We start from the raw sequence: 969,889 nt of genomic DNA on the forward strand, positions 1-969,889 counted from the left end.
TATATTTTTTGCACTACTAACAATGAGAATGTGAATCTGTATGTTACAATATGCATTTTACTAATTAATATTCACTCTTTGACTTTGCTTCTTGCTTAAATATTATAAAAAGATTGGATACAGCATCTTTGGTCAAAAGTGCCCAATAACAACATCAAAGGATGCCTGAATGACTAACAAGATATAAGTGGAAAAGCTAATCCAAGTATTTGAAATTAGTAATTAATCATTTTTTCATATAAAACTTTCTATTAGAAGTAAAAGTTGCTATTAAATGTTTATGAAAGCCAAACAGGAACTCTTGGGAAAACAGCAAATTTTGACATTTCAGCAAGTAGTGAAACATCTTATTTCAAATTTCACAAATTTCAAAAGCATGATACTTACATGTGTTGATACACTATCAACATGTATTTTGATTATCAAATCCACTTGTGTGGTGTAACTATATATAATTTATTTTATATTGATATTAGCCATCATAATAATCCCATAAGAGATGAAAATCCAGATGAATCAAGTATGGCAAAATAATTAACGAATACCACTGCTTTTTCCATTCAAATAGAATATATAATGGTATCTAGTCAATCTAATTCTAGATAAATTTTGCCACTACTGAAATAATCGGTTAGAATTGTTCCTCAAGACTCTAATTATTTCCTAGTAACCAAGCGTGGTGTCAGCTTAATCTTCCTGGCATGCAGAGAACAACTCTGAAGAACAATTCTGTGCTTTCACTACATTCTACAGCCATTACACAACAATTCCAATATTGCAATTTAAGTATTGCCTGTTTAAACTTTGTAGCTGAAGAATTTATTTTTGCACACATACATAATTGTTACCTTACCACTCCTGTGTCAAGTAGTCACAAATCAAGGGACAAGTATCTTGAAACATTTCATTAAATTTTGGAAAATAAGAGTTCCTGTCTAAACACTGTCATTCTCAGTTCAATGCCTTTAAACCACTGTTTTGATAAGTGAAAATTTATATTGTATGAAAACTATATAATGTTTTTAATTGACAGTACTGCATGTTAACATATTTTACAGGAACGGGATTATTTTCTTTGCACAGACAAAAATGATGGCAGACTCAGGGCAGTCTTATTTTATCGGACCAAGAATTCCGAACATGTGTGTCCCATAATGTATTAAAGGTCTGGAAAAGTTGTAAAATATGTTTATATATATATATATATATTTTATGTTATCATAGAATCATTGAATGGTTTGGGTTGGAAGGGACCTTAAAGACCACCAAATTCCAACCCCCCCGCCATGGACAGGCACACCGCGCACTAGACCAGATTGCTCAAAGCCCCACCCAGCCTGGCCTTAAACACTTGCAGGGATGGGGCATCCACAGCTTCACTGGGCAACCTGTTCCAGTGCCTCACCGCCCTCACAGTGAAGAATTTCTTCCTAATACCTAATCTAAATATACTCTTTTTTAGTTTTTAAAGCCATTAATCTTTTTCCTATCACTACGCTCCCTTATTAAGAGTTGCTCTCCAGATTTCTTATAGGCCCCCTTTAGGTACTGGAAAGCCTCTCTAACATCTTGTTGGAGCCTTCTCTTCTACAGGCTGAAAAACCCCAATTCCCTCAGCGTGTCTTCATAGCTGAATGCTCCAGCCCTTTGATCATCCTCATGGAACTCCTTTGAACCTGGTCCAACAGGCCTTTCATGTCCTTCTTATATTGGGGGCCCCAGAGCTGAATGCAGCACTCCAGGTGGGGTCTCACAAGAGCAGAGTAGAGGGGGAGAATCACCTGCCTCGACCTGCCAGACACGCTTCTTTGGATGCAGCACAGGATATGGTTGGCTTTCTGGGCTGCAAACACACATTGCTAACTCATGTCAAGCTTCTTATCAACCAACACCACCAGGTCCATCCCTTCAGGGCTGCTCTCAATCCAGCCTGTATTTGTGCTTGGGATTGCCCTGACGCAGATGCAGGACCTCGCACTTTGCCCTGTAGAATTTCATGATGTTTGCACAGGCCCACTTCTCAAGCCTGTCCAGGTCCCTCTGACTGGCATCTTTTCCTTCCAGTGCGTTGACCGTACCACACAGCTTAGTGTCATCAGCAAAGTTGCTGCGGGTGCACTCAATCCCACATCGATGTCGCTGACAAAGCTGTTAAACATCACTAGTTCCAGTACTGATCTCTGAGGACCACCACTCGTTACTGATCTCCACTTGGACATTGAGCCACTGACCACAACTCTTTGAGTGTGACCATCCAGCCAATTCCTTACCCACTGAGTAGTCCATCTCTCAAATCGATGTCTCTCCAATTTAGAGATATCCATAGGAATATTTTTCAAGTTATATTTTTTAAAGATCTGTAAAGAAATGACATATCTGTATTCTGTGACTGTTGGCTCTTCACCTCTGAACCAGGGATAACGATAAATGTGATGCATTTTTGGACCACCATAAGAGCAACTCCTAAAAGTTTTTTTAACTGAGTCCAAAGTCTGATAGAACGTATATCAAACATATTCTTAGATTCTAAATTGTCTGTGTCTCTAAAATGCCTTGAGTATGAAACAGCTCACCCTCAGTTTTAAGATACTATGTAAAATATTTACAATGTAAATGAAGACTAATTCCGGTTACTAATTCTAATACATAACCAATTTACTAGCTGATCTCAGTTTTTAGTTAATGCCTATTTGCATGATATAGTAACAACAGAAGTGCATCAAACTTGGACAGCTGAGCTGAAGAGGACATAAAAAGTATTAAATTCCTTTAACTACTCATCTACATTAATCAACTAAGTTTATTTTTTTGGCTCATCTACAGTTAAACTAAGTACAATTGACTTTGGTGTACTTCAGATCAAAGATTTCAGGCCTGAGGTCTCAGTAACACAACTACATCTATTAGCAATTCAAATATCTTCGAAACTGCTCTTTGGCATTAAGGCCAACAGGAACAGAGTAGACCCAGCTGCACTTTTAAAGACTCTTACCCTCCAAAACAGTGTGTCTGCACCCAAAGGGTATTTGAGAACACTCCCTGACCCAGGCTGACTTCTGAGCTGTCTGGGGGTCACTCAGGAAGATGCTGGATGGACTGGACCAAAACTATGCTAGGGACATGTTACAAATAGTATAGTCAGCTCAGATCCCAGTGCTCAGAAAGGTTCTCTGTCACTTTTTAATTTCCTTGTACAAATAGTCCACTTATGGCAACAACTTTTCTGAAAGCCTGGGAAAGAACAAAAAAGGTACATTATACATAACTGTGTATGAATAAATGAAGCAGACATCTCATTGTCAATGGAACACATTCCCAGCATGTCCTATGAATCTACATTTTCAATTATTAAGTTAATAAAATTGTCATTTACCTTCTATTTCATAAAATATATAAACTGTGTTCCTCGGTTCTTTCATTGTAAGATATATCGTCTATCTTCTTTAATCATCGTCTTTGGTCTTTGAAATTTCTTCAGGCTACTAACATTATTATTATTATTATTATTGTAACTAAAATCAATGAGAAATTAACACAGTATGCCTAAAGCAATTACTTCAATACAAAATAAATAAATAAACAAATAATAATAATAAAGTCAGGATGGCTTTAATGCAACTTGGTCTCTCTTTCAGAATACATCTTAAGACTGGGATCTCCCAGTGTTGTACTGGGAACTTGTGTTCAGCTAATAGTTTCTCCAAATCTTTTGCAAAGTTTCCATCCTTCAGGTATGTCTGTATTCTTTCTTCTTAAAGGTATGGTTTTACCCTCAGCCATATTGAAAAGCACATTGTTCATTTGCAGCCATTTTACTAACAATAAAATCTTGTTGTTTTTACTGCATACTATTTCTCTAATCCTTATGTCACCCACAGATGTTATCAATAGTGATACTTTCTTCTAATGAGTTGCAAAAATACTAAATAGTGTAAAGCAATGAACAAATCCCTCTAAGTCTTCAGTAGAAACATGCCAGATAAATTAATAGAAATATTAGAAAACCTGGGGTGTAACTGAGCTCTTCTGGATACTGCACAGATACCATAAAGAAGTGTTTATCTCTTTGCAGCAGAAACTACCCACTGAAGACAGAAAAGTTTTAAAATTATATGTAAAACCTCTCTATCTTCAATTTCTGCATCTTGAAGGAACAGCATTGATATCAGCTAGAAGGTACTCAGTGAAGAAATTGTGGGTTACAGTTAGTAAGGAGAAATTTCAAGCTTGTATTCAACCTGATTTCCATAAGCAGAAAGAAAAGGAAGACATTTTTCAGATTACTTTCAAACAGGAAAAACAGAAAATCTATACTGAAATCTGATCTTTATTCTAATAGCATATTGCGAAGAAAATTACCTGTTGGCATTATTTTTATGGCATATTATGAGGGGAAAATCTATTTAGATATTTTGTGTAAACTGTAATGTAAAACTGGGGAAAACACATTTTTTGAATGTGTAAATAAAGGCTACAATTTCCCTGTACCTGCCATGCCATCTGCTCTATAGAGGAAGGCTAACCAGGAGGCTGGTGTGACAGGAAGGCAGGCACAGGACAGGGATCTAACCACCAAGGGTGCCATCCAGTAACACCCAAACAAGAGGAGCAGAGCGGGTTTGGTGCCAGTGGCCAGGGTCAGCCAACAGCTCAGGGCTCACCAGGCAAGGCCATGCTAATGAGACAGGCCCCAGGTGAAGGCTGGACATCAAGACGTAGCTCTGGCGGAGCACAAGGCTGGGGACCTGAACTTCAGTATGGTCCCCAAGGGAAGGGGGAAGTGGGGAGGCACAGTTCTTTCTCATAGTACTCTGAAACAAGGCTGTACAGCTGCAGGCCAGCACTGATGCTGAGTGTAGGCGGCTAAGGCCTAGTAGAGGGGGGTGTTCAGGATCCTGGAAGGCAATATAGATGAGACAACCCTATTTTACCTTACCTTTACCTTTACCTTTACCTCAACCCTATAGATGAGACAACCCTAGTTCACTGGATGGGGGTTAGGGTGAAGGCATTTTTTGTTTGTTTGTTTGGTTGGTTTGGTTTGGTTTGTTTTCCCTCGCTTCTCTAGCTTGTTAGTAACAGGCAATAAATTTTACTGTGCCCCTACTCTGAGTGTGTTTTGCCCATCTCAATAATTGTTGAGTGATCTTCCCATCCTTATCTCAAACCTTGAGCCCTTTGCATTTTATTTTCTCCCCCTTTCCCTTTGAGGAGGGCAAGTGAGAGAGAGGTTGTGGTGGAGCTCAGCTGCCCACCTGAGTAAAACCACCACAACAGGAAAGTATCTTTCTAGGCATTTGCTAAAAGATCACTTCCATCAGTATACAGAAAACATACATTATCCACTCAGCAGATTGAATGCTAGCAGAAAACCAGGAGAAAACCTGGCGGGAAAAAAAAAAAAAAAAAGGTCAGTCACTCAGTGGAGGTCTTGCACTTTGCTCTGTTGTTTCTTTTAAAGAAGAGAGGCCTTCTAAACTGGGTGCTTTGCCATCCTGGTGCACATTACTGCACTGTTCATTTAGCATACACTTCGCAGCTTCCCTAAGGTGAAAATAGATACCTCAAGATCTCAGACACCTCAGGAAATGGATGTGTTGACAATGAGGAGATGGTGAAGGGTACAATACCTTCTTATACTTCCACAATCTGTGATTTGTGTGTTTTTGTCTCTGTTCTTGATGGTCATTGCCATGTACCATATTGAGCAACAAGCTCAGCAAAGAGCAAGCACACATGGCTTTCATCAGCATATATCTGCAATTTGTCAGTGTTAGCATTTCATGACTAATCTTTCCTCTCAAGTAATCTGATTAGATTACGTGTCAAAGCTTTTGTAAATCAGCTTGCTGTAACACAGTCCAGCCAAGGAAGTGTCCATTCCTACAAAGCATTCTTCTTCTCTTCCAAAGTTGCATGGCTTGGTCATTGTTATCAACTCAGTTTTGATGTCCCTTAGATAAAAAGTCAATAATTTGCTCAAGGAAGCAGCAAATGCCAGCACATAAAACTTGCCATTTTCCTCATTACTGCTGTCATGGAAGACAGTTTCAGCTTTAGACAAAACATGGAACAGTTTTGAGCACACAATTCTGCATAATTTTCCCTGATTTTTATTTCCTTGCTTACTGCCATATTCAAATTGCAGCTGCTACGTAACTGTTGTGATGAGTTCTGAGCAAACCAAGTGATCTTTGTAGCAGCCAGTTGGAATCGCAGCAGTGATTTAACATCACTCGAGTAGATAATAATAATGCTGTTAATACGGGCTTTCCTGACCCACCTTTTTCACGTTTGGTTGTTGGAACATGGTGCTGGTGACTGACAGATCACAGCTTGTATGTGAGATTATGAAGCAGATATCACTACTATCAGCACAATCTGTTCTATATCTGTTCAACACATACTGAAGACAGTAGGCCCTATTCCCATATGTCCACTGAAGTCTACCAGAATAAGAAACCTATCAGATTTGAAGACATTCAGCTCCTGTTATACAGACTTTTTCTTTTCTCTTCCAGGCCTAACATAGAGCAGAAATTATGCTAAAATTTAAGAAACACCTTGCAAAATAAAAGATCATATGCATTCAATGATGATTTATTTCTCTCCATATTTTTTAGAGTTTATAATTTTGTCTAGTAATTTATTTTATTCCTTATTGCAAATCTAGACACAGAAAGACTATGTTCTTTAAAAGTGAATACCCCTGCAACAATTACATGCTTCTTCAGCAAGTTAATTTTCAATCAGTACAGTAATGTTTATTGTATTCAAATCTCACTGTCTGCCAGCTGGCTTTAAACTATTCATTACTACTCAGGCATTCCAAGTAATGACAGTAACTTCCTCCAGTCACCTTTGCAACGTCTTATGTTTGTTTAAGATGATCTCCTTATGTATATAGAGCCTCACCCCTTTACTCCAATCTTCCAATCTTTTTTTTTCCTAAATAAGGCTTGTAATTCCTTTTTTTTTTTTTCTTTTAATTCTTAATGTGGTTCATTAAATCCTTAAATTACATAAAGGAGAAATTACTCTTTGCAGAATTACTTCATTTCATGATGAAAACAAATGTGTGATACATATAGATAAATTATGAAATCTCTTTATCAGATACAATAGAATTCTGGAGAAATAAAAAAGTTACCTCATTAATTGTTAGTGAATAATTGCTAAATGTATACCAGATTACCAAACAAGGAACTAATTGCTTTGCTGCATTAACTATTATATAAATGTATATGTCATTTTTATTCCCAGTGTGGGGCTAATCTCGTTTTCATTCAGATCAATAGTAATTTTTCAGTGGAGCTCAACAGGTGTTAGATAAGCTTTTCTGGGAAAAGTGTCTTCCCCCAAGCTGATTAAACACAAAGAGACTTTCCATATAAAAAGACTTCTGTATGATTATCCCCTGTTAAAGTAACAATGCCATTGATATTTGCAGATTATGCTACAGGTCACAGTTCTAAGGGTCTGCACCCAAAGCAGCACCATCCTGCTGAGACGCATTCTATGCTTTTTGCAAGGCTGTCTTTTTACACTCTCTTGGTCTGAAAATACACAAATGTTCTCCAAATATGGAAAATTTAGCAGCAGGAGTCATTGTCCTAGAAATGTCGGGAATATGTTGTAGGTTTTTTATGGCAAAGTACCACTTTGCTTTTCACTGAAAAAGACACTTCAGTATATTTCATTATTAATTTTAAAATTGTTTTAGATCAAGACCTCTTTTCTGAAGGACTGTTAGTTGAAGCTATAAATTGCAGGCTGGTTACATCTGTTAAAAAGATATAACATCACTTTCATCCCTTTCATCTTTCATAAAGCATATTTTTAAACATTAAAAAAGAGAAGTTATCTCTATGTACCAGTCATCTTTCACCATGATATCTAGCATGTGAGATCATACAGGCAGCATTTACTTGTGCTTTTTCCTAATCCTGTTAACATTTAGTTTAAAATTTACATCGCTTCTCCTCCACACCACAATATACAAAATACCTCACAAAAGGAAAGTCTTGCCATCTCCTGGGCCTGCTAAATAATCTGAAGTGTAGGTGGAAAAAAAAAAGGCAAGTAAAATTTAAATTGTTCTCAATCTCGAAAGTTTGCTGGTTGATCTGTTAAAGTATAATTAACATTATAAGTCAAACACTTTCTAAAATTATTCTTATCAACCTCACTTGGAATATTTGAAATAAATGTAGTAATATGACCCTCAGGGGTCTGTCCTTGGACCGGTACTGTTTAATATCTTTATCAGTGACATAGGCAGTGGGATCGAGTGCACCCTCAGCAAGTTTGCAGATGACACCAAGCTGAGTGGTGTAGTTGATACAACAGAAGGAAGGGATGCCATCCACAGAGACCTGGACAAGCTTGAGAAGTGGGTCCATGTGAACCTAACAAAGTTCAACAAATCCAAGTGTAAGGTGCTGCATGTGGGTAGGGGCAATCCCAGACATGAGCACAGACTGGAAGAGGATCTCATTGAGAGCCGCCCTGCAGAGAAGGACTTGGGGGTTCTGGTGGACAAAAAGCTTGGCATGAGCCAGCAGCATGTGCTTGCAGCCCAGAAGTCCAACTGCATCCTGGGCTGCATCAACAGAGCAGTGGCCAGCAGGTCAAGGGAGGTGATTGTGCCCCTCTGCTGTGCCCTTGTAAGGCCCCACTTGGAGGTCTGCATCTGGGTGTGGGGCCCCCAGCACAAGAAGGATGTGGGGCTGTTAGAGTAGGTCCAGAGGAGAGCCACAAAGATGATCAAAGGGCTGGAGCACCACTCCTATGAAGAAAGGCTGAGAGAGCTGGGGCTGTTCAGAAGAGAAGGCTCCGGTGTGACCTCATTGAAGCTTTTCAGTACTTAAAATGGGCTTATAAAAAAAGATTGAGAGCATCTCTTTGATTCTATGATTTCTAGCACATTTTGTGCTGCTAAACTGTTTGATAGCTATATTGCTTCATAAGTAGCAATACATTGCTGATCTGATACCTGCTTAGATTACCTGCTTCTGGGTTTTCAGATTTACTTAAACACTCTGAAATACATGAGTTCTTCCATCCACCTTGATAACATGCAAATATCAAACCACTGATCCTCTCTGAGATTATTAGCTGAGTATCACTAACTTGTTGGATTTGAATACAAAAGTCTTTTGTAAGGTTACTAACTTAAATTAGTGTGTAAGACAAACATCAAGAGACAAATTCTTTGTAACACTTGCACAACTATCATTTGTAGTTGGACTGAGCCAAAACACAACTACAGTCTCGGAAATGTTAGCCTCTGGAAGTCATTGTTACCCGATACCAGGTTGGTGATCTGCTATTGTTTCTTGCGATTTAAAAACTAAAATGCTTCAGTATTGGAGTTCCCTTTTTTTCTGAGCAGCTTCAATATTGGACTATATTGTGCTATATTTATATACTTTTGCACAATATTTAAATTGTACTTTTTTTTGGTCATTACTGTCTTTATGTTCAATCCTTCGAAAGATGTAAATGTCTTCAAATTTTCTTCTTTAAAATTTCTCCTTTAAACTTGGAAGGATTTGGGGGGCAGTCTTCCTGAACTCATCTGGGTCCCCAACATACCTCTGAGCTTACCCTACACTGAGTCACAGGACTGAGCAAAGTCATTCTTGGCATACTGTACCAGTTTGTATCTAAATTGAGGAAGGGGTACAGTTTTCTTTTAGTGACTGATAGAGCATTTTCAGCCTGATTCAGTAACACTGAAGCTTCTGTTTGATTTTCTTATTAGCAGCCTGATTCACTGGGGCAGGAGAGGTGTTAGTTCTGGAAATTGTGAAACCAAGGATTATAGTTTTGTTTATGGATTAAGTACACCTATGTTTTGGATGACATGAAAAAGGCCTTTGTGAAGTTAATGACTCATCCAGTGATTTCTGAATCAAAGAATACCCTAGATAAGCACCAAGCAATGACAGTTCCGAAGAATGAGACAGTATTCATTTTGTAATACTGCACAGTAAAGTGCAGTTTGGAGGTTTATGTAGTGAGATTTCTGTTGATACTGCATCTTCAGTGCAGAAATTCAGCTTCATAATATATGGCTTCTTCCTTGAAGAAGTATCCTTTATTTGGCATTCTAGTTTTGCGTTCCATTAACAGGCTGTTTCATCTGGAAGCCAGACAAAGCTACAGCGTTCTCTCTGGAACCTGAAGGTTTGATGTGATATATTTGATCTGACCTCCATTCCCAATGCAGCATTATTCCTCTAAGACAAAGCAATTCAAAGTTATATGCATGTCAGACAGACGTTTCTCTGTTACAATAAAGTGCATATCTCAAGCTTGCTGAGATACTGTTTTGGCATTGTGGGGAAAAACAAAACAAAACAACAACAACAAAACCACAGTAGGTATCTCAAAGAAAAAAGGGACATTGAAGAGAAGAGAAAACTGCCTACAAAATCAATGTGACATAAAGATAAACACTACTGAAGCTCTGAATGTTCAGTGTGTCTTAGACAATTCTAACATAAACAGAGAAACTGACACTTGAATTAACTGAGAAATTAGATACTTCTGACTTCAAAGGAGGAGAAGATTGAACAGATGAAATTAGCTACAAAGGATGTTCTTCACCCATCATAAGTAGATGATGAACTGAAGATTGAGGTCCCTGCCACAGATCACTGATGACCAGAACAACTCAGTTTCTTAGGAGTTTTCTGATTCTGTAAGTGCCCTAGTATTATACTTAATAGTTTAAAATGTTGCTTTTTTCTTCATGAATTATGACTGATTCTTGCACAGTTGACAGTTCTTGTCTAGTTCTACTGCAACCTCATTTTCTTAACTTTCCAGAAAACTTCAGCGCCTAGCAGGTATCCACCATGAGATTGAGTTACTGAACCTAGCTTTCTTTACTTTTCCCTGGAACAAGAAAAGAGTCTTGAAATGTGTGAAAGTAGCTCAGTGAGCTGCTAACATTATCAGAATAATTACAAGAAACATCAGCATAAGAATCAAATTTCTTCTACATGTGGCAGAAGTAAGAAAAACTTAAATTCTCTGAGACATTTTACTTGCTGCAGCTGTAATGATTCTTTGGTAGAAAAAGAGACATGATTTTTATATTTGATAACTACTCAGAAAACAGTAACACAACTTCCTTTTTTTTTAAAAAAAATGGCCTTTTAAAGTAGGTAAGAGTAGAAGCTGTGGGAAAAAAACAGATAAGAAGTTTTTCTTTATTCTGACTTGTGGGTTTATTGATTTTACTTTTATTTAAACATGTACTTTCTGTTGAAGCTAGAAAATCTTAACTTCCGTGCAGTCTTAGGAACTGATGCAGTGATTTAAAAAGTATTTTATTGTAACACAAAACAAAATAATTGTACCTTAATTCTTGGGAATGTTTGTTAGTTTTTGTTTGTTTTTAATTTTATTTTCTAGCATCATAGCAAGCATAGAAAATGTTTTTCGTCTGGCACCTGCTTTGTATGCATCACACCTATGCATCTTTGTGATGTGTGATCTTTCTCCTCTTTGTCACCCGGCCACAAATTTAACCTTAATATTAAATATTTGTGCCAAAAATCTGAGCTCTGTTTTCCATGCACTGGAGCTAGTTAGCAAAACACAGATTTCTTGAAAAGCAAAGTTTATCCTTCCCAAGCTGCATAGTGTCAATGCTGTTTGCCTTCCTGACATTAAAGAGTGGTTAAGGTTTCCCCTACTTTTGCTAAAAATCAGTGTGATCATAAGAATGTAAAGAGATTTGTTCTAAATTATTTCTGAAGTATTTTCAGGGCATATTATGTGTGCATATATGCCCTGGAATATATGCCATTTGAGAAGCTAGAGCTCCTATGCTGAACCCAGGTTCTATAGCTGGCAATGACATTTTACAGAAGGAATACAGAAAATGTTTGAGGAGATCAGTTTTAATGAGATGATAGAAGATATGCACAAATCACTGGGAAATAATTTGTCCAGGAAAGGGAATGAAGCAGAGGAGAGAAAAAAATCAAAACAGATACACAATAAACCAACTAATGCATTGCCTCTGAAAGCCTTCAGAAATTAGAATTTGAAATCTTGGATCATCTATGGGACGCAGGAGGCTGCCTGCAGGTTTTTCTCAACAGAAAACAGTTGGAGGGGATTTGATATCTCTTCTTATAAGAAGGGATTACTACTTGGGGTGGAGTTGGGCCACTAGAGGGGAAGAATGCAGTGCTTAAGAAGCCTGATCAGAAACAGATTTATCTGTTACACTAAGAATTATTTTCAGCTGTTTTTACAAAAAGTATCTAAGAAGCAAGCTGTTAGATTTGAGATGCATAAATTACCTAATGAAAACAATACATATAATAATAATTCAGGCTTTTTAAACCTTTGATTTCTCACAAAATAGATGAGAACATTTCTATCTTTGACACTGAGCGGTTTTACCAACAAGAATACAAACAGTTTTGCATTTTTGCTGTGTTGACCTTCTGTCAAGTCAAAACAACACTGGTGCATCATCAGGCCTAATGTGTCCAGTGAAATTAACATACTATACTTACTCACAGCAGGTCTGAATTTGGTACATTAACTTTAATTAGAAAATAAAATGGGAAGACAGTTGCTTCCTGATGTAAAATACACTGACCACAGTAATTAAGAACTGACATCTTATGCCCCATATACAAGTCACAGAGGATCACAAAGAGAAATCCTCCTAAAAATAAAACTAATAAAAGACAGTGCTGGAGAATATAAGAAAGATCTAAGAAACAATGAAAGAGAACTGTGCATCCTTCCCAACAGGAAGAAGACGGTTCCTGCAGATCTCCCATTACATCTCAAAACATAATTCTTCAAGAAGAAACATGCTTTGGAAATTCCACAGAGGATGTTTCTGGCAGAAAGAATATCTAAGATCAAAGTTTTGTCATCATAACTGAGCCTAAGGACACAGATAAAAATCTGCTGGTAGCACACACAATTAGAAACAAACCTGAAGGTACAGCAAGCCACTATATTTTGTTACAGGTGTTACTCTAGCCATTCATGCCTGGCAAAAGGAACTGGAATGCTCAGTAAGTATTTGTAGATGACAGTCAGTTTCCTGCATTGTTTCTGGTCATCCTGTAAGTCTTACTGTGTAGAAAACAGCTAAAACCTCTGGATCCATGTAGTATGAAACAGATTTCTGGAAAGTAAAAAAAAAAAATATTAAAAAAAAATCTAGATGGATTGCTCTTAGAATTAGCAATAAATGGACATTGACTTCAATGACAACAGAAAATTACATACAATTGGTGTTGCCAGCATAACTAGGTTCAATGTTATACCACCAGAAAAGGCAGTATTATTAAATTAATTATAGAGTCCCAAGGTGTGACTCCCACAACCCTGACCACTACTGCAACTTCCATACACTAGATAAGAACATGTTTTCTGTTGAAGACTGAAAAAGCAACATTTTTTCATCTAGTTGATGACTTATGCTTTGCCTTGACCCAAATTTGAATATTTTCATGATGTACAGTTGTATTTTTTTCTCTGTATGGCATGTGTTTAGAGTTAAGAGAAAAAAATAATAATTTTGAAGAGAAGACAATGGCAAGTTTATTAATTTATGTTATTAGCTGAGTCATTGTAAAACATTATAGAATCATAGAATCATTTAGGTTGGAAAAGACCTCTGAGATCATCAAATCCAAACATTATGACCCTAGGGAAAACGTTGCTATTTTCAAACTAAAATTTCCACAGCAAAATGTATCAAACACATAAAAATTCAGACTTTTCCACAGGAGAAAACTAGCTTAGAATCTTTTTTTTTCCTGTCTTCCAAAGAGATAATTCAAAATTGTTTCCCCTTGTTATACCAAAATTGGACTTTTAATACACTTTGTAAAGTGTATTATTGTGTTTCTTGTAGGGAAAAAAAATCATTTTTGAGACTTTAAATTTTGATCCTGAAGGGACTAAGTGGAAGGCAGCTACGTGGAGAGTAATCATTAAGCCTAAGACTTTCTGAGAAATTTAAAGAAGCTATGCAAGTATCTCCAAATGAAGTTAGAATTTGGAAGCTTTGGAGCTGACACCTTATAAAGAGCCTGAGTCCAAAAGGGAATCAGGAAACATGAAACTCCTTTCTTAAATTGTATTAATTTAAATACAGAAGCATCTCCGGAGAAGAGCAAATACTTCAAACTAATTTCATAGAGCTGTAGCAAAGAAGGCTACTTTCAGATAGATTAATTTAGGGATGTAGTATCACCAGAAACACTATTGGTAAATCAGTGATACTGGCAATTAGGCTCTCTTGGCTGTTTTCACAGTTCACTACCTTTAGAAAATCTATAATATGTGACTCTCCTCACCAGAATGACTTTCACTGTTGTGCATATTACTGATCAGAATAATACCAATGGTAGGATGAAATAGTGCCTAAGGGGATATAAACGAGAGATTGTGGAGAAACAAAAAAAGATGTTGCTATAGCTCTGTTACTAAACAAATGACATTAGCATACAGAGTAAGAGCTTATAATATCTTTTGTTTTTCAAGCTTATGCTACATGAAGGTTTCTTACTATGCTGATGTTATGCATCTACAGGATTTAAGCCTAATGCAGACTTGCAAGATCTTAAGAAAAAATTGTTTTAGCTTTATGCTCTCACTGTGGTAGGAAAAAAATTGTTTACTCAGTTAAGTAGATATATCTTACATACCCAACCAGATCCCAACATGGGTACAAGATGGTCTTCTTGTCTGTTTTATTTATATGTTTCTTTGTTTCAGTAGTGAGTCCGATTTCAATTATACATACTGTCTTAATACCACTGAAATTAATGTTTGCAATAACAGACAAAATTATAACAGTGTATTAAGAGAAAAATGTTGTTTCAGAGCAAAAGTCACTACTTCTTAACTATGTCTGGCTGACTGCTGGTTGCTGGATTGAGCTTTTACTGATACCTCCCTTGAATGGATCTCACCTCAGCATTGGATTTTAAAAGAGGGCAATCTATGACAACAGCAACAAAATAAGAAGATAGTTTACTTATTAATGACATAAATATTTACGGTCCAGAAAGGATTTTATCAGTTGCTGATTTGTTCCAAAGAGCTGGTATTTCCAAAATATCTGAAGACATGGTACGTTTCAAGCTGTTTCACAGAACCGATACAAGCAAAGAGAACAATACAGCTTGTATGTGCCATGTATCCTACTTTTTGTCGTTATAACTTTCCTGTTAAAAGTCCATACCTGTAGCAAATTAAAGTATCTTGGAAACATTTCCTTCAAAACAAAGAACCCTCTGTTCACTCAAAGATTCATGTAATGTGAAAGAAGGAATAAAAACTTTCATACATGCATCTTTTTCTTATCTGTAGTTAATACATTTTTACCAACTTCTGAAGTTCAATTGCTTTCATGACTGGTTTGGTACAAAAACCTAATCATTCCAGTTTTGTACTTCTAGCTGACCAAATCCTCTCTAGACAGCACGTATCAAGAGATTTTACTTGAAACATCTGCCTATTTCACAGAAACGTGAGTGCTATTTCAAAATATTTCAACAAATTTTGGACCATGATAGTTGGGCTAAAGTTAAAAATAGTAGGAAGAGGTGAAAAACTTATTCAAAAATTAGTACTTCATAAATAAACAAACATTTTATTAACCAGTCAAATAGTCAAATAATAGTAATAACAATGCTTGCTATTTTATCTCTTTTGAAACTCATACTGAATAACCAGTGGTAGAGTGGCTCCAGTTCCTGAGTCATTCATGTGTTTTAAAATGTCTTTGTCCAAATCATAGCTACAAGAACTACTGTAATAAATAATGTGTTTGGGTGAAATACATTGTGCCTGCTGCTACTGTTTTGTTTATATTTGCCTTTCTTGTAGTCTAAAAAGCCCAATAACATTTGAGTTCTTCCATGTGAAGAAATAAATTCAACACATTGGGCCTAGATAAGAAGTAGCACAGAATAAAGTAATGGTGATTATTGCCTGTCAGATGAAAATGCCACAAGCTGCCTGCAGCTAGAATAGTAAACGGTTGAACAGCCCAAGCCTCCATTAAATAAATAACCAGAAAAAAACTGCTATCACAGGTAAGAAAACTTTTGTTCTCACATGAAAGTGTACAGCAAAATAATAATCAGTAAATAGTTATGCAACATTGTTTTCCTGATATTTCCAAAACTGTTGGTAAAAATATATGTTGAAATACAAGAGTAGTGTAGAAGAAGAGGATATATATATATATATATATATATATATAATATTCAGATACATTCAGTAGTAAAAATGAAATTTTGGAAAAAAAATGAAAGGGGAAGGGAAATGCATCTTTTGTCCAATTATTGAACACTTGCTAGGAGAAAATATAATAACTGTGCAAACTATGGCTTATTTTTAACTTCAAGTCTGAAAGGGGGAGAAGATCCTACTGTGTGATAAAACTGTGCACTAAGAAAAAAAGTTAACAATCAATCTGCAATAATAGTTTTCATGGACAACAACTGAGAAACTGCCATCTGATTTGCAGAATGTGTTAAAAATCTCATGGTTCCCTTCAGACAGGATACAGAACTTAAAAAACAGGATTGAAAACTTTGAGCATTTCTGGAAATGGGCAGAAGGAGGAATGCCATACGGATGGATTGATGGAAAGATAGGTCTTTCATTTTGGTCCATGTGTATTATTCCATGTCAAGTATATACTTTCATTACGAATTGTACTTCAGTGTTCAGCCTTCCTGTCCAGCATGTAGGTCAGGAGTAGGTGGCATCCATTTTAGGGAAGAGTAAACAAATGAGTAACGACAGAGGTAAGCTATGAATTTGGTTTGATGAAGGACAGTGGTCATTTCAAGATAAGTAATTTGCATGAGATGTATCTTGAGTTGCTCTGAGCATCTTGATGTTCTGTAACTATAGAAAAAGCATATGGGATGTTGCTTTTTTCTTTTTGAATTACCTACCTGAATAATGACAAGCCAATTACTACAGATTTGGGTTCTTTTTGTGGAAACCATAGTGCTTTTCAAGGCAACTGTTAAATACTTTATGAGGGCAACATAAAATGTTTATCATAATTTTAAGAATAAAGAAAGAGCAAAATAAACTAGAACTGAAATACACAATGAAAGATTATACAATAACCTGGCATTATTCATTTAAAAGCCTACAATGACATTATTTAGACTATGTTTCTTCTTGTGTTATTAAAGAAAGTGGTTCAAACACTTCATAGAAAAATCAAATGTCATACCTCCTTCAAGATCACACCACCTCTTATAACGACTTTTTTCTGGCCATCTACATTTCACTGTTTATGCCTCTCTGGGGTGCAGCCTCAAGGTCAAAGTACTGCAAATTCATACTCAATTCACTGCCAGTTTTGCTCTTCCAAGCAGCTTCAGAGTAAGCTCCAGTTCTATTTACAATTTGTCTCTTGTGGGAAGGATGTTGGTTGTCATTTTTTTCAGCACTGTGATGTGGAATAGATATGTGCTGTCATGCTTCCTAGAGATTTGAGAAAAGCAAGCAACCGATTTCCAAACCAGACTTGGGCATTTATTACGTAGCAATAAGAAAAATGAAGAAAAAATTGTAAATTACAAGATGTCCCATATTTCGTATATCGTCCTTCAAAAATGTTGGAAATTCAGCACGCTTTTCATGAAGAACTGTTTTCCAGCAAATGAATCTGCATTAGCATTAAGGATTGCTTCCTTGTTTTATTTAGTATCTATTTGGGGCAGACACTTTTTTGCTTATCTGTTTGTTCATTCTTTGAATAACTTTTTCTCAGAGCATTTTTCATTTATTAGCTGCTTTAAACTTTGGATCCATAAGTAGCCCTAAACATAGACTGGTCAGACTTTCTCGTCTGCTTATATATACCCTACTTTTTGACAAAACAGATTCTACAGGTTCTATTAGCTTAAGATTTTGCTCTTAAATGACCTGTTCCTGTCTTATCCGGAGATGACACAATAAAGATTTCAACAAATGTTGTCCAAATATTCATTCAAACAGATAGAAAAATCATTATTCTCTGAGGATAACAGCTGTCTTTTGTCTTTGTCACATAATGAAATGACTCCAGAAAAAAACAGTATCAGGAAGAAAGCTCAAGAAAGCTCATTGGATGTACAGGAACAAATAGTGAGCTGTTTCTTTTCTACAGATTCATTTTCATAGTGCAGCTTTTTTTTTTTTTTTTTTTTTTTTTAACTCTTCTGGACAGAATTTACTACAAATCATAGCACATATACAAAGAAAATAAAGGATTAAAAAAACACTTTGAAGTCTTGGTGGGCAGCAAGCTTAACATGAACTAGCATCATGCCCTGGCAGCAAAAAAAGGCCTACAGCACCCTAAGCTGCATTAACAGGAGCATAGCCAGTAGAGTGCCATGTAAAAGAAAACATTATATTTGGAAAAAGAGGAACGTTGTCAAGAGAACAAAACAGTGAGTTTTAACAGCAGTGTTTTCTCTAAAAGCTTACCAAAACTAAATTGCTCTTGTCATGTAAAGTAATCTTTCCCATGTATCAAGTCCTGGAACCATATTTTGCTTCTTTTATATGGTGCAGCTTCTATGGTAGTTGATGACATTTTAGATCCACAGTTAAATGAGAAGTCACATTTACACAGCTATTCTTGTGCGTGTCCTTTAACCAACTAATCATGAACAAGAGCCTTTATTATAAAAAAATGCAGCCATTTCTCCTGATAGCATACAACGGGCAACATAAAATGTTCAGAGTATTACATCAAAATGATTTTTGAATTAACTGGAAGAGTTTGGATTTAACTAGAACAGAAATTTTGAATAGGCAGAAGGTATGAATTTGTTAGTTATTTTTCAAAAGACCTATCATTTACTTATTTTTCAACAATACTATTACATAAAAATACCATGAACTGATAACAGACAGAAAGCCTTTACCATAAGATTAAAGATTCAGTTAGCAATACTACCTTACTCTGTTTTCATCATTGGATTTTTCAGATAGACAAAATGACAGAGGCAAAAAGTCTCTACACAGGCCAATGGTGAGCTCAAGAGCCATGGTCTAATCTCTTAAACAAATATTAAGATGCTAACAATGAAGAGTTCTTATCTAAAAGCTATTTTAGATCTTATGTTAAATTCAACCTAAGAACTCCAAGGAATAAATGAGAACAACCCTTCAATCCCTAGAGGTAGTCATTTCTGGCCATTTGGCTCATCATGATGATAGCACAGCAAAGCTCCTGCTCCTTTAGTCAAGTATAAAACTCTCAATACTTTACAAACATACTTTTTTAGAAAGGAAAGGAAGTAGAGCTAGTAGTCTCTGCCCTTGAAATGAAAAATGAAATATGGCAAAAAATAATCTGGCCATTATGAAACATCATGACAGTGAAGATATCTGAAATATTGTTATGTATGAACGCATATGATTAAATATGTTTGGGCTACATACAGTGAAAAAACACTACTGTAATTTCCATTTCAGAAATGCAAGTATAAATTCTTTTTCTTCTTCATGTTGCCAGTGTAGAAATCCCATTTTCTCAACCTGCTTTTCTTTCTAGTCTTGCTTTGGAAGTCGGAATCTAACCATAGTGACAATCACCAATTTTTAAATTTTTTTTTAAAATATTTTTTTAAGAAAAGAATGCTAAGAAAATGCTTAGCTTGAAAAATATTAGAAAGTGTCTCATACTTCCTGGGAAATGGTTTTAAGGATTACATTCAAGACTGACTTGTGCCTCCCAGTATGTACGTACAGAATGATTTCATTCACAAATACCAGATTTGCAGGCAATGCAGACATGCACACAACTGCATCCGTGTATGCAGCTCAGATCAGCCTCCTGTTTTTGAAGAATTGTCATTGTAAGTTTTGCAACTGATTGTACCTATGCAGTACCTCATTCCAGAAGTAGTTTTCATAGACCAGTGTATATTGAACAGGTGCAACAATGATGTAACTGCTTCTGCTTAAATTTCTTTTTTAACAATAGAGACTATTTCATGGGAACAATGAAATATTTTGCTCACTTGAGTAACTGATACCATGAAGTAACCCCTTATTCTGAGAGTGTATGAAGGAGTATTATTCCTGGAATCAGCTGTCAGCAACTTATGGCCCAGGGGATTCAAAGGAGGCTCCAGAAAGACTACTCACAAGCTATTATTTTATAGTGGTATAAGAAGATAGCTTCCAATCCACACCATTGCAACTCCCAAAGCTTTTTGACCTCTCTCTCCCATATCAACTCTGATCAATACATTTCAGGAGGTATAGAGAGCTGGCTTTGTCTATCTTCTTTTGATGGGAGAAAGAATGATTGCATGACAGACTTAACATTCCTGCATGATGGGGCACGGAGTTGAGGTAAATCAATTGGGGTACAGTCAGGTGAGGAAGATTCTTATTCTCCTCTATCCCATTGTGCAGATGATCAAGACAAATCAGGAACAAACTCTGTTTTATTTCACTTTCTAGAAAGAGGTTTCTTAGAAAACTTGCCTTGAAATATCTATTTTTTTTTCTTCTGCTATATTCATTTCAACAGTTTTCCATTTTTGTTTTACTCTTGCACTTCCTTTATTTTTCAGACTCCTAAATAATAAACACTACACCATAACAAGAGGTAAACTATAAATGCTCATGCACACATGATCAGCTATTATCTTTCTAAGCTAAAAACAGGTTATACTACTAAATAAAAAAAGTTATAACAGTTTCAAGTAAGTAAAGTCATTGGGCATTAGAAAATATGATGGACAGGGATTGAACCTTGCAGCTGAATGAGCAGAATAAATGATAACAAGCTTTAGTGATAGCAAGACCAAACAACAGGCTTCACTAAGGAAAAAACCCTCTGAACATTGTATGTCTGTAATGCACAAAGCCACAAAACAGATTATTCAGGAGTATAACAAAGATGAAATTAGCATTAGTATCTCCAGAGCTTACAAAACAACATTATAAAAAAAAAAATCACAGATAAGGTATTTCTGCTTGCATATAAACAAGCAATGTTAAACCACCCCTTTCTTAATTTGGAAATTAAGATTTATTTGTAAAAGCTGTGTGGATTTAATAAAGATAGAATCCATATCCATGGAAGTGGAAAGACTACTATGCATATTACATTCAAAATGAGAAAGAATTTGGTTAATGAAATGGGAAGAACAAACATCAAAGCTTATGTTTGTTCTTGTAAGAAAAGTGCATCGATAACTACACAGTATAACACACGCATCTAAACCTTCTCAGTCATGAAATAGTCTTTGATGATTAACCCATCCTTCCTTGTGGGATGTGTTTTTTGTTTGTTTGTTTGTTTGTTTAAAATAGGTCCTGTTGATTCTATGCTGTGATAGCATTTCAAATATCAAACATAAAAAATATATTTGAATCAAAATTAAATGAAAACAGTTTTAACCAAGCCAGTCTTCTAATGTCTGTTTTGTGGCCCATGTTAAATCTTTTTCTTTGTAAACAAATTCAACATTGGCAAAACGTGAACACATTTGTCTCTTCATTGATGAAGCCAAAGGCTGCAGGGCAATTTATGTTTAGAGACGTTCAGTACTTTTGCTTCACTACGAAATGTGCCAATTGATTAAAACTTGACAGTTATACATAGATAAACTGATAAAGTACAGTTCTTGAGATATGGATGGTTAGCCCAGAGAAGAGCTGAGAATCAGGGGTAGTGTGCTGTGCAATAAATAAATAAATAAAATAAAAATAAAAAGTCGCTGCTTGAGTTCAGTCTGCTAACTAGAGAATTATGCTTTCCACAGCTGTTGGTCTAGTCCCTTTCAATGGAACAATCAGCTCAGGCCTTGTAAAGAGAAACACCTACCTTCACAAAATATAACATTTACCTTCAGGAAAAATTGATTACTATTTAGATTGAAATGTAACAGTCACTTTGTATTATTATTGACAAGCCCTTCAGTGAAAATAAGCCTCAAGATTATCTGCAGAAGATTGACTTTGGTTCTAATTTTTCAAAAACAATTAACAGGGATCAGATAAAAATTCCAATTTTTCTTTCTTTTAATTAAAATATGATTTTTTAGGTAGGAGGTGGCATTTAAAGTTTTGCTTTTTGTTTAGTGTCTTAACATTAATAGGTAATTAATATTTCAAAATAAATGAATGATTGGCAGTGGAAAATACTTTTTGCTTAGTCATTCTGCTTCCTATTTGCTAGACTATCTCAATGTGATACGATCAAATCTTCTCTTTAGACTTTTCAGATGATGTGAAATCATATTTGTAAATGCTTTCCATTTCAAACTTGTAAATCCAAATCAGAGAAGATACAGGGATAAACAACATGAGGAAGTATAATAACACTCTCAAGACACTAAATGACAGCGGGATAAAAGCTCTTGGAACATTAACTTTTCTCCAACCCAGCAGGATTTTTTTTAAGGGGCTTCTGAAAACATACATCTTGAGAACTTGTCTGATTGAATTTCTAGTCTTTTATCCCCCAAAAATCTTAACAAAGGGGATCATTTTCCAAAGCACAAAAGAGAACTGAGGACCAGACACCAAGCTATCATTTGGACCCTGCAGAAATCTTCCATTACGTTTCCAGAAAACGCGCTTAATCAGAGGTTTTAGCCTACCAGATAACATCTCTAGGCTAGAAACAGTCTAAAGAGCCTTTGTGCTAAATTTCAGGAATTTCATCCCTATTTGAAAACGTTGCTTGTAAGTTTCCTGTCATACACCTTCTCTACATCAAATCAAAGAGTCATAGTTATCGCTATTTGTAGGAGCTGCCCAGTTATTTGTTTAAAATAAAGATCTGAAAATGATTGCAGAAAGGTCCTAGTTGAAAGTTTGTCAAAAGAAGCCAGGAAAAAAAAAAAAGAAAAAAAAAAAGGAGAGAGAAAGTGAACAAGTTCCAAGCTAAGTGGAATCAGTGAGTCACAGCCAGAGTGAGTATTACAGTACTAAGCTGAAAAATAAGTATTTAATATTAACATGGACGTTGATGATGACTTCCATGCAATTTTATTGTTCTTCACTGTAAAGTGGAGGTTGGAACAACTCAAAGTAAGGAAAGATATATTCACAAAATAAGGTTTACAGTTACTGATTTCTTCTCATAGGTGAAAGAAATCATTAGATGTGAAAACATTATGGTGAAAAGTGACAGAGTTCAAATGTAATGGAAAAGGAAATGTAATCTCCCAAGAACCTTGCAAAAAAAAAAATCTGAAAATTTTCAATGCAGTTTAGATGCCTCACTACTGATTTTCATTCACAGTATTATAAAAGTATATCCAGAAATGTTCTTCACATCTTTAGGGTACATAACACCCCATAGCAATAGCCTCACTGCATTTTCTTATACTTAAGAAAATGACAGAACGAAATACCTGATTAATAGAGATGGTAAAGTTATTGGGCTTTCAAGAATTTATACCTACCAAAAAGTAACCAGCTGCATCGTTGTATAGCTCCCTAAGAACGATTTGGATTGTCAGAATGGATTCAACATAGCAGCTTAACCTGGCATGCCAAAAAAGAAGTATCACTTTGATGAACACCCAAAAGATGCCCAGGCCCAACCTGTCTCTCTTTTATTGGGACCAGCTACAACAAAGCAATACGTGTTTCAATGTAATATGTCATCAGGGCATGACAGCAGTCATTTATCCAAGCAAGCTATTTCCATTTAAATCAAAAAACATTGCTTACCTGAGCAAGTATTTCCCATTTACATAACAACTTGCAAAAATGGGATTGGCGTCATCCCAGTAAAGTATTACTTAAGAGTAAAATGGAAAACAGATAAATAATCTTTCAATGAGATAAGCAAAATTATAACAAAATTTGATATCTGACAGTATATTAAAAGTATCACATAGAATTCCTCCTGAAGAATAAACATTTGAAATATCCTCCAGGTGACAGAGCTTTCTTTCCATGCTGTATATATATTGTAATATCTGTTTTTTTGAATTGCAGTTTGCTTGTTTTTCCAATTTAATTATAGAGATAAGTTCAAAACTTAAACTTTTCTCTTATGTGCATCCAGTATTCCATCTAGGATTTTAAGTGGTTTTCTTGTCTTGAAAAATCTGTTTCGGAACATAGCTGGAACAAGCCTTTGCATACATTTTTAAGTTTATCTAAACATTTGGATGTTCACAAACTAGAGAGTCTCTTAAACTACATGAAAGACGTGTGTTTAAATATTCATTGTTTAGGTAAGGAGGAAGGTAATTGTGGATTTTGGCAAGAACGTAAATTTTTATTTCATAGACTTCACACAGTATCCTCCTAATTAAGAGTAAGCATTAAACAAAAGATACTAACATTGAAAATACAGAATTTTTGAAGTTTCAGGTATTCACATTATGACAGTAGCATGAAGGGGAAAAAATATTTTCTATCTTTATTTATCTTTCTATCTTATTTTCAGGAGGCTCATGAAACCTGAGGGTTGCTTCTGGCAATTCACCTGGATGCCCTCTCCCTTTTATCAGTTCCACTGTGTTTTACAAAGTATACAATGACCTGTGGTGGCAGAAGATCACCCACAGAGTCTAAATCTGAGTCCATCAGTGCACAGAATACATGTATGCAAGGCATAAATCTCAGAAGGGATATAAAGTAACTTCTTCAGAATTAAAAGTAGAAGGGCCAGATTGTGACATCGGCCTACAGTGGAGGTGGTATGGAATGATATTTGCTTGTGGAGCCTTCCAAACTTCTGCAGGAGTTCCCAGTGTTCTTTAGGTGGTATACTTATGCTATCACACCCTGGTATTTTAGCAAGTTCTTCCCTATATGTCAAACTGACTATAACATCAAAGGGGAACAAGAATAAAGAACAGCCTGAAGTGGTGTCATGTGCACAGGTGGCAATACATCCCTTTTGGCCTCCTTCATTCACCTGGGTATTCATGAGGGCCAGGAACAATCTGTTTCTTGGGTTCAGCTACATAGTTTTATAAAAAACTAATAATAAAATAAAAGAAAGAGAGAAACAACCTACTTAGAAATAAACCATTGCAAACTGCGTCACCATGAAGTCTTTACATCTGTTCAATACATAATAATGAAGTGCAGGCTCGTGGAATCCCCTTATTTTGCCAAGTCATTAGCTACTTTGGCAAAATTGATTTCAGGAAAAGACAATGACATTGGACTGAAAATGATGTTTACTCTCTAGTTTCCATTCCATAGTTTTATTGTTACAGAAGTTCTAAGCTTCAGATTTCTGATGCCAGAAAGTATGTATTGACAAGGTGGATGGAGGGGTGTATGCTATTCTTTGAGAAGAGTAGGGTCTTCCTTCCACTGCAAAATGAAAGCATTGAAAGGGGAATAAGACTAATATACAACACCACGGAATCTCACATTAACAAATACCTATTCAGGAGGGTTAAAAATAAGCTAATAAAATGTCTTAGACAACTGCTTTGCTGGTGCACTTGACTTACCTAATTGGTGTTCCCACCCATCAAGCCAGAGTTATTTGTTGTTTTGTGGTTGAAAAAATCATGTATTTTTTACTCAGAATCAAAAGCCACAAAAAAAAAAAAATCACATTCACGGCAAACTGCAAAACCAGAAAATCAGGAAGATAGTTGTAGCTGTTACTTTTACTCAGGAAACTAGTAGGGTGGGGTACTACAGAAGACAGCTGTAAAGGGCAGAGGAGCTCAGAAAAGTTAGCAGTTCTTTAAAGACAACATCTTCCAAGCAGAAAAACAGTCCATCCCAATACTCAGGAAACAAGCAGACATATGAGAAGACCTGCTGTGGCTAAGTGCAAAACTCAGGCAGAACACCAATGAAATAGAGACACTATATAGGAAGCAGAAACAGGGACAAACTACAAACAATGGTGTTAGGAAATAAAAAGCTCAGTTAGAGTTGAAAACTGCTAAGGGACATTAAGAACAACGAGATCTTTTACCGCTACATTCATAGTAAAATGGTAAACAAGGAAAATGTAGGACAACTTTTAGGCCTCCAGTGCACTAATAAACCTTAATAGCCCTGACCAGCTTCAATGGGGATCTTTATCCACCCTATTCCTTTGCCCATTGCTCCAGGAGCTGCATTTCAGGCAAGGACTAAAGGCATTGACCTGAGCTGAGCGGCATCATATGTATGCTTCTCTCCAGCCCTGTCTTCTGGCTGGACTTCTACATTGTAGGTAGGTTGTCTCCTGGATAACCCCCTCCACGTCCTGTCTCTTGTCCCATCTCTGGTGGCTAGGCCTTGTTCACCACCTGGCCTAACAAGACAAATTCAGGCTGACCTAGTAGCAGCCTGCTAGTGCCTAGGAGTGGTTACCAGGAAGGTCGAGCACCCTTTGGAGGTGCACAGTGGGAGTACAAAAGACAACAGGCATAAGCTTCTACAAGAGACTTCAGACTGGATTTAAGGAAAAAATGGCCCCATGAGGCCTGTTGGGCAATGGAGCAGGTTACCAAGAGACACTGAGCAGGCTCCATCCTTGGAGGTTTGAGACGCAGATGGGCAAAGCCCTGAACGACCTGGTCTGACCTTGTCACTGGCTCAACTCAACACCTGCCAAGGTCCATTCCAAGCTGAATTACCCTATGATTCTACAGTTCTACCCCTGAGAAAATCAGTATTCTCATTTGAAGCAAAGCTTTACGTGTTGTTACAAGACAAACCCTGTAGCTCAAGTTCATGTTTTAAAAATTATGCTCCTCCTAGAAATCCTTTTCACAGTGTACATACATAGATTCAAAAAGCTTACACTCCGCATTAAGGCAAAATTTAACAAGTTTCTGTAAAAGATGAAGGGAAGTTAACAATGATGCTGAACACAAGATTACACAAAGCACAGAAACAGAGAGAAAGCTGAAGATGGGCTGGAGAAATTTGCTATTTAAAAAAAAATGTTTCCAATAATAAAAATAGTAGACATTAAGAACAGCCCTTTAAGGTCATTTGTAAATCAATTATAACTGAATAAGAACATAATAGTTTTTGTATTACTTAAATAACCCATCAAATTAAGAGGAGAGGAGGGGAGAGGAAAAATACCCCCAAACTTACTGGAAGAATGCCTACTCCTCTTTCTAAATGCAAGAAATGTGGACTTTGTAACATGTTCTTCCGTAGTTTGAAGTGCTAACTCAAGCACTTCCCCAAAGAAGCAGAGCTATTCTCTTCCAAGAGTAATTCTCTACTTCTTTCTGTTGTGGTGTTCACCACCCCTACATTCCACACCTAAACTCCCCTTCTCTTTCTGGGTTGCTGCTGTAACCAAGTGTGCTCTCCCAACTGCTTGCCCTAGCCCAGAATCCCAGTTTACTGGCCATCATCCCACACAGTTACAGTGGCATACTTCCACGATGAGGTGTTTTTGCTTATCTGGGAACAAATCTCACACCTATTGTCTTCCAAAGAATTTGCACCAAACAATTCATATCTCCACATTAACTTATATGTATTTTGTGTTCTTTCCAATCAAAATATGGTGGATCTTGAAAACCCGTCAAACCTACTCTCAGATTATCTATATGATCAGCTAGAAATACTGACTGGATCTAAGAAAACTTCAAAACTGGTAAAGAAATACCTGCTAATACAGTCTTTAATGGACATTGTCACTTACAGTAACTTGAAAGAGGGTTTTAGTAAAGCAAAACTAAACAGGTATAAAAAATAATCTAGTTATATAAGAGGAATTATGCTAATAATAATACAAATATATATATATTTGGTGGGGGGTCAGGAATAGCACTCTCATTTTTTCCCCTAATATTTATATAAATGATATTGATATAGTTACAAAATTAAAATATGTAATCCATCTTAGGAAATTCACTCTGAAGGAATTTAGCTGTCAAAATGAGAAGCCACATGAGAAGAGAGCCACAGGAAAACCAATGCATTATTTAGGGCTATTATCTCTAGATAATAGTAGCGAACATGGATTAAGATTTAGAGTTTGATTTTTAACAAAAAGGATCTTAGATGCAACTGGTTGAACTATTCAAGGAATAGTTTCGTATCACAGAAATCAATTGGAAAAGCAACAGAGAAATTTCATAAGACGGTTTACATTGGGAGGGGGGGCTAAGAAGTTAAAGACAGAAGAATAAAGTACTATGACTCATAGGCCTCTTCCTCTGAAACCCATACGTTTCAGTTCCTTTTCTTCCACAGAGATGATAATGGTTCCATACTATGCAAGCATATGAGACTAATAATAGCATCCATCGTCAAAACCATGCTATTAAGGCAGATGATGACAGCAGGAGTAGGAAGAGAACAGCATTGTACATAAATCACACAAACCTCACAGACGAAAAAAATATAGAGGGATTTGGTGCCAAACCTGTGCACCGACTTCTCCTAGAGTCTCAGTAAGGAACAGATCAAAGTCAGGATCTTCGAAATGGTTCTGGTAGCAGCAGAAAGGGCAGAAGAGAAAGTTACAGGAAGAGAAACAAGGTGCTGCAGAAGTTCTGTCAACAGGGGAACAAGCTTCAAGGAGCAGCAAGAGACAAAAAAGCCACGGGAAGAAATTAAATTGTTCTATCTATAGCGTGATAGCCAGAGAATTTGACAAAGTGTTAGAAGAATGAATGTTTTCCCTAAAGCAGAAATGTCAGTATATCCTCACTAGACCTAGCTGTGTGCCAAGAGCTTTAACAGTTCCAAAAAGGTGTACAGCAGCATCAAGTCTATCATTTTAAATATAAGAAGTGATTTTGAATCATTGAGGCCTGATGTTATAACATGAAGGTCATACGATTCAAAAGAAATGATACAACATACACTGCTGTAGGTAAGAGAGATCTGAAAAGAAAACAATAGGAGAGAAAAGAGAAAGAAATAGCACTGCATTTTTATTAAATTTGAGAATGTATATGAATCACTAAAAAAAAGGAAGTTAAAATTGGCAAATTCTGGATGGCAAAAGTACTCTCTAAAGCAGCAAATAGAAGGAAGGTGTATTCATTGTGAAGGAAGTTCATAGCCTAAATGCTAACACCATATTGTGTCAAAAGTCAAGCATCTACATGTTAGCTCATCTTCCACAGATATTGAAAAGGGGAGCACTTTAGAAAATTGGACAACTAGGACTGAGCTGTGGCTAGCCAGCCCAGATGTAATCTAGTAAGCAGCATGGGAAAGGAAGAGAGAGAAAAAAAAAAAAAAAAAAAAAAAAGGAAAGCAGTTTCACTGAGAATGTATCAATACTACAGCTCAAATAGTAATTGACACCAAATCAGTAAAAAAGATGCAGGCAAATGATTTCAAGTTAATCATAAGCATGAATATATTTTAGAGAAAAACAGTGTACAAGTTACATTAGTTAACGGTAAAGACTGCAGATAATTAATCTACTCTAGATATTATTAAAAGACTAAATATTCATGGATACGAATGATTAATATTTAAAGATATGTTATGACCTGCTTAATTATCATTGATTAATCAAGTGATTAGTCAATGAATCTCTATAGAATGGAATGAAAACATCTTTCTACCTGAAAATAAGAAGTTAGTGCAAAAAAATATATGAATAATCAAACATTCCAGAAAAAACTGAATACAGGGAAACAACTATTTGGCAAGAAATATAATCCAGTCCCAATAGACAGACAACGATGAAGACTGACATCCTTCCGGACACCTGTAAAGTTGAAAGACCATGGTCAAGGCACTGCCAGAAAGACGGGCAGTGCTGAGAACACACAGACTTGCACCAAAGAGCAGATAAGTTCCAGAGAGCAGTGAAGCTCACACCAACCAAAGCTCAGTGTACATATTATCTAAAACTCAAGCTACATCACCCAAATAGCTGTCAACAGTATACTCAGTGATGCAGTAGTGTATGACTCATTTCTAGAAAAAAGCACAAAACAATCAATTTACATAATTATTTCTATCAAAAATACAGGGGAAAAAAAGGGTTTGGTGTATGCCATAATATTTGCTGGAGCAGCAAAACTGCTTCAGATATTCTAAATAGGCACAGGTGCACAATTCTACAGCTTTCCTTCAAAGGAATACAGATGAAGCTTGGAAAGAGCTCTGACACTGTAGTCCAAGGGTCAGCAAGGCCGGCAATACGTGCACAGGAGCTGCAGATTGCAGTAGAGAAATGCGTAATACAAATTCCATCGCTACAGGCATAAAACGCTTGGTAGTCTGTGAAACAGTCCCACCTGCAAAGCCCCATTTGTACTAAGTACCAAACGGGTATGGAGGCAGACTGAAATTGTAGTGACTCTGGGGAAGGGACGCAATCATGAGGGTGCTCTACCAAACATACTTGCAGATGTGATGAGGGCAGAGAGCACCTTCCAGATGGCTGCGGAACAAACAGCAGCCAGCTTGCATCTCACCACCTCCTTCTAACCAAAAGGACCACAGAAGAAGAGTTTCCTGTGCACAGTACAAACCAGAAGAGCACAAAGCTGAACAGGCCCAAATCAGTCATCTCAGTGATAGCTGCAGTGAAGGAAAATACAAGAAACTGAATAGGAATATCCAGATATCTTCATCAGATGATATTGTAGGAATACTACTGCCACTAAAGGGTGGGTGATAGCACATCCAGGTTACTATATTCATTGTGCAAGGTGACCAAATAATGCACCGGAAAGGAAGCTGGATTAGAGAAGCAGGCTGCCAACTTGCACCATGTCATTTGGCAATTGCTGCTTCTTGTAAATGCCCTTTGCATCTCATCTCCAGAAGAAGGGGAATTTTTTGACTTTTCCAGAAGAAAGCACACGAGGTAATAGAAGGACTGCACAGAATGGTTGTCATTATGACAAAAATCCAAAGTATAAATTCACATCAGCAATATAACAAAAAATTCATAGCATTGCCTAAAAACCATTGCATTTCCAATGTACAGAGGAATCTGCACTCACACACACACAAAAAAAATATCAAAAGGGAGTCACACACTTCAAAAACATTTTAGGAAAGATGTAGCAGATATGAGGCAAAATCAAAGAAAAAATAATCAATAGTTTTTCCATCATACCCAAAATTTGTCAAGTATTCTGGGAGAGAGTAAGAACACCTAGCAACATGAATTTGTACCAGAAGGCTTGAAACTTGCCACAGCATCATTATTCAATTCATGAAGCATACTTAGAACTTAAGCAGTTCATGTATCCTATGATTTAGTAAACCTCATTCTCTCTCCACCCATGTCCTCCCTAATTCATCTTTACTGCTGCCCTGTATATCTTGTATAAAATATAAGCACTGAATGCAGAATTAATAATTTCACCTATACACATTCATACCATTGACTTCAAAACATAAACAGATTAGTTTTGTTAGGATCCTCCTGTATGAAAAACTGTTACAATCTTGTTTTCCGAATTTCTAAAAGCTTAAAATATTGTAAAAGTCAGAAAATTAGTCGCCTCTGGAATTCTTACATTATATGATTTATATAGTCAATAGTCAATAATAACATAAGTTATATAATAAATTTTCAGTGTTTTTATCTCAAACATATTTCAAATTTAATCCCAACTCTTCCTAGATTAAAAAAAAAAAGATGAATGTCAGTCTTAAAGATTTTCTAGTTTGAAAGTCCCATTAAATTAAACATTATTTTCCAATGTATATCACAGTATTAGCAACTATAAAAATAAATAATTTTTAGTTGTTGTGCAATATATTTTTTTAATATTAGCAACTATATTAGCAACTTTTAATATTAGCAACTATAAAAATAAATAATTTTTAGTTGTTGTGCAATATATTTTTTTAATATTCAGCAAGGTCCCCTGGGAAACTGCTCTTGAAGACCTCGATGTCCACCAGTGCTGGTCATTCTTTAAACGATGCCTCCTAGAAGCACAAGATCAAGCAATTCCTAAATATCGCAAGTCAGGCAGGCGGGGCAGGAGGCCGGCGTGGCTGACCAGGAACATTCTAATGGAGATTAGGCGGAAACAGAGAGTGTTTCGCTACTGGAAGGAGGGCCAGGTGTCATGGAAAGAATACAGGGATGCTGTTCGTGTTTGTAGGCAGAAAATTCGTGTGGCCAAAGCACACCTAGAGTTGAAGCTGGCCATGTCTGTGGGAGAAAATAAAAAGGGCTTTTTCAGATATGTGAATGGAAAAAGGAGAACTAAAGAATACATAGGGCCGCTCCTTGATAGGGAAGGTCTCCTCACAGACAATGACATAGGCAAAGCAGAGACGCTTAACGCCTTCTTTGCCTCTGTCTTCAATGCCGATGATGGGCTTCGGGACCCAGGGTGCCCTGAGCTAGAGGACCGGGACAGTGGGGATGACAAACTCCCAACCGACCCTGAACGTGTGCGGGATTTGCTACTCCACCTGGATCCCTACAAGTCCATGGGTCCGGATGGGATTCATCCCCGGGTGCTGAAAGAGCTGGCGGACGTCATCGCGGAACCTCTCTCAATTATTTTTCAACGATCCTGGGAATTTGGAGAGGTCCCGGTAGACTGGAAGCTGGCAAATGTTGTGCCGATTTACAAGAAGGGTCAGAAAGAAGACCCTAGCAATTACAGGCCTGTCAGTCTCACGTCAGTGCCTGGTAAAATCATGGAGAAGATGGTTCTCGAACTTATTGAGGCTCACCTGGGGGACAAAGCAGTCATTGGTCCCAGCCAGCATGGGTTTGTGAAGGGCAGGTCCTGCCTAACTAACCTGATTTCCTTTTATGATAAGATCACCCGTATGATGGACCAAGGGAAACCAGCTGATGTGATTTTTTTGGACTTCAGCAAGGCTTTTGACACGGTTTCCCATAGGATCCTACTGGACAAAATGTCCACCATACAGCTAAATAAAAACATCATACGATGGGTGAGCAATTGGCTAATGGGCAGGGCCCAAAGGGTTATGGTAAATGGGGCTGCGTCAGGCTGGCGGGCGGTCACCAGTGGGGTCCCTCAAGGCTCCATTTTAGGGCCGGTACTTTTCAATATTTTTATAAACGATCTGGATGTAGGAATAGAAGGTATTTTGAGCAAGTTTGCTGATGACACCAAACTTGGAGGAGTTGTGGACTCGAATGAGGGTGGAAAGGCCTTGCAGAGGGATCTGGATAGGTTGGAGAGCTGGGCGATCACCAACCGCATGAAGTTCAATAAGAGCAAGTGCCGGGTCCTGCACCTGGGACGGGGAAACCCTGGCTGCACATACAGACTGGGCGATGAGACGCTGGAGAGCAGCCTAGAAGAGAGGGATCTGGGGGTCGTGGTAGACAGCAAGTTGAATATGAGCCAGCAGTGTGCCCTGGCAGCCAGGAGGGCCAACCGTGTCCTGGGGTGCATCAAGCACGGCATCGCTAGTAGGTCAAGGGAGGTGATTGTCCCGCTCTACTCTGCGCTGGTGCGGCCTCACCTCGAGTACTGTGTGCAGTTCTGGGCACCACAGTACAAAAAGGACATTAAACTGTTGGAGAGTGTCCAGAGGAGGGCTACAAAGATGGTGAAAGGCCTGGAGGGGAAGACGTACGAGGAACGGCTGAGGTCACTGGGCCTGTTCAGCCTGGAGAAGAGGAGGCTGAGGGGAGACCTCATCACAGTCTACAACTTCCTCGTAAGGGGGTGTCGAGAGGCAGGAGACCTTTTCTCCATTAACACCAGTGACAGGACCCGCGGGAACGGGGTTAAGCTGAGGCAGGGGAAATTTAGGCTCGACATCAGGAGAGGGTTCTTCACAGAGAGGGTGGTTGCACACTGGAACAGGCTCCCCAGGGAAGTGGTCACTGCACCGAGCCTGTCTGAATTTAAGAAGAGATTGGACTGTGCACTTAGTCACATGGTCTGAACTTTTGGGTAGACCTGTGCAGTATCAAGAGTTGGACTTGATGATCCTTAAGGGTCCCTTCCAACTCAGGATATTCTATGATTCTATGATATTTAAAATAATTTCCGAGGCTATAGGAACTAGCATATACTTTCACTTCTGAGCATATCCATCAATGATGGTAGGTTTAAAAATATATGCCTGTGAGTAAAGGCTGAAAAATCAGTGTTTGTTCAGTCCAGAAAGAGAAGATTTAGAGGAGGACTTGACTTCAAATAAGGAAATGCTACTATACCCAGGATTGTAATCAATCATCTTCCAGGAAACTGGGGAAGATAAACATGGAATCATTTTCATTTGCTGTAAACACGTACGTTTGACATCAGGAGGAATATTTTCTAACTATAAATGTTGAAATACCAGAAAAAAGTTCTTAATTTGGAAAAAAAAACATGGGGAAAGGTTCAATATACTTAATTTTTGTCACTGAATAGACTATATCTTAAAGTACTTTTGAGTCTTATATTCCTATGACAATTCCCAGAAGCAATTCAGGGATTCTTATATTTTTTTCCCACTTAATAATTAATATTTTCATAAGGCATTTCCTTTAATATATTTAGGCATTTGTATCTCCTAGTGTGGAATTACTTACTTTTTACCTATATAATAAAGAGAGGATAATACTTAGGTTAAAAATATGCATTTTGGGTCTTTTAAATTTTAAAGGACCCTCCGTTGTGATATTTCCTCTTTGAAGTTTCTTAATGAAGTTTGTAAATTGATCCATTTCTTATGACCTTTTGCCTTCTAACAAGTGTTTGTGACTTCTTAAAAGTGTTCTTCATAAATCATTAACTCACATCTCCAATTTTTGTTTCAACTTTTGACACTCTGCTAGTTGTCACTTGTCTGCTGTAACAGAGGGTAAAGCCAATTTCATCATCAGTTAAATCTTAATCTGCTGTGGCACCTTTGTTAAACTGTGTAATGCTCTGCGTTCAGATTACATCCATTCATCGAGTGCTTCTCTGTTGCAGTATTCCAGTCATTTGCTCAAAGTTTGAATTCATTTTACTGATACAAATCTGTACCTGGTCATGAAGTCTTGCTGTTCCTGGTCTTTGCTGTTGGCATGCCAGTACTTAACAGTGAATTATGAATTGAACAGTGATGGAAGAGGATCTTACCGAGACAAATTTCTCTTCTGTATTTTCTTTTCATATGTAAAACTAGCAGAGACAGAGCAATATCACTTGTATGAAAGTTTAGATAGGAGAAAGTACCCAGAAAATGAAACTGTGTTGGAGTACCATGAATAGGACCCTGCCTCTAGAGGAAATCAGAGAGCAAACAAACCCTTGTGCAGAGAAGGATGACACCAAAACAACCAATTCAGTGAGAACAGCTGTTATTCAAGGTGAACAACAGAATCAATGCACAGTCTAAATCCAAGAGAAACAAAATGTTAAAAGAAACAAAAGTGTTTGCAGAGGCATGGCTATTTTTCAAGACTGTGAAAGAAAAGAAATGGATTAATAGTAGGTTTACTACAAATCATACTTAATGTTTTATTCTTTCCTCTGTAGCCAGTTCTCTGGAATATGATGATCACGCAGCGAGAGAAGGATTAAGTTATCTGTATATTTTGTTGAAAGTCGAAGGTAATGTTCTATGAATGCATACGAACCTTACCAACAGACTGTAAGGCACGCCTAAAGCAAGTGGTATATATGCAACGTAAAAAGTAACACTTCATGTAATACCTAAAATTACAGTAACTTCAAACAATGTTACAGAATGGTAAATCCTTCAAGATTTAAGCCTAATGAAATGAAAGATACATATGCTTAAAACTACTACTCAAGTTCTATCAGCCATACTATTAACTTAGTTGGATATTTTTTATATTGAATAGATTCTGCTCATAAATGTCACCACAGGTGTATTTGTTCACCAGAATACGCATTAGTAATTTCAAACCTTTGAGCAAAGGTCCCCCATGGTGACACTTCTGCTGTGATCAGGATGTCAGCATGTCTTGGGATTTCAGCTACCCTGGCAGCTAAAATCCCACGTGGAAGTTAAGATCCATTCACTAGTTCTTAATAACCCTAAACTTAAGGAAGAATATCTGCCAGGAAAAAAAAAAAAAAAAAAAATATCAAAGAAACTAGCCTTCTGAGCTCCACAATAAGTTATTTCTTAAATTAGTAGCCACTTCTCAGCAGCATATCCTGAAGTCCTTATCCACAAGCATCTCTCATTTTGAATCCAAATTACCTGGGTATCCCACTGCAAATAGGAATTGTCATTCAATTAATAATATCTGTAAAGAAGCATAACACTGTAAAACAGTTACCACAATGCTTGGTTTGTCTGATTTATTCCTGCTGCTTCCTAGTCAGTTTAGAATGATGAATTCTTTCTTTTCATTATTATCTATTTGGAGCTGTGCTTCTCATTTTCTCTCTCAGGAATATTGAGTTGGCAAAAGGTGAGAATTCATATTTGGGACAATTGAATTATCAAAAAAAATCAAATACATTTTTCAGCTATAGACGAATATATTATTTCTTCTTGTTCCTACCTTCTCTCCTCCAGGCCTTCTCATACAGTGACGGCACCTTCATTGGGTGCTCACGATACAGTAATATAGTACAATATGTTACAGTATTTTTTAGTTAGCAACATTACTGTTACAGAAATATTTGAAATTAAAAAACAATAACTCGTAACTAAATTTAGTTTTCTACCTATTGTGAGTTTGTATTAAGGATTTTAACATACATAAAAAAATAGTGTGGAGGGTTGGATCTTCTGGTCTTTCTTTTATTAGTGATTTTACTGGACTTCAAATTCTCTCACACAGATGGTATTTTTGATTTCAGTAGCCCAGTAATCTGAAAACTGTCTAGTCTTGAAAATAACTTTATTGCCTGCGTGCAATTTTAGAAGACATACAGATCAAGTCACTTCAGAATCAGATTTCAAATTCTTCAGGTCAGGGCAACTAACGATTTCAGTCTTGATCTTTCGCTGAACATCATGTATTATACACAGTATACGTCTCTATGTATACAAAGCCCCAGTGGGGCTGTATTTTTTCTGAAACTCAGTGGACACTACTTCCAATTAAATTCAGTGTATTGAAATAAAGAGAACATTTAAAGAAGTGGACATGGCTTTCTGTGGTTTAGAAACTAAACAGGAAATTCTGCAAAGAAAATATGGATGGAAAACAGATGAAGGCAATGTTAGCAGCAAGAACAGTACTCATGATCCCCTTCTTCAGTTTTTGTCTTGGTGTTTCTACAGTGTGTTTGAACTCCCACATAATCCTTCCCTGACTTTATTTTTCTGCCAACTCTCCCTGACCATGACATTTTTTATCTCTTCAGTTCACTATCCAATTTTTGAAACAGAATATAATACTGGAAATCTAGTTTCAGTTTTAAAGGAAACAATGGAAAGTGATTACTGTCTTCCCAAGACATAACCTCAGTTATACCTTTAAAAGAAAGTGTAGTTGTGATTTCTCTGCATGACGACAACGTGGTTTTGGTTCCACTGATAAATATGTGTAGCAGAGGTAACTTTCTCTGACATTGCTTCTCAACAGAGCTGCCAGCTTTGTAGAAAAGGTTGTCAAGACCTGTAAATCTGGAGGAAAGGAGCACCTAGGCATCAAAAGTCTGCAGAGTAAATTTTACACTGTTGGCTTTGTAGTAAACAAGGAAAGGAAAGGGATAAAAAAATAAGGTAATATTCTACCAGGAGCCACATAAAGCCTCTCATTTTGTTGGAAAGGCTGTTCTAAAGACAGCTTTCTCTTTTACCTACCATCACATTTATTAGGAAAAAGGGAAATTACTGCCTCCTTCCTATTGTCTTTTGGGGTAGGCAGCAATGAACAGGGGAGGTTGAAGTTGCATGCTCAGGAAATACGTATAAATCAACTCCCATGTTTTGGAAGGTGTGTGCGCACATTTCCACTACAGTTTCTTGAAGAGGGAATCCTTCAGGCTTATCCTTGATTCTTCTGCAATGATTTTAGAAGTTTTGAATCCCCCTCTTAAACCCATCAGTGAGGCACTGAAAGTACACATTTGCAAAGGTTCCCCATACACGAATACCTTGATAAGTATGTGTAGCTATTTATGTTGTCTGGGTCAAAACATATAGTTAAATGTACAACAAATGTAGTTCATGAGTAAGATATCAAATGTTATGCCATCAGGAGAAGTTGTAAAACTGAAACCCCACACTTATTTTATAATTAAAGCAAGATATATCAATAATAAAGGAAAACTTTCAAAATCCCCAAGTTTCATGACTGCCAGAACTGAAAGTTAATGCAAGTCTACTCAAAATGCAATGAAAGGCCAAATTTTAATACAGGTTGAAAGGAAAGATTACTCATTCATCATCCTTTATCATATGGAAAGAGAACAAGACTAATAAGGGAATAAACATAGCTTCATAACTTATTTCAGATTGCTCTAGCTACCTCTTCTTCAGACACTAGCTTAGCTTCAAACAGCCTGAAGACTTCTTTAAAAAAGAATGTACTACTTGATGGAATTAGGTCTTCAAACTGTTTTGAGAATGTTTCACTTAAAAAAAGCTGCTTACATTTTCTTTCAATTTGAGCCCAGTAAAGGGACACCTACAAATGTAAGTCACCAAAAGAAAAGAGCATCTTCAAGCAAGCTTATTACCTGCAAAGGTCACAGGATTTTCACACAGACCTTGGCAGTCAACTGAAAAATCAAAGGCCCTAATCCTTCAAAATTTAAACATGTAGTCTCAATTTCATTGCTGTGAAATGCTGAAGTCATTAACACTTCTTATAGTGGAAAGTACATACACAAATATGTCTGTTGGCTAATTAAATAGATCGATGTATTAAACTGGTAGATAAAGAGGGAAGGAAATGAGTATCCTTGTACTCATATTTAGGTATACTAAGCGGTGACATATTCTAGCAAATTCCTGAGATAAGTAGTTTATGTATGAAGTGACAGATCCAACTTTTATAGGCTCCCTGATAAACTACCAGACCTGTATTAATAAAAAGCAATAGCAAATACTGAATATGTAAGAGGAGTGGTTGCATCTGTTTGTCCAATAAACTCTATTGTAAATATCATAGAGGAGATAGCCTTCCTGATTTTATAGAATGTCATTTCTTTATATAAGATGAATTGTACAAATTCCAGCCATTTCAAAGTAAAATGGAATTCTTATATATCTTATAATTTTTGGATAAGAAAGTAGTTCAGGAATGCTAGACAACCAATGATTAATGTTTGTGATGCCTATACATGTACCTCTCAAGGGTAAATTTTCTGCATGGTTCATTATGAATGGAAATTGCATGCCTAATTCCCAGTACGCCATGCAGAAAATGTGCTCCTTTATGTCTATCATGATAAAAAAAGTAGGAAAATATTTATTTTCCTTTTTTTGAAATTATATTCAAAGTATCTCTGATAAGAAGCTAATAAATATGCAAAATAGCTGAAGAGAAAAATAAGTAAAAGTGGAAAGAGATTCTAGCAACAAATTTATTCTTGACACAATAAGGTGATTTGCAATATCTTAATGTAAATGAAAGTATAGGAAGATAACCAAAAATAATGCTTTTAAAACACAGAGTATGTTTTCTTTGTTTCTCCTGTAGATTTATATAAAGCTTACATAATATATAATGCATTTAAAATTACTGTTAGAGAAACAAAGAAAAAAATCACAGATCATCTTTTTCTTACCTTCCTGAAACACAATGAGAAGACATTTATAGAGAAATCAAGTTACAGAACCCCAGTAGTTTATTAAACTTTGGTATGAAGGTGCTCCCTCTTTTAAAAATGTTGATTTGTGATCACACAGGTCCCTTTCAAAACACTGATAATTAATTTTAGTTTCTGAATAGTGTTGCTGAAATTTGAAGTAAAAACTTTCTTTCTGCCTTACATGCAAATTTTTGTCAAATAATTGCAAGTGTCATGAAATAAAGGAATGTCATTTAACTGATACAAACTGCAGTATCTCAGAAGACCTATCATGATGCTAAGAATTACATCAAATATACGAACTGAGAAAATACTTTTAAACTTATAAAGTATTGCATATATTAAATATGCACAAATATATAATAAAAGTCAGATAAGCAGTGGAAGGAAGAAAAAATCCTAGAAAAAAAATAGAATGTGGTAGAAAAATCACTCTTGGAAAGTGGGATATTTTAGGACTGACTGGGGACAAAAAACAATTATGATACACTTACAGAGGAATGGATGGGTAAACAATGATGTGACAAAGCCCTTGGTGATGCAAAATCAGTCAAAATAGTCAAAGGTAAAACTGATTCCTAACACTTAGAGAACACTCTTGTACAAAATAACTAGTAGTAAAATGGTAAATGGAATTCAGTATCAGTAAATGTAGAAGACCAGTCTCCTTACTCCCCCTTCCCCCGACACAAATACAAAAATACACAGAGACGAGCAATTTCCATTCAGAAAAGACATCACCTAGTCACTGCCTGTTTTTGTATTGGTGGTCAGTGTCAAGTAGTGAAGAAGCAAGCTTAGAAAAAATATTGAGAAAGAATACCAGGAAAAAACAAAAACACAACATGCAACTGTATGAATGTATGGCTACCAATACTATCTTGAATACTATTTACCTGGCCACTCCTTTTCAAAAAGCATATAGAACCAGAAATGACACAGCGTAAGTCATTATATGACCGTGGGCACAGTATGCTTTCTTATCAAAGCCAAACAAAACAGAAACAAGCTTTTTAGCATGGAGAAGAGGGAAGGGATGGTTGTACAAAGTAAGGAAGTCATGAAGGGCTGAAGAATGTAAGTAAAGTATTATTCACCCAATGAAATTATCAGGTGGTAGGCTCAAAACTAGAACAAGAAACGGATTAATACAAATTATAGAATAATACTTTTAATACACAGTCAAAACTGCGGCTGATCTTGCCACAGAATAGAGACAAGGCAGATGCAGGAAAGAAAAAAAAAAACACATTTGAGAGCATGGTTAACATGGTGGCTTTGATTTAACATCCATCTCAGGAATTTCCTACATTGCTAATACCTAGGAACTGAGGGAACATATCATGGAGAAAGGTCATTACATTGTCAACCATATTGAGTACCCACTGGGTGGGCATTCATCACTGGTCATTGTGGAGGCCAGGAGACTGAAATGGATGGAACATTGGAAGGACATAATTGTGTAACTCTCCTATTTTAGATAAAAACAGACTCTTCTTCCATTGCCTGTTTTTATTCAAGTCTGGATTTTTAATTTATTTTAACAATTTATGTCTTCCAACACTGTACAGTTGAGAAGTTGCCGAAACCAACAGATGTTGTCTACGTCTAGTCATAAATTAAGTGCATGCATAATTGTCAACAATTAAATGAAACTTCTGATAAATCCCATTGACAAAATCCCATTGACAAAATCCCATTGACAGTTCCTAGCTGTAAATACCTAAGACATTTCTGCACCGATTTTACTACTATTTGCTAAGTATGAATAGCATATTATGCTGTAAATAACACTATCTCCATATTAGTGACAATAAAATGTGCTACATATTGCAAAACTATGGCCTACCTGATTCCTAAACTATCTCAGGACCTTTTCTAGCATTATTACCCAGGGAGCAATTAATATATATCACAAATAGTGTTAGATGCTACTCGGGAACCTCAGTGCCATCTCAGAATCCTCCTATGCAGTCTTCAGAGCTCTCATTTCAACGGGCTAAAACTGTTAATGTGTTAGCAGTTAAATTATATGTTAGCAATTGAAAAGGAAATCAAATGAACAGGAAAATAACTTTCATCTATCATTTGGGCTTTGCTGGAAAAAATCAAAGTTGAAAGCAGTAAACACACTGATCTACTCTAAAACGTAGCAAGTTAGTAACCATATTCTGTAATCAGAAAAGTTCAGATATGATCTTGTATAACGCACGCAGTCTTCAAAAACGAACAAAATCCACCACCACCAAAAAAAACAACCCTAAATCTAGACTGGCTTTGTTTTGTTGCTCTCTGGATATCTGGACACTGGGATTATTTGCTTTTCCACTTCAAGTGATCTTCTGTCATGTAAAGAAAATGAGAAAGATTGGTCATAAATTGCATAATTGATCATAATTTGGAACTTGCACCACAAATCATCTTTACTTCTGTGGAAAAGAAAATAAATTCAAATTGCTCACATTGGGTAAATCCACTTTTCATCAGCTTTTTATGACTTTTCTTTCCACAGAATGAAAAATACTGTTTGAGACTACCCATATGAAAGTACTAAGTAGTATGAAATTAAACAGCAGCTGTACAACTTGTGTAAAATTTAATCTGCAAAAACTTGAAGCATCTAATCTTCCTGTTTCAATTTATATCCCCAAATCTAGGCAAGGTGATTGAATGATGAGGTGATCTTATTTTTGCATTTTGAAATGGTTTTAAACTTCCTTTCCATTTCTCTTGACTATTCCATATTTCTACCTGGGTAAGTAGGAAAAGAATTAAACCAGAATTTATTATTTTGGTCTATTTTTTCTCTCTACTGCCACTTGACAGGACTTTCACTGAAGTAGTTTTTTGAAGGAGTTAAGAGTATCACCTTACTGTTGCAGGAATTTATTTTTCTAAATGAGAAGTGCTGGTTGACTGAGAGACACTGTAAATATTTACACAACAGTGTTTATACAACCAGTCCAACCACTGATAGCATATAGCAACTAGCTGGAGCCTCCATTCAAACTAAGTCTACATATTGGGTTGCTTGCCATAAAGAGCTTAGCACACCGGCATGGAAAACAGTCTGCAGCCAGCACACACCTGTAGCATTTCCCCTATAAATATACAGCAAGATTCAATGCAAACAGATGAAAACTATAAACCTATTGTTTCTGTACACTGAATAGCAAATATTATCCTCCCATATTTTGTTAGTGGGGGGCTGAATAATAAAGTAGTTATTTCAGCAAGTTCCAGCTAAAGAATGCACTTGCATAGCTCCTAGCCCATTCTTCTGTCCCATGCGGACCAGAACATCCATTCACAAGGAATGGCAATGGGGCATAACTCCACCTCCCAGGAACAATCCACATAAAGGCCACAAGAATTATCTGCATTCACGTATATGCTGTATCTTTTGCTCATTTAGTATCCTTTAAAGCTATACTAGCCGGGAGTTCTACTGTACTGCTGAGGAAATGTAAAAAGGACAACAGGACAGTAGGCTACCACACAGACATGAGGAAGACATGAGTAAAGCATCATCAGGATTTCTCCATGTCTTCAAATTGTTAGGAAGAAAACATTTGTGATTCTAGTGTTGTTGTTAGTGTTAATTTTAATTGCAAGATTAATAAGCAGGAAATACAAAGATGTATATACAAAAATGCATTTTCCACCAATATGAAGCACACTTTTGATTTTGTTAGGCTTCAAGTAATCATATAGTTAATAATATTTAGCAGCTAAAGGCATCAATATTAGGAAAACAGTTTCAGCTGGAAAGAGGTGACTAGAGGAGTGCCAAAAGAGCATTACAGACAGTTTTGCTCAATTGATGCAAGAATAAGAGGTAAGTTGATAAAATGTGCTAATAATGAAACACAAAATGAAGAAGGGTCAATAAACAGGAGAAAAAAAAAAGACAATATAATTCAGGAAGTGCTGAAAAACTAGTAGTAATGGCTTATGCAATTCAATGTAGAGAAACGTAAGACAACAAGCTCGGGGGGGGAGGGGAATAAAAATAAAGGAAAAAAGGACAAGCTGTTGTATACCCTACAGTAATGTTCTGAAGACTGAATAAGTAAGAGTTCTCAGGAAGCAGTGTATAAAATTCTGAACCTTTCAGAATCCTATTCACTGTGAGTGGAAAAAAACATCCTGAATCATGGACTGCCTAAATGGATGCATCGCAAATAAGGCAGAAGAAATTCCTCTGCAGTATTTTTGGACTGGAATAGTGAAATCGTATTTGTATATTTTATATAGCCTTTGTCACTTCCACTGGAACTAAGAAGTAAAGAATCATAACTATTCTCCATTCAAATAGGTGAGAGAATTTAGGCATTACACAGGGAAAAAATACAAAGAAAATAATAATAATAATAATAATAATAAAATAACAAGACAAAAAACTAGTTATCTTGAGGAACTTAAATGTCATGGGGACATTGGGTGCCCATTAATTTTCTGGTCTTGCTTAATATTTGCCTATAGATATCAAGCCATTCACACTGCTATGCAAAAAAATATTCTTGACTACATAACCTTCATGCAGAGGTCTGGTGCTTTAACTGAAGTTTTCACGTACTATTCTACCATCTAATTTTTTTCTTCCTTGTAAGGAGATATCTAGGCAATTATAACTTGAAGTTTTATGAGTCATTTCCAATAGAGATTAGCTCTGTCACTGCTAGCAACTGTTCTTCCTGCTGTGTCCACTACTAATGCCAGACTAGAACTATTCCCACTAATTTCAGATTAGCAAAAACTTTTTTCACCAAAGCGTGAAACACAAGATCATTTCGTGCCTTATTTTTTGGTGAGCCTAAATCATCAATAAATAGAACCTGGTCTTTCTTTTCTGCTTGTTTATAGTTTAGGTTGCTTAAGTGTGTTCCTGAAAACTTTCTAGAATCTCAAATACCAGCTAGTATAGTAGAAAAATATATATATTTTTCTTTTAATATTCCTTCTTTCTGATAGGTACCATGATGCTTGCTCTGATTTTTAGGCAACACTTACTATTCAGGGAGCCTGTTTCATACTTGCAGGACTCCTTAGAAGTTGGAAACACTGCATTATCTGTTTTAGAGATGCATAACTTGTCATGGTTTATTTTTCTAATTCTTGGAAAAGAAAATCTATACCAAAATCAAGAGAAGCTTTTATCATTAAGTGCTGTAGAAATTAGTTTTCTAACATGGAATTTTTAGGCTATCAGAAGTTTGCCTATGTATCATTTGCAGTACTAAAATTTGAACATAACATTTTCTCTACATGCTGAGGCCCTCAAACAGAAAGCAGAGAACTTCTCAACAAATATAAAAGAGCAATATTACAGGGCAAAAAAAAAAAAAGTTAAAACTATCACCAGATGGGAGAAGTTAGTAAGTCCAAATGACAGCTCAATCATGGACAAGTTTATAACAAAAGAAGAGCTCAGCAATCTCAGAGAAATTTCTGATTGTTTAAGCATGAACTTCAATGAAGTCATGTGGAAGGTGGATGATGCACCTGTGCATCACTGACTATATATCACTAAGGCTTTTTCAAATGGGACAGATACTAAATGTCAGTTGTATTTTACAACTGACATATTCAGGACATGCTTTAACAACACTCTTCCATAACAAAAGGTCACATAGACATCACTTAGAAAGGGAAGTTCTTCTAAAAGCAATGTAGAGAAAAAATATAGTCTGTCAGTATTATAGTCAAAAGACTGAATTGACCAGTCCAGCATGGAAATAATGAATAATAAGAGATGCCTTATGCACCTACGAATGCATATGATAAATAATTTTTTAAAAGAAAGGTCAGTTATTTTTCTTTTTTACAAAAAAAAATACAATGCACTTACCTTCTTCTTGTGTATAAACTGGGAGCAACTCTAGTGAAATACAGGATAACTCAATTGACCATTACCTTATGGACTACTTAATTTTTCCTGTTCATGCTAAACATTCATTAATATCTGATACTGAATTTAAAAATTATCTCAAGTGTAATCTTATTCATTTAATGTAAGGAAAGGTTCTCAATCTTAACTGATGTTTGTAGGAATTACATAGTAGTTTCAGATCAATATATTTCACGAAGATGAATTCACTTCATACTACTGTATGAGTATTTTTATGGCACAATTCATGAGTCTGGAAATTTCAGAAGTATGAAGAAAGAGACAGCTTTATGAACAACTAAAGGGTAGAATTTCTTCAAGAAAATCTGTACTTCTTGCAGTTTAAAAAAAAAAAAGTATTACCTGACAATAAGAATTATTATAAAAATTGCAATCTGAGTATATTTTGTTGTATTGTTAATTTAATGACACTTGGATTTGATAGAACAACACTGGATTTGGAGAAAAAAGATTATATCATACCTATCCCTACATAAGCTTGACTACCTCTGAGTCTGTCTAGTTTTGTGAGTGAAGTTTTAGGTAGGTAAGGACTATATTGCAAATAAAACTCTAAGCTCTAACTGAAACTGTACCAGTTATCTTCTAATAATTTTGCTTCCTATAAATTTAACTTTCCTTGTTTGGATTTTCATAGAGGTTACAAAATGTAAGCGACAACAGCCTGAATAAACTACAGGCTTGGTATTCGATCCACTACAAGTGGGTGGGGACAGCCAAACTATATGAGAAAGAGGAATTAAGCTGGGAGTGAGAAGAGAATAGGTATCCTAATGAGCTCTTGCCATATTCCTGGGTCAGTGGAGTGCCAATACTCTGCTGTGAGGACTGCCACAATTTCTGCAGCAGTGAAAGAGACACACAAAAAACATAGGAGGGAGAATGAATTACCAGTGGAGCTACAGATCCAGTCTGACACTGTTTTCAGGAAATGAATAAGATTCCAAATTGAGAGAAGCCCAAATTCCCACTAACTGAAAGAGGGCTTTTCTCCATTCAAAGTTAATCTAAAGAAAAAGTGATTTATTTAAACCGCTCAGTGCCACAACATCAAAACTTTCATTCCACAATGTTCAACCAGGGTTGTACCATTCTCCTCAGAATGACTGTAAGGAGAAAGACATGGCAAGGAATGTCTGGTTTTCTAATAAACATTTAATACTTGTCTGTTAACCCCCTATTAAACTGTTATGTTTATTACATCTATTATTTATTTGCTATTAAGTTATATTTATTGTAATTGTGTTATTCCTAGTGTTCCTATATACTAGTTTTAATACTCCTTGCCAGCTGGCAAGAATTTTAATCTATTTTCAAGGATGCTGTGCTTCTGGTGAACTGATAATTTTCTGAGCAGAGTCCCAAAAAGAATTTCAACACAACTTGGTTGCAGCAACAACAGGAGTCTTTCCAGGTAAGGATGACCCATACAGCAGAGTAAGAAAAGGGGAAAAGCTTAAGGTATGCACACTGGGAGAAGTCCCAAAATGATTCTTTTCCTAGTGAGACTGAAATCACTTTGAAATGCTACTTGGAAAATCTGGGATTCAACAGTTCTTGACTTTCTTGAGGTGAAAATATGGATGAATTTAACTCATTGACAAAGTCTCATACTCTGAAAAAATCAAGATTTTAAAAACCATGTTTTTGGAAGTGATTTAATTTAGCAAAAGTAACTTTCTGAAGGAAAAATGCAGTTTACAACAAGAGAGAAAAAATTCATTCTAGCTCCACAAAAATTTTTGCTGATCTAACATGTCTGCCCACCCCATTCCATTTGCATTTCTAAGAAGCATAAAAAATCTATTTTGCTTTCAATCATGAAATTGATAGAATTCATTTGAAAAAAATCCTGGAAGGTAAGGATATGTATATGCTACTGAGTAATAAGGCAGAATAAGAACAATTCTGCACAAAACCGTTTGTTCTAAAAAAACGGCGTTGATATTATAAGCAGACATAGGGAAGGGAGGGATTCTCTGAACTACGAGTAATCTGGTTTTGTGTATAATACATGCAGTAGCTGATGAAATCTGTAAGTTATATTCTTGTATGTGTTCTCGTTTTGTTTCACAAAAGAAATCCAGTTTGCTGGATTCCAAGATCCAAGATCACTCAGTGATGCTATTCAAAGCACAGTAAGTATGGATGATCTGGAGACTTACTAATAGCATACGTGATCAAAATAAAATACCAATGTAAGCATACCTTAAAGTTCCCATACATCCAGAATTTAGAGGAATAAAAAGCAGAATGTTTTTTACATTGCAAATCCATGCAGACTTGTAACCTTAATATGTTCTGAATCCAAACTTTTAAAATATTTATAGTAAATTCATTGGTATAGCTACGTTTCCCATAAAGCACAGAGTGCTTTCAATGACATGTCTTTATGAAAGGGAACATGACAGCTTCCTCCTCACCTTCTCTCATAAGTATGAATATGCAGTTGATACCATTAGCTTGGTAATCAAATGTTACAAAGACTAAGAAGTTGGAAAACAATCATAATGATGTTTTGAGAGTCACCTATATTTTCTGTTTCTACAAAAACTGTGGAAAGGTTATCTTACTCTTGTATGACATGCCAAGAACCGTTAAAGACATAATATTAATACATTTGGATTTCAAACAACTTGTGAATGAGATGAGCTTTTTCATTTCTCATTTTTATCATCATCTTTGAACTAGTATGGACTAGTATGGACCTCAGGGAATGTAACCAGGTAACTCATCCTACAGAATTAGCTTTAAAATGGTAACATCATTGTGGTGAATGCCTTCAAGCACAGAAAACACATCTCCAACTTTCCTATACCTTACCACTGATCCAAATAGCCATCACAAGACTACAAATACACTACAAGATGAAAAGGAAGGCTGAGAAAGAACTATTTCCATGGTCATACTTGGAAGTGCAACTTATGGTCTATGACAACAAACAAAACACTTATATTGGCACAACTCAAAGTGTCAGATACTTGATTCCTGTACTATATGCAAAAATAAAAATCGTAAGTCTTCAGCCTCACTTAGCACTGTAAGGCAACAGTGATGCTAATAACTGGAATTTCCACTGAGCTGACTTTGCACATTAGTTTATGTAGTACAGATAGATGTCTTAGCTAAATGTAAATTAATTGCACAGTATTAGACAAACCTCTAACGCTCTCCGGAGCTGGCAATGTGTAGAGTTGGGCCTTTATCAGAATACTGTCAAAATGAAGATCTCTTATGTTTTTAACAAATTAGACTGTCTACTATCCTCTCAAAAGAGTGGTGGAGTCTAAGATCCACAGGTTAGGGAGATTAAAGAAATTCCTTAGAACCACTAAAATCGCAAAACCACACACAAACATTTCCATAAAATGTCTAGGTAAAAACAGACCAAAACAATGCCAACATGTACTAGGGAGCATAACTCTCATAAGGTCAAGTTGGAAACCTAGAAACTCCTCTGCCTTTCTAATTTTGGTACTGTTCCCAGTGTAAAAGAATAATGAATGGTGTACTGTTATTGAACCACGTAAAACTTCTGTACGTGACAACTTCCAAACTTTGACCAAACTTCCTTAAAAGACCAGTGACCAAAAGTAAGACTTTGCAAAAATAGTGAAGGCCAGAAAGATCATGTTTAAGCTTGGAAAGAAAACTTGTCAGGGCAGCTATTTGCAAACATATTTGCTTAGCAGTTGCTCCAGATCGTTCTAGTGCCTTCACTTGCAGTGACTTTAGGGTCATCTTGAAACAACTGAGATTTAGGTCTTGATCTACTGCTATGTTATATTGGGTGGCTATTTAGCACCCAGCTATTAAAGGAAATTAAAAACAATGGCTATACTCATGACCTCTTGTTAGCTATGGGGGAAAGGTTCGCTGTTCACATTGCCAAGTACTGTAACTCACACATTGAACAGCCTGAAATGTTCAGCAATAGTAAGCTGCACAATTACCTTGTCTTCCAAAGTAGCCATACCAGAATTTTGAGTAACAAAATCCCACAAAATCCTGTGCTTGTGTGAATACTTACCACTGGTAATACTCCATCCACTACCTCCTGCAAAAATATGCCCACAAGTTACAACACAATCACAGATCAGGCTCATTGCTAAGGAAAGATCACTCTTGAAGTTAAAAATCCACATTAGAAATCTACTTCAAGGTACAGGGACTGAAACCAAGTATCGAAGAACCACAGTACTTGAACAATCAAGAAGCTGTAAAATTTCTTCAGCAGTACTGGAGTACACTCAACTACATTTGAACAAGACATAAGTAAAGTACATAGTCTTTTATATAAATGAAAACACAGAAATTTCACTTACTCTGATTACGGCAAGCTTAAAACTGTCTCATGCACGCATACGGTTAACAGCTTCAGAGCATGACTGTGTACAGGAGGCATGAAAGGAATGAATCAGATCTTCCTTGATTCTGTTGAAAGTTGGTGCCCATTTACAATCCCCAATTACATTTGGAAATGCCATATGTAAAAGAATTATGAAGAGCAAAGAAACTATTTCATAGGTTTCATTTTCTTTAAATACCTAAAATCAATAATAAAACAGGAATATATATATATATACATTTAAGAAATATAGGCAGGTTGTATTTAAGAATGCTGTTATGATAATTAACTTATGTATGCTGAAACATTTCTATATATCAGTACATAGTTTGAAGCCTGAATATTGGAAAAGTGGCCATTCTCACCTTCCATATTCTGCAGGTAGCAGGTGCCTGAACAGAATGCATGAACAGAACATAACTAATGTCTCTTATTTTTTCCCTTCAACTTACGTTTTATATAATAAATAGGTATTATATACAGTTAAAATGAAATATTGTAATTATTTAATTAACCTGTTTTGCCCTCTGTAAAATGCAAAAGCTATAAGTACTGAAGCAAATCAAATTGGCTTTTGCTGTAGGCAAGAATCCATCCTCCAGTGGATAGTCTGCTGTTCAGGTATCGTTTGTTAATTTCAGTATTTATATATTAACAAGAAAAAACTGAGGGCATACACATAGTAGATTTGCATTTAGTGACTTTTACATAGCTTGGTACTATAAAAATAATTCTGATATTAAAAAAATAAGACATAATATAATCCAATTGATTCAGGAAGGGAAGAATAAAGAATCTGTTTTAAACAAAACATTTCAGACAACTGAAACCCAGAAAAATAATTTTTAAAATGACATTTTTTAAGTGTCCCTTACATAACACTATTTCTACGTACAACTCTAGCAGGGGTTGATTTTCACTTTAACTCATTTCACTTAAACTCATTCTCTATAGCTTAAAAATTTACTGAAAATAGTCTACAATATAGTCCTGATACCAACAGAAAATTCAGGCAAATAACTCAGATCCACAAAAAGTAAACATCTTTTTTTTTTTTATGTCACTATTTTTAAGTGCTATTGGAACCATCATCTAACATCTAAAGTATTAATTACAGCCAAATGCACTTGCAGCACACCACAGTTTTGATTATCTGAGAATTTAGATTTGCTTTAACAAGTACAAGCACCTTGAAAATCTGTTCATATTTTCTGGTACTTCTCCATCAGGAGTATTTTCCTTTATAACTTTTGTATCTCACCACAGTAGAAACTTGAATTATGGATGCCATCCCATTCAGACTCCTGCATTGTAACTTTGCTATGGGAAAACAACACAGCTCCTCTAATGGCCACAGATACTGTGACATACACATTTTTCTTAATTCTATTTTCTACTTAGAATGAGATGTCTGACTTGTCAGACATTGACTGTCCTATATCACAATGGCAAGTGATATAATGAAACATTTTACTGCATTCTCATGCAAAAGTAAAGTATTGAAAAATATGTTATGTTCACTTCTTCTCTTGACCATTATTAACAAATAACAAGGCTTGTTGTACTTCAGGCCTAGAACAAGACTTTCACCTCTGGTAAACTTCAAAATAAAAAATAGCAAATGTACAAATGTCTGTATTCCACCAATTTCTGATTCATTCATATTTCACTACGATCACAAATAGTGTTCTGCTCAAACACAATTAGAAATTTTACTTGCAAAATAATGTAAAAATTGCAGTATCAAACACCTCACTTATTCTGAAACAAGAAGTACAGATCAACAGAGATTGACCAATTGTATTTTGGATGATTAATTCCTTCAGTTTTGTTTCTTTCCAAACATACTTTCTCTATTTTTCTTCCAAAGATGGGTAAGGTCAGTTAAATATTTTGGACCAGTAATGATGTAGCAATGTAAGTCATTATTTATCTTAGTAATTGTAACATCTGTGAGTGTTTGATTTGTTGGCTTAGCAAGAGATCCACACTCTGCAGGGGAAAAAAAAAAAAAAAAAAAAAGCTGAAACTTTCACTGATTCTTTTCATTTGTGATGATTATACTTCTGAGATATAACAGATATAAAAACATTAGGCAAATATTTCAAAAGAGTAACTAAATCAAAAACTAAATCAAAGTTAATAAGCTAACACTAAAAGAGAAGCAAATAACTGAATCCTAATAAAAGAACAAATACATATACAAAGCTATATTAACATCATTAAAAAGGAAACAAAAAGACTCAAGAAATGCTAGAATTCAGAACTGCCTATGCAACCTTAATTTGTCCTCATTCTGCAGATACATTATAATGAAGTATTTAATTAAGATTAATGTCAAAGGTAACCACTAATTCCAAGTGGCCAATTTTCATTACACAGCTCTCCATGTTCATAGTCCAGTTCACATTGTCTTTAGGATGCCAGCAGTACTGCAGATTTCTGCAGATATGACTCCTTGGTACAAAGTTGGAAACTGAGAAAATGAGCATTAATATCAATTTACTACCACCGTGAAAACATTTGGCTTAAGTGACAACATCACAAACAAACTTTGTGGCACACAGAAATATAATCCAGCTCTCAAAGGCAGCATTTAATTACTCCAAGCCTATCTTCTCCTCTTCTTTCAGTCCTCTACCATATTGATTACACATTTTCCATTTTATTTTTTTCAGCTAATGAATTACAGGTTCTATCTGTCATTGTCCTCCTTCTCCCCAGAACCATGAATCATCCCTTGAGCAACTCCTTGGGCTGAATGAAAGCAAGACTGTGTTAGGGGTGGGAGCAAGTAGAAGAGGACAGAAGGAAGCAAAATTACATAGTTATTATTTACCATAGAAAAATAGAAAAGCTACATTAAGGTTGCATAACCAAATTAATTTATTTCAAAACTCTAAGATCCTCTTAAACAATGCATGCAAATGTTTTATTATGCTGTATGAAAGTGAATGAGGGAAAAGGTATGTTGTCACATTGATATCCATTTAGATCACTGGAATGCTTAGTCTTTAAATCCATTTTATACCATTACATCTGAGCTCACAGATTAGCGAATTGTATAGTAAGTTACAGTTTCCTAGAAGAGAGAGTGACTTCATGTATCATGTATACGCTATGATGAATCTTAGATGTTTACCAAAAGCAGATGCATTGTGAGAGTGAGATGCATTGACTTTTGGACCATGTAAACCAATATGGGTACAGGCATTTCTTCTTTTTGTGTTGAAGCCTGAAGCATTGCTGCTCTTCTAACCCTGTTTCTCATCCACCAGTAGCTATTTCTGTTGTTCCCCATTCCATTCCTCTAGCTTCTCAGGTCACGTTGCCTCAGACATACTACTTCGTTCCTAGTTTTCTTTGTGTTTTATGTCTTTTTTCCTGCTCTCATTTTTTATTGAGTCTTTCTTTTCTGGTTCTTCTTCATCACCAGTTTCCCTTTTTTACCTCTTTTCTAATATTGTCTTGTGTTCCTCCATCCTGTGTCTCCTTGGTCCAGTTACTCTGCTCAGCCACTCTCAGTTCCTTTCGGAAGCTCTGTCTTGTTTTAAGAGTTATGTTATGGCTTTTATTTCACAAATCACCTTCTGCTAGCCCCGGACTCCTTACCCGGATCCTCCCGTCCTTACAGGGTCCTCCCCTCCTGTGGCCCAAACAACAGGTTTCCCTTGCTTCACTTTTCCTTACTGGCTCTTTATCTTCCCCCAGATTTCAGGCTCACTGTTATCACAGTCTCATTTATCTGTTCAACATCCAAGCACATTTTCACCTTGACTTTCCACCATATTGGTGCTTCTTTATAGCTAGTGCCACCAAGATATTTGACTGGTGGTATTTTTCTTTTCTCTCATTTATTTTTTCCTTCCTTTATTTTGATTCTGCCTAATACTAACAGAACCCACTCTTTGGGTATTGCATTCTTTCAGGCCAGAGCTGTTACAGAGCAACAAGAACATAGCTGCTCCTTTAGAAAGAGTAAGCCAGGCCAACAGTGATTCCAGGCCCACAAGGGCCTCAACAGCTACAGCCCAGTCCCACAGGTACCTAAGCAATGCAAGCAGGACTGACCTAGAGAACACAGTAAGGTCCAACCATGAGCCCAGATCATAAGGCACAGCAATAAAGCAGGTCAGAGATGATGTTGTGCAGTTAATCTTCTGGTCCAGCTTAAGATCAGATCCAGTGATCAGCAGACAGGTCCATAAAGATAAGGCAAGTCTAAGATGAAATAAGGAAGTCAATCCAGGGGTTGAAATCTGGATTGTAGACCTCTGAAGAAACATAGCAGGACTAGAAACCTCACACTCCTTCTACAGTCCTCAGAGAAAAAGCAAAGCCCCTTGCGTGAGCTTAAATAGAGCTTCTGTGGCCATGGGTGTTGGTGAAACCCCAGGTGAGGCTAATCAGAAACACTAGTAATGCCCTCAGCATGCTGACTGAATGTCAGGAGGAATGCAATTTCCTCCAGGAGTATGCAATTTCACTTGTTTCCTGTGGAAGAGAAGCTTGGTGTGCATGCCATGATACACTCAAGTAGGTCTTCAATAAGGACAATTATGACGTTAGAGCTGCCCTATGGTTTAGACACAAGCTAAGCAGACACAGAGGACTTTCTACTTCTAATTGCGGTATCTAACATTATCCCATCTGAATGAAATTACAATCTCATTACTACAAAGAGCAATGGTAATCCCATCTAGGTGGTATGCTGTATCTCACTGCTAGATCATCTCATTTGTAGGAGTAAGTTCAGTGGAGACAATGTTTAGAAATTTTACAGGCTATGATATTTTAAGTTAGCTGTTGAATGTTATGACTTGGGCTGGTTTTCACAGAGACAACAAAAGGAATGCTCTTGGCAGAAAGGCCATATCAAGACTTACAACTTTTTTGTTTAGAGCATGGATGTGGAATCATAGAACCACAGAATGGCTTGGGTTGGAAAGGGCCTTAAAGATCATCTAATTCCAAGCCCCCTGCCATGGGCAGGAACACCTCCCCCTAGATCAGGTTGCTCAAACAATGTGTTAGAACAAATTTCTTAGGAATATTTAGTATGGGCAGACTGATGTATTTGTTCAATTCTTTGAATCTTATTCTGGATCAGCTGACATATTTGGACTTGTATATGAAAGCATATTCAGCTAAGGATGCACTGACTTGAAAGCCTTAGTCTGCAAAACTAAATGTTGAGTCTAAATGTTTAGAGCCTCCTTTTAAATTACCAGAACATGCAATAAAATCATTGTAAAACTGCTGTTATCAGTTATCGAAGTTGCTCTTGAGAAAGTAAAACGACTGACATTATGTTTGACAGGATGAATATCCTCCTTCTTAAGTTTTTGAATATTTTTGTGTCACCTCAGCTGGGTGCAAGAGAGTTTGCTCCCAGCACTTTACATGACTTCTGCATAAGAAATAAAACACAAAGCAATTACGAATGACAAATCATCAGAAATAACATAATAATTAATTGGATAAATATATATTTCAAAAATGCTGGGTAGAAGGTACCCTAAATGATGGGTAAATATGTTTGTCCAAGTATATCTAGAACAGTCTCTAGTTAATTCCATGCAGTAATATACTTTTATGGCAAACTAATGTAGAGATGTCATGTGCATTATATGTACTTAAATCATAAACAAGTAAAGGTATAGGAGGCATCCAAGTTATATGGTTCTATAATTTTGTGGCGTGCGGTAAATAACTTTAAAATTTCTTACAGTAATTGCTCCTTAGCTCAGGGTCAGAAGATGCAGCAAAGCGCACGTTTGCAAATTATTGAGCACTTAGGAGGAGGAGGAGCTAACTAGAATGCACAGAGAATCATGTTACCAGAACCATTTTTTTTCCGTATTTTCATTCCACAAATTATATGGATGTGAGGCCAATTTATTAGTAAGATATTCTGCTTCCACTCACCATTGGTAATTCTATTCTGCAATTATTTTGCAGAACTGAGTGTACATTAGGTACTTCTCAATAAGAATGATACCAGTTTGCACTGACCTTGGTTCACTGTGCGTTGGCATTGCATTGACAGTGTTGTTTTATCGACATTTTCTCCTCCAAAAGCCAGTGAAATATCTCACATTTATAATTGCTTTATAAATGGGACTTCATCCCACACATATTTTAAATGTAGTAATTGCAGCATGCAATTCCTTTTACTTGGTTCATCTTACTAACTAACAGAACAGAATTTCACTGAATTCATAATATTGCTCTGGGACTGGTACATACTGTATATTTACACACCAATATGTTTTATGGAAGTGAACACATTTCTTCTCAGGAGCATATTTTCAAACTTCAATTGCTCTTTACTGAAGCCAATTTTTTTCAAACAAAAAAATGCAATGCGTTTCATGTCTATATATTTTTATTCACGCCAATATATTTTCACAGTTGGATAGATTTAACTAAATTAGTAGTTACAGTATTTGTTCAAACCAATGCAGTTTTGCTGGCATCTGGTAAGTAAATGTTATCCTTTTTTTTATTTTATTTTATTTTTATTTTAGGAATCAACTTCAACCAAACCCACATCATTTAAAACAACAGCAACTCACACTATACACAATTTCTTACTCAAAACAAACAAAACCCCAACTCTTCTGTTTCAGCTGCTGAAGTACACTGAAGGGGTAACATAAAACGCAAAAACCCAGACTTCAGTCAAGACCCTCTGATTCCCACCTAAGCCCATAAGGGTGCACTGGGCAGGGGAGTGCACCTTCTGTGATGATACACGTCGCCTTCTGGGGAAGGACCATTCTGCCACTTTCAGGTAGGAGGGGGCAAATACAAGAATAAAGGACTTTCCACTGCAAGAGGTGGCTTTCACCCAACCAAGTGTTTCTTTAAGGCTAGGTGGCAGCTCCATGGGGGTTTTGTCACAATATTTTTGGACCAACCACGGAAAAACGTCTCACTTTCCAAATTACTACTTTAAATGTGATTGTGAGTGTTTAGCAGTGTTGCGAGTTGGGACAGAAACTCTCTGTCTTCTGCCACTACTAGCTTGTCTTTTCCATGCCTTATTTCCTGTGGGGCTTTACAGTGCTTGATGGAACTCTGCAATCATATTTGGCTACTTCTTCACTACCCTCTAGAGTATTCAAAATTTACTTAAAATATATATACTATAGAAGATGACACAGAGCAAGTATGTCAATAGATATGTTTCACAGCTTGTAATAATGGAAAATTCTCTCCCTTTAAATTCTCTCTCCATCTTCCACTCTTTACTGAATGCAACAGAATCACAAGGTTTTGTCAAATAAACAAGCCTTCCTCAGCTATTGTTTTCTCTCTGTAATCTGGTGGTCAGCTGATGCTACCAAGAAGCACTGATGTAATTAAAATCATGATTGTCCCTTCAGATTTTGCTTACTTTGTTTCTTTCAAGACAAACTCTAGAGGCAGACTGACCCACTAGAGCACAGGTGGCTCCTTCTAGAGGAGGTAGAGTGCAGCTTTTCAGACAGAAGCCTGAAGTCCTGGTGATCAGGAAAAAAGTGTGCAAGCAAAAGGGAGCACGCAGTGGAGCAAGAGGTGAAGCAGTTAGTGATCTGACCTTACTGTTGGGGCTCCACTCAGTTTCATCAACTGTTCACTGACACCTGTGAGAAATATTCCATATAAAAAGGGACAAGTGGGAAATAATTGAGAGGAAGCAAGTAAGATGATGGCTGCTCTGCTAGAGGAAGGGTTTGTCTGCTAGCTTTTGAGTGAACACAACCAAAAAATAAAATTAAAAAATTGTGGGGTAGGAGAATAAAAGATTCTGTGCTGAAAGTGCAGAGGAAGCTGGACAACTGTCTATTTAGCAATTCAGTGAGAGGAAGAACTTGCTGACTCTTTCTGAGCCATGCTTGGAGATTAAATTATTTTGCATTGTTTAGTATTGGAAGTATTCGTATGAATCACCTTCATGGATATCAGGATAAAGCTTTTTTTTTTTTTTTCTGGTTCTGATAAAATGTTTACCCTCTTACCTTCTGAAGCACAGGAGGTTCCATCTGAACATGAGGGGGCACTTTTTTCTGTGAGGGTGACAGAGCACTGAAACAGGTTGCCCAGAGAGGTTGTGGAGTCTCCTTCTGTGGACATATTCAAAACCTGCCCGGATGCCATCCTGCACAACATGCACTAGGTGATCCTACTCAGCAGGGGGTTAGACTAGATGATCTTCAGAGGTCCCTGTCAACCTCAGCCATTCTGTGATTGTGTGCATCTGGTTTTCAGTGCTGACCTCCTGTTGTTTTATTGGGTATTAGGGTATTACTTTTTACTCTATTCTACAGTGTATGTCCTTAATAGTCCCTGCTGCCCTTTTGGTCTGATGTAAGGAGGCCTCTGGCTACTGTGTGCATGAGCTCCAGCTTCACAGGTCAGTTACAAGGTTCTGTCCGACAGGCGTTAGGTTTACACAGGAGCTGCCAGAGAATGTCGTAATATAGGATGCTTCGAAGAAAAGGATGACATATTTTGCAGTTGTAACAATTTTAATCATAATGTTTCATTTGGTCAATTAAACCAGGGGCTTCTGCTTGGGATTTTTTCTGGTTCTGGAAATTGAAAAGCTCACTTTATCTTACCCCGTACAAGGAACTGATGCTGTCCTCCACTCCAGTGGTTTATTGGTGGGAATCAAACACTGGTTTTACTTTCCTAATGCTTAGTAAAGACTTCTCCTGCGTGACGAAGAGGAGTGATGCGACCCCCACTGTGAACCAGCTTCCAATCCCCCTTCCTTGTTGGTAGCTTATTTCAGAACTGTTTGAGCCAGAACAGAAACGTGAGAATCAGCATTTCTGGTCATGCTTCTGTCAGAGTTACTGGCTTCTGGGAGGAAAATGTCAGCTGGTGTTTCTAAACACACAGATCAGCTTTTCCAAATGTGCTCATGTGGCAAAGACTTGGAACCCTTGTGATGCACAGACAGGTGTTTAATCCCTGCATCTGCGGGGGGACCTCTCTTCACGGTTTCTAATCTGCAAGCCGGGAAGACACTTGTATCTTTCCTGTACTGCTTCCTGGAACAAGACTGCAATCAAATCTACGTTTTGTCAAAAGCACAGAGCTGTCAATTATCACCATTATTGCAAAGGCACTTCAGGTTGGATTACAGTCCTGTGTTAGTGAAGGGTTGAAATTACTTATTTTGTCTTTTTTTTTTTTTTTTTAAGTTTCCTCCCCCAAAACATCACACAAGTTTTGAGCCTTTGTTGACATTTTTAGTACTGCCTTAAAAATGAGTTGTTCGTTTCTGCAAGACATCTAAAATATTTTGAGAATCATTCCCTGTTCACTACTGCTTTACATGCTCTGAATCCTAACAACAGTGGTAAAATTGTAACTTTTGCCATTGTGCATTTGTTTCGGTGGTAATAAAAATCAAGTAAAGCAAGTACCTCTTCATCAGCTACAGACAGTTACTTCAATACTTCTCTGCCCTTGGGGACATTTCTGTGCAACACCTTTGACAGCGGTCAGGTAACCGACTAAGGGCACAGAGATGTATGCGATGTGGATTTGAGACAAAATCATATGACCTACACAACTTTTGTCTTTAAAATGTAATTCTGTAATTTGATTATGCACTGTATAGGCATCTTTTGGAGACAGAGGAACTCAATGTAAATCCTGACACAGTCTCCTGTTGCTAGGCATAGTCATTACTTGCTACCGAACCAAGTGGAAGATACGACTACAGAATACATGCCTTCCCAGGTCCTAGACTAGTGCAAGGTCTATAAGGTGAAGTTGACTACTGTTAGCACTTAATGATCTGAGACCACACACCTCCCAGAGACAGTAGTTTTTAAAGAGCTTCCTCTCCCATGGGTACTTAATACTATTTCATTGCTTGATTATGTCAGTAGAGCTCTTTGGTGACAAAGAATGGGAGATGAAAACTGAAATTTGGAGAGGTACAATGCAAAACATACTGCATTGTGATGGAGAGCAAGTCTCAACAGAAAAATGATGATCCAGAAGCGGATAAACACCTGATTATCCCAAGCACGTGGGTGCAGGGGAATCCTTCTTTCTTTGAGAAGAAGCAACACGATTTCCTGGAAAAACATTTACAGAGAAGTCCAGCAACTTCAGTAGAACACGGTTTTCTGATTTCACGAAGAGGTTTTGGCAAAAGGTAAGTGATACTGTGCTAAGAGGCAAATAAGTAGGTATGAAGGAAGTAGCCTGCCATCTTGGGTTTCCTACATTCAGTGCGTTGTCTGTCAAGTGATCGGTCCTCCTGCCTGAAGGCTGCAAACCCTTCCAAAGAAAGTCCTCAAATAAAAACTGTTTTCCAAGCCAGAGTGGCAGTAACGCAGCCAAGCGTCCAGAAAGTTTACTGCCATTGTCTGGGTACAAGACTTTTATTACTACTGTGGTGGCGGTACACAGGCAGCCGTTCTTTACAAAGGCTCGTGTCTGACTCCGAAGGCGCGGGAGACCCGGCCAGGGAGGCAGGAGGAGAAGCGGAGGGAGGTGACGGTGCTTCACGCCTCCCTCGGAGGAACAGGAGGCGACATGGCCGGGTCCTCCCCCGCTGCCCGGCTTCGGCGGGTGCTTCCACAGGCTTCCCCCCGCCACGAGGCGGAGGAGATGGGCGGCCCCGGCCCGGAGCCGCAGTGTGTGTGAAGCCCGAGCAGCCCGCAGCAGCCGCCCGCCTCCTGACGCTACCTCCTCGGCCCGGCGCCGCGCTCCTTCTCGCGCAGTGGTAACGGCCGCTAACGGTCGCGACAACCGCCCGAGTAACAGCCGCGCGGCGAGGCCACGCCCCCCGCCGGGGGCTCCCTGCCCCCTGGCCCTCAACCGCGTGCGCCGCCGGTTCAGGACCGGCTCTGGACAGCGCCCCGCCGCCCGCCCCCGCCCCCCGCCTCCCATTGGCTGGCAGCCGCCGCGGGGCCGGGGGGCTCCTCGCGATTGGCCCGAGCCGGCTGCCGCTCAGCGGGGCGGGAGGCGGGGCCCGGCGGGCGGGGGCTGTGCCGTGCCGTGACGCGCGTGCGGGGGCGTGGCCGAGGCGGCGACGAGGGGCGGGCTGGCGTCGCTGGGTGGGCCGGGGTGTGGCGCCGGGGGCGGGGAGAGGGGCGGGGCTTTCCGCCGAAAGGGGGCGGGGCGCGCGGAGGAGGCGGGGCGAGCGCAGGGGAGGCTGGCGAGCAGAGAGTGCCCTTGTGTCGCCAGCCGGCGAGCGGCTGGGAGCGAGCAGCCGCCCCGCGCCGCCAGCGGGACGGGACGGGACAGCACGGCACGGGACAGCACGGCGCGGGGCGGGACAGGCCGGGCCGCAGGGACAGCCGGACCGACCCGCCGGTAGGGGCGAGGGGAGCCAGCGGGGGCAGCCGGCACCGCTCGGTGGAGGGAAGCAGCCCGGCGGCGGCAGAGCCGGCGGGGAGAGCTGCTCCCCCCACTTCCCTCCCCAATCCACCCCCGCGACCCCGGCCCTCCTCCTCCTCCTCCTCCTCACCCCACTGGATACAGCGAGGGAGACACTGCGGCGGCGGAGGCGGCGGCGGCGGCTCCTGCGGGGGGAAGGAAGCGCCCGGAGAGCGGAGCGGCGGGAGGCTGCGGATCTGCGTGCCTGGCGCCCACCCAGCCCGAGGGGAGCCCCCAGGATGCGGCTCAAGCCCGGCGCGCTCCTGCGCTTCTACAGCCTCTGCGGGATCCTCATGCAAGGTAACCGCCTCCTCCGCGCCCCTCGGCGGGGACCCCGCGGGGCTCCCCTCAGCCCCCCCCGCCCCAGCGGTCACCCCTTTGCAGCGTCGTCTCCCGCCCGGCAGGGGAAGGGGCTCCGCGCCCCGCTCCGTGCCGCCGCCGCGGCTATACACGCGCGCCTATAGAGATCTATAGACCCTATAGAGGTCTGTGCGCGTGTGCGCGGCGTATGTGCGCAGAGATCATGGAGCGAGCCGAAAGCTCCTCGACGCCCCGCTCCGAGCCGCTGTCCTCCCGCAGCGAGTTTCCAGACTCGCCGTGTATCCCTCGTCCCTCCTCCTCCTGCACCTCCCCTCCCGCCGCACCGCCACCGCCGCTCCGCTTAATTAACACGAGCCTGCCGAGCGAAAGGGAACAACCGCTGCGGCCGCGGCGGAGGGGAACCCGCGAAGCACCATTATCATGCAAATGACTGGCGTGTGCGGCCGGGGGAGGCCCCCCCACGTCCCCACGCACCCCCTCACCCCCCCCCCCCCCCCCCCCGGAGCTCCCCCGGTGCTGCCGGGCAGAGTTTCCCCGCTCGGGGGGCGGTGCAGCCCCCCCTGCCCCCGCCGCCCTCCTGAGGGGCAGGGGCGGGGCGAGGGGCGGTGGGGGGGGCGGCAACGGTGCGGGGTTGGGGGGGGGGGCGTGAAACGGAGCGACCTTGCGGGGTTTTTTCCGTCCCCTGGGCTCCGCGTCGAGTTGGGCAAGGTGCTGGGCTGCGTCGTGTGCCGGGGAGAGGGGCGCGGGGGGCCGCGGCGCTCCCCGCTGTCACCTCGCCGTGAGGCGAGCGGCCCGGGGGGGCTCGGCAGCAGGCAGCGCCGGCTTCCCGGGGCAGGTGGTGCTGGTATTCTTCACCGGGGTTGCCGAGTTGCCCTGCACGTCACCGCACAAGGAGCCGCTGTGTCGGTGCCATCCGAGATTATTTATTGGGGCATGTGCGGCGGGCTGCACCTGGGGGTTGGCTCCTCTCGGCCTTTTACATTTCCCTGTGAATTGTCGATTCATTGCCCTGCGAAGGAAGGGGGGGGGGTCGGGGGGGGACGCGTCTGGACTGACTTTCTGTCACCAATAAAATCAGGGCTGCTGCTGGAGGAGGAGGATTTGATCTTTCCTAAGATGCAATCAACTGCATTCAGCGCATCACATTTTTTAAGAGTAAACCAGTGATTAAAAACGGTGATGCCTTTCACAGCAGTTTAGGGAGTGTGCCAGGGAAAATGTAACTCCGTGAACTGCATCAGGTAAAAAACGTGTTGCGAGAAAAGGGAGGTAATACGCATCTGACTCTGCGAAAATAACCAGATTGGGCCTGTCCTTGCAGATGGGGAAAGGCTATGTTTAATGTGTTCATCAGCTTGCCCTCTGCGTGTATAAAATGTCTCCTCCTTTTCAGTTTCTCACACAATTATTTTTCCTCAGCTCCTGATTAAAACTGCAATCAAAACCAGGGAGACTTGGGCAGTCTCTATACCTGACTTTAGCCGAGTGCTGTTTCGGGGAGCAGTTTTACTGGGCACTATTTAACAAATGTAAGAAACCTGTCACCTTCAGACTGGAGTGAGAGGAAATAATTTCTACTCCTCCTCTCCTTTGAAGATAAGGGAGAATGGAGGAGAAAATGAGTGAACGTTTTCTAGGAGAAACCTGCCCTGAATAGTGACTGTGTCTAACTGAATATCAAATTCCTTTGGTCCACCTTACAGTGCTGCTTCATAAATGGTGTTTACTCAGTTTCTGCCATTTATTTTGGCACAGCCAGCGGACACAATTACCATATTAGACACATTTCTAGTTGGCGCTTTCATACCTACATTTAGAAGCAGTTTTTCCTGTTGGCTTACTTTGCTTCCCCAAACTGTTGTGAAGGGGCTCACTGGATTTGTTAGATTCCTCCGTTTTCTACTCGTAGGCTGTGGGATGCACGGGTTTTCTGTCGGCTCTGTACATGAATAAGATCGTTGTTCCGAGGATTCGGTGCACTCCTGGGTTGTGACTAAGGATGGCTGCCGGTAGCGAAAGTGAAGCTAATCAAGTTTAAAGGCAATGTGACAAAGAGCCAAGCTAATGTGTGTCCTGTCTGGAAGTGTGTCTTTTTGGCATGGTCTGTTAAGAGCCAGGCTTAAGGAATCTGCCCCGAGAGTTGATGCAGCATCAGCTGAGGGAAGAGGACATAGAATAATGCTTCTCAGCTTGTGCGTGGAATAGCATTAACAGCAAGCAGTCCCTGCTGAACGGAGGCAAACAGAAGTAAAAGAACCCAGTGTCAGCTGCTTGCTGTGAAAGGGGTGCGATGGAGGTGGAAGGGGGAGTAATAACATGTTGAGCTGAGAAGTGGCTTGTCAGCTGAGTTTGGGTATGGTATTAGTCTGCTCTACCCTCTCCAGCATTTGCTGTGAAAATAGTAGGATCTCTGGCTGCTGTTGTTCTTAGCTTGTGGACTGTAATGATTCTGAAGTAGTTAAACTGTTTCCCAAGGGGTTAAACTGTTACATATGTTTACAGTCCTACCTGCTTTTTTGTTTCATTCAGTTTGTTTGTTTTTCGCTTCTCAGATTTTGCCTGCCTTACATAAAATTTAACAGTTGGAGGATAGCATGTATTTAGAAGAACTTTATTACATCATCTGAAATGCTTTTATGCAACCTGGAAAGTAAGCTGTTTATTGTAAAGAGTTACGGTGTGAGAAACTATAATATTTAAAAATAGTTTTGTTGAATTCCTGGTGTACAGATATGGGTTAAGATTATCCTGGAATTGTAGCTGCTATAGCCCCCTGCTGTGTGATAATGCAAATGGCATCTAATGCCTTAATGTGCTCCGTTTCTCGGAAGATGCTGGATAGTGCTGTGTGTGGTAGCAAATGATGCGCTTTCGGTTCTCTGCCAACACCAGGCGAATCTTTTCAGTATGGTTTCTTCAGGCACTTCAAATACTTGCAACCTGTCTGCTAATGAAAATAATGTAGGGACACTTTAATTTGTCTGAAACTGTGATCACTGATGTAACAAATCAGTGAAGACGTAATTGCTCATGGGTGAGACTTGTTTCATAAGCCTAGATCCATTACAAATAGGAGAAAAAAAAAGTATGCAAATGGCTATTTCTCAGATCGTTTGAGCTGATTTAAGACACTGTCGTGATACATCACTATTTCTTACACAGCTAGTCCCTTATTTGAATTTTCACTAGTATTTCTATTAGCAAAATCTTGGCAGTAATACTCGTGTTCTATGAGGATGTAGATGATTACAGAATAGAAGAAAGTGGCTTTGGAGGAGGTTGATACAATCTGTAGTTGGAGTATTTTACACGCAATTTAAAGCATAGAATGTATAATGACCGTATTTATATGGCTTGCATCAATCTAACCAAAGCCTGGTAGGCATATGAGCTGTCTAGGTCCCAGGTTAGCTCATATTTTATGACTTTTGTGATTTCTTCATATATTTTATTTATACTCATTGTATAGCCCCACTGAACAGTTTTAGAACCTGGAGTAACTTACCACGCAAACTTCTGTTGATGACCCTTACACAACATCTCTGAGGAACACATGACCAGAGGTCTCTCACACTTATGGGATTTATCAAGTTTCTATCAATTCAACAGTAAGCAGTAGCTCCAGAAAAATGCTGATAAGGAGAAACACCTCCATTGAAACAAATACCTTTTTTTGTCATGTCAGCTTTATAGTTAGTTCTCATTTTTTGACTTCAAAAATGTAAGACATTGAACATCCCTCTGCTCTTAAATGTGCTTATTGGTTTTAATTACATAATTATGCACTATAAATGTCTTCAAGTCATGTATTATACAGGCCTTAGTACTTGTATTTTAGCCTTACCTCACAAACCAGGTGTTGAATGTGATTGTGCTTACTCTTTCCACCAAAGAATTAGTGTTTTGATGTTGCTATACAGAGTCAAGATCTTTTTTTTTTTTTTTCCCACTTATGCATCACAAGTGATGGTTAAGAAACTGATAGCAACTCTGTATATGGCAAACACAGATGGCCATGAGGTAGTTGCCAAGAGAATAGCACCGTAGCCAGAATGTGCTTGACTGTTAGAACAATGATTCCTCCTTCAACTAATATTTTAACAGTAGAAAGAGAAGGTTCTCTAATTGTCCTCTTAATTTAATGCCTTCTCAGAGATGGAAGGAATGCTTCCATTTTTGTTTTTAAAATATGAGCCTGATGACAGGCTAATTCCATTAGAGGCTTTGAAAAGAATAGAGGGTCCTCTCCAGAGAAAATGCCACTAACATGCTTTATAAAATACATGTTCCAAAACAAATATGGAATGGTAAAACTATTAGACACAGTTTACTAGTTTAGTAAGTGTCTCCTCTGGGATTGCGTCAATATTAAGTATGAGCTTAATGAGCATATCCTTCTCTTCTTTCCACGGAATTCTTGAGGTCTGTTTGAAAGGAAGAAAGAAAAAGTGGCAAGGAGTAGCTTGTGAAATGGCGATTATTTTTTTTTTCCTTAGTAATCTGCCCTTGAACAACTTATCTTTTTTACAGAATGACAACGTTGGAAATATTTTGAAAATAAATAAGTATTATGAAAAATGCACGTGGGTGGCTTTGCAAGAGTTCTTTCTTTTGTTTCCTCTGAACCTGTTTCAGGATTTTTTCCTTTCATTTATATAAATGCAAATTAAAGAAAAGGTCCAAGTGTTTACAGTTTCTCTTACTTTAATGCACAATAAGCTCAGGACAGATGCACATCCGTCCTGAGGAGACTGTGGTAAAAGCATTTTAAGGTGGTAGGGAAAGAAGCAGAGAGCGCTTATTTTAATGACAAAACAGAGTGCTAACAGTGGACGTTGTGTACTGCATCTTCCAGAGCTCTGTTTTAGTACTAATGTTTTGTGTGTAGGGCTTTCTAACGTGGAGAATTTGGAACAGGCAAAAAAGATTTAGAAAAGAACGTAGGTAGTTATTTTTACTGTAGATGAACTGGAAGACTCCCTGTTTGTTCACTTAACTGTGTCTACCTACCTGTCTTCGTTTCTCTGACATCTTTAACTGTAAGATAAAATCATGCCATCATCCTTTGCCATTCTATTATATGTATCTTCTAAGACAAAAAGGTCTGACAAATTTGGGATTTTTGAGGGAAAGACCATTACTTCCTAGCTAGGAGTAGAATTGTATATATTGCTTTCTAGTCTAATCAAATGGCTCTTAGAGTGTGAATGCTTCTTCCTTTCACAGTTTAAGTAGCAGCACATCACTGTTAATACAATTTTACATTACTATGAATTCATAAATTAATTTATCGTTTTTCTGTTTCATAATGCTCACTTTAGCATTCTCTGTTCTTCTTAAATAGCTGTTAAGGGGGTGTTAACTATGTTAACTGTCCATAGGCAACTGCTCTTCAGTTTTAGAAAAATAATTCATGCGCATAGCGTGTGTTTCTCAGTTTAAATCCCTAAAGCCTCTTCAGAGCATCTTTGTATGCATATGTACACACATACATAAATTTAAATAAAGTTTTGTTCTAACGGATGTATATTACTGAACTCTTCACCAGCTTATTTTTTATCTATTCTGTGCATGGGGTTGGCCAGGTTTAGGTTATTTGTCAAGGCAGTGTGGATTGTCATACGCCATATAGTGGTTGTCTGCGTGGCTTTGATGTTCCCTCTATCGTCATCCTTCTGTAAACAATTTGTTGACTACCTGTCTTTGTTGGATGGGAAGGATGGTGCAAGAGAGACTGTTGTCTTGTGTTAGAGGTGAAAAGAGTCTGGTTACGTTTTAAACTTCTTACGTATCACAATATTAATCAAACAATGATTCTGATTGTCGTAGTAATTCCATTACCAAGCCTTAACTAAGGTAACCTGGGTATTCTATTACACACAAAAAGAATTTATGGCCACAAAGAAGAACACATTTATGCCTTGCTGGATGTCATCAATATATAATGCATTGCATTATTTCCACTTCTCCTGGCAGAAGCTAAATAGGCCAGCACAGCTATACCGATCCATCTGTCTAAGTCTTAAAAACTCGGGCTTTTCAAAGTTCAACACTGGAAACTCCGCAACTGTGACTGACAGACAGCTCTGAAGAGAATAAGACCAAATTACTTCACAGCAGCAGTTGTAGTAGGCATTTTGGTATCTTCCATTTGCTCGTATATTTATCCCAAACTGACCTACATCTGCTGGATTATCAGTGTAACTTGACCTGCTTTTATTGCTGCTGTGCTATATGGGAGGAAAGCTGTTCTGGTTAGTCCCTAACAAGGGGAAAAGCCATACTAGTTGAAGCAGAAACAATCAGTTTTTAGAATTATGTAGGGTTTAAGGTCATTGAGTTCGCTACTGAAATAACTTGTTACTTTCCAATGCAAAATTGTTATGTACTGAGTATTTTTTCAACAAAACAGAAAGCAAAAACAATGAGATGGTATTGACAAAATCAAGTTGGAGTTTAATATTAAAATTTTGTTTTAATTGGAAGACTATACAAAATACATTCCTATGTCAGGCTCATTTTGCTTTTTTTACATCCAAAGGCTTTTTTCTTTTTCTCTGCTAATATTCTTGTTATGTGAGAAGTTTAAATTTTGACATGCTAGCTGGAGCTTCATTGTGATATATTAATGGTTCTAAATTCAAGAACAGTGAAGAAGTCTCCATTGAATTGCATGGTTTATACAGGAAACGAAAACTTTGAAGTACAAAAATACTTATTCATACTCCAGGTCATCAATGGAAATATATATATATATATATATTTAAAAATTTTTAAATACAGAAAAATGTAAAACTGCAGACGTTTCCAAATTGTAAGATAAATCCTGTAGCTAGAGGTATTATTCACTAAACTTCATAATCTCAAGAGTTAACACTGAATACCTCAAATCCTTGGCAGGCATTAAATAGCATAATATACTGTCTTACTTCCTTTACATGAGGTCTTTTTTTTTTTTTTTTTAACATCTAAACTAATGATGATAAAAATAAGAGATTTTTTTTTCCTGTAACTTTGGGGGAGACCTTAAACTAACATCTATTTTTTTCTTGAGCATAAGTGACATTGTAAAGTATCTAGTCCAACAGATTAAGCATGATATTCTTGTTGCTTCTTAATTGTGTCATATATGAGCTTCTTCTATTGCACTTGAAGACTTCTGATAGTATTATTGATGCTTCTGGGCTTTTATAGCGTGGCGTTGTAATATTACGAAAAATAGGTGAAATATAGACTAATATGGAGGAAACTGTAAGTACGATCTTGATTAATGATCATTTTGGTTAATAAAAAGTAATATCCATACAGTTTGGAAAATCACTTCAAATTAAAACCAGTGGCAGTAACATGGTGGAATTCATGAACACAACTAATGGAGGTGTTTTTCAGAACCTAAGTATCACATCTGAAAACTACTAGGACTTCATTTTCGGCTATGAAAACAAATTCATTATCAGTGAATTTGCTTTAAAGGCTGTGCTTTTTTTTTTTTTTAAAGGCAACACCAGAGTCCTAAATCTAACATGCTACAATCTTAGAATGTATCTTGAGCTCTGCTTATGTAAAGGTAATCAAGATGATGTGTCTTCGAATACAAGTAGCATATCTGCTAGTGTAAGTTCAGCATGGGCCAGCACCTCAACTATTTGCCCATCTTCTTCAGAACATCTTCCTAATACTCCTAGGATCTCTTTGTCAAGTTTTTGGTGTATCTCTCCTCACAAAATGTTGTGTGTTGATAGCAAACTACTGGTTAATGCTTTTTGATATGTTGAAATGTGAAGTGTGTGTCATTCTTAGGGTGAAAATGCCTTGTTCAGTCCTCTAAAAATGGACCAGATCCTGCATCATTTCAGTAGTTTCCCCATAAAATAATTGAGTTTTTATTTTTCTAAATGTTTCCTGCTTCTTAAGTAATATCTGCTTTGCAAATTATAAGTCACTATTGTATTGCTAAATTCTAAATGGTGAATTTTGGAGGTGGGAGTGAAAGCACATTTAAAAAAAAAAGCAAAGGGCCTATGTTATTGATCACTTATGCTAGATAAAAACCTCAGTGGCTTATAGACTTATTTATAGGATGTTCTCATATGTTTAACATGCAAGAAAAACAATTTCAAAATAGCCTGGAATACAATTGTTTTAAGTGAATAGGCTATATATATATATTTTTTTTTCTAAGTAGTGCTAGTGCATGGTCATTGAAAATGTGTTTGCAGAATTTCCCAAACTATCTATGTATCGTGAGAAAAAAAATAATACCAGATTTGATATAGATTTGCTTTTGTATGCTAGAAGAGCAAGTGATACTTTTGTTCTACAAAACCACAGTTCTTTCTTAATCTTATGCAGAATGGAGTAAAAGGAAATCTGGGTGAAGGACACAGTTCAGCTCCTTGTGTAGGAGATATTCTTCATTTATTTTGGCACCTGTGTGGCAGGATTTGGAAGGGCAGGTCCATTTAATATTAATTAGATTATGCCTGTTGCAAACTCAAATACCCTGTAAATTCCAAGAGGAAAACAGAATCCACTAGACCGTATCATTCGAAGTAAGCAAGGTCAAATTTGCTGTTTAATGGATGGTTAATATTGTAGGCTTTTTTCTTTTAACTAGTCATTAAAAACTCTTGAACAACTTCTAGAACAATTTATTTTAGGAATTTCAAAATAGGTGGCTAGCTGGTCATAGATCAGTGGGCGCAGATAACCATAGAGAAATCTCCCTCCAGGCTTTGTCTGCCTGGTATACCTGTCAAGAAAACCAAACTGCTTCTTCCATTTGCCACTGTGAAACTTGAAGCGGCGAAACAACAGTAGCCTGAATCTGTATGTGTGAAAGTCTTTCCCTTCTAAGTTTTTGAGGATAAAGGCTTCAGTTTTGGATCCTGTATAATCTCTTTACATTAATGTGGCAAACGTGCAACAAGTAGGCTGTAACATGGCAACACCTAAGTGGCCTTCGTGGTGATAGATGGGGTGGACTGGGAAAGGGGGCAAGTTATTTTCTCTATGGATAAAACATCCCCTCAAGAGTTACCACAACAGCCTTTACTTTAAAAGACAGGACACACATGAAGATTAGGCTAGAACAAAACTCTGTTGCTTCAGTCCTACCGGATATGACATACATTTTCATCTTTCTCCTGTAGTGATTTCTCTACCTCTTCCTTTCCCTGGAAAATGAGATCCAGCATGTGAAGGTTTTAGGGAAAACACATTCACTGGAAGCTATGAGAGGACAGCCTTCTCCTCACCTTGGAACAGAAAATACATGGGAGGGATGTGGTAGGAGGCTTTTTTTTTTTTTTTTTCTTTAAATTAATTCCTTCCACTTCTCTACCTTCCTGAACTGTGCACTAACAGGAGAATGGGAACAAGCAGAAATCAGTCCCTGGTGCTGGGACCTGACTCCTGCCAGTGGCACCAATTACAGAAACTTGTTAGTGAGGTAATCATTAGACTGTGTTCTCTATAATCTTGTAAGAGCCTGATTTTTGCTTCAGTGTAATATGTAAGACTTCCTACAGGCAGAAGTAAGAAGCCTCAAATTTGAGAGGTGAAAATGCTTTAAAAGCCATCCTATGAGAAACAGGAATTTAGATGTACTTCATATTGATGCAAATGTGCCACCTGAGATCATTTTAACATATCTCCCTTTCATTTTCATTGATCTAAGTTAGATAAATCAATTACTTGCTTTGAACATTTTGTTCCAAAATGCAGCTGAAACTTTTTGTAGGTGCAATTAACTCCATTTTCTCTATAATGTTAGAAGACATGCCATCACAATGTAAAATGTGATAGAGTGTCAATGTCACTTGTGCTTTATGTCAACTTAGAATCTTAGAGAAGATATCTGTTGCAATGCATACTGGTATAAGAAATCAGACTTTACTGATAAATGTCGAGAAAAATTCTTCAGGAATATTATACTCTTCTGCTTTTGTGTCCTGTTGAAGTGAACAAGATCTTAGAAAATGCAACACGTTCAGAAAAACAGACCAACTATTCTGCTTGTATAGCTATGTACTCATCAAATGGCAATACAGGCAGCTATGCTAATAAACGTTGATAAAGATGACTGCACAGTGAGGAAAGGTAGCTCCTTAGGTGTTGCTGTTGTGCCATGGTAAACTTCTAGATTGTTGAGACACGCATCTCTAAATCTCTAGCAGGGAAATTCTTCACGTGAAAGCTTTCAGTCCAACTAACAACTAAAATATATGTCACATTACTGAAGTAGGCTTTATTTGCAGAGTAGAAATGTAAATGTGAAAAAAACTTTTACAAGCTATAATTGTTACTATTTTTTTAACATGTTACTTAGGCTCTTGTGATGTTGTCTGTATTGTGAATGTATTTTTGCATCTGGAATGCACATACACATACCCTAAAATATCAGGTACTGTATGGGGGAATCAATTCATGTACAATATTTTGGTTTAATTAGGGAAACGGTCCCATAAAGAACATTGGGGACGGATGAGCAGTCCATTTGGTGTTTATGGTGCTTCTGAACAATATTTGCATTATTACAAGTCTCTAGCAGTCTTGCATATACAAACATTTTTTTCAAAGAACACACTTGTAAAGTGTCTTCATCAGATGCTTTAATAGTTCCTGCCAAATTTGTTAGTATTTTTCCGTATGGAAATGTGACAGATTTCATTGCATGATACACACACGTGTGAATATAGATTACAAACATAAATCAATGGGTGATAATATTTGAAAACTTTTAAATAGAGAACTAGGTGGTGCTGTTCTTTCATCTTTGTAGCTTAGCTAAATTCTTAAGTATGGACTCAGAACATCAGGCTACTACTTTTCAAGAATGAATTTAAGCTGTCTTAAGTGTCCAAAGAAGTTAATATTTCTGATTTCATTAAGAATGCTACCTTGAGAGTTAATAAATACAACACTGTCTATTCTATGTAGAAGAACTTTTGCATCCAACAAATGATTTAGTTTAATTCAACAAGATGATGCACTTTGTTTTATTCTTCTTGTCAGTTTGAATGACTGCAGTGAATTCTAATAATTTTTTGGCTCATTACTTGGCTGTATATTCGGGCATAGTTGATTAGACCAGTTTAGCGTGATTAGATGCATGATTACTGAAATACGACTTTTTTTCTAGCACTGAACTTCGGCATCCCCTTTCTTTGTTGGTTTCTTAAATATCTTTTGGACTAATTTCCTAAAAGTGCAATGAGATTATCAATAGTAGCTAGAAGAAATTTGCTGTAACTGTAGCAGCAGTATATAAACCACAGTAAATTAAGCAAGAAAAACAATTTATTGGACTTTCTTCCATTTACAAAAAAAAAAAAAAAGTTTTAATATACTGTTTTATCTCAATGCCATTATTGCTGTAATAGAAAATAGTGAAGTTAAGACTATAATGAACTGCCTGTGGTCTAGATAGATTTGTTATATCAGAGTTCAGCATTGCAGCAGATCTCTAAATGTCTAATTAGAATCCAACTTCAGCATGTAGCGCTTCAGTGGAGAATGCCTTACATTGACTGCTGCTTAGACAGGAATGTTGCAAGAACAGATGGAAAAAAAGAAAGAAAGAGAAAGGAGGAGGAAAATGTGCTTCTGTACTGAAAGTGAGGAAAAAGTGCTCTAGCTAGGTCAAACTTCTGAAAGTGTTTGCTGTAAGTAGGTAATTACTTATTCAAGAAACTAAGCTGTAGCTGTTAATAGTCACAAATGGGGGAGTGTGAAAACACTTTTTCTAGCAGTTTGTCTCCCCTATTCTTTGTGAAGCTCTGCAATATAGAGAAGAATCTGTAGCAGAAAGTTTTTGTACTTTCTGTTTATTCATGAAAAACCATAAAATGTTTTCCTTGGCTTAGATGAGAGATTTTGTCAAATATATGAATATCCGTACAATCAAAAATGAGAATGTACCAGGGTTAAAAGCAATAATCCATTCTATGTTGATTTTTTTTTTTAAGATTTCATTGTCACAGCTATAGCTATTGTTGTTTGTGTTGGAAGAGTACCAAAATATTGTCAGACTTATTTTTGGAAATTGGAAAACAATCAAAACAACTTGTATTTGCAAAAATAAATAACTAAAAAAATTCTTGTTCATTCATGATAATCGTGTTCTCAGCACTCAAGGAGAAACTGCATTTGAGTACTATACTATATGTAGACTTGGTTTTAGTGTGTACCGTACCATTAAAAACTACTAATGAAAACTCACTGCTGCCAAGTTGTTGCTTAGCATTTCTTTCAGAATTGTGTATCAGAGACAGTGGTTCAGTATGCATGGGTTAAGAGACTATTTAAAAGGGGTACTTTAATAAATTGTGTTGCTAACTGTAACTGGGTATAAGTGTGCTGAAAACTTCTGAACACAAATTTTAAGTTGAAAATTATTGCACTAACTACCTTAAGAAGTTTCTGCTTTCTGCCACAGCCTGAAGTTCAGTTTGTGAATTGGGATCATGCACATAGGCATGAACATTTAGGTACTACATTGTTGTCAGTACTTTCCTCTTTCTCAGAAAAGTCTTGGATCCCTGAATCAAGTCCTCATATATGCACGTGTCTTCCTAAGGAAAGCATTTGGCTGGAAAGAGAATTTATTTCAAGTAGTTAATGTTTTTCAGTTCTTCCAATTCAAAACAAATAAAAGCATCAGTTACTTACTGTATTCTAGGTCTGTGCATAGAAGCAAACTTTGAATTCTTTCAATGCCAGCCCACTCCTTCCTAAACAGTTAATTATGAACATGTGAAGGAGTGAGGTGTTAGAGCTACTGGTGTTTTACTGAGAGATTTTTCTAAGCTACAGATGGTATTTAAGAATCTAATTTAAGTTAGTTGCACTCAAAAGGTCTTGTGATTTCTAAAACATTCCAAAATAATTTTTAGAAAATAGGTGTTAGTTGATCCTCAGAACTGAGGAAGAGAGAATTAGTATTATTTCAAAACAAAGCAAATAAGAAAAAAAGCTGAAATTTTTATTATCATCAGTCCTGTGTAGATTTGGGGAATCACGTGGTTCCACAGCATCAGTAAAGCTCAGAATAGCTTTCTGAGTACATTGAAATAACTTTTTTTTTTTTCTCTGAGTATTTTGGGTATTCTATTTTTAGTGAAGACTTTATATTTCCAATGTATTAAATCAGTTAAAGGGAAAAGCCCAGCTCAGGCCAAAACATGAGGAACACACTGTCTAAAGCTTTAATTCAGGGTTTTCTTGGTGAGACAGGTGGCTGAGTGAAATTTTGCATTTTTCTGCTTACGTGGATTTGAGTAAATACAATAGAAATTAACACTGAACATTAATGTTTAATTTTTACGAATTTAGTTTACCAGAACACTGAACTTTCAGCGTAGCTATGGAAAGGATACAAGTTGTGGGAAGGATATAGTAGTCTTCTTTCTTCTTAACAATGTCTCTGTTTTTGCTGTTGCTGCACAACCTTAAGTTCTTAGGTAATTTCTTTTTGTATTTGCAAAGAATTTCAGCCTTTTTTCATATTTCGTAGTTATTTTCAGTTGACATAGTTAAAACAACTGCTGACTCTCAAATATTGTTAAAACAAAGCTCTTTAATATTAGCATAGAGTATGACTTTGGTTTGATTCTTTGGTACTGCTTTAGACAACTCATACTTCAGAATTCAGATTTAAACGTAACAAATGTGTATGGGAAAGTTAAATATGCTGTTTAATTTGAGGGGAAAACACATCTTTTTTTCCAAATACGTAATTTAAAGGAAATATTTCATATTTGGGTTAAACTGAGTACTTTCCCTTTCCTTTCTGTAATAATGGGATCTCAGAACCTTTAGGTTTAGTTTTTTTTTTAACTATGGTTAAAAAATTGAAAATAAATGATTTAAGGATTACAGAATTGTAAGGGTTGGAAGGGACCTCAAGAGATCATTGGGTCCAACCCCCCTGCCAAAGCAGGCTCCCTAGAGCAGGTTGTCCAGGTAGGCGTCCAGATGGAACTTCAATATCTCCAGAGGAGACTCCACAACCTCCCTGGGCAGCCTGTTCCAGTGCTCCGTCACCCTCACCGTGAAGAAGTTCTTTCACATGTTGGTACGGAACTTCCTGTGCTCCATTTTGTGGCCATTGCCCCTTGTCCTGTCCCCACAAACCACTGAAAAGAGATTTACCCAATCCCACTGTCTCCCACACCTCAGGTATTTATAAACATTGATGAGATCCCCTCTGTCTTCTCAAGGCTGAACAGATGCAGGTCTCTCAGTCTTTCCTCATAGGGAAGATGCTCCAGGCCCCATATCATCTTTGTTGCCCTCTGCTGGACTCTTTCCAGGAGATCCTTGTCTTTTTTGCACCGGGGAGCCCAGAACTGGACACAGTACTCCAGGTGAGGCCTGACCAGGGCAGAGTAGAGGGGGAGGATCACCTCTCTTGACCTGCTGGCCACGCTTCTTTTAATGCACGCCAGGATCCCATTGGCCTTCTTGGCCACGAGGGCACACTGCAGGCTCATGGCCAACCTGTCATCCACCAGGACCCCCAGGTCCTTCTCCTCAGAGCTCCTTTCCAGCAGGTCGTCCCCCAGCCTGTACTGATACATGCGGTTGTTCCTTCCCAGGTGCAGGACTCTACACTAGCTCTTGTTAAACCTCATTTGGTTTCTTCCTGTCCAGCTCTCTAGCCTGTCCAGGTCTCGCTGAATGGCAGCACAGCCTTCTGGCATGTTGGCCACTCCTCCCAGCTTTGTATCATCAGCGTACTCGCTGAGGGTGGTCACTATTCCCTCGTCAAGGTCGTTGATGAAGATGTTGAACAAGACCGGACCCAGCACTGACCCCTGGGGAACACCGCTAGTCACAGGTCTCCAGTCGGACTCTGCGCCACCGATCACCACCCTCTGGGCTCGGCCAGTCAGCCAGTCCTCAGCCCAGCTTACTGTCCACTCATCTATGCCACAATTTCTCAGCTTCGCTGGCAGGATGTTGTGGGAGACAGTATCAAAAGCCTTGCTAAAGTCAAGGTAGATGACATCCACTGCTCTTCCCCCATCAACCCAGCTGGTGATGCCATCATAGAAGGCAACGAGGTTGGTCGAGCACAACTTCCCCTTGGTGAATCCATGCTGACTACTCCTCATAACCTTCTTCTCTTCCAATTGCTTGGTGATGGCATCCAGAACAAGCTGTTCCAACACCTTTCCAGGGACAGAAGTGAGACTAACTGGCCTGTAGTTTCCTGGATCTAAGAAGGCATGGCAATTATTGCATGTTATTTGATTAACTTAATTCAGTTGTTTATTTGACTGTATGTAAATATTCTCAGTATCCAAGAAACAAAATGTTGGTTTTCATGTGTGTGTTTGTCCCCTCCACCATGCAAGTATGAATGTGTATAAAACATTGCTGGTTGTGTTTCAAATAAAAAAATAAAATAGAGAAAGCATTTTAAATAAAGAAATTCTGAAGTCCGACTCTTCTGTTACGAACTAACTATCTGAACTTAATAAAGGGTGGTAATCTTTTTTATTTTTTTTATCTGTGGAGAACTGTCTTAATTGCAATTTTTCTCTTTATATTTATTGGGAATGTAGAAGCATTGATAGCAGTGCTTGGAACGCAGATTTTGTTGCTGTGATGGAATTCTGTGTTGTCTTTCTCTTTTTAGTCTGAGTTTTTACTATTGAAGTTTGGATTGTAGATATAGTCTGTATGCATGCTGTGTATATGTTTCTGAAAATGTGAAGACAGTCAAAGAATGTGAAAAGTCAGTCACAAGAGATCAATGTTGGCATTTATTCAATTTGTCAAGTGCTTAAACTGTCGGTCTTAAGTAACTCTTGTATAAAAAACTCATACATATAACAGCACTATTTTATCTATGCATACTTAAAAGCACCTTCATCCAAGAATAGAGTATTTATTTAGTAACTACTGCTATTTTGCAATTTGTACCTGGTGTATGTTGAGATGGTGCAAATACTGAAATGTGTTCAGTAAAGCAATGCAATACGTAAAGCTGTTAGCTGGCTTGGTCTGTTTTCATGTCCCTTTGCCTTGTTTACCAGCAGATCCAGCAACATTTTAAACTTTTTTTCCCTTTTAGGGTTTTGTATTTTTGCAAACTACCATTAGGCAAAGTACGAAGTAAAGAAGAGTTCTCGATTCTGCACTAACTCTTGTGTTGAGCCTGTCTTATTCTACATTAAGTGTATCTTCTGAATAGTTAGTCAGTTCATATTATATCCAGATTATGAGGCTGGGACATTCAAAGAAATTTTAAAATAAACTTTGAACAAGTGCAGGAGCTAGAAACATAATGTGGCTATGTCTCAGCTAAATAACACCTTCAATACACTTTTTTCCTAAGCTTCTTGTTGCAAGCACAGCCATTTAACTTTTTCTTAGCGTATGTCCCTTTCTTCTCAGGAAAATGTGTTAGTATCAGAAATCATGCTATGACTGTACTAAATCAGATTTAGATTTCCATCTTGATTTCTATTTATAGTACTTAGCATTGTTACATCACATTATGGTATGATAAGAAAACAAGTGTTGAGAGTTTCAAGTAGGCCAGCTTACAAGCGCAGATACTCATTGTGATTAGTGTTCCTGTACAGAAGGTTGAAGGAGAGTTTGGTTGTTTTTCTGTTATGTAGGAATAAATATATGGTGTGTGCATACATAGTCCACACATACCTAGTCCACATTTACTGAATATGCATATGTTGATAGAAACTGTTTTTCATCATTTGATTTGCACTGCAGTCAAAGTTAGCAAATTAAGTGTCCATGTGTGTCACCTTCTGATGAGAAGGAACAGGCAGAACTAAAGAGAACTTAATGTGCAGTGTGGTTTGGAAGTGAAAAGCAAAAACTCTTCTAGAAAGCATTTATTTTTTTTCCTCTCTGTAAATAAATGTTACTTTAAAAATATGTACTGTTCTTCTAAGTCTTGATTTCAAGACAATTAAGTTATCAGGTGGGTGGGTACTGTTGAAGCGATGCTGTTGCAGGTTACTTTTGGGTATCTGGTTAATGCTGGAAGTGAAGGGCCGTATTAAGTTCCAGTCTTTGTCCTACTGTCATGAAACAGGTGTTCTTCACTGGAGAGTCATAATTAATTTATGTGAAATGGGTGGATGTCCACTTGCCAGTCTTTTTAAAATTCAGCTTTGCAGGGAGCCATTTTAGTTCAATTTGTTATTTTCCTATTTTTTGCAGCTGTAGGAGTTGATGTAAATCTGAACAAGTAGAACCGGAAATGTCTAATCTATTTTTAAGTATTTTTAATAGTTTTGCAAGCGTTCTGAGATTGTTGACCCCAAACCGATAACCTGAAATAGTAACAAACATAACTGTTAACGTGACCTCCTCTTTTCACATAAACAAGCCTAAAGTTTACAATACCAGAAGGTCACTTGGGATGCCCCTAGTTTTGTATTGCATTTGAGAGAGGCAGGCTTGGCTTTAAGAATTATTTTCTTTCGTTCTTTGAGATTTTTGCTAAGCACTAGTTCTTTAACTAATTAGGCTACTTACTAGCGTATAGTAGCAGGGTTAGTAGGTAATATATCTAATAAAATTTGATTGTAGGAATAACTATTATATATTTGAAGTACATCATCTAAATATTCAGTGGCAGATGTATCACTTTTATTATTGACTTCTTTGACTTAAATGAGGACAGTTGCCAGACCAGGTCTTTTGAAAGCACCTTGCTGATATTGAATTAAAGCACTAATCTTGCTATCTACAGACCTGACTGTGCATTTATGCACAGAGTAAGGGAGAAGGATAAGATTTGCAATGTTTGAAGATAGCAATAGTCATGCGAGTCATGTGGAAGATTCTCCAGATTAAATCCAAACTCTGATCCTTTTCTTTCTTACAGATTGTCCTAGGGAGTCAACAGCTAGCAACAGACTATGATTAGTTGAGCTTGACATGAGTATCACTTTTTAACACTTCTCTGATCCTTGTGAGATAAGGGTGTTTTTCCTCTTTAAATGAAACTAAGAATGCCGTCATCAAATGTTGACTCACCATGATTTTTCCCTGAAAACTAACTGATAATGGGATTCAAAGCATTAGGGAAGCAGTAAAACTGCCAAAGAAATGACAGATGCTCTCTCTAAACACACCAGTCCAGGAATCTACTTTTTTTGCTGGTAGTTGACTGGAAAGATCTAGAAGTAGGCAAACAGAAGTAATACCAAAAAATTTAAACCAAGTGATACAGAATGTCAAAATTCCTGGAAGCAGAGAAAAACATCTATAGGTTAGTCATGCATTTTTTTTAATTGCCTGGCCTCCATCTGATCTTGTAAACACAGTTTCCAACAAATTCTAAGTCCTGAATTATATAATAATGTCATAGGAAATTTGGAACTTCAGTTTGAATAAACATCTTTCCCTGAACTATGGTGTGTGTGTGTGTTTTTTTTTTTTTGGTTTGTTTTTGTTTTTCAAGGAGTGGCATAGTCTTCATTGATTTGACTTCATTTTTTATGTCAAAAATGTTTGAATTTGTAGGTTGTTTTTAAGGTCCCTTTGAATTCTTTTCTTGTTCAGTAGAAAAAAAACTTGATACCAACTTGATGGCTTTTCAGTAAGAATGGTCATCAGTGAAGCTCTCTTTATGTGTAGATAGATCTTCATGAGAGCAATGCTGCTATTTGTTCCCTAAGACTTTCACTGAGATTTATCTGAGACAGATAAAATCTGTCCGTTTTTCAGAAGGTTAAACTTAGGATCAAGTTTCCTCAGATAATATCAGGTTATTTGCAATGTCTAAGTAATTGTTCTCAATTTTTTACTAATTTCTATGTGGAGGAAAAAAGAGCTTTAAGAATTTGGTAAAAGCATGAAAGGGTCATAAAACCAGTTTTGCTTAGACTTGCGATAGACTTTGCTCATAAACAAAAACTTGCCTTAGTGTACTGTCTCTCTCTAACCACCATTCACCACCATGAACAATGAAATTCTGTTAAGGCATTGCTCTGGATATGTACTTTCTTCCGAAGTGTTTTGCTAAAAGCATAAACAAATGAAGTCAGGAATTTTTATTAGGAATTTTTTTCTTGCCAACTCATGCCTCTCGTGATGGAACACAGCTCAAGACAACTGCATGCTGTATTTCTAGAAACTTGCATAGAACGTTAGTAGATGCAGCTTCTTTGCTTGAAAAAATAAGCAGCAACATCTGCTGGATCAGTTATCTGGAATCTACATGTGTGGAAGACCAGCTGAATAAGGAGTTGGCTTAAATTCATAATGTTATGATGGAAGTGTTTGGAAGAGCTTCTTAGGAGAGAAAAATCTTTGCTCATATTTTGTATTCTTACAAGCTTGAATGTTGGTGGTGGAGATTCATTTTCAGTTTTAGTTCTTTAGGGCCTCAGTATGTGTAGCAGTTGCTCAGGAAGACAAATGCTTTCATAATGAGAGCATTTCTCATTATTTCCTTTCTTTCACTTCCCTCCTCCCCCATTTGCCCTCACCCCACTTCTATTGCTGAGCACAACAACGTACGGTATGGGATAAATATATATATCTGCGCTTTGGGTCATTGGGGTCAGCTGGGTCCCCTCCCCATCTCTTGCTCACCCCCACCCTAGCGGCTTTTTGGGGTGGGGTGTTTGGACAGACAGCCTTGAATGGTGCTGTGGCAGCACTGCTCAGCAATAGCCAAAACATTGGTGTGGTGTTTGTGCTGTTCTGGTTACAAGTGCAGAGCATTGCGCTCTGTAGGTTGTTGGGGGAGAAGTTAACTCCACCCCCAGCCAGACCCAGTATATATGGTATGCACATCATACAATATACTAACATATCAGCGCTAATATCTATGTTAAGATGCCGCATATTACTGTCCCTTTTATGAACTAAGGATGCATTTATAAATAAGATTAGGAATTTCTGTTGCTAATCCTTTCTCATTTCTAATGTCCACTGCTGCTGGATTACTGCATTTCTCATTTACAGGCACTATTACATTTGCAGCTCACGCTAGTGATTTTAAAGGTTTTTCTTTTTTTCCCCCAACTTTGTTTCCAAATCTTAAGCTGTCAGTTTATAACAGGAAAGTCTTACAGTATGCCAAAGGCACGAATACTTGGAATTTCTAATTTCAGTCTGTCTTATTATTTCTGTGCTTTGTCATGAAGTTTATTCTATGTTAAATTGTCTTTTCCCTGTACTGATCATGCTTCCTAAATTAGCAATCAGCACTTTCTTAACTATGTGGAAGTGTTATGAGACTGTTAAATGAAGTTTGACCAAAGACCAATCTGGGGATCTCTGCAAATAAGCAGAAGCTAGTAAAATTTTATTTTTTCTAGAAAACACTCAATACTTGCTGTCTTGGGACAATATGTGAGGGTATTTGATTGCTATCTTTTATTTGTGGTAGGAAGGCTAAGTAATTTTTTTTAAACTTTATTCAATGTCATTTATCATATTTAAAGTATTCTACAACTTCTGAAGCAAAATATGAAATTGGCTTTAATTTTTAATAAAAAGACCATTTGCATTGCCTAAGTTATACATATGGAAATATTTCTTCAATCTTGAATCTTTATGCTTTTTTGCAAGATTTTACTTCTTGGTAGTTCTTTGCCTTCTTTCTAAGCATAAATTTGCTCTTGCCCTCTTTTATTTTTAACATTGCTTTTTTTTATAAGTATCCTTTTTTCATCAGGATTAGGTAAAAATCGGTCAGAGAACTTTCTTGACATAGCTATCTATACAGTAAAGTCAGAAGCTTCTCCGAAAGGGTTTTGGGTTTCTTTACCTTGATTGCTATTTTCTTTCAACTCAAACTTATGTGGAAGTCATCTTGCTGCAGATGCTTTAATTTCTTTTTGTCCTTTTTTGAAATTAAAATGCTTCATTTCACGCTTGATTTCATTATTATTATTATTTTTTAATCCTCTAGTTTAATCTGAAACGTGTAGTTCTTCAGTTCAAGGTTTTATTCTTCACTCTGTGTTAGCTGGTCAATTAAACAGTCTAAGAGAACATCTAGTTGATTCCTTGTGGCAAAAAGTCACAAATCTGTCTCGCTTGTTTATTCCTAGTATTGGCACCATAGTTCTTGAATGTATATCTGGAAGTTGAAAACTTATGAAATAAATTAAGTTTGTCTATAGACCAAACCAGTTGTCAGTAGAGATTGAACTTAAGAAGGAAGCTCTCCTAAAGGTCTTCCAAAATTCTTCCGTGGGTTAAAATCACAATGCAGATAAAATGGATGACATTTTACTTTTAGTACTCAACTACTTACTAGCATTTACTCCTGGCTTTGTCTAACATCTTCAAATATGGCCTTTTGTAGACTTGCAGGAGTTTTTATGACTTAGGAATGGCATGTAAAGTTACTTGACAGTGGTATAGAGAAATTACTGGTTAATGTTAATACTTCTACTAAACTAAAGCTGTTTTTCATCTGGGAACTGTTTTTCATATTGTCATTAAATTCGTTTAAAGAGATTTCATTATCAGTATGTATAGTTTTGAAATGGATTCTTGACCATTTATAGTTGTAAATGCTTCTCATGACTGAAACTGCATTAATATGTGTGCATATTTGCATATTATAATTTTTTAAAATGGCTTAGAATGTCTGTTCTATATTAAGTTATGATCTTTTTTTGGTAGTAAGAAGGAAAATCTGTCTCAGCTTCATTGTCTTTCTACTTGGGGCAGTTTCATGTAACATGACTGACACTGAAGTTTTTTTGTTTTATACTTTTCCCCTAAAACATTTACAACTGTGAAGTTTAATGATTTTAAGAAAAACTTTTAGAAATCAGGTAGTGGACTTAGATAACTTCAAGCACATTTCTTCTGTAGCATGTAAGATACATAAGTAGGGATGTGAGTATTGTGTGCTAATACCATCTGCATACTTAAGTAAATTTTGGTTAGAATATTTTACCATCATGTTATTGAACACTTAATCTGATACTTTTTTCTAACTCTATATAGGTGTTCATGAACATTCTTTAATTTCTCCTTTTAATTGAACTTCTAAAATAGTTCCTTTGCAGAACAGATGAGAGCAAATCCTCTGAGGGTTTTCATTAGAAACTACTGTGTTTAATTCAATTTAGATAACAAAATAGCTGTCTGATGAAATGTAGTCATTATATGTTATTCAGACATCCATTCTTTATCTACAAGTCAATTTAAAATGATGTTCATTTAGCAAGCATTAAGACAATGGCTAGAGAAGATTTCTTTCCAGCATGCTTACGGAAGGAAGAAGAATAGGATCAGTAGCTGATCTGTTTCCACAAGATCATTTTCAAAGATTCATTTTAATGTTGGAGCAGGCTAGACAGTAAGAAACAACAATAAATAAAAGCAAAATTACTTGTTGCCTTTACCAGAAGGGGTATCTGTTAATCACCCATATTTCAGAAGTTGCTTAACATATTTTGATGATTAGACTGAGACTGATGAATTAAAAGCTTTTGAATCATTGTTTATTTTAAGCGCCTGTTGGCAGAGATCACTGTCCTCCCACCATGTTTCTAAATATTTTTGCTTGGAAAAATGACCAAATTTTTCATCATTTCTGACTTTGCGAGGGTGCATTTTTCTGCAACTTAAAGCTGCTAGATATGCTCTGAGTGGTCTGAGAACAATAGATCAGTTGGATGGCAGTTTTAGTCAGCATCTTCAAAGGCTGTGTATCCAGTAGGCTTTTCAGGGGTTATAGACAAGACTGTGCGGTGTTGCTCAGTTTTTGCATTTGGCCACAGGCCTCGGCAGGGGTTTTCATTGTTGCCTTTTTGTTGTGCCTGAAAGCTCTGAGAAACACAAAGTGACTCTGGAGGCAGCTGGGTAGCTCACTTGAGAAGTACTTTTGGTTCTGCACTCGCCCATACAGATGGAGTGGCAGCAGAAGGTGGATCGACTGCCTTAGGGGAGCAGTGAAAGTAAGAAGAGGAGCCACAGGGAAGATGGAAGAATGAGAAAAACTATGGTGCTTGCGGGAGAGGAAAAGAGAAGACATGAGGAAGAGGATGTGGCAGCAACAATGGACATGAGCAAGCTGGAAAAGAATCTGCAGCAGCGTCTGGTAAGGAGATGAGGGTCTGTGAAATACAGACAAGCAGGAGGACGGAGCAGTGGCCGTGGGCTTTGTTAAAGAAGGTGGAAGGTGCCAATCAAACTGTGTTCTTAGAGCTACTTGTCCTATTTGGGCGATGTATCTTTATACTATTAGAATCAACAACATAAAAATGGTTCAAACAAGAACATATACACAGGAATCATACAATGATGTAGTGTTTGTTTTTTGTATTAGTGCAGCAACATAACCAGGTAACCCTAGCACTGCTGGAAGTTTAATCTGTGAGCTTGGAGTTCAGGACACAGCTGGAGTGCTATTGACCTGTGTACGTCTTGCCACTTGGGAACAAAATAATCTTACTGTCTCTGCGAAAACTATCATTTTTAAGACATCTGAAGTTGTCTCCTGTGCTATCTAGAACAATTTACATCTGCCAACATTTGCAGGCTCGATGATGTCATAGAATTTGTTCTACATACTCAGTAACTTTTTGAAATATTTTGTAGCAACAGCAAATGCTAAAATAGTTTAATGTGCATGTATAAACATGATTTTTTATTTAACCAAAGATTACATTATAACATGCTGCTCTTCCGTTATGTCAGAATGTGTTTCTTAGATGCAATGTACTACAAAAAATACAAAAAATAAAAGCAAACTACATGTACAACTGAATTTAGATTTTTCTGATATGTTCTGATATAGTACTAACACTCTGCTTTGATGAAGCAATGATTAAGTTTGGTAACTATTTCAATTATCTTAACTGGTCAAGACAGTGCATTAAATATGTATAAATTAAAAAAGAACCAGTCTTGTTTAGTCCTCCTGTCTTTTGCTAAAACCACAAAACAAGACTTTTAACACTTTGTGGTTTTATGGTTATTTTATGGTTTTGTGGTTATTTTGTTGTTTTGTTGCTTTTAATGTAATATAAAATAATAAAAATAATATAAAATAAATAATAAAATTATAAGTAATATAAAATCCACATACTTTTTTTTTTTCCTTGCCATTCTTCCCCTGATTGTCCACCATGGAAACAGGAAGGGAAACACACTCTGATTTTCTTACTCCTATCTCCCTGAATCTTGTGATGTCTTCGTGTTTATTCAATATTTACCCACCTGTTAAGTTTTCAAAAAGACTCCTGTCAGAGCAGTCTTTGAAGGTAATAAACTAAAAGGCATATTCCAGTAACAAACATAAGAAATTCTCAGCTCAACTTCAAACTCTGTAACCCAAGATACTCTGCCAAATTTTGTCAGTAAAATGAAAACACCACTGTTCACTCCAACGTCATTTTGATTTTCTCAAAATGCAGGTGCTCTGTTTGGCATACTGACATGTTGACTTTTTCTATTTTTCTATTATTGGACATGTATTCTGACTTGGTTGTGAGATAAGCAAGGTTCATTACACTGCCATCTATTTAAGTTTGTGTAGTGCTGTTGCTTATGGTATTTGATTCTATTGATAATATTTGGTCTTAATGAGTGTGTTTTGACTTTAACAAGGTTCAGGACTTCTTGAATTAAGCATATGCCTCCAACTCAATCAACATTTCACAGAAAAAAAAAAAAGGAATATAAATAGCATATTTACCCCTTTAAGCATTTTTAGACTTCCTGAAAATATTTCAGTTTCATCAACCCTGAAAGTGTTAAGGATTTGGGAAAGGGGGAGTTACTTTTTGTTTTCCTAATTGTTTCTGTGATGGCTATAACATGAGAATTGTGTTAATGTTAACTATGTACACTGAGCTACAATATGCATAAGCTTCGTCTGTATTCAGTGGGCAAGTAGGCTTTTCTAGATTTCAAATGCGTGAGAAAAAGGGTATTCATTTACTTGCTTTTACACCAGAAGCATGTATGCAATCAAGAAGCAGTGTCATAACTTCTCCTTACATGGGCCACATGTTCATTAAGTTTGGTTCTTGCATAATCTTTTGTCCACAGGGATAAATCTGTGTATTTCAAAAGTATTTTTCAAAAGTTTATTCTCCAAAACTTACCCAAAGATAAGTGTTTATTTTCTGAATATGGGAGAGGGAGAAATAACTGAAGGGAGAGAACACAGTCAAACTGAAACTGGAGAGTGATGTTTTCAGTGAGCTCAGAGAACTGAAAAGTAGTTAGATGCAACTAGCTTGTGTGGTGGTTTTACCTTGCTGGGCAGCTGAACGCTACCACATCCACTCTCTTGCTCCCCTTCCTCAAAATAAGAGCGGGAGAAGAAAGTATGATGGAAAGAAAAGGCTCATGGGTTGAATCACAGGATCATCTAGGTTGGAAGAGACCTCCAAGATCACCTAGTCCAACCTCTGACCTAACACTAACAAGAGTTCCACTAAACCATTCCACTAAGCACTACATCTAAACGTCTTTTAAAGACCTCCAGGGATGGTGACTCAACCACTTCCCTGGGCAGCCTATTCCAATGCCTTACAACCCTTTCGGTAAAGAAGTTCTTCCTAATATCCAGCCTAAACCTCCCCTGACGCAACTTTAGCCCATTCCCCCTTGTCCTGTCACCGGGCACTAGGGAGAATAGACTAACCCCCACCTCGCTACAGCCTCCTTTAAGGTACCTGTAGAGAGCGATAAGGTCAACCCTGAGCCTCGTCTCTCCAGGCTAAACAACCCCAGTTCCCTCAGCTGCTCCTGGTAAGACTTGTTCTCCAGACCCCTCACCAGCTTCGTTCATAGAATCATAGAATCATAGAATATTCCAAGTTGGAAGGGACCCATAAGGATCATCAAGTCCAACTCCTGGCACCACACAGGTCTACCCAAAAGTTTAGACCATGTGACTAAGTGCACAGTCCAATCTCTTCTTAAATTCAGACAGGCTTGGTGCAGTGACTACTTCACTGGGGAGCCTGTTCCAGTGTGCAACCACCCTCTCGGTGAAGAACCTCTTCCTGATGTCCAGCCTAAACTTCCCCTGCCTCAACTTAACACCGTTCCCACGGGTCCTGTCACTGGTGATAACGGAGAATAGGTCACCTGCCTCTCCACTCCCCTTCGCGAGGAAGTGGTAGACTGCGATGAGGTCCCCCCTCAGCCTCCTCTTCTCCAGGCTGAACAGGCCCAGTGACCTCAACCGATCCTCATATTTCTTCCCCTCTAGGCCCTTCACCATCTTCGTCGCCCTCCTCTGGACACCCTCCAACAGTTCCACGTCCTTTTTGTACTGTGGTGCCCAGAACTGCACACAGTACTCGAGGTGAGGCCGCACCAGCGCAGAGTAGAGTGGAACAATCACTTCCCTCAGCCGACTAGCAATGCCGTGCTTGATGCATCCCAGGATACGGTTGGCCCTCCTGGCTGCCAGGGCACACTGCTGGCTCATATTCAACTTGCTGTCAACCACAACCCCCAGATCCCTCTCTGTGGGGCTGCTCTCCAGCGTCTCGTTGCCCAGTCTGTACGTATAGCCAGGGTTGCTCCGTCCCAGGTGCAGGACCCAGCACTTGCTTTTGTTAAACCTCATGTGGTTGGTGATCACCCAGCTCTCCAATCTGTCCAGGACTCTCTGCAAAGCCTTTCCACCCTCATCCGAGTCCACAACTCCTCCAAGTTTGGTGTCATCGGCAAATTTGCTCAAAATACCTTCTAGTCCTACATCCAAATCGTTTCTAAAAACATTGAAGAGGACTGGCCCTAAAATGGAGCCTTGAGGGACCCCACTAGTGACCATCCGCCAGCCAGATGTGGCCCCATTTATCACAACCCTTTGAGCCCTGCCCGTCAGCCAATTGCTCACCCATCACATGATGTTTTTGTTTAGCTGTATGCTGGACATTTTGTCCAGTAGGATCCTGTGGGAAACCATGTCAAAAGCTTTGCTGAAGTCCAAAAAGATCACATCAGCTGGTTTCCCTTGATCGACTAGATAGGTGATCTTATCATAAAAGGAAATCAAATTTGTTAGGCAGGACCTACCCCTCATGAACCCATGTTGGCTGGGACCAGTGACTGCATTGTCCCCCAGGTGCGCTTCAGTAACTTCAAGGATCATCCTCTCCATAATTTTACCAGGCACTGACGTGAGACTGACAGGCCTGTAATTGCTAGGGTCTTCGTTGACCTTCTCTGGACACGCTCAATCACCTCGATGTCCTTGTTGTAGTGAGGGGCCCAAAACTGAACACAGTACTCGAGGTGTGGCCTCACCAGAGCCGAGTACAGGGGGACAATCACTTCACTAGTCTTGCTGGCCACACTGTTTCTTATATAAGCCAGGATGCTGTTGGCCTTCTTAGCCACTTGAGCACACTGCTGGTTGAGATAAAGATAATTTAATTAAAGGGAAAAGAAAGGGGAAAAAAGCAAAGGCTGCACGGAGGCAAAGGGGAAAAAAACAAAACCAATTACTCTCTGCTTCCCATCAATGAGTGATATTCAGCCACATCCTGGGAAGTAGGGCCTCAATATGCATCGCAGTTGTTTGGGAGGACAGACATCTTCATAATGAGAGCCCCTCCTCCTTCCCCTTTCCCACCTTTTATTGCTGAGTGTGACATCATATGGTAGAGAATACCCCTTTGGGTGGTTCAGGTCAGCTGCCCTGGCCATGTCACCTCTTGCCCACCCTCAACCGTCTGGCCCTCGGGGATTTGGAGGGAGTCTTGGTGCTGTGTCAGCACTGCTCCAGCAACAGACAAAACACTGGTGTAATATCAATGCTGTTCTAGCTGCAAGTGCAGAGCACGGCACTGTATGGGCTGCTGCAGGGAATGTGTACTCCATCCCAGCCAGACCCAGTACAGCCTGATAAAATGGCAACCACATAAGAGAGCTGTATAGCTGCCGAACTTGCATAGGAGAGGTTGACTTCTTCCCCTTCCTCTGGAAATCAGGATGATTATGAGAAATAAGAAAATACTATGTATTTCAGATTCTTGTCTTTTAAAACAATTTACAAGTTCAGGAAAAAGGAATGACTTATAAATATGCAGTGATGTTTCATACATTGGTTTTTAGTACTTATTTATTCTCAAAGGTATAATTCCAAACTTTTGCAAGGTTTAATTTTACTGGGATACTCTGTGTCTAAAGCTGATGTGTGAAAAATCGTCTCATAAAACCAAAACGTAAACCTGTTAGTTCACTCTCGGTACTGTATGTCTTCTGTATAGTTTGTATTACTGTAAGTTTTTACTGTATATGTAAGCCAATCTTGAACCTGTCAGCTACACCACTATGCATTCATCTGATCTGCTGCTTGTTCTGTGATAATAGATATCACTGCAAGTCATTCTAAGGATTAATACTGACATGGTTATGGACTGTCATAGTAGTCTATTCTAGTAGTTTTTGAGACTTATCTGTGGACGCTTGTGCTACTTATCTTGCTAGCAACTTAAAATTTGAGCTATTTTAACTGTTTATTGTCACTGGGAACAAAAATGGATTAGGTTACTTTCTTTTCAAATCTCAAATACAAATAAAAGACAATGTAAATGTAGTTGTAGCTAGGAGAAACAGTGATAGCTTGTGGTGTTTTATTTAGATTTCAGCAAAATAAAGCTGAAACTTTTTTTTTTTTTTTTGCTTTGGTAGACAATTACGTGTTGATCTTGGTAACCGAATTTCCTGTACTCTTTCCCCTGAGACTCCTTATCAGCTGTAAAATATTTCTTCTTTTAAAATAGACATTCTTAATGAAGTGGTAGTTGGCTTTTCCATAGCTTACCAGCACTTTTCCATTCATACTTAGTGAAAAGAATGTGTGTTACAAGAAAAAGGAGAGAGAGCTTACTGGATACTTTTGTGATGCAGCTCCTTCCTGTCTTATCCTGAATTATTTTAGCTGGTTTATATCTTCTTTTAGCTGCCTCAAACTTTTATGGCCCATCTGTTGGACATAAAGAAGCTAGCATATTTTGTTGGGTTATAAGAGCTGTCTATTACCTATTTCAGTGGCAGTTCAAAGCAGAGTCTGTTACTAGATAGGGAGGATGTTGCATGCAAGGAGCAGACTTGTACAGCATTGTAGATGCTTTTTGTAATACAGTGGATACTGGGGAGTAGGGAACTTTTGTGTCATGTCTGAGAAAAGGAAAGAAGTCTCAGTGGAATCTGTCATCCTTTCTTTCAGTTTCCTGGACTTCGAACTTGAAAAAAAAAAAAAAAAAAAGTTACCCTACTAAATTCTGTTGTCAAAAATCTCCAAATCAGCTGTTTGCATGTGTTAGTTATTTCCTAAAGGTCCTGTATAGAAATAAGTGAAAGTACTTTATCCAGTTTCAGGACATCAGGATTCAGCAGGTCCGTAATTTTTATGAAGTTGAGGTTTTAGCTGTGGCTTACTGATGTAATAAATTGCACAGATTACCTTTTTGAGATGTAGTTGCAGCTCACTGGAACTCTGAACCTGGGTGTGCATGTTCTCTTCATGCTGAGTCTTGCATAAAAGGTGTTCTGACACTGCAAGTGACAACGCTCCATCTGCTGCATCTTTTGTCATCTCCATGTGCTAGCATATTACTGTACTGTCATGTGAGGCCTGGAGAGGTTTTTTAATGAAATAGTCTGATTTTGATGTTGCTGTTGAATTTGATGAAGAGTATTTACTTGGTTCAAAAAGTCTCAAATTATTTTTATTCACAGTAAAATTACTACAACGGTAATTTTATGTAAGAAGATACTCCACGTTCATAAAAGTGAATATGATTATACAGGTAGAATATTTTGGTTACATATTAATTATTACAGCCAGAAGTGATGGGAACACATGGCTGTTATTGGTCTTTACTGAAAAAATAATGGAGTGGGGAGCATGCTTTAAGTTGAGAGAACAGGAATTCAATATTTAAGGTATGGTTATAAGCAATCTGTTGTAGTTCTTAGGATTCTAGGATATGACTTTGAGATGTTTATCATTTGTTTGCCCGTGTCTGTACCTGTATTTGGTATATTCTTTGTCTGCTTTCTCTATTTAGAAGTAGTAAAATTAATATTTTTTTTCGTAACCATATGCAAGTTATGTTTAGTGTGTAACATGGTGGGGCACAGCAAATTGTGGCTTTTAGGAGCTGCTAAGCTATTTACCTCAAATGCTCAGTCCATTCGGGAATCTCTAAGTAGACCACATCACTTTACATTACTTGCAGACTCATAGGTATCAGTTCATTGGTGTGGTAAAACACCTTAACGCTTGATTTTATTTATTTTTTTTTATGCAGCTACTGACTTGGGGCAACTGGAGGACCTAAAAAATCATTGGTCCTAGAAGTTTTTCTTCATTCTTTTGTCATGATTCCACCCACTGGAGTCATGTTAGTAGCTTCACTGCATACGTGCAGTTAGCTTACATCTTCAAGGACAGGGTTAAATCCAAAATTATGACATACCCTTAACTATGCATTTCTCTTTTTTCTCCTTCTAGATGTATGTGCATAGAAAGAGCTCAGCGAGTACTCGCCGAGAACAGTGGGATGTTTCTAGTGAACATGGACAGCACCTGCCTGTTGTGTTGTCTAGTCCTTCAGATGTCCATTTATAAAACTGGGTTTCAGCATTGATGCTTGTGTTTATCTGAAATTACATTTCACAAATGGTTCCCAAACAAAAATAAAAACCACTTTGCTTTTGAAAGCTTCCTTGGGGCACCCTTCTATTTTCCACATTAAAATCAGTGGCACGTTGGAGATCTTTGCAGGATCCTGTCCTGGTCCACTCTGCCTAGGGGCAGCTCCACGAGGAGCTGATGTCCCTGTGCCACGTTTTCCTCCAGCTGCCCAGGAGCCCTGAACTTCACCAAGCCCTCAAGTGGAGGTTGTGACAAAGAGGAGCTGGAGTGTGCAGGCCACTGCCATTGCCAGCTTCCACTGCTTGTCAGGCTTGTCTCTGGAGTTATTGTGCTAAAGGTTAACGTTTGGACAGTTCTATACAAGGAAATGATTTATTTGCCAAAGGAAATAATCAAAATCACAGTAACAATAATCAAAGTAACATCAAAATTGAAGCTTTAAGGTTGCTTAGTAATTTCTGTCAGTTCGCAATCTGTATTTAGATTAGGGGGATATAGGAGGGGTAACACTAATGTGAGTAGTTAACAAGAAAGAAGAACTTAAAATCAAGTTTAAATTTAAGCTCCTTTTTTACATAATTTGCTCATGGTGATGTAGCCTGGTACATTTAAAATAATGTTGTTACTTTTCGATACTTCTTTCTGGCCGAATGCCCCCCCCCCCCCCCCCCCCCGTGTGTTTTATAAATATATATATATTTATATTTATGAAATATATATGTTTTTTAAAAGTACCTCTGTTTCTTTTCCAAAAAAGACTAAAGTGGGTCTTCTGATGGTGTCTATTATATGGAACTGTTATGTATACATTGTGGAACATATACCATAGGTATCATATATACCTAGGTAAAAAGACAAACCATATTTATGTGAAAAGGCTTAGATCAGAATGTCATTTTGATTAAAGTATCATCATGGTTTGACTTGTATGAGTAAATTTTTCCAACCCTTTCAGGCCGTCACCTCAGTATCACCGAGAAAAACTTTAAACTATAACTTTCCAAAATAGGTCATATTGATGGTATAAGTGAAAATTCAGGCTGTGTTCTGTACTTGCTACTGTCAAATTAATATCTTTTTAATAGTGTATCGATTGACCTTTCAAGATTCTGATACCAAACTGGCTATATAGTATTTTGAACTGCTTTCTCTCATTTAGTTCTGTTTTCAGTATTCCATTTAATTACTTATCTCAGACTAATAAACATTTTTGTTCTTACATACTGAAAATATACTTTTACTTTAATTGGTATGTCAGATTTCTCATTAGTACTCAGTAGCCTAGCAACTTAGTTCCCTGGTAGTTTTTCTTACTTCATTATCATTGTTTCTGCAGTTTGACCATTTTTTTTTTCCTTGTCTGTTGCAATGCAAATCTCAACATGATTCTGTCTAATCTGCCATTTCTTTCCTCAATAAAATGGAGAATATCCAGTTATAGAAATAGAGCCTAGATTAGTCAAGTCTGAAAACAGATGTAATGTGGATCTTCTTGCTGTGTTAATGGATTTCTATTCCTTACCATTTTTTTCAGATGACGTAAATGTAGCTTTCTGCCCTGAAAGATTTCTTGACCCTGAAAAACTGTTTTATAATCTTTAGTGCATGCAGAGTTATGTTACGCAAAATTGGCATTCAGACTGTGGAGATCAGCCTGAAAAGTGTGTTTTCATCTCAGGAGGCATCTCTCCGTTCCTTGGGAGGAGAGCTGTTCAGTTGGGAAACTAAATGGACAGTGCTGTTATTTCTCTGTGTCTGATGGTATAGCAAAGAGGTCTGGATATTTAAATAGGCCTGCTGGACTTTTAAAGTATATATTGAATAGTTTTAATGGCTGGAAATGCTTACTGTTAAAGTGAAGTAGAAATCGTAATTTTCTTCTGTCCAGTTCCTTTATCAGAGTAGATCTTTGAAAGAAATTTGTTTACATTTTGGGGCTCTGAAGGTCTAGGTTGATGTTTGTTTTTCTTGAGATTAACATCAAGCTTGGAGAAAACAGAATTGCAGTGCTGCGTAGGTGGAATTACTTGAAAGTGTGCTGGGGATGGGGAATTTTTTTTTCCCTGTAAACTAATGTGGCTACATAAATTGTGAGATAAGCTTATAAAATAAGTACAGTATATGCATATTTAAATCTTTTGCTATTACAAACATTGGTGTAAATATAATTAGTCATGCACAATACCTGGTTACTCAAGTGCTGGCTAACCTGTGGATCAGCTTCAAGAGAGATTTATTTATTTAACTATGATTTTAAGCTGCAGGAAACCTGTTTGGAAATGACAAGGTTGACAAAGTTATCTCTGGGGATAGTAAGAATGCCTATGATAGCTGATAGTCTTTGATAAATTTTATAAAAAAAATGTTTTTGGGGAAAAGTATTTTATTAGAAAGAATTGCCTTAGATACATATTCTCTCTGTGTACCCGTTTTAGAGGCCATGAAGTCACAATACTTAAGTAATAAACTGGAATTCTTCAGAATCACCGTAGTCGATGGGAGATGTGCAAAGAATCCTAACCACACCTTCTGGCTACTATTGGGTGCTTGGAGTTCTTGGCAAAAGTACTAAAGCAGATTTAAATGTAATCTCACAAATCTGCCATGGAACGAATAAGCTATCCCTTCAGCCTGAGCTCTGCAATTCCCTGTTCTGTGAATTTAGGAATACGACTGTAGTTTCCCTTCTCTCCCTCCCCACCTTCCCCAGATTCTGAATTTCATATCTTTGTGTGTAGTATTTCCTTCATCTTTTCCGTTGATACATTGATTGCTTATGCAACAGTAAGCAACAGTAAATTGTTTGAGTTGTCCCAATGGAAGACTCCTTGCCAATCCCTTATTCTGAGAGTTTGATGCTTAATGAGATAGAGATGCTTTTTAAAAACTCCTTTGCAATCCTCCTTCAGCTAAAGGAGGATTTTAAAATTTCTGTCGACTAAGTATAGATGGGAAAACTCACTTCAAGAGAAGTAAGAGGAATTTGTTTTGTGAAACACTCAGGTACTCTGCTATATTTGCCATTTTCTGAAAAGTGCTTTATTCTTAATTTTGATTTTAGTTCCTTAAGATTTCTTTCTTTCTGTGCTTATTTGTGCATGGGGGATCTGTGGGTGGTTCAGTTTAACTCCCTATCAGCAATGCCAGTATTCAGAGTTGTGCTCCAGAATGGTGCTGACAGAGTCCGCACTGCAGATCAAACAGTTCTTTGAAAAGATTGTCTTGGTATTTTTTTGGCTTTGGATACTGCAACTGCTGAAAATGCTGAATCTCTCTCTCTCTCTCTCTTTTTTTTTTTTTCCCGAGAGGCATTGCTTTTTACTTTTTTTTTTTTTTTATGTGTTTCAAAGTTTAAGACATCGCTCCTTGTTTATTAATGTATCTATGTATGTTTTGCTCGTGGCATGATTTTCTGTGGTTTTAAACATAAGACAATTTGGTTCAAAAATAAATTTTAATACTACTTAACATATTGCTTAGTTAATGTTTTATAAAGGTTGAAAACTGAAACAGTTTACAGCTTTCTCAGCACAAAAACATTTCTGTATTCTGGAGGAGGGATGACAATACCAGTGAGCTCAAAGTGCAGATACTTCCTAGCAGCCATCTCTTGCTTATCTCCAGATAAAAGATTTTTCATCAATGAAAAAAAATAATAAAAATTGCCTCCTAGATCCAGTGACAACTCTCTGTTCCAAAATAAATCAGAAAGCTAGTTAAAATGTTCAAGACTTTGCCAAAGAGTATTAAGAAAATGTGTAGTTATTATGAGAGTTCTTTGAAGAAAAAAGTTGATCATCTTAGATAAAGAATTCAAGACATTGAAAGGAAAAAATAATATTAATCAGGATATTTAATAGTACTAAATTGTTCCTTTCTCTAATGAAATTTAATGGAATGCATCAACATATTTTCCTGGCACAAATGAAGAAAAATAGAGATCTCGTTTATTTTAATCAATTGTTATTAATTCTGCCCTGAAGCTCTTCATGTTTTCGGCATGGAACACAAACACGCAGAGCAGCAGACAGAGTGGAGGTCTGTCTCATTCATCTTTTTGCATAGAGCATGGCAGAGAGTCATTTACGATGCATGCAGGTTTTATGGATAACCTGCTGTCTGTGTTTCCACCCAGGCCAGAAGGGCTTCTGCATACTGGTCCAAAAAAGTGCCAAACTATTTCAATAGAGCATGTTGTCATAGAAAGAGTAAACCAAGTTTCCTGTCTTCTGCCTCAACGTGGGAGGAAAGGCAAAGATCTCAGGATTTTTCTTCTATGCAAAGAATTACTGATATCAGCCAGTGCAACTGTGTCTCATCAGATGCCCTGGGTGCTGGTTTCAGATGTGCATCTTTATTTCTAATGCACAGGAAATATTTTATCAAGGGTAAAATAACCAATTTAAAGTTTTTTTTGTGTGTGTATGTGTTTTGTTTTGTTTTCTAAATTTCCAATTTGGGGAAAAACAATTTCTCCCATTTTTCTTTTCAGGATTTTAAAAAAATTAACTGTAATTGAAGAATACTGGAAAATATCTCAATACTTTAAAAAAAAAAAAGGATCGTTAGATCAGAAACTGTTGTCTGTACTTGATTCAGTTGCCTGTTTCACATTAGTAATAGTAATCAGTGTTTTAATGAACAGTTGAACAGCAGTTGTGCAGCAGATGAGATGAAGGTGAAACACTGATGAGTTTCTAGATTTCTAAGGCAGTTTGCTCAGAGCTGTTTAGAAGGCTTCTAGTTCTTCAGCCAGGAGCTTGAAATCTTCATAGAGGGGAAAGGCTCTCAGATTTTTCCTTGGAGTTTGTGCTCCAGAGAGTGTTCAGGCTCCCTCCTCTAGAGAAAGGAGGCAGGGAAAGGCTGTTCTCTGCCTATTGACCCAGGTAGCTGTGCAATTCCTGCCATTATGGAAGTCTGTCCTGAAGCTGCAGAGGAGGGAAAATAACCTTTCCAGGTAGTGTACCTTAACGTTTTTGTTTTCATAAAAGGTCAACCAGTTCTGAGACATTCTGATAGTATTTAATGCTTTTCAGAATTCCATTAGGAAATAACTAACTTCATTTAGGAATCAATATTGAAAACATAACATTAAATAATTATATTACATTTACTTTTTCTGGAGGTAACTAACACATGCTGTAACTACAAAAAAAAACACATTTTGCAATGGATCACAATATTTCCTCTTCCTATGGAAAAGTAAACCCAGAATTTCTGTGCATTAGTATCCATCCAGTCTTTATTCCTAAACTCTGTTATTTTAAAAATGTTAATTGAAAAAAAAATCCAAAGCTTTTTGTCATTGTGTTTTAAGGTTTCTTAAGCATCTGTTTTTAGAAGCTAAAAGAACCAAGGAGCTTCCAAAGAGAAAAGTGTAGGGGGAAAGAAACCCAATTGAACACTCTCCTGTAGTTAGGTTCGACAGACTGTGGAAAAAAAAGAGGCTTCTAAGGATCTTTTCTGCTGGTTTTTTTTTTTTTTTTGCTTGTTTTTCCTCCTTCAATATTTTGAGTTTATTGGTAAATTTACATGAGGGAGAAAAGAACTGAAGTGCAGTAACAGAAAACCTAGTTTGGCAGAGGGAAATTATATTCTGCAAGTATAATGTTAGGGATTTGCATAAGGCAAATGAGGAATTTTAGTTTTTTTTACTGTATTTCCTGCACTACACTTGCATGTTGGCTTCGTTGACCAATAGTTTACTGTCATAATTAGTTGTTTTCTCTTTGTAAAGCATGAATGGAAAGTCACTGTTGTAAACCCTGTTTACTGCTCCTTCTCCTCTACATCAACTTTTTGGAAAAGTCAGACAGGGTTATGGTTTTCACGTCTCACTACATGATAATATAGGAGTTCTTGAGCATGTGAGTAAATAGCTTTCTTGGCAGAAGAAACCCAGCAGGAAACCATGGATATATTTTTGGTTCAGCCTGCAGTCTTTTTTTTTTTTTTTTTTTCCTGGGTAAGAAACTGAAGCCCAGATTACCAAAACACCATAGACATAGGTATCTAAAGGATGATCTTCAGTTACTTGTCTAGGAGTCTATCTGTGACAGAAAATCAGCATGTACTAATGTCCTGGTTCCAGTTAGGACAGAGTTAAGTAGCTCATAGTAGCTGGTAGGGTGCTATGTTTTGGATTAGGATGAGAAGAGCGCTGATAACATGCTGATGTTTTAATTGTTGCAGAGTAGTGTTTACACCAGGCCAAGGACTTTTCGGCTTCTCGCTCTGTCCTGCCAGCGAGCAGGCTGGGGGTGCAGCAGGAGCTGGGAGGGGACAGACCCAGGACAGCTGACCCAAACTGGCCAAAGGGGTATTCCATACCATCTGACGTCATGCTAAACAATATATAGGGGTGGCTGGCCGGGGTGGGGGGGCCGGCTGCTCGGGAATAGGCTGGGCATCGGTCAGCGGGTGGTGAGCAATTGCATTGTGCATCACTTGTTTTCTTACATATTATTATTGTTAATACTATTATCATTATCACTATTATTATTATTATTGTTATTATTATATTCCTTATATTCCTGTCTTAATAAACTGTCTTTATCTCAACTCACCGGCTTCACTTTCCCGTTTCTCTCCCCCATCCCAGAGAGGGAGGGGGGAGGGTGAGCGAACGGCTGTGTGGTGTTTAGCTGCCAGCCGGGTTAAACCACAACAGTCCTTTTGGCGCCCAACGTGGGGCCCAAAGGGTTGAGATATCGACAAATCTGACCAGAGTGTGTTAAACTAAAATTGGTATAAGTATTGGACCTGCTTAATAGTTGCTAGTCACGATGTTGATTGCCTTAATCTCCAGTCTGCTGTACCTGTATTCCAAATTGAGTTTTATGGTGCGTTACTTTCTGTATGTGCTCCCTGTTGCACTGTTTATCCTTTCCGGGCCCTGGTTTAAGATTGTTATGGTACTGTGCGGTGTAGCAATGGCTTATGAAATGATGAAATATCTGGTCACGACTTTAACCTGGTACTTGTACTCAGCACTGACGTCGACTCTATACTTTGGAACCCATATCTCGGAAACTATTATCAATTACACCTATTGCCTGTTTTCGTTAGGGAGCCAATCTGTGAAGGGGACAGGGGAAGACATGTTTCCCTACCTGTTCACTCTCCCTTTCTCCTTCACCACCACCCTCTTATCCCCCGAGCTAGTTACGGTGGCTCTCCGAGATGTTGAATATCCTTGGGATACTCAGACCAGCCTGCTCTTGTTGTTATGTCTCCTGAATGCGCTTCAGGTTTTGTGGAGGGTTAAACAACTACTCAGGAATCTCATCCAGAGATCTGTCTTGAGGCGGGATAGTTGCGAGTGGCAGGGAGTGTGGGAGGATATGGGCAGGTTTCTAGAGCAGTGGTCACCTCCAGTGTTTTGGACATTCACCCCTGAACAACTGCAAAATCCTAAAAAGCTGGCAGAATGCTTGAAAAAAAGGTGTCATGACTCTGGCAGTTCCAAAGTGACACAAATCACTGTAGCGTGCTGGGGTCTGGCTTGTGCCTATCGAGCTGCAATTGATGCTACTAGCAACCTAGCTCCAGCTCCTGCAGCCGTTCCAGCTCCAGCCCCTGCAGCCACTCCAGCTGCAGCTCCTGCAGCCGCTCCAGCTCCAGCTCCTGCAGCCGCTCCAGCTCCTGCAGCCGCTCCAGCTCCTGCAGCCGCTCCAGCTCCAGCTCCTGCAGCCGCTCCAGCTCCAGCTCCTGCAGCCGTTCCGGCTCCTGCAGCCACTCCAGCTCCAGCTCCTGCAGCCGCTCCAGCTCCTGCAGCTACTCCAGCTCCAGCTCCTGCAGCTGCTCCAGCTCCAGCTCCTGCAGCCGCTCCAGCTCCTGCAGCCGTTCCGGCTCCTGCAGCCGCTCCAGCTCCAGCTCCTGCAGCCGTTCCGGCTCCTGCAGCCGCTCCAGCTCCAGCTCCTGCAGCCGCTCCAGCTCCAGCCCCTGCAGCCGCTCCAGCTCCAGCTCCTGCAGCCACTCCAGCTCCTGCAGCCGCTCCAGCGCCAGCTCCCGCAGCCACTCCAGCTCCTGCAGCTGCTCCCACTCCTGTGGCTGGGTCAGAGAAACGAGCTGTAGCAGTGCAAGTTGACCCCGCAGAGGGTATTCCAACCCCTGTGGCAGACCCTGCGTCTGGGTCAGAGAAACGAGCTGTAGCAGTGCAAGTTGACCCCGCAGAGGGTATTCCAACCCCTGTGGCAGACCCTGTGTCTGGGTCAGAGAAACGAGCTGTAGCAGTGCAAGTTGCCCCTGTAGACAAGGTGAAAAAATGGTATAGAGGCTCAGGTCGTTTAAAACGCAGACAGTCTTCTGCTAAGTCTGGGCATAGTGAAGACGAGGCTGGGCCATCAAAGGTGCAGGAGACTGAAGATGAGGATGAGGATGGCGAAAAATCAACAGTAACTACCCGGACTCCATACCAGCCATCAAAGGTGCAGGAGACTGAAGATGAGGATGAGGATGTCGGAAAATCAACAGTAACTACCCGGACTCTACACCGGCCATCAAAGGTGCAGGAGACTGAAGATGAGGATGAGGATGTCGAAAAATCAACAGTAATTACCCGGACTCTATACCAGCGTGAGCTACGAGATGTGCGAAAAGATTTTGGTCGCTGTATAGGCGAGCAGCTTGTCACCTGGCTGCTCCGGTGCTGGGACACGGGAGCCAATTATGTGGAACTGGAGGACAAGGAAGCCAGGCGGCTGGGATCCCTTGCTAGGGACGCATGCATTGACAAAGCAATTGGAGATGGAGCACGATCTCGCAGCCTCTGGAGGCGTCTCCTGTCAGCTGTGAAGGAAAGGTATCCCTTCAAGGAAGAACTTGTATGTTTACCAAGCAAATGGACCACCATGGAGAAGGGAATTCAGTACCTGAGGGAATTGGCCGTACGGGAAGTAATTTATAAGGACCTAGACGACGCACAAACATCCGCAGATCCAGATGCAGTCCGGTGTACACTACCCATGTGGCGGAAGTTTGTACAGAGTGCACCATCATCATATGCCAGCTCATTGGCAATACTAGCCTGGAAAGCGGAGGAGAATCCCACAGTGAATGAAGTGACTAAAATACTCCGGCAGTACGAAGGAAATCTCTCCTCTTCCCTAAAGGCCTGTGTCTCAGCTGTGGAGAAACTCTCTGAAGAGGTCCACCAACTTAAAGAGAATTTATCTTCCCCTCCACCTGAACGAACCAGTGTCCACCAACTAAAAGAGAATGCTTTAGAGAAACTTTCTGAAAAGATCCACCAACTTGAAGAAAGATTATCTTCCCCTTCACCTGAACGAACCAGTGTCCACCAGCTAAAAGAGAATACTTTGGAGAAACTTTCTGAAAAGATCCACCAACTTGAAGAGAGATTATTTTCCTCCCCACCTGTACAAACCAGTGTCTCAGCTATTAGGGGTAAACGTTCATCTATGCAAGGAAGACAATATGGTGGGCACACACACCGCGCCACCCTGTGGTTTTACCTACGTGACCATGGAGAGGACATGAGAAAATGGGATGGAAAATCTACTGCGACCCTAGAGGCACGGGTACGTGAATTGCAAAGGAAAACAATTGGGAAAAAGGAGTTCTCTGAAAGGTTTGCTGCTCCAACTTCCAGCAGGCAGTCCTTTAAACACAGAAATGAAGATTCTGACCAGGACTAGAGGGGCCCTGCCTCCAGCCAGGGGGAGGAAAGGGACAATCGAGTTTATTGGACTGTGTGGATTCGATGGCCTGGCACGTCAGACGCACAGAAGTATAAGGCTTTGGTAGACACCGGTGCACAATGTACTCTAATGCCATCAAGCTATAAAGGGCCAGAGCCCATCTGTATTTATGGTGTGACGGGGGGATCCCAGCAGTTAACTGTATTGGAGGCTGAAGTGAGTCTAACCGGTAATGAGTGGCAAAAGCACCGTATTGTGACTGGCCCAGATGCTCCGTGCATCCTTGGCATAGACTATCTTAGAAGAGGATATTTCAAGGACCCAAAAGGGTTCCACTGGGCTTTTGGCATAGCTGCTTTGGAGACAGAGGACATTAAACAGTTGTCTACCTTGCCTGGTCTCTCAGAGGACCCTTCTGTTGTGGGGTTGCTGAGGGTTGAAGAACAGCAAGTGCCGATCGCTACCACAACTGTGCACCGGCGGCAATATCGCACCAACCGAGACTCCCTGAGTCCCATCCATAAGCTAATTCGTCAACTGGAGAGCCAAGGAGTGATCAGCAAGACTCATTCACCTTTTAATAGTCCCATATGGCCAGTGCGAAAGTCTAATGGTGAGTGGAGACTAACAGTGGACTATCGTGGCCTGAACGAAGTCACGCCACCACTGAGTGCTGCAGTGCCGGACATGCTAGAACTCCAGTATGAACTGGAATCAAAGGCAGCCAAGTGGTATGCCACAATTGATATCGCTAATGCATTTTTCTCCATCCCTCTAGCAGCACAGTGCAGGCCACAGTTTGCTTTCACTTGGAGGGGAGTCCAATATACTTGGAATCGGCTGCCCCAGGGGTGGAAACACAGCCCTACCATTTGCCATGGACTGATCCAGTCTGCGCTGGAGCAGGGGGAAGCTCCTGAACACCTGCAGTACATCGATGACATCATTGTGTGGGGTGACACTGCAGAAGAAGTTTTCGAGAAAGGGAAGAAAATAGTCCAAATCCTTCTGAAGGCCGGTTTTGCCATAAAACAGAATAAAGTTAAAGGACCTGCACGAGAGATCCAGTTTTTAGGAGTAAAATGGCAAGATGGACGTCGTCAAATCCCAATGGATGTGATCAACAAGATAACAGCTATGTCTCCACCAACTAGCAAAAAAGAAACACAAACTTTCCTAGGTGTCGTGGGGTTTTGGAGAATGCATATTCCAAATTACAGTCTGATTGTAAACCCGCTCTACCAAGTAACCCGTAAGAAGAATGCTTTTGAATGGGGCCCTGAGCAACGACAAGCCTTTGAACAAATTAAGCAGGAAATAGTTCATGCAGTAGCCCTCGGGCCAGTCCGAACGGGACCAGATGTAAAGAATGTGCTCTACACCGCAGCCGGAGAGAATGGTCCCACCTGGAGCCTCTGGCAGAAAGAACCTGGGGAAACTCGAGGTCGACCCCTGGGGTTTTGGAGTCGGGGATACAGAGGATCTGAAGCCCGCTATACTCCAACTGAAAAGGAGATATTGGCAGCATATGAAGGAGTTCGATCTGCTTCGGAAGTGGTCGGTACTGAAGCGCAGCTCCTCCTGGCACCCCGACTGCCGGTACTAGGCTGGATGTTCAAAGGAAGGGTCCCCTCTACACATCATGCAACTGATGCTACATGGAGCAAGTGGGTTGCACTGATTACTCAGCGGGCTCGAATAGGAAACCCCAGTCGCCCAGGAATCTTGGAGGTGATTATGGACTGGCCAGAAGGCAAATACTTTGGGATATCATCAGAGGAGGAGGTGGTTCGTGCTGAAGAAGCCCCCCTGTACAACAAGCTACCGGAAAATGAGAAGAAATATGCCTTGTTCACTGACGGGTCCTGTCGTATTGTGGGAAAGCATCGGAGATGGAAAGCTGCTGTATGGAGTCCTACACGACGAGTTGCAGAAGCTGCTGAGGGAGAAGGTGAATCGAGTCAGTTTGCAGAAGTAAAAGCCATTCAGCTGGCTTTAGATATTGCTGAACGAGAAAAGTGGCCAGTTCTCTATCTCTATACTGATTCATGGATGGTAGCAAATGCCCTGTGGGGGTGGTTACAGCAATGGAAGCAGAACAACTGGCAGCGCAGGGGCAAGCCCATCTGGGCTGCGGCATTGTGGCAAGATATTGCTGCCCGGGTAGAGAACCTGGTTGTAAAGGTACGCCATGTAGATGCCCATGTGCCCAAGAATCGGGCTACTGAAGAACATCAAAACAACCAGCAGGTGGATCAGGCTGCTAAGATTGAAGTGGCTCAGGTGGACCTGGACTGGCAACATAAAGGTGAATTATTTATAGCCCGATGGGCCCATGACACCTCAGGCCATCAAGGTAGAGATGCAACATACAGATGGGCTCGTGATCGAGGGGTGGACCTGACCATGGACACTATAGCACAGGTTATTCATGACTGTGAAACATGTGCTGCAATCAAGCAAGCCAAACGGTCAAAACCTCTTTGGTATGGAGGACGATGGCTGAAATATAGATATGGAGAGGCCTGGCAGATTGATTACATCACACTCCCTCAAACCCGCAACGGCAAGCGCCACGTACTTACAATGGTGGAAGCAACCACCGGATGGCTGGAAACATATCCTGTGCCCCATGCCACCGCCCGGAACACTATCCTGGGCCTTGAAAAGCAAGTCTTATGGCGACATGGCACCCCAGAGAGAATTGAGTCAGACAACGGGACTCATTTCCGAAACAACCTTATAGACACTTGGGCCAAAGAACATGGTATTGAGTGGGTGTATCACATCCCCTATCATGCACCAGCCTCTGGAAAAGTTGAACGATACAATGGACTGTTGAAGACTACACTGAAAGCAATGGGTGCTGGGACATTCAAAAATTGGGATACACATTTGGCAAAGGCCACCTGGTTAGTCAATACCAGGGGATCTGCCAACCGAGCTGGACCTGCCCAATCAAACCTGTTACGCACTGTAGAAGGGGATAAAGTTCCTGTAGTGCACGTAAGAAACATGCTGGGTAAAACAGTCTGGGCTACTCCTGCCTCAGGAAAAGGCAAACCCATTCGTGGAATTGCTTTTGCTCAGGGACCTGGATGCACTTGGTGGGTAATGCAAAAGAATGGGGAGGTCCGGTGTGTACCTCAAGGGGATTTGATACTGGGTGAGAATAGCCCATGAGTTGAATTGTAGTATGTTAATTATTATATAATAATGTATGTCATCACTACCATGATTGCTATATATCATAGATGAAAATGGTGATTAATTAGAATGTATTGGACAGAGTGTAACCTGAGCATGACATAAATGGTATGGAATAAGGGGTGGATATCTGTCCTGGTTCCAGTTAGGACAGAGTTAAGTAGCTCATAGTAGCTGGTAGGGTGCTATGTTTTGGATTAGGATGAGAAGAGCGCTGATAACATGCTGATGTTTTAATTGTTGCAGAGCAGTGTTTACACCAGGCCAAGGACTTTTCGGCTTCTTGCTCTGTCCTGCCAGCGAGCAGGCTGGGGGTGCAGCAGGAGCTGGGAGGGGACAGACCCAGGACAGCTGACCCAAACTGGCCAAAGGGGTATTCCATACCATCTGACGTCATGCTAAACAATATATAGGGGTGGCTGGCCGGGGTGGGGGGGCCGGCTGCTCGGGAATAGGCTGGGCATCGGTCAGCGGGTGGTGAGCAATTGCATTGTGCATCACTTGTTTTCTTACATATTATTATTGTTAATACTATTATCATTATCACTATTATTATTATTATTGTTATTATTATATTCCTTATATTCCTGTCTTAATAAACTGTCTTTATCTCAACTCACCGGCTTCACTTTCCCGTTTCTCTCCCCCATCCCAGAGAGGGAGGGGGGAGGGTGAGCGAACGGCTGTGTGGTGTTTAGCTGCCAGCCGGGTTAAACCACAACAACTAAGTAAACTTCTAAGAGTTTTTTCACGTACATGAGAAAAGACCACCACCTGAATATCCTGGCATCTCTTTCCTGCCTTGTCAGAGAACAGACTCTCACTTAAGTCTTCAGGGGCTGATTGATAGATGTCACCTGTCTCAGATAATTGCTTTAACCAGAGGCCTTGCAGAATACTGCTTCATGAATTCCCTCTCTAGCCCATCTGGTTATGGATGTTTTCCTACACAATATTACAGTCCTGATAGATAAGAGCGTGAAGTAAGTTAACTTTTTAAGCTGTGCTAGCAAGTGAAATATTTCATTGAGTGAGATGGAGTAGAGTGGGTTAAAACTCTTGGGGGGCTGAGTAGCAAGTCCGTATTCCCCCCCCCCCCCCTTTTTTTTTTGAGTTAGTAGTCAAAACACTGTAAACATGGGATGTTGTGCATTCTGCTTAAATTGTAATGGATCATCAATATCTTGATCCCTTTTGCTTTCACTGGTGCTCTTGTGGAAGACAAGAAGGGTCCTTATTTTCCATTTCTAGGGATGCAAATTTCAGACTTGATCTGACAGCGTTATCTTAAGATGCTTAAACTTATGAAACATGGAATAAAGAAGTGTGGAATGAAGTGAAGTACTCTGTTGTCCAACTTGTGTGTATGTATATATATATATTTTTCCCTGAGTTTGCCTCCTCTGCTCTTAAATTGCTCTTTCTGTGAATATTATATGCAAACTAGACCTTTACTGTTGACTTGCGTTCCACTCTGCTAATCAATCCAGGTGTAAATGCTGAGTATCGTTGTTCTGAAGTACCATAGTTTATCTGATTTGGTTGCTTACAGATGGCTTCTGCAAGAATTCATTTTTTTCTTGAAATTGAAAAGCTTTTCATAATGTCTTAATTTTTGGCCTATCTTCATAGTTTTCTCAAAATTATATAGCCTCCAGATTTGTTTGCTTTTGTTTGTTTCTGCAAAAGCTAACACCTGCCAAGTAAAGTGTTATGATTATTCTAGCAGTGATGAGTAAAGAATTGGCTCAGTTCGATGTAAGCCTTATGTAATATTAGTACAATGAAAGAAATAAGAGAAAATATTAATAATAATATTGGCAGATCTGAATCACATTTTAAAATTCAGTCCACAGGTAGGATGTGTTGTGAAAAACTAATTCTGCATACAGCCTGACCTAAGAGTATAATATTTTTCTCCTGACCACCAAAGTGAATGTTGCAGTCTGATGTTGCTGCATGATTAACTCATTTGAATATATTAGTGTTGATAAATTTCCTTGTAGAGGTATTTTAATAGGTATTAGCAGCCTAACAAATGCAAAACAGTTTTAAGTGAGATTTTGGTTCTATGAAACTTTTCCCGATTCCATGCCTGTATTTTGTACAGGTTATCCACTTTGGTTTGGACACATGTTGGGTCTTCTGGAGTAGTGATTTAAAAACAAACAAAAACCAAAAGCTCAAGCTTCCCTAGCCAAGGCATTTAGACAAAAAAAGCAGTGAGCTTCTGAACTAAACCCGAAGGGCTGATTCAGGGATATTTTTATTATTGTTCTATATGTTTTCAGTGAACAGTGTTTAATTGGCAATATTTTTTTCAATTCAGACAATTTAAATGAATCTTACGTGTCGTGTTAGGTATTCATATTGGTGACTTTCAGTAATTTACTCACATGGCTTTAGACTTCTATTTGTTTTATCATCTGTTTTACGTAATTCCATTTTATGTTGATATACTCAAAAACCTCAAACAGTAACTGTATCCCAGTTGGTTGATTAAAAATAAGTATGAATGAGTATTTTGTCACTTTCTCACATCCTTAATTCATGTAACATTCTAAAACCATTCACTTTTAAATATTGTTTTAATTAGTTTGAACTTGCAAAATGTGTGTTAAGTTTATGCAGCAATGTCTTTTATATTCGAAATGCTCTATAATTACATTTTTTCAGACATGAAAAATGAATTAGTGCTGCACTTTATGTGATGACAAATTTTCTTGTTTGTTCTAATTTTATTGAATAGCACACTGTAGCTTCTTGGCACAACCTAGAACAATTCTATTTAGCTATGTGAGTAGGAAATGTGCTTAATATTAGAAAAGGCCAGTATTCTATGTAAGCAATTAATTTACACGAAAACAAAGTAAAACAACTATAAGAAGGATGAAATGGGGAAATTGGCTATCAGACACCAGTACATCAGTTTGTACTTGAGTTTGTCTATTCAATTGGGATCAACGACAGTGTTTGAAATTAAGCTTCAGAGGGACTGCTGAGTAAGGGGTACTTTCCCTTCTGGGAATGCTAGTATATCCCTCACTCTAACTTTCTGTTGACAGAGGTGAGGTAGGAGATGGAAGACATCAGATACAGTGTTTTTTCTTCATTGCTGAGGAATCTGATTAGAGAGCTAGCCAAACTTTTTTTTTTTTTTTTGTCCTATGGGAAACTTGTTTTTATTTCTTCCATTCCAGATGAAAATGGAAAATGCCCAAGAGATAAATTCTCAATAGAGAATATATTTCAGGTCTGTCAAAAAACATTGCTTTGTTAAGTTGCCCTCCTGATACATTGTTCATAACTTCTATTAAAGATTGGTAGTCATGTAGATTACTACTTGATATAGTTGGCTTGCAAGCCAGAATTCTTACCGATGATTCCTTGGTTCGTGTAAGTTGTCAGATGGAGTCAACTGACCATAGTCTTGCTTAACTCCAGAGAATTAGGAAACACTTAACAACCAACACTACAACCATGCTGGGCTTCACTGAACAAACTCCATTTTATGTAGTTTTCCTAAGCTGATCTTGCTAATAAGTGAAAAGAAGGATTTTAGAAGAGAGAGAGAACACGTATTAATCGAATTCCTGACTTAGCTGTTCGAATTGCTGTTCTGGAGCTGCCTTTTAATGTTCAAGATAATATCTAGCTATTTGCTTTTGTTTCTGCCACATGTATGCTTTTTGCTAGTGAGCCGCTATGCTTTTTTGTAGCATATATTTAGTTCATAATGTTTTTATGTTGTATAAATGTACTAAATGCATTGTTCAAACAGTATAGATAACTTTCCATGCCATTGTGCTTTATTCATAATGCCAGCGGATTCTCTTGTAAGTCACTTAATTCAGTGTTTTTACTCTTCAACAGGAAGGCTTGCTCAGCTTTCAAATCAGATTGGAAAGCTTTTCACCATCTCACACAACAAAAGTCAATATATATTGCATTCACTACTCTTTCCTTATCTGCATAGACAGTCATTTTGTCACAGAAGGAAAATAGGTTGGTTGAGCATGATTTGCCTTTTGTAAATTCCTGTTGACTGCTCCTGATGTTTTTTTTTGTTTGTTTTGTTTTGAAATGAATTCCAAGGGTTTTCAGTCTAAAGCTTACTTCCTCCCCTTAAAAAAAAAAAAAAAGTATAGTTAATTATTTTTAGCTTTCTTTAAAAGCCTCTTGGAAATCTTTGTAAATTCTGTAGATGAAACATAATTAACCACGTGCTTGTTGTTCCTCACAGAACCACAATAAACTTCCAGTCTTTTTTTAAAAAAAGGCCATGTTATGCTGACCCTTTAATATAAATCATACTCATCCACACAGACTAGTAACAGTACCTTCTGTTATCCTGTTACAGTCTCTGCTGTTTTGCCCAATATAGAGATCAGCTCTATGGGCCTGCTGTTTTCGTAACAGTGGAACCATTTTGAATTGTTATTAACAACAACAACAAGTGTTACACACAAAAACTGTTATATCCTATCTATGAGGTGGAGGCAATTTTAAATGCAATTTTAACATGCGAGCTGTGAATATTGCACAGCAAGCATTATATTGTGTTGTAGGGACAGATCCAAAGCATCTTAAAAGTGTTGTTATTAAGTGAAAAATGGGATTGAAGCTGCCCAGCAGTTCAGTTATAAGTTGCTGGTGCTGATAAGAACATGTATATGTTCTTGGCTAAACATGATTCTTAAGTAGTAGTCTGCTGCCTACTTAAATAGCTTCAGGATGTTTCCATGGGCACAATGAGGTATAACACAGTGAAATATGTACTGTGATTGCCTAATCTTCGTGATCTATAGAGGAAAAAAAATTCTACCTTAAAGGAAAGTTCAGAACCTGGTGACTTCACACTGATCTTCAATAGCTTAGTATTGTCAGCAAACTCCGTTACCTTCCTATTCATCTCATCTTTCAGCTAAGTTAATATTGGACCATCTGGTTGATATCTAGAGCTCTTAATTGAACATCTCAGACTTCACTACCAATACTTCCAGAATTCTTTTGGTGACCACTCTGCAGGAAACTGTGGACATGCACTACTACCCCATGTTAGTCGTCCAGTGATTTGTTTCATGCTGGGTCTTATCCATTATGGCAGCTTTGTTTCTGTAAGCATCTTTGCAAAGAGCATTGCTGAAATCCTGTTGCATTTCAAAGTAGACTCCTATCTGTGTTTTTTTTGTTTGTTTGTTTTTGTTTTTGTTTTTTGACACCTTGGCAGGACTGCAGTAGCTCTGTGATATACCAGTTCCCTTTACAAAGGCCACATTGATTCGTACCCAGTATGTCAAAGTTGATCCTCAAGCCAGCTAACCAGTTCTTGATTACAATTTCTACTACGTAGTTCAATAAATACATCAAGTTCACAGAGCTGCAGCTTTTCATAGAATATTCAGAAAATCTTTTAGAACTTTTAGCTTCCATCTAGCTTTTTTGACAAATATCCTTATTTTTTATGCAGTACTCATTACAAAGAAGCAAAACAGGCAAGAAAAAAGTAAAAATGTTAATATTATGACAATGAAAGATGTATGTAAAACATTTGCCAGTGCTAAGTCTTGTAGTTCAGCTGCTTAAAACTTGTTCAAGTATTTAAATGTCACTTTATTCCAAAATGAAGTAAACCCCACAGGACAGAAAAGTACATATTTTTAACAATTTTTGTAAAAAATAACTTCTATCTTGTGGTAAGTGGAATTAAAGAAATAAATAGTGACATGGCCATGAGGACACTATTAGGCCTTAAATGCTCTGACAAGCCGCACCTAGGACCCCAACCCCACACCCTCTGGGCCCAGGAGCTCCATTTAAGTTCAGGCTGGGCAGCTGGTCCTGCCTTGAGTGTGTGCGTCTCCAGCCTTGCTCCTTGTTCATAAAATTTCAGTGGGATTTCCCAAACTGACTGTGGCCTGTTCCTTTGCCTGCTACTCACTGGGCTGTTGGTGGCCCCTTTTCCTGTCAGCACTCGTCTTTGTTTGACCTGTTCAGACGCTTCATTGCTGTGCCACGTTGGGGAGGTCCCAGGTGTACTGGAATCAGTCTTGGCTGCCAACTTGTTCCCCTGCTGGTGGAGTAGCCCTGCTCTTGCTGCTCTCTGACAATGAGGTTTGTCAATGTTACAGACTTAAGTGTTGAGATTTAAACTAATTGAACCAGTAGAGGAGGTGGAACTGTTTTTTTTTTTTGTTTGTTTGTTATCAAGGAAGATGCATGAAATAGCTTTTTTTTTTTTTTTTTTTTCTTTTTAAATAGTGATGTGGTACATACTGCAAATAAGCAGCAGTGGCATAGTATTCTATATCTTGTGATCTGATTAGCCTCTCCTCATTTTATCACCTATAAGCTGCAGACACTGAAGCTTAGCACACTTCTAATTCTCCCTGGGGATGCTTTGTATGCAGATCTGATACTAGCTTTAGCATTGTTACAAGTTTTCAGAGCTTTAGGTAAAAATGTATTCTATACTCATACTTTTAAGGAGCACTGTCAATGAATTTTAGTTTCAATCTTGTGTTTTTTCTTCCTTTCAATTTCTATTTATACAGCTTATGTTTGTTAGATACACAAAAAGGCTCTTAAGATAACTTGGCGAAGGAGGACAGTTATATCCTTGACATTGTTTTATTTTTTCTTCATTTTGATTTATCTTTATTTTTGCATGATAACTCTGTTCAAAATTGTAGTTACAAGAGAGATTCTAGGTATTAGTGACACATACCTACCCATGGAAAGGCAGATCTGGGAACATGCAATTCCGGGAGCCCTGCAACCTAACCAGTGAAAAACACAGCTTCAGCAGCATCCATTATTGTGAACAGGTGAGCAGAAGCACTGGTATGGCTTATACAATACCTCCAGTCGTACCTTGATCCATTCTGACAGTGCAGTTTAAAATATCAGTGCTCCAAAAGATTGATCTGTTTGATAAATAGAAAATAACTAGATCTACTAGGGAAGGATTGTTTTCTTATACACAAAGACATTAACAAGGGATTCAGTAACTTGCAACCCAGTGCTGTTATTTTTAATGGGTGTTTACATAACAGATACTATTTTTTCATAAGCAATGGCACATGAATTATTCTGTTTTGTGCATGCTACTGCGTTATATAATATCTCGTGGGCAGACATGAGATAGATGTGGTCTGTTCTTGAAGTCAACTGTAAGCAATGCATGCTTAAGCTAATGCAGCCAGAATTTTCAGCAAGAATTACAGCTCTGGGTTCAACATTGTCCATGTGTTTAGTAGGAAAAGCTCACACTATCAGAGCAGATAGTTTGCTCATACTTGCCTAGAAAAACCCGAATTAGTTTTAAAAATAGAGAATGTATAGTTAGTGAAAGAGAACATTTTTCTGTATTTTACAGTAATTTAAAAAAGTTTAGGTTCTGTATCGTGATTGGTGTATGCTCAGAAAATGCTAGAGCATGCAGATGCAGAGGTAAAAGTTGCTGCTTCTAAAAACAAACAAGCATACAAGTGTGCTGCTTTAACCAGCTTACATAGACAAACAGCACTGCTTGAACTAATTTGGAATTAAAGGCAATAAAAGCCATTGAAGAAAAAATGAAAAAACTGAGAAGACATTCCTTTTTACCTCTTCCCTGTATTTCTCGTGTTTATCTTGATATAGCCTAACTAGGCATACTTCATTTCAGAAAGAATTTCTGTACTGCTTACTAAAAGCTGCGTCTCTGTAAACAGCTTTTACGTCTGCTACCAGATGAATGTGAACATTGCTGGTGTGCCCCTTCAGTTATGCATGGAGAGGTTCACTGTAGAGTGAGGTGTCAAAGGCAGCAGCAGGAAAACATTTTCTCTCTAAGAAATGTTTGCTGTGGATAATGCAGAATGCCACTAGAACTGAATATCCAGGCTTGTTTGTAGGATTGCAAGTTAAAAATAACTTAATCTTTTCTTGTAAACTGAGCAAGCTCCTTATGCTTTTCTTAAAGGTAATAAATCAGTCTAGCTTAGTGTTACACTGTAGCAGTACCTTTTTTAAGGTAGAAGGCCTTTAGAAATCAAATTCTAGGTCTAGCTGGCTGCCGATCTTTCCAAAAAGAAAACATTTTTGAAGAATGTAACAAAACAGCTGTAAGAAATTACTTCTACACTTAAAAAACCAAACCAAACAACAAAAGGTTTCCTGCTGCAAGCTGTTTAGGTTTAAAGCAATGGTAGTCATTATTCCAGATAATAAGCAAAATCTTTATACAGTCAGCACTTAGTGAAGCTGTATCTCTTCGTTGTTGTTAATACAGCTACTGTGTGTCATAGATTGATTTAGGTTGGAGAAGACATCATCAAATCCAACCCCCAACCTAGCGCTGCCAAGTCTACCACTGAACCATGTCCCTAAGCATGACATCTACACATCCTTTGAATACCTCCAGGGATGGTGACTCACCCATTTCCTTGGGCAGCCTGTTCCAATGCCTCACAACCCTTTCACTGACGAAATTCTTCCTGATATCCAACCTAAACCTCCCCTGATGCAACTTGAGGCCTTTTCCTCTTGTCCTTTGTATATATTACTTCATATGATTTTTGTGTTTTTCCAAGTTTATGAAGTATTTCAGTGCATGTATAGTAAAACTGCACAGTTCAGAATATAAAGCTGGGGCATGCAGTAATATGGACTCCTTCATTTCTGTAGTAACATACATACTTCAAATGTACTACAGCTATAACTATACGATCATGACTTGTTGTTTGTGAGTCTCATTTAAATGTGTGTTTAATTTTGGTTTAAGGGTTTTTTATGGTTAAGAATCTGACAGCCTTTGCTTTGAAGAACAAAATCTGTTATGTGAACTTTTCTTATTAGCCTCTATTTCTTGGCTGTCATTAGAGTATGGCTTCTTCTTTGAAGATTGTGTCTATATCTATACTGAGTTTAACTGCATGGTTACCTGTACTGTTCTTCCCTTTGGTTTGAATATGTCTCTGGAGATCTTTAAACCTATCATTGCTGTTTCTTTAGATCTGTGAGACTACATAAACATGATGACTGAAATATTTGGGAACATCAAATGTTGGATGAGAAACTGACTATTTTGTATATATGATTTAAGTTTGTAATAAATTTCTAGTTTTCTCAAGTTTCTTGGAAGACCAAATGCTATCCAAATATCAAGAGTTGAAATATAAAACAAAATCTTACAAAATGTTATCTATTCAGCTGCTCTTACTTACTTTTACTATACTAAAAAACATAATCACTTTGTTTATTCAGTGCCTTTTTTTTTTTTTTTTTTTCCTTTTCCTGAATTACTTCTGGGTACTGCTCTGACAATGGGGACAGAAATTGTTTTCGTGGTGGTATGGGATTTAGGAATTTGTAGATTAGAATGAGTCATTTTGCTAGGTTAGTTTTTATTTATATCCCTTCACCAATCCAGAAGCCAGTAGTAAGAGGTAGGTAGCACAGCAGCATAAATAAGCAGCATGGGGATACAGGAAGAGATGGGGCTACTTCTTTCCACTCCTTCCAACTTTTAAGTGAGTGTGAAATTACAAGGTAATGCTGAGAGAGGGGTCCATCTGAAAGGGGTTTATCTGCTATCTCCATACTTTTGAAATACAATAATGGCTTACATTTTACCTTATAACTGAATTTCTTTTTGCTTGGAGGATTTGACAAAATACATTTTTTCTCTGGAAAGGACAACTGGCAGTTTTGAACTTCAGGCATCAGCAGAAGATGTTATTTCAACAGTTAATACCTACTTGCAGTTAAATTATTTTATATTTCATTTGCTCAGGCATAAGTAAAGACTTGGTCTTGTTCTCCTTTGATTACTGTTTTTTCTTTAATTTTCCTTTTCTTAAACAATGCAAACAAATTTGAATTGTAAATACTCTGGAAAATATCCAGCCGAAGCAGATGTTTCTACTGTAATCTGTTTAATTACAAAAAATGCTTTAATTGATTTTAAGGTTTGGGAAATCTGAAATTTAAGTTGGCCTGGTTATAGTTGTTTGCAAATATCTTGATAAAGAGGAGATAAGTAATTAATTTTTGTTCATGATCCATTTTGAAGAAATTTTTTCTTTGTTTCAGTGAGACTGACTTGGAGAGAATGTCATCTCCTTCAGTTAGTAGTTTATTTAATACTCCTACATAAGCAATTATTGTATTTACTTAAAATTTCGTATTTCAGAGTTATTGCAAAAGACTGAACTACAAGATGATGGAAGAATGATAACTTAATTTAGAAATGTTTTTTATAAATGCCATTTCTAAAATTCCAGGTTAAGATAAGGATAGGATAAATTCAGTTGGAAGGGATCTTGGGAGGTTTCTAATCTAACCTGTTCACAGCAGGATCAACTACAAGGCCAGATCAGGTTGCTCAGGTCTTGATCCAGCTGGGTCTTGAAAGCTTCCAAGGACTAAGATTGCACAGCCTCTCTGGGCAGTCGGTACCACTGCCTGCCTATCCTCACAGGGAGAAAGTTCCTTCTTACATCTGGTCTGGCCCTCTTGTTCCAGCGTACACCTGTTGTCTTCCGCACTACCACCACACACCACTGAAGAGCCTGGCTCAGTCTGTCTGATAACCATTCCATAGGCACAGGGATGCTGCTGGGTTCCCCATGAAGCTCTGTCTTCCCTGGTCCCTCAGCCTTCATTCATTGGTTGGATGTTGAAATTGCTGTGGTTGCTTAACATCCTGTAGTTGGGGGCCCTCCAATACAAGAATGCAGTTTTCTGTTATTAAATGATTGCTGACGGGAATAATCCCTTCCCTTGAGGCTTGATCCAGCTGCAGATGCTACTGGTCATCTCTGCTGCCACATCAGGCTGCCTTGGCTCAGCTTGCTTCTGGCCCACAGCCCCAGGGCCTTTCTAGCAGAGCTGCTCTCAAGCCTGTACTGATGCGGTTAGTCTGTTCCAGGGGCAGGATTTGGTAACTGACCATATTGAAATTCTTGAGGTTCCTGGTGGCCCATTCCTCCAGCCTCTATAGGTCTTTCTGAAAGGCATCCCTCTCGTCAAGTGCACCAATGGTACCATTCCGGTTTGGTGGCAACGTGAAACCAGATGAGAGTGCACTTGCTGCCCTCCTGCAGCTCAAGATGTTAAATGGGATGTGTCTGGTTTCCATCGAGTATGTATCATGAGTTTTATACGACATGAAGAGGAACTTAGAGATTAAGTAATTAGTAGTTTATAATGATTTAGTTCATGGCACCCAATGAGTTGTGAAAGCATTTCTCTTGCTAATACAGAGTGAATTTGTTGTGTGGTTCCTCTCTGAGGACTATTTTTAAGGTAAGGTAAAGTGAAGGTAGCAGTTCTACAAAAAATACCTATTACTGCATTTTAAAGCCTGTAAGTTCATGGTTTGAAGTAAAATAAAATGAAACATTTTTCTAAACATGGTTTATTTGTCTTTTGTTTTGGCTGGCTGATGGTACTTCACGCTGTAGTTCTAGGGCATTCATTTCTGGTTAAACAGGTCAGATTTAAGTATAGACAAATGTAAATGGAAATAAAAATACTATTCCAATCATCAGACTCAGCAAATAAAGGTATATATGAAACCTGAGATTTCTTTTGAATTTTATATTAACTTGCAGAGACCTAAATTATATTGGTAATTCTCTTCTTGGTAATTTGGTAGTTGTAATTACCTAGTTCCCTAAACATAAGGGCAATCTCTGGCAGTCTCTGCATGTAGCCACGATCCATCCTACCTGTGTGAGATGAAAGATCACTTTTCTTCCCACAGTTTGTGGGCAGAGCGTGAGGAGTGGATTTTGCTGGAGGAAAATTTGGCACATACACGATGGCAAGAAAGTTATGATTAGTTAGTGTTCCAATGTGCTTTATAGTGTCCACCAAGTCTGAATCAGGAAAATCAGATTTTTTTTTTTTTAAAAAGCCCATAATTTCATTTATAATAGTTGTTATTCCTACCACGGGATCTGGCATGCTGTGAGCTATTTTTTCTCCAGCTCCATGGAACTTGCCCACTTCAAGTTGCCTTAGCCATCCATGCCATTTGGGTAACTAGAATTGTAGCAGCATAGGGCTTCAAAGCAGAAGGGAGCATTAAATCACTTAGTTTGATCTCCTTAATGTCAAAATATGTTATGTGTTATCCACTAATCATATTTTGAATTGAGAGGCTTGAGTTTGGCTTTATTATTCCATTCCTTAAGAATTTGATGAAGGTAACATCCAAAACTAGGTTTATTTGTTTTATTTTTATTTTTTCCTTATAACATCATTGTGTTTTCTGTGTAACACTATCAGCTTGTTCAGATAAATCAAGTAAGAGCATTTGCTTTTGAGCATCAGTCTTGTTGTGCATCAATAAAGCCACCACAGCAGCAGGCACAGCCCTATCCTGAAGAATGAGCCACAGTACATGCAAGAATGCAATTACCTCATTTGAAATAGGGCTGTTAGCTCTCCAAGCCAATCGTTGGGTTCCTTGTGCACTTTTAGATTGCTGTCCTGACAGAAGCTTTTTCTTTGCCTACTACTATTCAGTCTACAAGTGATGATAATGTTGCCTGACTTAGGACTAAAAGCAGGATTGGGGTGCTGGAATCTGCAGTGTTCATACAAACTGAAAAATTGTTCAGTTACTTGAAAGCAGTGTTAAATGGGATAGCCCTGGAACATGTTAAATCGTTAAATAAATTTGTTCCTGGATATATACTGTGAGAGCATCCAGTGCACACTACTTACTTTATATATATTTAAAGAATAAAAAATCATTGTTGGTACTCCAGATGCGAGTATCTTCAGAAGCTTTAACATAAAGGAGGAATACCAGCAGGCTGTTTCCACAGCTGCTGTTTGGCAGATGAAGTGATATTAAGAAGGTGAATTAATGGGGATGTAGTGTTGGTCCTCTTCTCCATTCCTTTTCTGAAAAGTAGAACTCTAACCTAAACTACAAGAAGTCAAGAGGTACAGTTGTATTTCATACTGTTTCACCATTCCTTTTGCTATTATTAAAACTTTAATTTAGTTTTCAGGAACTCAGTGAAAAATGTTATAACTAGTTCTCATCACAGGGAACAGAATAAATTGTGTTTTTTTTATAATGTTCTACCTCATCCATTTTTCTGGCAGTGCTGGTTTCCCCACTCTGCTTCCTCATCTATATACATAAGCTTGCATTGGCTGCTATTGCTCCATGCAGGCTGTCTCAGTGAAAGTGATCTCTGAGAAGCTGGTAAGGCAAACGATGTCAAGAGCTTTACACTAACTTAGAATTGGCAAGGTTAGTTGGAGAACAAGCGTGTTTATTGAAATTTAGGATTTTACTTCATTCTTTCCTTGCCTTTTTAGTTGAACATTATGTGAGGACATGGGGGCAAAGCATATTTCAGTCCTCAGAGATCTGTTTTTACCTAAGTTGTACGTTGAGATTTGACAGTTGCTATTGGTCATAGTTAAGTAATTTCACTCTAGTGGGAGGTGTCCCTGCCCATGGCGGGAGAGTTGCAGTTGGATGATCTTTAAGGTCCCTTCCAACCCAAACCATTCTGTGATTTTTCTTGATGCAAGTGCAACAAAAACTTTCTCCCTCAGTTGCTTCCCAGTGGTGAGTTTTTCACCCTTCTTGTACTTAATCGTGCAACATGCAGCTTGACACATGGTTTTGGAGTGTTTTTTTCCCCCTCCACTTCTGCTAGTTCTTAAAGTGGCTTTTTATTTCTCAGTGATTTTTGTCTGCTAAAAACCCATCTTTCCAAGGAGTGACAGGAAATGAAAAGAGCAAAAGGCAACCATGGAATGAGAATTCTGCCTCAGCTAAATGCTTTTCCAGACCGAAGAGTGATACTCTGCTGTGTGTTCTTAAAAGCCTACTGCTTTGCTTCTGCTGCCAGCAAGTGCAGCACTTGGATCTGTCAGCCTGCTTTATCAGTGTTTGAGATCACTGCCAGTAGGAGAAGGGAAAAGGCTACATGGAGTTAAAACCTCAGTTATTCGAATATTTAGTTTAAACAAGAGCCAGTGCACATTAGAGCCATGCTCCAATCCCTTCGCCTACTTACATTCTTGAGTCATTTAGAGAATAGGAGTTGACAGGTGGCATGCTGGCTGCTGCATACAGGAGCCCTGCCTCTCGGGCGGGATGGAGGCAGGTTGCACTACTCGCCTATAAATAGGATGATGGTTTGCATTGCATGCCTTCTCCACCACACTTCAAATTTAGAGAAGGCGTTGCCACAAAATTTTATTCCTTACCATGGAACAAGCTACTGGTTGTTAACTACTACAGAAATTTGGACAGAAATCAAAAGAAAGAAGGGAAACAGCTATAGTTGCACATCCATTGTTATTTCATGCTTGTTGAGATAAGTTTTAAATAATAAAAAAAAAAGTCTAAACTGAGCTGGTGACATCAGATGTCTGAATCTTTAACTGGTGCAGGTGTTGAAGTGTTTGCAGTGGGGACTGCGGGGCTATCCTGTGCTGGACACAGACGGTCAGCTCACAACATCTAGGGAGTTGTAATCCATACATGTGCTGTTGAGAATATTCTGCATGATTGTTTAATTGACTTTCAGTTCCTTTTCCGCTAAAGCACTTCGGAGTCAGTGCGTTCAAGCATAGCTCATGAGGCCAGTAAAATTTTTTAGCTCTTGAATTCCATTACAATGATAGGTGAAGCTGAAACCTGTCTCATGTATGCAAATATAAATAGGATGCCTTTTTTTAAAGTTCTGAACAAACTCTTGAATAATGGGTATTTCCTATCAAAGGCATGCAAAAGGCAATTCAGTTCTAGGGTGCTATGGCAGCTGAAGTTTGGTAAATAGAAATGACTCTAATGTGGTTTCTTAACTAATTCAAATGAGGAAGATTAACATTTGCCAAATTAGATCTTTGTGGGGTAAATAATAAGCTGCTGGAAAGATTTGAAATAAATATTATCATAAAAAAATATGTTTGGAATTGTCCTAAAGTGTCTTCATTTACAGAGAACAGATGGCAGGGAGATTATTAATGGGATACAAAGCTTTTTTACCTCTTGGTCACGAGTTTGAACTGCAGTGAGGCTGGACATGATTGAAAGTTGTGACCATCTGTCTAGTGGCCTACATGACATGAGTTAGTGGTCTAAATCAGTCACTAAAGAGCATCACCTGCATCATCATGTAAATATCACAATTAATACCCATTTTTCTCTCATCAGGTTGTCTTTTGGAAAGGAATTTAATTTCCACTAGTAGTCCTTTCACTAAAGCTACTATAGATTATAAATATATATATATACATTTAATGTGATTTTTTTTTTCTCCAGGTATAACGTGGCTGGGAATATTAATTAAAAAATATCCTAGTTTTAAGGAACTACATTGATGTCCTGGTTTATGTTGAATCACTTTATTTCAATTGCTAAGAGTCTTAATCTGATTCTGATCCCAAAGTTAGGCTGTTGCAATACCTTTACTGTGCTGTCTCCACAGTAATTAAACCTTCCAAAGGCTTTAAGGCTAATTTTCTTAATTTTATCTTTCTGGCTCTCCAAAACTGAATTATGTTATCAAACTTTACCCCATTCACCTTGCAAAAAGCAAATGTCAGTGTTTTCTTCTGAAAGCTTGAATCATGGCAAACAAATAGGACGTTTACTTTTAAGCAGATGTCCATAAGCAAGCCTAATTTAGAAATCTGAAGCTTTTGATTCTTTAATTTTTAGATCATGAACTTGATTTGCAGAGATGGGAATTATATTCATAAAAGCAAAAAAGTAGTGGCTTGAGAAAGGAATGGGGGGAGGTACCTTTGCACACTTATTTCTTCTTTGTTCAGCTTATTGCATACATAATTGAGAAGAACTCTTAATACAGACCTGAAAAATTTGTTAAGATATTTGGCATATTTGTTTACAAACTGAGCATTTGGAAGGATATGAAGTGGTGATTGCTGCCTTTTACAGGATTATTAAAACAAAACAGCTTGTGCTGAGGAATCCCGTGCTTTCTTGTTTGGAATGCTAATAAAAATGTTATATGAATCAATGGGCCTTATTACTCTTCTACATCAGTTCTCATATGGTTTTGCTATTCTGTTAGTGACCACAGTTTCATAATAGTTTACTGTGTAGTGAGGGAAGATGTTGCAAGGGAAAAGGAGGATGATAATCAGATTCCAGTTTATCATAGCCAGATCCTTTTAATTCACTGAAAATATTTTCAAAGACTTACAGTAGATTTTATTCTGTTCTTTTACAGTTTCAGCTTACATAATTTGAACTTCTACTATCATTAATATTCTCTAAGTTTTACATAGCATATTTGTTGTGTCTAAATCATTTGGTGCCTGCATTGGCAGTGCATAGATAGTGTTCTTGTTAGTGTCATCTAAGGAAAAAGACTAAAATTGCTGTACCCTTCACCCTATATCCCTTGTTGACAGATTAATTTGTACTATGTCCTGTGATACACAGGCTTTTCTGGTACAACCCTAGATAATATTGTGCATTATTTTCCCACTCTGCATTATGAAGAATGGAGAGCAGGGGTGGGGATGAATTTCTTTGTACCATCTAAACTAAAATCACAGGACAAGACACATCCATCGTGGAAGCAATGCATAATGATGTTTCCCACTGAAAAGGTGAAATGCCGATATAAACCTTAACATTATTGCCTCTAAATGAATGGGAAAGAACATGTAATGAAAATGGTACTTCCTGCAGTCTGAGCCGTTTGCTCTGTTTGCTGTCTTGGTCGTGAGTGCCAATCAAATTAAAATCCACAAAAGAGTAATTTGCTTAAGATACAAAGAAATCCTGCTGTAATGCTATTAGTTGTATCAATCTGAACCCAGATAATATCCAAAATGATTGAAAGGCCAAATACCACTTATTAGGTTTAAGTAATGGCCTTTATATTAGTGCCACAGAAGGGAAATTTAGGATATTAGTTTCTTTGGATACTATGTGAAGGCCTGGTAACTTGAATGTCTTTTCTACCTGTCAGATTATTCATGGTCAGAGAGGTGGTAGCAGTTACAACTTTCCCAATGGTTAATGTACTTTAGAGTTTACTCTGAGATTAACCTAAAAGGGTAAATCACTGATAGGCATCTCTCTAAACTCTGCTAAAAGAGGAAAAAAAAAAAAAAAAGAAAAAAAAAAGACCTGTGAAGCTTGCCAGAAACAGTATACGCCACCCCCCATTATTACCAATCCATAATAAAATGATCCATGTTGTCTAACTAGGTCTGTACATCTGGTCTTAATGAAAGAGTACACATTTATAGATTAAGTTTAGATTCCTTTCAATTGATTTTTGTTTGCTTTTATTCCTTATTGATGAGGCTTTTGGTACTATTAGGTGAAAAGTATTGTTTACTCCTTGGAATATTGTTCTTACTGAAATGCCGGCACCAACCTCAGGCAACTGTAGGATCCTTTCTTTGAAGAAATGCAAATCTTGAAGGTCTAAATTTGTGGAAGGTGAACATAAGTGTGTGAGCGGTGGGTAGTTTTGCTTTTAGTTCTTTACTCCTTCTCATTGGTAAAAGAGAGTTGGAGATTTCCTATTGTTTGCCTATTGGCAAAACTATGCATCAGTGAGAATCAGCAGTTAGAACTTGCAGGAAGAAAATATGTTGCCTAGAAATGTTCTGTAGGCTTCTGATGTGATCTTCCCAGTGCTGGTTAGAATATTGTTTCAGCATGCTCCATAGCATCAGTAATACTTGCGCTGCTTTGCAGGTGCTAAAATTGTCAGTCTTTAAACATAGTGCATCTTTATCTACCATTGGAATTGAAATAACATGGCTTTATTTTTGCACATAGAATATTGGTCATTAATATGCAAACAGATACCCAATTATTATTTGTCCTGCTGTTTTCAATTCTGGCAGATTGTCAGTGCTGGGATTTGAAACAAGCTCCTTAGTGTGAAAGGTCTCTCTTGTTTGTGAGTAGTTCTGGAGAGCTGGCATGCACACTGATTTTCTAAGGCTTACTAAGTCATTAGGGAATGTTAAGTGTAAAATTACATTTTTTGTAATTTCAGGGTGTTTAAAAATGAATTTTGCCAGAGTAGTTGAAATACTAGAGCTAATATATTTCAAGATACTTGACATGTTGCTATTTTTGTTGTGTAGCTTGTACAACTATGCTGATACAGTTAATATAAGCTAGCACTTGTCTAACTTTCTCAGGTAGTGGAGAAGTACGCAGTTCTCACTGGCTGGACCTGTCCGGTCTAATGGCTGAGGTATCTCTCCTGATGGAAATGTTTTATGGATCTTTATGCTGAAGTATGGAGTGAATGTGTTTATACTAGCTTGCACTACTGAGCAGATGTACTAGTTGGAATTTCCCAATTTTTTCTAAATTTGAGATCAAACAGATCCTGTATGAGATTCTGCTGAGTTGCCTGTAGTCCTTTCTGTCTTAATGGGAACTTTGTTAATTCTGAACTCCGTGAAAGTAGGGAAGCTGCTATTTGAGAAGGAACCATGCTGTTCAGGAAATATTCCCAAATGTGTATAATGTTTTATATTAAATAGTGTACAGTATCAGCTGCTGTAAGAATGTATTTGGGTTACGGGCTTTCATGGTTCATGATGCTGTTTATAGTTCCCAGATAGCTCCTGAAGGATCTTTCTTTTTAAAGAAAAATTAAATAACATAATTCTCTTTTGATGACTTTAATGATTCTTATTACAGCAGTGAAACCATAGAACCACAGACTGGTTTGGGTTGGTGGGACCTTAAAGACCACCCAGTTCCAACCTCCCTGCCGTGGGCAGGAACACCTCCCAGCAGACCAGGTTGCCCTAAGCCCCATCCAATCTGGCCTTGAACACCTCCAGGGATGGGGCATCCAAATGTAACCCTCTGTTAAGACCCATGTGTTCTCTGTTAATGTGCAGTCTTGCTAACAGTACTTACACCATTCCTGAAGTATAAATATGGAGTATATCTATTTCACAAGTCCTAGAACTTTCTTCCCTTATCAGAGACAGATTCTAGCTGAGTTTTTCTTGGAATTACTGGTGGGTGGAACATTGAGATGTTATTAGAAAGTTAGTATTAGGACAGTTCCTAACAATTAACATTTTGATAATAACTCATTTAATTATTTGAATCCCAAATTAGACCTAGGAGTCTTGAGGATGGATGTGAAACAAAGCAATGATGATTGCAGCTTTCTAGTTTAGAGTGTATGACTGGCAATTTGATGTATTTCATAAATCTGTAAAATGTTGCCTTCTATCTAGACTTTGTCAAAGACTGGCACTGTGTCAGAAGGTGTGTCTGTTTCTGTGGGTTGGAGTTTGCAGTACGTAACTGCATTTCTAACCCCAGTCTTCAAGGTGAGGTTGGAGTGAGGGCCTTTCCATGATTGTCCTATTGAAAGCTCTGCAGTGAACAGCAGATATTTTTAACTACCACCTTTCTACATCTGGTCTCTCTCTCTATATGCATATATACACGCACACATACTGTTCTCCCCTGAATCCTAAATTAAGCTTTTAAAAAATACCCGTGTCCTGTTGAAATTGCAAGGAAGGTATTTATCTTCTACTTCTGTTGCACTCAATCTTATTACAGGCTAAAGGGAAGGCACCATGTGTATACAGGGTCAAGTGTTTATTGTTAGTCCAGTTAAGCATTTTTAACAGTTGAATTGTCCAGACTACCTAATTAATACAGGGAAAAAAAATCAAGAAAAATATTTTTCAAGTCTTTACTGTGTCTGTGTAACCAGTAGCTTACATGTATCAGAAAAGCAGTATGGAATTTGCTTTTTATATCGTAAATGAATGACCATCTTCAGCTTGCAGCTCTTTTAATGAGATTTATGTTGAAATTTGTATGCTGCGTTTGTGGGCTGGGGCAGAGCGGATTGAATGATTCCCAGATCTACTGCAAATTTATGAACATAACAAAAGATAGCTTGAGCTATTGCATATAGCAGCAGCTTGAGAACTGAAGCTCAGTGCTGAAGCCATCCATATTTGATGGAGGGGAAGGGAATGATAGAGATGAAAGAAATAGAGACAAAAACTGGATAGCTAGTGAGGTTCAGTCATTCTTCACTCATAAAAACTCATTCAGTCTAATTTCAATGTGTAATTTTCAAGCAGATGTTACTTTGTAGGAGCACATCTTTGTGTTGGATGCTCTTAAATCAATTTAAACTCAAGAGTTTCAGTTTAACTCACCGAGGAAATGCATCAGCAAATTTAACCACAGAGAAATTTATATTTTGAAACAGATTTGCAAACACTGTTCTGAAAGTGATTTTGTCCTGACAAACTCTTAAGCATCCCCAGACTTGTGATTTGAGGGAGAAATACTGTTCTGTAACTTTTATACACGTGAGTAAGTAATGAACATGTAAGTAATGAAGTGTCCTGCCTTCTCTTTAGATCTCCTAAACATACAATCTGAACCTGTACCAGAGGATGTATACACGTGATATTTTCTTGAACCAATTTTGGTACAACTGACTTAAAAGGTTATTTTTTATGTGCCCTAAGTTTGTTACAGCTGTACAAAATTAATTAAATTTCAAGTAATGAATCCCTTGATGGCTGCAGAAATTACTGATGCTGCTGTGTTACGTTTACCACACCAGATGAGGGGAGTTGGAGCTCCTGAGGGGGAGATGCTTCTGGGCTAGAGGAGCAAATGCAAGAGGGGGCTCCAGGCGCTGCTGCTCAGATGGGAGCTGCCCAAACTGCCGCAAACAGTGGAAGCAGGAATTTACCTTCAGGACACGGTGCTCAAGGATTTTATACAGACCTTTTACTTCTCATCTGGCTGACCCAATTGCTCCAATTGTTTTGTTTAATACATTGTAAAATTTTATAATTACTCTTCTAAAGGATGGACATGTCCTCTCTGTGTATTCCCTGACCTCTTGAGTTTAGCTGTGTACAGTTTTACACCGTTATTCAGAGACAGACAACTTACTGACATGCTAGCAACCATATTTGTTGTATAAACTCAGGATATGCATGCTTTCAGATGGTTTATCTAACAGTGGCTAATGCAAAATATACTTTGTAAGAATAAAAATAAGGCAAAAGAATAAATAAAGTCAAATGGAGTCTTGATCGGAAAAAAACAGTGCTTTGAACAGGTTTTCCCGGTTATCGCATCTGTCCCAGAACTTTAAACAATCCTTTGACTTGACAGCTAACAATATATGTGTTGGAAAACTTAATACATGATCAAAATGTGGTTTTAATACAGTCTCCTGAATATTCCACAGTCATATCAAAAATGAATTAAATAGCATAAATGTGGGGCTGGATCTTGTACCTCCAAATTTCAGTGAATAATATACCAGTGTTGTGGCAAGTGTCTCGAAGGCATACATTCATATGCCTATTGTCAGTCATTACCCAGGTAGATCTGAGTTTCTCTCTAGCTCATCAGGACAAAGAGAAACTTTTAAGCAGAATAATAGATCTTGGTAGTTGTTTAATGTGTTACAATAATATAAATGTTCTACCCTCACTATTTATTTCACTCCACTTTATTTTAGGCAACAGTATCTGGACAAATTCACTTTCCATACGTGTATTTTATAATATGACCATCCCTCACAAATGTTATTAGTCATGTATCCATATGTAGAATACAGCTGCATGTTTTTGATTAGTGGTTAAAAAGTAAAACCAAATATACTTAGACCAACATTAATACAAAAAATATAGCTTGTAAGAAGGGGGTGGGGGGTGAGCAAGGAGGAAAAATAGGATAGCTTAAAATCTCTGTAACTTATCAGAAACATTTTGAAACTAGAATCAAGTGTGAAAGAGGAGGGTAGACCAAGACAGGAGTGGTAGCATGACTGGGGTTAGGGAAGGGGAAGACAAGATGTAGTGAATCATGTTGGCTGTTTCACAGGAATAATGTTCAGATGCCCAAGCTGCTGCTGTAGTTGCTAGAAATAAGTAATTGCATGCAAAAAGATATATTATCAAAATTTTTATAGCAGCAATCCAGAGAGGAAATGTCAGAAGTTTAGAACTGTAGAGTTTTCAAAATATGACTTTGGGTTTCCTGTAAAAAGGATATTTGTTAAAGGTAGTATTATGCCAAATGAGAGATGACTTCTGTGAAGCAGTGGGACAAAGTACTTGTTGAGATCTAGAGTTGTGAACAAATATAGAATGAACACTGTCTATCAAGACAGAGCACTGCATCAAGTGGTATAACCACTCTTGAACCTTAACAGCAGCTGTCAGCCTTCATACTGAAATGATGAAGACTAGGAATATTGCAGCTGGAGGTGTAATTGGCTGTATTCCTTCAAGCTCAGGGAAGCTAATTTTTTTGGGGGATTGTTACACTGCAGCAGTATTTTGATAACAAATGGAAATACTCTGAATAATTGAAAAATACAGAGAAACTCATTATTTGTACAGGTAATATCCTCTGTGTAACCTGTACACTCGTGCTACAGTGAAAATTAGATCAGTTGTGCTGGTACTAGTATGTTGGAAAACTACAGTAAATACTGACGGAACTGCTCTAGGAAGCAGCCAAGAAGTAATTTACCTAATCTGGAATTTGAGCTATGCCACGAGAAATTGTAAGCATGTAGTTTTACAGAACAGTCTCAGATGATGGGATACAACATTTTGGAGAGCAGCTTCACAATAGCACGTGTAGCATTGCTTTATTGAACTAAAAATGATGAAAAAAGAATCAGTCCAATTACATAAAGTTGACTAAGTTCTAGGACAAGAGGGAATGGCCTCAAGTTGTGCCAGGGGAGGTTCAGGTTGGAAATGAGGAGAAATTTCTTCTCAGAAAGAGTAGTTAGGCATTGGAATGGGATGCCCAGGGAAGTCAGTGGTGGAGTCACCATCCCTGTGGGTGTTTAAGGGAAAGTTGGACTGGTGGTTAGGGGCATGATTTAGTGGGTGATAATGGTGGTTGGGGGACGGTTGGACCAGATGATCTGGGAGGTCTTTTCCAAAGACCTAAATGATTCTGTGATTCTATGACTTTCATAGTAAATACTTGTTTCTTAACTTATATACAAGACTTTAGACTATTTATACAGGTTACCGACTTCTTTAGCAGAGGATGTTCGTGAGAAGAGAATACTTTCAATTTGACTGTGTCCTGTCAGATCAGGATTGTTCCTAATACTTGGAGATGGAGGTTCTAGCCAGCATTAGATAATTCAGTGAATAAGGCTTCAAACACTTTGCTTCTGGGGTACCTCTCTTACTAGAAATCTAAATATGTTAATGTTTAATCTAAACATGTAAATCTAGTTAGCAAATGTTCTAAGTTACTTACCGTATAAGAAACCCTATGCAATGTTTACTGATGATAATTGTGCAGCAAAAATGATGGCATTTGTAAGGCTCAAAGCCAAGTTCAGTAATAAACTCATTTGTCTCAGTTGAAAAGAAGAGGGGGGAAAAAAGTCACTCTCTTCCACTTTAAAGAAGTTGTCTCTTAGGTAATATTCAGTATAATATTATTTAATATTCAAAAGATCATAATTGAGTTTGTGGGGGGGAACCCTTAATGATTCACCATATTGTTTTATAGTAGATAATGAATTAGGTCAATAAATTCTAAGCAGAAAGAAAGGGAAACTCTCTTCTTTACAGAGAGAGATTAGCCAATTACCTACTGTAGAAGTTAATGTAGTCTTATTTATATCTACAGAAAACAGCTGGAAAAAATTTCAAGATTGCGGAGTTTTTTCTATGAGAGATACTGATTTTGTACTAGGTGATGTTTCATCTGAAAATGAAACAAAGAAAATCCACTAAAAAGTGTAGCAATTGAGGCAAAATTTGAAAGGGTGAGAAGCATACAGTATGATTTTTTGAGTGAAATGAACTATTGCGGTCAATCTCTTTCTCAGTTTTCAGATTCTAGGGTATGATATGGAGTTATTTTGTTTCTTTGTTTTGCTCATACACTGCAAGATGTAGTGCTAGTATGCAGACAGCGAAGCATTAACTACTGAAAGTAGTTTTTATCTTTAAAGAATGTGCAGTTCTTATATATCCCCTTTTTCCTGAATCTTTGTGATGGCAATACCAACCAAAGTATTGTTAAATTGGAAGTATTCTGTAACAAGAATTCTCTGAATAACGGTGAGTGACCTCTCCACTTGTCTTCCAAGACTCCATGAGTTGCTTCCTGCCTTACACTGATCTAATAGAGGGAATCTTTATCAGAGGATATATGATTATTCTTTCTTCCTATATTCTTATATAACCTGACAACACAACTGAAACTGAAAAGCAGAGTTGCAGTTCATCCTACAGTCCTCCTTCAGCAATTCATGTTACTTCACAGCTGTGACAAACTCACAGTTTTATATCTAGCTAAAAAAAGAAGAATCCAATAGTCTTGCAAATGTCCATGTTTGCAGCTAACTTCAATCAATTGGAACACACAGATGTGCGCACCAAAAAAGTGAAAAGGCAACACAGTGGCTGTAGGAAGCTTTGATTTGTCTATTTTTTGAGCACATTCTCTACCTACCAATATGGGTCTTCCAGACAATTTTTCTTCGAGGTGACTTCAGCAGCTTAAAAAAGAATTTCCCAATGAGGAATCCCTGCTTGATAAGGAGGTACTTAAGATATCTTCTGACCGTAAGGTAAATATAATGACAAAGACACTTCTTTGTGTCTGAAGTAGATTGTGCAATGCAATGTTCATCTAAGCAGTAAGTTTGGTTTTGTTTTTCCTCCTAATTGTAAGCTAGGCTACCTTTATCTGAAAGTAAATTTCACTTTATGAAAATCTTTAGATGGGAAGGTAGAAGTTGTTCAATAAGGTCTTGGTTTAAAAGACCGTACTTTTTCACAGATATCTTACACCTTCTCTTTTTCCAGATAGCCTGTGCAACAGTTATGGAGTAGTCAGAATTACCTAAGTCTTTAGATGTCTTCTTAAATGTGTAAGGAAAATGTTTATACTTCTGCCCATTGTCCATTGTCTAAATAATGTGACTTAAGGTTCCTCTTGGCTGGTCGTCATGATTAACGTCCTTTGTTTTTTCTGTGATATCTTGGCACAGGCCATACAGATAGGTATAATCAAATGGAACAACATATAGTCATGAAATGAGGGCTTGTTGGACAAGGGGAAATGTCCACAAAATGGATCACAGGAAGTTCCGCGCCAACATGCAAAAGAACTTCTTCACAGTGAGGGTGATGGAGCACTGGAACAGGCTGCCCAGGGAGGTTGTGGAGTCCCATTCTCTGGAAATATTCAAGACCCATCTGGATGCCTACCTGGGCAACCTGCTCTAGGGAACCTGCTTTGGCAGGGGGGTTGGACTCTTGAGGTCCCATCCAACCCTACAATTCTGTGATTCTGTGATTTTCTTTCAATGAACAACACATCCTGGGGAAGTTCTTTATTCATTCCAAAAGAAAGCTTCAAAAGGAAAAAATAAACTGACAAAAACCCCATTTTCTTACTGTTCAAATCAAATTATATTTTGTATTTTGGATATTTCAGAAAAAACATTTTGACCTGAAAATTCTGTTTTCAGATTAGGACAAGTTATGCGCTTAGTCAGTGTTGTGGTTTAACCCGGCTGGCAGCTAAGCACCACACAGCCATTCGCTCACTCTCCCCCCTCCCTCTCTGGGATAGGGGAGAGAAACGGGAAAGTGAAGCCTGTGGGTTGAGATAAAGACAGTTTAAGACAGGAAAATAATAATAATGATAATAATATTACTAATAATAATGTGTACGGAACAAGCGATGCACAATGCAATTGCTTACCACCCGCTGACCGATGCCCAGCCTATCCCCGAGCAGCTGGCCCCCCCATCCTGCATAGCCACCCCTATATATTGTTTAGCATGACGTCAGATGGTATGGAATACCCCTTTGGCCAGTTTGGGTCAGCTGTCCTGGGTCTGTCTCCTCCCAGCTCCTGCTGCACCCCTACCCTGCCCGCTGGCAGGACAGAGCGAGAAGCTGAAAAGTCCTTGGCCTGGTGTAAACACTGTTCTGCAACAATTAAAACATCAGCATGTTATCAGCACTCTTCTCATCCTAATCCAAAACATAGCACCCTACCAGCTACTAGGAGGAAAAATAACTCTATCCTAACTGAAACCAGGACAGTCAGCCATGACTCTAATGGAGCTGTCATTTGATGTGTGAAATTCCAGTGTCTGATTTGTAAACACTGGCTAACTATGAAAGTTGAAAATTGTTCATTTCTTGAACTCTAGCAACTGTAGAGGAGTTTGGGTTGGGAGTGGAAATTCAGTCAACATGTGACTTGAGACAGGAGTTGATGCTGAAATACAGCTTAGACTTCAGATCAAAGAATCACAATCATGAGATCACGGAATGTTGGGGATTGGAGGGGACCTTGATAGATCATCTACTCCAATCCCCCTGACAGAGTAGGAACACCTAGATCAGGTCATACAGGAACATGTCCAGGTGGATTTTGAATGACTACAAAAGACTTCTGTAGGCCAGGTTCATAGGAACAGAGTCACTGCGCTGGGTCAGTCTAAAGGACCACATATCATTCCACTGTCTCCAGCAGTGAACAGAGTAGTGCAAGTGTTTATAACCATACCCCTAACATCTGTGTCCCTTAAATTCAGGAACTTCTGGAGCTGGATTTGCTTTCTTCTATGGAACCATAGAATTATTTAGGTTGGAAAACACAGAATCACAGAATTGTAGGGATTGGAAGGGACCTCAAGAGATCATTGGGTCCAACCCCCTGCAGGTTGCCCAGGTAGGCGTCCAGACAGGCCTTGAATATCTCCAGAGAAGGAGACTCCACAACCTCCCTGGGCAACCCATTCCAGCGCTCTATCACCCTTACTGTGAAGAAGTTCTGTTGGTGCGGAACTTCCTGTGATCCATTTTGTGGTCATTGGCCCTTGTCCTGTCAAAACACCCTTAAGATCATCAAGTCCAACCAATTATACATATATAATTATATGTATAATTAGTTACCTTCATTGCATTCTTAATTTGTCTAGTCTCCAACACAGATTTGAGCTTTCACTTACCCTTTGGCAAAGAATATGTCAGATATATCTATCACCTGTTGCAAGACAAACCGCTTCCTTTTGTTTCAGACCTACTGCTTGCTAGTCCAGTTTGGTAGTTAGTTCATAAGTTAGCATGTATCGTGATACTTAACTACAATCTCTGTGCCAGTGATGACTGTGTAGACTTGAAGTCTCATGGCTTTTAAGTGTCTAAATATGCTGGTTTTATTATCACTGTTGTTCTTGAGGTGATCAAAACCTAACACAGTATTCAAGATGCAGATGAACTGTGAATAACTATGAAGTAATTTATACTGTGGTCTAATGATCACCACTGTTTAGTTCTGTTGTTTTCCTAATCACCAACATTGACTGGTTTGAGGAGGAGAAAAAAAAAAAAAAAGCATTATCTAGCATTGCTCCTGAATGGTGATGCTCAATTTAGTCTCCAGAAATGTAAAAAAGAAGTCTGGATTTTTGACATGTGCATCACGTTACTTGTACTAAATTTCATATACCATTAACGTCTCACTAAGATCACCTGCAGTTCTTCATATTTGCTCATTGCACTTCCTGTTCAAAATAACTTAATATCATCAGTGAAAGTAAGTTAATTTGTTCAACTCTTCCCGTGGGGGGAAGGACATTTGTTTTTATTTAGGTTTAATGCTGTTTATAAATATGCTCATCTTTCAGTTGAACTGAAAAATAAACTGGAATTAGAATTGTTGAGATAGTGAATTACAAACTGTTTTCAGGATGGGTCTCGGGCGTTGGTATGAGATTAAATATTTCTGCTTTCACCCTTGAAAATTCCTTATCTCTTTCTGGTGCAGTCAGTCCTATTCAGAATCTGAGTTTCTCTCACTTATTTAAACTAAATGAGCTTCTGTTGCCTGCTTGTTAGCACTTCTTAACTTTCTCCTGTACTGTTCTTCAGGCACTTGAGCATCTCTCCATTAACATAAGAAAACTGTTCCACGGTACTAGTGTCAGCTGCAGATGAGTACTATATCTTTTGCCTGTGACTCCTGGAAAATCAGCCTTGACTTGTTTCAGGTCATTACATCTTCATTCAGCTTCTGTGAAATTACGCTGAGACCTCTGCCTGACATGTTGTTCCTTTCTCATTCCTCAGGCCTGATCTCTCCCATTTTTTTGTGTGAATTTAGCAGGCCTCATGGTAGGAAACTGGTCTGTATTTTAGCCACTGCCAGCACAGAAGTTTCTCATACAGAAAGGAGCATCTGCTTTTAAATGCAGTGCAAGTCTTCTGCAATCATGCTCATTTGTAAAGATACTGTAGGCTGGGGACTGAGGTTCTGGTTTTCTCTCTGCTGTGCCATTGGGTTTACAGATAAAGTTTGGAAAAAAAAAAAAAAAAAAGGAAAAATTTCTCATTGGTTTTCTGTTTTTGTTTGATTGCATAAGACATTATGAATTGTGAAAGGTAAACATGGGGGAAGACTGGTGTTTTGTTTTCCTGCATTCTCTTGTATGTGGGGCTGGCTTTTTACTTGATGTGAATGTTTAACCAGTATTGGGATTTAATTCAGCTGTATTTGAACTGTATGATCAACAACACTTCGACTGAAGCAGGGATCTATAACATACGCTTAATATTTAAAATCAAGTTAGGTGGTAGTAGTATAGCTTAGCACAGTGAGTTGGCTGGATATAGGTGAAGAATGAAGCTGTGATTGCCAGCTGGAGTGGGAAATAAGGAACACAATACAAAAGAAAGCAAGCTATTAGGAACTGAACTAAGAAGGATTAATTGGGAGTTACAAACTTTATTGGGAGAGGCAGGTGCAAAAGAGGTCTTGAAGACCGCTTGAAGAATTTGGAAAGAAATCCAAAATTCCTGAATATTAGACTTCATTTGATGTTGGCAAGCAGCCATGAAATCCACTAACAGAAAATGTGTGTTCCATTTCTCTCTGTTGCTGATTCACACAGCTGTTGTAGGTTATAATCTTGTACCAGTTAGGAATGCCAGAATCCATGCTACTTCTTCAATTTTATTTTGGCCCCCATTCTCCCTTTGAGTGTGTATTATAATTGTCTTTAATTACATGTTCACACACTTTCACCGCATTCTTATTCAATTTAATGCATAGGATGGATCGTATTTAGAGAATGAATGAGTTGTACAGTTAATGAAGCTGCTTTCTCTAGGGTTTCTGCTGTAACTTCCTACAGAATTGAAAGTCTTGTAGAGAATGAAACACGTAAATGAAAGAGAAGAAAAATGATGATTTCCAGTGTAAGCCATCTTAGAGAACAGACGATCGCTGTTCTTACGGCTTCTTCTAAAAGTGACTTCAATATCTAGTTACTTGCATGGTAGGTGTTTCAGAATAGGTTATCAGACACCAACAAAAAGGAAGGATGACTTAAGTTAGCTTGCTGGGAATATGAAGGAAATGTGAATGTCGAACTCACAGCTACAGACAGTACTGTGTCGTGCCAAGGATCACAATCTTAACTATGCAACACTGGAGAATCAATGTCCTTTTTATTAAAATGGAAGGCTTAAGGGCTTTCAAAATCGGAATTATATTGCTACTCTTCCCCCCCCCCCTCCCCCCCATTAATTTGCAGGAAATCCAGCTCTTCTCTATTTCCCAGGACAATACTGAACCCCACGTTGTTTTTGGCTGGTCTGTCTCAATCTTTGAGCACCTTTTCAGTATAAATCCCGTGGAACAAAATGGAAAAGAAATCTTCAATCATCATCTGATTAATGCCCTATTTACTGGGTAACTTACATAACAATAGAGGCTTTCTTGTGGATGTGAAATAAGCATCTCTACTAAAGAAGGGCCTTGAAAGCAACATGTGTGGTAGAATGACTAGTTTTGTTCCCATTAGCAGGCTGAGGTATGAACTGCTCAGCGTTCGCATGATACAACCAGTTCCAGTTCTGCATTGAAAGTAGATGCCTAAAACTCCTTTAGCATTTTGTAGTAGTTCAGTAGCTCTGCTGTGGCAAAATGTACCTCTTGGCTCTGCCTCTAAGTCAAAACACTAAATACTTGGAACCATGGTAGCATAACATGGATGCACTTGGGCCACCGCTTTCCAGCTATAGGGCAACCTGTCACAGAGTAGCGCACACGCTAAGTGGAGACAAAAGGCCCATCCTCATAATGGACATCTGATTCTGGCTGAATTGAATCTAGATGTGACTTGATTGATAGCCCAGTGTGAGAAGGAATGAAAAATAAGAGTGGACAGTAAGTCTCACATTTTGTGAAGTGGTATTGTGTTTAAACCACTCAGTGTGATTGATTTTTTTTTAACTTTTTAATTTTTTTAATCACTGTGTATAAAAGTGTCATGTCACAGACGTGGATGTCTTTGTTCCTCAGAGCTGACCTCCACAAAAGCATTTTATTGAGCAAACTGTTGTTTTTTTATCACCAAACATGGCTAGAAATGCAAGCACACTTGCTCCCAAACACAACAGCAAGCATGCTGAAAATTTACAATTAAAAAAAAAAGTTTATTATGGACAAAGAAAATAGTAATTTCCCTGGGGTCTGTGGAGGAGGCACAGTGGGAGGCGTGTCAGTTACAGAAAGTTACAGAAATCTCAATGGGCCACTGAAAAAACTGTCCTTCCTTATTAGCTGTGATGCTCTATTTTCCACATATTTTTTAAAAAATAATGGTAACAAATAACAACGTATGCCCTTACTTTTTTTTTTTTTTTTAATAAAAGTAAATTAGTATCTTTAGAGTGCGGAGATAGATACTACATTGGTGTAGAAGGCAGAAAAACAGAAGTCCTCAATTCAGGGAGGTTTAGGTTTTCTTCAAAAAAATTAGGTTTTCTTCGGTAAATAATGCATAATAACAGATATTTAAGGATGAGGAGAATTCAGAGTTAGTGTTGAATCTCTTTTGTGGTATGAACCTGAAAAATGTTCAAGCATAATTAATTTTTGATGTCATAGGTAATTAATGTGAGTGTAAGCTTTCCTGAGATTTTTTTTTTTTTAATTGGAGTTTAAGTCAAATATTGAGTATGGATGAAATGGCTTGATAAAATGCCATTATTGTAAAAGGAAGACTTGCAGAATGTACATCTGTTTTATCGTACTGTATTTTTTTCCTTTTTTGAAACAATTGAAGAGTGAAAGCAGCTAAAATTCTCCCCACCTGTTATTGGAGAAAGGAACTGGGGATTTTTTCCTTGCAAGTTTTCATTTAAATTATGTGTCTTATATAAAATTGTCAGCTCTTTTTTGAGAAAGAGCTAGAAGATTCTCTCAGAATTGTCAGTCTCGTTTTCTTGATCATTCTGCTTCTGCTTTCAGTTTCTTCTCCTTAGTACACTTTTATATTTCTAGTAACTCAGATTCTGAAAATCTGTTTTCTGGAAGGGTTTTATGACCAGATAGACAATAGTGGATAAATTTCAACAGGAATAAAAAGCCATGGGAATTTCAAACTGTTTACAATAACTTTAATTGCTAAATTTTTAAGGATTTTAGATTTTTTAGCATGATCTTTAGCTAAGTTGTTAACTAGTTCCAGTTCAGTTTTCTTCCCAAAAAAGAGCACCTATAACCCGGTATTTTGGAATATGAAAATCAAAGATAACTTCTCATCATTTTTTTCCAATTACTTTAATGATCTTTTGTCTTTTTCAAGTTGACTTATGAGTAACTTGAATTATTTCTAAGTGCTAACTAATACTATTGTGCACTGGTAAAGGAATTGTAATGAAGTTAGTGTTAACCTGATTTTCATGAAGTGAGTAAAGAGAGGGATTGTAGTCTTTTGCTAAATGGAATCGATTCTGGGGAAGAAGCTGTAGTTTTGCTTAGGATTTCCCTTTCTCCTTTTTATTTTTCTCCCCAGATAAATGTTTACATGTTTTGTCTGATGTATACACAGAAAATTTGTCTGCTGATAGACTGTCTTTACTGAAAATTTGGATTTCCTATCTTTTATTTTTATTTATTGTTTGTTGTTTTTTTTTTTTTTAGCACAATTAGTCCAGCTAAGCTCAGATGACTAGAATCTCTGGGCAAAATAATATCATAGATGTGCAGATCATGCATGGTAAGATGATTGTCTACACAGGGCATCAGCAGTCTTTGTGCCTGCACAAATGCTTCCAATCGGAATTTTCAAACGTCTGCATCCTCATTAAAGCCAAAATCTCTAATACAGTCTCTAGGGAGAAAGAAGGGGATGTGTGTCACTTTTCTCAGGCATGCATTTGTTTTTATACTTCTGCGGAGCTCTCCCAGAGAAGTAATGCTTTGTATTTTATAGCTTTTGAAGGACTCTTTATTTAAATGTATACCAGTTTTACACCCCTGAGTCCTTTATGGGGAGAGAGCAAGTTTATTATTCAGTCTTCATGCTATAGTTGAAATTATGCTCTACCTACCCCCCCCCCCCCCCCCCCCCCCCCATCCCCACCCTGAAGGGTCGAAATCTATTTAGTCATTTCTGTACAGAAATCATCTTGGTCCTTACTCTTGTTATTTTGAAAGTGCTTAGCTGCTGAAAGAACAAAACCATCATTGAAGGTACATCTTTAGTTGTTACAGCATCAGAGTATGAGTAGGGAAAAAAAAATAATTAAGGCTTATCAAGAAGCTTTTAGCTCCACCTGAACTCAACCATTATAAAAACTATTCTTTTTTTTTTTTTTGTGTGTGTGTGTGGACATTCCATTACAGATATTACTGTGTATTTTACGTTATCCACTGTGAACCAAATCCTAGTACAACAAGAATAGTTCATTAGGTTTTGACTTTATCACAATAACAGATTGCAGCTATCCATGGAATCCAATAAAAATAATTTTTGACCTGAAACTGAGTTACAACCTTTATGATGTACCAGCTATAAAAGACTGAGCTTGCCAGTCAGTTTGCCTTCCTTTGACAAGTGTTTCTGAGACCATTGTTGAAAGCCCTGTACAGGAGAAAACATCTAATAAGCTACCAAGTCCAGAATTATTGGTATTCCATTCTTTTTTTCCCCAAAGAAAAAGACTGCTATACTTAATTGTGTGATATACTTAATTGTGTGATATTGGTTTGATTTGTGTTCTCTTAAGGGCAATTAGAACACAAAAATCGAAACTGAAGTGCTTTGTGATTCTGAAAAAAATATTTTGACAATGCACTGCTTTTCCTTTTTGAATAGGAAGTAAACAGAAGGGAGGTCAAGGCAGCAAAGGTTTTGTTGCATCTTGCAGTTTAAAACATTGTGGTTACTAGGGTTTTTTTAAGTGGTAAGATTGAATTTAAGGGAAGGATTTCTAAAACACTTGATCTCTGCACCACAGTCATTGTCGTATTGCTTTCAATTTCATAGTTTGCGTTAGGACAAACAAAAAATCAAAACAAATCAATTCCAATTTCAAGGTTTGGAAGACTTCTGAGCTGTTAGAAACTTGCATAAATGTTGCAGCCTAGCTGAACAGAAATAATTTTAAATTGTTTACATGCAAATTTGAACTCAGTGAATTTCCTGTATTAATGTTTTCATGCATCATCTTAAGTCATGATATATTCCTGTCTAAAAGTATGTATTTGAGAGGAAAATAAATGTTCAGCAAAGCCTCATATTCATGAAGTGGGTGTAGAACTAGTTGAGGTATATCTTTTCTCAGCCACCTTTTCCTTACAAAACATCAATGTAAAGATGGCTTCTGGAAGACTTATGTAGAAGACAAAAGCTATACAACGTTAGGACTAAACCTTGAGGTGCAGGCTGGTAATTTTCAGTAATCACTTTGTTTTTAAAAATCAAACTAATGTTTCCTTCTATTAACATTCTTTGTTTTGTTAGATTTTGTCATGACCTTTATGTTCTAAAATAATTTTAATGTTCAAAATTATTTCAGTGAATCTGCAATTGAGCAAGTCAAATTTATCTCTTGTCCTGCAAACCAATTACAGTAAATTACAGTCATTCAGAACCTAAAGACTGTAATAAGTGACAGAATTATGAGCGAACTAATGGGTCATTTATTATCAGATAACTTTGCTTTCATTGAAAATGAGTACATACTCAGCTATTTTTGCTTTCTAGCTTAGGAGTGGCTGTTAAACCAAAAAACTTGAAAGATGGCCTGCTATATTACCTTACTACAATTCTACCTCATACCATGTTAACAAAGATCTATTAGATTGGAATAGCATTTTACTAGTAACAGAGCTGACCAAACTAGTTTTATCTCAATGGAATACTTGCTGGCACTTCATTGTTTTCTGTCAGGTGGGCATTGTCTGTATAATATTAATTTAGGGGAAAAAAATCATGCAGTATTGCTTTTACCAAAAAGAGTATTTATGTCAAAGATTTACTGTTTTATTTGTGTGTCTCCCTATCAGAAAGTAAAACTTGATGTGGTTTAATAATTTGTTTGTAGGGTGAATGTGTGGAGAGTAAAATGTGAACAATAAAGCAGGAATTATGGAGACATTAGAAATATGGCTATTCTAAAGTATTACAAATCTATCATTGTGTATGCAGATGAAGTACTTTGAAAATACATATTCAAAACAGATGTGAATGACTCTGCTTTTTAGACAGCAATGGTAGTAGTCACATGCAAATCTAGATATGAGTTATCTGGCATTGATACAGTTACTACAGAAAATTACAAAATGCAAACAGAATTTAGGTTCTTAGTATATAGTACCTTAGTGTAAGCCACCGACATACCTTTTACTCTCTCTCTTTCTGAGTTCACTTTTTACCACAATAGCAAGTGTTTAACAACTGCTTAGAGTATCTGAAGGATGAGATTCAAAAATACCCTTTTCAAAATAAAAGATTTCTTTATGGTCCTCACAATACCATAATTGGGGGAAGGAGCATAGTTAACTTCCCACAAATTATCTTCATTATCTTCTTCTTTTCATTTCAGAATTTTCTCTGTTTTTCAGAGCCATTCTTTCCTTTACTAGTAGTTTTTCTCCTATTTTTTTTCACATTTTTTTTCCTGTTAGCTTGTTTATAAGAATTATCTTTGTCTTGGCAATGTTTCTTAAGCTGGTGATGTTGAACAGCGTTTGACAATAATAACAATTGCAAACAGTCTTCCTAAATTACATTATTTTCCTTAAAATATTCATGTTCCCAAAATGCTCAAAAAAACCTCCAACCCCAGAAGTCTAAATATAGCCAAATATATTGACTGAAGTATCCAGGTACTTCTGTGATCATCTGTGGCAGTTTCTGTAAGAACAAAATATATTTAAGAACACTCCGTGCCTTTTTTTGTGTGTGTGTTATGGCTCCTTTAAGGCTTGTCTGAGTCTGAGGGTCACACGCTATTAAGCAGGTTTTTTTACTTGCTGTTTGTATGAACTTTTTGGAGGTTTCAAACGCAATGCCATGAAGTCAGACGCTGAGTAATACCGGATCCTCTAAGAGATCTATCTAGTTGCAGATATGTTCAACCTTGATGTCACTTTCTTTTCATCTGCATCATAATGTCTGGAACTATCACAGCTCTCGAGCTGCCCTTTCTTGACATAACTCAGTTAGACTCTGAATTGAGGTAAATGTCATTTTCAGGTGTATGGTGCTTCTCATAATTATCATTTTTGCTTAATGGCTTTAGTGTACCTTGCCTAATGTTGTCAAAACATTCCCCGTTCTTTCTAGAAAAATGGAGACAGACTTATGCTATCTGTTACGGCAATTCTTCAACTGCTACAATTTTCATTTTCCTCCCAGAATTTTTGCAAGATTGCATGGGTATTTTCTTCTTACAAACTTAAATATCACATTCTAGCTTAACATCTTGGGTGCCAGTTAAAACAAAATGGAAGGGCATGAATGAGTTCAGTGGAAGAGACACTTTGGTCTCAAGCAGTAGGGCATTTGTGTGACTGTAATAGGTGTAAATGTGACTATATGTTTTGAAGCACTCTTGATATGTGATGAGTGCTTTTTTTCTCCTCGCCTTATTTTTGTGTGACAAGCAAAACAGCCCACAATAGTGTTATATTGATACAAAGCCTGTAAATCAGTCTGCGTTTGTTAACACTTTGGTATTTATTAGTGCCATTAGTGATTGATGCTATTTTTGAGAAAACAAATCAGGAAAATTAGAAATAAGAGGTTAGCTGCTACTAATGCTAATAATTAAGTATCTTTCATTAAGACATCAAAAACAATTTTAGAGATCACTTTTTAGAATAAAATATTCCTTATGAAGAAAAAAAAAATGAAAAGGACTGATAGCTTCAAATATAGAAAACTAATTCTCTGAATAAATATGAAACATCGGAATCATCTATGGTTATATTCTTGCTGATGAATGGATTCTTGCAATGGCTTGCTGATTAAATTTTACACTCAAATTCTTTTGACCGTGACATTTAAATAACCCTTTTGGCAACTGTTTTTGTTACAACAGTTAAGCACTACTGTAGTCATCATCTAGTCATTTCAAGAGCAGAAACTTAACGCAAAATGCTCTTTTTTTCTCCTTTAACCACAATTAACAGCTTTCTTTAATGGTGCTCTTCAGTTGCTGTGTTTTCCTGTGTTCTGATTTTTTTTGTTGTTTGTGGAAAGATGATTGTTTTTAAAACAACATTTCTTGTAGGTCTCCGGGTACAGCTGTTTGGCCTTTGTTTTAATTTAAAACTTTGTGATTTAAATGGAATTTAAAATATCTCCACATATTTGATATTTTTTGCTCTTAACCCTATTGTTTTTTTTTTTCCATCCAACTGTAATCTCAAGAATATCAATGTTTCCAGCCATTATCATTCCTGTAGATGCAGTTTAAGGAATGTTATTCATTAGCTAGCTGATGGTAGAGACAGTAGATTTTTGTTTTCATTTTTGATTTCTGTACCCATCGTGTTCTTTTCTATGTACTGATTCTGCTGTTGATGATTCAATATTCCAGTATCTTTAATACAAAGAAGCTTTGCAAGACCCAGAGAAGATAGACCTCGACTTGTGTCATGATGGTCTCCCAGTCCTGTATCTGGCTTTTTAGAATAAAGACAAGACCTTTTTGAGTGTTACAGAGCACACTTTTGCATGAGTGCTTCTCTAGCATTAGCATGGATTGATCCTTCTAAAGGCAGTAATAAATGCAGTCGATTTAGGCAGCTGCTGAGCGAATACTTCTCTAGTTCTCCATAGTCCTAGAAGAATGTCAATGTAGTAGACAAACAGCAATGACTCAGCTCTCCAATGAAGGGAGTAAGACAGTGCAACAGCACATAATTCTTGGCTGCTGTGCAATAGGATTTTCATTTTAAGTAACTAGAGATGAATGAAAACATTCTGGAACTCTGGTTGTGTAGATGTGGATTAAAGCTGCCTTTGAATAAAACAGCATCCTCACTGTATGGAATCTGTCTGCATGTTCATTTGTCCAAGCTATGAGAGTATACAAGTAGTGATCTGAAGGGAAATCATTTATGTTTTGTTTTTGCAATACACAACATTAGGCTTTTGTGTTTCAGGTTAGACAGAGTGAGTTTTCTTCAGCTGTGGTCTTGACAGCCTCCTAAAGATTTTTTGTATGGAAATCCAATTGTTTTCCTATACCTGAATTTTATTACTTAAGATCTTTTCTTTAGAACCCTGACTGTAAAGCAACACATAAAATGAAGGACAAGTCTTCTACTAGAAAGGCTCAACCCTTGTGTTACTTGAGAAAATATGTATACAACCCTGTCTTTCTTAGTCTTTCTCATTTGAAGGTAAGTGGCGTATGAGTCTTATGCCCTTCCTTCCCAGCCAGAAGTTTACATCTATGCTAACAGTAAGCTTTCCATGTGCCCATACTGCATCATATCAAGTTCTCAACTGGTTTATTTATATAAACCAAAACTTAATGACAAGGCATAGTGCTTTGAAACTTGAAATTTTTTGCAATACTATGAAAATTGCTTTGACACTTAAGAGCTTGAAGAAAAAAGCAATCTATTAATATTGTGTCAGGAGTAGTGAAATGTAGAAGATCTCTGGCATTTCTGTTTGGGTTGGTTTTTTTTGTTTTGTTTTTAATACTCTGTTACACATCTGAATCACTGCGAACTTGAAAGCATGACTTGTATGAGATTTGTTTTTTCTTCATTCTGCTAACAACTATCATGTAATATTTCTTGTGTGCTTTTCTGCAGTTATACTTAAATTATTATCAAATTCCTGCAGTACTCTGTTGGAAAGTTTAATGTGTTTCTCTCTTAAAACTGAGTATTTCTAGAAATTACTTGAATTACAGAATTGCAGGGGTTGGAAGGGACCTTGAGATCATCAGGTCCAACCCCCCTGCCGAAGCAGGTTCCAACCCCCTGCAGGTTGCCCAGGTAGGCGTCCAGATGGGCCTTGAGTATCTCCAGAGAAGGAGACTCCACAACCTCCCTGGGCAGCCTGTTCCAGTGCTCTGTCGCCCTCACTGTGAAGAAGTTCTTTTGCATGTTGGTGCGCAACTTCCTGTGCTCCATTTTGTGGCCATTGCCCCTTGTCCTATCCCCACAAACCACTGAAAAGAGATTTACCCAATCCCACTGTCTCCCACACTTAAGATATTTGTAAACATAAATAAGATCCCCTCTCAGTCTTTTCTCAAGGCTGAACAGATGCAGGTCTCTCAGCCTTTCCTCATAGGGAAGATGCTCCAGGCCTCGTATCATGTTTGTTGCCCTCCGCTGGGCTCTTTCCAGGAGATCCCTGTCTTTTTTGTACTGATAAGTGGTCACTTTCTATTTAGAACTTAGAATGTGGACCATTAACATCCTCTTGAAACTGATCTGACATAAGCTTTTTTCAGCCATAGTATCATTATTTGAAAAACTTAATTGTTAGTTAATGGTTCCATGTCTAATGCTCAGGTAATTCAGTTTATTTTACAGTGAAGGGTGTTTTTTTTTTTTTCTGTTTTGATTTCCATTCTTGAACTGTTCATTTAATTCACTGAATAAAATACCTTAAAGCAGGGTTTCTAGTTATTGCTATTTATTGTTTGTTATATTTGGAAATTAATTTCAGTTTTCCTTAAGAATGGAAGTACATATGAACCTCGAATGCATAATGAGTTGTCTTGAGTATTGTTGGCAAATTGTTTAGGTTCAAACTCAAGAAACTAAAGCACCTTAAAAAATTGTCAAGTTCTCAAATGTTAAAGCAAGCCATAAGAGAGGTGAAGCTTTTTTCTTTTTCAGTCTTCACGTACTAGAAGACAAGTAATCTAATACTGAAGATAGACTTACAAAGATAGTCAAAATGGAGAAGAATTCTGTTGCTGCAGGAACAAAGAAAATTTAACAGAATATTATAGAGGTGGTGTCAAATGTGAAGAAATAATTATGTTTGTAATGGAAAGAAAAGGCTCCTGCCAATTTGTAATCTTCGATTTTGCATTTTAAGATTGACAGCTTTCCTTATTGAATGGAAAGGTTGATAAAGATCTTGAGTGGTTGAAAAATACTTGAAGAATATGAAAAAGTAAGAAATACTAATTCTCCACCAATCCTTTTATTAAAATTATTAAGAAATGTCTGGGTTGCTCTGAGAGAAAAATAGGGTTTAAAAAAAAGTGAACTGTGTAACAGGTCTTTTGAGGGCTTTTGAAGTAGAACCATGGATTTCTGTGGTTGCCAAAATTACGTATTTTGGAAGGGAGTAAAGAAATAGAATGGGAAATTCAGATATTGAAGGATAGGTTTTGAAGTAATATTACGATTTCTTTTCTTGAGTGAAATGTAAGAAATGATATCAGGGTAAATGAAGTACTACCAAGTATGAATTGGTTTCTACAAAGAAGAATGTGTCTCTGTTGTAGAAAAGTTGAAATGTTTTGAGTTTTTCTTTTCCAGTGAGCAAAGTGAGCCAATGCAGGTTAAGAAAAATATTGACTCATCTTTGAAGCTGAAATCAATAATTTTCAACGTTGTCCTTTTGTGTTAGATAAAGCTTACTGCACTGTAACTTTTTTTTACAGGTAAGCAATAGTAGCCATGTGGTAGTGACTATTCCAGAGAAAACAACCACATGGTGGTATTAAAAAGTAGAAGTCTCATATGTTGAGTGCCAGTATCCTTAAGCCTTCAAAATATGTTGGTGAAACAAAGCCGAAAAAAGTGGGAAGGAAGTCATTCCGTTGATTTATTGGGATGTTGAAAGGCTTTAGTTCTGATTCTAATGACTTGCCATTATATAGTAGACTTGGTATACATGAATTCCTTAGAAGTAGATACTTAAATACAAAACTGAATTTTTCTGTCTTACGACTATCATATACTAACTATGTAACAGGCCATCAAATACACCCTTTTGTTTTCATAAGGTTTTTGTAAGATTACTTAGCCTTAGCTTTTGAAACTTGCACGTTATCTACCAATACATATGAAGAGGCTTGCTTGTTTCTTAAAACAAACAAAAAAAAAAAACCCGAATGTTTTCTTGTTTATACTTGTTTACGCACTAATAAATGTTTCATCAAATATTATTACATTTGATAAGGGGGTAGAATTCTCAAATAAATGCGTAAAGGGAGGAATAGGGAGTGTTCCTTCTGAAGGGAATGGCTTCAGCATGATTTGACACATTGGTATAAGTAGAGACAGCCTAGACAGAGCAAATCTCAAATTGTACATCTAAGATGCCAGAGAAAATAGAAGAAGGTAAGCAATTACATGAATGTCATAATTGTGGTAGAGGAAAAGTCTTCATTTGAATTTTGGACTTTATTAACAGGGAATTAACACAGGAACTAAACAGTAATATAATTGTATTTATGAACTATACGTATGTTATATATACTAATATAAAACAAGATGACTGGTAGGTTGAGCCCTTTGTAAAACTTCAGACTCTAGTTTCAAGATCTAGTTTCAAACACAGAGCTTTAAGTAGGAGTGCCTATTCCTGTGGCATACACATTTTATCCAACAGAAAATAACTGTAAGAGGAAAAGGGATTGACTGAAGGTTATACTGTTTTGGGGAAAAAGGTAATGGAAGTAACTAGCTTCTGCTGTAGAACAAATGTAGAGCCAAGGTTTTTAAAAGTGGGTAAGTTTAAAATAATTAAATTCTTATTTAAAAGCCTTTTTTTTTTTTTTTTTTTTTTTTTACTGAGTATGGTTTCACATACATATATTGAGGAAAAATAAGGTCGTTCTACATTTTTCATTCTTGTAAAATCAGGTTCCTCTGAAAGATAAGTGCGTGGCTACTCTTGTGTGTGACATAATGGCTAAAATGCATTTTCCAAGTTAAATGCAGTTGGTTATGAGGCTATGTCAATGGGGCCCAAGCACTGTGCTGTCAAATAAGAGTAGAACAGTTTCAAATACAACCTTGCATGATGCCAGGGAAGTGAAGCTAAATAAAAATTGCTTCAGTTTTCTAGAAGCACAAGAAAATATTTATACATGTGGTACAAATGTTACACATACTTTGGTTTTGTGTTTCAGTTAATTTCCTTGCTAAGTTCATCGTGAATCCGTTACAAGTGGGGGAATGGTGGTGGTGTATAAAGAATCCTATATGTGTTTGATTGTTTTGCTACTTTATTATTATTTATTGTTATTATTAATCTGTAGTTTATATACCCTTCAATTCATCTGTGGACATAATTAGCTAGACATTAAGGTAACCATCTTCTCTATGTGGAAAGAAACTAAGGTATTCCAAGCTTGAAGTATGAGTGTGGCAGTTTTAATTAGAAGTCAATTAACACTGTTATTGTCTAACTAATAGCTTGAGAATGGCAATGTCATGAGCCATCAATTATGGATTACTGTTAAAAACAGAAGGGGCTGCACAGAACATGCTGAAATGCCTCAAAAAGCCTCAGGCTTGGTTATTTTCCTTTGTTACCTCATCCACAGTATATTTATCAGATCGTAATATGTCATTGTAACTGATTGAAAAAGACACACATAATGTTCTTAATGAATTGTTTTTTGCTCAAAACTGCTTACGGATTATTAATATAACTTATGGTCACTTTTTCTTCAAGCTGTCTTTTTTTTTTTCTGGAATCTAAAAATCCTTAATTGCAGGTTTTCTGGTAAAAAAAAACATGTAAAAATACTTTACAAATCACTGCTAGCAAATAACAGTAAAGATGTTTTCTGTGTTTTTAGTTTAAATTAGCACAGAAATCTCAGAGTGTTATAGGCAAAACAAATTTCAGGGCAGAAGTATAGGTCTGAAATGCATATGATGAAAATTGCCATTACGTACTATGCACATTAAGTCCCATTACAAACTACAACTTTATTTTGGTAATGTCTTCTGTTTGACTGTGTGCTGCTGTTTTGCATTTTAGAGGGGATGCTGTTCAGCAAATCACTTCTAATAGCATGTAACTATATTTTCTTAGACTTGCAGCCTTGTTTCATTTATCTCTGTATGATGAGTAAATGAATATTACGTTTAAGATATTTTGAGGATGAAAATAGTGTTTCAGCCAAAGATGTCTATTTTTAAAAATCCTATGTTATTCTGAAGTTATTGACAACAGTGTAGCCTATCGGTTGATATTTCACATTTTGAAATTAGTTTTACTTTTTGTATGAGACAATAAAAGTATGATTTGGGGCCTGTATAATCAAAGCAAAATAAGGAAGAGGCATGTTGTTGAGCAGTGATGCTGGTAAGGCTTGGTTTCCTAACATTTCTCTGTATACCTGTGCAGTATACCTGTATTGGAAGTTCTCTGTCATTGTGCTTTCCCTTGTAGGGAAATCATAATCATTGATTATGATGAATTCTTCCCTCTATAAAAAAAATGTTTTAGGTTTATTAAGTTTTAAGCTTATTAAAGAAGAGCATTAAACTGATTTAGTTTGGTCAGACCTGCTACCAGTCACAAGCACTGATTCACCCAAACAGTGTACAATACTTAATTCTGAGATTAATTGAGCTCTAGATTATGCCAAAATGCTGACCATTTTAGTAACATTATCTTCTGATTGCCATGATAAAAGCAGCTGCTGTTAGTCAACCACAAAATACTTTTAGAAAACCAAGTTATACATGAAAGTATATCTGAAATTCTAGTGGAGTTTATGGGTGAATAGGTGAAATAAGAGGGTCCATGAAAGAAGAACATTTTCTAACTTTGTTGGTGTGTGTGTGTGTGTGGGGGTAATATTCACCTTTCTCGACACATCTGAATCAGTTGTAGTACCTAAACCAGTTTTGTAAGTTATGCAGTCTGTATATACTTCTGGGTTGACTTTTACATCATACTGCTAGTATACCAGGATGTAAAAGATTTTTCTCTCTGTCCCATTTAAGTATTTTTCTGATGCTCCTGCAAATACTTGTCCTCATGATGAGAGCTTTAATCTGCCTGATTGCTATTAGCAGTAGTGCCCACATACACCTTGGTGATTTCATCTCCTGAGGTACACTACTTGACTGGATTTGACTGAATGCTGATAGCCTTGCTCCTCCTCCTTTGTAACCCCTTTCATGAGTGACCAATGCCTGTAAAACTGACCACATTTTTTGTAAATTCTGTTTTGAAAGTTGTTGATGTGAGGAATTCAAACCAAAGACTTGATTATTGTGTTGGACAGGTATATCAGTGAAAAGTTGATTATTTTGTTAATTTCTAGTTGACTTATAGCGATAATTTCATACAAAACAATGTTTTGAAGTGCATATTGAAAAGAGGTGTTGTCTTCTTCCTCAAGAACGGAACTAGGCATGGATGGAAAGGAGAATTAATGTTTTAATAATTTTCATACTTGAAACATAATTATATATAAGAATTTGTACAAAAGTAGGGATGACTATGCTCTTTTTGTACACTGAAGCTGTTTAATTCTAAGAACTGCAACATCATTCTGTGAACGTGGGAAATACAGTGTTTGCTATTCTTTCACCTAAATGTCTTCTTGAAAAAAAAACTTCCCCTAGCCAAGCAGCTTTTTACTTCTGTAGAGGGTAGCAAAAGATTCAAGGACTCGCAGCAAAGTACACAAGTGGTGAAAAAGAATCACTGCTGTAGTTGGCTACATTAAACAGTTTTAGTGAAAGATATTTCTATGAAAAAGCTGATGCCTCCCCCTGTGAACATTTGGTTACCTGGACGAATGCCCGTTCTTTGTGCTAAAGGCTGCAAAAACTGCAAATACATTTAATTATCCATTGACAGCATCTAATGAGTGTGTTAATATGATTAGTTAGAATTTGGAGTTTTCAGTGAGATATTAATGTTTTTTGGCAGGGTCTTTGGAACATGGTGACTTGCATGCTGTAGCTGCATTTCTTCTGTTTGGTTTCCTGTGTTTGATTTCCTTGAGAGGCCTCTGGCATACACAAATTCAGTACTATGTCATTTTTTCAGATTCCCTTTTCACATGTGTTTTTTTCCTAGTTAGAAATGTGCTGTGACCTCTGTTGGACTCCTGCATGTGCTGTTGCTGACACTGTTTGGATTTCTCCTAGACTGATCTTGAATCTCAAGGATTTTGCATAGGTAGCAATTCTCCCTGAAGTTTTAGGTGAAGTTTGTATTATTAGCCAACAAAGCATGTTCATCTGCAAAGTCGTGATGCTTTTGCAAAGTCAGCTGCCTTGTTTTTTTTTCTTCTTCTGACCTATCTCTTGATCATGCTTTAAAAGAGAAGGTTAGAACATATAAATGCTGGGTATTGCTGCCTTTGTCAAACTGCCATTCTGGGTTTATTTTTCAAACTAGGTAGTTGAGTTTTGCACCAACTTGCTTTTTTAAATTAATGTAGATGGATCAAGACTGTTGCCTGTAGACTACAAAACATTTACATTGAGCCTAAGTCCAGTGCAGAAGCTGTATGAGGCAGGTCAGTGTAACATTGGATTATATTTATTGCTACTGAAAGATGAGCGTTTGATTACCTTCAGCATGGTCATTTATGTGATTCCCAGGTCAGCATTGCCTTGTATGTCTGGATGGGCTTGCATGATAACCAGATGCAGAATGCACCTGCAAATATGCTCTTGAGACAGTTCTTAGGTACTTTTGGGAATGCTGCTTCTATATTTTATATGGTGCATGTGTTACAAGGTATTCCTAATGGAGGCTTTGAGCTCAGGTGTTTTATGTCCTTTATTTTAAATGCCCAGTGTATGTTGTGGTTTAGCTGCCCCAGACAGCAGCTCAGCACCACATGGCTGCTCGCTCACTCTCCCTGGTGGGATGGGGGAAGAATCGGAAAGGTAAAAGTGGGAGAAATCATGAGCTGAGATAAAAAACATTCACAAGGTGAAGCAAAAGCCATGTGCACACCAAGGCAGAGGAAGGAATTCCTTTGCTGCTTCCCTCCGGCAGGCAGGTGTCAGCCACTTCCTGAAAAGCAGGGCTCAGCATGTGGCATGGTTCCTGGGGAAGACAAACGCCATCGCTCCAAACATCCCTCCTTCCTCCTTCTTTACCCCATATTTATTGTTCATCACAACATCCCTTTGGGTAGCCCAGGCCAGCTGTCCTGGCTGTGTCCTCTCCCATCTCCTGGTGCAACCCCAGCCTCCTCGATGGCAGGGCAGCACCAGGAGCTGGAACGGCCTTGGTTCTGTGTGAGCACTGCTCTGCCCTAACTGGAACATGGGCGAGTTATCACTGCTGTTTTCATCAAAAACCCAAAACACACCATTGTGTGAGCCTCTGAAGAAAATTAACTCTGTCCCAGCCAAAACCATGACACTCTTCTGTAGCTTCTGTATTGTTCTGAACTTCAAGTTTTTACATGAAAGTGTTAAAATATCATAGGGAAAAACTGCTTGAAAATAATGCTGCTTTAGTCTGATACATGGTCTCTCTCCTTAAGTTATCGTTTTTAGCTACAAAACAACTCTTATCTTAACCTCTTACCTTACAGATATATGTATCTCTTAGAGTCTTATTTCTTATACCTGTTAGTCTCTCCCTCTCCCCCTTTTTTTTTATTTTATCACTTTACCTGGATGAGATCTGTAAATGAATAAACTTTCCTCCTGTGCTCCTACGCAGGAACACTTGCTTTCTGCCTTCTAGTAACAAAAGGCAAAGCAAGCCCCAACCACATAGGCCATGTACACACACAGGCTCTTGTGGTTCTTGCAGAAGATGTTTCAGCAGGCAGCTCTTCTGAAAGAAATGTCTTTAAAAGTGAAAGTGAGATTAAGTGCTTGGCAAGAGAAAAATCTGAAACACAGAGCTCAGTGCAGCTTATGATGAGATTTGCCCTAGAGCAGTGGGAGCAAGAAAACCAACAGAAAAAATAAATTTATATAAGCTTTTTGTCTTAGAGAAATATCTTAAAAGCTGGTGTGCCAAAAATGCCCAGTAAAACAATCTGCAGCCTTGCTATTTCCTTCATATGGTAAGGCTTGTTTTCTAAAGCTCTGTTAAATTGCAGTGTGTTTCCTCTGTAGTGTTAAATGAATCGCATGTATGCGGCTTCCTTGGTTATTGACCTCCCACAAATGTTTGCTGTATTCTACAGAGCAGTATCTTCTGTGAAAAAACAGAAGACATTATTTTAGGTGATGCTGTACAGACCTCAGGCTGTTGTTATTTAGTTATGGATGAATAATTCTTACTAGACAAAGAACTTAAGATATTTCTAAGAACTTTAGGAGCAATGATTATCTGTCAAACCTTTATTAATAAGCCTTTATTTTCATGGATTTTAATAATTAGTAATTACAGTTAAAAGCCATAATCATCTTACTTTTGTTAAGTGGCATTAATTTTGAATATATTAACTTTATGCCTTAGGTGAAACGACTTTTAATCTTAGTCTGAGCAAATTTAAACAATTTTGGGGTTCTATGACCATCTTTTTCATAAAGAGTTTTTGCCGTCCTGTGCCTCTCTATGCAGTAACTTAACTATCACTTCTCTACGCTGCATTATAGAGAAGAATAAACTAGGCAGTGTAGAAAAAAAGAAACTTTATAGTTAAGGAATTTGTACAATCAAGCTGACTGTGACAATTGATTTCCAGCTAAGTATGTGCTCTGGGTTTCAATACTACCAGAAACATTTCAGGTGTCCAAATTCTTAGTCAGATTTTCATTGTCCTTCATATATAAAGCTAGAATTCCTAGTAAGTTAAAAAAGGGTTCTGTTTGGAGCAAAGCTACAAAAATCTTTTTTTTTTTTTTTTTTTTTTTGTGGTGGTGGTAGGTTTTTTTTTTTTTTTTTTTGAGGGTGCACTTTGAATTTTGTTCTTCTTGTTTCTGTAATGAGCTCTAGTCCATGAGGAGGAAATTAGTGCTGATTTCCCAGCAGCTAGTCCTTCCAAGACATGTAAATGAAATGAACTTCAGGAGTGCATACTTCAACATGCCTGGCTACCTGATACTGTTCTTTAATGTATGCAGCACTCTCATGTGCCATTTGCTAGAAGAGATGTAGAGAAAACAGTAAATACGAGTAGTATTCACTGTTGAGCATATTCCAAGTTTGTTAAAACACATTAGTATTTATCTGAGAAGCATCATATTCTGTTATGCATTCTTTGAAAAGTAAACAAAAGGCTGATGCGATGCTCTGTTGCTCATGGAAGCATGCAGTTGTCAAAGAAATTCTTAAAAGTACCTTTGTGTTGGTCTGCTGTAAAATGTAGGGAGTGCCTCAAGGTTGGAGAGGGGAAAAAGGGCGGGTGTGAGAACAAAGCAGGGGTTGTGGAGGGGATTTTCATTCAGTTAAAATATATGCAGTGGTAAAGCAGAAGAATAGAATTTATGGTGATCTACTTATGTCTGACAGGGTAGCTGGCGGGGAGGGGCACCAAACTGCAGGAAAGAACAGCTGTAAGTGGAAATTAAGGCTAGTAAATGGAGATTCTTTGTCTCAAGCTTAGAAAATTTTGTGAAAATTGAACTTCATAATCCTGTGAGAATTTCTAATAAAAATGTATTGGAAGACGATGAGCAACTTCTGTTGGTAATAGTTGCCTGCAATCTCTACATGAATAAATTGATGTATGTTGCTTCATTTAGAGAGTGATTAGTATTGTAAAATGCTAACAAATATGAAAATACATATGTGTATTCCTAACTCAGTTCAGTGGCTGACACCCAATGCTCAGCATTAATACCAAATTGGTCATTTATACCATAAAATTTTCTATGTAAATGAGATTTGGAGGTTTTTACTCCATAAGTTGTTGTACCAGCACATCAAAAACAATAAACCAAACCTATTTTGTTTCCTATAGTTATTCCATAACTAAATATGTACAAGCCTATTGACTTTTCTCTTTTTTCTTCTCTTTTCTCTTTTTTTTTTTTTTTTTTTTTTTTTTTTTAAGTAGAAACTATGAGGATACTTTTTTTGTTTGTTTGTTTGTTTGTTTTTCTGCAGTTACTTTGAACCACTTCAGCTACTGCAAAGGGTACATAAATGTTGAGTGTGGAAATTAGTTTCAGGGAGTAGGAAGAGAACTCAACTGTTTGGGGTAGAAAATCTGAAATGAAGTTTGAAGAAAGCAAATTTTCTTTTTCAGAACCAGAAGATCCAGCACTTCATAATACTTCAATTAAAGTCTAAAAAAGCCTACATTTTAATAGCTTTTTTTGTTGTCTAAAATACATGAAACTATTACAGTTATATTTTCCACTATTGTGTATACAGTTAGCTCCAAATTGTCTCTTGTAGCCACTGTCACACAGACTAGAAGTGGCAATGAGCAGAGAAATAATGACACAACTGCTCTTCCTATCCTGATGAGAAGGGGGCCATGCAATTTTTAAGTCATTTGCTAGCAGTTACTGTCCTTCCTGCCCTCTACCCCCTCGATACTAAGAAGTGAACAAATACCCTTGACATTTGTTAGCTTTTAGGAATTTATTTTATTCTCTACCAGAGCTTTGTCCCTTTGAATAACTGAGTAATTTAGTGAACTGTTTGACAGGAGTATTATAGGTATTGACTAAAATTAGGAATTACTGGAAGATGTTGCTGTGTTAAAATTAACATACCCTGGCGTATTGCTTTTAGTTATATCAGTTTTATCAGTTTATGACAATTTCTTGCTTGAAAAGGAATTAGTCTTTTAGTATTCAGATCTTGAAAGCTTATAAAAGACCCCAGAAGCAGCGTAGCAAATGTGTGAATAAATATGTGAAGAGGTTTGAATATATGCAAACATGGTAATGCATTTTTAATTTGTTTAATTCAGTTCTGTTATTTCTTGTTCCTGGGAAGGGATTGTGAACATTAATTAGTTTATTTGCATGACAGTCATATTAGCAAAGTGTTCCTTTATTTTTGTAGGGTTAGATACTCAAGTAAAAACAGTTGACGGACACCTAACACTGCAGCAGATCGTCAGCAGAGCTGGTGCCAAGGCATGGTTTTGTGATTTTGCTATTGGACTGTGCTGCTGTAACTTGCCTATTGTGTGCATTTTTTGATAATGGCGATAGAAGCTGACTTAGGTATGGTAGGAGGATAGGCTGGATCTCATGCTTGAAAGATTTTCCTTTCTTAGAATATGAAGTTGAATAGAGAGGCTAATTCAAATGGGTGAGAAAACATAAACAGCATAGTTCCTTCTTTGGAACAAATTTTATGGAACATGTATACCAAATTGATGAAACAAGATTAATAAGCTCTGGGTATAGGTTTAGTTAAAAAAAAAAAAAAAAAAAAGTTGGCTGTCCTAGTCCATAGACTGATGGAAGGAAGGAGCATCTTTCTATTCCATCCTTCCATCCTTTCTTATTCCATCCCACAATCAGAGTTCTAGGAGTAAACCAGGTTGCATCTTCCATTGTTGAAGGTTTATCAAATTAATTTAAAATAAAAAATGAAATGTCTGTAAACATGGACAGATTGCAGTGTCATTTACCAGAGTAGCTATGCAGTGTTTCATTGAGCCAGTGTGAAGTGCTTGAAAGTGTGAAAAGCAAAGTTAAGAAGACTGCCTCAAGCTCTAGTCACAACACGTAGGTCCATTCTGATACAGAGCACACATTTTCAAAACCACCTCTTGTACCTTCCTGCTTTAGATAGGTTTGTAGTGACAGTGTTTGATGTCCAAAATCTACAAACTCTGGTTCTAGGTAAATTTCCTTAAATTTTCATCTTCATTCCTTTCTTTCTGGCTTGAAAGCGATGCTGTCAAATAAATGACAACTCCTCCCCCAATGCTGTATTAAGTAGCATAAGTACATGCACAAGAAATACTGTATTGCGGCTGTTTTTCTTATACATTTCTTTTGTTGCTGTGGTTATTTCAGTCCAGAACATTCAAGATTAGTCAAGCAGTACTGTGCTTTCATATCAGGTCCGTTTTAATTTTGAATGTGATGTTCATCTTTCAACATTCTCCTTTAATAATGACATGTTTAATTTTTCTTCAAGCGTGATGAGAGTCTCAAGTTGTTTATAAACAGTAGTCAGAGCATTCGTCCTTATTGTTTGTATTTTCCAGGTGGGGAATTTGAGACAAGGGGGAGAGAACCAATTTAGCCAAAGTGTCAAGCTAAGTCACTACCAGCAACAATCTCCTATTTTAGCCACTGCATGCCCCCTTTTTTTTAAGGCAATTAAAATGTTGTTTATTCTCAATTTAATTATCCTTAAAGGTGAGCTAAGGAAACTAGGGGGAAAAGAAAAAAAAGCCCTTTTGTATAGACAATGGAAGAAAAATGTGTATGTACCTGCTGTTTGGCAGTGGCCTTGAAGGAAAGGATGAAAAGAAATGATATACGCTGAGATAGGTAGATCAGATAGCAGGTAGTATTGTTAATCTCTTGTTTAGGTGGATAAAAAAATCTCGCTTGTGAAGGTGGAAAGAAGGTGGACCAGCTTTCCCTCCTGCATTTTTCTCCCCAGTCAGTAGTAGGCTTGCTTTTCAGATCTCAGACCTTGAAGGTGCAGTAACATGTAGGGTCACAGTGTTCAAGTACAACCCTGGAGAGGATCGGAGTGCCCAGAGAGGGGAGCCAAGTGGGACTGGAGACAGGGGGGAGCCTCTCCAGTGTGATACCAGCTCGCTGCCAGTGCTCCGAGTTCCTGGACCAGTGCGGGCACCGATGTGCACTCTCTGTAAGAAGCGAGAGATGCAGTTTGGAGATCACACACGCAATTAGTAGGAAAATCTCTTTAGCTTCAGTGAGCTCATATCTGAGTGTCAGATGTTAAACTAATAAACTTGTGTGTCCTCAGAAAGAAGAAAGGGACAGTGAAATAACATCTCTAAGTGGCTGCATGTAGGAGTAACACTGTGATCAGACGTACAAGGATGAGGGATGGACTTTGCTCCTGCTTGGGAATCAGAATTTTGCACAAGACGTCTGAGCCTGCGTGCTGGCAGCTGAAGATGTGTCCTCACTCCCTTCTGGCCTCCAGGGACCCTGGTGGCTGCAGGTAGCAATGTGCAATTCAGCAGGTCTTTGCATGAGATAAATGTATATCCCAAGATAGAAGAGAGTGAAACTCAGTAATAGTCTGCAAGCACAACACATTATCATTTCAAGAGTAGCCTGCACCAGTCTGTAAACTGTTTAGGCTTGGTAAAGCTTTCCTGGAATCCCTGAGTGGATCTGAGAAGTGCTAACCAGTTAAGTATCAAATTTTTTGTCCACTGCACAGGGAAAAAATGAAAATGGCTGGTATCAAGAACATGGCTGGTAGCAAGTTATGCAGTATCAGCAGAAACATTGCTGGTGGCCAAATAAGAGAATTTGACCTGGGGATGAAGGTGGGAAAAGAGAAAGAAACTTAAGGGGGGGGGGGGGGGGGGAAGGAGGGCTGCCATGGGATCATGGATTCTCATGGGGACAGTTGTCATGCCTGGCTTTGTTCTTGTTCCTGCACATGATGAAGTTTATAATTTCCAAGTACTGCTTTTTGTTGTTGTTCTTCATTCTGTTGTTCTAGGCTTGGTAAATGCTCTTTGTGTGGAAGTTAGCTCCTGCAGAGATCTTCTCCATGACTGGTTTGAGAAACCTCATGGTCCTTTCTGGACTTCTAATTATATAAATGCATGATGTCGGATGTAGTACATAAAGTGAATTAAGAGATGTACAATGTAAGTGTGATTGAAGATAAGTTCACTGTGCTGGTTCTATCTAAGAGAAGCCTTAATGTGAATGCTCTGGCTGGGTAGCCTGAAATTACATCTGTTGTGAGTTCAGTGTTGCTATCTTCAGCATGTACTGCAGTTCTAGGCTTACCAGTCGCAGAGGCATTCTCAAAATAATTGTCACAATGGTATAAAAATGTTCAAATCTTCATACGCTTTTTGGGAGACTCAACCTGTTCCCTAGCGTGCACTGTAACCTACTGGAAAATTCAGTCAACTTTGATCTTAGAGGTTATCTATAGTAGTCCCAGATCTTCTACAGACTGCTGTTAACAATCCTTATTATAAGCCAAGGTTGCATGCCTTGGGATACATCATTCACCGAGGCTGACTGACAGCTTGCACAAGGCTATTTCAGGTAGAGCTGGGAGAGAAGCCAAGTTTCAACTTCACCATGCAGTGTTTTGCAAAGTCTGTCTATACTGCACATTAACAGTGTGTGGTTGTCTATTGCCCTTCAGCAACTGCACTGCATATCAACATGTAGGACTGCTACTGTGTTTATGCTACCGAATTTATTTAGATGTACTTCTCGAACTCCCATTCACTCCTTCGCATACCTTGAATAGAGCTGCTATTGTATCTGGCTGTAACAAATGAATCAGAACTTGTTCCAGGAACCAAGAGAAGTTCCCAGCAAATACTGTCTAGACTTAGTTGTTGTTGTCCTTGTGTACATTTGTTGAGCACCCTTGATAAATCAGTCCTTTTTTGTGCTCTCTATACAGGGCAACTACTTGTTTCTCTCTGTTAATTATGCCTATAACTAAGATGATGTGTTTGGTAAGCATCATTGCCATAGCTTTTGTATCATACTCTGTGTTCTGGTATGTGCTTTTTTTCTTAGGTAAAGAAACAGTTGAAATTTCACTCTCCTAGGTCCTTTAAAAATAAATTTTTCATCTACAGACAAAGTCAGTAAGTCAATTCACATAATTTGTAAGTCTGAAAAATTGTTGTCTCAAGTAGCTAATTAAGGATGGGAAACCAATAAAGGAACATTTAGCTGTAGAAATCTTTTTTTTTTAAAAAAAAAATAAAAAAAGTTACCAGAGATCAAAACAAATAAAATACAGATGCTTCTGGGATGCTTACACTATCTATTCTACTAGAATGTAGTCCAAGATGGCATGCGGATAACAGCAATGAATGAGTGGGAGACAGATTTAGGAGGGCAGAAAGGAAGCATCACTGTTTCTTCAGACTTATTTTTAGCAGAAAGAGAAAACAATTCTCTTCGTAGGAAATTCTGCTGTTTAACTTTTACTCCAATCCAGGATAAAACCTGTTTACTATAGAAATGACACTAATAATTTCATTTCAGGTATATTGAAGGCTTTTTGCCCAATTGATACTGGATGGTTCCTCTCTGATTTTGAAACATTAGTGTCTTACTTCGGAATTTAACAGAAATCAAATGGAAAAATAATAATAATAATAAAAGAAACTAAAACTTAATCACGTGGAAAAATCACAACAACATTTTTGAAACTTAGAAAACATTTCCAAACTGTTCTGAAAACAAACAAACAAACAAACAAAAAAACAACACCACAGTTTTGATGAAAAAGTGTTTGTAATTTTTTTCCCCTTTTAAAGTCCTGTAGACTGTATCACACAGAGATGAAAATGAGGTAGTTGAAACAGTTATCAGACAAGGTTAGCTGGAAGGTAGTTGTAAGAGTGGTAGGCTGAGATGGTGTCCTGTTTCTGCTACTTTTCTGTGTTGCTGCTGAGCAGCATACTACTTCAAAAGGTGCAGGAGTTCTTGTACAGCTCACAGCCGTACGTCAGCTCTGCATTTTTAAGGAGCTAACAACATTTGCTGGGAATATTCTTATCGCAGCAAGAGATTCAGTGGACGATAATCAGACTACTGACATAGAAGTCCACTAAATTATAGTTTGTATTTATATTCATCTAAACACACTTGGGGAGAACTTGAGAGAGGAGGGGGTTATATATATATATATATATATATTATTTTTATATATATATATATATATATATATATTTTTTTTTTTTCTGAGTAGCTTCTAAGGGATTAATGTAAGGAGGAGACCTGCAAAGCCCACTGTGGAAGTTACATTACACAGAAACAATCATTCCTGTGTTTGTATGCATGCTTTTTCATTTAGTGTTGCTGTCAACAAAAGCAGTAAAATGGATTTTCCAATTTTTTATAATTCAAGAGGAATAAACAGAAATCATACAGTGCTGGTTATATGCTTAATGAAATACGTGTATATGCAAATAGGAGAAGCAATTTTTGTATACTCGGTGTGGAGGCTTACAAAATCCAGGCCAGACCAAAAAGCAGTGCTTGTTCTTTTTAAATAAAATTGTTTGTAGTAGAGGGTATCATTAGGCAGCAGTGAAAATAAATATTTTAGATTTTTTTTTTTACAAAAGATGAAACCTTAGTTTACAAGTAGAACTTTAGAATGGATTTTGTTTTCTTGGGCACATCTTTCTGCTGATATTGCTTGCCACTATTGCTAATGGGTTGTACGGAGGTGAAATAAACCATCAGATGACATTGAATGCAGTGTTCAGAGGTGCAGTGCCATGAAGTTTTATTACTGTTACTGTGCTTAAATTTCAGGTTTTAAGTTAACTGTAATTATAACTTTTAATTTAAGGATAAAATATCTGCACTTATATAGTCAGTAATACGCACAGTGATTTCAAATAGCTTGGACAAGAGAATTGAATACAAATGCATGAGAACAGAAGAGCCCACAAGCATTGCTTTCCTTGCAACTTGTTCTGGGTGTTCTCGTGTAAATAATACCTTCAGAGAATGTCAAATAAGGGCTGGTTTAGCATAGCTCTTAGCACTACCCAAAGAGGAAAAAATAGGTTAAGATAAAGGTGTTTTTTCTCTAATTTGAGAGTGAACGTTAGTTGTTCTGGATAATTTCCATACTCTTATGAAGTAGTTCATCTCAATAAGCATTAAAACACAGGAGAAACACAGAAGAGTCTAAATTTATCTCAGACTTTCAAATATGCCATAATATAATATTCATATATCCTTCAATTCTATCTGAGGTTTTGGCTTTTTTTTTTTTTTTTTTTTTAATTTGTAATTGTATATTAATGTATTTTTCTCAGATTCTGACTGGATTTCTAGAGTTTCCAGGATTTTTATTTTTTAAGAGAAAACAGCATTTAGGTAATCCTGTTTATTTATAGTCTTCTCTGAAATTCAGTCTCACGCCATTTTCTCCTCATTTCCATTCATTTAAAAACTGAATTAATACAGCCTCTTAAAAACAAGACAAAAAACACACCGCGCCAAGAATGCAGCAATGTCGTATTTATAGGGATTCCAAAGATATCTCATTCAGGTTTAAGGCCAAAAAAAAGTTTTCTGGCAATGAGAGGTATTTTTATATATTAAGAAAAATGTGATAGACAACATACAGTCTGCATGTTCTCATCCAAGAAACTGTCTTGGATTTTAGTTGAAATCATGCTTGTTTCAGGAACGAGATACACATTTGAATATATATGTATATATTTAATATGGATGTTGTGTTTTATTTTGTTTTCTCAACAACTAACTAGTTTTCTCAGTGTGAACCAGAATGTGTTGTTCAGTGAGTAGTTACTAAATCCTTCCCAGAACACTACTTTAAAAACATTACAAATGAATGCTACATTGAATGTATAGCTCTCTTTAATTCATGGGCAATCTCTTAGAACTTAACCGCTGTAAAATAATAAGAAATAGTTTTGATCAGTTGTTTGATTTGTGAGAAGAACAGAAAATGTTTGTTCTTGAATTTATTTAGATGATACCAGGTGAATTAGGAAGCTTTTCAATAATCAGCAAGCATTTTATCTTTTAAAGTCAGGTTCTGTGGTTTTAGCTTCACTCAAGAGTATAGCTCATTAATCTCTCTTTTTTAAGTACTTCATTCTTCTGTGTTCAAAAAATCAATTTCTGAAAGCATGTTTTTCTGAAACATTCAACTAATCCAGCTGGCCCATTTTTATTTTTTTTTCCCATTGTAGAAACCTTGGTATTGAGCAGTGGTTTAACCTTCCAGCATGGGAAATGCTAAGTGGATCAGCCACAGTAAACCTTATTTTCTCAAGAGAAGTAAAACCTTTAGGTAAATACCAGGAACAGTAATAATGCATTGGAAAGCCCACTAATACTCTGGATGTTCTGAGCCTTAGTATTCTGAATAGGCTGGCCTTCAAACAGTTTTCCTACTCTTCCTGGCCATTATGAAATTGAAGAACATTTATTTTGTTTTTATCATTCTGCCATTTTGCAGTGCGATCTTCACTCTTCTTAAGTAAAGTGAACCTGTAGTTGAAGTTCCTGTTCATTGTTAGTGCTGTTCTTCTTAAGAGATGAGTAAAGGTAGGAGAATGTCAATATTTACTATAAATTTTTAATCCTTTTGGATATGTTGCATCAAAAGGATAGTGTTTCTTTGGTGTATTTTTAAAGTAATTAATTTTATTTGTTAGGTTTTCAAGTATCTTTTTTTGATCCATAACCACATTTTGTTACCATGAGCACACCGAAGTGTTTCTTACTTCTTGTTCAATGTTTTATATGTTTTTCTTGGCTTTCATCTTCTTAGCTGCTTGTTTGCTGAGTACTAGAGAAGGGAAATTAAATTGTAGTTTGGGCTTGACATGGCCTTGATGATGACAATAATGAAGATGTTACGCTGAGAGTCAGAAGAGTGTGTTGTGATTTTGTTGAGATGTCCCATCCAGGCCAGATGTGGTTGTACTGTGAGAAGTCAAGCATCTGCATTGTTGCCAGTTTCTCCTACTTACACTATGATAGTCTGAAAATGTCAAATATATTGTAGCCAGATCCTCATCAGGTGGGGAAGGACATCATTTCTCATCCCAGGAAATGTGGTATTTGGAGACTCTTTAGAAGGCAGATTGAACTTTTACAGTATCTTTTTTTTGTTGCATTAGCAACTGGGTTTTGTGTTAACCACAAAAACCTTTAGATGTTTTCCCATGCTCTACTAGAATGCACTTCTCTGTTGGGAGGTTGAGGTTAACTTGATTTCTCACTTGAATTGAAAATCAATTCAGCTACCTCTTAGTCATAATACTATAAAGTACATTTGAGAAGCTGCTCTAGTGTTGAATTATATGTGAATTTGTGCTGGGAATTGAGTTCTAGCTTTCTGAAATGGAAGTTTTTGTAAGAATACTTTTTTTAAAGAATCTGTTTTAATAAGTAGTAGCTATAAATTAAGTTTTCTCACAATACAGAAAAGGCAGTGTTTTCTGACTTAGCTTGGATGCTTTTGTGAGGTTAGATTTTTGTTTTCTTGCATGAATCCAGCCTAATAATAATTTTATATATTATTCTGGGAATCTTTTAATTAAGTATTTCTGATTAGGTTGCAGCTTATAACAACCAATTTAGTAAGAAGGCAGAAATGCTAAATGAATGAATAACATTTTAGCTGCCCACAGTGCAGACAGTTTTAGTGTACTTTTGCTGTTGTTGTTTTGGTTATGCTGAGGTTGTGATGTTCAGGCTTTCCTAAGATGAAAATATCAGGGACTACTGTTTTTCCAGATGATGTTTTTGTAACTTTTAATAAGTCTTTAGATTTTTCTACTTCTCTTGATTTCTAGTCTCAACTACTGATGGCTTTGGAAATGAAATTTATTATTTATTCATCCATCTGTAGTTGTGTCCTGTCTAACCTCCCCACCCCCCTTATTTTTTACCATCTTGCCTCCTTGTGTAGTTTTGATAGAAAGGAAAATCTCCTATTTGTGCCACCACAAGCAGATGTTTACAGTTACCTGCTTTGATTGGCCTGCAGGCTAATCACATATGTACCTGTTCATCCATCAGCACATAGGTATTTTTGAATTAATTGTGTCAGTGTGGCAGACAGATGAAACAGCAGCTCAGATGTGATTACGGGTGAAAGAACAGAGGAGGAGGATGTGGAAGGTGGAGTGAAGGTATGTTAGGGTAGAAGTGTTTATATGAGAAGAAACGGTTGGATTTTTGGGTGGAAATACAGGATTAAAACTGCACTGCTCATGTTACTCTTTGTGCTTTACAGTTGGGTGATATATATTGCAGAATAGCTCTGGAGAAGTTACATAGCCTGTATGACAGTAGGCACGTTATATATAGGCTTTGGGACTAGTCAGACAGTGTTAGTTCTTACATGTGGCAAGAGAGGCACAGGAGTAGCATGGAGAGCTTAAAAGCACAGTCTTCTCTAATTGCTCTAACTCCAACACATTTATATTGATATAAGTGTAATATGACTCATAATTTTATTGAAATAATTTGAACTTAGTAGCAGTGCTCGGGGATATATTCACCTTAATTATGCTTACTCATGGTGATTGTCAGGTATCATATGGAGTAACATTTTATGAGTTTTGTTTTGAATGTGGGAGTGGGGAGCAAAAATCTCAGGTGTCAGTGAATTTTGCAAGCAAGTGCTTAGGTCTAACCTGCCTCTTTGATTTCTCCAAAATGTGGTCCAAAACTTGAATTTAAACTAAACTCATAGATCACGATGAGCTCTTGCTACTTCTACAAAAATTATGTAGAGGCCTGTTGTGTTTTTGTGCTGTTGAATGAATCTGCTTTGCTCTAATTAGGAAGCTGTGACATAAATTAGGAGTTTGTTTTTTATAACCATGGACATACCACAGACATTAAGTATCAATTAAATCACTTGAACGTACGTATGTATAAACTACTATAGCATCTTTTTCTGAAAATAATACTGGAATTGTAGAAATGAAAGGCAAAGTACTCATCTTGGATTTCACTGCCATAAAAACGCTGTGTGCATATATGAAGTTTTCACTGAGTCTCTTTTATAATCAGTTCAGTTCCATAGTCTGACTTTAATAGAAATAATTATTGCTAACTCAGATATATCTAACAAGATTTGCTTTAATCTAGTAAAGGCACACTGATTTCTTATGTCTTAAATTTCTCAGTTTAACTTGGATCAAGCCACTTTATCAGTTTCCAGTCTGTCAAAAGCTGGTTGTTGTCTCATACCACTAAAAGACAATAATACTTCATATGTGTATAGTATATGTGGAAAGTATTTTGTGGACTGCTGTGCAGATATTCCCTGTATTTTCCAAACTATTCTGACTTTACCCATCCATTCATACACAGAGTTGTGTTGCTTGAGAAGCAAAATAGAATCTGCAATCTGCATTTCAAGATTTAGTCCAAATAGCTCAGTGCCAATTTAAGCAAGTAGAGAATTAGCTATTCTTGCGTATTTTCCTGTCACTAATGACATTGTTGATGGCAAAATGTACATTGTTGATGACATTTGAATTGTGATGCCTCAAGTTAGGAACGAAAATCAAATCTTAGTGAAGGACTACATTAAATTATCTGTTATGAATTTAAAATTACAGTGAAACAGGAGTGCAATATCACTCTTCCGGTTGCAGACAACATATAAATGAAACTTTTTTGTATTGTGTATATGAATGGGAACAACACAAACGTATAATCTTTGCGTTTCAAATTATTTAAATGGAATTGCAACGTTCACTTGCACAAACTATCTACAGTCCACCTACAGGTAAATATTTGTAGAGAAACTTCTATATACATTAATCAAATACCATGATTGAAAATAATTATTTCTTCTTTATTTCCACATTTTTATATTAATAAAAACATAACTATCTTCTTTGTTTTTCTTTTTTTAATGTGAGAGAAAGCCTCGATGAAGTAGTTTTATATTTTTTTGTTTGTTTGTTAATGAAGGATGTTTTACTTGGTGTCTCATTCTTAGCTGAATAATCTTCAAGTCAACCATGAAGTTCGATGATCCCTAATGTTGTGTATTGAGTTGAAAGTGGAGGGTGGGATACAAAACATAATAAGAATAAAATACAAGCCAGTCAACCAATTGATGTTACTGTATGTGCCTGTCTAGTAATCAGGGATGGTATTGGCATAAAACCAGTGTAATTACTACTGTCTGCTTTATTAGATGTTGTGGATCAGTACTGTTGATTGTATCACACTACAATCTACTTCATTATCATTTTAGGGCATGTAATAATCTTAGAAAAATTACAAAACTTATAAAAATTTTCCATGTCTTCATTTATAAGCTGTTGTTACATATAATACCACGTCAAACACTATATTTCATAAAACTGTTTTCTATATAGGCAGGAAAGTAGGTCTCTAAGTGAGGAATAGCTGAAGCTCACATTTTGTATTTTATCAATTTTAGCCTTAAAAAGGAAATTAATAGAAATAGAAGAGGAATAGGCCACATGCAAGTGTCCAATTTTTGTGTTATGTTCCAGAAGTTGTAATAAGTAAACCAGCATACCATAACTTTGAGTCTTTCAAAGTTTCACTTCCTGTAACTAACAGGGATTAAAATTCTGAGTTATTACATCACGAGGGCATAATCGGAACAAGTAAGTCAGAAACATTTGATAACTTCATGATAGTGATGGCAAATCATTCACCTTAATTTTGACTTTCACATGGCTTTAAACTGTATCATGTCCACCACCAGCAATACAAGTCTGCTCTTTCCTTCATCAACATGCGTTTTTAGCAGTTATGTTGGTTTGAGCATTTTTCAATGCTATGTGCCACAAAAAGACAGTTAATTCAATTAATCTGCTTAATAATCATATCACCTGCATTATAAAAATGTGTACCTTAAGTTGTTACATACTATGTAGATCTATCATTTGAAAGCATGTTTTAAGGAATCAGAACAGGGCAAGGCTGCTTGTGATCTAAACCCCCGTTCTCTGAAGAATTCCTACCTTCTGTCTGATTTAAAAGGAGTGCTTAGGCGATAAGGCCAAGCATCAATCTTTACCACTGAAAACTCCAGGGAAAGTCCAAGACTAGATGCACTTTTTTTTGTTGGGTATGTCAGAGGAGGTAAATAAGAGTAAATTTGGGAAAAATTAGACCAAACAGGTAAGTTAGGTGTTAAAAATTCACCACAACCACATGAGGGTCACCTGTTTTGGAAGGAGGGTTGGGGGGAAGCTCCAAGTTAGCTAGTGATGTATGCTAAGCCCTTCTGAGTGGTCAAATGCTACACTGATGAAAAGGATATCCAGGAAGATCTCACAAAACTGAGTGGGTAGAAGTGTGGTAGGTGAGTTTTAGTGTATATAGATGTAATACATCACAGGAGAAAAAAATGGTTTTGCATGCTTGAATTCAGAGCTGGTGTTCAGAACACAGGAGGGGACTCTTTAAGTTTTTCTTGAAGGTTTTCTGTAGTCATCACGTCAGTGTACAGACTAGAAACCAAAGGTGCTGTTAGGTATCATTAAGAGCGCCACCAAGAAGAATACACAGGGAAATTTTTTGCTAGTTGTATTAAAAACTTCCTAGGGCCGCCTCTTGAGCACAATGTGCAGCACAATCTGGTTTCTGCATGTCAAGAAAGATTTGGTGAAATTAGAGAGGGTGGAGTAGGAAGCTGCTAATATCATCAAGAGTGTGGAGCAGCTGCCATTGGACAGAGATCAGAGGAGCCTCAGAGCTTCACTCTGAAGAGGAGGGAGTGAGGGCTATGCTTGAGATTTATAAATTTAAGTAGGTGGTCAGGCAAACGTGGAACTGATTCACAAATGTCTCGGTGTCAGTAATGGGGAGATCTGATGAAACAGATATTAAAGGAAAAAAAAAATAACAGGAAGCAAGCAAACAACTGAAAAACTACCTTGGTATTCATTCAGTTGTGAAGACCTTCTAAATTCCTCTCCTAACTATTTTGCATAGTAAGATTGGGTAACACCATATCTCTTGGGTTTCACAGTAAGCACCATGAAATTCACATGTTGGGAGATGAAGTTATATTTCCCCCCTCCCTCCCGTTCATCTCCTCCTTCATATATTATCAGGCTGCATGTGTGAGGGTCATTTTGAAAAACCTTGGAATTCTGTGAGCTGTAGTTACAAATGAAGTACCAGTGTAATAAACCAACCAGCAAGGAGGGAATGCCCTTGGTAACCCAAAATTGGAGTCTCCTTACAGTAAAATGACACTTTACTTTCTGTTTCATCTTAATTTTTAGTTTTTTATTTTTTAATTAGTTTTTACTGAAGCTGCACATTTTATGGATAATATGAGGACAGTAGCCCCTTTTTGTGTTCCCTTGACTGTTAGATTTTTGGAGGACTATGGAATTGGTAGTAATTTGGGATAGATTAGTGTTGACCTGTTGGTAGTCCATTCCCTCAAAGGGGAACAAAGAAGTTGCGGAAGAGGATAGAGATCTCCCTGGGATCAGTTATCAGTAGGCTTTTGATTGCTCTTCCCGTGTAGTACCTTATTTGAGCTAAATTGCATCCCTACTATCCTGTCTGTGTGTGGTGGTGGAGACAATGACTGATTTGAACCATTTGTAGATATGTGGTTTGAATTTATTAACAGCATCCTACTAAATATAAAAGGATTCCTGGCACAAATAGGCGGTGTTTGAGAAACTGTGTAGCTATTTTATTCATAGAATACAGTACCTCTTATTTGACCTAATTTCCTTTCAGTATCTTTTAAAAACCTTTTCACATGAAACATGAACAATAGGAATACAGCCAAATTCACACCAGACAGTCACAGTGGTTAAATATACTTACACTTGTCGCTACTTGCAGTATGTCAAATATAGTGGGAATATAACAATGCGCTGTTGTACATAGTGATTTTTTTGTGAGCTTCTTTAATAATAGCTTTTCAGTGGTCTAGTTTCCATAACTTAGTTTACTGTACCGTTCTTTTTTATAAGAATATATAAAGTAATACTTGATTTCTCCAGTATTTCAAGAAAATGAAATTGTGCTGTGAGTTTTTTTTCTTCTTTATTCACACCTGAATTTAAAAAGACATTCGAAATCTGGATGAAATAGTGATATATTAGTATTCTTTCTATTTGATTTAATGGCTTTTCCATACCCCATGTTTACAAGAGTAAGAGATGAAGAAAAAGCATTCTTTTTGGAAGATTAAAAGATCCTCATTACTGTGCCTTCTGTTTCAGAAGAAAGTTTGTAATGCCACATCTATGTATGTTCCAGAATAAAAGTGAACTTATGTATCTAATAAAATCCCTTATTTCCAGAGCAGTAGTCACAATACTGAAATTGTGCCGGGTGGTTAATTCAGATCACTTTCAAGCTTGATTTAAAAATGTGTCCAAGTCTGAACTTCAAACACATAGGAGGCCAATTCATCTTTTACTACTGCAAATTAAATGTCACTAGTTATGGCTCTGTTGTGATAGAAATTGTTCTAGCCATACCTAGTTAAAAACTTTATAGATGGATATTCTTCTGTGTTCAGATAACAGGAGTGATAGGGATTAATAATTTCAAATTTGGTCTCTGTTCTCTCAGAGCCATGAACCGGTGGGAAGTAGAACTGAAATCAGTATAATTGTGGCAAGTGTCGTAACATCATTCAGTCTTGAGCTTCTTTTGTTATGTGGGCTTATCTGTTTATTTTAACAGCAAGATGTGATTCTTGGGCTGTTCTGTGACAAGCCCTGTCAAAATTGCTTGTACATTGGCCCAACACTTTGCTCACTTAAAAGCAATTCATTTTGGGGACTAGATTTTTTTTTTAAATTAAATTAAAGCATTCTAGAAGGGTATCATTACAGCACTAATGTGAGCATTGACTTTCCATGTTTTTCACTTAATCCTTCTTGAATTGATTTTGAATGACTCTTCCTTCACACTTCATAATTAATGTTTTCTTTATGTATTTCAGATTTAATTTCCCTTGTTTTCAGTTTCCTTAATTTCCTAGGAATTGGTTTTGTAAAAGAGGCATTCAAAAGTGCTTCTAATTTTCTTTCTTGAGATTTACCAGAGGGACCCTTAAGTGTAAAGGCAACTCATAAATACAAAGCAATTTATTTAAGCCTGGATTTTTGGTGCAGGGTTTCAGGCCCAGTTTTATATGAAATGGAGCTACACAGAAAAGGAAGACTCCATATGTCTATTTTTCCATTACAGATCCCCCAGATTGTTAAATAAAAGGCCAAGGCACGTGTCTGACTGTGTTCCCACAGTGGTAGAATTTCAGCAGCATGGATGGCAGGGAAACTGCATTTGTCAAGGATCCCTTAGTAGCCTTCTTTCTTCAGTTGTGAGGTACAGGAAGAGAGCCGAAAAGGGCTTTTCTTTCTCTTACCATATCAAATCCAGGGGCCTCTCTTCTCAAAGTGTGTGTGAATTGTAATCTTCAAGGGAAGTGGTCAATTACAGGCAGAACTGCTCTGATCTTTAACTGGAGAGTCAGTTGCTCTCTGAATGCCACAGTTTTGAAGCCTAAGGGGAAAATTGTTTCATTCCAAGATAAAGTAAATACTGCTAGTGCTGAGACCTTGGGTATACAGTAGAGCTTGAGGCTGTATCATGGAAAAAATGGACATGACAGTGAGAATTTGCAGAAATGAAAACATTGTTTAGTATTTTTATCATTTTTGAGTCTCAAATGAAGTTAAAAATCCTGTGAAAGCTGCAAAATAATCAGAATAAGACAATCTTGAAATATTTTATTACTAATGCAGGAACAATGTTCACAAATTCAATAGACTTCTGTTTTTTTGAGCTGTGCAGCCCTTGAGCCTAATTTTAGAGCACCTAGTTGCTAATTCTCCAGCTGATCATACAGAGTACAAGTTCACGTAGGCAGAACTTGAAGTGCAAAGGTCCTACATAAGAGTCAAGGAAATTCAAGTGCAACCTATACCTTTGAGAACATGGCTCAATCTTCATGCTGTTTTTGCCCCAGGCCTTGCTACAGAAAGGACCAACAACAGTGTTAGCAAAGCATGATGCTTGTTTTTCCCTTGCAGGTGGACAGCTAGGAATGCATTTACCTTACAGTAACTTGTGATAGCTACCAAATAGGTCTCAGGAATGATTTTTAGACTGAGAGAAGCAGGCAATTGTACCCCCCATCTTTGCTGTCTAGGTCTTTGCTTATGGGGTTCCAGAGATTTAAGTTTAAAAAGTAATACTGATGTAAGAATAAGCTTAATTATTTACTACTACAGTAATATGTCTCTGAATTAGTTATTACCACTTGGAAAAATAGATCTTGGTCATCCTATGGTCTTATGCTATGGGTTGTCCTCTGAAAAAGTCAACTTTTTGTTTAATTATCATGCTGAATTTCAGAAGCAAAATGTAATCAACAGCAAGAGAGAATTGTTGTGTAGTTATAAGTTAATGAGCCATATTATCCTGAAGATTCATAAATTAAAACTACAGAAGTTACATAGCAAGATGATTATCCTTTTGGAAAGACTGCCATTTTGGGGTGAGATTAAACGTAATGCACTTTGACCTTGAAGAGAGGCAACAGTAGTATACAATTATTGAGAACATGGGAAAGAGGAATAGAAATGTCACTCATAAAACAGTAACTTGGCTAAAGAAAATGAAAATCTTGTGAGTCTTGGTTCAAAAGGAAATGCCTATTCAAAAATGAAACAATCAACTGTGAAACACCTGGTTGCAAGATGCTATGGTTGCCCAAATGTGAATATTACACAAACTAACAGACACATCTACCAAAGGACCATTAGTGCCAATTAGACACAAGTAACTCAGAAAGTACATAAACTGTACGTTGATTGAAATGTCAACAATACAGAGCTTTCTGTTATAACAGAGCTATATTTTTAATTTATTTGGTCTTTGGCCATCAGTGGAGACCTGATGGAGTATCCGGAGAATGATTTTCAGTTAGTTGTATGTTACTTGTACAAGAGAATGAGCTACTTAACGGTAACTGTTTCTCTGAATTCCCACTTTACCCATACTCAGCCACTTTGTGTAGGTTGGAAGCTATTCGAGAGCAAAATCTGTCTATTATTATATATTTGCCGTTTTTGTAGAATTGTTATGCTGAAATTTTCTGTGTAGGAAAGAAAAACAAAGATCATTTCCTTGTTAAGTTCCTGAATCAAAAGCTCAGTCTTCAGGCTTCTCCCAAGGCTATGCTAGCATAGCTGTTCATTTTGTATTGAAACTTTCTCCTTTCTTTCCTTGCTTGAAAAGAATGTTTTTTATAATTTCGTAACTGAACGAGTGGTTTCTCTTCTTTTTGGATAACTAAAAGACTTCTTGATGTATGCTTTTACTTAAGAAAAAAAAAGCAATTGCTAAAAAGTCTGAAAGAGTCAGGAAAAAATAACTTTGGAAAGGGTCGTTAGATGTTGGGAAGAGGAAAGTAGATAAAGAATGTCATGAAACTTTGATCTTTCTTTCCTTTATTCAAGAAATTAGTGTTTAGAGCATCCATGTGAACAAAAAGTAAATTAATTTCCATTACCTCGTAATAAATGAATTATTAGATCCCTTTCTTTCAATCATCTGCTTTTCAGACTAAAGGCAAAATAATAATGTGGAAAGATTTCTGAGATAAAGACAACTGTTCATAACTGCTTTCCCCCCCCCGCATCATGACACTTTTTGTGCTGAGTATATATTGGTCTTCCCTTGAATAAAAAGAAATTAAATGAAGCTACTACTGGATAGATTCTTTTAAATTTTGATTAACTGCATTATCAGTAAATGTTTTGCTACCTCTAATTGTATTAATTGTTTTCCTTATACTTTATGAAATCATTTGCATGAAAGCACTTTTTTTTTTTTTTTTTGCAATATTTTTCATGCTACATTCTTATTAGGAGTGGCATAAAGATAACAATGATAACCTGGTGTGCTTAAAAATAAAAATAAAAATTGCTCTGTTTGGCAACATGCCTCCTTTATTTTTAAAAGCTGACGTTCAGAATAAATAGTTGCCATGAAACAGTTCTCATTTTTTTTCTCTAATCTAGATTTGGTATAAAATCTATAAATTATCTAGGACAATGAGAAATACCAGAATATGTGAGATTGGAATTGTACTGTTAATGTTTACAAGTCTTTGGGTTTTAGATGGACAAGCTTTAGTGCACATTTTTCAGACAGTTGTGTTCAAATGTAATAAATATATCATCTTAGAATAAATGACATCCTCTCTGTTTTTGGAAAAAATGGACACAAAAATCTGAAATGATAGCAGGCTAGAACTCTATCAGGTTGAAAGATATCTACATTATAATTGGAAAGTCAAAAAAATGCAGATACTAAAGTTGAAGTTCATTATCTTTTCTCAAAAGTAAGATTTCTATCAATATACCATTTTTTTTTGTCAATTAAAAATTCACTTGTTTAGTTTTAAAACAACTTTGGTTGTAAATATAGGTAGCTTTATGAAAAAGTTATGTAAGTTTTAATACTTTAAAGGTAAAATTATTATTTGATAGAGATGAACATAAATGGCATTATTCAGTTAACCATTTGCACAGGACAGGCAGTTTTTGAACTCCGTTACTTAATGAGCCTGGAAAGCATGTTGACTTTTTCCCTATAATAGATAAATCTCCAGAGTAGACTTAGTTATACGTGCTGCAGTAAAAATAATAATAATAATAAATAAATAAATAAATATATATATATATCTTATTGGTTGGTTTCTATACCCATTTAGGTTATGGATATTCAGCTCGAGGTTTATAGCTGAGCACATAGTAAGCAGAGTGAGATTAATTGCTCCATGAGTCTAACTTTTTCATAATTATCCCTGCATCTTCCTGTTCATGAAATCAGCTCTTCAAAATATTTTCTCAACTGGAAGGTTAAGCTAGTTATCGAAGCACTGAGTTACCTGCCTCAAGAGCTAGAAAAAAATAATTGAGAGCACTTGAGCACAATCTTAGCATTGTTTTTCTGTGCTGGTGCATAGCTCAGAGCAGAAACAGTAGCTCTGTTCTCTAAATGGGGACTTTGAGTATTTACTGAATATAGGTATCTATAATCGCCCATTTTCTTTTTTAACATTTAAAAAGATTTTTTTTTAATATATATGATCTTTATATTGTTGTTTGTATTTTTAATCCCAACATGTTTATGAAGCCTGAAATATGAAAATGAGAATGTTAGTAACATTTGCCCTATTAAATAATGAGAGAGCTTAATAAAACAAGAACATTTGAAGGCTCTTCAGCTAGCATAATATCAAAAAGAAGCAGGTGGGTTGGTTTTTTTGAGCATCTATGATGATAGTTTGGGTTACCATAGTAATAGGAATAAAGTAGAAGTAAAATAGACTTCTTGCCTTCTTGAAGCTATAAAAGATCCAAACTTTATTTTGTCTCTGAATAGAAAATCAAACACCAGACATTTTTCACTACAAATGCTTAAAAGGAGCTTGCTTTGTCACAGAAGGAATCTTACTCAATTTACTAGAAGTCGTGGAAGTAAAACGCATCTTATGAAGAAGTTCTTTTTAGAATGGTGGAAGAACTAAATTAAAATATTTGAATATTCAGTTGATTTTCCAGTTTTTTGAAGTAGTAAATACTCTTCCCAGTTTCAGTGGGCATAAGATTTCATCCTCATTCCTTGTGATAATGCCTATATTCTAAAAGGACAAACCAATCTGTTTTATTGTATTTTTTTAATATCCAAAATAATACAAAACATATCATTTGTATACTTACTACCAAAAGCAGATGGGATGTGGTAGACTACAGCAGTGATGTTGGTTTTTCCTGTGAAGTTGAAAATTGGTGAGTAAGGGGTGAAAAATAAGATTTAACAGCATGAAGGAGTATTTTATGTGCATGCATTTTTGGTGTGCATGCAAGTTTCCGCATATCACTGATAAGACTAAGTATTTTTCAGTGTTTATGCATTCCTGAAGATAGGTTCCTATTTTTTTGAGCTGATAATTAGAATGCATCATGCATTCCTATGTAAAAATACAAAAATTAATTCAGTTGAATTTTATAAGCTCGTAGTTGGAATACATGCCTTCAAATTTGTTATATAAATTTTTAATGTCATGCAATTCGCCAAAGGTAATCCATAAATCTTTTTTTTCCAGCTGATATAAACAAAAATTATTCTTTCAAATTTAAATATTTAGCTTAGCAAAAGTTGCATCATTGATAGCAGAGAATTAAAACATTAGAGGTTAAAATCTGTCAAGTCTGGTTAATCATCAGACTCATTTATTGAACCATGAACACAGTTTTATTTTCCTTGACAGAATCGCTCATTAAAATGAACATTGCACATAAATAGCCATGCCACTCACATGGAATACAGTAAAATGTTTGTTCAATATGTCTGTTTTGTTCATAGTTGTAGCATTCAGCCAGATACTAAAATACTATGTCATGGTATCATTCCAACAGAAGCAGTACTTCAAATATGTTCTATCCAGTGAACATTGCCAATTGGTCACAAAAAAAAAAAAAAAAAAGAAGCTGGAAAGGGAGGTAGCTTTCATTATAAATGCATATATGCATAGTCTTTATATTTTTTCATGAAAATAAAGTACAAAATGTGAGAGAGTAAATTAATATTAAATTTTCATTTAGTAGAGTTTGAAATTATAATTGCCTTGTTTTTGTTTCCAAGATCAGTGGGCATATACAAATGCCAGTAGAACAGAGTATATTTCTTTTGGCAGTAAACAAGCTAATAATTAAAGATCATATCCCCAGATTTGGCAAGGGTAATTAACATGATTCAGATAATGCTAACTTCTTCAAAAACAAACAAACAAGGAAAACCCAACCATCCAGCAGGTACCCTATTCTGCATTGTTCTGTATCTCCTTCATTGCAGATGATGATTTCGTGGACTTAAATAACTAATTTGGTAAAACTACTCATCTAATACATTGTGACAGTTTCATTTAAAGAAAAGACTTTAAGGGAGATCCTGGATAGGGAAATAGTTTTTTGTCTTCTGTCAGTCTTTGGTTTCACTGGTCATGAAACAAAGCATTCCAGGACTGTTTTGGAAACTGTTCTTTGTAACTCATCTCCCTCAATGTTTATTTTGTAGTGGAGATTTCTGAGCTACCAAGTTTAGCTTTTATTACCTAGCCAACTGATCTCTCTTCTCAAGGGTATTTATACTCTCATATGAGAATTGGCATCACTGGGCATGGTGCTTCAGGTCAGCTTTGGGTACCCTCCCAAAATATGTCTCGCTTCATTGCTGGACAAGGTGAAAAGGGGAAGCAGCTTTCAGTTAGGGCGTGGACACAATGCAAAAGTGTCCATTGTAATTCAGTGCTGCTAGACTGCTGTCTTACAGTTTTGTAGATCTGTGCACTTCCTGTAAGATTTGTTGGAGTTGTGTGTTTATTTCTTGAATATTAGGTACATGTAACAAAGAATATAAGTGTTCTTAGGAAACTAGAAAGAGATTTTAAGGCCGTGAACATAAATAAGAGTTGTGATGTCCTATAGTGAGGGTAAGAGTTTAAAAAAAAAAAAAAAAATCCCACAAAAAATAAATAAGGGAGGTTTTTTTTTTTTTTTTTTTTTTTAAGATACAAGATCTTTTGGATCTCTTTGAAATCAGTACTGGTGGAACAAGAGAATCCAAATGCAGAATTTGAAACATTTTTGGCCACTCAAGTACAACTACAAATACAAAATGTGGTACTTGTTGAAACATTTATCACTAAAAATAATTGAGTATATCTGCTACAATGTGCCCTACTTCAGAGACAATAAACAAATTCTATAATTCTATTACGAACAGAATCAGAAGAAATGTGCACAGGAGGAATTAACTTCTTTATGTGCCATATGATTCCATAACAGTAAAGCTGTGGTTGACCTTAAGTACCCAATGGCATAATTCTGTCCAGCCTACAAATGGATTTTGCTTCTCTAAAATGAACACTTTGAGTTCAAACATCAAATGAATCATGAGTCTAGTGCTTCCAAATCTATCATCACTAATTAAGAGCAAAAAGCCCTCCTCAGCCACCGTCCTCCTCCCCCCCCACAAAAAAAAAAAAAAAGGAAAAAAATAAAGCAAGGAAATTTTATCATAAAACATGCTTCGTAGATCAAGCAATAAATTTTAGTGCATTGGAAGAACCTTGACTATTCAATCATCATAATTTACAAATGATGCTAACATAAATCATGTTGGAATTGGTACTATTTTAATGATGGTTGCTGGTACAAATGTTTAGTTCACTAGAAGTTTTCAGCTTCAAATCTGTGCCTTGACACAGATTTACATTTTTCCTCATTTGTCTATCAAGCAGAAGTGTAGATATTTTTTAATAAATGAGAAAAAGGCAAGAAAATCCTACTGAATCTTCTTAGGGATTGGATTTATTTCACAGGAGTTCAATGTTCTGTTTTGAAATGTTAACAAATACATCTGTTATGAAAATTTAAGCTACTTTTCTCAGAATTCTTCTTTTAGGTGAAGAAAAGTTTTAAAAGTACATGAATTCAGACTTGCATAAACTGCAGTTAGGACGTTTTTGCATGTTGGGAGAAATATAGTTTGCATTTGTTTATGAAGCAAATTCTGTGTCACTTAATGAGTTCTTTACATGGTGATTGATTAAAAAAAATCTCTTTAGCCTTTTTAGGAAAGATCTAGGCAGACTGTCATTTTTATTTCTGTAAAGAAATATAAGCTATTTTACTGGTCAACTAAAAAGCCACCTGTTCTTACTATAAAAAGTGGGATTTTTTTCAGTAGCACAACAGGGAACGAGTAGCAAGAAGAAAGTTGAAATGAGGTAATTTTAAGCATCTTTTTTTATGAAAACATACAGTTTAGTATTTTAAAATACTTCAGGACGTCTTTTACATAAGACCTTTACCTTTTTTTTACTTTTAAACAACTGATATGCAATTCAAGTATAAAAGACAGTTTTGTTTGTAATTACTATTTTTAAATTTAATACAAGATTATATATATGTTGTTTCTGTTTTAAGGTAGTATTTGTGTAATTTAATAGGAAAACAGCAGAAAAGTTTTTTGATTAAATCTCAAATTTTTTTTTCCTTAACTCTCCTAAGGAACTAGTTTATGACATATTATGACTTTAGGTGAAATATATATTCAGATCTTATTTAGAAACTTCAAAATTTTAAGTTGCATGCTAAAATTGCATATATACGTAATATAATGTGTATATTATATAAATTATATATTAAAAAAAATTAAAAAAAATAAACAACTTCTATGCCCTCAGTAACTCAGGCATGTTTTTGTGGCTTAGAGCTCCCTGTAAGGTTCTATAGTTCAGAGTGTGTCAGTAGAATATTCTTCCACTTCTCTTGAAAACGTGCAAACATAGTAGATTGTTATCCATCACAGAAGTCTGAATGATTGATTGAATAAATAAATCCCAGGACTCTAAAGGAGTATGAGTTTAGTTTTAGGCATAACAATCAGTTGAATTTTCTTTGTTAAATCTGTATGTTAATGTACTTAAACTTTTAAATTAAAAGCACATAAATGTGTTTACTGAAGCTTGTTTCATGTTGTAGTTATCAAACCAGAAATATATTTAATGACTGTGTACAAAATGGCATAAAGACTTTGTGATAATGATATTCATAGAGTTTAACTTTAAGAAAGGCATGTACTTCATATGAAAAGCATAGTGCATAGAAAACGTGAGCAACATTAGTGGAGGCCTGACTCAGGTCCTACACACCTTCCTACACACAGCAAAGATAAGATCATTGCAGTAGTCTCTTGAATGGTAGACAAGATTAGGGATATGTATCTGAAATATTTTGAAGAAAACAAAAGCTGTGCTCACCTCTTCAGATGAGGAAAATTACTTTCAGACGTGAAACTATTATGCGGTATTTCTACAGTTCCTACTTTTCAGTAAATACTAGAGATAAACATTATCAGTTAATATCATTTAGACATGTAACTAGCCCCTCTCCCTTCTTCAGGTACGACGAACTTGCAGCAATGTAAATACTATTTAAAGATGGGAAAATGTCTTGAGGAAAACAAAATCCGGAATACTGAATTCACTGAATGTATTGGGAAAGAAGTAACTTTCTGATTTTTTTTATTCTTACTTCATTTCCTTTCTATAATACTGTTCAACAGAAAATAATATTCATATGCCTTAATTTCTTCATCTATTTTCTGTTTAAAATATTAACTTCATTAGCAGAGATTTCATCAGTTATAGAAAGAAAACCAGATGTTTGATTGTTAAGTTTAGGAGTTATAGAGTATTTTAATAACTTAGAAAAATATTAAATGTTTTTTTCAAAACTAGGAATAAAAATTACTTTTAAAATCCGTGTTTTGTACCTTACTTAAAATGGCTTGATCACAGAAAGGCAATATATTCCTGTTGGTCCACTTCAGTTAATTTGTTGCTATGCTGTGGTTGAGATCCCTTCAGTATAAAGGTGCCTTTTCCCCTACAACATCTACTTCTAAGAAGCTACTCATCAAATAGTGGAAGGAGATGACAGCGGGAAAGGCAGTGATTAAATTATTGGTGCACTTCATGGTTGAGTCATTTGGCGTTATTGGAAATTTGGCACCAATGCTAGTTTCCCCTAAACTCTGGATGCCTGTTAGTTGATTCTCCCCCTCTCCCTCTCTCTGTAATTTTAATGAATTTAGCGCAGAGCAAGCAAGTATGGCTTTCACACTAATAGTACTTTATGCTATTCAACTAATATGATCCCACCCTGATTTAGAGACATCTTTCCTGTGTTTAAAAAGTCATTTTCTTTTATGATTTTAAAAATGTATTTCTCTTCGCATCTGTAAATCTAAATAGACTTTTTAGGATGGAAGCTTGACATTCTGACTTCATACACACATCTTTCCTGGGACTGTTCCTACTCTATTTTTTGAAACTGTAATTCTCAATTCCTGGCAGATAACTTTTTTTTTTTTTTTTCTCCTGGTCTGTATATTCTGAGGGAAAAGCAGTTAACTGTTATAAGCCCAAAATTCAAAATTAGCTTTTCGTCTGCATCAGTCAACAAAGGAAGGCTCACCAATATCATCTATCTGGACTTCTGTAAGGCCTTTGACACCGTCCCACATGACATCCTGATCTTCACGTTGGAGAGATGGATTTGAAGGATGGACTGTTCAGTGGATAAGGAATTGGCTGGATGGCCATAGCCAGAGAGTTGCAGTCAACAGATCTATGTCCAGGTGGAGGCTAGTGATGAATGGTGTTCTTCAGGGGTCTGTTTAAGGACCAATGCTATTTAGTATCTTTACCAATGACATAATGGGGTTGAGCGTACCCTCAGCAAGTTTGCAGATGACACCAAACTGAGTGGTGCAGTCAGTAAAACAGAGAAAGGATGCTGTCCAAAGGGACCTGGACAAGCTGAAGAAGTGGGCCCATGTGAACCAGACAAGGTTCAACAAGTCCAAGTGCGAGATGCTGCATGTGGGTAGGGGCAATCCCAGACATGAGCACAGACTGGGAGAAGAACTCATTGAGAGCAGCCCTGCAGAGAAGGACTTGGGGATTCTGGTGGATGAAAAGCTAGACATGGGCCAGCAGTGTGCGCTTGCAGCCCAGAAGGCCAACTGCATCAAAAGAGGCGTGACTATCAGGTCAAGGGACGTGACTGTCCCCCTCTACTCTGCGCTTGTGAGGCCCCACTTGGAGTGCTGTGTCCAGGTCTGGTGCCCCCAGCACAATAAGTGTGTGGGGGGTCCAAAAGAGGGGCTCTGGGATGAAGATGGTCAGAGGGCTGGAGCACCTCTCCTGTGAAGACAGGCTGAGGGAGCTTGGGTTGTTCAGCCTGGAGAAGAGAAGGCTCTGGGGAGATCTCATTGCAGCCTTCCAGTTCCTAGAAGGGGCCTACAGAAAAGCTGTGGAAGGACTCTGTCAGGGAGTGTAGTGATAGGACAAGGGGGGATGTTTTTTAAACTAAAAGATGGAAGATTTAGATTAGGTATTAGAAAGAAATTCTTTGCTCGGAGTGGTGAGGCACTTGCACAGGTTGCCCAGAGAAGCTGTGGATGCCCCATCCCCGGAGGTGTTCAAGGCCAGGCTGGATGGGGTTTTGAGCAGCCTGGTTGGGTGGGAGGTGTCCCTGCCCATGGCAAGGGGGTTGGAACTGGGTGGTCTTTAAGGTCCCTTCCAACTGAAGCCATTTTGTGGTTCTGGTTCTCATGTCCTGACTTAGTTGCTTACTCCAAAATTTTTTCTACTGTCTTGATAATGATGTTGATATGTGAATAGTTAGTCGCACCAAAGTACTGTGAATTAAACCAAAAAACACATGCAGGAGAATACATATGGAAGTAAACAGTACATAAAAGTGTGCTATTCCCTAGGACTTAATGATCACAGAATGCACGAATGTCTAGGTTTTCTCTGTGACAACTTGCTTCTTGTCAGACCACCACAAAGATGAAGTGATGGCTAGCTTTGCAGGTAGCTTGTTCTTTTTCTTTGGGTTCATAGTTCTTTCTGATTATTCCAGGCTTTGCTACATCCCTACTGTAATCTTTCTGGCATGTACTTACATATCCTTGTCCAAAGCCCTTACTTAGACTAAATATATGTTCAAAAAGGAAAAGCTCCTATTATCAATAAGCAGTATTTCCCTTGTTGCCTAGGTATTAATAAAATGGATTTACAAATAAAGGACTTACAGAACTTACAGAAGCTTGCTACTGATGGGGATTGAAGGAATGAGAGACTTTTTCCAATATATTTCTGATATTAACAAACTCACCCTAAAGACCGAGGTTCAAGTTTCTGTTCTTTTTTTCCCCATCTTTTAGGAAAGTCCTCTGGTGATAATACATTGGAGTTACTTTCTCTCTTTTCTATTAGGACTCTCTGTGTTACTTAAGCATTTAAATATCTGTTGGGCAAAGAGGTGGAGAGCATCTGTGTACTGACCGGTGGGACCACTTGGCTTGGATGAAAGACCTGAGTTCAAACCCCAATCCTAAGTGATGTTTCATTTATGTATGTAGGTGGAACATACCTAATGTAAGAAACTGAGATCCAAGTTAGGGTTTCATCTTGAATGAAGCAGGTGCAAGACTGACAATACTTACCAAGTATTTTAAACATGATGTAAAAATCCCATTCATAGGAAGGTTTCAGTTGCTATAGTAGAGCAGTCACAACTTGAACAGTTGTTAAAGTTTCTTTGTTTCTTCTGAAGAAATTTGATATTCTCAAGCTGATAATGTGTATAATAACTTGCATAATGCATAATACATCTTCAGCATTTTATTTCTTCATATTTTTTCAATATAAATTACTGCACAGTGACTAAAGTCGTTGGCTGTTATTCCTCCAGATTTAAATGAGTCAAATCATTCGTACACAAACAAGATCTAAGTTGTTAACACATGGAGTCCTGTTCATGTATAGGGTTGGACCAAGTTCCCATTAAAGCCATGAATTGACCCTGTAACTCAGAACGTGTTTCATTTATTTGTTCTCAGTTTACAAGCTATATTGTTTTAAGGAATAAATAAACATTTGGAAGAGTTGCTTTCTTCCTGCAAACAGCAGTTAAAAAAAGGGGAAGAAAAGCAGCCTCCAAAAATGCAGGGTGGGTAGGCAGGAGAAAAGATGGAAGAAGGCCAGGGGGAGAATCACAGCAAGGACCTGGAGTGTGTAGGGTTCTTGTTGCAGACACTTGCAAAATGTCGAGATGAACAGAGAGTGAAAAGATAGGCAGAAACTTTGCAGCATAGGCAGAAAAAGCTTCTCGGGGACAGGAACACCCTGGGTAGCATTTGTTACAACCCAGGAAGTCATGGCATCAAACAAAATTGATACTGGAAACAAGGACGTACCTAAAAGTAATTTCAAAGGGAACAGTTAAGTGGAAAATAATGTCAGTTTTGTCATATCTACACAGTTTTCATATTCTCTGTGTAAACAGGTAACTGTCCTAGTTTATATTCTAATAAAACTGGGCTTTTCTGAGTTTTGATCCTTTGGGGGTAGTTCAGTAAAGGTGAATGTCTAGGCACTTTCCCCTCAAGGGTCTGGTTTACAGAACCTACAATAGGACTACAAATAATAATAAAAAAAAGTCACCACCACCAACAAAAAATACACCAAAAAGCAACACTTGCATAGAATGTATCTGCATATCCCGAACTCTCGAAATATCTTAGACAAGATGTTAACTTGTGAAATTTAAATGTGTATGACTATTTTTCAAAGCATTGTACTTTGAGTAGTAACATGATAATAGAAGGGAAAGCTAATAAACATTTACTTAACTGGGAAATCTAATGGAGTAGTAGTTTATTAGACAGTGTGTCAGTTAGTGCCCACATAATTTAAAGATCTGCATGTTTTGCAGCACCTTCAGAATATGAGATCAGCTGTGCTCATTTTAGCTTGTAGGGTCGTGTACCTAGACTGTTGTGAGTTCAGATACTGACTGAATGGACTTCGAGACAGAGTAATATGTCCGGAGTAATTGTTTTAAATTCATCTTATATTTTGTTGACTGTGTTTTGCCACTTAGAGAGTCAGCTATCCTGCCAAGTACCCTTTCCACAGGGGTATTTTAGTAATCCCCTTAATCAGTTTGATGTGAAAATGCCCCCAGGATCTTATGCTTAGGCTTAGAAAATCTGCTTTTTTTTTTTTTTTTTTACATTATACAATGATTTTCTTCTGTTCCAGAACTAAGTCTGCAAAACTGACTTCAGCCCTTTTTCTGCTTCGGCCTGACAGCAATTGAAGGTTATGTCAAGTCACATTTTCTTTGTAATATATAAACTGTTGTAAGCTTTCTCTGCTCAGATTTAGTATAGAAGACTTTCCACCTTGGACACCTGGATCTTGCAGGATAGTTTTTGAACAGCCTTAGTTGTGGACTTCTCAAGAGGATGAGGCTTTGACTTATTTTCCTCATGCTATGGTGCATGTTCTCCTAAATAGAAGAAAAAGAAGCACATTTATTTAAGTCTCTAGTCTAAGTCTCTAAAATTTAACAGCCCCCTGGCACACCTCTAACCACAAAGAAAGGTATCAGTAGAATAAACAACCATGGGGACTTGAGAAAGGAGAATTGAGTCAGAAGTATCAGGTTCATGCTCTTCGTGGGCTTTCATCTACTGCTACCAAGTATGGTAACCTAGTCTGTGTGCAGAAAATCTCATGCAACTCTTGAAACTTTGTTGTTATTAATGAATTAATTTCTTCTGTTTTCTCTTACAGTGATGGGTTTTAATAGTTATTTGCAAAAATCTGGAAAAGATGCTATGTTTTAGGGAACAAGTCCAAGAAAATGGTTCCATTTGTGAAAGGAGAACTGCTGCAGCAGAAATAAGGCAAACCATGAATCAAGTGGGGTGCTATTTCTGAGAAGCAGACTAACCTAAGAAGGCATAGGAAAGAAAATAGAAGTTTGGTCCAAATAGTCATGGTGATTGTCATGGAAGGAAAAACAGGCTAGTACTTACTGGAACTGTGAAAAGAGATAGGGGCACAGATAATTTTGGTGATAGTGTCAAACAAGTTTGAATCTGTGAAATTTACAGAAGGAAATACTAAGTTTTGGCCATCATTTAAATTTGCAGGGAAAGGAAGGGAAAGAAAAAATATATATAAAAAAAAAAAAGGAAGGAAAGAAAAAACAGTTTAAAAAAGGATCCTTACTTGTTTTTTAATGATTTAGATGAGAGTTCCAGCTGTGACAGGCAGTGGGGAGGCAAGATCCTTCCTGAGCTTTCCAATTTGTTTCCTCTAATTTAGTTTATTTTTCTAGACATTCTTATTTCTTGTTTTATTTTGGATGGAGATCTTATTTCATCTTATGGTGTTTAGTTCTGCTGTTATTGACGTGTTTCATAGAACCATAGAACGGTTTGGGTTGGAAGGGACTTTAAAGACCACCCAGTTCCAACCCCCTGCCATGGGCAGGGACACCTCCCACTAGACCAGGTTGCCCAAGGCCCCATCCAGCCTGGCCTTGAACACCTCCAGGGATGGGGCATCCACAGCTGCTCTGGGCAGCCTGTGGAAGTGCCTCCCCACCCTCTGAGTGCAGAATTTCTTCCTTATATCTAATCTACATCTCCCCTCTTTTAGTTTAAAAACCATCCCCCCTTGTCCTATCACAATGCTCTGTGATAAAGAGGCCTTCTCCATGTTTGCTTGTGTCTGCCCCTTGTTCAATTTATGTATGTTGTGAAAAGTTTGTTCAAAAAATTCACAGGAGATGCAAGTTACTGCTAAGGACTGTCATATGCAACCTGTGGTGGTAATTAATGAAGTCTCAGTTTGATTTATATTTACATTTCACCCATTAGGATCTTCAATTAAACAACATTAAAAACATTATCCTGGCCAGTGATTTGGAGCCAAATTTAATAACAGGCTCGGGGGGAGAGATATCATTGTCTGGGGTATATCAGATATATCAGTAAGTTTGACACTGGAAAGGTGTAGCAATGCTTTGAATTGTAGAATAAGGAGTGGAGAGGATGAAGAATAGAAGACATGATCTGAAAAGCATGAAGACAAAATAGCTGTTTTTTCATCAGGTTGCTTGCCAAAATGTATAGACAGTCCAAAGTTAACAAAAAGCAAGAGTTTCTATTTTTTCTTTTTTTTTCTTCTATTTTTTCTATTCTTCTTTCCTCTTCTACCCCCTCCTTCACCCCACTCTTTTTATTAAGGCCTGGCTGGACCTATTGAGGTATATGTTTGCAAGGCTGTAAAGAGCTGAGGTGTGCATATGTGAAACCATTTGAAAATAGGGACTTAAAAATTGGAGTTCTGGATGGTTTCCCCATTAGTGAGAAAAATTCAAAACTCGGATCAATCAAAGCTACTTATCTATATAGGCCATATATACGATCTTTATTATGTAATTATTGTGGCCTTGCATTAAGATGTGGTGTCACTAGGTGTGACTTCTAAAATACTTGAAAAACAAAGACAACCAGAAACACAGGTAGCGTGCCTGGGCCTGCAGTGCTATGGAAGCAGTCAACAAGGGTAGGGGGCCTGCTGTGCACAGAAGGGCATCATATCAGCAGCGGTGAAAACCAGGGTTGGCAGCAGAATAACATGAGCAAACGGCGCCAGTGTGACGTCTGTGGAGATTTTGCTATGTTAACACTACATAGATACACATAAATAGTTACAGTTTGTGACAGTTTTAATGACAGGGCATCCAAGGAAAAAAAATCTGTATACTTTGAATTGAAAAATGTCAAGTTTGAGATGACAGAAGGAAAGAAGTTATTGGGAACAGAGATGGACAGCTTGTCTAAGTATGCATAATACTAAACACATGTGATTATATTATTTGACATTAAAAGTAAGCTGTGATTCACTTATTTTTAAATTGTTAGGCCTTCTCAGCTGCAAATTTCACCAGGTGCTTGGAGCAGTTGTAACAACAAGCATATCATGGGCTATTTAAAAATAACATTCCTAGGTGTCAGTCGATGTCATTCCACTGAAGGAAAGCTGTTTAGCCTGGTTAGCAGCAAATTTCTCTTTTCTTTTTCCCTGTATCATTTAAGATGCATTCTGGAACCATAATTTAGAATCAATGGTAATGACTTTAAAATGTGGCTGTTAATATACGGATGAATTAGGAAACCAATGTCTATGCTATAGGTATTTTTCACGTGGTTTACTTCTAAAGCTGAATGAAGGTATAGCCCTTTTAGACTTGTAAACCAGATTTTTAAGTATCTTGTTTTTCATAGCTCTCACTCATCTCATTATGGCTTAAAATACTCTGGAAATCAATAGGCAAACGTTGAATTCTATATTTGATTTTTTTAAACTTTTTTTTTCCTTTTTTTTTTTTTTTCCAGAGATGTGTCTACACTAAACACGTATAGGACACTTTCTCTGAAGCACTTTGTTTTTCCCTCGTAGCCTATATTCCAGTGGGATAAGTGGATCATCATTCAACAGCTAAGAAGTTAAGCTGCTCTGCAAATGCAGTGTCTGTGCTATCCTGGAGCCAGAAAAGGCTGGCACTGGAGGAGGTGTGGTGGTTGTAACTGAATCTGATCCTCTTTACGTGCAGTGTAGCACAGGTGCTGACCATGGAGCAGTCCATGAGGTGTGCAGACTTTGCTGGTTCCAACATGAGGCCAGCATACAGGGAGGAGGAGAAGGACATTATTAATATCTGGAAGATGATCATATCATCCAACTTTTTAGCTTTATCTTGTTTTGGAAGACAATAGTAAGTGAAAATTCCAAGTCCACAATTGCTGCAGGTTGATTTTTCACTTTTCATTAAAAAATACCCTCCTTCAAATTTAATATTCAAGTGATGTATTTCTCTTAGGCACTTAGCATTGAAATGATAGAGATCTTATTAAGCTTATATCGAAATATGTAAAGACTATCTTAATAATATCTCTAAACTTCAAAAAGTAGCTTTTAAGTAAACACGGGTCAATTCATTATCACAGTATGATGTAGTAACTCAGGATCTCATCTAAAGATTCCAGCCTCAGTATTGATTGGCAGTAAATATAAAGGTGTAATATACCATTTTTAAGTTATTTATTCGTGTGTTTTTTTGTAATAGCTAGACAAAGTTCAACTCAAATAAGCTCATTTAGTTGTCACGCACATCAGGGTTCCAGTTATCAGAGGGTTTACTAAAGGGATGTATTGTTTTAATTCCAGAAGTATCAAAAAATGAACACTGTAGCCAACACTCATAAATTATAGCATGTTTTATTTCCATGTCTTAATTCAAAATTTTGTAGTAAATGCTAAAATTAGATAGAAAATATGAGCTTCCCTTTAATCTTTGTGAATTTAAATTGTGCCAGCTTTCAAAAAGCAGATACATAAATGTGTGTGCACATTTTGGTGTGATTTTGATGTTACTTTGATTGCCACTAGTATGAGAAAGTTTCTTCGGTAATATAAAGATCTTAGAACACTAATGTAAACTTTCAAGTATCACATTTAGTACATTTTCAAGAGAGCCTCTGTAGTATTGTGTGTGTGTGTTCATCTGCCCGTGTCTGAATATACATGAGCTGTTTTATACCCTTAAATCATACAGTATGTTTCCAAATGTATTTGACAACGATGTGAAAGCTTTGATCCAATACTTTAATTTTATCATACATTTGATCTTTCGATAATTGCAATTACTTTCTAGTATACTCATACCCGTATTTTGTATAGATGAAAGAAACACATTGTATTTGAAAAAGAATAACAGCACAAAAAAGGCTTTGTATCTCTGAAGATGATTATGCAAAATATAAGCAGCTAATTATTCACAAAATCGTATTTCTAAATAATTCAGATTGCTTTCAAGTAATTGCTGGAGGGAAGTTTTCCTGTTTAGAAAGTGAGTTACTTGTAGCTCAAATAAAGAACTTTCAAATTATCGCATGAGTGGGTTGCTTGCAACTGGAAATAAATTATAGGGTTTCTATTTTATATCTGTGTTGATTTGTCCTACCATCTTTTAACAGCTAGTTGCATTGTCTAGAGAATGTGTTAACTAAATGGGATTAGATTTATGGGTCTGTCGTTTCTTAGTCACTAGCTTCTTGTTTCTCGAGAAGATCACCAAGAAGAAGCTAGTTTGTCCAGGCCTGGAGCAGTCTCTGGCTTTTGGAACCCAATCATGCATGCCTCAGTGCTGGTTAGCCAAGAGGAGGTGCGGGTTTGTGGGTTTCCTGTTCCTTGGAGCAGTGGTCCATCGTTCTTACTGATACTATATTTCATCTATTTTGAGTATCGTATGAAATATGACACTTAATTCTTCCACAGGATGACTGCAGTGGTGTTTACTAGGATTCTTGTGTGGGTGAAAGTTTAATACATCTATGTCAAGTACCTGTTACTTAGAGAAAAATAAACAATGTCTAATGTGTGACAGAAAATATTTCAGCATTTAGTGAAAAAATTGCATCCTTACTACTTATCATCATAAAAAAAAGTATTACAAGTGCATGAAATGAAAAGTTATGCTTGGGCCCAGGATGAGATGGTTACAGATGTTATGCAGTTTGGAAAAGCATAGGTGTGTGGAGAGTTCTGAGAAGAATATCACTGCTTGGCCTTTTGTGAAGGATGTATGTTATCTAGGATAACCACAGCGCTGTTTCCTTATCTTTAAACTATTGTTAAAGTTTTCATTAAGGTTAATTGCATTGGAAGTTCAAAGACTCTGTACAAAGACAATTAGAAAAGAAATAAACCTCCTAACACTTTTTTTTTTTTTTGCAGTTTTATAAAGAACTGACCTCAGTTAGTTTAATGATTTCTTAAATAGTTAATTGACTAGAAAGTTTTCAGAAAATAACCTTTGCTTTAAAAATGTCATGGGATTTTTCATATACAGGCCAGCTGAATTCTGTCTTCAGGTGTACAATTCAACCTCAGTTCTGGGTTTTCTACACTTGAAGCCCACATAAACACACTGAATATTTTCTCTTTAAACTTTCACATAAATTGTCTTGGCTGAGTAGGTAACTTTTCTGTCTTTTGCATTGAGCAGATGTTTACGAAAAGTACCCTGGGGCTATCATGACTACTTGAACTGCCACTTGGCTTTGTGCAGAGTTTAAGTTTGCAGGGTGCCACCTGTAAAAAGGTCTAGTTTGGACCTAAGATACTGCAGAGAGGGAGAGCTAGGTCCTGTAATATGTTGGTGTATTGTTTTGCTGCTTACAACTTTCTGCTACAGTTTTACTAAGAGCGGGACTCTTTGTCCTTTCTGGCCTGGGTATCAACTGGTATTGTTAGACATTGTATCCAGAAGATCCTTAGAAGCAACACAACCTAAAAATGCAAACCTTTAAGATGATGAGACTCTTTTTCATTAGCAAAAAAAAAAAATTAGAGTTCTGAAATGTTAGTCTTGTACATTGTGTGTATATTAACGTTGAGGTAAAGGTAGTCATGTAAAACTCAACTATCTGTGTCTTTAGAATTAAACATGAACATCTTCAGTGTTCTTTTGGAATGCTAAATAATTATTAATAGTGTTTTTAAAAATTATTTTCACCTTCTTTTAAGAAAATATACATATTTGGCTTAAGCTAATTCTTGTATACTTTTATTAAAAAAACAATTACATCTCTTTGGAAGTGGGATTTATACTTATGGCAGTAAGATAACTGTAGAAGCCCAAATGAAATGCACTCTAATAGGGAATGAGCTATTTACTTCCTAGGCATGTATTCTCAAGCAGAGTATGTGTGTATGTATCTTCTTTCATTCAAATTATAGATAAGCTAATTGTAGTATTTATTTAATAATTTACATGTAACACACACAGAGGAGTACTAGGTAGTCAAAAAACCACACAAGACAATTAAAAACAATTGTGGTTTATGCATATACAAATATGCATATATATTGATGAAGAAACCTTTTTTTCTGATATTCATCATTGGTTTCCATTCACACACACTACTCAATAATAAATGCTGAATTCAATAAATGTCTGGAAGAACATAGCATTGATTATATGTTTGATATTACTTAAAACATATTATGTTCACTGTTCTGTTGAACAGAAAATAAGCTTTAAAATATATATAAATATGCCAGTTCAAAAAAATTATCTAACTTTATTGGGCAAAATGTTGGATCTCCCACCAGGCTTTGTGGGAAACCTTGAAAGCTATTATGGCAGTTACAAAAGTTAATTAGTTTTGTAACAGTGCTCTGCTAAAATGTTGCTTCAGGCAGTGTATTTTGAACACTGTATCTTTATCCAGTATGGTTTCAGAAGATTTTGAGACTCCTCTTGTGGTAGCAGAACAGTATTGTATGAGCGCTACAGATGAGTAAACTGGTTGGATGTTACAGAACAAATATGCAATTTCTACCTAACTGTTGTTTTGTGGTCCACCTCCCTACATAAAATACTTCCTGCTCCTTTCATTTAACTTGGATTAAAAGATAAAATACTTTATTTCAGAGATGTTCAAAATGTAGAAGGTTATTACATATGTTAAAAATTAATGCTGTATTCTTTCTCCCCGTACAAAAGAGTACTTATGTGTTTTCTTTTGTTTCCTAGGTGAGTAACTGAAGGTTAACAGAATGCCTGGTTGTCAAGTATGCTTAATGCTTTTCTATAGTACATTGTGGGTAAGTAAGAAAAATATTCATTTTTGTTTGTTTTTTAAATGAGCACATAAGCAAAAGTGAATAATTGGTAACAACTTGTGCAGTGGTGTTTTAATCAGTGTTGTAATTGGTTCCTATATTAACAACATGTAAAAATCTGTAACATTTGAAAAGGTATTTGATACGGACATGCTTGGATAGTAGGCATTATTGAGTTTTCATAGGCTTTTCTGACTGTTTTGTCCTTCTGACATTTAAATTATATATTTAGGGTACAATTTCTAACTTTGAGGTCTTTGTAGATGTGTTATTTATGAAGGAAAAATGAGTACAAGAAAGTAAACTGTAATCCTGTGTTTTGAGAAATATTGTGCATGGCTACTATATTTATAAATTATATGTATTATATTTTGAATTTTGTTAATGGCCAACATTAAGTTTTGGGGTTGTGTTCGTTTTGTAGAAGTTGTTAGGAAAATTTTAGTTTCTGGTATAACAGTAATATTCTCCTTAGTCATTATTTACATCTTCCATATGGCTGTTATAACTGGAAATAGATTTTTCTGAAAGACTTTGAACAACATGGTTGAGATATATTGGACTTTATCAACCACTGTGTATATGATCAGAAAAAACAGTAAAAAAAATCAGTTATGACTTTGCATAAATTGTAGTTTATTTAAAAGATAATTAAAATAGTTTGTGAAATTAATGTTAAAAGCCTATGGTGTTAACTGAGTGATCCCTTTTTTCTGAAAATTACACTGGGGTGTGAACATGGATGCCTGGCTTGTCAAATGTCTGTTTTGATATGGTTTAATGGTTTCTTTGTAGAAGGAAGGAAATGTTTAAAATATGTGTTAGATGTTGTTCTCTTAGGTTCTTGTGGAAGCTCTACATGCTGTACCAGTAACTCTTTTCTGTGGTATACGGTTAAACTAAGAAGTTTGGTTTTATTCGGTGTTCACATATCCATACTACTTGTGCAGTAATGTTCATAGGACATGGACATAGCCTATTTCTAGGAAATGAGAATTTTGAGAGTGTATTTAAACCAGGAAAACATTATGGAAAAAAAAAGTTTGTATAAAGGTTGCTAAATAGTGCCATTTGGTGCACAGCATGTGCAAAGAAGAATACGTGAATACAGAGATATCTAGTACTCATGCATTCAGAGACTTGTGGTAGAAAATGTGTATTAAAACACAGTGAACAATGTTGATTCAGGATGCCTGGCAGCCATTTTACTATGGCATCCTTATTTTGCCTATAGGATTGTTTTTCAAAGTGTTATTCTGCAATTAGCCTATTATACTTCTGCTTGAAATGGTAACTAACAATCTCCAGAAAAGATGGGGGGAGGCTTAGGAAAGTGTTCTGTGTATTCAGGTGTCTCTGGTTTTATATTCTGATATAACAAACTAACTTCCCAGGAACTAATGAAAAACACTTGAAGTTCAGATGTCTTTTGAAAACAAGAAACTATTTTTCTCTCATTTTGAAAACCTGGTTTTCACAAAATTTGTTCTATCAAATTTGATACTATTTATTTAAATTGAAATACAAAGAATAAAGTGATAAGCCTCACTGACAGAAATAGAAATCTTGCTTTCCAATGAGTTAGGGTCAGTAATTCACCACATATGAAATTATTCAGCGTTGAATTATTTTCATTTAGTGATTTCTTAGATAATAGTTACAATGTATAGACTAGTCTTTGAACCAAACTTGATTCAAATGTCAATGTCGTTTGCAGACTTCAGAGGTATTTCATAATAATTTCCAACTATCTGTGTATGTAAATCTACCAAATGAGGTAACTGAATACTATCTTATTGTCTGTTCTCTTGTGTCAGTTCTATTGTTGGGAATTATTCACAGTTGCACGTACCTTTGTATAACTGTACAGTTGGTTCACAAGAGGAAATCTTGAGGTTGTGCATTTAAATATTAGGTTGGATTCTGTTTGGAAACTTAGATTTGAAAAAGGTAGAACTGGAAAATGAATATTAATATGTAATGTGAAGACAGTTCCTTCTTCTATCAGTATTTTCTGAAACAGGACCAATCTTTCCAAACTCTGGATTTTTTATGGCAACATTCATTATTAGTGAAACCTGTGACAATATTAGAACAGTCATAAAATATTGGTCACATACATCTCTTGAACCTAGAATAGATTGTGTTCTTACATGTTCTGTAGAAATAATCCGAGTCTCATTTAATGAAGCTTAAAAGCAAAGCAAAGGGAAGTGAAAATTTAATTTAGACCCTTTAATAGTCTTACAAACGAATCAGTTAGAAAATACCAATGCCATTTGCATTGCTATCCAATTAAGTAACTACTAGACGTCTAGAGGGGTACTGTATGTTTTCTAAATACAAAATGTTGTACATAAGAACGAGCTGTATTTTAAAATTATAGATGCCTTTAAAAATTTCTGCAGGAATGTCATCTTCTGACATCTTGATTAATTACACCTGCTTTTTTTACGTGCTGACATTATTCTTCAATATTTTTCTTTGTGTAGGTTTGTGTTTCTAACTACAATAGTAACCAAAACCACTTGCTTTTGTAAATGTCAGAGAAATTATGTTGCACTGTTTAAAAAAAAAAAAGTGAACTTCTATTTTTGTTGCCATGTTGATATTTCTTCTTGGTTAAAATAAAAATTGATATTCAGTTTTCATTAGTTTATAGTTACAACTGATCATAGCTTCACTTCTGTAAGAATAAATTAGAGCATAGCCGTCCTCCCATCCTGCTTTTCCTCCTCTCCCTCCTCCCCTAGCTCTGTGAGACTGTCTCGCGGTGTTAATTGAACCATAAACTGCCTAACTCTAAAAATAACTTTTGAAAACAGAAGCATCTTCCCAAATCTTTTCATAAACATGTTTAATATTCAGCTGACACAAAAGTAGACATTGCACTTCCTATCAACAACCTCAGGCACTGCGTTCATGCTGACTCCCCTGCAGCTGCGGAATCAAGGTACAGGCAAGCTACACGTTTTCTGAAGTACCACAACAATTCAAGCAGTCAGGACAATGTCTAATGAAAAAGGTGTGCTTATGCTATAGCTTTGTAAAGGATTTTCCCTTGCCTGTGAAAAACTTTTAATACTTCATTAGATGCCCCAGTTTGGTATGAAATTTGAATTTAGTAGGCTTTTGGGCACTGTGACTGTGCATTGGTTTATTCTGGGTGAAAGCAGAATAAAGTAAAGGAATGAATAGTCTAGTGTTTTGATACCTATTACTTATTTTGTCCTCTTGGACTTTTTTTTTCTTTTTTTTTAATTCAGATACACATGCATTCCTCAATTAAATCAAAGGCTTTATGTTAACATACCTTTTATTCCCAGGGTAAATAAATCCTTTATAATGTCTGTATTGTACTTTAAAGTGATGATCAGGTAGACATATAACACTGAAAATAAAACAGCTGGGTCGGAGCCAGGAGCTCCCACTGCAGGGGCACAGGGCACAACTTCAGCCACGGGTGAGCTGCCCGGCCTCGGGCAGGGTGCGAGGTGGCTTTGCCTACCTGGTGGGCAAGGCCCAGTACCCTCAGCTACCCTGCAGGATGATTCTGGCCAGTGGCATGGGTGAGCTGAAGTTTGCTGGCCCAGCAGGCCAGGTCGAGGCAAACAGTGTGCAGGGCTCGGGTTCAAAGAGGAGGGCATACAAGGTGCAGTTGAGATAGCTCGGCTTAAGGCGTTCGTATTTACTGCTGGCAGCTTTGCACAAGGAGTATGACACTAAATATTTTTCCATATCAAAGCTACCATGTAATGACAGCCTGCATTAAGCAGAGTAATTACTAAGAGAAACTTTGCAAAGATTTGTCGTGTCTACAGCATATTTCTATGCAGCGAATGGAAGCTGTTCCAGGGCACAGTGTACCTTGTCTATGATGTGCAATTTAATTGAACATCTTGTTATGTTTTTGTTTTATTACTTATAGCACAGAAAATAAGCTATGTGACTTACAATCTAAATAAAATATATTATCCTTCATTCAGCTTGCAAGATAGAGAGTTGTGCAGGAGTGAGATGATAATAAGGAGAAGAAAGACAGGGAGGGAACATAAGCTCACTGAGATGGTACTCACTGGCAGATAAAGCAGTGTGTTGAAATAAAGACTCCTGGTTTGATGTTGAAAGAATACATTTTTTATTTATTTATTTTTTAACATCATAAATTATGGATCTTCCAGAAGAGACAAGAAAACTTTCTACCTGCATCGGCTTAGGAAAGGCAGTTGAGCAATTGAGCTGCCACAGAATATTGTGAAATTGAAGTTGCTGGTCTTTCTTGGAGATAAACTCTAGTCCAGCTTGTACTATGCAGTAATTAGGACGAGATGTAAGCTACTCATTTATGAAGTTGCCAGTTGGGACAGTATCTCTGGCTACTTGGATACTCCTTCCCACAATGCTCATACATTTTTTTTCAGTGGAGACAAAACAAAACTGGATGATTTACAGAACTGTGCTAGTTAGGTGCTCATTTCAGTGATGGTGACTTTGGTTACAGTGAGCTATTGTTTCTCCCCAAGTTCCTGACACCAGGCTCTCTCTTTTCTTCTGTGTTTTAGAGGTTTCATCTTGAGAAGAGAAACACAAGTATCTCTTAGCTTTTTAATGTTTGAATGGTTCTTAAATATATTTTGAACTGTAAAAATATTTCAGACTTTTCCATATGATTTGCAATTATATACAGTAGATTCATTTATTGCAGACTTGCAAACATGAGCTAAAATTAGAAAACTATAAGCAATTTAATCTTGTTGGGTGAGTGTCATCCAGGTTCCTGATTTCTTATTCATAATCTCTGCTAGCAGTTATCTATCTGTCTAACAGGCAGTTAGATAGTGTCTTATCCTAAGTAACTAGTTAAAGCCTGTCTAGTAAGCATGTCTATAAAACTGTAATCAATGAGATAAGCTTTAATTCATCATCCAATCAATGATCTATTTGGGTTTTTATTTAAGCTACTGTTTAAGATTATGTAGATTACAGGAAAGGATGAAAATTAAAATTACTGTCCAATATTATGAAAAATGAGAACCCTACATTATTTATGTGTCACAAGCCTGGTTAAGGTTTAGACTTCTTTTCTGATACAGCTTTGTGTACCTTTTTTTTTTCTTCTTCTTTTGTTGTGCCAGGTGGTTTTACTCGTATTTTCTATCCACTAAACAAGCTGAATGAATGGGATCATTTCACTTACTGCTATTTTAGGAAAGTAATAACAAGTTTCAAACATGAATGTGGTCTCTATTATAGCCCATTAAACAGAACGAAAACCAATGCTTGTTTTGATATCATTGTGTATGGTTTATTAATGAAATGTTACCCTTTGATTGTGGATATATTCAGGCAAATTGTTTTGAACTCAGTCTGGCTGAATAAAAGCACTGACATAAGTTGGATACATCTACTGAACTGGATTCAGCATAGGGAACTTCTGAATTTTTATTCATTTATTTTTTATGGGAGATGCATGCAAGAAGCTAAAAAAATGACCCTGCGTAGATCTAGGTTGTTATTGTTTTGTATACCTATACTCTGCATACACACAAATCTTTCTGGTTGGGGTGTGTGTGCGCTCTTCTACTTGAGTATTACCCCTCCAAATCTATTCTTGTAAAGTAGATTATGATAGACTATTTCATTGCTTTTCATTAGACATTTACTGTTTCTTTTTTGTCTTCAAAATGAAATGACTGCACTTGATGCAGCAATATGCACTTAATATAATGCAATTATGCTTTTTTTTTCTCTGTGCTGTAGCTTCTTAATCCAGGGCCCAGACTGTCAAATATATTTGACTGAAGCTATTTTCTACTTTTCTTTTACTGTCTTTTTTTCTCTTGAAATTCTGACCTGTTCTTTTCTAGCTTTCTGGTTTGCTTCTTTCTACTTCATCACCTTCAGGCTTTGTAACAATTCTCTTTCTGATATTTATTCCTCGTTGTTCTCACTGCACATATTAATTTTCATTTCTCATTTTCTATATGTTTGCTTTATTTTCTTGACTGTTTTGTATCTTAATTGGACAATAGGGAAAAGTAATTGAACCTTTGATCCTATGTTAAGCAATTCTAATATTCTTTGAGGGCAGAAGGTACTTAAGAGAAGAATAAAGCTGTGAAATATTGCACTTATTTCATGGATTAAGTAGTACCAAAGTGTCAAAGGTGTTAGCATGTTAACACTAAGTAATTAAGAAGCTGAAAGTCATTTTAACTTGCTTGTTTCAATGGCAACAGCCGCTATGCTTATATTTATTATTATTTTAAGTATTTGAAAAAAAAAAAAAAAACAAAAACACGTTTAAGCTGCAACAACAACAAAAAGACACTTTTCAATTAAGGGTTTGATTTGAATAGTGTCTCCTATTACTTTTGGATTTAAAGGTGATCATTTTATGGTTTTGATCTTTAATATAAGAAGAGTCCCATTTGAAAGTCTGATGGAAAAAGTTACTCAAAATGAGCTAAAACTTCTATTACTAGTGCTTCTAGTGAATAATTTTGTTCCCTTTAAGGTAAAATAAGAGAAATTCCTAACAAATAGGGAAAGAGAATTAAAAATAGAAAACACACCTTGTATTTTTTCACCGATTTATTTGCAGTCATTGTGCTAGACTATCAAAACCTCAGCACATGGATTTTACTACCCACCAAAAGCCAAGGTGCACACTTCCTGATATCAAACAGCTGTAGGCTACAGACTAATGATTTCTCCAGCAGTAAATGTAGTTGTTTAAAATGGTTGCCACCTTATTAGTGATTGCTACGTTTGCAGCTGAATTAATGGATTGTTTAAATGCTGTTGGTCAAATCACAGTGAGGCTTCCATCAAATCTAAATAACTTTGTGCTGAAATGACCAAACAGAGTCAGTAATGAGCATCTGGTGCAGAAATTTTTCAATCATTCCAGCTAGCTGTGCCAGAATTCATCTTTGTATGCCCTTTGTCATTGATTTCAGCTGTTGCTTTATTTTGCTCATTGAGTCACAACAGTGTTGCAAAAGAAAGTCTTGTCTAGCTAAATTAAAATCCTTTCCTGAAACGTATTCAAGGAATGAAAGGGAAAAAAAGAGAAGAAAAGAAATAAATCAAGGAGAATCCAAAAAAGGTCAAAAATGCTGGTGTCAAATTCCAGATCATTTTCAGAAAATAGCAGAAATCAATAGAAGCTTTAAGTTCTTTGAAAACTTTTTTTTTTTTTAAATCTGTATTAGGACAAAACATTTGTTCCTGAAATCCCAAAAGCTGACAATGTCAAGAAGGATGGAATTTCTTCCTAATTTTAATCCTGTTTTTATTGATGCCAGTGTGGATTTTTTTTTTTCAATTTATATTTAGGTTAAAATGCTAAATTCATGGTGTGCAGAACAGCTTACTCTTTTATCCCTTCATTCACTATTTAGGCCACAGGTTTTTTACCCTCAGATTTCTGCTAGTATTCTGCTTTTGTTACCATCACAATTTTTTTCTTGTTGAGCTCTATGGCTTTAATAGACTAATTCTTTTTTTTTTCCTTTTTTTTTTTTTTTTTTTCCCCTGAACATTATGGCAAACTTTGAGTAATACCAAACTTAATAGTGTAGGCTAACAGTAACAGTGCTATATTTCTGGCTGTATAAAGTGATGGTCTCTAACAGCATTGACAACACAAGATCATGCTGTGCATTCATTTTGCTTGACATCTCAGAGAGAAATGTTACCTTTTTAGTGCCTTCATTTTTTTTTTTAAATTAAGATCTATTCTCTGAATAAAAATGTCAAAGGAGGCCAATGCTTTCCAAGACATAGCAAACTCTTTCAGAAGATTGTTCTCTTACGCTGGTGTAATCTGTTTTGCACTAGGTATTCTGTAGCTAGCATAATGCAAGCACCAAGTGTTTTCCATAAGGCAACACAGAATAGTTGGTAACGTTGACAGATTTCTCAGCTGTTTCTTTTAATTGGGATATTCTTATGATGAAATTGAAGTGTCAGTAAGACATTGAATATTAGTTGTATAATCTTAATGATTCATTCTTAAATTTCATATGAACATTTCCTATATGTTTCCATGCTCCTGTATTCTGGTCTGAATGTATCTCTGCTAGCTCGCACTGGAAGATCTCGAACAACTTTATGTACCTTCTTACTTAGATAATCCTACCAGATTTGGAGATGTCAGCAAAACTGATGCTCTTGATTCATATAACTGTCAAATTTTGCATGTCCTTCAACAATACAAAGACTTTCTGGTGTGACTTTTTTTTTTTTTTCAGTTTTGAACACATGTACATTGTATATGCATACATATCAGGAATTATATGAAGCACAGTTTTTGAAAGGTGCTTTTTATTTTCTTTTCCACACCTAATTTGGTATTCTAAATTTGCACTAGCAGCTACCATAGCAGCTTTTTTTTTTTCTTTTAATAAAGGAGAAGGAAAGTAGGATAGTTTTGCAAATGCCCTATTGAAAAGATTGAAGAATTAAGCTCTGACTTTCCTTTGTAACTTGAAAATTGTGAAATTCAGCAATTGTGCTTCCAGCCCATTGCATTAAAGAATTGCTGCCCACTGCATGAATGGGCTTCTCAGTTTCTTAAAAAGCCGAGAACACAATTCCCACCTGGCTTCCTGCTATAGGTCACTTCCACATGCTGCACCCAGGGAGGCTGTGTAGCAAACAGTGACTGCTGAATTTGCTTGCAGGTCTGTTCTTTCAACATGTACACAAATAGTCTGACACATTAATCTGGAATTAAAATTTTATATGAATATATGGTAGAGACCTCTTAGTGACTAAAGAATGAATTTAGTTTTAAAAATGAATTGGTGTTATTTTATTCTAACATATACTGCATTATTTGCAGTGTCCACAAAAGGACTTCAATGACAATGGCTGCAAATATTTCACTGTTTTTTTCCTAGTCATCTGAAATAAAGTTATTTTAAAGACAGGAGATCCCACTGACTTACAGATTCTAGTTGCCTGGGGAGTCCTTTAGTATCAAGGTCATTACACATGAATGGCCTGTGGTTCTGTCCACAGATGGAAAAGAAAGAGGGTATTGGGACAGCCTGTGGTCTGCTGACTTTGGTTCCTGAATAGGCTTTGTGAGAGTATTTGGGAGATTAAATTGTTGGCAAAATGCTTCATAAAACATCGAGCACAAAACAAAAGGATTCATCTGAAGATTGGTGGTGGTCAGGCCCCAAGACTGATGTTCTCCCTTCCAAGATGTGAAAACAAACCAATTAAATGACGTTTTTCTGGATTAAGTTGTTAAAGAATAGCAGAGCTTGGGTATGTAGGGAAATTAATTTTCAAGGGAGAAACTTCTCAAGAAGTGTTTAACTGTGCTGGCTACGGAATGGTATTTTTACGTTCCTAAGATATATGCTACATTATAAATAATTGTTCATAAAGACAAAGTTATATGAATATAAGTAAGATTTTCCAGTGAAACTTAATGAAGTGGCTGCGAGCAGTCTTTCTAAAGCATAGTAAATGCTTTTATTGAATAATGAAGATGATCTCTTTACAGGTATACAGGGCATTTTCAATTCTTTTCTTCTACTGGCTGTTTGTTTCAGACCCACATATTGGTGGTTCTTTTTAGCAGTCCACAGCTAAGAAACCTCTCGGGCATTTTCATCTGCATGAGAGACAAAAAGGGCAGCTTCCCATCACCATGTGTCTTTAGGAGATGGCTGACACTGGAGATACATCAGGCTTTGATGAACAGTAGGAATTTTGGCTGAGTGGCAGTACCTGAAGGAGCTGAGGGTGCCTCCAGAATGGGCTGACAGCTTTTGAGGCAGAGGGCAGTAGCCTGAGCTGTGGGGAGGGTGATGTGGAGACCAGCGCTGCTGGCTGTCCTGCTTAGCCAGCCCGTTTCTGTGTCTGTGCCCAGTGAAGAAGAGTTATTCAGAAAAGCCCCCGGAATTGTTACAATTTGTGAATCAGCTAACATTGGTTTCACTCTTGTAGCCGCTTGGGAAATCTAATTGCTAGCAGCCTCTTAGAGGTCAATATTATAGATTGCTTTTTACAGAAAGATCAAGGAAAAGATCAAGCTTTACTTCTTATTTGAAGATGGGAGGGAGGAAGGACAGGTAGGAAAGGGCAGGGAGCTCAATAAGAGGATGTGATCTGCACACGGGGGCACTGAAACAGCTTTTCATCATAACCTGCTATTGGATGATGGTGCTCAAGAATAAAGCTCAAAGATGAAAACAAAATTGTATAATTTAGCACATACTAGCCACCTTTAGAAGACCCATTAAACAATTTTCTATGGAGAAAAAAAATGATTAGTTGTAAGTCTTGGTGATTTTTTGTTATACAAGGAAAAGTTTTATTTATTTATTTATTTATTTTCTGGGTCCAGCCTGTAGTTAGAAGGTGTTATATTTTTTAATCTAAATCAATTAAGATACCATTAGTTTTTGAGGAAGTAACTCTACTTGGTGACAAAGGTAAAACGAACTTAGATATACTGAACACCTTGTTTAAAAGTGATGACATCCAAAATAAACTTAAATTTCATCTATTCATTTGTAAAATTATGAGAAATAACTTATTTTATGCCATAGACATGAGGATATCTTAGTTTTTTTTTTTTTTTCCTGAGTTTTTCAGGTTTGCTATTCTTGTGTGAGTGAATGCTTTAAGTTGCCAATATGTATGGAGTACTTCAGGTATCAGGCATTACTGGTTAATGGAATTAATTACTGGAACACAAATTTCCAAAACCCACAAGTTTAAAGTGAGCATGTAATATGGATTAAAATGAGTATGCCATATAGATAAAAAAGGCCATGGGATGGTGTTTGTGGAGATGCAATGTTTATGAGTGCTTTCACTTCCCGTTAGCTGAAGCTTTGTTAAAGATGAACTAAGTATCAAACAGAAGCTATGGGGGAAAGCAGTTGTTTTGCAGAAACTGTTGGTTGTTTAGCAGGTTAAGTTGTTCAACATATATAATCCAAGTTCCAAAATTAATCTTCCACTCATAAAAAACAGTTATGATACCTAAAGCCTAAGTTCTTGGAGTTCTTGAACATTCTCAGGTAAACTTTCAGTTGGATTTCTATGGAAAATGTTCTAAACTCAATTTTCTGTCTGAAAACCAGTACCTTACCTGCAGAATGGCTTGATAGAGCATAAAACAAGAGGAAGAGGTTTGTCCTACTTTTTTTTTAAACTTTTATGATGATACAGAAGTTGATGTAATTTTAGTCCACATTTAGGGGGATAATTTTAATATAAAGAGGTCTTTTATTGGCCCCTTAAGAATGCAGTGGACACTGCTAGAATAACACTGTAGTATCATAATTCTAAAAGTATGTTTTATTGCCACCTATTAATTTTGATCATCATGGGCCTAAATCTCCGCTGTTTTGGCAGCAGCTAGTTAGCATTGCCTTCTTCCTTTTTCCATAGCCCAGCCTGGAGTAATTACGTACAGAAGCCTCTTGTTTGCAAAAGTAAGGGTAGAGGAGGTAAGAGAGAGAGGATGGGAGGCTGTGGATGTGGTAGCCATGGTAGGCAATGAGCATGTGGTGATGCTGTGGTCTGTTTTCCAGAGTGCCAGGTCCCATGGAAGTTGTCCTGTGGTTGTGGGGCTGGTGACTCCTGGGGTGGGAAGGCGGAATGAAGAGGAAGTGGTGGTGGAGTTGTGGGTGTTAAGAAAAATTCTTAGCTCTGCTTTTCAGTATGGTGTTTGGTGAAGCCCTTGCCTTCATCCTTCCTTTTCTACTGCACAGCGATCCCTGAAGGGGATCCACATCCTGTGCTCTCCTGGAACTTGATGATTCCTTCTTCAGAAGATTTCTTAATACCAAGATATGTTATTCAATTATGTGAGTTATCACAAATACAGAAGGTTTTTAAAAAGTATAATTTTTAATTTTGCACAAAATTTGATGTTGGGAACTTAAGTCTGCAGGGGACTCTTACATGTTTGCTTATTATAAGGCAACAAGTTTAAAAGGGTTGACAGACAATGTGAAAGCTCATCAGTACTCTGCAGTGAACATTATGCCCCTATTAAAGACCAAAAGCTGGAAATATAATGGGCCAGTAAGGAGTAAACTAGGGTTTAAAAGACCACCATTGGTATCTTGGGTCCCTGCAGCAACAGGATCCTTGTTATAGAAATCAGAGATCATCTTAGGAAGGAGCAAACACCACTCTGCAGGGGAGGACCGGTTCTGCAGAAATGGCCTGGGTGAGGAAAGGGAGCTCCTTTTTTAATATTGTTGTCAGTGCTTTCATGGATGTTTGTAATACTTTGCTTTTACAATTAACGTTATGTTGTCTAACCGTCAAAAGCTTGATAAAACCCTGCTTAGTTGAATGAACATTTTCGTATTTGTCATTTTCTTCCAATTATCTTTGAGCAATGAATGCTCATTCCAGAACGTTTCTCAGTAAGAGAAATATTTTGCAGGTACAATGATAAGTCAAAAAAGATAAGATGTTATAAATTTTGTCACAGGTGCATTACACCCAGACTTAACTAGATTACCATTTATTGTGCTGTAATGATTTCCTTTTCTGCTTGTCCAAATAAGCTTTTGTATTCTATGCATATATATTTTGACTGACACTGGGTATTTATCCTAATATGCATTTTAATAAAATATAGAACAATTAAAAGAGGGTAAAAAAAAAAAAAAGATGACACAAGGGAAGACAATAAGTTTTCACTAGACTGTATCGTTTATCATTTTTCTTTTATATTAGAAAAAGATAGAAAAGCTGTATACAGTTCTAGAGTGAAGGCAGTGGAGTGTAGAACTGCATGCCCCTGTCAAATTGATAGAGTGAAGATGTTGAGGAAGATAATGGAAACTTTCTATTCAGTGAGGAGTGGAATAAAGAAGCCATTTCTAGTCATTCATCAGCATTGATTGCCTTAGTGCTTTAGGCTTAGATCAGAACTTGCATGTTATAAAGACTTGAACAAATATGGAGATCTACTCTGGAAATGTACTTAGATGAAGCTTATCTTTTGGTGTAGAGAGATCTCTGAATATTTAATATGAAGATTACATGATAACTTCAATGGTGATATACAAAGGAATAAACTGCGGGCAATAGTTATGATGAAAGTAAAATGTTTATTGGGTAGTGGGATATGTGGTCCCTTACAATACAAACAGTTCCACGTTTCTTGTTTGATTTTACAGCAAGGAAACAGAGGCAATAAAATAAACCTATATTTCAGTTACAATAGTTCATACAGTTTATTCCTAGGGAAACATCAGGATTCACTTGAATTTTCTTCTCACCTGGCTATATCAGTCAGTAAACACTTAGGTATTCCACAACTGCTAGTACCTTGCCTCTGCAATTATAGTTGCAACAATTAGTATATTAATCATTTACAAATTTTATTATGCAACCTTCTGAAGTTTTAACATACTGTAATTTTACAGTAATGTCATTATGCTGGGAATTTTAAATTTTATGTTCAGTTTTTGTGGTGCTTGGGTATTCATCATTTATAGTTTGGACTTGCACAGAAAATGAGACTTTGCAAGACTTTGTGCAAGAACACAGGAGCACAAGACTTTGTGTCTCAATAACTTAAACCAAGTGATACACAGGAAGGCAATCAGAACAGATGCCATTGTAACATGTTCAAGAATTTTTTTTTCTCACATAAAAACAAACAAAATCTGCAATAAAATAATACAAATGTTGAACATTTTTCAATCTGTTTCCAGTATTTTCAAAATATTAAGTTATTAATTGATAATAATTTTATTAGCCTAGAGTCAGGGGTGTTCATAGTAATAAAAGCACTGATGATTGCTGTAGCTGGGAATAAATTAGAATTTCTATGTTGAGTTACAGGTTTCAAAACTGATATCAGTTTTAGGCATCTTCTGATGTAGAAGAATGAACATGTGACGATATATAAATAAAGCTACCTCAGTTTTTTTGTTTTGCTTTTTTTTTTTTTTAATAATACAAAGAGATGGAAGACAGAAGCAAAATAAAAATACAAGATTGCATGTAGTATCGAGAGATTTTTTACACTAAAAATTGGATTTAAACTGCGAAAGTTGTAAACCATAAAAGAAAAATTCCACATATGAGGAATTTTTATTAGTGACGTTACTACAAGGATGATCTATCCATTTTTGGTAGATCAGGTTTCCTGATTTATTCTGGACTATTTATTTTAGTAGAAATACTTCAGCTGTTGTTTATTGTCTTTCTGTTCTTTCTTTCTCGGTGGCTTCCTTTGCAGAGGTAAAAGTGTTTGAAAAAATTTTGGAAGGTAACAATTATGGAAAAATTTGTATTACTGTGTTCGCTACTTGATCTGTCAATGTGCTGTTTGTATTTCACTCTGATATTGTAAGAAGTAAACTGTGACTGGTCCGCAGAGTTTCATGATGTTTTTTCTTTTCTTCTTTAGTCAGATACTTAATGGGAAACTACATTACTTGGGTCAGTTTGATTTTGACAACATGCTTCAAATTAATGTTGTATCTCTAAAGCTAGAATTGCTACTACCCATTTGCCTAATTTTAAGTACAATATTTTTTATTCTTTTACTCTTAATCTTGGCTTTAAATCAGAATGATTTGTGCTTTATCTTGTTTATTGGTCTTTTCTGTGTAACTATCAATATCTGTTCCTCAGCTTTGCAATGTTTGTTTTCACATGTTTGTGTTTTGACTTCTGGGATTCCTTCTCTTAATTTTCATTGAAATTTATGTTTTTATTTAAAAAAGAAATAGTATTTACAAAATAGCCAGTACATAAAAATGTCAGAAAGAAAGAAGTTTAAAATCTTTAATCTTTACAGAACTAGTTTTACTGTATTATCATAAAAAAAAATATGATTTTTCAGTATTCTTTTCATTGTCTCAGAACTGAAGATACTCTCTATAGATAAATAGAGAGTTAGATTTTTTAAAAAACAATCACTCTTTCTATATCTTTAGGGGCTCAAATAAAATAATAATATTACAGTGATAGTTAAGACGATACCAACCACGTAGGTGATATGTTTTTAGAAGCTAAGCTTAGTTTAGGTAGCAAACCTGACTTGTTATAATTCACATTGGTAAGTACGAACAACTTACTACTATGTTTCTTTCATGTGCATGGAATTTGTGGATGTTTTTACACATCTGCTTGAAGTTTTCAGAACTCTTAAATAATTGCACAGATATAACCATTATGTATAGAAATGTATACACTATATAGTTCAGTCAATTCGTATTTGTTGTATGGTAGCCTGTTTATGCTTACATGTTTGTGGATGTGTGGAATTAAAGGAATTAATAGCTTTAATAAAATTAGGCACTGTGTCTAACTCCTACCTGAGAAGAAATTACTGGAAGTTGTAAAACATGCACTGGGAAGCCAATTTCTTTTTAGAATTGTAATTGATGATGACTATGAGGCCAAAAAAAAAAAAAAGTTGAAGTATGTGATACAAATGTTAACTAGGTGGCAATATAATAATGATAACTAGTATATTAGCCATATTACTAGCCATATATTAGTATTCACGATCTTTTTTTTTTTTTTTTTTTTTTTTAATTCTCTTTACCTTCTTAGATTTTTGGTATTCACTTTTTTAGTAAGATGTCCTTTCTACAGCACAGGCTACTCTCCAGGAGATTCACAAGACTTTTCTTTATATAAGCCCCATTACCATCAAAGTGCATGTTGCATATTAAAACAACTAAAATCTTCTAAGGAATACTATCTTTCGTACTTCAGATGTTCTTATTAAATAGTTTCAATGAAATGTTTCACAAAGATTTGAATTTTTTTTTTTGCTAGCATGCTGAAGTCTGCTGGCTTGTCTGCTAGTTTGTCTGCTAGCTTGGTGAAGTACCAAGATATACTGAAGAATACAATAGAAAAGGACGAGATACTTGACCTAATGTGGATCAGCTTAAAATGCGACGGACGAAGAATCCATTTTAATGTGCAAGCAACAACTGAGGCAAAATGACATTTTCAGTATCCATTCAAGAAATACTGGCTAAAAAATAATAGCTGCTAACAGTCAAAGAGAAATATGTTATTTACTTCTCAGTTCTTAGTCCATATTTTCCTTTGTTAATTTTAAACACTAGATAAAACTGGAGAGTGTTAGAATTACAAGCTCATATTAAACAACTGAATACAAGTGAAATAAAAACAGTACATTAATCCATTATGTGATACTGTGCTACTAGGTTTGTTAAATAACAAGTTCTTATTTTCAAGGGCTATCGCAAAATTGCTACTCTGTAGCATTGTTCAGATAAGGTATCCAGGTAATGAAATGAATTTCATATTGTGAAGAAGTAAAATGACAAAGGTTATGTACTATCATAAAAATTCATGACTTTCGAACATTCAAATGTGAATAGCTTTTCATAACAAATACTAAATCTCCGAATCTCCTTTCCCAAAGGTTTGTCCCTTCTTGATTTCTTGTAAATTAGTTACCTGATAGTAAAAAAAAAAAAAAAGAGAGAGAGAAAGTTAGAATAAGTTTGTTCATTTTTTCTTGTAGCAATATAAGCTTTTTCATCCTTTGAATGAATTTTATTTGCAGTCATAACATGTTGCGATATAGAGTCTGAATATGTCTGTTATTAGTAATGACCAGAAGTATCACAATCTTAAAATAAACCTGAATTTTGAAATTAAATGAAATAACATTTGCATAGATAAAAGTTTTTTTTTGTTGTTTTTTGTTTTTTTAATACAGAAAAAGAAATAGAGATGTTATGCTTCGTTTTGCCTGAAGGAGGGGCAAAAGGATGTTTTGGTTGAGTTTTTTTGTTTGTTTGTTTGTTTGTTTGCTTGTTTTTTATCAGAGGTAGGCAAAGTGCAATTAGTGTTACAGACCCTATTGTTAAAATCTCTTGTTACAGGGTTAACAACTTGATACTAGCAGTATTTCTCACTGCTGAAATAGCTCCTCTTCCTCCTTAGTTTCAGGAAAGGTCCCTCTGGCAATCATTTCATCCTTCTTGATTTGTGAACTTTTTTTATCTGTAAGGCAGGAATTGGGTGGAAAACACATTAGTTGCCATAGCAGATGACCTCCACTAACTAGCATTTCATTTGTTGTGTTTTTTTTTTTTTCCTTTGTGATCATTTGGATTTTTATTTTCTGTTTAATGATGAAGATTCTTGCAGATTGTGATTTATTTATTTATTTATTTTCAGTTAAACATCAAAGGCTGTCTTAGTCTGAATGTTTTAGCCTTACTAACAGTACAAAATGTGCTGAGGAAGCGAAGGAGGTGGCATGGGAAACAACATCTTCAGCAGGCTGTAGAGGTCTGTCTCTGTCCTTATCTGTTGGACTCTTGGTTCAGTAGGTAAAGCAAAGCTCTTTATGCAGGCTTACACTTTGGAGAAAACTATCTGCCTGATACCTAGTTAATAAAGAACAGTTATCATATTTTTCTGATATATGAAAGTAAGAGGAAATTATTGAAGGTCAGTTCACAAGTGCTCCTCACCACCACATCTTAGTGTGTGTTGAACTTCACTTTGTGGGGGAATGTCTTGTTACCATTGTTGTTATACTTGTTATTTGGAGATAGAACTTTAGCAGTTCTTTTTTTCTCTTAGTTTACCTAAGAACTTATCAGTTAAAAAATTGCTGCTCTACCACTTATGTATTTCTGGACCGAGGGTCATCAGAGATGGCTGACATACAATCCTCTTAATATATCTAGAAAGAAGCTGATAGCTGGATGCAATTGTGGGGGACATCTAACTCAAGGCTTTCTCCCGTCTTTATTCCACTAGCATCCAAATTGATTTAAGCTTTGAGAACATGACAAAATCAATCTCTCCCTTCTCATTCCCTTCTTTTCTCCTGCCCATGAATGTGTGTACTCTTTTCATTGGCTTTGTAGGAACAAGTGAGTTGAGAATGTTGCTGTAGACAACTTGCTTAGTGTTTCTAATTGTTTAATATATTATGGACATGTATTTTATGGCTGCTATTTTGGGGGATTTGGGTAACTATAAATTTCTGAAGAGGAGAAGGACTAACTTCTTCCTGTAGGAGGAATAAATACTGCAGATTCATGATGACGGAGAACAGTGACTTTCATCTCTGTACTGTCAATCTGATTACATTTTCACTAGGTAATGAGTGACAGTTGTTACCAACTTCTGGCTGCACGGTGACCTGTGTGAAAGCAATTGTGATCTTGTTCCATTTCATGGTCTGCAGGTGTCTACACTGCAGAATAAGCCAAAGAAATTGACAGTAATTGGCACTGGTTTCGGCAGCCTCTAAAGAGGTCAAGGACAATCCAGCATTGCTGGACATTGCTGAGGCATTTTGGAGTAGTCTGAGAAAACTCTTGCTGTTTCCCAAGCTCCAAGTGTCCTGAGGATCAAGAGAGTTTTCTTTCCTGGAATGACAGTTTCATGGCCTGTCTTTCCTTTGCAAAAAATAAACAGTTAAAGGAACCCAGATTAGGCCATCAGGTAGTTACAAAAGTAATAATTCCTTGATCAAAGGACCCGATCAGATGAATATGTTCCATAGTTTTAAATAAAACCTGACATTTCCTTGTTATAGTGGTATTTTTGTTTTCGTCTTTAAGAATAAAGGGAAAAATAGTGTTTTTTTTGCATGCTTATGTGTGCATGTACACACATGTAGAAATGGGGTTTTATGGCAACCTATTAAGCACAGCATATTGTGCATAGTTGATGATTTGTTATGACGGAACCTTGCATGATTAATAACAATTTAATGCCAATAAATCCTTAATTGGGCCTTATGCTCTACTTGTGCAATCATTCCCTTTTGTGTTTACCCAACAGTCAGCTAACAGAACTTCTGGGATCCACTGTGAACCTGTGTATTTTGTGGGTATAAGGTGATTTTCCTTTTTTTTTTTTTTTTTTTCTTTCTGTTCCTCAATGGAGTGAATCATGCTTTGGGTTTTTAGTTCTAAAGGAAGATATATTGGTTCTATTTTGATTAGCAAATAGTTTCTTCTTTTTCCCTTACCTCCCATTATCTTACACAGTGATGGTTAAAGAAGTAAAGCAAAAGTTTACCAGTTGCAAATTGATATTTAAATATAGCTGCCTCAGAGTTTTTGTAGGGACACCTGAAGGAGACTCATCAAGTGTCTAAGGAATCACGCTGTTATCAAATCACCAGTTTCTCTTCTTTGGAGAGAGTCATTTGAAGGAGGAGTAAAGGAATTTCCTCCCCTCCTGTGTTAGCCAAAGAATAAGAGCGAATGACTGTATCCCAGGTATACACTGGGTTGTATGCACTAGCTAGCCCATAAGAAGCTAAAGGCTGGGATCATTTCTGCTGAGAACAGTTCTCCTCTCCTGTGCTTTTGGCTTAGGTTTGGTCCTGATGGTGCCATTCTTCCCTGTTCATACAAGCTGGTTAAGTACGAACCATGCAGATGTGTGTCCGTTCCTTGCTCCCAGAATTTTACATAACAAAATTAATATAAACGTTCTAACAGCATCAGTGGAATAGATACATTTATTCATTATTCACTTGTATTTTCCTTTTAATACTCAGTACTATAAATATTTAATTAGCTAGCTGTAAGTACTCTTCAAATCAAAATTTGTGCAAATTCTTACTTCTAGAATATACGTATAAAACAGAAAAATAACATTGTAAATGTTAGTTTAAAGGTAAACTTAATTGCAGCCTATTTTTAATTGATTTGTATTTGAAGAAATTTCAGTCACTAAAGGACTCTTACAGACATTATTATAAATACTACTGCAAAGATAATTTGGATTAATGCAAAATAGTAGGCAATATTTGTCCAATAGTTCATCTTGAATGAATCAGCATTGCCTATAAGAGTATTAAACAAGGACTTCTGTCTTTGCCTAAATGTTTTCCCTCTATTTTATTTTTGTTGTGAAAATTAAAACAGTATTAGTTGTACTGGTGTGTAAACTGTTCACTCTAACATTTAGAGTATGGTTTCCTTTTTCCTTTCTTCCCCCCCCCCCCCCCCCCCCCTTTCTGTATTAGGAATTCATTTTTGAGTCTTGACCATGTTTTCCCAATCTCCTTTCCATTTCAGTTGATTTACTACATATTTCATATTTCTATGTATTTCTCTTGGGTTGGAGCAAGTTCATAAATATTTTGGTGCTTGCGTGACAGATGCATTTTGATGCTTGTTGTATTCCCTGAATGAATTGTATATATTTCGCTATTTGAATATGATGCTCCTTTTTACTACATCATTTCTAAGTACACTGAGAAATTTTTGATCAGTATTAATTTTGCTCCCTTGCAGATGGAGCCAGTGAAGCTCATAGTATTTCAATATATATTGGTTGCTCAGTGATCAGTTATATAAACTTGCTTATCATTATTCAGCATAGCATGCTGTGTTTTTAAATACATGACTGCCATTAAGTGCTGTTATGTGTCATACAGTTTACCATAGTGGCTGGTTTAGAATAAGAGGGTGAGTCTTCTTCATTCTAATGCTCTGTGAGACTCTTGACAGGTGGCAGAAGTACAAAATACTACAGATGTTCATCTTCTCTAAGACAACAGTATATGATGAATCTGTAAATACGCATGATAAAATGTGAGTTTCAGAAGCTGGAAATAATTGTCCAATAACCACTGTACTAGTGGATATTCAGGAAACTGGATTAAATCTGTTAAATCTTTCTCCTGCCACTGAACTTGTTTGTGATCTTAGGTGAATTACTGAGGGCCACATTTTATAAAAGCATCAAACTCTCTTGGTTATTGTTTTTATTTTATTTTATTTTATTTTATTTTGTGTGTGTGTGTGTGTGTATCATTCCCCTTGTGCTAGGAAAATAAAATCATTCAAGACAGTGAACACAGGAGCTGTGAGGTGCTCTAGCAGTTGGGGACATACATATGTGTGAAAGCTCCTAAAATAGGCCAATAGGCTAATAATACACTGGTAATGTCTAGTGCAAGTTTTTGTGGAATCATTTCTACACAGAGTATTTACTTTGTTATAAATTATAGGGAAATTAACAGTTTGTCACGGTTTGGGAGGCTGGAAATCAAGTACTTTAAAATAAACTTTATAATGCCAAGGAACAAAAAATAAGCATCCAAACCTTGATCAATGCAGAAAGTGGGGAAGAAAGAAGAGAGAGAGTCTACAAGGTGACAACAAGTGCTTATGGCAAACAAAGGAAGAGGCTTTTGCAGTATTTGTAGCTAAGAAGCTAGCCTCAGATAGTATTAGGAATTGTGTATGTTTTGAGAGTTCAAGGAACCTTGTTGTTATTTTCCTGAATTACAAGTCTTTAAACAGAGTGTATTCTACTCTGTATATATGACAAAGTCAACCATTTAATTAAATGTTCTTTTGTGTTAAATTTTATAGTGAGGGAAAATGGATTTAGTCATGTAAATTTTTAATGTCAAGAGGTTTCTGTCTCAGCTGTGGCATTGGAGGACATTTTATTTTCCTTTATTCATCTTTGTATTCATGATTCTGGAGAGAAGTGATTATTGTGGAAAAAGTAGGAACTAAGGCCCACATTAAGAACTTTTTTAACTCAGATGTTTTTATTTCCCAACATCACATTTAATCAAGCAACTGGAATAATTTCTTAAATCTGTCTCCCATGTTATGGTAGAAATTAAGCAGTTGCAGGTGTGAATAAACCTATTTTGCTGTGTCAGTTGAAGTTCTGGAGGTTCCCACAGTTACCCACTGCTTCATGTTCTCTGGAGAGAATGAGGAGGAAGGTTATGGAAGAGCAGAAATAGAACTGCTGAACAGCCCAGTGCTATTTTAAAGTATCTCGGAGTTTTAGTTGTCATCTACTTTACTGATGCTATATTTTAGGAATTGGCTGCTACTTGTTTTTGTTTTACATGAATAATTTGATTACAGAGCTCTAAATGGCTTAGAGTTGGAGAGATGCAAGAGAATCTCTCTGTCCTTTACTGACTTCCTGCAATTATATTGGTCTTCAGGAGATGTATCGTGTCTGTACTGTTGGGCAGCATTCTTAGGAGAAAAGCCAGGCTTCTGGAATTCATTGACTTCTTGTCCAAGGTTTTTCTTTTAATTTGATAAACCTACATGATTGACTTTTACTTATATTGAAATCTCTTGTGAGAACTTTTATGACAACCACTCATCTTTTTTTATTACAGTTTGAAAGATTTCAAATTGATTTAAACCAAGAAAATAGATGTAAGCTACAGGGGTTTATTATGTTTCTTTATATAATTTTTGAAATCTGTTTGAAGAAAGAATGAAAAAATACATGAAACGTCTTAAAAATATTGTGAATCATTTGCTATTCATGCTGTTTATAAAGGTATATTTTGCATGTGCATAATGTAACTCGTGTCGGTGTGTACATACATGCACACACATATTTACTTTTTTCTATTGCTATATAGTTGGCAGACTATAGAAGGAAGTAATTTTTTAACCTCAAATTTAAGTATATGTCTTCAGAACAGGTGATCCCTATTCCTTATGTAATTTGTGCGTTTATACTCTTGACATCTTATGTGATCATCTTCAGTGATATGAGAAATGTTAAAGGTTCAGGAACTAACTATCTAAAAGCAGTGCCAGTTAAACGGGAAATATCCTGAGGATATGTACTTTGTTAGTGATTATTATTCTCAGTTGTTACTCTCTTTTTTAACTGTTAGCAGCACTCAACGGTCTGAAAAATGCATCTTCTTTCTTGTTAAATTGAAGATAATAGTTCATATTACACAAATCAATATTTAATTATTAGTCATATAGTGTTTTCTGGATTTCTGGATGATAAGACTTCAAAGCAGACTTAGGGTTGTGCATACATTTTTTCTTTTTTCCTTTTTTTTTTTTTTTTTTGGAAAGACAAAATGCTCTCTTGTTTCAAATGCTAGTCTAAATCCTAAACTTCAAACCGTGTGTCCAAATATCTTTGATTTAAAGCTTTCACATATGAAATTAGGCACTTTACTTTCCTGTAAGAATAAGGTGTCGCTGGGTGAGTAATTTAGCATTTACTCCTTGAAATAGGGTTAGAAATATGATGCTACAGTGTCTTAAATCTTGATCCTGATATTGATGAATTTTTATGCCTAATTTCAGTGTGTTTTGATGCAGAGATGAACGGTAACCATGCACTTAATAAGTATATTATTGTTCAGATATTTTGTGGGTTTTGAGCACTTCAGTGAAAACAAATGCAAATTGGAAATAGATTTTTAAAAAGCAGTGTGTCATTAAACCTTGAATGCTATTGTGAAGAAATCTGAGGTTGTATAGATGAATCATTTTTGCCTTCAATTCTAGCTTAATCACTAGTACAGTCATCAGTCATTTTTTGATTTATCTCCCTCTTTCGGTAAAGTTTATTATGACATGTTTACTGGGATGTCTCTAGTTTTGATTGGCTTCATGTGAGATGGTATGTTTTATTGCTCTGAATATTTTTTAGGTTAAATATTATTTTCATATGATAGCTTGTGGTGAAATATTTCTTCTTGCATTTCTGTTTTTAATGTCAGTGGCTGATGCTCTGATGCTTACAGTTGTCTGTTCGTAGAAGCATTACACTTTGGTTTGTTTCAAAATGCAGCACTCCTACTTCAGTGCCCCCTACTGTGAAGATGGGCATGGACAAGGAGATTTCTGAAGATCCCTTTCAACTTAAATTATTCTATGATTCTAAACTTTTCGGTGGTCAGATGGTTGCCAAAATTCTTAGAGAACTCAATCCTGTAGCCAATCCTATCGGTGAAAGCAGAGCAAATAGCTTACACTTGCAGGAAAGCTTCATCTAGTCCATATAAGAGCTCACTTTTACTTCTAGATTTTTTTTTTTCCAAATTATATGAAATAAGATATCTTAAATCATAAAAGAATAATACTTTAACAGTAGTAGCTGCAGCCTTCTTTAGGCGTATAGGATTTATAGTTACATTCTGTGATACATTTGTCAGGAGAGCCCAAATTCTGGGCAGGACTGTTCTTTCATTGCTGTGATTTTTTTTGTTGCTGGTTGTTTGCTGCTTCATAGTTGTGATTGCATTTGTGACTAAGAGAAAAAGCTTGAAACCATGAGATTATATATATATATATATATAATATATAAAATATATGTGTATATATAATATTATTATAGTAATGTTATGTGGAACTTTTTCCTCTCTGCTAATAATTTGTGAAACCTGCAACATATATTTTTTGTTTCAAACTTTCAGTTTATTTTTTTCTCATTATCTTTCCTTTTTATTTATACAAAATGATTAGAATTGCTGTTGTATTATGCTAGGCTACCTCTTAACTGGTGTATGAATTGAAATTTCTGATTTTCTTTGTGCACCATTTTAAAATGAAGTATGTTGGAAGATTTGGTGGTCACTGAAATTTTTTGACAAATAATGTGTCGTATAATGAAACTAGAGGTCGTTATGTGTGAGGTACAGTGCTATATAAATGTCTACTATTATTTTTATTGCTGAGTAATTTACAATTCCTTTGTCAGTCAGTGACCCATGTATGAATGTTTCTGTGTCCCAGTCAAAGTAGATCTTTTCTTTCACAGAAAAAAAAATCAAGTTCTCATTGCATTACAGTTTTCTCTGACAAAAAGCATTATCATGAGATAATTGATTGTGCTGGAGAATTACAAATGTTGCAGCACCACCAAGGTCATCTAACCCTCAGCAATGTCAGTTACCCAATGAGAAGAGTGCTTTGTTCAGAAATAGTGCTATTGCAAAATGGCTTAACAGGAACACAAAGAGGATGTTCAAAATTTGAAAAGACCATATTTTGAGAGATGCTACCTACAAGCAAAAAACATCCTTACAGTGGTAAAAAGCTAGTGATACATTATGGGTGATAAAAATGCTGATGATTAGAAGTTAAATATCCTATATACCAAGTTCACGCAGTTTACAGAATGATTTTTACTTTTTAAACAACTTGGTCTTAGTAAAGAGCTACAGTTGTATATCCAGGTGTTCTAGATGTAGAACACATTCAAACTTTCTGAATCTCAGATACTGAAATTCAGGGTCATTAATGTTCCCAGTAAAAATCTGATGACACTTAAGAAGTCAAAACAATTTTGTGTAATTGGCAGAACTTCTGTTGTCCCTTATTAGATAACATACTCTAAGTACATTGTGGCAGCAATTCAAGCTGAGAGAGATTAATTTTTTCAAGTTTATGGCACCAGAGAGCCTGATAATTGATTTTTAATTGTGTCATTGAGGTATGGAGATACAAAGTTTGGACAAACCTGTGTGAAAACGTGTATGTCACCTAAAACCAGAGGGGGGTGCTCCAGTGTGTGTGCTTCTCCATGGAAGGACTATTTGTCTGCATTCTATACACTTACATTCCCAGGTGAGACTACATTGATAAGAATATCCTTATATATAACTAATAGTGCTACTGCAATTAATGTGTGTTTAGTAGGTTTACTGTAGGGATTAATGTAAAAAGACAGTAGCATCAAAAAGTTACTGCAGTAAAGTTACACTGCTAGGTAGTACGTTCATTGTGCTCCTTGTGCAATAGCTGCTTCAGCAGCTTTGAAGATGACTATTTATATGTACTGTTTGTTAGTGTCTTTTACACACTTAATGCTCCTACATTGATCTTGCGTGTCTAGCAATTATTGATTTTCGTAGAAAGACTTTAAAGTTGAGTTCTTTTGTTTTAGTGCATCTGAAAGATCTGAAAATGGCTTCTTAAGAGTTTGTAGCCTGCAGAAAGATCTCTATTATTCACAATTGGCCCATTCTGTAGAGGACTTTAATTTAGTTATCATCATGGGGACTGGGGGCAGAGGCACAAAAGACATTCATGGAGCTTCCTTAACATGATGTAATAAATGTTAGCTTGATTGTGAGGCTTGCCTGAAAACTGTGGCTGACAGGTCTCCTTTGCAGTGGCTGAGTAGTTACAGATTTTTATTTTATTTTTAATTATAATAAGGTCAAGTCAAGATACCAAGACAATTCAGACTGAAGCTAAGGTGTAAACCGTACCTGTTCGGTCATTCACTCATTTAAATTATTCACTTTTCTTTATAAAAGATCTTTAAGGAGTTCTTTTTTAACCACTACTAGAACTATCCTTAAAGGAAACCCTTAGAAACATACAACTTGAATTTCTGTTATCAGAGGCTTGACAAAACGCTGTTTTTAAGTGTCAAATAGTGGTCTCAGAGTTAAGACCTTTCTATTGAGGGATAGTTTGTGATAGGAGTAGTGTTCATAATACACAACAATGGTGAATGCCCGATCACAACGTCAGAATTACAGCAGGTAGAACTTCCAGAATCTGAGATGATACATTTTTCCTTTTGTGTTGCTGTCCATTTCTTTCTTGTGTTATTTTTTTGAGACTTGTCTCCTGGAACCAAGTTCATTGCATCTGCCTTCATCTTTCCCAATTTTCAGCCTTGTTTCCTGTAGTTTCAAATGATTAATTTTATGACTACAGTGGTTTGATTAGTGAAACACTGCTATTATTTGCCCACATCCCAATATAGATTCTGAGTACTTTGTTCTAGAGCATGACTAGCTCATTGGATTTCTCACTAAAATACTAAACATTTCAAGTGTTGTTTTTATTTCTCACAACAAGAACTGCACAATACTTGGTATTATTTACAGATAACCATAATATACTGTGCTACCAGCTTCACTATGACATTTTCATAGTTCACTTTCAAGTCATTTGTACTTGGTCCTTACCACAAACAAGATTTCGTTTTATTTGACCATTCAGCACTCTGAAGGGTAGCTGGGAGGTTACCAACCCGAGTGGGGTGGGCAAACTGTGAACTGTCCTGATGCCACTTGAGGCAAGAGTTTGTGCTGCAGTAACCTGTTGGAATAGGGCTGAAAGTTTCACTAGGCCCCCTCAGAAAATTCCATTGTGGTGCTACTGTCCCTGCCTTTTTGTTCCTTTGGATTGGTAATATACAGAATTAAGTTATCCATTGGTTCAGTATATTGTAATATAGTCTTCAGATTATTCAGATTATTGAATGTTAATACTGCTCTTTTTCTCAGAGAAACCAAACTTGTCTTATCATTGATTTCTTTTTTTATTTATTTTTAGTTTTTTGATAAGTAGATAGAGTGCAAATACCAATTTAAAGGCTAATTTATGTTAGTTTGGGAATGTAAAAGGGTCACTGTCATGCACTAATACAGTCACAAGGGTTAAAAAACAAGTATCATGAGAATCACATGTCAGATGATAACTGTTGTGTTTGTAATTAATATGACTGGAGTTTTGGAATAATTTCACTAACAGGAGCTGTTTAGTGTTTGGGGGAAAACTTGACTTTTCAAATTTCTTGTCATCTTTAATTTATTTTTTAAATACTATTTTTCCTCATCATTTTTGTGCAGTTATGGATTTGTACTGATCAAATCGAATTGCCTCTTCTTATTTCTGAAATTTTAACCGTAATAGAAAACATGATTTTCAGGTACCTAATTATAGTAATTCCTCTTGATATTATTTGAAGTTTATTTTCATTCTCTTGTCAGATTCAGTTTTGTTTTTTTCATCTGTTCATCCTCCTCTAAATAACTATTAGTCTAGTTGCACCAAAATGGTTAATTTTATCCAACTGCTTGAATATAGTTCATCTATACTTTGACATAGTTTATTTGGGGTGTTTGTTGGTTTGGGGGTCACAGACTTGATGTCAAGGGTAGGGATGGTCTGTTGTGTTGCATCAGAACTAATGCAGGAATGACATTTTAACTTGCTGTTGCTGAGTGCCACTCTTTGCCATGTATCCTGATACATACAATAGGATGTGCTTCTACCAGCTTTGGATCTAATGAAGAGGACTTATGTTTTTCTTGACTATGTAGCTAGTCCTGCATCCTTTCACCTTTAAAATGGAGCTGTGTGTTGTTCTAGCAGTCAGGCCACACTTTTCATTTCATGCAGATGTTTCAGACCTGTTTTTCAATATTAGGTAACATAATGATTTTGAGCTTCTCTTTTCCTGGTTTATGGATAAACTTTTATCTACCTCATATCCTTATTATTTGCTTGCTTTCACTTTTCTTCCAAACCTTTATTTACTCTTGAAAGATGTTCCTTAGATGTTAGTTTGCATGTCATTTTTATTTACAGTAAGTATAGATTTATCATCTCTTCAAAAATCTAAGCTATATTGGTTTTCAGTATTTTCAATATTTTAACTTTTTGTCGCTTTAGTTAGATCTGATTTCCTGAATATCATGATTCCTTTGTAAGACATTGCTATTCTTTTCTTGTTATCCTGATGTGCCAACATCCCTAGAAGATAAATCTTCACTGATTGTTCTGTTTAGTTACCACATATGTTGGCTCATTTTAAGTCACAGAAGTGCTTGACACTAGTTACTGCAAACGCTGATGGAGCTAAGTAAGTTTTCTGAAAGATGACCTAATAAAACATCTGTCTTCATTTAGAATGCTCCACTGAAGTGGAATTTCATTCCATAATATTTTATGATTACATAGCACTTCTCATTTCAGAGTTTTGCACTTTTAATGTGGAGAGTTCTATGGGAATGCAACCATTCTCATTGCCCCTATGCTACAAGGCTTTAAAGTGAAAACAGCTTTCATAGAAACTAACAGAAAGCAATATTGCTTTTGCCCTCAGTATTGCTAAACTTTTGGCAAAGAATCAGCACTTCTGAGAAGAGCTGACAAACATTCTTTATCTTCTGCCAGAAGAGGAAGGGAAATGGTAGAAAGTTGTCCAACTTGATTGAAGCTGCTTATAAGGGATGTCCACATCAAGAAGACTGGGAAGTCTCACACCAGCTGGCAGGTGGATGAAGTCCGTGCCAAGCCACCAAATGACCACATGGACCCACCTTTATTGATGCCAAGTCAGTATGTGTTTTATGGAATCAAACATGCATTTCCTCTGCAGTTTGTAAGGGACAGCAGGCTTTTCCTGTCAAGCCTATTGGCAACCAGAGGCAATATTCTTAAAATTGAGATCTGAAATCTGAACCAGTCTCACACAGGGACTGTCCCACTAAATAATGAGTTTTCTTCAGATAATTAAGTATATAATACATTAATAATATGAAATTGTAATATTTTAATATTTAATCAAATATTGTGATCTTTTGTGTCATTTCTTCCTCTCTTAAATTCTCCTTCCCCATCTCTAGTATACCAGGTAATATCAATTACTTCCTAAAATTTATTTATGTCTTTCGCTCTGCAGGTGTTTTCAAAATACATATTGATGTGTCCCTTTCTCAACAGTTAACACTCCTCGCTCCTTAGTCCTGCGATTATTCCCCAAAAGTTTGATAACTCCCCAAAAACTCATTTTCCCCTGACACATCTGACTCATCTTTGCTTTTGTCTTTCATTTCATCCCTTTTATTTAAACTTAAGGGTTGCCTTATACCAGTCTCTTATCATGCTGGGTTTTGATAAATCAGTGTGAGTCCAGCTAATTGTTCATGTACCTACACATTAAGGTTCTGACATTATTGCTGAGTTAGACTTGCAGTTTCCCAGTGACAGAGGTCACAAAGGCTGTAAATCAAATTCATAGAAACATCTGTGGAGTTCTGCATTAGTGTACTCTGACACCTTGATCCACCAGGTCTTTCTAAAGCTCTTCTTTATGGAGAAAAATACACCTGAATCCACTTACCTAGCATATGTGCTTTCAAACACATTGTGACTTCAAATGAATGTCTTTTCAGTAACTGAAATCTTTTGATACCATACAGCAAGGCTTAAGCCTATATTGTGAATATACTTTTTCCCTGCTCTTTCACTGCAAGCTGGAGTAAATCACATTAGTTTACTCACAACTGTATTGGATCTAAAGAGAGGCCACTATCTTTCAGAGCTTTGCTGGAGAATCAGAAGCTTGTGTTGCAAACCTGTCACTTGGCCATTCACTGCTCATGTTTTACTGAGCTCCTTGTATAAGGAGGAGCTACCTAAGAACAGTATAGCTCATAGCCTTGAGATGATTCTTTTGTTCCCAAAGTGTTTTAGAGCAAGAAAAGCCTCTCAAAGTAAACTAGTTGTGCCTTGCTTTTCCTCTTACTGTTATGTTAACCTTCTCTTTTTCAGAGAAAAGCTGAGTAGGAGAAAAAATTTAAATGGTTGTAGAATGTGTCATAGGAAGAAGCATTAGAAACTTCTTTTAAAACTCAAAAAATACCCCTAAAATATTGTCATTCAGTAATAAAGTGCAGAGGATTGCATTTCTGACAAGCTGCTTTTTCCAGCAGAAGTATCTGCTGGATATATGTTTGTTATTTTTTTCTTTTCCATAAATATTAGTGATAATATAACCTCAAAAAGCATTATTATAGCCATATCCATGTTTGCCCTGGCTAGAAGACAGTAACCCATCCCAGAATGGAAACGCGTTTTTATAGAACTTTTTCTCAAAAATTAGTAAACTTTTAAATTTTTTATTGTCGTTTTGGCAAAATATTTAATTTCAGTGAACATGGGGAAATGTTTATAATATCCATTCAAGCAATATGTTCTGTATCACATACATTTAAAACATCTGTTTAAGCAAAGGTTAGTTTCACAAATGAAGTTCATGTTATATGCAATTGACAACTTTCATCCAAAGCAAACTCAGGCCTTAACCTACCCCTTTTGGTATCAGTACTCTAATGAGGAAGAGAAGAAGATAAGATAAAAGCAAACTCGAGATGCAGATTTAAAAAAAAAAAAAAAAAAAGGCATTTAGACCATTTTAGCTGATTGAGAGAACATGAGAACCTGTTTCCTGAGTTAAAATCTGCCGTCAGTGAAATAAATATGCTACCCTTGATCTACAGTTACATTCCCAGAACTGTCAGGTCACGTACAACAGATAGATACTGGCTTCACAGGGACTAGGGAAGCATTTCTCCAGCCTTGCAGGACAGAGATCAGCAAGGATCTTCCTTCAACTTAGAGGACAACAGATAATGAAAATGTAATAATTCAGAAATCCTTAAGGTTAGTAGGATCATTAAACATTTTCTTTTCTCCAGTGCAGATTTCACTCCAGACAAATTTGGTTTTAAAGGTCATGAGAAATTAATCTGTTTCTGTTGCCTCCCTTCCCGGTGTCAGCATATTTCTGCTTATTTAACAAAATAATCTAAACATGCTAATTGTTTTGCTTTATTTTTTCCTCTATTTTCTAAATATTGTTTCGGGGTATTTGTAGCTCGCACAAGAGGACAAATTTGTTCTTTCTGACTGATCTCTATTGGCAAATTAGGGATCAAGGTCGTTGTGACATTCCTGTGAGGACATTTAGATTCTGAAACAAATTAAGTTTCCTGATGAATTGTTTCTGGATGCTGCAGCATCCAACAAGTCATGTAAGACCTAGAAATTTTTAAATATGTAATAAAAATTACTATAGTTTTTCATGCGTAAAGTAGTCTAGTTGATGACCTCAGTTCTTCAGTCAGTCTGGATCCCTTTGTTCTAGGAAAGGCCTCCCGTATCAGTCTGAAAGCATCAGGAGTCACCATTTGGGAGATGCCAGATAATGCTTGTTTGTGGAATGCAAAATTTATTCTTCCAACCAGTCCTCACTACCTCTGAAGGGAAAGTAGTGTGCAAAGTATTTTGCAGGTGTTGGAGGTAACATCGTGGAGCAGTTCTACCAGGAATTAAGTTAACCCGTAATTTAAAATTTCTTCCATTATTTCAATCACAGCTCAAAATCAAAAAGAGGTGGACATTGAATTAGGCTTATTGAGCATTAAAAAATGAGTAGAGATGAATCGGCAAGTAATATCCAGATAAGAGTAAGGCTTCCCTCAGAAGTTATGAGGATAGCTGTGACTACTCACATTTATTTGAAATGTAGCTGGATTCTGAATAATTGAGATTATTTAGATGATTTTTAATTTTAATTCACATGGCTTACAAACAGCAACAGGTAGGAGTTTGATCATCTGTATTATAATTTTTGCTACGGACAACTTTAAAGAAAAAATACAACAAACGAAGAGGTTTTCCTATACAATATATATCAGAACATGTTGAAAACATTCTTATTTACAGAAGCTTTGCAGGACCCATGTGACAGACTAACTTACCTTTTTCTCTCTTCCTGTAAGTGACGTGTAGAGGAAAAATATTAATGAGGGTTTCAGAATTTTTTAGAAAGTAACTAAAATTTACTCGACTATGTGAAGCATTTAAAAGCTGGAAATAGATGTCTGTCTTTGAAGGAAGGCAAACTGTTTTTTCACATATTTTAATTACTGATTGTTATGATCAGTATTTTGTCATGTTATGAGATTCTTTGAATATTATTCATAACATAACAGCAAAGTGCTTATGGTGAACTTCATATGCCTGTATATAATTGAAACCTAATTTCCACTCTTTATACGTGTCAATTCAGAGTTTCACATATTTTATAACAGCTAAAATAGTGTTTTACAGCCTTTACTAGCTATAATTAATTTATCATAAATTTCATTTCACTAGTATGACATTGCTGTAATGTGGCATTTAACATTATCTAAAAGACCTGCTTTATTTGGGCTATAGAAATAGTATTTTCTGTATATGAACTTGTATTATTATTTTTTTCACAGTAGCTTAAGTGTTAAAGCCTGAAAGGATTTAGAAAGCTGCAGTGAATGTGTTAAGACTGTTAATGAAGCCTCTGAATCTAAGGACAAAATTAGCTCTCACACCCACGCTGCTCAAAGTACAGCAACCGTCTGATAGAATTGCATCATGACTTTTACCTGGGGACACTAGTATTATATTCACTTGAAATGATGAAATTGGGAAGACAGATGTCCCCAAAGGACACTTTAAGGAGCTTGTACCTACATAAGTTGCTTGACAAAAATCCCGGAAATTTGAATATGAGACCTAAGTAAAAATGCTTATTGAGTGTGAGCTACAGATATTTCATTCTATCATGTAATATATGTTTTTAAGAACATATGATAATATACTTTTGATGAAGAATAACCTGAGAGAGAAGGAATGAAAGGAAATTTTGAAAGCAGGGGCTTTGAACTACTTGGTTTTCTTAGTGGAAAGCACAGTGTTGCATATGAGTTTGATTCCCCGGAACGTAATGCTAGAGAACAACAACAACATTAAAGTTTGGCTACTTGTTTCCTCAATTTCGGAGAGTGGGAAAGATGCATGTGGCTGTAGTCATGGAGAACAAGAATCTCCAAGATCCAGAATATCCTGTTCTCACCTCTCAGCCAACACAGGCGCCTTCTTTCAGGTGTAGCACAGGGATCAGGCCCAGCAGATCTGTAAAGAACAAGACCAGGAGAACTGTGAATTCTCCTGGCATCGTGCTGCTGATGATTTTTATCTATTCGTTGCTGATTTTGTCTGTCCATTTAAACTACCTGTATTTTATGCGAGATCATGAGGACGGAATAGCACTTGGCACTGTCCAGCAATTTAGGCCTAGAGAAGAGTATCAGACAGTACTGTGGGAGGAAGAGTGAGTAGAAGGATCAGTGAAGGAAGAAAAGAGTCTTCCAAATAGCATCGACATAAAAATATTCTCAGTAGGGATACATAAGGGAAAAGCATATACAAATCACAGAATCACAGAATTGTAGGGGTTGGAAGGGACCTCGAAAGATCATCGGGTCCAACCCCCTGCCAAAGCAGGTTCCTTAGAGCAGGCTGCCCTGCAAAATGGATATGCATTTGCATTGCAAATGCAAATGGATAAGACTGATAGTTGGTGTAGAAGCATCAAGTAAATTTACTAATTAAAAGAATAATAAAAAAAAGAAGTAAATGTATTTGAAGTGTGCATTTTTGCAGTAATTTAAATATTTTATCTTCATCCACTTCACCAGCATTATCCAATAGGTTTTAAACATGAGGGTTTGATAATCATCTGGCACCTCTATCTTTGATTAACCTATGAGGAATACATTTATCTCTTGTGTATCCTTCTGTGCAGTTTCACAGATGGTGTGATATGTCTTTATAATATAATATTTTCTGAACTCAAATAAGCTAGTTACCCAGTTCATGACCAGGCTCTGGGTCCCTGATTTTCCAGGAATGTTAGCTCATTTCCAAACTTTATTTTGGAATTAATCAACTGGCTGGCACCAACACCAATGCAACTAAACTTTCTGCTGGTAATACCTGTGAGGAACCATTAAACTTTAAATGTTTACCATTGTATGGGCTGGGTGGAGAGGAAGTAGAGTCAGAAAAACTTGCTAAAACATAAAATCCTCATTTCCTGGCAGTGTGAGAACCCAAGTGCTGCGCAGTGAGGGCACTGCTAATCTGCAGTGTGGACTTGGCGACACAGGTTCAGCTACTCTATTCCTTAGGAATTCTGGCCAGGGAATCATCCTTTAGCAACTGTATTTAGCATAGTAGAGACAGCTTGTGGTGCTCTACCAGTTCCTATCCTGGAAATTTGAGCATCATTCCTTTTACTCTGATCAAATACAGCTGTTCCTCTTGCCACTGATAAGTGATTGATTCTAGCTTGAATGTGTTCAGCATTAGCTTCCATTTTTCTATAGCTTCCTTATATTTCTTCATCAAATGTATTCTGTCCCGTAAGGATTTTACAAAATAACTTTTCTTCTCCACTCTAGGGTGACTGTTATTAAAACTATTTAGACTTTATAAAATGGTGTTTTATACTGATTCTTGTAGCTATTCTTATATGCTATATATTCTTGAAGAAATAGAGAAATTCTGAGACTGTGGTATCATCACTGTTTTTTTGTACACAAAGATCAATATGTTATAAAAATGACAAAAAGGTGAAGTAATCATGTTACAGCTCTGGCTCAACACTCTCCTCCCTGTCATGCCATGTCCTGTTCTGCCCCCCTCCCCAGCCTGTGACTAAATATGAGAAGTTAGTTGCCTAAGATACTGAAATCCATTTTACATAGGACCCTTTAATAATGAAAACTGAGAGAAAACATAACTAGGCAATAAATAAGTTTAAATTCTGTAAACTAAATATTGATAAAAAGCAAGAAATGGAATAATTGGAAAATGTTTGCACATTTTCTTATTTACTTATATTTTTCTTATAAGAATTCTTATAAGAATTTATTATAAATAAGAAATATTTTCTTATTTACTATTTACTCAACATTGTAATATATTATAGCTTTTGGTATTCATCTTTAGGATTTCTGTGGTAAAGACTGAATGACATTGTAATGTTATTTACATTGGAAATAGATTGATTTGGTCTTGAGCACATTTTCAAAAAATAAACTACAGTAATTCTACAATTTAAAACATACACTTAAATCATACCAGTGGACACATAACAGATTCGTTTAAAGGTAAACATGGTTTTATTTTCTGCATAGGGCATATGGTTTTTATATTCTTTACCATTTGTTGGTCTCCAAATCAGTGCCTAGAGAGGCTGTCTGTACTGCAACATTGTCTACTTCTTTTGAAATACTACAAGCTATGAAGGAAATTTAAAACAGTGAGAAGAAAGCAGAGGAAAACAAATGTAGTATAAAATTTTTATACCGTATCTAAAGTATACGAAACAACAAATATGCGGGATATAGTTGTCTATGAGTTTGGCAGATAAAAGTTACTGTTTTAATAGATTCAAAAAAAAAACTTCAAAACTTGGGGGAAGGGAAGGAGTCGATGTAGTAATTTCGGCTTTTTGTGAAAGATTTGCCATTGCCTTGCTAAGTCTTACTTGTAAAATTAATTCAAATTGGCTAGGATAAGAGCATGGTAATGTGGATTAAAAACTGGCTGAAAGACTACAAACAAAGGGCGTCTTGAGGGTACCACTGGGATTGCTGCTAGAACCAGTCATTTTTAACGTCTTAATTAATGATCTGGGAGAGAACATTAACAACATGCTAGTAAAATTAGCATGTGATACTGAATTGTGTGGGGATAGAAATGTTTGAAAATTCAGAAAACTGTTACAAGGCCTACAAGGAAATTAGAAAGATGGGCAAAAGGACCACAGTGAGATTCAGCTTCAAGAAAACTCAGCCCAATTAGATCTTGTGAGAAGAACTTGGAAAATGGATAATACGCTTGAAGAAACTTGGAAGCAGTTCTGTAGAAAAAGTCGTGGTGTCAGAGTACTTGTCACCAGCAAAGGCACCGTGGGTAAGCCATGTCAGAGGGTTGCAGAGGCACTGGGAAATGAGTGGAACAGCCGGGGAGCTTGCAGTCTGCCTGGCTTTCAGGCCTGGTTAGAGCAGGCACCTGGGGAGCGCTGCCGTGGTGAACTGTCCCAAACACACAGCTGGGCTGATGAAGGGATTTCTTCCTTATTTCTTTGTCTCTGACATGATGTTCTAAACTCCATATCGCTCAGATGTCACAGCTATGAAATATGATCATTAAAGCTAATAGGGAATAGGGGCACGTTACTGAATTATCATTCCTAAAGTACCAACAGCAAATATCTGCCAGAATCTTAAATAAAAGATTCAAATCACTAATAAATAATGAAAAATACAGTGGTATTGAGTACCTCTGGGAATTGAACTAATTTAGTGCACATACAGCAGCAAATAAACATCTTCAGATCTCAAAAATTCAATATTTCTGTGAATGAAATCTAAACACTTTCTATATCAGAATAACAAATGCTGACTGAGTCGTGGTTATATGATATATTTACTGCTAAATTCTGAAGAGATTGTTTTTCTTAGAACTGTATTCTGATCACTTCACAAAAGCTAATGAACTGCTTTTTCAAAACTCAGTATGCTGTGTACAAAAATGCAAGTCTGTCGAATTGTTCTTAAACCAGTATTTCCCTCCACCTGAACTGTGTTAGTCTAAAGAAGCAACTTTCTTCCCATTTACTTCATCTGAAATTTGTATTCACACTTTGGAAAACTAGCCTAATGTTTTTGGGGTTCAAGTGTGATATAAGAGCATAAATGATTCTGACTGCATTCACAGTTTAACTAAAATTTTATTTTGTTTGAGACAATTTTTTTAATAAAATTTTATGGTTTTTTTCCCCATCTGGAATAGCCAGATGTTAATGCCAGCTGTTTGTTTGAAAAGTAGAACCAAAAACATTCACTAACTTTAGGATGCCTTCCTTTTTAAGAAGGTTGGGTTACAGTTAGAGTATAAGGCTAAATGCAAATCATGAAGTTTTCATCTAGGTGTATGGTTTTCTCCATCTTTCCTTAAAAAAAAAAAATTTTTTTTTTTTAAACAGGCAGTTCTAAAGACAGTTCTATCATATGACTAATATGATTGACTGAAATTGTGGTATTTTGTTCTTTTTGTACATATAGAGGGAGAGAGAAACGCACACAAAAAATACAATCTCTTTTGCTACTGACAGGGTGACAAAATTAATCTTCTGTCCTCTGGATGTATTTTGCTGTACTTGCTTACACGTAAGTGGTGACAAGATGATTTGCTTGATGAAAGTGGAACTTCTCACTGTTCTTTTAGGATTTTTAAAGGGTGTTTTCCAGACTGCCTATCTTCTTTCACAAAACTACACAAAAGCATCATTTAGTCTGAGGATACTGGATCTCAGAATCATTTAGGTTGGAAAAGACCTTTAAGATCATCAAGACCGACCATCAACCTGGCCTACTGAGTCCAATCTCTAAACCATGTTCCTAGTGTGACATCAACATGCTTCCTGAATATCTTCACGGATGGGGACTCCCTCACTTCCCTGGGCAGCCCGTTGCAATGCTTGACCACCCTCTCCTCCTAATTTGTAACCTTTTTTTTTATCAACTACTATAAATTGGCCCTTTATGTTAGGAATCTGTCACGTCATTATTTTAGACACTACTAATTTTTGCTGTCTGTTTGAAAGAATCTTTCTGTCCAGCTGAAATTTAAACAGAGTTCCTACAGCATGAGTCCGTGAATGAAAGCATCAGTTCTCTAGTAGTGCTTCCGTGTGGTTTGCCAGCTTTATCAGGTGAAGATTGCTGAGATTTGTTGTGCAAATGTGTAAAATGTGGAGAGTGGATCTTCTTTGGCCAGCTGTTTATTCTCCTATTGGCCAACACTACTACTTCTGGACGTAGCCAAGCAGCTCATGTTGTTAGAAAAGCATTACCATTGATTTTAAAGCTGTGAGTACAGTAAGCATTTTTGAAAAGGCAGTTATAGCCTGGGCAACATTTTCTGCATTAATTGTTTGTGAAACCAAAGGTGAATTATATTGGAAAACTGATCTGGCTGAACAGTAACCATTATTTTATCTTAAAGAAGTTTATGTAGCACTGTTATGTATGAAATGCAGCCTCGAAAGAAAGCATCTCCTAATGTGGCTCTGATGCTTAAATGAGGAGGCGCTGAAAGTCTATCACCTCTGATAGGATCTATACAAGAAGCATCCATCATGACATTTTGGGGTGTAGGGATGTAATCATAAGGACTTTTTTACACATTCAGCTCTGCAAAATAGCCAACAGAACTTACAGAAGAAAATACAGGGGAAAAAAAGCCTTTGTGATAACTCATTTATAAGCTGCTCCTCTTCGAAAAGTAATAGAAATTTCTCATATTCTACAAAAATTTGAAAATCAAATCAAAACCAGTGGCGAGTTTTTGCTGGTTGCCGTTGCAGTAATCTGTTTAGTATGCGAGTGAAACGTGGGTCTGAGTGCTTTCTATCAATAACAAACGTTCAGTTGTTTTATTTGCGTAGCGTTTGTATTAGCTTTAGTCAGCACATTGAAGTCTATATTTGAGTGCTTTTTTGAAGCATTTATTTAATAGATTTTTGCTTTCTGTTGATGATTAACATAACACTTCATAAACACATAAAACCAGTTGTTTTTTTTGTTTGTGATTAAATAAATGAAAATTACATTTTTTCCCCATTTACTTCCAAACTGTAGGACTACTTGGTCTATGGCAACACTTATTCTACTATAGTACTGACATAACCAAATAAAAAACTGGGCTTCTGGGCTTGAAATTAGATTTTGATCAGAAAATGAAGTTCTGTTTAAATATTCTTTATGTGTGCAATAGTATTATAGATTTACAGTATTTGAGGGGACAAATACAATATGCATCTTAATTTGCATAGAGTGAAGTACATCTTTGTCACACTTGTAAATATAAACAAATTGAGTCTATTAAATAGGGTTTGTAAACAATTAAAACTTATAAGGTCACTTTGCAAGTCTTTTTCAACTTTTTAATCTTTTAAAGGTTTTAAAGTATTAGCTATCTAATCCTTTCAGAAGCTCCCCGGGAGAAGGGGTGAGTGCATGCACACTGCTCAGCCCCGGGCAGCAAGGAGCAGGCACCCAGAAACACTTGCTGGACCATGGGTTCCAGCGTGGGCCTGAGAGAAGTCCTGCATGACTCCAGGTCAGGATGGGACCATTCCTTCTCCTCCTCCTGCTTTTTCATGCCCTGGTGTTCCTGGGAAAACCTGGATGGCAGTGGCAGTGCAGCCTGCTCCGGGGAGCACCGCAGACTTCTGCCTGCAGGTCTCCATGCAGCCTCAGGTACAAGACTTTCTCGTATGTTCACAACTTCCTGGCTTCTTTTCACAAACTTTCTGGCCCCCATTTTGCTCAGTCAGCCAGGAGTAGAAGCAGGGAATAGAGGTTGCATGTTCCAGCCAGTGAAAGGAAGCAATATTTTTCCCATTTCACTAGTTGCACATTTTATAAAAAGTGTGTAAGACAATAAAAGATGATTAGAGAGATCTGCTTGTTTGAAGCACTTGTTGCTCTTTATAAAAGGCTGTATATGGTGTACATTTATTGACACGTACTTACAGAAGTAAGATCTGTTATTAATGAAAAGGCACTTGGTGCAATTGAGCAACATAGATATGTGTTTCATTCAGTATTGTTGCTCCTTCTTGTTCCATCACCTAAGTACTGATCTTAGTTGATCAGCTCATTCTCTTCCATTTTCATTTCCAGTGGTAAAATCTTGCAAACGCTTTCTTCAATCTTAAACGCTTCCCCTTCACTGTGTGAGGCTAAGACAAATAAGATATACTGCTCGGATGCTCTTTGCAAAACTCCCAGCAGTGATGTAGTTCAGAGTTGCACAAAATATTGTTAAACCATCTAATTTTGCATCTAATTCAAAAAGAAGTATGCCAAAACATCAGTGGTTAATTGTCTGGAGAATTGGTGTTAAAAATGGGATGATATTGCAGCTAACTTGTCAGAGAAAAGGAAACATTGGAAGTACAAGGCGAGCATCTCTTGAAGGGAATACGGATTACCCAGCTTATTGCTAGAAGAGATGCCATCTGTTTTCTCTTTGCCCTGCAAAGAGGCGGGGACATTGTAGTTCTGGGTTGTGTTTTTGAGTTTTATAGGTGTGCAAATCTTATGTCTTGTTTCTTTTTAACATGAGATAAAATTAACCCTCAGGAAGGGAATGGAAAAGATATTAGAATAACTGGTTTAGCTGAAATTGGTACTGCTTGTATCGTCGCTGTAATGTAAAGACTTGTACTGCAGTTAACAGGTGCGAGAATAGTTTTGTTTTTAGGGAGTCTTTATGATTTACCTATTATGCACAAGGTATGTTGTTATTTTTTAAAAGTCTTTATAAGTTTAGTTTGGTTGTTTTATAGCTTTTACTAGTCATTTATTACCGTTGAAAGAACTGCATAGCAGAAACCCATTTCATATTGTGTGGTTTAATTGACTATAATTAGCAATTTACCACACATTGTTTGAAAGGGACTGAGTAATTTTATCTAAGAATATTGCTCATAGGATGAAATTGCTGCATGAATTGCATTCTCAGACAAAAAAAAAAATGTAATAAGTGTTAAAGATCTAAAACAGTTATGAAGTTATGTAATGTTGTTCTTACTATATTATAAGGAAGAAAACAGTGGAAAACAGTGCCATATGAAGGAGTGGAATATTTTAATGTAGCTAACACACGGTGGTGAATTTTGTTGTGCGGTAGTTGAGAACCTAATTATATATTAATTAGGCTATATTTTAGAAAGAAATCAAGTTTTAAATATTAAACTCACCTTATCTACAGACTGCACAGTCACTGATTTACGGGGGGATGACTGGAAATTTTCTGTGGTCTCCAGCCTGTAGCTTGTGTTTGTGGCTTGGCAGTGCAGGGTGCTGACCCATAGCACCTAGGGGAGCAAGCCATGGCCAGCCTTTCCTCCAGGTTAAAGAGAAGAGGGCTGTGCTGTATCAGGGGTCGCTGCTCCCAAATGTGAGCAAACTGCAGGAGAAAAGCCAAGGGGGAAAACGAGGTGTTAAATTCTCCTAGGCCTGCAAATAATGAAATGCAACAGGATTTAACTTTGTAGACAAACAGGGTGAGCTGAGCATGTTTTTGCTTCATCTGCACCCTTTTTGGACGATGACTGGGTTCTATAGTCCTGTGGGGCTAGCACACCCATAACTTTATAAGCAGCGTATGGTAAACAAGAATTAAGAGAAGATCATTTTTCTCCCAGGACTTTGTTTCATTGATTCCTTTTGTCTTATCATGCCACAGTTAAGAGGCAGTTCCATAAATTTGTGTCTGTTCCTCTCACATCTGTCTTGGATGAAGACAGAATATTACTGTAAATCCTAGGTGAGAAATTTTTCATAGTTCATTCCCACCTCCAGCAGCCTGCGAGAGGAGTATCATATTGCCCTCTCCACCATGTCACTCCTTGCTTCTGCATTTAATAACAAAAGGGTCACTAGTGATTTTTTTCCCAGTAGTGTTCAGCCGTGAAACAATTAACACTGACTTTTAAATTGTTACAATTTCTTTTATTAACACCTGTTTTGACAAATAGGATCAGTTCACAACTCTGAATAGCTATGACAGCCTGTCTGCAGCCCTCCACATGTAGCACTGTAAACCTAACCAAATCCTTTGAAGGTTATTGCCTTTGGCATATGGGCTAGAGAATTAGGGGCTGGAGAAGCTAAGATTCTGGAGTACCATTAGGAAGAGCAACCTAAACTAGAAAGGAAATTATGCAGGCATTTTTTTTGCAGCTGCATAATTGCTTTATACAGCAGGTCATGATTGTGCTGCAGTAATAAATTGTAATGTTGTCCATGCCTTTTAAAACGTTATCTTTGCTTTTGCATGCAAGGCAATAACAAATAAGATGTATTCTAATTTGCAGGTAATCCAGTTCATTTAATTCTCATTTGCATACATCACATTTCAGTTGAATTTATCATCACCAGCAAAATCACCATTTAGAAAACAGTCAGAATAATTTTGAGTAATCTTGGCAAGGGTGCAAGCTTTGCTTTTATTTGCATTTGATTTTGTTGCCACATCTAACTTTTTGTTTTGTTTTGTTTTTCTTCAAGAAATATTTTCATTTTCATTTGCAAATGTTTTATATTTTTACCAGCAGTTTATGGAATCAATTACAAATCACAATGAGCCCTGGTTTCTTAGAACACTTGAAAAAGCTTTTAGTATGTTCTGAAGCAGTTCACTAGCAACACTTTAAAAGCAAAACCTCTGTGGGTACCCCAGGGTACCTATGGCTGCATGCTTCTAGCTTTAGAAATTTCACTGTGATTTGAATAATTTTCACACACATTTGAGGAAATTCATATAGAACACTTGCATCATATATTACTTTCCTAAACATGAAATTTCTCCTTTTGTTTCAATGCACATTTCAGTATTTAACAAATGCTTTTTCAGCTCTAATAACTGAACATTTGATTCAAAGCTTTTGTGCTAGTCTCAGAGCTAATAACTTTCAGAAAGATTTAAATTTAAATGTGAAAAGGATTTTTCTAATGCACTAATACTGAGCTTTCTCTGAAGAACTCAGTATTGGAAAACTAAAATATGCTGAGTTATTACCTGTAATTTAAACAAAAAAATCTACCTGTAGTGTTGTCTTGTGTAACATGATCATCAAAACAAACATCTGCACATTTCCCTCAGCAAACTGTATGAGGAGAACTAACAGGGATGTCAGTCCAAGCGTACAGAAACAGTTTCGGCTGCGAGGGGCAGAAACTGGCTGTCTTTACAGGTACAAGTCAGCACTATTTTCTGTCCCATCAGGAATTTCAACTACATAGCTAAAATGCTTTCTGTTGTTGGGGTTAGAATGACCTTCTCCTTTCCCCATGTCAGAGTGGTTAGAAGCAAGCCTTTATCACAGTTAAGCAAAGGCTACGTATATTTATTTGATTAAAAAACAAAACAAAACAAACAAACAAAAAGAATTGCAAATCTTTCCAAATAGATGAATGATTGCTTTGGGGTAAATGCAAGTTTGCTTGCTTAATCACTCAGGGCTGTGTGGTAACAAATAATTATCGTATCTGCAGTTTGATAACACATATGCTTGTCATTACTTGCATGTACATGTGTCAGTGTCTTATCTTTCTCCTGTACCTGTGCTATGTATTATCTCATACTTAAATGAGACAATACTCAAGTAACTTTCTGGACCTGACAGAGGTTCTGACCTTTCTTCTCATATCCTTAGTATCTAGGGTTTAAATGTTGGCTTTTACAAAACTGAAAATCAAATATCAAATAAATTTATAAGACTTTGTGCCCATTTATAAAATGCTAAATGGATTTGGCAACTCTGCTCCAAACTGACTGCATATTTTCCAGTGACTGATGTATCTATTTGCTTTCCCTTTTGAAGGAGAAAAGGAGACTTGCTTTCCCACTTTTCTAACGCTTATAGGTATTTGCTTAGATCCTGGCAGGTTTTGCTTGTTTGTTTGTTTTTCCCCCCAGCAAAGATTTAATAAAAGTAATGTCTCCTTGAGGTTGTCTGCTGTGCTTTCTTCAGCTTCTGCCAAGGGTTGCTGGACCTTTGCATATATACACACACACACACCACCAACGATGCACTTATTTGCAAAATTCACCAATAATTTGTTTGCTTGGTCACAGTTATTTTGTGATAAGTCTCATCCTTCATCCTTCAAATGTTATCTTCTGTTGGTGGCAGTCAAATCAAATTGCTGCTATGCAGGTAAAATGGCATGTTCATCTGATGCTTATATTTTCTTCATCTTTAATGTGAGGAATCCAGACCCATGAAAGAAAACAACCCCCTTGCCTATCGTCCTGTTGGCCCTGAAACCTTCTATTTCTGCTTCTAACAAATACACTAGTTTGGATGTTGAATACGAGGGACAATCTTCCCTTGCATGAAAAAATGACCTGTTTTTTTTTTTTCTCCAATTTGTATGGTGATTCTGTCACTGAGTAATTGAGACTGTGAATTATTCATATACTAACTAGTAACATGAAGTATAAGTTTTCCAAGAATATATATGTTTTTTTTTTCTAGGTGCATTGTATTAATTTGTGGTGGAGGTGATGAATTCTGTTTGCCTCACTGAGGAAGCAAGCCAGAAAGTTAATTCTGTTTCCAATTAGCATGTGAAAACAACAGAATATTAAAACATAGGAAGGAGAAATATATTTAAAAACTTGATTCAAGACCACAGAAAATACTTGAGAGAGCACAACCATGGGTTCACACAACCAGAGGAAGCATCAACCCCAGCAGACTTCGAGCATGCAACAGGGAAAGTGAAGCAGTGTCACCCACGAATTGTGCCTTAAGAAGCAGGAGCATCTTGCCCCTGGCGATTGATGCTGGCTGCGGTGCCACATGCTGGGGTGTACACAGCCCAGTCCAGCCACGGGGGGCGAGGGGAGCTGGGGCAGCCCTTGGCAACCTGGACTCCCCTGGGAATTACAGGCAGGAACCGGAGTCTGAGAACAAGGTGGCTCGTCCAGAAGCGGTGCCGCAGGTGCTGATCTGGAGACCGCTCTTGCAGATAAACGTTTTTTTCAGAAAATGGACTTGACCCATCGCGGTTGGTCAGAAAGCCTTTCCTTTCCCTCCAGAGTAAGAACTTTTAATGGGTTTACAGTCTTCTGTTTCACAATCCCGCTTTGTTGATACTAGGATTTTTGTCTTCTCATATAGTTTTAAGGACAAAGTGAAAGGGATACTTAATAATGTGCAAGACCAAAATGCACTTTCTGAACTTGTAGAATTGATACAGTGACAAATACGAACACTGGAAATTGAGGGAATCGCAGTCAGAACTGGTGAAAGGCTGTCAAGGAATCAACGAGCATGCAAACTGCTTTAGGGATGGAAATGGGTCTGGATATAAGGATTTGTTCCTCAGACTTAAGAACAGGACACAGGGTTCTGCTCCTGCTGTCAGGGAACTAGAGAGAAATCTGTTTTGAAAAGCCTGGAAGGCTGACCCTAAGAACCGAGTGATAATTTTTCTCCAATCCAATTCGCCTTCAGATTTATCACTTGAAAGGTACTGGAAATGAAGTTGCTTAAGTTGTGATATGACCTCTTTGACAATGATTAAATAAGAAAAATTCGCAGAGTAAAAACCTCTAGCTGAAAATGATAGCTTTAAGTGAGATTTTACATTTACATCTCAGGAAATGATGTTTGTTCCTGAGTGGACAGCAGACTGTGTCAGCAGAGATGTTTATTAAGCAGAAACTTGGAATCATTCTAAAATGGAGAAAATTATTTATCATCAATAAAATCAAATATGATCAAAGATGATTACAGGAATTGTCATTTAAATCATCTTCCCGTTACTGATATGTGAACTTGAAACTTCACAGTTTTTGCATTTTTCTGTCTTTTTAGCCAAATAAAAACTAAACAGAAGAAATTTAGCAAAGGAAGCTCTTTCAATACTGCATTTAATACTATTCTGCATCTCTCCTCTGCAGCAGCTGAAGTAAAATAAACGATGTGTTTCTGGTCACACACAGTTTATCAACCATAACAAACTTGAAGTACAAATGGAAGGAAGCTGGCACCAGAACACCATCAGCTGGCATGGTGCTTGTCTTGAGCTCCATGACATCAATTCTAGTCCAGAAACATCATCAGTTCACAGGTCCTTAAAATAACACATTTACTTTTTTTTTTTTTTGTAAGGTTATGTCTTTGACTAGATCACACTGTATCTGTTTCTTAGTTTCGACGCAGCAAAACAAGTAAAATCCCCAGCCAGAATTTCTTTTGGCGTTTACCTGTGAAACATTTAAAGTGTATCCTGACCTAGCACATCATGAGCACTGCTGGGAGCTGGTGCATCTTGATTGTTAGACTCTTTCTAGAGGATATCAAAGGTCAGGTAGACTGTCACAACAAATTTTCAGCAAAATAGTTTTATTAAAAATATACTAATTTATTTAACTGTACAGTCTACTTGTTTGGTTTGTCACTGGCTGTATGAGGTATATCAGCTATTTAAAAAAAATGCCAGAAATAGATTGTGATTGACTTGACCTTGTTTTCTTCAGGTGGTTAAAGTAGAAGTTCGTTACGGATATTGGCAGGCGGTGAGTGACTGTACACGCAGACTTGTCTAAATACAAGTGATCTGCCCATAATATTTAAGGCAAAGTAATTGACATTTCACTCTGCACATTCTTGTGATTGCTGGGCCCAAAGATCCATCAACACTAACACAGCTACATGGATACTTGAATCTTATGCCAAAAGAGCTTTTAATCGGCACCCAAATGATGTAAATAATGCAGACATGAACCACTCAAGAAAAGTAAGAAGCCTCACCTCTTTTTTTTTTTTTTTTCTGTTCAGTGATTGTTTTGCCTGCTTTTGTGCCATTATGTAACAATATCATACCCATACCTTTTTTTTTTTTTTTGACACTACTAATTGTAGTGCCATAAATGTGGCAAGGCAACTTTGTGCACAGATTGTGAAAGCAGTGTGACCTGAACTAATACATTTTCCATGAGCTGGGCTCAGTTTCTCATTTACCTGTAAGAAATCCGCTCAAAATGTGCTTTTTAGAGTGTGTGTTGTGCTAAATACAAACCTTTGATCAGACAGTACATGAAAAAGGAACATTGTTTTTCTGAATTAAGTGGAAATGAGGCCTAAGGCAGCCTGCTGTTAGGATCAGAAGTACTAAATAAAATTTAAAATCCTTAAACCTTGTAAACTCCAGGGACAGGAATAATTTCATAAGTCAAAAGAAATGTCATCTGTTGAATTAGAGTGATATGTCTTATATATGTGCATACAGTATATGCATTCTTACATCCTTAAATAAAAGGTTGAACTGTAAAAGTACTTATTTCGTAGAATACAGAGAAAAAATCTTTTCCTCTGCTGTTTCATCATTATAGACTTTCATCCTTTACTTATGGCAATAACATATTTTACCCCTATATTTTGCTGACCTTTAAAAAAAAATATCTGGAGTTCTACTTGTTTTAAGTAACATAAGATCCTAATAAAAGAAAGTTCATTCTATACTCAGCACTATTTATCTTTTACATTCTTTTTCTTTCTTGTGGCTCACTACTCCAGCAAACTGTCACAGTGGAACAGAGATTAGTCTTGAAGATGCAGTGATCAAAAAGTAAATGAACGATTTAACAATATTTGTTCACATTCTTGGGATAATTCTGATACTGTCAGTTTTCAACCTTTGTTGGTTGATGGGGAACCATTTATAGTCTGTTGTTTGAAAATCCTATTTTTGCATTCTTGACTTCTTTTATGGTGAGCTATTAACATTTTTCTTTCACTTCATGGTCCTTATATTTGAGTTTTCTCATCTTCCAATATATCGGTTATGTTTTATGCATCTAAATTTTGGTCATAAATACTAAGATTTTTACACTCCGTGATGTAAGTTATTCCTCAGCAGTAATAAAGATAGAGCAATAGCCTTGCAACTCCCACTGCTGTCCCATCTCCCCTTCTATCTATGACCACAGGCAATGGCAGCATTTGTGCCAGGCAGTGAACCATTTTAAAAGGGCTTGTATATCAGTAGTGGTGCATATACTGTGGTTTAGAAACTTGTGCTCTCTATCATTTTTCTACCATGCTGAGCTCTATGGGATTGTTGTTTTCAGGTCACTTTGCATTTTGTACAATCCTCATGAGCTTGTACCACAAAACAGCAAAGTCTAAATGAGTCCTTGCATTTTCTCAGGCTTCTTCAGATCAGTCCTCTTTTTTTTTTTTTTTTTCATCCGTTTTTTACAACATGGTTGACTGAACCCAGGCCTTCAGTGTCTGCATAGGCAGATTGCTTAGACAAAATGAGACGCCACTGAAATCCCCCAGCAGAGATGCTCCCCTGTTTGTATGGCTCTCAGATAGCTACGCAAAGTACTACAGGCTGCATCCTCATCTCTTCTCTGCCTTGTTTATTTAATGTATCCCTGCTGTATCTTGTTTCATTAGTTTTGACTTTCTCGTAACACATTTTTAGTGTGTTATTTTTTACTAGCATTATAGCTACATTCATTCATTAAGTTCTCCTTTATTAGAAATATTTCATTCTTAGTACCAACCTTTTAAGCAAGTAAATAGAAACTGTTGCTGGTATTCTATCTCAAAACAGGGGATAAGTGTCTACAACTTTTTATGACCTAATTTTATTCTGTGCACTGTTTAGATAACATACTGCATGTTTATATATATATATATATATTTATATTATTGAAAAAAAATGGTAAAGGTATGTAATGTTTTCCTGTGTTGCATTATCAACGGCATTTCACTGAAGCCATTTCTCATTTCAGACTGAAGCTTTTGATTGACTTAACTTTCAGCCTCCTGCAAAAATATTACCCATACTATTTTAACAAATATCAGTTTTAGTTTTAAAATGACAAAGATGTTGAAAGGTTTAATCTGCACAGAAGTATTCCCTTTTTAATGTAATAATCTCTCCTTTGTAGAATATAAAACTACATTACAGGGCTCCGTCACTTAAAGGAACAGAAAACAGCTTAGGTATTGATTCATTTTGCTATTTGGTTGTCAATAATGCCAGAAAATGAATACAAATTAGTTTACCATTTCTAGGTACAACCATGATTTACTATGTTCTTTGAAACTATCACCATGGAAATTTTACATTATTTTACTTCGTGTTATATTAATTTGTTTTATATTCATTAAACTCTGGTAGTTTTTCTATGTATGGCTGATTAAAAATGGGTGCCATTAAAAATGGCAACAATAATGGGATTGACTGACCTTTTTGCCCATGTCTGGACTTAGTTTACCTCTTCCTTTATTTTTTTTTTTTTCCCCCATGCTGGCTACTGCTCTCCTTTTGGAGTCCTCATAACTAGCAACAGAACAGCATGATGCAGAAGGATAGGAGACCAGAACCTCTGCGGATTTTTTATCAAAACCTGTAATGTTGGATTTATTCATGATTTTGAGCAAGCTCCTAAGACCCATTGCTTCCTTCATCATTCAAATATGAAAGATTTATATTACTCGGTAGCTGAGCAGCACTCAGCAAGAGAAATAAGGAAGGGTAATATTGATAGCACTTCCAACAGGTAATTTATGTAGATATTCATAGATACAATTTGTCAGCAATTGTTTAATTTTTCAAACTAGGATATGATTGAATAAGCAATTAATTTTTATTTCTGTTTTAATTACTTAGTGTTTACTCTTAATCAAAAAAGTTCTTGTCCCTATTTTCAATCGTTTCAATGTGTTTTATAGATAGGCTAAAAAATTCTCTCTACATGTACACTCATTGCTTGTATGCATTGTGACTAAGGTTTCACTTTTACAGTAAGGAGCAAATTTTGTTAGAAGCCATGAATAATCATATTCAGTGCATTATGCTCCCCCCCCACACACTTTTTTTGTTTGTTTTTTTTTCTCCCCTAACGTTGGGAAGCATTGGAGTGTTTTCTTGTAAACTTTTTCAAAAGTTACAGCATTTGAATCTCTCAATGTGATGTTATAGGGAACTGAGTAGGTCAACTCTGTTGTTATATAATATTCTGAGTTCTTTCACATGGTGCATAACCAAGCTTTCAGTCAATTTGGTTTTGTTATGCAAGCGATGCTTGAGAATATTACAGTGAATAGCAAAAACGCTTGCTGTCTCATTGCATCAGTGTTTATTTGTGAATTATTTCTGGAGAAAAAATAAAGAACACAGCTTGCAAAGTTTTCATGTCCACCTTTGTTTTAGGACTGTGGGATATGTAAAAATAAGATGCTTTTTTCTGGTTCTGTTCAGTACCTTTCTTCTAGGTTGTGCAGGCTCAGACAAACATGGATGCAACAGCTGCATTTGAACTGTGTTTTCAACAAGCTCTGTAAGCTTTTTGTTTGTGATCCAAGGACATTTAAACACATTTTGGCTATTTGCTTTTGTTTTTCAAAAGATTTTGACATGTTTTGATATCTGTGGAATCTGAAAGTTATTTTGTTTTTAAATCTTCTCCTGCATCGAACTTTTTACTGTTTATATGGTCTGGTGTAAGGGATGACTGATTTTTAACAACACAGCTTGTGGCCTGATCTGTGGACATAGCCATTTCTCCTCAGTCTTTGCTTTGAACTGTCCTTACTCTACTCATCAGGGGTCACCATCTGAAACCCTAACACTGTGATTTTCTTTGTGTGCAGTAGCATGATTACAACTAAGTCAGAAATAATAATGTTATGAGTCTACTAGAATGTTTTTGTGAGGTAAAACAGCAAAAAGTGTCAGAGGAACTTGCAAGAAAGATTTTGTGGAAGAATTTACTGAAGAAGAAAGAAAAGTTTTTGGTTTTCATTTCCTTTGTTTAAAAAAAAAAAAACAGTTTTGATTATCTGATGTGGAATGGAACCAAGTAATATTTTTTGTCCTCCCCTAGTATCTTTCAGGCAAGGGTTTTAAAGTGCACCACACATTTGTGGCAGAACCCATAACTGAAACTTAAATTTCCTGGTACATTTAGGATCTAATTAGTGGTCTTGTTTTCAAGTGAATGTATATGGGTTGATCAATACACGTTTTAATCTCTACGGAGCAAAACAGAACTGAGTATTTACATTTGCACTTGCAGGATAAGGGTATAAATTAACTTTTATTTTCTCAAATATCGTAGAACAGCAACTGAGAAGAGGGAAAGCAATATGAATATGATTAACCTATCATGTTAGTCACGTATGGTGTAGTGTTTGGATGGTGACAACACTTCATCAGTTTTTGTTTCACAAACAAAAGGGAAGTAAGACTTCAGGGAGGTAAGGATTTGGTAAATTTTAATTCCATCACACATGCTGAGGTTAAGCTTAGGTGGAAGAGCTTTATCCCTGAAATTTCCAGTCAAAGTTTAATCACTTGATTAACTCTCAGAAACTAGGGGATTGATCTGAAATCCTCAGCCTCAGTCAGAACTCTGCAGTGAATAAGATTCAGTAGAAAACATTTTTCTATGTCCAGAAAAGCCTTTCTTTGCATTCTTTAATGAGACAGGAAGGATGTAGTTAGCTTTCCATATCAAATCAAGCTTCCCTAAAATTTTAGCTTCATGACTGGTTCCATCAAAATTAGGGTCCACTTGCCGTTTGTGTTTACAGGATACCTACTTTTTCTCAGTGTAATAGAACTTCTTGTTTACCGTTTAACACTACCTATGTTGAGTCCGTTAACAAGAGGTAGCATCCACACTGCTGCTGGTCATTAGTTTCTTGTTGAGACAGTTATGCTTCTGTAAAGTTTCTAGTGCTGTCTTAAGATGTTTATACTGAATAAGTACTGGGGCATTTTTGGTGAAAAAGATGAACACAATAAATCAGCCACCTTCAGAAAAATGTGTCACAATGGCTTTCTTCCCATATTTTGTATTGTTATTTCTCTGCTGAACGGATTCTCGGGGGTCAAATGAGACTTCATTCAACTAGAGCTTTTTCAGACATGATAGCATGCCTCAGGATACTCATTCAGATTGAGATTTGCAGAGCAGACACTTGAAGTTCATTTAACACTTTGGCAAATTGTTGTTACTTCAACATTGTTCCCTACAGAAAAGCAGAAGTGTAGCTTGATTGAGCTGCCAGTGTTTTATGGTGTTTGTTGCCTTTCACTTAACCTTGTTTGCAATTTTTCAGAATATTTGTTATTGACTGCTGTACCCCAAATTAGAATTGATTCTTAAAAATACTTAGTTTACGATTGATTTTAAATGTGTTTATTTTCCCTTAGTTTCTCTCCTTTCTCTCCCTCTCAAAGCTTTTACTGTATCTTTTAAATTTGATGATCTATGACTTGAAAAGAAGAAAGAGCTAGTGAGATTTCTCTCCTTCATTTACTTATTATTAGTAAATAGGGAGTTGCACTGGCAGCTTTTTCATGTCAGCCTTTGCAATACAGTGTAACGTTTGTGATTATCAAAAATCCCTGGCTGGTAGGTACTTGGATCCCACTTAATTACAGTGAGATTTGTATTCCTAAATCACTTAGTATAGAATGCCATGTTCCCCAGGCATTAACCCAAAGCAGTCGGCATACCTGAAGAGCATCTACTGGGCAATAAATTGGACTTTTTCCAGCCAATTACCAAATGCTAATTAGAAGATGAAGTAGGTCAAATGAGAACAAATAACTTCTCTTGCTTGCCTTTGCTCAAATTCTTTCTGCGGGCTCTCAGGCAGGACTTAAGAGAGATCACTTTCCGCAGGCAGGTGTTTTATGTGCCCTGGCTCATTTTGTAATGGCTCCCTTACACTGTTTGCACCTGTCACTAGGGCTCCTCTAGTTTTTGAGTGATAGATTCACAAGCTCCCTTAACTATCACTTCCTTTTTATGTAATACTGATAGTTCAAAAGGTCAGGGTGTTCTGAAATGGCTCCCAAAAATCTAGTCAGAGTGGAACTGGTATGGGAAGCCAAATCAGAACCAGTATAAAAGTTTATATAAATGTGTGTGGTAGTAAATTAGACAGGGAATAGGCTTTTACAGTTTCTGGCTGATGGAAATTTTCAGTGAAGGCTCTGCAGTATCTCCAATGAGTGATGTTTCAAATGTAAGATTTAAAGAGTTTAGTATAAAAGTTGATAAAGAATTCATGATATTCAAAACGTTTTAATGTTTGACCTGTGGTCTGTTGGTACAAAAAGTTTGAGTTTCAGTCTCTTACATTTAAGAAGAGAAAGGGTACAAAAGTTGCTGCTTTTCTGTCAACAGCAGATTTTAAAGATGTATGTTGTCTGTACACTTCTAAGCTTTGTTCTAGTATTACCTCTTCTGTCTTTCTTTATAAACAGGATCCACATGTTCAGATTTCAAATTTTTTTTTTTTCCCCAGTAGCACTGAGGTGGTTGTTACCTGCTAATTGCTACTTACTCACCACCCATCCAGTAAATGGCACAATTTCTACAGCATTTTTCCCTTTTTATTTATGATAACTTTATACGCCATGGAGAGGCCAAAAACTCTCCCTCCCAGAAGGAACACATAGCTCTGTATTTTTTCTTTTCTCGTCTATTCTACAGTCTTTAAACACAAATCTAGAAGATCTAACTAATGGAACTTAAACTTGATATGATTTATAGAAATAGTCAAAAAGGATGGTTTTGAAAGGAAGAACACAACCAAGAACACATCACATAGATTTCAAAAATAGGTAATGTGGCCTTGATTTGTTTTGAAGAGGTAGAGTCACATCTGCTAACTGCCTGGATTTAGGAAGAAATTTCCCCTTGAGTCTTTCGTATTTCTTCTGAAACACCTTATACTATCAGTGTCACAGATGGAGCATCCTATTAGACTACTTATGCTGGAATTTTGGTATTTTATCTGTGAAGTACAACTCTAAAGAAATCATGGCAGGAGAAACAAAGCACATCTTGAAATACAATGAGCTCATCAGCAAGTAAGCCTTTAATGAGATTAGAAACATGCATAAATATCTTCCTGAGTAAGATTCATGGTATCAAAAGCAGTGTAAAAATACGTATTAATCAAATCCTTCCGTCACAGACAGTATGAGAATGTTTTCATTTAGTACTGGACATCTTATTCATTTGCTTAAGTTCACTGAAATCTTTATGCTTAATTAGAATGTTTTTTAAAAGGTAGTATTTTTGAGTGATTTCAAGTCCTTTTAAAAGTGAGTGGGAAAATTATTCTTTCTAGAAGTTCTGTCTGAACACAGAGCTTTTCTATCTCTAAACCCAAGGACTGAAGCTTTCTGTTTTTATGATGAAAGACAAATGAGTCATTATTGTAATTATACATTTAAAATATCCGTTGAAGTATCCAATAAGTAGCAGTAAACATCTCTGTATAAATTTCCTGTTATATTGATTGTATCTCATATGATAGTACACTACCTGATTGCTGTTGATCAGCAAAATGAAATGTGATTATATTTATTACTTTTCACTGTTCAGTTTCATCATAAACTATTGCAGTAAATGTGAAAGGCAGAAAAGTAATTGCTTCTGCATTTATATTATTCATTATTTTTAATATGAAACTTCTTTAAAATAGAAATGGAATAACATACCAGTTTATTATTGTACACTCAAAATGCAATAATCCTTTGATCATTGTAGACTTTAAAAGCAACCTTCACTTTTATAATTTTAACCTTTTACAGTTCTGCAGCTCTCTTATGTTACTGTATGGTTTGGTTTTCCTATGCCAGGAAACAGATGCTAAGGATGAGAGTGCAGGTGCTGTGTGTGTGCGTGCAATCACTGACCTTGGTGACACTACTTTAGCATTGAGGATATGAGAGGGAAGGTCAGTGTGCTAATTTCCTGCATGGACAGAGCATAAACTTACTCTGAGCTTTCTCAATTATTCTATTAGCAGCTTGGCTTGCAGAAGAGTCTCTGCTCCCTTGATGGGTCAATTTCTTATTTTGCTAAATCTATTTTATGTGCAACTCTATCTTTATATTCTGCAGAGATTCTCATACTACCCTCACCTTTGTCACCTGAATGTCAATAGTCAAACCATCAAAGTAGCCTGTTTTTTTGAACTAATTTGCATTGAACTAATGCAAACTTGAAGTATTAAAACATTTTGTTGCCTTTTTGTAATTGGATCATATTCAAATGTCCTTTCACTATCAAAAGGAAAATACATGACCAGGTGATGGTGAATTTAACTTCTGATTTCAGTGTTATGCTCTCATCCTTGTTTGATGTGTCAGAAATTCTTTTGTGTTACTGAATTATCATATTAATAACAATTCTCAGAACAGAAATCAAGGGCCAGGTCTGCACTGTTCTCTGAGCTGGCTCTGAAGCTTCCCCTTCACAGTGTGTTCTAAAACTGTTACTTACGTCTTTATCGCAAGCTCTTAGGGTTTCTGCAGGAAGCTCCTGTCAGAAGGCTATGCACCATTTGTTCTGCCACTGACTTGCTGTTGTCCTTAATGTCTTAGATATTGTTGCCAGATTCCAAAGGAACATCATGCCCAGCTGGGACAGGGCTATTGCTGGGATACATTTTCATCTAACGTCCCCAAGTGGGATGATGCTAATGATAGCCCATCTAGTGTATCTGCAAACGTTGAAGACATCTTGCTATTGTCTGAGATGAGCTTAGGGGACAGTGGAGAATGCTGTCCAACCCACACTGCATTGCTGTTCACTTCCAAACATGTTAGAGAAGGAAAAGGAATCTTGCCTCTTGCGAGAGGATGGGTATTGTTGAGGGCCCTCAGCCAGGGACAACCTTGGGCACTGCATTAATGTGTGGCTCCCTGCAGAGAAGAATAGTTCAGCTTCTTAACTAACAAGGTTATCTCTGCTTCACCTTGAGTCTTCAAAATCCCCATTGAATCCTTGAAAACTCTACTCCCAAAAAGGATGTCTCATAATTTTTCTTCTCCATCCAATTCCCCCCCTGCAGATAACAGAATCCTCCTTCCTGTTGTTTAATAGTGAGCGGAAGGTTGATTGTTTTGGCAATTTCATCCTAAATTTCTCATGGTTGCTTCATAAATTCTTTCACGTAAGTGAAAAAAACAAAAACAGCAACAAACCACATTCTTCTGCACTTTAACCAGATAATTACAATACATTTTCATTCTATTTAGACAACTAGCTGTCATTTCCTTGAGTTCCTCATCACCCTACTCTGCTGTTCAGAAAAGGCACTCTGCAACACAGAATCTGTATGGATATCAGTAATACTTGGCTGTAGTACTTGGTACTCCTTTCATGCTCATGCCAGAATGAAGATGTCATCGGCTCCCAGTTACAAACCATATCTCCCTCTCTTGAGATTTTACTTTCACTGCTTTTCAGTCTTGGATCTTGATGTTAGTGGATTTGGAACAAACAAGGACCATGGCAGTGCTGACCACCCAACATAAAATAAAGCAGGCAACTGTGGCACACACACGGGCATCGTGGTTTTCTCAGGACTCTCTGAAAGACATTGTGAAAGTGAGCTGCTTTGTAGTCTTGCCCTGATTTATTGGTTGTAGGGATCATGGGGACCCAGAGTGTTCTTCAAGGACAGACAGTTTAGATGATGAGAAACTTAGACCTTAGTGATGTTTCCGAAAGCATTGTTAAATGATGACCTTGTGTTTTCTGCTTATAGTGTCCAAAGTGCTCTCATTACCTGGATTACAGAGTCATAAAATCAGTAAGTAATAATTTGATATGTATATGTCTGTAAGTAAGAATTAATTTTACTGTATTGGGACTGGAAGTGGATACTTTCACTTATTTTGTGGAACACAATAGGATACTGCAACTGCAAGATAAATTTTAAGGTAGTATACTGCTGCCCAGCTATCATTATTGTGTCTAGGTACCTTTCATGTTAAATTTATAATAACAATGATCTCTGTAATGGATACTCTTGTAGCTCTTTTATTAAGGGGTAAATGTTCAGGTGCAGGATTTTTGATTCTTTATAATTCATTGCTTTACACTTTCAGGAAGAGGTTGCTTTAGGTTTTTAGATTCAAGGGAATATCAGCTTTCTTAATACCATTTTTATAATGAAAGAATTTGAGGAAGAAGACAGCTTCCCAATGTGAAACTGACATTTGTCAAGCTGAAGTCCTTCAAAAGCTTGAGGAAAGAGTAGTAGTACTTGATAGTAGTATGTAAGCTAAACTACCCATTTAATATGCAAAAGGAAATAGAAAGCATCACATGCTAGACTTTGTATTTATTGTGCATTGTATTATATTCACCAGAACTGAAGAAAAGCAGGTTTACTACAGAAATGATCTTTCATTGTTAGCGTATCACTTGCTCGATTGGATGGTGAAAATTAAATGGTACAGATAATGACAGATTAGCCGGACTTTCAATTTTTCTGCGTTACAGGAAGTTTATGCTCTCAAAACATCAGAAGGCCAGGAGAAATAAAAGAAAAAAATCCGAGTCTCAAGACTTCAGCATTAAATCCTACTTTTTTGTTTGTCTTAGACTCTTATTCCTTTTGACATTAGCATTTTGCCCTTCAGTGCAAGACTATGAATAACATAAATGAAAAGAGTGAATGAAATTATAATCCCTGGGGAAAATCTAGGCTTCTGTGCAATACAGTCAATTGTAGCTTTGTTGCACTACCTCTGGCTGCAAACATCAGTAAGACCTGCTTTTAAGTATGGTGTGTATATAAATGCCTTGTTAGTATGGTTCATACACAGCAAACCTTTTCTTTCAGACCCTAGCATTTTGAATCCAACAGGTAATGATTCAGTTCCATTTATCCAGGCTACCTTTGTCTGACACGAGGAAAGATTGGTTTTGTGTAAGTGCACTGGGCTGGTGGAACTGTTAGCTACTCTTCAATCCTGAGGTTGTTTGAACAAATTAAAATCAATGGTTATAATATGGATTGTAAATGAACAGATACAGTTAACAAAATATGTCAGTATCTCAGTTGCACATTCTTTCCTCTATGCTTGTGTTTTCTGTTTGTTTTTACTTAGCATAGCTATGACCTTTAGTTATGTGTACTAGTGAAGCATAATTCCTATATTTCACATTTTAAGTAATATGCCTGTACCTTTCTGACAAACTAAACAAACAAATAAACTGTCACTTAAGTTGAATTAGCACTTAGCCCAGTAGCAGCCAAAGGTAAGTGTAGTTTTATGTCAACTCTGTGAAATTCCTCTCTGCATGAGCACCAGTACACAATAGGCTGTAATGTGAATTTCTTACAAATCCGTCCCTGCAGGGATTTACATTGTCAGTAGTCTCCCACATATAATATGCCATAATTGAAAGGCAGTCTCAGCCATTTTTTTCTTCTAATTATACAACAATATTGTTTTATATGTCATGTAAAGTCTGTTCATGCTTTGTGTATATATATAGTGAGAGAGAAAATCAGAAAGTTCAAGGGTTTTTTGATCTTTTTCTTTTCTTGAAGGCCAAGGCATATTTTGTTACTTTTTAATCACAAGTTTTCATAACAGTAAGTTGTTGCCTGTAGTTTATCAGGATTCTAGCATAGTCAGAGACAGGTATAACATCAAAACCAAAGGCTGACTATTGAGAGGAAAAGAGCAGACCATCCATAAGATAAATTTTAGTGAATGATGAGTCAAAATCTTTTATCATTCATTTACTTGTGGCAGAAATGTATTTTTAGAAGCAACTGATCTAATAACTCTATTACTTTACTAGCCTGAATTACATATATTCACAGATTATTGGAGTTACTAGAAAACTGGGTAAACCAAATGTAAATTCAAGAAAAGACTGCGTCAGTTGGAAATCTTGGCACACTGAAGCTATTTGTGGTAGTCACAGGGGTAAAAGTATCGGATTGTTATGTCTAGGCACAGTTGTATGGCAACTTTATTAACATATACTAAAAATCAAATCATAGATAGGTCATGTAGCTCAGGTTTGTCATCAGTTATTTCCATAATCTGTTGCTTAAACCCACCAGAATTGCTGTTGTTGGCAGAGTAGAACACATGTGAAATGGGGATGACTGTTCTAGTAAGCTGAAACTCATCAGGACATGCAGGTTTATGGATATAGACGTGGCAGTGAGTTATTGTATTGGTTGTAATGTTCAGTTAGCAAATTACATATGCAAGTGTGATTTTTTCTGATGTGATTCTTCCAGTGCTCTCACTATTCAATCCAAAATTCAGAGTAAATTTTGGAGTCCACTCAGTATTTGGATCTTCTGACTTTCACATGCACAAGGAAAAGACAAAACACCAAAAAGGGACTGCAGTCTAATAAAAATAATAATAAAAATAAAAAAAAATTGGTCTCCCTTTCTTCCAGCTGAGGAGCAGTAAGAACCCAGGTCACTCTTACCTTAATTTTAGGAGATGGTTCTTAACCTTTTATGTTTAGAGTCCGTTAGCTGCAAATTGTAATGAACAAAGCGTTATTTTAGTTAGTGATAACTGTATTACTTGCTATTTTATCTTAACTGTCTTCCTGAAGTTACATGAAAGGTGAGGAGACTGTTCTGTGACAGTGTGAAGAATTATTGGTTGAGGTCCTGGTAGGACTTTAAGATGGGGCTATTGAAATTATCTTTGGTCCCAAACCATACAGATGAAGGGAGAGAGGGAAAAGTAAAGGAAAGATAAATTAGCTCAGGACTGCTAACAGTGTTCAGAAAACTGGTTGATGCTCTAAATGCAGAAAGCTGACCGCTACTGAGTAGGGATATGTTTAGTATTAGTAGATCAGAGAAACTCTAAGCAACTACAAAGGTAACAAGTTGCTAACTTTTTAACTGAGTTTCATTTCTACTTGTTTCACATGTGATCTTTCTTGTACTTAAAATTCACAAGTCATCTTGCTGAATAGATCTTTCGTTTTTTTTTTTTTTTAATAATTTTATAATTATAATTTTTAATAATTTTAATAATTTTAATAATTGTGACTTCTTGATATCATAAGAAAAGGTGGTTCAAGATAACATGGCCAGCTTCAAAGGAGGAAGTGAATCTGAACAAAGCATTCTATATACATACCTGTGAAGATGAAAAGCAGACCCAAGCACTGGGAAGCAATCCTTTACAAGCTGCAGTGGTCTGCAGGTGCTCAGGTTTGGGTAAAAGGTTTCTCATGTGGACACACATTATAACTGTCTTCAGGAACGTGGAGTAGGGAGACATTCCACAGCTCCAGGCAAATCCTGAGCTGTCCTATGTGGTTTTGCAATTTGTTTCCAGCTGGGTATATCCCAGTGTCCAGAGGAGGGCAACAAGGCTGGTAAAAGGGCTGAAAGGCCTGTCCTGTCAGGAGAGGCTGAGGACACCTAGTCTGGTCTGGAGAAAGGGAGGCCAAGAGGCGACCTCACTGCTCTCTGCAGCTTCCCGAGGAAGGGAGGCAGAGAGGGAGGTGCCGGTCTCTGCTCCCTGGGAACGGATGACAGGACACAGGGGAACGGCACAAAGCTGAGCCTGGGGAGGTTCAGAGTGGGCATTGGAAAAATTTCTTTACCACAAGGGTGGATGAACACTGGAGTGGGCTTCCTAGTGAGGTGCTTAATGCCATACGACTGTCAGTGTTCAAGGGGCATTTGGACACTGCCCTTAGTGATGTGCTTTTACCTGGTTAGCCCTGAAGTGGTTAGGCAGTAGGACTAGATGATCTCTGAAGGTCCCTTCCAACTGAGCTATTCTATGCTCAAACTTAGGAGAGTTGATGTAGACATAATTGTAATTTCAGTGCAAGTCTAATGTAGAGCAGCTGAAAGAAATGGTGTAAAAGAGACAGAAAAGACCTGAGATGTGAAGTTTTGAGCTTGTCATTTTAATACAACAATTTCAGAGAACAGGAAGCCAGATCCTGCATTTTCCCATGGCTGATAATAAAGAACAGAGATAACTGTAAAGAAAGGAAACTTCTGAATGAAACTGTCTGAATAGTTTTTTCCTTCCTTTATGGTCTGCTTGTCACCTGAGAGTTCAGTCAAGAGTTTTATCCATGAGGCAGATTGGTAGCTTTCTGCTGGATGAATCAATGTGACCTCCTGACACAGTTGGAGGGTAGAGGTTGTCATCATGTGACATACAGGCTGAAAGATAGCAGATGGAAATGAGGAAGGTGATACTAATTTTGTAGTTAACTTTGATAAAACAATCGCTATACCTAATTATACTTACTTTTGGTATCTGCTCTTCAACAACAACAACAACAAAACAAAAAGGTTAAGTAAGTGCAAAGAGGGCAGAAAAGAGTTGCAGGATGTTTCAAGAATGGAAATTAACCCAACTGTGCAGGCTAAAGAACTCAACATATAGTTTTATCATGTGTGGAGATGTAACATCCATTGTATATCAATTATGCTATATATTTTGCGCTGCTGTCCATACAGATTGCAGTTGTCTCCTGTGTCTGGGATTTTCTGAGGTTTTACTTTACTTCAAAAGGCCTCATGGCATCAGCGAGAGCATGTATATAAAATACCTAGGAGTGTTTCTTGACTTTTGGTGTGAGCTTTGTTCTCTGGATGGAAATTGCCTGTTGAAGACTAAACAGAAGTGGTTGTAATTGTGTCAGTAAGACAACTTTGGACTAAGAAACATGATTATGATTTCTGCTTTGTAGGCTATGCATCAGACAGCATTACAACTATGCAGCATAGATTTTATAAAAAATTAAGTACTTATGTTGACTGAAGAGATTTTGGTATATATAATGCAACAATCAGAAAAGGCTTTTTTTTTTTTTTTTTTTTTTCTTCCCCCTTCCAGGACAAATAATAATACAACTGTATTGCCTGTTTTCTGTTTCTTTGACAATTAGTAGATTGAATAATTGAGACTAGCAAAGTTATAACAGTTTGAATATATATTAAAAATGATTACCAGGAAAAAAAATGAAGCAGTCATATAATAAGAGTGCTGAAAGAAACTGTATACCTGTATATTTATAACAACACTTGAAATCTCCAAAATAATAATTTCAGAGGAATTGGAAGGCTAACAGAGGCCTGAAGGCTGCAGTGTTTACTGTGTCATTATTCATCTACTTGCCTTGTCTTCTGTAGAGCTGTTGTTTACTCACGTTAGCGAAATATTTCAGCTTCCGCACATAACAGATCATATTTTCTTCGACAATATTAGATAGATATTATTAATTTATTCTCTTTGCATATATGTATTAATTTTAATGTGACGCTTGAGAGAAAGGAAATACAACTTCTTTTTTATACCCCTAAAATTTCCATGTCGTTGGATATTTAGATGATTCATGTTCATACCTTTCAAAAGGTCTTCCATCAATATGGATATTTCATACATGCTATAATGCTCCATTTAAGTTGGTACGCTCCTCTTCCCAACAGGGAATTAGCTAGTCTTTAGATTGCTGCACTCCCCTGTCAAATATAACTACTGTTCATTATCAAAGCACCACCCCATGATGAAAATATGAGTGCTGAGCAGTGAAGCATGTGGTATATTAATTCCATATTGGGAAAAAATGTAAAATTGGACTCTGTGGCACATACTTACAAAGTAATATGTTGGTTCTAAAATGTCTTTAAAAAATAAATGAATTTCCAGGTATTAATTACAATGAGCATCACGACAAAAAAGTTTATAGCTTTTTAAAGATTCCTAAGATGTAAGAGATGAATTGGCATATCTTGCAGACTTGCCTCAAGATTTGTACTCTATTAAAGGAAAAAAAAAAACACACAACAACAAACATTTATTTTTCCTCTAGAAAAACGACACTGAGGTCATGGCAGGTTTTTAACAGTATCATACAATTGAGAAATAAGAGGATTGTGATACATTCTGTATGAAATCTATCTTTCCTCGCAGATCCACACCTGAAGCAAAAGTTCTAATTCACCTGAGCATATTTCACATAAATTCATTTCTCATAGGGGTTACTTCAAGCATAACATATGATGAGAATGTCATTCATAGGTTTCAAAAAGTGGAGTATTATACATTTTATTTGTAAAATGATACTAACACATGCTACAGGCAGAGATATTGTTTTAAAATTCTAAAAGGCCCAATCATCTGGAAGAAAAAAAAAAAAAAGATTTTTCTGGTCTTTACAGTTTTGCACTCCCTGACTGCTCTTTTAGGGTCAGGCTAATGTGGTGGCATGCCAGACAGCAGGCAAGAAAACAGCAGCTAATGGGAAAAACCCTGAAAATACCCATGCACAGGATGCACTGTACAGCCCAGCAGGAAGGCCCTCGTATGGACCCAGCTTATTAGCGCTGGCTCAGTTCCACATCGGCAGAACCCAGGCAGCTCCTCTTGGCTCAGCCCCATCTTCCTCAGCATTCCAGAAGGGGCTTATTAGCTCAGGTGTGTCACCTTGTAGGGCCAGGTTTTGCCTGGGATTAAATGGAGGCTAATGAGAGCGTAGAGCTCCCAGGAGTCCACCAAAGCTTTGCTACAGGCAGCTGCGCTGCTCACTTGGCGAAGAGCTGGATGTAGTTGTGCTAACACATCTTGCTGGACCAGAGATGCCTCTGCAAACTGCAAGGTCTAGTTTCTCAGCATCTGTGATGCACTTCATCTACAATCCCCATAAACTCTAGATATTTCAGAGCTGAATGTATATTTAAAGAAGTGCTATGCGCCTAAATGATCTCTGACTTCTGCATTTTTCCTCATTTGCAGCTTGCTTAGTTAGCTGAATGGGCAGTGGAGGATGAGCTGAGAGGAGCATGCACAGATTAGCAGGCTTGTTAACCACTGTGTTCATAATTTTTCCATGCCTTTCTCTATTTGTACATGCTGCTTGTTGCGTAGTTGAGTTTGAGGCATTTTGGAGGCTGTCTGGATTTTCTGTCTGAGCTAGGTTTTGTTGTGAGCTGTCAACTGGCCTATCTGCTCCAAACTGTTTGAAAACCAATGAAGTAAAAGTGTGTTACTGTGGAATTTGCTAAATATGTATTAGGTAAGAATTAAAGCACTCACATCTCTGTGATGCATTTTAGTAATTTCAGTAAATATATTTTAGAATTTTGCTTATGTTAGTTAAATTAATAATCTAGTTTGTAATTTTGGTAAATTGGTCACTGGACTACCAAGTTTTAAAATCAGACTAGAGGAGTGTGCCAGTGGAGAGAAAAACAGGTATAAGAATGTTACTTTCTTTAATAATGAAGAGTAGAGATGGGCAGACTGGATGTCTTTGTTTTTCCTAGCTTGTAGCATAGGAATAAACAACCTGAGAAAATGAAAAACACAGAACAACAACAAAAACACAAACACACACACACACACACACACAAAAATAAACAAAAACCCAAACTAGTTCTGAAAGCCACTCCAAAAATCAGGATATTTGGTTGGTACTAAATTTAATTAAATATCATCAGTTGGTATTTGTGTAATTCCTGTTTTCATGATTTGAACTCTTCCTGCCACAAGATAAAATAATAATAATTACTAAAAATAAAATGTCTTGGAGAAGAATAAGAATACTTGTAATTATCTTTTTTTTTTTTTTAATAATATTTCCTTTTTAAACCACTGTGAAAATCAGCTGCAATTTATTAGTTAATAAGTACAAACAAGTGCTTGTACTCTCCCTCCCCTGTACTTTTCCAGATATGTTTTTCCTCTTGCTGTAGGGAACATTAGCTTTAAGAGTAATTTTATCATCTTTTACTGTGCTTTTTGGGGTTCCATGAGATACCATAGAATGGCTTGGGTGGGATCTTAAAGATTATCTCATTCCAACCCCCCTGCCATGGGCAGGGGCACCTCCCACCAGACCAGGCTGCCCAAAGCCCCATCCACCCTGCCCAGGGATGGGGCATCCACAGCTTCTCTGGGCAGCCTGTGCCAGGGCCTCATCACCCTCACAGTAAAGAATTTCTTCCTAATATCTAATCTGAATCTACCCTCTTTCAGTTTAAAGCCATTACTCCTTGTCTTATCGCTACCCTCCCTGACAAGGAGTCCCTCCTCATCTTTCCTGTAGGCCCTGGTTAGGTACTGGAAGGCCGCTATAAGGTCTTCCCCGGAGCCTTCTCCAGGCTGACCAACCCCAACTCCCTCAGCCTGTCTTTGTAGGAGAGGAACTCCAGCCCTCTGATCATCCTCGTGGCCCTCCTCTGGACTCACTCCAGCAGTCCCAGAGCTGAACGCCAGCACTTCAGGTAGGGTCTCATGAGAGCAGAGCAGAGGGGGAGAATCACCTCCTTCACCCTGCTGGCCATGCTTCTTTGGATGCAGCCCAGGATACAGCTGGATTTCTGGGCTGCAAACACACATTGCCATCTTATGTCGAGTTTCTTATCAACCAACAACCCCAGGTCCTTTTCTTCAGGGCTGCTCTCAATCCATTCTCCACCCAGCCTGTATTTGTACTGTATTTGTGGTCCAGCCCAGGTGCAGGACCTTGCACTTGGCCCTGTTGAATTTCATGAAGTTTGCACGTGCCCACCTCTCAGGCTTGTCCAGGTCCCTCTGGATGGCATCCCTTCCCTTCAGCATGTCAACCACACCACACATTTTAAATTTTCAAAAGCATGTCAAACAATACTGCCTAAAAAGTAGAATCATAGATAAAAAGGGTACCGAGGATACTTAGAGTGGACCTAGGCCATTATTTTATCTTGCCAATGCTATGCAGATTTGATCGTGTACAAATTATTTGCTCTTTCCAGACATATCTACAAGATTCTCACTAGAGAAATAATCTATTTCAGAGAAAATGGCAAAAAGAAACACAAGATTGGGTACTTTTTTTTTTTGTGAATTAAATTTGTTTACCATTGACTCCAGTGCAATTCTCATTAGCAGACTTTCAAGCCATTTACCTATCTCTTTCCTGTGGATACTGAAATATCTAGCTGTCATTATCCATATCTTTGAAAAGAGCCCTTTAAAAAACAAGGAATGAAAAAGCAATTTTCTTTTAAAATACAGCTTAGTACTATTTTTTTTTCCAAAGATTTTTTTTTTAATATTTTCTCATATTATACATTTAATATAATGAGTGACTGCCCATAGCTGTTTCATTTTCTTTTTTCTTTTTCCATCTTTCATGAACTAGCCTACTTTTGCGAAAATAAATTTCTGCAAAACTAGTTGTGACAAAATGCCTTCTACCAGTCACTGATCTATAGTGGGATTCTACTACAATCCAAGGGATTCCTCTTTTAAGAATCTCATTAAAATCTGAACAAACAATATGAAATGAAAAATCTTTCCCCAAGGCACAAAGGCTGTAGACAATACTGCATTGCAAAGCTAGTGAGGTGGGATAATATTAGGCAGTTGGTAATGAAAATATCAGAAAGATTTAATAGCTAAAAATGTATAACAATTAAGGTCAAGAAAGCTACCCCTTTCCTGATGTTAAATATTAAATATAACACAGATGAGAGAACAGACACATTTTTTTGATCATAAGACATTGGACACAGTTTTTTTTTCCCCCCACAGACTTTTCATAAATAGAAATAAATAGACAGAAAATATTGTTGTAAAGAGAGCACATCCTCACAATATATTTATACCAAAAGTAAGTTTTTAATACCTTGTTGTTATAGAAAAGGTATTCAAAAGCATATATGTACATAAGCATGCTTAATATCTCACATGCCATAAACATTTTCAATAAATGTACTAGTACTAATTTTACCCACTGAGACTGGCATACTGTAGGGAAATTTTGTCAATCTTTAAGGTTTAAAATTATTTGTGTTTTAACTTGTGGAGATCTCGTAACAGACTGGTCTGTAATTTCAGTACTTTATAAAATTGTATCAGTAGCAACGGCTTCTTTCTTTATTTCTAAATTTGTATATTTTATCAGCTTTTCATGTTGTGCATCAACAGCTTGTTATTTGAGTTCCCTCCTGAGAAGGAGAGAAGTGCTTGAGAGCTCTTCCTGAAAGGGCGATGGGGTTAGAAGGGTGCTCCAAAAACAATAAAAAAAGTTCTCTAAATGAGACCCTCTTGAAAATCCTTGTATTCACTTAATATTGAAACTTTTAGTTGTGGAGTTCTTGACAATTCCTGTACCCTTCTAGATGGCCAAAGACTGGTATTGTTCAGGTCAAATAGACTTGTGAGTTGAGCATTTTTTATTCTGTTTGTATTTTGTATAGAAGGCTGATCATTTTTCTCTTTGATACAGACCCCATTACAAGTATTCATTGCCTCTATAACCTCCATTTAGAATCTGATCTTGTTTTTGTAGCTGCATATTTGCCATAAAGACCCCAAGGGAAAGTTATCTAATTTAATAGAAACTGTCCCTGAATTAAAGCTGAAGAAGTAATTAATGTTAACAAAGTCCATAGCTTCTAAATAAAAATATACAATAACTTGGTTTTGTTTGCCTTGGACAGTTAGAATTTTTATTCTGTAGTAGAATGCTGTTTGTCTTCATATCCCACTAATGTGTAATTTCTGGATTTACTGTAAGTTGTTAACAAAGGGATCATCAACGGAGTTAATTTATCAAAACAGGAAGGTTTAGCTACTTGAGAAGAGCACATTGTCAATTAAGACAAATAGTTATTGGCTGGTGGGAAGCTCATGAGCAATTAATTATAAGAGATGTTCCCTGTTGAACTTCCACACACTATTCATCAGTTTTCAAGTGATGTGGATTTGGCTGATGAGTTGGGTTGCATTATTTCTCCACTAAGGTTACTTGCACTTTTTTATTTTGGTTGATTTAAGGAGGGGAGGAGGTTAAAAAAAATAAAATAATGTTCATTTAGTTATAAGTGACTGATCTTAGAAAATAAAGCAGAATCAAAGGTCTTGCTTCACCCTGGTGCCCTGGTGGATGCTCTTCCCTGTTCGGTGAGGATTACCCCAGTCACTCAGGCAGAGGTAGCTAGCTTTCATTTCCCTTTTCACGGACTCTTGGAGCTTGACCAGTTCATGCAAAGTTACCGCAATTGACTGGTAAAGAATCTTGAAAGTGATTCAGATCACAGACACGCAGGCTGTTTTTCCACATAGGCAAGATTAGAAACTACTTGTATGTGGCAACACAGGTAGAAGCTGTTTTTTTTTTTTTTTTTTTTTTTTAAAGAAAAATCTGAGGAGATATGACCTCCAGAGCTCTGGTGATGGTGTGTGTATTTGTTTAGTGTTCATAATTGTAGATGTAAATGGAAGGAAAAACAACCTTAGGTGCATTTGTACTGTGAAATAAGTAGACTGAATATTAAAAATTAGAGCTTTTAAAAACTGAAGGTAAAAAAAAAATAAAATTATCAAATGAAAGAAAAGATACATCTGGGCCCTAAAGGGTTAAGAGGGAATTTAGTTTTTGTTTGTGATTGCTTGAATATGTTACTAAGTTGATAATAAACACAACCAGGCACTGTTTTCTGTGACTCTTCTAATATGCTAGTTGATACCACGTCTGAACACAAGCGAAATGTATATAGCCAGGGCATGGAGAACACTTAGGCCAAACTGGAGGCTTTTTTCCTGTATCAGTGTTCAGAGCTCTGGGGACACTTTGTTGGGGAGAAGCACAGGCAGGGCCGTCACATACATCTTCTGGCTTCAGAGGTCCCTTTTGCATAGATACATTTGTTTTTGCTTTAGTGAAGCAATGATTATCTATGTGACCTATACAGAGCTCGTGTTTCCCTGTCTTCCTCTCCCTGCTTGCACTGACAAGAGTGATGTGAATACTGAACGTGGGCATGATTCAGAGGATGCTCACCCAAATTACTGGGGCCTGTTAATCCATTACACACAATAATGGTAGAATTGCTACTGATTACTAACTAGTTTTTTTTTTTTTTTTTTTAAAGGTAAGGCTGTTAGTACCTGGGCTGTTATGATGCTAGGTCGAACTGTAGTGTCTTGTTAGAGGTAGATTTTGTTGGAAATGCCTTGTTAGGAACACGTGATTCAAGAGCAGGCAAAATTCCATTTATTCTATTAAATAGATGTCATTTTCATCATAGATGTGTTTCAGGAATGTTACTCTGAACTCTGTGAACTGTATAGTACTGGATTATTTGCTTGGGATACAAAATATCTAGAATTTTCTCAACAAGACAAATCCTGTAGGCCACATCACCATACTGCCTTTGATTTAAATGGGTGATTTTCAGAAAGAAAAAAGTGATCTTTCTCTGTAGGCACATTTTTGTGCCTAATAATGCAGTACAGTAGCAATATACCTCACTTCCAGTGAGGCAGAAATGTGCTGTTTGTTTAGGCAAATCTATAAGCATGTCTACCTTTCTGTCTAAACTGTACTGTTTGCTGAGGGAAGTTTGGCTGCAGAAATTAAATATGCAGTGGATCCAGCAGCGTGCCATGCTGATGCAAGTTGTGGTATCTAGTTTCCTCTAGTAATTTTTCTCAATTTTCTGTTCTGATACTGCCTAGATAAACTAATGTAATTTGATTGACCTGAAACTAAAATGTATCACAAATAGAATAAGAGAGGGAGTCCTGCATGCCCACAATTGAGATTCGTGATTTGTGAGATATAAGTTTTCTTCACAGTTCTGCAAGGCCTTTTCCTGTGGTTTGGGAGCCTGGCTTGCTCATGTTACGGAGAAGCTGTAATGGGAGCCTTGTTACAGAGTGATCTTCCACATCGATATGAGGTGTAAGGTGAACTCTGATGCTATCCAGTGATGCTGAGTCATGCTAGTCCTCTCCCTGTTCTGCTGAGTATTAAAAGATAACTGCATACAGTTCTCGAGGTTTCATAATAACAACAGTTCTCTACCAACTCTATATATCTGTATCTTATGAATGCTTGTGTGTATTAGGCTTTTTTTTTTTTTTTCCAATGTGCTGTATTATAAAGCAAATTTGGGTGTAACTTGAGTACATCATCAGCATAGCTTTTTTTTTTTTTAATTAAAAGCTTAGTCAGACAAATCTCATTAGGCATCTTCCATGTCATTAATTTATAAAGAAAACACTTATGTATGCATGTATTAAAATGTAATTTTGTTTAATGTATAACATGACTAAAATTATTAATGACTTTTGTGGTAGTCATTACTCTTTGAACCTCTGCCTCCTTTGAAATCTACAGCAGCTGAAATGACAGAAGACTGTGTAAAGATGCAGTATCTATCAGATGTTACCAAGGATGCTATACAACAATGACAAAAACATCTGTGAGAGAAAAAAAAAAGACAGCATCCCTGTTTCTGCTCTAGCAAAGCAGACAAATATCTGTGCTCTGCTTTGAATGTACTTATTTAGATGTGTATGAGAGCAGAGTGCGTTGCACATGGCTGAATAGGAATGCATTTCGTATTTAGGAACAACAGATGAAACTTGGGCTGCAATTTAGCAGAAAATACTCAGATTGAGAAGTATGCATATGAGGGCAAAAATGATCCTATTCTGTGATGTTATCTAAATAGTTCCCTCTGCAAAACATAAATTCATTTCGATTTGAAACCAGAAGATATTAAACCCACTTTCTTACAGGCTGCAGTTCATTAGTAACATGTAAAATATTTAATATCCTGTCCTTTTTATATAACTCCTTGCATTGTTCCAAGTTTTTTCACTGTTGTTTTGACTAGACTATGTTCTGCAAATCTTTGTCAAGATGTTCTTAAAGTAGTCACTGGCTTTCCTTCTCCAAGTGCCATCTTCTGCCATGTGTTAGGAGATAAAGCATTGTTCCAATTCCTCACTTGGAACAAAGAGCCTGCTGCAAAAGCAGGTTATGGGCATTTGTTAGGACATCATTTTTCAGGGGTTTAAAACAAATGCAACGTTTAAAAGGAATGAAGCTATTTTGGTGTTTTTTTTTTTTTTTTTTTTTCCTTCTCAGAGACAGGAGAAAGCTTTTTTCTTTGTCTCATACTTATATACATACATGCATGCATGTGCACACAGATAGCATAGGACTTAATATTTACAAGTTGTGTTCTGTTTCTGTCTTTTATTGTTGGTGGATTTTACTAACTCAGAAACATTAGGCATAACACTTTAAAGTTGGCCATGGTTTTGAAATTAATAGTGCATATTTTTTGGTCAGAAAGCAAACAGAGTTTATTGCTTTAATTACAGTGTAATGTTCATATTAAATATATTTATATTTTAAAATTCCAATTTTAAGTAGATTTTAATAGAAGCAGGAGCTGATGAGGCAAAGCAATGCAAAAAGGCTGTTCCAGATGGCGTATATCCAGAGGGAGACATTTGTGTATTGACAATGGTGGAAATATATGAAAAGAGAAATAAGTAACGAGTATGAGACTAGTGAAGAGAATCCGAGTGAGGATAGTTCAGGACTCAATCTGTTGTTGTAAGGAAAGGAAGAGCAGTACTGTCTACATGCTAAAATCTGATCCCAGGGAAAGATGCTGGAAGTGTAAGTGCTCCACTCAAGGAACAGAGGAAAGCAGGAATGAGTCAGCAGGGCAGTTACAGATGAAACTGCAAAGTGGGAGTATGAAAATTTTGCAAATACAGGAGGAAAGGGAGAAGGTGATGGATTCATAATGAAGGAAAGCCTTGTGGTGATGGTGGAAATAGAAAGGTCATTTTTATGGACTGGAAACAGAAGAGACTACATTGTGTTAGGTTGTAGCTGCTGTCAGGGGTAATTTGGTGATCTAATCTGGCATGATGCTGATTCTTCCTTGTGTTGGAGGAGAATTTTCTTCTGCAAGGAAAGCACTCTGTGAAGCGAAATGTTTACATTTGGCTAACTGCTTTTATAAATACTTGAATAAAATACAAAAATGTAGTATTTAATGTTAAAAATAGCCTACTAACCTGCTGACTTGGCAATCTTTCCCAATTGCCTTTTTATGTTGTTTAAAGTGGTGACACCAATTTTATGAATGCCTTATAACTAACTTAGGCAACGGTTAGAACTAAAAATTGTGTCAAGGAAAGTAGGCTCTTTAATTAACAGCAAATAGCAGCTGCTACCTTTGATTGTGGAAGGGGAATTTTCTTGCTAAATGACTAATTACAGTGCCATGTGCCTGCTCACCTTCGGTGCTGTGCAACTTTTGTTCAGAACCCTTACTTTCAAGTTTCTTTGAAATTTTGTTCTTTAATTTTTAGCCTAGTGGTATTTGAATATTTTGGTTTAGGTATTCATTTCTTCCTCGTGGGCTGTCTTCTGTATCCTATGGAGAGTCTGCAGTGTATCATGTCACAGCACTGAGGGAGACTTTTTTTAACCCACTAGCCAGCAGAGAGTACAGGGAGAATACACTCAAATTATGATTTGTGGAATGTAGTAACTCAGTAGAATGATTTTTTTGGTTTTTGGTTACAGCAGCCTTAAAAAATGGCTTTAGTTTTTAGATGTCATTGTGATTCAGCTGTATCCTGCTCGGACATATGCATGCATATCACATGTACACATGTAGATGTATGTACACGCGTAGATATGTGTGTGTGGTATGCATGCATATGTCCAAGCACTTTTTAAATTGAAAAAAAATATTTTAGTGGAAAGATTTCACCAGTCTCAAATAGCCACTATGTTCCTTTGTTTTCACTAATGTAGATCTGTCTCATTTCATCAAATGCCTTTTTTTTTTTTGGTGACTGTACACAGAGAGTTTCATAAATTGCAGATTAATTCAAAATGACCCTGCTTGCAAATAGAGATGTGCTACCTTGCACTTTATAACTTCTACCTGCCATCTACCCAGCATGACAGAGTCCTCGCTCTGACTGTGCTGACCCCAATATTGGCCCAAGTCTGGCTCAGCAGATTCTCCTTTGCAATTCACAGCAAAGGGTAACGTGGAGCTTCTGCAGCCACCTCTGGAAATAGCAGAGGTCATTGGTGTTCTGCAGTGGGTAGGAGATTTCACTGTCCACTGTCAGTTCCACTGTCAGTTCACTTTGGGATGCACTTGTGTAATATGTTAAAAATGGTTTTGAGAGCAATGCTTGTCCTCAGTAAAGATGAGATTGGTTTCAAGTTTGATCTTTGAAACTGATAAAATACGATAGCAATAATTTTCTGATTGCTTGAATTGGTACATTTTCAGGTATAAGTAAAGAGATTGTTCAGTAGTTGATTATGTAACATTGCAAATTTAAAGGAATAATTTTGCTGAATTAAAGCAAGCTGTTTATAATTTAGAGCTTAAAATTGTGAGAGTTCCTTTTTTACTCTGCCAGAACGAGTGACTGCTACACTCCTCATGAAGTTACAGCGAGTCTTCCTTTATAATGTAAATGGTTTTGAGTTGGTGGGGTCAGTGGCTATATCATTCCCATCTTATCAGCTTGCTGGAAGTGGTATCCATCCATCAGCTACAGAGACTCATTTTCCCTTATTAAAATCACACACAATGTAAAAAAGACACTGATATATACATAATTATATATTTCTTAAACTGCGTCTACCCTCTTTTTACAGCCAGAAATCAATTTGTATTATCGACATTTATTGTATATGTTACATGTATAAATTACATAATCTGACTTGTGAGCATGGTTTCTTCAACTCAGCTTTACAAACATGGAATGCAACAGAATTTAGTTACTAACATTTGTTGGACTCTACCAGCAGAGGCTGAGCCATTTGGAAAAAAAAAAAAAAAAAAAAAAAAGGAAGTATTATAAAAGGATAAAAGGTCCTGAACGTTAGCTCTTTAGGCCTATGACCATTATCAAATGAATTTAATTCAATTAAAAATAATAAGGATTCTATGTAATCTTGGTGCTAATTGAGTCGGGGGACAGGGAGGGAAAGAGGAATCACTTCTATAGCCTGCTCTGTCTGGGCAACATTGTTTTTTCCATCTGGTATTTTTCCTTTCTGAAGATAGATGTTGCCATGTGATCTGTACATGAAGGTCTGCCAGCGCAGTAGCCAGTTTTCCAGTATGTGAGTTTGCCAGCACCCTGGGTGCTTCAGAGTCAGGGCAAGAAAGGGAAGGGGAGCCTAAGAAATGAAAGCAGTATCAAAAGTCTTAGGGAGAAACAATAATAGAAAAATCTGTGTTTTGTGGGTGTTTGTTTAAACAGAACTGTTTTCTTTTCTGGAGATGTTCATTATCAAGGCTCGTTGTTATATGGCTTTTGGTTTACACCAATGTAAGCTGCAGGATTTAAATTATTATACTTTGTTGCATAACAAAGATGGAGCGACCCTCTGAAAAGAACCTGCTAAAAGAGGCTTGTAATTTCATTTTTCACATATTTTTCACCCTGCATTCCAGAGAAAATCTAATCTACCCAATCATTGCTTTAGGCTAATAGCCTGTAATACAGTATAGTGTCAAAAATGTCAAACTTAATGAAAAAAGAAGATAAGAAATCTTAAGAGTTCAGTGAAACCATTTATTTGAATAATGTTTTTTTTCCCCAAAATCTGTGCATTTTCTTTGGTGGGTTTTGTGGCATAGTTATTAACCAAATCTGAAATAAAAAAAGAGGACGCTAGTACCGCCATGCAACTTCCATATCCAGTGTACATGTTAAAGCTATAAATCCAGGAAATATATTGTTTAAAAATCAGTTACATATAACCTAAAAGAATAAGAGAGTTCTACCCTCTGTATATCAGATATATCTTAATGTAGCTTGTTGAGATTTGTACTTGAGCTTTTTAAAATGAAAAGCAGTGAACATTTTTGCAATTGGTAGGGCAAAGTGATCAAATTCTTCACTTCTAAAATAGTTTTAAATTCTTGTTGTAAAGTTAAAAGGAGAGAAAGAATAGATTCTACAGTATTCATGCTATTTAATTGCAACAAATAGTTTAATTACCTGACTCACTCATGTATGTCAACCCCCTAAAATCTCACAGGTAATTTGATAGTACATATGAGATGAAACACCTGCATGTCAATACTTTGGTCCATTTGCATAACTCCTTTAAACAGGGAGGCAATGGAAAATCTGCAACAATGATTTATCAAGTCTTTATTTGTTCACTGCTGTCCTTCCATCTCTTCCATTAATATTTGTTTTGTTTTTCTCCTTCATGCTACAGCAGTAATGCTGATGATGCAACCCCAGACAGTCATTTCTGTATAATAGCTTTGGGCATGGCATGCTTGATTTGCACTCCTGAGCAGCTATCACGGGCTTTGCTCCCCAGGTCTGTATGTGTGAGAACTCATGAAAATGAGGAGTTTTCTTAACTTTAGGGATGTACATGATGTACAGAGCTAAAAAGGAACAGAACAAATGAATAATGCGGCCATAGTGGAACTGAAGGCTTGAGTGAAAGACTTTAGCTGGAAACAGATTTATTTGATTTGTTTCTTTGGTGGTAGCTTTTATAAGGGGGGAGGAGAGAAATGGTTGGCTTTAAAAGAGTAAAATACCACGCTTTACAGTACTAAATGCAAAGTTTCCTGCCACTATGTTCCGATCAAAACCCGGGGTTTTTGCTGATGTTGAAGAAGGATTTCCATACTCCTTGGCAATAGAGTTGGGAAATCCCAGCCTGATCTACCCTAGAAAAGAGGCTTCTGTATCCTACAAAATACTGCATCCAATCAAGGAAATTCCTACAAATTTCCACCCAAGCTGTATCCCTTAATTGCCAGAAGTGGGATTATCTACCCCTTTGCCTGGACAAGAACATGAGTTTTCGTATTTTGGCTGTTCTCATTAAGTGACATATACTTGAAGGACCAACTTTACCTCTCTTTCCCCAAATCCCTTTTTTCCTAGTAAAAAAAAATGGATCTACTTCAGATATTTTCCAGCAAAAACTTGGGTGAAAACTGAAGAGCTGGAGGGAAGTGGAGGAAGTTAAAGAATTTCTGTACTCGCAGCAATCAACAGGATATGTATCCCACAAGGAAGCACAACCATCATTGAATGCATGAGAACAGCACTACATTTAGCTCAGGTTGTTGGGATCAGGCCCTTCACACTGTGACTGAGCACCAAGACGTGGACCTGGAGTCCTCTCTCTCTCTCCTTTTGGCCATGAAACAGAACTTTGATAGCTGAATAGCTTCAGCAAGTGTGAGACACAGGTAGACACACAAGCTCTGTACTATGGAGCTGTGCAGGGTTTTGGAGTTACCCTCCATGTGTGAGCACAAGTACGAGCGGTATGTCCATCTTAATGCTCTTAACCCGGCAGATTCCCTCCTGAAGCCCTTTATTTGGTTCAGGGTCACAAACACATTCCTCAGCTCTCCCTGGAGCCCAGGATAGAAGAATAAGGGGAAGAAATTCCCTCCTTAACTAATCCTACTCATCCCAGGGATGTTAAGCTGAAGTGAATCTCATTGCCCTCTGAAGTCCACATTTTGCTGCCTACTGTGTTGCAACCAGTCTTGAACATGGTTCAACATGGTTGTAACATCAACAATTTATCCCACCTTGCCCCATAGTGCCTACTCTGCTTGTCTAAATCCTGTATGTATTTTCTCTCCTGTTGCTGGTCATGGGGGCCACAATCCCAGTACCTCACAGCATTTTTTGGGGAAGAGAGTAGACCCTGAGAGTAGAGAGAAGTGAGCCAGTAGACACAAAAATTTAAGCTTCAAACCTAGGAACTTCAATGTTTGGGAGGAGGGAAAAACACGCATGTATAATGCTCTGCTTCCACTTTGAACATGCCCAAGCAGCCAAGACAATGCAGAACCAGACCAAAGCCACCATCCGTGGTGCAGATGGGAATTTAGCAGGTTCTAGGCCAACAAAATCCACAGCTTTCTATGAGCTGCCACTACCCCTTCCATAGCAAAAGGTCCTAAGCGTCCTTGTTTCCCCTGCATTTTCACATTAACCAGAGCTTTGTATTCATGCAACACCTCACCCCTCTCAAATCTACCCCAAAATTACTTACAGAGAGTCCTCGATAGTCCCAATAGCTGTGTCACAATGTCCCAGTGGAAAATCTCTGTGAAACTCAAGGCTGGGCAGCACTTAGAGTATCCTAGTGGAGCCCAGCTCCACTCCCCACACTTCAGTCCTGTTCACTGCCTCCCAGTGGCCTCTGGCAGCTGACTTTATCACCGAGCACTGGGCTATGTTGAGAGGATGAACCACTTGGTCTATTTTTAGGGAAGGGTGAAGCTGCTCGTCCACCCGGCTGAGTCAATCATGAGTTTTAGCAATCCTGCATGGAGGTGTGGAAAGTCTGGGGGCCTGGCTTATTTTCAGAACATGTTCATTCAAAATATACCCAGTGTAATCCAGTACAGGACAGGGGGGATGCTTCCAAGCAGTGGTGCTACAGGGAAGCGGCATTTCCCTGACTCACTGTCATGTCCTCAGGCTGTGATCTGCACCGCCTGGCCCACTCCGCTTCAGGTCGCAGCCAGAGCTTTAAGGGAAAAGCTGGGAAGGTGAAAGGTATGAGTTACATTTTCTGGTTCTTCATTTCTTCTTCTGCTCAAATATTTTAGGACTGAGAAGGAAAAAAATTATTTTAGGAAAGGGAAAGTATGGGCAAGTGTGTATACAAAGAAGGATGATCTATCCTCCCTCCTCTAGTCCATTCCTCCATGGATGGTGCAGCACTGCCAGGAGGTGCTCTGGGCACCTTTTGGGGAAGAAATGATGTTAACGAAGCCCTAAGTCCATGGAGGGCTCTCAACACCCTCAAGGCTTAGTTTGGCAATGGGTGGTGTTTTTAGCACACTAATGGTGTGCACAGTGGTGTGCCAGAGCTTGAGACCCTGGCCTGGACATGGTGATTTACAAGTGCAGACACAGCTGATGGCACAGGGTTTTGATGATCTGCCTTTACTGGGCTGAGTTAGTGATACAGCTGAGGAGCCTGGTAATGTTCGAACTGGGCCCAGCTGCTCTCTCTTCGATTTGCTTTTCTGACACCTTTAGGGAGCATATGCTTGAATAAATTTTGAGCACCACAATATAAGAAGGACATAAAACTAATAAAGGGTGTCCAAAGAAGGGCTATGAAGATGGTGAAGGGTCTGGAGGGCAAGATGTATGAGGAGTGGCTGAGGTCCCTGCTTTGCTCAGCCCAGAGCAGAGCAGGCCCAGGGGAGGCTTCATGGCAGCCTGCAGCTCCCTCATGAGGGGAGCGGAGGGGCAGGCGCTGAGCTCTGCTCTCTGGGGACAGCGACAGGACCCGAGGGAACGGCATGGAGCTGGGACAGGGGAGGGTCAGGCTGGGTGTTAGGAAAAGGTTCTGCACCCAGAGGTGGTCGGACACTGGGACAGGCTCCCTAGGGCAGTGGTCACAGCACTGAGCTGCAGGAGTTCAAGGAGCGTTTGGGCAACACTCTCAGACACAGGGTCTGGTTTTGTGGTGGTCCTGGGTGGAGCCAGGAGTTGGACACGATGATCCTTGTGGGTCCCTCCCAACTCAATATATTCAATGTTTCAATGTTTCTAAGAATCTGTGATTCTATAAAATGGGAAGACAAAGATGAGCATAAAGCAAGAAAAGAAACAGATTATTCCTTGGCTATCCTACTATATATATATATATATATAAAATCGTAACAAAAACAATAGTAAAGAACAACTTCTGTCTGGATTCATGACAGCTTGTTATTTTTTTCTTTAGGTCATAAATACAGAAGGAAAAATGCTTATATGCCATTATTTTAAATATTCTACTTTTGAAGATGCTCAGAAAGGTTAAGAATTACAGCATTGACTGTTCTGGTTTTGTTCTGTTTAGAATTTCCATGATTAGTATCCACATTTTTTTTTCCCTGCATATATATTCAGGAGATTTTAAAACTTTATCTTTAAATCCCCTAGAATGGTCTTAGCTAATAACATAAATGTCAAATACTTTTGAAAAAGTTCTGGAAAACTGCTGTCACAAAACTAATTTGAGGTGGAATGATTTAATCTTTTGTACTTCTAATCAAAAATTAAAAGGAAAAATCCAGAAATAGCAATTTAATTTGCTGTCGGAATCTGTACATTTGCTTGACCTAAGTGAAAATTAGTTTATCTGCAGAGAAAAGAGCTCTTGTAAATTTAGTGATTTGGCTTCTGGATCAGAGATTGAGAAATAAGGTTAGGTAACTAAGTTACCTACCTACCTTAGTTATCTACTTAAAGTTAGGTAACTAAGAGTATATTTAATTAAATATATTGTATGTTTTTATGTTACTCTACTCATGAATACTAACAAACATACAAAGTATGTTCTATCCCCCAAATACCAAAACCAACATTTCACATTCAACAACTGGACATGTTATTTTTTTAATTACTTGCCAATATATTAATGACAGCATTCTGAAAAGCAGAAATGATGAGGTTAGGCTTAACCATCTGCCCCAAAAGTCTGTTTTCTGGAAGTTCGCACATGCACACACCCCACAGGGTCACTGTCCTTATATGACAGACTACTTAGGCACATTGGAATGAACAGCATTTCTTTTTAGAGATTTATTTATGCTTAAAGTTAGATAAAAACATAATTCATGTCTTTATGAGTTACTACTTTATATCATATATATCATATATCATGTCATTTATGAGTCTTTATGTGCTACTAGATCTCCACAGTGGAGAGTTTCTTTTTGTTTGAAAGTAGTGCTGGCCATATTTTCTGTTTTCATATTTCATATTTTGATTTTCAGTTAAAAGGCAAACATTACAAGGCTGTTTTGGTTATTTGGTAGGGGGATGGATTCAACAATGTTGCTTCATCATTTGGAAGTACCTCACCACCTTAACCAACAGGCACTCACTTGTTAAATAAACAAGGTTAATTACAATTAAATTTAATAAAATTTAGTAAATTTAGTTTGAGATATTACTTAAACACCACTAACTTATGGTAAAACAAAATATTCTGTTATGCTGGTAACCAAATTTTCTACCCATTTGAAGCAATTAAGAAATTCCTAGGCTTTCCTGTGACCAGGGAAAGTTAGCATGACTCAGCATCCATAGAAGACTAGCTTTAAATCATGTGCATGCCTCTATACGTACACATTGGAATTCAGAAGCCTAATTGATTAACTGATTTTCTGCTAATCACTACATGAGCATTTCTACATGAAAGTTGTCTTTTAAGTGAAATCACTAAGCCAGAGGCTATTAATTTCAAAGGAAAATGACTTTCAGTTACTGTTACCACATTCTGCAGCCTATGTTTTAGCTACCCTTAATTCAAGGTTGCAGTATCAACCTCTTCTGATTTCTTTACTTCACCCTATATTTTTGTTTACTTGTTTGTTTATTTAAGCCTTTCTCCAATTCAATACTTTACAGCAGTGATGGAAAAGAAAAATAAAAGGGTGTGGGGTGGAAGCTTGATTCTTTTAGTTGAGCCAAAATCTTAAGATTTTCCTTAACAACAACAACAAAGTAAAAATATATATATACACACATATATAAAGCTCGAGTGAAAAAAAATAATTTTATCATAAATTAAAATTTCCATTTTATGTTTTTATATTTTAAACAGTTACCTTCTAAAATGTGAATATAAGAATGTTTCAAAAGGATTTTTTTTAAATGATCTACCAAATATTTCCCCCCATTTTTGTTGATATGATTTTAAAAGTGTAATATAAAACTAGTAGTAACCTTTTGTTCCTTAATGTTAAGCTCAGATTTGTTTGTAATTCTCATCAGCATTTTCTTCTTCTCAGGAGGCATACATAGATATGACTGAGTTCCTGCCTGTGCAGTTCTTGAAGAGTGTTCACGTTCTTCTATTTATTCACAAAGCCCTCTAGTTCTTTACTGAATTCGTTTCTGAATTTAGCAACGTACATGAAGTTAAACCATACATAAAACTGTTGTACTCTAGGAGAAAGATTGTGCAAAATATATAATTAATTCCTTAATTTTGTCATAGCTGTGAACTATAGTATCAGAGCAATTAGACTGTGACATCAGTGGTATATCCAACAAAAGGACTAAACTTTCAGGAAAGGAAGTTCAGCACGTACATTTGTAGATAGAGTGTCAGTGATTCAGTTGAAAAATTAAACTTAAGAAATATATATCATTATGGTAGGGTGGCATTTTAGTGCTATAAGTATTACATAGTTGGGAAGAACATCTGAAATTAGGTTGACAGGTATACAACTTTTCAAAACCTGAGCTAAGGAACTGATTTCTGTCCATAAAAAATAAGGGAATCGAGAAAACTGGTGTTTCTTAGATTAACCTGTGGCTGTGTAACATACTAAATAAATTTCCTTTTAAATATGGAATCAACACACTTTGAGAATTCAGTAGTTCTGAAATCCTTCTCTGAAAGACATAGAAGTTTTGTATTGATAATACAATTGAAAAATGTTCTTATGAGTCAATATCTTGCAGAGAAAGACAGGTTGTAGTTTTAGATTTGAATTTTTGGGATCTAGAGGAGGGAAGTTATTTGACTTTCCAAAGTACGAAATATGTATAGAAGTAGAATGTGGCTTTTTTTTTTTTTATATACTAGCTAAATATGTATAGAAGTAGAATGTGGCTTTTTTTTTTTTTTATATACTAGCTAGTATGAAATGGTCCAGCTTTATATATAGTCATGTCTACAAGATGCCAATTATAACTATTTAGAATTCACTTTAAGAATACCGAAATAATGCACAAAACTGCGTAATTTCAAACACAATGGATCCTAAATGCCATGGCATGTTCTTTTCACTATGCACAGCACATAAAATGACAAATTATAAAATTATAATGAATATGTTCTAAGGATTAAATATACTCTTTTCGCATATTAATATTATACTGTGGATCTTTTCTGGAGACTAGCAGTTACCTATTTGAATTTTTAATTTGGTTCAATGGTGAACATTGAGTGGGAGATTTTTGACCCAAGTACGAAACACTGAAACACCTTTGTATGTTCTGTGGTGGAAGCTAGTCAAGGTGTTCTCTCATGCCAGCATGTCCTATCTCTTGTGTTTTCCTCCTGCAGATGGGTAGGCCTTCAGGATGATGATGGCAGAAGATACTTCTGAAGATAGGGTAGTTGAGAGCTGTGTAGGAAATTGCCATCAGTTTTGCCACTGCTGAAATCAATAATTAAATCCAGTGTTTCTGAGGTTATTTTATCCTATTAATTCAGGGACATTAGTCAATTTAATAAAAAACATATTCTGGTACTTTTTATTTCTTAGAATAAAATGTTCTATAATTTGCAGGATTAAGGCCATAATTCCTTTCTTCTTCTCAGGTCTTATCTCATCTAAAAGAGAAAGTGTTATGAATTTACTGTATCTGTGAGGAGAAATGAAATTAACCAGTAATTTCTCTCTTTCATTACAACCATTTTACTTATATATACTTCAACTACCTTTAAACCTGAAATTTGATTTTTTGAATAAGTAAAAGTAATTTTTCAGAATTTATATTTTTTAAGTGCTTTTGGATTATATTCAATATCTTTTAAGCTATTTTGGATTTTTTTTTAGTGTTTCTTTTCCACAGTCTTTTCAAAAATATGTCATACTTCCAAATGAGAAATATTTTACCTTTTAAATGAGAATGGGCCATGAAATACCTGCAAATAAGACTTTTGTACCAGACATGTACACTGTTTTTTCACTGTTAGCAAATACCTAAAGTACTACATTTTTGCTGTCAAAAAAAAAAAAATACAACATCAGAATAGATTTAATTGGCAATTTTCAGTCAGTTTGGGACAAAATTAAAATCATGTTTACTTGTGCCAGCATAACTGCAGCCAGTGTCAATGGCTGTATCTATTAGAACTGTATGTTTTAGCATCTCTTCTGCAAAATTTTAGTCATAGGAAAAATTATATCCGTTACAAAGAACTGGAATTTGTTCTAGGCAAAACTGTCCATTTGTTTTTCCTTAGAGCAATTGAGACCCTGGATTTACATGTCTCTGATAGGTCAGACAATCTTATGCAATTAAAATAAGTACTTACAGCATAAAAATTAGTTAAAGAAATGAGGAATAATAGAAAAGACATTATAACATTAGAAATGTGGTTTATTTGAGGGAAGAAAAAATCTTAGGTGAAGTGAAGAAAGGGTTATTTTTTGCTGCATTCTCAGTGTTATTTAATGAGCTTCCCAAGTTTGTTGTGTTATTGCTTCTTAAGTGTTACTCTTTATATGATTTTATAAATATAAGGCCTATATAAAAGGTATATAAACAACACGAGACTTATGCTGGCAGGTAGAAATGGCAGATACTTGGAATGGAGTATAAACAAACTTTTAAAGTCCTTTTAACTTTTTTCTACCAGAATTACATATGTCTGCGATTCTCTAACACACCTGTGGACACCAATAGATGGAATTTGAGGGAATCGTTCAGTGGCTGAACTTTTTTTCTGTATAACACCACCATATTTTGTAAGAATTCTTGTTAATGATGCATACTGTTAATGATTATTTTGTTGAGGTAGAAAATACAAAAGCTGTTAGGATAATATGTACAAGGTAGGAACTTGTAGAGAAGCCAGACTAAACTCTGAGAAATTAAAGGTTGAAGAAGAAATATAGATTATAGCCGTGTTCCATCTCAACATTTTCTGTCTATGAGACCTTTGTGGAAGTACTGAAAAGAAAAATTCAAGATAATGATTTTAGTTTTATGGCTGCCTGCTAATCTCCTAAAGATGAATCACGAGCATCTGAGGCTCTTGCTAAAATTAAAGCATTGGTGCTATTTTGTTCAACAAAGAAGTAGCTTTGCAATTTTCTTCCAGCCTTAGATGGTTTAGAAATAGCATGTTCTAGCTCACGCTTCCCTTCTCTTAGGTCTGCTTATCAAAAAGAAGACAGAGTAATTTTTAAAGCCAAACTCCTAACGCATCTTGGATGAATTTTTTATTTGGTCTTCTCTACTATCTGTTTTCTTTTTTGTTTGTTTATTCTTTTCCTTTTTCATATCCTGTAGGTCAAGCTACATTAGCATGTCTGCTGTTGACTTACTAAAAAACATTCCTGAGAAAATCCCGAATGCTTGCTGAGTCAGATTAAAGATTGCTTCAGAAGTGCTATAGCAGCCTCGGGTCAGCTCCACCAGATGAGATATATAGGATAGATCTTCTGAGTTTACGGCATACTCTCATTAAACCTGCTGTGCTGACACAGTGTCACGGACAGAACCTAAATGTGGATGTGCGAGAGTCACCACAGCTGTTTTTTGTCTGAACATTTACAATTCAGCTAACCCCTGGGTTTCTAGCTTTTGCTCATGAAGTCTCAAGGCTGCTTTTAGAGAGTACTGCACAGAAGGTGTTAGATATTATACTCACTAGGCAAGTAGTGATTTGCTCACACTCTCATATGGAACGACTTCCAGTTGTACATCCTGCTGTTTTATCGAAGAAAATTCCCTATCCTCATATAATCAGAGTAACTAGTTACCTGTGTTAGACTTTCAAGTATCTGTCTTGCGGTTAAGATATTTTAAAAATTCAAAACCATCAGAAGAACAAAATACCAAGAAAAAAAATAGTATGTCTTCTATTGTGCTTAACACATCAGTGGTCATCATTATCTGGAAAGGCAGGTTTCCAGATTTTGTGAATGGTACTAAGGTCGATAGCATATGAACTGCAGTAAGAGAGAACTCTTTAACACAAGGATATACAATAACAGATCTAATTATGTCAGTGGTGTATTATATGTAAGAAATGTGTCTGAAGAAATATGTCTGAAATGTTTTTTCTGTCCATGTTACATGAGGACATTTAAACATTCAAGTTTTACAAAGGTTACTTTTGAAATGAAGTCTCTTAGTTTTATTCTGGAACAGCCATTTTGTAGAATTATCCAGAGAGTGTGATTACATCAAAGAAAAATAAATCTCTTGTTACTATCCTCATTAAATCAAACTCAGTACTTGAACTATTCTATTTTCAAACTGAGTACTTCTGTTTTTGTTGTTGAAGTTAATTGTTTGTTTGCTTGCTTCACTTGAAAACATGTCTTAGAAGTCTTGAATCAGCTTTTCATGGTATGAAATTTTTAAGCCTCAGGAAACAGGGATAAATAGTAACCCCAAGATCCTGATATAATTAGACCCAGTGTCTGGTGGACATTCAGACTAATGATTTAAATTTCTATTTGCTACAAAATAATTTCATTGCTTCTAGCAAATGGGATTTAACACTTGTATTTCAAAACAAAGTAAATTAGGTGTTGTAGTGGAAAGCTACATTTATTTTGCATTCCCAAATTCAACATGAAAAGTATTTTATGTTAGTGAAGCATTAAGATGATTATTGAAGCTACGTGTTCAAATTATTCTTATTCTTATTTTTATTTTTATTTATTTTTTTCTCAGTAGACTTGTATCAATGGAAAATCCCACAGATACACATCAAAATGAAACTTTGGAGGACATATCTCATTATCAAGCAAGAGGTTTTCTAGCCTTTGGATATTTTACAGTTGTTTGGATCTGCAGTATCAATTCTGCTTGATCCAATGTTGTACATATATAGGTGAATATATAGCAAAGAAGCATCTCTTTAAGTGAATTTACTTCTCTCCCCTGATTCTGATTTCACCTGAAAACAAAGAATTGCAGAGAAATTCTTTGAGATAAAATAATTATTTGAGAAAGCTGATGCCAGGTAAGGCCAAGGTATCTTCAGGCTAACAATATCGATTAGCTTTGTTAAAATTTGATAGCTAATAGTTTAACGTTTTTTTTTGCCTTAAGGATTTGAGATTTTTCGTAGAAATCCTTTGGTTTTAACATGATAGCCGCATTATTAATTAACAGAAATTGGAAAAAGTGACTTCAACTAACTGCTAGCTGCATAATTTATTAATTTATAGACAATGTAAATACTTCTGGGTGTATGCCAAGGAATTAATAATTACTGAAATAACATCACTGAACTTTCATATCAAGGAGATGCAGTAATACTTTATTACTACGTTTGAATTAAAGTGCAAATTTAACATCCTTATTCCATGCTATGCTTATGACAAGTCAGAGAGAAAGTGATGCTATTACAAACCTAGAAGCAGGAGAGTACAACTCTAAAACAAAACAAAACAAAAAAACAAGAACAACCACTGTACACACAGCCAACCTGCAAAGGTCACCTTTCATTTTCTAATTGTGGAATATGAGTAGTGGAAGGAAACCTAAAATGTTATCATCTTTGGTTGGATGCCTTATGATGAAAAAAATCCTTCTGTGAATGGCTGATGTTTATACCTTATTGAGCTCCAGAGAAGGAAATTAATATTTTACTAAACACATGCTTAGCTGATAATGATGCTAATAATATAGCTTTTGTTATTTAGCAGCGGGGAAATTACCATCATTTTTGTTATGTTTTGCATTCTCTGATATTTGAATCTGTAATACTTGAATATTCAAATGAATTCTGGTAGTTTATTTCTGGTCTCCAGATTTGAAAAACATACTTCTGAGGTACTTTGTCCACCTATTAATTACTTCTCCAAGGTTGATTTTTTGCAGATACAGGACAGACTGAAGGAAGACTTCACCTGGATTCTTTATTATTTGTGTGTGTTAAATTATAATTTTTCTCTCATTTGGTGGCATATAGCAACTGTTTGCATTCTGATTTTTTATGCTGTTAATGGTGTGCCTCCAGGCTTCGAAACACAGGTGCACCGGACGCCATGCTGCATGGTTGTGATTATATATTGTTCGCTGAAGCAATGTTTCCTCAGCATCAAGAATAACGGCACCTAATGCCTCCTGGAACATTCCCAGGAGTGTTATGTGTTGTTAGCAATCGGAATGAACCAGAGTATGATGATACACCGAAACTGTGCTTTTTGAATGTCATACATCTATGATCTTTCCAAATGTTATCTAACTGATAGCAGGGTTGGTATCAGGACTTAAGTTTCCATATCAAGTTTCTTGAAGTCACATTACAAGACATCTGAATGCAATCTTCTTCTTTGCAAAAGACTGAGAAATGCTCCCTTCTACTAGGTGACATTTCCTTAAGTGCCATTTCTTCTGTAGGGTGTGACTTTTAGCTTATTTTTCTATTACACCATTTATTTTATGGTGCTTTTTATGTATTGTAGTCTCTTGCTACAGACTTTGGAGTTTTATTTCAGCAATGTTTCCTAATGTATCTTAACTGCATTATTTGCTTAGTATTAATGAAGTCCTTGCATGGCGTGTAATTACAACAGTTAGATGCGAAGTATGTGGGTCTCCAAGAACAGCAAATGCAATTGCTTTTGTTACTTGGTTATCTTTTAATTTCCCTCAGGCTGACAATATGATAACTCATGCAGAGCATAAGTGTTTTAGAATTTTAAAGAAAAATTTAAAATATTAAATTATTAATAAACAGCAAGCTGTTGCCTAATACGGAATTACTAATAAACAACAAGCTGTTGCCTTTTTTTTTGAATTAATGGAAGAGAGTACTTTGAATTCTATTGGAGTGCTAAAGCTGTTGGTATCCTTACCAGACTGAAAAAAATAAAGAATCTTTAAAAGATACAAAACCACTTTTTTCTAAGCTAGTTTTCATTCTTGATTTAGAATCAATGAGTCCAGATTCAATAATGTAATGTGACTGAAAGAAAGTATTAAAATCTTTTTTATATTACTCAGACTGTTGTAGAGTTATAGAATTTCACTATGAAGTATGCGCGGGGAAGAAAAAACTCATCATTAAACATAAGGATTTAATGAATGCCTTTTAACATTGTCCTCCCACTGTGTACTTTTGACAACTTAGTAGTACATTTTAAGTTTTCTGAAGTTCTTTTATGCAGAGAACCAAAAACCAAAACCACCAACAAAAAACATACCCAGACATCAACAACAACAAGAAAACATATCACCACCCCCAAACAAACAAACAAAAAAGCAGTAACGATGTGAACCTCTAAGACTCGAAATTCAGCATCTCTGACTTCTGCTTCTGTCAGTCAAACTGCATGTCTCACCTCCTCCTCAAGCTCTAAGGGCTGATGCAAAAACTGATATAAAGCAAAGAGAGGAGAAGCATTGAGATGGCAACAATCCACTGCACTCAGCCATGTCAAGGAGCTGGGACGGTGCAGGGAATGAAGCTATTCTTCATGACTCACTCTAACCTAATTCCCTGAAATCATGAAGAGCTATAGAATTAAAAAGGTACCTAACTGTGAGTTAGAAGTCTTTCTGTGAGTTAACCCTCATCTAGAGGGGATAATGCACAACACTGTATGGTACTTCAATGTATAGCACTCTTATGTAACCTTCCTCTTAGGTAGATCTGTTTGACTCATGCCTTTTACTATTGTTTTTTTTTTGTTTTTTTTTTTTTTTGTTTTTTTTTTTTTTTTATGCTCAAAAGGATGATTTTATCTTCAGTTTAGATCTGGGAGTTTGATAGATTCTTCAGCAAAGTGCTATATCATCTTCCACTGATTTATGTTGTATTAGAATTACCCATTCTATTCTGATGAATATTTTGAGGTTGTCACTCAGGTGAGCATTGAAATAAGGATTCTAATCTCCCTAGGGGTGTTTAAGGAAAGGTTGGACCTAATGCTTAGGAACAAGGTTTAATGGGTGACATTGGTAGAAGGGTGATGGTTGGACCAGATATCTTGAAGGTCTTTTCCAACCTTTATGCTTCTATGATTATTTGCTCTCTACAGACTTTTTTTTTTTTTTTTTGAGTCTAAAATATTTAGTCTTGTAGTTAGAGACTATGATTTTAAAGAAAAAACAAACAAAAAAGGACTTAAAATTTCAAGTTAAATGCCAAATGTCAAGAAAATTACCACTTGGGAAAGAAGCAAAAATTTCTTACAGTCCTTGTACAAGCAAGCATATTGATTATAAAGAAATACACTTAAAAAAAAAATATATATATATAGTGATTCTCTTCTGCACTTGTTACTAGAAAGGTTTAATCGTAAAATAGGTAAGAAAATAATTAAATTTCTTTAAGACAGTTTTTGTATTATCAGTTTTAGAAATATATATTATTTTGGGGACCACCTTTAATTCTTTTTGCAATTGTATAGGACATGAAATTATAGTCTGAACTTTAACACATCTTCAGTAAGTTCCATGTTAGTTTTAGACAGGTAATCACAGAAGCAATTAGGGATGTTGTCCTGAGGCTCCTTTACTGCAGGTGCAACTGTCTGATTGCTGTTTTGTAAGTACTGTATATTTCTACTCACCCATATGCATCTGATAAATTATACGGTGTGCCTCAAATAAGTGAAAACCCCTTTCGAGTTCAAATAAAAACTTAATAATTTAGGTTGCTCTGTTACTCAGTCTCAAAACTACGTGTTGTTTGTTATTTGGTTTGTGACACTCAAAGCTAATGGTGAATTTGTCATACAATTGGTTAAATTCTCAGAGAAAAAAATGTTGAATAACAATGGTGATTAAAACATTGAAATTAGGATTCTTTGAAATATGCAAAAAGCTTTAAATGATTACAGAGGCAATGCCAGCTTTAGGATTTTTGTTTTTGAAGTCTTTGAAGTCTGACTTTGCAGAACAGATTGTGAATCCCTGGCCCATTACACACCTGCAGAGATTTTGCTGTTTTATTTCTCTTGGGTGAAACAGCAGAAGCCCAAACCATGTTAATCACTGTCAGAACCAGTTGTATAAAATGCCAAAATGCAATGAACCAGGAATTTTATAATAAATATGACAATACAGTTTAAATTGTTGTTTTGTTAGGTTTGCAATTTGTTGTAATTTATCGCTTATGATAGTACTGGAGGGGAAAAATATCTGAGACCTCCAAGTGATCCTTTCACTTGGAAGAAATAGTCTTGTGTTTGTTTGCTGTTTTAAAGATAAAGAAAGAAAAGAAAAGAAAAAAAAAGTGCAGCTATGAGATATGTAACACATGCATTTTAAATTAATAAAATTAAAATGCACTAATTTTTTTTGCTAATACCTGCTTAGTACATATATATTTACCTGATATGAATTATAATTATAGCATTAGTGACATCTGTTTTTATGGAAAATGGCATATATTCTATTATCCTTCTAATATTAGTCAGTTACAGCATTTCGGAATATTGGACTTCAATATTATAGATATCACTACTGAAAACTGAAAAGCGAAGCAGCTCTCAGCTACATTAACAAAATCTGCCGTGCTATTTAGTCTCCATATATTTTATTCTTTCAGTATTTGTACTTCTTCGTTTGAGTGAATTATTGTATTGAATCACTTTTGAATGTAGCAACTTAAAATCTAAGTAAAATCTTTTTTTTTTTTTTTTTTTTTTTTCTGGAAAAGAAACTTCTGAATTTCAGCTATTTTCAACAAGAGTGTGACAGTACTATTCCATAATATTACAGTGATGTTTTCTGCTCTATTGCTATATATGCACTTACAGTTCTTATCCTCTAGACTTCTGAATTCCTAAGTTACAGTATCACTTCTCCAAGGATAATGGGTTCCTCTGGAATAGGCGTAATTGAAAATGCAGATAAATTAGTACCCATTCAAACAGAATTTACAGAGATGGGTTCTGATCTTTAACCTGCACATGTTTACACAGATTATTAAATTAAAGCACAAGAGTAAGCTACTTTGCTCCACTGGAAATGTAACTGAAATCAAACTCTTAAGTAAATTTTTACCAGATTAAATTTCTAGTGTACTTCTTTCTCTGTCTTTGCTATTGTCTGTTGGCTATTGATTTCAAAAGTATCTTCCAGACAGCAGTTGAAGATTCTTCCTGTAAATTTTCACTGCTTCTGGCATAGTGTCGGTGGAAGTGCTGACCATGGAACAGTTGCCTCAATAACTCTGTTCCTTCCTGCTGTGACAGTTTCTTCAGTCGCCTAGCTTAATTAGGTTTGGTCTGAATCCCCCTGATGGCTCTTGATGTCATCATACTACCTGGATGGGGGAGCCACTGAACCATTGGCGATAGAACACTGGCGTGTGACACAGTTTGAAAAGTTTCTGCTCTCAAGTAGGTGCTCTCTCATTTATTTTGGGGATTACTTCAGTTTATCCAAATGGTAGGTCTGATGGTCTGATCAGGTTTTCAGAGAGAAAAATGTTTTCTAAAATTATTTTCAGTTGGAAAACAATTAAAATAGGGTAAATATGTTGTGACACGGTCTCCTTGGGAGGGGATCAGAAGAAGAAAATTACCCAAAACACGCTCCTGAAAGATAATATCAAGCTAAATGTTTTTCTTGATTTTTTTTTTAAGGCAGTCTTCCCAATCATAAGTACAGCAGGTGATATATATCTCGTGACTGTTGAAGGATAGTGCAAACTGCAAGGCTGATAAAAAGAGTTTTTATAATTATGAAAATTCACTGATATTTTTCACATTGGTATTTCTACACTCTGTGTTCTAACACAGCTTTGAAATGGGTATAAATGATTTCTTGCAACCTGAGATGACTAAGAAGGATATGGTCCCTTGGAAAGGTGGTGAAATAAGTGCTCATGTCTATCATAATGCCCAGTGGATCTGTAGTAGCAATACAGTAGGATCTATCACTCTTCAAAAACTCAGGCAAGTCATTCATTCATATGGAGCCATAGTATTATTTATGACACTTAGCAGATTTTTTTGCTGGAACTCACCTGAAACTACTTACACTTTATGACTGCATGAATAAGAGTATTTACTGTGAGCACTCCTGCTGTGTCGAAGCTCATGAAATTTAGATCAAAAATCAGTGTAGGTTGAGCTTCAAAGGCACAAGTTAGACCTCACTTACTGTGTTGGGTATATGTAACTTTTTCAAGTATTTCTCTCTGTCGTGGTAGTCAATTTGGTTTACTGTCCAATAACCTTAATTGAGAGATATTAATAAAAGATATTACCAAGAAATTTATGTATCACTCTGTTCCTACGAAATTTTAACCTTATGAAAAGCTAAAGTTCCTGAACTTTGTTTTCCCAAATTTATTTTCTTGAGTTTTGAATTTTGTTAATTTCTAAGCTTCCTCAATATACGTGAAGAGAGCAACAGGTTCTTCTAGAGGAATATTTGTAGCAAGTGCTTGATTTATCTAACTCAAACCCTAGAGGAACGAGTCCCTCATCACTAAGAGCCAGAAAAGTCCAGCATAAGTTAGCCATTGTTAATGGTCTGCTGCTTACTCTCAAATAGAGGCACATGACCACAACTTTCATCCAGTTGCCTCCCTTCAGTCTCACCCATTATGGTGGCTTGTAATAGTTTCTGTCCGTGAGAGATGAGTACTTTCTAAACCAATATTTTACAATCAAAAGTATTTGAATTTGCTCAAAACAAGCAAAATTTTGATTAGTTAGGAAGTCTTTGCACACATCGTGTTTCTCTCTCGTCCTTTTTCCTCCAACATTGAGACCTACTCTTCCTTTATTCATGGTCAGACTACTGAAGTAAATTGCTTCACTGTTGCTTCATGAAAATCTTATGTTCTAACAGAACAATAAGGTAGGTCAATCAGTTATTACAGAAGCATATGTTTTGGTATGGATGCTTTTTCTGATTTCTTCCTAAAGCCAGAGAAGACTTTCCTATAAGGTTTATCCCTGCTGAATGGATCTGAATTGAAACAAGTTCTCAAGATAGTGACTTTAGTCTGGTTCCCTGATTGCTTCCTGTTATTTACTTGTATCTCCCGTTTTGTCAAAGGTGTGGGTGTTTGTATTTTTTTTTTCTGTTATATCTGCTGTACCCCTGTGATAAGTTCTCTTATGTTTGTTTATCTTTTGATGAATGAGTTCTAAAAGTCTCTTGCTTGAAAGTCAAACAACAGTCATCTTTGAAAATGTCTTGTCTGAAATATAATTTTGGAATCCTGCTATTCCGCTGCAGTTTTGCTTTAAATGATCTCACAAAAGAACCCAATGGCTATGTGAACAGCTGGTTGGATTAAATGCCTTTTTCTGAACCCTTTTTAGCTTTAATATCTGTCATTTTGGAAAAAGAAAAAAAAAAGAACATACATGTATGCTATGTTTATGAAGTATAAATTTACTCTTGGAAGTACATGTGTAGAAAGTATACGTGTATTCCAGGAAGTTTAAGATCTTTAGACTTCATGAGAAGTAAAGAGAAAGGGGGAATAGTCATAAAATAATCTGGAGTATCTAATTTAGGCTCATCCTCAAGCATCTCCCTTTACTTTCCAGAGGGGTCTCTCGTGTGCTGGTTATAAAAGGGGTACTGGGATGTTTGTTTCTGTGGAAGAATCTTTAAATTGACACACCACTGGGCTGTGGAAATCCTTGCCATGGGATGTTGTAGGTGACAAAAAGTTTATGTTAGCTAAAAAAAAAAAAAAAAGCAACAGCTGGGTTGGAGATTAAGAAAATCATTCAGGGCAATTAGATGGAAAGGTACCCACTCTAGCACAGGAAATCCTTGAACAACAACACCTTTTTGCAGGATACCAGAAAATTCTGAGAAAAGCTTAATTCTTGGCTTGTCCCGATCTTGTGCTCCTCCTAAAGCATCTTCCATTTGCTAATGATAGCTTGAGCCAGTTGATTCTATGTTCTTCCACAAAAGAAATGTTAATAACTTTTGAAGATACTCCTTGTGTCTTTTAGACGCTGTAGGACAATATATACATATATTAAGGTCTTACTTTTTGGTGTTGATTTAATGAAGCTGATATAATGATGCTCTAGTGCTTTTTACGTAAGTATGAAAATCTTGAGGATAGCTCTAAAACAGCCTGCTGAATAAATGTTATTCACTCCTGCATTCCACTTCATTATACTGTAGCTAATATATTATTCCATAGGTACTTCTTAAAAATATGCTTTTTGTTTGTTTTTTTAGTTCATTAAAGCAGTTTACACAAGCACAAATATTGTACTTCTTTTTAAAGCTGCTAGTAGGACTTGCAGTCTGAAGGAAATTAAAACAAGTTTAGGTGAAATAAATATGAAGCTGATACACTGAATATGTTTTCAGCTTATTTTGTACATGAGCCTGGTCTCATAATAATAAACTATTGCTTCTCTTACTCCTCTGTAGACTTTCTGTTGCAAGTTAACAATTTTAATTTATGATTCACACATAAAATGTTGTGTACGTTTTCTAGTTCATATCCTTGAAATTCTGCATCTCACTAGCAATCTGTAATGTTGGTGCGACTGGGCATGCTTTATTTTCAATGATTAGCTTTAAATATGTGGCCAATTTGTACCACTATCAAGGTTGGCTTGTATTTTCTGCTTGCCAAAAACAAATTAGTAACAAATAATTCAAAAGTTTAAGTATTCTTTTAAAATATATTAAGCCTTTAAGTACAAAAAGATCACTTGTTTACAGTACAATATGTAAAAATAGAATTGATTTAATTTATTCTGAGTGAAGTAATGCATATTAAAGAATCATCCAACTGAAGATCAATTTGAATATATCACTAAATATATTTGCATTTTAAGAATTCTGACTTTTTTGTATGATATTAAAGTGATTATTAAAATACCATTTCTCATTTTAACCACGTCTTGAATACTGTTAATGTTCAAATTTCTCCCATGCAATTGAGTCTTGAGTTGTATATCTAAGAGTGTTGTTGAGCCGTGACAGAAGGGCTGTTTTGCCCTTCACAGGCCACTACCTTCTGATAATCTCATTTTATCTTGAGTGCTTGTGTACAAGAAAGATCGCATAAATGTAGTGTTGTCAAGGGTGATCCTTTGGTTGTTGTGAACAGTGTTTGGGCCCAGGCTGGTACTGCAGCAGAAGGGAGGGCACAGTTCCTGCGCAAGGAGCACTGCGATGCAAGGCCCTCAGGTTCCTACACTCCCCAAAGACTAAACATGTGGCCTGTCTAGTATGCTTCACAAACAGCATGGAAGCTGCCTGTGCTGCTTTTCCATGGTGGAGTATCTGGTTGTGTTAATCTTACCCTGGTTTTCTGATTTCTCGAGAGAATGCATGACATCACATGGAGGTGTAGCCCAGTATTTGGTGCAGAGAAAGCCCTGTGCTAGCTGTGGAGGGAAGGGAAGGCTGCAAGAGCTTGCCAAGGTATAGGCAGGGGCTCAGGGGAATCAAAGGGAAAAAATGCAGGTATAAAGCCTTTGGACCAGATGGGTGTAAACAATATATTTGGGTTACAGATGGCATAATACGAGAGCGAGCAGAGCTCAGGCATTCTCAGTTGTTTTTGTTCCTGCTAATCCCTCAACAAGCTTTTGCATTATAAAAATATTGTTGATGTAGATTATTGCAAGAGGTATACTTATATCAACATATATACTGAGATGCTGGTGTTAAGTCTACTTAATACTGTTTTTTGAAGGAGTAATGGGCAACGTATAGTAGGGAAAACATCATATGGTTCTTGAAAGCAAAAGTAGAAACCATCATTGTGGCTCTGTGATCAAAAATATGTCCATAATACTCTTTCCAATTAGGAAAAAACAAAACAAAGCAACTTTGGGAACAACAACAACAGAAAGTTAAATGCAGACTGAATACAAACTTCACCCATCACTTTTTAAGTAAAGCAAAAGCTGGACAACATAAATAGGTTATAAAGTAGATGAAAATAAGCATCTTGCAACCTTGAACTAAATCTAGAACAAACAAAATTCCTTATTCTGTAAATATTAAATGTTGAGTAGATAATATATTGAAGCTCTCAACTGGGGATTTTTTTTAATACATTTTCTCCTTTACGCCCCCTTGACACACTGTAATAATGAACAAGTTATTTAGTTAATGAAGAAAGCATCTTGTATTTAAAGATCTACATATTAATGTGACCTTCCATTGTTCATAGCTGTTAATATTTATTGCCTTTTCTTGTTGAGATTTTATTTGGTGTTCGGTGACAAACAAGAGTATGATTAGTGAAGCTGTAAAGTTCTCATGGTGGCTGCCTGTGTTCCCAAGATAGCAGCATTACTGTCTGCAGAAGCAGTTAATGCTGTTTATCATTAGTGACAGAGGCAGGGAAGGACCTTCTATGGCTTTTATCTTTCACCTTGCCAACAGAAGTTGATGAGCTTTGTGATTTAAATGCATAGGTACTATTGTAATATTTATATTCATTTCGCATAGACAAGTGCACAGGTAAACTAATCTGGTTGATTGAGGTTAATTAAAACCATATTACTGTAGGACTGGACTGGATATGAATTGATATACGTGGAAAAAAATAGCTATCAGCATTTTATTTACTTTCCTCTGTGATTAAGCTAACATTTTCAGAATGTGAACAACAAGAATATATTAGTATTATATAACTTTTTCCACTTGATTTTTTTTTTAACTGTTATTACAGTTATTTTTAAGGTTTATTTAGGAAGTTTTAGTTTAGGATCTTGAACTCTACATCTCTCACCTGCTATTTGAAAAAAAAAAAAAAAGAATTTTGAATACTTGTTGCAATGGACTGTACTTTGGAAAACATTCAAAATCTTACACAATTGTAAGCCTTATGCAGCTTCATATTCCGGGCTTCTTTTGCATCTACATTTTTATGTATCTTGCATCTCTCCCATTTCCATACAAAATGATTAGACATTTACCTTGCCCAATATTTAGTTGTTTAAATGAGCATATCTGGGAAACAGATGATAAACGCTATTGTCATGCCAAAGGCATGTTGACCAATTCTACTTATGGTAAAAGCTGAAATTTTGTGAGTCTTGCATTTTTTCTCAAACTCCATTTTCACATAAAGTGTCTGTCTGCATTTCACAGTCTTATTTTCAAAAGAAAAATTGTAAATAATTGTATATGTTTAATAGACTCCTTAAAAATTATATAGCTGTTTAAAAAAAAAAAAAAAAACTTGAAAGTGAAATCCAAAAGAAATAGTCAGTCATGACTACTGTACAAAAGAAGTCCAAACTACTAACTTTCCTATGGTCGTTATTTATACACTGGGAGAAATAAGAGATTTTATTTGATGCTTTCTCTATAGTAATGTCAAAAGAGGAAAAATGACATATCTGAATCTAACCACAGGAAGTGTTCCATGCTGAACACCTTATCAAAAGCTAAGAGTCAGTGCCACAAAAACTTCTGAACTGAATCTTAAGCAGAGGGAATAAGCCCATGACATCAGAATTAAAACATTGGAGTGGGTACTAAATACATGAACCTTTTCTGTCAGTACCCAGATATGGGATAAATTGCTCAGGTATGACATCCTCTTTGTACAAAGTAACTTTTTCTGATGATAGTTATCCTGTTGTTTAATCGAATTTGTTTTAAAGTGTTGATGTTTTACAAGTATTTGTAGTTTGGTGATTATAATAATATAATACAATGTTCTTTTTCCCAATTATTTTAAACTGGTTACAGATTATTATTTATGTGGTTAAATAATACCATAGTTATCTGTAAAATTTGGGTCTGTAATTAGCTGTAGCTACTTTGGCAGTCAAGGGGAAAAAGAATTGGACACGTGCATGAGTGTGGAAAAGTTTGTAATGTATTAAGTAGCGGCTTTATAGCAATGCAGATAAGTTGTAATGTTTCTTTCCTGTTTACATTATTACAGTAACTCCAATAGGAGTTGGAAAAGAAGAAAGGCTTTGTTTCTTAAAATGGAAAAGTTTAGGATTTATTTCTTAACTTTAATGTTGTACGCTTTTCAAGATGGATTTTTTCCATTGAATGATCTGTGATTTTTTTTAATCTGAATTTGGTTGAAGGTCAAACTTTAAAGGCAATGTAAAACTGCACTGTAAGAGAGGTATGGGATAAAATGTACACACAAATATGTTTGCTTATGTTATATTAGTACAGATGTTTTCTATATTCACTTGTTCTTATGAATGCAAGAATGCTGCTTCATTTTAAAAGGGTTAACATTTTAACAGCATGTTTTATGATGATTTTCATATAATAGAAATAGGGCTATTTTCTTTCATTACTTAGGTGTTTACTTACATCAGGTATTTACTTAAATACCAACTGCAGAAGCAATGTAAGCCTTTCTGCTTGACATCTGTAAAGCATAATTGTTACTTAGACAAAATAATTCTTATTTTAGCACAGAAAAGTATTCTCTACTTTCCTCCTTTTGGCATCAAACATCTCTGAATATACAAATTCTTTAAAGATTTACATTATTTGTAAAACTAAATCTAATGACAAGCAAGAATTTGCTTAGGATCATTTCCTCCGAGAATGCCACTTCCTACACTGTTTTGTAGTTAGTCAGAAGCTTCTACATGGATTCATTCAGAACATATAGTATACTTACAGTAGTGCTATGCAACCTATCACTACAAGTGCAATCAGAAAGAATACAAAGTTCATATTGGAAGCTTTGAATAAGCCTGGAAGGTTATCATCAGATGACCATTCTGGTAGGAGAGAACACCAAGTGCATCTGAGATGATAGACTAAGTCATAAAGAATGTCTTAAAGTACTTGCAGATGGGAACCTTTGCTTTAATCTGCCTTTTCTTATCTTGTCATTAGTATAAAATTTTGTTTATTTTACGTACAAGGTAACCAAATGTTACTAATAGAAACTTATCCTACTAGTTATTTACAATCAGTTTGGCTCAGATAGCTTTGCTATAGAAGGTTCCAGCTTGGTCTCCATTTTGATTCTTATCATTCCTGATTTTTTTCAGTATCTTTTTGAAAAGCTGTCTTCTGCATTTCTTTTCATTTCATTCCAGTGTTTTTTTATACTATCTAATAAACCATGTATAATTAGATAAATAAAATGCTACAGCCATCTACAGTTAAGTTCCTTACACTGAACCACCTTCTAGACAGGATGAATGGAAAGTCTTAGGAAGCAGAAATAATCCTTTGCTGAGTATTCCCACTTACAGACGTGTACTGGCAGTGATGTAATACTTACAGCAGTAGTACTACAACTTTCTAAGTGGTACAAGACTTTCTTTGATCATCCAGGCCACTACATTCAGTTTGCATAAAAAGGACAGTATAGATTTATGATATGTTGTTCTTTGTTGACATGAAGAGGAATAAGGATTCCTTAAGACTAAGAATTAAAAGACTGCTGTGTTTATTAATTGAGCTGTGATGACTGGGAAATGAATGGTTTGGATTGTGCAAGTGTAGAAAATGGTTGAAGTGACTGAGGCTAAACAAATGTGGTAAATTTGCTGTGTAAGTAATATATCTGTTTTGCTAATATATCTGTTTTTCAGTTTTCCCTCTTAAGCATTGCAAACAAGATGATACTATCATATTTTCCAGAATATAATGGCTATCGTATATATTTTCCAAAAATAAAATCATTTGAGTCTAAACAGATATTTCAGTCCACATGGAATTCAGTCACAAACTCCATACAAGTCCTAAGCTTTCTTTGCAAGACTACGCAACCTGAGGTGCTATGATAAGAGGAGAGCTGGTTTTCAAGAGAATACTGAGAAATATTCAAATACCCATCTGCAAGAAGAATTAGCATTGTCTTATTAAAGGTTGTCCCAAATCTTTTCCATTAAGCAGACGATAAAAGGCTTGAACCCATTTGTCACACTACATTTAGTCACTGGAGATTCAAGGTACTCTGCCATTCAGAGCACAGGCAAATCAAAGTGGGCATTATTCCCAAGGCTGTAAAATCTTCCCTATTTTAAGTTGAAAATACTTGATTCTGTCACTGCCAATGAACTGGATTAATAAGGGTAATTAATTAATAAAGCATTTCTATAATCTCTGTTGCATTTCACATCCACGACAGTCCTTCATTGTTTCTTTCAGTGCTGTAGCATAAGAAACCACATGAGTTGCTGTTGTTGAAGCACGGAAGGTGACTTCTAAACTTGGCTCACCCATATGACTGTAGCGTTTATGAAAAACTTTTTTTTGGCTTCCATTGAGAGCTCTTAAACCTTCTCTTTTCCATTTTTGTAATGGGAGTTTAGTCTCTATAATTTTATACACTGTCATGGTTTTGACTGGAACAGAGTTAATTTTCTTTGTAGAGGCTTGTATGATGCTGTGTTTTGGATTTATGATGAGAATAACACTGATAACCCACCGATGTTCCAGTTGGGGCAGAGCAGTGCTCACGCAGAGCCAAGGCCGTTCCAGCTCCTGGTGCTGCCCTGCCAGCGAGGAGGCTGGGGGTGCACCAGGAGCTGGGAGGGGACACAGCCAGGACAGCTGGCCCGGGCTGCCCAAAGGGATGCCCCAGACCATGTGGCATTGTGCTGAACAGTAAATTTGGGGTAAAAAGGGAGGAAGGGGGTGATATTCAGAGTGGGGCAGCTGCCGGTCAGGGCAGCTAAGCCACAACATCCTCCTATGGAACAAGTTAGCTCTTGTCCAAGGTAATCTTATAGACTTGGTCTAGTAGCTATGAGATTCCGAGGTAACAATTAGCCTAGTTAATTTCAAACAATGTTAAGAGGAAATCATTAAGGTCAGTGCTAATATATGCTAATACTATGTTAGCTATGCCTGAAACCGAAGCATAAAAATTAGATGAAATTATAATATTGGGTACCACCAATAACAGATTGTTTGTTATTGTATGGTTTGTGAAAGTAACAGTGAACAACAGACTAAAAAAAAGTGCAGACTAAAATTATTTCACAGTGTTTCACACTGTTGAAATATTATGATGTATTTGTAAAGAACATCTTAAGAAATATATAACCAAATCTTAATTCAACAAGGAGAAAGGAGGGAGAAGAACCATAAATTTTTTGAAAGTAATACATTTTTTAAACAATTCTAAATACAATTAGGATTGTAAGCAATTGTTTCAAAGAGAAATTTATAAGTGCTCTGTACCAAACCCACCTGTTTGAGCTGATATTAGGTGATATTTTACTTACATAATAGCTTGCTGTGTTATGCTTTCATTCTCCATAAAGAAACCAAGATGTAGGTGTTTTGGCTTCGTTTGAATATGATCTCACATCTTCATCTGATGAAGACTTTGGCAGTAGGATTCTAGGATGACTGTCATCTCTCCTTTCTTACTGATTTCTGTCTGTTTTGTGAGCATACCTGTCATTTCTTTTCCTTTTCAACTAGATTTTAGGCCATGCTTGAGACCTTACTGTCTTTCTTTTGAATAAAGATATATGGTGCTTTTAGTGCATTATTCTGCTGTGGGAGATGTTACAAACTGCAGCCTGCTCTTCCTTAGCTTTATTAAGGAAGCCTCTGTAGAAGGCTGCTACCATCTAGCCTAGAGCAACTTGTACTCGCTTTTCTTTGTTTAGCCAGGTCACTGACCCTCTGTGGAATAGAAAGGAACATCCCAGTAAGCTAGTATTGATATAAATAATTTCCAACATAAAAAGCAGAAAGGTGCTAGTAAATAGAGAGGCAAGGAGCAGTTTGTACAAATCACGTGTCAAACTGGAGTCTAAGAAGCTTATTTATTAATCAGTTTTAGCATGATATTTTTAACTCGTGTTTTCATGGGAGAAGCACATTAGAGAAGCACTTTTTCACTTTTTAACCAAATAGAGGAGGAAGAAAAAAAAAAGCATCAATATACTTAGAATATTTGAATGAACAGAAGAATTGTCAAATTGTTGCCCTTTATGGTAGGATGTATTCTCTTTGAGAGGAAATGTTCTTCAGTGGTGGAATGGTGTCTTACATTTTTCTGGTTATTCTCCCCAGGATACTCTTAGAACAGTGCTGAACTTTACTTTTCTGTTAAATATTTTAAACACTCTTCTTTGTACACAGGATGAGCAGAATGCCAATTAGAAGGAGTTCATCAGTGTGAGTATTCTTCTTTTTTTTTTTTTTTCCCCTCTGTATCTGTTTGAAGCTATCATTGCCCAAACTCAGCTCCTTTTTGCTATAAATACCTATGACCTATGGTTAAAAAAAATGATCATATAAAACTGGCAGTAAACAGTGTTCTGATTAAAAAATACAGCTGCTCCGTGGGCTTTATTCCTGCTGTCTGTTTGAATGGCACATATTGGTAACCAAAACGTTGCCAGTGCTGATTTTTGCGTCTGAAAAATATGCTTCAAAATAAAATGCTTTTTAATTTGTTAAAAGTTACAGTATGAAGAAAACTTTGTAGCAGCAAGATTAAACTAAGTAACTAAGGCAGTGCACATATTTTGTTGGGTTTTATCAGATGTTTGCCTTTTTCACATTAAAAGACAAAAACTTTCAAAACTGTATAAATGACTAGAGGCTAAGGGGCTGCAGAACTGGACATAAGGTGAAGATTTCTAAATTACTGAAGTACTTGTCTGCATTTAGTATAACTCTTCAGGCATTAGACAGTATTTTGAGGAATGGGTATAACAGATACATAACGAAAGCTAACTCTTCAGTTCATATTGTGAAAGTGAAATAAATTGTTAGTAACATACATTTATTCAGAAGCACCAAGACTTCATTTTGCTGTTTTATACAAGGAATGGACTCAGTGTAGGAGAATTACAGCTGAAAGAGACCTCAGGAGGCTTCTAGTTCAACCCTCTGCTCAGGCACGCTCAGCTATGGGGTCAGATTAGGTTGCTCAGGGTCTTCCCCAGTGAGAACTTGAAAATCTCCCGGGCATAACCTGGGGAATTTCACAACCTCTCTGGGCAACCTGCTTCGCTGCCTGACTGTCCTCATGAGGAAAAACCTTTTCCTTGCATCCAGTTGAATTTTTTTTTTTCTTTTTCCAGTTTATGCCTGTTAAAATAATAAGGCTTTTTAAATAAGATTACAGACTAGGTATGGTTCTGCTTAATGCAGAAGTGAGGAATGCAGGCTCATTTCTGGAGGTCACATTAAGTTTTTGTTTGTTTGTTTAACCAATTGCATGTTTCAGTGCAAACACAGTACTGGTTATGCTACTTCTGTAAGTTGGCAAGATTGTATAGAAAGCTTCAAATGTATTAACACAGATTTCCATCTGCTTAATGTAATGTCACCTTGGAATGGGTTCCACAAGTTACTCCATGACACAAAAAAGAACTGAAACCACTCAGAAATGTCTTTCAGTATATCATATTTTCAATTGTTACAGCTTAAGGATTTACTGGCTCTTTAGAGTTCCTGAACATTGGTCACTGCCATGGTACAAAACCTTGGTATGCGCTAGAAATAATGCTATATAGTAGAAACAACTATTAAAAATAAACAAACAAAAAAAAAATAGGCAGTTCAGAGATCTATTTGTCTGACTATTCCTAGTGGTAGTAAAGTGGTAAAGAGAATTAAAAGTTAGGAAGAGAGATCAAAAGAACAAAGCTGTCTAAAAATATCTTAGAAATCCATTAATGAGACTGTTGTTTAGTTACTAAATGGTAGGGGAACAGATTATCATGATCACATTAGACAGAAAAAATTTTCTTCCATTTGTTTATGCCAATTTTTTTTTTCCCATATTTTATTGCTTGTCAACGCTTCTTTGGGTTTGATTTAATATATGAAGCAGAAGAACATTCTTATGATTACAATTGAGATTTTTAGAAGAGAGGTTGAAACAAAGCAAGACTATTGTATTTTATTCTGTCCTAATAAAGGATCATTTATATTTATATTTGTTGGAACCAGCAACTATAATTCTCTGGATCGGTTCATTCATTTACAACATAAACACTCATAGCTTTCATGGTGGTCAATTACTTGTACCTGTTGTATTTCAGTTCAGCGTGCATTTTTTCTCAACTGGATTTAGATTATTTGATCTTGAATAATATGTATGTATCTATAATACCTATTATATTAAATATTACAAAAAAAAAAGGCTGCTAAACTTATTTATATTTTTTTTTCGTAGATGTGCAGGATCTTAAGTATACTTGCTCTGGTAAAACTTTTCAAAAGGTCTAGCCAGATGTTAAAGATACTTAGAAGAAGAGCAAAGAACCAAGGGAAAACATAGTGAGATTCTCATCTGTGTATATTCTCAGATTCCTGGGAATACTGTGTTTTAGGATTTTCCTGAGATAGATGTTGTTTTTGTCTGCTCCATGGTCTTGGGAAATTTTTTCCTCCGTGAGTTTTTTTTTCCTTGAGATTTTTTTTTTTAATAGAATTTATCTATATTTTTGTCATTCATAACTGCCCTATGGTAATGACTTGCACAGTTTGGCTATGAATTGTGTAGAAAAAGGACAAACTCTCTCTCTCTGTTATTTAATGATACCATGTAATGGTTTCTGGTTTTATATTGTGAAGAAAACTGAATTGCTTGTTATTTAGTGATAAAGATGATATACTCTCCTTGTCACCATATTTTGCATTAAAATGGTTTAAAAAAAAAACACCTACATTAAGCATGTTAAGCTATGAAATGAAAAGGCTGTTATCACATGAAAGTAAATGTAAAGGAAGTATGTTTGATTATTTTTGAAAAAATAATTTATCTAGTTTGTTATCATTATGCATTGTTTTTAGACTGAGGTGATCTCAGCAAAAAAACCGCGATTAAATCCCAAGCTGACAAATGTTATTTATATCAAAATCTTACTTAAATTTAAGAGTGGTGACATACCTCATTGTTTCTGGGAGAAGTGCTGCTTCAGCAGGACTAAGCAAATGAGAATTTCCACAATTTTGAAAATTAATAAATGTCCACTGTGATTGTGCTTTTCCTTCTACTTGCTCTAATTACTGAGTTAAATATATTTGGGACAGGGTAAGAGCTTCTATCTCGTCAGTTACAGAACTTCGGGTGACTGATGGTAATTTCTGAAGCAATAATAATGCAGTTGTCTTTGATTTATAACCTTTGTCTCCCCATCCGCAGTCCTGGTTTCAAATCTGTATTGACCAGCCATCTCTGACAATAAAGTCGCATAGTTTGCTTACCCCCGTCCAGCTGTGCCTGGAGTATAGTTCCTTATATACTATGTGAAAATGTTCAGCAGGTCTGGTTTTGGCACAGGAGTTCACTCTGAGGGAATGTATTAACTGAAAAATTGTATGAAAGACAGTACTGTGTATAAGGAAGAATAAACAGTTTTGAGAAATCATATCTAAAAAATCAACCCCCTCAAAAACAAGGAAACCCAAGGCAATCTATGTAGATGCTAACACCTTAGATACATGCCACCTTCTACATAAAGCCTCTGCAAAGATTGAAGCCAGGACTACAAGGGTAGTTAGATACCTTTTAGAGATAGATTGAGTACATCTCTCATAAAGTCTTAACAGGCTTTAGTGCTCTGCTAGGTCAGCTTGTTTCCTTTCTCAAAAGTCACAAACCTGACACTGTGAAGATAACTCACCTTCCTTCACAAGGATTTTTGTACTTGAAGCTTTTTTGATCCTTATGCTTTCAGTCTCACAAAACAGGTATCAGTTTGTTTTATAGACCAGAAAAAATGATATTGTCTTTCAAATCTGTACTTATCGCTTGTTTTCTGGGAAGAGATGATGTCTTCCTGAGCAGATTGCATTCATTTTAAGAATTATAGTCATGTGGTGATCATTCTATGAGCTTTAACAGCAAAATGTATTTGCACCAAAAAATCTCATCATAGTCATATAGTTATCTTACAGATAACTTCATAAAATAGTTGCATTTCAGTATTCATAATATTATGTAAAATTTCTATATCCATTATGTTACTATATAATACAGCTTACAACAAGTCCATTCTCAGTATCAGATGAGATGCCATTAACAGTTGTCATAGAACAATAGAGATAAATGTTTGTTTTTTATGGCTAGGAAGTTTCTAACATCATTTACAAATGCCCTTTGTAGAAGGAGACAGCAGTGATGTCAAACTATACTTAATATATGCTTACTGCTTACTGCTTAATGTAACTTACAGTTATATTTCTTGAGGTAGTATTTAGTTGCCTCAACATGTGTCTCTTGCAGTCTTAAATGTAACAGTGCCTGGGCTCTAGCTGCTTCTCTGGAAAAGTGCGAGCTGCCTACAGTCCTCTGTCATAGGAAATAGAGGCCCGTCACGGGCCTGTATGGGTAGCATACTGCCGGTAGCTAGTCATTCCATCCCATCCATATGACTTCATTTTATCAGTAGTTAATCTCAAGAATATTTCCTATAAATATTTTTTAATTTTCTCATGTTGATGGTTACACCAAAAAATCTTAGTTCAGTGTAGGAAAGTACATAAGTACATCAGTAAGTTATTCAGTTGTAACAACTATTTAATAGGGTTACTTGTGTTGTACATATTTTCATAGAGCAGGGAGAGGTTTTCATATTTATACAGTCAAAGTGTCTTGTAAATTACCTGTAAATACAGCAATTCAATTTTAGAAATGTGTATCAATTTTAAACATCTCATTTTTAAACATCTCTTTATAGAACAGTGCAATAATTTTGTTCTACATTAATTACCTGTGTATTCATCGACTATTTTCTGTGATAACAATTTACAAAGTACCAGCCATTAGGATTGAAAACAAGAAGGAAACGCTTCAGTAAGCTTTGCTTTTCTGAAGAAATGTGTAGACTTTGGTAGAATCAAAATTCTTAGCTGCAACTTTGGAAATCTTTTGTGATAGAGACCACTGTTGGCTAACTGTTTGGTGTTCTTGAAAGAATCTGTTGAGAACAGGAATTCAATAGGTAGAATCAATTGCAATAATCTAGTGGTGGGGCAAAGAAGAAAACTAGTAGTGTCAAGATTTGCTGTAGAAAAAAATGTCAAACAAAGTAATGGAAAGCTTTGTTTCATGACAGCTACTTAGCACAGAGCGTGAGATTTTTCAAAGCATGTTTCATTGTATAGGCCCTGATTGTTGAGTACACTTTTAGGCTCTCTAAAAATAATAACTGCTATTGCTAGCTGTACATCCGGAAGTGGATCATAAGAACGTTGAACCTGAAAAGCAGGTGGAGTGTATTTCATGATTTCTTGTTTCTGTGCCTTCGGTCTCCTTGAAAAGTAAAATAAATAAATAAATACAGGATTATTAGATGAGCTTCACACTGCTATCCATTCTCCATCTTCTTCTGAAGTTTGAGTTCATGTGAGCTACAGAAGTTCATAAAGACCCTGCAGTTTTATGAGTTCAGAAATTTGTAAAACCTCTGCAAAATGGTTTCTCTTTATCCCACACAGATCTTCCCAGCAGTAATGCAAAGTCTGTCTGGAATACTATGAATTAAAACAAATTCAATTAAGATGATCATGAGTATTCAGTTACACTTTATTTGAATTTTCTCTTCTTTAGATTCTTCATCACTTCATAACATAGGGAAGTTTAAATAATTTTAAATCACAGTTTGTTTAAGAGTATAGAGGTAGATCCCACAGAAGATTATGTTGAGGCATACAGTTCTTCCTCTCTGGAGTCCCATTGCTTTCACTGCAAAAATAGCACATCCTCCATTCAGGACATGAGGGAAAATGTCCTTTGTATCAAAAGAAAACATGAGTTAGGATGACTGCTGCCACAGTGTACTTTTAACCTGTAGCTGATGGAGATGAAGGCTTGTTCTGTTGAAAGAGGGAATTTTGAGCGTGAGACAGCTTTATTAGCTTTCTCACTGTCGCTTGGTGTGCAAAGCATGCCACCCTCCCCTGACACAACAGCTTCTGCTCCCTTTCGTGGGTGGGATGCATCATCTTCAGCTTTGTCCACTGCTGCACAGGGGTTCTTCCACTCTATGTGGTGGTCTCAAGTATGCTCTGGAAGCTCTTGCATGGCAAACTTTTAGTCCTGTAAGCTGCTCTCCTTTCCGTCACTGTAGTGCTGGAAGGTAGCTGGAAGCCTGAGCTGCTGCTGGGCTCTTTGCATGCTCTGCTTACGGCGTTTCTGCCATGCTGCTGGCATTGGCTCACTTGCACACACCATGCCAGGGCCCCTTGGAAGCAGTTCATTTCAGACTTGTTTTTCTTTTCTTCAAGGCTAGAAATGGAAGTCTGTGCAACAATTGCACTCTTTATAGATTTTATTTTCTGTGCTTTCGCAATGGTTCAGCCGAGAACGTTTTGATCTGGTTGTTCTTCATGCCGTGCTGAACCAGGAAGAAGTCAAAGAAAGGTAATGCTTCATTTTTGGAATTTGATTATTTCTGCAAAATATTTGTCATGCTTTTGTTCAGAACTTCCACTTAACTGAACCGTATTCTTCTGAAAGGACAATTTAAAGGAAATAGCTTTAATATTCTGCTTATAATTGGTACTTTCTTCTGGTCTTTCTTGGAAGTCCGCTCCTACCAGCTCTTTTGAAGAGCCCCTTACATGAAGCAGGTGGTGTTCTGAAATTGGAATCAGGGGAACATTCATATATGCTAGTTAGTTCTATGACATGAGTTCATTTCATTATATCAGAAAAACAAAACTTTGAAAAGAATACATTACAAGAGGCACGGTTATGAATTTACAAATTGATGAATTATTGATTATGCCTATCAACACAAAACAAATTAAAGATAAGGGAAAAGATTATTTGAAAAGCTGTGTTCATTCAAAATGCATTATAATGATATAAATAATTATAGAAAAGCTAAAATATTAAAAAAGGCAAGACAATCACACTGGTTCTGATTCATTTCTCTGGCAGTTGTTAATACAGCTGCTGTACATGAAAATGTATGGTTCTTGAAATGGTGTGTGGATATTTGACAGGAGAAGAAGGCTTAATGTTAAAACATAAAATGCAAGAACATGGGAATATAAAATTAATTAAAAGTAAGTAGATGGTTCTTTCTAAACAGGCATGCATTAAAATGCTTACGAAGTATGCAGTCCCCAAAGAATTTGTTTATGGAAAGAGGCAGGCTATGAACATTTGAAAAGTGTACTCTGAATGTGATGGAACTATTCAACATACTGTGATGGAACCCACTTGGGAGTAAAATAATTTCAGTAGGCAGATATGACATAAGTCCAAAGAAAAATCTTAACCTATTCTAGCCTATTATTTAAAATAACTTTCTAAAGTTCCATCGAGTATTTTAAAAATAGTTTTAGATCAGCTGCTTTGAGTGTATCTGACGTTACCATGTTTTAATTCTGTATATTAACTAGAAACGTGATATATAATTAATATATTTGGAAGAAACCCTTCTTTTGAATGTCTTTACATGATTTTAAATGTGTCCGTTTGCCTTAAATGGCTTTCTAAGCAATCTCAAGTAAATTGATTTGAAAGCTTGTGAAAAAATAAAAGGCTGTATTTATTTTATTCTGTATTTATTTGATTTAATTCTATTTAAGCAGAAGCTGCTAGAGCATATGACAGTTTTAAGGGTATGAATATTATAACTCTGTACTCATCTGTCTGGCATAGACACACATCAAGTTATTATGCATGAAATCCAGTTCTTAACTAATTAGCAGTCTCAACATGTCTCTGAAGTATAAATGAATTATTAAATGTTGGCCCAGGACTGATGAAAAATGGTTGTAGAGAAGGAATTACTTCTTTAGCTGTTGTAGATGAAGATGAGAAAAAAAGGATGATATTTCTATGTTTTTAAAAAACGGGGGAGGGAGAATGGATTGGTTTGAGTTGCTTGATTTCCATCAGAAATCTCCAAAAGAAGCATACTACATCCACTTCCTTGACACTCCTGTCAAAAGAAAGGTAGGGTTTTTACATGAAAATAGAAGTTGCAGGATTCTGAGCTAATCCTGTAGCAATCAAACTCATTTATAAATATACAATACGATTCTTTATAAAATGAACTGGTGGGTTTTTAAAGTATAGAAAGCCATAATTTGATGCCTGTTTCGTTTCTTCTTCATTTTTTATGAGAAAAAAAAAATAGAAAAAAAACATAGTTTTGGATTTTGTCTGTGTGTTTGTGATTGTATGCTGTGCAAGATATAGTCCTCTGTATTTTATGCTTATTTGGTCACAGAAGCATATTTTTCTCAACAGAATGCTGAACCTACCTGGTATAAAATACGTAACAGCTTTTATTAAATATCTGAAATGAAAAGACAGACTGTGGCAATGAAACAATGTCAGAACAAATTGTGACTTTACACTTCAAGCCTGGTAGCTCACCAAAGGTCCTCATAAGGACCCAATTCATCTTCAAATGCATGCTGTCTTGGAACTAATACCACACAGCACCTATGCCTATACTAGTAGCTCTGACCAAACCTGTAAATCTTTTTGTCACCATATATTGTGCGAAATAATCAATCTCAGTCCCTTGAGATACGATCTTGGTGAAAAAACTGTGATTCACCAACAATAAAGGGAGTAGTAAATCAGCTTTAAATGGGTGTTTTGGCTAGAGCAAAGAGGAGTTCAACACGTAAAATGGATTCATGCTGAAAAATGCTTTTCACAACATAAAGGTATGTTAGGAGGCATAATTTTAGCATTGCTAATGTTTCAGATAACGACTACTGGTAGAAGTGGCACTGCATGTTTAGTACAGTACCCTTTTTCCTTACCAGACTTACCTGCTACTTTGTATTGATTTAGTCATTTTATTTGTACCCTCTTTAGTCTACATCCTTGTCCTGCTTCACACTACTGTTTTAATGCATTGCTGGTTTTAAGAGGAAACACTGGCAAAAGCACAGTTGCGCTAAAGTGATTATTAAATCACTGTACTTAATACATAGCTGTCAAATGTTTTTTCAACTCCTTTCTTCTTCAGCTTGTTACGTATTTAGCTCATTTCATCTGAGAATAATCTAGAACACTACAGACACTTGAATGAAAGTAATTTAGGAAAGTTGCTGAGGAAGGAAATACAACTTTATTGTCATACTAATGTGAAAATAGTAGCTGACAATTAATAGCTGAGTGAAACATATTAAATAAACTGCTTCTTTTTAATTTGTTAGCACAAGAACATTTCTGACTTATATCAACTTCTTTAGATACTGATTTCTTTGAATCTTGTAAGTCCTCTTATTTTGACACTGTCTGGCCTTTATGCTATTACAGAAGTTATAATGCATTCAAATCTCTTTCCTCATTTCCTAATGCTAACATTACGTTGTTTACTGTATTTATTTTTTTGCTGCCTCCTAACTCCATCTCTCTACAAGCCTGTGGTCCACTCTTTTTTTTTTTTTTTTTTTTCCTGCTGTAATGTTTGGATTCATTTTCACCATTTCATTGTATGGATAACATCTATAGCCTTTAGAAAGCATTTATTATTAATGCTCTATTTTCACATAGGGAAATGAATGGAATGAAATGAAAGTACTCTTTTGCCCTCAAAATCAATATATAGCTTGTTCCTTTATTCTGTACTGTATGTCAGACTCTTAAAAAAACAAAACCAAGAAAAAAACTAACCACCCCTCTCAAAGGAGGAGTAAAAATAAACCAAAAACATGTACCCCCATGGCCATTTTTATATACATGTTCATGTAAACAGTATATAGAACTATGTTGTTCTTGACGTGTTAAATGTTGATCAGCTGAAGATTATAGGAAATGATCTTCCTTGAACTTGAGCCTTCCAGAGAATTTTTTCTATTTAATCTGAAGATAACAATTTTTCCTGCAAGGCGTGTTTATACAAATGATATTTTTTTCAGTTTAGGCTAAAATTTCCTCTTAATATGAGAAAACAGGGAAAAAATGCATTCTAAAATATATTTAATGGTAAATGATATTAAAGGTAGATGAGGCCTCTAAAGAATAATGTTGTAAATTTAAACCACTCTTACTTTTGATGAGTTCTGTTATAATCTATGTGAATCAATAATATTCATCATACAGTGCTTAACCAGCTAAGATGTTAGTTAAGAAAAATATTTTCTTAAATAGAAATCCAGCAGCTGTGCAAGACAATCTTGCTGCTTAATTTAGCTTTGTAAAATATAACTTTTTTTGTTTAGTTAATATTTTTGACTACTTTTGCCCGTTTTCCCTTCTAAGGAATCTAGAAAGTAGATTAAAAGTATTTTAGTTTGATCTCTTGCATTAATTAAGGTAAAAACTTTCAGTGCAATCTTTTTTCAAACATTCCGGCAAATTTTTACCTTCCTTTTATATAATTGGAATAATAATTATAGAGTATACTATCACTCCTTTGTATATACTTATTCAGAATGCCAAATGTTTATCTACATTTCAGGGAGGGTGATTTTTTGTTTGTTTGCTTGTTTACTGTTTGCTTTCTTATTCTATTAACGCAAGTTTGATTATCTGGATTCTATTATTTCCATCTGGTATAAGAATATCATTTTCTCTTAATTTGACAGAAAATAGTAAACGTTATAAGCTAGAAACCCCTGTCTGTTTTCTACTAGCAGTTTAAATATATTGCTGTCATACGGTTTTCCTACTCATAAATGAATAACTGAATACTCTGACATTCAGGAGCTTTAACTGATGTTGATATCCCACTAGCCTGTTTTGTCATCTTCTGACAAAACGTTTGGAAAGAAGATATGTGAGCACTCCACTGGATTTTCTTCCCTGATACAGCAGCATAATTGCCTGTATATTGGAGTATTTTGTCAGCAAATATATATCCAAATACTGAGAGCAGAAGCACCGTATTGAAACTGATGTAATTTGTTCAATAGTGTTGTGTTGTCCCCCTTTTACAAAATAGAATATCTAATTAGAGCTATTGAAATTCCTACTGTACAATCTGTGAAATCAGTAGAAACGCTACTGCAGATAAGCAAGTCTGTCTGTTGTTTTACATCATTCACATAAGCTACTTCTTAGAAGAAAGTAATGGACATTGGAAAAAAAAAAAAAGAAGTAATAGTCCCATTACTACCTGGAGTATTTTCACATTGCTCTTCAAAGGAATGGCACTGAATGCTTTGTCTTGGTGAGCTGAGGTGAAGTTTGGAGTGTGGAGGTGTGGAGGCAGTGACAGTGTCACTCCTGCTAAAGCAACAGGGAAAAAACATGTACCATTTTTGTTTGATGTGGTCCATTCCAAAATTAATTTGGCTTAGGACAATTGTAGTTACATGGGGTTTATTTTGACCCCTGAAAATAAAATCTCCTCTTTGAGCACTTCATTTAAAAAAAGACAGATGACAAGGAAATTATACCTTGCTCTCCTACAACAGGATAAACATTGTCATATTTTTGAGCATCAGGACAAAATGTATTTTTCCTGTGAGTGTTAAGATCTGAATAATTACCCTGTAGACATTATGAACACCACAAGGCAGAAAACAATTTTTTTTTTTTTAAATTCTCATAGTTTCTAATGACAAAGAAATATAGAAATACGGCCTTTATCTAAATAGTAGAGTTTATCATTCAGAGTTTAATGGGAAGAGATTAAACTTAGTGTACCATTAAGGAGTTATTTTGTTTTATTTTTAATTATACATTACAAAGTGAAATTCTGTAAAATCTAGGGTAGAATCTAACGTCTTGATACATTTTCAGTTCTGGAAGTTGAACACTTTCTCTTTGGGAGACTGAATTATACTCTTTTCTGGTTTATGCGTGATCAACTGTTGGTAATTGTGTTCCTGTTCAGAAGCTTTATTAATACAAAGAATGCATAAACAGGAAAGATCAAAGCTTGATTTCAAGTCTTAAACTGAACTTGTACTGAATTACATTGAGATGAAATTTGCATTATATTGGAAATTAGAAAAAATATACTTTGATTATGAGTTTAAAAACCAAAAAAAAGAAAAAAAAAAAGCCTGTGTTGAAAACAAAGACAAACATGCACATCAAACACCAAGGATGCTAATCTTTCAAGTGGATTTCAGGATTTGTGTTTCTATTTTATGATATTTCTTCTCAATTTTTAATTCATTTTAATCTTTTATACCATAATGAAGCACAGCCATGACCTGACTTGGGATGAGGAGAGGGCAAAGAAGGTAACCAATAAGCTGGTGCAACTGTAGGCTGTCAAAATTAGATTTATTTATTTTTTTAAATCTATCCATACATGTCATGTTTATTTTAGTTATAAATAAAATTGATAAAATTAGTTTAATTATATAATTTTAGAATTAAAATATTAAAACTAATTATAATAAAATATTGTAGTTGCATAATTCAAAAATTTATCCGTCATGTTTATTTTAGTTATAATTGTTTTATTGTTTAGCAATCTATTGTATTTCAAAAACTGATTTTAATGTTTCTAAACTTTTAATAGCTTTGTTTACACTCAAGAAAGGTTCATCAGACTCCTGATGTATTTGGCAGAATTTTAAAACAGCTGATTTTGAACCTTCTATACTATAGTAGACTGTGCAACATACATGAAGACGTGCCAAACTAAGAAAGCAAACCTGAAACTTAAGACTATGTTAAAAAAATAATAAAAAAAAAAATGTTGAAAGTGAAGATGATCGTAATGGGAACGCACAGTTTTGTTTATACTGATAGTTTTCAAAAATCACCTAAAACTAAGTTTCATACATCAAAGAGGTAGTCTCATGAATGTCACGTGCTCTTTGGGACTAGCCTGTTCTATGTAACAATATCAGGAGATGGTGTCTGCCAAAGGCCTTTGCTGTCTTCTCTTCAAAGAGAAGAAATTATTTTATAAAATAATTAAGAAGAGGGGCATCTACGTGTCAGTCTGACCTTATCTGACAGATTCTGCATGTATGTAGTACAGCCCAGCCAGGCTGGGGCAGTACATATACAAGTCGCATGCCTCAAAGTAGAACACTCAGTAGAAAAAAACACACCACCGTTTTTGAAAGAAATATTGATACAGCTCTATCAATGGTCAGTACAGCCACACTGAGGTCCATGGCTAGCTGCTACTAAAACCAGTGATCTTGCAGGGCTCAGCTTTGCCCTGATGGCAAACCACAGGACCCCCAGGGAAGCAACTGGAGTCAGTGGCTGCTGTTGCTTGAAAATGTAAGTTTGCAGGTAGGGGACTAATGCTTCTTGCTGCCCTTTTTATCCCTTCCACCCTCCCCTTGTAGGTGGCTTGCCTCATTTATTTGCATATTTTATCTACAAAGATTTGGCATCTCCAAAAGAAGCCACCTGTTCGTTATAAACCTGGACTGTGGAATGAAAAAGTCACATCGTCTGGTGCCTGATGGACATGCATGGAGCAGACTGCTGATGGTCTGGAGGCATCTTTAGTCATGGCTCAAAGACCTCCGTCCAGAGTCTGGCTCTCTGCTTATATTTTTTTAATATGATATCTTGGCACACGAAACTCTGTCAGACAGCTGACGTTAAAATGGAGCCTTTTTCTGTAAGCCCACAATTAGCGCATCTTTATTTCTAGAGATCATTAATATTCACATTATTACTTTTAATAAAATTTCTGTAACTATTTAGTCAATGTATTCAATTTGCCACTTCCAAACTCTCCAAGTGTGCAAACCAACAGAAGATGAACTTTCAAATTTGTCGTTTTTTTTCCCAGTACTTGTATATAATAATTAAATTGGTCTCAAAATATGAATGCATCTAAAGTGTATGAGGTTTTTAGGAGATTTTGTAATAAGGTCATATAGGTTAGTTTAAAAATGGAAGAGTTAGAATTTCATTAAATGGAAAGGAAAAATACCTTTTAAACAGGGAAATAGCAGATGGTTAGGGGTAAAAATCCCTGATTTTTGTCTGCATCTTTTTTTTTGTCACTGGAAGGACGAGGTCTCTTAAAGGCACGTGCAGGCTGCTTCCTTTTCTCCCAGTCCACATAGCTAAAATGATACATCCTCTGTGGAACAGCAATCTTCTAACCTGGGTTTACTTTCAGTAGGAAGATAAATACCCCCCAGAGGGATCTAATCACTTAACGTAATGATCTCTGCATTTGGGTCAGGAGTAAACAAGATCCTCATTTGGGTCATGATGCTCGTGATTGTATGTAAAAGGGAAGAAAAAAAAAGTAAGGAAATCCATCTTTTGCTATACTTATTGGCATATCTTTGCCTTTTTTCAGTGGATCCTGTCTCTACAAACACCACTGAGTTGTTGAGGCTGGTCTCAGTTTAGATCATTCAGCTGAAAGTAAAGTGTGCTTCCTTAAGAATTTGTGAATTACACTGATAAAGGGAAAACTACAGTAAAAGAAAGTAATCAAGATGAAGAACAATATCTGAAATAGTAAAAACCCAGTTAAACAACAACAAAAGAGTATGTGTTTTCATAAGTTATTCTATGATAATTTTATACAACAGGCACATTAAAAGTAGTCATGTCTTGTGTTATGGATATTTCCTATTCGAAATAAAGTAGTGAATAGGTACAGACTCGTGCCATAGCTATTGAACTTCTGTCTTCAGTGGGAATATAGGATATAGGTGTTAAGCCTCAGAGTCCTTGCAAATTTCCCTGAAAAAAAAAAAAAAAAAGATTATTTTATGTGATACAAGTTATTTCTTTCAAATACGGGCAACACTTTATGTGGTAACTTAGTCTGTCTAACAATTCACAGAAGGTTAAAATATGTTTCCATGTAATCTTATTTGAGAATTTGCAGGCCTTCTGAATCAGCTGTAAAGTTACTGAAGGCAGAGAAATGAATGAAGAAGGGTATCATCCCAAAGCAAAGAAAGTTTTCTGATTAGTTGGTTTGTCTCAGTGTAACCATTTCAGTACCAGAGCATGAATCAGCTTGCTATGAGAAAGAAGTTCTTTTGAACCAAAGCTTAAAGTGATGATACATTTCTATGTCTTATGAGGAAACCTAGTAGAACAGATTTTATTTTTATTTTTTTTCCCAAAGATAAAAATCTGTGAAGTTTTGATCTCTTAAGGGCTAATTTTCAGATGTTGCAAAATCTGTTTATTCTTTTGACTTTGGACATCAGTTCGGGATCTTGTTGTCTTTCTCATCTGTATTTCAACCAAGTCAAGTGAGAAATAAATCCTTAGTGAAGAATCATGCAATTCTCTTTCATTCCTCTACTGATTTGGATAAAATCTGGTATTTTGAAGAATGTATTAGATTTATAATGTTCTTTGGTTCTCTTTTTCTCTGTGCAAACAAAATCCTATCACCTCTGATTTTTTTTTTTTTTTTAATAAAGATTCTGTGCACGTATTACTAGATTAAATTTAATCTAAGGTGATTGTTTTCCAGCTAGTGTTGTTTCCAGTGTTGTCTCTTGTTAGACTACTGTTTGAAAACAGACAAATCCTCATCCAACGTCCAATTTAGGAAATAGGAAATAGTGCATAGAGATCTGGATCAAGCAGAAAGCCTCCTTTGACAACAAATTTTTCCTAATTGCAAGAGAAGAAAGATTTTCCACGCTGCAAAATGTATTGTCGGTTAAGAATATTGTTGGTGGTCAAAACTAAATAACAAGGTGATCTTTGTTGTTCAGGAGGTGAAATTATAGTCAATGTGTTTAAATGCAAAACAATCTGCTTTTTAAAGGGATTAGACAGTAATTTTATATCTCCCAGAAAAGAAGAAACACAAAACATATGATTACAGGACCTTGCTTTGCAGCGTTTATTTAAACTTCATTCAGTTACTTAAAGGTTGGTTTCTGATGCCACCTAAGATGTGTCAAGGTAGCCAAGAGATCTGCACAGGGCTGACGGAGGACACAGGACTTGAGGGAGGCAGGAGGCTGGCTGGGTTAACAGCTGGGCAGCAGGCAAGAGACCCTGAGCATCACAGACAGCACGGGGCACCTGCATTTGGTTTGTACACACAGTAACTCAACAGCTGTGTCCTGGCTCCCTCTTTTCATTGTTCTCATTCAGTATTATTATTTTCATTATCAACATATTAAAGATGGAAGGCATCGAATGAGGATTGAGCCTTTATTGAGTTCTCTACAATTTAATTCCCAGAATGGTAAGTAATGTTTTGGCTGTTTTACATGAGCATTGCTTTTAAAATTTCATTCTAGCATTCGCTTCAGTGTCTTGCCAAAGTTGATTTTAAAGGTTTTTAATGTCTTTGGATTTCTGAGAAAACAGGTCTATAGACTGAGCTTCTTTGATAAAGGAAAACACTCAGTAGAAAACAGTACGATCAGGAGAGAAAGGCATACCAAACACCATATCAACTCTGAACAAGCAGGTGATACTTAGGAGTATCTATCTGTCTTTGTTTTGAATCGGTTTTGAATCAGTGGTAGTATCCATAGTCTTAAAATTTTGTGATAGGGATGACTTTCGCAAAAGCAGGATCAGCCCAAGGATGAGTTCTTCTACTATCAGACAACTGTTTAGGAACAGCTCAGTGAAGATACAGCTCCTTAAAGTGTCATAATCCAGTTTACAAATGTGAGTTTTGCAGGCAATTTTAGTGTTGCTTAAATTACGGCATTCACTCATTAATTGACACAGTACGGAAATCAAAATTGGTTTTTGCTTTTTTCTACAAGGGAGAGGGATGGTGAGTAATACTTTCTTGTAGTGGAATACTTTAGATGTCTTACAAAGTGTTATAAACATACCTGGCAGTTAAGACACATGAAAAGTATATATTCACATGAGAAGTGACACATCATCTGAATTAGATGGAGTGGAGCAAGAGCAATAAAAAGAAAGTTGATGGCTCCCTGTCACAGCAATTTTTCAATATTTAAAAATAGGGCTATTGCAAAGGGAACTACATGAATTGTAGTTGCTTGATGACCTGTAATTGGGTTGGGAGAAATATATTGAAGGTAGTCATATTTTAAATATTGAATACTATCTGTCTCCTGTAAGAGAGGTTCTGTTTTTCAATCAACTATTCTTTTTTTCAAAGCTTTGTAATGTGTTCCCCTGGGTATACAATCTATACATCACTTACTACTCTAAATCTGTTTTTCAGTTACACAAAGGATAATTCCTACGAAAGTTTGGGCTTTTATTTTTATTTTTTTCCAGAACTTTTTCTTCTGAGTCCTTGTCCTCCTTCTTACACCTGTCATTTGTTTCTCATATAAAATTAAAATATTCTTCAACTTTCCCCTTTATATTATGTTAAAATATTGATGAAATAGTACTTGCTACAGGGCTGATATTTCTTTTTGTAATAATTTTAGGTTTCCATGTTAAATGAGAATTTACTGTGTCCTTCCCTAGTATTTTATTATTTTTAGAAGACAGAAGTAGGTCTTAAGTCTGGTTTGAAGCAACATTACTCAGTACATGTATTATGAATTTTCCTATTTGTTTAAAAATAAGGTAATTAATACTAAATGGTTTATTTTGCTTACTTGCGTAGTATGGAAGGAAGGTATGTATTTGTGCATCTAGATGCAAATATATGTCTGTATGTGAGAGAGAGTGTGTATGTGCATCATTTGGGCAATTATCTTTGTCCTGATATCCTCTGACAGTTTTGTTGATTCTTCATTCATCATGTCCAGTCAAATAATAAGTGAAGTTAATTAACCATCTAACTATAGAGAGTAATTACAACAATGAGCAGAAAAAAAGGAGAAAGCTATATTTTTTTTCTCATTTAGTTACTGCTTTGTAGCATTTACCATTCATCCAATAAGCATTTTTGTTTTCTATTTTAACTTCAAATGCAAAGAAGGAAAAGAAAGTGTTTTCAGATTGCCTTATGTGCAGCCATCAAAGGACCCCTCTGTTTCTTTCCTTACTACCTGAACAGGGAGATTCCAGGAAAATGTTTCACTCTAAGGTTTTTCCTACAAAAGTTTTCACTCTGCTTAGTGCCCAGGTACAAGAGCTTCAATTTTTGAAACTTTCTTTCAGGTATTTCATTTTGTTTCGTTTCGTTTCATTTCATTTCATTCTAGAATTCAAATTCATTCAAATATTCGATTCTCTCAAATATTCTAGAATATTTTCCAGATTACTTTAGAGTAAATGATAAGTAGTCAGTTCTGCTTATTAAAATGGAAAACATTTTAGTAGAAGGCGTAATAGATTATTCATGCAGAAGGAAAAATGGAGAGAATAAATTGTTGCCCACAACAACTTTAAAATGCATTGAGAAAGTTCATGGGGAAGAGTAGAAAAGTTGTAGGTTGTCTGAGCAGAAGTTCCAGGAAGCCACTGAGACAGACAAACAATTAAAGATGCAGTCCTATGGGAATGCCAGAGACAATCCATTTGTATTTCAAAAATTGATGTTATTTCCCTGGCTGGCATCTTTAGACAACTTAGCGTGAATAGCCCATGAATGAGAATGTGTTAGAGTGTATGTGTATGTAAGTTCAGAAAAATGTGCCTGCCTTTAAAAATTTTCTTTGGATTATGCATTCGATATAGAACACTTTGTATTTCTTTAAATTCCTTCAATTTTAATATCATAGCACTAATAAAAACAAATTGCCTTTCTTTATAGAGAAATATAAGAAAAACTTACACAAACCTTTCTGCCTAATGGGTCTCTTCTGATCTTACAAGTTCTTGGATTGATGAACAGGGCCATTTCCTAACCTTGTATCCTGTTTTCATAAACTGTTACTTTACTCTTGATTCTTATGTTATTTTTAAAATCATATCCTTATCAACATACATATCAATACTTCCTCTTTTACTTTGGCCTCAGAAGCAGCAGTGCTTCTGAGGGGATTTCTTCTGTCTTCAGTTTGAGTCAGCAGCTCAGGTCTCCATAGTATAGGGTTACAACTGTGGTCTGTAGATTGGTTTCGAGAGTATTGTAAAGCTGCATCCAGAGATGATTTCATAGGAATTATGCTTGCAGGAGGTCTTTCCAAGCTTTACTGTTGTTTACAAGATGTTCCTCTTCATAGCTGATAGAGTCAACAGAAGGAGAATTGTTACATGGACACGAGGGGCAGAGGCTTCTCTCCCATCTATTCTGCCTGTCTGCCAAAGGGTGGAAAGATGTGCCTTGTAAAGCCCTGATAGATTACATAGTTTGTTTTCTCTGGACCAAGGTTGTCGTTAGCCTGATTATAGCTCTCACTAGCATCTCACCTAGAGTTGATGTCTAACCTTCACCCCACCAGCCTTTCTGTCTTCCCCATCATCCCCCCGCTGCCTTTCAAACCCTGGGGCTGACACCAGAAAATCTTCCTGTCACTGAGGATGTTTATTTTGTTGAAAAGGAGCACCTCAGACTGTGAGGCTGGTAAAGCCCATCTGCTTCCTCAGCCTGTAGAAGGGCTGTGATAACAATAGGGAAGAAACGTTTTTCCATGACTCTTCCAGCTGTGACAGGGCAGGGCTCGGTGGTGGTTTGACAGGTCTTGGAGTAGGTGATCATTTCAATGCATGTCAGGCTTCTGTTCTCCAGAAACAGCGACTACTTGCTGGAGGAATCTAGAAGGATTCAGCTTGAGAAGAAATCAACCAGAATGACTTTTCAACCCAAGGAAAAACAGATAAAAACTATAAAGAGGGATGTAAAAATCAAGGAATGATAATGCCAATCAAACTTTTAAAGGCGATTCAAAATGTTATTTTAAGATGTTTATTTTAAGACTGTTACTTAAGGAATTTGGAGAATGGATTTATTAGGTAAATTGACAAATAAACATAATGTTGTGTATTAATCAGGAGGAAAGCATTATAAGCTTCTTGAAGACTGAGACAATATGTACAGTAAATTTTACCTGGATAATTAACACATATCCTCTTTAAGTATTAAGGAAAATTTAATATAAGTAAGTAAAGTTGTGTCTCCAACAAAGCAAATGAATCAGTCTTTGTAGCCTAACTTGAAGCTTCAGATTGCTACAACACTAAACAGAGATTTTACCTGTGGGAAGCTTTCAATGAATATGTTTTCTTTAAATTCGAATTGTACACAAGCTCTCAGTAAGCTATAATGAGAGTAGATTACATTATCAACTTTTTGGACAAAGTTATGACTTCTATCAGTTGTCTGCATAGCATTTTTTTGTTAAAGTAAGCAGAAGAAAATGGGGCAGTTTTGATGCCAGCATTCCAGTAGTGCTGCTGTCTGTTGTACTGTGTTTAGTAGTGAGCTGAAGAGGTTAACATGAAAAACAAATCACCATGCTTTTTTGTAGTCTTCATTAATGATGTACTTCACCAGAAAAAGAAAAAGACAACAAATGGGAATGAAACCAGCTTTGCAGGCTGAATTGGTATTCTGCTGTGCACAGTGTGTTTTACTCATTGGCAGCAAGATTACTTGTTTTTTCCAATTTTTGATGGTAAAGGGTCAGGCAACAGTATTAACTAAGCAAGCGATTAGAAAGAATTAAATTGAAAACTTTCCCCTGCCCAGCAGAAGTCAGTTTTGAAACCAATTTATATTGCTTAAGTGATATATCTTTTCATTCTTAAATGATACATCCCTCTACACTCCCCCCGATGATAATCCAAAAGTTCCACACAAGTGGAGGATATTATTTCATCCTCAGAGTGCTTGGTTTTTATTAAGGTAGGGAGGTATTTCTTAAAACACATTTTGTGATGTTCTAGGCATTTCCTGCATGGAATAAACCTTGTTCTAGCTTTTGTTATTTTTAATCAAGAGATTTAAATACACAAGGAATGCCGAGATATTTTTAAACTGAACTTCATAACAACTCACTGCTTTGAGGAATGTTTTGGGAAGTCAATATTGGCAGTGGATACAACAAATCAGAAACATTGGCATTACCGTTAGTATGCTGCTTCTTTTCTGTCCTTAGAAAATATACATGACAACACTTGATATGAGTGTTTTCCAAGTTTCCAGTGCCCTGGATCTTCCGTAACAATGATCTTTGTAGAAACACTTTAGGAAATTTCATCATTTGCTTTATTCAGCAAATGCCACTTTTTTGGTTGTCTAGTCTTGGTGTAAAATCAAGGGATTTACAGTAGCTTTGCCAAACTTTCTCATTCTTGCATATGAAAGACCAGATTATTAAACATTGAATTCATTTCATTTGAAATTCTTCATATTAAAGGCAGTATTTCTGTGCTAATTTAATCTTCAAAATTTCCAATATTCTGATTTCTCTATGTTGTTAAATTTATTATTATAGAAAATACTATTTTTCATTTATTTGCCATCTTTCCATTCTTTGGGTCATGGAAGGTGTTTTTTTCTTACATTATAATTTAAATTTAGTGTATACTGATGTGGACAAATAATCTTCATATCAAGTCTCCTAAATTTCAGTACTGAAATTTCTAATTTTAAAAGTAATTGAATACTGTCTGTGCCTGTATTAAATATTTTGTGTACACAAAAATCCTCGTGAACACACATTATGCAACAATAAAGCATAAAAGGTAAGAGGTCTAGAAAAAAGTGCATGTGTAAAGAGTAGATCCTAACAGTCTTACAATTTCCAGAACATACAACTATAAATACTTGTGCTGTCAAATTCATCTTTTCTGAAACCATGGGAACTAGAAATGCTCAGTATTCACCCTCGCGCATTTTGGGAGGTTTTTATTATGTGTAAATACACAGTAATATATTTTTATAATATATAGATATTTTTTGTTAAGTTATTTTAGAATAAAACATACTGTTAATATTTTGTTTAGAACAGTCCTCAGAATACCTGTTTCACTAGTGACTTTGCCAATCAATATTTCCATTTATGTGGCCTAAATTCAAATATTTAAATGGGATTTAAGGGAGGCATGTTCTCCCCATGTTCAAAAAAAACACAGCTCAAGTTATCCATTCATAACGGAATACTTGTTTTGACAAAGTTGCCTGTGGATTTACTACTATACTTGCTCATCTATTTATCAATATGTTGCTATTAAAAAATTCAAACCAACTTGCAGTACACAGCACAACTCTGCTGTTGTAATAATAGGTAGGAAAATTACTATTAAGTTTTGTCCGATATCGATACAGAAAAGTTTTATTCCCCCTTACCCCCAAATTTCTTTGGCTTTTCTTTCTATATAACTAATATATACTATGCAACATTTACATATTTTTTTCGTATTTTAAGCTAAATATATAATGATCATCATATGACCTTTTACTTCGTAGAAAAATTTATTTAACGTTTCCTGTTTTGATTACATTTTATCATACTGTAGTAACTGTAGATATTTAACTGTCCTCCTGCTTTTTAGTCTCATGGTTTAAAGTTAGACAAGGTTTTTGTATTCAGGGAAGTATAAAGAATTTATCTTAGTAAGTGGTAGCATTTTATGCAGCTTTGATTTGGTATGCATTTATGTGATTATAGAAACAAAGCAAATTTCTCTTCATAAATATTTTTCATGTCACCTCTGTGTATATATGTGATGTAATTAATTGACCAAACATATATCTGAACATTAATTTTTCTTCTTTTCTTTCATGTTGAGTCATGAAGACATGACTTTGTTTCACTGTCTACTCTCCCTACTTACTACTCTGCCTGCCTTAGCAATGTCATTTTATATACTTCAAGAATACTGATGAAAGTCTATTCCTTAAACTCTAAATTAAAGCAAAAGTACTTATGTAAACCATTACACATAATTATCTCACAAAATTATTTTAAAGCCAATTCATTATTATTAATGAAATATTTTGTTATGCTTAGACAGGAGGACTTGCAAAATTCAAAACAAATGACTTAAGATATTTATTAATAACTTTATTCTTTGCTATTTCTTTATGTATTTTTCTTAAGATAACATCTCCATAAGCAAATACTAAATTCTTATACAGTTACCATGGTAGGACAAAAAACATTTCAAATCTTATTCAGGCTTTATATCTCTTTTACCTTTTCTTTAAGAGATGAGATTATTTGTAAGATTATTTTATTTTTATTAATATATGGTAGGATTGTCTATTAAATTAATAAAAAAAATGTCTCATGAGTGGATGATAGGACATTCAACTGTAAATGAATCAGTTTTGGGGAGAGATAAGAGGAAATACACATTTGCTTTAGAGGCAATAGGTCTCTTCTGGATGAAAAAAGAAACATCTAGCTTCTACGGGAAGTCTGTGTATTTTATTTTCATTTACTTTTATTTACTTTTGCTTCTTATCATCAAGACAGAAGTGTGTTTTTTCTGTTTTTTGTTTGTTTGTTTGTTTTTAATCTGTATTTTATATATATATATATATATTTGAGTTTCTTATGCTGTTTTTTGGGGGGAGTTTCTATATCTATGTAGATAAATTAATTCCTCTTCCCACCTCTCCCCTGACATAAACACAAGCATTTGACTGTTCTTTGAGTAATCGTCTTGAAACTCAGCAACAAGTAATGACTTAATTTTTCCAGTTGTGTTTCACAAAATATAATCTATATTTGGTTCCATATAAATGCAACAATGGAAGTAGCCCTTGTGCATTTCATGGGTACTGTCCCACCTCATAGCATAGCTTTTTGCTACCAATGAAAGGGAGACTAGCTTTACATGGTATTAAAATTTGTGTTTGTGTTCAGTGTTACTAAAGTACTACTCATACACCTTATAGTCACAAATATATAGAGATAAACAGGTAGGGGAATTATAATTAGTTAACAGTAAATTCCCTTCAAATGGTGTTCACCTGTTAAAGTTAGAACTGAGTGGTAGAATAAATTCAGCAGAGTCCTTCCTGAGTATTACATCTGGCAATTTTAAACTATGTGATTTGTTATGACTCACAAATATAATTGATTTCCTTTTAGTATCACATATTAAGGAGTTCCCTATTATATTGCATTTATTAATAAGCCGTTTGACACGTTTCTAATAAGAAGTTTTATCCTTTTGCCAGATGTTACTCTCAATGTGCATACTTAAAGAAATTATCTCTAAATAGAAAAAGCAATATAAGGTTCCAAAGAGAATGCTGGACTCAAATTTGCTAGATTTCCTTCTCTGTCTCTAGAGACCCTTAATGACCGTTCTTAGATGCTTAAGCCATTTCTCTTTTTCCTGGGTTGCTCTATTTAAAAAAAAAAAAAAAAAAAAAAAAAGAGAGAGAGAGAGAGAAGAAAAAAAAATCACCTTGCACAGTCTATGCAGACATGCAATTTAAACTTGGGATTATGTTTTTCTTATCCAGCATTTTAGAACTTAATAGAATTATCTGCTGAGTGCTTTCCTGAGAAAATTAAATTCTGGGAAGGCTTCCAGCCCTCTTCACCTTTTACTTGTGGTGGCTACCACTATTGGGAAGAAGATAACATTACTAATTTTGTGCCAGTCTTGGCACGCTTCCACAAGTTCTAATGTAGTTGTGGGATTCTTGTGGACACACAAACCATTCTCCACTCTTTGTAGTCTCTCTCAGTCCTCCTTTCTTCCATTCTGTCTCTTCTCATTCTCTCCCCCCCCACACCTCTCATCTCATCTCTTTGTGTCCCTGCATTTCTCTCTATATCTCTCATTCTTCCTCTCACTCTGTTTTTATTTTACATTAGGCTGAGTATTTATAATCTGCTGCAGCTCTTAGCTCAAAGGATGAGTCCACGTGAAGAACAGAGTGAATTGGCTGTACAGCCTTTTACTTGCTTGGGAGGTATAGAAACCTCTGGATTGTCAGGGAAATTCAGTAATGTTTGAAAGGCCATTCTAGGTTTTGCCTTATATGCTTAAGAACACAGAAAAAAAAAAGTTTTTTTTTTCTTCATTAATTAATTAATTAAATTTACCCACTTTCAATAAACATATTTCGTCATTTTGGAAATAAATTAAATCCTGATTACCTTATTTAAAGAGGTGAAGATACTACAGATTTTACATCTTTTATTTGACTAACTATATGATGGTAGTTGGCATTTATGCAGCAAGGAGGTAGATAAAATAAGCAAAATGAAATATTTTTTCTGAATACTTTCACAGCATATTGATATACATTCACTACAAATAATACTTTCTTCTTGTGTTCAGGTATTCTTGTTTTCTGGAAGTTTTAATGCAAGTGAGGTTAGTTTCATTCGTAGTGCCTGGATTCTCAACCAATGTTTGTTAATAAAAATAGGAAAGTTGCAGTAGTGCATTCCAAGTTTGTTCTGGTTTTGTCATCAGTATTGTATCAGTGTTAATTTTATGTAATGAACCCATGGAATTTCCAGAACAAACCTGAATTTTGAATGCATAATAATTTTGATTTGAAAATACTTTAATTGGAACATACAGAGATGAGTACTGAAGTCATCATATAGTTTTTGGTCTGTCTCTTCTCCAGCATGATCTGCATGACTTTCATATTTTCTAAATAAGGTTGAGGTCTAAAGAGGGGTATGGAAGAACTTCTTAGCCAATAAAATGTCTTTTTTTGTTGTTCTCATGATTTAAAAGTTTCTTGTTGTTAGAGATAGAAGTTATTCCCCATCTTTGATGTAATTTGACTTAAGAGCTCACTGAGACAAAGCCACACATCATTTCAAACATATGTAGCTTTTTACAGAAGCCGTCTGCTTAATTAAAAAAAAAAAAAAAAGTGTTTATTTCAAAAGGAATCCTGGTGGGGTTTGAAAACAACTTCTCCATGGTATCTGCTGCAGACAAAACAATGTACAACATTATTTTGGATAATTTGGGAAATTTTATTTCAGTTTTATGATTAAAATATAATCACAGTTTGACATACTGTTGCTGATCTATTTCCTTCTCTTTATATACTTAGTTCAATGACATGGAAATAACCATACTGTATTACTTTCCTGTAGAAATTTTTGCTTCAGGAAGATGCTCAAATATAAAGAAGTAGTCTATGGCCAGAGGTTTCCTCCAAGAACAGACCTAGGGTATAAATGTGATAATGAACGTGAAACAACAACAACAAAAAGATAAGTTTCACCATAAAATTATAGTAAATATCCACTGTAGGAAAGTTATTTTATTTAGTATACTGAGAAAAAATGGAGGAGATGTACTGCTTCTGAATGAATGTGATTGCACTTTATCACCTGCTGTTTACAAAGATGGAGTTCAGTGGATAATTAACACGTAGCAGGAATGTGAAATGAGCTTTTGGAGCCATATTTGAGGGGCCAGAGGACTAGTAAAACTGACAAACGATTTCAGTCAATTTGATATTCTGAACGGAACTGAATTTCTGTATCTTTAAATTTTCTCAAGTATTCTTGAGCATGGGTTTCCTCTAGTTAATAAAAATAGTAACATTTATAGTACTAGTATCATAGGAAGAATAAGGTAAATTAAACTTTTTTTTTTTTTTTTTTTTTCTTTCCAGGACAGTTTTATAACTACTATCCCTCTCTTCTTCCAAGTAACTTTATTTTGATGTGACAGTGGCTGTATACTTTCACAGAGCAATATAAGCTCTGTCTCCTTAGAGTTGTCAGCTATTCATCTTACCTTACCAAAGAGCTTCTGTTCCACTCTTCAGACTTGTCATCGTGATGAGCACTGTTTTAATATTTAGCAATGTCTTCGCTTCATACATCACCAAAATTTTTGCCCTAAATGGAGCACAGGTCTATAATGCTATATGGAGGTGACAAAAAAATAAATAATGCAGACAAACAATGCATTTTTATGTGACTTTTTTGTTAGATGGAATACAGATCTGCCAAAACGAAATAAATTATTTTCTAAACTTAGAGTGTACAAAGAACTTCCACAGATAATCTCACAAATAAAGGTGATTCATGTATATTTTTGTTGCACCCATAGGAAAAAGCATTACACAAGCATCCTTCTCAAAGGGAAAAGAGCAGCACTGCTTAATGAGACTTTTGAACACAGACACAACATTAAAATAAAATAGAGAGACTGTTAGCATTCCCTATTTCACTTTAGAGACAGAGTAATGTTACACTTTAAGCCATCATCAAATGCACATTTTCTGCTTGGCAGCTGGAGATATCAGATTGTGTAGAGTTGGTGAAGTGCATTTGGGGATGATTTGTCTGAAGGTAGCAGTCAAATTCATCACAGCTATGGGGAGATTATGGGAAGCGGGGGCGAGCAGGCAGGCGGGGGAGATGGCGGGGCTGCTGAAGAGCACGCCGACAGTGGCTACAGGGCTAGGGCGATCAGACAGTCTGGGCTCAGAAAGTTCAAGCAGGAAGAAGCGAAGACCAGTGATGGTGAAATCCATACCCCATCAAAAGCTGCTGCAAAACGAGCAGATGCAAAGGTGGCTGTCATCACTGCAGGTTCTGAAGTGCTCCATGGACATGGGTTTCTTTAGATACTTATAGTAACGAGTGAAATGTTTGAGCATTCCGGAATCAAATTGCAGTGCTTGTTTGTGGAACTGAATTATGTCATATAATTGTGTTTTGGTTCAGTGTTTACATACATTTACCAAAAATAGTTAAGTGCGCAGAAAGGATCAGTTGTCTTGCCCAGCCGAGCAGATGACACCATTGTTCTCTATTGTTCAGACAACTCTCTTGAAGCCTAACTCATTTCCTCCTTCAGAGTCTACCGGGGTTTTCAATAACTCTCATCTTTGCCTTTTTTTTTCTTCTCATTTTTTTTTTTTCCCCTTTGGGGTATATAGAAGAACTTCTGAGGGAAATTCTGGGAGAAAGTTTCTAAATCAGTGTTCGCAGTCACACCCAGGCAGAGTTACTGAAATAATCTTCAGCCTCTGGTCTGATCCAGTGATTTTATCCACAGTGGCAAATCATAGAATCATAGAAGAGACACCTCTCTTTTTATGTTGTCATATGAGTAATTTTATTTATGGAATTACAAAAACATAGCTTTTAATCTGTACATTAAAACATAGCTTTGTCACAGATTAAAGCTTGTCGCTGAGTTTATGCCAAAGTAGCTTTTGTTGCTGTTTTCCATATAATATAGTCACACTGTTATGCAGTTACTTGCTGTACAACTGGTAGAAGATAAAGATAAAGCATAACTGTTTCTGCTTCTGCAAAACTTGAATATTTGCACCAAATGCAAATTGTTGATAGATTCAGCAAAAATAATTTAAAATGTAATTAATTCACTGTAATTAACTGGGGACTAGCCAATGATGAAAGCAAAAGATCAGATAGCTTACAATGTTTCAATTTTGGTTTTGTTGAGTTAATAACTTTAATGAACTAGGAATTTATGGATTAGTTTAGGACTTGAAATTCTTCCTTACTTTTGGTGCCTGAACAAGGGATTCATAAGGTTGTTTCCTTCCTGCAAAATTAGAAAGCAGAACCTCCTGTGGAACTTTTTCCCACCTCCTTCACAACTGTGAAACTTTTCAAGTCTTGTGTCTAAGAGTTTTGATGTAATTATATTCCTTTACTCACTGAACACGTACTCCCTTGGGAGCTAATGCTGTGCAGAGTTCTGACTGGAAATAATGGAGCTGGATTAATTGAACGGTCAAGTGAATCACCACATAGCTCCCGATAGTCTCTGTTGACTGGCACCAAAAGTAGGCAGTGGCAAACAAGGTCCTGATGATAAAGCATGAAATGAGGAAGTATTGAAATGTAATTATCCATTTGTGACCCTGAACTGGGTGCTCGTGTTTCTGAAGTAGAAGATCATTGCATATACATTATCATTTCTATTGTGGTGGTTTCTAGAAACTGCAGTCAAGAAATTGCAGAAGTGCTTTTCAACAATCAAAGCTATCATAGCAGCAAAAATTAGGTTTGCTTACTGTGAGGCAGAATAAGGACCTTTCCTTACCAGATGAGAAACTGGGATTAGTCTGAACTTCATCTAACAGGGGGTGGCATTGGATGAGGACGTGCCTTGCAGCTGACTGTCATCTCCTTCACTTAGTTACCTCTGTCCTTAAGTAGATGCTGCAGCAGCAGTGTTTTCTAACGTGCCTGCTATTCCTTGTAGCACTTTCTACGGCTATGGCAAGAATAAGTGGTATTGAATTGTTCCTTTGTTCTTCTTCTTGTCATACCCTCTATATCAAATGTCTGGGGTAATGCTTTCCTTCCTTCCTTTGCTACTAAAGAATCTGTCCTGTGAGAGATCTTGTTTTGATTATATGCTATCTTCTTAAAGCAAACAGCATGCAAACTAACCCCCCTCCTACTTTTGTTCAAAACCTGAAAGTTGTTAACAATGTGTTGCTCAGCAAGTCATCTCATCCATACATGTTACTGGAGGACATAATATTCTCTGGAGTCTCCTTCCCATCAGTTTGCATTTCTACAAAATTTCCTAAAATGAAAATGAGACCTCGGTAGCAGGAAAAACACGCTCAATGCGGCAATGTCTAGTAGCGTTTGTTTTAATTATGTGTTGTCATGGAAAAATGAATAGTCCTAATGAAATTCAGACATCCAAAATACAAAATCAGCCCCACATTGAATTTCAATTATGCCAATTCTATTTTCAATACCTCTGTCAGAAGCCTGTAATAGAGTTTTATGGAATTGCAGCCCAAGCAGGCTGCAGGGATCACAGTCATGGTTGTAACAAACAAACCCTTTGCTGAGTGCATGGAGAGAAGTCCTGTGCTAGCCAAGATGGACATTGAGATCTAGCCAAGATGGACATTGAGATCTAATGCCAAAAAGACAAACTACAGGCTATGCTAACCAGTATCAAGAGATCAGTTTCCCAACAAGATTTTCATCTTCCAAAATTCTGCCTATTTTGTCTAAATTAAAATTAATTCCTTAAGTATCCAAATCATCAGAAGACAAGAATACTTGGGAAGTGTGAGCTTCTCCTTTAGCTGCAGTAAAGGAGTGACCTTGAAGGAAAATTAATGTGCCTAATCTGTCCTCAGGCCTCCAGAAATATGTGAAGGAATAAAATGGCTGTCACAGTTATAAGTTTGTACCAACAGAATTAAATGCACACAGAAAGCCAGCAAGAAGGTATTGGTGCTTTGCTGTTACCCTCTGTGCTTCTGTTTTTGAAGAAATGAAGGTTTTAACTTTGTTCCAGTCCTCAGGATGGTTCAGATTTGACCCTTACTGATCATTCAGTTCCTTTACACGGATGGCATTGTGCAATACCTATTTGAAAGATTTTTTTTATTGAACTACTAATAGAAACACTTGTACTTACAAAATGTAAATACTAGTTTTTTACTTTGATGTAAATTTAAAGCTATTAATGTTACTTTCTCGTGTATCTCTGCATAATGGGATGAATACAGAATAAGTTAGGATGTGAATTTTAAGTGCAGTACCTATTTTACAATTGCAAAGTAGATTATCCCAAACTAGACAAGGTACTTCTGGGTCAGAGTAAGAGCTCTGATTCGTGAGCTTTGCCAATTCTTTCTGGGCAGCTGGAGAGGATCCTGCTTGTGTCTGTCCTTCCCTTCCCCTGCTGCAAGCTTCTGCCCCAGGAGTGGGGACAATGAAACAGTGGCATTTCCACTCTGGAGCCATTGCAGTGTTAACATAACCCAAAGGACATTTCAGTTTATTTTAATATGCCAGACAATGAGCTGTGGTACCTGAGAGATCTGATTCACAATCCCTGCAGGATTTAGCTGCAGCAGTTGAAGAAATTAAGTCCCTTGAACTGTTGGTTTATTTTAACTGCCAAATTTTTTTTTTTTTTTTTTTTTGGGGGGGGGAGGTAATACTAACCTCTGCTGCAGCTTAATCACGCAACGATCATGAATCAGAGCCCAGGAACTACCCACCTGGGAGTTAGCACAGGGGCTTGAATTTACATTCCAGTTTATTCTGCCCTAAATTCCCCTTTTACAAACATCTCCCAATGGTCGCTATATGATTGTGTTGACTTGCCCCAGCTCCACAGCACAGAGCGGCTGGCTGGGAGGTGATAGCTTCCTGCTAGAGGAAAAAACTTGTCTTTTGCCTTTGGAGGTCGCAGCCCTGCTGGAGGTGGGGACAGCTGATAGCATCTTCATGGGAGGACCAGGCAGTTTATGGGGAGGGGATGGTGTCTCCGTCTCATAGCTCTGAATGATCTGGGTTCTCATGGAGGGACTGTGGACTCATGTGAGATTTGTGAAAGATGACTGTATTATTAACTGACTGAAGAGCTGGTTTTTGATTGTAGGGCAGAAAGCGAGACTTGCTTCAGAGAAACACTTCAACAGAGAATGCTTAAAGAATGTGATCTCCTATCATACAACCATTTAAGCCTGCAAAGTGTACCCTTCTATTCTGTACATGCATGCTAAAGTGTCTTTGTTTCAAAAGATATTCATAATGGGAAAAAAAGCTTTTTTTTTTTTTTTTTTTTTTCCCCCTCACCAGAGGTTTAGAAACTGAGAGTTTTTTTTTTTATGATTTTTGTTTGTATTGTATGAAAATAATCTGAAGACTTACACAGGCAGTTTTCACATCATATGGTTCTAAGACTGAGTTTTTTTTCCATATCATACGAGCTTTTTTTGCACGTGAGTTGCTGGGTTCTTGACATGGCATTAAGGAAATGTCAAAGTAGACATCTATTCTTACTCTGTAAGTCCTTATTTAACAACTTCAAAGGTTTGACAACTACAAAGAAATGAAGCACAAACACCTAGATATTGATTTTGTCTTTTGCTTTGTATCTACTCCATTAAATTCTTTTGGCATTGACAACTGCTGAACTCTTCTTCAAAATTCTGTGAGCTTTTGCTCTTTAAGGACAGCTTTATTTCATTTTCCATACTTTTTTTTTTCTTTGAAAATCTCTGTCATTAAACCATTACTGCAGTCTTGAGAAGAACTGTTTAAAATTAAATCCATTGAAGTTTATCCTTCCTATGTCTGTATTAAAAGTTAATGCTACGGTAATATGTCATTGATGAATTTATGGGCACTTGCTGTCAATGGATTTCCAATATTAAATTTAGCTACCCAGTGCGAGGACTAATAATGAGTCACAAATGGCTGGTATCATATAAAATTGATGATATAAAGAATAAATCCAGAAAAAGATCTTTAGCCATATCCCAAAATTGCACATGATCATACTAGCTGAAAAAATGAATTAAAATGCTATAGTTTTAGTTAACTAAAAATCATTAGAGCAGTTCATATATTGCTAGCTGAGAATAGATTTAATTTTAATTTTTAATATAATTTTATTATAATTTTAATTATATTACTTAATATAAACAGTATCTGTAAGTACTTCCAGAAATATGACTTATTTCTCCATGGTAGACAAAATGACCATCTTCAACTGGAAGCCATAGAACATCTCTATATTGCTGTAGTAGTCAGTGCTGGAAGGATAACTACTTGGTGCAAAAGTCAGTGCCTTTTTCATGTAATTCATCTACAAAAAAAGCTAGGAGCAGCTTCACAGTAACACAGTGTTCTCATGTATATGCATTTGTGCATTCTCTGGGTGACTTCCATATGATAAATTGATAGACAACATTAGATCTGTTTAATCTGTGAAGTCTGGGAGAACTTTTCACCTTCCTTGACTCTACTGGCAGTGTGTGACCCAGTTCTCTTTTGCCTTAGTTTTCATGGGAAGGAAACCAAGTAAATGGGTAGGAAAAAAATGGTGCGCTCCACTCAGGTTATTAAGGTGGATAATATAATTCCTTGATCCTCCCTCGGCCAAGGGATCTCCATGGAAAATGAACCCTTAGCTAATCAATGATCAGCATAGCTGGCAAGTATTTCATTCATGGACTCTGGGGTAAGCCTGTAATTTTGGGTTGTATAGTTTGAGTACTTTGCTTCAACCGCTTTCTGCTCTTGGATAACCCTCCAAGGAATGTTTGCATGGCTAGATAAAAGGCAGGGAGCAATCCCTGCCCCTGGGACCAATGGTACAGACAGGGTTATGCTTATAATGTTTCAGATGAGTTCTTTCTAGGGGATACAGGCCATGCCCATGCTAGATATCACTTTGCTCTGTGTCTCCTTCACCCTTTATGGGGTTTCAGTAGTCCTAGAACATAATTGCTTTTTCGTGTTCAAGTTCAAGCTATATGAAATACCAGGGCCCCTTTGAACCAACCAACTTGGTATTTTGTAACAAACATAAAAGTGTGGGCTGCTCTATTGTGTGACTGGGGGATGTCTGAAGAAGCAACATATGCTGAGATAGATAGGGTTGAGAAACTGTTTGGGGTGATGTAAGCCAGCCAAGTGTAATGTCATCTATACTGTGTCTTGAGAGGGTAGACTGGGCAGAAAATTAACTCCAGAAGTGAACAGAGATAATACTTTGGGGAGAGCTGGTTTGTTCACTCCAAAAGAGAGTGGGCTCAAAGTAGCAAGTAGTATGGATGATCAGGGATCAGTTCTCCATGCCAGTTCTGGACATCTTTTATGTTCAATGTAGATATACGTTCAGGGGCATTTATAAGCAATGTCAATATGGAAGAATCCAAAGATTGCTGAGAACTATTGATAAAACAAGCTAAAATTGACTTGGAAGTGTGGAAGCTGTGGTTATCTTTTATTTCTTATTTTGGGGGAAACTAGAGATGCTTTGTCACTAAGCATGGATCTCATATAACACACATTGTTTTCATCAGTTGCGACCTTTATAAACAGGCAGCCACACAACTTTGTCACTCACTGAGCTATCCTCCCAGTGTCCACTTCTGGAGTGAAGATTGTGGTCCAGAATAAGGAGTAAAACCAGAGATTTCCCATTCTGAGAAGGAATGAGAGCCGTGAGATGAATGTTAAGATGAGCAAAAGTAATATATATTCTTGGGGGGGTGGGGGGTGGGGGGGAAGAAAAGAAAAAGATGATGGCATTTGCAGATATTTTAAGTGCAAACTTGCAAACTCAAGCACTGTCCAATTTTAGTTTCCCTAGTATAGTCCTGGAGATACTGTAAATCATCTTTCTACAGTTTGGTGAATGTAGACCCTCATGCCCTTTGCTTTAAATTTTCACATTTAATTTTGTATCAACTGAAACAGATTAGGAAGGTCTAAAGCTTTACTTCGGAAAGGAGGCTCAGGATGATAAGAAAAGAAATGAAACAAAACTTTGTTTGATCTGGTCAAAAGTTTTAATTGCAGTTTTAGGTTCAGTTGCAGATGAAACAATATTAAGCAGAGACCTTAAAGCTATAGCTTCAAACTGGCTTCAAAGTTTCTTTTAATTCAAGATTTAAATGTTCCTTATGAATTTTATCTGTCTGGCTTTCCCTTAGGCAGAATTGGAACAATGTATTATGGTGTAAAATGTGTTGCAAACAACTGAATGACTTGTAGGTTTGTTTTTGTAATACTAATATGTAAATAAACCAGGAAACAACTGAATTTCATCCAAGCACTAACTGTATTTCAAAAAATATCCAGCTGTAAACAATGTAAGTATTATCACTGCAATTTTAGAGTAAATTTCAGTGACAATGTATAAAAAGGCAATTTTTTTTGTTTGCTTTTTTTTTTTTTCTCCAGCCACACTCTTACCTGTGGTCCTGTCAAAGTGAAACAAAAGGAACAGAAAGAAGACTACATCTCTTTTATAAGTACGTGTATAATAAAAACACTGCAAAAGAAATAAAGATTTCTCAATCGTCCATTTTTAAGGAAATGACCATAATTTTCCAGTTCCTTGATGTTTTTTTTACAGTAATCCATAAAGGCTTATTACATTTCATGGTAGACCTTTCTGACAGTAAACTTGTATTGGATATTGAAGTGTTGAAAGAGCTTTGAAATGCTTTTAGTAATTTAAGACATAGACATTTCTGCATACATTTTATTGTATCATTTTGGGGGATACAATTTTAAATTTAACTGAAGTGATTACCATTTCTTTTGGATTTTTTTTTCTGTTGATTTCTTAAAGCAGATAAATTTTAATACCAACTAACAATAAAGTTACACATATTTGCAGCCATGTGTGGAGTTATATATAAAATATTTTAATGGTATCTTTAATCTCTTTTAGAGTAGAATCTGAGAAGTATGAATGTATCACTCAAGCAAGAAAGAGATTTAATGATGCAGAAGTTAGTGATATCTCAATGTTTTCCATATTAAAAATATTTAAAATAAATATTTTTTTTTCAGTTGAATCTTTTATAAGATAACAAAACAGTGTTTGGATATTGTCTTGAAATAGTACGCATTTACATTATTATGTCCACTTAATAATGGCCTTCAAGAAGGTACCATTATTCCACTTCTCAGAGAGGATTTTTAATCCAGTAAGTGGAAAATGTTTCAGCTGATAAGTTGAAACCCGTGCCTCAAATAACGTGAGAAACATCAATAGGTATAGAAGGACAAATCATCATGGAAGAAGTAGTAAAGCTTAAAATGACAAATATTTGATGGGCCTTTTTCAACCCAAATTACGTTTTGTATTTTCAGGTAGTTAATTTGTGACTAATCTGTAGGAATCTCATGGTTTTGCTTCCCAGAATGAGAGAGATTGTCAGACTGGTTGACAGACTAAGGTCTGGTTGTTTCAAGAAGCAGAGAGAAAGAACGTAACACTGGCTTTTTGAGGAGTTCAGGGTAGCTCCCAGTAGTCTGGCTAGAAGGATAGGTGTATGTTTCTTTGTTCAGCTGGGTTGAGTAAATCCGTAAGCTTTCTGCTTACACTTTCAGCTGCTGCTTGAGTCTGGGCACTGAGAAGATAAAGAATTTCTTCACAAGTAATGAGTGACATGCAATTGGCTCTTTAAGCAATTTTGTTCTGGCATTTACTTTCTAGGGGCCTGGGGGATAGATACTAATGCATTTCTCAGCTTCTAGAAAATATTTTGCTAATTCACACATGAGTTGATAGACTACCTCATCAACAGGAACTTTTGCTGCTGTTTCCCTAATGACTCATCTTAGACCTCAAATCCAGACTTGCAAGAGATCTTATTTCAATTCCTTTAACACATGTAGCTTTGCACTTGCTTTCCTGTCATGCCCTGTTCCCAATCAGAGCAATCAGTTTCTTCACCTTGATTGTATTCTAATTGTATATAAGTATTTTCTGCTTATATAGTCTAAAATAAAAACATTAAATGTTACTATGCTTTGTTTTGGTATTATAGAGATGACTCAAAATTGACTCAAATGTCTTTAAGAATCACGAAACAATTGGCTTCATCAAGCCATCAAAATATCAACCCCTAGTTAATGTTCCAAGGCCTCTTTCAGTTTTCCAGTAAAGACAGCAGCCCAGTATCATTACAGGAGAGTCAATAAATCCAGGCTAAAGGGGCATGCAATTTCAGAGTCAAGGGGCTTAGACAGTGAATGCCCTTCCAGGAGGTCCCACTTTACTAAATTGATAGAGCTCTAGCACAACTTTCTCTGCAGCACGATCACACAGCAGTGAAATAGTCTCTCAAGTACCCTTTTTCAAGTCATTTAAAGGTCAAAACTAACTCCGTTGATTCCATTTGAAAGCCCACAGGTGTGGTAAGTAGCTTAGGTTACAAAGTTAATGACTGAAAAAGTTGATTCTGCATGACAGAAGGAATACAGAGATTTCACAAACAAAATTTAGTTGGCTACCTCCATTGCTTGTCCTGCTATTTTTACCTTTAGCAATTATGTGGCAACAGTCCGTATCTGCTAAAAGATGTACAGAAATAAAGCAACCTTGTGCACTTAAGACTTTACTGTTCAAAGCTGGGGGGGATTAGGGAAAGAGAGAACCACTTTCTAGCCACAAGTAGGTGTTACAGGAAGTTGTGCGATGCAGAAAGTTTTCCTCTTCTCCCTCTGGGCTTCTTTGTTCCCTCTCATGGATGGATTACCCCAGGGCCATTCAGTGGGATTTTTATTTGAGTTTTGTTTTTAATAACAAAAGAGAACAAAAATGCCACTAATTCCTGTGGCTTAGAATCTGGGAAGAGAGGGGAAAACATGAAGGTGAAGAGGAAATCCATTTGTAAGACTGAAGTGGTTCCCTGCTCATGGCTCCACCAGTTGGGACGCCAGCAGACCTGGAAGCCCTGCGCCTGCCAGCTGTAGGACGTGGCTTGGAGCTTGGGAGCTGGTGGCTTCCAGAATCACTGGCAGCAGAGCTGGGGGGCTTTAGGAGACTGGGAAATGAAATTCCTCGGCCTCTGGATGGATACGATGCCAAAGGAACATAGAGGAAAACCATCAGGAATGGACCATCGTATTTCATTTTGACAGCTGAAGCACCTCAGCTCAGTTGTGACAGTCCTGTGTGGTCTGATGGGGAAACCATCTGGTGCAAAACTCATGGCCCATTCCAGGAGGTCCTGAGGACAGTTCCCCATGTGTCTTTCATCTCTCTTTGCTTACAGTAGTGCCATGGAGCTAGTCAAGAAAGTCAAGGCCTCATTAAAATGTTCTCAGCTACTGGTAGTCAGGATGGGTATAACAAAATTTCACAAATTAAGCAAGATGCTAGATCACTTTTTGATCTGGGATTATGATCGAAGCAAAAAAAAAAAAAATAAAAAAATAAAAGCAGCCTAAGACAAAGGGAAAAAGAGGCAGAAGTCACTTAGTGATTGGCTGAGAACAGAGGAGGGGAAAAGGACTGTCTGTGGCAAACAAAATAGGAAGGTGAGAGCAAGCATTCAGTGAGCAATAAAGGAAAGACTAGTGGAATCTGAGTCATGCCCTATGCTCTGCTCGTGTTATCCTAAAAAATATGCCTTTTCCCTTTAAAAGTGGTTAGATTTGTCTTTTCTAGAGCACCACTGCCACCAAATCGGGATCTTGCATGCCGAATACAGTTCATCCTTCCAGTAATTTTCCATTCCGTGTCTTTTTTTTTTTTTTTGCTATGAAACATAGACTTATTTTTCTTCTTTTTTTTTTTTTTTCCCAAGATGATATTTAAAACTGAATTTATTTGTACTTGAGCATGTGTGGATTTTTTTCCTTTTATTCCCTGTTGTTGTTGTTGGTTGGACTAGTATTGACATACAGCAATAATAGTCTCGTTTTTTCCTAGTTAGTATTTTTCTTTCTTTCTGTCTTGCAATGCAATTTTATTGAAGGTACTTGCTTAGAAATCTGACCATCACAGATGATCAATAACTAGAAGCGGTAACTGACCAAATTAACATGTAGAAAATCAAAAGACTATAAATATGTTGAAGTATTCTAATCATGGGAAATCTTTAAACATCATAAAATAACTCACAAAGCAACAGCCAAAACCATCGTAGTAAATTAAAATGTACCATTAACTAGAAAGTATACCCCAGAGCTGGCTTTATGGAAAATCAAGACTCTCACCAGAGTAATACTAGCCACTTATATTACACTTCACATATTTCAAGCATTCAGATGTGGCGACAGAGCTGTTTTCACCACATTGTTTCTGAGAGTGTAGATGCTGTTATCCTTACTTGAGAATCATGATAGCTGAGAGGGAGACTCTACATTTTTACAACTATCCCTTAACAGGTATGAATGGTTCAGCTCAAACATGCATATGAGTACCTGCAATTCTTCTTTTATTGTTATTTTTGTTTGTATTCTGTGGATCTTTCTTTGTTTCTGAAAGAGAAATTTGAGAACTATCAAGGTAGATTTTCATATTTTTGTATATTTCATTCAAATAGCCATACGCTATTTGAGATATTCTGATGATGGGAACATTAGAAATGCATTAAAGCAATGGGAATGACCTATGAAATAGAACACAGTGACCTAAAATTCTTAAATTTACACGTAAATTAAATTTTTGTTTTGAGTTTATACTGTAAGTAGAATGGTACAAAAAGTAAACAGGAATTTCAGTTGAAGGCAACACAATAACTATTAGTCAACACTGTGTACTAACAAAATTCTTCATATTCATATATTCATATAACATATTCTTCATATTGTGTATGTTTGTATTCATGGTATGTATGTGTGTACGCAATATTTTATTACTGTGTATATGAAATGAATTAAATACTACCACTTAGGAACTCAAAGGCATAGTTCTTAAAGTGATGCTATACGGAATAGGGATCAGTCAGCCTTTATAGAGCTTTGTGTCTCTAGTTCAGTCCACAATATTCTTTGTCTTCCCTTCCTGACCTAAGATGATGGGAAGGTTCTATCTTACTTAATTTTCTCTCCGTTCTCCCTCCCTCCCTTATTTTTAAGTGTTTGCATATTATATCTGTGTTTAGGAGAACACTACATGGTCAGTATAGTCATGACACATTTGTTAATGTATGGTACATTGTTGCCTTTTCTTAAAGGATATCTTTAAAACCTTTTATTTAGCAGTGCTGGCCTTTCTGCACTGTATTTTGTAATAATAATAATAATAGTAGTAATAATAGTAATAATTGAATTCTGTGGTAAGAATTTAGATTTGTGGAACCTGATCTCCCATTTTCAGTTTCAAGGACTGGAATAGTATCTAAAACCGCAGATAAGAAAGGATATGTGTTTTCAAGGGGATGAAGGTTTGCGTCATGCAGTGTAGAGCATAGTAAAGCGTGGGAATTAGGATCAACTATTTAACTACTGAACAAGTAAGTACAGCATGAGCAAACCTCATCAACATGCTACACATCAGAGAAAGCATAGATGGCTTCAGTTCTTGGCTTACGCTGAAGCTGCCAACAAAGGCGATAATTGTGATGGGCTCCTTGATGTGAAGAACTGTCCACCAAAACCAATCAACAAGCAGCTGCCACATAGGAAGGCATTTAGGTAACTAACACCTGTGGCCTCATTTAAAATTACAATTAGCTGTTTTGTTGAGGAGTGTTTACCAATTCCAAGAGATATCTTTTTTTTTTTTTTCCTACAATTGCTGACAGATAGATTTTTCATTTTTTTTTCTGAAATTTGATTTTATTTATCAGTGCATGCTACTCATTTACTAGGTCTGCTTTTGAAGAAGGATTAAGAAACTTTTTTTTTCTGAATGCTGCATGTGGGTTTTTCAGCAGCATCTGTGCCTAACGTGAATCGAGATGTATTTATATTGTTAGCTTTTTTGAAGCTGTTCTTTTCTCTGACCATAAAATGTTACCCCTTGTGACAGAATTGTTTCATCTCAGAGGGTTACTACTCTTAAAATGCAGGAAATAAATGTAATGAAACATAAGCAGGCTATATGCTTTGTATTTTTCTGACTGCAACGTCTATGAAAGGAAGAAAGGAGGAAAGAGGAAAGTAGTGTTTTCTGCCCTGCAAAGTGTACCATTTAAATAAGGGCTGAAAATGGAGGTACAGAACCTGAAATCTCCACAATAATGATACTCAATGGGAAGCAGGTGAGCAAGAGAAACTGTAATGAGGAAGTTTCACAATTATACTGATTGACTTAGCAATATGTTTGGTTTTGAGTTGTTGCTGGAGCTTTTCCATTTAACATTTAGAGTCATTCATCAAGGTCCAGAGATTTTTCTACCAAGTAAGCACCCCTCCAGGAGCAAAACTTTTCTCTTAGAAGTGGGAAAACTGGAGGACCTTTAGAACAGCTTCATCACCTGCCTGAATTGTTACCTGAAAGCTACAGCTAGCTTGAGATAGAATTTGACTTCATACTTTTCATCAGCTTCTTAAATTAACTCAGAGACACCTCAAACTTCCCACAGAATTTCTTGTGTGAGGAATGTGAAGCTCTGTTCCTGGGCGGAACTCAATGGGACATTTGGGTTCATAATGCAGCATGCAAGACGTGCAGCTTCTGCAGCGCACAATGCAAATCCCCCCACCTTCTCCCTTCTCTGGAGACACAGGCAGCAGAATTCCCCTCAGATAGGGAATTAGTTTCAATAGCTATAAAATAGAGGCTGTAAAAAATAATTATTTGAAATTTGTGCGGGCCTGTGGTGTGTGAGGGACTACCTCCTCCCAGGCTGCCTGTTCCTATCTAAGGCCATGAGGTTCCTCACATCTACACTGGGTTGCCATGAGAAGCAGTGAAGACGGCCTAAGTATCTTTTCATGTAAGGTGAATACATAAGCAGGCTCTGATTATCAAAGTTGTTAAGGCAGAAACTTGATGAAATTGCAGACATCTGTATTTTCTCAGGCTTTTGAAGGGCATTTCTGTCTTGGGCATTTCTGTTCTCTCCTTTCCTTTGAAAGTTTCTAACTTTTTGATTTTCAGAGCCACTTAAAAGTTACTGTCAGGGTAGTGTTGTTGTGAACAATACACAGACATATTATACTTTTAGTTCTATGCAGTATTTGTAGGAAATAAGTATATTGTGTATAACAAAATCCTGCATTAGATGCTTTCTTAAAGACAGTCAATTGAATTAAATGGTGGGAAGCTCTTCACTGTGTATCTTCCTGATTCCAAAAAGTTTCTTATTCTTCATTGGATCAAATGAAGAATTTTCAGAATCGTGTGTATGAATGCATTGGGGGGGTGGGGTGGGGGTGGGGTGTGTTCCTGGTTTTGTTTTGTTGTAGTCTGAAGGAAGAGAAAGAAATCAAAAGAAACCATATTTTGTGAGTTTGGCATTCTTACAGCAGAAGTGAGATGGCAGAGTATATTCATCCAGCTTTTTGTCTTAAAAACTACTTGATGACTAGCTTGTGGGTTACTCTTTTATAAATTTGAACTTTCTAATCATTTGGAGATAGTAAGCAAAACAATAAAGATGCTCTTTAGAGAACTGGAGCTATCAAATAAAATAGAATGATTTCTTTAGTAAAAGCCCTACTTACAAAAACGTGGTATTAAGTTTTAATAATCCCAAACTAGTAATGATGTATTTGCTCCAAAAGTTTTTTAAAAAAAGAAACTTTGGGGGCAAATACAAAAGAGTTCAGATGTCATTTTTCTCTCTGTGCTTTGTCTTTGGGGATAGACCGTAGAAAACAAACATGACAGTACATTAATTCATTGTTTCAGCAACAGATCAGATACATTCAAAATGCACATTTGTTTTCCTTCTTTGACTTTAGTCAGTGCGGTATGGGGAAAGACCAGTTTTCTGGTAGTAGATGAATGTTGCTAGTACATAATAAACCCAGATCTCCAAACACATCAATCATGTGTCATCTGCAATACACATTGTGTCTTACATTGCAATTGCTTCCCCAAAATATTCATGAAACATTCATGCTGGATATATGCACTATGTGCCATATAGATAGATGTGACTTGAAGCAACAATAACGATCAAGATTTCAGTAAATGGAGGCCGAAACAGGAGAAAAATGGCCTCCATTTCACCTTTCCATGTGGAATCAAGAAAGAAATTGATTACAAATAAAGTATGCAAGGTATGCTCCTGTACTTGCACATACATTGTGCGCACACACACACAAATACAGGCATACAGAGATAAACGTGTACACTGGCACTCTCTCTTCTATCTGGTCAGTCCAGCGTAGGAAGAGTTGTATGCATTGTAACTCTGTGTTTCTTTTCCAATGTAAGGGGATGACATGGCCCTCTAATCATGGAGGGATCTTGCTTGATAACAGGGAGTTCATCTCCTAAAGCTCACGTAGCAGTTGCATATAGGAGAATATCCACCCCTTATTCTTATTGCTTGAATTACAGCTTTTTTTTTTTTGCTTTTTTTTTTTTTCCTTCCCTGTTCAGCTACTCAGACCTGTTCATTTTCCTTGGAAGCTGAAAAGAGAAATGGGTCTGTGCTATGTGTGCTATGTTTTGTCATCACCCATAAATCCGCAGGAGGATGGAGTCATAAATTTCATTTCACAGGTAGATGGTGGAGTTTATTTTTATTTAAAGTATTTTTATATAGCTTCATGCCTAGATGTCTCATGCATTTGCATGACCTGAATTAATTTCCAGGCTTTAAGATCTAGTCAGGTTCCGTAGATCTTACCCAGAAGGGATGAAATGTGTGCAGTTGTTTTTAGTTGTAAATTTCTTGTTTTGTTTCAAGAAACAAAAACAGAAAAGAAATCCTAACCATGGAAGAAGGGCTATATGTCATGACATTTTATTATCTGTAGTGCTGTGGCTCTCATTGAGTGCTCAAATATTTTCTCTAGTCTTATCAAACGATCCAGCAACTAGAGCTCTGAGCTACTTCTGTAGTACTTGAAATGATTAAAATTCCATTTTAATCCTTTTTTTTTTTTTTCAGCTAAAATAGTGAAATGTGTCTGTAATAGTGACAGCTGATAGGCACAAAACACGACTATCTTAAAACAGACTGTGAAAGCATCACCTTGTTCCCAAAATCTCTGCTGACCTTCCAAATGAGAAATGAAACACCACGTAAATCAAACTTTTATTGGTGGCATCCCTCCTCTGCCACTATTTACAAGTTGGTTTCATACCACCATCATTAAGTTCATGTAAGGAATAATTTCACATGCTGGAAGTTTTTTTCAATGTTCACTCATGGAGAAGGTGAAATCTCCATGGAAGAGGAGTAGATCACATGCTAGTCAGTTGGATATGATGCTGTGCTGTGGGTGGCAGTGCTCTCATCAGAGAGAATCGAAAGAGGCTGCTGGGTTGTTCTGGTGGTGGACAGTAAAAACCATTAGTGAAGAAACTGCATTATAACCGTAAGAACAGAATATTTTTCCAAGAGGAATATGTTACACATGACCTTTTCAGATTTGTTTGTTTAACCCAGACACACAAGTTTTACCCCCACAGTGGACCATCGTAAGAGATATTTGATCGTTTGTACCAGTAAATTCATAGTAAGGTGATTCCTTCAATATGAAGAAAAATTTTCTAAATGGTAGTTGCTTGTCAGTCTATCACTAACTTAGAGGAGGCGTTATTTTTAAAATTACCTTGTCAATTTAAGTGTGACAGTAATCGAGGCAGGTACCAGCAGTTTTCTTCTGATTATGTTAAAATCTCATCTATTATTTAGTTCAAAGCTGACAGCATATATTAAGGCTTAATGAAGGCTTTCAGTAATTTCAAAGATGAGATTTATCTTTCCAGATTTTGGGATGTTTCTGTCATTTATAAGGGCTATGATTTGAACAAAGGTTAATCTTGGGAGGAGTTTCATCCAAATAATTTTAACTTTGAATATACGAACTTTGTAGAAAAAGAAAAAAAGCTGTTTGAAAATTAATTACGTGTAGTCTGGCTTTAAAGGCAACTGGAAGGGCGGTGTGCTTTTTTGTTATTTTTAAAGAATGTTAAAATACCATTACAGATGTAAAAAGTAACAGAAAGCCATGAGGAAATGTTGGAAGTTCAGACAGGTTTATGAAAATGAATCTTGTTCAAAGTGTTTTTGTAGAGCTCATTAAAATTGGCTGAATTTAAATGATCTTTGTCTCTCCTGGAGTAAGGAGAATTTTTGAAATTCATATTCCTGAAACATAGCGCAAAAATGGGACGATTTCCATTTTATTCGTTAAGGTAACACTGTTCTTGTTTGCTTGACTGTTTTGTTGTTTTCAGTATTTCTTTTTATTTATTTATTGTAAAAGTAGTGTTGTACAATTATTCAGTGTTTAGGTCTTTTTTTTTTTCTTTTCTTTTTTTTTCTGAACACTCAGAATTCTGTATTTTTCTAATTGGGTACTTTGTATGAGGACAGGCATATGCGTTTATCTTTAAAATTTAGCAAGAATTATGTTTTATGCTTCATTTTTGCTATCAGCCAGGGAAACAAGGAGCAATAAGTGGTTATGAATCTTTAAATATTTTTTTAGAAACAGTTTTGAAATCAGTGTCTCTGAATAAGTGGAGACTGCATTTCCGTTGTCCTGCCACACATATTCCTGACATCAGTTCTTCTTTTGCAGAACAACACACAGATGAACTTCAGCCTTAGAGACATTGATAAATCGTCAGCATTGACATTGCATACACAGGTTAAAAGTGTTGAGATTGCTGTATGGTGGCCAGTGTGCTCCCCTTTATTTCCTTCTATTTTTTTAAGCAAAGCTGAAATCCTTGTGAGGTTATGAATTTTGTCTCTCTTACAGCAAATGTACTATATTGTTAACTGTTTTTTTTTCTTATTTCTTAGATTTTAATGTAATATTGATTCAAACTTTATTTCATTTCTTTGAGTCTATAGGAAAGATGCACTTTTTTTTTTTTTTTTCTCTTGTCTAATTTTCTTTTCCTTTTTGCTATTAGTTTGTGAAAGAATTGACCGTAAGATACTTGGAATATTTTTGAGGTTTGAAGGTGAAATAGTAGCGGTTAAGAGGAGCTGAGGTTTGTGATGTGGATCAGAACATCCACCCTGGTAAAGTAAGGGTGTTTGCTACCCTGACAGTAGCAGGTATCAGGGATAGCAGATTATCTGGGTTAGACGTGCTTGGATTTCTCTACAGTGCATGAAGAAACAATGAAATTAATTCATATTGTAAATCAGTATCTAGAGCAGATAATGCAGTAATCTATTTTATATTATTTTCAGTACATAGTAAAACTCAGAAGTTCCGTATTTCATTTATTTTGTGAAATGAAATGAACAGTTCACAAGGGAGCTCTGTAATGGAACTTCTTTATGAAAGGGCTGGCATATTCCAGAGCAGTCTCTCTCCAAAAGGTAGGAACATCAGCCATTCCTACTCATTAATAGCATACATGCCACACTATTTTTCAGTGAAATGGCAGCTACTGATGTCTTCTGAGTTGTTAGTAGAAATGTAGAGGCGGTCATCTTCTGGTAGGGATGAGCTAGTCCCTGACTTGTCTACTGTGACTGGAGTAGGTATTATTTGTAGGAAAAACAAAATTCTGTCCATAATGATAAAAAAAATAGGTTTTACTTACAACATAATTTTCCTGTATGCAATAATTATTTCGAAGTCCAAATTATGCAGAGACTGTTAACAATGGAAAACTAGCAATTTGTTAGTAAAAGTAATCAGACAGAAGTGAGCAGGCACAGAAATACAATTCTTTTGAGACCCTATCTTTAATTATTTTTAATTTGTAAGCTAAGTGACAGGTTTAGTTAAAATCCTGAGAAAATTCAATCTTTAATTAGAGTATATCCTTTGAGCGGGGCAGGTGACATAATGTATCATTCAACTAAAACTAAAAGGATAATTCCCTTTTTCATATACAAATATCTGATGCCAACCAGGGGTTGTTTATATAATATGACATTTAAAAGAATGCGCATATGACAAAGCTACTTGAAGGCTGCGAGGTGAGCAGTGACAACGTAGGACAGAGTAGGATGAAGATGGCTAGTGCAACACTGATTTGTCCCCTTCAGGCAGGTGTCTGTATTTCCACAGAATCTTTTACTTCTTCAGAGTACTGAATGAGCTGCTATTAAATATTTCTTTCTAAATTCAGTGTTCACGTGACCTTGTGACTGCATGGAATATCTAGTGCACGCAGTCCAGTCCTCACACGGAGTACAGATGGAATTATTAATTTTCCTTGTGCTTTTTACAGGTGTTTCAGTCATTATATCTCAGGACTAGATCCACAAAAGAAATCTGTTTTGCTGTTGAGCATCCTAATGCCTAATTTGTCTCTGTCTGGCTCTGGGCTTTGATTGCACAATCCCAGGTTGAATTCCCTTTTCAGTGAACAGATGCCTCAAGATATTGCTGCTGCAGACTTCTGTATAGAGCAGGGAATCCTGTGTTTGGTTTAGATGACATGAATACTTGCAGCAGTTAAGGTGTGTCAGCAGAAGTCCAATTTACTCTGCCATCCTTACAATTTCTCTGTTGCCCAACTGAGCAGCCCACAACTGCACAGGCTGACTATGGGAGCAGGCCCCATGGCGCTCAGGTTAAGACGGCTGCTGGGCCCATCCCCTGCATAGCCCCAGGGCCCTCAGTCAGTGGGGGCCATCCTGCAGTGGTAAGAGAGGCAAGAGCCCTGATTGTGTGCCATGGTTGTAGGGAGTGGGCAGGACAAAGACTGGGTCAGGAGGGTGGCAGGAGGGCATCTCAGCAGGACCCACAGCCTGGCACAGGCAGGGCTGCGGCCCAGACACAGCGTCAAAGGTGGGGGCCACAGCTTAAAAGCAGCACCCAAGGGAAGGAGGGGCAGCCCTGGCTGAGGTTTCTTCTCACTTTCTTCACAGTGGCTTTCTCCAGGGTCACCAGCTGCGCTCCGAGCTGGCCCTGAGCCCAGATAGCCAAAGCTGCAGGAGGCAGGATGTGCTCGGGGTCCTGCCAGGCTGCTTTGTTCCCATTGAAAAGCTTCAAAGCCTCAGAAGGAGATAAGAGAGTGTGAGCACGTCTAAGCTCCCCTAGAAGGAGAGCTGAGCTTTCCTGCTGCAAAAATGAAAATTTTATTGTAAAATATATGTTGTCTGTTTATTCTTGTATGCCTTAATGAATCTATCTGATGAATCCAGTTTCATGATTAGTGTTATATATAGCACACTAACTGAGGTCAAACAAATTAAAAGCATTGGCTGAGCCTTCATTTTGATACACCTATGGCATAGTTTTGTAGAGGTTTATGTGCTCATAACAGCATTCCTGCTGTTTCTGTTGCTGTTGTGAATGTTCAGTGTCCTCAGGTTGTGTCTCGGGTGTCTCAAATTAAGTGCCCCAAAATAAGGAACATGCAATTAGTAGCCATAAGGAGGAACTTGATTTTACAGTCTTGGATTACAGTTTAAGGCTGCCATAGACTCTGCCAGTTTCAGCCTAAAGAATATTTTTCTGTAGGTATTGCCTCTTTCCTCCTGACAAGACAGCTATGAACTTTAGTATAAAAAGGGATGTGGATTGTATTGGAACAGGTGATACAAATGGAGGCTGCACAGCTCACATGGAAGCTGAACAAAGTTTGTGCAAATGAACTTAATGGTCGTGTCAATGGCAACCTGGCAACCTAATCATTAAAAAAAAAAAAAAAAAGAAAGCGTAACATAATGTTGTTAATCTCTATTTCAATTTTTTTTTTTTTTTTTTGCTTTTGGGGAACAATCATATAAGTAGACATATAGTCTTAGTCATATATACAAATATAGAGACATATATAGGAAACAAAGTTTCAAAGGTGCAAATAGTGACTGTGGTAGGCAGATTCTACTTATCACCAAGATTTGCGCACCTAATCTGCATTTTGCAGGCCAAAAACTTCACTGCTAAGACCTACAGCTCTGTTGAATACTGTAAAAGTCTGCAATGATGTAAAAAACAAGGATTTTCAGGGGGCTAATATGTTAATTACATTACAATAAGAAGGGAGAGTGAGAGAATTAGGAATGCCCTAGGTATGTATGACAAGTAAGAAATGGGAAAGACCAAAATGCATTAATATTAAACCTTCACTACATAACTCATCCTTATTGGATGCAGCTGTCGATAAAATATGCCCTTACTCTTGACAAGTAACTCCTGTGTTTTGCTTGTAGATTAGCTTGCAGCCCTGCTCTGTATTCTTTATCTTCATCACTGCACCAGTCCTTTAATTAGGCAGTGAAATCTTCTGCATAGTGATTAGGAAATCACAGTTAAGAGGGTGTTACAAAGAGAGGCTCTGGAAGCTACTCAAAATAGCTTTCAGCTTTGGAAATTCCTCCATCTACTGTGGGAAGGAAATGTGTATAGGAATCAGAAGGGCATGAAAACTAGCCTTTCCTCAGCTGATGTAGAAAATTCTTAATCTTTAGTCTAAGAATACTGTGCTTAATAAAAATTAGTCTGCAAATAAGTAGCTAGAAGTTATTTCTTGTTGTCACCTGGCAAACTGAATTTATACTGAGATTGCCTACAGAAATTAAAGATACGCTCAACAGCCTCATGTTGATGAAGATTTTTGATTTCAAGAGATATTATTTGACGTGTGATCCAAATGTATTCATAACTTCAGCTACTTACACTAAAGTAAAATCTAAATTTCTGGTGCTAGAAAAGCTAGCTCAGAACAGCTTAGAGGTAAGTAAAAAGCTCATTGGCTTCATGCTCCCAAATGGCTGGAGTGTGCTTGATAGTCATGTGAGGAGAAAAGGCTTTTTAACCTTACTGTGTGGAGACAGAAGGTGATGGAGATCATCTGAGGAAGGGGGAGATTCTCACTATATGTATATGTGGATTATATTATGTACATAGATTCTCACTATATGTATATGTGGAGAAAGGCAGGAAGCCACTGTTTTTCAAAGAGTCTCCCATCTTGTTTTGCATTGTGATGGTACATCTGGTCTGATGTTCCTTGCTGTAGGATCTGTCAGATACATATGCTTTGCAAAGCAAGCTTTTTATTATTATTATATTCTTAATAATTTCTTTAGAATTTTAGAATTTAGAATTATTAATTAATAAATATAATTTTTTTAGAATTTAGAATTATTCTTAATAATTCTAAAATAATTTTGATTATAATTGAAAATGCAGTTGTAACAAAACATACTGAACAAAGAATCCATTGTGCCTGTATGCTTTTTGTGACAGTAATGTGTTTCCCCTGTAATTCTATTCTATTTTTTTTTTTTTTTTAATGAATGAGACATCCAGAATCACTTGAGTGAAATGTTCAAAATTGTGAACACTTAACTGTAGGTTTAGTTCAGTGAATCTGAGCAGTATGCCCAAGAACCTTTATTCATAGCATACACAGGATCAGAACTCGTGATTAGAGGATATCTTCTTCCATCAGTGTGGCTGTATAAGTGTGATCTAGGGTCTATGCCTGTGGGTTGGTTTTTTTTTTTTTTTTTTTTTTTTTTACTTACAAGACACTTTTTTACCCATAGGAATTGCCTGCTGTTATTATTTGGAGAAAACAAATTGGAGATTTCTCCTTGGTGCTTAGATAGCAGCAGAGGTAGAAGGGGTCTGTATGTTTGGATGAATGAATACAGTGTTTTCCTTTGCATGCAAAGTTCATCTTGTGAGTTGGGTTGGGGAGACCTTGTGTGCTTTTTTATTATTTTTTTTTGTCTTTTTCTTTTTTTTTCCTTTCTTCTCTCTCCTGAGATAATGGTGTGAACTGCAGGGGGGTATAGTTTAAAAGTAATGGGAACTTAGGCAATTTGTGTTGTAGCTTCTTTCTTACTGAGTGATGGTTATTGCAGAGAACATATTACCTATTATCTGCATTACTTCTTTACTGGGGAAAAAAAAAAAAAACAAGTGTTTTGAAATTGAAAAATGTACTAGGATTTGTAAATATTGTGTGTGAAGAAATGATTCTTTATTCATATCTAATCTTTCAGTATTTTCAAGAATATAGTATATAGTATTAGGACAGATTTAGGCTGTGAAAAATCCTACTCTTTTAGAAATACCCTTTTTCATTTTAAGTAGCCACAGTCCTCACTTTTCATTCTCCTATTCCTTCTAGACAATGCACTTGCTCTGTGGGGCTCTAAATAAAGTACAAGGGAAGTCTTTGGAAGGGGCGATGAGAAGGGTCTCAGGCCAGCATGAGATTATTTTGATGACTGGTCTCACTTTTTACTTATTCGTATTCTGCATTGGCATATTTTAAATCAGAAAATAGTAGATTTCTAGCCTAAAAATGTGTGCCTAGGGTTAGAAAATTATTGGATCTAAAATTCTGAGATATTTGGATTTTGCCACATATAGATGCTTGGAGATCCCTATATATTAAACAGAGGAGTTGGACAATAGAGTCAAATTGAAGGAAGCAAGCAACATGCTGAGCATTCACCATTGGTGGAGAAGACTGAAATTCCCATGTGTGGAAGAGAATGTGAAAAGAAGTGAGGGGAAGAGGAAAAATAGAAAACGAAGAAGGTTCTGATGTTTAGCTTCCTTCCTGCCTTAAGTTTCAACTGGAAGACTTGCAGTTAATGGTCAAAGGCTGCTGTTTGGCTCGGCTACCTTGGCAATGTGCTCAAGTAGAAGGACTGGATCTTTCTTGCAAGGCAGGAGAAGTGTTGGTAACCCTTTCTGAGGGGTGCTAGGGCACAGTTTAATTTGCTTGGGGGCATCCACAGAGAGCTCCCAGACTCAGATCTGTTGGAGGAGCTGGCTTGGGTTTCATGCCATTGCTGCTGGAGGCAGCAGCTGAGCAGTCAATGGCATAAGCCCAGAATGGGCATAACAATGCAGAGGGTAAGAGAAAGCTGCCCTGGGAGGGGGAGACAAGGGAATTAGGGAGGAAAGCTAGCAAAGAGGTGAAAAAGTCATCATACTGAGATGCTGCTACAAAATCACTGGTAGTCTGCTATGTATACTGCTCAGTGACAGGCTGCAGCTCTGTTCGTCCTCAGCCTCCTCCTTCCCTTCAAATCCTGCCTCTCACTTCAGAGGATGGTCTGATGTTTCTGCATTAAGTATTTCAGAACATGAGTATTTGCAAGCAAGCTGTGGATTAAATGAGTAGCCTGACCTCAGGTTGCAAGTTGGATAGCCAAGCTAGGCTGGGGTTGGGCCTTTCTAGTCCCTGCTGCTGGGCATGGATGACTGCAGCAAGGATAACCAGTTTATGGGGAGAGAGATAGAAAGGAGAGCGAGGCAGAGCCTGCTTTTGTGACCTGCTGTGAATTAGGTTCTTCTGGGAGTGATGGGAATCCTGAATTCCACTCCTGATTCAGAGAATGTTTATGCACTTTGCATTAAGGTGTTTTTGAATAACAGCATTCAAAAGCAGGATCCAGACCCTAGGACCCTTTTTTCCTTCTCACTCAGCAACAGAGACTTTTATCTGAATAACTAAGTGGATTTTTGTTGTATAACCAGTAAGTCCTTAAGCTCTAGCTAAAATGAAGCAGGTTCACCTGTAATAGGCCTGTATAGGATCTAGCATTTTGATCTCTATTTTAATTTGATCATCAGCATGTCAATGTCATTTTAAAGTAACTATAAGAATTTTTTAATTCTTATGTACTACCTACTAGATAAAATGTCTCAGAAAAAAAGTAGTAACTTCAATTTTTTCCATTCGTGCCCGTTCCCTGCCCCTACCTCTCTCTCTCCTCTCTCTCTCTTTTTTTTTTTGTGATGCCAGTAAAGAAAATTGGGAAAAGCTTACTGTTCTTTTATTTCCTGGTGCTTTATGTAATTCTGATTATTCATCCCCACAATAATAGTGTTGCAGTAGGCAATTTGCACTTTATAGGAAGTACTCATTACATCATTTTCCAGAGAACATATTATTTTTTTGTTCAAAAACACTACTCGCAAAATACATAACAATACGTAGATCCCAAGAATTGCAAAGTAAGCATTTAGACTGGTATTTAGGCTTTTGAATAATAGCTATTACAAGTTAACAAACTGCATCCTCCAGTAAAATTTGATTTCTGGTGTTAATGGCTTTTACCTAATGTACTGTGTGTTTTTCAGAGCTTCCAAAGATCCTTAACAATATAAATAAATAAATAAATAATCCAAGTTGTCAGGCCAGAGCTCATAGTAGTACTTTTGACTTCTGCTCTGAAGTTAATTAATAACTCATGCAAAGTCTACCTTTGATTTTTCAGCCTCTTAACCAGGAATGATAAACACCTGAAAAATCTGTGTATGTGCATAGAGGCATAAATAATGTTCTATACATTCATTTACAACTTGAAAACTTGAAAAAAATAAAAATTGAAATGTAATGGATTGGCTATGAATTGATTCCTCATGCTTACATCCTGAGATGGTAAGTAAGTTTCTTTCTGAAAAGAGGACAATCAGTGCCATACTTTTTCAAAGCTAGATTGCATTTATGTAATATGCTGTAGGCAGTTTTAGGCAAATGGGGCAGGTTACATCTGCATACACTCTATAACAATGCTCAGAATTATTTCCATTGGAATTATGCATTACTTGGATAACCTGGGAATATCTCTTTCTGTGCCTGCTTTACTTTAGAAGAACATTAGAAGACAAATGAGAGAATAATTTATGGCATTGTGTGTTTCTTTGTTGCATTAATTTCACTTTATATCCTAGATCGAAAAAAAAAAGTTGGTATACTTTTGTAGCACTTGGACATAAATTAGCATAAAGGAAACAGTGAGAAGTTCAATATTCCTGGAGACTCTTCCCTCTACTGCCTGTCATTGAATTAATGCAAGAGCAAATTTTCTAAGACACAACATTCACACTCACAAAATGGTAAAAATATTCTAGAGCTGTGTTTTTTCCACTCTTCCCTTCAACATTGTTCCACATGAAGCATCTCCCATATGCCATTTACTTCAGTAGAGATATGTGCTTAGGGAGAGGGTGAGAGAGGTTGACCTCGTCTTCCTTGCACTGCTTTTAAGACCTGCAATGCACCTCTATGACACAAGTCCAAAGCTGAACCATCCTACTGAAAGCATTTGCTGTGACTCATTCAACTTGGTAAAATTCAGTGCTTCATTTATTACAATAATTCTTTCATGGGAAAGATTTGACTATGTTATTTTCAACAGTGGCAGTATTCAGTTTTCAAATTTAAGCATCTTTTTAAACACACTGTATAAAACACCAGAATAATTAATATATCTTAAATAATTAGACCTTGGCAAAGTTGAAATTCTCCCAGTGACAGACAAATAACTTCATTTATGCTATTAAAATGTATTTAATTATAGCATTGTCAACTGTACTGCCAAGTTATAAAAGGGTGTGTGAAAACAGTCATTTGTCTGAAGTATCTATGGATTAATGCTCTTGGGCTGTGTGGCCTCTAGCATGTAAGGCTGGAAAATGGATTTGTAACTTGATGAGTTAAGACTTTTTGCCTAAAGGCACAACCATTAGGTGTGCATTTCTGCTTCTCTGGGGGAAAGAACACTACACCTGTCACATAATGATCTGTTCCTTTCTTTTCTAATGGCCGTAGTACACAGCTTTCAATTTATTTTTTTTTTCCCAAATGTTATTAATCGTCCAGCTTGTTTTTACTGGGCTTCAATCTCTTAGTTATTTCAGCAGTATCATTATGAATCTTTCATCCCTACATGTCCTGGCAAAGTAAAGCTGCCAGAAAAAAAATGTCATTTTTCTTCAGAAATAGAAGAAAGAACTAATTAAAAATAAACCATATATTTTATTTTTTAAATGTGATGTGCCAGCCACTGCTGTGTTTCATGGCTATATAGCTTTTCTAGATAAAAGATCCACATGGAGTAGTCACTCATTGGGCCAGAGCACGCGGAGTCTGTAACACTGCAGGATTCACTGAATGGTTTAGCAGCTTCTGGGGAACACTGAGGAGCACTTTCAATAGTGCCATTAACAGAATTTTATGTAAAAACCAAATTATCCTCCACACTTCAGATTTTAACCCTGATTGTTCCTGCACTTTAATGTAAGTATATTTTGAAAGCCTGAGGTTGGACTGCAGAGATTTTTCTGGATCAACTAAAAAACATGGGTGAGAAAGTTAAATGGTCATGGAGGTACAATTTTCTTGTACTTTTCATGATCATGAGAAAGCTGTGAAAATTAGGGTAAATAAAAAGGCGGGGAGGGAGAATGGATGATGCCACCATTGTGCTTAGTCCTATATCTTACAACATGGTAAAGTGAACTGACAGAATAGGCCACTAAAATAGCTTCCTCATGGATTTAACTTGTCCTAAATCTTGAGCTGAAGATGTTACATAAATGAGGAGACCAGATTGTTTTTTTTTGTTGTTGTTGTTGTTTTGTTTTGTTTGTATGTTCTTAGTGAAGTGTTTTTGACAATTAAGACTGAAACTAAGTACATCTGGAATCAAATATTCATACAAATGTAATGCCTTGGTCATTACTGTTACAGAAGTTATTTAACATTTGATACTCCTGGTACCTCTGGCAGTTCCATACCCAGGAAACAACAGCACTGTCAACTTCCATGGCAAAATAGTTGTGTGCCAGAGAGAGGATTTATCTGGTGCAGCTGTAAGTAGCAGGAAGTCACTTCTGGGGCTTTTTAGGTAGGAGAAAACTTCTCTGCCCATGGAGATATAAAAATACAAGCCAAAGTTCTTTCGTCCCACTTTCCCCTCATCTCTGTCAAAAAAAAAAAAAAAAAAAAAAAAGTACTGTTTTTCTATTAAACACTGTATAATGAATTAGGAGGCTTTTCTGTGAACTAACATGAACAGTGAAAAATGGGTTAAAAAATATTTAAAAATATATTTTGAAAACAGTTTTGTTACTTTGAGCATGCTTATGTGGATGTACAGAAATATCCGAGCAAAATGTGGTACTGGAAAGGCAAGGCTTTGATAGGCAACGTGGAATATCATCCTAATTATCCATCTGGGAAGCCTGTCTCTTTATTCTAAATATGGTTAATGAGACCATACTGTCTGTACGGTACCATTTGCAAATGCACAAAAGTACCAAATGCACAGTACAGTGCATTTTCTAAGACAAGATGCACTGTCTTCTTTTTTTAAACTGGGGAAGTTGCATGGGCAGGTATCCCACTGTGGAAGAATGCACCAGCTTTTACACAAGAAAAGTACACAGGAGTTGAAATGTATTTAGAAACACCAGGGAGAGCAGAGGGCAACACATGGAATATGGTGCTATGCATTTCCAAGTCATGGGCAACTTAGAAGTAGATTATCTTGAAAGCTTATTGAGGAAAGTTTAATGTGGTATACCTATTAGTGTCTAGTACAGGGTACTAAATCATATCAGAAACCATTTACGGTTTGCTGAGGAAAATAACCCTGAGTTATTAGGAGGTGGTCCTGTCTATGGGATGCTGGAGGTTTCATGCTGCCAGTTATTGTTTCTGAAGCCTGGCAATTTTTGTTATAACCTCAAGTATTGCCTCCAACTGTAGTTTCCCATCAACACAAGGTCTAGAAGAGGGAGAGAAGCCCAAACTGATCACGGAATTACAACAAGTATTTGCTACAGGTGGCCACCACATTTGTTATTGATATTGCTCTATAGACACAAATCCAAATCAAAGTAGTTAGTTGTACTTTGCAGAGATGGATTTGTTAAAGCAGTATTTAAAGAAACTAGCAGGTGCCTTGAGAAGAACAAATTTTTAATACTGGAGGGAAAAGAAGAGAGAATAAATTCACTTTGCTGCTGTTGCATCCCAGAAAAAAGTATACATCTTTAAAGGACTCTACCATGATGGTGTTGTATGTGAGTCCCCAGAGGTTGGTGATACAGTGTTTAAACCAAAAATAAATATCAATAACTGTAAACTGTAAAAACCATATTCCGTAATTTCAGAATCTGGAGAGGGGGAAGGGGAGAGGAGAGACAAGCTGTTTGAAAGTCTGGGCCAGTGGAAATGAAAAGTCGGTTGCTATACTGGGAAGAAAAAAAAAAAAAGTTGTTCATAAGGGCTATGTATCAAAAACTGGGAATAGTAGAAAACTAATAGAAGAAATTAGAACATTAACTAGCAGACAGTAAGGACAGTACAGAAAAAAAAAATAAACATGAGTAGTCTGTCGAGAGTGATGCAGAAAAGACACAAATACTGGATAATGGATTTGTTTTGGGGAAGGAAGAAAGGCAGACAGTGAACACAGTCACCTTATGTGATGCTGAAGCATTTTGTATTCCAGAAGGAACAGGATGCTAAGCGCTGCCTAAGTAAAACTGCACTGGGTATTTGCCTGAAACTGTCTTAGGATGAGGCAGCCATCAGTCACACAGCTGTGGAGCCAGGGTTTATTTCCCGCTTTCGTTATTGTGCCGGCGATGCCTTGCTCAAAGAATTGGGTTTAAGGAGATCTCTTGGTCTGTCTGGAAACAAACAAACAGAAACCTTCCTCTCCCTTCTGCGCAGTCACTGCAGCCTCCTCTGTGCTACTTCATGCAGCTTCTCAAATCACAGCCTGTGTCGGGAAGAGCTGCCTCTAATTGGCGATTAGCTTGCATCTATCAATCTTAGTGTTAGGAGGATTGACAGCCGAGACAGATGTCTGAGCTCATTCAATTAAGGCTACAGTTGCATCCTTTGCCAACCTTATGTCAGGTCAGTCCAGTCAAATGAAATTTGTAAAGCTTCAAGCAGGAGCTTTTTCTGTGCATTTTCAGAACCCATCTCTAAGAACATTTTCTACATTTTTCTGTTAATTTTTCTGAGTGTAGCTGGAATCTAATTTTATGTTTGTCTTCATATTTTTATGTGCTAATCTAGAGCATAAACTCATTATACTTTTATAGCATGAACTCTTTTAAATGTGCCAGACTAATGCTTCATGATTCAGTAGTCAATATCCATAGATGGCATTTCCAGAGGTATTATTATCTATGTGCAGGTAAACAATTCCTTTTATTTATTTTTAAATTCAAATCCTTTCTGTGAATCCCACAAAAGAGATTAGTTTTTCATTCAAATAAATGAGTCCCCAGCCAGATAAAATCTACTTGCAGTGTGACTATTAAGGTGGTGAATAAATGCCTTTTGTACATCAGAAGGATTTCATTAACAAGTCAGAAAGCGCATTTTGACTTGTTTCCAACTTGGTACGAGCCTTTTTCATTCTCGCTGATCAACACAAAGACAAGCAAGAGATTTTGCTTTGTAACGTTTCAGAAAGCCACAACAAAAAGGTGTGTGTTGGGGGTGGGGGCGGGGAGAGGGATGAAGCTTGTTTGGTTTTATCTCCTGAAAAATACAGAATTATTAAAAAAACACTGGAATACTTGTGCAAAGATTTCATTACAAGAACCCTCATGAGCAACCTATTGATGTCATTAGTGTTCTTTGTGAGCTGGAAGGAAGCTGTACCTCAAAATAAGCTGGAAAGGATTAAAGATGTTTAAAAAAAAAAAAAAAAAGAGAGAGATTAGAACATCAATGCTTCTTCTGTCTTTGTAGCATGCTGAAGTGCTACCACTGATGAAAGTAAAAGGTGCAGCATAACATTTCATAACTCTAAAAAGTGAGCTAACTGCTAAGTGCACTAAAACAGACATTTGCACAAAAGTCAGTCTGAGTAGACTTGGATCACCATTTTTATGTATTTATTTTTTCTTGTGTTCACTGTAGTGCTATCACGTTGTTGGATTTTCAGAAGCAATTAAAACGTATGTGGATTCAGTCTTGCTTCCTGTCTTCTCTATTGTCCCTTCTTGGTTGAAAGCATAGGAGAAAGTGGAAAGACTGTATAGGTAAATTATTTGAGTGGTTTTAGTCCCTTAGGGAGGTGAAAGAAATAAAAACAAAATGAGATAGATTTATTTATTTATTTAATATTAATAGATAGTTCAGTTGTATTTTATGCAGTGTCTCATCTGTAAACTAGTTACTGGGATGCCTGTGTTGGATAGCTGAAATACAGAGCTCAGTGTGAAATCCTCTGCACAGTATGTTTGCAGGTATTTCATTTGGCTGTGTCATATTTCCTTGAAAATCCTGTTTCATTTCTGTGTTGATGTTCTAGTTTGGCATTATGGGTATGCCTGCTTCTTCTTTTATATGATACAAGTACTCTATTTATGGAGGCTCATTTTTCTTCAGACTGAACTGGTGCTCTAATTGGTTCCATAGCTCATATCTAGCAACATCTTTCAAAACTGCAAGAGATGTTATGGTTATATCCCCAAATATTGCATGTTGGACTTTAAGCAAACTGAATTTTAAATGTATTTTAAAATATGATAGAGTATAATGTCTTAACCTGTTTAACTTTTTAAGTTGCATGGGTAATAACATCTGGAGGAGTTCCCAAAAATATATGAAATAATTATTATGAAATAATAATTAAAAAATACTATCTTTTTGGTATGAAGGAGTTTTTTTCTTATGAGAAGCACATCTTTTGTTCTCCACTTTCCAAATAACCTTGAAAATTTATAGGCTGAACAAGTGGGGCATACTTACTGAGTGTGTGCAGGGTCAGAAATTGAAAACTCGCTTTTTTATAGTATCCCAGGAGTTTATGTAGAAGTTTTATGTCATCCTTTATTCCAAGGCACACAAAGCCTTCTGGGTTTCTTTTAGCAGAATAACAGTACTGGATTTTTGTCACTTTTATCTTTATGTGTAACCAAAGCCTCATAATCAAAAGAGATTTCTGCATTAGCTTTATAAAAAACCATGGCCTGTTTTACCTGATTATTTTGTGCGTGCATATATATTTGTGTGTTGCTTCTTACCTGATCTCCAAGGCTTAACCTCTTACCACTGGCATTCTCCATTTCCATGGACATTGTTTATGACAGGCAATCAATGGTTAGGGCCAGTAAAAAGATAACAAAATCTCCTTGGCATTTGAATAGGTCCACTTGGGTAGTATAGTGGCTATATTAAGTTGGCCAAGCAAGAAAATAGCTTTGCCAAGTGGGCTGGTGATGAGCTGACGTATCATCTAGCATTTTGAAAAAACTGATGGACAGGTTATTTGACAGTGGCTTCAGACTCACCATCTGGGGAGGGAAGAATGGTGGATGCAGGAAACAGGCGATAAGAGGGACTCCTCTTTCAGAAGAGAAGCCTGGATCTCTGCAAAGAGGATAGGGAATACACTTATGAATTTGGCCACATGTGGCACTGCAATCGAGTAATGAGCGATGCCAAGAAATTACTTATGGGTCTGTTATGATTTCACTATATTTGTATATAGGGCTATGTTAATACAATTGAGAAATTCTGAAAAAAAATGCTCCTCTCCACGGGCTGCAGCTCCGGCCCGGGGCCTGCTCCTGCGGGGGCTCTCCATGGGCCGCAGCCTCCTCCAGGCCACATCCACCTGCTCCACCGGGGGCTCCTCCACGGGCTGCAGCGTGGAGATCTGCTCCGTGTGGGACCCATGGGCTGCAGGGGGACAGCCTGCTCCACCAGGGGCCTCTCCACAGGCCGCAGGGGAACTGCTGCTCCATGCCTGGAGCACCTCCTGCCCTCCTGCTGCACCAACCCTGGGGGCTGCAAGGCTGCTTCTCACTCCTCACTCTTCCAGCTGCTGTTGTACAGCAGTTTTTTGTTTTGTTTTGTTTTGTTTGTTTGTTTTTTCTATTTCTTAAATATGCTCTCACAGAAGCGCAAACAACATCTCTTATTGGCTTGGCTCTGGCCAGCAGCAGGCCCCTTATCTAACATGGGACAGCTTCTGGATTCCTCTCACAGAAGCTACACCTATGGCCCCTGCTACCAAAACCTTGCCACGTAAACCCAATACAGAAGCTTAGCAGTAAATGGATCCTGTCTGGGAGATAAGCATAACTGCACAGCGAGATTTGATCACAGAAAAGCTTTACTAGACCCAGTGTCAGGTAGTTCTGAACAGTGTTCAGAAATGCAAGATCTGGGGCTTGTTGATTCCCGACCCGAGCTGAGTCACTTATTACCCAGTTACACCCAGGGCAACCTAGCCTCAAAAGGTTTATTGGCACAACACAGCAGCATGTTAATGTGGCCAGACTGCTTCCAGAACAGAACAAATAATTTCCCTCAGCACTGTGTAGACTTGCTATTCTGGGACCTCTCTCTTGATCTTCCTTCTCTGCTCTAATTAGGTAGCTGCTAATTCTTCTACATCCTCCATTCTGAGGAGGACTGTGTCATGTTACTAATTTAATAATGCACGCTGCCTCCTTATAATGTTAAAAATGCTTTGGTCAGCACTTCAAAATTTAAGTAGCTGAAATTAGTCACTGTAACTAGAGACCTGGTAATTTTAAATGGCTTGGGGTTGGTTTGGGCTGGAAAGGAGAGTCTGAAGTGCTAATCAGGTTGCATTTTAACAAACTAGAGCTGTGGGTATTCCGTTTGCTGATGGGTACTTGACAAAATGGGGATTCAGGAATCCAGCTTCAGGAGTTGTAGTTTGTATTTCTCTGCCTTACTTTTTTGTCAATTATAAATGTGAGCTTGATGACGTAATTCACCAGAGTATTGATGCCAAATGCAGTGATACTTTTCAGTGACAGTGACAAGCGGCAAGGACAGTGAAGTGTCTAAATATATATATACCTTTTGAGCAGTATCTGCTCTTGTAGAACAAGAGGGCACTTTTATTATGTGAACTTGTGTTAGAGTTGACACTATGTGCAGCTGGAGTTCAAGAGAGTTCCAGTCATAGCTGACTGACTGGTTAATGGCCACAAGGTAAAGATAACATTCATTTCCCTTAAAGAAATCATCAGCTTAGACCTCAAGTATATTTTTAGTTCAACTGGGGGGAGAATACATGTATATGAATTAAGGCCTAATTTATTTTCTAAGCTACTTAATGTTTTCTTCCTTTTTCTTAAGGCTGCCTTTGACTGCATGTAATATTTTAACACTAATGCAATCTTTCAATGGAAAACCACATCAATGGAAGAGTGGAGTTCTAGATGATGGTGCCAATGTTTCTTTGTCTCCTATTATTGATATCGTTTGGGCATTGCTTGTTTGGTAGCATTCACAACAGAAAAGTGAAGCAAGAGGAGAGGTAGCATATTTCCACCAATAGTGAAAATAATAAGCTTGGTCTGTTATCTTCTGTGTTTCTGTGACTTAGCTGGGAAACAGCAAAAGAAAGAAGTTTTGGTTGGCTCATTTTACGTGTTTTTTTTTTTGTTTGTTTGTTTGTTTGTTTGTTTTCCTGTTTGAAATGCCAGATTCACAAGTCTTATCAAGTAGAACTGCACAAATGGTAAAATGTTAATGGTGGAGTGCTGAAAGAGGCTTATGTATCTAAACATTACTGATACCTTTTAAACTAGAGAATGCCAGACCTGTAAGAACACAAAAATTTAAACCAAAGTATCATGACTGCAATGTATTTAGAAGGACATTTTTTTAAAGGGGAAATGTAATTTACCTTAAAAAACCTGGAAGCTCTTGCTGAGTGGAAGTTCTCATTTACTTTTGATCTGCAAATTACTCACAGACAGGGATAGAACAAAAACTGGAGAATCTGCTCTGGAAGTCATTGCAAATGGGTTCTTAAACCACAATTAGTTGTTTTCTTTGTTCATTCATTTTGAAAATGAATTGCAACCTATTTTCTGCAAGCCTGTGTTACAAATAATGCAGAATAGAAATGGTAATCACTGAACCTCTGTGGCCATTTGTGTTTTAATCCTGAAGAAGGCACAATCTATGCTAGTTTTTTGTTTTTGTTTTTTTTTTTTTTTTTTTTTTTTGGGTAGTGGAGGAGATGTGGCCTCTTCAGGTTCTTTCGGCTGTTCTTCAAGTCATTGCACACACATTTATTCACTTCCATATATGCATGCCCTGTGGAAAATGGTTGCTGCCTCAGGCACATATACTCCTGCATAATGGCTTGCCTTGAGTGAGAATGAGTATTTACATGACAAGATTGTGAATTGAATAACATGTTATTTTTTTAGCTGCATTAATTCCCTGTATTCAGTGTGCAGACACACAAGTGTTCATTACTGATACAAAGTAAGTGGTGTTATGGGGGCAAGAAGAAACAGAAGCAGCGACTCCTTTTGAAGAGTTAAGTGAGAAAACATTACTCTAGCATTTTAGCAATCACAGTAAAAATAGTCATTAGTATAGTAATTAGTCAATAGTTAGCACAACTTTTTTTTTTTTTTTTCTCTCCTCTTAAAAGGACTGAAACAGTTCTTGTTGTGGGGTCTGGCAATCCGGTACTGGTGGAGTTATTCACAGGTCCCTATTGTCTGCTGGCCAGGCCACCTCTATGTCTTTGCAAGGCATCTGGCTGCTGCCTAATTACCCAACACCTCTAGTTATCCTCCTGCAATGCCTCCATAAACCCTGCTTCTTACCATAAGTTCCTGTTGTACCATAATATGTCCGGACTGTCTCAAAACCACAAATTACCTTTGCTTCTGCTCTTTCTTCTCATCTGCCTCCTGAATCTCTCAGCCTTTCCTGAAACCCAGCGCCTCATTGTGCAGGTTCACAGTGTTCATTGCTGCAGCCTCTTCCTGCAGCTAACAAGCTGGCATCCATTTACTCCTTAGACACCTTCAGCTTCCATTTGCCACATCCAGCACAGCTTGAAGCAGTTTGTTTTGCTATAAATTGGAGTTTATGGTAACATACAATGTATTTGGAAATGTCACAATATTGAAATAACAAACTTCCATGCCCATAAATAAAAAAAAAAAAATAAAAAATCCATAAGCAGTGGTAACAAGATGACTCTGTTTCTGCAGTCTTAATGACTTATATAGGTCCTTGTCTGTAACTGCAATCTCTTTAGGAAAACAGAAACCTCTCCTAACTTCAGTGGATTTTAGACCAAGCCATATGTTTTCAGACAGGCTGCCAGACCACCCACCACCATCCATCTCCATCTTCTATTTATTTTTATTGTGACAACTTCAAATTACATTTTTCCTATTTTATTCTCAGAACTTTTTTCTGCTTTTACAACAATATCTTCAGATAAAGTATTTGCAAAGAAACAGATGGTGATCTTCTTTTCTGTGCTGTGAAAGGACAGCACTTCTCAGTTTAGTAAGCAAAGTGAGACCCTTGTGGAATTCAGTGCAATCAGAAGGATAAATCAAGCATTAGAACACGGAGTCAGTCCATTGCCATTAATCAGCACACCAACAACTATATGTTGTTCCTGAAAAATGTTTGAATTACATCCTGATTGTTAATATAAAAAAAGAGTTGGTGATGACACACCTTTCCCACTGGCCATTCTCAGTAAAATGAAAAATCTTTAAGGGTAATATTTGTTTTTCAAGAACCACAATTACTCTTCCATTTTTATAAAGAAAACCACTATTTTCTCTGTTGGGACAATAGACCAAAATAATGAATGCCATTGGATAAAACAACGTCTGGAGTACAGTATCTTTACAGATGAGAAATGGGAAATTTCTGGCAAAGTGGGTCATTTTGTTATCTCAAATTGCAATTAGGAGAATAAAGATCCTTCAGATCTTGAAATGTAGTTCAATAAGAATACTACTTCTGAAAGACTGTTCTATAAGAAGAAAGTCTAGAGAATAGAAATACTCGATCTTTTTTTCTAATTGAATCACTTAGCATGTTCATTCATACTAAATAAACTATTGCAGAGTTTTTTTTTTTTTCTAACTATCAATACACATCTTAAAGTGATATACTTCATAATAAGTAGGGGATGCTCTTTTTTTCTTGCTTTCATTTGAAGCTTGCACCTTTTAATGGTGCAAGCCATTAAAGATGGAAAGGCCTAATGCTTTTCTTGCCTTCCTACTTACTGATATATGAAAGCTTAAGATGTCTATTTTATTTCTTTTATCTTTTTTCAGATTACGTGTTTTAGAAGACACACCAAGGGCAGCTTAATAAGTAAAATGGAGTTCTTAGGTGTCTGAAGCTTTAAAAAGAAAAATTAAGAGAAGGATTTTTTTTTAAGGAAGCATTTAAAGCTAGTTCAAAGTTAAGCACCAGCCTTTACGATGGTGGATGTTAAGTTCAATAGCTTCAGAGCATAAAAATACTAATTGTTTTGCACACATATATGTGATGAGAAAACATTTAACAAATATATCCTGCCATCAACAGCGTATTCATCAGCAATACTTGTTAGTCTTGAAAAAGCTATTCCTTCTTCCTTCAAAACGGGATATGTGAGCTGTGCAAATGTGAGGTTTATGCAACAAAGAGTTGTGCTTGCTAACCCAGAAAATACGTTCTTGTTGACACCCAGTAAAATTTTGTACTTAGTTCATTAAATGTGTTGAAAAGGAAATTTTGCAATATCAGGGCTGTGGTATACTGTAACAGTTCTGAGTACTGTAACAATCTGATGGTACTGTAACAATTACTATATATGATATTAAAATCTAAGATATTCCCAATGGCTTGTTTCCCTCCTGTTTGCAGATCTTTTATTTTTACAGATATGTGGCCTATTAATTGTTTCTCAGGTTTAGTAGAAGGAAACAGATACATTTTAGTATAAGCTTCAGATTTTTGTGCGTATGTGCCAATACCTTATTACTGAATTTGGCTCTTCTGCTGACAAAAACATATGGTGGTAGTTTATTTTATTTATTTATTTTTCTTGGTCAGAAGTATTTACACAGAACCTAGCCTTTTGTGCATTTCTAGTCTGGTAGTAAAATTATTGTGCTGTGCTTTGCTGGCCCTCTATATTTGCATGTAATAATTTCTCTGATTTCTCTGAATTTGCATAGTAATTTCTCTGATTCCCAACACACACATATACTTCCCCCCAGCTCCCCCACCCCCACATTACGGATCCTCTACATATTTCTATAAGCCGTTTCCAGTATTAGCTAAGTGATTATGCTACATTTAAGGCAAGTGTCTGCTCATGACTTAAGTGAATAAAAGAGCAGATAGGAAGATATAAAATCCCTGGGAGATGTACTTCGTGTTCGTCTGTATCCCATGAATTAATTGGTCATCCAAATTGGCCACAAGTCATCTTTGCTAGGTCACAGCTAAAGTGAAGTTGATCTCAAAGATCAACAATATAGATCAATAATTTAAACTACAGTGCTAGGTACCAAAGAGAGAACTGTAGTCACAATTGGCACCTGAAGTCACCGCCTTGCCACTGCCTGTATTTTAGTGTCTGTTACTTTAATTTGTTTTAACAAATAGTTGTGAAAGCATGTGTCAAATAATATTTAATTTTAATATAAAATCTGGCAATAACAAAGTCACAACATAATCACCCCTTTATAATATATGACATAACTGGTGGCCTCAGGAGAAATAGAGCAATTTCATTTGCTCACTATATTCTTCTGACACAAAGATGCAAAGGAGTATTGCTTAAGAAACTTCTGAATGGTAAAAAAGCGCTGAGAGAATGAACTCAGTACTCCTTGGGTTCTGAGGCAGTTCTAGACGTACTGTGATATTTATTCTAACACATTATTTCGTGTCCATCTTTTACCATGTTTCAGACAAAATGTGATCAGACTCATCAGTTAAGCCTAATACAAGCAACTTGATTTACTGAAGTCAGTGGAAATACTCAAATGGTTACATTTGGATATGTGTTTGTGTACCTTTATTAGTACTTTAGAAAAGATGTTTTGTATGAACATTGCCAATGGAATCGTGGAAAAGATAGGCAATTTAGTTCATAAGACATTTGAGAACATATCTGCCTGTTTTATAAAACTTTATGTATATAGCTAGGTGCATATGCCCAGAAAATTGCTTAGTAAATGCGTTCTGTTTAGAAATAGAGAGAAGATGCACTATTTTAATGTATCAATGCTTGTTATGAAGTATATTGATATGTTAATATTTCATAAAACAACATTTCTCATTGGAATAGTATTTCAAATTATTTTTGCAGTCTTTGCTTCTACCCACTGAGTTATAGTTTTGAATATAAAAATAAATTATCTTGTACTTATTTTGCTGAATATATAAATACAATTTATAATCTTCTGCCAATTAGCTTTTCTCCTTAGTAGTATTTCTGAAGCATTCATTGCTGTTGTAAAATTCTATTAAGATAAGAAAATACAGACTGTTAGACTTCCCTGCTTAGTTTTTCTTGAGACTGTCACATAGTGTTTTTCCCAGTAAGCTGGAAAGAGAGAGAATGTAATTTGTACTTTCCAAAGCTTTTGATTTGAACTGATTGGTATATTCTTTCAAAGAGCTGAGTAAGTTTTATTACCGTACAAACATGACCTTCAGAAAAAGGTTAAAGATATCTTTAACAAACTACTTTCCCAACCACTCAAAGAGAAACAGTTAGGAAATGACTGGGCTCAGCTACTCAAGTAAGTAGCCCTCATTAATTGTCTATTACTGACACAGTCGTTATTATTAGACAATTGACAATTGCTGATATTAAATCTGGAACAAGCATACACAATCAACTAATGAAATTGAAATGCCAGAATTAAGATGCTGCAAGTTGTCTTTCATAGCTAATGAGGAGATTTCTGTAGTCACGCCAGTAGTTGCAAGTATTTAATGGGATCCTTTATGGGGTTTATAGTGAGTAAGATCATGTGGTTTAATTACCTCTGGCATCTTAATATGATCTTCATTCTTTTCACCTTTCACATGAGGAGACTCATTACTTTTCTCTGAGGATTCAGTATGATAGACAAAATGTCAGAAATAATTAAAACTAATGATAGCCACACAGAAAAAAATGTTGAGTAGGAATTCAGTCTACCTGGTACTGAGAATTCCCCTTGGAAATCTGAAATGAAATGTTTCCTACCTGCATTCAGAGTCCTTCTCATCAGTCTCGTAGTTTCATCAGTTTGATAGTGGTGTGCTTCTTTGACACCCTGATTTATTGGTTTGTGGGAAAGAGGTCAAACATTTTATGGCCTCACATTGTTTAGGCTGTCTTTATAACTCCCTGGATAGAATGATTGTTTTGAGATAAGAGTGGCTCCAGTTTAAAATCCAGTGTCCTGAAATTTGTTGTCATGGTCCCCAGGTCCCTTTGGCAATAAGAGCTATGCTTGGCTCTGCTGTATCGTTGATAAGGCTTTTACACCAAAAATTAATATTATTTGAAAACATAAATTGGGATTCTTTGCAATTCTGACTCATTGTATGTACTCCAGCAGTTTTGCCTTCATTACAGTCTTGGCAAATTTTCATAACAGCCATATGAGTAATACAGCTTTTCCTAAGACTAAATAGTTATAGCAGAGCAGACACTAGATTTTCTACTCAGGGTATGAATAAATTAGGATAAGATATTGTCTTCAAGTGGAATATGAACACTTGGCTCTTGTGTGAACCTTTTGAAATCTATCCCTGAAATTACAGATTCTGTCTCTTAGCAATGCTTGTAGCACAGGCTAGTTGTGACTGCTGAGGGCAGCTAGGTTATTAAACAAACCAAAAAAAAAAACAAAAAAACAAAACCACCAACTCTGAACTGGACATGAGAGGCTCTGCCATTTTTACATGGACATGGTGGGTTAAGGCCATTTATACTTAGTCAGGGCTGCTTTCCTTTACAGCTCTGAACTTCTTCCTTGCCTGGTGAGTGGCCCTGGGGAGGGAAGAATGCCAGTGCATTTGGTCCTGAGGTGGAGAAGATGCAAAATCAGAGGGTCTACTTTATGGCCCAGGTTTTTAAAACACCTGCTTGTCTGACGTTTCTGTTCACTTCGAGCCTGGAATCATGGACTGGGTACCTCTCTTGCGGAGACTGTGGTAAGGGAATATGGGCAGCAGAGGGTGAAAACTCCATGTGAGAGCTACACAGTCATGGTGCTGTTACTAACTAATGTATACAACATATATGTCGGACAAAAGTAGCTCTCTTTCTCACACTTGCCATTTGGGCAAAGGAGAGGGATGGTTAAGGTGATTGTGGGGAGCACCTGATCACACTGGCTGATGGTGCAGATCTATCTCAGCTGGGTTCTTCTCAAAGATTTCCTGAACAAGAGGTCTATGACTTCTTCTCATCCTTTTCACTCTGTGTTAGGGAAAGAAAACTGACCAAGGCAAACTATCTGGACAAAAGTATTAAGTTTTGCTGATACTCTGAAGTAAAGATTTTGTCCCTCAAGCCGTAAATGCTGGATGATATAGTTGTATTTTATATTGACTTGGAACTGATAGCAGTGATAAGACCTTCACTCTTCAATGTGTAATTATTTCAGGATCTTTAGAGATCCTGTTTCTGCAGCATTTTTTTTTTGTCATGGTTAAGAGTATGATTTATGTAAAAAGACTAGGGATGAGGACTAAGCATGATGATGCCTAAAGATTAGTTTTAAAATAATATTTACTTTAGCCTCTAAATCTCTCTTTCCTTTTCTTCTCAGTAACTAAACTTCAGAAACTCTAAATACAAGCAAAATTGTTACAAGTGCTCTTAAGTTCAAGCATTTCAGAGTCTTTGAGTGTATGACTCTATTTCTCTATTTTTTTTAAATTCATTTTTACTCTTCCATATAACAGAAATATAAATAATATTTAGAAGCTAAGGTGTTTTGTAGATTGAAATATTACTGACTTGGTTTCTTGCATACCCAGAATTCTTAGCTGTAAGATATGCCATTTTCATCTAGGTCCTACAAAAGACCTATTAATAGAAGTCAAGTAAGTATTAAGAATGGTCCTTCCTCCATCTACAGCTCTCAGGGCTCCTTCCCTTTTCCACATCATTACAAAGAGTGCTCATTTATCTTCTAATGCTGAATTCCCATCTCTCATAGCACAATGAAACCTTGCTTCAGGGTAAATCTTGTGGTATTCTGCTTTTTTTTTTTTTTTCATAAATGAAATGCTGTTAAATAAAACAATTACACACAGACTGCACAGCATTGCTAGCAATCTACTGCATGTATCTATGGGTAGGTGTACTTGTTGTTACTTTTAATTTTGCTTATCAGATCTAACTTATCTCCCTGCCTTTTTGACAGTTGGGACTGAAGTGGAAATTGATTCAAGTTTTTTTAAGATAACTTTGTCATTAGGTGTGCATTGCTATATTGAAAAGCCCCAGATAAAAGGTTGTGATGGACAAGGTGCGAGGGTTAAAACTATGCCCTATTTCTGTTTGTATGTAAGGCAATAGATCTGCAAGATTGAGTTCATTTTCTCCTTGCTATTGTTAATGCTGTTCTGGAAGATGAAAACAGAACCTTCTTCATTCCCAATATTTTTTCCTTCAGTGCATTTCCATTTGTAGGAGTGTTCACCAGTGTTAAAACTGCATGTCCTATTTTTATTTTTTATTTTTGTTACCAAAAAGTGGGAATTTTTGGAAAGAGAGTATTTATGTCCACAGAATAATACCTAAGAGAAAATGCAGGAATAATACATGAAATTTTGTACCCAATATACTGGTGAAGTGCCAAGCTTGCACAGGAAAAATAAAATAAAAAAAAAATAAAAAAAAAAGGTTCAACTTTGCCTGGAGAATATACAAAAAAAAAGTTAAGCATTACTGACAGCCTAAATAGCACCTCCCACCTTCACACACACACAATTTTGAGTCTGTTGGTTTATTCTTCTTCTGTTTGGAAACCTAAAGTCTAGATTGCCTTGTCTTCAAGTAACTATTGTTATTGCAGTGCTGAAGAATGGATTGCGGGATGTAGTTGAGTTCAGGCCTTGAAAACAAAATTGCTCAATTTGACTCTCCAGAAGAGCTTCATTTGTCGTAGTGAATTACTTTGGTCATTGGCTACTATTAAGAAAGGAAAAGGGAAGGAACAAGGGGTTGCACACTCTGAGCAGGTCAGATTAAACCCACCAGAAAGGTTCATGGTGTCATAAACATTGCAAAGAGCAAAGAAAGACTTTGATAGCTGATAACTTAATTATCTGCCACTATCAGTTTGGAAGGGCTTTTAAACATGTCCAAAGTGTCTACCAAAATTTTCAGCAGGAGTGACAGCAGATTTTTAAGTAAGGATAAAAATGCAGCAGTCTTCCTGGAATAAAACTCTGACAGACTATGATGAATTACCTTATTACGGTTGTTCGCATGACAAATGTACTTGATCAGTGTTTCTTCTTGGGAATAGCTGAGCTTATCCAGAGGCAAAATTTGAAAGGAAATGAAAGCTAACTAGTAATCCTAAGTGGAATACAGAAGAATTTCTAGAAATAGAGGCTGAGAAACCTAATCAATTATTGTTTATGTCAATACTAAAACAATTTTCATCTCCCTCATAGTATGACTTCTTCCTTTATCTGTTTAATATTATTGATAGAAATTTCACATACACATACTTTTGTAATTGAGATGGTTAAAATGAAGAGAACAACTTAAGGCAAAATGTTTTGTAAATAGCAAGATTTAGCATTTTTCATGCAGGACCAGTCACAGAACAAGCATAGAGTATCTACTTGAACACAGAGATTGACAGAGAAATTGCAATGGACCACATCTGCTCATGGTCAAATAACAACTGACTTTTTAACCCAGGTTTCCAAATGAATTGCTCAGCCTAGACAGTCCTAGTTACCAAGACAATTTGGGTCATTGTAGTGGGTGTAGGAGGCAAGTGAGGAAAAAAAAGAAGAAAAAGGAAGAAAGAAAAAGTAGAACACAAAGGTCAGAGAACGAGAAGGAGAAAGAGGAGAAGGAGGAGATGGTCCAGGTGTGGGATCCTGTGGAGATATCACAGCAGAGCAGGTATTTTTCCTGCAGCCCATATAGAGAACATATGCACACTGCAGCCCCTGGAGGACCCTGTGCTGGAGCAGGTGTATATGCCCTGAAGGAACTGTGGCCTGTGGAGAGCCTACACTGGAGCAAGCTTATACTGAAGGACTGCAGCCCATGGGAAGGACCCACGCTGAAGCAGGAAAAAGTGTGAGGGGCAGCACAGAGGAGTTATTAGGGAGCATCCCCAGCCTGTCTCTGCTGCTCAGTGGGGAGGCGGAAAAGTCATGAATGAAAGAGTGAAAGTGTTTGAATTTTTTGGCTTTCTTACCATCCAATTCTATTTTAATTGGCAATAACATAAATTAATTTTCCCCACTCTGTTTTGTTCCTCAGAGCAATTGGTAAGTGATCTTCCTGTCTTTATCTCAACACACAAGCTTTCTAATTTTCTCCCTTGTCGCACTGAGAATGGAGAGTGAGAGTGTCAGGGTGGGTGTCTGGCAGCCAGCTAAGATCAACCCACCACAGCTTCTTCTGTTTTTTGTCTTGATATAGCAACTCAGTTCAGTTCTGTATCTAGCACACACATACTTCTTCTTAATCTCTTTCCAATTATTTGCAATTACAATAAACATAAGACGTGGTATATAATGTAGAATAATAATCAGTCACCAGTTATCAAAGTAACTTAAGTTTTCTAATGTACTAAAAATTGGATCATTAGTTACTATTATAATTTGCACACTATTTAAAACAAACTCAGGAAGTAGGACGTAATATATGGTTATTTAGCCAGTGTATCAGTGCTACTCTGACCTGTAATTCTCTGACGTACCTACCTTAAAATTTAAGCATGAAAATAATGGAAATTCTGCTTCAGAGTTTAAAGTTAATGAATAAGCATTTGATTGCTGAGATCCATAAAGGCATAGATTAGGTTGTTAACCCAAAATGCAATTGAGATTTTGGGTCTGACCCCTCTGGCTTTGAGAGACAAAGTTTGTACAAGCTTTTCTGTCAGGACGCAAAATCTGTGTAACAGATCAAAAGTGGCATTTGCACAGAGAAAAATCCCAACAGTTTTGGACAAATTAAACATTTTGATTTGACCCAGCACTATTTTTTAAACTTTTATATATTTTTAATAAACTCTTTTTTTTTTTTTTTTTTTTTTTTTTTTAGTTTAGTCCTTAAGCAAAACATACATGGTTCTGACTTCTGCTAATACTTCTTACAAGTCTGTGGCATAGGAAGTTGACTAGTACACTAATGATATATTGTTCTAAGTAATGGGAATTAAGCTGAAATCAGGTGGTTGGTACAACCTTTTTTTTTTTTAATGTACTATAACTATTCTTTTGATTTAGTCATTGGCATTGGTTTTCCACTCAGTAGTGTGAATTAAGGACATTTTTCTCTGTTTCTAGTTGTATATAATTATTATTTTGTTTCAAGGCATGATTTGAAAATCAACCACGCATGCAAAAAAGCTTGTGCTGTTGCTTATCTTGGCTTTAGAGGACAGATAAGTACATCTGCATCTGAGCTTTCAAAAACTGTCAGAAAATCATTTTCTAAAAGAATTACTTTTACTAGTGCTTAAATTTAGAGTGTGGAATATAAGATTTTGTCATTGCATGTGTTTTGTAATACTACATTCATGAAGTGCTCAGCATACTTTAATCATCTTGATCACATTAAAATAAATAGTCAACTAATGCGTAGTCAGCTACTTTGAGTAACATTGCCGATATAACACAATTTTCCTCATTGTTTTCTTTAATGATTCTGGTGTTTCTATGATTCAGAGAATAGGAGTGAGACTATATTTGGGTCAAAATAAATATTTTACTGTCCCCATAAGCATCTGCCCAGACCTCATACAAATATGATGCCTCCAAAAATATAACATCTGGATGGATAAGTCGGAAATTATTTAGCTCAAGCTGTTTAATTATAGGTGTTCAAAGTGCAGTGTGCATAGTCACATCAATTTAGCAGGCAGCTAAACCTGCTAGTTTGTGCTAGAGGCAGCAATTCAGCTAACATATTTCAGCTATATTTTTAACAAAGTTATAAGCTATATTTTTTTTTTTATTAAGTTATGTTGATTACTGGAAGAATCTCTCTGCAACTGTAGCGAGACTCTGTGGGGACCTAACTAGAACATGTTTACTAAAGCAAATGCATGAAGGAGAAAAAAAACACTTTGCTTGTTTTGTCGTCACTGCGGGGAGATGCAAGCCAGATACATAGAGTAGATTCGCTCAGCTGATACTAATCGAGCTGCAGAAGTAGGGCTGTGAGCCTCTTGCCCTGTGTATATCTATGACATACCATATGCAGACATTGTATTCTATCTGTATTTAAAATATATAGATATATATTTATGGGACTTCAGACTGATCAATGCTCTTGTATATAAACTTGACTGATCACTTTGATCACTTCCTATAAATTTACCCAACACATTTCATGTCACTGCAGTTAACAGTGATAAGTGGGCTCTCACGTGCTTCTGTTAGAGCAGGCATCACCTTCATTAATAATTCACACGTTCATAATAATTTTAAAAAGTCTGTCTGAAAATAAAAGGGTTCTGTAGTCTTTCTACTAATCTTTGAGTGGTGTTCTTATTCACTCAGTGTACATTTCAAGCAAATTTTAAAGTGGAAAATCTGGTTGAAAGGTTGAGAAGGCAAACAGAGGCTGTTTGAAGTAATTGTGGGTGAAGCTGCTGGACCTGACTGAAGCAGCATTTTGTCCTGTTTTGGGACTGATTTCATATCTTAATTGGGTTATATGCTATTTGAATTGATGAATTCTATTAGATATTATAATAAGACAAAATGATTGTCTGTATCCTGCCAGTGTGTTATGCCATTTTCGCTTGAAGGCTTTTCTAATTTATACAATCATTCCTTAGTTTAGTACTTGAAAATTTTACTGCTTCTTTATGAGTCTTCATTTCATTTCTTTCTTTATAAAATAACAAAATTTAAAATAACCAGAGAATAGCAAATGTGTATGTTGAAAAGTTAACTAAAATGGTAGAGAGTTTGAGTGGGATTTTTTTACTGTGTCTTGTTGTGCAGAAGTATCTATTTTGTCTGTATTTCAGATATTTAGCTTGTTATTGTGCATAGCATAGATTCGGTCATATGGTACTTCTGTCGAAATTTTGACAGAGCAGTTAAACAGAAGAGTGGGTAAAACTGCAAATTAATTGAATGGATAGACTCGGGTCTAATGCTTCCTTAGCTGTCATTTGCTTGTTTTGTTCTGCTTAATTTAGCTGCTTTTCAGCTCATAAACTTCAAAGTCAACCCAAAGTCGAGCTCAGGGAGGCTTCATGTGATGAAAGGAGGCCTGACTAGCCTGAGAACTGTGAGTATGGCTGATATCTATGCAGTCTGCATAACTGGGGTGAAGATGTAAATATTTACTTTTTGTCTTCTGAATTTGAACTCAGAGGATTAATCTATATTAAGAAATTAAGAAGGAGGTTGCTAACATTGAATATATAAAATGACCAGTTTTAAGATCCTAAATAAGGCATCTGTCTGAAGGGGCAGTAATTTTCAGTAGCTTGTAATTTATAGTAGTTTGACTCATCAATAGTAATCACAGCCTAAAAGTGCCATTTTGTTTAATTGCTGTGGAGTATTTTCTAACGGATTTTTCCAACTGGATTTTAAGAAGAATGTTTCTGTTTATTCACGATCACTAACTTATACTGTGCTATGCATTGCTTTTGATTGCTAATTGATTGACATTTATTGAACTCAACTTATTCCTGGATAGCAGATCTTAACTCAAACTCTTAACCTAGTGTTAATTTCTACTGTAGAATAAGGAAAACTAAGGAAAGGGTGTTTCTTTTTTATTTCCTTTTCTCCTGAATGGGCCTATGTCCATCCAAAAGACATGGGCAAGTTCTGTATTGCAAACATTTTTCAAAAGAGGGTAAAGGGATAGTCTTGTGAAATGATTCACCATTCTTTGTCCTATATTTTTTTTCAGCCTCTCTTATCCATAGTACAGTTTACTGCTGCCTTTAAAAAAAAATAAAATAATAATAATAAAAAAGAAAACCTCTCTCTGTAAACATTGTGAACTCTCAGAACTGACTAAAAAACAAACAAACAAAAACAAAAACAAAACACTGAAAGCCTCACTGAGGTCACCTCAAACATTGGTATGTTTTTACTATATGATGCACCTCCAATGTATCGCAGCTGGTATCTGTTTAAATCATGTGAAAATGAACTCTAAACCTTTTTTTTTTTTTTTTTGGAAATCTGCAGTGATGCTCTTTTCTCTTGCTGTTTCCTTTCTTCTTCTGACTACATCATGCAGAATTCATTCTCTAGTTTTTATTGCTCCCTTTGACTATATCAAACCAGAGCATGTCAATGCCTCTTTGCTATCCCACATGCAAGCACTTTCCTTACTTAATTCCTACATCTATATTGCTTGTACTCACCAACATCTGATGCTCAGTTTCTGTGTTGAAATTACAGGGTATAATACTCTATCCTATGCATTATATTTTTTCTTTCTGTAAAATGTTTCCTAGCTAATAAAAACTGCAGGTGTTTTAGTATTTCAGATCTAAGTAATACATCCCCATATATTGTCTCAGAATTTGTTTCTCTTTTGCAAGCATCATTTTTAAATTTCTGTCATGTAATATGAAAGACCCGGTACTGATGGTTGTGGTGTAGTCATCAATAAAAACAGAATAATACGCATAAATCTTAAGGCAAATACATTTTTAATTCTGCATTGATAGGAAAAGTAGAAAAGGAAGGGTGGAACGATGCATCAGAGAGTATTTCTCTGAAGCCGCTACGTTATGCATCTCAGACAAATTATATTACTACTGTTTGAACAAGGAAGATATATTGAATTGTGATGACACTTGTAATAGCAGGACAGTCTTTCTTTCTCAGAACTTGCTTTGCTTGGTCCCGGTGGAAGTCCAACACCGAGGTTCCCTTTGATACCCCTGATAAAGACGGGGGTGACTTTAGCATGGGCAGCTACTGCTCGGTAATATAATAGTCTGATAGACAGTGTTGATGCGCCAGTGGTGGGGCTATTGCCACAGAGGTTTTGATGCTGTTGGAAGGGCGCTGGTGCATTGGAAAGCTTGATGGAGTATGGATGTTTCTGCAATTATATTTCAGAAGGACTGTATGGGATGCACATGGCAATTTTCTTTGTCTCTTGATGATTAACTGACAATAAAGTCAAGTATTCAGAAAAGAATTACCATGCCAGGATTTTTACAAATTCAGGAAAGTTTGTTTGGGTTGAACAAATTAAAAATTTTGATCCTAGTGAGCACTAGTGGACTTGTCAGATAATAAATGTAAGGACTTATGGTGATGCGGGGTAGCTGAGTGTGATGACAAAAGATTGTATTTGTATAGTCTAGCAATGACCATCTTGCAGTCATTGTCATTTTGCTGAATTTATTTTAGTTAGGAAATAATATTTTTTTTTATACATATATATATATTGATATATTTTCAAATTGTAGCACTTTGTTTTCCTTCCCTCTTCAAGGTATTTAGCAACCTTTAAATAAAATACGCTGATATTTTGAAATCTAAATATTTTGTTGTTCATAAAACCTAAATAGCATCTCATTCAACTCATTTTTTTTAAAAATGATCATGATTTAATTATCACAGCTGGTATTCTTGCTAGAATAGCCTAGAATTCTTCCAGTGTAGTGAAGCCCTTATTGGAAGTTATGTGGATGAAAGCAAATAGCTTTCCTCTAGAATAAAATTACAGAAACAACACTACAAATCAGTTACCAGTGGAAAAGTTTTCTTTTCCTTTTTCTTACCCACCCCAAAGACTATTGCTCATCCCTGATATCTTGGTCATGAGTATTGAGGAAAAATAAACAGGAACACCTTTGAAAATAAATAAATAAATAAAAAATCCTAGCCTAGTTCCTACGTAGCTTGGGAGATAATACTTAGTCCTCTTGTGGTTACTAAAAATCATGAACTTGACAGAAGGAGCAGGAAAAGAAGCAGTTTTACAGACCTTCTGGTCCACAGGTTTCAACAACTGGAGAGAAGTGAGCTTTCCTGTCCCACAGCAGTTCACTGAGAGAATCATTTAGATCACCTAATGGATAAACACAATTAGGTTAAAGTAAATGCTGGGTTCCAGTGACGATTCCTTTGCCAACAACACTGCTTTGCTTTTGCTGCTGAGAGTTCTCATGCTCTCTGTTGTGCCATTTCAAGCATTGCTGTTACCAGATACTAACCCAGGTCTAAATGATCCAGTTTGGGATGAAAGCGGAAAATAGCTTTAAGTGATTGAAGCTTTGAGTGGAGAATGCCACCAAGCAGTTTTGGGTCGCCATGTGGCTGTGTAAACAGAGCATGGAGAAACTGTGCTCTTTGTGTGGAGAAAGAAGTGTGTGCATAACTACTGGCATTGAAAGAACTCTTGAGGTAGGTTTGCCCCTGGAGGAACTGTGGTGTGAAAGCATGGCCCTGGCCACCATCGTTCCCTGCCCACCGTCTCTTTGTATTTTGGTGACCATGCTGGGACTGAAGAAGCAGAGTGAGGCCTAGAGGCCTGGGTGCCTTCTGTCATGCTTCACATGTGACCTAAATCCAGTATTACCTCTGTAACCAAGCCCTTCATTTTGAAACCTAAGGCCAGTGTTTAAATCCAAAAATGATGAGCAGTGGAACCCATCCTTCCGCTCTCTTTGTTGAACGGTTGGTTTCCTAAAATAAATCTCTGACCACCTCACAACGTGTCGGGAACAAGTTTTGACCCGTGAAATCGCTGCTGTTGTTGACAGAGGAGCCGTTAGTGGCACAGAAGCCCTTGCCCTGCATGGGGTGGGGCAGGCAGAGGCCGCGATTGCCCTGGCACGGCCTGACAGCAGGGCGGCGGCCATTGGGCCTCAGCGTTGGGCTTGTAGCAGGGCTGCACTGTGAGGCTTGCACATGGCAGCCATCACCCCAGGCCAATGGTGTGGCCATTAGCGGTCAGTAGGGTGAGACGCAGCAGGATGGCGATGGGGACCTGGGGCCTGGAACGTAAGCAGGTGGGGGGGGCTTGCTGTGTTGCTGGCAAAACCTCGTGGTATGTTTGTCGTTGTTGGCTATCTATTGGAAGAGAAATCAGAAGACAAAATGGCATGGAAGCGTTTGTGTGGAATCATGAGACAAAAAAAAATTGTAGAGTTTGGACTATAAAACTTGCCTTTGAGTTTTTACTTTCATAGAAAATGTATATGCATGCCCATTTGTACGAATGGTGTTATATGCACACTGTACAAAGTTTAAAAGTTAACAACTTGATTCATACCAAGAGATAAACAAACATGGATCTTGGATTTTTGTTTCAAGGCTTAGCTTTTGAGCTAGGCTGACTGCAAGGTTCAGTTTATAGTCATCCAAGGACAGGAAATGACAGGACTGTGGTAGACAATGCTGTCATGAAGATGCTCTCAGGTTGTGTTAATATTAAGGAACATTTTATGACTGAATAGTCTACCTAACTTGTTGATTGCATGTTTTTTTCATTTTTATTTTGCAAAATATATAATATGAATTATGCTACAAATTAATCTAAAAAATTCTTTTTATGTTCTAGGTAAGAAAATGCCAGGTTTCTCACTATAATCAGACTACATCAAGGTAACAGATTTCAGGTATCTGAAGCCTATAGTGGGACTATAATTGTGTGTGCATGTATGTGGACTTCAGGTTCTCTTGCATATGAAAAATGTCTGAATCAGTAACAGATTTGATTTCCAAAGGAAAAATAACTATCTCTACTCATAGCAAATGTTGAAAATCTAATAGATAGAATTATGTTCTGTGCTACAGTTGTTTTAGTTATATTTTACTTTCATCTGTTAAAACTGTTCATGTTGTTACAATACTGGATGTGTTCTGTGTGTTTGTACATTTGGAAAGTTAAAATAAGGTAACAGCATGGTCACTTTGTAAAGTGATTTTAAAAACAAGAAAAAAAAAAAAAGATAGTTTGATGGGATAGTGAAAAAGTAGGGAGTTGGACTAAATCAGAGAAGATTCTGAAGTACCACAATGTTCCGGAAAGAGACAAAGCCATTTCTGCTTTTAGTAGTATATGCAGGCCAGCATTTTGTTAAAAGCTGAAGATGGCGCCGCTTGCAATAAATCTTTCTGAAATCCATTTTTTAAATTTCAGTGATACTTATTAGTACGTCCTGGCTTGAAGAACCAAGTTTGTTTTTCTGTTTGTTGGTTTTTTGCCAGGAGAGAAATTATTCCTTTGATTGGTGCTGGTTCAGAAAAGAAGAACTCATTCTTCTCTAAAGTTTAGTTTACTACAATATGAATTTGCTAATGGTTATAGTGATTACAAAATAAAATTGCCAAAATTACTGTTAATCTATTAGAATTTTTATTTATTTATTTATTTATTTATTTATTTTTTAGCAAACATGAATACTAGTTTTAGGAGAAAATTTGGATTTGGATATCTTATACTTAATGTAAAATATCTGTGGGACCAAGCAAAAGTGCTTTTTACATCAGTCTTACTCACTCCAAACATTTTTAATACTTCAGTAAAGTGCTCTAAAAAAGGTCTCATGCTGCGAGTTACATAACATTTTGAAACAGGAACAGAAAAACAAAGAACATTGCTGTATAAACTAACACGTATAACTTTTTTTTTTTTTAAACAAAAAAAGTACACAATTCATTCTTGGTTTCTTAGTTAATAAATTTTTCTGCTATGGTTTTAGTATTTAGATGAAACAATGTTTTCTGTGCTAAAACAGTTCCTCATATAGCTTTTATTTTTTTCTTTCAGTTTAAATTGATAATGAATATGGACAAAATTTTAAAAACAAGTTATTTTCCTTTTAGTCAATATTTATGGCTATGACTCCTGTAAAAGTATTGTATTTTGAATAGACAGTTTGGACTTTGTTTATGAACCTGATTATTGAATTAAGGTGCAATGAGTTCTGTGTAATTATGCAGACAGCAGTGGTTTCAGCCAAGACTCAGTGTTAGAATGTCTATCACAGCTTTCTAAGATTTTACTGGAAAGTTTAATTAAAATTGATACCTGTTTTTCATAGGTTTGCAGTCTTTGGTATAGTAGTTTTCCAGTAAGAGTACTGTATAACATCCTGAAAACAGAGTATTTCTGGAAAGTCTTTTTTTCGCTGACTGTATCCAATCTTAAAAATGTGACTTTAAAAAGAATGGCAGTGCTGGTGTGTTCTTGATAGTGTTGAATTCATATTTCAGCAATTGAGATTCCATATTTGTTGCTAGTATCTAAGCTGTTGGATACTGGGAAACATAATATCCTACAGCTACACGAAGGCAAGTAACAGCATAAATCCTTTACCGCTAGACAGAATGCTGTAATGAATCTAAATGACTTTCTAAAGGTATGTTTTGGTGAGCTGTCCAGTGATTTCAAGATTACATAGCTAAAGTAGAAACCACCCAGAGTTCTTTCATGAATAAAATTGGGATGGGTTTCTCTTTCCTTGTCCAGCTGCATTTTGATTTCCTTGTCAGTGACATTAGATCAGCATAAGATTGATAGTTATTTGATATAGCAACATCTGTTGTTCTGTGATGTACTTCCAGCAGATGCTCTTACTTTAAATGTAATATGCTATTTGTTATAATCTTGGATCATGTTACCTGTAGCAGACGAATGGTAGTAGAGTTGCAGTGCAGGTTTCAAAAGTATGAATTGTATATCTCTGGTCAAATTGATATCTGTAAATTGTGCAGAACACAGAACAGTATTAACTTTTGTAACAATGGCATTTTGACCATTTTCTGAATTATTCCAGGAATTGGCATACAGACATCTTCTGACTGTAGGGCAATTTGTAGTGGTTGTGGGTTTTTTTTTTTTTTTTTTTGGTTTGTTTGTCTTTTTTTTTTTTTCCCTTGGTTCCAGCTCTTCCTGCTGTCAGTAGCCATCCTTTTCAATCCTTTTCATCCTGGTCAATTAATGAAACTGAATGGACAGTACAGTTCTTGTCAGAGCTATAAGATTAGTGCCTAAGTTTGTCACTCTTTTTTTACCTGTCACACCACATGAAGACTTGTAATGAGAAAAATGTCTAGTGATAAAACTGTAACTTAATTGACTTTGTATGTGTAGCATACTGGCAAAGGGTCAAGATGAAGATAATTATAAGACAATTGTTTTTTCATGCTTTATATAAGTGCATGATGGTAATTGAGATGAATAGAGTAGTAATAAAATAATATAAAGTATTTGTGTAGTCAAATTAGAGTTTTAGGTGAAAATGATGTTTTCTCTAACAGGAATATTAAAACCAGAATATTCTACAATACAATGCTCTAAAGTCTGTTTACACACCAGGCATTCCATTTTGCTTGGTATTAATAAGTCCACCTATATGTACCATTTCCTTCTTTCACGTAATGACATCCTATTAGCTTGTGTGCAAATCCTGGTTTCTATTACAAACCTACAACAATCAAGAGAATCTTCCATAATGTCAGCATCTGGTGAATGCAGTTAAAATTCCTCAAACACAAACAACAACAACAAAGAATGGATGGCTGTAGGTGTTTGCTTGCACAGTGCTGGCTGTTTAACCAGTATGCGATCTGAAGTTACTTTGGTGTTATTTTTTTTTGAGTAACTGAAAGAACATTAAATGAACCAAAATGAACCAAATTAATGAACCAAATGGGCTTTTATTAGTTTAGCGTTAATAACTCATCATGTTTATGTTGTATACAAAGAGAGCACAGGAAGTTATATAAGGCAATGTAGCAATGTAGCAGTTCTTTTTCTTGTTTCTACCTTCACCCTGAGGCCTCAAGTCATTATGGTTTCAATACCTGTTGTGAGAATTTTCTTTCTGGGGCTTCTGTAGAGAAGTGGAAAATTCCATAATTTTGTTAACTGTGAGAGCTCAGTCCAGACTTCAGGTAAGAGTTTCTGTGATGATTCTGCTTCTTTGTCAAGTATCTATGCATTTTAAGTAATGAAGTCCAGGTTCTCAGGCCTAGGTCTACCATAATGGTCTACCATACCTATATTTAGAGAGAAGTTATGAAATTCAAGTGTCGTATTTCTTTGGGTCTCCTAGGATTAATAGAGGTTGCTGACATTGTGAGAAAATAGAGCTAATCAAGAATATATTAATGCAGTATAGTGCTATATAAAGTTACATAAGTTACCAAAACTACTATGCATAATTTGTGATAAGGGCCATCCATTAGCCATAATTTCCACAGCAATTTTCATTCGGTTTTATGTTGTGACAATGGGGTATGCTCTAAATTACTATACGAATTGCAGAGATTTTTGGTGTTTCATATCATTTTCATGTACACCAACGACATCATAAGCAGCTTTTTTTTTATGTGAGGTTACATAAGAGCAAATTGGATTTTTGTCTCAGTACTTATTGTGAATGGAAGTATGGTCTTTTTGTGATAAAAATGGGTAGGGATAATGGATAATCCCTCCTTTTACCTGAGCATCCCGATTCTAGGAGAAAGTAATTGAACAGAAGACTCGACTTTACCAGGAAAATAAAATGCCTTCACACTATGAGATTTCTTGCCAGCGCAGGGATTAAATGAAATTTAGGACTGTAAGTAGATTTATCAGGTTAAAAGCATACTGATTTTATTTTCCTTGTGAACTGTCTAATTACATGAACCAGGAGGGAGTTGTGCAGAAACACTAATATAAAGTCAAGTTGTTAAAGCATACATTTGCATTAAATATGCATGTGGAATCGAATGAAATATTATGTGGAAAACTTATTTTTGGCAAGCTTTTTTTGTTGTGCTTTATTTTTCAGAATTTAATGTTGTTGTATTGTAGTCTTTGTTCATATATCTTAAAAAGATCTCCAAACTCGACTTGCCTGCAACAGATGAAAAATTAAAATGGGGAGAACAAAGTTCCAAACTTTCTAAGATACCGATACAGTGAAAAAAAAAGATTATATCCTTCAAAAATATATTTAGTAATCATGTGGATTTCATAAATAATTACTCCTTCCCTTATGTTGTGTAGAAATCTTCTGCAGTTCTGACGTAATTAAAATTATTAGAACATGAAAATGAAAAAATATTTTTCACAGAATTCTCATGTTGTACAGTTACTTATACAGTAGGTTTATGTGCTGTGACAGGTGGCAATTTGAAATGATTTACCTATTCCCTTCGATTACTGGCAAAGTAACTCAAAATCCTCCTTCCGAATTCCTCCAAATACAATGTGGTATTGCACTGACCTTGATATGGGACACATCACTATCTCATAGAAGGACAGACCATGAAATCTTAATGCATGTATACATGAATCAATAGCAGGCTGAAGCAAAGTTCTTTTACACAGTAATCAAACTATTCAATAGAAAAACCAGCAAAATTACTTTGCTGTTGTGATAATAATTAAAGAAAATATATTACTTCGCAAATCATACAATTTTGGTAGAAATAAACCTAGAAAGCTAAATCAAAACTGTTTTCATATCAATCAAATTACAATTATTTTTAGGTAGATTATTTAATAAGAAACCTTTAAAATTAAACTGATATTAATGAATTAAAAAATAAATGCAAATATATTTCTTTTCAGATCATTGGGTTTCAAACCAAAAAACAAGTTCTGGTGGAACACACTTTTCATCAGCTGAGTCATTCAACTTTTCATCAGTGCTCTTTTTGTTCCCCTTGATTTAGCTATTCAAAAATTCCATTGCTGTCACCCAGTCATAAGAAATACTTTTTTTTTTTTTAATATGTACTTGATCTGAGAAAATTCAGTGTAGAACATAACAGTGATGTAGCATGTTATAGCACACTTACTACATTAAACAGCAGGCTGGCCTTTGTTCACTGTTAATACACTTCTGGTAATGAAGACTTGGATTTCAGATGAAACTGTGCAAGCCAAATAGAGCCAAATAGGTAGTCTGGGTACATGTTATGGTGGTTGCTAGCCCACATTAAAATCTGCCAGTACGTTTTGCTACTGGTTAAAGCTAATTTGAGAAGGTGTAATCACATTAACACTACATATTGAGTTAGCTGTGTAGATGTTCCCTTAAAGTCAACCATGTCGACGCCCTCAATCTAAGTCAATAAAATAATTCACTTATTTCCATGGGTATTAAGGCCATTCTAAATATCATGATCCCTGAATTCCCCATACCTTAGCAATGAGAAATTATTCCTGTGGAATGCTTTATTTTCTTCTACAAAGGACTTCTGAAGTTGTGGAAGAAAAAAGTTCAGATTTGTCTGTCCACATACAGATATATTAAAAACTGGAAGGGCTTCTGTAGACAATGACATTTATTGTCCTTCTGACCTCTCTGACCTCTTACTTAGTCATTGCCTAATGCTTAGCATTAGGTAGAAGTACAGATGTTAGAACTTTGTTAGGAATCCCGTAATAAGTGTTTGCTATGAGTCTGTAGATTAAAAGAAGATTCTAGTTTAGAGAATATTTTGTAATTTTCATTTTTGTAGTTATTCTATAATCAGTTAATGCTAATCTGTCATCATCTTAGGCTTCTTCACATTGCCGCCAAATGTTTTGATTGCTTTTGTATGCAACTTGCAGCACAGGAGGACTTAATGAATGGGTTTGTTTTTTTTTTTAACTGAGCTTATGTCTCTTCAGAATGAATGAGGCTTAAATTTTTGCCTAAATATAAATAAATACATGGTTAAGACCAGCTCCTTCAAAATATTTTATTTTTTTTTGTAAGTCCTTAATTGCTTACTCTTGGAAGCAGAAAGTGTTGATCATAGCCATTTAGAGAATACAAAGTTTTGTGAGGTTCCTATCATTATTTCACTGTTAGATCAATAAATGTAATTCGTGGTTGAACAGAGCAAATGTAAATATTTTAGCAGTATTTTCTAAGGACATTTTTCCTGACAATTATTGCTATTCCTGTGGAAGATGAGTTGGAGAGTAGAATGAGCAGCAAACAAATAAGTGAATTAAACTCTGTAGGAGTCCTAGCCCATAACTTATTTTATACATCAGTATGTAAGTACACATATCCAGAGCTTTTCTTGTAGAATATTTTGCCATTTCTGTTAACTAATTTTACTTACTGACCAAATATATCATGCTGCAGAAAAACCCACTAGTAGTCTTTGTACTATTAGAAGAAAATGTGATGAGTTAGTTCATTGCTATATCACCATGCGTAATAGTAAAAGGAAATTTTTATCACATTTTTTCTTCTCTTGTCTCCTTCTCTAAGAGTCAGAAGAATTCTCGCTACTGAAAATTCTTTTTCAAAGTACTGTTCATTTCTCTTCCAAAATAATTCTTCAAAGCAGAGTTCAGTCCCCACACAAAATGAAATACTAGCTGGATACTAACTATTCCTTAGAAGAAAAAAAGGGAAAATGTGCCTTGATAATTAGCAGCAAAAGTTCCATATTATAGTGCAAAAAAAGGCAAAATAGTTTCATCCTCTATTCCCCTTTCTTCATTATGTATTCTTTATTAGTATTGGCAAGACTGGATGATAATGGCACTGTGCAGCAGGCAGCACTGACAAAGGAGTGAATGAAAGTTCTTCAATGATTTTCAGTTAATCAGTCTAATTACCTTTCACTCCATCACAGTGGCAACATCAAGCTTGTGAGGGAAAACTCTTCAAGGTTTCTCCTGTTGTGTTTTGTAATCTTCATGTGGGCTGTGCTGCTACAATTCATTTCACCATATACTGAGATGTACAATCTCATTAGAGTAAGTCCTTGAGTCATGGAATTTTTGAGCCTGTGTTTAGGCTCAACACATTTGATGCTCACGGAATGGACTGAGATATGTAGTAAAGAGCTTGCCTGAACTGGGGTCTGGCAGCTAGGATACGGGGTTGAAACCTTTGCCTTATGAGCTTCGGTGAGTCAATGCAAGATATCATCCTGTCTCCTTCTCTCCTTATTCTCCCATAGGTTGTCTGTGGCAGATAAAGCAGTCTGGTTTTGAGCTGCCGCACTTTAAATTCAGCCACCAATAATTTAAGTTTACATTTTTACAGCAGACTTCTGGAATCACTAGAAATGATGAGGGAGAATTTTTAGAGAAACAGTACTATCTATTCCAAGTTGGTCTGTGTTTTAGTTTTTATGGCCACATAGTAAAACCTCACATAACAGTCATTGCCTAATATGTATATATATAACTTTTATCTTTTTATATAACTCTACAGCATTAATATTTTCTGTTTTAGACACAGCTTATATGATTTTATTTCTTCCTTTTTTCTTATGTGGTCCTCACTGTTCTCACAGGAATCCATAAGATGTTTGCCTCTTTCATCTTTTAATCCATTTCCTATGTCATTTTTTTTCCTGTAATTCAATTTAGGGAAGTAAAATTTTAATAATGATGCAAACTGTCAGAGGCTGAAAACTGTTCACAGTAAACACAATTGCATTTATGATCTGTCTTCTCCTGAGTGATCTATTAGATCTGTATTAGTCCCCATGTGTAAAGCCTTTGTTTTGCCCCGTCTTTGTATTCTCTTACTTCTAAGCATGTTTGCACAGGCACGCATGGAATCCAAATAACAATAATCTATGTAAAGAAAGCACACCAAAATACCTCAGGTGTTCTATTTAGATAGAACATGCATCTAAATGGATTTAGGTGTAATATGCTTTTTGGCAAAGTGCCATGACTTTCAGACTTAACTGTAAGAAGAATCAGCAATGAAAAATAACCAAACTTAGAGAAGGTGAATAAATACAAATTGTCTTTTTGTGCATGCAGAATTCGGAAGGACGTTGTAGTATAATATCTGATTTTATTTGAAATGCAGAATGCCGAAAAACAGCATGTTGTATTAAGCATTAGCATTACTAATGAAGTCTATATATGTGACATCTTCTGTCCTCTGCGTTTGATGCAGTAGTGGTCAGGGAAGTCTGCTTTGGAATCTCTCACTCGCCCATCACACCATAGCTTGCACATCCATCCTCAACAGTCACATTATTTCCCATTAGAAATTAAGGTTGTTGCCAGATCCACCATCACCTTAGGAAAACAGCTCTCCAGCAGCTCTTGTCCATGTGTCTGACTGCTTTGTGAACTAGTTTCTCTGACACCCAGTGTCCCAAGACTGTTCCACTCCCTGTGGCATATACTATTCAACTTTTCCTCAGAGACCCCAAATTTCCCATTTCTTTTCTTTTTTTGCAACTGTTTTAGAAAAGGGAGTGAGCCTCTGGGAACAGTGGGAGACCTGAGTATGCAAGTCTATCCAAAGAAAAAGGCTCTGTTTTAAGAGTTATAGTTTATCCAGGATGCAGATATACACATGACAATATGATAATTTGCTCTGTCATACACACTTACATTAGTCCACCTAGCTGTTGTCCCTTAGGGTGCCGCATAAAATGTTAATAAGCCTTTTCATTTAAAAGCTTCAGAGAGAAAAAAAATCCTAGTCTAATTAGTGTATTGAATTAAGTGACAATTTTGGTACTTTTGCAAGTACTCTTAATTCAATATAAAATCATGAGCTGTATTCATTGTACAATTGCTACACTTCTATATTTTTACAAAAATTCCTGTCAGGTTTTTTTTTTTGAATGTTGTTTCTGCCTAAAGTGCATACTATAAACAGTGCAGAAGGCCAATATCCCATTTAGCGTTAATTGTCACAGCTTAAGTGAAGCCACAGAATGAGTGGTAGCACCGGGTATGGCCAAACAGTTCTAACAAAGCAACTTGTTTTCAAATGATACCTGTAAAGAATGGATGCAGAACTTGTTCTGCTGTATGCTCAGTTCTATATTGCTGTTGTATAAACCTCATGTAAAATTATGTTGAACATTATGAACTTCAGGTTCACTACACAAAAATACAGCTCCTTATCTTCTGAAAATGAAGTATACTAGGGATTTTTCTGTTGCTCCTTTGTTTGATTTTTTTCAATTAATAGTGAGATAGTTACGTGCTAGAGACCCATAAAGCTGCAGTGATTTGCTGGGAAACTATCTGTGCATCTTGTGCTGTTTCTCAGTTGAGATCATTATCTCAATAAATTATCACCTATAAATTGTGAATTATTAAAACAGTGGGCAACTGCAAGGTAAGTATAAATTGAAATGAAAACAGCAGAGATTCTGAGAAATATACAGGGCTTAGATCACTCTTGTTTGCAGGTATGAAATTCAGAATAAATTAGTTTATAGATCCTAGTTTACTGGGACTTGTCATTGAGTACCTGCTAGCAAAGAGCCTGTGGCCAAGCATTTTGTCCAAGGATAAAGCTTGATTAAAAAGAGAAAAAATGAAAGTTCACTAAATTCCCTTAATTCGTTGTTTTTCTTTAAAATAATAGAAAAGATGATGTGTCCTCAATATAATTATAGAAATATCTTGCATTCATAGAAACATTGTTTTTGCTTCAGTCAGACGTTTCACTGGAGTCATTTGTTCGTTATTTGAAGGAGGATTAGACTTAGTGAAGACTTCAGACGACTAATATTTGTTGTTGTTGTTTTGTTTGTTTGTTTGAGTAAATAGCTTGGTTTGACTTTAACAGAGGTCAGCTGTCTTCGCATTCTGGATTCCTGGCCTTTTGTTGCTGATGTTCCTTTACGTCTGTGACTTACAGAACACCCTACCACTTCCGGAAATACTGAAGAAATTGATTACTCAGAAGCAGAGTATTTAATGCATTGCATGTCCTAGCTTTGGCGGTAGAACTTTAGGGTTACAAAGAAAAGAAGTTTCATACTTTGCTCCTTTTACTGACAATTTTTTTCGTCAGTTATGAGGTATGTACATACATGTCTGCGTGCATGTGCAGAACTGCATGGACGCTTGCTCATCTGTATGCCGTTGGTCAGACTGTGTTTCTCCTTTTACTAATACTGACCTGAACATGAAAAACTGGCATTGTACAAGAAGCTGGAGACTCAGTCCTGCTCGGAAACGTGCGTGTAAATTCAAGAACTTTTGTGGCACTTCTGAATGCTTTCTCTTTATATAACATCCAGCTCTCACCCATTAAGCCATTTATTTCTGTGTTAAGGCTGGCACCAGGTGCTAATGAAAAAAGCAAACTGAAAGTGAGTAATCAAAGGAACATGGGTGCATATAACTTAAGCAGCAACTTTGTTCTTTGGAAAAATGATGTGACTTTGTAATAGCAAAATTTAGCATCTCTGGTGAGTAAAGCAAAGTGACTCCTCTAGTGAAAAGTCCTCTAATGGAAATGAATGTTATTTGTTCTTGCAGGTTCTTTGTTTTTCATTGTCACTCTACACTACTTACTGAAGTATCCAGAACCGGTGGTACTTACAAGCACCCTCTGTCTGCAGAGAGTGCATGCCTGTTACCTTGGGAAAGGAGGGAAGAGAAAAACGTGAGCGTGCTTAATAATGGTGTTTACTTCATTTTCTCAGGGAGGGTTTTCCACTGAAGAAAGTGTTGGAGGTTGAACTGTTCAGACCTTGACAGGCTGTATATCCCCTCAGCTCTCATTTAATTAATGGAGAAGAACTCTAACAATATTTTGGTTTGAGAATCCTCACAAGGAAGAGGTGGCAGAGGCAGAGCCTATTACCTACCTTGCCCTGTCTGCAGCCTTTTACCTCATCTGCCTATCAAGCTCAGATCCAGTGCCTCATCATTCCCTTTGCTGCATTCTGCAGACCCACAGGGTCTGCTTCAGTCCTGATATGAGTCAATCAGTCATGGGATGGATTATTGACTATACTGCAGCATGTTAAAATGTTTCCCAGGGTTCCTTGGTAAGATGAGAGAAGGGAGGCAGGGGAAGTCTAAGGTAACATACATTAGTGCAGAATTTCACTCAGAGGGGTATTTTAATTTAAATACCTCTACTGAGTGTTTAATAGAGTTGTAGCTTCTTTCCCTGCTGTGCTGACAAGTAAACTATTTTTCTCACCCTGTCCTTACTCTACACTCACTTCTTTTCACCAAATGTCTTTTTTGTTAGGATTAATAGTGATCCACTTGAGTTGCTGCATATCTCTTATAGGAATTAAAACCATAATAAGAAATACTTTTTCTTTCATAAGGGAGTGAGTGTAATAGTGATGCTTAAAAATGAAAGAAGAATTTGAAGTCTTCAGGGACAACTCTGTGAGAGCAAGCACTATGAAAAGTTGTGATTACTTGTAGGAGTAGGATGAAGGTAGGCAAAGACAAAGAATAAACAGTCCTTCTAACTCCATGAAGCTGGAACCAGTCATCCCTCACTGAAAAGAAACCCAAAAAGAAATTGAGCTTTGCTGTAGAAGAGAAGGCCAAAATAACAGGCACTACATAAAATGCAGCTTGAAGGCAATAGTGAGATTGTATGTAAACCTAGAGGCAGATGTTGACAGAGGCTGTAATTTCTACAAATGAAGTGTGAAGTATAAATGAAGTATACTCTCATATTAACAGGTACTGTTTTCAAGGTTTATTTTAACTGTTGAATAATCTCATGCATGTGTGTTTGTGCATGCATATGTCTATGCTTATACATACACCCATAAAGTACCCTGAAAAAGTGGTGTTGTATTGGAGATTGATTTTGGTCCCATTCATGCAGCTATTCCTGAGAGAGGATCTGTCACTCTTTGCACTCATGGTGGCATTGAGAAACAAGCCTGGAATCCAGATGTCTTTCCAACAATGTGTAGCCATTTTCTGGACAGTCACAAGTGGTGGGATGGCGTAGGGGATTGTGTCTAAGTGGTTTGCGTCTCCACTGGACTGTGAGTGTGTGCAGTGGTAGATTACGACCATGTAGATTATAGACTTGATTGGTTAATTTTAGAGTCTGCTGCATTATTTAGAGTCTGCTGCTTTGTGAACCAAAATACAGATAAATCTTAAATCCTCTGTGCAAAGCCAAACCTGTGCAGTTAACACTAGCTCAGGTGTAACTGGCTAAAATTTGCTGTATTTGTGCAGATTTTTATCATATGTTTCCACTATTCCTGTCCTCCAGCTTTATTTTGCATCTTTTATAAGTTCTATCTCTTTTATAAGTTCTAGCTCTTTTCAGTTCATAAATAAAAGACTGTCCTTTCTTTTGTAGGCAGGAAGACCAGGTACAACTTAACAGTGACTGAATCTAGTTATACAACAAATTAATTTTAGGCAAATAGATTTACAATTGTTGACTAACCAAATCAGCTTATTTTGTTTCACTGATCATTGCATACACTAACAACAGTGTTACATAGAAATAGCCTCTAGCCTTGAAACTCCTTTAATTTGTTTAATCTCTTTATTTTTTAAGTGGTACTTTCCTTCTGTATTTTTCATACATAAGCATGAATAAGCATAAGCAGTATATTATGATTTATTTTTATCAATCTTGGTAGATTTGTTAATTTTCTCTCTCTTTGTTTCTGTATGGAACAGAAACAAAGGCAACATTATGGTTGCCTTACATTTTTAGTAAGGTGTCTCACTCTGCAAAGAGGCCAAAAGATCCTGTACCATCCTGCAGGTTTCACTGATCTCCATGGCATTCCATGTGTGCATAAGGATCTGCCTAACTCCTTTTTCAGAACCAGACCTGGAGCTTATCCTTGGAATATAATTTAGGCATCATAAGTCGATTTCCCACTTCTAGAAGGACAGATCAGAGGTTGCCTTTGCAGCTGATGAGAAGCAGCTCCGTGGATCCCCTATAAAATCTTGCAGTGTGGTGTCTTATATGCGTTTATCCGTACTGGGGAAGCATATTTCTCACTTCCTGAGTCCAAACTGCTATATAAATTAGCCAGGGTTTCAGTGCTTTAAAAGCTGTGTATACATGTGTGTTATAAAATATAAGAAATGCAGTTCATGATGTCCTTTGTTATTTGGAGTTAATTTTGTGTTTACAGACTATTGTATTTTATATGCAAATGACTCATTATACTTTAGAAAGGGAATATGTTAATTTGATTAATTTCTTACCTTATTTAAATCTGACGAAATGTCACCTGCCATTCAATCTACACGCCAGTTATAACAAAACAACAAACATTACAAAGAGGTGAAGCATTAAATTTCTCTTAATCACAAGGCAGATATGACAGGTCTCAGTTTATGCACAGACATTGCTGAGTGTGCCGAAAATAAGGAAATAATTTTTTTCGCCCTTCACAAAACTCGTTAGAATAAAATCTTTGGCTTCAAATATGTAGCTGAAAGCGTTTATTCCTGTGTTACAGAAAGCAAATGCTTCTGTAAATTTTGCTCAGACTGAGAACTAGATTTGCCTTTCTTGCAGATGGGGAAAAAAATAACGATACAAAGGAAGTACAAAATATCTTGAAAGCTTCTTTTTGTTTTGGTTTGGTGTGATTTCCAGTAGGCTTTTAGTAATTTTATTTCTAAAACCTAATGTCTGATGAGAATAAATAAATTCCTTCATGCCTCGATTACACAGAAAAGTAAAGCGCTGGGTCCTTCCCCATTCCCTCTGGCCTGTCAGTCCCATTACTACAAGAACGCTTCTCCCAGCTGTCATTAGCCATCCCTCATGCTTTGCCACAGAGCGTCTGCTTGAAATTTGTTGCATTTAGCTTCTTTTCCATGAAAGAAGGAAGTTTTTAAGTGCTAGTCTAGTATTTAGGGCCTAAAGATCTGTTCTCAGTTTGCCATAATCATTTGAGATTGGGTGGATAAACTATGCTGTGCCAAAGCTGTACTTATATTACTTATGACAAAGATGACTACAAACTCCCTAGAAATATTGTGAAACATAACAATTTTTAATGGTTTTAAATGTGTTTACTTTCTTCTAATGCAAGTGATGTACAATTGCAGTATAATAGTAGTAGTATTATGATTGGCTCTTCACTGCTTTGGGAGCTTGCAAATAGATTTCTTATAGTATTAATCCTCACTACTGTGCCCTGTTGACGACAATTCCATCTCCAAATGTTTCCTGAGACGAGCAAAGCATGCCATGAATTAGCATTTAAGCTTCATATATACATAGGTAGATATATATTGTGCATCTGTAACAAATGTTTTGTTCTTTATTCCTTTAGTATTCCTTTAGAGATTTCTGACTACATATAAATCTTAGGTGCTGAGACACTTTTTTTTTCTTCTCTCTCTCTCTCTTTTTTTTTTTTTCTTTAAGAAAATGATTCTAGGTAAGAGTGCTTTGGATTATTATTTTTTTTTTTTTCTGGAACAATTTAATTACTGATACTATGGAAACTGCACATAGACAGATTACTGTGACCTTGAGTAAAAACATGTAATATTTTCTTAGCTAAATATGCGTTCAAAAATACAAAAAAAGAAAGACTATCCAATATGAGTAATGTCTACCTAGATTAATAGCTTTGTTATTAATGGCTTTAGACTATATTATATCATTTAATTGATGTTTATAAATAGCTTCCTTCCCTGTGGTTATGAAATATAACATTTACCAAACTTCTTCTTTGATGGAATTTACATATGGCACATCAGGATGATTAAAAGCCAGCCGTCTTTTCACAGCATGGCAAGAAATAGGATTTGATTTATCATCATTGCTTGCCTACCACTTGCTGTGACTGTACTTTTGAAATTTTAATATTCTCATTTCTCAAAAGGAGCTTGTTATATAAAATATTTTGTAAGTATCTTTTATGCTTTGTTTTTTGGCTTTCTTTGTAAAAAAGAGTAGTTTTAATGTGATAAGCAAATAAAGGAGAAAGGTGGGAATGAAAAGTTGCCTTAGCCAAACAGGTTTTCATCGAAAGAAGCAAATTTCTATTTCAAATTCTGAAGAAATTTAAATACAGCACAATTTGAATAGTGTGTATTGAGTCCCTTTCATATGAACAGTTCAGCAATTGATGAATTACTGGCTGGAAATGTGTCATTTCTAGATTTCGGTTCTTAACCTTTCATAAATGAATGCATGCACAGCATGGTTTTCCAGGACACGTAGCCGAACAGCAGCCTGTTGCGTACTTACGGACAGATCCTGTTTCCTGCCCTCCTTCCTCATTCAACCCTCTCGCAGCAGCCTCCCCTGTAGCAAGCCGGGGTGCAAGGGTCAGGCCTCAGGCCTTTCAGGCTGTGATGTGGTTGTTTTTGCAGAACGCAGATACAACAGCATGCGTCTGCTGCAACAAAATACATTTTGAAAGAGTAGGAATTGTGTATTCCTTTTGCACCTGCTCTGACATTAACACTTTCCCTTGTAACGCTGGCCTTCCCGACACGAGGGATTTGATCAAGGTGTTCTTCAGAATTCTGTGCCATGCTGGGAAAGTCTAGTATAAACCTGTTGTCTCTCACCTTCTCGTTCTTTTTAAGCAATTAATCACCTGCTGGTTTGCTGAGGTTACACTAGAGTTTTCACTTTGATTTTTCTCCATTTTTTAGCTTAGTTCTTGTCTTCTGTTGTTCACTTCAACAAGGGAGCTACAACTAATTTGACTGTCCTCCCCTTCCCCTCTGTGAGACGGCCTGTGCCTACTAAACACCTATTGCTTAGTAAAATGAAAATAAAGACAAATCAAATGTATTCAGTGCTGTGGGTTTAGAGAACTGAATACAAAACCAAATAGAAGTACCAAATTCAAATAGTCTATTGTCTAAAACTGTGCACAACAGAGTGAATTAACTACTGCCTATACCAAAGGTTTGAAACAGGAGGTGCGCAGTGGGTGGTTCAGATCAAATACAGCCAAACCCCCAGATAGAGTGGGATTTGTGTGTCCCTGTGTTTCTGTGTGTGTGTGTTTTAAAGCACCACTTTCCTTGCCAATATATTTACTTTCTACAAAACTTGCAAGGCATTTAAAGTGTGGAGAAGGAAGAAATTACCATGGCCAAGTAAGGTCTATATAATTCTGATGGCTTGAACTGGTGAACAAGAAGAAATGATGTCCTCCGTACAAAACAATCCCACTTTTTACATGATTAGAAAAGAATGGGAAGAGATCCTATCCCTCTCTCCTCTCTCTGTTAAATACATATATTTAACAGTATATTTCATACGTTTGTCATTTTTTTTTGGCAGTTTTTAGAAGTGAGTATGTGAAAATGATTAATTACCAGTTCTAAAAATAACAGATAAAATCATTCCAGAAGAAGAGCCCTGCTGGGCCTGTGAAGCTGGTTAAGATAGTTTTTTTTTTCTTGGGATGCTTTCAGGTCCTGCCCTATGAAATGTTGTACATCCTTAAATCCTGTTGGATCTGAATAGGAAAAAGGAGTAAATGTTCTGCAAGGCAGGATAAGTGACTTCCTGTCTCAACAAGAATAGATATATAAAAAACTAGTGTGAAATGTATTTTTATTGCTCTGTGCTTTGTTATAAATTCTATTTGTTGTGATAAACAATATATACAAATAGATTGTAACCACATTACCAAGACTGAAATTTGTTTTGCTAGCTAAAAAATAATAATAAAAAAAGAGGATTAGGTAGGACTTCTTGGGATTTAGTTTATAGACTGGAAACTGTGGCAAATCTCCATTTAAATAATTCTGGAAGGAAACATGACACTCCTAAGTTTCAAATTTAGAAGTTTCTTGCTTGCTAGCTGGTCTATGATTGTGAATTTGTGTTGCCACCCCAAAAAAACTGTCAAGCAACAGGCTGCTTTGACAAAGCTTAATTGAATACAAAAGGCCTCTGATTTCTAACATTGCAATTTTAGACACCCTGGATCCTTTTTTATTTTTTTTTAACCATAGTTTCAATTACACAACACAGAAGTCAGTAATTAACCAAGAAAATATGAGGTGAACTACTCAAACAATTAAGCTAGTAACTAGAATGCAATTTATTATAGAATCATAGAATCATAGAATATCCTGAGTTGGAAGGGACCCTTAAGGATCATCAAGTCCAACTCTTGACACAGCACAGGTCTACCCAAAAGTTTAGACCATGTGACTAAGTGCACAGTCCAATCTCTTCTTAAATTCAGGCAGGCTCGGTGCAGTGACCACTTCCCTGGGGAGCCTGTTCCAGTGTGCAACCACCCTCTCTGTGAAGAGCCCCCTCCTGATGTCAAGCCTAAATTTCCCCTGCCTCAGCTTAACCCCGTTCCCGCGGGTCCTGTTACTGGTGTTAATGGAGAAAAGGTCTCCTGCCTCTCGACACCCCCTTACGAGGAAGTTGTAGACTGTGATGAGGTCCCCCCTCAGCCTCCTCTTCTCCAGGCTGAACAGGCCCAGTGACCTCAGCCGTTCCTCATACGTCTTCCCCTCCAGGCCTTTCACCATCTTCGTAGCCCTCCTCTGTACACTCTCCAACAGTTTCATGTCCTTTTTATACTGTGGTGCCCAGAACTGCACACAGTACTCGAGGTGAGGCCGCACCAGCGCAGAGTAGAGCGGGACAATCACCTCCCTTGACCTACTAGCGATGCCGTGCTTGATGCACCCCAGGACACGGTTGGCCCTCCTGGCCGCCAGGGCACACTGCTGGCTCATATTCAACTTGCTGTCTACCACGACCCCCAGATCCCTCTCTTCTAGGCTGCTCTCCAGCGTCTCATCGCCCAGTCTGTACGTGCAGCCAGGGTTGAGGTGAACACCATATGAGGTGAACTACTCAAACAATTAAGCTAGTAACTAGAATGCAATTTATTACTTGTCTTTAACACACATTTGCAAGTCGCAGTCAAGATTTCATTGAGACTTAAGGCTGATATTCCATAGCCATGAAACAGTATTGTTAAAAAAGAAAAAAAAAAAAGAAAAAAGAAAAGAAACAAAAAACATTTCTTGTCTCCAATGTAGTTTCATAAGATGATTGTTAGGATGCTGAGCTGAGGAACATACAATTTCTGTGCAGGTACTTTAAAAAGTGTTACATAATGCTAATATTTAGGCTGGGATAAATATCTTCTTATTACAATCTTTTTTGTTTCTGTTGTTCTTGTTTGTGTTGAAACACAAAAAAAGAGCTTATCTTTGTCTTGCAGAACAGAGTGTAATTTGTATTTACCATTACTGAAGAATGCTGTAATTACATTTGTGAAGATTAAGACACTGTTGAAAAATGAGGGGTCTTTTCATTGCAGATGCCAGCTAGGGCACTGACTACACTGCCATGCTCACGGTACTCTGATGCTGATCTCAGACATGCCCTGCTGTAACAGAGGATTTCAGTGCCTGCTCGCCTCATCTTCCACTAAGCAGAAAACGGTGCTGCGGTGTGTCAGATAATTTTGCACATAGAAAACAGTAAAATATGTATGTGGCCTCATGATGGCAGGAATAGTAACAAACAGATGGCTTCAGTTTATCCCTACAGTGAGTACCCAATGAGCAGAAGTGAGTTATGCTGTGCATTGTTTTCATAAATCTGTTTCACTGCATTTATTCAAGATGTGACTAGATTCAGAACAACAGTAACAAAATCTGTATAAACAAAGCTAAAACAAATTTGAAAATACTTTTGTGTCTAATTTTAAATTTGTTAAATGACTGTTAGATACGAGCAGTGTTTCTCAGAACATCTGTGTAATGCTATTAAAATAAAAATATTGCCTGGCTTAGTCATAGATGGTATGGATTCATGGTTGCTGACATCTATCCTAACACCTAAATGTATTCTTTGTGTGTAATGAAATGTTTATGTCATTGCTTTCCATTGGGCTCGAAGCATTCATCGTTCTCACCTTACGGATATTTGGTTCAGTCTGAGGCGTTTAGCCGATACGAAGCTGGTTTAACCTATGGCTCTACTTTAGGGCAAATGCATACCGAGGAGGCCAGCACTCTAAGAAAATACACAGCAGAAAGCTTTATAGAGATTAATTAATCATTTAGTGGGTGGTGGGGGGGTAGAACTCCTATAGTACTCATTTGTTTAATATACTTATACAGACAACTGGAATTGTTAAAAAGATAGAGGAGAAAGAGGCTTACTTGCTTTTGGAAGCATGTGAGATATTGTTCCAGTTGCTAGCAGTTGTTGCTTGTAGGTCAAGGTTATCTCCGCCAGTTCATTGTCTATGAGTTTTACACTGCAGTTTTTGCAATTTATCAATGTATGAAAGAAACACCATGATGTGTAAAGCAGGGAGTTTATTGTCAAAATGAATTCTTCACGGCCTAATCAAAGAATTATTATTATTTGAGCTCTAATTATTATATGCAAAAGAAGCAGAACAACAATATTAAAAAAAAAAAGTCTCACTAATAATACAGGTAAAATTGTTCCACACACTGCCTAGTATCTGTCCCTTTGCTTCGATGTTATACTTTCCCTTCCAGTGTCTCTGTGGGGCCTCAGCAGTTTCACTCAGGTAAAGCAGGAGTGGAGGGGAGGGTGGGTGTCAATGGGTCATTGGCATCCCCAGTCCTGTGTCACTGGTTGCTTTCCCCCTCACTCTAGAGTTCCCTTCAGGCTGCTTCAGTAAATTGTTGTAAAATGCTCTACACCTTGCTCTTTCTTCCTTGGTTTGCTGTCATCATTGGTATGCTAGGATGCCACATTACGTCCTAGATGGTATGTTTTACAGATGTTGGATGTTTGTTCTTTGTGCCCTTTGTTGTGATCCAGCTCCCAAGGTTGCTTCCTTTAGTGACTGGTAGTTGACTGTTGAAGATTTTCTACAGCTCTGTGTCTCTGTACCTTGAATGCCTCTGCTACTATCCTATGCCTGCACTCTTCTATGCTGCATTTTTATTCCAGGTTCCTAGACTGCTATATGCCCAATAACAATTCGCTACTGCTATCCATTTGTTGAAAAATATATCAAAATTCCAAGAGCAGTCAGGCTTATACCACACCACTGTACAAAACTAGGGCAAACCAGGCCAGGTAACAGTTACATGATAATTAAACAGTTGATGCTACAGTTTATTAAGCTAAAAGTAAAGCTCCAGGCAAGCCTAGAACAAGCCTAGGCAAAAGCTGACAAGCCCCTGTCTTAAGGCCTTGCAGCACTGGTACGAAGCTTGCAGGCTATGCCAGCAGTGGCAACAACTGTATTGAGTTACAGAGCTGTACAGCAGCTTAGTGACTTGAAGCGAGTGTTGCCATTTGGTATTACTCTTTACATTTAATCGTGAAATCACATCATTAGATTTTCCCCTTTCCTTTGCCTTTTTTTTTTTTTTCCTTACAGTTTGAATTCCAGCATGTGCTAGGATTGGATCTTACTCTGAACATGCTAGAATAGGAATACTAGGATGTCTACTGTATTTTAGCTGTTTAGGGACATAGTTTTGCTTTCATTAAACCTCAGATTAATAGATGGCACATTAAATCACAGCAGTGACACCTTGGAAAAGGAGTCACTCTATGACTTTGTGGTGGTTTTAGTTGTCTCAAGATGACTCTCAGTTGGCCTACAGGCCTCCCTCCCTCCAGAAACCAAAAAATTCCCCCTGTGGAAACTCTCCTGACATGCTTGGCAAAATACCCAGACAGAATCCTAAAAACAGCTTTTACTATCAACAGAGTTTAAGTTGTCCAATGATACCATAGGCCTTTTCAGGTTGTGTACTTCATTAAAACTCAAAGCAGGGTGGAAGAAGGGGGAGGAAATAAAAAGGCAAGGCAGTAAGCCCTCACAACTGTAATTGTGTGCCTCTTGACGTTAGTTGAAAGTATCTGTAAGCAATTCAAACACTCCTGTGTGAAGTATTCCTATACAGCACAGAGTGGGGAATTAAAACAGCTTGGCCAAGAGCAAGGTGATTTAAAGCACCTGGAAGGGCTGGGCGCTCAGGTTAAATGCCTTCTGTATGATCCTTATAAGAGAGGTTCATTAGCCTCCTTTCATGGCTGCTTTGTGAACCTTGGACCAAGGGCTGAGCCAGTTGTCATTTGGAGGGATTTCTTACCTTTAGTCTGTGTGTTCTGACAGTTTAATGCCTGGTAAGTGAAATTATAGATTTAGATGGATTATATGTTTATAGGTAAGAGAGCTGTAGAATGGGAAAAATATTTGGAAAGTATCTTTTCTGTGGAGTAAGCTGGAAAGGAGAAATGACTGAAGGGGGGATCTAAAATGGAGGAACTGAAAAAAGAGGAATATGAAAAAATTACAAAGAAAAAATAAGTCTTAGAATTTAATTTACCATACAGATACGTGGGTACTGATGGTAATTTCTTAGTTTAAGCAGAACAAAATTGAGTACTTCTTCAGTTTATTTAAAATTCAGCTGTTATGACTTGTTATAAAGTATTTTGGCTAGACAAAATTTGGATGCATTGGAAAAAAATAAAAGGCAAATAATGGAAATGAGGTCTGTCAAGGGTTTATGAACAGGAAAAAAAAACAAAAAACACTCTGTCCTGAGCAATCAGGATACCTTAGACTACCTGATAACTACTGGAAGCAGTGCTGTTGCAACATTTGAACCCTTTGTATCTGCTTGCTGCTTGTTTGTACCAGAGACTGAGAGCTTCCGTTCACAGAACGGAAAAAGTGAGATAGCTATTCTGAGGGGCCCAGATATCTGCCCACAAAAAGAAGAGGAAATTGTAGACCCTCCCCTCTTTATTTCTTAACCAGTCTTTATACTATCACTGAAGCTTTGTTGCTTCTTAGCCCTTATTCCCTTTCTTTAGAAGCCGTGTTCATCATATAGCATTGTGTCTTGTCTCAATTTCATAAAACGTGGTTATAGAGCTCCCTTCCTTTCTTGCCTGCCTGTGTCAAACATTATCTGATGCCTAACTGTATAAATGAGAGCTCTGTTATTGCAGATCACCTATTTAAAATGATCCTTGATCAATTTTAAAAGAAACAGGGTGGGGTCCTTGGTTTCAGAGGAAAATGTCTCTACAGAGCTTTTGTGAGGTAGGCTAACATTCCCCAGCAATCTGCAGGGAATCCTTTTTTAAGGCTCATGTTTTAACAGGGCTGAAATGTGTAGTAGCTGAGGTTCAATCTTTGGCACCTGTTGTAAGATTAATGAAGTGGCTTACTATTTCATTTTAGAATTGATTGCCAAGGGTAAGTCTTGGATAGGAACATTTTTTAAGTGGGTCAGGACACATCAATATAAAGCAATTTATACTATTACATTTCTATGCACTACCATTAAAAGCAGAAGAATTTTGTAGCATGCTTTTTTCTATTTTGTAGTCTGCCATGGGCTTCCTTTTGGCAATTAGCTGAATCTGTCTACTGCAATCAATAAGCTTGTTAAAGAATAATTATACACATCTGTGTTTTCAGTGTACTTTGAGTTCCTTGTGTGTTTGTTGTAGCTGTGCAATATTGATATTTGTACTATATTAAACAACTGTAAAAATTAATAAAAACTAGTTCATGCTTTCAATAGACAGTGTTATAAATGTACTGGGCAAGGATTTCACTGTCATCAGGAGAGCAGAAAAAATCCTTCAGTACAGAGATAAGTAACTGAAAGCATCATTACTGTATGTTTCAGTGCTGGCAATCATGATTTACAGTTGTTATTAGAGGAATAAATTATATGCTGTAGGAATTAACTTGTCAATTACATGTGCAGCATATTACTTATGCTTATTAGGTATACCAAAAATAAAGCCAGAAGGAGCAATAGATACCAAGTCAAGAATTTTGTTGAAATTTTAAGTTAGCATGTATTTAGAGATGTACACAGAGATCTTGTGTGTTCACCTTGGGCACAAAGCTATTTTAATTAACCTCCCTCTATAGATGACGCGTGTGAGCTGCCAAATGATCAGCTGTAAATGAAAATACTAATCCATCAAATAAAAGGCCCTAATTTTCTAGACAATAAACTTTTTTCCTCCCTTGCTAGTTGTCATTCACAGCATGCATGGACAGGCATGGCTGCCAGTGCTGACAAAATCAAGGGGCTGTGGGGTTTTGCAAAGTGATCCTTAAATGTTTGAACTTTATGCGAAGCTTGGAGCAAGCTAAGGGTTATAAATGATGAATAGTTTTAACTGTTGACAAGTTAACATCAACCTTACAAACTTGCTTATGGTTTTATATTTGTTAAATTATGCAGTGTTAATTAAAATGGGTACTTTAAGGTATCTGTATGTGTATATATAGGAAGGCACCTTTTTTAAAAATTGGGAGTGTGTATTAATTGAAAATACTTGATTACTGATTTTACAAGCTTTAGTGTGGAGTTGAGGCTAAGCAGAAGTGACTGAAAGGTCACATTAACCCAAGTCATTGCAGACCCCTAGGGGTTTGCAGGGTCTGTTCTCTTATGCTGAAATGGGGCAGGTCATTGAAAGCAATTTCTTGGGTGTAGCTGGAAATCTGTGTTTTTGTGCTCCCTTTTTGCAAAGACAGAGCTCCTCAAGGTGTACCCCTATCTGGGGAAGGGCCAGTTAGCCAAGTCCCCAGCTAGGTGGAATGCTGGAGCTGCTAAATTTGTCTTTGATCTTCATTGTTAAGTGTAATTTTCAATGATGGGTTTAATACGATATTTGTTCACATCTTTTTCTTGTAACTCGCAATTATTTTTAAATGAGATTTTTTTTTTTAATGTGGTGACAAAGATGGCTCTGCATAGTCTTGCATGTAATAACTGTGATATCCCTTATGTGGGGGGCATATGCATTATCATGGAAGGGCTGGCAGAATCAAGGTATCTGCCACCCACTAGCTAACGCTGCCCTCCAGAACTCTTCAGGGAGATCCAATGCTAAGTCTAAGAGGGTCTGGTCTTAGTAATCAACATAAGTTTCCATATGGGTTTCTCCACAGTCTGACAAAATAATAAAATCTGAAGGAAGACCTGATGCTTGAGAAGGCATGTGCAGACTGAAGCAAGGGCTCACTTTCTTGTTCTGGTTTCCAGTAGCTTTCTCTTTTCGTCTTTGCTTAGTATCTAAGTTTCTAATGAAGTTCTTTTGCCTCATTTCTGCAGCTTCTACCTCCAGTGTCTTGTGGCCTGATGGCCTGGTCACAAATCTAGTCAGAACTCCAGTATTGCTAACAGCATTTTTCATAGTGTTCTCTTTTGACCGTGTCATACCCCTCTCTGCCTCCTGTTCCTAGGTTTTCTTTTTGTCATGGTACAGTTCCACACATGAATACTTCATCAAAACCTTTGCAAGTCCATTCCTTTTCTCTCTACTCGCTACCTATTTTTGTGGCAATCTTAAGGAAAATGTAAGTTGATATCTGCTACTTACTTATCTGTGAGGGATTTCTGGTATCTTCTAATCAAAAAAGACTTTGTATTATCTTTGCAAGCATATATAGTTGCTATTCGTCCCTCCTTATACTTGCTCACTTACATGTCTTTCCTGCATTCCCTTTGCTTTATGACTGCTTGCTGTACATAGTTGTTGCAGCAGGTTATAATCTATTTGGGGTATAAAAGTGTTTTTACATCTCTTAGCACAATAAGGATATAGATCTGATTAGAGCTGTGTCTGCTTGCAGAATGTAATCTGGTAGATAATCCTTCTAGGCCTTTCTTCTCAGCAACATATTGAATAACTGAGTACGTCAATAACTTTTGTTTCCCTCAATGTATATTCTAGTTTTTCAGCTTCTGTCATTTTTAACTGTATAAAGTGGAGAGGGGGGAAAAAATGGCTACAGAAATGGTAGATGTTGTGGAATTGTACTTCAAGATTTTGATGTTCACAGTAGACAGAGTACTTGAATAGACCAGACTTTACTTGACTTGGGCAAAGGTAGAGGGGGCAGGGGGGAATAAAAAATAAAAACACTTTAAAACATTTAACTTGTTTCTTCTGCTAAAGAATTGACAGGTGCATTAAAACAAAACTTAGCATTTTTTTTAATTAAGCAGTAGTTAAAATAATGTGCTAATAAAAATCAGCTTGTTTTAGAAACTGTTCAAAAGCATTTAATAAAATCACAAGGTGTAGTCTCATTGAACATCTACTGATACCTTGACCAATTGTTCACATCAGCAAATAAAAGTATTTACTGAACTATCTCAAGATATTCACTACGCCCCGCTGCCCAACAGCTTACTCATGTGGCTACAGATACCAGCTGAAAATTAGTTGCAATGAGTTTCATCAATTTAAAGAAACTGGTATTGTGTCCGACAGTGTAGGAATGTAAACAGCTGTTACTTCAGCTATAGGCCATTCAGCTGCTGAACAACTATCTCATGAAGAATTTTTTCTTTCAGTATTACAAGAGCTGGAAAAAAATATGCCACTACTGAGTGCTTAAATGGTCTTGGTGGTTCTTTCAGGTTTGCTTCATGTGCATGTATTGTGGGTTGTTTTTGTTGGTCTGTTCTTTAGCTGAGGCTGTTAATTCTGGCACTGAATTTACCCACTGTGGCCTTCACTAGGTTTCCTCGCAAGCCTGGAAGCGAATGGGATTTTGCTGCCTGTCAAACTGCCCAGCATTATTTGTAACCAAAGCAATCATTTAAGGATTCAAAGTGGTGATGACTAGATTGGGAGGAAGAGTCTAAGCCATAATGTTATGTATTACATCTCCTTGTCATTATTATGTCATTCCTATGTCATGATCTTCTATGAATCAGGAGAGTTTGGGATCAGAACAACACAGAATGTGTGGTGTTTCCACTTCCTTTCTGCATGTTTCTTGAAAGACTTTGAAGGAGGTGTGGCACCTTCTGCTGTCAGAAAGTTGTGTAATAAAATCAGTATAGATACATTTCTTTTCTAGAGGTGCAACATACAGTGCCTTTGTCTATTCCCTTGTTTTGTTTTGGTTGTTTTTTTCTTTGTTTTGATTTGTTTAATTTATTACTTTTCCACCTGGAATGTCAGTGAAAGAAGCAGACTGATTTCTATTTATTTATTTATTTTTTTAATGACTTGTTCTGAGCTAAGGCTTCCTCTGTGATGAGTGGGTAGATCTATGCAGTTCTATGGAATATACTAGCTATTGAATATAAATATGTACCTTGCATTGTAGATAAGACCAGAATGCAATTTACATTGTACATAAATCATACTGATATGTTTTCATGTTTTATTAAAACCCTAGGTAAATGGCCTTAAAGAGTTCTTGTTTTAAAACTATCAAACTGTGCAACTATTAAAACAAGGAAGTTCTTTTAGTCAATACTAAACTGGCTTTCATTGAAACAGGGAAAAAATCAATTACAACAATCATATTATCTTTCAAGTATGTCCGATAGTCAGCTAATGGATATAATTTCTGTATGCAATTACTATTTGAATATACTGGAATACACCTAAAACCAGCAAATACTGTAGCAGTTAAAGTTTTCACTTTGCATGAGAATTCTCAGTTCATGAATGCATAATCAGCCTAATCTGGAATTAGAGATCTACAGAAGAATGTATAGATTTTCTTTTTCCTAAAATAAAAAAACAAAAATCTGTAGCTTCCATTTTCTTTGCTTGATTAAAATATCCTGACCTGCTGCAGATGGCCTGAGGTAATTGATTTTGAAAACTTTTTTTTTTAAACTTGCATGCTTCTCATTTTTCCATAAACTTTCCCTGAAATACCCCAATCAGTGTATGTGCTTATCAAAATATGTCAACTAATAAATGACGTAAATGTTTTGCAATTATTTCTTCTTGTCCTGCCTTGTAGCTCTTTTTGTAGATGAATAGTGTGTAAGGTAAAATTAGGCACCCTCTCAAAGTACTGGGAGCTTATACTGATTAATCCTACCTGCTTTCTTGTTGTTTTGGAGGGTGTCCAGGTGTGCTTGACCCTATTTGAAACTTTCTGGAAACTAAAACAATTGTATTATGAAGAGGTCAAAGACACAATATAAAGTGTCTGCTGCCCAAACGTTCTTGGAACCCAAATCTCTTGTAAGAAAAAGAACAGCTCATAGAAGGGTGAAGTGACAGTAAAGGGGGAAAGAAAATTAAATGCAATTTGGGGGTGGGAGGTGTACTGAAAATAATAAGGAAGAATCTAGGAGATGAGACAAACTCAGGTTATATGCAGGCGTACAATGATGGAACTTCCCTTTTCAACTTCTTGTTTGTCTGTGCATACTTACAAACATATGTTTGCTCATGTAAGTATAAACAGATCATAACAGATGTCCTTTTCCTGAAATGGTGAAGTCCAAAATTGGTGAGAACATTAGTTTCTATTATTATTCTATATACTGTCACTTAAGCACAAGTCAAAATGGCAAATACACATAAGTGAAATGCATTAACTTCTTCATCCTTCTGCTGGAAAATATCACTGCTGTCACCTCACTGCTGAGAGCCCTGCAGCTCATACTGCAGCTTTGATACCTGTTTATGCACACAGGCTTGCCCAGACATTTCCAAATCAAGATAGGCAATGACATTTCCAGCCTTTGAAAATTGCTTCTGTGTGTCAATGTATATAGATTTTTGACCTAGTTTCTAAGATTGTACTTAGTCCAACAAAATAAGTTTTTTATTCATGAATATACTTTGTCACTGCTCAAGAAATACTCATGGACTGTTTGGATGATACCGTTAGCTTTCTTATCCTTATGTAATTTTATAATACCCTGCTGACTGCAATTGTTTGAGTTGTTGAGGGAGTGGACAAAATTGCAGTAAATAGATCTGGGTTTTGGATTTCGATTTTTTTTTTTTCCACTTTATGTCCATGTAGCACTTTTCCAGGGTCCTAGGCTGTTAAGAAACAAGAGTGTGATGCAGCAAATTAGAAGAGAAGAAAATTTTGAATCCATCCTACAATTCTTCTTTACACTTTACAGCACAGTATTACTAACGCTGTATACTAACATTAAAAAAGAAAAGGGAGTGCGGGGGGAGAAGGAGAGATGAATCAGTCTCATTCAGGTAAAGGAAAACATAAGTATTTCTGAGTTTAGAGATGACAGACTTGTGTGGAGTAGATAGAAAGGAGGAGAACAAATCACTTCTAGGTGGTTTTCTTAACAGCTTGGTACCCAATGTCCTTATTCCTGTGTTCATGCAACTGCTGCCTAAACGCTGTAGAAAGACAAAAGTGGAAGTATTGCTTCACTAAGAGTCTTTGTACAAAATGTCATCAAACCGGTGAAGTTCATTTAGTAAGAACTTTAAGCAGGTAGGGTATATAGTCTCAGATAAAGTTGCTTCTGTGTTGTTGGCTACCTTTTGGAGGAACGTGGTTAGTAGGAGCGCTTCCAGAGAAAGCAAAACAATATGGAAAAGAGATGATTGGAGAAAATAGAATTGTTCTTCTGTTTCAGTAGGCTTAAGTATACTTATACTTATTATACTTAAGTATACTTATTCTGCATAGTATCTTTATTTTTAGTACCTGCACTAAAATATGTAATTAAACTGGAAGATGTTTACAATGTCTCGAGTAGTGTACAGATGGCACATCTACCCCTATCCGTATGTCTTGTCCTTTCAAGGACATCCCTCTAGGTCTGTTGCCTCCATAGGAACCAAGTCATTTTTGGAAAGAGGTGGTCTTTAAAATTTAATCAAAATAAATCAGATCTCATGCGTAGAAAATCTTTGCCACAAACTAATTTTCTTCATTTTTCATTCAAATCATTTTTCTTCATTTTCTAGCCAGACCTGTTTGTAAAGGCCAATGAAATGCTTGCTAACCATGTGTGTTGTGTAAGAGTTGGATGGAGTTAGCATCTGTCTTGGCTGTGAAGAGTTTAGGCCCTAAGCTTTCAAATAATTCCAAATAGATGGACAGCTATTTCCCTACAGTAGAAAATGAGCTTCAGGGGAAGTAAAGTCTACTTACTTAGAGCTCATTACTGTATCAAGGTTTTTGTGCATGTGTGACTTCACAAAGATGGGTTTGCTTTCTTTCTCTTCTATTATTCGGTTATGGTATGGTAATAAATACTGACAGCTTGAGTCTTTGCTATCCCAAGGCTGCTCTCAGCTTCCTTGGGATAACACAGGTCTTGTACAATTGACTTTTCTTCAGCTAAGTGAGGAAACATTGGTGCCTGTTCCTTGTATTGCATCCTTTAACAGACAGATATTTGGTAGCTAAAGTTCTGTAACCATGGAAGAAAAGGTCTGAGCTGTATTTTGGCCTGCCACAATTCAAAGTGACAGATAAGACCAGAAAATAATGAGAACCCAGTTTTGTGGATTTTTTTTTCTAGAAGGGGTTAAATCTTACAATATTGTGAGTTCATGTCTTTACCAGTGCAGAGCCACAGTAGCTAAAAGGGCAAGAGTATCACAGAAGACTTGATGGGTCAGTGAGAAGTTATTTTCCTTGACCAGAGGGAAAAGGTCAAACAAGACAATACTTGCCAAGGAAGGATCAGCAAACCAGTGATGTTGGAGGGGCAAGGGAAGGAGGATTCAAAGTTTGGCATCATCTGCTACTTATACCTGCCACATGCATCACCTGCATGCTGGGTCCAGTAAAAGACTTCGAACATCACGCATGGAAGAAAGCTCTAAGGGCTGAATTATCCAGGTCAGCAACATGAGGAAGTGGGGCCAAATAAATGTGAAATCATATTTTTTTAAAAAAAGTATTTTTTAATTTGTGCCACAAAGTCTACTGTTGTTTTATTTATTACATTGTCTTTCTGTTTCTGACAATCTCATTCGGGAAGGAAACAAAGTGCTGTCAAACTGAATACATCTGTAATAATCGATGTGCTCTCAGTAAATGATTTAGTACTTAACTTCCGTTTTCTGGAATGGTGTTCTCTGACCTTGTTAGAGGTGCAATTGCTGCTGATGTAGGAACAGGCCCTGCATACACTACAGTCTTTTGCCCTTCTGAATAATTTAAGTTTTGATTAAGCAGAGTTTGCTAAATCAACTTAGATTGTTACATGAATGACAATGAAGTACTATTTGAAGAAAATTAGCCTCTTTATGCTAAAAAAAATTTTGGTACCAGGAGAAGAAATGAATCCTCCAACTCCACCTGAATGTTTGTGCATAACCATAGCACTGCAAAACTACTGGAAAATTGCTGTGCTGGAGAACACACTTCTCCCACTATGATGTTATGCATGCTATATGAATATAAGTATTCAGATACAGAAGCACAAAACCCCTCACCCAAACCAACCAAGCAGCACCAGCAAATCTATTCAGCTTTCATTGTAGAGGAGATATTCTACTGTCAACTCCTGAAGAGAATGAACCCCAAATTTATGGGAAACAGAGACAAGTTGTAGTCTGCTCAGGAACTCTTAAGGTTAGTGTCCATTGTGGCTGCCGTAAGTGGAAGACTTCCTGTTTACTTGGTCTCTTCTCTCTAGACAAACAAGAATTAGTACTAGAAATAAATTGTCCATGCCACAAAGTTTAGAAAACCTAGGGATGAACTGTAGTTAAACTTCCATGTCTCTGTTTATTTCTTTGCTTAATGCAGCTCTGAACTAATCCACAACCTTGGCATAGATGTCTACTGTTGGTAATGTACTTGGTTTTGCAATTTAAGAAATTAAGCTTGTATTATTGTGTGGTTGTGTTTTTTGTTGTTTTTAACCTGCAATTCCAAGTTATAGCATGTGGCTTAGCGTTTATTTCTGTAGTCACAATTTGCACCAAAAATATATATATTTTTAAATAATTTGTATACATTTAGTATGTGTACAATATATGTAGCACTTGGATGATTTTGTATTAAAGTGATAACTTTTTTTAACTGTATTGAAAATTTGTTTTGGAGAAAAAAAATCCACAGATGTTACTGGTATGAACACTATGTAGAAAGACTTCAAAGAAGGGCTGGAGCTTCAGGCACAGTGTTTGCAGAAGATGTCAGTATGATATGCTTTTGTATATTTTTAATAACTGGGTGTTCAAAAGGGCTTATTGCAGTTAATTCTTCTACACATGGATGTCAAAATGTTATTGTGACGCTAGCGTTAAGTGGCATAAGAGTTTTCTGTATGTTGCAGTAAAGGCTAATGGTGCCTCTCCTGTCTCATTCCCCAGGCAGACTTAGTGCACAGCAATTCTGCGATCTGCACCTGACACACACTAGTACAAAGCAGGGGTCAGGTCTTGCTGCTGCTTCCCTTAACTGATGCTGTTGGAGTAACAATTAGTTTATCCCAACAAAATTCCTTCTTGAAAATGACAAACCAGCACTGATCTTAGGCTCTCTCTGGCACTGTTTTGATTAAGACAGGAGAGAGCAGTGCTCCTGGGAGGGAGTGTGGAAGGAAATATGAAATGTGATTCATCTCCAGCTTTCCTGTTTCAGCTGACAAAATGAAGAGGTGATGTAGGTGCAGGAGGTCCCTTGTGCATTTCCCAGCAGGATCCTAGTCATTGGCCTAAAGAATTAATAGAAACAGTATGGTTGAGGTTGGCAGGGACCTATGGTGGTCATCTGTTCCAAGCTCCCTGTGCAAGTGGAGCCACCTAGAGCTGGTTGCACAGGATCATGTCCAGACAGCTTTTGAATGTCTTGAAGAATTTGAGAATGTCTCTCAGCAGCCTGTGCTAGTGCTCAGCTACCCGCACGGTAAGGAGGTGCTTCTGATGTTCAGCTGGCACCTCCTGTGTTCCAGCTTTTGCCCAGTGCCTCTTGTCCTGGCACTGGGCACCACTCAAAGGAGCCTAGTGACATCCTCATTGCCCCGTCCCTTTAGGTGTTTATCCACACTGACAAGATCCCTCTGAGCCTCCTCTTCTCCAGGCTGAGCAGTCCCAACTCTCCCAGCCTCTCCTCACAGGAGAGTTGCTCCAGTCCCTTCACCATCTTTGTGGCCCTTTGCTGGGCTCTCTCCAGTCCGCCCCTGTGTCTCCTGTACTGGGGGGCCCAGAACTGGACCCAGTGTCCCAGGTATGCCCTCACCAGTGCTGAGCGGAGAGGAAGCTTCACCTCCCTCCACCTGCTGGCAGCACTCCTAATACAGCCAGGATGCCATCAGAGCCTCCTTTGCAGCAAAGGCGTGCTGCTGGCTCCTGTTCACCTCGGTGTCTGCCAATCCCCCGGGGCCTTTTCTGCAGAGCTGCTTTCCAGCTGGATAGTCCCCAGCATGTGCTGGTACACGGGGTGGTTCCTTCCAAAGTGCAGGACTTTGCCCTTCTTGTCAAACCTCATGAGGTTTCTCTCAGCTCACTTCTCCAGCCTGCTGAGATTCCTCTGGAGGGCAGCACAACCCTCTGGCATTATTGGCCACTCCTCCCAGTTTTGTCATGTGTGAACAGAGGGGTAGGTACCCTCTGCCCCATCATCCAGATCATTAGTGAAGGCCTTTAAGATGTCTGGGCCCACTATCGGTACTAGGAGTACTCTGCTAGCTACTGGCCTGCAACGAGACCTTGTGCCACTGATCCCCACCCTCTGGGCCTGGCTGTTCTGCCACTCTGTCAACCTCTTTGTCTGCTCATCCATCAACAGCTTTTCTACGATGATCTTACAGGAGGCAGTGTCTAAGGCTTTACTGAAGTCTAGATAGATTTCTTTTTATTCTTTGGCAAAATGGAAAGACTTGTGTCAGAGTACTCTTACTTACAATGTTTTCCTGGAAGGTGAAAGTTTCTGTGCAAAACTCAGGTTCAAAGTCTGGGAGAGAATAGATTTCGTTTTGTGTTATGACTCAGGTGCTGTCTTTGTTACTGGTCCATAGGATTTCTTAAGTAGAATCCCCCTTCAACATTCCTGTCTGACTTCTCTTTTTTATTTATCCCCCCACCCACCCACACACATCCGCAGTTGGTTTACTATTACTGTTCTCTGTAAACAGAGAGTATGGGGGTAGTCTTGTCAATTTGGGATCACCTCTAAAATCTGGGTACGCTAAATGTAAAAGTTTGATATTTCTAGGGCTTCTGAAATTGGCGTAAGTAGTGATGGTTTAAGATCTGAGTGGTGATCCCTGAGCATACTGTAGTGTTCCAAGAATGTTTTAAGCTGTGACACTTAATGTATCTGTCATTGTTGCTAAATACAAATGATTATTTCTGTCCTTGACAGCAGAACGTAAACTATCAAATTAAACACTTCTAGAGAGAGCTTTCTGTTGTCCAGACTTTATCTGTAGTTTACTTCAGTTTAGAAATGTAAATAATAGGGACATAGTAGCTTTATTTTTTTTATATTTTTATTTTATTTTTTTAAGGTACTGAAAATATGAAGAGTAAAGGTTTTATGTACAAAACAAGTGGGTTACTTCTTTTTTTTCCTTTTTGGAGGGGGGGAGATCCTGGGTGGTGTTCCCTCTTCCCCCTGTGTTTTTTAGGGGGACAGGGTTTTTTTATTTTTGTGTAATTCCAGGTGTTTCAAAAGCAAGAAAAAGTGCCCATTGAGAGCCTGAAAACATGTCCTTCAGAAGAATACTGGCTGACTTGTTGAAGTCCCGTGATTCTTACAGTCTCTTTCTACGAGAAAGGATAAATGTATTCAGAAGGGTTTACTGAAGATACTTCTTTTAACAGTTGTACAGCATACAGCTCTTCAGGTTAGATACTTCAAGAGTCTGGAAACAAGTATTAACTCTTTTACTTCTGAAAATACAGAGACTAGCTAAAAGCTGAGTTAGAAATGTGTTCAATGTATTCAAATACCTCTAAGCTGGGGGGTGGGTGAAAGTTACTTGAAAATGAAGGAGCAACTGTGCACCTGCCTTGCTCTCTCTGACACCATAGGCTGGCACACACAATGCCTTGAAATACATTTCTTTGAAGCAAGCTCCTTTGTCTTCACAAGCTGCTACCTATCTTATCAGTAGTATTTGGCTGTCAGCTATACCACTGCATGCTAGTGAAGATGTAAATATGTTTTAGTAAAGTACACATGCACCTTGGGGGCAGTCTGAGGTAAATAACACAATTCTGTAGATACCCATGGCAGTTTGTCTACCAGGATGTCTCCCAGACAGTCTAATGGAAATAGGAAACACATCGGAAAACAAAAATTTTGTAGTAATATGTTCTTTACTGCAGACTGTATATAAAGTATTTGTTGTCATCTTGTGGAGTTGTTTCCATTTTGATTAGTCTATGGATAGCGTTTTCATTATTCAGAGGGATCTCTGGAGTTGCACCTGGTCTAGAGATTTGTCTACTCAATCAGACTTTAGCAGGCAATCTGGATGAAGAGCTTTTTTTTTTTTTTTTTTTGCCAAACAATTGTGAATTATTAAGAATTAGTGGGTATATAATATTCCCTACAGGACAAAGGAATACTGTTGCTGCTAGAACTTTCTGTAAATCTTTTTGAAAGTTTGCCCTACTCCCAATTAAGGTGGCCGAATGATGTACATACACACCATAGGGCTACTAGCTTGCTGCATCCTTTCAGCTGATGTTACAGGCGTTCCTAAGGGGTGTAGTTTGTAAGCTGAAGTAGGGAGTGGAGAATCCTTCTAAGGATGAAGAATTAGATGTTTGTATCAGAAAGGCAAATCTAAGAAACGTGAGGTGGAATAGAGTGGTATTGGGATTGTTATGATCTAGATTACCAGTAGTGCTGAACATGTGTAAATATGACTGCTGTGACTTTTTAAATTATTCTTTATGTATGGGAATCCTGCAGACTCTTTACAAGAAATACCTAGGCCTTCACAGCATCGGGATTTTCTTCTTTCCGTGGTAAAGATGATAAGGCAGATATTGAATGTGTCTTCACTTAGTGCTTCCCAGAGACATTAGATGAGCTCCATGAGAGAAAGGCAGTGCTTGTAATTTCTGCCTGCATTTTCAAGGTGTTGCCTGAAACCTACAGAATTTTTGACGTTTTTCTACTGGCTGAGGTGGTTTCTTTCTTTGCTTGACACCATAGCAACAAAGTTCAGATGAGCTGAAAGGATCCATCTTGTTATGTTTAGTACAAAAAAGCAAACACACGTACGTTTTTAATGAAGACATGGTGTCAGCTCTGCCATATCTCTTGTATTTGTCCCTATAATTGCAAATTTGTTTTGATTTCAGACTGTTACAAAACACACCTTTTATCTGAGGTTTATACTGGCTGATATAGGACAGATGGTAACAGCCTCTGAAGAACATTCTTGTAAGAACTTTTTTTTATAAAACTATATTTCATTCCTGGTTTATCTGCATGCAAAACAAACCACAAAATTATATCAACAGGACATTTTAAAAAATGCTACAAATTAAAAGTATCCCCAGTTCTCAATGAAGAAAGGATTTCTTTTCTAAAGAAAACATGAATGGAAATGTAACAATTACAGACTGCAAAGCAAGAGAAAGATTCAGTTTTATTTTCTCATGCTTTTAAATGCAATCTATACTGTTTGTTGTTGTAGATATATATCAACCTTGTCGATTCTTCACTCCCTTTCTTTTATTAGTCATCTTAAGAAATTCATGTTCAAACACTTGCGTTGCTGCCCAGGACTTGACTCTCGTATTAACTTATACTTCCAACACAAGGTTTAATCAGTATGTGCTTCAAAAAATTATCAATTTGAGCATAAAAATCTTAGTGTAATGATGATCATGATTTTGGTTCATGCCTATCTCAAATACAAAATGCCAGATGTGGAGTCCAGACAAGAAGTTGGAACATTTCTCTTTTTTTTCATATGAATTAGCTCAGGAGTAGGAAGATTGTCACTGGGCAAGGTTATTTGTAATGGATCTTCCTGGTGGAAAGGGGGAGAATTTTTCTTATGTCGTAACTAGGCTACTGGGACTACTGAGACTTACCATCCTTTATTTATCACACAGTATCACAGATTTCTAGGTTGGAAGAGACCTCAAGATCACTGAGTCCAACCTCCGACCTAACACTAAGTACTCCACTAAACCATATCGCTAAGCTCTACATCTAAACGTCTTTTAAAGACCTCCAGGGATGGTGACTCCACCACCTCCCTGGGCAGTCCATTCCAATGCTTAATAACCCTTTTGGTAAAGAAGTACTTCCTAACATCCAACCTAAAACTCCCCTGTCGCAACTTTCGCCCATTCCCCCTCGTCCTGTCACCAGGCACGTAGGAGAACAGACCAACCCCCACCTCTCTACAGCCTCCATTAAGGTAACTGTAGAGAGCGATGAGGTCGCCCCTGAGCCTCCTCTTCTCCAGGGTGAACAAGCCCAGCTCCCTCAGCCGCTCCTCGTAAGACTTGTTCTCCAGACCCCTCACCAGCTTGGTCGCCCTTCTCTGGACTCGCTCGAGCACGTCCATGTCCTTCCTGTAGCGAGGGGCCCAAAACTGAACACAGTACTCAAGGTGCGGCCTCACCAGAGCCAAGTAGAGGGGCACAATCACTTCCCTAGACCTGCTGGCCACACTGCTTCTTATACAGGCCAGGATGCTGTTGGCCTTCTTGGCCACCTGGGCACACTGCTGGCTCATATTCAGCCGATTATCAACCAATACTCCCAGGTCCTTCTCTGCCAGGCAGCTTTCCAGCCACTCATCTCCCAGCCTGTAGCTCTGCTTGGGGTTGTTGCGCCCCAGGTGCAGGACCCGGCACTTGGCCTTGTTGAACTTCATACAGTTGACCTCAGCCCATCGCTCCAGCCTATCCAGATCCTCCTGCAGAGCCTTCCTGCCCTCGAGCAGATTGACACACGCACTTAGCTTGGTGTCATCTGCAAACTTACTGAGGGTGCACTGGACGCCCTCATCCAGATCATCGATAAAGATATTAAAGAGGACCGGCCCCAGTACCGAGCCCTGGGGGACACCACTAGTGACCAGCCTCCAACCAGATTTGACTCCATTCACCACAACTCTCTGGGCCCGGCTATCCAGCCAGTTTCTAACCCAGCGAAGCGTACGCCAGTCCAAGCCCCGAGCAGCCAGTTTCTTGAGGAGAATGTGTTGGGGAACGGTGTCAAAAGCCTTACTGAGGTCAAGGTAAACCACATCCACAGCCTTTCCCTCATCCACCAAGCGCGTCACTTTGTCATAGAAGGAGATCAGGTTCGTCAGGCAGGACCTGCCTTTCATAAACCCATGCTGACTGGGCCTGATCGCCTGGTTGCCCTGCAAGTGCTGCGTGATGACCCTCAAGATAATCTGCTCCATGATCTTCCCTGGCACTGAGGTCAAGCTGACAGGCCTATAGTTCCCCGGGTCTGCCCTGCGGCCCTTCTTATAGATGGGCGTCACATTGGCTAGCTGCCAGTCGACTGGGGCCTCCCCCGATAGCCAGGACTGCCGATAAATGATGGAAAGCGGCTTGGCCAGCTCCTCCGCCAGTTCTTTCAATACCCTCGGGTGCATCCCATCCGGCCCCATCGACTTGCGCACATCCAAGCTCCGTAGCAGGTCGCCAACCATTTCCTCATGGATAGCGAAGGCCACATCCTGCTCCCCATCCCCTTCCACCAGCTTAGGGCACTGGGTATCCAGAAAACAACCGGTATTGCCACTAAAGACTGAGGCAAAGGCGGCATTAAGCACCTCAGCCTTTTCCTCATCCTTAGTAACTAAGTTTCCCCTCGCATCCAGTAAAGGATGGAGATTCTCCTTAGTCCTCCGTTTCGCGTTGATATATTTGTAAAAGGATTTTTTGTTGTCTTTAACGGCAGTAGCCAGATTGAGATCCAGATGAGCTTTGGCCTTTCTAATTTTCTCCCTGCACAGCCTCGCTACATCCTTGTAGTCCTCCTCAGTGGCCCGCCCTTTTTTCCAAAGATTATAAACCCTCTTTTTTCTGCTAAGTACAAGCCGCAACTCTCTGTTGAGCCAGGCCGGTCTTCTTCCACGCCGGCTCGTCTTTGGGCACGTGGGGACGGACCGCTCCTGTGCCATCACGATTTCCTTCTTGAGGAGCGCCCAGCCTTCCTGGACTCCTCTGCCCTTCAGAACCGCCTCCCAAGGGACTCGGCCAACCAGCATCCTGAGCAGCTCAAAGTCAGCCCTCCGGAAGTCCAATACAGCAGTTTTACTGGTCCCCTTCCTGGCCTCGCCAAGAATAGAGAACTCTACCATTTTGTGGTCACTCTGCCCAAGACAGCTTCCGACCACCACATCTCCCACCAGTCCTTCTCTGTTTGTGAAGAGAAGGTCTAGCGGGGCACCACCCCTGGTAGGTTCACTGACCAGCTGCGTCAGGAAGCTATCTCCCACGCTCTCCAGAAACCTCCTAGACTGCTTTCTCTGTGCCGTGTTGTGTTTCCAGGATATGTCCGGGAAGCTGAAGTCCCCCATGAGGACAAGCGCCGATGATTTTGCAACTTCTGTCAGTTGCCTATAAAACTCCTCATCCGTCTCCTCATCCTGGTTCGGCGGTCTATAACAGACCCCGACCATGATGCTAGCCTTGCCGGCCTTCCCACGGATCCTAACCCACAGGGATTCAACCTTATCATTCCCAGCCTGGAGTTCCACAACATCAAAAGATTCTCTAATGTAGAGAGCCACGCCACCCCCCACTCTGTGCTGCCTGTCCCTCCTGAAGAGCCGATAGCCAGGCATTGCAGCACTCCAGTCGTGGGAGCGGTCCCACCACATCTCTGTGATGGCAACCAAGTCGTAGCCTGCCTGCTGCACAATGGCTTCCAGCTCCTCCTGTTTGTTACCCATGCTGCGTGCATTAGTGTAGATGCACTTCAGCTGGGCCATCGCCTTCTTCCCTGGCCTAGCCATTGGTTCCCCCAGCACAGCTCCAACAAGCCTTGTTTGAGCCCTGTCCCCCTTCTTACCTAGTTTAAAGCGCTCTCTATGAGCCCTGCCAGCTCCTGGGCTAGGATCTGTTTTCCCCTTGGAGATAGGGACCCGTCTGGGGCCATCAGGCTGGGTGCCGAGTAAAGCTCCCCATGGTGAAAAAACCCAAAATTTCTATGCTGGCACCAGCCTCTGAGCCACCTATTAACCACGCGAGCTTTCCGTGTCCTCTCCGTGCCTCTCCCTTCCCCCGCAGGGATAGACGAAAACACCACCTGCACTCCCGCTCCCTCCACCAATCGTCCCAGCCCCCTATAGTCCTGTTTGATAGCCTTGAGGCTTCTCTTTTCAACATCGTCACTGCCAGCCTGGACTATCAAAAGCGGGTAATAGTCAGAGGGGCGAACCAGGTTTGGAAGCTTCCTGGTAATGTCTCTGACCCTGGCCCCAGGGAGGCAGCAGACTTCCCTATGTGTGGGGTCAGGCCGACAAATAGGGCCCTCCGTTCCCCTGAGGAGGGAGTCGCCCACAACAATCACCCTTCTTTCTTTCTTGGTGGAGGCAGTCCTGAGGCGTGGAGTTAACTTCCTCACCTCAGGCATCCTCCTGGGTAGGCTTCCTACCTCATCCTCACCCACGGGTCTCTCAAGCTCCAGGGCCTCAAACCTATTGTTCAAGGGCACCTGGGAAGGCGGCACCAGAAGGGGAGGGCATCTCCTGCGAGGTCGAGCAGGGACCTGTCTCCATTCCTCCTCAACTCGCAGGTCCCCTCCCTCTGCCCGATGGCGACAGGGCAGGGGGTCCACCCCCCTTTGGGGCGTCTCACCCTGGTCCCTCTCCCTCCGGTCCTGCAGGGAGTCGCTCCACCAGTCTATCTCCCGCTCGCACTCCCTGATATCCCTCAACCTCTGCACCTCCTCCTTGAGTTCCACCACCATGCGGACCAGGTCGTCCACCTGCTCGCACCTCACGCAAGCAGTCTCCCTGCCTCCCGCCGATGGCAGCAAGAGGCTCAGACACTCCCCGCATCCGGAGACCTGAACTGCCGCATGTTTGGGCGGGCAGTCGGTCTGGGTGTGTACTGACTTCCTAGAGAAGGCACCGTGCCTGGTGGAGACCATTGCAGCCCAGTTGACGGGAGAGTGCCGTTGGAGGAGTTGTCCCTACGGGCGGGTGTGAGCGCTCCGCCCTTCCTGCCCGCCCTGCCCGCGCTCACTGCCTCGCTAACTGCCGCGTCACTCCCTGTTTGCCGGCCCCGCGCTCCTGGTCGCTCGCGCTCCCTAAGGGCTGCCTTTGAACGGCCGGGGGGAGGAGCTGTCCAACTCAAACAAACTTTAACTCAAACAAAAAACATAGACAAAAGCATATTAAATATATATATATAAATAACTGCATAAACTTTTGATAATTCAAATGGAATATACTCATTGATTTTCATTCAGGCCAAAGGTATTTTGTTTCTTTTTAACAGGTTTTACTTTGAAGTAAACTTGTTACTGTTTACTGTTTACTTGTTACTGTTTACACTTGTTTTGGGTTGACATAGTGCATTTTTTTTCCAATGAAGAAAAAAAAAGCATCCTGTTGCTTAAAAGTAAAATTATTTAAATTAATTCAGCAATTAAATTCTTGCTATTCAAGTGTTTGTGTTTTTTTGTTTTGTTTTACTTTAATAAATTATTTGCCTGTTTTCCTTCTTCTAGTTGTGATGTTCTAGATTCTGTTTTTTTAAGCGTACAAATGTGTTATATTTACTCTGATCAGTATTGTTTTGTTAAGATAATAAGCATAGCATAGTTTTGTTTTTATTATGTTATGAGTAAGTCAATGTCCTTGCAGTTCCAGCTCTCCTGCTAGAGAAGGAGGTAGGTCACTGTAAGAGCTTTCTCAATGCTAGTAAATTTCTGGGAAATTGCAGCTCACTCTGTTGCAATCAGGTATGCTATCAAAAAAAAATACATATAATAAACACTTGTTTGTACATAAACAGTTAAAAACAGTCAGCTGAGATTGAAGGGACTGTCAGAATTTGATACTCCACAATTTCTTAAGCCTTCGTCTAGAGGGATTTAAATAATTTGTTTTGTATTCATGTTTTGATGCAAATTAGTTGTACAGCCTTTTCACAGCTTGTCCTATGTCCTAGTTAGCAATTAAATTGAGTTGAATGTATTATGCAAAAGGTGCCTGAATAAAAATTAAAGAAGTCTCCTGAATGTAATCCAAGACAAATTAGTTTTATTAGAAAGTTTCTTTTGAACAATGTCCTGGTTTAGTTTGGTGTCTTTCTTTGGTGATCACAAAGCCTATGTCTCTATTTTTCCAGTACTGCATACTTTAGCAATTCTTAGGTACGTGGTATGGGTTTTAAGTGCAGAGATGGAAATCAGAAAACTTCTCTAATACAGAGTAGGAAAGACAAAACTGAAAACATAAGTATGTTACTGCTGTGAAATAAAAAGCCATCTCCACTCTAGCATGTAGTGTGGTATGAGAGGAAGGAAGCTGTAACTTGAAACAGCTGCTGCTGAGGATCCAGCATGCATTCTGTGCCTTTTTGAAGTTTGATTTAGCTCTAGTCTTGTGCACTGGAGCACCTCTCAGAGGTGGGAGAGCAGTAGGTGTGTTACTGGAGTATGACTTGTTGAGCATCATCTTAAAGGAATCTCTTTGTGCCCTTCAAGGCTTCTGTAAGATGTGAACAAATGCATTACGAGTGAAAACGATCAGATTTGCTGTAAGAAAGTATTGGTTACTCAAATGAAAACTGTTGTGCAGCACCCATCCAGAGACAGGTATTTGTGGAATTTTACTCTAGTGAAATTCTGGATTCTACTAACTAGCAGCTTGTAACCTGTGAGTGTTTGAGTGTGAATCTATGTATCGAGTATATGCTGGGAAAAAAAGCTTGAAGGAACTTGCTAGCTAGGATATGTCTCAGCTGATAAATATATAGATAAATATACCACTTCTGTAAGAACTGCACTCTTTTTCATGGTTGTTGTGAGTAGTTAGCAGAGGGTGATCAGAGTGAAGCTTGTAAGCCTGGCTTTGCCCAAGTCAGCTATGAACTCTTGTCGACTTGAGAGACTCCTTTTGAGTTTTGAAAGATGTTGCCTTTTTTCCCATCTGCTGCTATTTCAACTGCTAGAAAACTGTCTTGGTGGTTGGTTGGACCTATTTGAAACATTCTGGGGGCTTTACTTTTGCAGCCGTGGTGGAATTAAGGAAACACCTGTCAGCTAAAAAATAAGATTTAACCTTTCCCTCGCATTTCTAAACTTTTTACTATATTGAATTTATGTACTCATTTTTTCCACTCATTTTGTTTTGAGTTTTGGCTTTCCCTTTACTCTTTCCACTCCCTCTTAACTTAAAAGAATCAACATGTTTTAGTATTTTGCTATGGGGAATACATGCTTTTTTTTTGATTTTCCCTTTTTCAGTGTAAGTAGCAAATCTCAAAGGCAGGATAACTGGGTAAAGGCAAAGCACTACCTCTGCCTTCTTTGTTGGTCTGCATAGTGCAGGAATAGAGGTTGGGAAGGAATGGGTTTTGGCTGCTTTGCTGTTTCCAATGTTCTGCATCTGCTGTAGGCTACAGCAAGACGTGCAGGCCATAGGAAGCAGAGAACATCTGATAACAGATTTCCCTATCCCAGAAGCAGAAGCTGGGCTAGGGCAAGATCGCTCCAAGTAATATACTGACCTAGGGATCAACTTGCATAGGGAGTGTTCCTCAGTATTTCTTTAATACTTTCTTCTGGCCTCAGTGTGATGGGAAATTATCTCATTGGAATCTAGGACTGTCAGCCTCCCTGTTTCTTGGGGGGTTAGTGCCCAGGGAGCATGCTGGCTAATACAGTTTAATGAAAAGTGGTGCTTTGAGAAGCAGATTCACATCCACTTCTGCTGTGTGCTGAGTTGGGACAGACAGACACATCCCTCTAAGTTTTCTGCAAGATAGCTGGGAACAATAACACCTTCAGGCATGGAAGGTGAAATTGCTCACAACCTGTAACAATTCTTCTTTTTAATTTTAAAAATGGGAAAGAGGTAAGCCAATAGAAGATTAGAATATTTTTTGGTTAAGTTGATTATGCATTGAAAGGTAATGCTTTTTGGTTTATTTTCTTTTACACATCTGTGAATCCATAACATTAATAGCAGGTGGTAAAGTGCTATCAATACCCCTCAACTCCAGTTTGGAATATTGTTTATTTAACATGATATAACAACAGTCTCATGTGTTAAGCATTTTCTTTTTTACAAATCATTAATAAAAGAAAAATTGGTAACCAGAAACTGAAGTAAAGGTAGTACTGCCTTTTGTTTGGTATTAATGTCTTTTAGTTAGCCAGTGGAACAGCTGCATTGCAAATGGAAGTATGATTGAAGCAAATGTTGGTATGGTGAAGTAGAAACTGGTGGCATTGATTTACACTTCTTTCTTCAGTTCTTTGTTTAGAAGGGTGGTATGCCATGTCTATGGAGCTAACTTTAAGAGCGATCCCCAGTATAGCTTTAGAAACTTCAAAACCCTTGGAGAAGGAGTGCTTTGAATTGACAGGAATGTGTTGTTTTCTATTGTGACTGATACAGTGCTTTTCACAGTCCAAAATAAAGCTTCAAGAGATCTCTGTAATCAGATTCTTTTTGAATGGTCTGTGTTTAAAAATTATTTTTCTTTTTCTGGTATTTAGCTTAAAACAAGGACGAAACATCCATGACATTGCAATTAAATAAAGAGATGGAGAATGAATGAAGACAAAATGAGATGATCAATGTATATAAGCTGTTAATCATGCAAGTGTCTTCGTACAAACCAATGTGGAGGATTCCTAGTTTTGATGGCCCGGGTTCATAAAGGAGGCTTTCAGTACAGAACAGCCCCAGAACTAGGGAGTGTTGGATTAAGCTGAATTTCCCATGTAGCTTGCTCTATCTGGATGCCATATACCAAGACGTTGAAAACAACTGTAACACAGATTCAAAAACAAAATTTAATTCCATGAGGGTTGTTTGTAGATAAGTTTGTGGTGGTTTTGAAGTCCTTAAATGCATCAGTGGAAACACACTAGAAATGCTCACAAAGAAAGTAATTATTTTATATGTAGGATACTGATGCTGGTTTGCATTTTAATGTATGGGGATTTATACATAAGGACAAAAAATAAGTTTAGTGATCAGCTCACTCACTGCAAGAGTCCTGATGAGGAAAAATAGTATTTTACTGTTGAATTAGAAAGTGTATTGTGATATACAAGGATTTTACAGGCTTCCTTATTTCTGGCATCTCTAACTTTTGAATATCTTGTTTAGCAACTGTATTAATCTATATCATTTTTGTGAATGTAATTTAATATTTCTGTACTGCACTATCAAGCCCATAGGCATGATCGCAATCAAAGACCTGTTGTACCAACATGCATATAAACATGGTCTCTTTGCTGTTAACTGTTTCTCAACTGGAACTCCTCATACAGTGTCAAAAATTAAAGCTTCAAGGGAAATCTGCAATGTTTCAGCTGTTTCTAGATTAACAAAACTGCATTAGACTTTTTAGATAGTAATCTTTGCATTCTGTAGAAGAGATTTGGGATACAGAAACTTCATTGAAGATAAAGGTGTAAGGAGTGTTAAAAATGCAAGTCCCCATAAGAACAAAATTACTTCTTTTGGCAGGGTGTTGTAGGAAAAATTACACCAAAGGTCCTGTTTTAAAATTTTCTTTTCTGTAAGATAGTTGCTGATAATAAGCTGCAGTAGTTAAGAAGAAAATAGCTTATTTATTTATTTATTCTCTGCCTGGTAAAGTGCAAAGTTAATATAAAGGTATAAAGAATATAGCACTGTGACTGGAAAAAAAAATCTGAGCATTATCCATATGACAAAGATAGAATTCTTAATTTATTGGAAGCAGTGTTTAGACCAAACACCAGGCTAGTTTTCAGTACTGATTTTTAGATAATTTAAGTGGTCAAAGAGGAAAAACACAAATAATACCAGGCTTCAAAGATGTAACTTATGAAGAAAGATTAAGAGGCTTATTTCAAGTGAAAAAGAAAAATATATTTTACGGTGATTTTTAGCAAAAGTTCTGAATTAAGGGAGCTGATGGCTAATGTTAAATGAACTCTTTATTGTTGCAGGGAGAAAAAAGGGGAAAAAATGAAAACAGATTAGGGAAGGCTTAGAAAAAGACATCAAGTGAACTATTTTCACATGTGGAGTAATAAATATATAGAAAAAATCACTGGAAAGGTTATTGAAATATGAAGCATTGATGGATTCTAAAGGCATCTAGTTGAGCTTCTGAGGATAGGAAGATATGGATATTAAGTAATCAAATAGAAGTGAGGAAAGCATTGATAAAATAGTGTCGAGCTGTTTCCTTTTCTGGAAGTTTAAGTTCTCATTATATGGAAGGGAAATGTGTTCTTTGAAAATACATATATTTCAAAAACTTCCTTAAGAGGTGAAAGCAAGATCTGAACCTTGTCCATCATATGGCTACTCAGACACACTGTAAGCTGACCAATTCACTATGCCTTAATGACTGTAACTCTTTCTGGTTATGCACATAGAAAAATCAGATTGTAGTGCTTAACACTTGTAGCTTTTATCTGTTTCAGGGAGAGCTTTTTTCATCTTCTGCTTTGTTAGAATTACCATTGGTATTGAATGTGGCCAAGTTCAGTGTGTTGGCACTGGAAAAGCCGTGATGTGGGGTGCCCCACAAAACATGCCCAGAACCTCTCAGCACAAGTATAGTCAGTATTGTCCATGTGTTACAAGACAAATACCAATAGAAGATGAGTCCTTCCAATTCCAGGTTTTCTATATGGAAAAGATGTTAAATATTTCATTTTTTTTGTTGTTAGTGGCAAAAGAATCCTAAAGTTTGATATGTGTGGCCAGTTTGAATCACATGCTGATTTGTCAGGTGTAGCTTTTCTGTCTCATATCACTGTCATAACCAAGGAAACATTTAAAAAAAAATGTTATGGTGTGTTAGATGCTCGATGGTATTTGCACAGACATATGCTCTTTAACAACCTCACTTTTTACTGTAACTTCAGATGGCTTGTTCCTGATTGAGCAGGACTGGTGGTGAGTAAGCTGCCTTATATTCTGCCCTAAATAGCTCTTCGTCATCTGGCAGATCCAGTGCATGCTACCCAGCTGGCAGGCAAAGCAAAGGGAATGAGACAAGTTGAGGGGAAGAGCACCCTACTGAGTTGGTTTAGTCTGGACCTTGCTACTGTCCCAGATCACTTGCTGTCTTTCCACCAAACAGCAGGACTGAGTGAGTCTTCTGCAAACAGTGCACTGGGGCTGGCTGGCCTGCCAGGGCTGGGCTCCCTACCAAATGGACAGAGCTGGTTTTGGCAGAAGACCTTTGAACATTTCTGTGAAAGGGAGGGAAAGGGCGCAGTAGCTAACTTGTTGAAATTTGCTTTTCTACTGTTTGTGGAGCTATTATCCCTAGCGTTACAGATGAAGATGAGCAGTAGAAATTGTCTGACCTGAGATAAAATAAAAACATTGGCTACCTGGTAATTTGGAGTTAGAGAGCACAATGCATAGAAAAGCAGGCTTCATTAGTTTTGCTATTTATGGAACTATTTGTTACAGACACTGAGTTTAAGTTGTGTTTAGATTTAAAAATCCTAATGGATGAGAAAATGCTGTCTTGGACTCAACTATGTCATTTCTCATTATTACTCTCCTCATTACCCTTTTTCCCATACCAGAAAGACATAGTGTATCAAAAAGAAAAGTTCAAAAGCCCATTAGCTTTGGACTTCTTACATGTTCCTACCTCCTGCTTAGTGGGAAGTAGTTTGCCTAGTTATGTTAAAGCTTTTCCAGAGCAAGTTTCCATGCCTGGATCCATTCCATGAGACTTAAGTAGCCTGGGGCTATCATAACCTACATAGGTAGCATGCAAGATAATTGCATTATGTAGATAATTACATTATGTAGATATGTAGATAATTTCTAACTATTAACCTCCCATTCAGAGTTGTAAAATGCTGAAAATAAGTTGAGCAGCCAGATATAGCTGGCAGACATTTTTACTTGGTGTTTTTTTTTGTAGTTGTTTCGCTTTTTTTTTTTTTTTTCTGAATTTGAGATGAAATACAAGAGAAGATGTGAGTTTTGGTAACGAGTTACCAATTGCATTTCCCCCCACCAGTACTGAGGGAAATCCTTTAAATGTATCCATATTTCTTGCAGGCTGTAGCATCCTTTTTTTGTGGAGGCATCTGGATCAGGATGGGTTTTATAGTGTGGTTAAATCATTAAATTTCTCCATTCTAGCTGCTGAACAATTTGTTTACAGTGACTTGAGGACAGCTGCAATTTGCAGGCTGTGTGATAAGGCTGTGTGATACTGCAGAAGATAGGGAGGAAATGTTTCTTTTATTGTGCCTTTTTGTAGACCTCCAATGAAACTCCTGTTTAAAAAAATAAATAAAACAAAAAAAAACAAGGCCAAATGTGTCCATCTTATCCATGTTTTGATTTTTTTATCGCTTGAGTGTAACTTGGTGTTAGACCAAAACAATTGGAGGTGGTCAAGTACTACCTAATGGGGTACTGTCAGAATTAAGCTTACACAACGATGGAGAAAGGAGCTCACTCACATGCTATTCCGTATTCCTTCCTGTTGATCATGAACGTGCCATCTAAGATAGCTGTCTAGACTTTCTGTCCTTTTATATTTAATGGAAAAAATTGGCATTTTTGGGGTTCAAGTCATCCCAGCATTGAGTAGGTGCCTAAAATAAGTCAGCTGGTTGAAACCGAAGTACAGAGGTCTTTTTCCTCAGTGGGCTATAAAGGGGGTCCTTAGCTACTTGATTGAGACATCTAAAATTACATGAGCTAGTTTGGTTCTGTCTTTTACCTTTGCTTTACAACCCCCACTAGATTTCTTTATCTCTATAAAACCAAACAGTGGGAGGATTGTGCTGCTTTCAGTTCTAGTTCATAGATGAGTGATTCCTGGCCTCCAGCTCATCAGCTGTGTCTTGTCTTTAAGATGTGGAGGTGGCTCCTGGCAGTGAGAGGTGTCTGATGCCTTCTTGCCCTAGGTGTGAGGGCACAGCGTCACTGCCTTAGTATTGTTGTCCTCAATTCAATGAAGTTGGAGACCCAATGCCTCTTTGCGTTGTCTTACTTTCTCAGTTCAAAGAACTGCTTTAGATGCCTTGTGCATATGAAAATGCTTGTCAGTCAAAGGGCACGTTAAAATTCCTCTCGTTCTGTTTTAACACAGCTGTGTTTAGAGAGTTCTAAAGGAAATGAAAATGGAAAGTTGATACTAGAAAAGCATCACCTGAACCCAGACCCCAGCTAAAACAACACAATTGCCCCACCACTCCTGCCAAGTTAAACTGCCAGTAGGGCCTAATTTCAAACCCTGTCTTTTCACCTGCCTTGTTTAAGCTCAAACTTAAAAACTAAAAGCTATTAAAGGCTGTTGTTTAGTCTTTTATTAAAACATAGGCATACACCTGCTGTAGATAGAAGAGTAAATTTGTTTAACTGAGTTCCGTTAGGGATTTGAATAAAATGTGGTTATCTATCTATCTATCTATCGAAGTTGCTGTGTTCCTAGCTCTTTGAACCTTACCTGTCTTGATAACTGCTATAAAATATAGTATAAATTACCATACAAAATATACTGTAATAAAATTTAGAGAAAAACTTAAACTAGTTCTGTTGAATGACATGCAAGTGCTGTGTGAATAGAGTCTGGTCAAACTTCTATCAATTATTACAAGATACGTGAATACATCACATAAAACCCCAAAACATATTGGGGGGGAGGGGAATCCCTTAAAATACAGGGTGGGCCAAGTTGTGTTTGAGATTAGGGAACATACAGAAGTAATGATATTTATATATGAAATATACTAGTATTTGCCAACGTTTTGGGGGTGGGATGTTTTAGTACCAGATGCAAATCTTTTTGTTTGTTTGTTTAGCTTTTTTTCCGTAACAACCGTGATTTAACAGTTTTGATGTGATTCTTCAGTTTTTTTGCTTACTAGACCAACAGGATAACTTAGATCTCTATTCATAGTATGTTTTTTTTGTTGTTGTTGTTTTGTTTTTTAAGTTGGAATGTACTGTTTATGACAAGTGACTTAAATGGACTGGTATGTTTGTGGGGACTAGGGCATGTCTGAGTTCAGACTGAACAAACTCATTGAATTTCTGAACCTAATCCATGTCTTCCAGGCGGTTGTGTAGTAAGGGTCTATACCTCTATGAGGAATTCCCAGGTTACGGTTATATCATTTAGACTTTTGAAAGGTCTTTGAGGTGTTTTGCTAACTATTCAGGTCTGCTGGAAATCACAACTTAGACCAGCATCTTTTAGTCATGATGCCTAATTAATTTTAGGCCAGACTTTACCATTCTTACACATACTGCGGAGGTAATCTATCATCATGCTAAAGCAAGGCAAATTCAATCCATCATTGCTGGATTCTGATACAGGGCTGTAAGGGAGATGCTAGTCATCTTCCTGGTAGTAATCAAACAGCTGTGATACACGCCACTTTCAGCTTGTATCATCCTGTAATAGATGGTTTTCTTCTACATGGGAGCCAGCTATAAAATCTTCTGACAGATGGACTGTCTTGCAGAGGTTTCATTTTGTGGAGTTTAAAGCTGTGAACTGGTTATTGACAAATACTACACCATCAGTTCCAGTTGAAGACACAGACTAATAAGTGGAACATTGGCACTAATCCTTATTTAATCAGCCTTAAAATGGTAATTTCAAATTGATGAGGGCATAGGGAATAGATTTTATACATCTAAAGTGCTACTAAAAATACCAGGGATATGTGTATACAACCCAAGGATGAAATTAAAGTGCATTCTGCATGTATGTTGAGTGAAGCGTGCTACAGAAAGCTGAGGCCAGAGTCATGATGGGGCCAAAGAATTCCTTATTGTAAAAACAATGCAATCCCTCTCTGAGTTCCAGCACAGAGTGTTCATAGGAGCACTGTTGCTTGGTCGTTCGACCACTGTTGTTGGTCATTCTTTTGCATTTAGTTATGTTACTCAAGTCATTTCAAAAAGCTGTTAATGTGTTGTAAAGCATTAAGAAACTTTAATAAAAAACAAACAAAACAAACAACAACAATCTGGCTAAAGCATCAGAACTCAAGGAACTGAACTCAATTACCTATCTAATCTAGCCCCAGTATTGGCAGTAATTTCCCAGTCTATATTACTGTATAATTAGAGAACCTGAAGCTGATAGTTAACCCTTTGATTGTACAATATATATTACTGATTTCTATCATGCATTTATTTTTCAGGCTATTTAAAAACTTTACAGATTCTTAAACGTGGCCAAGTGTTCATTATGAAAGTGGAAATGCTTTCTAACTGCTTGTAATGTTTAACCACAAAGAAACATGGTGCAGCAGGGGAACATTGTTTGGTCAGATGGAGTAATGCAAATATTTTATAAGCCTTACTGGATACGTTTGTCTGCAAGCATCAATCTGAACCTGTTTTGAAGTTTAGTTAGCTGAGCTGTGAATTGTGTAACAAGCATGCAAGTATTTCCATTGGTTTTTGAGGTTTTCTAACTTGAATCGTTTGAGATTTGAGATTTATATAAATATAGAGAATTAATCATCCTATGCTGAAAATTAGCTTAACTGAAAGTTAAACTCAGAAGTGTAAACGGGCACAGAATAAAAGGGTGCCCATGAGACATTTAAAGTATGGTAGTTCCTTCATCTTGTAGTCTTTGTTATTCGGCTTTGGTCTTATATGTAGGCTATAATTTTATTTATTTATTTTTAAATGTTAATATAGGTAGAGGCTTTAGTCTAACTTTCAATTGGAAAACATTAAAACTACTGATTTAACATAACCATTTAACTTGTTACTCTGTGGCAGGATACCATCTGAATTTAGAGAAAAACTCAGGAATCATCTAATAATCTAACTAGGAGGTCAGCAACTTATCTCCTTAAGTAGCAATCACATACATATAACTTGAAGTTAAAATACTGTTACTTAGCGGTTCTTAATGGATAGATCTTCACACACTATAGCCATGCTATGTTATGTAGATTTGATGAAATATTTAAATGAAATATTCATCTACCTGTAACAGGAAATGTTCAGTCCAGGCTGACTTGCACTGGTAAGAGCTAGGGTAAATTCATCCAGTGCTGAATTCTGTGCTGTTTAAAGGAGATTGCTATTGGCACTTGAGTTACGTGCAGTAGTCTAGGATAGGGCACTACCTTACCTTGTTGTTGTGCTGCAGCATAGACTCATTCTGAAGCAAGAATGAAGAATGCAGTATCTACAAATGATTTCAGGAACTTTATGCAGAAATAGCTATATCGATACCAGGAAGATTTCACTTGTTCTGCAAGTAAAGAAGTATCGGACTGAATCTGGAGTAACTTGTGGCCTTTACATTCAGCAGCCCTTTAAGCCAAACAATGTTGAAACAACAGCAAAAATGTGAACGTGTTGATGAACTTAACCTTCTATTTTCCTCTTTCAGTTCTTGTGCCAAACCATCAAGTAGAGTTAGATCGTGTTTGTAAGGCTTCTGATGGTTGATACAGTAAGCCTGTTAGGGATTACTTTGCATTCTTAAAATATTTTTGAAGTGAATTCAAATTCATCATTTAAATAGTCAGCAGGTTTACTTGCATCAACATTTTTAGCTGTTCATGAAGATTCTCATTGTCTCGTGCAGCGGTTCTGGGGTTAGCTTTCAGACACTTTAAAAAAAAAAGAAAGAGCATCTAAACTAGGAAACATTGAAAGCCTGAAGCAATTGAAATGGTACCTGCACTATTGAAGATAAATAAAATAGATACAGACAACTGGGTTATGCCCTTTGATAAGCAGCAGCGTTTTCAAGGCATTTCATAAGCTTATGATGTGCCTTTCTCCCCCTTCCCTCTGAAAACCCCTCAGAAATAACAAGCAATTGTGGATGCATGCAAACACACTAGTCAGGTTTACTTTTTTAAAACGCTGGAGACACATTGAAGGCAACCTTGTCCTTTGACAGTATCCTGTTGTAAGTAAAAATAGTTACATGCTGGCAACAATCAATTATAGCACCCTGTTATTGTAGTGAGTGTGTTTTTAGAAAGTCATTCAGAAGTACAGCCCAGATATACCTGTTTAGGACCATACAGAGCTATGTCACTCTCTCTACTTTACCTTCTGCCGCTTATGTCCCCTCATTAGATCACAAAATCGTCTAGGTTGGAAGAGACCTCCAAGATCACCTAGTCCAACCTCTGACCTAACACTAACAAGTCCTTCACTAAACCATATCACTAAGCTCTACATCTAAACGTCTCTTAAAGACCTCCAGGGATGGTGACTCAACCACTTCCCTGGGCAGCCCATTCCAATGCCTAACAACCCTTTTGATAAAGAAGTTTTTCCTAATATCCAACCTAAACCTCCCCTGATGTAATCCTAAACACTGTTATGGACTTTTAGATTATTCTTTTGTAGAAAACAGTAAATGACTTTGTAATTGCTCTCTAATCTTTAAATAGAAGGTGATCTCATGTCATATTCAAATACTAAGATTAGATCAAATAGTCTATCAAAGCAGAGGAAAAGGGAAAAAGAGGTGAGAATGTAATAGGTAGATCATGTAGTTTATGGAATCTTATTCCTTTTCAATGGTGGCTTTGGTAAAGTACAAGAAAAGCAGAATGATATATAGAGAATTTCAAGTGTAGTTGATGGTGGTAAGCTTGCAGGCCTGTGTGTCCAGGCCAGTAAGGACAAATGACACCTACAGAATTCTGCTCATGTTTTTGCTGGAACCAGCTTCATTTTAGTCGGACAAAACTGTCAGAACAACCCAGGAGAACTTCTTTGATCAAAATGGGATGCCTGACACTAGCAAGCTTTTCCCTTTATGTCCTTCCCATTGCTCCTGATCAAACCACCAAAGCCTGCTTTACTTCTTTGACTTTATTACCACAGGGTCCTTTGTCTGTTTTAATAAATTTTAAGTCCCGTGCAAACTAAAACTGTTCAGTCACTGAACTAGCTTAGATGACTTTGGTCACCATCTGTCAAGAGGTGCTTAAAAAAAGAAATTTCTCTCAAATAACTGAAATGACAAATAAGCTCTTAAATTGCATTTGAGAATGTTTTGGTTCCTACTACACACAAGGAAAGGAAAGTAAGTGAAGGATCATTTGCAAGAGCAGATTCAGCATTAGAAATTACAGGAGAAATTTGGACGAAATATGCATTATGTGATATACAATAAGCCTCCATGACTAACAAATCGAAACTGTGAAAGACTATTTCTGATGATACAATTAGGTAGAAAGTACTCAGTACTTCTAGTACATGGATCGGAGCTCAGGAGTGCTGGAAATCATCCCCTCTCCTCCTGAAAAATATAACATACTTTAGCACTGAGAAACTATTTTGTCCAGGTCTCGTCAAAATAGGTGCTCTCAACACCTAGTCAAAACTACTAGCCAGAACTCTAATGGTGACTGTAAGGTGGCTGATGGAGGCTAAGCCTGGATGCTACATTATGCAGTACCAATGATTTTCACTTGCTGGACTCAACTTTCATTAATATTTTTCATCACTTGTCACTGCATTTTTGATAAGACGGGTTTTATAAAATAATTAAAATAGTGTAATAACCAAAATTGAACAATTCTAGATCTTAATTTTTCTTACAGGCAGAGGACCAGAACGTTACTGAATTTGTTAGATTTTGGGAAGTACATTGTTTGAATTTGATATGGTGGTGACTAATGCACTGATATGAGCACTGTACTGGTAGATATCTGTCTCCTATCCAAAAAGCACTAAGACACATAATGTTGAATACAAGGCAAATAGCCACCACACCTTGAGGGTGTTATGGTGACGACTGTTTTATTCATACCAGTCTACAGTTCAAGGTATTTTTTGTATACTAATATATATGTATAATATATATATTATATATTATATATATATTATATATATATTATATATATACGTATATATATATATATTATTATATATATGTATAATATATATATGTGTAATTTGAGGCTCTTGTGCTGTGCCACAAACCATTCCAGACTGTGAGATCAACTGATCGCTTTTTTGCAGCCAGGCACCTAAAAGCTACTATGTCTCTCAAACAAAAAGACAGGAAAGCTTCTTCCAGAGGCTTTGTGTTACTCAGACACGTCGTTTATAAACATTAAGCCTTATTTAGTGGGTCTACAAGTTCAAGCTTTTGAGAAAGCTTCCAAATTGCTACCCTGCCTAACTCATGAAAAGGCTTCTTGTAATCTGGAATAGATAAGACAGCTGCAAGAAGCGTAGCACAGTGCCTGCTGGCAAGGAAAAGGTTTTTATTCCAGATAATGTACTATACAGAAACTGCCAGAGAGGTCTGGCTCACCCTCAATCAGGAAGTATCTCGATCAAGATAAGATCATCATAGGCACTCTCTCCGTTGCTCTTGCAGTCTTCAAGGGGAAGGCTGCTAGCTGTCTGGTGTTGCCATTGCACGTGTTTGCATGGAGTAACTCTCAAGAGCTGCAAATGTTTCAGATTAGTTATTGGGAAGCACTACTATGAGCATTATTTGCCATTCTTTTCCTGTCATCACTGTGAAAGTGTGTATCTTTGCAATGTGTTAAGAGGATGTGCAAAGACAGAAAAGAGGCTGGACAGGTGGTTTATTAGGAGAAAGAACCAACTTCCGCTGTTGTGTTTTTAACCATCAACGTAAGTTCAGTAAAATTAGTCAGTTCCTTTTCTTTACTGGGAAACCTTTATTAACTGAGTTTGGTTTTGCTTTTGCTAGTTTGTAGCTGTTAGGCTCAACTGTTTTTTGCTTTTGTTGTGGGAGAGGGTTCTCAAAAAAAAAAAAACAACATGCAAAGCTAGACAGTAGTTTTAGCAATACATATGAGTCTTGTTTGGTTATGCTGAAAGTAGTTTAAATGTAGATGAAAATATCAGTGGAAAGCTTGAGTGGTAAATAAATTCAGATTTCCTTAGTATGCACACTTTCAGCTCTTGTCTGAAGTAAAGCTGGGATAACAGATGAAATGTAAGAGCAGAGATGGCTTTTGAGAACCAGCACTCACTTCAGGTGTCGTTGTAACTAATATTCTGAAGAGTTCACTTATCAGCCAAAGACATTTGTGTCTTTCATGTGTGTTAGCTCTAAAGGTATAAAGAGAAACCTCAGTAATTAGAGGAGGTGCTCTGGAAAATGGATTTATGTTGTATATATAATTTTTGTTTCATTGAAATCTGCTTTTTTTTTTTTTTTAATGCAGATCCATGTAAGCATGCATTCCTGTTGTAAAAGCTGAAGATAGCAGGCTGTTGATGAGAAAACGATAGGGTAATTTATTTTGCTGATGCTTAAAAGTGTGTCATCTCTTTCAGGAACACCAGCATAGTATCAATATAATTAGATGAGTCACATAAGCCTGACTGTCAGCGTTGCATTGTTAAACAAATATTTTAAATATTATCTCAGATTTTTAAATCAAGTTGCTAAGAGTATATTGCAAACTATCTAGATATGATTTCAAGCAAGCAGTATAGTTTCTGCACAGTCTCTACTGCTGCTTCTAGTGCTCTTTGACAGGTCTCGACCATCATCTCAAGCCCTCTGACATTTGGGCTGTTTATACCATTGCAACAGTACCATGATTATGGAGGAAGTACCAACAGTATCAGCATAATTAGAGCTGCATAGAAAGTAACAAAACAGTTTAGGGAGGGGGAGAAGAACTTCAGATGAGAATTGAAATGACAAAGACGTTTCTTAAGTATTTTTGTTTCACTTAGCATGGTATACTTTCAGTGAAACAAAGGAGAAAGTGAAAAACAGCTTGCAGGATATGTTATTTGCTGAGCTGGTATTTAAGTGTTGGATACCTTTCAGTCCCTTTCCACTGGTCTCACAGCAAATCTCTAAATACTAAATGTTCTTTTGGAGATCTGTCTATCTATTTATAGTATATAGATCTATCTCTGTGTATATATATAAATTGGTGGTGTCATTTTATTCTCTGAATGATAGAAGGTAAGGGAAAAAAGCCATACAAAATACTGATGGATTTTTTGTGACACGCAGCCACTGACCTTCCCTTTTTCCAAGAGCCACTGTGTTCAGTTCTTCCTATGCTTTTGAATTAGAGAAGCTTTCTGAGCTGCAGGGCAAGGGGTAGGGATGAACTGCCAGATACTGGACAGATCACCAGGGAGAAGATGGGAGAACTGCAATGGAGGAGGAGGAAGATGCAATTTTGCATAATGTACCATGTATCTAGGAAAATAAGTGGTATTTCTACTCCATACTGACGAATACTTAGTTCAGACTTCAGGAGATGAGTATCCAGATTGTAAGGTAATTTAGCAACATACGTGAGAAACTTCATGCATCAAGCATCTTGTTAGCAGCCACCTATCAGTAGTTTGCTCAATTACTTCTAACTAGCTCTTAACGTTACTAGTAATGGATGTGAAAAATGTACTTCATGGAAAGTATGTTTGAAAGAGGAATAGCCACTTACAAAATGCCTTTTCCAAGTAACTTTATGCCTTCTCCTTTCTTTAAATACATGTAAAAATGCATCGTCATTACTGCTCCTCAGCATTCATACTGAACACTTTAATTGTTTTGAAAATTGGAAGAGACAACACTTCCATTCATTTCCTTCATTAATACTTTTTGCTCTTTGGATGTATGAGCAATGGAGACTAACTGTATGCACATAGTGTGTATATGTGAATATGTAAATGTGTTTTTGAAACTTCAAATTATAATCTGCTTGGAGGGCAAAACCAAAAATCTAGAATAGCAACAAATCTAGAAAAGTAAACAAAAGCAACAGAAATTGGGGGGGGGTGGGGGAACAGCAACAACAAGCCAACCAACACAAATTCTTTCCAATATTATCTCTACTGAGAAATGAATCTAACTGTATTAAGCTGTCAGGGCCTATAGATTCTTCTGTTTTTCCTTGACAGGCAAGTGCTAGGGGGTAGGGAGGACACTTTGCTCATCCATATGAGAACGAAGTCTTTCATGAAATAAGAAATGAGAAGGATGATCCTAGTAATGGAACAGCGAACAGGAAAGAAAACATTATGAAGTGTAATTAACCATAAGACACAGTAAAACAAAAAACTTGTTCTGAATTCTGCAGCCAAGAATGTATTTGAACCCTTTTTCCTTTTCCTCCCATGGATCCCTTTTCCATCTCATCTCTACATTGTGCTTCTTACCTTGATTCTTTAAGCTTCAACATAAAAACTGTCAAAAGGCAGTAGGCTGTAGCAGTGGGAGATTAAAAGAAATACGGGAGAATGAAGCTCTATGACAGCAAGAATTTGTCACATCTAGGAGTGGGGGGAAAATGAGGCTTCCCCCACCTGTATTGTTGATTGTAGATGGTGCAGTGCCTTACTGGTGGACCTGAACAGTTTTATTCAAGTGTTATTATCTAAAACACAAAACACTGGCTATTTGTTGCTTTCAGTAATTGTATATTAGAGATTGTTTGTGGTTTTTTTTTAAGTGAAGCATGAATTTCTTCTTACCCTAATTAATTTTGTCTCAGTTGCTTTAAAGCAAGGAGTTCAGAGTAACAGGATAATGAAACAAGTCTGAGTGCAGACTTGCCGAGTCTTAACCTTCAAAAACTTTAAATTTGGTTTCAGAAGCCTTCAAATGGGTTCCATAATGTGGAATGCGTTAATATAAAGATAAGCATAGTGTAACATTTTATATGTGCAGATCATCACTGCAGACCTTAGAGATCCTGCAACAATACAACAGAAGCAAATGAGATATTGTGCTGTTTTCAAAGAATGTTCATGTGTACTTTAACATCTTGTTTCTAGATAACGAATAATTACTCAAGCAGAGTTGCACTACAAGAGTCAAAAATTGTTTCACTTCTAGTTCAGAGTTTAGGTGATTGTTTCAATAGATGAATTTATACTCGGTGATGCATGATGAAGACGCTCAGCAGAATAGCCTCGCTTTGACTCTTCTATGCCTTGAATCACCTTCCCAAGACAACCCCACTTTGACATTACTTATTTATTGAGTTTGCTGACAGTGTTTATGAAGGGAATGGAATGAGAAGGGTAGTAAAGAGCTGATATCTGCACGGGGCTGGAGTTAGCATTCTGTGCAAACTGTGCTAAGCAATAGCCAGCCACTAGCCAAGTTTTTTGTTCAAAATAAAACAAAAATGTAGCAAGACTTTTCTTTTTGTTGACAGATTTCTGTTAATGGAGGAATCTCTGTCTGTGGAATTGTTTTGCAGTTGAAACAAAGATTTTTTTAGTAAGAACATGTTAGAAGACCCTGATGATTGTCCAGACTTTTAGAAAATCTGAAAAGCTTAAAACCACCATTAAAAGAACACTTGATACTGAAAAGCAATCTGGTGAAAGAAACAAGATCTTGTATACAAGTGTTAAGCTTGCTTTGGAAGTACCTGTGCAGCAAATAGCCCGCAATATATTTGTTCTTCAACAAGTTCAGTGAAATTATGCTGTCAAGCACAATAGCACATACTGTGGGTATAAAACAGGTAAAATAACCAATATTAGTATGCTAGTTTACATCAAAGCAAAAATGTAGCATCTGTAAATAAAACTCTTGATTTTGATGTATCAGAGCCTTTTCATCCTCCAAAAAGTATTCTTTCTCTCACTAATCCTTTTACTTCTACAGCATTTTAAAATAAAAGAATAACTGGCTGGACAGAAGTTTATTTCTTTTTAACTATTACGTAACAGTAACATGGATACATGAAAAAATATTTAAAAATGTTTATGTAATTAGAAATATGAAATAGTATGAATATGCTAGAGGAATAATACTGAATTTCCCCTATTCCTATACATTTTGATCTGCAGTTGGCTACAATTCACTTACACCTGTTATATCCTAGAGACTTTCACTGCCTGCACTATAAAAAAAAAAAAAAAAAAAAAAAAAATTTGGGGAAAAAATGGTGGTTTAAAATATCTTTTAAAAAATTTGATATGCTTTGAATGGCTGTTTGTTTTTAAAGCAATCTTGGTAATGCTGTCTTCATGATTGCTGACTTATCTCGGTTTTTGAAAAATGAATGTTGGCATCTAAGGATTTGTTTCTGACCTTTGACATAAGCAAACAAAAGAATAAGGAAATATCTCACTTCTGCACACCTTACTCTTTCTTGTAGTAAAACAAAGGCTGCTTCTGACATACCCAAACCAAAGGCAACACTGGATGTCAGAAAGCACATGGAGCAAGCAGAGCCATAGTTCAAGCTGCTTATGATGTGCGTTAGTCTGCAGCGATTCTGAGGAGGCTGAGGCTGTGTGTTCCGCCTGCCTTCTGACCATCTTGGGAAATTTCTAAACCAATAGCTTCAAAAACAGTTGTCAAAAGGTTAGAGGTCTTCAAGATACTCAGTGCCCAAAATTTCACGGGAGCAGCACTGGCAAGAGAATCGTAGTAGCTGTCTATCATGGCGAGCAAGATGATTTGTATTCTGTTTGGAAGCAGCTAACTCGCTGATCAGCACAAATATGCCAGCTAGAAAATCAGCTCCCATTTAATAGTGGTGTGTGTTGCACCTCTTTTCCTGTGGGTGTTTCAGGGAAGGATTATGGGAATTTTTATGCTGGAGGGAAGAGATTTACTGAGCAAGGAAGACAAATACGTAGGAAAACAAACTTCATTATTTTTACTGTCCAAAGAAAACTTGTCTAAGTCCTTAGTGAGTTGGAACACTGTCAAAGTTGTTTGGATGTTTCCTTAATAGAATAGTAGGGCCATAATTTAAGTTGGAAGTGACCTTCAGAGGTCACTATGTCTAATTAAATCAGGTGGCTCAGGCTTGTGTACAGTCATGGCTTGGACAACTCCAGGGACAGAAATCCTACAACCTCCCTGGGGCCTGTATTTAACCAACTTCATGGTTTAAAACCAAAACAACAACAACAACAAACAACTCCTCCTCCTTTGTTTTTGTAATATATAGTTGGAATTCCCCACACTTCAGCATGTCCATTGCATCTTGCCATATCATCTATCACCACGTGCCCCTGAGAGGGGCCTAGCTCTGTCTTCACTGTGTTCTCCGATCAACGCTTTTCCAGGCTGAACTAGCCCAGACCTTTCAGCCTTTCCTTGTCTGCCATCTTCTCTGCCCCCCTGACTGACTTGGTGCCCTGCCACTGGATTCTCTCCAGTGTGTCAATATGCTTTTCTCACCAGGAAGCTCAAAATGGTGCCCTAGGTGTCACCTCACAAGGGCTGAACAGAGGGCAAGGAGGTTCAGCTCTGTGGTTGTGCAGGCTGCCCTGTTAATGCTGCAGCCCAGGCTTCAGCTGGCCTCCTGCGCTGCAAGGGCATGCTGCTGGCTCACGTTCGACTTGGCCAGTCAGGCCCCAGATCATCTTCAACATGGTGCTATTTGTTAGGGAACAATTTAACTGCAGCAAAAATCAAAAATTCTCAAGATGAAGAAATAACTCAAGCTGTTTTTGCACAGGAAATGCAGGAAAAATAACAAATGCTAGTCAGGTTCTTTTTGTGTTTACCCCCCCCCCCCCCAGTTTGTGATGAAGAGCTTGGACAGATTTTGTATTTCCTCTTAGTTTTTAATTTTGCACATTTGAGTTGTTTTAATTAGATTTCTGATAATGGTAGAACATACTTGGTATTCCAGATGCATCATCTTCAGGCGTGTAAGAGAAACAGCTATTTTTTTTAGTTCCTCCACCCCTAACCCAACATGGATTTTAAGAACATTATTTTATATTTTGTTTTAAGTCAGAGAAGCAGTAAATTAATTTTAAGTTCATGGTGGACACTGGTTTGTTGTCCAACCTTAAAAATGCGTACTTTGTTTAAGAAAATGAGAAGATACTTCCAATGAAATCATGTACTGTGTCTGATTATTCTTTCTCATTATTTTTTACCTATTCATTAAAATCACCAGCTGGGTAGCTTCTTTAATTTACTTCTGAATCTCTTTGGAAACCTCTTCTAACAATAATACTTTACCTCATGAATATATAAAAACAGATGCTGACCAGAGAGCAGTGTATGGCTGATGGAATGTCAGCCTTCTGTGCAACACCTGCCTCATCTTTTTCATATGCTGTAAACAACCAGGTGAGAAATAAGGACACTATGGAGCAATTGAAATACAAAAGAAATCCCAATGTAGTTGTGACATGGATCCTCACATCAGTTTAGAAAAAGAACATAAAGCTACAAAATACATAAGTAAAACCAACAAAAGAAAAGTTTTCCAGCTGTGTTTTCCACAGTAAGAACAAAATTATTACTGCACCTTTTAGTACTAATGTAAACAGGCAGAAGCCTAAGTTGAGTTTACTTTCCTTACAACAAAGGTTATTGGTATTTAGATGCAAGTCTGTTGATATTACTTATTCCCCCCCCCCCCCCCCCCCGCCCCAAATGAAATATTGTTCTGAATCACAAAAATACAGGGTTGGAAGGGACTCAAGTGTTTACTTATCTAAGCCCTCTGCACAGATGTAAAGCTGTTTGTTGATATTTCACAAATATGTGGAGAGATTGCACAGTGGATTGAGATAATCTTTTCAATTGCTTTAACTTTTATAGATGGATTTCACTTTTTCTTCTGCCTTCCTGGTAGTCAATGGAAATCTTACCCTGAAAACTGAGTTCATCTTCTTGTATCCTTGAACAGACGATAGGGAGTAGAAGTGACTTGTTCTCACAGCCCTTCCAATATTGGGAACCTAATATTGGTCTAGAAAACAAGCATACAAGCATTTGATGAGACTAAAAAAATAAACACACAAAAAAAACCCTTCAACCTTTCCCTTTAAATCATGCAATGTTTTTGGCCTACATGAACTTCTGAAAGCTTTTTCCTCTGTGGGTTTATGGTTATTTTTAGATTGTGTTCTTCAGGGAAAACCACATACTTCACACAAGAAAAATAAATGCCTGCTCTATGTTGGTCAAAAGCTGTCAAAATTAAAAGGCTTTGTATATACATTTCTGCACGCACTAGTAGACAGTCAGCAAGCCCTGAATAAAGAATATTCAAAGCTGATTTAATCCTTTTTCCGCTACTTTGAGAATCCAGATCACTATAGTAATTCTGCCTAGTCTCGAGTGGTGCAAATGTCAGCCTATTGAATTTGAAATTTCTTGTTTGAACAAATGCTAGTTTCAGTATGTTCAATTCCAGGCTTTAACTATCTGATTAAAAAGCACACTGCATGTGTTAGCATGGACGTGTATACACAAGTATCTTGCCAATTTTTCTAACCCCCAAGCTATAAAGTAAGTTTCACCAACTTTAATCATTTTCATTGTTTTGTTCTATTGGCCTTGGTGGTACTGGTCTCAAAATGCACTTTCATTCTTCAGTGGAATGGAAGTCCTATTTTTGCACTCTTTTTGTGACAAGAATACATGCTCTCCTATAGCTGGTTGTAGGAAACCTTACAAATGTTGTCATGAAGAGAGCAATTTATTCAAAAAGATCACAGTTTCTGTTATTCCAGGCTGTGAATTATGGCAGTATTTAAGGAAGTCTAATTCATTTTTTCCATTGCACCACTGCCTTCAGACAACTTGTCTTAGAACATCTGTTTTACAGTGTCCTACACCATGTCTGAGCGTATGCTTTCTACCCTAGCCATACTTTTAACTTTTGAATTCTCATAGCTTTTGAACACTTCTAACTTTCCTATAAGGACTGATATGCCTATGTGACAACTCTTTATTTTTGAAGGGGCCTTTTTCATTCCCTGTAGAATGGAAACACTCCTATTCCAATTGTAATTTATCAGAAAGGAAAACATTTTCATATTGCAGGCAGACAAAACAGTTTGACTGAATCACAGCAGCATGAATCAGTATTGAAATTTAAAGAATCCTCTCAGGGCTCTTGTCTCTTCAGCTTTTCTCTGTCTATGAGATACTATGTCCTAATATACTTCTGTTTGGTTCTACCTGTGGGTGACAATGTTTTATAAAATTACTTACAGTAAAATTCTTGGTTCTGGGTTCAAACTAGAATTGTCATTCAGGTTTCCTGTATATTAGGACTAACACAAACTCAAAAGGAGCTGCTCCCTTTTTATGCTCTCAGGTTCTGAGCAGTAAAGAAGCGTATGTACCATTATAGTTAGACAGGCTTAAGTTTGCACTCAATTTGTGATCTCAAAGTGGAAAAGGCAGTTTTTTCTTAACACTTTCTTATCTTTGTACCACTTTGTGAAGTCTTCCCTGTTAATAAATTTAACACGTCATTTTTTCAGCACAGGCTAAAAACTTACTAGCAAAGTTCTGCTCGTTGTGCGTTAGAGAAAGGTCTATAGTAACTAATACAACTACACAATTACTATGCATTTTTGTTCATATTTAAAAAGGGAAAAACCCTGAAATCATTCTCTATGAGATTCTGTAGTTATTTTAAGTTGTGGTCTGCAGCAAGCGCTGTCTCAGGAGAAAGGTAGATGCTCAGGAGAGATTTCTTCTCTGCCGCACACTAGAAAAGGCCTTGGACTTGGGTTGCCACCTTTTCTCTGTGTTTCTTGTGACCACATTCATGCTCTTCATGGTACTAGTGGCTAAAGTTTGTTTGGCTGATGTGTGTAACCCTGAAGAAAGGGATACAAACAGTGAGTGCTGCTTTCCAAGAGATGCCAAAACAGTATTTTACCTTTTGAATTTGTATGTGTTTAAAAGGGCAAATTATTCTCTTATGCTTTAAAAAAAAAAAAAAAAAAGGCATTTTATGATGAATGTTGTCCCAGCTTTTATCATTGCAGCATAGGAAGTGCATGAGTAGTATAACAGCCATATGATATTTCATGGCTGGAATACATCAGTCTTATATTCTACACTGTTTGTAGGTGACTAGCTGAATTCCAGAAACAGTCTAACATAACAGGTTTAACTTGAATCAGTTAGATTCTTGTTTTTTGGAAAGTTTGTTTCTCCTATTTTATATTTCCATCAACTTTAGAGCATAGGAATTGCCATGAAAGAGTTGATGATTTCCAGTAGCTTCTCTCATAAGAATTAGCTATTTTACACTTAAAAGTTTTAGTGTTACTTTTATTTAATTTTCCTACAAAAATATTCTGCGTCGATGCATATGGCTTTCAGAACTTTCACTGTTTTTACTAATATTTTTGTGATATTCCTAAGTAATTACTAGTAAAAGTTTCCAAATATTTTGGTAGGGTTTGATGAGCTCTAAGTATTGTTCTCTGTGGCATTAATTGCTGCAAGGGTAAGAAATACACAATGACAAAAATAGTATTAAAAATATACATATATCCTTTTCCTTTCACCACAGGGTAGTTAGAACCTGCCTGATTTTCTACATGCTGCTTCATGTGTTAGCAAGGTATCGATACTTCTTTAATACATACATGCAGTGCTAAATCAGTCTAAGTATTTTAGCTCCAAATCTCATAGGTTTTTGGCCTACAAAAGTACAAATATTGTCTGTCATTCTCCAATTTTCCTTAAAATGTTCCCTGAGTTCCCAAAAACTTCCTTTATTCTGGCACCTGCTTTTCTTGTGTTACAGTGCATGTTTTTTATAAATCTTAGGTAACCCTTCAAACACCCACCTGTTCACTGAGGATCTTTTTGGCTAAGTGACTGAGAAGCTCTGATAAGACCACTTCAAAATCTATGTTGATTGTCAAACTATGCTCTTATTGTTCTTACAAGGATTTGCTGTTTAGGGGGGCACTATAACTTATAACTGTGTGGATTGTATTCTTATAAAATCAAAATGCATACACTGCTGTTTAAATTTTGCTATGTACTTTTAAATAATACGCAATATTTAGAAGTAGCATTACTGAATAATGAGTAGACTGACATTCTCAGCATTGCATTTTCTTGCTTTGGTCAACTTAAATGAAAACTTCACAGAGTTTTTGCATTTTTCTTAATTTAATCTATTCATCAGTTTTATTGAAAGTAATATAAAGTGACACTTAATTCTATCATATTTGGCTAATATATAACTCAGCTGTCATGCACCCAGAGAGATTCTTTGGGGGTGTTCGTCTGTCATGTGCAATTTATAATACAGTTTTGTTGCATGAGAGCGTAAAATTTAAAGCAGAATGTATTTGTTTTTCTTTCTTTGTGAAGGGAGGGGAAGCAACTGATAGCAGTCTTTTTAAGACTCGATTTCCATATATTTGCTTTGATAATATTGACCTTGGACTCCTATAATAAAAATAAAGATTCAAAATCACAACAAAGGAAGATGCTTGCAAAAATATTCTCTCAGAAACTGTATGCCTGCAACATGCCTGCTGTTAGGAAGAAGGGATCAGAAACAGTAGAAGGGATCAGACGATATCAAAGTGACAACTCACCCAATGAAAATAATTATAAACAGTATTTAATGAGCGTAATTCACTGCAAGTTCTAACTGTCTGCTTTGGCAAATCTCTTGCTAGGTCTTCCCAGATGTCCCTTCCAATAGTGGGTACTCAAAATATTGAATTAAACAGTATAATTTACAATGAAATGAAATGAATCTGTGTGGAATAAATCAGATATGTCACCCATGAAGGGTAATTATCTTTTATTTTCTCAGAAAAGAAATCCAGAATGGAGCAATAGTTTGCAATACTTGTGAAATAACAGATGCTACTTCTATACATGATAGAATAAACATTTCAATATTTTTAAAACATATTAAAATGATGGTAGATAAGGAAAACAGACAAGTACTTTAAAATGTACTTATGTTGCCATGATGAGCTACCCAGTGTTCTTTTTATTTTTTATTTATTTATTTTTAATATCTAGATAAATTTTAAGCACAAGTAAACCAGGCTGTCGTAATATATTTTATTTCCTCAGTACCTCATTTCTGTGTTATGATTTTTAAGAATTTATCTAACATCAAGAACAGCAAATCTTGAACAGCATATCTTTTACTTTGATTTTCTGGTTCAGCAACTGCTCATTATGACATTTCATAACATTAGGACTTGTTGTTGAAGTGCAAAAATGCAGAGGTTTAAATGTCTTGCAGTTTTTGTGTGCAACTCCAGTAATCTTTTTGTTGCTAAACAATTGAGTTAAATGTGTATTATCGAACCTTTATTTGTTAACGACTTTAAGCAATCTGTGGTGGTCTCATTCCTATAAGAAACTTTTCTCCAGTCATCCAAAAAATCTTTTAGATTTAGGACTCTGAAATTTGTAGATACATGGAAGAGAAATATAACTTTGATTAACATTGCTTGCAGTTTTCCCTCCTTTTTGTCTTTCAGTAAATGCTGTGCAGCCAGCTTTAATTGTCTTTCTTCTGGTGCATTTTTTTGTAGCTATTTCATAGCACTTTTGTTATGGCTTGGCTATTTGGAGATGAGCATAATTTTGAAATGTTTTTTTCTCATAAAGCCTCAAAGCTCTAACAGCTCTTTCTGTTAATTTATCCAAAATATACGAACACCACTGCCATATGTGAAACCATGTTGAGGCAGAGGAGCCATGGTAATGTGTCTTCTGCTGAGACACGTATAGTTTTCTGAGTTTCTTTTGGAGAAGAAAAGCAACTTAGATTTTATGCTGCCATATTATTGTTCATAATGCCCTATCAAGCCACCAGGGTAGTTATAGATTGCATAATTTGTACTAGCTAGAAAAAGACAAATGTAAAGGTTAAGAAAGAAAATAAAAGAAAAAATGATGAACTAAGCAACTACGTTTTCCTTATAAGCAAGATTAGTTCTACTGAGATCACATCATGTACTGGGTTCCTGGAATGACAGGCAGTGTTGGTTTCTTAATCTAGAAAGGGGAAGAAAAAAAGGGGGGAACCAACCGGTGGTAGTGGTAGCATCTCATTTTTAGAGAAGGGGAAATAAAATATAAGATGACTGTTTCAATGTTTGCATTGAAAGTCCATAGAAAAACTTCCATGTTGTTGCGGTTAGACTTTTAAACTTAGTACTTGCATCATTATCTAATGAAAATATTCCTCTTTTTAAATGATTGAACATACCTGTTTGCTTTGAGTTGCTGATCCCAAATGAAAAGGGCCAAAATGTTTTTGTTTTTAGATGCCACTGTGCTTCTGAGTTGTGTCCTTGTTACCGGTAAATATCATGAAGGCACTTAACTTCCTTTCCTCTTGAAAATATAGAATACTGTGGGATTTCCTGTATAGATTTGCCAATGTGACAGAATTTTTTTCCTGATGTTCAATACTAAGGCAAGTTTCCAGTTTACATCTCTGTTCACTTATTTTTGTGTTGTGTCCATTTATAACGTGTTTATAAGCCCTTTCTATGAACACCTCAGTCCTCCTGAGAAGTTCAACTTGGAATCAGCAAGACTCATTTTCAGTCTCCTGCTGGTATACACTTTGCCTTATTTGATCAAATTATGTAGAATCTTAATGAAAGAAAAAATGCCTAACAGGGAATGCCAACTGCAAAAATACTTAGAATTAAATAATCTGTCTCTGCGGAGCATGTACGTATCGATTATTCCTAAATTATATACAGTTGCTGTTTAGACATTATCTTTGTGTATCAGTCAATGTAGAAATAATATATATCGACTTGTTAATCTTTGTTTTCTGGAAAAAAAAAAATATGCAGAAGTCTCTGCTGTTCTGCCAAGTTACTTGTTCTCTTAGTTTATTCTGGGGATGCCTGAAAAATCTCTTTTTAGTTATGCCAGTAGTTCCTTCTTGCTGTAAATGATATTGCCAGAAATGCTGTGTTCAATAGTTTGCAAGCATTCGTATGACCTTATGATACTTAGTCTTCCAACTCTGTGCACTCTTTCACAGTGCAAGGCAAGATGTTACTCCCTAGTTCAGAGGTCCTTTGATCCTGTCAGGGCTTGCTTGCTCTTGATTGAGAGCTGGTTCACATCAATTCTGGTGCAACAGAAAACAGCTGTGTTTTGTTCCTACAATCTGTATCTTCTTCAACTGTTTCTTATCTGTGGGTTTGATAGACTTAGGAGAGAGGAAGTGGTGGGGGAGGAGTTAGATGTATTCAAAATGATGGTGATCTATTTAGTGAGGAGTTTAATAAAAGCTGCAATATATTTTTTTAATTGTTCTGCTATTGAGAGATATAGAAAAATCTAGGCTATTGTAAAGAAGCAAAAGATAATAGTTCAGTTAATTGTTAGATCTCTTCTTCAACTCATTTCATATGTCTAGAAACAGAACACAAGTATCCCTTAAAGGAACCCAAACCTCAGCTTTGCTTCAAAGCAGTAATAATTGTGCAAGTAAATTAGTGAGAAACATAATGTGTCTCTGTCTGTGAAAGAGAATGGTTGAAGGTACCAAGATAATCCAGAGTAGATCCTAGATAATCCAGTAATGCAGCCCATATTTAAGATGATACTTATATATGTCTGTGTTTGGGAAACAATGTTTCTTATAGTTCTTTGTTCAGTTCAAGTCCAATTTCTTGCTCAAGTAAGTCTTTTTATTTATTTATTTATTTATTTTTTCTTGGAGCTATTGGTAACTGTAAGCTAGATTCTCAAAAAGCTTTCTATAACTCGAGCCATGTATATGGAAACTTAAGAGGAAGGAAGAGGATATGGTAAGACTAAACAAGGCATAGGTAGTGGACTTCTTAATTCTGAAAGAAGTCCCTTCTTAGTAGGTATTCGTATTATCTTAAAGATGGTAAAAAAAACTTCAAAGAGATAAAGCTGGGAGCACTTTGAGATTTTTTTTTTTTTTATTCAAATGGACAGAACAGTTTCAAACAAAAGATTTCAGGACTTATTTTCCTAAAACTATTCAGATTTCTGAATCTCTGTCTTAGGAGAGTGGCCGAGCTATCATGTTTTGGAGTATGCTGAGTTTGGGTGACCTATCTTTTCTCAACACTGTTACATTCTTGTAACTATAAAATCAAACAGAAATTGTCATAACTTTTAGTTCATTGTCAGCTAACTGCAGAGTAAAGAATGTTTTTTTTGTTCTCTTGATGTACATCTTCAAAGATTATTTATATGTTTTGCATACATGGGAACAGTTAAAGCACGTTTCAACTTAGAGTATCCCATTACCTGTTAATTAGGACAGTTACATTACCATATCAAGATTATACACATCTTCTTGGTGAAATGGAAAATGATGACTTTTTTAAGTTAAAATATTTATGATTTTTTTTAATAGTGTCATGTTTTGATACTAGGTATCTTATTAGATACTTGAATGATTAATGTGAATGTGAGCAAGCAATTCGTACAGCCCGCAAGAATTACCTGACTTACTATGTTAACAGGTGTGGTGAAAACTGAATTTATAAAGGAGGTAAAGATCTGTTTAAGGAGAAGATCCATGGCTTTCTCTCTATATCACAGCATTGTGTTCTGCAACACTACAGAATAGGTAAACAAGAACAGGATGAAATCTTGTTGGAAAATAACTGCTTCACTTGAAGTAAAAGGATTTAAACTTTGCTTCCTAATTTCCTGCTACAGTGAATCACTGATTTCTTGTTAGAATTTTGTCATGTATGTTAAAACAAACAAACAAACAAACAAAAAACTAGCGAAAGCAAGAGTGTTAATTTACATCTATCTAAATCTTACTCTAATCTGATAGCCATTAAGCTTCTAATGGTTATGGTATTGAATAAAATAATTATTTGTCTTTCTAATAAGTTCCCAAAAGGAAATATTCCAGGGAATATATATATATATATTGGCTTCTTGTAAATTCTTTATATCCCTTGACCATTAGTCATATTATCAATATATAGTTTCATCTAGAAGTCCACTTATTTTTGGCTAAGGATGTGAACACTAAATTGGTTCTCAACCATCTGTGGATTTGATGAAGGTTCTTTGGGAAGCAGGATCTTCAATTTGCAAAATGAGGTTCATTCTCCACCCAAATAAGTTACTTTCCATCAAGGAATGGCTCAGTGGAGAGTAACATGAAAAACTGCAGGATGCATTGAAGAACTTGAAGAATTTTTGAAGCGCAGGTGAACTTTTAGAACTGCCAGAAATAGACATCCAGCATTAGCATAAAAAATAAATGTAAAACATCCTCATTTCTAACATTTAAATCAGAGAAATGGGCAAGAAGATTTAACAGCTATTCCACTATGATTCTTATGGCTGCAGATGCATAAAAATTAAATCTCTGGAGATTTTTCATTCACCACACAGTTTAATTGCTAATGAATGGAATATTCATTTGAAGTTAAAGGAATGATAGTAGACTTCATAACTTTTAGCGTTCTTATGAAATCTGATGTGTGATAAAGGGTCTGGAGTTCATATCTTTCCTTAGTGTAATTTCTTTGTTCTTTGCAAAGTAAGCTTGTCAACATCCTGGTTCCTCAGTTCATTTAAGTTATGAATTTTTTATTAAACTATAGATATGAATCATTCCAGTGATTTGCTACATGAATTGTCACAGATGATTATTGGGAGAAATGGCTGGAACAAAAACTGTTGAACTGGTTTTCTCAACAAGTAAACGGAATTTGCTAGGAAAGGTACTTTTTCCCAAGAAAAGCAACCTACTTATTTTCTGTTGTTTTTTGGCATTCTCAGGAAAAAAAAAAAAAAAAGAGAAAAGAGAAAAAAAAAAAAAAAGCTTAAACCCTGTCTCTTAGTGGTTTACCACCAGCTTTTCTTTTTCCTTTCTTTGTGTGTGTGTTTGTGTGCAAGTCTTTAGTTTTCATAACATCTTCATTTTTCTAAAGAAGGAATAAAGTTGCAGAGATCAAATAGATGGACTGATTTGATTTGTTTAAAAGACTTGCAGTGAGTGTTTGGCACTTAAGCACTTGCTATCCAAACTGAATTGCAAAGTTGTTTTCATCTTTGGAAAAAGAGTGCTAGTGTTATAACTTCCTACAAAGACATTTTTTTTTTTTAGTTTTGGTTTATTATGTTTGAAAAATAGCTGGTTAAATAGATATCATCTCAACTGTATTTTTCAGAGGCTTTGAAAACTTTGTAAGTGTACCTTTCTGTAGACAATATATTTCATACTGAAATTTTAGTGTAACTTAAACATGAAATGGCAAATGTTATTGCTAGTTGCTTGATACTTAGTAGTTTAGGTTGAATGCAGGTTGATTTATCAATAGAATAATAACAAATGGTTTTTTCCAAGATCTTTGCTAGCAAATATAAGCACTGTTCTTTCATGTGGTTTCCATTAAAACAGATAAGTTATTTTCTAACTGTGCTTTACAGTTTCTGAAATGACTGCCAAAATCACAAATAATGAAGTTTAGATTTTGCTTCTGGTAACAGCAGAACTAAACGTTTGTGTAGAATTATGGTATTTATGTATTTATTTATTTATTTGTTTTTCCAATGTCCTTTTATCTTGTGTTTTCAAGGATGTTTTGGAAAGCATCTGGTACTTGTGTTCTGACACAAGACGTACTAGACAACGGGCTACTAAAATTAAACACTTTTAATGGGTAATGCCTAGAACATTATATCACAGGGAAAATGTTCTCCATTTTCCTTGTATTTGAAACTGGATTCAAAGGTGGTTGCACTGTACGACACAGGGGTAGTTGGTGTTTTGCTATATAGTGTACTACAAGAGACATCAAATGTCCAAAAGTATACACTTCTACTTTTTAGATTTCATTGTTACCGTTATTAGCTTCTGGTCCCAAATTCAATTTCAGGGTAATTAAGAATATAGCTTATGTGTAATTATTTTATGGGGGAATTGAAGAACAAGCAGAGTAGTAGCGTGCTTGCTGTGATTTCATAGCAATCAGTAAAGAAAATGGAGAATTCCTTACCTTTTAAAATTTATTATTAAAATATATAAATACTACATTGTACAAGCCAGAGTTGAATGTTTGCATTTTAATTTGTTCAAAAATTAATGTACTGATGATTAATTTGTAAAACATCTGATGGTAATATCAGTTATGAGTAATCAGTCATTCTTGTAATGTGCAACTCTAAATCAATGATAGTACTCAAAATTTGAAGTCTGTCAAACTAAAGGATCAGTGACACTGTTAATCAGCGCTTCTTGTATTCCTTCTCCTCCGTCAAAACACTGACTTCTAGTATTCTGGTGTTAGATTAGAGAGAAGCAGAAATAGATGGAAGCCTTTTCTGGGGAAAAGTGTTAACAGTAATTCAATGACATCAACAACTCTGAGAAAATTATTGTAGACACAGATTATGGACAATAGAGTCAATTTTTATGTCCTCTTTTTTGTAATACCAGATATTTTTGACTGATAGATACAGCTGGATAGATAATTTATTTCATGGAGGATATAGAATAATCATTCAAATTCGTAACAAAGCCTCACTATTAGGATTTCTTCATTAAATGAATTATTTAAAATTTCTTTTGAATGACAGTAAAAATTTTGTTTTAAAATTATCTTTAAAAAGTCTCCCATATAAATGTAAGACATTTAAAATGTTAAGTGAGAGGTAATTGCAAAAGAAAACAATCCAAGTACTTTTTAGGAGAAACTTCAAGCAAAATGTTTTTGACAGGCTCTGAGTTTTTTCTTTGAAATGTGTTTTCTGTAAAATGGACCTGTTTCATGGTGTTTGTTTGTGTTTTTTCTTTTTTTTTTTGTAATTATTTGAACTTACACTATACCTTTTTTTTTAAAAAAAAAAAAAGTTCTTCAGTTGGAGGGTTTCTATTTTTTTTTTCCTCTGTGTCTTCATTAGGATAGGTAGCTTTCACAGGAGTAATTTAGTGGATTAGTTATAAATAAATTACTTGAAAAGTGAATTAGGTATAAACTATTAGCATGCCCCCTTCCTTGTTAATTTGAATCGAAGGAGTGTCATTTCACACCATTTTGTCCTTTTCCACGCAGCTGTGGTTTTGCTTCAGTAGGTCTCTCTAGTGGTGCAGATCCTGAAGTGTGAAACCAGAGAGGAAGAAGGCAAGCCTTACAATTTCACTTGGCTAGCCTTGTCTGTACCATTCTCTGCACTGCTTCCCAAATGTTGTGAGCAGTCCTCAAGGATTGCTGCCCACTGTTTATTCCACTGCTGCTTCATCCCTGCTCGTGCTCTCCCTAGGCTTTGGGGTAGTGCTGGAATTAAAGGGAGCCTGGGTAACACAAGGAACTGAATATACTGTGTGACTGGGGGAGATGGGGATCTGGAATGATAACTTGCGGATGACTTGATTAATATTAGTCTGGTGGCTGAAGTGCTTAACTTAAACATCAAATGTAGACCTAAAGACATTAAAGCAAGGAAGCAAGGACTATGTTATGGATAAGAACTTCTTCACAGGGAAGATGTGCTGAGGACAAGTGACATTACAGTGTATGGTTTCCAGGAGGGAAGGCTGGACACTGCTTGGATGGGGGAGATGTCATGACTGCCTTTCTTACCTTTCACATTGGAGAAGACAGAGAAGCAGCAGTGGTTCAGTCTGGGTAGGCTTGGTTAGGTGAAGGACGGGACTCCACACTGAGAGATACTGAAGCTGTGGATGGTGTAGAGGACAGTCAAGAAGCAGGATCACCCTGTCCTGATCTTTTCTATACTGTCTTCTGTAGGGAAGGCACAGCTGGGAGTGTGTGAAGGGAGATACCTGACTTAGGCCTTGCCTACCACTCAAAGTATGCTCAGGTTTTACTGTGGCCAGAAATTGCTGTTGTGATATCTATAAAAACACATTTTTCAGGGCATTAACTTCACATCTTTCCCGTAGCACAACTAATGTTTGAAGACTTTGCGGCAGCCAGGCAGTGAGGAACAGCAGAGAATTAGTGGTTTTGGAAAGGTGTTTATGCTCGGCTCAAAAGAGGAAAAATCTAACTGGGTACACCATGCAAAGAACTCTTCACTAAAAACAAACAGAGCAGAACTCCGTTCTTCATTTTTTTCCACTACAGTGTTGCTTTAGAACAAAATGAAATACCATACTCTTAATTTCATGATTTCAGCTAACTTGTTCACTCTGCATACAGTAAACTATATATGTGTATGTATATATGTGTATGTATATATGTGTATATATATTTTTTTCTACATGGGATATAGTGCAACATCTCCAAGTTTATTCTAAAAATGTTAAATTTTGAAATTGTGTTGGTCTGTTCCTCTTTCATAGATACCTTTTTTTCTATGTGAACTATACTTTCAAATTGAATTGTGTTTGCTTAATATAGCAGGCACACCCCTTTAATGCTAGCGATACTATGGCTCCGGTCAGTGGTTTGCTTCCAGGGCCACGTACTGTTCTGCAGAGTTTTTATTATACAGAGCAGCGCCACAGAAATAAGTAAATAAATAAAATGAAAGGCTTATTGTTAAAATTGTTAAAATATGGAAAAAATATTATGAGGATGTAGTGAACAATATCCAGTTCCTTTACACTAAAATCCTGATTTGCAAATGTGAGTGAAAGATTGTCTTTACATTTCCAGAGATGATTAGCTGCCAGCTCTAATCAAATTGAGAAGTAATTAGCAAATCAAAACTTGATTAGCTCTTTGCTTGATTTACTAAAATTATAGTTTATGCAGTTTAAATGATGGGGGAGGGGAAATGTCTCTTCTCTACATATAGCCTAGCGTTCTGCATTAGGGAGGAAGGGAAGAGAATTGTTGCTTACAGTACTTATCTACTTTAATATCCCAGTGCTATTACTTCATTGAATGTGATGCTGGGTAAGCGAAGACTTCATCCCTTTTACCGTTGAAGTAAATGTGTTGCACATCTACTTAGATGCAAGCCTTGTTTAGGATATGAGTGACCCAGACAGCCTGACTTCATTACCAGAACTCTTCTTCATTCATGAAGTGCTTCAGTCATATTACAGAATTATTAAAATGTGAAGGTTATGCATGTGATTCTGCAATAAAGGAAGTTATTTAATTGATTCATGTGCTGTAACTGTACGGGCAAGGTTGAAAGGGGAGAGTGATCTTGACAGTGCTGGAGTTCTATTTCCATCTCTGCCATCTACTGACTGTGAGACATTTGCCTTTGCTTAGTTTCTCTAATACTATTTTTCCTGTCTGTGGAACAAATACCATTTATTCTGTTCTTCCACTGCCTTGAACTTTGAGTTCCTGAGGGAAGAAAAAAAAAAAAAAAAAGGTAGCTTGGGTCTAAAAGGGTCTAATAGATGTCCCTCTAGCTTACATATACCAAATGCAAAATAAATAGTCTATCTATATGAGGCCAAAAATAAATATGTATGTTTTTCTAGTACGCAGTTTGCTACAGTCTTCCTTGTCTGTCTTCTCCATGAGATGAGATGGCTGTAATGCTCTCTGCATTTACATTGTGACCAAGACACGTTTTAATGCATCTTTTATACTTGAGTCTTATTTGTTGCAGAAGTAACTGCAGTGGAGAGCTTCCCTGAATTAATTTAATGGCAGAATTAGCAGGCCATCTGTAATCCCATTGAAATACCTTAAAGGCTTCACTTTTTGCAGGTAGCCTTATTAAAAAAACAAGAGGTTTGATACAAACTCAGAACAGAGTGTAAGATTTATTTATTTTTTTTGAATGGCTGTGCCTGTATCTTAAAAACACAGTTTAATTAAACAGAAGACTAGAGAGATAAACCTAGTAATGTTACAGTATAAAGTACTGCTCAAATACTGATATTTAGGAAGTTTATTTTTTTTTTTCTCTTAAATGAAACACTAAAGAAAACTGAATCAACACTGTGGTTATGTATCTGAAAGCCAAATGGGTCCCTCACATAGCCTATATTTCAGAGTATATTCCAGCGAACTTCAGAGAAATCTAGATGCTGTTTTCAATGGATTTTTTTTCTTCTAGTTTTTAGAGCGCTTTATTTTCAGACATGGGTTGTTTATATAGCAATTTAATATATCGAGTATTTCTGCCTCAGGCTGCAAGGTTGTGGTATGGCAGCTGATCTATTTCTCTTTCGGATAAAGTATTTAATCCATAAAATTTTCCTTTCTCTAGGGGACATAAGTAGTCTTAAACATTACTCTTGGACTTTCAAACTTGTATAGACTACTAAATGAACTGTTGTATATATTTTATCAAAAGCACTTTTTTTCTTTTCTTCCTTTTTTTTTTTTCTCCTCTTTTTAAGCTCCCAGGAACTGCACTGTGCTTATCTTCCCTGACTCCTTTCCTCCTGAAGATTCAATGTACTGTTATATACTTGTCTCCTTTTCTTATGTCTACTGATTAAAAAGTCATCCTTTCATGGGACAGTGGTGTGGTCCCAACGTCTATTTGCAAAAACTGTCATGTCATCACAGGGTGCCCCCTTTAGAGCAACCATGCCACACAATGAATCACAAATTGTTTGTAAGAAGCTCTGTTTTCATTTGACTGAAATGCATTATTGAGGGAGATAGAGCTCAACAGGAACAATGGTAGGAATCCTTGACAAGCAAAGATGATGACCGATAGCTCTATGAATGGGATTATATGATATGGTATTCTGAGATACAGGAGGACTTTATTTGATCTAGCTGATGTCCCATCCAGTACTTAATCCAGGTACCGGATAGCTGGAACTTTAAGCAGATAAAATTCATATACTAAGAAGGAGAGAAATTAGACTTTATAATTTTTAGCTGGGACTCTTATGTGTAAAAGCAGGATAAAATTATCTATCTTTTCTATGTAAAGGCAGTAGATCCATTGTAACTTTTGGTGTCAAGGCTAATTTTAGTTGCAGACAGAAGGGAAATTTTCACCAAAGGGATGTGAAGTTTGTTTTTTAGGTGGGAAGTGCTGTAGTGGGACAGGCAACATTTCATGAAAATATGCATTTGTCAAAAAATATTATTTTAATGGTGAGGATAGGTAATACATAGCTGAATCATTTTATTTTTTAAAAGTATGATTTATTTTTAAAGTTTTTTTTTCCTTTTAGTTATGATTTCTATATCTTCATTTGCTTATATTTCCAACTGCTTGCAGTTTTTACCCTGAATTTATTGTGTTTCTATGCCTGCATTCCATCTTTTTGATAGAAATAGCTTTTGAAAACCTTTTTGTAATTACTTTCAGGAAAGTTTCTGGATGAATCCCAAGTTGTTTTGCAGGGCTGTGATAGAGATCTAAAATATATTAAGAGATCTAAAAAATATTTTTCTCTCATAGGTATCCTGGCTGTGTGTATCATCAAAAAGTTACAGACTAAATAGGTGATTTTGTGGGGTTACTCTGATAAAGGTTGCATGTTTTTGATAGTCATGGCTGCATTTACTATTTAATTTATTTTTTATATATATATTTTTATTACTAGATTTTACTGGTTCTGGCTGGAACAGAATGAACTTTCTTCAGTGCAGCCCCTACGGTAATGTGCTTTGCATTTGCGACCTGTAAGGTGTTGGTGCCCCTCCAGCATTTTGGCTGTTGCTGAGCAGTGCTGGTGCTGGCTGGCTCCTCAACCTCCCCATCCCCACTGCTGGTTGGCTGGGGGTGGGCAGGAGGTGGGGAAGGGGCACAGTCAGGACAGCTGATGTAAACATAAACCCATACCATACATTGCTCTGCTTGGCAATAGACGCTAGGGGAAAGGAGGAGGGAGGGGGGACGGGATGTTTGTGGTTATGGTGTTTGCCTTCCCAAGCAACCGCTACATGTGCTAAGGCCCTGTGTGCACGGAAGTGGAGGGATATATGCCTGCTGGTGGGAAGGAGTAAATTTTGCTTTCCCTGTTAAGATGTCCTTCTATCAATCTATGAGGCTTCTCGCCCTCCGTTTCCTGCCCATCCCATGGGAGAGAAGCAGGGGGTGTTTGGCTGCTGGGTCAACCTCCCTCAAAATGGTAGAGGTGAAAGAAGCTATTTTAATTTATTGGCTTAAAGGAGGTAGTCTTTCATAGGCCTTGAGGATAAGGATATGAGCAAGGAGATGCATTTATTTATTTATTTATGGTAATGTGTGGTACTAATGAGACTGTAGGTCCTGCCTAGACTTGAACTTGGAAATTGTTTAGTGCTTTAAGATTTTTTTCCTCAGTGTTGGGCTGCAGTTTTCATGTCCCATCCCTAAGGTACATCTGCCAAGCCTCTGAAACTGGGCAGAGTGTATGTGGATGGCTGATTCCGTGTTCTTCACCTGAGCCTCCAACTTTTCCCGTTCTAGAATGTTTGCAGTGTGTGCTTCAGAGTGCAAACTGAGCCCCCCTTCAGCAGGTGAACCATTGCCAGCACCAAACGTAGCTGTGGCTACACAGTCTTATTTGCAAAAACATCTGAACTGTTCTTGCTGACCCCCATTCAGGCAGCTGCTGCTATAGCAGTGCCAAGGCAAATCCCTTGTATGTTTTCCCTGGCTGTTCCATTGCCTCTGTGAGAATTCGTAGTGAAATAGGATTACTCTTAGGTAAACAACCCAAGGTTTAGGGAATACCTAACTCTTATAAATATTGCATTAAAATACTGATTATTAATGACATCCCAATTTTCCACTATTTACATCAGTTGAGTAGGTAGATAAACTTCAAAAGGTTTTAACCTTAGAAATAGTGTGTCTCAACAGATGTGATACTGCTTCATCCTACACGTTGTCATAATTAAGAAGCATTCAGAAGTTATTTTTTCTTTCAGCAATTTCAGGCATGATCTTGTGATTCAAATTTTAGTAAAGATTGTAACCTGTACTTCACTAGTACAATTAAGGTAATTGACAAAGGCAAAGCTAGTTTGCAAAGTTAATTAGAATTTTCCATCTCCTCACTTTCAATTAAGCTTGTTGGTCTGACACATTTCTTCCTGTTTAATGTCTTGCCATTACTTTTACACAGTATGCAGGTTGTAGTAGTGTGGTAGTCTGTCAGATAAACAGTGGCTATTGAAATAATCATGGAGCTGATGAACTATTTTGTGGGGAACTTTTGGTCATCCTCTTGTGTTTGAGCATCTGAGTAATTACTACATACTTCATTTATCTAGCAGTTTTGAGGTGCACTATAAAAGTACGTTAGTGGTGGTGGTGTTTGTTTTTTTCCTTTTTTCTGCTGAACAAGAACACTACTGTAATGCAGAAACAGATATAACGCATTAAAAGAACTGTAATTACAGCAAATGAAATATTATTAAGAGACTACAAATCCTTTAAAGTGTTTGTAAATTAGGACAGAAATTATAGTGATGCTGAATGTTAAATCTGACACTGTCAGAAAATTATGTATGGCTTTGGTAACATGGCAGTACTAAAAGTTGGATTGCTGCCCTGGGGATCTTGTAGTTCTGTCAAACCCTGTTCCTGGCAACTGTTATGACTCCTTAAGCCAAACAATTTACCCCTTTCAAAATGTGTATTGGGTCACAATACTTGTGATACATTTATTCTTTTGATGGTTCTCTAATTGGAAGGAAAACAATAACAGCTAAGCTAAGATTAGATGCAACATCACAGACGGTGTTTATAATATATTACATAAATAAGTGTTTTAAAAACAAAATGCTTAACTTGCTTAACAAGCATCTGTCCAGTCCCTGCAATCATGAGATGCCCAAATCACTTGGTTCAGTTAAGTACCACACAGGTGACAAGTAAAAAATTACTAGTTCTCGTGAATATGATGACATTGGTACGTTGTCATGAAAATCCAGTATCTGCCAACTTTGAAGACTGAATCAGTAACAAATATGGCTATATCTTCCATTGCATTCATACCCCATATATATCACACCTCACGAGCCTGGATTTAGCTTCCCTACACACCGTGCTGATTTCATTTGCACGATCTCTCTATACCATGATGTTCACCCTTCCATATCAGAGCTTGGCATACATCTCATCAGAGAGGATCATTAGGAAGTAATGCTTTGCCTATGGTTATCCTGGCAGCACCACAGGCCAAGCGAACTGGCTAATAGCCTACTGTTGCAAAGTATCATCCTCTCAAGTCTTCTTTATATCACAAAACACTGTTCACTGTGATGCTTGTCATCCCACAGAACATGAGGTGGCTTCGTGCTGATAGTTTGGGTTCTCACAAGTGATGTGAACTGGACCTGGGTGAAGTAACTCCTGGTGTGTGTCATTGTAGGGCTTAAGATCTTTATGGAAAGGTCACTTTTCTGTTTCCTGGGTTGTTACTGTTTTATGGACCTGATACATAGCTGAATTGTTGCATATACACAGGGTTGCTGCAAGGTGAGAGGTTTCTGAGAGAAAATTATTTGGGCATTGCAATAGGAGTGCTTTAAATGCCCCCCCAAAAAAATTCATAGAGCAGCCAAGCTGCTGTTATTTCACTGACAAAACTAGCCCAGCAGCTACACAATGCCTTATGCGTTTGTCTGAAATATCTGTTTGATGCAAAGATCTTCTCAGCATTTAAGAGAAATGGTGCAGTGTTTAAGTGCCCATCTTCGCAGGCACAGGGAGGGCTGCTAGCCAACATCTGAGCAATCACAGAATTCCTGTGCATCTGGATGCTGTGACAAGATCAGCCATTGAAGATACACTTGAGGAAAGCATCCGCTGTTCTAAGTCAAGGCTGGACATCTGTTCTGCTACAGCTGCTACATTTGGTGATGTTGATGGAAGTAAACTGCTGACCATGACTGTCTCACAAAAACATGCAGAAATTCCATGTGAAGCATCTGTGAAACACTGACTGACAATGGGAATATTTCTGATTTTTCTTACTGGTCTCTTACACATCTGGCTTTTGGATGTTGCACTTGTAAACGTTTCCAGTCCACCTTCCCACCAGTTTACAGATTAATATCCTGCACATGGTCCAGGCCCAAGTCAACAAACATATGAATCTTAAGTGACTTTTATCCATCTGATTTTTTGATTTTGATGTAGTATGCCCATTTCAGTGTTTGTATCCTAAACTTTTTTTTAAGCTCAGTCTTACATAGTGTAAAATTCTCTGGCTCAGATGATGTCTCCAGTTTCTTTGAGACTAATCCTGTATAACTCTGGTGGTCTACGACCATTTAAGGACAAAGGTTTTGGTCTTTATAGAAGTTTGCAACTAAACATACTTTTAAAAAAATGTGTGAGTAGACTGGGCAGCTTGATTTTGTATTTTGGATATTGTTTAGTAACATCTAGGGGTATTGTTTGTTTCTTTACTCACTAAAGAGTAAGAAAGTCTGCAGATAACTGTAGGACAAATGCTTTAACATCCATATTTTCCTACAGCTTTAACATCCATATTTTATATCTATATTTCCTAGAAAAATGAGATGAAAACAGAAAGCTTGATATTTCCCCTGTTCATTATATGCAGAGTTTTTTTCTGAGTGACAATGTTACAATTTATGATGATCTATTAGGCAATTGTCTTGCTTAATGATATGTTTCAAATGTATCTTGATGTGTCAGAAATGTTTAGCTTTTGTCTTATGTTTATTCAGCTTTCTGAAGGACTATCATCTTCCCATCATGAGAATGTGCCATTCAGATTCAAAGAACTAAGGACAGTGATTTTTAGAAAACAGCACAGAACTGTATGGTCTGGGATTTTGGGGGTTGTTTTCTTTGTTTGTTTCCAACAAACATATTTGGCCTTTCAAGTCAGAAAGCTAACAGAGCTGGGTCTCACAATTTAAGATACAAATAGGAAGAGTTTTGGAAACTTTGAAATCTTTGCAGGCTATCAAACCCATCTTAGGGTAGCTCAGAAGTGAGTTGATAGGTGCCATGGAGCACAGGATGCATTTCTTAAACTGAAAGCTTTGTGGAATAAATTCCTGATCTGTTTGATTGTGGGTTAGGTGAAGGTGAGAGGGCATGTCTCTTGTTGCATTATGTGAACGCATGTGTATTCTCTTCTGCAGACTTATCAGACAGAAGACTGTCTTTTTTAAAATCTGAATTAATCGTGTTGTATATCTCTGATATCCAGATGGCTGTTTTTGTTTGGTTTTGATTTTTGTTTAGTTAGTTAGTCTGGATTAGATGGTTAGTTTGAATTTCATGAAGATTAAAAAATGAAGACAATCCATATTTCTCAAAAGATGCCCATGAACATGTGAATGCAGGGGCTCAGTTGTCAGTCTGGATGCTCAAACTATAATGTACTGGTAAAAATTGGCTTTTTCTTATAAAAAGATCTGTATTACATTATAGTAAATTAGCGAATACATATTTGGGATGCTTCTGAATCCTGGAAGATGGACCACTCAAAAGATACACGAGTTCAAAGAAAATTATCTTTCTGTTGTTAAGATAAATATATGCATTCGTTTACTTATCTTCAAAGTGCTTATCAGAGTGTGATCCATTCAGTACTTTTCCTCAGAGTTCACCTGGCAGGCGCTGCTGCTTTTTCATGAGTTGAGGGAAGGAACACCAACTTCTACACATTCCTCTTGTGGTTTAGTTTATTAGGGAAATGATGCATTTAACACCCCTACAAACAAATCAGTTGTGTCATGGGGTATTAACTTTCTCTTGCCTGAATTAATGAAATCTGTTTGAGGATAATTTTTTTCTCAACCTCAAGTGCTTTAAATAGAAGGTTATTTTCTGGCAGAAGCAAATGCAGTTCACAGACGCAATAAACTGCAAGGTCTAGTGACTGAACCACAAAATGTTAAAGCTAAAATGATGTTGCATGTTAATTCAAAATTCTCCTCTGTGGAATAATTCCATAGCAATCAGACAGCCATGTCAATATTTTGTTTCTCTGTATGGTAGTTATAGATGAGCTTAACTTCCAAAGAGAAGTCTTCTCGTGGGGGGACATAAGGCAGAAGGGGATAAATCTGTCACTTTTTAGGAAGAACAAATGCAGATACTCAAAAAAACAATGCTTGAATTTGGTTTGAATGTAACCTTCTGTACCAGCCATTGTCCAGGATACTTGTGTCATGTAGAGAGTTAGCTACTTGCAGTTCTCATTGATATTCTTCAGTGACACTTATGCTTGTAGGTCAAGTAAAAGGTCATTTGGTCAAAGCTGCAGAGAAGAAGCTAGCCAGCCTCGGGTTAGTACTGCCTCTGGAGGTTTATATGTCAGCTACTTGGATTTCATTGCATGCCTTTATTAAATACTAGAGACTATAGCAACCATGTAGTTATTCAGGAATTAACTAATAACTGTGTAAATTCTTATTAATAGAAATGATCAATTGAAATCGAGTAAATTATACTACATTTCTAATGTATGTAATTGAGAAGATGTCTGAATTTTGAACTCTTTGAATTCTGTGCATCTTTCTGAAGAGCTAAAATGGAGATGCTTGTTTATATATCAGTCTGAATCTTGTTTACCAATTTTCCTTGGAAAAAATCCTAATGTCCAAACTGAATGTAGAGGATAAAATATCAGGAAAGCCACACTTCAGATACTGCTTTGTTGCTGCCATATTATACTCTTAATGCTAATGGGAAATGGATCAAGCAGTCAGCTGCCAACAGAAATCTCCAAAGGATAGCTCATATTTTCTTCCTCAGCTGCTACCAATGTGGTATTTCTGAGTTTGCCTTTTCACAAAAAAGTTCAACAAGGATGTTGGAAGAAGAGCTGCTGTTAACAAGAACTAATTTCGGTTCTATTTTATGTGAACTAAAATCAAGCTTCTATCTTCTAACTTTAAAACCGCCTGCTTTAGAAACAGAAAACATGCCAGCAAAAAGGGATGGCTTTTAAGCACTTAAGAGATTTAAGAATAGCCTCATCAATTTAAAACCTTTCACAGTACTATGAAATTTTATCTGACGTTTTCATGAGCATCATTATTTATAAGTACTTCTTTACAAATTAGGGGAAAAAATTGGAAATGTGTCGAAGTGCTGTGGTTATGAGTGAGTTCAAACTTTCTTTCTTCAGTAGTATAGATCTCTAAATATTGAGCAAGTGGAGCAACAAAAGGAACAGCAAAATAATCAAAATAGAGTAAACGTAAAGGTTATATGTGTTTTAATATACCATTGTAAAACTTAGGCTTTGGTGCCTTCCGTCTACAGAATGAAAGCGTTAGCACCAATGGAGAGATTTCCCCCAAGTATTCCTGTAATGATATGTGCTGTCTATGGGAGATGCAGACTTTTACTGGAAATAGGAACTGTAGCTGTGATGATAGAATAGAGGTGAAAGAGGGTCTCTTTGACTCTGTTTATTTTCCAGAAGGAAAAACAAAAACAAAACAAAACAAAAAGGATTTGTATTTCTACATGTTAGTTTTGTGATCATTATTTTCTTTTCCTCATTCTGGGTTCAACACGGGAAAGATGTGTATATATTTCCTGGTGAACTAAGCCTCATTTATGTTTCTGCTAGATTATTTCACATCTTTACCAACTTTATTCTTGCTCTTTTTAAGGCAGTGATTGCAATCCTTTTTGTTGCTTCTTGGTGTGATCTCTGAAATTTATGACAGTGAAAAATTTATAGCAATGTTATCAAAAATCGTAGTCTGTTCTTAAAGATTAATAAATGTTTGCAATGCTACTAGAGCTTAGGAAGACTCATTTATGATTGAGGAAAAGATTTATGTTCAGAAATGCTACTTTCTCAGTACGCCCATCTTGCAGTCTAAATGGAAGTCTAGAACTGTGTCAGACTAATTTAAAGTTTGTTTTTAGGTTTAAAGGCTTCTATGTCATTCAGCTTTGTTAGTTAAAAGACAGCAGAGCAAAAAGAAAGCCCCTCGTCCAGACAAGGCTCATTAGAATTTTTTAGTACTTCCTTAGGCTTTTATTGCTCAATATGAACACATTTTAGTCTGCACAAAGGAGAGTTTTAAAGTAGTATTTTCAGTCTTTATTTGAAATCTCTTGTTCTCCTTCAGTTCACATATGCTATATGGTGAATGTAGAAATCAGACCGTAATACTTTGATCATTTTGCTGTCTGGTTTGATTAATACTTTCATACTCTAGAGTGTACCAGCATGGGGTAGGTAGATCCCTGTAGGTTATAAAGGACAAAGTAAAAGGAAAGAAAAGGTTCTTAGGCCCAGGTAAGATCAGTCGACTTCCTCCATCTTCAGGGTTTTAAAATACCATTTTGGATGGGCAGTATTTGGTTGAATAAGTTCACATGGCTTCTCAAGGATAACTGACCAGGATGTACAGCAGCTGCTCACAATGTCCTTAAAAAGGAGAATATTTCCTTCAATATTTGTCCTTTTATATAACTAAAAAACTACTATCAAACATGAAAGGACAAAAAGCCTAGAGTCACTTCACCTGTATTTTTCCTACGCCATTTTAAGAAGCAAAATTGGTAAGTGAAAAGAATGCTGGCTTTTAGTTTTTCTTGGCATTAAAAAGTGGCGGGGGGAAGTAATTCTACATTATCTGGTAGTTACAGTTACCGTGGTGAAAAGAAGCAGGAAGTAAAATAGAGAAGTATGTCATTCTAGGTCACATGCTTTTTCTTTTTTCTTTTTTTTTTTTTTTTAATAGACATAGAGACAGCTCTTTGCCATTAGTATATTCATCACATGCCAAGAGAGCATACACATTTGTTTTTAACTATTCCCTCTTTAATTAACATTTACTGTTAAGAGACACAGAAAGTTTTCTTCTTTATTTTCAATATTTTTTTCTTTTTCCCCTCCCACATATTATTTCACTGATATCTCACAAGAATTCCTATCTCTTAATAACTCTGTAGGTAATACACCTTCAAGGGAACTCCCCAAGTCTACCCTTCAGCTTTCCAAAAGTTCCCCCTCACTTTAAATTGTGAAAGAAGGCCTTAAGCATCTGCTTATTCTATTCTCATGATCACATTTAAGTGGAAAATGATCTGATACATCTTCACCTTTGAAAAACTTTGCCGTTTCAGATACACAGAACTTGAACAATCAGTTAGGTTATTGTCCCTTTTAAGTAATAATACTATTTAAGTATAGACACACATTGTATGTGTTACAAACTTCTGTATTGCTGTAACATCTCAGATTGTACTTGTTAGAGTAGAAATAAGATCTATCATACAATAAGGAGTGGATATAGATTCAACAGAAGCTGGACTTCCCTGTGTGTTCAATAACTTGGATTCATTTCTGTTTTCTTTTATTATTTTAATAGCAACGCTTGTTTTCTGTAACTGAAGTGTTCAGGCAGTCTTGCTATCATGTTCATTAAAAAATGTATTTATTTATTATTTATTGTGACTCTTACCACTGTTAATACCAAGAACTTAGTGTTATATTTCGACCTCTTATTAGTATTCTTTTCATATTAAATAAAAAAAGTCTTTCTTCAATAATTGATAAGATAAAGAAATGTAATGTTCTGCAACTATCTCATTTTTCCTCATTTGGCTCCTTTGTAAAGATGCTACACAGCCATCTTTCTGAGCAGAAAGCACATTCCTTGCCTAAGGCCAAAACAATTATCTGACATCATAAAGAAGTTAAACCAGCGCATGCAAGGGGGAAAAAAGACTTGATGTGCTAGTTATAAATTCTAGCAGCAAATCCGTTAAAAAGTGAAAAGAATAACTAAAAGGTATATTTTGAAAGTAAAAACACCAGGCTGCAGAGTTAGGACAAGGTGAAAGGGTGAGCATGCTGGAAGATGTTTGCCATTTTAAATGACTGTGACTTGAAGAGTAGTTTGTCTAGTCAAAGACAGACATGTTTTCATATGTATCTGTATATAGATAACCATATAAAAGGTGGCATTGTTGACTGAAAGCCATGGCTTAGTGTTTTTGTTGTTGTTTTTTGTTTGTTTTTATGAAGGAGTGCTTTGACAATGTTTTTTTTTTTTTAATTATTTGTCATTTAGTAACTGCTTTAAGCTTCTATGTTGTTGAGTTTTTTTGGTTTTTGTTTTTTTTTTTCATTTATTTTAGTTATCACCTTTTGAAATAGTGTCACTATAGTCTTTCTCACTGTTACTTAGTACAGGTTTGTGTCTTAATAAGCAATATCTGATGAAGCAGCAAAGCTACCAATAGCACACAATGTTGCTGTTATCCATATGATTGCAAAACTGGGGGCCTTAAGAGATGGTTGTATTCTAGCTTGTTACTTGCCTTGCTTTAAGCCAAGTTTAAGCAAACTAATCAACTTTTTGAATTTTTATTATTAGTGTTTCTGTGAAGGATATTTCTTAGGGGACCATTACTTTCTCAATCACATAGCTGATCCTGTGGATAAGCTACTTGTTCATGGATGCTGAATATCTAAATAATGGAGAGACCACCAAGTAAAAACCTTACAAAGAGATTTTTTTTGGGGGGGGGGAGGGTAAAAATTTCTCATATGAGCACAAATACTAAACATTCAGTACATTTTCAGCTAGACACAGCTTTTAAATGAAATTGCTTAAGAATATTTTTTTCTACAGAATAATGTTGCCTTTAAAAATTTTTTACTCTCTATATCTCCCCACCACCACCACCCCCTTCCTCCCTACGCCAGGCTCTTCCTGGCACAGATGCATTAAAGAATTTCATAAAGCTTTTCTTTTTAAAAATGTGGTTCTGCATTATAAGTCATGCTCTAGATGTTCCCACACTAGCTGCATCTTATATTGAGACAAAAAAAAAAAATAAAAATACAGTAAGGTTTTTAGTTGGAATTCATTTTCATTATTGTACTTAATTAATTAATTCCAGAAGTGATAGGCTGAACTACTTGATCAATAAACACAGAGGTAAAAGAAGGTCCATGTCCTTTAAGAATATAAAAGCTAACTTTAAAGCAAGAAAACAGAATCAAACAGAGAAACATAGAGCAGTAAGATGGTGTTATGCTGTAAGTTAGTGTGAGCAGTAGTTTTAGTGTTGCAACAGCCTTTTTGTGATTCTGACACTAGGAAATATGTGAGTTTTGAGGGGTTGTTTCAAGAAAAATAATACATCAGGTTTGCCAGCTGTAGAATTTCCCACTCCATTAAATGGGCTTTTGAGGCTTCGAGCATGTGTTGAGGAGTGGAAGTTGGTATCTTACCATTTGGATAAAGAATGGGATAGGATGAGAGGACTGTGAAAATAAATTAAAAACAAACAAACAACAACAACAACAAAAACTATGTTTATGCAATAAAGAAAATGATGGAAATGGCTTTAGAAAGGCACTGACGGAGTACAGATGATCTTCCTTGGGGCTATGCATAGTTGTACTGCATTTCAGAAGGAAGGAGATGGAAGCATTTTTAAGTTGCGCAAGAGAGCTTCTTCCCTGAGATGGTCCAGAGGATGCATGCTGAAACAGCCATTACTAACAGGGCTCTGCAGTGTGCTTGTCTGCTCTGATAAAGCTTTTCTTTGGTAGCCACATTCAGAATGGATTTGGGCAGTGCAAAACTGTACTTGCCTGGGCAAAAGTGAGGGATGCTCCTAGACAGGAGCTAGGGTATTTTTATTTATTTATTTTTTTTTTCTCTGTGAAAAGCTGTACTTTCAAAATGCTATGCAGAAGGTATCTTCATGACAACAAAGTTAAGGACATAGCAGAGGGATCAGTATAGTGTTTTAAATCAAATTTAGAAGGCTGAGCTGCAGATGGTTGTTACTATAAGATTCATGAATAAGATTAAAGGTGGAGATGAGGGGAAAAAGGGGAAGATGCAGAATGAAGAGCTTTATTTAAACAGTAGTACATATGAGGTACATGCTAGGCAGCTGTAAGAAAATGCTATAGGAAGAGCCTAATGACATTCTGATTTGGACCCAGTCAAACAGACGTAGAATAACGAGGTGAATTGGTGAGGTATGAGAGCTTAGAGATCTTCTATGAATATACATGGAGTTTGTGGATGGGATTATACAGTTCTGAGACCTACATCAAGATGATGGTCTTGATGGATCTTACTGAGAGCTGGGGAGAAATGAGGAGCGTCTGCTGAAGGACACTGAAAATAAAATGAGAACACAAAGAAATGAAACCAGGTGGGGGAGATGTGGTAAGCTTGCTAGAAAAAAAAAAAAAAAAAGAATTTAGAATAGATAAACTTTAAAAGTCAGAGGGGCACAGGTTGAATTAAAACAAAATGAGAAAGGGCAATAGTTGGTTAGTAAGTGCAAGAATGTTTTGAATGTTCTTTAAGAAGTTTCAAAGGACAGAAGGAAGTTTGAGAGGAGATAGCTGAAGAGGAGAATGAGAGGGAGTCGTTACCTAAGAGTTTTTACTGTAAAGGCTATGGGTCTATCCCTTTTCCAGAGATAGATAGTAGAGCTCTTTGGCCTTCTGCGTTCATCAAAGTAGGTACAATGTAAATGTGTAAAGCCCCATCAAGAAAGTAATTAAATCTTCTGTGGAATAAGGAGGAATTTTCATGTGTTTGAAGTAAAACAATGTTAAAAGTGTGTAGCAGAATTTAGCCCTGAAGCTCCTTTTTTTTTCCCCAGAGAGCAAAATGATTATTCTGAATTTAACACTCATGTTTCCATTACTCTTTTCATAGCTACATATTTTATGCACAGCACTTCTAACTTGTGTAAAGAATTTTGCTTATATTATAAAAAGATGTCTCTAACTGGGCTATGATTAATATGAAATTTGCTTCTTTTCCTGTTAGTGCTTTATATAACCATTTTAAAATTCAATTTTGTAAGCCTTTGCCTGTTTATTTACTTGTCCTTGTAATCTCTATAACGTAAAACAAATTTTGTTTAAAAACAGAGTATTCACTGAGGGTCCAACTATGTTCTCTAGCAAATGAATTTACCACCCAAGATATATGTGTTGCATGCTGGATGCGTAAAACATGTCACATTAAAATGACAGATTGTATGGAAAAATACTGAATTTTCACGTCTAAGACTTCTCTTATAATTTAAAATGCTTCAGCATTCTGACCCAGAATACCTCAGATATTAAAAAGTGAGAATTTAAGAAGACAAAGCTGAAATAATAAATGTAAAATGTACATTGTTCTTATGTCAGCAAAAAGTACTTCGAAGTATGAAAGCGATTGAATTTTTAATATGCATTTAATTCAGTAATCTGTGTTGCTGTGTCCAAAACACTTGCCAGAAGAGGCAACAGGTGTGCTTTTACTCTGTTCTCCCTCACCCCCAATATAACTGGCATTATGTTCCTCTTAAATTCTTGCTTTTTATGCCTTTTTATGTTAGGTAACTCCACCTTGGTTTGTTTACCAGGGATTTTGTCAGTGAACAATTTTGCATCACAGTTGCTGGGGCAGATTTGCTGATATTATAGTAATTGTTTGGTTTAACACACTGATGGTAAAGGGTTGAGGATTTTCCATTATTTCTATAAAATTGTCAAATCTGTTTCTCAGACAGTATCTTCGTTTTTCAAATGTTGTGTTTTGTTTTCCAACTCCTGCAGCAACTTAGGGTCATCATTATCATATTGTCAGGCCACCAAGATTCCTCATTTTATAGTTGTTTTCTAATTTTTTTTCTCCATTTGCAAATTAAGTTTAATTTATGAGCATGAAAATTAGTACATAACCTGTTACTGTCTTGGGGCAGCTCATAATTTTATGGTGATGTCCAGTTGCTTCTTACTGGAGCTGAAAATAGTAGGATTTTCTGTTCATGGATGAAAATCTTAGTTTTTCTTAGTAAGCACAGTGTGATTAAGATATAAAAGCACCTTTTCCAGCTTTTTTCCTTAATACAGGGAGAACAATCTTATATATGAACCGTTGCTGAATGTCAGTGCTTCTGAACATACCAGCAAGGAATATGGCAAGGCCATTCCATTGGCAGGGGAGGGAGGCCTGAACCAGTGCTGTAACTGCAGAGGTTTGCCGTTAATTGCACCGGGAGGGGAGGCTGAATAGTAGCCTGCTTCCTTTGCACATAGCTGAATTTTCCTCTGGCATTGGCTGAAATCGACCCAAGAAAGATTTTTTTTTTCCATCTTAGAGGAAGAAGCAGAGAGAAGAGCTATGACGCATGCCTCCAAGGGTTCTTTAAAATTTATTTTGCTCTAAAAGCATTACAGCTAAATGTTCCTACAGTGAAAATTCATAGTGGCTACAAAAACTTCAGATGATTAAACTGTTTACTCTGAAAGTCCTTGTTTAGTTCTGAGTATGAATTTCCAAGTGTAATGAAAATATTCCTTCTGAGATGCATTTGTTGGATTTGACAACAAGAAGGCCAGTGAAGAATGCAAAACAGACTTTGTTTATTGGGCAAGTAGCAGGTGATGATAGTGTGTGTGTCCCTCAGCTCAAGTCTGGCCAGGGCAGGATATACTGGCTATCATAGAGCAAACGTGTATATATATCGCAGAATCACAGAATCATCTAGGTTGGAAGAGACCTCCAAGATCACTGAGTCCAACCTCTGACCTAGCACTAACAAGCCCTCCACTAAACCATATCACTAAGCTCTACATCTAAATGTCTTTTAAAGACCTCCAGGGATGGTCACTCAACCATTTCCCTGGGCAGCCTATTCCAATGCCTAACAACCCTTTCGGTAAAGAAGTTCCTCCTAATATCCAACCTAAACCTCCCCTGGAATAACTTTATATACACACACATACTACTTATTATGAGCATAAAATGACAAGGAGATAGTTTTCAAGAGAAAACAGGAAATTAATACCCCATCTAGGTTTATAAAGTTTATTTACATACACTTTTTTTTTCCTTTTTTTTTTTTTTTTTGTATGTGGATCATAGAATCATAGAATGGTTTGGGTTGGAAGGGACCTTAAAGATCATCTAACTCCAAACCCCTGCCATGGGCAGGGATGCCACCCACTACATCATGTTGGCCAAGGCCCCATCCACCCTGGCCTTGAACACCTCCAGGAACAGGGCATCCACAGCTTCTGTTGGGAACCTGTTCCAGTGCCTCACTTCCCTTACTTACAGTGAAGACTTTCCTCCTAATATCCATTCTGAATCTATCCTCTTTTAGTTTAAGACCATTCCCCCTTTTCCTATCATTATCTACATGAGTAAAGAGTCCTTCTCTATCTTTTTTATAAGTCCCCTTTATGTACTGAAAGGCCACAATGAGGTCTCCCCAGAGCCTTCTGTTCTCCAGGCTGAACAGCCCCAGCTCTCTCAACCTATCTTTGGAGGAGAGGTGTTCCAGCCCTCTGATCATCTTTGTAGCCCTCCTTTGGACTCGCTCGAACAGGTCCACATCTTTCTTGTTCTGGGGGCTCCAGACCTGGACGCAGTACTCCAGGTGGGGCCTAGATGAGAGACAACAGCGTATATTTTCAGCAGTTAGCTTCTAGTCAATCATAATTAATATTTATTTTTCCTAAGGATATTCTCAGTGTATTTTTTTTTTATCGAAAAGTTTGTTTTAGAAACCGGAGCAGGAATGGCAGGCTTACTGAGAAAAAATCCGATGCCTGTTAATTTTGGTGTCAGAGAGAAAAGCAAACTTTTCTGTAGGTACTCTAACAAGTCTACCTGATGTTTTTGGATCTAGAGTTCTCACAGCTGTTAGCAGAAGTCTGGTATAGCATGAACTAATGCACTATGAAAAGGAAGATCCATCAAATTGGGTCATTGGTGGAGAGGGATTTTATCTCTTCAAATGTAATTGAGTTTCCTGGTGTCTTAACATAGATGACAGTGACAGTGCAAATTAGGGTCTGAATTTCCTTGACTATGATTCTGAGAATATCAGTGGCTAGCTATGCTTTCTTAACAAAAACTTGTAACATTTACCCTGTAGAAATACTAAAAAAAATTACTTGTTGACTGCCAACTGATTTAGATGATGATGGTATTCTCAGAAATGTGTTGCAGTGGGGGGGCTGTGGAGTATTTTGAACTGTTATGTCAGTAGTCAGTTTACTGAGGAAAAATTCAGACAGTTCATAGCATGCTGTAATGTTACAATCATAGCTAAATCCTGTAGTTATCCTGAGCAAATAGTTGCCAAATACTTTATAGTATTATTGAATTCCCCTTTTGAATCTAGGGTCTCCTTCAGGGGAAAAAAAATATGTCAATTACTCTGCATAAAGAGGACTATCAAAGATCCTGTGCCAGAAGCCATTTAATATTACCCTTTGATTACCCTGAACCTGTAGTATACTTTATACACAGTGAAATTGTATGCAGGCTGTTGCAACTGCTGGTTTATTGCTGCTGTTGGTGTACCAGGAATACAGGTGGAGAAAAGTCAGTTTTCTTTTTCTGATGTGGTACTAGAAGAAGAATCAATAGAAACAAAATTTTTTGGTGACCAGGAAAATGAAAAAGTATCAGCTGCTGAAAGGAGATGTTATGTAGTTCTTTGGTAGGTCTCACAGAGTTTTGTTTTAATGAAAAATGTAAAGAGATATGTACCGAAGTGGTGCACAGTGGTAGAAGTACTGGTGTAGGCACAAATAGGTAGCCTCAAAGGAAACGTAGATGGGAATAGCAGAACCTGTTAGGCAGAAGATACTGGGAATAGTGGCATAAGGAGCTGTAACAAGAAGCAAAATTGTTGAACATCTTGAATATAAAAATATGCAGTGTAACTATGAGATTAAGATTAGAATTTATTAAGATTAGAACTGATTCTATACAGCTGAATGGAGGGGTACCCTCCTTTAGGGAGAGAGACGTTTCTGTAGAAATTGTTGCAAGGAGAGCATAGATATTCCCACTGAAAAGAGCCATTCTTTCTGATTCTCCTGTGTCACTGAGTGGCAAACTGAACAATATAGTTCATATTCTGAGCCAAACAGTCATCATGGAGCAAACTGTTGTTGCCTCTTTTCATTGATCAGAGGGCTTTCCACTCAGCACAGTGCACTGGTGTTGAAAGATGGCTAAGTGATCTTTCACTTTACCTTCAATCTCTGACTTCAGGGAAGTCATATTAGAACTTCAGATGTGAAGGAAAATATTATGTATTTGTCATCACCATCTCAGATTTCTTATTAGTATAGGATTTCTACAATAATGACCAACTTGTGAACAAGTAAATTACTGCTAATGTAAATTTCTGTTACGTTGTCATTTCCTTCTCTTTGCAGTGTATGAGCCAAGTAAACAAGTTATTGAATTCTTTCTTCCAAAGTTTATGTCCCCTTATATTTCACCTCACTTCCACTAATGATTAAAATCTGTTCCCCTCTCCACTAATTTTACAGTAGTAAATCTTCCAGAAAATACACACCGTGGCTTCCCCTTTTAGAGTTTTTGGGATGCAACTATGAGAGCTTGCTTATTTTCTCATCTGTAAAAGAGAGATCCTCCTACCATAGGCTGTTCCCTTGGTAAGTTTTGCCCAATTAACTCTCTTTCAAGGCTGTTAATTTACTTGCTGTCACTGAATTTTCACTGGTGTCTTCTAGTTGTTAAGGCTCTGATATTTTATCCATTTTATTTATTCATAGTTCATTTCACTTTTTTCATGAAAACAGTTTACAATTTGAATATCGATAGTGTCTTCGGCCCATTGTACTTGGTCTGGTTGGGATGGAGGTGATTTTCTTCACAGCAGCCTGTGCAGTGCTCTATTTTAGACTGGTGATCGCTGCAGTGTCGGTAACGTACCAGTGCTCTGGCTGATGTTGAGCAGTGCTTGCCCAGTGCTTCTCTGCTTCTCACTCTGCCCTCCCCTGGGGAGCAGGCTGGGGGTGGCCAAGAGGCTGGGAGGGGACGCAGCCTGGACAACTGAGCTGCACTGACCAGGGAGATGGCTCCATATTTTATACCGCCATCCCCAGTGACAAAACAGGGAAGGTTTTGCAAGGCAGGCATTGCTCAGAGAGTGTGTGGTCATTGGTCTGCTGGTGGGAGGGAGTGAGTGATTGCCTCTGCATCATTTGTCTGTCTTTTGTTGTTGTTTGTTTTGTGTTTTTTGTTTTGTTTTGTCTCCACCCCCCTTCACCTATTAAATGTTCTTTATCTAACACTTTTTTTATTTCTTTTGCCTTTCACTTTCTTTCCTTTACCCTGCTTGGAGGAGAGTAAGTGAATGACTGGATGGGGACTCAGGTGCTGGTTGGGATCACTCCACAACACCCATTCTTTAGACACGGGTGCAAAAGCTGTTCATAATATCAGAATCCAGAAAGTCTTCTCATTTTTCTTTACTTTTGTAATGGCTGATCCTGCAATCATATTTAAGAACAAAGCATATCTTTGGTTATTCAGTGGTATCCTTTGTCTTGTTAGGGTAGCTAATACATTTGCCTTGTATTATGGTCATTTGTTTGAATAAATGTCATCATTATATTGATTAATATCCTGCCTTTTATAAGACCCATAAAATTTCCTGTCTAAATTCCTTGTGTCCCATTTTCAGTGGTGCAGAGCAACTATTCATCATATTTCATACACTGAAAATCATTTTGGATCAAGGAACTAAAGGAATGAAATAAATGATTAAAGAATTGTTTTATTTCGCTTTTAGGAGATACTGAAATAGGGTCAAAACTTTGTGGAAGAATCCAGGCAGCTGCTTAAATCTAAGCAACAGAGGTTTCCCCTATATTGTATGGGGTAATCAGTCAGGTACCCACAGGCTCCCTTGTTGGTGGAAGAGCCCCATGTACCTGAGTACCCACTTCAGCAGACCTGAACTCTTAGCCCATTTCTCCCAACACACACCTCTGGAATTTGTGACTAACCATGCTATCCTCTTTACTGAGGACTGGTGCTACCGTTATCTAGAAGGAGGGGAAAAAATGAACTCCAAACTTGTCTTTGAAATGTTCATAACAAAGAGGCTAAACTATTTACATCTTTTATATAAATGTGAATTGTCAGATCATCTGTATGACATGATACGTTCTGTATGACATGATAAGTTATGACAGTTCCAGCAAAGAAAATTTTCCTTGATAGATTCATTATTTTGCGTGGAGTATAAGCCTTTAACGTTTTCTGTCTCTTCTCAAGGACTTCCTCTGCTAAGGACTGAGCCCTAAGTCCTTTGAGTCTTGTGCTCTTCTATGTAGTGTCCAAACACATAAATGTATATCTACATTTGGTATCTAATGTGTTTTACCTTGGGTGACTCCCCAGTGGCCTCAAGCTGTCTGTGATTCCTTGTTCTGAGTCAGGATTTTGGTTTGCTTTTGGGACAGTGGGACAAGTGGGTCCCATGCCTTGCAGATGACAGGAGCAAATGGTTCTGCTTTGAGGAGGAGCTGCTGACTGTTTCTCTTACAGCAGCTGTTGATAACTCAGTCACAGGCTGCTTTCAGCAGCTTCTCCTTTCTGAGCTCATGGTTGTTGAGCTCCTTCTGCCAGCGCTTTCTCAACACAGACTGGAAATTGTTTTGCGAAGATGTCAGTCAGATTTTGCATGGCAGCTGTTGCTCTCCGTTCATACCTGTCTGTCTCATGGCTCAACTCCCAGGATGAGGTGTCGTCAGTGCTGTTTAAGGTACCATTTCTGAAGCTCCTAGCTGAAGCTGAGCAGGCTCCTGCCCATCAAAAAGGAGAGGGACATGCGCTTACTTGGCCTCTGGAATGCCTCTGTGCCGTTGTCTTTGAAAGCAGTAGCCCACAGCTAGATGGAGACCTAGAAGCAACCTCTGATTAACTGATTCCATTGTGCTTAGTCGATGTTCCTGTTCCTATTTTAAGGTTAATGGTTCTTGTACTGTAGTGTTTTTTCTTTACTCGCATTGCTTCTTCATACTGTGTATCTTTTATAACATATTTCCATTTTTCTCTTGGAATTGGAATTCTGTGCTCTTTGAGAAAAGGATAAATGATGAAGTGATGGCGTTTGGTACGTATTGTGGTGATAGCTACTCCATTAATTCCCTCTTTTTTTATGTAAAGTTTTTAGTACTGTTTCCAGCCCAAAGGATGGTTTTGTAAATATTGCTGACTATAGTTATTCTGAGGATGATAATTTCCACCTTATTTATTAAAATAGAAATACACTTTTGTGCCCTTAAGAGTGGTGAAGATGTATGTTAGATCATAGAGTTTCAAGGAAGTAAGAATTGCTTCTCATTTTCATACTGCAAAGGTTTGGAATTTGTAGTTTCATGATGTGTTTCTTTCTCTGGATAGCTCACGTTAGCACCTTTGTGAGTGGCTCTGAATTTATGCCATTGACTTGCACTTTTCAGTTGTTTTTTAGATGGTTTTCAAAAAGAATGTAGATGAGTATGTACTATGGTCCTCTGCTTTGTTTTTATATTCTCTTGTTGTTGTTAACTGATATTTTTGTTTGTTTTATTTTAGTTTACAAGTTAGTTAACAAAATAGTTAACAGATTCAGCATGTTCTCTTTTGTGGCTTGCACGGATTATCTTTTAAAACTGAGATAGCCAAGTGCAGATATTAAATAATTCTTCATAATATCATAAATGATTACTAATGCATAGGGGAATAACTTAGAGCTGTTCATACATGAAATCGTGTTTTTATAAAGGTATACTGTTTAAGGAACAACTTGCATTAATAGCAAGTACACACAAAGGTGTATTAATCATGGTCCATGTTGCTGTAATATGTTTTGTTCCTGCAAGTGTCAGAATCTCTGCATTATGAATGCTGATTAACCTGGAAGGAGACTAAGAGAAGAACATAAAGCTGAATGTCACTGAAGCACTTTTAGTTGAGCTTTCGATTTAACCTTGCCAACTAAGTGCTACAGGTGAAGTGAGAGATGCTTCCATCTGTAAAATTATAGCACTGTTTATTGAATATATGGGAGTTTTAGTCACTGGAGGATCATGTGGATGTATTTGTGTTATCTGCTCTTCCTTATAAAGATGTCTCCATCCTGAACGTATGACAAAGCAGTCATTGAAGGGCATGCTCTTTAACCAAATGCAGAGAATTTAAGTTGATTTTTTTTTTCTTATACTTCTTAGGCTTTATTTCCTATACATATACATATATATTTTTTTTTTCTTGAGGGATGATTAAAATAGCAGTATCTGCAAGTTATGTTTCTAAAGGTATAGCAACTTCTTGCAAAGATCATACAGTGAGAGTTACCTGTAATGCAATGTCTGTCTCTCTATGCTACATGTAATATTTATAGGTAGAAAGCATTCTCCAACCTACTACTACTAGAAGTGGTATAGCTGGATGCTGCTTTTAGTGAATCTGATTTTTGTCAGGTAAAGGAATAACCTTTTGTCTCCCGTTCTTACTGCTTTATTCCCTGTGCATATCTGATGGATGTGGGTAGACAAGCTGACAACAGATTTGTAATCTGCAGGCCAGCAGAAAAATTAAATGATACAAGTAGGGGTCTAAAGAGGAGTGAGCATACAATAATAAATTGTAAGTTACAAAGCTTACAAAGCAGCTGAAGGAAAATAATAAACTTCTGTGGTTTTTTTTTGTTTGTTTTTGTTTTTATATATATTTTGGGGGGTTTATAATAAGCTAAATATTTAAATTTAAAATCAATATAGAATGCTGTGTAGTTGCAGAATGAGTTGTTTTGTTTTGTTTCTTTTTTTTTTTAAATTATGTGATATTTGACAAAAGTGTTAATGTTTATTCATGCATTTATTGATTTTTAGGGCTCAGGGCTAGCTGAGCAGTAAAGTAAGGCCAGCAAAATGGAGGATGCTGATATTTAACAATTCTTACTACCTGGGACATGGAACTTCTGCCTTGGCCAAGGGTGCTCCCATGTAGACCTTTGCAAGGAGATGCAGCTTGTTCTCCCTGACCTATGGGAGGCGGTGCCAGCACCACTGTGCACAAGTTTCAGTGCTATCTGTAAGCAGCGTTGCTCCCGTGTCAACAATACTGATTTGACTCCATAATACATCAGTATGTTCCATGGTTTCTAGTCATTGTATGGATATTCCTTAAAGTTTCCAAGTGATGTGAATGTATTTAGTTTGGCAAAACAACTGTGAAGGTTTATCTCAGAAAAATCCCATTAGTCTTAGCTGAAATGGAACAATAACCTACCTGTCTCCCCTTGCTTTTAAACATTTCTGAACCCAGGTTTTGCTCTACGTTAAAACTAAAAATCACATTAGAAAAGCAACTTTCGTAGGATGCAAAGCATTCCCACTTTGCCAAAAAACTATATTTTTGAGCAACTGAAAGGTTTTATTTGTGATGCTGTTGTATGCCTTTTTTTTAAAAAAAAAAAAATTCTGTTATGTGGAGGTCTTGAAATAAGTTGCACATTAAATAAAATTTTGAAATCTAAATGCAATTGATTGAAAGAAAACATTTCTGCATTTCTTAAGCAAGAATATTTTTAAACTAACAGAAAAAGAGACTATTCTTCCTGACTATCTTTTCCTGCTGATGGTCACGCCTCAGAGATGCTGACGCAGTTGTTTCCCAGCAGAGGGCTGTACCTGCTTCTCCATTTTCCTCTCCCAAAGAGGTGATGTGCTAGCTATGTAACACACTGGTCAGGTGAAAAACATTTTAGAAAATATCAAAGCCACCATCACTTATACCTGTATCCATTATCTTTGCACAATTCCTCCCAAGTTTTGTGAATATCATGACCCATGTTCTGTAGATTAATACAATACAGTATGTCCTAACTACCACAATAACACAGGGAAGGTCATACGTGAATGGATGATCGGTATCTTTATGCTTTAATATTTCCCTCACTTCCTCTGATGAGAGTTGAAGAGATTAATTGTCAGGAAGTTGAGCAAAAATGGTAGAGAGTGTTATTTTGTATTATTCTGACCCGTTTTCCATTTTTCGTAATCATAGGCAGGAGGGATACCTACTTCAGCATGAAAGGAGATTCCAGGTGTTGTTTGCTCTAACCCAACTCAAGGATTTTGTGGGTATTAGTTTAATTTTCTCTTTTATTTTAATACTGTTGAATACTACTGAGTCTTTTTTCATCCTATTTTACCAGAATAGCCACAGCCTAATTTTATCCTGCTTATGTTTTAATTTGTTTCTTTCTTCTTCGCTTTGTGTTTTAGCTTTCCTCTGCTGTTACACTTCTTTTTCTCAGAAATACCTTTCCCTTTATACCAAGCATGAATCTTGCTCCTTTCTAGCAAAGTCATACAACACATCCTAAGGGTGTAGGCAGTTTCCTTGCTGCCTTTATTCTCTTGTCCAGCAGCTCAGTGCTTCTCAAGACAAGATGCGTGTGTTCCCCTGTTTGCGTAGTGCTCCACAGTGTAAGCCCTTGGAGTCCTCTAACAGTGAGACTCCTGGCATATTTTTTTTTTCTACTCAGGTGAATGATGACCCAAATTTAGATGTACGTTCTAGCCCTTCACTTCTGCTCTAAAAATGATTAAAAAGTTGCAGCCTGTTTTAACTAACCACTTGCATGCATATGTATTTTGTGTAGTTAAATTTTTGGGACTACTACTGATACCAAGCAAAATTTTTTTTTTTAATTTTCTCATTCTTCTTTTCAATAAACTGTTATCAAGTGATATTCAGGATCTACAAAAAAAGTAAAAATCTTTAATTCAACACCAAAAGCGTGTGCCAGAAAATATCCACACCCATAAGCACCACTTCTAAGAGATTACATAATAAATGAACAGAGGGAGGGGTAGGCTCTTCCAAAGGACAAGTCAGAGACAAAGCTGAAGCAAAAGACACGGGGATCCCTCTGCTTTTCCAGTGGTTACTTACGACACTATTTTTTGAAGTCAGACACCTCAGTGAGCTGACTAAGGTTGAGTTTTATAAGTGCATGGTGCTCCCCTCCCCATTTTTTCCTTACTGCTGTTCTAACAGGGCAGAAACCCACCACGTTTCTCCACACCAGCAAGATTTGCGCTACATGGGGGTGCATAAGAGGCACAAGAAGTATGAAGCAGAACTGTGAAGATGAGTAAAATTGCTCTCTGCCTGTCAGCCAGGCTCTTTATAATGCACACTGCAGTGCTCCCTTGCCAAAACAGAGCTGTAAGCCTGACCTGCTGTCTCTACGCCCAACAGTGCAGTTCCCCGGTCTGTGAAGAAAAGTCTAAGCAGATTCATCTTGCATTGATTTCTAGGGGCAGGGGACTTTTCTGTCAAGTTCCAATATGTTTGAGGTACTTAATCAATACCAGTGTTAAAGTGGCACCCATAACCATTTGCAGTGATGTTTTTCTTTGATTTTCTGACTTATTCATATAGTCACGCGCATGTCTTAAGAGATTAAAAATGGGAAGGGGAAGAATACATGTGTAGATCTTTCTGATGAATAGGATTTTTAGTAGAAATTTAATAACCTCAAATATAAAATATTGATCCTGTTGTACTTGCTCTCATAAATTCCTTGAAAACTGTAACTTTTTTTTTCCCCCCATTGCAATTACATGGAAAGAAAAACACAGTCTCAGCATCTGTAATCTAACATGTGACATGAAGCAATATACAGTTTGTAGCCCAGAAGGTCAGGGACTGGAGTGTAATGTATTAGAGAGAACATGAATTAACACTATGGAGAAAGGGTATATTTTTAGACAGAAGTGAACCAGTGGGGAGAAAATTCATGAGACTTTGGGTACCATACACCTTGTAAGTGGCATAGAAATCAAGTATGTTATCTTTGGAAGTCAGGAACATTGCTGAATTAAGGCACGTGTATTCACAGAAGCACAAAAATGATTGAGTGGTCTGTATTATATGTATTGCAGAAGCACTGGGCTATGAGTAGAATAAAATTCTGGAAAATTGCAAATAAATAGCAAATTGAGGGTGGTGTGACACTGGAAGAGGTTGCCAGAGAAGCTGCAGATGCCCCTTCCCTGGAAGTGTTCAAATTTGGGTTGGGTGGGGCTTTGGGTAACCTGATCTGGTGGAAGGTGTCCCTTCCAACCCAAACCGTTCTACTATGCTTCCATGAACGTTAAGCAAGTTTGTGTTATGGACTTTCACTGCTCTTCTTGATTTGAAATGAGAAGTCTGGTCTTAGTGCATGCTTGAGATAGCGTGTATGGATTAAGCAAGCATTTGAAACAGTGGGCAGTACAGTGGTAAGTGTGATATATATATATATATATTTGCCTTTAAAGCAGGAGGGGCTAGGTAAAATTTGCTTTGTTTGGTGACATATTAGGTACTTGCTACCTCACAGATTGTTACTGTTTCAGGCCTCTATATGCTATAGAACTTTCCTGGCTAATCATGACTGTTAGCTATACACATATTTCTTGCGTTGCAAGAATACATTCTATTACAAGAACATACCCTTGAATTGCAAGCATACAAACTGGCTTATTAAGACTGCTTTATACTTTGATATTTTGAAGAAAAATATGGTCGTGAGGATACCGCAAGACTCTTCTAGTTTCTTAGGTTTTGAAGATTGCCAAACCCTTGGTTTTGGTATGTATTAGTGTTTGCTTGAGCCTGGAAATCACCCTTAACATAAACCAGTTTACAATACCATGTAAAACTTATGTGCCATTTTAAAATTCCAACTATACAGAATGTATGTGCAACTGTTGTGGAGCTAATACCATTCTTGCCTCTCTCTGATCTATCATCAGAACCCCGAAGAGTCTCCTACTGTATATCATCTGTCTAATAAGCTGTTTGTAATGTATGACTAAAGCTTTTGTTCTTATAAGAACTATTCATTTATAATCAGGAAAATAAAGTTGATTCTTTTTGTACCCAGCCCCACTTGAGGTTCTATGCCAATTCATTTCAAGTTAAAATTTAAGATATTATTGAGGGAATTAATTCAGGGGTAGTTGTAACTTTTTTTTCCTTTGAATTATTCAAGAATCGGGGCAATCAGTAAGTATTAGAAAAAATGTAATGTTATGTGAAATAAAACATGTATTTTTTTTCTGTATTCAAGTCCTTTTAATCTTTTCCTGCACCCAACATATTTCTAATAAAATACTCAAGACGGAGATGAAGTTTAGGAGTGCGGACTTGAAGATGAGATTGCCAAGTAAAACATTACTGATTCTTGATGGAGCTAATGATGGAATTACTTGGGCTAGAAGAGAGTTTTGAAGGTCATGTGGTCAACCCCCTGAATAAAACAATTACGGTTCTGAAGTTAGATCAGGTTACTGTGGCCTTGATTGAACAAGTTTTGAGCATCTCCAAAAGCAGAAATTCCTCAACCTCTCTGGCAGCCTGTTGTAGTGTCTTACTACCCTCCGAGAAAAACAGACCTCCCAGCTGTCTGCTGCAAGGTCAGACTGTCACAGTGACATCTCTGAGGAGATGATTGCCTGGGCTGAGTGACCCTTAAAGGATTCCATCATAGCACATTTGTGAAGGTTGTTATAAAGCTGGTGAGCGGCTTCCTAGCCCTGCGTGTTATGATGCCAGGCTTGATGCCGGCACGTCTGCCATCACGCAGTGCAGAAGAGAAATAATGCTCAGATTTTAATGAGGGTTATAAAGCTCAGGTGAAGACGGATGGATGCCAGTGTTTTCTGATGTGCCACAGAGCAGCCTGGATAAGCTACCCACTGTATTGACTGCATGCTTGTAATTTATTTTACAGCCTCTGAGACTTTGGAACAGCAAGAGTGGAAACTCTGAGCTACCCCCACTTTGCTAATCCACTATTATTTCCTAGCCTTTATTTTACTGTAAACTTACTTTTTCCATGTATACCAACTGATTTAGTAAAAGATTTTTACTTCTGCCTACCAGTTGTCTTGGATTAGAAGAGGAACCTAATTAGTGTTATAGTATGGTTTAGGTTGGGAGGGACGTGTGGAGGTCATCTGGTCTAAACCATTGCTCAAAACATGTTTGATAACATTAGGTTACTCTCAGGAGCCTTCTGAAAACCTTGTTGGAGGGATACTGTTTGTACAGAAATACTTTGACTGAGCTTATGAATTGCAGAGTCAGGCAAATGAAGGAAATAACGCTCTGGATCTGATATCTTGTGGAAGCTGTGCCACCTATATCGTGCCCTTGTTAGTAATGCTGAAGATCTCTCTTAAACCCAAATGGATGATGGGATGATTGTTAATTTGTTTTAACTAAGGCTAGCATTAATAACAAGGCTGTTATCAACAAGAGTTCTTCTTGGTTTGGTTTGTCACGTTTATTTTTTGTTGTTGTTGTGGTGGTTTCTGCATTGCAGTTAATGACTTTTATTTCAGGGAATAAAAAATACAGGGAATTCTTTCAGAAAAGCTCTCTACTTAACAGCTTAGGTTTCTACTTTTGTCTTGTTTATGTGGCTGAATAGAAAATTGTCATAGGAAGAAGCTGTTTATTTTTACTGTGTGAATTCTGAATATAGACATAATTTCAATTCACTGAGTACAGAAAGCATGGCCAAAGTAACTCACAAAGGCATATTATCCTATGCAGCTGCAGATGGCAACTCCTGAAAGCCTGAGGGCATGTGAGAATATTACATCTAACTTGAACTGTGTTTTCTGAGATCCTTGTTATAAGGGCCCTGTCTTCCACCAGGTCATTGTCAGCATAGCTGTCGTCACCCATTTATAAGAGCAGGGTAGGGTGTGGGTTGAGGCAGTGTATGGCATGCTCTGAAAACAAGCAGTGGCAAGGGCCAGCGTGGCTCAGCATCTTCTGATGGCCCTTGGCAGAAAAGAAGGCAGGAACAGGATGCCTGTGCTCGGCGCCCTCACTACCTAATTCCAGTAACAGCTTGGTGGAAATGGAGACCCCCCCATGTGCTTTTCAGCTTTGATTTCTTAGTGATGTATGCCTGCCTAATGGCATGCTGGAGGAACGGGTAGCTCAGCTAGCGTGACTTCAGGTGTAGATCCACTACCTTGTGGCTACAGTTCTTTGCAGGCTGGCCTCTGAGTTACTGTATTGCAAAGTATGAGAAGTTTTCATCAGGAAATATGACATGATCCTTTACTATACCTAATTTATTGGCTTCTTTTACTTACCATGTCCTTTAGTTGTAGCGTTTGCCATTTGTAAGAAGGTATATTTATAGGCCCAATGGTTTCAGTGACATTATACTGCTTCTGCCGAAAAGGTATTAGTAAGTTTTGCTATTTTATGTTTTAGTGTACATATATAACAATATATGCTAAAAAGTGATCAGGATGTAAATCTATTTAACATCTTTTTTCTTTCATAAATTGCTGAAGTTCTCCTTCAATTGTTTATAACTAAGTACATACTGATAAACTTAACTTTTGCAGGCTTTTCTTTATTGTAGACTTACTAGGAAATACTGTGAAATGTGCTGTCTTAGAACCACAGGTTTTCTGCTACATTTCTGGGTAATGGAATTACAGTCAAATTTGGTGAAGCTTTTGTTGTAGTGTTCACCCACATATGTACTCTTCCTTCTACTTTTCATTCCTTTTGCTTTATTTATTTATTTATTTTGCTGGGTCCATGGCTTTTATTTATATTTTCTGAAGTTTTAGCTTGTTGAAGTGTTTGAGCAGAGAGAAAGGCATTTCTTTGTATTGGTCAATTTGTCATCTTCATTTCTACTCAACTCATGGCTTGCCATTATTACATGGAAAATGATGATGATGGGCATGGTCTTTTGAAGTTAGAGTATGTGAAGGTCATTTGGTAGTTTCTGGTAGACTTAGTTCTGCATTTACTTTTCTGATGGCATTGTTGCACTTCACGTGGAAACACAGGGCAGGCACTGTCAGGTGGTATCAAACCGTGTATTTCTGTAGTCTAATACGCTGCCCTTGGCAGTGGCAAAAAAATTAAGAGGAGGGTCAGACATCCGAATTCACTTACAAGTTTATATTTGTGGTAAGAAGAAAATGTTATTAATAATAGTCCATGCTGTACGTGGGGCATGAGGGATTCTACTTATACCCTGAAGCATGAGATTTAATTACTCCTATATCATTGTCTTTGCTTACAGAACTGCCAGTATTGTTTATCATCAGAAAATTATCCAACCCTTTTAAAAAGCAGCTTTAATATTTGTCTCAATGAACTTTCACAGCAGTTACTCTGTAAATTAATTAAACGCTACCTTGAAAAAATAGCTCCTTTTGCAGTTGAAAGTTTAGTAGCATTTCATAGAGCCAGATTGTTCACTCTTTGGGAATAAAGTTCAAAATAAATTTAATAATTTTCAATATGCCCTTCACTATTTTACTGTACTTTTTCCCAAGTAATTCATTAATTTCCTGATGATATTTAGGGGTGTGCTTTATCAAGCCTATAAATCTTAGCATTCTTATGGACTACCTAAGGTAGCTCTATAAATGATAATATATTTATGATACATGTAAAGTATTTTCATCTAAAGCTAAAACATTAAAGTTAAACTTGAGTCATATTCAGCCATTTCACTGAATTAATTAACTTTATCTTAAATATCTCCTGTTTGCAAATGCTGAAAGATTCAAGTAGTGCTATTTTTTTCTCTTATGTTAGTATTCATTTCTATTTATGAGACACGATGTAGAGTGTATCTGATAGTTACACGGTGTCTATGATAAGAACTGTAATGCTTGTTATATAATATTTTCAGATTAAAATGAAGGGAAGTGTGGCTTTTTTTTTCTTTTTTTCTTTTTTTTTTTTTTTTTTTTTTCATTAGAGTGAAGTATAAAACAGTTATAGAGAGTGAAGGAATGTGGGAGGCAAGCGGATCCAGAGAGAGAACTGAATCCAAAACCCATTGTGAAAGAATGGGTTTCAGACACATCAGTTCCTTCACCTGACTCTTCACTTAAACAAATCCTGGCACAAGAGTGAGTGGCTGGGGGTGGACAGAGGGCAGTTACATTCGATCTAGATTTAGGGTCACTTAATTCAAAATGTGATTATGACCTGAATAAATCTATATGTCTATCTAAAATTTTATAGTTTGAGTATAAAAAAGACTTAGTGTTGAAAAATGTCAAGATGATTATCTTCTGGTATTTAATTATCATCATTACTATTATACTACATCCTTAATGTCTTCTCCAGTGCTCTGAATTTCATGTTTTTAAATAACCTGGGATTATTTTTAATATATATATATATATTACTATTTTTTCCATGGACTTTTGATGCCTGTGCTCTCAGCCTGGTTTTAAGTTTGAAGAGCAACTTCATCTCTTGGTTTTACATGTAATGATATACATATAAAAGACCCTATATTCCACAGTGGAAGATGGTTTACTTCTTCTAAAAATATAGAATAACAAAGTTTCATACTTGAATTAACTACATAGCTTTTAGAAACATCATTCCCTGATAAAGCTCCATGTTGCTTCTCAGTACATCTCTGAATTTTAGGGTGAAAGTGTGAAAAGTCATGTGGCAGTTTAGGGAGTAAAATTGTTTAGAGGCACCTTCCTGGAAGATGAGGAATTCCATTTGAGTTGTTCTCAACATACTGACATGACCAATCTATCAGCCATGCATAACAATTGTGAGCCAGGCCATCTTATTGCTGCTTGCACTGCTTTTTGATAGACAGTATATATATTTCTTTCCTTGTTAGATAAGTTTCATGAAGTAGCTGTTTGCTGTGACAGTATTGGTTGTATATTGATACCTGGGTCTTGTTACGTAAGTTGTCACTTTGGCTGGGTAGCAAGTCTTCAAATAAATTTTTTCTTTGCTGTGAATACCATCTCTGATAAAGTTTTTGAATGATGTATTTTATCAATAATTTACATTGTCTGATAATCATCCATCTTAGCTGATAAGTATATAATAATAAAATGTACATGTGACTACTGATAATTGCTACATTACAGGATGCTGAAAAATGCAGTTTCTTGTAGCCAAAGTTGATAACAGGTTATGCAGATCATTCTAAAGCTGTTTTTTGTTTTCCATTCATTTTTCCTAAATCACTATTATTTTTTCAGTAACATAGTATGATATAATTGTTGCTGGATTCACAGCCTACTTAAGTCAATAGAAATATCCCTGTCATATTCAGTGGGTATTTAGATTTTTTTTCCTCAGCCAGCCTGAGTTGTTTCTTGCATATGCACCTTTAACTTAAAATATTTTTTTTAAGTGCAAATGAAATAATTGCACAAGACAAAACATTTTCCTTCCCTTCCTCCCCCCTTTCCCTTTGACTGTCAGGTTACAGTTCTGATTGAAAGCCCTGGAAAGTCAATGGAAGGACTTTGTTGTTGTTGATGATGTTTTTTACTTTGAAAGCAAAACAAAAGGGGCGAAAAAACTTCTGCCATTAAAGGAAACAAAATATAATCACAGAAGAAACATCCATGTTGAACAAAAAGTTAACTTTCAATGAATAAATGTATGTATTCATATGTGTCATTGGAGAGGGATTCATTAATTGCCTCCAACATTTTCTGCTGGACTGTCTTTGAGACCTATATGTATGTTACATACTTCAACTTATGTAGAGGAATGCTTGGTAGTGCAAATAGCTTCTGAAATATTTTCCATATGATGAAATATGGAAGGTTCTGCAGTATTGCCTCTGCATGAACACTACTTCCATTCCCAGTTCCTGTCTTAAAAATGCAGAATGCAAAAATGTCAAGAATCAGATCTGCTGCTAACACTTTCAGAAAACATGTATGTTTGCTCTAAGTTGTTGCAGAGCCCAAACATTTATGTTTGCTTTCTTTCTGGTCAACAGCTTCATACAGCGCTGATACCCCCATTTTACCTTGAGTGGCAGGTTTTTGCCAGCATTCTTTTTCTTTTCATTCATTGAAGAGAATCTAATCTGAAATGATACTTTTAAACAATATGCAGCATATAGAGGTTGGTGCTTGTTACTTCTTGGTAAGCAAAGTGCTGACAAAGTTGTTCTGTTTTTCTTCTTCCAAGTATTGTTAGAAATAGCAACTTACCAAAATAATGGCTAACCAAAGAAAATACCATTCTAGTCCGTCTGTCTGCATGCATGCTTCCCTTGTGAGTGAAAGAAAGAGAAGAAAGTTAGGGAAGGTATGAAGTTGTTATCTTGAACTAATGTTTGTGTGCAAACTGTACAGTACAGTTTCAGAAACTGCAGTGAACCATCTTTTCGCTGCCGTTCCTTTCATTATATATCATTTCTTTTTTCTTCTTACATGAAATCAGTATTAAAAAGTCATCATATGTGAGAGAACATTTTGCTGTTAATCTTCTGGCTGACGTTTTAACCAAGTATTTACCTAGTTCCTAAAGAGAGGTTTGCAGTTGCCTTGTACTGTGCTGACTGCAGAACCAAGAGAAAGTTTTCTTTGACAGAGCAGGTGCAGCATAGAGCAGCCGTCATAATAGGATGAGGGGAGAACCAAGCCTTTTGTGTGCCCTGAGCATCACTTTGCCTGTAGAAGTGTTAATAGCCAGTGGGAGATCTTGTTTTGGAAGCATTTGGAGAAAGCACCTTATTTCCTGATGGCTCCATTGGATGGCTAAAAGGACAAAAATGAGTGAAATTGGTGAATTGTTCACCTCATCTGATCTGGACCTAGCACAGGGCCATTGTGGAAGAGTAGGACTGAGGGGGACATATTATAGGGAAGCCTGAAAATAGTCTCTTTACACTTAGCTTGTTTTCTGAGAAATGCTTGGTTTTGATCTGTTAGCAACCAGTGTACGTACTTGCCTGAGAGCAATATATCAGACCCAACTTAGGGATTTTTAGAGTTTTTGTTAATCTTCTCTGTTAGGCAGAGCTGATGCACATGTTAAGTCTCATGTTTCACCTTGTATTATTTGCCAGTTTACAGAACATCAGTTACCAATTTACCCAAGATGATGGTTGAAAGCTGAACTGTGTGTACAGGAAAACGTTTCTAAAATTGTAGTTATACCTGGAAAGATTATTGGTTAGCTGGTTACCTTCAAGGATACAAAGTTGCTGAGATTTGCCCAGAGAACACAGCTTTATTCTCCTCCCTTCCTTAATGGAAGGGGAAAAAAAGCTCATTTTCTCAATGGAGCAATGGTTTTAAATTATTTGCTTCGTATATTTACTTTTTATATTTAAAATTAGACTATACATTGTACAAAGTTTAACTTTATAATTCTGTGAATAAAATATCCAGTCATTCCTACTAAATTTGCAGCCAGCTACTACTTTTGCTTTGCCAATACTATCTTCACTATCTTTACTCTAATCATATGATTATGGTCTTTCCATGTTTTCCCAGATGTAATGGAATTTAAGCATCCTATGCTGTGGGAATTATAAAACTGCTGAGAGAACTTTCAGGAGGAGACCTTACTGAATATGAATAGAAATACCAGAATGTAGCATGGTATAATTAAAACCTTTTATTTTTATTTTTAAACATTATAGCACTTTGTCATTCAAGTGATATTTTGGTGTTGTGTCAAGGCCGTGTTCTAGTTCTTATATTAAAGATAACAAAGGAAGGGGAAAAGTTACCTTTTGCCCTGTTAATAGGGTTACCAGATATCTCTACAACACATTAAAAAAAAAATAATGTAGACATTTATTTTTTGACACTCTTGCAGCACATCAATCCAGATAACTGTTTTCCTTTATTTAGATAATTTTATAATAACTAAATTATTGTTTTCCTTTATTTAAATAATTTTAACATATAGATTCTTTGCAACCGTTTAGGTGTAAATCTAATAGTATGATGGGAATTGCTTAATAATCTTCTGTCTCAAGCTTTTCTTCATTTCTGATTCATTGTGTCTATTATTAAACCCAGCTGTTGATGTTTTTGAACAAACTGATTTCTGAATTAACTCTGCATTGTGTTCTATAATAACACCACTTCTGAATTATCATGGGTTGCTCCCAATTTACTTTTAGATAATTAAAGGCTGTCTTTATTTCTATCCAAGTTGCCTGTTTTATTTCCCAGAACACAAGGATGTGATTTCATTCTTGCTGCTCTAGGGGTCTGAAGTTGGTAATCATTTTTCTGCATCTGCCCTCATCAGTGTCATCTTCCAATATATGATACTCCAGCGTTATTCGTTAGCTTTATTCATTAGCATTCACAGTGTTGGTGCTGCGTTGTGCTAGTCTGCCACAAGTCATTCCTTGTTGTTTTCCTGTGATGCCTGTACCTTCATGCTTTGGAATTGCCTTGATTTCTAGAGTACATTCATCTTCTTTCTTCTTCTTTTTTTTTTTTTAAATTATTATTAGTTTTTATTTACATAAATGTGTTTCCATGTCAAAATTGGTGATCCCTTAAAATCAGTCTCTCTCTAAATATTTGAATAGATTGAATATAAATGATAATAAATGCCATTGGGATTGTGGTAGTGTATCTTGTATATGGTGCAACCACTAATCACATAGTTAAATTTAAGGGTTTTAAAACAAAAACCTCAACTTATACAATGCACTTTGGATAACTAGTTCATAGGGTTTTGTTTTCTGCAAAGTAAACTATTTTTTATTAAAAAAAAAAAAAAGTATACTTCAAATTAAAAGATTCAAGTGAGACTTGGTTCAATATGGAATAACACGTAATAATTTCCTTCTTTCCATCTTTCATTAGCCTGTTTAACGGCTAAATGCAATCAGAAGACTGTCTTATTTAGAAAAGAAATGAAAAAAGTGAGAAAACTAGTGGCTTTACAGTAAAATCCCCTGGCAATTAAAAAGAATTATCATGCTCATCCCCACCAAGGTTCGTAACAGAAGGTCATTTTATGCTCTTAATAGCCTTTTTAAAATGAGTATTAACCTCAATTTATGAGATTTGTATTTATTTCCCTTGGCAAGAACAAGAATTTTTATCTGGTCCTAGTGCTTTTTCTCTTGCCAACGTGTCCTGAAATATAAGGTGAAATTACAGTGACTTCCATTCCATATGCAGTGACTGAGCTATTTATGCTGTGGTTTCTTCAGGTCCTCATGTCATGAGAGTCTACCTGTGGTCCTTTTCTATGTAGCAGTAAAGCTGAGCAATGGATGTGACCAAGAATGATCCTCACCTTACTAGTAAATGTGGTTGATAAAACAGGGTGAAAATTTGATGCATTAGGCAAGTATCAGTTTTCTTAAAACTGTTGAAGAACGTAAAAATCAAGACCTTCCTACAAAGTTGATGTTGCCTTCATACAGCAATAAGTTTTACTGACTTGGTTTTATGTAAATGTGTACATGTGAAGTCTTTGAACAGGTGGCAGTGCGTTAAGTTTCTGTGTACTTCATTACTTTATATACAGGACTTCCGATTCCTGAAGAGGCAGCACTGCTAAGATGCTGTGCAAAATTTTCAGACAAGTGCTGAGGTACAAAAACTGGTTCTTATTTATGTGTCAAATTACTGTTCTGAGAGTAGACCTTTTAGGTTGCATTCAGCCTTTAATTTGACTGAATTTAAATAGCGTAAAACGCCTTTTAGTTGGGACTTGGCTTGCATATTATATCTCTCATTTCAATGAAAAACATTCAGATGCAAATGCGGTTTGTTTGGAGTGAGTACAAATGCCACTATCATGACTGATGAAGGCTTTTGATCACACATCTACAAACTGAAACCTTAAAAAGGAAGGGGCTATTTGGACTGGCATCTGCAGTGCCATGAATTATTTAGTTCACATTATTCATAAACCTCTTTGAAGAGAAGGTTTATGAGGTTTTTAAGGAGGAGTAGTCGTAGTTCTGATGCCAGTTTCTATTTATGCTGTGACTGACTGCATGTGAGACTTCTTCTAAACTGGAAGAGGTGCACCGAATATGAAATGAGGTGCATGTATGAACTTCTCAGAAATTTACTTATTCTTGAAAGATTTCTTCAGTTTCCTAGAAAAAGAGTGGAGCAGCCTGTGTCTTTACTGTCTCTGCTGGGATGCTCCGAGAGGCGGGCAATTCCCCAGTATGTTGGTGTAATTTGGTGAGCTACCTGGCTAGCTGCTAGGGACCTGGGTGAAGATCACAGAGCACATGTTCACAGCTGGAGGTTTTCCTGCTGCTCATTCACTAAACTACAAATCTCTTTTGGCTGTGCTCCAACAGCAAAACCAAAATAGCAACACCAAACTCCTTTTACTTCCTTTGTCTCAGAATTCTTTGGTTTTGCTACAAACGTGACATTTCAAAATGTTTCCCTGATTTCCAGCAATGACTGAAGCTAGACACTATATATGTGCATTATTCATCTGAAAGGGCTCCTTTAGCTCATTGTATTTATGTAATAATTTTGTCTAGAATGTTGGCAGAGGTGCCAAGGAATAAGTTAGAAATATCCAGTAGTAACTTGTTTGTCCGCCTTCTCAGCTAGTTTAGAGTTTGTTTCCTTGTTTTTACAGAAAGGCTTCAGTTTGTGTTACTGAATTATACCTTGAGTCTTTTTTTTTTTTTTTCTTCCTTCAGGACGTTATAAAACTCATTTTATGAATCAAAATACTGTAAAGACTCAACATGCTTTTGTTTTATAGTTCAGTTAAATATGTATGGTTCACAGATCATGTCTTCTGTAACTGTTTTTTCATTATGGAAGTAATAAGAATATTTTACTACAGAAGTCATGATTAAGAGGGTTGGTCCAAGAATTGCATCATTTCCTGTAGACAATTACTTTTTTTTTCTAATTTCACAAAACAATTCTGTTCAGAAGTTTCTCAAAAGTATGCTATGAAAGCATTCTCATCTGTCATTTTTCACTTGACTATGCATATTACTCTAAATTGATTTCATTCATTGCTGTTCAAGTGTACCAACATGTATTATACTTTACATTTAGCAATGTATGTGTATAAACACACTTTTTTATTTTATATATCACATATGTATCGTATATCAAATTGTATTCCCAAGCTGGGAAAAAAACAAGGAAACCTTGAAGAAAATAGGGAGGCTTATAGCTTGTGTAGTCTTGCTATATATTGCTTTATATATCCTTTTATATAGCATAATACATGTTTTATATATATATAAATATATGTAATAAAGAAATGTGTATTGGGTATATGTTCATATAATTGGACATGGTTATCGATTAAAATAATATATGGAAACAATACATAATATCTAATATATAGATATGAAATATATTGTATAATATACATATATATTATATTTTTATATAAATAGGTATACATTTATATGCTTTTAAAATCTGGGAGAGTATTCACTAACGTGGAAAGAAATAAATATGAGAAGTAATAATGAAAAATAGGAAGTGCAAGAAATACATGATTTTTTGTCATGTATAAGAAAGGGTTGTTGTTTTTTCTGTTGTTGCTTTAAGATAAGTGATGTAACAACCTTGTTGCAGTGTTAGAAGCAAGAGCGCAATCAGATACTACTCATAATGATAGTAAGGAAGTCATTATTAATAACAAAATTCTCATCATGCGGTTATGCTAAGTATTCATTTACAGTTATTTTAGAATCTTAAATGGGTTATCTCTTTATATACTGTATTTCTTATCCCTTTAGAAATTCTTCTTCAATACTGAAATGCTGAAAAGGACTGGAGTTCAGAATTTTGAGATTTGTGTATTATGTTCTGCACACATTTGGTTCTCTAAGCTTTCTGATCCAGATCTTTAATTCTAGTCTTCTCCCTTTCTTCTCCCTAAACCTTCTCTTTATTTATTTTTATTTATTTATATTTCATCAATTTATCTCTGTTTTTCTCTTTTTTGACTCCCTGTTTTTTAGTTTTACTTGCTGACTTTGAAGAACTTTCCCTTTTGCCATCTGTCCATTTTAATTCATCTTTATATATAAACTTTCTACGTGACCTACACTTATTTTTGAAGATCCTGTGCATCAGCGTATGTAGCTTAGAATTCAAAATAATTTATATAGAAAAGAATGCATCTTGCTGCCTTGTTTGTAAGAGTAAATGGCTAGGTATATATTTGAAAATGCGTGTTTTCAAGTGTAGTTGGTACCACTTTGGCATGGCTTTTGTTTTATTACTTAAGGGTTTTAACAAAACACCATGGTTGAGTTGGTATTATATCTTCACCACTTTTATCATAAAAATACAAAATCCTGTATTCAAGTATAATTATATTTTATACTTTGATTACTATACAGGTGAGCTTGAAGATTTTTGAGATGTTTTGATAAATGAAAACTTTCTTTGAAAACTTGTTTCATTATTCTTTAGAAATCAATGTATACTTTTAATGTGTGTAACAATACGATCTTACTTGCAATAAATATCTGCAATACTTAATACAGTTACTTGAAATAAATATCTGTAATTGCAACAGAAACATCTTAAATTTCACCAAATAATTCTCTACACATAAGAATATCTATTTTCAGGATTATTATGTATGTTCCCTCAATTGTGAAGGTATCTTAAAGTTCCTAAAATTGTCATGTAACCCTCCCTAGTTCCAAAGGAGTTATGTTCCATAGTATTGAAACCTACTTTCTGGTCAGAGACAGAGGAATGGCTGTAATTTATTAGGTCAAGACAAAGGAGTAAAGCTTCCCAGTATACTTCCTGACCTGACAACTGCGATGATTGCAAGTGGATCATGACAAAAATTTGATGTAGAATTTTTAAAGGCTGAGTAAAATCATTGCTGAAAAGTCACAGCTAAAATTTCCATTCTTCAACCGAAGAAGAGCTTAGATGCAAAACATACTTACTGATACCCATTTATGAAAATCCTATCAGTGAGCTCTGCACTTTATTATAGTATTTTTCATGTGTCTTGTTATTCTTTCTTAAGTTTGTCTTCTAATACCTGTAAAAGCCTAAATTAATCATATTTGGGGAATAGAAAATCTTATTTTTCTATTCAAGGGTTTAATTCTGTATCCGCTAAGATATGTACTTGTTTCCACAAGCTTCAGCTGTGCTGCTGTCCTTTAATGCATACTCCAACCTTATTAAGAAAACATTTAAAACATTTCATACAGATGATCTATTATGGACGTGTGATGTAATATTTTTTATGCAGTGATCCCATGGGCTGTGATTCTTAAAAAAAAAAAAAAAAAAAAAGCTCAATATAAGGAAAGTAACTGTGTGCAATGAAAGCCATTTTCCACCTCCTGAGGGTTTGCAGTAGGTGAACTGGTAAATTAGTTGTACGTCCAGGTGGCATAAGGAGAGCCCTGGCAGTTTATCTGTCTGTGTAGCTTCTTGCCCACGGTTATAAGTTTCCTATTCCATGCTGGTTATGGAAAGGCTTATTTTCAAACACAACAACTCTCTAAGCTTTTTGGGTTATCTGAGCTGTAGGCTGTGACTGGAAAATAACGGATATAAGCAAGTAGGCTCAGAAAATATCTTCTTCTAATAATGTAGGATAGCATATACATTGAAAACAAACAAAAAACCTCTCAGAACCATGAAACACAAATGTCACAGAGTGCTCTTGGATTGAGCAAAATGGAGACAGCAGTTTGAGGTGTTTGGCATGCACCGATCTGCAGGTGGGAGAAGGAAGCAGCAGCTTGTGCACAGTCCTTTACACCAGCCCATTTGTTCCTAAGCAGTTTGCAAAGTGTATCCATGCAGGACCGGACTATGCCTTTCTGCTCTTTCTGGAGACCTGACATAAACACAGAAGCTGAGCATTTGGAAAATTGTGGTAGTTCACCTAAGGTGCTGAATGAATATTAAGGTTTTTCAAATACTTGGTTTAAGTTTTGAAATACCTGTAAAATTATCTGAGGACAGAACTAAGCACTTGTATGTCTGCCTCACAGAACCACGCTCACAACCTTCTGGAGTGGTTCATTCTACCACTTCAGGGTTGTTTTTGTAGTTACTTCTTAAAAGATTCTGTTACCTTGATGAAACGAAATCTAAAAATTGTATTTACTCTTGTTTAAAATCTATGTTATTTATTTGCAAGTGAAATTTGTGTAACGTTTTATAGTAACTTAACTCATGCTGAAATTGCTTCCTTGCAACTTGCAATGCTAGTAGAAGTTATATGTCCAGTTGTGTTATAATGTGCATAAAGTTAGCATTTGGGGACAGGCAAATCATGTTATCTAGATGCCTTTAAGAGGAGCCTTTAGGGCATGATTATCATCTTCAAGTTTCACTATACAGTAATGTGCTGTGTTATGTGTTTTTGACTGCTAATATGAGTCAGCTACAGCTGGAATCCTGAACTCTAGTGATGTCTAGATTATACAATGCATCTGCTAATCTCCATCATGCCAGTTTTAATGATTATCAAGAACAAAATTACTATATTTATAGTCTCCTTTTCAGAAAGAAAATGGAGCTGCGTGTTCTTCAATATTTTGTGATTAGTATCACATAATAAAAGTCATTGCATGCGATAATCTAGTCTCAGTTTTAAAATACTTAAAGCGTTTAGCATCATATTAGTAAGTTTGAAAGATGCTTACAGTCCTTCTAGCTTTTCCGTTTCAGTTTATGAATTGCTTCTCATTATCTAGGTTCAGTAATTACTATTTTACCAATCTATTTTCTATTGGGCTGGAAAGGAAATATTCTGAATAACAGAAAATACTTGTTCATTATCTGGCATTGAATTTTAGAGTGGTAGGGTGAGCGGAGAACCAAAATGCTGGAATATCTGCTCATTTTTCATGTTGGTTTTCAAAGTTTCACCACATAAAATATAATTTTATCAAGTTTCTAGGGTTGCCATGTTCTATACAGAAAAGTATGCCTTAAAAGCAACTTCTCAAAACATTGCTGTTTCTCACAGAGCACGGTGAATAATACACTCCTGGCAGCTGCTGTGTTTGATTTTCTGTTATTCATTTAATAACAGAAGAGTTGAGTGTTATTGCCAGAGATATGTGCTAGTGTCATGTTTGTAGGTTTGCTAGATGCAGTGATATGCAGTAGTGTTTTGTCATTAGGGTCTGCATGATAGCTTATGAAGTTTTTTTATGTCTGGCTATATGGTTATATGGCTATATAACCTATAGGTTAAAACTTAGTGTGAGCTCCCATATTCAAAAAGGATGAAATAAATATGTGAAACTGCAATGGCAAATAGGTGGGTGTAGAACAATACTGAGAGGAGTACTAAGGGGTCATTGTAGTCTTGAACACAGTGTGCTGCTGTGCTGTTGGAGCTCAGTGCTGCTTTGGAGTGCATAGCCAAAGAGATAGGTGGAAGGCCTCATAAATAGTTATTCTACCTTGCCCTAGTGCCACCTCAGCTTGATATCTTAACTGATTTTAGATCAGTGTAGGTAAATTGCTGGAAATATGGGGGGCAGACACGACAAAGAGAATTAAGAGGAAGCTGGAAAGCATATAATAAGAAAGTGGAAGAACTTGATTCTTCAGTCACAGAAGATAAATAAGTCTTCAAATATGCAAAACGTTATATTAAAGAAATGCATGTTCTGTTGTTATTTATACTTATGGAAGTTATGAGAAAGGTTAAGGAATTGGCTTGGTCTATGAAGGTTAATTTAAATGGCAGGAAAACAAGTTGCCACTGAGTAGGCTGTGCACTGTAGCAGATTACTTGGAGAGCTCTTGGAGTCTGTCACCAGGGATGTTAACAGCATGTTAGGAAGTATGTTAGGAGCAGTCCTAACATAATTCATGCTGCTTCAAATGCAGGGGTTGCAGTGGTTGACATTCATAACCCTTCCAAATTTGTGGGTTTGTCCCCTTTTCAACTCTATCTTCTAGAACATGTTTTATGTTCTAAGAACAAAAAACAATTACAAATCACTATATATATGCATAATCCCTAGTATATAACACATATACAATATGATCTTATTTGTATATAGGTTTATATCATTTATATACATAATATATTTTTATATGGTTTTATATATTATATTTATATAGGTTTTCTCTTAAACCACAAGAAAAACTTATTAAATTTTCAGAACCAGAATGGTTTTTATTTTTGTAAGATCCATTAATGAATTTAATACATTAAATGTATATCTTTCTGAGGGAAATTACCTGATGTTATCTTTGGAACTTGTGTTATTGACATGATGCAAAGACTGAATAAATATAGGTCACATGTTTAAATCGCATATAATTACATGTGCATGGCTACATAGATCTTTAATGGTTATACAGGTAGAGATGAATATAGGATTATATGTATTCTGATTATATCTGCTAGTACCGCTGATATTTTTGAAATCTCCGTGAGCAGAGTGTTTAGAACTTAAGTATAAAAAAGAACATTCACTATAAAATGCATGTGCAGTATCAATAAAGGCTATCAAATGTGAGATCACACAGCACATACCAGAATCTTTGCTTTGAACAGGTCTCTTACTCAGTTTGTGACAGCCTAATAATTTGCGTTACTCTCTTGAGAAAATGATCCCACTAAGCCTTCTGTCACACAGAGGAGCTTTTCCAGTTAGAGAAGCAGAGCTGACATTTAGGTGACCTAAATGACCACTGATTAATCCATCAGCTTGTCCAAAGGGAAAAAAAATTCCATTGTTGTCATTATCGTCATAAAGTTAAAAGGAGAATTCTAAACTAAGTAGTGTAAAAATTAGTCCTTTTCTTTTGAAAATTGGGAATGTGCTACTTTTTTTTTTTTTTGGTTAATTTTAGTATTTCATCATCGCAAAAGGTTTTAAGACTGGAGTAGAAGTACAGTAGAAGCTGAATAAATATGTCTGTCCCATAGCCTGCTGATGTCTTAATTTTTATTGAAGGTGAGAGAGCTTCCAGATTTGTTGGAACTGTAGGTTGCTGTATTCAGGACAAAATCAATGCAATGTGCTTTATGACTAGGACTTTCATCTTGTTTCTTTTCTTGCAAAGAGCTATTTAGTCATTATAACATTTAGATATTGTACTAGTTTTTCCTGTAGCTGATTTCTTAATACATATAATAGATATATAAAATAAGAACAGGGCACTGGCCTCAAACATTTTTCTTTTTCTTCTTATTTTTCTGAAATAAAAGGTTAGATAGACTGGACATCTGGGAGAAATATTTTTCCCTTTTTTATTTTTATTGAGCTATTGAAGTAATTGGAAGGACATCTTTTTTTTCTAAAGAAAAATTCCCAAATCAAATAATAAATCACATATAAGAGAAAAATAAAATAAATGCTATATCAAATCTGTCTAAAAATGTCCACAAAATTGAACAGCATAGAGACAGCTGACAGTGGAAAAAATATTGAACAACTTGTAACCACCATTTATCAAAGAATGTAATTTAACAATTGTTGGCATACAGAAGCAAAGAGTCAGAAAGATATATCACAGAAAAAATAAAACACAATGTTATTGATATTTGAGAGCAGGGTTATATTACAGTGTTTTAGAATTGAACCCAGCTTTTTACATACAGACAATGATTTTTAAAAACATTGTCTCAGCAGTACAGATATAGCAGAAATGCTTTTCTGTTTTAAAGATGCCCTAAAAATCTTAGTTATGTGACAATTAACTGTCATGATTCAGGACATGGTACAATTTTCATCCCCTTTCCTGATCTCTGAGAGAACTTGTCAGAGATCTCTGACCTTTAACTCTTGCTGTTCTCTGACTCTCTCACTCCTAGACCTTTCCCTAGTAACAAATAACCCTTTTGTTTTGCATATAGTCTGACCAGAAGAGACTTCCAAAAATAAAATATCCTTTAAACTTGATAGAACCAAAGTTTAATACAAGATTTATTTATTTATTGATTTATTTATTTATTTGATATTACCTAGAAATCTAGTAGGTCTGTCATGACTTTCAGCCTGACTTTTGAGAATTTGGTCTGTTTTTCTTCTTGGTCTGGTTGTCTTCTTCAGTCCTTAAAAACTTCCATAAATTCTAACGAAGGTTGTTGTTCACATTTTTTGTAGTATACTTCCCTATCCAGAATCAATTTCCTGAGAAAGATAAGGCAGAGTAGCTTAAAGAAAAATGTGCTTAGAAATGTGTTCAGGTTTTTAAAGAAATTCCTGAACTTGGGGAAATATTTCATGTAGTTGTCTTTCTTTTTTGTCTGTTTCCTGATTGGCTTGTTAGTTTAGCCAAGTAAAGTATATGCCAGACAAATAACATAAATTCCAGTTTTTAGGTCACCTTGTTACGTGTAAATAATTACTGGCCACTCCTAATCCATTTTAATTATATTACAGAGATTTCAAATTAAATCAGTATCCTGAAAATATACTACTTCAAGAAGAAGGATACTCACTACCCTGAAAAGCTTGTTTAGTCATCAAGCAGGGAAGTCGAGTTGGAAACAAAGAATATTTCATCCCCATTTTACAAGTGGTTGTTTGAAATGCAGAGAAATAACTGACTTGCTGAGGACAGTCAGAAAGCAAATGTAGATATTACAACAATAAGGTTATTTCTTGAAACCCATAGGTCTTTTACCGCTGATTTCAGTGACATGAAAAGCTGAGCTGTCCCAGTTCTGGTGCTCTAACTGAGACATCAGCCTCCCTCTGCTAATTTTCAGTGTTAGTGATGCTCATTAAAAGCATTTATCTCTGCTTGTCTCCTCCTATGACCTTTCTTGTATTAATAAGGTGAAAAGATGGATAAAAATTTCCAAACATATAGTTTGAATATAGCATCTCTTTGTACATAGTGACAAGGAAAATAAAAAGGGAAGAGAGAAAAAATATTTCACCTTTGGAAAAAGAAGTACCAACATCAACGATAACAAAGAACGGGAAATTTCCCTTACGCTAGATATCAAAAAAAAAACAAAAAAAGAGGCTAGTGATGGAAACAGCTCCAACTAGCTCCCTTCAGTATGCAGAACTATATTTTGAAAGACAATTTTTAGCTAATTTGCCTGTTGTGCAGTTTGAACTTTACGAATTGACTTGTAATTGGACCATGCTGTCAATGGAAAAACTTACAAGTATCGAACATGACATTTTTAAGAAGGTTACTGTCATCCAGTCCTCTGTTAGTGAATATGCAGAAAGTTATAATTGGTCTAACAAGCTTAGTAACCTGTCCTACTTCCAATTATAATGTACAACCTCATTTACGTCTTTTCTTTATTTACTGATACATGGTAGGCAATAATTCTCTATCTAGTGCTCCTGCTTCAAAATAAAGCTATCTAATCATAAAATTGTTGGATTCTTTTAATATGCATGTATATATGTACATATATCTATATAATTTGTGTGTGACCATTATGTATGTGTATATATGTATATTTTTTTCTAAATGATTAAAATATATATAAAATTTTCATTTCTGTATTTTATGTATCTTTGTATTTTGAATTATTAGATATAAGTATAAAGTTACCTGTTGCTTTTAAATTACCTGGAGGGGGTTTCCTCTAGGTTTAAATCATGATTCTGGCTTGAAGTTATAATGCCTTCATGTGGATATTATTGTCGGACTGCAAAAGAAGGGGAAGCATAAGAAAATTAGAAGATTGATGAACTCTATGCATTCATTATCAACTTATACTTGCATGAAGGAGAAACTGTTCACTTACTATAAAATTAGAATGGCACCATTAATTTTGTTTACTACTCAAGTGATTTTTAGTGCATGTAAGATTTTTTTCAGGTATGTCTTGTTAAATAGTGTTATGGAAAATTAACTGTAAGACTGTAACTCAGCAAACATGTCTACATTTGTTGTACCTCTCCAAAGCAGAGCTGTTCCATGGAGTACTGTTGATTTCAGACATGACAGGACTGCTTTTATTTTGTTTTCGTGGCCAGCATAACAATGATAATGCAGAATAGTGCTTCTGGAAGTAGAGAGTGGGGCCAGTGAAGAAAAATAGGAATCTAGAGAACTGCCATTTTTGGATGCATTCATAAGGTTAAAAGTTTTTGTTTTGGTTTGTTTTTTCAAAAATTTCTACATTGATGGTAACTTGGCCTTCACTGCCATGCTCTCCTTATTTGTCTTAGTAAGAACTGATTGGTGACACACCACTCTGGAGAAAAAAGGTGGAAGTGGAAGAAAGAAAAAAAAAAAAAGAATACATACGACCTACAGGTGTGAACAAGATGAGCAAAGAGAGCAGAAAGCGTGTATGATATTTCTCCTTTTTCTCTGTGTTCTGGTCACAAGTATATCTGCCTTTGAATTGTCCCATAGTCCCATTTTACAAGGACTGGAGAAGAGGAATTAGGATTTTTTTTTTTTCTGAGCTTCCTTTTTCATGAAAGTACTCTTGAATGAATTCATTTTCAGAGTGCACATGAGAATGTAAAAGACATAGATAGTATCTTTTTGTGTAATTTACAGCTAATGGTGAATCTATTTTCAGTTTGGGTTCTGATTGTGTATCAGCAATGTTAGTCGTGAGCCTCAAAAAACAGAAGAATATTCTTTTGATTTTGGAGACAAGAATGATGATACTAGAACATTTTAAGTTCCTGTCTTTGCTGTTATGACCATGTTGTGTCTTTGCTGTTAGTAGCCATGTTGCTTCAGGGGACACAAGAAAAGCTGTTTTGTCTGCTCTATTTTCTCCGAGTTGGAACATTGATCACTGCTAAAATATTGTCTGCTCCCTTAGATTTGCATATTCATTAATGAGTGGATGTTTGCTCAGGGTGCAAGAACAATCTGAAGATACACACTTCAATGAAGATAAAACAATGATATAGTGTATGAATAATTGGAGTAGCTGCAGTTTAACTGATTTTTTTTTTTTAATCAGCTTCACAGGAGATTTATGTTTCAAGAAATAGGAATAAAGGACTGATGTATGATGTGTAGGTGCTTCAGAATGAGCTTTTAGCAAGGTGAATTGTGCTGTACATTATAGAACTCATGAATCTGTGTACGTATGTTCTCACCTATTTGTGATTAATGGTACATGATTTTTCTCCACTCATTGCCATGCTTCTTGAGTGCGTCTTGTGATATATTTTCTAAATGTATCAGTACAGGTCTTCTGACAGAATCATAGATCTGAACTATCTCATAGAACTGTACTGTCTCAAATAGGTTAAATAATCCTAGAAACAGCGTTTGTTAGTTTTGAATCAATAGCGATAAAGTTTCTGTGTATTCTTACTTACTCAAACTTCTATCTAATCTATCTTTGTTCTCTTCTTCTTGTGCAATCTTTTCCTTGCTTCCAGTGGCTGCTACAAAGAACAAAGTTAGAGGTGAGTTTCTGCTTGCACTCTTCAATTTACATTGCATGGTTCTGCAGCCCACATATTATCTCACTTTTTCTTTTCTGTATCTCAAAACTGAGAAAGGTATTTTTAGATCTTATGGTATAATAGATAAGTCTTTTCAACTGTATAATTGTCCCTAAGTGCATACTGTTACCACTGTTTATCAGTTATCACTGTCTATTCATACTACATTTGGCTGGTCACGTAAATGTAGGGGATTTTTAGGTGAAAGGTAAAACCAAGTGCATTTTAGTTAGATTTCTGACTTGCGTTATAGTAAGATAGGGATATTGATGGTATTTTAATAGAAATATGGATATTACATACAAGTGCTCATAAATATGTAAATGGAATTTATAATTTTTATCTCTAGACATAGTCATAAATATCTGAACAGACAAAAGTGAAAATAAGTGTCTCCAAAGCAGCCCCCATCTTTTCACACTAGTATAAAATGATCATCACTGTTTCTGATGACATACCAATATATATAGAAGCATACTGTAAGCTTTATCAAGATTTATGACTTCAAGCTCCCAAGGTAATTGTCACAAATCAGTGTGACAAAGAAATAAACCATTCAGAATTAATCATGTAAGGTCAATTGTGGCAAAACCATTTCCTGAATTTCAACAAAGCAGTGATATAGTAAGTATTTTTATGTGCATATACATGTAAACATATACATACATGTTTATATATGCATACATATGTATGTATCCATGAACATATATTTTCAGAGAAAATCCGAAAAGATAAATTTACTGAAATTTATCTAACATTTCTGGTAGATAAAGATGAGCTTCTTGATAATCAACCATCAGATTTTAAGGGAAATACTTATGCTTGAATAACTGTAATTCAGAAGTTAAGAACTCCCACGTTTACAGTGTTCGTTAAGTCCAGATATATACATTGCCTAGCTTGAAGATATAGAACAATAATAATGAAAGAAAACATATATGTCTGGTGGTGTTTATGCATTAGAGTAATTAAATAGCAATTAAAATAGAGCTCTCTTTTTTAAATCCTTGCATGGCTCTCAGTAAAATCATGTGTGGTGTTTCCTTGTTGAATTTTTTCCTCAAACTTTGCATGCTTTGGATATCATGAGCAAAGGCAGAGGATAAAACAGAATTCATATATTTGTCTATGCATGGTATGAAGCTTTCTTTACTCTTTTCTAATACTCTCATATACTCTGCTGTGACACTGTAACAGTGATCAGGAGTTTCAAGACCTTCATAATCAATGAGAAAAATTAACAGAAAAACAAACAAAAAAAAACATCCTTAGAAGCAAACCTTCAGCACAAATAAGCATAATCTTATAAGTATTCAGTAATTACCTCATGTACCCATATAGTGCCATTCAAACAGAAACTGCCTTGGAGGCACAGGAATTAAAAAATGAGTCAGAAGTACTCATGGGCCCCACTCATCCATGGAGATTAACACACCCTTATTTCAGAATTGCACATGCATATTGAATAAGCAACTGAAACTATATATAGAAAATGGGTTTGACATTGTAATAAGAGTAATTCTTGTAACCAGTAGCTATGCATTATCTTCATAGTCCTCTTAACTCAGTTGCACGGTGCCTCCAGGAAGTTATCAGCTTTTTCTTTGGTCCTCAACAGCCCTGTAGCAAAGGTAACCAATATCCACAAAGAACTCAGTCCTGCAACAGTCATATCTTTTACCCCAAAACATAGGACACATCTCTCAGCCTCCTGCGGTGGAAGACATAAAGTAGCTGACCTCTTAGTGCTTTTTCATCTTGCTCAGGCTAAGCAGTAAAAAGGGATCTGTTCCTACCCCCTTTGAAGCGGAACACTTCACTGGCAGGCAGTTGTCTAATACAGCATTGGAAACGGCAACTCAGAACTGAGGGAATGTTTCACTGCAGTAGGAGTTTCTCTTTTGGAATTTATCTCCCTGAAATCCAGCACTTTTATGTCTATGATCTTGTTCATGGGTCTTCATCTTTCCTTTCCGAAGTCTGGAATTTATGCTGCCATTTTCACCACGATGAAGTTAGTGCTCGTCTCCACCCTGAAATCTGAGGGCTCTAGAGCACTTCAGGAGGTGATATTTTATGTGACCACTTGTCTTGAAATTTTGTTTGCACTTTATTAGTAAATAATTTACCCAGCAGGTAAACCTGCTGGTCTCCGTGTTGTTGTTGTTGTTCCTTTTAGGATTGTCTGTAAGCAGAACATCAGAGCCCTTGTTTTCAAACATTTCATTCAGTGTTCTCTTTAAGTGTTTTCTGAGACTTTTTGAAGACTGTTTTTTTTTTAAGTGCTGTAAGACAGCTGTTGAACTCTCTTAGTCACCTTTACTTTGTGGCACAGAATCAGTTTAGGTTGGAAGGTCATCTGGTCTGCAGGTCATCTGGTCCAAGTGACCATGTAAGTAAGGCCCACGTAGATCTGGTTGCTCAGAGCCTTCCAGTCAAATTGAAGTATCTCAAAGGTCAAATTTCTATGGCTTCAGGTTAGGAAATTTGGACTATCTTTATTTTATTGTGGTTTTCTTACTTCCTTCTTATGCTTTCTGTTACCTAGAAGATCCTTCATGAGTGTTTTTGTTGGGCTTCGGAAGGGTAGATACTTGGATTTTGCATGGAAGGAAGACTTGATTTGGACTGCCATTGGACAGATGGTGCCACAGGACATCCCTATTCAGGACAGGATGCACTGAACTTTTCTTCTGACATGTTGAAAAAGTCTCATTCAGAAGGGTTTGAAAGAGCAAGGGGTAATTAGGCAGGAAGAGGATCATGCATAGCACTGAATTTGATGAAGCAGGGTACAAAATCTTCTGAAGAATCTCAGACTTATCTGACTAAGGTTGTTCAGTGCATGAATACTTTAAGGACTGTTCCTTAGTGCACCTGATCAGATTTGTTTAACATGAACTCTGTAAATGAGCCTTTCCTCTATCAAAGCAACAGTATAAAGACTTCTTGACCTCTTAAGAAGCTGCATTTTTGACATTTTGGTGACAGAGTTGTTGCAGGTATCTCCTGGCAGTAGTTAGCACTGGTTTGCAGGCTGGCTGGTCCTATCAGAGCTGCTAATGATGTGTCAATTTTCAGTCCAGGTGAAAGAGAGAGGCCAAATGTCTTCATTCAAATGTAATTAGTTGAGGAATGGGATTCTGTGCTCCACATTTTCACTTCTCTGATACACTCAGCATCAGCTGATATTATGATGTTATCTCTATAGCTGCCCCACTAACCTTATGCAGCTAGACATTTGATTTTATAATCCTTCCAAATTTAAATACGAATTTGTGATGGTTCTTTTGATATTGGGAGTGGCATGGATGAGTGAAGCCAACTACTGTTGCAGGAGGATAAGCAAGTCATCCAGAAAGATCTCTGTTGTCTGTCTCTTGAGAAACGAGACTTTGTTTCCTGTTTCTCAGAGTTCCGAGACCCTCAGTTTAGAAATAGCGAATTTCTAAGAAGAGTTTCAAGTCCCAGGAAGAGACCGTTTGCAGAGAGGAATGTGTAACTGCCTTCACATTGCAAGATTCATACTGTCCAATCTATAAAACCACAGTGAATTAGCAGCTATTTCTGCCATTCTCTTTTCCCCCATGGTAGCTGTGTATGTAGTTACATTTTTAGTTTTCTCCTGGAGAAGTCACATTCATATCATAGTCCCACTACTTCTCATAATGAAGTACTACTGTACTACCTACTCTCTATATACATATATATGCCTATATATACATAACGCTATATTCTCTCTTCAAAATTGTTGTAAAAGCTGTATTTGTGTGTGTTCTAGTGTATGTCCTATTGATACCTCCAAAGTTTTCTTCTGACTTAATACTACCCTTTTAAGTACCGTAAATGCCTTTCACCGTATTTTACTTTACTTTTACAGTCTGGTATTGACGCTACTATTTTCCATAGCCTGTTGCATATCCAAGGGATTTTTTAGATGCATCTTTTTCTTGATTTGTATTGCATCTGTGTCCTAAAGAAATTGTCCTTAGTTTTGAGTTCCATAGAAGAGCACATTTTCTTTGTCAGCTCCTCTACAAATGCAGAGGTATGTTGTTTCTGCTTTGCTTTTAAAATGGAGACGGGTCAGAAACAAAATTAAATTTAGCTTCAACAGTGCTGCTTAAAGACTACATCTCAATTTCTAAGATAAATCATCATAGCAGTTGATACTCTGTCTAAATGTATCTTATCCAACAGGCAAAGACTCTAGACTTTATTCTCTTGATTTATTTTGTTTGTTCTCATTATGTCAATGAAATTGGCATCAGCTTATTTGAAGTTTCAGTCAGGAGGGATTGTGGCAAGAATGTTGGGCAAATACACTCTCGTAGCACCTAAATGGATTTACATGATCTTTTACTTAGGAATCAATTTATTTCTCAAGGTCTTCATCAATGGTCAAATTCTGCCCAACCATCTCTTTGATTTTCTTACAGCGTATGATAAGATTTATTGCATTGCTCTATATGAATATTTGCTTTGTTGGTAAATAGTAGTTTTAATTCATCTTGTTGTTTTGACTTAAAATGAGACAAACCAGGATAAATTGTGTTGACTGTAATTCCATGTATGGAATGCGTACGGTTTAGATCCTTATTTAAGTACATATAATTAGTCAAACATATTTCTCATTAGAGGTAAAATTATCCTGAAATCAAGCAAGTAACACAGCAGCCGTCCATGTTAAGAACAGGATGAAATAAATGTACATAAAGGAGACCCAAATACTACTATTCGCCTTATTTGCATTATCTTAACAAAATTCTAAGCTATTCAGTTATTAACATCAGTCAGGCGGTAGCTCTGTTGTTGCAGATTTTTTTATTGAGGGTTGGATAACTTTGGGTATCATCTGCATGACACATTACACCATTATGTCAAAAAATACAAACTGGTAGAAGTGTATGGATGTTGAAAGCGTGAATCCAATATAGAGCCTAGGGAAACTCCATAACTCATGGTAGTTTGAAAGAACATTTATTTATGGTTACAAGCTTACACTGTTGAGACATGTAGAAATGAAAACTTGTCAGATTCCACCTCTAATACAAGGTCATTACAAAAAACTTGCTAAGGCTGTCGTAGTAGCATAGCATGATCTGAAGCGGACCGAAAATTTACAGATTTTCTAGGGCTATTGAAATAAGAGCTTTCCCTTTCTAAAATCTTCTCCTGGTGTTTTTATTCAAAAGATAGTTTCACCTTCTAAAGGTAGAGTTTTCATATGTCACTTTAAAATAGTGAAATCTCCTTTGATATTTATAAATGACTATACGTATGGGGGGAGAACAATGAGACTAATGAAGCCTTAATAACCATTCCTTTACTGACTCTTCTGTATTCCCTCCCCGGTAGTTTAGTCACTGCTTCCAGTATATAACCTCTGAAGTCCAGTGCTTTTCTCTACTGATTAAATCATGTCCAGTGGCTAAACCTGTAAGTTTCAAAGGTCTGGATTTCATATCGAGGTCTGCCACAGTATTCCTTTGTGAGATTTCTCACAGCACTTAAGGCCAGAATTTTCTCATATTTAGCAGTTCTAGTGGGGAGGGCAGTAGTGATGAAGAACAAAATTTGATGCTTGTCTGTGATGAGAGTGCATAAAATATATATATTTGAAAGTGTCCTTACGAGTGCAGAAGAAGGGCTTTGTAGGCCTGCATGAAACATATTGCTCCTCCTTTCTCACTTTGCTATCAATATTTACACAGAGGTATCTGAGAGAGATAATTAAGGTAGGCGGTTGGTTTTGTTTCCTTAATGTTACTCCATTTCCCCAGTTCTTGTTCTGTTTCGGTGAAAAGGATATGAAATTTTCAATCTTACGGTTAGACTCTGAATATATATATATATATATATGTATTTTTTTAATTCTCTTAAATGAAAAATTTCACATTAGATCAAGGTAATAGGTTATTTCACAGTTTCAATATACCATCAGATAATATAAAACATCAGAATCACATTAGAATCTCAAAAATCATAAATATCTATTTCAGTGCATTGTATATGCTATTTGTCAAAAGAGATTTGGAAGAGAGAGCAAGTATTTGAGTTCTGAGGGTTTTTAGAAGATTCACAAAATACAGTTTGTTTTTTTTTTTGTTTTGTTTTTTTATTACAATCTCTAGCTGAGCCTCGGAGGAAGAAAGCTGGAATCATAATGATGATAATACCTCTTAACAAAGTTGCTGACTGCTCTTTACCCTTTCCAATTATATCTGGGAAATACTTGGCCCTAGCATCTGTAAGATCTTTCCAATATTAAGACAGCTGAGATTTCCACATAATATTGTGTACACACAGTCCAAATGCTCACCATTGTAGTTCCAGCCAGAATTCTTCTGCCATTCAAGGTCTCTACATACTAAGGAAACCACTAAAATATGAATTGCCTTTTCCTTTCTCAGATTGATGGACTACATTAGCAGCACTGGAAAGAGCAATTACACAATCCTGTATGTGCTCTTTACTCCCTTTAATACATTTTATTTCAGTATATTTTGCAGAATAGATGTAAACAAAGCAGCTGTTTTGGCAATGTAGCATGCTTATGAAAATCGTAGGTCACAATGAGATAAAGCAGCTCTAGCAACACAGACATAGCAAAGGAAAGTACAAAGCCTAGTGAAAAGAGGTTGGTAGGGGCAGGCTATTGCTGTTGACAAGCCCTATTCATTTGAGAGACACCTACCCTGAGCCAGTAGGTCAGTCATTTCTTGGCTAGATAGTTTAATAACCATTGTAGAAGAGTTTGGAATAGAGTAAGGTAATATCTGTTTCCATTCTTGTCACTCATGGGAGAGTGACTATAGGGAGGATGTTTCCTTTTGAGGTGGACCCAGTTATCATAGACTAAAGCATTTTGTCATTTATTATTCCCCAGCTTTCAAATAAGTGATTCTTCCCTCCACAATGATTAATATAAATTCCAATTGCTTTTTTCAATTTAAATGTCCTTGTTTGATTGTTAAGTATTTGGGACTAGACTGTCAAGAGCAGATTATTAGGAGAGCTTGCCATACTTGAATAGAGCTCTGTTGAAAATTTAGATGCTTTATTTACCATCTAAATGGATGTGCTGTTGTAAATATGGCCATGATATTGACCACTGAGCCCTTATGGCTATCTGAAAAGAATTTTCATGGGCAGCACATTGCATTTCAGATATTCAGGTATTGTAAATACTTGAGATGCAGTTGCATTTTGCTGTGTGCTGGCCCAATTAAGTTATTTTTTCAGATTCCAGCCAGATAAAACACTTTGCTTCAGAGTCTTGAATATACATTTAGGCACAATAAAAAGAATGGATGCAGTGAGTACCCAAGGTCTGTTCAGGATATTGTTACATGCAGTAGAGCTAGTGACCATGATTTCCTAATGCCTGGTGGTTGGATGGTGCTGCTGCTCTGAAACAGGCTGTGGATTTGCCTTTATCCCAAATATCTAGATTTCTTCAACTTCTGTCAAGAGAAAATCCCTGATAGAAAATAGGGATTTGATAATAATACCTAAATGCTGGAGAATTGGTACAGATATGTCCCTCTGATCACTGATTTTTATTTTTCTGTTGATAGTTGTAGATGCTTTTTAAAAGCACCGACTTTTCATCCAGGCTTGACTTTGTTCCAATATGCTTTCTTTTTAACCAAAGGCAGTGGAGGGTTGCTTTTTTTTTAAAAAAAAAAAAAAAAAAAAAAGGGAAAGGGTTTGGCTTTGTTTAGTTTTGGTGCGGTTTTGTTTGTTTTCTTTCTCTCAAATCCTCTTCCAAGACTAGCTCCTTTCTCAAGATCTGCTTCTTAAATCTTTGGATGAGATCAGGTCTTCAGTGAATTGGTTTTCCTTTCGTAGATGTTGGTCATTGAAACGTGGTGGTTAAATGGCTGAGGATTTCCTATTATTGCTATCATTTGGTGCTGTGTATTAATACTAGCTTGTTATGGTGGTTCAGGCATATTAATACTAGGCATAGCCACAGATGAAAGGAAAGTAAAACTTCCATGTGTGCCCTTTTTGTTTTATAGAGGATCTCTGTAAGTTTTTCTAAGGTAGCGTTACAGTCTGCATTGCTCTGCCGTTCTGTCAAGGGCTAGGAACTTCAGGGTCTTCCCCACAGTTTAATTAGATTACGGGCTGCATATAAGGAACAAGTAGTGGAAAACACCTGAGTAGAGTATTGCATAGGGATTTCTGTGCTGTTCATACACGACCACCTCAGAAATCTGGTCTGGTCAGAAACAGCTATGGGATTATTGATGTGGATCTATTGTCCACAAGTTCCCATAGATCATTAGAGGTGGTGGAGAGAAATAGGCAGTGTTTGCTTACCATGCACCTTGGGTTGTTGATCCAGAATTAGCATCTTCGCTCACTGCTCGTCTGATTGCAGAATACTCAGCGTGTTTTCCTTGAAGTTGATAAAATGAATTTCAACTCTTAAAAAAGTAACCAACAGCATTGTATTACCTTTCTGTAGCTTCTCAGCTCAAGTACCAGAGCCGTGACTTCATTTGGCCTATTGACGGTAACAACAAATTTAAGTAGGAACCTAAGTCATCTATGTTTTGGAAACTCGTTGGCTCCCAGAAAGCCAAGCAGATGCTCCTGTTCTTCACAGGTTGCTGTAGCCAAAAGTATGCTAGTAGCGGTACCCAAGGAAGGAGAAAATCTTCCTTTTTAGGAGCCTGATTCCATGAATTCAGGTCTGGAAGCTAAATATTTTAAATATAATAATAAAAAGAAAAAAAGAAAAAAAAAAAAAAGAACGAACATGGCAAACACAAGGACAATTTCTCTGAAAATGATAGAAGATTTAGTGATAGCAAAGAAACACTGTAAATGTTGGCTCTCATCTGTTATATCAACATGCTGTTGTTCATGGGCTCCCTGAAGAGCTACTAACAAACTAAAAGGCATAATTCCAGTCTAACAACCTCCTAGTTTTGTTATCCAAGTTTATAAAAATCATTAAAATGCTGTAACACAACAGAAGGACTTCATAAGTAATTGAGCATGAGAATTAAGGTATACACAATAAATAAATAAATAAATAAATAAATGCAAAAGCTGTCAGAAGGGTGGGGAATTGGAAGGAGAGCAATTGGAAGGATAGCTGCAAGTCCTGTGGGCGCTGGCAGCAGCCTCCAGTAGAGAGAAGATCACCCAGACTTTGCAGGTCCCAGTGCGTCTCACAGCTGCTGTGAGAAGTTACTGTCAGTTTGCCAAATTCTGATATATATATATATATATATTTGTAACCGTGCTATGTTAAATTGTGTAAACACAGGTAAGACTGTAAACTCCTGATTTATATCGGTGCCTGTGAATGATATGATACATCCAATCCATCTCCCACAGGCTTGCTTTTCATTTGTTAACTTTTGCTGAGAGTACTGCAACCTTTTTTCACGAGAGGGGCAGCTCTTCTCTTCATGTGCTTTTTCTAGTAATTATTATTTCCATATGCTTACATAATAAGTTTTGTGTGTGGTGCATCAGAAGTACTTAAAGAATGTATTATAGTTGGCTTTAGCAACAATTCCGCATAACCATAGGTTTCACAAGCTGGTAATTTTTGCTTTTCATATCATGACTAGTAGCTGCCATAAGTAGCTAAGACAACCAAGTCTTGCCTTTTTCCTCCATGATACTTTACTGACCTCTCTCCAGCTTCCAGTTGTCTGTCATCTGTGATCCCTTTGTACCTTTGCTTAGTTTTCATTCAAAACTATTTGTTTTCATTGTTTTGAGGAATAGTAATTATTGTATTATTGTAATTATTATTTACTTATAAATAAGTAATTATTGTATTTGTCACTGATGTCTGGAAATGTAAAGTATGTCAGCTAATGCTTCCCAAATAGCACCTTCAAATGAAGGCAGAATATCAATCCCTGCATTGATGTCCATTTACATTTTAGGAATTTACAAGTGTATAATACTAATGAGCTAATAATTCAGCATTCTTTTCAGATAATGTTATGTACAGAAATGAATAGGATGAATAGGCTTTCCTCCTATGCTTAGGCTTCTCCTACAGAATTTAATTTTTGTAATGATTACCGTAATGGACTGCCCATCCCACTCCAACAATAAATGTTCCCCGGGAGGCAGACTAATAAAATAAATGCTTCTCCAGAGCAGGCATAATAAAATTCCTCTGATCTTTGGCTTAGTCTCTCTCCAGAAACTCGGGAGAAAAAAAATCGGCCTTGTAGCATTGTTGAGAGATTGCAATTCCTGGTTTCTGGTACACCAGTGTAGGAAGCAAGATCCAAAATGAGGGAAATGCACGCAAAATGTGCTCTGCCAACATTTCCCTTCTGTTTGCATTCAAACAGCTTCCACTCTTGCTGATCTCAGTGTTTGCAAGGTAATGTGCTCTACAGTTGTATCCACCAACCGTGCCAACTAGTGTGGCATGTTTCCCTGTTTTTTTCCTGCCTCTTTTTCCCCCCTTTTGGTATGATACATTTTCTCCCAGTATTATAGGATGCAGCTTCATAATCTTCTGCTATTATTCATTCTGCAACATTCAGCTACCATCTTGACTTGATCTAAATCTTTCAAAACATATTCAGTCATTTGTGTAAATTATTGACAACTGTTTTAATAACTTTGCCTTTTAAAAAATAAATTCTACTTCTAGTACTTCTGTGAAGAGCAAAGCATTGTTTCCCATGACAATTCCTTAAAATAAGATGTCATATCAGAGATTTCCGCTGTAAACTTGTCAAGCTTAACTGCAGCATTTTACATGTTTTCCAAAATACGTGAATTTATGATTGACTTTTTGAGGTACGATATTCTAGCCCTTTGGCTGCTTTTTAAAAGCAAACTCTGCATGGTATTCAGGAATGTAGACAGCTATAAGAGATCTTTGTGATCATCAAGTCCAGTCTGTACAAATGACACCTTTGAAGATTTTCTCGTTGACTCATTCATGCTGTCATGTCTGTTAATAATAGTGGTATAAAAATGAAATGGTGATGAGGAGTCCTTGGAGGGGAAAAAGAAAATACACACAACACAACAAAACCACAAGCATTAATAACTTCCTGCAAGCTTCATCTTCCTTCCAGCTCTAGCCTGGCATCATCTCCCATAAGCAAATTCTTTGTGTTTCCCTACATTTCCTGGGCTGCCATCTTCTGCCTCATTTACATGCTGTGTATATGGGGATCTTGTTTTAATACATTTAAGTAAAGACTACGACTAAGACTACTAAGGCTACTAAGCATGTACTATTTGCCAGCAGTCAGATTAGCCTCGACTGATCTATGTTTATTAACTTCATATTAATTTGCTGGCCTCAGTTCACTGTACCAGAGTTTCTGATCACTTCTTTCACTCTTTCTGGTCATTTCCAGGGAACAAATTCTCTCACCCTTGCCAATATGTATAAGATGACTTGATGGTGGGTTTATTAGGTAGGGGGCTTTGGTCAAGACACTTGATGCTTAGCAAGTGTAATGCTGTTTACAGGTGATTAAAAAGAAAACAAAACAAAACAGCAAGTATAGGTAGAACAGCAAGCAGTGGGATTCAAAAACTACAAATTATATCTAATATATAAATTACAGCTATAGTTCATATGTAATAATTTCCTGATTGATGTTTTCATGTGTCCTTCTCAAAATAATTTGCTGCTGGCCATTTTTCATTCACTTTGTAGTTGGCTTGTTATTTTACTGGTATACTAGGTATATATAGAAATTCCTGTGCTGTGTGTCCAGCACTACTGTATTTGGTCAAGCTATGTATCTCTAAAGGACTATTTTAGACATCTGCTGGTCTTTGTACCTTTTTGCACATAATTCTGTGCCTTCGATCTGCATAGTCCATCCTGCTACATGCATTGTAAATCCTGTTCCAGAATTTGTTACCTGTATGCTTGTTGGTCACACACTCCCTAGTTCATCAGTGCATCAGGGGTGACCTTTACAATAACGATAATTATATATTTTTCTGGTGGTTTTTGTTTGTTTGTTTATTTTTTTATATATATTTTTTTTAATCAAGGCATCCATAGCATCATTTTAACTTACAAAAATTTCCCTTGGGGCTCAGGCATGCTTCTTGTTCCAGAGTTTCCCATTGAAAGCCAGGGAATGATTTGAATATGTGCAATATCATGCACAACAAGGCTCACTGCTCCTGTGAAGGCACAACTTGTTACCCTGTCAACAGCTTGGAGTAGTGTAATGGGGAGCTCAGCACCTGTTCCAGTGCTCCAGTGACCAGGAAGGATTAATGTCTTGCTTTTCAGGTCATTTGTCAGAGTACAAGCCTATTGGTAAAAGGGTATATTCACTTAAAAATAAGTTTTTGAGGTTCTGGAATGAAGTTGTGAAAAGATAAAGCATAATACAGTATTGAGGTGCATTATATAACACACACACACACATTATATATATATATTTATACATACACACACGCGCCTGCACACACGTATATTGGCTGCTCCAGCTAGCTTTTGTCTCCATCTCTCTCTGAGGTGATACAGGAATCTCTTCTGCTCTTGACACAGGGTTACTCCTGCTTGTGCTGTCTTTAAGGAGCCTTCCCTATGCTTGGAGCAGAATAGAGTCCAGGAGCAAAAGCTGCTGAAATGTCTTCTGTGTGGTTCCAAGCTAGAACACAAGTTTGTTTTTTTTTTGTTTGGTTGGTTTTTTTCCCCTTCTGATAAAAATGTTTTCCTATGATTTGCTACTTTTTTATATTTTCATCTAAACATATATATAATGTATATATAAAACCTTATATCTCACATCATAAAAGATGTTAAATGTGCAGTTTCTTACTAGACTGATCAGTGTTTCTTTTTCTTTCTTTCTTTCCTTCTTTTTGTGTTGATCCACAAGGTGAATCTGGGAATAAAGAGCCTTCCTTTAGGAACCTTTAGGAACATCCTGATCAACACTGCTGTTGGTTTTAGGGCATCTCCTGAGCATCCTGTTACTAAAAGGTCTTGCCATTGTTAGCACCATGTTCTTTCTGAGAAGTATCTCACTGCAGCGTTTCTGCAGTCAGGCTGAATTTTTTTTTTTTTTTATTCTTGGCATTACCAGAAAGATCTATCCAATACACAACTAAATCTAGTTCTAAGGATCTAGAATAATTCCATCTTCTAAAATCCCAGCTTCTTCAAAAACTGTTTGACCCAAACAGAAGTCTTTTCTGCCATTCTTTTTTTCCCATATAGTTGCTAGCAGGACCCAGGTAACTTTACCTTTATTATGTGTCATGAAAAACTTATCCTTTTGCAGTATTCTAATCATTACCACCATTCCATCTTGTTTCTCTTATTCCTGTAACAGAAGGCACTTGTCTAAAGCTCCTGTATTTTGCTGTCCAAATCCCCTGCATTAATATGCAAATATTTTACTTGTTTTTTATCGGTTGCCTAATTGGATTGGGCACATCTTTTCACTAGCATGTCTTGTGTATGCAAATGCTCTTCATATCCAGCTTTAAGATTGTTTTTCTCTTCTGCGTAGACTGCTACAGTGACAAATATGAATTTACTGCGGTGTCCTTATGTGTTTACTGCCCTCCTTCTAAGTGCTAAACCAGCATTTGGAGATTACACAAATTCTCACAATCGTCTTTCTTCATTTCTTAGTTTGAAAAGCATCCTGTTGAGCAGTTCAGCCTAAATAATGGAAAACTGTTTTGAGGCAGGCTGTCCTTTGAGAAAGAGTTGTGTTTCCAGTGAAAGCATTCCAATTTTATTTTTATTTTTTTTCAGTTCTAGTCCTGGAGCAATTTACTGCTGTTGGTTGTCTTTGTTATATTCCTTTCTTTTCCCCTGTATTTCCTTTATGAAATACAGGAAGAATAATAACCCAGATTTCTCAAACTTTGTTTTTTTTTTTTTTCTTTTTTCCCTTTTTTCTTTATCATGATGTTTGTTATATTTAATGATGTGTTAATTTCTACTAACAATGTTTAAACTTGAAAGTGCTCAAAGACTAAGCATGGAAAAAATAAGAAAACAGTCTGTTGATTATATAGGGACACATCACTAGTTCCTTATAAGGTAATGCAAGAATACTATCCTCATAGAAATTAGAGCATAGAGTTCATGTATTTTTTATGTGCTTCTTCAGATCTTACAAGCTATTTTGTTGGCAAAAATATATATTGGTATTGGCATTCTGAATTGTTTTTCTGTAAGCATATGAATTCATGAATTGCCAGTGCTTTCCTTTCCTTGTGAATAGGATTTAATCTTTCAGGTGATGTAGGAATTAAACAGAAGATTAATCTGTCCAAAAGTGATCATGCTCCAAGTCTTTAATATCTGTAATGTCTCCAAATCTTTTGATATAGTAGTCACGTTAATGTGTTAGTAATACCATGTTGTTTATTTATTAGTAGAGTTGTATACGTCCCATATTTCTGTAGATTCCCGAAAGGAAAATTGTTTTGTGGTCAAGTGACTGTCCAAACAGCAATTTGACACATAGGTGACTTCTAACACCCCGAATGACATTTAGCTACCTCTGCACCCTTATGCCGTCTCTCACTTTATCCAATGCCAACGAGAGGCAAAGCCAGGTACCTGAAGCAGGGAGCAGAGAACTGCGTGACGCAGTGGGAAGGAAGCACGCCATAGTGGAGCTAGGCAAACACCCTGTAGTCAGATCTCCTTGTGCCCCACCTCCAGCACAGCACGACAGCCTTTCTTCTGCCTCAGCATCCTAAAGCCAGCAGATCACGCCTTGTGTGCCACATGGGCAGCCAAGTCCCCCAAAAGGTCCTTGCTCTGAGCTTTTCTAGGGAGCTGCATAATCCAGAAGGCAAGGCATGGAGATGTACAACACGTTCTAGGTGCAGAGGCTGTGGTTTCCAAGGCAAATCTGGATTACAGAGTTGGGTGCTGTTTGTGTAACAGTAATGCAGGAATAGGGTAGAGTTAGAAAATTGGTATAGGTCAGCGTATGACATGACAGATTAGATAAATAAAAGCTTGAGGGATGAGTAGGTTGGTTGGCAGTAGGATGGTGGAAAGAGAGGGCAGCAGTGCTGTAAGACACTTGTTAGGGCACTGATGAAGGTGGCAGAGATTTAAGGTTTGGCCTTTTTGGAGACTTGAGGTTTCATGGAGAGGTGTGCAGAGAGGTGAGGTTATTAGACAAAGTTTTGAAAAGTAACTTTTGTATGTGAAATGTTGACTATGACGTGAAAATATATTTGGTAAACTTAGGAAAGCTATATCTTTTTCCTCATTTTTCAATACTATTGGGAGGGATTTAATAACTTTTCAAATACTTTGCTATTACTCAGTGGAAAGCGTTATAAATTGGAAAAGATGTTTATCTCTGGTAAAAGCATTATTACACTACAGCAACATAAACCCAAGTTTCATATGTAAAGAGAGGAGTTTCGTTTTAACTATGACAGACTGCATTTAATGTTTGTCAGTGTTTGTGCCAGTGGTATGTATACTTTCCTATTCTTAGCTTTAAACTTTTTCAGCAAGAGCAAACCTCTATTTCCTTCTGTAATGCAACGCAGTTGTTGTCCAAACTATGCAGAGAATTTAATTTGAAGAAGGTTTCCCAGCTCTCTGGTGTAGAGAAATGAAGCATCAGGTTTGCATGGATTACATATTTGCAAATTGATCCTGTAAACATTTACTAATGTGCTTAAAGTTAAGCCTGTAATTCTCCTGAAGTCAGTGAGTTAACCTGTCTACTTAAAGTTGAGGGTAAATTCAATGTAAGTGTCTGAATGATCTTAATTATAGTACTATGTCTATAAGAAGTAAATGGCTCCCTTGATTCTGAGCCAAATTTGGTACTGGTACTTCTACCAGTGCCTTTGAGTTGTAGGTTTTCTTGTTTCCAGTGTTCCAGAAATTGTCTGTGAACATATCTTTAGCAAAAATAAAAATGGGGGTGAGGGATGACATATAAGACAGGACTGATTTGTTTATTTGTTTTTAAATAAAACCAGGCCAGTGAGGGGATAATGCAGAATGATTTCGAAATGCCTCATAGTAATTAGCTTAGTGACTTACTGTTGGATTACTAACTGAGCTTCAAAAAGTAGTTTGAGTGCCTTTGGAGTGGCATCCGAATTCACACAAGATTATATGAAGTTATTTGGTAGAAAGAAGCCTTGTGATCAGAAGATGTGCTTTCCAAATGGCCATGCAATGAGAGTTTATTCTGAAGTTAGGTTAAGGTGTTTAGTTTCTCTTCTCTACCACCACCAACCCTCCCCTCCCCCCCTAGCTCACTAAAGAAAAAAAAGAAAATCAGCTCATCCTTTTGTGTGTATTTCAGTACCTGATCAGACAGCATTAGTGGAATTCATCAAAGTCCTTTCCTCCCTCCAATGACCTCAAACATTTTCCCTTGTTAGCCCAAGGTTGCAGCATCTATTGCAACAAACACTTGTGTCTCATAAAATTATGTTTTATTGTAGTTTCTTGTCAAAATTGGCATTGTTAGTGACAATTGCAATCACTGTCATCTAGTAGGCAGGTTTATATCCTGGCTGTAAGATAAGCACAATATGCTTTTCCTGAGAAATTGGCACTTGAGTTAAGCACTCAAAACATTCTTCTAAACTGTTTTTTTTTTTTTTTTTTCATTTTCTATTCTTTGTTGGTCTCCCTTTTATGCCAAATGAATTTATGGAAATGCCTTTTTTTTTTTTTTTCCTCCTGGTTTTATCCCAGTACTTTTTGTCACAGTTGGAGGCTTCTTGTCCAGTTTAATAGCTAGCCATGTAACCGATTTTCTTTTTAATGTCATACAGTTTCACCAGTTTGATGTTTCCTTTTTTTCATTTCTCACATTCTTTCCCTGTATCCCTGGAAGATTCTGCATCTTCCTGCTTTCTATGAGACATGCAAATTCCCACCCAAACTCCGGACCTTCTCATTTTTCTCTCTCCCTCCCTCCCCTATCTCTATTTAATCTCATTGATATCTTGAGAATAGTCAAATTTATCCTGCCTATAGACTATCCTTAAACATTTAAAAATATTTATTCTCTGTTGAGATATTTTAGTGTGCTTGAATCTCATTTTTTATCTTTTGTTTCAGTGGTCCAAAATAATAGATGACAAGGGAAAAAAAGATTAGATAGAAGTGATTAAAAAATCATTGTAACTATACAGGGAGAAGCTTTCAGATTATCTTGAAGAATGTTTTCACTAAGAATCTGTACTTCTAGATGGAAAAGACCATAAGTAAAATTTCAGGAAAGTACAGGTATCTGAAAAGAACATAAAAATGAGGGGGGAAAAAGTCAGATTTCAGCCTGTCACCTGATCTGAGAAGGTTTTTATTAGTATTTGTTAAACTTGTAACTAGTTACTTTCTTCTATTACATTTGGGCATTAATGTAACGCGGAAGGTATTAAGGAGAAGGGTGAATGAGAATCAGATTGTCTTGGAGCCCTTCGAAAACATGATAGATGTCCTGCATGCTGTTTTTCATTTTTTTTTTAACTTAGCATATGAAGATATATGTCCAGTCAGTCACTAGATCTAAAGACAGATTATTTTTAAAGTATTTACATTTTCATTTAAAGATATTTAAGAAGATCCTGAGATAAAGTAATGTGGAATGCACCACAGACTGGATGCACAGGGGGTTATGTCTATGGGTGATAGAGTTAAGACTCCAAATACCTTTCTCTTTTTCAGTTGATCAGCGCTATATTGCAATCAGAATTGAAGTTAAATGAAAAAATGAGGGGTTCGTATTGCGAAAAAATATTTGCAACACAGCTAAGTTTGCCAAGCAATGTGAGGCCCTACATTCATCTTTATATCACTTCTTTCCCTGTATTAATAAATTTAAATCAGGTACAAAGTGTTAAAAGATATCCTACACATTGATAGCATGAACCCCATTTTTCCGGGGGGACAGATCAGTATTGCAACTCCAGAGTGGCAAATAAAAGCCCTAAATACAGACGTCACAAGCCTTTCTACCCCGTTAAAGTTCCAGGGTTTAAAACCCCACCAATCTGATAATGGGAGACTGCTCACAAGCTGAGCCAGCTGAAACCCTTTAAATGCCTGGCCAAGGGAGTACTGAAGCCCCACATCTCCTTGACCAAAGAGCTTCATGCTGCTTTGGAGTGCTTTTCTCTTGAATCTTATTTCACGGGTCCTTGAAAGGTGAGAAAAGAGCTGAGCTTGCTGCAATCAAAGCTGGCAAGAGGTTTTGTTTTTAGCAAAACAGAGCTCTTGAACACTTCCTCAGTACCAGATTTGACATGGGTAATTGAAATTCCAGCGTGATCTTTGCATCTGCTGGGCTAATGTTAAAGCATGTTTGAGAGGCTGCTGGCTTCATTCCTTTAGCTTCCAGGGGTGATGTGGAGGTGTGGGTGTCTAAGAAGGTTAGCACCTCAGCACTGGAGCATAGAAAAGATAAAAATAAGAGAGAACTTAGAAGAAAAGGCATTTTAAGGACTTTCCTGCATTTTCATTTGTAGGATACTAGTTACACAGAATACAAGCATTTGTGACTGCATGAACCTTGTTGGCTTATTCTATGCTCTCTATTCAGTACTACTGGGGGGAAAAAAAAGAGGAGGTTGTCCGAGCCCCTACCCTGTGTTCTGGTCAAAGCCCGGTGCCAGTGTTTCCCTTCTCTGCACGGGGATTGAGAGTTGAAAGCTGTTACAGAAAGCAGTGCAATACAGCAGGAGAGTCTGATATACTCTGGGCCTGGGTGAAGGGAGATGGGGGGAGGGAGTAAAGATAGCCCTGAAATGAGCAGCAGAGGATTTTGAATGAAATGTGCTAACACCGATTTACATATCTATTAAGCTGAGCCATGCTTCTGCTGCTCAGGTCCGCCTAAAAGTGTTTCCAACTTCTGTAGCAATCTGATTTTCAGACTTTCTCCTGGTAGGCTTTTCCCCCGTCCTCCCACCAGGCCCTAACTCTCTTTCGTTTTCAGTGTTCTGTCACTTCTGTCATTCAAGTACCAAGGCCTCGCGGCTATAAAGGTCTCTGTAATGGCACTTGCTGGGCTGTTCATGGCAAATTATGTTACAACGCATTGTTTCCCTATTTCTCTCTGCCTCATTCCCTTGAGTGTGTGATGTGAGCTTCTATTTGACATAAATTGTGTATCCTGGGGGAGCATAATAGAGGAACACAGAATGCCAGTCAATCTGTAAAATACAAAGACGTGCCTAAAATGGCAGGGGGGAGGAGGTGGGGATTCTTAAAAGAAGAACACTGTGCAGTAGGAGTGAGAGATCTGGGTTGGTGTCAGGAGGATGCCCATGAAACACAACTGTAGTCACTTATGATTGGAATAAGCCATTTAATCTTAAAACCCATTGAGCTTTGTGTTTCAGCCAGTGCTATTCACTTATCTACAGTATGGTAATGTTTTCATTATTCTTTGTATTGCTGTTGAATGCATTGCAACGTGAAGTAAGATTGTAGCATGAAAGTTCACTAAAATGCTAGGTTTGCTTTTTCTCTAAACCAGTGTGAAAGGAAGCTTTTTTTTCCTTTTTTTTTTCTTTTTTTTTTTTTCCTGATATTGAACTTTGTAAGCTGGCCTTCAAAATACACAGGTACGGCCTTGTACACCTCGATATTCATTCTTGGTCAGAAGAAGAGACTGTCCTGCTGAGAGGTTTGGGCAACTCAGGAAGCCTAGAAAATTGATCTGAAACAGAAGCTGTAGAGAAGCAGCACCTCAAACTTATTTTATTTCCCATTGATTTCAATTTTCTATCAAAAGGTAATGATCACAGTGCTTTCTAGTGGGGATTAACATCTTTTTTTTTCTAAGAATAAAGGGCAAAAATGACATACAGATTCCAGAAGAGGTGTCATTTAGCTATGTCAAAGAATGTATCAGGGACTTTAATAACCTAGTTTCCTGTTAAATCTCTAGGCCATTGCTTAAGTTAGGAGCATAGGGAAAATGCATTTCATCTTCAAAGACTTGAAGATGAGGTTTTTAACTTTTTTTAAAGAGGAAAAAAAGAATCCTCCCTGCTGAAATGAGACAGATAAAGTTGCAGCCCAAGATGGATATTTCTCCCTCAAGATTTGAAAATTAAACCACCTGCTTTAAATGAGAAGTTTGAAAAAAAGTGTGCTCAACCACTGTCTTCACTAAGAAAAGAGAGGTAGAGAAAATTATATATTTTTACTTCTGTGTAAGTCCTAATAAATAAAATAGACTTTGGAGTCTGGAAGTAGCACAAGAGCTAGCAAAAAAATATTTTAGTTGGAGTCAGAACCAGGTTAAGTATTTGGGGGGGAAAGATTGCACTTAGTAGCACTTCATATGTCCCTGTCATACTGTTTGAAGACAACTTGCCTGTGAAGTATGTTTCACTATATTTTTAACTGAAGTTGGAAGCTTGCCTACAGATTTTTATCATTTTACTTTAGGAATTGGTAAACTGCTCATGGTCATGAGTGGCCTATCCACATACGTATCAGGTGAACAAGCAGGCTTACAATAACTGAGTTGGGGAGTTCAGATAGTCTTTATTTCCCAGTCTTTTGGAACAATCCCAGTGACTGCTTCTTTGTCCTTCACCTACTCCTTCACAGCAGCCCACTGTCTTCTTGCGTGCTCCAGGTTTGAGCGGGAAAAGCTGCAGTAGTTCTTCTGCATTGGTTTCAATTCTGCCTACTAAAAACCCTCGGGCACACCAACTTGTGGAGTTCAGTGAGGCTACCAGTAAGATATACCGACTTACTTAAGTCTTGAATCATAAGTAGCACAGCCATGGCATAGCCATGCATCAAAGCCATCTGGGCATATTGATAGAAGTGTAACAGCTGGCTTCTGGATATCAGCACCTCGGAGGAGCCTGGGGGAAGAGGCGATGCGTTGTGCCTCACTGGACCATATAGACATTCCCCACACTTCACTAGTACTTTAAATTCTCCTGAGTCTTGAATAAAAATGAACCTGTTCTAAAATCTCCTTGTTTTGGGAGAAGAAAAAGCTTTTCTGAAAATTAACTGCTCATGATGGAGGAAATACTTGAATTGACATACTGGTTATGTGCTCAAGTGCCGTTTCTGTTCATGGAATTTAGTGCATCACTCTCAGTCAGTACTTCAAAATTCCAGCTGTGTCACTGAAAAAGGAAGAAGGTTTTTGTTTTTGTTTAGGAAAAAATAAAGGGAAAGGGGAAAAAAAGGGAGGTAGGAAAGAATAATTTTATCTGACATTTCTCAATATATCCATTTTTGCATTGGTAGCAATTATTCTTCACAAATCATTGGGTGTATGAACGAAAAAGATAATATTTTTGTCTCCTACTTATTGAATGACGCACAATCACAACACTCATGTACAGGAACCCTAGCACCCTAACATAGTTGTGGTATTGGAGCTTTCTGCATAATTCATCATAAAAGAACATGAGGCATTCAGCAGTCAGTGCTCATTCAGAGATGTTCTGCATTACTAGCAGCACTGGTAAATATGCCTGCTCCATACATAATTTATGGTTTTACAGCAGAGGTAGTTTTATGCTTCATAATAGGCTAGCTTTGATCCCTTAAAATTTGTTTGCAAAACTTAAAGGTTGGACACAAAACAAAGACTTTAAAATCTCTTTCCTGCATTGCTTGTTTCAACAGTCTTCATTTTCACATCCTGTTAACAAGGTTGAAATTGATTCTGACCCACTTTTCTGGAAATGAGCCTTCCTATAATGGATTTTGTGTGTAAGACTTTTTATCAGCCAATTCCCTCCACACCCAACTTGAAGTAGAATGAAAATTGGTTTAGAAACCTTAGTTTAGTCTATTCTATATTTCTACTTAAAGAATTTATTGTTTTTTTCTTGTCACCTGCAGGAGGAAAATGTAGATAGACTTTGTGTTCTGTGAATCCCTCTTTTAATGCTGAGATGCAACTAGAGATCATGTATAAATGTAAATGAGTATATCAGAATACATTGAAATGTGCAGGTTTTGTTTTGTGGGAAAGTTCCATGTTAAAATAATCCAAATAAGACAAAAACAATTACATCTTTAAAATTCAGTAAGGTATCAAAGCAAAAGCAAAAGACAAACAACAAAAATAAGAAATAAAACATTTTAGTTTGCTAAAACTTAGATGTGTTCTTTTATACCTTGTGTTTAGTCTGCTTAACATACGTTATACAGGTGAATTTAAACATCAAATGCAAAAAGCAGTATTTTAAAATAACAATCTAAATGCATTTCTAAATACAAATTCAGAATGTGCCTCTTAGTGTTTCAAATACTGTAAAATTATTTTCTTCTAAGCAGAATGTCATCATCAGAATTGATACACTTCTGTGAAATGTTTCAGTGCTGACATATTAGCACGTTCTGATGGAATTTTGTTCTTTCACCCTTCTCCCTGTTCATCCAATTTTATCTGAAACGTTTCCTTTGTTTTGTTTTGTTTTCATTTCCAGTTATTGCTACACCTCAACCTGTTGTCATATTTTGTTTTTAAAAGCCTTGTTCACACCTAAGCTATTACATAAGAAATTTTAGAATCGACTCATAGTTTTCAGTATTTCAGCAAATACTAAAATCTGCCTTTTGAAAATAGGTCTTATGCATGAGTCAAGTTAAGCATATTAAAGACCCATTAAAAATTGATCACGGCTTTCAGACATCTTGTCATAATCTTTTGTCTCTGGCTTTCTTGTGTTTCAGTCATCTGCAGGTAGTCTGTCCAAAGCAGAGATTTAAATGTTCTGTCTACAGTCCAGCTCAGCTGCTCCTCTCTATACCAGCTTTCTGACTCACTGCATCAGATTCAGCTTATTTAGTGTTTTCTGCAATATATTTTGTATTGTTGGTCTCTTCTACATTTCTGCTGTTGTGTTTGAATGTTCTAAATGTTCCAACTTGTGTTTTTTTGTTTGTTTGTTTTGTTTATTTTTTTATTTTATTATATTTCTATCTATGTAATGTACTTTTTTTGGAGGCAAACATTGTCTTTATGTTTAAGACAAATCTATATAAATTTCCCCTGGATGTTTTTTAATAGTAATTAAAGTCTACACATATACCATAAATAGAAGATGGAGAAGGGGGTAGAACTCTCTTTTGCCATCTATGGCCTATCTTCTGTGGTCATTTATCTGTGGATGTTCCACCAAAGCTTTTTCTGGCTTGTTGTTAGAGTGCTTGCTTGGAGGACAGACGTGGCTTTCCTTTTTCATTAGGAATAGTACAACCACACTGGGCAGCTGTATGAGAGCTAGAAAAAGTTAACTTCTATTTTTTATCCCTGTTTTGTTATTTAATACTTTTAGTCCTGTTGCGTCATCTATAAGCATATCTATAAGCATATAAGGGAGAATAACAACAACAACAAATTTACTCCCCTGGATAACTTTCTTGGCTGGTGGAGCTAGCAAACATTGGCTGGAGCGGTGAGGAGAGGTGAAGGGTTTTCTCAATATAACTGTTTTTACCGTAGCTCTTGAGATGTTGTCATCTCTCTCATCAGATGTCTATGATTTCTGTAATTTGGGAGCAAAAATTTAATGAAATCCATCTTTTACAATAGTAAGTATATCAGCATTTATTCATACTGTCCAAATTTTCCTTGTGCATTCAGTGCAGCAGGAAGGTCTCCCCATTAAGTTTTGCTTAATACAGTGCAGCTCAGCAGGTCACCCTTTCTTGAAGGCCAGGCCACGCATCTCACTTCAGAGCCAGGAGGCAACTGCAAACCCCGTTTCTCTCTAGGATAGCCCCAGGCAGAATTTCTCTCCCTGCACAGGAGGCGTGCACAGACTTTGGCAATGTGCTGGGCGCTGTGCAGGAGCCCCACATTTGCTGTGTGCGAGGAGAGCATAAGCACGGCACGGGCACGTGGGACTTTCCCCAAGTGCTGCTTCTGCCCTACGGCTTGCTTCAGTCTTCTGGAACAGAGCTTGCCATATGCGAACAAATGTGATACTGCTCTGGGGCAGAGGGGGGCTGCTGGTTTTGTTGATTCTTTTTCTTTCTTCGCTGGGATGTTGTCCTTCTGTATATGAGGCCTGGAGCAACTGTGTCTGTAACAGCAGTAGTTGTAGCAGTCAACATGGAATGAGTTTTCTGTATCACTGTATCAGTTCTCAAATATAGACCATAACAGAGCTTTTGTGCTTCTGCTGCTGTCATAGCAGCAGCTTAAGGGATTTGATGTGGCTTTTGGAACAAATGAGTCAGAATGCAGCAGTGGTGAAACAATTTTCCTTCACATTTTCATCTCTATATGAAGAAGTAAGCGAAGTGACTATCTCTTGTTATCCTGTGACAAGTCTCTTTTTCTTTGGTGTTGTTTTTCTTTTTCATTGAAGCTTCAGCTCTTGGAATTTCTGGATGATTTTTTCCGTATGGCATAACATGAAAAATTGGAAATTTTTATGCAAATCCCACATAAGAATTACAACTGATTTTCTTATTTGTTATTACTTTTGTGCTTCCTTTAGAGTAGGTTAATTTGTTTTAAACATTTTATTGATGTAAAATTTGGATGGAGCTGTTCTGCCTCTTGTAAAGATTAGGCAAATAAAAACAAGTTGTCTTTATTGGCCAGTGGAGGTCTCCAGCAGCTGTATATAACTGGTTCTTACTAAAAACGTAAGCATGGTCTGTTCTCACTTTTACTTGTTTTTCCCTGTTGCCATGAAGTAAGGCCATTAAAAACTGTTACAGAGGACACGATCTGACGACCTGAATATAGTCGCAGAAAGGAAAGTTTCCATGCAACAGGAGTGAGATGCAGTAGCTACAGCAAATTTAATCTTTCAAAATAATTGCCAAGAAGCAGAATAAATAATGTCAGAGTCTTTCAGCGGAACAGACACTGTAATAGTGGCTTGTTTGAACATCATGACAGTCTCCTTGTTGTATTCTGCTCAAAACACAAGGCAGAATTTCACTTTAGTGAAAATCAGCCGATTATCATTGGTCTTAAAGACATAAACTTCCTTAGTGAACTGTTATTGTAAGTTGTTTCTGTAAGCGTAGTGTAATGGTAAGAGAACTCTCAGGCTGGGTTTTCAGTCATCTTCTACAATCATATCGCACCATTCTTCAGTGCATAGTTACTCTGTGTTACCTGCATATAAGTTTCTCTTGCACACAGGAAATCACAGAAACGTGCTTTAGTGCCAGTTTTCTCTGCTACAAATTGGTGTAAGAAAAGTTATTCCCGGTCCTTACATCTTGTCTTTGTCCACCACCTCAGTTCACCTACTGATTCTGCTGACTGGTTGCCAGCCAGCTTAGGACCATTTAAATTGGATCAGTTCATAGATTCAGTTCAAGGTCAGGCCGGCCTAACTGTTGAAGCATTACACAGGGCATAGTAACCAGAACTTGGCAGGGGAAATGAGCATCTAAAGAAAAGAAGCAGAGATCTTCTACAGACCGCTGCCAATGAAATAGTAAGGTAGACTCATAGCCTGATGATCTGTCACACATCAGAGGCATATTTGGTAAAAGGCTTCCGGGCAACTGCTTTTTGATGGCAGAAATTATAAATTACAAGTGGAAGAATATCTAATTTAGATATGATTTAATTATGTATCAGATTAATTGAGAGGATCGAATCCTCTTTTATTCCCTTTTTAATTAATTTATTTATTTTAGCAGTGGTTTATTTTAGTGAGCTAGATTTCTTCTGTCTTTTGTCTGACTTGTATTGGCATTATGTTGGTGATAAATCTATTTTCAGCAGTAGATGTTCTGGGAGAACTGAAGAATGGAATGTCCAGCAAATTCAATAGGAAAGGTTTATATGTGCTTGCAATGAACTGTAATTCTGTGGTGCTCAGGAGAATTCACTGAGGCTTACTATACAGTGTGTAATGCTAAAGATTTCTTTGTTACTATCATCCTTACTATTCTTCTGATTGCTAGTTGAGCAGAAGGAACAATATCCAAAAGTGAATAAAACAGCACTTATAATATCAAAAGGCAAAAGCCTATAGAAAAGCTAGTTTTTCCCTAAGGGTTTAGAAAGATATTATTATGGATTTTGCTGTATCTTCTTGAAATGGAGATATGTAACTATTGAACTTAAGATACTTTAGAAAAAGCAATATAACAGTGTCTAAAAGGACACTGTCTCTACCCCACAGCTGCCTGTCCCAGAGGAAAGACATGGAAGATGCATGGTGGCAATGGAATTTAGTTTACTCAGGACATTTAGTTGATTTGATTTTATGTTTGTGGTTCTCTGGAAGAAGATCAGGAAGATAATTAAAACTGAAGGTTATGCTGCAAATCAGAGTAAAGTGTGGAGATGGTTGTGCTTGCTTTTAGTCAGAAATGGAGAAAAAAAAATAAATGAGATTTTGTAGGACTTGGTACTGCAGCAGTTAGCTACTGCCAGGTGTCTGTTCTGGACTGAAAGCACTGGAGTACAGACTGGAGAGAAAAAAAAAAAATCTAAGTGTGACAGATACTTTGAGGCAGAGAAGTGACAGAGAAAAGATTTGAACCATGGGCAAAGTCACCTTTTCTGTTGTTTCATGTGCTCTGTGCTCAGGGAAATAGAACTTTGTGCACTCTTTTCAAACTGGTAGGACTTCATCACAGAAAATCCCCACTCAGTCATCTGCCTCCCATCCCAAATGAAACAATTTCCAAGTCTTTATGTGCCAAGCCTAACTACTTCACATCAAAACTAGCTACTCCATAATGGCTGCAGTCAAAGGGTTCTGTCTGTGCAGCATACACATAGATATGTGTGGGTATAAAATGCGCAGTGGTGATCTTAATAAAACATGTAGTGTTCTACGTGCTTGCTTATCTGCTTTGGCAGTGTGAACAAACAAATGCGTGGTCATGAGAATACAGTTGTCTTGATACCCAAAACAAAGAAACTCTTCAAGGAAAGAGTTCCCCTCTTAGCTTCCCCTCGTACAGCGTTTTTCAGGCAGGGATTCTAGGTGCTGAATGATTGAATGCCAAGAAGGACGCTGTTTGTGCAAACAGGAAGAAGACTGGGATATAAACAGGCAACAAGGTCTAGAAATACTCATGTTACATTTTCTGCTGTTGTAAGTTAAAAACAAAAATCAGCAAAGCCAAAGACCAACTAGAAAGAATTGACGTTACTCAGATATAGAACACAATGCGATTTAAACGTGATGAAATGCTTACACTAATTGTGAAGTCATAAGCCCAAGAGTTTGTTGGATGCATTTTAAAAAAACTAACTTCAAATATCAAAAGATCAAAAACTTGCATTTAACTTATATTCCGCCACCTTGAAGCACACACAGTGTATTGCTTTGTCATTTCTTCACCTCTGAAAAATTCTCTGCTGTCCAGAAAGACTCGAGTTGCTTAGGTCTGTGCAACAGATGTTTGTCTGTCTCCTCCTCCCCTCCCCTGCCCTTCCCTGCTGTGCAAACATGGTCTTTGACATTTATATTTCTCTAATTTGAGCATGTGTCTGTTTAGGCTAGTTGTGGTAACCGCTGAGATTAAAATAAAAAAATCTCTATATTGAAGCTGGTAAGTCAGTTTCTTGAATTATATCAGGTACCCTCCTTTTCCATGTAATGAACTCTTACACCAACTGGAAGATTTTTTTTTAAATTTTTTTTTACAGTGTGGGCAAGCCTGTACATGAGTAATTTTCGAAAATGAAATTTTAGTGTAGTTTAAGGCATTTCAATTCATGCTTGTTCTGTTTTCCTTTTCCTCTTTCAGTTAAAACCCATAAACACTCAATACTAATGTAATTAACAAATGCTCAGAAGAACCAACTGCAAGAAGAGTCACGTAAATGTTGCATGTGATTGGCAGCTCACAAATTGCCAGGCTGCTAAATTGACAGCTCTACAATAATAGATACAATTGAAAAAATCTCCTTTTGCTTGCATTTCCTAATTACACAGCATCATTTTTGTTAGTTTTTCAAATGTTTCATTCTTTAGGGTGATTAAGGAAATGGCATACCTGTGGTTGCCCTGTATGCTCCTTTCATGAATATTGCTGCTGCTTTCACCCTCAAAGGAGGGGACTGCTTATCCTCATTTGCTGAATCATTTTTCTTCTTCCTGACTCATTGTGGTATCACATAGCAAACTTGGGTTTCATTTTCATATAGGCAGGTGGGTATGGCACTGATTCAGGTAATAACTGTCTGTGTGGACATGTCATCTTAGCTACTAACACCCACACTAGCTAGATCGAAGTTTATTTCAGAGATGCTTGTCATTCAGCAAGCAAACCTCTGTCTACACTGCACTTTTATCCTGGTATCGGGTCACTCCAAGAGCGCTTTCCTTGCTGGCCTTCAAATATATGTACATTAGCACTCTTTTTTGATCATGAGAAAAAATGCTTTGATTTAACCTTGAAAAAATCATTTTTTCAATATAAATCTATTATGTAAAATGTACTAAGTAAGGTAATGCTCATGTGACCAGTACCAGAATTGCTGGCTATCCTGCAAATTTGACACAAGCAAACATTTTCTCAGCAATGTGCAGAATGAGCGTTTTACACTCTTTTCCAGAAGAATCTCTGGAAGTCAAGTCAACATTTTGTTAGGTACCAAATAACCTTTAGAATGATTCAGTAAATTATAAAATGAAAGGTTTCAACTAAAAGATTCTTACAGCCAAGTAGGAAAATTAGTCAACCATTACTGACATGGATTCACTGATCTAGAAAATTACTTTAATGTACATATCAATATACTTGCTGATTTCTTGCATTTCAGTGGATTTTTAAAAAAATGTTATTGCAGAGACTCCTTGTGTTTCACGTTATAAAATTCACTAAAACTTTTCTATATTAAAGCAATAAGACAGCTATTTTAGCTCATTGGGTTTGCAGGTTTTTTAATAAAAATTAATATATTTTTAAGTAGAACTTAGCAGTCAAAATGTCTCTGTGTTTATGGAGCTGGCAAATGAACTGCATTCAAAAAGCAGAAAAATCAACTTATGGTTCTAGAATGAAATTTAGATTTTAAGGAATTCTTTGTGCAACAAGACTTAACAAAACATTTATGGAAGACAAAATTTGCATTAGTAATTAAAGGTGCATATTATTATTATTATTATTTTTAAACTGGAATTATTTCCTGAGAAATATGGTTGAAAATTGTTGATAAATAAAGTTATCCCTTTTTTGGCTTAGTGACATACCATAGACCATTTAAATAAATTTATAAAAGACAATGATTTCTTTCCAGGTGGCATTGAAGCTAACAGTAATATTTAACTGTTCTAGAAATTCAGAATTCAGTTCTGAGTATGTTGTTCTGCCATTGGCTTAATGCAAGTACACAAATCCTATCCCTTTTTGTGCTCTTTGAGGAGTCAGAATTTAACAGCTTGTACAGAGTGTTAACAAATGCCTGTATCTAAAAATACATGTTTTTCTGCTGATTTCTTTTGTTAAGCCAACTCATTACCTTTAAGAACAGTAAGGACAAGAACTTCAACAAACATGATACCCAGGTTAAAGCTTTTTATTCAAAGAACACTGGAAATCAGAGACCCTATGTTAAGTTCTCACAAATAAAAGGGATCCAAAGGTCACGATGAAAAAGAAACAGATTCTGGAATAAAAACTTTAGAGACTTTGAATAAGGGACTGTGCCTTGCATCTACTGTGAAAGCAAGGTCAAGTGATAATAGCAAATGAAAGATTTTCCATGTAGCTATTTTTGAAGGCAGCTAGAGAATTCAGACATATCACTTCCTTGTAATTGATCTATTTTAAATTAAAAAAGTGATGTTCTTTCTATACCTAAATCCCCTTAACAATTTTCTTGAGATAGTCTTTACAATCTATAAGGGGTACAATGCCGAATGCAGCTTGCACTACCATGTGGTGCTTCTAAATTTGTATTGGCAGAAAGAAATGTATAACACAAGAACATATTTTTCTTAAATCTGTTTAATAATCCAAGACTCAATAACACAACAAGGGAAGTCAAGGTGTATCTTAAAAATAAGTAAATCAGATTTAGCGTTTGGCTGTATATGAGTGTGGCATCTTTAAATAACCCTCTTAGAGAATACCAGAAAAAAAAAATTACCATCAGTATACAGCACCATGCTTAGCAAAGCCACAGCAGCTTTTTCCTTTCTCTGTTGCTACATGGCACACATCCAGATATCTGCTGTACTAACATTTGCTCCTGGGAGGAGATGAAGAAAAAAGGGTCCATAAGGTTTCCATTGGCCTAGACAACTGAAACATCTGCTAGATTCATGAGCAGCTTGCTGGCTGAAGTCAGCGGGGAGAATTACTACAGATCAGTGCTGCCATATCAATAGATATTTCATAGACCATAGGGAAGAAATAAGAAAGTCAGTAGAGTAAGTGATTTATTTCAAAGTACACCAAAGTCTTGTGTAGTTTTATATAAAATGATATCTAAATTGTGCAGAATTAGAGTCACATCTACAACTGATCAGCATAGAAGGCTTGTTAGGGACCAGGTACAGGAAAGAGCAGCAGGATGCAATCCTGATCTTCCAGTATCTTCTACTAGAGGCAAATCCCCTGGGTTCCCAGATGAAATTTGACAAAAGCCTCAGTCACTTGAGAAAAGATTCCCTTCACTCAGCAGCTTGCACCACAAGAAGCCTTTTCCATCTTTCTGAAACACAAATAGTGGCATTGAAAGGGAATCAGCCACTCTCTGTGGCTGATATGGAACATAGAAAAAGAGAAAGTGTTGAAGCAACAGGCGTGGAGGACAAAGGAATATATATGTCCCGTATACACTAGGTGTAAATTGCCTTTCATCTCCTTAATTCAAGTGACCTAGCCTGGCTTCTGGCACCTGCAAATGTAGTCCTATGTAATTGTGTAGTTCATAGTATGGTGCCACCCTCAAAAGGGTTACTAGAACTGCATACAACAGGAACTCTCAGGATGGAATTTTTGGTGTTATTTTATTTTATAAACTGAAAGAGGAAAGAAAATGAGGTACTAAGTTTTGAAACAATTGTTTCATTGGCTTTAGCAGAGCTGTATTTCAGAGATCTAGTCTCTGCTAGAGGGTCAAACAGGAAAGAAGGTAAATATTGACCTGATGGGTGAAATCACCAGTAATGAAAACTCCCTGAACGTACAGGGAATCGCAAGAGGAAAATCTTGTAGTAATCATTCAGGCTTTTGTTCTGTGAGAATCAGAGCTGCTTTTTCAGGGAATGTTCCCGGTTGGCTGTGATGCTTGTATGTATTGATCAACAGAAAGTCATTAAGGTAGCACCTGTTCAGATCAAAACCACATACTTCCCTGCTTTTAAGATAGTACTGCCTTTTATTCTCCACCCCAATACATTTTATAGAAAATATGCATGTTATTAAAGGCATTCTGTTTGAAAGTTTAATTTGTCGACGTGTTACATTGACACAATTTAAGTATCTAAATTGGTGTCAATCCCTATTTACTAGAATATTTTACTGAGATGTGTTATGACCAGAGTGTTCTGGTGATGACAACAGGTAAGTATAACATTGCATTTAGCGTCTCTGATCAAAATCTGATTTTTCTATTTTTGCTTTTTCTGTATTTGTATTTGAGGATTACATGTAATCTGAAGCAAACTGAATGGATCAGTGAAAACTGAAGTCAGGGTAGCAAGGATTTATTTGATGTACTAATGCAACGATTGGTACTTTTGTTCAGATTTTTTTTTTAAAGGCAGTAAGTTTGTTTTAAATACACTGTTCAATTATAATTCAAATGTACAGTCTGAAGTAGAAAGGAGGTAAGTTCCCAGGGGAAAAAAAAAAGATGTTTTTTATTGATGTCTCTATCACTGTTCTTTGCTCCCCCCTCCTGTTTCTTTGTGTGTATATCTGCAAACACATCTGATATGTGTTGCTTCTATATTTTAACAAGAATAAAAATTACTGTGTGGACATGTAGTAAGGCAAACCTAGAACTCTTCATTTTCACTTTTCTTGGCTGTTTTATTCAGTGAAAAATTCCAGCTGCTGTTTCAACACAAAGGGTTTGAAGTGCTAAGTGAGCTTTTTCAGGGGCACATATAAATAAGGCTGAGCAATTTGGAGATGTTACGTTTTGGGAGATCTGTATCTTTGTGTTCAGGGATTCCTGAATACTCTCTGAGGTTACAAACACATTCAAAGTACAGCACTATTTGGAGCTAACTTGTATACCTGCATCTTCTGCTATATTTTAGTCATTTCCTAGATGAAATTTCAGGCAGTGGTAAGACAAAGCTGAAAGTGGCAGGGTTTTAAACCTTGACTATGTTCTGCTCAGGTGGAAAGACTGATCTGAAACAGCTACAGAAAGTAGATAGGCAGCTGGACGAAAATGTCCTTGCTGAATGGGCTACCTGAATGTTGGACTTCAAACTCCAGGGTCTATTTTAAAGATGGAGAGAGAAGGAAAACTATTTCTGGGGAGATGCAAGAATGCTTCTTTTTCTCTTTTGGTGACTCAGTAGTTGAAGACCATTTTTTTCCAGTAGATTTGAAATGCTTCATAGATGGGAGCAAGGAAATGATTATAGGGGTTGTGGCAAAATGAGGAAAAAGTTGAATTAGATCTCCTGATTTAAGTGTTTTTTTTTTGTTTGCTTGCTTGCTTGCTTGTTTTTTTTTTTTTGTTGTTGCGTAATTCTCTTTCACTGGAATGTTTAATTTAGAAAACTTAAAAGTAAAGTATTTTGACTTTTCTGAAGAAAAATGCTTTTTACAATTTGGGACAATTTGTTATTTCTGATGTTTTAATCTATCTCTACTTTTCCTTTAGTCAAAGCAATATCCTGAATTATTTCTGAATTCCTAGTAATTTCAGTCTTCCTTAAGCATTACTTTATCCAACAAAAATATCTTCACCCAATATTAAGGTTAGAAGATTTAATGTATCCCCAGAGTATTTCAAGCCAAGATTTTAACAGGGTAGAGCTGTGGGAGAAGCTATGATTAGGCTACAGAAGTATCTGTGAGGTCAGCACAGGTTCTGCAAGCAGATCAGCTGAATATCTGACTTGAATGAAAGGCTAATACATGCTGCCTGTGGACAGACACTCACCTGCGATGATGTTAAGCACTCCAAGGTGTAAGGAAGCTTGAATAATGTGAGTTCAGCCTCTAAAATCTGACAACGGTTGCAAATGTCCAGTAGACAATTTGACCAGGCAGTGGCAACTATTAACATGTAATAACTTACATAAATTCTCAATTCACAGAAAAGATGAAACATGTAGGATTAAACAGAAAACCTGTAGATCTGATTTAACAAGCTTATGCAAATGATTCATTTGCTACTTCAGTGCATTAGCTGTTATTCGACATGTGCTCCATACTGAAGCTTTGTATAGAAAGTTCCCTTCCTATAAAAATAGACAAAATAAAGGGGTGGAGGTAAGGGTGGTGATGGGGAATCTCCACCACCTGCAGTATCCTAAATAGGCTGAATCTTCACACTAATCCTGGAGCGTCCAAATAGCTGTTTTTCAGAATGTTGTTCTGGGTTGATAATCTCAGTCTAGGATTAAGTAAGTGATTTTGTCTTGTTCTTGTGAGCATATCTGACTATGGCTGTAGTTTTCTCATTTCTTAGCTGTTTGCCTACTTTTGTTGCAAGGGGAGAGATAGACATCTGCTGGTCTTGATTATCAACCTTTCAAATGGCATTCCAGATAGAGAAGGGGATTTTTTGAGACTATAATATATATATATTTTTTTGACATTCTTAAAAAGTTGTGTGTCTTTTTCCTCTTTCTGGTAATTCCTTCCTTGAGAAAGATCAGATACCCCATTTATAATTTATGTAGAACCATGGTTGGTAATTTCATTCTTTCTCACCCCCTTACTTACCTGTGAAACCGCTTCTGGATTCCACGTGCTTGAAAAAGGGATGGTTGCTGTATTGCCATAAACTTTGTGCATTGCTTCAGGACACTTTTTTTCCGAGTATTTCCTTTCCAGATATGGAAAGGTTTGTTGTTAGACTATGAAAATATATTTATAGACCCACATTTCTCTCATCTTAAGTAATTCCTGCTTTCTTTTTTAAGTAAAAAAAAAGTGATAATCATGCCTTTTAAAGAATAGATAGGTTTTGAATTATGTTCTGATAACCATGTGAGCCTTTGGATGTTTATCTGCAATTTCTGGGAATTTTGAGGAACTAAGAAGAAAATATCTCACACCAAATGCTCGTTCAGGCCTTGTGACTATTTCCCAAAACTGGAACCGTGCTGTGCCAGGCTGGAGTGCATCAGCACAGTTGTATTTATTTTGATTTGTTTCTTTCTTTTTTTGATTTTATTTTGATTTGTTTCTTTCTTTTTTTTGCACTTGTGGAAGTGCAGTGGGCTTCAAGAGGGTCAACTACTGAGTCATCTGAAGAAAGTGACAAACATCTGTGGCTTGGAATGAGTTATCACATGGAGACTGGATGGAAAATGTGTGAAAATGCTGTGCTTTAAACTGCATTTCATTGCAGTCAGTCTTAGAACTTTTGTAAGTTCTGAAGTTTATAAGTTTGTAAGAAGTTTTATAAGTTCTACTTGCTAATGGATCATTCATTAACACATTGGATTCAAATTACACTGGCAGTACTTGGATTCAAATTACACTTGGATTCAAATTACACTTGGATTCAGCATTGGATTCAAATTACACTGGCAGTATATATTCCAGTATACTGGAATTTACAGTATTTTATAATTACAAAACATTTGCATGGCTGTTGTTTGATATCTAGGAACTTCCAATGTTAAGTCAGATAATATGTGTAGCTGAATGTTTTACTTTTTTTTTTTTTTTTTAACATTACTGGTATATGTCTTCCCATGATGTTTAGGCTCAGGTAGTTTTCCTATTGTCCTGTTGCATATCAAAATAATGTTGGTGTCAGAAAACTTTTTTGGCTTACACTCTTCAGAATTGCCAGCTCACTGATGGGATGCTGGGAGCGGGTAGCCCTGGTTCTGTTACAGTCACCTTAGAAAAATCAGCAATGTTAAGTTCTCTTTCTTCTGTAGTCCTTTGGGTAAATTATTCAGATTGTTTTCCTCCCACATATAGTGTTTTGTTTTTTTTGTTTTTTTTTTTTTCTCCCCAAAATATGCCACTTGGAGACTTTACTCTGAACCTGAGTAGCCATGTAGCCGTTCCGGCCTTCCAGTGAGCTGACTGCTGCCTCCAGTATGTGGAGGGTGGTGTGAGGTCCTGTATGGTGGTGTGAGGCTCCTGTGTGCCAAAAATGGAGGCTGTTCACAACAGTTCTGCCACCTGGCTATTAATCAAGTCACTGACACAGTGCAGAATAAAGTGCTCTATCATTTTGGTAAGGTAATATCCAAAAGACTGATGTTACCTGAACATTGTATTTCATAAAAACACGTAAATGAACATTTCCAGTTTATGCAAATCTTTTCATGGTTATCACTGCATATGTGCCATTGCTGGCCAGATAAAATGTAACCAGTCACTCTAAAATGGGATTGATTGCTCCCTCCCTCCTTCCCCCTCTCAGAGCTCTTCTTTGAGCAACATTGTGACAGGAGCATTTTAAAATAAGAATCTTGTATAAAGGTCTTTACCACCTTGTGTAAGAAAAAATAGCCACATAACCGAGTTGGACCTTTTGCTTTAAATTGCTGCTTACTCCTTTTGCCTGGCTTTTCTTCTGCGGAGACTTTCCACTGTGCAAGAGTATCCAAAGCAAAGATTTTTATCCTTTTAACTACTTATTACAGGTAAGCAATTAATCAGAAGACAGAACACAGTGTTTAGGCAGAGTGCTGTCTCCAGATGGTATGTTGCAGTATGGTAGTCAGTTTTTAACGAAGGACCCCAAATCATGGTATTGAGCTAGCACTCTTGAGAACTGATTGTATTAACTCACTCTTGAGGCTGAAAATACAACACTGAAATGTGAAACTGTTACATTGCAAAGATGAGTTGTATGGAGTACTTGGCCACTGTTTTACCTGTATGATGTTTTTTTGGGGGGGAAAGCATAAACTAAATGAGATAGAAGCTTTCCTCCATTCTCTGCAGAAGCTGCTTTTTTGAGTCAGGCTAATATATCTTGAATTTCGTATATATTCCTATTGAAAATATATTTTATGTTAAATTGCTAATCTATGTTAGTTCCATTATTCATTGCAGAAATGGCATAATTAGCTTATGATCTTACTTTGCTTATGCCGGCATGCTTTACATTTCCAAATACGGATTTCACCTTGTCCGTAAAGCTCCTTAAATATTCTGCTGTTTCTGAAAAAACACTGAGCCCTGGCTCCAGTTCTGTCAGTAAAAGGCGTACCTGTGTGCTGAACCTGTCTGTAGGCAGTAGAACACGTTCATGCAAAGGCAAAGTCCTTGGCTGTGCTATCTGACTGCTTGTGTGAGAGGAAGGCACCCCAAGAACCCTGTACAGAGTGGTTGTTGGTCGGTCCTTAAAAGTATGACAGGTCGCGTCTTTACAGCTCATTATTTTTCTTTTAAAATGGTGTGTCCAGAACTTCATTTCATTTGTTACTCAGAGGAGAAGATTGAACAGATGAGTTATAATTATAACAGGAGGTATTCGGGTACCAAGTCTGAGTGACTGTGTGAATAATGGATGTGAAGTTGATAATGCTTGATACCAACAAAGGTCCTAGACAGACTTCTGTACCATTTTGGTGTGTTAACTGGAAGAAGTACCAGTCAGTATGATGAAATTCCTGGCCTTGGGGAGAGGAAAGTACACAGTATGTTCTGAATTTGTACCTAGTGGTAGATTTGGTAGGGTTGAATGTGTAGGTATATTTGTCACCACCATAGCTACCTTTGTTTCTTCCATCAACCTCTTATCTGGGTTCTGCATAATTTTTGTTTGTACATTTTCTTCATGGAACATTGATGTGAAGTAAGAAAGTGCTATTATTCTCATTTTACATGTTCAGAACTGAGATGTGAAGACACCGTGGCCCAGATCCTCAAAGAAATGGAGTACCTAGTTCCTTATTCTTTCTGTTAGAACTGGGTACCTACCTGCTTTTAGAGAAGAAGGGCTTTACAGTTTGCAGAGGCACAAAGAGTTGTGCATAGCTCTTCAAAGTAGAAAACAACACGAAGTTTGAAGCCGCATTTGCACTTATGAGAAGCAGAAGTTTCAGCAGTGTGCTGTCACAGTCATGGGAAGATGAAGTTCACTTTAATTATTTTGGGGTTTGTAACTTCCATCACTAATTTGGAGTGGTGGAGGGAAATGCCTTTTCCCCTTTTCAAAAAATAAAAAACACTAGTTATTCTTCTCCATAAGCAAAGAATGCCATGGCAATAATCTGAGGAGAGTTAAAAATACTAGATGTTTATGCAAGGTTCCTAGGAAACAGCACTGTCTGTGTATATGCTTTTTGTTTCACTGTCTCTCTCTCTTACTTTTTCCTGTTTATCTTTATGGAATAATTGTACTTAAATATGTAATTTTCTCACATTTATATCTGCAATCTGTTTCACTGTAGTGGAAACTGAATCAATTATATCTCGAGTTAGCTGCTGTTGTAGAAACATATACCTGAAACATCAGGAGTGCAAGAAGTAACAAATGCTTCCTCCTCGTTTATCGCTGTGTAACATAACTTCTGTAGTCTGAAATCAGTGGCTATCCCAGTGTGCTCTTGTCCTCTGGAATATTTTAGTAATTGCTTAAACATTTGAGAAAGCTGAACAATCTCAAATGCACAGTTTGGGCGTAACTTTTTTTTTTTCTGAATTGTTTCTTCTCTCTTTCCTAAACCTCTCATTGCATAGTAAGTTTCTGCAGTGTTCTCATTAACTCTAATTTTCTCTGCAAGTGGTTTTGTTACTGGAGCATGTCATAGTTACCAGAACGCACACTTTTTTCCTCCTCTTTGTTTTGTTTCTCGTTTTAAACACTGTTTCTTCAGTGAGCAAGCAATTTGCAGGACACTCTGGGGATCAACTCTAAAATAAACAAGCAATCCAGATGTGGGACTAAATTAGCACTACTTAAGACGACAAATTAGGAAAAGCCTTTTGACCTAGTCAAAGACAAAGATGAATGTTTTTCTTACTTAATCTCTGCTATTGGCTGCCTGAGTGAAAATGAATAGAACTACAAACTTTATTTTTTCCCTCACGTGATGATAAACTTGATTTGCCTCGCTGAGCTGATGAGCAGCTAGGTTTGCAGGAGGAGCTGGTCAGTGGGCCAGAAGGTTGCTAACTCACTGCTGTCACCTCTTGTCCTCTCCCCCCTCTCCTTCTACACACATTTCTTTTTAGGGCCTTCTGACAAATAGCAAAAGGAGTAGGTAAAGCATGCTCTACTGATAATGTGAAGCTCATAATTTATAACATAATTGTTTCTTACAAAAACAGACCTCTGCAGAAACAGAATTAAAGAGAGAAATCTGTTTTCTCGGTGTTTATAGCCACCAAATCACATTTATAATTAGCCTGGTAAATTGATTAGAGTATATAACCTAACCATCAAACTGAAGTGTTGAACTCTTTAAAGAGCTTTCATTTTAATTGCAAAAAGTACAAAAAAACACAACAACAACAAAAAAAACCACCCCAGAACATAAACAAATAAGCGTGAGATGAACTCATAAGACAAATGTTTCCAAACTGGACCAAATAATGGTAATTATTCTGCCACCCACGGTCTTGTCACATACTGAGACAAAATCAGTTTTAAAATCTGTAAAAGCAGTTGAGCCATGATTTTGGGATAGAAAAAAACAAAACAAAACAAAAAATTTCTTGACTGGAAACAGCTTGTGGCTAATGAGATACAAACCTGTCAATTCTACTAGAAAGCAGTATTGGTCCTCCACACAGCACTGCAAAAGTAACCTGCGGTAGAATGTACTTAACTGCAGCTCCATCTAGGCACAGTAATTTTGCTAACAAAGCTTCCTATTATGAGAAGAGAGACTGGAATACAGCATGGTGACAGTGATATCTAGGTGTCTCTTTTGCAGTAATTCCATTACTTCATTCAACTTAGTTAATGATAAAGAAAAAACTAAAATGCACTGAACTTATCTGAAAAGCTGTGTTCAGAAATGTATGTATAATTTACATGTTCTGTATTTTCTAGATGTTTATAAAGATAATGCCCTGTTAATACTCAGTATGTAGCATTTGAAGAGGGATTTCTGATCGGTCCAAAATAAAAGTTGCGTGAAAGATGGTGTTCACTCAAACCTACCCTGCTCCATCTTATCTTACCCAAGTTTACACACGACTCCCACCTTCCATTTCTTCAGCTAAATGGGGATAACTCCCGTATTCCTGGCACTGATCAGCCTTGTGATTTCTTCTACATCTGCTAAAATCTGGCAGGCAGCAAAACCCTGGAGCACCCGTGGGTGCCTACTTGCAAGAGACCCCTGGCCTTTGCCAGCCTGGTGTGCCATTATCATCTTGTAATCCCATATGATTACAAGTTTTTTTTGTGTGCATCTCGCAAAGCAAGTCTCAGTACCTACCCCTAGTACAAGTACCAAGTACCAACATCTTTTCCATACCTTTAACCTGAAATAAGGAATGACTGTTGCCATTGCATGATGTGGTGCTGATTCCTGGGGTGGAGCAAAACATCCCGACTGTGTGTGCTCAAGGAAGAGAAGGGCTGCCAGGTTGTTCCAGGAATGGAGGGGCCATCTGGCAAGAGGCAAGTGAAAACTCATGGTTTGTTCAGCTAGCACAATGCAGACCGAAAGTCAGTGTATCTGGGAAGTGCTTAATGCACTGATGAATAGTGTGGGAAGTGCTTAGAGGTTTTCCAATGGAAGTTGAAATTTACCGTGTAATTAATTATTATTATGTCATATGCTGCGTTCTTTATTCCTTTCTTCTCATGTGTATGAACATGCAGGGGTTTTGCTGGAGTAAAGAATATTTTAGTTCAGTATTTTTTGCTATAAATATGAATATGGTTTTCTTACTGCTATCATCACTTTTGTTTTTTCAACAAGATAAAGTAAACATAATGCAAGAATTTATATTTGTGACATCAGCAAGTCCAAGTTAGAAGTTCAAGACATATAGACAGATTTGGATTCATACCTGAAATTTGGGATTTCTCTTAAAATTCTTGGGAATCCACTCTATCTTTTTTTAAAAAAAAAAAAAAATTTACTTTTTGGCCCTGTCCAGAATTTGCACATCAAATATTTTAAATAAATTAGTTAATCCAGAAATAAAGATATTTGCTTTTAAAATTGTCTTTCATATTTTACAGGGGCTTCTCCCCATAGAAAGGAGTTACGTTTTGATGGGGGGAGTTGAAACAATCTCAAATCATTCATAGAATAAGGACCATTATAGAAGTTTTATTTAGCAGCATGTAAGTACAAAACAGAAGTTATGTGAGTTTTCAACAATACATGGAACAAAGTGCTACAAATTTTCATCTGTACATTAAAATGGAAGCATTGTAAAGTTAATTTCTTTTTAAAAAGCTGTTATCTGTAAGTAGATTTCTCTTTCCCGTATTAGCAAGTATGAGATGAAATCAGATGAGACAGTGGAAATATACATATTAAAAGAAAAAAAAAAAAAACAGTTCCCTTTTTAATTGAAATCTCTGTAAGTTGAGTAAGCATCTTTTTTTTTTTTTAATGTAGACCGTGGCAAGGCATAAAATGGGTTGCCTGAGGTCATGTCAATAGTAGATTTAGGAGTGTAAATCAGGTTTTGAAATCTCAGATTTCAGTTAGTTTCATGGGATTTGTCTCACTGCCATCACCAGCATTAAAGGAAACATGAACATTAGTTTGCAGCTAGATTTTCCACCTTAACAGAAATCTCTATCATGTTCTGTTTTAAAATAAAACTTCGATAAAAAAAATGAATTATTTTCAATATGCTTTTGAATATATTTATCAATATTGGACAAATTTAATACTTACATGATTTCATAAATTACAGTTATATCTGGAAAAAGGTAACCATAATAATCTTTAAAATGTTTTGACTGCTGTACGACATTTGACTTGAAATAGCATGACATCTTGATTACTAACCAAAACTCATTCAAAACCAACCTTGTAAGCATTAAGCAGAGTAGAACTGTTTGGAAATATATATATATATATATATATATATATATATATATATATATATATACATGATGAAAATGTAACAATAAATAGGAACTCTCCATTGAACAGTCACATTTCTGTGCATTTGCCTCACAGGGAAAAGCAGCTGGCACTGTACTACATAGACGTTTTTCAGGTATGTTTTTTAGAAACACCCTGGGAAACAAAATTTTTGCCAGTAAAGTTTGCCAATGACACAACAACTGTTGATATACGTAATAATGGAGAGCACAGGTCACTGGGCTCAGAGATGCGCGTTTCAGCGTGGTGAAGCGTAAGGATGTACATCTAAGAACTATGGAAGGAGGTGGTAGAAACAGAATGGGGAACAGTGTCTGAGGAAAAACAAACAAAAAAAAACTCCCAGCGTTGAGGGAGAAAGAAAGTCAAGAAAGTCAAACGTGAGTCCTGGGCTGACACCGGGGCCAAGGGGACTCATGTAAGTACACAAACAAGCCCATGAAGTGCTGGTACAGAAGTGGTGTCACCTTTGTATTTGTTGCTTCTGTGAATGCCGCACTGGGGTCTCCAGGTCTGGGATCCACACTTCAGAAAAAAGATGAAAAATTGAAGAGGGCACAGAGAAGAGCCACGGACTAATTAAAGGATTAGAAAAATGCAATTTCTAGAGCAAGACTTAGGAGCTCAATTTATTTAGCTTATCAAAGAGTAGGTTAATGGATGATATGATCACAGTCTCTAAGTACCGACGAAAGAAAGAGAAATTTGATAATAGAGGGCTCTTCAGAGCAGGGAAGAAGATGTAACAAGAGCCCGTGGATGCTAGGTGCTGCACTGAGACAAATTCAGACTAGTGGAAAAATACTGTTTTCTCATTTAAACTGTAATGACTGTTACTCACTGAAATATGTTACCAACAGTGCCCCTGAGATTTCCAGTGCTAGACTTCTTAAAGGTGGAATGTTTTTGGTAAAGGACGTTGTCTTGTTCAACCTCTGCTCCCAGACTTAGGGAAGAAGTTAAGAAAGATTAATGACTAAATTAAGAAGCATCCGTACTGGAGAACCACAGTGGTAAGTTCAAGGTCTTGAAATGATGATGAAAGCTATGTTTCTTTTAACACATCTGTCCTGTTGAATCTGAATACGGTACCCTCAATCTGGCAAGGCCTGCCTTATTCTTGAATGCTCATCACCAAGCATTCTTGATTTAATGGGTTGGTTCACGTGGATCAGAACCAGCATACTCAATGCTGGGATGAGTGCTTTTTATGAGTGCTTTTTTTGCAGTGGTAACAAGTTATCCTATGCAAGATGGTGATTTCCAAAGCAAGTCCCTCGGGGTGTGATGTTCTGATTCTAATTCGTGGCCTCCAGCCATGGGCTGGTGTGCTGCTGTGGAAGCCTGCTGCCCCCGCAGCCGAATGGTGGTACCTAGAGCTGGCTGAGAATACCTCGTCTGCTTCACTGATGGCAGAGGACTGTGCTTTTTGTTTTGTTTTTTTCATCACACTAAGTAACTTGCACAGACTGGCAGCTTCTCTTGCATGCTTTGTGGCCATGTGCTACTTACCTGTTTAACAGAAATAAGGCCTCTCCCACAAACTATTATCAGTCCCCCCAGGACCAGAGCCTCAGTGGCATAAAAGCACTTCTCTGACACTTTTAATGTTGTGTTAAATGGCCCAATGCTGATGCTTTCTAGAATGTTTATGTACCTGCTTATAGGCTTTTATAAGCTTTTTCTCTAGCCCCAAAGGTCCTACTTCAATAACCCAAGTGAGGTGCTGATACAAGCAAAAAAGTAATCTTGTAAAAGTTTTTTTTGTCTTAGTTTTCCCATCACTTACTAATAATTTTGGTCTTAATAAGAAGTGTGCAGTATCTGTTCTTTTGTTCTTGCCTTTTCTATTTTTCCCTGTTCTACACAGACTTCATTTCTTCCACTTGGGCTAATTTCCAGATCTAGTGGCTCATTTTCTCTGCATCTCTTTCTCCACTGCAGGCTTCCTATGAAGCCATGTGCATCTTCTCCAGATCCATGTAGCTTCTGTATTGATAAGGGATAGGATAAATTCTTTGGCATGACTTCTATATGCTAGATTAATTCTCACTTCCAAAATATCAGCACTCCATATAGTAATAAGAAGAAAGAAAGTTTTCCTGACCTCTTTCAGACCTAGGTACCCACAGTTTCCATTTAAGTGGTTGATCAGCATAGTTTACCTACTAACCGCTGTTCTGATCAACAGGTCTGCTCCATTACCCTAATTAGCAAGTGGGAGATTGCATATACAATGAGACCTTCATAATAAGAATTATAATATCAAAAAAGGAATTTAGGGTAATCCTGGGAAGATTTCCTAAATCATGCTAATAAGGCCCTAAATCATTACAATATTTTTTAATTGGAGAATAGGAATGGAAGATAGTTTAATGTAAATCACAGATTTCACTGCGCTATTCTCTGGCACTAGGCTTAGTCTAATGCTTCTTATATGCAAAAAATATCTTAGCCCCCATAGCCTCTTATCCACAGCACATACTTTAGAAGGTTATTTCTTTGGTAAAATGCCTGTAATTTAGTGGAAGTAATAACAGGCTATGTGCATTTTTTCTGGATTTTTAAAATTCTAATTTAAGCAATAAGCAATTTATGCAATATCTTGAGGTTCCTTGACACATTGGACTTGAAAGAGGGGAAATGGAAGAAAATGACAAATCTTTTCTATTTTATTTTTTTTTCCCAACCTTGTTTATGATTTTCTCACTCGTCAAGCATTTCTCAATGTGTAGTTTTCAAGAAGCAGGGTTTGATTAATGAAGTGTCAGATACAGAGGATGTCACAAGTATTTTGGCATTTATTATTTGCAGCATTTAAATTCACCACGGTATTTGCAGTATTCCATAGTTTTTATTTACTATATTTGTTATCCAGTTAATAGTAAATACCATCCTATAGTAAACATTAGTACATAGTAAATTTTGATCTTTAGATATCTACAGGAAGTTGATATTTATACAAAAAAGATACAATCTAGATTTTATTTTCCAGTACCAGTTATTCAGATTTGGCATTTTGAAGGGAATCTTTTTTTTTTTTTTAATCTTTTTTATTTTTTTAAACCAAGACATGGAAGTGTTTTTCTTTGAAATTACCAAAGAATCTTCTATTTCTATATTGAGATGACCTTTCCCTAGCACTGCTGAGAATTTAAGTTTTTTTTCAGGTTATAAACACTTAGGCAGTAGAATAGTTTTTTGTTTGTTTGTTTTTTAATAGGGTGCTTATGAAGAGTGTCAGATTACCTAAATGCCAATTGTTTCTGTGATGTAGATAGTCATATACCAGGCCTAAGTCCATCAAAATTATTTTACATAGGGAAATGGATAGCTATCGAAACCTGGCCAGAATTAAATTTTTTGGCAATAACAACAGGTCAAATAGAAGTTTAGTTACTGATCTCTTATTTAGTAATTCCTTACTCTGGTCATCTGAAAACCTGTATACTAGATAATAGACTTTATCTTTTAACTTTTTTATATTGTGCCTTCTACACAGAAGGCCATGCCTCTGCTCCCACGTAGCTAGGAACAACTCTGGTGAGAGCCAGTAAAACAGGATGTTTCTGTTAGGGTTTTATGCCAGATTTGTGAATTCCTTTTGGTGTAATTAGTGGCTATTGAAAAGATAGTTTCCTCAAAGTACTTATGTCTATGTTTGCTCCTGTAGGACTGTAGACAGATTTTTCAATCCTGACGCATCCCACTTGAGTGTCAATCTTGGCATAATACTTCTTATGCTAGCAGCCCTACCTAACCTTGAGCACTTCTTGTGTTAATAGGACCTGTATAAAAGGAGGAGAAGAAAGAATCATATATTTGATTTAGCCTATTGTATTGTCTTTTACATTGTATCCTTGAATAAATTAAGTATATCTCCAGATAATGATGTTTCTTGCTTATTATTGAGGACCTTTTCTTTCCCCACCCATGTTGGGGGAAAAAAAAAAAAAAAAGACATCCCATGTTTTTACTCTGCTCCCTTGTGATATTCTTGTCAGAATGTGTTCTACTGTTTGACAAGGTGTGCTATTTTCACAATACACAAAGCAACACTTCAGTCTAACTATGCCATTGAAAACGCTTGTGATTCAAGAACCTGGATGATAGTGTTCCTGTGTTGTGTAGAGGTATTTGGAAATCTTCCCAGTGACTTTTCTGCAAGCACTTAATGTGATTCATAATGCTCTGGGATAGACTCACAGATGCGAAAGAGAGCTACTATGCCATCTCTTCTATTTTCATATGCAGTCAGGTTATATTCCCTCAGCAGAGGATGTATCTTGTATTAGAATCACACTACGTTTGTTCTCCAATGACATTCCAAACCTGACAGGAAAAATGTCATCCTGACTGTTCTTCAAAAAGCATAAAACAAAACATGGAGTCCAGCCTGCCCTGTCCCCCCTGTTTAAAAAGTGTATGTAGATTTTTCAGTAATGCTTTCTAGAACCTTTAAAATATATTGTCCGTACTGAGACATCTATATATGTCTGTACTTTGTGAGCCGTATCATGGACATCTGGGTTTCTATGTATGTCTGAGAAAACAAAGATTGCAGAATATTCCTTTGAAGCTAATTTGTATCATTCACAGAAAAAAAAATACAAGTAATATCATTATTTCTTAATTTGTCTGTTTCTCTGCTACAGCGAATAGATTGCTTATCTTTTTTTTTTTTTTCAATTTATTGTACTATATTCCTTTGATTGAAATAGTTCATGTTGAATTCTGACTGTCACGTGTTGGAAGTTGCTGCAATAAATTCGGTTCTACAACTTTAATCCTTTTTTTTTTTTTTTTTTTTTTCTTTTTCTCTTTCTCTTCCCTTCTCCTTCCCTCCCGTCCCATCCCTCCTCAGGTAGTCAAGGGCAGTTTCCACTTACACAGAATGTCACGGTTGTTGAAGGGGGAACAGCAAATTTGACCTGCAGGGTCGATCAAAATGATAACACCTCCCTCCAGTGGTCAAATCCAGCTCAACAGACACTGTACTTTGATGACAAGAAAGGTAAATTATTTCCTGAACTCATGGTTCTGCAGCATTCTTTCCAAGAAATAATTGTTTGAAACAATTTCCATTTAGTATTTTAACGTATAACTATTTGCTAGGAATGTAACCTTAAGCCATAATTACGATATAATGTTAAATAATCTGTTTTTTCATGGATGGGTGTGTTTCACTAAAGTGCTTCCTTTTGTGTAAAATTGCAAGTTATTATTAAGGGAAAATAATTATATATGAAATTCTTAGTGCGAACTGATTTAGAAAACATTGTTGCAAAATATCTTGGAAGAGCATTTATGGATGACATGGGGAGACGTAGTCCATAAACCCTGTAACTTGATTTTATTATTTTGTCTGTGTATATGTATATATAAAATCGCTCGCTTCAGGTGTACTGGAACTTGTTTGATTGTTAGTGCAGTATGCAGTTGCCGTGGTAGAAATTCTTACTGTAACAGATAATCAAAATTAATTTTTGTTTTTAGTGCCCTGATTTTTCCAACTATGCAATGCACAGATTTTTTAATCCTGGTTAATTTAGGAAAAAAAATACAGGACAGTGTCCATACTTTACAAAAAGAAGGGCATTATCACTGCAGTACAGTACGTTTCCAAGATTTTCATCCTCATCTGAAATGAAGAAGCATATTTTATATAATAGAATGTTAACCTAAAGGCAGCATTAGATACCATAAAGAAATTAAAAACTGAAATTACAAGGAATTAAAATCATTTGGCTTCAAAAATGCAAAAGTTTTGGTGTTGATTTCAGTAGCAAAAAAGTTCAACAACATTTAAAATTTAATTCTACTGCTTGAATTTATTCTGAAAGATGATGCATATTCTGGGACATATTTTAAAAAGTGCAGCTTCTCTTCTGCTTAAAATTAAAGAAGTGCTGTCCAAACACTTTGCTGAATGATTGCAACACTTTACAGCACCTTGCAGGACTTATAGTGCTTTATGGATCTATGCACTTGAATGAAAGTAGAGTCTAAAACCTGTCATTTTAAACCTGCAGAAGGTGCAATCAAAATATGTGTGGTTTTTTTGCTATTAATATAATAGCTGAATAGAATCTCTTTATAGAGTTGAAGTGGTTCCTTTCTCTTTTATCTAATTTCCTGTAGCGCGTAATCATTTGATTTGCAATTTCTTTGAAATCATAAGTACCTTTTGAATGTAGACTTGAAGATGAGTGGTTTATACGGTGCAAACTTTTGTGCCATAAGTCTAGCCCTATAACCTTTACTTATATGGACACCTTTATTTTGTTTGTAATCATTAGTGATTGGTAAATAATGTCTGCAAAACTAAAAGCTGAGGTAACTTGTCTGTTGATAGACCACATCAATACTTGTAAAATCTATATTTTTTATGTGACATTTTAAAGGATGTTGAGAAGGATGGGGGGACTACAAATAGATTGATTTGAACTGTGTAGGCCTTTTGATGTGAATTTAATTTTCTGTATACTTTAGCTAAATCTCTACTTCTACAAAGAATGGTTGATGTTTGGTTTTTTTTTAAATATAATGAATTAAAACAGCAGAATTTGAATGGCAAGCAGCATAGTAAGTACTTGATATTCCCCACAGAAAGTATGAGGAGCTGAAGCATGTAAATTTAAAGGACCACACTCTTTATTGAACTTCTAGCTTGTCCCAAGACCTTGAGGAATACTTGATGATTCAAGTCATTCATTAGTAGAGGGATTACTGTATATCAATTAGACAGGAAAATGTCTGACATGATCAAGTAAAAGTTTAGGTCATTCAATCAGAGGTATTTAGTCTTTCTTACATTGACAAAGCTTTACATTCTTTCTGTGTGACATTTCCAGGCTTGAATATACCAAGGGGAGTGAGCCAAGTCCCACAAGGAAAATGAAAATGTTCTGCCATTTCTGAAGATAGTTAGAACATTCATTGGCAGTTTTTTGTTTGTTTGTTTGTTTGTTTTTTCCTGTGTCAATATGTATGTATTCTTAATGTATAAGAAAGAGATTACCTTTATACAGTGATACTTTCTTTATTGAGCCAAAATGGGGAGAAATAGTTATGGGTCTGATCTTGATACTTTTGTCAGTAAATGATGGCAAATGGAACTGTAAAGTCTTCCTTATTCTTTTTTGCTTACCTACTTGTCTCAGCTAGCCATACAATTTGGCTATGAAAAGCAGCTTTCTACTAGATCCAGTCATTACTTTTAATTTATTGAGAGCAGTGCCTCAGCCAAGGTCTTTTCAAACCTGTCTCCTAGGGTTAGCCAAAACTAATCTTGAGATCTTACTTTCCCCTTCAGCGCTATGAAAATTGCTATTTAATAGCTATGTTTCTCAAACTGAACATTCATGAAAACTGTTGAGTAGGAACCCAATGGTGTCAGGTTAAGTTCTGTATAGAAACAGAACCTCAGAGTAGCTCCACCAGTAGGCTATCCATTAGAGATGAGTAACTGTGGATATCACCACATTCTGAACAAAATCAGAATCATATGCGTTTAATTTTACATCCTTTCAATAAGTTATTTTCTCTAGATATACTCATTAAATGACACACATAGAAATGACAGTAGAATTATTTTATGTCTGGAAGCATTAAAAAATCAGGATTTTTTTTTCTTTTGCTCTATATTTTAATAATTATGAGAGAATCTTGTGCAAAGAAGGAAGTCCAGTAAACATCAAAAGAAGGTCCTAACTGCAGCAGTAGAAGAGGGAGATTACAGCTGTCAGAATACGGCAGAACAGGTGCCAAAAAATAGAGCAAACTGTCCATGCAGTGAAAAGCTGTCCACCACTAGATTGCTCTTGGTGGGACTCCTTCACGTTTACTTCTTTCTCAAGCAAATTGGTTTCCCTGTCTTGCAAAAACATTTTCTGACCAAAATAAAACTTACTGTATGCCAGCAAAGAGTAATTTATTTGGTCAGAGGGAGGGAAGGTCTGTTTCCAAGTCCCATGCATTTCAACAAGGGTTTTTTTGTTAGTAACCATTTTATTCAAAATGGATTACGTATACTGTAAAAAGCATATTCATGTAATTTTGTGTTCTATTGAATTGTGGTGCTATGATTGACTTTTGAAGTTGTCATATTCTTTTTCTTTTTTAGATGTTCTAACTTAGTATGGAAATGCAGTGAGCCAACTACACTAATGCACATTGTTAACTACACGTTGTTAACTAACTCTTTTCCTTCTCCTCCCATTCTGTCATGCCTGCATGTTTCTGAGTACAGATTTTGCCCAGTTAGGAGGATGTTTTGTTGGAAAGGAACACCTCCTCCCACCCTCACAGCAATTTAATATTTATGAGGGAGCCAGGAACTATATTTAACTTTAGACATTTTTGGCACTTGGCCTATGTAGTCTTAAAATAATAATAAAAAAAAAAAAAATGTAAATGATGAGTAGTAGAGTTTTCTTTCAGGAAAACTTTACTACAAATATAATGCATATAAAACCATAGCTCAGTGGTTGTTTCCAGGTCCTCATCACTTGAAGTAGGTGAGTGATTTGCTTTTTGTTTTAAGTTTAGACCTAAAATGTTCTCCTGTCATTGTGGTGATAGGAATGGAATTGGGTGTGGAGGGTGGTAGGGAGGAGAAACAGAATGTTTTCCTTTTCTTCTGCCTTTGCTGTATTTGTAGGCCACATCTTAGAAAAAAGTGGTAGTAGGCCAGGGCAAGTACTACTAAGTTTGTTGTTTGTTTGTTTGTTTTTCTAATCCTGGTTTACTTCTCATGCTGATTATTAGATTGTATTAGAGATAGCCTTAGCCGAAAAAAAAAAAAAAAAGTGACCTCTTGCTTGGTTAAACAGGGTACTGGAATACAAGAAAATGAGCATCCGTTAGCAGAGAGGATTGTGTGGGCTCCTTCAGTTTCACAGATTGTGTCTTTATTAGGATTTAAATACGTTCTTTTGGATAAAAAATAATGTGGAAGTCCTGAAAGAGCACATGCATATCATGCCTGCCGTAGAAAAATACATTATAACTTTATTTTATTAGCTAAATGAGGTAAAACAGTAGAGTCCCTCCAATCTTATTTTTACACTCTAAAATGTATTGAAGCTGGAACTAACTTTGTCTTCATCATTATTTTAACACATAGAAGCTAAAATACATTGAAATACAAATGTTTGATCTTGTGGATTTGGTCTTAGTGATGACCTCCCTCCTGCATACCGTCTCTTTGTTGTTCTTTCTTGTACTTCTCTTTTCTGCTTCCTCTAACTGGTAATTTCAAGGACATTGCGTTTCCATTTTATTTTTACTTTCATTTCACTTTCATTTAAAACATAAAATATTGACATTAAAAAAAAAAAGTATAAATTGATAATCAAGTCACGTAAGTAGATAAGTGGTCTTAATTTTTAAAAGGGTCAGGAGTCTTACCATGACCCCCCTCAGTTTCCCACCTCTGGACAGAATTTTTAAGATTTGTCTTTCTGGAAAATATGAATTCACAGCTCACCCCGAGCAAGTTCGGATTCTTTAGAAACAAATGCAAATTGCATGCTACACATGAATCGAATTTTTTCCCTGCACAATTTTCAATTAAAATGAATAATTACCATAGAACCTCCGTACCACTTTATGCACCGAAGTACCTATAATTATATACCTGCCTTTGGAAGAAGCACAGTGTGCAAAAATGTAGAACTGGCAGATATGATATTAAATTAATATAGGTTATTTTATTTTAGCTTCTCATGTGGTACTTCTTAAGGATTTAGAGTGAGCAATAAACACAGACAAAGATATAAATGGAGATGTATAACAAAAAGGTTGTAGCATGGAAATATAGAGATGGCTGGTAAAGGGAAGACTTAAAAGAACTTATCTTGCTGGAGCAGTTTTCATATTCCCTTTTGGTAGGGAATATAGATACATATGGAACAGGTTATTGAGTTGTAAAGCAGACGTACAACTGAATGATGGCTGTTGGTGCCAAAGTTGTTTAATCTCATCACTATAGAAATGAGCAATCAGACTATAAAAACGATGAGAAATGGTTCCTGGTGTATACCTAACAGTTTTGCTCAGTCAGACAAATGATACTGTGATATACCTGCTCTTTACCTTAATGGGGAGTTTACAAGTCTGTTGATAGTAAAACAAGTGCTGCGTTGACATTGATCATGATAAGTTTGCCTCAGACCCACATGCCACATTTTGATGAGATACGTGCCTGATGCTAATCATAGATGGGTATGTGCTTTCATCAAGTAGTAACAATTTGATGTGTTACTAAAACATTAGAAAGCATATTCCAACCTCAGGATTACTCATCCCTCAGCAGCAGAATATGTTCCTTTAGATGACCTTTGATTATGTTACACGTAAGAAGACTTGGCATTTATGTAACTCCCTATCATTTTGAAGGCTTTCAACGACACTGGTGTACTAGACAAGGGTTACGAGAGGGCACTGTACTTGCGGAGCTCCCCAGAGCTTCCCTGATAGGCATGATGCCACGAGTGAACTTGTGGAAACGCATTTGGGTATAGCAGCTGCTCATAAGGTTCAGCAGTTGTTCCCTCTCGGCGCTGGCATTGTCACTTTAGAACTTCTGTGTAAGTTTAGAGACAGGACATGTCTCTGATCAAAACATCATCCCTTTTGTCATGCCTTCCTCTAGTATCAACTCCATGAAGACAGCTTCTTGCCTCTTTTCTCTCTCAATATGAAGACATTTCTAGAGAGACTCTGAAATTCACAGTGCACAAGGTGCAGGATTTTAACTACAGGTCACATGTGTCAGTTTAGGAGGTTCAGAGGACTTTAATTCTTACCATGGCACTGTCAAAAACAAATGGTGATAGAAATGCTGTGCAGAAGGCTGGCATTTCCTGGCATTAAAGTCTTGTCTCTCTCATGTTGGAGTCATACTACTCCTTTTCAGTTAGCTGTATTTACCCTTTGACTTGTTTTGTAGAAGCCAGATTCTGGGTGTTGAATTTAAGTGTAACCCGAATTTACACAACTCTGGGATGAGTCAGCCTCAGATACTGATCTACATAAACAAACTGAGGCACTTGCAAGTTACAAGAATCATTTGAGAATGTTTCTGATGGGAGGGGAAATGTTGAACTTTTTTCCTGAATGGCATTTGACAATTCTAGTAAGTAGCTGAATTTTAGATGTAGGTATACATGTATACAAATAGTCCTCAAGAGAAGAGGTAGGCTAGACAAAAAAGCAAAGTCAAAGATGCAAAGAAAATAGTGTTTCTTTTTTGCAATAGAGAAGAAAGTAGGAAATATATGCTTCAGATTAGATATGCAGACAGGGAGGCAGGCTGTGTTGTTGGGGGGACTGAGAGTGTTAGCAGTTGAGTAGTGTGAAATCAAGTAGCAATGATGAGTGGACTTAAGTCTTCACCTTCACATGCTCTGTTTCCTGTTACATAATTGAGTGCAGATGGCATCAGACAGCAGATGATGACCAAGCTGAATTCCATCTTAGGGTACACATAGAAATTAGAGATTCACAGTTTAATAGACCCACTCAGTGAGATAATACCATGGAGTAAATCTATGGCAAAGAATGGAAATCAATACAAAAAATATATAAATAAATAAACACAAAGAAATAAGCCATAACTGCAAAACAAAACAAAAAAACAAGAACACTGTATAGTCAAATATCAAAGTATGACTTTATAGCTAGGTATAAGGGTTGCAGAGGGAATGGATTTTTTATTTTTTTTTCCTGAGCTGAATAGCAATAGCTTGTAAATGCCTTACAACATTTGACAGGTTTTAAGGATTTAAAGTAAAAATTGTAGGAAACAGAAATCTGGTTCAGAGAAGGAAGAGCTCTTCACAGTGAGCTTTCCATGATGATCTTTTAGAATAGTTCTTCCAAGATCTGTAGTTGAGTTTAGTTTTTTATGTTGGTCAGATCTGTCGATTTCACAGTTACACCATGCAACTATTATTAATAAATGTCTGGCCAGTTCTTATCTTGTATTGAGGACCATGGTATGACATGTAGAGGTATATTAACCTGGGTGAAATCTTTCAGTTGCAGTATTAGTTCTTATTAATGTGTTCTTATGCTTGCTCTGTCCACTGCAGTGGGGTGGGGGAAGAATTGGAAAGGCAAAACTGAGAAAAACTCCTGGGTCAAGGTAAAGAACATTTTATAAGTGAAGGAAAAAGAAAGAAAGAAAGAGAAAAATGATGCAGAGGCAATCACTCACTCCCTCCCACCAGCAGACCAATGACCACACACTCTCTGAGCAATGCCTGCCTTGCAAAACCTTCCCTGTTTTATCACTGGGGATGGCAGTATAAAGTATGGAGCCATCTCCCTGGTCAGTGCAGCTCAGCTGTCCTGGCTGCGTCCCCTCCCAGCCTCTTGGCCACCCCCAGCCTGTTCCCCAGGGGAGGGCAGAGTGAGAAGCAGAGGCAGCCTCGGAACTGGGCAAGCACTGCTCAGCATCAGCCAGAGCACTGGTGCATTACCAACACTGCTACGGTCACCAACCTAAAATGGAGCATCACACAGGCTGCTGTGAAGAAAATCATCTCCATCCCAACCAGACCAAGTGCGCTTTAGTTCTGAGCCATGCTTAGGCAGAAAGCTTAAATGATTTTGAGTAGTAGTTTCTTGGTACTTGGAGGGGGGGAAAAAAGTCTCTTTAGAGCTTTTGAGATCAAGAAGTGTCTCATTTGATTCTTGAAAACCAAGGTATAAAGAAACAGCCAGTTTTGAAAGTCAGAATGCTTTTTTTCATGCATCTTAAAAAAGATAACACGATAAAAGAGAGCAGGAGTCTGCTAAAATATCTTGACAGTTATTTTCCTTATGAATATGAAAATTACATTTAAAATGTATTACAATGCATTAGAATATTATTTCATTGCAATAAATTAGTGGAACTGCTCCCATTTACAGCATTTATTTTTTCATTTCTTAGCAGTATTAAGGGAGTAAATGAGCATATTGTAGAGATGGTTAGAAAGTGTAGGAGTTTGCATTATATTGTGCTGAAGTGTGGGTACGTGCAGAAATTAAGTTTGCCAGCACTCAAGCTAAATGGAGAATGAAGCTGATGCAATGCATTGGAATATGCTGAAGTAAAGCAGTAGTTGTGATGATGCTGCTAAGATTAATCTGTCATGAAGCTTCATGATACTCAGTCTGGTGGCTATTTTTGTTTTAAATGGTCAAGAATCTTCTAAGGAGTGAGAAATGACTTTTTTGAGGGAGGGCGGGAAGGGAGGCAAAAAAAAAGTGTAAAGAGAAATTTCTTATACCTGACCTCTCTGCACTAGTTATTTGCGTGAATGATCAAAACTTCCTGGGGTCTCAGAAGAAAACGGACCTATCATAATATATTCTGAACCTGTTGTTTTCTTTCAGACAACTCTTAGAGGAAATGATAGTGAGGAACAATTTCAGTGCAGAGAAGGGCAAGTGGGAGAATATGCTCACGATGATAGGCAGTGGATCCAGGAGCAGTAGAGCTCAACATTGTACATCTTAAAGAACATGAAAGTAGGCAGAAAAAGACATTTTGTTTCTAATCGGGAGCACAGTGAACAGCATTCCTTAGGGAAGGCAGAGGGATTTTTTGTTTTGTTTTGTTTTAAGAAACTAGGTGACAGCAAGAGTACTGATTGTTATATTACAACGTGTTCAGTACATTAGAGTCATAGGGATGAGAGAACTATCAAACAGACCAAAATCTGAATTTTTGTTGTTTAAGTGATAGATAGATCCAAGAAAACTTTGGAGAAAAGAAAGAACTGACTTTGCAAAGAATAGCTGATTCTTGTAGGCCTGACAAAAATGATGCTCCTCAAATCAAAACATAAGCATCAGTAGAAAAAGTTGAAGCATGAGTATTTAGAAATGGCATATCACATTATAAAGAAGTAAACACTGCTTCAGGATAAAAGTATAAAAACAAATAAAATTAGAAGTGATTGATAATTATAGAACATTCAGATATGTACAGCATAGGAAGAAGAGATATGTTCCATATAAAAATAAGAAAAAAATCCAAAACATGAGTGTGTTCTTAACTTTGCATCTGTATGACAAAACTCTTATGAGGATAAAACAGAAACCCCTGAAAACAAGAGGGTCTGCATGGCAGTCCCATGCCATCAAGAGACATTTAGCTAGCTAAGATGTTGCTGGTAGGTCTGTCCAGATTCCACAGGGTTTGTCCAAACAAATTAGGCCAGATGAAAAGAATATTTTAGTCACCACTCTGTAGCTTATAAACATGCATGTAGCTTAACACATTTAAAATTTAAGATTCTGCAACACATTGACTAGTGATACTGGAAGCAACTAATACAAATGCTTTGAAACAGAAACTAAAATTGAATGCAATATAATCACAGCAACCATAGACTATCAGCAGGTGGTACAGTGAGTGCCATTCCAGCTGCTTTTAGAAAGGTTAACGTGGAGATTAACTATCAGTCAGCAACTGCTGAAAGAATAAGAACACAGCAGTTCAAGAGAAATGTAGTCCAGAAGAGTGATTCAACAACATATTTTTAGTGAATTACCCAACTGGATGGAAAAAAAGTAAACAACTCCAAAGGATATGACTGAAGGTCAGTAACTGCTATGTAGGAAAAAAGTAAAGGCATAAGAAAAGCATCTTCAATCAGCATTATACAAAAATTGCAATCTGGCTTAGTTACACCTGAGTCAAAACCTGTTACACCTGGATTCCAAACCAGTCCCAGAAGCTGGTTTGATAATGTAATTGTACCTATGTGCTTGAGACCTCCGCATTCTGAAATAACAGCTTCTCTGAAAAGCTGAAGGCTCTGGGCTTGCCAGATTGTATATGATAGGCAAGTTCCCAAGCTACCTGTGATCCACGGTGGCAAGACCCTGCAATATTGTGTTAGCAGTGCTTGAGAGTTTATTGGCTAAGGTAGATAACTTCTTTCTGGGTTAGAGCTAACTGGCATTCAAAGAGTGTGAAAGTCTCTGCATCATATTTTTCTTCATTTCTATTTTCAGACTTAGTAAGGGAGAAGACAGCTTGGGTCTTTTTTCACTGGTAGCATGGATTTGCTTTTCTTTAACCTAAAAATGGAGATGAAGCTACTAGAGGTTCACTTTAAGCCACTCTTGTTTACAACATATTAATAGTCTGGACTATTTAATGTTTAAAGACTGAAGTGGAAAACCGTTCTTTTAAATAATCACCATTAAAAAAAATAAGCCCTTGTAAGGTACCATGTGGTATGAAGGAATGAAATGGGAAATCATGATTTTGTTTATGATGAAGTGCTGTTTGGAGAGAAGAAAAAAAAAGAAAAAGCTGAGTTTGTATCAACCCCATTATATCACCAAAAAGAGAATGTCTTATTTAAATTTCCATCGAGAGTGGACATTGACATTCCATTGACAAATTAAAGATAACCTTTACCACATCTACCACATCTAACCCTAGATGCTATGAAGCCAATCCAAAATCCAGATGATTCAAGGCCAGGTTGGATCATGCTTTGGGCAGCCTGGTCTAGTGGAAGGTATCTCTGCCCATTGGAACTAGATGGTCATTCAGAGCCCTTCCAACCCAAACTACTCTGATTTTTTTTTTATAGGAGGATCACACAATTAAGGTCATGCAAGCTAAGGATTTGCATGTATACAAATATGTAAACAAGAGTAGTAAATGTACACATTCATGGTGTCTGAACCTAAAAATATTTTCAGTTTCTGTGGTAGGAGTGAAGATCTACCAAGTGCAGCTCAATATGACAAGTGCTCGCCTCTTCACTCCCTTTCTGGCAGAAACTTGTTTAAGTTGACTTGTTTAACTTCCCTTCATGATTGTTTCAGCACATGAAGTGTAACAGATCATCATGTCCCAGATCTTTAAGGATGTGTGTGCAGAAAAGTAATTGCTGATGAGCTGTTGATATAGGGGCTCGATAACTCAGAGAGACTGTGTGATGTGCTGCTGTGAGCCTAAGAAAATAGCTTTAAATTGAACAGAAACAAGAACAGAATCAACCTGAATGACATTACCTTCAGAGGTATGTACTCTGGGTAATAAAAGAAGCTTGAGGAAACACAAAAAACAAAAGGCAATTGTTTAAATGGAGAAAGAAGGGGAAAAAAAAAAAAGGAAAGAAAGAAAAAGAAAAGAAACCAGCAAACTAATAGTGCAGTGTTCAAGACATGTTAATAAGTTAAAAAAAAAAAAACACACCTGTAACAGCTAATCTACAATAACTGACTGATAATGATTATCTATATAAATATTATTTGTCAGATATTACTGTGTTCAGAATGCTGTTTAACAATATAGAAAAATAACAAAGTTTTTGAAATTTAAAATGAATAAGATATGAGTTAAGCGTATAGACTCTAACAGAAGTATTTTTTGGAAGAAAAAGGCAGATATGCATTTACATTATGGAGTCTGAGAAGAAAAAGAGGGTTTTTTTGCATGTTGCAGCTGTGTTAATACTGTGGCTGCATTCCAAATGCCTTCCAGCTTGGAGAGATATGAGCAAACTGTGAAGATCAAGAGTTATCTTTTCCTTCCTTGCACCTCAATTTAGCTTTTGAAGCAAAGGCCCATTGATCAGTCTGATCAACCATTTTAAATGTAACCTGTCACAGGCTATTATTGTTTTATTTCTATCTGTACCTTTATTATCCTGTGGCAACCTAAGAGAATAACACTGTGTAACTACATCGACAGCTTAAATGTGTATTAAAAGGAAGCAAAAACATCTTAAATAGAGTTTCTGGTTATCTGAAATAACATTTACAGGAAAAAAATATATATATAATGCCATCTTACTAGATCATTCTTCCCATACAGATTATCTGGTGGTGATTCAATTTACGTCAGTGAACAAAAGCTTGGTTTAAAAAATATGCATCACAAGGTACAGTCCTAGCACATCTGTATGTCTTTATTTTACTTCATGCAGGGCATATTCTCCCTTCTGTTATCTTTCAGACTTTTTTGGTCTATTTTGCAGTCTAAAAATAAAGTGGGTGTCATCTGTATTTTTCCTATCTTGAATGAAATTATTATGTGTCTCAGTGCAAATCTCATCATTTCTATTTTCTTACCATGGTTGTGCTGCTTACTAACATAGAGGAAAAAACCTGCCTGAATTGAAACCTGATAAATAAATACGTCAAACTTGATTGGACTTGCATGAAACTATATGTAATATGAATAAGTATTATATAGAACTAGTATTTCTAATGCTTGTAAATAGTATGAATAAGTGCAGACAAGACGTAAACCCTACCTTACTCAAATGAAGAAAAACTTGAGTGAGTTGCAAGGCAATTCATAGCATGTGACTATGGGGATAGGGTAGTACCCTTAAATCCTGTTTGCTTCAGTTACAGCTAAAATACGTTGTACCAGCTACTAAAACAGTAGGAAATTAAGCCTTTCATTGTGTGTAAAAGAATCAAATAGTTTTAGTTTTGCTTGCTGTTTGAGCAATGAAATGGTGAACAATCTTAATAAATAATTGAATACTTTTCATTCTATTAAAAATATATAAGAATAATTCAGTCTCTTAGTCGATAAAGGTTGCTAAGGAGAATCACAGAACAGTCACATTCCATTTCTTTTAACAGCATGATATAAAGTTTTTGTATACAATTAGTGCAATGATCATCTGAAAATGAGGGATAGGGTCTGAGAAGTAAAGAATTGCCTCTGTAGAGTTGAACCATGGGGAATTTCTCGAAGATTTACAATTGTATTGGCTCATTGCTTAATCAGATGGCAGAAAGATGTTCTCAGTATGTATTCCTTTCTCTAGTGAAAGAGGTGATTAACCCATGACAAACACTATCTTTAAAGACCTTTATTGTCCAAGAATACAGCAAAATTTTATGTAGTCCCTATTTTGGTGCTGTACAGATGCACAGTATATTCCACTGATGTACTTGATAAGATACATTTTTGTTTATTTTTAATTTTTGAAGAATAAATGTTTATCTTTGTCACACCTTGTGAGGAAACTGGACGAGGGATGAAGACAATGTAAGGACTACGACAGCGGAGCTCTTGGCAAGTCTAGTAGCGACACTCTAAATGTTACTGTCTGTAGTTCTCTGCCCTGTCCCACTGCCAGGTGTTAGTTAAAGACAATGTGAAATTATCAGCAGAAGGGAACGTACTCTTTTGCCCTACAGGAAAATTTGCAGTTGGTTTCCTTCTGATTCTCTTCTTTTATTCTGGTTCTGCTGTGGGAGTGGTAATTTTCAGTGATGTGAACAGAATGTGAGGCTATTTCCTAAATCACCACTGCTAATTCCATCAAAGCACTTATGCCACAATGCTTAGACTGCTACAGAATAACTCTTCTGTACAATCCTCTGGTCTGCCTGGGGAACTCTACTGACAGTTCTGATCCCCTGGAAAAGTAGAAATGTCGACTTAAAAAGTCGAACTTGTATGTGCAGTACTCAGGCTTTATAAGCAACTGACTCATAGAATTTTCTCCCTATGAAGATAAGCCAGGATTGTGAATGGGTGTTTCTTCAGACTAGTTGAAGGCTTCAGTTTCCTCATATTAATAAAAAATAAATAAATAAATAAATAATTGCTTAGTATTTTGTTTTTTGAAGTGCACAGTGCCTTGATGCTGCCTGGTTAGTTTTTGCATTTCATGTTGTTTTTTCTGCAGATGAGCTTCTGGCTTCTGTTAGGGTGGGGCCTATGGGAGTCACGGAAGGGAGGATTTATTCCTTTTTTCTTCTTGTGACAGTGTCCAGTTTCATAACTGAAATTGTACTTGCACTCAACTGGAGGAATGACCTAAGAGCCAAGGCAAGTAGGAGCTTTGAAATTCCTCAGCCTGCTGTTCTGCTGAGTCAAGAGGCCAAGCACAATCTGTGGTCTTCTTTATTATGATACCTGTGTCAACCTCTGCGCAGTAGTTAGTTAGTAAAGCATTTAAGAAACTTCATGGGTTCTAGTTACTCATGTCTACCAAGGATCCTCCCTATGTGTTTTGCAGGTAAATTTGTTCTTCACCAGTTGTAGTACAAATCATGTTACAAACAAATATCTGGGTTTCAAGCATGCCTGGTCCTTCAGCTGGTGGAGGAAACACATCTGAATTAACATCTGTAGAAGCCTGTGAAAAGGCAACATCTTTCGCAGTGAAGAACAGGAAGTATTTGTAAAAAGTACCAGATTTCTGTAGCCTCACCTTCTGTAAGAGGTATCCTTAGTCATCAAGAAATCTTGTTTTTGTTTGTCTTTCAAACATAGCTATGCATTCATGATCTGCTGAAGCTGTTGTGCATTAATAAGAAAATTTTCATTTCTTTTTAAAGCTAACCTACTTCTGAACCTAACTGAAGTGAAGTCTGTGAAGTGAAGCCATCGTGTTTCTTTTAAGTAAAGGATTTATTTCAGTTAAGCTTTTTGTATATGAAATGGAAACTTTTTTTAAAATGAAAAAGTCCCATATTCATCCTGTCAGTACAGTTAATTTTGCATTTAAAATAAAAAGTAGAAAATGAGAGTTTATTGTGTCAATTAAGTAGTTTATTTTTCAATTAATAATGTTGTTGACATAGAAGACATCAGCCCATCTGCACAGATTGCCTACAGAACATCATTGGTATTTTTGACTGTATTGCCTTGCTTCAACCTGAAAACAAAATTTAATTTAGATTTTGTTTTTATCCCCTTACATAGAGAGAACACACCCATGCCAGGTGTGGTATGTTTGAGCAGTGGAAAAGTCTGCTTCAAGAATCACATTTATATGTGAGAGTTTTATATGCAGTTGGCCTACAACTGTAAATTTCAGTCCCTCAAGAAGCAGGAGTGAGGCAAGAACAGTGGCACCACAGAGGAAAATGCCATCAGAACAATCCATTTCTTAGCACTGCTCTTCCCATGATGATGCCACACGAAAATCCAGCAAGTGTTACCTTACTATCAGAGCAACAGCCAGTACTTGCAGAGCTCTAGAGCCCAAGAGCTGTGAGCTCAGTTCCCTGCTCCATCACAGGTTCATTGAGGTCTAGGGCATATCTGTGAATGTATGTAGTTAGTAAAGGGATAGCATTATAAGGTTATGTGTTGCTAAATAGCATTGCTTAGTGTTGTGAAGAGGTTTGAAAGTAGTATAGTGAAATAATTTCAGATTCCTTTTGTGTCGGTTTCTGGTGGGATTAATTTCCTAGTAGAAAAAGAAGCAGAAAAGATGACTACTGCTTTTTCACTGGGGCATCTGAAGCTTTTTTCTGCTTATTTCCAGAACGAAAGCAGCATCAACAGGGACAGGGAATGTTACAACATAAAGGTTCTTTAACTACTTCTTTCTTATCTCATTAAAAGCTAGGACCTTGGTTATATCTATGCTGTAAAATAGGAGGGAAGGAAAATAAGGTGTATCCTTGTTTTCATGCGTTATTCTTTTTCTGAACTCTTCTACACCTGACCTCTGAGGAAATTACAGATAGGATATAAAGCATGTTGTAGTTTTGTGCAAAACAGCTCACTTTTGTAATGGTAATTTTTCAAAGTTCAGATTAGTCGGATTATTGAATTTACCAAGGAGGTATATTCATTCACCTATTTGGAGATGAAAGTGTGGTAAGCAGAAAGACATATTTTACCTAAACTTGCAAACTACCTCCCTGCTTCATTACTCAGATTATTCTCCATCCATCCGTGTATTCTAATTAAAGTGATGTAAGAATTGTTCATTTCCAACATTTTTCCTTCTGTTCTTTCTCTGTTACTCAAGCTGGACTTCATCACCACAAAATGATGCAGTATCACATCAGCACACAATGCTGAGGCTCCCAATGACAGTCGTAAACTCTTTCCTATTATATTGTGGTTGAACCACTCATTTGGAGAGCCCACAGAAGAATTCAGAAAAGCTAATGCAACTCAGGTCAGCTTTTGCTATTTCCCAGTTTTCGTAAGCCTGGATGAGCTTGGACTCATTCTCCAGATCTATGTGTTCTAAAGTGTATATCATTTCTTTTTCAAAAATGAGAGGATTTACTGTCCAAAAAATGTCAGCCTTGCTGCTGAAGAATTTAAGAGGCAGTTCATCTGTGTTTAACCAAATGTGCTGGCAATGATGTTGTGAATTTGTAATGAAGTAAGTTAAGGGGTCCCTATACAATCTATCAGTGTTTTGCAGATTCCTGAGAAAATGCTTTTCACACGAGTCAGTAAAAAAAAAAAAAAAAAAATTGCTGAAAAAAAATCACACTCCTATTAATATAGATGATCTTTTCAGGTGGTGACAGAATCTTCTCCTTTCCCCTAGGACAGTCAAATAGCCTACATCTATGCTTATTTTCTCAACCATGAGAGAGAGTAGCAAAGGAAAAGAGCAAATGGCAGTGATACGAAAATGTACGTGTTCATTTTATGTGCTTCATAACAGTTTTCAAGAAAGATATTTAGGCATTCATATGCTGCAATGAGCTCCTATTTCTTCTTCTATTTTTTTAACTACAAACAATAAACATATCTTTTTAATGTCAAGCTGATTAAGGCACGGCAAATGAGAATTGTCCTTCAAGATGTAATAAAGCTGATAAGGATTAATTTCTTATTTTAAAATGTGGAAATTACTATCCATGCTTGAGAGCAGTATGTCACCCAGCCATTCTCCCATTACCACCACGTAACTGTATGATAAAAAGGGCTTTGCATCTCTCTATACATGGATGACGTGAAGGAGACCTATTTGTAAAGATTAAATAGTCCTGGAATAGAGGCTAATAAAAATTGAATTGATTTAATTTGTGTGGTACTGACAACAATACTATCTGGGAATCTCCAAACTTTTTCTCTTCTGCAGTAGTTTGAGATGAACAGGTATTTTCAATTTGTGCTCCTACAAGGTGTATGCTTTCAGTGTGTTTATTACAGTTGTCCTTGCACTTTGTGAGTGCGTGTATTTAATCTGAAATGTTGGAAGCAAAATCAGTTTTAGCCAGTGTTCCCAGTGAATGGTAACCTGTAAGATTGCACCATCAGTTAACCTACATTCTTCCAAATGCTCCCTCACTAATATTTGAATCTGGTTTCTGGTTTCAATGTATTTGACAGGAAGTGTGAGTCTCAAATATAAATATATTCTTGGCTATTTAGAGTAGGAAAATAGTGATCTAAATTTGCCGCTACTACAGAAAAGTTGGGTAGAATTCATTTCTCCATTCAAAAGGGTAGAGACTGACTAGGCAGTTGAGATAAGAGAATGAGGCAGTTAGTCAGCTCATACACAGCGCGGAACTGGGAAGAAGATAAAATTAGTTAGTGTGGTATAAGCAGTATAACTTTTTGAGAGTTCAGGTTTCATTAGCTCTTAGCTGAACAACTAACTGAAAAAGCATGAATGGCTAGGACTTAAGCATTTATGGACTTTTTTTTTTTTTTTTTTTCTGTCCATAACAGGCCAATATGTGACTTGGAACAAGCAGATACAACTCTGTTCACTTCAGTAACATTAACTTGCTAATGTAAGAACTTAACTTGGCCCCATGATTTTAGGAGTAATAAAGTTCTACATGAGGCTATAGAAGTCTGTAATATGCAAGGATGAAAATGCCCTCTTTATTTGAGTTCAGCTGGATCTTTATTGACCTTCTGTTGAAGTGAACACGAGTGCCCACTGCAAGCCAGTGTTTATTCCCAAGATAAATGGGGTTTAAAATCTTGACTCAACATAAAGAAGACAAAATGAAAAAGAAGAAAATCATTTAGCAGTTTTAAGCAAATTCTGATCAGGCTAGGTAAAAATGATCTCCTCAATATCTATATGAATGATGTAAATAATCTTTGCAAGCAAATTGGGAAGTTTGACCATGTAAGGGTGAGCATTTTTCTTTAAAATAATTAAAAAAAAAAAAAGTAAATCTGAAAGGTTGTGCAAGTAATGAGGATCTTTTTCACTGCTAAAAGTTACATGGGGGTAAAATACAGTAAGAAAGGAAATCACCAACATTAAACAGATTATCTTTTTACTGCTAAGAAACCTGCTAGGCTTATGAAAAAGTGAAGTAATGTGACATGGAAATCTTCCCTAGGCTTGTCAGTAATACCAGATTACAGCTCTTTGTAATTGAATGATGGGCTTCAGTGTTCATTTTTGATGTCCAGAACACCAAATACAATGTTTTTTTCTTAGAACAAGAAGTGTTCTTAAGTGGGACTTAAAAGGATTAAAAAAATACTGGAAAATTTAATTCTCAGTTGAGGAGATTAAAGCTGTGAGATTAAAGAACAAAACAAATCTGATAGTTTGCTTGGGAACTGTGGTATATTTAGCTATGGTATCATATTTTATAAAATAGACTTTTATTTGTTCAGTATGTGAATAGAAGACTTCCATTGATGATTTAGTGGTATAATGATAATGTTGGATATGAACTAGTAAGAGTCCTTTGAATTGGTTTTAAACCATGATTCCAAACTAATGGTGTACTTTGGATGAGATTAAACAGTCTGGGGCTCTGATTCAATTCCTACAGGAGTTGTAAGATGCTAAGGCAGAAATTCTGACAAGGAAATTTGGTTGTTTGTCAAATATTTGAGAAGTCTTGGCAGTCTGGTGAAGTTCCCACTGACTGCAAGAGGGAAAACATAACCCTCCTTTTCAAAAAGGGAAAAAAAGGAACTATAGGCCAGACAGTTTCACCTCTGTGTGCAGCAAGATCGTGGAGAAGATCCTCCTAGAAACTATGCTAAGGCACTTGTAAAGTAGGGAGGTGGCTGGTGATAGCCAACATGTCTTCGCCAAGGGCAGATTGTGCCTGACAGATCTGGTGGCCTTCTATGATGGGATACAGTGCTGGTGGATAGGGGAAGAGTTACTGATGTCATCTACCTGGACTTGTACAAAGCATATGACACAATCCCACGTGGTATCTTTGTCTCCAAATTGGAGAGACATGGATTTGATAGATGGACATCTTGGTTAGTAAGGAACTGGCTGTATGGTAGATGAGGGAAAGGCTACTTGTGTAGTCTACCTAGACTTCAGCAAAGCCTGTGACACGGTCTCCCACAGTATTCTCTTGGGGAAACTGTCTGCCTGTGGCCTGGACAGGTATACTCTTCTCTGGGTAAAGAACTGGCTGGAGGACTGTGCCCAGCGGGTAGTGGTTAATGGAGTTAAGTCCACCTGGTGTCCCGTTACAAGTGGTGTCCCCTAGGGGTTGGTACTGGGGCCTATCTTGTTTAATATCTCTATTAACGACCTACATCAGGGGATTGAGTGTACTCTCAGTACGTTTGCAGATGACACCAAGTTGGGACGTAGTGTCGATCTGCCTGAGGGTAGGGTGGCCCTTTAGAGGGATCTGAATAGGCTGGATTGCTGGGCTGAGGCTAATGGGATGGGGTTCAACAAGGCCAAGTGCCGGGTCCTGCACTTTGGCCACAATAACCCCATGCAACGTTATAGGCTTGGGGCAGACTGGCTAGAAGACTCTGAAGAGGAAAAGGACCTGGGCGTGTTGATGGATGCTCGGTTGAACATGAGCTGGCAGTGTGCCCAGGTGGCCAAGAAGGCCAATGGCATCCTGGCCTGTATCAGGAATAGTGTAGCCAGCAGGAGCAGGGAGGTGATCATCCCCCTGTACTCATCTCTGGTGAGGCCACACCTTGAGTACTGTGTTCAGTTCTGGGCCCCTCACTTCAAGAAAGACATTGAGGCCCTGGAGCCTCAATGTGTCCGGAGAAGGGCAACAAAACTGGTGAGGGGTCTCGAGCACAAGTCTTATGAAGAGTGGCTGAGGAAACTGGGATTGTTTAGTCTGGAGAAGAGGAGGCTCAGGGGAGACCTCATTACACTCCACAACTTCCTGAAGGGCGGTTGTGATGAGGAGGGGGTCAATGTTTTCTCCCAGATAACTAATTATAAGACTGGAGGAAATGGCCACAAGTTGTGCCTGGGGAGATTTAGATTAGATATCAGGAAAAAAATTTTCTTCTCAGAAAGTGGTAAGGCACTGGAACAGCCTGCCCAGGGAGGTGGTGGAGTCTCTGTCCCTGGCGGTGTTCAAGAAGTGCATGGACGAGGTGCTATGAGATAGTATTTAATAGCTTATTGGGTAGTATTGGTGGTAGGAAGACAGTTGGACTAGGTAATCTTGTAGGTCTTTTCCAACCTTGTGTTTCTATAATTCTATGATACTCAAAGAGTTGTGGTCAGTGGCTCAATGTCCAGGTAGAGATCAGTGATGAGTGGTGTTCCTCAGCGTTCAGTATTGGGACTGGCTCTGTTTAACATCTTTGCCAGTGACATGGAGGTGGGATCAAGTGGAGTTTATATTATTGGTGTTTATAGCTGAGATTTGTGAAAAGTTTTACTTAAGTAGTTACTTTTATATGTTCACAGAGGACATGGATTTTTAATTAAGCCATAAACTTTTCAAGTACTTTCATCTTTTGATGAAAATAACATCTATATGTTCATTTCATCATACGCTTTGCTAATGACTATTTTTATTTCAATTATTTTTTGTAAAGCTGAGACTGGTATAAATGCTCTACAACTACAGAGGGAAAATACATGTGCCTTACATAAGGCTCAACTACAGACAAGCCCACTTCACTATTTACCACTAAAACCTTCTAAAGGAAAAGAAATTCTGGCAACTGGCTGTATCTTAAATGATGCTTGACATCAGGAATTGAGTTTTGCATCATAATCCTAAAACAAATGCACTCCTAGATGTTAATTACTTGCCCAAGGCACTGAGGCAATGAGTTTCAGAACTAGGATGAAAACACCAGGAGTCTTTGGCTTGTAAGTACCCTGTTAGACAAGGTATTCTCCTAAATGTCAAATACTAGTTTATAGAAGTAACTGATACAACAATAATAGTGCATTGTGTTTGATTGATGAGTCATATTTGTTTATATGCAAGACCTAGGAATTACTTATAAATTTTTTGTATTAAGACCTTTTTTTTTTCACAGGCAGTTTAACACAGCATGTCAGTCCTTTTGTCTTTTGAGGTAATGACTTGAATCTTATTCTGTAAGTGTCACTCGGAGAATAATTATCTTTGCGTTACTATTCAAAAACAGAGTTTGGTTGATTTCTTTTGACTTGACAGCCATGTTTCTTTGGTTCAATAAATGTTATCAGGCATTCTTTGGCTGCTCCTATTGCATCAACTTTAATTAGTTTTTGATTGCTGTTAATTTCACAGCTTTTTCTCTTTAATAATTTGCATCAAAAATGCTTTAGTTTTTTGTTGCATCAAGTTTAATTAGTTTTGTGCTTTGCTTACTTGGTTTTGCTTGCTCTTTTTAAAGAGACTCCCCCACAGCTCCTTCCCCTGAATATACCTCTGAATCACAGATTCTGATGTTGATGATTAAAGGAGATGTTAGAACCTCTGATCATTGAACCTATCTCTATTTAGAACTGTGAGACTGTTCCTGTCTCACCAGGGTACACTAGTGAATGTGGTACATGATAGAAAGGTCAGCAATGGGCTTTGCATAATGGATTGATTTACACTGCTTTTTGACAGTACATTAGGATCTTAATTCTTCTAGTCTAAACAATGACATGTTGCAAACCTTAAATGCAACACTGCTTCTAAACTACTTGGAAAAAAAGCAGTGTGTCATCAAAATAAAAGCCTGTCTTCTTGACAGGGTAGTATGGAAGTGAACTGTTTAGCTAGTTTTTGAAAATCATAGACCCACACCATAAGTATAAGCAGATGTTTTGGGGAAGGCCATTTTTTATGGGACTCTTCATGAGAACCAACTCTGCTGATCTGGTCTTAAATAATTTAAGTTCACTTACATTAGGCCTTTGGTGTTCCTTGTTTTCCTTACTCACTATTTATAAGTAAAGTTTGGTTCTTTCCAAGCTCCATTTAACCCATTGTCTGGTGGAGAGATATCATTTTTATGTCACTTCTGGCATTATCTGGAAATCTCTGTACTCCTTGTTACTCTCTTCACTGTTGTTTGGTTTCACTGAAGATTTCTATAGGACTCAAGATTTCGAATAATGAGTGTCAGAAAGCTCCTCACAGAACATCAAAGTGTTCTTTCAAAGAAATCTCAGTGCACTGCTTCTCTCTGTAGAAGAAGGTGGAGGGAGGAAGAAGCTGTATCTGGGGAAAGAACTAAGGAATGAAGAAAGATGCCTTGAAGAACATCTAGAAGAACAGTATAGAAGGACAGGGAAAAGACACTGTCTACATTGTCTTCATAGTACTGTAGGTTTCAGTAGTGGAATGACTCAGTAAGATAGTGTGGGGGTAGAAACTGGCTTGGGGGAAAACTGACATTAAAAAAAAAAAAAAGAATTTTATGGTTAAGGTACTGGGTTAGATAAAATAATCTGAATCGACATTTTTAATTTCATAGTTAAGAGTAATGTATGTATTTATGTATTTTATGTATTTTCAGCATATGTTTTCAGGGATTGGGGCTTAGACATCCTGGATATCTAGGGAGACAGTGTTCACTCATGGGTGTCATTTTGGTAAAGAAACACTTTTCGAAATATGACCATCAACCTTTCTCAGCTTCTGTATGCTGCTTATGACTTGGAGGCTCTTAAGTTTTTCCTTCTCCTACTCCTGCTTTGCCTTATGTACTTATTACACCTTTGAGGGCAGGACCTTCTCCTCTTTTAAGTGTGCAATGATCCTAAATTAAAGATGTAGTTTTAGGTATTTGTATAACAGCAAGAGCAAGTAATAATTGTTATTTTCCTGGAAGCTGGCTTTGAGTCCACTTTATTTTATTCAACAGTAACGAGTGTATAATTGGATAACCTATAGCCAATTTAATAATTCTGGCTTGCTTCCATATCAAGATTCTTTCAGAGTTTCTGTAGCTGGAGTAAAAAAAGATGCATTCTCTATTCCACATATGGGAATTTACAAGTAATATTTTTTTTGTTGTGAACTTACTCATGTTCATCTTAGTCTTTTTCCTTAGCAACACCACGTATAAAATTATTGCCAATGTTTTTTATAGCTGATATCTTCTGAACAATGCCTACTTTTTCCAAATTCCCAATATTTAAAGGGTAGAGCTGCTATTCTGGAACTCATACTGTTACCATAACATTTTGCAAGCTTCTTGTAGCTTCCAGAGTTCAAGAGCATTTTATAGTAGACATCTGTGTTAGAAATGAATGGTTTGTTCACAGTAGCTTTCAGTATATGTCTAGCAATGCTCCTATGAATCAAGTGTGGAGGTAATCAGGTGTGTGGGAGTGACCTCCATGGTGCTTGATAGCAGTGTAGGTTCTTCTAGATTTAGCTGACTACTAGCTGTAGAAACAAACAAACAAACAAACAAAAAAAAAAACCAACAAAAACAAAGTAAATCTGCAAATAACAGAGAAAAAAAAAAGAACAAAAGCTGCAAGACACTTAAGTATGATGTACTCTATGTTTAGTTCCTTTTTAGCATTCTAATTCCATATTCCTAGCTCTTAATGTATGCTGGTGCCATTGCTTAATGATGTTTTCTGTATTGCAGCCTTTTTGAAATGTAGTCACTTTCCATTGGTACGATTTCCAGCCTCAGTGACAGCACTTTTCACTTACTTTTTACTTTTTTCAATTCCTTGTTAAATGGCCTCATTGGCCCCATGACCAGAAACAACAAGCTTGTCTTTTTCACAGAGGACGTTTTGCCTGCATGTTGCACAAATTCTCTTTTGTTAATGAAATTGAGTAAATAATTTGTAGCAATTTTAATTTGGCAGTTTAATAAAATTATTAATTGAATTGCTTCTTTTGAGTTTGCACTGTATGTTAAATGTCACAGTTACTTATACATTAGAGATGTTTTCTTCTTCATATACATATAGGACCAATGTTCCCTTTTACAAATGTACTGTAAATTTGACTTTTTTTTTCCCCCAAAATGAAAAGAAATTTGCAGGTGACGTGCAAGCAAACTAGATTTTTTGAATGTCCAAGGCATATATTTTATAGTTGGAGATTATTATTGTTTTTTCATTTTCTCCAAAGAATAACAGGATAACAAATGGAAAGGAAGTGGGCATGGAAATATTCTTGTTTGTATTCCTTGAAATGTAAGTATGTGCAGATAGAAAGTTCTTTGATCTAGTGTTCTGCTTTGGACAAATATATTTAAGGTTTTAGGAACCGTTGGTTCAAGAGTACAAGTAGTTGTCTTGACTTTCAACTTATGTCAAATCAGCGTGGTGGAGTACAAACAAGACAGCAAAAAATAACCAGTGTGTTCCATCTATTAACTAGCCATCACTAGGGTACATCTAGGTTGTGATGCAGCTACACTGTCCTCTTATTATCCATGTTGGCCATGATGACCTGGAACTATCTCTAAGATCTCATGCAAGTCTAAAGCCTGCTTGCCTACCTTGTTATAGCCATATATCTGTATGGGACATTCTTCGTGATTCATCCAAAGATTTGTGCGTGGAGTCAATTATGGTGAAGGTTAAACAAATCGGGATTGCCATGGAAGTTCAGGGATGCCTTCAGATTGTGGTACGGATATATGTTATGGTCCTTGGTAATTACTACAAGAATAAAAAAGAAGATAGGTAGAACCTGAAGCATAGCATGACAATTGACATTAGATGACCATTCTCTTCAGAATCTGTGCAATTGTGCTTCCTCTTCCAGTAGAAGCAGAAGCAGGTGGATAAGCTTGAACATAGATAACCATATTTGACAAGTCTTTCACCCAATATTGTTAATTGATTAATAATGCAGAATCCAGCAATATGCTAGATCTAGAAGTAATCAGACTGCTATTTTTTTTCTGACAAGTAGCATAGAACTGTAGTGTGTGATACACAAAGACACATGGCTATCTAAGCATTGCTTTAAAATATAGTATGGAGACATCTTTTTGTTTCCTTATTATCCATTACAGTTACAACACTGTACTGATAAAATTAAATAAAGTAATATTCTTCACAAACACATGAAGTTGTGATCCCTGAAATACAAAACTATAATCTAACGTTCTATAGCTTTATGGTACTTCTCATTCATAACTTTATTACTTACCATTCTAAAATTGTCATTTTGTCAACATTAGGTTTAAAGGCTTTCCTGTGATACTAGCTTTGCTCTGAACACTCAGTTCGAATAGTTCATCATTAGCTAATGATAAAAGGCAGGAGGAAACTGAGTAAGGCTTATTATATCATTTCAAATGAGCTTTTGAAAGAGCTCTTTAGTTGTTGAGTTTCTAGCTCCTACGTGCTTTTGCAATGGGTAATAACATGATATAAGAAATACTCAAACTGTAAATTCAGTGGCAAAGGTATTTACAAAAGGAAAGGTGAGCTTATTTTCCTGCAAACTTTTTCTGGGAGTTATAGTGGCATCCTTTTTACTTTGACCAGTCATAATATGTAGAGTTTATATGCCTCTAAGCTTTGGCATTACACACATTTCTTCAACAAAGAGGATCAGAGAGGTTATCTTGGATTTTACTTGTAATGGAAAGTTTAACCTTTTTTATTACTTTCACTATTGACTCTTGATGTGTTCTTGTCTCTGCAAATACTGCTGAAATAGCTGTTGTCATCCATTCTTTGATGTGTTTTGGCTGGCCAGGTGCTTTAGGGTCAAATGATAAGCTCATTCAGCCAAAACTGTGGTAGCAGCAATTGCCAGCCTCAGGCCAGTTTTTGGAGTTTAGATTCTCAGGGCTGCAGTCTTTGATTACTTGTAATTTTAGACTTTCACCAGACATCAATGTTACAGTGCTGATCCTCGTTACAAGAAAAAAAAAATAATAATAATTTGAAAAAGCTCTGGTGGTATCTTTCCTCTCAATCTGTACGTGCTAGCTCTGTGCTCAGGGATGCAGAATACAGAGGAAATAGGTAAATGCTTTTCATAATCTGTGGTGTTTCATGGATGGGCTTGATATAGCATAATGTAGCTATGTCCATGGTCAGGAACTGATTAAATCTCCAAGATCTCCTCTCTTCCAAGAGGTCAGGATGCTGTGCTGATGCAAATACCTGATAATTCCACTGCTATTTATGGGTTTCATTTGAGAGATCTGTAGCAAATTAGGGCACAGAAGATGACAACTCAGTAAACTCAAAAATGTCTTGTATGTTTTGTTTTCTTATGTTTACAAATTCCCTTTTTCATCTGCTAAGAAATTTTACAGATTTGAATTTTAAGAGGACTTTGAATAAGACCTTTGGAAGGGGTACCAGTAGGTGTAGTTAAGTTTGATGCATCAGCATGAATGACAATAGCAACATTTGTCGTTGAAAAGTATGTCAGTTGTCAGTGAAAGATTAATGAAGTAGAGCAGGGTTTTTGTTTTGTTTTGGTTTTAAAAAGTTCTCTTTTTCAACACTTCCAATATTTGGTCCCCCTTGAAAGTGTCAGCAGGACCTAAAGTAATTGTTTCAGCTACTGCTATTTCAAACAAATCAAGTGTTAAAGAAGATTGTGGTCATGGCTTGGAGAGTAACATGGGCTGGGCTGGAACGCAGTATGCATAAAATAGTTAATGCTCAACATTTTCTGCTACCAAAATAAAGTTTATTAAACTTCTGTTAAACCTTCATTCTCATCTGTGGGTCCTTTTCAGTATTTGGTTTTCTTTTTCCTCATTGTATGTTATGTGCTGCCACAATTAAAATACCATCTCTGGTAATAGATATAATTAAAACAGAAACTGTTAAAAAGAGATATGTCCTACCAGCTGCTGCCATGCATGGATTGTGACCTTGTTAAATTCTATGAATAAAAGCTGCAAGTAACAAGAGTTTCTGCCTTTAGAAGTGTTCATCTCTGGGGAAAGTGGTTTTTTTTGTTGTTTGTTTTTGCTTTTTTGTTTTTTGTTTTCCCCTAAATGGTTTAGAGAGGATTGCCTGTCTTTTCAATTCATCTTTACAATATTCTTATGCTGATGGACAGTAACAGTTGATTACCTTTAAATATGTGATAATGAAAACTTCATGTAGATTTATGCCTTGGACTACATTTAAAATATCTAGGTTATTGTCAGATTTGCAGGGTACTCTGGTGCATGGTAGCAACATTCAGGATTTTTTTTTTTTTACTGATATTCTTACTACTAATTTTCATTCTACCAACCCTTCATATGAAGGAAAGAATATCACATATGAGTTGTAATTGCCCCTGTGCAAGAGTGGTAGATGGTGAATTCTCTCAAATTTGGAAGTCAGTTGGAATTGAGAATTCAAATTATTAAGTTTTTCATCACGTTGTCAGACTGTGTTCCAGTATTTTCCTCAACTCACAAGGTAGTTCTTCTCAATCTTTTCCTTTTCTGCTGTGGAAAAACAGTTATCTGAATGTGAAAGCCCTTATTACCTTATATTTACAGTTTCTGCCTAACTGATAACACCAGTTACTAAGTGAACCATACAGGTCAAACTAGATATTATATTTAAATCATTTCAAATTTTACAAATCTATGCCATTTATTCATTTTTATAATGTATTCATTTTAATAATTTATATAATTAAAATACTTTTATGCATTTTACAATGTCATATGCATTTTCAACAACATAAAATGACATTTTAAGTGACGTCTTACAGAAAAGAAGGAGCTCCAAATGACCCTGTATGTACTTTGAAATTTCACTGTTAAATTCTAATTTTAAAATAATTGTTTGGATAGGTTCATCAGGTAGTTGCAAGTGAAGCTGTATCCATCAAACTCAATAGAACTACCTTTTTATACTTAGTGCTGAGAACCTGGCTTTCAAAATCCAGACTCATTTTCAATTACAGCTCTTGAATTCTGAATTTTGTTCTATTGTCAGCTCAAATAAGAATAAAATATACTTTATTCATTTTTCCATCTGAGGCCATTCTTTTTTTAAAAACAAAACATAAAAAAAGGTATCAAAAGAAACTTCATCATTGCCTCTTATCCCTTTTGCCTTGTAGAACACCCATTCACATTTTGTACCAACTGTTTAGAGATAATATGGCTTTTCTTTTCTAGTGAACAAGTCATTGCTGTAATATTCCAATAAGTCTTTATCAAGGAGTGTAGTGATAGGACAAGGGGTAATGGTTTTAAACTAGAAGAGAGTAGGTTTAGATTAGATACAAGGAAGAAATTTTTTTTCTGTGAGGTTGGTGAGGCTCTGGAACAGGTTGCACAGGAAAGCTGTGGATGCCCCATCCGTGGAAGTGTTTGAGGCCACGTTGGATGGGGCTTTGGGCAACCTGGTCTAGTGGGACTTGTGCCCCCCTGCAGGGGGTTGGAACTGGGTGGATTTAAGGTCCCTTCCAACCCAAGCCATTCTATAATTCTATGTAACCAGAATAAGATTTTTGCATTCATTATTATTTTAAGTGAATAAAAGCTTCATAATTATATGGACCATTTTATTTTCTTATGATATACATTTCCTTATAATTTGTCACCAAAGCTTACTAAAGTCTATACAAGAATGTAATGTAACTCACTGATGATATTTGAAAAGTTTATTGCTCAAATTTGAATTGGTTGCTATAATTCTACTATTGCTCAGCTTTACTGAATGTTGTTTATAGTTTGTTCCGCTTTTATTATATTCTTTCATCATAAATGTGATGACTGTTGTCACTTTCAGGATTAAAAGTACTAAAAGTAGACAAATCTATGTTAGCAATGACAAAAGACTGTTGCCCTGGAGCTGTAAAGGATTTTGTGACTCAGGTATCATCTTTGGGTAGGAGGTGTTTAGTTGAGTGTGTTTTTTTTTTTTTTTCTTTTTTTTTTTTTTAGAACTTTAATATTTCAAGGTTATGCACATATCTTCATGTTCTTACAGTGATAACAAGTCATCATTGGTATGAGTAAATGTTTGTATGACATACCTAGAAAGACCAACATAGCTGGCTTGGACCTTACACTCTAGCTGTCAAAATGCCTGCTTCCCAGCTCACTCGGATTAAGAATGAAGGCTATTTCATAGGCTTTTCCAAAGTTATCCTTTCTATTGTATGAATAGTACTAATGTACATCAGTTGAAAATGCTGGTCCTGGATGCACTCAGGAACAATGACTTCATTTTTTTAATGATTTTAATGACTTTTATGTTATTGGTCAATAAAACCTGTGACTTGTTATAGCTTTATGATAGTAGCAGCCATTGTTTTGACAGAAATATTTGCTTCTAAATACAGATAAAATAGGAATATTTTATATTTGTCCCTCTTATTTGAGTACTCTGCACCCTCATTTATCCTCTGTACTGAACTTAAGCCAGCTTCTAACATTCGTTTATTTAAAGATTAGATAAAGTTATGGTTCTACAAAACAAAATTCTGGCGGGACTATACAAATTCACATATTCTGTCTTCATAAATACACAAACAGTCTAATATTAATTTGAAGTGCAAAAAGAGCTGCCCTTCCTCCTTTTTGAAGATAGCTCTAAAAATATCTTAACTCATTTGTATACTTTAAAAGTCTCCACAATGATGATTAACAGGAGTGTGAAAATTAAGTCAACTGGTGTTGCCAAAATGAAAATGCCAGCTCATATGGCATCTCTTCGTCTGCTATTAAGAGTTGTGACACCTCCTGAAAGTGCAGTTTTGGTCAAAGGTAAGGACAATGTAGAATTATAAACTGGTCATGGAAAGCAGCATCCCTTTCTTTTTTGTTTGTTGTACATGGAGCAGTTTCCAGTTCAAGCATCTCTGCTTATCCTAACCCTATGTCTAAAGATACACTGCATCAACTGTCTACATCCTATAAACTTGAGATCTGTGTGGCTCAAAACTGCATCCTGTCTCTCATCTGGAGATTAGCATAATATGGAGAATAGCAAACAATCAAGGAGATTCCCCAACAGTTAAGAGCAGTTTTGGCAGTATATTCTTCCTTTGGAGTATAATGTAGTATAGTATTTGTTGTAGCAATCCAGGTTAGGATTTTCAAAGTAAAACAAGTGCAAATTTATTCAGTATGATGCCGGTTCCTCCTTAACCTCCTTTTAACATGTATGTATCATACCTTTGAAGCATAATTTTAGCATAACCAGCATCAATGAGTAAATATTGTGAAGTCTATACTGCAGAATAGTATGTAAAAAAGCCCCATCCTTTCATATTGTTTCTTCACAAGCTCTTGGACTGCAACCTTCAAGACTGAGAAAGCCTTTTAGCTCCATCTATTCTACTAGAAGGTGCAATCCTGGTGACATTATCTCGGTGCTCCTCTAAATGTTCTGCCTCCTCAGTTCTACCTTCCTGGAGCTCCAAAGACAGGAGCTCTGCATTCAGGTCCTAATCCAAAGAACAGGTAAGGTATTTGGCATCAGAAGTTAAACTAAGCAAGACGTAAAAGTTTTACTGAATGCTCTGCGTGTAAAATGCCGCTGTGCTGAGTGACAATACTCAGATTTTTGTCATTGTCACTGATGTTAATAACAAAAATGGGAGCAAAGGTATTCATGAATTAATAGGAGTCACAAGTCCAGAGTTTGTACCTCTCAATGCAGTAAAATAGTGTAGTTATATAGCTTGTGGGAAGCAGCAGGATCAAATTTTCTGAAGATTTGTATCAGTGGTGTGTTACACATCCCTGGACCTTGAATCCCCTATACTTTGGGAAAGGTCTGGAGATATGGGCCAAATGTCCAATTTACTTGCTAAGGGGGTTATATGGGAGCTAGGAAAGTGACTGTGAGCTTCTTCATCCCAACTGTCATGGTCTTCCCTAGTAATTAAGCTGCTCTCTTAGAGCAATTGTACCAAAGGCAATTTCTCACATAAAAAATAGATTTAGGGAATATGAAAATAATTCATTGTTTCACTTCCCACGTTGTGGAGCACTTCATACAAGAGAACGAAGAGATGCTAACATATGCATCAAATGTCACCTCTATTTCACTTCTTCCATCTGCTTGATGCATAATACTTATCATTATAAAAACCATTAGGGAAAGGGTTGAATGTGTTGAGATGGACTTTTTCATCTTCTTTCATTTGGCAATGTGGAGCATGCATGCTTGATGCCCAAGTGTGTCATTCATTTGACAGTTTTTGCTGACATAGAATGAATCAAGTCTTTTTTTCACAAAAGGATTTTAGAGGACAGCAGATTATTCACTGTTCTGTGGTTCCAGTGTTTCCTTTAATCACATCCCTCGTTCTTGCATTTGTGTAATAGGTGCATGTAATAGACCATCCGGGAGTCTGATGCAGATTTCTGTTACCATAGTCTGTATGACATGACTCAAGGCGACTACACAATTCATCTGTGAGAATGACTATCGATTCTTGACCCCATCTTTTTTGCATAAATTATACAATTTTTCTTGTGATGTCTTATTTTAAAGAACCATAGGCACAAGAAAAAGTGTATTATATCAAGTAATTTTCTTTGATGATCTTAGGCCAACTGCAGCCTAAGTTGAGGGTAGACAAAGGCAAAAAGATTTTTATGCCATTACGAGGCACTCTTGTGAGGTTTGGTAAGACTGAATACTTTGTTCACACAAATTTAACAGTTTGGTATTCAGGTAAAAGATAATGAATCTCTTGCTGCTTTGAAGATTACCTCATTTCTGGTAAGATTCTTCTTTTTTGGTTACAGTTTCCTAGCATTTTATTCAGTTTAATTTTGAAAGTTATTCACAAAACATCATCTGTTCTTTTTGCACAGAGACCATTGTGTTGTCAGATTCACTTTGCTTTTAGGAAAACTTTTATTCTTGCATATGCTAAAGATATAGTTCTTCCAAGAAAACTGTTCTCTTTTTAACAATGGTTAGCTGAAACAAACAACTAGCATCTATCTATCTATCTATCTATCTATCTATCTATCTATCTATCTATCTATCTATCTATCTATCTATCCACACAGATTACAGTGAGAAAGATATTATCAGTTGGTCATTTCATACAATCTCAGTGTCATCAACCAAAAAAGGCATCCATTATCACACATAATGCCTTGTATGTTGTGGACTTAGGAAAACAGAAGAATCAGCTGAAAATGCATCACTTTACCAGAAGGCCTGCTGAGCCCATCAATTCTTACACGATTGTGGAGACAAGCAAATATTTTAAGGGAATGAATATGAAACAAGTGTTTATTTTTACTCTAACAGAGGAAGTCTAATTTATTTCTGATTAAATTATGCCTGATTGAGTCAATAAGAACAATCTGATGTGATTGGCCCAGAACATTTCAAAGATAGCGTGTTATTATGCAAAATTTTAAAAGGTTGCAGGGTGTTATTTATGACTTTTGTTATAGAGAATGCTTTTTGTCTTGTTTCTAATATATTAAAACTTCATGAAGAAAAAGAATGATTTGACAGAACATGTTGTTTTCATGACATAATATAATTGCATAACAATCACAGAACAGGAAGAACTAATTAGATTACTAGAACAAGTATCATCAGAAATAAGAAACTTGTCAATTCTCATAATATCTTGAGAGTAACTTTAAAAAAAATGAAAAACTGTTAAATACAAGAGAGAACGGGGATATTGCCTCCCACAGTTATACTGAATTCTGATGGGAACTATGGATTCATAACAGTAACAAAATAATTATCATCAGAAAAATAATAGCTGGGAACCTGTAGTCAAAAAAATAAAATCAACTGTTTCTGTAAAGTTATTAATAAGCTTTTTTTTTTTTTTCATTATTTGCTAACTTAAATATGGATTGTGGAATTGTACCTCTGAGATGGTGTTATTAAAGAACAGAACAAAGAATGTACTACTTCAGCTGCAATTTCATGTTTATCTATAGACATAACTGAATTACTTGTCACTCAGTTTTCTTTTCATGTCTACATGAGGTCTGATCCGTGTACACAAGTTATTTAATGGGCAGCCTAGAACTGAAGTGTATTTGGAGGGGAAAGGGAGGGAGGAGAAGGACAGGAGGGAGAAAGCATTCATTAAAATACCTGCCATGCAATGATTTACCCCCATTCTTGTTGCCAAACAGCTAATTGTTGGCTTTTGTAAATTCTGAAAATGAAGTGGTCTTAGGAAATGACTTTTTTTTTAAGCAATAATAGCTACATCTCTTTAAAGAGGAAAATCAGCATTAACACAGGTCTACCAGTTACATACTTCCACAGGGAGCAGGAAACTGCCTGTCTCTTCCCTTACTGTGCCATCACTCTCTCCACATCTCGTGTAGGCAGTGTGACAATGAGTACATTGCTCCATAACCTTCCTATGGCATGTAAGAAGAAACCTGATTAACATCTGAAAGCATGGAGTTTAAATTCCAGCTGGTTGAGCATTTGTTAAAGACTATTTCCATTAATTTGTATTTTCAAAATAAGTAATAAAATAAAGGGGGGGGGGGGGGGGGAAGCGTGTGAAAGTATGAAGAGAAAGAGGCAAGAGAGCTGAGAGATGACAGGTTATGCGTTCTTCACATATTTTTAGTATTTAATGCAAGTGTCTTAAGAATCATGTGGAGTAATTTACTATTTAGTTCCCTTCATGCTGTCTTTTCTTGTAATGTGTCTGTCACTCTGGTGTGCTCAAACAGCAGTCTGCAGTTTATATAGGAGGGAATGTAAGCCATGGCCATCATTGGAAAGCAGGAAAAAGTTTACAAATCTTGCAATGATTAGTACAAAGAAAAGGCTAATGGAACAATATTCACTTCTAGTTATAATGAGATGTTGGAAGCACAATTGAGTAATTACCTTGTTACTACAGGAAAAAAAAAAAAAAGAAGAAAAAAAACTGAACCCAGATTTACTGTCTATTCATTCCCCCACACATTCTTAGAATGCATGGTAGCTTCACTCTTACTGTGTACTTCAGAATATCGTAACAATACAGAGATGTGAAAGAAGACAAAGGGGAAAACAAAGGAATAAAAACTTGAATACAAAAAGAGCATAAAAACTAGATTAGTAAAACTCTGTAAAACAAAGTGCATTTATGAAGTACAGTGATGTACGAAATGCATAAGACAAGAAAACTGTATGTGAAAAGGAATCTTGTAACAACAGAAATAATCATAAATTTTTTAGGGCTTGATTTATCAAACCCAAAATGGTGTGCAAGCCACAGAAGGAAAAGGGTAATAGGAGAAAGAGCATCATTATTCAAGAAGAAAGTAGCTCGAAAGATTTTGAGCAGCATAAATTGGACTGGAGTAGAACAGGACTGCACTAAGTTTATTGGTGAAGGATTTTATGTCACTAACTTCCTATTCAATGAAAATATAGCCTAGTATACCTCTGAGATGTGTTTTAGAAAGGGTTTTTTTTGTTTTTGTTTTTGTTTTTTTCAAAATCAGTGGTACACCAATAATTAATGTGAACTGCGAAAGTCATGACAATAACTTCAAAACAACAAGTTGTTGAATACACCTACAAATATTCAAGAGTTTTTTTGTTTTGTTTTTTAATGTATTTATAAACCATCTGAGAGATGTCATGTCTACCATGCCTTACAGTTGGAAAGATAATGTCATGTATACTATTGGTTTTCTCTCCTAAGTGTGTACTGTCTGCTACAGCAGCCCTGCAAATTTGCATTGCACGTCTCTTTCTCAGATACAAACTACATAGATCTTGCAATTCTCTTTGTTCATCAGTTAATCTAATTACAACTCATTATTATGCTGCCCTTATCCTAACCATAGTAAAAATGATGCAGTCTTCTCAGTAAGTTTTCTACTTCCTTTTGGCTCAAGAAAGGAGGACATAATCTTGGCAGCCACAAGAAGAGCTACATAGGCTCCCATAACCATCACGTCTAAGTAAATGTCTACATGGCCCATCTCTGCTTCTCTGTAAGCTAGGATAAGAACGGGAAAATCATACACCAAGCTACCTGTCATGGTTCTGAAAGGAAAAGAGATTGGCTATGAGTCCTTGAAAATAGAAGTTTTCTGAAGTACCATATTCTCCTGTTTAGAGCAGGAGGTGAATGAAGGCATCCCTCTGAGTCAAATTGTGGCTCTCTTGGACTGAAGGCTATCACAGTCTGGAATTGCCTAGTAATTGATTGCAGTGGGGCTTCCTGCCGATTAAGACAGTTCTCAGTGTGAATAATAGTGACAGATGCTGTCTTGACTGAGAAAGTGTTTCACTGTAAATCTCAAATGTTGGTTTTAAAGGGTTCTTGCTAATCCTACTCTTTCACCAGACCTAATATTATGTAGTAAAAAGACACCTGTTGTAACAGTGCTAATTCTGGAATTGTTACATTAGGTAATGTGCCTATGTCTGGTAGAAGTTTTGTTAACCAACCATGTCTGAGTTGCAGTATTGCAGGAATCAGCTCTGTCTGCTCGTGTCAGGTCAGTATAAGATCTGTCTTGTTATTTCACAGAAGTGTTTTCTTTCCCCTTTGAAAAGTAATTAAGTTTATCTGTGATATATATTCTGTGTGCCAAACAATCTTTTATGGTGGATTGACTCTGGTAGTCTGATTTCACTAAAGCATCATCTTGCAATGAAAAATGAAAAAAGAAAATTTCTATTTTATCTTTCTGCTTATAAAGTTAAGAGCCACCTTTTGTTCTCTCAATAAAAAGAACTTACTCAAAGAACTCAACTCCCAGTATGACTTGCAGACATAATGAGCACAGGATAACTGCTTAAATATAGAGTAAATATCTCAGTAGGTGAACACTACATACTGATCAAATATTTAGCCTATCAATGGTTCTGTAAATCATTACTGTGAATTTTGATGCCCTCTTACTATTCCTGCTGGACAAATTGTTATTATCCATCTTCGTAACGGGATAGTATAGTATGCAAGGTAAAAGTTGCCCTTAACATGCAGGCTACACCTTATTAATTACAAGAATGAAAAATTCTCCATTTTGCCTCTTTTGTTGTTGTTTTGTTTTAACAATCAATGTGCCAGGAAAATCAGGTTCATCTCAGTAGACAGAAAAAACTTGGTGACTTCCCACAGTCAATTTCAGCATGGCTATGACAGGGAAAAATGCTGCTTTTAGATCACTGAGCACCAACAAAAAGCTAGCAACAAGTATTGAAAAATATCTGCATCTCAATCAGTATTTAGAGATAGTGACTGAGACAAGCAGCCAAGCAAACTACTGTACAGAAATACCAGCATAGGACCCCAGAGTAGCATAGCCACATCATTGTTCTTACATTGCTGGTTCTGCACCCAGCTAATGCAGTTGTACAGGTTTCAGATAGCTCTGCACTATGCCATTAGATGAATGCTAGGTCTTATAGTCCTCTTACGGTCCACATTATCCAATGCAGAATCTCCTTTTGGGATAACTATTCTGCTATTCCTTATTACAATGCACACTTTGTGGCACTTTACTTTGAGAGTAAAGATCGTTAGTTCAAATAATGACTACCAAGAAGTACATTTGCATATAGAAGTGCATTTTCATTGTGCTTTATATTCTGTTTCCACTTAATTTCTAGATAGAGCTTAACCTAGCTTTCTTTTTAGTTCAGCCTCCCACAGTGACATTCAGCTATGTTCAGTGAGATCCTGCACTTGCAGTGGGTGTCCTCCATGTGTATCCATAGAGGATCTTGAGATGGTATGTGCTTTGGCCAGATAACAAAGTTTACAGTGACAAACTTCTTCTCCTGTGATGTTCCTTCAAAGTCACCACCATCTCATTATTTTGGGGGATTTCACATACCAAGCCTGCCCAAACTGTTCAACAACTGTTCTCTGGGACTATGAGTACATGAGATGTTGCTACTATGGGTAGGAAGCAGAAGATAGCTGTTCCACCAAGTACAGCTGGGTTGGTCAGGTTTAACAGCACTATGCAAGTCTGTGGCAAGGACCATTGAATAGTGGAATATGGATGTTCCCCCGAGGGACACCAGGCTGTGGGAACAAATCCTAGTTTTTATTAGAAAAGTAATAGATTTGCTAATCCTTAATGCTAAATTGTATTTTGTCTTCCATCTTTCTATTTTGACCTGTGAAAAAAATAAGATGTAGAACTCTGAGATGAATCTGGTGCTATTATTCTTTTTACTTAGAGTTTGTTCTTGCTAATTTATTTGATTTAAAATGTAGGAAGTTATTAATGATTGTTATCTATTAGTGAACTCAGTAACTGTGCTATTGCTAACTATCATCTGCATTTCTGAAATATAAATAGAAAGTGAAAACTTGAAAACTTTACCTGGATTATCCAAGAGGGAAAAAAAAAAGAAAAAGAAAAAAAAGGTTAATATCAATTCTGTGATATGCATCTGTGATTCTTGCCTGATTAGAGAATCTTGTGATTCTCTAAGTTTTTTAGTCCAGTTAAGAACTATTCTCTTGCCAGAACCAGGTTTTTTTTGTTTGTTTGTTTTTTTCTGAAGCATGTGACTGTAAGTGTATAATTTACATTTACTATCATAAAGTTGTGAGGATATTACTTTGGCAAAGCACTTAAAATTTTAAGGTAGAAATTTAACTGATCCAGTGTCATCTGATAATCTGTTTGCTGCTAGGAGCGTTATAGAGCAGGAATTACATCTGAGGAGTTCTGAGTGCTTTCCTTCATTGTTATTTCAGTCAAGATCATGTTATTTTATAGTCAGAATATAGCTACTTTGACAGGAGGCTGACATCAGGGTGTTAAGAACATAGTGCTTTCAGGATGTCTTATAGTACTTTTAGGCTGCCCTTGAAACCATAAATTTGTTTAAATACCTCCATGTAATTGTTGCCGATTTTCAGTATGGAGTGCGGCATGGAGAGAGGAGTAATGACTGTATATTTAAGTGACAGTAAATGTGTCATATTACTGGTTTAAATAGATCAGACTGAAATGATACAATGTTATCAGATGATTTTCATTACACTATTAACACTAGCAAGAAGTCCCTATTTTCTGAGCAAAAAAAAATCAGACAAAAAAAAAGAGCAGATTTTCATATTAACATGCAATGATTTCTATATAAAATTTCTAGGGATGCACTGGTAAAAGGTACTGATCTCTTTAAGAAGGCTAACAGCGATGCTGCATTAGGGAGCAGCTGTTCAGCTAATGCACACTTCAGTAAACAGAAAAACCCACGTCTATTCCACTCATATTTAATTCACATATTTTACTCTTATCCTGCCCCAAGGAAGACAAGATGGCTGAAACACTGGCAGATTCTTGCTCCTGAAATGATAATAAAATACTCTGTTATCACTGGAAACACGTGAGTGAAATGGAGGGCACAGGAAAGGAAGAGGAGATACCTGCTGATAAGTTCACTGGCTAGACAGCTTTTTCTATATTACTCAAGTAATAAGACATGATAGGGTGGGCATTTCTGAGCTTTTGGGGGCTTCAGATACTAAGATGTGATGCCCAAGGGAAGTAACTTCAACAGCAGGAATATCATTCCTCTACAACGTGCACACCAGCACATTACTATTATTGTATATATAGCTGTGTTATAATGCAGTTGTAAGACAAGAAAGAGAGGGGTGTTTTCTGATTCTTTCACATTATGAATTGTGCCTGCACTGGCCAGTGTTACTGCCAAAGCTCAACCTTAAAGGGAAGTGGCTTGTTGAAACTTGAAAAGTGTATTTGTCATCTGTCAAAATCACTGCAACAGGGGAGGGGAGATTGTACTGCTTTATAGTCAGTGAGGAGTTCGGAACGGAGACTTCTATCTCAAGTGCCATGGTAGTAAACATGTGGACATACAGTGACGGGATGTAACAGAGTAGTGAAAAGCCTGTTCAGTCAGCTGTTCTAGCTAAATACTTCCTGTTCGTGTTGCTGCTGTCCCAGAGCTCTGCAACTGAGACATGAAAAGAGCTGCTAAAAGTCAGCTAATATTTCTGTGTCCATAATGGAATGTTTTCCAATCCACTCTGGAATGAGACTGAATCTCCATCTTTCTCAGGTATTTTGCCTTTCCCATAATAATACTTTACAGCAAGTGTTAGACTGAAGGAGAAGTCATTGCCACTACGTGTGGTTAGAAATCATGGGCTCAGTGAACTGAAGTACCTCCAGACAAGGTCAAGCAACAAATCAGAATTCAAAGCAGAAGCAGATCATGTGTTTCTCGGCAGTACATTCAGTGCTTTGCAGGGAAGCAGACCATGCTCAATGGGAAACACATTTTGCTCCTTCGTGTTGTGCCTATTGATCATAGAATCATGGAATGGTTTGGGTTGGAAGGGACATTAAAGATCATCTAGTTGCACCCCCCATGCCATGTGCAGGGACACCTCCATGTTAGTTTCCGTGTGAGAGGAAGAGTGAATCAAGGATAAAATGCCCTTATAATTTATTTTGTGTATTTGCTTTCAGAAGCAAAGGTAACTTTCAGGAGAAGGTATCTCCAGGAAGTTTCAAAGATATGCCTTGCTAGCATAGGACTTTGCAGTCCCTCCAGTGAAAGGAATGAATTGCGAGACATTGTGGCTCTTTAGGTTACCTTCTTCAATTGTATGGGATTCTTGAGTAATAAAGCAGAATAATTTGAGATTTTCCTGGTATTAAATGCTCACCTGCACACACATTTGTTTAGGGGAAGATTTTGAAAGTACTGTATCCCATGTTTTTAATAACACAGACTTAACCGTTGAATTACTTTGTAGAATTCTCAAAAATACTTGGTTCATTTGAGATTGTTTTCTACCAGCTGATTCCTACAGAGTAATTTGGGCAATAACCAAATAAGTTACTTGTTTTCACCACTGCTTCACCATGAGCTGTTCCTTGTTCTCTTTCTTTGTAGATTTGTAAGATTAATGTGCTAGAATTAAATGGTGCTTCTTTAGCATTATGCTATGTATAGACCTGTGTCATTTTCCATTTTTGGTAGGTAGGAACTGATACAGCAAGATGCATTTAGGCTTTGTTTTCTAAGAGAGTTAGCAGTAAAAATGTTTCATAATATTCCATTATTCACTGTGATAATATCTAAGGGATTATGCAAAACTTCTGTTGTTGTTGTTGATTTTGTTTTTCTAAGTTTGACACTTGTCCACAAGCTGATACTGTTAATAAATTACTAGAACAATGCAGTATCAGCAATTATAACTACTAATCATGAATTTTAAAAAGCAATGATAGCTTTAAGAAAGTTGTATCAAAAGTTTGAGAAAGACCACAAAGGTAATGCAGAAAAAGCAATAACAAATAAGCCACCCCTAAAACCATCAATACATTTTTCGGAGTGCAAACCGTAAGCCTAGGTCTGTGCCCATGTCTGCTCTGTCAATCACCAACCTCCTTTTATTAGTCTTAGATAGAAGATAAACAACAAGACTGACAGCTTTGTGTCCTTTGGCATTTTTGTGTCACCATCACAGAGTAAGAGGGTATTATGTCATCACTCAAGCCTGTCAGGTTTAGTTTAGTCTGCTGCTTGTCTTAATGATTGTTTTCCTCATTTTTTCTTCTAAGTTGATACACATACCCAGTATAGATTGTATGTTGTTGATGTTACCAGAATCCATTTATCAGACTCAGAGATGTCTTTAATTTCAACCATGGAATTGTCACCCTTTTTGCCTGTACACCAAAACAGAAATTACAAAACTTAAGTGTCTTCCTCACTTGGCCAGTTCCAGGCTATTAAGAACTTTTCATACCTCATACATTCAAACATCAGTTGCATCAATATAGCAAGTAATGAGAACAATGAAAGATTTTTTTTTTTTAAAAAAAAAAAAGCTTTAAGTAGGTTCACTATGTGCACCTCTTTTCTAGAAGCTGTATAGACTTTGGCACTGTGCATTGATAATTAGCGTCTGGTACCTAGCTTTAAATATATAATTTATTATAGATAAAATCATATTGGAAGAGAAGAATGTTATGAGGAGTAGTCAGCATGGATTCACCAAGGGGAAGTCGTGCTCGACCAACCTCGTTGCCTTCCCATCACCAGCTGGGTAGATGGGGGGAGAGCAGTGGATGTCATCTACCTTGACTTTAGCAAGGCTTTCGATACTGTCTCCCATGATATCCTGATAACAAAGCTCAGAAAGTGCGGGATAGAGGAGTGGACAGTAAGGTGGGTTGAGAACTGGCTGACTGGCCAAGCTCAGAGGGTGGTGATCGGCGGTGGAGAGTCTGGCTGGAGACCTGTGACTAGCGGTGTTCCCCAGGGGTCAGTGCTGGGTCCCCAGGGGTCAGTGCTGGGTCCGGTCTTGTTCAACATCTTCACTGACAACCTTGATGAGGGAATAGTGTCTACCCTCAGCAAATGCACCAATGACACAAAGCTGAGAGGAGTGGCTGACATGCCAGAAGGCTATGCTGCCATTCAGCAAGACCTGAACAGGCTGGAGAGTTGGGCAGGAAGAAACCAAATGAGGCTTAACAAGAGCAAGTGTAGAGTCCTGCACCTGGGAAGGAACAACCGCATGTATCAGTACAGGCTGGGGGACGACCTGCTGGAGAGGAGCTCTGAGGAGAAGGACCTGGGGGTCCTGGTGGATGACAGGTTGGCCATGAGCCAGCAGTGTGCCCTGGTGGCCAAGAGGGCCAATGGGATCCTGGCGTGCATTAAAAGCAGCGTGGCCAGCAGTTCAAGGGAGGTGATCCTCCCCCTCTACTCTGCCCTGGTCAGGCCTCACCTGGAGTACTGTGTCCAGTTCTGGGCTCCCCGGTGCAAAAAAGACAGGGATCTTCTGGAAAGAGTACAGCGGAGGGCCACAAAGATGATACAGGGCCTGGAGCATCTTCCCTATGGAGAAAGGCTGAGAGACCTGGGTCTGTTCAGCCTGGAGAAAAGAAGACTGAGAGGGGATCTCATCAATGTTTATAAATACCTGAGGTGTGGGAGACAGAGGGATTTGGCCAACCTCTTTTCAGTGGTTTGTGGGGACAGGACAAGGGATAATGGCCACAAGATAGAGCACAGGAAGTTCCGCACCAACATGAGAAAGAAATTCTTCATGGTGAGGGTGACGGAGCACTGGAACAGGCTGCCCAGGGAGGTTTTGGAGTCTCCTCTGGAGATAGTCAAGGCCCATTTGGATGCCTACCTGGGCAGCCTGCTCTAAGGAACCTGCTTTGGCAGGGGCGTTGGACCCGATGATCTTTCAAGGTCCCTTCCAACCCCTGCAATTCTGTGATTCTGTGAAAAGAGAATTTTACCTAGTGTTTGGCTTTTGAAAAGAGTCTAGTAGGTGTGATGGGATGTTGAAGAGACAAAATTTGACTTCTGTTTAGTGGCACATCATCATTTAATTAAAACTATGTTTTGTACCCACTTGGGAAGCAACAGGCTGGCTCCACAAAGACACAGGAACCTATACAAAATGCTTACCTCAAATTAGCCTCTTAAGCTGCCTGAGAAATGTCTGGAAAGATTAAGACAAATTAGAGTCATGTTCTCCAAAGACAGAAAGCTGAAGCAGAAGATATGTAAGCTAACTATTAGGAAATCCTAATGCAAGAGAGTAGAGCCTGGAAGAACAACTGTAGGCTAAAGGGAGATATTTATTTTTTCTTGGGATTCTTCACTTCTCTCTAACAGATGGCATTTCAGCCAAGTCAGAATTTCTTCACACCAAAACAGACACAAATGGAAGAACAGAGAAGTTGCTTATTCATATAGCCAGTAACCAGGAAGTTAGAGCAGTCAACATTGATGGGTGGGTAAGGGAGAGACTTTTTTTTTTTAACTGCCGCGGTCTATAATACGAGCCTTTGGTCTACCAGCCTTCTCAGAGAACGTCGTAACCATCTGGTTGCTTGTGCTTTTTTAATGGGCTTTGCTCACACATTCACTTGCTGAAGCTACTCCACTGCAAATATTCACAGTTGGTAGCAGAAGAAAGAAAAAAATGTTTACTTTATGACCTACTGGAGAGGCAAGATTATTGTTCAGTTGTCTTTGCTTCAGTTAAGGTGTGTTTATATTTATATGCATATAGGGTGTATACATGTGTCCTGGTTCCAGTTAGGACAGAGTTAATGTTCCCTCATAGTAGCTGGTAGGGTGCTATGTTTTGGATTAGGATGAGAAGAGCGCTGATAACATGCTGATGTTTTAATTGTTGCAGAGCAGTGTTTACACCAGGCCAAGGACTTTTCGGCTTCTCGCTCTGTCCTGCCAGCGAGCAGGCTGGGGGTGCAGCAGGAGCTGGGAGGGGACAGACCCAGGACAGCTGACCCAAACTGGCCAAAGGGGTATTCCATACCATCTGACGTCATGCTAAACAATATATAGGGGTGGCTGGCCGGGGTGGGGGGGCCGGCTGCTCGGGAATAGGCTGGGCATCGGTCAGCGGGTGGTGAGCAATTGCATTGTGCATCACTTGTTTTCTTACACATTATTATTGTTAATACTATTACCATTATCACTATTATTATTATTATTGTTATTATTATTTTCCTGTCTTAATAAACTGTCTTTATCTCAACTCACAGGCTTCACTTTCCCGTTTCTCTCCCCCCATCCCAGAGAGGGAGGGGGGAGGGTGAGCGAACGGCTGTGTGGTGTTTAGCTGCCAGCCGGGTTAAACCACAACAGTCTTTTTGGCGCCCAACGTGGGGCCCGAAGGGTTGAGATATCGACAAATCTGACCAGAGTGTGTTAAACTAAAATTGGTATAAGTATTGGACCTGCTTAATAGTTGCTAGTCACGATGTTGATTGCCTTAATCTCCAGTCTGCTGTACCTGTATTCCAAATTGAGTTTTATGGTGCGTTACTTTCTGTATGTGCTCCCTGTTGCACTGTTTATCCTTTCCGGGCCCTGGTTTAAGATTGTTATGGTACTGTGCGGTGTAACAATGGCTTATGAAATGATGAAATATCTGGTCACGACTTTAACCTGGTATTTGTACTCAGCACTGACGTCGACTCTATACTTTGGAACCCATATCTCGGAAACTATTAGCAATTACACCTATTGCTTGTTTTCGTTAGGGAGCCAATCTGTGAAGAAAGATTATCTTCCCCTTCACCTGAACGAACCAGTGTCCACCAGCTAAAAGAGAATGCTTTGGAGAAACTTTCTGAAAAGATCCACCAACTTGAAGAAAGATTATCTTCCCCTTCACCTGAACGAACTAGTGTCCACCAGCTAAAAGAGAATACCTTGGAGAAACTTTCTGAAGAGATCCACCAACTTAAAGAGAGTTTATTTTCCTCCCCACCTGTACAAACCAGTGTCTCAGCTATTAGGGGTAAACGTTCATCTATGCAAGGAAGACAATATGGTGGGCACACACACCGCGCCACCCTGTGGTTTTACCTACGTGACCATGGAGAGGACATGAGAAAATGGGATGGAAAATCTACTGCGACCCTAGAGGCACGGGTACGTGAATTGCAAAGGAAAACAATTGGGAAAAAGGAGTTCTCTGAAAGGTTTGCTGCTCCAACTTCCAGCAGGCAGTCCTTTAAACACAGAAATGAAGATTCTGACCAGGACTAGAGGGGCCCTGCCTCCAGCCAGGGGGAGGAAAGGGACAATCGAGTTTATTGGACTGTGTGGATTCGATGGCCTGGCACGTCAGACGCACAGAAGTATAAGGCTTTGGTAGACACCGGTGCACAATGTACTCTAATGCCATCAAGCTATAAAGGGCCAGAGCCCATCTGTATTTATGGTGTGACGGGGGGATCCCAGCAGTTAACTGTATTGGAGGCTGAAGTGAGTCTAACCGGTAATGAGTGGCAAAAGCACCGTATTGTGACTGGCCCAGATGCTCCGTGCATCCTTGGCATAGACTATCTTAGAAGAGGATATTTCAAGGACCCAAAAGGGTTCCGCTGGGCTTTTGGCATAGCTGCTTTGGAGACAGAGGACATTAAACAGTTGTCTACCTTGCCTGGTCTCTCAGAGGACCCTTCTGTTGTGGGGTTGCTGAGGGTTGAAGAACAGCAAGTGCCGATCGCTACCACAACTGTGCACCGGCGGCAATATCGCACCAACCGAGACTCCCTGAGTCCCATCCATAAGCTAATTCGTCAACTGGAGAGCCAAGGAGTGATCAGCAAGACTCATTCACCTTTTAATAGTCCCATATGGCCAGTGCGAAAGTCTAATGGTGAGTGGAGACTAACAGTGGACTATCGTGGCCTGAACGAAGTCACGCCACCACTGAGTGCTGCAGTGCCGGACATGCTAGAACTCCAGTATGAACTGGAATCAAAGGCAGCCAAGTGGTATGCCACAATTGATATCGCTAATGCATTTTTCTCCATCCCTCTAGCAGCACAGTGCAGGCCACAGTTTGCTTTCACTTGGAGGGGAGTCCAATATACTTGGAATCGGCTGCCCCAGGGGTGGAAACACAGCCCTACCATTTGCCATGGACTGATCCAGTCTGCGCTGGAGCAGGGGGAAGCTCCTGAACACCTGCAGTACATCGATGACATCATTGTGTGGGGTGACACTGCAGAAGAAGTTTTCGAGAAAGGGAAGAAAATAGTCCAAATCCTTCTGAAGGCCGGTTTTGCCATAAAACAGAATAAAGTTAAAGGACCTGCACGAGAGATCCAGTTTTTAGGAATAAAATGGCAAGATGGACGCCGTCAAATCCCAATGGATGTGATCAACAAAATAACAGCTATGTCTCCACCAACTAGCAAAAAAGAAACACAAACTTTCCTAGGTGTCGTGGGGTTTTGGAGAATGCATATTCCAAATTACAGTCTGATTGTAAACCCGCTCTACCAAGTAACCCGTAAGAAGAATGCTTTTGAATGGGGCCCTGAGCAACGACAAGCCTTTGAACAAATTAAGCAGGAAATAGTTCATGCAGTAGCCCTCGGGCCAGTCCGAACAGGACCAGATGTAAAGAATGTGCTCTACACCGCAGCCGGAGAGAATGGTCCCACCTGGAGCCTCTGGCAGAAAGAACCTGGGGAAACTCGAGGTCGACCCCTGGGGTTTTGGAGTCGGGGATACAGAGGATCTGAAGCCCGCTATACTCCAACTGAAAAGGAGATATTGGCAGCATATGAAGGAGTTCGATCTGCTTCGGAAGTGGTCGGTACTGAAGCGCAGCTCCTCCTGGCACCCCGACTGCCGGTACTAGGCTGGATGTTCAAAGGAAGGGTCCCCTCTACGCATCATGCAACTGATGCTACATGGAGCAAGTGGGTTGCACTGATTACTCAGCGGGCTCGAATAGGAAACCCCAGTCGCCCAGGAATCTTGGAGGTGATTATGGACTGGCCAGAAGGCAAATACTTTGGGATATCACCAGAGGAGGAGGTGGTTCGTGCTGAAGAAGCCCCCCTGTACAACAAGCTACCAGAAAATGAGAAGAAATATGCCTTGTTCACTGACGGGTCCTGTCGTATTGTGGGAAAGCATCGGAGATGGAAAGCTGCTGTATGGAGTCCTACACGACGAGTTGCAGAAGCTGCTGAGGGAGAAGGTGAATCGAGTCAGTTTGCAGAAGTAAAAGCCATTCAGCTGGCTTTAGATATTGCTGAACGAGAAAAGTGGCCAGTTCTCTATCTCTATACTGATTCATGGATGGTAGCAAATGCCCTGTGGGGGTGGTTACAGCAATGGAAGCAGAACAACTGGCAGCGCAGGGGCAAGCCCATCTGGGCCGCGGCATTGTGGCAAGATATTGCTGCCCGGGTAGAGAACCTGGTTGTAAAGGTACGCCATGTAGATGCTCATGTGCCCAAGAATCGGGCTACTGAAGAACACCAAAACAACCAGCAGGTGGATCAGGCTGCTAAGATTGAAGTGGCTCAGGTGGACCTGGACTGGCAACATAAAGGTGAATTATTTATAGCCCGATGGGCCCATGACACCTCAGGCCATCAAGGTAGAGATGCAACCTACAGATGGGCTCGTGATCGAGGGGTGGACCTGACCATGGACACTATAGCACAGGTTATTCATGACTGTGAAACATGTGCTGCAATCAAGCAAGCCAAACGGTCAAAACCTCTTTGGTATGGAGGACGATGGCTGAAATATAAATATGGAGAGGCCTGGCAGATTGATTACATCACACTCCCTCAAACCCGCAACGGCAAGCGCCACGTACTTACAATGGTGGAAGCAACCACCGGATGGCTGGAAACATATCCTGTGCCCCATGCCACCGCCCGGAACACTATCCTGGGCCTTGAAAAGCAAGTCTTATGGCGACATGGCACCCCAGAGAGAATTGAGTCAGACAACGGGACTCATTTCCGAAACAACCTTATAGACACTTGGGCCAAAGAACATGGTATTGAGTGGGTGTATCACATCCCCTATCATGCACCAGCCTCTGGAAAAGTTGAACGATACAATGGACTGTTGAAGACTACACTGAAAGCAATGGGTGCTGGGACATTCAAAAATTGGGATACACATTTGGCAAAGGCCACCTGGTTAGTCAATACCAGGGGATCTGCCAACCGAGCTGGACCTGCCCAATCAAACCTGTTACGCACTGTAGAAGGGGATAAAGTTCCTGTAGTGCACGTAAGAAACATGCTGGGTAAAACAGTCTGGGCTACTCCTGCCTCAGGAAAAGGCAAACCCATTCGTGGAATTGCTTTTGCTCAGGGACCTGGATGCACTTGGTGGGTAATGCAAAAGAATGGGGAGGTCCGGTGTGTACCTCAAGGGGATTTGATACTGGGTGAGAATAGCCCATGAGTTGAATTGTAGTATGTTAATTATTATATAATAATGTATGTCATCACTACCATGATTGCTATATATCATAGATGAAAATGATGATTAATTAGAATGTATTGGACAGAGTGTAACCTGAGCATGACATAAATGGTATGGAATAAGGGGTGGATATCTGTCCTGGTTCCAGTTAGGACAGAGTTAATGTTCCCTCATAGTAGCTGGTAGGGTGCTATGTTTTGGATTAGGATGAGAAGAGCGCTGATAACATGCTGATGTTTTAATTGTTGCAGAGCAGTGTTTACACCAGGCCAAGGACTTTTCGGCTTCTCGCTCTGTCCTGCCAGCGAGCAGGCTGGGGGTGCAGCAGGAGCTGGGAGGGGACAGACCCAGGACAGCTGACCCAAACTGGCCAAAGGGGTATTCCATACCATCTGACGTCATGCTAAACAATATATAGGGGTGGCTGGCCGGGGTGGGGGGGCCGGCTGCTCGGGAATAGGCTGGGCATCGGTCAGCGGGTGGTGAGCAATTGCATTGTGCATCACTTGTTTTCTTACACATTATTATTGTTAATACTATTACCATTATCACTATTATTATTATTATTGTTATTATTATTTTCCTGTCTTAATAAACTGTCTTTATCTCAACTCACAGGCTTCACTTTCCCGTTTCTCTCCCCCCATCCCAGAGAGGGAGGGGGGAGGGTGAGCGAACGGCTGTGTGGTGTTTAGCTGCCAGCCGGGTTAAACCACAACAACATGCAAAATAGGATGCCTTCAAAGGAGACTTTTTTTTTGCAAGTACCCAAATATCCAGTAGCTAGGTTATGTAGCTAGTCAGCTGAGTTGGAAATTATTGGGTGTCCTACTTCTGAGGAGGGCTCTCTAACCAGAAGTTTGGGGGTGACAGTGAATATGCAGGTTTGGGGGAATAACAGTTTGCCTGCTCTTCTTGTAATAGAGGAAATCTAGTAAATAACTATGCCTGGTGGGTTGGGTTCATGGGTAAAATAGATGGGGGACCTTGTCTGTGAATCGCCCTGATGTAGACAGTATCTCAGCAACCAGGCAGTCAAATGACACAGGAGAATTCAGGCAGTTGCCCTTAGGTATCTGTAGGTCCTGAAAGACTTTAACTCAGCAACTCAGCTAGGTATCTGTCATTGCATAATTGAAGGGTTTCAGCAGCACCCAAATGTTTTCTTTAGGCACAAGGATTCACGTTTCTGATGTTCACTATAGTTTTATGTGGTAAGTTCACTCACAACTAGAGCTAGGCACTGTTCCTTAATAAATTGACAGAAATATCAAAGACCAAATAGAGCAGAGTGCCAGTGAACTTCCCTGGTATTGTTTTAGCGCTTTTGACATGTCTGACTCAGCTGCCAAATTTATTCCAGCAAAGATCACCTTACAAGATGACATTTGATTTATATTATCTGATTTGTTCCTAATGGGGAAGATCAGAGTAGAGTCCTTGATTTCATTTTCACAGGGAACAATATATCTTTAATTTTAAAATGGATGATCAGCGACTACATTCATAGAATAATTCAGGACTTTACTTTGGCTACATCAGTTCACATTGCAGAGCAGTGTAATCATCATTCTTGTCCTACTTTGTCTGTCTCAGTCAGTAATGTTTCATCTAAACTCTTCTGTAGCTGTCTGTCTTGGATCTAGACAGACACGCTGAAGTACACAATCTTCTCTTCTTCTTTCTCTGAATATTAGCAGTCTCCAAGGAACTTCATCCTCTGAAGTGCATGTCAGAGAGACAAAGACTTTTTTGCCCCTCCTTGGCATATAGCCACTTAACATTTCTTGTCTGTAAGTAGAATTAGGAAGACAGATCTTCTTAGGAGAATTTCATTTTTTCTTCTTCCCCTGGAGTTCCACCTGGTTGCAGACTATGCTAATTATTGGTGTAAAGTTCATGATCTAGATTTTATAGTAGGATCTTCCCTATGGTCTCCTACAGAACTTTACTGTACCGTTGAGTTATTCATCCATAAGTTCTCATTACCCTCCTCTGCCTGACTATAAAGTGAAATCTGTATTCTTATATTGATAGGATTGGATTATAGTTTTGTGTGAAAACTGTGTTGATGGTTCTTTCTTTCTTTCCTTCTTTCTTCCTTTCCTTCTTTCTTTCTTTCAATTTATTTTGATGGTAGAGGTGGTAGGGGATTTATTTATTATTTTTTCTGTCACTGTTTCCAGGATTCAGCTTAAAAAATAAATCTACAATGAAAGGTTCAAATTCAGCAAACACTAAAAAATGTACTGTCTCTAAGCATCTTCCTACAAAATTCTTGTGGCTTTTTGTTGGTTTGTTTTTAATTCAGATTTTTAAATGAAGGTTAATAAGTGTTCTGTGATTCAGTCTTCTCTTTCCTGCTCTTGGAATGGATATCTTGGAAATAAAGTAATTCAGTACAAGTCTTGTCTATCAGGCATAGAGGATTCAAAAGCATGATGAGAAAGTTAGCATTTGTAGGTACTTCATGACTACATCTTTAATAACTGGATTATAGAACTCATTTTTGTCCACTTGGGATTTTCTTAAATATATTTCTTTGGCTCTAGTTCAATCCTGGTAACACAAAGGGGTCTCTGGTCAGAAACGGAAACTATTTAAACATCTGTCCAACAGTAACAGGCTTTCTCAGTGAGGAAATTAATCTTCAGAGGTAATTTGTTGGGCTTTTCCGTAACTCTGAAGATCCAAGTTGCCAGAGGTCCCAAAATCTATCGCTTATTTCTGAATAGGATGCTGTAATTCAGGGTTGATGTGAAAGTTTTATTGGGGAGGCTAAGTCTTGTGATATCCTACTGTTATAAAAAGCAGATGAAAACAGATCACAACCACACAGAACATGACTCAGAAGCATACAATTGCTCATGCATCTATACCTTCCTGGAACTTCTGGCAGGCTCCCTTCTTTCCAGCTCCTCCCTTTCTGTTGTTCTAACTAGAAACATTTTCATTGATGTTATCACAGATTTTTCAATTCTTTGGTGTTCTGGGAAAATACATGTTGATGGGAAGGTGTACTCGTAATAGCACTTGTTTCCAGAGGAGCTCACTTTAATTTGTCAAGACTTTAATACCAGACAAGAATTATCTCTATGGACTGTTAGTCCTTGAACAATTGTATTCAGTACAGTTCAGCAGAACACTGTTCTGGACATCAGTTGCTACGTATAAGAAAATTTAAAAGCCAAAAAAAAAAAAGAAAGCTTGGAAACTATTTTTTCTTTTATTTTTCTATTATATTATGACAGGTAAAATCAGCATGAATCAGAGAATCACCAAATAGTTAAGGTTTGAAGGGACCTCTGGAGATCCACTTCCCCTTCTTAAGGAGGGGCAGCCAAACCAGGCTGCTTCAGACTGTATCCAGTTGGGTTTTGAATATCTCCAAGGATAGAGATTCTACAACCTCTCTGGGCAGAACTGGACATGGTACCTCAGGTGTAGTCTCACCAGTGCTGAGTGAAGAGAAAGGGTCACCTCCCTCCACCTGCTGGTGATGCTCTTCCTAATACAGACTGTGAGGCTGATAAATATAAAGTAATTTAAATTGGCAATTGCTAATTTGTACATTTCTGTTAAAGGAAAAGTGAAGTGTGTTTTAGAATTTATGGTAGAAAATGTAAATGTTAATTAGTTTTACATGTTCTTTCCTTTTAAAGAGTTACTAATCAATATTCCTGATATACATTTCACACTTAATTCATTTAGCCCATTCTTATTTTCTAATTTCTTTCAGTGGCCTCTTTCTCATAGAGAAATTATCTATCATACAGAGGAAACAAAATTACTTACTATAGGAAATGGGAAAAGTGTTACAAAGAGAGATGCAAACAGGTGTTCTTATGAATTAAAGATTGATGGGGAAAGGAGGAAGAGAGTAGTCAGAGGATCAAATGGATTCAAAGTTTATTCCAAGGGTAGGTGACACCTACCTATGTATGTAGTCAGGAAAGATTTCAAAGTATAAAAAGGAAGATGAAAAATAAGAGGAATAAAGAATGAGGAAAGGGTGGGATCAGTGAGGCAGGAAAAAATATTATCAATTGGAAAATAACAGTATGTGGATTAAATCAAATGCTGTTACTGGGAAAATAAATTAAATAAAGAATTTGTTTTAGCAAGGTTTTTTTTTTTGAAGAATTTGACAACAGCCTGATTACAGAAGGGTAAGATCTTACAAATCCATCAAACTTGTCTGAGTTTGCAAGTAAAAACGGAAAAAAGAAGAAAAATACTATTTTTATTGAAAATGATAGTGCTGTTATTTTATACCAGAGGATGTGGATTTGATTGCTGGAAATTTTCCAGAACTATTGAGTCTACGAGTTGAATAAGATGGGATAGGAGATTCAGGTAAATGGACAAAAGGTTTATTTTTCTAAATACTTTTAAAAATTGAGGTGTTACATTTTGTGCCTGGAGAAGGAGACAAATTAGTTGAATGCTAAGTAAAAATGAGTTAAACAAATCAGCTCTGAAGTTAAGGGAGAGGAAAGAGAAAGAGGAATCAAGGACACAGTACAATTAAAAATTGGATATTAAAAAAGGAACCAGTGCTGCAGTAACAATCTACAACACTGAAAACATGAATGTTTTGGTACCAACAGCACTACTTATTACATCTGATGCTGTGAACATATTATCATCCAAATGTGCAATTAATGTCCTTTGACGGGCACTTTGCTGATAAGTCTAGGAAATAGTATAGTTGTATTCCCTACCCTGAAGGCCAAACGCCTCCTTTGCTTGTGCCATGTCTAAGGCAACTTGAGAAGCAGATTTGGAAATCATTCTTAATCCATCATATACAATTCAATAGTACACGGTAAATATAGAAGTTGTTCTTAGACTGCATTTCCAATAAATATTTGTGATTTACAGTCTATTAAAAACAGGCACAAAAAGCATACAACATTGGAACAGCCTGAAATTTATTTTTAAATATTCAATATTTCTTTCATATGAAAATCATGATATACAAATCTATCCTTCAAACATAATTGAAGACAGGTTAGTTACGGAGGTTTCTTAGTGAGTCTTCAAACTATACCAGTTAAGAAAAGTGCAGTATAGGAACCAATATTACTATTTATCTATTGCTAGTGTGAAGGGTAAATAGCATTCTCTCTAGCTATGTAGCTTTAAATTATATTTACTGTTTATTCTGAAGGACTCCAATCAGAAGCCCCCATGAGGGACAAAATTACTTAGGAAAAGCTAAAGAAAAATGTTTGTGAATATCCACCAAAGTTTTATTGTTGGTGTTCTGGATTGGTCACATTCCCGAATTTTGTGATACGCAGATTCTTAATGAAAAAATGTCTAGAATCACAAGATTAAAAAATCTTTCACATTGGAAGGGACCTCTGGAGGTCTTAGTCCAACCTTGTTCTCCAAGTATGCCCAGCTAGAGAACATTGCTCAGAAAATGAGAGGTCTAGAAAGTTGTTCTGCTTGATTATTATTATTTTTTAATTTGGATTAAGTTTGTATTTTGCCTTGTCTTCATGCTAAACAATGCCAGCTCTGTCAGCTCCTCCATGTATCAGAGATGTTCCAATCCCTTAGTTATCTATTTCCATCACCGTTTCTCACTGATGGTGTTCTTCACAGCACACCTGCATCTGGACAACTAAGGGAAATCCCACAAAAGAGGAAGCATCTGTGTACTTGTGGTTCAGAGGCAGGATTTCTGCTGGAAGGCTATATGAGAGATATCATAAAACTTTAAAGAGCTCTATCATAAAAGCTGTTAAATTAAAGAGACAGCTTGACGAACCTGATCTCCTTCTATAACCAAGTGGCGCGCTTGGTGGATGAGGGAAAGGCTGTGGATGTGGTTTACCTTGACCTCAGTAAGGCTTTTGACACCGTTCCCCACAACATTCTCCTCAAGAAACTGGCTGCTCGGGGCTTGGACTGGCGTACGCTTCGCTGGGTTAGAAACTGGCTGGATAGCCGGGCCCAGAGAGTTGTGGTGAATGGAGTCAAATCTGGTTGGAGGCCGGTCACTAGTGGTGTCCCCCAGGGCTCGGTACTGGGGCCGGTCCTCTTTAATATCTTTATCGATGATCTGGATGAGGGCGTCCAGTGCACCCTCAGTAAGTTTGCAGATGACACCAAGCTAAGTGCGTGTGTCGATCTGCTCGAGGGCAGGAAGGCTCTGCAGGAGGATCTGGATAGGCTGGAGCGATGGGCTGAGGTCAACTGTATGAAGTTCAACAAGGCCAAGTGCCGGGTCCTGCACCTGGGGCACAACAACCCTAAGCAGAGCTACAGGCTGGGAGATGAGTGGCTGGAAAGCTGCCTGGCCGAGAGGGACCTGGGAGTATTGGTTGATAGTCGGCTGAATATGAGCCAGCAGTGTGCCCAGGTGGCCAAGAAGGCCAACAGCATCCTGGCCTGCATAAGAAGCAGTGTGGCCAGCAGGTCTAGGGAAGTGATTGTGCCCCTGTACTCGGCTCTGGTGAGGCCGCACCTTGAGTACTGTGTTCAGTTTTGGGCCCCTCGCTACAGGAAGGACATGGACGTGCTCGAGCGAGTCCAGAGAAGGGCGACCAAGCTGGTGAGGGGTCTGGAGAACAAGTCTTACGAGGAGCGGCTGAGGGAGCTGGGCTTGTTCAGCCTGGAGAAGAGGAGGCTCAGGGGCGACCTTATCGCTCTCTACAGTTACCTTAAAGGAGGCTGTAGCGAGGTGGGAGTTGGTCTGTTCTCCTACGTGCCTGGTGACAGGACGAGGGGGAATGGGCGAAAGTTGCGACAGGGGAGTTTTAGGTTGGATGTTAGGAAGTACTTCTTTACCGAAAGGGTTATTAAGCATTGGAACAGGCTGCCCAGGGAGGTGGTGGAGTCACCATCCCTGGAGGTCTTTAAAAGACGTTTAGATGTAGAGCTTAGCGATATGGTTTAGTGGAGTACTTAGTGTTTGGTCGGAGGTTGGACTCGATGATCTTGAGGTCTCTTCCAACCTAGAAATATGTGATACTGTGATACTGTGATACTGTTAAAACCACCAAAGAGCTTTCTGACAGTCCTCTCTGGAATTGTACCAGACTCACCCCAGATCTCTCCTGATGTTCCATATTTCAGCTCCCTCAATAGTGAAATCTGCGAGTCACCACTAGTCTTCAGTGTTGACGTAGACATTAGGATTTGACTTAGCAGTGGTACTAGAATCAGTTGCTAGATTGATTGCAGATACAATCATCAGTCATTGATGATTTCTTTGTTGTTTTGCTCAGGCTCTGCAATATTTTCAACGCAGTGACCTGCTCTTAATTAGTGTCTGGAGGAAGCTGTCTTGTTCCACTGACTGCAGCAGAAGTTTAGGTAGTCTGACTTCTTAATATAGTTAGAAAGAATGAGTATTCCTACTGCACGTCTAGTCAGTGTAGCCATCTGCTTCAAGGATTATGTTAATTTATGTATCTACATGAATGATCAAGAAGTACAGAAAGATAACAGGGGCATCTTAGACCAGTTCTCACATTTATATCATTAGTAAGTGAGAAGGTCTCCAAATTCTGCTGAATATGTTTGCACACAACAAAACTCTTTAGAAATTATAAGACTGTGACTTTACAAGACATATGAAGCAGTACTATTAATATAGCTCTACCACAGCGTATTGCTCACTTGTACCACTAAAAACATTTTCAATATGACGGGATCAGTAACGTAGCCAATGAATGAGCAAAATTAGATTTACTGTCTATAAGGTTAGAGAAATATAGAAGTCATTCAGTTCAACAGCTTTGTTAAGACATGGTCAGTTGCAGACACACGGATTACATGTTGTGTATGGACAAGTTTTCAGAGAAATTAAGTTTCTATCTGTGCTAGCAGTGTAAAATTTGGCCAAGTTGTTCTAAGCTCCCCACCCTTGCATCCAAAGCTGACTAAAGGCAGTGCGTGAAGGTCACCAGCAGTGACTGTGAAAGATCAGTCTCTTGAAGAGGAGGAAGTGGGTATACTGTAACTGATGTTCTTTGAAATATGTAGACTGTCTTGGTAAATCTCTGTGCTGTTTGGCTAGGCAGTTTTCAATTCGTAGCCAAGCTTAACACTGTCATGGTCAGTAATCATTTAAACACTGTTGACATAATGATTAATATCAACATCAGTAGCATGAGAAATTGCTTGGTCTGGTCTTCACAAAAGAACAAACTTGGAAATCTGTGTATCTTTGTTGTAGTGTACTTTAATAATGTCCTTTGGTCTGAAATATACTGTTGCATGTTTTCAGTATTACCTCTGTAGAAAAAGAAATTATTTTTCTGACTTTTATTAGTATTTTGTTGGGTAGGTGTGGACTGTTATTATAGCTCTCCATTATATTATTTTCATTTTTATAGTATTACTTATGCAGTAGTATTCCATCAGTAGACCTTCAGAAATTGCCCCCCCAACTGAGAGCCTATTCCTATCTGTAATTTACAATATATGGCACAGTATAATATATGTAGTTCTAGACTACCATAGCATTATTTTTTCCTTTTACCATAATTGACAATATCAGTACAACCCAGAATAAGATTCATCTTTTTGGAGTGGTTCTGCATTTGAACATACAGTTAAATAATTTCCTCTGTAATCCTCAGAGCTTCTTTCCTGCATTGCTGCTTTCAAAATATAGGTCTCCAACTTGGTATATAAGATCATTTCTATCAATTACTTGTGTCCGTTGAATCTCATTTATTTTAACTGTGACCACCTCTAACCTTGCCAGATGATTTTGCAATTTTAATTTTTGCAGCTGCATATCTGAGAAGTAAGATTTTTAAAGATTTCTAGGCTACCGTGCTGTGGCACATGTCTAGTTGCATTAGTGTAACAGGAAATCTTCTAATTCCCCAGTGCAGAAGGAACCAGATGAGCAGATTTTCTAAGATAATGGTTCATCCTGACTAATGTGATTTTAGTTTTATTTTTTAGAGGTACAGTTAAACTTTCTTCCAATATCATAAAATATCTTCATCATTCTAAGCCTGTATGTTTTGGAAGGATTTGATACTTATATTTCTTGTTTGAAAGTGAGGGAGTCCTCAGACCTCTTAAGATATTAGAACTCATCCTTATGATTCTGGACAGAGAAGCAGACCATACGTACAGTGTCTCTTTAATACCAGAGATAGTCATTGTAAACACCCTAGAAGGCAAGTTGTTCTTCTCTTTTAGCGTATTGACATGTTTCTTGAATGCCCTGAAAAAGATAAACTGAAGAGAATATAGAAAATGATTGTGAGATAAAACGTAGCTCAGTGCAGAAAATCTGACAAAGAAAGTTTTACCATATTTATTTAATCATGAAGGTCATGTAATCATCCAGGCCTTCTATTGTCAGGTGGCAACAGCTGGCAAAACCAAACTAACAGATGTTCTCAAGATTGAAAGTCCTTGTAAGTCACCTTAAACTGTCTTCGTCCTGTTCAGAATGCAGGTAACTGAGAATTGTAGTAGTTTCACTGAAGAAATTACCTTGCTGTTTGGATGCTCCTTATAAGCATCTAAGACTTGATCTTGAAATGTGGCTGACTTGGATAAATAATAGATAATGTTGTACTGGTAGCTTCTGGGTCCCCACTTCTTCAGCCTTTTCAAGGCATTAAGCAAGCACAGAGAAGATGCCTCTGTTAGTGAGACTGTCAACAGCTCTAATAATGGAGTTTGCTCTACTTCTTGACATATGCATTACTCAAAGTGCAAGAAATCTGAAAAATATAAAAAGTCAAAAGCAGCTTGCTGTTGAGCATTGTTCTCTAAATAAGCTAATCAAATACCTTTGCAGTATTTCTCATCTGAGAATGGTCTAGTCTTTTCTTGTTAGATTGCAAGCCAGAGCATGAAGTAGAGTCATTATGACTGATTCTGGAAGATGATCGGATGATTAAAGGTAGAAGAAGTATATTTCTACTGACACCATTGTTTCTTCCTTTGATTTGCTTTAGCAGGGTTCAAAGAGATATAGAAATGCACTGGAATGAAGGTAAAACTAATCTCCAAGGATTGCTACATTTTTCTTCCACTTTAGAAATCTTACTAAGCACATTCTCTGAAATTCAATGATACCCTGAATTTATTCTGTAAATATATGAATAGGTTGGAAAATTCAGTGACGTTGAATTATCCGCAGCATCTGTGTGACACAGATGTGAAAGATGCTGCTTAAGATGTCTGTTTGAACTGATCCATGTTGCTAACTGCTTTATCAATGTGGAATAAAATCAACATGTATCTGTAAATTGGCTAGAATACTGTTCCCCAACCAATTAGCCAAAGTTTCATCTACAGTATTGTGACCTTCAGATTTTGTTATTTGCTATAATTTTACTTAGAAATGATGTTATCTTTAAATGACTCCAACTGATACATACATCGGCCAATCTAATATGGTATAATCTATATGGTAACTTCTAATGTGTTACCAAGTTCTTTTCTCTGCATATTTAGTGTTACCTGTGAAAGTAGACTCAATTTCACTGTTTCTGACCTGGTACTGAAGTCTGTCAGGATTTCAGACTAATTAAGAGGTCATCTTTCTTTCTGACCTATGGACTGTGTTAGAATCATGACCAGCTAGTGATAAGAGCAAGAGTGATAGTTTTATGGAAGCAAAACTATGGAATTAATTTCCAGTGAGAGGAAAAAATGGCCTCACCACATGCAGAAATAGAAATAGAAAATGTGTGATTTCGAAATATCCACAGTGCCACCCTAGCCTTCTATTTGTTCTGTATGAAGGTAATCAAATTGCATGACTGGACAGAGGAAGAAACATGATTTTCTTTCCACATATGAATAATTGAGATTTTATGAAATATTAGATCAGATACCATGTAGGTACCTAGAAGATAAGTCAGGCATCAATAGAATTGATGTACCAGTTGAGAAATGGGCAAACTATTAATACAGTAACAGACTAATGAGTACAGAAATCTTTCAAAAGAAATACAAGGGAAATGTTTTGAAAAGGAGTATGAAGGCTGAGAAAACTAGACACAGACAAGTGACTCATTTAACAAGAATAGTATGTGGGTTTTGTGTTTGTTTGTGTTTTTTTTTTTTTTTTTTTTTTTTTTTTCCATATGTTCCCTTGCTCTCTGACAGATTTTTATGCACAACTATTGGCAAGTGATGCAGACAATCTCTACAGCATTTTGGTGTATTAATTTCATTAAGAACAAAGTAAAAGGCCTTCTCAATTATATCCAAAAACAAATTTTAAATCCCATGAAATCTGTTTCAGATTTGATGATATTACTGCATTCAGAAAGTTGGAATCTGAAAATCAGAAGGATTGTTTTGATTTCATACGTATTAAATTTCTGGGAGTTTAGCATGACCTGTAGAGTATGAGACATCTTTCTGGTTCCAACTAGCAGTTGCTTTATTCCCACGACAGAGAGAACAACTCTAACATAAGGAAGAAAATGTTGTTGAGTGAATCCCAGGATGGCAGCAGATGTCAAGTTAGTATTGTCAAAACATCTGCAAATTACTCTGGAGGATTTTTTGTTGTTGTTGTTGTTGTTTGTTTTTTCTCTGTTCTTCAAATATTTGACTCCAAACACTGGTAAGATGTAGTCACTTTAGAGAAATAAGATTAGAGATGCTGCAGTCTGTCTACTTTACTGAACTGGTCCAACTGTCCTTTTTCCCACAGTGTGAAATGTGGGTATTTCTTCCACGACAGTGTAAATTTCTAAATTTCTTTTCTCTCTTTGTTATAATTGTCACTGAAGGTTTTCATTGCATGATTAAATATGATCATTATATTGTTTTATGCAAAAAAATAAAGTACAGCTTTCTGTGACTGTGCTAGGAAACCACTTTACTCCAATGGTCACCAGCCTCAACAATTGCTAATCAATGCAGCTGAAATACATGAATTCTCTCTTACTCATAATAACCTAAACTATACAAATTATCAAGGTTGCTTGTTTCTGAGTCAGAAAACATTCTGAAAGGAAATCTTTTCTGTAGAAAGAGAGAATGACAGGTAAAGTAAATGAAGAGTGTCTGCTTAGAAACAAGTATTTTATGCATAATTATTTAATACCTTGCAAATTAACTACATCATATTTGCCTGGAAATTATAGAAAACTGAAATACTGTACTTAGGGCATATTGGAACTTACTATGCAATTACTTTTCTTGCTGCATTTTTATAAGTGCTTGCAAGGTAAGAGTGCAGGAAGGAGATGCCAGTGGTAGTATTCTTTGTTACTGTTTTGACATAGGCTTATTTCCCAGAAGTCAAATATATATTCTGCTTACACGGTCCTGGCGTCCGTGTACCATGCAATAATGTAGGCATGCATACTGTTGAGAAGGTAGCGATTCTGTAAAGAAGGTGAAAATCCCCAAAAAGAAGCCCAAAAGGTCTGCTGGGCTTCTTACAAAGTGAAACAGAAAAAAAAAAAAGGAAGAGCATCTGGGGAAGGTTCTGAACGAGCAGGCAAAGGTAGGAGTGGGGCTAGGAAATGATGCAAGTGAGGAAAGAGTATGTAGAGTCTTTAGGGGCAAAACTATCTTTTCTGTATGCACCTAGGCTGTCTGCCCACGGCAATACAACTAATAAACAGTACTCAGAAGCTACCTGTGGAATACAAAACACAGTTGTTAGTATAACCTTAAAAAGTGGAGGAATAAATACTGTCAGCTTGAGTACAATACCGTAGCTGAATGAGATGCTTTAAACAGAAGCCTGATGTTAACTTCTGTGAGGAGCTAGAAATATTTACTGCTGTATGCATTGAACAATGCATGGACATTTCAGTATATAGAAGTCTGTTTGTTAGTGTGTACCAAATTGCAAATTCAAGCAGTTCTACTTTTTGTTTTCAGCAATTAATTGAATGAGAGAACATTTTATGTTTTACTTTTTGATACTTTATTTCCACAACTATGGAAGAACCTCCAGTTAGTTTGAAACTGGTAAAATTGCCCTATTTGGGGCAATTCTGACTGCAAAGCAAAAGCAATCAAAAATCTTACAAAAAGCTTTTGAAGTTCATATCCTGTAAGTAGAAAATAATAAACTAGATGAGCTCACTCTTCACAGGTAGAACTCAGATCTGCTGAAATGTGTTGAATACAGTGTATTGTAAATAAATCACCTTCCTTTCCACTAGCTCTTTGAGGAGTATGTCTTCTCCTTCAAGTTTCTGCTTTCCAGTTTGATACCTTTCAGTAGCTGGCTTCTGTTCAGACTTCACAGGTTTCTTGGCTCAGCCAGGCTTGGCAAGGGTTTACTTTGCCGTGCAAGAGACCCCTGTTCCACTCAGTCTGCCTGCCTGGAGATTGCTGGCTGGCTACAAGTACTGCTGCCTTCTCCCATGCTGCAGCTTGCTCATTTACTCTCCGAGGGAGTAGTCGCCCTCTCCCAGAAGGTTTCTCCTGACCCAGAGTGCAGGAGCCAGGACTATACAGTTTGGCAACCTTCCTTTCTCTGATTCAACTTCAACCTTTTAACTATACATACCAAGCAGAAATAGAAACAAACCAGTTCTGGCATACCACAGCTATCAATTTCACAGGAGGAGTTTGTGGCTTTCTAAACAGGTATAGATAAAGATGAAGGTAGAGGAATGGAATTTGAAAATAAGAATCTAAAAAATCTCCATGTAAGTGCTAGCCTTGTTTAAGCAGCAGTGGTACAGTATTTATTTATTTATTTATTTATTGGTTTGTTCTGCAGTCTGTCTAGATTTGAAATTTATGGCACAGGTTATCAATTGCATTTAGACTTAGTACTTATAAAAATGGCAAACAACTATCCTTCAAAGGAGTATTATGTTGGTACCATTTTTGTAGCATTTTTTGCAAAGTCTCCGTGTTGGTATTTCCATTACAAAACTTCTTTTCTCATGCTTTCAATAAAAATTCACTCCAGGCTGAAACAGGGGATGTCTGATCTCAGCTCTCAATCAGTGATTATTTTTACCCATTTTCCAGAAAATTGTATGAGCTGATGATTTCATGTTGTACAAAGTTTAAAAAAAAGTGTGGAGGGGAGGAAATGAGGGAGGGTAGCAGTAGGAATGTAGTTCATCCAGTTGGTTTGTATTTCAATTGTTGCTTTTTCTCTACCAGTAGATTAGAAGTGGTTTGCTACTGGCATCATCTGTAGACTGCGCTCTGGTGGAATTCATTGCAGTTCTTTTTAGTGCCTGAGATTCTGCATATCGCCCCATCTGTAGGAGAATACTTTAACAGTGAATCTTTATCATGAGGCAATTGCAATTGAAAATAATAACAAAATAAAATATTATGTAAGATGATATACTGCATTATTTTTTACACAATTTCTGGCTCAGGGAGGCAGAAGTCACAGCTTTCAAATTATAGGGAGCTGAAGTATTTTTTTGTTTTGTTTTGTTTTTAATTTCCTATTCTGTTCTCCAAATGATGGGTGTGGGAATCAAACTATTTGGAAGCATTGGGTCATTTTGAAAGTAATTTCTTTTGGAAAGGTCACTAATGTGAAATGAGCTACCATTTTATGTCTGCTCACTTTGCATCTGACTAGAACTGAAATGCTGATAAATGATTTCTGAGTCTCCATCTACTTCCTCAAAGATAGCAACAGCTTCACTGTTGTGGCTAGTAAAGCCACAGTCATCAGCTTTGCCTGCTATTCTGCATTGATAGGAGCTTGCTTCTATGTACTTCCAGTTTTCTTGAGCATCTTTTCCTTGGTTGTTATATCCGCATATTGGCAATACTTAGCTTTTCATTTTGTGGCTTTTTTTTTTTTGCCTGCCTGTTCGTTTAATATTGCCCCTGCTTTTTGTCATTACATGCATTTTTTATTATATATTAAATAACTATTCATTTTTGCTATGGTTGGCCAGAAGATATCTCAGATATGTTTGGAATGTGTCCATTACACACAATCTCAATCCCTTTGATGTGCCTTGGAGCAGCACATGGCATGCTTGTTTGTCAGGTCTGCTTAAGCTGTCGCCTTTCAGTCATCAGACCCTGCAGAAAGTAAGTCAAGCTTTAGCTGACCTACCCTGAAATAACCAATAAATTCATCTTGAAGTCATTGTAAAGAAACCTGAATAGTAGCCTTAGAAGACAACCAATTTAAGTGACATTTTTGCTGAATCTCTGCTGTAGCAGCTTATTTTGGTGTAAATCTTCCTTTGTTGACAGTACTTGGGGAGTCTTGCAATGGGTCAGAGACATCCAGATTTAGTAGCAGAAGAAACACACTAAAGCTTCATTTTTTTATGATTGGACAGATATAAATGGTAGATGAAACAAATTTAAGGGCCTTTGGGGACTTCTGAAAGAGGTGAGTGAGAACAGCATTAGGGACTGTGCATCTTGGTTCTTCTCACAAATCAAAGCATAGCTCTCCTGGTAATTATAACAGTCCCCTTTTACTTTGACTTTCAGAGACTTACTATAAAAATAGACAGAAGATTCAAACACTGTCAGGTCAAAGATTTGAGTCTAGCAGAACTTTCTGAGTTATAGAGACTTTTGTATTGTTCACGTAGGAGAATTACATTGTTTATTTCTGATAACAGTATTCCTGTGCTGCAGAAAGAATTGATTAATATATGTGGATTCCTGAAACAGCTTTATTCCAAAGAAATTGAATGTTTAGACACGTTTTGACTGTTTGCAAATAGGAAATGTGGGTTAATCTAAATACAAGCATTAAAATAGTTAAGAATTAAAAGCATTAACTAAAGCGTCATTTTGAATTGAAGTAATCTCCCTGTTCCTCTTCCCGGAATGGTTTCAGGTAAACAGGATTTTGTTAGGAATGGTTTTCTGATAGAAAATCAGATTTCTAGCCATGGTAAAAAAGTAAAACTGCTATACTCAACCACCTCAAATCTTTAAAAGTATTACAAATGTATGCAGAAGTGGAAGTTTCAATATATTCATAATAAGAAGTACTGTTACAGTGTTCAAAAAACCTGACATTCCAATTCAATGTCAATAGTAATAGATGTGAGAAAAATCTGTGGGCAAGTTTTGCAGCCTACTTCGTTGAAAATATAGTTTGTTAGTAGATGAAACAGAATTCTCAATATGAATCCAAGTTTTTAAATACTTGGAAAAATACTTTTAGAAAGGAGTCATTTTAGGCACTGGACAAAGCTACCAGGTGGCAGAAATCAGCTATTTTTGTCAGAGGGAGACCAAAGGTAACTGTTAAGTCCCTTAGATTTTTAGGTTTATGTGTATTACAAGTAAGTCAGTTCACTATTCAGAAACTTGCTAAACTCTTGTGCATTGTTCCATAAAGAAAACAAATTACTATGCCTAAAGATAACTGTGTCCATATCTCTGTATTCTTGAGTGTGACTTCACTAGGATAGTTTACAGAGCTTCTTGTGTAATATACCAAGCTTTGCTAATGTTCTGCTGTCTATCTTATAATATTCGTTTCTATTTTTCAGCTCTGAGGGACAACAGAATTGAGCTGGTTCGAGCTTCATGGCATGAACTGAGTATCAGTGTCAGTGATGTGTCTCTGTCGGATGAAGGGCAGTACACCTGCTCTTTATTTACTATGCCTGTCAAAACCTCCAAGGCTTTTCTTACTGTTCTTGGTAAGTATAAATAACCAAGCATATCCACGTTAAAGAAGCAAGTGGTAAACTTCTAAGGCTTTGACAAATAATGATAAGAATGAACTCTTCTAAAGCTTTGCAGAAGAGACATGTAAATATCCGATCTTGTGTCCCTGAAACTTATAGTTTCATATGGCTATGCTGAAAAATAACATGTGTCTTACTATTTGTGCTGGGTCAGGATAATGAACTAGGGAGCACACAAAAAGCACAGTATGAGTGCCCCTTAAAATGGATGTAAACTCTACCTCCCAAGCACCAGAAGTGTGAAGAAAGCACATATGTTCATCTCCTACTTTATAGGGCAAAGGGAAGAAAATCAGAAAGCATGAAATCAAAACAGTCTTTAGAGTTTTATAGTTTTTCCTTAGTTGTGCATTTTCTTAGCTCGCTCTGCTTTTTTTTTTTTTTTTCCTATAGAGTGTATTTTCACTGGGTTTGCTGCTTCTTTTATGCTTTATCCTCTAAATGCTCTGCTGTTTTCCCCAAAGGTTATAGATACACATAGAAAAGCAGTAGATATCTAGAGATGCCCAGGAAATAAAGTTTCTGCTTGAAGCTTTATATGATTGTATGAATGTCAGTAGCCCAATCAGCTGAAATTGCTATTGTTCATTGAAACAGACCTGCATACCTAAGAGGTTACATGATTTTAGAGATTGATTTTTATTCTTTTTTCCTTTTTCTGTCTCTGAACTTGACTCTTTCTTTCTTTTTATTTTAATTTTATATATAGACAGGCACACAGCTGAATTTAATAGGACTAACATAAGATGTTCTCTGTACCAGTAATATTCACATTAATCCAGCCAGGGAATTGGTTTTGTGCATAGGATCTGAAATACATCTCCTTTTCAGTCCCTGTGAGACTGTTTTACAAAAATCTTCACAAGTTTGCCATTAAGGACAAAAAATACCCACTCAGAGTAGAATAGCAGAATATTCTGGAATAACAGCTGCTTGAGGTTAATCTTCTTTTCTTTAGAGAGGCATCTCATGATCTAAACAACAGATGAGTAGACCAGTTCAAACTTTTAAATGCTCAAAAAACATAAAAAGGCATTACAAAGGCAGAAAAAACATATAGGCCTATTTTATTAACCAGAGTAACTTGATCTTCCATGGTCTGTTTAGTTTCACTTTTTTTTTTTTTTTTTTTTGGGGGGGGGGGGGGGGTAGGGGGGTTAATAATGAAATTTTCCTGGCATCAACTACTTTCCTTCCAAAATATCTATCTTTTTTTTCATTTTAGAATTGTAATTTTCTGTTTTGAAGTAACATTTTAAATTCTTGGAACACTTTCCAACTGAGAATGGGATATTTTCCATTGAAATGTATCTTTTTAATTGTTTTAATCAAATAAACTATCTTTTTAGGTACTAATAATCTCTTTATTGACTACTCTGATATGGATTAAAAGATTTAAGTGTCAAGGTATTATAGTAGACACCACTTTGTGTTCTGAAAGAGAGGAGTAGATTTATCACAGAAATGTACTCTGTGATAGGTACTGCTGCTTGGTTTTTATGTACATAATCTGTCATTTTGGAAAAGAGATGTAAACGAGGCAAATTGTGAAGTACAGGGCACAGGATCAGGTACTGTGACTGGTCCTTTTATCTAGCCACTAATATGAATGCATCAAAGCGCTTCAGATGCAAGTTATAACAATGACATTTTCAGAGATTTTAAAATTGTACTCATCAGTATAATTTTAAATTAGGTTGTTCTTGTGTTTTTGCAAAGTCAAATGGATTTATACATATAGTGACGATTTTTTTTCTAAATGCTATTCATAAATTTGTTTTAAATTTTCTATGATTAATTGAAAAACAAAACAATTTCCAAATTAATATGATGTATATGGTATTTTGTGATCCTAAGACCCCTTCTAAAGAACTTGGATTCAGCTAAAGAATTCTCCATAGCCAATGGACTTGTGATTATACCTGGGCTTTTTATTTTGTTTGTATGTTTTCATAAAATAAAAAACTACTGCATTTATTTTCATCTTCCTTTTTCCTTGGATTTTGTATTAAAATCTTCATAATTCATGCTTAAACATCTGTTCTGAATTTAGGTCAGTTCAGCTTTTTGTTGACATGTTTCAGGAGTTGTACTGCCAGTGTACTTCAGCATCCTGCTTACTGTGCAGACCAGTTTAAACCTTGTAATAATAAGTAAGACTAGACCTGTATGCAGAATATATTTAGATAAGATACAAATGATCTTCTTTCCTTAGAAAGATGGATACTTTCTGGTTATTTATTTATTTATTTATTTAGCATCATCTAAAGTTCATGTTGGCATTTTATTTACAGTAAGAAACAATGGCATTCAGTTTTGATAAAAGGCAACTAATTACTCTATTTCCAGAATTTAGGGTACATGAAAAAAATAACTTTAAGGTGGTCATATATTTATGTTAGCAGTTGAAAATATCAGAAACATTTTGCTTGTTTGGTTGTTAGGTGTTCCTGAGAAGCCACAAATTACTGGATTTACTTCACCAGTTATGGAGGGAGAGAGGATGCAGCTAACTTGCAAGACATCTGGTAGTAAGCCAGCAGCTGATATCAGATGGTTCAAGAATGACAAAGAAGTTAAAGGTATTTAAAAGGATTCCCATGTAATTTGATCCAATTGTCAAAACTATGCATTGTTTAGAATTATATTTTTAATTTATATTTGTAAAAAAAGAGTTTGATATTCAACTGTTAAATGAATTAGTGATAGTATGTAGATAAGGAATTGATTATAAATTACTGTAGTGGACATATAACCAACATTTTATTTTTCTCTTCCAGTGGTAAAAACTGATGTATTGAATTGCTCTGAACTCTGTTCAGCATATTAAACTTAATGTAGATGTTTCATAGACAAATGTTTTATGGAATTACTGTTGTCACAGCAGTAACACTCACCTCAGATATTTTACCTTTTCATTTCTTTTTGCCTTTGTTATGTGACATATGTCTGATTTAGTCAGTTGCCAGTTTTATGTTATACTACCCTAAATGACTGGGTGAGGCAGGACTGTCTGGAGGAGATGGGAAAGTGTACTTCCCATAGGAGAGTTATGGAGTCTGCTCAGGTAAGGAGTTGTAGCCATTCTTAGCAGTCACTGGGAAATTTGAAGAAATCGCTATATTATATTTGCTATGTTATATTTTAAATCTGGTGTAAAAACTTTGCCTTTCTTTCACCTGATGTGTATTTGAAGCCAAACTAGCAATTTGGCCTTTTGGCTCCTTAACTGATTTGCTCTTCTTAGCAGATCCTAAAGGGATGTTTGTTTCTTTTTAAAGAGGGATTGGGGAAGGAACAAAGTTGATGTGTGAAAAAGAATGGTTAACGGGAAAAAACAGAAATGAGGGGAAAGCACTGAGCACATTCATTTCAGTTTAGTTTTCTAGGTCTTCTGAAGAGCACATTGCCATTTCACAAAGGTTAGAAATAAAATAACCTAACCAGTTTGCAGTGGCATCAGCAGAAGTTACATTAGCTTTGTGCACTGTAAAAGGTGAGATGATAAATCTGAGAAAATAGATATGAAATTATATGCTAATGCAGCTGACATTAAAGGTTAGGAGTTCGTCTGTCTGGAACCAGTAAATCCAATTGTGTTACAGTGTATTATACATGGTGCAAAAGAATATAAATGATGCATTGAGTTCAGAGTTGCACCAAAGGAGAAAAAGGCACTCTAAAATTGTAGCTCTATTGCTATTACTCAAAAAAGGAATCATCATGTGGTAAAAGAATACTGTATCATAGAGTAAGTGCTAGTAATAAGAGAGACCGAATGTGAAGCACTGAGTATTGTACTTTTTATTTTAGCATTCTGTCTCTCATGTGCACCAAATTAACAAAAGAATCTGCAGTTTAGCATTCTAGTTACCTTTCTAGAAGGAGATTATTAAAAACACAAATATGGGAGAAGCTAAGTATGCATTTTTATATAAAAATTGCATTTTTTCAATAAAATTAATCACATGCTATATCAACAATATTACATAGAATATTTCTTTTTAAGTTTCAGGAATATTTTTATGGATTTTCTTTCTTTTTCTAGGAAAATTGAGTTTCAAAAATAAATAAGATAATAGCAGTTGATTTTGTCTCAACAGATTAAGATATTTTGAATTAGTTTATATATGTTAATATACGCAAAACATCTACAAAGGCATTGAACATTTTGTCTTCATAAACCTATAGGCAGAAGCTGAAAGTTTTTTAGATAGCAAGGCCATTTCATGGTAGAAGTTCATTTTAAAAGTAAACAAAAATTATATTTGCCTTGTAAAACATCAGAATTTTCATTTTAAAAGATCTGTGTTTCTATATGAATTCTGTACGCATGCGCTCTTATAAATGACTGACAATGAACAATGTATGACAGACATTCTAACACTTCATTTTATTATTTTAATTATCAAACATCTATACCTATGAGATATAAACTAGTGTTAGATAATCTTAGTGTATCTGTATGTATGCTTATCTGATAGTCATAGAAGGGCCCCATAGTAGGCTTTTAGAGATCAGATGACCCAACCTCTGTTCAAAAGTTAGATCAGGTTGCAAAAGGCCTTGTCCAGTTTGGTTTTGAAAAGTCTGCAAGACAGAGATTCCAGTCTGTCAGTATTTGAAAGCCCTTACTGGGGAGAATTTTCATTATATCTAGATATTTCATGAAACATGATCAGAATTTGCTGTAGTGTACCTTGTGTTCACTGCCCCTCAATTTTTGCTGTACATGTCCGAGAAGATTCGGTATTTTTGTTCTCTATTACTATGCATTAAGTATTTGAAGACAGCAATTTGTCTTCAATTCATCAGGTTGAACAAACCCAACTGTCTCCAGCCTCTCCTTATACGTTGTCTGCTCCAGCTACTGACCATCTCTGTGGCTCTTGACTGAACCCACGCCAGTTGGTTGACATCTTCTTGTCCTGGAAAGCCCAATTTGGGTCTATTACTCTAGATGCAGCCACACAAATACTGAACAAAGAAGAATAACCATTTCCCTTGCCTTCCTGGCTATGCTATTACTAGTGCAGAGCAGTCTCTTTTTAGCTTTCAACCCTGTAAAGACACACTGTTGACTAATTTTCAACCAGTACTCACTATCCCCAGTTCCTCTTCTCTAAAGCTACTTTCTGTCTAGGCATCCCTGAACCCATTTGGTTATAGTCATTTCCAGGAAAGGTTTCTTTGTAGTGGATTTTTTAGCCTTTTTTTAAGGAGAGAGGAGTAGCAAGAAAATAAGTGAAATAGGCTACAATAGACATATTTACAAATTTTTTAAAAACCCTATTAATAGGGTTTATTTAAAAACCAAATTATTTAAAAACCCTAGGTAGGTATTCTGAAAGCTAGCATGCAGTAACATGCCCACTGCTTGATCTCCACTGCTATTTATATCCAGATGGGCTTACATTGTTAGCAAATATTATAATCACACCTTCATTTTGCTATGAAGAAACATCCGAGAAGATACAGCTGGTAAAGTGGACAAGCTAAGTAGTTCTGTTGATGAGGATGTCAACAGTTTATAGAATAGTAGCACCATCTTTTTTTACAGAGGTAATTAGGGGTTTAATGCCTCCAAATAAGAGGTGTCCAGAGAAACGCTTATAAACATCCACTTAGGAAATCAACTGTTTTTGTTTTTCTGAAGGATTAAGCATCCACAGCCTCTCACTGAAATGAAAGTTGTTGATGTTTTCAGGAGCTGTCTGTCCTCCCTCTGAAGTCAGTAAGCAGTGGCATGTGTACATTACTTACAAACAGAAAGCTATCTATATAGGTGGTTACTATTACATTTTGAAACCTAACTCTTGGAACAAAATCTCATATGTGTGCTTCAAAAATTAGTGAAGACATTTGTTTTTTTGATTTTAATAATTTTGCTTTAGTCCTGGTCAATATTTCTCTCACCTTCTGATCTCTAAATATTAATTGCCACCTTGGCAGAAATTGAATCTCTTAAAGCTTAGCAACCAACTACCAAACAAAATGCTTGTATGCAATAAATTTCTTAGGGAAAAACAAACAAAAAACAACAAAACAAAACAAACAAAAAAAGAAGTTGTATAACTATGCAATGTCTTTCATTTTTCTGGAGACAACGAAAAAGGCCATCTTTCTGATTTCAGAGGTATTTTTAATCTAGAAGAAACCTAAACCATTTAAGATTTGTTTTCTAAAATTGATCTTTCATGGAAATTTTATGTAGGTCATCTTCTTCTCTAATGGGATTTAGTATAATTTGTAAAATTTTGTTTTTCATTTTTGTAGGACACAGACAACATATGCAATCTCAATGTAATTTAATATATATATTTATGTATTTACACATATCCTTTAAAGCCTTCCTTGTAATAAATAAATATTATCAGCTTACAATTTTGCTGAAATAAATTAAAATCAATAACTATTCTAAGTAGTTGTAAACCAGGTAAAACAGTTCTAAAGTATGTGTAAGAAGATCTCATGTTGCAGTTTATGCGTAATAACTTTTCAAATTAAATACTCATTCTTTTGGATTTCTAGTTCTGAAGTAACTTGTTTGTTTTACAGTGAAACTTTCTGATTTTGAACCTTAACCTTGAGCTGAGTTGAATTCTTCTTAAGCATGGCTATAGGCTCCCAACACAGTAGTATCTGACAGGGATTTTTAATGGGATCTGCTGTTAAACAGTAGGCCAATTTACCATGGTATAAAGCAATGAGTGGAAGCTATCTCTGAAGTAATTTTATTTATGGTGTTCTGGGATGTGTCTGGAGATTCAATTAAATACTAAGAGGTGCTCTATTTCTATTTTTTTCTGTCAATGTTTGTATCTATACTTTGGTTTAGTTTAATTCATAAATTAGCATAATTCTAGTCAAACAGAATAACCAATGAATAAAGTAAGCACAGGATTAATGCATGCAATCCTTAGTTCACATGGCTTTAGTAATATTCATATGTTGCATTACTATGAAAGATTATAAGCATTGGCATAGAAAATTTAATATTTAGTGACACTGTGAATACATAAGGAAAGCAAGGGTGGGAGGAGACTGCACTTTTCTGAAGAACTGCAGAGACAGTTTATATCAGATTTGGACCTAAAAATACGAGAGAATGGTGAAAGAAATTGCCCTCTGAGTGCAGTATCATGTTACCAGTTTTGACATTTTTGATTTCAATGTGTATCTCCTCCTCTGATAATAGGAGAAAATTTTGGAATAACTGCAGTCTAATTACTTGTGGTTTAAAGGGATTGATATAGATATAAAAGGTATGTTTTTTCAACAAGTATGATAGATAATGTAGCTGTCTGATGTTGGACTGTTTTTTCTGAAAATACTCAAGACAAAAATGTGTGCTTGTTTTCTCTTTCAGATGTTAAATATTTAAAAGAAGAAGATGCAAATCGTAAAACATTCACAGTCAGCAGTACGCTGGATTTCCTTGCAGATCGCAATGATGATGGTGCAGTTGTAAGTTGCAGAGTAGATCATGAATCCCTAAACTCTACACCTCAGATAGCAATGCAGGTTCTAGAAATACACTGTAAGTAATACACATTATATATGCTTGCTTTTATAGTTTTGTTTTGTTTTAGAGTTTCTCTTGTAGGAAAATTATAAAAATCTCTGATACAGTGAGTATGGATAACATCTTTATGCGAATCTCTTTTTTTTTTTTTTTAATTTCAGGAGTAACTCTAAAGATGTTAGTGAGTGTTTTACTAGTGAAAATACTATGGAACTGAGTTCCTGGTTTGCTTTGAAAAATGGTAGAGAGGAAATGCATTTGTCTTTTTTGTTTATCATTGTAGCAATATCAAAGAGGGCTTTAACATCGATCATAGTAGTCCATGATTACCCCATGAAAATATCTGAAAACTTGAAACAAGGGTATGAAAAAAGCAAAGTTTTCAGCCAGACTGCCTCAGTAACTTTGAATCCTGCTAATGAAACTCTGTGTAATTCTGGAATAGCAAAAGTCTAGGAGGAAGAGCCCTTTAAAATGTATTTTTAGGACATGTTTATATAGGATATTGCTGTAGATATGCTCAAAATTTGAATGAGTCTGCCTATGTATCTGTGTGCACTACTAGAAAGTCGTGTTGTCCTTCAAGTCACTTTTCTCACTTATAAATTATGCGACACTCAGGCAAACACCTTTTCACCATCAGATGACATTTTCATATTCGCTTGCGTTATATCAACAATTCTTCAGTGTACTGTTACATGGACTTCTGTAGAACACATGTACTTGTTTCTCAGCTGAAAAAGACATTTGCAAAATATTGTCAGACCAAGTGAAGGGGAGAGACCTTTCATAGATCCGTTTCTAGGGTAGGTGTAACCAAAGGAACCTATTATAAAGCAGACAAGCTTGTCCACAAGGCAGACAAGTTTCCAGTAACTGCAGGTAGTTCCCAAGACACCATGTCAAGGACTGTTAGCATGTATAACTTATTTCTAAACAGAGGAATAGTTCTGTAAGTGTCTAAGACTTGTAGCATACATAAAATGTGGTGATGGCAAAAACACTCCATGCATAGAAGCAGACAGTGTTGCTAAAAATGCCATCTACAAGAAGTCTGAAATGAGGCAGATGTGGATTAGTATCCATAAGTAATGTGTACTGAAAATAACTGTTTTCTGATACATTCTATGCATCACTTTACTGAGGGAGATCAAAGCCTTTCTTCACCAAATGACTGTTAAACACCTGCCTCCCCTAAAATGTTCTAATGACATCTGTACTAGAGACATGAATCCTTAACAGCTTTATTTCCATGAATTCTAAATGCCATCACCATCAGCCACTGATCTGGTGCATGCCATCACATCCAGATTGCTTGCTCTTCCTCCAGTGCCCTGCTTAAGATGCTGGCAATACAGGAGATCTACCAAACTGAATGGTAGAGTAGATGCAGAAACATGGCAAATATAGGAGGTTTAAACTGAGTCACAGTGGCTGCAGTATAATGTGATTCAAGGTAAAGGAAAGCTTCTGATTTGTGTGAGTAACATAAGGCAGAAAAGCCTTTCTGTGGCCAGTCATATACAAAATTTCCTGAATATTCACAGTTTTTCCCTTTGCACCCTAGGCAGCAAGACGCTATCTAACTAAACACCAGCAGGGAGCATCTTTCCATTTGCCTGTTGCTTCATTTTTTGAACAAGACCCTTCTCTCTTTTCTGCACGTTCACTGAAGTTCTCCAACAAGGACAAACTGCACAGGGTGTTTACAATCCCTGATGTGCTTTATGTGCTATGCTGCCCCCTCAGAATGCCAACTTACCAAAAGCCATAAGGCACAAGTAATTATTCTCTATCCTTCCTGCTTGCTTCATTAATTTTCTACTAACCAATTTAATCCTCTCCAGAACTGGTATAGAATCATTATACATGGAAATGTAAGTGAGAAATGTGCCAAAATACACTCAGATTTAGAAGTGAAGGTGGGAATACCATGTAAAACCATGGAGAAAGCAGTATTTAATTACTGGTGACAAGGAGACTAAGAACAGTCTATTGTCCTTTTCCTTACCACTTACAACTTCATGGTCAACGACTCAGCAGTCTTACCTGGGACAAGGTTTTAAAAGAAATTTTAGGAAAAGAGAAATATGATGTGGTTCAGCAGAGAGCCTTGAAGGAAAAAGTACAGAAGGATGATTTACTAGAGCAATCACAAAGACTTTGAATGGCTTACATAGCACTGGATCTGAGGTCTTTGATTTTATTGCTTGTCCCCCTCTATTGCTCACCATCACAGCTGTGGTATTACTGCAGTCAGTGGCTGATTTTTACCCATCAATTCATAAGATACAAACATGGAAGAGACATCCTATTTGTATTAATGAGAGTCATGCTCACAGGACCCAATGTGTGAGATGATCTAATATAACCTCAATACCAGCTGACAGCAGTTCAAAAATAGTGCTGACAAAACAGAAGAATTAACAGGACAACATGAGAAACGTCATGAGAATTTGTTAGTTTGACGTCCTCTAGTTCCAAAAGTCACACTGCCTAAAATCACAAACAAGTAGTGTGGCATTGCTCCATAGGGCACTTGTTCCAAATGTTCCGGTGTACTTCAAATGAGCAGACAGCTTGGAAATAGAATGATAATCAAGTATCTTAAATGGGTGAAACAGAATGGTACAGATGGATGTTAGTTTGCCAGAGAATTAACACAAAACTGATTTGGTATCACCCACTAGAACTGCACTTGTTTTTTAAACACCTTTCTAAAATCTCAGGAATTCTATCTGTGGATAGCGCCTTACCAGTGCATCATCACAAGTTAGAAAAAAAGGGCAATAATAAATTGCCTTGCTATTTCTGTTGTTTTCTTCCCTGTATAATTATGCTTGAAAGTAAATAAAAATGATAATAATATAAATCTACTTTGTTTCAAGCAACTATCCCCTGATAGTGGGCAAAACAAATGTGGCTTCATCAAAATGCAAAAAATAAAAATAAAAATAAATAAAAGCAAATTAAAAAACAGTAGGAATTGCAGGATTTTGTTTGCATCCAGTGGATGGTAGGTAAAAAAAAAAAAAAAAAAAAAAAAGGAAAGTAACATAATGTTTGGAATAACATTTTTTTTTTATTATTTATGTCTAATGAATGATAGAATAAAATTAAATCTGCCCTACGCAATCAGAGTATATGAAACAGGTATTTATAATGAGTCCACAGAGGTCTAGATAGAGATGCTTTTGAATCCCCACAGCTGCTTTTATCTTTAATAGGAAGTAAACTTAAGAATACTAAAGCCAGTAATACCATCAGCAGTTATATCAATATGCAATATACTTCCCCTCACACAAATCTTATTTTTTTTAGTGTGATAGAGCAATCAAATCAGCTCTCACCAGTAGTATGACTGTACATGAAATTGAGCTGAGAAGCGAACTTATAAAGGTGGTGGTTGTTGTTTTTTTAATATATATGTGTGTGTTTTTGCATATATACATATGTAATAGAAATACTTTCTGGGTCTTTCTACTGCTCTTTTATTTTTTAATGGTCTGGTCCAGAACTGGAGACTATCTATATTACTTGCAGCTTGACCAAAAGAAGGGTATCTTGAAGGAGGCTGGGATCAGTTCTTGTTTTCACAGGGCTTTCCAAATTAATTTTGCAGACTTCAGATATTAAAATAATATCAATGCTGTTGGGGTGAGCATGCTCTACCCCAGTCCAGACTGTGAGATGATTAGTTTCTCCAATCTATTGAGCTTTATTTATCAGTAATTTGTGTTATGTCTCACTTGTGTTTAAGCCTGTTCATCTGTATGTCATGCTCTGTGCACTGCAGGGCAGCCCAATAGCCCAATTGTTTCTCTTGTGCTGAAAGGTTTGGCCATAATTTACTTTCTGCTTGGCCAGCAGAGGTTTGTGGTAGCATGACACTGCTTGCTGAGTTTATTTTTCCTCTGACCCTTACTGTCAACAGTAAACCTAAAATAGACTCGTATCCCCTGCGGCTTTGCTCTGAAGTTTGCTTGTCAGCCTAGCTGCCACTGATTATTAGGAAGTGCTTCTTGTAAGTGGTAAATACAAATCTCAGAGGGATGTTTTGTTTCATTGTTTACTTCTGCTTTCAAACTAAAATAAGGTGTTCTTCATTCCTGTATTAAGGAATCACAGGTGCAGCACTTCAGTTTTGAAAGCTTCTCAGTGCAATATTTACAGGATTGTATACTGTAAGTCCTCATGCACACTCCTAAAAAGACACTTTGAGGGCAAATACAACTTCTGGTCCAGATCTGGGAAGTGAGTGACTTCTGCTCATCCTTCCTCCTTGTCTCAGAAGCAGCATCTTCGTTTTTCTCTGGGTCTTTTCCAAGAAGAAGCCAGCCAACATGTTACTTGCTACTGAACAGAGTGCCATAAAATTACCCAGTGGTAATTACCTTACCTTAGTAAAAATCCTCTGACTACAGTAAATTACCCACCAGACCTCAGTAAAAATTAATTGTGTAAGTCTGCCCCAGAGGCTGTTTTTGAAGCTTTAAAGTGAAATAAAATCATTTGAACTTCAAACCTAATCATCGTGATTCTAAAATGGCATCTGTGATGTGATCCGTGCTAATGGACACAGGGAAAATTTGCTCTAAAGTTGACCACACTCCCAAATGACAGCACTAATAAGCTAAATATGTGTTATGTAAAGAAGTGTCTAGAGAGGCAATTTTGAGTAAATTCTGTATTGGCAGACACAGATGTGCAGTGAATTGTCAGTCTGACAAGTCTATAGCCATCAGTTAACTTGCTTCTATAGGCTATTCTAATGATATTTGTGTGATAGGCTGTTTCTTCATTCGTGGGTTGTTATTAGATTCTTTCGCAATGAACGTCTGAACTTGGCTTTAAAATTAGGCAGCTATTCCAAGAGATTGTTGGCTATTGTCTGGGAAATACAGCTATTGATTTTGCATTAAATAAACAAAGCACCTCAAATGCAGGAGGCCACAGATAAGCAAATCAGCAATGTGCTTGTGCAGCCATGTAGAAAATTGTGTGTGCGCGTCCATGTGTGTGTGTTCAACGACAGTGTATTACTGTGATTTCTGGTGTATTAACAAATGGAGGTTTCTCTGACAACAGGATTGGTTTAGAATTTTTGCTGGTGTAAGGCAGAGTAATTTTATCAAAGAGCTACATTACCTGATGCTCACTAAGAGAGTTATTCTCTCACTAAGAGAACCTGTTATTTTTACTCGGCTGGTTTTGTTTTTTTGTTGGAACACTATTTCTACTGTTTTGCATTCAGAAAGAAAAGTGTTATGTGAAAATATAAGATATGATATATATATTATAATACGCAATATATGAAATATATGTGAAATGAGTTATTATTTCATAATACTATATTAAATTATTTCATAAGTACTATATGAAATAAGTTATTACTTTTTAAAAGGCAAGAAAATGGTCATACATAGTGGTCATGACTGTTAGACCCTCTGTCTACGGGGAATGCCTAAGAGACCATTCCACATGAGAACTATTGAAAGTCTATTGAAAGAGAAAAAAAAAAATACAGCATTCTTACATCTTAATGTTTAATTCTGATGAAATAGTTACATTTTAAAATATCTTTGGTGACTGTTCAGGGTGACTATCAACTATGGACTTGCTGGTTTTTTTGTAGTTCAGAAGAGGCAGTTGTGTGCTCACACAAAAGCACATGAAGTTGGACACCTCTTAGCTATGATAAATTCTGAGGAGAGAGGGACATTTTTCCCTGTTACCTACATCTGGTTTGTATTGTAAATGGGTAGGATATGTCCCATCTTCATTTTCTTTCAACTGAGTGGTGGCTGAGGAATAATTTGAGTGTTTGGGATCTGTGATACATCAGAGACCTGTGGAACTTGAAGCAGGTAGCCAATATCTCAAGCTTAAGCCTTCTTTCAGGAGTATCAAGATGGCACAGATAAAGCAGCACATTCTCTGGCATGGCCCATCCTATTGCACAATATAACATATGTCAAGGAGACTGAGCACATGGCTGAGGAAATTTCCCATTGAAACAGCAGAGTTGTTTTGTCCACAAATGGGTGTACTCCTAATGTCTTCATTGGCTTTAATGCTTTCTTCTTCAGAGCTCTTAGATTCTGCTCTGAGAACCATACAAATTTATGATGTTTTTTGTTAGTTTTTGTTTTGTTTTGTTTTGTTTGTTTGTTTTTAAAATCCTTCTAAGCTCATATTGGAAAAGCTAGGTGTTTTCTCACATACCTGAGTCTGATCCATCTTTCTGACAGAGAAGGACTGTCTTTCGCAATGGATGCTCCTATCCTTTGGAGGTCAACTCCTCTCCTGGAGAGATGTTCCTTCTTTTCTCTTTCAGTTAAGAAATTCTGCTGGATTCCTGTTCTCTTGAGAATGAGAATTTGAGGTCTTAAAGTTGACTCCCTGTTCTTCTGAGACAAGTTCAGTCTTTGTACACCTTCAGGTTTCTACACAAGACTCACCTGTGATGACAGTCTTCTGTTGTTTACCCTAAACAGTTTTCTTTTTTTATTTTGTTTGTTTGTTTGTTTTCCCTAAATCACAGTGTGAACAGTAAGATGGACGATATAGCATCTCAGTGTTATTTCAGTACTGTGGTGACCAACCTTCCATTCTGTCTTCCTTAAAGGAATGATATTTCCATATTTGACAATGTAAAAGACAGTTTTAAAAATAGTAATAATAAGAATGCAAATTAAAAGATATAGCATTCCCTACAAGTACAGCTCTTTATATTGAATGAAAAGTAAATAAGAAGTTATTCTATTTATTTAGCTCAATAATTATGTAAACACTATGTTAATAAGCTAAATTATCTTGTTTGAGCTTTTTGTATTAATGAATGTATGAAACAAATGAAACATAAAGGATAGTTATGATAAACAGTAAAGAATAGTATCTGTGAACAAGAAAGTTCAGTGCCACAATTTGCATTTTTAAATGAGATCAATTAGGTTAATGATGGATGAAAATAAGAAATCCATTATTTAAATGCAAAATAATTCAAAAACTTGTGGGTCCATTTACTACCAAACTTTCATCTTTCAAAGGGGATATCTAGTTCAAAGGGTTAATGTACAATCCTGACCTTTCCCATCTGGAGGCTTATGTTCAAATATGGTTTACAAGTGAAATCTAATCTAATATTATTTATTTCTCTCTAAAATCTTTTATAGGGAAATCCACTGAGTTGCTCATATATTCTGCACAGAGATTTTAAAAATATGATGTGGGCAGGTTATTCCACTTCATTGTAGTGTGTTTAAGGGAGGCTCGAGAATGTTTCCAAGGAAGTTTGGAAGGGAATGTTTAATAAAAGTAGGATGTTCAGCAAATAAACATTAAATATATTTATTTCAGAAGAGTAATCTTTTAGGCACAGGAAAGAGACAGCTTGTGGGAAAGGACTAAAAAGACAGAGAACACCACTACACTGGGAAGAGAAGCACAGGAAGGTCACCTCTGAACCAGTTACAAATAAATATTTGAACAGCATAGTACTTTGCATGTGGAGATGGTAGCTTGGGTCAGCGTGGTGACACTCCTGAGTTAATGAGCACTGGTGGGCTAACAACTGTTGTCTCTCTGGAAGGGCTAGAACCTTATAGAGCATACTATAGGCTTTTGAGGTTGCGTAGTTAATTTGTTCATGTCTGGCCATGAGCCATTGCCATCAGTCAAGCCACTGAAGAATATTCTTTGGTGACCATAAAAAAAAAAAAAAAAAAAACAGAACACATTAGTTCATCTACCTGAAAGTGCCAAAAAAATAGTGTAATGGTGTAAAAACAAACAAACAAACAAAAAACAGTGCTGCTGAATTCCTGTAATTATAAACCTTTCTCTGTGTAAGGAGGTAGGCTGCAGATATGGTTATCTATTACCAACAGCCCAGCAGCAGTACCCCCAATACTGGCTGACGGGTTTTTGAAGCTCCTAATCTAAGCAATGATCAGTCACTGAAAAGTAGTTAAAAAATAAATAATTTATCTGTATTGTATTTCATAGGATAAATGCCTATGTGAATGTAATGGAATATATTAGATGATCTGTGTTAGAAATATGTAGCAGAAGGTTGAATTTACAGAAAAACTAGAAAACAAGTTTTTAAATACATTTGTTATAACTGCTTTATATTGCACAGCACTAATTGGACAATAAAGACTGAGTGGCTGAATGACGACAATGTAGTGTCTGAGAAGCTCCAAATCCTGTCCCAGTTTCAGAAAGAATTTTTCATGTATGTGACTAAGATCCATTAAGCCCCATGTATCCTTCAAAATATGCTTAAGATATCTTCTTTATTTTTTTCTAGCCTAGACTAGGTATTATTTCAAATGGGATCGTCTTGGAAGGAGACTGAAAATTACACCATCTTTATAGCTCAAACCCCATGTTACAACCCATCTCACTGTAACCTAGTGACAGAAGGACAAAGAAGTCCTTCCCTATTGAAGAGTTTGGGGGGGGGGGTCAGTTTATTTCCAAAATTAATGACTAGCAAGCAGGTGAGACAGTGAAACATGTATATAGATTGTTAGTAGGACCTCCCAAGGGAGAGAAACTTGCCCTTCTTCAAAACATGATATATATTTATAAGAATATTTATATAATATTTATAAGAAACAAGTCAGATTTTCATGTCCTGATACTACCACTTAGTGATTTTTCTATAGATTAAAATTTTATAGTGCCCACTGTCTGATAGAAATGTCAGAAAAAGGCTTGAAGGGGGATGCTGAACATCCAGAGCTCTTATTTATTCCTTCAGCAGTTTTGGTTGTGCTGCAATTCTCAAGTCATATTCAAGATAATTTAAGTCAGACACTAGAGAAAGCTGAAGGCAGTAAGGAAAAGAAACTAAGGATACAGAAGAGAAAGTTATATCAAAAGGTCATACACTGACTCAGACTTAGGCATTTCTTGAAAATTTGGGATTTAGGTAGAAGGTTTGTTTGTTTGTTTGTTTGTTTGTTTGTTTTATCTAGCTTTTTCATTTATTTCACTTAGGTGACATTGCAAAATTGAGAAAATGGATACATGTGAGTAAGTTGAAGGGAGTTATCTTTGTAAGATAACAAAGATGTTAAAGGGAACAAAGGTATACGTCTGAAGAGGTGAGCAAAATGGGGATTGCTTGGTCTTAAGAAGTGGCATCACAGAAATGATTGAACAAAATAAAAGTTGTGAAACTGAGCTTCATCACTTGAGTTCTGAAGTTCACTTGATCACTGAAGAAACCAGAATGGAGTTGCCAATGTCAATATTATTTCTGCCTTGTCATTCCTGTGTGTATGGGACTTAAAGGATAACTAAGAACCCAGTGACCCTATTCTGCAAAAGCATACAATGGGGAAATAACACAGGTAGTGCTACTGGTACTAACTATTTTCATGAAGTGGCACACGCGTAGAACTGTGGTGACAGTGCCTCTCTTTCTATCACTTAGCTCAGCAGGGTCTCCCAACATAGCCAACATTACACTCACATTTCTCTCTGTTTTAAGACCAACCACAAAGCAGGTAAGAACGATCAGTGAACACATAACATGACAACAGGAAGTATAAGGTTTTAACATATTTTAAGTGGAATGGAGAGGAGCTGAGGAGTTTTGGTAGTGTACCTCCATCTGCTCTTTCACCTTCACAAAACCGCAAGCCGTGCGTTATGCTCTATCACGTGTTAATTATTTTTATATATTTTTTTTTTCTTTTTAGCAATTGTGGTGAATGATTATGATGTGACTGACAGCTGAGATGTTGAAATAGGTACTACAAATATTTTTAACAAAGTACCAGATAATCAATTTTCACAGAATTAATAACTTAAAGGGTTTCCTGCCATCCTGCCAGGTTGATACTTGAGTTCAGGCACTTGTGAATTACAAGTATCAGGAGGGAATATTTCACTGATCAAGCTTTTTTTTTTTTTTTTTTTAACTCCACACTGGTGTTTGGCTTGTTGTTTTGCATCTAGGAGAGTGTTTTTACAGTCTTCTGGTGCAAGCTGTTACTACTTTCTTCTTCAACAAGCATTGTTCTAAACTGAATTGAAAGAGATGAGATAAAGGATGACATAATAGTCATCAAAGAATCTCAGATAACAAAGGGACTATATGATGGTTCTAGTCTTGCTTGACTGTAGAGTAGCTTTTAAAGGAGTATAAAAAGAAGGTATGGGAATATCCATGCAGATATTGTACCAAGTATTCACCTTTATCAAAGCGAAGTATTTCAAAAAATATCATAAAGCTTGATTTTGTAGTGTTGTTGAACAGATTTATTGAAATGAAATGCAATTGCCATGACACAAGACATGTTTGATCTAGATAGTCTTCCCCACAAATACTACTAATAAAACAACGTCAGATGCAAAATACTTCTTTCATCCCTTTAAGCAAGGAGTCATTCGTTATATTCTAAAGGAGAACACTGAAGATACTGTATTTCCCAGGGTAATTTACAAAAGTTTATCAATGCAGATTTGCTTTGTGAGTGCCTATTACAAAGCAATAAGGCACAAGTAGAAGCCATGCTACTTGTCATTTACAAAAGAAGCCCAATTTGGAGGAATGCTGATTCACAGCTGTAGGACGCAAGCAGCTGTTAAGTGTTAGAGCTATTAAAAATGGTGAGCACTTTCACAGAGTTGATTAGAGTACTCCTCTCTCTTCCTTCAGATCTCATTTGGGATAGCCAATTTTATGTTTATTTTTGTATGTACTAGAGTGGTTTGTCCTTGGAAATTTCTTTAAATTTCTCTTTTTTTCTAAGCCTAATTTCTTAGGTTTGTTGTAGTTGTTTTCAGAAATGGGAATAAAATTGTGTAGAAATACAGAATTTTTAAAAAGTTTTGTGATTGCCATCCATATATGAAATAGATGATCTCACAGTTTCTGAAAAGAAAAGAAAAAAAAAAAAAAAGGATACCTCAAACTATCCTATGCTTGCTCCAGTGCTAATTAATCAGCGAATCACAGAATCATCATCATCTGCAGAGATATCTGCTTATTTTGTCTTTACATCTGGAAATGACAGAAAGTTTCCAAGGAAATAATAGAGAGAAAACACTATGAAAAATGAAGAAGTCTGTGATATTTCACAAAACTGCTTTTTCCAAAAAAAAAAAAAAATACAGACACAATCAAGTATAAAACAAATGAATTAGTCTCTCAGGAAATACTTTAAAAATCATCTGGCAGTCATTTATTACAAGGTAGCAATAATCTTTTATTATTGCACTGTTAGATTTTTATAACATTTTTTAAAATGTTAGCACCAGAACTGTTGTTGTTCACTGCCACGATAAAATGTCCAAGAAATTTATGGAAGTTTTTAAATATTCAGAAGGTTTGCAATCATTAAATAACACTACAAGGTAAAGATATGCTGTAGGTAGCTAATAATTTAGTTAAACAAATAGGAAGAAAAGGGTGTAGTAATGAGTCAGTCATACTAATTTGAAATCTGGCACAAAGAGAAAATGGTGGTTAGTGTACAAAAAAAAAATAAAAATGAACAGGGTAAATAAATAATGGCTGAGTAAAAAAGAGCATTATAGATCTTTGCAGAAGATGCTCCTACACACAGTTATATATGAGAACTTAGAGTGGTCTGAAAATGATCAAAGGGCAACAACAGGAAGGTGGGGTGCTAATACATTTTTTCCCTTTTAGTGACAAAGGAAAACATGTGAGTTTTCCTGGGCAGTGGCAATCACTGGCTATGAAGACAGCTTTAAATAGTTGCCTCTGGTGATAAAAACCTATCTATTCGTCTGGGCAGGACTGTAGTATTATGATCCGTTGCTGTTGGGATTCTTATTAAAAATAATGCAGCAGGTTAGGGCAAGAGGAGGAGAATGCAGTGAGCCTCTCTGACCAACCAAAGCAGAATTTCTTACATGGCATAAAAGCACAACTCATTTGCTGAGAAGGTGAGAATCCTTCTGTTATTCTTAGAAATCACAACAAAATTTCCTCTAGAGGAGTCAAGAAACCTCCTTCCTGTGCCTCTGCCAAATGATCTGGCAGCCATGACATGGATGTTATACCATTGTGAAACACTGTATTTTTTAATGTGAGCTGTCTGGAGATTACGCGAATGTGTTCTGAAATGGAGAGTAGTTAAGACATGCTCCAGGTGTTGCTTAGGGTCCATGAAAGTAAATACTGGCATGCATGGGAAACTCATTGATCACAACGGGAAGTGTGGCTCTGTTACACAAGCATAGATCTCTTCCCAAATGGATACAATGGCATATTTCATATTAATGGATCCACTGCAGAATTACATTGTCAAGCAAAGCCTAGCAGTACTTTTAAGGCTTTTTAAATCATCTGTAGAAGAAAGAAGTTCTAGTCAAAATAAATAAATAAATAAAAACATCTAGTCATCATTCTAAAAGTTTAAATAAGAAGGCAATATCAATGTTTTAGAAGGAAGGATTTGAATAACACTTGTAAGTACATCCTGATATACTATGGACTACTCTCTTCCTCTGACAAACTGAACAAGTGATTTACTCTTCCCTTTCTGTACTGGTGTCTTACTTATTACTGCTAACAGAATTTGCACACAGACACAAGTCCAAGAAGGATCACAGACTTCATTACAATAAACTCAGATTCTTAATGCAGATGGAGCATAAGCTACAGAGAGAGAATCACCTTCAAAGAAAACAGGTATAAGAATCAAAGTATTGCAGTGGAGGCCTAGGGTCAAATGATGTTAATGGGATGTTTTCAATTATTTAGAACATGAATAGGGAAAGGATTGCATTTGCCCTGTTTTTGAAATAGGCTCTTGATAATTTGGTTGCATGGAAACTAATCAGATAGGAGGTGCTTGCTTTGGAGGCTTATTAATGTTTGTTGTAGTGTTATGTTGTTTGGAGGTGTGCATTTACATTGGCAAATAATGTTTGAACTTCTGTGCCTCCCTTTCTTTCTATCATTTTAATTAGGTCCAGCTCTTTTGATACTGGCCACTCTTCTAAGTTCAAACAGTATGAAAAATAAAACAAACACAAAATCCCCATATTGTTTAAGAAACAGAGATTTAGACAGCATATATCATACTGATGTGTACCATGCATAGAGGAAAGAACCTCCCCCATGGATTTTTCTTTTTGAACCTCCAAGGAGTCATAAACTAAAATAATTCAAGGTATTAGTCTTTCACTATGCACCTTGTATATACTGAAGCTTATATGTTACTGTCACAAAACGTGATATTTTTTCTATGCCAGGTCTTTCAATATCCTAAAGACCTATATATATATATATATCCTCTGATTAAGGACAACATTGGAAACCAAGAGAAATGCGTTTTCTTCTTGACACTTTCATTCATTTCCATAGAATGATGTGAACCAACCTTTATTCCCCAAATCATAAGCTGAAAACAATAATACTTCAAGTACTGATGGCTACTTGAGCAGCACATAGCTTATATTTATTATTGGACTGCTTTCATCAAAACGAAAGCATGGTAAGCAGGTAGAAAGAGAAGATCCAAACATTTTACAAAATCACTGTATAACATGCAAAACCATTAAGGGAAAATATTACAGGAGATTGTCATTGAAGTTTGTACATCCAACATTTTCTGTTATACCATTTAACATGGGAAGTAGGAATTACAGAGCTCTTGCAATAAACACATTTAAAAACCCAGAGACTTGAAGGTGCGCTACACTTCATATGAAACAACAATGTGCAAACATAAATGCCCTAGTTGAGTGTATCTCTATTACCAGTTTGGAAAAGGTCTTTTTAATTTGAGGCTGGTACTAGTAAAATATCTAATATCTGCATTTGTTATTCTGGTTGTATTTAGTGTTTTCTTTAATTTTTGTAAAATGTTTTAAATTGTTTCAACATTGAAAATTTTGCCATCTTTGACAAGTAAGAAGGATACTCCTAGGGCAACAACTGAAAGTTCTTTGAAAACATTTCAGTAACATTCTATTACTTAAAGCATAAGAATGGATGTACCAGAGACATTTGATGCTAAATGTTGACAGTACTTTCAGTTAAGCGTCCTAGGAAATATGTAGGGAATATTAAAGTTTTACAGATGTTTCTTCTTATGAGCATCCTAATCTAACTTTAGAAACTCTTTTTTTTTTTTTTTAGTGTAAGCTAGATCATTGGTATATTCCATGTTATGTTGGTACTGAATGTAAATAGGGACAAATGTACAGAACTGAGTTACTTGTAGAATTATAACTTGTGAATTAGAATGGGTTAAGAATTTGCTAATACCTTTTCTTTTTTGGTGTGTCAGAAAGTCATGATTTGTCCAAACTAGGACATAGGTAAGGAAAAGGCATCTTCAACTTCAAAGTGAAATCCTAGTTCAAAACCAGAGTAGAAGAAAGACCTTAGAATACCTGGTGGAATTCTGCTATTTCATGGGAGGTCAGCACAGATGTCATTGTGCTCCTTGACTCATAGCAAAATTTTTATCCAGACTCTGAAGGGCTAAATCCTGTAATCACTCTATTACTGTCAAATAAGTATTTTGCTGGATCTTACTTACTTAATGTGAATACTTCAATACTCAGCAGAACGAGGGACTTCTTTTTTTTTTTTTTTTCCCCTCAAAGATTACTGCATGTACTCTAATAACTCATCTAAAGAAATAGTAGGCTGGTTAACACTCCTGGTAAAAATCGAGTTACCTGTAAGTGAGACCATATAGAAGTGGATTCCTAAGACTTGGGGATGTAGAATCCTCTAAGATACAAAATGTGGAAGAACAGGACCCTTCTTCAGGAAGTAATAATATTATCTCTGTAAGGAAAAAGAAAGAGACATTCTTGTTCTGTTCTGCTTCCTGAAATTTTAGCCACATTAAAAGGTATTTTGGGCACTGAACTTAAATTTCATAGTAAGTTGTTGCATTTATTTTTTAAAAATCTATAATTCAACAGAGAATCGAGAGCTATGACTTGGATCTGCATAGCTGATACAATATTCCTTTGTAAGTTTCTGCAGAGAAGAACCACTAAGAACTTCTCTGTTAATCCTCCTTTCATTGGAGGTGCAAGGAAGGCTAAGCTTCAAGCAGTATAGAGATATGCCTCTTAACAAAATGTGCAGTGAACTGTAGTGGCAAGTATTGTTTATATTACAATTAAACATATATTTCAATGCTCTAGAAAAAAAAAAAGACTGTGATGCAGGTGTCTTGCATGAATTGGTGCATTTCCAGCACCATTTTAATTCTAGCGACTAGGAGATCATTAACATTTCTATCCCTGTATTTACCTTCCAATATTTATTTCTTAAAGTCTTACCAAAATTTTTATATTTTTGTATTACTCACACCATACTATTGGCCAAGAAAGGAGGTGGTCTTATTTTCTAAGACTGTAGTTCAATTAACTGAAGATTGTTACATTAGGGAGCGACTATATGTTATCATTGCATAATGTTACCATATCATCACCATGTTATTATTTTTAGAAAATGATTTTTTTTCTGAAATCTGATTATTCCTACACAGCTTTTACTGATTAACGCCTTAAGATGAATAGGGATCATAATTTATTTTAGTTATTCACCCAGTAACTGGAAGTTCCATCAAAAAGTATCCACAGAAGCTCTGGTAGTCCAGCTAGCTAAGGACTAAAGAAAACAAGGACTTCTGAAGTTACGTACAAAAAAGAGGCCACATTACTTTTAATGATCTTTGGATCAAAAAGAAGCATAATTCATTTTCTGATTCAAATGATGATCTGTTTTATGATCTTAAACAAATTTACTTTCTTTATGCATTCAGTTTCTGCTTTTACTCTGTGGCTGTCAAGGACTTGCACATATGCTTTAACATAATATACAGGAATCTTCCAGTGGCTTCTATGTGATTATTTGAAGAAATTTATATGAAATAATTTATATGAAGATAGATAAAACTGTATGCAACCTTTTAAGAGCTTTAGCTAATTAATTCTTTAGGGGTATAAATATATATATGTATATAAACCCTCATAATTAATTCTTTCTTACTTCAAACCATGTAAAATATCAAGTGCATTTCAAACAACAACAAAAAAAAAACTTTTAGCATTGGAGATCAGATTAACTGCAAAGGTCTGGTGACTGATAAGAACTACCTTTATTTTGAAATAGTTTCAAAGAGATTAAATCAATCACTAAAGCAGTTCTGTAAGGTATTAAAATTGCCATTAATTATAGCTAAGAGGAAAACAAAAATCATGTGCTGAAGCGTTTAATTTCTTCACGTATCAGATAACATTCATTACCTGAATAACTGAAATCAGTTTTCCACATGCATTCACTGATTTTGTATGTGGCTGAATAAAGATGATATTGCCTGATTAAAAAATAGATAAGTCTTCCAAAGCTTTGAAATGACTTCTCAGGTCTTGTGCAATGAGATACGCCTAGATCCTAGAAAGAAAAGAAATAGAATCACTCAGTGAGACTTTTGTCTTTGGTCTGCTGAAACTAGAAAGGATATATCTGAAAACCCCATCCCATGGTTTTTATCTGTAATCAGTGTTAAACCGTTATTTCTAGCAAAAGGGCAGATTCTTCGCACATGGGGGATAGAAGATATCTTGCCATGTGTCTAATGATATGTTTGAGTCTCAGTTCACACTGGTGCTAATAATCAATTGCAGCTCATAAGTACCTCATTATTCAAGCTCAAGACTGTAGGGCCAAACAGCTTTCACACTGTTGCTTGTGAATAAATGAGTCACTGGGGAGTGAAACAAGTGTTTTTTTGTTGTTGTTGTTTTTTGTTTTTTTTTTAGGTTGGATTTTCCCAGTACCTACTACTTTTGGAATATTTATCTCCTGCATAATGTCCTTAGAGCTCAAGAAAAAAGTATATTTGTAGATATTGTAAAGCAGTCTTAATCACTAGTCCCAGAATTCTGCTTTAAATACTCATCTACAATATTTTACTACCATGAAATTACTGGGCCAAATCCTATAAAAAAGACTCAAATTATTAAAGTTTAACTGGTGTAAATTGATATTCTTTTATTGACTTTAGAGAAGAAGCTCTGACCCACAATAAAACCCTAGAACCTACTCCATTTGTTTTGTTTGGGTACAAAAGTAGAGTTTTTAGACATGCTTACAAATAACAAGCTGATGGGCATATTTGAAAATAAACCAACATTTTTACGGTATTACGGGTTTTTTTTTTGTAGTTATTTTGTTTTTGTTTTTCTTTCTTTAGACTTTGTTTTCTACTGGTGGAGGTGTTTTCTGAAGATTAGGTGATATTCATGTTGTTGTGATTAATACTTCTGGGTATGACAGGTTAAAGCCCAGTGTATTGATAGAATACGTTCATACTTGTCAAATATTTCTAAAAGAAGTAGTTCTAGCAGGAGGTAGTATTTTGTAACAGAATTCTGGAAATATATCAGTCAGCAAAGGTTTACTATCTTTTTTAAAATAACATTTTGAGGTTAGTTTTTATGCAAGTTAATATTTTTTTCCCCTCATTTTAAATATAGATATGAAAGTAGAGGGCTTGGTCTTAAGTTTTCTCCTTATAAGTGTATACTTCTGGAGAGAAATCAAGGGCAGCATAAAAATAAAATTGGAAACAGCAACACTGAGAATGAGGCACCCAAAAAAGAATATCATCTGTAAAGAACTGATAATAAAAAACAGAAATTGTGAATCGTAAGCTTCCCTAAAAACTATATATTGGATTAATTGCTGTGTTTCCTGTTTTAAAGTAACAAGTATGTAATGTAAAAGTAAATTAGCAGGGAAAAGCACAAAGGAATATATTTCTTACACTACCTTACTGTGTGTTAGAAGCATAAATATAAGACCTATTCTCTCTATTACTATATCTTATTAGTAAGCTCTTTTTAGAAGTGCATGAAGAACAGAGCATTGTCTGGAACATTGAATAAAACAGGCGTGGGAACTCCAAGTTGGGGAAAATGGCACTGCATTGATCCATGCAAATCCAGGCTTAATTGTCTGAAATCCCCTCTTCTATCACTATTAGGGTCATTTACAGTAATGTGTAACATGCTGATCATCTTTTAAATATTTAAACCAGTAATGCTGCATAGATGGGCCTTCCATTTCTTTCTTCACTTGTGGCTATCATGATTACTTCCATCAAAGTTTAGTTCCTTTTTCATATTTCTCTGGAAACCTCTTGATCTCCTCGCATTAGTTGTTTCCCTCCCTCTGTTAAATTCTTCATGTATTCCTGTCTGATACTAATTTCTTCCTCTGGTCCAATGCATAGTCAAGAGAGTAATTTATTCATCTCCAGTAGCACCCCTGAAATCACAGAAGTACTTGATGGCCTGATTTATTAAGGCACTTGAGGTCAGTGCCTTAAGCATGTGCTAAAAATGAAGCAAATGCCTGCATGACCTGCAAAGGATTAGTCACCTGCATAATGGTTTCCAGGGTCCTTAAAAATGTGAACTTGTGGAGCAGATTTGCTACTGGTGTAAGGTTAGAGCAGCTGTATTGAAATCTAAGTGATGCTGACAATGCTTTCAGTGGCATTATGACAAGTCTACACTGAGCCTTTCCCTTTTCTTGTCTTGTGCCATGCTGATACATTGTGATATGCCAAAAATAAAAATCAAAGGTAGGAAAAAGCTTTTACCATTTTCAGATGTTTATATACCACTTAGTGATTAATAGGACTATTAGCATCTCAATAATAATAAAAAAAAAAGTACCATAACAGCATATCTTTTTTTTTTTCCATTTGATTTTGTAGTGTTATACTGTCATGCTCTTTCACATTTGCTTGATAATAGGATATCTGTGGTGTCACTCCTAAAGCAAATAGGAATTGCAAATTAGATTAAATAAAACTTGAGTAACCCTAGATTTGCAGTTTAAATCATTTCTTATGCTATAGATGATGTGTGGTTTTTATTAGTCAACTGCAAGAAACAAGGAGTTGTATTTTTCTTTCCTCACTATGACTGTGACCTCTTTTTCCTCTTCCTGAGGAGAAAAATGTTTTGTGTATAGGTGTTTCTGTGTATAGGTGTTTCTTTCTGTACGGTCTTGTTTCTCCTTGTAAGAGGTGCCTCTTTCATTCATGTAAAATAGTTTGATTATGAGGGTCTATCTTTGCAAACCAGCTGGCAAAATGTTCTGAAAATTAAAGATCTCCTGCAAATACTTCATTCTGCATGAATTCATAATTTTTATATCGTGTATCTTTTTGAAGTCATAACCAGAAAGTTAATTCCAGTATACAGGAAAATATTTTTAAGTTTTTAGGATGCATTACAGACTTTTCTATAGGGGTTTTCAATGATATTTAAAACATTCTCCTTGAAAATTTTGTAAAAAATAAAGTTCTGTTTTGGGGGGCAGCATTATTGCATTTCAGAAATAATATCCTGTAAAATGCCTGTAACAAGGTATTTTAACTGAAAGTCCATTGTAGCTTTCTTATTATGATTTCAAGCTTCTGCAACAATAAAAGTGTTCTTATTCAAATGTATATCATTGCATTCATACCTTTAATAGCAGCATTCCATCGTATCAGCCTATAAATAGACAAAGAAACAATTGCACAGAGTACTTGTTATTCATCTTCAATATTTTTTATTTCATTGTTAGATATCAGACTTTGGAATACTCTTATGGAGTATTTGCATTGAATACAGAAGAAAAAAGTTATTTCCTTGGAGTTTACACATACTTTCTATCTGTATTTCCTTGCAATATAAAAATTTATGTTTTTAGTTCCATTGATCATTTTTATTGCCTTCTTGAAGACAATGAAAATCGCACAAAACTTCAAATAAAAGCATCTCCGAGTGTAAATTAAATCTAGGGTGTAGTCTTTTGTAAGCAGAGAAGAATGTACTCTTAGATAATACATCTTTTTTCCTGTATATCAACAAGATGTCTATTTTCTTTTCTTCCTAGATACACCTTTAGTTAAAATCATTTCTTCCAATTCATGGCCCGAAGAAGGACAATCTATAATTCTGACTTGTGAATCCAAAGGAAAACCAGTGTAAGTGATTTAACAAGTAATATGTTTTGTTATTTTCTTTATTCTGCTGTGATTGCAATCTTCAGCTGCAGAAATCTGCTGTTTTTGTCTCGTCCTGGGGTGTAATGTAATCTCTGGGATAGAAATCCCCTTGAAGCCTGTCTTCATTAAGTGTCTATAGAAGATTGGTCTTTTACTTTGTCATTTATTTTAGTTTTCAGGAAGAATTCCAGCTGTAAGATTTATTTATATTTTTTTTTGTTCAGTCAGGTATATCAACCTGAAAGGAGTACAGGCTTAATCAGTCACTGTTTACATCATTGAACTGATGATAGGAGAGAAAACGTCTCATGAAAATCTTCCCACATCAAGTAGCCTCAGAGAAAGTATATTGAACTTTCTGTATGCTTTAGCTGTCATTTATAAGGGAATTTGATGTTTAATGACATGTGCAAGTTGACTACTTGTTTCTGCTGGAGTTTTAAAAGATGTAGTCTGCTTTAAGAATAAAAACTGTTTTACTTGGAATTTAACATCTCTGCCACCAATATTTTTAAAGGTAGGTCTGCAGAGATTAACTCTTGCATAGAATCTACTATTTAAATAGACCTCTCTTGTTAAAATAGCATCTTCTCTGATGAGCTGTTATGCATTTACCCATGAAGAAACATAAATAACCACGTTGCTTAATATGAACAGAATTTCTTAAACATGAACCTGCTACTCAAAAGATTAATATGGTAATGGTGATCTGCAGCTTTAGAATGATCTCGAAAATAATAGTGCAAACGTATTTTATTTCCGGAAAAGGTGCAAATTATGTGCCCCAAATCATGTCACTTAAGGCAGAATTTCTCTCTGGTGTAATTTTATTGACTTCTTAGAATTGCTTGATATAAAGAACTTAAGTCAGATTTAGGTAGAATCATGCATTTAAGTCTGAAATTTCTGTTTTGAACTCATTTAAACTCCTTAAGTACCTTTCTTCTATAGATTATATGCATGTATCATTTTAAAGTAACTCTTCCATCCAAATCTTGACTGAGCTGATAAACACAGCATCTAGATCATGCTTCTACCGTACTTGAGACGAGAACACTAAGGTTCCTTCATAGTAGGTCTTATATGATGTTTAATGCATTTGGTCTTCAGTGTACCTATGTGCTTTTGAGTTACTATGTGTTTCTGAGATACCTATGTAGGTATCTCACAAAATTCAGGTGCAACCACCTTTTGCCTTTAGCGTATACTTGAAGGAGAAAGAATTTATCTTTGAATATCCCCCTAAGTATCAGGGGATACTTAGTCAGTGAACCTATTACTTTCAGATTTAGTGGAAAATATGCAAGAGTTTAATTTTAGGAAAAAGATCAGCCCTGATTGCCCTGAGTTGCAATTGGCTAGTAGTATTTAGGGTTTTCCCTATCTCAGTGTTTTCCACATGACTTAACAGGTGACAACTACATGCTGAGTTCTCTGTTTGGCGTATTGACTTTGGGGATCCTAGCCTCAGGTGTTTGATTTTCACTATTGATTTAACATTCACAATAGGGATAAAAACTTAGAAGTAAGGCAGTCATTACAAACTTTTAATTACCTGTTTTTTGTTTCAGGAGAGGGCCAGTTTGGCCCTTCACACTTGGAGGCTTTAAATCATAAGAAAGTTTGGAGGTTATCTGTTGATTTCTTTATTTTGTACTCAATAGTTTTGTGAGACAGATAGCTGGATGGTTGGACAAATGGATGTAATTGGGGGAAGGGGGGGGGGGGGGGGGGGGGGGGAGGCTGTGGAGAACAGGTACATAGTAACAACTAAGTATTCCGGTCCTCCATTTTCACTTACCTCTGAGTACTGGAACAAAGAGGCATGATGCTTTTCAGTTTCTGAGGGTGTGGAAACTATCTCAACTGTCTTTAAACATCAGTAGATATTTACATCTGAGCTGCTCACATGGGCTTCTGCTGCTTTTTCTCTGCTGACTACATGGAGTTTAGATGCTAACTTAGTCAGATATCTACCTCTGTATTTTGGGATACCAAATATAGATGTCTAAATATAGATATCTATATCAAATTTTATATCTATGTTTATTTTTGGTTAGCTTCATCTTGCTCTTTATCTATGAGTTATAACCACATTTTCATAATCTTTACTTAAAATGGGCTAACATTTTTTCTTTTTTTTTTTTTTTTACAAAAATACTACTCTTAAAAAAGAGGCAATTAATTTTCTCACATATTAGATTTTCTTCAAGACACCAGTGTTTGTAACTCATTTCTGAAGGCAGTAAAGAACTATGAAACTTGTATGTTTTAGCTTGATGTACAGTATTATATATTTAGTACAGTAATATTGTAGATTTTTTTTTATCATTAGGAGATACTAACTGAAACACAATAATTAAAAAGCATCTTCAATTGAGATGCTTACCGATTTTTTTTATTTGTTAATCTTTATTTAGAAGAAAACTTAGTTGCAGCCTTAATGGGTTCAACTGAAAATATTACATGTGGTTGCGAAAGGGGAGCCAAATAAAATTCTGCACCAAGGAGAGCACCTCTCAAGGCAGGGCACCTCTGTACAGTAGCTTTGGGGGCCCAAATATTTGTGCCCATAAATGCACCTCTGATTGTCCATTCCACAAGAACTGCCTACATCAGCTGTTCTGTATTGCTTCATTAGGTCAGTCTTTCACGGAGCAAAGCCAGTAATAAATAGGCATCCTCCTGAGAAAAGTTTGCAGTTGCTTAGCATGAGAAACAGTAATGTCATGCTCCTAGCCTACATTATGATTACCTTCTGGTAAGAAATTGGAGAGGTCCACAGAGCCCAAATGTCAGTGTCAGAAGATAAGTGATGAACTGTGGGCTTCATGGAGAGAAGAGCCAGCTGTGGTCCTTCATAGCCATTTACACACCATGGATTAACTTCTATACACTGTCCACTATCCACTGTCAACTCTCCTGTTTCCTGTAAGTAGCAGTGACTCATACCAGTAAGTGAACACCTTACTATATGTACACTTCTCTCTATCTCAGAGCAGTTTTCAGAATGTTAGAGATGAAAATGGAGAAAGAATGAAGCAGGGTTGTGGGTGTTGTGACATTCATGATAAAGATGGCTGCTGCAGAGTACTTCTTTTCCAAAAGGGAAAGGCAGAGTGAGGCTAAAGCTGGAGTATACTCACCACATCTTAGCCTTTCACCAAGCCCCTCCTGGCAGTGATTCTGTCCCTCATGCTATGTGCATCATGGATTCCTTCATACTGCCTTTCAAAGCTACAACACAGTTCTAAGGAAAAGCCCTACCTAACTTAGTGCCTTGTAGCAGGGATTGGGAGGGAAACCTTATTCACACTAACATCTCCGGGAAATCAGCTGCCCTCTGCATCCCCTTTCAAAACAAAATCATCCAGAGGTTTATCAGAGAGGTGGGGAACAACAGTCTACAAGGTGTAAGAATTGGAGAACTAAGGCTTCAGGGTATAAGTTTTGGTTTGACCAGCTGGTGGCCGTGGTTTTGATAGAGATTAAAAAAAAAAAAAATGTCTCAGTCACTTGGATGTGTGCAGCATAGGTTGCTGTAATGTGTTTAGACAGGCTCCCAGACTCTGAGGCTTCTAGTTGCTATGCATGGATGTGCTTGTTCTCACATTTCTGGTCTTTGACCAGATATAGCGTTATTGGAACAGGAGTGCCGAGAGTGGGCTAAGGGGGGAAAGAGAAGTGGCGGTGTGGGAGAGGGGGTGGAGAAGGAAGATGGAAAGGCAAATGAGCCATTCTGGATGAGCCAGTGAAGCAACATGAGAGAGTATAAGAGGAGATCTGCAAGGTCTGTAACTGTGCTGTTTTTCCTCTCCACTTACCACGGTGAGGATGAAGATAGCTGTGATTCTGATCATGGTCCTGTGCTTATTAGTATTAGGGGAACTACTTTGGAGGCAGTTGTTGTTCTTCTGGGTAAGCACTGTATTACTATTATAGCGGAGTGATGATACCAGTAAAAAGAATGGGACAGGTTTCTTGCCTGTTTTGTAACAATTTTCCAGAGGCAGGCTGTGTGGGGGATTACTAAAGTGTCGTAGATTGTTATATGCTCTGGCACAGTTCCCTCTGGAATACATGTTGTGGCTGGTGAGGCTTCAAGCAGAGGCAGGATGCCTCAGAGGTGACAGGGAAGTTACTGATAGAGCTGTTAGTCCTTGGGTTTGCCTTTTTGGGCTCTGAGGTGACATGTTTCATAACACCAGTCCCACATGGTGTGGATAACTTTACTGTTCACAATATCAGAATGGGAATGGTAAGATGGTGAAGTGGCTTCCTTACACAGTGCCTTTGAAAAGGTCTCTTGCTTCTATGTGCAACTCTGGCTAAGTTTATTGCCTTCAGGATCTACTGTCAAAACCTGAGTGTTCTCTAAAAATTTCAGGTTGCACACATGGATTTAGACCTCTTGATTTGATGTTTGGGCACAAGTTATAGACAGCTGTGGAAGGCTGTTTTGGGGAATATTATATGTATAAGGAGATGACATTCTCAATTAAAATGTTCTGATGGTGGAAAGGAAAAAAGAGAAAATAACAACCTTCACTTTACCACAGAGACTGTTTTTTAAACAGACCTTATAAACATAACTCACTATGGAAACGAATGCTATTATCCATAATATTTTAATGGAAATTTAGCCAGCATTTGTGAGGATTTTTGTCTGATTGATGTCCAGTTGGCAGACCAAATCTTTTGTGGTTTAACCTGGCTGGCAGCTAAACACCACACAGCCGTTTGCTCACCCTCCCCCCTCCCTCTCTGGGATGGGGGAGAGAAACGGGAAAGTGAAGCCTGTGAGTTGAGATAAAGACAGTTTATTAAGACAGGATAATAATAATAATAATAATGGTAATAGTACTATTAATAATAATGTGTACGGAACAAATGATGCACAATGCAATTGCTCACCACCCGCTGACCGATGCCCAGCCTATCCCCGAGCAGCCGGCCCCCCCACCCCGGCCAGCCACCCCTATATATTGTTTAGCATGACGTCAGATGGTATGGAATACCCCTTTGGCCAGTGTGGGTCAGCTGTCCTGGGTCTGTCCCCTCCCAGATCCTGCTGCACCCCTAGCCTGCCCACTGGCAGGACAGAGCAAGAAGCTGAAAAGTCCTTGGCTTAGTGTAAGCACTGCTCTGCAACGATTAAAACATCAGCATGTTATCAGCGCTTTTCTCATCCTAATCCAAAACATAGCACCCTACCAGCTACTAGGAGGAAAAATAACTCTATCCTAACTGAAACCAGGACAGTTTTCTTTTGAAAAAATTCAAAATTGAAAAAAAATTAAAAAATTGAAAAAATTTTCATTTTCCAAAGAAGAAAATTTAAATCAGCTCCAGAAATCACACATCGTTTTTATGAACTCATATTCAATGTCTAGATGTTTCTGTAGACATATTGCCAGATAATATTTTGATTATTTTAAAATAAACAAAAATAGCTGTAAAAATATAAACCAAATAATGCAATGAAGGTTTCAAAAGCCTGTGCTTTTTAATTGCAAGTTATAGCTTGTACATACCATTCTATCTGAACAGGATGGTCTAATGACTCAACACTGCTCCAAAATTGAACTCAGAACTCCCCCATAGTGAAAGAAAGGTTCAATATTTGATATTCTTAATCATCGCTCTCACTGAAGCATGCATGAAATACATTTTTTTTTTTTGAGTAAGCATCATTTCATAAAGGACCTCAAAATATAATAGAATAATTAGGTCACAGGAAACAAAGAGGGAGTTGGCTGTCTTCCATGTGCAGTAGAGAGAGGTCTTTCCATTCCATGTAGCTCAGGGGAATCACAGTATATATTGACTGACTAATGTAAAGTAAATATTTGGTCTTGCTGAAATAAATAAGAAATATTTTTGTTTCAGGAGAAGACTCACATATATCCCTCATTAGAATAATAATATTTGTATGGTCATGAAAAAGTTACTGAGAAAAGGACAATCAGTAGTAAACACTAATTTTTTATATACTCAGTACTTAAAGTGTAGTCAAATAAACATTGTAATATGAGAAAAATTGATCACTTTTAATAGTGAATGTACATCAAATAATCAAACGCAGAACACTCTAAGGCTTGTGTAAACGATGTATATGATATCACCACAGAAAATGAAATGAAATACCTGTTTTTCCAATACCCACTTGACTCCCCTGAGTAAGACAAACATTTTGCAAAGGCTGATGGAAAGAAATATTAAGACAGAGAAATACACAACACCACTCTGTTAGTGACCCCAGAGAATGGCTGTGTCATTTGAGAAGGACCTGATAGGGCTCTCAGTTTAGAGAAAACTTAGAGTGAAGTTAGCTAACCTGTTTTCAGTCACCTGAAAACAGCAGAACATGAGACTCATGCTGGTTCATGTTTAGCCTACCGTCAGCTAGGACCCCAGGTTTTTTCATCTCAGGCGCTAGATTCTGAATCTATCCCTGCTGAATTTACCCCCTTCTTGTGAGGAACCTGTTGGCCTCTTTCTCCAACCTGTGGCGATCCCTCTGAACGATGGCCCTCCCCTCAATTGTGCTGAAAGCAGCCCCAGTTTGGTGTCAACAACAACTCCTTAGCTAGGTCTTTGATATTAAACAGTTAAACAGGATAGGACCTGGGAAAGACTCCTGAAGAAGTCTACTTGTAACCAGCCACAAGGCCGAGCGTCCCTTTAGTTCAGTGGTCCAGGCAGTTTTTCACCCATGAGTAGTATATGCATCCAAGTCAGCTGTAACATCCCAGCCTAGGTACGAGGATACCATAGGAGACTGTGACCAAAATCTTACCAAGCCAAGGTAGACAACATCCCCTGTTCTCCTTTCATCTTCAGACACAGTCATTTCTTCAGAGTTTTCAGTGCTTGGTAATTAGAAATTTATTGAAACGTTTACTTCATGAATCGTTTTGCCATTGACTCAAGGATAAAATGTATTATAAAGAAAAGAGTAGAAAATCTCTCTTTCCTCAGTATAGTTACCTTGATTCAAACTAATTCCAAGTGGAAAGATCTCTGAACCTAAGGAAAGTATTTGGAAAACTGCTTGAAGCAACATATTCAGATTTCCTGACTTTCATTATAATATAAGAAATGTCTAATACTTTGTTTACTGAAAACTTTGACGTTATGGACAGGAGACAGCCTTTGAAGATGATTCCTGACTCCTTCAGTGGAATAGTAGTTATGAATGGTAGTTACAAATGATCTGTATGACTCAGGCCTTATTTGATGCATGCCCTCAAATCACATAATTAAATTTTCTACATAAATGTTCATGTGTTTCTTGCCCATAGCATCTGAGAACTTAGCAAATTATTACATGTTTATTTTTATCACAGCTGTGGACAATTAGGGTATTCAGTTGCCTCCAATTTACAGCTGGGAGCTGAAGCAGAAAAAATCCTACGATGAAAATCAACAAAAAAGATCACATTTTTTATGTCTGATGTTGAACATAGTCCGTGTTTTCCCAAGAGAATTTGACGTGACATAGCATCACACTCAGAAGATAGCTCATCATTGGTTTGAATCGTAACACTGAGTTCTTAGCACATCTACAAATCTATGCCCAAGAGTCTGAAATCAGAGACACAGAAAATAACAGAAACTAACTTGACATTCAGCTGTTAACATTTTGGTGTAAGTAGTTTGCCAATATTGCTTTGAAACCGCATTGTAATGGCAGGGTTAGATTCTGATTCATTAGTCTAACAGCCAGCTTTTTATCCATGTACAATTCTTTCCTTCCTGCTTTGACATGATAGCCTTTTCAGCTTCTCTATCAGATGAGATGGAGGTTCTGTAAGAAATTACCTCATTTTCTGCATAAATTTTATTCATTGCAGAATACTGTCTGGACTGTGCCATGAATACCTAGCAGCCTAGAAAGGAATGTTAGTATCAACTCCACCTGTATGAATTATTGTAATGAATCTGGAAAAGCATACAAGTTTCTGTGTTTATAAATTACATTGCAGAATGAATCCACAGCCCAACCTGGACTCTCAGTCAGTATCAATAAATATTAATGATTTGGAAAATTGGATGAATTTGTCTATATCCATAATGAAATACTATTCTAGTAAAATATGAATGTGGTATCAAACTATTTCTGCCTTACCTTTATGTATATTTGTTCGTAAGAAATCACAAGTCGTAAAAATCTGTTTCCAGGTTTCTCTGGAAAGAATCACCTACAACTGCAATAAAGTAGGTAAACAGGAAGAAGGAAAACTAAATACTGGACTTTAACTGTTGCATGTTTAGATTTGGATGATCTTAGTCTCAGGTGGAAAAGTGGATGGTTTTGAATTTTGCCATAACCAGTGTACTTTTAACAAACTGTGACTCTCCCTGTCCTCCTTTGCTTTGATCCTAGAACTAGCACTGTCCTCTAATACCTCTCAATAACTCAAGTATACATTTTTTCTCAGTTTTATGCCTTCTGAACACTGTAAGGTTACAGTTAAGTTGCCTGGGGCACATGCTGCAGACAGCTTTGGGTGAGATTCTATAAATATATTCTTAAATAAAGGCTACCATACAGGACAAAATATCATATCAGTGGGTGTATGCTTCAACAAAAGTAAAAACCCCTTCTCGCGGTTCTCAGCCCTGTGTTCCTTATCACTGTGAAACAGCTCTGAGGTTGGCTCAGGTTCTCCTATTCTTGCCTTTCAGCTTTGGGATTTTCTGCTGAAACTTGCAACCTTGATTTCTGTCTGTTCCAAGTTGTCTTTCTTTGAATTTGATCTGGTCAACAATTAGTTAGAGTCTCTCTCTTAAAAATGCAGGTATCTCTGTCCTCTTTCTCTTTCTCTCTTGTGCCTTATGTTTCTCTAAAAGTTTGTCTTGTTTTAAACAGTGCTTTTTGGTCTTCGTATTTAGGCTTTCCACATTTGTTTATTTGTAGAAGTGTGAACTTGTGTTTCTCCAAGAGAAACTGTTTATATTTCAATAGGTGATTGCTAACTCATAAACAGCCTACTATTAACTTGATCTGATGCCATATAACCCACGTCAGCTAATGTTAATTGTTCTGTATCTGATGATTATTGTTAATCACATAGAAAATTCTCATCATGAACAAAATTTGTAACATTCTCTAAGAAACTGCACTGAAATTTTATTGAACAGTTAACCATGTAGTTTCTGCACCCACACAGGCAGCAGAGGATACATATAAGAAAACTTCATCAGTATTAAGCAGTATATTTCAGAGCTCTTTCAGTGGGGAAGGTACAGAGAAAATATATCATGTGATATAGACCAGGTAAGAAGTTTTGTAGTTCATAATACACATAACTGCTAACAATGGTGAACCTTTTCAGTATCCAAATTCAATGATGAATTTATATTTAAAATAATTCTAGTTAATAGTCACTGATACTACTCCAAATCTTTGTTGAAGCCAAACTTGGCAACATTGGTCAGCATTTTGCCATTGTTGTTGTAATTACTTTCTTTGGGTAGTTTGCCAATTTTTAAATTATTTTCATTTTAAAAGAATTCATTCTAATGATATCTCTTGCCTTGATTTAGTAGGCATCTGTTATATGCTGTGTTGAATGGGTGTTCATTTTCCATAAAAAGTTCTAAAATCTTATGAAGAATATCATACGAACTGTAAAGAAAGATTTGCCTAGTGAAACATTCCAGAAAGGTAGTTTGGTAGGCTTTGCAACAAAAAGCCAATTATTTTAAAGGATTATGTAAATATTCAGCTTGTAACCTTTTACACCAATATTTCATTGACATTACAACTGCACTGTGGAATTATGCTGTGATATAGTAGATAACAGAGTAAGAAGCAGGTAATATTTTTGCTGAGATACAGCATGCATACCTAATAGATTAAATTTCAGTTTGTGTTAAACATCCTGACAGTGTGAGGGGATGTATCTTCATTTCACAGCTGGGACCTTTTCTTTTTTTTTTTTTTCTTTTTTTAGTGTTTTGCAGGGAGTAGGGAAATTGGTGTAATAAAAAGTGTCATACAAAAAGAAACAGGTGGGAGCATTATTGCCTGTCTAAAAATTACACTTTACAATAAAACCTCCTGCAGTGCTTAAGAACTTCCCCTTTAGTGTTCTGTAAAATGATCACATTGCATAATAGGCTCAATTCAATAATTGCCTTTCCTCTTTTTTTAAATGTCCCTTTTCTGCAGTGTTTACACATAAAATGTTGCAGATAGTAGTGTGAAAAACAACTAAATGCTGCATTTTTTAAGGCTCATTAAATCCATTTTGCATGCGAATGCCTTTTGAAATAATTTTGTCCTTGCTCTGAGTTGAATGCCTAGCAAAGAGCAGCTGATGGATTTGTGTACAGTGCAAACACATTCTAAAATAAGAGGTCCATAGAATACAATAATAGATACAGTTGAAATATAGCATGTGTAATTCTAATTCAGTGCTAGACTGAAAGGTAAAATATGAAAAAAAAAAGTTTTGGGAGAGGCTGAGATACTCGGTGTTTTAGATGCTTTAATTTCTGTAGATAAGTGATTAACTACAGTTACAGGTAAACAACCATCAGCAGTAAACACAAGAGAACATGTTAGTATAACTCCGTCAGTGCAAATCATACAGTATTTGCTCTGTTACGCAATTACAGAAACGGAGTTTATTCTCTCTATAGCAGATGTGATCTGGAACATCCAGCACCATGGAGAACAGCAGATCATTGCAATCTGCATTTCCCCCCACGTTTAGAGTAGCACAGCTCCCTGAGCAAGTGTGCATGCTATAAGCTAACAGGGTAAAACACCGTCCTTCCAAAGGAATGGAAGTTTGCATTTACGGAACATAAGAACAACTTATAATCAAATTATGATTATATAATCTCTATATATTTTCCATTTCTTCTTTCCATTTGGTATCCTTTCATTCAAAAACTTGTATCCTATTTCGAATGGTATTTGTATGGATGGAGAAAGTGCATGTATCTCTCCACACAGAATTTTGTGTCATTAGTCCAGCCAAGTAAGTTAGCTACAAAGGTCTGGAAAACAAAGGTTAAAAAAATATCCAAACAACCTTTTTAGGTTTGAAAATGTAAGCTTAACACAACTCCTTACTGTGAGAACATAGTCCCAGAACAAATTGAGATGACGAGGTAAATGAGATTGTGGTCCTAACAGGCAAGGCAGGAAACAAGTAAGAGAATGAATAAATTAACAACATTTACTATTAGCGTTAATTAATTTTTATTTTATTTTTTAATAGTCCTAGTCTCTCTTTGTATTGCAGATAAAATCTTGGAGATTTCTCAGTCCTATGTTTGGCTAGTTACAATGAAATTTCCAGATTCAAGGCTTGGTATTTAATGTACAACTGTATACTGTTTCCAGAACCTATATTAAAAGACCTGATGAAAGACTGAGTCTGTGATTTGTAGTCTTTCACAGGAGAGCAAAAGTGGCAGGCAGGAAGGATGCAGAACCACATGGAGAAGAGAACTGCCAAGGAACTGCTATTGCTGTTTGCGTGGTTTGTCCTTCATTTATGAACCTGCTATAAGCAGCTGAGGGGCTGAGCAGCCACTCCAGGGCTCTGAATGTGGATAACCCAGTTAGGGAATGATCTAGCTGAGACAGCAGTGTGTCTACTGGGTTTTAGCTGGTAGGAATGTCAACAGAAAATTTTATGATAGACTGTGCCCAGCTGTATGCATATCTGGTTTTGTGTGTTATGCAACAGAGGTTAGACAAAACAGTCTTAAACAAAGGAAGAGAGCACGTTATTCTTTGTCAAAGTATTGCAAACAAGATGAGAGCAATTAGTGGCCATACATTGGAAAAAAAAATGCAACTAACTAGTAAAGGACTGTAAAACTTTATCCTGTACATCCACTTCTAGGCTCATCTTGAGTTGCAACATGCCCATCTGTGGTGGGTTGACCTCAGCCAGTTGCCAGCTGCCCACCCAGCCACTCTCACTTGTCCTGCTCAACAGGACATGAGTCAAGATAAAGACGTGGAAATCAGTTGCCAGTTACCATCACAGGCAAAACAGACTCAACCTGGGGAAAAGTAATTAAATTTATTGCCAGTTAAAATAGTGTTAGATGGTGAGAAACAGAGACAAAAACTCAAACACCTACTCCCCCACCCCATTTCTTTTTCCCACACTCAACTTCACTCCTTCTTTCCCAACTTCTCTACCTCCCCTTTTGCCAAGCACTGCAGGCAGAGCAGGGCTGTGGCTGGTCTATAACAGCTCCTCTCTGCCACTCATTCCTCCTCACACTTTTCCCCACTTCGGCATGGGTTCTTCCCATGGGCTGTGGTCCTTCAGGATAAGGCTGTTCCACCATGGGCTCTCCATGGGCCACAGTTCCTTCAGAGTACATCCACCTGCTTCAATACAGGGTCCTCCATGGGCTGCAGTGTGGATATGTGCCCTGGCTTAGTCCTCTTCATGGGCTGCAGGGAAATACCTGCTCTATCATAGTCTTCTTGTTAGGCATTGGAATGGGCTGTCCAGGGAAGTGGTTGAGTCACCATCCCTGGAGGTCTTTAAAAGACGTTTAGATGTAAAGCTTAGTGTTATGGTTTAGTGGTTTAGTGGAAGACTTGTTAGTGTTAGGTCAGAGATTGGACTAGATGATCTTGGAGGTCCCTTCCAACCTAGATGATTCCGCGATTCTTCACAGCCTGCAGGGGAATCTCTGCTCTGGCTCCTGGTGCATCTCCCCCTGCTCCTTCCTCTCCGGTCTTGGTGTTCACAGGGCTGTTTCTCACATTATTTTCCTCACTCCTCTCTCTGTCTTGCTGCATTTTGCCCTTTCTTAGCAATATTTTCCCAGAGGCTCCACGAGCTTGGGTGATGGATTCAGCTATGTCTTGTGGTGGGTCCCCTAGAACCAGATGTTTCTGGCACAGGACCACCTGCGGACCCATGCCCATCCCTCCACCACCACTCCCAGCACCTTGACACCTACAACCAGTACAGCATCTCAGTGAACTTGGGGCAGCCAGCTAAAACCTTGCCAAGGGCTGATGCACAGTCATACATATGCACAAGAATTCTGTAATGAGCTTTATAATATGGAACTACCGAAAACATGCAGCAAGTTTCCATAGATACATATGTTTGGTTGTTGTCACTGTTTTGTTTTATTAATTCTTAAAACACTGTATTGATCACTTTTAAAATGAAATTATAAAACATGGGTCCCCGCTCCCTATCCCATCCTGAGGGACATCCAGCCACATCTGTAACATTAGCAGCAGAGTGCTCGCTCCAAAGGTGGGTGAGCTGACAAGGTAAGGGAAAGTATGGCTTCACTGGGAATGATAGGATAAAGGTAAGTGAAAGGTGGATAATTTAATTTATTATTGCTGTTTTATTGTATTGTCATGTTGTTTGTTTGTTTATTTACTTATTTTTTTACTACTGCTTTCAAATATCCCTGGCTGATCTTCTTATTTCATATATGCAATCTCTAGAATGCTCCAATTGCTCCAGTTTGTCACAGGGAATGGTAATTCAAGGGAGCGCTCTGCATTATCTCAGGTCTAAGTTCAGCTAGTTCTTTAAAATGTATTTACTCACAGTTTGCATCTAGAGGCAAAATAGAAAGTATAGACAATTATATGGTAATCAACATCAAAAAGGAGAGCAACATAAAAACAAGGAATATTGTTAAAAAGAAGCTAAAGGGGAAGCTAAGAGAATTAATTTTTTTCCAGGGAGCCTGGGGACTGTGTTGGAAAAATAAAAAATAAAAACACAGGGTCAATACATATTACCTAGCAGAATCACTTGAGAAGGAGAAATTGGTGAGGCTAAACAGAAGAGAAAGCAAAGTAATACAAATGCTGAAGACATAATTTGAAAAGCTAAAGTTGTTTTCCAACTGAAAGAGAAGATCCTTGAATTTTGGGAGATTAAATTTGAAAATGCAGTAAACCACCCTTTTCCCTTACCTTACACCACCACCATCACCCAAAAAAAAAAAAAAAAAAAAAAAAAAAGGAAGAAGGAAGAAAACATTTGAGGAAAAGCTAGCAAAGGTAATTGAAAGTAGTATTTAATCTTACTTGAAATATATATTTGTAGGATCAGCTAAGAATCAAGGTGTAAGAGAAACCCAAATGAATTCGATATATCAATATTTACTGTGGAAGAAACTGGGTATATTACAGACTGGCTTGCCTTTTTTTTTTTTTTTTTTTTCTAAAGGGCTTATTGGCAAGTTTTTCTTAAATGGACTGTATAGGAGATGTGGAACAAGTGGATAAAATGAACAGAAACAAGCCAGGAGGACCAGATGGTTTCACCCTGGAGTTCAAAGGAATCAAATGAAATACATGAATTAAGAACATTGACAAGAAACTTCATGTTTAAAACCACTGTGCTAACTTGGGACAAAAGGGATTCAGGAGAGGTCCTAGAATGTGAAAGTCTGTAGAGCTGACATCTTATCGTGACAAAAGGAAAAACTATATGCCATGTGGTGGCCCACTTGATACAAGGGGAAAATATTACGGTGGTTTACAAAATTATAAATGATACAGATATATTTGATAGGGATTGCTGGTTCATTCTCTCTTCAAATAGAAAAAATAAGTGCTAAACAAAGCTAGTAAGAACCAGTTTTATAATAAAGCAAGGAGGTCATTCACACAGTAACTAGTAGAGTTTTGGAATTTGTTGTCAACGGACAGGACAGTTGGTAAAAATGCATCAATAGAAAGCTGCATAAATTGATAAATTTATGTATAAAAGGGAAAATCCTCAAGGTTTGCACTATGCTTGGTGTCAGAAGCACCTGAGACAGTTGTGGGTTGGAATTGTGCTTGCGGAGGCAGCATCTCTGCTTGGCCTGTTCCCTAGACATCTGCTTATCTCTAGTGCTGGAGATAAGGCACTGGGCTAGCTGAACTTTTAGTCTGATCCAATACAGCTGTTTCTGTGCTGTTAAGCTTTGAATGTAGACTGTTGTGGATTGCTGGGACTAGATGCTAATAGAGCTGGATCCCACTGAGAGCTTGAGGATATCTCCTTTACTGTGCTAAAATTATTGCCATGAAGGTACTAATGGATAATTTTCTGTGTGAGGGAAGTTTGTGTGAACTAAAACACTCCCCTCTGTTTGAAGATAATGATACATTTGGGAAAAGAAAAACAAACTCCTCTAAGTAAATAATATTTGTCTCTTTTTTCATTTATTGTATTACGGTTTCATAAGTTATTTTTAGATGTAAAAGAAATTGACACAGACCACAGTATAGGACTCAGCTCTGAAATATAAATAATCATAAGTTCCCAATGCATTGTTATTAAGCTTTCATTATATTCTCTTGAAGGCATGAAGCATTTCATTATTTATTGTGATCTAATGCAGTGTGCTTCAACATCAGCTATTTTCTAGAGCTTTTTGACACTGGTGAAAAAATATAACCAAAGTACAAAAATATTACAGCATATTTCCACTCCTTTGATGTTCCAATAACTCTTATAAATATCAACAAATATTTGGTACTTATTGAGAAGAATCCATATTTCAACTAAACATCATATAAAAGTCATTGCTGTGGCTAGTTATTAAAGGTCTCTTGTCTAATGAAAAGAGGATCTTCTGCTACATCTCCCAAACTTCATGATAAGCAGTGTTCTTACATGCACTGAAAACCAAGAAGCGCATAGCTTGGTTAATGAGGGTTGGTACTGAAGACTTTGTATAGTTCCTGCTTGCCATTCAAGTTGCAGCACTGGTACTTTTATCAGCTCTCTGGGTGCTGTCGCTGCATCTCAAATGCACCGAGGAATTTTAGTTTAATGAGGCTTCTCCTTGACTGTGTCTTACATCAATAGCCACAAGATTTTAAACAAGTACTATTTGGATAAGCAAGTAACTGAATCAGATTTTCAACTGTTTACTTAATGGAAAAAGCGGAAGTGAATCAGCCACTCTTCATTTTCCTCTTTGATTCTTGTGCCAGCAAGCATTTGACCCTAGCCCAGAAATGCAGCTGGTGTTTCTTAGATGGGATTTCTCAGCTTACTTGTAATAACAGAGACATGGCTTCTTACGAGTACTGGGACACAGCTTTTATTGAAAACAGTGCAAGTTAGGCATATGAATGTCCCTTAGTGTCTCAGCCTGAAATATCTGAGCAGTCTAAAATCTTGACTCCTCAAAGGAAATAAAGCTCATAATAATCTTTGCTCATCGATATCTTGATATACACTTCTGGCCTCAACTGGCAGTGGGGATATCACCATGAGACATATTGTTGATTAAAGAAAAAGAAAAAATGGAACTGAGAATGTTGCATGACAGAAGTTACCTCCTGTTTCCTCCTTGCAGTCTCCACCAATACCTTTACCTATGGAGTTGCATGAAAAGTGGCACTTTGGTTTGACCTATGCTATTCTTTGTCTCTTAGCCAAACTGGATTTAGAAAATATACATTCTTTTTAATCTTACAATATGAAAATGTAAAATATTTAAAATAAATCATGGTGAATTTCTCATTTATTTATTTAGTTACTTTTGTTATTTCAGATTAACTGGTATTTTCCCCAGCTCTTGGTGCTCTGGTTTGGGATTGCAATATGCTTGTAAACTTTTATGAAGAACACTATGTTATAAAATGATCTGAAGACGTACTAGATGAGAAGATGTTATTTTCCTGTGTTCTATGAAATGTATAGCAACTAAGGTGTGCTCATCCTGTCATTGTGCTTTGCTGCTGCTTTCCTATCCCCAGCAGTACTTCATTAGCATTAAGAGCATAGTTCCTGGTTAATCCCAGTAATTTTCAGCTGCCATTCTGAGGCATCCACTTGAGCACCATATTATCTTAATACTGCTGACATTTGCATGTCTTTGAAATATATTTTTTTTCAGTTATTGTCCATTTAATCCACTGCAGTTTCTATCATCCTTTGTTCTTATAGTCATGCCTTACTTATAGCTGATGAAAAAGAATAATCTACTAATTTCTCAATAGCTCTTAAAGGTTAAGAAGGAATCAACAAGGTGTAAACAGCAGTATGAGAAGCCCAAAGACTTAGCTGTTTGAATACAGACTACATAATTAGAAACCTATAGAACTAGAATTATAGCAAAACCAGGCCATTAAGATTTCTATGTTTAATCAACGTTTTTTTTCATGTGAATGAAGTTCTTACATGCCACTTATCATCTCAGCTGTACTCTGACAGAAAAGAAAAAGGCCTTAAGAACAGCAATAAAACATTTAAACAAGGTGTGACAATTTTTCTTTATATTCACTTATCTCTGTATAGTTTCCCCTCTTCTTTTTTCCCCTCTTATCTGAGTGTATGTCTTAGATTATAAATCTGAAAGGAAAGGAATTTGACTTTCTAATTTGCACATCAATAAATGGCAACAATCCCAGGCACAACTGGGGAAGGGAGTATATTACAGACATGCTCAGCCAGGGTAGTTCAAGCTCTGGAGTTTTAAAGGAGCTTTCAGGGCATCTCTGTTTCTCTGCTTCATCATTTACCCATTCCCCAACTGAAGTAATGTTACTGTAGCCCTGAATGGATGTTGGTTTTTCACTGTGTGAGGCTACCTGGCCACTAGTCTGAAGTTTGTTCTCTGCTGACTTTCCATTCTCTGGAGGAGATTGCAGCTTCACTGAATCTGCCTTCCCCTCTGCCTGCAGCAGTAAGGGAGATGCACTTGACAGGAGAGATTTCCCCCCCTTCACTGCTTGCACAATCTCTTAGAAGCTAGCCTGTCGTCTGCCCTTAATTATTGATATGTTGTTAGGGATATCTTATCCGTTGCTTGTGAGAGCTGCTATATGACTGCATAGCAGATAATATATTGTGCTTCCACCTGAACAGCTTGTTGTTGTGCAATCTGTCTATAGCAGGCCTTCAGTGCAAGACTTTTGATACAAAAGCAGTGTCTGTCTACTTTATAAAATTGGAAAACACCCTATCTAATCTATGGTTGAGTCAAACCAACCCACAGATATTCCCTGCAAAGTATTTCCCGGTATTTTGTCCTTGAGCTAGTGGCAGTTAGCTGACAGTGGCAGTAGTACCTACCCACTTCTGCAAGGTCCCCATTCCCCTGAAAGTAAGGCAGGATTTACGACATGAGATTTTTAATGTATTTTTTTTTCTTTCCTGCTGTTGTACTGGCTTACACCTCTTATTGCCTTTTTAGCCTCAGGAATCCTTTTGAAAGAGATATTAGACTTCCATGGAGGACTTTTTTTTTTTTTTTTCCTGGCTGAAATGTAAAAGAAATGTAAATTATTTATAAACTGACAACACAAAATGAACAGTATAAGCATACACACTGCAGACATTGTTTTCTATAGACGGAATATTTTAAAGTGCACTTTTTATGAAAGCTGTTTGTAAACTGTAAAGGGTATAGTGCTTTCTCTGAACTTAAGTTTTAAGCCTCAGACTTTAATGTTCATATAAAAAAGTGTGGTTAAGAGGTGACTACAAAAAAGCTTCTAAAAGACTACTTATTTTGATTTGAGGTACTAAAAATGCATTAAAATATCCAGGTCTCTTTCAGAATAAATCTGAAGAAAAAAAAAAAAAAGTCAGTGCTTATTCCCTGATCTTCTAATGGTGCATTTAAAAAAGATGTACCTTTTTGTTTATGATATACATCAGCATGACTATATTTTTCAGTTCCCTGCTTGCTCCAAAGTGATATTCTAGCACTGAAAGCTGGGAAATTTGGCAGCCTCCTTTTCCCTTCTGTCTTTTCTGTTTCCATTTCTACTGAAAGGTAGAAAGTCATTTAGCAAATTTTGCCTTTCATGGGAGTAATTACCTACAAGATATAGAAATGTCTCAAGACTTAAGAAAGGAGTAGAAATGTCCACCCTGTTGTTTGAGAAGCTGGTCAGATTCAGAGGAAGAAACAAACAAACAAACAAACAAAAAAAAAACAGAGTGGGCTTGGAGTGAGACATCAACATTTTGCATGTAGGTGGAGTATATGACAAATGTGGGAGAGATTTGAGCAAAACTGAAAAACAGAAGGCAAGGTAATGGTGTGTCAGTATATGGACCATGTAGCCAAAGTGACTTACTGTTCTCTTCTATTAAAAAACAAACAAACAAACATTAAGATGAATAAATCTGCAGTGCTCACAGAGTAGCTCCCACTTTCTGACTAAGGAATTAACAGAAGTGGATGCCCAAGTAAAAAGAAGAAGATTAACAGTCCCTTAGAAAGCATGCAATGTTTTTAATCTTCAAATACGTCAAGGTGTGAAGGGTAAAAGGATTTTCTCCTCTTCTTCTTCATTTTTTTTTTTTTAACTGTGTTCAGTTGTGTGTGTGCAAGACTGTATAGCTCCGATGCAAGAGAGACACAGGTCTGCAAAACCTTTTTGTATCTGTCTTTTTTTAATTTTTTTTTCTCCAAGACTGGCCTAAAAAGCTTACTGACAGTGTCCCAGCAGTGCATGAATAAAAGCTGCTGTGGACAACAAACTGGCAGCTTTCTCCTAAACATCATGTAAGCATGCAGTACATGCTTCATACACACATCCAAGGTAGAGTGTACCAATTTTTATGGTACCAGCCTGACTGTTCAGGAAGAATACAATTTTGAATTTAAGAGCTCCAGCCACAGGTGCATTCATACCAATACATTGGCAGGGCCTGGTGGATGGATTTAAATACAGAGGAGTGAGAGAGAGGGAGAGAGAGAGAGGGAGGGAGGGGGAGGGGGAGGGGGAGAGGGAGGGAGGGAGGGAGGGAGGGAGAGAGGGAGGGAGGGAGGGAGGGAGGGAGAGAGGGGAGAAGATAACGAGAGCAGTGAGATGTACTGGGTGTGGCTGGGACAGAGTTAATTCTCACCAAAGCAGCCCATATAGCGCTGTGGTTTAGGTTTGGGACCAAAACAATGGTGGTAGCAAACAGGTGTGTTAGCTGTGTCTGAATGCAAGCTGCACAGTGCCAAGGCCTACTCTGTTTCTCACTTCAACCCCCCAATGAGTAGTTGGGCAGTGCACAAGAGGCTGAGAGAGGACACAGCCAAATAGATGACTCAAATTAACCAAAGAGATACTCTATCCCATATAACAACGTCATGCTCAGCAATAAAGAAGGGAAGGGTTTAGGGAAGGTGGCCATCTTTTTCTTGGAAAGCGGCTGGGCATCGATCTGCCTGTGGGAGGTGGGGAGTGATTGCCTTTACACTGCTTGTTTTGTTTTCCTTCTCTCCCACTTCTCTGTCACTTACTAAACAAATTTTCTCTTGCCCCATGTTTTCTTACTTTCACTCTTCCTTTCCTTTACGCCAACCCACAGAGAGAGTGACGGGGGGAGTGAGAAAGTGTCTTTGGGGTCCTGAGTTACCTACTTGGGTTAACCCACAATAGATTTGAATTCCTCCAAGAAAATTAGTCGCAAGATCTAGCACTTACTCTGATGAAGAAGCTGTTCCATTAAAGAAATTAGCAAATTGGTTGGATATCAATAACAGTAACAGCAATAAACACTTCAAGACTGTAAGGAACTTTGCAAATCATCTAAAGAGCTGAAGAGTTCAGATCTAAAAAAAAAAAGAAAAACTTGAAAAACATTTTGGAAAAGAAAGTACGGCTATACAGAAGTACCAGGCTTGTATGAATGCTAAAGGTATACTTGTGGGAATATTTAGTATCACAAGAAAATGTTTTAAAACAATGAAGAAATGAAGGATTTCTGAGGTTTTATGATGAGACTCAACCTGGCAGTATTGTTAATCAAAAGAATAAACATAGAAATACTTTTCAGTTCTTTTATTATATGCAAGTGGTAAAACTGGAGTGTCTTTATAGGAATATTATTTGGATTTATTTCTTGCTTTAAAGCACAAACTTCAAAACGAAGTCTGAAATGATTCAGAGATTTCTTTGTACCAAAATAAGACTGGCAATCAGTAAGCAATTAAACATACTTAAAACAGCTACAAAAACTGAAATACACTTTACACTTCCATGAGGGTTAAAAATATTTTTGTACAGCTTATCCTGAAACACAGATGTCTGAACCTACGCTAGGTTGAGAAGATTGGATATTTGGAATACTTTAAAGATTTGCTTTCTCCAGAACTTGCTATTAGAAAATATGTATTATGTTTTGGAGTGATAATAAAGCATTAAGATCCTGCATTACTGCAAAAAGAATGGTAGCTGAAGTAGGCAACTATCATAGAAACTAGAGGACTTTTGTTCTTAATGATATTGATCCTTAACAGCAGTTTAAATATAATTCTGTGGGTTTAAGAATTTAAAAGCAAACAGTATTCTGCGAGTGGTTTGTTGTTAAGTACTAACAAAAAGTGAAATGAGTGAAAACTTAATATTTCAGATTTCATATATAGTCACACTCGGTGTTTATTCATTTCAGTATTGTTGAGTCATTATGGTAGTTCTTGGATTACTTTTTGATTCTGACATGGACAGAGTTGTTCATTGATCAATGAACAGAATATTAGTTTTCATATCAATCAGAAGGGGCTCCACTTGGCATTTAAACTTGCTTTGGAGGGTGAGGATTTTAATGGTTTTACATATTTGGCTGTATAGTCTGAGCTGGAATGTCACGGAATTCCTAGAATCAGAAAATAAGGAATACTATGGTACAATAACTTTTGGAAAAGTTTCTCAGTATGGCATATTCAAAGGAAAACTTTTTGCAGAAATGATAATTGCTGAACAATCTCAGGCAACAGAAAACAGAAAAATCACCTGGTTATTTAAAAACACAGGATGAATAATTTGAATAGTCAGCATGAACTCTAACCCTTAAGCAATAGCAGATGCCTGTCAGTCCTGATCTAACTTAACACACTGGCACACAGTTAAGACCTTTTGTGAATAGTTCAAGAGTCTATAGTTAATTTCTATTTAAATGTTGGAGAGTTACAGAGTATAAGCCTCCATAAGACATAAATTTTGAATTTGTTCACTCTACAGGAGATCCATGTGATTTATAAAGAGTATGAACATTGCAAAAAGGTTTCATTTCTTATGTAAATTAAAGATAATATGGTTTCTTTTGCTAATCAGTGGAGAAAAAGGTAAGCTTTCCCCCTTATAAAGTGCATTTTAGCAAATAAACTAATATATGGATTTGAAGCTATTAATTTCAATTAACCAAGTTTACTTTCTGAGGGTCTCTGCAATCTTTATGTTATTAAAACAAGATTTAGCTGTCTGTCACAATAGAAAAGTAGATCAGGATCTCCCGGTATGTCTGCTAATGGTATTGGCCTAACTAATAGGGGGCTGCAAGGGAAGGAGGAGATTTGTAGCCAGACCTGGCTTCCTTGCTCATTTGACAGCCAAGCCTAACCCCGTATTGAGTAGCTTCTAATAGAAGAGGAAGGGAAGTGGGGCAGAGTGGAAAAAAATGTCAGGTTGAAAAATACAAAATACTATTTCTCTTCCAAATCAAGAGGATAGTCTTGCTTAAAATTATATATATTTTTTTCTACTTTATTATGACAATGGGGAACTTTTAGTAGACGTCTCCTTCAGGACTCATTAAAAAGATAATAATAATAAAAGAGGCACCATGTTTTGTCTGCATTCTTTAAAGACTGGTGATATTTATAAGAGGTTAACAAGTTATTTTTATGGTATGCAGTGGTAATTTCACTGCTAGGTGAGTTTAATATCTCTAAGACAAAAAGGAGATTCCTTCTGATTAATAGAGAAGAGGAAAGAAGGTAAGATGTTTAGATAAAAGCCTTAGAAGAAATTAATGCCATTAGGACCAGCACCGTTGAAACTGGCAAAGCAAAACCTGAACGTGTAATCTGAATGATTATGGTACTTTCTTAAGAATTTTTTGTAACAAGAGCAGTTTTAAAGAAATACATTTTTAGGTAAACGTTTGCCTTAGTGTGAGTATAATTAGAGGTATTTGGGGCAGTGAATGAAGTTAGCAACCAACTGTGCACAGTTTGATTTCAAGTCTTACTGCATTTATTCTGAGTTGTCTATTTACATGCTCTAATACTGGGGGCATAAGCAATCAATTAAATAAATAGCTGTGTTATCAGATACTTCAGTGATGGGTTCCTATGCATTCCACTATTGAGAAAATCTGCTTATTTGACCTCAGTTTTGATGTATAGCACAATGGCATCATGAAACTTTTTCTGACATTGTCCCATCAGACATACAGCACTTTTGTGAGCTCTCTGATTTTGCATTTCCTTCAAAGCTGAACAGGCTAGCAGTGCTAGCATAACTAAACTAACCCTGACAAAACGTTGCTTTTCCTACACATACCCCATGCCTATTGATAATGAATTATAACTCTCTGAACTATTTTTTCACTTCTAATGTGAATCATGGAAAGAGAGTGGGTCACTCACAGCAGTGAGCATGCCAATTTGATGCCCCATCTTTGCCCCCACATTTAACTTACCTTATGGAGGACGGTATTCCATGAACGAGCTTAAGGGACTCCCCCACATCTACATTCATGTGGCAATGGCTTTTGAGTTATTTAACATGAATTTCTGGACTGCATCCCTATGGTATCTTCTTCCCCACAGAGGATTTTTTTGAGAAAATCTTTTTGTACATCTCTTGCCTCCCTGCTGCTTACAATAGGAGAATACAAGGGCTATTTCTGTTGCAACTCACTGATAAGGTATCTTCTGATTTCACATAATTTCTCTTGTTGATCTGTCTTATGACTATGAGAAAACAATCTCTCAAATGTTATTCATAGCAGGTTTTTATACTTTTGTGGTAACATTATGGAACATAATGGAACTAGGTAAGAAGCTTCATATATACATATATATGATTTATACACTTTTCAGAGTATTTGTTAGATATTGTCTTGCCTTCTTGAGAAAGACTAAAATAAAGGAAATATTGGGGAGGAATACATAAAAGGCAACAGGAGAAACTACAGGTAAATATTTTCAGTATAGTTAACATAATAATGGCTTGATAATCAATTGGGAAAAAGCTATCCAGACACAGAGCAGCATCACTACACAGCTGTACTAAGGGCAGAAAACCTTAGGTCAGAGATATGAAAGGATAAAGGTAAATGGGTTATCAGCCTGATGACAGGGAGATATAGCATGAAAGAGAATTATGGCAGAAAGAGAATGGTCAGGTTCTTACAGCTAAAGGTGCATATTAACTGACCTGAAATGAACCTTAAAAAAATAGTTGCAAGGAAAGATTAGGGTATAGATAGGGGAAAATTTGAAAAAAAATACTCTCTTTCTCCCTTCGCAATCTATGCTTTTTATTTTTGATCAACAGAAAAAATAACTTTGCTTTGAAAAGACTTTTCCTGAGTCACTTAATCAGTTGCTGTCACAGCCTTGTTCAGAATAAGGATTTTCAGCTGCAAATTTAGTCTATCATATCACCATGGTAAGCAAGTGTAACCCAAAGAGTCAGCCTGAAGGTGAGAGGACTGCCTGTTTTATCCAAGGAAAGCTACCGGTGGGAAGTCCGGTCACCCCACTGCATTTGTGATGGATAAAAGAAAGGTCTTATCTATAACCAGAGCAGAAGATAAGGGATGAAGGGTTTTTGTTTTGGTTTGCTTGTTTTCTTCCCTTTTCTGCAATCTTTTTTTTTTCTATTTTCTCTCTCTCTGTCTCATTTTTTATTTTTTATTTTAAATATAAATGATGAATACTAACACCATTTGAGATTCTTGTCATCTCTTTAAATTTAGGAAACTTTTTCAAAAGCATAATACACCACAACTTTAACATTTCTTGTTGTTCCTGTTGTCTTTATAGCTGTGAATTCCTGACAAATGTTTATAATGTAGAAAGTGGAAATTTATATTTTGTTGCCACCTCATTTTTAACATACATTGGGAATTTATTTCTTAGACATTTTAAAAACACCAGTATAGGGCATCATAAATGTTCTTAGGCTGTGTTATGTCTTCTGAGATGCTTGAAAGAGAAAAGCATAGACTGGATAGTTATGGTGAATAGGAAATTCACATGTTCAAAGCTTCCTTCCTAATAAAAAGGGAACTTTATAAAAGATACTTAGGACATTTTTGACTAATTCTTTTGGGGAATTAAATACCCTATTAAGGTTACTCAAGCTCTGCAAAGATACAAAATCATAGAGAGTTCTTATCTGGTAAAATAAAAACCATTTATCTGAGCCTTTTATGAAAGGCTAGAGACTGAGAGTATTGATGTTTTTGATAGATGAAATGCTCCCAAACCAGCTCATCCCAATATGACTCATCAGAGTGAGACTTTGTACAAACAAGAAGTTCCCTTGGGTTTTAAACTTTCAACTGGATAATTAACTGACAAATCTAAAAATCCAGATTCTCAATATAGAGAAACTCTGTAAGGTCAAATTAATGAAGCAACCATTCCCTTAGATGGCTTTTAACATTACACCAGCATTTCAACAAAAATGCTCTGATAAAAGTGGCGATGCTTTTTCCATTACTCATTTGAGCATTTTCACTAGTATGTGATTTTTATAGACTTCAGAGAAAATAGGTGTGCCCCTGCTTGGAGAATTAAAAGGCATTGTTCATGAGGGCCATGCTCAAAATAATGAATTTACTTCTCTTGTTAGTGTTCCACAAATACTTATATCTTTCCTATTTTTATCCACGCTGGCTACAAAGTCTTGACAGGATCTTTAGATTCCCAAATGAATGATAATATGCTCAGTGAGACTGAGGATGTAAACAGCTGGCACGTTTTGTTTTGTTTGTTTGTTTGTTTGTTTATTGTGTGAGTGAGATCTTATGGATGTGAAAAGGTTATCCAGTGGTAGAATTATAGGCCATTAAGTTCTCTGAGCGTTTGAGATCAAAGTCTTAATGGAGAACACTTTTGCCATGACCTTTCTGTATACAGAAATAAGAAAAGTGCAATAAAATGGCATAGAGCCAAGAACTTCCCATGAAAATAAATTGTGTTAAGTTCACTGTATTCAGAAAGAAGAGCTGATACAGTAGCTGCATGTATTATTTAAATTAAGATAAATTTAATGTTTATATATGAAAAAGTATCACTAGAAGAGAGAATTATGGGAAGCTCTGAAGCATCATAGTACTTTGGTTAAGGGTGGGGAAAGAGGTCAAAAATTAAAGAACTTGTTTTAAAATACTGCTGTGTGACTTTTAAAGGCCTAGATTATCAAACACATTCAGCTGAACTTAAATCCTGTTGACTTAGGTGTTATGTAAACACTTGTTTAAAAGTCAAGTCTGTGCCTAAATGCTTTTTTCCAACTAAACCTTTGTTTTCTAAAACATTTTTTTTCAACACATTCCAGTTCATCCTTAGCTTTCTCTCTGACTTGTTTTGGAAGAAAAGATTTCTTAGCATCAGGATTAAAAAATACTTTATCTGAACTCATAAATTCTTTGTGAAGTTGCTTGCAAGAAATCTTCGGTTCCACATTATGAAACCTGAATCCCTCTGGAATAGTAACAGTTTTAATTCCCTCATTGCAGTCCCATCTCAGTTTGTCTGGGAAAGAATACCAAACTATGTTCCTTTTTATGTCACTTTTGGAGGCTAACATAAAGACAGTTGACAAATTTATTTATTAATACCAAAAAACAGTTCACTTATGCAAGTCAGTTTCTGAAAGCTTCTGGGCATATTAGGATTAAATATAAATTATACCAAAGTCTAAGTCTGTTGAGCAGTTTTTCAGAGAAGGTATAGAATTTAAGCTTATTTTAGGGGCTTGGTAGAAGAGTCATTGGCCATAATCATGATTAGTATCTCTAGCTTCTTTTAGTGTAGTACAATCCCGATGGTGTGGGCATCAGCACACAAAGCTAAATTAGTAAAAGCAGTACATGCTAGCCAAAGAACAGGCATGACCTGTCTGTCACATTTGAGCTGTCTTTGAAAGAATTTCTTCAATGCAGCATACTTAATTTGTTTGTTTTTGTTTTAAAAGGTGTCACACTGAGAGCAAATTAGAATAGGCAAGGCCAGAAGCAGAGCTGTGTTTTGGAGAAGAAAACAACATCTTGGTGCCTCAGCTCTGCTGCCTCCCCCAGCCCAATGAAGGGGCTCAGTGGTAGCACAGCTCATTTCCACATACCCATGTCCACCTGGGAGGGATTAAACCAGGCATATAGAAAACATCTGTTGCCCCAAATTTGGTCCTTGGGTGACGGCCTCAGTACCAGCAGGCTGCATGTTTCTGTTAGGACAGAGCAGGTTGGTGAGCTTGTTTGTGTCGTGAAATGTGCAAAGGTGGTAGCATACAACTGTATTAGTTGCCAGTGTGCTCATTCTAACTTTATAGCTATTGTGCTCCAATAAATACTTTTTTTTGGGGTTGCCTGAGAAAGCGTGGGGTCAACTGGTAAGTGTTATTCAATGTGAAGTAATCACAAATGCAAGGCTCAGAGATACCCTGTTTGTTCCAGTCCTAGTAATGGCCTTGTGGCAATTTGTTAATATGTGAACAAAAGGTAACATTCTTCAATATTAGAGACCTAGGCAATAGAGAGAAATATGCAATAATAGGAGTGTATGTGTTTGTCTGATGTTTTAGGATATCTAACCTAAATATCCCCCAACTGAGTCGGAACACTTTCAAAATGTTGGGTGAAAAATGAACCTCTGTATATACATCCATGAACACTCTTCAACAGAATAACTTATGGAAAATTTACAGTTTGGCGTGTCTTGTGACACAGAAGGGGAGCTTCTTCACTGATGTTCCAACTGCATTTGGGCTTTTGACAATTACGTTGCTAAAGCTCTTATCAAGGAGTGGTCAATGTTTTCTAAATTTAGTCTGTCTGTTTTCTTATGTGGGGGCGTTGTTGTTTTTTCCTGCCAGTAATCTCGGACTGTATCAAATTCAAAGTAGAGAAAAGAAGGGGGAGAAAGTAGAAGAAAGGTCTACTAAATACAGGTCTGTCATAATTGATAGCAAGGTTATAATATGCAGAACTGTTACCAAACTCTGTTACCATAATTCATTGCAACTGCTCAGAGATCAGTACAAGACAGATAAAAGTACAAAAAGTACGCTTTTACACAGCAGGTAGGGAACTTTTTTGAATTCATTGCCACAGAAATCTGGGTTGGCAGACAGTGCAAGCAGATTCAAAAAGAGATTTGAGAAATTTATGGGCAACAGATCTAAATACTGCATAGACGCTAAGGAGAACAAGAGACGTGCCCTCCAGCATCCCCAATGGCATGATTACAGCTGCTGGTGGAGCATAGGGGGATGGACTACAGGCAGTGGCCATGCTTGTGTGCTTTCCCTGAGCAGCCGCTCCAGTTGTTGCTGTCAGTAGCAGCATGCTGGCCAGGGTGCTTGAGCACATCTCATGTTCTTAACTCACTTCTGCCTGACTAATGAATTGTTTAGACCAGAGTGTCTCAAAACTTCCCAGCAGTGAAGGCAAGATATAGTTCTGCAGCTGTGACAGTCACTGCTTTAGGCAGCATCCTCCCAGGAGTGGCAAGGTGGAGCAAGGGCTGTGTCTAGCCACCATGACGTGCTGACCACAGGCCAGCTGCCCAGGGATGGCTCTGCTGCTGCTGCTTAGCCCACACAGGGTGGCTCTGTTAATTAAGGGATGGTTTTCCTCCTGTCACCCAGAGGATGTAGATCTGCCTCTCTAGCCACTCTGCGTAGGACTGCAGTTGGTATATTAAGATGTGACAAAGCTCCTTGAGTAATTTAGATCTAAGGCTCCATTTCCTAGTTATTTGTTATCCTATGGGTTTTTTACTAGGATATGCCATCTAAGTTCAATTTAAAATGTACGTTTCATAAATTACCACTGCACAGAAGTTGCTTTAACGTGTCATTTATGAAGGTAATGGTTTACATTGTAGCAGAAGTGTTTCAGAGTTTCCACTCCTGGGATTACGGATTCACAGTAAAGTGGTAAATGGGGAACAATGAGGAGTTTGCTAGAAAATTGAACACATCAACTTTAACAAATCAAAGCAAATCACACCTTAATGTTGTTAACTGCGTGGGACAATTTTTCTGCAACAATGTGGACATCTAGATTTCCTGCTAGTGTTAAGCAGAAAGGAGGTGTGTATATTGTGCGTACGTGTCTATTTAGATATCAGTGCTTGAAAGCACACTTAGGAAGAATACTGTGACATACTTACAGTTAAGTATAAATAAGGCCCATTACACCAATAGTTCTTAATCCATGATTTAAAATTATGTGAATGTTGTAATATTCCCTGACTAGGGAAGAGATTGTCCTCTTGTACTGGGCACTGGCGAGGCTGTCCCTCAAGTATGGTGTTCAGTTTTGAGCCCCTTACTACAACAAGGATGTCGAGTTGCTGGAACACATTTGGAGAAGAGCAAGGAAGCTGATGAAGGGACTAGAAAACAAGACACATAAGGTGCATCTGAGAGAACTAGGGTCATTTAGTGGAGAAAAGGAGGCTGAGGGGAGATCTTACCACTTCCTGTTACTACCTGAAAGGCAGTTGCAATAAGGAGGGTGTCGGTCTCTTTTCTCAGGTGACCAGTCATAGGACGCGAGTCAATGGCCTCAACTTGTGCCAAGGGAGGTTTAGATTAGGTATCAGGAAGAATTTCTTTATGGAGAGGGTTGTGAGGCATTGGAACAGGCTGCCCAGAGAAGTGGTGGAGTCCCCATCTCTGGAGGTGCTTAAGAGATGTGGATGTGGAGCTTAGGGACATGGTTTAGTGATGGACTTGGAAGCATTAGGCGATGGCTGGGCTTGATGATTTTAAGGATCTTTTCCAACCTAAATGATTCTATGATTCTGTATGACTTATGAGTTATTTTTTATTTATTAAAATCAGTGTCAGAGAACAGCCAGTCTCGGTAACAAGTACAATAATAATTTAACAAGGTATCATCCAAATATTACTGAAATCTATGTAGATCTCTGGTGCTTCTCAAGACAAAACTAATGTCTGTCCTTTTTACCAAAAAAAAAAAAAGTAATAGAACATATATAGCAGTGAGTGCATTTCAGAAAATTCACTTTGTCTATACGTTGTATAATTTAAAAGAAAAATGTTGTTGCAGGCATTAGGCCTATTCTGTGTGTAATGCTGCATTTTAGCAAATTGTCTCTGTTTGGATATTTAGACTTAATTCTTATTCTTAACACTCATATTTAATAGGTTATAAACACCTTAAATTAATCAAATTAAGTAGTTCTTCAGTAAGACTAGCAACTAAGTAGGCATCTGATGATTGTATAAAAGTATTTTATATTTGTTTTGTTATTTAGTCATAAAACTGCATACTTTGGTAGGAAAAAAAAAATAGTAACATTCTGCTACCAAATAAATTGTAAATCTAGAACTGCTACTGGTTGAAATTACTTAAGTAGTGCAGCCAAAAGAAAGGAATCGATATTTAGGTTGTAAAGTACAAAGCTATCAGTTAGAAGAAGCATAACTGAATCTGCAGGCTGTGTATATCTTGCTTCAGTGACTAGTATCTAAAGACCTGAGATGCTACATCTGTTTGTGAGATAGGATTTGGTAAGCCATCTTTTCATTTCTAATCGTGGACATATCCTTTTGGTGGTTTCCCTCATGTAAATTTGAAAGTGCAATTTGTTATATACAGGCAAAGACTGTGTACAAGTAATAAATACTTTCTGCTGTCGTAGGCAAATCTTTTGAACTGTAGAGCTCCTTGAGAGTTTTTGGGAAAGAGTTAAATATCAGTTGCCAGTGGGAAGATGTATGGGAAGCTGTAAGACAGTCATTTCCCTTCTCTGCTGTGTCCTTAACTTGGCTAAGGAGTTATCGCTGTCAGTGCTTTGCCTTTGGTCTGATGTGAAGTTACCAGGTACAAGAGGAAAGGTTTCACTGAAAGGAAGTCCAGGATTTTAAGTCAAATCTTATACTGCTTGTGATAATATGTGTAAAACAAACAAAAAAATTATTCAAGGGAAGCATGCAGTAAGGGTGGAAAAGGGAATGGGCTGTGACACAGTGCAGCAACAGAAACAAATTTAGATTGTGTGTAAGATGCACTACTTTGCAACTGATATGCCTGGTTCAGGAAAAGCACTCAGTACATGCAAGTACACTTGTGAATGTGAATAGCCTAAATAATTTAAGAATCCATTTACAAACCACTTACATCTACCTCAGCCTGCTTGCATGATTTCTGTTGCCTGTCAGGTGCACAAGACCATGCTGCTCATCACACAGAGAGCTGTTTTCACACAGCTTGCCAAATGTCTTGCCAAACAGTGTACACTGAAATATCATTAGCACTTTTATTTATTTATTTATTTAGGGAAGACCTTGGCCTTTTCCAATACCATTCTGTTTTCTTATTTGTTCCTCTTATTTTTCCTGCCTGTTCCTGCATTTTAGTAGTTCACATCTGGTACTAGATGGTAAAGTTGTAATAGATGCTCGTTATATCCAGTAACTCAAATGATTACTGAGTATTTTGTGATAGCAGAGTATTATCCACAAGTTACTGTTGCTGATACATAATATTTCATATGCATACTACATGTATCTGATTAAATGTATTGCTTTGGATCCAACAGGCCAGAACCAGTATTGTGGACAAAGGATGGTGGAGAACTACCAGATCCCGAGAGAATGGTTGTCAATGGCAGGGTCCTAAGCATCAGTTTCCTAAACAAAACAGACAATGGCACATATCGATGTGAAGCAAAAAATCCCATTGGCCGAAACAGCACAGAATATGTCCTGATAGTACATGGTGAGTGTATTCTCTTTGGTTCTTTGGTGCATGTTACACATATGTAGCATTTCAGGAAAATACAATTGGTTTCTTACGATCATTAGTGAAAGAACATCAGGAAAAAGGTGGAAGTATAAGGGCACTTTTATTGACACTATTCTCCAGTTGTTGTTAGTATGTTTACTTCCTTCTTTTGGCATACCTCTCTTCATACAGGTTAAACAAAATATGTTCACTAATGTTGTGAACTTTTTACTAAGTAAACATCTGTAAAAATATTTTTGCCATATTTTGTGGGAGACAGAGGGATTTGGCCAACCTCTTTTCAGTGGTTTGTGGGGACAGGACAAGGGGTAATGGCCACTAAATAGAGCACAGGAAGTTCTGCACCAACATGCGAAAGAACTTCTTCACGGTGAGGGTGATGGAGCACTGGAATAGGCTGCCCAGGGAGGTTGCGGAGTCTCCTTCTCTGGAGATATTCAAGGCCCATCTGGACGCCTACCTGGGCAACCTGCTCTAAGGAACCTGCTTTGGCAGGGGGGTTGGACCCGATGATCTTTCAAGGTCCCTTCCAACCCCTACAATTCTGTGATTCTGTGATATGTTGGGTAGTGTTTTATAAATACTTGCCTCGTGCACATATTGTTCAGCTAAAAAGTGTTTATAAAAGGATATATGAAGGGAAATTTGGAAATACCAGACAGAAGAGCCTTTTGACTTTTGTATATAGACCACCAAAGACAGATTGTCAGATACTTTTCTTCACATAATTTATAGCTTGCTACTGATGAAATTCAGCTTATACAAGTTAGCTGATCATCGCATCTGGCTTAATTTCATAATCAATCCTCTTTTGAGAACATGTTCTGTCCTAAATTCAAGATACTTCTTCCAATGAAGTTGATAATAGGAAGGTTCACATTAAATTTCAATTGATTTATTTTCCTTGATTAATTAGGCAACAGTATGTGTCACACTAAAAGAATATCAGGCTTTTATATTAACCACAAAATAATTTGATATAACTCAGGTATAGGAGAAACTATAATAAAATGCTAGCATTTAGCTTTAATAAAACTTCATAAGATCTAGCAGTCTCAAAACATGTAGTTTGTCTTATCACAGAGGTAACTGTGATAATTCCTAGAAAACTGAGTTCTATAGTTTGAATTTTAACCTAACTGAATAAAGAGGTGAAGCTGCACTGCAATTCATCACAGTACTTTTTTCCCCTAGTTTTTACACAAAAGCAACTTTTTATAACTATGGCAAAAATTAAGTGAAACAATCTAATACAAGTTATAGTCTGTAAACAGAAATGGGAAGTACGTAGGTTTTATTCTGCTCAGTTACTTCAGGCATAACAAATATATGTTTCTTGGTGTTTGCAAGCTGTCAAAAATATTTTTCATTTAAAGGCTTAACCTGACTTTTGGTATTTGGCAGAAAACTTCTAATAAATGCTACTTTCATCTTTCAGTAATGAGATATTTCTTAGTGCTGTCGATGAAATGTGATTTATCAAAAGAACCCCCTAGATTACTTCTCATTTCTCTTAAACTTCACTATTAGCTTATGTAGTATTAGTGACACAAGTAAGGAGGAAGTCTTTGCTTGAGGACCATTGAGCTTGTACTGCTGTGTGAGTATTTCTCTATTAAAGACAAACAGAACAACTAAACTCCCTAACCTGTACTTACATTGACTACTACAAAAAAAAAAAATTTACATCCAAGAGATGGTGTTGTATTGTTTGTTGGCTGCATGCACAAGGTGCACTGCCTTAGATGAAGTAATGGCTTCCTTGCTTACCGAACACTGAAATTTCTATCATTTGTGTTTTGCACCCAATTTATTTATGTGATAATTTTTGGAAATATGGCCTTTTATAATGGTAGATTTTCCATCAGTGGTGACTTTGCAATGTACCCCTATCAAAGACTATTTCACAATATCCTATGCGTCTTTCACGTAGTGGCATGCCCCTGTTGATCTGATTATTTTGCAACAACTTAATGGCAGTCAGTAAAGTCATTCATTATCAGGAAAGCATTCTGTTATGTGTGGCAGCACATTAGGCGTGTTACTAGGTTTAGCTTGAACACTGCTGACCTTTTCTGTTATGAGTACCAGCGTTTCCTAATTGCATTTCTGCAATTCTGGTGTTAGAACTACAGAAGATAAATGTCAGGTGCTTCCTAGATTTCTGTAACAATGAGAGTAGTGTGACAGAGTATGTGATGGTGTTTAGAGCTTAACAGCTAACTGTTTTCAGAGTTTATAAGTTTGTTTTAAGCACGGTAGAGACTGACACAATTATTTTATCAAGTGTAACACAATTGCTTGTATAGATCAGTTTAGGCAGTCTTATCCTTTCTTTTGTTCATTGGATTCCTGAATGTCCCCAGTGAAAAATAATCCTCCTAAACCAATTCATTATTATTATTCTCTCTCTCACTCTGCTAGGAAAACCACTTTTTAACACTTCCTGAGATGTGTTCTTCCATTTAATAGAGAATATATTTTCTCTTTATCTTTGTAAATATATCTGGGAGCAGCATGGTTTCCTGACCCTTTCCCTGTGCCTAATGTGTTGACTTAATTTTTTGGACCTGCTCCTTTTGGTACAGCTGATGTATTGTATAAGTGAGCCTTCTTACCTTGAATCTTAGGTTTCTAATACAAGCACGTGCCAGATTTAACATTAAGGGGTGGTACGTCTATAAATAGGAGAGGAGAGGGAAGAATCTGCATGACGAGAGAATCTCTCTTCACAAGAGATTCTTTGAAGATGCAAGTCAGGGAAGTAAGGTCTAGGAAAAGTGACCTGCCAAATCCATATGGAGTTAGGCATAAATGCCCTGAGTGATAGTAGCCACTGCACCTAATAAGCCTCTGGAAGTCCAACTCCACAGATTTCAAACAACTAACAGGTGCTGTTTGTTTTTTTTTCCAGGCAACTCCAGAGCTCAGAGAAGTTAAAGTGTAGTAATAATAAGTAGGAATAAAAGAATAATAATCATATCCCCGAGCTTAGAGAGATACTATGGCTGATTGAGTCTTGCCAGGCGAGCTTGTGTGGGAAGGCAGGGTACATCAATGGAAGGTATCCTCTGCAGCGGCAGGGGGATGTAATCTGCTTTACAGTGTTGTTGTTTGTTTTTTTTTTAATCTGTATTTTGATTCTACAATCAAAAGTGATCTACATCACTTCTACAGATTTTCTGTCTTCTCTTCATTAAGGTTACAAAAGTTCTATGTGGCTTCTATTCTTTTTTTTTTTCTTTTTCCCCCATGAAATCCCCCTCTCATTGGGACTCTATCTACTAATTCCCTCAATTTCTGAAGTTATCTTCCTTACTCAGAAGAGGTTTAGACAGCTCTAACATGGAGAGAAGCTTGCCTAAAAACGAAAGGTGTAGTTTATCATAATTAGAGATTAAGGGTAAGGAAAGTTTATATACATATTAATTATGCAAACCAAAAAGAGTGTTACATGCGTTTAACTGGATCAACCTAGACAAAATATTATACATAAAAATGTTTTTTTTCATGTAAACAAATATGAGGTAATGCTGTTTAGGTGTGAGTTGATGGCAGTGGAAATAAATACTACTATAAGCAAATGAATGACAATGTCTAACATAATTGGCATCTGATAACATAAAAAATCTTTTTAGATATGTAGTGTAATTAAAGAAATCAGACTTCAAAGAAAGGGAATGTATTTAAATCAGATAAAAGGTATCGACCATTAAATATGCTCATGCTGCTTTGCTGAATCAATATGACTGCTACTTTCATTTTTCTTAACTTCAATTATTAATAATAAATGTCAAGAAAACACTTCATGAAGCAGGAAGGTGGGCACAAAGTCAGAGTTTATAGGCAGCAGTACAAAGGCAAGACATGTAGTTTGCTCAGACATTTGTCTCTTGCAATAACAAAGGCACAAGCTTTAATGCCTGTAGCTGTTGTCATTTCCGTATTCTAATTGGTGAGCTTAGTGCTTTAGAAGTGCAAATTCTGGCTAGATATATCACATCCTTCCTTTGGTAATGTGCTGCAGGCAATTTTCTGTCTCTTTCAATTTATTAAGAATTTTTGTATACCTTTGTTCAAATACTAGTCATTAATCATCAGTAAACAGAGCTAACTCTCAAACTTGTGATGCTCAACCCAAAAACAGGTTCTACTTGCAAAGCTTAGGTAATAACTGCATTGATTTAGCTGGAGTTGAGGAAGGATGTGGTCCATCATGGTGAAACTGAAGGCACAGCTGCTATGTATGTAACTGTAGTTAATGATCTCTGGAGGTCACTGCTGAAGACATAGTTCAATATCATATTGAGTAGGTAACAGAAGTCCATGGCATTAGGAGAACTTACTGGAAGGAGCAGCATTTGATAGTTTTAGAGACCTACTTGAAATGAAGTAATTGGGTGAAATATCCCGATTTGCTAATTTTAAGTCATGTATTCAATTAATAGAAATACTCTAAGCTATAATACGTCATGTATCAATTATCTATCAAAGAAATACTGTAATTGACATGAATAGGCTTCTGTGGATGTTCTTAGGCAGTCCTTACTCCCAAATTATACATACAGTAAAAAGAGATTGAGCCAAAACTCAGTATGTCTGGAGAATAAAAAGTGGCATAACATATTCCCTTGACTTCGGCCTCTTAAATATTTTTTTTCTTAGACAAGATATTTCTTCACAAATAAAGGCAAGTGAATTACCGAGTTATATCCTCGTTAGTATTTTGAAATGTAATTTCAAACAAGATCTCCTACAACGTGTAGGACCAAAGGTCCCACTGCACCTTTCCTTTGGACTCTGATGTATTTATCTTCCATGTGTGTCCAGTCCTATTTCAAAACATTTATCATCTTGGCTTTCACAATAACCTGTGGCAACAAGTTTTGAATTGAATTATGTGCTTTGAGGGAAAAGTGTTCACTCTTGTTTGTTTAAACCCTGCTGGTTGAGCTCTTCATTTCTTAACTTTCCAATCTACTTGGCCTCTTTTTCTGTTTGTGCTATAAGTATTGAATTATTGAAAATCTCATTGTGATGGCTGTTCACGTTTGCATTGATGGCATTCCTTCATTCTTCTTACCATCACCTCCATAGTTTATTTCAGTTCCCAGTATATCTCCTATTGTTTCCCATCTAGACCAGTGGCTTATATCTTTTTCTAAGTTCCACAGCCATTCTTATCACTGTAATGCTCTTATTTCCACTTTTATTTTGCCATTTCCAGTTGGATCACTGCCTTGCAGTTAAAATCACTTTCATTTTCATGTGGCTTCCCTTTACTAGTTTCTCAAGAATTTTCACCTTGCTGTCAATGTCTTACTAATTATGATCTTAGTCTCTTTGCTTTTCTCAGATTCCTGTCCTTTGTACCCAGGCTCTTCTTTCACGGTCTCTTTCTCATCATTTTCTTCATTTTCTTTCTGGTAGTAAATCTGTTTGATCTTTCCATGTCTAGAACAAGTCTATGCCAAATTTTCACCAGACATCTAAGTTTATTACCTCCACTTCCATATATATACCAATTCCTACCTCCACATACATATATTACAAAAGTTCACCTTCTGAGGCCACCTGTAATTCCAGTACTGTGCACTTTTTCTTTTACACAAGTTTCTTTTTAAATTAGTAGAAACTCTGTGGAATCCAAAACACATCTGAAATTGAACAAACTCCATTACCTTTATCTGCTCTAAACTCCTTTATCTTTGTCTGTTCATTTGCCCACTATCAAATTTTTACTGCATTTAATTTCTGTCTTGAAGTTCTCATAGGAGCCCCTCACCTTCCTTTATTTCTGTAACTCACTTGTGCACATCTCTCACTCTATGAAAGTAAACACCGAGTCAAACAGTAATTTGAAGAAAGTCAGAGAAGTTACGATAATTTTCCTTTTTATGAAAATGGAGGTTATCAGATGGGCAATAGAGCTTCTGGCTTGCAAAAAATTTCACTGCGGACCTTTGATAAAAACTTGTAGACTGTTTTTGGACACCTTCTCCTCACATCCCTCCAAAAACATAGAAAAATTATTCACTGCAAGGCAGGGAGAGGAGGTAAGGAAAGAAAGGAATGAGAGACCTTAATGGAGGTCTCGTATGGAGCAGCAGACTCGGCAGTAATCTAGTTGCCCTCCATTTTGCTGTTAAGATGCTAGATATTGGTAGATGGTAGCCCAGGTAGCTGGACAATTTCTGAAGTTACCTCCCTTATAGCTCCTGAGATGAAACATCTCACTCACAGATGTGTCTCAGAGAAGAGAATCTCCTTGCCTGTGGGAAAATCCTACCCTTTGCCTGTGATGTAATGGAACAATAGTAACCTGTAAAGCTATAATAGAGGGTGTTTTTACTAAAAAAAAAAAAAAAAAAAAAAAAAAAAACTTACTCCCAAAGCAATCAAGGCTTATCAAGAATATAAGGCTCAGAAGACCGCTCAGGACTTAATTGAAATTCTGTGCATGTGAATATCTATACTTCTTGATTTTGAGATTTTTTTTCTGGGTTTGAATTAAAAGAAAGAGGGTCCCTCAGTTCTGAGTCCTTAAAACAGAGGTGAAAAGAACAGTCTCTCCTACTTCCATCTTTTAAAAAGTAAAAATAAAGTACAAAAATGTAAAGGAGACGACTCATTGACAGAGGAATCTGAGCTTTCAGCTGAAAAATAAATAAAAGAATGCTCTTGAAGACTTGTCATCTCAAAAATGTAAAAAAAGAGTTCATAACCCCAAACTGAGTCTTCCTTCCCCCAAAGCTTTTTTTTTTTTAATTTTTATTTTACTTTTCCATGTTTTTTGTGCAGAAGCCGAGGTATGTAGGGGTTAAGTTGCACAGTCCTGAGAAAGTGGTACAGTAAACCCTTTATTAAAGGTAGCCTCATAAACACACAGAAAATGGTATTTACATGATATTCTGCAAAGAATAGCCCTTCAAATTATGTTGAATTATTTTGATTTTGCATACACATCAACTTTGTATAGTGACATCAAGGTATTAAGTCACTTTCATAGTGTTAAAGTTAACTTCTTCTGAAGACTTTTAGCTGCACTAAAACAGGTGGCCCAAACCTAAAAGAACAGTTTTGTTGGAATGCTGCACAACCAGATGAATTAAGAAAACATTGTGTAATATAGGCTTTATTATTGGACTAAAGAAATATAATGCTTATTTATGTTTCCAGGTATTAGAAGTCTGTCAAGAAACTTACGGTGGAATTGTTGGCTTAATTTTATGGATGAATTGGCCAGCTATTATCCCTGAACACTTGCAAGGCAGCTACTTTGAAATTGCTTTTTGTTGATAAATACTTGCACAGTAGGGTCTATAGTTGAGCTGTATGAACTGATATTTCTTCATTTATGGTGACTTTAGAAAAGAAAGATGCTTTTTTTTTTCTTTCAGATCAGCTCAAAATTATTTTGTAAAGGTCAAGAAAATAACATTCCAAACCATAGAAATGCTTTAGGAGAATGTTTTACATTTAAGTACTGCTTTGGATGAAAGAAAAGTTTTAAAATAAAGTGATATTTTTTTTTTTAGATAACATTAAATTTTTTTTTTGAATGGAGTACTTGCTGGAATTACTGAATCCAGGGTCTTTCAGTTGACTTAAATTTGAATTTGTCCTGCTTTTACTTCCCTCTGCCCCCAACCCCAGTCCCCAGCAGCAGATGCTGTCTCGAGTGCCAATTTTTAACTACCTATTCCAGCACATATAGCTCATTCCTATTTAAATATAAGTTAGCAATGTACTTATTCTAAAAACCTGTAGCTTTGGATCATGTCACACAACACCTGAAGAAATTCAATTCTCTATGTACATGTGTAATTGGCTAATGAGATAGTTCTTGATTTGGGCTCCCTATGTGATTTCTGAAAAGGAAAAGATTGCATACTAGTTTTGATTTATAATGAGGTTTTCTCTCCATACACAGTAATTGCAAAAAAAAAAAAATAATAATATTTTGGATGCTTGTATACAGGTAGAACACCTACAGTAAAGTACTTTTTGAATAACTTATACTAGATACAGTACTGTTGCTCTTTGAAACATAACTCTTAAAAACTCTTAAATGATCTTCAGTGAGATGTACTACTCAAATAGTACTGTTGAGTTTATTATCACTCTGATTTGCTTTAGTAGCACAGCTTGCTCTCTAATTTTTCTGGACTTCAAGCTTTACTATTGCTTACCTCTTACATTCTTGAACTTTACTTCAATCATGCCTTTTTGGGTGAGGGGTCAGAGTGCAAAATTACTGTGTCTATGAATGTCACATGCAGGTTTCATGAAGAAAATAAGGCTGTTAACAGAATGATTTCACTTGTGACTGATGACAAAGTTAAAGTCAAACAGTTGCTAATTATTTTCTGTTTCCATCGAGATTATTTATTATTCACACACACACACAACCATAATGAAATTATCAAAGTAACTTAGTAATTTTTCTAAATTGCAATCTTTCTAGCACCATTAGGAGCTACTTTGAATGCAAGTGAGGGTCTCCTGTCTCTGTCATTCTGATGTGGTGCTTCTATAATTTACCTTTCTTTTGAGAATAGGTTGCTCATCTTTTCACTGAATTCAGGAAAGCAAAATGATATGCTGTGCAGTGATTATACTTAGAATGTCAATTGGTGATGGTGGCCTGGTGATACATTAGTACCATGTATTGCTCCAACTGAGATTAAAAAGTTTGGGAAAGTAGCACAAGTCATTGGTTCTGAGCAAATGGAGATAGTTTGAAGACAGATATAATTGCTTTAGGGAGATTGCACACAGCATCCTGAGTCTTTAGCTTACCCCTGAGTGTGGGGAAGCTTCTGTAAAAATGTTGCCTCTTTCTTAGAGAGCTATGAGAAGTTCATTATCTAAGGTCTTTGATCAAATATGAAGGATAGAGTGTCAGAGAGGAGTATATACTTTGGAATTTGCTTATCTCTAACCATTTCTAATATCCTTAATTTGGCGTTAGTAATTATTTGTTATGATTATTCTATTTTCGCTATTTGTGATAGGAAAAAAAAAATATTGCTTGCAAGTATGAATGTGAATCTACCAAAGTTGATGAAGTTGGTTGGAATACCTAGCACTGTCTAAGTATCTCCCACAATATCCTGACTTCCTGCGGAAGGCTGTGGTTACCTCACAAGAATAACGAAAGTTTTAATCCCTTCTGAAGAAACTTACCTGGCAGGTGTCTGTGGACAGGTCTCCAAATATCTGCTGTCACTGATGGAATTCATGTTATGATGTAAGATGATATGTTATCTGTGAGAAAAACAGTCCAAACAACTTTCAGTGAAAGTTAATTTTCTTTTGTTAGAAGGACTGGAGATTGAAGTATGAAAGATTTTATTTTTTCTGTATCTTCTTTATACTCTAGTCTGCATTTCCTTTACTTTTTCTTCACCTGTATCATACAACTCATTTAGTACCCAAATACACCCTTGAAGAAGAGCTTTGCTTTTGCTTGGTAACTTCATGTCTGGGGAGGGTATATCTTTCAGTTGAAACTTATTATTTCTCCTGGCAAGTGAAGAAGAAACCAAACCAAATGAGAGGAGGAAGGATAGGAAAGAGATTTGACAGGGTAAACTCTTTTTTCCTTTAGGTATTGCTGTGGGTCATTGCAGTAGTAGATTGTTTTCGCCCTCTGTGATTTCTGTTTTTTTTTTTTAATATATATTTTCTACAGGTTCTCTAATCCATGATTGGTAGGAAGCAGTTGTCAAGGTTGATACATTGCAGTATTCGTTTGCTGCTTGATTGAGGAGAGCTCTGGATGGCTTTCATCGTTCACAAGCAGGAACTGAAATCTCTTTGCAATGATTTGTAAATCTGTTTGTTTAAAATAAATTAGCAGATCTGACATCTGATTAGCAGATTCTTTTATAACAAATACTTCGGCATTCTATTGGAATGGTACTTGTCCTATTTGATGGCTTAGAGATAAAGCTACCAAATATGTCTGCATGAACAAAAGATGGATAATTGTAATAAAATCAAATCTTGACTTTATTGCATACGTCCCAGCATTCATAGTAGCACATTATACAAAGCCAGAGTCATTGAGGAATTCAGCTAGATGAATAGTACTATTTTGAACAAAAAAAAAAAGACAGCATAAAGATTGACAACTAAAATGATTGGAGTTTGTTCTCTCAGGTAATGCACTATAGTAATAAGAATGTGAATTAAGTTTATTAATCAAAGATGCTGTAAAGAAGTGCAATAAACTGTATTTTTGTTGCAAAGATCCCATTAACTTGTCCAAGCTAATTTTCAATGGGATACAGCTAATCCCACTGTGACAAAGCATTTTAGATTAGTGTTAGACCTCTCTGATTTTATTTTGAAATAAAGTCATTCAAATAATATTCTCTGTTTTGCCTTTATTCTAACCTTAAAATTATTGCAGTGAATTTTGAGTTGTTTAAGCAATTTCATTGTTTTTTCCTGTATTTCTCAGAGAAGTTAAAGCAGCAACCATAATGAAATAGAGACCAGCCTTCTGTTTACCTCCATTTAGTTTCAACACTTTTCTCCCTACTAGGAAAATTTTAGAGAATTCTCCTTGACCTCTTTCTTCTTCCTACTGTAGTTCTGGCTGAACTTTTTGATTATTTTTTTTTTTTTTTTGCACAGAAAGAGTCAAGTGTCATTCTGAGAAAGCTGTCATCTTTGCTCAAGGCTGCTGGTGTCTGAATTTGTATTGTACATTAGCTTTTCTGTACAGGTTTTCAAGGGCCAGATGCTGGTACTTTATTTCTTTTAATTTTTAATACTTCTATTTTTCTGGCTTGAAGAAACAAGGAAATATGGCTTGCCTGTGTACTTAAAAAGAATAAAAATGAACATCACAGCTTTAATGTGATCTTTAAGCAGTGGTGATGGGCCTAAAATACCATATTAATAATGATAGAATGCTGTGCTTCTGTGACAAGTCATGCTGGCTTTGTTCGTGTAAGATGGTGGCTTTTGTGGTAACAGTTTGTCTTGAATGCAGTAAAATTGGCACTGAAGGTATAAGGACGATTGCTTTTAAAATAAAATTTTAAGAGTTTTTTTCTTTTTTTTTTTCTTCCAGTAGAATATTAAAGTGGGACTCAGGAGATTCATTCTGAACTCCCCTATCATGATCAGACGTCTGTAAAATATAAGACATTCCACTTAATACTTCTGTTTTCATTTTCCCAGCTGTGAAATGGGAGTGATGTTACCTCCTTTTCACTAACATTTCATCTCTACTGTCTAAGTAATGATCTTACAGAGGCAGAGATCCATTCTTTAGTGCATATATATTTCTTAATGAAGAGTGGTAAACAAAATCAGGGCATGTATAGATGCCTTTTTATAAGTAAAGCTGCTTCATTTGAGGCTGCAATCTCAAACAGTGCTTTAAAACTATACCTTTTTATTAGAACATTGAATTACGAAATTCTTCTTCTTAGCCTTCTCCTTGCTCTGCAAATTTTACTTAAGATCTTTCAGGCAAGTTGCATGAGCTTCACTGATGTGCTCAGTGCAGTATTCATAACTGCTTCAAATAAAAAGGTGTACAAGATAGAATGGCTACCTTCAATAAAATAATAGGTTTTTATTTTACCACTATAAAATGTGAAAGATTTTTTCTTAACTACTGGAAAAATGCAAGGTAATTTTGGGAAAGCGTAGGTCTTGCACAGTATACATTTGGACTAGTCTAAAGTATTGTATTCATATGACTCCAAAACATGGAATATTAATTTTTCTGTGGAATACCTGTCTTGATTTGTCCTCAGAGGTACATTTGTGCTAATAACATTATTAAAGTAAAACTTAGAGCACTCGAAAACAACTTCTTTAGCATTAAAGAGTTTGTCCACTTGAGAATTTAAATTGTTGTGTTAAGATAATCTTCAATATCTACTCATCAGAACAAGTTGTTAACTTGTCAGATTTATCCTTTTATGTTCTCTGTATATCACCTGGTTTTAGCACAAGTAGAAATGAAGAAATACTACATCACAACCTATTCATTTTCTTCAATACAGTAGTTGCAATTCCTATAATCTGCCCCAACCAAACTGCAATGTATTGTGTAGATGTATTGTGAGGTACTACATTGTGTCACCTTTTATTCTTCTGCTTCACAAAGAGCAAGAATGGTGAGCTTTTCAGGTGGCTAGAATGGTGATAAGCAATGAGGGGACAATGAAATGAGAGTGTTCCAGCATCATAGGACTTCCTTTGCAAATTTCTTTGTTTCAAGGGAGCTGCAGCTGGACAGCTTTTGCTGATCACAAATTCAGTGGAGTGGTGTGGGGATCAAGATGATCCCTGAAGTAAGCACTCAGGGCTTCCAAGGTCAAACTCTTCATTTTAAAACTTATCAGTCACTAGCACAACACTTAAATATTTACGTTAGATGCTTTCCTGTGAAATACTTGGTTCAATGGTCCTGTGGTCCCTATGTGCATCTCTGTGAGTGCTACAATCTACTTTGTTCTCCAGGTGAGAAAGCCATACTTGTGTTAACGTTTGTGCTCTGTGGAAAGGTCATGTTCTGCTAGCCAGATGCTGCTGAAAAGTGTTTTTTTGGGGGTGTTTACTGCAGCTGTCTGAATTTTAGTGAGTATTCATGAGCACTACAAAAAGCGTAGACCCAGCAAATCCTAAATGTTCTGTGCGGTGGAAGAGGTTGAAGAGGAAGCGTGGGGGCTGCCCCACTCAGCAAGCTGTGCTCCTCAGAGTCCCTGTGGAAAGTTATGTAGGTGGTTTTTAAGTATTCCATTGAAAAGGGTGAGGCCAATTCCTTCCCATGCTTTCTTGTCACATGTGCAAGTCACAGCTTCTTGTTTTCTGACAGCTCCTACACCTGCCTGTGCCTGATTCAGCTTTACTGGAGGAAAATCAGAATTTCCCACACCCTTGAAAGTCTTGCTGTTGCTGTGGCACTCCAAGTGAATGAGATATTCAGTAGAGGAATTGTTTAAGGCAATTAAGGACAGTTAACTTTTTTTTCTTCATAGCTCAATGTCAACCTCCTACTGCACTTTGTTTTCTCGTATTCATCATACTTCTAATGCTGTCATAACCTCTTCTGATCAGAGCATGTCTGAAAATATGCCATGATGTGATATCAGGTCCTCACTTTAAAGGACAAACTTCTAAGTAATTTTGGGTGATACCATGCTGCCAATACTGAGTATCAATATTGATGTGTGTTTGGTTCTTTGCAGTTATGTTCTTAACTTTCTAAGGATAGAATTTGGGCCAGAGATGTGCAAATACCAATATTTTTGCTTGACTCTCTGAAAACAGAAGGAGGCATTGTCTTTTTTGTAATACTTCGTCCTCCTTTGTTTGCTGCTGAAGCCTCTTACTTTCAAAATAGAAAACAAAACAAAAACAACAAATAAAAAAACTACCAAAGTTTCTATAACAACTGAGAGAACTCCCAATGACATCAAAACCCTGTTATCTCTTAAGACTTCATTTTTTTCCTCTGTCCTGATTGTGCAGCCAAACTGTGTTAAATAAAACCTTAACAAGTTCCCACATCTTCCAACATCTAACGTCACCTACAGGCCCATGAAACATCTCAGAATTATGATACTGTGTGAATTTATTTTCTATTCTTCCTAGGTTGCTTAGAAATTTTAGCCCAGTTGTATATCTTGCATTACGAACTCATCCACCAGTAGTCTCTAATTGTTTTAACTACGGGTCTAGATCTACATGAGGCTTTTATTAAAAGGTTTTGGATTTTTTTAATGACATCTGATTTGCTAGCAAAAATGTCAAGCACATAATTGCCATTTCAGAGTTTCATAAATCTGAATCAATTAGTAGAGAGAACCCCTTGACCTCATGTCCATGAGGCTTCATGATCATTCAGTCTAAGTGCTAAGGAGCTATTGGCACATGATATTCAAGCTGAATGATCCCTTTGTTCAATTCTGTTTTCTGGGAGCAATGTTAAATGCATTTCCCTTTGAATTTAAAACCTTGCTAAATTATTTAGTACTACATACCACAGCCTCTGATTAAATTTTGCACAGAGTAGTGAAATTGTTTCCCAGGTAGGTCATCACTCAGTTCAGTTTACTACTTAGAATTTCTTTTGTTCTCAGTCAAAATACAGCAAGGGCCATCTATCATTATCAGTTTGTCCTTTAATTTTTCTGTCAGTCTTTGTCAAGCTTGAAACAAAGCCTTTACATTTTTATCAACTGCAGCCAGTGTTGTCTGAATTGTGCTCAGTCATTTCAGAATATCAGTTGTGTTTTCACCAAACAAGTCAAATATTTTTGATAGGTCAGATCTATCTTTCACTTAAGCCTGTTAAAACAAACAGAACCATTTCTCCATTCTTTGGAAATGGAGAGTAAAAATGCTTAGGGCCAAATCTGCAGAGAGTAAATTGTCCAGGCTCCCTGCACTTAAATGGATGAATGTCTTCTGCCACAATAAGAAGAATGCAGCATCAGTTCAAGAGAGAAGGAGAGGAAAGCACAAAATTATGATTGGGCAGGACTTGCCAGTGTTTTTGAGCTGATCTTGCACAACGCTATTCTGCCACTTGTAAACAGACTAGATAAGTGCCTGTTCTAAAGAGCAGCCTCCTGAAAGAGCCAAGCACTACACGCTCCTCCTTTTAGCATTTGCAATGAGCCACCAGATAACCTGCTGTCTGCCTTCACCTTGCCACTGCTAGTGCAGTTTAAAGGCATGCTAACATGCAATAGTGGCCCTTGAAGCATGCCGGTAAAACCTTCCTCATACTTCTCTATGTGTCCACTGTACTGTGACAGTGCTTCAGGTCTTAAAAGAGGGGAGTCCTCTTAGTATTTGCAGCTCTTCTCAAACCCTTCTTGTGCTGCTAGACAGAGGTTAGAAGCCTATCTCTTTCACTGAAAATCTAGATCAGGTCTCATACATAACCTGAGGGAAATTCATGTAAAAGAGTTTTGACTAAAGTCAGTAAGTCCCCTCTATGTGACATCTAACCCCTTTTCAATTTCCAGAAGCTGTTATGGAAACAATTAGTCCTTGGTGAATCACTTATATTTCAGAGGTAGCAAGGTGTTGAAATGAGTACCAGGTTAAGTACATTACTGAATTTTTGGCTGAATATCTGCCACCAGAAGTTCATTTTAGTAGTGAGACTTGAAACCTAACAGTGACAATTATTACTTGACTTCTAGATCTCTAAGTATGGCTTTTCTATCTTCTTTGGTTCCCCATCTGCAAAATATGGCTATTTTCTGCTTCACAGGAGACTAAGGATTAATACTTCAGTATTATGGAAACAGTGATCAGGTGCATTGATTTGGGTATGGCTACCTGAATTAAAAAGTTCCAGTCTGCATGGTCTCTTGATCATAATTACCTTCAGTATTTAGGGGTGTGGGAGTTGTAAACAAAAATTTGTTTTTGGCTGAATGCTTTGTACAACCAGATTCAGAAACTGCAAGGCCAGAAAATAGAATGAAGTATCTCTGCAACACACATTTATTGGGCAGAAACCTGCAAGTCCATGCTATTAAGGTACTTCCTTGCAGAGGGCTCAAGAAGAGGTCAAATCTGTGTAACACCTTTGACAGTGTTTCTCTCAAAAACTTTTAAAGAGGAAGCTGTGGTTAACGTGTCTGCCTCACTAGTAGCCTGATAGGTGTACCCCAAAGTGAAAGCAATGACAGAAAGTCCTACAGAACTAGCAACGGTCAAATTATAATTCCCTCTTCTGGCATGGAAATGAAACAGCATACCCTCTTTAGAATACCGAATGAGATTAATGTGCCTTAAACAGAAGCCTGCGCTTCAATCAGTTTATATTTGCAATGTGTCTGTTTTTGGGAGCTACCAACCCCACTTACCTCCTACATGTCCAATAAATGAGGGTAGAATGAGGGGCACTGCATCTTATTTTTCTTTATTTTGAAGTCCATGATTTGAATTCTGTCATTAAAAAAATAATAATAATCAAGGCTAGTAGGGTTTTGCAAGAACCTGTAGATCTTCCTAGAAGATCTGAGGAGCCTTTCTGTTAGAGAAACTCAGTAGGGCTGGTGGGCCCAAATATTCAAGTCTTTTGAATGTGGGACTTGAGTGCATTTCAGACTTATAATCTATATCTAGACTTGGGCTGCCAAAAGAGGTTTTAAGGATGAAATATGGTCCAGGAGTTCCAAAACCTGTTGTCTGTAGAGCGGTTAGCTGTTTTGTCACTTCACACATACCTTCCCATGACACACATCATTAAAGAAGAGATTCTATTATGTAGAGCCAAGGCATCCCCAGAATGCAGAGTAAATTTAGATTTCATTGGCCGATAAAAGGCTCATCAGGATGATTCCTGGTTCTTATCTTGTACTTCAGTTATTGAGAGCAAGTAATTGTAATGCTATGAGCAAAACAGAGCAACTACAGTCATTTGCATGGTGAATTTCTCCTTACTCTAGTAAGAAAGAAACAAAGACACTCCTAGTCCTTGTATGTATGTTTCCTTTGAGAACACGTTTTTCTCTGAGGCTTCTGACAAGCTGCTGTGTTGATGTTTGGCATTAGAGTTAGTGACTCTGATAAGGAAACTAATTTCTGCCTAAGTTTTCATTGTTCTTGATGTGATCAGAAAAGATGAACCTACGTATCTGTATTAAAACACTTATCTCCTAGTTCTTGTTAATCAGTCTCAGTTTCCTATGTAGGCTTTCTTTTAATATAAGAATTCTTGCTGGAAATACTTCAGTCAGAAAAGAAACCAGAAAACAATGAGCTTCTAAATTCACCAGTGATTCATTTATGCCAGTATTTTGCACACTGCATAGACAATGTGCTCTTAGAACAAAAAACACCGTCATAAAACCATAGCTGCCTTTACCAGTTGCAGTTGACTTGCCATTGCATAGTCTTAAGTAAATGACATATTTAAGAAAGATAACCAAGGGAACCATAAGTCACATTAATTAGTTTTTGTGTACAAGACTGTTTTGTAAAGCTTTTCTAATAAACAAGGCTTTGCTCTCCTTACGAAGGAGGTAGGGATTTTTTTTTTCCTGTTTGATTTCATTTTTACCAGATACTTATCTAAGAAGGAGTTTCCCTTTATAAGAAATAATTGCATAGATCAGTACATATGACATGTATCTTTTTAACATGTTAATGTATTTCTAATGCTTGTTAAACTCAGTTCTGTTTAATTATTGTGGTACTTACATCCAGGTAATGTTACATTTTTTTTCCTGATGATTAATGTAGTTATGCTGGCTTTTTTGAAAAGCCTGCTTTAATTTTTCTGGTTTGGGAATATTTTATATTGTAAAACAGATGTAAATGTCAGTGTACAGGAGATGAAAGAGAGATCTCATGCCATTCTCTGATGACTTCCAAAGTGGGAAATCCCACAGGTATAGGTTCTGGAGAGAATAGTGCTGGCGTTCATCAAAACCAGAGGATTACAGGACACTGTAGGTGACTCATAGGTATTTACAGACAAGGAGACTTTTTAAGTGCCAAAGCAATCTGTCATCCATCATGAAAATAAGGCAAACGTTTTAATTTGAAATCTTAAGAGTATAATTATACCATGCTGAACTCTAGGACCCTGTCTCTGAAATGTCTTCTGTTGAGCCCAATATTGTAAAGAGCTGAGCTACTTTAGCTTCCATTGATTTTAGTCAGAATTGATGGTACTCAGAGACCAATTGCATTTCCTTCCACAGCAAGGGAAGATAGATCATGGGTCAGATTTTTGCTCCTTTATTGCATTGAATAGCACCCTTCAGAAATGTTTTTACTGAAATCAGTGTGGAATGGCTTACTCACCAAAAACTGATGAGAAACTAGTCCTTTCCTTTTAAAGCTGTGGTATAAATAATCTGAAAAATGTCAGATGCTGTTTACTTCCTCACAGAAGTGCTTTTCTGTAGTTCTCTTCAGGGCTTTTGTTTGTTTGTTCTTTAAAACCTGCAATCACCTTATAAGCAAAGTGATACTGGTCTTTATTGCTTCTGGCAGTGTAATCAAAGTATTTTCAATCTGCACATCTGGTTATGTTCTGCTCTGTACTGGAATGTTTTGCAACAGAGATTGCTGGTTCCTCTGCAAGGAAGTGGCAGCTGCCTAAGCTTGGCATACCTGCACTTGATAAGAAGCTGAAGGGTTTCGTAACATACTTTTCATTAGGGCTTTGCATCTTTTCTGATTTGTATATTTACTAACAATAATATTATTGGCCTTTCTGATTTTTCAGTTCTAAGTTGTATATTAATGATAACCTGTAAGTATTAAGGATGATTGCAAGATCACTTTGCTTGCTAATTAGGGTAAAGATTTTGAAATATACTCTGCTCTGGATCTTAGCAGACAACTGTGTCTTAAACAAGTGTGTGGGAAGAAGAAAAGCAATCCGGAAAAAGCACCTCTTATAGTTAGTAGCATTTTCTCCCCTTTTTCCTTCCATTGAGTCTGTCTGAAAGTGGGTGTTTTTAACATACAGCCATTTCTCGTTAACATGTGTGTGTTTATTTTGGCATGACGGTGTTGTTTTTTCATCTCCCACTCTGACACAGCATGTTTCATCTGTATATGGTTTCTACTATATGAGACATTTAAAATGGCTCAGTGAAGAAATGGATTCTTGTCACTTAAACATTCACTCTCCATATCTGTGGAAACTCAGTCATTTTAACAGTGTTTTAAATTCTGTATGCTAGCAGATTGACTATAAAAATTGAGAGTGATATAATGTCAAGAATTTAAAGGTACACTGTTGTACCGGTAATAATTTATGTTAATCATGTTTTAATTTAGTCATTTTCAACATACTTGTATTTACAAATTAAACCACTATTATGATTCTCCTTTGTTTGCATGATATGATTTTATTTTATATTTTTTTTCCACTCACCAGATGTTTTCAACACTTTGCTTCCCACTACTGTCATCCCCTCCCTTACCACTGCAACAGTCACAACCACTGTAGCCTTAACAACCAGCACAACCACATCGGCAACAGCCAACAGCACCAGAGGTACAGTATGCTTCTTTGTTATGGCCTGAAAAACACGTTGTAAATAGGAAATTAAAGGCTTGATTTTCCTTTTTTTTTTTTTAAAGGATAGAAATTGCTAAAGAGAGAGTTCAAACATTTGAGTTCAATATACATTTAACAGAATAATCCACATGATGGTACATGGTTAAGAAAGATTTCATATGACCTTGAATATTTTCATTGCTCCAGCGGTATGTATGTGAACTTTGACAGGATGCTTAAATTATTTGTATACATTTGCATTTAATTTTTTTAAGGTTAGTAAATTAACTTTAATGTGAAATGCAAGCAAGCTATTTTTAAATAAACATGACCTTTTAAGACTGATTATTTTGGGTGCTAATGTTTAAAACAAGATAAGTGTCTTGGCATTGGAATTACTGTTGATGCAATCCTGCTTGGTAACAAAGAGGCATCACATTTTAGTCTTGTTAGTCTTTTATAATTTAAGGTATTCCTAACTTAGGAGTGTCTTTATCTTTCTGTAACTACAGTAAATGAGCTGAAATTTCTCTCCACTGATCTTCTAGAATTGTTGTTGGTGTTTTTTTGTTTGGTTGTTGTTTTTTGTGTGTGTGTGTGTGTTTCTAGTACTGCTTTTCTCTGTTATGAGCAATATATAAACCTTAATTTTACCGTCATATTCAATGACCAATGACCAATCAATAGTGCACGTGTGTCTGCAAGGTTTCACAGATAATCATTGTCTGGGTAAGGAATAGTTAGTAATCTCTCACAGTGTATGAAATGTGATTAGGAGAAGGTTCCTATGTGGTCTGTTGATGGCTTTTGTTGTACAAGGAGAGAGGAAATAATACTGAGTTATCACAGCACAACATTCATATGATGAGTTACAATTATCCCAAGAAAGTTGAGAAAGTTATGAAATCTTTTCTTTCTGGAAGCACTGGTAAGAATCAGTTGTAGTGACCTGCCTAACTTACAAGAATAAGCTGAGCTAAATGCAAGTCCATTGTATAAAGATTGTGATGGTATCAGATCACCCAGCTTCTTCCTCCATAGGGCACTGGTATTTTAATATTGTGGCCTTCATGTAATAAACTGACATCAAACCTGAAATTACATTTTTAAGCTTTAGCATTAGAGTGTGAAGAAATATCTTAGCGAAAAGGAAAAAGAATACTGTAATAGTTCTTTCCTCAAGAAAAAAAAGGAGAGACTGTAGAAGACAGCCCAATGCTCCAAGGGTTGAATAGTAGCAAGAGGAATATGTTTTTCAAAAGGAACAGAGTGGTAGGGATGACCATACCTTTATAGAGAGTATTTTCAGTCAAGCAGCAAAAGCTTCCCAGCTTTTGGGGGGCTTGGAGAAGCATTTGTCTAGAAGGACAGAGTGCTTGGTGTGTTCCATGCTGGCATTTGCTGTCTTTAATTGTTTTCTTCTTGTTGTTACATGATCGTAACTATCCTATATCTCTGATGTGATTGTATATTTAGTGTATCACTGTTATTAAGGTATTCTGTTGCCTCCTAAGTGTGGGTTAGGACCTCATCTTCCATTACTCTTAAGTGTTGATTTTCACTACCTAATTCCTGGCATTAGGAGGAAGAGCTGGGAAAGAGGACCCTCTTCTAAGCTTCAGCTCTAATACACGTTAGAAAGTATGCTGTTTGATGCTACAGTAACAAAGAAATACTACTTACCAGAGAGTAAAAGAGCAAGGAAATCTGTGTGAAAGTGATCAATCACTAAAAGATCAGAGCTCACTTTTTCTGGAAAAAGAAGGGGATGCAGCAAAATGACTGAGAAGATGAGGCTGTTTCAAACTCAAGGAACTGGTAGACAAAGTCTCTTGGCCAGATAATCTAAAGGACAAAGGAAGTGTGGAAAGCTGTTTCTTGAATAGTTTGTATTGAAAAAAAAAAAAGAGACAGTCTACCCCAAAACAGAGAAAAATAGGACATACAGTAGACTAGTGAAGTACTGTCTAACAATTTAAGAAATCAAAACCCACAAAAATATGAAAACAGAAGAGAGGATTACTATAAGCATAAGTTACAGTGTATAAGTTACAGTGATAGTGTGTAAGACAACCACAGGAAACCAGGAATAAATTCAGAAACAAGAAGCAAAACTAACTGCAACAAGCAAGGTAGGAGAAATGAAGCAACAGAAGGGTATAAAAATACATTAGATGAAAGACAAAAATAAAGAAATTCAGTGATCCTATTCATGAAAGATTAGGATAAAGCAGAAGTAATTTTTGTTTTATCCAAGCAATGGATGACAACTGGAGTGCTGTTTTTAACAGGGGTGTTACACTGGAAGATGACCACAGATAGAGACAGACCAAAGAACAAGAACAGAAAGTTTAAAAATATAATCTGTGAGGAAGCTGAAGGCACCAGTTTGTTTGGTTTTGCTTCCCCCCCGCCCCCACCCCAAAAAAAGTCAATAGGACTGTGATGAGCAGTTATTTTTCGAGCTCAATGGGGAAAATAAATCCACTGAATTAGTGGCAAAAGCATTTAATGGGGAAACTTTCTAAATGTACAGGAAGCAGCGACACAGTGTAGCTATCAAAGTTCTAGGATTTCCATCATTAGAGTTGCTTTCTTTCAACGTGTTTGATTGCCATGGCAGAGGGAAATGGACAAAATGCTCTCCTTAGGTCTCTTCCTCCCCTATCTGTCTTGGACTCATAAACAAATAATGTTCATAAACCTATAGTGAATGTTATGAGGGCTGTGTTCTGCCATTTCTCTTCATCCTGAAATGCTAGATTGAACCTTGTCTAGATTGGCAGAGCACCTACACAGCTGAAATACAGGTTGCATAAGAACCAATCTTGGAGAGGATCACATTTTCAGTAGTGTCTTCTTCTGGCTGAGCAAGTACCATATAAACATATTTTCCTTTGGCACTTCTGCTTCTTATTCAGTAAGAGTTCTGACTTGAAGGAGCACATAAAGTCATGAAGTTGAGACACTATTCATATATTTTCATCCTACAGACCAATTTAATTTTTTTTATATATATTTATTGTGCTTTCCAGGTAGGTTGGAAGCAGCATTTTTCTTTATTGTAATCTATTGGTTCTTGTTTGATCATGCCTTAAAGAAGCAGAAGTTTGCTCCACATCATAGGGTAGTACATACTAGATAATGGTATCTTTGAACCAGATTTCTAACATATGAGATACCTTTCCAATGGATTTCCAATAGCTGACATAATATTCCTGCTGAGAACATTTCACTAGTACTATCATAGATACTTTTGAATGACTTCAGGTAAATTTTACAGGACATTCCTCTATTCTACAAGACAGTCCACCTTGAGGATACGTTACTGCACATCCAGTCACAGGAAATGCCATTATAGGAATATAATACAGGGTATAAAGAGCCCAGAGAGTCTGTAGATCTAAGGCATTTTACATTACGTTGACTGCACCTCTTCATTACTAAAAGCCTGAATTAATGGGGGGGGGGGAAATGAAATCATCATTTCTGGAACAGTGTGACCCATCTCTGTCTTAATCTGCATGGAGTTTAGTAAACAGCATGAGAAAAAGCTACTGACCCAGTTGAATAATAACATGGTAATTCATAAACATCCTCTTTTGTCAAACTTTTCACTTTCTCAGACAAACATATGCTTGATTTTGTACTCAGTCCTTCAGGAATTAATTATTCTTTTACTGGTACATTACCAACTAACTCAGAAGTCTAAACACAATTTGATGTCAGAGAAAAGTATTGTTTTTTATATATTTGTCAAGGGTATCTTAAAGCCTAATAACCACGCAAAGGAACGTACGACAAAATGAGAATAAAATGTATCACAAGAAAAGATTCCAGGGGACTAAGGAAGGAATAATTATACACTGTATGAGTAGTTTCCCTTCTATCAGGTTTATGTAACATTATCTGTGAAAGCTGTGCATAGATCCATATTATTGTTCCCTTTTTATAACTGGGAAGAGGCACAAGAAGACTGTGGATTTGCCCCCTGTAGTGGAAAGAGGGATCCCTCTCTTGGGGAAATCCTTTGTTAGTATAAAGTTAATTCAGATGGTCCTCCTTCAAAGTCCTATAGGTGAAGAGAGACTGGTAATTAGTGTAGGAAAAGTCACCTCAACTCAGAACAACTCTTCATGTTTCTGGATTCGCAGAGGAGAAAAGCTTGTGCTCGCTGTCTTTAAACACACAAATGTACACAAAACCCTCTCTAGGTTGGTATTGTGTTAATCCTTCCCCCAAGTTTTTGTTTGTTTGTTTTTCATTTTTAACCCTTTCATAGCAGTGGAAAAAAAAAAGAAATTATGAAACTAGGTAATTCTGACTTCTTTTTATTGAAGACTGAAATCTCACAACTCCCTATCACCACGACCCACACACAAATAGGTATAAAAGTAACATTGCAAGAGCATCCCAAAGTCAAAAGATAGATCAATTCAGTTCTATTGCATGTATCTGGCTGAGTCAGTCTCAGCTGACTCACTTGTATAATGACTGTGCCAGAATGTTCACAGCTTTATATAGCAATGCCTAAAAACATCTCCAAAAGTCATTGCACATAACAGAGATACGAGGTTGCTCCCAGGCAGCTGCACTACAAAGTCCAAGAGTTTGTTTAACAGTCAGGGCGTCCAGATAGTGAATCAATACATACATTCATATATAAATAAAAAAAAAAGTTAAATCTCTGCTCTATTATAATTTTCTTTGATTTTATTGTTTTGGGCTCTGGGGTAAAAGAAAGATTTCTTAGAAGAGATACAGAGAACTAAATTTAGAAGACTTTACAATGGATTAAGGAAGGATTTGAAGGTATAATCATTTTGATAAACTATTATAAATTCAAAGTATGAATATTTCCACTTAATAGCATACGTTTCAACAATCTTAGCTAGAAAATTACCTTCTTTTTGTTCCACTTTTGGAATTTACATGAGAAAAAAATAAAGAGCTATCTGATTGTAGGTAGTTAAAATGCAGAAATTATTTGGGCAATACTTATATTTCTCAGTTCAGTTCATATCAAAAGAATGTTAAGCATTACCAGTTTTTTGCTTGTGACTTCATTTTTCTTTTGTGTCATCTGATTAAGGTCACTTGGTACTTTGAGATACTGACAGAGAGAGAAACAACAAAGTCAGGAAAAGATTCAGAATATGTGAGGGACAAGGGAAACAAGGATGGAGTTATAACAAGTATAGTTGCTTATACTTACTTGCATTCAGCTCTGATAATAAAATCATTGTTGTCTAATGTTAAAAGCAGTATTGTATGACAGCATGCTAAAAGCTAGTTGTTTTATATACTACTTTATATCTGTAGCAGTAGCATAAAAATTAATTTTGTCTGTTTTCACTCAAACCAGATAAGCAAATTACAACTTTCCAGTTTTTTATTTCTTCCTTCTCATCTTCCTTTCTCTTATAATAATCTTTTACTAACTTATACAACTTCTAGACTTCCCAGTAGACAAAAAAAAAAAGAGATTCAAAGCAAGACTATAGACTTCTTCCCCATCAGACATTCAAGTAAGTCTTTAGCTCCCCTCTTGCAAGAACTGTTATCTCTTGATCTTATAATGACTTCATTCATTATTTTTATTTTTCATTTTGCTTGTTGCCCAACCGTTTAGAAGGTGTGCTAGTAAAGCATGGTAAACCTAAGTTAGACCACGATGAAAGTCCAAATCTATTTTTACAGGCCTCTCTACCGAAGTCTCGAAACTTTCAGAGCTTTCTCTGGTCAGAACTAATATCTATTACCCAGAAAAAACATCTAGCTACACGTGAGCAGTAGCTGGGAAACCTTTCCAAACAAGCATCTCCAACCAGATGATAGAGTGACCAGGAACAGAAAGTGCCCTTCCATTCCTTTGCACTATTATGGGCAAAGTAGAGGAGACTAGGGACAGAAATGGTACCCAGTCTCCTGAGGTCCACTACTAGCTAAAAGGTGCAGATGGGAGATGCAGGAGTATAACATTGTCTGCATCTTTTTCATTGCTTTTCATCAGTAGGCATTTGTCTCCTTGGCAAAATCCTATGCCTCTGTGCAACAGGGATGACAAACCTGGAGAACCCCAAAGCAGGTATCCAATGTACCTAGAGAGCAAGAGGACAAAATTTAAGAGAAGTTGGTTTAGGATTATAGTCATTTCACACTGACAGTTAGCTGAACTCAATCACACTGCTCTTTCACTCCTCCTCGTCAAAAGAACAGGGAGAGAAAATATGATGAAAAAAGGCTCACAGGTTGAGATATGGACAGGGAGATCCTTCACCAATTACTGTCATGGGCAAAGCACACTCAGCATAGGTAGATCAATGTAATTTATTGCCTATTGCTAGTAACAGACTAGACCAGTGAGAAACCAAAAGCAAACTAAAAACACCTTCCTCCCCATCTACCTCTCCTACCTCTTCTCCCCAGGAGGCACCGGGGAACAGAGAATTAGGGTTGTGGTCAGTCAATGACAGTTCATCTCTGCTTCTCCTTCACAGTCACTCCCTGCCCCTGCTCCACGTGGGGTCCCTCCCATGGGATGCTGTCCTTCCCAAACTGATCATACATGGGCTTCCCACAGAAAGCAGCTCTTCAAGAGCTGCTCCAATATGGGTCCATCCATACTCCTCCAACATGGCTCCCCTACAGGCAGCAGCTCCCACCAGATCACCTGGTCTTGTGTGGGCTCCTTTCCATGGGCCTAGAGTCTGCTCCACCGGGGGCTCCTCCATGGGCTGCAGCGTGGAGATCTCCATGTGGGACCCATGGGCTGCAGGGGGACAGCCTGCTCCACCAGGGGCCTCTCTACAGGCCGCAGGGGAACTGCTGCTGCCTGCCTGGAGCACCTCCTGCTGCACTGACCTTGGGGGCTGCAGGGCTGCTTCTCTCACATTTCTCCATCCTCTCTCCCAGCTGCTGTCATGCTGCAATGTTTTTTTTTTGTTGTTGTTGTTGTTTTGTTTTTAACTTCCTTAAATCCACTCTCCCAGAGGCCCACCCAGTGTCGCTCACAGGCTCAGCCCTGGCCACCAGCGGGTCCATTTTGGAGCCAGCTGTAGCTGGCTCTGGTCTGATATGGGGTAGCTGCTGGGCTCTGCTCACAGAAGCCACCCCTGCAGCACCTCTGCTGCCAAAACCTTGACGCACAAACCCAATACAAGGATCAAACAGGTGAACATATTATATGAAAATATGCCTTTTGTAGTGAGGTTTAAACCTGATGCTTATGAAAGTATGAGGAAATTAGAACGAAGAGGAAAAAAAAAATAGATTAGGCACTCCTGTGCTCATCTCTTCTGTGGTACTTGATGGACACACAAGAACTGTCCTATATGCTGGGAAATCCAAGATACTTTTGCCCAGCATGAGCAAGGAAGGTGAGTTCTTGCTAGATTTCTGTTTCTTTATAGATCCCCAAGTGTTTCTCCCAACTCCTTCAGTATATGCAGCTCACTTGGTTTCACTTGCTGTTTCAGTTGCATGACTCTTGCTAGTTTCTAGAGTTTCTGGGAAGAGAGAAAAGCAATAGATTAAAATAGGTACAAGAAAAATATCTCTATAATGTTTATGCTTAATTCTATTCTGCCAGCTTTTTATCAAGAAAATCATCTAATGTACCTGTGCAGTTCTCATGTGTCTATGCCTTCTCTGGGTCCTCGTGAATTGAACAGGACTTGCAATTTTTAAAGCTTCTAAAGTATATTTTCAACAGGCTAGTAGTCCACAGTGCTAATTTTAGGGGACACAGATTAATTGTTCCCTTGCCTAAACAACATTTAATTAGTGTTTCATCCTGCTGGCCATGCCTAGTGTTACAATTAATACTATGAATTCTCAAGGCTCACAAAATTAGGATCGACAAAGGCGATTGTAGCACCTGTTCTGTTTTTTAGGTTTGATAGATATGCAGCCAGTAAAAGCCTTCTTCTAATACCATAAAAGTGGCTTTTGAGAATGTTAGTGCAGTCGATCATGTACACAGATTTGATATATGCAATAAAATGAAAATCATGAGTCCTTAGGTGTTCCTGTTACATGTTAGCCTCGTGGTACAAGGTATCTCCCCGTACCAACCAATCATTTAAAAAAAAATAAAAATAAAAAATCTTACTTTGCTTGTTAGATTCCTATAGCTTTCGAAGTATATCCACTGAGAATTAGAATCATGACAAAACAGTACATGCTCATATGTGTGGTGATTTTAGATCAAGCACATTAGCTTCGAGCCAGTGGCTGTACAAAAATGACATGAAAATAATTTTTCTTTTTAGAAAAATGTTAGGAATTTTGGATATTGCATCCACAGAAGATATCTTCTTATGGTTAACAGAAGACAGGACAATGGGGTAGTGAGTAACCTTCATTTGTAATTATGAATTGAAGGACCTTTTCATGCAGTATGAAACTAAATGTGAACCTCCATTATCACTACATACTTAACAAATGGAAATATCCTGATGTCTATATTGTGAACAGACAAAAAGCAAAAACAAGTGTTTCTGTGTGGAGTTCCCTGTTCTGAAATCATGTTAAAAGAGGCTTTACAGCTGTAATATCAACTGAAGAGTAATCTTTTAGTCAACATGCACTGCACTAAAGCAGTCTAGCCACAAATGAAAATTCTGGCAACATGATCCACATCATACTAGTTACCTTGATTGCCATGAAATATATTTGTTCTGTTTTGTTTTGTTTTTCCATTTTTATGTCTTACACAAGCTAAAGCAAAAATATCTGGAATTTAGAAAATTGTAGTTTTCTCTGCTTAACAGTTATCGTGATAAAAGATGAAGGTTATTGCCATGTTATTTGGTCATATTATTCATGAAATGAGCCCGTTGCATTCCAGCACAAATAAAGATAGATTTCATACTGTTAATACTTTGCCACGTAAATGAACATTATAAACATGAAATGTAAATTACAAACAGGCACAGTGAAGACATGAGGGAAAGGAAATATCACAATATTTTATATTAGGAATCTGCTCTTTGTGTCTGGAACAAATATTTCTAGTGCTAACAAATCCATCCAGCTGTCAGCTTGCAGTAATGAAGTATGCAACTTAAAAAGTACACAGCGATTTCCAGCCTTGATGGATTATCACTTAACCCAAAATGCAACAATGTAAAGATAAGTATCACAATTGGTTGATGGTCTGATAAAGATTCCATTATATAGCTGAGCTCCTAAGAGGCTTCAGCAATGCGACAGAAATTCAGACATTCCCAACCTGAGCTCTGATCGCGCTGTTTTTTTTTTTTTCCTACTGCATATGAATTATGCAGTCTAATAGTCTCTATTGTAAGCTAACAGTGCTAGAGAATTTCCAGATTAAGAGTCTCTTGTGTTGGAAGCATGCTCGCTCTCTGTAAAGAGAATCCTTGGCTCAGAATTCATCCTGAGACTTCACCTCAGGTGCCACCAACAGCAGGGGCTTGGCACTGCTTCTACCCAGCCTCCCTGTGTAGCAAGGAGGCACACACAAAACTATGTGGAAAGGGCTGAAGGCATCAGTGTCAGCATAAAGCATAATGTTGAAGACCACGTATACCGAAAACTGCGACTGTACTGACCATTTCTATCTGAGCTCTGAGAGTTGATCTCAGTCACACTTCCTACATTTTATGAATGTGTAGGCATTTGCAGTAGTCAGATGTAAATGAGGCAGGAAACATACATTATTCATGGTAACTTCATACTCCAGCAGTTCTTGTGACTTCTCATACACCAGTAATCTTGTTACTTCCAAAATAATTCAAATTTTTTAAAGATATTTTTACCTCATACCCACTGCTCTAAGAACCAGAACTCCATTGATTTCAAGCGACTTTTGGCATAAAGTATTTACAGTTATACAAGCATTTTGGCTTGCAAATTGATTAAATGATTTTATTTTGCCTAGTTGACAGGTAGTCTCGAGGTCTGGAGCAGATTTGTGAAGAATTTTTTTTCTACAGGAGAACAGACTATAGTATCCTTTCTTGTATGTAATAACCTACATATATAGAAGCTCATTAATTTTCACTGGGACTATGTGCACTTTCATGTGTTATTCATAGATTAAGATCTGTGATCTGCTAAGTCCAGAGGGAGCCACTAGTTCAGTCAACCTAAATTCTTCTATAGATTCCACTGGTATTTATAATGAGGACCAGAAACCTTTATTTTGTAAAACAATGTCCACCGGAACATTTCTTAGTTTAAGACCTAAAGAACTGGAGAATCCACAATTTTCCTTGGTGCTTTTCTTCAGCAGTTAGCTACCCTCATTGTTATAAAATTGAGACTTCTTTCTCAGTTAAATTTTCGTGATGTTAGCAGCCACACATTGTTTTTTGTTAAACTTTTCTTCAATAAAATGGCTTCTCATTCCATACATTTTCTCCTCTCAGAAGTGAATGTTTAATGTAGAGAAGACCCTGCAAATATGCTTCAAAATTTGTTTGTAAGAATTGTCTTTGTGATCGTTAGGAGCTTATTAAAACTTCTGTTTGATTTGGTTTGTTGTAAAGGCATCTGTGCTTTCAAGCGTATCTTCGGTGATGAATTTTAAGGGAAGTATTGTACATTCCTTTTAACAGGGAGAAAGATTAGTCAAATAGTTTCTGTTGAACGTGTTTAATTGTTTCTCTATAGCAAAGCACACGGCTAACAGTTTTAGATGTACTTTTTTTTTTTTTCTTCTTCTTATAGAGAGATTTACAGGGTACTTCAAGACAGTACCACCAAAACATGAGGTCTGTTGTTCTGAAGTTACTCTGTAAGGCAGGTTTTGGTATGGTCCGTGCTGGACCGTATGCGTATGGCCGTGCATGGCCAAAGCTGCCTGGTGGAGAAGGACCTGGGAGTACTGGTTGATAGGCAGCTGAATATGAGCCAGCGGTGTGCTCAGGTAGCCAAGAAGAACGTGTTTAATTGTTTCTCTATAGCAAAGCACACGGCTAACAGTTTTAGATGTACTTTTTTTTTTTTTTTCTTCTTCTTATAGAGAGATTTACAGGGTACATCAAGACAGTACCACCAAAACATGAGGTCTGTTGTTCTGAAGTTACTCTGTAAGGCAGGTTTTGGTATGGTCCGTGTTGGACCGTATGCGTATGGCCGTGCATGGCCAAAGCTGCCTGGCGGAGAAGGACCTGGGAGTACTGGTTGATAGGCAGCTGAATATGAGCCAGCGGTGTGCTCAGGTGGCCAAGAAGGCCAACAGCATCCTGGCTTGTATAAGAAGCAGTGTGGCCAGCAGGTCTAAGGAGGTGATTGTCCCCCTGTATTCAGCTCTGGTGAGGCCGCACCTTGAGTACTGTGTTCAGTGTTGGGCCCCTCGCTACAAGAAGGACATGGAGGTGCTCGAGAGAGTCCAGAGAAGGGCAACGAAGCTGGTGAGGGGTCTGGAGAACAAGTCTTATGAGGAACGGCTGAGGGAGCTGGGGTTGTTCGGCCTGGAGAAGAGGAGGCTCAGGGGAGACCTCATCGCTCTCTATAGGTACTTTAAAGGAGGCTGTAGAGAGGTGGGGATTGGTCTATTCTCCCACGTGCCTGGTGACAGGACGAGGGGGAATGGGCTAAAGTTGCGCCAGGGGACGTTTAGGTTGGATGTTAGGAAGAACTTCTTTACTGAAAGGGTTGTTAGGCATTGGAACGGGCTGCCCAGGGAGGTGGTTGAGTCACCATCCCTGGAGGTCTTTAAAAGACGTTTAGATGTAGCCCTTAGTGATATGGTTTAGTGGAGGACTTGTTAGTGTTAGGGCAGAGGTTGGACTAGGGGATCTTGGAGGTCTCTTCCAACCTAGACGATTCTGTGATTCTGTGAGGATACTAATGAAGTGCTTAACTATTAAAAGCTAAAGCATACAACTAGGCATCATTGCAGTTAACAGGAAGGGCAACTAAAGAAAATGTTCCAGTGTTATATGCAATGTAAAAAAAAGACTGAAACTGTGCAGACAAGGTCTAAAAATGAGGAAAGGGAGGAAAAACAGAGAAAAAATGCTTCTAGTTTCAAATTTATTGCTAACACCTTTAATAAAAAATGCACGTCGTTCTCACTAACCAGTGAACTAAAGTCATCAACTGTGCCTTTGAAGCTGAAAAGATTACTCTCTCTGCCCTTGCTTTCTCTGACACTCCACTTGAAACACAGTTAATAACTTCCAGTATGAGCCTCACAAAATACAGAATTGATACTAATTATATTAAGTTTGTTGGATGAATGATGACCTTGGTGAAACTGGAAGCTACAGCATTCCCCAGAACAATAAAATAAAAGTAAAATCTACACAGAATGACTTTGGAGATGATTTAATCTGACCTATTATTTTTTTCCTATAAAATTATGTCAGACTGTGCACCTCAGTTTTTTTTTTTAATCTAAAATGGATTTATGAGTCCGTAATAAATTTGATGTTTTACCTGATTTTTAAACTATCAGCATAAAAGCCTAAACAAAGTGAGGTTATTCAGATAGTGAATACAAAAGAGGGTATTCTTAAAGGTAATATTTTAACAATGTTTAGAACATCAAAATCAAATGTCTAACCATCCCCTTTTTTGTGGCATTAGTGATTTCAGTTGTCTGTTCTGTGTTGCCTTTGGAGACCACACCATAGGGAAGACTGAGCATGGTGGCAGTCAGTGAGGTTGGATTGTGTGTATGAGGTATACAAGTGTATACAGCACTGAAATGGCTGAGTTGCAGCACACCAAAGAAGCGTTCACAGGACAGGATGCTAAGGGTATGTGTTGCGTGTCTCCAGGAGGCCGCTGTGTGAAAACACCGAAGGGCAAGTCTTGCTGTAACGCTGCTGGAGCTGGTAGTGGTTCATGTCTTTCAGCTGAACTGTGCTTCAGACAGTAGGATTAAAATGTATTTCCTTTTCACAATTGAGAGAGAGAGATTAGAAATACATAGAGAATATTGCTAGAGTTCTATTACTTTAAGACAAAAATCTTTGGAGGCTAGTGTGTTACTGCAGTGTGTCTGTCAGATTGGGTGCAGAAAAGCAGAGTCAATTAAGCTTAAATGAAAAAGACAACAACAAAAAAAATTGACTACCAATGTTTTAAAAGACTAGATGAAAAAACATCCTATAGAAAAGGAGCAGAAGGGAAGTCTGGTTTGAAGTATACAGTATTGTAAGTGGATGCACCTAATCACAGCTCAGTTCATTATTTTTTTTTTTTCATCACAAAAATTGAGAGAGAGAGAGAATTACAAACTCATCTACTCTGAGAAATACAGGGTGGAAAACCTTATTCAATAACACTTGACTCACTGTTTGTCTGAGTATAAAAGACTGAACGGGAAAGCACAAATGGAAGTGACTGAAAAAATGAAATTCAGAACCAACACAAGGAATTACTTTTCACTCAAAGAGAAATACAATTTTTCAATAGCCTACTGAGCCAAGTTTAGAATTGGAGGCACTGAGGTCATTAAAGAAGAAGGGAGATACTATTCTGGAGAAACTGTGTTAACCAAGATGACTTGCAAAGGGCTGAATGGCCTTTTCCTTTTCCCAAAATTTATGTTCTTTTTGAAAAACTTTGATTACAAGTCATCCTGCTGTGATTTAGGTAGTATGAATTTGAAAAGAATGTATCAAATCCTTTCAATCAAGATGCTTGGGTTTCTTTCCAGCCTGAATTCTTGTAAGCCTGTAATAGAAAACCATCAGTCAAGAGAAAAAAGGTATCAGGAGTAGCAATTTACGTTAATGTACAATTTCCTTTTCCAGCATAAAGGGTAAGAGACAAGGATCCAGGGCAACAAAGGCCAGAATATAAATCTTTATGGGAATATGTTATATTAAAAAAAAAAAAAAAACAAAAAAAACCAAGACTGACAATTTAAGAAAGCCATTCTATTTATTTTATATACGTCTTTTCTCATGGTTAACAAGTTTCTAAAATATACACATCAGGTCGTGAACTGCATTCAGCACCCTTCAGAGAAGAGACAACTTTGATTTTAATGAATTCAAAGTGCTCTATCAGTCTTTAGCATTGACTTTGGGCTATGTCCCTGGATGTACTTGACAGTAGCCAGCTTTTATGACTATATTAACTTGTTAGAGAAAGTGATCATATGGGGTTAATATATAAAGCCTTTCCACTTTTTTTTTTTTTTTTTTTTCCCTGGGTGTAGTTTTCAGAGAAACCTTTCTAATGTTTAGGTTTGAATTTGCCTCAATTATTGTCTCCACTGCGGGAACTCTGTTCCTGGTCTGGATTGCATTCTTGAGCACATTTTTAGACTGTTTGACACAATTCCTGCTACCAATCCTGTTCATGTTTATCCACCATAGTGCAGTTTTGGTAGTGTCTGTGTTGGGCTGCTATTGTATTGCGTCAGATTATCTTCTGTGTTTTTTTTAGATCAGCTGCACCTTTTACAAAACAATAGGGGCTCTGGGTTATTTGAGTTTCTAAGTGTTGCTTAATTCCAGAGTCCTGTTCTTCCAGTTCATCTCTGAGGCATCAGTTTCTAGTATTTCCAGACTTAGTAATGCTAAGAGGAAATTAGTCTCTTATTTCAGTCAGGTTAGCTCTCCTCTGCTGCGTGACCTTGTGCCAAGTAATTTGTGAGTGGATTGCCAGTCCCTATGGGATTTTTTTGTTGTTATTGTAAGTCCTTGTATTATAGTATGACTATGGGAAAGTGTGCTAATTGCTTTTGTGTGATTGAAATGTACACTTTTTTGCTTCCTGGTGCATTTGAGTGGTGTCCACTAATTGTTACCAAGTCATTTCTGCAGCAACATTGGCTACAAATTGCTGCTGTGGCACTCAGAGATTTTAGTTTGGATTTTCCATGCAGAATTGGCTTCTCTATGTTTATTATGGAATGTGAGCGTACTGTACGGTTTTTACATAATTCTAAATCCTTCTCAATCAAATAGACAGTCAGGGAAACAATTCATACACAAAGGAAATTCATAGCAGGGTGTGGTTACTTTCAGCACTATAGTAAAATTGGTTAGTTCTACGCTGTGTAAAGCATCTTGCTCTTTGTATAATTTGTAGTGTTATAGAGAAATTAAGAACATCATGAAAGTTCAAAGGCAGGAAAGTTTTTCTTCCTTTTTTATAGAAAATGCTCAGCACTTGTATATACTAACGGAATAAATGATGTTCATAACATGGACAACACATGGGTCAGAGTAAAAGGCATTTTCTCATTTGTCTTGTGTAAAAAAAAAAGCTGAACTGTTAAGCCATCTGTTCTAAAGAATGAGAACATGATGAGCAGACTCTAAAGCTTTGGATGTTAATGCTGCTCAAATACTTTCAGGATTTTTTATTTTTTTTATTTTTTTGAAAATGTGTCTGAGTTGTTGAATGTTATAGTCTACTAACCCTGTTTAATTCTGTGTCCAGTTTCTAGTCTGTATGAAAATCTTTCAAAATCCTAACATAGTAAACCATTTTGTGAAGAATTCTCTGAATTTATGGTGGATGCATGGCAACATTTGAACGTAGTACTATATTCAAGCACAAGCCTAAATCATATTTTTCATCTCAATGTAAATGAAAATGAAACATACTTGAGAGCTAGCATGTGCTTTAAACAGACATCATATAAAATACTGCATTAGTTCCCTTGGGGATCATATGATTAGGGTTTTGTAGCATTGCACATATTTTAAACCCTTCTCTCTCTTTTGATTTGATGGCTGCAGAATGGTGCTGCTAATCCTTCATGCTTTTACAGACTTCATTGGAGAACCCAGACTAAACTTTTGATGAGTGTTTAAAATCACTGGTGTCTAAAACTGAACATGTCTATCAAAACATGTCTATCCAAACAGATGGTTGAGGAAGGCAATAGGACAAACAAAGCTAGAGAATTGAGAGGAAATGAGTGTCTTCATATTTGTGAAAGTCATGTGCATAATAACCTCTCCAAGTTCCATATTGATTATTTGCAGGTGTCCAGTTCAGCCATATATTCCTTTATCATGCTTTCTGTTTATATCACACATTCCTTATTCATGTTGATTTTATTATTGATTATCCGATTAAAAAAGGATGTAGTTTACTCGGGGAAGTATTTTAGATATTCCTGTATTTAAATTGCTCTATTTGTTCAGAGTCTTAGAATTGGCATTAACTCGTCCTTAAGATTTATATCATAGTGGCCACAGTAGATTGTTGTCAATATTTAAAGAGCTGCTGTTCAACTAGAACTCACAAACTTCCAGTTGAAATAGATTCCTGGAAAGACTGACATTTTATATTTAATATCACATGTGAAAATCTAGGTCATTTTTAGCTCCAAATAAGGTATAATAAAAGGATTTAAGTCAGTAAAGAATATAATATTAAAAAACAACAACCCACAAACATTTAAAAGTGTTACCATCATAGGTTTCCCCATCTGTTGCTGGATTTTTTCAATATATGGCTATTTAATGCTTCCAAACAAGCTATTATAATTCTCTTTGTAAGGGTTGGAAGGTGATCATTTATACTGTGTTCAAAAGACTAATGTTGAAAAAGTGCAGTTATTTTAGTCAAATTTGCAGTATTAACAGTATGCTAACTGGAATTGTTCTAGAAAAGGGAAGAATGAGAATGCAGTCAAATGTTCTCAGAGTTAATCTCAGTCAGTTCCAAGAGTTGCAAAAATCAGCCTTATCAATCCTGAGGTTGAATCAAAACCTAACTTCTAACTTCAGATCCTGGTCAAAAATAACAGTAGATGATTTATTTTCTTAGTGACTCTACTAAATCTCGGAATTTTCAGAGATGATTACCATGAGAGTGAATGCTTTTTCTTGTCTGCCGTAAGCCCCAGTTCTTTATTTAATTTTTAATTAATTTAACATTGTCAATAAAATGATTCTTTCATCAATATCTTATTTTTCAAGACCTCAGTTTTATCCTCTGATATTTCATCAGCATGAACCTTTGCATGAGCCTTTGCATTGCCTGTATCTTGCTGAAAGGTGTACGTTTAACTTTGTATATATATATACAAATACAGGTAAAATATAGAAATAAATGTACATAGCACTGAAAAAGGTCTTTTTTAAAATTGTGTCAATAAGTACCATAACGTACATGCTGATCCACTAGCATTTTAGGAATGTGAGCTAATCCTGTCTGTATTCCGCAGCTAGTCTTTCAGCAATCAGAAACAAAAGGCTATATCAGCAGCAGAGCTGTGCTGCATTGGAAGCATTTCTTACATACTTAGTAGAGCAAAAGCATTGGAAAGAATGGGGACCACAGAAGCAGTAGTGTGTTAATCAGTCTAAACTTTATCGATGGTACCTTTTTTCAGGCCTATACTGAAATCTTAAGTTTTCATCAATTTTACGTGGCATTAAACATATATTGCAATCTCATGGTAATGGAATTAGCTTGTGACTACATCATTGCAGAGTGTGTTATTAGCATAGGTGTCTTCCTGTGATCTGCCATTTGTGTCTTCTGGACACACTTCTTACCCAGTCTGTAGGTGCCAGCCCAATCCTGCTTGCACACACACTGGGTGAATGTTATGAGCAATCACACAGAAATCAGTGAAGCTACATCTGTGTTTGAAGTCTTTGGGAGATCAGGACCATGTTTAACATTAGGGGTAGGTTTCTTTCTTTCAGCTTCATTTAAGAAAGTTTATTTGGACCATTGCAGAGCAGGCGCTGCAACAAAATCATGCCCAGATATTCCATTCACTTGATTTTATTTTTTACTTATTCTTTGCATACTGAGACAAGTGGAATATAAATGAGATTTTTGGTTTGTTTGTTTGTTTTTCTTGGCACTCAGTCTGTGTTATTGTAGATAAATATTTCCCATAAGTTTACAGCATTTATATTGTTATGCACTTATCAAGCGTTTACTCTATTTGCTTATTTTATGTAACACTTCATAACTTTGATAAGGTGTGAATTTTAAGATAAGACCCAATTTCTTTCTGAAGTGTCCACAAAACCCACTTGAAAGTAAGAAAAAGTAATGGGACTTCAAACTTGTGCTTGTTTTCAGAATGCATATCTGAACATCCACAGTACTGTAGTAGATAATGCTAAATATTACTAACACTAGGCAGCAGTAGTATAGCTCAATTTTTATGTCAGAAATTTAAAATAAAGTAAATTAAAAACATGTACTCATGTGCTGAACAGTCCCCATTCCCATTTCACAGATCATTTATGTAGCAAGAGTACATGAAAAAAATACATGATTACCTGTCAATTCACGTAGCCTTTGAAATCACTACTACAAACCAAAAGTTTCATCATTTTCAGTGCAGGAGTATTTATAGGCATCTATCAGACATTATCCATATTTTCCCTTCACATACAGAAGGGATAATCCCCCCTAGCCCTCCTACCCATTACCTAGTATTTGCAGACCTCTTGCAAAACACCTTGAGAAATTTTAAGAGTGTGAATAACACAAAAGACGCACATTTGTTTTCTAAAGTCCTAATCATTTCAGTACCAAAACACAAGTCATGAGGCCCTCCTGTGCCGTGGATGTAAGTAGGGTGGGTTTGATCGTGTTGTGGGCTTTGTTGCATGCTTTCCTGCACTTTGCCTGGGAGAGAAAAGACACGTGGAGTGCTAAGCAGGGAGAGGAGGAGGAAGAAAGAGCTGGGTGGGGTTGTGCAGGGGAGGTGCAATGCTCCATAAGGAGATGTTGGAAGCGTTGTAGCCAGTTCTTTGAAAATACATCAGGATTCAATGACCAGACAGTGAGGCAAGTAGAATGGGGACACAGGAGGAGAGGAGCAGAAAGACAAACAGCAATCATTACCATATCATTGCATCAATCTGTGGTGCACCTTACATAGCGTGCCTTACGGTGTGCCTTACATGCCTGCACCTCTGCATCTGAAATACTGCATGAAGTTCTGATTATCCAGCATCAAAAAGATCTGATAGGAATGAGAAAGAGAAAGTGAGAAGGATGACTGATGTTTTAAAATGGTCTCTGTGTTAAGAGAGATTAAACAGACTAGCAGTCCTCAGCCTGGAAACGAGATAGCTGGAAGGGGAGATGGTAGAGGTTCATAAATTAGAAACGACATGCAAAAAGTGAATGATGTGAATACAGTCACCAATGCAGAAAGTTTCTAGACTGTGGAGTCAGAAAATTGGTGGGTGAACAAGGGGAACTTTATGTATTGTATTTTTCATCTGGACATGAAGGAAATTGGACTAGATGGTGTTGCCTTCTGATCTACTACAGCCTATGTTACTAAGTTCTAAGATTTTTCTGCACAGGAAAATAATTGCAAACCTCATATTGATCATCATTTAAATGAACAAAAGTATGCCGATCACAAATCATAGCTTTAATTATTTTTTAAAATATCTGTTAAATCAAACTGGTTCTATATAACTATTAGGCTATTCACTAAGATATCCTTTGACTACAAGGCTATTTTTGTTGGAGTGTGAAGAAAAGTAAATTGGAATGTATTCATTTTAAAACCACAGATAAAAATATTAAAATTTCAAGATGACTAAATCACAACTGTAATATTACTCTACCTTACTTCAGTTTATTTAAGATAAATCTTCTACCAGTACATTTTGCTAGTAAAACCTTAGTGATTTAAAAAACAAGTGAATGTATTACTATCCATATCAGAGTTTATTTATGACAGCAAACATAGGAAAAATCATTTGATACAATTCTTATGAAATCAGAGTAAGTCAGTGATAATTACACAACTCATCAAAACTTTCAAGAACAACGGTATCCCTTTTTCTCATAAACTGACCATTCAGAAATTTTATTGATTTGTGGTAGTCTTAGAAGAGGCTTCCTTTCCTTTTTTTTTTGGCCAAATGAGGTTTAGCAAGGAGTAGCAAAATCTGCTGGAGAAACTCTTGAAGCAACAGAAGAACATTTTTGTTTTCCTGTCCTCTGTGGATCTGGTTGTACCTGGAAAATGTGTCTGTGATTTCAGCACATTGTTTTTTGGGAATTCCAAACAAAAAAACATTGCTGTCACAGTCTGAGAAAAGGAAAAGCATTTATAGTTTCAACTGAAGTCTGTTTGGCTATAAATTAATAAAGTCAGATTGATTAAGTAGACTATAATGTTAGGATTACTGTTACATAGCTACATTTATCTACCTGGGTAGAATTTAAAGACTAGAATAGGGTTGACTCTGAAGCCTTTTGAAAAACAGCAAATACTGGAACTCTTTGCCACTGAAAATGATTTTTAAACATGTCATAGTGTGTTTTAATTAGGCCTCAACCCTGAAAACATAAAACCAAATGGGCAACTTATTATGGATATACTCAAATAACAGTAAAGTACTGCGTGCTTCCCTAAAGGATGTCTTTGAATAAAGTGTTTTGCTGTTACAGAAGTTGCATGTTTTTTCCCCCAAATCTAGGATTTTATTTGTAAGTAAGCCCAGTAAAAGTCTCATCGTGAAAGAGACAGAGATGCTTGAGAGTGCAGCTCAATTCCACCATTATTGCCATGAATGGTAGTGATGTAACACATGTTAACAAAATGAATTACAAATTCATACTCTTTACTGCCAAGTTCTACAGTTTCAATGGAATTAGAAAATAATAAAAAACAAGTTAAGACTTTTCCTCCTTCCCAATAATGCAAATATAAATTACAGATGAAAAAAGCATTTATGCATCCTACTATATAATTTGCTTTGGTAAGAAAAAAAATGATACAGAACACAACACAGAGCATGCTCATCAGATTTGACTCTTACTGCTCTAAGGGAAAAAATAATGGTTCTCAGTTTGAGACCTATATGTCTCCAATTGGTTAAATATGGTTAAAGAAATATGTTAGGGGGGGCTCAAAGTTGTAATAACAGTAATGGTTTCACAGTTAACCAAATAGTAATGGAAGCCTGAAAGCCCTGTATTGTAACATGGTAGAAATATGGAAATAAAACATATAAAGGAGGTTGCAAATTCAAGTGTAGTACAAATGAGGATATATGTATATGTTTATATGAAGTACATTGTGAGTAATTTATTCATGTACAATGTCTTTCTCACCCAAAATCCTCATGTTTCTGTATTCAGAAATTAGAAAATCCACAAATCAATCCATAAAAAATTAGATGTTATAAAATGGATAAAAACCAAATGAATTATGTAGGTCTTTCTCTCTCTCTCTTTTTTTTTTTCTTTTTTTTTGGTTTGGTTGGGAAAAGAAGCCGTGTATTTAGATATTTAGAGACTTTTCTTTGGCCTTTTTTATTCTGGTGATGTACATAAAATTCAGGCTGATTTCATATTCAGAAACACTCCTATGAAGACCAAATAACAAAACTATTGTATTACAGAGCTGCTGCTCACTGAAAGTTGCAGAAATCATGCAGAAAAGGTGATGGTGTTCATACCTGAGGTGCATCCACAAAGCTCTTATAGCTTTTTGCCTATAAAGACTTGAGTAGTTGAAATTGGTACCCAGGTCAAGCTGTATTCTGGTAGTTTCCACAGAGAGCAAGGGGAGGCACATTCCTTTCTAGGTACCAAGCTGTACCCTCTACTACAGAGCAGCAATTAAGCTGTTGCAGTTCTTGTTAGATGCATGCTGTTTTTCTATTTTTGCTTTCACTGAAGTGATAGATATTAAACTCTAGTTGCTAAGAAGATACATATCCTGCTTAGTTCACCCTACTCCCTCTGATACCTGGGCAGGAGAAAGTACAGTTAATTCACTTGCAGTTGTGAATCATAAATGGTTGCTTTTAGCTCTGAAAATTTTAAAGCAGCTGGATTTTACTCTCCTTGGTCAATACTTTCCTGTTTATGAGTGAGTGAAGAATCACTGGAAACAACTAGAGCGGCATCATCAGGTAGAAGTTAATGATCTGTGTAGACATTTTCATCAGAATGACCTTTTTCTACAAACCCAGAGCAGGCTCCTTGCTTCTACACATCACTGAAGGTTGTCAAATAACGGTAGCTTATAGTGCCCAAGCCCTGTGAGTGTAACCTAGTAACTCCATCTATGAAATATTGTGCATGCTATGTTGAATAGGTGGGGGAATATTCAGGGTTGGTTTGTTCTGGAGAGCTGGGGTGGGTAGCTAGGAAAGGTATTGAGTTGATTTCTGGCCCGTACATTGTGTATGCCCTAATTATGTCTTCTTTTGCTAAAGAAAAAAAAAAAAAAAAAGACTGATACTGCAGATTAATACAGTGCTACAACTGGAATAATACGTGAGATGCTTTAAGTATGTTAAATATAAAGTGAACATATAACAACACTTCTGTTCCACCAGTTAGCACAGAGAAGACTCTACCCCATATGTATATTCAGCCAATTGAATGAACTATATGCTCTGAAAGCATATTTTTGTTTGCAATAGGGATGTTAAAGTTTCATTTCAGCAGAGTCTCTTGCGTGCTTCAGGCAGAAATTGGAATCCTGGCTTGGTCCCAGCAACTTGAAAAGAATTTGATGCCTATACAAATATACATAATGGCAGTCTTAATCATTAGGAATTATGTTATTTTTCTGTTTCTCCAGTAATGCTTCATAATGAATCAAAATGAGCTAGATGGTTCACTAGTAGTTTGAATACTAATTAATGGAGACCTTCAGCAGCTTGTGACCACTTCTAATGCTTCTAATTTCTGTCTGTTTATATTTTTGTTTATCAGTGAGTCTTGTGTTGTAGAAAGCCACAGCATAACAGAGGAATCTTAATTCTCTCTCTCTCTCTCTCTCTCTTTTTCTCTCAATTTTTTAAAGTCAAACTTCCAAATCTACAGTAAGGTCTTCCTGCTCAGACATCAGTGCAACTCAGAGTATGCCAACAGGGTTTTCATCTCCCTGAAGTAGGGATTCAGAATATTAAGCAGTTCACAGTAGGATTTACAAGGATTTTACCTGCCTAGCTGCCCCATCATTTTCTCCCTTCTTTTCTTCCACTTTGCTTCAATGGACATAAAATAAGGTTCTTTGAAAACAAAAGGAATTCAGCAGCAACAAAGCAACCAACTAATTGGGGGAAAAAATGGAAAGAAAAAAAAAAGGAATAAGATCCTAAAGTATGCATTGTTTGCCATCTTTTTCTTTTGCTAATCACACAAAAGTGAATAGAGCATTGGCTAGTATTCTGGCTTGAAATCTGGTTTTGCTAGTTGAAATTTCCTGCTGACTTAATAGGGACAGAGTTTTGCTGTTGTAGCTATTCCCACCCTTAGTCCTCTCCAGGAAGATGTCATTTCCTGTCTCTGAGTCCCGTTTTTAATAACCTTCAATAGTTGGGAAAACACGCCAAATATGAAGCAGAACCTATGAGCTCAGTTGTGCCATGGCTGTTTCCTCTGTTATTACTGATGAACAGTGAAAAGCTCAGCACTGGTTCCCTTCTCAGAGGAAGCAGCACTTGCAGTGTGGGGAAGGGACCCAGTATTTAGCACACCAAAGAAACAGGAACATTTCCTAAAGCTCAGTCTTTCCTTTAGCAACGTATATGTGAAAAAACAAACACGCACGGGGGTGTACAAGCAGGTATTTTATTTCTCTGTTGGTATGCTTCTGTTTTTTAATGCCATAAGAATGAAAATGGGCAGTAGTGCAATCCAGAGAAAGATGTATCTTATTTCCTAGCACTATTTAAAGAATTCCTCAAAATTTCTTTTAAATGATGTATAAAGAGAGAGAATTTGGAGAAAGCAAGCACGGGATCAGTTTATAACACTATTTCTAACTCCCCTCAGTGATGGAGAGAAATAAGTATGAAACATAGAAGTGGTACTCCTACTCCTGCTACTACGAATAACAGCACTAACTAGGGAAAGATCATGCTCATTTTTATTCATTATTCTTCTAAGGAACCTCTGAAATTCTGTCTTTTCTTTCTCCATGCCAACTACCTGCAGAGAACAAATGTATCTAATGCTTTTTCTTGGTGCTGGTAGTTTCATCCAAAGGCACAATAACCCTTTCCACTGAATTTTAGAGCATTCCGTTCTGCAGGAAGTACCACAAATCAAAGAGTGTGGATGCATTTCAATGTTTCAACATTGTCTAAGAACAAAATGAATGAAATGGGGAAAATGGAAGGAAAGAGCTTTGTGTGCATACGGCAGATTCTTTTCTCTCTTTCCCACTCCTTCCAAGCTGTTCTGATTCTTTAAAATTTCTTAAAATATCTTATCTATGTCCTTGTATATAAGCACATATTGCTTTAAAGAAAAACATGCCTTTATTTTTTCTAAAATTTCCACAACCAGCATAACATGTCTTTCCTTATAATAGATTTTCAAGTTTGTTTAAAATGTTTCACAAGGCATAACCTATTGAAATGAGTCATCTAGTTTTCAGGGTGTTCTGAGAATAAAGGGTTCCTGTACAATTTAGGTGTAAAAACACTATTAAAATGTTAGCACTAAAATAACTCTCCCTAAACCTGTTGAAAATGAGGTTTGATGTTTTGATTTAAAAGAAGAGTTCAACTCGCCATCAATTACACTCAACTCATTGCGTTTGTTCTGTTATAATTATCAGTCCTTTTATGTCTTAGGTCTTTCTTGTAGCTCTTTGGAAGACTATTTTGCTTTTGATGCACAGCTGCTTGTTTCACGCAGGTTCTACCTCAAAAAGGAAGACCTGATATCAAAATGCAGTTGTCAGCTCTGTAAAGCAATCACAGGCACCATTTTTTATGCTTCCTCAGAAGGTGCACATGAGACATGGCAAAGTGTTGTATGGGGGTGTTTCACAACATTCATTTTGTTCTCTTTAACAACCACTGAATTGGTACTTTTGACGTGGCATGGATCCCTTACATGTTGCTGCTGCTTTGAGGGACGGTACTCTGAAGTTCCTATACTGTGCACTATTTTACTTTTACTGAAGTAATCCTATCCATATTACTGTTCACATACAAAGAGGTAGAGTAATTTGAAGTCAGATTCTTTTCTGTAGTCTTTTCTGTGTGCGAGTCTGTGGACTAAGCAAATCTAGTTTGCTACTCTCTTTCACATGTTGACATGTTAAACAAGGATTTCTGTAACAGTTGATTATAAAACTTATCTCTAAAAGATCATCCATCTGTTAAAAAAACAAAAACAACAAAAAAACTTCACAACACCAACCTTATACCAAAACATGCAATTTGAAATAATATATATTACTCTTCCTGAAATTTTGCTGTTTGGGTACAGCCACTAGTGTTGTACCAGCACAAGTGCTGTTCTTCCCAGCCAGGCTACACCTACTTCCTCAAGTTTGTTTACTACTCTGTGATGAGGTGGCCAACTTCCATTAAAAATTATGGACTTGATTCAAGAAGTCTTCCTGTTAATACTTTATTTAAATGTACTGCAGGTCAGGAGATAAATACATGCACGTAAGATAAATTCTTGTTCAGTGCTCTTTAGAATGGTTTCTGTATTCTTTGTATAAGGAGGAAACACGTCTTCGGCTACCCTGCACACAAAGACAGTCCCAAAGGTAGTCTCTACTGGCCAAGAAACATCTCTGCCTGACAACAACAATTAGTAGGAGTTTTGTTTAAAATATTTAAAAACTTGAAATGTGCATTGAGTCTAATGGGAAAAAGACTGCATCCTCAGATCCTGAAGCAAAGCAAGCATGAATCATACACAATGTTTAACTGTTTCTAGTTAAGCCTCTGATGAGGGGCTCAATCATGATAGTATTTATTTTAAGGGTTGTGTGGTGTGGTTCTTCATCGACGTTATGGAAAACTAAAGCAATTGCTTTGTCTGGACAACTTTTGTTTCCAGAATGTGTAAGGAAAGGGTGAATAACAATTTCTTTTCTCTGCAGCTGTTCTGTGATATGACAGGCATCTCTCATGGAGAGAAAAAAAAAAAAGTCATAGAGTAATTTGTCTGATTAACACTATACAGGTAAATAAAGTTTGAAAAAACAGATGTGTTGTTGCTAGGACAGATTTAAGTGACACTAGACAATGCAGTATACATTTTATACATTTAACTGTGCTTCATAGCTTCTACACATTTTCTTTTAATAACTAGAAAATAAATTCTGCAAAAAAGCAGTACTTACAAGAAAACTTTCCAAGAAGATTACACGTGCACTGTTTACTTATATGTTCTCATAAAAATGTTAACAGTATATAAAATTAGTCAATGAGCTATAAATTCGTGTCAGAAGATGCTAAAAATGAGTTGTTTAAACTGAATAATCATGAACATGACTAATGTACCGTATCAACTAAATGCAAATGTGCCTAAAAACATTATGTTCCAATCAACTGCTGTGCAAAAATTCCCCACTTCTGAACACAGACAGGAGGTGTATGTGTGTATATGTATATATATATATATATATTTAATTGAGCCTCTGTATTTAATTGATCATATTGTCAGGAATCAAACTGATCATTACAGAAAGTTGCTGAACATTTTAGTGACACCATGTTATTCATATGTGATGAATTCAAATATGACATTCCAGTTCATTCACAGAAAAGGTGTTGTTGAAGAACTACCCAGTTGATATTAGGTTGTATCCCATGCGGAGTGCTGGAATATTTTGATCGTGCCCAAGGCCAAATCATATCACTGCTGGTCAGCACACACTTGTTTGTACATGAGAGAAAGATGAGGCAAGGGAGGTGTCATTGCATCCATCTTACGAGTTATTTGCCTAGGAGCAATTTGCTTTTTTTCAGGACACCAAGTCAACAGAGAATCAGGCCAAAGAAGAGACAACCTGCTACTTGGTCCTTGATGTTAGGCAGTCAGCTACAGAAGAGGAGGTCAGCGCTGAATTAGGCATTTCAAACTGTTCTTTGGGTGCAATAACTCCTGTGTTCACTCTACATATGCTCCAAGCCAGTACCATGAAAAGGTGGTATTTTCTTAAATCGAGGTCACAAACCCTGTCTCTCAGATAACATGCCTGTTAGCTTCTGGGGACTTCATTTCTGTCTCACAGTGCAAAGGTGGTCATGTCCATAGCGTGCAGTTTTGTTGTGATGATGCCCTTATGCTTTGCAGAGGGCTTCACATGCTTTCATGTCTGCCAGAATTCTATTTAGTGTAATATTCCCTGTTAATCTTAACTTTCACAGTGAAACATGGTGATTCTGCACCTCTTCATGTCGCATCTTGAATAAAATTGTCTGTAGCTAGTGCAACGTGATTTGAATTCAGTGTTTTCAAGTGTGTATTTAACATTCTTGAAGTAAAACAAATCAATTGGGCCCTAAGGCAACTTAGGGCTAGGGACACGTACTTTGTGAATTTAAAACAACTTTATGGCAGAGGCAGGTACCTAGATGATCAGTTCAGCCAAAACAGTGGTGCCTCTAGGCATGCACAGTACAGCATGTTAGTTATCCAAGGATGTATTTGTCAGGGACACATTTGTCTCGCTATCCTTTAAATGGCTTAAGTCACGCTTTTGTGAACATATTTCAAGACTTCGTCGCTCAAATTTGTCCTAAGATGCTTTAAAAATATTTAAAAATGCATTTGGATCTCATCCTGAGTACACAATAACATCAAATAGAAAAAAAGTGCAAGCAGTCTCATGGAACTTACTATTGAGACAAGGAGAACTTCTGCTTCATTTACAAAGCAGTAGCAGGAAATGGCAACAACACAGTAACAAGGAAGTAACAGGATTTGTGCAGCTGCTTGTAACACTGGGAAACTCCTTTTAAATTACAGTTTTGATGAGGATGAGTATGAGCATCTTTCATGAAAAGTAACTCCAGAGAAGGATGGTGCTAGAACTGTGGAGGGCAGGAGATGCAGAAAATTCTGTGGAAACACACAGATAAGTATAGTAGGGATACTCTATCATTGGCAGATTTCCTGAGAACTTTTCGTCTCCCAGAGTCGCATTACCAAAGATGAAAGGACTGGGGAGAACTGGAGGAAGGGAGGAATGCTAAAAGCACTCCAGAGTGTTTTCCCATAGAATTTGGGGGCATTTGGAGTGGAGAAATTTCAAAAGAGAATTTTTGCAGTAGGATTGCATCTCACCAGGTTTCTGGAGAAGATTTGGACCATATATTTAGATGTCATATTGTTAGATGAGGGCTTCGGTGTGGTAGCCCCATTAGAATCTTTGCTGCGTTTGTGGCCTACGGTGTATTTTGCAAGATGTATGCTCACTGTTATTACATGAAGATAAGCTGCAGTATATTTTTATCTGTGAAATGTTTTGTGCATTGAATATCAAGTCTGACAGGCTGAAAAGCAATTTTTGTGGTTGCTGGTTCCTACCCCCTGCTATTACAGAGAAACAGCACCATCCAGAGTTTTACTTGCGTAACAATTTCTCCAGTGAGTAAAGAGATACAACGAGATTTCAAATGAGTTGACCTTGCTATAAATAAACCTAGCTATACCTGGGAAAAACGGAATTACACTAGTTTTTTCAAGTTCGCCATAAAACTGAAATCCTGTAAGTGAAAATACTGCAATTGCCCCAGGAAGCTGAAATATCAGTTCATTTCTTTGCAGATCTAACCTCCCAGTAATTGTAAACGTAATTTGATGGAAAGACCATTGGAACAGTTTGGTGATCTTTGACATTCATATTATGTATAATGCTTTGTGAAACACTATCTGAAATAATCTAGTATGGAACATTTTTATTTATTTATTTATTTATTCAGAAAGGCTGCTGTGGCCCTGTTTTTCAGATAAAGAATAAATTTTATTTCAAGAAAAATAAATTATTATAGGAAGACAAAGCCCTTGATATCACATAAGGTAGTTTTTTTCTGCCAACATAGAGCTCCCTTCTGTGTTATCATTTCTAAGGGATTATGTGAACCCCTGCTCCGTGATTCAAGTGTGTCCATTACTAGAAGGCAGGAGAAAAGTAACTGGAGAGCCTCTTGAAGTTTTGACAGTATGGATATAGCAGTGATGGCAACAATTTAAGACAACACAGAAAGAACAGAGCATCTTAAAGCAGTAGTACAATCTTAGCATCCATCTGCAGGTTGCTGGTGTAATATTAATTCTGTGCTTGTATTAAGATGCAAAAATACAGAGAACCTCTTTATCTATTTTTTGTTATCTTTTTCATGTATTTTTAGTTTTGATGGATTATCATCCATTTCCTAGAATTGTTCAATAATTTACAGTGGAAAAGTTCTCTGATGATCAAATGGTTCAAACCAAGCTCAGAGCAGGGCCACCATATATTGGGTTTTTCAGGGCTTCATTCAGGTGAGTTTTACATTATGTTCAGGGTGGGAGAATACACAGCTTCTCTGGGTGACCTGCCCCAGTGTGTGACCGGATTGTGATGAAAGAAATTTCTTAATATCGCATTGGAATTTCCCATGTTCCAGATTGTGTCCATTGCCTCTCTTCTCTGCACACCTCCAATAAGAGTCTGGCTCAATCTTCTTTCCTCCTTCCCAGGTGATAGTATTTGATAATATTTCAATAGTAGTCGATATTTCCTCCTTTAGCTTTCTCTTCATAAGACTGAATAAATGTCACTCATACTTTGTGAAGTCCAGACCCCAATGGCCATGGTGACCCTTACTGTCCTCAAGTGCAAGCAGCCACTACTAACTAGCTTACCTTTGCAGAATCTGAATTTGGTGCTCTCTTTTATTGTTGTGTATTATTCACCAGGATTGTCATGTTTGACGTATGCAAAATACATGATAGTATGTTTTATATTTGCAGAGACAGCCTTGGTAATTTTTGAAACAATATAAGTTTATAGCACCATGAAGATTTAATCACTTTAATCCCTATGGCAGCAATGAAAGGCACAAATGTCCTTTGAAATGATCCTTGTGGGTCCCTTCCTACTTGGGATATTCTATGAAATATCTAATATGTTTGTGTATTTGAACAATTGCGTGCATGTACACAATTTTAAAACAGTGGCATTGTGTGGCTTTTTTGTTGTGATTGTTGTGATAGCTTCTGTTACTCAGTTATCATAAAAATGGCAGAATTAGCTTGTAATACCATTTATTGAAACCTTAACATACACATTTGCTTGCTTCATTTAATTTTAAAGTTACAAACTGTATTGTTGTATTTCATTAGCATAAAGGTAAAGGAACTAACCTTTATAATATGTTCCCTGAGATTTTAGGAAGTTAGTCTAACTAAGTATCAAGAAGTTATAATCATAATTTTGTAAGTTTGACTATAGTGCATAAATTATTGGTACTGATGTGAGAGTAGACATTATTGGCATGAAAAAGAAAACTGAAGCCAGGGGACTGTAGCTGTTCATTTTTCTAGATATTAATTCCCCACAATGTTCTTGTAGCAGCTGACCTACATCTTTAATGATTCTAATATTCAAATGGAACAACTTTTCCTATTAAATTAAAGGTTATTTGTGAACCGAAGGCTTCATGTCTGTTTAACAGCATTTAACAACATTTCTAATACTTTTCTGTTTGTTACCATAATCTGGAAGTTGTTCCATCCTGTTTCTGTCTTATTCCCATATTTCTATTTATTTTTATCTATATCAGTTACCTGGTGTGAATTACATATTGTAGTGTAGCTGCCTAAGGTTATCTTGTTCAGTCTCATCTCTGAGAAAAAAAAGCTATTAATTTCTTCATTATGGAAACATATAATAATAGATGCTCAGTTACCTTTTATCCTGAGATAAAAATATATCCAACAAAAGCTTAATAAAAATTAAAACCACAAAAATCCATTTCAGATATTTCAAAATAACTTATATTGGATATTGCTTGTAAGAATAGGTTAAGTACCTGCCTTACTGCTACTACTGCAGTATCTCAGAATCATTCTTTGTTCTGTGAGTCATTCTATGAGTCAAAGTAATTCGTTGCTCAAGTTATTTTAGGGGAACTGAGGCACAGCTAAAGAAAACACGTCAAAACTCATGCAAATTATTTGTTACATGGAAAAGATTTAAACCTGCATTTTTCGTAATTATCCCTCAAAAAGTAACTTTCCCCTCAAGGTGCATCACGAGCAGGTGTTCTGGAGGGACAGCTCACCAGCCTGCAGGCATCATGTGGTTGTGAGCAGACTATGCCATCACTAGGCAGAACAAGCGTAACTTGTTATGATTCCGCTGGATTGCAAGACATTTCAAATAAGTAAGTAAGTAAACAAATAAAACAAACAAACAAACAAAGAAAACCTTTTCACCTTAAATACCAAAACAGATTTTGCAGGAACAGGCCACATGCTGCCTCCTTGGCCCAGGTGGTGAGAGCAGGGCTTTTGATGAGAGGTTGCTGACAGCCAGGGGGCTTCTCTGGTTACAGGCTGCTCAGCACCGCAGGCTGGCAGCCTCAGCCGGCACCAGACTCGGCCGTCTTGGTGGCAGAGAGAAGCTGTTGTGATGGGCTCTGAATTCGTGAATCTCACCTCTGCAGGAGGAGGAGCAGCTTGCTGAAGCTTTACAGTTCTTAAAGTTTTATGCTTAAGTTTAAAGGGTTTATACCTAAAGTTTTTAAAGTTGGGCCAGAGACATTGGTTTTCACTGTTAAAGCAGTGCAAAGCTCCTAATTCAGTTTATTTGTGTCTCCTGAGGTAGTTGGTGTCTTGTAAACTGAAGATAGGATCTGACACTCCATTTCCAACTGAACAAAAGTACTTAACCGTGTTTTAAGTCCCGTTTATTGCATACTTACTTGCTTTACTGAATCAAGGGCTATAGCATTGGAAAACTTGAAATATCCACGTTTTGTTTTATAAGCTCAGCCTTTCAGAATCACTCCTTGTTTTTCAGATGAATGTGTTATCTACTAGTTTCATTTCAAGAAAGATTGTTACAGATGGTTGTAACCAACATTTTGCTGACTACATTGCATAGAGGGTTATAATGAGCAGAATCACATTTTTAGGAGTGCGTCTTTATTTTTAATGAGTTTATGCTCATAGAATACTTCAAAGAGAAACATCATGTTCCTTACATAGCTGTAATGTAAAGGGAACAGACTAGGAAAGAAGGAAGGAAGGGAAGAAGGAAATAGACAATGAAAAGCTGCTCAGTAGTGACATTTGGGAGAGTTGTGCTAGTTCCTGCTTTGTTTGGAACCTTCTTTTTTTTCTTTCACATTTTGTGTCTCTGCTTTCCTAGAGAGAGAACTAAGTTTTCAGAGACCTTTTAAGAGGAAATGTAATTTATGAACCACTTCAGTTAAGATTGGATGCTGAGTGATGTGGGCTAATAAGACAATTCAGAGTGAAAGGACTATATGGAATCTCTCATGCAATTAAAATAGAATGAGAATTGAACTGGGGAAGGAAGGGAAAGTTACTTCTTGGAGTCACCAAATAAGAGATAAAAAGAATATTTCTAGAACCAAAAATATCATGAATGCTTCCAAGCACTTTTTCCAGATCTGTGGCTAGAAGGAAATCAGTTTTAACCACTGAAGTATGAAGGTTTTGTCCTTTTAAGACCTGTATAGAAACAAGGGAGTTCTTTACAACAAGGATTTGGAGGGCCAGAGCTCTCCTTGGGCAGTGCCTTGATTTCCACAGAGTGTCCTGGTACACCTAGTGGGCAAAATGGATGTTCAGCAAGGACAAACATGATCTTGTAGACAAGAAATATCCATTGTTTGGCCAGGAAAAGAGTTTTATCTTTTAAATTAAGCCGTAGTATTTTTGATTTAGAATTAATTTCTTTGTTTTTCTAAGAGTTGTAAACCTCAAGGAGCTATAAGTCATAAGAAAGAACAGACCTGCTTGCCACAATTAGTTGACCTATGAATATCCCCTTATTTTTTCCCAGCCTTTCTTTTGTACCATAAGCTCTTTAAAAGGCCTGCAGTAATGTGGTGAGTTACGGTTCTACACATATTGCAACTACGACTGCAAGGAGATGTGCACACTAATTGGAGAAATGGCAGTGTCATTTTCTATTTTTCCCTTGAAATTTCTGTTGTTTCTTTGTTGGATACCTGCTTGGGATTTTTCTTTATCAAAAGGCCCTGAATCTCAGAGTTTCTGTCTAGAAAGAGGCTTGCATTTTGTGAGCAGATGGCATATAGTTTGAAGCTATTAACATATTTTGTAGGATTTTTCTGTTGTTTTTTTTTTTAAAGTTCTTCTCAAGAACCGTTCCAGCACACCGCTTACACTTATTTCCCCAGCTGCAGACCTTTTACAGCTTTTCAACATCAGGAACGTAGCTCAGGCTATGATTAAATTGGGTTTGCCATCTTCAAATAGTGTGAGCACAATCACCATTTAGTAAAAAAAAACATGGCCCCATTATTTCTTAATGCCTTGCTTAACAACTTTAAGATTAGCCCACGTCTCCCATGCTCCCAACAGGCAGCACTTAAGCAGTGAGTAATATTTCTGTCTGCCATAGTCAAGTAATCCCAAATGTAAGTAATTTACAGGATGGCATTTGGGACTGTTACAAGAGACATATTGTAATATGTCACTGAAAATCAGCCTGTCTTTGCACGTTTGATCAACAGCCAGATGGAGGCTTTTATCGCATTTATTTAATCTGAAATATACATAGTAATTACACTGGACCTCTGATTTTTTCAGTCCTTGTGGCTGTCTCAAGAGAAGGTAGGAAATGAATCTGTCAGATGCAAACTAGTGTGGATGTGACCCCCGTGGTAGAATCCGTATGTATTGCAGCTAGCGGTGCTGACAACTGAGATCACGAATGCTGCTAGAAATGAATGCGTGCTGCTGAGTTCAAAAAAATAGGCCCATAAACCCAAAACTGCGTAGCTTTATTTTTTTTATGAATACAGAAAGCCTTTAGGAAAACAAAGACAGACCTTATTTGCAGCAAATCAATTACCAATCAATGGTAGTAAGAGCAAACAGTCTCTTACTAATAGCTGGATGGTATTTAACTTCAAGGCATCTGAAAGCAACGAAGTCTTAATGTTCCCAGAGGAGAATTTGGTTAAGATATCGAATTCCATCAAGCATGTCATTATTAAATGAGGAAAATATTGTTGTTTCCATTAGTATGGAGTTGGCATAAAGAATGGATAGCATTCAATTAAACCACAGGCAAAAATTCAAACAAATTCCAGGTAGTTTTATAGCTTGGACAGAAACTTCACTAATGGATATCGCCATTGTCCCAAAGAATTTACATAGGATTTTATTCCCTAATTAAAATGGCTATAACAGATGCCTTAAATGTTAACAGGAGTACTTACCTTCCTATCAATAATTTATTCGTCTTTTCTGTTACTCTGTGCATTACAAGAGACTGTCTCTGCTAATGTCTCTCACATCTAAGTTTCTGAGATGAGCTGGGTCAGTCAACAGCCTCCTTTGGATCAGTTACCCTAACCGCAAGCATGCCTGGCTAATCTTCTAGAGATATATTGACAGATAAAATATGCTATTAACTGCCAAAGAGGAAATTCTGTTACAATTACTCATACTGAGTAGTCCCACGACAGATTAAATTGTTCTTCAGCATGAGTAAGGTGTCAGATTCTGGCTGTAAGTGGCTGGTTTACTGGGGTGTTTTGATGTCGTTATAGGCTTATAATTATTGTAATCTGATTTGGTAAGGAAAAATTAGTATGACAAGCATAAAGAATTCATTTGAACAATAGGCTTTCTTCCACCGCAGAGTAAGTTTTAATTAGAATTGTACTTCAATTAAATTGAAGCTGCCCTTCTTGTTTTTAAAACTCTCATGAATGGATTCAGTAGAATGTGCCTTGTGCAACTGTGAATCCGCTCATGCCTCTGATCCTTATACAACCATGCATGTTCACTGCTAACTTTGTCTGCTTCTCTGCCTTACTGGTGAGAAAGTCTTCTCTCTAGCTTCTGCCATCAGGAACAGCTGTTTCTCTACCTGCACTTCATTGAACTTCTCCATTTGTTTTGTATCATTCCTCGGCTGAAAGCATATCTTCCTTGCACTGCTTTCCTGGGGTAGTGTGTATTATTTGAGCTGTACAGTGGTACTGGTTGGCCCTGGGAATCAATCTGTGGTGGATTCTGTATAAAAGACAGCATAAATCAAGATGGCAAAAAAGTCACCTTGGAAACCTTTATACTGCTTTCTAGTAGGCTTGAGCTACTGGGACTTCCTTAAGGTTAGCAGAATTACCTTCTTAAATGCTTTGAGGGATTATCTTTTAACAACCTCTCCATAGTTAGTGATGAGTAGTTGTGACAATGTGTTGCTTCTCATGGTCAGTGAAAGCTAAGAGTAGAAGAGACCAGGAGAGAGCCTGGACCCAGCCCTGCAAGAGGTGCCTGTGTCAGAACGCTCTGCTGAGCACCCACCCCTTCCCACACAGGCATCTGCATGTTCTGCCTAGCAGACTTAAATCCATGGGCAGTGACCAAAGGCCACAACTGTAAGGTACTACAAGGAAGAGAGCAGGAGAGTTCATTGGCACCTCTTGTCTCTGTGTTAATTAGAGAATGGTTCATTATTTATATAGATAATTAACTTCTGATGACAGGAGAAGGAGTTGTGCACATACACACACCTACTCCAGCTGGTGCCTGTCCTTTTTTGTTGATGAAGAAAACAGAAAAGAGTGGGGGGATCCTCCTGTATTTATTGATGGAAAGTCATCAGGGGAAAGATGACACTTACGAAATGCAGTTTTCTCAGAAAATAGGAAGTCATGCATCTTTGACTTTCTAAGCAGGGTTGGCACTTTCTGTCTCTCTTTCTCTTTCTCTTTCTCTCTCTCTCTCTCTCTCTCTTTTTTCTCTCTCTCTCTCTCTCTTTTTTTTTTTTTTTTTAGTAACTAATAGGCTGCAGTTTCCAAACTTCAGTCTGCTCTGTTTTGTTTTCTTGTTTTCTGCAATGGAGGGAGGCACTGAGCATTCTGGAACTTAAGAAGAAGACGAAAATTAAAATGCTGGAAGCAGAGTTAAGCCATCACCTGTCTGTTGTTCTGCTGCCTACAGATGACTCACTCAGGGAGAGAGATTTAACAGGGAAATTTTAGTCATCTGTGCCAGTTGTCTGTTTCTCTATATTCTCCCATTTCAGTAGCCAGAAGTTATAACTGGACAGGCTGCAAGTATTTCTTCAAAACCTGCTGAATTCACTTCATTATCCTCTACAGAAAGTAGGATGAAGGAAAAAAATTGCAGATTTTAGTGCTTTTTTTTTTTTCTTAAGACAAAGTCTGAAGCAATTAATGAGTTTATTGAAGGACAAAAATACAATGTTGTCAATAAGAGAATTCTGCTATGTGCTGTAATTAGAGGAACTGTTCCCTTCATGAAACTGGAGCTTTTAAAGAAACCCTAAGAAAAGAAAAAGAAAAAAAATTTAAAAACTGTGTCAATGAAACAAAACACAAGACACAAAATCTGGAACAAGGCTCTAAGGACCCTGTAAAATAGTGTTAAACTTTTCATGTCTTAACCAATGTAGATATACAGCTCTCTTATTAGCATTATATTGCAAAAAACAAATATACAAACAAACAAAAAAACACATATTTGCAAAGTAATAGATGTGGGTAATGTTTGTATTTACCTTGGATAAGGGCTCCTTATTTACAAATGCACCCAAGAAAACCTTGCTCTTTTTACCTCCACTGAAAGAAATCTTAGATTCATAAGAACATGAACTCTCAAAAGAAGACGTAGATTCAGCTGCTGAAACATTAGTGTGGGACTTTAATCCTTCTGGGATGTGGGCTCTTCTTAATAGGAATGTATATATAATTCAATGCTTTGAAAAAAAACAGAGGCAAAATGTGCCAAATGTGCTACTGCAGTAATGTGGGAAGAAAAGGCTATCAATTCTTTTGAAGGTTTACAAGTAAACTTTTTTTTTCTGCATGTCTTCTCTATGGTTGATGATGTCCTCCTATTAAAATAGCAGTTTATATATGCTGTATATTAGCACACTGTTTTGTTCTTCTTTGCTTCAGGCACTGAAGGAAAAAGAAGCCTGTCACATATTTTAAGTTCAGAATTGGTTAATAACAAAACACATTTTCAACAAATTTCACAACCAGCCCCCTTGGGCAGCTACTCTTTGCAATTTAAATGAAGGTTTAGAAACTTTCTTTTCCCCCCTAACCATACTTTCACAAGTTTCAAGTACATGTATTGTAGTGGTTAGTGGCATATTACAAAATGAGATTAAAAATACCTGTTTCAGCACTCCAGGCCAGGCAAGGGAAATTGAACTGTGTGATGCCCAAATTAAGATGCTAAAATGAGTAAAATCTACTCACCAGCATTTATCACATGCAGCACCCATGCCACTATTCCTAAATCAAATACCTTGTCAACTGTCAATACAGTCCTATCTCTTATCCATATTTGTGAGTAAATTCCTATCTTGGTCTTTTTTTTTTTTTTTTTTTTTCCTGCTCGAGTTAGACTAATCATTGTGGAATTATGTATGTATGTATGTATGTATTTACTTACTAGTATTCCCCAAAGCTTACATTTATGGAACAATAAAAAATTATACAGTCCTATGGTTGAAACTGGTGGATGATATTAGCCTAAATACATTTTTAAAATACAAGTTTATTCTATAGGCTGCAGAAAGAAATACTCTCTAGTTTCCAATGAGATCGTGCCTCATGGTTGACTGACTTTTAAACTGAGTTATCCAAATGCTACAGTGTGAGCTGACCAATTATAAGAGAAGAAGGAATAGAAGCAGGAAGGGTAGGTATGGAGGGAAGGAGAAAAAGGTGATGTGGGAAGGGCTGAGATGTTACAAATGGCTCCTAATCATATGAAAAGCTTCAAAAGGTATCTGTGTCTTATTAGACACCAAAGAACTCACAATGGAGAGAAACCTTTATTGAAAAATTGATTCTTGGGCACAGATTTTGGATGAAGCCTTTGTCTCTATTAGGGTTTTTCCTTCCTGTAGGTTCTCTGATATTTGATGAGGTCTGAGTTCCTGCAGCAGTCCTTTCAGGACAGTTACAGGAAAACAATGATCTTGAGATCTATACTGTCTCTTAAAATTAGTTGTAATTGATCCATGGTTCTTAAGTAAGTAATTTGAAGAGAGTAAAAGAGCATGATCACACGAGCTCTCTCTCCTTAGGAAACCAAGCTGAAGTGCAGAGAAATGGGGGATATTTCTAATATAATATTTCTAATTTAACTTATACTTAGTGGTGAGCTTCAGAGGACCCAAAATGGAAGAGCCAGAGTTCCCTGTCCATTACTTGCTTGTTTCTGCATTATATTGTCCTGCAACTAAGGCACTTAAAAAATACTTGCACTTAAAAATATTCATTGGCTTCCACCACACATTCTCACCCTGCCCTCATCTGCATCAATTTACCAGCTCTTCAAGTAGGGCAGAGCTCTTATTTATTTATTTATTTATTTATTTATTTATTTATTGGGGGAGTGGTGCTTTTAGGGTCTCCCCACCCCTAAATACACATTGCTTTACTGACCTGATTTTGAGCCAGGCCCTTCAGACAATGGCTTTGTCCAAAGCATGAAGAGTTTGCAAAGTGATAATAAGCCCCTGAAGCTGGGGAAAGAAGCAGAAGTCACTTGAAGAGATTTTGCTGCCATAATTGTGACATGATACCATACCCTAGGATCTCTTGCTGGAACAGTTCTCTTTTGCCTAAGTAATGGATTGTTCATGAAATTAGTAAAACTAACTGTAGGCTGCTGGTTTCAGCACTTGTCTGAGAAATGGACATTCCTGTTCTTTTTCCAGCCTTAAGGAACAGTAATTTACAAATAATATGTCTGCTTAATATGACCTCATTTTGTGAATGCTATTTAACCTCCAGAGCAAATTAGGGCCTTTACTTCCAATTTTTATGTTAGTAGAAATGGTCAGTTTAAATCATTATTTTGGATCCCTCAAAACTAGGTATGTTGTATTCAAATTGATTTTTGTGTAACTGTTCTAGTTCAACACCAGAGCCAAAAATACACAAAAATAAAGTTTTACAGTAAAAGGGACTACTTGAGCATAGTCCCCAAAATAAGGAACCATTTCAGCATTCACAGATGTGCTTGTTCTCCCATGGCTCGGGAAAGGGTTATCTGACCCTTTCCTGCAGCCTGCCCAGTTAAGTCAACTATGCATAAATAAGAAGGAAACTTATGCAGGAAGGAAATGAAATTAGATGAATAATTACCATATACTTTATGGAAAAGCATGAAAAAATGTTTCAACATTTCTCTGCTTAACTAATGTGTGAAATCACATAAAAATATTTTACACTGAAACTTAGTCATCAGGTCACAAAATGCCCTTATCTACTTACTTAATAGGTGTAAGGTTTATATGATGTTTCACTCCTTAATGAACGATCCCTTATTTTTCTCTTACTCATTTTAAGTACGTTATCTCTGTAAATCTGTGAACAAACGTTAAATCCCAGAAGTTGAAAACAGATGGAATTTCGCAACATAAGCAATCAGTATTATGAAGGTACTTCCTGCATTTAGGACAGAAACAATCAAACAAACAAAAATAACTATGAGCTTTTGTGTCATTTTCTACTGCAAAATTTTCTTAATCTCTTCGAAGATTGAAAAAAAAAAAAAGAGAAAAAAAAAAGATCTTTGAAGACCTAGTCTGATTAAGAAATTTGAACTTCATTGTCTCAGTCCATGAGTATTGTTACTTCCTGTGCTCATGCAATAAAAAACAGTCTATATTTTTAAAAGGAACAGAATGATTTTTTGTTTTTCCTGGAAACAGATGAATTATAAGTATTTATTGCATAATTAAGATTTCATTTACTTGTTATATGTATGTGGCAGGCTAAGATTTACATGGTAAAGCTCATGAAGCTTATAATGGTAATCTAAAAATAATCCAAATAATTTTTTTTGTCCTTGTTTTTGTTTTTGTAAAGCAAACTTTGCAGTGGTCAGCACCCAAATACATACTTAACACTTTCACCAACTCTAATGGGAGTTGGTAATGAAAATGCCCAGAACACTTGGATAATTGTATTTCCTCACTGTATAAATACCTAAATACAAAATGACATATTTTCTAAACTGCTATATTTCTACCTTTCAGATACCATTCAGGCACTTTTTGACATAGTAATTATTTATGAGATGGTAGATAGTCCCAGATCTATAATTCACTCATGGGGCTTAGGTCATTTCATGAACGGCAAATGTATAGTACATTACTCTGTATGCATAATGTAGAGCATATTTATATTTAATGTTAACATTATGTTTCTATGAGGATAATATTTCTATGAGGAGCTCTTCCTGTTTATAGTATTGTTTATGTTGTGCAGGTTTTCATTTTGCTGTGAAAGAATGCTTGTTTCTCAAGAAAATGTTGGACACTTTTGAGGATCTTTCTTTATTTCCTTTCCTTCCATCTGTTTTTTCTTTTTTTTTTTCTTTTTAACAAATAATTTTTTTTTCCCTGTGGTAATACTAGAGATAAGTCATGTACAATGTATTTGTGGAAAAATTTGTGTGACAGTATTTATCAATATAATCTTTCCCTCATACCAATGTTAAGAGATTTCACCAGAAATACAATACTACCTTTGCATTCCAATGAAAAGGTAAAATTAATTTTAAAGTTAAAAATGTCAACCTACAGAAACAGTAGAGTCCCATTAATCTTCATTTAGACGTGGGGAACCTTATATTTATGCTAGCTTTATGTAACTTCAGATAGTCCATTGAATTGCATATGTCAGAGTGTTAGCGTAGCAACCACATAACCACCAAGTGATTATATGAAGGTGCTTTATTCAGCGCTGGAAGCCGGGGCAGGTGCCCAAATCTGGCTTCAAGTCCCGTTACTTCCCAGCCGTTATTTATACATACAACATTGCGTCAGGTATACATATTCATTACAGGTTGCAACATCAGCCTCGCTTTTCATTCTAATTAGCTCCCCTCCCCTTTGCACATGCGTGGCGCACTCTGGTGGTCGTCCAGGTGGTCGTCCAGATGAAGTAAGGAGTCTTCCTCTTCGCTAAACTTTTCACCTTTCTATTCGACGCATGCTCTCTCCGCTCCTCGGTTCTGCTTCAACTCACTTCATCATTTCCAGGCCCTTATCCAAGGTCAGGTTGTACCTATTCCCTCCCGGGGTTCCCCTCCAACGATTCTTTTGATTGTTCAATGTACTCCCTAAGTTTCCAGTATACATAGATTACTTGATAATGTAAGTACATTTAATAATATTTAATTATACTGTATGATCCATCACCTGAGAAACATTAATAGAACATCCATTCGATTCTCCCCAACACTAACAAGAGGAGGAGTGAGGTCCTATATACAGGAAATCACCTGAGGAAGAAAACACAGAGGCATATTCATCACAGTGTACTGTGAGCTTTTTTATCTGTAATGTTTATTAAAGCTCACAGAAGAGAGATGTGTAAATCTGAGTATTGAGCTTGGACACTTCAGTCAGCTTTTCAAGAAATGCCTCCAGATAAAGTGCCATGCTAGTCTTTCTTTGGATTATACTCTGCATCAGGAAGTATATTATCCCTCAAAATACCTCCTTTAATTCATTAATTTTACTGCTAGTATATTAGCAAGTATATAGGACTATTAGTGAGAAAACAAGTTCATACTGTTCCTGGCCTGGTGCTGAGGAAGAGTATCTCCTGCACCTTGCATGCAGCAGCTGGGGATGTTGCTGCTCCTGAGTGCCCAAATTTGTGCTGCCTTATAGCCACAGGGAGCAGGTTTACAGCAACTTTGCCACAGGCATCACAGAAGGAGGAATTTGCTAGATGGCTCTAGCAGGCTGACAGTTCTGCAGCAAGCTGTCACCTTCCATTTTCTTAAGTCAGCAATCACCTCCTTACTCGCCATGGAAAGCAGAGCCTCTGCAAGGCTTGGGGAAGGACGGCCCCAAGCTGTGGCTTTGGGGTGATGAGACTTCAGCCCTCTTGTTTCTTTCCACAAGGCTGCTGGCATACGAAGCTCAGGGTCATTTTTGATCACCAAAATAGAGCCAATGGCCTTTTGAACTGATCTTCCATACTCAGCATAGTGAACCAACAGTAGCATCATACCAAGAGGCTCATGGGGACAGAGGAGGAGGCAGGTACAGCTATAAAGTGTTTCTAGCTTTCTTGAGGCCCCTAACAAGTTTGCTGTCATGTCCGCAGAATTGCTGTAGGCATTTCCCGCAAAGTCCTCTTAGCAGCCGGAAGAGAAACAGCTGGGAGTTGTGAAGCCAGCAATAAGTGGAGAAGCCATGCCTCATGGATTCAGTGACTGTGAAGAGCAGAACGTGTCTATAACCATGGACCACACTGCTCTGTGCTCCAGCAAACCTGAAAGCGCATTTTCAGTCTGCCTGACAGTTTACAAAAGGAGGGAAAAGCATGCTTCTTTCATTTCATCTATATAATGCTATAATTATATACATTTGTGTGTATATAGATATATTTATGCATCTCATCATAACACAGTGATCCCGGTCAGCAGAACATAGTTATGGTATCACAAAATCACAGTTCCTAGGCATTACCAGAGACCATTTAGTCATCTTTACAGGGTTGCCCTCTTTTCTGTGTAATTATTTTTCCTGCCTTTCTCTTTTGCAAAACAAAGAAGTTGTTTGCAAACTATCCGTAGAATATAAATAGCTCCTATAAGGGAAATGCCCTTGAAGCAGTGTGTGTAGACTGACGGCAACATAGAGAACATGCTAATAGCATCTTGAGAGAATTACTATTACTTTGTAGCAGAGGCATTTTCATTAAAACAGCAATTTTAGCAGGATCCTTTGATTGATTTTTTTTATTTCTTTTGCATATTTCAGATGAGTCAACAGTCAAAGGTTGCTGGTTCATTATTCAAAAGCTCCAAAGAATCACTCATCCATAAGTAGTGTCATTTCTCCGTGATTGCTCTTTTGCAACTTCTGTAAAGCACCAGCTAACAGAACAGACAAATGACCGGCAGAGAAGCTTGAATCTGACAGTATTCACGGTAGCACCCTGCCCAGAGTTAGTAAAATGAAGCTGCTAGTACACTGTTGTATATATTGCAGCTTGTTCAGTTTGGGCATTAATAGAGTATTCACAGTAAATTCTCAAACTGAGGATTGAGAGTGAATGATGATCTTTCAGGTTGCCTGATACCTTTATCTGACCAAATTCATGCAGACTCAGCCATGTGCAGAGGAACTTGGCAAGGCTGCACTTTATCTGCCTTTTTATTTCTGGTGCAATAGGATAGGAATGAGAGGAAGAGAATATATAAGGGTTCCCCACTGAGAATCAAGTCTATAAATTATGTATTATGCAGACACTATTCTGCTGATGCTATCTGATCCCCAATTCTCAGCTCCTTGTTTTTCCTTCTATAAATAGCTGTGGCCAGGTTTTCAGTTGTAAAATGACGAGGACAAAACCAAAAACCTTTCCCATTTAATAACCTCTGCCAAAGAAGAAGAAGGTAATACTTTTCATAACTGTGATGTCCTCAGGGTTTTAACAATCTGGGAATACAAGCAGCACTATGTTGTTGATAAGATACTGGTAGTAAAAATGGGAATAACCATGCTGAATATTAAACAGAGAAATGCCCTATTTTCAGGATGATCAGTATAAAACTTGGTATTGTGAATTTTCCTGTCAGTTTTTGTCTGTATAGGACCACTTTTGGTTTTTGTTTCTCCCTCTAGATCCAAATGCTTTGGCTGGACAGACCGGACCTGACCACGCTCTTATAGGAGGAATAGTGGCTGTAGTTGTCTTTGTAACGCTATGTTCTATAATTCTCCTCGGTCGATACCTGGCAAGACATAAAGGTAGGATAGATTTAGTGGAACTTCAGTCCCTTTTGGAAGCAAGGCATGATTTCACCTGGGAATGCTGTTCCCTTTCACCTTCCCCATCTACTGAATTATTTGGACAAGCAAGCTCAGTTCACACTCTAGTCATGAGTGAAGTTCCTGAATTTTTATCCAGTTTTTCACTGGACTAAGGCAAAGGATATCTAGTTACATGCCCATATCATGAGTCAGTGATTTAGAGAGACTAAGAGACAAGATTGCCCCTTGGTTTTAGCCTTTAGCTATAGGCACTTGATTAAACAATTTCATAATTTTAACTAGTAGATCAACTCAGCAGTATATATAAATATATATATATAACAAGATAATAATATATCAATATGTAATAATATATATTTATATTACATATAACAAGATTTTTCTTGTGCTGATACTTTAAATATTCATTTAAAAGATAGTTTGAAATACTGATCAGGAATTTTTAGATCAGTGACTCTTCTACTAATAGTCCTACCAGAATAAGGGTATCATTCCTGGGTCAAGCTTTACTTTAGTCAGAGATTTTACCTTAAGAACTCTGTTCCCTTCAATTTGAATCTTCACTACCATCAGAGATAAGAGGGATGGAGTGACACTGCTTTCTGACTAAGCCTCTCTATGATCCCATTTTGACCTTGTTAATTCCAAAATCATTTTGTGAGATTTAACCTCTGAATGGCTTGCGGACCAGTTGTTAAAACTCAGTTGATTCCCATACCAGCCCCCCCCCCCCCCCAAAAAAAAAAAAAAGCTATGAAGAAAGGATTAGTGTTGGCAGTAACTCATTAAATTTCACTTTAGGTAGGATAATCATATGGTGAGCAGACCTAAGCTGATAAAAATACTATTTTGATTGAACTGTGGGGGGGAAAAATAAGCTAGTGAAAATGTGTCTCTTTTGTTTACTTTTCTGAATGAAAACATATGCATCTTATGCCAACATAAATCATACTTTCACAAAGGAAAAAGGCAATTGTGCACAATTATTTTTATTCATACCCTGAGCGTAAGAATGTCTGTGATAGTATAATACGAGTGGGTTTAATTAATGAAACTACCTCAGTTTTGTAATTCTCGGAAATGACCGTGATACAATTAAAGTAAAATTAAAGTAAAATTAAAGCATAGATAAGATCATGCAAAATAAAAGTACAAAAATCAGTGGCTATTAAAAAGAAAGCATTTATGAATATCTAAATCTCCAAGGTTGGTTTGATTTTAATGGGTACCCATTTGTCAAAATAACCAAGATTTTATCATTTATTGTATAATTGCAAAATATATTGCATATTACTGCAGCTAGATAAAATGGACTTTTCTTAAAATATTTCCTTAATTTAATGTGGATATATGTGAATTTGTGTATGTGGATTACCAGTGTTAATACTATAAATATTTCTTAGACAAATTAGAAACTTGAGCATACTGGTATTATTCACACTAAAATTGTGTAACAATATTTGTCCATTCATAAGGCAATTGGAGTATTGTTAGGAATGTACTTCCTATAATACAGTGTAAAACTAAAAAAAAAAACAAACACTAATCTCTTTTTTTTTTTCTCTTGTTGTGCTGATTCCTATAGGAACATATTTAACAAATGAAGCAAAAGGAGCTGAAGATGCACCTGATGCCGACACAGCCATTATCAATGCAGAAGGCAGCCAAGTCAATGCAGAGGAGAAAAAAGAGTATTTCATTTAGATGCAGAGCTAGAATCTTGGGAGTTTTACTTATCAGGCTGACTGCTGGAGAAAACTGGCTATCATTTTTCAAAATTCATTTCTGCCATCTTCTGCTATCTCTATTAACTTGCATACCTGCTATAAGTAGCCAGTTTATGCCAACAATCAGCTGTTGACATCCTCATTCTATAATTACAGTATCATGCATAAAGCAGGACATTTCTTATTGCCTAAAATTCATGTCCACTGCTCTCTTAACATACAGTGCTTGAATATACAGCCTTAACAATGTTAATCATCATCTTAATTCAAGTTTTCTACATTTTTAAGTGTTATGCAGCTTTCTTCTTTTTCAGTTTTCTTTTACCATGGTCCCTACTAGTATGTCATAGAACAATATTCATAACAAATACTATTAGGTAAGGACCTAATTTACTTACAGAAAAAGTTAAGTCTAAGATTAGAGGTTTACAAAAAATGTTTTATACATGTCAAAGAGCAACTTGTTTTTGAGACATATGCCCTAGGAAATACAAACAGAAGTCTTTGTAGAATAGTTTCTTGTATGCTTGGATTTGGTGGGAAAAAACAAACAAACAAAAAAAAAACTGTCCACTGAATTTTTTGTTTTGCTTTGCTTTGCTTTGTTATGTTTTAAATGGTACCTTGACAACAGTGCCATGTTTCAGTGGTGAAAACATACTGAATAGCTATACAAATTCTGCAAAGTTAGATAATAGTGCTTGATTTGAAACAAATTTGTCCTGCCCTTCTGCTTGTTGGAATCACAAAGATTAGAGGTTGTTTTGAGTAATTTTTGTTTTTATAATTTATTTGCTTCACATGGACTCACCTGCCTACTCAAATTTGAAGTGTTCATGGGGCACGACTGCAAGACATTTTAGTATTTGTATATAGTGCATATAATAAATTTAATGAAACATTATTTGATACATATTTAACTTTTTTGGCAGTAGCTAAGTCAGTCACAAGTAAGCATTTTCTAATGTCCATTATATCCCTTTAAATATGACTCAAAACAATATTCTGAGTAGATAACATGTATAAGTATTTTTTTGTCTGTATGTCCTAGCACTGTTCAGCAGCAAACTTTTCTAGTTCTTGTTAATTTCTTCTTTGTTATACAATGGAAGCACAATGTTATATGGAAAGGTAGTTTTAAGCTAACAACCAGTGCACAGCCTCAGGTTTTAAATTACAACCACATTTGATTACTATCCTTAAAAAATACTGTTGAGTTGCAAAAATTCTCAATTTTTAATTTGGCAGTTCCAGAGCTGCTTCTCTATGTTGGTTTGCCAAAAAAAAAAAAAAAAAAAAAAAAAGGAAAAAAAGAAAAAAAAAGAAAAAATAGAAGTGTTAAAACAAAAGATATATGTTTTGTGTATACAGTAAATGGACTAATTCTTTATATTAAATTCCTGTCTATGCATTTTGTGAGGTACAAACTTATGTCACCGTGAATGATAGAGAATTCCTGCCATGCTTTTAGCTCCACAGTGAAAGTCTCTGTTTGGATTATTTCTGATTTTTTTTGTGTAATTGACAGCTGAAAAATCACATGCTCTTAACTACGACAACAAAACACTATAAGCCCATTGGCTTATTTCCTCTTCCAATGAAGTAACAAGGTTGCCATATCAGCTCTTGGTAATGATTCTACACTGAAGAATGCAAGTTAGTCTCAGTGGAGTTTGTTGTACTCCTAAGTTTTGCACCTTTGACAAAAGAATATTTCTCTCTGGTTGCTGTACTTGTGAAGCCTAAAAGCATGATGGTCTGCTGTAAAGGACCTTCTCCTGGGATTTTATTTTTGTGTGGGAAAGGGAGAGTTTGGAATATGACATCATGTAGTATGGTAAAATGGAAGATAAAGGTGCTGTCAGATTATTTATCAGAAGAGTATAAACCTTTTAAGGACAATATTATAGTATTTTAATTGTTTTTGTTGAAGCATTTATCTTGTTAATTTCTAAGAAAAAAGGGTGACGTCAATCAAAGCAGCACTTTTTTTCAAAATATACAGACATAAATAATATGATGTGGTTGAGTGTTAACATAATAAATCATATACAGTATGACATTTTAAAGAAATAAGTCTGCATTGATGTGATTGCATGCTTGTTTTTACAGTTCACTCCATACCCATCTGTGGAAAAATGCAATAATATGTTAATATAATATGGTAGTTTGAGAGAACCAGGTAGGTGCTACTAGACACATTGAAAACTAGTATAGGTTTACAAGATATTCATGTCTTTCAAAACATACACATATAAGAAGGCTGGTAAAGGAAGTCATTCTATTTGGTACCAAAAATATGGGTTCTTGACACTACTGTAAGTCCCATTAGCTATAGTACAATATCACATACTATAAGGTTTTATTTCAGGACCTGGGGCCCAACTCAACTAAGCATCTAAGCACATGCTCAGCGTCAGGCATGGGAGAAGTTCCATTGAACTGTAAGGCACTATTCTAATGCGTAAAAAGAAGTGCTTCCCTGGACAAGGGCCTTATTTGCTCAAGTGGAATTCCCCACAGACGTGGTATTTATGCCTTTTTTACGTTCTTCCTAGATCCAGCTTGCTTGAATAGTAGGGTTATTACTTGAACCATTTCCCAACCAAGGTCAGGCAGGACCTTCAAAAGTAGGATTGCCCTTGGGGTAATTGTTTTGAACCATTTTCTCCAGTGGCATAAAAACAGCATTTAAATTTTGCAAAAACAGATATAAATTGGACTGTTGAAATGGATTATTTCATTGTTTTTTAATTGCAGTTTCTCACATGTGCGGGTTTTTAATGCAGTTGGTCATCCGTTGTTAGCTTGTACCTTGTGATGTCGCTTACATCTGTGCAAAGCAGATGCAAAAAACACCACAACAAGCAGTCACAAATGACAAATTCTGACTGGGTAGCACTTTACAAGCCTATCTAGTCCTCACAGATTTAAATTACTACACCAGGTGTGAAGAGGCATCATTCTCTTATAAGCAGAACCATGACTCAAAGCAAAGAATATTCAGTAGGCTGTTTTTTAACCAGTTGTCTGTTTCCTTTATTTGAGATCCCATTCTGAAAGTCCCCTTTGATGATGGTTTCAAGGTATCTAGCAAATGCATAAAATGAAGGCTCTGAATGGGAACCACATTAGCTAAAATGTTTGTGACATCTTCTCCCACACGCACATGCAGAGTAGCTTTCTCAAGACCAGGTAGCTAATTTCTGCCAGTGTACTGTTTACAGTGTCAATTGCTGATTATTTCTACATTTTAATTTTTTTTTTTTAATTTAATTTTATGTTTTTCCTAATGCTTCAAGAATAAGAAAGTGATGCATCAGAAGACAAGGGGTGCATCCTCCCACTCTTTTAGTGTCAACTGACAAAGCAAGAAACGGTTTAAGGAACCTGATGTTTAACTTGAGGCTCAGAATTTAAGCTAGAACACTTTAAAAAGCTTTCACATTACTTAAGGATGGTTCATCTTGCACTGAGATTCCCTCTATAAAGGAATACGTGAAGAAAACCAACTTTTCTAAATAAGACATGAAAGTTAACATCTTGTGTATTTTCATTACAGTATAATATATATATAACTATTTCAATGAAAAAAAAGGACAGAATCATCTGTAATTATGTAATTCATGATTGTAACAGCACTGAAGTTACCATGTACGCACATGTACAGTAGCTATATCAACAGCTACAGCGTAGTTACATGTACTTCCCTGTAACATAGCCGTTATAGTGTAATTTAGTGCCACTTATTGTAAAGTGTTACCAAAAGGAAAACAGAGTTCTTACCTTTACAATTCCATTCAAATTAAAGGTAAGTTTATAAAATTAGCACCATAAATCTGATACTACATTGCTTAATTAAGGAGGTGATTTAAATCTTCATGTTCATGCTGCAGCTTCCCCCACCGCTTATCCAGACTCCTCCAAGTGTCTGATCTCTACACTCCTAGGAACTGGTAATCTGTGATGAACATACCAAAAATCCAGCTACTTCAACTTTAATTGAATAAGCTGCCTAATAGAGAAAAAGGAAACAAAAAATATGTGAGTAATGCTTTTTATTAAGTGGCACAAAGTACACACTAAAAACTATGCAAAAATATAGGTAAATACAGTGTACTTACATGTAAGTATCTTGTACTTGCTGTGTATGGATATTGGAAAACCATGTAATTATAATATGCATTTTGATTATTTCAAGTAGGGGGACAACCCCTAACAGTCACAAGGAATACCTGAAAGGTACATATACAAGCAGTGGATATCTTAATGCAATATGTGTAATTCCTCTACAACTAATTTATAAAAATGCTTATACCACTTCTCATTCCCACTAGCTTTAATTTCCATCTCTTTAAGGCCCATTAAATACCACTGAAACACCTTTAGGCAAAGTAAGACACTGACTCTGCTAACAAATTTGCTGCCAGCATTCTGTGTGACTGGCAACACTGTTCAGTAATCTATATCTGGCTCAACAGCACAAATTTCCTCTTCTTTTCTGTCCTCAAGGGAGCCTAGTATGTTAAGATGCTGAAATATGCTGCCATATGCCCTGGTATTTTTAGCAGGAACAACAGAGAAAGAGAGAGAGAACTGCGTTCTCCTGACCCCTATTTTGCTGAATCACCTCACCTGGAATTTCCACTACTTGCTCAGTAATGCCAGGCAATCTTAAGTTGTAAGTACCAAATGCTTCCATCAGAGCACAGAGGATGCCTTTAATGATAAAGCTAACGTTTTGTAAACATGGAGTTTAGTATTACTGATCATTTTTATTCTTGCCACTTTTCCATCAGACCCTACCAGAAGGAATGCACTGAAAGACAGATAAAGGCAGATAACACAGAATAGCAAAAGAAGAAAAGAATATTGTAAGCCTTTTTTTTTTTCCCTGCCATTACTATAACCCTCCTTTGTGTCATATGTAACAGGCAAATAGATGCATTTAGCAATTGCCATTAGCATTGCTCTGCACTGTACTATTCCTAGAATAGGACATCTACCTCTTAGTCTATGAGATATTTATATACATTTTAAATTACTACTGAGTGTTTGATGTAGTCTTGAAATAAGATAATTATATATATTTTTTTCTGCTAAAAATAGAAAGAAAATATTGCCTGGGTTCATGATACTTGCCCTATTCTTTACTAATTTTGGGATACTAAGAGATTATAACAGGGCATAAGGACACAGCCTCAGCTGGTATAAATCAGCTTCACTCTATTGCCTTAAATGTGTGGCCAATTTACACTGGCTGGGGATTCATCCCAAACAGCTTAAAAATAAACTGCTATAACACATCAATATTTAGTCAGTACTAGACAATGACATGCAATCCAACCGCAACACATTTCTTTCCAGTAAAAGGCATGCAATTTTGAAGAGAAACTTTTTTAAAGCACATGCAAGCTTTTGAATTAAATATGCAATACCAATACTGTTGAGATATTCTGGGATGTCTCTTACTTATATTTAAACATAATATTGCTGGAGCATGTTTACATTAAAACATTCAATGCATGGGGGACAGGGAAGGACTATGGGAAACAATAAGAAAATTAAATGGACAGAGCAGCTTTTGATGTCAACAGAGCAGAGTAGAAACTCTTACCAGAAGTGGCACTTCCTACATGATTTCCTACATGATTGTTCAGAGTGGGTCTGACCTATTACGTCTAATGCAAATGAGAGTTGTCTACTTAGTGCTGAGAGAAGCTAGCACAGTTCCTTCCTCTGTCGATGAATCTCACACAGCACTCTGCACTTGCTTTAACTCAGGAGGAAATAAGGGTACAAACATGGTTTAACAGCACACTTCTGTATCGCTCCACATTTTTGGGATGCTCTAAGCTTCATGTGCTTCTAGCAGCCCTTAAGGGAATTCTTCTAGCATCTAGGAATCACCTTATTTCCACACCATGTTCATTTTCTTCAGCATTGATTAATGTACACACAACCAGACAGAAGGTGGTGTAAAGCCAGTACAGTGTCCCTGCAGTACTAGGGGATTCCTGTAGCAGGGTTTCTTTCAGCAGATGGGAGGAAAAAAAAACAATTTTTTTTGACTTCTGTGTTTATCATAGATCATCCCTCCTTGTTCTGTGTCTTAAGTAATTTATTCTCTGCTGGCTAAAAGCAGCAGTCTGATTGGAATGGAGGTAGAAAACAAAGTCTCCCTTCTGAAAGAGGCAGTCTGTGTTACTATTGGAGAAAAGTTTGAGGATTAATTTTTTATTTTTTATTTTTTTAAGATTTCAGATGTACAGCCAAGCCTGTTGGGGTCAGCACTTCAGCACTTTCCCTGTGTTCAGGGTTAAGCCAGCAGTGTTTCGTATGTGAGCTCCGATCTCACATTTCAGCACAAACTACACACAGCCTTACCCTGCCCTTATGCATAGTGCTGAAAATCACTGATACTATTTTCTTCTAGATACACTCATTTTTTTAGTCCTATTCTACAATGAAACCATAGAAGGGTCTTCATAATACATTCAAAAGGAGGGTTTTTATAAAGAAAATAATAATGAACGTCATAAACTGTTAGTGTTGATTACTAAGAGGAGAAAAAATTTTAATTGCTCGACTGAATTCTTTAGTACTTCCTCTTTCCTTCCTTTCTGCGCATATTAATTAATGTTAGTAAATACATAGTTGCACATGCTATCCTTTTTCAGTGAAAGCAGATTTCCTTATACCCCTATATAACATCCATAGGAATATGCAAATATGACCTACAGTCATCTGCTTCTGCCTCTGCAGTGAGCCAAGTGGGAACTCATGGGTTACTGGATTCATATACGTCTTGCTTCCTTAAAAGTTGGATACAATATGCCTATTGATTTCAAAAGAATGAGGTTCAAATCCGTAATGCATGTTTGAGTTGCTACTTAGTTCTTCAGGAACAGAATTATAAAGCATACCTTGTGCATCCTCTTCTTTTAGCCCAGATATTTTATAACAACCAACCAAACAAATAAATAAATAAAATCAGTTCAGCGGGAACTTTTCTAAAGTAAATAAAAAGGCATAATTTGTGAAATGACTATAACAACTTCATGTGTTCACAGTCAGTGTAAGTCTATTTTCTTAAGAAGACCAATATACTTTGTCCTTATACTGGCAGTTTATGGCCTTTGGAAGGATACATTTGAATGGTTTAAAAATACAAACACTAACCTTTAAAAAAAAACCATGGGAATTAAACATATTGCACTGCTGATGGAGACACATTTACTTTATTTAATTTCCTCATTAACAACTTTAAGCAAACAAAATGCATATTGTAATGTTAGGTACATGACACTTGCATGTTGCTATGCCTATATACTTACAAAGTATTCAATGTGTACTTAGTGGCGCTTAAAAAATGTCATGTACAATTCTTCTAAACATTCTTACAGGGTTCCCATTTGCACTTCATCCTTCAGAAAAGTCTTGTCAGAAAAATGTCTGATGAATATTATTGAAAAAAAATAAAATTTCAATTTTAGTTATCTGTTGGACATTTCTGAATTGTCTATTCATTTAATATATTTCCTGATGCTTTCCAGTTTGGCAGTGGAGTTGATTTAGACCAGTGGCTGTACACACAGACTGTTCACTGAGCCATTTTTGCTGTTTCTGATATAATTTTTATAATCATATACTTCTTTAAATATTAATCCTGAGATTATAATTATCTAAGAAAATAATCTGTGAGTGGTATTTTTCAGATAATTATAAATTATATTATTTAATGTCTGTAGACTATTTACTGTGTATTGTTTTATAGTTCCTTCTGACTGACAAAGTAACAACTTTTAGATGCTGTCCTCACTGTAGGAGAAACTCATGCTTCTGAAGAGGTCAAGTGCTGAAATGCACAGGCATTTGAGTGTGTGGGACTTGAATGGTGGCTCATCCCCCTGAAGGAGAGAAAGAATTCATGCAAGGTTTTCTACACCACTTACCATGCTTGAATTGATGCTGTAAAGGACAAGAAGGCCACTGGGGTCAAAGGAAGAGAGACAAATGTAATGTGAAGAGGAAATTTTGAGAGGGTCCATGTTTATGAAAAAGAAACAAATCCCAGATGTAGAGGGGGACACTGGTGCCTCTGTGCAAAGAGCACTAGTAACAGTGCTATCGTGCCAGTGCTATTGTGCATCTCTGATGGCAATTTTCCTATGACCCAAAGTAAGCCTGCATTTGAGAACTGTACAGACCTGTTGCATTCGTCAGATTTGTCCTTATTATTTCTTTTTGCTAAACCAAAATATGTTCCCTTAAGCAATTTATAATGTGGAATACCATGCTTTTTAAATACAGCAGCTATGCAGAATTCAAGATAAGTTATTTGCCCATGAGTTAAGGCAATGCGGGTTGACACTACAGTGTACCTAAGGAAAAAGACACTGTCCACCAATTGGCGCTATCCACTACTGCACTCATACTTTTCTGCATTCAGGCTGTTCTTTTATAACTGTCCTTTTCTTCTTCTTCAGCCAAAAGTTTAATGAAACATAACTGCATTTTGCTCTGTGCCTTTCTGGGTCTGAGAGTAGATTCTTGCATTGATCACCCTAACCCAATACGCCCCTCACATGAATCTCTTAAAAAATAAAAAATAGGAGCCCTAAATCTGTGAATGCTTCTTTCATCAACAGCTAAAAAATACCTGCCTTCCCCTTACCCCACAGTATTAAAAGACAGCATTTCTGTTTTGTTTGGATTTGTTTAATTTTGCTTTCTTTTGCTTCAATGGGAATACTGCAAGTGAAAACAAACATTTCTTTTAAACTATAAAGGTTGCTTGAAATTTCATTGAATACAGAGTTTCTGTACCACACTGTCATGTTATGCATGGGTGCAAAAGACAGACCACTCACCTCTTTTAATAATTATCAGGCATCTATATGAAGATACACCACCCTCAAAAGTAGTGTTACAGAACAACAGCTGGCCAAGCTCTGCTGGTAAGTGCAAGGTGAAGGTAAGTGCAATTAAGGAAACTCAGAGATAATCAAGGGGGGATAATAGATATGGTTTCTTGCTTGATAAAAGAGTCATGCTACATCGCTTTCTGGTTCTGCTTTAAGCACTTGGCAACATCCTGAGCCATAGGAGGGCACTTTTGATTAGTTCTGTGCTACTTACTTACCCTAGCTCTTGCCTCTGCTGAGTTTGTCACAATAGCTTCTCTGCCGCTCAAGACTAAGAGGCTAGGGCCTTATTGATTCTGCAGGCTGCTTCGAGGAAAAAGAAGACTGTGTTTTTAAGCAAGCCGGAAAGATTTTTAGAAAGAACCCTCTTCTTTATTCCATGGCATCTTACAGGAAATTAGCACTGATGTCATCTGGTGAGGATAGGAACCGTCCCTGCTTGGTGTATTGTTGAGGAGCACGTCCTCCAAGTCATGCCAGCTGGCTGGGTGGAGGAGGGAGGGCACAGAGAGAGGAGCAAAAGCTGTGCCCATGCCAGGAGCCTTGGGAGACAGGTTTGTCCCTCTGCAGGTGTCAGACCGAAGGGGAGCCTGTCAGGCTGCTGCTCTTCTTTTCAGTCTGTATTCACTTCTAGAGCCTCAGCTACGAGAGGGAAAAAAAGAAACTGCTCCAACCAGCACAGTCACAGAGCTACTGAACAGCAAGAAAGGTTTTCCAAAACACTGATGCCAACACCCAGCAAACCTGCCAACCCTGCTGTTTTAAGGGACTTTAGGTTGATGAGACTTATGGAGAGATAGGCGTATGTAAGATACGAAGAGAGGAAGAGGAAGAAACAAACAAATCAGAATTTAAACTTGGACAGATTAATTTGAACAGGAAGTACAGAGAATTAAAAGGGGAAGTATACCTTCTGTAAGGGCTTTTAGTTCTGTAGCAGAGTATTACCCAGCTCTGGCTCACGAAAAAGAAAATATTCCTTATAATATTGCAATTGTTCCAGTGCATTTTTACTTTTTCTGGAGCATCTAATGCTCACCTTAGAGACAAAAGTGCATATACCATGGTGTGATTCACTTAAAGCACATCATTATATTGCACTCGCTAATGTAGTATGAGATTACCCTCCAGAACAGCAGTAAGCAACATGACTAAGAGCTGTCATATTTATTTTCTCATCCACTCCCCGCGGAGGAGTATGTGTGCAATGAAGCATTGTGTCTTATTTATTCATTTATTTTGATATTTCCCCTATGTTTATGTAAGAAGTGTAGATTAAAAAAAGCACTTGGTACTTGGAGAAGAAACCAGTAGTTTGTGATGGTCCCTTCTTCCTGTGGGATTCAATGTTCCAGTCTTAGGTTTTTCTCCCTATAAAACCCTCCTTGTGCTAGAGTAATAAAGTTATTGATGGTGGTCTAAAATTAAGAGTTTTATGGAGTCTTTCAGCTGCTCCCAAATCCAGCCTTTGTAGGCCTTTAAAATAAAGAGCAGGACCCTGGACTAAATTCCAAAAAAACATAGGAAGCCAATGTAGCCTGCGGAGAGCAGGCTGAGCCTGCTTGTTGCTAAGAAAATGCAGCCAAGTTTTGCACAGCTTTGAGGGTGCTGCTGTATGCCACCTGGGAAGTGATATAGATGAAGAATTGCTGCCACTGCCTTCGGGTATCTTGCCTCAAGGTGGTAAGCAAAGGTCACAGCTGCTGTTGTAGAGAAGGACAGCAGTACTCCTGTTGGGAGGGTAGCAATATGGTTGTGTCAGCTTGGGAGCTGTTATTGGCCTTCCACAGAGGCACAATAATGCATAAATGTTAATCAGGATGCAACTGAGACTTGCGACCTCTTCTTTCAGCTAGCACATGAATGTAGCACATCTGATAAGCTAGCTCCCTGTTTGCATACGGATGCTGAAGTTGATCTAGGTGAGAAGTAATCATGTGGGACTGGACAGTTGTGAGATTGAGGTATGGTTTCCCATAACCACTCCTTTGGTGCCTTGAGCCAGAAAAAAAACAATGTTAGTATCTTCCCTCGTTACAACAACCTTTGTACAGCAGATGAAATCCTCTTTGAGCACTACATCTTTTCACTGAGAAGGGAAGAAGGTCACTAGGTCATTACAGAGACTCATTTACACATAAGCTTCTCCTCTGACAGGTGGTTAAGGAAGCATAAGAAGGCTTACTGAAATGTGTTGTGTGTTATGTTCAGTAACACAGGTTACTGAAATGTGAATGCAGGGTTGTGGTTCTGTAAGAAACTTGCAGTGCACTGTAATTTAGGGGTTTCATTCTTCAGGTTGCATGAGCTCACACATTGGCAGAGGTGCACAGACACGTAGACATGAACACATACAGAGACAGTACTTATGTCATGAAGTCTTCCTTGTCTTGTCCTTATCCCAGTAAGTAGCTTGTTCTACTGTTCCAAGCTCATGATTTCATACCTACTGTAGTCTCTCAGGACACAGCTTTCTCTTTTCCACATTTGTTTTACACCTGTACAGCTGCTACTGATGCTTTGTGTGGCACAGGTAAACTCACACTAGGTTTACTCATTGATAAGCAATTTTTGTTGAACAATTCTCTCCAGGAGGCATATTCAGGCTTTCTAAGGGATGTCCTACTTTATCAAAAGGGGGCTGAGGGAAAACATTTTTGCAAATTGATTTGCCCACCATACTCTGCTAGACCATACTCACTCAAGTGGGAGAGAGATTCAACATCAGTCCCTGAAGCTGCCATTTGCTGCCCCTGGGATGTTGGCTGTGCTGCTGTTCCTCGGCTGCACTGCAGCTTGGCAGAGTGCTGGTGTCAGCAGGAGCACCAGATCACTGTATGATTTGACCACCAAATCACATACTTTTCTCTGCCAACATCATTTTTTATTTCCTTCCGAGTGGAAGGAAAATATAGTGTAGCTAGTTTCAATTCCCTTGGGGCCTTGAATCTAAGTTTTCAATCAGGAAATGAATCATGACAAACCTGCCTTGTCGTAGGGCAAAAACAGACAGTAAGGTATTTCCCTTTAATGCACAAAGCTAACAAATAAATGCTCCTGTGAGGAGCTGAGAGTAGAGGGAAAAGAACTATATAGGCTGGGTGGGATGGGAAAGAACAAGAAATATGACAAAAGGAAAAGAAAACTGATGGCAGGAGGAAGTGCTTCAGTGCTACCTCACCCGGCAGTGCAAGCCTCATGAGGTTCACAATTAAAGAAAGGGGATGTAGCCAAAGATTCAGATAAGATGAAAAAAATTCCTGAGGGCTTAGGAAAGGAATGAAATGGAAATTTCTAAGCAAAGGCAGAGAAAGAAAAAGGCCTCTGAAAGGGAAGATGATGGCAGACTGACAGTGTCGCTCGGTGCTGCTGATATGCCTTAAAGTCCCCAGAGCTGGGACTGAGGAGGCATCACATCAGGTTCCTGGCAGAAAGGACTTGTAATGTCACTCACAGGCGGCCTTCGAATTGATCAAAGAGTACCACTGAAAACACACGCAAAAGTAAGGAGTCCAGGAGAGAGCGGGTCGCCTATGGGCAACACCTTCAGCATAAAATATACAGTAGACCATAAAGCAAAAGGCAATTGCTTGAGGTTTCTGTAGCCGCAAGAGACATCCTCCCCATAACTAACAAGAAATGATGACACTGTCTAAGCCCTCCTTATTCATCTGGGGTATAACTATACTAGCAGCTTCAATTAGAACTAGCATATTTGATATAAATATTTGCATGTGCATAATTCCCCTCCCTAACCATACTTGAGACATAAGGAACTCAGCAGCAATTGCTTCAGGCCAGGGCTTTGGTTCAGCTTTCACAAGAAAATGGCAAGTACAGTTGCAGTCTTTGTAACCAGCTGCCACCCACTTACTCGGGCGCTTGCCAAAAAGAATAAAAAACAGTTACTCCCAGACATCCTCACTTCTTTATTAGCTAAAAGGAACACTAAACCCCCTCTATTAAATTCATACTGAAAGAAGCTAAGCCTTGGTACATTATTAATATGCTCAAGAGAAAAAACTTGGCAATCTGTCACCTTCTTATACATCTAGGGCAGGCATTTCCTTCCCTGAAATAATCTCCTTTACAACAAGGCAATGAAATTTGTTACAATTAACCAAAAGAAAGGAGGGAGGATCAATGTCAGAATTTCATGAGCCACAGAGTTCACTGTACAAGTCATGAAATTCTCTTGCAAATGGAAATGAAGTATTCTGTAGAAACTGAGATCACTGCAAATGAATAAAGGACAGCCCTTGCCACCCCATATCATTGATGAGTGAGCTAATTTATGGTTTGATTTAGTTTTTCTAATAAAGAACCAACAATGATTCAGTAAATATCATGTATATACGAAACAAGGTGAAAGAGAGAACCTCCGAAATAAATACGACTTCAATTAAAGCTAGCTCACTTCAAAATCTGCCTGCCTCCCTGGACTTCTGTGAAATTACTCCTGATACAGATGGACATAAGGAAGTATAGAACCCAATTACTGCTGTTGCAAAGGGCTGGATGTAGTGTCGTTCTGGGCAAGGAATGAAGAAGAGTTTAGTTTGGGGTTCGTTATTGTCCTCCTCGCCCCTCAGTTCAAATGACCTCTTACGTCAAAGTTCTCATCAGACAGCATCCGAGCCATCTGAAAAAAAAACTGCAAGAAGCATTGCAGTCCTGCTGACTGTCCCACATCTTGTCTAGCCTAGGAAAAAAATTAGTAGCATGTTAATGCACTTATGAGTTCTTCAAAGACACAAGCTATACAGCTAATGCCTAGAAATTGGGAGTGGGATGATAGTGGGAAGGATGAGTGTCTGGCACAGTCATGTACTGGTAGTGAAGCATCCCTTGCTTCAAGTTAGAAAATGTGCAATTACAGTTGGGCAGGAAAAAAAGAAATGGAGTGTGTTTGTTTACTGGAATTTATGGGATGTTTTGTGATAGACTACAGGAGGATTTGGCTAATATGACAGAGGAAAATCATGAGCAGATATTGCTGAGAAGCAGTTATGTGAGGGAGTTGTGGGAATGCAGGAAAAGGTCTGGGAATTAAATGTCCTTATAAAATTCCCCAAGCAGAGCTGCTCTCAGTAGCTGTGCTAAGCTCTAAGAAATGCATGACTGATTTCTAAAGAACGCAGTGCCCAGCACAGTGTGACTAACCTGAATCCCCTTGTTTCTTGCTGGCCCAACGGCCACTCAAATGCACAGTTTGCTGTGAAAAACAAAATCCTTGGCTGGCACAGAGCTGGCACCAAGATCCAGCTAAGTCTTGTGTGATGGGACTGCTCTAACAGCTTCGTCTAGCTGGCTGGTGTGGATTACAGCAGCAGTTCCTTAACAGTGAACCAGACTTCAAACTGAATGCAGAAGTGTCTCGGTAAGACTCTTGTGTGAGAGGTCCCTTTGCTCATCATCTCTCACCAGGAGATTTTCCTTTTCCCATGCACAGAAAATAAAAGCTTAACAAATTCTTGAGGTTATCCTTTAGCTTCTCAATATGCTCTATTCTTTTCTAAATTGATATATACCAGGCAACACACTTTGAAAATGACCAATATTCAAAAATCCAAGGAAAACATTAAGAAACAAAGGATTGTAATGGACTGCAAAGTTTTTACTTTTTTTTCCTTAAAAAAAAAAAAAAAAAGCCTGGAAGTACCTGGCTTTCTTATCATTTCCTACTGTAATGAATCAGAAAGCCTATTCACACAGACGAAATGCATATTGCAAAATGACATCTCAGAGGGGACTTGAGCTGTGATGAATGAGGCTGAGGATTGCCTCGCTTACTAAAGTGCCTGTGCCTCTTTCTAACCAAAAATCACATAGCAGCTAGGCTAGAGAATACAGATCTACATCCGACCTGATCTCAAAATTTGTTTGAGATATATGCACTGATTTCTCTAAACATATTTGTTTAAGTGCCTAGGCTTCTCTGAAACATCTTTTTCTCTCTCTTTCTGTATATATGCATATACATTTTGGGTCAACCTGTTTTTTTGAGGGGGGTGTAGTTACTTTTGGGGGTGTTTTCTTCAAAGCTTTTCAACTGACGGAAGCAAAATTCGTCTCAGGACTTCTAGGTTTTTCTGTTTTTTTGTTGTTGGTTGTTTGTTTTTTAATCAAGTCTGGTATCCATTCCACACCTCACTTTCCAATCTATAAAATGGAGGTAATATTTAAGACACCCTTTTAAAGCACTTTGAGATTCTCATGTTAAAAATCAGCCTTTGCTGCTTACTTAGGCATTAGGTTAGCACCTATAATAAATCCTATTGGATTTGCCTTTATATTAAGGTGGTATCAGGAAGACAAAAATCTGCAACAACCACTTATATAGAAATCAACTGAATTCAGCAGGATCTACTGAATTTACTAATAACCTCTGTTCAAATATCTGACAGAGTTGGAACTATAACACCTAGTTTGGAAATAAGCAGGAATCTCTGAATCCTGCTACCAGAAAAAACATGTCCTCCACAGGACTCATCGCCTGCTGTAATATCAGCACCTTTACCTTGTGTCTTCAGCAATGTAAAGGCAAAACAACTTTGGAAGCAGATGGGCATTGTGACAGTCAGATGTGTCAATATCCTGACTCAAGACAATATGAGGTCATAATTAAGGTTTTGCTTTAGAGCTCAAGTTTTAATAGCATAGATATTGTTCCTGTTATTTGTTTCAAACAGAAATCAATAACTTGGAGGGAACTGACAGTAGTGACAGGTATTGAAATGACAAAACACTGCTGGAGACTTTCTTCTAACTTTTGTTTTTCTGTTATAAAAGGTTTGGATAGTCTCAGTGTATCATAATACAACCCTCTTTATCTATCCAAGAAAGATGAAGTAATGTGCAAACCAATTAATAATAATAATAAAGATGTTAAAGGTGCTGCATGATGCTAATATACAACCTAGTTGCACAATACATGTTTTTCTGTACAGATTTCATTTCCTCTGTGTTTTTTTGTTTGTTTGTTTGTTTTTCACTTCAGCTACTCACTGCTTTATTTAGAAATAGTCAATTTCTATTTTTTCCCGATTCTTTCCGTGTTTCTGATATGGGTGAAACAGTAAGTATTACTGGAAGACGTGGGAATATAACAATACATCTTTACTGGAGCTACTGCAGAGTTAGAGACCTTGCATCAACACTTCTATTCTTAGAGTTTAAAACCAGTGCTTCAGCTTGTATGGTTAGTTCAAAAGACTGCAAATGCAAAGTTTACAGAAGTGTATGACAGTGACATATTTGCCAGTAGCAAATTAGTCCAAGTGAGTTGTAAAGCTTGCACTGACAAATATAATTCTTTGCAGGTTTCGAACTGTCTCCTCTAGGCTATGATTAATTTCATTTGATATTCTTTAAGGAAAAAAGTCTAATAAGGCACTCTGTCAATCATAAGTTCTAGAACAACAGAAATAAATAAATAAATAAATCAGATTAAGTGATCTTTCCATACTGTGGACATGATTCTCATCTCACTGACACGAGAATGGTTCTGCTCTGCTCATAATCCATACAAGTGGATGAAGACTTAATTTTAACACTAGGTACTGAAATTACACTCTGAGGTATTTATCTCAAATGATCTTTTCCAAAGTGGACGCTATGTAATAACGTGTTTTAAATTTACCTGTTCCCAAATAATACAAAATACCATATAAATGAAGAAATTATCTGCCTGTAGTGAAATTCCACTACATAGTTAATATGCAAGACTATGAATATTGTGCAATAAAGAGTATTTATGCCATAAATGAAAGATTAAAATGGTAATTTACAGCTAGAATTCTACATTGTTATGGTCAAGTTATGAAGCAAATTGATTCATTTATCATAAAGACCAATTTTATGCAGGAAGGCAACTTCCAACCTAAGTACCTAATAATAGCAAACATCATTAAGATGGCCCAATTGGCTAATGACAATGGGAGTTTCATTAATCCTTGGTGATGAACTTTTTTTTTTTTTCTTGTGATGATTCCATCACAGATTTGAATTCTTCAAAGCAGCTTCACCTTCTGATAGCAATAATACTTTTTTAAAGAGAGGAAGTCACAATTTGGGCACCATTTCTTTTCTCTGGTAATGCCTGGTCCTTCCCTTTCCCTGCTTTCCTTCCACACAGGTTTTGTGTGTCACTTTCTCATTTGGCTGATTGGCTTCTCAGGTGGGGACACATGGCCTTGCCTTTGCTGTGGCATTGACTGTTATTGACCTCAGATGCTGTCTTTCGCAGCTGGCTTACTTGGGAGACATGGGGGCAAAGAGAGGAAGGGGAGGAGGTGGTAGTTATTTATTTTATGCTTATGCATGAGGTCTTGTCTTTTTAAGGTTCTCCTCATTACAGTTTTCTGCATGTTTTTGTTTCTTTGTGCCTCACTCAGGCCTGTGTCTTTTTTATTTCTACATCAGTAGTGTATCATCAGTGTGGTTTTTTTTTTAGTATTATTATTTTGTTTTTGAGTCTTGGCCTTCTTGACTAATGGGCTCTAGTCCTGCTTCCAGCACTCTGTGATCATACCTCTGAAGACAGACAACTGCAGCATGACAGTGAGTATACCTAACCTCAGCTTGGTGCAGCATCCAGATTTTCTCACAGATTACTCTTTTTATTTTCAAAGGAGGTCTGTGTGAAGGGGTGGGTAGTGTTTTCATGTTACAGAAAGGAGTCTGAAGGGATGGACTGGTAAAAGGATGTAAAGATTAAAGGGATGTGTTGATGTGACCTTTGGTGCCTACGTCCCAGAGAGATATCTAGAGCTCTAGGCTAGTGCCAGTTAGGTGGATCTGGGTGCCTGGGACATAGTCCTCAGCCCTCTGACAACAGGCACATTTGGAAAAATCAATGTGGTGAGTTAGATAGCAGGAAATGCTTTTAAAAGGGATATGTCTGAACTTCCACTCTTCTCTGGAGCTTTGCCAAATTAGCTGAGCCTATAATAAATCAACAATTCATTTGGGCTCAGTACTAGAGCCTTCTACCTGAACCTCTTCCAGAAAGCAGGTCAGACAGCAGATTTACCAGGAAGGGTAATGGGGTTGCATGTTCCCCAGTGTCAGTCTTCTCAGTTCTGGCACGAGTGCTCTCCTGTAAAGTGGTATGGCTCCACAGACAGCCACGTTTGCTTCAGGGTCTGTTTGTCACTGCTGCCAGCTCTTGGATAAATAAGATTGCAACTTCACTGGGTCAATGATGATGAGAATAACTTCAGGTTAACAGCTAGGGACCTATTCTTTCTTCTGCAAAGTCAAATCACCTGACAAAGGAGGGGGGAAAGCACTCCTCCTACTACTCTGGACTGCTTTTGTTTCAGTTATCTGCTGGCTGCACAGGTGCTGCAAGCTGTGGGCTCTGAATTGCCCCAGGTGGCCTGACCTTCTCCCAGATTTGAGGTGAAATAAGATCTCCTCCACAGCATGCCAGTTCTTTACCCAGTTAGACTTATGTGAGGCACCGTTGCTGCTGTTTACTCTTTGATTTTGAGACAAAACAAGGTCTGTCACTGTTCCTGCATCTTGGCAAAATGCACGAAGCATGAGGCCATCCATTCTCTTGGCATCGGATGGCCATCTCAGAGCTGAATAGCTTAAGGGTGACCAGAGTACTTCTTGCTGGGAAGGGAATTTTATACACCCAGCTAAAGCAGTGCAATTTTCCACTTGGCACAGCTCTCTTAGGAGTTGCCACCAGTGCCAGCATCTATGTGGGGGCTGGCTCAGGAAAGGGACAGTACTTTATGTAGCCATGTGCAACCCCCTTCAAGCCTTTCTCATCACAGTAGATCTTTTCCAGTCATCCATGGATGTTGTCACATGGGTAACAACACAAACTAATACACTTAGTAATTCTTCTAATTTCTGTGTAGGTTTATAGTGCAGTGGAAAAGGAAGAGCTAACAGAAATGGCTTGAGCAGGCAAAGGGGGAGTTGGGCTTTTTGCCACTTTCTCACTATAGCTCCTCCGATGCCTCTTGTTTCTGCTTTGCAATAACCCCTGCTACTCCCATCACGTGAATCCTGATCGGAGTCTGTCAGTCATGGCTTCAATGTGCCAGATGTTATGTTGCGTTATGCCAAATGTGGCCTGAACTGAGTGCAAGTCTGACTTGCTATCAAACAGTCTTTCTCCTGTGAGTCAAACAAGATTAAAAAAAAAAAAAAAAGGTGTGTGTGGGGGGGAAACAGGTGTGTTTATGTAGATGCAGCTGCTTTTTACGTTCGTCTTTTTGGCTTAGCTTCCTACACATGTTAAAAAGCAGTATATTTACTGACCTTTGCTTTTACACAAGTTAACAGTGAGTAGCCTCAAATAATATGAGTGGAAAATAGCTTGAAAAGATTTTTTTTTTCTGTTGTAAAAGTGCATGGATTTTTGGGGTTGTCTGGAGCAATTTCACAGAAACAAGAGCAGATTAAAGGAGGTAATGACACGTTTGTAATTTCATTCCTAAGGCTCACAGTGTCCTTGCCTCTGTCTAGTTTTCAGCCTGGAGATAAATCAAGGGCTTCAATTTCCAAATCTGTCATAGCAGCTTCACAAATAAAAACGCTGACAAAAAATATCTGCTTTTAAATGGCTACTTGCAAGCACTGACAACTAGCAGTCTATACATCTTTCACCTTACAGGGAAGAGAAGCAGTGTGTATTGCCAGGAAAAATGAAGAGGAGAAAGGCAGTGCTCCTAAACTTAAAGTAATCTAAAGGTATGACAACAATAAACCACTTACAGTCATGTTCTGAATGCTAGATGAAAATAGATTTCAGGTGGTGTATTAACAGAGCCTCACAGCTGCCTGGCATGGAAAAAATGGCTGTGGAGTTAAATATGAAGTAGAGAGACCATGTGGACAAGCACAACTCCTTCCCCTGCCTGCTCCCCAGCTGCCCTTGCAGCTGCTGTGGCTGCTCCATTTGTGCTCCACGGTGCCCACCAAGAGGGCTTGTGCGTGACTGGGGAGGAGCAGGAAATGGGCACCATGAAAACCAGCACAGATTAGGTTGGTTAATGCTGAATATCTTAGCTGCAGGCTCTTGCTTTTGCAGGGTATGAATTCCAGTTAAGTGGCAGAACTTGAGCAGTAGATAGCAATAGGTAAGTGATGTTGGTTACTTTGCCAGAACCGGGGTGATACAGAGCTGAAATGGCAGCTGGGGGATGCTGCAGCTGGCAGCACTGCAGCCTCCCTCAACTCCCTGAGCCCCTAGCCATGGCCTCATGCAGTGTCCTACCACTGGCACTGGCATTTTGGTTACACCTAGTGCCTCCTTTGTGTAAGTCATTGAATTTAGTACTGAGCCTGCAAAGCCACGTCGTGCTCCTGAACATCTCCCTGTAGCCTTGCTGCTATTAGAGGCAGGATAAAAGTATGAGCTGAACCACATCCACTGCGCCCAGGCTATCTGGCTTCATGAGAGATCTGACCTGCTTCAGCATGAAGATCAGAGGATAACTTGGTGTGCAGACTGTGGTGCTCTGGGGCTCCAGCCTGAGTGCAGTATCTGAACTAATGTGACTGACTAAAGGTGACCACCCACCCCATACTCTTTCCAGAGGAGCAATGGCTTGTTATTCCACACTAAAGTCTGTACTTGGTGCCTTCCAGTTACCAAAGCTTGACTCCTTAAGGCTTCTGCCTGTGGAATCTTGGAGAGGTATGTCCAGCAGCTCCCAGTCCCAGGGAAGGAACAGTGTGTGCCCTAGGCAGTTAGTTGACATGCTCTAGGTGGATTTGTTGTACGCATATGTCATCCATATGGCCCCTAGGGTTCACCTGTGTACATGCTATGAGCAGGAACTGGTGGCTGCAGTCCCTGGTCAAGCAGGAACCATGCTAGTGTGCTACACATCAAGCAAATAGCCAAATGCTGATGGGATGTGATCCAGCATTGCTGCAGCCTTTGTCAGTGGGCTGGATTCAAGAACAGTCTGTGGAAGGTGGATACTCTCATCTTGCTCTTCACAGCTTGTGCTTTCAGGTCAAGCAAGCCCTGTGAACCTCACGAGCCTATTTTGGGTTTTAGTTATATCACAGTTGTCAAATGAAGGGTTAGGAAAAGTTTTTTTTTTTTTTTCTTTTTTTTACTTGTACTTGCCACCTCAGAGCCATTGAGAGACATGCCTCGGTAAATAGCTCCTGCTGAATTTTTATATCAGGGAAAGTTTTAGAAAATGAATGCTTTAGTCTGTGGATCTGTAAAGTAATCTGTGAATAAGGGCAAAAAGGTTTAGTATTTTTAGGACATGTATGTTCAAAGGACTCTGCACAGTGCTAATGCTCAGCCATTAACAAATTGATCTTTGTCCCTTGTGTGCCGTTAAGTAGGAAAGTTTTATGCTCCACGTTTTACAGATGGAAAGACTGAGACAAAACGCCTTGCTTGAGGCTGCCCAGCGACAGAGCTGGCTTTAGAGCTCAGGAACTCCCCTTTTCCTGTGTTGTTCCTCCAGACAGCACTGCTGAACAGCAAAAAAAAAAAAAAAAAAAAAGAATCGGAGGAATCAGAGACACCTTTTTCTGAGGCTTTAAAGGAATGACCATGGAATAAATATAAATCAAAACAAAATGCAACCCCAACAGTCCCACTGCATTTTGAGTGTGCTGGGGTCTGCAGAGCAAGACCACTGCTATTTTGGTAAAACTAACACCAAAGACATTAAATTTTATTATCAATATCAGATCATTGGCTGTCTCTGTAATCACTGGACTGTGTGTCTGATAAAAGAACATTTGAGAACGGCTAGGATGTTATTATATATAATTGCTCTTTACAATGACTGGATATCTCTAGTGAAAATGAATCAGTGATCTCCACTGTAGCAGAATCTATTAAATAATTGGAGAGCATGGCCAGTATCTTTTGATGCTGAAAGGAAGAAATTCAATAAGCAGTCTCATCAGGCTTTTTAACGCAGCAGAAAAAAAGGGCTGCAGGCAGGAACATACTGACACTACAGGTCAGTGAAGGTTTATGGATTTGTATGCCTTAGAAAGGAGGCAGAACCTCTCTGTACAGGGCTGTTGAACCATTAGCTACCTCAGGGGGTGTCAGAGTATTGTTGTGTAGCCTTCTAAAAATATAAATGGTAGGGCCAGACATCAAATGTTTCTCCCCTGCTCAGATTTTATGAGAATATCATGCGTCCTGAGGAGATGTCGGAACTGTGCTTCAGCTGCTTTGCTGCTTGACACTGGCACATTATCCTTGGAAGATTCATTTTCACATTTATTAACCCATTTCTACCTCACAGAGTTGCATCTTTTCATCAAAAAGTGTCTGTTTGTCTTTTAGTTAATAGCTTAGATGTATACGGTGGCCTTCATTATGGAAAAAGCATTGAGCTTCCCCTGCTAGATGGAAGACAGCTGGCAGGTACTTCATGCATTGCCCTGGGAGAAGAGCGCTTGGCTGAAGAAAGCACAAAAAGTCCTTATTCTCTTCTAACAAGAGGTACCCTGGGACCTCTAATGTGACCATGGGGCTGGCTTTCACCAGCTCTTCAGTGAGGCTGGGTGGGAGGAAAAACAACAAAAAAAACCTGCACATAAAGCACCTCATGGTGTGCTCTATTGGGAAGGCTGAAGGAGGGAAAGGGATCAAGGGGCTTTGGGAGGTTATACCTCCCTAATATTTGTGCTGGCCTGTGCTCTTTCTACATCTTTTCCTGTTAAAAGGATTGGATTAGTCATGTCCTCTGTAAAGACGCATAGTACAAGAGTGTGAAGCACCCCAGCTGCAGAGTTACTGCTTCTGCAGTACCCTGGGGTCAGGTGATATGTGATGGTGGGACAGTGTCAGAGTCAGCACCCCACAGTGGTGTGGTGGCCAGTTGGTGCAGCACATCTAATGCCTCCCAAACACCCTGAGGAATGAGTCAGCCCAATTGAAGGAAACTGCCTGGGAGAAAGCACAAATACTCTGTTTCTGGAAGGTAGGAAGCCTGGCAGGAAAGGCACATGTGCTAACTTGGAGAAGTCCCTTGGGCAGAAAGCTGGCTCAGTGTGTCATGCTGACTGGTACTCAGGGTGAGTGGCAAAGCAGTGAGAAAGGAGGCTGTTGCCAGGGTCTGTGAGCAAGAAGGCGGTCTGCTGGAGAAGCTGGAGGGACCTTGGTCTCAATCTCGAATCCCTCTGTTGGTCCTGAAGCTGTGTGGCATGGGTTTGGGCGCAAAGAATAGAATGGAGTCATGCCAGTGCCTTCACAGACAGATGTCTGAATCCTTCTGAGCTGTAGGATATTTGTAAAGCTACCGTCTGTTCTTTTGCTTGATATGGCATTGAAAATACTCTGGAGAGTGTTACGTATTATCCAGATTTATCATGCAATGTCTGCAATATGTCTCAAGGAGTTGCGTTACTGCTGTTCCATAGCAGTCCATGTCTCATACTTTATTCCTCTCAGAAGTCTTAACTACAGGGCTAGCTTTAGCTGTAAATTTTGCAATTGTAGGTTTTTAATTAGTAATCTTATTCAAAAGACTGTCACCTTTGGTGAGACACATCTCCTATATAACATGATCTAAGTGATTCAAGGGCCACATCAATATAAAATATTTTTGTTTTTGTGTTAAACCATATGAGTGTGGGGAAATTCTAAAAGACAGATCTATAGCATAGAAGTTAATGCTTTTCAGAAGTCTCAAATGAAGCTGGATTAATGTGAAATCATTTCTCCCGTAAAACCTTCTCTTCCTTGTCCACCTTCTTCAAGCTGAAGCAAATTAAATAGTGAAGTTGCACACAGATCAAAGAGAATGTTAAACCATAACTTTCTTGACTTTCTCTTTTAGGATCAGTGACTTTTCATCTCAGATGTAGTGCCTTGATTAGCTTGTTCTAACCTCTATGCTATGCCGTAGTATTTCAATTAAAACTGATTTGCAGATTCATAACTCCCCAAAACAGTGAGGAGCTGAAGCCTCTGTGTTGTAGAAGTGGACCTTTGCTTAGGCTAGGTGATTAAAGATGGCAAACAAGTACAGGAAAGTGAGATAATCCAAAAGGGCATATAAAACTTCAAATATTGATCCATGCTTTACATGCTTCTGAAAGCATCCCTTTCTAGTGTTGGGTTTTCTAGGATGGTGGTGAAAGGCTTTTATTTATCCCTATACTTTGCGTTTGAAATTTGCTGGTGAATGCTCAGCCACAAGAGAGAGGAGGATCTTTGTTCAAGTGTGGTTGTGGGTGTGTCTGAAATTTAGAGCTTGGAGTTCTTGAGGGCTGGGGCTTCAAATCTTGTCTGATGTGAGACTGTGCAAGCTGACCATCAAGCAGGAAATGGGTGTATCTGTTTGACAGTGGGCTGCTGATTCCTTGCGCTAGTTTGTTTGAAGAGGTGATCCTCACTACTACACAAAATGTTCCAATTGCTCTCCAAATAGCATGCCTCAATTCTCTCTTCATATTTTTATTGCCTCTCCTGTGCCTTTTAGCAAAAAAAAAAAAAAAATGGTGGTATTTAGTTTCAAATATATATTTAGGTATGTATATTTTCCTTGATGAAAGACAATAGCTTCTTTCTTATGAATCCTGATTTATGAATACCTTAAAAGTCTTGGCTTCCATTTTTACCTGTGTCACTTAAGTGTCACAAAATGCCCACAGCTATCTGGCCTGGTGGTCCCCTCAGTGCTGATATGAGGGCTTCAGTCCTTGCTTCTTCTGCAGTTCACGCAGGAGGCACACAGTTGTGAGCATGGTCAAGGAAGAGGCCTCACTCCTGCTCTGCCATTCTTCCACCATGATACATTGGAAACCATGTGGTTATTGCCACTTAGAACATGCCTAAATCTCCATTTTAAGGATGAGAAAAATGGTGTGATTAAAGGCTGCTTTTGCTTGCTTTTGTGCCTCAGCTGCATGCAGCTATTTTGCTAAAAAGGCAGATTGAGACCCTCAATGCCCTGGTGTATGGAAACAATGGCCAAGTGTAACATGGCTTTTTCTTCCTTGGAATAGAAACTCTCTATACAGTAATGATTTGGACAGTTTCTTAGAGGTACCTTCTGTAAAAATCTGTGCTCTCAGTACTTAAGATATGCACTGAAGTGTTGGTGAGATAAAAAGCAAAGACCTTCAAGGCTTTAAATTTGCTCATTTTATGTTTATGAATATTTTCTATATTTTAAAAAATTGTCAATTAGAAAGCTTACTGGTATATGCTGATACTTCAAAAGCAGTAGAGAGATGTATGTTTCATACAGTCAGGACTCCTGGGGTGAGTTAGTTTTAATATTTTGACAGGGATGAGTTCCATTAAGTTCATATAATTAGCACCAAAGAAAGGTTTTCTTATTTATTAGAAAAGCTTAACATTTTATTCCACCATTTTTGTCTGAAGTATATGTACTACTATACTACTTTTAGTCTTGAATGTCTAATCTTTGCCATATTCTCCTGTTGTGAAGTTAATGTTCCCTCCCTATTTATCACAAAGCACCTTGTATTTTCCAATCTAAGTTCCTGTGCCTACGCTTGGTTCCTTTGAGACTTCATGGTTCTCACTTTTCCTTTTCAGATTACTGTCCTTAAAGTTAGGTATAGTATATGTGAGATTAATAATTTACAGTCACTTCATGTTAGTTTATTAAAATAAGGAAAATGAAGTATGTTCACAACTCTAGCAGGATATCTCTGAAAATGAAACAACATGAGTTGACCTTGCTCATGAGCTGACCTTGGCAACTTTCTGAATGTAACCATTCCTACGGCATGGGAATTCCTATGCCATGTAACCAGTCCTATGGCAGTGATGCTCCATTGGAGTGGAAAACATGGAGCTGAAATATTATGTGCTCAGTTGATTCCTAGTTCACTGGTATGGTAACCTCAGCTGTTCTTCTAGCTGTCAGGAAGTGATCCCATAGCTCCTACGGATTAACCAGTCAGGGTGGGAAGCGCTTGGACCTGGGAATGATTTAAGATAAAACAAGGCAGAGAGGCAACTTTAAGCCCCAAGCAATTAAGAATTTGATTTTAGACAAATATGATATACAAGATAAGAGTAGAATTGTAAGATAGGATGCTATACTGACAGCATTTAGAGCGCTACTGTTAATCTTAGTGAAATGTAGGTTATATGGAGGGATTTGAAGCAAGAGAATGAAGTGTCTTGCTGACAAGAGGAAGAAGAATTTTTGAGTGTGAGAACTTTTCTTTAAAGAAGATAGCAAGTTTAGAGAAGGAATAGACAGAAAAAAGGAGGATATCTGAACAGTGGTTTTATGCTGATGCTAATATCTGTAGTGTTTAAGAAATTACGAGCCTAATAACACACGTGAGAACTCTTTTTGAAAAGTATTGCAGGGAGACCTAACAATGTATTTTTCTGTGGTTATCAGTCCCAAAACCCTACTCTGTGCCCCAGAGCTTGCTTTAATTGATTACAGAATGAGCTATTGCCCTGAATGTATTTGGAGTTTAAACAGGAAGTAATGATAAAATAGTACTTAAAGAGGAAAGGAAAAAGGAAAGGTATTTTAGAAATCACTTTTAGATTCATATTTTCAAGCTAGTTAAATATGGTACTGTATGGAAGTGATATGCCCTTGCTTGTCTACTTAGTAGAATTTACCATATTTGCTTGTTTTACTGATTAAATTTAAATTCTCTCAGGTTAGATCTGTAAATTAAGGAACAAGAACTGTCTTTATCCTACTATTGTATCAGAACACTAAGCAGTTCTTTACTTGCTGCTTTATTTAAAAAGTCTCTTGGTTGCATTTACTTGTGCTATTTCTGTTTTATGCATTGTCATGGGTAACAGGGTTGAGGATTATTGTAAATGTGTGAGCTAGAAATACAGAGTGTGGTGAGAAACCCTTATAAGAGAAACCCTTATAAGAGAAGTGGGATATTCTGGAAAGTCAGTTCTATGAGTGCCAATTAGCTGTTTAGATGCTTCATGTCGTACCTCTGTATACAATGTCCACATCTGTCTCCACTTGTTCAGGAAGAGACTTATTCTTGCTTCTTTGTCTCCTCCATCCCAGCCAGATGTTACTTATTGAGGAACTGATTCATGCTGTAAAGTCTAATGAAATATCTTCAATTGCTAGGAATGTCTAAAAGCTGAGAGCATGTTAAAAGGAGGTGACAGAGGTATGTAAACTGGGAGAGCTGAGGACTCGGTGTCCTGTTGAGGATTTCTGTCTGTGCATCAGAGCTCTTTTAAACCCTCTCAGCTCTTTCTGGTAGACTGGTGTAATGAAAAGTGAGGCCAAAGCTTTGCGGCTCAAGTTAAATGCACGCTGCTGTTCTATGCTCGTAAGACAATCATTATATCTTAATGGCATATAACAGCCAGGACTATTTTCAGTTGTTCAGCAGTTCCTGTTGGGGGTTAGAAGACTGCAGAGTGAACCCAGGCAGCAGCAAACCTCTGAGGAATACAAATAACTTAATCAAGGCTGTTTGCTGCCTGCTGAGTTCAGTGGCTAGTGCAGAATAAAGGGCTGGTGTTAGAGCCCTGCATTACTCCCAAGCAGCCTCTCCTTTAGGGATTTCTCCAAGGAAAAGAGGGTTGTAAACATAGGCCAATGAGAACATCCTGTTAATTTAGCAGGGATACAGAAGTTCATTTCCAGGAAACTAATCAGCCAAAAAAATGGGAGCCTGGCTTGTTTTGAAGACCTGAATTTTGCAGAGATGAAAGCAGTGGACACTTTGCAGCATTCTTCTAGTGATTTCTGTTAGCATGTTTTACTGATTACTCCGATCTAATAGCTACCTGATATTTGGTGCTTCAATTTGACTGTGTATAGAATATTGATTTTGATATTAAGAATATTGATTTATACCTTGTTTCTCATTAATATCTCCTTGGTATTTGATATTGAAAATATCAATTATTTTCATTCACTTCTATGTTTCAGAAAGTACTTTCGTGTCTAGATATGATATAGACTTCTCTATGTGGTAATAAGCTTGAAGAGCAGTGGAAAGCTTTAAGGAGAAGCATTTTCTTGATACAGTCTCACTTCTTGGAACAACACAGTAAATATATTTATGAAAAGTTTACGTATGAGGCTTTTCTGACTTTGGAAAAGAAAACAGGTCAATTAATGTAGCTCAACAGCTTTGTAATGCATCTGTGGCAATCTAATTACATGAAAAAGCACACCAGAAACTTCCTAGAAACCCACAGGATTTTAAAAATCTGATTTTATTTTTAAGTGACATGCCTTGAATCAGGTTGATGTTCTTTCCTAGTCCTAAATGGATGCTCAGACACAGTCCCATTTTCTTTCCTCTGAATGTGAAGGCTAGTTTACTCGGACCTTGAAACTAGAAAAATGGTGGCTTCAAGAATTTTGTTCAAATTTTAGTTAACTCCTTTGTATCAAGAGTTCCACAGTGATCTTTTCGAGCCATGTATTCCATATCTGACCTTCCTAATCTGGAAAGTTTCCTCTTTCCTTTCTCTCTTAGCCTTATTCATGTAATTATTCTGAGACTAAGTTCTTCTCTTGACAATGTTGACTGAGCATGCAGTTCCCTCACAATAAATTGCCCTAACTACCTGATTAATCTTCAGTTTCTCTTCAAGGGATCTTATCTCCCAGCAATGACCTGAATTCCCAGTAATTTTTACTCCACAAATGAGCTGAGGACTAAATGATTAGGGTGTACAGAACCAGCTATGCATCCTGGAGCCTCTTAAAATCAGCATGTTGGACATATAACTGCATTTTACTAGCAAATAGAAACCTCAGATGACATGAGCAAGCTTTATGCCCAGCCCTTCTGTGCTACATATGTTCCTGAGGGAGCAAGGGTGATAATCTGTATGCAGAACACTAAGTCCCACTTCCTCAAACCTTTAGTTTACAACCCTCAAATAAGAGCACTCTTCTAAAAGGCATCTTCTAGAAGGTGATGTGGAAGAAGAGAATTTTATCACTCCCTTACTATGTAATAATATAGCATTCGTTGTTACTTCTGTCTGATGAAATGAAAACTGATGTCTACCCGTCTACCTGAATGCAGCTCTAATCCTAGCTCTTCCTTTCAAGTTCTTTTCCACATGACTCCAAAATCCTATAGAATGGGGGGGGGGGGGGGGGCGGGGGGAGAAGCCCTGTCAGTCTGGGAAAGTTTCCTGGATGTGGAAATACCTAGGTTCCTGGTCAGAGTCTGATTGCAGTTTGATGTATATCATATGAAATATAAAAGTGTTTTGAGGAAATATTGTAATAAATTATTATAGTCTTTCGTCTCCATCCACTGCAAACTACATGTGGTCTTACCCATACATGCTCAAGTGTCATCACTTACGAGCATTAGAGGACAGAGTACTGCTTGTTTGTAACCCTCCCAGTCCTCGATTCCAAGTACTACATTCCAACTGGTGTCTAAGGTTCAACCTACTCCTTGCTAAGAGCCTAGTGTTTAGGACACTTTTTAGTCAAACAGCAGACTTCTTTATTTTTACCTTTGGGAAGTAAGTCACAGAAGCATTTCTCTCATGTTTTATCTACTAACCTAGTGCATCTCTGCCCATTTCCTTTTTTATTAAAGAAAACAGAGGTTACATTTTTTTAAGGCTTCTTACCAACATAAACAAAATTGATTGCTAATACCAAAAGAGGAAGATAGCTACCGCCTCGTGTTTCCATGTTCAGCCTTTCTGTGTCTCTCTGAACCACCACTGATCTGGCTTTGAGCAGAAACTTGAAAATTTCGTTCTTCTTGTCCTATGTGCATTGCTGTGAGAATAGTCTTCATTCCAGACTGGTCTTTGTCAGTGATGCTTACTTGGGACTGCATCACCTCCTTGCCTCTTCCACAGGGACCTATCCTCCTGCTTTTCTTTGGCCTGCTCAGCACCCACAGTACTTACTTTCTTTGCACCAGTAGCAGAGGGAGCACAGGTGACCCATCCTCATCTCAGGTGGTGGCAGGGTGGATGTGCAAAGCCATGGCAGAAAATGCAGGGGAAGGTTTCTATCTGCAGAGGAAAAAGGGACAGAGGCAGCGTGAGCATGTAGGACAGTGGCTGCTTTCTTTGCAGCATAGGAAACTGCTCAGTCACTTGGCAAGGGTCATCCTCAAATAGAGCTGTTGCTTTATCAATATTGCATGTTATATCTAAAATTAGAGTTCAAGAAATTTAAAAAGCATGATCTTAATTACTCTAATATAGAGACCTGCATATTTGGATGACTTTTGAGGGCTGGATTTCAGGGCTGTTTCAAAAAAAGTTTCAAAACTTTTTGGGATCTTCAATGACTTCTTTCTACTTTCTTTTGACTTTTACTGTTTCTTTTTCTCTAGTAATTACTTATTCAAAGCAGGAAATACAAATAAATACATGATCTGGCCTCACAAACTATTTTGTCTGCCTATAAATATTGGTCCATCTATATAACCTGACTTTCCGTTCTTGAAACTTGATGCATTCATGACATTTTGACCATAGAATTTTAAGTACTGATTGTTTAAAAAAAAAAAAAAGACAGACCTATAGTAAAATAGGAGATGTGAAGTCTTAATAAAAAGCATTCCCTTTTTAACTTGTTGCAGTTTAGCTAGTTTTATAGAAATGAAACGAAGAGCAGGGATTTATTGAGTAAACGTGTTGTTAAGCTCCTACAGCTTAAGGAGATATCTGATGAATACTGTGACCAATTTGTTCTGGCAGCTCTAATTCTCAGGTTGTAGGGTATTTTGGCTTTACCCTTTGGAGAAAAAGCTAGGGCAGGGCATAAAGGCTTACATCTTGTGTATGGTCAGTAAATATCAATTAAAATTATTCTTGAAGACTTTTGACATTTGTTGTATACCCTTGACAACCAGATTGACATGAGAGACTATAATAGCTCCTGAGCAGCTGTTAAATTCCATTGTATCAATGATCTGTGAAGTAAACAGAAGTTGACTGATAGACTGTAGCTTGCTTTGAAGAAACCATCATGGGCCATTGGGTCAAAAATGGCCTTTTGAGAAGGGGCCTAAGTATAAATCCACAACACCTTGAAAGGAAAATTAAATAGCCTCAGGGTCATTTGGATTCTATATCAAAACTTTAAATGCATTTCAGGATACAAGCCCTCAGAGAAGGGGCTTAGGCTTAATATATGTCTGTAAAGCATGAGGCACATCTAGAGGTGAATAATCACCATCATTCTGATGGTATATGAGTGTACACTTACAGCTCTGAGTAAGAGGGACTAGGCCCTCACCTGAAGGCCCTGTAGTATGCACCAGTTCATGTCTAGACTGAATGAGCAGATGGGCCAAATCTGCATTTAAGAAATCTACACTTAAGCAGTCCTTGAACCTGGGATTCCTTTGGGTCTCCAAAACTGCTCTATTATAAAATACTTTAGGTGCCTTCCTCAGTTCAAAATACTTTAGACTATGTCAAAGACTTTGTCGCAGCCTAGCAGAGTGATTGTCCTTTACCACAAACCTGGTTAGTAATAAACAATTGTTTAGACATAATCCAAATCCTGAGAAGTCTCATCTGTCCTCTCTGGAGTGAGCTATATCTCTAAATGGGCTCAGGCACTGTGGTGGAGAAGGGTTGTAGAGCAGTCAAAACAGGGTCAGGGAAAAGAACTAGGCAACAGCCAGTCTTGGATGGTCAGGGTCTGGTGCCTAAACTTGCTTCCTGGTCCCCTTAGTGAATATTGGAATCACAGCTATGCGTCTCTGCCACCCCTCCTACCTGCAGAGCAGCAGCAAAAAAAAAAAAAGTTTCGAAGCCTGCATTATCACAGATTTTTTTTCTTGTTTGTTTCTCTAAATTGGTGAGTGTCTGCTGTCATATTCTCTCCACAACTGGCCTATTGCATTTTGAGCCAGCTAATAAAATCCACATTCAGGGCTCTCTTGGGGAGCTGCAGGAAGGAAACAGCTGCTTGTGACAGATAGTGCTTTGTGCACTTTTGGAAGGTGCTGCGCATTACAGATGTACAAGGCTTGTATGAAAACATCATAGATCAGATGCAAAATATTTGACACATGCAGATGGCAAAAAAAAAAAGTGTTGGAGTAGTCCTTTAAATATATAAAATAAGCCAGTGGTGGGCCCCTTGAAACTGACAGCAGGGTTCTGTGACAGTCATTGTCATAATACTGGGAACCTCAAGCCAGTGCAGCAGCAATAGGCCTGAAGGCACACTAATGTACTTAAGCAAGTGCTCTCCACCCCCAACAGAAATAAGGCATTCTTTTCTGCCTTGTTGCCTCTCACTTTTGTATGTCATGACATCAGCTGAGCTGGAAAGCATGTATGTGAGATCAGTGAAGAAGTTCCTACTGCCATGCTACAGGTGCAATTTGAATTACTGCAGTTGTCTTTAATCCAGACACTCGAACTGGGTTCTTTTACATGTAGTTTCTACTGGTTATAGAGAATGCATATATAATAAGAATATAATATTTTATAATATAATAATATAATATTTTGTTTATGAAAAAGTATTAAAAAGGAAGTTGCTGAATACTGAGACCAATTTTCTTCTGAAGATATACAGAGAAAGCTGACAAATGCCAAGTGGATTTTTGTGTAATAATGAGATGAGGAGAAAGCTAACAGCTACAGCGTAGATGGTTTGCCCTATGTGTATTAAAATTTATAGAGGAGAAACTAATTGTTCATTTGTGGAAACTCAGTCAATGGGCCAAAGATATTTGCATGATTATGAATACTCTGGAGCATGTGGTGTTAGTATACATTGCTTGGTTAGTCTAAGTATCTTGCCTAGCTGACAGTTTGCCAAAAGGAGGGATGCAACTGTTCTTGCTCTTGGTTATCCAGAGATACTCTATGAGCACCTCACAAAAAGGCCATTTTATTAGCAGATACCACTTGCTGCTTGGCTGAGTTAGAGCAGTGTGAGAGCATAATGACACTTAAGAGTTCCAAGCTGAAGAACAGCAAAACAGTTGATTTATATTGGATTTATGCAGCTCTATTTAACTGATACTGCTAAAGAGTTTGACCAGGCAGGGGGAAAATATGTATTTCACAAAAATTGTTGGAACTCTTTGTTGCTGTGGGTTTGACACTGAAAATTTCTGCATGTATCTCTGATAATAAAAGCACTGCAGACTACAGCAGAGATGTGTCAGATGAGAAACAAGGATTGCTGGAGATGAAAGGGCATGATGGAAAGCTGAGTCCTGCCTGCAGTGCTCCTCCTTGTCTTCATCTTTTGAAACAGACTGGATTTGACTTCCCTGGCCCGTGGTAGATCTGTGACTTCAGGGGAGGCATTAAGTGATTTAAGAGCTGAAGCTTATCTTTTTCTGGGTAATATTTACTTCTTAATTCAGGGGTATCTGCTCAAAATCTTTTATCTTTTGCTTGTTCACAATCTATTTAGAACTATGAGGGAGGATATTGCTTTTATTTGTTCACTCTATGCTGTGTATTTTGGGAAGAGGCAGGAGCGGGAGGCAGGTGCCTGGTGCTAGCTCTGGCCTGGGTGCAGTGCCCTGTGTTGAGAGGATGTTTTTTGGAAGGAGGGAGGGATGGAGGCTGTGCCCAGGTAGCATCAGGGAGGGAAATAGTGTGTAAAGGGCAGAGGAAGAAAGCAGAATAAGGCAGGGGGAGCAGAAGCACAGCTGAGCTAACAGCCTAGCCTAAGTGGATGTAGTCTGCAGGAAAAGTGAAGAATAAAATGACAAATGACTTGCAAACAAATCTCTCACCAGCAGATCTGAGTTATTAGAGCTAGCATTTGCTCAGGAAACTTTTTGTTTTAAGAGAAGAGGCATTCATACCTCAAAACTCTGGTTAACTTGGGAAGCACTTAAACTCTTGCAGACATAGAAGACACTGCATTTGGGATATTTGATAAATTTTTTTCCCTGTTAAAGCTAATGGAGGGCATATTCCTCCATGGTTCAGGAACTCCTTTCAGGCCCTTATCCCAACTATTCCAGCCACGCATAGGACTTCAGGGGGGAAAAAAGTAGAAAACAAAAACTATTTTCTAAAAGTGAAGGAGAATCACACTGCCTATTTCTTATGGGAATTCTGCTTGCTAACTCAGGACTACCCTGTTCCAGAGCAAAGGAACTTCATCACTTTCACCCAAGACTTATTCTCTGTGCTCAGCTGTCTGGTAGAGCAGTACCTACTATTCAGATGTAAAATCTGCAAGAACAGTGGTTATAATAGTTTGATCACCATTTGGTCATAAATATATGGATTGTATAATTAATAATTAAAACAAGTAGATCACAAATACTACTGCTTTTCAGACAGACTCAGCTGCTCTTAAATATGCATTGGCTTTACATGTGTATCTGTTTTTTTCCCCCTTGCCGAAAACTACGTTTATGTAAGGCACAGCCAATCCCTCCCTTTGGCAATCTAATGCATGTTTTCAAAGTCCCTCTAATATACATTCCAGAAAGGTCACATGTTGCAACTGTAGCCTTCTCCAGTCACCAGTCAATCTTTGTCATAGCCAAAGCATGTCATTAGAAGGGCAAACGTATGAAGAGGGACTGTAATCAGAGATGTTTTTTTCTCTGAAGCCTTGAGACAGGGAGAAGAGGGCCCGGTGTCATTCACTGGGAGACAAAGGTGCTTGCTGAAGTGTCTGAGATAATGATGCCCTGGTGTCTCTGTACCCCTCAGACCTGTGTAGAACCCTTCCTGCTATAGATTTTGGAGGCTCCTATGCTGTGTTTCCAGGGTGTAAGGGCTACAGTTCAAACTGATATGTCTCCTAGCATACTTTGGTCCATACCTTAAGCCTCTTCCATCCTATCACCTTCCCCCTGAATCACCACATTAACATCTAAGAACATATACCTAGTAGGTACACCTTCCTAGAGAAGGTGATAGGTGACTTTTTGTATGAAGAAAATCAGAGTAGAGCTTCCCATTTTGCAAAACTTTGTGCCACCTGATGGTCCCAAGGGGCATCGTTCTTCCCAAAGAGCACACATTGCACTTCTTGGTTCCCTTTCATGTACACTGAAAAGGGCATTTCCATGCAGAGTTCGTATATGTAACTTAATTTCCATTTTTGGTTTAGAAGCTGCATTTAAATCTGAAGGCAATATTTTCTTCTTTGTTTCTGCCATGCCTGCATTTGAATTTCTAGAAGAAACTGTATCCATTGGACTGGGATCACTCCTCCCTTATTATTCTCCCATCCCTGTCTGTTCAAAAGTATGTAGAGAGAACTGCATCAGGAGAAGCCTGTAATCCAAGTCCCATCACAGAAATCCTCACAGTCAATGTCATTCTAGGCAGGTCTTCGTATTTGACCATTTATTTCCTTTATTCCTCTTCCAGAAATAACACATAATGGATGCACCTGTCCAGTCATACAGAGAAAATGAGGGCACTGCATGTAAGTTAAGTAATGACTCTCTAGCCCTAAATGTTTCCCCTAGCACTCTGGTCCCCAGCATGTAGCAGTACATATTTTTTTGTCTTTCTTTTGAAGCAAGACTCAATTTAATTCTCTTCAGTGTGTCAGCTGCTGTGATTGCTTTATTGCAGTCTTATGCCACTCATAGCTTATCAGATTTTAAATTACCATATAAATCTACATAGTTAGACAATATAAGAAACATCATTTTAAATGTATCTAATCTCATTTTCAAAGTTAGATAAGAAACAATCAACACTTTAGAATGAAAGTGATACCCCTAAGCTAGGAAATGGGAGCCTAACAAAATTATCTACACTAATCATCATTAACTGTAATAATACTTGCAAACCAAAAAAAACCACTGGTGTAATTAATTGTAACATCTAGAGGGTGAAAAGAACAAGACAAAAAAAAAAAATTCCAGATCACACATTGTTTTTTAATTCTACAACATGGTAGTAAAGGGATTGCTAGTTATATATGCTAATATTGCTTAAGGTTTAGCAGAATAATTGTAATGCACTGTGTGTACTATAATGCGGAAGACATGACATAACCTCTGTGAATTTTGAACTCTCTAAGTGCAGAAAAAAAACTAAGCTAGCAACAGTGCTTGGCTGGAGATCTGTGTATGATTAGCTTGAGGTCAGCAAAAAGAAAACTTGCTGCAATGACAGACCTGGGAGTAATGCCTTATTAATATAAGGGAGGAAGGTGCTTTGGGAAAAACTTCTGTGTGTCTTGTGAGGGGAGCTTTGGCAAGAGTTGAAGAGGGAATATTGTACCAATGAAACAAATCAGGGAGACCTGTTTTGAATTTTATTAGTCATCTGAAAGTAAGCTCTCAGAAGTCCTATTACTGAGAAAGTGTTTAGTCTGATTCCTTAGGCGATAAATGAAAGCCAAGATAAACAGGCCTTAGGCAAGAGTGACTGAGATGCTATACAGTAAACATGACTTTTGGCTCTGTAGACCCAGGTCTTAGATGTTGTCTCTGAGGTACACCAAACAGCAATGTGGTCACTGAATAAAAACTTGACCTCCTGTGTTCTCCACAGCATGTTTCACAGGTGAAGATTCTGCATTAACAGCCTGGTGGCATCGGTGTTCTGCTAACTCGTGCTCCCTTGTAACTGTGGTGCTATGGAAGCAGTTCTAGCTGCTTTGCTATTAACTCCTGTTCTGAACACACAACAAGGAGGTTGCAGTGTTTCCTGAACTGTTTTCATATTTTTGCTCAGGTTGATTTTTTTGCTTGTTAAATATTCAGTGTGTGTCCTGAACTGTAAGCTTTCCTTTTGTTAAAAGTACTGTTCAACGAAGTGAAAGAGAACTGATGTGAGTAATTGAAGCTTAAAATAATGTGACTTGGCCCAATACATATGAAATTAAATAAAAGTAGACTGAAAGGAATTGGACTTCTGAGGAGACCTGGTATTGCTGCCCATCAGTTGGATGGATGGCTTTGTGCTAGAAAAGCCTGTCTCCACCAGCACGTAACTGTTGACTTCAGGAGTCATACTGAAGGTTTCTGAGGCCTGCGTATGCTTTAGACTGATTAATATGTGAACGTGTGTTTGCATTTAAAGAAAAAAGTTTCAGCTGAAATATGTTGTTCCTAAAGGGCAAAAAACACAGGATTTTCTTCTGTGGAGTTAAACACTGGCACCTTACTTAGAAGCTATACAGTCTGTATGATAAAGGAGAAAAACCTGCTGGAATGTACACAGGGAAAATATTCAAATAGTTTGGCTGATGCTCCAGAAAAGATCAGCTTGTGCTCAGCTGGTGTGGCCTTCTGAACCCTGGGAGCTGGAGCTGTAGTTAGGCAGTGTGGATGCTGATTTTAGCTGGTGACCAAGTGGAGGTCCAGGTCCTGGTGTTTCTTGCAGTGGTCCTTGGGCATTGTCATAGAGCAGCTGCAGCACAGGGCAGGGTAAGGAAAAGGGAATACTCGCATCTTGGGGCAGCTTAATCCTCGGTTGACTAGAGAAGCCATGTCAGGTAAAAACAGCTTGTTCTTCCTCGTTCTCCCAACTTACTCCTGTAGCTGTGCCACAGAATGAGACACCAGGCATCTGCTCATGCTGATGGGTGATGGTTAAGGTTGACAGCAGAGTGTGTGCAGTGCAGTACCTGGGTCTCTGTTCTCCTCTGTGGACAAGCCTCACTCACTGCCCTGCCAGCTGCTGTTGGTGAGGGTGGGAGAAATTGCTGTGTGTGGGGGGACAGTCGGTAGGCTTTGCAGTCCCACCCCTCCCTTCTTGCTGTACTTGACCAAGTGACAATACTGAATGATTTTGGGAAAATCCTTGAGGGCATCAGCAAGCCTCTAAAGGTAATTAGTAGAAAATTCTTTCTGATTCTTACAGTGTAAGACAAAGTCCCTAGCATCTGTAAACTCATTTAGCTTTGTTGGCTCACTTGGAGCTGTGCTGGTTTATCTGATCAGGTGAACTAATTCAAATGTAGTGTTCAAAGCTCAGATCACTAGGTTTGTAAACAGATGGAAAACACCAGGTACTTGTGGTGGGAGATAGTTTAATGATTTTTAGTAGCAGCATCTGAGAACCTATGCTTTGTGTTTTAGCCATTCTTTTTTTCTCATCTTACCAGCACTTCCAAGTCTAGTCTCTCTATCTTCCATCTTGTCCTGTTGTTTCACAGAGACAAGCATAGTTATATTAAAATATTACAGAACTGAATTCTAGGAAGTCTTAGTGTACTTTTTCCAAAGCAAAGAGAGCCTGTAACTTTTTTCCTTATTTTCTTTCTTCCTTATAATGGAAATTCTACATATAACTTGCTGTTCTACAAAAATAATTCTGGCTGACTCCATCCATTTTCTCACTTATGATTATGCACTGTTTGAAGATGCAAAACTACTACAAAGTGAACAGGAAGCTGGACACTTCTCACTTTGATGCTAGCTCTGCTTTTTGAAAAACTTACAGAACATGAACTCAATCTGTCTAACAAAATGCAGCGCAATATAGGTATTAACTTGTATAAGTTTTCTATGGAAGCCTGCTTGAGCTTATGCACTGCAAACTGGTCAGTCCAGTTTCTCTTCTCTAAACATCAAAGTTGATTTTACATTCTCAGATAAAAAGTAAAGGGCATGTATACTTTGTTTAATGGAAAGAATTATAAAAGTTATAAGAGTGACGGTGTCAATAGCATATTGTAGGGTAAAACTTATTTGAAGATTGGATATCTGGCATGTCTACACTTTGGCTCCTGATAAATGTTTCATTCACATCTTGTTCACCATCTCTCTGGCTGTCATGGGTCATCAGACTTTTATTTATATATTTTGTCCCCTTTTCTGTTATGGCTAGTTCAGATGACCAGCCTCAGAATTTAGGAGAGGAAGAAAACCTATGAAATATATTGCTCCAGTTGCTTCTAGTCTATATTATGACAGATTTTCTTTCTGATATTCATTTTCCTTCTGACATCTTATCAGATTACAGCAATTTATTTTTAGGCTGGGAAATTGAATGAAATGTTGAAGCTGGTTTATGAAGTAGGCTTGTTTTTATTGATAGTAGATGGAAGAGACACTTGCTATGGTGTAACTAATGTAAGCTGCCTCTGCTGCAAAGACACTTTCTAGCCCCACAGCCTGTACTGTTGCCTGGTGTCATTCTGTCCCAGATGCGGATAATTCCATTTGCCCTTGTTGAACCTCCTGAGTCTTCCTGTTGGCCCTTTCTCTGGGCTTGTCAGGGCCCCTCTGGATGGCAGTCCTCTCTTTCAGTGTGTCAGCCTCCTTCCCTTTTGCTGTCTGGTGCCATCCACAAACTTACTGAGGTGTGTCCCCTAGCACCATTGACCAGCTCACAGGTGACGATGTCTCAAATCATTAACTCAAACATCAAACCCTAAGAAATACTAGTCATTTAAAAAACAAAACTGACTGTCAATTTGAAGTGTTGACACTGAAAGTCTAGCTAGTGTTTCACCCACTTTAGTCCACTTACTTATTTCCAGTCACGCTAACTTATCTGTCAGATGACACTAGAGAAAGTCTTTAGAAAGCAAAAGTAGATGACATTCTCTACTTTTCCCTGGTTCAGAGCCAGTCATTTCATCATAGTAGGTAATCACACTGTTCAAATGCAATTCTGTAAATCTGCACTGGCCGTTCCCAATCACCTTTCTGTCCTTCACATGCATCAATGTGTCTCATGAGGACTTGCCAAATAATTTGCTCAGGCACTTAAGGGTGCCCGAATGGCTTATAGAATGGCAGGGCTGGGATCCAGGGAACTAAGTGGCTTTTTTTTTTTTCTTTTAGTTGGGGGTGAATTTTGTGGTGTATTTTTTTTCTTTAGGATGGCAATAATGTTTGCTTTCTTCTATTTGCTGGGGACCATATGAGTTACCACAGCCTTTTGAAGATGATACAAATGGCCTCATGGCGATGCTCACTAGCATGCTTAGGTACGCTTTGTCCAGTTCCGTGGACCAATATATATTGAGCTTACTCAAGTATCCCATAATTTGACTCCTCTGTGTGGTAGATCCTGTCTATCCCAAACTGTGTTAGCTGACAAGGTGACCTGAGAGCAGACCTCAGTAAAGGACTGATGCAAAGAAGGTATATTAAATACCCTGGCCTCTTGTATATTTCTCATATATGGGTCAATTCCATATTCAGTAACAGGCTCACATTTTTCCTATGTTTTCGTTCTGCTGCTGGGGTACTTTCAGACACTCTGTTGCTCTGCTCAGCTCTCAATTTCAGTTCCAGAATAGCTTTGCCTATTTTGAGTGCAACCTTGCACATGAGTGACTTGTCCATTGCAGTCTCTCCCTGCTCCTCCCTTCCCCATACTGGCTTTTTGTGTCTGGACTCCCTCAGGATTTACCAGTTCAGCCAGGGTGTTCCTACCCTGCTTTGTCAGAGGCATCCTGCCAGTTCCCACCAGTCCTTGCTATTCAGAGAAGGTTGTTATTTTTTCATGAGCCCAAATTCTGAAAAAAAATGGGATCAGCAGATTCTGTCCTTGGATGCAATGGGGAAGTCTATGCAGAAGCCTGAACACTGTTGAAATTAGAGTATGGCAGAAGGGGCCTTGTAAGCCGACTCTGAATGCAAGTAAGCAGTGACCCTTTCTGACAAAAAAAAAATGTTCAGAAGCTGGTAGTATCTGTGCAAAGAATTTTTTCTGTTGCTTGACTCTTTTTACTGATTTGGTGGAGAAATTACGGTTTCATACCTTTATGGGTGTGAAAGAACTGTATTTTAATTTTCCTCCAACCACCTGTTCATTTCATGTGCTGCTTACCCCTTTTTCTGGTGGTTATTAGGTCTCTGCTCCTTTTTTAAAAAAAAGTAATGGGAGCATGTAGCAATGGCAGTAGGACCTCAGGAAGTAGAAGTGTGAGATCAGTCCACAGACTATTGTTCTCCTGTTCTGCTCAGGTGAAGTGGGACTGAAGTTGATATCAGCATCCCTAGCAGGAAAGATGACTGGGTTAGTTTGTTAATGTGTTTTTGCTGTTTTCAGTTACTAAAATCTGTTAGTGGTCACTGACGCTTGGACACAAACTAGGGCAATTCCCAACAACGCTCAACAAGAAAGGAGAGCAAATGAAGTAATACCCGAGACTGATAAATAGAGGCTCAAAGCTGGTTTTTCTTCACACTTTTTTCACCCATATTATGAAGTCCTATATAGCTATCACAACATTGTTTTCAAGAGGTAAAGATGAATGTAATTGAACAAATTTAAAAGTACAAAGGACTTTTTCCCATATTACAAAGAAAAAAATGTGAAAAGATGGTGTATAAAATGGAATATAATGTAGGGAAAACATTTTGGTAAGTTTGTAGAATTATGGATTTAGGAATTCCTAGTTCTAGAGTTACCATCCAGGTACAATTATTACCAGGTAAAGCATTACTGTTTTTTTTTTCTGCCTGCAGTGTGTATTTTAGCGGTACTTGATTTCCAGATATAGACTTTTATTCACTTGTTTTTGTAGTTGTGCAGAATCTTTTCAGATTAATGTGTGCATGCTCATGTTACAGAAAGTTCAGACTGTCTCCTGTATGGCAGAATTGGATTTTACTTCTGGAATTCTATGCCTGCGTATGTTAAAAGGACTTCAGGAAAAAAAGCAAATAACCCTGCTACTGTTGTTGTATGTTTCCTCTCTTTTCTACTTCAGAGCGGACACTTTTATTGATACTAATGCTTGTAAAAGCCAAGTATTTTGATGTTGGGCTTTATGGAAAAAATTTGTTACTTTATTCTTTACAATCAGTATATAGTTTTTTCTTTGTACATAGAAACATGGTTGGTCTTTCAGCATGTCCATTGTCTTGCTGACTTCAAGCAAAGTGCCAGTGATAAGGGTCTCTTGTTGACTCCAGCCAACTGTGACATATAGATCGTTTTTAAAGATTATATGCCATGGCCATGTGAAAAGCAAAAATGTTTTTCTGCTTTTACTTTTACATCTATTCCTTGAGGTTGATGGACAAATCCTTGCTACCATTAGCTTGGCTACTTGGTTGGGGTTTGTTATTGAAGACAGAATTGCTGAGAGAGGGACCAAAATATCCACTTCCATGGAAACAGGGAAGTGGTCTTTCCTCACAGTGGCGTACACCAATAGATCTATAGGGTCTATAGATCTATACCCAATAGGGTACTGAGAGAACTGGCGGAGGAGCTGGCCGAGCCGCTTTCCATCATTTATCGGCAGTCCTGGCTATCAGGGGAGGTCCCAGTCGACTGGCGGCTAGCCAATGTGACGCCCATCTATAAGAAGGGCCGGAGGGCAGACCCGGGGAACTATAGGCCTGTCAGTTTGACCTCAGTGCCGGGGAAGCTCATGGAGCAGATTATCTTGAGGGTCATCACGCGGCACTTGCAGGGCAAGCAGGCGATCAGGCCCAGTCAGCATGGGTTTATGAAAGGCAGGTCCTGCTTGACGAACCTGATCTCCTTCTATGACCAAGTGACGCGCTTGGTGGATGAGGGAAAGGCTGTGGACGTGGTCTACCTTGACCTCAGTAAGGCTTTTGACACCGTTCCCCACAACATTCTCCTCAAGAAACTGGCTGCTCGGGGCTTGGACTGGCGTACGCTTCGCTGGGTTAGAAACTGGCTGGATGGCCGGGCCCAGAGAGTTGTGGTGAATGGAGTCAAATCTGGTTGGAGGCCGGTCACTAGTGGAGTCCCCCAGGGCTCGGTACTGGGGCCGGTCCTCTTTAATATCTTTATTGATGATCTGGATGAGGGCGTCCAGTGCACCCTCAGTAAGTTTGCAGATGACACCAAGCTAAGTGCGTGTGTCGATCTGCTCGAGGGCAGGAAGGCTCTGCAGGAGGATCTGGATAGGCTGGAGCGATGGGCTGAGGTCAACTGCATGAAGTTCAACAAGGCCAAGTGCCGGGTCCTGCACCTGGGCTGCAACAACCCCAAGCAGAGCTACAGGCTGGGAGATGAGTGGCTGGAAAGCTGCCTGGCCGAGAAGGACCTGGGAGTATTGGTGGATAGTCGGCTGAATATGAGCCAGCAGTGTGCTCAGGTGGCCAAGAAGGCCAACAGCATCCTGGCCTGTATAAGAAGCAGTGTGGCCAGCAGGTCGAGGGAAGTGATTGTGCCCCTGTACTCGGCTCTGGTGAGGCCGCACCTCGAGTACTGTGTTCAGTTTTGGGCCCCTCGCTACAGGAAGGACATGGACGTGCTCGAGCAAGTCCAGAGAAGGGCGACCAAGCTTGTGAGGGGTCTGGAGAACAAGTCTTATGAGGAGCGGCTGAGGGAGCTGGGCTTGTTCAGCCTGGAGAAGAGGAGGCTCAGGGGCGACCTTATCGCTCTCTACAGTTACCTGAAAGGAGGCTGTAGAGAGGTGGGGGTTGGTCTATTCTCCCACGTGCCTAGTGACAGGACGAGGGGGAATGAGCTAAAGTTGCGACAGGGGAGTTTTAGGTTGGATGTTAGGAAGTACTTCTTTACCGAAAGGGTTATTAAGCATTGGAACGGGCTGCCCAGGGAGGTGGTGGAGTCACCATCCCTGGAGGTCTTTAAAAGACGTTTAGATGTAGAGCTTAGGGATATGGTTTAGTGGAGTACTTAGTGTTAGGTCGGAGGTTGGACTCGATGATCTTGAGGTCTCTTCCAACCTAGAGAAATCTTTGAATCTGTGAATCTGTGAATCTTAAAGCTGTTATGAGGTCCAGGCCTCAGTGCTGATAACATAGCAAACTGTTGCCCTCTGTCACATCTTTGTGTAAATTGCTAAGACAATTCTGCCTGGACAAAGATCTTTTGAATTACCTTAATTTCCCTGCCTCAATAAATGCATGGAAAGACCTGGTGAAGAATGACATGGTTTGTTAGCTTTGCAGTTATGGGGCAAAACTAAAATGTTTTGCTTATTCCTTTAGACTTGTGGATAATTTGTGGATGGCTCTTACTACTTGTATGTGGGTAGGTGCTAGTGCAGGTTTTGCTTTGGCTAAGTTGAGTGATTGCCTTTTTGATAGCTTTGTATTCTTCCTGAGAAAGTACAAAAGCAACTGTGAGCAAGGTTCACCCTTTACCCTCTTCCCCAAATCCTCTCTCAAAGTGTTACAACAGAATCTATCTCTTGCTAGAGGTATGTATGCTGTAAAAACATTCAAGAGGAGACATGGAAAGAGAATATGCAAATTTTTGTTGTAGTTGGGCTAACAGAATAAATTAGTGTCCAAATGAAGCTTTAGATAAAACATTAACTAGCCAAAATTTAATCTCTGGGGACGCTCATAATGCTGTCTGCTCCTGTCTGGGTGCTTGCATAGCCCTGGAGGCTTTCAACCAGAGGATAGAATTCCTCAAAGCAAAAGCATACTGGCTTTCATTACCACACATCTGCCCTAGGTCTCACAGGTGTTTAGAAAAGCAAACAGCAAGCGAAAAAAGGTGCAAAAGACAAAGCCAGAATGAACGGCCATTTAGATCATTTGCAACATTCTGTATTTGAGTTATAATCTCTGGTCTCACTTTTCTGTGTTACTGTATATGATGTTCATGGGTTCTTCAAAGTACAACAAACCTTTTTGTTAGAAGGAGTTCAGTCCTCTTGGCTTCAAATTAAGTAGCCAAACATTTCATTTTGAATTGCCATATTCCTAGCCAAAAGGAAACACGAGACCCTACTATTCATGCAGTGTGTAGGTGTTCCAGATGAGGTTCTACTAGTCTTTCATCTTTTCCGTGAGTGTTAATATGATTGGAATACTTTTTCCAGCATGGAAAAGTGAATTAAAATTTAGGCATATTTTCACTGGTTTAAAAAACAGGAGTTCTTGTATGTTAAATGTACCAGTGTTTTCACTTTTGCCTTGCAAAATGACAACTGCCATGTTTGCTCTACAAGCTGACTCTGAATAATAAGCCTTCGTGCCTTTATTATTTTTAGGTTAAATGTTAATGTACTCTGTGACTGTCCCTTGAAGTCATTTATAAGTTGAATACAAGATCCAGGCCTGTTTAGTTAATGTGAATCACTCTGTACACATCTAAAGACTTATTTAGAATTATGTCAACTATGTTGATTTTTAAGATTTAAGCTTCTAAAACTTAATGCAATTTTATGTTTTCTTTTGTATTGAAAGTAGCAGAAAATAGGGAAATCTCAATGAACCTAAGACATGACAAACAATATCAACTTTTCAGGAACCATTATCATTCCTTGTGTCAATGCAAACAAATAAAGAATTGTTAGTCCAAGGATGAAAGTTATGGAACGTTCATATCTGTCATCTCAATATATATTTTCATATTTAAAAGTATTGTGCAGCATTAGAAAACTGTTGTACTGAATAACAAATATTGTGGAGAAACTTGCTACTGTACACACTAACTGGCTGCGAAGACTTTTAGTTCTACTTAGCCCATAACTGAAATTAGAGGCAGTGACTTGTAGAATCTCTCTATATCCTCCCCATCTCCTTGAGTGTGTGGTTAATACAAAAAAATTAAACCAGGAAAAAAATGCAAATTTGAGACAGAATTCTGGATCACAGATTGAGTAAATAAGGAGAAGAGGCAAACATTCTTTTCATCAGAGATGAATCTTAACAGTGTTTCACATTTGCTTTCACTCTATTGTGCAAATAAGCATAATGAAATTGCTTACAACTTTCAAAATATGGCAAAGATACATGCCCACTCAATCTCTTCAGTTACTTCTGGCATCTCAATAACAACCTCAAACTTCTTGCTGGTTAGAATTTATAGGGCTCCCTATTAAATTGAAATCAAAGAACATATCTATCTTAGTTCAAGAAAATATCAATGGCATTGATCTAAATGTTCAGTGAATAGCAACTACTTTTTAAGAATAACCTAAAATACTGTATGACTAAGAAGTTTCAGGAATCATTGTGAACCAAACAATTCTCTGAACCATTTTTCAACCTCCTTGCTTGGAGAGGGGAAGAATTTACTGCTACCATATTGTAGTAAATAGACTTTTTTTTTTATCCCCCTGCTGGCTCAGCTACTTTCCTCAGTGAGTTGGAGAGGGGAAGCAGAAGGTACAGTTGACAAGTTGTCGCTTCTCTTCCTGGACATGCTAATAAGCCAGGTAGCTTGAGCATTATTTCCCTTTTCTGTCTGTACAACCTGAGACAGAACTAATTCTGGCTAGAAGCAGAATATCCTTATTGTCACTTTAATTCCTTATTCAAAAAAAAAAGTAGAAATCCTCCAAATTTCTCAAGTCTATCTATTGATTTTTTTCTTTCCCTAGTTAGAAAGAAAACCCTCTTTTGCAACTATATGCAGCTGTAGGACTATGCATTATATGCGCATTATATGCAACTATATGCTTGTAGGAAAAGAACTATAAAGATGTTCATCATAATACTTTCAACACTTTCAAGTCGTTGCTTCAACTGCATGAATTCTTATCTATTTCATGACTGCAGCTGGCTAGCTAGTGTTAGTGTTGTTTGACCTTTGCATAGATAACATTGGTATTTCACAAACCACTATGTATCAGTGGATTTTGGCTAAAATGCTTATAGATATTAAGTAGGATACATTACACAATCAGTAGGAGCCCTGGATCACTAGTGCACTCCAAGATTTTTTTATCTTTTTTAAGAAAGCCATGTTTTAGCCCTACCTACTTATTTTTATTTATTTGTGTCATGGCCTTTAGTTTGTTCCTATTCAATCTCCCAAATATTGTAATTTTCTCTTAGAATAACTTTAAAAAAAAAAAAAGTGGAGGTGGGGAAAGGCCTTCAGCTCTCCCAAACATGTTCATGATCTGTTGGTGTTGGTAAGCTTTGTCTTTTCTTTTCCCAAATCTCACCCTTTGCCTTCAAGAGCTTAATTCTCATCCATGTTTCCCTTTATTCTCACTCAGTCCATCTTTCTCTCTATCCTAAAGGTCTCTGCTCTTTCCAGTTACTGTCCTTCCCCTGCCTTCAATCTCATCTTTCCCTCAGGATTTCTCCCCTTGCAGGCTTGCTGCCCCTGTTTCCACATGGATGCTGACCTACTGTGGGTGTTCGTGGGGAGTAGATCCTGTACCTAGTGCATAAGCAGATGGAGGGGGAGCTGAGAGAAAGCACAGACTGTCTGGCAAAGCGCTTTCTTTGCAGCTGTCTCCAACTCCTCAGCATAGCAGCCCCTCTGGAGCTCAGGTGGGAAGAAAGACTGGCTCAGTTCATCCCACAGACTCTATTTCCCTGCTGTATCCCTTCTCTTTTCTTCACAGCAAGCAGGAGATGGGAGTAGGCATTCTTGCCCTTGAAGTAGAAAAGGGTATGTGGGTAGAAGGAAGAGCATTGTTCCTCAACCTGACTTCCCCCTGTAACGTTGAGCTCTTAATATTTTTTTTTCCCATAATAACTAGTACGCAATTCTTGGAGGGAGAGAAGAACCATGAATTCATTATTTTTAAGTTTCCTGGGGCAGGGTTTTTCTTCTATTGTTCCTCTAGAGCATTGTGAATATGTGATACAACGTGGGGAATAACTTCTCAAATAAAAACAAAAATTATTTCTTTGTTAGATTCTTGGCTGAGAACTGGCTGGCTGAGGAGAATGAGCCACTCTTTCAGTTATAAGTGTGTGCCTCCAGCTGCACAGGAAAGCAACCTTTGCTGTACTAATTTTGCGGAAAGATAAAGGACCTCACTCTTCAAGAGCTTTTATGATTACTTAAAAGTTTCAGAATCTGAAAGAAAAACAAAAGATTAAATAAATCTGAAGGGAATGGAAACAGAAGGAAAATAGGTGGTGTGTTTTCCTAGTTGCCAGACTGTACAGTGGGTAGGTAGCATAGTACAATCCTGTATCACAGGATTTTGTGTTCACTGCTGCCCCTCACCCCTGAAAAAGTAGAAAATTACTAAGAGTTAAGTGAAACTTACACTAAATGCTGATTCTAATTAGCCATTGAGAGATTTGCTTTTGAATTTTGCAGCACCAGAATGTCCCTCTGTGTGCTTCAGCACAGGAGCAGACCTTCCAGAGCCCTGGGGAGGGACCAGAGGGAGTAAAGACTTTCTAGACATAGAGGAAAACAGAAAAGAGAACAGGACTGTTATATATTGGGAACCATAACTATGGGAGGTGCCCAAAGCAGAGTGGAGGCAGAGGAGTGGTGCCTAGAGGTTCCTAGCTCCAACACCCTGGGATCTTCCTTGCTGGCCAGGTGGATCGGGTGTTTTTAGCATCTGCCAGGCAGCATCCCTGTAGAGCTGGGTAAGATGGATGCTGAATTCTAACAGGATACCATTGGCAGGATATCATATCAAAACAGGATATCATTGGTAGTGTTTGGTATCAGAATGCTGAGTGGACGTGTGAAGGGTAGAGGGTCAGTTGTCTCACCTGGGACCATAAGCCCTAGAATTGACGTAATACGCCTTTCCCTAGTGGAGCTGGAACTCTCTGTCCCCAAACGGGTGGTAGTTGTTGGACCTGCAGGGACTTGGTGGGCATCAAGGCTACTGCTGAATTTTAGGTACATCTGTACCACACTGGAAAGCTGTGAACCAAAAGTGTAATTTGCCAGAGTATATACAGCACCACTTCAAACACTACACAGGGAAAGAGAACAGCAGAGCAAAGTGTCGTATCTCCTAAAAGGTTGCTGCAGAAATCTCTGCCATGTGGGTGTCTCAGACTGCACTCCAATAAATCAAATCTGGTTCTCTTTTTCTAAGAGTTGAAGTTTTCTTTGGGAAGGAACAGGTTTTTACCTCTCTTTTTAAAACAGTATGTGATCCTTTGGGGAGAGGATAAAGACAAGATAAGCCATCATACAAAACTCAGTCCTGAGGCCAAGAGTGATGATACTGGATAAATCCTAGATTCATTAAAAGGATAAATTGACGGGAATGCTTGGTCCTAAATTGCATGCCCTAAATGTATGGTCCCACCTCAGTGAAAATGGATGTAAGCAGCTGAGTGAAACCTGTCAGACTGTTTCTTCTTGTCTGAATAATGTATTAAAACAGAAGAACCACATACAATGGCCATACTTTTTTTTATTATTATTTCTGTGAGGAAAGACCTGATAAAATACAAAGAAACAAGATGAAGGAAAGCACAGGGTTTTTCTTCCATGAAAGGGGCATCTCCTTTGCATCTTTTCTGTTCATTCTGGGCATTGAAAAAAAAACACGCTTTCGGCTTTAGACAGTTCTGGTACTTTGAAAATTACACTCACTAAAAAACCTGAAACCAAGAAATCTAATGAAGGCTCAGTAAGCTAAACTCCCTCTCCTTCTTTACCTTTAAAAAAAAAAATTCACCAAAGTTTTTCAAGAATTATATGGAGCACACTCCATTTGCAGCTCTGTGAATTTTCTTTGTTCCAAGAGTTTCCATGTAGGAGTTCTTATGAAATAGTCCTAGGAAAGGTTTGTCCTTATATGAATTTATCATAGAATACTATTGAACCCAGGAAAGAAATGCTTTCATAAGCATCCCACTGCCGTTCATTTTAAGTTCTTCCTTTGTGTCTTATGGACATGGGTCACAACACCAGCTGAAAGCAGAGGTGCTGCAGTTTGAATATTTCCTGCTAGCACCTGTGAAGGCCACTGGCTTTTGAAGAGAGCACAAAGCTCTGAATTAAATCTTCTCACTTTAGCTTGTGACATGTCAGCAACTGTCAGAGAGACGGAGGGAGAAAATAACATTTACATTTTCTCACTAATTTAATGAGAAATGAAGAGATGAGAGAGGGGTCGGTTAATTTTCCATTCAGCATTGACTTCAATGCTTTTACAAGGACAGGCAGGGAAAGGCAAGGAGATGTACAGGATAATAAATCTAGAGCTGCTTGGGTGGCTGGGAGAGGATGCTGCTGTGCTGAGTTCTGGGGGCGTAATCCCATAATTCAGTGGTTCCAGCCTAGCGAGTGCCACGCTTCTTTCCACTGAGCTCATTTACGATCCCAAGCAGTTTCTTGCTGTCAGTTCCTATTTGCATCTTCTCCTTCCCTGTTTTTTTCCCTTGCTCTGAAATCTTCCTTGTCACATCTCATCTTAATTCTGATTTCTTGTCATCTTTCCTTGAGCTGTTTCAACTTAGATTTTTTTCTGCTATCGCCCACCGTTTCCATCATTGCGAGGTTAATGAAGCAAACCACCTCTAGACCCAGCACAGTCACCAGCTCAAAGCTTCTCTCTTGTTTGCTCTTTCTCAGAGCAAGTACAGGTTCTTTATACACTTGCTGTCTATGATACTCCTAATTCTTGCAGCTAAACTGGAGCCTCTGCTTTTCTCACACCAAGCCTCTGCTTGAAAAGCCTCTGCTTGAAGAGCCTGACTGATGGACTCTTTATAGGGTGGTGAGTCAATGGAGCACCACGGCCCCAGTGTATGCTGACATTGGCAGAACTAATAGTGCCTTTGGATATAGGCCATTTCAGTTGCAGTTTGATTCTTCGTGATCTCCCTTTTCTGTTTAATGCTTTTACATTCTTAAAGTAGCCAGATTAATCTTCATCTTTTTTTCTTGTCTACAAAATTTCATGAGATGAGAAACTCATCTCAAATTGATTTTAATCTTGGTACCTCTGGGTTACTGTTTGGCTCCATCTTTTATATAAAAGTAATAAATAGCTGATATTTTTCTGAGCCTCCAACTTGAACAGGTGTGTGCAATTGCTGTCTTCCCTAATTTCCTGCTAGTTTAACACTCTTCCTCTTGAGCAAATTCCATTCCCATCACAGCATTAGTCATGCGTAATCTTATAGCCATGAAACTTTCCTGTTGTTTGGCCAGTGACCCAGCCATCTAATTCTCCTTGGCAATGCTGTCACTCACTGTTTCAGCAAACATATCGTTTCAGCAAATATATTCTTTTGTCAGCGTTTGCCAGTGTTGTTCCACCACATCTCATTGGTTTCACAGATTTTAACATTTTCTCATCCCAGTCCAGTTGTCAGTACCTTTGCTGTCCTGATGATATTTTTTTTTCAATGTCTTTGCGTTCCAGCAGCCTTTGTGTGCTGTAAGATGCCATGAGGTACAGAAACATCAAAAAAACAGTTTTCTTTCCAGTAGAGGCGTCTTTGCTCCAGAACCACTGTGGGATTTGAGGGGCCAGAGGCAGAGTCTATGGATCCTGATGGTTCCATTGCCCTAGCTGAAGAACTGCTCAGGTTTTTTAGTAATTAACACTAGGATCAGGAACTCTCTTTGTGTACGACTGCACTGTTTTCAGGACCTTTTCTGAAATCCTTGCCTTTCAATGACCAGTGTAAGGAATTTTTCAGTAGCCAGATACCATCCTGGAGCCATCTTATATGGCTCAAAACAGTTACTGTACTGACACTGGTAGACATAAAAAAAAAAAAAAAAAAATAAAAATTGCACATTCATCTACATTTGTAACTGTGAATATGAATAAGGTGTTCTCATTTCTTTTCAGCACATCCACACATGCTCCAGGTTCAAACCCAATCTTTTAAATACCTAAGTTTCACCATATCACTTCTTTTGGGCAGAACAAAATATTTTGTTACAGTGAGATGGAATCTTTTTATTGTTGATGTTCAAGTGTTTCTGAAGATTTTTACAATCATGTAATTAAAAGGAAACTTTGTACTTACAAGGTTTTTTTTATGTTAGAGGGAGGGAGTTGGAAGATGTTACATGCTGATATTGCTGATTACATATTCTCTTCACCTTCTTGTAAAGCATTGCGTGTGAGAAGTTTGTCCAGAACATATAAATTCAGGAACTCTATAAAAACACATATATGGTATCTGCTCTTACATGAAACAGATTCATTCTTGTGCAGAGAGCTAACCATGTTCTTCTTAGAACTCTTTAGATTTTATATAAGAAATATTTTGGGTCAGATAAAATCTCCTGAGATTTTTACCAGTGTGTATTGAGACAACCTTGAGGGGGTGTGTGGGGGGGGTGGAGTGACACAGACCAATATGCTAGTAATAAAAAACAATATTAATATTCAGAAGCCATGAATGCAAAAACTGAAACTAATTACAAAAAACTAAATGTGAATTAAAATTTTAAAATATTAATAAATAGTCTGTCTACATACTGAAGAAATACAAAATGCAAATAAGATAATAGGGGAAAGTGGTATTTGTTTCCTTCTAAGTCTTGCTCTGAAGTTTTTAAAATAAAATTAAAAGGAAGGCTTCTAGCCTTGTAAACAGCTCGTTTTCTAAGGAGCAAGAGAGATCTTGGTTTTGTTTACTTGTCAAACTGGCTGTTACAAAGCTGCTGGGTTCTTTTAGCTGCTACCCATCCCATATGCAGTGCTAAGATTGTCAGTGATCACAGCAGGCCTTGAGAGGAGAGGTGGGGATGTGCTGGTGGGAGCTGAGTTGAGCCATGGGGCAGTGTCACCTGGGAACCAGCAGTGGTGTGGGACCTCTTCTAGTACTGGCTGCTTCTTGTCTTTCCTGCAAGAAAAAGACTGGGAAACTTGGTGCAATAAGATGGCACTGCTGTTTTTACTTTTTTTTTTTTAGGGTCAAAGAAGAACATTCAGAAGATCTGCAGATGATCAAGAGATTTTAATATTGTCATCCATTCTGTTTCACCACCCTCCTGCTTTGAATGAATGTCTTTTTTTTAAAAAAAAAAAAAAGGCAGTTATTTCAACATAAATGATAGGAAAGGGCAAATATGCTCCCACATACACAATGTTTCTGTGACTATAGGAAATATTTATGACTGTAGGGAGATTACTATAGGATAGAACCCAGGAGAATTTATTTAAATCACAGGAAAAATAATAAATGTTTATATCATACATTACTCCCTTCAACAGAGAACAGATGTAGTTACAGGAGGTGAAAGGACCAATGTTTTACCTTTGTAAGGAGTAGAAAGCATTCTGAGGTCAGCTTATGAAAGATACTGCCTTTTTTTTTGCCTTTATGAATGTTTTTAACTAGAAAATGCCACACTAGAAATTGGAACTCTTTATCATGAACAGACTATAGATCTTAGTCATGTTTCTTGCAAATACTTAGTCACATCTGTCAATCATACTAATTAGAGTAGTAACCAGAAACTATAACTTTTTAAAAAATATTTTCACCACATTCTTTCAGGATAGTAAAAAGAAATAGAATAACCTAATGAACATTTTGAATGGGCAGTGAATTAACTTCAAATCATAGATTATAGGGTTAAAGGTAATTTTAGGATGCCTTGAGGGAAGATACAGAAGAAAATGACAAGATAAACTTTGTCTGCATTTCCTGAAAATTGCTTATTTTGCATATTCTTAAAAATTTCTGGTGACGGAAAGTGGATTTTTCTGGCTGCAGTTTTAGTCCATTCTTTTTTCTTTTCCTTCATGGACATTGAGGATAAATTATTCCTTCTATCTCTGCAGAAGCTTTTAATATACTTGAAGACTTTCACAGTTAGCAGCCCCAATTTGTTCAAGCTTTCCTTGTACATTTTGTATCTTAGACCTCTGATCTTCGGGAGCCTCTGCAAGTAACACACATGTTTCTGGTGGGCAGTCCCCAAGGCTGAACCCATTACTACAGCAAAATAGATGAGTGCTATGAAACACAGAAGCAGTACAGTTTATGCTGCCATCTATAATCCTGCTTTGATGGCCACTTCTTGCCAGAGAATGACACTGATTCATGTTCTTTCTGTGATCCCGTTATATCACATTTTTCTGCAGAGAAGCTTTTTAGTAGTTGGTTCTCCACCCTGTATTTGTGCAACCATCATTTTTCCTAACTGTTGCTGACTGTGTGGAATGGTTTTCTAAAAAAGAAAAACGAAAAAAACCCTTCCAATATACAAGATGATTAAGATAATTTTAAATCGTGTTCTCTTGTATTGTGCTTTCTGCCTTTTCTATATATTATATTCCGTATATTATAATACTGCAGGAGACCTGCTCCATTCTGTCACTCAAAAACTACTAGAAGTGTTAGTAATGGGTAAGTACTGTGAAGACAGTCCAGTAAAAGTTGTATGTGTTGATCTATCTAGACTGTTTCCCTTAAACTGATGCCTCTGACTTCCTCAAAAGCAGCACAGGGCAGTGTGTGACATTTACTAGTGTCCCGCTTACAGAATGGTTAAGGTCAGAAGACCACCTATCTCACTATAAAAAAAAATTGTATAGGCATGATGTAACTGGTTCTTCATGGTTACTCATATTCTTGCTTTCCTGATAGTTCTGAAAAATTGTTTGATTGTGTTGGTAGTTTTTAGGGACTAGGTTAAAGTTGCTGTATAGCTTCTACCAAATTGTCTCAACAATATATGCTATATTTGATCTTTTCCAATTTTCTGGAGTTTGTACCAACTTTCTAGACATTCTCAAAAACAGTCATTAATGTGAACCAACTTTCAAATGTTTTAAATTCCTCGAAAACTATCAGGTTCATGCAGTCTGTAAACAAAGCATAAGTTTCTCTAAGCTTTTCCTTCTGAGCTGTAGCCTTTTTATGCTGACCTCAATTCTCAATTTTTGTAGTGAAGACTAAAGCCAAAGAAGATATGTGATACTTTAGCTTTCTGGGCAACTTTGGTCACTGTTTCTCCTCTCTGAAGAAGCAGTTGCTTTTTTTTTTTTTTTTTTGCCTTACTCCTTTTAGTGTACTTCTAGAATGTATTCTTGTTATTGTTTGTGCTCTTTGCTAGTTAACTGTTTCTTGTTGCTTGTATATACGCTACTGCTATCCTTTTATTCCCATCCTTAGTAATTGAGTCTGGCTTCATCTAAAATGAGGTCAATAAAGAGCTTGTGATTTAGCCAGCAGGGGTCTAATTATTTTTTTTGTCCTTCCTTTACATTGGGTTAGTTTCCTTTTGTTCCTTTGTTAGAGTTTCTTTACGGAACTGTTAGCTCTCCAGAGCTTCTTCAGGTTTATCTCCCCCCTATAATGCCTTCCAGTTCTCTGAATATATTAGTCTCCTTCATGAAATTCATTCTTTTTAATTTGTTGTACTTTATCCCTTTATCCCTTCTTGTCTAAGAATAGACGATCCTGACAGTTATGGTCTGGTTTACCAGTTTTTCCCTTCTTGGAAAGACGTGTATTTAAAACAATCAACAGTTTAGTTGTCTCTCTACTTTGTGATGAGTGGTGGGGGGTGGGAAGAATCTCAAAAGTAACTTTCAAAACTATACTGATCTCTCTTAACACTCAGCAGCTCACAGGGTTCAATGCCAAGCTGAATATGCGGTTTCTCAGGCTTTGATAAATTTCTTGTGTCTGAAAAGAATACTGAAGACCTCAAGCAAAGCATGGCCCATGGCCTTCATGGTTTGACATCGTATTATCAAGCAGAGATCCTACAAGATACTTTAGACAAATATCTCCCTCTTTTTCATTCTAACACAGTCATTGTACATGGTATTCTTATTTTATTCTGTATATTCTTTTATTTGGACGAGCTTATGAAATTATGCTAGTTGATCTTAAAACTAGTAAGTTATATAGTGACATCTACAAATTTGTATAGTCCCAATTGAAAATTTCCATGTGTGTTCCCTACATACGCTTACCTAAGAGAAGATCTTTTTTCTTGCTTGCTTTACTCGTGTACACACACACATCGTCCTATCCAGTCTTCAACAGAAATGGGTCAGCAATAAATTTCTATCTCTGGCTTTTACGGAAGCGGCACCTTTTTAAAATATTTTCTCTTGACTTCTTTCATGCCAGGTTGCCAACTGATTTAGGTAGTGGAGCACTATGGTCAATTGAATCCCCCAAACTCCAATATTAAAAGACAAAAGGGAAGGACCTTTGGGGGCAGCAGAATAAACTGAAGTGTTCAGGAATCACCAGTAATTCTTTCTCAAGAAAGCAGAAAAATGCATTTACAGTCTTACTTATTTTCTGTCTATGCTCATTACAGACTTTCCTTCATTAATATTACAGACTTTCCTTCATTAATCTTACAGCATTTTGGTTGCAAAGATATCGCCTAATTTTTTCTAGATGCTTTTGATTCAGAAACACACTGAAAAAAACACATTTTTTGATGTGGTCTCTTGTTATTTAAGGATATTATTTTTCCTCATACAAAAAAGAAACCATAACATTTCTTAAATGAAAATGAATTTATCAGAGATATTAATAAAGCTAAAACAGTGGTCAGCGTCAGAAAGCTCTGTAGTTCATTGATTGAATTGTAAGTATAGTTTCAACTTATTGCTGAAATTTTCCTGTCTTTCTTTCTAGATTTTCCCTCTAGATGTACTGGTGGCATAATATAGTAAAGGGTTGTTCATGTCTGGTAGGCTTCTTAGAATTTGTTGGTCCAATTTTTTGGTGGATAGATTTTTCATGTGGATATTATACAGCCAGCACAGATGAGAGCACATATGCCAGTCTTGTTTTATATTGAATTTTGGCATTGTAAAAGCTTCTTACCTTAATATGGACACTTCTAAAGGTGTTTCTATACAGACAAAACAACCTCCAAATGACAGCACAAAAGCTTCTAACTTCTGACTAACTTTGCATCAAAAAGTGTTTAATTTCTGCTTACTCATCTCAGGTTGGAGAGCTTTTCTTATGCATTTCCCCTAATACCATTGCTCATGAACAAGTGAGGTCTCTACACTTCTAGTTTTATGGTAGAGATATTGACAGGACAGTTCAATGCATTTTTTACATTTCCATAAGACTTTCTCATAACTGCTGCAAAGGCTTTACATGGCTTCCCTCCCTCCCCACCCCATTTTGGTCTGATTGTCTTCGGGGCTAGTCATATTACCACAAATTGCTATTCTGGAATTAATAATTAATTCCTTACTTCCTTGTAAATCTTGGTCCCTATTATACATATGCTTTTATGTTAATGCTTAAAACATGATAATATTTTTCAATGGTAGCAGTGATTGTGACAAGTGCTTTCTCCTTTCTCTGTTGGAGAGATGTAATAGTATAGGACGTGTATTTCCTGCAGGCATTGAAACACACATTTTCTGACACATCAAGGCTGCAGCTTATAGAAGTTTCACACTAACCCAAAGTTTCCAGGAGATAATTTCTCTCTGTGACCCTAGTGCAGAGTGCAGATACCTTCTGATGTTTTTTCAAGTCCATGTGCATCAGCTGAGAATGAGGGAATATTTGATGACTTCCCTTGAAACTCCATCCTATTTATAAGCCTGATAAATTGGATGAATTTTCAGACAGGCCATCCCAAATCCTTTAAGATGGAGCACGATGTTGTAAAGGCAGTGTCTATACCCGTCCAATCCTGAAAATGATAAAGCATAATATTAAAGTGTATGAGTATTCTTTTTTTCCTACAGTCAGTAACTGCTGACTCAAGGCACGAATAAGAAGTACCCCTTTCCAAATGTGTACAAACAGAAGCTTTATTTTCATTTATCCTTAATATGCTCTTTGTCTATGCCAGTGCTTTCTTGGAGCAAAGGCATCCTATTTAGCCACAGCTTAGCAGTGGCAGTGAGGAAGCATTGGGAGGCCCTTTCTTTTTATGGGAAGTCTAAGTCTCAGAGGTTGTGCTTTGGGGATAACTAATTCTGAAATCTAAGCTCTCTGAGGCCTCCACTAGTGAGGCAAGGCTTCACTGTGTCATGTAGGAAATGAATTCTAGGGCACCCTTGAGCAAGAATGCAAAGTGTCTGTCTGCATGCTCTTGAGTACAACCCTCCTTTCCTTTTAGGTAGCTGACCATGCTCTGGGAGTAGATAGGGGCAGCTTCAATGGTTTTGCTCCTGCGTCTCTACAAATGCAGAGCTTGCAGCTGTGACTACTTTGCACGAAGGGAGCACACAAGGGATTTGTGCCTTTCCATGCTCTTCTGCCTCCATTCATCTAGGACAAGACTCACTTGAGGGCCGCTTACGCTCTGGTTCATAGGATTCTCTTACAGAGATACTCTCCAAGCATCTAGGTGCTGTATTTGTGCATGCCAAAGAATTATAGTTATGCATTACAGCAGATGTTTTATGGTAGTTCTGTAATTAGCACTCTGCACTATTATGCCAGAGGCACAGATTTGATCTCTTGCTCTCTGAGCTGGCAGGGGATGGGAGTGCTGCTTAGGCAGTGTGCAAAACCCCAGATGGGCAGGGAAAAGCAATATTTTTCCGTTGCTCTGTAGTGGCCCTTACAGCTAATGATGATGCTATTTAGTGCTCTTATGCCTTTCGTTTAAGGATCTACAAGTGCTTTACAAACATTAAGTAAGACATGCTGTACCCAAGTGAAAAAGCCAGGACCGGATAGTGAGGGATCACTTCATCACTTACCTCTGGGCCATAACACAGCAGCTGTTCAGCAATGCAGGGCAAAATTACTTGACGTTTTAGGATGGACAGTAAACAGCATAGCTCTCAATTAAAACCACAGGGAAAATTGGTGTAGGCAGAATGCAATGGTACTTGCGCTTAGCCAGAGTGCTTCGTCCAATATATCTATTTTGAGGAATAATTGCTGGGTTTCTTAATCCAAACACACGTCTTCCATCAACACCAGCCTCTCCCTGCCCCTGACATGATGATGGGTCATTGGCTTAGTGATGTAGTGGGAAAGGTGCCATTCACTGACTGATTGGAAGTCTACGGGCTGGCACTGTGAATTGCAAAAGAGCCAGACAATCTAAATCTCTACCACTCAATTTAAGACTTCCGACAATAAATGTGGATTAAGGCTTTTGTGCTGTGGACATCAGTTCAAGCTTCCAAACCCATTTAGGAGCTCTTAGCAGAACTCTGTGTGTATTTTGCTATTTTTCTTCTTTTTTTGCTAGCTGCTTCTGGTATTTCCTTCAGACAATTTAGTCCTATAATATGCTTCCTGTGCTCAAATTAGCCGTCTTCTGATCTCAAACATTCAATAGAGTTTGCTTGGAAAACAGAAAATCTAAAGGCATTTGTTAAACCTCTTAAGCTTAAAGTTGTATGCAGGTTTTTGATTTCCCTTTTCTTTCATTTATCACATTCTTCTCTAATCTCTTCTGTGTCTGTCTTCATTTCTTTCCTCAGTTCATTTTTTTCTTGTATAGGTTATTTTATTGCAACTTGTTATGGTCCTCTTTAGCTATAGGGCCAAAATAATTCACTTTGTTCTCATCTGGGATCAATGCAGAGACCTGTATTTTATCTTTTTTAATATCTGTAACAGATTTAGTGGCTGTGTTTATGTAACTGTATGTTGTAATCTACTGTGATTCAAACTACTTATGCTATTCTATATTTTTGTATAAAATTCCATAAACTTTTAAACATTTTTATGGTCAGGGCAACACGTATGACACTTGGGTGTGGAGATCTTCACTCTTCATTGCCGTGTGGATACAAGTGACTGTGTTAAATCTTTCTTTTTGTTATCTGTGCTGTTCAGCAAGTGCAATAACTGCAAGCAGGTTGGCATTTCCATCCTAAATGCTTGAAATTCAACTCAAGCTGTAGCTTGAAAAGCTCCTGGATTTTCATCTCTTTATTTAGCTAAGTTGTTGACTAATTCTACAGAAACAATCAGCAATTACAGGGCATGGCAGAATTTGAGCCTGGGAACTCTGAATACTAAATGACAAATGTAGCCATTCAACACAGCACATCAGAATCATATTTCCATTGGCTACCACCAAATTTTCCTCTTGGGTGTATAAAGCCTGGTTAGGTGATCCAAATTGTATATGCTTGATTTGTTTTGATTATAATATGAACTAATATCAGGCTTGCTTTCTTCTGAAATAGCCTTGTTGTCTTCAGTGCAACATGATGATGCTACAGCTTTTCCTTTATTTGGCACCTAGCTTACTAGCATCGTGACCTGGTGAAAACAGAACACAGATGCTTTCTTTGCACATGGATGATTTGGGAATAACTCCATTGGAACCTCCTGTCAATTTTTCCAGATGACATCAACAATTGTACCAACAGCAAAAAAAAGTTCCTCTGCCAGGCTCTCGTGCAGAACAAACAAACACACGCCACTGCGACGCTAACCTTTCCTTTCTGTAGTTTTCCAGTTGTATGGTGCAGAGAGGTTAGTGTCTCCTTTTTTCACCCCTCTGCATGTGGCTATGAATGCATTTCTCTGTAAGGTGACATGATGTTGTAATACTACAATGACAGGATATTTGCAGTTCTCTCCTTTCTTAGGAACAGTGGTACAATTACCTGGCAAAGTCCTGCCATACTTCTGCAAAAAATATTTCTAGACCCCTCTGAATGCAGGTATCTTTCATTGTCTTGTCTTTTTTGTGTTATTTTTTTCAGCAAAACAGCTAAAAGAACAAAACCTGAAACTGCCAATTAATATATTGCCATACAGTGTATGAGCACATCTTTCCTGTTATTTCTCTTTGCTGTCTCCAACTGGAAAGCACTAGTCCGATAAGTACAAAATGTTTACATGTCTATCCTCTGATCATATCATGTGGAACAAACACAACGCTGGCTTGGTGGTAATTGCTCTTCTGTTTTGGTCTTATGTATCAATTCAAAATATTCCCTATTGAATGTAAATGAAGTTAGTGTATTTGTACAAATTTTTCCTCTCCTTCATTACAACACCTTTTGGTTCATTGGTTACACAATTCCATACCTAAATATTATATCTATTCGCCACATGTCCCATGCAAATACATCTGCAAAAGAGCTGCTAGTTAAGGCCTGTTTCCATGGATAGCAGATTATTTTCAAGATAATGCTATTGCTCTGGTTGGAGTTCTTCAGTTCGGGAGAACTGCTAGCATTTTGTTGTTCTTGAAAGGGATAAGAGCAGCAGCTTTTCTGGGAAGGTGTAACCCAGTTGTGCTAAGCTGCAAAGGTTTGATTCAACTTTACAGGGTCTGCTCATCAAGGCAGAGTATTTATGGGGGCCACAGGACTGGGGCTAGTGAGCAGCTGTTCAGTGTCCACCAGCAGAGACCCCTCCTGCAGGTGGGCTAGCATGTTGCTCTCATTCCTGTCCTAAAGATTAAGTAGATATTCTGGATTTCTGGAGGCTATAAACTGATATCAAAGACTGTCATGCTATCAGAGACTTCATGGTGAGAACAAATGACAAAATTCCTTGTCAATGCTCGGAAGTTCAATACATCGACCTATATACCTCAGGGCTCTCATGGACTATGCTATATAAAAGTGAGCCATGTTACATGGGGGGAAAAAAGTGAGCTATTATATTAGAATGTGACTGGTATATTAATATATGTGCATTTATTGTTTCATTGGTGCTATCTTTGAAATGCTGTAAAGAAATCTGTTGCAAATTTTTCTGACTTGTAGTGAAATGGCTTTTTTAAAGGTAATATAAAGAATGAGACAATTAAGGATTAAATAGAATAAATGCAGTTTTTATTTATTTCAAGTTACCCATCTGTTTGATTTCTCTCATGTTATTCTTTCACTTCCTTCCATGTTTATTTATATCTGGTTTAGAAGCCAGAGCTTCAGTGTTCTGGGCATTGCACAAATACAGAACAAAGGCAGAGCCCCTGTGACAGAGGCTTTGCTTTTTTCATCTATTTATTGTAGCCTGTTATGGAAAGGCTGCCTTTGACAGCGGAAGACAAAGATGTGTGCACCTGGAAATTAAATGGAAACTTAAGTTCCCCCCTTCCCCTTTCAGCCCTATCCAAAATAATTTGCTTTAACTTTAGGTGTAAAGAGAACAAACTTTCTTGGAATTTTTCAAATTCAATTATACAAGACATTTCATTCTCTTGTTTGCTTTTAGAAGAAAATAATTAGCAGACATTTCTCTTTTCCACATGGATCTTAGTATTCTGCAAAGATGATGACATTATACATAGGTAAACAACAGAGTGATTATCAAAAAGTCAAATAAAACAAAGGAGACTTTCCCTTGCTTTCAGAAACTTTTGGTACTCTGCAGCATTTCATGTGTAACAGTCTTTTCTTCTCAGATTAATTTCTGTTATTGTACATGTGGCTAAATACAGAGTAATCGAAGTAGTCTTAAGACTAGTAATTTATTTACGATAATTTTATTGGCCTCAATTCCCTTGTGATTGCTTTGGGTTTAATTTGTACTAAAGCAGCATGCATGTAGAAAAATAAGTTTAATGATTTTTTTATTATGGAGCTTTATTCTACAGCATGCTTTGTTCTTCACTATTTGGCAACAACTGTCCCTCCTCTTTCTACAGTTTGACTTAAGCTTCAAGTAGTCATTTAGAGAGATCTGATAAAGAAATTTCATCTCTGTAGGTGCCGGCTGCTGATGAAGAGAACGATAGGTTTCAATACAGACTAATCTTATCTCAGGAGGGAAAATTCAGGAGGGGAAAAGCAATCTGCTCTTCACTGACAGATCGCTCGCAATTTACTTCCACTAGCCACCTCTCTCTTCCTGCCTAAACTGTCAGAATGCCATGGGAGAAAAAGCCCTTTGTGCCTGTGTGCAGAAAGTGACTGTCATCACTGTTATGAATGGTATTTTACATAGGGCTTGTAAAGATCAGCAATTACTTCATCCTTCCTGCCTCTTCTTTGTGCTGGCTTCTCTTCATGCTGCAAACAGCTGAAGTTAGGCCTGTAGGACATCTGCTTCCCTGCCAAGCAAGTACCTCTAATGGGTTGCCTCTCACTCCATCTCCTTAGCTGTAGCCATCTCCCCAAATCTGTGGGGGAGAACAGCTTTCCCTTCTCTCATTGGACTGAGGTTTGTAACTCTTTGACTTGGAGCCCTAACTCAGGCTAAGATGCAGCTGCAGTTGTTGACTGCAGCTGCTGCTTCAACCCCCCACAAAACCCTGCTGGGAACTGAGAGTAGGTGGGTGAGAGAAGTGAATGGATAGCCTTGGGGGAGGAAGGGGGGGACAAGAGAAAGAAAAGGATGGGTGTTTTAAGGAGTTAAGGAGTCTTGTGAATGTGAGAGGCAAGAAAGTTGGGTGGGAACTGAAGTCGTGTGAAAGGGTTTGAAAATCTGTTATTTCAATATTTCCTTTCCTTTTCCTATTTGGTTAGAGGGTGGGGAAATATTTCTGAAATGGAAAGTTTTTAAAAACAAAGCAACAGCAAAACCCACACCGCAAAACAATTGAACTTTCAAATGCTTTTAAGTAGGTGTAGTGTAATAGCTGGCCTGAGTGGGACCATAGTGCCTTGTGAAAACTGAAATTCAGCTCTTGGTCTCCTTTGGTTGGAGATGGGTTCAAATTACATCCTCCATCAGCCACTGTAGTTTTGTGTCTCAGATGGTGTATTTAACAATTTAATTGGAGGGGCGGCTGTGATATATAAATGTAGATGCAGTTCAACAGGGAAAAGGCAAGCTCGGGAAGAAAGAAGCTACTTGATACCATGAGGTGTCATGGCAGCTCAAGAAGACAGAGTAGTGGTGGATACAGCCCAAAATGCAGTGACATGATTTTGTTTAAAAAAGCAACGATGTTCTGTTTGAGATCAAGTGGCCTCCAAAGCAAACCTTCCATCCTGAAACAAGAATACATAGAAAATTGGCATAATTGAGATTTTCCTGTATAAAGCAACCTAGTTAGGAAAGATACTTTGATTTCCACTGAATATGCTTGCCACAGTAAAATTCCTGGTCCTTGCTAGTCAGTGAGTCAGACAAGTGAGATGAATAGGGGTGAGTCAGGGTTTTTGTGACAAAGCAGTGAGTGAAGATTGATGCGATGTAGCTATCTCTGGTGGGTGAACTGGTTGTAAAATGAGTTTGTGTAGATAAAGTGTATTGTGAAAAATATGTGCCTGAATGACAGCAGGAATGGTGGCTTATACAAGAAAGGACAGTCCTTGTGCACAGTCAGCAAGGATTGTAATTACTCACGTTCCTAACTAGCACATTTCCACATCTATTTTAAACCTTATGAGTTTTAAGCTAACAAGCTTGTCTGGATGCAACAGCCAGATTTCTGGTTTAGGTAGAACAGGAGCTTGTGTTTATTTTGTTTTCCTTGTTTCGTGCAGTTTATAACATGACATGAAAAAATGATTTACCAGGGTCTGCGTAGTAGAAACAGGAGATATTAACTCAGATTATCATATGAGTTTATTAAGAATTATACAGATCAGAAAGCAGCGTAGTGGACTTGGTAGTTAGGTGATGGTTGGGCTTGACTTTATGGGTCTTTTCCAACCTAAGTGATTCTGTGTAATAAAGCCAAAGGATAACAATTCTTTAAAACAATAAGCACCTTCAGGTTCAATTGCCTCAGATTAGAACTGTGAGATGTTAGCATAAGTCAGGTTCACCTAAAAGAATTATGATGGCAAAGGAGATTTAGCTTCTTGCTAAACAGCTTCTTGCTGTTTTTCTGCTATTATAGTGAATGTTCTCAATCCTATTGTTCTTTCCTTCATTTGCCTTGTATCTCTTTATGTTCTGTATATATTGCATCCAGTCTATGATGTTACCCATTCCCTTTTTAATAATTTTAGTAACTGTCCTTCTAAATGTTATTGTTTTAATTTCTCCAGAATTGTTTAATGTTGGTGTCCATGTTCTTAACTTGTTTCCAAGGAGACGTTTGGTTTGTCTGCTACAAATTTTCTGAATCTTACTAATGTGTAATACAAATATAATTATTTCAGAAGTCTTTCAGCAGCTGAAACTGATTTTCTTTAAAAAAAAAAAAAAATCTTGCTAAATGAATATGTGCTCACTTCTATAAAATACAATGACTACCTCTCTGCAGCAATGGCAAACATGCTATGAAATCTGGAGGTGGTGGGAGGACATCTTAAGCCCTCTCAACAAGTAAATTTTTTTCCCTCGAGAACAATAGGAAAACAAACTTTTCTGTATACTATTTTTAATAAAGCAGAGTTTCTGAGACCAGCAAAAGATGCACTTGCATCTGTTTTGTATGTACTACAAGTGTGAAAAAACTGTGGTGACACTTTTGGTCTAAAATACATTTTACTGCCTGTTCAAAAAATGCATGAACCACTGTAGTTGCGATACGCATGCCCCCGTGTTAAATTTTAGTGTCTTCTGAGATACAGCACTGAGGATGTACCTGTTCTGTCAGAACTGGCTCTACATGAGCTAACTCCAAAGTCAGAAGAGTTGAGGTTACTGTGTCTCCAAACTAGTGTCCAGAAGCAGTATAGCTATGTTTCCTCACTTGGGTACGGTGTCCATGGCATTAATTAATTGCAGTTGAACTTGAGGTGTTATAATCCTGCCTTGGCTTGTGCCGTCTGCGGTTACTGACATCAGTGGGTGCTAACCGGAAAGTCTTCGCACCATGCTCTGCTACATGATCTTGACATAAAGAGGAAGAGGTGTGTGAAGGTGCCTTGAAACTGTGTTGGGGTGCAGCACCTCATTTTCTTCTGTAAAACTCTGTATTTCCTCACTTGCCATTTCTCAGTGTGTGCTATCTCCTGTACCAACTGCTACCTCCTAAAAGAAGTAACAGATATTATTTCTTCAGGGAATATTGACTCCATGTCTGAAGCAAAAGGCTGAGAGCTTGAGACAGCATTTTCACTCCCAGTCAGTAGGTGATAAACCTGAAGACCTTTAGTTCCAAGTCTTTTTTGTTTTTTATTGACTCTATGATTTTGGGCAAAGCACTAATCTCTCTATCATAAGGTTTTAGTCTGCAAAACTTAGAAGACTAATAATGTCTTTCTGAAGCTTGGGGGATTCTTCTTTTTGAGGGAATATGACTATTTTATGTTGTGTCATACTTTCCTATAAGTTCTGACTGTTTATTGCAGTAACAGCAGGTCTCATGATATTTCATATTTTATTTTATCTTAACCTTCCAGCTCTTGCAGACCCATGACTGTATAAAAATTTCAGTTTTAGCTGAAATAAGCTTCTAGTCCTTGTGGTTGTAAAGAAAGAAAACCTTGTAAAAGCACTCCCTGAAGACTAAAAGAAAGCTAGGACAGAAATGAAAAGGGCCCAAACTATGTTACTTCTTAAAATGAATAATATCTTGGAGTCTAAGCTGTGATGTCTGAATGCCAGGCTTGGCAGTGTTACATACATGAATTGCAAGGTGGGTCTGTAAATGTTGAATGTGCTGCCAGGTTGATAATTGTCAACTGTTTGACTTAAACTCAGAGGCAACGTTTCTTGATCAGACTCTAACTGAACAAAGTTGCAAGCAAGGGAAGCAAACATTAAAAATGTTTGCTTTCCTCTGCTACCACTCCCCCCTTCTCCTTCTGTCTCTCCACTTAGCATATTGTATCAGACAGGTTAGATGTAATGCTTTCTCCCGTTTTTTTTATTGCAGTTGTTCACTCTTGCTGCTAATTAGAATTTAGTAGCGCTAGTTTATCTTCAGCATTTAAAAATCTTTAATGTACAGGCACGTTATTCTAAAACTGCATTCAGGGTGAAGTTTGAAACATTGCAAATAGGAAAGCCACTGTACCTGTCCTGTGGGTGTCAAAGAAGCAGCTATTGTAATATTGTCTTCATGGCATTGTTACTTTTTGGTTTTCCATTCTTTTTCAACCTTTTGTCTAGATTAGATCTCATGTTTTTAGGTAATAAGTCACAAAAATGCCTCTACTTGTTCCACAGTTCTGTGTCCTATGTATTATCGACAGGACTATAGAAAATCTCACTTACCAGAACTTTAGCTAGGACTCACAAAACAGAGCAAATAAGATCCTGATATTTAATAAATTAAGGTGTTAAAAAAAAAAAAGAGGGAAAAACCCCAACCCACGTCTCACATACTTTGTTAAAAAGTAAAGGAGTATAAATGCTTTTGTAACATTGCCTTTTAAGCCTTTTAATTTAAAGGGACAAATCCCTGTGTAGAATAAATTGAGTGTGTCCCCATTTAGATCAGTGGGGCTACACAGATTTCAAGCCATTTGGTATCTGGCCCTCTACTGGAAATGCTAGATTAAGTTGGAAAGATATGTTCCTGAGATCAGTTCATTTCTAAAGCATGACTTTCATCTGGGAATCTGTAATGATCCTAAAAAATCTGAAATGCTCCCCAAAACATGATTTGCATAAAGAAAAAAAGTGTTTCTTTAGATCTTGGTGCTGCTTTTACTTGGGAAAGATATACATGAAGTAGTTTTCAAAATGACTGAAGCAAATCTGACAATTTATCATAATTGAAAGTGTCTTAGGAAAATGTCTTGGAGGCTCAAATTCCTGCTGAGAAAGGGAATGTCACTGTCAGTGACCTGTGGCTGTAAGAGGCACATGATCAAGACTTATTAATTACAACATTAAATGCCAAATATGAGGTACCACAGACATTTTATTGGATGTGGGAACTAATCAACTTGCTACTGAAGTAATTCAATTCTGTGCAGGTTTATTATTCAAGCACTTTAAAGCTCAAGGAATGACGGCTGATATATATGAGGGAAAACTAAGAGAGACAGCAATAGTTCCTTTTAATTGTATTTATTGTATTGAATAAAAGTGATATATAGCTTCCTTCTTTAGTCTTGAAGTGATTTGTCTCAAATTTAATTATCATTTAAGTATCAACGACTGGAATAGAAAAATAACAGCCATCCTGAAAAACATAATAATCTTCAGAGAACTTTTGCTCTGCAGGCACCCAAGTGAGTGGTCTGCAAGGTAAAGGTATTAAGCTAGACACCTCCAGTACCTGCAAGCTCCTATAGATCTGCTCAGGCTGGTCTACCTTGCTGAGCAAGGAAGCTAGTGAGATGAAGTGTGTCCCCTCTGTGCTGTCCTAGGCAGAAGCTGCCTTGGTTCCCTCCCAGCCAGAACTCCCTCCCCACCCCCAGTTGTACAGGGATCGGATCCATGTGCTGAATGAGCCAGTTGGTCTGGCAAGCTGGAGCCCCCTTTGTCAGATGAAACCATTTTCCACGGTCTATATGGTGAAGCACGTTGGGTTGCATCAGTTACAAATGCAAAAACCTTTTCAATTGTGTTTCTCTGCAGGTACAAAGATAATTTTTTAACAGAGGACAAATGACCATTTTAGTAGCACAGGATTCCCGATGGTAGATTTGTTACAGAAATGCATTCCTTGGCATGCGTGAGAATATGTATTTTAATGAGTGAAAATGGAAAGACTCATGTTCTTGAGTGATGAACTAGATGGTCTCCACAGATGATGCATCTCCCTCAAATGGAAATATTATGACTTTAGGATAGACTAAACAAGAAAAATAGGTGCTTCCTCACTTGTCAGGATCTAGATGGTTATGATTTGAATTAGTTAAAAACTATATTATTTGTACTTGAAGTTTGAAAGCAAGGTATGCCATTGGCTTGGGAAAGAAACTTAGCAGGAGAATACACATCTACTTAGCCTCTAAGGCTGAAATTTTATGCTTCTTTTTGTGAATTTTGTTTTTGAATTTGAAATGCAGATTTTGCTTACGTTTACCTTGAGTTCAGTTGTCAGTTGAACATGTTGATACAAGTATTAAAACTATTGTTACAGAGTCAGTTGGGGGTCCCTTCTTACAGTAACTTGAAAATATCCTAGTTATTTGTCTAGTAGGACTGATGTATTTTCAATTTTTATGAAGCTGTAGTGAGCCCAGCAATACCAATGAAATCATTTTATTTTTATTAACATTATGGCTGTTCAAGTGGACATTCTATCTGAACAAATCTGCTTTCTGGCCAAATGTTTTCTAAAACAAAAAAGTGCACTATTTTTAGATTTTTTTTACTGTTTTCAAACTGGCTTGAATCTTAACACGTGTTTAGAACACTTGCACTCCTGCTTGTGTGTACAATGGCTTCCTGACTCATTCCTTGTGTTAGTATCTAAAGCCTTGACTGTGAATCAGGTAAGACTTGGGAAAAATCACATGTTCACAGCACCATTTACAGTTGCATGAAATTCTTGTGACAGTAGAGTCATGCTTGCACAGATTATCAGTAAGGGAAAAACTAGAGAACGATTTTAACTTTTTACATTTATTTTCTAACCAGAGGAAATAAGGTGCTAGCATATTTAGATAAGCATTTCACCTGTAGTTAACATGATAAACACAGAGATACCAACTAAATTCGGGGTTGGAATTTTATGCAATATGCTAGCAAGGGGAAGTGTGCCTACAGGGATATTTCTGTTACCCATTCCTAATGGGGCTTCACTTAGATAAAGCAACTGACATCATCTTCATAGAATGCCTTCTGACTAGGTCTAGCAATAAAAATACACAATAAATTTAATGTGGCTTGGCTGTCCTCTGACCAGTAAGTTATTCTGCCAGTTGGCTATAGGCAGGGGTGAAGAGTACATTGAGCTTCTTTAGTCTTGCTTCTAAGCCTTTTATTCCCTTAACATTACGCAGAACTTGGCATAAGTTAGTCTGCAGATGACTCACTGAACCTATGAAAATGCAGAACTGAGTGATAATGGTAAAAGCATAGGCACCACTAGTAATGTAAGCAGTCTTGCACTAAATTTAAGAATGTATTCCTAAACACATTTTCAGCATTGATAATGCATCAATATTGAAGATATGATTATCTACTACACAAGATTTTCCTTTTAAAAAGTGTTGTGTTTAAGTAATTTCTAGGCAAGGACAGTACTGGTAGGCTGATGATAGTGTTATGGAGAATCCTATTATGAAGCAAAAGTTTGTTTTGTGTTTCACTATAGCACTTTAATGTGTAAGATTATTTTTAAATGCAATATTTCCTTACAGCTTATATGCTTGGATGAAGCAAATTACTAGAGAATTTCATCTTTACAGCAATCTATGGCAATAAATTCTTTAGATTCCAACTATGAGCATCTAATAAGTAAATTGCAAATCGAATTTGAATGAAGCAGACAGACATGGGTCACTCATGCAATCCAAAAATCCCTCTGTAAGACCAGCATCAGAACCAATGAGTCTGCTATTTCATACGGTGTTAGTTTCCTTTAAATAGAAATGAAATAACTTCTGATTTATGCTGGTAATTTCTTGAGCAGGTTTGTACCCATTTGCTTACCTGGCTTACAAGAGGTGTATTTCTCCTCTGGGCCAAATGTTTTACTCCCTGTAAAACAGAGGTTATGGCACTAACACAAGCTGTTTTCTTGAGACTAAATTCTACCCACAGTTTCTTGAATGTAAATCACTGGCATTACACATGGGTAAGTGAAAACTGAATTTACCCGTGAGTGCTCAGTTCAGTTTAAATTATTTTGCAGCTTCCCTGCTGATGGCTAAGAAACCATCCAACCCCAGTAGTACAGCTACCTTGTATGCTGTATTCCCTCCACAAATGTAATGTGAGGGTTGTTTATAAGTATACATGCTTTAGTTTTGAATTGCTGTTGAAATTCACTGTTTTATATGTTACAGGTACCTTGAAAGCAATATCTAAAAGCTCATAATTAACCAATCCTTTTGTTCAGATAACGCCAAGTGGGATACATTTTCAGATAACAAGATACTGTATCTGAGTTGTTTTCTTCAATTTTTCACACAAATGTGACTGGTTTATGGCAGAGCTATACTAGTTAACATTTCTGCTTATCATCATTATTGCCAATGTATTAAATGTCTTGTGCTTCAGATCCAATCCTGTCGTGCTCTGAGTGCAAATAATTCAACTCCCCACTGTAAATCCTTTCTAATTAGGTTATTTTTGTCTTTTAATCTCTTACTCTGAGAGCCATTAATGATTTTGAACTGGGACATGTATAATTTGTAATAATTTAGCTTATCTGGCTTTAAAAGACCTTTTGTTTTCCATTTAATCTTTAACAACCCTGTTTAGATTTAAGACTGTGTGCAGTGAATGCCAAAGGTAAAGACAATTTTGGTTACATTATGCAATTCTTAAAATGGTGTAGAGGCCTCCAGCTGTAAAGTTGATTATACCACCCATAAATGAATTCCAAAAAGACAATCCCATACTAAAAGAAAGAGTCCAGAGGGAATAGATGATAATGGTATGGTATGTTTGTTTGTTCATTAATTGCTATGCTGCTGTACCAAATACCAAACTTTATTATCTTGCCTATTTGAACTGCTAGCTTCATCTTGATTGTCAGTGATGAAACGTCTCAGATTCAGAATTTGTTGAATCTAAGCTTTCAGAGATCACTGTCAATGGCAGCATAAACTAAACAATTTGCTCATAATTCACCTGGTTTGATTAACTATGCATAAATTTGTTTTAGTAGAAAACAATAGTGAAGTCCTTCAATTGCATATAAGAATATGATTAGTACATCAGACAGTAACTGGCAGTCTTAGTAGAAAGGCCAAGGATTTAATTAATTCTCAAGATCCTTTCACATCAGGTTGTTATATGTGGAATTCCTCTACAATGTGGAAAATGCATACAGCAGTCAAATAGGGCTAAAAATCCTTGTACGTCTGTCAGGTATTTTAAAATGCCTTGTAGAATGATTTTTCTATTTATTGTCAAGCCATAGATTTAAATGAAAAACTATACATCCTTTGAAACTTTCTGGAAAACAGTTTTCAGTGAAGAAAATGAGTCCTTTATTAGAGTTTATTTTACTCAGTAACCTCTGTAAAAAAAAAAAAAAAAAAAAAAAAAACTGGGGAATTATTACTTTTTGTATCATCTCTTCCTATGCATCTAAAAACTTTTCACTGCCAACACTTGCTAATAATTTATTTTTGCTGCTAGTTGGAATCAGGCATTAACTCTCCTACAGGAACTTGGAACATTGCTGGTCTATATCTGGGATCTTACCAGACTGGGTTTTGGTTAATCAATCTTTTATGGTAAGATAGGGTCATTTAAAGAAGTTGGAAAAATAATCTTCAATATGGATGATTCTTTACTAAAATGAGTTTTAGAAATATTTTCATAGCAATGTCAAAATCAGCCAACTAAATGATTGTTGATTAAAGATTTGGTTATATTTAAATGGAGTTTGGGTTTTTCTGCTGTTAAATACAAAAAGAGAAAAATCAGATTTTTTTTGGTTTTAGTCTTCCAACCACTTCTGCTCTATACAGGCAGAGAATTTACATATACGTGAAACTTTGAGAGCTACCAAGGGTGCCAGTTTACATAAAACAGCACTTAAACATATGTTCAATCCCAATAGAGTTCAAGTCCAGCATGTGCTGAGAGCACATTGTTTTGAGGAGAATGAGCTGTTTTCTGTTGTATTTGCCCATGACTTCTTGGAAAGGATAACTTTACACACCAGTCTAGTAGAAATGGTAAATCCAGAGCACCTTGATTACTTTTGATGTTATTTTTCTTAATGACCTATTTATGTTCATCTGTGGAGAATTCCATTGATTTCTGAACATTGTAGTCATCACTGGAAATGTGAGATAAGTAGATAATACCTTGCAAATAAGTGAATGCAGGTTTAGATATTTACACTGTGTGTAAAACCAGATTTAACTGTAAAGGGAAACAACTTTTATCTTTTTAAAAAAAAGGGGGGGGGGGGAGGGGAATTACCTATTACAAGTCTGCCAAGTGTGGACCTGGCTTAAATTCAAGATGCTGTTAATTTCGTAAATGGCTTTGAGATATGGTGAGTTTGAACAGTGCATGGATCGTGACTGCTAGAAGCACCACAGTGGGGCCATGGGGATGGGGGTGACAGAAATCCTTGGGCTGCAGGGCAGTGTGGAGCCTCCCTAATGATCAGCTCTGTCCTGGAGTCTCCAGCGAGGTGGGCCAGGCTGGGGATGGTGACAGGTGACGGCCACAGCCCAGCCATCCCCAGGCACTGCCATAGGCCCTAGGCATTGCAGTATCTGGTCAGGCCCAGCTCAGAGCAGGGGCCCTAACAAAAAGGCCTCTCCAGAGCCAAGGGGCTGCAGGTGCATGGGGGACCTGGATGAGGCACATTCCTGGTCTTTTTCTGTTTAGCTGTTTACAGAAATCCTTCTCCAAGGTTATGCCGGTGTGCTGTGTTGGAGCACACCCTGATCACTCTGGTTGTTTCCTGTCCAACAAAATAATCTCAGGTGTCTACTGACTCCTTCCCAATTAGCATGCGCAGCATAATGATCTGTCTGACCACAAGCCATTTTCCATGCAAAACTGGAGGGCTGGAAACTGTGTTAGTGACTTTCTGTGCTGGGAAAGGCTTGGAGAAAATGTTTGTAGGAGAACAAGTGGATCTTTTACTTGTTACTGTTTGCAAGTATAACCACAAAAGAGAAATTATCCCTAACCTTAAATCCATCTTCTTACAGTCTTCCGCTGGATAGCAAAACTGTAAGCTATCGTGCCAATCAATTCCTTCGATTTCCATGACTTTAGAATAGGAAAGTGGGAGAAGTTGAAACAGGAGTGAGAAAGTTGTCTTGTCAACAGAGGAGCCTGATGATTCTGGCTCATTATGGTAAGGAGATGGAACACGTGGGCACAAGGCTAGCTGTATATCCCAGCATTGGAGATCTGCTACGAACTTGGAGGAAGACAGGTTATGTTCTTCATGCTTGACAGTCCAGAGAAATAGAGCTGTGTTTGTGGCATCAATGGGTTTTTAGCCCTTCCAGCACTCTTGCATGCACCAGCAGGGCACAATGCTTCCTCTGCCACCACAGGCAATACCTTCTCCTTCTAAGAGGATAGATGTCCTCTTAAATGGTAGCCTTTACCCTACTTGAAATCTGAGAAGAGGCTTAACTACTGCCTTCTGTTCTCACTAACTTAACAAAGAAATCAACTCTGGTTCTGAAAGTCTCCTTCTCATGCATGTTAAAATCCTCTGGTTTAATGATTATCTTGGGTCAGAGCTTAGCGTCTAAATTTGGTGAAAATAAGCAGAAAGGCCTTTCTTTAAAATAGGAAGAAAGGTGGCTTAAAAAGTAGACCTTAATATTCTAGAGTCCTTTTTTATTAACTACATATTTGAGGAAAAAAATCTTATGACTTATGTCAGGATCTTTTATTCACTTGATGAATTTTTCAAGGTATTAAAAATAATTTGTGCAATGTGATGACTATTAAGCTACTAGGTGAGGGTGGGAGTAGAATATAATTTCAATTAATATACCATCTGAAATAAAAAGAATTGTTCCCAAAGATTTAAAAAAAAAAAAATCTCCACTGATTCAGTAAAGAACCTCATCTTTCTGGAAGCTAAGCCATGTGACATAACAAGAACAGCTCCATAGAAGAGGGAGTAGGAAGTGTATTCAAAACTGGTCTTTTTATTTACTACTTTGAAGAATGAACCTCAGTGAAGCTACCAGACCGCCATGCTCCTCATACACATGCACATCTATCTATCTGTAGATATCCTCCTCATCTTGGTAACTTCTGTGGGTGTTATGATTACAGACCAAGCAAAGATTAAACCTCAGAGCACAGCCACACAGTGGCTCTAAGCAAGTTTACTTTGGAATTGTTAAATGTGTGAAGTAATCTTCAATATATGCAAATTAAAAGCTTCTGGGAGTACTGTGCATGCAATGAAAAGAAAATATAGCCTTCTGCAGATGGAAAAAGCAAGCTTATTAGGAATTAATAACTGTCTTAGTCCTAGGGAAATAAGAGAAAATGGTGCATCTAATTCTTACTATAGCAAAATGTAATTAACAGGAAGGTCAGAGGGCAAGGACATAGTATGCAATTAAGTCGTCTTCAATCTTGCACTACACAGGTAAACACAATACAAGTTTAATAATGAACAAATCCTCTGGTACCTAGCACACATTTTTAGAACTCTCATCTACATGAACTCTGTGGGGATCTTATTTCTTGCTATAGCATGTTTTGTACTTCTGTATGGAAGATGTAGGAAGACTCTCTAAAGACATTTTCTTCACATCATGCTTTAGGTTTTCTCTGACTCCCCCTACCACTGAAGCATTACCGTAGTTCATTTTCCTGCATGTTACTTGAGATTTAGTGCTAATGCAGATAAGGCAAAGCTGTAACAAGGCTGCTGCAAACATGTGAAAGCTGTGCTTTGAAGTGATAGTGTAATTAATACCTATGTTAGTTACTGCTGGATATATTCTTTGCCTTTTGGATGTCAAGCTATTTTAGTAGGCAATGTTTTCTTTTTCCCCTCAGTCTAGGGCACTTGATTGATGATACAGTATTCATTACATGACTGTTCATAAACGTATATAGAGAACAGATACTTCTAGTCTGGATTCAGTGCTGATCCTGCTCTGAGCAGGAGGTTGGAGTAGATGACCTCCCAAGGTCACTTCCAACCTGAATTAGTCTATAAACCTAACAAATGTATGCAGATATCTGTTTGGTTTTATAGTTCTCTTAAGAAAACAAAATATTTCAGCTAAATATTGGATTTCACCTGTAGTATGTTAAAGTTCTCAGAAGTGCTCTGATTTCTATTCATGCCCTTCTGCCACCACTTTACTTTTTCTTCTCTCGTTTTCTGTCAAGATTCCCCAGATTTGCCCTTGTTTTCTGCCCTATAGCAAATCTAACTAACAAAGACCCACTTCCCTTTTTGCTTTTGCTTTCCAAACTCTCTCTTCTCCATGGCTCTGAGCCCACGGAGTAATGTTTAAAATGCTACAAGCCATAACACAGAGAAATAGGATGCAGTTTTACACAACTAACAGCAGTGGAAGGGACTTGTTAGGCAGCATCAGCTAAGATTTATTCTAAGGGGGCTATCTACACTCAGAAACCTCAGGAAACATATCAAAAGGGGCAAATTCATACACTAAATCATCCACTAACCCTTCATGTCAGACTTCCCAACCCTATACCACAGATAACTGTGAATGACAAGCTAACACTTAATCTGAAAACTGTTTAGTCACTGTCAGAACAAGTGCAAAATTGATCTGCTTTATCGTTGTCTTTTTCTAATCTGTGGAGTTGATTCTATGAATATTACAGGATTTTTTTTCCGTAGGTGGGATTCCTTGTGACAAGAATGAAGACCGAACTGAAGGGTGAATGCCCTTGTCCCAAACAATCTGTGAAAGCTTTTGTTCTGTAACTGTTGTAAAACAGCAAGCAATCATTTAAAAAATTGGGGGAATTTCTGTTCCATCTAAAATCCTCCTAAGGAAGGAAGCCTCTACAGAAACAGTTTTGGTCCTGAATAAGAAAACCAAGACTCAAGAAGAAAGTAATTTTTGTCTCCTTAGGGAAAGACAAGTCTGAAGTTCAGGTAGTAGGTCCTTTTCAGCCAGATGTGTGAGATGCGGAGCAACAGAAGTGTGTGTGTGTGAGATACCAGTTTGCTCCCTCACCTCCCTTTTTTTTTTTTTTAAAAAAAAAAAAAAAAAAGGCTTGGATATTAACTGAATTTCATGCACTCAGCTGCTTTAAAAAAGTGTTTTTTTTTTTTTTTTTTTTTTTAACCCTCAGACAGTCATACCTTTTATTGCATTGAAGCAAGGAGAAATAAAAAACCAACATACTAACCAGTGAGGAGAAGTGCAGGGGGTGTCTGGACAAGGATGTGTTTTTTGCTGGTTGAGAAAAAGGGCTTATCTACCGTGTGCAACAAGGTTACTTCTGCTGCAGCCTGCTTTTGCAGCCTTCCACCTGCCTGTGCTCTCTTAGCTTTTATGGGGGCCCTCGCATTCTGTATAGTCAATTAACAAATGGGGCTGTTGCTGCAAGCTCCCTCACGGCTTGTGAAAGTTGCACCCTGCCCATGACTCCTCCTGAAATGAAGAATGGGTGATGAGGCTGCAAGGGTTTCAGAAGGTGCATAACAACTCAAAGAATACGGCCCTAATTAGGCAACAGCTCGGTAAAATGTTCCTTTCTTTCTCGGCTTTAAAACTCATTTACCCTTTTCATGTGTGTCAAAACATGCCAGATATTATGAGCATGATCTCTTGAGATCAAGCTAATTCATGACTCGGTTAATCTCACAGCTCTTTTTATTGAATGATTGTGGTATATTTTATATTCATTTTTGCTCACTCTTTCTGGTATAAGGTGAGGTTATGTTTGTTTTCAGGGATATGACTATATTTTGTCTGACAGAAAATATGTGGTTAGTTTGAAATATCTGTTATTCTGTGCTTCCCCCCTTTCTCCTAGAGAATAATAGGGAGGTAGATGATGATCATACTGCAATGTTTGTATTGTCAGAGGAAAAATTGTAGATATTTTTGATTTACTGAACATACTGCATATTGTAAGGACAAAAAAAGCAAATGAATCAGAAGTAATTCACAAATAAAATCATAGTAAAATAATTGAGTTTGAACAACCCTAAGAAGGTAGTACAGATTCAGTATTTTCAGGTGTATATGAATGTTTCCTTAAAATTTTGGATTTGGTTGAGAGAAGGAGTTTCTTCAATGTTGTTAATGTCTACATAGCTCCTTAGAACAAATAGTGATTTGGGAAATAATCTTACCGTACTCAGTAGTGCATATACTGAGACTGATATTTACAGTTCATGAGACCTACATTAATTTAATAGAGGAGGCCTTGTCCACTCTTTTTCCTCTTTGTGTTGGTGTTGGCAACTTAATATGATCACTTGGAGCAAACTGAAGCTCCTGCCTGTATGGCTTTTCTTGCATATCTCATTGCTAAAGAAAGATGGTGATAACATGACTTTTTTTTGCACACAAACAAAGCTCAGTTTCAGCCATCTTACTTACAAAATTTATACTGATTAGGAAAATATTATCTTCATTATGCTTCAGGCATCAGTCTGAGATATCTATACAGAAATGTACTGCACTCCTGATCTAAATGCGGAGTCGATAAATCCTTTAATAACTGATCATTTTTCTTCTTATAATGACTTCTTCTTATAGTGACTATAGTTTGTGCCTGTTTGTTATATCAGGAAAAAGAAAAAAACAAAACACACACAGTGCTAGCGACTTGGGTGGGAATTTTGCCTGAACAAAGATGACAGGCTGTAGCCCAAACGATATTCCTTTCAGTGCATATCTGCTTCATTTTATAAAGTTTCTGTATTTTGATAGCACATATGGGAATGACTTAAATTTGGATTTTGAATTGCTTCCTTTGGAGACAAAGCTGCTGTGGTGATGTTGGGCTGTTATGCATTTGTTGGGGTTGTGTTTTGTTGCCTGCCTGAATGACTTTGAAGGTGCTAGTGCTATCTGGAGTCCAGACAGCAATAGAGAGGAGGAAAAGTAACTGCCGCATTCGTAGAAAGTTTCTCTTTACATGAGTGCATCCATTCACAACAGCCACCCTCCACCCTGACACAGGATAAAGGTCTCACTAATGCAGCTCCTATCCAATATACTGAAGGCTTTGGGCATGCTACACAACTGCAGGTTGGCAGGGGCATGACACTATTAACCAAAGCTGTCTCTCAAATCTCAACTGACCTTAATACCAAAGCGGAACTTGCCAGAGAGTCTTTACTTCCCTTCAGGCATTGATCAGTTCTTTTTAAATGGATGGGAATGTAGGGTTTCAGGCTACTATCACAATTTAAAAATTCTGTATGTATAATGTATAATTCTGTATGTACCTAGTATGTAGAAATTGAAGAGAACTGTACAGAATGATAGAAAGGGACTTCATGTCTCAGGTATTAAATATGAGCTTTTAATGTCTGTGTTTTTAAGTGTGTGAACGTATGTATATGTATAGGTGTTTCTGGCATATCAAACTCTGGTTTATGCAAATCTTGGCAAAAGATATTAAAAATAGCTGTTCAAAAAATACAAATAGCTGAAGCAGGTATTTGCTTTACCATTACTCCACCTACTGGTGTAGTGCTAAACTGACTGAGATATCAGAGTTTAGAATAAAGAAAAAAATGGGAATAAAACTATTCCCAAAACATAGGTATCAAGTGACTAGTTAAACGGCAATTCTAAGTTCTAAGGAATTAATAATGTTAATTTTGGATGGGTTGGGGCTGAATTGCATCTTTCTGCTCATAAGTACATATTAGTGGTATACCTACTGTTTTAAATATTTAAAACTTAAATTGAGTCAATATTTTAATGGACATGTTTGTACATTTTATTACAAAACCACGTCCACATATACTACTTGAATAATTGATATTTTACTGTTCCAAGACAATTTTACACTGTTAAAGTTAGGTCTTTCAAAAGCTACCACAATATGAGTAAATAGGGTATGACACTGTCTGAAAAATTACGGTGGAGAAAACAAACACTGTCACAACTGGACCACGTCAGTTACTTGGGGCTGAAGTTTACGAGATATGATTCCTTACTACAGTGTACTACAGTGTAATTGCTGGAGGAGCCCAAGCTCCAAGAAGGGCTTCCCCTTCTTGGGGGATACCCCAACATACCCTTGTGGAAGTTGTCCATTCTGCATGTGATGCAGCCCTTGTTCAAGGGCTGTGGATGCTTGAAACATGTAAATGAAGTTCACATACATCAAACCCAACTGTAGGACTACACTAGGTTATGCTGCAGAAAGAAAAGAGGGGAAAAAAAAAAAAAAAGCCTATCCCTTTTGGAGGGCCTAAGGGTCTATAGCCCCAAGTCAGCTTTGTGGTTGCCTGGTTTCTCACTCTTTCCACCTTTACTGCATTAACGTAATACATCATTGTGCTGACACTGTCACAGGATTTCATTAAAAAAAAAAAAAAAAAGCCTACCATGCTGTGAGATCTGTGAGAAGGTTCTTCATCAGAAAATTCCATGGGCCAGGGTTATCTGATAACTTATTTTGTTAATATTAAAATGAAAGACAGGGATGAACTGAGTCTGTTATTTAGATTCTCACGTGCAGTGTATATATATATAAGTCATACAAATCCTACATTTCCTTTTTTGGTTACCATTTTGTTTGTTGAATTTTCTTAAAAAAAAAAAAATCTTTCTTAGAACTTAGCAAATTTTACAACAAAACTATGAAAAACTTTTTTTTTTTTTTACTTATGTGGCATTGTTCCTTTCAAAGACCTTATAGTGAACCTTTTCCCCTGATTTTGTAACTGAAAGGGTGATAAGGGCACAGTCACCTTTTGTTGTCATACCTGCTGACACCAACTTGAAAAGGATCCTTTTAGTAGTTGTTTAAAAACTACTTATCTTCCTTTTCTTCAGAGGACTGCATGCCCACAAAAGCAAGGCAAAACCTGATACCCCCATCAAAGGGATTTATAATCCATGATGGAATTTAATCTGTTAGATGACTCCAGGTAGTCCGTTAAATCTAGACTCCTCAGCTATGCCTAGATGAAGGGTGAAGAGGAGGAATGTTTTCATAATCGTGTCTGCCTTTTGCATCCTGATTAACAGTAGAGACATACAGATATGTGTACGTGGTAGGCACATCATGTCTGCACAGCAAAATCACTAGGACCCTGGAACATGTTGTGGTGCATGGCTGTCAGCCAGCCCTGTCATGATCTGTGTTTCTGCTGTGCATGCTGAACCTCTTTAAATAATCACATAGCTGGACGTATAGACATATATATCTTCCTAGCTGCTAATGCCTTTTCTTTAGATAATGTAACTGAAACCTTGTGACAGGAGCTGGTATGGAAAGCCACCCAAGGGTTTAGGAAGAGAGGGATGTAAGGAGTATGCAATGACACCTTTGAACTGGTAAGAGATACCTTCTTCATCTTGGGGAGGTAGGGGAGAATAGTTAGCGAGAAGACTGGAGACTGAGAGCTGAGGTGGGAGCAGTGCATTGAAAAATGTCATTATAGGAGGAAGTGTAGAGGGGTAATTAGGTGAGTTTGCCCCTGCTCTGTACTGTAGTGCTGAATACAGTGCTTAATCTCAGCAGTGCAAAGGTTAAGAGATGCAGGTCTAAATGGTCATCCAAGGGCTATGCAATTAGCTTTCATACTGAGCAAAGCTAAAGCCGGAGAGCTTGCACCTGTGGATTGTTGATGGAAAAAACACTCTTGACTGAGCATAGTCTAAAGTGAGATCTTTTTTCTGCAAAGCACAGAAAGGCTGTGCGCTGAATACAAGAGGATCAACACAGCTGGTTGCTAGCATCTTGATTAGGGATGGATGAACTGGTTTGGATAAAACAACAACTGGTCTGACTGTGCACAGAACTCCAGCTGAGCCTGAATTTGGAAGGGGCAAAACAATACAAAGCTTATATTGTTATTTTCACACTTACACATTAACGTTTTTCTGTACATCCTGGTTGCAGGAAAACAGCTAGAAGACAATGCAAGAATGGCACATTTCCTGCCTCGCTGGAAAGAAAGGAAGTCTCTTGATCTCTCTTCCTATCACCAGACATGTTTCAGAGGAAAACAGAAAATTTCCTGTGAACCAGCCACAGAGTATCTGCACATTTCCCTCTCTCTATTTCAGACTGTTCAACCTGTAGCAGTTGAGAGAAAACGGTTAGTAACATTCCTATCTCTGAACAACTTTTTTGAAGTGTTTTTGAAATTTTTGCAGAGGAGGTTAGTTTGGAGCACTGAAAATTGCCATGTGTGCAAGTGTCAGTGCTCTGTTTTCATGTTTGGATGCCTGCATAAGCTTGGTAGTGTGGCCGCTTTGTACGTCACAGCCAAAGGGAGGTGGTACTCTTGCTCAGTCATATAGATGACATGTTGGCAGTGCTTAGCATTATGACTTTGTGGGAGCATTGTGGAAATATTTGGATTCTGATATAAAGTGAGTATCCCCCCGGCAGTTGTGTTGGAACATGCACTTTATTTTTTTTGAAAATACGTTACATCTTGGTGTGCAAAATGCTGAAGCTTTGTCCAAGTGGTCTCTTAATGTGCAGTTATAAATAAATTACTGTTGGGTTTTCTTGTTGAATATACTCACATAGGCCTTTTTCAGAGTCTTCTTTAATTTCGTGAAGATAGAACATAGAAAATTATGTTCTTTGGCCACTAATTTAAATCATGGCTAATCTTTGGAGAGCTATATTTTACAGCGAAAGATGCTATTTAATATACATAATAGTTTTTTTCTCTCTCTAATTGCACAGAAGGGATTGTTTCCAATAAATTAAAATTTCTTTGACGCCAATTATTTTTGCAATATGAAGATGTAGTATTTTACCTTCATTTCATTTTCTCTAAATTAATCTGATGATGATTAGATTTAAATAATAAAAATAATGAGGTATGTTTCCTTCTGTAAATTACTTCTTTGTCATGTGTGCTTCCCTTTGTATTGAACTTGGTGACTTATTTGCTTTTAGGAGTTCTGAAATATTCTGACACTAATTACATTTTGAAATATAACTTTCCAACTATGTTGCTTCTGTTTTTTACTCATTTCAGATTGGTTTAGAAGCATTGGCTTGTTATTTTATTGCTGAATATTGAAGCTGAGAGCCATATTACATATATCAGTGTGCTTTCTTTTCCATCTTTAGCTATGTTAATTAAATTCTGTATCCTCTATATTGCTCATGATTTGTAATGTCTGTTGCCAAATCCCAGGCTCTGCAATGTGAAATCTATTCAATATAAATATTTTATTTGTCCAACTGTTTTTGAAACTAGTTCAGCCATAGTCTCTAGTATTTTATTTTTGTTGTGTACTAAATGGCCATTGCAGTATATAACAAAAACAAAGGAAAATGTTCTGACATGTTCCATGCAAAAATAATAGATTAAGATTATATTTTCTCCTGCTGCTAGGAAAAAAATGCAAAGATCTGTCATTAAAGTTGCTGGTCTAAATGTGACAAAAAGGTAGTGAATTATCAACTTAATCACAGCAGGTGAGTCCAGTGCTCTATGTGGTTGAACACTGGACATGAGACAGACCGCAGTACCAAGAACGTAAGAGGCAGTTACAAATAACTTTGTGTTCATCAGTGATATATTTGATCTTTAGGGGAAAATATTAATGTGTTGCAGGTGGCACTTGCCTTATGTCTTAAAGCTATAAACACACAAAGATGATCACAGTGGGTCAGACCAAAGATCTATCTGATGCTGTATTCTGACTCCTACAAAATCTGCACATGAATGTTTAGGAAGGAGTAAAACTAGAGTAAGCATATAGAATGCTTCCCTTCTACATTTTTACCATTATCTGACTGTTTTCATCTCAGGGACTTTTATATACTGAGCCTAACTTCCCTTTGCTTAGGTTATCCAAGACCTAACAAGGTCTTAGAAGATATCTTGTATTATTCTGTCTCCACTTGAGCCCAGGTAAGATTCTGCATCCCACAGCATCATGGGTGTCCCAGATAGAGAATCAGTTCCTTTTTCGAGTGGAGCCTGCCTCCTGCTATCTTAATTTAATGTCCCCTAGTTCTGCTACTGTAGAAGAGAAATTAAGCAGGTCATCCCTAACTGCATTTTTCATACCACAGTTATGATTTTGTAATTTTCTCATTTCTTCCCTCAGTTGCTTCTTTTGTATGTCAGATATTGTTAGCTTTGTTGATTCTTGTACAAAAGCTGCCCTACACCTTTGGTTTCCTTCTCATTTTCTCTGTGCATATTTTATGCTACTCTATTCCTTCTGAGATTAAGAAATAACATTTAAGATATGGGTGTACCAGGGATTTATATAATGCCATAATGAAGTTTTCCAATTTATTCTCCATTAATTTTTCAATAGTTTCTAACATATACTTAGTCCTTTTCAACTACTACTGAGTACTGAGCGACCATATTCATGGAACTGTAGATCATAATCCAAAGATCATGCTCTGAAGCTGTAATGCTCAGTTCAGCAGCCATGACTTTAAAAGTGGAATTGAGATTGTTTCTTCCATCTGACTAACTGTATTTTTACCTATATTGAACATCTGACATTTTATTACTCAGGCTCTTAGTTTCATAAGATCTTTCTGCAATTTTTCATGACTCTTGTCCTTCCTACTTCAATAACTCAGTGTTTTCAGCGAACTTTGCCAGCTCACCCCTTTTGTGAGGTTATATTTATGACTATATAGACCAGCAGGGGTCCCAGTGATACTCTGCTGATTATTTTCTTTCATTGCTTGAGACCTGGTCATATTATACCTACCTTCTTTTCCCCATAATTTAGCGAATTATCTAGCCTCTGTGTGTGTGTGTGTGTGCTTTTTTTCTCTTGAGTATGGTAGTCTAGTTCTTACAAAGCTTTTAGTGAAAGAATTTTTTGAAACCTTTGTGGAGGCCAAGTAGATTATACCAAGCTGATGATCTGTATCTAGTTTCTTGTTGAAATCCAACACCCAGAACTCCAATAGATTTTCAAGGCTACACTTCCCTTTGAACAGCCACATTTTCTTTTTCCAATAGATCACACTTATCCTAGTTTTCATTCAATCTGTCTTTTATTAAGGTTTTTACTAACTGGCCTGGAATAAGAATCAGGCTTTGCATCTAACCCCTTAGGAATCCTTTCCTACCTTTATTTTGTCATTTTTATTTTATTTTAATGACACCACATTTTTTATTTTTGGATACCAGCTCAGTTTAGGCAGGAATTTATACATCATTGTTTGTCTCCTTCATCCTCGAGCTCCCTTGGAACTCCTGGGTGGGCACCATCTGGTCCTGTTGAGCTCCTACTCTTCATTTTGTCCATTTGTGTCAATATTTTTTTGACAATGATTTCAATTTTGGAAGGATCCTCTGACTCCTCTGACAAGTCTCCCAGGCAGAAAGATTCCAGCATGGGAGTCTCTCCAGTTCTTTCCATAGTGAACAGTGGTGTTAAAAAAATAATAATAATAAAATCTCTCTGCTGTACTTGCATTTTTCTCTGGGGGCACTTTTTATAACATTATCATTAATTGGCCATACAGGCTTTTTGTTGGCTTCTTGCGCCTAATATGTTAGAGGAAGGATTTATTAGTTTTTATTACATTTTTGTATTATTTGTCATTTGGATTTTTTTGTTATTGTTGGTGTGGTATTTCCATGAGTAGGGCTCAGCGTCTTTGAAGGATGTCTTAGAATATCTCTAAATGCACTGTTTAAATATTTTGGCCTCTTCCTTCTCTTTTAGAGATGTTTGTTAAGAGGGTTTATATGATATTCAGAAAAATTTTTGCATTGTCATCATCTTTGGATATTTGTGAAGTCCAGTTTGTTTGTAATCTAGTTGCAATGATTATTCTGTTCACAAATTCTGAACACAATGCTAAGTCTTTCATCAGATATATGGAGTATCTTTTAACTGCTATTTTGTGTTGCTCTTTTTTTTCATGCATAGTGGAGCTAGTGAAAAATATCTAGAATTCTAATCAGCTGATTTCTTTTTTAATTTGAGTCTGTTTAAAAAAAAAAAAAAGCTTTAAATGAAAAGGGATATGGAAATTATTCAGCAAGTGAGACTCACAGAGATTTCTATGATTGCTATAAACATGAGGGATTCCAGATGGGGTCCCCCACAGGAGCTAACGTGTTGAAACCTGAACATTTTGCAGATTCTTTCAAAAACTCAGTAGAGCGAAAATGCCATTTCTCCTCTGTTGCTTACCCATCATATTGTACATTAATAAATAAATAAAAAGATAAAAGATAGAAAGAGGATAAATATTGTCAAAGTTATATTCCTGTCTTGTCATTACTGAAAAATTATCAAGCACATCTGACAGCTCCACATAATACCTTTTTTTTTCCCTCTCAGATATGCAGTGTGTATTGAGGACATACTGTGGGCAGTCTCCCACTGTCTTACATTTTGAGGAATATTGTGAACTGGAATATTACATTACATTGTCACTTGAAGAACTTGTTCAAGATTTCTCAGGAGTGCAAATGAAATTCTGTTTTGCGATTTTGATTCCAGAAGAGGGAATGGGGAAGGGAGATAGGAAGAAGTCATGTGGAGTCCAGGTATGAGATGAGGCTGTGGAAGCAAAAATTCTAGGAAGGTTCCTAGAGAAGAGGGTAGGGGGAAGAGAAGATGAACTGGGAGGAACGTGAAAGAAGATTGCCCCATCCCTTCTAGGAAAAGAGAGGTGGAGAGCTGGCCCAAGGATTTTGAGAACAGCATTGTTAATGAGTAAAAGGAAGACAGTAGATGTGGCAACAGCACCCACCCCATGTATCTACTGCTGATGTGCTTCAGAAAAGCGTATGAGGAGTGAGATTGTTCAGAGTCCTTTAACTCTGAATCAGATTAGTGAGTCTTACCTGATTTGAATGGCCAAGTCTGAAAACCAGATGTTTTCTTCAATCCAAACATGAATGCTTCCACACTCACAGCCTGAAACTTGCTTAGTTTGTTCATTTACTTGGCTTGTTCTCTTACACAGAATAGAGGAAAGATACTTTACAAGCCTCTGAATAGCTAATTTACTCACTGAGAAATGAATTCATAAACTTTTACTGAGTAAACAATGGCATCAATTACTTATTTTGGATATGTTTATTATTGAGCACCCAAGTATGTCAAAATCCTGGCTTTGGGATGTAGATGAGAACTCACAGGTCTACACAGAAGCAAATTTACCTTGAAAAACAGACATCTCATATTTTGGCATTCAGTAAGTTATTAGTCCCATGTTGGAGCCTGTCAATGGACACACTGCTTACTGCACAGCATGGAAAAAAACCTAAAGATTATCTACAGAGTTCTCAGCTATGGAATAAGTAAATAAGTGGTGTGATGTTTGATTTTTGTACCTGTTATGTTTTCTGTGTATGGTGGCTACCACCAGTGTTATGAGTTCTGTGACTGGAGCTATAGAAGCTTTTTTTTTAAAAAAAGCTTTATAGAAGCCTTAACTGTCTCTTAATTCCTACTAGAGCATCTTTTTGTTGCTCTGACAAAAAAAAAAAAAGCTAAGTAGCATTAATATCTAACCTGGAAATTAGCATTGAAATAGGTCTAAAAAGCATACGTATTTGTTGGTTAAGGTCACAAAGGTCACAAATTTTCTGCTTTCTAATGTATCTGTGGCAAAGATTCCTGGATCTCTCCATTGGCAATGCTACTATGAAGAAGCCTAGAGTTGACAGGGAAAAAAAGGGAGGGAAGAAACTGGGATACCAGAGCGAAACAGTTTACAGTCGTCTTTCATGCACACACTAGCACAAATAAGAGAAGAGGATTAAATTTAATCTGCTTAGAAAGGGAGTCAACATTGAAATAAGGTAAAACTCAGAGAGAAGGAAAAGAGACAGAAGCAGGATCACTCTTAAGGCAGTTAGTCAGCAAAGTGCCCATTAGTTAACTGCTAACATGGCACAAGACACAACATTGTATTGATTTTACTTTATTGGTAAAGGGAAGCCTTATGTATGTGTGTAAACTGCATTTCTGCAGGTTAATCTTAGAGACATTTCTACGACAATTAATGGGAGCATCTGTGAACTATTTAAAATCAGAAGAAATACAGATATTTCATAGAGAGTAATTCTACTCCAGTCCTCTGCTCTTCAAGAGATAAGAGCTGAAATGCAGCTTAGAGAGAGACCCAGGGGAATAACCTGCATTGGAACTTTATGTACAGAAGCAAGAATGAGTCCCATTTCAATGGAAAGTCCTCTTGCAAGGTTATGTTGAAGAATAAGGTCATTTCACATTTATTCCAGTTAGCAGAACACTCCAAAAACTCCTGAAGAATATGAAGCATAAGAATTAATTAAAATACGAGGGAAAGGTGCTACTGTCTGGAAGACAAATAGTGCAACTGGTGATGCTTATGCAGGGGCAGCAGTAGACAGGCTGTCAATTTCTACTTGGAAAAAATAGTTTTCTCTGCTTTTCTAACTTTCTTTATAAGTAACCAAGGTAACTGCAAAAGTAGAACAGCACACAGTAGCATACACAGATGCCTGCCTATAATGCTGTGTTTGTGTACATTAAGGATACCTACCTAACCTGTGCTAGTAATGTGGTGATTTGTAGTTTAAGCTGGCATTAAGCACCCATTGGATTTCATGTGTAGATAATGAGGAATTCAGAGAACTGGCAGCTCACAGAGATAATACTACAGTTCATCTGAAAAGGACTCTCATTTGGCACTGCTGCTTGGCAAACAGCACGGCTTTGGTAGAGGAGGGGTGCTCATCTAAAGCATGGCATCAGGTCTCTTGCTCTTATGTCTGGCAGAATTCACATGCTTTTGGGATGACCTGCAACTATGAAAATCAAGTTCTGAGGCTTCACTAATGACATTGGCTCAGTGCTCAAATGTGATCTCCTGCCCAGTCTCCTGACAGGCTTCAGAGGAAGTTGCTCATCAAGTTTCCCAGCAAAAAGAAGGACATTTTATGTTCATATTGACCTAAATTTTTGGAGACACCAGAGGAAGAGGGGTGGGAGGAGAGCAAGTTCTTATGTTACCTTCACATAGTATGTTGATTAGGATAGGCTACTCATGGCTAAGAAGCCACGATAGTCTTTTCTGGATTATCCCAGAAAAGTTGCCGTTCCTTTTTCATCTGAAGATTATACATGAGATCACCGAATAATAAGCTAAGCCTCCTCAAACTGAGATGTGAATGAAAATCACTGTGGTGATTAGAACATGATTAGAAAACACTGTATTCCTAATCTGTTGCAAAGAGAGAGATAAAAGCTGGAAGAGTCTAGATTTCAACTGAAGAAAATACATGGTTTCTTCACACCTAGAAAACAGTATATAGAATACAAGCTCTTAAAAATAGTTTGGGGCTCTAGCAGTACTTGTTCTCAGCACTGATTTCAACTTCTCATATACTTGGCTGGAAAATGAAGCCGATGAATGAGTTTTGATAATATTTATACAGTAATTCAAGTTTGCTACTATCATTTCAGAAAATAGAACAAACATGGCAAATGAAGCACTGTCAGGTTAAATACATACCTAATGTTGAGGAGGAATCATCCACGATTTTGTGGGGACTCCTTTCTCCTAAAAAGCCCCTTCTCTCCTCTTAAACAAGAGAGCCCCAATCTATATGGGTTGAAATATTTATAAGTAATCCCCAGTTTATACAGTCTGAAACTGCTGTAATGGTGTTCTACCACTGAGGTCATACATCAACCTGTGAGCTTCTCAGAGATTTAATGTATTGATCCTTCTTTGTTCCATTTTCCCTTATATCCAATATCTTTAGCACAATCACTAATTATTTATTTTAGTAAAAACACAAATCCTCCAGCGATCATTGCCAACAGTTCAGCACTAATGAGCAGCTCTCTTGTAACTAACCATTGTGTACATTCAGTACAAGAAAGCAAATCAGTAAGGAAAAAGCTACAAGCAATGTTCTGTTATAGATAATAGTGAGGAGCAAAAAAGATCTTTGCAATTATTAAAAAGTTTGACTATCATCTTGAAAAGTGAATCTTACTGAGTTATAATTGTTACCACTAGTGCTACTGTTATTATTGTTAATGGGGCAGCAATGTTTTGTTCATGATGGCATAACAGAAATAGTGGAGATCCATTAAGATTGTTTGCAACAGTAACTTTCTGACTGAATAAAGAACAAAGAAAGCTTTTATTTTATCCTAAAATGCAACTCAGGGTAACCTATAAATCCCACAGACTTTATCTGTCAGATACATCAGTCATGTCTGAACTCTACAGAAAATGTTTGAGGTATGAGTAGAAATTTGTAATTTTTCAAGAAGTTAATTAACTTGCCCAATAAATTAGTACTTTGTTTGTAGTTTGGTACACGTCTGAATCACACACACACACACACAAAAAAAAAAAAAAACTAATGTCAAAATGTTCCAAATCCTTTAGAGTATTTTGAATGTTAGGAGATGAACTACGAAGATATACATTTTGAAAAAATATTAACATTGGAAGTATTCACAAAACAAAATTTAACAGACTATAGAGGAGAGGCTCTGAGAGCAAATAGTTTATGCTGCTTCGGTGGAACTCAGGGTCTACGCTAGAAATCAAGACACCTTTATATCATGTGCTCTGATCACCTGCATATCCCTTAACTTTAACATTTCACCAAATTGTGAAACAAGCTTTCTTGTGGTATAGATTCTTGGACACCTACAGTAGCTTGAGCTGTAGCCTATTGGTAGGAATGCCAATAGGATTCCTTTTCTTACTTGTTTTTATAAAAGTTGATAATCTCTCAAAAACAACCAATGAACATGAAAAATAGTCACCTATCCCACACATCTTCCGTTTGATATGTTTAACATTTCTACATCTATCATAAAGTGTACATTTAGCTGTTAAAATTTATACACCTAGTTCTGTCTGTCACGTTGAGACCACTCATTTCTTTCTACCTTCAAAGACTTTGTTAGGCCTTTTAATGGTAGTGTTATGTTCACACTTCATGAGGCAGCAGCCTCTGACCTCATCTTCACTTGACTCAGGGTGTTGAATGCTTAACATCCCTGTGTTGAAAATATAGCCTGCAATACAGTTATCCAGGTATTACCCCCAGATATTTGGCTGTCTTAAAATATATGCTCGTGGACCGCTATTATTAAAGAATGAAATTAAGCTCTTGGTTAAATAATCTCCTGTCTCTCCTTGCTGCGCAGCAACCCCTCCATGCCCTGCAGATTTGAATGCTTTTATGCTACTGTGCAAGTCGTGGATGGATGCTATTAATGTCATTGTAAAAGCGTGGCCATGGAATTTATTTTTGTGATGTAGGAACCTCATGACCCTCTATATCATGTTAATTCTTCAAAGTGTTCAAAGTTAGGGGTAACAGGTAGCTTCAAGATATGAGAAAGATCAGCTCTTTCCCTAAAAGAGTCTCTGTGCTTATTATTAGTTCAAATATTCCCCACCTTTATGCTTTGCAAGTATGTGGCTACTGAGATGCCCCTTCAGCCCAATGCATGGATGGAGATCACATGAGTTATTCTTCAAAACTTAGGGAAAACAGATTGACGTGTATTTACTTGAGAACTTCATACTTTATCCAGTACTGAGATTCCTTCCAGATGAACTTTTATCTATAATTGTACATTTAAAAATCTTTGTATTACTCTATTTTCAGATCTTTATTTTACATTAATTCCTTGTTTAAATAATTATTAATTTTAGGCAAATTAGACTGTTTCCTTTTCTGTTCACTGCACAATTAATCAATACAGAACTTGCATAACATCACAGCTTTATTCAGAAGAATATCTTATTTCAGTCAAGTGACAAACACTGTCTGAAAGCAGTGCAACTTTGTTTGAAAGCAGTGTGAAAATCTTTACTTTCTTTGGTTGTTTGTTTAGCCTAAATATTAGTGGATGCATCTTGTACTGATTTCTAATGCTAAAGTTGCTCTGTAGATGGTTTTCTTCTTTCCTGCTGGCTCAGAAATGCCAGAAGTCACTTGTAGGCAGTAGAAAGATTCCCATGGATTCAGAAAAGCTGTTTATCAACCCCTTTGCACACTGTAGCTGTTGTATCAGAATCCACTTGCTTTCATTTTATTTATTATTTACAGTGTAATGTATACATTCCATAGGGTTGGCTCCAGCGTGCTTACAAATTTACACTAAGCCTGTTTGGAGCAGTGTGTGAATACATTGTTGAAGGATAATAGTGGAGAACAGGAAATGGAAATTAGAAAATTCTGAAGTTTTAAAAGGTTCAATGTTTGCATGAAACAGCTTTGCAGATTTGTGCTGGCAATGCACTTTGCTTCTTTCTTGCAAATGACGTTTCCAGAGATGATGTAGAAAGTGTTTTGGTTTTTTTTTTAAACTACTTTTTCTTATTTTATTCTTCTTTATTTTTTCTTTATTTTATTATTATTATTATTATTTTTCCCTTGGAAAGACATCATTCCACACTACCAAAAAGAAATCCCCAAATCAAAATAATAAGCCCCACAATCTCTGTGAAAGCACAATCTCTGTGAGAGCACCAAGCTTAAGCTAAAGAGAGATTTGTTTATTCTGCTGAATTCCTGTATGGTAGAAGTGACTCCCAGCATGAGCCAGCCCCTTCCTGTATATCACCACAGCTGCTGTGTGTGCTTTAGCCTCATAATCTCTCTGGGTCTTGGGCATCATTGTGGTTCAGCTGGCACTCAGCCATGCTCATACAGTGAGTGAAAGCAGAGAAATCAGACTGTTCAATCAAAACAATGAATTATAATGGTCTAGGGTGGGTGCTGGTGCTGTGATTTCTGTCTGCTGTCACAAATGTCAAGGTAGGGAAATATATTTACACAATACTGAGTAGATGTTGTAATTCAGGTAAATTGAAACTTAAGAATGACTTGGGAATAGAGAATTGATTCTTATTTCATTCACACCCGTACACTTTAGGATGGTCATTGGGGCAGTGCTAACATAAAGGAGATTGCAATAAGATTTGGATTCGTTTTGCAAGTCGTATAATACCAGATAATATCAACCATGGTTTTTAGGCATAAAAAGTAGTTTTTGTGATCCAAGTAGTTTTTCTTCCACATTGTCTTTGCACAACTTACTGAATGTTCCTAGTAAAAGCAGTTAATAGACTCTATCAGGTTCTGTTAAATTAATATTTTCTTAATTTAATTATAGTGTGATGTCATCTTGTTGAAGCTGTTGCTGTGGAATGACTGGAATTGAAGAGGAATTATTGGTTACCTTAGGCAAAGAGGAATAATGTAGGTTTTCCTCCCAGCTCAGATCCAGCATCTGTTAGTAACTCAGACATAGACAATGGTATCTGAAATGGAGACTGAAGTAGAAAAGCAGACTTGGATGTTTCTAGGCCAAGTGAGGAGAAAGAAATCTTTCTCTTGTCTTTTCTCATGCTTCTAGTCTACTGAAGATTTTTAACCAAAACAGCTCCTCTGTTCTGTTCAGCTTCACATTAAAATAACCCTGAAGCAAAAGTATTGCAAGGAAATGATGTCCCTTTGTTAAAGACAGTTCCTGCTGAGGAACAGTCTGGCTCACTTCCTCTGGTAGCTTCTATAGACACATATTAATGGAAGCATTCCCTCATGTATGAATGGTGTGGAAGTGCAGCAGGGGAAGACAACAGCATTAACTTTCCCACCCTCCTCAACCCCTCACTCTGTGTGCTCACACACCCCCAACTGACAGAAGACCTCTCAGAGTATGTTTTACTTGGAGGATAAGAGGGCTCTTTCTCACTGATGAAGCCCAAATCCAGTTTTCATAGGGTTTTTGTTCTCTCTCATCTGTTACCTTAACATTTTCTGTCTTTCTAGATTATAGACATTATTGAGAAGCTTTTTTCTCTGTGCTGGGTTAGGGACGGTGAAAGCACGTGTTGGGTGCAGAAACTTCCCCTGTGACTTATAAAGAGCCTCTTCACACAGGCTAATCACACAGTTTCTCTTGTATGCTATGGGGTGAAGGCTGGCATTGGAAGCATCTATATCTGAGGGGGAGTCCACGCCGATCTACTGGTCGGCAGCTGACTGTTGCTGTGTGCTGCAATAGCACCTCTGTGGCTTTTTCCATGATGAGTGCAGGGATCCCTCTTGGGAGGATGGCATCACATTAAGCTGCAGAAAGTTGCACGAGTCTACGACCCCTGTTATTATTGGAGGTTATCCTGGCAGGAAGTGTAAAGAAGGGAGGGGAGAAGAGGAGGACAGAGAAGTGCTGTCCCTTGAGCCTTTTTGCAGATCTTCTAATGGTAGTGATACTTACTGCAGTCAGTAATACCCAGGCAAAGAAAGATGGGAAACCTCTTTCCAAATATTTGTACTAGATATGGAAGAATTTCAATTCCTTTTCAGCCTGAACAAATTCAATTCCATGTTTTCCATCTCCCTGAGGAGAGTCAGGTCTGCTGATCTGCTCTGAAATGAAACCACACTACATTCTTCATGGTGAACCTGTTTTGATTTTCAGATAAAATTACAAGATTTGTTAGACCACAGAGAGAAAGAGAATGGCAGGAGCATGACTATACAACCTATTGGTTAGGCAGTCCAATGACAGAAGAGAGATATAGGTTTTAGTCCTCGCTTCACAGAATATTGCTGTATTTCCCGATAATGTAAAATAGATTAAGAACCAAATCTTGGAGAGGAACCATTTGTTTCCAGTCAAGATAATTGACCCTGAAAGTCTGAAGCTAAGAATGTACAGGGTTAATTTTTGATGTGGCAAGAACTGCTGAGATTTCATGTTAATATTTTAGGCTTGTCTTTAAGTCAGCAGCATTTAAAGAGATATGGCACTACTGCAAAGGCATGAGACTGCCATGAAAAATGTTTCCGGAGGAACTTCCTAAGGCTTGGCACAGTGCTCTGTTAGTTTTACAGTATTTCTTTCTGTAATACTTCTCTCTGTTTTTCTTCCAAAAAAGATTCCTTTCACATTGTTTATCTGGCCTAGAGTATTTTCTCACGTGGAAATATTTACCTGCATTTAGCAGCGTGGGAGCCTAACTTGGAGGCTCATTTAAGATGCATGCCTTTCTTAAGATGCATGTCTTTCTCCATTGAGTATATAGGAAGCTGAGGAAGATTACAGTTTCACATCATCTAATTTCAGGTTTCTACAATATGTAGATCTGTGCTAGTTTTCTAGACCCCATTTATCATCCAGGGAGAGAAATTTCACTATAAGAAATTATTTGATTCATTCTAAGTGACAGAAACTGGATCAGAGGAGCTACTGCCTTGGAAGTAAATGCTTCTCTACAGTGACTGTGAATATCTCATCTTTGTGTAGAGCTGTACTGAGGTATAATTCACTGCCAAGTAGCTGTGTTTGTACACAAGCATATGAGGCTTAGCTGCATGCCTGCTGTTGCACTGACTGGTTTCAAGAATCTTCTATGGTATAGAACACGGTGAAACAATTTAAATGGCTTGGAAACTAGTTAATGAGATGTTACTGTATGTCTAATACTACAGTGCATTTTGTTACCAATTGGCCATACTGACTCTGAAGTCTAATGTAATGACACTGATAGGATGGTTGCACAGAAACAAGCTGAATGTTGGCTCTGACCTTTGACTCTAAAACAGTCACTGGTTGTCCTGTTTGTCTGTTTATTTGGATTGTTAAAAATATATAGTGTCTCCTTTTAACACTTCGTGGTCCACATGCATCTTTCTTTACAAAACGCTGGGAGGAGATTGTTGTTTCCAATACAGTATGAAGGGAGTGTGACTTGAGCATAAAGCTAGAAGCTTTATTACTGATGTCTCACTGGGAGCTTTTCTTCTGTTTTCCCATTTGATTGGCAAGTGTGGGGCCATCCAGCAATGTTTTCAGTCAGGGAAAGGGGAGAAGATATAGTTACCAGCTTAATGAGAGTCACAGTCTTGCACAGGAGCACATGCTGACTTTTGTTAGGAAAAGTGACGGCTCCCCAGGTACAGGAACTCATCAGAAACTAGGAGCCAGGAGAAATGTTTCTTGTAGAATAAAATGGCGTTAATCAGCAGTTCTCCAGGCAGCCAGCTTCACTGTGCCCAGAGTAGCTCAGAAGGTCTCTAACTATTTTCTAGCTGTCTCTGTGCAAGACAATGATTCTCCCTTAGTTTCTTCAGGCATTTTCCTCATCCTTAAAATGTGGTAGTCCTGGAATGGTTCAAATGATTTTATTTTGTTTTATTTTATTTATTTATTTTAAGTTAGTGGTATTGAATGCTTCAGTATGTGTTGAGCAAAGTGGAGATCTACAAGAGTTGAAACTGTAGGCCATGATCTGACTTTTAATGTTATTCTGTGCTCTTGCTGCAGCCTGGTATTTTGTTGCAGACAATTAGTTCCCTTCCATGTCTAGCCCTTAAGGTGATGAAATATGGAGTATGTACATTCATAACCTTTTGAGGTTCTCTGGACAGCTTGACAGACTTGCACTGCATGTCCTGAACTAGCTTTAGGAAGCCAACATGTGGCATGGTACTGTGCAAAGATATTCACTGGGCTTCCCAACACCCAGCAGCTGTCATAGGCACACTGACTAATAAACCTTTCCTTTTCATAGGATTAATTTTTGTGTTAGCTGTTCTATGCAGCTAGGGTAGCATGGTTTCCAGTTGCATACCTTCCTATGGTTATTGCAAACATACCTATGTCTGCACTATGCTCCACTGTGTGGTCCATGTGACATTTTCACAGTTAGTTTCATTTTAAGTCACAATGAAACTAGGTAGAATTACTGCCAGGGGCATTCAAATATTGTTTTCAAAGCTCCAGAAAACACAGGAGACTGTATAACCAGTCTTTGGTTTGTGCATGTATTTTTAGGTTGAAATACCATTACTAAAGTGCTGATTGTGAGAATGATTTTAGAAAATACCAAACAGGAAAGAAAGATATATACCGAAGCCTAAATTCCATGTTACAGTGGTATAGTGTGAATAGAGTAGACAAAGCATCTGAATTCAAATAAGGAAGATAGAAATGGAATCTCACGGAGTGGTAAATTTAAATGTGCATCAAGAGAAGAGATGAAAAAAATACGGACTAAAGCCTCCCTAGAAACAGGTACTGTAAATCATAGAGTCCTTTTGATAGCAGTTCAATAACTACAATAACATAAAAGATTATTTTTTAATAACTTGGTCTCCAACTAGGTCAGTACCTCGTAAAATCAAGAGAATGACTGACAGACGCAAATATCTTTCAAAAGAGACAGAGTCCCTTTTTAATAATGCAAGTTTAACTAAATTATAAATCATTTCATGGTCTTTGCCCAGAGAAATCCCATGTCATAGGCCTCACTGATAGTAGTCTGTAGGTCAACAGCTATGATGCCAAAACAGCTGCTCAGATACAAGCCTTCCCTTTCTGTGTGTGCAATTTCCCACTCATTTTTCCCTCTGTCAGTTTAATTGCTTGGAGACCAGATTCCAGTTCAGATAGCCCCTATGGACAAATATAAAGAAGTGATGCTATTGGTTCAGGAATGGAAGTCATGGGAACTTCTCACAAGAATTATTCTTGTTCCTTAGAATCACTTTAAAAGTTTATCAAATTGCCTTTAGGCCTTATGTATGCTTTTAAGAGAAGTACATACAGGTGAAAGGAGCATTAACCTGATATATTGTTCAAGTCAGGGCAGCCACAACCTCTGTATTTGACAAAGAGCAGGGGTTCCTCCATCTAAATAGCATCCTGTTGCCAAAGGGCACTGGGACTCTTTATGCCTTTCATACATTCTCTTCAGTCACTAGGGACTGAATGAGAGGGTTTTCCTCTCAACTCTTCTGTCTTTCTCTACAGTTCTTCTGTACTCTTATTTATTGGCTATACTAAGACTGCCAGTACAGCAGCCTACTATGGCCTTTTCTGTTTTATAAAACCAGCTTCAGAAAAGCTAGCATTCACTCTTCTTCCTCAGTTCATGCTTAGAATGCTGTCAGAGACATTCAGTAAATGGAAGAAAGATATGCCAGCCTTTTATTTGAGCCTGTTGCCCCATTTCAGGAAAATGAGGATGTGGAAGAGCACCTCCTTACGTACTGTTGCTGGCAACATAGGAACTTCTGTCAGTTCTGATATCCTACAGAATATTAAACAGAAAAGAAAGATTCTTTCTGGGCACAAGGCTACCAAATGAAGGCTTGATAGTAAAGATAGCTGACAGTAAGATAATTAATGAGTAGTTTTACATACCCCAAGTATTCAAAAATCTTGAGAATACCTCAAAAAAGTTGATTTTTTTAATGATTTTATTGTGGTTTTTGTTACTTTTACTCTTCCTGTTGTTTGTTTGCTAGATGGTCATTTTTACTTTATTTTTATTCTTTTAAATTCTTGTTCTCAAAAATATATAGGCTGGAAATTTTTTTAAAGGAAAATCAAGTTAACAGATATATTCACATATTCTGATGACTCTGGCATCAAGAACTACTTGGAGGAATAAAACCCAACAAATCAACCAATCAACAAACCAACCAACCAAGAAGAGCAGTACTCTGAGACAACCAAGTTGCTAAGATTGTCAGTCTTGACTGAGCTCTTTCATCTTATCTTTCATCTTATATTTCTGGAACCTCTTCCTAATTTCATGAAAATGTTGCTTAACAATAAAAAAAGAACATCACTTCTTTAGCTAGCAAGTGCTTGAAACAGCATGTCACTGATAAAATCTTTCTTACCACCATTCCCTTTTTCCCCCTCTCTATAACTGATCTCATGACTTGCATATTTACATACTCAGCTCCCCTTCATACGTTTTAATGAAATAAAGGATTTTCGGCTATAGTTGCCATGCTGAATAGAAACATTTTGCTGCAATGACAAGCTTTGGCCCTATTTTTGCTGGAGCCCCTTAGATTAAGGTATCTCTTTTCTATCCTCAGTTGAGAACTGCAGTAGGATGAAACTTCCTCAGCTGGGTTAGTTTATTCAACTATATTTAAACTCTGTTTGTGTCTGTGTGAGAATGTAAATATTATATGTTATACAACTGTTTACACGTGCTTAAAGGAATTTAAAAACCAGAAAAATTAAAGATCTCAAAAGGATGGTTTGTTCTGAGGGCTTCTGCAGGGCTTCTGCTTTTGTAAAATATGGTCTTGTGGAAATAAAAAAAAAAAAAAAAATAAAGAAGAAAAAGCCACCCTGGAAATTTAGTGCTGTTGCCTGGCTTATACAGGAAAAAAGATATAGTGAGGTACTATATTCCCCTAGCCAGCACATGTTTCTGAAATGTTTCTAGTGGGTAATAGTTTGTTAGTGGGATGATGTATGTTACCTTGTGGAGGCAACAGTGTACTGTCATTTCTGTGGTTTGTCCAAATAATTTTGCCAACCATCCTATTTTTCTGAACAAAACACAGCTACCCGTTCCACTCTGACAGAGCAGGATATGCTGATATAAATCACATTGTGGTTTCCGAGCTCCGATGAACCTCATAAAATGAGAGGATAGCCTGCTGTAATTAAATTGTGGAGCAATCTCTATAGAAAAACATACTTCCCTTAAGGTATAATATGTTTTTAATAAAAAGGGTAGATCTTAATGCAACGTATTCCATTCCAGCTCCCTGACGGTGCTTAGGCATTCAAGATGTTAAATCAAACCCTTGCAATAATAAAATTTGAATTATGAGATGCTGTATTTTTTTGATGAGGATCTAATTGTACCGTATCATTGACACAGTGAAGAAATGTTGCTTAAAGATCATGCTCCAACATTAGTAAGCACTTTTTGAGCTCACCTACTTTCAACTATGAGAAGAGGACTTGTCAATTTTCTTAGGTGGTGATCTTAAGAACTAAAACCAAAAGAAGTCTGTTGGAGTAGCAATTGGAAGTATGTTGGTATTTTCAGTTCCGTTTGTTTTACTTAAGCATTTTAAATTTCATTATACATTATACAGAATTACTAAAGATGGCTGATATAATATAGTTCTCATAAAGCAGCTCAGCTAATTAAGAGATGTGAAAATTCTACATTCAAACTGCCTAGCCAATATCTATCAGGATCAGAGGACTTCATTTATGAAATAGAAGCCCTCCAGTGAAGTTTCAGTAGCGGCTGTCTAAGTGGACTGTTTAATTTAATTGTCTCCTCTGGGGGTTCTTCAGTTTTAATAATGAACACTGCTCTACCACCTGGAACTGTGTGTGCGTGTGCATGTTTCTGCACCCACACACTTGAGAAAGCTTCACTTAAAAGAATGCATTAGACTTGTCTTTGCTCCCTGGAAACAACACATAGAATTATATACTTGGGCATGGCTTTCACTTTCCATAAAGGCTAAGATAATAGTCACATTTTCAAATGGGAATTTTGTGTTTTGGCATTTTGGTAGGCACTTTTTTTTTTTTTTTTTCTTTCCCAACAAGACAGTAAAGGGTTGATTCATTCTTATATAACTTTTCTGAAATGTAAAATATTCAAGGATACTTTGCTTTTCTTCTGTATGAGGGCATGTTTTAAGAGACAGTACTGACTCATTTGTTCTGCATTTGGCTGGTCAGACTGCCAATTTATTACAAAATTGTAAACCCAAGATCAAGATGAAGCTGCCTATTTGGGGGATGATTTTCAGCTTGGGCAGCCACTTTCTTTTCTTTTTTTCTTGGATGCTCTCCTGAGCAGTTCCAGCTAGAATAGGGAGATGGACAGTTAGGAAGATGGACAGTTAGGAATAAAGAACACTGTATTTCTCTCTTTACCATAACTATGTGATGCTCTCCCATTAACATGATGTCAGCAATTCCTCTTCCTACTACAGTTATCTTCACAAAGTTTGGGTAGGAAGGAAGATCTCTGTTATCTGTGTTTTAGTGACGAATGCTGAGAACTGGGCTTAGATCTGTGTTCATATCTACATGTGTCTACTAGGGCTTTCACGTAGAAGTGTAATGGCACTTGATGGGAAATTCAGCCTGATGAGGCTGAATTTTCACCTTTTAGTTCTTCTGGGAGAGCTGTAAAGGCAACACTAATGGTTAGCTGGGCTGAGACAGGAAAGGGGACTCTGTCCCTCTCGGAGGAGTTGACAGTGCAGTACAGAGTGAAAGATTCAAGGTGCTAAGAAAAGATATTAAGAAGAAGGTAGCCTGATGTCATGACCAAATGAGGACCATTCTTCCTCAGAAGTGTGTTCAGGTGTGTGGACCATGCTCCAGGATCTAACTGCACAGGAATTTTTCAATTTGAGCATCATGAAGTGAAATGTGTAAGCTGATCTGGTTGCAGTGCTGAGAAGTTGGGATGGCTATGCATGACTCTGTTTTGAAAAAGGTAAAAATAGGGTGGCTAGAATCAAAGCTGAGTCAGGAGTGCGCTATGAAGGACTGCTTGCCACTTAGTTTCCTGACAGCCTTCATCGAGGCAAGGATTGAAGAGGTGGGCGCTTTTACTTCATCTTTGCTGTTGGTTTGTTCATGTGGTTTTAAACAGGAATCCCCGCAGTCTTAAAGACAGAGCTGCAGTGCCATTCAGTGAAGATCAGAAAAGCCTCAAACAGCAAAAGGTCAAACCATATTAGATACTGAACAAAATCAAGAAGAATTCAGCAAAATTCCTTCTGAGCAATGGCTTGTGAATATTCATCCCTGCTTTGCCCTTTCCCTCTGGTTTTCCATCTGACTGGAATGACTGCTCAAGCACTCCAGGGCTATGTGTGCCACTGTGCAACAGCAGTGTTCATGTACCAATATCCTAGGGACACAGTCCCATCAAGTCTCATAATCTAAAGCAACAGGCTTTGGGGGTGGAATAAATAGATATGAGACCAGCAAGGAAAACAAAAATGTTGTTGATGACTTGATAACTAACATTGTTTGGGGGACTTATTATTGAGTCAATACCTTACATCATGCCCAGAACACAGACTATGTCTGTTACTAAGCTGTTATCTCTTACATGAGAGAAAAGGTGTATTTCAGTGAAGGAATATTGAGTTCAATCTCATCCTGCTTTTCAAAACATAGTAATAGGCTAAGCATAGAATCCTGCCTGTTTGATTATTTGCTTATGATCTTCTCAGTTTACAAGGGGTTGCATTTTCTTTAATTGGGTGGGGACCTAAAGTCGCAGACACGTCAGTATGAGTTCACAAACCCCAGGCATTAAATTTCCACTGATAAAGAGTCTATGAAGCTGCAGCATTTTTCATCCTTTTCCTATACTGGTGTGCAGTAATCTTCTGTGTTGCTAAAGAGCTTTGGAAACTCATTTTATCCATGTCTGCATTTTAATGATAGGTGAAATGATCCTTGACTACAGTTTGTTAAATACTTCGGCAACCTTTTGAACTAAAGGTGCTATAGAAATGTAACATCATCATGTGGTCTTAGATTCCCAAACATCTCCAAAATGTATTTGAATACTGATAAGCCCATGGCATAAAAATGCTGCAGTTGCAACTTCAGAAATTTCTTCTGTTCCAGTTTGTTTAACCAAAGCTTGTTTAACATTAAATATTTAACAATTTTCTTTCTTCAGAGCAGCATACTCATTAATAACTTAAAATATAAACTATCATACATTAAGCATGCAAATCAGACATTTTATTCAAACTGGGTCCTTATTCTCCTACGTATAGTTATGATAAATAACACCTTCTGCAGTGAGTCACAGCACTGTTTCTGTCAAAATTGCTCTCTGAGAAATAAGCAAGGCAGAGGCAGCAGAGTTTGGCTCTGCCTTTCGCCTGTACAACATACCTTTGGGATTTTGGCCTTTGCTTTCCTGTTAAAATGCTCTGACAATAAATTATATTTTATGGTGTCTTCACATAGGGACAGTGTGATAACTTTTTTGTTTTGAGCTATAGATTTGTAAGAGAAAGTGAGGCTGGAATATGTAGATGTCTGGGAAAATACTATTTGTTTCATTACGCTATAAGACTGCTTTCCAGGTATGTAAGGCAAGCTTAGGTCATATCTTAGTCAATGGTATATTGAGAAACACTGGAGAGTTCATAGATATCAACCTCGTATGGAACTTGGAAGGTTCACAGTGAAATATAAGCAAAAAGCTATAGAGAAAATTATCTCTGTGTGAAGAATTTTTGATGTTTTTTTGAGAAGGGTTCCCAAGGGAATTCTGAAGCATTGATAAAGACTACAAGAACTATTGAACCCCTGGGAGGACTGGAGGGTGATGAAAATAGAAATATGTGCTGGGTGACGTTGACTTTCGATTTAACTACTGTTTTATATAAACAAGGCAGATCCTGGAAGTAGAAAATAATTGCATAAAAGGTTAAATACTTAAATAAAAAATAATTAGTCTTTGTAGGGGAAAAAAGAAGTTTGAAAGGATAATTCGTACAGCCTGCACACTCAGTGTCTTTTTGGCAAGGAGGGAAACTGAGACTGTACATTGTCCTGAGGTGGACAAGTTCCTGTGGTCAGGTTGAGAGCATTGGTTTTTTATTGTGCTATAAATCCCATCATAATGCTGAGCTTTCAGATCACATCAGGATTTAACAGACATGCTGCTACTCTGCCTTCTGCACAGTAGTTCTGCTTGTGTTCATTGCCAGCATGCCAATGGTGAGCATACTGCAATTTCTTGCATTTTTTGTCTCAAAAAGAAAAAAAAAGTATTTTCATAGATACACTTTTTGACTCAAGATGAAAAAAAATAATTTTAAGGATTTTTAAACAATAATTACATTTAAAAACTAAGATGAGCTGAAAGCTGTGAAAGTATTTTGTTCTGAAAATGAAATGCTTTTGCTATTTGTTTTAGTTGATGCTCTGTGACTTGATAAAATCCTTATTTGAAGAAAAGTTTTTCAGCAGCTGTAGCCAGTGCTGCATCATACCTCCTATTTCAATTTATGTTTAAACTTGTAGGGCCCAGGTTATGAGACTGTGAGACAGAGGGAGACTTCTACAAGCAGGGAAAACATTAACAGGACACACATAAGACTATATTCTACTCAGGATCTTAATTCAGTTGATTTTTATTTTTTTTTGAATCAGTATTTTTATTTTCACTCTGGCACAGTATTGCTAAGTAGAAAATTCTGAATTCTGGAAACTCTACAGTCTGCAATATGGTGGCTTAGTTTATATCCAAGCTCTTTGTTCTAAGTGTACATTGGTCTCACCTGGTTATTCTCTTGCTTCTAGGTTTCATATCAGTGATATTTATTAAAATAGAAAGGGTCTGAACACCGTCCTTCAACTTTCAGAGTTTCGCTAAATGTCTATACACTGCAGGTTGCATTTTGTTTTAAATTATTTGTATTGCATCTGAGTATAGAAGCTGTTCAGTGCATTACAGCCATCTGAAAACTGTTGTTTTCTTTATTTCTTTATTTGCGTTCCATCCTAACTGATTACCACCTCTGTCAGAATTTATCAGCACCGCTCTATGCACTGGACTGTATGACCTAAATTTTATGACCTTGCATCCAAAATCTAATTCTCTGGTACAAACTCATATTTCTCTGTTGATCTGCTAACCACAGTGTTAGCAAAACCCTTCCAGAACATTTAATAAAAAAAATAAACAAACAGAGAAATGAAAACAAAACAAAACAAAACAAAACAAAAAATAAACCAGCAACTCTGTTTCCAATGATGTAATGATATCTTTATTTAAAATTGTTATATTAACATGAAATTATATGCAATATTGAAATATTAACAAGAAATCACATTTAATAAGAAAATAAATCCCTTGGTATAAAGCCAACTTTTAAACCATAAATTGTTATTCTGGACAAGAAATATCCAATACTTTAAACATCTATGATAATAGGAGATCATCAAAGAGAAATAGGAAATGTGGAAAACTGAATCACAAGGTTCTAATGCCATCAAGAAATTTGTGTAGAAATCAAATAAGTCTTTGTGAGTAGCAGTTTTTTTAAATTATTATTTATTTATTTTCTACTAGAATTTAGATCTCTTCCTGGCATCTATATATCCATTCTTAGGCAAAGAAAAATATTTGTACATAGCAATCATTACTATTTTTTTTTGATCATGTCATTTCCTAATTGATGCACAAATTTTTATGGGTCACTTGGAAAGTTACATAACAAATTTCCTTCCAGAAATAGATAGGATCATCAGTTGAACAATTTTAGATATATATCTAAGGTCTTCTTTACAATCATAATATTTTCTAAACTGCAACCGATGATGAAAAAATAGGTTTTGTACTTGGTGTATGAGTATGTGTAGGTGGAAATAAAACAAAAAAGAATGAAGGTCATCTAATATATTTTATTATGATGTGTGTATGGCATATGCTCAGGTAGAGACATTTTTGCTTTTATTTGGTGAATTTACTGATTCCATTTAATGTCAAAATAAGTGACACAATGCTCTCAAAAACACTGACCAAGGAAAAAGGTGTTGCTTCCTAGTTTTGTGTTCATCTCTAAGATATTGTCTGACCCTGGAACATAACATAAACTGGATCTAAGCTGTGTTCCCTCTCTCTATGCTGTGGTTAACAGGAATCAATCACAGGTGAAGTTTTTGTTCTTATTTGTATAAGGAGACCACTCTACTTGTTATGTGGTATATGATATATTACATATTAAGTGAGTGGCTAGTGAAGTTATTAATATTAGAGCTACTTGATGGAAGGGAAGGAATGTTCTGATGAGGAGGTTTTTAAGAGACAAGTGAACATGTCATTAAGGGACATGATTTAGTGATGGGACTCAGTAGGTCAGGTTGATGGTTGGACTTGATGGTCTTGAAGGTAATTTCCAATCTATATGATTCTATGAAAATGAGTTATGTTCACACATTTCTATGTTTTCAGTTACGAAGAACTGGCAGATCTTGAAGTTCTGTACAGGGCAGTGAGGTACTTTTCTAATAATTAAAAAAGAATAGTTTTGTGGAGCTACAAAATTAGGAAATCCTAAAGCACAGACTATTTTTTTTCCTTCTCTTTGCCACTATTAAAATATGTATAGCTTTACCAGCTTCAGAGAAACCATTTGCTCTTCGTATTATGTGATAGCGTACTTGATTAGGTACTTAACATCCTGCTAAATGCATCGACTCTTGCTGAGTTAGGGAGGGCATACTTGTGCATGCGCTGAACAGGATACCCGTGTCTTTTTTTTCCTTCTACTAACAGAGAAGCTCAGTGTTCCAAAAATGTTCTGCTGTCTCTCATAGGTGGCCAAAACTCATTCTGTGTTCTCTGTCAAAAGTGGTCTGGAACACCCCAGTTCCCATCACTTCTCTTTTCTAGAAATGACCCTTAAGTATCTCACCATCAGGAGAACCCCAGCAATCTATACATAGCCCCACAGTGACCAAATGCAAAAAGCAGTTCAACTGAAACACACTGAGATCACAATTCAAAAACGTATGACATCTTTTCAGTCTTAAGAATGAAAATATTTAATTTTGAAATAATTGCATACAGAAACATTCAAAGCACAGATAATAGTGAGACAAAGTGTAGTGCTTGCTATAGCAATGTGAGTTATAAAGCCAGCAATACAGTAATGATGCTTCTGAAGAGAAAAATGTGGAATTGCTCTGGAAGGCAGATTGGAGACAGCTGGTGAATCCCAAAGTAGAAAGATAGTGCAAATCCATATAGACAGCACTCTTAATGTTGGTGTAAGGGAAACTGAAATCATCATGTGGCCACATTACAGATTCTAGTGCTATGTTTGGTTATATTTGTACTGCTACATTCTTCCATTTCAGGAAATTATTCTTTCTCTAGTCAAAATGGTGCAGAATGGTTTGCATCCACACAAGTTAAGGATGTCTCAGCACTACTTGGCACTTCATCCAGACCTCCCCTGGACCATAGCTTTATACTTGTAATAAAGTTACTTTTGGGATGTGGCTTTTTGCCTTATTTAAATATCTGAAGTGGTGTGAAGACAGACAAGGAAGTACTTTTTTTCTAGCATGAGAGTCAAGGGTCTGTATTACTTCATTTGGATCACAAAATGAAAATGTATAGAGAGATTTTAAGATGCTGAAGATGCTGTGGTAATATTGTGGGACTATACAAGGTGAAGGGAACCAAACCAACAGTCTTATCCACAGTACATATGGGAAATAGTCCCTGAAGTGAAGTATTGGGACCACTCAGTTTTGGTTTGGTGGAAACTGGTTGGTGACTTCAAAAAAAAAGAATTGAATTAGCTTGTATATAGCTTGGACAAACAGGGTACCAGGACTTTAGGGATGAACTGTAGAATGAAGCTGATAACAAAGAAGACAAATCCTTTGTTGTGTTTACTTCTATGTTCAGTGGTTGAAAGAAAGCATTTGGATGTTTTTACATAAAATTCAGTCTAAGTATTACATTCCCAGGAGGAAACATTTGCAAATGTTTTTGTAAGCCTGTGGAGAAATCAAAGGCCAAAGGATATCAGAAGCTCCTGATGTATCTTTTATAACCTCTAGGGCCACAGCGTATTGAGTGACAATAACAAAATATTTCAAAACCAGATAACATCAGATTAAGACTTTGTGTTGCAAAAGAGATAGTTGAACAAGTCAGATCATTCTGGTAGCTGAATGATCAGAACTTTGCTCGTGTGTTGACTAGTGTTGTGTGTCAGTAAGACTTCAAGTAGTATTGTCAGAGTCCATCTGTTATCACAGATAATGTAGTTAACATGCTGACTGCAATTAAAGTAGCAGAGCTGTCCTCTCATATTAGATGTTCTACATACACTCTAAGTTCAGTCACTGAAAAGGGTTGAAATGTACACCGGGTGAACAATGTTTGCATCGTTTTTTCCAAGATCTACACTGTAAGTACTGTGCTGGGAAACAAACAAACAAACAAACAAACAAACAAAAAAACAGCTCCTGTTGGCTGTTTCCCAATGTAAATTAATAGCAGATGTTTGAACAAAGTTATGACATGTTATCTAGATAGTTAGAGCAACAATCAGCTGTTAGTTCCACATTATTGTCAAAACAGGTCTGAAGGAATGGATAAGACCCCATGGCTTCTTTGAAGGTAATTTGACAGGGGTTGAAAATGTCATCAAGATCCTGGAGTCTTTGCAAACTGTTGTTATAGTTCTCTGTAGCAAAAGAAATATGCCCACAGTTTCAGTGATCCATCCGTGTTATGAAATGATGCACGTCATTGAAAGTTGCCAAGCCTTGTTTGGCAGCTCTTTGGTAGTAACAGTGAAAACTGTCAGGGTGGTGAAGGGGAGGAAAAGATGTTTGTTTTCTGCGGGGAGTCTGCAGGGAGCTGTGTACTGGGTTCCAGATGTAAGATCTGTTCCCATAAGGAACTAGGATTTATGACAGATTCTGTAATTCTAGATCTATGGTATTGCATAGGCAGAGATGCACAAGTAGGGGGTAACTGCACTTCTGATAAACCTTTAGAAGGTAAATCCTTGTAATTTACCCCCTACCTGTGAAGTACTCAAGTGCAAAGATTCCAGAATATGTGCTTGAGAAGATATTAGCGGTTGTTCTGGTACAAGTCAAGAGGATATTAAATACGCTCATGTATGAGATTACCAGCTGAAAATTGAAGACAGCAAGATGTGATTCCCCCATGTGGTTGAAACTGTGCAAAACCAGGTATTCATTAGTGTCAGCACTAGCAAAGGAATACCCGACGTGTTCCAGCAGTTTCAAGTAGTTAGTGACAGAATCTGCTCAGCTGCAGGTGATATTATCAGTGTTCAGAAGCCTGCCCCTCTGGGGAGTATGTCAATTAACTCATTATCATTAAAAAAAGAAGCAGAGAGAAAAGTTTGAAGCATGTATTCTGCTACCCTGAATTTATGGTGTTTTTGACATGTTCCTCATTCATTAAAAACGATTGATCTGCTTTTGTTAGAGCTGATTTAATTTTGAAACTGTGGCAAGTATCTTGCTTTCCTTAGCAGTACATATCTTAAGCATGTGGTATGTATAATATTGCAGAGAAGGCTTTTCTCATTCCTCCTTACTAATTACCTTAAATAAACTGCAAAATTCACAAGTTTAGCTAGATTGTGACTATTTTAAAAAATGAGCTAACCAAAGCAAAGTTAAGAGGTGTGGTAACTGGTAGAAAATGTCATTAAAGGAAAGTAAAGACTGATGATTACCAAAAGGAAGAAAGAAGAATGGTATATACAAGTGTATGTGTATGTTTCATGAAAGCTTGCTTGACAAACTTTCAAGATGAGCTATAAAACCCCAAGATTAGGATACTTTAAAATGTGATATTTGAAAAAGAGAGTTACAATGTTAAATATACAACAGCACTCATATCTCTAGAATTCATTTCTCAGTCATAGTAAGCAACCTACTTTAGATTGCATGATTACTTGAAAAACACTTTATGGCTTACACTTTGCAGACATAGCACTTAAGATATGCTGTCATTCATATATTATAGGATGCAAGCTAAGAATCGCATAGAAAATCTTATATCTATTGCATAGAAAGTCATCCAGGAAGCTTAACAGTAAGGATCATGTTAAGATGTCAAAGGGAGCTGTGTTCAAGGATCCTTTGTAGGCTTTTTTTTTTCTTTTTTTTTTTTTCCAACTTTACATAATAGACATATGATGGTCATTGGCCTTAATCTTTCCATACCTCACTTCTTAGGGGATGGAAGTAGTGTTAAAAAAATGAGAAGTACTAACAGCTGTATGAGCACAGATTATCCAAATCTTAAGCAATGATGATGTGCATCTGCTAGATTAACATTCTTGGTCAGGGACAGTAGGTACTGCACAGGCTTTTAATTAACATCTCCAGACACTTGTTAAAACATTATTGATAATAAAAATACAATGAGAGTTTCTATTTGTAACTTTTCCTTATGAAGGAACACTCAGAGAAATAAAAGTAATAAGAATGAAAACAAACAAAAAAAGGTCTTTTTCTCAGTGGCAATTGTAAATGACTTAAACACTCTAAATGGATGTTTCATAAGAGATGGTGATGATTCCCTTGAAAGTTATGTCTAGATAATTACCTATGCAAGAGGAAAGAGTGGGAGAAAAAACAACAACAACAACAACAACAACCACTTCTTTATTTTGTATAGTCAATGTTTAGGCATAACTGTGTAGAGGGGGGAAGAAGTAGTGCCACAGGGAGATCAGCCAGTCCTCTATTGTTAGTGTTTATATAGTGTTTTACAGGTGTAAAGCACAACAGACTTAACAATCTGTATTTATTAAAGCTGTTTTAACTCCCAATGAGACTGCTGGATAGTGTTGATACATGCTATTTACATGGTTTTTTTTTACATGTTTACATGTTTTTTACATTGTTATCATGTTTTGCTTTGTTTGCTACTTGAATGTGTTTTTTTCTTTTTCCTGCAAAATTATAATCTCTTCAACAATCAACCATATGTAATTATCTTGATCCATGTTACTGGAGGAAGTATTTTTTTAAGATCTCATGTCTGAGTAGTAACCTATGAAGACACGTTGACTGGCTCTTGCTCATGGAAAGTACAGTTTGACTTTTTTTCCTTCTGTCTTCTAGGGTCTACTAACAAAATTCTCTCACCATTTCACATTTCAGTAGTAACTGAAGTTATGGATATGAAGTAACTGAAGTAATGGATTTGGAGCTGTTTGGTAAGAATTATGGGGTGGGTTTGGACCTATTCTGCAGTAATTTATTAATTCAGACAGGAAACTGGAACGTTTTCTGTTTGATAAGAAAGCGTAACTTCAGCTTCTCCTAACAGGAGGCACTGTAATGGTCCATGACTCTGAAATTTTTTTTGTGTGCAGAACTGGAACATGGAACATCCGTTTTCAGTCTAGTGCTTTTTCTTTTTTCTTTTTCTTTTTTTTTTTTGTCAACACAGAGAGGCTTTCTCACAGGAGCATATAAATCACTGCTTTTTTTACTGCATGTCCCATCTCTTACCACTTGTTTAGCTGTAAAATTGTATTTACTAATATTTTTAAGACCATCATCTGTTTGACTCTTTCTTCATGTTTATGTGTTGACTTTAGCCCAAGAGTGGCAAAATGCATTCATTCTGTTGTTCGCTTCATTTCTGCTGATGACAAACCTACTAATATGTGCCTGTCACACTAAATTTTGTTTTAGTATGGCAGTTCTTTAATTTCATTCTCTTCTTTCCTTAAACTTTAATTGGAACTAGTTCTGGTTCTCATTGTCTTTTCCAGCTTCTCATCCTGAATGTCCTATTTGTCAAATTCCTTTTCTCCTCTGTTAACTCTCCTTCAGTATTGTCTTGCTAGCAATCTCTCTCATTCCTGTCCAGAAATGTGCCCTCTATGTCTTGTCTGGTCAGTGAACAAATCACGTCCAGTATCTCCTCCAGTACTTCTTTGATGTATTTGAATATCAGCTGCATCTCCAGACCTAGTGAATTCTCTTCCATGAAATCAATTAAGGAATAGTTTTTAAACAGTTGCAGAATATTTCCAATCATGTATGTTACCATGCCCCAGGTGATTTTTAATTTTTTTTTTCCAAAGCTGTGCCTCCATCTTCAGACCATTGGGTCTCTCTCATCTCATGCATTTAAATAGAAAATCTCCTCTGTATTTGCAAAAGTAAAACCAAATATTTTAGCATAATCTTCAGTAAGCTAATATTTAAAAGAAGACTAGTGAAGCTCTGCTACTTATGATGAGTTTCACAGTACGCATGGCTTCCCCTAGTGACATAGGGCTAGATTTAGCAGACAGCTTTAAAATCTCAACCTTAATTTTGAATTCAAATGAAAGCTTAATTTCTTTGCTGAATCTGGCCTTGGGCAGAATGAATTCTTTCTAAACCTTGTTAGAGGGTCAAGAGGTCTAAGACAAAAGTCTAAGTAAAATTTCCTCCTCACATAAATTTCATCAGAATTATTTGTACTGTGTGTACTGTACAGAAGGTGGTATCAGACCTGAGACTTTAAATCTCTGCGAAGTGCATTTGTGGATAGGTATGCCTTAATTTCTATAGAGAGATGTTTTCTGTAGAGTTTAAGGCTCTCGTGTATTTCTGAAAGGTGGGAACTCTGTTGGTTTAAATCCCTTGAAAACTACAAAGCAAGCCAAGTGACACAAAACAAGCTATTCCTATGTAACAGTTTCCTTTTAGATTAAAAGCAACCTTGTGTTTTTGTAGCCAAACAAACAAACAAACAAAACTTGGAGAAGGCATTTTTTCCCAACAAGGAGTGGTCATTTGGGGCTTTAAAGCTATTTTCACATTGTAGTTCTGAAGCCATGTCATGTTTCAAACCATGACTATATACCTTTTTTTTTACTTGGGAAGTGACATTCTCCTTCAATTTTGAACTACTGTTCCTTTTTCCAGTGCTGATACTGTACAGCCTCCATATGTTCAAAATAGTTTTGTGTTTATATGTCTAACTTGAGACAAAAGGATCCTTCGGCAGGTGTCTGTCAATAAAAACATGAGTGATGCTCCAAACTGTACTAAAAACCCAGGACTGTGGATAGTGGAAGTGCGTGTAATCACTCAGTATTTCACAAGTTCGAAAACTGCTGGGGTTTGCATGCTATAGAGAGAGCTTTTCAAAGATATTGAGCACTGAACTAGCTCAGCTCCCTTTTGCTACTGAGAGCTTTTTTTCCATTCATTTGAAGTAGTGCTCAGTCAATACAGAGTACCTTTGAAAGCATCGTCTGTTCCATGTGCACCACCGTTCTCACAGCTCCAGAATTTCTTTTTTTCCCATTTATGTTTTCTTGTATGTTCTGGTATGCATTTCTCTTCTTCAGTGTCTCATTAATAAGACGGTGTTCAGAGTTAATAACTTATGTGATGATAGCTGGAGTCAGTTTTTCCACATCTGGGGACTTTCAGTCTGATCAAGTTTACTTCACTATCTGTATCGAATCCGTCCTTCCTTCCATCCTTCCTTTCTTCTTCTGTTTGTGTGTGGACAACATTCAGCAATAACATGCTGTTGCTACACTTAACATTGATTGTCTCTGACTTGCTGTTTTTTATTGAAAAGATATATCTGTAAAGACAGAGGGTCTTTTAAAATGTTTATGAAATCTCAGAGACTGTGAAATTCAAAACTGGGTACATTATTTTTATGTACAATTATATATTTTTTGCATGTACAAAGGTACAAAACTTTTTGTGGCAGGTTGAAGATAATGAGCCCTCACGTAAGTGTCTACATATAATATAGCAGCAAATTACTTTGATTTATTGCACTCTAATTGTATAGAAAGCCCATGACTTGATATGTCTTACGCTCAAAGTAATATAATTTAACTAGAACAATTATGTAGCTAAGTAGAATTAGAACTTGATTGCTAGTCTATAATAACTTCTCAGAACAGAATAGTTTCTTATTTTCCTTATTTTAACAAGTTTTTTTTTTTTTCTTATTGTTCTTGTTCAGTCCCAATATGGAACTCCAATCCTCATATTGTCCCTCCAAAATTCTCTGATGTGACCTGAACAGACAAATCATCTCGTGCCACTTTAATGCAAGGGTTGTACTTAACAGGTACAAGAGTCAAGAATGTGGTGGTGTGAACAACGTGTTGTAGAAAACTTGATACCATTTTGCTTACAACTGCAAGTCATTGTTGGACTTTACATCAATGGAGATAAGCCAAGATAACTTCTAACAGTGGTAGACCTTTACAAGTTGTGTTGTCAAGGTTCACTAGCAAATAAGCTTAGTCTTATTAGTCCAAGTTTTGTGTTCTGACAAAGGAAGTGAATGTCAGGAAAAACAGTATGGCTAAAATGGGAGACTCATAGGGACCTAATTAACTCCTGCTTTACCTTACTGTTATGTTAACTTTTGCTACTTTTGGCTATATCTCTGTGGTTAATTTCTGATTTGTGGTGTGCTGCTGTGTTAGGAGAAAAACAGGTTGCAACTATTCACAGCTACACATCTAACACTATTTGAAAGGTGTGGAGTCCCTACTGATGTGCCAGATATATCCCACAGCCTATAGCATCAATTTTTAGGCTGGTATTGTGCCTTATGTATTCCCTCAGTAGACCTTGAGACTGCTGCTGGTGGAGAAGGGTCTGGGTCTGACACAGTCTGAAGTGCAATGTCCTTGATTACACATCTTATGTTGCAAAGGAATGTACTTCACCCTTTACTTATGGTAGAAAGTCCAGGAGCAAGGTTTTTTTCCCTTCAGGCAGTGAAACAGGGAGATATACTCATTATTGCATTCCTGTACCCAGAAGTGCAACAGTCCAGCATCATTCTCAGTGTCAGCAAAACAAACATAAGAGAGACCTTCTGCCAGTACATTCCCACTGAGCCAGTAGGGTAGGAAGGAAACAATTAACTGACATGTACTGCCAATAATAGCTGCTTTAGGCAGCACATTAAGCAGTGCATTAATTGATATATTAATTGATTTATAAACAGCAACTTCCTGATTAGCTTGATTATTGCCATCATATTGGGATGAGGAGGATGGTGGGGGGGGCATAATAAGCCTTAGTGGCAGTGTAATTAAACATTTCTTTTGTTGTATACTCTGTGAAATTCACTGAGGCAGTGCAGATATGGTGCATTTTTCTCTGCTTAAGTAATGTGTTGGATTCATTAGAGCAAACTTTGCGATGTTCAGAGATGCATTAGTGTTTTCTGAATTACAACTTAACTGTAAAAGATGGTGGTTTAGTGAAACAAACAACGAAGAATTTCGGGGACTGTAAGGCAGAGAAGGGTTAAGAACCAGATAATTATCTATAATGAAGTGTGTAAGGAAAGCTGTTTTGCTCACTGCCACATCTTAGACCTTAGAGGACAGTCTGTCCAAGGAGGGGTTTTCCAGATCCCTTTCCTGACAGGGAAACTTCAGGCTTCAGATACTCATAAGGAACTAAATTATGGCTTTGTTTTGCTTAGCAAAGCAACTAGGTTAACTGTACAGCAGTTGCCCCCTGCTGGCTCCACTTTTGTTTACAGGGAAGGTGCTGTTCCCCCATGCTCTGGATATTTCCACAGGCAACGGACAAAGGGAAAACTCTGAGACACAAGGAGGCTTTGCATCCCTGACTGGTCTTTCCCTTATGCTAGGCATAGCTGTCAGTGCAAGAATGTAAATTGCGCCCTTCAAGGGCAACAGGAGAGGATATGTGTGACACAGCTCAGCTACATGTTTCTTCTTGACAGAGGATGTACCTGAAAGTTCAGGCTGACCCAAGCCTCCTCTCTTTCACTGCAGCCTCTTCCTCACTATCTGTCTCCACAGCCTGCTCCTCTCTTCCCAGTGGATCAGCCAGAGCTCTGACTCATTCTACATCTCATATTGAAACTCAGAACAATATTTAATCCCTTGACATCCCCCACAAGTTGTTAATGGACTCTGTTTCTTCTCCTTTTGCCCTCTCATCACAGAGGGGGCAGAGAAGCATCTCTGGGGTCCGTCAACACTTTGCTCAGTCAGTTGATTGGGTATTGCTTCTGTGTCAGCAGCAGGAATTAGAGAACTGGGAGTGTAGGGAGCAAATCTGCTCCAGCTTTGAAGCAGTGCAATGTTACAGTTTATGATACAGATGCTGCTCCTTGCATAGATGGGGTGTTATGGAATCATCGCTAAGTAGATGCCATGGGAAATCAAAAAATATATATATACATGCACCCCCTCCCTCACATGCCATTTCAAACATCCCATTGCCTGTTTTTAAGGTGAAAAGGTTTGTCGTTGCCTGAAGCACAATGATGGAGAGAATCATAAGCTGCAATAGAAACACAGAATAATAATACTTATGCAAAAAAAAAAAACTTATTCTGAGATGTTTCCTTGCTTACCTTGTCAGTTATATATCTTAACACTAATTCTTAGCTGTTCAAGATACATGATTTCCATGGAAATGAAGATCTAGTTAGTGATCATGCTCTATATTTGTTATAAGCCAAAAGTATTGCCTGTACTGATGAGTTTTTTTCTTGTAGATATTGACATATTCTTCCTCTATGCACGAAGGCTTGAGGGCATCTTAGTGGTCAGGGCATGAAATTGGTGTTCTTCCATGTTGGAAATATTTCTATCTGGGCTATGAAGGACACTACTAAACCTAATTGTACCCTAGAAAATACTGCAAATATTTGTAATCTAGGTAGAAATCTGGTGAAAAGAATGCCTTAGACTTAATGAGGAGAGTGAAAAGCAACTAGGAGCAAAAGTCCCATTAGTTTCAGTGAAATCTGTATTGCTGAAATCACTTCGATATTCTTGAAAATCCCTTTCTAGCTTGACTAGAAATGTAGGAAGATGAAACACAAGATATATTTCTGTGCTAAATAATTCTCTGGAGTCTTTCTTTCCCTACTGATTGCAACTGACAGTGAGTATTCTTTTGTTGTTTGGGTCATTGGCACTGTCTGAATAATATGGGGCAAGAAACAGAATAATAACATTTATCTTTTATTTAACTTGTATAGAAGCTTTCCCAAAAGAACTGCAGCTGAAGAGTCTTTCTTCTTTAACAGCAGTGCCATTAGCAACCTGCTGGTGGAACAAGGGAACTGGATACAGAGGCAAGGAAGTTGGGAACTGAGGTTCACAGGCTAATGCAATGGTTCAGCTTGAAACAGAAGCACGGGATGATTCTGTGTTCTGTTTGCCATTTTGCTCACCTTCACATCTCAGCTATTTTTCCTACATGCTCTATGTTTCTTTTTTTACATTAATAAAAAAGCAATAGCTGAAGAGTAATACAACCACGCGTAAATGCGCCATGACCTGCTTATATTACAAATGAATAAAACACAGAGCAAATCTAATGTAGCTCAATACCTTACAGGAGGGCATCTCATTTCTAGTCAGTTCGTTTCTATCTCTTATCAGTGAGACAGCTCTTCTGGCTAGTCCTTTTCCATAAGAGTCTTTTCCTGTAATAAATGGTAACTCTGGTCTCCAACTGCACATGAAATTTGTGGATGAAAACATGTTTATTCTTTAGAAATGCCCAGAAGATAGTATTAAGATAAGTTAAATCCCCTCATATTTTACCACATACTGTTTTTATCCTAAATGCTCCAGAGGTACTGAATCTGGGCCTTCTAATACAGCTGGAAAGGCTTACATTGTATTATTTCTAATCATTCATTAATACATTGTTTGACTGATAATGTCACTTTAGAGCGGCAATCTTAATGACTTGGGAGGTGTGTGCAAAATCTGATCAGCAGCTAGGGACAGGTACTGTGTATTAGCTGTTATTACAGTGATATTACATGGATATATCAGTGTTGAGTATTTTTCATTTAAGTCTCTTAAATTGAATGATTTATACACAGTACTGCTACCTACAACTAGCTACTGGTACTACATGCAACTTCCTCCTGCTACTTCTACAACTGGCAAAGGAATAGTAAAAGATACTATGCATATTTTGTAGGGAGTAGTGCACCTAAACTGATGTCTTTTAATGAGGTGTAAACTGATGCCATTTAATAAGGTGGCTGTTTATGCATTGCTACTCTGCATTTGCTATACAGGAAGCCATGCCTATCCGCTCTGGATGACTGACTCATTCAGGGGTTTCTTGAATTTGATGCTGTAGTAATCACAAAACCTGCTTTAACCTTCTCAGCATGGTCTTATATGATGCAAAATATTATTTCTGAAAATGTGGATTGTAACTCTTCCTTACCTTCTGTGGAGCACAAATGATCAGATTAAAGATTGTCAGGTACTCAGAGATGATGGAAAGAGGCTAAGTGTCTCAGATATTTCTTGAAGAGTGTCATACATTTCTCCCCTGCTACTGGGGATTAGTATCAGTGGCATGCATTGGCACCCATTCTGTAAGTTCATTTTGGCCACAAAACCATTACTGTGATTCTGGGGAGAGAGAGGTGTGGAGAGGAGAGGGTTGGGACTGTGGTCTAGCTTCCAAGAACAGCTTCTACTGGTAAAGCTCCTCTTGGCTCTGCTGGCTTTCTGCCATTTTTGTGGCAGAGTGGTTACCTACATGAGCTGTCCTGTGCTCTTAATCAACAGCAACACTGTTGATATTTCAGGGTGATATTTCAAAGATAATGGTGATTCTTTGGCCCACCAGACATATTAGGATGTTTTCTGATTACTGTTTGTTTCACGATAACACTTAGTGCCTCCACTTACAAATCAGGTGTTGCCCTGAGCTGCCTCAAGTGGAAGGCAGCCTCCTCTGCCAAATAGTATGCTGAGAAAACTTTGGCCCTGCAGACATCAGAGAAGGATTTTCTCAGAGAACGTTTCCCACTGCCATTAGTGACAAGAGGCATTAGATTGACATGAGGAGAGGGAGTCCTGTAGTAGCAGATACAGGAAAAGACTACTGAAGTCATAAATGATCTTCTCTAGATTATATGGGTGTTAGATCAGGTACTCTTTAAGAGGTAAACAGGAAAGACTAAAGAACCTGACTATGTCATACCTGGTTTTGTGGCTTCCTCTAAATCATCGCCATTGTTATGTTCACATAGTCTCAGTCATGAAAAGATTTGAAAACAGGAAGATTCATGAGGGTTCATTGGTATGATGAAGAGTACTGAAGCTTATGCTGGCATTTTAAGTTTTCATTCTCTTGGCTAGTGATGCAGTATTGGAGAACGAAAAAATGTCAGTTTAAGACATATAGCTCCAAATACCCACTCTTCTGTAAGGTTGGGTAAAGCAATATAATGAAATTACTGATAATACAGTGAATTATAGTTTAGATTAGTGTTCACAGACAATGTCTGTTGATCTTTCATTCTTTTTTTTTTCTTTTCTTATTTTTTTCCTGCAAGAGAAGCATTTTTATTTCAGCTCTAATACTCTCTAATAGCCTCTTTTTTAAGGTCTCTGCTAAACTAACTGTATGGGTAACTATCTTTGATCTTAACTTGATTTATGGTCTATAGATGACCAAACAAAGATTTGCAAAACTACTTTGCACTAAAGAATGGTTACAAAACCTACTTTCCCATCAGAATGAATTTTGTTAGTCTGAAGATTGTAGTAGAAAAAAACTTGGTATCATGCTCACCAGATAATAAATTATCTGCAACCTTTCCCAGTCTGCAATCAATATGTTATTCACTATTTATTTCCCAATTTTAATCAAATCTAGAGACAGAAAACTCAGAAAAGCCAAGCCAGGACAAAACTGATGATAACAATGACATTTATTGACATTTCTGAGGCAGAAGGAGATTTAAATGAAGTTAAAATACCTTTCAGCAAATGACAAGGGGTGTAATGAAAACCCAGTGAACACAATAAAATATGCACTGCCAGCTGCATGCAGGTCAAAGGTAGAATTTACATAAAAGTAGGATAACTTTGCTTCTGTGTCATTTTATCTTGCTGCTAGACAACTGACTGGTTGTTGCAAGCCACAGCAATAAAATCTTACTGCTTTGTTCATAAATGCTTCTGATTATACAAAAGAGAAGGAAACATTAAAAAGGGACGAGAGACAGAGACAATCCATCAGCTAAAGCTTCAAGACCTTTAGGTACTGTTTTAGTCATTTATGACGTGTACACATTTCATCGAATTTTGATTTGCTAGCAAACAGATTTGTTTATTTGTATCTCTGATTCTGGTGGATATATGCATCTTGACATCCCAACATGTTTGGCCTTTGCATTCCTGATACATTTTGTCCTGTTCCACCAGGTCTTCTGCATGTACAGCCCTTACCAAGACTAGTTTCAACTAAAGATGTGTTGCTTTTCCCAGTCTTACTGAGGAGCATAAGTATTCTACATTACTCTGCACTGTATAAGACCTTCAAAATATCTGAAAGGTTCCCTCCTTGCAGTCACCTATGATTTTGTGATCACCTTGGCCCTAACCTTCAGAGACGGAAGGGTATGTTGTAGCAGATAACTCTAGGTACCACAGTATCATTCAGCTGACTCGCTGTGAGGCTAAGTAAATGAAAACCTGCTGAAATCTACTTGAACTGCCATATTCAGCTCATCCACTAAACAAGTATTATCTCTGCAAGCTGCAGCTCTGATGCAAACATCTGTAATCTAAAGGACTTGGGTTTCTGTTTCAAGTCACTCATTAGAACAATTTCACGCTGCTATTAAAATATCTGATGCTGAAGACAAAAGCAGACACTACAGGAAGAGGAGACAACGGTGAACAGCCATTACTGGTGTAGCTGAAAGCAGGAAAGGAAGCAGTAGGCTCATGGACTACTAAGTGTTGACTATGTGTGTCTTTCTATCTATACAGATGTGTACATGTACTTAGACACATATATATCTACACGTGAACAAAGACACATACACATTTTGGGTTAGTGATGGCCTTGAACCTGCTTCAAATCACTCTCGCCTGCTTTTCATACTAACAGAGGCAGCCTTAAGAATGCCTGTGAGATCTTGCAGACCGCATGAATCCCATGGCATGTTTAGTGCCACCACACCCACTTTCGTCTCTGTGGCAGCTCTGTGGACAGAAAATATGTAGGACAGTAAGCTTGCAGCACTTTCAGCTGTTCAAGAGGACATTTTCAGAGAGTGGGGTTGCACCATGAACAAAGTACAATAGAAATGTACAGACCTTAGATGTCAGTTTATAGACCCTTCAGACCTTTATAGACCCTTCAAAATTGGGAGTAACTTCAATTTTCTTGGTCCTATCATGGATGATCAGAGAGATTCAAGTTATTCTTTAGAACTGTGATTGTGATTAGAACAGAGGCACTGCAGCTGCAGACCTGGATTTCACATTAAAACATCCCATACAGACAGTAAAATAAAACCAGGTATTTGCCTCCGTTTTTTAAATTCAAAATCACAATAAAATAGAGTCAATATTATGAGATTATATTGGTACCTAATGAAAAAAGACATCCAGTGGACTTTTTGAGCACTGCGTCAGGCCATCAGTAAATACATACAGACATTGTAAATTGTTTACCAACCTTTGCACTGCCAGTAGCTGGGATACTGAGTCTGTTATTCTGTTAGTATTCCTGTTGCATGAATATATAAGACAACATATGTATAATTACTCCTTTACAATAATAGAAAACAGCAAAAAGCGTATGATTAAGCAAAACTTCAAACCAAACTTATATTTTACTTTTTTTTTTTCTTTACTAGACTGGCATAAACTCTGTGATATAGTCTTTTAAAAGGCATGTTTTTGATATTTTTCCATACAGAGAAAATGTGATAAAATTACAGCTTCTGAAGGACTATTTCTGTTTAATTCATAAAATCATAGAACATCTTTGGTTGGAAGGGACATTAAAGACCATTCAGCTCCAACCTTCTGCCATGGGGCAGGGACACCTCCCACCAGACCAGGTTGCTCAAAGCTTCAACAAAAGCTTGAACACTTCCAGGGATGGGATATCCACAGCATCTCTAGGCAACCTAGTCCAGTGCCTCACCACCCTCTGAGTGAAAAATTTCCTCATTATATCTAGTCTAAATCTACCCTCTTTTAGTTTAAAGCTGTTTAATTCTGCCATTTAAATCTTTCTTATTTTATAGGTGATGATTTGCTTTTAAAACTCTTGCTTTATATGAATTGCGGAAATACCTTTAGTGTTCAAGGCATTTGCTGAAATATTTTTACAGTTAGGCAGCTAAAAGCTTGTATTTCATCATATACTGGGTATTTGTATTTTTCTTTGCTACTTCGTGTTCTCTTGTGATCCCTTTCTGTCCTGATAAGGTTGAAATCACAATCAAATGAAATTTAGGTTTGTTTTATATTATACATGTCGTCCTACATCATATAGCTTGTCAAGAAAGTGTCTGTAGCGCTGCTTTTGTTGTACCTGCTAAAGTCATTATACCATAGTTCCATTGTACTGTTTTATGAGACTATATTCTGCTTCCTTATGAGGCAAATAGATTAGTGCCTCATAAAAATGGCAAAGCCACAACTATTACTGTTCTACAAATTTGTGTTACTGAATTTTATCGTTATTACTGTTGTTGCTCTATCTTTAGTGTAGCCTACTGGTTGTAGTTAGCTGTGCTAAGGTGTAGTTAGCAGCCATTATTTTTTGTCTAAATGAACTCACTACCTATCCAGAAGTATAACTCCTGTTTTCTCTGTGGGATTTGGAAAGAATACATGCCCAGACTGCATCCATGTTTATGATACTGTTGATGGAGACGTGTGATGCTAAAGAACTTTGTAAATTTGACTTTTAAGTAGGGTGAAATAGTTGACTGTAAAACTGTTGAAGTGATAAAAGGGAGATACATATCTCCATGCACTTATTTGAATACCTGTAGTGATATGTGAATGCTAAACTTCTATTGCTTATGGAGCTATAGATGTTATGGAGCCCCTTAAATACCCATACTTACCACTTTTGACACACAAGTTCATTGGCACATATCAGTACTTTCAAAATTAGAACTATTTTTTGAATGTGTCTGTTTCTGGATGATGGAGTAGACAGCAACAGTCATTAACATTCTGAACTTGTTACAAAAGGGGGTTGTTTTGCTTTTAACTGGGGACAAGCAAATAGACTGATACCCATTTAGTCTGCGTGGAAATTCCCTAAGGAAACTGAGGGAGTTTTGTCTGTTTATTTACATTTGTATTTATCACTCTGGGAAAGCTATGTAAAGTCTTTATTTTCCTCTAAGTGTGCCCTCAATTTTCGAAAAGCAGGATAATCAAAGGGGCAGCAGTCTGCAAATTTTAACGATCACTTCTGCAGATGCAAAATTATATGAGTTGTGTCCCTTGTGCCAGGGGGAGGAAGGGAAGTCCTCAGAGTGAGAGGGCAGGCAATTTTCTGTTACTGCAGCTTTTGAGGGGGAAAGGCCATATTTTAAGTTTAGAGAGAGAGAGTTTCTGGAGGGGAGAGCCAAAATCTTGGGGGGGCAGGTGGCAATGTCCCTGACCCTTGCTCCAGGCAGTCCACCTAAGCCAGAACAGAGCTCAGTGCTGACTTCCAGAAAGGCAAGGTGATGCAAGGACCTGTGATGGTCCACAGTAAACCATTACACTACCTGGCTGAGTCAAACTCAAAGAACCGATATATTTCTTTGTAGCCATTTGCTTAGTGACTTGAACCTTTTAGTTACCTTTTGGTTCTACAGGTTCTGAATCACCCAACATTTAAGACGACAGTTTTTCTTCTATTGTATCTGATGTTTTATATCAAATATAAATTTTAAATAGAGACAAAAATAAGAATATCACTTTTGACATCACTTTTAATATATTATCATAGAGTGATTTCTGAGTGCCTGGTTAGCAAAATGTCTCTATTTGTGTAGGATCATTTCCTTTTCCTTAACTTGTCAGAGAGAAGGCAATTTCAGCTTCAGACTCAATATCTTAGGGGGCTTCTTGGTTTAAATTTATTAGAAGCTGGGAAAGTTGCCCTGCTGCAGTGTAACCTTGGATGTCCTACAGGTTTTCCAGCTATGGTATAAGGGCAATGCCCTGAGTAGATACAAATTTAACTAGACACAAGAAATTGCAAAATCCTTTTTTTTATCACCAGCTTTCAGGTCCCTTGATTCAACCATCAGAATAAATTTTCTATGATCTCATAACTTCAAAAGCTCACTTTGCTCCCCACTTCCCCCATCTGTTTAACCAATAACCTACTCTCACAAACACTGAAAATCACATTATGAAAAAAGTTGCCTTGATTGGCCCAGAAAGTACTGTGGATCCATGTTGCATTAAATTATATGTATGCTGAAACTGCAGTTCAGAGTAAAAGTCACAGCTACTTTTTCTTTTCTTAAAAGTAGATTTTCTGAAAAATACTTTTTAAATGGAAAAAATAATTAACTTGGGACAAATTTAGAAAACTAAAATATGATGTCTTGGTGTTGAAAATCATATCTATTTTTTTAATTTGAAAAGATAATAAATCATCAAGAAATATAAAAAGTGGTATAAATTATTTTTTTTATTTCCTAATATTTCTGACAAGCTAGAATCAAAATATGGTGACTTGTTTATTTAGTTCCCCTAAATAATTCAAGTCAAAGTTGCCAATAATTTTCTTCTCAGTAAATACACACTAAGCATCCAAGATCTGAATCCAGTTATAGGAAATGAGGTCACTGTAGGGTGTTCAGAGATAGTCATTTTCACAAGGGATACCAAGATGCCTATCATTAAAAATCCAACTAGCTTGTGAAGTACAGGTGTATTAGACAATTAAAACTTTTAGAGAGGTATTAGAACAAAGCTCCCCTAACTATTCTAAGCACTTGGAAATTAACACGGAGACAAACAGTGCCAGAACAGATTTTATGGAGGAAAAAAATGTGTCAAAACAACGTATTTCTGTGATACGTCAGTGAAGAGCTGGATCCCTTGTGTCTTGACTTTGGGAAGTCTTCTGACCCTGTCACTCCTTATATCCTTGAAAGTAAAGGAAGCATGGTCTGCAAAGATCTGTGTCAAAGTGTGTACAAAACCATTTGAAACTTCTACACAGAAGGTGATTATCACTGTTTCCCTACCAAAACTGAGATATGTATGGAGCTGCCTTGAACTGCTTGCTGTTCATTAGTGACCACCACCCTTAAGGCGTTAACATGTTGAGATGAAGGAAGCTGGACTCACTGAGCAGAATTCAAAATGATCTTGACAACTTGGGAAAGACAAGCTGAAATGGAATAGGGGCAAGTATGTGGTACTTCACGTAGGCAAGCTGAATCAACTGCATAAATAAGGAATGAGGAGCAGCTGGCTAGGAAGCTGTTATACAGAAAAGGGTCAGGGGTTGTACTGAACCACAAGCTAATACATATGAGTCATGAGTTAAAAATGTCATACTGCTGTGGTGAATCCAAATACCATACGGGGAGGCAGCAAAGCACTTGAGGTAATCTTTCCAATTTGTTCAGCTTTGATAAAAATTCAAGGGCCTCAAGACTAAAGGACTACACTGAATCTTGGGCCCTCACTTAACAAAAGATCTGGATCAGGTGGAGATACTTTACAGGAAAGTTACAAGAATAGTAAGATCTCTAGAAACCATGATCTGACAGCAGAGACAAAATTGAAATTACATAGCCCAAAGAAGAAAAAAAAAAAAAAAAAAAAAAGGAAAAAATGAGAGAAGCACATGATACTGTAAATTAAATTCAAGAAATTCTGTGGAAGGAGGGAAAAAATGGATTTCTTTTATACATTTCTAGGGAGAACTCATAGTCTTTAGTGTTCTAAAAGCGCAGCAGGATAAATTCAAATTCAGTTTGTTGGAAGATGCAGGAAGAATAGAATGAGGGCTTTGGGAAGGGGGAGATTTCAGAAGACTCTTGGCTAACTGTAAGTGAGGTTCAGAAATCTTTGAAATATCAAACAAAAGGTGGCATAACATCACTGGTAGGCAATTAAGAAGGGGGGATGGTTGGTCTTGTCTTTACCAGATGTTTTAAATTTCCAGGTACATTTCTGCTGATGCGTAGAAAATTGGTGCTGGCAATTTAGAGGGAGACAAGAAAGAAAATGTGAAAAGGAACAAATTTCTAGGTCAAACTGACCTGGAAAACAAGAAGAATAAAGGAAAGATCTTACAGGAAGCAAAAAGAGACTCTGCTTTGGAATGTTGCTACTTCATATACATCAAATATTTTTCATGCAAAATTTATATTTCTCCCTGCTTTAAAAGAGAAGGAATTAAAGTACTTTATTTGAAGTTTTATGAGGTTGAAGATGCTCAGGGGGTGCTAGACCAGTCTTTGACAACCTGACAGACCTTACTCTACCCAAAAGAGCAGTCAATATACAATCGAATGCGCCTAAAAACACTCTAGGAACCATCTGTACCTACTTTGGCTGCCACTGCATGATGAAATGCACATCATCAATGCTGTATAACTCTCACTGTACTAGCAAGAATGACTAGGAAGGATGATGTTGGCACTTAGTAAAATTACACCTTTGTTTTGCTTTGTAGACATGCCATGTGATGCAAAAGTCTTATAGGGTGCTCATGGGCTTTGCAGGATGAGGCTAATTCCAGTGCATAGAAATGGAGTACCGGTCAAATGTCATCTTTAATTTAGATCCCACTTGAAAAACACAGTCTGTCTCTTGGATGGTATTAAAGTAACTGCTTAAGTCAGGAGGTGAAGTAAAAACCTCAGGTTACGCTATCAAAAAAAAAAAATTAAATTAAATTCTAACCTTCTGATAAAAAGGAAAACAAAACAAAATTGCATATGACTGATGCAACAACACATTTGTGACTCTTTACCTGAGTAGATAGGAGTGAGATGAAAAGGAAAGTCCAGGAAGGAAGATGGAAGAGGGAACAGGAGATATGCTATCTATGTCTATTGAGGGCTTTGGCTATGACATTAGGGAAAAGAACTTGGGCTGTGCCAGCATAAAGGGGATGTTTTGGTGTGACAGACATACTTGCTTGTGAGATCCCTTCTTTGCTGTGTTCCTTTTGTGAGCGGGAGGGACGTTTCTTTGTTCAGTTATTGATAATCCATCCACGAGCTTGACAGTCCACTGCTGTTCTGTGCCCAGTGCTGTTCTTTCTAAGGCTCAGAGAAAAAATAAAATAAGTCAGGCCAGGTTAGGATTGGTAGACATACCAATGTAAAGCATGTGGAGCCATCAGGGATGTTTTTTACAGAGCTAGGTTGAGCAGATCTGACCCAGAGTCTTCAAACCTGTGTAAATTTTTAGTTCATCCCTATAGCCATGTAGGCTTTGAATGATTTGTTTGTTCTTTCTTTACTGAGATTTTTAAAAAGTGTGTTACTTTAAAGTGCCTGGGCACTGCACATATCCATAAAAACAGCATTCTCAGTGAGATGAAGAAAGCTTTACAGTCTCCTAAAATAGTGTCTGAATTCTGAACATGAAAAACAGAGAAAGGAAAAAGGAAAAAAAAAAAAAAAAGAATATTTCACTTCCTTTAGATTGTAAGGCCATTTATCATTCTATCATTAATCTTCTTATACTGGGGAAAGATTATGGGAAAAGTGGTAGCTCTTCAGTTACTTCATTATCTCTTTAGCCATGTGTCTTCTGAGAAACTTCAGTGTTTTTCTGACCCAAACATAGCAGTGAGATAACCTCGCTTCTTATTAACGTTGACAGAGGTACCTTGTCTCAACAGACTCCATAGATCTCTCTTCCTTTGGCATTGTACATCACAGAGTCCTTGTAGGAACATCTCAAGGATACACAGTAGCTGGCTTTGCAGCTGTGTCTTTTAAAGCTTTTCAATCTTTCATATCACTCCCCCCAACCTTTAGAAAAGATGTGCTTTCCAATTCTGCACATTAAGAATTTACCATTCCCTGGGATACCATGCTGGCATCCATTCCCTGTAGCACTTAAAAAGACAGCAGTATTTCATAGCTTTATTCAGTGTAAAAGTAACCTAGTTTTCCACCCACATTTAAATAGAATTGCTCTTACAACTTTGGAGTGAGCTTTAACAATTGCTTGAACTCACCCCAGGACCTGAATATTCACATTCCTGTCACACCCATCCATTTAGATCCAATGACGTCATAACAGATTTGGGGGAGGCTCAGGCAAGTGGCTTTTCAGCTTAAGTATTTCTGCAGAATTCTTTCTTCATGAAAGCTAAAGCACGTTAAATCCCCATAGAGCAGGAGCAGGCCAAGGTTGCTCTGTGTGCTTAAAACAGATACTCAGCATTGAAAATGAACTGGAAAGAGTGGAGGAGAGGAGGTTTGTAAACTGTTTATACCCCTGGAGCTGGCAAAATGGTGTTCAGGATTTTTTCTCAGTCATATGAGGTAGAGATCTTATAGTGGTAAAGTTCAGAGTAGTTATCCAGTCCTTTTACCATACATAAATCCTAAGAAACAAGAAATAAGGCATATAACAGCGAGGTGCAGCAAAATAATGGAGGACAAATAAATGAAATAACTTCATTCTCTCTCTTTTTAATACCTATATCCTGCCATTTGATTATGTAGTGTCAGTTTGCTTCACTGCCATGCTAGTAATTTTGTTTCCTTTTTTGAGCATTGTATTTTTGTGGCTTATTGCAGACTGCATTCTGCCGTCTGAGTTGCTACTGTATAGTTCACATTCTGCCCTCCCAGTTACAGTAGGAATATAAAGGGAGTAAAAGACTAATCAGTGAGCACAAAAGGAGAGAGAATACGTCCCTGAATGCTTAAACTCATCAAGAGAAGGCCTGCTGCCTTTTCAATTTTGAACACACAGTTTGTTCCCAATATCAAATACTATTCTTTTGGTAGTAAGGCCTATGGTTGCTTGTACTGAAAGCATTATGATCTAAGTACCAATTTTAATTCTCCACTCTATTTCACAAAACATTGTTAGTTTATGTCTTTAAGCTTATATGCATCCATGCTCGAATTTGAAGCAGGTTAATCCTGCGACCTTTCTGACACCTGAAGGAAACCTAGATCCCTGCATGGGTTTAAGGGGCTAAACTGATATCTCCACAAGACAGAACTGAAAACAGGGATATTCAAGTCAACAGCATTGCAGAGAGAGTAATCAAAGGCCAAAAAATGTGCAAGCTGTATCAGCAAGTTAAGGTGAAAGATCTCTGGCAGGCCTACCAGAAGGTGGACACCAGGATAGCATCTGCTAACTCCCCATTGGTCTCCTCCTATGTAAGTATATGTACAAAAGAAGAAGTAAATTTGTGTGTTAGTATGTGTACAGCAAGTTATGTATAACTGCATGCATATTTGCACATGCAAAAGGAGAAACTTGCTTCTCTTGGATGCTGTAAATACACAAAATATACCACCAAAAGACAGCTTCAGCAGATGCCAGGATGAAGAGGTACATGGGATACAATCTAGACTCTGTTAGGCATCTATAGTGCTCTGAAATTCAGCAGGATTGGATGTAAGGAAGCCAGAAAAAGCCCAGTTAAGGAGGAAGTTAGGGTTGAGATAACATATATGATTTTTTTTTCCAGCTCTTTTGATTTTTAACATCTTTTCCATTCAAAGAAGGTATTCATTTCATGTCCAAAAGACAGAATGTTTTTTAAAAAAACTCTTCATTTTAAGGCCTAGAAATAAAACAAGAGAAGAGCCATTCGTTATCTACCATGTCTTAATATCAGTGATAGAACTGTCATAAAGGAGCAACATCAGAAAATATAAAACACGGCAACAACAAAAAAATCTACAGGTCTAGGTATGCAACTAAAATAAAACAGACTGCATCAAGATATGTTTTGCAAACAGCAATGGCAATTCAGTCAGAGGTCCCAGCTTTTAAGAATAAATTCTCATAAGCCTTTAGTACATAGGAAATGTAAAAATTGCAAAAACAGTAGTTCAATTTAGAAATCAGATTTTGCCAATTTCAAATGTCCCACAATTACACTGTACCTTCACAAAGGTTAAGGAGCAAATACAATAGCTGTGTATTTGATTCATGATTGCTTGCTTTTGTCTTGCAGGGGGAAAACTACTCTTGTGGGATGGTTGTGTTGGTTGGTGCAGAAAAGTCCTTTAGTGCTTCTTGATAAACAGCAGCCTTTTCCAGGAACAGATGTAAAAATCTTTTTATTGAGGTTTATAGGAATAAAAGTTTTATTTCTTCCATCCTGATCAAAGATCTTCCCGTGTCCTGTATTCTCTGATCCTGCATCTTAGCCCTTCTGGGCCTTCATCCAGATAACTGAGCAACAGCAAGGCTCACATGCCCCTAAGTTGCTTGTAGCTTCTGCGTTACCTGAGACCTTTTCAATCTCTAGAGCAATACTTTAGTTGTAATCAACATTACCTGAAGTAATTTAGTAACATTCATTCTTCTGTTCCCACACTGATAACCTCAGACTGCTTGAGAAGCCTTTTTTTCTTCTGTAGATGTGCCTTCCTGTGGGCTCGCTATGATGGTACCTCCACTACTCTTCACAAAATTTCTTGGAGAACAATTTAGGAAGTTAGAGATCGACTTTTTCTTTGTTTGTTTCTTTATTCCCCTTTCTTTCCGCAGTTAACTAATAATTTGTGTTTTCTGTATCAGATCTGGCTGGTAAGAAAGTAACTTCCTTATTTCCTGGAACACTGGCTGGGAGTTTAAAGACCTGTACTGCCCACAGGCTGCTTGGGAAAACAAGTTTTATAGGCCTGGGTGGGAAGGATGGCAAGGTACCAAAACACTCTGTCACTCTAAGACTTCATATTACAATACTGCAGGTTATCACAGACTAGAAACAGCAAAAATTATTATCTCACCACTTTTTGGAGGCCATGTACTACCCTGACTATAACATACATACATGGCCAGCAGTCTATTTCAAATGTGTGTGAGTGGTAAATCAGGAAGATCTGTGATCTTCCTTATATATCAGGCTATATAAGAACCGTGTTCTCCACAGTGATGTTATGAAAGACTAACTACAGAATGTATTGTTATTTTCCTGTTTGTTGTGAAATCTTTACACTGATTCCTTTTCTGGTACTTGTATTTTGTAAAAAGTATACATTCATTAGGAAATATATTAGAAGCTGGAAGATACACAAGCTGCACTCTTCCCTCCAAAACAATTCAGATCACCTTTTTATATGACGCCCAATTGCAATATTCTAGCCAACACAGTCTAAAAGCAGGCAATTCAGTAGTCATAATGTGGCTTGAGTTTAGGAGAAAAAAGAGGGTTTATAATCTTTGGAGAAGAGGGTGGGCCACTCAGGAGGACTATAAAGATGTTGCGAGGCTGTGCAGGGACAAAATTAGAAGGGCCAAAGCTCATCTGGAGCTCAATCTGGCTACTGCCGTTAAAGATAACAAAAAATGTTTTTATAAATACATCAACACCAAAATGAGGACTAAGGAGAATCTCTATCCTTTACTGGATGCGGGGGGAAACTTAGTTACAAGAGATGAGGAAAAGGCTGAGGTGCTTAATGTCTTCTTTGCCTCAGTCTTTAGCGGCAAAACCAGTTGTTCTCTGGATACCCAGTACCCTGAGCTGGTGGACGGGGATGGGGAGCAGGATGTGGCCTTCGCTATCCATGAGGAAATGGTTGGCGACCTGCTACGGAGCTTGGATGTGCGCAAGTCGATGGGGCTGGATGGGATCCACCCGAGGGTACTGAGCGAACTGGCGGAGGAGCTGGCCAAGCCGCTTTCCATCATTTATCGGCAGTCCTGGCTATCAGGGGAGGTCCCAGTTGACTGGCAGCTAGCAAACATGACGCCCATCTACAAGAAGGGCCGGAGGGTAGACCCAGGAAACTATAGGCCTGTTAGTTTGACCTCAGTGCCAGGGAAGCTCATGGAGCAGATTATCTTGGGTGTCATCACGCGGCACTTGCAGGGCAACCAGGCGATCAGGCCCAGTCAGCATGGGTTTATGAAAGGCAGGTCCTGCTTGACGAACCTGATCTCCTTCTATGACAAAGTGACGCGCTTGGTGGATGAGGGAAAGGCTGTGGATGTGGTCTACCTTGATTTCAGTAGGGCTTTTGATACCGTTTACCACAGCATTCTCCTCAAGAAACTGGCTGCTCATGGCTTGGACTGGCATACGCTTCGTTGGGTTAAAAACTGGCTGGATAGCTGGGCCCAAAGAGTTGTGGTGAATGGACTCAAATCCAGTTGGAGGCTGGTCACTAGTGGAGTCCCCCAGGGCTCAGTACTGGGGCCAGTCCTCTTCAACATCTTTATCGATGATCTGGATGAGGGGATCGAGTGCACCCTCAGTAAATTTGCAGATGACACCAAGTTAGGTGCATGTGTCGATCTGCTCGAGGGTAGGAAGGCTCTGCAGGAGGATCTGGATAGGCTGGAGCGATGGGCTGAGGCCAACTGTATGAAGTTCAACAAGGCCGAGTGCCGGGTCCTGCACCTGGGGCACAACAACCCCAGGCAGAGCTACAGGCTGGGAGATGAGTAGTTGGAAAGCTGCCTGGCAGAGAAAGACCTGGGAGTGTTGGTTGATAGTCGGCTGAATATGAGCCAGCAGTGTGCTCAGGTGGCCAAGAAGGCCAACAGCATCCTGGCCTGTATAAGAAGCAGTGTGGCCAGCAGGTCTAGGGAAGTGATTGTCCCCCTGTACTCGGCTCTGGTGAGGCCGCACCTCGAGTACTGTGTTCAGTTTTGGGCCCCTCACTACAAGAAGGACATCGAGGTGCTCAAGAGAGTCCAGAGAAGGGCAACGAAGCTGGTGAGGGGTCTGGAGAACAAGTCTTACGAGGAACAGCTGAGGGAGCTGGGATTGTTCAGCCTGGAGAAGAAGAGGCTCATGGGCGACCTTATCGCTCTCTATAGGTACTTTAAAGGAGGCTGTAGCGAGGTAGGGGTTGGTCTGTTCTCCCACGTGCCTGGTAACAGGACAAGGGGGAATGGGCTAAAGTTGCACCAGGGGAGGTTTAGGTTGGATGTTAGGAAGAACTTCTTTACTGAAAGGGTTGTTAGGCATTGGAATAGGCTGCCCAGGGAAGTGGTTGAGTCGCCATCCCTGGAGGTCTTTAAGAGACGTTTAGATGTTGAGCTTAGTGATATGGTTTAATGAAGGACTTGTTAGTGTTAGGTCAGAGGTTGGACTGGGTGATCTTGGAGGTGTCTTCCAACCTAGACGATTCTGTGATTTTGTGATTCTGTAATGTTAAGATTTTGTAAGGCCTCTCTGGTCTAAACAATCTTGGTAGGCTTTCATAACTACACTTGTACTTGGATGTTGAAAACTAGCAAGCACATTTTCTAATTCCAGTGTGCTTTTAACCTCTGCTGGCAATATTCACCTTAGCTCACAAAGATGATTCGGTACACGGTACATAGCAATAATAATAGAAACATTAATTTTGCTAGTATCAATCTCATGATACATTGTCACATCCTTTCAGGATACTAAAAGTATATTAAATTTAATCTGTGAATGGTCTCAAATATTAGCTGAAGCTTTCTGCAAGTGATTAGATGTCTCCTTTATGGGCCCCAAAATGAGGGAAGCAAAAGGTAGAATTACATTTGCCATTACAATCCTAGAAATGTGGACAGTGTAATCAAGAAGATCTCTGCTTGCATCTTCTGGAAATGGCATATGTTCCTAGTGATGTAAATACTATTTTTCACAGTCTTTGACCAGACAATACTGATATTAAGTGAAATGTTCCCACTCAAAACACGTGCTTACATAGCAGAAGAAAATTAAAAACTTTCATAATAATAGGAAAAAATCTCATTAGGATATGGGTCCTATCCCTGATTGCACTGCTCTTCAGGAAGCTATTTCCTTCCAACTTTGTACAGCAAAATACAAGTATTGGCCTTGCATACTTGAGTGACAGCCTTTTTCTCTGTGTACTTTCTGACCTGCAACTGATTCCCCAGTGACTGGCATGTGTCTGGGACAAGCTAGACTTGTAGTCTTCTGGTGATATTCACCTCTCTCTTTTTCCATTGCCAAAGTTAACTTGCTTTCTGCTTCTGAGCTGTAGATCTTTGCTTTAGATTGCATCCTTCCTGACCAAAAGTTTGGCAGCCTTTGCCAGTAATGCCTAAGTGGTCCCATCACTTGGTATTTGTTTCTTAGACAATGAAGAATCATTCCTTCTTCTGTGGATGCCTGCAATAACCAACATTTTTTTTGTCATTGTTGTTCACTTCAGTAAGCTCTGTGTCCCCTTCCTCATGACCTCAAATGCTGTTTTAGTAATACCTGTTGAATGGATGTTTTCAAAAGGGTGAATATTTTAGGAATATTCAGAAAATCTTGTAGGTTAGAATAAAGATAATTAAGTGGCTGACATTCAGCTGGCACCTAATCATGCACTGTAACTTTATCCGTGTGCATCCTGAGGCACTGAGTCACGAAAGAAATAGGAAGAAAGTGATACTTGTCATGGGGCACTAAGTCTTTGTCCTGCTTATTGGGAGGCAGTAAAGACGCAGGACACCTAGTGCAAGCAGACAAAATGCCAAAATGAATTAAAAATGCAGCACTGTTGACTAATAAAGCTCCTGGCAGAGAAGCTTCTTCCAGAAGTAAACTTGGCTGATCTTGACAAAGATGTAGTTCTATGTACACAGAAAGGTGCTAAGTTATGCTTTAGCAACTCGTAAAAGAGTTTAGATCAAACTTGGCTTTCTTATTGGTAAAGAGTAGCACATAAGAAAAGAAGAAGCAAAGGACAACCAGCAAAGAAAAGAAACAAAGTGGAGACACATCCAACTGATAGCAAAGCTTTACAATCATTTGTTTGATAAAGATGAGTTATTGAGTGTGCATAACAGGAAAAGAAAGCCAGCCTGCCCTGCAATCATGACTTGCACTGACACCAAGGAGACACACTGTGCTTCTTGTTGGGTCACAATCAAAAGACTTAAAGGAACAGTTCACAGGAGCATGCTGTAATAAAGGTGTTGTAAGTCATTAGTGGTTTGCTGTTAAAGGGAAAGAAAACAAATATAAATATTTCCTGTCTAGTAAATGTGAACATGATTGAACTTTCTAAACCCTTGTAAGACCATAAATGATATTTCAGCCTTCCCTTCCCTTTCTTGGAGGAAATACTTGTACCAATTATATCCCTTTAAGACAGAAAAACTCTAAAATAAATTGTCAGGAGAGATCAAAGACTGAATCAGGAATGTAGGAAATGCTATGTCATATCCTGTAAACAACAAGCATTTCTTTAGCATGTTGCTAAAGGTAGCTAGGACCTGCTATTTTGGATAAATCACGAGAGGCCTTGTAGGTGCTGGTTTTACACGCTTGAAGAAAAAAAAAAAAAAGAAGGAAAGAGTAAAACAAACATAAAATTCATCATCTCCTGTTAGCCGTAGATTATTTTTCACAATCTGTTATTTGATCAGTTGTTGGAACTAATCAGACCCCATAACAGATATTGGCAGGGATGAAAAAATATTCTACAGACAGGGAAAGAAGGTACTTGTCAGCACAGAGATGACTCATCTATAAACCAGATATGGGTAGCAATGAAATCTGGTTGGCTGTGCAGCTCTATTAAAAAAAAAAAAAAAAAAAAAAGCAATCATACTGCAGACGTCTCATTTCTTCTTGTCACCCAGAATTTTCTGGAGTGTTGCAGTTGCTTTTCTTCAACATGTTGCTTTCAGGTATCACATCTTTAGCAGGTCAACTGCTTTTCTGTAGATTACTTCCAAACACAATGCTGTAATAGCTGTCCTGAGTAACAATGAATGAGTTATTCTCTGCCTTTCCCCAAACTGAGGCATGTTATGAAATACAGGATTTTTAAACATCCAGAAAGGACTCAGGTGGCAGCCCCAGGAAGATTTATTGTGGACTGAGAGCAGACCTTGCCTTCTTGAAAGCTTTTATCTCTTTCCCCATATTCACCTCTATTTGTGTCTGCTCTATTTGCCAGGCACTCTGACAAGTCTGTTTGAAGGCTGTAGGTGGGCATCACCACTGTGTGTTACACAGCCAAGGGTTGGTAGACATTGCTGTTGGTCACGTTCCTGAGAAGCAAAGCTTATGATATAGACCCCTCACATGCCTCAGTGCTCTGCTAAATAGAGCTGTGTGCCAGAATTAAGGCATTATGTGGCAGTAGCTTGCCCTTTAATGTTTTTCCATACTTGAATGCCGCATAGATCTGTCCTGGGATGGGTATCAGGAGAGTTGCTGCAGTTGTTTCAGAAGTGTAGTGGGTCATTACAGCACAGAGCTTGTAAGAAATTGAGATACGTGTTTCATGGCTGGCTGCACCATTAGCTGTGTGATGGGTGGGTCACTGTCCTTGTGAATAAGAATTTGCGGGGGGAGAAGGTTCCCATCTGACAATAGACTCTTATTGAAATTGAGATATCATTGAACTAGCTAAAAATAATATTTCTTTTAGCACAATAAAACAGTACATTAGCTGGTGAAAGACAAAAAGGAGGGCTAGTGGCATACATTCCTATGAGTCAGTGACAATATCTACCTAGTAATAGAGGGTAGGTCTCCCTCCCTCCTTCTCTCTCTCCACCACCCTCCCCCCCCACCAATGAACTGTCTGGATCTGCTCCTCATCTGCATTTTCTCAGCAGAAGCAAACCTACTCAGAGTATGAAAAGAGATGATGTGTTTTGCTAAAGTTAAAAAAAAATATGAAAAATGAATGAAGAAATAATTCAATGCATTTCTATTTGGGCAAACAATTTTAATTCAGAATATATATATATATATATATATTTGCTTGAAACCTCATGATTTAAGCCTGGTTTTCCAAGAAAGCAAGAGTATATGATCCTGTTGTGTTGTGCTCTTGCTTCCAATTGCTTCTGAAATTGTTCCTCAATTAACCAAGACTTACATGGAGTAAGAAACCTCAAAGATGATGAAAGTCCTACCTATTTGGTGAAAATTGGTTCAAGAGGAAAACAAATGTCCTTACTTCTATGAAGGAAAAGCCATAACATTGTTGACTGCCCTGATGGCCTTTCTTTCTCTAAGCAAATTCAAAGCTGAGGGGAAGTGCTAAGGCTGGCTTTCTAAAGAAGGAAAAAGTTAAGAACTTGTTGGCACAGACAGGAAGGGGCTTCAGTCATATGCAAAATTAGGAGTATTCTGGTGATAGAGGGATTGCAAAACCTGTCTCTGGAAAAGATCTTCCCTGAAACTAGTTGTGTCCTTTCTTTTCCTTTCAGCCTGGCTGGTGAAACTAATTCTCTCTTAGATAGAATTATATTCGTGTTTCTCTCTCTCTCTTTCTTAAAAAAAAAAAAAAAAAAAAAAAAGATATTATTCCTGCCTTACAATGGATTCCATGGAGATGAATTGAGTTCTGTTTTCCAGAAAAATTCCTTGAATCCTCTGCAGAATGATTTTCATCCCTAGTGCTTGTGCACCACACTGTGGTAGCGCTGTACAAACGATGAAACAATCAGCATGTGTAGGAGTTTCAGTAGGAGAGTATGATTAATTTATGAGTATGATTTTTTTTTTCTATTAAACCATCTCATTTCCTAGCTAACATTGACAAGTTCCCCTTCCATTGTCCCCTCTTAACTGTCTATGTCAATCTTCAGCTCGGAGCTCTCAGTTTTTAACTTCAGGGGAGTTTCTTAGCTGCTTCCTTAAGTAGATAGAGGGAAGGCTTGGTAAACCTCACTCCTCTCTTGAGTGCCTGGAAGCAGGGGAAGTGAGAATATTGAAGGCAGGTCAGTGCAAGGCAGTGACAGGTTCTGTTTTTTCTCACCTGCATTGCTCTATGAGCTGCTCTTGCAGCTTGGTACTTTCTGCTTGGCTGCTGAGCTCTGGCCCAAGGTAGGACCTGGTCTGCCAGAGGCTTGCAGTGACAGCTTGGTGAGATGCTTCTTCAGTTATGTGCAAAGAGAAACAGGGGAGGAGATTAAAAAACAAACAAACAAGTGAACTAAAATCAGTGTTGACTGCACCTGTCTACAAAATAAGACCACAGGAATTGCCATGCCCTATTAGACCACTGGTCCATTGAGTCTTGAGTCCTGTCTTAAATTCTGGCCAACACCAGATGTTTCAAAGCATGAAACAAGGCACTGTGCAGCAGGCAGCCATAATAGCAGGAGGTGTGTCTATTAATAAACACTTGCTTATTCTTCTGATATTTCCTTTTGTTATTATTATTATTATTATTTTCTCTTGGATGCTTAACTCATTAAATGAAGTCCAGCACATTTGTTACATTCTTTTCTGCAAACCTTTCTCAAAAAGGTCTCTCAAAAAAGTCTCTCTTACAGCAATAGCAGTTTTCCAGTCATCTTTGTTATGCAGTTGAAGGATTCACTTGCAGGGAGAAATATGTGTTCTCTTAATAGTAGATTATTTCTGTAGGGATTGGAAGCTGAGGGAATTCATCTGCAGTTATATCTGCTCTTTGGCTAAGTGCAGTAACTTCTCAGGCAGGTCATGTACTCTGTTCCATTGCTATCTGCTGTTTCTCTGTACATTTTCCTGCATTTTGCATTATCATTTGTTAAATATATTCCAACCTGTAATTTATCTTAGTCAGCAGATTTAGGACCTTTGTATCTCTCTGCACACCCAGGGAATTCAGAAATAAATCTCTGCTCCTAGGGTTGTTTTCAATGCAACAAATGTTTTAGAGGAAGTCAAGAGGGACTTGGTCAATATTGTCTGGACTCTCCTGTGCAATAAAACATTTTCCTCGTGCTTTCCCAGGTGGCAGGAGAACCCTGAATCAATTCAATGTTCTGCACTTGCTATTTTTTAATTTTTAATATGTATATATTTTTACTGAATTCTAGTTCTGCTGGTTAAATTTCATGTGCTGGAGATAATGCAAGCTGTAGTCAGAATTCTTTCTCTACTGCTTATATATTGATTCTTGTTGGCATGTTTTACACAAAAATACTTTTTCTGAAGTGTTTTGTAGGTAAGTTAATGCAGAATGAGCAAAAAGAACAAGGAACTGTATGTAGTTCAAGTTTGTTAGGCAGAGTTTCAGACATATTCAAAAAACAGAACATGTTTTTAATCAGATGTTTCCTAAACTATGCTGACTTACTGAAGTGGAAACTTCATTAAAATAGGAAAACATGTCTTTTCCTTAAAACCTGTCAAAAATAAGGTTCTTTGAAGACAGGAAATATTTACATACAGATTTAGGCCTCCCTCCTGCAGCCATTTAAACAAGCAAGCACCATTATGCATCTGAGTCTGTTCTTATGGCTTTGAGGAGATGGAGACCCTGCTCCCAGTGAGGTGAGCTGCCCTGCTAGGCTTGCCTGCCACACTTAGGCAGTCACCTAACTACGGCCAGTTCTTTCCTCTGAGTGATGGTGTAAATTGGCTGTGCTGGTACTTGGTTGAAAGACCCATGCCTCTGCACTCTTGGACCAAAACCAGAGCTCCCAGCACTGGCAGGATTGTACTGTCACCCCTAAGCACAGTTGCTAAACACAGCACTTTTTGGACCCTTGACTGCACACACTCTGGAGCAATGTCTGCTTGCCCATCAAATTCATTTATTGCTCTCAGCAGGATGCATCCTCCACAGTGATAGGAGCCCCTGAGCACTCAGGTAATATGTGTAATAAAAAATCACAGAGTAAAAAATTGTTGTGAGACTTGAGTAAATTTGATTCAAATGGGAGGCAATTGTCACAACTTAATTCAAAAACAAAAGCTGTGTTTTTTAACAGTGCTGTAGCTGTAATACTTCATTATTGCAATCAAGTTCCTGTCAAGTGCTGAGAAAGATTGGGAGCTCACAGGGACCCCTCTTGATAAAGAAGTAACATTCACCTTTGTTTGTAAAATTAGTCTATGGGTTTAACAAATCATAAATAATTGGTGAAATGAAAAATGATTGACTAGCACATTCAAGGGACAGTTTTTATATTAGCAGACTGATCTGGTGTACGTTCACAGGAATTCTCTACCATGTTATTTAGCAGCAGGGATCAGAAATATTCATTTTCTCACAGTAAGATGCATATAATGCTTTTTTTTTTTTTTTAATTTGGAGACAATTAAGACCAGGATATGGAGGGACTGTTGCAATGGAGCTACTCAGGCCATACTTATTGGGGTACAATAAGATTACTTTGATTTCTGAAGCAAAGCTAAATCTCCAGACTACTTACTTTTAAATAACTGCAGACTATATAAGAATTGGGATAATCGGATTCTAGAGATTTTTCTCTGTTACTGAACCAACAAAAAGCTGACACATCTATTTGCTGTGTCTGAACAAAATGAAGAAAAACCAACAGCCTAGAGAAAATGACTTAGGTTTACAAATACAATTGATGTTTGCATGTGCGTGTTTATATTCTCAGTGTGCTGTTTGAGGTACTCCTAGCAGTGGTAAGTGAAGTTATTTTCAGGTGAGGCAGGGGGCAGATATCTGCAGTTTGTGCTTCTTTATCACTCCATCAAAAGTGCAGTCCCGATATGTACAGACAACCTTTAAAAGAAAGGAGATATTATCTTGCCAATGAGTCTATCATTGCCTATTCATTATGTTGCGATACTGCTCTGTGTTGCAAATGTAAATTTGCAACACACGGCATGCCTATGCCTCTAGCTGGACAGGCATGCCTTTCTTCAAAGATGTTTCCTCTTCAGATAGCCACAAATCTTCCAGATAGTCGTCTCTCTGCCTTATTGACCTAACAGTCACCATCTTAAACATGCTTTGCTGGAAAGAGCAGTTGCTTAAATATCTATGCAAGAGAACAGAGCTGGAAAAAAAAAAAAAAGTGTCTATGCCTTTCAGGTTTTATAGTTTTATTGAGTTAAACAAATTTTCACATGCAGTTGTTTGCGTGTGTGCCTCTAGTAGTAATAAATAAATAAAAGTCCTGATCTCAAAAACAGGTTTTGCCCAGAATTAGGTAGCCACAGAAATAAAACGCACTAGGAAAAATATTCCTTAATTTTGAAAATTGGAGGGGGGCTGTGTGATTCAGTCTTTCTGCCTTTTTTCGCTCTTCTTCTCTTTGGGGGATATTTGTCCTTCACCGAACATCAGGTACAGTAAGAGACTATCAAGAAAGAAGAGGTCATTTCTGGTCAGAGGAATGTTTTATAGAGATGTGAGGGCTACATATATGAATGGGGTGAGAGGGAGAGCATGAGAAAGGGAGTACCACCTTGCTATAATTACAGCAAGAAAGGAAGTTGATCTTGGCCTGGAAGCAGGGAGAGGAGAAGAGCAGGGAGACTGGGGCAAAGTGTTTTAGTAATTGCAAAGGAAGGAATAGCAGTAGGAATAATGAGGAATGATCTGCTATACAACCCGCAGACAAGTACAGAGTTAGCTACAGGGAAAGGAGGCTCCAGAGATGATTACGTAGAAGTAAATCATAAAGCAGTATGTTTAAAGGATTAAAGAAGAAATGCAGTTAAAAAATCAGATATTTGTTTTGTATTTTCAGCCAGATTTCAGTTCAAATGCATTTCATTTAAATATTCACTTTTTTAAGGATCAATGAGGAAGCTCTTTGCAACGTCCTTCTGAGAAGGGAGTTTTGTGATGTTTCCTAGGAAGCACAAGGATTTTCAGAAGATAGTTTTGCCTATTTCCAGATTGAGCTTTCAGGAGAACCTAAAGTGTTTCAAGGAATCAGTAAAATAGCCAATGGCATGCGGTTTGAATTCTCTGAAGATTCAGACATCATTTCTTGCAGAAGTAATGGCTGGACACTGAACATTTTTGAAAGTCTGCCCCACAGTATAGGCACAAGTATATGAAAATAATTTCCCCAGCAAAAAAATCCCCCTCCCCCCCCTTTTTTTATCCTCTTGAGATTTCTCTCTATTTTTGACTTCTGTTCAGATTTATTGAAATAAACGTATCTAAGAAAATAACATCAGTTTCTTCTAGTTACTTCTGTTGAGGGCATTGTCATTAGGGACTATTACTGCATACTTCAACCCACATCCTACCAGAAATAGGATATCTAATGAAAAATGAATTCAGTGTGATCTCACAAAAAATAGCAGCACTCCCTGATAACCTCTGAACACCTCAATTGGATTTAGTGGAATTGGGGATGCTTTGAAATCACATGAGAGTGGTTCAGTGCTCTTAAAGACCAAATCAGCAAAATAGCTTGATAGAACAACAATTAAAAGCTATAAGTTGCAGTAGAGTTGGGGTAACTTCACGTAATAAAATTCCTTATTTGTCTTACTGTGCCGATCATTTTGATCCTAAACATAGAGGAGCTAAGGAAAAGCAATTTACTTATCCATTTTCTCAGTGAAAAAAAAGGCACAAGAAAAATACTGAAATTCAAAAACTGAAAATGTAGGGAGCTCATGACTGTTTGCATCCAGCTGTGAGCCATTACTCACATGAGCAGTCACACTGATTGCTGTGGATCTATTTGTGGAAGCTGGAGCTTACGCCTGGGAGCAGAGCCAGCAAAAGGTATAGGAAGCATAAGCATCTGTTTAGGGAGGCAGGCTGTAGCAGAGAAAGGCTGTTCTGCCTATGTTGGAGGACATGTAGGTCAGCACGGATGTACTCCTACAGTCCTAATGTCTGGTAGCACCAACGTGCTCTAGGTAGGGTGGTAGCTATTGCTTTATTGCCTGAAGCCTCTGCTCTGCACTGCCTCTCTGCCCCAGGGAGGACAGAAGCACTAAGCAAGGGACTGGGATAAGGTTATTGTGGTCATGAGTAAGGGCAGATAAATTGAGTAACAGAAGATAAAGGTAAAATTCCCATAAATGGGCTATCTTCTGCTCTTTTGTTTTTCTACCGATGTCTCTCTACTCCTTTCCCACTCTGTTCCCTTTCCTCCATACAGAGCCCCAACTCTTTTATTCCTTCCCACCTGCTGTGGACCTCAAATCCCTCTTATTCACCCAATAACACTATAACACAATCTCCATATGAAGTCATTGCTGCCACACAGCCTCAAAACGTTATTCCATTGCAATTACCATGCAAATAGCCATTTGGAAATCATTGTGACCCTTCAGCAATTCCCATCACTATGCCATGCTCACTTGCCAGCACGACTCCTTCAAAGTCTGTTGCTTATGCTGCTACATTGAATTTGCTTGAAGGATCTTTGGAAGAACAAAACAGAATTAGAATTTGTAGCAGAGGAGACTTGAGTCTACTCATCTATGAAAGAAGGTAGAAGAGGAGTTAAATTCAAATTCCAGTGTTTAGGGATTCATAGGTGAAACGAGTTTACATGAATGTCTTGAACAGGCTGTGGCATAAAATTTGAAGATCTCTGCTAACAACTCAAAGCCAAAAGAGTAAGTCATTACGTGTTAAACCCCCCTTCCTAACAACTGCACACCTATTCCAATTACAGAGATATTTCAAAGGGCTGAAAAATAGTCTGGAACCTAGTCCTCAGACTGTCTTTATGGTGGCAGAAATTTATAGTCAGAGTGATAGATTAAAAAAAAAAAAAAAAAAAAGGTCTTTATCCTTGTTATAGTTTCCTCCTTGTGTTTAGGACCTGGGGGTTGCTGTTACTGGTAAATATATGGAGAGTGGTGGGCAGCTATATGCATCTCAACTTTCACTTGACTATAGAAAACGGGAAGGGTAAGTGGCCTAACCTATTGTTTTTCTTTGTTTGTATACTGCTTTTCCTATTAATATTCTTAATATTCCTTAAACACTAATTTGTTTTAGATGTAAGATTCAACTGAACAGATCTAAAAGTGAAATAAAACCAGATACAGTTGGATGTTTTGGCCAGCTTCAGAGTGTCCCTGGGAAGACGATGATTCATTTTTAGGAAAATATCTTCATTCAACATAATATTTAGACAAATGTTTATGCTAAAATAAATATGGATTGGAGTAGGTGCTTCAGTGCTTTCATGGATCAGAGGCTAAGATCATAATATGTAGCTAATTTAAATTTCATTTCTTTTGTCTTTAAATACTCCAAGTATAGCTGTAGGAAATCAGACAGTTAAGCAATTCAGTTAATATACAATCTAATAATCTTGACATTCTTTGCTTTCACAAAAATTTTCATACACCATCTGAATTTTTCTTGTTTATTGCTGGTTTTTATTTCTCTGTCTACATGGCTAAAATGTATCTAGTACTCTGTTCTGTTGTTTAAGCTCCAGTTTGGCATTCAAGACGCTTGAGCTCAGTGTTCTGTCCCAGCTGTAGAAACATTCAATGCTTTGGGACGAGTTGGGGCTAGAGTCAAAACGACATGTGCACCCTTGTTCACTTTTATTTTTGGAAGTGAAAAGTGCCTGGGAAGTTTTAACTTCTGTGCCAGAGGCTTGGCTCTTTAAAAAACATTACTTATCTTATTGGAGGCCCGTACAATTACTAGCAAAACTGCTCAGACACGAGATCTATATGTGAGTGTGCCTCAGTATCTAATCCTGATAAGAATTTAGCTTGTTAACTGTATTGTGAGCACAAATAAAGGTTTCCTTCCCTGTCTCACCTGCGCTGCCAAATCTGTGTCAGAGCAAATCTGCTTAATGCTTTCTTACAGAAAATATGGTATACTCTCGTTGTTTTATTTTCCATTACCACTAGGATAAAGAATAACCCTGGCTTTTCCCTCTGGCTACCTCCCTCCTTTTTCTGATCCAAGACTAGTAAATTATTCAATACAAAATGAACTGTTTCTGGTATTGAAAGCAAGAGACTCCAATGACTCCTGAATACCTGTCACCTGTTACTAGGACACCTTCCTCAGAAGATAGAGAATATGGATTCAAATACTCTTTGGTGACATTCTCCCTGTTTCTGTCTATAAAGTTTAAAATGTCTGCAGATCTACCAGGCTGTGCATCTGCTGAGCCCAGCAATCCCAGAATATGTCAGATTTAATCTGTGTGGTATACAGTGAATCTGAAATATGCTGGACTCGGATCACATTTGCTCTAAATTGATCCCAAATCTACAGTGGCATTTGTCTGGCACTTTAGGTCATCCAGAACTCCTACTCAGATGGTCAAAATCCTCAGGTTCTGCTGAATGGAAAAAATAATTTGTCTGAACAAAACCTGGGTAGTCCCATTCAAAGGGAAAGGTATTCTGGACATGCCAAAAACCTGACTTTTCACATGTGAGGAGTTAAGTATGAAGAAGACTGTAGAAGCCTATGCCATGGACTTTGGCAGCTAACCGTGCAGTCATTAAATACAGGAGAGCCATTACCACAGCCTGTACTTTGTGACAAACAGCAGATCTGCACACCTAAATCCTGAGATGGTGGAGAGACTGCTCATCCCAAGTAGTTATCAGAGAGGTACACACCTGAACATCTTAGAACAGAAAGAGACCAATTCAATTCCATAACTCTGTGTCTCTTAAGGTTACTTAGGGTCGATGACCCTTCAGTGAGCTGAGGTCGGTGAACACTCACACATAGGCATAGATATTGCAGCAATCTCCATTCACTCCTCATCATGAGCAAGGGGTCACAGTAGACAGCAAAGTGTCTAAAGACTGGGAACTGCAATATGAGGTTGCAGCTGCAGTTTTATCTTGTGCCTTTCATCTCAAGGGGAGAGAGCTTACTTTTTTCCTTCTTGATGCAGAGCTTTGGTACCTGTCAGATGCTTCTGGGAGTTGTGCTTCATCTTTATGCTTTTGGCAAGGGAAGACTTTCAGACTTGCTCACCAAATGTCTTGTGCAGCTCTACTCTGAGGTTTCTGGTCTATGAACTGTAAGTAAAAATGACTTTTCTTGATGGATGCACACACTAAAAGACAATGAGGAGCTCAGGTGTTCCAGTCATGGAGATGATTTAACAATTGTAGACAAATTTAGCGAGATTATTTTATCTAGTTTAGATCAACTATTTCAGATAAGATAGTATGGTAGGATTCTGGAGTGCAGTATCATTAAATTTTGCACTGAACATTGATTATGGTAAGAGAACCTCAGTGACAGCAAGGATCTGCATTTGATGGACTGGAAATCATCAGGGAAGTACAACATTTTTAAGCAATTGTTACATACAGGCATGTACCTCATATGAATGTGTGTGCTCCTATTCGTGCCCTTGATTTTCACATAGCAAATGGTTTTTTTTTTCAGCCTTCACAAGTCACATGAAAACAAGACTGGATATTCTCATTAGTTTTAGACTGTATTTAAAAAAAAAAAAATCTTTAGCATTTGTCTAACTTTAGACTTATTGTAAATTCTAGTGTTTCATTTTTATTTTTTAAGAACATGTTATAAATGATTTTTGCAATTTTACACACTGTTATTTAGTGGCATTATGCATAAATATGTATATATATATATATTACTGATGGCTTTCTCTTTTTGGCTACTTTAACTATGGCCATGTTCTAGAAATCATTCTCCCACTCTATTATGCAACACAAGTCTGTTGAACCTCCGTATGGACTGTTTTACCAACTTGAGCTGCTTGCTGAACTTTCTTGACATACACCTGGTAAATATTCTAATTTCCATTCTGTTGTCACTGATTACTTTTTCGTATTCCTGAGGAGATGTCATACTTGTGAATTCATGAAATATTTTAAATATTATTATAAATGCATCTTAAGTGTTGTCAAGGTTAAGTCAGAAATGACACAAGTCAGAAAGTTTTCATTAAAAGTAAAAAGTATTTATCTCCTGCTGCTTTGGTCCATATGAATTAAAGATGATTTTCTCAAATCAGCAAGGGAGGGTGCAGCCTAAAATAATGTGTTTTGAAACAAAATGTTTAAATAACAGTTTATTTCTCCTTTTGGTCCCAGCTTTTGCATATTTATGCATATACATAACATTAAGTACATGTATATTAAGTAACTTTAGGTATGGATGCATGTGTATACATAAATATACACGTACATGTATATACAAACATTCATATAGAAACATTTGTAGAATTCTTTGATAATGTTAAGTTTACTGTGAAACGATTAACAATCTACTTCAGACGGTTGACTTTTGATGTATTTAGGAGCATTTCCCTTTTCACTTTGATTTTAAGAACTACATAAGAAACTAGCATTTCCCAAAATTCTAATTTAGCACTTATCTGCAAATGTTTACATGGTTAATAAGCTTTATTTTTATTGATTAGACAAATATGACTTTTTTTTCTATAGTTTTAGATTCCTTAGTCTTATTTAAAATAATGAATGTGAATATTGTGTACTAAAACTTGTTATTTAAAATGTGATACATGATATACCATGAAACTTTCTTTCCTGATGTGAGAAAAAATTACCAAGAGAAAACAAAAATTGTAAGTCACACATGAATTATCTGGAGAATGAAATTTCCTTCTATTGTATAATAACTTTCATAAAGCTAGTGGTCCCACAGAAGATTTCATATTGCTAGCTTTAAAATACAGCTGCTTGCAGGTACTTATAACAATGGAAAAAAAAAATGGAAAGGGAGTGAATTCACTTCTTTATAATGGTATAGTTATTGAGCTATGGCAACCATTTATGTGGAGTATATATTGACTGAGGGAAAAATATGCACTCTGGACAGTAAGTCATTGGGCTAAGAGGATGACTGGGTTTATTCATTCTGTCTGTTCTCCCAGAAATACATGGTTTAATGTAGAAGACAATCAAATCCATGGTGTTTGGTTACAAGCCCATTTTAAGCTGTAGACTTTTCTGGAGTCTTAGAGGTTGGTGAAGGGGAAGCCTTGAACAGTTTTCCAGAGTGTGCTGTCTCTTGCCATGCAGACAGGCTGTCTTCAGCTGAACCTGCATCTCCCTATCTCATAATGTCATGGGGTTGACTGACCAGGCAGGCAAAACTCATCCTAGAGTGGAACAACATGCATGTACATGTATGTTAGTGTTGTAGTTTGAATTAGAAGTGTGCTTTTCAGTCAAATTTCCCAATATCCTCACTAGGCCACTTATGTGATGAGATTTGGTTTGCTCCACTAAGTAGCCTCAGAACACACAAGCTGGATTCCTCTGACAAGAAATTAAACAGGAGGATGCCGGCCAGTGTGCTATCAGAAACTAAACCCACAGGGCTAGACCTAAGTTATCTCAAAGTAAAACTCACTGAGATGCTTACAGTGTCAAAACTGCCACCCACTGGGTGTCTGCCACTGAGTGACTTAATAAATCTCCTCCTACTGAGGTGTTCTACAAAACCATTGTGCACAGTCATGTTGTATCAGATGGATAATCACTGAGTTAGTGATATGGTCTTTCTGATGGTGTGGAAGCCCAGAATGTAGCATATAGGGAGTACAGCCTGCCTGAATCCACTCTCAGACCAATAGCAAGTCAGAAGAGGTGTGTCCTATGTGATTCAAAGCAGCTAGTTTACCAGATCTTTGTAAAGAAAAATTATTTTCTTATTCATTGTATCTAGTTCGTGTGGGAGTGAGTACAAGATTATTTACAAAGATACCTGCTTCTATATAGATTTGATCTCATCTGAGTTTTCTAGACACAACTCTTATACAAATAAGACAATAATGGTGTTAATAGTCTCAGAGTGCTCGTGGCAAGGGATGGCAAATTTGTGACCAAAATATCTAATCCAAGGCATCTTTAGGTTGCATTTTAGTTTACTACAGTAACACAAAATCGCCATGCTTCTCAAACACCCTTCAGTTTGAGGGTTCTCTTCATGTAAAAGGTAATTAGAGTCAAAATTATCACCATTCTACATTGTTTAAAAGCTCCCTTTCCTTTCAGTTTTCTTGTTGAAATATCCTTTGAGAGAACACGTTCCTCCTACATGCCAATGAAATAATGATAGTAGGAAGAGCTGTTTCTTAAGTGGAATGAAGTCTGTGGTGTTTTAAGGGTATTGAGTATGGGGTACTGATTTTCTTTATTTTTTAGCATTAGTAAATATTTGGAGCCCCTCATTCCTTTTAGACATTATGCTACACATGTGGAATCTAGCAAATTAAGAGCTAGGGGAATCATTCAGAGTTGAAACAGCCTTTTGGAAAACATAAAAGTGAACTAATTTCAGAACCTCTCTATCTAGAATTACCAAAACAAACAGCTTTGAAATTGGAAATGTGTTTACCCTGTCCCTTCAGCCTGGGAAAACAATCTGACCCCATGGAATAGAAACTATGCATTTGAAACATCACAAACACTATAAAGGTTTGGAAACCAAATATGGAAAAGGCTATGAGCATTCTGGCTTGAAATGCATAAAGAAGGGAGGAAAGAGCTATCTGTATCCAAAAGATATTCTTTGATCCTTCAGTTGCATAGAATTAGTCACAAAACTCTTCATTTCTTTTAATGCAATACAAGCAACTAACATTACTTCAGGAGTATGGAGTTCCATGAATGCTAAAGTAATGCTCATTATTTTTCAGTGGCATTACAAACATTGTAATAGGAACCATAGTATGCTTCTGTCTGCAATATCTTTCTACTAACAATAAAATTAGAGGAGGGAAATTATTATTTTTTACCTCTATAGTCACTAATCACAGATATATTTTTTTCAAAAATATATTACAACTAAAACTGTTTACTGTATCTCATGATTAAAATACAAATTAAAAATGCAAAGAATACAAATTAAAATATATAGAGAATAAAGATTTAATATATATTTTGATGATCCCAAAGTTTACCGATGAAATGATTTTATAAGGTCTGCTAAAAAGGTTATTGAAAAAGATCTTCCAAAATAGGTCACACAAATAATGTTGTGGGTTGTTAAAATACATGCCACTTGGCAAGAGTTTTTAATGCAGTGTGGTTCTCAGGGTAGGCCACTATTTTACAATTATAATGGGGTAGAGCTGAGTGATAATGGTTTATCTTGATAGTATCTATGGACTAACTATGCTCAAGCATTGTTGCTAAATTCAGTATATTTATAGGGAACCTAAAAATCAGGTAATTAGTGCATGCAATTTTATTTCCAATATCTACTAGCAATATGAGTCTGTAAGCCAAGTTCACAGATGGCACAATCAATTTTAACTCCACTGATTTCTATTGTGCTGTCCTTATTTAATCCATCAACTATTTCAGAATTAATTCTATAATTTTATTTTTTTCCTTGGTAATCCTGAATGATTCTGGCCAGTGATGTCTAACTTATTTGTATTTATAGGCTGAATTGTATTCAAAATACAACTGTAAGCTGGTCATATTTATCTCCAGATATATTAAGGCACCATGAAATATTACAGGCCTTTGCAAAGTTGTCTATATCTTAGCAAAGTGTGCTACACAGTGGAAAGGATCTGTGTAGAAAATCAGATGGTTCTGAGGATCCGGCAAACACACTGTAGGCATTCCTAGGTTTTGGTTTGGACCAGCTCTAAACTGATCTCACAGACTGAATACTCAGATGTGGTTGAAGCATGTCAATTGAGATCATGAAGTGCATCCTGTGATTTAGCTTAATCCTAAAGGAATCCAGTTTGTGTGCTTTCTGCTTTGAGATGCAGACCAAGGCATAGTAAATAGGAACAACAAGGAAATTTAATTCAAAAACATATTACTGGTCTGAACTGAAATGCTAGTATAGAGGTGATGTATAAAAGACATTTGAGTTCATTCAGATATCAGTTTGGATAATCTCATTTTTCTGTGTTTTTTCTTGTTTCAAGTCAGAATTGCACAGCCTAATTTCTATGTCTCAGTTTTAGGTAACCAAATTCATTCCAAAATATTCTCATTATTTTCCTCTTCTCTCTCTCTCTCCATTTTTTTTTTTTTTTTTTTTTTACAACATCAAAGCATCCCTCAGTCCCTCACCTTAGTGAAGAAAAGCTGCACGGATTTGTGAGTTTTTCTTTAATGCTGTCAAAAAAAAAAAAAAAAAAAAAAGACCAAGATATGAAAGTAATCTGCTCCAAAATTCCAGTGCATTGAAGATAAAAATGAGATGGCTTTTTCAAAAGACAGTAACACCATGGAAGATCAGTTACCAAATTAGATGGAAACAAAAACTATCAGAACTTCTTCAAGTAATGACTTTACTTCATTGCTTTGCCTGCACTATATAGGATTTTTGTAAGTGTTTATAGTGACATCTAAACTGCAGTACCTGCATAAAGATGTTGAGATGAAATATGAGTTTGTAAGAAAAGCTCGATAACTTACCTAGTCCTTGTCTTGCCTTTGAATGGGTTGCAGTCTTCATGAACAAGTCCTCACACATCTTTTACTTCAGCCTTATAGTTTCCAATTGTCTGATAGTCTTTACCTTTTGGCAGCCAATGAGCACTGCAACAGAATATTGTTTCATTCTTTTTCATTGGAGAAGTTATGAGTGCTTCGGTGATTTAATGAATATACATTTAGATGATGCAGTGAAGAGCATAATTTTTAACATGTGAACAAATAACATCAAGTCTTTCATCCAGATGGAGCTTTTAGGTGATGTGATACATCTAGTATCATAGTATCTGAAAAATTATTGACAGCACAAACCTTCCTTCTTTCATGTTCAGGCAAGAAAGAACAACCATTCTCCCTTCCAGTCAAAGAGTGTGTCCTGTTTGAGTATACACTGTCTAATCAAGACTATGATTTTCAATAGCTGTCACACTTTCAGGACACTTTTTCATCACTTTCAAAAAATCTTGGGCTGTGTTGATAAAAGGCAGTGAGCAGAATCAGTTTCTCAGTTCTTCAGTTACAGCAAAGCTTCTGTGCATATACTGGGCAAAACCTCTCAGCTGTATAGTGAGAGTAGGATTACAAATCTCATCACTTGCAAGCAAAAATTATTTATGTGCAGTTGCTGAAAAAGTAATCTGAGTTAACATATCATTGGGCACCTACTCAAATCCTTTTCATTGTTATGTTATGTGAAGGAACAGTCCCACCAATTGCTATATGCATTTCCTGGGTCACTGCTGTGCTTATCAGTGCTGAGTGATTCGTTCACATCTTCTCTGCTTCCTGTAAAATGGAATTAGGGTTATTTCATATCATCATCATATATTATATTAATTATATTATATTATATATACGTTTGTTTTTTGTGCATATGTATCCTGTGACTTTTTACGTGTACTTCCATATGTATATATAAGTGTATATTTGTGTGTGTGTGCATGTGTACAGAGTGCAATTCAAATGCATGTCTTATCAGGTGGCTGTTCTTTCTGGTATGATTGATAATCACACACCACATTTTCCAAGATAGTGTGCAATAATTTCTTCGTAGTTTCTGTGAAATGCTACCCTATATGGAAGTTCTTTGTTGGTGTATTCTTAAAAGACAATCAGGCTGAAAATCAGTCTGTAAATAAGATGTGATTTTCCCATATTGCATTGTTTTTTCTCCTTGATATGTCATCTCCCTTCCCTTCCCTTCCCTGCCCTGCCCTGCCCTGCCCTGCCCTGCCCTGCCCTGCCCTGCCCTGCCTGTTCATGATCACAGTTTACCTACTCATAACAAAATTTGAAATAACTTTTGAAGTTACTTCATAAAATGAGGCAGGTGAGACCCTGGCTGCTTTCTCTGAGGGCCTTTTGCCCTTTATAATTTTTCATTTTCTGAAGCTGCATCAGTCACAGATGAGACAAACCTTGTACTGTACAATGCTAGGCCTGCAGGCATCTGTTAAAAATTTGTGCTGCTGTGACTACATGCAGAACTTTTCATCACTGTGTGTCTTCCTGACTATAAATTGTTCATTTTGGTTATTTGCTACTTGAATTTTGTTGTTTTACAAGTTTCTTTTCCGGGAGTGCCACACTGGTTTATAATTCTTTCTATGTGTAAGATATGAGTTCTGTCACAGCTGAGTGTATCGCGTCCCTCGTGGCATGTGAGCCATGGAGTGGTCATTCCTGCTTTAAGCTTAGAGAGCTAAAATAAATTCTGTGTCTCTTCGTGCCTCCTGTTGGGTTCACAGCATTTGGAGGAAATCTGTAGACCATGACTGCAAATTACGATAAAACTTGTAATAAAATAAAATGAATTTAAATACCTTAAGTTCCCATACGACCAAGCCATAGAGTCCTCGTCCATTATCTTTAGAATTCAACCATAGGAGTTCTCGTCCATTATCTTTAGAATTCAACCTGCTAATCAGTTCTGTGACTGGCTTCTAGATCAAAATGCAGCTTATCAATGTTAGTGAACCTTTATCACTTTTCCCTTAAAAAGCTGATGTTCCAAGCCTTTAGGCTTGAGGTGTGTTGCTAAGAGAGATGCTTTATAAAAGAGCTATTAGTCTTGTGCAGCATAAGATTTGACAGCCTGGGAGGTTACTGAAACCATTTGCCAGTATCATTTCACATTCCTTAGGCATCTCCTTCAGCAGCCAAGGAACAATATGATACCTAGGTTAGTTTTCTTACAAATCTGTGAGACATTATGTTAAAATATTTATTTTATTACAGGTTGAAACAGCACATTTTATCTAAATGTTTCTTAACAGTTATTGTTATACTTTTAAGTTTCAAGGTTGGCAAATGTGTTGGTATATGAACTTGAATTGCAACTGATTTAAAATTATCTGTATTTATGTTTCTTAGACAAGGGACATAATCAGCTTAAGGAATTATTTATTCAAACACTTATACAGAAGCTGGAAAAATTTCAGCCTTGGAGATGCATTATTCTTTGAGTTGAGCTTAAAACTGTAACTGACATAACAGTGAGCTATAGGTCCCTGGTTTAAAGAGTGAGAGGCAGACTATACTTTTTCCCGATACTTTTGATTGGATTAATGTTAGGTACAAATAAAACTATTTTGTATAGCTGAACGTGAACATTTTTTCAAGTGGAAAAAAATGCATGCTCTTTAAGTTCTAGATATGCATGTCAAATATTCCTTCTTTACATATTTTCCTAGCATATTGGTATTGCCTTGGTTTAATTTACTGCATTTCAACTTAAAGGATTTAAAAATTATTATTTTCTGGATTTTATTTTATTTTTTTTACTTTGGTAGTTTTGTCACATCATTCATTTCAGCATTATGCTTCTCTTTGGGAAATAGTATTAGGATTTCATGGCAACAGCATGTTATCCAAGACAGTCGATTACAACTGTAATTTCTCACAGATGTTTTAACCTGGTGGGCTTAAATTGATATCCAAGTAAGTTTTAAGAGACTTCACAAAATGAATGTGTATTACCACTCTACATATGATTATCTTCCTGACAGTACAACATATTACCTGTAAGGAAACACCATATGGTTTTAACTAAGATGAGACACCACCACTGTGTAGTAGATGAGTTTCTCTAAAGCTGAACAGCAAAACTTTAATGCACCATGCTAAAATGCATATGTGAAGAAACCAAGAGTGTTATAAACACAGGTGGTGACCTGGCAGGCTTTTCTGGAAGCGTTACCTGCCCTGTCAAGATGACGCATGAATAGATATTGGCTGTAACCTTCTTCTTCCTTATTTAGTGCTTGGTGTTGTTTATATTGCTTATACAGTCAAGTTCTTTGGTAGTACAATTAATAATGTTGTCAGTTTTGACCTCTAAAGACCTATGCAGTAAATTACATTCTTCGGTGCCTTATATTAGTCAGTTGACCCTAAATCCTTGTGAAATGCATGTGTTATAGGGGTTTCTTATAAGCTACATTTCCTGCTGGGCTGCCTGAACAGTTGACATATGGCCTCATGTTATGTGTAAAAGTTAGCACTGTACAAAACCCACCACAACTTGCATGAAATATATTAAGAACTAGCTTAAATGAGAAGTCTCATTGGAATAGGGGAATTTCTTCTGGGCTCATGGAGAGATTTGCTTTCCAACAGTGTTATTCAATAAGTTGCTTGTTCTGTGGCTCTTGCAAATAGATACATTGCTACATTACACTGAAATATTTTGCCATTTGATATTTTGCTGAAATATCTATAATTTCTATCAAAATAGATTTTGTTGAAATGCTTCCACTGAGGAAATAAAGTAGCAAAATGAAGAAAAGTGTTTTCTTATTTAACACAAGATGCTCTGTTTAAAATGCAAATACCATGGTCAACAGAGGTGAGTTTAATGCTTTTGTTTTCAGAGCCTTGCTGGTGATACTTATTAAAGGGGATGGGTGTTTAGATAAGATATCCCCAACTTAGCCAAAAAGAAGATTCTCTTAAGGAGAGTCTTACAAAAAATGCCATATTTTTCTAATCTTAATGTTAGTTGGATTTTGGTTGAATTCTGATGCCTTTTTTCTTCCTCATTTTTGTATAAGTACAGGAATTGCTTCTTTTCTATGCCTATCTCAACTGTGATTTCCCTACCACTTGAACAGGATTTTCTAGTAGACTTGTCTTAGATATTACAACAGCGGTTAGACAGTCTTGTACCCAAGCTCTCAGGTACCCAGTCCCATCATAACACACTGTCAAACAACTCTAATTTATTCAACCATTGTAAGGTTTACTGGGAAACTGCATAGGAAGAATATCACTCCACCACATCTATCATCACCTTTCTCCTTCATCTCTGATATCACTTGGATAAACATCAATGCTGAACCTCATTACTGCCACCCTCTGCACAGAACTAATCGAAATTCTATTTACAAAGCAGGGAGAGATGGAGAAATACCCCAAAGTAGTAGTGAGACTGGGTGCTTTCCCATTCCTTGCTGAAGTCTTTTTTGAGAGAACAGTGTAATTACCTAGCATGATGTGACTGTGAAGGCAGAAACAGAACTTGAAAGTTCTGTATGGAAAGAACAAAACAGTACTGGTAACAAAGAAGAAAGTAGTTAATGCTCTGAAAGTATGTTGTCCAATCACCTCAAGTACAGTGTAGTTTTCATGACCAAAAAAAAAAAGGATGTAGAAAAAAAAAAAAGTTGATTAGGGAGTATACGAGTGTCATATACAGTAAAAGAGAAGTATAAGTTATCCTAAATTTATACAGTTATTTTAACACAGGGCTAAACTGACCTTTGCACTCATTGCCATGGGATGTATAAGGAAGGACACCGATGCAGAGGCAAGCATAAAAAGAAACAGGCAGTTCTCCATTTATATAGTCTATTATTTTCTACATATTATAACATAAATATATATGAAGACTTTGGCTTGATGCTTCAAGAGAAGACATATATTTATGCCTTTGTTCAAAATACTCAGTATATTGAAAAGAAAACCAGAGAGATCCTTGATTTGGCGTTTGGCATGCTTTTGCTATATTTAGGCATTATCTTATTATTAATATTATTAGGATTTTAAGACCTTTGAAATGCCTCATTCAGGGTAGATGTTTTTTGTTCTGATTGCACAGGCTAATCTTAATAGATGTATTAATGTTCAAAAATGTTGTAAAATAGTAAAAACTGTATAGCAGTGAAGCTCTGTGATCTTTCAGGTTTACATACTCTTCTTCTTCTAATTCAGTGTTAGTTGGAGGCCCAAATTTAAACTGTTAGTTTTCTTCCTCATAGAGTTGAAAGACTTTTCTGTTGAGAGCCATGGGAGTGTGAAGTAGAGAAATTCTAGGCAGGAGGCAAGGCTGAGGAAGCAAACACGAAGAATCAACCACATACCCCTAAGTGGTCTGTTTAAGAGCTCCCTGCATCATGATCATAGCTGCATTTCCAGGTATTCCACTAACAAACCCTCACTTCCCATCTGTTCTGGAAGCTTGTTTTCACCAGCAACTTTAATGTTTTCTGCAACATTTCATGAGAATGAGACGTTTTGTGTTCCTTCACCTATGATCTACTAAAAAGCAAGACATAAAATTTATGAAATACTCCAAGAAGTTCACAATGGAGTTTTTCATTTATTTATTTATGCCCGGCTCTTTTAAGTGCAAATTGTTAAATGATTTCTTTTCTATAACCCCCACCCCAATAGTATCACTGTTTGTATTCCATCTTTACTGAAATATCCCTTCCTTAGATTGGTGTCCAGTTTTATTCAAATCCGATAACACTCCTACCTGGGAAGTCAAGAAAGAATAACTCACAGCAGGTAGGAATAAAGTACTATAATATCATTGTAAGGTGTATTTTGTTCAGGATGCCCAAGTAATTTAAGGCATGGTGAAATCAGTTTAATAGGTCAACTTTATAAAAAAGTCAGTTGTATCTACAATTACACTTTACAATCAATTTCAATATTTTTGTTTGCTTTAGGTGGGGGGAAAGAAAGCACATGGGGAGTTGCAATCTTCTTCGAACTACAAGAATGGATTTCCATTCTATTCTTGTTTACTATAAGCACATTTCACTGTGCAGGCCTTTTGATAGCTTGGTAAAATGTTTCAGGTCTGAGCTCTATCACTTCATTGACTGAACTTTGCAATTTAAAACTAATGTGTTGTTCCACTGTGTAAAGGCACTCCTAATGGGCCATTTTAGCATTGTTTAGATGCCAGGTAATTTGTTACAACCCGAATTTCCTCTTCTATTTAATAGCTGAAAGTTAAATGCTTGCCATCAAAAAACAGTGGTCTGTTGAGCAGTGATCCATGTGAGAACAGTGAACCTATGTCTCTGCAAATTTGTTAGTCATCTATAAGGCAAAGCAAAGCTGACCTCGTAATGTCAAATCCCATTTAGAGCTGGTGAATAGGTTGGAAGGAAGATATTTGATACCTTTTGAGCAGTATTAAAAAATACACTGCTGTGCAGAAGGATGAAAGTTTCAGTAAATTAATGTAGAGATTCTGGCCTTTCCAAATAATTTATAGTTGATTTTTTTTTCTTTTTTAGGTGGTAAGAAATGCAGTTAATAAAGGTTGTGACTTCAATAAACAGTTTCAGAGCAGGAATGCTTCCGAATAAGTGTTTGAAGCTGTAGCTTTGCCCTGCTGTTTGCACCATTTTCTTTGAGTGGTCTTTCCTGAAATCTGATTAGGAGTTGCACTTTTTAACTTCAGTCAAACGCAGTCACTTACATTTCTTTGCTAAAACACCAGGTTGAAATTGAAATGCTGTATATCTAATACATTTTACTAAAAGACACAGGGTTATCGTGGTCTGTATTTTGCTTAAATTCTTCTTATTGACTGGCTAGAGGCTTCAGGAGCATCTAGGCATAGGCACTCACTTGAAGCTGAGGCTGGTGCCCAGTGGAATACAGCTCATGTGAACCGCTCATGACTAGTCTTTCCACTTTCCTGCCAGGTGGCTGTGTTGTCCAGCTCCTTGTTAAATCAACTGAATTCCCTGAATGTCAGATATGACACTTTAAGGGCTTCCAGGCTTTCATTTTTAAGGTCTGACTATCAAAGCTTCCTATTCATTGCATAGTCTGCTAGGTAAGTATCCACCTTATTTGGCTGAATTAATAGCTAGTGTTGCTGTTTTGGCATTACATTTTGCATATTAGGAATTATATTTTAAGGAATTTTCTTCAAACCTATATAACTAATTTAGTTGCAAATCTGTAAGGTAATCAGGCTTTCACTTCTATGTCTTGCATAGGCTCTGAGCAAACACAAGAAAGATTTCTATCCACTCTCCTGCAAGAATGTTGGTGCACCCTTTTAGACACAAATCTACTGGAAACACTGAAGGTAGGGTTTGAAATCAAAATTAAGAGCTCTTTTGAAGGACAGCAACAATTGATCTGACTTGTCATAGACCAGTGAAGATGACCATTGAGGGGTATAATAACAGGATGTGACTGTGATGGTTGTGTGTGTTAATACATTTATGAGTTTGGGGAAAAAAAAAATGACTGGACACTTCATTTGTGCCTAATGCAACTTCATGAAGATTCTCACCAGTTGTAACCTCCTTGTGTTGCTCCAGAATGTTATGCCTGAGATAGGTTGCCTTCTTCATCTCAGTATTTTTATTAGGCTTCTCCTGTGGCCAAATTCTACATAATCTAACTATGCAGACTGTGAAGTATAATGCTTTTTGAGGAACTTGAAAAGGAGCCAAAAATGGCTCCCAATTAGACAGCTTGGTACATTTCTACCATGGAGATGAGACAGCATGTAAACTACCAGTATGCATTAATTATAATCTCTTCCCTTACCTTAAATTTTTGCATCTTGCCAAGTTTTTCCCCCAACTGTATTGTATTGTGCTTCCTGTGTGGGAAAGAAGCAGTCATCTAGGTTTTGTTTGTGCCTAAGACTAAAGGTCTATCCCATAGAAATTAAAGAGAGATGGGCACAGCCCAAAAAACTGATCCACGGGGACCTAATCAAGCTGGTGTATGCTTTTATGATTCTTTTTCTTTTTCACTGAGTCATTGGTGGTTAAGGATGAGAGTGGGGAGCAATTAGTGTTTTCATAAAACTTAGACCTAGGGCTGAGGAGAGAGCAGGAAGCAATTTATCTGTGGTGAGTAAGCCTCAAGAGTCATAATTTCCCTGTTTGTATTTCAGTTCAGATGAGTGCCATCCTGTTGTTTGTTTTATAAACTGTTTAATAAACTGTAATGTTTATTAACAGTAATCCAATAAGATTGTCTCCTATGAGACCTTTTCTGTATACTCAGTGCTCTGCACTTCATCTAGGAACCCAGCTTTATTCTTGATTTCACATCCATTCAGAGACTTTAATGATTTTATGTGAACTTTTATACTGTTCTGCATAGAAAAAGAACACTTAAAGGTGTTTAGGTACAACCTCTGCCAGCTCCAGCTTTGCTGTACAGAAAAATAATAAAGTCTAAAATATGTGTATGTAAGTCCTATATTCTAAAATTGTAGCAGCTGAATTTCCTTGCTATGAAGTGGAAAAATTAGCTGTGCAGTCACATGGTGGATTGGGGTGGGAAGTAGCACAGGTGGCCATAACAACTGCAAAGGGTTTATTATATAAAGCTCTGCTCATTTTTAATAAAATTGTCCTTGAAACCCAGCTAGACCAGAAATTAATAGGAGGCTTGCAATGATTTTTTTCTCAGCAAAGCACTCTCAGTTTTCACATGGTGAAAATGTCTTATCAGTGCATCTAAACTGAGTTTTATTTTAAAATACCGTTTTAATTAAAGTTTGCAATTCTGAGCCTGCTGCTAGTGCCTGATATCTTGCTAAAAGGTCACAGCACTGGTGGCATTAATGGTATGAGAATCTGATATAGGAGATTATGAAGGTTTGAATTGTGTTTCAGTGTGGGTTTATCATCAGGAGGGGCTGCAGATGGTCCTCACTAAAGGCAGGCGTAGTGATGAAAAGGGAGGGTGGGGGAGCACTTGTTCCTTGCTTTAGTTGTAGTCACAGGCATACCAGGCAGGTTCCTAGAGCAGAAGTGTATGAGAAAGGGCCAATTGGCTGTCTGTAGTCTAACTTGCTTCCTCTGAGGTTGGTGGGGCTCCAGCAGCCCCCTGTATAGCTGCTGCAGTGGCATGGTGGAGTTTAGTTGGGGCAGGGTGGGGATGGTGACAGCTGGCCAGGCATGCTCTTACCTCTGGAGATGATGGAGAAAAAGTGTCCTCCTCCCTTTCCAGGCTCCATGCCTTTTTCTGAGCTGTCCCTACCAAGAACAGTATCTGCTTGATGGGGCTCATTACCTTAATTCTTCAAATGACAATAGTGACTTTGCCTATGCTTCTGGAAAGCCTTGAAGCATCTTGATTCCAGTTGTATCTTGAAATGTAAATCAGAGGAGCCTATAGCTGCAGCACTGCAGCTGACTGGTGCAGGGGGACAGCAGAGCAGCAGACATTTGCTGGAGGAAAGTTGAGCTGTGGCAGTTCTCAGAGTGACATTGCAGGGAGATGAAAAGGGGAAGATTTCATCTGGAAGCTTTATAAGGACCTTGCAAAGGAAAGGTAGAAAGCTGCTATATTGCGCAGGGCTGCCATTATTGTCTTCTGAGCTCCTGAAACAGAACAGCATCACACCTCCTGGTGAAGAAGTTGTGGAGAATGTCTGAAGAAGTAAAACAGAGTTATGAACTCTGCATGGCAATCCATGTAACTGTGGCATTGACTGAGTCAGCAACCTAGAGTTGCTGCTGTGCAAGGGTAGGAAAAGGACCAGGACTGCAAATTCCCAGGTATGACAGTGTGGAAGGTTATAGGATAACTTCAGAGCCGAGGTCCTCCAGCTGTATGCAAACAACCCCAAGGATAGATTCAGCACAGCTGTATTAACTCTCTGGTCAAAACTGTAAATTACTATTACTTTAAAAATATATTGGCCTAGTGAAGCCTGAAACAAAGTGTAAGGTATTACCATTGCCCAGAGGGATCTGGCATATAACTGCCACCAAAAGCAGAAATAGTCATTTGCAAGTGGAAAGAAAACCAGGGCTCCAATAGTCACAGGCGCGCACTTCAGAACATCTGCCAGATAAGCAGAGACAAAAATTCCAGTGTCTGTTTATACATATTTGGTTGTTGGGTTTTACTGTTATGTTCTTTTTGAATTGCTCTTTAGTCTTGGATAAAATGAAGCCTCTTTGCCAAAGCTACTGCTGAGGGTGAGATTCTGAAGAAAGTAGGACTAATAAAGGTATCTGAGAGAGCATATCTCTAAACCTGCATTATCAATATGAAAGTAAGTTATTAATAACAGGTATGGCAGGTAAGGGTTTCTTAAATGTACAGAGATTCCAAACATGTTTCAGGAAAAAAAAAATGTTAAAAAAAGTGGTACCTTTAAAAGGTTTTAATTTAGGAATGGAAAATCTAATCCATGTCCTCAGTCATACTGAGGAAACTGCTATGCCAAAAATACCTTCAGCAGTTAAAAGTGCCTATACAGTGAGATAAGAAAAAAAAGGCCTCTGTCTGTTTACTTTTCCTGTATATTAACAAAACAGTTCTTGTTCTGAACTATTGTTGTTGTTTTCCTGAAGTATCCTTTCTGTAAGAAATAAACCACACCAAACTTATTAGTTTGAAGCACTTTCAAATGAATATGTTTATGGAAATCTGTAGTGAGAAACAGGCCACGGGTCAAGGTGATATCAAAAAGGACTTCTGTCAGGCAGAGAAATACATAGTCTGGCAGATTAGGTTAAATTAGTGTGCTGCCAAAATGAGAGGGAAGCAAAGGTCTTTTTGCCGAAGACAGCTTTAGAGGGGCAATAACCACCCTGGGATGAGATGGCTGAACCCTGGGACATAATTCATCTGGTACTAATGAGCTTTTGGCTGCTTCAGAATAGGTGATTCAGCAAAGGGTGTCTCAGAGATTAGCTGACTACAGTTAGTGAGTTGCTTTTATGTTTTGGATATTCTTTATTATGCTGTCTGCTATTAGGGTTGTATTTGGCTGAGGAACTCGGAGGAAGTGGAAAACCACTATTCTAAGAAGATCTTTGTGCAGAGGTTTGTGTTAGAGTTTCAAAGCCAAACAATAGATCTTAGAAACCACATGAGTTTTTCAACACAGCTTTTGTCTTGCCCAGAACCCAGAAAACTGACCTGAATATAATGACTTTTGAGAAAAGACTAAACATCTTTCAGTTTCCTCATTAAAATCTTCTAATTATTTAAAAAGATATTCTAAGACAGCAAGTTGCTGTTTTGTATTTCAGCCTTCCTCTTAGACTGGGGCTTTTGAAAAGTTTATTCTCTCAAGTAGAGCAAAAAATGCTAGGACTTGATTGCTGCAGGTAACAAAGCAAATCTGGGAATTAAATCCAGGCTGCTTTATTCTCCCACCTAGATACAGCCTGAGGATGATGTTTTGGGTAGTAGCAGGCTACTCCATACTGGAGTGTAACACATAGTCTAACAGCTCTTATGCTTATGAAAAAAAAAATTATAATCCCTGATAAGAGCCTCCATATGCCTTGTCCTTTTAAAAACAAAGTTAACCACTGGAAGAGGCTTTGCGTGTAAATTCAGTTCTCTTCAGGTTTCAAAGCTAATCAAAATAGATGCAACTTTCTTCTAAAGAATATGCAAACTACTTGGTCAAACATCCTTCAGCCTCTAAGTTTATCACCAGCCTGACGTCAGTCTGGAAATCCCAATTTTCTCAAGAGATGATAAATGTTATCTGCCAATCTCTTCCGCTGAATAAACTCTGTTTGATCTGCATTAATCACACTTGGTGGGAGCTGTTCAAGCCTGCTAGCAGCAATCCTGGTGAACAGCTTGGCATCATTGCTTAATAATGAAGTGGAACAGTATGAAAAACAACATGAAGGAGCCTTCTTTTCATTTCCACCCCAAAGTTAATGAAACACACATTAAAGTGAATAGTTTAAAATATTCAATATATCTGAAAGTATCTTGTTGTAATCATACTATTATTCTCAGGGGCAAAAAATATCCCTCCTTTTTTACATTTCTGCTATAAAACCATATGCCACAAGTGCACAGAACTGAGAAATACCAGGTACTTCTATAATTTTCTGAACTTTTCACAATTTTAATAAATAAGCATTCAGTTTTCTGAATTAGTTTTCACAAATTTTGCCCAAGGATCTTTTTATCATTATCACTTTTCACTCTAACACTGTCACTCAGCTCTTCCTCTGATTTTCGTCAGTAGAGAGAAAGGGTCAGAGACAGATCTGTACATCAGTTCAGTCCAACAAAACCTGTTGTGAGGGACTTTCCTGGTATGTAAGTGGTGAGTGGAATGTGTGATGAGTATTTCTACAAAAACACTGAGTCTGGTTGCAGGTTCTCATCCAACAAATGCTTCAAAATGTCTTTTGGTAACTTCACCTGAGTCTGTGGATGCACTACACTCAGTGGAACTGTAAACACAAGAAAAGTAAAGCACAGAAATAAGGCATTGGTGGAAAGAGCTATTAGAGTATCTAGGGTGGGCGAGAAATGAACTCCCCTGGGGTTACACAGCACCTGCTGTGGTGTAGAATAAATTGAAAGAGGAAGAAAGAAAGAAAGAGAACAGGGAGTGAAACGCAACAAGTGGAGCCATGTCATTGGAAAATGAAGTGGAAGAATGGAAAAGCAAAGAATAGAGAAGACAGTGAAAGACCCAAGTGTTAATATTTAGTTTATGCATTGCCAGATGGAGAAAGTAACACTATAAAAAAGGGAAAGATTTTCTTCCAAAAAAAGTCTGTGACCTCCCATATAATTTCTGGTAATTCCTGGTGTGCAGAGTGCAGGCAGCAATGACTTGCAGTGTTTTACTGAGGAATCTCGCTTGGAGAAAACCAAACCAAAACAAAACAAAAGAGCATTGGTAAAATCAGCACTATTGACAAAAGGAAAAATAAAAAATACCCAACAACTCCAACACACATTTTCCCCCTTAAACAGATATTAGGCTTATGTATTTCCATGATAGTAGAATGTAGAGATGTAAGGATAATGGTTTGTGGGTACAGCTGAGGTTATGAACGTGCACTTAGTGGACTCACCTTGTCATAGGTTAAGCCTCAGCTTTTTGAGACTAAAAGACAACTTATACACAGGTTTTTGGAAGCATCATCATTTTGTGAGCCTGTTCTTCTGTCTGGTCATTTTCTCAAATTTTAATTTCTTGTTAGCTGACGTTATTTTAAATAAACCAATTTAATTATTTAAAAAAGCATGTTTCTCTCAAGTAGATTTTCATGTTTCTCTCAACAGATTCAGTGAATCCATCCTGTTTAGGTATACACTTACTTCTCTAGCCTGTGTATAAACTGTTGCAATTATTTTTCTAAATAAAAACTGTGATCTTAATTCTGAGAGACAAATATCCTATGAAATCATTTAACAATTCAGTTAAAATAAGAATCTTCCTATTTTTTTCAAGAATTTGTTGCATTGCACATAAGTTTACTACAGACTTGAAATCCTTAGAATAAATAAATAAATAAATGAAGACATAAGCATGACATAAGAAATTAGAATGATATATGACACTTTCTGAAGTTTGTGGTTTCAGACAATAATGAAATCAAGAAGGAATAAATGAAATCATCATGCTTTGACAAATGTGTCTTAATACTTCCACTTTGTGCTGATCATAGACACAAGGATGATTCTTAAAACTATATATATGCAGAAATGTAAATCTTCAGTATGTTCTCTTCTGGTTTACCCTGTACTTGGTGGTATACCACACACTCAGTAGCTTGAAGAAGTCTGCTCTAAAATGTATTGTGTAAAATATACACCTATCATTTTACTAGTCAGAATCAATAAATTAAATCACTGTAACTGAGAATTTTACGGCATATTCTTTTGCTGTCATCATGGGGATACAGTTCTTCAGTCCACATCCTTATCAATTGATAGGTCTTTATTACAGGCAAAGGTTAATGAAATTTCAAAAAGACCCTATATACTAGACACTTGGAAATCTATGAAAATATTTTATTAATTATTAGCATATCAAAAGACTTCCTGTTACCAGTAGCACAAGTTTTCTTTCTTGCATATGCATATATACACAAGTAAGTCTCTCATTAAGTTCAAGTGATTTGCTGCATAATTATTTCTCTACGAATTCACTTTTGGCTATCCCTCCAAATAACCTATGTTTCTAATTTTGATTCATCTAGAATTACTATAACCAAATGGCAGTATAACCAATGGCTTTAGATTATAACTCGTAATATATTAATTCAAATTGCTCTCCCTTGTCTAAGAGGCTGTCAATTTAATGAGACATCACAAATCATGTGCTATCTGAAAAAAAATCTCTCAGCTATAATTGTTCAGAGTATGAACTCTGTATTTAGGCTGTATTTTTGCCACATACATAACATTTTTAAAGTGATGTTGACTCTTACTCTCAATATTCTTTAGTAACTGGTTAGAAATTCCTTCTTAATATAAGGGCAAAAAGTAGGAATTGCTTCTAACCATCTAGAGAATACAGATTAAAATCTTTATTTGTTTTTGAAAAATCAAGGTTCCACTCTCTAAGAATCAGTTAATTTAATTGATAACGAGGCAATGTTAATTACTTTATGTCTTGGTACTAGGGCATCATCTTACATGCACGTAAGAACTGGCAAAGACCACTTTTCCTCTGGTATTCAAAGGAGCTGTTACTAATGTCTCTATTCAAAATTGAAAATAACCAGACAAAAGAGAAAGAATATATAAAAGAGAAAGAATATAAAAGAAGAGAATGAGGAGTGCAAAAGAATAATCTAATGGATACAAATGTACAGGGGAAAAACAAACAAACAAACAATAAAAAACCACCACTATAGTTAAAATTTTCAAAAACATCTTATTCCCAGGTTCACAATTGCCAGACTTAACTGAATTGAAATTTACATCCATCTCCTGGAATACCTGCTCTCAAACACCTTTTAAACTCTAAAAGCAGCTGATGCCCAACGACTTTTTTGTTGTTGTTGTTGTCGTTAAGAACTTTTGCATTTAATGTATATGCTCAGACAACGAAGAATTTATAATGGAGATGATATATACAGATTGGTAACCATAGCGTCTCAATTTTATAATTTTATTTTCAGTTGTTTTTTTGTGTTTTCCTCCTGTAAATGGCAAGTATCCTGTAATCTCAGTTCTCTCCACACAGCTGTTTTTGTGGAAAAGGATAATTTATGAGGAGTGATGCCATTTTGGAAATAGGCAGCTTTTAGTATCAATCAGAATATTTCTGATAAAGGATAAGAGTAAAAATCGTCTTGAATAAAATAGAACCTAGAAGACTTTTTAAAAGGTTAATGTAAATAGCAGGCAACCACTTAGATTTTTGATTTTGTTTATGAAGATTAAAGGACTTGTTATTGTTCTAAAGTGAAGTTTCAGTGCCCTGGAGGGAAAAAAAAATATGTCTGCTTAGAAATTTAGGTCCTATTCTATGAGGTGAAATATCTGAAAAAAACTGCTATCTATTACACTTTAAGACTTGGATATTATTAGCAAGATTGAAATACCTCTTTAAAAAGGAGATAAGTTTTAATAGTCTTATATTTATACCACAGAGAAAAGGGTTATTATTTGTTATTTAATTGTCTTAGCAATCCAAAATGAGAATAGCAAGCTCTCTTTTGTCTACTTTTCAAAATGTTTTGTCATTGCAAAATAGTCAGGATTGTGAAGCACTTGGAGATCAGAAGGTGATCTTAGGATAACGAGCAATGAATATATGTGTTTGCTGAATAGATGAATTTGATATAGATATTACAGACTCTACCATTATGGAGATGTAAAAATGATGAAAGTGTTCTTCCTAAGATGGCTCATGAGGATTTTTCTGGTTAGCACTCTTTCATACTTCTTATTTCTGCTTTAGGCTTTGGTGCTGACAATCAAATCTTTCCATGAGTTCTACCTGCACAACTAAGGCCAGCTGTGCTCTTGGGGTAAATGTACTTACCTTGTCAACAGAAGAAACTAGTCATTCTCAGGAAAAGCTGAAGGTTATCTACCCTGATTTTTCTTCCTGTAGAGATTTAACTCTCTGGGTAACCTTCCAAGTCTCTCTTCTCACCTAATTTTTTTTCCTCAAGTCATAGCAAAGTTCTGATGTCGGTGTTCAGTAATGCTAGCTGTGTTGTGAACACTCTTGTTTGTAGCAACCACGGTAGTATTTTTACTGTAAAGTTATCTAGAACTGCTGACAGCAATTGAAGTGTAAACAACTAAACAAAAAGGTCTGGTCAGAATCAAGACAGATTCATTCTTGTCTTCCAGGTAGCTGACAGTGACTTAATTTTTTCCAAGCAAATGACATCTTTCTTTGAGACAAAAGACTATTAGAGTATCTGAAGTGATGTGAGAACCTTTAAAATTACAAGATACAACACAGTAATGTATATAGTAATTTTGTCACTTTAAAACAAAATCCAGATTCAAAACTAAAAGATTATATTTGAAGTAATTTTTCAAATTAGATCACATATGATGCAATTAAAACTAATCAAGTGTCATCTGACTTGAGGAACAGAAAGATGCTGTTTGAACATGAAGGAATGAGTCTGACAGGCTTATTTTTGGACTATTATTAGAGAAGAAGCAATTGTACTAAACCAAATGTATTCAGAAACAACAATGATCAACATTAATCTTGATAATTAGAAACTACTACTTTTTTTTTTGAGATTCAAGTAGAGTGAGCAGCACCCAGGAATACTATTTCCTTTTCTTTGACATAGGTGAAAAGCTGTATTTCTATTTTAGACAGTGCAAGTTATATTATTGAATCTTGAATTTCTATGGAGGTGGGTTTGAACATGTGTACAGGTTCAGTTTTAGTTTTCTTTTTAGTACATATATCCAAGATTCAATTATCTCTTGTCTTTAACATATTGGGTCTTCCTTGGAATAAGTTTGTACTTGTACTACTTAAGAAAAAGAAAATTGTCATCATTTGTCAAGGTTCTGATGGTGAATACTGGGATCTGCCTTGGCAGTGTTACAATCTGTGTAAAGATGCTTGCCAAGGAGATAGGATATCATCACCAGTTCACATATCCCAGTCAACACATAGTCGCTTTAAGAACCTTGGTTACTATTTAATCAAAGAGATGATTTGATTGTTCATCAGTAGGAACTCTCATAACGTATCTTCCTCTGTTTCTGCTTATGGGGTTTTCAAACACCTCACAATTTTCTAGAGATACACTAGACATGTATTTGTAAGTCAAGTCAATTATTTACTTTGCCATGCACTTTGAGATCCACTTTTGTCATCATTTATCTTACCAGGTGATGTTTTTTTCCTAGGATTTTTCAAAATAGGACCAGTCCAGAGAAGATAAACTTTTTGCAATTTCAGGGTTAATGGTATTCTTAACAACCTGTAGGGTTTCTTCCAGAGCATCTCAGTGAGGCATCTGACCACTAGCAATCACTGTTATCTCTGTGGCCTTCATCCCTTGCTTTGTAGATGGGTTTATGGATTAAGCCCTCTTGCCACAATCAGTTTAACAGCTCTGACTTTAGCTTCTGATTTGCAGGTACTGTTGTTTCTCAGGGCACTGACAGAATTAATGACAGCCTTCGTAAAACACAGCATTGTTTTATCCTGTAGACAAAATAACTGCAAGGAAAAAAAAAATGAAGCTGTGAACTAGATGATTAAATGAACATCACTAAACTATGCATGCTACATATCACACAATATCTATTAAAGAAGTAAGACCTTGTTTGATAAAACCATGTTCCCACCTTTTTTTTCAGGTATGTGTTCTGCCTTGAGCTCACGGCTAATTGTTTCAAACCCTTACATCTAATCTCTTCTTAAAAATAAATAAATAAATAAATAAATAAAAAGGTGTTGTTTGCAGGAAAAAGAAAGCAGAAAGGTTAGAAGTTCTTAGCATCTAGACGATGTCCTTTCAGAAAATTTGCATCAATTACTTATTTGTTCCCACATACACACATACAATACATAAATTATGAACTGTATTAATGTAACAGTATGTAACAGTTTTTTTTTGTTTGTTTGGAACCTTCTATTTTAATGACCTCACATGATCAATAATGGCTACTGCTTTATACAGGTACAAGCAGTCAAGGCTGAACAAGCCACAGACTGATTTGTCGCTTCTAGCATTAAAGTCCTTGTCCTAGTAGCAGTGGATACACAGAAATTCCATGTTTAAATGCATACGTGAAAAACATATTAAAAAAAAAAAAAAAGTCAATGTAATTGTACCTGAGGTTTTTAATAGAGACAATAAAAGGAGCATACATTTGTTATTGATTGAGGAAGGATAGTTAAATGCTCTGCTATCTGGGGATTTTGTCAAGCGGCAGTTTGAAATACTCTCAAAATGAAAGTGAGCAGACTGATCCATATGTTGACAGAGAGAATGATTTCAGTGGCTTTAAAGTAAACTTGCTACAGTTGGTTCTGAGAGAGTACTGGTCATCATAACCTTGGGGGTAGGAAAGGTGTAATTGCCTTCCTGCAATGACAGGTAGAGTTCATATAGGAATACTTCTTAAAAAGACAAGTGAAGCATCCACCAGTGGCCTACTAATGCAAGCCAAATTATCTGTCCATAGAAATAGATACGACCCCATTGACATTAGAGGAGTTTTATGCATTTACAATAGGAGAGATTTGCCTTCTTACTGAGTTTTATTGTTGTACACATTCTGCCCTAGGGTCATTCTGTAATTACTATAGAAAATAGTGTATTCACTTGATAACTTCTAGCAGAAAAGCAATTAGCCTGCCAAGTGACTTGATGCTCCTAAGAAGGTACTGAAGTTTTGGAGGATGGAAATTTAAGTAGACAGAAGTGAAAAAGAGGAAATGTCTGCGTAGCAGAGCCTATGAAGGAGGGGTCTGAGCAGGGTGATAGAGATGGCCATTTTGTGAAGTTCAATTTACAACAAAAAACGCATGCTTCAATGCAACGCCAATCAGAAAAACACTTTACTAGCCCACTAACTCCTTTCCTCTCTGCAGTACTAAGGAAGGTATTTGGATATTCTATCTGAACAAATTGCTTAGACAACTCATGGCTAGGTGAGCACTAGTCACATTCTACATGATCAGTTGTCCTAGCTTTCTGATCTAAAATATTGATGCAGGTAGGAAAGAGGTCCTTCTATGCACAGAGGCATATGAATAGCATTGTTAATATGTAAAATACTGTCTGACCAGCGCTTCAGTCCTAGTTTACTGGATTAGGATAGCGCTGATGAAATCTGAGTTTACTGGACACAAAGGCAGAGATGGAAATGCTAGTGGATATCTTAGATTGTTGCAGTATTGTTATCACAATAGCACAAAGTGTTATTGTTTTGTTATGGAAATCAAGACAATTCCTCTCATACAGAAAATAGATGCAACGTATGATGGACTGTGCAACGTTTGAAAAAACGGCTTAGGCAGTTAGGGAATGGAAGAATAAATTAGATAAAATGCAGCAACCTTAAAGTATAATAACCATTTTTGACTCTATTAGAGGGGAAAATGATTTTGCAAACTATGATTTACCTGGTTCTGTAGAGCAGACTGTATTGTGTACCACTGTTGCATTTTCTTTTCCCTTTTTATCTTCTCAAACAACAATTTAGAGTCAATAGGATGTGGAATATTGGAACGTCAGTATCTATTTAAAATGAACTGTTTTATGCTGATCTGATATAATTAAAATCAATGCAAATATCTTTAGAAAAATATGCTTTCTTTTATTGATGAAACCATCATGAAATGTTGAGTAAATAAATTGCTCCCAATTGTCTGCCTATTTTAGGAATTCTTTACATGAATTGCATTTCTATTTATTTTTAGTTTATGTTCTTTTTGTTTCATGCAAGTTAGATTAAAAGACATTACTGACACAAAAAATAATTCTAAGATGTACGACTGCATGTCTGTAAGTGAACATTATTTCCAGATCATGTATTACTAGCATATAGTTTGAACAAATAGCGTGTTAAGTCCACATATGCTTAAAAGCTTCATGCTTCTAGCAATACGAGAGAGCCTTAGGTTGCATTTCCTCATCTACTCCTTAAAAATGTAAATAAACCAGAAATTTAAAAGATCTGTTTTGAAAATCCCAATCAAGTTCCTAGCAGCTTCTTGCCAGACTTCAGTTTTGTAATAATTATAAAATCAAAAGGAAGTGGATCCATACTTTTGCTATGCAATGCTTTTGAGGGGACAAGAAGCACAGGCTACATTTTCTTCTGAAAAAAAAATGCACATTCATCTAAGTTGATCAATTCTCACTTTTTAAAGCTGAAAAACAATGTGGGGGAAAGTGTTGCAAGCTGATATTTGTTAAAGGAAACATCCAGAATTTGATTTCACTTAAAGTTTAAAAAGGATAAATAAAATTTCTGTCTCAGAGTAATGAGGTTAAGGAAACTTAAGCAGGCATCCAGCTCTATGGTGTCTATATCACCAGTAAGAACATTTCTTGAATCTCTCAGAGGATGTACACCATCAAGAGTTCCCACCATTGGTCAGAGACTATAGCTGGTGGGAGGCTTCCTAGGGAGCAAGCAGAACAAGAAAGAAACAATTTAGTAGTTCTCCTAAACACTCTTGGGCTTATCCTTCTCTACTTTCCAGGTTTTGCAGGGACAGATTCATGTACAGGGATCCTACACATCCCTGGGCTAACATAAAACAGTGCAATTTCCAGGTTAAGGAAAACACTTTGAGTGTTTATTAGTTTTCATGGATATTGACTGTAATGAGCAAATCCTGAAATACTGAAATCCAGTACTGCCATTGTGGAGCAAGCCACACTAATGCAACCAGTTTTAAGCTTGCTTCAGTCAAGAGAGCTGAATCCAAAACTCAAGTCTGGTTCACAGGTTTACGACCAGATACGTCTTGCACTAAGCAGTTACCAAGGACTACTGTACTGAAACAAAACAAAACAAAACAAAACAAAAAAATGCACCACCTGTGATTTCATTAGACCAGCTGTAATGATCTTACCTAAAAATGCAAACATTTTCCTTTCTCACACACACATACAAAATACTAGCATTTTATATATCCTGTCACTGGACACACAGATACCACTTTCAGCTTCAAAGCATATGTTCTGCTTTTGTGGAGACGCATGGTCAAATGCAGAAAAAAAAAAGTATTCTTAATTAAAATTTATATGCACTTTCTTAAAGATGTCATAGTGTTATTTCTGCATTCAGGCTCTACACATATAAAGGTATGGTTAAGCCATATGTATAGTTAGGAAAGTATTCAAGTGTAAACCCGTCATAGCTGTAAGCTAGAGTTGATAGCTACTTGTAATAAAGTTCAGTCTGCAAGTATTTGACATCCATATGCAATGTCAAATAATCTTCCAAGGCCAGATAGTCATGAATAAAAGTTCATAGATTAATTTAACACTTTTCTGTGCTACTCTTTTTAATGAGTTCTCTCACTTTAATACAGATTTCCACAAGGCAGCCTGTTAAAAATGAAATTGAGATGCTTCCATCATCAATCTGAGCACGCTATAGTATCACAACTCTACTAGGGCAAAGTAAAGTTGGAGATATACTTCTTTTAGCATCACTTTTTGTTTTGCATTGGTTTTAGAGGACCACTTAATAACAAATTTTTGGTCTTGTAAATGTTATTTAGACATCTTGTAAAGGGTATTTAGACACCTTGCAGAAAATGTGGCTTTCCAGTCTATACTCCATTGTAATGACTCATACATTTACATATTCTGTGTATTTCCCTCAGCCCCTTTACATATTTTGTGTATTTCCCTCAGCCCTTTCACTCCAGCATAAAACATTTTGTGGTAAAGATTGTGTAAGGGATGCCATGTGCCGTCACAGGTAAAAACGGTTTTATGCAATTAAGTCAGGTAATTCCAAGAGTACAGCTTGAAATAATGCTTGCCCTGTCACCACAGAAAATTTACACAAGGGGGAAATGTCGTGTAATTGTCAGCAGTGACTCCTGAAGCAAGACTTCTTACCTACTTTTGTCATTTCTAGCTATGGAAGTTGCAGAAACTCTGCCATAAACTCTTGAAAAACACTCCTGAAAAACACCATGTTTTCTTTGATTCATCCCTTTCTTTTGACTGCATTTACAGTAACTTTCCCCTCTCTCATTCCATAAGCACTCCCAATATGCCCATGCAAGCAACTGTTTGCAGTGAGCTAGCATTACAATTTTAATAAGCTGGTTTGTGGAAACTTTATTTTTTCTTTTTTTTTTTTTTTTCTCTGTAGTCATATCAAGTATTGCAGGCCTCTAATTAGCGTTAGTTGTAGCTGAAGTTCAATAGTCAGGCCTTTTGAGGCATTAAGAGATTATATCCTTTAATAGCCCTGAAACGAATGGAAACCATCCTTATTTGCTTCTCAATTCTCAGTCTTAACAATTCTAGGACATAATTTGGACACAATGCATTAAATTTATGCAGTATGTGTGATCAAGATGGTACATCAACATATCACCAGAGCAGGGAGAAAGCTGTTGTCTATAAAATAACAATAAAACCGGAACAACTGGGTGAATCAAAATTGATGTATGTTTGTTTCTGTCAGGGAGATAACTTCTATTTGTTCATCCTTGGCTTTGAGCTTGCAATTGATCAAATTGCCCCTTCTCTTTCATTTGACTGACAGCAGAGCCAACACTTGCTGAAACTTTTTTTGGTTCCTTGTGTTTCTCATCCTCTTTTTTTCAACCTTCATTTTCCTCTCTTCCTCTCCAGAGATCCGTCACTGCAACGTGCAGCTCCCAAGTGTTATCTTTGATTTGTTTGGCAGTGTATGGCTAAATCAAAGAGAGGGGCAGAAAGTGTCTTGGTTAATGTGCAACTTTATAATGATTTTCTTCCACAATCCCTCAAGCAGTGCCATTTGAGGAACAGTGAAAGAATGACTTTTAAAACAAGACCTCAGAGCTTTGTAATCATGTTCTGCACATCAAAAGCTTATTCTGCCCCTTAAGTATATGAATTAGTCTATCATGTCAACTGGTCGGTCAATTAAAAAGAAAAAAAAATCCAAAATACAAAGAATTCAAATCCTTGAAATATAAACTAACAAATCAGTGATCCCATCTAATTGGATTAGTGGTCAGGCTTGATCACAAATACACAAAATATTCTCTTCTGTGACTAATGTATTACAGGAGAAGTCAACGGGGACTGCCTTGAGTTACTTTCCCACCAAATTAAAGGTATTGAGTTGTCAATATACCTCAGTCATTATAGATCACACCAGATGCAGATGAAATCTGCAAGTTAAGAGCTTTTGAGCTTTTTTTTTTTTTTTGAAGAGCAATTTCCATTGTTCGTTTGTTGTCAACATCAAAAACAGTCAGAAAATTACATTCGCATCTCATTCCAAAGACAGGTTAGCAGGAATAAGCTTATTCTTTTTTCTCTTTTTTCTTTATTTTTATGGAGTTGTTTATATTTTGTAATTATGGAGGTCATTTATTTATCTGTAAGGTTTGCAATTTTACTGCCAGCACATCTGTTTATTAGATATACCTATTTCCTTACAGTATTTCAGTTTTGTCAGTACGCATACACACATATATACGTATTGTATAGTACACACATACACATGTATATTAAAATATAATTTGGTTCACTGCACATTTCAACATATTTGAAGAGGGTTGACCTTACAGGTCTTGACTGCAAAATTCCACAGTTTAAGCCAGTATGAAGAACACTGAGGTATTGCACTGAGGTATTCTCCTTAGATAAAATTATGGCAGGACAAAAAGTGTCAATGTGTGGTTTTCCTCAAATTTAAGCTCATTCTATTTTTTCTCCCTGAGGTTGTTCGTAATTTGTTTAAAACATATTTGCCTTTGTGACACCAACCCTGCTGGACACCCTCAAGTACAATGCAAGAAGAACACTTGCAATCTCGATCCATAAACCTCCTAACATCCATTTCAGTCTGTAAGATACTTTTGGCACCCATACTTCTACTATCTAAGTTGTTCAGGTTCTTCTAATGTATATAACCAGTAGCACAGCCATCACGCCTGAGCTAATGGCAACAATTTCACGCCTTAAGACCATTTTCTACGCTCTGAGAGTCTGTTCTGCTGCTCAAATTCAGTGTATTGCCATCATAACCACAGCAGCGATGGGCACTTCCATCAAAACTGCAACCAGAGGAGATGATGTCATTCTCTAATTTTTGAACAAGTTACTAATGCAGGCTCCCATCTATGAAATGAAAGACTTGCCTTCATCAAAACTGGTGAGTTAAAACATATATTGTTTTGCTACCAAATAAGCATCCTCATTACTGATTATAATCATAATTTTCCTTATTTCCCTCTATTGTCTGTTGGTCCTCTGCATTTCTTTTTGCAATATGGTGCCAGGGAAGTTTCTCTCTGCCTATGTCTACTGGATACATATCTGCTTAGGACATCATACAAGAAGGTCAAAGCTGTGAACTCAAAGATTTGAACTTAGACTCCTTTTGGCTAAGGAAGGTTGAGAATTGTACATTTAATCTCAGGTAAACTTCTCTAGGCAGCTACAAAACTGTAGGTTAATGATGATATGTCAGTCATCCTCCTAAAAACTCACTTTGCACCTAAATGCAGAAGTACATTACCAGATATATATCCTCCTCCTATATAGATTACAGCCCTGAGTCAAAGACATCATTTAAAATGTGCTTCTTTTGGGCTTCTTGGGCTATTATGAATCTTATTCTTAAGTGGAAGTCATTGCCGCTGTTTTGTTGAGACAATTTTGGACTTAATCTGAATTCACGGATACAAAATTTGGCACTGGGTTGTCTTTTCTTTGTACACATTCTGTATGACTATGCAATGGGAAACCCAGGCTGCTGACCTATGGACATGACCCTTCTATCTACCACACTTGCTTGTCTTTGTGGTGGTTTTACTCGGGTGGGCTGCTGAGCTCCACCACAACCGCGCTCTCACTCCCCCTCCTGAAAGAGGAATGGGGAGAAAATACGATGGAAAGGGCTCAAGGGTTGAGATAAGGACAAGGAGATTGTGCAGTAATTATTGTGACGGGCAAAACAGACTCAGCATAAGGAGATAGTAAGATTTATTGCCTATTACTAACAAGCTAGAGAAGTGAGAAACAAAGGAAAGAAACCAAAAGCACCTTCCCCCCATCCACCCTCTTCCACCTCTTCCCCCCGAGCAGCGCAGGGGAACGGGGGAATGTGGGTTATGGTCAGTCTATAGCGCTTCTTCTCTGCTGCTCCTTCTCAGTCACTCTCGTCCCCTGTGCTGTGGGGTCCCTCCCACACGATGCAGTCCTTGCTGAACTGATCTGACGTGGGCTGCCCACAGGCAGCAGCTCTTCAAGAACTGCTCCAGATATGGGTCCGTACCACGGGGTCCATCCCTCAGGAGCGAACTGCTCCAACCTGGATCTCCCACGGGCAGCAGCTCCTGCCAGGTCACCTGCTCCTGCGTGGGCTCCTCTCCACGGGCTACAGGTCTGGCCTGGAATCTGCTCCAGCAGGGGTCTTCCACAGGCTGCAGTCTCCGTCGGTGCAGGTCCACCTGCTCCACCGTGGTCTCCTCCATGGGCTGCAGCGTGGAACCCTGCTCCACGGTGGTACTCCATGGGCTGCAGGGGGACAGCCTGCTTCACCATGGTCCTCACCACAGGCCGCAGGGGACTTCTGCTCCAGCGCCTGGAGCACCTCTCCCCCTCCTTCTTCACTGACCTTGGTGCCTGCAAGGCTGTTCCTCACTCCTCTCACTCTCCCTGCTGTGTGTGGCGCAGCGTTTTTTTTTTTTTTTTTTTTTGTTTTTTTTTTTTTTTTTTTTTTCCCCTGTCTTAAATATGCTCTCACAGAGGCGCAAAACAACATCTCTTATTGGCTCAGCTCTGGTCAGCAGTGGGGCCCTTACCAAACATGGGGCAGCTTCTAAATCCTTCTCACGGAAGCCACCCCTATGGCCCTTTGCTACCAAAACCTTGCCACGTAAACCCACTACAGTCTTATTAAATAATAGTGCAAGCATGGAAAATTTTGTGCGAAGACAATGGTGAAAGACTTTGAAGTACCAAAGGAATCATGAGGAATTTCATTCTCTTTTCTATTAAATTATTCAGAAATATATTATGAATTGAACGGCGTAGCGCAGGTGTACTTATGCAGTCAATAACATTCTTTCTTATTTCGTGTCCATATAGGTTTCAAAGTTATGTAATAACATAAGTATACCTTATTATTCAAACATTTTTTCATGTTCTCCATATATAAGTTAGGGTTTGTTGCTATTAGTAATTCAGCTGGTGTGAAAGATGATACATAACAGCATAAAAATCAAATCCAGCTTGATGTAATGCCTTTTATGTTCAAGGTATTTCCAAATGCTTCATAGAACTTGTATTAGCTATTATTAAAGGAGGACCTCCAATTAACCAAAGAAAGTTTTTTGATGGCTTCAGAGATAATTGAGAAGATGTTTTTTTAATGTAAGACTGAGTAGAAAAAGCAATTTCAAACAAACCTATCCCACCAAGAACAAACTGAAGAAAGAACTGACATTTGTCCTCTCTTGGTCAATATATTGTTATTAAATCTCTAAAATCATATTAAACAATATTTTAAGGACCTGACTTCAAACCACAAGGGGAATAAAAGAGAGTGAAGGCAGATATTTATTCTGAAATTTCATATTATTGTGACTGTATTTCAGTCTGATGACAAACCATGCACTTGTTATTACTAACCTTCGGTCAGACAGCATGGGTTAAGATAGGAATGTCATCCCAGGTGTTAGCCATCAATCTGTGTATCTCATTGCTTTACTGAGGTTTAAGTTATGTGGATAGTAACTTGGCCATATTTTGATGCCTTTATTCATGCTGAATGGCATCTTACACAGCATCAAGTCCCACTGAAAGTAGAAGGTTATTTCCAGAGAAATGTATTAGTCAATGTGGCAGAATATTGTCCTTTGGCAACATCAGTGGATGAAATTGTACAGTAAAACTTACTACATCAGCCAGAACAGGGTATCAAAATGGCTTTGTCTACAAATTTAAAAGAGATTCTATGTTAGTGGCCCCTGATAATGACATTTCAGTATCTTTTTCAACATGTGATTGTTTGCTACAGAGAAGTAATGATGATAAAATACTAACATTCTGTCAAAAAATGACAGCAAAGCTATGGATAAGAGTTATCGAAGTTATGACACTGAGTCAACTTTGGGACTGAAAGCCAGATAGAAATTTAGTGCTATGTTGTTAAAAACAGCCATAGATCATTGTAGACCATTCCAGTGCATGGGGATTCAGACCTCCTGTGTATTAATTTAAAGAATTGCAAATAGGTATATTGTGTATATAAATCACATTAAATGATGCCATTTTAATTTATTTTTCCTTGCATGCTTTCAATGCTATTTTCTCCAAACAAAATCACAGATAATTCCCATAAAACATATTTTAAACTACTGCTGGAGAGGTTTAGGTTAGAAATTAGGAGACATTTCTTCTCAGAAAGAGTAGTCAGGCATTGGAACAGGTTGCCCAGGGAAGTGGTGGCATCACTGTCCCTGAGGCTGTTCAAAGAAAGGTTGGACCTGGTGTTTAGGGACGTGGTTTAGTTGGTGACATGGGTAGTAGGGTGATGGTTGGACCAGATGATCTTGAAGGTCTTTTCCAACCTTTATGATTCTATGATTCAGGATCTTTCAGATCCATTTTGTTCTATGTGAGTTTGTGTGACAGCTATACTGTTAGAAAGATTGTAAAGCCTATAACTGTAGTAATACTAATGATGAGTTCCTCTCCAACAACCTTAAAGTACTATATTTTTATGGAATTTACAAGGAATTAGCTTTTGGGGAAATTAGCATAGTAGGGAAAAGAAGTGGCATAAATTAGCAATGGAAAACCTCTAGTTCAAAAGAGAATAGAGAAAACATTTTATTTGATTTAGTTGGGTATCCAGTTTTAGTATAATCTTAATAATTTATATGATCAAAAAAAAAAAAAAAAACTCACATTGAAAACTGATGGAAAATGATGGAGATGTGATTGTACAATTGTACAATTCAAGCCCATACAATAATGAATGCATACTGTGCATCTTTCCAATAGGCTACCAATTTTGACTTCAAGGATGAGTGTTATGGCAGAACTTTGTCCCTAACAGTAATCATCTTTGCCATTTGATCTCATGTGGCTGCACCTCTGTCTTCAACAAGTCTCTTAGGGAGACACGTGCACAGACACAAGTCTCTGTGCACGTGAGAACATCCTAGGATGTCTTCTGGGGTGTTGTGGGAAATGAAGTAATAAAAACAGGGCATTGCTGTCTGCCTTTTTCAGAGGCTTGGTTTATGGTGCCACTAACAGCTTAGAGAGAAGGTGGTCAGCTATTGACAGGAGCTGTTCCATTCTCCCAGGCAGCTAGTTCTCCACTGTTGTCAAACTGACAAGGCTGGTCCCTGCATCATGATTTTTGTTTCCATAGGTGTGAGTGCTTGTATTGCTTGTAGAATCTGGGAAAACCTTCCAGTGTCTCTTTCCAAGGTTATGGGGCACAGGGGGTCACACCTTTTTGAAAATGTTCACCACAGGTAAGATGTGTCGGTTCCTGATGAGACCTCACTGGATAGAAGTCCACAGACCAGAAAGAGAGGCATTTGGGCTGGCCTTATGAACCCTTTTAGGAGCTCCCAGTCCCTCTGTGTCTGATGTAAAAATGGGCTCATGCTTCAGAGAGATATTGGTAGGCATGGGGATTCCCCAGGAGTGCTGAGGATAGTCATTAGGTACTCAAGCACAGCAGAGGTGATAGCCCTCCTACTTAGGCAAGTCAGATAGCTTTTTTATAAAGTGTTGTGCAATATGTTGTTTTTTTTTTTAGGGCCAATACTTGTGCAGAGAACTTCCTTGTGAGCCAAGGACAAAGAGGTTTTGGTGATAAAACACGATATCATTCATGCCTCCATCTGAGTATTTCACTCAGTAGATCTTTTCATGACTTCTCTCGTTTCCTCATTCTTATTATCTCTGCAGGAGCTTTTAAGGGAAATTACTAGAAGACCATCAATATGTTTATGTGTTTCTTTGTTGTGTTAGAGTACCATATTATGAGCATCCTCCACTGTCTTCTACTGTTACCCCAAAATTTCTGTCTCTTCTGAAGGTGTACTGTGCTTCCAATCTCTGCTACAGTCTTCTTTTCCTTGCCCACCTCTGTTCCTTCCCTTTCCTTCTATTCTCTTCCTCTTAACACCTGCCTACTGAGCATATACAAACCAAGATTTTTGGATATTAAAACTTGGCTGTCTATGAGTCTTTTTTTTTCATGGGAACAACATGTAAATATTAATGACATGATGGTGAATGTCTCTCTTGGTGCACTCTATACTATCTGCTACTACTGCCACTTTGCTAAACTTCTTCTGCAGAACAAATGAAAGTTAGAGTTTCTCAGTCCAACAGAAGGAAACCCTTATAGTGACCCTAGAAACAGTTAAACTATTTTGTCTGGAAATCCCCACCCTCTCATTCCAAAGACTGCAATGCACCCCAAAAATTAGTCCAAGGCAGGCACAAGCAGATTGGAAATGTTCACAGTAAGTGACAAAAGCCAAGGAAAAAAAAATCCTAAAGGGATCCTAATAGTGCAATAGTGCTTTAAGATTAGCTGATGGTAAAGGAAAGATATGGCTCTAGGATCTTGATAGTGAAAACAGCACAGCTACTGATACTGGGTCTAAACTCTGCCCTTGAATATGTATATTTTAAGAAGTTTCTATCAAAGTCCAGTAGAAACATTTGCACAGGTCCAAATGGAGTCTTCAGCCCGAGTCTGCAGAAAGATGTGTTTGATTTTGTATGGAGATCATATCAGTTACAACAGCCATCATTTCTGGCATTATATATTCTTGTCATGAATGGATATCAATAGCATGTTAGGAAGGTAAGAAAGAGGAAAAAATTTAAGTGTAATTACTTTATAATATAATCAAATGAGACTATTGAGCATTATAATGATTTATGAAATACACACCATCACAGACTGAAATTCTAATTTTTACTATTGATAAGATTATTCAGATGACTTTATTGCTTCCTTGAAATTGTCATTCTCCTTATGAGGGAGTTTCAGGGGAAACAAATGTGAGGTAAGTAGAGCTGAAATGTGCAGTATGGGTGATGAAACTGCCAAGTTAAATTACTTTGTTCTGGATTTAGTGGTAGTATATAATTCTTCTTGATTTATTAAAAGTTAGGAATGTACATTAAAATAATTGAGACCCCAGTGAAGTACAAGGAACAAAAGATGGTAGACACAGATGTACAAATACAGTATTAATGCGTAGTATAGGTAATGCAATAAATTCTCCACTAAACCAATTTGAAAGCAACTGGGAATCTGAGCCTTTTCAGGAATTGATGTTGTTGCCAAATGAATTCATGTTCTACATGCATTATGAGTAATAGCAGAGAATAGCAAAAAACACTTAGCTTTTATTGTGGCTTAGTAATTAAATTGTGGCTTCTAAAACATTGTCCCCCCACAAAAACCCTTACAAGTAAATGAGTTGCCTGTGAGTGTAGTTTTAATAAAATTGACTTAGATACATTCTGGCCTACTTCTACATCCTTGAGCTGTTTAAATTTAATACAGTTTTTCTAGTTAATCCTTTTTAACATGATCAGAATTTCTAGAACATTTGCTCTGAGATTCTGCATTAAAGTTTAATCGTTGAACTTTTGTCTAGCAATCAAAGAACCACTGCATCATATTGATTGCTACTGCCAAGCAGCTTTCAGTCCGTAGGACTCTGGGCAATTTTCTTGGGGGATTGGGGCTAACTAGGGCCAGTAGCAACTCACCTCTGTCTCGCTCTCTGCCTGTTTGTAAAATAAAATTCCAGTAAATTAAAGTCTTTGATCTGTAGACTGCTCCTCTCAGCAACCAATAATTTAATGGTTAATCTGACTTACGTATTGCCTCTGTTTAAGATGGTCACCAATTTTCATTTCACAGACTTAAGTCTGAGACTTCTCTGATTGCAAAGATAATCTTAAGACAATCTTAAGCTTATTTTGCACCCTTTTTTCCTCCAACAGAACTACAATGATTTGTTTTTCCTACTATTTAATGGGAACATATCCTTCCTGAGTGCATTCCTACATGTTATGATGTTGTATGGAGCTGTGATGTTGGCCTATGAATATGAGAAACACCTGCTTTCATCAGAGCAGAATGTTTTGTATGCTTCAAAACATGATCACTTTTCCACCTATAGCAGTTTGCTCAATAAAAAACATTCCTTCTCCTATAAGATCCTGCCATGCTGAATGCATTTTTGTTCTGTGCAGAACAACTTGCTGTACCAGGACTTATTTTGCTGATCATTGACGTGATGTAGAACAGGCAGTGCCTGGCTTGAAATGAAAATCTATACTCTCTATATTATTTCATGGAGTGCAGCCATCAACCTGAAGGTGCCATTTTGAAGCCATAAGAGCACTTCAGTCAACTGAAAAACAAAACAAAAGACAATAAACAAACCAAACAAACAAATAAACAAAAACAACCATGTTTATGAAGTCTTGGTGCCACTGTTTCTCTGTTAATGTCAGAGATGCCAATATTTATATTCTACTTTCAAATAGCGAAGAGTGTAGAAAAATGGGGCCTGAAAAATCAACCCACCAGCTAGACACAAAGAGGCCAGCAGCTGCAATGTCCTCCACTCCCCTTTAAGGGCAGTAGTGCAGATCCATTAGCTCCTTACATCAACCTTCCTGTTTGAAGCCAACTCTTAAGATCGCAGGTAACATTACAGATGATATGTTTTCCTTCCATTAAAACCACCTACCTTTGTACTCTCTGCCTGCACAGATAGAAACAACCTAGAACAGAGTAAAGGAAACGTTCACAACGCCAACCTCTGGTTTCCATATATGGGGTGAAATAGGGGTTAATGCCTTTCATGTACATAATCATCACTGTGCTTTGTGCTAAGAAATAAATTTCTCCTTGCAATTTTTCAGTGATATTTTGAGGCTTTTTTCCTCTCCAGTTTCATCGGTGAATGTGAGAGAGGCCTGCCATCAAAGCTTTTGATATATGCACTGCATTTTATTGAGTTTACAGTTATCTAGAAGATGTAATACACAAATTATGTGATGCAAGTTCCTTTTCCATTTCACTACCTTGGTGAACACGAACAGTTTAAAACACCGTCAAACTTTTAAAAACCATCCTCTTATTGCTGGTCTCCTGAGAAGACAGGTTGAGCACGCAGCCTCAGCAAGGAGACATGCCATGCTACTCTTATGGTTGACAGCACTACCTGCCTCCTGGATTTCGTGTCTCCTTTCTAAAGGAAAGACCTTTTCAGAGAGCCCTGGCTCTGCTGGGTGCTGCACTGTGTCTGAACTGATGGGAGTGCTACAGCCAAAGCCAATGCTGCAGCCACAGCAGCTGGTGTGGCAAGAGCACGTATTGGGCAAGTTCTTCATCTGCTGGATCTGAGCTGGGAGAGAGGGGGAAGGAAGAAGAGAGTGAGAGCTGGGGAGTATACTCACTATTGTTATCTGTCAGTCTCTAATATTTAATTTTCTATTTCTGAAAGGCTGAGAGTGAAATGGTTCACAGAAGCATGCTTCCTTGCCCCTCTTTGAGGCCAGGTCTCCTAGCTCACAGGCTAACAGTGTTACAGGGTTTGCAAGCAGTACTGGGTCACCCCAACTGAATATCTGTTCTTTCACAACGCTGTAAATATTACTTATCCTTTCTTTTTTTTCTTTTTCTTTTTTTTTTTTCTTTTCTTTTCCTTTTTTTTTTTTCCCTAATGGCTTATTATTTTAAAATATCCTATATGTGTTTGATCTCTTCCACTTTTAAATAAATGTCAGTGACATTTGCTGGATATTTTCTGGGAAGTCAGAATGGGGGACAGGCAAAGTTTGTTAGAACTAAAGTCTTCTTTGTCATACTGTCACCTTTACTATGTGACAAAGGATAAGGCTTAGGCAAAAAAGCAGGACCGATCCTACATCAAAATAAGGAACGAACTCCTTTGCTTAAAATTGTGTTTGTATGAAAGTAGCCATTGAATGGTAAGTGCATCTTTGAAGCTGACTTGTTTCGAAAAAGTTTTCAGCCGTTAAAAATGTCTACACATGCACACAAGTCTTTCTGCGAATTTGACACTTCTTGCTCACACGGTATTGTTGGTGACAACTGTATGACCAACCAAGCACTCCAAGAACAAACACCAAATCAGCAAATACAGAAACAACAGTGCCAAAGGGAGCAGAGGGGATTTGGGCTTTCTCTTGTCTGCAAATTTCCATACTGGCTTAACAAGAAACAAACAAACAAACAAAAAATTCACCTGCCTGCTATTAAGAAAAATAAAAAGTAGTATACATGAAACAATCACAGTATCACAGATTTCTAGGTTGGAAGAGACCTCAAGATCATCGAGTCCAACCTCCGACCTAACACTAAGTACTCCACTAAACCATATCGCTAAGCTCTACATCTAAACGTCTTTTAAAGACCTCCAGGGATGGTGACTCCACTACCTCCCTGGGCAGCCCGTTCCAATGCTTAATAACCCTTTCGGTAAAGAAGTACTTCCTAACATCCAACCTAAAACTCCCCTGTCGTAACTTTCGCCCATTCCCCCTCGTCCTGTCACCAGGCACGTAGGAGAACAGACCAACCCCCACCTCTTTACAGCCTCCTTTAAGGTAACTGTAGAGAGCGATAAGGTCGCCCCTGAGCCTCCTCTTCTCCAGGCTGAACAAGCCCAGCTCCCTCAGCCACTCCTCATAAGACTTGTTCTCCAGACCCCTCACCAGCTTGGTCGCCCTTCTCTGGACTCGCTCGAGCACGTCCATGTCCTTCCTGTAGCGAGGGGCGCAAAACTGAACACAGTACTCAAGGTGTGGCCTCACCAGAGCCGAGTACAGGGGCACAATCACTTCCCTAGACCTGCTGGCCACACTGCTTCTTATACAGGCCAGGATGCTGTTGGCCTTCTTGGCCACCTGGGCACACTGCTGGCTCATATTCAGCCAACTGTCAACCAATGAACCATTTTCAATGAAAACTCTTTGCAAATATTTGAGTGGAAATCTGCAAAAACTTTTTGGTCATAGATGCTGATTACTCAGTGCTTTGGTCACCATTAAAAGCTTCTCATGGAGTTTGATTTGTTTATATATACATTAGTATTACCAGGTAGAACAACTTTTCGGTTTGGTATCCCAGTCCTTTTCTCAAAATGCATGGACTTGGAAGTGAAACAGTAGATGTGGAGGCTTGTAATAAGCTTTTACAAGGCAAATATAAATGTCTTGATCGAAGGCATGGCTCAGGTGAAAAGAAGGCATTATTCCCTTAGCTTTCCGTATAGGCTTTAATTCCTTTGCATCAGTTCTTAATCTCGTACCACAGAGACAAAGAGGAATGAGGTAATCAAGTCTGTGTGTGCATTTAATATCACAGAAAATAGCCTATTATATCTGCAGTGATTCTGCAAGGTTTATTACTGTTATCCCAAGTGACAACAGCAATGTCACTATTGTCATATCTGCTTTGTGATTTTGGGGTCATATGCTGTCATTGTCACAGATCTGCGTGAAAGATGAAACTGAATTGGCTTGAGACTGTACAGGCAGGAAACATGAAGAGGGCAGAGGAAGCAATGAGAACAGAAAAGCCATGTTGCATTTCAGGCAAAAACACTTGGAATGGGGAAAAAGTGTGTACGTGCATGAAAAAAAAAAAAAAATGTAAGTAGAGAGACTGGATAAAACTGAGACAGGTATAAGTTGGATGGATTGAAAGGATCCATAAAATTATAAGACATTTTGCTGTTGTAAAAAAATTCCATTTTCACCTCATCTTTTTTACTATTGCACTAGACTGGTTAATGCCTGGTAATGAGATTAGGCCTTTGTTTTTTTGATTTCACAGAAAAAAAATGCAAAATTTTTTCAGTGCTTCTTATTTCCCATCTTTCTTGCTTCATATCATTAAAAGACTATAATTTTTTTCTTCCCTCACTTCACAATATTCTTTATCATACTTTTCTCCATGAATATTCAAATATTTTGCATACTGCAATTCAGTACCCCAGTGATGTGCAACCTGCAATAGTATATAATTAGGTATCTTTTTCCATTTTTTGTAGCAATGTATTTATCTCATGATGATCTTTGTATGCTGCTAGTGCTAGTGTCAGTGCTTGTCAAGATACCTCTTTTGTAATGACAAGAAGAGATGATTACTGAAATCAGATTAAAAACAAGGGCATGTTAGATACATCTGGTGCTTTTATATTCCTAGCAAACGTTATCCATCTTTACTGTCATGCAAAAGATTTTGTTTCAGACATATATGATTTTTGTAAATAAAAACTATTTAAACTTCAATTTGGCAAAAGAAATAAAGAAGGAAGAAAATTAACTACAATGAGAATTCCTCTCTTTTTCAAAAATATTATTTGTATATCCGGCCCCCAAGTGATTTGTTAGTGTGTTGCTTTCCACTTTCATGTCTTTATAGGATTACTACTTAACATGTTTTACTGAAATTTTTGATACAGCATAAAGAAAGACGAGACAAGTGAAGCCTGAGGGACAAAGCATTTGATTTATGTATGCTTTTCTTGCATGATAGTAAACAAACAGAAAAGTAAATAAAGTTTCCCAACAGATGTATAAAAGTAAACCTACAGGAAGAAGTTTCAAAGCAGAACAGCATTAGTGACAATTTTAACATAGCCAAACAATCAAAGGAATCTCTGATGCAGTATTACTTTAACAAGAATAGTAGAAAGAACTTGCTAAAAGGAAAAAAAAAAATCACCATCTTTTCACAGTGAAATGATGACAAGACCTGCAGAGCATGCTAAAAAGAGCAAACTAAACACAGTAATTAGACTTTTTGCTTGTCAGTGCAGCCTCTGAAGACTTAAGCAGGTTGAGATAAAATGTTGAACTAAAAGAGAAATTGCCTGCAAAAGCTAAGATGATGGCTAAATGTTACTGAAAAGAGTTCTGTATTTAAGATTTGTGTTTGTTGTTGTTGTTGTTGTTTGTTTGTTTTGTCCTTGCTATTTCAGTCCAAACAGTTTACTCCTGCACCCTGCTGCCATTGCCAGTATTTTGGGACAGCCTGGTTCTTGGCTTTGTAAAGAAGTGGCAGTGTGACTGGCTCTTAGACAGTGGCATGCACAGGTCCAGTTCCCTTTGCTTGGGACCGTCACATAGAAATTATGTCATGTTTCTGCTGCTTCAGACAGTTTCAAGAGTGGTGATACCAAACAGCTCTTTTCATAACAACACTGTGTAAAGTGTGACACTCCCCACCAACTTTAAACAGGAGGATTATATTTTACTTCAATAAACTGACTTCAATAGTCATCTGAAATACTGTCCACCTTTGTATTGTACTGGAATTATTTACTGTGGCAGAGAATACTTTGCTACAGTATTATATCTCTGAGAAGCTCTTGGCTGCTGCTTGCCATACTTGGCACACCAGTGGAACGGGTCATAGTGACGGTGCTAAGTTTCTCAGTCATGTTATCAGCTTAATGATCAAATCAATGAGCAATTGTAATTTACAAAGACATATCTAAACTGGATCTTGAAAGCTCATTTCCTACTCCCTTGGTCACTGTGATTATCAGGCTCAATTGAGGCAGCTGACCTCTAGTTGGAAAGTGAATCTTAAGGTATCTTGTACCAGCATCGGTATATGACTGGGTGACACAGAGGTGCCTTGTGTATAGAGTCCCTCAACTATGTGGAATACATTCTGGTAGAAGTTGTTTGTACCACACTTCACAAGAATGCTGGAAATTGCTCTTCATTTTCCCAGCCTCCCTCTTACCATGAAGGTTTCTTATCTCAGGGGCTGATTCTCCACTCTGGCACATCACCGTGAAGCTGGAGTTGCTGCAGCCATTTCAGACTTATTATAGGATGACTCTTACCATGCTAAAATCTTTTGTCTAAGGGCTGCAGCCCTGGGGCAGGAGGGGGTGGTGTGGGGGTAGGGGGTAGTGCTACTCCTACTATAAATTATCAGAGATTTTAGGTGATCAAGAATAATTTAAATATGTTTCCTCCTCTATCATCTCTAATATTACTGCTCCTTTGGATCTCTTTAACATTTGACTTTTTGTCCAGTTGAGGCAGCCTTTCTCACAGCACTCCTCTGGCATGTCTCACAGCATCATCAGCTTTCTACCATTTTTCATCAATAGTGACTATTTTGGCTGACTTCATGGTAAGCCCCACTAGAGATGAAGCCCAACAGCAGACTCAGCCTCTCTCTTGCCTTCTATGTCAACCCTGCTCAGGTCCCCAGCCATCCTTGTTACTGTGGGTAACAGAGATCAAGTGGAAGCAAAGTTATGTAGTAGTAAATGGGCCCCACTTTCCATTTCATGAGATCTTTTTATTCCTTCATACATATGTTTTTCATCTGACTCTTCACCCTACCACTTCACTTCTTTTTTCTATTCTCTCCTGCAATTGCAGAGTCCCATGGTGCTCTTCTTTCTCCATATATTTTTGTATTACATGTGTGTCACTTCATCTAATTCCCCTAGGTCACATCAACCTATGAAAACAGCTCCTATTTCCTCTCCAGCTTTCAGGTAGCAGAGGTTTCTACCAGAGAGATCTAAGGTACTTCCTCCCTTGACCTTAAATTGGTTTTGCACATCTTGTTTTCAGTGAAGAACTTTGACAAGAAGATGAAAATAAAAAGAAATAACATTAAGAGTCGTTACTACTGTGAAGCTGGTCATTGAAATACTGAGATTAGTTCTCAGACTACATGTTGGAAATCAGCATTTAAGGTTTAGAAAATGAAAGAAAATTACGAATAAATGTAACAAGCCATTAAAGTATAGTTAAGTATAAACCAAAGGCCACAATTATATGAAAGTGAATTGTTTTTCTGTGTCTTCACAACAGTTGTACTTGGGAAGTTCATAAATTCTGCAACTGTCTTCTTACTAAAAATAGAGGGAATATCTCTTATACTGACACAACATTTTAAGGACGGAGTTTACATGGGAGCTGCTGTGCATCTTTTGAGAGAGAGAAACAAACAAACAAACAAAAAACCAATGAATTTTAAAGGATTGACTTTCAGAGTGAATCAAATCTGAAACATTAAATAGAAAGCATTTATACAAGGTATGTGGTCATGTCCCCACTTGCTTTTACTGGGGATAACAGTAATACACCAGTCAGGTCAGTTTCTACAAATTTGCAACAGCTGCTTCTGATTTGTTCCGCCTTGATATAATCAATCTGAATTCATAGTATCAGCCTGCGCTTCCATAGAAATGACTCATGTAGGAAACATAGCAAAATGCAAGAGATCTTGCCCTAGTACAAATGGGTGTGACACAATGTCTTTACTACAAGGTCAGGTATGAGCAGATTGCCTGTGACCTTCTTCTTGCTTATAAATTTAATTGCTTTGTCTGTTAGCTAATGTCCTGAAAAAAAGAATGTACAGAATGGAACAGGGTGATTTATATTTATGTATTCTATATTTGAAAGTTTTACCTATTAAGAAAGTTATTGCCTGAAATTGTGAGTGTTGCCTGAACATGAATATTTGCAATGCTGACATTCCAGACTAGCTTACTGTATTATTGCATATTCAAATGATGGTTTATGCATGCCTTTACTCAATAATACACTAAACATTGCTGTCCTGACTGCATTTATGTTTGGATGTTATGTGTGTTTATATTTAAGCTCTCTGTCCTGTGATGGGGTTGGTTCCCTGAGAATCTGCCTTATAAACACCCCACTCGCAAAGCAGAAAGGAGAGGCATTACAGTTTCAATTTTCTGAATCATGTGGATTCAATTGTATTGATGTGAAATTGTGTCACTGTGTGTGAGTTGGGTGCTTTCTCTACCTTGTAAGCAGATGGGCATGAGGGTAAGGGAACCAGTGATACCATGATTTATAAACAGTTAGATTTAATCTTTGGGGATTTGTCTCACTTCCTTTAAATAAATAAATAAATAAATGTGTGATGTGTACGTCCCTTTTCCCCAGTCAGTTAGCCACAGTGAAGCCAAGCACTAAGACAGGTTTGGCCTGAAAACTGAATAATGAGATAACTAAAATGCAATGGGCAATGGTCCAGAACTGTGTTTTGTTTTTTTTTTTATTTATAATTTTTTTCAGTCGTGCTCTTCACTGTGTTGAATAGTCTTGTATCTAGCCAGGAATTTTACTGACTTCACCATCACTGAAGCTTAATCCCCGGAAGCATCTTCCGGCCACTTTTTCAAGTTTGACTAAATAAAAATGTCGGTCACTGTTTCAGCACAGTCAGGAAAAAAAAATCACTCCTGAGACATCCCAGTGGATAGGAACTTTGTTAATTGGCAGTGGGAAATGGGAGTAGGAACAATTTTCTTTTCACGGGGAAGGCATTAGGTTTTTGTTTTTAACTTGGATATTAAGGCAATAAAGCCTTGATATGTTAATTTGTTGGATCTGAATGTGCTTAGACTCCGTGATGAAGCTGTTTTGACATTGGGTGATGAGGATGTTTTGATAGAGCATTTCTGAGGTTGGGCTGTTTTGACACAAAAGGCTTTGACAAGATATTTGTAAGGTCACCGTGACCTACTGCTGCTGTTAATGTGGAAGTGATGTAAATGTAAATGTACTGATGTCTAATCAATGGAATAAAGTACTGTGGGATATATGTAAATTGAGATGTAAATTAGCTGGTTTGGGTTATAAAAGAGCATGTTTGAAAATGCTTCATGGGAACTTTCCTGGCCATCTTGCTTTTCCAGTCTTGTGGGGGGAGGAGTCTTTAACTATGAAAACAGTGTTCAGCTTTGTAGGGTTGCCTCTTTCCACTTACTACAACAGAAAAAAAATGCACTTCTTGATTTCTGGTTAAGTAAACCTACGACTTCCTGTAATAAACTTCTAGGGTTAAATTTAACAAAAATAAGCAGTTTATCTGGGCCTTGTATAATCACAGTCTAATCTGCTGGTCAACTTGCACATCCCCCAGAACAAAAGCTGCCGGTGTAGTGGTTGAGGTAGAATCCACATCACAATATTCATTTTCCCTCTTGCAGAAAAGCTGCTGCTGTCATTTCCTCTCCTGTGGAGATATCCTCTGGATAAAGAAGACAGACCCAGAAATGCAAACTGAGGGGTTGGCAAAGCTGAGGTCAGTGGTGAGGCAACACCCTGTGAAACAATGCTGCCCTGGCCTGTGGGATGCTCAGGGATGTCTTTTTTACCATTTGGTGCCAGCCCAACTATTGAAGAATGAACAGGGGGCTGCTACACAAATAGAGCAGCCTGTTGTATTTGTGTGTTAAGTGGCTTAATGCCCTCACAGGAGATGGATCGATATCACAGCAGGAGAGGTAAGGAATTCGAGGAGATTAGTCATAGAAGATGAAGAGTGAAGAGAGAGAAGAGGTTAGGAGAGAAAGAAATAAAGTTTCCTCCTCAGCTTCAGAATTATTATTTTTTTTTTTCGAGATTTGGTCTGTATGCTTGTACATATTTGGGTTTTGCTGAATGGCTTTCCCTAGTCTCTCTCTCTCTTTTTTTTTTTTTTTAACTTTTGTAATTGTGTGTCTATTTTGGTGCTCTAAAACCTGCCAGAGCTTGATGAGAGCAGTGTCAGTGAGTTGCTGCCTGAAGACCTTGTACTGGCCTGTATTTCCAATCCTGTACAATCTCGGTTTAATCACTATGGCAGACAGCTAAGAAGTGTCTATAGGTGGAAAACATCACTAAAAAATGATGCAGTTGATTTTACTTCAGCGTAGCCTTGAGACAAGTCTTATTGGCGCACAGAAAATGTGTAGTAGCCTCTCTTTTCCTGTACCAACTCGCACACTTACAGATATGAATATGTCCATTCTGAAAACAATTTTAGAAAATGTACAATAAGCCACCATTATTCTCTACAAAGTAAGAGCAAATATTAAACAGATTGCAAACAAGACAGCCTGACAGAGAAACTTAAGATATCCTGTTAAGTAAATGCATCATTCCTTGCTTCCTTCAGTACCCTTTCACCCATCTTATCATTTCCATCAATTTTCAATCTCTCTAATAATCTCCTCCCAGCCTCTGCAGCCTGCCAAGAGCTCAAAAAGCCCAGCACAGGCTTTGTGGTTTTATTTCTCTTTTCTTTGCTCCCAGCAACACAAATAAGTGATTTCACAACCATTGGGAAGGGGGACCACAGGGAAAAAAAATTTAACCTACCTCAACTAATCAGAAGCTCCTAACAGATGGAGGGAAAGTGATCCCTGCGCCCAAAAGGGAACTGAGCCAGGGCTCTTCCCTCGCCACCAACTGCTGCCAGCTAAACATCTGAATTTCCTCTCTTCTGGAAGCTCACAAAAGCTCTAATCCAAGAAACAGCACCTTGTTCTCTCCTCATCCCTCCCTCATGCTAGTCCCTTCTTTCGGAACACGTGGCACAACATCCATCCAGCCTGATGAGTTTCAATATTCTGACAGTTCATATATGACCACTTTCCACCCACTGTCAGATCCACTGTTGTTAAAAAATAAATAAATAAATAATAATAATAATAAAGTAGCAATATTTTCCCTTCTTAATGTCTTTTTATTTTTTATTTTTTTTTGTCAAAAACAGAGAGCACAACTGTATGTGTAACAGAGGATTTTTTTGCATCCCAGAACATAATTTCTGAGATATCAAAAAGAATCCCAATTTATATCAGAAGGGTAAAGTGTATTAACCAAGGCAGAAATAAAGATAATCCAAGTTATAAGAAGCCAAATCAAGGATAGCATATTTCAGCTAGCCACTTGCCTTTGGGGGGGCTTGCCTTTCTTGTTTGGAAGAGAAACTCCATCCTGCATCTGACAAACCTCCAGACTGAAGATGATACCTCAGTTCCTGTCAGAAAACCAACCTTATCTGCCAAAACTAAATCACCCATTACACCGATTACTCATTTCTAGCTATTTGCCATGTTTAGGCTGAGTAACAGGTACATATTATGGCATGTTTCAGAGTCCAGCTCCTGCCCTGTCATCCAAATGGGGGAACACAACCAGTACTCTCTGGCTCCCTTTCTAAAAAGAATTGCTGTAGTGAGGAAGGGGCTGTCATACTACCCAAATACGGGGCTAGGAAATCACCAGTCAGACCCAAGGGCTAGAAAGATTGCTGTTCTCCCCAGGTTAGACATAACTTTACAAGCTATGGCAAGGAATATTTAGTAGACAATGAAAGCAAATATTATTATCCAGTTCTAGGGAGGCCAGTGAGTTGCTAGCTCATATGGACTTGAGTAGACAAACAACTCAGCCTAACACTGACCAGGTTGGATCTTTGGATATTTATTGCAAAAGATCTGCCCAAAGCAGTCAGCTTGTAGAAGCTCTGCAGAATGACCCCTGACAAAAATTCAGGTTCTGTTCACTTTGTCAGACAAAAGGTCCTGCTTCTGTATTCCATCCGCCTTAAAGGAAGGAGAACTGTCCTTCATATAAATCAGTTTCAATAAGAGTTATGTATTTGGCCATCTGGGCACTAAGAACTTTCTGAAGAAGGGACTAGAAACAATGGCTGTGACAGCACTGAAGTTCTTGAAATTGAAGTTTTGCAAATGCAGTTTTGCATCCAGTTAATATTTTTGTTTGTAACAACAATGCTTTTGCTCCAGCTTTATACCACAGATCTCTGATGGATTCTCCAATAACCAATTTGGAGAAGCAAACACAAATTTTGTCTCAATTTACACTTAGTGTCCTCTTCAGAGAGAAAATGTATATGTACCCACACACATGCACGTGCAAATCCTTCATATACAATAAAATGGAATCTGATAGTAAAAAACAAACAAGCTAATTCTCCTATAGTTTTAGAAGAAGGGATTAGAACAATGCTGTAATTTCTGCTTTAAAACCCATTGATATTACTAAGACTTATTCCGTGGCTTCTATTTGCAACATCCACTAGCAAATAATTTCTTTAATTCTGTATATAGCTAGTGTATTTTTCATATGCACTACAATGAATAAGATATTACTTTTGTTTCATAAGGACTTAGATGCATCCAGTAGCACAATGATCTAGCTTGGTATTACAACTTCACTTTGATAACTTCTGCAGAAAAATATATGCATATTTGTAACTTCCAGCAGAAATCACCCTGGCAGAAAAACGTTTTTTTTTGCCCGTGTTATGAGGTGTAATTTTTAAAAGTAGTAAATGGGCACAAATTGAAATACAAGAAATCCTATTTAAAAAAAAGGAAAACAAAACAAAACAAAAAAAACTCTATTTTATATTATTTTATTTATTTATTTATTTATTTTTACTGTGAAAGTGATTAAACACTGGCACTGGTTGTCCAGAGAGGCTGTCAAGTCTCCATCACTGGAGATATTCAAAGCCCAATTGGACAAGGCCCTAAGTAACCTGCTCTAGGTGACCCTGCTTTGAGTAGAGCTCATGGACGAGAGTCTCCAGAAGTACCTTCCAGCCTCAGCTACTCTGTGATGCTAAATGGTAGCAGTTTCTGTACAGTCACAATGGGGTTGCTTCTTTTTAGATAGTTCCATGAATTCCTCCAGTTGTCAGATTCAATAACATCAGTCATCTCTCTGTTTTTATTATAGCTGAATCTTATCAGGAATAAGAGGGACAATTCAGAGGTGATTTTTACCTTTACAGCAGAGGAGTCTGAAACAAAAGTGAGCTTTACAGCTATTTCAGTTATGGAAGCTGAGTTAGAGATAACAGAATACACCTTCTTTAAGAAGGAATTATTTACAGTCTTTCATTTTAATAGTTCCACTCAATGTTTAAAGACTCACCATCCTTTGAAGGCAAAAATCAGGTAAATTAGAAATAAGGAGTGTTAATGCACTAAATAACTGAGACGTAATAGCCATAACACAGGCTTGCTCCATTCCTGAAACTGGACTGCATCCTAATGTGGTATTCTACGAAGGGTTGAAAGACAAAAGAGAGGGATAAAATGTGGCAGGATCAACTGTACAACTCATGTATCAAATGTGATCATTAAACCAGTGAAAGACAATATGATAAACTGTGAAGGTTAATTACTAATGAAAAATAAACAAAAAAAAAAAAAAAGAAAAGAGGAGAATTCTGGCATTTGTAATGATTAAATGCAGCATGCTTAGGGGACTATTGCCACACATCTGCTTTGTGACAAGTACAGTAAAATTAGTTATGGATCATCAAAGAGATTCCTAGCACTTAACAAAATGAGACTGAAAGTGTTTTTTTTCCCCAGGTTCAGACACCTGGGAAAACATTAATCAAACATACAGATTCAGTGGGAGGAAAAATTTGGAAAACAGCGATGTTGAAAGAGACTGAGTGGATAATATTGGCAAAAAATTAGATGCGAATCTGCAATGCAGTATCACAGCAAAATAAACAATTTTTATTTTTACTTTCCTTTTCTTTTTTTTTCTTTTGTTGATTTTTTTTCTTCTGTTTGTTTTTTGTTTTCATCTGCAAATGAAAAACCATCATGCCTTTATTCAGGAAGGAACAACAATCCCTTTTTGTCTGAGACCTGGGAAATGGAAAATGGCTGATCCCACAAGATGTTCAGTGTTTCCAACTGAATGCCCTCAGGTCCCTTTGAAGTGGATGGGAGCTGACCCTTTGAAGACCTGGGACTGGACAGCCTCTTACCAGACTTTTGCAGACCAGCTGGAAGGGAATTCAAAGAAATGCAGCACTAGTGATTGCAAAGGGGACTGACTTATGAGAAAAGATTGAAACTACTCTGATTACATCTGGGTCCTGTGGGATGTGATGGGATCTTCCTATCATGCAAGTGGAAAAAAAAGAAAATTTCTGATACTGGCTACTTCATGAGAGCTGATTCCTTATTTGGGGAAGCTAGGTGGGTCTCCTTTTTCTAGTGTGTATAGGCAATCTCTTGGGCAGAGATGGGCTTTCATCTAATTTGCCTATCCCAAACACTTCTTTTTAACCTAACTCAAACTGGCTTTTTTTTTTTTTTAACTCAAATTGAGTCATACCTTTTTATTTATTCTTGTGTTCTATTTACTGTTATTTCTAGTGAGTAGGTGATGATCTCAAACAATTACAAGCAGAGAATACCAGGAGAAGAGTCACAGGGCAAATAGATATTAAGAAGAGCAAGGGAATGCTGCTCTGAAATGGGCAGTTGACTTTGAATATCAGCAGAAAAAGCTTCTCCCAGACCTGCCTACATGAGCTGTTTGGTTTGCACAAAAGCCTGACCTCGCTTACAGTTGCATGTTCAGGGCTGCACTATATCCGTCTCAGTGAGTTTGCTTCTTCCTTCCTACCCACTCTGTTCTATTTTGTGTGTGTTTAGGTGATAAGCATTGTGAAAGCTTTTTCTTTTGGTGTGCTGTGAACCTTACCTCTGTGCAACTGCAATTCTGGGACCAAATTCACATATACCTATTCCTAGACTTGCCCCTTTTGAGAGTCTGGTACCTTTTCAAACCACTGAATAAAAAGTGTTTGGTGTTGTGCTGCTGGTCTTTGCCAATATGTTTCAGGTTAGGGGGAGATTATATTTGACATTTTGCTGTCAGCTGGGCTCCGCTCTGCAATTCAGATCTTAGAGTCAGAACAGCTTTAGGCCTTGAATGTTATTATGGCAAGTTTATCAATATCACTGATTAGTGAAAGCACAAGATGAATTGCTTGCCAGTAAATCATACCTATTTGTTTTAGTGAAACAGTTAGCACTGTTCTTACCACTATGCTTGTATTAATAGAGATGACAGAACCTTCACCTGGGAGATCCTGTTATCTCTCTCCTGCCTTTTCCTAAATAATAAAAATCATGAGAAGGGGCAATTTAACTATCGCCTAAGCTACAGGAGGATGTTAGAAGGTTTTGGGAGCTGAGGGCAGATGAGACTGCTCTGTAAGCAGGCTACCAGCTGCTGGGCAGTACCTGCCCTTTTCACATAATTGCATGCTACAGTTTGTACATCCAAGAAAGTGCAAAGGAGAGCAGAGAAATGAAGAGAACCTCCCCAAAATCACATGTTTTCTGGACACTAGATCAGAAATATCTTTTGTATCTTATATGGAGAATAAATAATGATGGTCATTGTTTGGTCGTTGGTTTAAAATTAATTTAAATTAAACTTCAGGGGCTGATTCTCCCCCTTTTTTGTGTAACATTTTCTTGTGTATTTCATGAACATTTAATAGATTACTTCTTAAAGAGTTCACAGACTATTCTGTGAATGTTTCAGGGGTATTGAACAAAGACCTTTTAAAGCGGGGGAAACACTGCTTTCATTGTGTGCACGGTGTGGTTATGTTCCCACTGTTATCCCATTTTATTTTAAACTTAGTCTATTGAGCCATGAAAAATCTTAAGTATGAGAAATGTACTTTTCTTTTGTGTAGCTAGCATTATGAGACTCATAAAAAACGTCTCAGATGAATAAAGCAAATCTTTATTTTTGAGAAATACAAGTAAGAAGATACAAGTATTGAACTACTGCTTCAACAAACTGCAAAATTACATGTTGCAACAGATGTTGCAACATGTGGCTTTGTTTCAATGGGTGGAAATGAAACTAGGCTTCCTACAGTTCTGTGCTCTGCATCCATTCACCCCACACCTCCACAGCTGCACTAACGCCATACCTCATCATGCGGTCATCCTGCAGTCGTCCCCTCCCACACACACACACCACATCACAGTAACGTCCTGCAGTCTTCACTAGATCCCTCATGTGCTGTATTGTTACTTCTCCTCTGCGCCCAAGCATTCCCAACTGTAGTAAGCCTCTCCTCTGTGTACATGTAAGAAGCGATGAATGCCACAAAGGGTTTGGAGATGCCCTCTCCTCTGTGTATGCATAAGAATTACCACATGACATCAAGGGTTTGGAGATGCTGGGGAAGGGCATCCCCAGCCAGCCAGGGCCCTTTGGCTGAGGGGAGAGCCACAAGGAGAGGCTGTGGGCTGAGCTCTCCCTGTCTCTGCTTCAGCACATTACTGTCTTTGATCCAGTCACACGTTTTCCCAAAGCTTCTTGGAGCATCGTATACCCAATGTGCATTGTCAAATGTGGCTGAAAAATCTCTCATCACTTCAAGAGTTATTGGAGGACAGAGGGACAAACAAATACACAGAAAGCTTTCTTGTATATGCTTCATTTCTGAAGGAAACCAGCCAAGTTTATGGTAAGAAAGAAATAGCAAGGTACAACTGTTTTAGATGATTAATTGACAGAAACACGTAAGAAAAAGCTTGCAGCCTTAAAGCTTCATGTTGCCATAAATTCTTCTCCTGCTGCTCCCCACCTTGCAGTTCCTGCATGGTGAAATTAATTTCATATCTGCTGAGGACAGGCACAAAGAACACAGTGGCAGCAAAAGTGTTTTGAAACAAGTGCTCAGAGCATGAGGGGGTTAATGTTATATTCAGCCTCCCACCTCACTGCTCACTCTGGCTATACATTTCTTATACAGAGCTGATTTACAGCTGCTCTGCTAAGTTTCATCCTGAGAAAAAGCCTCAAAAATATATTTCTGCTACAGAAACTCTCCCCTTTGTAATTGGGGAAGAAAAAGCCTATAAAATGTGCTATAACGCTCTATGATACAGCACTTCAAAATGTACTTCATTACGTACCACGAAAGCTGGAACTTCAAAACCCATTGGTTAAAATGACAGCATTGCTGTACCCTATTACTTAGGATATAGTAATTAACACTATTCTTAGTTTGCACTGTGCACAGTAAGTACACTTCTATTAATAGTTTTTTGGGGGGTGGAGGGTAAGGGGACAGTGTTAATCATTTTGCTTTTTATTTTTTGCATCAAAAGGCAGGAGCTGGCAGTCACCATTTTGCGCGTGCTATTGGAAGAGAAGCTTTCCTGATAGGAGAAGCCAAAGAGGAGGGGTGGAAAGAAAAAAAAAAAAAAAAAAAGAAAAAAAAAACTTGTCAGATAGCAGAAGGGAAAGGGGGAATAGGTAGGAATGGATAGCTGAGAGGCAGTGAAGTACTACAGCCTTGAGTTGTTTCTTTTCAGCAATGTATCTGGGGTGGAATGGGGAAGACAGCTGTCCATCTGAACATTTAGGGGAAAAGGTTAGCAGCATGGAGGAAGAGAAACAGTTTTTGCAGAGATACACAAATACCTGTTTGATAGATTGGAAGCAGGGAATTTTAAATGTACATAACAAGCAGTGAATCTGAGCAGCTTTTTCTCTGCCTCAGTCACTGCATTCAGCACAAGAGGAAAGGTTAAAAACTCAAATGGCTACAAAATCTCCAACAGATACATGGAAAAAAAAAAAAAAAAAAAAAAAAACAGGTCCTGAAGATATATAAAAGCATTTAATGTTGGTTGTATCTAATAGGAGCAAGAGAAAAGTTAAAAGTCAGAAAAATCTAGAAAAAAATATGAAAAATAAAAAATAAATAAATAAATAAAAAGCCCAGATCACATTGCTTCTGCTAACAAGCTGACTATGCAATGAGCTGACAGGATTTGCACGAGGGGTATAAAAAGGTTCATGCTGGCCCCTTGCTGCAGTTAAGAATGGCAGGAAACCCCAACCCTGACACACATATCAGCCATCTGAAACATTGTCCTTGTTGCCTTATTTCATTGCAAAGCAGACTGAACCTTCACCCTTCCACTTCCAGAAGATGCCTGTCCTACTCGAGGCAGACAACAGTCTTGTGCCAGAGCACACTTATGTTAATTAGGATAGCACCAATGCAACCTCTGGGTTGCATTTGTCACCAGCCAAGGGCTCACCCCAGCTGCATGCCCATGTTTAACCAGGCAGCAGCATCCAATGGGAAGGGGTAAGGGCAGGGGCAGGCATGTGGGGCTGTCCCCTGCAAGAGCGTTTGGCAGCTCTCCAGGGAAGCGTGCGGTCCAGCTGCACCCAACGGATATTAGCATGCTTTCACTTAATGCACTCTGAATCCACTACAGTTTCAAAAGGAGCACAGAATATATTGTATCTCAGCAGTTAATGCACAATAAGATTTGTGCTGTATGAATGCAGGTCACCTCGATGTGCAGAAACCAGGCTTAGAGTGGATGTGAATGGAGTCCAAGCTCCCCTGTGTAAACAAGTTCTTAATCTCTCTAGGATCTACCTGAGAAAGGAATTAGGATGCTGATCCTCAATTTTGTCAGTCTCCTCTGCATCAACGTTTGGTGTTTATAGAAGCACTGAGCTGGTTACATAATTTTTCACATTATTCTCCCAGACTGCCCAATGTGTGAAGTCGGTGTTTAATTGAAGTCTCTATTTGCATGGTTCACATTGCTTAAAATATTCTGGTGGAATGTCAGACAAGGTTAATTGATGACTCAGTTGATGGTGGTGTTATTGTAACTTGAACCAGGAGAAATCCCATATTAATTCTGGGAGGATTCTGTAAGATTTGTTTTTCCTCTTTAGGATTTATCTTTGCATTGTGAATTAGTTTGTAGTTTAAATTTAAACTGATTTTCACTACACTGAAATTCATAATATTCTAATGAATGATAGACATTCTATTTTCCTAGAAATAGGATGACGCCGCTGTATTTAAAAATTATTCTTCAGATTCTACAACATTTGAGACTGTGCTATAGATGTTATTGATTGTTCTGATTTGAGGTGTTTTCGTTTCCTCTTGTGTATATTCAGGAAATTATTTCTTAGGTTTGGCTGAGATCGGCTTAGTTACTGTTCTAGGCTGTTTCTTCACTGTGACTGGAACTGTGTATTTATCTCTGGAAAACTGGCTGAAAGAGTAGTTTTTTTACCTACCAATAATGTTGTTTAGGGATCTTTACTGTTCTATTTCCCCATCTGTTTTTCAGCTGAAATCTCATCTCTGTGAGTACAAGTATTTGTCCCCATTTAAAATACAGAATACAGCAATGGTACTGGTAATATTATAATAACCTAAGAGAAAAGCATCTTTGTTAAAGGATTCCTTCCTTCCTTCCTTCCTTCCTTCCTTCCTTCCTTCCTTCCTTCCTTCCTTCCTTCCTTCCTTCCTTCCTTCCTTCCTTCCTTCCTTCCTTCCTTCCTTCCTTCCTTCCTTCCTTCCTTCCTTCCTTCCTTCCTTCCTTCCTTCCTTCCTTCCTCCCTTACTCCCTTCTTTCCTTCCTTCCTTCCTTCCTTTTTATATTTTTACATTTTTTACATATTTTTATTTTTAACTTAATAAACTGACCTTTCAGTTTTATTCCTCTGCACACCTGTACTTGAGTCATGCACAGAGAAGAAGTTACACGTTTTATTGTACAATGATCAAGTAACCATTCTCCTGCTGCACAGCCATTACTCTTGTTTCAGTGCAGAGGATACTCATTATCCAGTATGTGAAATTACAATGGGAGGAAAGAGTGAACATCTCAAACAGGGAAGTAATTACCATGTACCATAAATTATATGGTTATGTTTGTCTTTAAAAAGTGTTGTGGGAAGTCTTTTTTTTTTTTCTTTTCTCCCTCCTCCCCCCCTTTCTTTTTAACTTCAGCGCTTTAAGATGCTGTGAATTTTAACATCATAATCCTTTTCTATCTTAATATCATAGTTTCATATCATTGTAGGCTATCACTATCGCAGCAACACATTACATCATGTAACCAAACACATGTTCACGCCTACACGTTCACTGGCCAATTAAATTAGAGAAAACAATACTGTGCATAAAGAAACTTTTTTATTTCTTTACAAAATATCAGATGTATTTCCCCTCCCAAGAAAAGCTCAAATGCTGTTCTGAATAGTACTGAAAATTCGAATGACGCAACAGTATGGGAGGAGCACGCTGCTTAGAGGTAAAAATGACATACAAGGCAACCATTTCATGGGAATCTTATTTTTGTGTTTCTCTTAAGAAAGGGCTAAAGGTTAGAATCTTATGAGACACACTGTACAAGCTCATAGAAAAGACATTGAAGACCTTATCTGTCTTCTTCATTTTTCTTGTTTTAAAAAATATCCAGCTAAACTGCCCAATGAAAAGGACCAGTCCTCATGACATACAAATATGAATTTTTGGGCTCTCCTGACAACTCTTTCATTTTAGCATTTTTAACAGCTTACCAGCAGTTAAGAATCTGGTCCAAAATTTTTAAGTCATAAAGGGGAAAATGTCATTAACATAGGTTTATTTTCATTCATTTTCATGTGGTTCATGAAAGCTAGAATGTGCTGACAAAGGGTACATAAGCAAGGAAGAGACTTTAAATTTTTCTTGACCTCCTTGAAGTCAATCTTTTCTCCAAAAAGTTTCACAGCCACTTGTGTTTCATTGCATTAGGAAAAAGCAAACTTGGAGCACTCAAATACCCATGTACCACAGTCCTGTTGATATTAACTGCAGATCACTCTGGAAAAATAGTAGCCAGGAGCAAGAGAAGCTGTTGTGAGGGGCAGGTGTCCATATGGATTGTTCTGCTCTTTATGAATATGCAGGATCTTTCCCTGCAGATTTTCAAGCTGCTTCTTATCCTTTTTCCTTTAGATGAAAACTTATGGTTGTCTTTTTCTTCTGGTCCTCTCCCTGAGGTGTTATAGCAAGGAGAGGTGATTTGTCCATGGGTTATTAGAGCAGACACCACATACACTAGGAATTCCCAGTGTATAAATAATGTCCTTGCTAATTAATTTATTTATGTTTGAGTCTCTCATCCTGTCCTGTTACTGGCACTTGTGATTATTAGAACAGAAAGCCCAAGTCCATTCCCAGTCTTTGTCAGATGGCTGCCTCTTGTGTCATCTAGTGGGCTGTTCTGTACACTGTCCCTGGAATGAAAATTAGCTGCTCTGCAAAAAGCAACAGCAGAGGAAGAATAGAAATTACAGAGTTTGCAATACCACTTTTTGAAGAGAAAATTGCTGTCATGGTATGTCTAAAGATTAATAGGGAAGTCATGCATAATACCAAATGGACAGCTGGCTCAGTGAAATGAGTTGCCACCTTTCTTGCAAAAGACGGGTTAGGTTGGTTATGACAAAAGCACATACGTTCACATCATATGAGAATTTTGTTAGAAGAAGTAAATAGTAGTTTTGTTCTTCCATTGCTTCTGCATTGCCTAAGTTGTGCCATGTCGATTTAAACGTTGCAAATGTCTGGTCTGGAATTTCACTCTCCCAAGGTGAGCTGCTCACTGATGGGAAACTGATGGAGCAGGTAAAGCCATCTCTTTTGGCCTCACAAATGGGAGAGATTATTGTAGAAGAATTAAGCTGAAATTTCATCCCACCACCACCATGAGATCACAGAGAGATCTGAAAGTCACACTAAAAGAAGTTGCTCTGACATACACAAGAGTCTGCTGCAGCACAGCTCATGGTGTAATTGCAGAGTCCTCTTGTCCTTCACCAGACTGTTCCCAGCCATGCCTGAGTGGTAAGGAGATGAGATGTTCACTGTGAGATGGGATGTAGTAAATAAGATACTTTAAAAAATGGTGTTACTTGTCTGACCATTGTTATCCCTGATAGCAACTGTCACTATATAGATTTCCAGTAACTACAAGAGATATAACTAGATCCAGCCCAGAAGACGTTCTGTGGCAGAGTCTCGCCTAGGTGAAGAAAGAAAAAAAAAAAAAATGTTTATCAAGGAGTTCTGATTGCTAGAGAACTGTCACCCTGGCTCCTAATGGAAAGTTACATTTTTTCAGAACAATCTATAGATGCCATCTCACAGCTGTCACAGGGAAATTACCTTCACAGAGGTAGGAGACACAGAATGTGGAAATGTTCCTGAATCCAGGAGTACCTCAGTGGTGTTAAGTTATTTCTCATTTCCATTCAAAAAAAAAATGCAGTGAGGAAATATTTGACACTATTCTTTAAGATAACATGAAAACCACATCAGTTCTGGACTGTAACATTCTTATTCTACCCAAAAGTAATTTGCTCTCTATACATGAGCACTTCACTATTTTGTTTTCTGCATCTCCAGAAGTACGTATTTTCTTTCCCACTGAAAGTCAGTGTGAAAGGAAATAAAAAATTACTTCTAGTCCCGTATGGTAACTATGCAGAGCACCTGACTTACAATTCAGAAGTCTGAGAAAGAAGTCTTCTCATTTTATATTAGTATTTTTTTTCCCCTGAACACTGTTTATGCTGAGGGCTATGAAAATAATCAATAAGCTGAAGAGATGAACAACAATAGTCACCACATAAAAGTTTAGAAAAATCTTATTGATGAAAAAGTTAAGCAGTCAGCCTAAAGAAAATACAAGCAAGCTGTTAATTATTTTCTCCTTATTTTCTGTGAGTGATAAACAGAATGATATAAGGAGAACGGGATTTGAGTGTTTTTTTTGTTAGGTTTTGTTTTCCCAGAGGTTGGACATGTGCAAGAAGAAACTATGGCCTATAATTAAGAAGGTAAAAATGTGAACTACCAAGTGGAAAGCATTATGTGCCAGTGAAGTCTGTTCAACAAATAAAAGAATGCCTACTTATGGAAGGTGAAATTGCACACAAAATTAGGAGGGATTCCATACAAAACCCTGAACAAATCAGATATCTTGATCTGTGTTTAATCCTTATTAATCTAAAAAAGCAAGATGTTTTATCCACCTTACACAGTAATATATAGGTTAAACTGATGTTCACTGCAATATATACTCTCCAGAATTGGAAAACTGTTGGTTGCTGACAAATCCAGACATGGAGAAGGACTTTGCTTTTGGTATTTGGAAGTGGAAGGACAATTCCTCTTATGCAAAGGGTCTCAGAAGCTGTTTTAATAGAAGCTGTAGAGGCAAGGAGAGGACTGTGTGCTAAACTGATGGCTAAAGCTTGATGCAGCTTAATGAAGTAGACAGCAGCATGCTATCACTGCATTGCTTATTAATTTGCATGTTATATTAGAAAGCTGCACAAGTTCTGACAAGCAGCAATCCAGTTCTTGCACCCCAAATGTGTAGAACCTTCAGGTTACTTACCAGTGCTGCCAACACTGGATCCTTTTGTTAAAAAAAAAAAAAAAAAAAAAAAAAGACAGCCTGTTCTTGCTTTGGGAAAGGGGAGAAAGGGGACAAACCTTTTCTTTCTGTCTTCCCTCCCTTTCCCTACAGCTTTTTCAGCTACTTCTATCTGGACACAGCCCAATGCCAAGATATAACACCAGCAGCTAGTCCCCCCTGTGGCTATTTCCTTGTGGGGAAGTCATACTGAAGCCATACCTGCTGTAAAATTCAGAGCAAATTGAGCTTTCATATCAGCCATCCACATCTTAGCAATTCTGTGCTGAGAAATGATAGACAGTGCTGCAGAGTTACTGGGGAGAGTGGGGAAGGAGAGAGCGGCTTGTTTAATTATCCTACTTCAGCTTGATTGCTGTAGTGTTATCTTAAAAGTGCAAAGATTTGGCAAATAGATTTCTGGTAATTAGTGTTCAGAATGTTGTAATGCTAGTACCCAGGATCTTACGCTGTGGATTTACTCACACTAGAAATAAATATCCAGCCTCTCACATTCTCTGATCTCAGCAGCGACCCAACTATCGGATACACAGGCAGAGCCAGTGCACCAGGCTCACAGATCAGAGGCATTGCTGTGGCAGGTAATGAAGAGAGGACTAAGCAACAGGGATGGAGAGAGGTACATTGCATCCTTTGTGGCAAAGCCATGCTGGCTGTGCTACACCAGCGTGGTTTTTTTTTGTTTTTTGTTTGTTTGTTTGTTTGTTTGTTTTTTGGTAGGCATTACTGTCACCACATCCTAATTCCAGATGAAACCCTGTTGTTATTTAGTGTTTTTAGGTGAGTCTGAAGTCCAGTGTGTATAATGAAAAGAAGCTTGAAGTAAGTAGTCAAGAATAAAATTAATATGAATGTCACAAATTGATGCATTGGTAAATTGTCAAGTGTACAATTGGAGTACAGAAAGAAAGAATCACAATGCTAAGTGTCAACGGATGCCTTTCCAACTTGTGAAGCAAGCAGCACTGTTACCTGGACAAATGATGTATTTTTATAATCATTCACAAAGATTTAGACTGCATAAACTCTCTTGGTGTGTCGGTGCATGTAACACATCAAATGGTAGAATATCAGCAAAAATTATAACACAAAAATTACAACACTGTCTTCTACAGCTACCTCAGGCAGAACATGCTGTGTAAGGCAGATGAGAGCAACCCACTTGGATTCCCCAAAATGACTGAACTGAACACAGCCTAGACAAGTATACATTTTAAGAGACATTTTGGAGTGTATGCTGGAAGAAACAGGCATATGCACCAAAATAAGGAGGATGCCAGTGTAAAATAGAGGAAGCTTGTGATACAACAGCTGTGATACTAGCTGGAAGCATGGGCACCTAGCATATAAACACCTGTTTATGTTTCATAAATGGTGTTGAGGCATAGGGTTAAGTGGTGATGTGAAGCTCTTCAAATGGATGCATTCTAGGTTCGAAGCTCTGCAAACAGTTCTGATCTGCCAATACCATGTAACTTCTTTTTCTCTGTAGCATGCAGTTCTTCCTCTGAGTGAGAAGTGCCTCTGTGCTCCTCTGGAGTTGGAACATCAGTTCCCTTGAACACAGCAGGCATTCAACCTGAGGCTGACCAGGTTCAGGCACTAAGCCATGTAGCTTTAAGTATGCATGTTTACCTTGCATAAAAAAGGATTTATGAATCTCTAGTAAGGGCAGATAGTTGTCATTTGAAAATAAGAGAAAATGCATTAACAGAAATTCAATTTAAGTTTCTTTAGAAAGAGACATACCTAGTTAATTTTAGGAGAATTCATGAGTTAAAATATAAGGCCTTTAGTTAGGAAATAATTGCACACTTCTGACCTGAGGCAACAGTCAGAGTTTGCTGAAAAAAAAAAAATGGCACATGCCATTAAATTTAATAATACTTAATTATAGAATCATAAATATTTGAGATTGGAAAGGCCCAGCAAGTCATTTAAGTCTCCCTTCTTATCAATGCATGACTGTTCCCTATTGCACGTATGCTGGTGTGTTTTCCACAGACTATTAGAATTCATTGTCAGGAGGATTTGTCTTAAATTCTGCCTCAATTTTCCATTTCTTAATTTTATCCCATTACTCCCTGATATACCTGCTTGTTTCATGCTAAGTAATTCCTTTCCCTCCCTTGTGTGTATGCCAGTCAAATATTTGTAGATGGTTAGCATGCCCCTCCTTAGTTATCGCTTAGCCAAACTATACATATTTATTTAGTTCTTTTAATTTTCCTCATAGCTAAATCCCTCCATCCCCTTAATTATTTTGTTGCTCTTTTCTGAACTCTCTCTGTTTTCAAATCTTTCATGTGGTCATATTGAACACAGTTTCCCAGTTCTTGTCAGCCAGAGCCACAGATAAATCAGGGGGAATATTGCATCTCTGCTGCAATGTGATGTGTTTTTGTGCCTAACCCAGTATAATTTTATTTTAATTTTTCCTGCTCTACCATGCTGAGGACCATGCAAGGCTGGAGAGAGGTCAAGACAATCTCTGTTTTTAAAATTCTGCCCTGAAGCTATCCCTCACAGTGCTGTCAGCAGGGAAGACATTTCTTCTTCTAAAACCTTACCTCTGATAGTTTTCCCATCTAAAGATGTAACTTGAGCCTTCTTCTGCATTGGGCAATGACTTCACTTCTCTCTCTTTCTGTTCTTCTTTACTGTCCTCTGCCCTGGGTGTTTCAGAGGAGATCAGTGAGGCTGGAGGAACTGACAGAGCAAGAACAAAAAATGTAACTGACCGCCACAGCAGGAAAAAAACTTCATCTGGGTTTATCATCTCACAGATTATTAGCCCAGGATGAGGAAAAGGCTTCAGGGAGACACTGTGAAGACAAATTCAAGAAGAGTAAAGTGAGGAGATGAAGCAGAATGAAGGTAACTTTACAGGGCAAGCTGATAGGGGAGATAAAAACCGGGAGGAAGTTCCATGTGTTTTCTCGGCCAGACACTAGCAACAGTCTGTCTTGAATAATTGGTAGCATATTAATTGCAGTGACAGTTTGTCCTGACATCTCCATTTACAGTGAAACACTTTCTTCTTCCTCAGCCCTTAGTTCAATGGGGTTGAAGGATGGGCGCCCCAAGCAGACTAACTGCTTTCCTGGCAGGGTTGCTGCCCTCACCACAACATCCCCTAGATGGCGAGTTCCATCTCTTAAGTATCTTGTGTGCTCACCATGGTAGAAGTCATTCTAAAAACCCATTGCAGAAAAGCTGGGGGGTTTATGATAAACTAGTTGATGTCCTGGGTTAGGAAGAGAGAAGTCAAGAGCCACCTGTTCTCTTGTGACTTTACCTGATTAAATGGAACAAAAATATTGCCCAGGAAATACTAGATTCAAATAATATCTATCAGTTGCATCAGTGTCCAAACAGAGGGGACCAAACTAAGACTTCATAGCATTCGCTTTATCCTTAGCATTCTCACGTTTTGTTTCCTCTTGTATATCATTTCAATTGACCAAGCTGTACAGGAATGCAAAAAGTAAATGTAAAAATCTGTAAGCATAGTTACATATGTAAATATTCCATTAAAGGCCTGAGTGTCTACTTAAAATCAGGGCAAGCTAATTTCTTCTACCTTTCTCAAAGTCCTTAGCTGCTTTTTGTTTTGTGGTTGGTTTTTTTTTTTTTTGCATGTTTTTGTTGGTGGTGGTGTTCTTTTTGGTGGTGGTGGTGAGGTTGTTTGTTCGTTTGATTGATTGATTGGTTTTGATATGCTTGATTGTTGTTTTTTTTTTTTTTTTCTGAAAATAAAGTAAGGGTAGGTTGGAGAAGAAAGTCAAGTTTTAGCGTTATAGTGTTCCAGCTTTGTAAGGGTATTTAGATACCTAATTGCTAACTTGGCAGACATTAGGTTCTGTTTTCATTTATTTTTTAACATGTATTTATTTATATGACAGTTGCCACAATATTTATTAAAAGTAATAGACAAAATATATCTTTTCATGTTCATGTACCTGCCAAGTATATTTCTTGCATAAACACATCTGATTGTTAAGTCATATTATCAGAGCTACTGTTTGAAATCTTTCTATGGGAAGAAATTGACCCTGTGAAATCTATTTTAAACAATGAGATGACAAACATGAATAAGGAATGTTTCCTTGTTTAATACAAGCCAATATTTTCCAGTCTAGCCATCAATTTTGTGCACTTCCAGCCATACACAAAAGAGTGCCTGTGTGCATGGTTGGATGAATAATCACTACCTGAAGCTGACAGGACTCATGGAAGCCATCACCTGTATGTGAAAGTCATGGTGCTTAAGGAACTCTCAGAAAGAACCTTCTGCAGTTGCAGATGTGCAAGAACATAACAGTCACTAAGTCAGGAAAAAAGGCACGAAGGGCAGGGAGCTGTAAGATCACAGTCTTACAGTGTGGGTTTGGCACTGGTTATCTGATGTCTAGGAGTATTCCCTTGGTTTTTGGGGGGAGTAGTTTCTTTGTTTTTGGTTGGTTGGTTGGTTTTGGTTTTTTTTGTTTTTTTTTTTTGTTTTTTTTTTGGGGGGGGGGAGGAGGAGGATGAGGGGAGGGGAGTGTTCCAGGAACTGAGATAAAGTGGAAAACTGAAGTCCTGGGGTAAATTCAGATGATAGAATCTGAAAGCTTTTGCCTTTCAGTAACTTATCTAACATGTCAGGCAGCCAGCATAATACAGAAGGAAGGGTGTTTAAGCATCATTTTTCCCAACCTACACCCTTTTTTTCAGCCTATGTAGGAAGTGCTACAACAATCTTAGTAGTGCCCTCCTCCTCCCCTGCCCCCAACCCCCCCCCCCCCCCCCCCCCCGCCCCTTTAAAAAAGCTTTGAGACTTTTTTTGGAAAAATTATGCAAAATATGTGGACACTAAATTCCAGCTTCTGAATCTCCTCATTTTATATCTTTGTTTTGGTGGCCCAGAAAATGAAGGCTATTGGCTCTTGGATTATGTAAACTGACACGGTACATTTTATTTCATTTTCTTCACAGTGCATGCATCAACTTATCCATAAAGTATTGATTGCAGGGGGCTGAAGCTGTCTGCACAGTGCTGGCTGATTTTATGAGAGATTTTAGTCTCAATTCTGCCGCAAAAGCAAGGTGTAGCTGTTATTCATAATAGAAAGCATGTGGTGCCAAAGACATGCAGGTGTCTGTGTGAGAGTGGCTTGCACACTAATGACCAAGTTTGTATTTTTAAGCACAGTATAGTGTATGGAAAAATATGATGAAGTCATTGCACTTGAATCATTTCTCTAGGGCAAATCCTTCTTTTCCCTGCTACAACACAAACACATTTTACTCCCTCTTTTCCATACATCTATACCTACGAGGGTTTCCCAGGCAGAAGCATGTATATATGTGCCAAGCACTTGTTTGGTGCACAAGCAGTGAAGATAGTGTTTCATGGATGTATCACACACCAAGCTCAGTCTCAGTAGATCTGACAAACACATCCTGAAAGTATCAAGCTCACTGGGCACAGCTACCCAGCACAGCTACAGAAACTCTTGAGCATCTCAGTGAACAGCTGGGTCATGGCCAAAGCCAAGACGTGATGTGTCTGAGAGGCACTGTCATGTGGCAGAGCCTTTGTGCAGCTAAACATCTCTGAGGTCTGGGAAGACTTGTGATGTCTTCCACACGAGCTGGGCAAAACTTTCTCCCACAAAGGACTGTTTCATGGAAATCTACAAAATACTTGGATTTTTGACATGGGAGCAGCCAATGGGTTGCACATTCTCCCAGAGCGATGCTACAGCTGCATCTCCTCCCTTCCTCTTAGTCATGTCCTCAGGGAGAGAGCAGTGCCTGGCAGGCATCACTGGCTCTGGCTCTTTGCTTAGAGTCGCTGACTGTGTCTGTTTCTTGTGTATAAATATGTAGGGGTATGCTCTTATCTTTGGGCATTTCTCCATGCTAGTGATGGTAGGGTGCCTGGGGGCTGTTCTCCCATCACTCCCTGCACAAGGGATGTGCACACTACAGCCTGTAAATTCTTCAATTGGAAAGCTTGCCAATTCTTCAAATAATTTTTTAACCCTCTCTGGACTTCATCGTAACCTGTGTGCATTCAGGATAGGTCAGAGATTTTACTACCAAGCCATCTTACGATCTTGCTTGACCTACAGAAGTTTTAAGCATTTGCCAAGTTTCATAATGTTTAAAGAGATACAGTTACAAACAAAACGGACATCATTGCTGGTTGGATTTTATTTTCTTTCCCCAGCAGTTGCTGCAGTCTTGCTTTTCAGAGCTGACTGCATTGACAATGCCTCCCTCTACTGGACAAACCCGACTGTTACGAGACACACCAAGAATGGTTTTTTTTTTTTTTTTTTTTGACTGACCCAGATTTGAAGCACTGCAGAATAAAAATGTACAGTTTATATTAGTCCTAACTGATGACTGGATTAATAAACTGGTTATGTAGCAAGGTATCTACAGGTTTCTCTGTATCTCTGTGGTGTTTTTCTGTCCTCTATGTCTTGCACTTTCTTTATGCAAAGCATAAAAAAATTTTCTGCCTCTTTTCATTACCCATTTGCTACATTTTTATCAAAGAACATCTCAATACTATAGGGGTGTAGATGTTTAACACATCTCACACATTCATTATTAAGCATATATTTTAAAATGTTAGTAATACCATGTTGCAGCAGTTTCTTGTGCTCTTGTTTTCAGGAAATAACTTTTGTACCAAGGAAGACCAAAGCAGTCACTTTTGTCAGACTTTGTAGCCCATCCACCCTACACTGTAGATCCCTGGAGATGTCATTACTGAAGTGATGAGACATCTTGGTTTAAGAGCTCTTGGTCTCTGCAGAGAGCAAGGAGCTGGGAATTAACTATGCATCTTATGCATGATAGTGCAGAACAGCATCAATAATGGCTGTTCTCCTTAATGTTTGCCTTTAGATGCATGAGGTCTAGAGGAATATGTGTCAGGCAAGAACTCAGGATTATTTTTTTTTTTTTCCTGCTCTGTCCTGACTGGTACTGCTGAAATTTGTTGTACTTCTGGATGGAAAACAGACATAAAACTTGTTCTTACCTTTGAGCTGTTTTTCTGGTTGACTACCCCCCAGCTATTTCTTTGAATATGAAAGTGCTATATGGGAAGGAATATCTATGTTTATAATGGGACAGGGCTTCAATAATGATCCTTGGCTAAGATGAGCTGTCTAGAGACTTTACCTCTCCAGTAAAATCATGAGTGGTTTGGCAGTGATCTCAGTGCAGTGTGAGAATCATTTTATTATTCATGTTACTTCTTCCACTACAAAAGTTCCTATTTTTTGTTTTAATGTATGTGCTGTGGTACATCAAACTTGCCCATGCTAACTCTCAATGTGTTCTATGATTTGTGTTTTGTTTGGATAACACATTAAAAAACTGACCAATCCTCTGATAGCAAGGTAAGCTTTGTATTAAGGTTTGCACTAATATACAGCAGCTCTCCTTATGCTTAAAACACAGCTACAGTAGGTTGAATTATTGTCCCTGTGCAGTTTTCATAGCTATTACTTGGTAGGTTGCCTCTTCAGTGTCAAATTAGAAGTCATTCGGCTAGAACTGTTTCAGTGATGCCTCTCGAGGTTTGTAGGCCCACTTACTTGGAGTATATTACATACTTTTCTGAACAGTTGTGCTTTCACAGGGGTCTGTATTAGAACAGCATGAAATCTGCTGCTGTTTACCTAGGTTTCAGCTAAACCTCAATGGTGGGTTCACTTTATGCAATGTCAGCAGCACTGAGAGTCAAACTGTTTCAGGCAAACTTGAAATTCAAAAGGAAATGAATTCAACCTCCTGAATTCCTTCCAGTGTCTTTCTCCTTTTCCTTCCTTTATTCAAGGGCAAATTTGCATTTAGCTTTCTGATATTTTGTGAACAACAAACAGTGCCTTTTTTTGCTTTTGAAGAACTATTTTATTTCCCAGTTTTGCTTTCCCTCGTGCTCTACCTTGCATACATTCATGTTTCAAACTGGCTGTGGCATGCAGAAAGCAGGATGTGAAGCAAGTATAGATTTCCTTCACATTTTTTTCTTTCTTTCTTTCTTTCTTCCTTCCTTCCTTTCTTTCTTTCTTTCTTTCTTTCTTTCTTTCTTTCTTTCTTTCTTTCTTTCTTTCTTTCTTTCTTTCTTTCTTTCTTTCTTTTTTTAATTTATTTATATATGTTTAGGGGCATGGAGGATGAATTTCCTGTGTTGAGGTGCTTGCTTAAATACTGCTTTCAGGTATCATAAAAAACAAACAAAAAACTGGGCTGAGGAACACATTTGAGGATCTAAGTGCTTTATTCAGGTGAAGAGAATCTTAGGAAATAAACGAAGAAATGCTTACGGGTTAAAAAAAAAAAAAAAAAAAAAAAAGCCTTACACTGGTTGTAAAGATATATTTCTGTAATCAAAATTTGGACTGGTTGGTGAAGCAGTAAAGTACTGTGGTTATCACTTCACTGTTAAGGAACATATAGCTCAAATAATTGAAATGAAGGTGGGGAGGGGTATCTAACCAGCTTAAGTTTGTGTAGAAACATGGTAAAAGGGCTAGACACCAAATGAAGAAAAGTGAAATTAAGCAAAATAATGTTGAGTTTTCTTTTATTTAAATACTCCCTCTCACCTGTTTTCTATACGGATCTTCTGTTGTTATTTTGTTTAGTCTCACACCTTGTCTTTGAAGAGCTACTCTTTTAATAAATAATACCAGCAAATATTAATGCCATAGATTTAGTGTTTAGTGAAAACTAGCCTTATTTTTCAGATAGTGCCTTTTCCTGAAAGTTATCATTATAATGTCTTCTGGCAACCAGGAGAGAGATTTCAGTAGGTTTAAAGACAAATCTGTGTATGGGGTTAAATCAGAGTAAAGTTCCAGTATTCCCACAGGATTCGTAATCTTAGAAAGAAAAGAGCAGATGATATTAAACTGACACTAAAAAAAAAATTAAAAAAAAAAATAGAATTAATGTCTTTATCTGAAATAGTAGGAAGGTAGCATATTTAAAATAGAGTGATTTTTAATTAATATTAATAAATATAAGCATTTTATATATATTCTATATTCTACAATGAATGTTAATATGGAATCTCCAGAGAACCTCTTGAAATTTAAGATTTAAAATAAAAAAGCTGTGATTGAAATTCTGTGAATAAATGAATAAGCTTTGATCACAGTTATTAAAACTGATGTCATGAATCTGAATTGGTCCTTGTATAGTTTAATTCCTTGGTCTTTGTGTAAGAAGATAAACCACAATAAAATTTAGTTTGAGCCTTCTTTTTCTGTCCTGGAGAAAAGATGAAAAAAGAAAATTTCCCTCCATTACATTTTGTATTTGCAAAGCATGACAGATTAAGTTGGTTTAAAGTGACTAAGCATCCACTAAAATATTTTTATTATGTTTCATATAATTCTTTTACATGAAAGCAGGACATATTGCAATAATCAGCAGACTCTCTTTATAACCCCTTTTCTGTTAACAGGACAGATGTACATGTGACACATTTCCTTCATTTGTCAGATGTGAGAGTATATAAAAGCAGCACCTTCTCTAATTCCTTTCCCTACACATCCATATCCACATGTACATGTGCATGCATTTTACTTTTAGAAGGCTTTTCTGTGGCTCTGCCCACCATTTTCCTTGCATAAATGACAGTGCACTTGTTTCATTTTCCTGCTAGGAAGTAATATTACATCTGGATTAGAAGCATCTGGCCATGGTAGGGATGGAGTTGTTGTGCTGTCTAGATGGCAGCTGTAATGAATAAGCCTGCTTAATGGTGTTGGAGAATCATGGGCCCATCCTTTGAGAGACTCCTTTCAGAGTCACCACACACCAGTGCATCACATCCAGAACACAGTGGATCTGTGGAGCAGCACTGATGACAACAGAGTTCAATGAGCTGGGCATGGAAAGCTCTGGGCTTCCTCAACCCCAGGTGCAAACTAAACAAAGATAACAGGAGGCTGTGGACTCTTTCAAAAAGTCTCTCCCAAAGACTTACTGGGAGAATGTGACAGGGGCTACAGCTCTGAAAGCTGTCTAGAAAAAAAATTCATACATCATATGCGGTGCATTGGCACAATTGTTGGATGCTATACCACACATCTCATGCTGGCTTCCTAATAGGGGAGTCTTGCTTGCATGGGAAGATGCTGGGCAGAGTCTGTTGTAAGATTAATGAGGGTAAGTGATGGCTCAACAGAAATGACGATGAGAAATATGAAATCCTCTCCAGGCCTTTACTGTCTGCAGAATGTAACACAAAACCCTCAGCTATATAAGAAACCAAATAAATTATTTCTAGGTCATTTTATTTTTAAAGATTAACTTGAGATCAGAGACTTGCATCATGCTGTGCTGATTCTTCTGTGTTTGCAATATAGTTATTGGTACAGATCTTTAAGGGCTAAATAGTCAAAATAGTACAGTACTTGTGTGAAATCTAATCATTTTGTACAGAATACGGTACCTCTGTATTTGAAATGGATTTTTAAATTTCAATTGCTGAAACTGCATCTTTAGTTTTTCCTTGATTGTTTGTAGATGTTATAAATGCCTTTGGATCCAGACAGAACGATAATGACTTTGAGCATAGAAATGGACTTGCAGCTGGATTCTCGGGAGAGCTTTCTACACTGGATAATAGCTCACATATTGAAATGTGCTCATCTAAGACATATTATGGTGGCAGTAAAGGGAACTGAGATTTGCCTGCAAAGTGGAGATGAGAAAGAGGAACAGGTAGGGAGAATCTAATTTCTCATGGAAGCAGTGGTAAAAATCAAAACCCATTATTTTCATCACTAATTTTAGGCCAGGCTCTGCAACCATTGCTGAAGGTACCCATTACCTTGTTTTCAGTGCGATTCTTTTTATTACAATAAGTGTTAAAGAAACATGGAAAATTGTCCTTTCTAGGGTAAGCTGCTGTTTAACGCAAGTGTCAGAAGTGTCTAACCTTTACTGATTCAAATTCTGAGTTCTTTATATGATATAACTCTCCTAACCAGAAATAGCTAATGTGCTGAAAAGCAGTATATTGTATTTGCAAAAAGAACAGCACGAAAGGAACTGTGCTCTGGTGGTGTCTTGTTTTCTTTACTGTTGCTACGGAGCTGAAAGCCCATCTGTCCTCCTTATTATGGTAAATTTGTTCAGGAGTCACTTAACTGAAGTACCCTTAACCTAGTGCTTCTGCAAACTAGTACATCTACAGAGAGAATAGTTATTAAAATAAACGTCTCGTTATCAGTATCCTAATGCAGTACCATTGTGAGTAATCAATGAGGTCTCTGGCAATCATGGGAATTATACAATATAATTGAGCTATTTGTAATAAAATCGCTAAAGAGTTTCTGACCTTCCCAGTTAAACCTTTTTTTTTTTCATCCAGCTTGCTGATCTCACTCTGAATTTTTAACACACTATGTTTTTCTATTTGTCCTAACACAACATTAGAACATAAATCTATTAAGCTGAGCTCAGGTTTTCAAAAGAAGAAAATTATCAGGGAGTTGCATTACAGAATCACGTTGCATTTCTTAAGCTTTAAAACCATCACTCACTCTGGGTAAGAATTTTATGCTATCCTCCAAAAGGAAATAGAACCGGAAAAGATATGACTTTTTTTCTTTTTTCTCTGTTGCTTCCACCTCATACTAACACTCTATACTGTGCCCCTTTTGCCTTAGTCTTAGCCAGCCATGCAGTAAAGTGGGTTGAATCCCCTGCACACCCATTACAGAGAACATGTAAGAATCAAACTAATGCTGAAGCCTCAACTCTGAGAAAACAAGTATGGGAATAAGAAGCTTCCAGCAGGTACAATGAAGGCATACAAATGCCTTTGCTTTGCAAGTATCTGCACCCCTCTCCTTTAGTCCTTGTTTCATGTGCATAAGAAGGCCTGGCAGAAAGCTACTAGTGACTACGTCATCAGCCTCAGTGCCAAGGCTTCCAGCCTGCCTTAAACTGCAGATGAAGATGGCATAAGAGAATCTTGCTGATTTAACGCTAAAATGAACGAAAGAACACCCATGTTCTGCTCAGAAGTTTCAGGTATGAGGGTAATGATCTCTAGCAGGTGAATGTTGACAACCATCTGGAGCTAGTAAAGTTATTAATCACATCCAAAACAAAGTGTCTACCCACTACCTAACTGGAAAGGGAGGGGATATGTATGCAGCTGTGATTTTGTCCCCAAGACTGGCTGACGGTATGGAATATGGATGCACTGAATATCTTTGAATTTATTAGAAATATTTTTGTCTCTCCATAAGATGCTCCAGCAATTATTCGGACCCTCAGAGTTAAATTGCCATTAGAAGTAGTGTTCAGGTCTGTACTGAGACAACTGTGTTGCTAGTCCATTAGTATATGGGGGTTTGGATGAGTGCTAAAGGGATTGCAGTAGGTGTTGTAGTTTTAATTATATACCTTACTTTTTCATCTTGTTTTTAAGAGTGCAATAGGCTGGTCCCATTTTCTGGGTGGACAAACAGGTTAGGACCCACACATGTCACTAGCATGAAAATTGAAGAAACCTTCTTTAGAAAGCCTGTTCTGTGTCAAGAAAAAAAAATCCCTCTACAGAGTAGCAGTTAAAACTTGCTTATTTAACAAGCAGGAGCTGTTCTGTTGACTGAGAGTGCTGAGCTGAGAAGGGCACCTGATAATTCAGGTGGGAAGTGAAGTGGGAAGTGGTTGATCTTTGTGGGCTCCATAGTCTTTCCAAACAAAGGATGGAGGGACAGAGTGTGTATGTGGGAGGAAGGTGGGAGAGGTAAAATATAACCATGACTGGTATAAAATTAAAGTTAGACCTATATTCAGGTCCCTAGACTTGGAACTTCTTCACCCTGGCCTTAGAGATAGAAGGGGACAAACCAAATAAAGTCTTGCAGGAGATGCCGTTGCATGTTTGTTATGGAGTAATAATGGAGGAAGGTTCTTGCCAGCTCTTTTTCCTCATTTTAAAAGCTGTACTGCTGTGTTTCATCTTACTTAAGCATGAAAAAAATGACAGAAGGAGGAAGGCAGAAGGAAAACACCTACATCAGACACATCTGAAGGGGATTCAGGGAGGCGGTGAAGTGGGGTGGTGGTATTTTCTGGATTTTGGCCACTCTGTGCCATCCGAATGGTACAGAAGGCTAAAAACAAGCTTGAGCATCCATGTCACTGTCTGCACCACTGTGATAATGAAAACCCATAAATACTTAGAAGAATAAACAACACTTCAAGTTTCCTGAGGTTATGTAAAAGAAATATTTATTCTATTTAAGAAAGAGTATGCAGAGAAATATTACAACTAAAAAAGTCATAATGTGTTTTCAATGTGAGGGAGCAGAGCAACAGAGTGAGCAACCTTAACAAGGCTGTTTCCAAACTTTTGACTGTCTACCCATGCAGCCTTAATGCTCTGTTACCATATTTGTCATGCACACAGTATTATATAAATATATATAATACTGAGTGTCTGGCTAGATATAGATATTTTTGTTGGAATTTTATCCTCAGTCTTCTCTCTGCTTCTCTTTTCACAGTTTTTCTTAGGTAGAATGTGAAACTAATACTTCAAAATTTCAGCTGCACTTTTGAACCCATGATATTTGAAAGCAATTTTTTCTTTTCACAGCCTGAAACTGATATGTTGTTACACAGGAAATGCACATCTCAAAACTCTCCACTTACGGAAGGTGCAGTACATATCCTGTCAAAGATGTGGGATGCATGTGAAAAAAAGGTATCCAGATAATTTGTTTCATTAGAAATTATCACTTCAGCTCTTTTCTCTATTACTGTTTACACAAATGCCAAAATTCTCTCTTAAAATTATTTTAAATTTATATTCTGTCCTGTATATCCTGCAGTTTATTTTGAAATGCAAGTTTGCCTCTGTATGCTATATTCTGAATTTTGCCATTTATTCTATACATTAAAAGAATAAGTAAATAAAGTAAAGAAAATCCAAGCTCTGTTGCATAATTAAATCTAAGGCTTCTGACAGCAATTGTTATACTTGAATGATCTCCCAGCCCAAATCTTGCCTGCCCAAGGAAAGCCAGTGACACTGGGCTCCTGTTACTCTTAGATTCTCAAAGAATCTTAGCACCCAAGCAGTCTCACAGATTTAGATGCCCAAATCTAACCTCTGAGAAAGGACAATTACTGTCTTACAAAGACATACGTCTTTGAGGAAGAAGTGGAAGGACAGAAAATGGAACTCAGTCTCGCAGACCAGCTAGGACAGCATGTTGAATTCATGGGCATTATAGGAAATCACAAAACAGTTTTAGAAGCAAGAAGCAGAAGCCTTGGCTCCTCCTTGTAGAGAAGTGGATGTCAGGATAGAGATGCTGCTTCTGTCACTTCAGAACAGATCAGGTGTGAGGCAATCTGCACCGAGTAACTTTCTGGTGAAATTCCAAGAATCCTTAGCCTTTGAGATGCCAGGAAGGTTAAGCAAAGGTTTTGTGAGTTGTGTTCATGGATTTAAGTATCTAAATTTCACATAAAACCTACCGCGGATGTCTAGCTGCCTTGACAGAATTTTGTTTCCCAGATATTTTCTTGATTACTTATATGTGTATTTTTTACATATGTACACATTTTAACTCTACAATTGCTGCCATGCTGTGTATCAGATAAAATTTCTTGCAGAAGCAAGAGCAAGCTCCTCTGCATTTTCTCTTCGCTCCTGCAGTACAGAAAATTCTGGATAGGAATTATTTGGCATTCAGGAAAAGCTCCAGTGTTGACTCTGTCTCCAGTAATCACCCATCCATCTAATCCATCACACTTGGCCAGATCATATGTAAATTAAATTAGTTCATATAAGAATGTAAAGGAATTTCTTGCTCCTTTTGGTAAGCACATCAGTCTAATAACTTAGATGTCAATAGAAACAGGCTTTACACTTTACAGAGGAGAATGGATAATCCTAAGGATACACCAATTATGGGTCTATAGAACTACTAGGAAGATTGTGGGCAGCTGAAAAAAGAATCCTTCATCTTTTAGTTGGTCAGGTCCAAAGAATTGTTTGGTTAGCTGATCAGGCTTTCTTTGAAAAGACCTATGTGCTTAATGCAACAACTCACTATGCAACATTAATTTTAATTAACAAATTGCTTGTGGACCTATAGTTCTATCATATTGTTACTCTAGACGAGGTTAGGAAATTGTCTGAAGGAAATAAATTTGGAGCAATTCAGGCACAGGTAAATAGCCTGTTATTACCTATGAACCATTACCATTATGGTCACTTCTGAAAAATCATGTGTCTCCCAAGGTTCATTAAATCTGTTTTACTCCCCAAATAAATAGGCTACTTTGAGATGTCAGCTGTGAAGTCTGAAACAACCCCAGGCAGAAGGATTCATTCCGCTAAGAAAGCTGGCAATCAGCAACATGAAAGATCTTCCAGAAAATGTCTTGTACAAAATTCATGGTTTTATTAATTCATAATGTGAAATGTACTTAGCAACTAACTAGTTGCAGGTTTTCATCAAGATTTGTATTCATAAACAAAAAGAAGGCATCAGCTTTTCTTTAACAACTTTGTTCTAACACCTTTGTTCTTTCAGAAAAAAAATGTTAACATTCTCAACATGGAAATTTTCTATTTCAGCAAGTCTGTCTAGCAAGTTGGCAGAAAATGTTACCAAAATGGCCAGCACAATGCTTTTACCAAGACTTATCAACAACCCAGAAACAACAAAAACAAAATGTTATGGAATCAGAAAAAGAAAGGAGCAGGGGAACTCTCTTCAGCTTGCAAGAAACAGATTTCAGACACCCCAGGCAGGCTAATTGTAGCTAATTGTAGCTCCTGAGAAGGCACTTACATAACGGTACACTGTATTTATGTGATGATATGTCATTCCGGGAATGCTGTGAAGAAGGGCAGCAGAGAGAAAAGCTGATCCTGGTGACTACTCTGGTTTGAAGGGGAACACTCTAGCATGAAGGGAGGTGGAGAAACCCCATCTTCTCTAAGAACATGCAAGCAAGCCAGATTACTGATCCACCTAGAAGGCAGGGCGGGGCAAGTGGTGGGAGAAGGCAAAGGCAGGGAAAAGCCTGAAGGAGTGGGGACTAAAGGACTTCTGAAGGGAGCAAGAGGATACCTGCAGAAGAGGGCAGACCTATGCCATGTTTCAAAAACAATAGAAAGAAAGTGACCTTCTTAAGGACACCAAAGATAAATCAGGGGAGAAGACACTCTCTCAAGCACAGAAATACTGAAAGTTGCTAAATATGAAAGACTGGAGAAAAGGGCCTGTTCTTCTCAAGACATATATTGGTTTTCCAGCATTTAATATTTTATTCTTCACTTTGTAGCTTCTGAGAGTCCCTACTTAGAGAGTTATCTTGTTTCACTGTGTGTGAGATTTTGGGATACTTTTCCCTAATAAGTCTTTATTTAAAAAGCTGCAAAACCATTAACTTGGTGTGGACAGGTAGGATTTTCTTTCTATTCTATGTCTGTTCTGGTGCAGGGATTGTGAGCAGATATCCCTACACCACCTGTTGTATCTGTCAGTACTGTTAAATCCTATAAAAATACAGGATAGCTAAGGAATGAAGATGAAACACCAGAGGACAGCTGCACAAGGACAAAGAAGAGGTAGCCCGTCCTCCTTTCTTCTCTGTCCACAACACCAAAATCTGGGAGTATATAGCTTAGATATTTGTGGTCCCATGGAGCTAAGTGACACTACATAACTTTGCAAAGGCAAAATCTAGCTGGCCTTGGATGTGAACATCGAGTAGAAAAGTGATGGAGAGATAAGGGGAAGGAAATAGTTGTTAGAAATCATCAAAGCTGAAAGCTTTCTGCGACCTACCTGAGAGTATAATGGTCAAAGATTCATGTTGATGTGTATCCTCATTATGGCCTACATGATGGCCCTTATGCACACTCGTCAGCAAAGCACAAACCTATACATTACCAAACATTGCCTGTACTGTAGCCTGTGCTCCAAACTGGCCAATGTCAGGATATTGAAAATGCTTTTTTTTTTTTTTTCCCTCAATGTAATAGGTTGTCTGTGGGATATGTACAATATATTAGATTAGTTTCCAGCCACCTGCCAGAATTTGATGGCAGGAAATTTGCACAGCTCTTGTTGCAACCAAGTGACAGATAATAAGAGAAAGGTGCCATTGTTGGAACTATCAGTATCAGATTTTCTAATACAGCCGTGTTGTAATGAGATCATACACATTGCTCAAGCTGCAATCAGAACTTCCACTGAAGGAATGAGCCTGGATAATAATAAAAGCAGAAAGCATTTTAAGTAAATAGAATTTCCCAGATACTGCATAATGTTGTTTGTTATTGCTATCTTTTATGAGCCTTAAGAAATACATTGTATAAGAATGATTTCCTTCAATATAAGCTGTTATCATGGAGGTCTCCTATGTCAATTCTTATTTAAAATATATTTCCTTACAGTCTCGATATTATGAAAGCATAAATTAATGCAACCTCTTTGCTTCCATCCCATGTTCTTATAAAGCCTTGCTGTAGCTCTCCAAAGAACAGTTACTTGCTGCTTTGTAGCCTAAAACACTCCAAATAATAAGATCCATTTTGGCAGTAAAAATTCATTTTATGTACAGCTTTTGCAGCCCCTGAAAAGCCAAGGTCTTTCAATGAGCATTGCACAGAGCCATTTTTTTCTGAGCACAAGTGAGAGTGAAGAAGAATGTAGATGATCTCCCCCCTCCACTCTCCTAATGGAAAACCTCCATGAGCCCAAACAAGTGCTGCTTCTTTTGAAGAGCTTGTGGGAGCATAAACAGGGAGCCTAACAGTGCTACCAGCCAGTGTAGCAACAACGCCCTGGCAAATGCAGAAGTAAAGGAGGGCAGACTATTTCCATGAGATATAGTACATTATTTCCCTCTTGCCTAAAGCTTGCCATTGGCAAAAAGACAAAGCCAAAACAAACTCCTACAGTGAAATGCTGAATTCCTGATTAACATTCCCCCATTAAGACCATTTTCCTGTTTTGCACAGTCTGCTTTTTATTTTTATATGTGTTTATTATTGCTGGCAGCATATAACAAATATCATTTAATTGTTTCATTCGCATAAATTTCTGACCACAGGATCTTATTATGCTGTTTTCTGCTAGTATAAAAGAGCTGCATGCTTTCAAAATTTCTTCCTTAGGTAGTTCAAAATCTTGTTTATGGGCAAAGAGGAAACATGACATATATAAAAGCCAAAAATTTATCGTTAGCATAATTGAAATCCTAACAGTCTAATCCAAGGATCATTATTAATCCAGATATAATTATTACAGAAAGAGAAAGAAGACATCTATACAGAAAATGCTTCAGTAATAATAATAGTAATACAGCTACATTTTCTTACACAAAAACTTACTTTCAACTCCTTTTCCTTATGTTAACCTCACCCTTTTGCTACTTCTCTTAATCCTGAGGGCAGGGATTTCATCCTGGTGTTATTGTCAGTGGTGAGTTGTCAGCATCTGAAGTCATTTGCTGGAAGGAATATAATGTTCATGTTGATGATTGCCTTTTCCGTCTCTTTAGGATTCACTTGGGGTCACTTTCATATGTCTGTTAACATGCTTTTACATCTTTTTTTTTTTGAGTGCTCTGTACTTCCACATTATAGCTAAATTCACTGCGTAAGGTGGATTTACTTATGTAAAACACTATTTCTTTTTTTGCCTTGCAATCCTAAAACCCTCTTCTCCATCTCTAGGTCTGCATTTCTTTAACTCATCACTGGTGAGTTGTTTAAAACTATGGGGTCTCCAGTGCCAAGCCTGTGCCCTATATCTTATCAACCCATGCCTGTGTCTCCCCTTATCCAGGCCACTGTTATCCTACCAAGGCCTGTGGTTTTGTGCACTACATAGCTCTCCTAAAGTCATAAAACCAGGGTGGTACCACACAGAGAGAAACAAAAGCAAAGCAAGCCAGCCATGAAGTCCTAATCAGTAAGAGAAATTGCTGGCACAAGTAACCCAACTAAAACAAAGCTGCAGGCAGGTCAAGAAAAGTTCAGATGGAGCAAGTCCTGACATCTTGCAAGCTCACTGCAAAGCTTATGGCCTGTTACCAGCAGTGGCAACATCACATTACAGATCAACACAATCACAGCAGATTCTTATATAATATCTTTTCACCTTTCTTAGAGACATAAAACAGATTTATCTTCTTTAGGCTTTTACTGTAAAACATGAATTTCAGCAGCTTAAACAATTTTGTAGTTAAGTACCTTGCTTTCTTTTGTGATCTACAGTAAAATTTTATAATATGGTGATAACAAAATACTTATGTAACATCACATGTGTAGGTTAATGAAATTCCTCATACAGGGCAAGTTATTAATTTTTTTTGGCTCTCACCTGTCCAGGCAGTGTTTCATGTTCATTTAGCCTCTAACATTTTGAATTCTGTCATCTAACATGGATCAAAGTAAACCTAGAAGCTGTAATACACAGAGAAAAAGAAAAAGCTCATAGGTGCAGAACCTTGTGTAAGCAAAGGTAACCACTGTTTTTACTGTTACGTATGTTTTATTTTAAAAAACATCACATGTCCAAACCTTATTACTGGATTACCCACCACACATTCACCACTAGATTTAATGAAATGTTATAGCTGTATTTCCTAATGAATGGCTTTTGAGATCATGGTATCTCTATGAATATTTTATTTTTGCCTCATTCCTCATCCTTCCAAAAAGCTTTTTGCACCATTCCTTACATTTTATCTAATTCAACACAGGGGTATGACATCTCAGAAAATGATGATTTCTTACTGAGGGAGTCATAAGTTCAAGCACTATTGGATACATGAAAATCCAATAGACAACCAAGGTGCAATTTTGAATCTCACTTGTTTTCTTTGGGCTGCTGCTCATGGAATGATTTGTTTCAGTGGCTAGTTAGCAGCTTGCTGAACAGTGTTCAGCACTAACTGTTGAAACCATTTTGTACAGGTAAAAAATAAACTAAACTAAAAATAGAATAAAATAAAATAAACTAAAAATAAAATAAAATAAAATAAAAAATACTATATAAATAAGAATAAATAGGGATAAGATAAGGGGGTTTTAAGACCCTTATGAATTCTTATCTTCAATCTTCTTGCCACGGCATTTCCAACGCAGGAATACAATTTTTTCCTGAATCTTCATGCATCATCTAAGGAGGTGCAGAAGAGCTGCTGCACTGTATAACAGCTGGGGCAGAACATCTGGAATGGTCCCTTCTGCAGAAGTGGCTCTGTGCTACAAGTCTATCGCTGTGTCACACAGAAAATGTAGCAGTGATGAGGGGAAAGAAGAGGCAAAATAGTGCCACCTAGATCAATGCAATGTCCACTTTAGCATTCGAAGTGGGAGCTTTCTGCTAATTTTCCATTTGTTGTTACCATTAGTACACAGCAAAAGCACAGAGAGAGTTGCAAACCATAAATGGAAATGGAAATGGAGATTTATGCCACTTAACCATCAGGTAAGATCACAGAGGAATAGTGCCAGAAAAGACAGCATTACCAAGAACACAGTCTACAGTAGGAATATCGGGCTCTACTGGTGTTACCAAAAATATGACATTTTTGCAAATTCCCTTAGCACAGGCAAGTCTTCTGAAAGACAGTTGTTGTCTCCTTGAAACATTAAAAAAAAAAAAAGTCTTAAATTCATATCTAGGAAAGACAGGCATGAAGTATTTGGTAGATTTGTTGGCTCTAAGTAACTCTTCTGTTTACTTTTTTTGTTCGTTTGTTTGTTTTTTTCTTAGACCTAATTTCTGTTAATTTTGTAAATTATAAATTTTCATTGAAAATCATTCATTTTCTCTATGATAAATGCATAAGCTGTGCATCATGCTATTTAATTCCTTGGAAGGAAGTAGTTATATAAGTGCAAATAATAAGAATTAGGAAAATTGAAACTGCTGAACAGATCAGAGTGAGAAATACCAGGTATTATTCTGTTGCTGCTATTTTACTTCAGCAAGATGTAGACAACACAGCCAGTGAGGGGGGATAATAATACAAGGTGCTGTCTATATGAACTGTGAGCAGCAGCTTCTGTCCTGATAAATTTATGATTATCCACTCCATTTATCTCAATGAGATGTAAACTTTTAAGTTTGCATGGTCCATTAGGGCCTCAAGTGAGCAAGGCATTTAAGCATGTGCTTAAATCCATCTATATTCCTAAAAACAATTAAGCACATGCTTAATTTTATTGATGGATGCTGTGCTGAGGCCAATAAAGCTGAATTGCCATTAAAGTCAGAAAATGCCCTCTTTCTTTTTTCCTAAAAAATAAAAAGAAAAAAAAAAAAAGAAGAAAAGAAAAACCACAAGCAAGCACACACACACAAATGGAAGTTAAGAAGTTATATACAAGAGCTCATGTTAGTGCAAAATAAAGTTTTTTGATTTCCATGTCCAAATATCAAGAACTGAAATAGTGACGATTAGTTGTAATAACATTAACCTACCCAGTAAAATAATACATGGGAAAGCAGAAGGGTTAATCCACAAAGGTTAACTTTTCTCTAGTGAGAGAGGGCAAACTGGAGTGGCAAAATAAGGTTTCTGCCTCATCAAAGACAACAGAGGAAGCTGAGGAAGATTAACATGCCTAGCAATCATTCACTAGTGTAACTAGATCTAGATTTCAACAGTCTCTCACAGTAGACAGCATAATAATACAAAGTAAATTAGCTAATGTTACATTTCTTATCCTGACTTCTGTGCATTTTCATCTGCAGTTTTAATTGTTCCATTAATAGTGCCATAGATGCCTTTATTTTGTTTTCTAAGCATTGCTATCATAAGACCAACCAAAGCTATAAAGCTATTTCACACTGATGCCTATTGATGTCAAAATTAAAGGTTTCTGAAGAAACAGTGCTGCAACTTTATTATTAGTTCACTAATTGTTCATCCAATTTGGACTTTGTGTGACATTTCATAATGTATTCCATTTCACCGTCTTTACTACCCTACACAGGGCCACTAAGTACTTTGAAAGCTTGAAGGAGGTCTTTCTATTCAAGAGAGCAGAGGTGATGTGCAGGCATTCCTTAGTAACATAGTTCTGAATCAGTGTAATGTAGTTAGAAATGAAGTGCTTTTAAAAGGAGATTCATAGAGAGTTGATTTTAGCAAAGCTAACTCTAATATTTGAAAACACTGAAAAGAACCTCACAACACTATAGAATTTAAACAAGGAGATAAACACTGCAGCTTAACCCAGCAGGTCATGGGAATGGTGGGTAGAGTTTGGCCCATCTCTGAAGGACTCATTTTGACCCATATTAACTGCTTCATCTAGGGATGTCAGTACAACACTCTTAGAAAAACAGTATATACTTAGTAAGTGAACAGACATAAAACTACCTCCAAGCTTGTGCTAAGCTTGTACTACTCTATATGGCTGTTAGAGCAACATTGGCCTGGGGCACATGACAAGTGGTAGAACAAGAAGATAAAGAGGCCCGCAATATATTCACAGATACTAAAATTATACTTCTGGAAAGAATTATGTGTTCCCTTCATAAATGTACACACTGGCAAAAAGGTAATGATTTCTTTTAAAGCAGTAAATTGATGGGATGTTTTTTTCAGGAGACAACTATAATAAAAGGGACATTTTTAGTAGCATTTGTGCCTGAAACTCAGCACATTTATTAGAGATGAGGGGAACATGCTTCCTTATATCTTTCCTTGCCCTGCCTCATTGCTAACTTTCAGTGTCACACAAAATCTCCCTCTCCTTTTCCCAACAACAAAGTATATTGATCCAGATATGCACATGTACTTGATTCTCCTTACAAATGCTGCATGTCCTTGGCAGCAGAAGTTTGTGCTGGCAGCCCATGGAAGCACACCTGTACATTGTGGTGGAAAATTCCTCTCTGGGAACTGGGAGAGCTCTCACAATTCTCCATGTGCAGCATGCAAGATTTTGCAGTTCTGCAGTTTGCAATGTGGCAGTTCTTCTTGGGGAACAGGGAGAGATCTCATGTTTCCATTTGCAAGAATGAGTTAAATATCTGCTAGGTCACAGAGAAAGTAAGTGTGCTGTAGAAGATGCACTGGGCTAAAAAACAAAGAGAAGGTCCCTCACTTTTGAGATTATCTGCTTATTGTAAAATGTATAAAACATTGAAACAGTCCTGGGAGCAACACTTGTTTTCCTCTCTATTGGGAGACTGCCCAGACAACAAGGGTAATGTGTGAAAAGTGTGTCCTCCTTCACCTTTGGCCATATTTCAAAAGAAAATAACCATCTCCTTTGTGTCCTCTGTATGTCTTCCAAAAGCCCTATGGATCAGACATCTTGCAAGTGCTGTTTGGGTGGTTTCTTTTGTTTTTTTTTTTGTTTGTTTGTTTGTTTGGTTGGTTGGTTGGTTTTTTCTTCTGTGTCCCAACTGATGTGAGCATTGCTGTGAGCCATTGAGGAATGAAGCAGTCCTTCATAAACCTCCAGAGATGTGAGAAGGTTGCACGTGGTGTTTGGGGAACTCCAGAATTAGGACACTAACCAGTGGGGGTATTCCAGGGTTGAAGCTGTGGTTTCGGATGTAGATTTGGATCCTGTCCCTCAATCTGCAGGTAGGCAGAAGTTCTCCAGCTGAGCTCTCCTCACTATGTCTTACTGCAGGAAGCTTCAGCCTTTGCCACGAGCTCTCAGCTTTCTTCTTTCTCTTTTATATGTGTCTGAAAGTGTCCTAAAAACATATACCTTCAATCTCTTTTGAGTCATCAAAGAGTCTAAAACAACACTCCTGAGAACCTGGGGACAGAATTGATTCTGTGCCAACATGAAATTTGACATTTTTCTAAGGTACCACATGAGTTAGTGTTTTACTGCAGATTTAATTATTTTGCTACTATCAGAAGTCCACGTGTTTTAATTTTGTAAGGCCTGTTCCTCAGTGAGACTGCATGTAGCTGCCTCTTGCTCCGCAGTTTTCCTCACAAAAGGGGGATTCATTGATTGTGGCGGGGGGAGGAGAACTAAAGCTGTATCATGTAGTCTAGAAAAAGAGTTGAGAGCACAGAAGGAAGAAATGGCTTTCCATAAACCATATTTGCCTGTTGGTGAGAGAGATGATGTGATAACACAAAGTAGGGTGATTAAATTCTTTGAATAGGGATACAAGGCCCGGCAAGCAGAAGAAAAATACTCCTTCACATCCGCTATGCCTGCAGGAAAGTGAGAACAAAGAAAAATCCTACATAACCTTTCCCATTACCTTGTATGCCCATAGCCTTATAACACTTAGATTCTATTACTGCTATTTCTCTAATGCATACAGACTTTGTTCCTTTGATCTTAGTGGACTTCTGTTCTTCGGAAGAATTTTTCCCTCAGTGATAAAAGGCCCATGTGTTACTAAGAGTATGATTTCATGCATGCCCCTCGAGAACAGGTGCTAAATAATATTTATGACCTGAAACGGTAAGTTTGATTCTGATAAAGGCGTGAATTGGAAAACTGACCTTAAAGATATCCCCAGTAACATTAAGGGCTAGATCTGCAGACACTTAAGAAATGTGTAGGAGCAGGGGCTTCTATTAAACTGCACCAGTGTTCACCACTTGTGGACCTGGTCCAAGGTCAGGAAGGAAGAATCAGGGCAATAATTAGACATTCTGTTTTGCAATTAGAAACCACAGATGAAGTAATGAAAAGCTTTCCAGACCATCACTTACTATATGATTAGGATTTTTTTAATTAGTTCTTAAAATCAATTCTGTTCAAGTGACTAACTAGACAGTCACTATTGAGCTTGGGAAGTGCAGACAGGCTGGGGTAACTGAAATAAACAGGATTGAATTGATTTTTGTATTAATAGGAGAGTTCATTCTGGAGAGAAAAGGTTAATTTGCTTTTCAGTGAGTTTATGAAGGGAGTGCTAGTGACTAGGGTGATAATTTATAGCTAAATCATACGTTTAAAGGCAAAAGTGATTACACAAAAGCTAGGAACAGCATTTGCAGTATTACGTAACAAAACTGTCAACTATATTCTGTGTGCTTTCCTTTTCCCCCGAGCACAAGGATTTGAGAAACAAGCCAGCGTGATAGCGCTGTCAGCTGTAGTATTATTTTTTTTCTACCCAGTAGAGAGTTTAACAAATGCAGAACCAGAGACAACTTTGTCCCGCCCAGCTCTAATGCTGCTTGTTCTGGTACTCAGAAAGTACTCCTCAAATACACTTGGCTTTTGTTGGTTTTGACTTCCCTGAAAGAGTGCTGTCTGCAATTTTCACCTGGTTAGAATACTAATTCTTGAGATTGGAGGCTTTTCAAAGATGTAAGAAAACTAATTTGTGCCTGAGACAATAACTTGATAATGTGCATGTATACATTGTAATTATAGACTGATTTTTTTTCTTTTTTCCTTTTATCTTTTATTTTAATCTAAAATAAACTGTGATTATTTTGGCAACAGCATATAAGATGTGTTAACTTGTTTCTTTCATCTAGGTTTAGTAGTTGAAATATTGACTAGTTATCTGCAGGTTTAAGTTCCATTAACAGTGGTAACTGTGCTATTGGGTTAATAAGTGTTGAGATTAATTTGACTTGATGAAAGTGTGTGAATGGCCTAGCTACCTTGAGGAAGACATTAATACAGTTAGCAAATGTTTGCAATGGATTTGTACTGATGTGGGAGAGAAGTAGTGACAGCAGCTTGCCCGTCCTAATTTTAATGCTATGTTAAAGGCCTAAACAAACATGCAAACAGACATGCTCAAAAAACAAATACCTAGCAAAGTCTGTCCATCAGAATTTTTGAAATAAAAAATGCTAACTTATAACCTACATAATGATGATTTTTGCTACACCTGCCATAATTTGGATGGTGGTGAAGTGAGCAGCCAGAACCAGACTGACACCTGAAAGACCACGCTTTAAAATTCTATCCCCTTTATTTTTGTGTGTGTGTGTGAGTGTCTGAAATTGTGGATTTCTGAGGGAAAATCCCTAAGAAAACAAGAGATTCACTCAAAATATATCACTTAGCAGTACCAAAATAATTAACCATGCTATAATATTAACCCTGTTTTCCTTGTTCCTCCAAATTCTCTATAAAAACCTCAAAACTCCAATTTGTCTTTTAAAGTCTGAAAGAATCCTTCTTCACTGTGAAAAATATTACCTTTACAAAGTCAGCTGTGGTGTACATCAATTGATATTAATGATATTACTTCATGGATAAATTAAGCCTATTTGAGTTTTAAGTAACTGTTCGGGTTCTATGTGACGTTTAATGTTTCATATTGCATTGGCTGTCACTTTAATCAGAGACAAATTCAATAACATTTTTTTCAATGTAGTGATGTTTTCCTTTTGTCCACAGTTGCCTGAAGGATTCAGATAAATAACTACAATCACTGTCGCTGAAAGTTACCCATGCACTCCAAGGCCTCACTCCTATAAACATGAGCTGTCCCCTCAGACTGGACAAGTTTTTTTTTTTACACAGAGAAAGTTTCTCAGGCAGATTGGTGCTGGAAAGATCAAGACCTGAAAGACCTCATTCATTCAGAGGAAACTATACATCTACATTTCTTAGCTTATCCAAAAGAAAAATGTTGTGCAATGCACCTATACCATTAGTGGGTTTTATTTTGGTTTGTCATTAGCAGAGGGGTGTTTTTGCAAGACAGAAGTGGGTCAGGAGAACATGTGTGCAGCAATGAACATCTCAATCTGAACAGTGATGACAACATATCGTATGAGGAGCAATAGGCAGTACAACAAAGACACATTGGATTTGTCCAGCTTTAGTAGGATATGATTGACATTTAATCAGAAGGGAAACCACAGCAGATCAATAACAAGTGTTTGAACATCAGGTTTCACTCACAGCTCATAGCTAAATCAATTACTGGTAACCTGCATGATTGATACACTATTTGTGACCCTGGTACTTTTTTGTTACTACCAAATTATCACTGTTTTCACTGTGAAGGAGATGGTAAAACTATGCCTGATATAACAGAAGAATTTGAAACAGCTCATAGCTAATAAGAAAAACAACAACCTCTACTTAGCATCATGGCAGGACTGAAAGTAATTTAAGGAAGCAGAAATAGTTGAGCCAACATACAACGCTGCAGAAGCAGGTTTTTCAAGGATGTTTTTACACTTGTTATTAGCTTAGTTTTAGTGCAGCAATGCCCATGAGCTTCAGTTATGGAGCAGGATAACAAATAACAAAAACAAACAAAAAATCCTACTTCCAAGTAATTTTTAAATTGCACCAGACAATCCTATTTGTGTGCAGAACAACAGATCTACACAAAACAGGGTTCCATTTTCAATACTGAGAGCATTTTTTTTTTTTCTGCAGAGGAACTAGTGGCATTTTTGAAGGACATTTTACAAAACTCGATAATAAAAACTAATTGCTTTTTGAGTAGTTGATGCTATCCCCCAGAAGAGCCTTCACTTTTCTTTATACCAATAGCCAAGTTTTGCAGTTTGAGGCTGAACTTTGCAAAATCTCACAGCTCAGTTCCAGGATGTCTGAACCTCACAAAGCTGGAGGAGACAATGAAACCATTCTAAACCCTAACCAGCTCTTGACACTTCCATAGAGAGAAGGCATGTTTCAGGAGATGATCTGAGACTGGGTAATACAGGGATGCTTGAGACTAGCACCCTTTTAGAAAGGTCCCTGATGCTCCTGAAGCAATGGGACACACATGCACACACACACAAAAAAATACTCCTGCACATTATAAACATCCTTGGCTGACATAAAAAAGTGCATACAGGTATTTTCACAGGCTATAAAATAGGAGTTCAAATTGACCAAGAAATACATAAAACCTGTAATCTTCAGGATGCTATCTGCAGTAAAGATTGTGTATTACAGATCACAAGCTATGTTAAAAAAAATATCTTTGCTGTGGCAAAAGAATTGTTGCACGTTCCATAATTCCAAGCTCACATGCAGGCATGATAAAATCTTAACAACATGTCATTAAATACGCCTTTACAACATCCCTTCTGCCTCAGCTAGATATATCTGTGAATCCTCCCTTTGCGGTGGAGATTAAATAAACTCCCTGGACAACTGAAAAGAATTAAAGTATGACCTGATAGTTTCTCTACTTTACAATAATATTGTCTGTTTGTTTGTGCTGTATCCAAGATACTGTTCTCTGATCCATGCTCAGAAAACAGATATTGATGGTTTTAGCTGATTAGCATCTGTATACCATTTGGCATTTTAGTCTCAAAACATATTTTACAAAATGTTGCAGCAGGTGGTTCCTAGACTTCTGCATACTGATGCTCAGTGCAAATATCTCCTTGAATCAGCTAGCTAATGCCTGGAGTTTTTCTTCTGTTTCAAACTAGCTACAATACTGTTGACTTTTGCCAGTGGAGTCCAAACTTTTGACTGATACATGGCTTGCAACCTGTATGGAGGTATGGGAGGTATGGAGGTATTGTGTGGCCATCCCCACCCATCCTCCATTACAGAACAGGACATAGCTATTAGCTGTTGAAAATGCAGGTAGTTCAAACATATCCAGAATTTTGGATGAGCATTTGGACAGGTGACAAGACAGGAAAGGATGCTTAAGTTATACACTGTAATGTATACAGCTGCTCCTTATACATGCTCACACTTGCACCTGTCACGCAACCAGAATACTCACATTTTAGTCAAGCACCAGACGCACTTCAGGTTATGTGAGAAGAGAGAGGCTGTGAGGACCCTCAGGAAAAAGAGCAGAGGAGAGCAGGACACAGAGTAATTCACGTGGTCAGTAGCCTGCTTCTAATAAAACAGTATTTCAGAACTTTCACTCATCTAACCTTTCCATCAAAATTCCCTGGAATTCCTTTAAACAATATTTTATTTCCCAAACCAAAGTATATTGGCAGTAAGTGAAAAAAAACAGGTAACTGTGAGGCATCTCACAAGATCAGTCACTGATGTTCAAGGCTTGTGGCTTGACAGAGAAGACAAAGCCGGGGAAGTCAAGCAGCTTCCAAGAAAACATAAAAGTTTTCTTGAATTTAACATCTATCGCATTTCTTATAGTAAACACACAGCTCAATCCCCAAAATGAGGAAATGCAGCAGTTTTCAGAATTAGGAATAGGATCTCTATGCAAAAAAATAAAATCCACTGTTCCTTTGAAAAGCTGGGGAGAAGAAAACCAGTGAAATCATTCTCAGAGTCTGTCCCTCCTCAACCCAACCATGGAAAATGGACAGAAATTTCAGAAAATAACACTCAGTCAACAGCAACTCTTCAAGGTCCTCCAGACCCCCGGATGGAATGGAGCTGAAGCTGCAATCACCCACTGACACGTCTCCAGACAATCTCTGTAGGAGCCGAGAGCCATCAGGACAAGGATGGATGTCACTGTCTTGAGTGACCCAGGTTCCACACTGACCACAGGGCAGCCATGGAGTGATTTGGGAACTGCTGCCTCCCCCCACCTTGCCACCACTTAGCCCCAGAGAGTGACAGCCTCCAGAGAGACCCAGGACTAAGAGTGAAAGAGAAAACAGCTGTGAAGTTTTGGCTCCTGCTTCTTTTCAGTTTATGACCAAGATGTCCTGTTCCAGCTTCAGGTCACACAGTACGAGCCTGCCATGCTGTGCAGATGGCATCTGTGTGGAAAGCAGCAAAAACAGGATAAATTAGCCAGAAAGTGTGTAGTGTCATAACAAGGATGATGAAGTACAATCATGGTTATATAAGAATAGTATTAATTAAGACTGCTATGAAAATACAGAAATTTTCCTAATTCTCCTCTCTCATTTCCATTCCTTCCCTTTCCGTTCCTTCTTTCCTTCCTTACTTCTTTCTTTCTTATTACTATATATTTTTTCATTTTCATTAACTTGTGCTGGCTTGGGAGCCATTCCTTTGTACACTTCCAAATTCCATAAAGTGATTTATGGACCACTGGAAATGATTTTAGATATTCAGGCCCATGTTGCAACAAACTTCAAGCTGATGGCTGAACTATAATTTTTGAATCCAATTTAAATTGGCCATTTTAGCACAAAGCTACACACATTTTTTATTGCAAATTGATAGAGGAGACATTCTCCATTGTAAAACAAATTGTATTTTGTTTATCTAGCATCTAAATGTCCAGTGCTAAAGCAATACATACCAAAAAAAAAAAAAAAAAAAAAAAAGAGCTGCAGTAACGAATAAGATGAATTCCAAATCAGTTTGATGCTTTCCTCCAGCACGGTGATTTTCAGCTTTTTCTCCATTTTCAGATGCCTCCTAACCTTCCATTGCAAACGGCTCCCATTTTAATTCATCTTTCTAAGATCTGGCTGATTAAAATTGGAGAGAGTATTGCAGATGAGGTCTCAGCAGTACCTTGTAAAATGGCATGAACTCTCCCTCATCTCTACTGAAAATACCCTGTCAGAGACATTTTTGGATTGCCATTGCCTTTTCACAGCACTGGTGGCTCTCAGTTGTCCCATGGCCAATACACCCAGATCCTTCTCAGCGTCACTCATCCCTAGCTAATGAGCTCCCAGTATAAAGCAAAAAAGCGATAACAGTCCCCAAGCCTAAGACCATTTATGCTCTGTGCTATAAAATTTAATTCCGTTTCTATTACTCTTTCCCCTGAGGTCATGCAGTTCTCCCCTCCATGATAGCCCGATCCTCTTTATGCTGGTGCCTCCTCACGGTGTCATCAGCAAATTTTATTTGCATCCTTCATGTTACTTTGCACCATTTGTTTTACTTTTCAAGCCAACGCAACTAAGATAAATATTAACTAAAACCAGTCATGATGTATACAGTGTTGCTCTGAAAACATCCATGAAGCTACAGTGAGCACAGCCTTAGATGTACGGCTAAAAATGTGCTCAGCCAAACACGGACATCCCCACAAGACTACCCACCCTCCCTCGCCATTACAGCTCCACCCACATCAAGGACCATGCCACAAAGCTTCATTGGAGGCACACTCCTACCAGATTACGCACCAAGTATGGACTTGCCAGGCAGGAACCAAACCATTCATGAGAAGAGCCATATGGCCATTGCCACTGGGGCAACTGCAGGCCTCCCTGCTGCACCAGAGCTGCAGTGCCAGCCCAGGGACCAGGATGTGCCCTCACATGCAGTAGCCACCCAGGGCTACCTCACTGCTGCTGGGTCTCCCGGGGCAGCATGAGCCCTACCAGGAGCTGGGCCAACACACATCAGCCACAGGGTGTATGGAAGCAATCAGAGAAAGAAATAAAGGCATAGTGTAGGCTTTCCGGGTGGTGAACGCTACAGACGTCTCGAAATTTCATTTTGATAATCTTCAACTTGTCTTGCCACCGACTTTTAATGCCAGCTTGCAGGTGTCACATCTTTGTCCTCCAACTCTCTCCCTGGTCATGTAATACACACACTTTTATTTGAAGGAAGCCCAAATAAGTGAAACTCTATGGCCTTGACTTTTATTCTCAGCACCCCATGCAGGTTTTCTGAAAAGAACTGTTATAAAGATTTTTCAAAGAAATTGGGGTCACCTGCTGCAGTGAACTGAACATAATTGGGAAGTACTGTAGATATCCTCTGTTTGGAAATGCATTGCGTGTGGATGATGGCTAGTTCAGTTTTGTATGAGTTTCTGGCTTCACATGCTATTTTTAAGAGCTGTAAATGGAGCAGGTCCTGCCCCCCCCTCCACCCTCTCCTCCTACTCACTGATTTTTCTTCTTAAATTAAATTGGCTACAAATACTGTAACAAATAATTTTCTATCTCTACACTATAAGAAGATAGGCACAGGCAGAAGTTCAGGCACATACAGCATGCAGCATCTTTAGAAGATTAGATCAGCAGTGTGGCTTTTTGTCACAGGGTTTGCCTTTAAAAATTGTAATCGACAGCTTAGCATGTTTATCATACACTAAGAAGGATACACTTACCACAGCTTGTGAAGAGAGATGGCTGTGATAAAAGATCACCTTCATGTTTATCAGAACCTTTTAATTGCCCACAGAGTGTGGCCCTTGAAGATCTAAACTGTGGCCCTTACAGGCATTTGCACTGAGAAAGAAAGGTGTTGCTATCCTTTGAAAAGATGTTCTCAGAGTCACATGTTATAAAGGAAGCATCTTCTTCATCCCAAATTTAAAAGGGGAACAGAGAGATATCTGGCTTTGCCAGCTTCCTTCACCCACACAGGTGAGAGGAGTTAGAAAGCAAATATCCCCTTCCTGCTAGCTGCTGCTGGTTTTTGCTTTTGTGCTACAGAAATTAATAGAGCAGCCCTGTCTGCTTCATTTGCTGTGCTTGAATAGGGAGACTGTATGCAGCAGACAAAAACTCCTCTCCAATCTCCCCCAGCCTTTCATGGGTGCCTACCCCAGAACTGGCCACAGAAGCTGAGAACTAACAACTATTTACGACTTGCTGATTCATCCCAAGCAAAGGCTGTTTTAACTTGCACCAGATAATGACTTTTATAGGGTCAGACACCAGCTAGAAATGGGATGCTTCCAACTCCACAAGTAAACGTGCTCTTTGTGCTGCTTCATGCAGCAAAAAGAAGAGCATGAGAGAACCTTCTCTGAACTCATGACCTCTTTAGAGCAACATGCTCGACACACAGGTTGAGAAGATTGGGCATTATTGCTATAAATCAGACCTTTCAAACAGTGGCCAGTCTTTTATAGATCTTCCCTGAATTCCTGTCACTTCATCTTCCTTCTATTGCAGATTTTAAGACCATTTCCCCATTTGGCCCAAGCAGTCAAGCAAAACTTGCAGGACCTTACTGCCTGTTTAAGCCAGGAGAACTTGATGAGGACGTCAGACAATTCGTAGCTAACTGCGCTCCTTACAAGAACGTGCAAGGCTTCCCTTTTTACCACTTTATGAGGAATTCAAAAACATACACTCATCCCATTGCATTCAGCTTTTCTCTTTCAAGAAGAATCTCCCATGGACATTTCTTAGGCTGGACTTACCAGGATCATGCTACCTGACACACTTGGGTTGTATGAGAGCTATCATCACAGCATGTGCTTGCACGTCCCCTACACACTCTCACTCAGTATGGTATTGAAATGGAAGTCCATTGTTCTGACCAGCTGGGTTCCAGTTGATGGCAAATGTGTGTCAAACAGAGAAAAGAGTTATTTTCTGAGGTTCAGAAATGGCATCTTCTTTCAGGAGTTCTAGAACTTCCTTAAGCCAATGATTTTTCCAACAATTTGACCCAGTCTACAACAACGTGTCAGTAGCGTCTAGTCAAAGCCACACAGCAAGGGAAAAGTAATCCCTGGCTCTGCATCACAACTCTCATCCACACTGCAGCCAGCTTGCAAGACACACTCTTAGCAATTTTTCTGTCTACTTTGCTTCTTCCAGAATGCAGACTGATTCTGGGTAACAAGAAGATAATTCTGTATCTAATCCACTTATTTGCTATTTTCCTGGGAAGTAACTGGACAATTCAACACAAAGGCTCTTACTGAAATCCCATGCCAATCATGGTAAAAGTGTTCTCAGGAAAAAGCTATTCCTTTGCTTCTTCTGACACAAAGTGTGTATGTACTCACCATCTATCTGTTCTTCAGTTGTTGGCATCCTCCACTATATTAGCCTGGCAAAATACAGGTGGAACTACAGCAGAAGTCAGCTTATACCTGCAAGCTTAATCTAAATAAAAGAAGTAACATAAGGACACCTTCTTCAGGAAAAACAGATTTTTCCTCATGGTGTAGAATGTGAAAATGTCTGGATACCAAATGTTATGAATCCAGCAATAACTTAACTCCCCTGATAATGATAATGGTTTGAATATTTTTTATTTGAATAGCTCTGCCTGCATTACCAATATCTATGTTGTTGCTTGGTAACTATTTTCTGATACCAGGAGACTGAAAAACATTTTTTCAAAACTAAATTCCAATTCTGATGCTATTAAGTCTTGCATTTTAGTGGTTTCCGTCCGTCTTCTGTATTGCTGTCCATCTACAGCAATACTCTTGTAAATGTTCTTATGTGGCATGAACAGTTTTTTTCCTTCTTTCATTGATTACATTAGAGAAGATTCCAAGTCAGTTTACAAGTAAATATTTTACACTCCCTCCTCAGAAATAGATTAATGCAGTAAGAAGAGTCAGTGAAACAGTAAAGTGAGAAAGCAGGTGAGCTCAGACACCAACTGCATAATTCAGGATAAGTTTAATGACGTAAGTAGAAACCAATTGTAAATTACTAGTGTGCAGAAATAAAATTACAACATAAAGTAGAAAAACAAATGAGTAGCATGGTGCAGAGATTAATATGTTTAGAAATTAGTCACACTTCCATGTATAAATTTTGCTGGTGGTGCAGTGCCTGCATTCATGTATTTTCCAGAAGCTGCATTGTGTGGTCATGAAGATAAAGGAATATAACAATAATAATTTTAATAACAACAATAATAAATGTAACACTAGTGATAGGATCATAATACAGTAATGAATAAAATACCAATGTTCTACTAAATTACTTGTTAAAATTTAACTCAGACAATAAAAATGATAATTAAAAAGAGGAAGGAACAAAATCCCACTGTGCTATAGTTTTAAAAGTATATCAGCTTATTCCCTCACATGTTGCAAATTTTTTTAACAAAGCCATTTGTTTCCAATTTTATGGGTATTAACAAGCCCACTTCAGCTTCCTATACTAGCATCTACAGCACCATGAAAGGTGGTAGGATGCTTGTAAATCCCATGGTTTTGCTGACTTTGGGTACTTCTATGACTAAAGAAATGGAGCAGTTGTTTGAGACAGACCCTAGAATCACTTTTTACTCTCTGATAAAGCCAGATTGTGCAGGAAACTGCCTAGGGAGCTGTGTTCGAAAATGAAATTCCCACTTCCTCAAATATATGCGTGGTGACTTCCTGAAACATGACTGGTTTTCATAAGTATTCACTGTTTGTTGTTTTCTAAGTTTTCTTTTTTTCTGATGGCATGAAACAAACAGTTCAGAACTATAAGGTTAGAAGATCAGAAGAAAGCATAAAGTGTTTATTTAACACTTACCTGTAGTAGTAAAATTTTAGCTGATAAGTGGGTAAATGATTACATCATTTCTATTCCAGTTAATTATTCCAGCTCTTGTAAAAGAAGACACTTAAAATTACTTTAGAACTCCTTTTTTCTGACTTTGAGAGGAACAACAAAGTCTGCATGGTAGATAATGGAGTAGTTCTGATTCCCATAAGAATCCACAGCCTCTGAACATACTTTCTGAATAAGTTCTGTATTTATGGCCAATCAGACAATTTGATAGAACCTGAGAGATGCAATAGTGGCAAGGTTGTGTAAGGTAGAAATAGGATGACGTCCATTGCAAAAGCAGCTGTCTAAAACTTCCTGTCACTCTTGAGGTGAAAGCTGTTTTCTCAAGTCTTCAAAAAGAAAATGAAAAGCTTGTTTTTTAGTACTGGTCTTAATACAGTCCCAGCACTAGGAGTCTTTACCAAAATAAATAAATAAAAGCTAGAAAGATCATATCATCATAGAATCATCTGGGTTGGAAAAGATCTTCAAGATCATCAAGTCTAACTATTAACCTGACCTACTGAGTCCCATCACTAAACCATGCCCCTTAGCGCCATGTCCACATATCTATTGAATACCTCAGGGAATGGGGACTCCACCACTTTCCTGGACAGCCTATTCCAATGCTTGGCCACCCTCTCTGTGAAAAAATTCTTCCTTGTATCTAATCTAAACCTCCCCTGGTGCAACTTGAGATCTGTCTGTAGGTTAATTCCATAATTAGATTTCTAGTATTATTAGTTAACATTCAGTAAAAAATGTACTAGCGGTCTTATCCTTTTTGTTCAAACACTAAGTATTTACATTAAGACTAAGACCAGACATCTTTCAAAAGCTATGCTGTGATTCAGATATGCTGGGCTCCAAGAACAAACAAGCATATAGATTTTTGCTCTGTGCTACAGAGCAAAAACATCAAACCGGAACCCTGCAAGTCTCAATTCATGGAATCTATCACATTTGTTTCATCATCATATAACAACATATATAGTTAATATGGTACAAAAGAAAGCATAATGGGGGAGCAAATTCCCCACTCCACCCCCCTCTCACCCAAAAATACAGCATCTCTGATATCTTACTTTGGTCCTGATTTATTCAATCACATGGTAAACTGTTAGACAAAAAGAGCAGGATGTGGTCTTTGTGGTCCAACCATCCCAATATATTCAAAAAGTATGGACTCCACACCAAGAAAAATGGTGATGTAGCCTAGCAATACAGCGTTTTGAAAGGAAATTGTTCTATTTATTTATTTATTGTGTGTGTGTGTGTGTGGATGTTGAATTTCTAGGGGACATCATTTTTTTTTTCAAAACCATGAAAATCTCCTGAGAACATATGACTCATTTTAGTAGAGCTTTTCAAATAACAGTATCCTAGAGCTAGAGTAGGTAATGCTGCTGACAAATTCAAAAATAGGTTCTTTTCTTGCTGAGGGGAAAAAGAGCAGGTTGTTGGGGAGTTTGGCATTTCAAGACTGTGATACACTAAGAACTCCATACTCCTCCTGAGCTATGGGAATTTAGTATTTCAACACATCGAGCCCATGCCAAACCAGAAATATCTATTGCTGTTACTTTGGTGATCTTTTACAATTAGACGTTTTCCTCATGTGTTTTGATGCCTTTGATCACTAATATTGCACTGTTTATTTCTCTCCTTTTATTACTGTCAAGTCTAAAATAATATGTGGGGGAAAAAAACACTCAGAAAAGACAGATTCTAGTTTTATTCCCACACCCACACTGCAAAATACAGCATACAATAAATCTGGAAGTGAATCTGAATTCGTGACTTATGTGGGCCATTAATATTTAATATATGCAGCACCTAGACTTTTGCAGGTTTGTCCAATTCCTATCCTAATGTCCTATAAACAGGCTCCAGATAATTTCTGACATCTCTGGAGCAGGAAACTGCTATGTATACAAAACTCAAACTGTGCTGAAGATGAGAAATGATGGCAGAAATAAGTGTTAGAGCCCTTTGATCCCCCCTTCCTCTCTGCAGCAGTAAATATATTCAGAAAGGCAGCACTGTAGATTTATAAATGTTAGCACTCTGAGTGAAGTCAAACTAATTTACTCTATAAACTTCTCTGACATTATGAAAACTTTACAAAGAGATCATTGCATGTGAAGTATTCAAATACTATAATTTTAACTTAAAAAACACTCACCAGACATTTAAGTGTCTGTCTGTATATCTTCTGTGTTTAGAACTGTTTTAAGAATAAGTGGGAAAACCATAAAGATGGCCAAATAAATTATGCCTTCTGAAGTTTAAGAGTAACAGTAACATAAAATAAAATGGCATGAGTCCATTTTTCATAGATTCAGGCTCAAACGGTAGTCCCAGGCATCTAGGGAGAACTGCAGGAGAAGGAGCTAGCTCTGAATGAACTGATAGTGATAATGGAGCCAATGATGCCAGTGGAATTGTCTAATATGGTGCAGAAGGGTTTTGCACAGATCTTTTGTGAGGCTGGCCTTGTCTCTTGGGTGATAAGCTAATGCAACATTTGTCCTGGGGAAGAACTATTTTATTGACGTCAGTTCAGAACTCAACTGGTTGCAAATCTGAGTGTCTGAATAGGATGTATGGACATCTCATAGCAAGCACTGGAACGGACTATTTTCAGGATAGATGGCTCAAAGCTGTAAGTTACAGCACTTCGCCACACCGCTCCAGTCTGAAAAGCATACACTCAGCACCACTGCCTGTAGAAGCAGATCAGTCTATATGGTAGGACAAACTGCTGTTGCATTTCCAGACCTTTCCCCTGCTTATGCTCCATGCTGAGAGCTGGAAAAAAATGAAAGATCCCAAAAGGAGACAAAGCCTGGATGCTAGCAAGTTCTTCATCACATCCGATCAGATAACGAGGTCTGTCAAGAATGCAGGTAAATAATGGGTGGAGGAGTACTTTTCCTCCTGATGTGAAGCTCTCTTTCAGGAACAATTGCAGGTACCACTTTCATAGCATCTATATCAGGCTAGGAAAACCTTGACACCTTAATTAGTTCAAAATAGAGCTGTGAATCTCTTCAGCTGCAACAGACCTTTGCTCCACTCTCTGCAGTAGTTTTCCATAGATTTTCAAATCCAATCCTACCTCCTGGTTTTCATCTGAGCACTTGCCTTGGTGGCTATCTGTGACTCTGAGGTAAAGGTCATGCATGACGTCTACGTTTTCTGATGTTTGACTGAGGGACCTGACATCTCCTGGATGATGGTTCTCACCACTTCTCAATCCTAAAGGAAGGAAAACAGTGCAATCCTAAACAGCAATGTCTATCTATTCTATAGAGCAGCTTATGAATGTGGCTATATGGATCTCAGCACTCAGGTTAGACTGCTGAGAGCTAGCTCAGATAATTTTCTTCACAGCACCATCTAGTGCTTCTTATGCAAGCCACAATTTTCTTTGACCTTGTCTTCTCTCACATAAATACACAATCATATATATATGTGTTTTAAAACAAATGCAAAATAAAATCAAGTGCTTTCAAAAATAAGGCACTTGAATGAATACTGGTTTTGTTCATTTGTTTGTTTTTCCACAGGGGAAATGAAAGGAAAAAAATCACAGCAATAGATGAATAACAACTTACTGCACTCTAGAAACAACTCTGATAAAGACATTACAAGAACCTGAACAAAGAAGAATAAAATGAAATAGAAAACTGTTTTCTCTGGACTAAGAGAGTGCTTGTGGTTAAGTGTGGGTTTGCTAAGACGGGCTCTCTTGCCCTCAATATGCCTTGCTCTCTTTTTCTAACCCCAGACAAACCTCTTTGCTTGACATTGCTAAAACCTGTTTAACTTCACTGAATAATAAATGAAGAAGATAAATAGTGTCTTTGCCAATAGCTCAACAAACACCAATTACAGTGTAAGATCTCAAAGTAAACATTCTCTGAGACTCCATGCTGATCATTACTAGAAGAGGCAAAAAAAGACCCCACAACTAGGTTTGTCTTTTGCTGTGGTAAAAGCAATAATAATAATAACAATAACAATGATAATAACAACAACAATAATAATAAAATAGAAAAGGAAAAAGAAACAAAAAAGGGGAAGGGAAGACAAGAGAAGGCAAGGGAAACATAAACAAGCAGTATGCTTCTTTGATTTTATTTTTTAAAATGCTGGTGTCCTGGTTCCAGTTAGGACAGAGTTAATTTTCCCTCATAGTAGCTGGTAGGGTGCTATGTTTTGGATTAGGATGAGAAGAGCGCTGATAACATGCTGATGTTTTAATTGTTGCAGAGCAGTGTTTACACCAGGCCAAGGACTTTTCGGCTTCTCGCTCTGTCCTGCCAGCGAGCAGGCTGGGGGTGCAGCAGGAGCTGGGAGGGGACAGACCCAGGACAGCTGACCCAAACTGGCCAAAGGGGTATTCCATACCATCTGACGTCATGCTAAACAATATATAGGGGTGGCTGGCCGGGGTGGGGGGGCCGGCTGCTCGGGGATAGGCTGGGCATCGGTCAGCGGGTGGTGAGCAATTGCATTGTGCATCACTTGTTTCTTACACATTATTATTATTAATACTATTATCATTATCACTATTATTATTATTGTTATTATTATTTTCCTGTCTTAATAAACTGTCTTTATCTCAACTCACCGGCTTCACTTTCCCGTTTCTCTCCCCCATCCCAGAGAGGGAGGGGGGAGGGTGAGCGAACGGCTGTGTGGTGTTTAGCTGCCAGCCGGGTTAAACCACAACAGCTGGTCATCCTGAAAATTAGCAACATACAGGGGAGGAAGCTATGCTAGTAACCAGAGATTGCCTAGAG

The 969,889-nt window shown here is 37.3% G+C and overlaps 1 protein-coding gene and 5 long non-coding RNA genes across 14 annotated transcripts; 5 read left to right on the plus strand and 1 right to left on the minus strand.

Moving 5' to 3' along the window:
• The first annotated feature begins 60,991 nt into the window (after positions 1-60,991).
• CADM2 (cell adhesion molecule 2) lies at positions 60,992-727,618 on the plus strand. 7 transcript variants are annotated; one of them, XM_048071686.2, is made up of 11 exons: positions 60,992-61,552; positions 492,672-492,698; positions 538,687-538,836; positions 602,797-602,949; positions 605,442-605,579; positions 610,367-610,537; positions 630,447-630,537; positions 662,077-662,255; positions 681,181-681,300; positions 724,838-724,963; positions 726,573-727,618. In XM_048071686.2, exons 1-11 carry the CDS (start codon positions 61,492-61,494, stop codon positions 726,689-726,691), a joined length of 1,335 nt encoding a protein of 444 aa, XP_047927643.1. In that variant the 5' UTR covers positions 60,992-61,491; the 3' UTR covers positions 726,692-727,618. The 7 variants fall into 7 exon arrangements, with proteins under 7 accessions (XP_047927643.1, XP_066857583.1, XP_047927645.1 ...); XM_067001493.1 differs by lacking the exon at positions 60,992-61,552 and adding an exon at positions 446,397-446,439; XM_067001482.1 differs by lacking the exons at positions 724,838-724,963; positions 726,573-727,618 and adding an exon at positions 712,211-712,368 and having other exon boundaries at positions 61,057-61,552.
• On the plus strand, positions 184,779-209,792 carry LOC106040138 (uncharacterized). The gene is made up of 3 exons (XR_001209726.3): positions 184,779-185,507; positions 189,981-190,051; positions 205,871-209,792. It is a non-coding gene; the product is annotated as an uncharacterized lncRNA (long non-coding RNA).
• LOC136791367 (uncharacterized) lies at positions 217,497-325,722 on the plus strand. Its single transcript, XR_010833208.1, has 5 exons — positions 217,497-221,055; positions 246,422-246,466; positions 291,210-291,245; positions 297,318-297,453; positions 325,392-325,722. It is a non-coding gene; the product is annotated as an uncharacterized lncRNA (long non-coding RNA).
• Positions 243,885-267,271, minus strand: LOC136791366 (uncharacterized). Its single transcript, XR_010833200.1, has 4 exons — positions 266,524-267,271; positions 250,380-250,846; positions 249,127-249,175; positions 243,885-246,442 (listed from the first exon to the last, which is right to left on the minus strand). It is a non-coding gene; the product is annotated as an uncharacterized lncRNA (long non-coding RNA).
• A 16,185-nt stretch (positions 727,619-743,803) lies between the features above and the next one.
• On the plus strand, positions 743,804-807,516 carry LOC106040103 (uncharacterized). Of its 2 annotated transcripts, none has more exons than XR_007166071.2 (3): positions 743,804-744,203; positions 746,281-746,357; positions 778,992-779,495. It is a non-coding gene; the product is annotated as an uncharacterized lncRNA (long non-coding RNA). The 2 variants fall into 2 exon arrangements; XR_001209724.3 differs by lacking the exon at positions 778,992-779,495 and adding an exon at positions 807,429-807,516 and having other exon boundaries at positions 743,805-744,203.
• Positions 807,517-852,621: 45,105 nt separating this feature from the next.
• LOC136791369 (uncharacterized) lies at positions 852,622-855,104 on the plus strand. 2 transcript variants are annotated; one of them, XR_010833219.1, is made up of 3 exons: positions 852,622-853,077; positions 853,745-854,000; positions 854,807-855,104. It is a non-coding gene; the product is annotated as an uncharacterized lncRNA (long non-coding RNA). The 2 variants fall into 2 exon arrangements; XR_010833220.1 differs by having other exon boundaries at positions 853,835-854,000.
• The last annotated feature ends 114,785 nt before the right edge of the window (positions 855,105-969,889 follow it).

This window comes from Anser cygnoides, chromosome 1, assembly GCF_040182565.1.
Source record: "Anser cygnoides isolate HZ-2024a breed goose chromosome 1, Taihu_goose_T2T_genome, whole genome shotgun sequence".
NCBI lineage: Eukaryota > Metazoa > Chordata > Aves > Anseriformes > Anatidae > Anser > Anser cygnoides.

Coding starts and splice junctions, on each gene's coding strand:
- CADM2 (XM_048071686.2), top strand. CDS start 61,492: ATGCGGCTCAAGCCCGGCGCGCTCCTGCGCTTCTACAGCCTCTGCGGG. Junction 61,553..492,671: donor CTGCGGGATCCTCATGCAAG/GTAACCGCCTCC, acceptor CCTTGCTTCCAG/TGGCTGCTACAAAGAACAAA. Junction 605,580..610,366: donor GAATGACAAAGAAGTTAAAG/GTATTTAAAAGG, acceptor TTTCTCTTTCAG/ATGTTAAATATTTAAAAGAA.